Raw genomic sequence first — 1,153,433 nt, 5'->3', positions numbered from 1 at the left:
AGGACCCCCATCACCCTCCATCTCAAGAAACGAGACTGGCTCCCGATCCAGAAGAGATGCCAGTTCAAGATACTGAGCCACGCTTCCAAGGCCTTGCACACTGAAGGACCAGCAAACATCAACAAACGCCTGACCTTCCACCAACTGACCAGACGCCTTCAATCTGCTTCCCTCTCCCTCGCAGACACCCCACAGATCCGCTGAGCCAATAGCAGAGGACGCTCCTTCTCGCATCTGGCAACCAAGGCCTGGAACACCCTCCCCCTGCACCTCAGGACCGCACCATCGATCCAGCAATTCAGGAAAGAACTAAAGACCTGGATGTTTGACTGATCAACCATCTCTAGCGCCTCAAGACCCTCACGGGTGATTTGCTGGGTGGGCGCTTTATAAATGTTTGATTGATTGATTGACTTTGAGAGAGAAGGACCCAAGAGCTTTTTCATCCAAGATGTCTTAAATGGCACTTTAGGGGGAGACGCTAGCCTCATCCTCAGTAGAAAAAACAAATCACCCTACTGCTCATGCCAAGCGTGCAGAAATGACATTTGTGTTTTTTCTATCCATAAGAGTGTGTTAACCAAAAATATTGAAATTCTTGTTGTGCTCTTTCTGTCACTGAATTTCCTCATCACATTGCAAGATTTCTGGAGCTGACTTAATGAGGTCTTCGATTGCAGTGATTACCTCTGGGAAGATGTCACAACACAGCCCAGCTGCAGGAGTGAAGCAGAGGAACTTTAATTAGGCATTAAAAACATAATTAAAGCACTTGACGTGCTTCTGCAGATGCTGGGCTTATTGTTTTAGTCGATGCTCCTGCTCTCCATCTTCCTCCTCGCGCGACAGGCCCATGGTGCACGGTCGAAGCATCTGGGTAGAGTGCGCGCTGCATGATGGAGCGCCCTAGTCTGAGGGCCTGTCCAGCTACTGCAGAGTGGTCGTGGCATGCTTGTGCGCGGCGGAGACACTGCGCGCCACGATCTATCGACGCGCAGTAATACGCAGGCACGCTGTGGCGCGAGGGCCGTGCCACGATCTATCGACGCGCAGTAATACGCGGGCACGCTGCGGCACGAGGCCCGCACGCTGGGGTGCTTGTTGAAAACCATGGAGATAGCCCTTCTAATGCAAATATATCTCATTATGAATGCCTCTTATTAAAACATGCATATTTGAAATAGTGAGAATACTGCAAAACCATGTATCCCTACATTTACAACAGTAATACATGGATCTGGAGGTATTGATCAGAAAATACGTGCGCACTTTAAATAAAATTGATCATGGCATTCCGCACTACCTCCTTACTGCAGTTAATTCAGTCCTAAAGCACAGGACTGGGAGTAGCAGAATGTTACCCCTGCCAGTGTGGCGTTATTTCCACAATCACAAATGTATTATTTCGGGTGGGTTTGTGGGTGTTCATGCAAAAATGGATGAAACTTGTGGATTAGAGGGAATTCTGGTACCTCCTGAAGACAAATTTCCACCCTCAAAAGGCAAACACGAATTTACTCCTGTCCAGGGTAGGAGCAATGGAGTTTTTACGGCGAGAATGAGGGGGCGGGGGGGGGGGGGGGACTTCCCTGTTTTCAATGATGGCAAAAAAAGAAAGGATTCTCTACAGGAAAATATCTTTCCCATGGAGCAACTAGAAGTTAAATATGCAAGCACATATTTAAGTCGGATTTACACATAAACATTTTCCACTTGGTGGGAATTTTTTGCATTACCTTTATGCATGGAGGAGGAGGGGGGAGGGCGGCCGGGCTAAAGGAAATATACACTGTCCAGAAATTTGCAGGATTACTCCTCCAATCCTTTGTGAAACCCAAATGTGTTGTAAATTTGCTCCAAACTTGCTTGTGAATTGTGCTTCCCAGTTTTCAGATATTTAGAGTTGCTTGAAATAACATATACTTTACTTGAAACTATTTGCAGTTTAATGTCTGTATATTAGAACTATGTTCAACAAAGTAGGGGGACAGGGGGGCTTTTTACCGAGGTCCAGCAAAGATGCCCTGTATGGATCTATGCAATGAAGGTTTGCTGTTCCCCAGTATGATGAAGTGGGGGGGGGGTGTGGCCCGTGAAGTGTAGATACAGTGAAGTGTGTGGTTAAAACAAGTAGGATAATCCAAATAATACTTTTATTCGGGTTGGTTATACCCGTGACTAAAAACGTGAGGAGTGGCAGCTTTCCTGGCTTCTGGGTTCAGTGCAAGCTATGCTCATCTCCTAAGGGCAACATGTTTCTTGCCTCTTGGTTCTAATAATCCGTGGCAATTCTTCAGGACCTACTCCATGTGAAGTGAATCTATCTACACTCAGTGGTGGGTGAGTAGCTGCCTACCACAAGTAGTCACATGACAAAGATATTCAATAGTGCGGGGGGGAAAAGGAACTAAAGACACTTGTGGTCAATCTTTCCCACAGGACCCTGACTCAAACTGAACAAAGGGTGCTGGAAAAGGGCCTTGGATATTTGCCCCCACAAAGAACAGATAGATTCAGGGACACCTGTGAAATACAGGATTTTTTTCGTAAAATCCGCTTAAAAGTTTTTTTCCATGACACACCACCACTGGAAAGTGATGATTCAGGGCTGAGCAATCACTCCTCCTTCACTCCAAACAACGGGATGGTTCCTCCAGAAATATTGAAATTCGAGAAAGCAGTACTCAAGGATCTGGCCAGTATCCCCACTGCTAGACCATGCCACGATTTGTCAAATGCCGAAGAAACAGCAGCTAGATCCCTGGCAGGTGACACCAGCATAACAATTAAACAAGCTGACGAAGGGGGCGCCACGGTGATACAATCCACTGTGGAATGTGACCAGGAATGCAGGCGCCAGCTGAACAATACCAGATATTACACCCGATCACCCTGGACCCCACCACTAGACTTAAAACCGAGATCAGTAGTATGGTCTTTGAGGCGGAGGCTAATGGGTGGCTATCGAAAAAAGGGGCAGATTTCCTGCTGGCAAGGGACCCAAAGGTGCACTATCTTTACACACTCCCTAAAATACATAAGGGCACCTCTCCGGTACCAGGGAGACCAATAGTCTCAGGAATAGGGTCACTCCTGGAGCCTCTCTCAAGGTTTTGTGACTATTTTCTTCAGCTCATAGTGAAAAAGACCCCCTCATATGTGCGGGACACTAGTGATATATTACGCATCATAGGTGAAATACAGGATACCACCGAGATCAATCTCCTGGTCACCCTTGATGTCGAAGCGTTATATACTAATATCCCCCAGCAGGACACTCTGACTGCTGTAGAGTCTTAGCTGAGGAAAGAAGATTGGAGCTCACCCACCCCTATCTCCTTCATCATGGGGTGTGCTACTCTAGCTTTGACCGAGAACTATTTTGAATATGAGAAACAATTGTTCCATCAGTCGCAGGATTCATCAATGGGGAGTACCTTCGCTCCAAGCGTGGCCTGCCTCTATATGGCTACCTTTGAGGAGACGGTCATCAGGAACGTCAACAACCCGTACATCAATAATCTAACCTTGTGGAAGAGGTTTATTGATGATATTCTAATCTTTTGGGAAGTGGCTTCTCATTGTCCAGGTGAAAGTGAAAGTGTTGGATAACGTCAAAGTTTTGACCACCTTGGTCTGATCACAGACTACACATGTGCCACATGGGTAGTGGCCGGTAACTGGGGGGAGGTCCCAGAGTCTCCTCTGTGTGTTGTTGCTACCTGTTGCGGGGTTTCTAGTGTGTATGGTAACATCCTTCAGGTTCCTTGTCCTCTTAAATGGCGAACCTGGGTGTTGTGAACTCTATCTCGCCCGTATTGAGGATGCTCCAGTGCTTCTTAATGATACCCTTGATCTGTGTGGAATCAGGTGTGAATGTTGTGACACAAGTGGGTTTCCTGTACATGTGAGTACTTAATCCTGTGTGTGTGAGTTCCAAATTGAGGTCAAGAAAAGGTAGGCTGGTCTCAGAGATGGTGTGTGTGAATCTCAAGAATTGATTCTGTGCGTTGACTCATGTGCAGAACTCATTGCAGGTCGTACGATCCCCATTCCAAAAGATTAGAATATCATCAATAAACCTCTTCCACAAGGTTAGATTATTGATGTAAGGGTTGTTGACGTTCCTGATGACCGTCTCCTCAAAGGTAGCCATATAGAGGCAGGCCACGCTTGGAGCGAAGATACCCCCCATTGATGTACCCTGTGACTGATGGAACAATTGTTTCTCATATTCAAAATAGTTCTCGGTCAAAGCTAGAGTAGCACACCCCATGATGAAGGAGATAGGGGTGGGTGAGCTCCAATCTTCTTTCCTAAGCCAAGACTCTACAGCAGTCAGAGTGTCCTGCTGGGGGATATTCGTATATAACGCTTCGACATCAAGGGTAACCAGGAGGTTGATCTCTGTGGTATCCTGTATTTCACCTATGATGCGTAATATATCACTATTGTCCCGCACATATGAGGGGGTCTTTTTCACTATGAGCTGAAGAAAATAGTCACAAAACCTTGAGAGAGGCTCCAGGAGGGACCCTATTCCTGAGACTATTGGTCTCCCTGGTACCGGAGAGGTGCCCTTATGTATTTTAGGGAGTGTATAAAAATAGGGCACCTTTGGATCCCTTGCCAGCAGGAAATCTGCCCCTTTTTTCGATAGCCACCCATTAGCCTCCACCTCAAAGACCATACTACTGATCTCGGTTTTAAGTCTAGTGGTGGGGTCCAGGGTGATCGGGTGTAATATCTGGTATTGTTCAGCTGGCGCCTGCATTCCTGGCACATTCCACAGTGGATTGTATCACCGTGGCACCCCCTTTGTCAGCTTGTTTAATCGTTATGCTGGTGTCACCTGTCAGGGATCTAGCTGCTGTTTCTTCAGCATTTGACAAATCGTGGCGTGGTCTAGCAGTGGGGATCCTGGCCAGATCCTTGAGTACTGCTTTCTCGAATTTCAATATTTCTGGAGGAACCATCCCGTTGTTTGGAGTGAAGGAGGAGTGATTGCTCAGCCCTGAATCATCACTTTCCAGTGGTGGTGTGTCATGGAAAAAAACTTTTAAGCGGATTTTACGAAAAAAAATCCTGTATTTCACAGGTGTCCCTGAATCTATCTGTTGTGGGTGTGGGCACATATCCAAGGCCCTTTTCCAGCACCCTTTGTTCACTTTCTGTCAGGGTCCTGTGGGAAAGATTGACCACAAGTGTCTTCAGTTCCTTTTCTCCCTCGCCCGACTCCTGGTCTCCATTAGGTGTGCTGGTTGGTCTAGCCACTGCACCCCTTTCTGGGTCCCTCTGTTTCGCCCTCTTCCTCTGCCCCAGCATCTGCCTAAAAAAGGGGGGTGACCCATCTGATAGTATTGGGGTTGGCCTTGGGGATACATGGGGAATTGCCAAAAAGGAGGGGGCGGTGGTGGCCCCTGGTATGCAGGTGCATTGTTGTAGTTTTGGTGGGGGTGATAGTAACCCCGTCTCTGGGTGTTGTTACCCCTACTATCAGTGCTGGAATCACTGGTAGAGGATCCCCGTCCACTCGTGTCGGTACCCTCGTCTGATGAGTAACCGTTTTTGGATGAGATATAGTCATCTTTCAAGTAGGGGTAGACTGTCTCTTTGTTGAATTTCTGGTTGTCCTTCTGAAGTTTAGCCATTTTTTGCTTGAGTAGGTATTCCTTGTTCTCAGAGACCTCACTATTTATCTCCGCCAGTTTAGATCTGTACGGGCTAGAGTGTGTGGTTGATTTTAGGGCCGCCACAGCTGCCTGTATCCTGACCAGTAGGGCGTCAGCCAGTCTTTGTGCTGTGTTGATAATTAACACTAGAAGATCTCTAGTGCATTTCCATGACACCATACACCAGTCTTTCTTGAACGCTGGGTCTTCTAGAAAAATTCTAGGTAAGATGTTAACGATCAGGAAAGTCGGGGCGATGTTGGCCCGTAAATATTCTGTCGTCATAGCCCCATGGAGGGTGATCTTAAGCCATTCCTTCTTAAGGGTCATGAGCGCTGACCAATCCTCGCTCTGTGACCCTGTGGCCGCACTCGCTCCAAATCCAAACAAGGATGGAGTCTTCTGTAGAATGTCAGCCACAGCTTCCTCGTTGAAGCTGAGACCCTGGTTGTCTTCCATATTGTAGCTGGACGTGTTCCAACTATTTTTTAAATAGATGCACCTTGACACTCCTTTCCGCCTGGTTTATATGCCGAGGCTGATGGGGATACTGGAGGATAGCAGGAGTGTTTCACTGACTGTATTAAGCACACCACGTAACCACATTAATGGTGCTCACTGGTATATTGTGATATATCCCTCTCTTTAGATCGATGAACCGCACTATTGAATATCTTCATCATAGTGACTACTTGTGGCAGGCAGCTACTCGCCCCACCACTGAGTGTAGATAGATTCACTTCACACAGAGTAGGTCCTGAAGAATTGCCACGGATTATTAGAACCAAGAGGCACGAAACGTGTTGACCTTAGGAGAGGAGCAGAGCTTGCACTGAACCCAGAAGCCAGGAAAGCTGCCACTCCTCACGTTTTTAGTCACGGGGATAATCGACCCGAACAAACGTATTATTTGGATTATCCTACTTGTTTTAACCACACACTTCACTGTATCTACACTTCACGGGCCACACACCCCCACTTCATCATACGGCCAGGAACAAAAGATCTCTGACAAAGAGCCCCTTTAAGGGAGCCCGTTGGGTATTGCAGCGCCGACCCGACGAGGAGCAGTCACAATGATGAAGCATGACACCTAGCCTGCTGGGTGTGTGAGGACCCTACTTCCGACAGAGCGGGGTCCCTCCTTACCCCTCCACTTTTAACAGTGCCTGACCTCCATACCACATTCCAGGGTACTGGTGAGTCGGCCGTCTATTAGAACTATGTGTCATGAGAAATATTGGTTAACTATTTACAGTAGGCACATTAATATTAGCACACTTTGTACCATGACATATTTGTATTGGCAATATTATCACTGTGGCTCCAGCATTAAGCCCCTCAGTGTGGTATTTCCCCTTATTCTTTGCAATGATTGGCTGTCTTACGTGGAGATTAGAATATGTCCCAGAGGGACAGAGTCGTACCTTCTGATTGTGTCTTACTGTTTGAGTAAAGTGCTCTTTAAAAGGTTACTATTGACTAAATACAGGATATGGCATATTGGGTTTTGTCTGTACCTAATTTGAGCCAGTGCTTTCCAGTGCTCAGCACGGCACTTAATTGTTAACACCGGTCCTTGTGACAGTCTGCCACAAGGGGGCAATGTCTGGCTAACTTAGAGATGACCTCAACAACAGTCAATTATTAATTCAATATACATTAAAAAATTACTATATCCTGCCACGCAAGCCATTCTTAAAGGTCTTGGGTCAGAAATAGTCCGATTTGTCACACTTGTAGGACTGTGATGGTTAGTAGCTGTGTTGTAACTGTCTGGCAGTGCCAATGTGTGGTGCAAACTGCAGTGGCCAGAGCCCTGACACTTATTTGTTTACAAATTAAGCACTGGGTTTTGTAAACATTCTGGGGAAAATATTGTCTTCTCAAGTGATATGTGTATTTTTGGGGCTTTTGGCTTTTCAACACTTCGCTGATCTGAAGGTGCAGTTTACCGCTCGTTACTTTCATGGGTTGTTTGCTGGAAATTGTCATCAAGTTCAAATGTATTAGTTTTGCTGAAAAGCTTTAAATAAAAGATGACAAAACTTAATCTGCGTCATATGCTAGAATATAACGATACAAATAAATTAATCGAAGACAGATTTACACATTTGTTACTTCTAAAATGATTTAATTGGCGAGGTAGGCAAGTCGCTAGTACCTTGAGCGCCTCAGAGGTCGGCATATGGCCCCAAATACATGTTTTAAAGTGTTTTAGTGTGAGGTAGAGAGTGCATGATGTGCCTCTAAAATCCATTTTCCAGTGGAAATATCACGGTTACTTTGACAGGCTCTTGAATTTGCCCATCTTTCAGCAACTTCATTTCATGGAATTCCACCAGAACGGAAGTTTAGGATGGAACGCCAGACTTTTGGTATCATAAACTTATCAAGATGAAATCTGCATCTTAAATTCTGTGATAATGGCAAAGAGGTAGCCCTACTGGGCCGGTCCATAAAAATAAATAACCTCCATAATAAGTGTCCTGAAACATTTTTCTTTGGCCCAATATCTCCCCTACTTGCTGTATTTCTCTCTGTCTCCAGTCCTGAACTTTTCACTTACGAATCTAATGATTTGGGGTGTGCTTGACTTATCATTTCAATGGAGATAAAACTAGATTACAACACCCTGAATGTTAGGCCATCCCGCAAAAGCCCAAAAGCCTGGGACTAAAAACAACATCTGTAGTGACCCTAAAGGAAATGGTCACATTAATAGTGCCTTTTTATCATGAAAACTAAGACCACATGTGGCAGAAAGGGACATACAAATTATGAATTGATGAGGGTGAACACCCTGAATATAGAACCAACAAATTCAGTGGGACAGGACATCGAGGTCAAAATATTGGTAAAAAATATTGACAGGTAGGGAAGTCTAGATTTTCCTTACCTGACTACACATATATGTCCCTACGCGGCACATATATCTTCAAGGTGCACAGATGTTGAGTTAAGAATGATGAATCTATGCTTCCCTATGTGCATTTACCATGCGATAATTGCACCTGGATATTCTTGTGTCTCGATGTTGCTGGTGGTGATAATCAGTGGTACAACCTTTGGGGGAGTACCCGACTGACTATGTGCAACTGAAGTTCTGAGCCACTGAGTTCTGCTTTCGGACTTTACTAATAAATGCCCTATTTTGTTCAGGACTTCTTTTTAATGTCACTCAACTGAGACTTGAACTGGTTTCGAGGATTTCAATGGATTTTACACCCTCGCCCCATTGCTGTTATCCTTGTCAGGATCTTTATATTTTCTCCAGTTTTGTTCCAATCCTTTCCATCAGCCGATGAATGAGCTGCTCTGAAAGAGAGGCGTGGCTTCGAAACAGAGGGCCCTATTCACAAAGGTATGTCAGCCACAAAAGAAAGCTGATGGCCTGTATGTCTCATTTACACCTGCCATAAGCTCTCCATGGTGTTCCCGCGGGCATTAATGGATTTACAAATTTGGATGAATCCATCACCAATGCACAGCAATTTACGGTGGTCAATCCCGCGCCAATGTTGCGAAATGGGTACGCAAAGATGTGTTTGCCTTGAAATTTGGCAGCGCCCACTAACGTACATTTGTGGACATTCCCAAACTCCTCTCTGACACTTTTACACCCTGGAAATCTTAAGGGAACTCCTTTCCCAGGTGGGGAAGGCAACAGATCACCCCCACATTTGCTTGGGGTTTCGAGAAGAGCTTTCTCCACAGGAACAAATGTTTTTCCTGTGGGGAAAAAGGTAATTTGATAGGAAGCTCCATTTTTCCAGTGTGTAGGGCTACGCTCTGTAGCCCTTTAGGGCGGGTCACCCGACATTCTCTGCCCCTAAACCTGCGCCTGTTGTGAAGTCCAAGATGGTCCTCTGGGAATGTTTCTGAACAGAAAAGAGTAGGTTCAGCCGGAGATGTAAACCTCTGCAGATACATTTACTCCTTTTGTAAATAGGCCTTCACATACCTATTCTCACATGCATTCCCATGCGAGACCACGCCTCAAACCAGACTGACATGGCTGGCATAAGTATTTGTGTGTAGGTGTTTGTAGAGCACCGGACTGGCAAGAGCTCAGGAGACTGTGTAAGGAGGGCAGAAGCCCCGAGTTGCAACTACAGACCATTTGCAACGAGGCGCCTGGATACTCTCACGGGTGACGAGCAGCTCTCTACAAATCTACTGACTGATTGATTGAAGGAAGGAGGCAGAGTGTTTGTGGTTGGTGAGTCCCACCGTCTGGAGAGGTGGTGTTATTTTTCAGGTATGTGTTTCCAGCCTGCCAGAGCAGGGTGTTGTGTCTATCCTATGATGAGAGGAGTAAGGCTTGGACTGTTGACCCGGCCCAACCGACCTTTCACATGAAAAATTCCATCAATTTATGAAAGGTTTTGACATGAACTGATGTCACCCCACCGTGCTGATCTTTTAAAAACTCTGCCCTATTTGAAGTTCTCAAACGTTTCCTACAAAGCCCTTGTTTATGACTCACCCTCCCCCAGACCTTCCGGCCTTTGCGGAATTCAATGTGAGCGGAAATCTCCCAATTCTTCTCCAGTCCACTCTGCCTCTGAGCCCCATCTCAGTTTTGTTGAAGGTTTCTCCTCTCCCATTAATTTCACAAACTGGGGAAGCACCATCCTCTAAAAATCAAGGAGCTGGATCTAAATTTGGTTTTCTCAAGGCATGGAAGATCCGTTAGTGCTCAGTGGATGACTTTTTTCGCATCAACTTTATCCCTATTCTCATCAAAGGAGCAGCGGCACGCGAGAAAGCAAATTCATTTGTTTTTATTCAAAATAATAAGCTTTTTTGTGCCCAGCTTCTTCTGTGCGAATTGGGGGAATTGTACTAACTTTCAAGGAGACGTCTAAGAACCCTGCTGCATCAGCAGAAGAAAGTTCCAAGCAGGACCAGTCCTATCTGCCAACTGGCCTTGACTCCCCAGATCATCTTCAGCAAGCCCGGGCCTCTTAGACAAATACCCCTAGTTTCAGAATAGTGAAGCCGCCTCTGGAAGAGGAAATGCCGGTGTGTTGGGATCGGTGGGTTGAGGCCCTTCTTTGGATCTGTTGGTAGCCTGCAAGCCATGGGCTCAACTCGACCGACTCTGTCTTCATACTTTAGACAGTGATAAAATGAGTACCATTAATCAGTGTTCTAATAGCAGCTATCACTTGAATGCCAAGAGACTGTTCAGAAACGGACATTAGTGGAAGTGCATTATCTTAAGAGAGCTTCACAAAGCCGCTGGGAGCATATGCATTTTATCGACTTTTTCACTTTAGGAGCCAGGCGCGGGCAAAAATGTAAATACTGGTCTCCCCAGCACTGGGAGCCATTTTAGGCAGGAGTCAGGGAAAGGACGGTTTAGTAATATAAAGAGACGGGTAAATTAGGTTAGGATTGTTAATGGATGTTGTTTTGAGCAAGACCTTAATTCTAATGCATAATTTCATAGTTATTTTTACTTTACATAGTGAAGATAAAATCCTGGCGCCACAGCGATGTCATACATTTTTAACATTAAGGCATTATGATAATTTCTATAATTACAAGGGTTATTATCTGAAAGAGGCAAAGATAAAATACAGTCTAAGAATATAATTTGGTAATGTATTATTTAAATGCATTTGACTGTTTACTAATTAAAATGACAATTTTTGAATGTATTTTAAATGCGTTTATATTGACAGTGGAAATGATTTGCTTTCGTCTGGCAAACTGAATCAGGGGGTTTATTTTATACGTTGAGAATGCTGGAGTCTGTGAATAATTCTCTTAACGAGAAGGTGAAAGAGGAAATAAGATATAAAGACCCCGCAGAAAAAAACTGAGTATTACCGAGGGAGTTAGGATAGAGAAAAAGAGAACGCGGTCATGGAAACAGGATGGGAAAAAATCCAGGAAGGAGATATTAAAAGAAAGCAAGAGAGAAAGGAAGTAGAAAATGAAGACGTGAGCGAGGGGGGCTAAAAAAACTAAATAGGAAGGGGTGAATAAGAGAAAGAGTGAAAGGGAGAGCAGAATAAAGGTGTGAAAAAGTTCAAAGGGAGAAAGTTGAAGATGGCACAAAGAATGAAGAGAGAACGGCTGAAATTGAAATAACTAAAAAGAGAAAAGTAAGGCGTGTACAATTAGAAGATTAAAAAAAAGGAACAATGAAAAAAATGAAGTCAGAGAAGAAAGCTAAGAAGAAGGAACCAATGAACTAGAGAACAGAGTTAGGAATAGCATTAGACGGTGAAGGCTAAACGAGGAATGGCAGGAAGAACTCGGAGGAGACTCAGAAGACAGAAAGTAAGGTCGAAGAGAGAACAGAGGCGGATGTAGGGTAAAGTAGAGGCAGGTTTAGATAACTGATAGTTGGGAGAAAGGATTTCCATCTGTCCAGTTGCCTCTGAGAAGCAGCACAAAATGCAGCATAAGCCAGCAGGAAAGGGTTCAAGGGAATGAATCTCATAAGAGGGAGGTGTAGGCGAGAATGTCAGAGCCCGTCCAGCTCCCAGCCCCACTTTGAGAGTCTCCAGGCTTGGCTGGTGGTCAGTGTTGTGAGCACTTAGTGCCTTCAAGGATGCCCAATATTCCAACATTTCCTGCCCCTCCCTCTGCCCTTAGCACATCTAGGGCTCAAGCCCACTCTTTCATGATTACCAGTGGCTTGGCTTCAACTTCGGAACCTGCCCGTTTCAGCTGTTGTGCTTTCCCTTGATGATTTGGTCGCCGGAAAGAATTTCCTTTTGCCTTGGAATCGGAACTTCGTCTGAACTTTCCACGGTCCTTGCCCTCGTCATTTTCTTCGCTGCCATTTACTCGCGGTCTATGGAGGTTCGTATCATCACACCTGTTTTCCTTTAGACCGACAGCGAACGCTCTGCTGCTACACGCCCACAATTAACAAGCTCAGTGTGCGAAGGTTAATTCTGCCTGACAGCGTTCTGCAAATCACCATTGCCCCGAGTACCTCCCAGCGTTGGCTCCTTTATTTGTAACCCTGATCCCCTCTGTGAACTATAACAAAATAAACTCGCCTGGAACAGCAAATCATTGTGGGGTTTTACAAGTTCATGTTTTAGACCTTGCTCCTGTTTTGTTTGAGGAATACGTCGTAACCTGAAAAAGATCGTTTTCCCTTTTCCTGCTACGGAAAACTGCCCTTGTAACTTGTGCCTCCTGTTCATAGACTTTTAAACCTTCGGAGAATAGCAAGCTTTTCCACCACCCTCCGTCTAAAAAATAAATGGAAAACAAACGAGGAGTTTGAGAATACGGAGTCGCTTTGTTTAATGACAATTCTAAGCACCAGAGTGCTGTAATCAGGAGGGGACTATTCCACGTTTGTTTAACCACAGCACAGACAAAAAGCCAAAAAATACAGACATTCATCTTTTGACTTTTCATTTGTGAAGAGACCTGTAAGTACGCCTTGATTTTCTGACGGAATCATTGCTGGGTGCCTAAGGTATGGGATGGTACACAACCTAGTGTTTAAGTATTACCGCTACTCAGTTATTTCTTGCATCTCAGACCTCCTTATGTGCATAAAGGAGCAAACACAGTTGGATGCTCGGGATTCTACCAGAATAGTTCACAACAGTGGAAACTGAATAACTGCGGGGTGCCGCTCGTAGGCTCATCACTGAAGTTACCTGACCTGGGCTGCTGCTGCTAATCTCCGTGGCTCGTGGGCTCTGCTAAGGACGCTGCGCTGTGCGGAGGGCGCTATCACCAGGGATTACCACCGACCGGGACTGCGAGGACCAGGCTGCTTGGCGGCGCTCACAGCTGGTTCCTCTTCCCGGCTCCTCCCTTTTTGGCCCCCGCCCCTATTGCTCAGCCCTCCTCCCGCGCGCAAGCGGGACGCGCGCGGGACGTAGCCCGGGGCGAAGACCGGGCAAAGAGCGGGCCCTCTGAGGCCCTCTGAGGCACGAGGAGACCGGGCCGGGTGAATTCCTTTACCCTCAAGCAAACGTGAGTTGTGTGTGTGATATTTGTATCTATAACTATGGCCGAGACTGTCCCTACAAACGCACCCACAACCACTGGTGGTACAAACAAAGGTACATTGGTTGATTATTTTATAAAGGTTGCTGCGCCCACGGACAAGGAGATCACGCTCGCTGAACGAAGGGCTGAGCGACGACGGTCCATAGAGTGTATTAAAAACAGGACACCATTGGATAATTTGTCTCCTCCGACCCCCATTGAGCTAAGTTCTCCTACCCTTACGCAGGAGGCACTAGCTATTGACAATGTTCCTGTGCTGCTTAGAGCCATTGATTCTACATCTGACAATTCCTATTGTCTGCATGGCTCCACTGATCTGCCTCCGTCCAGTACTCTCATCAAGGAAATTGACACCATTATTACTCCTTCTCAACCTAAGGCTAAGGCCCCCAATAAGAAGGTGGGGAGGGTTGTGGTACCCAAAGTTTCAAGGCCCCCTCCCCCTAAAAGAAGAAAGAGGTTAGGTGATTTGCCAAAGGACAAGATTTATCACTCTGACTTTGGCAAAAGACCCACTCAAACTTCAGTAATTACACCTTTGCCAAAGGCACCAGCCGCTTTACCAATAATACACGCCGTGGCCATAACATCTCCTACTTCTTTGGCACCCCCACCTACTGATCTGACTTGTTCCCCGCTGCCCCTACTCAATGTAGGTCCGATGCCATCCTATCTCGAGAGCATCGAGCAATTGATGAGGTCATTTATCCTACCCATCATCGAAAGATTAAAAAACATAGAACAACGCCTAGGGGACCTAGAATCAGTAATTATAAAAAACCCGGGGGCACGCAAAGATCCTGCACAACCAGTCCTGCCCCCCCCTGTGGTACCAGCCTTAGCTCCAATTCACACTAGGAAAAATGACCTGCCTAGTCTTAATTGTCAGTCTAGGGCCAAGTCCTTTTCCAACATAGCTCATCAATGTCTCGGCCAAAGCGAAGTGGGTGAATTATTAAAGGAAACACCATTCCCTACTATAGAAACAACACTAAATGAGAGGGGCGGGAATCAGCCTTTAGCTAGGGTAAGAGACCGACCTAGGCATCTAGTCGATCTACCCCCAGAGGCGGTTCCATATGTGGTAGTGCTCACAAGAGTCCCGCCTCTGGAAAAGGGCAAAACTGAAGGTTTTCACGAGCTCAAAAATAAAACCATGCACTGGCTCATGTCAAACAGACCCCTCCCTTTTAACATTAATGGGGAGATATTATACGTCCGGAGACTTCCTTGGCTAGGGCGTAGAAGCAAGGACATCGAAGGGGATGTAATAATCATTAACTTTAGAGACCCTAGAGCAGTCAATCATATCTTAGACTACCCTTTGGGTGATACCTGTGGGTCCATAAATCCCCGCGATTTGTTATACTTCTATCCAAGACCTTTAGTCTCTTATAACGCATATTCAAGGGCCCCAGTACAAATGACGACACACCGCGCACCTTCTGCATTCTCTGCTCCCCCTATTAAATATTGTAATACCTATGCACCCACCTCAGTGGCTCATGAAACTGCACCAGAATGGGTTATGGTGCCCCATGAGAGTCACAGACATGGCCCAAGGAGGGTGAACCATAGGCTACCATTTACTCCCCTTGAAGTCGCAAATAGATTCGGCGCCTTATCAGGAGTCGATGACTGCGACTGACATAGGGGTCTTTCCGACCACGGGCCTAGTTCTTTGGTGTACCAGGCTGTGGACATTAATCCGATTCTTCTTCAATTGCAGATTCCTTGCCCGCAATACTCCATCATTTCTGGGCTACCTCCGCCTCCACCTGAGACTCATACAACGTCTCATGAATACATTCCTTTGGTTGTAGAAGAGTCAGCTATAAATCCTTACTGTTCAGCACTCAGGGTGGAGAGGAAAAAGGCGCAGGGTGGTTGTTTGTCAAGACAGATTAATCCGATACAGGGTTCATTAACCAAGGACCGTGATGATACAGGGGTTTGCGCCCTTTTAAGGCCGGTACAATGCACTCCGGTTGAGATTGCTACGATTACAGATAGGGCTGTGAGGTCATTGGAAATCCTATCATGGAACGTTGCTGGGTTGCCTAACAAGTTGGATAGTAGTGAATGGGAAACCTTCATTAAAGAATATGATATATGCATGTTCCAAGAGACGTGGGCCAGAGTAAACCATTGTTACCCCGGGTTTGCAACATTTAACGTTCTAGCCAGATGGGGAGGGAAGGGACGCCCATCTGGCGGTTTATCAATATGGATCGCTTCCCATCTAGGCTGTACGGCCGAGATGATAGAAACAAACTCATCTGACATCCTGTGTGTGGTCTTACGTTGGCCCACTGGGATGGGCATGACCCTGGTAAATATATACTCCAGACCGGTCGGAGTTGCGGCCACCTCAAGGACAATGGAGGACTTACTGATATTCCTTGATTCTCTATCAGGCTCAGAATCACTCTTGGTTGGAGGTGACTTTAACATCCAGTTTGAACCATTCCCGACCCACCTTGACGGGCTTAGTAGTGAGGAGGATGACCTCTGGGAAATCCCAAGCATTGCGGGTCCGCCAGTTAGGTCATCATCACCTCTCCTACTTCAAGTTATAACAATGACCCTGGCAAACTCACTTAGAGCTTGCAATGGTAGGTTCCAAGGGGACACACCGCCACAACCTACTTTTAATAGACCAGGTCAGGAGTCCCGGATAGATTATGTATTGATCAAACTTCAGGACTGGAAACTGGTCCTAGATTTTAAAATAGCCCCCAGGCTAGACAGCGACCACAACGCTCTAATCCTTTCATTAGCCGCTGACGGTTTTTTTAATGCTGCTGCTCCAGGGAATAGATTATCTGCCCCAAGTCTTACCTTATCCAGCAATAGGCGAAGAATAAGGTGGGACAAACTGCTAGAGAAACCGGATTGCATAACGACCATCTATGAGCTAGTGGTATCAGCTCTTGAAAAAGTGGAAAGCCTCCTCCCTCAATTGCCCTCGTCGGAAGGATGCCTCTCCCTCGGGGACACTCACCAGACCCTTTGCGATAACCTTGCTGAGGTATTGAACCCTGTGGTCCGGGACAGGAAATCGAGGAGAGAAAGAGCCTCATAGTTCAATGCCAGTTGCAGAGAAGCTAAGAAAGACCTTCTTCGGGCATTTAAAAACAAGGAGGCCCCCTCGGTAATTAGGGAAAAGAGGGTTGCTTACAAGCTCCTCCTTGAAAATGCCAAAATCGACTGTGACTGGGAGAACTGGGCGGAAATGACATCTGCACTTAAAACCAGAGACCCAAGGAAATTCTGGCAAATAGTCAAACATGGCTCAGCTGAGCCTGTTATGGCTATAGAAGGAAATATTGCGCCAGAAGTATGGGAGGAACATTTTTCTTCACTTTATAGTAGGGCTGGGCTGGACCAAATAGGAATCCAGGCCGGGACCTCAGCTGCCATAATCATTGATAATCCATCTGAGATGGAAGATTTCAACTTGGAGGAACTGGAAATGGCAATAACTCGCCTTTCCATTGGAAAAGCGCCAGGTCTTGACAAGCTCCCAGGTGATCTCTTCAAGCACGAGGTTGGAATTTGGGCACCCTACCTTTTGGTACTGTTCAATGCCATCATCCATGGGATGGCGGTCCCTCCAACTTGGCTCGGAGCGGAGATCGTCCCCATTTTCAAAAGGGGCTCACCTTTGCTCCCTGCCAATTACAGACCGATCAGTCTGATAGACGTCCCACAGAAGCTTTTCGCGAGGCTTCTGTTGGACCGTCTCTTGGACTGGATCGAAGAGAGGGACATCCTGAGCCCCCTCCAGGCAGGGTTCCATCAGAAGACCTCCACCATAGACCAGGTCTTTAGGCTGTCCCTTATATATTGGAAAACTATACAGCTGGAGGGTGGCAGTCTCTATACTGTATTTGTGGACTTAAGGGCAGGCTTTTACCTGGTTCCACGCGGCAAGCTCTGGGAAGTGCTGGCGAATGTTGGGGTCCCAGCTGATCTTTTGACAATGATCATCCGCCTCCACACTAACACCTATGCTTGTGTGAGGTGTGGTAGTCAGGGTGCTCTATCAAATAAGTTTCCCGTTGACAGAGGGGTAAGACAGGGGTGCGTACTCGCACCAACCCTGTTCTGCCTCTTTGTCAACGGGGTTATTGATCACCTCAATGGGGTCCAGAACTCGGATGTCCCAAAGCTGGCGGGAAGGAGGGTTCCGGCAATTATGTTTGCAGATGATACCCTCCTTCTCTCCAAGTCGCCGATGGGAATCCAGCGTGTGCTGGATGGTTTCGGGGACTTTTGCAGAGAGCACGGATTGGAGATAAACACTTTAAAGACAAAATTCATGGCCTTCAATCCGCCACCCAGGTTTCACCGCATCCCACGTATAGGGAATAACACACTCGAACGAGTCAACACCTTTGAATACCTTGGTGTTACCCTTAATGAGGAATTGGGGTGGGGTCCGCACCAGGAGAAAGTAAGGATGAAACTAGTGCAACATGTGGGTGGGATACTAAGGATGGTAGGGAAGAATAGGTCGACCCTCAAACCCATAGGCCCACCACTCCATATTTACAGGGTGCAAGCCAGAGGAGCTGTTACATATGGTAGTGAATTATGGGGTCATAAAGTCTTGGATAGTCTGACTAACGAGGAGAATAGATTTCTCAGGTGTCTAGTAGCTCTTCCTCCTAGTACACCCCTAGTGCCTCTAAGACTCGACCTAGGCATTAGACCCCTGGGAGAAGAATTGGCACTTCGCCCTGTGATCTACTGGCGCAGATTGTGGGCGGTGCCCGAATTGATTCATTACAGACAGGCCCTGCAGGAAGTTCTTAGTTTTCCAAACTCGGGGAACATTGCTTGGCTTAAATTTGTAAGGAATAGTCTGGTGGGCCTAGGTCTAGATGCACTTTGGAATGATCCTCAGGATGCCTGTCTCAGGCTTCCCAAAAAAGTTTTAACCAAATTGTATTACAACTCCAAGGCTCCCACACTTCGACCTTCAAAATCTTTAGGGTCCTTAACGCACCAATTCCTTTACATGAAGAACACCTATAGCTTTGAATCGGTCCTTGACAATGTTTACCCTGTAGTAATTAGGAAGCTCTATTTGCAATGGAGGCCCGGGTCCTTGCCAATTCGTGCACTTACTAGTCTTTGGTCTGTGTCGACATCCAGTATTTGCCCGGCATGTGGGGTAAGCGATGAAACCGAACTGCATATTATATTTTTTTGTCCGGGCTATACTGAGGCGCGCAGGAAATGGATCATTCCCGCTTGTAGGAATTTGGGTTTCATCAGGTGCCACGAGGCCTTTAGAATTCTCAAGAGTGAAATGGCTGTTCACATTGTATTTGCTGTGGCCAAATTTCTGGGGGCTTTATGGCACAAGCGGAAACGGTATTTAAAAATGTTATCATGATTCATCTTGCTCTGTGTTAAAAGGCATATGATTTCATGTAATCAGCAGATATCTAGCTGTGTGGCTGCACCAATGTTATATTTCCTTTTATCCCCTTTTATTACTAATTTTAATTACCAAATGTATGGTTTTTAAATGCTTTAATACTCATCTTATGTACTTTTATGAAGATTTCTCCGAAATAAAGTTTTCTTGAATTGAATTGATTACCAGTTTGTGCCCCTGGACGCTGCACATCATGGACCTTGTGCAGGGGTCCCTCGGATCAGCTCTTTACCCACAGGTCACAGACATGCTTCAGCTGCTTGTGGTAGGAGGCAGACCCACGTTATCAGCGCACGCCTTCAGGATCCCTAGAGAATGCTGGAGAGATGGGTAGCCGTGGTTATGCAGTAGCCTGTGCCACACAAATCATTTCCATGGGATCAATTCTCTCAGGTTTGTTTCTCAATCTTCCGCAAGTCTGCCCTGGGACCCATGCAGCTTGAAGCCAGTGGCGGGTTACCATTGTGTGTCCATAGGTGACCAGTGATGGGGTGAGTCTTGGCGCTGCCATCTCATTTGTGGCTGGTGAAGCTGGGTGGGCACCGGGTTTGGGGGAATTAAAAAATGGAGGGTGAGGATATTCTCACAGGGTCGCCGTCGCAGAGATAAACATCAGGATATGGTAATTGCATTTTTATGCCCCTGTGCAGAAAAATGTGTTTTTGAAAATCTAATGAGGTTTGGTTATGTACTTGTACGTAGAGTTTAAGCCTCCTTTCCCTGTTGTCTCCTTACTGCATTTAGGCGCCTAGTGCTTAGAGCTGTGGAGTGCACCACTAGGCACCCAATAAGATTTGGGGCTGTATCTCGCATGTGAGCCTCTGATGGTGTGTGTGTTGTTGGGTTTTTTAAATCCCAGCCCCCCATTGAAAATGGTTTATAACTAGAGACAGAGCAAGTGTCCTGTAGGTAGGATGACATCATTTTGGGTCTGGCTGAGAAAGCCTTAGCAGACATAAGCTAGACCTTTGGCCCCTGGTAGATGATCCCTTTGGTCAGAAATATTGCATATCTGGTTTTTGCTCCAGTGACTCCTTTCACGGTTCTGTATCCTCCGGATGTTTCTCACTTTGTTCAATAGTCTGAGTCAGTGATGGCTTCTTGGATCATTCCGGTTCTTTGCGCTTCGATGTGTCTGTGGTAATAGACTTGAACCTAGCGCTTTATACTCTTGTGATTGGCCGATAGGGTTGATGTGGAGTGCGCTAGAGCGAGTTTGCAATATTGGTTTCCGAAGCTCCCACCAGCCTGTCCAGTTTGTCAAGACAAGCGGACAATCCACGCCAGTGAAGCAGAAACGCAAACCACAGTTGAAGAACCTCAGAGCAGAAAGTGCGACGTGAAGAGGTTCAAACTGAAGCAGACAAAGCCGCGCCTGACCTCCATGCCTGACCTCCAGCACTTCCTACCTGCAGATGTCTGTTTGCACTCTTTCGGCCTCTGCGGATAGTCTCCACTTGCCTTTTTAGTCCCCTCACGGAAGAAGCCTCTTTGCTTCTCCTTGTCCCGTCAAAATGGCGGGAAGCTCTTTGTTGCGCATGTGCAATACATTGCTATCGCTGCGGCACCAAAGACCCTGTTTTATCACCCGCCCTCTCGAAAGAGGATTTTATGTCAAACCTGTCACCGTCTGGAATGATATAGTCATCCAACCCTGCCAGAATGTATCCTCAGAGGCAGGCTGCTCAGAGAAACCTTGTCTTTTCTGAAGTGGCGCTGTTTGGCCCAGGCAGGTGCAGCATGAAAGCTTTACCTCTGCTTCCTGTGGCTTCTGGCAGCCATGTATTGAGTGGGCGAATGTGGTGGCCAAACGTCTTCTCCATTCCCTGCTCCTCTGATTCATTCATGATGGGGACCATCTCTGTGGAACACCAGGGAACCACTGGGTATGCATGGTGAGGTATTGTATTGCATCGTAAACCTAACCAGAGCGCATCGGAGTCCGGCACAGTTGGCAAGACCTACAGACGCAATGCGAAATCATTAACTATGAGGTAGGTACATACCTACAGGGTAGTAGTACTCATCTCTAGCGGGCTCATCTTGGGCTAATGCAACAGGCCTTTTGCAGGCAAACCCCCGGCTCATGTCCAGCAGACTAGCGGCTCATCGCTAGGAACGCCATGCCAGTGAAAATAAATGTGGCCCAACATATGCTGTTTGTAACAAGGATACTAAGTAGATGTGGACATATATTTACATCCTCAATATTACTTCTCCTTACCTCCTCAATATTACATACACTTACCTCCGCAATATTACATACAGTTACCTCCTCAATATTACACACACTTACCTCCTCAATATTACATATACTTACCACCGCAATATTACATATACTTACCTCCTCAATATTACATATACGTACCTCCTCAATATTACATATACTTACCTCCTCAAAATTACATATACTTACCTCCTCAATATTACATATACGTACCTCCTCAATATTACATATACTTACCGCCGCAATATTACATATACTTCCCTCCTCAATATTACATATACTTACCGCCGCAATATTACATACACTTACCTCCCCAATATTACATATACTTACCGCTGCAATATTACATATACTTACCGCCTCAATATTACATATACTTACCTCCTCAATATTACATATACTTACCTCCTCAATATTACATATACTTACCGCCGCAATATTACATATACTTACCGCCTCAATATTACATATACTTACCTCCTCAATATTGCATGTACCTACCACCTCAATATTACATCTACTTACCTCCGCAATAATGTGGTCCCTGATATTTTGACTACGATATTCTGGTAAAGATTTTCCCTGCTCGATATTACGGGCTACAACCAAGAGGGGTGACTTACCCCCCCTTCAGTGGACTCTGCTAAGTCTTATCCCTTCCGGCATCTTTTATTTGTTTCTTTAGTGCTCCACATCGGTGTTTAGACAAAATATCAGTGAAAAAATATTGTAAGGACAAAGCGTCCCGTCAGGAATATCGAAGATTAAAATATTGTGAAGTTAAGTTTCTATAGGTAAGCAAAGATTTATTATATATAACTCTACAAATATATGTACGTTGACCATTTATATATTTCGTCAAGGTATGTAGATGTGGAGTTCAGAATAGTACATCTATACTTACTTATTTGCGCTCACCTTCTCGATATTTTGATCCTCGATATTTTTGACAAGATATTCTGTCCACACAATGTTTTTATACCAGATATTCTGTCAGTGATCCCTCTGCATTGGACGCAAATTATTTAATGGTGCTTTACAGAGCTCACAAATGACTATCTAACTAAATAAATATATTCCTTTGCCCTCTGCGCCACAGTGCATGGGCCCGTCCCATCTAAATAGCGCAGAGAGCACAGGGCTTTGTTGGTGAGTCATTGGTGTGCTCCAAAGGTGAGCACGTCAGCCCAAGGTACCACAGGATTTGGTCTGTTGAGTCCAGCCACTCGTGCATGGCTCTCGATGGAGGCAGCACTCATGTAGACTGAATTGGTGCAGGGACGTGTGATAGCGATTCACCCTACTCAACGCAAACCTGGCTGGTCATTCTGACCCCGTGAAAACTGAGAGAATTCTCGCCACTCGGTTTGGGGAGCACAATTTGCAGCCCCGATGCATGCAAACGATAGAGTACTCTTCACAGGGCACCAATGGGGCTCTATTGGCTGCCAAACCATCTAGCCTCAAACATCAAGTCTGATACGGTGCAGATCAATATTTGTTTGAAGCACACGAGCACTGAAGGTTCCCTGTGGTACTAAAAACAATGAGATGATATGTACGGACTGAAGAGTATCCACTGTCCTTCTGAAGCTTGCACCATGTGAAGACCAAGAGGAAGGCCAGCCCAAGTCACTAGACCCAGTACCGAAACATCCGTTCTGCCAAACCTTTGGCCTTTCCACCTGGAAGCCCTAAGAAGATGCCGGTTTGCCAAGCAGGGTCAATGGCCTTTGGATTGTCACTAAAAGCTGCTTGAGAGAGAAAGGGGCTTTGTGCTATGGATGGGTTGATGGAAGATACACCAGTCTTTCAACAAGATGTCCTCTTTGGCTAGCATCCAATCAATGTGTACGCTTGATAATGGAAGCATTGACAGATAGCAGGGAACCATGTACATGGGGGAGCTGCGATCACAGGAACAGGGTCATGAGAAGCCCCTCTGCGGAAGCACCCTAGTGAGAGGCCAAACAAATGTTGGACATCATTTACAACCGGCACAGAAAGGTTCAATCCAAATTTCTGCATCAATTATTTATCTGCTACTTAGGGGTAGACAGATGTAACCACGGCAACTCTTCGCTGCACTGTTTACTTTCCTGCACCTTTCCCTCCTTGTGCTTCTAGCATTTCAGCCACAAACAAGCATTGGCAGAAGAAATAAGAGGTGGGACAAGGGTCAGCCCTGTTATGTCATCAAAGGCTAGAGCGTTCATACTGTCACTTGTGCCACCTCAAGCCTTTTAGTGGATTGGCGTTCATGGATTCCTCCTGCAGAAGATACCAGGCCTAGGCGATGCCACCCTGGCACTGGCTAGATAGAGGTGGCAGAGTCTTGAAATGATCTTCTTCACACGAAGATGAACTTGAGTGTGGAGGTTCAGTATGTCCAATACTGCCGGGGCCCAGCGCCCGCCTAAAATACATAGAACAAACTCAACCTCAGGGGGTTCCATCACACACCTTCACATTCTGGCCAGCTCCTAGGAACGCAAAGCGTCACCACACCTCCCCTCCCTTTAACAAAAGAGCACGCCACTATCCCCCCTTCTCACAACATTAAACAAAAGATTGAAACACACAGAAATACTACAATGATTACAAAAAATTAAACTATTCAAGAAACCACATAGTCCAGATGTTTGTAGGGCTTGTTCTTAAGGTGTGAACCCCTCCTGATGGATTCACATGGAATACGTGAACTCCAACAAGTCGTGATTGCAAAACTTGGCAGGGTTTCAACACTTGAGAGTTCTACATGTTGGACATTCATCTCACTCACGCTCTGGGATCCTGTACCATCAATCACCCTCCATAGTCACACTGCCTGATTTAGACTTAACAGCTTCCCAGAAACTGCTCGGCTTCCCCTCGTTTGCGTACATTTTCACTGCTCAGAAGACACTCTTCTGCCTCTCAATAAATCAAAAGGAGTTTCACTAGTGGTAACATGAATATGAACAGTCCAGATCCTTAACAGCATTCTACACATCCAAATAACTTCTATGCGCTGTTTGAATACACTCCACTAAAACCTTGTTTGCGCGTTCTCCATTCCCATTGGTCTTTGGGTGATAGAGGGGAGGATTAACATGCTTCATGACACACCAATCCAGGCATTGTTTCCCATCTGGAGAAACAAATTGCCCACTGTTCCGGTAATGGTTTCTTCTGGAATACCTTCCATCATTAAATGTTTTTGAGAAAAAAAGTCAATGACACATTTTGTTGTAGCCGCTTTATCTGGGTCACCTTCAACCCATCTCGACAAATGATCAACACTCACGATACAATAGCACATGTGCGATGGTGACATTTGAGAGGATGCTCAAAACATAACTCTCAGCCTTTGCCATGATCTTCCAACCCCTCCAGTGATGAGGGTTTTATCATTTGCAGTGCCCCACACAACAAACCTTAGCAAAGCTCTCCACCTTGCCGCCAATGCCTGACCAACAGAAATCACTCAGTGCTCTTCTCTTAGAGACCGTAGACCAATAGATGCGCACCATGAGCAGCTTCCACTCTCTGTCCCTGGTAACAGTGTGGAGGAACTAACTTGTCCCCTCAGATTGATTCATCACATTCAATGTACAATTCATCTGCCACTTCCCAGGAACATTGAATCTCTTTTTGTAAATTCTTCTCCTTGGGCCAAGGACTCACAAGAAACTTGACCTCGTCATTGTTCAATTCCTGTCACCTTTTGTCCTCTTCTTCACAGGCAACTACATCACGAATATTTGCTGTAAAACATTCCTCAATCTAACTCTCCCTCCCGTGTTTCTCTCTTTCTTCCACGGGCAATCTAGATGAACAGTCTGCCTGTGTCATTTCTACCACTCAGAATGAACTCCACCTTAAAAGAAATTTGCAAACGTGTTGCATAAGCCTTGCGAAGCTTGCTAACGTAGTTGTTGGCACTTTGGCACCTGGTAAGATGTCTATCAATGGACGATGATCCGTCCTCAGCATAAATTCTCTACCCCATTGGTAGATATGATTTTTTATGCTCCGTACACATGCTAAAAGCGCAGTACATGTGCTCCCGGATCCATGAAACATCCTTCATAAACTCTGTGAAGGAGTCACAAAGATCAACAAAAGATAAAAGTTACTCTCTGCTTCTAGGTGCCTCTATACTGCTCCTTCTTAAACGTGGTTCCGGCTGAACACCTTCCTCTGATAACACTTGTGCCAAATACTCCATGTCTCTTACTTTGAAAAGACACTTTTCTCTGCTGAGTGTCGTACTTTTTTCCTCTAGTGCATTTAACTGCTCCTCGGCTGCTTTGTCGAGCTTGCTCTCATTATTGTGATTACACTGCAGTTTGTTAAAGGCGCAGAGATGTGGTGATGCCTTGGGTCCCCAGTGCTGGGCAGAAGGTGTGAGTCATGGACCCCTGGGATAGGAACATGCCACGTTATTTTGCATGCCTTTAGTTTGCATGCCGTTACAACGCAGTTGTTACAACGACCACGTTGTTATTTCGCATACCGTTAGAACGCAAGTCGGAACAACGACTTGCGCTGTAAGGGGCGCTGGATGTTGGAATAGTATAATTTACTATTCCACCTCCAGTCTGAGCGGACACTAGGAAAGGTGTTGCCTTTTAGATCCAACACCTTCCGCCCCCTAACGCAAGTCATTGTTTCGACTTGCGTTGTAACGGTACGCGAAATAATGCGTTTGTTGTAACGACCGCGTTGTTATGGCATGCGAACTAAACGCTGCGTACTAAACGCTGTTTACCCTGGGATAGAGCTTGTTCTATGCATGTCCGGTGGGCTCTGGGCCCCTGCGGCACTGGACTTGTTTCTTTGTAATCATCCATCTTCAAGTTCATCTTTGTGTGGAGGTGTTTCCATAGGGGATCATTCCATTTATCATCCTGGTACGTGGACATATGTTCACACTCCCAACTGCTCGCATCAGAGCAGGGGTACCTACCAGTTCCTAGACTGGACTCCCCTCCTGTGCCCTGACCTTCCATTCCATTCCCTTCTCTTCTCTTCCTCTCTCACTCTCTCTCTCTTTGTCACTTCACCCCTCGGCCTCTCTCCCCTATCCTTCTCCATTCTCACTTCGCTCTCTCCTCACTCTTTTTCTCTTTCAATTCGGTCTTCTCTTTTCTCTCTTGTGTCTTTCTCTGCCCTCTCACTGGCTGCCTGTCCTCTCTATTCCACTACCCCATCTCTTTCTCTCCTCTCACTTTACTCTCTCCTCGCCCTTTCCTCTATCTTCTCTCCTCTCTATGCACTCTGACATTCACGCTCTCGCTTTCTCTGTCTGTTGCTCTCCCCTCTCCCTTTGTCCTCTCTCTCTAGCTCTCTCTCCCCTGCTCTCTCTCTCCCTCCCATCACTCTCTCCATCTCTCCCCACTTTTCTCTCTTGTTGGACAGGCCACACGAAGGGCTTGCTCCCTCCCCGCATGACAGGGCCCAAGCCCCGGCCCGCCAGGCGTGACCCACGAGAATCACCCGCACCCCGTCTCCCGACGGAACTCCTGCCCTCGGACCTCCATGTATCACGGGCCCAAGCCACCACCGGCTCCCTCGGCCGGGTCAAGCCGCCATCTTGGGCCCTGCGCCACGAGGCCGCGTGGCCTCCACCCGACCCTAACCCTGGGCCTGGCCGGCCCCGACATCCCGGCACCACCATCCACCCAGGAGGTGAGCAGACCACTTGGCAGGTCAATGGGAGAACGAAGCGCCAAGGACTCTCCCCCGCCAGGTGCCGATCGCCTCCAGTTTCCCCAGGCACCGGCTCCACCCCCCCGCTGGGTGTCTGGACACCTTCATCCCGGACCCTCCGACCTCCAAGTGCGAGGGTCCGGACATCAAAGGGCGCCTGCCCTATAACTGGAGCAGCTCCGGAGCAGGAAGGCAGTTGTATCCTGGAGTCGAGAGACACCGAGAGAACTCAGCCTTGACGGACTACTGGCGCTGCCGTAGCCCTATCTTGTGAACTATCGTCCTGCCTGCTGGCGCTGCCGCGGCCTTCTGCAACATCCATCCTCGTCGGGACCTGCTGGCGCTGCCGCGGCCCGTTGTAACGACCATCTTCTCCGGGACCTGCTGGCGCTGCCGCGGACCGTACATCGACCATCTTCACTGGGACCTGCTGGCGCTGCCGCGGACCGTGTATCGACCATCTTCACCGGGACCTGCTGGCGCTGCCGCGGCCCGTACCAGCTAGACCACCAAGCTCGAGGATTGTGAGCTACCCACCATACCATCTCAACTACCAGACTGGTAACCAGACTGTCCCGCTACCTCCTTTTCCCATCTTGAGAGACTTGAATCGAGGGGACTCCTGAGTCCAGACCTCCTTGTACCTTTTCATCGTACCTTAAGAAGTGCTTATAAAGAACGCTAACTCATCTCCTTGTGTGGTATCTGTCTGTGGGGGGGAAGTTATTTGTCTGTACGATCGCTGGAGACGGCTCTCCCCGGAGACCTCTCCCCTTGTCCTCGGCCGACCCTCCCGGTCCGTCTAACATTGGTGGCCAGCGGCGCGATCCGAATCAACGCGTAATCGTACAGAGAGTAGCTCACCCCACGACAAAACCACGATGTCAGCCAAAGATAGCGGTTCCACTGAAAAGTTCCAAATGGATAAGTTGGAAGAATATAGCCACCGCGAACTTAAACAATTCTGCATGGAACTAGGCATTGCTACCACCGGCCTGAGTACCAAAGATGATTTGAAGCGCGCCCTTGAGTCGTGGGCAGAAACTGGGATCGCTGGATCCTCCGACCAAAACAGTGTCGCACCAGAGGGGAACGCCACGACTCCCGAGGAGCGGGGAACGGGCCTCTCGCAGGAGGAGATCCAGGAAAGAGAAAGGACCAGATTACACGAGTTGGAAATGGCACGACTCAAAATGGACGGTGAACTAAAGTTAGCCGAGCAGAAACTAAATCTAGAGCATCTGCGGCTCCGAGAGGAACGAGAAGAAAAACAGAGACAGAGAGAGCTTGAGGAAAAAAGAATAACACTCGAACACGAGCGCAAACTGGCGGAAATAGAACTTCGGAAACAGAATAGAGAACCGGGGGTGCCTGAGCGACCGCACACCCCAGGGGCAACCGAGAAAAAAGTCCACATCCCCAAGGATGTTGTCCGAGAGTATGTCCGAGAAGACGACATACAGCAGTGGTTCAAAGCCTACGAGATCGCCATGACCTCCCACCGGATCGACCGGAGTGATTGGGGAGCCGGACTATGGGGGAGGTTCGTCAACGAAGGTCGCGATGCCCTGTTGCAGCTCCCAGATCACCAAATGTCGTCCTACGACCACATGAAGGCGGCCCTCCTCACCCGCTACGGCCTCACACCCGAGATGTACCGCCAGAGGTTCAGAGATTGCACCCGGATCCCGGGTACAACTTGGGTGGAGTACGTAAACTATTTCAGCCGAGCCTTCGAGGGTTGGATCAAGGGGAGCCATGTAACGACCTACGAACAACTCTTTAACCTTATGGTATGGGAACACCTGTCGAACAACTGTTTCGTCGAGCTCAGGCAGCACCTCCTCGACAGTAAATTGACTGACCCCCGGCAGCTCGCCGCTGAAGCTGACCGATGGGAAAGTACCCGAGTGGGCCGGAGAGGACCACACGAGCAGAACCGAAGCAACCAAGGCCAGCACCGTCCTCGGGGAGGAGGAGGAGGCCAGGGGCGAGGGAGAGACACCCTCCCGGCAACACCCGTGGCCAGCACCCCGCCCCCGGCCGGCCGGGGAAACCCCCCGATGCGTCCAGGGTTCCGAGCCAATGTCACGTGCCACCGATGCCAGCGAGTCGGCCATTACGCCAATGACCCGAGCTGCCCGCAGAACCAAACGCCCAAGCCCCGCCAGGTAGCTGCCGCCGCCCTGGGGGAAGAACGACTATCAGAGGAACAGGAAGAGTATGAGCCGGCCCAGCAAGAGTGGGAACCGGCCGCCATGGTTCTAGCGTGCCTAGGGGGAAAAGACATAGTCCCGCGGGCTCCCCTACCCGCCAACACCCGGAAATACGGTCAGTGGGTGACCATTAATGGGCATCGGGCCGAGGCCTTACGTGACACAGGCGCCAGTGTGACGGCCGTCCGCTGTCACCTGGTGAAACCCGAGCAGATCCTGCCGAACATTCTCTGCCCCGTCCGCTCAGCCGACAATTCCGAAAGTCTGTGTCAAATGGCCTGCGTCCCCTTCGAATGGGGAGGGGTCTCCGGCCTGTTGAAAGTGACGGTCCGGGATGATGCCCCCGTGGACTGCCTCCTGGGGAATGACCTTGAGAGTTCCCCGTGGGCCACCGTCGAGAGAAGAGAGCACCTGGGGATGCTGGGCCTCCCGGACTGGGCCTGCGTAACCACCCGGTCCATGGCCGCCCGTGCCGTCCCCCGACCAGAAGAACCGGAATGGCCAGCACCTCCGCCCCCGGTCGCCCCAGTAGAAGACAACGACGAGGCCAACCCCCCGGAACCAACGACCGAAGGGGACGCGCAACCCCAGGACCTCCCCGGCCTGGCTCAGTGGCGTCAAGAAGGGGGGCCCACCCAAGAACAGTTCCGCCAGGAGCAAAAGACCTGCCCCTCCCTCGAGGGACTCCGCCAACAAGCCAGCGCCCAGAGCGCAGGGGACTCCACCGGAACTCACTGGGTCTACTGGGAGAACGACCTGCTATACAGCGAACAGAGAATCGCAGAGCTAGGGGCCGGTCGAGTACTGGTGGTACCTCTCCGCTTCAGAGACTTCCTGCTCAACCTGGCCCACGATGTCCCCCTGGCCGGACACCTGGGCCAAGACAAAACTTACAGTCGCCTAGTGACCCACTTTTTCTGGCCGAAGATGCGGAACGACGTCCTGAACCACTGCCGGTCCTGCCCCACGTGCCAGGCCAGCGGGAAGAGTGGCCGTAAGCTGAAAGCCCCTCTACAACCCTTCCCAGTGGTCACCACCCCGTTCGAGAGGGTAGGAATAGACATTGTGGGGCCCCTGGACCCCCGCACGGCACAAGGACATAGGTTCATCCTGGTACTGGTGGATCACGCCACCCGCTACCCCGAGGCGGTGCCTCTACGAACTGTAACAGCTCCGGTGGTTGGCCGGGCCCTAATGGGGATCTTCTCCCGGGTGGGCTTCCCCCGAGAAGTCGTCAGCGACCGAGGCACGAACTTCATCTCCAAATACATGAAGTCCCTCTGGCAACAGTGCGGGGTCACCTACCGATTCACGACCCCCTATCACCCCCAAGGGAACGGACTAGTGGAGCGATTCAACCGCACTCTCAAGGGGATGATTGGGGGATTGGAAGAGCCCCTCCGTCGCCAGTGGGATGTACTACTCCCGTGCCTCCTCTTCGCCTACCGAGAAGTTCCCCAGAAGTCCCTCGGTTTTAGCCCTTTCGAACTCCTGTACGGGCACCCTGTGCGAGGGCCCCTCAGCCTAGTCAAAGAAGGTTGGGAGATGGCCCCCCTAAAGACCCCTCCAGACGTCTTCAAGTACCTCCTGGCCCTACGCAATCAGACCCGGCGCTTCAGGGAGATGGCCAAGGCGAACCTTGAGGCCAGCCAGGAAGACATGAAGAGATGGTATGATCACAATGCCTCCTCCGTCGAGTTCGAACCTGGTCAACGAGTGTGGGTGATGTCCCCCACCGAACCATGTGCCTTGCAAGATAAGTGGACGGGGCCCTTCAAGGTGGTCGAGCGCAAAAGCCCCGTCACTTACCTCATCGACATGGGGACCCCCCGGAACCCCCTTCGGGTCCTCCACACCAACAGACTCAAACCACACTTTGTGCGCTCAGAACTCAGCCTCCTGATGGCTACGGACAGTGGGGCAGAGGAGGACTCGGAACCCCTCCCGGATCTCCTGAAGACTCAGGAGAACGACGGTTCCGTGGACGGGGTCCGGCTCTCCGATGCCCTCACCCCAGAGCAACGCCAGGGCTGCCGGGACCTCCTGCTGCGGTTCGCTTCACTGTTCTCCCTCACTCCCGGGGTCACCCCTTGGTGCCTGCACGACGTAGACACCGGGGACAGTCCCCCTATCCGACACCGGGCCTACCGCGTACCAGATCGGGTACGGGCCTGCATACAAGAGGAAGTGGCCAAAATGCTCACGATCGGGGTCATCGAGCCCTCGGACAGTCCCTGGGCCAGCCCGGTTGTATTGGTCCCCAAAGCCGCTGCCCCCGGCACCACACCTGAACTGAGATTCTGCGTCGACTACCGGGGCTTGAACGCTGTCACCCGAACCGACGCTCATCCTATCCCCCGAGCGGATGAATTGATCGATCGGCTGGGGGCCGCCCGCTACCTCAGTATCTTCGACCTAACAGCGGGCTACTGGCAGATCGGTCTCACACCCCGGGCTCAAGAACGGTCCGCCTTCTCTACCCCCGATGGCCACTACCACTTCAAGGTCATGCCCTTCGGCATGAAGAACGCCCCCGCTACATTTCAACGTCTTGTGAACCAGGTCTTGGCGGGGCTCGAAGAGTTCAGCGCTGCCTACCTGGACGATATCGCTGTATACAGCCGCCACTGGTCCGACCACCTCCTCCACCTCCAGGAGGTCCTACAGGCCCTCCAGCGGGCCGGCCTCACGATTAAGGCCGGCAAATGCCAAATTGGTCAAGGGTCCGTGACCTACCTGGGGCACCAGGTGGGAAGCGGGCTGGTGGCCCCACTGCAACTTAAAATTGCTGCCATCCAGTCCTGGCAGCCCCCCGTCACCCAGACCGAAGTCCGAGCCTTCTTGGGGCTCACCGGCTACTACCGGCGGTTCGTGAGGGACTACGGCAGCATTGTGGGGCCCCTCACGGGTCTCACGTCCAAGAACCAACCGAAGCGGATTAACTGGACCCCCGATTGTCAAGCGGCCTTCGAAAAGCTGAAGGCCGCCCTGTGCACCGCCCCTGTGCTCCAGGCCCCCGATTACAGTCGGGAATTCGTGGTACAGACAGACGCCTCCGACCACGGCATCGGAGCGGTTCTTTCCCAAGTGAACCCCGAGGGTCATGACCAGCCGGTAGCCTTCATCAGCCGACGTCTCCTGGCCCGAGAACAGCGCTGGAGCACAATCGAGAGGGAGGCCTTCGCAGTGGTGTGGGCCCTCAAAAAGCTCCGGCCCTATCTCTTCGGTACCCACTTCCGGGTACAAACAGACCATAGACCCCTGCAGTGGCTGATGCAGATGCGGGGGGAGAACCCAAAACTATTGCGCTGGTCCATCTCCCTGCAGGGAATGGACTTCACCGTGGAGCACCGACCGGGTCAAGACCACGCCAACGCAGATGGCCTGTCACGCTTCTTCCGCCTCGACGAGGAGAGTCCCCAAGAAGATGGGTGACTCTCCCCGCCTTCAGCTGGGGGGGACGCATGTTGGACAGGCCACACGAAGGGCTTGCTCCCTCCCCGCATGACAGGGCCCAAGCCCCGGCCCGCCAGGCGTGACCCACGAGAATCACCCGCACCCCGTCTCCCGACGGAACTCCTGCCCTCGGACCTCCATGTATCACGGGCCCAAGCCACCACCGGCTCCCTCGGCCGGGTCAAGCCGCCATCTTGGGCCCTGCGCCACGAGGCCGCGTGGCCTCCACCCGACCCTAACCCTGGGCCTGGCCGGCCCCGACATCCCGGCACCACCATCCACCCAGGAGGTGAGCGGACCACTTGGCAGGTCAATGGGAGAACGAAGCGCCAAGGACTCTCCCCCGCCAGGTGCCAATCGCCTCCAGTTTCCCCAGGCACCGGCTCCACCCCCCCGCTGGGTGTCTGGACACCTTCATCCCGGACCCTCCGACCTCCAAGTGCGAGGGTCCGGACATCAAAGGGCGCCTGCCCTATAACTGGAGCAGCTCCGGAGCAGGAAGGCAGTTGTATCCTGGAGTCGAGAGACACCGAGAGAACTCAGCCTTGACGGACTACTGGCGCTGCCGTAGCCCTATCTTGTGAACTATCGTCCTGCCTGCTGGCGCTGCCGCGGCCTTCTGCAACATCCATCCTCGTCGGGACCTGCTGGCGCTGCCGCGGCCCGTTGTAACGACCATCTTCTCCGGGACCTGCTGGCGCTGCCGCGGACCGTACATCGACCATCTTCACTGGGACCTGCTGGCGCTGCCGCGGACCGTGTATCGACCATCTTCACCGGGACCTGCTGGCGCTGCCGCGGCCCGTACCAGCTAGACCACCAAGCTCGAGGATTGTGAGCTACCCACCATACCATCTCAACTACCAGACTGGTAACCAGACTGTCCCGCTACCCCCTTTTCCCATCTTGAGAGACTTGAATCGAGGGGACTCCTGAGTCCAGACCTCCTTGTACCTTTTCATCGTACCTTAAGAAGTGCTTATAAAGAACGCTAACTCATCTCCTTGTGTGGTATCTGTCTGTGGGGGGGAAGTTATTTGTCTGTACGATCGCTGGAGACGGCTCTCCCCGGAGACCTCTCCCCTTGTCCTCGGCCGACCCTCCCGGTCCGTCTAACATCTCTCTGTCTCTCCCCTCTGCCCGCTCTCTCTCCCCCCTTCCACCTCTCTCTCCCTCCCGACTCCTCACTCTCTAGCTCTCTTTATTTCTCTCTATTCCCCTCTCTCACTCCCTCTCTCTACCACCTCTCTCTTTCTCCTCTCGCTCTCCTTGCTCTCTCTCCCCTCTCTTTCTTCTGCTCATCTCGCTCTTTCTCTCTTCTGTATCTCTCTCGCACACTCTCTATGCTCTGTGTCCCCATATCTCTCTTCCTCACTCTCTCTCTTTTGCTCTCTATTTTTCCCACCTCTCTCTCCTCTCTCTCTCTCTCCCTCTCTCTTTCTCTCTGCTCACGTCTCTCTCTTCTCTCTCTCTCTTCCACACTCTGTAATTTCTCTAATTATCTCTCTCTCCCCCACCTCTCTAGTTCACCTCTCTCTCTTGCTCTCTCTCCTCCCTCTCTCCCTCCAATTGCTCTCTCCATCTCTCCGCCACTTTTATCTCTCTGTCTCTTCCCTTCGCCCACTCTCTCTCTTCCACCTCTCTATCTCTCTCCCGACCCCTCTCTCTCTAGCTCTCTCCCTCCCTATCTCTATCTCTCTTTATCTCTCTCTCTCTCTCCCCACCTCTTGCTTTCTTCTCTCCCTCTCTCTCTCTCTCTCCTCGCTCGTTCTCTCCCCCTCTCACTCTTCCTCTCTCATTCTTTTCTGTCTCTCTCTCATACACTCTCTATGCTCTATTCAAGTCTCTTTCTCCCCACACATCTCTCGTTCTCTCTGTTCATCTCTCTCCCCCTCTCTCTTTCTCTCTGCTCACATATCTCTCTTCTCTCTCTCTGTCTCTCCCCCACCTCTCTCTCTTTCTCTCTGCTCGTCTCTCTCTGTCTCCTCTCTCATCTATCTCTCTCTATGCTCGTCTCTCCCTCTCTCTTCTCATCTCTCTGTTTCTCTGTTCATTTCTCTCTCATCTCTTGTCTCGTCCCTCTCTCTCTGCTTGTATCTTTCGCTCTCTCCTTCTCCCTCTCATTCTCTATTGTCTCTCCTCACTTCTCGTCCCTCTCTCTCCTTTTGTCTCTCCCCCTCTCTCTCATTCTCTCTTCTCTTCTCTCTCACCGTCTCTCACTCCCTCTTCTCGTCCCTCTCTTCCTCTCTCCCTCTCTCTCTTGCTCTCTCTCTCCCTCTCTCTCGCTCTCCTTCTCTACTTCTCTCTCTCTCTCGTTCTCTCCCCCTCTCTCTCCTGCTCTCTCCCTCTCCCTCTCTCATTCTTTCTTCTCGTCTCTCCCCCTCTCTCTCTCTTTCTCTCTCTCTTCTCGTCTCTCCTCCTCTGTCTTTCAACCCTCTCTCTCATTTTCTCTTCTTGTCTCTCGCTCCCTTTCTCCCTTGCTCTCTCTCGCTCTCCCCTCCTCTCTCCCTCTCTCACTCTCTCTTCTCGTCTCTCTCCCTCTCTCTCTTGCTCTCTCTCTCCCTTTCTCACTCGCCTCATCTCTCTCTTTCCCTTTTTCCCTCTCTCTCTTGCTCCCTCTCTCCCTCTCTCTCTCGCTCTCCCTCTCTCTCTCCCTATCCCTCTCTCCCTATCTCTCTCTCTCTCTCACTCTCTTTTCTCGTCTCTCTTTCCGTCCCTCACTCTCTCTTCTCGTCTCTCTCTCCCTCTCTTCCTCTCTTTCTTCCTCTCTCTCCCTCTCTCTCTCTCCCTCTTTCCCTCTCTCTCTCTCTCTCTCTCACTCTCTCTTCTCTTCTCTCTCACTCTCTCTTCTCGTCTCTCTCTCCCTTTCTCCCTCTCTCTCTTGCTCTCTCTCCCCCCTCTCTCTCTCTATCTCTCTCCCTATCCCTCTCTCCCTCTCTCTCTCTCTCTCTCACTCTCTCTTCTTGTCTCTCTCTCCCTCTCTATTCTCGTCTCTCTCTCTCTCTCTTTTTCTCTCTTTCTCTCCTTGTCTCTCCACTGTCTTTCAGCCTCTCTCTCTCTCATTCTCCCTTCTCGTCTCTCTCTCTCTCTCTCTCTCCTTCTCTACTTGTCTCTCTCTCTTGCCTCTCTCTTTTCGTCCCTCTCTCCCTCTCTTCCCATTTCTCTCTCTCCCTGTCTCTCTTGCTCCCTCCCTCCCCCTCTCTCTCCCTCTCTCTCTCTCTCTCTCTCTCTTGTCTCTCTCGCCCTCTCTCACTCTCTCAATTGCTCTCTCTCCTTCTCTCTCTCTCTTTCTCTCTCACTCTCACTCTCTCTTCTCTTCTCTCTCTCCCCTCTCACTCTCTCTTCTCGCCTCTTTATCCCTCTCTCACTCTCTCTCTTGCTCTCTCTCTCCTTCTCTCTCTCTCTCTCTCTCTCTCTTTCTCTCTCTCTCCTCATCTCTCCTCCTCTGTCTTTCACCCTCTCTCTCATTCTCTCTTCTCTCACTCTCTCTTCTTGTCTCTCTCTCCCTCACTCTCTCTTCCCATCTCTCATCTCTCTGTCTCTTGCTCTCTATCTCTCTCCCTCCCTCTCTCTATCTTTCTCTATCTTCGTCTCTCCTCCTGTCTTTCACCCTCTCTCTCTCATTCTCTCTTCTCATCGCTCTCTCCCTCTCTCACTCTCGTTTCTCGTCTCTCTCTCTCTCTCTCCCTTACTCTCTCTCTCTCTCCCGTATTCTCTATCTCCCCCTACCTCTCTCTCTCTCCTTCTCTCTCTCCCTCTCTTTCTCTCGCTCTCTTTCTTTTTTCCTCGCTCCCTCTTCTTGCCTCTCTCTCTCTCTCTCTCTCTCTCTCTCTCTGTCTCTGTCTGTCTTTCTCCCTCTCTCCTTGCTGTAACCCTGCGGTCTCCTTGGAGTACCTTTCCCTGCGCTCCGCACCGGCGAGTTTTCCGCTCGGTTCTTGAGCTGCATTAAAATTGATTTTTCCCGCCACCTCCTGCCGTCTTCCCGTTGCGCCGGCAGGAAGGCTGCGGTTCTGCTGTTCACTTTAGCGCGTCCTGTTGTGCGCTGCGTCGCCGGCCCATCAGCCCTGCCCCGGGGACGCTGCCCATGCCCCCGGCTGCCTCGCTCTAAACTGATAGAGATCGGATTTCAGTCAGTGTAGCGCCTGATTGATGGCTGCGGTGGGCAGCGACGTGGCGCCCTCTTACCGGTACCATGGTGCCTGTTTCTTGGAAGAGGCGCCTCTTCTTCCTGAAATGAGTGAGACACCTGTCAGAGCAACCCTGAGTTATCCGAAGGTGCCTCGTGGGGTACAGAGCACTGTTGGATGGGAACGGAGAGCTGCAAAGGTCCCAGGGCAGATAGAAGGAGGGAGTGATTGAAAGGTGGCAGAAAGAAGGCAGGGATTCAAAGATGGCAGAAAGAAGGCAGGGATTCAAAGGTGGCAGAAAGAAGGCCGAGATTCAAAGGTGGCAGAAAGAAGGCAGAGATTCAAAGGTGGCAGAAAGAAGGCAGAGATTCAATTCAAAGGTGGCAGAAAGAAGGCAGTGATTCAAAGGTGGCAGAAAGAAGGCAGAGATTCAAAGGTGGCAGAAAGAAGGCAGGGGTTCAAAGGTGGCAGAAAGAAAGCAGAGATTCAAAGGTGGCAGAAAGAAGGCAGAGATTCAAAGGTGGCAGAAAGAAGAAGGCAGAGATTCAAAGGTGGCAGAAAGAAGGCAGGGATTCAAAGGTGGCAGGAAGAAGGCAGGGATTCAAAGGTGGCAGAACGAAGGCAGAGATTCAAAGGTGGCAGAAAGAAGGCAGAGATTCAAAGGTGGCAGAAAGAAGGCAGGGGTTCAAAGGTGGCAGAAAGAAAGCAGAGATTCAAAGGTGGCAGAAAGAAGGCAGAGATTCAAAGGTGGCAGAAAGAAGGCAGAGATTCAAAGGTGGCAGAAAGAAGGCAGAGATTCAAAGGTGGCAGAAAGAAGGCAGAGATTCAATTCAAAGGTGGCAGAAAGAAGGCAGTGATTCAAAGGTGGCAGAAAGAAGGCAGAGATTCAAAGGTGGCAGAAAGAAGGCAGGGGTTCAAAGGTGGCAGAAAGAAAGCAGAGATTCAAAGGTGGCAGAAAGAAGGCAGAGATTCAAAGGTGGCAGAAAGAAGAAGGCAGGGATTCAAAGGTGGCAGGAAGAAGGCAGGGATTCAAAGGTGGCAGAACGAAGGCAGGGATTCAAAGGTGGCAGAACGAAGGCAGAGATTCAAAGGTGGCAGAAAGAAGGCAGGGGTTCAAAGGTGGCAGGAAGAAGGCAGGGATTCAAAGGTGGCAGAAAGAAAGCAGAGATTCAAAGGTGGCAGGAAGAAGGCAGAGATTCAAAGGTGGCAGAAAGAAGGCAGAGATTCAATTCAAAGGTGGCAGAAAGAAGGCAGTGATTCAAAGGTGGCAGAAAGAAGGCAGAGATTCAAAGGTGGCAGAAAGAAGGCAGGGGTTCAAAGGTGGCGGAAAGAAAGCAGAGATTCAAAGGTGGCAGAAAGAAGGCAGAGATTCAAAGGTGGCAGAAAGAAGAAGGCAGGGATTCAAAGGTGGCAGGAAGAAGGCAGGGATTCAAAGGTGGCAGAACGAAGGCAGGGATTCAAAGGTGGCAGAACGAAGGCAGAGATTCAAAGGTGGCAGAAAGAAGGCAGGGGTTCAAAGGTGGCAGGAAGAAGGCAGGGATTCAAAGGTGACAGGAAGAAGGCAGGGATTCAAAGGTGGCAGGAAGAAGGCAGAGATTCAAAGGTGACAGGAAGAAGGCAGGGATTCAAAGGTGGCAGGAAGAAGGCAGAGATTCAAAGGTGGCAGGAAGAAGGCAGGGATTCAAAGGTGGCAGGAAGAAGGCAGAGATTCAAAGGTGGCAGGAAGAAGGCAGGGATTCAAAGGTGGCAGAACGAAGGCAGGGATTCAAAGGTGGCAGAACGAAGGCAGAGATTCAAAGGTGGCAGAAAGAAGGCAGGGGTTCAAAGGTGGCAGGAAGAAGGCAGGGATTCAAAGGTGACAGGAAGAAGGCAGGGATTCAAAGGTGGCAGGAAGAAGGCAGGGATTCAAAGGTGGCAGGAAGAAGGCAGGGATTCAAAGGTGGCAGAAAGAAGGCAGGGGTTCAAAGGTGGCTGAAAGAAAGCAAAGATTCAAAGGTGGCAGAAAGAAGGCAGGGGTTCAAAGGTGGCAGAAAGAAGAAGGCAGAGATTCAAAGGTGGCAGAAAGAAGGCAGAGATTCAAAGGGTGGCAGAAAGAAGAAGGCAGAGATTCAAAGGTGGCAGAAAGAAGGCAGAGATTCAAAGGTAGCAGGAAGAAGGCAGGGATTCAAAGGTGGCAGAAAGAAGGCAGGGATTCAAAGGTGGCAGAAAGAAGAAGGCAGAGATTCAAAGGTGGCAGAAAGAAGGCAGAGATTAAAAGGTGGCAGAAAGAAGGCAGGGATTCAAAGGTGGCAGGAAGAAGGCAGGGATTCAAAGGTGGCTGAAAGAAGAAGGCAGAGATGAAAAGGTGGCAGAAAGAAGAAGGCAGAGATTCAAAGGTGGCAGAAAGTAATACCCAACATATGTATCAGGTCAGTTCTGACAGCAGCAGTCGTTTGTAATAACACAGTTCAGGTTAGTTCTGGAATCAGTTGTTTGTAATAACGTATTTGTCAGTCCACCTCTAACATCAGCGGTTTTTAATAACATCTCTCGAGTTAGCTCTGGCATCAGTGGGTTGTAATAACATATCTCAGGTTAGCTCTGGCATCAGTGGTTTATAATAATGTATATCAGATCAGCTGTGACATCTGCAGGAGTCTGTCATACATCAGTAACAGGTTAGTTCAGACGTCAGCAGTTTGTAATATCTGCAGTAGTTTGTAATAACATATGTATCAGGCCAGCTCTGACATCAGTAGTTTGTAATGACATATGCCAGGTCTGCTCTGACATCAGACGTCGCTTTTAGTGACCTATCACGGTGGAGTTCCTGCTGGTGTCTGATTGGGTAAGGAGTTTTGTTAGAAGGGCCAGCCTCAGGGAAGGACAGAATATGTACCTGACCGCCCTGCAACCCACCCTTCCCGGGAGATGTAGCCGAGCACTGGTGGGAGACCCCCTCAGGGCGGGGTCTCGTATCTAGGATCGTACACGCTGATTTAGCACCATGCAACACAGAGACACCACACCGTAGATTCTGAAGCACGTATTCTTTATCTAGAAATATCGGGACCTTTATGATCCGCAGAGTCGTCGGTACAAGTAGAGCAAGGGCTCATAGAGTCTCGGTTGGGGTAGGGGTAGCGGGACAGTCTTAGGATCAGGGTCAATGCAAGTGCGTATCCGGCGCACGGCTCTCAATCCTCGAGCCGGGGGATATGATACGATCTTTGGGGTCCAGCCGGACCGGAATAGCTCTTGCGTTGCGACCGGGTCGGCAGGGCTCGAGTAAGGATGCTGGAGGCCTGACAATCTTCAAGGAGCCACGAGTCAGTCAGCAGGGCTCAGAGTTCTCAAGGTTGCGAGGGGAGCCGCGACCACGTCAGCAGGGCTCAGATGATTTAAGCAGAAGTCCGTCTCTGCCAGGTGGAGCCGCGACGCTGTCTGCAGGGCTCACCGAGGTTCCAAGAGTTCCGTCGGATCTTGTGAGGATGTTCTTTTCAGCCACGACCACGTCAGCAGGGCTCTCTTCGTTCCAGGATTCAATCTGCCGATAGTCCCAGAGCGCCCCTTGTTATAGGTCGACTCCTCTTTGATGTCCGAAGTCCTCACGGGCAGGGGTCTTAGCGCCTGGGGGTCGTTTGTTGGGGGTTCCTGCCACGCGGCCCTTTGATCCTTTCAAGGCGGGGCCGGGAGGGATCCCAGACACGCAGCAGGCGTGGAGCCAGCCCTCAGGGTGGCCGGAGGGCGATCGAAACCATCTCTTGAGAGGAGGCCAGAGATGTGAGTGAAACTACTCCTCCCTCTCCTGCACACCGGGAGCTCTCTCCCCCCTCAGCCGGCATGGCGCGACTAGGCCTGGGTTGCGCTTGGGTCGAGGGCGGCCATCTGGGGTGCAGGGCCTGGTCACTGGAGGCCGTGAGGCCGATGGAGTTGGGAGGGGACCTGGTGTCGGGAAGATGGAGGGAAGGACGGGGGTAGCCCCGGGTTCTGTGGGGGATCAGGTGTGGACTGGGTCGGGTAGGCTGTAGGGGTCAGTATGGTGTCGCTACGGGTCGGGGTGAGCCACGCCACGAGGCCGGGTCCAACAAGTTTCCCTGAGAATGACAGCAGAAGTTGCTTTTGAAACACTCCGTGAAACAGAATCCTCTCTTTCGGGCTCTTTTCATGTAAATCTTTGGTCAGTGTTCAAAACCTTCTACAGAAACAGGCGTATTTTAATGGCCACCGCCCCTGCTTTCCTAATGCGCTGCCAGTTTTAGGACGGAAGAGCTGCATTTTCCACGTTCCTATATATTTAGCCGTAACCTTAAATTGCTTCAAATGCGTGGTTGACAATAGTTTCTAACTGCATAACTTTGGCAGACAAGGGAACTCCGGCAGAGCGAGAGAGCTGACGTCATCTGCCCAGGATAACACAATATGCTGAACTCAAAATTAGACCCGTGATAGCTAGGATTCAAAATAAGCACTTTAGGTCTTAGAGATCACACATCCTGCACCGTGTGCTGTTATTTTTTACACCGATCCAGACCAGAGCCTTTGTTTTGGCCACACTCTTCGTAAAATAATTTAGCGAGAGACCCCCAAAATGGCAATCATATTTCTCAGAATTATATAAAACGTTTAACATTACAAACAAGCTAAAAACATGTTGTGGAGTTCGAAGGCATTTCCTGCAGACATGTAGAAAACGATAGATATTTAGGAGAGTTTCACAGTTTATCAAAACAAACACTGGCCTTGTAAAAGGATTACAAGCGAGCCAAACATTTCAAGTCCCAACGGGAGGAGGTGTCAAGAAAGAAAAGTTCCATAACCAGGCGCTGTGGCCATCTTTTGATTACACAAACCAGTGTGTGAAATTTAAAACACTCAAACATAGATGCTGAAACATCAGAGGGACTTTCAAGATGTGGGGGGGGTGGGGGGGTGGGGGCGGGTTGAAGGGGTGCTAAGGGAAGATGACAACAGATCCCTTCATACCATCAGCACACCACACTTGTAGACAGAGCTCACAGCAACAAGCACAGACCCAATAATTTAATTTAATTTAATTTAATTTAATAAGAATGCAGAACCCGAAGCATCACCCATTAACACTTCCCCCAAGGGTCTAAGCATCCCGTCTGCAATGGGCGCCTCGAAGCCCGGTAATAAAGTACCAAGCCCAGTTGGCGCTGCGAGGCCACACCGAGGGCAAATTGTGTCATCTCAATGTATATTACAGACCATAACACAAGAGACTTTTCTGTTCATTGTGTGCCCGGTTACTGTCTCACAATTCACACCTAAACTTTGCAGTGATGTTCACTTGTCCTTTTAAAGCACATTTTGTCACATCTGCTTGCACGAGGCTGTTGGTTTTCAGTCAGACTGTTTAAGAGTCCGAGAAACCTCCAGTTAACTTTCTTTCAGCAGATTCAGGGGGTGCGGAAGAGTCCTCCAGAGTTTGAAGACCACATACCCAGACTACACAGCTAGACCATCGCCCTGGACTGAATGTCTCCCCGTCTTTTCTTCACAGCCTTAAACATACTGAATGTACGATAAGGGTGGATCTTCTTTACTGCTACATGATTCTTATTCTTCCATCAGAACCTAGCCACCACACGTTTCGCCACATAGGTATAACTAAGGACTTCATCAGGGCTAGAAGGAATATACATGTGTCACGATCATCAGTCTGACAAAAAGGTTGATAAGATGTACACCCCCAGTGAGTGAGTGAGTGAGTGAGTGAATGTACCCAAACGATAAGAAAAAGAGGGCATGCGGATATATAGGGCTAGGTATAGATGCAATTAAATGCAAATAATACAAGTGGAGTTCATCTCACCGAGTCCTGCCATTGGAGCCCGTAAAACACTAATGAAATTGAATACAAATCAACAGAGTAAAGTGAAGGGGACATGGTTGCCTTAAATGCCCGTGCTACAGGTACAGAGAAGCAAGGAATTCAACAGTGGCATTTAAAGAACATATAGATATAAATACTGGAGAGGAAGAGGCGGTGCAATATGATAATTACACTAAAAAAACTAAAATATCAATGAAAGAGAACAGAACGATGTGGGATATGACAAATGCATTGAAATACTTCAAAACATCCACGCAGGAGAAGAATAAGATGTGAAATATGATACAGACACTTAATAAATCCCCCCCAAAACATACATTCCGCAGAAGAAGAAGAGGTTAAACAAGATAAAGACATTTATATTCGAATATAGGAATGGGTGAAGAGGCAGAATCTGATAAATACATTTAATTACCGCAAAGAGGTACGTACAGGAAAGAAGGAAGGAAGAGGCGATACGATAAAGTTATCAAATCCTCAGAAAATATCAATATGGGAGAAGAGCTGGTCTCTGACATTTAACTACCTCATGGTATATACAAAAGAAAGGAGAGAAGAGGTGGGATATGACTGAGGGATATGCCAAATATATGTAAATACCCCTGGGCAATAACTACGATGACAAAGACATTTAACTGCCCTAACATTTAAATACCAGAAAGGAGAAGGAGGTGGGATATGATTAATTCAAGTTCTCCAGGGTTATAAATAGAGGAAAGCCGGAAGACCTCACATATGGAAGAGGCAGACACACACACACACACACACACACACACACACACACACACACACGCACGCACGCACACACACACACACACATACACGTGACATAGATGTTCATGTAACTCAGGGGTATGACCAGGGCCACTGGAATAATCTGACACGAGAAAGCCAAATTATGCGGAAGTGTTAAACAAATTATGCGGCAAGAAAAGGCAAACAATGAGGCAAAATGAGGTACATTTTGTAATAGTATTACTTCATTACTCTCATTTTAAACTTAGTAACCTTGTCTGGGCATTGGTTACACCTCATTAGTACCCGTTTAATACCCAAACATAGCAATAAGCAACAGAAAGATGCCCAGTCCAGCTTTCCTAAGGGGTTCCACTGATCGGAAAAATGCATCACTGAATTTTTTGTAACTTTTGAACAGTTTGAGCTAGAATCAATTTGTTTTCTCATTAAAATCTGCAGATCATGCACCAGATGATGGATTATGTGGCAAATGTGCCAAAACGCTAATAATCCGAACATTGCAGCAGCCGCACAATCACATAGTCCTAGTGGCCCTGGATATCACTTTATGAGAAGGGGAGCAGGGATATGTAACAGAGCCCCATCACAGAGAGGGTGGTAAACATGTAGAACAGCCCTACATCAGTGACAGAATTGGAGAGAGCCTGGGAAAGACCTGGGGAGGGAAACTATTGCTAGAATGGTTGTTGTTATTACAATAGGCAGAGTGTACACCGGCCCTTCTTCACTTCACTGGATCCTTCACTGTGCAGGACACAGCCACCTCGGTACCATCTGAGGCAGGAGTTTGTTTGTGTCTGGTCTCTCTTAAAGAGTCAGGTCTTTTCTGAAGGTCAGATGGGTCTCTGGAGTAATCCACCCTGAGATGCAACGGTAGTGCTTCTAGAGCCAACCTTGAAGGGTTTTGGCATTATCTGCCAGCTCTGATCCCTCCATCACTGCCGACCCTTAGATGAGTGCCCCCTGAAGGCATTCTTCAGGAGCTGTGATCTCTAACCCCGGGGAGCTCTGTGTGCTGGTCAAGGATACCCAAATCCACCTACTGCTTCACAAGGAATTGTAGGAAGTTTTGGACCAGTGTATCGTCTCCATTTGTCTTTTGGTGAAAGTTGACGCAAATTGCTCACTTCTCAATCTTTTGCAACCCGAGGATCTCCGCTGCTGGGACTGCCGTAGAAAGAGCATTTGCAGAACCCAGGAGGGAAAGGATGATAGCTCAGGCCAATGTCTCCCTCCCCCAAAGAGCAAGAAGCGGAAGGGGGTTTTTTGTTCATCTGAGTTGAAGTTGCAACGTTCGGCCACCACAGCAGTCCTGGAGCGCATTGCCTCATGGTGGCCTAGATAAACTCCCGGGGGCTTCTCCCAGGGACTCGTGAAAGAGGACAGACTGTGGAAAGTCTGGCTTGACAAGCAGAAGAGTTGAGTGACTAGCCGATCTGAGCTATAAAATCTCAGGTTTACCGCTTCTGAGAGGAAACGTACTTTCCTTAATTGAACGGTGGAGATCACCGAGTCAAGCCAAAGCCTGTCCTTGCCTCCTCCTGGAGCTGAGTCATCAGAGCTGTGTCATCCTCCTTGGGCTGAAAATTCAACCTTAGGAGAGGAAGACATCCCTTGGAGGCATGGTTGGGTCTTCAGTGTTTCAGCAGGCATATGGGAGAAGGGTTGACTCTGGGGTTCTTAATGACTCAATAATATCTGTGTCTGTATAGAAGGGTCATTTATGCTGGACCACAGATGAATCTTTCTATACGGGGCCGCAGGCAGACATGTCTATAGATACTTCGGGAGATGTCACGACAGGTGGAGCCCCTAGAAGACCAGTAGAGGTGGTGCGGGGTCTTCACTTGACATGAAACTAACAAGTCAATGGCCTTACCCAACCACGTAAGATTTTTAGAGTCACATTCCTTCTCGTTTAGTGAGTTCTCTTAAGGCAGTCGACTTCTGAGGCCAAAAGAGAGGTTAAGAGCGATTCACTTCTCCCACACTTTCAAAGTTTGAAGGAACTGACCACAGACGTCAGCATCACCATTTCACCTTGAGCCATTGACATCTGCATCCAGGACTGTGTACTAATCCGCTATCGCAGCTGCTGCCCCATTGGTGGGAGGAATGACTCATATGCAAATGAGCGCCGGTCACGTAAGCCGCTTCCGGTGGGCCTGCCCACAGGGACGTCTGCAGCCATTTTGTAAAGGCCGCCGCGCCGCACTGAAAATGTACTTGATTAGCAAGAAATTTGCATAACTGAGGAGCGTTAATTGGCACAGCGTGGCGTCTCAGGGGCCCCTTTATCTCATTCCTACACTTGCAGAGTTTCCCCCTCCTTTGAAAGGATTCAAGTGCTCCCAAAAGGCACAAACGTGTGTATCTCTGGCACAAACTGTGTCCATTAAAGCAGATTATGGGGCGATGGGGGCGCCTGTGCTAATCACAAAGCTGCGCCTCTGACATTGCAACATTGCTTGGCGCGGTGTGGGACAATAGCGCTTTATTGGGTGACAAGTTGCGCCGCTATAGAGTGTATGCATTGATTGCTTGAACAATACATCAAACATAGCTTGCTTCATTAAGTGTTGCCAGTGCTGGTTGAGGGAAATGTTTGGTGGCAGTTTGTGGGAACAGACGAAGAAGGCAGTCCTCCACAATTTGGTCATTTGAATAAATATTCCAGATCAGGTGATCTCCTCAGTAGCTTTTGATCAGCTACAGTCATAGAATGCTTTAGAACACTGAACACTGATCGCCAACTGACAATTTAGAATAGCCATTGACTTGCATTGTAATATCTGGAGACCAATTGAAATTCAGTGTGTCTGATGCAATTTTGATTGACCAATGAGAATTCTGTATTGGAATGCGCTTGAAAACATTTGCATCTCTACATAGGCTGCAAAGGAAAGCGGTTGGGGTTGCTTAGATTTTCACATTTGAGTATTAACCCAGACAAATATTTGCAACTTTTACCTTTGTGTTAGAAAATGGGTTATTAGCTGAGAGGGGTAGAAGCAGCCGCGGCCCGTGGAGGGAGTTCCGTGGGGCGGTAAGGCGGGGCGGGGGTGGGGCAGGGTGGGGGGTTCTAAAAACCGGAATATGGATAATTGCAGGTAAGTAAACAATTAAATCAATAAAATGAATTTCGTAGCGCGCGATGCAGCGCGCGCTACAAAATTCATTTTATTGATTTAATTGTTTACTTACCTGCAATTATCCATATTCCGGTTTTTAGAACCCCCCACCCCGCCTTACCGCTCCACGGAACTCCCTCCACGGGCCGCGGCTGGGTAGAAGCCCCACTCAAATATTAAATATAATCCTTGTCAGTGTGAACTACAAAAGTCACTAAATCAAGCTGTGTTTAACCCTCTGGTAGCCTGGCACAAAAGCAGCCAGACTTAACTTAGAGGCAAAATGTAAAGTATTCATGTAGGACACAAAATGAAACAAAGTGAAAACCAAACAAAAGAAAAATCTCAAAACAATTTTGTAAAATTGAGTAAATTGAAATAACTAAAATTACATCAAAACAACAAAAATCCAATCAGTAGAACCTGAGATTTTAACGTTTTAGATCAAAATAGCACCAAGAAGTACAAAAGCGCCACTCATGGTTATCTGGTCTCAATAGACCAGAGGAACATCACAAATACAGGTCAGCCATGATGGAGCATGGATTGGATATAGGGAGCAGGTTAGTCCCTCTGCAGGGCTACCTTCTCACAGTCCACGGTAAGATTCTGTTTGCATTGTCGGTGGCTGTTAGGAGGAGGCTGTTGTTGCAAGGAGCAGGCCAAGCAACAAGCACCGTCATTGCTGTAGCGCGAGGAGCCAGTAGTCGCTGGAGCCTTGCGTTGAATGATCATCACGGACAGTCTCTGTTGGCATGAAGTGAAGGTCCAGTTGGAGCTTCATGTTGGTGGTCGTCGCGGGCAGTTGATTCTGGGTGTGAAGAGCCCAAAATTTCTGTATCCTCACCTTTTCTCCAGGAGGAGTTCTCTCTGATGCCAGCCAAGAGTCTAGGACCTGGGAGACACCTCTTGGGGATCATGATTCACACAAACAAAGGCCAGCTGCGTGGCTCTGGCAAGTCCAGTTGGTGCTGGTCAGCTTGACAGTTGCAGGAAGGCCTCTGGAAGCTTGGTGTATCCCTGCAGCTCACATAGGAGGTCAGCCAACTGACCCTTGGAGTCAATCTGGGTAGCCTGGGATCAAGGCAAGCCTGTGCAATCTTTCTTCTTCAGACAGCAAGGGCAGTCCTGGCAACATGGCAGTTTTTCTTATAAATCTTTTACAGGTCTGGGAGTGTTCTGATGAGAGGTTCGGAAGGTCCCACTTTTATGACTGCTACCAATATTTTTGTTGTAGGAATCCCCTAACCTACCCCCAAAACTGGTTCTGGTCAATTCTTCCCCGGGTCCAGCCTCCAAACTGTCTGGCAAGGGCAGGCTAGGTGCCAGGTTCCTTTCATGTGTGCTGCAGGCAGCGCCATTTGAAATGTGATGTGAAGACAGGGCAGAACTCCTCCCCTGCCATCCTGTCAGGAAGACCCTCTCCCCTCACATCTAGGCATCTTTTGTCTCACTGTCTGGAGGCAAAACACAAACCAGAACAGCAGAGCCATCCCGAGTCAGGTGACCCAGGACTCTGTCCGAAAGACACATTTGATATAGGCAGAAAAATGACAACTTTCAAAAAGTGCTGTTTTTAAAATTGTAACTTAAAATCCAACTTTACCATTAAAGAAGATTTAAAATTACAATTCATTTGAGTGTAAATATAATTTCTCTTCCTGCTCCCAATCTGAAGTTAACGCTTATTGAATGTAATAAGGTTACCCAGTGTTAGTCTACAAGAGAGATAGGCCTTACAACAGTGAAAAACAATTTTAGGAGTTTTTTACTCTCAGGACATGTAAAACGTATGCACACGTCCTACTTTTTAAATACCATGCACCTTGCTCTGTGAGCCCTTAAGGCGTACCTTAGGGATGACGTATTACTATTGAAAGGAAGGTTTAGGCCTGGTAAATGGTTTATTTTGCCAGGTTGAAATGGCAGTTTAAAGTTGCGCTACAAGCTCCAATGACAGGCTTGAGGCATGTTTTTCAGTACCACTTTAGTGGGTGGCACAATGAGTGCTGCTGCCCACTAGTAGCATTTAATTTACAGGCCCTGGGTATAGTTAATATTATTTACTAAGGACTTACAAGTAAATTAAATGTACCAATCAGATGTAGATCAAATTTACCATGTTTTAGGGAGAGACAACAAGTACTTTACCTTTGATTAGCAGGTAAAAAGTGCACAGAGTCCTAAAAGCCAACGAAGAATGAGTTCTGAAAAGGACAGCAAACGTCTGGGGCGACCCTTCAGAAAGTCCAGGTCCTAAACACTGCTTTTGTGGTTTCTCCATTATTTCCTCCAACATTTTCCAGGAGATATTTTCATCTTTTCCCAGAATGTTGAATTTCCAGGTGCCTTTTTGAGAAGCAGGTCTGCTACCTGTCCTCGTCAAAGTTATTGATGGCAGATTCCAGCCTATTTGGATTTCCCTCTGGTGTCCTCTCTGCCGAACCATGGTTGCTCCATTGCATGTGGTCAGTGTTTTATGATGATCTTAGATTTCCAAGCTGAGTCTGGGAATCCTTCTGAGCAGGAGTTGGAAATTTCCGTTAACGCCTGCTTAGAGCGGCCATTACTCAAGGAAGGAAGCCATTTTCAAGATTGGAATATTTCCTAAGAAATAATGGCTTGGAGTATGGATACCACACACGTGTGTAGGATATTATCATATCTTTCACGGATCATACTTACATTTGCTAGCCCCTAAGACCGCCTAAGAAGTCTAGATGAGTGTTAGGAGGGTCTTCAACTCAATATCATGTGTTGGGGGTTACACTGAAAGCAATACAATATTTTTAGTCATGTAGGACGTACAACGTATTCTCAGAAGCATAGATCTTCATGCCAAGCAAAGAAATGGTTGATTTTCTGTTGCCAGACATCATAGAATGTGCTTCCTTCTCTGTTTTCCTCTGTTCCTACCATCTGCCACAGGCCAAAGCCGGGTAGCCTGCAGGCTTCCCCCATGTTTCCTTGTTTTCTGATATGGAGAGCTGGTCAAACGTATCCATTCTACACTGAGACGGGGTGTAGTGCAGTGTAGGGGCAGTGAGTTGATTGGCCACCTGAGCCCATATACCTGGGGCATGTACAAAGGGAGAGGTTTGAAAGGGATAATGTGGATAAATTCCAGAACAAGGAACTTGTTGAGGGTCCATATTTCTTTCAGATATCCATCCAGCTTGGCGTTGGTAGAGTGAGGCTGGGGCACGGCTGATAAGGATGAAGAGGGACCGGAGGCAGAGTTAATTTTTGGGCCAAAGGGGGCAAGAGCAGTGTAGGAGTCTGAGTAGAAAGCCAAGACAACGGCTCCTTGATGAGGGACTGGCTCTTTCCAAGGCCCGGCTGGAGGAGATGTCCCTGATGAGGGACAGGCTGTCTCCAGCGTCTGCTGGAAGAGATGTCCCTGATGATGGACTGGCTTCCTCCAAGGCTTCTCTGGAGGAGATGTCCCTGATGAGGGACAGGCTGTTTCCAAGGCCCGGCTGGAGGAGATGTCCCTGATGTTCAAACCCTGGTACCCATCTGGTCATCTGAGTAGAAAGCAATGACAACAGCTCTTTGGTGAGGGACTGGCTGTCTCCAAGGCCTGGCTGGAGATGTCCCTGATGAGAGACTGGCTGTCTCCAAGGACTGGCAGGCAGAGATGTCCCTGCCTTGGGACAGGCTGTCTTCAAGGCCTGGCTGGAGATGTCCCTGATGTTCAATCCCTGGTACCCATACAGTCTGGCTGCGGAGGCGAGGGATGAAGGATGCTGGACACTGGAATCAACAGCCCGCCGGAGATCTGATGTGAGCTGAGGGTGGAAGTAGCATGTTCGTGGGGGAACATTAAGACCCTGCCATCTCTATGTCTTTCATCCCGTGGCACAGCAAAGGGCTCATGACTCTTAGGACAAGCAGGAAAAAGAATCCATCCGTCCATTAGTTTTATAGTAAAAACAGCAATAACTGGAGTGAAGTGGCCCTCAAAGGCCATGGTGTTAGGGCCCGACTGCGAACCAAAAGACTTCTTTCTTTCTTTCTTTCTTTCTTTCTTTCTTTCTTTCTTTCTTTCTTTCTTTCTTTCTTTCTTTCTTTCTTTCTTTCTTTCTTTCTTCTCTCTCTTTCTTCTCTCTCTCTCTCTTTCTTCTCTCTCTCTCTCCCTTCTCACACCGGGTCTGCTTGCATCCTAAGCCCCAGGCCGCTTGACCGTTTTTAAGGAACCAGAGGCACCACTAGGCCCCCGAAAACCGGTCTCTAATACCTCCCGCCCCTCTGCCCGGTGCCACTGCACCTGGTGCACTATATATAGCTACCCCTCTGCCAGCAACTATTATGGAGGGGGAGCAGTGGGACAAAAACGTGCAGCACTCGGCAGGTATCTCTTTAACCCTAGTCCTTCTGGCGGAGCACGAAAGTACAGGGGACAGAAAAGATCCGAAAGCGCCGCGCAAGACCCGGGCGATTAGCGCCGCTCGGGAGGGACCCTGAGAAGAAACATAACTTTCTATTCTAGTCCAGGGGACTGGAGCGGCGCTGCCTGAAATTGAAGCTATTCTTGGAAATCTATCGATTTTCCGTCCTGCTGCGTTACCTAGAAATGCAGTGGGCGACCTGCAAGGGCTGCCGATGGATGTGAACGTGAGGCGCAGGGCAAAGCGCTTTTATCAGAACCCGTTCCCCAAGCGCCTTCATGCTCCAAGCCCCGGATGTGAAACACCTTCACCCGTCTGCGTGAGCAGGGTCTTGAGGAGGTCGTTAACTGCTCCACTCGGATCGCCAGACAGCGCCAGTCGAGTGAGAGACTCATATTCCCACCTCATCAAATCTGCCGGTCACCTTAAAACCATAGACTGAATGTCCATCTCTCGCACGTCTTCATTTGCCGCACTTCTAAGCGCTGCGTCCCGTAACATGATAGTTGCACCCACACAGTAGCAAAACAAAAACATGCTTCTATCCGCCCTTACTCCACGGTGTAGCAAGCTGCCCCTGTAAGCAAGCGCGTCATTGCCCCTCCAAGGAGTAGCAAGCGCTATATACCTTTCACAATAGGTGGAACTGAGTTAGGCTCTAAGTCAGGAGTGTCCAGTATAGTCCAGGAGTGCCGTATCCCAGCCAGATTTCCATGCTATGTTATACTACCAGTGTTTGTATAGTGCTGTTTTACCAGTTGAATGATTCAAAGCGCTTCCAGAGTCTGGAGCCTTGATCCTACTATGATTCAAGTTGGCATTAGCCCTGTCGTATATTTCAAAATGCAGTGCTCCGGGAACCCCGTAGCATGGCTCTTGTTTCAGCTGCACTTAAGTTGAAGTTACTTTGGGGCATATCAGCAACAACCGGCGATAATTATCGCTAAGCGCAAGAATAAGTATCGCCGGCTATCGCTGAATTTTATCGCTGAGATAGCGTGCTATTAGCAACGCTTATCTCAAAAGCGATAAAATTCCTGGCGCAAGCTGCCAAATGTGCGATTATCGCTGGAAATCCAGCGATAATAGCACAATATTTGGCGATACCTCGCTGATAGGGCAGGGCATACTTAACCATGATACCCACCTTCCATTGGATATCATGGCTAAGTCAAACCAAACGCAGGCGTAAGGAAAGTAGCGATAACCGCGGTTAGCGCTACTTTTCTTATCGCTATGCTTGTTAGCGATTCCCTTGATAATTGGAGAAATGTCGGTTAGCGACATTTCTCCAGTTATTTCAGGAAGGAACGCCCACTTTGCATCTCATTAGGGATGCAAAGCTGAGCGTTCAGAAAACAGGCGCTAAGGCAAGGATTCACGCAATAGCGTGACCTTGCTGATATAGCGATAAAATTATCACCGCTTATCGGCCAAAAACGGCCGCAAAAGCGGCGCTACATTTTCATCGCCGCCTTGTAGATATGCCACATTGTTCTTTATTCATCCTTCTGAACACTGGACAGAATTTTATAATTTTACTGTCAAGTATGTTGGCATGAACACTTCTGATGCGCGCGTCTCAGAAATCTTAGTGGTTCCACCATAGTTGCAAGGTGTTGCTTTCAAAAGTAGAACGTAGGCACCGACTCACCACAGGCTGTAACTGCAGCATGGCCCATTGTCTGAGAGAATCCGCCACATGCAGAGTGACAATGGGGCTAATGGACAGTCTGCGAGGGCTGGAGGGGCACTCGAAGCCTCCTCACTTCATAGAAATGCGAGCTGGCCCCCAACAGTGAGGCTTCTCACAGGGGGCATCTCAGATTCCTGGAAACCCCCGAATTAGGACAATAGGCGTCCGTGAGAAGAATTATGACGGACAACGGACTTGGCAATGAAATAAGGGACGGCCCGTGAGATTTACAGACGGTTGGTCACCCTGCTCCGATCCTGTCAGGGATCTTCGTAGTGACCAGCGAGTTTGGGCGCTTGAGTCAAAGGTCTTTACCCTTGACTCGGCCCGAGGCGAATGTGCAAAATTAATCCAATGTAGATTCATTGCATGCGGTGTTTAATTCGTAAAAAAAAAAAAAAGGTGCCAGGGTCCTTGTAAGGAGGCCACTGCAGCCTGTGTCACCCATGGCCCCGCCAGCGCTGCCAGTGATAATATCTACACAACTCCTAACCACGCACTGCTACAAGTGTGACAAACACACAATTCCAGGTCCTCCAGGCCATTACAATGGCTTGGGCGGAAAGTATTAGTTGTTATTAATGTTTGCTGAATTAATAAACATTGGCTGTTCTGGTCATCTCCAAATGATCCAAACAGAACCACCAGAAGGCAGCTGTCAAAAGTGCATTAAAAAACGTATCGGAGCTGTGATCGTCACTACAATGGACTCGACCCAGTGAATGTGGTTCGGGGTCAGAGATGTGGCTAAAAAGAGCAAAACAATCTGTAGCTATTTTGTTTAAGCCCTTGCGGGTAACTACGCTCCACCAGCGGCGTTCACGTAGTTTTGCCTACTTCGCGTTCCATTGAGAACGCGGAGTTGAGGCAAAACTACGACTCCCTCCCAAAGTAATTTAAAGTAATTAAAAAGGCATTTACCTGCCCGTGGCTACCTACTCCTCGACATGGCCGCTCTCCTGCCTTCTCTACGCTGTCTTTCTTCACGAATAACCCCTGCGTTGTACGTCTTGCGAGTGCGCAGAGTGGCCATGTCGAGGAGGAGGCAGCCACGGGGCAGGTAAGTGCCACTTTTGAATACTTTGGGAGGGGGGAGGGCGCAGAGCGGAGCGAAGTTCCACGGATTTGCTTTCCAACTCCGTGGAGTAGGGGCACTACGCCTGCTCTGTCCAGGGTGTTGGTCTTTCAGTTAAATACAGTGCACCCGCCTTAAATAAAAAGGAAATTCAAATTAAATCAGTCTGCACAGAAATGCATTACTCTGGTAGGAAAGCTCAGCAGGTTAATGCAATGGTTTCTGATGGTTGTGTCTAACTGGAGGTCAGTAATGTGAATCTTGATAGGTGCGCTGGGGAATAGTGACGTGTATATTTATAGTGCTAAGACACCCAGACTGTGATAAAAAAAGCACGGTGAATTTGTTAGTCTTTACTTCATTAAAAAAAATGCAAACAGCATATGATAGGCTTCAAAAAATATTTAGTAGTTAAGTGCTGACGGAGCTTTTAAAAGTTATATTTTCAATCAAAAAAGCAGTCAAGTTGTACATGACTCAAACGTTTATTTACGGTTTTCCGTTAAAAAGGCAGGCTCCCTGGAGGCAAGACTTGTTTCTTCCTTAACTGCCTGTCCGTCTCCCCCCTTTACAGTACAGGAGACCCCCTCTTTTCCTTTGAGCTTGAGGCACCCCAAGGCCGGCATTTACCATTCCAGGGGAGAGGTTGTTTATTAATAAAAGGTGCAGGAACTGATTTGATAAAATTAGAAATGGTTCGTGAATGTAGTTCCCAGTAGGCCCCGCCCACTTCGAGCTCCGCAGGTGGCCTCATCACATTTGTAACACTTTCAGCTGAACTCGATTTTTTAGCCAACAGGTCTTGCAGTTTTTATTTGACTTGGTGCTGCTGCTGGTCTCAAACATCCCAGCCTGCAACATTCATCTGGATAAAAAACCTGGACTGGCAGAAGGTGGCATCCCTTAGATCCAGCCAGTTGGCACCTGGCCATGATAATGTGAAGAAATAAATGGAAGAATGGACATCCATTTTCATCAATATTTTTTGGATGCCCTTCAAGTCCCTAACAGACGTGGCTCCTTTGCATACATTGGTGCCGATTACGATCCGGTAAAAAATTTCCCCGTGCGACTCGTATCCGGTCTTTTTACCGTACGAATCGTACAAGTGCCGTACGAACTGGCAATCACGATTCGCATGGTAAAAAGTCCATACGAACCGCATTGGGAATCATTCCCCACACGTCCTCGGGTCGGAAAATGTGTCCGACACGTCCTCGTACGATTTACCGTACAAATGTGAAAGGTGAAGTCCGACCGAGGAATCACGATCCATCCCGTGCGTCCGAGGTTACAACCGGATGGAAAAAACACCGTCCGCACCGAACTCCCATAGCAACCATGGAGACGTGCCCGCATACGCGCCGACCCCCCCAGCCCCCGTACGTACGCGCCGACCCCCCCCAGCCCCGTACGTACGCGCCGACCCCCCCCAGCCCCCGTACGTACGCGCCGAACCCCCCTGTATGTACACCCGTGTACGTGTCGAACCCCACCGTGTACGTTCGAGTCGAACCCCCTCGTGTACGTTCGAGTCGAACCCCCCGTGTACGTTCGAGTCGAACCCCCCCGTGTACGTTCGAGTCGTACCCCCCCCGTGTATGTACGGTGCGTACCCCCGTGTACGTTCGAGTCGAACCCCCGTGTACATTCGAGGCGTACCCCCCCGTGTATGTATGGTGCGTACCCCCGTGTACGTTCGAGTCGAACCCCCCGTGTACGTTCGAGTCGAACCCCCCGTGTATGTTCGAGTCGAACCCCCCCGTGTACGTTCGAGTCGTACCCCCACCCGTGTATGTACGGTGTGTACCCCCAGCGCTACGTGCGTACCCCCAGCGCGTAGCGCTGGGGGTACGCACCGTACATACACGGGTGGGGGTACGACTCGAACGTACACGGGGGGTTCGACTCGAACGTACACGGGGGTTCGACTCGAACGTACACGGGGGGGTTCGACTCGAACGTACACGGGGGTTCGACTCGAACGTACAGGGGGGGTTCGACTCGAACGTACACGGGGGGTTGGACTCGAACGTACACGGGGGGTTCGACTCGAACGTACACGGGGGGGTTTGACTCGAACGTACACGGGGGGTTCGACTCGAACGTACACGGGGGTACGCACCGTACATACACGGGGGTACGACTCGAACGTACACGGGGGGGTACGACTCGAACGTACACGGGGGGGTTCGACTCAAACGTACACGGGGGGTTCGACTCGAACGTACACGGGGGGTTCGACTCGAACGTACACGGGGGGTTCGACTCGAACGTACACGGGGGGTTCGACTCGAACGTACACGGGGGTACGCACCGTACATACACGGGTGGGGGTACGACTCGAACGTACACGGGGGGGTTCGACTCAAACATCCCAGCCTGCAACATTCATCTGGATAAAAAACCTGGACTGGCAGAAGGTGGCATCCCTTAGATCCAGCCAGTTGGCACCTGGCCATGATAATGTGAAGAAATAAATGGAAGAATGGACATCCATTTTCATCAATATTTTTTGGATGCCCTTCAAGTCCCTAACAGACGTGGCTCCTTTGCATACATTGGTGCCGATTACGATCCGTTAAAAAATTTCCCCGTGCGACTCGTATCCGGTCTTTTTACCGTACGAATCGTACAAGTGCCGTACGAACTGGCAATCACGATTCGCATGGTAAAAAGTCCATACGAACCGCATTGGGAATCATTCCCCACACGTCCTCGGGTCGGAAAATGTGTCCAACACGTCCTCGTACGATTTACCGTACAAATGTGAAAGGTGAAGTCCGACCGAGGAATCACGATCCATCCCGTGCGTCCGAGGTTACAACCGGATGGAAAAAACACCGTCCGCACCGAACTCCCATAGCAACCATGGAGACGTGCCCGCATACGCGCCGACCCCCCCAGCCCCCGTACGTACGCGCCGACCCCCCCCCCAGCCCCCGTACGTACGCGCCGACCCCCCCCAGCCCCCGTACGTACGCGCCGAACCCCCCTGTATGTACACCCGTGTACGTGTCGAACCCCCCCGTGTACGTTCGAGTCGAACCCCCCCGTGTACGTTCGAGTCGAACCCCCCGTGTACGTTCGAGTCGTACCCCCCCGTGTATGTACGGTGCGTACCCCCCGTGTACGTTCGAGTCGAACCCCCGTGTACATTCGAGGCGTACCCCCCGTGTATGTACGGTGCGTACCCCCGTGTACGTTCGAGTCGAACCCCCCGTGTACGTTCGAGTCGAACCCCCCGTGTATGTTCGAGTCGAACCCCCCCATGTACGTTCGAGTCGTACCCCCACCCGTGTATGTACGGTGCGTACCCCCAGCGCTACGTGCGTACCCCCAGCGCGTAGCGCTGGGGGTACGCACCGTACATACACGGGTGGGGGTACGACTCGAACGTACACGGGGGGGTTCGACTCGAACGTACACGGGGGGGTTCGACTCGAACATACACGGGGGGTTCGACTCGAACGTACACGGGGGGGTTCGACTCGAACATACACGGGGGGGTTCGACTCGAACGTACACGGGGGGTACGCACCGTACATACACGGGGGTACGACTCGAACGTACACGGGGGGGTACGACTCGAAGGTACACGGGGGGTTCGACTCGAACGTACACGGGGGGTTCGACTCGAACATACACGGGGGGTTCGACTCGAACGTACACGGGGGGGTTCGACTCGAACGTACACGGGGGGTTCGACTCGAACGTACACGGGGGGTTCGACTCGAACGTACACGGGGGTTCGACTCGAACGTACACGGGGGTACGCACCGTACATACACGGGTGGGGGTACGACTCGAACGTACACGGGGGGGTTCGACTCGAACGTACATGGGGGGTTCGACTCGAATGTACACGGCGGTACGCACCATACATACACGGGGGGGTACGACTTGAACGTACACGGGTGTACATACAGAGGGGTTCGGCGCGTACGTACGGGGGCTGGGGGGGTCGGCGCGTACCGGGCCACCTACTCTGGTCGATTCGCGCCGTACTTCGCTTTTCCGGCACTTTTTGGGTGCCGTGAAAATATTGCCGTCCGGACTGCTGTCGGTTCGAATCTTAATTCCTGGGTCGTGAAACGCTGCCTGAAAGCGTACCGACGTCACGTCGCAGCATTCCCGGATCACATTCGTATGTATATTTTCGTCGGTCGGTGTTTTTTACGATTCGTACGAAATGGTGTTTCCGTGCGAATCGTAATTCCATGTTTGTAAAGTTTTACAACCGGGTACGAGTCGGACGGGGAAAACGCTCCGACCGACGGTTCGTACCCGGTTTTTACCGGATCGTAATCGGCACCATTGTATTTTTAATTTCACATGTGGGGTGCACTGCAAGAAACAAATATCACAGAGCATTGCTTCTGGACTGTGAGTTTAAAATGCCCCCTAAACGTGATTACACTTCAGATGTTTGCCTTATTTGCTTTGTTTTTGCAGCGAATATATTTATTGTGGTAAACTGAAAATCACTTCTGCACAACATTTTTTAGTTCTTTCCTAAGACAGGGTGTGCGCTGTCTCTTGCGAGACCTTGTGTTACATTACAGGGGCTTAGAGGACCCCCACTGCTTATCATTGGTTGACTTCATTGTCACTTTCATTTGTTTCTTATTCATCAGCTTCCGTAGGCTTCCTTTCTTTTGTGTTTGTCTCTATCATGGAGCATGGATGCATTACTTGAGCCCTTCCACTCCTCATTTGTCAGGCGCGACCCTTTTTCCTTTTTATTTAAGCATTCTGTGAGAGTGTATGTGTTTTCCAGCTGTCTCCCTCATGTACTTCACCCCACTTTGTGTTCCTTCTCAGGTTCGTCCCGCCCACCCTCCCTTTGTTGTCTGAGTGCTTGCCCCAATTTCACTGCCTAACCTTCCGTTGTCCATGTGCCTGCCCCAGCGGCCCTGCCTAACCTTCCTTTGTCCATTGACCTGTCCCCAGCCTCTCCTGATCACCCTTTTGTCCATCTGCTTACCCCAACACCCCAGCCCACTCTCTATTGTCTGTGTGCTTGCCCCGTCCCTCCCACCAACCCTCCATTGTGTATCTGCTTGCCTCCTCTCCTGCCCACTCTCAGTCCCGCTCCCACCACCCTCCATTGTTCCTTTCCTCCTCAATCCCCTTTTTCCAGTTCTCTTTCCCCATCCGTTTCCTTCTTTTCCCGCCATCTCTTCCTCCATGTGTTGCCTCAAGAGGATAGCTGCCTTATAGCGATTTCTTTTTTATTTCTTTTAGTCATTCTGCCCAGCACCTGGGTACAAAACATTGCCAAAGTCTATAGTTCTCGTAAGCAAGACCTTCTTGCTTTGCCAATGCTTGTTTCGATATTTTTTACAGGGTGTTCCCTCTAACCCACTGAAATTCCTTAAATTTCTTCAAGTATATAATATTTTGTTGAATAAATGTGAATCTTTTTTTCATTTTCTGCTGCCTGCTGAAAATGTTTTATGCAGGGGAGCGGGTGGCATTATAAAGTTTGAAGTCCATGGCCCTCATGTCTCCTCGCACGTGCCAAAGCCCACTGCCCATGTTTGCTTCATATCCCTGTCAATCAACTTGCATTGCACTCAGACAGCTGTGTCTGGTGTCAGCCTTCTTCTAAGCACTAAGTCATAGTTTTAAACATGGTGACATCATCCTTTTACATATTGGTTGGAATGCTTTATTCCTTATAATGCAGGGGTTCCCAATCTGGGGTGCTCACATCCCCAAGGAGTGCGAGTAGGCCTGGGCTAAAATTCCGTTCCGCCCACGGAAATTGCGATAATTTGACATTTTTGCGTTCCGCGGAGAGCGCGAAAATGTAAAAATTTCCGCAATCCGCATTTTACCGGAAATCTTTTGCTTGCTCGTGCTGTAAAATAATACATTCTCACGTGCGCGCGATCGCCTTAACTGAATCCCCGCGTTCGCCGACAAGTTCTTCTGATCCGGTCGCGTTCTCCACGAGATGTTGGATTGTTGGTAGCCATTTGCGCTGTCTCGCGACAGTTCGCGCCCGCAGTAACGTCATTCCTCGCACGATCACATCTTTCTTCTCGCGATCATGCACCGCGAGACAAGTGAAAACAAGATGGCCGCACCCGCGAGCAACCGCATGGGTAAGTTGGCGAGCCGCGACCACGCAGAAAATATCGCGAACGGACGGGAAAAAAACTTCTGCATTTTCGCGATATTTCCACGTGTTTGCGGAGATTTTTAACATTTTCGCGATAATTTGCGAAAGTGAAGTTCGCAAATTCTGCCCACCCCTAAGTGCGAGATGACATTTACATTTCAGGGGGTGCGACAAAGAGGGAAAGTATGCACTGTATGCAACATAGGAATCCGGCAAGACTTTTGTAGAGTGTGCAAACATTACTCAAACATTTCCAATGGGTGGGGGGCGTAGAAAAGTTTGGACACCCCCCTGTTATAATGCAACACTTAGCGGGGGGCTGGGCATGCTTTCACTGAAGCAAAACATCTTACAGTTGCAGATACGAGGGACAAATGCGAAATCCAGTTCTGAAACTGAAACAACCCACAGCGCACGCGCCAAGCGTAGCATAATGAATGTTTGAATGGAATGACTGTAGGCCTCAGTCCCCAACCCTCCAGCAGTGCTCGACAAACACAGATCCTCATTGAATGTTTCCTATGAGCTCTTGACTCGCATCTCGAGGGGTGCAGTGAGAGACAGCAGCGAATCCATGTGCACCCAAGCTTGCCTCAGACACCCGACTCTGAGCAGCAGGAGGGTGGCTCCCTTCCACCCGAGACAGAGGCATGTGCAGAAAATGTGCTTCTGCGTACACAGGGGCGGAGTATGGACGCATTACCTGTTTCACACAAGACAAAAATTAACAAGCATTGGCATTGCCAATAGGTCTCGCCTTTGGGGACCTTATAAGTGTTTAGCCATGCAACAGTTGCATAACTAAATACTTATAAGGTCCCAAAAGCGAGACCTATTAGCTATGCAAAGCGGCCGCGAAAGTGAAAGTGATCGCGATCACGATCAAACATCCGTGCGGCCGCGAAAGTGAAAGTAATCATGGTAAAGCGCAGCGCGCGCACCCTCGCACATGCACTGTAGCTCTAGGCTGGCCTGGTAGCACTTTTTGGAGCCCTCTCAATAAGTCTCGCCAGACCAGCGCATGCGCTGGGTCAGGCGAGACCTAAAAATGAATGTTGGGGCAATTTCTGCAAGGGGGAGGGGAAGCAGGCGAGCATAGACCGGTGGATAGATTGCTGTATGCATTGTTTTTTGGGTTTTTTCCCTGGAGTTATATATAGCGCGAACTTGACCTGAAGGTATCGGAGCTCTTTACATGAGCACAGGTTGTGTTACATAGGGACATATTCATTTTGTTAGGCACAGAGAGATTGAGAGGTTTGCCCAGAATCACACAATGTTGAGCATCCCTTGCCGAGACTCGAACCCGGTTCCCCACCTTCGAGGTCTACCGCTCTAGCCATTTTTCTCCCCAAGGTGCATGAATGGGTGTACAGATGGGTGGATGAGTGAATGGATGGACAGTCCTCGCCATGAGAAGCCCTCCGTTTGGACCTGTTGAGATTGTGCAAGGTGTAGGAAGCTCTCAGTGTAAGCAGGGGCTTAGCATGGTCAGTCAGACTGGGGGGGAGGGGGCGAGGTTCAGGTTTTCCAACAGTGACACTGGCATATAATATTAAAATACATTATACAACAAGCAGGGTGCATGAGAGGAACTAAAGGGCCAGTGGAAAGGAAGACAAATACGGACTGGTGGAGGTAGGAAGTGAGAGAAGACACAATATTTTGTAAAACACCAAACATTTTTTGAGACTTTTTAAACAGAGAGCGAGAGAGTGTTTGTGCCTTTTTCTCTGTGTGTATGGAACAACTCCTGGTGAAAACCGACAGACACATCACCATACCAGACTAAAAGCCTCTTTGACCAGCTATTTACTAGAAAATACATGTACTAGTGAGGTGTACACATCAACCCCCCCCCCCCCGAAGCTACACCCCTGATGTAAGATGCATGCGCTGTAAGAAATGCTCATTGCAAGAATCTGTGTAAGGAATGCGTAGCGTAAGAAGCAGTCCCTGGAAGAAGTGCATGGTGTGAACCATGGCAGAGGCGATGGGAGTAAAACTTGTTTAACGCACACTTGAACCACTGGTACGTTGGATTGATCTGTCAAGAACCCTTGTCGCAGGCAGCCATGTCGATAAATCAATCATCAGCGCGGGTTCACTCTCCTTTGCTTGCTTCTTATCCAATGGCTTTCCTCTCTCTTCTTGTCTTTCTCCCTCCCTTGAAGCACAGCCTCTTTACCATAATTTTAACTCACTGACTCGTATCCTTCTACTGCTTGTTGCTTGGGAACTACTTTTTTATTTTTCGTTCAGCACTCCATAAAAGGGCATGTGTTTTCTAGCTCTCTGTCGCATATGCTTCTTCACCCTCCAAATATAGGACCCCTGCTCCATGCTGCTCTCCCCCTCACGTGCTGCTCTCTCTTTCTCTTATGTGCTTCACCCCTGCTCCATGCTGCTCTCCCCCTCACGTGCTGCTCTCTCTTTCTCTTATGCGCTTCACCCCTGCTCCATGCTGCTCTCCCCCTCACGTGCTGCTCTCTCTTTCTCTTATGTGCTTCACCCCTGCACCATGCTGCTCTCCCCCTCACGTGCTGCTCTCTCTTTCTCTTATGCGCTTCACCCCTGCTCCATGCTGCTCTCCCCCTCACGTGCTGCTCTCTCTTTCTCTTATGCGCTTCACCCCTGCTCCATGCTGCTCTCCCCCTCACGTGCTGCTCTCTCTTTCTCTTATGCGCTTCACCCCTGCTCCATGCTGCTCTCCCCCTCACGTGCTGCTCTCTCTTTCTCTTATGTGCTTCACCCCTGCACCATGCTGCTCTCCCCCTCACGTGCTGCTCTCTCTTTCTCTTATGCGCTTCACCCCTGCTCCATGCTGCTCTCCCCCTCACGTGCTGCTCTCTCTTTCTCTTATGCGCTTCACCCCGTGCTCTGTGTTACTCTCTCCCTTGTGTGCTGATTTCCCCCTTCCATATCCCTTCTCCTGCTCCAAGCTTTACCTTTATTTGAACCCCACCCACTTCCCAGTGCGTGCCCCTGCCCGCTCATGTATTGCTTCCTAGCCGTCACAGACTTTAAAATATTTAAAATTTCTATTTTAACTTGCATTTTTTGGGAGGGCGCAGCAGCTGCCATTTGCAGTTGGGCTCTCGCTTCAAGAGAAGCGCTTTCACAAACAATACATTTCCTTTTTTTATTTAGTGATCTAAGTCCCTCCCCCATCTTAGATCAGTCAATTAAAAAAAGAATGCCGTGTCATTATGTTGGCGTGTGCGTGCGTGGTGACGCATGGGTGCACACACCTCATCACGCATGCGTACACACGCAGAATGAGACGATCAGCAGCAATGTTTTTCCTTTTAGTGATACTACACGGCATTGGCATAGCCAAGGTCAATAAGGTGAGACCTATTGGCTTTGTCAGTGCTTGTTACTTCTGCGGTTCGATTCTGTAGCGGTCTAGTTGTATCACGTCACGTTGACGTGACGTCGGCGGCCATGCTGGCGCCGGGGTGCGCGCGCAGATCAGCGCGCCGGGCGAGCCAGAGCGGGAGTGCCGGCCGACGCTCCTCGGTACATGTTCATTTAATGCTAATAAATATAGCGATAGCCCAACACGTGCCTCGTGTGTTTTTGAGTAACTTTACAGTGGCGACGAGCGCGGGATAGAAACCTGACCGACGCGGGAGCACAGGAGAGGGCAACACTCCACGTGGCCCCCACGAGGCGAAGGAAGAAACGCAAACAGGGCACCAGGCCCAAAACGGAACACCAGACAAGCCTGCCTGGAGCGGTGGAGTCACGGAAAACGTCCTAGTCAACCACGTCGGACGATCCGAGGTAAGGAGCAACCGAGGAGCGTGGCAGTGCCACAGTACAGCACAGGAACCGCATATAGGCCACAGAGACGACGCTATCCACAAACGGCCAAGAGCACACACGCCACCTTCACACATATCCACGTACAGGGAGCGCTGCGCTGGCTACCAAGGAGGAGGAAGTGGGGTCTAGTAACAAGAGCCCCCAGAGAATCAAGCACACAGGGAACGACAACAACACCCCAGGCAGCCCCCCGAGCAAAGCCACCGACGGAACGAGCGCCAAGGAAGTGAAGATGAGTACCCCGGCAGGGTATGCGATTGCACCCGTGCAATTCCTAACGAAACCCGGAGACCCACTGATGAAATGGGAGGACTGGAAGGAATATATAGACAATTTCATAGGGGTTCTGGAAGACGAAAATGAAGAGCAGTTCACTCCTCAGAGAAAAAAACGCATCCTGCTACTAAATCTGGGCCCAGAAGGATTGAGAATATACAAGAGTCTGGTACCAACGAAGAGAGAAGACACAGACGACGATGTGTATGCGCATGCAGTGGAGGCCCTAGATGAGCGATACCGCCCCACCATCTGTGTTTCAGTGGATAGATACAACTTCCAGCAAAGGAAACAAAGGGTGGGGGAATCCATCGAAGAGTATGTAGCAGCGTTGAGAAAGCTAGCAGTCCCGTGTAAGTACGCACTGTGGGAAGATGAATTCATAAAAGACCAGGTGATCATGCACACCACCAGTGCAAACGTGCAAGACAAGCTGTGGGCGAGTGGGGACACCACACTCAAGGAAGTAATGGTCATAGTGAAGAGGGCAGAACTCTCGAAGAGATGCGCCGACGCTACCAAAAAAGAGGCGGTCACCCCAACCATGGTGAACAGGATACAGGAGGGAGATCACCGCAAGGACCAGAAAAACAGACAACCCATGGTCAAAGGGACTAGCAGATGGCAAGGGAAACAAGCGGACAGTGAGAACAAGAAACCGTGCTACAGGTGTGGAAGTTGGTCCCACGAAGCCCACGACAGACGTTGCCCGGCGTTCCGAGCCAAATGCCTGCACTGCGGTATCATGGGTCACTACGAGAAGGTGTGTCGGAAGAAACAACAGAAAGGAATGGTGAAATATGTTGACCAAAGCGCAGAAGACCTGGAGGAAGCCGCAGAGGAAGAAGTGGTCACCGTCTTATGTATATACGACCAGGTATTGAGCGTGGACGCCAAGAGATCAACAAAACCTGTCCTAGAGATGTCCATGGGCGGCATCACCATTTCAGTAGTGGCAGACACCGGATCCCCATTTACCATTATACAGAGAGCAGTGTGGGAAGAACAGTTCCAATCCAAGTTGGGCCCTGAACTGGAGAGACTAGACATACGACCAGTTACCTATAATGGGGATCGAATTCCCATGCTGGGTTTCCGACGTCTACTGTTTGAGTTCAGAGGCCGATCAGCGTGGTGCAAACTGTATGTGGCCGAGAAAGGACCCTCCGTCCTAGGATGGTTAGACCAGGGCGACCTAGGCATAAAACTCGACCCAGGAGGAAAGGAACAAATTCTGCTCACAGAACAGGAGGAATGGCCGGACATGGACAGATGGAAGAAGAACTACCCAAAAGTGTTTGGGGGCACTGTAGGGAAAATGGAGAAATTTCAACATAAAATAGTGCTCAAGGACGGAGCCACGCCAGTGGCACATAAGGTGAGGAATGTGCCCATTGCAGTAAGGGAAGCCGTCCAGACAGAACTCCAAGATCTGGAGAAGAAGGGCATCATAGAACCCATTACATGTGCCGAATGGCTGGCGCCCTTGGTGGTCGTGAGGAAACCCAATGGGAAGGTCAGGCTCTGTGTGGACCTGAGAGAACTCAATAAAAACATTGTGGTGGAGAAATTTCCCCTTCCCAAGATAGAGGAGATGTTGGCAAAAACCAGAGGAGTTCAGTGGTACTCCACCATTGACCTTACATCAGCTTACCACCAGGTAGCTCTACACCCGGACAGCAAAAGCCTGACATCGTTCATCACTCCGTTCGGGTGCTACAGATTTTGTCGCATGCCGTTCGGGCTAGCCTCGGCGGCAGCTGTCTTTCAGAAGATGATGCACCAATTGTTCAGAGACTGCGAAGATGTACAGTACTTCCAGGACGATATCCTAGTGATGGGGAGAGATAGGAGAGATCATGACCGGAAACTAGAAAAAGTACTACGAACACTAGAAGCCAAAGGTCTCACGGCAGAATGGTCGAAATGTCGGTTGGGACTGCAATCGGTAACCTATTTAGGCCATGAAATTGGGCGACAGGGGATCACACCCAAGGCGGGGAACGTGAAAGCCATCGCGGAAGCACCGCCCCCCAAGAACAAGGAGGAAGTCAGATCGTTCCTGGGGATGGCGGAGTACTATAGCAAATTCGTGGTACATTTCGCATCCAAGACCTACAACATGAGGAGGCTGACAAGAGAGAGCACAGTATTCCAGTGGACACCGGAAGCCCAAGCGGAATTTGAAGTCATCAAAAAGGGAATCCTAGAAGCCATACCACTCAAGGGGTACGACCCACAAGGCGCCACCATACTCATCACCGACGCCAGCGACAAGGGGTTAGGCGCTGTACTCATGCAAGACCGAGGAAGAGGGGACATGGAGACAATCAGCTTCGCCTCCAGAGCACTGACGGAGACAGAAGGCAAGTACAGTGTCATCGAGAAGGAGATGTTAGCGGTAGTGTGGGCCATGACGAGATTCCGGCAGTTCCTATGGGGTACCCGATTCCTGCTCAAGACGGACCACAAGCCGTTAGTGAAGGTATTAACATCGAGCGGGCACGCCAGTGCCACACCCCGGATATCGAAGATGTCCTTAAAACTGTTGGAATTCAGATATGATGTGGAGTACATTCCTGGAAACAAGAACCGAGTGGCGGACTACTTGAGTCGAGCGGCGGCCATGGAGCCGGGAGAAGAAGATCCAGCGGACAAAGGAGAGATGGTAGCTCTCATAGAGGACCAAGAGAAGATAATCAGCATACAAGAGTGGACAGAAGCCTATGAAGAAGACTCTGACCTTATGGAAGTAAAAGCTCACATCACACAAGGGTGGCCTGATAAGAAAAAGGTGAAAACCAGCCTCAAACCATTTTATGAAGTGAAAGAAGAACTGACAGTAGGAGACAAGGGCATATTCATCTACAGGGGAGACAGAGTAATTCCACCCACGAATCTCATCAACAAGCTGCTGGACTTATTACACGAAGGCCACCTTGGCATTGGGAAACTCAAGGCCAGATCGAAACAGAACTACTGGTGGCCAGGTATGGACGTAAGAGCAGAGAGGCATGTCAGGGAGTGCCCCCAATGTCAAGGGGCCGACAAAACACTGAGACCACTACGTCCAGCTCTCGGAAAATTCGACACTCCCTCGAACCCGTGGGAAGAGTTGTCAATAGACATTCTAGGACCGGTGCTGGATGACCAGAGCATACAGAAATACGTGTGTGTCCTCATCGACCGTTATTCTAAATGGCCAGAAATAAAGGTGAGCGAATCCATGGACACGGAGAACATCCTGGAGTTTCTATCGGAAACATTCACCCGAGAAGGAATTCCCAAGTCCATCTTAAGTGACAACGGACCACAGTTCACGTCGGAAAGATGGAAACAATTCATGGGAAGGAATGGCATCTCTGTAAAGCACACGGCCATATACCATCCGGCAGGCAACGGTCTGGTGGAACGATTTAACAGAGTGGTGATGGGGGCCATACAAGCGGCCATCACCTGTAATAAAGACTGGAAGAAAGCGTTGGAGAACATGGTATGGGCCTACAGAATAACGCCCACAAGCACGGGGTATAGCCCGTTTCAAATTTTGAGAGGACGTGAACCCTTCACGCACGACAACAGAATCTGGAAGGAGAAGGTGGTGACCAGCGAATGGTCCCCGGCGGTAGTAAGAGCGAATCTGGAGAGAGCACAAGCCACCTACACCAACAACTACAACAAGAGGAGGAATGTGAAGGACACTCATTTAGTGAGAGGAGAATGGGTGAGAGTAAAGCTGGCGACCCTACAAAGAAAGGGAGACAGCAAGTACAGCAAGCCGATGCAGGTTAAGGAAGTTTATGATCGAGCTGCCCTGCTCAGTGATGGGAACGTGTGGTCGCAGGACCGTATGGCCCGGTGCAACAAGATATTGAGATGGCAACAGTGGGATCCGGAAGGTGAGGACATGGAAGACGGGGATGAAGAGAACAAGGAAGGCGGAAGTGAACAAAGGGAAGAAGCAGGTGCAGGAGAGGAGCAAGAAGGTGTGTTAAGGGGTGAGGCCCCAGTGGTAGAGATGGACAGGCCGAGAGGCGATATGAACAGCGAAGGAGCGATGAGTGGAGGAACTGAAATCGAGGAAACGCAGAGCCAAGGGGCTCGAGGGAACATTGGTAAGGTGACCAGGAGTGGAAGACAAGTGGTAAGGCCTTCCAGGTTCCAAGACTTTGAACTAACCTGCGAACTGTAAGTGCCTGACTTTTGGGTTTGGAAAAAGGGGGAGATATGTAGCGGTCTAGTTGTATCACGTCACGTTGACGTGACGTCGGCGGCCATGCTGGCGCCGGGGTGCGCGCGCAGATCAGCGCGCCGGGCGAGCCAGAGCGGGAGTGCCGGCCGACGCTCCTCGGTACATGTTCATTTAATGCTAATAAATATAGCGATAGCCCAACACGTGCCTCGTGTGTTTTTGAGTAACTTTACAGATTCAAGCCCAGTTGCAACGATTGGGGGAGGAATGAGATGCAAATTACACATCTGGTAATTGCAAAATTTGTGAGGTGCAGAAATTAACAGGTTAAGCATTTGAGCTAATGATGAGATTCAGAGCTCAGGGTTTCTGAGCACATTATGCATGGCTCCCACATTCTGAGGTATTTTGCACCAGATGCCAACAGGAGTGTTGTCAGTTTGTACCTGGTGAAAATCTTGTAGGTAAATTGGACGGGGGAAGGGTGGGGGCTATTACCGCATATGCAAAATGGAGTACCAAGGGCGATTGGCACCCAACCTGGAAGGTGCCATCTCTAGCTCGTGCTTGGAGCGAAATTAGTTCCTGGTTGTGACCAGATTCCTTTTGTGCTTCAGTCTGAATCCTCCTTCTGCTGAGACATCTGCTGCACCAGGTGTTACTGCACTGCGCCATATTACAGCACCTTTCCTATGCCATTGCACCTTTTACCGCATAATTGGAGAACAATAGTTGAAAATGTATTTATCTTTTTATTTTTGAATTTTATATAGCGCTAGCTAGAACCGAGGGTATCAGAGCGCTTTACATATCAAGTGAATACTTTTGCAAGAAGTACATTAGGAGATTCGTTTGGGTCAAACAGTCAGAGAGACAGAGTATAGGACAATAAAGCGTTGAGGTAGTCAAAGTAGACATACATTGGTATTACCGCATCACTAGCCACATGCAGTTCATAAATTCTGGTCCATTTTCAGGACATACATTTCTCTTGCTTTTAGCAGGTACATAAGCAGCTGGAAAAACTATATGTTTATCTCACCCCGGTATATCAGGGGCAGGTGAAGCGCCCCATGGCTCAACGGGCTCCATCCAAACTAGAAATCTGTTTATGATCCCCATGGTCACAAGTGTGAGTCCAAGAGAGTGGCAGCACGTCAGTCCAAAAATAAAAGGGCAAATCAATGTAAACTATTATAAAATAAACAAAGGAAATTTAAAATTGAGAAGCTGACAATTAAATGATATCATAAAGGAGCGACAGAGTTTCCCGCAGGACGAGTCCAGACTGACATGCACAAAGTTAAACAAACCATGGGAAATGATACATCTGGAAGATGGGACTTCCAGGCAGTCTCCTTTGCAGCAGCGTGGACCCTGTGCATGATGGTAAAGGGCGTGGAGACGCTAACATAGGTGTGACGTGGTCAGCGCCATCCTTTAATGCGACTGACGAAGGTCACGTATACAAGGAACCCCTGCGGTAAACTTACCTTTCAGTATCCCACTGTTAAGAGTGCGGGATCCGTAGATGATGCTACCATCAGAATTGTCATTGATTTGTGTTCATTTCACAGTAGTCGGTAAATACAGTTAATATCACAGTGGTCATTGAATGGTGTTCATATGATGGTAGTCACTTAATGCCGTTAATGTTACGTCATCCCTCAATCATGTTAATTTTATGCTAGTGATTAGATGACATTATTATCTCAATAGTCATTGAATGGTGTCAACAACATGTCAGTCATTGACTGTTGTCACTTTCACAGTAGTCAATTACTGGTGTTAATATCACATCTGTATTCATTTCATGGTAGTCACTGAATGGCTTGAAGATCGTGGAAGACATTGACTAGAGTTACATTTTTAGAAGCCATTTAACATCGGCAAGCGTGCGGTAATCACTGCGTGGCAATAAGATCGTGGGAGTCCTTGAACAGCGTTACTATCGCAGTACCTGTGTTAATGTAAGGATAGTCCTTGAAAGGCGTTAAACTCAACATACCACTGCTTTACAATCATTGAGTGGTCTTCAGTTAGTAGTAGTTATTACATGGGTTTCAGTTCAAGGTGGTCATTGACTGGCATTAAGACTGGGGTGGCCATTGAATGTTGGTAATCTTGTGGTAGCCATTGACTGACATTAAGACTGGGGGGGGTATTTAATTCTGCTTGGCTTGTGGTAGCCATTGACTGGCATTAAGATTGGGATGGCCATTGAATGCTGCTAGCCTTGTGGTAGCCATTGACTGGCATTAAGATTGGGGTGGCCATTGAATGCTGCTAGGCTTGTGGTAGCCATTGACTGGCATTAAGACTGGGGTGGCCATTGAATGCTGCTTGACTTGTGGCAGCCTTTGACTGGCATTACGACTGGGGTGGCCATTGAATGCTGCTAGGCTTGTGGCAGCCATTGACTGGCATTAAGATTGGGGTGGCCATTCAATGCTGCTTGACTTGTGGCAGCCATTGACTGGCATTACGACTGGGGTGTCCATTGAATGCTGCTAGGCTTGTGGTAGCCACTGACTGGCATTAAGACTGCGGTGGCCATTGAATGCTGCTTGGCTTGTGGTAGCCAGTGACTGGCATTATGATTGGGGTGGCCATTGAATGCTGCTAAGCTTGTGGCAGCCACTGACTGGCATTAAGACTGGGGTGGCCATTGAATGCTGCTAAGCTTGTGGCAGCCACTGACTGGCATTAAGACTGGGGTGGTCATTGGCGTTAAGACCTTTGCAGCCATTACGGTTCCTTGAGGTTGTGTTACTCATTGAATGGTGTATCCAAATAACTGTTTTACGGTGATGGTGTTCCTTCAACGACCTTTAGACGCTTTAGCCATTCAATGGTGTTACGATGACCGTCCTTGTTGAAGATTCAGATCTCCGTTGCCATTGAATGGCCTTAAATTCATGGTAGTCGCTGAAGGGCATAAAGGTCATAGTAGTCACTAAATGCAGCGGTTGATGAGGGCGGGAACCATGGGGAACAATGTTCCAATTCTTTTTTTAAATTTACAAAAATGTTTCTCCTACTTTTTGTTAGAACAACGATTCCCGACCTGTATATGCCGACCTAGCAGTGCCTGGGGCTGAAATGGGCGGAGAGGGTCTCCTGCACCACGGGACGTGGAGAGGGTCTCCTGCACCATGGAACGCGGAGAGGGTCTCCTGCACCATGGAACACGGAGAGGGTCTCCTGCACCGTGGAACGCGGAGAGGGTCTCCTGCACCATGGAACGCGGAGAGGGTCTCCTGCACCATGGAACACGGACAGGGTCTCCTGCACCATGGAACGCGGAGAGGGTCTCCTGCACCATGGAACGCGGAGAGGGTCTCCTGCACCATGGAACGCGGAGAGGGTCTCCTGCACCATGGAACCCGGAGAGGGTCTCCTGCACCATGGAACGCGGAGAGGGTCTCCTGCACCATGGAACGCGGAGAGGGTTTCCTGCACCATGGAACGCGGAGAGGATCTCCTGCACCATGGAACCAAGGGAGGGGCAGAGAACTAGGGAGAGACAGGACATCTCGCCTCACAGCAGAAAGAAATGAACCTCTCTTGGACAGTCAGCAGATCTAAAGGCTGCTTGGGAGCCAGAATGTGGTTTAATTTATGGAGTCATTTGAGGCTTCAAGGTGATAAAGATTTATTCTATTTGAGAGGTAATGTAAAGGGTTTGCCAGCTGAGTTCTGAAATCCTGACTCCATCCATTTAATGGAAACTTCTAAAAAAAAAAGTTTGGAATAGGTGCAATGTAATTGCTTCTTACTGGGTAATGTGTGAGGTGGTGAATGGTGTGGTTGGGGCCCCCCTGTCGTGATACATGGATTGGCCTCCTTCCTCCCTCATTCGTGGGCTTGGGATGGGGTTGCCCTCTGTTCCGGCTCGCGGTCCCTTCTTTCTCCCCCCCCCCCCCGGAGGATGCTTCGAGTCCCCCAGACAGTGACTGCTTACTTGGTGGCATGGGTGGGTATGGAGGGTGGGCTTTGGGTGGGATTGGGGGTTTGTGAACAGTTGAGCGGTCTCCGCTCCTCCTGAACACATATGTTCAAAGACTGGGCATGGGGAGCACAATGCTGGGACATACTGGCGACCCTCCTAGCGTGATTGTGACATTATTGTGTTATATTAGGCGCAACAGCACAACTTGAACGGATGATACACTACACCTGAATTGTATCCTGTGTTTCCGGAATAATTGCATGTTTCATGTGATGTGTAATATGTAATACCTGCATATGGAAATCCCAATAAAGTTTGTTTAAAAAAAAAAAAAAAGTAATTGCTTTTTACTAACAATGTATCTGGTAAAGCACTTGTTTAATATAAAATGTTAATTCTTTTGCACATTTTGCAGTGTCCTATATTAAACTCTGTGCAATACAATTTTAAAACAATGACTTGCATGTCCAGTCTGCTTTCAGTTGCAGGCAGGGAAGGGACCTTGTAGCACTATAAATACACATCACTAGTCCACATTGCGACAACCAGGACCACGGGTCTGTGACTGTCTGATAACACGCTCAGGCATCTGCAGTGATCGCATTAACCAGCTGAGGTTTCATAACATAAAATAGTGCATTTCCATCCATTACTCTAACTTGCCTTTATTTTTCATTTAAGGTGTTGGCGGTATTTACCTGACGGTGAAAGGACAGCAAAACAGTTGCAGAACATTTTGTTCATTTTAGCCACCTCTCTGGCCCCGCCCCCACACTACCTGCCTCTTACCCCCATTATACACAAGAGCAGTCCTTCGATGCACTTCAACCGCTGATTGAACAGCACACATATTGTGATAGTTATTAAATAACTTTCATCTTAAGGTCATTACTAAATCATGTTGATTTCGTGGTAGTCGAAGAATAGCGTTGAACTTCAGTTAGTCGTTGCTATGGAATTTAAATTATGCCAGTGTGCAAACGACACGATTACCTTGAAAGATCATCTATTGATGTCAATCTTGAAACTGCAAACAACAATCCCCAGCATTCGAAAAGCATATATCATTTACATAAAATATGGAATTCCATCCATATGTAATTATTAAATGGTTAATCTTGCATTAATTAACCATACCTCAATTAGTTGTACATAAATTTGTTAGAAATATTTAATTCAATAGTTCAGACATAGTTCAACAGACACGTTATTTTTGCAGAATATGTTTAATGAAGTTTATATACTAGAATAATTACTGATAGAGGTAATTCAAATGAAACTAGTTCTCAGGGAAGTGCAAAGATGCAACAGAAAGAGAGACTGCGGGCTGGATCAAAGTTTTCCCATTCATACCTATGGTATAAGTTAAAAAGACTTCAAGGTTTGAAAAAGCAAATTGGGTTCTGTCATTGTCTGTCGATGTTTCAACACGAAATTAGAGCACAATTCCTCTGAGAACAAAGTCAGGAGATCCGTGATGAAAAACAAGTAGAAATTAGAATCAATACTCAGCAAGATGTAAAATATGTCAAAATAAGACGGCAGGAGTAGTGTGCTGTCCATTCGCCTCTCGTCGGTGTTACACTCATTGTGCTTGTAGAACAACTTGAATTACATACATCTTGTGGTAGTCACCAAACGTCTTTCTTCTTGGTAGCAGTCATCAAATGACGTTGATATTGTAGATACTTCTGGGAATCGTGTTGGCTTTGTTTCGGTAGTCATCCAATGGTGTTGATCTTGCTGCAGTGATTAAATTACATCGTGCTTAAAGTAATCATGGAGTTACAATAAGCTTGTGGGAGTCTGTAAGCCGGTTGCACAGAGGACACTATCACAGGAGGGTGGTATGAGGTGTTTTATTGAGGTTTCACAATAATGGACGAGCTCTGCTCTCGCACGGTGGTAGGGTCGACAGACTCGGTACGGTGCTCTTGGTCCCAGCGGGCTTGAGTCCCTCTTGCTTCTAGGCTCCTGGTTCGGGGGAAGGAGGGCTCTCGCCGTGCCAATGCAAATAAAGAAAGAGAGGCGGGTGTTAGGATACTAGTGTTCTTTTATCACTGTATTTGAGGGACGGGGAGTGAGGATAACACACTGGTGATAAGGTGCTCTCAACGAACGCTCGTGAAGGGGGTGAGTGAAAGGAAGGGCGTGTAGCTATAAACAAGGCGGTGAGCGGTGGCGTTCAGTGGCGCGCTCTCTTCTCCCGCCTCCCGACCCAACCCGCGAAGCGATCCCGTACCTGGGATAGCCACGCACCTCCTCCTGGGGCGTGGCTCGGCGGAGCGTGAATGCCGAGGTCTCCTGCCTCCGGCCTCCAGTCCTCCTCTCGACTTCTGCTTCTCCTCGGTCGTTCGGTTCGCTCTGTCCCGTCTTCCTCCTCCGGTTCACCGTCGTGCGCTGTCTCCTTCCGTCCTCCGGTGTCGTCACACACTCTGGTTCTCTCTTCCCGGGTTCTTATTGGCGGTAGGCCCTCTACGGTGGAATATAGGGCGGGGCTGTCCTGGAAGGCGTCCCAGTTAAAGGTACAGAGTTCCGTTCTTGTGCCGTCTGAAGTCTCTGTTGGCCACGGATCGTCCTGAGGGACACAAAACAAGTCACCGATCAGTTCTGGAGGGGACCACCAGTCTCCTCCTTTGAGTACGGAGGCCGGGCGGTCCCCGTGACAGAGTCATAAATGTATGCCAATCTCGTTGTAATCATTGAACTATAGTGCTCCTGAAATAATCATTGATTTACGTTACGTTTGCAGTAGTCATCAATTGAGGTTGATTTCCTAGAAGTCACTGAATCGTGTTGGTGGTGTGGTTGTCATCAAATGATGGCGATGTTGCGGTGGTCCCTGAATTACATTGTGCTTACAGTCATCACATCTTTTATAGGCCCTCAATTTGCCTTAATTACAACCTTACATTAAGCTTATGATCGTCATCTATGGTAGGTCATCTTGCGAAGACCTCAAATGATGTTAACCTTAAGGTAGTCATTGTCATTGTGCCTGTGGCGATCACAAACTTACATTCATCGTTTGGTTGGACCATTCAGGGGCGACGTCACCTCCTATGCAGAGGATAAGCAGCTGCTTCTCTCTTTTGCGGATGATCCAAGATCTGTGGAGACGTCCTTTGAAGCTTGTATGCGCTCAGTGTTTGACTGGATGCACGGGAGTCAGCTGAAATGCAACTCCAAGAAGACGGAAATCATCTTATGTGGGTCCCAACAAATCAACTGGTGGGAGTTAGGCTGGCCTACATCGCTCCATGCCCACCATCGCCAATGCAAGTGGCCAAATATCTTGGGGTGAAGTTTGATAACCAACATTCCCTCAGGTTTCTGGGTTATAGGTTCCTGTTTGGGACTGCTCTATGCCCTTAAAACATTTTTTTGGGCTGCCACTCAGTTCTAGGAAGACGGTTCTTCATGCTCGGATAACTTCCAGATTGGACCATCCAATGCTCTTTACCTAAGGCTGCCTGATCAGATGGCTTCAAGTAGTTCAGAATGCTTCGTCTCGCGGAGTTTTGAATTCTCTGGCGTGCTGAGATTTCCACCCATTTAATATCTCTTCATTGGTTGCCAAGTAAGAGGAAGGTCATTTTAAAACCTCGAGTCATGGGTCATCGGGCGCATTCAATTTCATGCACCTGTAATGTTTCAGAAAGATTTTTTTTAACCCTTGTTCGTCATTTTATAAACAAAAAACAACAAACAGCAAAGCAGCACCGTGCTCAAAGGTCACATTGCAATATCTGGATATAAAACACGGTTCAGATCATGACGAAAGATACAGTTGAGAAGCACAACAAGGGAGGTAAGATTAGCATTCTAGTGCAAACATAGCCAAAGGTTTAGAACCCACCACTGGCTCTGACCTAGGTGTCACCAAGCTGTAGTTATACATCTCTATCCGTGAAGTTATCCTCCAAGACGTCTCCCTCCGGACCCAAGAATTTGTTACATATTACGCCCCAGGATTCCAAATAAACTTGTAGTTTAGTGTAGGAGAGTAGGGTCTGCTATCCTATGGTCACCCCAAATTTTTTCTTTTTGCTTCACTGGTTTTTGACATACTGAGGCTGTGGGCCTGCCAATCAGACCCCCAGCCTGCTGTTCTCTCTACTAAATTAAAACTATGCACCCTAGGTGCATAACCGATTGGAAGTGGATCACCCTGTCAGCCCCTGTACCAGTGTACACTAGGTACCCAGGGCATTGGTGTACCCAAGGCCTGCCAGGGGCTGAAGCATGTATTATGCCACCCCAGGCTTGGCCTAACAATCTGACACAACTGGCTGATCACTCAGCTGGGGTAAGTTGGTGTAATCACCTCTTACTTAGGTGTAGTATACCTATACCTAACCTTAAATGGGACACCTGGTAACCTATAAGTCACTCCTATGGCAGGCCTTAACAATCCTGAAGGCAGAGTGCTTGGTTCCATGTGAGATGGTGCTCTAGCATGAGCTGAGCCTGTCTGCAGTGGTCGGAACAACTTCCTTCTACTGTTTCCAGATATCGTCATACCATATACTCTTAAGTGCATTATGAACCTCGCGGTTAAATGCTATCTTTGGTTTGGCTTTATCAAAACATGTCGAGTAAGGTGTCATACGAATTGGAATACTAACCCCTCGCCAATTCTGGCGACGGGGTTAGCATTCCACCCTTCTAGAGGGACACGACATGTACAGTACCTGAAACCCGGGTAAAATCAGACATAGCCTCAGCTCCACAAAATGGATGCTGCCACCTCAGACACAAGTCTGCCCTCCTGCTGCTGGGAGTCCTTCCAGCTTGGGAGGTGTGGACAAAGGGTTTCCTGCCAGGGGAGGTGCATGCACGACCCCAGACAGGATTTTGTGTATTGGTCAGGTAGGGCTTGAAAGGAACCAGACATGCCTGAGGCTCACAAGGAGCCTCGGTGCATATGCCAGTTCAAACCGGTCCTGGGGCACACCAGTCCCGGGCCTGGGGCAAGCTGGACAAAGGATTGGAGGTGTAACCACCCCCCTTCCTGGTCCCACCCATAGGGAGGTACCTAGCAGGTAGTCCGGCCCCTAGAATCCGCTTAAAGGTAGGAGCTGTGTCCTAAGACTTCAGACATCCTGGAATCAACTTGAAACTAAGAAGAAGACGGGAACTTCGACATTCTGCCGCACAGAAGACTGAAGAAAAATCTCCCCTGTGGTCAGGGAGTGACCACCTTGCTAACGCAAGCACCATCCAGCGAATCAACGTCTGCTTTGCCGCCGCCTCCCGCCGGAGCCCGAGCCCAGAGACTGACAAGACCTGGACCTCCAGACCTCTCACCGCCCGATCCACAGTCCCTGAAAAGAGGAGACCCGTGGAGGCACCGAGACACGTGGAGCCAGCCATCTTGGATCGACTACGACAAGCTGACAAGTGCAACAACCGAGGCTCCCTCCAAGTTGTGCTTTGGGATCTGAGAAGCCCAACTCTCGAGCAGCATTTGCACCAAAGGTGAGCCCTCCAGCATCTCCACGATCTGCGTGGGGCCCTTCTGCATTTTGCCACTCGACGCGCCTAACCGGTTGCTGGCCCGCTGGCTAGTGGCCATCTTGGCGACGAACTCTACAAAAAACACCACTGGTCTGGTTGCTCCAGACTGGCCCTTGCTCCTCTCCAAAGGAGCAATCCCTCTGACCTTGCTGGTCAGAACCAACAGCTGATTTCCGAATCCTCCTACAATTGCTTTTGCCAAGGCTTGTTTGCTTCGACCAAGTCGCCGACACCGCCGACAGCGAGAGCCTGCGTGGGACAGCTCGTGAGCCGACTCCTGGACGTCGTCGACCTTCAGGGACCACGTGGCTGCGGAGACAAGCTACCCCTCATCACCTGTTTGCACCCGACATCGCCTGGTACCTACCTGGTGCCACGCCGGTCACTGGCTAGTGACTGTGAACACTGTCCCCTCTGCTTTCAGGTCCTCTGCAACTCCGATCCACCCTTGGATCCACCGCATCTCTCCCGGACCGACCGCCTGCAGCATCTTTGCCCCCAGGCTCAACGGAACAGATAGAAGAAACCCGACGCACTTTGAGGCCTATGCACCCGCTTCCTGTGGGTGAGGTAAAGCTGGTACTCCGGTGCCCAAGTGTAGTAATACATCTCTAGTGCCTGTGTTCCAAATCTTAAGTTCCTAGTCAAACCGGAAGATCTCCTTTGCAGTAACTTTGTACTTTTTACGCACCCATTGTAAACCTATGGGAGCTCGCGTGTGACTATTTGCTCTGCACACGCAACCCGTGGACCTCCTGGTCACTAACTAACGTTAGCCCCTTGTAGGCCCAGCGATTCTAGAGGCCCTAGGCCTTTTCCCTTTTCTGTTCGTGGTACTTATACCACTTTCTTAGTATATGGTTTGAGCGGCCACCAGGGCCTATCCATATAAAGTGCAACTTCTGTGTATTCTACTGTAATCTTGTTTGACGATTTGTGCTCCTGTGCTCATAAAGAGACTAGGGGTTACTTTGAGAAATAAATACATATATATTTTGAATATATATCTGTGTGGTGTCCTTTCATTGGTATAAAAGGGGGTTACATTTGGTAAAACAGCCTGCTTAACACGTTTCACGAGTTTAACCTCAAAGACTGCTTAGCCTACGCTACCACTAGGGCAGCTAGTCCGAAAAGTTTGACTTACAACCACACCATAAGGGTTGCTTGGCATGGTACAAGGTGATCACTTTAACTAGTGAGCATCATATACCAGGCCAACGTCTCACATTTAGCATCCGAACAAGTCCCTCGTATTTGTGTTTCCTCTGCCACCAACCACTCCGAGGCATCTTGGATCCATAGGGCCTCAGCGGGAGCCCTAACCACCATCCATGTGATGGCCACCCGTCTCCTTGCTCAAACCAGGGCCAAGTGCAGAAACCGGTATGTCATTTTGAGCTTCTTGGGGTGAACAAGATTGCCAAACAGACAAAACTGAGGTGAGCGTGTACAAGCCATAGTCTGACTCAACTTATTTACTACCCCCACCCAGAAAAATTGTTACCTCCTTGCCCATTGAGAGAGCTAAGCGAGGGCAAACTGCCCTCATGGCAGTGCCTCGGATCAGGCCATTAATGAGAGGGGTTTGTTCGCTTCCTTTCTGGCAGCTGAGGCGTCGAATCAGTTTTGTGTTGAACTTTGGAACGTGGGCCCTGAACTACTATTTCGTAGGAAACTGAAAACCTGGCTGATCTCATCGCAGTACTGTTGTGAAGATATGGTTTGTTTTGCTTCACAGCAGTGGCATGATGAAAGTTGAGGGGGCTCCCCAGAAAATTACATTGAGGGGCCCCTCCGGACTCACTCAGGAGCTCTAAGTCAAGTCACTGTGCTGAGGGGCCCCGAGCTCCGGGGGCCCCACCGCACTGCAGGGGGCTTTGTTACGCCATTGCTCCACAGCTCTCAGTGCCAGGATTCTCCTAGGAGTAGACGTGTGCTCCACAAAACATTCCCATTCATTCCTTTATTTACTAAGCTTGTGATAGTCAACAAGAGGCGGCCATCTTGTCTAGGCCACAACTGATGTTGTCCTTGCAGTAGTCACTGAAGTCCATTGTTCTTGCCGTAATCACAAACTTACGTTAAGCTTGTGATAGTCCTCAAAGAGCAGTCATATTGAGTAGGGCTCTACTGATGTTGGTCATGTGGTAGTCATTGAATTGCATTGTGCTGCAGTCATTACACCTTGTGTAGGACTCAACTGATGTTGTTCTTTCTGTAGTCATTGAATTCCATTGTTCTTGCCATAATCACAAACTTACTTTAAGCTTGTGATAGTCATCAAAGAGCAGTCATATTGAGTAGACCTCTACTGATGACTGACTGAAAATGTATAAAGCGCACTATTGCCGAGGAGTCTTGGCGCCGAGGTGTGTGCAAATCAGGCAACGCCGACAGATCTAAAGCTTGGCGAAGAGCCATGTTTTCATCATTTTTCTTAAAAGAGTCCTGTTGGACTGTAATCGTAGCTGTATGGGGAGGGAGTTCCATAGTTTAGCTGCTTGGTATGAGAAACCCTTTGCTCCCCATCTGACTCTTCTTATCTTGGGGAGACGTACCAGGCCAGCATTAATGGACATAAGACAGCGTAGCCGCACATACCGGGTAAATAGGAGTTGTATATCCGCCGCTCCTCCTCCATACAGAGCTTTATGCACTAGGCAGAGGGCCTTAAAGTCCACTCGCCGTCGAACTGGAAGCCAGTGGAGCTGCTTTATACTCGCGGACGTAGGATGATGTTTAGGTAGATCAAGCAAAACCCGAGCGGCTGCATTCTGTAGTGGCTGAAGTTTGGAAAACTGCCTTGTGCCGGCTCCCAAGTATAGAGCGTTACAATAATCTACTCTCGACAGAACTAAGGCTCCGACTACCATTTTCCTTAGTGAAAAAGGGATGAAAAGAAGAATTTTTCACAGGACTTTCAGCGTAAAGAAGCAGGTCGAAGAGACTTGGTTTATTTGTGGAGCAAGCGTTAGATCTTTGTCAATCAGAAAGCCTAGATTCCTGGCCTTGGACACAGGGACAGGGCACATACCGGCTTCGGGGGGCCACCATAGTTGGCTCCATACAGAGGGTTTCTGACCAAACTCGACAACCTCGTTTTTTTCTGTGTTAAGCTTCAAGAAGTTAGAATTCATCCATGCCATCAGTGCTGTGAGGCAATTGCAGAACCGTTCAGCCGTTATGCCCACACTTTGCGTAACTGACACCACTAACTGGGTGTCATCCGCGTACGACACAAGCATTAGACCATGATCTTTTATTAGTCTAGCTAGTGGTGCGACGTACAGATTAAACATTGTCGGGGACAAGGCCGATCCCTGAGGAACTCCGCATGGGAGGTAGAACTTTCCTGACTGAAGTCCATCCCAGTGAATTAGTTGTTCCCTAGATGCCAGAAAGGATGTGAATCAGGTTAGAGCCTTATCCCTAATGCCAGCTGCCTTCAGCCGCCGCAACAGTACCGCATGGTTTACGGTGTCGAATGCTGCGGTCAGGTCAAGCAGGATAAGAGCTGCCCTACCCCCCTCCATCCATCACCTTGGAGATCTCTTCTGTAGCCATAATCAAGGCTGACTCAGTAGAGTGCCGAGATCTGAAGCCATGCTGGGTGGAGTCAAGGATGTTATTGTGATCCAAATACTCCGCCAGTTCCAAGTTCATGGCTTTCTCCAGGATCTTAGAGGGTAGTGGGAGACAGGATATTGGTCGATAATGTCTGGTCTCCAAGGGCTCAAGCGGGACTTTTTTCAGAATCGGTCTGATACGGGCCTTTTTCCAAAGCAGCGGAAAAACCCTGAACTCGTAAATAATCTCATTTAGTAGGGGGGGGGTCAGGGATGCACTGAGCTCCTCAGGAGCCAGATGTAAAATGTAAGGGGGGCAAGGGTCTAGGGGGGAGCCGGACTTAGTTTGTAACAACAGGTCTGCAAATTGTTCTTCCCCTGATGTTGGTCATGTGGTAGACATTGAATTCCATTGTTCTTGCCGCAATCACAAACTTACGTTCAGCTTGTGATAGTCATCAAAGAGCAGTCATGTTGAGTAGACCTCTACTGATGTTGATCCTGTGGCTGTCATTGAATTTCCTTGTTTTGCAGTCATCACATCTTGTGTTGGGCTCGACTGTTCCTGCTGCAGTCATTGAATTCCATTGTTCCTGCCGTAATCACAACCTTTCGTTAAGATTGCGACAGTCATCGAATGACGGACATCTCGTCTAGGTCTCAGCTGGTGTTGTTGCAGTAGTCTTCAGATCTCTGTCTTGCCTCAGGTATCAAGCGCTTGCACCCTGGAGTTCCATATACACGGTGGGCGGGATCAAGCCCTGTGACCTATACGTGAAATCATTAATGCCAACACCGCCTCCTGCTGGTAGTGAGACTAGGAGGCAGAAGGTGCCAAAGCAGGACTGGCATATACGTTTTCCTACTTGCTCCTCAGAGGCCAGCAAGACAGGGTACAGTCAAGCCATGCCTCATGAGTCTGTTCAAGAAATAATTGTGCATTTAGTAGGCAGTGATTCCTTTCACTGGAATGCCAGTGTGTTTACCAAGAGGCTACTGTATACATTGCTCTGTCATCTGTGAAGTCATGTACAATATTCTGTGAGCATGTTCTGTGCACACTGGAGCACAGGAGAGAAGAACGGTGCCACAAAGACTTTATTATCCATAAAGCAAATAAATACAGGTTTTGAAGCTGACTTTTTCTCAGGTAAAGACTCCCAGAATTAGAGGCTGCAATAGGAAAGGAGACTCGGCGGAATAGCCTGAAAATTTAAATACCTCCCAGCACTTCAAACCACACTTCAAAGGCACCAAGCGCCTGAATCCATCCATCGTCAGCTCTAAGGGGGTGCGACCGGTGCAGCTGCGCCTGGAACTGAGCTCAGGGGTGCTGTCTTTGAGAATAACTCATGGGTTTAAAAGCACTTGCTGAAGAGTTCCTTGTCTGTCCAGCACTTTTCAGGCAACAATAAAAATGTCAAGATAACTCTGGTGATTAATGTTCCTGGTCGGAGAGAGATTAGAGTTTTGTCTAGTGGCAGTTTTGACTCATCATAAAGTAGCAGGGGGTTAAAATGCCTGCTGCAAAGAATGCATGCCCTGCAGATCACAGAACTGTATTTTATGAGGATAGCTCAGTGGGTTACTGCTTTTTTCACATCCTTTTGTTGAATAAGTTACATTCCTACTATAGCACAGTGACCTATGAACTGTCATCAAAGAACTGCATGCAAACTGCATGATGAAGGTTAGAATGTTATGTTTTCCCCCAGTTTTTCATGATGCTTATGTTGCTAGAAAGGTTTTGTTTAGGTAGAAATGCATCATTCTTAGTAATGAAAACCACAACCACTGTAGTACGTTTAAATGTACTGCCTACTAGTATGAATGACATGTGACTCCTACGCTGTGTATTTCTCATTGCCTTATGTAACATTGCCTATACATTGATTTACACAAATATGATTCATTGTCCCTGTGCAATGGGTGTGTGATGCAAAGTGCTCTGACACCCTGCACTGGTATGAGGGGCACTATACAGCAAATGGAATAGATGTGAGAGAGGGGCTCTGGGAAGATGAGGAGCACGGCTGGACCTGGCAGTGAGGGAATCTGTGGGGAGGGAGGCCATTCCTGCTGGGACTCCAAAAAAGAGGTTGTAAGATTACACTGGGCACCACCAGCGCTAAATCAATCTATCCCTCCATCCATCCACCCATCCATCCACCCCGCCCCCTCCCCTCTGGGGAGACATCAATGAGGGCGTGTCAGAAGGAGTATTAGGAAATGATGGTGAGCGGTGGTGCAGTCCCAACCAGTACAAGAACCTCTACAGCGCCTGGGTCAGACCCTGGGGGCATGTCGCATAGACAGTATGTGTAGAGCAGGCAGGCCGGCTGGGCTGGAGGGGTCAGTCTTTCGGTCTGGGGCCTGATTGTGAGTGGGCTGTTAATCTGCAATCTCTGGACAGACAGCTGCTTGTGCAGAGATCACAATTAATGTTTATCACACTGTTGTGAAATTACAGGAGGTCAAAGCTGCTGAAGTGTAAAGGATGAAAACAAGCTGCAAAATCCAGACCTCCAAAATCCGCATGTTATGCCCCATTTTCAGAGCCAAACTCGGGCATGGTGATAATTATTGCAGCCGCTGCTTATAAAATGCGTTAATTATCCCATCCTGTTAATCAGACCATTATTCGCTGGTTCCTTGCAGGCTGGAAGGGGGGCTGGAAGGGGGGCCTGTGCGGTGTGATGCAGTTGGGTGGCTTGCAGCCAGGCAGGGTCTTTGTGGTTCAGACACTGGATTGTACCTTTTCTGTGGCTTCTGTTCAAAGCAACCAAAATACGAATTACTGCTGACAGGTTGGCATTACCAGGAAGTTTCCCGCGCTCATTAACCGCGCTGGAGGCCGCCTCAGTGCCAAGAAAATCAAAAGAATTATTTGCAAAAGTCAAGGCCTGAAATGAGGCTTCGCATTAAGTGCCAATCAATGTTTTATCCCGCCTACTTTCCCAACATGCGCGGTGTGAGTTGGTTCCTGTGTCTCCTTCCCTTCTCTCATAGCGGGACAGTTGTAAGGAAATCCAGAGGCCGTAGTGTAGATTATGTGGAGGTTTATTAGATCATAGTTACAAGTAGTTATGTAGATTGTAAGTAAACCCCACCAGGAGCAGCCTCTTTGCTGCTCAGCCCACACACTCCAACAGACACTCTCAGCCTCACCAGCCACTCAGGCATTCCAAACATCACTACGCACTCCAGCATTCCACTACAGCACAGGTCCACTGTGGCCTCGAGATGAGAAACGCAAGGAATGCTGGGAATCAGTGACAACAGCTTCCCAGATTTCCCAAGAAACTGCTCCTTAGTGCAAGACAGTTGACCAAAGTGGCATTACAGGAAATGATGTTGCATGAAGTGACGTTACAGGAAGTGACGTCATGTGATAGGTGGCACTGAGGCCAGAGGCGCAACTAGAGCCAAATTTCGGGGGGGGGGGGGGGCTGAGCAAAAATTTCGGGGGGGGGGGGCTGAGCAAAAATTTTGGGGGGGGCTGAACTTTAAGCAATAGGCAGAGTGGAGCTGCAGGGGCACTTAGAAGGGGTGAGCAATATGCAGAGTGGAGCTGCAGGGGCGCTTAGAAGGGGTGAAACAACAGCAAGGCCTCATTAACATGCAAATGGTCTTTTAAAGACCTGTGAAGTGCTCGGGTGCGGCTGCTTTTTTTGCCGGGGAAGGTGTCTCATCCCGGGCTGCCACACACGAGGGGGGGGGGGCGAGGCTGAAGCCCTGTGAGTCTAATGGGTGTTGCGCGCCTGACTGAGGCTTCCTGCGTCCAGAGGTGTGGGGATGGATAAAGTCTTAGAGAACAATTTGTGAATTCCCAGAGTGCCTAGAATGTGGAGGGGGGGGGGGGGGGGGGGGGGAGGGCGCTAAAGGACAAAAAGCGTCTGCCTGCCCCAACAAATTTCCACCGTATGCCAAGATCGTGAAAGCATGTTTGACACATCTATTTAATGTTTATTTTTGTACAGTGGGCACTCTACACAAGCAGTCAATAGTTAGCACGGGAAAGATGGCGGCTGTGTTGATGGATCAAAGGGAACAAAGAAGACCAAGGGGCTACATTTCCTGATATTTCATGTAACTCAGAGCAGCAACCAAATGTGCTGCGCTCCATTGCGCAGGGGGATAAATGCAGCGCATAGCCAGATCTACAAAGATTCGCCTGCTGCATTGTCATCCTCTGCGCTGGCGCGCTTGTTAGCCAGCCTTGAGCGTCGCACAGCCTCACACCGTGGAGCGGCGATGAGTGTGCGCATTGCAGGATATGGTTTGCACTGGAAGTATTCTCTTCCTTTACACATTCCAGTGCCTGAACATGTTTCAGAAGCATCCCGCGCATTTGATGTGTGCTGTGCACTCTAACACACATGCAATCCATGGGTTTGTTTGAGAAAGGAAAACATTTCCGCTTGATAACGCCTGCTTTTGTGCGATATTGTGACGCCAAACCCAGTCTGGCTATCTTAGTAGATCAGGTTTTGCGTCAAAACCCAAGGTGTTTGTTCACATCTGCACCAGTAACGCGTCAGTAGTGCCCCTTTGACGCAAAGTGATACAAAGCAGTGGAAAGAAACGGGCGCACAAAAAGCACTAAAATACCTTTTGCACTGGAAAGTAAATTCCAATGCGTCGCTGCACGTCCTTTTGCGCCAGCGCAAAGCCTTAGCAATTCTGGGCCCTAGAGTGAAGGACGAATCAGTTACAAAACAGAAACCTTTGAAAGGTCTCCTAACAAATCCCTTAACCCAGGGGTATGGAAAGGCTTCACAGGGTCCCAGAGTTTTTCTTAGCAGCCCACCGCGGGCACTGTCACATGTTGGGGTTGTCGAATCGCAGGACGGTCTGGTATTGATGCCATCTTGTGCCTCTTTCTTCAACAACCTTCACGTCCTGTCTCTTTATCCCACCCGTGCACATGCTTTTTCATCTCTTTTCCCCTTTACACTGTTTTTCTTTCTTCCAACCTTATCTCTCCCTTTTCTGCCCATCGCTCTCTTGATCTGTGCCAAAGTCTGATGATGAAAAATAATTCCTGGTCCCCAAAAATGATTGCAGGTGCAATCACCAACTGAGTGTTCACAGTCAACCCAGAAATTCAACGCTTCTCTTTGGCAGCCATTTTTCCAAGCTCCCAGTGGTTTTTGAGCGATCAAGGTGGTTGGACAGTCCAACTCTGTTGCCCAGCAGTGAGCGCCCACAGATAGCGACTGAGGGCTGCCTGGCAGGATGGATGGTTTGAATTTGAGAGTTCCTCTTAGTTCTTTTTGTTTTTTGAGCTCATTGCACTGCGAGCCATTTGCAGGTGCACCCAACAAAAACATCCCGTCTAAGTTTTCAGGTCTAGATTTTACCTTGGAATTCTGGGACTTGTAGTCTTGCTTATCCAGTTCTAAAACCAGAATTCAACATCCCAGAATGGAAGGAAAAACCCGGACTGGAGTAGCTTGTCACGCATCGAGCTGGAAACTTGACAGCTATGCAAGAAAGGAACAACAGGCTTTATTGGGGAGTTAAGTGAATTATTAAACAGAGGGTATTGCTGAGCTCCAGTGGCTGGTAACTTGAAGGAAATGACCAGGTCTGAGAAGCAGTCAGTGCTGAAGGGGTGCAGTTCTTGGTGTGGGCTGTAGAAGAAGAGCCATGTTCACACAATCACAAATTTATTCACTAAGGGCCACATGTACAGCCATTTCATTTTGCGACTCACAAATTGCGATGTTCAAGGACTCGCAATGTGCGAGTCGCAAAATGAAATGTACAACAGTGTCTCAGACACCGTTTGTGATTCCTAATTGTGTCGCAAGGGACCTGCCTCATTAATATTCATGAGGCAGGTCTCAACTTGCGACCCATTGGGAATGGCCAGCACTCAGAGGGATGGTGGCCTGCTGGGGTCAGCAGACCACCATGTCTGTGACTGCTTTTTAAATAAAGCAGTTTTTTTTAATGCAGCCTATTTTCCTTAAAGGAAAACTGGATGCATTTAAAAAAAGAACAATGAATCGTTTCAGTTTCATTTTTTTAAGAGTTGGCAGTGGTCCGTGGGACCAATGCTTGCTTTTCAAAAACGTTTTCACTGCCAGTCAGAAAGGGGAATGGGTTCCTTGGGGACCCCTTCATGCCTGCGATTGGCTTACTACCTACTTGTAATAGGTGGCAAATTGTGATTGTCTTGTGACCATTCCGATTACAAAAAACAATCGTAACTAGCAATTAGGCAGCGACGCCCTTGGCACGCCACTTCCTAATAGCGACTCACAAAACCTATTTTGCGAGTCGGGTAAAGGTTACTGACTCACAAAATAGGGTTGATACATGCTACAACCCTTTTTAACAGTCGCAAATTGCCCAAATCTCAATTTGTGACTGTTAAAAACAGTCATACATGTGGCCCTAACTTTCTCACTAACACGCTTATTGAGTCACTCACCCTGTCACACACACTCTTTCTTACTCAGGGCCGTCCAGTATTTCACTCAACCACTCAGACATCCATTTACTGACTCATGCCCTCACACATGCATTCCTACACTCACTCTCATCCTCAGGCTCGTTCTTACTTAAACAATCAGTCATTCAGTTTCTCAAGCTCCCAATCTCTAAGTGAAATGTTCACCCACTCAGAGGCTCTAACTCACTGAAATGCTCATCTAACAAATCACTGAGTCCTTTTCACTCCACCTATTATTTACTCACTCACCCAATACCTCACTCACACAAGTGCTCATTTGCTCAGTCACTCACTGATGAACACTGGATGCTCATCCAAACCACCATCATATTTCCATCAAACATATCTTAGTTTTGATTGAGGTTCTTAAAAACTATAAAAAGTGTAAGAGAATATTAGTGTAGTCTGTGCATCGCCAGATTTACAAAGAGTCACCCACTAATGATGTCATCAGAAGCTTTCTCACCGAAAATACTGTTGTGTGCGAGGTTCAGCCTTGTGCAATGATGTAAGGGCACGCCAGGGATCTCTTGCATGGGGTTGTTACTCAAGGTGCACCCTCCAGTGTAAATCCCAGCACAAACACAACTGCACAGAGGTTAGTCTCGTAGATCCATCCATCTATCCATCCAACCGTCCTTTCGACCGTCCGTTCGTCCATTCATCCTCCCACCAACCCACCCGCCAGCTCATTGTTTTTCAGCATTCAACAATTAATACCGCGTTTAAAGTACTTTAGAGACAAAAAGCAACGGTCGAGTGTGTTTATTGGCCATCTTAAAATATGGCAGTTGGCGATGACCACGCGGTGTCCTTTAAAGCTGCCCTTATTCATCTCCTCTCACAGCCCTCAAAGGGCACGAACCTCTCAAGCTTAGACGACTGTCACGATTCCGCAGACGGCCATTAATCTGATGTTAATGTAACCCGTAGTATGCAAATTTGCATCCTCTTATGCAAATTCGACCCATGGCATGAAGATTAGCATAATGCATATGCAAGATGTAGAGCTGAGTTTCTCCAGGTCAGCGTGTGGATGACGGGGAGCTGAGGTTGGCGCTCCAGACCGCTCCTGTTGAGTTATCAGCGCTCACCCTTCAGCGGGTAGGACAGTATACAATGAGCTCCCTTTCTAAACCTGCCAGGCTGTGATGTGAGGAGCATGCCCTCTTATGGCAATTCCATTCCAGGAAATTAATGCGCACATGACAGTCAATAAATTGTTCCTGTAGAAAAAAATTATATATTTCCATACCCTTCCCGACTGTGCGCAGAATGGTTTCGGAGCCAGGCTCAGTGAATGGATTTGTAATTTAAGGACAGCCTCGGATTCCTTCATTTTCTCCAAAATTGGATCGCAGGTGATTGACAGGAAGGCAAAAAGATATCCACAGAGTTTGTGTATCACTGTGTGCCTGCTCGACATGGAGTTATTAAGGGCAGAAGTGTTCTTAAACAATTAAACATTTGGCTCGGAAAGGGATTTTTGCTGACGAAAGGCCCAGCGATGAAGAGCTGTGAACAGTTTAGGTTGGCGAATGGGAGATACGTCATTAGTGATGAACAGACGTCGCCACCAATGAAGAACCCTTAATACAGCAGACTGAATCCTTGAAGGTGCTTCACCAACGATGGAGAGCTTTGAATGATACAGATTGGACCATTGAAGGTATGCCACCACCATTGAAGAGCTGTGGAAGGTCAAGGCTGGATACTTAAAGATATGTCATCACTGATAAAGAGCGGTGGATGGGGTAGATGGGACCCTTGAAAATACATCACCGCTGATAAAGAGCCATCAATGATGAAGATGCAACAATTGGAGATACAGCATCACTGACGAGGAGCCATGTATGGTGTAGACGCAAAACTTGGAGATACAGCATCACTGATGAAGAGCCATTGATGGTGTAGATGCAACACTTGGAGATACAGCATCACTGATGAAGAGCCATTGATGGTGTAGACTGGACACTTAAAGATATGTCACCACTGATGAAGAGCAATGACGCGAAGAATGAACCCTTGAAGATACTTCACCAATAATGGAGAACTATCAATGGTGTAGGTTGGACATCTGCAGGTATGACAGCAACAATGAAGAGATATGGATGATCTAGAGTGGACACGTGAAGATACATCACCAAGAATGGAGAGCCTTGGATGGTGTAGGCTCGATACTTGAAGATACTTCACCACCAGTGAAGAGCTGCGGATGATCAAGGCTGGACACTTAAAGATATGTCACCACTGATGAAGAGTGGTCGATGGTGTAGATGGGCCACTTGAAGATGCATCACCGCTAATAGAGCCATCGATGGAGTAGACAGAACACTTGGACATACAGCATCACTGATGAGGAGCCATGTATGGTGTAGACGCAACACTTGGAGATACAGCATCACTGATGAAGAGCCATTGATGGTGTAGACGCAACATTTGGAGATACAGCATCACTGATGAGGAGCCATGTATGGTGTAGACGCAACACTTGGAGATATAGCATCACTGATGAAGGGCCATTGATGGTGTAGACTGGACACTTAAAGATATGTCACCACTGATGAAGAGCAATGATGCGAAGAATGAACCCTTGAAGATACTTCACCAATGATAGAGAGCTTTGAATGCTGTAGGTTGGAAATCTGCAGGTATGACAGCAACAATGAAGAGACATGGATGATCTAGTGTGGACACTTGAAGATACATCACCAAGAATGGAGAGCCTTGGAAGGTGTAGGCTGGATACTTGAAGATACATAACCACCAGTGAAGAGCTGTGGATGGTGTAGACGGGACACTTCAAGATACATCACCACTGATAAAGAGCCATTGGTGGTGTAGATGGGAAACTTGGAGATACATCACCATTGATAAAGAGCCATTGGTGGTGTAGACGCAACACTTGGAGATGCAGCATCACTGAGGAAGAGCCATCGGTGGTGTAGGCGTAACACTTGGAGATACAGCATCACTGATGAAGAGCCATCGATGGTGTAGACGCAACACTTGGAGATACATCACCAAGAATGGAGAGCCTTGGAAGGTGTAGGCTGGATACTTGAAGATACATAACCACCAGTGAAGAGCTGTGGATGGTGTAGACGGGACACTTCAAGATACATCACCACTGATAAAGAGCCATTGGTGGTGTAGATGGGACACTTGGAGATACATCACCACTAATAAAGAGCCATTGGTGGTGTAGACGCAACACTTGGAGATGCAGCATCACTGATGAAGAGCCATCGATGGTGTAGGCGTAACACTTTGAGATACAGCATCACTGATGAAGAGCCATCGATGGTGTAGACGCAACACTTGGAGATACAGCATCACAGATGAAGAGTCATTGATGGTGTAGACTGGACGCTTGAAGATAAATCGACCAACAATGAAGAGCCATCCGCAGTCTAGGCTGGACCTTGAAGACACAGCACCACCGATGAAGAGAAAGGGACAGTCCAGGATGGACAATTCAAAATTTGTCACTACTGACAGAGAACCTTGGATGGTGTAAGTTGCACACTTGAAGATATGTCTCCACTGATAAAAAGCTGTGTACAGTCTGGACTTGACACCTGAAGACACATCACCACCAAGAAGAGCCATAGACAATCTTGGTTTGACACCTGAGAATACATCACCACCATGGGAGAGCGGTGGACATCTAAGCTGGACAGTTGAAGATAACGTCACTACTGATGAAGAGCCGTGGACGCTTGTAAACAGGACACTTAAAAACATGCAAAGTCATCCAAGTCATTTTTTCTAACACCATTTGCATTAACAAGCCAGTTTTGCATTAATTTCCAATCACTTTAACCCAAGCTTAGCTGCCTTACACAGTCCTGCACTGATATGCAAACGAAAGCAATTAATTTTAATTGGCTTAGAGTTTCCAGCTTTTTGTCCTTCGAAAATTAGGAGGACAAAGTCTGTCCAAGTGGGAAAAGAGTTCATGCAATTTTTATATGGTGTAAAAATTACAATTCTTTGAGGTTTTTGATGGTTGCACAGCAAGCGTGAAATAGCCCAGTTAATATATTTATGACGTCCTACTGCCCAAACTTGCGAGTGATTGAAAAACCTTAAGATTTAGCAGTCGACTAAAGTCATAGCTACACAGTGGACTTAGACGGTAGTTTATGAGAGAGTATATTAGTGAGTGTGTTACTACATCTACAATATATGTCACACGTTTCTGTCATCTAGACTCCAGGCGCTGCTTGGTCATTTTAAAGGTTTACAGATGGCACGTTTTAGCAGCCTAAGGGCTCCATGTCCGGCAGACTTTAGCTCTACCACAAACAAGTTCCAAAGAGCAAAAACCTGCTTTGTCAAAATAAAAGTATGTCTGCTTCATGATTAATATTGCATGGGAAAATACTACAACAGGAACACAATACAAGAAAATAATTTGCCAGTGTTCCATTAAATCAACACTGATGTGATAAAAAAGACGCATTCAATAAAAAACACACACACACATTTTCAAAGCCAATAAGTCTGGCCTTTGCAAGCTGGTTCAATGGTTATTTTTTATTGTGAATACATGTCAACAAAATAAAAAGAAGGAAAAAAAAGAAAACATGTCAGCGCAGCCGAAACGTGTCATCAATATGCTTGCAATAAAAAAATAAGAAACATTATTATTGCATATGTATTCAGTATAATAGTTCTGGTGTTTCCTGTTAGGCAGATGTTCTTAAAACAGGTATAGAAACAGTTTCTAGTTTTAATGCACACCACTCGAAAACATTGTTCTTATTGCTGCAAAGAAAAGGTACTATTGATTTTTGCATTAGTGTAAGTTGCAGGTATATTGTACATACACAAGGATGACAAAAATGATTTTCAAAAATGACAATACGGCAGTGACAATGTAAAGTAAAGTGTTTTACTTGGGCGTTTGGGGCTTCTGACCACATTACTGCAGCCGTGTGAGTCGATCACTTGAACTGGATTCACTGGTCCATAAATCTTAACTGCAAATCTTTGAACTTGGAATTCTTGTAAATGTCACAGTATTGAACCCTCGTGTTTTATTTTCTACTGATGGTGTTACCCTCACCACCAGTACATTTAAAGGCTGTCGACCTCTTCCTCTGAGGCCCATCAGAGATCCTTCAGTTAACATCTGTCCTACAACTTGCATTTTCTAAAAGCGAAAAACAATTATAAATCACCTGCTTGATTAAAGAAAACATGCGATAAGTTCCTAATTAACCCTTTCCTTTTATATTTTAATCAGCAATTTTCCAACCTTAGTGCAACAAACCCCAAACTTCACACGAGTATCCACGTGCATTCTTCACTCGTCACACCCGAACAGTCTATGTAAATTAATGGCCCAAAGTCCTGGCACTGAAGGGCAGTTCTTTTGATGGATGTGCACATGTGAGCAGGCAAATAGGGTTACCCAATGCAGGAGGCCAATGGCTGGCGTGGGCTGCCCCACTGCCCCATGCTGTCTGCTGTTGTGGGTGGAAGCAAATGGGAATGACAGCTGAACAGACTTATGGACGAAGGGGGTGGACCCAAAGCCTCGCTATATGCATATTTAGTTATGTTTTTTTCATCTATTTACATGAAGCTGGTGATAACAGCTGTCTGTGGGCCAGACCTAAAAGGATTATGATGGAGAGCTAGTTAACCACTTCACTGCCCTTATGACTATATATACATATACATATATATATATATATATATATATATATATATATACATATACATATACATATATATATTCACTGAAAAAACCATAGGTTTCACACATGTTATAGTTAGCTGTACATTTCACTCGTAAAAAACCAATGAAATTCCCCCGTTATAGTTAGTGCAGGCAACTATAACTCACGCGACCGCAATCTTCTGCTGATGACATATGTGTCTTTATGAAAAAAAAATATTTGTAATATATGTATAGCTAAAATTTAATGGAAGAAGACATGGGCAAATAAGTGTCTAAATACAGTATTAGCATCAGCAGAGGATTGCGGTCGCGTGAGTTATAGTTGCCTGCACTAACTATAACGGGGGAATTTCATTGGTTTTTTACGAGTGAAATGTACAGCTAACTATAACATGTGTGAAACCTATGGTTTTTTCAGTGAATTTGCAAGGTTTTTTAAATGCTAATTCCTAACTATAACGTGTGTGAAACCTATGGTTTTTTCAGTGAATTTGTACGTTTTTTTAAATGCTAAGTTACTTTACGCCATTTGTGGCGTGCGCGCCCACTTAACGCAGTTCGTTCCGTGCGCGCACGGTGCGCTTCGCGCACCGTACGCGCACAGTGAGCACGCGGTGCGCTTCGCGCACCGCGTGCCCACGTTACGCTAGATGGGCCATGGACGCACGATGCGCTTCGCGCACCGTGCGTACATGGAGGTCATATGATGAGCATCGTTGTGACAGGTAAAATATATGTTTTGTTTATCAATGATGAGCCATGTACAAAAGGTGCCCTTCGGGCACCTTTTGCACACGGGGTGGGGAGAATGTGGATATATTTTTTTTATTATTATTATTTCTTACCGTACGCGTACGGTAAGCGTAATCGGCGAAATTTTCGGAAAAATTAAAATTGCCTTTTTTCACTTGGGGGATCGTTGGGGACTCCCTCGACATGGCTAGGTGCTTGGGAGCTGTGTAAACAGCCCCTTTACATGATTTGCACTTTGTTTTTCAACCCCCTGTCAGAGTGCGAGAGAGAAAATGGCGGCCGCCGCTTCCTGGTTTCGACCGATTCGAATGTTTACTAAGATCTAAGGGCCAATCAGAATCGCGCTCGCGCACGCCACCGCACGCATACGGTAAGCGCACCGTAAGCGCACCGTACGCTGGCTCAGATATATATATTGATTTAAAGGCTATTTTCTCAGAATCTACTGAACAGATTTACCCAAACCTACAAAAGGCACTTCCTTGACCTGAGGACTACCTCTCTGCCAAATTTCAAGTAATTCAGTTCAGCCGTTCGGGCTGTAGCTCGGACTAAAGGTCCTATGGAAAAATGCATGGGAAAAACGCATTTTGGGACCCCCCTTTTATCTCAGCCCCCGCTTGACGAATCCCCCCGAGACTTTCAGGGTAGGAGCGGAGCGTAGCGCCCCATTAGTTTTGAAAATTTCGCGAGGATTCGTCGACCGGCGCCAAAGTTATTCCAAATAGAATGTTACGGTTTTCCTATGGAAAGAGGGTCCTAACTATAACTACCTACTGGCGACCGCCAGTAGGTAATATATTCACTGAAAAAAACATAGGTTTCACACACGTTATAGTTATCTGGACATTTCTCTCGTAAAAAACCATTGAAATACCCCCGTTATAGTTAGTTCAGCTAACTATAACTCGTGCACCCGCAATCCACTGCTGATGATGTCACATATTACATCACTCATGACATGGTCAGTGACATCACTCATGACATCACTGATGACATCTCAAATGACATCACTGATGACATCACTGATGTCATCATCCATTGAGTATGTGTTTCTGAACAATTTTAATATGTTTAATATATATAGGGAAAGGCCTGTTGAAGAATGAGTGGGTGAACAAGTATGTAAATGTATGATTTTCTTTGGTGCGTAACTGACTCTATAAGTGAGTCATTAAATGTATCTTACTGCAGACTAGTGACTAAACTGTGTGAATGTCTGTATGTTTCTGTCTGTTGGTGTATAAGTGGCTGCATGGTTTTGTGAATAGCTATATGAGTGTCTATATGGGTTATCGATTGGTTGTCTGAGTATCTGTATGGGTGCCTGAGTGTTAGTGTGGGTAGGCTGTGTGTGACTTTGTGCATAGATGTGTGAGTGGGTGATTCTATGGGTGCATGGTTTTAAGAGTGCATCTGTGATGGACTGTATGGTTGAGCGAGTGTATGTGTGGGTGTGTTAGGGATTGAATGTATATCTCAGTAGTCATTTGTGACTAACTACATATGTGAAAGGCAGTATATATGTGTGTAAGAGTATATAAGTGGCTAGATGTGAGAATGTGTGATTGTGACAGTGACTGTATGGATGAGAGTGTGCTTTTGTCAATGATTCTAATAGAGCATAAAAATGTGATACTATTTTTGTGAGCAAGGGAACTTGAGTGTGTATAACTGCATAGGTGAGTAAATGGCAGTGTGATTATTTGTATGAATGACTAGGTGTGAGAGTACCTCTATGGATGATTGGTAGTGTGTGAGTGTCTATATAGGTGTGTGTACAAATTCATATGATACTTTTTTATGGAGTGAATGTAACTATGAGTGACTTTACAGGTGAGTGTGTGGAGGTGTATGAAGACCTAAAAGTTAATATGCGGGTATGCAGTTATTGGTATTGCATTATTTATGGATATGAGAATGGAACTCTGTAATTTTGAGTTGGTATATCAAAGGTTTTATAAGGGTGTGAGGAGATGTGGTAATTTATCACATTGATGACGTCATTAGTGATGTCATCAGTGATGTCATTTGAGATGTCATCAGTGATGTCATGAGTGATGTCACTGACCATGTCATGAGTGATGTAATATGTGACGTCATCAGCAGTGGATTGCGGGTGCGCGAGTTATAGTTAGCTGAACTAACTATAACGGGGGAATTTCAATGGTTTTTCACAAGAGAAATGTCCAGCTAACTATAGCGTGTGTGAAACCTATGGTTTTTTCAGTGAATTTGCAAGGTTTTTTAAATGCTAATTCCTAACTATAACGTGTGTGAAACCTATGGTTTTTTCAGTGAATTTGCAAGGTTTTTTAAAAGCTAATTTCTAAATATAATGTGTGTGAAACCTATGTTTTTTTCTGTGTTTTTGCATGGTTTTTTGAATTCTAATTTCAAACTATAATGTGTGTGAAACCTATGGTTTTTTCATTGAATTTGTTTATTTTTTTACATCATTTTGTTTTCTTTTTCTTTTTTCCTTTAAACACTATTCTACCTATGTATATATTCATGGTTTTAATGCATTCTTCAATATAGAAAGATTCACCTTTTTTAAATAAATGGTTAGATATAGTTGTATAACATAGTTAATATCTTCAACCAACTTTTATCTTTTATTTATTTATTTATTTTTAATTTTTTTACCGTGCGCGTACGGTAAGCTTACCGTAAGCGCACGCTGCGCTTTATGTACGGTGAGCGTACGTAATATTTATACTCCGTTTGCGCATGCTTACGCAATTTGCGTACGCGTCCGTACTTCCTACGCGACGCGTAAGCGCATGCTTCACACGCGCACGCACGCGCGCACGTTACACGGAAGTGAACGAGCGTGCCTGTAATGCGCATGCGCGCGTGCGTGTGTCTTTCGTACGCGCATGCGTACTTTTACCGTACGCGCTCGGTAAGCTTAACGTGCGCGTACGGATGGTCATGTGATCAAGAAACAACACTTTTGATTGGTTTAAACTACTTTCAGTTCCAGAATCTTACTACACCACACCCATTCCCCTCATTACTGATTGTGATTCTCTAGGAGAAGGAGCTAAATTGTCTTTGGGATACAATGGCAGAGCAGCAGACCTCTTCTGAGAGTGAGAAGGGCAGCAGCATCATCAGACAGAGAAGGAGGAAACAAAAGAATTATTTTGTTTGGGAGTATTTCACTTTTCCAGAGGGGCAGAAAAAGGTAAATGCTCCATTAGTCACCTGCTCACTTTGTGAGCGTGTCTTATCTAGAGGTAACCCAAGGAAGAAGTATTCCTTTGGTAATCACACTATGGTGAGACACATTAGGGATGTACATCCCAGGACTTTTGCTCGACATACTGAAGCAAACCCTTCAGTAAGTCACCCGAGCACACCCGCAGAAGCTCAGCCGAGTACATCTTCGGCAGCTCAGCCGAGCCCTTCCTCTGCGGTGGGAGCATCACCCTCTTCTGCTCCTCTGGAAACGAACCCTCGATTTCAGAGGGTACAAATGAGGTGCACCAGATGTTATGGTCTAATTGTTCATGGGGAGACCAGTGTTTCCCTAATAAACAATAAGATAGACCAGCACATCTGTGGTCCTTGTTAATATTCCCATTCTTTCTTTCCTCTGTCCCTGTATTAACACAACGGCTCTTTTAAGAGCCAACCTTACCTCACAACTTTTTTTTAATTTTTTTAATTAATTTTTGTAATTTTTTTTTTTTGAAAACAAAAAAAAATTGTTTTACCCTACAAGGTCCTTGAGGGAGTACAACGGCAATGAGAAAAGCAGACAGAGGAGAAGTGAAAAAAAGGGAGCATGAAACTAAATGTGTGATAAATAGAGAAATTTCACACTTACCTGACCAACAAAATAACTTATTTATTAATAAGGGATTGTACTCCTGAGGCACAGCCGGGAGCATTGTTTTTAAAAAGTTTGTGCTGTAATTTTATCTTGTGTGTAAAAACTCTCACTGGGAAACCTACCTTCTTCACCCAATTGCACGTAGACTGGGGGCTTCATTTCACACCCTCACCGCCTAGCAGCAGAGCTAATCGATGCAGCGGGAAACGCCCAAGTAATTGTCGCCAGCAGCGAGTGAGCCGGTCCTGTGGCCACGCCCACTCGCTCGAGGCCACGCCCACTCCGCCTACAAAACCGAGCCGATTGAGAGCTCTGGTTGGATTGTACTCCTGAGGCATAGCCGGGAGCATTGTTTTTAAAAAGTTTGTGCTGTAATTTTATCTTGTGTGTAAAAACTCTCACTGGGAAACCTACCTTCTTCACCCAATTGCACGTAGACTGGGGGCTTCATTTCACACCCTCACCGCCTAGCAGCAGAGCTAATCGCTGCAGCGGGAAACGCCCAAGTAATTGTCGCCAGCAGCGAGTGAGCCGGTCCTGTGGCCACGCCCACTCGCTCAAGGCCACTCCCACTCCGCCTACAAAACCGAGCCGATTGAGAGCTCTGGTTGGATTGTACTCCTGAGGCACAGCCGGGAGCATTGTTTTTAAAAAGTTTGTGCTGTAATTTTATCTTGTGTGTAAAAACTCTCACTGGGAAACCTACCTTCTTCACCCAATTGCACGTAGACTGGGGGCTTCATTTCACACCCTCACCGCCTAGCAGCAGAGCTAATCGCTGCAGCGGGAAATGCCCAGGTAATTGTCGCCAGCAGCGAGTGAGCCGGTCCTGTGGCCACGCCCACTCGCTCGAGGCCACGCCCACTCCGCCTACAAAAACATGTGCACCTCACGTACGCGCAGCGGACGGGCGCAGCGGGCGCGCCGTCAGCGCGCCGTAGGCGCGCCTAAGGCAAGCCCGTCTGGGCCCGTCCGGGCCCAGCCGGACCCAGGCCCAGGAACTCTGCCGGATTTGGCGCCTGGGCGTATGGTGTACACAAGTGACATGCTTCGGGCTCTCCACCTGGAAAAAAATCAGGAATGTCGCTACATCTATGATGAAGGCAAACCGTATATCAACTGTGCACGCTGTAACCCTGTCGCCCAGACTCCGGTAAAGCCTGGACTACAGATGGGCCTTCCTAACTGCCGTTCCCTCCCCAAGCATGCGCACGAAACCTACTTGCTGATACAAGATCATGGACTGGACGTATTGTTTCTCACAGAAACCTGGCTTTCTGCCAGCTCAGATTTTGATATTGTCAATACCCTTCCCCCAGGGTATCTTATCCAAACCCTGCATAGAGCTAAAGGGAGAGGAGGGGGACTGGCAATAATCCACAAAGAACACCTAGTTTGCAGAACCAGCAATGCTAACATTGAAGACTGCGAAAGCTGCCATTTCACTCTCCAAACCTCCCCGGCACACTCCATAACAGGACTGTTGATCTATCGACCTCCGGGTACACCAGGGAAATTCATTAACGCTCTCACCGAAACGGTGGCACAACTAGCTTCTTCCGCCTCTAACTTCCTCTTAGTGGGCGACCTCAATCTCCACCTCACAGACCCCACAGATTCCAAAGCACTTGACCTCTTGCATGACCTGAGGTCATTTAACATTCGGCTGGTCAATAACGGACCCACCCACGACAAGGGACATCTCCTGGACCCCGTCCTGACTAATATCGCGGACATTACTACTGGTTCCCCCCTTCCTCTTCCATGGACAGATCATTTCCTAATCCCTATCTCCTGTCATCTATTCATAGCCCCCTCCCAACCCTCTAAAACTTGGGTCACCGATCGTCGCTGGCACAAGCTTGTCCCAGAGGAATGGGCCACTACCCTTTCAAATTCCAGACCCACTCTCTCCGCCGATCCTGCCATTGCCCATGAACAGTTTAATTTCTGGGTCACATCTTCATTGGATCAACTTCTCCCCAAAACTACTACTCTTAAACATACCAAACGGGTGACCCCCGCTCCCTGGTATACTACGGAGCTTAAGTCCCTACGACAGGAATGTAAGAAAACGGAACGTTCCTGGAGGAAGGATAAGTCTAAGGAAAAAAAGGACGTGTACCACACCGCACTACAAACTTATAAAATTACCCTTCGAAAGACCAAAAGTCTATTCTTCCAAGAAAGAATAGAAAATTCCGCGTACTCAAGCAAGGAATCTTTTACTATTCTAAAAGAACTCCTTAAAGTCCCTGACCCCGGACCCAGAAATCCACCAGACCCCAAGGCAGACGAGGAAAAATGCCATAAACTAGCTAACTTCTTCAAGGATAAGATCCAGAAAATCCTCGACTCAATTCCAACCACTAACTCGAGCGAGGAAAAAGAGATCAATAACACTCCTATTTCACCCTGTCTCACCTCTTGGGGACAAGTGACTGCCGAGGAGGTCGAAAGCACGCTTAATAACATCAAAAGCAGTTCCCCCAGGGACCCCGCACCGTTACGTATCCTCAAGAGAGTAGCACCCACGATCATCCCCCCCCTTACCCAGCTTATCAACGCTTCGCTGCAACAGGGAGTCGTCCCCTCTAGCTGGAAGGCGGCAGTTGTCAAGGCGTTATTGAAAAAACCTTCCCTTGACCCTGCGGATTTGGCCAATTACAGACCAATTTCCCTCCTCCCAGGAACTAGTGAGGTCGCCGAAAAGCTGGTGAACAGAAAACTTTCACAATTTCTGGAAATTAATGATCGGCTGAAAAGCTCGCAGACGGGATTCCGCCCAGGGCAGGGCACCGACATCGCCCTCCTTGCGGCGGTGGAGGAGGCCAGAGCACTTCTTGACGCTGGAGGATCAGTGGCAGTGATCCTCCTCGACCTCAGTGCGGCCTTCGACACCGTCAATCACCAACTCCTTATCCACCGACTCAGGAGTGTCGGTGTAGAAGGAAAAGCACTACACTGGCTATCGTCCTTTCTGGGTCATCGGTCCTTTCAGATTTGGGAGAACAACACCGCTCCTCCGAAATTCCCCTCCAATGTGGTGTACCTCAGGGCTCCTTCCTGAGTCCCACATTGTTTAATATCTACATGTCCCCATTGGAGGAGGTTGTCATCCCGTTCGGAGTGAGTATCGTCAGCTACGCCGACGACACTCAACTAGTGGTATCCCTATCTCACCCAAGCCAACAACCTGCGGACCTCTACAACTGTCTTACGCAGATACAAGGATGGATGAACCGGTCCTATCTGAAACTCAACGGTTCAAAGACTGACATTCTCCTCCTGGGTCAGAAGGGACTCTCCCTGTCACAGAACATCTGGCCACCCTGTTTAGGCCCGCCTCCTGACCCGAAACCCGAGGTTAAGAACCTGGGCGTCTGGCTCGAAAAAGATCTATCGTTTGCAACACAGGCAAAAAAAGTAGCCGGGACTTACTTCGGGCTCCTCAAATCAATCCGAAAGATCTTGCCCTTACTTCCTCCCACCGCAAAAAAACTGCTGATCCAAGGCCTAATTGTTGTATCCTCCCCTCCTCTCCCACCTTGGTACCTTCCGTCCACCCCCTCCGTCCCTCTTACCTTGGTATCTCCCGAAGCTCACCTTAGAATGTTGACAACCTGCTCATGTCAGAGAGCGGATGGCTTGGAATAAAGTGACAGTTGTTCTTCTACTGGTGTTGTCACTTTCATTATTACACTGGCGAGGAGCGACGATCCTGTGAGGGGGGCAGGACAAGCCATTTCCCCTTTTCGTGTTGCTCTCAAGTGGTGCTGGGTCAGCTGTGTGCATGCCGCGTTCCTGTCACTCAAAGGATCTTGGCAAGTCGCTGCGGCTGTTCCCGTGTTCTTATCATCGTGGATGAACACTCTTCACTAGTGAGATTTGTGGCTGTTTGGCGTCCTTTTAGTGGCTGATCCATAGTACTATTGGTACTGCTGCGCTACGAGCCTCCAGAGGGGCACAGGACTTGTAACTGATCTTGTCACCCTACCCTTCGTGGCTCCTTACGGTGGCAGTTGGATCGTCATCCAAGGGGAACATCTCCTCAGCGGCAGTTCTCCGGCAGGACTCCTGGGTTACTTCAGTTTCCGGGGGCTTGACTGTCGACGCGCCTCCACATGCCCACAAGAAGGCGGGAAGTAGAAGTCCTCCGCTGGGTCCTGTTGCTCCCGGTACGGTTCCAGCAGGTTTCCTTGACAGAAGACCTGCGTATGCACGCCCCTACCGCCCACTGAAGGCGGAATTATCATGTTGTCTCCGTAGGCTCCTGGGCTTATGGTTTGATCCGGCAGACATCCCAAGTCTAGTCAGCTGCAGACGCTGGATTCGTCAATCTTGGGCGGTAGAAACGGCAGCAATACCCGGGAGAAATCAGCAGCCGATGAATGACCGGTGCTCAGAGATACGTCCAGCGGTGGTTCCGGCAAGTTCCTTTTGCCTTTTAGGCATATTTCCAGTCAGGAAGTTGTGGTAATAGGGGCGGAAGAGTACCCCTTCTTTCTGGGCCACCTGATTGCCAGTACTGCATTGGTACTTTATACCTTACGTTACCCACGGTTCAGGTTGGGCATTACAGTGACTCCTTCCTCCTAGTCCAACTGAGTTGCTAGTACTCTGCGGTCACTTCATACAGTACTTTGCTCTCAGTCTTGCAGGGCACTACTGCGTTCCTCTGGAACTGTACAATTGGGCTGAGTGTTAATTGGAAATAGCCCAGGTATTGGGAGTACGATTCTGGTAGCAATACTATCGATGTTCTGGAGGCTTCCGGTCACAGTAAGCTGAACTGAATTCTACTGGGGCAGTCTTACATATCTCCTCTAGGGTTCCGGTAATACTACTTTCTAGGCACTTATTACCAGACAATTTACTCCTTCTCTTAAAGTTCTACGTCTTCTGCAAGTTGTGGGTTCTTCTTCATTCACCATGGGTACCCCGGGAATATGTCAACCTCCTTCATTCCTAAATGAATGTGGCGATCCAGATATCCATTGGAAGGAATGGACAAAGCTGTTTGAGTCATACTTGATTGCCATGGGGGGAGAAAGATTTCCTGCCTTACGTAAGCAGCATATTCTCCTACACAACATGGGGGTACATGGTCGCAAAGTATATGAGACTCTCCCAGAACCTGAGTTGGATGAAGAAGAGGACCTTGATGTGTATGAGGTTACCATGCTAAAATTAGGTAATCATTTTGGGGATAAGATAAATGTGGTTTTGGAGCGACATAAGTTTTTCAGTAGATCACAAGGAAAGAATGAATCGGTGAAAAACTACATTGCCAATCTGAGAGGTCTTACTCAAAGGTGTGATTTTGGGAATCTCAATGACTCCTTAATACGTGATCAATTAGTCAGATGCACAAGCAATAGCAAGATCCAAGAGAAGTTGTTGTCAAAAAACCCATCGTTGGAAGAAGCTGTTTCTATTGCTCAGTCTATTGAACATACGGCAAAGTGCATGAAAGAAATTAAAGTGTCTGAAGAAGTGGTTGCGGCAGTTCAGGTAGAATCTCCCAATAGGAATGTCTCTAAAGTCAGAAGTAAGATTGAGTCATCCAGTAAGTTTCCAAGAGATCACTCTGACCTCAAATGCTATAGATGTGGGAGCAGCAATCACTTGGCTAATAATCCTAATTGCACAGCTCGCAATGCCCACTGTAAGAAGTGTAACAGAAGAGGACATTTAGCCAGAGTGTGCAGGGACAGTGACAGCAGCCAAGTCAAAGCAATCAATGAAACCAACGACGAGCAACTAAGATTTACGTTTCAAGTAAAAAGTACGTGTGGTAGTATTCCCTTCGAATACCCCAAATGCAGCATTTCAATTAACGACACATGTATTGAAATGTTTGCAGACTCATGCTCTCCCTTTACCCTATTAAACATGGAAGATTACATGAGAATCAAAGGGGATCCAGGTATGCTTATATCTAAACCTGACATCACACCCCAGGGGTATACCAAAGATCCTATTCCGTTGGTAGGCATGGTGCAGACGAAAATAAATTTCAAGGGGAGATCCACTGTGGGCAAGGTCTACCTTGTCAGCTCGGGTTCAAATCTCCTCGGGTGGCGTCACCAGATAGAACTGGGCGTAATTCTTGATCCCAATGGTAGGGAACAGGTCAACGTGGTCAAAGGTACTACGGGGGAGTCACCCCTATGTGACGAATTCCCTCACCTTTTCTCAAATGAGCTGGGGATGTTGAAGCACATGTTTTTATCACCCTTCACGTTTAGAGTGCACTTTCACCACATTTGCACTCAGTTGTTCACGAGATATTTAATGTCAACAGACAGTGACTATACCATGCTTTCTTTAACCTCCTTGGCCTTTATCCCCCTACAGGTAGACCGAGCTGCAGGTAACACTACATTTGTGACAGAGAATGCTCACTGTTTATTTAGACATTATGTTGAATTCTAGATGTAGATAGAAAAACATCTTTTTGGTCCTGAGGAATCGCCAGAGTACTTCTCTAATGGAGCGAGAAACATGTCGACCCGACTGAGGCAGTGTATATAACTTAGTTGATAACCCTAGGTTAATAACACTTAACCTCAGAATTTTTTAATTAGGGGAGAAGACTTCCTAATAAATTGGTTGAGTAAGTACTTCGACCCCTATTTTTAACAATCAACGCATTTCATCTACATCACTTTAGAGCCCCACACACCCATGCATCCACCGGCTTCATTGGATTAAAAAGATCTCCATAAAAGTGCTCCTTAAAAAAGAGCCCGTCGGGTATTGCACCAGCCGACTCGACGCAGGAGCAGCCCGATGATGATGCAATACATTCGAAGGGGTAACGTGAATTACGATACCCTTTAGTTTGTGTGAGGGCCTCAATATCCAATATTTTAAGTGTCCGTGAACACATTCCTTCCCATTTCCTTTCCTTGCCTTTTCACTTACAGGAACAGCTTTGTTATTGTTGTTGTACTTTCTGAGGGCACACATAGCTGGACCTTTTTCATAAAGCGCCCTTACGCCCCCCCTGTTCATTTTTGTGGTTATATTATGCACGGATTTCTATCCGTGGGGCATCTTCCGGTGGGTTAACCTGTGCATATCCCCCACTTTTAAGGTTTTAATGTTTCTTCCCCTTTCAGCACAAAAAGAACTCCTTTTTGTCAGTTCACCTGAACCCTGAAACTGGCCTCTACATTCGATAACATTAATACAATAGAGAGAGTATCTTATAACCGTAGACCATTACTAAGATCATTACCACAATGGAAGGTCAAGGGTTAAGTTTTGGGGATGATTTTGTCGATGAGATACTCAATGCCCCCTCAATCCTGGGAGCCGATGGTGGGGCAGCCACAGGGAGCCAGTCGGAAGACTGGCAGTCCTTATCCTCACTAAAAAGAGACTGGGTGAAGATCACACTCCATGGCGCCCTGATGACAGAATACCTGAGGGCAAACATCGCCCCTAATGGTTTAATAGTGAAAATCTTCCCACGTATTTTCCTAGAGGACGGAACATTCAAGACCGATTGGTCACAGGTGTCATGGAAATGCACCAGAGATCTCCTCATATTGATTATTAAGACAGCCAAGAGACTAGCAGATACTCTCTTAGCAAGGATCCAGTTGGCAGAAAGCACGTTGAAAAGTGCGACATCTACGACTCTTTTTAAATCGAAGTTGTCGGAAATCAATAATGAGATCGCGGAACATTGCGAATATTTAATGAGACAAAAGGTTAAGAAGTTACAAAAAGACGTGAACAACTTCAATAAAGAGAAAATGTACCCCTATTTAAAAGAAGATTTTGTACCTCCGAGCTCCAACAACTCTGGAGATTCTGACGCAAATTCTAACTCCACTAGAAGAGGCTCCTCGAGCAACAGCAACTCGAGCACTGACTCAACCAACCATGGTACTTCACGTAAGGGGAATCGTCAAACCTACCCTACCTTCCAACCGGCTGCCTTTCAATATCCAACCTTTTGGCAATACCCCATGAATTTGCATGGCCAACCTCAATATCCAATACCACCACAGGGCCCGCCACAGCTCTACCCCCCGGTATACAACCAGCCTTTTTTAGGCAGAGGTTGGGGCAGAGGGCGCGGGCGAAGAAGAGGAAACAATCAACAAATCCAACAAGGAACCAGAGTCCAGTGGGAAGACACTCCGAGAACAATGGAAACCCGGAGCCATACCAACACCAGGAAGAAGACCTAGTTGTCAACCTTTCTCAAAGAAATCTCACTGAAGTCGAACACAAAGTACTTCAAAAAGGGTTGGGCTTTGTACCAACACCTCAGATCGATGAATTTAAACAACAGTGCGAAATTCAACAATTTTTTCGCAAAATTAGGTTAAGATCCTTTTTTGATGGAACTGAAACCACAGAACGAACAGACAGTGGTTTGCACACAAAGTCTTCCTTCACTCCGAATATGTCAATGATCCCACCGGAAGTCTTGACTTTCGAACAAGCCGTATTAAAAGACCTTGCCAACATAACCAAACCTAGGAAATACAGCAACATGTCTAAAGTGGAGATTGAGGCTATTAAGAACTTGTCTCACGATACATCAATCACCATAAAGCAAGCGGATAAAGGTGGGGCCACGGTAATAATGGATACATCAGAATATGAACTGGAATGCAGACGACAACTGAGTGACAGAACTTATTACACCCCTGTCTCCATCAACCCCACCCAAAGCTTACTTGCTACTATCACAGCCTTAGTTTTCTCGGCTGAGAGTGAAGGCTGGATTAGCAAGAAGGAAGCCATATTTCTGGTCAAGAAGAATCCACGCACTCCATATTTTTATACCCTACCAAAAATCCATAAGGGTATTTCACCTGTCCCTGGAAGGCCCATCGTATCAGGGATAGACTCAGTCTTAGAACCCTTGTCCCAATTCTGTGACTACTTTCTGCAACCTCTGGTTAAAAAGACTGCATCTTATATACAGGACACCTCAGACTTATTAAGACTCTTGAATGAACTACCATCCACGGATGAGATCACACTATTGGTGACCCTAGATGTACAAGCACTGTACACAAATATACCACAGAGGGCTACTTTGAATGTGGTAGAAGAAGTCCTGAATCAGGGAGTTTGGGAACACAACACCCCCACTGGTTTCATCATGGAATGTGCCACTCTAACATTGACGGAGAATTTCTTTGAATTCAAAGGCCAGATCTATAAACAGACACAAGGAACTTGTATGGGGAGTACAGTTGCTCCTAGTCTGGCTTGCCTGTATATGTCTGATTTTGAGACCCGGTACATTTATCACGACTCCAACCCCTTCAACACAGACATATACCTTTGGAAGAGGTTCATTGACGACATACTCATCCTCTGGAAGGGGGATATGTCGACCTGCACTGAATTTTGTGATTGGATCAACACTCTTGACCCACACCTCAAGTTTTCACAGACAGTGTCCGACAATACCATTCCTTTCCTAGATCTAAACATCAGTCTACATAGGGGCATGTTATCTACCTCCCTGTACAAGAAACCAACAGATCGTAATAGTCTATTACTATACACAAGTCATCATCCCCGCAGTCTGAGGGATAATTTACCCATCGGACAGTTCCTTAGGGTAAGACGAAATTGTAGTGACTTATCAGACTACAGAGTAGAAGCGAAGAAATTGGCTAATAATCTTCGGGCACGTAACTATCCTGCCAAACAGATAGCCCTAGCGAGTAAGAGAGCCCGAAACAACAATCGTGAAGCCCTTCTGGAACCCAAAATGACAGCTTCAAACGAAACCCTGACCTGTGTCACATCATTTACCCCATTGTCAAATCAGATCACTAAGACAATCAAAAAACATTGGAACATTTTGAACACAGGTACCATGCAACTTGAAATTCCTAGATTTGCATTCAAACGCACAAAAAACTTAAAAGACACCTTGATTCACACTCGTCCACGTCCACAGGGGCAACCAATCCAAAGACAATTATGGGATTTGCCACCTGTAACCGGACATTATCCCTGTGGCTCATGCTCGGTATGTCCCATGACTACAACACACAAGTCTGTCCTCTTTGACAAGAATTTTAAATGGGAGCTACGTCGCCACACTAATTGCAACACAGCGAATTGCATATATCTTATCACATGCCCCTGTAGACTGCAATATGTGGGCATGACCACCCGCCCTATTAAAATACGCATGACTGAACATCGCAGCAACTTTCGCTGCAAAAAAATCAACACTAGAATGTGTACCCACTTTCTAGAAAAGGGACATCTCCCAGAGTCATTCACCTGGCTCATATTGGAATCGTTTCCCAATATCACCAAGGAGGCGTTACTTGCAAAAGAACAGAGGTGGGTGTACAGGTTGGGCACTCATGTGACAGGATTAAATGACGCCATTCCTTGGGCTTCCATCAAACCTCCTTGAATCACGCCTTTACTAATACTAATGCTTGACATACTGCACTCTCCTATACCGATATATAGGTTTGAGTGGATAACAGAGCGTTCTACAATTGGTGAGCCTAAAGAAATAATTAGAGTGAATCATACAGACCCACAATACAGACTCTGCTCCTTGGGGTGATTGCCTCTAAATGCACATGCAACATCAATCGACTTTTTACAAGAAATGTTGCCTTTTCAGAAAGTCATGATAACAATGAAATCAAGTAGACTCGTAAAATATACCCGGGTCCTAGGGGCGATATGCACAGACAACTACAATCGATTATAAAATTAGACCCACTGCACTTCACGAGCTGTTATACGACATATAATCGACAAACCCTCACCCTCACTCAAGATGGCGACCGTATTCACCACCGGTCGCTATTGAGCGATGCAATCTCCAGTGTCCCTGCCACTTCCGGGTCTACGTCTAACAAACGCCGCCTTCAAATACTGAAACGAGACTCTACACACCGCCGCCCAGTCCTGGTAGAACGGGGTAGGTGTGTACGAGACACGGACTCGGCGTGTCAGTAAGTAGACTTACTGTTTATTTTTATCCCTATTGTTTGGATTCATAATTCTCGAAAACAAAGGTGGGGCATTTGATGATTATACTTTGTAATACGGGACCCGCTGTGTCAACAAATAGACGGGAACCTGATAGTGTTAAGGCAGAGTTTTTAACGAGGACGCGACTCGATAGTTTACCGCGACCCCTCCAAAGCTCATAGATTTACATTACGTGTGATATTTATTCCTGGGCTTCACACTAATAGAAGAAAGCTTTGACTATGAGAGCCAGCCTCTAATGAGATACCATTATACGCTAACCCAGTCTGTGTGGTGCTTGATCATATGTTTTATCGACGTAATCACAGCACACAGCTACCCTGATAAAAAGGTTGGGGCAGCCATTTCGACATCGTCCAAATAAATTTATTAAGTAAGAGACTAGGGACAGCACTATCACCAGACATTAGGGGTATAGTCATAGCCCTCATCGACTGTAGTTCTCTGAAAAGTATGATCCATCCATACCTTCACGAATATAGAGAAGGGAGTGTTTTAAATCAGATAAAATGTGTTTTTCAACTATATTTGCCAATTTCACGATGTACCTACAGCAATAAGAGAAGGGGTTACCATGACCCTGGAGTTTGTCATTTTTAACTACCCCCGTTCCTCTAGCTGTGTCCATATATAATTACAGAACGCGAGGAACTCCTTGCGTTTATCTACCAGGAACTGCAGTGGACTATCCTTATGAATTGTTAGGGTAAGTCCATTTACTAATTTCACCACCACCATGTATAGTAGAAGTCACTTCACAGGGTTCAGTCTCACCTAGTTTTTATCACCCTTCACGTTTAGAGTGCACTTTCACCACATTTGCACTCAGTTGTTCACGAGATATTTAATGTCAACAGACAGTGACTATACCATGCTTTCTTTAACCTCCTTGGCCTTTATCCCCCTACAGGTAGACCGAGCTGCAGGTAACACTACATTTGTGACAGAGAATGCTCACTGTTTATTTAGACATTATGTTGAATTCTAGATGTAGATAGAAAAACATCTTTTTGGTCCTGAGGAATCGCCAGAGTACTTCTCTAATGGAGCGAGAAACATGTCGACCCGACTGAGGCAGTGTATATAACTTAGTTGATAACCCTAGGTTAATAACACTTAACCTCAGAATTTTTTAATTAGGGGAGAAGACTTCCTAATAAATTGGTTGAGTAAGTACTTCGACCCCTATTTTTAACAATCAACGCATTTCATCTACATCACTTTAGAGCCCCACACACCCATGCATCCACCGGCTTCATTGGATTAAAAAGATCTCCATAAAAGTGCTCCTTAAAAAAGAGCCCGTCGGGTATTGCACCAGCCGACTCGACGCAGGAGCAGCCCGATGATGATGCAATACATTCGAAGGGGTAACGTGAATTACGATACCCTTTAGTTTGTGTGAGGGCCTCAATATCCAATATTTTAAGTGTCCGTGAACACATTCCTTCCCATTTCCTTTCCTTGCCTTTTCACTTACAGGAACAGCTTTGTTATTGTTGTTGTAGATGTTGAAGCACTATCAGCATAAAATAAAGATTAGACAAGGGGCTAAACCTGTTGTACATAAGACTCGCCAAGTTCCTTTACTGTTAAGACAGCCTCTGAAAGAAGAACTTGACAAACTCTGCCATTTAGGTGTTATTCTCCCCATTGACGCATCAGAGTGGGTGTCCCCCATTGTCATAGCTTCTAAAGCCAACGGACAGGGCATTCGCCTTTGCATTGACTTACGCAGTCTCAATGAAAACATTTGGGTCGAGCGGTTCCCGCTTCCCAACATCAATGAAATGTTAAGTACCATGGGAAAGGCCAAGTTTTTTTCAGTCATAGACCTTTCAATGGCATATTACTAAGTAGATCTTCACCCAGATTCTAGACCACTGACTGCATTTTCAACTCCGTTGGGCACTTATATGTTCCTAAGGATGCCTTTTGGCCTTGCATCGGCGGCTGCTGTCTTCCAGAAAATGATGCAAAAGGTATTGGAGGACATCCCCAACTGCATGTGTTTTCAAGACGATGTTCTGGTTTATGGTGCCGATGAGGAGGAGCATGATGCCATATTTAGAAAAGTATGTTCCAGGCTGTCGAATGCTGGGTTAACTGTCAAAAAGGAAAAATGCAAGATCAAAGTCACGGAGGTGGATTATCTGGGACATAATCTTTCTTTTGAAGGGATAAAACCCAAAATGAGCTTAGTCCAAGCACTGGAAAACGCTCCTCTCCCCACGAATAAGGAGGAGCTCAAATCCTTCTTAGGGTTGGTGGAGTATATGGCCAAGTTCATACCCAGGTTTGAAAAATGTGAGTCCTTACGGGAACTGTTAAAGAAAAAGAGTGAATTCAAATGGGAAGAGATACATTCTGACTCTGTAAATGCTTTAAAAAAAGAGATCATGGGTTCACGTGCATTGGGACCTTTTGACCATAGGAAGAGGACCATCTTATGCATGGATGCCTCCAACAAAGGCCTTGGGGCCACCCTATCTCAGAAAGGGGAAGGGGGAGAAACCATTATTGCCTTCGCCTCCCGTACTTTAAGTCCACCTGAACGGAATTACTCCGTGATTGAAAGGGAGGCATTGGCCTGCTACTGGGCCATCAATCATTTCAAGTTTTTCCTTTGGGGCAGTAAATTTACAGTCCGCACGAGCCACAAACCCCTAACGCACATTTTTTCATCTAAGAAATCCCTCTGTGAATCCCCTAGGATAGCCAAATGGGTTTTGGGGCTGGAGAAATTTAGCTTCAGAATTGAGTACTTACCAGGGAAGGATAACGTCCTTGCAGACTATTTGTCCAGGTCCCCTTTAGAAACCAACATTGAGGATGACCCCTTGGATACTCCCATCCTTTCGATTCATCTGCCTTCCTTTTCTAAAGAGGAATGGAATAACGAAATGATGAAGGATTCAATAATGGAGGCTCTAAAAAGTGTAATCATAAATGGGTGGCCAGATAAATGCGGGGATGTGGTAGAAGAGTTAAAAGAATTCTGGGAAGTCAGAAATGAGCTTACCATTCAGTAAAACAGAATCTACCGCAATTCTAAAATTGTGCCACCTGAGACCTTGAGAGACAGAATAATAGACCTTGCCCACGAAGGCCATTTGGGGAGAAGCCTCACCAAAAGCAAAGTGAGGAACAGCTTTTGGTTCCCAAGGATGGATTCTAGAGTTGAATTAAAGGTAAAGGACTGCTATAGTTGTGCAAAGAGTGACAAAACCAAGTCCTTACATAAGGTTCCACTTTCACCGGTGGAGGTACCAGTCATTCCATGGACTAAACTGGCCATGGACATAATTGGCCCCATGGATGCCTTAGGCCCGCTGAGAAGGTTTATGTTTGTGCTGGTGGACTACACCTCCCATTGGGTCAATGTCAAATTCACCCCTTCCACCACGACCAAGAACCTCGTGGCATTTTTGAAATCTGTATTCTCATTTGAGGGAATTCCATCGATTCTAGTAACTGACAATGGGGTGCAGTGCACGTCAGATGAAATGATAACTTTCTTAAAAGACCATAATATCAAGCATGAGAAAACGGCCCTCTACTGCCCAAAGGCAAATGGCTTAGTAGAGAGGATGAACCGTATGATTAAGGAACATATTCAACTGGCAATGTCTAATGGATTCAACGTAGATGATTCTCTTAAAAACTGTTTGTGGGCTTACCACACGGCACCCAACCTTGTAACTGGGATCTCTCCCTTTGTAATGTTAAGAGAAAGAGAACCAGGCACTAAGATGTACCCTCTCTGGCTAGAAGGGGGTAAGATGGTTGTCTACGACAGGTCTGAAAGTCAGATTAAGGTGCAGCAACATCAATCCCGCTACAAAGGCTGGTATGATAAGAAACATGGTGTGAAGGATTTGAAACCTATGGTTAATGATGCTGTGTTGATAAAGAAACCCACAAGGGTTAAAGTGGGACAGAGTACATTTTTCCCTCCTCAGAATGTCAAAGGTAGGGGGAAAAATGTGGTGGAATTGGAGGATGGTCAAGTTTGGAGTGGGGACAGAGTAGCTAGGTAATGTTCTCTCCTATGTTTTCATTTCTGTTATGTTGGGTAAGGAGATGTGTTGTATCCTCCCCTCCTCTCCCACCTTGGTAACTTCCGTCCACCCCCTCCGTCCCTCTTACCTTGGTATCTCCCGAAGCTCACCTTATAATGTTGACAACCTGCTCATGTCAGAGAGCGGATGGCTTGGAATAAAGTGACAGTTGTTCTTCTACTGGTGTTGTCACTTTCATTATTACACTAATATTATCCAGGATCGACTACAGTAATTCCATCTATCTGGGCGCTCCTGAGGCAACCTTGAACAGGCTACAGAGGATCCAAAATGCGGCTGCCCGGATCCTCACCAACACTCCTACCAGAGCCTCGGCCAAACCAGCTCTGAAGCTCCTCCATTGGCTCCCGGTTAGAGAACGAGTGAAGTTCAAAGCCCTCTGCCTGGCTCACAGACTGTTGCAAAACAAAGCTCCCCCGATCCTAGGAAAATGTATCAATCCTTATAAAGCCCCAAGATCCCTTCGATCCGATCAGGAACACCTCATCATCACTCCTAGAGTCAAGAAGGCACGCACTGGTAGAAGACGCTTCTCGGTTCATACCGCATGCCTCTGGAACGCCTTACCCCGCGACCTGAGAACAGAACCTAACTATCTGCGTTTCAGAAAGCGACTGAAAACCCACCTCTTCCCTTAACTCCTAACCTCCCCCCCTTGCCCCCACTACCCCCAGGTGTACTGATCTTAGCGCTGGGATACTCACGGGTGACTACGCGCTCTATAAAATGTAATAATAATAATAATATTAATAATTAATAAAACCATCATATTTATAAAAAAAAAAGCTGACCCTTTCCTACAAATGCCATTCTTACAGAACTGGACCAACACAAATAAAATCTCTGGCAACAATTCCTGTGTGCACACAGACTCATGGTTTGATTCTAGGCACAAAACAGTATTCCTCAGTGATACCAGTACACCTTAACTTATGATGAAAACATACTCCATAATATTTTACAAGTTCAAGACAGTTAAATATCTCCCAAACCACAAAATCTAAAACATAACTTTTAAAGAAGAATCACAATTCTAATATTTATATCAAAAATCCCCACATACATCCCCTCTCAAACTCATATCTCACCTTTAAAATTAGTTAGTTGAGAAAGAAATGTGGCACTCAAACAGCAGATTATCAGAGTCAGAATCTCAGAGCTGTACACCTCTTTCCTCCCACCAGAACCAGTAAATGGCAATGTTTCCCTCACTTTCTTCACACATATACATGTTAATTACAAATCTCAGTGCTTCCAACATTTTTTCAAATGAAATCACACATTTCTATTGGTTGAAAACTTCAACGCCTTTCCAAATGAACCCTTCCCCCAACTTCACTTCTGCCTGCTACCATAGCAACAGCTCATGGAACACTGGTGTGAGCAGAGAGGTCAGAAGTTCAGCACACATTGTTTCTATTCCAAAGAGCAGGAGTGCTTCACCTGTCAAACCTAACAGCAAATCCAAATTAATCTTCTGTGGGAACACAATTTTCTGAACCAATACAAAACATGCTTCTAAAAATGTACACATACAGCCTAGTTTTAACTGTAAAATGGTTTGAATCAGCCAATGAGTTATTTTTATTAAAAAAAATATGTATGCCTCCATTTTACAACTGTCTTTCATTTCATATTGCCATTCTACTGAAAGACACCTCCTGAGTGCATCCAGATCTCCTTGAAAGATGTTCACAGTGTGGATTGTAGGTCACAGCTATGTCTTCTGGAGTGAAAAGTATGCAGAAAAAAGAGATATGGTGAGAGACCTTGCTTTGTCAAATGTAGACATTAAATGGATTGGTCAGAGAGGGTTAAAGTGGCCCCAATTAATGCCTTTGGTGAAAACCTTTCTACATCTCCCACAGCCTAACCGTATTATTGTGCACTGTGGTGGAAATGACCTAGGCACTTTAACTGGGGTAGGTCTGGAAATGCTTGTTAAGGACACCTTTGTGCAATTGATGTTGCTTTTTCCTCAATCTGCCTTTGTATATTCTAATATATGCCAAAGGCAAAAGTGGAACTGGTCCAACCAATTTTGTCCACAGATTGACAAAGCAAGAAAGCACGTCAACAAATCTATTTCTGCTTTCCTCAGAGACTATGGTATGGGTTCTATATACCACAACAACTTGCGTTACAACATGTAAGGCATTTATAGAGGAGACGGTGTACATTTTACTGATGAAGGCAACAGAGTCTTCCTCTTGAACTTTAGACTCTGCATCGGTACTTACTTGTAGGTACCACAAAAAAAACACTTCATAAACACAACGGCTCTTTTTAGAGCCCCCTAATATCTAAACACTTAAATTAGATTTTTACTTCTATTTTTTTAATTGTTTTTTTTCTGCCGTGCGCGTACGGTAAGCTTACCGTACACGCACCCCGCGATTTTTTTAAAAAAAAATTAAATGTATTTCTCATACTTTTGGGACCTTCTTGGACCCCCTGACAAACGCTAGGGGGTCTGCAACTCTCTTCGTTGCCCCCTTTTCACGTTCTCCTCCTTTGTTTATCAGTGTGAGACACACAAAATGGCGGCCGACACTTCCTGATTTCGACCGATTCGAATGTTTACAGTCATGTAACCACCAATCAGAATTAAGCTCGCGCACGGCAGCGTGCGCGTACGGTAAGCTTACCGTACGCGCTCGGAGCGCGCTTATAGATATATATATTGATTTAAATGCTATTTTCTCAGGAAATACTGAACAGATTTACACCAGACCTGCAAAAGGCACATCCCTGACCTGAGGACTACCTCTCTGCCAAATTTCAAGTAATTCTGTTCAGCCGTTCGGGCTGTAGCTTGGACTAAAGGTCCTATGGAAAAATGCATGGGGAAAACACGTTTTGGGACCCCCCCTTTTTCTCAGCCCCCGCTTGACGAATCCCCCCGAGACTTTCAGGGTAGGAGCGGAGTGGAGCGGAGCGGAGCGCCCCACCTATGTTGAAAATTTCGCGAGGATTCGTCAATCGGCGCCAAAGTTATTCAAAATAGAATGTTGCGGATTTCCTATGGAAACACGGTCCTAACTATAACTATCTACTGGCGACCGCCAGTAGATAGTTATAGTTAGGACCGTGTTTCCATAGGAAATCTCAAAATTCTATTTTGAATAACTTTGGCACCGGTTGACGAATCCTCGCGAAATTTTCAAAACTAATGGGGCACTCCTCTCAGCTCCTACCCTGAAAGCCTCGGGGGGATTCGTCAAGTGGGGGCCGCGAAAAAAGGGGGGTCCCAAAACGCGTTTTCCCCATGCATTTTCCCGTAGGACCTTTAGTCGAAGGTACAGCCCGAACGGCTGAACAGAATTACTTGAAATTTGGCAAAGAGGTAGTCCTCAGGTCAGGGATGTGCCTTTTGCATATATGGAGTCAATCTGTTCAGTAGTTCCTGAGAAAATTGCAGTTAAAGTACATAAATATCTATAGCCGCGCACTGTGCGCGCACGGTGCGCGCACCCTAACGTGCGCGAGCGTAATTCTGATTGGTGGTGACATGTCAGTCAACATTCGAATCGGTCGAAATCAGGAAGTGTCAGCCGCCCTTTTGTTTGTTTTGAGTGCGAGAGTGAAAAAGGAAGGTGGCAAACGTGAAAAGGGGGCAGGGTAGAGAGTTCCTGACTCCCTAGCCTTTGTCAGGGGGTCCCTGAAGGACCCCGAAGGCAGAAAAAAACATTGTAATTTTATTTTTTTTTAAATCGCGGGGAGCGCGCACCGTGCGCGCACCGTGTGCGCATGGTGAAAAACCATAAAAAAATTAATAAAAATGTAATACGTAGTTTATTGTAAAATAAATATATAAAAAATATAATAATAAATACATAACTTAGCATTTAAAAAAACGTACAAATTCACTGAAAAAACCATAGGTTTCACACACGTTATATTTAGGAATTAACATTTAAAAAACCTTGCAAATTCACTTAAAAAAACCATAGGTTTCACACATGTTATAGTTAGGTGGACATTTCACTCGTAAAAAAACAATGAAATTCCTCGTTATAGTTAGTTCAGATAACTATAACTCGCGCGACCGCCACTCTATCAAAAGGATGATGTCATCAGTGATGTCATGAGTGATGCCACTGACCATGTCATGAGTGATGTAATATGTGACGTCATGAGCAGTGGATTGTGGGCGCGCGAGTTATAGTTATCTGAACTAACTATAACGGGGGAATTTCATTCGTTTTTTACGAGTAAAATGTCCACCTAACTATAACATGTGTGAAACCTATGGTTTTTTAAAGTGAATATATATATATATATATATATATTATACTTCATGAGAAAGTGTTGCCAAGATGCCCTCACAACACTCACATATGCCACTTTTTTAAATGCCCTACAAATGACACTGCTTTTCAATTCTTTTTTATCCAGCCAAGGAAACACTATATCCTGCATTACTGGGGTGTCCTGACCCTGGCAGTGCATTTCCTGATGCCCATTTCCTTTCTGGCAACTGGTAAACTCCTGCATGAAGCCAATGCATCCCCACGCAAGGGCCTCTCCTAGCGCCCACAAACACAAGGCAGTAGACCACTTCCCTGCCCTGCAGGACTGCATGTGGACAGAGCAGAAATCAAGTACAAACCACTTCCCTGCCCCGCAGGACTGCATGTGGACAGAGCACAACTCAACTGCAAACCACTTCCCTGCCTTGCAGGACTGCATGTGGACAGAGCACAAATCAACTGCAAACCACTTCCCTGACCCGCAGGACTGCATGTGGACAGAGCACAACTCAACTGCAAACCACTTACCTGACCCGCAGGACTGCACGTGGACAGAGCAGAAATCAACTGCAAACCACTTCCCTGCCCCGCAGGACTGCATGTGGACAGAGCAGAAATCAACTCCAAGTATTGGTGGATGTCAAATACCTGCTGCACAAGCCTCCCCCCCCCCATTCAAGTACAAACCACTTCCCTGCCCCGCAGGACTGCATGTGGACAGAGCAGAAATCAACTGCAAACCACTTCCCTGGCCCGCAGGACTGCATGTGGACAGAGCAGAAATCAACTGCAAACCACTTATGTGGACAGAGCAGAAATCAACTGCAAACCACTTACCTGCCCTGCAGGACTGCATGTGGACAGAGCAGAAATCAACTGCAAACCACTTCCCTGGCCCGCAGGACTGCATGTGGACAGAGCAGCAATCAACTGCAAACCACTTCCTTGCCCTGCAGGACTGCATGTGGACAGAGCAGAAATCAACTCCAAGTATTGGTGGATGTCAAATACCTGCTGCACAAGCCTCCCCCCCCCATTCGCCCCCCAGGCAATTTCACAACGAAGCAGTAACACAACGCGGGCTTAGCAATATTGTACAGGCAAAACGTGATTAAAATACACAAAACACATAGACAAAAGATGTAAAACAGAAGTGAAATGTACTCCTTGAAATATTCAACATATTTTCTGTCGATCATGGTACTGTGCTAAGAATTATTAGGTTCAGCGCGTTCGTCGTTATTAGGTTGAATGCATGAATGATGAAGCGCCTTGTCACTGCTTGTACTCCACATGTTGTTGTTCTGATGAACTGTTTCCAGTGAAGGTGAAATATTCCCCTTAGGGCTTTCCAATTTGTGCAGAATATGGTGGGGTGTTTACCACACCCAGGGGCATATTAACAATTGCTTTATCTCCGCTTTTTGGCTTTAAAAGCCAAAGAAGCGGAGATACAAAACATCGCCCTATTAACAACAGGGTGCTAACATGCAAAATCCAATGGGAGGTGGATTACATGGCTAAGTCCACCATGGGCTATCAACAAGGATATCCCTATCCTTGTAGTTTTATCGCTGCATTACCAGCGATAACCTCCCAAAATGCCGCTATCGCTGGATTTTTTTTATCGCCTAGGCGGTTAGTGTTGTTAATAACGCGATAACCAGGCGATGTTATCCAGCGATAGCGGGCGTTAAAAAAATTAACGCTAAGCGCCCTTAGCGTTAATTTTCCCACTGTGAGATGTTTTCTGGATGTGGTAAATGATTTCTCAGCTTTAAAGTTGAAATTGGGGCATACCATTCAAAACCAATATTTACCACATCAAATTCCACATAATTTGACTTTTTAAAATCTTTTTCTCCACGCAACTTTCAGCATATTTGGCTTGCTGGAATCTACCAGGGGGAAGTGGCAAGGGTGTACAAACTTCTGTTCGCTTAGGGATCAGAAATGAGTCCTGGCCTTCTGCCAAAGGCCGTAGTCATTTAACACACTCCAAAGAATGCAGGTTTCATTAGAAATCATAATAAATAGCATGTTTAGCACCAAAAAGTGACTTATTGAATTAATAAAGTAGAAGACTGTTAAAGCTTAGGTTATTCGCTAATTTAAGTTTGAGGTCTTCTTTTTACTGAAAGTTTTGTTTGTTTCACCGTCTATAGCACCAGCCAGCAGTGCAAAGGCTGTTCTCAAATAACACATAGCAAAACATTCCTTTCGGATTTCAAATGCATTAGAAAAAGATATTTCGATTGTAATAAAACATTGAACCTTGTGACCACTGCCTTTTAATTCTCTTTCCGTGGTGACGTTTTCCATTAAGAAATGTGTGTACAGATTTTCCAGGGTATATTTCTGCACTTGTGATACTTTTCACTAGTGCAGTGCACTTTAAAACGTGTGCTCTATTTATACACATGATAGTCCTGATCCCCTCAACTCACACCAGTGTTGGCAGTGTTCTCTACCGTTTCCCATGCTGTGTGTGTATTTACTCCTGCCTTTCATAGAAGTAAAGGTGGTAACGGACAGTGAAATTGTTTGTCAATACCCAAAACAGGCAAGTTTGTGAGTGTTTACAAATCTAAGCAGGCCATACCCGCCCTCGCATACGTGCACTCCCACGACAGGTTCGCAAATATTTTAGGAGTGTAAATGCACCTTTTATGAATTCATTACACTTTGCGCCATTATGTCTGGCATTAGCCACGACCTTTTGGTTTTACAAAAAATTATTATATATAATATACTTACTTATAGGGGCTTTCAGCCAGCCGTCTTTCTGCATTGGTCTGTTACTGCGTCATTCATATTTGCTTCTGCCCACTTCAGCAGAAAGCATTGGGAAGTGGTCAGCCCACTGCAGCCATTGGCTAACTTCACTGTGAGTGACAGCATCTGCCCTTCCACAAAGACCACATTCACATGCGCATAAAGTAGTTCTCTTCAGTGCCAGGGGCTCCTGTGGCAATATGTGCTGTTTTAGACCAAACAAATGTTTTTGCTTTGAGACAATATTTTAATTGATTGAGGGGGCCTCAGCAACTTCCCCAACAATGAGGTTTTGTAAAAATGACAAAACAAGCATTGGCAAAGTCAAAAGGCTGGCAGCCAGCGCTAGACCTGTTGGCTTTACCAATGCTTGCTGTCATTATGTGGCCGTACTCTAGAGTAAAATCCGCTTGTGGACTCATTTGCTGTGCCTATGCAGCTGTGTCATTTTAGTGAGTGGAAATTGTTTGACTGATTGCTTTGGCACTCTTGTCCTTGGAGAAGAGGTGCACTCGCATCATTTTCTTTGCGAAGTTTTATATTTCGAGGGATATTTGCACCTTTTACCTTTTCCCAATTTCTTTTTACTCGACAGTGCGCCATGTGACCTCTAACTCGTTCATTTTTATTAATGCAAGAATGTGCCTAGTGTAGATGCCTCGCATACATTTTCAATGTGACAGACAAGGTGGTAGACAGAAAGATGGAAAAGACGCAAGAGGTTACATTTTGTTGTGAAATAATGGTAACAATCTGACTGTTGCAACGATAAACGTTGTAAAAATCCCTATGTTCATGGAAAGTAGTGCTTAATTTGAGCCAGTGGTTTCTAGTGCTCGGCAACGGAACCTAATTGCCAGCACTGACGCTTATGACAGTCTACCACATGGTGGCGCTGCCTGGCTAATTTAGGTGTATAGTAGTTGAATTTACATTTACAATGACTAATACATGCCTCCGAAGCCATTCTTAAAGCCTTGGGGGCCGGGAATAGTCTGAATTGTCAAACGTGTATGAGTGTGATGGTTAGTTGTGTTTGTACTTTCATTGGTAGCGCTGGCAGGGGCACTGTATGGCGCAAGCTGCAGTGGCCTCCCGATGAGAGCCCTGGCACTTATTTTTATACAAATTAAGCACTGTTTCAAGGAATACCGTTTGTGCACTACACAGTGTATTTATAGTAGTCACATGAGCTTTAGTATAAAACACAGATATTACATGTTGGTACAACAGGACATACCCCTTGACCCCTTCCTTGCACCTGGATTCCTTTGGCGTTTGGATTTTGCACAAAGTCAGATGGCCCTACTTTAGTAGATCTGGCTTTACGCCAAAACCTATTGGTTACGCGCTGTCCCACCCCAGACACGCTCCCATTGCTTAAATTAAAAGGGAGTTTATGCAAAGCCATTTCAGCCGTGCCCGAAAACCAACTTTCAGCAGAGAACAGCTTTTGCACGTGAAAATCAATCATCGCTGCTGTTTGCGCCACTTCCGGAGCGCAAAAACGAATCCTTGGTAAATCTGGTACTTTGTGGTCACGAGGCTTTCCTAGATTATATGCGTTTGCTAAAACTGCTGTTTTATATGATTGCTAATACCCCGTTTAATGGTACTCAATGTAGTGACCTCGGAAGGATGGCACATACATGCCAACATTTTGGAACCCAGAGGAGGGCAGTTTAGAAAAAAAACAAGAAAACAAGAGAAAATCCCCACTCGACCTGCATTTCTTGTATATGTCTAAGAAGTACTATATGTTCTGAAACACAAGGAACATTAGAGACTGGACATACATAATAAAATATTTTTTCTTTTTTACTAAACATTTTTCATACGTGTTTTGTTTCAAGTCAACTCAATTTCATCAATAAATGCATTGTTTTCATACTTTCATTGTTTTTTACAAAGTTGATCGTCCTTTTACCTCAACATAGAGCATTTATTTAACACAGACTATACAAAACACATCTAGAGATGCTCAAATAAGACCCCCATCCTCCATACATACAACAGACACACCTATCATACCATACTCGCATACCATAGCTCAGCACAACCGCACATACAAGAAACAATAGGGGAGGAATTTGCCTTTCAGTCGTTGAAATGTTGTGGGCTGAGACCACTTGAAATTCAGTCAACATACGTTTCGGTGTGGAAAATTTATTTTGTCCGGACCTTCTTCAGGATCACACTGAACTATCTGGCCTGGCTTTAGCGTTTGTGCAGCGCGGAGATACTCCTTCGGGGGTGATTCGGTGCTTTATAAATCCCATACAAATACAAATACACTGCATGAAATCATTTCTAGGGGTGACTGGAGGGAGGGTAACGCCATAGCTTAAATTCTTGACGACACAAGAGAGTAGAGAAATATATGGTTGTTAATCACTGTGATATATGCTTTCTTCATGTAGCTGCAATACGACCCAACCAAGGACATGTGCTCTAAGGCTCTCTTAAATCGCAAGCTCCCTACATCTAGGGACAGAACCACTTAGTAATTTGCTTTAATGGGTCATCCAAACTCTTGTCAGGCTAATTCTTCCTGTCAGAATTATTTTTCTGCATGCACGCCTCTGTTCTACTTGAATCCCTTGCAAAGTTCCCGGCAATTTAGAAAAAAAGCAATAGGGGAAATTAATTTACCTGTTGACTTGCACTGAGGGGTAGGATTGTCTGAGCCCAAAAAAGCTAAAATACAGACATTTTTGGCAACAACAAAAAATGATAAGCCTTCCATATGAATTGTGAGTGTTGGCGAGTATGACAGAAGGCTGAGTTTGATTAGCAAGGATTCAAAAGACTTGTAGATCACACCAATGTCGGCGGTGAGGGTTTAAGTCACAGAACAACTTGTGAGGAAGCATAAGAATGAACAAATGTTGTGGACTGTCCATATTTGGGGTTCACAAGAAAATGGTGGAGGCCCACCAGGACCCCAAAGGGTTACGGGGAAGGCTACCATGAGGACCTTCCTCCACTAACTTTAATTTGAATGAAATAACGCTAGCTCTTGACACTAGCCGGGCAGAAACTTGTAAAAAAGTGCTTTTGGGGGAGTTGTAATTTCCTTTCTGTACGTGGCCACATATTACTATCAGCTTCTTCTGACAGAAGAGTCACTACCTGCCACAGCAGCTACAAATGTTCTGTTTTTAGGTCTCGCCTAGCATTGCTGCGCACAAGCGCAGGTCGATTGGCGAGATTTATTGCTAATGAGGAGTTTTAGAAAAGGGCTTGAAGCCCCGCCCCTTATTTCCATTGACTGGCGTTACCGTTTATGCTTAACGGTGGCCTGCCATTGGACATAAGCTTTCTGGGGTGCCTCCTTTTTAGGGGTGGGAGGAATTTGCGTAGTTGCCCTATGCAAAATTCCGCGAAACGTCAAGAAATCTCCGCGATAACGCATAATTTTTCTTGCTCGCTGAGATTTCTTGTTGCGCCCGTTGTAATCTATGCAGGGTCTCAGGGGCAGACGAGCATCATGCCAGAATGAATCCTGCCCTGCATATTTATCCAAGAAGATGCCAACGTTTTGTGCAATTCCTCTACTCAGCTGGAGTACTTTCTACTGGCTAATCACCAGTAAGTGCTAACTCGTTGGGTAAATCTATAGCACTTTTCCTACATGACAGCTGCCTAAAGGGCCAGTGACCATGTGTGTCTGTAACCTTCCCACCGTGCCGAAAGGCGCCGTGGTCCCTTGAGTGAGCTGTCCATCATAGTAGGTAAAGCAGGGCGGGAAGAAGTTGCATACCGCTAGTGTGTGTGTGGAGCGGGGCTTCTATGCGAGTTCACATGCCTTGTCTTGTTTATAAAGGGTCAGAGACCGATCAGAGCAGCAGATGAGGAGAAAAAATCTCCTCGTCACAGGAACTGCACGGGGACTGCGCTCGAGAAAGTCATGGATGCAAAGACCTCCATCAAGGATCACAGTTAATTTACGAAGGTAGATATGGGGAGAAAGCACACCTGCCCAGCCTCGACCGAACTCACTAGGTTTTTGGGCTGACTAATGCGTTACAGAATTTAAGCTTCTACTCGGGCACCTGCTTTATCTGTAAGTGCTTCCTGTCGAGATTACATTTGTGTGACAGGAGCGGGGGGTGGGGTGCGGGGCTAAACGGACGGGGCTTCTATGCGAGTTAACATGCCTCGTCTTGTTTATAAAGGGTCAGAGACCGATCCGAGCAGCAGATGAGGAGAAAAAACCTCCTGGTCACAGCAACTACAGTGGGGACAGCGCTCGAGAAAGTCATGGATGCAAAGACTTCCATCAAGGATCACAGTTAATTTACGTTGGTAGATATGGGGAGAAAGCAAGTACACCTGCCCAGCCTCGACCGAGCTCACAAGGTTTTTGAGCTGACTAATGCGTTACAGAATTTGAGCTTCTACTCGGAATCCTACTTTATTTATATCTGTAAGTGCTTCCTGCTGAGGTTTATTTAATACCTCATGCCCCCGAATTCCGTCCTGCCGCGGATTGCTGAAGTTTTGATATTTCTGCAAATGCCGAAATTTCGCAAGTTCAGCGAGCGGAACGGAATTTGTTGCCCACCCCTACTCCTTTTCGCTTTTTTGTCCGGCCCACCCAGACTGGCTCGCCTGTTTCACGGCTGTTGTGAAGACTTTTCTTATCAGCTTGCTTATTTAACAAGCAGATAAGAAAAGTCTTCACGACATCTGTGAAGCACGCGAGCCAGTGCTCCGGGCTTCCTGCAACCACGCTACCTTCACGCCTGGAGCATGCACCAGTCGGCTCTGTGATTGCTTGGCGGCAGGCAGGCACAGAAGCGCAAGGGGTCACGGGGAGGACAGGGGTATTCCGGCAGACTGTGGGGCTAGTATCTCTGAATACAGGAATGTCTTTACCTTTGAGCATGTGTTATTGCTTCTAGTTAATCTCCCCGTGCCTAACAAAATCAATATTCCATCTGTAACACCTCTGGTGCTCATGTAAAGCGCTCAGATACTTTTGGTCGAGTCCGCGCTATACACAAAACTCCGTTTTTTTTTTTATAAACACCAGTGACATTATTACTTATTTGCATCGTACCCAGTCTCATTTGGAAATTTGAATGTAGAATTCACTGGTAAAGTCAGACGGAATCAAGCACATGCTCTCCGCACCCTCCCTCTGCATTGGGATCTCGGAGAGCGAAGCTCGTGCAACTGTGAGAATCGCCAAGTGGGCAGCCTGTGGGCGCTAACACGCGCCGCCATTTTTAAATCCTTGTCCCAGTGTTTACTATTTTTTCAATTGCAGGCTGCCAGGGCCTGTTTTTTCACTACAGCCTCTAAACGTACTGTGCACAACGATGCTCCTCTGATTCGTGTCCGGGTGTTATTTGTTCTCGGGGTGCACGTGAAACACACGCTCTCTGCACCCTGTAGAAACCCTCAACATCCTGTGGTCCTGGGCAAATTAGTTAATCTCCCCGTGCCTAATAAAATCAATGTTCCGTCTGTAACACCACTGGTGCTCATGTAAAGCGTGCAGATACTTTTGGTCAAATCCGCGCTATATGAAAAACTCCGAAAAAATAATTAACAAACACCAGTAACATTATTACCTATTTGCATCGTCCCCAGTCTCATTTGGAAATTTCAATGTAGAATTCACTGGTAAAGTCACACGGAATCAAGCACACCCTCTGCGCACCCTCCCTCTGCATTGGAAGCTCGGAGAGCTTAGCTCGTGCGACTGTGAGAATCACCAAGAGGGCAGCCTTTGGGCGCTTTGCTGACTGCACACCAAGCACTGAACAATGGGGCTGGTTTTTAACAAGGTGCTTCTTACTGCAGATTCCACTGGAATTTTTTTTAATGAGATCTTGTAAAAACACCAGATGCCAAGCACAGCTTCGTAGCGCTATAGTTTATACATTACAAAGACCGTGTTGTGGTTTAGGATGGCTATATACAGCATAAGCTCTTGTGATTAACGAGTCCTGCTGGGCCTACCCACAGCAATAGGATATGGCCTAACGGGTAAAGCGGTGGACCTTAAAGTTGGGGGACCGGGTTCTAGTCTAGGTAGAAACTGTCAACATCCTGTGGTTCTGAATGGCGTGTTTTTATAATTTTCTAGTAAAAGCCCTAATTCTAAGGCGTTATGATTTACTATGTACACATCTCTTCACTCTTATGAAAATTCGCTTTTTCCATGTACATGCTGCTTCTAGGCGCTACCATATACTTTATCTGTAACAGGCCAGGGTGTCACTTCTCCCCCACCACAGTCCCGTGCTCCTAATCTCTCGTTCCACTCTGCCTCGGGCTGCAGTGCATTGTGGGTTTATCTATCCCCACTGCTACCTCCCAAACTGCCTATTTAAAATTAAAATGCCCCAACAATGGGCAGTGACCACACCTCGCTGAGCAAATGCAGTAACAGACCACAGGAGGTAGCCCATAAACCACAGTGAGACTGGGGCGGTACATTATATCTAACAACAATGTCTCAATGTGGGATTCATTGGAAAGACAAGTTATGTCAAAACAAGCCATACAGTAGAATACTTATTAGAGAAATGAATCCAATAGGGAAGACACAGGGAGACCGAGGGTGTAGGGAAATATATATTTGAAGAATGTTCAGCACATGATGGACATATTAAGTCATATGTACATATCATACAGGTGAAGAGCACTGCGTGACAATTAGTGGCAATGTAACCAACAGAATACTGTGCACAAGTGCTCGTGGAATTTGTGACGGCGCAAGTGACACATAAAGTGGTATATACAGCGGTGAAGGAGGCGCAGCATAAAAAAACAATGGTACATAAATCTGGCGGAGTTAGGGCATTCACACAGTTGATGTGAGAATTTTCAAGGAACAGTGGAGCAAATGCCCATGGACAGAGGGGCGCCAAAATTAACGCTGTTGAAGTCGACGGCGTTTCGGCCTGTAACAATCTAGGCCATCATCAGGACTGGTTACACATACTCGGGGCAGTGCTAAGGGAGTCAGAAAAACATATCTCAGGAAACAACTCAATTAAAATAGGACCAAAAAGGGGAGGAAAACGTGCAACGGAGTGGTGACTATGGGCGGCGGTAGGTGATCTAATGTGAGAGAATCCTGCGAGGTCAAAGGGTGAGGGGACAGCATAAGGGAGAAAGAAGGAGGAAACTGGTGAAGTGCCAGAAGGAATAACCTCTGTGCACAGATACACAGACGATGCCAGGTGACTAAGGCAGGCAATGAGACACAGGAAAGAGAAATCAATTGACGTGCCACTAGGAAAAACGACTCGTGAGGTGCCCTAGAGATTAGCATCTGTGCACGGTCGAAACGATGAAGGCGGGTGACTCGGGCAATGCATAGGGCACGGCCAATACGGAACAGGAAAAGTGAGGGGCGTCACGGGGATGAATATAAACGAGGAACCGGGAGCGGGTGGAGCAATTCAATGGGCGAAGAGCAAGGAAGCGTCGTGATCGAGCAAGAGAAAACTGGGCTTACTTGTAGAAAACCGGGAGAAAGATTACACCAGCGGGACACGGCCTGCGCGAAATATCGGGGGGTCCGTGAACGTGTAAGCTGGGAGGGGGAAAGAGAGAAATTAAGAAAACGCCCGGTCCGGAGGAAGGACTGGAGACAGGGGAAGGTGCGGCACTTACTTCGTAGAGGGCGGGGGGCTCAGTCAATTGGAATGCTAGAGAAAGGGAGACAAGGGGTTACAATCTTGGCCAGGTGGAACCAAGGGGGGGGGGGGAAGGGAAGGGAGGGAGGGAAAGGTACTTACGTGTCCATGGCGAGTGAATCACCGCAGGGGGGGTCCGTGGCGTGTAGGTGGCCGGCGTGAGTCGGGCAGTGAATGAGATGTGAGAGAGCCGGGAGGGGAGGATTAGAAGCAACGCGTCCGGGTCACGCGAGAGGTTGTGGACGAATCACGGAAGGGGTGGGAACCACTAGAACGCGTCCTTACGAAAGACCGGAAGCGAATTCAGTGTGGTAAAGGCGCGAGTAGGTAGTCATGGCAACCAATACACATGCAGAATGCCGATAGTGAATTACGGAAGCGGTAAGAAGCATGCAGCATACGAGTACGGTAGCGAAGTGAAGGAGGAAAAAGGTCCTGCTAGAGACCAATACCAAAAGGGGGTAACAGTCCTGAATGAAGCAGCAGAGGGTGACGCAAATTGTAACATTTGAACAATTGAATGTAAGATACATTTTAAATAAGATACATTTTTAAATTGCAGATCATTGGCAAAATCACTAGCAGTAAGGCAGGGAATAGAGACGAGAGGGTAGGGAAAGGGAAAGAACGAGGGGAGGACTAAGGGGAAGGAGAGGGGAAGGGATGAGAAATGAGAATTAGAGAGAAGGGTAGAGCAATTGGGGGAGGTAAACAGATGGCAACAATAAACAAACGTATCTAATACAACTACGGGAGAAAAAGACCTGTTATTAGAGCAGACAAAATGAAGCATGAGTTGACAAGGGTACATTTTTACAATGCGGTATATTGGCAGAATTAATGTAGTAAGAGGGATGGGAAGGGAACGGAGAGAGGAGAGAAAGGGGGGAGGCAGGTAGGACAAAGGGGCGGGGAAGGGGGGAAAAAAAGGAAAGGAGGATGAGTAATTGAAGATTTTGGAAGAATTGAAGAGATTGAAAAATTGGATAGACTTATCAGCTGGATAGAGAAAGTAGTATGCAGCAGGAAGATATATTTATGCAAGGGTGGAATTCCATTCGTCAAGAGAATTCAAGCCCTGTTCAATTGTGTTAAAGCGAGCAATCCAACGGCATTCACATCTATTTAGAAGTCTTTGAATGTCTCCACCTCTCAATGGAATGGATGGTTTGTCAATAACCAGCCAGGAAAACTCGGTCTCGGTGTGATTTTTCTCTTTGAAGTGGGAGACCAAAGGGGCTGTTAGGATACCACATCTGATGCGGCTGCGGTGCTGCAGGATGCGGTCCTTGACCATCTGGGAGGTTTGCCCTATGTAGAGTTTATTGCAAGGGCACCTTATCAGGTAGATCACGTTTTGTGACCGACAATTGGTGAAGGAGTTCAGGTCAAATTTCATCCCGTTATGGTCAAAAGTTTTGGTGTTGCTAGTAGAGGAACATGCTGTGCATCTTTGGCATCTGTAGTGGCCCACGACCGGTGGTAGTTTCCACGACTTATGAATTGACTCCGATATGGCCGGTGCTGGTGGCCAAGTGATTGCATGTACCAGATGGTCGGCTATATTTTTGCCTCTCCGGTAAGAGAATAGAGGAGGTTCATTGAAGATGGTAAGAGGAGCTAGAATGTTCCAGTTTGATTTGATGATTTTGGCTAGTTTGTTGCTGGAGGGTGAGAAGGTAGAGACAAAGGGGATCCTGCTGTTTGATCTCTTCTCTTTGGGGGTGAGTAAAGTATCACGATGGTTGTACCATGCTCGTTTACGTGCCCTGGTTACCAATTTTTTGGGGTAACCACGGGCCACAAGATTGCCAGTTAGTACTTCGGCCTCCTTGAAGAAATCTCTGCGCCACTTGCAGTTACGACGAATCCGCAAGAATTGTCCAAAGGGGAGACCATCACGGAGACCTCGTGGATGATGGCTAGAATAGAGCAGTAAGGTATTCCGCTCCGTGGGTTTCCTGTATAATGAGGTTCCAATTTTACCGTCTTCAACCCGTAGAGTGAGATCCAGGAAAGGGAGGTTATCTTCTTTTGGGTCTACTGTGAACTTAAGATGTTGTTGGCAATTGTGTAGCCAGTCAATTAATTGGGAAAGAGAGGTCCTGCCACCTGTCCAGATGAGCAAGATGTCATCTATATAGCGACGCCAAAAGGTGATATTATTTCTGAATGGGTTAAGGTCGGTGAGGATCATTGTGCTCTCAAGGTGATGAACGTACAGGATGGCAAAATTTGGAGCGAAACAAGCGCCCATAGAGACTCCTTTGATCTGTAAATAGTAAGTGTCTTTATACAAAAAGTAGTTATTTTCTAGGGCAATTTCCAAGAGGGCCATCACGAAGTCGGTAGGTATCCTTGAGGGGGAGGGTCGGGTGTTGAGAATATTCCTTATGACTTCGAGACCTTCTCTGTGGGGTATATTGGTGTAGAGGGATTCAATGTCCATACCCACCATCAAGTTAGTGCCCAGTATGAAAGGGGTATCTTCAATAAGGTTAATTAGATCCATGCTGTCACGCACAAAAGTATCAGTCTTAGGTACGAATTCTTTGAGGATGCTGTCGATGTATTTGCCAATGGGCTCCAGAACCGAGCCACATCCGGAAACTATAGGTCTACCAGGAGGATTTTGTTGATTCTTATGAATCTTTGGCAAGACGTAGAGTACTGGTGTGCGTGGATGGATTTTGTTAAGAAACAAGGCCTCCTTGTCAGAGATGATATTATCCAATTTGGCCTGAGCAATCAGGGTAAGTATTTTAGATCTTATACCTGGAAGAGGGTCCGAGGGAAGAGCGCGGTAGTGTTCCGTGTTGTTAAGTTGGCGAAGTATTTCGGTGTCATATTTGGTTTGATCTTGTATGACAATCCCTCCCCCTTTGTCTGCAGGCTTGATGATTAGATCTTTGTTCTTACTAAGGTGTTGAAGAGCCTGTTTTTCTGCCAAGGATAGGTTATAAGGGACAAATTCATGTTGTAGTTGAATGTTCTTCATTTCAAGCAGAATCCTTCTCTCAAAGGTGAGAACTTCTGGGGGCATTAGTACTGATGGGGGGTTGAAGGTAGACGGTAGATGAAATAGGGAACGTGTGTTCTGTTCACGTGGAGGTCTCTCCGAGAAGAATTGTCTCAGTCTGATTCGTCTGAAGAATAGTAATAAATGTTCTTGAATCTCAAAGAAATTACTTCTGTCTGTGGGTACGAACGATAATCCTTTACTGAGGAGGTTAATCTCGTATGGAGTGAGATTGTGTTGAGAGAGGTTGAAGATGGGGAGTGTCATCGAAGAGTTGATTGTATTTAGTTCGGTCCCCATTGATAGAATTTTCTTCTGGTCTGGCGCTCTCCGGAGTATTGATACTGGTTGTTGCCTCTCGACCGACCACGGCCCCTCCCTCGGTTCGACTCTAAAAAACCGGCTGGAAGTAGGGGTTGTGGTCTAGGCGGTTGGTTTCTTTGGGGTCGTGAGGTACTAGGTCCTTCTCCTGGACTGGAATCCTCGGCTGATGTATTTGAAGAGTCAGTAAATGACACTTGCTGGTGATTACGATAGCGGCCCCAGTTCTTCTGTTGTTTAGGGGGTTGGTATGGTGTGTCATAAAAGTCGTCCTTTAAGTAAGGATAGGTTTGTTCGTTGTTGTAATATCGAATTCTAGCTCCTCTTACCATCTTCAATGAACCTCCTCTATTCTCTTACCGGAGAGGCAAAAATATAGCCGACCATCTGGTACATGCAATCACTTGGCCACCAGCACCGGCCATATCGGAGTCAATTCATAAGTCGTGGAAACTACCACCGGTCGTGGGCCACTACAGATGCCAAAGATGCGCAGCATGTTCCTCTACTAGCAACACCAAAACTTTTGACCATAACGGGATGAAATTTGACCTGAACTCCTTCACCAATTGTCGGTCACAAAACGTGATCTACCTGATAAGGTGCCCTTGCAATAAACTCTACATAGGGCAAACCTCCCAGATGGTCAAGGACCGCATCCTGCAGCACCGCAGCCGCATCAGATGTGGTATCCTAACAGCCCCTTTGGTCTCCCACTTCAAAGAGAAAAATCACACCGAGACCGAGTTTTCCTGGCTGGTTATTGACAAACCATCCATTCCATTGAGAGGTGGAGACATTCAAAGACTTCTAAATAGATGTGAATGCCGTTGGATTGCTCGCTTTAACACAATTGAACAGGGCTTGAATTCTCTTGACGAATGGAATTCCACCCTTGCATAAATATATCTTCCTGCTGCATACTACTTTCTCTATCCAGCTGATAAGTCTATCCAATTTTTCAATCTCTTCAATTCTTCCAAAATCTTCAATTACTCATCCTCCTTTCCTTTTTTTCCCCCCTTCCCCGCCCCTTTGTCCTACCTGCCTCCCCCCTTTCTCTCCTCTCTCCGTTCCCTTCCCATCCCTCTTACTACATTAATTCTGCCAATATACCGCATTGTAAAAATGTACCCTTGTCAACTCATGCTTCATTTTGTCTGCTCTAATAACAGGTCTTTTTCTCCCGTAGTTGTATTAGATACGTTTGTTTATTGTTGCCATCTGTTTACCTCCCCCAATTGCTCTACCCTTCTCTCTAATTCTCATTTCTCATCCCTTCCCCTCTCCTTCCCCTTAGTCCTCCCCTCGTTCTTTCCCTTTCCCTACCCTCTCGTCTCTATTCCCTGCCTTACTGCTAGTGATTTTGCCAATGATCTGCAATTTAAAAATGTATCTTATTTAAAATGTATCTTACATTCAATTGTTCAAATGTTACAATTTGCGTCACCCTCTGCTGCTTCATTCAGGACTGTTACCCCCTTTTGGTATTGGTCTCTAGCAGGACCTTTTTCCTCCTTCACTTCGCTACCGTACTCGTATGCTGCATGCTTCTTACCGCTTCCGTAATTCACTATCGGCATTCTGCATGTGTATTGGTTGCCATGACTACCTACTCGCGCCTTTACCACACTGAATTCGCTTCCGGTCTTTCGTAAGGACGCGTTCTAGAGGTTCCCACCCCTTCCGTGATTCGTCCACAACCTCTCGCGTGACCCGGACGCGTTGCTTCTAATCCTCCCCTCCCGGCTCTCTCACATCTCATTCACTGCCCGACTCACGCCGGCCACCTACACGCCACGGACCCCCCCTGCGGTGATTCACTCGCCATGGACACGTAAGTACCTTTCCCTCCCTCCCTTCCCTTCCCCCCCCCCCTTGGTTCCACCTGGCCAAGATTGTAACCCCTTGTCTCCCTTTCTCTAGCATTCCAATTGACTGAGCCCCCCGCCCTGTACGAAGTAAGTGCCGCACCTTCCCCTGTCTCCAGTCCTTCCTCCGGACCGGGCGTTTTCTTAATTTCTCTCTTTCCCCCTCCCAGCTTACACGTTCACGGACCCCCCGATATTTCGCGCAGGCCGTGTCCCGCTGGTGTAATCTTTCTCCCGGTTTTCTACAAGTAAGCCCAGTTTTCTCTTGCTCGATCACGACGCTTCCTTGCTCTTCGCCCATTGAATTGCTCCACCCGCTCCCGGTTCCTCGTTTATATTCATCCCCGTGACGCCCCTCACTTTTCCTGTTCCGTATTGGCCGTGCCCTATGCATTGCCCGAGTCACCCGCCTTCATCGTTTCGACCGTGCACAGATGCTAATCTCTAGGGCACCTCACGAGTCATTTTTCCTAGTGGCACGTCAATTGATTTCTCTTTCCTGTGTCTCATTGCCTGCCTTAGTCACCTGGCATCGTCTGTGTATCTGTGCACAGAGGTTATTCCTTCTGGCACTTCACCAGTTTCCTCCTTCTTTCTCCCTTATGCTGTCCCCTCACCCTTTGACCTCGCAGGATTCTCTCACATTAGATCACCTACCGCCGCCCATAGTCACCACTCCGTTGCACGTTTTCCTCCCCTTTTTGGTCCTATTTTAATTGAGTTCTTTCCTGAGATATGTTTTTCTGACTCCCTTAGCACTGCCCCAAGTATGTGTAACCAGTCCTGATGATGGCCTAGATTGTTACAGGCCGAAACGCCGTCGACTTCAACAGCGTTAATTTTGGCGCCCCTCTGTCCATGGGCATTTGCTCCACTGTTCCTTGAAAATTCTCACATCAACTGTGTGAATGCCCTAACTCCGCCAGATTTATGTACCATTGTTTTTTTATGCTGCGCCTCCTTCACCGCTGTATATACCACTTTATGTGCCACTTGCGCCGTCACAAATTCCACGAGCACTTGTGCACAGTATTCTGTTGGTTACATTGCCACTAATTGTCACGCAGTGCTCTTCACCTGTATGATATGTACATATGACTTAATATGTCCATCATGTGCTGAACATTCTTCAAATATATATTTCCCTACACCCTCGGTCTCCCTGTGTCTTCCCTATTGGATTCATTTCTCTAATAAGTATTCTACTGTATGGCTTGTTTTGACATAACTTGTCTTTCCAATGAATCCCACATTGAGACATTGTTGTTAGATATAATAGAGCAAATGCATTCAGCACCAATAAAAGAAAGGGTCTGGTGCCAGCCGTGGCGAGGTGGGGGCATGGTGGCTCGTGGCAGGGCGGGAGGGGACGCGGGGATTTGAAGGCTGGAGCTGGAGGGATAGGAAAGAAGTGACGACTGCGCATTTGTTTAGTGTACACAGTAAATCAATCGCATCTCAGAAGCCACAGAGGAGAGGCGGCCAAGGCTGAAGATTGAAGTTTAGGATGGAGGTGCATTGAGAGTGATCTGGTGCCCGTCAAGCCAAAGTGTAATGGACAACGTTGGGCGCGAGGGCAGCGCTCAGTGTGGTCTCAGTACTGGAACATGGGAAGCTGCTTCTGAGCACTACTGAGGCTCCATGGCAGAGCTGTTTGGGGGTCTCTGTACTGGAAGAGCAGGAGGCACACACTTCGGGACTGAGGAGCATTACAGCTTTACCTTGTCAAACTTTAACAGAATAGCAGGCTTTGCAGGTCCGGAGTGCCGCGCTTCAAACCACGCTCAATCAATGCGAGACACATACCATTGTGTAGGTTGAACCAACCTGCTGGAAGAACCAATCGGAAGCGGATTTCTAATGATTACTGCTAACCGTGGAGAAGTGTGGCTCAATGATTATAGCGGCAGACCCTGATGCAAAGGTCTAGCCTGGGACCAGGGTTCAATTCCCCGCCTCGGCGGGTCTTGGGCTCAAAAATTCCACGGACCTGATAATTCTCGCCTCGGTGCCTATTCCAATCATGGAGTCCCACTCTGCAACTCTGGGCAATAGCTTGCTTAATCTCCACAACGGCCCCCACAACGCTAAGGATCCCTGGCCTCCACCTTGGGGGTGCCCAGGAGTGGACACCTCACAGGGAAAGCCAGGATGGGTTCCACAGCGGTATTCGTACAAGCGCCTTGAGACCCTTGCGGGTGAGTAGTGCGCTATACAAGTATCAAATTTACATTTAACCTTTAACAAGCATTTCGAATGCAATAGGTCTCGCATTTACGGGAGTTTGAGCTATTGACATTGCCAATAACAATGCCTTTCTTTTTTTAAAGGAATTCTCATTTACAATGCCAATAGCTTAAACTTGTTTTAAAAGGCATTGCCATTTACAATGCCAATAGCTCCAAAACTCGCAGTTGCGAGACCTATTGCATTGTAAATGCTTGTTGTGTAGAGCTTCTAGCCACCCTGACGTCACCAGCAGGAGGGGTGAAAGAGAGGGCGAGAAGAGAGCAAGGGGGCGGAGGCTGGAGCCAGGTTCCTACCCCTTTCCCGGGGCTCGGAGGCATCTGAGGACTCCATAGGGGTCCAAGCCCTGCTAAACATTCAAACCTGCGAAAGGGTTTAGGCAGGGCTTTAAGTGGGATGAAAAAACTGGGGGGGTCTCACAAAGGGGCGTGGCCGATATAATAAAGGGTGTGGCTTAAAACATTTATGCTATAAATATGTGCTGGTTCTGTTATTGCCTCTATATATATTATACAACAAGTAACATTGCACCCACAATAAGCCTGGACTATTGGCTTTGTCAAAGGCTGTTAGTTGCATAACATAAATATAGTACATGCATACATACAACTATGGCTTCGTTGTATAAAATATTGAAAATGCGTTAGTTCGTGTGCGAGAGGTTGTGGCGTAATGGCTAGAGCTGCCAACTTTGGAGCTGAGGAAACAGATTTGAGTCTCAGCGTCGGCTCAACATCCTGTATTTCTGGGCAAATCACTTAATCGCCCATGCCGGCCAAAAAATACATGAGTGTCCTTGTTGGTGCTCATGTAAAGCACTTCGAGTTTTGCAATATAGAACTGCAAAAACATAAAAGTGACATCAAATACAGTGAACTGCTGCAGTGTTAAGTTTTTTTTTCCATTCTGAGAGTGAGGACGAAAATGGAGAGCCCGATAGGGACCCTTCCCGTAACCTGCCTTTAAGAACTGCCGTTGCTGTGCACCGGCAGGACCCGGCCCACTTAAAACCCTAGGTTTAGGGCATTGCTAAGTTAATCAATTCACGTGCCCGCCCCCTGGGCCCGCCTCCCTAGGAAGCCACTGTGCCGCCTAGGGTCCACCAACAAGCCACTGCCCACGCTGGGCTCTTAGAAGCCAGACAGGCCAGAGGACCACACCTTTCAAGCTGGATTGGGGGCTCTGAAGCAGCCGCACACGCGCCCCCGTGCAGCACATAAAGTCATGGCAGGGAGTGCTGCCGTCTCCTAAGCGTCCTTATGAAATGCCATCTGGACCAAAGGGAGGCAGCCCTGGCGCTTCGGATGTTAAAGAAGCTTGAAATGTGCCACCATGGCGTGACGTCATGCCAGAGGGGCGCATGGGCTTAATTTTAGCTGGTGTTTTCTGGTCGTGGGCTCCGGCACTCATTTTTGGGGGAGAGGGAGGGTGTGCAGAACTTATTTTTCATCACGTGATTTTGATCCAGTGCTAGTGAGAGGAAGGCAGAAAATAAGGAACGCCGAAGGCAGAAAGGAAAACTGGCAAAAGAAGGAAAAACAGATTAAAAATCACCTGCAAGAGTGATATAATAAAGGCACAGGATGTGTGGGGTGCATGGAAACACGGATGAGGTGGATGGGTCCCCCGGGACCCTGGAATTCTACTGAGCCTAAGAAAGATAAGGGTCCCTTCACCTGTTTCCCCAGTGTGTGCTAAATTGGCGTCACCAAAAACTCTGAAGCGCAACTCTGGGAGCTGAGCAAAGAGTTTTTTTTATTGACCAAGCTGATGGCGCCCAGGGATGTTTCTTTACAAGTCTGGAGGACTCTTCCCTCGGAAGGAAGCGGCGCAGCAGCTGTGTCTGGTTAGACATTTCAACGTCGGAATGTTAGCGATTCATTTTTTATGCATTATGCAAATTTCCGCTTGACTGGCAATCACACGGAGACTTGTGTTAGCATTCTGTTTCCGTGTTTTTTATGTTTTCTCAACTTCCCCCACTTATAGTGTAACAAGCAGCTCTGAGAGCCGAAAACGAGTTCTTCTGTCTGCGAAACGACCAGCTGTGATCTGGAGGCGCGCCGCGCTTTTTAAACATTTTAAAGCCTTTGTCTCTTGTGATGGGGGACAAACTGAGGAGGCGTCCGGGTGGGAGCTGGCCTCCCAGCAGCTGAGTGGGCGATGGCCTCCCAGCAACTTCCAGGGTCCCTGCTGTGAGAGTGGGAGCTGGCCTCCCAGCAGCTGAGTGGGAGCTGGCCTCCCAGCAGCTTCCTGGGTCCCTGCTGTAAGAGTGGGACCTGGCCTCCAAGCAGCATCCAATATCCCTGCTGTAAAAGCGGGAGCTGGTCTCTCAACAGCTTCCAAAGTCCCTGCTGTAAAAATAGGAGATGGCCTCCCAGCAGCGTTCAGGGTTACTGCTGTAAAAGTGGGAGCTGGCTTCCCAGCGACTTCCGGGGTTTCTGCTGCCCAGGGTCCCTGATGTAAAAGAGGGAGCTGGCCTCCAGCAGCTTTCAGCATCCCTGCTGTAAGAGTGGGAGCTGGCCTCCCTGCAGCTTCCAGGGTCCCTGCTGTAAAGGTAGTAGCGCTGCCCCCAGCTACTTCCAGAGTTCCTGCTGTAACAGTGGGACTGGCCTCCCGGCCACTTCCAGGGCTTCCTGCTGTAAAAGTGGTAGCTGGCACGCACTCCAGCGGCTTCCAGGGTTCCTGCTGTAAGAGTGGGTGCTTGCACCCCAGCAGCTTCCAGGGATCCTCCTGTAAAAGAGGGAACTGGCCTCCAAGTACCTTCCATGGTTCCTGTTTCAGGAGTGGGAGCTGGCCTCCCAGCAGCTTCCAGGGTTCCTGCTGTAAAAGTGAGAGCGTGCCTCCCAGCAGCTTTTAGGGTTCCTGCTGTAAGAGTGGGGCTGACCTCCAAGTAACTCCAAGGGTTTCCTGCTGGAAAGGTGGAAGCTGACCTTCAAGTAGCTTCCAGGCTTCCTGTTGTTAAAAGTGGGAGGTGGCCTCCAAATAGATTCCAGGGTTCCTGCTGCAAAAGTGGGAGCTGGATTCCCAGCAGCTTCCAGGGTTCCTACTGTAAAAGTGGGAGCTGGCCTCCCACCAGCTTCCAGGGTTCCTGCTGTACAACTGGGAGCTGGCCTCCCATCCACTTCCAGGGCTCATGCTGTAAAAGTGAGAGCGGGCCTCCCAGCAGCTTCCACAGTTCCTGCAGTAAAAGTGGGAGCTGGCCTCCCAGCCACTTCCAGGGTTCCTGTTGTAAGAGGGGGAGCTGGCACCCCAACAATTTCCAGTGTTTCTGCTGCAAAAGTGGGAGCTGGCTTCCCATCAGCTTCAGGGGTTCCTGCTGTAAAAGTGGGAGCTGGCCTCCCAGCAGCTTCCAGGGTTCCTGCTGTAAAACTGGGAGCTGGCCTCCAAGCAGCTTCCAGGGTCCCTGCTGTAAGAGTGGGAGCTGGCCTCCCAGCAGCTTCCAGGGTTCCTGATCTAAAAGTGAGAGCAGGCCTCCCAGCAGCTTCCACAGTCCCTGCAGTAAAAGTGGGAGATGGCCTGCCAGCCACTTCCAGGGTTCCTGCTGTAAAAGTGAGAGCGAGCCTCCCAGCAGCTTCCACAGTTCCCGCAGTAAAAGTGGGAGCTGGCCTCCAAGCCACTTCCAGGGTTCCTGTTGTAAGAGTGGGAGCTGGCACCCCAGCAATTTCCAGTGTTTCTGCTGCAAAAGTGGGAGCTGGCTTCCCAGCAGCTTCCGGAGTTCCTGCTGTAAAAGTGGAAGCTGGCCTCCCAGCAGCTTCCAGGGTTCCTGCTGTAAAACTGGGAGCTGGCCTCCAAGCAGCTTACAGTGTCCCTGCTGTAAGAGTGGGAAATGGCCTCCCAGCAGCTTTCAGTGTCCCTGCTGTAAGAGTGGGAGCTGGTCCCCCAGCGGCTTCTAGGGTTCCTGCTATAAAAGTGAGAGTGGCCTCTTGGCAGCTTCCACAGTCCCTGCAGTAAAAGTGGGAGCTGGCCTGCCAGCCACTTCCAGGGTTCCTGCTGTGAAAGTGAGAGCGAGCCTCCCTGCAGCTCCCACAGTTCCTGCGGTAAAAGTGGGAGCTGGCCTCCCAGCCACTTCCAGTGTTCCTGTTGTAAGAGTGGGAGCTGGCACCCCAGCAATTTCCAGTGTTTCTGCTGCAAAAGTGGGAGCTGGCCTCCCAGCAGCTTCCAGGGTTCCTGCTGTAAAACTGGGAGCTGGCCTCCATTCAGCTTCCAGGGTCCCTGCTGTAAGAGTAGGAGCCGGCCTCCCAGCAGCTTTCAGTGTCCCTGCTGTAAGAGGGGGAGCTGGACCCCCAGCAGCTACCAGTGTGCCTGCTGTAAAAGTGAGAGTGGGCCTCCCAGCAGCTTCCAGGGTTCCTGCTATAAAAGTGAGAGCTGTCCTCCCAGCAGCTTCCACAGTCCCTGCAGTAAAAGTGAGAGATGGCCTCCCAGTCACTTCCAGGGTTCCTGTTGTAAGAGTGGGAGCTGGCACCCCAGTAACTTCAAGTGTTCCTGCTGTAAAAGTGGGAGCTCGCATCCCAGCAGCTTCCATGTTTCCTGCTGTAAAAGTGGGAGCTGGTCCCACAGCAGCTTCCAGGGTTCCTGCTGTAAGAGTGGGTGCTGGCCTCCCAGCAACTTCCAGGGTCCCTGCTGTAATAGTGGGAGCTGGTCTCCCAGCAGCTTCCAGGGTCCTTGCTGTAAGAGTGGGAGCTGGCCTCCCAGCAGCTTTCAGTGTCCCTGCTGTAAGATTGGGAGCTGGTTTACCAGCAGCTTCCAGGGTTCCTGATATAAAAGTGAGAGCGGGCCTCCCAGCAGCTTCCACAGTCCCTGCAGTAAAAGTGGGAGCTGGCCTGCCAGCCACTTCCAGGGTACCTGCTGTGAAAGTGAGAGCGAGCCTCCCAGCAGCTTCCACAGTTCCTGCAGTAAAAGTGGGAGCTGGCCTCTCAGCCACTTCCAGGGTTCCTGTTGTAAGAGTGGGAGCTGGCACCCCAGCAATTTCCAGTGTTTCTGCTGCAAAAGTGGGAGCTGGCTTCCCAGCAGCTTCCGGAGTTCCTGCTGTAAAAGTGGAAGCTGGCCTCCCAGCAGCTTCCAGGGTTCCTGCTGTAAAACTGAGAGCTGGCCTCCAAGCAGCTTACAGTGACCCTGCTGTAAGAGTGGGAAATGGCCTCCCAGCAGCTTTCAGTGTCCCTGCTGTAAGAGTGGTAGCTGGTCCCCCAGCAGCTTCTAGGGTTCCTGCTATAAAAGTGAGAGTGGCCTCTCAGCAGCTTCCACAGTCCCTGCAGTAAAAGTGGGAGCTGGCCTGCCAGCCACTTCCAGGGTTCCTGCTGTGAAAGTGAGAGCGAGCCTCCCTGCAGCTTCCACAGTTCCTGCAGTAAACGTGGGAGCTGGCCTCCCAGCCACTTCCAGTGTTCCTGTTGTAAGAGTGGGAGCTGGCACCCCAGCAATTTCCAGTGTTTCTGCTGCAAAAGTGGGAGCTGGCCTCCCAGCAGCTTCCAGGGTTTCTGCTGTAAAACTGGGAGCTGGCCTCCATTCAGCTTCCAGGGTCCCTGCTGTAAGAGTTGGAGCCGGCCTCCCAGCAGCTTTCAGTGTCCCTGCTGTAAGAGTGGGAGCTGGACCCCCAGCAGCTTCCAGTGTGCCTGCTGTAAAAGTGAGAGTGGGCCTCCCGGCAGCTTCCAGGGTTCCTGCTATAAAAGTGAGAGCTGTCCTCCCAGCAGCTTCCACAGTCCCTGCAGTAAAAGTGGGAGATGGCCTCCCAGCCACTTGCAGGTTTCCTGTTGTAAGAGTGGGAGCTGGCACCCCACTAACTTCAAGTGTTCCTGCTGTAAAAGTGGGAGCTCGCCTCCTAGCAGCTTCCATGTTTCCTGCTGTAAAAGTGGGAGCTGGCCCCACAGCAGCTTCCAGGGTTCCTGCTGTAAGAGTGGGTGCTGGCCTCCCAGCAACTTCCACGGTCCCTGCTGTAATAGTGGGAGCTGGTCTCCCAGCAGCTTCCAGGGTCCTTGCTGTAAGAGTGGGTGCTGTCCTCCCAGCAGCTTTCAGTGTCCCTGCTGTAAGAGTGGGAGGTGGTCTCCCAGCAGCTTCCAGGGTTCCTGCTATAAAAGTAAGAGCGGGCCTCCCAGCAGCTTCCACAGTCCCTGCAGGAAAAGTGGGAGCTGGCCTGCCAGCCACTTCCAGGGTTCCTGCTGTAAAAGTGAGAGCAGGCCTCCCAGCAACTTCCACAGTTCCTGCAGTGAAAGTGGGAGCTGGCCTCCCAGTCACTTTCAGGGTTCCTGTTGTAAGAGTGGGAGCTGGCACCCAAGCAATTTCCAGTGTTTCTGCTGCAAAAGTGGGAGCTGGCTTCCCAGCAGCTTCTGGGGCCCCTGCTGTAAAAGTGGGAGCTGGCCTCCCAGCAGCTACCAGGGTTCCTGCTCTAAAACTGGGAGCTGGCCTCCAAGCAGCTTCCAGGGTCCCTGCTGTAAGAGTGGGAGCTACCCTCCCAGCATCTTTCAGTGTCCCTGCTGTAAGAATGGGAGCTGGTCCCCTAGCAGCTTCTATGGTTCCTGCTATAAAAGTGAGAGTGGGCCTCCCAGCAGCTTCCACAGTATCTGCAGTAAAAGTGGGAGCTGGCCTGCCAGCCACTTCCAGGGTTTCTGCTGTGAAGGTGAGAGCGAGCCTCCCTGCAGCTTCCACAGTTCCTGCAGTAAAAGTGGGAGCTGGCCTCCCAGCCACTTCCAGTGTTCCTGTTGTAAGAGTGGGAGCTTGCACCCCAGCAATTTCCAGTGTTTCTGCTGCAAAAGTGGGAGCTGGCTTCCCAGCAGCTTCCGGGGTTCCTGCTGTAAAAGTGGGATCTAGCCTCCCAGCAGCTTCCAGGGTTCCTGCTGTAAAACTGGGAGCTGGCCTCCAAGCAGCTTCCAGGGTCACTGCTTTAGGAGTGGGAGCTGGCCTCCCAGCAGCTTTCAGTGTCCCTGTTTTAAGAGTGGGAGCTGGACCCCAAGCAGCTTCCATGGTGCCTGCTGTAAAAGTGAGAGTGGGCCTCCCAGCAGCTTCCACAGTCCCTGCAGTAAAAGTGGGAGATGGCCTCCCAGCCACTTCCAGGGTTCCTGTTGTAAGAGTGGGAGTTGGCACCCCAGTAACTGCAAGTGTTCCTACTGTAAAAGTGGGAGCTCTCCTCCCAGCAGCTTCCAGGGTTCCTGCTGTAAAAGTGGGAGCTGGCGCCACAGCAGCTTCCAGAGTTCCTGCTGTAAGAGTGGGTGCTGGCCTCCCAGCAACTTCCAAGGTCCCTGCTTTAAGAGTAGTAGCTGGCCTCCCAGCAGCTTTTAGGGTCCCTGCTGTAAGAGTGGGAGCTGGCCTACCAGCAGCTTCCAACGTTCCTGCTGTAAGAGTGGGAGCTGGTTCCCCAGCAGCTAAGTGGGAGTTGGTCTCCCAACAGCTTCCAGGTTCCTGCTGTAAGAGTGTGAGCTGGCTGCCCAGCAACTTTCAGGGTCCCTGCTGTAAGAGTGGGAGCTGGTACCCCAGCAGCTTCCAGGGTTCCCGCTGTAAAAGTGGAGGTGGCTTCCCAGCAGCTTCCACAGTTCCTGCTGTAAGAGTGGGAGTTGGTCCCCCAGCAGTTTCCATGGTTCCTTCTGTAAGAGTGTGAGCTTGCACCCCAGCAGCTTCCAATATCCCTGCTGTAAAAGTGGTAGTTGTTCTCCCAGCAGCTTCAAAAGTCCATGCTGTAAAAGTGGAGCTGGCCTCCCAGCAGCTTCCACAGTTCCTGCTGTGAGAGTGGTCGCTGGTCCCACAGCAACTTCCATGATTTCTGCTGTAATAGTAGAGCTGGCCTCCCAGCAGCTTTCATGGTCCCTGCTGTAAAAGTGGGAGCTGAGCTCCCAGCAGCTTTCACGGTCCCTGCTGTAAGAGTGGGAGCTGGTCTACCAGCAGCTGAGTGGGAGCTGGTACCCCAGCAGCTTTGGAGCTGGTCTACCAGCAGCTGAGTGGGAGCTGGTACCCCAGCAGCTTTCATGGTCCCTGCTGTAAGAGTGGGAGCTGGTCTACCAGCAGCTGAGTGGGAGCTGGTACCCCAGCAGCTTTCATGGTCCCTGCTGTAAGAGTGGGAGCTGACTTCCCAGCTTCTTCAAGGGTTCCTGCTGTAAACGTTTATTTGATGATGTTTTTTTACAAAAATGATGTACCGTTTCGGAGGGCAATGAGGGTACACTCAGTGACCAACCTAGAGCAGTGAAGCTCACCTGACAGAGTAAGGCCTCTGAAAGGTCACCGGGTCAAGGACAGAGTTAGTCACAACAGAACTAACTCGGATTACCAAGATCTCAGATCCATTCCTGGACAGCCAGGCTGTGCCAATCTAAAGCAGATGGCATCTGTTACTCATTGCAGATCCCTCACCCAGGCTTCTCAGACCCTTTGACATCAGTGCTCCCCTTGTTACCGAGGGGACATAGCTGAGCCGCCTCCAGGTGTTACGGATTATACTCGCACAGGTTTCAGACCTCGGGTCTGTCTCCTGGGCTGTCCAGGCTTTAAAGTCCCGTGTATCAAACAGCACAAACACTATTAAATGCCGTAGATTTGATCAATCAAGCACGATGACAACAAAGGCCAGGGCTTTAGTTGGGGCGGGTCCTGCCAGGTCTCAGACTGGTCGTAATTAAACGCTGACCTTGAAACGTGTCCTTCCCGGGTCCTTCTATTAATGTCCGCAGCTTTATAGGCAAAAACACTGATCGATTTCTTGTTATTGACTATGAGAACCCGTGAGGTAATCCATTTCAGCGATCTAGTCCCTTCTTTGCGTTTGCCATGTTCCATTTAATCTTGCAGCCCCCAGGATATTTAGCTTTTTCCAGATGGTGTGTTTTTGTATTTTTTCATGAAATGTATGCCTCTTGTACAATTGATACCGTGGACTGAGTCGATGTGGGGGTGTCGCAGTGAGTCCAGGCTGTGGGTGGGTGTTCGTTCACGACAGGGCTCTAGAGTTGAGGCTGAAGCCAATAGGAGCCATCAGTGGGTCACAAATATGGCCAGACTACATGCCCATCCAATACTTGGCCTCTCTGCAGAGGTACCGAGAGATTTTTGCATCTGTGACACCATTTTACGTGAATGAGTGAGAAAGCGGTATACACAGCTGTCAGAAAATTGTCAGCAAAAGGAAAGAAAATGCAGGGTTCACAGGTGAGAAGAAAGAGACATTGAGTGAGTGAGGAAGATAGCCTGGCAGGGGTGTGCAAGGAAGTACATGCGGAAGGACAGAGTGAAAACGCAGTAGTGAAGATGGCGTGTGAGACATGGTGATGGAGGATTTCAGAAAAATATATGGAGGAAACGGCCTTAAGTGACTACCATGGGGGGGAGACTGCAGAGGAAAGTGGAGTGGAGGCAAGAACAGGAGTGAATGAGACACCCTGTCAACCACTCCTCTCTTCAAAAGACCTTAGTTGTGTTTAATTCACAGTCTCATATTTTCAGAATTTAAACATTTAAAATTTGAATTATTCACAACAAAATCATTGTCCATACTCATTTACCTGATATTCCTAACTAATATTGGCAAAGCCAATCGGTCTGGCTTGCTTTCTGCAGGTGCACGTTTTGTGACATGTCTGAATTAAGTAACAGAAAGCTCACAGAGGCGCCCAACTACTGGTCAGGTCGCTCTCTGTGGGGAGCACAGGATGTTAGTTCACATTTTAAGCCCCATTTTTAATTACTAGGGCTACACATCTTGCAAAGGGCTACTCGTCACGCTTCTTGTGACTCTTTTAGAGACCCCCAACTTTTTCATCCCACTTATAGCACAGGCAAAGGCTGGCCAACACAAAACACATGATTTAACCCAGATCTCTTGACTGAGGGTGAATGTTTGATTTGCTCTGCATTCCGTCCATCATCTGTGTGTCTTTTGCTTTCTCGCCCTAAGTGCGCCGGGTATGCCCAGACGTGGGTTCCTTGCTCACTGTGCCACTGGATTGAAGCTAGCCTGGCTGATGAGGGGTGATGCCCCGAAACTGGTTCCAGGATGCTTTTTTCCGGTCCAGGGAGGACCCGGCTTGGCAGTTTGGGCTAGACGGTTCCCATGAGGAGCAGGGTCAAGACTGATTTGCATTTAGCTGTGTCTGAACTGGGGTGGCGAAGTGAGCTAAAGAACGATGATGGATTCAACCCAGATCTGTGACTGGGGGTGAGTGTCTGAAAAGTTTCAGCGCTCCGTCCATCATCTCCTTGTGTTTGCTTTGTTTGCCCTAAGTTGGATGGATATGCCCAGACGTGTGTCCCTTGCTCATTGTGTCACTGGATTCAAGCTAGCCTGGCTGATGAGGGGTGATGCCCCGAACCCGGTCCTAGGATGCTTGTTTCTGGACCTTGCTTTGCAGGTTGGGATGGACTGTTCAAATGAGGCACAGGGTCAAGACTGATTTGCATATGGCTGGGTCTGAACTGGTGTGGCATGTTGAGCAAAAGAAGGATGAATTTAACCCAGATCTGTGACTGGGGGGGCGAATGTTTAATTAAGGATTGGAAATATTTAAATATAGATTGCAAGGCAACAAATGAGAAATGGAGGCCAAAATGTTTTGAATGGAAGTTAATAAATTCAGAACTGAAATCAAAAATTCTGAATGGGTTTTAAAGTAGACAAATACAAAATTGAAGCCAATAATCACAGAATGGAACCTGGCAAATATAACATAATATGAAAGCCGGCAAGTGCTGTTTGAAAGCTGCTAAAAAAAATACCAAGTGACAAACACAGAATGAAAGCAGAAACACTCACAATTGGACCAAACAAATACAGAATAAATAAAGACCACATAATATACACTGACAAACGCAGGATGAAAGTTGTCTAATAAGAGAATAGAAGCTGATAAATGCAAAATAAACAAGCATTGCAAGCCCAGAAACCCAGAACAAAAGTCGAAAATCATTGAACAACGCTGGCAAACAGGATTGCAAGTAAATACCGAAAACCACAGAATGAAAGTGCACAAATGTAGAACTGAAGGAGAGAAATGCAGAATGAAAACAGACGAAGAAGATTGAAATCCGATGGGCACCGAATGGAAGCAAATATCTGGGAATTTGACAAACACAGAATGGAAGCAAACAAATGCATTGGCAAAGTCAATAGGTGTGGGTTTAATGTGCTATTGCAGGCAGCATCAGCACATTAGGGCAAGACACATGGGAGCGAGCAAGCACAGGTCCAATATTCATGGTCACCGGAATTATACAATCCTGCAGTCCTGGCATTGTCCACAAAATTATAGATTGACCGCATTTGCCACATAATCCATCGTCTGCTGGATAGTTTGCAGATTTTGACCAGAATTATTTGTTTTTTTCTAGCTCCAACGGATAAAAAGTTGCTATAAAGTCCCCCATGTATATGATGCATCGCACCAGGAGACCCTCTGCAAGGGTTAATGGGTTACTTTTCAATTGGTAATTGCTCTGTTCAGGTGTTAAACTGGTAGCTATTAGATGTAACCTTTGTCCAGACTGAATTAACTTGTGTTACAGTGTTAAAATAACAGAATACTGTCAGAAAATAGGCTACATTATGCAGCACAGTTTCTCTTGTCTTGCTATATAAGTGAGTTACCTTACTGCATGACTTAGTCCTCCGTTGCCGCATAATTCCAGTGACCCTAGCTATATTTGCAAAGCAGCCTGCAGTTCAATGCAAGCACTAAAGTGGAGACAGAAGGACACACCCACACAGCCAATAGCTAAGCAGAGAGATGATTACTCACTGGGCTGAACCAAGACTTGATTGACAAAATGTCAACCCAATACATGTAAAAAGGCTGGTCAAAGAAAAGCCAATGGTTCGAAGGGGTGGGTCCAAATACCCACGTTACCTACATTGTTAGCTATAGGTCTGTTTGACAGCAATGCTGTCAAAACCCAGACCTAAATATGAAGCAGGCAGAGATGTATTGATACAGAATTATGGGCTAGATCAATAAAATGCTTTTGGGTTCGCGAATGGTGTGATTCACACAATCACTGGGTTTGTGACCACAAAAAGCCTATTTCTTATGTACAAAACCTCTTGTACTAGTTGGAAAAGTTTTTCTGGCTTTTAAGATGGGTTTTGCAACCCATATCGAATCGCAGTTTGTAAGGGGATACTTCAAACCACTGAACAGTTAAAAACACTTCAAAACAGAATAAAACTGATTCGCAAAAGGGAAGGCGTCCGATTGAGACCCCCTCCGCATTGGGAATCGTATTGACAGCGCTGGGGTGTAGGCAGCAGTCTTGGGGACCGCTGCCTGACCCCTCTCATGTTTTCCCAGTTGAAAACATATGTTTTTTATATCAGCGCCAGTTTCTTAAGAAACAAACGATGCTTTAAAAAAAAAAAAAGGTTTTACTTGGGCATGATAATACAGGGATGGTGGTGTGCTGTCCCCTGCAGACCACCATCCCTGTGTTTATGGGCAAACACAGGGCAGTGGCATAACGGAAGGTGAAGGGGCCCCCCTGCTAGGTACACAGTGGGCACCCCCTCTGGATTTAATTCAGAGCTCTCATGCACTAGTACTGTGCTGAGGAGGCCCCCTGCAGCTCGGGCCCCCCGTACCGCAGGGGCCTGTGTTACGCACCTGGCACAGGGGTCACAAATTGCCAACTGCCTCATTAATAGGTATTAGTCAGGTCATTCTAAGAGCCCTTGCAAATGGAGATTTTGCAACACGACCGGTCAGTCCATTGGCCACTTTGTAGAATCAGCAGGGTCAGCTCCTCCATTTGAGCGGCGGTTCGTCGCCCCACAAACTCCAAAGCTGAAAAATAAAATGATAATAAAGGTTATTTATTATAATTCATTTTTCATTAACTCATCCCAAAGTAAGTGTCAGGACGGGGTGGGGCCAGCGCTGCCTGGTGGCAGCAGGGAGATGTGCACTTTAAAATGCGCATGTCTCTTTGGCCAGCCGTCTTGGGGTGGCCAGCCAGACATGCACAGTTTAAAGTTCTCTAACTTAGCTGTCTCGGACTGCTGGGTTAGAGAAAGCGCAGGCCTCCAGTGTTCTTGGGGGCACTGACAGAGCCTGCTCTATCCAATCCTGGCACTGCTTTCACGCTGTAAGAGCAGCGCCAGGATTGGGTAGTGCAGTTTCCTGCATCTGGAGCTTCCTGGAAGTCACCCGAGAGAGGAGGACATCGTGTTGCCAAGGTAAGGGCATTTATTTATTTGTGCCCTACCACCCTCAGTACAAGCCAGCCACCACTGAAAATCAGAATCCATTCGCAAGCAGCCGGTGCTCAATTTGTAACCACTTTTTGCGAACGCACTTGCTACATCTTGCCATTTCGTTAAAATCTGCGAATTATGGAGAATATAACGGATTATGTGGCACATCCATATTTATGCATAAAGTGCTGCGGCCGCACAATCACATAATTCCAGTGGCCCTGAGGTAAACGAATGCACACAATTGTCTACTTTACAAGCAAAACGGGAACTTTAGCTAATGAAGCCTTTCGTCAGTTTCAGGAGTTCACAAGCAGGAGATCACAGGTTCCATTTCTGATCCTGAGCGGCCGCCGGTGCTTTGATGTAGGCGCCCCCTCCCCCAGCCCCTCAATACAAAAGAAAGTACATGTATGAGGCAGACTGTTTGTTCCCTAAATCTGTGATGGATCAATGCAAGTTTCTTTAATTACCATTTTGTGGTTCGATAAACCTTCCCCGAGGGGGTATTGGCAAAGAACCAGTGCTTGTTTCGTTAGACGATCGTTCGGGTCTTCTGAGGCAACGTCATTTGTTTTCTGCTGCTGCTGTGTTGTGCTCCAGGGGTTTCTTCTTTCTAGGTCTGGCCTACCGACAGCTTTAGCCGTCATACCAGGCTCACGTTTCCAAGAAATTCATAATAAATATTCTTATGTTTTGCACTGTGAGTGACAGCCTTTTGCCTGACCACCTGGGCACAGATGCCTGTAATGGAACGCACTTCAGTGCCTGGGCTTTTGCGCTTGGGCGGCTGTTGGCTTTGTAAATGCTTGTTAGCTCTGGCATGGGCCTGTAGCCCATACTTGGTGGAAACTATGCCATAGGCCCTTAGGGCTAGCAGTGGCAGGCACCATCCCTTATCTTTCCTCTGCAAAGATGTCCTAGTGCACAGCACATTCGTACAGGCATGGCACCATCCCTTATCGTTCCTCTGCAAAGATGTCCTAGTGCACAGCACATTCGTGCAGGCATGGCACACCGGCACACCGGCCCAGCGGGATGCAAACACGGCTTCAATTCCTCACTCTGGGGTTCTTGCTGCACTAATAACTTTCAAGGAATGATCTTATATGGGGCTCATTCTCCAGAGGCGACTCCTCCATTTGAGCAGAGTAGCGTCGCCCCCACAAGCCCCAGAGCTAAAAAATAAAATGGTAATAAAGTTTATTCATTACCATTTTAGATTTCAGCAACCTGTCCTGAACTAAGTGTCAGGAGGAGGTGGGGCCAGTGCTGCTGAGTGACAGCAGCAGGGAGATGTGTACTTTAAATTTGCATGTCTGTTTGGCCGGCCATCTTGGGACAGCCAGCCAGACATGCGCATTTTAAAATTCTTTAACCCAGCTGTCTAAGACAACTGGGTTAGAGAAAGCGCAGTCCTCCAGAGCTCTAGGGAGCGCTGGGAGCAGGAGCTGCTCCTCGAGGGAGTGCTGCGGGGCGGTGGGGCGGGGCGGGTGAGGGGCTGGGTGGGTAGTAAACTCCGGCATACGGCTGAACGGAGGTAAGTAAATTAATTAATAAATAAAACGAATTACATTTGCTCCCGCTGCATCGCCATTTGGCCAGCTATTTTTCCTTGGCAATGTATATTGACTTATTAAACACTGTGGTTGTGCTCATCTCAAAATTAGAAGCACAGCGCCACCATGTGGTGGACTGTCACTACAGCTGGTGCTGACAATTAGGTACTGGTGCAGAGCACCGGAAACAAAAGCTCAAATTAAGCACTGATTCTATCACCCAAACAACATTTCTGAATTAAAAATAGTTAACATACAAACTAGAGCTGCAGGACACGTTTGCCAACCAAGACTAACTCGTCTCGCTGGGCACAAGCGCCAGCTCCTCATGCTGCTCATAGCACCACTTCCTCATTCAACCCAACTCATGCACTACCGTACACTTTTTGCCCATGCCTGCCCCTCGCACCGCCCTGAGTGCCAACTACCCAAACCTCACCAATGCCTGTCCCTCGCACTACCCGACTGTCCTGTGCTCCTCACAGTACCCGACTGTGCCAGCTCGACATACCGCCAACCAGCGCTTCTCACACCACCGACAAGTTCCCGCTGTTCATGCTGCCCACCAGTGCCAGTCCTTCACACTGATTAATAATGCCAGCTCCTTACCACGCCGACCATTTCCACTTCTCACTGTTTCCATCAGTGTCAGCCCCTCACATACTGCCCACTTGTGCCAGCTCGTCACATTCCGTTCCGGATCTTCGCCATGTCGGCTCCTCACTATACACATCAGTGCCATCTCTTCATGCTGTGCAGGAGGACCCACTTCTCACAGTGTGCACCAGTGCCAGCTCCTTACAGTGCCCACTAGTGCCTGCTCCTAACACTGCCCATCATTGCAGCTACTCACAGCGCCCTCCAGTGGCAGCTCTGCTCATTCGTATGATTTTCAGCTGCCTATTAATATCAACCTCTCAAACTGCCAACCAGTGCCTTCTCCTCACGGTTTGTACTACTGCCAGCTATTCACACTGCCCACCTATCTGAGGGGTCACCCTGCCTTCTGCTTCCAGACACTGAAGCTAACAGCCAGTGTACCCTCCCTACCCTGCTAGCTTCTCGCGCTGCCTTCCAATGCGACCAACACCCACCAGTGCCTGCCGCTTAGGCAGCTCACCAGTGCCAGATTCTTACACTGCTCATCACACTGCCCACGTGTTCCTGCTTTTCACATACTGTGCCCGTGCCAGTTCCTTATACTTCCCAGCAGTGCCCTCTCATCACACTGCCCACCAGTGCTATTATTTCAGACTCCCCGCCTGTCTGTGTGAGCTTCTCACACTGCTTACTGGTGTCAACTCCACACTGTCCATCAGTGGACACGTCTCACACTGCCTGCCAAAGTGAGCTTTTCACACTTTGAGTCAGTGTCCGGTCATCATACGATCACCAGTGCAGCTTCTAACACTGCCTATCAATGCCAGCATCGCCGCTGCCCACCATTGCCAGCTGTCCCACTGCCATCAGTGCCAGCTTCTCACACTACCTATCAATGCCAGTGTTGCCACTGCCATCAGTGCCAGCTTATCACACTGCCCACCATGCCAGCTGTCCCACGGCCGTCAGTGCCACCTTCAAACACTGCCTATCAATGCCAGCATCGCAACTGCTTATCATTGTCAGCTTTCCCACTGTAGTCAGTGTCAGCTTCTCACACTACCTATCAATGCCAGCGTCACGCCTGCCAATCATTGTCAGCTGTCCCACTGCCATTAGTGCCAGCTTCTCACACTACCTATCATTGCCAGCATCGCCGCTGCCCACCATTGCCAGCTGTCCTACTGCCATCAGTGCCAGCTTCTCACACTACCTATCAATGCCAACTTTGCCACTGCCCACCATTGCCAGCTGTCCCACTGCCATCAGTGCCACCTTCAAACACTGCCTATCAATGCCAGCATTGCTACTACCTATCATTGCCAGCTCTACCACTACCGTCAGTGCCAGCTTCTCACATGTCTATCAATTCCAGTGTCACCACTGCCCACCATTGCCAGCTGTCCTACTGCCATCAGTGCCAGCTTCTCACACTGCCTTTCAATGCCAGCGTCACCACTGTCTGTCATAGCCAGCTGTCCACTGCCCACAGTGCTAGATTCTCACACCGTCTATCAGTGCCAACATCGCCGCTGCCCATCATTGCCAGCTTTACCACTGCCGGCAGTGCCAGCTTCTCACACCGTCTATCAGTGCCAGCGTCATGGCTGCCCATCATTGTCAGCTGTACCACTGCCATCAGTGCCAGCTTCTCATACTGCCTATCAGTGCCAATGTCGCCGCTGCCCATCATTCCCATCTCTCCCACTGCCCACAGTGCCAGCTTCTCACACCGTCTTTCAATGCCAACGTCGCCACTACCCACCATTGCCAGCTGTCCCACTGCCGTCAGTGTCATCTACGTACACTGCCTATCAATGCCAGCATTGCTACTACTTATCATTGCCAGCTCTACCACTGCAGTCAGTGCCAGCTTCTCACACTGCCTATTGATGCCAGTGTCACCACTGCCCACCATTGCCAGCAGTCCTGCTGCCGTCAGTGCCAGCTTCTCACACTGCCTTTTAATGCCAGCGGTACCACTGCCTGTCATAGTCAGCTGTCCACTGCTCACAGTGCCAGCTTCTCACACTGTCTATTAGTGCCAACGTCGCCGCTGCCCATCATTCCCATCTCTCCCACTGCCCACAGTGCCAGCTTCTCACACCGTCTATCAGTGCCAACGTCGCCGCAGCCCATCATTGCCAGCTTTCCCACTGCTAGCAGTGCCAGCTTCTCACACCGTCTATCAGGGCCAACGTCGCTGCTGCCCATCATTGCCAGCTGTCCCACGGCTGTCAGTGCCAGCTTCTCACACCGTCTATCAGTTCCAGCGTCGTGGCTTCCCACCATTGTCAGCAGAACCACTGCTGGCAGTGCCAGCTTCTCAGACTGCCTATCAATGCCTGCTTCTCACACTACTCACCAGTGCTCGCAGGCCACATTACACACCAGTGCCTCATACATGTCCACTCATCAGCATTTATGCGGGTCGCACCCACTTCTATCCGTATTCATTCCCCATCAGCTAATCTCGTCAATGCCTGACTTCACCCGTATTTACCCAGAGGCTGAGAGGTCTGCGGCCTCCCTTCACTGGGGCTGCATGTAAAATGTCTATGACAAGTGTGTTTGTTGTGAATTTATGGATCTTTACAGTGTTGCATCAAAAACTCGAAGATAAACCCTTACAACTATACAAAAGTCAAATGAATGGGCTTTGCCAATACTTGATGGATTATGTTACGCTGTTGCCACTAACAGATCTGTTGAAAGCTTATACCTTTTTGTAAAAATAAATCTTTTGAAAACCCTTATCTACCCCTCTCCCGGCAGCCCATACCTCCTGTGCCTTTGTTCCAAGAGCACACCTCGTCTGAAACAGAAGCACCTCCTGTATTGTACGCTGCTGAGGTGTTTACATGTCTCGTGCCTACACCCACACTGTCCTATTACCCTGGCCTGAGGTATATAAATGTCTTTGTTATATCGTGGAAGTTCATTCCCTCTTCAAAGTTTTAGAGTCGTTTATTGTTTTTTTGTCCCATATAGAGAAATGTTTAAGTTTTCTGCTGCGAAACAAATGCTACTTCATTTGCTTCAAGGTAAAGCTCTTTGGCCTGCCGTAACCTAAGTATGCCGTAACCTAAGTAATATCCCTTTAAATAGGCTTTGTCGAACGCGGCGGCCATCTTTAAACGTTGTTCCACTGCCACAGCCCTGGGCGAGGCATACCCTGACCTTGTGTTAATATTTAAAGCTATAACTCAGCTCCCCATCCATATTCATACCCAATGAACTCATGATATACATTACTGTGCATCACTGCTATGGAAGCTTCTCAAGAGCGAACCGCTGCCGGTGTCACTTTGAGTTAAGCGTCTCCTGGGCTCTCAGTTGTGCTTTTCCAGTTCTCTAAGAAAAGAAGTAAAAGACGTGACCTACAGATTACAGCTTGAGAAACATCTGCCTGGGTTTCGCCGCCATGAAAGCGCCTCGCATGGCTCAAAGGCTCAACTCTGGCCCAGGAGCCTCGAGCGTTGGTTAGCAAATGACTTCTCCTCATTGTCGTCTTGTAATGACTGGGGTGACATTTAACGACTGTCGCCGCGCTTGGAGATGTGACATTTGCAGAGGCCGCGACTTTTCAGAGCGCAGATCTTCTGCATCTGTGGCTCATGGAATATTCATGGACAGCGTCACACTCGCCGCGTGTCAACAGCTGCGCGCTGATCAGAGGGGGGCGCTGCAAGGTTCTGGGGGTACAGAGGGTCACCTGTTCATCACAGTTTGTGCATTTTCTTCTGGAAAGTCGTATCTGCATGCAGAGTGTTCCAGTCATTCAAACAATAAATCCGCTGGAGTCCACATTATCATACCCCGTTCAATGATTCAAAGGATTAATGTTCACAGACCTGGAGGGAATTTACCTGTCTTGCCAAAAAGGAAGTAGCCAGAAAAAGAATCCATCCATTCACCCTTCCTTCCGTCATCCTTCTCTGCATCCATCCCTACTTCCATCCCTCCATCCTCCTCTCCGCCCTCCCATCCTTCCGTATCTCCATCTCTCCATCCTTAGTTTTACATACTTTTTTATTAGTTTAATTAAATAGACCTTAGTGCAGGAGTGACAGGCATATACTACAGATCATAAATGATGTACACCACATATACAATAATTTTCTTTTAAAAGAAGATGTACACTGATAATTATTAATAAATAAATGAAAAGATTAAAAAGGAGTAATACCCAGATAGCGATAATTAATAGATTTAAAGTGATAATCAATATATCCCATATGGCATGCATACACTAGCATTCAAGCATACTTTAACTACTGTAAATTTCATACATATCTTATGTCCACTAAAACCACTACAATAAAACTATAACATCAATGCCCCCGGCCACAGTTACCCCATGTCGAGTAAAGGAGTCATAAAAAAAGAGTCAAAATATTCCACATGAACAAGTTATCACAAAGGTACCCATTATCTCCCAATATATCTGAATTGAACTAGAGTTCCTTTCTTCATCCACAAGGACTCAGGGAGCTATTTGACAAATCTGTATCTGCTTCCGGGGCCAACAAACTATCCACCAGGTGTTCCCATGCTTTAACCCTTTACATTTTTCCTCACCTTCTCTCTATCTCATGAAACAACACAGAACTCTCCAAACTTGCACAGTTAACCATTTCCGTACGCCATCTAGTAATTTGAGGACCATGTGCTGATTTCCAGTACGTAGTCAATTCTTGTTTTGCCAGAATCAAACGTAAGTCAGTAAATCTAGTAGTAATTTTCTCATTTTAGGGGTGAGGGTATCCCCCTAGGAGGCAGACCAAGGGTGTACAAGGGATATCCCGTAAGGTTATTCCATTAATATATTCTATTATTTCCTTCCAGAACCCCGCTAATGAAGGGCAGGACCAAGCCATATCTCCATCCCTCCATCCTCCTCTATAACCATCTATCTTTTCATCCCTCCATCCTCCTCTCCTCTCCATCCATCCATCTTTCATTCCTCCATACTTCTCTCCATCCATCCAATTTTCATTCCTCCATGCTCATCTCCATCCATCCATCTTTCCTTCCCTCTGTCCTCCTCTCCATCCATCCACCTTTACATACTCTTCTCCATCCATCTTTCATCCCTCCATCCTCATCTCCATCCATCTGTCTTTACATCTCTCCAACCTCCTCTCCATGCCACCATATTTAACCCCTTCATCCTCTTCTCCATCCATCCATATTTCCATCCTCCATCCTCCTCTCCATCCATCCATCTTTCCATCCTTCATCCTCCCCTCCATCCATCCATCTTTACATCCTCCACCCCCTCTCATCCATCCATCTTCCATTCCCTCCATCTTCCTCTCCATCCATCCTTCTTTACAGCTTCCTCTCATCCATCCATCTTTCATCCCTCCATCCTCCTCTCCATCATCCATCTTTCACCCCTCCGTCCTCCCCTCCATTCATCCATCTTTCACCCCTCCATCCTCCTCTCAATCCTTCCATATTTCATCCCTCCATCCTTCTCTCCATCCATCCATCTTTTCATCCCTCCATCCTCCTCTCCATATACATATATATTTATGTAAATATATACACACACATATAAATATATAAATATATATATATATATATATATATATATATATATATATATATATATATATATATATATATATATATATAAATGTATTCGCTCCCCCAAAGCTGCCGCTCACTGTGTAGTGGGTGCCGCGACTTGCGAGGACGGTCACAAGCATATATCACCAGTTTCCAAAAGGGATGTCATGCACTCTCGGGTTGGATTCAAAGATTTTTATTTCTCGCTTGCAACATGAACTGACAAACCTGTTTCAGCCTCCTGGACTTTGTCAATGTCAGTTAACATTTTTCCTGTTTCACACTTTATCATGTGTTAATTTCATTGGGCTGCTGCATTTATGTAAACATAAATGATGGGCTAAGATATTGCAATACACAAATCGATGGTTAATCTCGCAGCCATTTTGTAATGTGTCAGTTTCCACGTTGTCATTGCAATATATAAATAATAATGATAAATAAATAAATCAAATACATATCATCTACAGTTCGATAAATATGTGATTGGGAGTATTGTTACTGGGTGAATACCAAAACATTCAAATTTGACAGATCTCGCCCTTAGATGGGCTTAGGCTGCCCCCCTGTATGAGCAGTTGACTAATTTGACAACAATTTGCTACCATATTACTTTTTACACGATTGCAATGTATGGAATATATACATTAATGATACATGGCTGATATAAATTTGAATCCAGCCCGAGAGTGTGAGACATTCCTTTTGGAAACAGGTGATATGTGTGTATATATATATATATATATATATATATATATATATATATATATATATATATATATATATATATATATATATATATAAATTCACTGAAAAAACCATAGGTTTCACACATGTTATAGTTAGCTGTACATTTTACTGATAAAAAACCAATGAAATTCCCCCGTTATAGTTACTGTAGGCAACTATAACTCACGCGACCGCAATCCTCTGCTGATGCTAATACTGTATTTAGACACTTATTTGCCCATGTCTTCTTCCATTAAATTTTAGCTATACATATATTACAAATATTTTTTTTTCATAAAGACACATATGTCATCAGCAGAGGATTACGGTCGCGTGAGTTATAGTTGCCTACAGTAACTATAACGGGGGAATTTCATTGGTTTTTTATCAGTAAAATGTACAGCTAACTATAACATGTGTGAAACCTATGGTTTTTTCAGTGAATTTGCAAGGTTTTTTAAATGCTAATTCCTAACTATAACGTGTGTGAAACCTATGGTGTTTTCAGTGAATTTGTACGGTTTTTTAAATGCTAAGTTACTTTGCGCCATTCGTGGCGTGCGCGCCAACTTAACGCAGTTCGTTCCGTGCGCGCACGGTGCGCTTTGCGCACCGTGCGCGCACAGTGAGCACGCGGTGCGCTTCGCGCACCGCGCGCCCACTTTACGCAGTTAGTGCCGTGCACGCACGGTGGGCACGCGGTGCGCTACGCGCACCGCGTTGCCACGTTACGCTAGATGGGCCATGTACGCACGATGCGCTTCGCGCACCGTGCGCACATGGAGGACATATTATGCGATTCCTTGTGATAGGTAATCTGTTGAAATTTTTTTGGGAAAGCTGTGCTCTTATATGCCATGCACAAATGGTGGCCTTCGGGGTGGAGAGAGTGTGGATTTTTTTTTTAAATTTTTTTTTACCGTACGCGTACGGTAAGCGTACGGTAAGCGTAATCGGCGAAATTTTCGAAAAATAAAAAATTACCGTTTTTTGGCTTGGGGGTTCTTTGAAGACTCTACTAACATGGTTATGTGCATGGGCGCTGTCTAAACAGCCCCTTTATATGTTTTTGGCATTTGTTTATCAGCTCCCCCCTCAGAGTGCGAGAGAGAAAATGGCGGCCGCCGCTTCCTGGTTTCGACCGATTCGAATGTTTACTAAGATCTAAGGGCCAATCAGAATCGCGCTCGCGCACGCCACCGTACGCGTACGGTAAGCGGACCGTAAGCGCACCGTAAGCTGGCTCAGATATATATATTGATTTAAAGGCTATTTTCTCAGAATCTACTGAACAGATTTACACCAAACCTACAAAAGGCACTTCCTTGACCTGAGGACTACCTCTCTGCCAAATTTCAAGTAATTCTGTTCAGCCGTTCGGGCTGTAGCTGTGTCTAAAGGTCCTATGGAAAAATGCATGGGAAAAACGCGTTTTGGGACCCCCCTTTTATCTCAGCCCCCGCTTGACAAATCCCCCCGAGACTTTCAGGGTAGGAGCGGAGCGTAGCGCCCCACCTATTTTGAAAAATTCGCGAGGATTCGTCGACCGGCGCAAAAGTTATTCAAAATAGAATGTTGCGGATTTCCTATGGAAACGTGGTCCTAACTATAACTACCTACTGGCGACCGCCAGTAGGTAATATATCGTGAGCAAGGACGTTCCAGTCCGAAACGCGTCAGATTTGAAGCTCTAATAAAACAACAACAGTGCCTAACTCTGAGAGGATTTGTGTTGTGTCTGTTCGCCACACGTGTTGCGGAAGTGTGTAGATTTCTTGAAGGTGTCGTATATATATATATATATATATATATATAGATATATATATATATCACTTAAAAAACCATAGGTTTCACACAAATTATAGTTAGCTGTACATTTCACTCGTAAAAAACCAATGAAATTCCACGTTATAGTTAGATCAGGTAACTATAACTTGCGCGCCCACAATAAACTGCTGATAACGTCACATATTACATCACTTATGACATGGTCAGTGACATCACTCATGACATCAATGATGACATCTGAAATGACACATTGTGCATTGCGGTCGCGCAAGTTATAGTTACCTGATCTAACTATAACGTGGAATTTCATTGGTTTTTTATGAGTGAAATGTACAGCTAACTATAACTTGTGTGAAACCTATGGTTTTTTAAGTGAATTTGCAAGGTTTTTTAAATGCTAATTCCTAACTATAACGTGTGTGAAACCTATGGTTTTTTCAGTGAATTTGTACGTTTTTTTAAATGCTAAGTTATGTATTTATTTTTAATTTTTGCACGCACGTTGCGCTTCGCGCACCGTGCGCGCACTGTGGGCACTCGGTGCGCTCGCGCACCGAGCGCCCACGTTGCGCATTTCGTACCGTGCACGCCTCGCCATTTTTTACAAAATATCAATTGTTTTTTTCTCCCTTGGGGGTCCTTAGATTTATATATTAAATGTGATTTTTAATTCTTTTTTTTTTTTTTTTTTTTTTACCATACGCGTACGGTAAGCTTACCGTACGCGCACTCCGCGATTTTTTAAAAAATTATTAAATTTATTTTTCATACTTTTTGGTCCTTCGTGAACCCCCTGACGAACGCTAGGGAGTCTGTAACTCTCTTCGTTGCCCCCTTTTCATGTTATCAACCTTTGTTTTTCAGTGCGAGAGACAGAAAATGGCGGCCGATACTTTCTGATTTCGACCGATTCGAATGTTTACAGTCATGTAACCACCAATCAGAATTGAGCTCGCGCACGGCACCGTACGCGTACGGTAAGCTTACCGTAAGCGCACGGAGCGCGCTTACAGATATATATATTGATTTAAATGCTATTTTCTCAGGACCTACTGAACAGATTTACACCAGACCTGCAAAAGGCACATCCCTGACCTGAGGACTACCTCTCTGCCCAATTTCAAGTAATTCTGTTCAGCCGTTCGGGCTGTAGCTCGGACTAAAGGTCCTATGGGAAAATGCATGGGGAAAACACGTTTTGGGACCCCCCTTTTTTCTCAGCCCCCGCTTCACGAATCCCCCCGAGACTTTCAGGGTAGGAGCGGAGCGTAGCGCCCCATTAGTTTTGAAAAATTCGCGAGGATTCGTCAACCGGCGCCAAAGTTATTCCAAATAGAATGTTGCGGATTTCCTATGGAAACACGGTCCTAACTATAACTATCTACTGGCGACCGCCAGTAGATAATATCATCAATTCTGTTGCTTCCGCCGAGTTTTCTCACAAACGGGCATGGACCTTCAAGTTAGTGTAAAGTAGATGGTGGGTATTGTTGGTATTTCCTTTTTGAGGAATTTGTACTCCTGCATACTTATTAGGCCCACACTTTTCCAGGCCAATAATTTAGTGTAAAAATCGTTATATATGGCTTTTAGATTTAGCGCATTGCTCTTTGGGTAGCACGTCCTGCCGTTGAGCTGTGCGTATGCTTATTTGGTGTATTCCTCCTGTGACCAGATTACAATAATTCTTCCCTTGTCGGAATTTCGGATTACGATCTGGTTGTTGGTCTGTAGTTTTTTCATCAATTGGTGGTATTGATGGTTGCATCTTTTCTTTTTGAGCTTGGTCTTTTGTACTCTGTGGTTGAGTTGCTTTATTTCCGAAATAACCTGCTCATCAAATATATCTATCGAATCCCTTGGGGTGATAGGATTGAACATAGATTTTGGGTTGAATGGTGTACAGTTGGTAACTCTCTTGGGCATTAAGTTTTCAGGAGTGTCATTCGAGTTGTCGTTCCTTATGACCATCGTTTCCACCCATTGTGTGCGGGATGTGTCGTTCTCTCCCATGAGCTCTTACAGATCGTTTACGAGAGGCAGATCTGACATTGACAGATTTAATGCTGATGGTTGGGCATTAATTTGTTCTGTTCTCCATTTGATCTTTATTTAATAATAGATGATACTTTCTTAATTTTAATTTTCTGACACATTTGTATATATCCATCCTTGTGGTGGCATATTTGAAGTTGCTTTCAGGGCAGAAGGACAAGCCAAGACTTAGAAGTTGCTGCTCCGCTTTCGATGAGTCAATGTTGGCTAGATTAATGATGGTATTGTTTGTCGTTTCATTAGGTTTTTACTTGTGTTTCCATCTGTCCGTTGTTTGCTTTTTGGCAGTTTGTTTGTTTCCTACCCGCTTTCCTCCTCTGCCTGCGTTTACCGTTTCTGTTTGCTCTCCTCTGTTTCTCTGTGTTCTCGGTCGGAGGGTTTGCCTCCAATCTAGGCATACAAAATCTAGTTCCTCTGCCAATGAGAGCTTCTGTGCTACCTGGCCATCTCTGGGGTGCCTGAGGTCAGAATCAGCTTCGCTTTCCACAGCTGAACTTAGATCAGAATTAGAAGTATTAGTAAATCGTTCTCTATTGGTTGATGTACTGGCAGCCTGATCCTCTTTAGGTTTGAACTTTGATATTTTTAGCGAGTCATACTTCTTTGAGAACGTGAATATCTGTTCTGTTTCGTAGTCTGTCTTGTCTCTTTGGAACTTATAGGTTTTTCTCTCTTTGATTTTATCTTCCTCCTTGCACAAACGAGTTGTCATTTCCTTGCGCATCTGAGTTATATCCTCTGTTTGCCCAAAAGCTTCTATTTCTTCATTGGTTTTATCAATCTTGTTCTGTAGTTCAGCACGATCCGTATCAGCGTATTTAACTAGGATCGGCATTAATCTCTTGGATGAGTCCAGATTGCACTCAGCCCATTCCTTCATCATACTTGGATTGGGGTTCTCATAGCTGGGTGCAATTAGTATTCGAAGCCCTCTAGGGATTCTGCCTACATCCAAGTACCGCTGCTAAGATCTTGATTCCCACCATTTTCTTTGCTCATGCCTCATTAGTGTTTCCAGGTTCTTTATTTTTTCTTTAATATTACTGATATTACTATTTGGTATTGCACTATTGCCTCGCCCAATCGTTGCTGCTAATGGCGCGTCACTAAACATTTCTGTTGCTGCTGCTGCGTTTTGGTATACTTTACTCTTTGTTGCACGGGGACGAGTAACACCGATAAATGCGGTTACTCTTTCCTCGTTGCGGCACACTTCTCTACCCCAGCATTTATCCGTTCCTACCTTCCTTGTAGTCGGCGTCGTCCGCGTCCTCCGACTTAGATTTCGCCAACCTCAGTCAGGTTCAGTGTTGTTTTCCGATGCCGGCGGGGGTCAGACTCGGTATATCCTTCTGGATCAAACTTCCAGTTCCAGGGCACGCCCCGGACGTGTTGGTTTCTATTACCCGTGTCACCCAAAACGGAGAGGGGGTCCGTGTGCAGCCAGGAGAAGCCTTCCCGGCTTATAAATGATCAATTCAGTTGCTTCCTCCGAGTTTCCTCACAAACAGGCACGGACCATCCAGTTAGTGCAAATTCGTTTATTCAAATGCAGCCATTGCACGTTTCGGCTCTTGCGAGCCTTGATCACATGACAAGCGCCGCGGCCTCAATGATCCTTTTTAAGTGTCAGGTGCTTGGTGCAAAATACGCAATCATAGACATAAAAGATACATTTGCGCAATGTTAATTCATTGTTTATAAATATATTTTTTATTTATTTATTTACAGTACGAGACACGTAGTTGTGGAGTTAAGAATATTCAATAATGTGGTGTTAAGAATATTTAACACACACACCACCTCCCCCCTTTGGAGGCTGATATCGGGATTATTCTCCCGTACAATCCCAAATTGACGTCAATTCAGGGCCGGACAGGCCTTTTATCGCTCTGGGCATTTTCTCAGTGAGCGGGATGTTGGGTTTGAAGGCCCAGGGCTGGTCTTGGTGCCTTAGTCACATCGACCCGATCCCCAGGTTAATTGCAGTAGGCACAGGGCGGTTTCCAGAGTGGGAGGGAGGGGGCAGGTAGAGAGGTAGTGATCATAGAGTGTGAAGAGAGAGTAGAGAAGAGTGATGATGATGAGAAGGTTTGTAAAGCTCCTCAGTTACCCTGACAAGGGTATCCCGGAAGTGTACGACTATTAAAAAACAACCATTTTGCAATACAATAGGTCTCACATTCGCGAGAGTTTAAGCTATTAGCATTGTAAATGACAATGCCTTTTATTTATCTGTTTTGATAATTGACACATAAATAAATGGCATTGTCATTTACAATGCCAATAGCTAAACTCTTGTACATGCGAGACCTATTACATTTCAAAGAAGCAGACGCCATTGTCCCGGGCTGCTTGGAATGTGAAAGCGCGCATGGCGTTGGAGGAAAGTACATCGTGCCTGCAGTAGGAGAAACTCATTAAAGAAAATAGTGCTTACAGATTAAATAAGACATACTGTCTAAAAACAGAAGTAAAAGGGCCAGTCCTCATGGGCGGTTACAAATGAAGACAAGGCGGTACTTAAGGAGGGACTAACTAGCCTATTAACAGAGCAGAAGCCAGCATTTATGAAGTGGGAGTGGGTGGGGCTTCAAGTACATACTCGAATATAGCATGGCTCGCAGAGCAGCGCATGCGCTGCCCAGACTCGACCTAAAAAGGATGTGACTCAAGTTTACTGAAATAACCATGTTATAAAACTTTTGCAGAATTTTAACTGATTGTGCTCACTCCTTAAGTGGGAGGGAAGTGCATTCCACAACATCTGAGCCAAAGAAGAAAAGACTCTAGCCCCTTTCCGCATCTGATTTATTTGTGGAACTGTGCAGATCACAATGTGGGACAGGGGAGATGATTTTTGAATTTTTCGTTTATAACTATTGGGCCTAACTTGTAGCATGCTGTGTGAGCCATACAGGCAATTTTAAACCCGATTCTTTTGTCAACAGCAACAAATGTAGGGTTTTCAGTATGGGAGAGGCTGACTCATTATGTTTTACCCCTACCAGCAGTCTTGCAGACCTATTCTGAATTCTCTGTAGGCAGCTTATCGCTGTAGTCGCTAGTACCGAGTATTGTGCCTTATAGTCAAGTCGTGATAAAATGGCTGCTTGGTCTACCTTCCTGTGGGTCTGTTTTGGGGGCATTGGGAGTACTTTAAATAGCCTCCGTAGATACAGAAAAAAGGATAGTGATCTTTTATTAATCTTTTATTTATCTGTATGTTCATATTCAGGTTATTGTCAATCATTATTCCCAGAGTCTTCGTTCGACCTACTGGGATGGGAGGATCGCCCAGAGGAGCGGGCCACCAATTTAGAGTCTTGGTGATTGGTTGTTGGCCAAAGCACAATAATTCTGTCTTTACACCATTTCATTTTAGAGCACCTGCGCTCATCCATTTCATCCCTCAGGGCCAGCGGCCCTGCAGGTCTGAAGCAGTGTCAGCTTTATCTACAACCAAACAACAATTTGGGTGTCATCTGCGTAAGACATGAGAGATAGACCAAACATTTAACAAGTGCAGGAAGAATGGCAGGGAGACGACGGGAATGGAGAGAATGGATGCATAGAAAGAGAGATTGTGCCGGGAGACGAAGGGAACAGAGAGCTTGAATGAATGGAAAGGGAGATTGTGCCGGGAGACGAAGAGAATAGATCTGGTTTGAGCACATTTTACCAGGGCTTCTGTTGGATCCTCAGTAAGGGTGAACGGCAAATTCCATTCCGCTTGCGGAACGTGCAAAATTTTGGCATTTTCGTGTTCCGCGTGGAACGCGAAAATTTCGAAACTACCGCGATCCGCGGCGGAACGGAATTCGGGGAGATGAGGGTAGAGGTATTGCACAAAATGGTGGCATCTTCCTGTATAAATGTGCAGGGCAGTATTCATTCTGGCACGATGCTCCTGTCACAAAAATTAAACCTCAGCAGGAAGCACTTGCAGCTATAAATAAAGCAGGTGCCCGAGTTGAAGCTCAAATTCTGTAACGCATTAATCAGCCCAAAAATTCGTGAGCGAGGTTTTGGCTAAGCTGATGTGCCTTCTCTCCATTTCCACCCTGAAAAGATAGCTGTAATCCTTGCTGGAGTTCTTCGCATCCTTGAGTTTCTCGAGCGCAATCCTCGTGTAGAATTCGTGAGCGTGGCTAAGCAGATGTGCCTTCTCTCCCTTCCATACTGAAAAATTAGCTGTAATCCTTGCTGGAGTTCTTCGCATCCTTGAATTTCTCGAGCGCATTCCTCGTGTAGTAACTGTGACCAGGAGGTTCCTTCTCCTCGTCTGCCACTGAGATCCTGCTCTGACCCTTTATAAACAAGAGGCATGTGAACTGGACCAGAAGCCCCACACGTTTGGCTCCGTCCCACATACACTAGCGGTATGCAACGGCTTCCCGCCCTTTCCACAATATGTTGGACAGCTCACTCAAGGGACTCGGCGCCGTGGCAAAGTTACCGACACAGAAGGTCAATGGAGACAATTCTTCTGGCCCTTTACGCAGCTGTAGTGTAGGAAAGGCACTATACATTTACCCAACGAGGTAGCACTTACTGATTAGCCAGTAGAAAGTAGAGGTATTGAACAAAACAGTGGCATCTGCTTGGATAAATATGCAGGACAGGATTCATTCTGGCACGATGCCGCTGTCACAAAAATTAAACCTCAGCAGGAAGCACTTACAGATATAAATAAAGCAAAGAAGCCCCGCCCCCGAAATCTCCGCGTTTGCCGTTTCGCGGAATTTTGCGAAAGGCAACTTCATAAATTCCGCCCACCCCTAATCCTCAGTCGGGCACTCAGTGGTTAATTTGTCAAAAAAATAAGTGCTGAGGCTCTTGTCAGAAGGCAGCTTGCAGCAGCCCATTTCTCCTATTAGTGCCACCTGAAACAGAACCAACTAGTAACCGTGAAAGTGGGGAGAGGATGTGGCGTAATGGCCAGAGCTGCCAACTTTGGAGCTGGGGAACCGGGTTCAAGTCTCAGTGTCGGCTCACCATCCTGTGATTCTGAGCAAATCACATAAACTCCCTGTAAATGAATGTGTCCTTAACGATTCACAACTATACTTAAAGATACATTCTCTGTAGGACATCAATTCTCTCAATCTAATAGTACAAAAAACTCAGTCTTGGCTGGCCAAAAACCACCTGAAACTAAACACCCTCAAAACTGAATTCCTCCTAATCGCTCCACCCAACCAATCAACCATCATTCAAGAATGGCTTAAACAACTAACAGCGCTCAACTGCCAACCCTTATATTATTGAAATCGCTGGGATTAACACTGGACAGAAATCTAAACATGCAGTGCCGCAACAAAAAGGAGCAAACTTTCAGATGAAAACGTTGAGAAAATTAAAAGTCTTCCTTCCCGCAAATTACTTCAAACTAGCAGTCCAGGCACTAGTTATCCCAAGACTAGAATATGGTAGAGCAACTCTTTGCGGACTTCCCTGATCTACAATGGCCCCTCTAAGAGCATCAATCAACTCAGCGGCCAGGCTCATCGCAGGTTCCAAAAGAAACTGCCACATTTCCCCTGACCTTCAAGCTCTTAACTGGCTACCTTTCGACGCAAGAATTCAATTAAAAATCTCCTGCATGACTCACAAAGCCCTACATCACAACACTCTGAGGTATCTGGCCCAGAAACTGGTGCTCTCATGTGGCAACAGATCCTCCAGGAGCGCCAGCAATCTTCCTCTGAAACGACAAAGATTTGCCAAAAAGAAAACATGCAACCGTGCCTTCTCTGGAATCGCTCCTAGGATTTGGAATGCACTGGCCCCAGAAACCAGACTGAATCCCTCTACTGCCTCCTTCAAAAAAGAAGTAAAATCTCTTCTCATGACTAAATTCACATGATCAATGTATGTAACTCTCATAACGGCTGCTTCTATTGTAGGACATTACTTTGACATACGGTGTTCGTTTGTTCAACTATCTTTCCTGTAAAGCGCTCTGATACCCCCAAGGGTTATGTTTGCGCTATATAAAACCTTCAAATTAAAAAATAAAATAAAAAAATAAACTGCTGCTCATGAAAAGCGCCCATGTTGGTGATTAAGTGATGGTGCTGAGCACCAGAAAACACTGGCTCAAATTAACCACTGCCGGCCCTGCGTCTGTTGTTCAGCCTCTTCCTCTCAAGCTGCCAACATTTACAATGGAGATCATGTCTCAGACGGGACGGCCCCTGGAATAAAGTGGCTGCTCCTTACGGTCCATTAGGCCCCCACTCGTCAGAGTGACCTACATTTAACCGTGTTATCTTATGAGCCCATCCCACCCCTCTCCACTTCCACTCAGAAAATCAAATACAATTACTATTTATTTATGGCAACTGTCTGCGCATGGGTGTGTGGGCGTGTGTGATGACGTGTCCATTGTGCAATAAGGTGCTTTCTTTGGAGAAGAGGCCTATATTTTAATTAAGCGATAGCTACAGAGAGATACCATTGCACAGAGGCATTTGATTAACTTGTATGGCTCTTCACTGAGAGCAAGTGAGCCGCGTGCGACTATCCGGCCCGGCTCCCTGAGTCCCTGCTTCTCTGGAAACCCTAAGGTCAGGATGATCTCTCAGTCCCATGCAAGGGAATGGGGTAGTTTGGTGGTCCAGCTGCTGCCCCTCAACCCTCACCTAATTATAGAACTGCCAAAATCACTGTGCAAAATGTCAGATAAAAATCTACAAATCACTTGGGGGTGTAAATTTCCCATTTATCTCAAATTTCTATGTATTTTAAAAGCGTATATCTGAGGTTAATTTAGAATTCGAACAAAGGATTTTTATATTTTGGTCACAAATACTTGGTAATGGGTTGAGGTACAGGTTGAATTTTTTTGCAAACGGATATTTTTGTTTGATAGATATTTTAGCAGTAGATGTTTCTTGAGTCCATTTTCGTGAAGTCCATGCATTTTTTAAATCAAGGATTCCAAAAGTTTCCTCCAAACACCTTTTTCTGATACGGGGACATCGCCAACGCTGTGACACGCCACATACGTAAATGGCGGCATGAAATAAGAGTAGGGCTCTGGAATGTGCAAAGTATCTTCAGATGTTTGGATTTCTTGTCTAGAAGGGAGTCTTGTCCCATAACCTCCATGCCTGATAAAGTGATGTGAGGATCTGCTCCAAAGAAGGTAACCCTGAGGACCAGCTCAGGCGGTATCTGTGCATCATCACCAGCCGCGGCCCGTGCAGGTAAGAGCGATGGGTCCCGGTTGGAGGGGGTGGAATTTTATCGGACGATGGCGAGGGAAAATGTATTAAATAATTAATTTTACCTTGTTGTCGTCTCTCAAAACCTCCCCACACCCGGCCCACTGCTCTTACCTTCACGGGCCGTGGCTGATCATCACCCTGTAATGCAATCAATCAATCAGGGGTTGGTAATGCGCGCTACTCATCCGTGAGGGTCTCAAGTCGCTGAGGGGAAAGGTAGGGAAGCTCCGGTCAGTCGAAGAGCCAGGTCTTGAGAGCCCGTCTGAAGGAGTGCTCCCTCCGGATCTGCTTCGGCGGACGTGGGGATCTCTGCCAGGACGAGGTCAGCTGAACGGAGGTTCCTATTGGGTGCGTGGAAGCTCATTCTGCTGTTGAGGTACTTGGGTCCGATGTTGTTGAGAGATTTGTAGGCGTGCATGAGTAGCTTGTAGGTGACTCTCTTCTCGACGGGGAGCCAGTGGAGTTCTCGCAAGTGAGGGGTCATGTGTTCGTGGCGAGGTATCCCTAAGATGAGATGCAGACAAACCCTGTCCTCATTACAGGGTGAGGTTCGGTATTTACAGGCGAGCAAGGTTTGGTAAATCTAGAGAGTAATTGAAGGTCGCCTTCCTTGATGGTCCACCGGTGGCGGTGACATGTCTGTAAATCTGCCTGCGACACAAGTGACATTTGGCGGTCATTCCATGCTCATCTGTGTCCTGCCAGGGGCGGTGGCACTTCTATTTATAGGATATTCTGTTTCCAGCCTTGATTGGTGTTGGACAAGGTGGCTGCTTGGGGTGGGGCGGGATGACAGCGCTTCGCAGCGGGGTCTCTGTGACGAAGGTGCTGCCTGTCAAGGAAGGACCTACGTGGGTGCAGTCCTCTCTAAGGAGAAGTGCTCCTCTGACTTGGAGAAAAGAGAACGTCATCTTGCCTTGTCTTTTCGTATCTCTCTTATTTAATTGTTTGTTTATTTATTCATTTTTTATTTTTTTTTGCCAATGCTGCACGGTATCACGTTTATGCTGATGCCATGTAGTGTTGGCAGAACCCATTGTTAAAGCCAATAGGGTTACAAGGGGAGACCTACTGGCATGGCCAATGTTTTTTTCTCTACTGTTCCTGCCCGATGGCCAAGGTCCCTTTCAGAGCTGCACAGTGCTCAGAGGAGCCCTGTTAGAAGCGTGTGGTGCCCAATGACACAAATTATGGTTCTAGCAGTGGAACAGCGTGAATGACCGTGTCCGTTCTGACTGCGGGCACCTCCAGGGTGGCCATCTTGTGCATACCCTGGTTCACTGGGAGTCCGCAGACAGAGGCGGCCTCTAAAGCTGGATGATATCGCATGGGCCAGTTCTCATCTAATATGACTCCAGCTGCCATGGGCCACTACAACTATTCAACGAAGCGATGGAACCAGATTTCTTCTCAGGACAATGCGGAAATCCAATGTCCTGGACACAAAAGGGAAAATAAATTGAATATTAATGCGCCTGCAGCATCCGCCTCCCTGGAACTGCTTCGAAATAGATTCTAAAGTGAAGGTGTGATGAGTAACCGACAGGCAGTAAAGCCCCCACTGCCCGGAATATTGGAATATTCTATTAACACAAGTCACATCCATTTAATAACTGCCCGTCTAGGTGACCGGCCCGGAGGCTCCCTGTAGCCCTCACACCAAGGGAATGAAAATGGCAAAGAATGAAGCAGAAAGTGAGACTTCTTGACAGACAGGTCTTCAGTGTGATGGAGCTCTTCTGCAGACGTCTGAAAAAGTAGAGAGGGCAGGGACTTTAGCCAGCAAATTAGAATCCTTGCCACCCTTTGATTGACAGATCCAAACGAGTCTACACGAAATGGGGAAATTTACAGGAGGGCGTATGCACCATCCGGCTGGCACAGTGTGACTCAGCTAGACACGTCACTACTTGACATTAGATCACACAGCAGTGCTTACTTTTTCCACTTTTAAATGTCATCGCCGGTTATTTCTTGCTTCCAGTTCTCCAATCGTGTGTATCTGAAACAATTTTGAGCACAAGAATAAAAGAGACGAGGTTGTAAAATGTATTCACTTGTGTCAGACTTTGGCTTCACGCAGTGCTTAATGTGTAAATGAATGCAGGGTTCCGAGGGGTTAATGAACACCAAGGCTGCCGAGTCTTGATTCCATCACACGCCTCTTTCTTCCACCACTATACACCTCTGGTCTCTTTATCTCATGAATAAAGAGACCACCTGTGGTGATGTCTCCGTCGAAAACGGCTCCGACCATTCCAACATGGCCGCCGCCGAAGAGCGACCAGGAAGTGAGGGCGGCGCTCTAGCGTCTAATCAGGGTGGTGTGAGCAATCCCGATAAAAGTGACGGACATCCGGTGAATGGTGTGGTGGGAGATTCGGAGAGAGGAGAAGACGCGGAGGAAGCCGAACAGGACGACCGGGAGAGCACAACCCTCTGGAGAACGGCGGGACGAGCGGAGGAGTCGGAAGTCGGAGGAGCCGATCCAGGAACCATCGTCGGAGACCCAGCGAAGGAATACAGCTCCAGGAGCACTGCGCCCGGGACCACTGCACTCCCTGACGGAACGGAGGCTTGGTCTCCCAACACCTCGGCCCTGGAGGGTCGGGGCTCGAGGCGAGTACCCATTATCCAGCCGGGGCTTGTTCAGGGGCTGTGGGCTCGTTTTAAGGGACGTCACTGAAGTCACCAACTGTTTCTCCCCCACGTTAGGCACATTCACTAGGGACCGGTGACGGTACACTTGCCCTCCCCTTTTTGCGTTGTTACAGTCTGGTAGAATTTAAAACCAGTTTGTTCTGTTTCTTTTCTTTTGGGTCCACGCTCACCTATTCCCCGAACGGAGCCGGGAAGCAAGCAAGGGAGACGAGAAGGCGGACCTGGAGGACCCCACACCTGTGTTGTTACACTTTATTTTGACTCTCTGCAAACTTTATTTGTACCAAAGAAATAAAAAGAAAAAGTGCAACAGTAACCCAGTGACTGCCGGGAGTGACTTAAGGATAGGAAGAGGGAAGGGGGTAACGAACGGTCAAGGGGAAAAAGGCCACAGTGGTGTCAGAAGTGGGATCTTCGTCTGGAAAAGACAGAACCCTTTCCCCCTGCCATGGAAGCTATTATCACCCAACTAGCAGAAGGACAGCGTCATCTACAACTGGTTGTCGAGGAACAAACCAAGCAGGCTCAACAAGAAAGGGAGGCCTTGCAAACGGCCTTACGGGATCAGGCGGCTCTCATTACATCCAACCAAGCCGTCCAGGACACTGCGGTCATGCGCTTGACCGATGCCATATCAAGTGCCCGTGTCCACCCGAATGTACCAGGGTCGGTCCTTCAGAAATTTCAGCCAGGGGATGACCCGGATTATTTTTTTGTTAACTTTGAAAGGGTAGCCTCCACTGCCACCTGGCCCCCAGAAAGATGGGGTCAATACATCGCGCCCCTTCTATCAGGCGAGCTCCAAGCGGCGTATCAAGCCGCCAATCCGGCGGGGGTTACGAGTTATACGGATATAAAAAGGGCCATATTGGAACGTTTAGGGTGTGATCAAGAATATTATAGGTCACGCTTTAGAAAGGAAAGATGGACAGCCGGCGATAATCCCCGGGCTTTATATTATCGGATAAGAGATTTAGGCAACCGCTGGTTACAACCTACCCTCTCCACGGTGGACGAACTGTCCGAAAAAGTGTATCTTGAACAGTATTTAGAGGCCCTGCCCTTCAGCACCAGAGCCTGGATCAAACAACACCCTAACCTGACGGTGACCTTGGCCGTAGATTTAGCCTGTGCATTTCATCGCTCTCCGGAGTTTAAAACCTCGGTTCACAAAACCCCGACAGGATTCCCAAGGCCAACGCCAAGACCTAACCTCCTCCCTGTCGAACACAAACCAAACCCCATCCCACGGCCCACACCGCGACCACCCCTCTCACACACACCCACGACCGGACCACGACCACCCCTCTCACACACACCCACGACCGGACCACAATGCTATCACTGCGCAGAATGGGGACACATAGCCCGCAACTGCCCCCTGCGTATTCCCCCGCATGAACCTATGGAAGTGGGGTATTCCCGAGGGAGGGTGTTGATGACCGGAAAGACCCCTGAACGGTACAGGAAGCAGATCCATGTGAATGGGAAGCCGGTGATCGCCTTTTTGGATACGGGGTGTCATCATACAGTAGTAGACAGGTCCTTGGTACGGGATTCACAATTGATAGAGGACGAACAAATACAAGTCACATGCGTCCATGGGGATAGAAAACTATACCCCTTGGCCGAAGTATTGTTGGATATAGAGGGAGAGTCTCAACTACGGAAGGTAGGAGTGGTGCCTCAACTCCCTGAGACGGTCTTGTTGGGAACTGACCTTCCTAGGTTTCATGACTATCTACAGGCCTACACCACACCGCCCCCCCCTACCCTTTGGCTAGACAGTGCCCCTTTTTCTACCGATGAGATAGACGAAACATTCCCCAAAACAACAAAAAGCCGTAAGGAGAGAAGAAGAGAAAAAGCCATGTATCTACACGCAGAACCACACTCATCTACGAAAATCTTTTCCTCCCCAGACTCTTCACAAGAGGCAGGACCAAGTTTCCGGGCTGCCCAAAGGGATGACACCACGCTGCTCCATGCCTGGAACCAGGTGCAAGAAGACCAACCAGACCAGGTAGGCCCCTTCTTCCTGGTGAAAAAGGGACTATTATATAGAGTCACGATCGAGGGTGATAAAAAGAAGGAACAGTTGTTAGTTCCTAAAGCATATAGGGAACAGACACTGTCGTTAGCCCATAGTCAGACTGGGGGAGGCCATTACGGGAAAGAGCACACCTTGAAGTATTTGTTGTCTAGATTCTATTGGCCAGGGGTCTATCAAGAAGTAGCCAAGTATTGCGCCCAATGTCCCCGGTGTCAGTTGGTGAACACTCCCGCCGTGTCCAAAGCGCCCCTTCAACCCCTCCCTATCATAGATGTGCCTTTCAAAAGGGTAGGAATGGACTTGGTGGGTCCTTTAATTCCTTCCGCCAGGGGCCACCAGTACATCCTTGTTTTGGTAGACTATGCTACCAGGTACCCCGAGGCCATACCCCTTTCCTCAACAACCACCTCAGTAGTCGCACACGCCATGGTCTCGTTTTTTTCTCGAGTAGGGTTCCCAGAGGAGCTATTGACAGACCAGGGCACCCCCTTCATGTCCAAACTAATGAAGCAAGTGTGTAATATTCTCAAGGTAAAGCAACTACGCACCTCCGTCTACCACCCACAAACTGATGGGCTGGTCGAACGCTACAATCGCACGATTAAAACCATCTTAAAAAAATCTGTAGACCGAACAGGCAGGGATTGGGACAGACAACTTCCCCTGGTGTTGTTTGCCATCAGGACACACGAGCAATCATCAACAGGGTTTTCACCCTTCGAACTCGTGTTCGGGCGACAGCCCCGGACGCTCCTTGACATGGCTTTAGAACGGTGGACAGACGAAGAAGATGAGGGTAGACCACTACTACAGTATTCAGCTGCTCTGAAAGACACGTTGTCTTCATTGTGGGAGGAGGTACATGTAAACATGGAAAAGGCACAAACTAGACAAAAACAGTTATATGACCGTCGAGCCAAACTTAGGGAGTTCAAGAAAGGGGATCAAGTACTCATACTTCTGCCTAGTTCAGAAAAAAAGTTGTTAGCCACCTGGCAGGGACCATACAAAGTGTTAGGGAAGGTAACTCCTGTTACGTATCGGATAGACGTCCCACATAAAAAGAACGAAGGACAGATATACCACGTCAATCTGCTCAAAGCCTGGGAAGGTCCCCTTCCCGAGGTATCACAGAGAGAGGCATCGATAGGCCACATAACGGTACATAAACCCATTGACGTAACCCATCTTCCCCAAAGAGGGCAAGAGGAGACCCCGATTCAAGTAGGACCACAACTTAATCCCACCCAAAAACAACAGATGGTAGATCTGTGCGCCAAGTTTGCCACGGTGCTGTCAGGAGATCCTGGGAGGACCTCACTGGTAGAACACGACATCATCACAACCACCGCCCGACCCATCAAATTAAAACCATATCGCATTCCGGAAGCAAGAAGAACAGCAGTAGATCAAGAGATAAGGGCGATGCTGGAAGCTGATATAATAGAACCATCCCATAGTGCCTGGTCTTCCCCTGTTGTTCTTGTCCCAAAACCTGATGGGAGCATCAGGTTTTGCATAGACTTCCGTCAGGTAAACTCCGTGTCTAAATTCGATGCCTACCCTATGCCCAGGGTGGACGAACTCCTCGAACGCCTAGGCAACGCCAGAGTCATGACGACAATAGACCTGACCAAAGGCTACTGGCAGATACCCCTCACCTCTTCTGCCAAAGAAAAAACAGCCTTCTCGACCCCGACTGGTCTATATCAGTTTAAGGTTCTACCCTTCGGCCTACATGGGGCCCCCGCTACTTTTCAGCGACTAATGGACACCTTACTAGCCCCACATCATCAATTTTCAGCCGCTTATTTAGACGACATCGTCGTCTACAGCCCGGACTGGAGTACACACCTAAAACATTTGGAAGCAGTCCTGCTGTCCTTACAACAAGCCGGTCTTACTCTCAATCCCAAAAAAACCACATTTGGAACCGACTGTATCGAATATTTAGGGTATACCATCAGTAAGGGCCAAATAAAACCTCAAGTTAGCAAAATAGAAGCCATCACTAAAATACCCAGACCCTCTTGTAAGAAAGACGTGCGTTCCTTTCTTGGATTAGTGGGGTACTATAGAAGATTTATTCCCCGATTCTCAGAAATAGCCAGCCCCCTCACCGATCTGCTCACCAAAACCCACACAGGAAAACACCTTCCTTGGCTGTCTCCCCAAGAAGATAGCTTCCAGACTCTAAAGACCATTTTATGCACATCCACAGTCCTTGCCTGCCCTGACTTCACGAAAACCTTCGTTCTCCAAACAGACGCCTCAGGTAGAGGACTAGGGGCTGTACTCTCACAGCCAGACGTCCTAGGAGACCTGCATCCCGTCCTCTACCTCAGTAGAAAACTATTTCCCAGGGAAACCCGATACTCAACAATAGAGAAGGAATGCCTAGCCCTCAAATGGGCCATAGAGGCGCTGCAATATTATCTTTTGGGACGTTCCTTCCTTCTCCTTACCGATCATGCCCCACTTACCTGGCTCTCTTTACATAAAGACTCCAATCCTAAAATTTTACGCTGGTTCCTTGCATTGCAGCCCTTCACCTTCGAGGCCATTCACATTCCCGGAAAACTGCAAAATAATGTGGACTACCTCTCCAGGTTCCCAGTGTTGGAGTGGCCCGAACGCCCACCCCTTACGGGAGGGCAATGTGGTGATGTCTCCGTCGAAAACGGCTCCGACCATTCCAACATGGCCGCCGCCGAAGAGCGACCAGGAAGTGAGGGCGGCGCTCTAGCGTCTAATCAGGGTGGTGTGAGCAATCCCGATAAAAGTGACGGACATCCGGTGAATGGTGTGGTGGGAGATTCGGAGAGAGGAGAAGACGCGGAGGAAGCCGAACAGGACGACCGGGAGAGCACAACCCTCTGGAGAACGGCGGGACGAGCGGAGGAGTCGGAAGTCGGAGGAGCCGATCCAGGAACCATCGTCGGAGACCCAGCGAAGGAATACAGCTCCAGGAGCACTGCGCCCGGGACCACTGCACTCCCTGACGGAACGGAGGCTTGGTCTCCCAACACCTCAGCCCTGGAGGGTCGGGGCTCGAGGCGAGTACCCATTATCCAGCCGGGGCTTGTTCAGGGGCTGTGGGCTCGTTTTAAGGGACGTCACTGAAGTCACCAACTGTTTCTCCCCCACGTTAGGCACATTCACTAGGGACCGGTGACGGTACACTTGCCCTCCCCTTTTTGCGTTGTTACAGTCTGGTAGAATTTAAAACCAGTTTGTTCTGTTTCTTTTCTTTTGGGTCCACGCTCACCTATTCCCCGAACGGAGCCGGGAAGCAAGCAAGGGAGACGAGAAGGCGGACCTGGAGGACCCCACACCTGTGTTGTTACACTTTATTTTGACTCTCTGCAAACTTTATTTGTACCAAAGAAATAAAAAGAAAAAGTGCAACAGTAACCCAGTGACTGCCGGGAGTGACTTAAGGATAGGAAGAGGGAAGGGGGTAACGAACGGTCAAGGGGAAAAAGGCCACACCACCCCATGTATCTTTCTTCACCCACTCTATACTTTCTGTCTCTCTGTCTCATGAATACCAAGGCTGCCGAGTCTTGATTCCATCTCATGCCTCTTTCTTCCACCACTATACACCTCTGGTCTCTTTATCTCATGAATAAAGAGACCACCCCATGTATCTTTCTTCACCCACTCTATACTTTCTGTCTCTCTATCTCATGAATACCAAGGCTGCCGAGTCTTGATTCCATCTCACGCCTCTTTCTTCCACCACTATACACCTCTGGTCTCTTTATCTCATGAATAAAGAGACCACCCCATGTATCTTTCTTCACCCACTCTATACTTTCTGTCTCTCTGTCTCATGAATACCAAGGCTGCCGAGTCTTGATTCCATCTCACGCCTCTTTCTTCCACCACTATACACCTCTGGTCTCTTTATCTCATGAATAAAGAGACCACCCCATGTATCTTTCTTCACCCACTCTATACTTTCTGTCTCTCTATCTCATGAATACCAAGGCTGCCGAGTCTTGATTCCATCTCACGCCTCTTTCTTCCACCACTATACACCTCTGGTCTCTTTATCTCATGAATAAAGAGACCACCCCATGTATCTTTCTTCACCCACTCTATACTTTCTGTCTCTCTATCTCATGAATACCAAGGCTGCCGAGTCTTGATTCCATCTCACGCCTCTTTCTTCCACCACTATACACCTCTGGTCTCTTTATCTCATGAATAAAGAGACCACCCCATGTATCTTTCTTCACCCACTCTATACTTTCTGTCTCTCTGTCTCATGAATACCAAGGCTGCCGAGTCTTGATTCCATCTCATGCCTCTTTCTTCCACCACTATACACCTCTGGTCTCTTTATCTCATGAATAAAGAGACCACCTCATGTATCTTTCTTCACCCACTCTATACTTTCTGTCTCTCTATCTCATGAATACCAAGGCTGCCGAGTCTTGATTCCATCTCACGCCTCTTTCTTCCACCACTATACACCTCTGGTCTCTTTATCTCATGAATAAAGAGACGACCCCATGTATCTTTCTTCACCCACTCTACACTTTCTGTCTCTACTTTCTGTCTCTCTATCTCATGAATACCAAGGCTGCCGAGTCTTGATTCCATCTCACGCCTCTTTCTTCCACCACTATACACCTCTGGTCTCTTTATCTCATGAATAAAGAGACCACCCCATGTATCTTTCTTCACCCACTCTACACTTTCTGTCTCTCTATCTCATGAATACCAAGGCTGCCGAGTCTTGATTCCGCCTCACGCCTCTTTCTTCCACCACTATACACCTCTGGTCTCTTTATCGCATGAATAAAGAGACCACCCCATGTATCTTTCTTCACCCACTCTATACTTTCTGTCTCTCTATCTCATGAACACCAAGGCTGCCGAGTCTTGATTTCATCCCACGCCTCTTTCTTCTACCACTATATACCTCTGGTCTCTTTATCTCATGAATAAAGAGACCACCCCATGTATCTTTCTTCACCCACTCTATACTTTCTGTCTCTCTATCTCATGAATACCAAGGCTGCCGAGTCTTGATTCCATCTCACGCCTCTTTCTTCCACCACTATACACCTCAGGTCTCTTTATCTCATGAATAAAGAGACCACCCCATGTATCTTTCTTCACCCACTCTATACTTTCTGTCTCTCTATCTCATGAATACCAAGGCTGCCGAGTCTTGATTCCATCTCACGCCTCTTTCTTCCACCACTATACACCTCTGGTCTCTTTATCTCATGAATAAAGAGACCACCCCATGTATCTTTCTTCACCCACTCTATACTTTCTGTCTCTCTATCTCATGAATACCAAGGCTGCCGAGTCTTGATTCCATCTCACGCCTCTTTCTTCCACCACTATACACCTCTGGTCTCTTTATCTCATGAATAAAGAGACCACCCCATGTATCTTTCTTCACCCACTCTATACTTTCTGTCTCTCTATCTCATGAATACCAAGGCTGCCGAGTCTTGATTCCATCTCACGCCTCTTTCTTCCACCACTATACACCTCTGGTCTCTTTATCTCATGAATAAAGAGACCACCCCATGTATCTTTCTTCACCCACTCTATACGTTCTGTCTCTCTATCTCATGACTACCAAGGCTGCCGAGCCTTGATTCCATCTCACGCCTCTTTCTTCCACCACTATACACCTCTGGTCTCTTTATCTCATGAATAAAGAGACCACCCCATGTATCTTTCTTCACCCTCTCTATACTTTCTGTCTCTCTATCTCATGAATACCAAGGCTGCTGAGTCTTGATTCCATCTCACGCCTCTTTCTTCCACCACTATACACCTCTGGTCTCTTTATCTCATGAATAAAGAGACCACCCCATGTATCTTTCTTCACCCACTCTATACTTTATGTCTCTCTATCTCATGAATACCAAGGCTTCCGAATCTTGGGGTAGATTTACAAGAAAGTCATTTGGCTGTGCCGCACTGAGTCACTTTCAAAGCACAGTGATTCGACATATTTACAACAATATGTTGCATTTCTGTGCTTCAGCCTGCGCTGGCGCACAAACAGCTGCCATGCGCCGGTGCAGGCACCCTTGCACCATGGTTCAAGTATGCCTGCGTAGTGGGGAGATTGTTTTTGTGCAGGAAGGGGCACCTTCCTGCACAAAAACAATCACTACAAGCATTTTCCTCTTTCAATGCGTGCTGTAGAATGCAGCACACATTGAAAGTGGAAAAACGAGGAGAAATTAAAACATTTCTCCTCGTTGCGCCTCCCTGCGCCTCCTCTGGGGAGGAGTAGCATTCACACGCATTTTGAGATTTACGTTTCCTCGTAAATCTGGAAATGTGTCTTGTTCCATGGGTGTTGCGTGGGAACACTCACAGCAACACCTATAGAACGCCCCTTCCACCAAAGTGCTGCGTGTAAAGGGGCCATATTTAAAAGGACAGGAAAAGCCACGCAGGGTGGATTTTCCTGTCCTTGTAAATATGGAGCAGTAAATGCGCCACCCGTACGACACAAAAAGTGACGTACTGGTGGCGCAGGGGACTTGTAAATCTGCCCCTTTGATCCCGCCTCATGCTTCTTTCTTCCACCACTATACACCTCGGGCCTCTTTATCCCATGAATATCAACAATGTGGAGGCTTGATTCCACCTCATGCCACTTTCTTCCACCGCTCTACACTTCCTGTTTCTCTGTCTCATGAATACAAAGGATGTCAAACATTTATTCCACCTCATACCACTTTCTTCTACCACTCTACACTTCCTCTTTCACTGTCTCATGAGTAACAAGGCTTCCAAGCCTTGATTCCACCTCATGCCCCTTTCTTCCACCACTCTATACTTCCTGTCTTTTTATCTCATGAATACTGAGGCCTCAGAGCCTTGATTCCAGCTCATGCCTCTTTCTGCCACCACTCTATACTTCCTGTCTCTCTATCTCATGAATACTGAGGCCTCAGAGCCTTGATTCCAGCTCATGCCTCTTTCCTCCAGTGCAACTGACTCGACCTGTCTCTTTATCTTGTGAACACCGAGGAAGCCTGGTCTAGATTCCACCCTGTGTATCTTTCTTCACTCACTCTAGACTTTCTGTCTCTTTATCTCATGAATACAATGGCTTTCGAGTCTTGATTCCAACTCATGCCTCTTTCTTCCACCCCTCTACACTTCCTGTCTCTCTATCTCATGAATAACGAGGCTTCCAAGCCTTGATTCCAACTAATGTCTCTTTCTCCCACCACTCTACACTTTTTGTCTCTTTATCTCATGAACACCAATTATGTGGAGACTTGATTCCACCTCATGCCTCTTTCTTCCACTGCACTACGCTTCCATTCTCTTTATCTTGCGAACAACAAGGATGCCTGGTCTTGATTCCACCTCATGTATCTTTCTTCCACCACTCTACATTTTCTGTATCTCCATCTCATGAACACCAAGGATTCCGAGTCTTGATTCCACCTCGTGTTTCTTTGCACCATGACTCTAAACCACCTGTTTCTTTATCTCATGTAACCAATGATGTGGAGACTTGATTCCACCTCACATCTCTTTCTTCCACCTCTATACCCCTCTGGTCTCTTTATCTCATGAATATCAATGATGTGGAGACTTGATTCCACCTCATGCCAATTTCATCCACCCCTCTATGCTTTCTGTCTCTCCATGTCATGAACACTAAGGCTTCCGAGCCTTGATTCCACCTTGTGTCTCTTTCTTCTACCACTCTACACTTTTTGCCTCTTTATCTCATGAATACCAAGGCTGCCTGGTCCTAATTCCACCTCACATCTCTTTCTTCCATCACTGTACACCTCTAGTCTCTTTGTCTCATAAATAACAATGATGTCGAGACTTGATTCCACCTCATGCCGCTTTCTTCCACCCCTCTACGCTTTCTGTCTCTCCATCTCATGAACACTAAGGCTTCCGAGCCTTGAATCCACCTCCTGCCTCTTTCTTCCACCGCCCTACATTTCCTGTCTCTTTATCTTGTTAACAAAAAATGTCCTGGTCTTGATTCCACCTCGTGTATTTTTCTTCCATCACTCTACGCTTTCTGTCTCTCCAGCTCATGAACACCAAGGCTTCTGAGTCTTGATTCCACCTCGTGTTTCTTTCTTGCACAACTCTAAACCACTTGTTTCTTTATCTCATGAATACCAACGATGTGGAAAATTGGTTCCAGCTCATGTCTCTTTCTTCCACCACTCTAAACTTTCTGTGTCTCTTTCTTTCTCAGAGTCTGGGAATGACAAATAAGGCCCGGTCCCCAAAACTGAGTGTCGGTGTTAACACCTGCAAACCCTGGTACAAGTTAAGCACGCATTCGTAGACTTTGGCTGAAGCTAATCGTCCCCTGTTCCTCTCTTCCTAACCAGCTCACCCACTGTGTGACTTTATGCGAGGAACTATACATTACTCTTCCAGACTGGGCAGACTCTCGTTACAGAAATCTTTAGAGAGGAGAAAACCTTTGATGTCAAAATGAAAAAAAATCAAAGTTTACAGAAAAGGAAATAATAGAAAAAATACGAAATTTAAGTGTGCCAGTAAATATGAGAGAAGACACATATGAAAGGTGTTGAAATAACAAACGGTGATAGGTAGCAACTTTAAACAAGCCTTGGTTCTGAATTTCAGCGAGGAACGATGCCTGCTCTGTCCTCCACCTCATTCTGATGAAAGTACTACGAACACTTCCGACACTTATTCCATCAAATATTAAACCTTTTTCCCAGCAGGTTCTTCGCTATCACACGTTTTTCTTGTTCCTGTTAAACCAAGAAAGGCTGTCACTTTTTTTCTTCTCTTTTTCTGTATTATTTTTCAAAATGTAAGTTATCATTGTTTCCCGCACTCAGGGCCACTGGAATTATGCGTCAGGGGAGCTCCAAATTGTGCGTTAGGGTATACCACCAAATTGTGTGGTACGGTTGACTAAATTATGTATCAAGAAAAGGCGCATTAGGCACTTCTGAAGGTGCTTCAGCGAATCAACTTAAATCCTGCCTGTCAGAGGTCGCCACCTGGATGGCCGACAGCTGTCTGAAATTAAATGCCAATAAAACAGGACAAAATACTGAAATCTTGATAGTGGGAGGAGCCCCCTTGATCTGGACTTCAGCCTGGTGGCCGGACACCCTTGGCCAGCTCCCGGAACCCAAATTCAAAGTCAGAAACCCAGGGGTGTGGTTTGACTCCAACCCCACCTTTGAAAACCAGATCAGCAGTGTCGCTGGGAAATGCTTCGGCACACTCAAGACCCTTAGGAAGATCCTGGATCGAATCCTGCTGGAGTCACGGAAAACGCTTGTTCATGCCCTGCTAACATCACAGCTTGATTACTGCCACGTCCTATATCTGGGAGCCACCAAGGGCAACTTGAATAAGCTTCAAAGAGTACAAAATGAGGCGGCTCGGCTGCCACTCAATCTTTCTAGAAGATCTTCTGCTTTAGCGGCTCTCGCCCAACCTCATTGGCTTCCAGTAGAATCAGCTTCAAAGCCATGTGCGTCTGCCGCAGAATTCTTTCCCAGCAAGGTCCCAAATATCTCCGATCCCTGATCCACCGTATGGTCCTTCTCATGCTCTTAGATCTTCCACAGCTAAGCAAATAGAGCCAGATTAGGGGCACACTCTCTTTCCCTTCTAGCTTCGAAAACCTGGAACTCTTATCTGAGAGCAGAACCTTCTGTGAAAATCTTCAGGAGCAAACTGAGAACGTGGCCCTTCTGCTCCCCCTAATACTGTCATCCTCTGTGCCCCAATCCCCCATCTGCTGACTCGTTATCCTTCTTGCCTCAATAGGTCCTTGGTCTCAGTGCGGTGGACACCGTACCAGTGTAACCAGGCGCTTTTATCAATGTATTTTTATATTTATTATTAATAGTATTATTATGTGGCATAATGGAGATTTTTTTTTATAGTATTACTTTGCTATTTTGTAATTTTTACACATTGTAATACTGGCCTGGAAAACATTTCACCTATTCAGTGCCAGTTTAAGAACCAAATACAGCGGGGAATAGCCAAGATGGTGGTCAGGACGGATGCGCACTAGCAAGCTCCGTGCGTGGCCAGCAGTAATCCTACATTATACTCCACTCACCGACGACTCCTGCGTCCTGGGGGACCTTACTCCCTTGTGGGTGCACTTTCCGCTGTGAGTGTTGCGGGGTATGGCGCCTGTGAAGTGAGGACTGGTCCGTGCAGGTTATCGGGCTGGGAGGCCACTGCAGTTGCTGCGGCCTCACTAGCACCGCTCTGCTCGACAGCGGGCTGTGTCACACTCGGTGGCGATGCTTGGACGGCGGTGAGGAGACATTCGCGATAACACCAATAGGGATCCTCGAACAACAGGGCTGGTGCCCCGTACAGCATTTTTCGATCCGGACGAAGGCCCCCCCGGCTCTTCCCAGACCTTCGCCATGTACCGTTCTCGATAGCAGTGGACCGCACTGGTGGTGTGGTGGTGTAAGTGGTGTAGTTGGACGGGTGTTGCAGATTCTGGGCCCTGTGGAATATCAGCCCAGTCCCACACTCTACTGGAATCCTTAGGCCTTCCTTCCCCCATTCAATTTCCTGAAACTGCTTCAGCAGCGTCGCGGGACCTGCTACGGGTGTGTGGGCCTGCCCGACATGTGTGGCTGCGGGCACTCTTGAAACCAGCAAGAAACAGACAGGATCCATATGGACAAGGCGGTGAGTGCTGCCTTCTCACTGCTAGCTGCTCCTGCACCAGTGGGGTCCTGTTATTTGGACTCGACTGACACACCCTGCTGTGTTGAGTTGAGTACGGCACAATCTTGATTCTGCTGACCGGCCCCTCCCCCCCCCTTGGTACACACTACTAGGGTCAACTTATTTGCCCTTGTTTTCTGTCCTTTGTGGGGCTGTTCATGCAGTTCCGGGCCCCAAGAGAAGTAAAACATGCTTGGAGTGTACTCATGGCCGTTACCACTTTCAAGTAGACCCCAACCAATACTTTAAGCCATGCCTTCAGACAGACAGGCTAAGTTTTCTGCCGTTCTACCACTGCACTGTCCGACTGCTCCCAAATCGTATCTGCAGCCCCAGGTAATATCATTAATTGCGCAATGGTGAAGACTAAGCCAGACAAGTCCACATCAGGAAAGGGAGGTACACAGGAGTCGGAAGCATATCCAAAGGATGGTGATCCTGCAGAAAGATCTCTGGCAGCCAGACTATCTAACCATTCCTGCAGATTTGATGAACTCCTTGCGGTAGTCATGGACATTAAGAACACCTTGGAGCCGAAACTTGATTCTTTTTGTGTAGGATCACAGGAAACTGAAGGATTGGGTTGCCGAAACAGAATCCACACTTGCTACCCTACGACCCACCGCAACAGACTCAGACCAACACCTCCACGCCCTGCAGAGTGAATGGAACACCTATGAGACTGGCTTGAGGACCAGGAAGGATGGTCAAGACACAATAATGTTTGCATAGTTGGCCTCCTCGAGCGGGCGGAAGGTCCCAACATGGAGCTCTTCTTGGAGGACTGGTTTGTCGGTATGATTTACAGGGCAATCAATCCACCTTCTTCTCAGTGGAAAGAACTCACAGGGTCCCGGGGAGCTGTCCCGCCTAGGCGCACCCACCCCGTATGGTGGTGCGCCTGTTTACTTACAGGTACAGAGATCATATTCCACAGGTAACAATGGCGAGGGGTCCGTGGATCGTCGAGAACACCCTTGTGCACATTTATCTTGATAACACCCTGAAGATCCAAAGACATAGGTCCTCCTTCCTCGGGATGCAGAATTCCTGACACAACCACAAAACAAAATACGCATTACAATTCCCTGACACCCTCCAGGTACAACACGGGGACTCCACACAATTCTGGACCATTCCGGAAGAGGCATGGGCCTGGCTTGAGTAAAAGGGACTCTGGCCCACGCGGGGGTACAACCCTGGCCCCAACCGTCCATGGCAAACACAACGACAACACAGGAGACGCTACAGAGGCCGATCTCGAGGCCCACTAAATAGCAGAGGGTGAAGGAAATGGACAGAGCGATTAAAAGATGTGAAAAGGCATGCATCAATTCCTTCTCCCTCTGCCACAATCTCAGAGGTGGAGAGCCAACAAGACGAAGCATCGCTGCTGTTTGACTCCCACATTACTGCAGTACTGGGGGGTGGCCCCACTGTCACCCCCAAATGTCTGAGGACCTGATGTGACTAACTTCAAATAGGTTTAGGGAGGATGCGGGTGGTCAATGGGACTGTCTATCATTGGCAACTCGCCACCACAAGATTGATTCCCAGCACCGAGCTGCGGGAGGCAATGTTTACTATGTGGGCCTACCGCTTCGACTACATTGGGCTCCCTCAACTATACAGACTCTTTGCAACAGACATTTTACCTGTGTTGTTATTATTGTATTTTAGTGCTAATGGCCGGCCCCTCGTAGGCGTTCTGGCCTGGGAGTGGGAGTTGTGTTTTATTGTTATTTTGTTTCGTCAGCTTACAGGGAGAACCTTCATTTTCTCTAAAGTGTGAGATCGACCTTGCTGTGTGTTTGGATGGGCTTGGACGGTGTGTCTCTGGAGGGATGCTTAGTCTGGGTGGAATAGGCCTGAATGTACTACTATGGCCTCACTGATCAGTACCCAGAACCTTACAATACTGTTGTTGTTAACTTGGAATGTTTGCAGTTTGGCAGGTTACACTAAGCGATAATGAGTGTATCAATACCTCCATAGGCACAAAATCCAAATAGCACTGCTGCAGGAAACTCACCTCACTGCACAAGCACTGGATGTTATGCGCAGGCACTGGAGGGGGAAGCTGAGAGGGACCACATACACCACCTGTGCCGGAGAGCGTTGATGTGGGTCACCCCTGGAACACCGCTAGAGGTCCAGCACATCTGCATTGACATCGAAGGCCGATATGTAATACTAGAGTGATGATTAGACAGCCTCCTGATATTGTTGGTGTTGCTATACACCCCCAATGCTAACCAGGCCTCTTTTTTGCACGCACTAACCCCTGAGTTATTACAGAACACACTGTCCCCCGTATACTGGGGCGGGAATTTTAATTTTACCCTTGATCTCAGCAAGGATCACTCCTGCCTCCCCCCATCCATGGCGCTCAATTGTGCAAGTGCACTGCTTACAGACATGATTCACCAACCTCCAGATACAGGACGCCTGGAGGGGCCTGCACCCAGACGTCAGAGAGTACTCCAACTACTCTGGATTACATGTCCTTCACACCCGGATATATCTGATCTTTGCTTTGCGTGACGCCATTGCCAGGGTGTCCCAAGTGGAATACCTCAGGTGCACCCTGTTGGATCATTGCCCACTGCAGTTGTGGTTGCCCTGGGAAAGGACAAACAAAAAATACTGACATGGCGATTACCCATGGAGGCACTCCAAGATGCCCCACTTTGCTTCTCCCATTCTGATAATATTGTTTCTTACTTTCAAGGCCATGGGGGTACCACCTCTGGGCCCGGGGTGAAATAGGGCTCACTTAGGGGATATATGATCAAGGCGGTTTACGTTGCTAAAAAAGACCCTTCGCAAAGAGCTTGCCCACTAGGAATCGCAGATCTGTTGGTTTGAACTGGTGTCTTCTGGTGCCCCGCCGGTGGCGGCTTCGGTGGCCCAGGCCCGGTTGGCGAGTAGGAAGGAACTAGACTGCTTGGGCACCATTGCAATAGGGAAAACATGGCCAGGTGGTGTGCGGAGCGTGACAAAGCAGTAGGTTATTGGCATGGCTATTACATTCGGACGCAAGAAGGACCCGATCACAGCTATCAGAAATGGCGTTGGACGTATAGTTAATATGCAGCTTAACATTAATACTGCCTTTCACTTGTACTACACCTCCCTATACAGTGTCCCTCAGGAATGCGACCCAGCTGAGTTGCAAAACTTAATAGAGGGTTTCACACTCCCCATGTCCTGCCCACGCAGATCGCAGAGCTGGAGTCCCCCATCACTGTATCTGAGACAGAGGACCTCATCCGACAGATGGCGAGAGGTAAAACTTCTGCAGCAGACAGATGGGCCTAGAGTTCTACATGGCTTTCCGAACCCAACTTGCTCCCCACCTATATCAGGTGTGCATTGACACATATGACCGCGGCATGTTACCCCCCTCGCTCTGGGAGGCAGTGTTGGTGGTCCTCCTCAAGCCAGTCAGAGACCCGTTGCTTCTTAGATCATATCGCCCCCTATCCCTACTAAACTTTGACTATAAGATCCTTGGCAGAGTTCTGGCTAACAGGCTGATTGAGACGACTCAGTTAGTAGTACATCAAGACCAGAATGGTGTTATACCTGGCAGGAACACTTTCCTTAATTTGCGCCGACTGGTTATGATAATGAACTGGGCGCATACAGACGATGTACGCTGTTGGGTAGACTCTCTCGATATAGAAAAGGCTTTCGACACCTTGGGTTGGCGCCACCTACGAGCAGTGCTTGTACACTTTGGAATGGGTCTCCGCTTTTTACAATGGATATCATTGCTCTACAATTCTCCAACGGCCCGAGCGCGGGCCAATTCCATCATATCGGAACCATTCATCATTGAACGAAGCGCCCGTCAAGGATGCCTCCTATCACCGATTGTATTTGTGCTGGCAATGGAACCACTTGCATGTACACTCCACCAACGAGCTCTAGACTGGGGAATAAGGGCATATAATCGATGGTACATAGTTTCCTTGTACGCAGAGTAGACAACGCACTAATGTACCTGCGCGGAAAGTCATTGAACTTACCAGAAATGATGACGTTGCTGTAGAGGTTCGGAAGCGTATCAGGGCTGAAAGTGAATTGCGACAAGTAGCTTTTATTTCTGATGACATCCTTAACTCCTGACCAGAGAAGGGTGCTCCCCAATACGCCGCTCCCCTGGTCCTACGAGTCTTTCAAATACCTGGGTGTACCACTCGCCTGTGGACCTATTGGATGGAAATTTGGGTAAAACCCTGACTAGTGCCCAATACTCACTACCGTTTTAGGCAGAGCTGCAGCTCGCACCCATGGGTCACATAGCCATCTCTAAAATGCCAATACTGCCTAGACTTCTAAATTTCTTTGCTGCCCTCCCCCTCCTAGTGGCCCAGAAAATGTTTCAAGACCTCAGGTCATTACATTGGTAGCCCTTATATGGTTTAAAAACAGGAAGCAGTCTCACTTCTGAAATTGTATGCACCGTTGTCTGATGGTGGGCTGGGAGCCCTGGACTACGAATGCTGCTACACAGCCACGCAACTACAAAGGCCAATGCGATCGATCGCTGGCCAAAATGTAATGGAGCTGGGACACTGGGCTACTGGAATCTGCCCAACTGCGGTCCTGGGATGGTTGTTAGGTTCAGAGATTATAATTTCGAAAAGGCCAGCGACTCTCCTAATGTCCACGGCACGCTCCTGTTGGTGCCTTTATTTACATAGGAAACACTCCCTGCACCCATATGCCCCAGCACTGCCTCTCTGGGTGATTCTGGGCTATGTAGTACAGGGTCTAAAGCCTGAAGCAACAGACTGGACCAATGCGGGAGTCACTTCATGGGGGGGAAATGATCCAGACTCAATTTTGTGCACATTCGATGCTCTGGTAGATGACAATGGGATCCCCCCAGGGTCCTTTCTGTTGTATGCCTCTCTGATGCATCAACTCCCTGCGGTGTGGGGAAAGACACATGCAGAGCATGAGACGTCTGGACTTCTCCAAATGCTTCTCACTCATGAAAGTGCCCGTCGAGCCATTACAATGCTTTATACCTCCATACGTCAGGACAGGGCGATCGCCCTCACAACTCTTTGGGCCTATTGGGATGGAGAGCTCTTGACTAATTTGTCTGACAAACAATGGATGCAATGCATTGGAATCATAAAACTTATCTCAGGGAATGCCAGGCTTATGTACACACAATTCAATGATGTTCATCATACCTACCTTATGCCCTATGTGATCGCAAGGATGTACCCTGGCTCCACAGACACTTGTCCCAGATGCGGCACCGCCGCTGCCACATTCACCCACATGATATGGTCATGCCCGAGAATAGCCACATACTGGACAGAAATAGCTGACATACTCACGAGGGCCGTGGAAATGATGGTACGGGTGGACAGGCTGCACTTTCTACTGGGGATCACACAGTGCTCTGCACGGTGCAAGACACTGGACAAATGTCTTGATTCATCCCTTGTGGTTGCTAAGTGTGGGCTGTCCATATGTTGGAAATCACATTTACCACCCCCATTCAATTATGGCTCAACCACTTACGCAGACCCCTTATAGCCGAGCTGGAGGTTTCCCAGGGGACCGTGCCACGCCACTCGTGCATACCTAACTCTCCTGACTGGAGGGCTTACCTCACCTCCATTGAGGCTAAACTGGCAGACACCCCATGTTGGACTTGGCTCTTTTTGCAGGGTCATCCCAGAACTTTTTGCCTTCCTCCTGTATTTTTTCCGACGTGTTGTTGGTGGTTTTAGGACTCTGGGCACTTTATCACTGCTGATCAGTGCTAAAGTTCATGTGCTCTCTATGGTAAACTTGGTAAGATTGGTCTGCCCCTAAGTACCCTTTCAAACCTGTCTCAGGCCTCTGCCACTGCAGGGCCTGCGCGTGCAGTTTACTGCTGCTGTGACATGGCACATAAAGTGGTTGCCACGTCGGTGACTCCCCTTTTACTACATAGCAGTCACCCCTAAGTTGGGCCCTAGCTAGGTTTCTCACTGCTGTGAGGCTGTCCTCTCATAGGAAAGCATTAGGGATTCCCTGATATGTGCTTCTGTGGTAATTCCTGACATGAGAGGAGTAGCGTGATCAAGTTTGGTATGTTTGGAATAGTGATGATAAATGCTGCGTATTGGTGTTTGCGGATTTATTATCACTGTTTTAGAAATGCCATCAATTGTTATTTTTGCATTTGTCACCCCGAGTGGGAAGGGTATGCTCAGACGTGAGTCCCTTGCTCTCCATGCCACTGGAATCAAGCTATCCTGGCTGACGAGGGCTGAAAGCCCGAAACCGGTCCTAGGATGCTTTTTTCCAGTCCAGGGAGGACCTGGCTTGGCAGTTCGGGCTGGACTGTTCCCATGGGGCACAGGGTCAAGACTGATTTGCATATGGCTGGGTTCAAACTGGAATGGCATGGTGAGCAAAAAAACGATGGATTTAGGCCCAGATCTCTGTACTGGGGTGAATGTATGACATTGTTCTGCATTCTGTCCATCAATTGTTATTTTTGCATTTGTCACCCCGAGTGGGAAGGGTATGCTCAGACGTGAGTCCCTTGCTCTCCATGCCACTGGAATCAAGCTATCCTGGCTGACGAGGGCTGAAAGCCCGAAACCGGTCCTAGGATGCTTTTTTCCAGTCCAGGGAGGACCTGGCTTGGCAGTTCGGGCTGGACTGTTCCCATGGGGCACAGGGTCAAGACTGATTTGCATATGGCTGGGTTCAAACTGGAATGGCATGGTGAGCAAAAAAACGATGGATTTAGGCCCAGATCTCTGTACTGGGGTGAATGTATGACATTGTTCTGCATTCTGTCCATCAATTGTTATTTTTGCATTTGTCACCCCGAGTGGGAAGGGTATGCTCAGACGTGAGTCCCTTGCTCTCCATGCCACTGGAATCAAGCTATCCTGGCTGACGAGGGCTGAAAGCCCGAAACCGGTCCTAGGATGCTTTTTTCCAGTCCAGGGAGGACCTGGCTTGGCAGTTCGGGCTGGACTGTTCCCATGGGGCACAGGGTCAAGACTGATTTGCATATGGCTGGGTTCAAACTGGAATGGCATGGTGAGCAAAAAAACGATGGATTTAGGCCCAGATCTCTGTACTGGGGTGAATGTATGACATTGTTCTGCATTCTGTCCATCAATTGTTATTTTTGCATTTGTCACCCCGAGTGGGAAGGGTATGCTCAGACGTGAGTCCCTTGCTCTCCATGCCACTGGAATCAAGCTATCCTGGCTGACGAGGGCTGAAAGCCCGAAACCGGTCCTAGGATGCTTTTTTCCAGTCCAGGGAGGACCTGGCTTGGCAGTTCGGGCTGGACTGTTCCCATGGGGCACAGGGTCAAGACTGATTTGCATATGGCTGGGTTCAAACTGGAATGGCATGGTGAGCAAAAAAACGATGGATTTAGGCCCAGATCTCTGTACTGGGGTGAATGTATGACATTGTTCTGCATTCTGTCCATCAATTGTTATTTTTACTTTTAGAAGTAGGCATTTATGTGTCCTATGTGTCTTTGTGCCTGCCTGTTGTGTATTGACTGTCTGGCCTTGGAGTGACAGGGGCTGGGGAGGTGCAGTGGCTCCAGAGAGCCTGGGTGAGTGAGTGCTAAGCTGAATAGGCCTGGGCTGTATTTGGAGTGGTGGGAGGAGTAGCACCTGCACCTGAAGAGTGCTGTGCCTGCCCTCCACAATGATGGCTCCTCCCCCCTGTGGTGTGTATGGGGCCAGGGCTTACACTGACAATGGAAAGTGTTGTGTACTTTTTAAGTGCTCCCAGAACTGGTTCAAACTGGGTCCAGAGCCCTGGACCAGGACAGAACAAAGACTTTGTGCACTAAAATTTTCGGGGCTGTGACCCCATGTTTTTGAGAACTGAACTGACGTGGGTTTAAAGAGCAGTCTGCCAGGAGGTACTGCTGAGGGACCCAGCTGCTGCTTGAGGGTGTTGGAGGGGCTGCCCCCTGCTGGGAGGACCTGCGTGCTGACCTGCCTGTGCCCAGCTCTGCCCTGTGGGACTTTGGGTACGTAGCGCCGGGCTGAGCGCTCTATCTTTATTGCCCCTTTAATCCAGCGCCGAGGAGCGTCCTGCTTATCCTGCATTCTGTGGTCAAGAGCAAGGGGGGGGGAGTGCTTTGCCTCTCAGAGGGCAAAGGCGCTTTTGATGTGTGGGAAAAGTGCGGTGTCCGCACACCCAAAGCGTGTCGTGGGAACTTCACATTTTTTGTCCCCTGATCCCGAGAAGTGGGCTCTTACTTCAAACGCGGCAAGAACAGCTGCGCCACGAATGGGAAGTCAGGCAGAGAAAGCCTGATCGTGGGCTGGGCTCCCTTGAGGAAAAGGAGAGCCCCGCGTGTGGGTGGAGCCACTGCCATGAGAAGCTTAGTGGAGGAAGGCGCCGGCAGAAGGGAGATTTTCTGCTCCGTGCCTTCGCGGCCCAGGAGGGGGCCCGACCGGAGTGCTGAGAGCGTGGTCGGCATCTAAAGAAGGCAAAGACAAGGGCTGCTACACCGGGCACAGTGGGACTTCACCTTGAGCCCTGCAGCTCGTCACCTGGATACCAGAGTTGAGGCCGCCCACGTGCGCCATCCTTACAGTCGTCCACGAGGCCCAGAAGGGCCCCGGACAGGCTGCAGTGCCGTAGGGCTGGGGAAGCAGGATCCTTGCCCAACACCCAGCAGTTGTTGCTCGTGTCGGGCAGAAACGAGGTGTGTGTTGCGCCTCCACCTCTTATGTGGTGCGCTGGGCACCAGGGAAATTCATAGCATTAGGGGAATTATTCATTCCAGAGACAGGGTGAGTTACACCCTCGCGCCCTTGCTTGTGGCATTGTGCCTGGAACGGGGTGAGACCTCGACGGAGGTCCCCGAGGACCAGAATTGCCACCTTCCATGATATAGGCGGACACGTGGCACGGAAGCCTGCACAAAGGACACCAGGTACCCCAAGGGAGAGCGCAGGTGTTGCGCTAATGGGAGTGCTGAGGTAGTAATGTGTGCACTGCTAAAAGTGGGCTGTGGTGCACAACTAAATGTCGGTGCTGGATATCATTAGAGTGCACAAATGTATCTGGGGGGAATTATGTTCCTATGGCCTCATCTGATTTGTGACTTATGTGATGCTACTGCCTAATTCTTGCATGTAAGAGGGGTTACATGGCCCACGTTTGCACACTAGGTACCGTGATGGTGATTTTGTTATTGTGGTTCACTACTAATGATGTTTAGGCATAATGCGTTGTGCTCAGTGCAGTCCTAGCCAGTAATTACTGGTTATCCTCACTATGATGTGTTTTTACAGTGGCCCGATTGGCCAAGGGATTTGTGTAATCTGTAAAGTCATGACAAGTTCCTGGTGGTACAGTGTACATAGGTGATTCTATTCTAATGTGTCGTTATGGATAATACAAAGGCTATATTTTCATATAACCTTGTGTGGAGTTTTTTTGTGTGGTGTGCCTACTGTGACGCTGCTGTGTGAGTGTGTTGAGCAAACGCTTTACACATTGCCTCTGAGATAAGCCTGACTGCTCTGCCAAGCTACCAAGATGGTGAGCAGGGGTTATCTTCAGTGTGTAACTCCCTTGCCCTGACGAGAGTGGTGGTTTCTGCCTGGCTTAGGCGCATGCCCTAGCCAACCAGAAATCCCATTTCTAACACCGCACCTCCCCCGTGGCTGCCAATACATCCAACTGGCTACCAGTCCGGTACGGCTGGGTAATAACCTTCATTTCGGGAGGACATGATTGGACACATGCCACCGCCCTAATTGCTATCCCCCTAATTGCTCCGCCTTACCCTCCCGTTCACTGTTGCAGCGTGCCAAAGAATCCACGCGCTTGCACCACACAAACTCCTTACACCGCCAAGGCGCTAGACCATGGTCACCCGCTTGAAGCATAATGTGTAATATAAGAAGGTGGAGATCATCCTCCGCCATTATCTTTTATATTGTTCTTGCATTGTTTGGGTATTTCATGATAAATTGACATCGGATGTAAGTCCTGCACTCGTCTGCGAATTTCAACAAATATGTACTGAGACACTGTGCACTGTATTATCGCTGAATGCGCATTATTATTGATGAAGTTCTTGAACTGAATGCTGTGCTGTTGTGACATATTATCACATACTCGTGATACGAAAGGAGTACCAATTGTTTTCCAAAACTTAATAAAGCAATATCCGCCCCAAAAAAAGAACCAAATACAGAAATAAGCAACTGAAAGACGACCAGTTAACCTCTGCGAAGGCCCTTCCACTCCAGGCGAGATCGTGCCACCACGTTTTTAGTAACATTTGATCCACTTGAGCTAGGAATACTTTTTTTGTTCAAATCTGCAGATTATGCAGCAGATGATGGATTATGTGGCAAATTCTGCAAATCCATAACTATGGCAGCAAAATTGCATAATTCCAGTGGTCGTGACTATACTCTGGCGCTGTTGGAGTTTCTTGGTTGCTGACGCTGGCGGCCATTTCTAAATGTTCCAAGTGGAGCCTGGTGTGATGAAAGTTGCAGGAGTAAGTGCCCAGGGTTAAACTTTCATCCCTCAGGCAATCCATACGTTTTCTTCTGTTCGCTACATTATCCTTATTCAAGGGTCTTCTGTAACTGCCAGAGAGTGGGAGATTCCACGCAAAATCATAGGTTATAGGTCCACTGCTTCCTAAGTAACCCTAATACATAACGTGGCCAACTCAGGGAACCGGACCAGTGCACGCTGTACTTTAAATGGGCCTCAGATGCACATTTCCTCATTGACTGGCAAAGATCGAACTGCACTGCATGGGAACGTGTCTCAGACCACTTGCAAGGGCGTCATAGTATGAACAATAATAACTTGTTTTATACATAGTGCTTCATACTGCACTCCTGTGATTTTGAAACTAAAGATATTAGAAACACCAAATCTATGGTCACTGTCCTGTCAGAGATCTCCTGTTTTTAGGTCTCGCCTGAGCCAGCGCATGCGCTGCCCTGCGAGACATTTAGTGTGTGGGCTTTTAAAAGTGCTACCACGCACTTTCGCTGGCCTAGCGCTTGCAGTTACGCGCGTGTGCACGCGCGCAGCCGCCAGCTTTCAGCGCCTGATCATGCACCATCTGGCTTTCCTCTCGCTTGCTCTCTGAACACTCCTCTGCCCCTCCCCCGCCGCGTCTCGCGTTAATTGGTGCTTTCCGACAGGCCCTTTACCTCTCCCTCCCCTCCGCTCCCTTTCTCCACCCGCCTCTTTAGACTCTTTCGTCTCTTCGGCTCTATTCCTCTCACCCATCAGCTCGCTCACGACTTCCACCTTTTCCCCCCTCATCCTCTCTGCCCCGATCCGTTTCATTTAAGTCCACATCTCTCTCCAGCGCTGGTAGAATGATGCTAGTGAGAGATCTTTTGACATCCATTCCTGAAATGCTATTTCGTTTTGTGAAAGTCAATAATATTTTGTAAAATGTACTATACGGTTGTAAAACATCACTGGAGATGCAAACAGGAGACTGGTTCAAGAACTCAATGTGTCTCGTCACGGTTTAGCTGCTGCTGCAAAATATTTTCTGCGCTAACCAGCGTTTCTATTGCAGACACAACACATACTTTAACACCAGCAAAATGGCCAGAAATGTTATACACTTGAATACTCACCCTCCCTCATAAGACTTTTGAAGAATATTAAAAGGGAATGGACCTTCTTGAAAATGAGGAACCGACTGCACCACAGCCTCAGGAAGCAGCTTTAATAACAAGCTGACTTGATTTAAACGCACAGAAGGATGTGGGGTGGATTGGGATACACTATAACACTGTTGCGCAATATTAAATAAACCCCGGCGGGCGCTCGCACGTGCACCACTTTCGAAGCCGGGCTTGTCTTGTTTATCTCTTTCCGACAGGCCCTTCATCTCTCCCTCCCCTCCGCTCCCTTTCTCCACCCGCCTCTTTAGACTCTTTCATCTCTTCGCCTCTATTCCTCTCACCCATCAGCTCGCTCACGACCTCCACCTTTTTCCCCGTCATCTTCTCCGCCCTGATCCGTTTCATTTAAGTCCACATCTCTCTCCAGCGTGGGTAGAATGATGCCAGTGAGAGATCTTTTGACATCCATTCCTGAAATGCTATTTCGTTTTAGCAAAATACAGGCACTTTTTGTGAAAGTCATTAATATTTTGTAAAATGTACTATAAGGTTGTAAAACGTCACTGGAGATGCAAACAGGAGACTGGTTCAAGACCTCAATGTGTCTCGTCACGGTTTAGCTGCTACTGGAAAACATATTCTGTGCTAACCAGCGTTTCTAGTGCAGACACAACACATACTTTAACACCAGCAAAATGGTAACAAATTTCATACACTTGAATACTCACCCTCCCTCATACGACTTTTGAAGAATATGAAAAGGGAATGGACCTTCTTGAAAATGAGGAGCCGACAGCCTCAGGAAGCAGCTTTAATAACAAGCTGACTTGATTTAAACTCACAGAAGGATGTGGGGTGGATTGGGCTACACTATAACACTGTTGTGCAATATTAAATAAACCCAGGGTTGTCAAACCATATGATCTAAATAAAAAGAAATAGGTTTTACGTTATCATAATGAGCAAGATTAATATTCTCTTTTTACAGGACAGCAAAAAAGGTTGGCTTTATACTATCGGGAAACATTGCAAAACTTGAAAATGACTTCTCAGTAGAATTTTTTTTATGATTGGTGTGTGCCACCACCCATTATGATGAAGGCTTGGCCAGGGACCACCCATTGTCTAATTCATAAATACTGTGGTACATGAAGCTGTAGCTCAAGAGAGGTTCTCAGCTGTCAAGCTGTTGGATTCTTCAAGAATCCACCATTCTTGTTCTCGGTCGCAGAAAGTAAACTAGACCCGACTCATGCACTTAAGATCAGCATTCTTTTCCACAGAACATTCTTCTCCACAATATTCTTTCATCTGGGAAAGGTGGTATCAAGGACTGCGCCATTTTTATTTCCAAGACAAGAAGTTGTGTACACCAAACAGACTTTTGTTGCGCTACTTACAGTGAGACGATTCTCTACATAACGGCACATTCTTGATGCCCATTTGGCTTTTCCTCCTTCGCGGTGGCCCATATTTACGTGCATTGAGCTTGATATGGTGAATTTTAATTCTTCCTTCTTTATGGCCCATAATTAACGCAAATTGAATTCACTTCCTCAGTCATTAGTGGACCTACTTATTGTGAAGCGACTTCTACATGCAGTGATTCTCACATGGCGCTTCTTCACTTGTAGAATCCACTATCCCTTAGTGGATCCTCCGAGCAACTACCTGGGTGGCTCACCCCTGGCACCCTTAATTGTTGCGTACTTCCTACCTCTGGGTGAGACCCTACGCCATTTCCTGGACCCGTACACACACGTGCTTCCACAATCCTCTCTCTCTCTTCCTCCAGCCTCTGCCTCTCTACCTCTCTCTCTCTACCTCTCTCTCTCTCTTCCTCCACCCTCTCTCTCTCTACCTCTCTCTCTCTACCTCTCTTCCTCCACCCTCTCTTTCTCTCTACCTCTCTACCTCTCTATCTCTCTCTCTACCTCTCTATCTCTCTCTCTACCTCTCTCTCTACCTCTCTTCCTCTCTCTCTCTACCTCTCTCTCTCTACCTCTCTACCTCTCTCTCTACCTATCTCTCTACCTCTCACTCTCCCTCTCTCTCTCTACCTCTCTCTACCTCTCTCTTTCTACCTCTACCTCGCTACCTCTCTCTCTACCTCTACCTCTCTCTACCTCTCTCTCTCTACCTCTCTACACACCTCTTTCTCTCTCTCTCTACACACCTCTCTCTCTCTCTCTCTACACACCTCTCTCTCTCTACCTCTAAGTGGCAGCCGGAGCCTGATAGCACTGCTTGTCCTTAAATTTTTTTTTAAAAAGCATTGGCATAGCCAATAGGTCTCGCCTTTGGGGCCTTATAAGTGTTTAACCATGCAACAGTTGATGTTGTTGCACCAAGGATATTGTGCTGCATAACTAAATACTTAGAATGTCCCAAAAGCCAGACCTATTTGCTTTGCCAATGCTTGTTTTCCATAGTATGAGGTACCCACTATGTTTTACCTTCCTCATGCTGAACTGAGTGCACTTTGTTTGATTCTTTTCATTTATATATGTTGTAGAAACTCTGCAGGGGTTGTTATGTGCACTGTATGTACACCTAACACTACTGTAATGCACACACAACTGCATCACCCCTTGAAATAAACTGAAGATAATATCCGTACTAAAGTTAGAGACTACATTTTATGTCATAGACTTGCTTTTAGTTTATTTTACACATATAAATCCATCTCAAACTGTCATAAAATGGCCATTAGGTGTTGTCTACAAACAGCTTCAGCTATATGTCATTTTGTTAGACCTATAGGGGCAGATTTACGAGGACTGGCGCATCCCTGCATTTCAGAAGGGATGTGCCAGGTAAGATGCGTCACGCAAGTTTACCCTTGCGCCACCACAGGTGCGCCACATTTACAATGCGGCACATCGTGGCTCAAGGATAAACAGATGCGTGACGCATCTGATGGAGTAATGGCGGCGCATTGCTGAAGTCGTGTCGCAAGCGCGACGCAACTCCAACAATGCTCAGGGGCTGTCCATACCTAACATGCTGCGTCACGCCTTACGCCTGCTTCAGACAGGCGCAGGGTTTTGACGCAGCATGGCCGTAAAAGTGACTGAGTGAAATCTTGTAGATTTCACTCAGCCACTTTTAGGAGGCGTTCCTGCGCCGGAACGCCCCCCCCTGCACCGGAACGCCCACATGTGGCGCAGGGCTTTACAACGTGATGCATCTCCCTAGATGCGTCACGTTGTAAATACCCCGCAGCATTGCGCTGGTTTTGAGCCACTGCTACGTCACAAAAGTGACGCAACGGTGGCGCAAATGTGGCGTACGGGGCTTGTAAATCTGCCCCAAAGTATTTAAAACTTGAATTTATACTTATAGTGGGCTTTGGCTCCGCCCTCTTCAAACTCTTGTTTATTCTTCCTCCTGCATCCATTGCCTTGAGAGATTGTCAATAATACCTTAGATCAGTCCACAAGAGACTGGCTCTCTCACTTGATTCTATCAACTATTTCTGTGTTCTTCCGCCTCTTAAGGAGTCCCTACATTCCACTGCATGTGGGACTACTTTTCTCTTGCCTCACCTTCTCTTGCTGCTTACTAATTTCTCTCTGTTCCCGCCACCGCTCATAAGCTACTCTCCCGCCCCACCCACGTCCTCACTCTCTCATTATTAACATTTGTTTTCGCAATGGCCCAGATGCTGCACTTTGCCAGCTGGCTGAGCTCTAGGATTAATGTGTGTGCCATCTTGCGCATACTTTATTATTGATATACCATTTCAAATGGTCATTGGTCATCCTCAAACATTAAATTAATAAAAAAGTATAACAAAAGAGATAGATGCCTGTGCGTGGGCAGACTCAAAACTCGCCTAATTATGCCAGAGTAATCATGGTAATTTCGGTGACTCCACATTACTGTTGGACACGGAATTATGGATAATAATGTCATTACGCCCGCTTGCGTAATTAAAAGTAATTTGGGTGAAAATATCCCACTGCGATCGCACGAGTGTGAGCGGACGCTTGTGCTGCTGTTCATGTTCTGTTGCATTTAGCGCTATTTTTACAGCGCAAAATGCGCCCTTGCGTCCATTTTGAAGAAGACGGGGCCTTTTGCGCTAAGAAACTAGTGGAAAAAGAAGTGAGTGAGTTAGGGGGGAATCCTATCTCAAGGGCACATTTAGCCAATGCGAACGGATGCTCGTCCTGGCGAATTCATTTTCTGTTGCTTTTAGCACTATTAGCAGAAAATGCGTCCCGGTGCCCATTTTGGACACACAGGCTGTTTTTGAGCTAAGAAAATAACGCTGAATTCCGAAATACTCTTCTCACATATTTACACGCAATCTTGCGGAACTGTTAGGTCATTTTGCGTGATTACACTGCATATAATTAGGCGAATGCCACCCATCCCTGCTCAAAACCACTCCATATGCATGGCAGCCATCTAGGTGTGTTTTTTTTTAGAAAACTATAACAAAAACCATTGAGATATGGCCTTTATGGATGTTTAAGAATGCGTATGCACAGGCAGCCATCTTTGAATAGTTTTGCCGTAAACAATTGAGAAAGCAAACAAGTATTAACAATGCCAATAACTCTGCACCCGGCATCATCTGCAAGACCTATCAGATGTACCAATGTTTGCTATGTATACATTTTATATTTTAAGAAAGTGACAGAATTACATCTATTATAAGAAATAAAGTTATTTCCAAACCAGTACACAATCAGAAAGTTATGGAGTTCCTCTAAGTAACCTGATGGTTTTTATAGGTCCAAAGATTCTTTAGTGACCTGCCATATAAGGGGTTAGGTGAGTTCATAGGATTATTGGGGATTGCACCTTGACCTTGCTGTTCAAAGGGTTGAAGACTAAGCCCCCTGAAAGGGTCAGATTATACTGACCTGTACACTTTACCAGGGAGTACAGTTCTGTTGTGGGTCATCACTACAGAGGTATTTGCTGGTTTGATGCCAAGAAGTTTGATTCAGGGTCAATGATGCTGTCTTTAGACCTTGAGAATGATCTGGATGTTGTGCATCGGGGGCAGCATGCCCCTATTGTGCGGTTAGGCAGCAGCCTAACGGTGCCACCCTGTGGCGCTTCAACAGTACTAACAAGCATTGGCAATGCCAATAGGTCTGGTTTTAAAGGAATGTTGTTCAGCAATGTGACGCATTACAAGTAAATAGCATGGGAAGGGATATGTATTTGTGTGGAAGCAAAGAACTGTTGAATAATATTGGTGTAGGTTAGAAGGTCAGTTGAGAGTTGCACTGTCGAGCCAGACCTAAAAATCCATGTAGGTCAATGACTGCCATTCTCCTTTCTGTGCTGCTGCCAGAGAAAAACAACATACATTTTGTAGTTATCTAAGACACTTTAATAGCATTCCACTGCCATGTGTGTGTATACCTGAACGTTCAAGCCTAGGCAGCTGGATAAATAAACAAACTGATCACAGCTGTGTGGAGGGCAAGCACTTTTTGGGGAAGCACACAACTTCTGTCTAATCAAAATATGTACTCCTGGATCAGTGCCGGACAGGCCGTAGCTGGCACTGGGTATTTTCCCGGTGGGCCGGAAGGGTGGGGGCCAGTTTTGGACCAGTGGGTGCCATTTTTAGGTTGAGCCTGGGCAGTGCATGTGCTGCTCTGCAAGGCATGGTGTATTGGAGCATGGACTTGAAGCCCAGTCCACTCTCCGCCCATATTTGTCATTGGCTTGTGTCACTGTTCTTTGTAAATGCTGGCTTCTGATTCAGTAACATGCTTGTTAGTCCCTCCTTAGTACCGCCTTGTCTTCATTGGTAACCTCCAATGAGGACTGGCCATTTTACTTTGGATGTTACACGGTGCGTCTTATTTAGTCTGTAAGCACTATTTTCTTGAATGAGTTTCTCCCACTGCAGGCACGACATGCTTTCCTGCAACATTCAGGACACCATGCATGCTTTCACTAGGTGCTTTTACAAAAAAAAACACCCCATCCCGTGCTTTCACCTTAATAGCGGCCTCAGACCTTTCTTTAGACACGGTTCGTCTGAAGAAAGGGGCGTGGCCTCTATTAACGTGATAGCGCAGCATGGGGCGCTTGTAAACAACAAGCATTTGCAATGCAATAGGTCTCGCAATTTAGAAACTTTGACCTATTGGTAATGTAAATGGCACTGCCTTTCATTATTACAAGTTTTTTAAACACAGAAAGAAAATGCATTGTCATTTACGATGCCAATAGCTCAAAATCTCGCAAATGCAAGACCTATTGCATTGCAAATGCTTGTTGTTACTGGGAGCGGGTCTTGCAGCAGAGCTGCACTATCAGCCCCCTGCAACAAAAGCGGCAGCAGGGTTTCCTACCAGCACCCTCCTCTCACCCCTGTGGCCGGTATGACTTAGGTGCCAGGGCTGGTTTGCGTTCTCCGTCCGGCCCTGTGCTGGATACAAATATGTGGGGGGAACCAAAGCCCTCCCTAGCGATGCTCACACAATTGTCTGGTGACAGTTGCACTGTCAGACCAGACCATAAAAATGCCCCAAAGTTGGCTTCTCTCAGTGAGTAGGGAGCTCTCCTACTGGTAAAATGATAACTTGCCTGGAAAACTGAAAATTCATAAACATGATGGGAAGCAACTCAGGATTGCTAATGGTCAGGGAGTGTGGCACAATTCAAAATCATGTTCAAGCGTGGTGTGCTAGGGAGGAGGGGCTGATGGGACTCGTAAAACAAGCATTTGCAATGCAATTGGTCTCGCATTTACGAGAGTTTGAGCTATTGGCATTGTAAAATGACAATAGTTTAAATTCTCGCAAAAGCGGGACGTATTGCATTGCAAATATTTTTTGCTTACAAGTGGCCCATGCTGCACTTTCACATTAATAGAGGCTGAGCCCCTTTCTTTTGACGGCAGCGTCTAAAGAAAGGGGCGCAGCTGCCATTAAAGTGAAAGTGCAGTATGGGGCGCTTTTTGCAAACAAAAGCATTTGTTTGTCAAGTTGACAAACCAATGCTTTTTCTAGTAAATGCGGCCCATGCCGCGTGATTTCACTTTAATAGCGGCCGCGGACCTTTCTTTAGAAGCGGCTCGTCTAAAGAAAGGGGCATGGCCTCTATTAACGTGACCGCACAGCAAGGGGCGCTTGTAAACAACAACAAAAGTGAAAGAATTGTAAAAAAAAAACATGCCGCCACGTTGGACGCCGCAAATAAATCAAAGGCGCAGCCGCCACTGTGGCCTGTCATGCTATAACAACAACAAAAAAGTTAGGAGAGAGAGTGTCTTGTCTGCAACAGGCAGGTAAAAACAATGTAACTAAATAGTGCTCAGAGGCTGTAATTGAAGCCTACCTAGTAGCAACACAGGTAAGAGGCCAGTCCTTATGGGACGTTACAAGATGAGACAAGGCGGTACTAAGGAGGGATTATTAAGCCTATTGACCAATGAAAAACCACAGTTTACAAAGGACAATGACACAAGCCAATGAAACATGTGGGCGGAGAGTGGGCAGGGGTTTAAGTCCATACCTAAATACAGCATGCCTCAGAGAGCAGCGCATGTGCTACCCAGGCTTGCCCTAAAAAGGCCGAGAGCAGAAGAAGCACTAAATATTCCTTATTGGGGTAGACGTTCTCCATGAAGGGAGGTGTTGTGAGCCCCTCTCCGAAATGGAGGAAGTAAGGAGTGAGTGTGGAGTTTGTAAAAGGTAACATTCTAGAACCCAGAAGCCCAGCTTCAGAAAGGTTAGGCTCTGGCCTTCTCTCTTTGTACCCTGGGATTTTTTAGTCTGGCTCGTGAGTTGCATTGGCTCCTACGACTGGTGGGTTGTTTTTTGCCATGTGAGGTGGTGTGTGGGTTAATACTTGGGGGTAAATTCACAACAGAATGGAAGAGCACAGTGTTAAGCCACAATTGTTAAAACTGCGCTCCGACATACTGAAAACGCAGGAAAGAGATATATTAACAATAATACGGTGCACCCCTGTGTTTCCCCTAGCATTGGTGCTAAATTTAGCTGCCTAGCGCCAACGCAGGCACCCTTGCACCATAGTGCCTGGGTGACTGCGTTGCAGAAAATGAATGTTCATGTGCAGGGAGGCGTCCCTTCCTGCACATAAACAAGCATGCCTGGCTATTTGTAACTTGCATGTGTGCTGCAGAATGCAGGACATACAGAAGTTGCAACTCGTCATTTTCTAATGATAGTTTATGTGCAGGAAGGGACGTGATTTGCTCTTTCTATGTGTGCTCTAGGACGCAGCACACATAGAAACAGCAAAACCGAGGAGAAATTAGCCATTTCCCCTTGTTACGGCAGTTTAAGAACAGGTTTTCCCTGGTCTTATTTTTGGCGCTGCCTCCTATTTACGCCAGCCTTGTAAATAGGGGGCAGCGTCAAAAAGCAATGGGTGTTGCGGCAGAACGCTCACCGAAACACCTATTGCCCACCCCTTTCACGCTAAGTGCTGTGTGAATAGGGGAATTATTTACTAAGCGGCATTAAGCCACGTTTAGTGGCTTAACTCCGCCTTGTAAATAAGGCGAAGGGGTTATCGCCACCAGAACATCAAAAAAGTGATGTTCTGGTGTCAATAATCCATCAATAACCCCTTGTAAATATGCCCCTTGGTTGATTGTGTTGGGGGTGAGGTGGTGCTGGCCTGCAGTGCCAGCCATTACCCATCCCTTGGGGGGGATTCCAATACACTGTAAGTAGGGCGTGGCTGCCATTGAGGTGGGAGAAGGCCAGAGCCTGGACAGCGGTTTATGAAGCTTGGTCTGGATGTCAGGCCCCTGACTTCACTGGCCTGCAGTGCCAGCCATTACCCATCCCTTGGGGGGGATTCCAAGACACTGTAAGTAGGGCGTGGCTGCCATTGAGGTGGGAGAAGGCCAGAGCCTGGACAGCGGTTTATGAAGCTTGGCCTGGATGTCAGGCCCCTGACTTCACTGGCCTGCAGTGCCAGCCATTACCCATCCCTTGGGGGGGATTCCAAGACACTGTAATTAGGGCGTGGCTGTCACTGAGGTGGGAGAAGGCCAGAGCCTGGACAGCGATTTATGAAGCTTGGTCTGGATGTCAGGCCCTTGACTTCACTGGCCTGCAGTGCCAGCCATTACCCATCCCTTGGGGGGATTCCAAGACACTGTAAGTAGGGCGTGGCTGCCATTGAGGACGGTGGGAGAAGGCCAGAGCCTGGACAGTGGTTTATGAAGCTTGGTCAGTATGTCAGGCCCTTGACTTCACTGGTCTGCAGTGCCAGCCATTACCCATCCCTTGGGGGGATTCCAAGACACTGTAAGTAGGGCGTGGCTGCCATTGAGGATGGTGGGAGAAGGCCAGAGCCTGGACAGTGGTTTATGAAGCTTGGCCTGGATGTCAGGCCCCTGACTTCACTGGCCTGCAGTGCCAGCCATTACCCATCCCTTGGGGGATTCCAAGACACTGTAAGTAGGGCGTGGCTGCCATTGAGGACGGTGATAGAAGGCCAGAGCCTGGACAGCGGTTTATGAAGCTTGGTCAGTATGTCAGGCCCTTGACTTCACTGGTCTGCAGTGCCAGCCATTACCCATCCCTTGGGGGGATTCCAAGACACTGTAAGTAGGGCGTGGCTGCCATTGAGGACGGTGGGAGAAGGCCAGAGCCTGGACAGCGGTTTATGAAGCTTGGCCTGGATGTCAGGCCCCTGACTTCACTGGCCTGCAGTGCCAGCCATTACCCATCCCTTGGGGGGATTCCAAGACACTGTAAGTAGGGCGTGGCTCCTGGACAGCGGTTTATGAAGCTTGGTCTGGAAGTCAGGCCCCTGACTTCACTGGGCTGCAGTGCCAGCCATTACCCATCTCTTGGGGGGATTCCAAGACACTGTAAGTAGGGCGTGGCTGCCATTGAGGACGGTGATAGAAGGCCAGAGCCTGGACAGCGGTTTATGAAGCTTGGTCAGGATGTCAGGCCCTTGACTTCACTGGCCTGCAGTGCCAGCCATTACCCATCCCTTGGGGGGGATTCCAAGACACTGTAAGTAGGGTGTGGCTGCCATTGAGGACGGTGATAGAAGGCCAGAGCCTGGACAGCGGTTTATGAAGCTTGGTCAGTATGTCAGGCCCTTGACTTCACTGGCCTGCAGTGCCAGCCATTACCCATCCCTTGGGGGGATTCCAAGACACTGTAAGTAGGGCGTGGCTGCCATTGAGGACGGTGATAGAAGGCCAGAGCCTGGACAGTGGTTTATGAAGCTTGGTCAGTATGTCAGGCCCTTGACTTCACTGGTCTGCAGTGCCAGCCATTACCCATACCTTGGGGGGGATTCCAAGACACTGTAAGTAGGGCGTGGCTGCCATTGAGGACGGTGGGAGAAGGCCAGAGCCTGGACAGCGGTTTATGAAGCTTGGCCTGGATGTCAGGCCCCTGACTTCACTGGCCTGCAGTGCCAGCCATTACCCATCCCTTGGGGGGATTCCAAGACACTGTAAGTAGGGCGTGGCTGCCATTGAGGACGGTGGGAGAAGGCCAGAGCATGGACAGCGGTTTATGAAGCTTGGCCTGGATGTCAGGCCCCTGACTTCACTGGCCTGCAGTGCCAGCCATTACCCATCCCTTGGGGGGATTCCAAGACACTGTAAGTAGGGCGTGGCTGCCATTGAGGACGGAGATAGAAGGCCAGAGCCTGGACAGCGGTTTATGAAGCTTGGTCAGTATGTCAGGCCCTTGACTTCACTGGTCTGCAGTGCCAGCCATTACCCATCCCTTGGGGGGATTCCAAGACACTGTAAGTAGGGCGTGGCTGCCATTGAGGACGGTGGGAGAAGGCCAGAGCCTGGACAGCGGTTTATGAAGCTTGGTCAGTATGTCAGGCCCTTGACTTCACTGGTCTGCAGTGCCAGCCATTACCCATCCCTTGGGGGGATTCCAAGACACTGTAAGTAGGGCGTGGCTGCCATTGAGGACGGTGGGAGAAGGCCAGAGCCTGGACAGCGGTTTATGAAGCTTGGCCTGGATGTCAGGCCCCTGACTTCACTGGCCTGCAGTGCCAGCCATTACCCATCCCTTGGGGGGATTCCAAGACACTGTGAGTAGGGCGTGGCTGCCATTGAGGACGGTGATAGAAGGCCAGAGCCTGGACAGCGGTTTATGAAGCTTGGTCAGTATGTCAGGCCCTTGACTTCACTGGTCTGCAGTGCCAGACATTACCCATCCCTTGGGGGGATTCCAAGACACTGTAAGTAGGGCGTGGCTGCCATTGAGGACGGTGATAGAAGGCCAGAGCCTGGACAGCGGTTTATGAAGCTTGGTCTGGATGTCAGGCCCCTGACTTCACTGGCCTGCAGTGCCAGCCATTACCCATCTCTTGGGGGGATTCCAAGACACTGTAAGTAGGGCGTGGCTGCCATTGAGGACGGTGATAGAAGGCCAGAGCCTGGACAGCGGTTTATGAAGCTTGGTCAGGATGTCAGGCCCTTGACTTCACTGGCCTGCAGTGCCAGCCATTACCCATCCCTTGGGGGGGATTCCAAGACACTGTAAGTAGGGCGTGGCTGCCATTGACGACGGTGATAGAAGGCCAGAGCCTGGACAGCGGTTTATGAAGCTTGGTCAGTATGTCAGGCCCTTGACTTCACTGGCCTGCAGTGCCAGCCATTACCCATCCCTTGGGGGGATTCCAAGACACTGTAAGTAGGGCGTGGCTGCCATTGAGGACGGTGATAGAAGGCCAGAGCCTGGACAGCGGTTTATGAAGCTTGGTCAGTATGTCAGGCCCTTGACTTCACTGGTCTGCAGTGCCAGCCATTACCCATCCCTTGGGGGGATTCCAAGACACTGTAATTAGGGCGTGGCTGTCACTGAGGTGGGAGAAGGTCAGAGCCTGGACAGCGATTTATGAAGCTTGGTCTGGATGTCAGGCCCTTGACTTCACTGGCCTGCAGTGCCAGCCATTACCCATCCCTTGGGGGGATTCCAAGACACTGTAAGTAGGGCGTGGCTGCCATTGAGGACGGTGGGAGAAGGCCAGAGCCTGGACAGCGGTTTATGAAGCTTGGTCAGTATGTCAGGCCTTTGACTTCACTGGTCTGCAGTGCCAGCCATTACCCATCCCTTGGGGGGATTCCAAGACACTGTAAGTAGGGCGTGGCTGCCATTGAGGACGGTGGGAGAAGGCCAGAGCCTGGACAGTGGTTTATGAAGCTTGGCCTGGATGTCAGGCCCCTGACTTCACTGGCCTGCAGTGCCAGCCATTACCCATCCCTTGGGGGATTCCAAGACACTGTAAGTAGGGCGTGGCTGCCATTGAGGACGGTGATAGAAGGCCAGAGCCTGGACAGCGGTTTATGAAGCTTGGTCAGTATGTCAGGCCCTTGACTTCACTGGTCTGCAGTGCCAGCCATTACCCATCCCTTGGGGGGATTCCAAGACACTGTAAGTGGGGCGTGGCTGCCATTGAGGACGGTGGGAGAAGGCCAGAGCCTGGACAGCGGTTTATGAAGCTTGGCCTGGATGTCAGGCCCCTGACTTCACTGGCCTGCAGTGCCAGCCATTACCCATCCCTTGGGGGGATTCCAAGACACTGTAAGTAGGGCGTGGCTGCCATTGAGGACGGTGATAGAAGGCCAGAGCCTGGACAGCGGTTTATGAAGCTTGGTCAGTATGTCAGGCCCTTGACTTCACTGGTCTGCAGTGCCAGCCATTACCCATCCCTTGGGGGGATTCCAAGACACTGTAAGTAGGGTGTGGCTGCCATTGAGGACGGTGATAGAAGGCCAGAGCCTGGACAGCGGTTTATGAAGCTTGGTCTGGAAGTCAGGCCCCTGACTTCACTGGGCTGCAGTGCCAGCCATTACCCATCTCTTGGGGGGATTCCAAGACACTGTAAGTAGGGCGTGGCTGCCATTGAGGACGGTGATAGAAGGCCAGAGCCTGGACAGCGGTTTATGAAGCTTGGTCAGGATGTCAGGCCCTTGACTTCACTGGCCTGCAGTGCCAGCCATTACCCATCCCTTGGGGGGGATTCCAAGACACTGTAAGTAGGGTGTGGCTGCCATTGAGGACGGTGATAGAAGGCCAGAGCCTGGACAGCGGTTTATGAAGCTTGGTCAGTATGTCAGGCCCTTGACTTCACTGGCCTGCAGTGCCAGCCATTACCCATCCCTTGGGGGGATTCCAAGACACTGTAAGTAGGGCGTGGCTGCCATTGAGGACGGTGATAGAAGGCCAGAGCCTGGACAGCGGTTTATGAAGCTAGGTCAGTATGTCAGGCCCTTGACTTCACTGGCCTGCAGTGCCAGCCATTACCCATCCCTTGGGGGGATTCCAAGACACTGTAAGTAGGGCGTGGCTGCCATTGAGGACGGTGATAGAAGGCCAGAGCCTGGACAGCGGTTTATGAAGCTTGGTCAGTATGTCAGGCCCTTGACTTCACTGGCCTGCAGTGCCAGCCATTACCCATCCCTTGGGGGGATTCCAAGACACTGTAAGTAGGGCGTGGCTGCCATTGAGGACGGTGATAGAAGGCCAGAGCCTGGACAGCGGTTTATGAAGCTTGGTCAGTATGTCAGGCCCTTGACTTCACTGGTCTGCAGTGCCAGCCATTACCCATCCCTTGGGGGGATTCCAAGACACTGTAAGTAGGGCGTGGCTGCCATTGAGGACGGTGATAGAAGGCCAGAGCCTGGACAGCGGTTTATGAAGCTTGGTCTGGATGTCAGGCCCCTGACTTCACTGGGCTGCAGTGCCAGCCATTACCCATCTCTTGGGGGGATTCCAAGACACTGTAAGTAGGGCGTGGCTGCCATTGAGGACGGTGATAGAAGGCCAGAGCCTGGACAGCGGTTTATGAAGCTTGGTCTGGATGTCAGACCCTTGACTTCACTGGCCTGCAGTGCCAGCCATTACTCATCCCTTGGGGGGATTCCAAGACACTGTAAGTAGGAAGTGGCTGCCATTGAGGTGGGAGAAGGCCAGAGCCTGGACAGCGGTTTATGAAGCTTGGTCAGGATGTCAGGCCCTTGACTTCACTGGCCTGCAGTGCCAGCCATTACCCATCCCTTTTGGGGGGGATTCCAAGACACTGTAAGTAGGGCGTGGCTGCCATTGAGGACGGTGATAGAAGGCCAGAGCCTGGACAGCGGTTTATGAAGCTTGGTCAGTATGTCAGGCCCTTGACTTCACTGGTCTGCAGTGCCAGCCATTACCCATCCCTTGGGGGGGATTCCAAGACACTGTAAGTAGGGCGTGGCTGCCATTGAGGACGATGGGAGAAGGCCAGAGCCTGGACAGCGGTTTATGAAGCTTGGCCTGGATGTCAGGCCCCTGACTTCACTGGTCTGCAGAGACAAACATTACCCATCCCTTGGGGGGGATTCCAAGACACTGTAAGTAGGGCGTGGCTGCTATTGAGGACGGTGATAGAAGGACAGAGCCTGGACAGCGGTTTATGAAGCTTGGTCAGGATGTCAGGCCCTTGACTTCACTGGCCTGCAGTGCCAGCCATTACCCATCCCTTGGGGGGGATTCCAAGACACTGTAAGTAGGGCGTGGCTGCCATTGAGGACGGTGGGAGAAGGCCAGAGCCTGGACAGCGGTTTATGAAGCTTGGCCTGGATGTCAGGCCCCTGACTTCACTGGGCTGCAGAGACAAACATTACCCATCCCTTGGGGGAGATTCCAAGACACTGTAAGTAGGGCGTGGCTGCCATTGAGGACGGTGGGAGAAGGCCAGAGCCTGGACAGCGGTTTATGAAGCTTGGTCTGGATGTCAGGCCCCTGACTTCACTGGCCTGCAGTGCCAGCCATTACCCATCCCTTGGGGGGGATTCCAAGACACTGTAAGTAGGGCGTGGCTGCCATTGAGGACGGTGATAGAAGGCCAGAGCCTGGACAGCGGTTCATGAAGCTTGGTCAGTATGTCAGGCCCTTGACTTCACTGGTCTGCAGTGCCAGCCATTACCCATCCCTTGGGGGGGATTCCAAGACACTGTAAGTAGGGCGTGGCTGCCATTGAGGACGGTGATAGAAGGCCAGAGCCTGGACAGCGGTTCATGAAGCTTGGTCAGTATGTCAGGCCCCTGACTTCACTGGCCTGCAGTGCCAGCCATTACCCATCCCTTGGGGGGATTCCAAGACACTGTAAGTAGGGCGTGGCTGCCATTGAGGACGGTGGGAGAAGGCCAGAGCCTGGACAGCGGTTTATGAAGCTTGGTCAGGATGTCAGGCCCCTGACTTCGCTTCGAGGCAGCTGGTTTTAGCTCCACTATAAGATTAATAGTGCTACAAAGTTATGGTAGACATTCACTTAAGAGATTCCTCAAACAAAATTTGCAGAGTGGAAACACATAATTTCAGTGCACAACAAGCTCTATAGGTTCAGGAGCCTCAATGCAAATTATTTTGGGAGGGCCCACACTTCAGTAGGTGAGCTGAAAGGGTGAATAATAAAGTCTTATTTAAATTAATGTATACATTAAAGCAGTACGGGCTCTCAGATGAAGTCAGTGCGGTACTCCTGCACTGGAACACTTACCTCTGTCGGATTGTTTAGAGCAGTCCTAAAATGTAGAGCGTTTCTTTGTGGGGTGCAGGGGTTGGGGAGAGGGGTTCCATACCTGCAGTTCATTTGTTCTGCTGCGAGGAAAGGAATCTCATGGGCGTGTCACTGTGCATTGCACAAGAGGAGGGGCAGCATTTTGCTTCACGCCACTGTCTCTCGCCCACGTGAATTCCACAAGAACCAAACCTTTGCACAACTCGCGTTAATGACTTTTATTGTTCCCACATTAGTTCATCATTTCCAAAGGTTAGAGCCACGCGCACATCCAGAGGCGGGTCGCCAATGTCATATACTGAGCTCGGAAGTTAGGATAGCTCAACGGGTTCAGAACCCACTGCAGATACATGTGCATAGCCCAGGGGTGTCCGGCACAAGGCGCGGCGGGCTGGATCAAGGCTATATTTTCGGGACAGCTGCTATGAAAAGCAAATTCATTTTGATGCATTGTATGTAAATTAATCTTACGTAGATGGGACCCTCCTGGAGCTATGCTGGACACCCCTGGTTTAATGCTGAGCAATCCCCGAACTCGGCCTTTCATCCTCCACAACTTGATAATGTTTAGTAACAATAACACCTATTATTCAAGCACTAATTAAACATTTGTGTTATACAGATGTCAATACTCACTCGAAGTCACAGGAGTGGAGTTCCAGCAAACACTTTGTTTCCGCTTTTTTCCTCGCCCAGCGCCTCATAGACGTATATCTGTGCTTCTGACAGCTGTCAGCGCCTTGATGGCCGATGTCGCAGCTATGATTTCACCGGCGCTGCGTCTCTAATTGCATTCTGTAAATGTTTGTGGCGCGCGGCGCGCCTGGGAGCGCGCGGCTGCAGTAATTAGCTAGCAGCGAGGAGGCAGACGCAATTAGAGCGCCTTCTGCTTCTCTTGTCTGCGCCGCTCCCCCTTTGTCATCCGAGAGCGGGAGACGTTTGATGGAGTTCTGGGACCGAATGATATCTTTCAGAGGGCGCAGCTGTTCCCAGGCGCCTCCTGATTGCGCCTCTTGCAGAGCCGAGAAGCCGCCGTGCCCAGCTCGAAGCACTTCAGACTCTCCCCGGCCCCTACCGCGCCCCATAATCGGCGACGCCCCAACTTTCCCTGAGTGCACGACGTGCCTGTAACTACAGAAGTCAGCTCCGTGAGTTGGCCAAGCGCCTCGGTAATAGGGCGGTCTGGTTCTGCAGTAGTGCCTAGAAGCTGACGTGAGCAGCTAGTAGCACCTCGAACTATCCTCAGGCCTACCACCGAGCCCCATTGATGAGTGACACCCCAACCATTCCTGAGTGCACTGTGTGGGTGTCATTAGAGGTGTCTGTTTATGAGTTGGTCAAGCCTCTTATAGTAGGGCGGTCACGGTTCTGCAGTAGTTGAAGTGCCTAGAAGCTGACGTGTGCCACAGGTAATCATAATAATTACACATTTGTAAATTGCAAACTTGTCACTCCTAATGGTATCCCGGTGCTGGAGGGGCCGTTGGGGAGATTAAGGGGCATATCAGCAACAACCAACGATAATTATCGCTAAGCGCACTTAGCGCTAGAATAATTATCGCCGGCTAACGTGGATTTTTATCGCTGAGATAGCGTGCTATTAGCAACGCTTATCTTAAAAGTGATAAAAATCCTCGTGCTAACTGCCTAACGTGAGATTATCGCTGGAAACCCAGTGATAATCTCACGAAAAGTGGCGTTAGCTTGTTGATAGGACCCCACAAACATAGCCATGATATCCACCTTCCATAGGATATCATGGCTAAGTCAGTCCTGAAGCAGGCGTAAGGAAAGTAGCGATAAACTTTTCGTTCCGCTATGCTTCATAGCGTGGGGCTTGATGATAGGAGAAATGTCGTTTAGCGACATTTCTCCTGTCATGTCAGGTCAAGAACGCCCACTTTGCATCTCATTAGAGATTCAAAGCTGGGCGTTAGGAATTTGTGCACTAATGCAAGGTTTCACGCGTTTGCGTCAGCTTGCTAATTGAAAACGGTCGCAAAAGCGGCGATAATTTTCTATCGCCGTGTTGTAGATATGCCCTTAAGTGAGCTGTTGCTCAGAGTCACATGGTGCTGAGCTAAGCCACCGTTGAGGACGGGAATCGAACTGTGATTTCCTCGCTCTGGAGTCAGCCTCTATTGCCGCTAAGGCCACACCTCTTCTCAGCTTGCACCCTGCCTATCCTCAGGCCTACCACTGCACCCCATTGGTAGAAGACACCCCTAGCTTCCCTGAGTGCAATGTGTGGGTGTCATTAGAGGTGTCTCTTCCATGAGTTGGCCCAGTGATGGGGTGATCCTGGGCTTGCAGAAGCTGCAGGTGTGAGGACCCGCTCTGTGCGACGCAGAGGTAGGAAAAGGTGCTTTGGCCTAGAAGGTGAGACACTCTACAGAACCAGGACACCAGGGGGCATATTTACAATAAAGTGGCGAAGCGTGTCGTTAAGCCAAGAAGGCTAACGACATGCTTCAGCACTATAGAAACGCAGGGCTGCACCATATTTGCTAGAATATGATGCAGCCCTGCGTTTCCCCCTGCGCTGGCACTAACTTTAGCTGCCTAGTGCCAACACAGGCACCCTTGCACTATAGTGCAAGGGTGCCTGTGCTGTGGGGAAGATTGTTTATGTGCAGGCAGGTCCCCTTTCCTGCACATAAAGAATCTTTAAATGCCGTTTTGTAACTTCTATGTGTGCTGCTTAATGCAACACACATAGACGTTGCAAAAAGGCATTTTTGGAAAATGATTGTTTATATGTAGCAAGGGGGACCTTCCTGCACATAAACATTCATATGCTATTTGTTGTTTCTATGTGGGCTGCCTGTGCTGCACCAGGCAGCACACATGGAAACAGCAAAAACGAGGAGAAATAAAGCATTTCTCCTCGTTTTGCCTGTATATGACCAGGTTTTCCCTGGTCTTAATTTTGGCGCTGCCTCCTATTTACGCTGCCCTTGTAAATACGGGGCAGCGTCAAAATCAATGAGTGTTGCGGTGGAACGCCCACCGCAACACCCATTGCCCTCCCCTTTCACGCTAAGTACAGCGTGAAAGGGGCCTTGCTTACAAGGCAGCGTTAAGCGACGTTAAGTGGCTTAATACTGCCTTGTAAATAAGGCGAGGCCCCTATCGCCATGGCAACGACCCTGAAAGCGACTTGTGGTGGCGATAGAGGCCTGTAAATATGCCCCCTGGGCTCTAAGACTGCTAGTCCCCAATGTGACAACTGTGCAGATCTTCCTGGATGTGGGACAAGGTGCCCCAAAATCAGCGTGTTGTAAAATGAAATATTCAGTGGGGTTGCACAAAGGTATGGGTACCCCTCACCCCCAGAATATGTCAAAGAGTCCCTGACAATCCTGTGTCTTGTAGATATTCATGGACCTTAAAGTGACTCGGGGTTCTCATTGGGTGCCTCCCCACACTGCTGTGACTTGAACACAGCTCCCGGCTTCGAGGTCGACTGCTCTAGCCATTAGGCCATTTTGCCTAGGACCCCTCCTCTGCCCTCAAGCTCTGTTGTTCTCCATCAGACTTTTGACTTCCCTTCGTTCACACGCATCAGGAATACGACTTTCAGTTGGTGCATGTCGCAGTTTATACGCGTCATTTCCAGCTTTGTGTTCTTACAGCGGCCATAGTGTGGGTTTTACCAGGGCGCGGGAAAGGAACAAAAGGCAGGTGGCCCGGGGGTTTGAGGTAATATGCTGGTGGTCTCGATTCTCCAATCTGATGCCATGTCTCAAGAGGGGTGCTAACAAATATACAGAGACCAAAATGTCTCCCGGGCTCGGACCCTTATGGTCCTGCAGCTGCAGAGTGTGCAGTGGTTGCACCGCAGCAACACAAAAAGATGATGGACGGAATGCAGAACATTGTTAAACATTTAGCCCAGTACAAAGATCTGGGCCTAAAGCCATCGTTTTGCTGTCCATGCCGTTCCAGTCTGGACCCAGCCATATGCAAATCAGCCTTGACCCTGCTCCCCATGGGACCAGTCCAGCCCAAACTGCCAGGCCAGGTCCTCCCTGGAGCAGAAAGAAGCATCTTGGGACCGGTTTCGGGGTATCACCCCTATATCAGACAGACTAGCTCGAATCCAGTGGCACAGTAGGCACGGGACCCACATCTGGGCATACCAGTCCCACTCGGGGCGACTATAGCAAAACAAAAATATGATGGTGGTTACACCATAGAGCACAGGTGACAAGCGGGCCAATGTCCGGTGGGACACCTTTAGCCAGTCCAGCTTGTCCATCAATAGCATGTTGCCTTCTAGGACTTTCATAGGATGAACCTAGGCTGGAGATGCCAGTTTGGAAGTGCTGCTGTCTTGAAAACCAGGAAGGTCTCACTTCACATGGGGTCTTTAGAGGAATGAGAGGGGAGGCATTGACGTCATTTAGAGGTCACTAGGAGTTGGGCTGTGACCCCTGGCTCACCCTTTCCTACTTCAAGCACTGCCTTTGCGACCCCGGATCTCAGAGGTGGCAAGTTCAGTGCCAGGAACACAGGTGAAAATGGGGCTCTACTCTATGTTCTGTCAATTTTGATTACACTAATAGTGAATAAATACAATATATTATTTACTAACAGTGTAATAAAATGGAGTACAATAAGCTAGAATATGCCCTTCCATGGCAGCTAAGATAAGTAAAAAATAGTTTTAAATGTATGTTGTGTGTGTGCTTGTGGGTGAGAGTGTGTTTATGTGAGTAAAAGTGGAAGTCAGAGGGCATGTGATGTCACTTCTGCTACCCTTGGCATATCGTTGAGTTGACTTCCATGGGGGACAGGGGGGCACTAAACCTTCCCAATAATACACAATATTTGAACAGCTCAACTCTTTTAGTTGCTTCACACATCTGATTCCCATGCAGTAAAGAAACCTGCTCTGAGTATGTCCGTAAACGAGGTCATGCGGACTCAAGCTCTCAGACCTACGAAGTATCAGCCGGCACAGGAGCTGTCTCCAGAAATGACTTCTTTGGCGGAAGGAGGACTGTATCGAAGATCCCATACATTTTGCCACCATTTTGCCACCTAACATTTTGTGCAATGGACAAAGTTGTGACAATTTTTTAGGCCTGGTTGGAGTTCATGGAGTTTTACTCCCCAGAACTTCCCGAAACTCCCCGGAGCTCCGCAAAGTGCCAGAAAAACTCTGCCGAGATATGCGGAATTCTGCCATCGGCAGAGTCTGTTAAGTCATGCTTCTTGCACTAATTTTTAGCGCCGGGAACGACACTATGCGTCGTGCCAGAGAGTGCTGCGCTTTCTGACGCTCGAGTAGACATTCTACTCGAGCAGCAGTTTCCTTAATGCGAGTGGCAGATTTCTCAACGCGAGCGGTCATGACCTGCCACAACCGCCCGCAATGAGAAATCTCACCAGGAGGAGGCCTAACGTGTGAATTTTTTTCTCGTGAGGGCTCGCCAACTTACTGATAGTCAGCCACTCAAGAGAAAAAACTCTGCTCCACGTCACTTCCCGGAGTTTTTCAGAACTCTGCAGTTCGTGCTGGGTGGGCAAAACTCCACGTACTCTGCCGTTGAAGGAGAATTCTTCGCCCACCCCTAGTGACAATCGTGAGATGGTCTGTTCATACATATCTGTTCATTACACACCAGTTGTGCAGGAAGACTGCCAAGGGCCTTAGTGAAAGCAAGGACGATGTGCCCCTCTACCCACAGTTGGGGCAGTAAAACTTCCCTCTACCTGGACGGCTGAGGGGTTTTGTCAATCCACGGCACCGCTGCACTATAGATCACACCCCACTGTTGCACACACACTCGTGATGCTGATGCATTTTGAGTACATATGAGGGTTTTGCAGGTGATGGAAATGTGCATTTTCAAAGACCCTCTAGCGCTGGCGATGTCCGGAAACTAAAAGACGTGATTTTTGGCATTTCACTTACTTTTTATAGGAGATCGCGAAACTCAGACTTAAGATTCACCCATGGCCCGTAGGCCAAGCATTTGGGACTCCTTGGGTGCTGGATAAACTTATTTTGGGCAAACAGTTTTACAATAATCTAGTTACATGTGGGTGCTTGACTGGGTCTGTTTTAACACAAACACTATTCGGTTTCTCAACCTCTCGCCCACCACTAAACCCACATCAAAGAGACACCTTCTGCTTTCTTTACCCAGCGCTTCTCCGCATGGAGTGTCTATCATCAGTGCAGGAGGTTCAGTGGCACCGGGACCCAGGGGTGTGAGGGTTGCACTGTACCCCACGTCTGGTTACATTTTACTACCCAGCCAGCAGCCAGGGGCTCATTTTCCTTGCATGCCTCAGGCCCCCTGGCTCTGCCCTTACCTTCACCCCTCAGTTCCTTGCTTCCACGGGTTTTTAACAGTGCCCCAAATCTCTCAGTTCCAAAACATGCTACTTCTTGTTCCGTGTCACCAACACGTCCCACTGGTGTCACAAACCCGCAGCTATTCTTCTAAACACCCTTTTGGGCTATCTCCCTATGTTATACTGAAGTACAGTCCTGAAAGCAACCCGTGGACAGGTCCCTCACTGTCTCAGTTTATTTATTTGGAGTTTTATATAGCGTGAACAAAACCCTTTTGGGTGACAGAGCGCTTTACACACAGTGTGCAAAGAAAAAGGGGATACGGCAGAGGAAAGAGAACATTAAATACAAATACAGTATCGGCAGATATATCCCCATGGACTAATGGCGGATAGGAAATATGAGCCCAAAGTGAAGCACAAATCCAAGGTCTAGAACATATTAAGGCGAGGTATGAGGTAGCGGGTAAATTGAAAGCAGAAATAATATTGTGGAGCGGAGGCGTGTCCTCAGTATGAGAGGCGCTTATTAGATAGAAAGAGTTTGGCTTCTTTCTTGAAGGTGAATGTGGATTGGTTGCATCTGATTTCCATAGGGATAGAGTTCTAAATTTTTGGGGCAATTCCGGAGAAGGATCGGAGACAGGTTTTCCTTTTTTAGAATTTTTGAAGTTTAAGAAGTAAGGAGCTTGTGCTTCTGGTGTGTCTCTTACCACCCAATAGGGTCAGTTTCTGGGCTCGGTCGGAGGGGGTGTTGTGGTGTCATGCTTTGTGGGTCATACAGGCAGTTTTGAGATGGATCCTGGCTTCGAAGGGTACCCATTTCAATGACTGACGGTCTGGGGTGATATGGTCGGGTTTTTTTGGAACCAGTGATGCGCCTCGCTGCAGCATTCAGTGAAGCCGCCAGTGGCTCCAGTTCTCCAACCATTTAGCATAAGTGTGTGTGCGAGAGCATGCACGCTGTGCGCTCATCTGAATATGTATATATTATTAATAGGATGAACGTGATCTGAAAAGGATCTAATCCGTGCCGCTCTCGCACAGTAGACGCACGTCTCCGTCTCCCGAGTATCTCTGCTTGACAGGACTTCATGCATGATTTTCCAAAAATCAATCAGGCAGCAGGAAGCGAGACGTTAGGGTGTTTGAGGCCAAAAATGTTGGTATGAACGCCTACAGGGACAAAAATGTAGGTTGGAGTCCAAACATTTCTTGATGAGAGCCATCTTGCGTCCATCGCACGGAGGGCCAAAATTCAAGTATTGCGCCATCCGCGAGTCGTGTCCAGAAGAGCAGCTCTACCCCCTGCAGAACAAGGGCTGTAAGAAATAAAGTCAACTTTTAAAATGTCGGCTAAATTAAAGGCAATTTGAAATTATCGGATTGATAATGTCTGTGTCCTTCAGTATTAGCTATGACTATTCCAAATATGGACAAATGTTAAATGTTGGTGTCTTTTACATGCACTCTTTAATTTATACTACTGTGAGCTTTAACTCTTCCCATTCCAAAATGCCTAAATCCCAAAACTACGCCTTAATGCTACCCTTCACTGAGCCCTACCAGCGGTTACAACCACTTATTGCTACCCATCCTTGAACCTAAATGCCTCTTAGTACCCTTTAACATTAGTCTTCAATAAATCCTAAAAAAATCCTTAATGCCAACTGTCCCTGGGCCCTAAAAACTCTTTCTACCACTTACCACTTACCCCTTCCCTGAACCCTAAAAACTCCTTAATGCAACCCTTCCCTGAACCCTTAAACCCCCGTACTATCCATTAGCACAACTGTTGCCTTAACCTTAAAACTTTGTTCTTCCCTTATTGGTGCCCTTCCCTGATCACTGAAAAACCTTTATTACCCATAATAGTAGCTTTCCCTGAACCCTACAAACCTCGAACTACCCATTAATGCCACCCTTCCCTGAACTTTAAAAAACCCTTACTATCCCTTAAAGCTAACCTTGTCTGAACCTAAAAACCTTTTACTTCCCCTTATTGCTACCCTTCCTTGAACCCCCAGCTCCTTTCTACCCCTTAATGCTATCCCTCCAAGTGCACTAAAAACCTTTTACTATCCCTTTACGCACCCCGAACCCTAAAAGCCTTTTACTACTTGTGAACATTACCCTTCCTTGAATCCTAAAAACTTCTTGCTACACTTTTACGCTACCCTTCCTTGTACCTTAAAAGCCTCTTACTGCCCCTTTATGCATCCTTCCCTGAACGCTAAAAACAATTTTTTACCTCCTTAACACTACCATTTCCTGAAATCTAAAATAACCTTACTACCCCATAACACTACAATTCCCTAAACCTTACTACCCTTTAATGGTACTCTTCCCTGAGCCAAACTAACCCATTACTACCTCTTAACGCTAACCTTTCTTGAACCCTATAAACTCCTTTATACTCGTTTATGCACCTTTCTCTCAATCCTAAAAACCCCTTACTGCCCTTTAAAGCTACTCTACTCTGAAACCTAAAAAGCCCTTGCTACTCCTTAACTCAACTCTCCCTGAACCCTAAATCGCGTTAAAACTACCCTTTCCTGGACCCAAAAACTCCTTACTATACCTTAACGCTGCCCTTCCATGAACCTAAAAACGCCTTACTTCTCTTTTTGTTACTGTTTCCTGAAATCTGAAAAAACATTTATTACCAGTTAATGATACTCTTCCCTGAACCCTAAAATTCCCAAACTGCCCATTAATGTTACCCTTCCCAGAACCCCAAAAGCCCCTAACTATCCTTTAACGCTACCACTTACTGAGCCTTAAAAACCCTTTACTACCCCAATACTCATACTTACATGAACTCTAAAAAACGAATGTATGATGTTACAATGCGTAGTGTTACCATGCGGTAGGTAACAATGCGGTTGTTACAATGACCGCGTTGTTACCACGCGTGGCATTACATTGCAAGTCGTTTCAACGACTTGCACTATATGGTGTGCTGGACCTAGGAATAGTATAAATTACTATTCCTACTCCAGTTAGCGCAACAGTAGGGAAGGTGCTGGATTTAAAATCCAACACATTCCCTGGTGTTGCATTTCACGTAGCGCAAGTCATTGAAATGACTTGCGATGTAATGCCACGCGTGGTAACAATGTGGTCATTGTAACAACAGCGTTGTTATCAGCCCGTGTGGTATTGCTAGCATTGTAAACGGTGTCTCCCCTAAAAACCCTTCCTACTATTTAATGCTACCCTCCCCTGAACCCTAAAAGCCTCTTACCACCCCTTTCCTGAATCCTAAAATTCTTTGCTACCCCTTAACACTAGCTTTTATTGAGTCTTAAAACCCCTTAATGGTACCCTTCCCTGAAATTTGCCACCCCTTAGTACTCCTAAACTATACCTTTCCCTGAACCCTAACAGCCTCTTACTACCCCTTTTTGCACCCTTCCCTGAACCTTAAAGACCCCTTCCTGACCCTTAAGGCTAGCCTTTCCTGAATCCTTAAAATCTTTTAACAGTCCCCTGCCCCCCTCCCCACCTCAATGTAAATGTTCATTTCTATTTTAGCAGTAAGATGCACCCTGTCCCTGCTTGCAGTGCATTTACCCTTGCCCCATAAGGCACAACCCTTTTCAACTTTTCGTAGCCACTATTGTTTTCTGTCTATATTTTCAGTAGACTACATTTTTGACACAACTGTCTTTTCCGTCTGCTTTTTATCCCACATTTGTACTGCACCAGAAAAAGCAGGACAGAGCCAGACCAGTAGGAATGTGAAAATTAAAATCTGTGCCAGTGGCATTTCTGGCCAAGAGTCGGAAGCAGACTCATCGCCAAACTAATTAGTTATATGTAAAAATAATTAAAGTAAAGGCATGTAATCTTTCAAAAATGATATCTTGTAGAGGTATTTCCGTTTTATGAATGAGCATTCCATATGTGTTCAATAGTGTGCAAAAAAAAATCAAGTTGGGTGAAAAATAGGGATGCAAAAAGCTGCAACAGCTTTTCCTCCTAAAACTTCGTGATTTATTTTTGTAGTTTTACAAATTATAGAAAAGTTGAAATATTTAAATTAAAAGATTTCGCGGAAAGAAATATCAGTAAAAATCCAGTTTTAGTGAGAAATTTCTCACATGAAAAGCTGGTATAAGAACCTTCTTTTTACAAAAACGTTTTTCCCAGGAAAGTGAGTCTGTGGGTAGGGTTTTGCAAAATTTATAAAACTTTGCAAACTTTCGCTGAGTGTGATGTTTTTGGAAATTGACAAAATTTCAAGTCAAAATCTAGTTTTTTTTCACGCCTTGCAAAACAAATATTGCCAAAGCCAATAGCTCTGTGCTTAATGTACTACAGGTACTCGACAGGGAGCCAGCAGGAACAGATAGAAAGAACTATCATTGTAAAGTAGTCCCTCCTGCAGCTGAATGCAGGTACTGCAGTAAGTAAGAGGTGATTACTCCACTGGGCTGGGCTTAGATGTGATTGACAAACTCTCCAGCGAGTGGCTGAAAGAGGCCGGTCGAAGAAAGCCAATGGTTCAAAAGAGTGGCAAATAACCCAGTAGTATTCAGCAGCAAGAAACAGGGCTAGTAATTATATTGGAAGCAGAATTCTTGTAAGAATGTTTATTTTTATTTTATTAAGACAGCTTTTGCATGATCTGTTGTATTTTTTCATATCGTATTTAGGCCCGGGTGAATTTTTCATTATTGTGGCTCTAATAAATTGGCATTTCATGTTACGCTTATTATTCCAAATTCCAGAAATTAAGCCATTATGCCACATACCTTAATTTCAAGCCTGTTCAGATAAAACACTTATCACAGGAACACAGGAAAAACATGAACAAACAGTAGGCGAGTGACTCTCGTTCACAGCACTTGAGTTTTTAAGCCATTTTTTTAGCTTAAGTTGTGTCCTCTTGTCCAAAATGGAGGGGAGGACACCATTTGTGCTAAAATATAGCACTAATTGCCTAATTTTCAAAAAATTGTTTTGCATAATTTTTCCAAAATTGTGCATAATCACACAAAAGAAAACGACACAAATTTTGCACCCCTCTACTTTTATTTCAACACCCTTCCCACCCACGCGAGGCTTCTATGAAAACTCTGCGCCCGATTCACAAAGGTAAACTGAGATGAAAGTGTAACTTTACGACTTTCGGTACTCACAAAGGGCATTTACGAGTAGTAAAGTTAGACTTTTCTTAGTGAAACGTAAGTTTTGGTCTTAAGTTTAACTGAGACTACGCTTTTGGTCTCTGTTAAACTTAAGACAATAACTTAAGTTACACTGAGACAAAGTCTAACTTTACTACTCGTAAATGCCCTTTGTGAATACCGAAAGCCGTAAAGTTACACTTTTGTCTCAGTTTACCTTTGTGGATCGGGCCCTCTGTTCTTCTACATCACCGGACCCTACCAAAATTAGGAGCATGGGGGTTCCTGTAAGGCTGGATTGATCTCTGCTGGTTCCCAGACCTGGCCCTTACCCCTCCAGATCCTGAGAGACATACAGAATTAATCACACAATAAAATTGTTCATTCATTCATTTATTAACTCATTCATTCATACAGAACCACCCAGACTTCAGTACCCCTGGTCTCAGCCGAACCCCTGTTCTCAGCCCTCCATTGGACAGATAGCCAATAAACAATATTCATCAAGAAGTACAGATAGTTTTTGAGATACTGCGGAGTTTTTGGTGCTGTGTTGGAAACACAAACCAGACTAGGGCAAAGGGAACCCAGGCACGTTAACGACTTTGTCTGCATTGAACAGTACCTAGGAAACCTCAGAGGTTTGAGTTGATGAGACGTCCCTCGCCCTCCACCCCACCCCCCTTCACCCCTAGCGTGACGTCCTTCTTCTGTGTCCAGAGCCTGGTATTACTGTCTGATGAGGCTGCCTCAGCTTTGATCCCCTTCTGATGCTGCTGGAATCGGGGGATTTTCTGTTCTTTGCGCAGTCCCCCCGGGGGCCGGCGGCCCCCTGCTTGCTATTCACCTTGACTCCTCTGCTTCCTTGCAACTTCTCTCTGAGCATCGCCTGGGCACAAACTGAACTGCTTCCAGGGCCTCGGCTTCTGTTGTGCAGTTAATTAAGATGGCAAAAGACACACAATTGATGGACGCAAAGCAGAACAAATCAAAACATTAACCCCTAGTAAAGAGATCTGGGTTAAATCCATCATTGTTTCGCTCACTCTGCCACCCCAGTTTAGACCTGGCCATATGCAAATCAGTCTTGACCCTGTGCCTCATGGGAACAGTCCAGCCCGAACTGCTGGAATGTACCCATGAGGCACAGGGTAAAGACTGATTTGCATATGGCCAGGTCTAAACTGGGGTGGCATGGTGAGCAAACGAATGATGGATTTAACCCAGATCTCTTGACTGGAGGTGAATGTTTTGATTTGTTGTGCATATGGCTGGGTTCAAACTGGAACGGCATGGTGAGCAAAAAAACGATGGATTTAGGCCCAGATCTCTGTACTGGGGTGAATGTATGACATTGTTCTGCATTCTGTCCATCAACTGTTGTTTTTGCATTTGTCACCCCGAGTGGGAAGGGTATGCTCAGACGCGAGTCCCTTGCTCTCCATGCCACTGGAATCAAGCTATCCTGGCTGAAGAGGGGTGAAACCCCGAAACCGGTCCTAGGATGCTTGTTTCCTGTCCAGGGAGGACTTGGCTTGGCAGTTCGGGCTGGACTGTTCCCATGGGGCACAGGGTCAAGACTGATTTGCATATGGCTAGGTTCAAACTGGAACGGCATGGTGAGCAAAAAAACAATGGATTTAGGCCCAGATCTCTGTACTGGGGTGAATGTATGACATTGTTCTGCATTCTGTCCATCAACTGTTGTTTTTGCATTTGTCACCCCGAGTGGGAAGGGTATGCCCAGACGTGGGTCCCGTGCTCTCCATGCCACTGGAATCAAGCTATCCTGGCTGAAGAGGGGTGAAACCCCAAAACCAGTCCTAGGATGCTTGTTTCCAGTCCAGGGAGGACCTGGCTTGGCAGTTCGGGCTGGACTGTACCCATGAGGCACAGAGTCAAGACTGATTTGCATATGGCTGGGTTCAAACTGGAACGGCATGGTGAGCAAAAAAACGATGGATTTAGGCCCAGATCTCTGTACTGGGATGAATGTATGACATTGTTCTGCATTCTGTCCATCAACTGTTGTTTTTGCGTTAATTAAGATGGGTCACACGGGGAGCCCTGTGATCCTCGTGCAGCGGCGCTGTGGATAGATCACGGTATCAAGGAGCTTGGAAGGGATGAGTTCGCAGGGGCCTGGAAATGGTAAGGCCAAGACACCAGAATCCTCTGGAGAGATGTGTTGTGCCCCCAGAACGCACGAGGGCCCAAAAATACTCCAGGAAGGTGTGGAGGGAGCCATTGTCCTAGAATCCTTCAAAGCTATGGAGTTGAGGCGACCGGACATTGTGGAGGGATGAGACTGCAGCAGCCAGGAAGGAGTGAGGCAAAGATAACAGAATCTGAAGAGGTACAGTTGTGACCCCAGAAAGCATCACAACTTAATAACATTGTCCAGGAAGCCTTGAAGGGGAAGGGGGCTTGTCACAGAAGCCTTCAACGATGGATTCCACCAGACATTGTGGAAGGATGAGACTACAGCGAACAGGAAGGAGTGAGGCCAAGATAACCATACCCTCTGAAGAGGTACCATAGTGACCCCAGAATGCGTCAGGACTTAATAACACAGTCCAGAAAGCCTTGAAGGGGTACGGCCATTGTCCTAGAATCCTTCAAGGGTATGGGATTAAGGCCACCAGACATTGGGAAGGGATGAGACTGCAGCGGCCAGGAAGAACGGAGGCCATGATACCAGCACTCTCTGAAGAGGTACGGTTGTAACTCCAGAATGCTTCAGTACTTAATAACACAGTGCAGGAAGACGTGGAGGGGTATGGACATTGTCCTAGAATCCTTCAAGGGTATGGGATTAAGGCCACCGGACATTGTGAAGGGATTAGACTGCAGCAGCCAGGCAGAAGGGGGGGGCACTCTTGTGACACCAGGACAGGTTAGAGCTTACGAACATGATCCATGAAGCCTTGCAGGGTAAGGATTGACCCTGGGCGGAGTTCGCGGAGTTGCACTACGCGGAGCTACACAAAGAGCAAAAAAAACTCTGTCGCACTGCGCGGAACTCCGCAAGCGGCGGAGTTCCATAAAAAAATGCCAGTCGCGGTGGTTGCACAGTGCGGATGCGTGTCCGCACTGTGCAATCATTTCGAATGACACCTTGCACAGCGGAAGCGGTCCCTACTTTCTCTTTTCTGTCGAGTAGATTTTTACTCAAGCAGCAGCTTTACCAACGCGAACAAGCAGTTTCTCATCGCGAGCGGTCGCGAGCATACACGACCACTCGCAATGAGAAACCTGACCACCCCACTTTAAGAAATCTCACCAGGATGTTTATTTTCCACGCTCGCCAACTTGATGTTGACGATCGCGAACGAGGAAAAATCTCGCCGGAAGGTTGATTTTCCTCGCTTGCGTTCGCCAACTTGACGTTGGTGAACGCGAGCGAGGAAAAAAACTCTGCTACGCGGAGCAGAGTTTTTCATAACTCTGCGAGCTCCGCGTAACGCGGAGTGCGGGAAACTCCGCAATCTCCACGAGCAAAGTGGAGTTCACCGCCCAGGCTTAGTAAGGATGCCTGGCACATAAGCCTTCAACGATTAAGGCCACCAGACTTTTTGGAGGGATGACAATGCAGTGGCCAGTAAGATGATACCAGAATCCTCCGACGAGGTACGTTTTTGACTCTACAAGCCCCCAGGGCATAAGAACACAGTGTAGAATGCCTTGAAGGGGCGCGGCCCTTGTCCCAGAATGAGAATGAAGCCACCAGACGTTGTAGAAGGATGAGACTGCAGCGGCGGGGAAGGAGTGAGGCCAGGATACCCATACCCTCTGAAGAGGTACCATAGTGCCTTAGAAAGGTTCAGGACTTAATAACACGGTCCAGGAAGCCTTGAAGTGGTACCACCGTTGTCCTAGAATCCTTCAAGGGTATGGGATTAAGGCCACCAGACATTGTGAAGGGGTGAGACTGCAGCAGCTAGGAAGGAGTGAGGCCAAGATACCAGAATCCTCTGAAGAGATACGGTTGTGACCCCAGAATGCTTCAGGACTTAATAACACAGTCCAGGAAGAGATGGAGGGGTACGGACATTGTCCTAGAATCGTTTAAGGGTATGGAATTGAGGCCACCGGACATTATGAAGGGATTAGACTGCAGCAGCCAGGAAGGAGGGCGGCCACTCTTGTGACCCCAGGACAGGTTAAGGCTTACAAACACGATCGAGGAAGCCTGTTTGGCAGGCATTCTTGGCAATAATTTGGTTATCTCTGAAATAAAAGTGGCACATCCTTGATTTATTGTAGGCACCTGTGACATTGGATATGTGGGCATTAACGTTGTAATTAGTCAGTATGTGGCAATAACACAAGAGTACTTGATTAAAAATAAATTTCATGTTTAGGGGGCAAACATGGATTTTCTGAATATGTAAAGCTGATATTTTAGGGCAAAAATATTTTTTTCTTAAAAAAAGACAGATTTAGCTAATTTACCCAAAAGGAAAGGTCTTTATTTGATAGCAAAATGAGTGTGTTTTCAGAAATTTGAAGACTGATGCTTAGGAACTATACTGTTGCAGTTCTGATGTTTAAAACTGATATTTGTGTAATAAATCAAGTGTAGTTTGGGAAGTGTAATTCTGATCTCAGTTTCCAGATACCAGAAAACACTGCATTTTTTAAAAATGATTTGTATATATGCATTTCATCATTTATACTGTTAATATTTTTTGCATAATTTCAATATTGCTTTCTGAGGGCTGAGCTATGTGACTGGTGTAACTTGTATGTATACCGATCCTGTAAAGTCTCTGTAAACTTTTATTCAAACAAGGTAAAGCACTCAAAGATTTTAATTTCTTCATAAAAAAAAGACAATGACAGCCCAGCCCAGCCAACGCGTTTCGTCCCCACATGGGACTTCATCAGGGATTATACTACTTCTACACTCACACAAATTAACTGCTTATGATTGCAGCAAGTGTTTCTTTTCACCATGTAAGATCCCCTGTAAATCTTTATTTGTTTGAGAAGAAGTTGTATATACATCCCTGATGAAGTCCCATGTGGGGAAGAAACGTGTTGGCTGGGCTGTCTATTTTTATGAAGAAATGAAGAATAAAGATTGATTATGGTTCGTGGGGCAGTTTGACCCTGGGGATTAAGCTCCAAACATATTAAAATTCCTTAATTTATACTTGCGCAGTGGACAATAACCACTTTCTGCCAAATCTGTAAGGTTTCTCAGTCTCTGTAAACTGTGCCTCTGCACTAACAAAATAGCCTACAAGTTATATTGAGTTCTGATGTCTATGGCCTGTGATTCTGAAATCGTTTTAACTTTTGTTTTTCCACTAGAACCCTTCGAAATAGATTCTTAGCCATAAACACAGAACTGAGAATCTATTTGGAAGAGGCAGGATGGAAAAATAAAAGACATATGAACTAGGGATGGGCGGAACTCGTGAAGTTTCACTCCGCAGAAATACGCTGCGAGATCAGTGGAATTCCATCAATGGGTGGAAAATATGCAGCTCGTGTTGCAATTTAGCACCAGTAGTGCCAGCAGCGCTTAAAATCAGCACAAACCGCATCATGCATTGCGCAAGAGCGTGCGACAATTTGAGTTGATTTTGCTGCCGTTCAAGTAGAAATTAAACTTGAGCTGCAGCAAATCTACTCGAATGGCAGCCCTCTGACCACGACCATTCGCGAATGCCGGCGACTGCCCATGTTAGAAAATCACTCTAGGGGATGCCGAATCTCACTCATGCTTACAAGCTCGCATATTTTGGAGCCTCGTGGGAGAAAAATTCTGCCACATGGAGATTGGCGGGATTTAACCAGAATTTCGATTTAAAGTGTACCACAGTGTGGCCAAAATTCTGTCAATTCGGCGGGAAGAACCAAATATTTTGCCCACCCCTAAATTTAACAAAGGCATGTATATAATGCAGCATTAATTTAAAAATGATAGACATGAAAATACATGCCTAGATTTGATACCTACAGCTCTGAAGACAATTTTTTAGAAAACTGTGGTCGGCTGGACACACCACAGAGGCATTGTAATATTCAATTAGCACCCCTCCAAAACCTCAGAATCACAGTAAAGTCGTTTGTATTTTCTTTAAAAAAAAGAAAATCAAAGAAACAGCATGTCATTCTTCAAAAATGATTTCTTGCTGAGATACTTCCTTTATGTTAATTACCATTCTATATCCGATCAATAGCGTTTAAAAGAAAATGCAACATGGGCAAAAATAAAAAAAGCTGCAACTTTTTCCTCTTGCAAACTTTGTGAAGTTTTTAAAATTAAATTGCCAAGTTTTGCAGGAAGAAATACCATCAAAAATCCAGTTTTATTGAAGGATTTCTCTCAAGAAAAGTTCTTATGTGAAATTGTTCTACAAATGCGTAAGGATTGTGGTATAGTTTTGCAAATTTTATAAAACTGTGCAACTTTCACTGAGATTGAAGTTTGTGAAATTGACAAAACTTCGTGGTCGAAATGTAAATTTTTTCCATGCCTGGCAAAACAAGCATTGGCAAAGCAAATAGGTATGGGTTTAATTTGCTAACACTACTCAAGAGAGGCCGATCTGATGGAGAGGGCTCTAGTTGGGAAAGTAGTCCCTCATGCAGTTCAATACAAGCACTGCATGGAGGTGGAAGGATATATCCACTCACCTCATATCATTAGGTCAGAGAAGATTAGTCCACTGGGCTAAGTTTAGAGTGATTGACGAAGTCTTCAGCCAATGGCTGAAAGCCAAAGATTCAAAGGAGTAGACCCAAAACACACTCTGTATATTCTTAGCAATAGGTCTGTTAGACAGCAGATTGGTCAAAGCCCTACCTAAAAAAAGGAAAAGATTCCTGTCCATAAATGTCCCTTTTGAAGTTTTTATTTTTAGACAATTTATGTGGAAATAGTGCTACAAAAAGCACCCTTTGAACCTGTGTTTTTTCAACACAAAACCACATAGGTGAAGGTATAGTTCCAGGTAGGGCTTTAATCCCCGTCACTTTCAAAGTCCAGACTCCACCACAGGGATTAAATGCCAATGTCCATGTGGATAGATGCAAAACCTGGTTAAACGCAAATGAGGGGTAATGGCCTATCTCAACTAGTGATAATGATTCATAGTAAGTTAGTTTTGGGATGACAGCAAATAGTGGCGTTGGCGCTCCCACAAACCCTCTGCATCATGTACCGAAAGAGTTCGCCCGTACTTCTACGGCAGACCACTCATGGCCACTGACGAGCCCTCGGAGATTCCATTTTTGAACTGGAGTTGGCCTCAGTAGCTCATTTTCGTTCCGCGTGGCAAGATACTTACATCACAAGTTCATTCGCTTACGTTAGTTATTAGGTGTGTGTTGTGGCACAAGGCATGGTCACCTCATGGCCACTTCAGACGGGTGGTCCACTGGGTTGACAGTGAAGAGATAGAGGATGTAGCCTAGCGGTGCGGTGTTCCTAGGGTTCCTGGTTTTGACAGGAGAGTCCCAGTGTTCAACCCCAGTCACGGGAGAGTTTGTGAAATTTAGCTCATGTACCATTTTTTAAGAGAAGCCCACTAAAAACATAGGGAGACAGGTTTTTATGCGCTCAAACGCAAGACGAGTTAACAGCTCTTATCAGAGTACAACTAAACTAACACCAATGAGGAATGGCGTTAAACAATTGCTTTTAATTTAGTTCCTTAAAGCCTCATAGTCTGTGTTTCTATGTTGGTGCGTGCTGTCATTTAAGTCATTTTTCTGCCCCACAGTTGATGTAAACGCGTAGTCCTTTTTTAGGTCTCGCGAGCCAAAGGCTCGAAGAGACATTTTGTATGTGGAATTTTCAAAGTGCTACCCACAGTTTTGGCTGGCCTAAACCTTGAGTGCACGTTGGCGTGCACGTGCACAGCTGCTGCTCACACTCCCTCCTCCCTTCTCCCCTTCACTTTTCGTCAGCTTTGATCAGGCTCCTCTGTTGCTGGCATTCCCCCCTCCCTTCTCGCCCAGCCCTTCTTGTCACCTCGGCTTTTTTAACACAGCTGCTGCTCGCACTCCCTCCTCCCTTCTCCCCCTCCCTTTTCTTCAGCTTTGATCAGGCTCCTCTGTTGCTGGCATTCCCCCCTCCCTTCTCGCCCAGCCCTTCTTGTTTTTATTTGCCTCAAAAATTTTCGCTTTCGTTTCTTCGCTTTCTTTCTTTCTCCGCAGGCCCTTCCTTTCCATCTCTCTCAACCCCGTCCTCTTTTGTTAAATTCCTCTCTCCTATTTCTTCCCGCCTAACCTCTTTCTTTCCGTTTGTTTTCTTTCCTTTACCTTCTTGTTTCCAAGGTGGAACATTCGCTATGGACATTCAGCACTATTATTTTAGATGAACGCAATCAGCGCTGTAATCCTGCACACCCGCACAGAAGTGAAGTTTAAATGACCTTGGATTCCGAGTGCCGCAAAGCAATAAATATCACCCGCTGCAGCAAGAGCAGACCCGCTCCTCCTACTAATTTCGCGAATCTCCCAATAATACCAGGCCACAAACAACCCCACTTGTTTTTGTTAGGCACGGGGAGATTAAGTGATTTGCCCATAATCACAGGATGTTAAGCTTCCCTGCCGAGACTCGAACCCGGTTCCCCAGGTTCGAGGTCGACCGCTCTAGCTTTTTGGCCTCATCCTCTCCCCAACTTCTCCAATATTGTAATGAGAAACAGAATTATTACACGTTGATATCTGCTGTGCAGTCACTTTACATTCAATTAGAATTAGTGTACACTCAAGGCTTCGGGCCACTGTACTATACAAATCTACTCCAACTTCATGGTATGCAGCGGACGATGTGGAAATTGCCTGTCCTGAAGATTACTGGAATTTGGTCTTGATCCTTGTTATGCTCACTGTGCCTTGCCTTGCCTATATTCCAGTGCCTCTAGACCCGTTGCGGGAAAGAAGGCAGCGAGGGGGGAGACAGAAGGCTCACATGCGTGTAAATTCACAATTTGTGTAGTCGGATCTCCACCGCACTGAGCTACATTTGCCTCTCTGGGACTACTGACCTCACTGGGCATTTTCTAAACATTACTGTGACACTCTTTTCCTGCATTACATAATGGCATCTGCTGTTTGGGGCGTCACTTCTGGTAATGGTTGTGAGTCTTTACCCAGTAGCCACACAGCAGACGTTCTGTCCGCACTCATGGAGCGTTGTGATGAAGCATCCCTGTCTCTATTTTTTTGGCTTCTTCGCATGGTCGCTGCTGTCTGCAGAACAGCACAACGTTCCCGTAGTCTCTGCTTTAGGTTGGGAGAAGCCTTAAGTTACGTCAGGTTCTTCCTGGCTCATCTGCGAGGCCTCTGCCAGTTCCAGCCGCTGCCTTGATGAGAGTTTGTGACAGCATACCGTTTAATTGATGGCGCACTATGCCCCTCAGCTTCGAGACAGTCCCATGCCTCTTCCGCTTCATTGAAGAAGTGAGTGGAGCCATCGTTTACCACTCGGAGTCGAGCCGGGAAGAGGAGCGAGTTTTTTATATCTAACTCTCCCATTTTGTTTTTGACTGCCATAATCGTGCCTCTCTGTGTCTGCACTTCAAGGGAATAGTCCGGAAAGAACAGCACTTTAGAATTATCAACTCTGACTTCTTCCAATTTGCGCAGCTCCTTTTTTTTTTTGCATATTTATATAGCGCGAACTCGACCCAAAAGTATTGATGGAGCGCTTTACATAGCACCGTATTTACATTACACATTCAGGCACGGGGAGATTAAGTGATTTGCCCAGAATCACAGGATGTGGACGCGACCTCGAGGCTCGAACCCTGGTTTCCTGCACCAGAGGCGGCAGCGCAGCCGACGGACCACCTCCTGAAGTATCGCATCAGTTTGCACTTGATTGTTGTAGTGAATATCAAAGAATAAATATCGATGGGTCGCAATATTGTGGCCATAATATGGTACAAAAAATCAACTAAGTAAGTGAACAGAGGGAGGGAAGCATTTACTATTCGTAACTCCACATCTACGTATAAAAATGATATACCACTTTACCGTTCTATGGTTGTCCCTTGATATTTTGGTGAGGATAGTGTAGCCCATAAATATTCTGGCTTCGATATTCCCATCCTCCACCCTTGCACTTGGCAGAAAGTATGCAACTATTTTTTTCCAGCTCTCACAACAGCAACCTCTTTAGCTGATAATCATTAGGAGCAGATCCATTGTAGGAAAGAAAAACACAAATAATACTTGGTAGCTTTTGTTCATCATAATTACCTGTTTCTATTTCCCTATTGCCATAATAAGTGGGATATTAGATACCATTATTATTTAATACTCTGCATTAATTTGGATGTCAAGAAAACCTCAAACATTATTAGTCCAGATATCTCTGGCAAACTTTGTTTGTATCTAACTTCGATTATTTCCAAGTAAGTTACAGGAGATAGTCAGGACTTCCAGCCCTTGCAAATGTACCCTTTACTATTAGTGCCCCAGTGCGAAAGATTACTGCAAACTGAAATAAGATGTGAGCCATCATGTTGTGATTTGGGACTTGTTCAAGAGATAGGAGATGCCTCTAAGTCTGATGTAGCGTGCTACTCGCCGAAAAAAGCGCTTCAATACCCCATCAAGTGTAGCAAGGCTGTATAAATGCAAACCTTTTTCCCTCTTCTTTCCTTCCACTATCCTTCTCAATACAAATAACTGACTAACATATCCACCACACAAATCACTTTCATATTTCACCACTAATCCTTTATGGGTAACGGACTAGCGTGCTACTAGCCGAAAAAGTGTTTCGACCCCTGGTGAGGGGTAGTAAACGCTATATAAATATAATTACAATACAATATATGACACCCGTCCATTTTCTCTGCTCCAAATGGCAAGTAGGTATAGCTAAACTCCCTGGACGCTAGGAGAAATACACTGGGTGTGAACACCATTGCTTGGCAGTATGACATAAGGGACAGTACTTGTGTCTAGGCTCGAAACTGAGAGATCTGTGAACCTGTGGACCTGTTTTGCCATCGTGTTATGTTATATTAATTTTACAAAACGCATTTTCAGTACCGTCAGCAGTCTTTTGCTGCCAAATGACTTGACCAAAAAGATTAGCAAGCATTTGCAATGCAATAGGTCTCGCATTATTAAAGTTTGAGCTATCGGTGTTGCATTATATAGCAATGCCAATAGCTCAAACTTTAATAATGCGAGACCTATTGCATTGCAAATGCTTGTTTATGTTTGCCAAATGTCTCGGTTTTTGGTTTTCAAAATCTGGTCACCCTAGGTGTTCCAGAACTGGTGGGGGTGATGTCCCAGAACAGAGGCGGAGACGCTGGTCCCTGTCAGGCTGCGCTTCTGCTGTGCAGCACTCTATGGGAACAGAGGAGCTATTCCCTGGAAAGATCTGGACAGAGATGGCTGGGTTTACAGCATAAGCAGTTTATCCCACCCTGGCATCCCAGGTCTTTCTGCCTGTTATAAGGAGTGAAAAGCGAGGGGTGTGGGCTGCAGGCTGTGTCCCAGTGGGGCGTCCCCTCTTCACTGTCTATTCCCCGAAGCATATGATCACCTCAAGTTCAGTCAATCAATCAGGATTTATAAAGCACTGCTAATCACCCGACAGGGTATCCAGGCGCTAGTGGTTCCCAGAAGCTTATTCGAACAGCCAGGTCTTGAGGGCCATTCGGAATTCCGGAAGTGAGGTGAAGGTCCAGAGGTGCATCTGGAGGCTGTTCCAGGTCTTTGGAGAGAAGTGGGAGAAGGAGCACCCTCCACTTCTGCATCCGTAGATGCGGGGATTGTGGGCAAGTGAAAGGGAGGACATTGTGTAGAGAGGTCAGCTGGACGGGCCTGTGGACACTCACAAGTAAAGATGGCCTCAGTCTCTGGGTTCTATAAATGTGAAGCGCTGAGCCTGGGTTCAACTGGATGCTTCAGATCCAGACCTCAGACCTTATGAGGAGGAATTAAGAGCTTTGAGGCCAGGGGAGCCCTCATGTCAGTATCAAGCGCCTACGTTGCCTCTATCCACAACCGCCCCATCAACATGCCGTAGTTGCCATCATCGGCTACAAGAGGGTGGCTGGGTGAACTCCATTTAGGTTACTGAGGCATCTGCTATTTATGTAATTATTTATTTGTGTTTGTTTGATTTTATATTTTCAGGCATTTTTATAAAGCGCTGCTTCTCGTCCTCCAGTTACTTCTTGACACTGGTCAATGCTGTGCTTAGGCGTGGGCTCAGTGCCAGGCTGAGGGTGTGGCTCCTCTGTGGTTTAGGGGTGTGTTTTGTTACCGGTGTTATGTTTCGTATAGATACCCCAATATAGGCTCAGGTAGCAACCTAACCTTTTACCTATATTCTCCCCTACCATTACACTACATAACGGTTCTTGGGACTGACCTTTCACCTAGTTACGGTACTGCTTACATGACTTGGGGTTTTCCCTGAAGACTAGCCTCATCTATTATGCATGAGGATTCTTGGAAACTCAGCAGGACTACCATCTCCGGCATAATAACTATTTATAAGGGTCATTCCTTACGTCATCTTAAGTCTGACATGACACAGCAAGGTAGAACCCCTGAGGGTACCACTTTGGTTATATAAACACCATATCTTTGCTGAGGCAGGGAGATGAGAAAGGACTTCCATGCTGACACACTGACGCGAGACGCTGAGGTTCCTGCACGCAGACACTCCAGCTCGCAGTGGTCTGACATTCCTTGCGGGGTGTCCATCTCGAGACCAAAACGGGGTCCCACAGTCTCTAACTTCAGGTAATGGGGTTGACTTTAGCCTAGAGAGATTCTTGGCTTTACACCTACATACATGCTAGGTACACTTAGGTACATCTAGTTAGGGTCGCATCGTAGGAGTACGCATTTTATTGTCATGTAGAAATCTATCATCCTTTTACTCAGTTGGTGCTTATAATCATTTATATCTGTTTCTGTCTAATGGTTGTTTCAGCACAGCTATTTTAAACTAGAATGACGCTGGTTCAATAAATGCTTATTGAAAACGTCCCCACTGTTTATTCTGTGTATCTCTCTGAGACAAAGTGAGCGCAAGTGTCTGAGTGAAAACTATTGCACTGTTTCCACGATCCTTGATTGTCATGTTCGATAGTTGCCAAGAACTAAGGGGGGTTTCTAGTGGCACTGTGAGATAGCTGGTGTACAGGCAAACATATCCAGTGGGGGTGTCTGGAATCAGTCTGGACACCAATCCCACAGTCTATGTTGTCTAAACGAGCAGATCTTATATAGGTTTATAGGAACTACACGACATGGCGCCGCAAATATTGGTTTGGTACTTATTTAACAGTCAAATCTGAGTAGTTCAGTCGTGCTAGTCTCAGAGACCCCTGCTCACATTTCCCTAGAGACGAGTGGGAAGGGAACTATCCGCCACAGCTGAGTAGGCATATCCTATGTATTGGCTATAGGTTTATCAAGCTTCAAGGACAAAAAGTTCTTATTAAGCAAAAAACCTTATCTCAGTTTCCTTGAAACTTTTTTCTTTTTCAAAATAATGGCTAACGAAGACAACAATGCACCAGCACAACGTTGTGCAGCTAGGGAGAGAGAACAGGAAGGGGTAATAAACATTTCAGAAAATGTCAGAACTGCTCTTACTTTAAAACTAGCAGACTATGGAGTCACAGCTAGGGGTGGGACAGTAACATTTGTGATTGAGGCACCCGAATCATACAGAACAGAGGTATTCTATTCATGGGTTAAATTCCCACAAGCAGATGTACAAACACATACATTACATTTTTATACTGAAGATAAAACACCAAATAAATACTGTCCGTATGAGGACATTGGAGTTCCGCTCACCTACCAGGAGCACATACACTGGTTTAAAGGCACCCTCCCACACACAAAGGAAAAAGTGAGACTTGGTCCGCTCGGAAGAGATGGAGCAACTTGGCCAGGCCTAGCAACATATACAGCAAATCCACACATTGACACAATGGCAGTAGCAGACTTACATCCAATTCATAACGAAATAATAAAACTTTACAGAAACCTGACACAGTTCGTGAAGACAACACTCACACTTCAGCCAGCAAGGGCTACACCAGCAGGACACATTCAGGGATCTACAACTAAAATAACACCAAAAGCGCTATACGCAGTTATGGGTAAAATGCTCACTAGACGTGAGCAAATGCCATTCTGGATAGTTCCAAAAATAACACACCTAGAGGCAGTGTTTCCACACATGAGCCATCAAGAAAAAAACTGAATGCTAAGAATCTGCTTGCCAATGGGGATAGCTCCCCGGATAGAGGATTGTACCTCTTGGGGTACAGTTTTTTTCGCTGCCATTTATACCAGAACTCTTGGTATCCCTTCATTAGCAGTAATACCAGATGTATTAAGACAAATACAAAATGAGTATGGAGCAGAACCTGCTCTGAACTTAGGGATGTAATTGTTAGTAAATTTTGCCAGGTATCATCTATCATATTAGCAAACATAAAACGGGAGGCAGCAGCAGTGGCAATACGCCAATACCTGAGGGATTTCACTCCTTTACAACAGGAACGTGAATTACCTAAAATTGTCGAAGACACCTATGCTGAATTAGGTAGAGATCGTTTGGGAGCTAGAGCAACAAAACCTCAACTGATGGGTGGTCCTGAGAAAGAGAGCACCAATCAAGCACTTGATTCTTCCAAAAAGAAATAAGGAGCCCTCCAAAAGGAGGTACAACCATAGGAATCGTGATAACATAAAAAAACCTGACAGGTATCAGGATACTGATACGCCTTCCTCTTGTTCCTTTCCGGGTTCATAAAAAAACTCAGAGAGGGAAGGACGGTAAAAACACAGACAAGAAGAGCGTACAAAGTCCAGAGACATGCAAGGTGCTTCAGACTATACTTCCAAAAAAGAAGGGAAGGCAAAATCAAAACCGCAATTTAAAAAGAAGAAAGTAGCAGGTCTTAAAGTTAGACATGCCCAGAATTCTGAGGATTCAACTTCTGAATGGGGAATGGGCTCTGACGATGCTAGACAGCGCAGCAGAAGGAACAATAGTTCGCCAGAACCTGATGGAATTTCTGGTGACAGCGGAGTTGAATGAACATATCTCAGTGGAAACACCTGATGCGAGGGTAAGTGTCCCACATAGGTTACATGAAATACCACTCCAAATGGAGGGGGACAAACCCAGAAAAATGTAAGGTCCCTTTTGGGAGACACTGACTTACGGCTAGGACATCCTTTTAGCTGAAAAATATTGGCTGCCTGAAATTGTTATGGTGTGCCCAAATCGAGAAACAGTAATTTTACTAGCTTTTTCCAACCTCGTCCCAATATACTTAAAACATACATACGTGCATGAGTGTGCCTTAGCCCTTTCTCCGGCATTATATTGCAACCATGTTGGGTGGGATGCTGAGTCACCTCACCATGTAATCCCAGTAAAAATGACTCCAACTCCACAGAGACAGTACCCAATAAAACAAGAAGCAATAAACAGGTCAGGAAGATCTTAGATCAACTTGAATACCAGGGTGTAATTGAAAGTTGCACCTCTTCAACGAATAATCCTTTGTTTCCCGTAATGAAACACCGATAATTCATACCGTCTAGTTTTAGACTACATACATCTGAACACATGCACTAAAACATTTGCACTTCAAAATGCACACAGTGCCACATTAATTAATAACATTGTGCGGAAGAAATACAAAACAACATTAGATATCTCAAATGGATTTTTCTGCCAAAATATAGCGCCTGAAAGCATATTTTTAACAGCATTCTCAGCGCTCAGTTCTCAGCATCAATTTTGTTGACTTCCCCAAGGGTATAAGAATAGCTCTGGGTTGTTCTCCGCTAGGGTAACAGAGTTACTTCGGAATTTGGATGAAGAGGCATTTTCCCATATAGATGATAATTATCTGATGGATGCTGATTAAAAGGATCACTTGACCAGGGTGAGCAACATAATTTTGGGGTTTGCCTCTGAGGGCTACAAATTGAATTAAAAAAAATCGAAAATAGCCCACCTCAATGTTCTATTCTTGGGATATGATCTTCCAAGTGAAGGGAAAAGCCTGGCAGCTAACTTTTTAGTAAAGTGTGCGCTGCGCCAAACTCCTAAATCTTTGAAAAACGCACAATCCATATTGGGATTCTTAAATATATAGGCAGAACTTACATTTTAGATTACACAGAAAAAGTAAAACCTTTATACGACCTAATAAGACCTGATTTTTCAGCTAGGCGTTGGACACAGGAACAGACAGATATCCTGTGTTCCTTACAAACTGACATGATAGCTTCCAAACACCTACACACACGTGTAAACACCAGAAATCTGGTGATCCATGTTATAGCGGCTCAATCTGTGTATACTTCCCTAACCTTAAGTGAAGACAAAAAAGTGCCCATAGCATACAAATCACACTTGTACACAAACACTGAAACACATTTTGCTTCTACTGAAAACATTCTGACAGCAGTACAGACTGCTGGGGTGAGAGAAAGAGCACTGGCTCAGGGGAAACAAATATTTGTCATAACTCTGGTACCAGCCTTAGAGGCTGTCACAAAGGCAAGTGTTCCAAACGCTAAAGCTTTACATCCAAGATGGATACAATGGGCCAATTCTCGCACAGCGACAGATGTAGATTACAAATTTAACTCTACACTTAAAACACATGCATTTCTGCAATATGAACAAGAATATCCTCTCCTGAATGAAATAATGCCTCTAGATCAGAATGAATACATTATTTACACTGACGGATCTGTTCAGCCGGACGTAGGAAGTAACCAGCAATAAAGCACGCGTGTACAATTTTGAAGGGTCGTATGCAGGAAGGCAAGTTCCCTCTTAGCAGTACGAAGACACAGTCTCTAGGAGACTGCAGGCACAGCTGGCAAAATTAAAAGCCCTGTTACTGGCACTGATAAATACGGATCGAGAATTCCCCACACTGATTGTGTGTGATTCTTTTTTTTGTGTACAGTCATACAATGAATATCTACACTGCTGGGGTCAAAATGGGTTTAAAAACTCAAAAGGTGGCACAATTAAGTATAAATTGCTATGGGAACAGGTAGCTGAGTTAAAAAATTAACTACCAAGAGCTCATGTGATACACACGCTGAGTCATGAACGTGATGGCGTTCACGTTGAAGGGAATTCATTGGCCGATGAAGCCGCAAAGGGGCGGTATGAAAAGCTGCCGTAGCTGCAATTACATGTTCAAAAACGAGAATAGACGGACAGATAATGGCAGCTGTCATTGCTTCACACAAAAACAGCACAGCCGTACCGAAAGGTTTTCCATGCAAATACTCCTACAGGTTAGATGCAAATAACATTCTGTATGCTCAGATTCCATGGATTGCAGATTAGGTTTAATTCTAGCTGCACACAAGGGTCTAGGTTCTGCACACACAGGGATTACCGCGGAGGTTTCTTTATTGAAACAACGCTATTGGCGGCTGGGGTTAACCAAACAAACAAAGAATTTTGTCCTAAAGTGTGACATCTGTCAGCAGATGAAGGGTTCTACCGTAGCACGTCCAGCGCAGACACCACTATTAACATCAGACAGACCACTCGCTTATGTCTATTTGGACCACTGCGGCCCCTTACAGTCAGATGGGGCTTCCAAGTATATCTTGATGGTAGGGGATTCATGCTCTAGTTTCCTATAGGTATGGCCTCAGCGCTCGGCTGATGCTCAAACTGTTATGAAAGATTTGCGAGTCTTCATAGGGATGTACTCAGTTGGCACATTACATTCTGACCACGGGCCTGTGTTTAGCTCTAGAGCTTACAAGGATGCCATGGGAAGTTTGGGTGTTGCATTGTGGTACTCTTCTCTGTACCATCTAGAGGGAACTTTGGTTGTGGAGAGGAAAAACCGAAACTTAAAGCAATCTTTACCAGAAAGAGTATTAGGTTCAGGTGGTAGTTGGGTCAATCACGTATACAGGGTCCAAAAAGCCCTTAACAATATGCCAAGAAGTTCCTTACGAGATCCTATTTGGGAAATGAATGTGGGTACCTGATCTCGACTATGAAAGCACAGTGGCGGATGAAAAACCATTTGACATCAATAAAAGTATGGCTGTTTTACAAGATCTCAATGAATTCCAGGCACTACAGAGCAACGTGCAAGTAAAATGCACTGGCACTGGGGAAGTCAAATCAGTCACAGCAAGACCTGCCTGGATCCCAAAAGTCGGGGATCTGGTCAGTGAAAAGATTGTGAACAAGAAAGAATTAAGAAAGCCTGTCCCTGTCCTGGCTGTCGAAGGAACAAGAACAGTACTTCTTCCGCCTCTTGCCGGCAAAAAAGAAAAGAGATTCGTCTCCATCGATCTGATCAAAACACACTATGTGGCCGATACTGAATAGTAGGCCTTGTAGGCTCCTGGCTAGCCGACGCTCTCCTCTTGCTACCATACAGAAAGGTCAGACAGAAAGACTCATAACGTTTGAAAAGTCACCAATAAAAAGTAAAGGCGTTTCCAACAATGAAATGGAACTTGTTCCTTTGGAAACAGAACATCAAAACACAAATGAAAGACAAGTATCGATTCGGTCTAACACCGATGTCTATTTCGATATGTCTCTACAAGAGACAGTTCAACAAAACCTGCTCAACTACCAAAGATAGCTCGAACTGCATCTGGCTACTTCATTGATTTTGATACCTTCTCTCTTGATCCCAGTGAACCTGAGACAATGCCAGCTCCAGTTTCCCGTAAGCAACAACTTCATGATTTCTAGACTTTTCTGAAAAAGACTTACCTAGTATCACCTTGGCTCCAGCTATGGATAATAACTGGAATATTGTTTTTTTATGTTCTGGATTGGCCTAGTGACCTTTTTTCTGCTTACTCATGAATGGAAATTATCTCCTAGAATGCTCTGCAGTATCAAATGTAAACTTGGTCCTGAAACCTTATACATTTTCTCATCGTGAACAAAGAGACCTGTCCTTCGTGAACATTAGAGCTGTTTGGGACAAGGTTGATTATGATGTATTTGATCCCACAGAACTTTTGAAAATACTTCATGTATTTAAAATTTCTCTAAATGATATCATTACCTCCAATACATTTTCTGACGATTGGGATTTTGAAACTGTAAATATTATGTTGTCTGATTTAGAGCAATCCGCTACATTTTCAAGCACTGAAATGTCATAGGATACATCTGATTTTGACACTATGTACTGTTACCATCATTATGGTTATCACTTTTTACACAAATCCAGTATCCCACGTAATCTTTTCACATACCACCAATAGGAACATTGCCCGACACCACCAAAAGGTAGTTCAAAAACGTTTGCACAGAACATTTCTTATTTTTCAGGGTTTAACACTTCTGACTCGACCTCATAGTATAAGGTTGCATCTACAACTGCACAGAAAAATATGCTAACACCAAACAGATTTGTTCTGCATCCTTTATTTCCCAACTGTCTGAAGAGGGTTTCGACTTATGGAAGGAGACTATAGACATAAAATCAGTCTGGGCAGCATTGTGTCTCCGCTATAGATATACTAGAACAGGATTTGTCCATACTACAGCACGGACAGTCTCAGCTACATTCTATAATGCTATTAAGCTGGACACTGCGAGCATTTCACGCTGGTTATGTACCTTGGCGATTTATCAACAGTACGTCCTTGTTCTCTGCATACAATCTAACTAAAAAACAGATAACTATGGCACAAAGGGGAGCAAATTATACAATACTACGTATTAAAAACTGGATCTGTTACCTTTTAATGTGGCAGAGTCACCATCCACCAAATGGTTAATCCATGGCCATATAACATTACCGGTCACCACTTTTCAGTTTCAGTATTGCCTAGAACAACAACAGGCAGGCAGATATAAAGCGATGGGTAGGGAATTCATCAAGAAATCTTGGGAATTGCCTAATAGATTTCAATGCAGGAATATGGACATGGAAGTATTTCTCAGCGGTACAGACTGCGAGAACTCTTTAAGTGGATCTCTCATATGCCAGGATATCATGCTTCATGGAGCCTGTAACGGGTTCGATTACAAATTTATCCTGGTATTTGAAAGGGTCCCCACCTGGCGTGATTAATCCGGTGTTCAAGTTGCTCTGAAATGGGAGTTACTTGATGCTGAATGACCAAGGTTGTTGTGGGATGCTTCTGGGCATCGCATATATTGTCACTGTAGTCTCCAGGGTACTTGTTGTAGGGAAGTATTGTTTCCACCGACTCACACAGTCAGGGAGGCGCCGCTATGGCCTTCATTGAATGTTTCCTTTATAAGGTTTGATACTCTGAGCCGAATGAAAGCAAGCTTTTACAGAACACTGTGCCCTTAACCTCCGACGAGAGACTTTTTATCTTCAGGTCGCAAGGTCCTCAGCTGAGATACTGGCACTAGTACGAACAAACGGCCCTTTCCATTTCACAGAAATGGTACAACATATCTTTAAAATGTCTGATACGGCGGGCATAGTACATCTATTTAAGACCATAGGTTCTGGACTGTTAAGCACCTTTCAGACCGTCTTCAGAGTGATTCCAAACTTCATACAGTACGTATTCAGAAGCATTTTGGAGGACTTCCACTGATCCTGTTGCTAATATCAGGAATCCTGATTGTAATTTTTCTGCTACGCAATGGTCGACCCAGTCACCAAGGAGATGGAAAAAACGCTCCTGGAATGCCGATTCTGTGATAGCATGGTACTCCATCTGGGCACACCTTGCCTTCGAGAACTAAGCGAGTCTTGGTTTCTATCATTTAGACCAGCCTGGAATGACTGTGTTCTGCCTGTCCTCTGATGCCTGTTCTGCGGACAAGAATGCATGTTGGATCTCTAACACTTCCATCGGTTACGCCACCAGACGTGGATGCTTCACTGGACCCGATAAAGGACCATGTACTGCTGTGTCCTCAATGTATTCCCATGTTGATGTTGGCATTCTTAGAGCCACCACAGGATGCTTCCACTCCTGTTGGAACGGATACCGGCTCCTCAACAAGTACTCAGGCCGTGGATGTCACACACGCTTCCCCAGAATAGGCTGTGGATAAAACAGAAGATGATCTGTGCTCGATTGACCTGATCTGTGAGGCGTTGCAGCGATTGCCGTCTGCATTGGCAAGCAACAGTGATGTTGCGTCTCCCAGCCAGGACACATAAACATTTGGCTCATCGTGGGTTGGGAAAAATGTGGCCTTTTTCAAAAAACAAAATTTTGAATTTTTAGACAATAGACACTTTTTCTTGCTGAACTGCATGGCTTTCAGACACTTATAGTTGTTCAAAATATATATATGAGCATATTTGAGTAAGACTTTTACCACTTAAAATACAATTTTAGCATTTTTTAAAGTTATTACATTTTTTACACACTATTTTATGGATTAATTAGTTGTTTGTGTACAATGCCTAGAAGTACATTAAAATGATAGTATGTCATCCAGTCGGATGAGGTGTGGGTGTTATGTTTCATATAGGTACCCCAATATTGGCTCAGGTAGCAACCTAACCTTTTACCTATATTCTCCCCTACCATTACACTACATAACGGTTCTTCGGACTGACCTTTTACCTCGTTACGTTACTGCTTACAGGACGAGGGCTTTTCCCTGTAAACTAGCCTCATCCGTTATGCATGAGGATTCTTGGAAACTCAGCAGGACTAGTATCTCCTGCATAATAACTATGTATAAGGGTCATTTCTTCCGTCATCCTAAGTCTGACATGACACAGCAAGGTAGAACCCCTGAGCGTACCACTTTGGTTATATAAACACCATATCTTTGCTGAGGCAGGGAGAGGAGAAAATGACTTCCATGCTGGCACACTGACGCGAGACGCTGAGGTTCCTGCGCGCAGACACTCCAGCTCGCAGTGGTCTGACATTCCTCGCGTGGTGTCCATCTCCAGACGAAGACGGGGTCCCACAGTCTCTCACTTCAGGTAATGGAGTTGACTTTATACTGGAGGGATTCTTGGCTTTCTACCTACATACATGCTAGGTACACTTTGGAACATTTAGTTAGGGTCGCATCGTAAGAGTACTCATTTTATTGTCATGCATTTTAATACCTGTCTGTATTCATTGTTTTAGCACTATGGTAGAAATCTACCATTCTTTTACTCTGTTGGTGCTCATAATAATTTATATATGGTTCTGTCTAATGGTTGTTTCAGCACACCTATTTTACACTAGAATGATGCTGTTTCAATAAATGCTTATTGAAAACGTCCCCCCCGTTTATTCTCTTTATCTCTCTGAGATAAAGTGAGCACGAGTGACTGAGCGAAAAGTTTCGCACTGTTTCCATGATCCCTGATGGGACAGAGTTGTCATGTTCGATAGTTGCCAAGAACTATTCTTTCTTTGGTAAGAGGGGTTCCTAGTGGCCCTATGAGTTAGCAGGTACACAGGCAAACATACCCGGTGGGGGTGTCTGGAATCAGTCTGGGCACCAATCCCGCAGACTATGTTGTCTAAACATGCAGAATCTATATATGTTTATAGGAACTGCACAACACTGGCTGGGAGTGTGGCTCTTCGGTGGCTTAGAAGTGTGCTTGTGCTAGGCTGGGAGTGTGGCTCCTCATGACTTACAGGTGTGCCCGGTGCCAGGCTGGGAGTATGGCTCCACAGTGGCTTAGGCGTGTGCTTGATGCAAGGCTGGAGTGTGGTTCCGTGACAGCTTAGGGGTGTGCTTTGTGCCCGGCTAGGAGTGTGGCTCCTTGGTGGCTTTGGGGTGTGTTTTGTGCCAGGCTGGGAGTGTATCTCCGTGGTGGCTTAGGAATGTGCCTTGTGCCAGGTTGAGAGTGGGGCTCCTTCATGGCTTGGCTGGGTGTGTGGCTCGGCTCCTCTGTGGCTTACAGGTGTGCTTAGTGCCAGGCTGGGAGTCTGGCTCCTCAGTGGCTTAAGGATGTGCTCGGTGCCAGGTTGGGAGTGTGGCTCCTTGGTGTGCTCAATGCCAGACTGAGAATGTGGATCCTCGGTGTGCTCAGAGCCCGACTGGGAGTGTGGTTACACAGTGGCTTAGAAGTGTGCTTGGTGCCAGGCTGGGAGTGTGGCTCCTCGGCTGCTTTTTTTGTGTTTTGTGTCCAGCTGGGGTGTAGCTCCTTGGTGTTTTAGGGGTGTGTACAGTGCTAGGCTATAAGTTTGACTCCTCAGAGAGTTAGGCGTGTATTTTGTGCCTGGCTGGGACTGTGGCTCCTCGGTGGCTTAGGGGTGTGCTTGGTGGCAAGCTGCTAGTGTGGTTCCTCAGTGGCTTAGAGATGTGTCTAGTGCCACGCTGGGAGTGTGACTCCTTAGTGTCTTGACTTTTAGAGTGTACTGGGTGGCACATTAGGAGTGTTGTTCCTCATTGCCCCAGCTGCTGCTCTATAGATTTGCATCTCTGAGCTCAGCCAGGCTGGGATTGTGGCTCCTTAGTGGCATAGGGGGGTGCTCGTTGCAGGCTAGCAGTGGAGCTTCTCAGTGGCTTAGTAGTGTGCCCATTACCAGGATGGGTGTGTGGCTTCATGGTGGCTTAGAAGTGTGCTCAGTGCCATGCTGGGAGTGTGACTTCTCGATGGCTTAGGTGTGTGTTTTTTGCCCAGCTGGGAGTGTGGGTCCTCTGTGGCCTAGGGGTGTGCTCAGTGCTAGGGTGGGAGTATGGCTCCTCGATGACATATGGGTGTTCCCAGTGCCAGGCTGGAAGGATAGCTCCTCAGTGGCTTAGGTGTGTGCTTGGTGCCAGGCTGGAAGCGTGGCTCCTCAGTGGCTATGGGGTGTGTTTTGTGCCCTGTTGGTAGTGTGGCTCCTTGGTGGCTTAGAAGTGTGCTCACTGTGAGGCTGGGTGTGTGGCTCCTCGGTGGCTTAGGGGTGTGCTTTGTGCCCACTGGGAGTGTGGCTCCTTGCTGGCTTTGGGGTGTGTTTTGTGCCAGTCTGGGAGTGTTGCTCCCCAGTCGCTTAGGAATGTGCCTGGTGCCAGGCTGAGAATGTGGCTCTGTGGTGGCAAGGCTAGGTGTGTGGCTCGGCTCCACTGTGGTTTACGGGTGTGCTCAGTGCCAGGCTGGAAGTGTGGTTCCTCGGTGGCTTAAGGATGTGCTCAGTGCCAGGCTGTGAGTGTGGCTCCTCGGTGGCTTATGCGTGTGCTCGGTGCCAGGCTGGAAGTGTGGCTCCTCGGTGTGCTCAATACCAGGCTAGGAGTGTGGATCCTCTGTGTGCTCAATGCCAGACAGTAAATGTGGATCCTCAGTGTGCTCAGAATCCAGGCTGGGAGTGTGGTTCCACGGTGGCTTAAAAGTGTGCTCGGTGCCTGGCTGGGAGTGTGGCTCCTCTGTCGCTTAGGTGTGTGACTTGTGCCCATCTGGGAGTGTAGCTCCTTGGTGGCTTTGGGGTGTGTACAGTGCCAGGCTGGGAGTGTGGCTCCTCTGCGTCTTCTGGGTGTGAACTGTGCCAGGCTGGGAGTGTGGCTGGGAGTGTGGCTCCTCTGTGACTTAGGTGTGTGCTTGGTTCCAGGCTGAGAGTGTAGCTCCTTAGTTGCTTGGCTGGGTGTGTGACTCGGCTCCTCTGTGGCTTAGGTGTGTGTTTTGTGCCAGGCTGGGAGTGTGGCTCCTCGGTGGCTTAGGTGTGTGTTTTGTGCCCGGCTCGGACTGTGGCTCCTCAATGACTTAGGGGTGTGTTCGGTGCCAGGCTGGGAGAGTGCCTCCTCGTCGGCTTTCGGGTGTGCTCAGTGCCCAACTGAGGGTGTGGCTCCTTGGAGGCTTAGGTGTGTGATTTGTGCTTGTCTGGGAGTGTGGAACTTGGTAGCTTAGGGGTGTGATTTGTGCCAGGCTGAGAGTGTGGCTCCTCAGTGGCTTGGCTAGCTGTGTGGCTCGGTTCCTCTGTGGCATAGAGTTTAGGGGTGCGCTGGGCGGTCCACTAGGAGGATTGTTCTTCAGTGGCTCAGTTCCTGCTCTATAAGCTAGCGACTAAGCTCTGTAGCAACTGGCTTTACAAAGTAGTGTCTGCTGCAGAACTGCTGTAAGACTAAGAAGCCGCTATCTGCAAGAGCTACTGCTTGTTCTCTGAATTATCTGGTGGGGCTCAGGTCCCAAAACAGAGGCAGAGATGCTGGTCCCTGTCAGACTAACCTTCTGCTGTGCAGCACTCTCTGGGAACAGAGGAGCTATTCCCTGGAAAGGTCTGGACAGAGATGCTGGGTTTACAGCATAAGCAGACTGAGTTATCCCACCCTGGCATACCAGATCTTTCTGCCTGTTATAAGGGGTGAAAAGTGAGGGATGCAGGCTGCAGGATGTGTCTCAGTGGGGTGTCTACTCTTCACTGTTTGTCCCCCGAAGCACGTGATCACCTCAAGTTCAGTCAATCAATCAGGATTTATAAAGCACTGCTAATCACCCGATAGGGTATCCAGGCGCTTGTGGGTCCCAGAGGTTTATTCGAACAGCCAGGTCTTGAGGGCCATTCGGAATTCTGGAAATAAGTTGAAGTTCCGGAGGTGCATCTGGAGGCTGTTCCAGGTCTTTGCAGCGATGTGGGAGAAGGAGCGCCCTCCACTTCTGCTTCGGTAGATGCGGGTAGTGTGGGCAAGTGAAAGGGAGGACATTGTGTAGAGAGGTCAGCTGGACGGGCCTGTGGACACTCACAAGTAAAGATGGCCTCAGTCTCTGGGTTCTATAAATGTGAAGCGCTGAGCCTGGGTTCAACTGGAGACTTCCGATCCTGACCTCAGACCTTAAGAGGAGGAATTAAGAGCTTTGAGGCCAGGGGGAGCCCTCATGTCAGTATCAAGCGCCTACGTTGCCTCTATCCACAACCGCCCCATCAACATGCCGTAGTTACCATCATCGGCTACAAGAGGGTGGCTGGGTGACCTACATTTAGGTGACTGAGGCCTCTGCTATTTTTTTTATTATTTATTTGTATTTGTTTGGTTTTATTTCAGACATTTTTATAAAGCGCTGCTTCTCGTCTTCCAGTTACTTCTTGGCACTGGTTGGTGCCCTGCATAATGTATCTAGGGCTGCTCTGTTTGTGTGTGAGTTGAATGAGTGAGTGATTGAGTGGCATGTGCTGTGAGAGAGGGAGGACCTGTCTGATGTACATAATGTAGGAGAGGGCACAGAGGGGTATTTCGGAAACCAACCACCACCCAGGCCCCATTCAGTAGGGTTTAGGGTGATCAACCGTCCGTAAATTTCACAGACTGTCCCTGATTTGGACCTCACGTCCATTGTCTGTGACAATCCCTTTTACGGACGCCTTTTGTCTGTAATTTTGGGCATTGGGAAACAGCACTGTTCCCCTGTGAGAAGCCTCAGCTCCCTGATGGGGCCGCCTTGTACTCATCCTCTGAGCACAAGAGCAGCCCCATCCCGCCCATTGTCATTCTGTATGCCGGCTGATTGTCACACACAGAATAACAATGGGCCAGTCTGGGCTGTTCTAGCACGTGGCAGGCCTCCTCCTGCCTCGGTCTAGGGCAGGAGGGCATTCTGTCAGATGGAAGAAATGTACAAAACCAATGTACAAAAACTCCCATACTGCAATGTGCCATTTCATGAAAAGAAGCGGGCGAAAGAAGTTAAAAAGAAGAGGTTATAGTTCTTTTACTGTCTCATCATTTTACAACTGAAGCATTTTCAATATTATATACAATGAAGCCATAGTTGCTGCTTTTTTATTTTATGCAACTAACAACCATTGACAAAGCCAATAGTCCTGGCTTGTTGTAGGTGTAATGTATTATGTATACCGACGTCGCCTTCTTCACAGAAACCTGGACCAGCGCCTCCTCCGCACCTGACATCACGAATTGCCATCCCGGACGGATACAAGATCCAGAGGAAGGACCACCCCAACCACCCCGGAGGAGGACTTGCCATTGTGCACAAAAACTCCCTCTGACTCTCCATCTCAAGCAACACCTTCCCCGCGGTTTAACACCTGCACTTCCAGATCCAGACCAGCCCCAACGCCACACTCTGCGGCACCCTTGCCTACAGACCCCCCGGTCCCCGGGCCTTCTTCACCAACACCATCACTGACCTCATCGCACCCCACGCCATCAACTCCATGGACTACATACTCATTGGAGACCTAAACTTCCACCTCGACAACTGAAACAACTCATCACCGTGCCAACCCACAAGGCAGGACACATCCTCGACCCCATCTTCGCAGCAGGAAACACCGTCCACTTCAGCCAAACCACGCAACCCCCATGGACCGACCACCACTGCGTACACTTCCTCGTCGACAAACCCAAGCCGCCCAAACCTGTCCCTCATGAAGGAACTGGAATCATAGAGGTGCAGCTTAACTCCACCCTCACCCACATCACCCTCACTCCGACAACCGATGCCAACCTAGCACCCAGGGAACTTCACACTTGGATATCCATCTGCGCAGACAAGTTTGCCCGCTACGGAACTCTGACAGACAGCGCCCCAGGAAAGCCGTCTGTTACACTACTAACCTACAAGAAGCCAGACGCACCTGCAGACGCCTCGAGAAGAACTGGAGAAACAACAAGACACCTGAAACCCACTCAACCTACAAGAACGCCATGACAGAATACCACCAACGCATCAGAACCACCAAAAGGACCTTCATCCACAACAAAATCCTCGCCAACTCCAAGGGACTCTTCAGCGTCATCCAAGAATTCACCAGGCCCCCCAGCAAAGCCACAGACATCACCCCTGCCGAGGACCTAGGCAACAAGCTTGGATCCTACTTCCAGCTGAAGACCAAAAACCTTTACGACAACTTCAATGACCCACAACTTCCGCAACCATCCCGCCCTCTGGCAACACCAACCAGCCCACCACCTCCTCCTGGACACCGATCACGACCGAAGAGACTGCCACGACCATGAAAGGCATCCATTCGGGGGTCCCCACAGACCCCTGTCCACTGCACATCTACCACAGAGTCGCCACCGTCATCGAACCAGAACTATGACGCACCATCAACACCACCTTTGAGACCGGCACTTTCCCCGACAATTGGAAATGCACAGAAGTCAGACCCCTGCTCAGGAAGCTCACAACAGATCCCACTGACCTCAAGAACTACCGGCCCATCTCGCTCCTCCCCTTTGCGGCAAAAGTCACCAAGAAAAAAAAACAAAAATGTAAAATTTACATTTATTTTTTTTACACCCCTGATCCTACTCGACCTGTCAGCAGCATTGAACACCATCTCTCACGGCCATACTACACGACGCCGGCATAAAAGGAACTGCCCTCGACTGGATCCGCTCGTTCCTCACCAGCAGAAGCCAAAGGATCAGACTGCCACCTTTTCTCTCCGAACCCACGGAAATCAACTGCGGAGTGCCCCAGGGATTATCTCTCAGCCCAACCCTCTTCAACGTATACATGGCCCCTCTCGCCACCATCGTCAGACAACACGGCCTCAGCATAGATTCCTTCGCCGACGATACCCAGCTCATCCTCTCCCTCACAAAAGACCCCTCCACCACTAGACTCAACTTCCAGGAAGGAATGCAGAACGTCGCATCCTGGGTGAACAACAGCTGCCTGAACCTCAACTCAGAGAAAACAGAAGTCCTCATTCTTGGAACCACCCCAACAGCATGGAACAACACCTGGTGGCCCACCTCCCTCGGCTGCCCCCGATCCCCACAGACCACGCCAGAGACCTCGGCATCGTACTCGACTCCTCCCTCTCCTTGAACCGACAGGTCAACGCCATCGCCTCCAGCTGCTAAAACACCCTCCGCATCCTTCGTAAGACGTTCAAATGGATACCCCCTGATTCAAGGAAGACAATCACCCACGCACTCATAATCAGCAGACTAGACTACGGAAATGCCTTCTTTGCTGGTATAAACAAGTCTCTACTCCGCAAGCTCCGAACGATACAGAACACCATCACCAGACTCGTCCTCTGCACCCCCTGACACGAACACATCAGCCAACACCTTTGGGATCTCCACTGGCTCCCCATCGAGAATAGAGTCACCTTCAAGATGCTCAACCATGCCTACAAATGCTTCCACAACACCAGACCCTAATACCTCAACGATAGAATCACCTTCCACGTACCCAAAAGAGACCTCCGATCTGCCAACCTCGCCCTTGCCGAGACCCCACGCACCCGCAGAGCCAAAGCAGGGGGAAGAGCCTTCTCCTACATCACGGCCAAGACATGGAACGAGCCCCCGATCGACATCAGACGCGCCTCATCCCTGAACACCTTCAGACCTGGCTCTTCGGCTGAACACAACTGCGGACCCCCACACCCACAGCGCCTTAAGACCCTCACGGGTGAGTAGGACGCTTACAATCTCCCTGATTAATTGATTGATTGATTGATTGATTGAATGATTGATAGGATGCAATAATAGAAGTAGCAGAATACCAGTCGGGCAGCACACTATGCTAAGCACAGATTTTTAGCTTATGTGTTTTAAGCTACGCCCTTAATTACATCGGACATGCCCTTTGGAGAGACCCCAAGTTTTTTCAACCAACGTACAGTCCTAGAAACAACACCATGTCACAGTCACCTCAGGAACCGGCACTGTACATCATGCAAGTCTCGTGACTTCCAAGTTTTCAGATTGCCTATGTGCAGGGGCATACAGGCACATGCATCATCATAGGGTTTTGCGATTCCTTAATTGCGATTATTAAGGAATCGCAATTAAGGAATAGCAAAACCCTATGCATGTAGGAATCGCTAAAAAAATAGCGATTCCCACAAATTCCTTAATTGCGACTAGCAAATTGCGAGTCGCAATTAAGGAATGTCTTCCCATTCATTCCTATGGGCCTCCAGGCCCATAGGAATGAATTAGAGATTGCGGGAGCAATTTGCGAGTACCAGTAGGTACTCGCAAATTGCTCCCGCAATTTCGATGGTGCAAGGGTGTCAAAATGACACCCTGTTGCACCCATGTATGTTAATTCTGCACATATGTTGCATACACACATGCTCTAAGGGCATGTGTGTGCGCAACATGAAACTTAGAAAAATGCAAATAAGTGCATTTTTCTAAGTTTTCGCAAATTACCATGAAGTCCAGCCTCATGGTAATTTGCTCACGCTAATAGCGAATTCGCTATTTTTAAAACTGTAATGCATTGCATTTAAGGAATCTCAATTAGGGATTCCTTAAATGCTATCGCTATTTAAGGAATCGCTATTTTGAGATTCCTTAAATAGCGATTTGTGCATTTGGGATGATGCATCCCAAATGCAAAAATACCGGTCGCAAAGGGGCAGATTCTGAGAATCTGCCCGTTTGCGACCGGTTTTGTGCTTGATGCATGTGCCTGTTAGTGAACCCACCCCACCCCTTGCTTTAGGAACTACAGCGAGGGTGGAGTTCCTGATGAGCCTCTTCTGTCTGCAACTCTGCAGACAAGGCTCAGCTCATCATTAATGTGAAAAGGTGGGTTAGTAAGTATGTGAAGTAATGGGTGAATCGCTGGATGGATTAGTGAAAGGATGAATGGATGAGTGAAATGGTGAATGGATGGATAATAAGATACGGTTGGATGGATGAGAGAGTGAGTGGAAGGATGGATAAGAGAAAGGGTAAATAAATAGATGTATGGGTGGAATGGTGGATGTATGGGTGGAATGGAGATGTATGGGTAATAAAAGGGTCGATGGATGGGTAAAAGGGTGGATGGGTGAGTGAAAGGAGGATAGATGAGTTAAAGGGTCGATGATGGGCGAGTGAATAGGTGGATGGATGAGTGCAATAAAGGATGGATTGATGAATTGATAAGTGAAAGGGTGAATGGATGGACAGATGAGTGAAAGGGTGGATGTAAGGATGGCTAAGTAAGTGAAAGGGAGGGTAGGGCACGGTCAGGGCGTTGGCCTGGGCCCACTCTGGCTGACTGTGGGGATCACACCGGGCCCCTGGGATGGCGGTACGACCGGACTGAGACCCGGAACCACCGGCTCGGGGGTTGATGCTTCTCCAGGAGTCCGAGATGGCAGCTTATGTCATGGTGGATATTGTACACGCTGAGGCAGGCTTCTGGAAGTGAAAGGGTGGATGGATGGATGAGAGAAAGGATGGATGGATAAGTGAAAGGATGGATGAGTGATAGGGTCAATAGATGGATTCATGAGTGGATGGGTGGGTGGGTGGATGGATGGGTGAAGGGACGGCTAAGTGAAAGGGGGATGGAGAGAAAAGGAGAGAGAGGATGGATGGATGAGTGAAAGTATGGATGAATGATGACAGGGTGGATGGGCGAATGGGAGTATGGATGAGTGAAAAGAAGGATGTAGAGATGTATGTGTAAAATAATGCAAAGATGAGTGAATGGGAGGGTGAAGAGCTGGAAGAAAGAATGGATAAGTAAAATGTTGAATGGATGGACGGATGAGTGACTGGGAGGATGGATGGATCGATGAGTAAGTGAAAGGATGGCTGGGAGGGTGAAAGGGTAAACGGTTGGTTGGGGGAGTGAATGGATGGATGGATGGAAGCGTAGATGAATGAGTGAAAGGATGGATGGGGTGAAAGGGTGGATGGGTGAATGATGGATGAATGAGTGAAAGGGTGGATGAGGGATGGATGAGTGAAATGCTGGAAGGAAGGATAGAAGATGGATAGGTTTGGAAAGGGTTGCTCGGTCTGGTGGCTAAGTGGATTAATGCATCCACTGCAGGGGCCTGTATTCAACATCATGTTCACAGGTTCAAATCCCGGCGGGTCAACTCAGCCTTTCATCCTTTCTGAGATCCATGGAGTTGGGTAACAACAAACATCTGTCATTCAATGCCAAGATGCCCCTTTGGGGGTGAACGTGCGCCTTACAAATGCACATGTTATGTTATGGATGACATCTCTTACACCTGGTACCCCTCAATGTCTTGAGTAACATTTCCTATACATTGACTTTCACATTTAGGAGTCATTGTCCCTATATAATATCTGTGTGATGTAATGCACTTCAACACCCTGCTGTACATACTTCAGATGAGGAGCACTGTAAAAGAAATTGAATGCACATAAGAGAGGGTCTCTGTGAAGATGAGGGGCACCATTGGAGGGTGGTAGCAAGGCTAGACTGGACGTACCCGCATCGGGTGTTTCCCTTGGAGGCTGGAAGGGTGGGGGTGGTGGTTTTGATACTGGGGGCAAGCACTGCAAAGTTCCTGATATATCCAGCAGTTTTCAGGCAATAAAAATGGTGTCACCATAACTCTGGTGACTAATGTACCTGCTTGAGAGAGATCGGAGTTTTGTTTAGTGGCAGTGTTTAATCATCTAAGGTAGCACAGAGGGTTAATTTACCTGCTGCAAAGAATGTGTACCATGCCTAACAAAGAACAGTATTTTATGTACAGAGCTCAGCGGGTTACTGCCTTTGTCGCTGAGATTCTTTTGTTACTGTGCATTTCACAAGTTACATATGTAACCTAGCACTGTGAGCTATGAATGCCATCAAAAAACTGCATGCAAGCTGCCTGGTGCAAGTTGCAAGGTTATGTTTACTTCCCAGTTTCCATTATCCTGATGTTGCTAAAAAAGGTTTGTTTGGGTAGAAATACATTCTTATCATTCAAGTTAATGCTAACGACTGTGTTATGTTCTGAATCCTGAGTTTGAGCTTCTTCAGAACAAGCGCTCTTACAAAAGGCCTCCCAGTATGGGTGACGAGCATCCTGCACCTTGTAGTCCCTGTTGCCTTATGTAACGTTTTCAATACACTGATTTACACGCGTGTGATTCATTGTCTCTGGATGTGTGTGTGATGTAAAGTGCTCTAACACCCTACACTGCTAAGAGAGGCGCTATAAAACAAATGGAATACATGTGAGCGAGGCACTGCTGGTGATGATAGTGAGGGGATCGTTGAAGAGCCCCATCAACGATTGTCGTATCCTGGTGCACAGTAAAGTCATCATTTACTATGCTTTAGAATCTAATACTATTAATAAATAATGGCAAATCTGTTGCAGAATGCACCCTGTTTTCCCAAATTTTCTTGGGGTGGGAAAACAAAGGTTGTAAGCTGTGAGTTTGTTTGTAGCACACAACTTTTAAATATCTGCAAATTAACTGTTCAAATGTTTCAAAACATATCAGCAGCTAGGAAACCACAAATGGACACTTGTTTGTAATTCATAAGTGTGCTGGAAACAGGGTTTTAATAGGATCAAAACAATCAAGACTCTTTACTCAGTGAGGTTCAATGATACGTATTTGCTGAAACTATATTTCCACACATCATCAGTAAAACAGCATGTTGGCGTTTTGCTTATATTCAATAGATTTTATGTATGTAAAAGACAGTACCTCCTTCTGCCCTATAATTATGCCGTAACAGTGCATACAGTTTCTAATCGGTAGCAGACTTCTGTGCATCAATGAGAATCTGCAGTTTGCAGCTCACAGAAATGAAACAGCCCAATCCGTATACTATCCCCAACATACACGTAAAATAAGGAGGGCTGATATATGGCTAGCCACTAGCCAGGTCATTGTATAGTGTTGTCAACTTCTATCTAACCACTCTGACCCACAGAAGTACCATAACACGCAGCAGTGTGCAGCCCAATATAGCTCACGCAGGCTGGTTACTAACTCCTTTTACCTGCTTCATGCTCTTACCCTCACACATGACCTGTTCGCTATGGGTCTTATCCATCACTCGGTTCTGTACCAGCCCCTACACCACTCGCCACCAGCTGAACAGACATGGGATACCTGAAGCGATCTGACACACAAAGCTGGCCACTCGGAGGACTGCACTCTAGTCCAGAACTGCAGGTCCCAATTAACTACATGCATTATGTGCCGCTTTACATCTCACAATGGCCCTGATGGGTCTGTAAAACTTACCTTTTATGCCAAAGTTTTGTCCTGAATTTCGACCTTGTGTCCTGAATTTTTGTCCTGAATTTTGACCCTTTGCGCTGAATTTTTACACTCAACGTCCTGAATTTGCACCCATGCCAGTTGGTCACCCTAGTAGGGCTATTGGAGAACTGCAGGTCTCAAGAACTCATTGTTTCTAGTCCTGGCCTTTAGACCACAGCAGTGCATTCTGGAACTTGTATCCTTGGATTAGTTCACAATTAAGGTAGATTCTTTTCAAATGTGGCTTACCAATGACTATGCAATAAAAGGCGTGGCCTCAGGATCGCATAATTCCCGTGGCATTGATTAAGGGAATTCTTATAGCACAGAACATAGAAGAGGGTTGTACTATTTAAAATAAATATGTTGGATGCACAGAAGAGAATAGATTTAAGGTAAAGTATGTTTCTTTTTTTTTTAAATGATATTGCTCAGAGTACCATATTACTAGGGGGCTGTGACGTTGCCAAGAGGGTGAGACTCGAACTTCGTGTCGTTTTTAAAGCTGCAGAATTTTTTAACAAGCATTTACAATGCAATGGTCTCGGCATTGGTAAAGTTAGAGCTATTGGTATTGCTCATGACATTATTTTTGTTTATGTTTTTGTTTTTAAAACATAGAAACGGCATTGTTATTTACAATGTCAATAGCTTAATCTGTGTGTGGGTGCAAATGCAATAGGTCTCGCATTTGAGAGTGATTAAGCTATTGACATTTTAAATAACAATGCCGTTTCTTTAAATGTTTTAAAAACATAAACAAAAATAATGTCATGAGCAATGCCAGGATCGTATGCTGTGTGAATAAACAGTTTCGTGTTTTTCAGTCTGATCGCTAAATTTCATTACAAGATTCCTAAATTACTAGAATTTACTTTTCAGGAGTAATAGACCAGACTTAAGGTGCCCGAAGCCTGCACCCAAACAGGTTTACAGTCCTGTTGCCAATTACTGGTGTGGAATAAATGAATAGCATGGTGAATTCATAGCAGCAGTTAACTACATAGTCCAGGCGTGAGTAGCTCATCTTGGTAATGGTTCTTTGCATTCTGGGACTTGAAGTCCAGATTGGACATTGATACAAATAGGACTGCGCGCCCCAGAAGGCCAAGCCAAACAAAAAATCTTTACCGGATGTGCTACTCTGCGTTGCATGTGAAAGAATGGCAGGTGAGTCCTCCGACACAAATTGAACAATAAGTAAGTGAACCAGAACCAATGTGCGAGAGTGCATTCAAAGATGGTGAAAAAACAAGATTCGATATTTTAAGGGAAGGCGGGTCCCTTTATTCAACCGGGCATTTCCCAGTGTGCCGGGGGGCCGGTTTTAAAATCCTAGGGCCGCTCCTGGGGCCTCTCTTCATCCAGCCCCGAAACATAAATTGAAGCAGACACTGATTGGAAGGATTTAGGAGAGGATAGAAAAAACGCGTTCAGAGTGGGAGAAAAGAGAGGAGTAAACGCGAAGGGAGTGTGGCTGGTTTTCGTCCCCAGTCTGGCCCTCAGGGCCCCTATCCGAAACCTGACCCCGTACGCACTATTTCATGGACGAAGTGTAGGAAAACTAATTTCAAACGAGTCCGGATTTCTCCTATCTTTGTGTAGATAACTTTAGTTTGGTGCCTTCTGTTTATTTTTTCCGCGTTTCCCAACCTGTGTTTATCCACACCAGGCGCGCAACACCCATTGGGCTCAGCTGCAACTTGATACCAGGGCACCGCTTGCCTTTGAAGAGGTCCTCTAGTAAGCTGCCTGATTTTATTTAAGAAAGCGTTATCTCCTACTTTAGCACATAATAACGCTCATTTACGAAGTCTCTGGTATCACGTCCTACCCTGCATGGGTCAGTCCATAAGAACCCCAGTTGTAACCCATTCAGTATACTTTTTACGTGGGCTAGCCAACCCCCTCCGGCTAAAGCCGCCGGAACTATCAACATCTTCCAGTACAACACTTGTTTTAGACTGGTATTTTAGCACTTCGCATAAGTTCGAGCTCTGCATTGAGCGTTCGTTGGGGAGTGACAGGCCCCACAGTCGTTCGAAGTTATTTCCGACTACTTGCAATGGGGTAAGTTTCCATACCATCAAAGCTCGGCCTGGTGCTAATGCTTTGTGCCCTTGCCTTGCCTCTGAATTTTAATACCGCCCGAGGTCTGTGTTAAAGCAGTGCTTGCCTTCAGTATCGGGTTCTTCCAACTTTGGGGCATATTATCAAGCCATGTGATAAAATTATCGCCGCTTTAGTGGCAGAAAACTGCCGCTAAAACGGCGATAATGGGCTCGATAATATGCTCTATGGAATTCTAATTGAAGCCCATGTTACGTCCTTCACATTTAACATGGGCTTCAATTGAAATTGCATAGAGCATATTATCAAGGCCATTATCGCCGTTTTAGCGGCAGTTTTCTGCCGCTAAAGCGGCGATAATTTTATTGCATGCCTTGATATGTAACGGTCGCGAGCTCTCCCGCCTGGATGGTGGACGTGCACAGTTAGGAGCAACAGTTTTGTGCTTACCGCAGAGGATTTCCTGGAGCGAAAGAGCAAGGAGTTTGAGGGACCGTGAATTTCTTTGTTTACGGCAGTTCTTCGGTGGTTTCGGCGGCTTTGTGCTTCCCTTCCCGTGTTGGTCCCAATGTTTCGTGGTGGTGGTGGAGAGCCACTGCAAGGACGCTGGGAGGTGTGTGGGCCAGCAGCAGTGGCACGGCTCAGGAGGAGTCGCCGCGCTGCAGCATGGTCTGGATTCCCGTCCAGGAGCTTTGACGTGTCGGGGATATTCAACGGCATTCCAGATATAAAAGGAAAATTTCTCGAGAATACCCCCAAGAAATACACCAATGAAAACCCAGAGCGGGATTTCACCTCAAAGGAGCAGGAGCTGGGAGATGTAAGCAGGGAAACAACGCCGATGACCCCGGTAAGGAGATAGGGGCAGGCTTCACCGGACGTGGGTGTTTTTGGAAAGGTGTGGAATTCTCGGAAAAATAATCACCTTCTGAAAGTATCACTGCTCGGCGGTTTAACAACTATGCACGCCCACGGTTCACTGGAGTTTGGGACAACCACACCGAGCACAAACAAGCCGAGGGCACCGGAAGACACCACCGCCTTTCTCCGAGGCAGAGCAGAAATGCCTCGGAGAAGCGCAGTGTCCTTTTCGGATTCGGGGGCGTGTTTTGCTGTTGTCTCCTCCCTGAGACTTTTCGCAAAAAACACGCCCCCCGATCCGAAAAGGACGGGGCATTATTGGAGTGACGGGACCTCTTCTCCAATGGCTGGCCAGCATTTACTAGGCCAGCCAATGGAGAACAGGTGAGAAGAGGGGCGGGTTCAAGCCCCTCTTCTCCCAAGTCATTATCTCTCGCGAGCGAGACTGCGCAAGCGCAGCCATCGCTAGCCGAGACCTAAAAAGCAAAGCTCACAAACATTAATGTGGGGGAAAAGCCAGCCTCAGTGTTCCCCTCAGGCTCAGGTCTCGACGTCGTTGACTTAAGAGTGTGCCTGGTGCAAGGCAGGAGCGTGGCCTCTCAGATGTTTGCTAGGTGTGTGGCTCGGCTCCTCTGTGGCTTAGGGGTGTGTTTGGTGCCCAGTTGGGAGTGTGGCTCCTCGGTGGCTTATGGGTGTGTTCAGTGCCAGGCTGGGAGTGTGGCTCCTTGGTAGCTTAGGGGTGTGTTTTATGCCCGGCTGGTTGTGTAGCTCCTCGGTGGCTTAAGGGTGAGCTCGGTGCCCGGCTGGGAGTGTGGCTTCTCGGTGTCTTAGGTGTGTGTTTTGTTCCCAGCTTGGAGTGTGGCTCCTCGGTGGCTTATGGGTGTGTTCAGTGCCAGGCTGGGAGTGTAGCTCCTTGGTGGCTTATGGGGTGTGTTTCATGCCCGGCTGGGCGTATAGCTCCTCCGTGGCTTACGGGTGTTCTTGGTGCAAAGCTGACAGGGTGGCTCTTCGGTGGCTTTGGGGGTGTGCTCTGTGTCCGGCAGAGGGTGTGGCTCTTTAGTGGATTAGGTGTGTGATTTGTGTTTGGCTGGGGGCGTAGTCCTCTGTGACTTAGGGGTGTGATTTGTGCCAGGCTGAGAGTGTGGCTCCTAGATGGCTCTACTGGGTGTGTGGCTCGGTTCCTCTGTGGCACAGGGGTGTGCTCCGTGCTAGGCTGAGAGTCTGGCTCCTCAGTGGCTTATGGGTGAGCTCGATGGCAGGGATTGTGGCTCCTCGGTGGTTTGCTTGGGTGTGTGTCTCGGATCCCCTGTGGCTTACGGGTGTGCTCAGTGCTAGGCTGAGAGACGAGTATAGCTCCTCGTGGCTTATGGGAGTGCTCGGTGCCCATCTGGGTGCGTGGCTCCACGGTGGCTTATGGGTGAGTTCGATGGCAGGGAGTGTGGCTCCTCGGTGGCTGGCGTGGGTGTGTGGCTCGGATCCCATGTGGCTTAGGGGTGTGCTCAGTGCTAGGCTGAGAGTCTGGCTCCTCGGTGGCTTATGGGTGTGCTCGGTGCCCATCTGGGTGTATGGCTCCACGGTGGCTTATGGGTGAGCTCGATGGCAGGGAGTGTGGCTCCACGGTGGCTCACAGGTGACCTAGATGGCAGGGAATGTGGCTCCTCGGTGACTTGGCTGGGTGTGTGGCTCGGCTCCTCTGTGGCTTACGGGTGTGTGGCTTGGATCCCCTGTGGCTTATGGGTGTGCTCAGTGCTAGGCTGAGAGTCTGGCTCCTGGGTGGCTTACGGGTGTGATCGGTGCCCATCTGGGTGTATGGCTCCACGGTGGCTTACGGTGAGCTCGACGTCTGGGAGTGTGGCTCCTTGGTGGCTTGCGTGGGTGTGTGGCTCAGATCCCCTGTTGCTTACGGGTGTGCTCAGGGCTAGGCCGAGAGTCTGGTTCCTCGGTGGCTTACGGGTGTGCTCGGTTCCCATCTGGGTGTGTGGCTCCACGGTGGCTTACGGGTGAGCTCGATGGCAGGGAGTGTGGCTACCCGGTGGGTTGGCTAGGTGTGTGGCCCGGCTCCTCTGTGGCTTACGGGTGTGCTGGGTGATTGTTCCTCGTTGGCTCAGTTCCTGCTCCACAGGCTTGCCACTCTGAGCTCTGCTGGGAACTGCCCTTTTACAAAGTAGTGTCTGCTGCAGAACTGCTGTAAGAAGCCGCTACCGCTTGTTCTCCGAATTATCTGCTTATTTTTATCTTTCTAATTGCTTCCCAGAGGATGTGTTTGCATGTTCCCTTTTTTATGGTCAGATCATGACTTACAGCGTCGTTTCTCTTTCTTGCAGATTCCACCAGTTTCCGGCCAGGAATACACTGGGGCCTAGTTTCGAAGCTGGGGGCCTATATTTTGACACCAGAGCTCAGAGGAGTCACCTTCCGAAAGGTATTAGAGGTCGGGAGCTGTGTTCCACACGGGCACCTGTTCGATCCCTATTATGGAGAACATGGTCCCTTTTTATTGTGTTTTTATGTGTGTGTTTATTTATATTTTATATTAAATGGGTGCAGCACGTAGGTGGTGCTTCTACACTAGGCCTGGGGAACATTTGCATTATTTCTTTTGCAGAAATAACATAAAATAATGAACAAATTACCCAAACTTATGGGAAATGGGGGTCCGGAATTTAGCTTTTTTATGTTTAGTACAAAACGCGTCCCTGTGCTATTTTATTTAGCACGAAATAAATCCTTGTGTCCATTTTGGTCTCAGGGTGCTTTTTGCTCTAAAACATACCTCAAAATCGTGAAAGGCAGCTGCTTGCGCGCTGTCATTGCATTATTCCCATGCTTCTGTGGTAGGACTTTTACCTGAATGACTTCTCAATGAAGTGATGTGATATGATGGATGGAGCGCTGAAACTTTTCAAACACTAATCCCTAGTCACAGATCTGGGTTTAATCCATCATCGTTCTTTAGCTCATTTCAGCACCCCTCTTCAGACCCAGCCATATGCAAATCAGTCTGACCCTGTGCCTCATGGGAACAGTCCAGCCCGAAACACCATGCCAGGTCTTCCCTGGACCGGAAACAAGCATCCTGGGGCTGGTTTCAGGGTAACACTCCATATCAGCCAGGCTAGCCTGAATCCAGTGGCAAAGTGAGCAAGGACCCACATCTGGGCACACCCAGCCAACTTAGGGCGAACAAAGCAAAATCAAAGGGGATGATGGACTGAGTGCTGAACTTTTCAGACACTCACCCCCGTCACAGATCTGGGTTGAATCCATCATCGTTCTTTAGCTCACTTCACCACTTCTGTTCAGACCCAGCCATATGCAAATCAGTCTTGACCCTGCGCCTCATGGGAACAACCCAGCCCAAACTACCAAGCCAGGTCTTCCCTGGATCGGAAACAAACATCCTGGGACCGGTTTTGGGGTAACACCCCTCATAAGCAAGGTTAGCCTGAATCCACTGGCAAAGTGAGCAAGGGACCCACATCTGGGCATACCCAGCCAACTTAGGGCGAACAAAGCAAAACCAAAGGGGATGATGGACTGAGTGCTGAACTTTTCAGACACTCACCCCCGTCACAGATCTGGGTTGGATCCATCATCGTTCTTTAGCTCACTTCACCACTTCTGTTCAGACCCAGCCATATGCAAATCAGTCTTGACCCTGTGCCTCATGGGAACAGTCCAGCCCAAACTACCAAGCCAGGTCTTCCCTGGATCGTAAACAAACATCCTGGGACCGGTTTTGGGGTAACACCACTCATAAGCCAGGTTAGCCTGAATCCACTGGCAAAGTGAGCAAGGGATCCACGTCTGGGCACACCTTGCCAACTTAGGGCAAACAAGGCAAACACAAGTAGATGATTGACGGAGCACTGAAACTTTTCAGACACTCACCCCCAGTCACAGATCTGGGTTGAATCCATCATCGTTCTTTAGCTCACTTCGCCACCTCAGTTCAGACCCAGCTGTATGCAAATCAGTCTTGACCCTGTGCCTCATGGGAACAGTCCAGCCCGAACGGTCAAGCCAGGCCTTCCCTGAACTGGAAACAAGCATCCTGGGACCGGTTTCGGGGTAACACTCCGAGTCATAAAAGGTGCAAGGTTTGCACAAACAAAGGCGAAAGTATCAGAGGTGCACAGAGAGCACAGCAGTCAAGCGCTGACTGGATCCGACCTGGTGAAGCCCTGTAGAGCACACAACGAATAAACCGAAACTGTTCTAAAAGACAACTTTTAGAACATTATAATAATGCACAAAATATATGACGCATACCGTTGATTACAAGATATCTTTACTTCTGGGGATATTTTTCTGCTTACTGCAACATTGTATATATATCTTACACATTCTGTTTTAATCTTCGAGGTGGGAAGGATAGTTTAATAAAAGGTCATTCTTATGAAATGAAAATTATTCATGGTTGTTGAATATAAGTTTGAGTGGGATGAGCTGACTGTGTGTAATTTTCTTAAGAAACGTATGTGCTTTGTTTAGGGTTGTAATCTTTTGTGTATCAATCTGTGCTAGAAGGTCAAAATAACTAAAACAAATAATGCTGCAGAAGAGAATTTATCCTTATGTATGCTCTAACATGTGTGAGTCTTTACCACATATTTTGTCTTTTTGGCCGCATAATGTAGTCAAAAGTCCAATTGGCCACACCCTGCTCGTCCTACCAGCGTGTTACCCCAAGGCATTGTAGTCAACCCTGCTGTATAATGTGGTCCTACTTTGCTGCGCAGTTCCAGGAGATCTGATTTGTACATTTCCTAGTAAAGGCAGGGCGGCTCCTCCTCAGGGGTGGAGAAGCGTCGCCCCGTCTGCTGCGAGTGCTGCAGGACAACACAAATAAATAAAATGGCATCTCAATCTCATTTTTTTAATTTGCCACTCCACGGCTCGCCCTGTGTATAGTGCAAGGGTGGGGGCGGGGCTGAATCCTGCCAATGGCGGATAGCACTGGTCTACGGTGCGTATGACAGATTGGCCAGCTGCCTATAGCCGTTCTATCCGAAATACGCAATATAGAAGCCCACAATCCAAAGGCTGTGAAGCAGCCTGGGGATTGCTTGCACAGGCCCCTAGCCTCAAAATGAGCACTGGGTTAGCCTGCTCCCACCAATCCTGGAGCTGCTTTCACAGCATGAAAGCAATTCCAGGATTGGTTGGAGTTTCTTTCCACAAGCAGGAAGGAAGTACTTACTTAGCCTGCTCGTTGAAGGCAGGAGTGCTGCAGTGGTCGTGCTCCAGTTCCAGCTCTGAGTTTATGGTGAGTAGCACCTTCGCGCCTCACCAATTTTTATTGAAGACAGCCGCCACTGATTAAAGGGATATAACTTTTAAACCCAAACTCAGACATGGATCTATTGAAAGCTAGTCACAAAAACATGTATTAAAATGATAAAGATAGTATTTTATCATTTTATTACTGGTGGTTAAAAATGTAAAACTAATGTGTGCAGGTTGGTGATATACAAAAGTGTGCACATGTAGTTGATGTCTTAGATAATATACACAATTTTGATCACAATGTGTAACCCAAGTGCATGGAGGAACAGAGAAACTGTTGGAATGCATAATTATTTTCAGAATCCATTTTACATACATGGGCATTTATGAGACAAAACAATTGTTGAATGAAAGCCTACCAGTTTATCAAGGAGATTTGATGAATGTCCGGCTTTCAGAAGTGATTAGATGGAGCCTTCATCAGGGTATAGAAAATAATAGTAACAATCTAAGATTGTTTGATAGCAATGCTGTAGAAGACAAAAATATTTTATGAAATTCACACAAAGTGTATTTATCTACAAAAATGCTATGTCTGTGTAGTGAGGAAAGTCAAAATACATAACTAGTAGGCAAGGAAATATATCTCATTAGTTTGGAAAATTGATTAAGTAACTAAAAGTATAATACAGTTCAATGAAGATCAAATCCTTAAATGCTTACAGGTACTTTAAACAATTAACAAAATGCATTCTTGCCCACAATAATAGACCCTATCTCCATTAAATGTATTGAAAGCAGAGACAAGTAAATCTTATAGTCAGAACAATTAATGGAGTCCTGGGACCAAGTGCTAATCTGGAATAAAATGTAAAAAGAATATCACAAGTCTGAAAGACTATAGATTCTTGTGAGAGTTTTAGATTTGCTGTCAGTGGCCAGCATGCTTGTGCATGGTGATGGCCGCATCAAAACGAAGTCGGTCTCTGTTGATCATTGGTTATATAGAATTCAAGAGGGTGGGAGAAGAAAACAAAAGTTTTACTTCGCTTTATGAATGATGTCAGGCGACACATCATTGGCGTTCCCCGGTTCCCGTGCCTGCTTGTCAAATCATGGACTGCAGCTAGATACCACCACTGCGTTTCTAAGATCTCAATTCATGTATCCTGTGCTTGATTTTAGTTGGAAGAGGGCGGAGGGTACTACATCAGTACTTGGCCCTTTTGCATATATCTTTGTTGGTGTCTTGAGATTCACAGATACGTTGATCTCATCACTCAGACCAACGCGGGTCACTCCCCCGTGCATTTTTCTCAGGCATCGTCTCAGGCATGCATCCCTCTGTCCTGATGATGATCCCCCAACGTTAGTTGGGATCGAAACGTCGTCGACACCCACATCTTGACTCCTTTTGATTTATTCGGATTTATGTGGAGCACAAGATGTTCTTTATATTGTGACAGTTGTAAATATGTATTTCATTGTTAAAGTCACCTTGTATGTAAATGCCTGAGGTCTGGAAATCTGTAGATTTCCAACCCCCTTTTTACCCACTGCACCTTGCTTATATTTTTTGTTCTTGCTCCTTGATTTTTCGTTCAATGTATTCATTGTTTTCCATTTGGATAAATACCAACACAGGCCTTAATGCAGTTCTGTGTACCATTGCTTTATGTTACTGTGACAGGTCCCACTGTCTCTTGTAATATGTCAAGCAACACACATCAGAAATAAGGACTGGTCTGGATGAAAACCAACTGATTTAATACGTGCACTTAAGCAAAAACGAGTACTAAAAAACTCACAAAAATCATAAAGGTTCAGAAAAAATGGCACTTCTGTAAAATACTTATTACGAAGGGAAGCAGAATGTCCCATTCATCAGCGTACCACTTTCATAGATGAAGAACAATACTCATTATAGTCAGAAGGAAGCAGTGGATTTATGTTTCAGTGGAGGGCCAAATTATTTGGCTGGGTTGACTAAATTATGTCACAAGAAAAGATAAGTTATGTTGCACAAAGCTGTAGACTTTGTGGCAGTATTGTTTCACAATGTTATCATTTTTCTCACAACTCCACCCACTGCCACCGAATCACATATTTCCAGTGGACTTGAGTTTAGCTAATGAACATTTCAAATGCGGAAACTCTGCACACTTATGGACCACCATCAGAGTATTTAAAACAACTTCCGACAAGTGCTGCCACCCTATTAATTTGTTTAATCCAGTCCTGACTGTATTCAGTGCTGAATCCACTTCTGTTTCGTGTTCAACATATAGGCTATGACCCCACCGGTGGCATTTAATTAGTGTACCTCTAAAGACATCCAAAATTTAGCTCTCACTGTGTTTCTCTTCCAGAAAATGCTGAGCCATAGCAGCATTTGTAGGTCTGAAAAAACTGAGATCTGTGTTGTCTTTCGCATACGTTTGTCAATATACATCAGTATACAAATTATAAACTAGATGGCATTACCCGTGCAGCAACATGGATGTGATATCAGCTTCAGCCAAATGCACCGTGACTGAATAGTTTTTTGTTTGATGTGAATTCACATAGTGTGCGTGGAGATGTGTCACAAGGGCATCCTCTATGCAACAGTTAAGGACTTCCTAGGTGTGATTTAATTGTAGGCACATTCCAAGTACTGGCAATAGTTTTTCATTTATTAAGGGCATCTCATGCCCACTTTATCTGTTAGCTGCCTACTTCTCACTCCACAGCAAATGACAATTGTACGATACCCGTTTTTTACTGTCACGACCAAATGTGAACATACTTATGAATTTGACACTGCTGTGAAAGTTTCCAAAATTCATTATAAGTAGCATATATGAAATGTTTAGAACTTTTGGTTTGTCACCTGCAAAACTATGTAAACTATTATAGTTTATGGATATGTACTACATGTCGGCGATATATATGTATGGTTTTAAGCAAAAATTAAATAAAGTTTGTGCTAAAAATAAATATATGAAACTTTTAGAATGTGGAGGTCTTGGACCAAGTACAACATTTTGCATTTCCATGCTGTCTGAAAGAAGGGATAGAGTTGCTTAACAGCGGACTATGTGGAGTGTTCTGGACATTGCTGGCATAACTTACCTACACTATAAGTAGTTACTACACCTGAGTGTTGTAATTGGGCATATCTAGGGTCTGGGCTGCCAGCTTTAAAACCCTTAGAGGAGTTTTAAAAAGAGTGCGTTGTAGCCATTATTATCAAGGGGCCACACCAACCATCCATCTGAACCGTCAAGTGAAGAGTTCCAATTATAAGTGCGTATTGTAAAGGCAAGCCCTTTTCAAGACACTTCAGACCAATATTGTTGATTGTCTTTGATCTGTCATTTTTATGGTATTCCCAGTAATTGTCATCTTTATTTATATAGTTATATCAAATTTTACAAAATTGTCCAGAAGGCAATCGTATTATTCTGGAGCCTTGACTGCTGCATACAAGTAGCAAATAGCAACGTCTACTGTGCCCATCATCCTTCTGGGGTCGACGCAGTTGTGTTGAAGATATTCAAACCAGTTGAAGCTCCTTCAAGAGAAGTTTAGCTTGTGTTGTGTGCTGTTTGAATGTCCAGTATTAGCACAGAGGGCAGGGGTGGTTGTTTGTTTTCCTAATGCATTGGCCCAGCCTACCAGGTTGTCTGCTTCAGAGCCAGTGATTGGATGGGAATATCCCACACATGGTAAAGGACGTGCACTTTGGCCCTGAGTTATCCGGCTACATGTGCAAACTGTATTATGACTTTCTGTTGGTCCAGCTGTCACGCTACTCTAGAATGTGCACTGAGGCCAAGATCTCAGGATCTTAAGTCCAAAGTAATTGAGATACAAACCTCAACCACTGTGAGACCTGTTGCCTTTCCAATCTTCTTAGTGGTTAGCCAAGACTAACTTAACCAACACACCAGAAAACAAGACAAGCATTGGCATAGCCAATAGGTCTCGCCTTTGGGACCTTATAAGTGTTTAGACATTCTACAGTTGATGTTATTGCACCAAGGATATTGTACTGCATAACTAAATACTTATAAGGTTCCAAAGGCGAGACCTATTGGCTATGTCAATGCTTGTTATATATTGCATCTATATTAAGAATCGACTGCTTCTCCAAAGTGGAAATGCCAGGTGTTCTACAGATATTAGCTTAGAACGACCACATGATGTCCAAACTAAGTGTTTGTTATAGAAAAAAAAGGTTAAGTTGGATCACAAAACGCAACAAAAGTTAAAGTAGGCTCTCAGACCAAACATCCTTCAAATACTCAGGAAATAAGGACAGAATTATGAAACTCACCGCTTCCCTCTTTAGCCAAAAGTGGGTGGCTAGCTGCTCAAATGGCCTTTTTGGAACTCTTCCAAGCACACAGTTAAGGGATATTTTGAATGACACCTTATGGCATTGTCAAGAGAAGGAAGAAGTCCTCTACCTAAATTTCAAATGCAAAATGATCCGCCACTTAAAGGCTGAGATTCCTATGGTCATTTAATAAGCATTGAAAATTCTCATTAGACTGAACTCAGGATAGTATGTGTAGGGATCCAAGCCTTTCAAAACTCTCCCGAAAACGAGGCAGCTATTGCCTTCTCCTAGACTTATTTTTGCTTTGTGCAGAAAAGGTTGGAGACCCCTGCACTAGAAAGTCGGATGAGGAATTAAATTTAGATCTACCAGTAGAAAGAGAGATCAGAGCTGTAGAAACACCAAATGCCCAGGCTCGTTGCTAGGTGCAGCTTTGCAATGGCAGTCTGTGTTAGAGTGGTAGCTCTAAAACGGCTGTAGAGGGCGCATATTTTTTCATCAAATCGGTTCACTCCCCAAAGTATACATCGCCAAGTAAAACCTAAAAGCCCAGCAATCAGTTAATAATAAACTATAGAGAACGGGCGTCTAAAAAAAAAATTGCGAGGGTTGAGAGGGGCGTGAATGCTCTCAGAATACATTCTGAATAGGATAATTCCATCAGAGTAACACTACTCAGCTTCCCCATGCCGCATACGACGGACAGTCACCAGCAAGAGCATTAGTCAGCGAGGGAACCAGACAGGGGAGAGAGGGGCGGGTGGAAGAAACAGCAATGAATTCTTCCGAAGCAGACCAGAAAAGCAGCAACACACAAACTCGGCAAATGAAAAGTTCAAATGCAGCCAAAGGTCGTCTCTTTCCAATAGCAAGCAAACGCTGGCAATCCCAGCCCAAAATGGGCCAGAAGCATCTGTGCTACACGAACCGAGGGCACTCTGGAGGAAAAAGGCGACTGCAGGTTTTAAAAACATCCCCACAACATATCTGTACAAGACATTTGTGACAGATCCAATTGCAGAGAATTAATTCAAAGCAGTCTGCAAATCAATAATGCCCATCAACCCCCCACACAATGCAAGAAAATATTATAAGTGTGCGAGGCCACAGGCAACGAGGAAATCGAACAAGCGCTGAAAGACAAGCGCAGCCCCGATCGGCGGTTTTCACTTTTGAAGCACTGCACTCGTGCTTGTGCCGGCATCCACCTTCCGGGAGCGAGCAGCAGCCACATGTTTGTAATTAACGAGGCCGCGCCGCTGCTCGCTCCCGCAAGGTGGACGCCACCACAAGCACGAGTGCAGTGCTTCAAACGTGAAGACCGATGGCTAAAGGCCCTCCTAGAGCAGCGCATGCGCGCTGCCTAGGCGAGACCTAAAAAGGAGAAACAAAAAAGGGAAGTGAGGAATGATATGCTGAGCTTCTTTTAGGTGGAAAGCAGGTGACAGTGGCCTACAGTATAGAAAAAAAAGACCCTAAAAAACTCAGAAAAGGTATTAGGACAAGTCTGTAGTAAACTGTCTAAAAACATGCAGCTGAGTAACTCACCCTGCTTTGGTCTGAATGCAAACCTGGACTAGAATGAGTCTGTCTCTGAAGATCCCGGGAGACTCCCTGCAGGAGAAAGAGAGGGAAAGGGAACAAGACGGGGGAGGCAGAGCAGCAACAGACTGAAGAGCAAAAAGGGCAAACTGAGGAAACAACAATACATCAAAGGTGCCCAGCACAGCACAGCTGGATACAAACACAGCAATATTAGATACAGCGGTATGTTCGAAATCAGTGTTTTTTGTAATTCTATTCAAAACACTTAAAATGACATTCTTACATTCAATATTCCTGTTGGTGATATTTTTGACACCCCTATATTGTTGACACAATATTTTGTATCACCATATTTTTATTCAATATTTTGTCCAAATTCCTAATAGGGCCAAAGGAGGAAATAATAATACATCAAAGGTGCTCAGCACAGGACATCCAGATGCAAACTTAGTGAAAGAACCCACTAACTCCTGCCAGTCAGTGGCATAGCAAGGGACGGGCAGGGGGCATTCTGTGCCTGGCGGCAAACGCAGGGTTCGCCTGCACCTCCCTTACTCTTACCAGCGGCCTTCGTGGGGCGGCAAAAACAGGGACCTCCACGGGCGCCAGAAAGTCTAGCTACACCACTGATGCCAGTCACGGTTTCACTGAAAAGGCTGTTCTTAAACACTCATATGGCTTAAAATGTTCCAGAAGTGAAAGAGAGTAAGAGGAATTAGACTCCTGTATGGCCAGCCACTTGAGAACACCAGGCAAGGCTTGAAATGTCAGGCGGCACGACCTTGAGGCTGAGATCCTGTCTTGCTTCCCACAACTCAGCTTTGACCCCGATTCCTAGCTTTCATCTATGGTGAATCGCAGGCAAGGAACCTGTTCTTTGACCTGGAGGAATGCACCATGGGAGGTCTCTTTGCTGACATTGCACTACTGTCCATGTCCTGGGTTGTTGACATAAAGCAGCACCAATTTATGTGGAATAATAGCCCTGATCAGACCTTTTTTCTTTTCCAGGGGGAGCGCAGCCTACTCGCTCTCCTCATGTAAAAGTTCTGCTTAGATGTGTTGCCCGTACGTTCTTGCTGACATTTCATGTGTGTGTCAAGTGCATGCCTGTATGGTGTAGAGGGTAGCAAGGCATTGTGGGATGGTGAGGATCTGATGTTGAGACCTGTGGGATCCGTGTTGGATTGCTTCTGGTTTAGCGTGACAAAAGATGGCGAATGGGATACGGCTCTGCAGGCGGTGGAAGCGCATTGTTGCAATCCTGAAGCTGCCGGATGGAGACCCGGACACTGAAGTATGGAGGATGCAGACAGGGCTACCGTTAAACGTTGAATGAGGGCCTTTTAGCAGAGGGATGCTGGTCAGTCTCTCCTACGCCCTTCCACTTGGTGGATGGTGTGGGGGAGGGATTGAGTCAACAGTCTCTGTTAAGGGTGATGACGTTTCTAGGCAGGAGATGCCTTTTTATCTTTCCCCCATTGCTACTTCAGAACGTCTGACAGCCGGGCACTGAGTCTTGACACTTCACTGTGCTCATGTTTTGAGATGCTCCTCACTGGAGCCAGCATCATCCTACCTGCTGTGATAGCCATCACATTACACAAAGGCTTTTACTGCAATGTAGACATTAAATTACATTTGAGAGGGAACCACCTCAAACTTGTTCCAGGACATTAGAGAGTGGGTCAAACTTCCCTACTTAGAAAATGGATATAATGGTGGAACCAAAACCATCCCACTTTGTTCCAGCTCCAAGATCTAGAAGGGAGGGCTCCATAGAATACTCAAAGAGCTGCTATGAAACTAGGGCTGTAATCTGCATTACTATCAGTCTCCCAGTCATGACATCATCTGAAGTCTGCGCAGCTTTCTGGAGAAGTTGTGGTTCTGCCTAGAGCCCAGGTGCCTGCATGCTCAGAGAGGGGCGGAGAGTGCCTGGCCATGCCGGAGGACAGACTGACGTAGAGAAGGTCAGACATGATTCTAATGTACGGCACTTCCTGAAGAGCTGAATCACATCGGGAAAGCAACTGGTGCCATCCCAAGTTGTAAGGGGCCACTAAGCCTCCCCGCGTGGCTCATGGTGTGAACTGTGTGAAGTAGCATGAAGCCCAAACCACAACAAGCCATGGGACACCCATACAGCATGACCAGAGGAACTTATACTGCATCTGCCTCGGCCTGTGGTGCCCCACTGCCAGGATCAACATCACTACCATAGCAGAGGACCCGATTCAATGCCCATAGGCACTTGCACTTCTACCGTAATGTGCGGCACTTCACACAAACATACTGTAGCTAGTCTCTATCGAAGCTCAGCCATGGGTCCCTGGAGGTGTCCTACATCAAACAAGTTATCTGAGGGGTCGCCTCACCAAGAACTTTTCTTGGCAATATTAATTATAGGTGCCCCCCCACACACACTGAAGTATGACAGTGCCGCTTCAGTGGACTCCACCGTGAGATTAGGAAGCTCACCTTGAACGAGCAGGCAACTGTGAGAGACGTATTCCTCATACTTTTCTGCATGAATTATGCACACTAGTTAGACAGGGAGTTCCTTAGCCCTGAAGAAGACTCTCGACCGGTAAGGGCGATACAATTTGGCAATGTTGACAATATGGATGGCTAATTGTCACCACCAAACCACTTATCATTATATATTATTGTAATGAAACAAAAGAGTACCCTCAAATAAAAGAAACTTTTGGGTATATGCTTAGATATTTAAAACTAAATCTGGACCCCTGCATTGTCCGGTAAAATCTAATATCTAAGAATTCCCTTCACAATTGAGTCCACTGAATTGGCACTGCCCTACTTCACTGTGGGGGGCCGCCTATGATGAAGCATGTCACAAGACGTTGGGGTGTGGTGTGGCTTGCTTGATGTAGGACACCTCCAGGGACCTATGGTTGAGCTTCGACAGTGACTAGCTACAGATCCAAGCATGGTTGAGCTTCGACAGTGACTAGCTACAGACCCAAGCATGGTTGAGCTTCGACGGTGACTCGCTACAGACCCAAGCATGGTTGAGCTTCGACAGTGACTAGCTACAGACCCAAACATGGTTGAGCTTCGACAGTGACTAGCTACAGACCCAAGCATGGTTGAGCTTCGACAGTGACCAGCTACAGACCCAAGCATGGTTGAGCTTCGACAGTGACCAGCTACAGACCCAAGCATGGTTGAGCTTCGACAGTGACCAGCTACAGACCCAAGCATGGTTGAGCTTCGACAGTGACCAGCTACAGACCCAAGCATGGTTGAGCTTCGACGGTGACTAGATACAGACCCAAGCATGGTTGAGCTTCGACGGTGACTCGCTACAGACCCAAGCATGGTTGAGCTTCGACAGTGACTAGCTACAGACCCAAACATGGTTGAGCTTCGACAGTGACTAGCTACAGACCCAAGCATGGTTGAGCTTCGACAATGACTAGCTACAGACCCAAGCATGGTTGAGCTTCGACAGTGACCAGCTACAGACCCAAGCATGGTTGAGCTTCGACAGTGACCAGCTACAGACCCAAGCATGGTTGAGCTTCGACAGTGACCAGCTTCAGACCCAAGCATGGTTGAGCTTCGACAGTGACTAGCTACAGACCCAAGCATGGTTGAGCTTCGACAGCGACTAGCCACAGACCCAAGCATGGTTGAGCTTCGACAGTGACTAGCCACAGACCCAAGCATGGTTGAGCTTCAACAGTGACTAGCTACAGACCCAAGCATGGTTGAGCTTCGACGGTGACCAGCTAAAGACCCAAGCATGGTTGAGCTTCGACAGTGACTAGCTACAGACCCAAGCATGGTTGAGCTTCGACAGTGACTAGCTACAGACCCAAGCATGGTTGAGCTTCAACAGTGACTAGCCACAGACCCAAGCATGGTTGAGCTTCGACAGTGACTAGCTACAGACCCAAGCATGGTTGAGCTTCATCAGTGACTAGCCACAGACCCAAGCATGGTTGAGCTTCGACAGTGACTAGCTACAGACCCAAGCATGGTTGAGCTTCGACAGTGACTAGCTACAGACCCAAGCATAAGCCTGCCATTGGGAAGTTAACATTTTGTGCACGGATTGAATGAAGTGACCTACCCGTTAACCGATATGTTGATTGCTTAGTGAACTTGCACCTGTGCCGAATCATTTCCGATGACTGTTTTCTTCTGAAAAGTTACTGAAGATATTCCGAACAGCCTAGGAGTTGGGATAGATCACTGTAGAAGGCGAGGAAACTGACTAACGCCCTTAGGTGGGATCTTAGAACCCGGAAGCTTACCCGTCATTAATGTGTGTAGTGTTTTGTTTTGGTGTGACATTAAAGAAGATTCTTTTTAGTAAGACAATCAGGGGACTGGACTGTGAATTATTGTATCTGTTGAACTGTTTGCGTCCTGAGCCTAAGCCCAATTCTACCTCACTGAGAAGCCTTTGCCTGCTCGCCCTCGGCGCTCTGAGAATCAAGGGCAGAAGGAGGGCACTTCGTTCAGTTTGCAGAACTATAGTTGGCGGGACCCCAGAACATCCGAGGCAAGCGACCCCAACTACTACAATGGTAGTCAAATAACCCCTTTCTGCCTTGTTGCCCCAGGGATGATGCCCGAAATAGGGGCAGCTGTCATACTCCGTAGGATCAAGGGGTGCAAGCTCAGAGCCTGTCTCTGCACGTCTTGTAAAAAGAACTATTGATGGACAGAATGCCGAACAGTGTCATACATTCACCCCAGTACAGAGATCTGGGCCTAAATTCATCGTTTTTTTGCTCACCATGCCATTCCAGTTTGGACCCAGCCATATGCAAATCAGTCTTGACCCTGTGCCCAATGGGAACAGTCCAGCCCGACCTGCCAGGCCAGGTCCACCCTGGACTGGAAACAAGCATCCTAGGATCGGGTTCGGGGTTTCACCCCTCTTCAGGGTGAGTGATTGCAATGTTCAACCCTCCGTTCATCATCCCCTTTGGTTTTGCTCTGCACGTCTTGTTACAGCCAGAATCACACCCTCTGGCATATACCCTTCCTTCTCTGACCTTTCTGTATAAGGCGTTTGGACAAAATTAAAATATCGTGTCGACAAAATATTGTGCCAAGAATATTAGGACATTCCCGAGATTTTGAGACACAGGAATTCTAAAGTGAAGCGCAGGTATGGTATGGTCCTGCCCCGACTCTGTCCTAGCATGCTTCAGGGTGATAAGGTCATGTGTATGATGGTTTGAGCAAGAACGCAGTCACTTGCTGAATGTAAAAGCAGTCATGCTTCTTGTATACTGAGAAACAGTTTGATAAAAATAATAAAAACGTATAAAAAAGAATATTGAGGGCAAACATTTGGTGCAGGTAAGTTTCTATGGCCATGCACTGTTTTAATATACTTACCTCCACGTATAAGGTTCCTTGATGATATGTATATATATATATCTTCAAGGTACGTAGATAGATGCGAGGTTAAGAATCGTAGATCTATACCTACCTACTTGCACTTACCTTTCGATATTTTTGATATGACATTCTGTCCACATTATATTTTTGTGATGAACGCTCCATCCGGCATCCCGAGCAATCCTCGCCCTCGTGGCAGCTCGCGGTTGATTTGCAGCTGTTTAACTTGGCGCATGAGTAGGGGGTGGGGGAGGGGGGGGGGTAGATGCTTCAGTTTCCCCCCATGTGCTGTCATCAAGCTTTCCTTTAATCACCCGTTGTATCGCGCTGATGGAAATATATACTTTATTTATTAAGGAACGAACTCGCAATTAATTCAACTTCTTTTTCCATCGCTCATTATTGAACCGGCAATCGGCAAAATAAATCATTGATGCAAACCGCCCGCGGCGCTGTGTGGAGCTGCGTCAGAATATAAACAAGACACAGGACTGCTCGAGCCCCTCTCAGAGGACCACTGTCAACTTGAAGTGTGTGCATTTTGATGCCCGGGTAGACTTGGATTGTGCACACAATACTAGGCAACATCTCCACACCAGTGTGCACGGCCTGCTGGTGAAGCTCCTGGCCGTGAAGGCGCGAGGCCGCGTTTCCTTCCAGGAGATTTCATAGCTCGCCAGGGGTAGTAGGCGCTATAGAAATACAATTGCACTGACATTAGGAAAATACGTGTCTCTCTGAGCCCAGGAGCATCCTCCGTGTTGTGTGTCTGCAGTGCAAGCAGGTAAAGGGGCTGCCGGTACACAGCCCTGTAGAATGGTACGTGTTGTGTGTCTGCAGTGCAAGCAGGTAAAGGGGCTGCCGGTACACAGCCCTGTAGAATGGTACGTGTTGTGTGTCTGCAGTGCAAGCAGGTAAAGGGGCTGCCAGTACACAGCCCTGTAGAATGGTACGTGTTGTGTGTCTGCAGTGCAAGCAGGTAAAGGGGCTGCCAGTACACAGCCCTGTAGAATGGTACGTGTTGTGTGTTTGCAGTGCAAGCAGGTAAAGGGATTGTCCGTACACAGCCATGCAGAGTCCTACGTGTTATGCGTTTGAAGTGCAAGCAGGTAAAAGGGCTGTCACTATATACCTCAGCAGAGCACTACTTGTGTGTCTGCAATGCAAACTGGTAAAGAGGCTATCAGTACAGGGCCCCGTAGATTCCTACGTGTTGTGAGTCTGCAGTGTCACCAGCTAAAGGGGCCGTCAGTAGTGAACTCGGTAGAGTCCTACGTGTTGTGTGTCTGCAGTGTCACCAGGTAAAGTGGCCGTCAGCAGTGAACTCGGTAGAGTCCTACGTGTTGTGTGTCTACAGGATTACCAGGTAAAGGGGCCGTCAGTAGTGAACTCGGTAGAGTCCTACGAGTTGTGTGTCTGCAGTGCCACCAGGTAAAGAACTCAGTACAGAGCCCAGCAGAATCCTGTGTGTTGTGTCTTCAGTGTGAGCAGCTAAAGGGGCTGTCAGCAGAGTCCTACTTGTGTGTCTGCAATGCAAGCTGGCAAAGAGGCTACCAGTACAGAGCCCGGTAGACTCACACGTGTTTGTGTGTCTGCAGTGTCACCAGGTAAAGTGGCCGTCAGCAGTGAACTCGGTAGAGTCCTACGTGTTGTGTGTCTGCAGGGTTACCAGGTAAAGGGGCCGTCAGTAGTGAACTCGGTAGAGTCCTACGAGTTGTGTGTCTGCAGTGCCACCAGGTAAAGAGCTCAGTACAGAGCCCAGCAGAATCCTGTGTGTTGTGTCTTCAGTGTGAGCAGCTAAAGGGGCTGTCAGAGAGCACTACTTGTGTGTCTGCAATGCAAGCTGGTAAAGAGGCTGATAGAACAAAGCCTACTACTACGTGTTTTGTGTCTGCAGTGCCAGCAGGTAAAGCGACTGTCAGTAGTTATCCGGTAGAGTCTTACGTGTTGTGTCTTCAGTGTCAGCAGGTAAAGGGGCCGTGAGTAGTGAATCTGGTGCAGTCCTAAGTGTTGTGTGTCTGCAGTACCAGTAGGTAAAGCCAGTAGCGGCTGGTGTAAGGGAAATGTGGTGAGGCGGCATGGGGGGGCTCTGCATCGGGGAGGGGCCTGTAACAAAACAAAAAACTTACCTGCCAGTCTTCTGGTCACCACTCTGCTCGCCACTGTTCTTCTCCTCTGGGCACAGGCTGAAGCTCCCAGCCTCCCCTATGGCCAATCCAGACACTGTTCTCATACTCATGAGAGCAGTGTCGGGATTGGGCAGAGCAGGCTTGTATTGCGCTCCATCGGGAGCTCGGAGCATGTGACTGCTGGTCTCTCCACCCAGCAACACAGCTAGTTTGGAGAGATGTTAGTGCACATGACGGTTTGGCCGGCCTGAGACGGCCAGCCAAAGGGTCATGCACACTGACCGCAATGCTCACCACTCCTCCTCCCTCTGCTGCAGTGCTGTGGCCCCAACCCCAAATCTTGGCTACAGAAGTAAAAACTAGTTAAATAATAAAAACATTTAAAAAACATTGTGGGAGAGTGTGTCCTGCCTGCAAAAACAGGCAGAGGAAAGCCCTTTAAGAAATAGTGCTCGGAGGCTGTGATTAAAACCTAGGCAGTAACAAGACATGTAACAGGGGGTGTCTCTCTGATAGGAGGTTACAAGAAGAGACAAGGTGGTACTAAGGAGGGACTACTAAGCCTTTTGACCAATGAAAATGCCACCATTTACAAAGGACAGGGACAGGAGCCAATTAGAAAGATGGACGGGAAGTGGGCGGAGCTACGTGTCTTTATCTTGAATACCAGGTTAATCAAAAGGGGGAGAGAGAGGTACGTAGAGGACCTAGCCTCCTGTATCATATAAATAACCAAAGAAAATCCACTTGAAAATACAATGAAACTATCCTTCCAGAAATATTCCGGAAGGATAGTTTCATTGTACTTTCGAGTGGGCTTTCTTTGTTTATCTTATCTTGAATACAGTATGTCTCGAAGCGACAGCGCAAGTGCTGCCTACGCGAGACCTAATAAAACGATCTGCGTTTTTATTTTTTTTAAATGCACTTCATTTTATTTGTGTGGCAATGCCCCTCTGATGTAGCAAGGGTGCCGCCACTTGTATCGTCAGTAGTTAATCCGGCAGAGTCCTATTTGGCTAGTATCTGCAGTTCCAGCAGGTGAAGGGGCCGTCAGTACGGAGCCCAGAAAAATTCTGTGTGGTGTGTCTTCAGTGCGAGCAGGTAAAAGGGCTGTCAGCAGAGTCCTACTAGTGTGTCTACAATGCATGCTGGTAAAGAGGCTGTCAGGACAGAGCCCTGTAGACTACTACGTGTTGTGTGTCTGCAGTGCCAGCAGGTAAAATGGGCATCAGTAATGAACTCGGCAGAGTCCTACGTGTTGTGTGTCTGCAGTGCCAGTAGGTAAAGGGGCCGTCAGTGGTGAACTCGGTAGAGTCCGACGTGTTGTGTGTCTGCAGTGCCAGCAGATAAAGGGGCCGTCAGTAGTGAACCTGACAGAGCCCAACGTGTTGTGTGTCTGCAATGGCAGCAGGTACAGAGGCCGTCAGTAGTGAACCTGGTAGAGCCGTACGTGTTGTGTGTCTATCGTTCCAGTAGGTAAAGACGATGTCTGTATGGAGACCAGCAGAATCCTGTGTGTTGTGTCTTCAGTGCAAGCTAGTGAAAAAGCTGTCAGTAGAGACCCCACCCCACCGAATCAGAAGATAGGGCTGTCAGTGCAGAGCCAGGCAGAGTGCTGTGTGTTGTGACTGCAGTGCAAGCAGGTACAGAGGCAGTCAGCACATAGCCTGACAGAATCCTATATCTGTGTGTCTGCAGTGGAAGCAGATACAAGTGTTGTCATTACATAGCCCGGGTATGTGCAATTTGTCTGCAATGCTAGCAGGTAAAAGGGGCTGCCAGTACAAGCCACTTCAGCATCCGGTCAGAAATTGGGTCATTAAATAGGGAGGGTGGTGACCTTTAATAACATAATAAACACAATATGGTCAGGAAAAACCTTCCGGCCTGGTCACCCCCACGCTCCTGTGCCTGTGCCTGCTCCCGCAGCCCCAGCCACCCGAGGGCCGCCGAGCCCACACCAGCCTCCCGCAGCCCCAGCCACCCGAGGGCCGCCAAGCCCGCTCCAGCTTTCCCGCCGCCCCAGCCCGTGGCCCCGCCCCCCGCCAGCCGATTGGCTCGCGCTCCCGCCTCCCCGCAGACCCTCCCGGCTGGCTCCCTTCTTAAGGGGAGCCTGACCAGAACCAGGGAGTGACCACTGCGCCTTCCGGCCTGGTCACCCCCACGCTCCTGTGCCTGTGCCTGCTCCCGCAGCCCCAGCCACCCGAGGGCCGCCGAGCCCACACCAGCCTCCCGCAGCCCCAGCCACCCGAGGGCCGCCAAGCCCGCTCCAGCTTTCCCGCCGCCCCAGCCCGTGGCCCCGCCCCCCCGCCAGCCGATTGGCTCACGCTCCCGCCTCCCCGCAGACCCTCCCGACCGGCTCCCTTCTTAAGGGGAGCCTGACCAGAACCAGGGAGTGACCACTGCGCCTTCCGGCCTGGTCACCCCCACGCTCCTGTGCCTGTGCCTGCTCCCGCAGCCCCAGCCACCCGAGGGCCGCCGAGCCCACACCAGCCTCCCGCAGCCCCAGCCACCCGAGGGCCGCCAAGCCCGCTCCAGCTTTCCCGCCGCCCCAGCCCGTGGCCCCGCCCCCCCGCCAGCCAATTGGCTCGCGCTCCCGCCTCCCCGCAGACCCTCCCGACCGGCTCCCTTCTTAAGGGGAGCCTGACCAGAACCAGGGAGTGACCACTGCGCCTTCCGGCCTGGTCACCCCCACGCTCCTGTGCCTGCTCCCGCAGCCCCAGCCACCCGAGGGCCGCCGAGCCCACACCAGCCTCCCGCAGCCCCAGCCACCCGAGGGCCGCCAAGCCCGCTCCAGCTTTCCCGCCGCCCCAGCCCGTGGCCCCGCCCCCCCGCCAGCCGATTGGCTCGCGCTCCCGCCTCCCCGCAGACCCTCCCGACCGGCTCCCTTCTTATGACGTCCCCAGAGCGACCGCGCAGCGGACGCGCGCAGCGGGAGCACCAATTGAGCGCCGAAGGTGCGCCAAAGGTAAGCCCGTCTACGCCCGTCCGCGCCTGGACCGCACCCAGCGCCAGGACCCCTGGCCCCCGCAGACCCCAGCCCACCCGCCGGACGTACGACGCCGCCACCCTCAACGCACTCAACGCCGGCCGAAGCCCAGGATGCTACCGAGCCACCCCGAGACGCACCCACGGACCCTTCTGCTGCAACTCCTGCAAGTTCACCTGCATCCGGACCTGCACTACTCCAGCACCAACCAAGACCAAGACGAGCAACAGCAGCAGCCACCTGAAATGCATCCTGCTCAACACCCGCTCCGTCCACAGACACGCCGTCGAGCTCTGGAACCTGCTCGACACCACAGCCCCAGACGTCGCCTTCCTCACGGAAACCTGGATGAACGCCTCCTCAACGCCCGACATTGCCATCGCCATCCCAGACGGCTACAAGATCATCCGAAGGGACCGCATCAACCACACCGGAGGAGGCATCGCCATCATCCACAGGAACACCATCCGCATCACGACCAACACCGACGACACCCTCGCACCCGCCGAGCACCTGCACTTCCAGGTCCACATCAACCCCAAGACCACCCTCAGAGGCACCCTCATCTACAGACCCCCGGGACCACGCACACAATTCAGCGAAGACATCGCCGACTTCATCAGCCCGCACGCCCTCCCCTCTGCTGACTACATCCTCCTCGGGGACCTCAACTTCCACCTGGAGAACAACAACGACCGCAACACCACCACCCTGCTGGACAACCTCGCCAACCTCGGACTCAAGCAGCTGGTCACCACCCCCACCCACTACGCCGGACACACACTCGACCCCGTCTTCTCATCCAGCAAGGACATCGCCTTCAGCCACGCCACCGGACTCCACTGGACGGACCACAGCTGCGTCCACTTCAGCTTCAGAAGGACCACGATCCACCACCACCAGCAACAGGCTGCACGCAGAAGCTGGAACAAGATCACAGCCGACCAGCTCGCGACCGCCCTGAGCAAGAACCCACCCACCAGCGCAACGAACCCCAGCCAAGCGGCCACCAACCTCACGAAGTGGATCAGCGACTGCGCAGACGACCTCGCCCCTCTGAAGACCCCGACTAGCAGACCCGGTAGCAAGAAAGCCCCATGGTTCACCGACGAACTCAAGAGCTCCAAGAAGAACTGCCGAGCCCTCGAGAGAACCTGGCGCAGAGACCCAACACCGGACAACATGACTGCCCTCAAGCTCGCCACCCAAAAACACCACCAACTCATCCACGCCACCAAGAAAACCGCATTCAAGGAACGACTGGACAACAACGCACACAACAGCAAGGAACTCTTCAACATCGTCAAAGAGCTCTCCAACCCCAACGCCGGTAACAACGACATCACCCCTTCACAAGACCTCTGCAACTCCCTCGCCTCCTACTTCCACAACAAGATCGCGGACATACACAACAGCTTCAGCACTCAACCGACGCACGCCACGACCGAACCACCGCCCCCCACCACCACCCTCCGCGCCTGGACCCCGATCAGCACCGAAGACACCGTCTGCACGATGAACTCCATCCACTCCGGATCTCCTACCGACCCCTGCCCTCACCACGTCTTCAACAATGCCGACTCTGTCATCGCACCCCACCTGCGGGACATCATCAACACCTCCTTCGACACCGCTACCTTCCCGGAGAACTGGAAGCACGCCGAACTCAGCGCTCTACTAAAGAAGCCATCAGCCGACCCCACCGACCTCAAGAACTACCGCCCCATCTCGCTGCTCCCGTTTCCTGCAAAAGTCATCGAGAAGACCGTCAACAAGCAGCTGGCCGCCTTCCTCGAGACGAACGGATCCCTCGACCTCTCGCAGTCTGGCTTCCGGGCCAACCACAGCACCGAGACCGCCCTGATCGCAGCCACCGATGACATCTGAGCTCTGCTTGACAACGGAGAAACAGCGGCCCTCATCCTCCTAGACCTCTCCGCGGCCTTCGACACTGTGTGCCACCGTACACTAGTGCAGCGTCTCAGCAAAGTCGGAATCCAGGAAAAGGCACTGGAGTGGATCATCTCCTTGCTCGCCAGAAGGACACAGAGAGTCCGCCTCCCCCCGTTCAGATCTGAAGCCACCGAAGTCATCTGCGGCGTTCCTCAAGGCTCCTCGCTCAGTCCAACCCTCTTCAACGTGTACATGAGCCCCCTCGCAGACATCGCACGCCAGCACAACCTCAACATCATCTCCTACGCCGACGACACCCAGCTGATTCTCTCCCTCACCAACGACCCCGCCACCGCCAGAGCCAACCTCCACGAAGGGATGAAAGAGGTAGCCGAATGGATGAAGAACAGCCACCTGAACCTGAACTCGGACAAGACGGAAGTCCTCATCCTGGGACGACTCCTGGTGGCCCCCCGCCCTAGGCAGCGCACCCAAACCAACAGACCACGCACGCAACCTGGGCTTCATCCTGGACTCCACCCTCTCCATGACCAGACAAGTCAACGTCGTCTCCTCGCCGTGCTTCAACATCCTGCGCATGCTACGAAAGATCTTCCGGTGGATCCCCACCGAGACCAGGAAGACGGTCACCCAGGCCCTCGTCACCAGCCGTCTGGACTACGGCAACTCCCTCTACGCCGGAACCACCGCCAAACTCCAGAAAAGACTTCAGCGGATCCAGAACGCCTCAGCACGACTCATCCTGGACATCCCCCGTCGCAGCCACATCTCCGGACACCTGAGAGACCTGCACTGGCTCCCGGTCACCAAGAGAAACACCTTCCGTCTCCTCACCCACGCACACAAAGCCCTACACAACCAAGGCCCAGGATACCTCAACAGCCGCCTCAACTTCTACGCTCCCAAACGCCAGCTTCGATCGACCGGCCATGCCCTCGCCACCGTCCCCCGCATCCGAAGAGCCACCACAGGGGGACGGTCCTTCTCCTTCCTCGCCGCCAGGACGTGGAACTCCCTCCCGACCCACCTCCGCCTGACCCAGGACCACCTCGCCTTCAGGAAGCAACTCAAGACCTGGCTGTTCGAGCAGTAGCGGACCCCCCTCCCCTAGCGCCTTGAGACCCTCTGGGTGAGTAGTGCGCTATATAAATGCTTTGATTGATTGATTGATTGATAAAATCATCTGCTTAACCCCTGTTAGCTATTGCTCAAGCAGCAGGAAATCCACAGAGAATTGTGTGTTAAGTTCATCAGTACCAACAATTTTAAAGTCAAGAAAACAACACAATACAATACCCAAACTAATTTTGAAAAATAGAGGACATTTTAATGAACAAAAAACAACAAGATCACTAAAACTGGTTACCACAGAACCAAAGATAGAACATTTAAGGCAAAAAGTACCCGGGGAAAGTAAAGCGCTTTTGAAAAACAACATTTCACTGGACACCAGGACCGAGGTGCAATTTGATGCTGAGAGTGAGTGAGGAGAGGTGAATACACAAAGTGGATCGTCCCGGTCCAAGAGGTTATTTCAGACTTATTGGGTTATTTAGAGTTTGGTGGACGGAATACTTCGCCACAGACATCCTGTTTGTCATATTACAAGTGCAGTAAGCTAAAATGCACTTGTAATATGGCAGCTTGTGATGGTGTGTGCTGTCCGCAAACCTTGAAAGAAGGCCCTGAGACTCCAACTGCTGGGAAAGTTCCTTCTAGTGAGTCCTGCAGCCCCAGCTGCTCAGGGCAAGGTTTTGGGCACCAGGTCTCTCTCCAGCCAGGTGTCCTGCAGCGACCAGTCCTCTGTGGGCCATTGTGGAGTCAGATGTCCTTCTGCTTTTTGTGAGACTAAAGCAGGTAAACTGGAGGCCAACCACTTGACCCTTGGACCGCAGGTCCAGGCCAACCACTTGACCCTTGGACAGCAGGTCCAGGCCAACCACTTGACCCTTGGACAGCAGTTCCAGTCCCTGAGAGCCAGGAGGGTTCAAGAGGGGTTGTGTGGGTCCTCCTCTTACCCCAGGAGTTAGTAACCTTCTTTCAGCAGGGCCCTGTTCTTCCGATGGAGTGATCTCCGGTCCAGCAATGTTCTGAGGAGGTGGTGGTTGAAGTGAAGGTTTTACTCTGTGCCCTAGCCAGTGATTGGAGAAATTCTACCGCCAACTCCTATTTTTGTGTGCAGTCCCTACGCCTCCTTTTGCAACACTTCCTCTTTTCCTTACTGTAAAATTACCCAGGAGTCTGTTTTTCAAGATGGCAACACCCAGCTGCCACTGGGCAGTCCTATTTTCAGCTCCTTTGCTACTTCACTGTTTAGTTGATCACTCTGCCCACCAGACGGCAACAAAACGGACTCTTTTCCAGAAATGTGTTTGGAGGCTAATACCTCGGAGGGTACTGGGAATGAATAGAAGAACTCCTACCTTGCACCTTTAAGCCAAAAGAGGCAGTGCTACAGCTGCCCTTTGTTCTGCAAACCGCTTCTGTCCACTCCCAGATATGTAATCTCTGCTAAGTGGCCAGCAGTTAACACCTGTTGGCCTTTTCTGAGCCCAGAGGCACGACATTTTCCTCTGAGCCAGAATTATGAATTTTCCCGGAAAGGCTGTGTATTTCAGCTTGGGAGGTGTAATATGTTACAGAACTGGTTATAAGCCAGAAGCAGGAAGAGCCAGGACTCTGAGAAGCTCCAACTCACTTCTTCTCATACCTCCCAAACTCAAAAAGAAATCCTCTTGGACTCGCTCATTTTATGGAACTGCACCTAGGATCTTGAACTCACCCCCTAGAGATCTCCACTGCAACCCCTCCTTTTCCTGCTTCAAACTGGACCTTGGATACCTACTGCTCAACAAATACTTTAGCACGAAGGCAAACCGAGCTATGTTCCCAAATCTCACAGTCAAACCGACTCGACCCGCGGCAGTGGTTGATTGATTGTTTCCGCTCTACTATGTCATTTACTCCATTAGCTCATGCTGTTGACTACCTAATGATTTTCATTGTATATGTGCATGTACGTGAATCAAATGATCTTACATTATATGTAAAGCACTCCGATACCTTTGGGTCGAGCCAGCCCTATATAAAAACTATAAATAAATAGCTAAATAAATAAAGAAATGAGTGTACTTTTGGATGGAAATGTCTTGCTGGCTAAGGATTCCTCACGGTGACTCTTTGAGACGTTTAAGCATCGTGGGGGTGCCAGTTAAAACTCCTTGGAACTTCTCAGGAGACAAGGATGAGTGGGGAGCTCAAAGATTCAATATGTGCAAATTGTTTTCTGCCCGGAAGGAAGGAGTTGGAGTCATTTAAGACTGTCTGTGATGCTCAGGGTTACGTCGAGATTTTCTGGCAACACTTGGTGGTTGACAATCAATATCAAAGCGAATCAACATACAAAAAGAGAACTGGGGGTCAATAACATGAGCACATGGAGAGATATACACAAGGATTGGAGAACAGGTATAACACCACACAGGCATTCAGAGCGGAGCAAGGATTTCCATCAAATTGCCACTCGTCATAGAGCTAAGATATCAAGCTCTGATGATCGATTTTATCATTTGGTCATCCGCCGAGTGTAGAAGGTCAGTCCCTTGATCATAAGGACTGCCTTACTGGCAAGCTCTATTGCTCATAGACAATGCTGTGGCGGAACCATACAAACAACAGAGAAAGAAAATGTGCTTATGTGCATATTTAAGGAAATCCTTTGTGGTGTAGTGCAAAAAATATCAAAGAACAGCCTGTAATCTGGCAAAACCAGGAGACATGGGTGGCGAACATAATTGTGTGAATTGTTTTATGAAACTGAACAAAAGGTTTTCTGCACCTCCATTTTGGAATCGACCTGGGTTTTTATCTGGTCCTCTGGCAGCATCAGTTGGGGTAACATGACTGAGCTGTACAAGTGTAGGGGTGTGCGCACAGGCCCTATTCGCTTACCAGCATTACTTGCTTCCCAAGACCCTCAAAACCTTACATCTACCTCGTGTGCTTATATCTACTCGACATTCGTGCTTAGATCCACTCTACATTAAATTCATCTTTTGAGATTCCCGCTCTGGCACCTGCAGTAATGATGCGAACGTGGACAGGCAGCCAGAGAGCCCAATCCGACTTGTTCATCATGTCTAGAGTTTCAAATCTAGAGCGTACAAGCAGTTCTGTGGTACTTGTGTGTTTTACCCTTTGAACCGAAGCCAGGTTTTGTCACATTGACTTGTCGGGAGTCTCACACACTGGGCTGACAGGAGCCCTAAGACCCCCGAGGTAGAGTCACCCCACCTTTCAGCAGAGTTCTGGTGGTGTACGCCGCACTATGAACGCGACGAAAGGTTTTTGATTGCGAATTCTCTCCAATCAAGCGCGTTAAATGGAAAAAAGAAACCAGTAATTAAGGGAACTTAGTCCTGGCCCACAGGGGTTGGCTATTCCATTGTTCTTATAATAAGCCGAGCAAACACTGGGATAAAATATTCCCAGCATCCTTTGCGGGTTGCCAATCTCTTTGAGACAAGATGTGAAATCTGAGATTTCCAAGGAAGTAAAGCAAACCTTGTAGATGGCCTGAGCCCCCTGAGCAATTAAAGGCAAGTGATGGTCCATGTCTGAGAGGATTCAGATGGGTACTTCAGGGGCAGAAATGAAATCCTACTAAACAGGGTTAGGAATTTCAGAATCAGACTTCAGGATTCTGGGCTGTGAAGCACCTCATTGAACATTAATAGGGTTGGGTGCCTTTACAGCAGAAGACTGTTCTGCTCGTCCACAAATCCTTCATGAAAGAAGATTGTTTGTAGAGCAGGGCTGTCTGTTTCCTAACCTGGGGCAATCAAGCTTACTCGTACCAAGCGCCTGGAAGCCCTAAACAGAAATCCTTGGTGCTTGTGGTATCCGGCACCTCTAGCGGTGAGGACCAGAAGGGATTACCAGATACATGCATCTCAGAGATAGACCAGAGGAAGAGCACCTAGAAACCCTGTGCTGCTACCTCTGGGCGCTGCCTCTTAGGCGGATGGACAGAAAGCATGGTCGATGACGAGCGCTTCGCCTGAGTTTTTCACACAGTACGCGCACACCATCTTATGAACTGAGTTTCATAAATATGTGAAATCTTTCCTTCTCCATCATTATCTCTTACAGCCACAGTTCTCAAGTGTTTGTAAATATTACACTAGGGACAGCACAACTCAGGGTGTCCCACAGTTTTCAAGAACGCGTTGCAGGGGGTCCTGTTCGATGGAAACAGACCTCACCTGTAGGGAGTAGAGGTGGCCTGAGGCTGCCTCCACTCACCTGGAATAGCCATCTGTAGAAAGCTATCTGCTTCACCTTTGAAAATCTCTTGCCCTCCAAAATTGTCATCTTTGCAAGAGGGATCAAGAATCTAAGATTATGTCTACCGTGGGTCTTTGGGAGCGGTATTTCAGTAACTTTGTCCTGAAGTTTGTTTGAGGCCTGCAACACAGTCGTTCCATCCCTTGGCAGGTGGTTGATGGTGAAAATGTCAAGTGATGGTGAAACAATGTTGGATCCAGCCTCTGGGGCACCCCCTCCGATCCTTTGGCTTCAACGCGCTCTCTGATGCCAACAACACTCAATAATTGTTGGGGTTTGATCAACCTCGCCTATGACAGCTTTGGGTACCATGGCAACTGCCTCACCCTGGTTCAGGAGTCAGTGTCCCTGGAATTTCGGAAACTAAATGGGAACAAGACGGAGAGCCTGGTGTCCGGAAAAGACAAATCGGTTCGATTAGTGCCCGGCATCTTTGAGAATCTTCCCTGCCCCAGCCAATAGAATAAGAAATCTATGATCCTGGTCCGACCAGGAGCTCTCTTTTGCTCACCAGATCCAGTACGTCGGGTCATTTTGTCTCTCGCTCCTTAGAGGGCTGTCAAGAGATCCCCATTCATTCTACAGTAACACGTAGCCTCAGCAGGGAAGGCTAGGATTTGGGCCCGCTTAGTCTATGGAGACACCACACGTTGCTAGAAGGCCAGTTGAGGAAGCTTCAGATAACTCAACACAAGGCTGTGAGGAGGGTCTGTGGATTCCACAAACACAAGCATGTCTCCGAAGCTCTTGGCTCCCGTCCTTGACTCTGACCAAACAGATGATTCGTTTCAAAGCTCTCTATGTTCACGGGCCCTTGTACCAGAAGGACCACATCTTTAGAAGAAGCTCCCGTCTCATTAACGACGGCTAGCACCTTTCTCTGCTCTTAGGAAAGCCGTAAAGGCACATCTTTTCTGCTAATGCCAGTAATTCGTAGCTGTCATCTATAATAGCAATCACATTTATATACCCCCTCACTACCCCTGACGAGGCATTAAAGAACTTCATGGTGGACATCACACAACTGGGGAAACCCAAAGATGGTGGTCAATCCAGCGGTTATTGGTTGTTAATGATGTTTACTGGGATTACTCTTGCGGTCTCACGGAAATTACTCCAGGCACCTACTCCAGTTGGTTTGTGGTAGATTGAGACAATAGAAGGTAGGTGTGGTAACTGGTAGAAGTTGATGCAGATAATTGGTGGATTAATTATTGCTAGACTGCAGGGTTATGGCTTCAAAGAAGGAGAGTTTGTGATGTATGGGGTGAGGTCTCTCTGTCGACTGTGTTCTTCAGTAGCGCCTTGATGCCTCTGGGAGGAAGTGTTGCACTCTATACATAAATAGATCAATAAAATAATAATGTCCCTGAACTACATAAGTAGTTCTGAAATTTGCATTTGGATTCCACCAGAGTAATCCATCTAGTGGTCTGGGAGACTCACTTCTCATGCTGGACCACACTTGGAACTCGAGATGCCGGGAGCACTATATCTATTGGATGAGCTAAAGGGGGTCTGACTCCTGGTTAATATCTTAATTTCTCATCTATATACTATTGTGATGTGCATGACGCGAATTGAGCCACTAGAAATATGCGGCAGTGGAGGAGCAAAGTATGCAGCAGGGTTGACTAAGTTATGCAGTGAGGAAAGAAAAATTATGCGGCAATCATGCGGCACCTCTTTCTGTGAAGATGCAGCTCAGTGTAACATTATGGCACTTTTCATATTTATTATGCACGCGCCTCCACTAGAGGTACTTTAGGATTCAAGACAGGACATCTTAAGCGGAGATGGAAGAGATTTCTGATTTCTCTAATGTCTGAATTCCCTGTTGAAGTAACTGCAGTTCCGAGAAAGGTGCCTGTGATGTGAGAATGAATTTATGTGAAAAGTGAAAAGGAAAATATCACGAAGAGGGAATCATTCTGTCCACCATATTTGAATGATTTGACTGATGTTTTAGGACCTGATTAAAAGAATGGACAGTCCTGGGGGTTCAGAATTTCGGATGCTGGAAATATCAATCCCTGCTGGTAATTGCATTATCTAATTACAAGTTATTCCACCCTGAGAAGGGAATAACACATTAATCGAGTGTTACCAGCTAGAAATCTGCATGTGGCCCCCCCCATTCCACGAGGATTAATAGTTATTTTTCTCTTCCATTTCCAGTGCTTAATTTGAGCTGGTGGTTTCCGGTGCTCAGCACCCACACTTAATCGTCAACACTGGCGCTTGTAACAGTCTGCCACAAGGTGGTGCTGTCTGACTAATTTAGAGATGACCACAATAGGAGTTAATTATTAATTCAATATACATTAAACATTACTATTACCTGCCGCCCAGACCATTCTAACAGCTTTGGGGTCCTGGAATTGCCCATATTGTCACACTTTGGATGAGTGTGATGGTTAGTAGTTGTGTTGTTGCTATCATTGGCAGCATGGCGGTGGCAATGTGTGGTGCAAGCTGCAGTGGTCTCTTTACAGGAGCCCTGGCACTTATTTCTTTACAAATTAAGCACTGCATTTACCACCTCCGGTCAGAAGGTGACACATGGGAGCGGGAGCTCTCTGCAGGTTGTGTAGGTGGGGTAAATGCCCAGGACAGGGGAGGGTGGTGGCATGAGGGAGCTTTCCTTGTCACCCCTATGCCATAGCAGGAGGGTGGGCGGGGGCCAAGCTGTGCTTCTGCTGCAGCCCCTGGCACATACTCAGTTTTACCTGTCTGCTTTTCATGCTGCTATATGGGATACAGTGCTCCCGCCAGGGCCGGACTGGCCGTAGCGGGCACCGGGCAATCCCCCGGTGTGCCGCACGGTGTGGGGCTGGGTTTGGGCCTTGCTGCAAAATCGGCCCTGTAACAAAATCAGCCGAAAACCGGCCCTGGCAAAGAGCTCGGCCTCATCCTCGACCCCCCTGGGAAGGGGGGGCGGGGGGGGGGGCGGCCGAACGCTTTGCCAGGGCCAGTTTTGGTTCTCAGTCCGGCCCTGGCTCCCGCACTAGTAAATCCTGTCCTCCAAGTACTTAAGGTTTTTGGAGCTGTGAACACTATCTGGGGAACATTGTGGCCTCGGTAATTGGCTAATTAAATCAATCAACAGCTGAAAGACTTGAATTTTGCAGTTTTGTGGTGTTTATATTGACCGGCATAGATCGTTTATCCGCCATTCTTTAGTGGCGGCGTACAGATTTACTATTCTGAATCCATGTTTGCTTTTTTCGATGATGTAATGGTAATCGATATCATGGATGCGATGATGTCACAGGTCAATGTTTCGACCGCCATATTCTGGACCCCACCTCTGAAGTTGTCTAGTTAACTGTTGTAAAGTGCCCGCAGTGACACTGCAGTCATTGGAATAACCAGCGCTCGATGTCATCTTGGAACAGGTGCTTTTTTCTAATATCTGCAAATTATACAACAGAGGATGGACGTGTGGAGAGCGCGACAAACTCCTGTTTACGCAGAAGATGATGGAGTCGCTCAATTGTGCTTTTCTGGTGGCCTTGTCTATAGGTGGTCCTGCGTATAGGTACCCCTACATATAGGTGGCCCTACGTATAGGTGGTCCTGCCTATCGGTGGCGCTACATATAGGTGGCCCTGTATAGGAGGTTCTGCCTAGAGTATGAGTAGATTGTCTTACTATTTTTGGATGAATCTTCTTATGATATTATCTCTTTCTCCACATATCTGATGTTTCGAGATATTCAGGCCACAGCTAATCTTTCTTACTATACTTGTATAGTTCTCACAGTGTGTAGGAGAGTAGGATCTGCTTCTTATGCTTCCCCCACTTTGTGCTGATGTTTCACTGTTTTTCGACTTTAGTCTGGCTGGGGCCCTGCTAACCAGGACCCCAGCCTAGCTGTTTCCTCCCTAAATTGATTCCCAGTACTTTAGGTACACTACAGATTGGATTCTGGGGTACCCTTCTAAGTCCCCAATGTAGGAGAGTAGGGTCTGCAATCCTATGATCACCCAGATTTTTGCTTTTTGCTTCATTGGTTTACGACTTTCCCTGGCTGTGGGCCTGCCAATCAGACCCACAGCCTAGCTGTTCTCTCTCGAAATTAACACACATGTACATTAGGTGCATCCACTAATTGGAACTGGGCCGCCTTATCAGTCCCTGTATCAGCATACCGCAGGTATCCAGGGCACCGGTGTACCCAGGGCCTACCAGGGGCTGCAGCATGTATTATGCCACCCCTGGATGGCCGCCCAAATCTGACACAACTGGCTGCACGACAGCTGGGGCAAGGTGGTGTAATCACCCGTTGCTGTAGGTGTAGTATTCCTATACCTAACCCTAAAATGGACACATGGATTCCTATCAGTCACTCCTATGGCAGGCCTTATCAATCCTGAAGGCAGAGTGCGGGGAATCATGTGAGATGGCGCTCTGGCGCGAGCTGAGCCCGTCGACGGCTTGCGGAACCAAGTCCTAATAGCCGTTCCATGGTGACGCGTGCCAACTACCTTAAAATGCATTGTAATCCTCGCGGTTACTTGCTAACTCTGGCATCGCATCACCCACACATGTCGAGTAAGGTGTCATACGAATTGGAATACGAACCCCTCGCCAATTCTGGCGACGGGGTTAGCATTCCCCCCTTTTAGAGGGGCACGACATGGAAGTAACCTTGAACCCCGGTTAAAGTTGACTCAAGCCTCAGCATCACAAAATGGATGCTGCCACCAGACACAAGTCTGACCTCCTGCTGCTGGGAGACCTTCCAGCGAGGGGAGCTTGGACAAAGGGTTTCCTGTCGAGGGCGGTGTTAGCACCATCCCAGACAGGGTTTGTGTATCCCAGGTAGGCAGGGCTGAAAGGAAGGTGATTGCAAGTGGCACCCCGGTGCTCACTGTGCATAGCCCGGCTCAAACCAGTTTCGGGGGCAACCCTGCCCCTGAGCTGGGGCGAAGCCGGACAAAGGATAGGGGTGTAACCACCCCCCTCCTGGCCCCACCCATAGGTAGGACCTAGTCACGGGCCAGCCCCTTTTCCTAGAATAAAGGTAGGAGCGAGTCCCCTTCCCAAATTGGATAATTCTGAATCTTGAACTACTTTCCACGAAAGGAACTCTTGACTATTTCTGAAGACTCTCCCTTGTGGCTAAGGAGTAGCCACCCTGCACCAGCAGGCACCACCTAAGCGCTTGCGGTTTGCTGTACGTCTCTCCCATGGATCAAGACTGCCCAGCTCGACGAGACCCGGGTTCCCTGCCATCTCTGACCTCTACCTACATCGTCAGCCCAGCTGAGATTCGTAGGTGTGACGAGACCTGCGGGACCGGCCATCTTCAGAACCTGCACGACGCTTATCTAGCACGCCCACCGAGGGACCCTCGAGTGAGTGCACCTAGGGTTTGAGAAGCCCTAACCCTGAGCGGCTCCAGCACCGAAGTCTGCCTCCCCAGCATCCACGAGATCTGCGTGGGGGCCCTTCTGCTCCTTGCTGCTCACCGCGTTGTCTGACCACTCGCCGACCGGCTTGTGGCCCTCTTCACGACGCACCACGACAGTCTTTCATCACTGGTCTGGTTGCTCCAGACTGGCTCTTGCTCCCCTTCAACAAAGGAGTACCTCGGACCCTCCTGGTCCACTCCAGACGCCATCTTGACTCCACCACGTGGGTTTGCCACTGCCAAGACCTGCTGCCCCACTCCTGGGCCCAGCATCATCGACAGCAGACACCTTCGTGGGACAGCTCGCCCTCCATCCTGGTCGCCGCCGCGCCTCCTGGTCCGAGGAACAGCCGAGTCCGACGTCATCCACTCACCTGGTCGAGGTGACTTCATCCGGTACCTTCCTGGTACCCACACGATCGCTGGCTAGCGGTTGAGAACTGAGTCCCCTCTGCTTTCAGGTTTCCTTCATCACCGATCCAGGCTTGGATCTCGCTGAACATCGACACTGGTCGCCCTGCCAGCAACTTCTTCTTTCAGGCTCCTGAGACTACCACGAGGACTCCCGACATCTTGCTGAACCCCACGCAGCCGCAGCCTCTGGGCTAGGTAACTCGAGCATCTCGGTGCTCCATCGTAGGTTCACTCTACAAGTGTCCAGTTCCTTTTTCGTTTAGTCCCACTGATCGGATTCCTCCGGAATCAGTAACTTTAAACTTTCTAACCTCTCCCATTCCACTTGCAGTGTAAATGGTTTCGTGCCCTTCGGGCATTTGTGTAAATTGTGCAACCAGAAGTATTTTCCTAAGAGTTTTGTATTGTGCTTAGCTCCCTGACTCATAAAGAGCCAGGGTAGTCTTGTTATAAATAAATATCCTTTCTTTTCATAACAACTTGTGTGGTGTCCTTTCACTTGGCGTTCAAGGGGTATATGTGATGGTAAACAGCTGGCTTAACACGCCCTCTAGAGTTTAGCCTGAAGACTGCTCTTGTCCACGCTACTAGGATAGCTGGTCTATAAGGTTGACTTACAACCAATCATCAATAAGGGTCGTTTGGAATGATACACAGTGATCACTAGAATAGTGAGCACTACATATCAGGCCAACTTCTCACACCCAGTACATGGTATACTATGTACCCAGGGCATAGGTACCCCAGATGCCTACCAGGGGCTGCAGCATGTATTGTGCCACCCCTGGGAAGCCTTCCAAAATGACACCACAGGTCTGCGACTGCAGCCTGGGTAAGGTGGTGTATGCACCCCTTACCGAGATATAGGTTCACTATATCTCTCCATATCACTGCACATGTAAACCTATCAGTCACCCCTATGGCAGGCCTTAACAATCCTGAAGGCAGGGTGCTGGGTTTCATGTGAGAGGGTACCCATGCATGAGCAGAACCCTTCTGAAGCCTTCGGAACCTTTATTCCGGGGTTGTTTGTGATGCAGCAAAACCTTATACTCTTAAGTGCATTATAACCAAACGGTAAATGATAACTTTGGAATGGCTGCATGGAAACATGTCGTGTTTGGTGTCAAACACCTTGGAATCATACCCCCACACCAGTAACTGGTATTGGAGTATGATACCACCCTTCTAGAGGGAGAAACATGACAGAACCAGTGTACCCGGTACCAACTTAACAGAGCCCTGGCATCACAAAATGGATGCTGCAGCCACAGACAAGAGTCTGCCCTCCTGCTGCTGGACGAAACTCTGGCAGGGGAGGCCTGGACAATAGGTTTCCTGTCACAAGGAGGTGTGACCACCTCCCAGACAGGCTTTAGTGTATTGGCGCTGGGTGGGTGCACTCCAAGAGTGCTTTGAAGTCTGCACTGGGGGCACATTTGGTGTCCCTGTGCATAATCCAGCTCAAACCGGTTGCAGGGGCTATCAGCCCCTGCTCTGGCGTGAAACTGGACAAAGTAAATGGGTGTAGACACCCCTCTTTCCTGACCCTCCCATAGGTGGGTCCCTAGAGTTTGTCCCACCCCTTCCTTGGGTATAAGATAGGAACCCCTGGCTACAAGACTTTAGATTTACCTGGACGAAACTCTGATACATAATGCTGGAACTTCGACGATCTACAAGGCGCTAGATGACTGAAGAATCTCCCTAGGAGCAAAGGAGTTACTCCCCTGCAAGGCAGGCACCTAAGACGCATCTGACCCGTTTGCGTCTCCGAAGCTCCCGCCGGACTCTGAAAAATTTGAAACACAGAAGGTGGGTTTCCAGACTTCCCAGAGGCCGACCCGAGCTCCCAGCAAAGCTGAGATCTGTAGCCCTCGTGGGGACCGTGGAACCGGAACACCTGGACACTGTGCATATGCTTCTCATCGATCCTTGAGACTGTGCTTTGGGCTACTTGTAGTCCACACCCCGAGCAGTGTCTCCACTGAAGATTACTGGCCTACACTCACTGAGTGTCCCGTGGGCTGGTATTGTGTGATTCCTCTCGAGATCCCTTCGCGATCCCTGGTCCGTCAACTGGTGGGTCCCTGTGAGGGCAAATTTAACTTTAATTGGGCTTACCTGGTTGGTTCAGATGTGCTCTGACTCCATCATTTGGGGAGTCCCCAGGACCTTGCTGGTCCGTACCAAAGTATCTTTTCTCTTCCTACGTGGGTTGCTGTTGCCAAGGCCTGTTGTGTTCAATCCGAGCACCGATACCGCAGCACTTGACATCCTTTGTGGGACAGCACGAATCCAGCTCCTGGTTGTCATCGACGCCTCCTGGTCCTCGTGGCTGCAGAATCAAGCTTCACCTCTTCGCACCTGAAACACCCGACATCGGTGGGCATTCATCTATCGTGCCCCTGGTCACTGGCAAGTGACCCAGACTCTGTCCCCTCTGCTTTCAGGTTCTTCTGATCTTTGATTCAGGCTTGGAGCACACCGGACACTTTTCTTCTTCCCGGCAACAGCACTTTGCAGCAGATCGCCATTGAAATCAATGACGATTCCCAACACTATTTGACACCTATGCACCCAGCTTCCCTGGGTGAGGTAACTTGAGTACTCTGGTGCTCCCGTGGGTGTTGGCCCTAGAACCCCCTAAGTCTAAAGGGGTTTGCTCAAAGTCCTCTCGTAAGTGTCCTTAACTTCTAAAATTCCAACCACGACTTTCCCATAGAATAGTACGGGGCTCGCGCCTGTGTTCTCACACTGCACGCGTCCCCAGTGGGTCTCCTGTGTCACTACTTTGGGTGGTTCCTTGGGGTCCCAGCGATTCTACGTGCTCTAGGCACTGTGTCTAGTCAAGTCGTGGTTCTTATACCACTTTCTTAGTATATGGTTTGGTCCCCCCCTGGGTCCCAGTGTATATTGTGCTACTTATTGCTATTGTTGAACTGTATTATTGTTTCTTGGACTCTAATCTCATAAAGAGAATAGTAGCGAGTGTTTAGATATAAAAACATATATTTTATATATACCTTGTGTGGTTCTCCTTTCATTTAGTGATTCAAGAGGTTATACTCTGGTAAACCAAGCTGCTTTACACTCCTTCAAGACTTAGCCTGAAGGCTGCCCTCCATAGCTACCAGTAGGATAGGTTTCAACGAAGGTTTTCTTAAACCTATTCATCAATAAGGGTTGTTTGGACTAGTACAAGGTGCCCACAATAACTAGTGGACAGCATATACAAGACCAACTTCTCACACCGTGTATATTAATAGATACATCCTTTATCCATACAGTGGCCCGGGGTGCCTCCTCTGTTGAAGCGAAGGAGCGTCACCCCACTTAAAATCCCCCCGAAAGCCCCAGAGATGAAAAATAAAATGATAGTTCATTACCGTTTTATTTTTTTATCCCCCCCATCCCGAGCCGAGTGTCGGGACGGGGCAGACCGCTGCTGACTGATAGCAGCTGGAGGAGGGCGGTATGCCTGATGCACTGTTTAAAGTGCATATGCCTTTTTGGCCGGCTGACTTGTGACGGTGAGCCAGACATGAGCACTTTAAACTTCTCAACCCAGCTAGGTTAAGAGTAAATGCAGACCCCCAGTGCGCTGTGGAGCACCGAGAGGGGCCGCCCCCTCCATTCAGGGCACTGCTCACATGCTGCATGTGAGCAGCGTCAGGATTGGGTAAGGGAGTTCCAGCATCCAGTTCCTTGTAAAGAAGAGGTCCGGAGCGAGTACGTCTCTTTAGGTACGTTTTCTTTATTTTATTTTGTTTCTATTTTGCACACGCCCTGCCCCACGCAGTAGATGCCAGCTGCCACCGTTAGTGGCTGTATCTCATCTCTGATTTAAATTCTACTGACGTATGTAACGTGGTCTGAGGCTCTTGTGCCTTTTATACGATACGTGAAATTACGAACAAATGAAATATACTGTGTCCCTAACGTGGTCTCAACAAATAAACCGCCCTTGCTGAGCACATCACTGGAGCTGTCCCTCCGGCGACCTGTGGTCATCCCTGGAGCACTGGCAGCCTAAGCCATGCCACCTGGGATGGGGGTCATGCCATTACCCTGATGGACAGTTTGACAAAGGCACCCAGAGTCGTGAAGTAGGTCACACTTGGCCAACTCGACACCTTCCCCACAGTAACAGTGAAACCCAAGGGGCCCTACAAACCTATACATGGAGCCAAGTTGGATGTCATAGCAAGGCTGCCACGCTGCGGCATCATAGAACCAGGACCAGTGGCACACACAGCACCCTCCAATGACAGAACCAGTGACATGCCAAGCATCCCTCAACCCGCCTGCTTGCCCTGGTTGGTGATCAGTCACATGACCAGCCCCGAAGAGACATCTGTGAACCTCAACCAAACAAAGCAGTGGCAGCAGGGACATCTTAAGGATTTGGGGGGCCTTGGGCGAATATAATTTTGGGCCCCCTTCTCAGAACAACTCTGAATTTATTTAGCATTTTAGGATGAGCCACACCCTCAGTGACTATGGTCGGATCATTGACAGCTCCCTTCGTTGGCCAGCTGGGTCTGGGCCCATCCTTGGAGCAAGCAGTGTCTCTCAGCACCAGAGAAGCTTTGTGGCATGTGACATCAACAACCTCGCTGCATGTTGTGCTGATGCAGTGGGCTGGTGTTTCACCTTTTGTGCCTGTGCATATTCAGGGTGCTTTTTGTTTACTGCACTTTAGTTCATAACCCCTGAGGAGCAGGGACTCTGGGTCAGATGGCACTATGATGTGATCGCACCATGCCAGCACCTGCTTCACGTGGACAGTGCATTCACAAAGGGAGCAAACAATGCCGCTCCGCACTGCACATTGGCACGTGGCCTACCCGCCAGAAAAACAAAAAGACCTGAGGCCTGACCAAGCCTTCTGCCCACTATATGTGGCTAGTCTGTCATCAGCATTCGGGCATACTCTGCTGATGGGAGCTTTTGTGTGCTGCACGAGACAGGTATTCAGACTCAGAAGGCAGCAGGCTGTGATTGGTCCTGCAAGCAGCATCAACCCAAGGATGATGCAGTCACAGAGGGAGCACATAGTGCCTATCTTTACTGTACATACGTGGCGCATGCTTAATAAAGACAAAGGCCTGTGCAGTTGGGTTAGACCTGTGCACTTTATAAGGTTGGAGGGCTTGCTGAATCTAACCAGATTAAACAGGTATTTTTCATTAACCCCCCCCCCTCTATCTCTAAGAAAGGGACGAGCAGGCCAGACAGCATGTGCTATGTCAAAAAAAAAAAAAGAAAGTAAGTAAACAAACAGGTTATTTTAAAACTCTAGACATTCATTGACTTTCCCAAACGCATAAGTGATGGGGGCCCTTGAAAGATTGGGGCCCTGGGCTAGAACCCTCTTCCCCAATGCCTTAAAACACCTCTAGCTGGGAGAATGGGGAGCCCATGACCAAGACGAGGAAGAACTCACAGCCGATTGCAGACTCTCAAACAGTAGTAGAAATGCACAGTGGACTGTCAGGGACAGTCACTGCCAGGATCAGACAGAACATGTAAAGCAGGAATAAGACCTAATCTCCAAAGTAGCGCCCTACATTGTAGGCCCACCCATGACCAGGCTCAAAGCCAGGGGTGGGCGGAACTCACACAGTTTCCCTCTGCGGAATTCCGTAGATATACATAAAAACTCTGTGAGATTCCATAGAGTTCTGCCAACGGGCAGAAAATATGCAAGTAGGGGCGCTCGCTCATCTAATTTAGCACCGATAGCACTTAAACATCTGCACGAATAACACCATGCGGCGCAAGAGCACGTAGCCATTCGAGCTGATTTTGCTGAAAGTCTACTTGACTTCAGCAAATCTACTCAAGAAGCTGCCCTCTGTCTACGACCACCTGCATTACAAAATCATGCTAGTTGATGCCAAATCCCGCTCGCATTCCTGGGGTCTTGCGGGGGGGGGGGGAAATTGCGCCACATGGCAGTTGGCAGAATTGGGCCAAAATACGGAGTTAAAATAATAACGGGGTGTCACCAAATTCTGCCAATTTTGCGGGCAATATAAACAAGGCCAGACTGGTCGTACCGGGCATCGGGCGTTTCCCCTGGAGGTAGGAGGTCGGTTCTGTTCCTGGTGACCGGTTTTGTTACTGGGGGCCAGTTTTGCTGCACTGATGTAATAGCGGCCCCCACTAACAAAATCAGTCGGCAAGGAAATCCACTCAAATTCTCTTCCAGCCTCCCGGGGGTCTGCCAGCACTCAACACTTCCACTCGAGTTTGTGTTTAAAAAAAATAAAATCTAAAAAATGGAACAACACGTGACCACTGTCCACCCCTAGTGGTGTGTTTGCTCACAGGGTTTTCAAGCTGTAGTAGTAGCACACGAAGGCGCTACCAGTGATGGCCCTGGCATACATTATTTTGTCGTGCCACCGCTCTCCCCGCCCTCTCATCCCACCCTCAATTCCTCACATGGCCTGTCCTCTTAGATCCTGTGGTGCTCAGAGCTGGTGCAGTCATGTCAGAGGCAGGCAGCCAGGCCCGTGCCCAGCTACCACCCGAGTCAATTACTAGAAGCTGCCAGTGGTTACTGACGGTCCTGTCCTGGTATCAATATTATTTCCTGCCCCCACGCTCTCCGCCCTCGACTGGCAGCTCCGCTACGACCAGTGGTGGTAAGTGCTGAGTGCATGTCTGTACCTGTGACTGAACATTAAATAATGTTAATGGTCCCGATAAGTCCCACGTGCCCCCCACCGCACCGATCGCTGAGCTGGGGGGCACTGTCTGCTGCCAACTCTTATGGCCTTAAAAGCACCCGCTGCAGAGCTCCTTTTGTATCCAGCAGTTTTCAGGCAATAATAACAATGTCAAGATAACTCTGGTGAATGATAGAAGTGGCAGAAATCAGGAGAGTTCGAGGATATCATATACTTTAATATGTGAAACAAATAGATGTAGGTTATAAGTTGAGGCTGATGCATCTCGTGATAATGTTCGAGACAACTGGGTTCAATGCAAACAGTTCTAGATTTGATAGACACGAAATACTTCATTGTATCACAGTTTGATGAGTCCCAGATGTTTTCGCCAACACGTTTCACCCGTAACACATCTGGGCTGAAGGATTTATCAAAGCTACAAATAAACACAGGCAACACATATATGTTGCCTGTGTGCATGAACATGAAGTCTGCCTGCAAAGATGAGCAAAGTATTATTCACTTTGATGAATCTGCAAAACACACTAGAAGGTGAAAATAGAGTTTACACTAAGCAAACCATAAGCACTGCTTAATATTACAGTTATCGGTGGAATATCACTATGATTGCTAAGTCTTAACTGTAATAATGGTCACCAGAGGGGCCAAGAATTGGATGTGCATGTAATCAGAGCCAGCTTTAAGGCGGTGACTTCAGGGGTGCTGTGTTTAAAAATAACCTATGGGTTTAAAAGCATGTGCTGCAGAGTTCAATGCATGTCAAGCAATTTCCAGGCAACAATTCAAATGTCCTGATAACTCCGGTGATTAATGATCCTGCTGGAAGTTGAAGCTTGTCTAGTGGCAGTTTGAACTCATCTAAAGTAGTGCTGAGGGTTAACATGCCTGCTGCAAAGATCATGTACCATGCAGATCACAAAACTGCATATTATATGGCTAGCCCAGTGGGTTACGGCTTTTGTCACAGAGGTCCTTTTGTTACTTGCAGTTCATAAGTTACAATTGCAATGTAGCAGAGTGAGCTATGAACAGCCATCAAAGAGCTGCATGCAAACTGCATGCTACATGTTAGAAAGTTATATTTTCCCCCAGTCTTTTTTATGCTAATCTGGCTAAAATGGGTTTGTTTGGGTAGAAACCCTTGTGTTCTATTTGAATCCTGGGTTTGTGCTTATCCAGACCAAGCACTCTTAAAAATGCCTACCAGTGTGAATGACATGTGAATCCTGCACCTTGTTGTCACCTTTGTCTTATACAGTATTTTCTATGCACTGATTTACACACATATGACTCATTGTGTGTGTGATGTAAAGTGCTCTGATACCCAACAGTGCTTTGAGAGGAACTGTAAAATGACGCTATAAAACAAATGAAATACAGGGGAGAGAGGGGTTATGGAAAGGTGAGGGGCACAGTTGGAGGGTGATAGTGAGGGAATCTATGGAAGAGGAGGTCATGGGGGGGCACACCTGGCACCACCAGCGAAAAGACAACTTTCCGCGCCACTTATTGGGGTGTAGATGCTAGCATCCCTGGAAATGGTCTTTCATTGTGTTCTCAGCTTCTTGGCTGTGCTTAACAGTGAATGTGTGCACTTATGTTATATTTAAATTATGTTTCATGCTTGACATCTTATTTTTTGTCTTCTCTTTAAGATTATCTGTTGGTATGACTGTGTCTCCTGGTGCACTGTAAGGTCATCATTTACTATGGTTTAAAGGCTCATACAATTGAATATGTAATGAAACATGTGTTGTAGATTGCACCATTTTTGCCATTTTTCCCAAATTTTCTTGGGGGGGCCCAAACCCTCCATGGCTCAGGCATACTTGGTTCGATCTCTATGCATGGTACGGGGGTTAGTCTGACAACATTTACCAGAGTTGCTTTGGGTTCCCAGTCCGGCCCTGGGTATGGAGCATTCCGCCCACCCCTACTGACTGTGGGCCATTGAAAGGGGTGGACATTGCGCCGTATAGAGTTCTCTCCAGAATGGACGTTTTATTTCTGTTTGAAGCATTTGCAGCGGAATTGCAGGTTTCCATTATTTCTTCTTTTTATTTTTGGGTTTTACTTGGTACCACTTCAGTCCTCATTTGGAGTAGAAGTTGGTAGCACAGGACTATCTTTGGAAGTGGGATGTCCAGGACTAAAGAACCACATTAATGCTGTGATATCTTGACGGTGACTTTGATGTTGCTACAAACCACTCTTTCCAAGAATCCCAGAACTGAAGTGGTGCAGCATTATAATCCGGTTTAGGGAGAGTTAGGCAGGTTTTCCTGTGTCGAAGTTGGGAACTGAAGTGGTTCAGAACTGACTCTTTAAGGGCGTGTCTGTCTCAGACAGGTTGAAGACACAAAGGCCCATTCCTTTCCGTAAAGTTTCAAAGACTGAATCAGTGGTCAGCCCTTTGTCTCCCTCGACTCTGACCCTTTTCATCTTCCTGGGAGGCCAGTCCGTGCAAGGAGTGGACACCATGAACTCCATTCAAGGGTTTCCAACCCCCTCACCAGGGTCAGTCTGGACGTAATGGGCACCGGGCGTTTTCCTGGTGGCCGGAGGGGTGAAGGCCTCTTTTCTTGCCGTGGGGGCCGGTTTTGTCATTGGGGGGCCAATTTTGCAGCAGTGCTGCAATGTCGGCCCCCATTAACAAAGCGGGAGCGGTGCATTTTACTAGTACTTCCCCCCAATACCTCCCCCCACTCCCAGGGCCGGTCAAGCGGCAATCTGCCAGGACTGGTTGCTGTTCCCAGTCCGGCCCTGCCCCTTATCCCCAGCATCAAAACCCTTTTCTCCAATCACCCGAATGCTGCCTCCCGATGAATACAGTAGCTTAGGATGTCACCCCCGGTTACCGGTGAACCCCACTGATCTGATATTCGTGATAACTTGATTGACCCACAAATCATCTACAGGAAGTGCCCATATGTCTCAGAAGGAAAATAAAACCCTACCTTTGAAGATGCTGACTCAGCTCTGTGGTAAATATTTCTCCTTTACCGGGACTGAATTTGATACAGGAACATAGTAAAATAGCTCAATGAAATGAGAGGCAGAATCCGTGATATTAGAGTTTCAGAATGGGCTTTATTCCAATAAGCGATTATAATCGGATGCTTCAAGTTCCATCACCACGGGAGTTCAGGAAGTGAAGTACCTACTTTATTGACAAGCAGTAACTTTTATAATACATACATCATAATGAAGTGAATACAGTAGGCGTAACAATTGATAAGGACATTGACGTCTGGTTCGCGTAACCGAAAATGGGTGTAATAATGAGTAAAAAGGAACATGATTGGCTATGATGTAATACATAGGTGGATCTATAAGATAATACTTGGCATTGATGCGCGCGCAGCAGTCTGACGTGTAATTGACGTGTAACTAGGGGGTGACGGGGACTTGACATTTAGCTCTACGTGTGGAGACAGGAAGTCTGGGGGGTCAAGTCAACCTAATCCCAAATCATATCTAACATCCTATGTTTAAAGAACTATGTTATCCACAAAAGAAGGACTCTCGGACAGAATCTATTCTATACTGACTGTGCGTGCGTGTACAAGCGTCTAGGTGTCTACACTGAATGCGAGGGGGTAGGAATATTCCATGGTAACAGGGCTATGAATTACTTGCATGAGGACAGAGAAGATGGGCCTTTTTGCTTGGTAACTGGAAGAATGTTTACTTAAGCTACTAGGCAGGAATGCATCGGCTGAGGGGGAAGCAGATAATTCGAAGGTGAAATACAGTTCTTGGCAGAGAATAGGCTGATGTCAGGCTTCGCGAGCCGCGCAGAGAATGAGACAAAGTTCATGGTCACAGATGCAGGCTTGAACTGGAGCTTTCAGAGGCAGAAGGGAAAAAGAGTTCGATGACAGAATCAGGGCCTTCTTGCCTGGACTGTGAAATGGCATAAGTGAACCATATAAAGCCGGTGGCCTTTCATATTTAGGAATGGAATATCCAGCCCATTTATGGCGGATCTGACAGAGGACATGTTGACGGTGGACGCACATGTGTTTGCGTCATCATTACTGGAACTGGAGGGAGCATACATGTACTTGCGACATGCACATAGAACCGTTGGGGTCCAAGATAGGGGACATAACTGACCAGAAAAATCCATATTTCCACATTCCCTCCTTGTCCCCTTCTTGCCCTTCAAGAGATATCAATCTTCATCAATCCATTGATCTGTTCATATAGCATCATTTGTTCTTCTTTCTTCTTCCGGGATCTTGAATGAGAATCTTGATGTGAAATGCATGATGTGGCACATAGACCACAAATTGCTGGTCCACATTGCAGACATAGACAGCAACTGAATAGTATGAGAAGGCTTATACCTAGGAAGGATAGAACTCTCCATCCCCAGGCTGATACCGTATTCCAAAACCAACTGGACCAAGTCCAAGTGCCTGGGTTCTGGTGTATCTGGCTTACTATCTTATGAAGGCGAGTGATGGCTTTATATACGGATGGCGAATTTTCTGGTATGAATACGCAGCAGCTTGATCCGATGACCCTACAAGCTCCGCCTCTATCAGCCAGGATGACGTCAAGGACAAGACGATTTTGAAGCACAACAATCCGCATAGCAGACTGCTCTTCCGTTAAATTGCCTAAGGCGGAAATAGTTTCATTCACTACTGCTTCAAGGGTTCTAGTTAATCTACGTATTAGCTTACTATTAGTAACAGTACCTATATAGGGAAAGATGCCTTTATTGAAATCTACATACTTGTCCCATGCCGTCTCAGTGTAATCGACAATGGGGAGATCTCTCCGTTCTCTGTTGTGTACTAAATGAATATTTCTGTAATAATCAGGAGGAGCTAGGAAAACAGGTGGCAAAAGGAATGCTATGTAGCAGGTACCATCCCAATCTAGAGGTAGACGCATATATGCAGTCTGACCACATATAAAGTAGGAGTGGCGGGAAGCTCTGAATGAAGATTTGCCTTGATCACTGAATTCTACTGTAGTAGTGCATTTACTATGGCCCATATGTATAGAACCAACCTTTCTTACACACAATTCACCTTTTGCTGGGAATACTGACATGGTGGGTAAGACTAGCTCAACTTCGGATACGACATTTAGAATCATGAGATTAGGTGTAAAATTACCTAATCCATATACTTCATTTTCTAGATCAGTTCCTGTTCTTTTGGGGCGACCCTCCTTGTCAGGGTAGCAGATTTTGAGTAAAACTAGGTTCAGGTTTCCCCATATCCAATGGTCTTGGTAAACTGCTGTGTCTGAGTCTATGGAATTAATTAAACTAAACCATGCTCCACAGGAGCCATTATGTGTAAATGGATGCGGAAAGAATGGCAGGACTCCTTCATAATTCTGATAGGGAGGGAGTCGGCCACACACCCAACAATTGGTGGCGTTACTAGTCTGATGGGAATGATGTAACATACTAATGAAAGTGTTATTGCGCAGCGCAAGTCTGTAAGACAATTCATGCGGAGGTAAGTCACTAAAAGAATGTTCTGCAGCAACATTATAAACATGTCTAGAAATAGGGTAATATATGTACAACAACATACTTGTAATAATTATTAAAAGACTCAATGAAAACAAAATTAATAATGTCACTATGCAGTGGCTACGCAGTGATTTACAATACACCTGTCGTTTCAACATTTTTCCGGTATTTCCTCTACTTAGGTCCAAGGGATACATGTCAGAGACAATTCAACCGCTTCACCTTGGAGAGGACTTAAACAATCAAATTGCTCGACTTGGTGGGCCTAAGCTTTAGTTTGTAAAGTTCGCTTTCAGTTTTTTCCACCAAAGGAATTTTTGAATCAGTCTGTGAGGGAGTGCAGGGCACAGTGTCTATATCTGAAGGTAGTCCATGAAATTTTTTTATGTGACTTGAATGAATCCAACCCTTGCGGCCCTCGATTTTCACGGCTGTTCTTGTGGTCAACAGGACCAACTTGGGTGCTTTCCACCTGGGCTCCAGTTGATTCTTTCTGTCGAAATTTCTCACAAAGACAAGATTACCCGGAACAACGTCATGGGGTTTCACCTCAGTGTTGTCGGGAAAGGCTGCAGCTACCTGTGAACGAGAAGATTGTAGTGCAGACATCAAGGAAGCCAAGTAATCTGTCAGCATATTACAGTCAACATCAGTTATTTTGCGTGGTATAGGCGTCCCCCACATATTTGGTGGTCTACCGAAGATCACCTCATACGGGGATAGCCCTGTTCTAGAGTGTGCTACCATTCTCATGTAAAAGAGTGCAACTGGTAATGCTACTATCCAGTCGACACCTTTCTCTCTGCATATTTTGGACAGTCTGATTTTCAGTATCTGGTTATGTCTTTCTACGAGACCTGCTGCCTCGGGATGTCGGACACAGTGGAATTTCCACTGATAACCTAACAGAAGTGAAACGTGTTTCATTAATTCGGATGAGAACGGCTGGCCGTTATCTGAGTAGACAACACGTGGTAAACCGTATCGTGGGAAGAATTCTCGAACCAATTGTTTGGCAGTAGTCGGGGCAGTGTAATCTGAAACCGGGTACGCCTCTGTCCAACGGGACAGAGCGCAGACAACTACGAGAACATATTTGAATCCTCGACATCGTTCCATCTGGATATAATCCATCTGTAGGACTTCAAAAGGGTGATCAGGAGGCTGAAATCCACCCTGTTCTACGGGAACACTTTTTCCTGGGTTGAACTGGCAACAGATCATACAGGTACGGACCTTTTGTTTGGCTGCTGCTCGTAAATGTTTATTGAACCAAATGTGTTGAATGCTGTCTAGCATAGCTTTCTCTCCTAGATGTGCTGGACTATGTATAGTGTTAATTATGACTTGGACCATTGAATCAGGGAGGAACCATACAGACCTTTCCTTCATCATCCATCCTTGGTCCGTTTGGATCCCTCCTAATTCAGTCCATTTCTTTATTTCGTCTGGTGTCGCATGTGTCTGTATGTCAATTACGTCAAGAGTAGGATCTTTAACTGTCATACAATGTGTCGGTGTCGGGACTATTGTCTTTGTCATATCGGGGGTTTGAGTTTGAGCAGTCAGTTTAGCTGTTCTGTCGGCTAGATCATTGCCTTGGGAAATGGTATCAGTAACCTTTGTATGGGCTTTACATTTCATAATTGATATTGCAGTGGGTAGATGTATTGCATCTAATAATGCATGAATGAGGGGTCCGTGCTGAATGTGGGCACCGTGGGAAGTTAAATAACCTCTCTCTCGCCACAGCACGCCGAAGTCATGTACAACTCCGAATGCATAACGTGAATCAGTGTATATGTTGACTTTTTTATTCGTGGCTTGAATACAGGCTTGCGTCAGAGCGATGAGCTCTGCGGCTTGAGCTGACAGAGTATTTATACGATTAGTTTCAATAACTTCAGTATCTGTTGTGACTGCATAAGCGGCTACTAACTCTCCTGTACTTGTTCTCATGCATGAACCATCTACATACAATGTCAGGTCTGGATCTAACAATGGAACATCGGTCAAGTCTTGTCTGGGTTTTGTTGTTACAGTAATGACTTCAATACAGTCATGAGCTAGTGGGTCTGTTCCGATTACTGGCAAAAGTGTGGCAGGATTCAATGTGTTACAAAGTCTGATTTCTATATGTGGCTGAAACAGTGTTAGTTCGTACCCTGTAAGTCTTGCTATAGTCAAGTGTTGTGTTTGCGTTCGATTCACAAGAACCTCTACTGCGTGTGGTACTTGTACTGTCAATGGGTGTCCTAACACTATGGCATCGCTTTGTCTGATTGCTAAGGCTGTTGCTGCCACTGATTTCAGACATGCAGGCAAAGCCTGAGCTACGGGATCTAATGTACTAGAAAAATAAGCACATGGTTTGTGTGCTCCTGCTTGTTCCTGTGTGAGTACTGACAAGGCAGTACCTTCGCGTTCTGTAACAAAGAGTGTAAACTGTTTTCTGTAACATGGTGTTGCTAAAACAGGTGCTTGACATAAAACTTTCTTTAGGCTTTCAAAAGCTTGTGTGTGTTCCTGAGTCCAAGGGAGAACAGTCGATGTGGCTGTCTCCTGGGTTGTCAACTGAATGAGTGGTTTTGCTAGGAATGCATATTGCGGGATCCACTGTCTACAATATGAAGTGAGGCCTATGAAAGCCCGTACCTCCTTTTGTGTCTTGGGTATTGGCATGTTAGCTATCAACTGAATGCGGTCGGGTGTAAGCTGCCTTCCCTCCTTGTCCAGCGAGTGTCCAAGATAAACAACTCGCTGGACACAGAATTGCAGCTTAGAAGGGGACACCTTGTGCCCTTTTTCGGCTAGAAATTGTAAAACTGTCAGTGATGCTTTTTCACATTCAGGTTCACTTCTTGCGGTGATCAGCAGATCATCGACGTATTGAAGCAGAGCCGTGTTAACTGGCATGTGGATACTGTCTAGTTCTCGTTTCAGTGCTTGGCTATAGATGCTGGGGCTTTCTGTAAATCCTTGAGGTGCGCGTGAGAATTTAAAGCTACGTCCATTTAAACTAAATCCGAACAAATATTGGCTTTCCGGATCTATTGGGACACTGAAAAAGGCATTCTTGAGATCAATTACAGTAAAGAATGTTGCTTCGGAGTCAATAGCTGTCAGTAATGACGAGATATCTGGGACCACTGGGAATTGTGGCACAATGCATTTGTTTAACTCGCGCAGGTCAATAACCAATCGATATACTGGCGGGGCCTTCGGATCTGTTCGTTTAAGAATCGGTATTATCGGTGAATTACATATATTGGAGTCTGTTTCCACAACTACTCCTTGGGCAATGAGCTCGTCAATGATTTGTAGTAAAGCCACTACAGCATCTGGTGGCAACTTGTATTGTCGCATTCGTGGTAGCACCACTCCTGCCTTTAGTGTGACTCGATATGGTGTAATATTCATGCAACCAACATCAGTAGGGCCTTGTGCCCATAGATGTGTAGGTAAAGTCTGTAGTCGGAGATCCATGTCTCTAGATACATAGTGACCTTTAAAATCACGTAAAAACAATCTTACTCCTTCCGGAGAACAACATATTATGGCTCCTAGAGCTTTTAACGTTTTTATTCCTAATAAATTTTCTGGACATGATTTAGTAAGCAGTAAATCTGTAGTTCGGGTCAAAGGTCCTATCGTAAGTGGAAGAGGCTGTGACACTTCATTAACAATAGGCTTTCCTGAAAAGCCAAGGGAAATATTTTGTGAGCCTGAGAGGGGTGCCCCTGGAACTTCACTACGTTTTATAGTTGTTCGACTTGCCCCTGTATCGAGTAAAAATTTTCTATCTTGACCTAATAATTTACTATGTACATAAGGTCCTTCTTGATCTACAGGAATCTCGATAAGGGGTAAGTCAACTTCCCTCTCTAGGCTAGTTCATGCGTAACGCTGATACTCGGGATATTCATACTGTGCGGTCTGATACATTTGTCGTGTTGTTGTTTGTGTGGCGGCAACAGGCAATGGGGGTGCAGCTGGCACAAACTGTATTGGCTGTTGTGCGGCTGGCATTGCCTGGACATGCTGTATAGCTCCTTGTTCATTCTGGTCTTGTCTTAGTGGCCGTGATCTTTCTTGTGTTTTACCTATGGCGATATTATGTTTTAGAACTGGGCAATCGTGTACGTAATGGCCTGGCTTTTTACAATAATTGCATGTCCCTTTTACAGGTCCTGCTGAATCGGACTGTGTCATACCCTTTTTATGTCCTTCGGCTGGAACTGTCTGGGAAACTAGCATTTTCATTTTTGTGTCTTTCATACGTCTGTGTTCATGTTCTTGTTCCTCTTTAATTCTATTGTGGTGGTACTGTAACATTTGTAACATTTGTGTTGGAGTGTTACCTTGCCAGGTACTTTCGAATTTTAATACTCTATTCTTTACTGGAGGCAGAGCATTTTCTACTAATTTTGTTACAAACAGATGTGGGTATGATTCGCTACTTGCTTTTATGCCACTATTTATACCAAAACATTTTTCAAAACGGGCATAGTAATCACTAGTGTCTTCATCTTGCTTCTGTTTACAGGCTGAAATTGTACCCCAATCTTCCTTTTTCGTAGTTAATAAACGTGGCAGTACCTGTACTAGTAGTCCTGGTAATGCCTTAGTTTTGTCCCCAAGCCCCGAACCTGGACCTCGGGCCCTTTCTTCTGCTTCTAATGCTGGCCATTCTATCTTTTGATCACCTACCTCCCACTCTTTTTCTTTGAGTTTCTCATAAATGCCAGCAGGCATCAACACCTTTAATATTGTCATAATGTCGGGGTAGGTATACTCTCCCATGAGTAACATGTCTTTAATTTCTCGGTGAAACCCCGCTGGGTTCTTGTCATGACTGGGTACTACTTTCTTCATTTCTAATAATTCTATTTTCGATATAGGCGTATATACAAATACGCGTTTAAACTCATTGTCCTCACCCTTTATTGGGTGCACTTCTCGTAAGGGATTCTGTCTATCTATGTGGTACGTAGTTCTTTCCTTGACGGACAATGGAACATGTTCTGAACATACGAAAAGAATATACTGCTTTCTTGATTCTAGAATTTCTTTAATTAATTCAGTACCTGGACCTCTCCATTTATTCATAAGTAATTCAGTCAGTATGTCAGGCAAGGGACCAGGGTCCGACTGCTGACTCCGATACAGTATAATGAGTTGTTGGATCATATAAATCCCAGCTAACCTTTGTTCATCTGGGGTAAGATTTAAAAATGTGCGTACTACTGTATCATCACTATATTTTCCGGGCCTGTCCACCCAATGGACAGCTGCCCTGGCTAAATCTTGTTCATCCATAGAATCGAGGAAATGATAACCCCTTCGTTCTCGGAGTAGTTTGTCGGCGGTTTGGAACGAATGCTCGTTAGACCTTATATTAATTATAGGTATTTGAAAATTCCTGTTATTATCTGGACACGTCGGATGTATTGAGTCAGTATGATATCTAGTCTGATTCCTATTACAAGATCTTCCTCTACCTACATAGGCTATGGTGTCTGACTGTCCTGTGGGCAGTCCTGGCCCTTCTTCCTCGTTTTGTTCGAACTCGTCTGTCTCTAATCTCTCTTCGTGTAGGCGTTCTATTTCTTTACGGATCTTTCGGCACATGGCTATTATACAATTTTGTTTATCATGTCTCCCTTCTGATATATTCTGGCTCCATCTCGTAAGAATTCTCATGGCTTCCGGGTCTACCCCCGGTCGGTCTTGATTTCTGATCACACAGTTTATGAGGAAACGTAACAGTTCCCCCTGTATCTCTACTTTCTGGTATTCCATAGCTCTGTAAATACATTCTGGATCTCGCCCTGTTTGGACAAAATGATATAGATTATCTAGATGCGCAGTCATTCCTGGTAACTTCGCTAAATACACTGCGGCTCGTCTAATACGCAATGATGCTAGGGTCATCTCGTCCTCTTTTCCAGGCACCGGGTCATATCTACAATCTATAAGAAGTTCCTTAAGCGCACGGGCACTAAGGAGTTTGGGTGTACGTGAATGCGCTGACTCTTGAAAAGTAAGCTTATTTATTCTGGGTGGTGTAGAAAAGACATTGGTAGCTCCTCCCGCAGCTCCATCTGGGGCGTCGGGTGTAAAAGGATTCGTTGAACGTGACACAGCAACTACAGGTGTGGACACAGCCGTAGAAGTAGCGGTAGGAGCGGATACAGAAACAGATGTGCTTGCCGGAACTTGTGACTCGATTTGTTGCTGTAGGGATACGGGTACTGGATCTTGGCGTTGAACCTCCCTGGTAGGCGGTCTACGTGGGGCGGAATTGGCATACTCGGGAGCTGCGTCATCTAAATATGAGGAAAGAAAAACATCTTCTGCGGTTCTAGGATGCCCCTTAGGATGTACCTTTATTGGGAACAATGGGGTTGGCAAGTCCTTTGGCGTTTCCGGAGTAGCCTTAGGTAATCCTTCGGCCAGAAGGGGATACATACCATTCATAAGGGCATTTCTTTGTCTGTCTACTTGTTCTGATTTCACTCGGATACCTTCCTCAATTAATAGATTCTCTCGAACTTTATTGGAATTCTCTTTACTCTTCTCTTCCTGTCTACGTGCTTTTTCTGTTCGTCTATGTGATTCCTTACGCCATAATTCAACGGCGTCTTTCTGTGACTGTCTGACTTTCCTTTTCCATAACTCTTCCTCGACTTTCATGATGCACTCTGCATCCCAGGTCCCTGCTGTGGGCCACCTCTGACTTTCTGGTAATCCCTTGGTATAGTCTACCCATAAATCAAGAAATAATATGGCGTCTAATCCATGTTTATGATACATAAAATGCCCTGGGGTGTCCCTAGGAGGAATAGGGACGGCTTCTTCGAGAACCCCTTTTCTGGTAGTGATCTGTCTTAATTTCGAAAAGAGCGGCATATTGAGAACTGACCTTATACTTGATTTTGACCTGATACTTGAATTTGAACAGACTTAATACAATACACACGATAATGAACAGTCATTCATACCACGATATACTTAAACACTTCAAACATTTAACATTAAACCTTTAACTGAAACAACAATGATGATCGTCTGCATGACTAATCACCAAGCTTAATTCTCGACAATAACTAGACAATAACTAGACACTTCGGAATACTTGATATACTGCTAAACAGTACAGATACACTGCTAAAACAGTGCAGACCGGATTTGTGTATCCAAACCCGTCTTGACCGGCACAACCTATGTGCACGTCAGAAATGCCTCCCCAGTAATGGTACTCACCGGGTAGCTTCGGAAACGGAAGGCCTCAGTAACTTGAACTTGACTCGGATTTGGACTGGACTCAACTCGACTCGTCGGACACTGGGCTTGACGTCGGACTGGTGGGTCTCTGTATACCTCGGATCTTGCTCTCTCGGCTAGGCTCTGGTCGGGATACTTCGCACTTCTCACCGCCTCGTCTGGGTGTTGATTGCAGTCTCAGTCGCCCCCGCTTGACCGGAGGGAGATACAGGAAATCCTGCTGGTACGCGTTATTGTCCGTCCAGCTGTGGCAGGAGACCGGGCCTGCAACGCACCGCCGGCGCGTGAGATGAGAAAGTGTCCCTATTCGGGCGCCATCATGTGGTAAATATTTCTCCTTTACCGGGACTGAATTTGATACAGGAACATAGTAAAATAGCTCAATGAAATGAGAGGCAGAATCCGTGATATTAGAGTTTCAGAATGGGCTTTATTCCAATAAGCGATTATAATCGGATGCTTCAAGTTCCATCACCACGGGAGTTCAGGAAGTGAAGTACCTACTTTATTGACAAGCAGTAACTTTTATAATACATACATCATAATGAAGTGAATACAGTAGGCGTAACAATTGATAAGGACATTGACGTCTGGTTCGCGTAACCGAAAATGGGTGTAATAATGAGTAAAAAGGAACATGATTGGCTATGATGTAATACATAGGTGGATCTATAAGATAATACTTGGCATTGATGCGCGCGCAGCAGTCTGACGTGTAATTGACGTGTAACTAGGGGGTGACGGGGACTTGACATTTAGCTCTACGTGTGGAGACAGGAAGTCTGGGGGGTCAAGTCAACCTAATCCCAAATCATATCTAACATCCTATGTTTAAAGAACTATGTTATCCACAAAAGAAGGACTCTCGGACAGAATCTATTCTATACTGACTGTGCGTGCGTGTACAAGCGTCTAGGTGTCTACACTGAATGCGAGGGGGTAGGAATATTCCATGGTAACAGGGCTATGAATTACTTGCATGAGGACAGAGAAGATGGGCCTTTTTGCTTGGTAACTGGAAGAATGTTTACTTAAGCTACTAGGCAGGAATGCATCGGCTGAGGGGGAAGCAGATAATTCGAAGGTGAAATACAGTTCTTGGCAGAGAATAGGCTGATGTCAGGCTTCGCGAGCCGCGCAGAGAATGAGACAAAGTTCATGGTCACAGATGCAGGCTTGAACTGGAGCTTTCAGAGGCAGAAGGGAAAAAGAGTTCGATGACAGAATCAGGGCCTTCTTGCCTGGACTGTGAAATGGCATAAGTGAACCATATAAAGCCGGTGGCCTTTCATATTTAGGAATGGAATATCCAGCCCATTTATGGCGGATCTGACAGAGGACATGTTGACGGTGGACGCACATGTGTTTGCGTCATCATTACTGGAACTGGAGGGAGCATACATGTACTTGCGACATGTACATAGAACCGTTGGGGTCCAAGATAGGGGACATAACTGACCAGAAAAATCCATATTTCCACAGCTCTCCCAAACAAAATGTACTTGTTATAATCTGCACTTGGTACGCCCCGCCACCCTTCTCCCTTCTCCCCTGTTGGTCCCTGCCTAACCTGAACATTCCTCAGCTGACTCCAGCTGACTGGAACCTGTGATGGTGAAAGGCACAAATAAAGAAGAGTCTTCATGCCATCTTGTCTTCCATTCTTTATTTCAACAGTACTCCACAGCTCCAGGCCACCATGTAGCTCAAAAGCATGATTTCTGAATTGTATATAGCACGAACTGAACCCGAATGGTATCAGAGCTCTTTATATGAACACCAGTTACGTTACGGATGGACACATTCATTTTTTAGTGGGCACGGGGAGATTAAGTCATTTGCCGCGAATCACAGTATGTTGAGCGTCCCTGCCGAGACTCGAACCTGGTTCCCGAGCTTTGAGGTCAACCGCTCCAGCCATTAGGCCACATCCTCTTCTAGTTCAGTGGCCCAGTGTGTGCGTATGTATGTATGTGTGTATGTATGTATGTATTTATTTATGTGCGTATGAATGTATGTACACATGTATGTATGAATGTTTGTATGTACATATGTATGTGGTGAGGTGTGGCTCACTGGTTAGAGGCGGCAGATCCGCAAGCAGAGAATCGGCCAGGGACCAGGGTTCAATTCCCGACGCGGCAGGGTTGTGGACCAGGGTCAAAACGGACTCGATAATTCTCGCCTCGGTACCTACTCTAACCAGGAACACACTCGGCAACTCTGGGCATTAGCTTGCCTCATCTCCACAACGGCCCCCCACATTCGCCGGGGATGCCTGGTTTCACCTTGGAGATACCCAGGAGGGACCATCTCACAGGGATAGCCAGGACGGGTTCCCCAGCGGTCTACAGCGCCACGACGCCTCAGGGCTGCAGTGCGCTTTACAAGACACATACATTTACATTTACATTTATGTATGTATCAGTATTCGTAAAGTGTGAACCTAGCTAGGAAGTGACAGAGGGCAGAACAGTGGGGAGAGCCCAGGCGCACCATTTAAGTTTCTTTACAGAGGCAGCATCCAGCGAGTTCCAGAGTTATGTACCTTGAATAAAGAAACTTATATTTTCTTTCAGGGTTAGACCATTTCTGATGCAAATGGGAATATTGCTTGTGCCAGATCCTAGGAGAGCAAATGGAGAAGGCCTGCCTTCTGGGTTTTTTAGGTCTGTCTTGATAGTGCAGCTGTCTCTTGACGCATTGTTACCAGTTCTTTAAAATATGCTTGGGGATGAGGGGGGCAAGGCCGACGCGGCTCCATGAGGACCGCCTCTTCCGTGTACTCCGGTGAGATTCTGTTCACTTGGGCTGCACTCCTGTTCCTGGTGGTGACAGAACCAAGCAATGACCCATCCTGGTGGTGGAAGTTGCACTCTGTTGAGGCAACTTACTCCCAAGGCTGGTGGCCCATGTTTGACTGAAATTGAGCCCCTCCCCCTCTGCCACCTGGACCAAGGGAGAGGATGTGGCCTTACGGCTAGAACGGTCGACCTCAAAGCTGAGGTACCGGGTTCGAGTCTCAGCAGGGACGCTCCACATATTGGGCAAATCACTTAATCTCCCTGTGCCTAACAAAATGAATGTGTCTGTCTGTAACGTAACTGGTGCTCATCTAAGGCCCTCTGATACCTTCGGTTCTAGTTCGTGTTATATAAAATTCTAAAAAAATAAGTGTCTACAAAGACAGCGGCTGCCTGAATCTTAACGGCTGTGTGTCACCCAGAGGATAGTTGGAGAGTGGAGGAGGCGTGCCGCGCCTCTGGGTGTACCAGCACCCTGAGGTGGCCTTCAAGGGACTGTGGCTGTGGGACAGTGGAGTGGGATGTCTTCAGGGAGGGGTCGGCGCCCTACCTCAGCATGGTGGCTTCTGAAACTTGGGAGAATCATCAGGGAGTTGTTTGACCCAGAGTACACTTCTGCTGCACTGACCCCATTGGGGGGACTGACCCTGGGAAACAAAGTCTCTGAAGGTGAAGCCACAAAGTGTGAAGAAATACTTTTTTGCAGAGAACACTGTACCCGGGAAGGCAGCAGAAAACACACTCCGCCAGGGAGGGCAGCAGCCTTTGATTGGTATGTCCCCGGTAGACCTCTGAGAGTGGCTGGTCGTAGCAGGTGAGAATCCCTAGGTGTAGTAAAGTTAGGCGGGGCAGCGAGAGGTGACAGCGGTGGCCGCCGCCCGCCAGGCTGTGAACTCCCTCCCGGAGCATATTGCGAGTTTAAATTTATACCCGATCAGCAGTAGGCAGGTTAAAATGTGGTTATTCTCGAATTAACATGCCATCGGATCAGCATGGCTGCTTGGATTTTCACTGTTTAGAGCCCCCCATTCAGTTCTCTGGATTAGTGTTGATGTCGCTATACATATTATTTACAAATTACAATTACATTCCATCAAGGAAGGAAGTAGAAAACACATCCCACCCGGGAAGGAAGTAGAAAACACAGTCCGAAAACACATCCCACCCGGGAAGGAAGTAGAAAACACATCCCACCCGGGAAGGAAGTAGAAAACACAGTCCGAAAACACATCCCACCCGGGAAGGAAGTAGAAAACACATCCCACCCGGGAAGGAAGTAGAAAACACAGTCCGAAAACACATCCCACCCGGGAAGGAAGTAGAAAACACATCCCACCCGGGAAGGAAGTAGAAAACACATCCCACCTGGGAAGTTAGTAGAAAACACAGTCCGAAAACACATCCCACCCGGGAAGGAAGTAGAAAACACAGTCCGAAAACACACCCCACCCGGGAAGGAAGTAGAAAACACAGTCCGAAAACACACCCCACCCGGGAAGGAAGTAGAAAACACAGTCCGAAAACACACCCCACCCGGGTAGGAAGTAGAAAACACAGTCCGAAAACACACCCCACCCGGGATGGAAGTAGAAAACACAGTCCGAAAACACATCCTACCCATGAAGGAAATAGAAAACACAGTCCAAAAACACACCCCACCCGGGAAGGAAGTAGAAAACACAGTCCGAAAACACATCCTACCCATGAAGGAAATAGAAAACACAGTCCAAAAACACACCCCACCCGGGAAGGAAGTAGAAAACACAGTCCGAAAACACACCCCACTCGGGATGGAAGTAGAAAACACAGTCCGAAAACACATCCTACCCATGAAGGAAATAGAAAACACAGTCCAAAAACACACCCCACCCGGGAAGGAAGTAGAAAACACAGTCTGAAAACACACCCCACCCGGGAAGGCACTGAGGATGAGCCAATGATAGACACTGCTACTGCCTCAGGCTTAACTAAGGGTCAGCGGGCAATGATGTACTCTTCAAGGACCTCCAGTAAAGCAACCAACGAACTGAAAATAAAATGCTGACATCAGAGGCTGTGCTGGAGGCTCTGAGTTGGGGAATAGTTATAAGAAGGAAGCCATGAGGGACCTGGATCCACATGTGTCGGCCACGGATGCAGGAGGAGAGAGTCTTACAGAGGTGGTCCACTCCAGAAGACACATCATGAGCACTGTGTTGACTCCTCGCCATGGTCAGACTGGGTTAGAAAATAGGTCTGGGCGCCAATATTAAAGTGACCTTTGTTAGTGAATTAGAGAACTAAAAATGTGGAACAGTTCTACATTTGTAAAGACACTCTGTGTAAGTGTTAGCAAGGTATAGAAGACTCCATGGATCTGACCTTGCCGCAGGCACTGTTTGTTTTAATATCAGGGAAATCAACGATAAATACTGGATCACCAGTCCATAAAGAAGACCCCAAACATCCAGAAGTTCGTCCCACACACTGACCTGTCACTCCAGCCCGTTGGACAGCACCTGATTGCCCTATAGGCCAGTCCGACCCGGCTCCTCCTTGCCTAATCTGGAGTCAAAAACTGAACACCTGGAACGAAAAGTAAACACCCATCGGCTTAGGATGGTGGCCTGCGTCCTACATGAGAATCAGAGGACTCGGGGTTACTGATTATGAACTGGTTGGAAGCTGGTGCAGGTAGGGGCAGGTGCTGGCTCCCCAATAGAGCTGAGGAGGGCCAGTAGACTGTTAATAATGGGCCACGAAAGAGCAGAATGGGGCACTGGACTCTACTGGTGGATTTACTGAATTCAAGCCAGAAGATGACACCGAAAGCAGAGGTTAGAAGATCAGAGCTTCACTAGAAGGAGGCAAGAATACATATCTTTCCAGACTGGAGCCGCACCACGCTGATGAGGAGACAGGAGCTGCAGAAATGGAAGAAGGATATAACAGCGGCCTTGAAGCTTCGCTTTTGCATCCGGAGAACCTGGGCGTGAAATGGGCAGGGGAGGCATTTTTCTCCTGACAATCAGAGGCAGCCCTGGAGTTTTGTAGTTCCTGTGATGAGGGTTAACTATTTCAGCTGTTTGATGTATGGATGTGTAGACTAGTTCTAAAGATGGCTGAGATCATGATGTACAACTCCCTGACTAAGCACTGGGAGTGATTTAACTTTCGTGCACCGCTGATGATGAGGAATTTTCATTGGTGCACCTCACTCCCCTCCCCCATCCCATCACCTAAGCACAAGACCATGGACAACTTCAATGTATAATAAATTGATAAACTCAGATTTATAGATCGCGGCTACTCACCCGTGAAGGTATCCAGGTGCTAGGATGATGATCAGAGCTGAAGGGGAAGGCTGTTTCAGAACTTGGCAGCGAGGGAGGAGAAGGCAAATCCTCCGCTGTAGCTTCTGCGGATGCGGGGAGAGAGTGTGAGGGAGGCGGAGCACAAGTGTCTAGAGGGTTGGTGGAAATTCAGGCGGTGGTTGATGTATGCTGCTCCTTGGTTGTGGAGCGCCGTATAGGTATGTGTCAATGTACAATGTACAAGGCCAAGACTTTATACCTGATGCCAATAATGCTGGCAGGAAGCCATGGTACAGAGTGTCTGTGTTTGGGGGTATGCTCATTTTGCTTACGTGGCAAAGCCAATGATTAGGTCTCGCCTGACCCAGCGCATGCGCTGGTCTGGCCAGACTTATTGAGAGGGCTCCAAAAAGTGCTACCAGGCCAGCATAGAGCTACAGTGCATGTGCGCGGGCGCGCGCGCCGCGCTTTACCGCGATTACTTTCACTTTCCGCTTTGATGTTTGATCGCGATGACTATCGCAGCCGCACGGCCGCTTGGCATAGCCAATAGGTCTCGCTCTTGGGGCCTTATAAGTATTTAAGTTATGCAACTATTGCTTACACTTATAAGGTCCCAAAGGCGAGACCTATTGGCTATGCCAATGCTTGTTTTTTTATGTCTGGCTGCCCTTGCTTTCCTCAATAATAGATAGATTGGGCTTCCCACAGGTGTATTTCTCTCTCATCTCATGCTATTGGCTATCGGCTATTTGGTGTATCAGGTTTCGATTGTACTGCACGAGGGACTATTTAATATCTGAAAATGCGCTCAATCCTCACACTGCTTGCCACATTCAATTTTCTCCTATATGCATTCTATACAAAAAAAAGCAATCCTTTTTTTTTGGCTAGTTTTTACCAGCAGTGGAAAAGCCATAGGACTCGCTTTAATGTGATAAAAAGCATTCTGCGTGCAACATATGTACATGTGTTAATGCCTCCATTTACAAGTGTCGACACATTACAGGCCGACCTGTTGGCTTTGGCAATGCTTGTCTTTCTTGCATTTCAGTCTCTCCAGTCTAGTGACGTCAAGCCTGCTGGTGCAGCGACTTCCATCTGCGAGGATTAGGTTAGCGGTGCACCCCAGTGACGTCCAGTCTCTGTGCTGTCACTTCCCGAGTCACAGAGCGCCAAGAAGCCTTTCTGCCTTCTCGCTCCCGTTCAGCCGTACACCCGTGAGCTCCACGCCGACCACTGCTCTCTCATTCAGCTCACATAAACATCACCTCCTGCCGGGTGCCTTCCCTCTCTGACTATATCCCAAATCCGGCACCTTCGCGGCGCTTGAAGCGAGGGAAGATAATGATGTATTGTCAGGTTGCGGCAGGCAATCAGCGAGCAGCTGTCAGCTGAACTCCCGCCACCCCCGGTGTAGTGAGTTCTCTCTGAATACGTACAGGCATTGTTAAGTTAGCATAACCACGTTAGATGTTAGAAAGCCATCTTTTTGCTTTTGCACACGGCACTGCGTTTACATGTTATTTCTTAAAACAGACTGTTGACTCGAGACTTGCTTCACACAAGCGCGATCTGTTGTTACTATCCCAAGCTCTGCGCAGCGACCTTGGTCTGTACATGGTGTGACAAACAGTCTGGGGTATTACACAATGCATGTTTTTCACTCTAGGTTGATCGGCCCACTATTTAGCCATAACACACGCGCAGCTGCAAATGCCTGAAAATTAGTGCTTTTAGTATCACAGACATCATGTTTATTATTCAGAACGAAGACGAGCCTTCCTGCGAGAAGTCTCCTGATGCTCCTGTGATGTGATTTCACTAAGCTGATCTTTGAGGTATGGGGTCCCCTATTCAAGCCTAAGAGACCTTCTATTAGCATAATAATAATATTAGCTTCTTAGTAAAGGGAAGGTGGTAGTATCCACTGTCATTATAATATGATCACCCCTTTTATATTCTATGGTATTGTAACTATGTTGCTGGTTTTGATATTAATCATTTGTCTGCTTGTATTAGCCAAAGTACTGCATCTTAGGACACGTGGTCTATAAAAATAAACCCCTTTTATTTACAACGTGTCTCTGTTGATTATTGTCGTGGACTGAGGTGAGAATAATATACGAACAGGTATTTCCGATTCCCACCATTCCTGAGAGTACCCTGAGTCGCTTGTTCTGGGTTGTCTATTCATTGGGATCTCTGAGCTAAATCTTGGATAACGAATGGGACACTTATGCTAGCCGGATACTGGGTTCTGGGTTCTGAGGTGAGTTTCTGGTACACCACAATTCACTGAGGTCCTGGGGTTCTAAGCATAGTTCTGTGTATAAGCAGAATCCCTGCAACATGGCGCACCTAACGTTTGGTCTATGAGTTGAAACGCCTTAGTAGTGCTTGCATTTAGTCCACAGCACCCTCATTCTTGTTTCCGGATAACAAGTCTGACGGATTTCAAACCTACCTAGTTCTATTGATATAGGTTCCTTCAAGCTTGATTATTAAAAAGGTTATTGAACCCTTGTGCTACTGAATACTTGAAGTATAGCTTGTCCTTATGGCAATTAATATTGCGGCGCATAGCCGTGCGGCCCTGAAACGTCACTTGACGCAGTATGGGGTGCCGGACGCGGGCATGGACGTCATCTTTGTGGTGGGAGCCGATGCGGCTCACCCCTTTGAGTTGTTCTACTCTTGGGTGACGATTCCGGCAGTCAGTGGTAATGATAATACATTTCATTCTTACACTGCCACTGCCGTGCCTGCCGCCTATGCGCCTTATAGGACACAGGAGATACCAATATCTGCTTGGCAACATCAGATTTGGTTTAATGGCGCCCTCCCCCATGTGGTTATACCGCCGAGAATGGGCCCTTTATCAATTGCGGGGGCCACTTGGCCGGTACTAGCCGGATTTACGCCTCATCCCCGTTACCTCACGGTGACGGTGGATGAATTGCGTGTACTACACACTGCCCTTATAACAGTATATAGGGCGTTAGTGCAGTATGTGTCGCGCACTGTACAGGCGGGGGCGCCTGTTAGTGCGGGACAACCTAGTGATCGTCACGCGGTGGTCATTAGTCCTGTTATGGTCAATTCTGTTGTGGGCAAGCGCCCCCTCACAAGGGATGATTATCCTTTTTGGCTTGCTGAAAAATTTGACCAAATAGAGGCGGTTTATCCGCATACAACTCCTGTGGAAAAACACAGGATCCTCACCATTAGTTTGCCTAAAGACTTAGTTCCCCATATAGATGACTGTGTATCCTGGGGTAAGATTTTTGCTGCGACGTACGCGCAGTGCTTCGGCACTCCGTCTATGTTACAGCTGCCCTCCATCATTAAACAGGTTCAAGAGGACCATGGAGCGGAGTCTGCGATAGAATTGGGGATGCGGCTCCTCGGAGATTTTGGCCTGGTGGCTACCATGATAATGGGAAACCTTAAGGGTGATGCGTTGCACTTTCAGGTTCGTAATGAACTGAAGAAGGTTCCTGAAGAGGACAAGCCGCAGGAATTTGCTAAAATAATCGCAGAAGCATATCGTGATTTGGGTCGTAGCTCTTTAGGAGTTAAGCCTGTGATCAAGAATCCCGATTCTAAGCAGCAGGGTAAGGCAGGAACTTCTGGTAAGGATGAACGTCCCTTTTTTCCAAAACAAAAGTGGCCGTTTAAACAACAGGGCAAGCAGCAGCAGAAACAGGGCTCTCGGCCTGCCTCTCCCGTACAGTCAAGTAGTGAACGCACTTATGATCTGCGAGATCGTGCTACTATTAAGTCTCCTGATAGATTTCAGGTTTCTGAACCGCGTTCTCCTCGTTCTTCACAGGAAACATCGGCTGCACAGTCTGGTGGCGGAGGCGGCGGCAAAGGTCGGGGTGCTCCACAACAACGTGACCAACCCCGACTGACTGAGGGTAAAGGCAAGCAGGACGAGTTTGCTCGACAAAGACCCCCGTTTCAGAAGAAGAAAGTGGCGGCTCTGACGGCAACATATGCCTCAGATAGTGCGGACACAGCTTCAGAACCGGACATGGGCGCTGACGCTACTAGACAGCGCAGCGGAAATTACCATAGTCCGTCAAGCTCTGTGTCCATTTCTGGCGGCGACAGCAACTGATGTATTGGTTACTGTTGAAACAGCTGACACCAGAGTGGCTCCCCCTGATAGACTTTATGAAATAGTCTTATTAATAGAGGGTGACATACAACGTACGATAAAAGGGATTTTTTGGGATAATCTGACCACCACCTATGATATCCTCCTAGCGGAGGCAGATTGGCCCCCGGCCTTCATTTTGGAAGCTCCTAGAGGGGAGGAGAAAATCCTCCCGTCCTTTGCGCACACAGTGCCTAAGGACCAAGCTGAAATGTACGCTGGTGAGTGGGCGCTGGCGCTTGCGCCAGCGGTATATCGTACTCAGGTGGGTTGGGACCGGTTGTCCCCCTGCCATGAGATTCCATTGCGGTCTATGCCCCAGCCTCAGCCCCAATATCCCATGCGTCGTGAGGCCAGACCTCACGTCGCGGCGATCCTTGAACAATTGGAATATCAGGGTGTAATTGAAACATGTGTGTCCCCTATGAATAACCCTTTATTCACTGTGACGAAGCCTGACGGCTCGTACCGTTTAGTTTTGGATTACCGGCACCTAAACTCCCATTGCCGGACCTGCGCGGTACAAAATACACATAGTTCGGCTCTAGTCGACAGTCTCGTGCGTAAACGATTTAAAACGACACTTGACATTTCCAATGGCTTTTTTAGCCATAACCTGTCCACACTGAGTAGCCAGTGGACAGCGTTTACTTCGGGCGGAAAACAAAAACAGTTTACGCGATTAGCCATGGGCTACAAAAATAGCCCTGGCGTCTTTTCTGCTCGCGTGGTCTCTCTCTTAGAAAGAATAGATCCCGACGCATACTCCTATGTTGACGATATCTACCTAACGGATGATGAGCTGTTGCCGCATCTGTCTCGCGTCGACAATATTGTAGTGAGTTTTGCTGACTATGGCTACAAATTCAATTTTGCGAAGTCTCACATCGCGGAATATACAGTGTTATTTTTGGGCTACGAGCTCAATAATGAAGGAAAGGGGTTAGCTCCCCACTTTCTGGAGAAATGCGCATGCTTGAGTGCGCCAACGACACTAAAGAAATTACAATCTCTACTGGGCTTTCTGAATTTCGGCCGTACGTACATTCCTGATTATGCCCAGCGTATCAAGCCGCTTTACGCCTTGGTACAACCCACATTTTCGAAGTCTAGCTGGCAGCTGGAACATTCTAAAATTTTACAGTCTTTACAGGCTGACCTTCTTGCTTCACAATATTTGCTGACACGTGATAACCGCACCAACCTGGTAATAAGAATAGTGCCAGGCGCCGTGGGTTTCACGTATTTGACGTTTAATGAGGGCGATACAGTCCCCATTGCGTACAAATCCCACTTGTACACCTCTGCTGAATTACGTTTTTCCGCGGTCGAAAAAGTTCTGACTGCTGTACAGATGGCGATCCTTAAAGAACGCGCACTGTCACATGGGAAACAGATTCTGGTTGTAACACCCTATCCCGCCTTAGAAGCGGTGACAAAGGCAAGTGTACCAAATTCTAAAGCTTTGCATCCTCGGTGGATACAATGGGCCACAACACTGACGTCGCCAGACGTCACCTACATCTTTGATGCCTCATTACAGACTCAAGAGTTCTTGCAGTATGAATTCGTTCATCCGGCTCCTCTGTCTTTGCGCCCGCTCGAAGAATACCATTGTGTCATATACACTGACGGGTCTGCGCAGCCCGCAATTGGATCAAAGCACGCCTACTCAGCGGCTTGCGCAATTGTCGTGGGTACTTTCGTAAATGGTGAATTCCAATCTGATGCAGTGCATACGCAGTCATTGGGCGATTGTACCGCGCAATTGGCGGAGCTTCGGGCTCTAGTGCTGGCACTGGAGTTTGCCGATCCCCGAGTCACTACACTAATTGTGAGTGATTCTTTCTACTGTGTCCAGTCCTATAATGACAATTTACACTTCTGGTCTCGGAATGATTATCGAGACACAAAAGGTGGCACAATTAAGCATAAAACGCTTTGGGTTCGAGTGGCAGACTTTAAAGAACGTCTCCCACTCGTGAATGTAATTCACACTCTTGGTCACCAACGACTTGGTGTCCATGCTGTCGGCAACAGCTTGGCTGACGAGGCAGCAAAAACAGCAGTGGCTACATACTTAGTGGCAGCAGTAACCAGATCAAAGAGTAAGATTGATGATGACATCTTGGCAGCTATTGCTGCTACAGAAAAGGGAGGCGTTTACCCGAAGGGTTTTCCTTCTCGTTACATTTACCGTTTAAGTCCTGATAATGTCCCATTAGTGAGGATTAACGACGTTGGTGACAGAATTATTCCCAACGCGGACTGCAGACCCGCACTGATTCTGGCTGCTCATGAGGGGTTGGCGTCAGCCCACGCCGGAGTGTCAGCCACAATATCTCTGCTACAACAACGTTACTGGTGGTTTGGTTTATATAAACAAGCGCGCGCTTATGTTCTCGATTGTGACATTTGCCAACAGATTAAACCTTCTACTGTTGCGCGCCCATCACAAACACAGTTGTACATATCCAATAAACCATTTGGTTGTGTTTATTTGGATCACTGCGGTCCTTTTTCTTCTGATACTGCGTACAAGTACATCTTGGTTGCAGTGGATTCGTGCACGCGTTTTCTGTGGGTATGGCCACAAAGGAGTGCTGACTCGCGGACTGTCATCAGAGATTTGCGTGTCTTTGTGGGAACTTTTGCGTGTGGTACCTTCCATTCTGATCAGGGCCCTGCGTTTGCCTCTAAGGCTTACAAGGAGGCTATGAGAAATTTGGGGGTCCTAGTCAAATTTTCGTCCCCCTACCGGCCTGAGGGTAATAGTGTGGTGGAGCGAATGAACCGTGACTTAAAGCAATCATTGACAGCCCGTGTTTTAGGCACAGGCCGAAACTGGCTAGCCCATTTGTATAACGTCCAACGTGCACTTAATAATCTCCCTAGAAGGTCTCTGGGTGGGCGGACCCCGTACATGATGCTCTTCGGAATCAGAATGTTTGTACCAGACCTTGATGGTCTAGACATGGCGGCGTCGACCGCACCCTTTGACGTAGATGATCACTGTGCTGTTTTACAGACTCTGCAAGAAGCCAGAGACACTCTATCGAAGGAACACGTGCCCTCCACATCTGAAGCTGAAGTTCAGATTCCGGTAGTCGGCTGGCTACCCCGAGTTGGTGATCTGGTCCGTGAGAAGGTGGAGAACAAAAAGGAGTTCGGCCCCTCTTATCGTGCACCGGTTCCAGTGCTTGGAGTGCAGGGTACAAGAACAGTCATTTTACCTCCACTTCCTGGTCGCAAAGAAAACAGGTACATCTCTATTGACAATGTCAAACTTCAGCGAGTGGCCGATACTTCTTAGTGTGACTCCAGCAGTTTCATGCCAGACGATGCAAAGAAATTCAATGTTGACTCTTGCTTCTAACACCTTGCCTGATGTTGCCGTCGAGATGCAATCGGTTACTGATCCCTTGTTGATACCGTCGGCTGGTGGTTTGCCCGAAGAGACTGAGTATGCTTATCCTACACGTGGTCCCTCACCTGTTTTACAATCTACGGAGCTTGGACAGTCCCGTTTCTCCTTTGACACTGACTCATTGCCCTCAAGCCCCCCATCGAACATTGCAGTTTTTTTCAGCTGGTTTAAGAGACATTTTTTGATTGCCCCTTGGACATACATTTGGCTGTTGCTTTTCAGTGTTTTTTTGTTTATGTCCATTGGATTTGTAATAGTTTTTTTCCGTCTTGTGGATGGCCACTATCTGAGTGAGAGATCGACAATTAGACTTATCAATGGAACTTTGGCCCCCCACTCCTCGTCCCACATCATGAAGAGGGACCAGACTTTTGTGAATATTACTGCCTGGCCCGTCTTGGATGGAATCGCATGGGATGCTGTTAAATTCCAAATTCATGGGCCTACAGAGGTCATTAATGTACCTAATGTATTTCGTGTTTCTATGGGTGATGTGGTTAGGCAGAACATACGTTCTGATGATTGGGATGTACACGCCATTGAATCACTATTTTCTGATTTGAAATATTATGCCGCTTTTGATGCTGAAGATTTATACGAAAATACGGCTAATTATGCGGAACAGTATTGTTTTCAACATTATGGCAATCATTTCCTGCATAAAGCAAATACGTTTAGAAATTTTGTAAATTTTACTCAATGGGAACACTGTCCTACTCCCGAATTCGGAAGTTCACAAACACTGGTTAACAAGTATTCTTATTTTACCGATTTCAGTGTTTCCAACCCGGCAGCGTTTTATTTTAAGGTGCTGCCTGAGTCTGCCGCAAAGGTTAGACTGACACACACGAAGCTACTTTATTCTAAGTCCTTTATGGACGAGTTGTCAATCAAAGGTTATGATGTATGGAAGGCTACTATTGATCTAAAGTCGGTTTGGGGTTCCAAGCCGTGGCAGGTACAGGGTACAGAGGCTTTACATCGTGCCTGTCTTATACCAAATCATATTTTATTTTTAAATTCATCCATCTTCCAAACCACCTGTTTCGGATTGGCTACTTCTAAACAATTAAAGTCACCTTCTGTGCCAGATCTGGGCGCTTATCCCAATTGGGATAACCACACAGATCTGTCCCGAACTGCTTTGCAATCCTTAGTTTCAAATACATCTTTCAATATTTCGAAAGTTAATAGTGAGGGTTGGTTAATTTGGCAAAGCAGTTCAGATATCTGTCAACGACGTTTTCTGGGACTGAAACCGGGGTATACTCAAGAACGTGTAGACCCTCGGTTTGAGTCGTCACATACTGTCACTACATACTCTGTGGGCAAGTTATGTCAATCATGGCTGAGACTTTCGCTGGCCCTGCAAATGATTTTTTGTTGGAAGCGGTTGCCACATATGCTGCCTATACATTCATGGATTGACTGAACTATCGTCCTTGGCACCTGCCGCTCCTGGACAGTACCCGGCCACATCATTTATCTTTTTTTCTTTTTCTATTTTTTCTCCCTGATGGTTGTTTTGAGTTTTTTTTTTGTTATTTTTTTATTACTTTTTTCGGACGCCACTGGTTCCGTACTTTTCAATTGGTTACGCCTTGTTCTGCTCAGTCGACCCTGAACTCTGCGTTCTCTCTTTTCTTGCCTACTAAATAGTGCTTCGATCAAGGGGGCGTGTAGTGAGTTCTCTCTGAATACGTACAGGCATTGTTAAGTTAGCATAACCACGTTAGATGTTAGAAAGCCATCTTTTTGCTTTTGCACACGGCACTGCGTTTACATGTTATTTCTTAAAACAGACTGTTGACTCGAGACTTGCTTCACACAAGCGCGATCTGTTGTTACTATCCCAAGCTCTGCGCAGCGACCTTGGTCTGTACATGGTGTGACAAACAGTCTGGGGTATTACACAATGCATGTTTTTCACTCTAGGTTGATCGGCCCACTATTTAGCCATAACACACGCGCAGCTGCAAATGCCTGAAAATTAGTGCTTTTAGTATCACAGACATCATGTTTATTATTCAGAACGAAGACGAGCCTTCCTGCGAGAAGTCTCCTGATGCTCCTGTGATGTGATTTCACTAAGCTGATCTTTGAGGTATGGGGTCCCCTATTCAAGCCTAAGAGACCTTCTATTAGCATAATAATAATATTAGCTTCTTAGTAAAGGGAAGGTGGTAGTATCCACTGTCATTATAATATGATCACCCCTTTTATATTCTATGGTATTGTAACTATGTTGCTGGTTTTGATATTAATCATTTGTCTGCTTGTATTAGCCAAAGTACTGCATCTTAGGACACGTGGTCTATAAAAATAAACCCCTTTTATTTACAACGTGTCTCTGTTGATTATTGTCGTGGACTGATGTGAGAATAATATACGAACAGGTATTTCCGATTCCCACCATTCCTGAGAGTACCCTGAGTCGCTTGTTCTGGGTTGTCTATTCATTGGGATCTCTGAGCTAAATCTTGGATAACGAATGGGACACTTATGCTAGCCGGATACTGGGTTCTGGGTTCTGAGGTGAGTTTCTGGTACACCACAATTCACTGAGGTCCTGGGGTTCTAAGCATAGTTCTGTGTATAAGCAGAATCCCTGCAACACCGGGACTTTGAGCTAAGGCCCCAGAAGCAGATTAGCTGCAAACATCTACATGTTTAATCTCAGATTTTCCATGCGAGGAACCCGCTGCTCCGGATAATGACACCGTGTATTCTTTTCCTGCCCCTGTCAGATGCGTATCGATTAACCATTCCTATCAGTAGCTCCCAATTATGTCAAAAGTACAAAATCTGCGCCATGATTATGCCATTGCCTGGACTTGCGGAGTGGTAGGGAGGTGAGGCTGGCATAGGGATGTTAAATGTACCTTGCCTGGGCTGATGGGAGGGCCTGTGCGGTTACACTACAGCGCGCACTGAATGCACCACCTCTGATGGGAGGGCCTGTGCAGTTACACCACCGTGCGCACCCTGACTGAGCGAGGGCGCACCACCCCTGATGAGAGGACCTGCGTGGTAGCACCACAGTGCACAAGCTGACTGCATGAGGACACTCAGCCCCTGATGGGGGGGCCTGTGCAGTTACACCACCGTGCGCGCCCTGACTGAGCGAGGGCGCACCACCCCTGATGAGAGGACCTGCGTGGTAGCACCACAGTGCACAAGCTGACTGCATGAGGACACTCAACCCCTGATGAGAGGACCTGTGCGGTTACACCACAGTGCGCGCACTGACTGAGCGAGGGCGCACCACCCCTGATGAGAGGACCTGCGTGGTAGTGTCACAGTGCGCGCACTGACTGCACGAGGGCGCACCACCCCTGGTGAGAGGACCTGTGCGGTAGCACCACAGTGCACAAGCTGACTGCATGAGGACACCCAACCCCTGATGGGAGGGCCTGTGCAGTTACACCACAGTGCGCGCCCTGACTGAGCGAGGGCGCTCCACCCCTGGTGAGAGGACCTGTGCGGTAGCACCACAGTTCACAAGCTGACTGCATGAGGACACTCAACCCCTGATGGGAGGGCCTGTGCGGTTACACCACAGTGCACGCACTGACTGAGCAAGGGCGCACCACCCCTGATGAGAGGACCTGTGCGGTAGCACCACAGTGCACAAGCTGACTGCACGAGGACACTCAACCCCTGATAGGAGGGCCTGTGCGGTTACACCACCGTGCGCGCACTGACTGCACGAGGGCGCACCACCCCTGATGAGAGGACCTGTGCGGTAGCACCACAGTGCACAAGATGACTGCACGAGGACAGTCCACCCCTGATGGGAGAGCCTGTGCCTTTACACCACAGTGCGCGCACTGACTGCGCGAGGACCCACAACCTCTGATGAGAGGACCTGTGCGGTAGCACCACAGTGCACAAGCTGACTGCATGAGGACACTCCACCCCTGATGGGAGGGCCTGTGTGGTTACACCACAGTGCGTGCGCTGACTGCACAAGGACACTCCACCCCTGAGGGGAGGGCCTGTGCGGTTACACCACAGTACGCATGCTGACTGTGCGAGGGCGCACCACCCCGAGGGTAGGACCTGTGCGCTTACACCACAGTGCACATGCTGACTGAGCGAGGGCGCTCCACTCCTGATGGGAGGACCTGTGCAGTTACACCACAGTGCAGGCACTGCCTGCGCAGGGCACACCACCCCTGATGAGAGGACCTGTGCGTTAGCACCACAATGTGCACACTGGCTGTGCAAGGGCACACCACCCCTGATGAGAGGACCTGTGCAGTAGCACCACAGTGCACAAGCTGCCTGCACCAGGGTGCACCACCCCTGGTGAGCTAACCTGTGTGGTAGCACCACAGTGTGCACACTGGCTGTGCGAGGGCACACCACCCCTGATGGGAGGGCCTGTGCGGTTACACCACAGTGCGCGCACTGACTGCACGAGGGCGCACCACCCCTGATATGAGGGCCTGTATGGTTACACCACAGTGCAGGCACTGCCTGCGCAAGGGCGCACCACCCCTGATGAGAGGGCCTGTGCGGTGGCATCACAGTGCGCAAGCTGACTGCACGAGGACACTTCACCCCTGATGGGAGGGCCTGTGCAGTTAAACCACAGTGCGTGCGCTGACCGACGAGAACACTCCACCCCTAAGGGGAGGGCCTGTGCAATTACACCAAAGTGCGCACATTGACTGAAAAATGGCGCACCACCCTGAGGGGGGGACCTGTGTGCTTACACCACAGTGCGCATGCTGACTGATCGAGGGCGCTCCACTCATGATGTGAGGACCTGTGCAGTTACACCACAGTGCGGGCACTGCCTGCGCAGGGCACACCACCCCTGATGAGAGGACCTGTGCGGTAGCACCACAAAGTGCACACTGGTTGTGCGAGGGCGCACCACCCCTGATGACAGGACCTGTGTGGTAGCACCACAGTGCACAAGCTGCCTGAGCGAGGGTGCACCACCCCTGATGAGAGGACCTGTGCGGTAGCACCACAGTGTGCACACTGACTGCACGAGGGCCCACCACCCCTGATGAGGGGACCTGTGCAGTAGCACCACAACGCACAAGCTGCTTGTGCGAGGGGGCTCCACCCCTGATGGGAGGGCGTGTGCAGTTACACCACTGTGTGTGTGCTGTCTTTGTGAGGATGCACCACCCCTGATAAGAGGGCCTGTGTGGTTACACCACAGTGCTTGTGCTGACTGCGCTAGGCACACCACCCCTGATGAGAGGATCTGTGCCGTAGCACCACAGTGTGCGTGCTGACTGCGTGAGGATGCACCACCCCGGTGAGAGGACCTGTGCGGTTACACCACAGTGCGTGTGCTGACTATGCGAGGACACACCACCCCTGATGAGAGGGCCTGTGTGGTTACACCACAGTGTGTGTGCTGACTGAGTGATGGCACTCCACCCCTTTTGGGAGGGCGTGTGCATTTACACTGTAGTGAACGCCATGACTGCGCAAGAGCACACCACCCCTGATGAGAGGATCTGTGCGGTTAAACCAAAGTGCGCAGGCTGACTGTGCAAGGTGCAGCAGCCCTGATGAGATGGCCTGTGTGGTTACACCATAATGTGTGCTGACTGCTTGAGAATACACCACCCCTGATGAGAGGGCCTGTGCGGTTACACCACAGTGTGTGTGCTGACTGTGTGATGACGTACCACCCCTGATGAGAGGACCTGTGCGGTAGTACCACAGTGTGCCCACTGGCTGTGCAAGTGCTCACCACCCCTGATGAGTGGGCATGTGCGGTAGCACCACAGTGTGCATGCTGACTGCGCAAGGAGGCACCAACCCTTATGCGATTACACCACAGTGCGCGCATTGACTGTCCGGGGCGTATCAGCCCTGATGAGAGGGTTTGTGCGGTTACACTACAATGTGCGTGCTGACTGTGCAAGGATGCACAACTTCTAATGAGTGTGCTGTGCGGTTACACCACAGTGTGTGTGCTGACTGTGTGATGACGTACCACCCCTGATGAGAGGACCTGTGCGGTAGTACCACAGTGTGCCCACTGGCTGTGCAAGGGCCATTATTCTACGCAATTGGCTAGGCTGAATATTGTTCGTCAACATTTTTTCATCTACATAAAGTTGAGTGTAGAAAGCTCACCAAACTACATTTCCCAATATGACTTGCACGGCACGCTAACACGCCATTACGTCATCAGCCTGCGCTCGATCTTGACGCTGATCACGCGCATGGCGGGTATGACGTTTGGGAATCCTCAAATAGGATTCGCTATTATCAGCACACACCTCCCCTTCTCGCTCAGAAGCTGCGAGAGGTACCGACGGAGAGGTAAGGCAGAACCGAGTATATCGCTTTTTTGACCAACTCCTATTTTCACAATCTTGTAGTAGAAATTGGCCACATTTGTCTCACTAGCTGCGTCCAAAACTGTTTAGTAATCTTAACTAGAAAGACCTGACTTATAATGCATGAACGAACCGTTCTTTTCATCAACAGGTTACTTAGTCATCAAAGCACACGCCCCTTCTAAGCAGCAACTTGACTTGAGTACGCGTGATATTTTTTCTAAACTAAATATACGTATGTACAACTTCTAACACATTGACAACAAGGACATATAGCAGCTTAAGCTATCTGCTCATGTCCTTACAACATACTTCTCCAATGATCATAATCACAAGTTTAGCAACGCCGAGTGGTATGTTTTCTTGATGACCAGACTTCCGTGTGATTTACCCGCCTAGTTTCTAAATTTAGCGCTATATATTGTTTGAACATTTTAATAACTGTGGCCACATCCCATAAAGTTCTATACTTATATTATTCCCCAGAGCGGTGCCTCCTAACCTGAGCAGTTGCCAGGCGGGGTGAGGCACATACCCAGAAATATTCGGGTGAGTGACAACTAAATTACTCTCTTCCATTGGTAATGAGGGCTGCATGGTTGTCTCTGTACACTTAATGGTATCTTCGCAAAAATGATTTATTTAATAACTTGCGGTTAGTGACCGATCGTCAACATTTCACCATTCTGTTTGTCTGTTTAAATTGATTACTGCTGTTATTTTCACAGGTATTCCCCTGTACCGAAAACAAGGTCCAGGTTGTATGTTTTCTAAGTTTTTGAATTTAACACATCACAAATATTTGCAGTAGCTTTCTGGTCCTGACGAAAGCTAGGATACAGTCTATCCAAGAGCTGAAACATGTTGACCAGTCTTTTCTAACACAGTTATTCTTTCAAACTGTTACAGCACTGTCTTGTTTTATTTTGGTATCCAGGCAGCACCTCATTAAAAACATTTTGTGCCTGGCTAACCAATTTTTTAACTCGCACATACCTTCATCACTAGCACTGCATACATCACTCCTTATCATTTATCCGGTGGTTCCTTCGATCTAACCAGTACTTCAACAGATACATTTGGGACACATTTTTGAACCAATATCTACGTCCATCTGGTAGAGTATGGTTCTCTGGTGAAGTTCCCAGGTTCTCAAATGATGAAGCTAGCCACTTATTGTGGGTGATGGGAATCTTTCTCATACATACATACACGCACCTATTGGTATATTTGGTACCTCGTTGACAGCACGCAAATCTGGATCAGTACTTACTAAATGGTCATGTCACGGTCACTTAACTTCCCTTGACTCACAGTTTTTCTTCTTTTTTGTATACATGTGCAAGGGCACACCACCCCTGATGAGTGTGCTGTGCGGTTACACCACAGTGTGTGTGCTGACTGTGCATGGATGCACCACCCCTAATGAGAGGGCCCTCTGCACTTACACCACAGTGCACGCTGACTGCGTGAGGTGCACCTCAGCCCTGATAAGGGCGCCTGTGCGGTTGCACCACAGTACGTGCGCTGACTGCACGAGGCACATCAGTTATGCACAGTGACACAGTGTGCCTGTGTCAGCCCATGCCTGGGCTGATGAGAGGGCTTGTACAGTTGGACGCAGTATTTTAAATGGGAAAAAATAAGTACAAGCACTCATTAAAATGAGGCAGAGATGTGGCGAGTGGGTAGGGCTTGGGTTGTGGACATAATGATACTTAATGGTTTCTATACCAGTTACCGCTATAAGGAACAGGGGTCCCTAAGCGCACATAAAAGTATGTGATACTCCGGGTACACAGTAATAATGCCCAAGAGGCATTCAATCAATTATTTAAACAATAGTTTATTTGTATGAAAATTAAAATTGTTTTTTTTCATGTGTGTACCTCTACACGGCGCACCAGAACAGGTATTGCACAATTACACAGGCAAAAAAGGGGGTTTTGTGACATCGAGAATTACATAAAATCAAACGTCACACTTTCTTGTTAAGGACAACACTACTGCACCCAAGAAATAATTTTGCATAATCACACAGGTCAGAGTGATTCAGTCAACAAGGTTTCGATCCACTAAACATATGGGGTCTTCATCAGGACAATAGAATGTTTGCCTGGGTACATAAATCTATATAAGAATCCGTAAATTCTAATTGCAACCTAAAACATGTGGTGACATCAAGGTATATTCCTGGCAAGTATCCAACCATTCTGTCAACGGGATTCCAGTGGTGCGAGCACTAATTTAGCAGTTTATAACAATTGCGTGTTTCCAGGAAACTGAGAGAGCACCCGGTATCCAACCTTCTTAATCAATGAATTCTCAAACAAGGGCTCGTTGGCTCTCACCCTTAATTTGCGGTTTGCAACCAATGTGCGTTTCCAAGAAAACGAGACAAGGTCCGATGTCCAACCTTCTTAATTAAGGTCTTGCTGGCTCAAATGATACCAAAACAAATGGCAACAAAGTAAATGAGGTTGCCGGCTCGGCGGGACATGCCCGAAATTAAAACTGGGTCCCGAGCGTGGCGGCAACTGAAGAGTGCCGCTCTGTGGTGCAAAGAGGGTACCGGAGCAAGCGGGCAGTTGCAGCACATACCAAAACACATGAGAAATGGGATTATATAAACAAATCAGGTGAACCTGTTACACAAAATGAAAGCCAAGAATGATGATATGATACAATTTCTTTGTTTTGTAATATTTGCAGCTTCTTAATGCCATACTGTTATTTGCTGTAGTTTGGGACACAACTATATATTGTTGAGCGTGCACGCACACAGAAAGAAACAAGCAGACATGCACACAAAGCATACCACTTATTTCCTTTAACATACCTTCAGAGTGTCCCGATTCTCTCCCTCTTTCTCTCTCACAAAAACACACACCCACAAGCAGACAAACACACAGACATAAACAGATACTCACACAAGACTCAGGTGGGATTAAAGCCATTTTAAACTCCTTACCGCCTATGGATGTCTTAATTGGCGCTATCAGTGGGCTGCCTCGATTCCTGTCTTTGCACAAATGCGCATGATAGTGTGAATGTGATTGACAGCACAGGGCCTGAGTGGATGCTGCTTTGTCAAGCAGTGTGATGGTGAACACCCAGACATTATGCAAATGAGCCCACACTGAATAGTTGAGCTGGGGCTCAGCGCAGGGCTACAGAAGTGCCTTGGCTCGCAGAGACAGGTTCCACTCTGACAGCCTACTGCTCACCAGCCCCAGCAGCAAATGAGCCTAACTTTAATGAGTACCGGTACTCTCCTCAGCAGTAGAGAAATGCCAGTACGCCGAGTGTTAAAAATAAGAAGTGCTGGTACTCAGTACCTGTGAGTACAGGCCCATTTAAAGCACTGATTACAGCACAGTGTATGTATGCACATGCTGAATGTGCAAAGCTAATCAGAAATGCAATGTGTAGTGGCACAGGTTGCCTGTGCCAACCCTTGTCTGGGCTGCTGGGTGGCCCATCAGTTCACCGTGTGAATGCTGACTACGTGAGGGCATTAGCCCTGATGAGAGGGGCTGTTTGGTTGCACCAAAGTGCGCATGCTGACTGTGCGAGGTGCATCAGCTATGCAAAGTGGCACAGGGGCAAAAGAAAAGACGGTTGACTATAAATTTTTGCACATCATGCCAGTTCTAATATGTATACAAATTCTGCACAAACATTTCGGATTACCGATCGGATAAACGGGTTTATTATAACCGTGGGAACCTTTCCCCCTTTAAGACTCCAGAATATTACCTGGACATCTTACCATATTCAATGGCTTTACCATGACAACCTTAGATATTTCTGAAGTTTTGACGATAAACGAATAAGAAATCGCAGATTGACGCAACTTCTCAAGTGGGAAGCACAATTGTATTAATTGAAATCTCTATTACGATTCCAAACAGAATTTTGGAAGAGCTGGGGAATCCTTATAAATTTGAGAAAATCACATAATTTCAGACTTCACATTGATTGGCAAATTCATATAAAAGCCCTGATGAAGTTCTCCTTGGGAGAACGAAACGCGTTGGCTGGAACCTAAAGCTTTTTTATATTGATTGAAAAATAAAAGAAACTAAAGAAAAATACTCCTCTTCATAATCTGGACTTTGTTATTCTGCGCACGCCCATTGAATTAAAGTGGCACAGGGGGCCTCATTTATGAAGTTTTGGAGTATGGCAGCGCAGCAAGTCACCTTGCTGCACTGCCCTTTGTCAAAGTGAAAGAGCAGGAATGCACCATATTTATTAATATGGTGCATTCCTTTCCCCCTGCACGGGCGCCGCTTCGGCAGCCTAGTGCCAACGAAGGCACCCTTGCAGCATGGCTCAATGGTGCCCGGGTTGTAGGCAGGAATGTTTTTGTGCAGGAAGGGGCACCATCCTGCATGAAAATAATCAGTTGAGGCATTTTCCTCTTTATATGTGTATTGTAGAATGCAGCACACATAGAAAGAGGAACAAGTGAGGAAAAATAAAGATATCTCTCCTCATTATGCCTGCCCTGGGGCAGTGGCATAAACAAACTTGAGGGGGCCCTCCTGCAAAGCACATGGAGGAAGCACCCCATGTTCTAGACCTAGTCAGAAGCTCCCCGGCCCGCCCGTGCACAGTGCTGGAAGGGGCCCCCTGGAACTCGGCCCCCCTTGCACTGTGGGCTATTGTTACACCACTGCCCTGGAGAGGTGTAAGATTTTTCCTCATTCCCAAGTTTACAAGTCCTTCTAAATCTGGAAATGTGTTAAAACCTTGTTGAGTGGTGACATCCACACAACGCCCTGGAACTTGTGCAGCGTAAGGTGATGCACCAATTTGAACTGCGTTGCCTTAATGTGTCCCAGGGTGCCTGCGTCAGCCCTTGCCTGGGCTGATGAAAGGGCCTGTGAGGTTGCACCACCGTGCACGAACTGACAGTGCGAGGTGCATCAGCTTTGCACAGTGGCACGGGGTGCCCTTGTCAGCCTTTGCCTCAGCTGATGGGTGGGTCTGTGTGGTTGCACCACAGTGCGTGCGCTGACTGCACGAGGTGCATCACCTATGCACAGTGGCACGGGGTGCTGTAGCAGCCCTTGCCCCGGCAGATGGGTGGACCGGTGCAGTTGTACCACAGTGCGCGTATTGACTCCACGAGATGCATCAGCTATGAGCAGTGGCACAGTGTGCCTGGGTCAACCCTTGCCTGGGCTTATGAAAAGGCCTGAGCGGTTGCACCTCAGTGCGGGTGCTGAATGTGTGAGGTCCATCTGTCATGCACAATGGTACGTGTGCCAGCCCTTTCCTGTGCTGGTGCAGTTGCACCATACTGCATGCATAGACTTTGTGAGCTGTATCGGCCATGTGCGGTGGCTCAGGGCACGCATGTCAGCCGTGTCCAATACTGACGTGAGGGCTAGTGTGCTTGCATCACACTGCACAAGCTGACTGTAAGAGGGTGCCTCAGCCATGCACAGTAGTGCAGGACACGTGTGCTGGCCCTTTCCTATGCTGATGAGAGGGCCAGTGCAGTTACATCACAGTGGGAGGGCTGGTGCAGGTATGCCATAGTATGTGGACTGACAAAGGTGAGACTCAAAGTGTGGGGCCTTCAACAGGTTAAACTATTCCAATGTTTATGAGTTTTCCAAGTTCTTGTTCAACCTGGTTTTAAATACTGAACAGAATTATTTTAAAGTGTTGGGCAATTGGTTTCACATCAATGAATCTGGCAATCTTTCGGGTTGACTATGCCATCAAAAAGCTTTGGAAAAAGTTCTTCAAGGTTCTTGGACTTGCCACGTGTCCCCTAGAGTCTGTTGATCATAGAACACCAGCTGTTGGGTCTCGAGAAGGCCAGGCTGCTGATGCGGGGCTCAAAAGGCGTCCAGTGCCTGCAGCGGATTCAACCATGTATATGAGTCTGCAGAGATTGATCAGTGTGCTTGATGTGTGGACCAAAGTGACGAAACATGTGACGGGTCTTGTCAGCCATAGACATGTGTGCACACATCAGTGTCATTCAGGGCAGGACAGTACAGGAGTGTTCAAACCAGTGTCCGTCATCACACCGATGGTGGATCCCATATCCACTAGGAAAGTCACAGATGTTCCACCTGCATCCACGGCTATGAACAGTTCCTTCATGTCTTCTTCAGTCTCTGTGACCATGCCACTCTCAGGTAACATGCCTTCGTTTTTTGAGACTATTCAGTTTCTGAGGGCGGCGAGTCAGATGGCATTGAAGACCCCGGGCGGTTAGGTACCTCCCTTACCTGGTCACAAGTACGAAATGTGCGTTTCATCGCCCTCTTGGAGCAGCTACGTCATCAGAAGTTGGGGTTGCTTGTGTGTTGAGTCATTTCCCATTTTTGCTGTGAGGTACTGATTGGATGTGACCAGGGGCGGTTTTTTGCTGTAGGGGTCTTAGGCTGTGCCCCTCTGATATTCCTACATCTTTTCTGCATGAAATAATAAATAAATCAATGTATCTAGAGATGTGATCTCAGATGATATCTCTAAATGAACCGATGTATGTAAGTCTGGCCTGCCTGTCCCAGGCTCCCTGTCCCACTTCGCTCTGAAAACAGAGCCAGAAGCCGGGCAGTAAATCAACGCTCTGCAGTGTGACGCACAAAGCAGGGCTTGCCTTTCTTAGGTCCTTCGGTGCTATGAGAGTGTTTGGTGATATGCTGCCGTCCTGGTCTTAAGTATTGCAGGCTGCATCCCTGCATAAGGCCAGATGTCACTCACTGGTATAGATCCCACCCCTTCCTGTTCGTCACGGGGTAGGGTAAGATGGGAGCGTGGTAAGTGAGGTATGGCACTTGGTCATCACTAATGGTAAGAGTTAATGCCAAACTTGTTTTAGGTATACTGTGCTGAGACGCCCGGTCACGCTGGCCTCCCCCACTGTGACACCCCTGGCCATGGCTGTAGGTTTCTGGTCCCTTTAGAAGGGCAGGGCCTCTGCTCCCTGGCAAAGTTGATCCAAATATCCTCAGAGAATCAAGCGCAAAGGGAGAATATTTGCATCTAGTGTCCTAATTTGTGGACACCAGAAACATGTCAGAAGCCATCAAATGCAATGAGTATGTATGCCTGGAATATGGGGTGCTTACTTGTCGCTTATTATGGCCCCAGTTTATTTAGATTGATCAGCTCAATGGTTCTAGAATGTTTAATCCCCACTCTTGGCATGTTTTGATTCTAAAGATAGACGCTGTAGCGTGCTAGATGTTTGTGGTTGTGTAATTCTGGGGCTGTGGCTCTGTGATATGCCATTAACACAGACTGGGGGGCCCTATATTCATGTCCTTATCATTAATGCCAAAAGCACTCATTGATTTCCCAACAATGAATGTTAAGGTTAAGGGAATGCATTTCAGGAATTTAGTTCCTGTTTCAGTTTCTACTTCACATTTGGCTTATTCTTGCATTTTCTGATTGTGTTACCTATCCCATCAAGTTTTTTTTGTGTGTATCATAGTACTCTTGTATAGAGCATACTTTGTACTGAGTCGCGCCAGGTGGCTATGACGGGCTGCGATTGAGAGCTCTGGCGCTGAGACTGAAGGCAGGCAAGTTTCTCGCTGTTGGCCTTTTTGCAGAGTACACAGAGCAATGGCCACATATTCCAGGTGCAATTGAAATTCTGTGTCAGTGTTTGTGAAGGGGGTAAACAGTTGTCAAGATATAACAGGGCGAAAGTAAAATAAATAAAGTGCTTACATGTTACTTTGTGCAGTGTATGTTTGGGGTGCGGTGAAGTGAAGGAGATGCGAGGAAGTGCATTCAGGAGAAAGTTAAAAGAGGGCACTGAAGAGGAAAGAGATGAGGTTGAAGCTGTGCAGATGGACGAGAAGTGCAGAGAAAAAAGGCTCACTCCAACATAAAACACACATAACCGAAGGCCAATACACCTTCCACAGACCTCAATAATATTTAATTCACAGTCTCACAATTTCAGAATTGTAACATTTTCAATATTCATTATTTACAAAAAAATCATTATTGTTACTTATTTATCTTAAATAGCTAACAACCACTGACAACACCAATAGTCCTAGCAGGTTTTAGGTGTGTGTCAGCTGTTGTGTTATAGATCTGGATGCAATTACAGAAAGGACAGAGAGAAACCAAAATACTGGGTGGCACACTAAGGGAATGACAGAAATGTAGTTTACATGTTTAAGCCACACCCCTTTGAGAGACCCTCACTTTTTCATACCACCTAAAGCCCTGACTGCACATAATTCCATATGACTGATTGAGGCCAGCTGCTGTGGTTGCTTCCTGAAGCCTGGTTAGTAGCCACGGTCCATTGGGCCTGAGGGGCCATGCCCCCCACCTTTTGCCCCATATAAACAGTGACTGTCAGGCTGAACAAAGGTCAGCCTGACAGACACTGTTCACTTTCAGTTCAGGCAGCCCGGAGACAGACATGCTCTAAATGTGTAGGCTTCTGGCTGCCTGAGCTGAACTTTGATGGGCTGAGAATGTCACAGCTCCTGTGGGCGTGTCCTCCTCAGCTCAGTACAGGGCCTTAAGGCCCTCCCCTCAGTGACAAGGGCTAGCATCACTCATTGCCTCGCACCTGGGTGTTTCAGTTTTAAGCCCTGATGCGCCCAGGGTCGAGTGTCAATCATTGACACTTCCACACAGAGTGGTGGGGGATCAGCAGTCTCACTGACCCCATTCCACTCTGTGATGACGTTGGGACTGCTCCTTTACCTCGTTGGTTGACCTTAGGACCTTAGTTCAGCCAACGAGGAAAGGCAGCAGTCCCAAGCATCCTGGGACCTCTGAGGCAGAGCTGTAGGTAAGTGTGTGTGTTTTTTTTAATTAATGTTTGGTGCGTGTATGTATGAATGTTTGGCAAAGAGTGTTGTGAATGGATGTGTTTGTATGTGTGAGCAGGAGTGTGAATGCATCGCTGTGAGTGTGCATATGTGCGTAACTGCTGGTTAGAGCATTTTCTTCTAAAATTCATGATACACACAAAAGAAAACATAGGGCATGCACACACTTTAAAGGGCGTGAAGTTGTTGCATAGTGCAATTTGCACAGCACAGTAACTGTTGAGTATATTAATGCAGTAAGATATGGGTCCGTTTTTAATGTTTTTAAATATTTCAAGACTACACATTCACAATTGCTTTATAAACGTATTAAATACAGCCATGCCACAGAACTCACATAGACCGATCTCGCCATCGTCCACTTCAACATCTCCAGCCCCCGCACCGCCACCCCCAAGATGACCAATGTCCCCCACCGGTTGTGGAACAAATCTCTGCTGCTACCAACTACGAACAGGGAGTGAAAACCTTCAACACCTGGATCACCAATTGCACAGACAGCATCATCCCCATCAAGAGCAACATCCAGAGAAAATCCTCTAAAAAGCCAAGCCGGTACACTCAAGAAATCAGAACAGCTAAACGAGACAGCAAACAGATGGAGAGGAGATGGCGCACAAGCAAGGATACCTCCAACAGGGCAGACTTCAAGACCTCCCTCAACCTCTACCACTGCCTGCTGAGGGCAACAAAGAAGACGGCCATTGCCTCACGCATCGAAACCAGTGCCAACAACACCAAGGAACTTTTCAACATCATTAAGGAATTCTCCAACCCGGCTGCCAGAGAAAACAACATCACACCCTCACATGAGCTGTGCGACAACCGCGCTCACTTCTTCCACTACAAGACTGCAACCATATACAGAAGCTTCGAACCCCAACCCATTCCTACGGTCTTCTTCGACAGATATGCCACCACTGTAACTAACATAAACCACACACTAACCACCTGGAACATCCTTTCCACCCAGGACACCATCTCCACCCCCACCACATCTTCAACCTTGGAAACCAAAGGATCAGCCAGGAACTCACCACACTAATCACCACCTGTATCACTACCGCAAAATGTTCAGACACCTGAAAACATGCCGAAATCAGACCACTACTCAAAAAAGCCTCCCTTGACCCCAGAGAACTGAACAACTACTGCCAAATCTCCCTGCTCCCATTCTCGGCAAAGGTACTGAAAAGATCATCAACAATGAGCTCATGACACACCTGGAACAGAACTAGCTACTCGACGCCTCCCAATTCTGCTTTTGCAGCAATCATAGCACTAAAACCGCCCTGATTGCAGCCACCGACAACATCCAAATGCACCTCAACTGAGGAGAAAAAGCAGCTTTGATCCTCCTCGACCTCTCGGCAGCCTTTGGCACCATATCTCACCAAACACTGATCAAAAGACTCCACCACATGGGCATCCAAGGGATCGCGCTCAGATGGATCACCTCCTTCTTCACTGGAAGAACCCAGAGGATCAACCTCCCACCTTTCACATCTGAATGCAAGGAGATCACCTGCAGTCTCCCCAGGGATCATCCCTCAGCCCCACGCTCTTCAATGCATATATGACCCCGCTGGGCAACATCGTCAGATCCCACGGTTTCAACGTAATTTCCTACGCAGACGACACTCAACTCATCCTCTCATTCACTGACGACCCGACCACCACAAGAACCAACTTCCACCGATGCATGACAAACGTTCTCGACTGGATGAAGAACAACTGCCTGCAGCTGAACACAGACAAGACAGAAGTACTGATATTTGGCAACAGCAGCAACACGTGGAATGACTCCTGGTGGCCATCAGACCTAGGACCCACACCCATACCCTCCAACCAAGCTAGAAACCTTATCATTGACAACAAGCTCACCATGAAATCACATATCAACGCTGTCTCCTCCGCCTGCTTCCTCACTCTGAGCATGCTACGTAGGATCTTCAAGTGACTACGCCTACACACAAGATGCATGTGACACACGCCCTCATCACCGGGTGACTGGACTACGGAAATGTCCTCTACGTAGGAATCGCCGCAAACCTTCTACAGAGACTTCAGACCATACAGAATGCTGCAGCCAGACTCATCTTCAGCCTTCCCCGATGAACCTACATCACACTCCACCTCAGGAAACTCCTCTGGCTTCCCGTACATAAGAGATGCCAATTCAAGCTGCTGACCCACGCACACAAGGCTCTACACAACCAAGGACCCACCTATATTAACCACCACCTGAACTTCCACCAACCATCGAGAAGACTACGCTCTGCATTACCTTTCACGTGCCGAAACTCCCCGCATCTACCGAAGCAGAAGTGGAGGACACTCCTTCTACCACATCGTAACAAAGACCTGGAACATCCTCCCCATGCACCTCCGGACCGCGACCTCACTTCCGGAATTCCGAATGGCCCTCAAGATCTGGCTGTTTGAATAAGCCTCCGGGGCCTGCAAGTGCCTGGATACCCTATCAGGTGATTAGCCGCGCTTTATAAATCCTTATTGATAAACCTTTCTTTCTCACTAAATCCTTGATTCAAATTTGCTTTAAAATGCACCGTTTGCCAATCGTTTTTCAAAAGCGTGCCCCCCCGAACCACACATTTGTCCATTGAGCTTGCTTGCTTCACTTTCTATATAAAAGTCATACCCAACTTTTACCCTCCACCACTTTCCAATGTCACCAGCTGAAGCTGTATGTGGCCTTCTGTGCCTCAGCTGTGGTATGTGTTCTATGCCGCTGGGCATACCCCTGAGTGTGAGAGCGAAACCCGCATCTGAAACAATTCTGCTTGCCATCACGGGCCAGTGAGTGTGTGTTCCCACTTTATGGCGCCCCATAATCTCTGCTTGATATTCTATGGTGCAGGTCCCCCTTTCCATGGAAGAATATCTTCTAGTTTTCTTTGTTTGTGCAGCGGTCTCAGTCCGAAGATGTCAGGTTCACAGCTAGCAATGACTTGTGGTCTTTGAGCCTCTTCTCTGATGAAGTCACAGAGCTTCACTCTATCTTTTAACCTCGTCACCAAAGCGTCTGTGGACTCACCTTGCTTCTACCTCGTATCCTCACACTGCGCACTTCAAGTGGAACCTCTAATTAAAAAGGCATTTTGTTCATTTCTAAGGGCCTGATCTATCTCTTGGCGGATGGGTTACTCCGTCACAATGGAGAAGGGTATCCCGTCCACCAAAATATGAATCTCATAGGATGTAATGGGATTTATATATAGGCAAATACCATATATCCGTCACTGTTGTGATGGAGTAACCCGTCTGCCGAGATCTAAATCATGCCCGAAATACATTCAAATGATTACCTGTGTGATATAAAAGGGTGGCGATCCAACCTTAAGAGATGATTGTGAATAAAAGGGATAATCAAGATGTGAATTAGCCAATGCCTGTTGCTTGCATGTGCCACTCATCTGTGAGGTGATTCCCGGTCCATGTGCTATACAAGTGATGATGACGTAACATCAATTACACTCATTTCCTTCATTACTTACCAGATGGTCTGCAGCCCTCGTTGTGCTTCCTAAACACTCCTTTACATTGGATCTGTTGAGCTCCTTTCTGTGTCCATTCCTTTTGAACTTGGCTAAAAGGAAGATAATTTGTACTTAATTTCCTCTCATCAAGTAATGGATGAAAACTGCCCCCATTTAGTGCAATTTCATACAAGGCTGACACCTGCACCAGAGCACCCCTCCTGTTTTGAATTGCTCACAACAGAGAGGAGGGGATGGGGTGAAAGCACCCAGGGCAACTTGACAGCAGAGCTTGGAGAAATTACCTCCAGGCACATCCAGCCTCCAGGTCCAGGAGCATTGCCCCCCTCTCTTTTTGGTGTAAGTTCCTCTGGGATGCTCCTGTCACTAGAGGTCCCTTTGAGGCATTGTCCTTTTCATGGGCATCCTAGTGTCTAGAGGCTCCTGTCAATTTGAATCTGGGCAGATGATGGAGTTGGTCTGTTTGTCTCCAAAGAATCTGTTTGTCGGTCGCCTCTCCGATGACTGCTGTCATGTCTTCCACAACCACAAATTTCCCAGATCATTCTGCTACCTGTTGATTTAAGGGGAGTATGATCCCCCTTTGTGACAAGAGGGCTGTGCACCTGTGGGATTTATCTGTGTTATCTGTCCATACGTGGAAGGGTCCATTGTGAGCCAAATTACAGGTGAACCCTAAATGTGCATCATTGACCAGCCAAAGAAATCACTCACCTCCCATGAGGCAGTACTAAACCAAGATATCCTATTACTGCAGGGATGCAGATTACAGTAACGTTATTGGGGCTATTCATAAAGATAAGGTATACTTGTGCGTAATTTGCACATGTAAATTTACTCTTTGACTTTTGAGTAATTTTACTACTTTTGTCGATTTACAAAATACTAGTGTAAAGTTATGCAGAAGTGGAGACTTATACGTCTCCACACCCTGAGAAAGGGGATGGAGACTAACTTACAAGTCTAAGCTACTACTTAAAAAAATTAGTAAGTCTAGCACCACACAAGGCCAACCCCTGGTACTGCAACATTCATCCAGAGAAAAAAATGGAGGCATGGACCTAAATGTGAACTCAATAGGAAATAATGTTAAGTAAAATAAATGAATTAAAACAGTAAACAAAATATAAATAAACATAATTTATTATTAAACGATTCATGAAAATTACATAATTTAAATGTAATTATAAATTATTTAAAAACCTTTTTACATTTGAACCTTAAAGTAACAGTACATTTTATTAATCACATTACTTGTAACTATTTTTATACATTACTTTTAAATATTAATACATAATAGAAAATATTTTTTTTATTTTAAGTGGGAATTTAGTTTTTATTTTATTTATTTCGAGAGTTTTATATAGCGCTGGCTAGACCCGAGGTATCAGAGCGCTTTACATAAGGTTCCACAGAAATTACAAAATTACATCAGTTACACGTTACATCAGTTACAATAAAAACATTTTAAGAGTGTAGAAGACGAACTAAATGGAGCTTAGAAGGGTAAGGGGTGGGGTAAGGGGTAGGAGGTAGATAGGATGGAGAGATGAAGGAGGTCTGCCCAAAGTCCGGCTGGGTAGGTGACGGCCGAGGAGGAAGTCCACAACCCATCTCCTCTTTAGCTATCAGGTAGCTCCACTGGGCATCAGCCAAACACCTAGGTCTCAACGGGAAAACAATTAAAGAGCAAAGAGGAGGGATAAATGGGGGTGGAGTAAAGGGGTAGGAGGGAGAATACAACGGAGAGACGAAGTAAGTTCTGTCCAAAGACCGGTTGGGTAGGTGACGGCTGAAGGGGTAGTTCACTGCCCATCTCCTCTTTAGCTATCAGGTAGCTCCACCGGGCATCAGCCAAACACCTAGGTCTCAACGGGAAAACAATTAAAGAGCAAAGAGGAGGAATAAATGGAGCTTGGAGGAGTAAGGGGGTGGAGTAAAGGGGTAGGAGGGAGAATACAACGGAGAGACGAAGTAAGTTCTGTCCAAAGACCGGCTGGGTAGGTGACGGCTGAGGGATAGTTCACTGCCCATCTCCTCTTTAGCTATCAGGTAGCTCCACCAGGCATCGGTCAAAAAGCTAGGTCTCCACGGTCAGAGGTAGGTACACAGATTCCGTATCATGATGGGTAGGCTGGATGGGGGATGTGTTCGAGGCATGATTAATTCTGCCCAGGTGCCATCTTAGGGTCAGGCGAGTTTGGGTGCTTACTGCAGCCTTTTCTGCTGTGAAAAAGCCGGCTTCCAGAGGGATTAAACCACCCTCTGCCCCGATGGTGTAAACTCGGTGGGCCAGACCATGTAGCCCCATGTGGTTCAAGGGGCTTTTCTTGTTGCTGTGGTCTGGTGGGGTGAGATGGGGGTTTTAATTTAACCTGGAGAATAAATAAGTTTAATGTAATTAAATATATTTTAAATAATTTTAATTTTAATTCAAAATGTAGTCGACAAGGATGTATCATTTGGTTCGTTATTTTTACATTTGAAATAAATATATAAAATTAATTTACATGTATATTTAACATGTAACTATTTTTACAAACTTTTTCCAAGTTGAAAAAAATGTGTTTACTTTTTGCTATATCGTGCAGAAGTGTCCGCCAACATAAAGTACTTCCAAGCGTACTTCAAAATGCCTTTTGGGAATATGCCCCATTGTATTTTCCATTTTGTAAAAGGGAATGGCTGTGTTTTTTGCCCTCTGATTTCTACTTGTTTTACTCCATTCTGGCCCATTTTCCTCATACAGATCTCACCAGGTTTTCCTGGTGAAAAGTATGTAGGGAGAAATTCAGGAATGTGTTTTTAATCCAGATCTTCATAGTGTGGGCTTGCTGTTTTAAAATGCTGCCCAGTCTCCCATGATGCTGCAAGAATGGCAAACACGAGTGCGTGTGACTTAGCATGTACATGTGATCTTTCTCCTACTTGCCTTGTGTTTGATTACCATCCACATGTATGTTGTGTTGCGTGTCTCTTTCTCTAATGAAACGTTGCACGTTGTGCATGTTTTCTGTAGCCAAGAGTACTCGGTTTATCGAGTAACAGAGATTACCAGGGCTGGTTTGACCCTCAGGAGGAGCCCCTTGGCCAGGATGGCCCAGGCAGCTGGGCCTCCTCTGGTCAGTTAAGGCCCTGACCAGCTGAAAGCAGATGGGAATTGCCCCCAAAGGTGAAGAGATTAACTAAACCCTGTGTAAGAGCTGCATGCCAAACAGAGTCCCTGCTCGAGAATCTGGTTTTTTTTAGCAAAGAGAAACATTCGTTGTATTTTTACCAAGAGGAAATCTATTCTACTTTTAGCTGAAAATCCTCTGCAGCGAAATGAGCAAATTATCTCCCAGTACAGAACAATTCAATGTACTGATTTACTTACCATCCACTTTTGTATGTAATTAGTTCATTTCGTTTTGAGCTCAATAAAGATTAAAAATGTAATTGTATTTACATTTTGAATAAACTGGCTCTAATGATCTTGTTTTGGCTTCCAAATCTCTGGCAAAATATTCACCCTCCTCGCGCCTCCAATAGGGCTTCGAGCTGCTCAATGTCACCCGATAAAACCCAGTCCTCACAGTGATAAATAACATGCACCATACATTAAAGGCTGGCGAAGGGGAGCTTAAGTGTCTCGAGACCTCATGTTATTAATTCTTCGAAAAAGTTCAAGAAGAAGTACAGAAAGCAAGGGGCATTCAGTCCGCCCCTTCTCCTGTTGTCTTTACGTGTGTTTCATGGTTTGCTGTTGTTTCTAAGAGTTGCCCATCAAGGTCATGGCATTTGATGGATTTTTACATGGGCCCTTTTGTTTTCTTGTTAGGTTTTGGTCATTAGGAATCAAGCAGTCCTCGTGTAGGGCATGTGCAGATGCAACATGCCATATTGTTTGTAATTGATTGCACGCGTGTTCTTTGATTATATATTCGCTGACATGACAAACTTCTCTATCGCTGGTTTATGTTTTTTTGTTTAGGAAGTGCATGTTGATTGGCTATCTTAGCTTCTCCTAAAGACATAATGATATTCATCAGTCTCCTTTGCTCATTCATTTGTTTTAATTTGCTGTCCCCCTAACATTGAATTTATAGTTTTTTATCCACACAAAGCCAAAATCTGCACACAGATAGGTTTTTCTTAAAGATGCCACAAAAACACTAGACATTTGCCGAAAGTGACTTCTATGTAATGTTTGTGTGTCTCTCATTTAAATTCACTGCTTACAATGAAAGCGTCTTCTTACTCATTTTCATAACATTCTTCTCTGAGGGTACAGTTTAATCTGTTACGCTTCTGTATTGCTTTATATCCCAAGATGGTGCTTCATTATGGTACTCACGTTCTAGGGTAGGTGGTGCAACAATCACAACCCCTAACTATTACCAAACATTTCCCCTTACAAATAACTATTGAATTTGCCAGTGCTTGTTTTAAAAAGATAATTCACTCTTTAACAATGTAGATTGAAAGGACAGTATTGAATGGGTGAAGGAACAGTATCAAATGTCGGAAATTACAGTGGTAAGGACAGTGAACATATCATACCAGGTGGGCGATCACCAATAGAGGAGTTGAAAGTGCGTCGTTGAGCGGCCGCCAGCGTACTATACATCTGTAGGGGGAATTCTCTCTGCTTTCAAAACAAAACTGTAGCTTGCAGCAGTACGAAACTCCAGAACTGGGTTATCAATGGCCCTAGAACGAAAAACCGATCAATATTTATAATCTGATATTTCCCATGCGTGGCTGTTGAACGGAACATGTTCCAAGACATGATAATGTCTCTTTATACTTTACACCTTTCCTGTGGCTTGTTTATTGTACCACTAATCGTCCATCTTTCCTCCACATATCTTTCTGATATCAATTTATTGATACCACCCGGTACATAAAGGCGGATTTGCTGTACTAAACTCCACCTATGAGTACCTTGACATATATATATATATATTATTTTTTTTCGGCATTTATAAAGCGCACTGTCACCATGGCAGGCATCCTGGCGCTGACTGGATCAAGAGAGACGTAAAATGAGGCAAAAAAAACCCGAAAGTTATCAGACAGAGGATTTGGGGAATAACCAGGTTTTGATCCTTCTCCTAAATGGGAGAAGTTCAGAAACATGCCTAATATCGGCAGGGAGCGAGTTCCAAAGCTTGGCAGCAGTTACCTCGAAGGATCTGCCTCCAGATCTAACTCTCTTGAATCTGGGAACCACTATCAGTTTGGCCTCAGAGGAGCGAAGCTGCCTGGCTGGAGTGTACCACGTAAATTTCGATTGTAGGGAGGCAGGGCCAGTTCCATGGAGCACCCTAAATGCTATACAAAGGGCTTTGAATTGTACTCTCTGCCTCACCGGTAACCAGTGTATTTTACTCAGAGAGGAGAGCCCGTGTGCTCTTCTCGGATGCCCCAAGGCCAGCTTATGCGTCTTCAAGATACATAGACGACGAGTTAAGAATAGTAAATGTACCTTTACCTATATATCTTCACCTTCACGACATTGTGGTAGTTGACATTTGGGCTGTGATATTTTAAAAGCATGATATATTGTTTGCATGATGTTTGTCGTACAGCTCTCTATGGATGGCCGATATTGAATTGAGATGTAAACTTTTTGAGTAGATTGCGTGTTGACCTTCATCACTAACCCACGTCTTCTTCTTACTTACAGCCACTTCTGCTTGAGACGGTATCCCGCCATTTCTGATCCTAGCGGGCGATGTCACTGCCCCCATCTCTATTCTAGGTGTGTATGTCTTGGTGTTTCTTTGCACGTGCACTCTGACACTGCATGCCGGACAGGAGGCTTGTTGAGGTCGTGAACCCTTAGGGGAATATTTACAGGCCCTAACACCATCGAACGTCACTTTTTCTGATGCTCCGGTGGTGTTGCTCTCTACCCCGTATGTACAAGGTGGCGTTAAGCCACTTGACGTGGCTTAACGCCTCCTTGTAAATATGCCCCTTACAGCAGAAGTCTGCTGCGGCAAAGGGGCGGGAAGTGGGTGTTGCTATGGGCATTCCGCCGCAACACCCATTGCTTTTTGACACTGCCCCATATTTACGAGGATGGTGCAGGCCAAAAACTAAGGCCAAGGAAAACCTGTTCTTAGGATGGCGATACAAGAAGAAATGAATAATTTCTCCTCATGCTTTGCTCCTTCCACGTGTGCTGCGTTCTGCAGCACACATAGAAACAGCAAAACGCCTTTCAATATTGTTTATGTGCAGGAAGTTGTCCCTTCCTGCACGTAAACAGTCGCCCTTGCAGGGCAGACACCCTTGCAACATGGCGCTATGGTGCCCGCGCTGGTGCTAGGCAGCTTTTTGTGCACCAGCGCTAGGGGAAACGCAGGGGTGTGCCGTATTTTTGTAAGTCTGCGCATCCCTGTGTTTTGAAAATGTTGAAGTGCGGCGTTGCCAAATTTGGCGTTACATCGCGCTCCGACCTTTTCTTGTGCTTATCCCCCTTAGGCGACTGGTTCTTCGGTGGTGGTACACGGGGGTGGATAGGCTGTTATGGTTCTGTAGAGGGTATGTATGCTGGCTCTATGCTGGGGCATGCAGGCCTTTCTTTGTTTGCGGTATGCAAACAGGTCACAACATCTATGACAAATCAGATAGGCAACTTTTATTGGGGCAAATAACTGGTGAAAAAAAAATCCTTAGCAGATAAACTCTGGCAAAACTTTGAAAGTTCACCTGTTGAACTTTCAATACTTTTATAAATTCACTTTCTACATCAACTGTTAACATTGCACGACGCTTTCAACGTCTCACTAACACAGGTGATAAAACTGATAAAAAACATTATATAAAAATGAGTTTTTAAAATGCTGTTTGCTAGAGTAAAGTCAGTGTTGGATTTAGACGAGGCAGGCTTTAAGCCAGCAGGAGATGTGGGCTGGGAGTGTTTAAATTGAGGATTTTTACTGATAACAGCAGAAGTTGGTGGGGAGACACACTCCCCTAAACCACAGGTTTCATCATTGTACTAATGTTTGTTTAATGTGCTGGTGTAATGTGTTCTGTAATGTTTGTCTAATATGTATCTTTTAAAATGACTGCTACCTCTGCTCTCACCATTCCATTATACAACATTCTAGACAGTCATTACGCCCCTTGTATTAATAGACGATAATATATTTGAGTGCCTTAAAATGTGTGTTTACCTCGAACAGTGTGCACCGTTAAGATTCATTTCTTGAAGCGGTACTTTTCACAGCCTGATTACTATATTAATGAGCCTCGCTTTGGAATTAGGATCGCTTAAAACCGTGACCCCGGTGTTATATCGCCTTTTTATTCACCGCAGTGAGATACCAATAGATGCAAAGCGCTGAAGCCGCGCTATAAAGAACCTCTTAATTACACACTATTTCTTCTCGTGATGGGAGGCCATGGATGCCACGGTGGGTCTTTTAAAGTCACTCTGGTCAAATACACATATTGTGATATGTTAAAAAAGAGTCAGTGATAAATTCTCAGTAATCTTACTGAGGGATATAGTGGAATTGTTCGATAAGCCCTCATATCTTAGTCCTGCTGAGAAGTCTGTGTCAAGTGTCAAGGTTCCATATTCTCCAAATTAGAAAATTTATTTTCTCCGGGCATAGAAATTGGTAAAATCAATGACAGAATTTATTGGCCAGTTCAAAAGCCTGTGAGACATTCCCTGGAAACTTAGGAAAGGAAGGGATCTTTCCATATCTGTTTCAGATCCCAGATAAACGTATTCGGAACTTAATTCTGCTAATTCGTATTGAAACTGATCTAGTTTAGGAATTCCTAGAAGTAAAATTAGTGTTAATGATGAGTGATGTATATGCAAATTGAATATCAAATACAGCATAACTTATCTCCTCTTATTTGTTTTCTATTTTTGGATGAGATATTTTTTGCTCAGTTTTTAAGAAACATCGAACCTTGACTCGCGGCGCTGTTTTAGTCACTTTATTTAGAATTAAATATTTCATTAGCATTGCAATAATACATACTGTTAATTCAGAAAGGATTGTTCAAAGATTAGCGCCAGATTTAAGTGTAACTATTATATTTTAATTCTGCAGTTATTGTGATAGGTATGGAATATTGTTCGACTACATAATATTAGACACATTCTATGTAATTGATGTGATACCTAATTTTATGGTTTATGATTTTGGAGTAAATTGTTTTTACGAAGTAAACATTTTGAAAATGTTTTATATTTGTATATGATACCTTCTTGTAAATAAATGTAGATGACGACACAGCAGTGTACCTCTACCTTTCTGAAATTGCAATGTTCAAATTGGCTTCTGCTGAATTTGTGTTAGCGTGGAAACTTGAAAACTGGCGTATTCTGAGCTCTTGGAGAAACATTGGCTCCCTACAGACATGTAACCTCCATGTGTACCCCTGGATAGCAGACATACATTGTGCTACATTTTGATTCCCATTGCCACTGAAGCTGAAAGTGCAGTGGTACTATTGATTATTGAACAAGTTCGGAGTAAATTGCAATTTTTGAGTCAATCCTGAATCTCGAGAAAAGTTTTCAACCTCATGGAAAGTACATTTAATGTCTCCGTGTGAAATCCCACCCTATCTAAAGCAGGGCAGGTTTCTGGCCTGCGTTTGCCTTCGTGTATTCTTGCCCTACAGTCTCTCTCTTTTACGTGTAATTAGTAGCTTTTATTCCACCACTACAGTGTAGTAGTTTCAATCAAGTTGGTTGTATGAGGGAACAACGAGTTCCTCTACTCCACATACCCAAACAACGCGGTCTGTATAATGACCGCGCCTTACCCACGCATTGCTTTACCACGCATGCTTTTGCCACAAATTTTCATGGTTAAGGCATGCATGGCAAAGGGGTATGCATGGCTAAGGTTACCACCCCCTCACTCCCCACCGCCCTAAAGTACAAACTCCTCCTGCCCTGAAGTGCGAATAACCCTACCCCCTCATAACCACCACGCTGTTTCCTCCCCTTGCCCTAATGTCTAAATAAAACCCTGTCCTAAATACTACCCCACCCTCCCCTAAAAATGTACCCTAACTCCCCCTGAGCCATAAACACTACCCACTCTCCCCTATTCCCCCAAAAACTACCCCTTCCCCCTCCCTGAGCCCTAAAAACAACCTCTAAAAATACCCCGAACTCCCCCACCCCTGAAAACTACCACAAACTCCCCACCCCTGAAAACTACCCGAACCCCCTTCACCCCTGAAAACTACCCCGAATCCCCACCACCCATGAAAACTACCATGAACCCCCTCCACCCCTGAAAACCACCTGAACCCCGTATCCCTGAAAATTACCCGAAACCCCCACCCCTTAAAACTACCCCGAACCTCCACCATCCCGTAAAAATAACCAGAACCCCCACCACCCCATAAAACTATCCCGAACCCCACCACCCTGAAAACTACCACAAACCCGCCCCAGACCCGGCCCCATTTACCCGCCCATTCTGAACACTAGAGCACATTTGCCATAACCACGCATGTGCGGGAAAGCGTGGTGACACTTGCGGGCTTCCGGAACTCGTGGCTCTGGCCTCATAGTTCCAGATGTTTCTCCTCCAGTTTAATCTCCGAAGTAGCAGATTGTGAAATTAAATCAGTGATACATTTTGCAGTAATTCTGTAGTGCAGATTTCACAAAAAACTGGTGTTTGTATTAGGTTGTCCATTTTACAGCTTTACCTTTTCAGCGCTGTTGGTTCTGGAGTAACTTGTGAGCAGAAGTTTGATACATTTCCTTATTTGGAGGTGGCGTAGTGTTGACTCGAGTCATGACTTGCAGTACTCCGATCTTTTTCGATCTTTGCATCTCTTAAGTATTTAATCCACACTCTGCATGAATGCCGCTTGTTTATTCTGCTTGTCCTTCAATATTTTGCCTTTTACCCTTTCGCTCATCCTTTCCCTTGCACTGGGCAGGTAACAGGCAGGATCCTCCCTCGAGAACACATCATGGACGACTATGACATCAGGTCTGCGGCCAGCATTCTGGCTTCCGTCAAGGAGCAGGAGGCCCGCTTCGAGCGTCTGACCCGCGCGCTGGAGGAGGAGCGACGCAACGTCTCGCTGCAGCTGGAACGCGCCAACATGCCCTCGGAGAGGATGAGCATGTGCAGCATTGGCAACGGGCAGCCGCTGGCGACCGCGTGGCAGCAACTGGTCCTGCAGGTAAGGGGCCCACTCAGCCTTTACCTTTTATTCCTGTGGTTACGGTACTGCACCATCCAGTTCAGGTATGGTGCCCTCTCCATTTCATAGTAACATACAACAGTGTCTCAACAGGTAATAGTTACACAAATGATTCAGGAGAAAATGAATTTTTGAAAAAAAGAATGGAAGCACCAACGTTGTAGGAATTTTCCTCCTTCTCACGGACTCCAATTGCTACACACAAGTGGAGCTGTTATCCCCTTTTCCGGGCTCTGGGTACGCCACCTCCTATAATCACTTATGTAAGTGAAATCTATTGGAGACTTGAGGCCTCGCTTCCTTAATTCATTCTTGTTATTCCCAGGCTCACCACAGCCCTGTCCTTTGTTTCCTTTCTTAGGTTCTAGGTCTTCCTTCCGGTGTTTACCACAAGGTCTTAGTCATTAAGTCTCAACAAACCGATCTTTAACCAGGCCCCTTTTAAAATTATTTTCTCTGCTTCTTTATTCTCTTAAACAGTAATTGATCATTTACGTGCATTTTTTTGTCCTGATGATGACCTGAATTAATGAAGGTCGAAACGCCGTCGACACAATTCAACGGATTCACGGCCTCTGACTTATAACTTGATTCTAAACAATTTGCTTACCTCTGTTTCATGTTTTATAACAGTCTAAATTAATGCCAGTTTGCTGTTATTTTTATGTATTTACGTGTTTTTCAATGCACCATTAACAGTTTTAAATGTAAATAGAACGAGCATTGGCATAGCCAATAGGTTTCACCTTTGGAATCTTATGAGTGTTTAGTTATCCAGCACAATATCCTTGGTGCAACAACATCAACTGTTGCATGGCTAAACGCTTACATGGTCCCAAAGGCGAGACTTATTGCCTATGCCAATGCTAGTTAAGTCTGGGGGTTGACAGCGCAGTTGTCAAACAACACCATTGATAAAATAGATGGGGGTTGGCTTGGGTCTGCCCCATTCTACTTTTGTCTCTTTTTGACCAGTCTCTTTCAGCCATTTGCGTGACACTTTTATCAATCACGTCTTGACTCCGCCCATTGGAGTATTCATCTCTCACCGAAAGCTATTGTCTGATCGGTTGTATCCTTCCCCCTCTACTCCAGTGCTTGCATTGAACTGCACGTGGGGCTATTTTACAACTATATCCCCTCTCTGTCCTTTCCATGTGTAGCACTCTAATTGCTCAAGTCACATGCATAAGCACATTAAACCCAGAATATTGGCTTCAACAATACTGGGTTTTTTTTTAATGCAGTAGGCTGTTTTGATGTTTTAGTCAGGACTCAGATTGCAAGCCAGGCTTATTGGCTTTACCAACTTTTGTTGATCTTCTAGCATTTGGTAGTCTACTCTTACTTCCCCAAAACTAACAAACTAGGTGAATGATGGAATATAAACCTGGCTACCAATTGACACTGCACCGTGTCCTTGTGTAGTGTGACTCGGTCCAAAAGCTATAGCGGAAGTAGTGGCAACATAAGTCACTGCCTACCTGCTGATGTGCCAATGCAGGCTAGGCTGTCCGGTGGGCTCCTCCTGAAAGGGGTGAAATGTGTATTAGGGCTTTGTAATTTCCTGGTAATTCTGCACTCCTGTTCCAATTGCAAGACCCCTCAAGGGTCAATGAACACATTGAGGGGGACATATCTGCAGGGACGCAGGAAGAAAGGCAACGGCTTCATGCTCTTGTTAAGATCTGTTTGAAAAAGACAATGTGTAAGAAAAGATGAGGGTCTACTTTTCCAAACAGTCCCCAGTCTCTAGTGGGGAGACTGGCCACATTTATAGAAAGGAGCAGAGAATGCTTGGTAAATCAGATTTTAATCTTTTTCGAATTCTGCATCAAGTGCATGTGCACAAGACCACTCTTCCACCCCACAAAAGCACCGGTAGACTTTCCTAGGACGATTTTCAATCAGTCTTCATCTTTTTTGAAATAGGGTCTTCAGAACTGGTCAAGGAATCCCACATTTAACCCCATATCTTCGCTTGTTCCTTGGGGTTCTGTGCCCTGCCTGTGTTGCTTTGCACCTGGTTGCATGAACTGAAGTTAACACCTAGAAGCCCGTTTCACAGCTCTTCTGAAGGGCACCTCATTGAATGGATTCCCTTTAAGGAGTGACAATAAGGGTTCCTTCTTCAGATATTTGTCTGGGGCATGGGCCTGTACAAGAAACTTCCATGTGGCATTGAATGGCCACCAGAGCTGTCACAGACATTTTGAACATGTGCAGCAAAGATGATTCTCCCTCACAAATGTATAGTATTTTTCTCTGCAACGGCTGAGTGCATGCTGTTTTGATTTCATTTATTTCCAGTCTTGTTATCAAAAGCTAGATAACCTGGGCGGTAGATCATGTCTACTGAGCAAGTCTCTTGAAAGGCAATAATATCATACCCCTCAATAAAGCATGGCCAATCAGCGGACAAGGTTTTTGAAGGTAAACCGGCAATGTTCCAGGATAGCCGGGAAATTGGGGAGGGAGTTATATCTTGTCTTGTTATCTCTAAATAATAGCACCTGCATGCGCCAGTAATGTACAGGTGTATTCCTATCTCGAAGACATTGAAAATTATTTTGCACTATTCCCAAGCTTCTAAAACACAAACAGTGGATGACGTAAACAGAGACTGGTGTATCTTTCCTTTAGTTTCTCCATACATTGTGTCAGATCCCGGAGTACTTTCTGATATCCTCAAACCTTAAAAAAAATGTTTAATTCAGAGATTTGATTTATGACCCAACATTGTACTCACACATCCTGCCCATAAGTCCAGCATTGCTTTGCTAGACCGGAAGCACCGTGACCTGCGGCCTCTGCGCCACGGTGATTTACACATAATACCTGCTTTCTGGAGCATGGGCCTTTCAACTTGTGGCACCCATTCCACTGAGGGAAAAGCTTAGCAGTGTCCAGTGAAATATAATCGCGGCACCACGAAAAGCTCTGCACTGTACAGCGGCACCTAAACGTTACAAAAAAACATACGCTTGTGTGTGCGCACATAAATAAAAACGACCGGAAAACAAAGCGCCGTGCAAGGAAATTAAATATTGCTACACAGGCTTGGTGTTATTAACAGAAAGCCACAAACTGGGTAACGGGGCTGTGGCCAAGACATGCAGGAGAATGGACCCCCCAGCACTGCGGCTTCCAACATGGCAGATGCACCCCCCAGGCTCTCACTCCCCTGGACGACAGCGCTGGACCCAACCGGAACTCATGGACTCTATTTACAGCGCTCCATCTGCTTTTGCCATACCTTGTACAAATCCTGCTATAATTGAGGCCCATGAGTTCCGGTTGGGTCCAGCGCTGTCGTCCAGGGGAGTGAGAGCCTGGGGGGTGCATCTGCCATGTTGGAAGCCGCAGTGCACTGGGAGAGCTGGAGTCGGCGAGACCCATACCGCGCTCTCAAGATGACGACCGGAGGAGCGGCCACAAAGCCTGGGGAGGTTAGCGCAGCCCTACTTGAGTGCCCAGCTGTACTTGTGAGCCCCAGGGCTGCAGAAGTGCTGACCCAGGAGAGAAGACCACTGGCTGCCACAATACTCTAGAATGCATGATGCCGGCCGGCGACACAACTAAGAAGCCCGCGGAGGCTGACGCTGCCAGCACAGGAAAGAGATGAGCAGCCCGATGTCTGGGCTCAGCCAACATGGCCAGCAGTGCTGTTGAGCGCTGCGAGACCTGGATGGGGCACTCAAAATGATGGCCGAAGGCAAGCCGAGAGGAGTTGAGTGGCTCGGGAGTGCAGCGGGTACTGATAAAGCTCAGGGGTGTAGGGCTGATTAAAAAAAGCTTTCCCCATTGCGCAAAGGCAGCCGCTTGCTTATATTTGCATTGCGCTTTCACTTTAAGTGAAAGCGCGATGCAAAAATAAACACACGGCTGACTTTGCCAAAGCAGAATGAGAAGAAAAAAGTGCGTACCAAGTAATGAAGGAGAGAGTGTAAAGCATCCAGTCCAGGTAGGCGGGGCTAAAACTGGACAGAGTGGCAACTAGGAGGGACTAAAAAGTCTCACAAACAATGGGAAGCCAGGGCTTAGCATGCGCGATGACGCTAGCTAATGGAAACAGGGGGCGGAGCCTACACTCCACTTCCAAAACTGTATCAATTACAAGAAGCCTTGGCATGGCGAGAGCAGCGCATGCGCGCTGCTAAAGCCGGCGAGACCTAAAAGGGGCCCCCTGCTATTGGATAGGACTTTCTCTAGGCAGGGAAAAATTGAAATTGCAAAATCCTAGGGCAACTCAAAATGATCAAAGAATGCGACAATGGTTCATACATAAACATGAAGGGACAGAAACACCACGTTCTAAACAAATACAAAAGTTAATTTTATTGAAGTAGTACACTAAATATGAATAATAAAAACAATCCACAGGCATAGTACCGTCGTATCAACATTGACTCCAGCAGCATTCTGTACCAAGGAGACAGAAATTACATAGTCAGAATTAATAACACAATCTACACAAGAATGTCTTTTAATTTCTCGTTTGTGATGATATTTGATCCTAATGATCTAATCTGTATGTATAACATATGATATCATCATAAATGGCTGGAGGCCTGATTATATTTTAGCAACAGTCAGAAGCTGATAAATATTGATTCAATTCAACGACAGTCGTCGGCTGGAACACAGATGGTGTCTACGTGCGTTTCGGCATGAAGGTGCCTTCCTCAGGAGTGAGCCACATATAACAGATTAATAATGCCCAAATGGGTGGATGTAGCTTGAGCCATTAACAGTTTTATTCATGAGCACTATGCGTCCACCATATACCCCCTGCACATTATCAAAGTAACATTGATGCTGTCTACTGGCTTTTTTTATGTATCCTTTGAAAATACAAACTGCAGTATTAAATACTTGGTGCTTCAAAAATCAATTTTCTCCTGCATCATTTGTGGAACTCTTACCTGTTGAGATATTGTTGTATGGTACTATAGTGCACCTAGGTCTCTACTGGGTTTATGGGTTTCTCCTGTTGTTTTTAATCTCTCCATGTTATAGCCATCAGGCCAGGGTCATTTCCACCCACATCCTGGGCCATTGTCTGCAGTTTGTTGGAAGTTCATTGTTATCTATGCACGTGCGTTAAGAGCTGTGATGAAACTGCAGAGAAGCTGTGGCCGAGAGCTGAGATGTACACGAGGCCTTCATCTATTGTGACAATTTCTGTATTGTGGTTTAAAAAAAGATTTGATTAAACGGCACGCCTGGAGTCTAAACTAGAAAACACATGCTTGACCCCACTCTGGGGGATAATGCTTTTTAAAGACATGCATTGTAGTGTTCACATAAGCATGACGTCACCGGCGCTTGGGTGTAGCTGCTACAGGGTGTGTGTGGGAAAGAGAAACACTGCACTCTTATGGGACCTGATTTAAAAAGCACGTGGTAGGCAGGACCAGACCATGCTTTGGATAGCCAGTGGGTGGCGATAACGGGAACCGCAGTGCGAAGGGCCATGTTTGCTTCTTCATGACCCTGACACTACAGAGCTGACCAGTGCTGCTCATTGTGGGATTATAGAGAGGAGGAGACATGGTCACAAACTATCAGTAGTAGACGCGACGCCAGCCTTACCATGCTCCGTGTTCAGCGTCCAGTAGGGACTCCGTGTTCTTTGGCGTGGAGCTATGCGTCGTGCGATCTTGCTCTGCGTCACGCGCTTTCACCTGCACTAGAATGCTGAAACATTAACCAAGGCTATTTGTTCTTTCAAGATGGTGGGCAGTATTCCCCAATCCAAAATGGTACACAGTATGCCCCAATCCAAGATGGAGAAGGGTATCTCCTATTCCATTATGCGAGATTACATAATAAGGAAGGATGAGAATGGGTATGTTAATTCAAGGTGGGAATTCTGATTATTGAACTGTCACAGCCATATTTCACCTGCAACAGCAATATCTAAGTCTGCAATCTACTTACTATATGACGGTACTTGAATTCCTTAAAACAATGATTTAGAATCAGTAAAGTAATAAATGCGTTTTATTGGTTATATTGTAATCTCGTTTTCTCGGGGTCTTTCAACTGTGCAACAAAATGTTAAACATATGCATATTTACTATTTCTCAGTAAATTGCTGCTTTGGGACTGGGTTTTGCCCATTTACTGTTGAGAAGGATGTTTTTACTTGAGATGAAGCGCTGATTGATGTGCTTCTAGGCACTTGTGCATAGAGTGCTTTTCGTGGCACTAGTTTGTGAGCAGGCAACACTGAAGCCTCCAACAAAATGCAATTTGTGAGCATCTCAGGCACGAACCATGTACACAATAACGTACAGATGTTAAGGAATGGATATTTGGGGCACGGTGGGTTCAACACATGGATCCTCTTCACCCCTCCCCTCTTTCTACCACCCTCAGGGTACCAGTTTATCTGTCATGATCACGCGCCTCTAGCCCTTCAACTAAACCCTTTGAGCCACTATATGTTGTGTGTTCTTTCATTTTCATTCATGTATGTTTTTGTGTCTTCATTTATTTGTGGTTCTGTATAGCAGGGAGTAGTTCCGGTCGGGCTTCGGAGCGCTGTACACTGTTCAGGGCCAGGTGCACAACCAGCATAGTGAATAATTTAAGTGATGGTAATGTAGCACCGTGTTATTTTATAAAATACACGCATGGTTAGAAATTGTGAAAGAGGTGTGCTGAAACGTCATAGAGTCTGATTACACAAAGAGTCTTTATTGTGGTTTATATAAATGATGGACCATGAGGGTATTAGTACACAGCTGAAGACAGGCAGGGACAAGAGGCCACGCAATGTTATGGTGATTGCATCTTTGGTACTAGGGCTGGGATGAGGCATGAGTTGCTGTCTGGGTCTGATAATGTCCTTTGAGGAAGTGTCTTGAGAAAACCCCCATTCGGATGTCTTTCTTGAAGTGAGCAAGAGATGGGGCTTGTCGGAGGTCGGGAGGGGTTTTGGGGGAGGGGGAGTTCTAGATAAGTGGGGCTCATCCAGAGAGAACACGGTTTCCTCAGTATGTGGATTCAGCACCTGGATACCCTCACAGGTGCATAGGAGCGCTTTATAAAGCGAGATGAGAGGTTTGATTGAATTGTGGGGGTGTCCACCCTTTGGGTCCTTCCACTGTTGATGCTGTGATGGCCTCCAGAGACCTGAGTCTTCTGATAGGTGTCCTGGGAAGCTGGAGAGGGTTGCTGGGCATGTGATGCTGCTAGTTTGAGGGTACAGAGGTGCACTGGGGGACCAAGTCAGTATTTGTGACTGATCTTCTGGCACCTGATTCAAGACAGATGTTAGATTAAGTACACTGGAACAGGCCTGACCTTCAAAGCACCTTCAAAAAGGAGAAGATTTTATACTGCGAGGCCTATGCTGGGCGGTCAAAAAATGCACGGCTTAACCGAAGCCAGGTCCCCGCTCCATCTTGTCGTATTTAAGCGCTACCCAGTCCCTCGTGCGCTTAATATCTAGCTCCTCCTACTTGAGTCATCATGTGAGCTCACTCCCAACCGTAGACGCCATCTTATGCGCCCGCGAGACCATTTTGACATAACTGGAGTGCATCCTTTGTCGCACTCACATCGCATGCAAGCTGCTTATAGGTTGCACTAGCCAACATCCTAGAACGCCTTATACAATGGCCGCCTTCGTTTGGAACCCAGGCATGGTTTCGGCCTTCGCCCCACTCTAGAGGTAAGGATGCGATGTATAAAGACGATGACAAGGAACTCCAGCCAGAGAATTGGCGAGAAGCAGGGTTTTGCTGCAGCTTCCATCAGGTGGTCTGAAGGTCCGAGGGGGTCCAATTGTGTTTACACAGCTGTGCGCGCAACCCATCTTCTACAATCAGTAGAGTTTCAGTGCCAACCTTGGACTCTCAGATCCCCAGGACTTTTTCAGATCAATTTGCTTATATTGATTTTTATTCCACCAAGTGTGCTCGGCAGGCTTTATCACTTTGCAATAAGCTGACTGGGGACAAGGAGGGGGTCAGGCCTAGGAGACATGTGACATGTACACAGTGCATTCAAAGCTTATAAGTGATTATCTCCGGTAACCACCAAACATCCATGTCCATGCCATGCAGGAACACGTTGTGGCGGTCCCATGGAGCTGCCTTTCTAAGGCTCACACACAAACATCCATGTCCATGCCATGCAGGAACACGCTGTGGCGGTCCCATGGAGCTGCCTTTCTAAGGCTCACACACAAACATCCATGTCCATGCCATGCAGGAACACGCTGTGGCGGTCCCATGGAGCTGCCTTTCTAAGGCTCACACACAAACATCCATGTCCATGCCATGCAGGAACACGCTGTGGCGGTCCCATGGAGCTGCCTTTCTAAGGCTCACACACAAACATCCATGTCCATGCCATGCAGGAACACGCTGTGGCGGTCCCATGGAGCTGCCTTTCTAAGGCTCACACACAAACCTTGGGAAGGCACCGCTGTGGGCAGCCGCTGCGGGACATACCACTGGATTTTAACTCGTAATCCGGGGCCGGTGTGCGGATGACTTTGGCAGTCTTGGAGCGGGGCGCTGACATGGCGGCCCACTCCAAGACCGCCAAAGTCGTAATTTGACCCTAAGATCTCACACACTATAATTAATACCAGTGCTCACAATAGACATAGGCTGGCAGTTACTCAAGTACCTGTTTGGTACCAAGTACCAGTACTCTAAATCAGTAGATTTGTAAAGCCCTCCTTGGCACCTGTGAGGGTATCCAGGCGCTGCAGCTGGAAGTATTACAGTACTGCACTCCTGCTGAGAAATGTGGTGCTCCCCCTTTTATCCTATTTATTCATGTATTTATTTATTTACCAGGTCTATGTATAGCCGTCCGCGGATGCCTGCTCCAGTGTGTATGCTCATGTGCGGGAATGTGTATCTGTCCACGCGATGCCTGCACCAGTGTGGGTACGGCTGTACGCATGCCTGCGCGTGTGAGGGAGAGGGTGTGTATCACTCCAAGTCATGCCTTCACCAGCGTGTGTGTACGGCTGTACGCATGCCCGTGCGCGTGAGGGAGAGGGTGTGTATCACTCCACGTGATGCCTCACCAGTGTGTGTGTGTACGGCTGCACGCATGCTCTCGCGCGTGTGGGAGAGGGTGGCTATCCCGCCACACGATGCCGGCACGAGTGTGTGTGCGCAGGCCTGTGCATGTGCGACAGAGTATCTGTCCACGCGATGCCTGCGCCAGTGTGTGTACGGCTGCACACATGCCTGCGCGTGTGACAGGGTGTGTATCACTCCAGCGATGCCTGCGCCAGTGTGTGTATGGCTGCACACATGCCTGCGCGCGTGTGACAGGGTGTGTATCACTCCAGCGATGCCTGCGCCAGTGTGTGTACAGCTGAACGCATGCCTTCGCGCGCGTGGCAGAAAGCCCTGGAGACTGTACGTCTTTACGGGCGCCTGCAAACGTGTAAATTAAGCAGGCGACACGCAGACTGAAATGACACCTAACAATGATATTTGGCGGACCACCAGCGCCTCCTGATGAGGTTTTAAGCGCAGAGGCAGCGCTTGGCGCTTCCCGGGTTGGCCACGCTCACCTGCGCCTCCGCAGTGGGGCATATGGGTAACATCACTCAGTAGATGTGTCTGCGAGGCTGAGAGACAGCCTGCTGGTGCCTGCTGCTTGCCAGGGCTGGGTGGCAGCTGTCCAAGGCGGGAAGCCCCTCCGGGCCGTCAGCAGTCTTCGCACCGCCTCTCGAGCGCCAAGAGGCCCGTGAGCATCCTCATCTGCAGCCAAGTGAACACCAGGCGCTGTACGGGCAGAGAGAGAGTCTGCACGCCTGCTTGTTCCAGAGTAAATTGTCCCTTGGGGAGGGGCTGCGCCAGCAGCAGCCAGCCTTGGACTCGGGAGCGTGTAGCGCCGGGACTGGTGTATAAGAGCGGCAACTGCAGCGGTGGGAGTAACACGTCATTCAGTCTGTCACAGAATGGAAAGTAGTCTGGGGTTGCTGAAAACCCTTAAGGGAGGTAGACACACCAGCTGCAGTTACGTTGTGCTGTTGTCTAGATTCAACTAGGCTGAAACATGAGCGTTCTCCGGTAGAATTTTGTTAAAACACAACTGCAAATTCACCATTGATTGATTATTTATAGAGCACAGCGTTCACACCAGGAGGCATCTTGGCGCTAGGTGTTCACTACGGGCCTGTACCAATAAGAGAACCAAGGCAACCAGTCACTTATAAGGGTGGGCGTAGTTCGCGAAGTAGCACTTCGCGAAGCTACGCAAAGTGAAGTTCGCACTACGCGAGCTACGCGTAGCACTTCGCGAACTGCGTAGTAGCATGTTCGCACTGTGCAAGATGTTGTTTTCAATGATTGCACAGTGCGGACAAGCAACCGGCACTGTGCAATCATTGAAAATGGCATCTTGCACAGTGTGAGCTGTAGATTTCTGCTGCTCGAGTAGATTTTTACTCGAGCGGCAGCTTTCTCAACGCGAACTGGTAGTTTCTCATCGCGAGCGGTCACGAGCATACGCGACCCCTCGCAATGAGAAACCTGACCTCCTCGCTTGGGAATCTCGCCGGGAGTTTATTTTCCATGCTCGCGATCGCAAACAAGGAAAAAGTCTCGCCGGGATGGCATTTTGCTTGCTCGCGGTCGCCAACTTGACATTGAGGACCGCGAGCAAGCAAAAAATGACCGCAGCACTACGCAACACTACGCTACGCGTGTTCGCACTGTGCTACGTGCAGTTCGCGTAGTGGGAAGTAGCGCGAACTTCGCAAACTATGCGAGCGTAGCGTAGTGCTTCGCCCAGGCCTAATAATAACACGGCGGAGAATACAGCCAGTAAAAAAAAGGTCAGGGAACGGTCCCTGAACAGAATAGAGGCATTTTTAGTGCTTTGGTGAAGGCCTGATGTGAATGAACAGTTCTGAGGAACGGTTCCACAGAGGAGGACCAACATACCTGAGGGTGTGCCCTACCATGGCGGATCTCTCTGAGAGACTTCAGGTCACTGAGAGGTTGGCATGAGGGCGAAGGGTTCTGCTAAGTTCTGGATTCAACGCAACTCCACTTTGGGCCTATATGGCAGTCCAGGATACAGAATGCTGCGGGGGGCAGTTCTGGAGAGTGCACGCCGACACTACTCATGCATGTAGTTCAATCTATGGAAGCCTGATGTGGCAATAGAGAGTTCATGCCGACACTACTCGTGCGCGTAGTTCAATCTATGGAAGCCTGACGTGGTAATAGAGGGCCCGATTCACAGAACTAACGTAAGACAAAATCCAAAACTTACTACCATTTTGGTATTCACAGAAGGCACTTACTCATTTTGGTATTCACAGAAGGCACTTACTCATTTCGGTATTCACAGAAGTAAGGAGTCCTAACTTGAGGACTCCTAAATGCCTTCTGTGAATACCGAAAGTCTTAAAATTAGGATTTTTCTCAGTTTAGTAGTAGTAAAGTTAGGAGTCCTCACTTTAGGACTCCTAAACTGAGAAAAATCCTAACTTTAAGACTTTCGGTATTCACAGAAGGCATTTAGGAGTCCTAAACTTAGGACTCCTAACTTCTGTGAATACCGAAATGAGTAAGTGCCTTCCGTGAATACCAAAATGGTAGTAAGTTTAGGATTTTGTCTTAAGTTAGTTCTGTGAATCGGGCCCACTGAGTTCACGCGGACACTTCTTGTGCGCGTAGTTCAATCTATGGAAGCCTGATGTGGTAATAGAGAGTTCATGCCGACACTTATTGTGCGCGTAGTTCAATCTATGGAAGCCTGACGTGGTAATAGAGAGTTCACGCCAACACTTCTTGTGCTTGTAGTTCAATCAATGGAAGCCTGATATGGTAACTGAATTTAGTTGTGACTTGAGCCAGTGGTTATTATCATTGTGATACTGAATTGTTTCACAGTTTCGGATGCAAAGGAGCCTTCACCAGGGCAGAAGGTCCAGATGGATGTTTACCATCTGCATGGCTTGTGGTCAAGCAATAAGATTCTCTCTTACTCTGAAGAGAGTTATTGGAAACCCAGGCCTATTCGCTTGTAGATACTCCCAGGACTGGAGGACGGTTAGAGCTTACACGAACATGACAAACAACTATTTGGATGAGAAGAGGCCAACAGATCTGACTAACTGGGATAAAGGCTTTGTGTGCACCTTGAAGATCATTACGAAAAGGGACAACAGTGATCGAAAGGGCAGTAGAGTTATGATATGTGATCAGTCTTCTGGAAAAGAGGCAACCCATGCAAGAACTGTTCCTGAGGTCCCTAAGCTGACTATCTCCATCTAGAGGATGGAGAGATCGAACGTGTCAAATGCAGGAGACAGACTTACGAGGATCAGAGGTGCAGAGCCCCCTTGGTCCAGGATGATCCTCAGATCATCTAAGGCACAAACTATGCCAGGACCTGACCTCCAGGACCATCTGAGGGCTCTGCCTGACCTTGGGAAAACATGTGCCAACAGAAATATGCCCTTAGTCTTAGTATTTTTTAATGTTCTCGAATGCCTAAGAGCTCTCTCAATCCACCTCTGAAGTGGATTCAATCTATCCCTCCTAAAACTGAGCACCTCCCTCAATACTCATGTCACCCCAACCATCCTGTCACTTACATCAATTTCCCTGGGTCGGCCTTTTATTATGTAGGAGCCAACTCTGTTCAATACCTCCTTTGCCTCCTCCAAGGGTCTCTTACACTCTTTGCTCGATTATGACATCCTTCATCGTACTGAGGACATGCCCCAAGAATTGTTCCTCAACCCCAGTTACAAAACGCTCCCTTGTGATACAGAGATTACAATAGCGTCCCTCACACCGGACACAAACACTGCCTCCTGAGGCTGTTCCTCCTCTTGGAATACTCATCTACCAATTTTTGTCAGAGGACTCATTACATTTATTACATTCAATATATTATTGATTTCTAAAACATCCTCCTCTCAATTCTAAACTAAAGCAAAGGGAGAAATCTTCTTTACCACCGCTCTCGTATTTATATAATCATATTCACATTATTTTTTTATTGACATAAAACAGAACTTTTTTTACAAGCATTAAAGACATGATTTTTTTCCCAGTTGGGTAGCTATACTTTGTGTGAAGCTAGCTTCTCGGTGGGGCTTACACTTTCCTAGCACAACACATGTCCTTGGTAATTAGTAGAAATGCAGATGAACCTGGAATTTCCTCTCGCAATCTTCTGCACTTCCTTCTGTTCTCGCCCCTCTACACATCTTCCAATAGATAAGGGTTTGTCACTGAAGGCTCGAGCCAGATGCTGGTCAAAACTAAACTCAAGGCTAAACTCAAGATCCTCTAGGGTCCGTCAGTCCAAAACGAGCCATGACTTCATGTGGATTCTGCCTGTTACCCACGCTCCAACCTCATTCACCAAGAATTAAAGGCAAAACATTAACCGTTGATGAGAAAGAGATACCCTTCTAGTGCCTGAATTGCACAATGTGAGAACCAGAAAACCGGTGATCAATATTGGCTTCCTAGCTAAACCAAAATGTGTGATACACTGCAATTATTTTATTTCTCTGTGCCTCCTTTTTCGTCTTTATTACACATCCGAGACCCTTGTAATAGAAGCCCTCATGAAAAAAAATGTATAAAAACATCTCTTGACTTTTTTTTAATAGACTATAAAGTTGCTTCATGCATGATAATAATATAGGCCACATATAGGGCAGATGACTTGCTTCTTGGTTCACTAATGACATTGTCAGGGCATGGGGGCATGAATGTTTCTAAATTCATATCTAATAACTATCACTTCTATAAATAGCACTTAATAAAGTGATCTAAGCTGATCTCTTCAGGTGAAATGCTTCCGCATGTTAAAGAAAACCACAATTTTTAATTTTGAGGAGAGTGTATCATATTTTTGCCAAACCTGGGTGGGGTACGTGGAGTTCCGTGAAACTCTGCCACACTACACGGAGCTCCACAAGCGGCAGAGTGGGTTAGATAAATGCTGTTTGTGGTGATTTTCAGCGCTGGGTGTTTGTCCGCATTGTGCAATCATCGCAAACGGCGCCATGAACAGCGCAGGCTGGCGCTGCTTCCTTTCTGCTGCTTGAGTAGATTTTTTACTCGAGCAGGAGCTTTCTCAACACGAACAGTTTTTCAAATCGAGCGGTCACGAGCATACGCCACCACTGGCAATAAGAAATCCGACTGCCCGTGTTGAGAAATCTCGCCAGGCAGTTGATTTTCCATGATCACGAAGGAGGAAAAATCTCGCCAGAAGGTGAATTTTCCTTGCTCGCGCTCGTCAACTTTATGATGAAGAGCGCGAGTGAGGAAAAAACTCCACGAGCTCAGCAAAACTCAGAGTATGGAAAACTCCACAAACTCCATGAGCGAAGCAGGCGGAGCAGAGTTCACTGCCCAGGCTTAAATTTTGAATGATTTGTGTTGCATGACCTACATGCCATATATTGTCATGGCTCGGCTAATACATGGGTTCTTAGAACCAATTCAGAACCTTTGCTCTGACCTGACTTGTTTTATTAGTTTGTTGACTCACTCACCTCTATCTCGTTAATATCCAGATTTCACTCTGGGAACATTCTGTGCCTTAAGTATTGCCAAATATTATGAATTAGTGCCTGAAATACACAAAATGACATCATGCAACTCTACTTCTGCTATACGCATCTGGATGTAATCTTAGCTGTAAGTACACCATTGAGTCTAGAATAGTAACTTTGATATCATCCTCTAGAACTGTAATAGTTTCCACAACATTTGGAAGACATGGCTGTCACTCACAACACACCTGTTCAAGGCTCTCAGATCAACGCATAATCTTATCTCATCCAGAGGTATCTTAGCCAACACAATAATATTGGCCAACTCGCAAGTTTCACGTTGCTTGGTAACACTTGCCTAACACAAAGGCTTAACATTTTCTTTTTGAAATGTTGCTCATTGTTGTGCTCAGGTGGGACTTACCCATCCATGACACATATCCAAAAGACTTTAATTTGGCATATCTTACTTCTACAATTTTCCCATAGAAAAATGAATCCTTCCCTATTAAAGATGTCCCTTCTATCCTAACTTTGCCTGCCACACGGTAGCACTTGGGAATTTCCATTTGAACACAGTTTTATCTTTGTTTGCTTTTGGTGTGGTCAATCAGACACTTCCTCCGCACAGTCTGTGACATACACTTTTTCCTTAACCTCTTTTTCTGCAATCGCTCACATGTACAGGATTCCTTGATATGAGTTTAGGGTAGTCGTTGAAGCCGTTAACACAACACACAGAGGGTTGAGGCAAAAATCCTGCACCTATTACTTATAGTGGCCTGATAGTATTGCGATGGTGCTTGAAAAACCAGGAAGTGCACCCCTCTCTCCTTCCTATTGGGTAAACCCAAATACAATCAAAAACATCAAATGGAATTAGCACCCATCATTTAGAAGATCTCATTAAAATTCATTGAAACATGAAATGTCCATGACAAATAGTAGAAGAAGCAGGTCCAAAATTTGCTTGTGGTCGAAATAAATGTTCTTTATTCATATAATATATTCAGACGTTTAAAATCCAAAGATCATACAAATGATTCTTTTAGCCAACGCGTTTCGTCTTTGTCGAGACTTCTTCAGGGCTCACAGTTCCATATTTGTGATTCAATTATATTCCACTAGCAAAAGGAACATTTCGACGAAACAAATAAATATAGTGTCACAACAGTCATCTGAATTAGATTTGTATGATCTTTGGATTTTAAACGTCTGAATATATTATATGAATAAAGAACATTTATTTCGACCACAAGCAAATTTTGGACCTGCTTCTTCTACTATTTGTCATGGACATTTCATGTTTCAATGAATTTTAATGAGATCTTCTAAATGATGGGTGCTAATTCCATTTGATGTTTTTGATTGTATTTGGGTTTACCCAATAGGAAGGAGAGAGGGGTGCACTTCCTGGTTTTTCAAGCACCATCGCAATACTATCAGGCCACTATAAGTAATAGGTGCAGGATTTTTGCCTCAACCCTCTGTGTGTTGTGTTAACGGCTTCAACGACTACCCTAAACTCATATCAAGGAATCCTGTACATGTGAGCGATTGCAGAAAAAGAGGTTAAGGAAAAAGTGTATGTCACAGACTGTGCGGAGGAAGTGTCTGAGTGACCACACCAAAAGCAAACAAAGATAAAACTGTGTTCAAATGGAAATTCCCAAGTGCTATGATCTTTGGATTTTAAACGTCTGAATATATTATATGAATAAAGAACATTTATTTTGACCACAAGCACATTTTGGACCTGCTTCTTCTACTATTTGTCATGGACATTTCATGTTTCAATGAATTTTAATGAGATCTTCTAAATGATCGGTGCTAATTCCATTTGATATTTTTGTAGTCGTTGAAGCCCTAAACAATTAATTTGTTACATTCAACTTTATCACCATGAAGAAATAGCTCAGAAATTACAAACATAAGTAACCAGACACCAGAGTATATCATAATATCTACCTCCACTTTGTTCCCATGTTCACGGTATGATGACTTCCACCAAGCGGATTATCAAACCTCTGCACCAAACCCTCAAATGTCGCCTTGATTCACCTGACTACATCTTTTTTTAGGTATTTGAGCATTTTGCCAAATGTCCCTTTGTATTTCCTTTATATCTATAGATTGTTCATCATTCTCACAATTTTGAGTTGACAGAATGTTGGCTAGTGGCACACCCATAACACAGTCATGTGTCAGTTTGTTTATTTATTAAACTTTGTTGTTCTTGCACTCTTCTTTGTGTGGCTTGGGCTTTATCCTTGGTCACTTTACTCAAAACTAGGCCTGAGCGGTGAACTTTACTCCGTTCGCGATGTTTGCGGAGTTTTCTGCACTCTGCACTCTGCGGAGCTCGCGGAGTGCAGAAAACTCTGCTTTGCGATGTGCAGCGGTGTATTTTTCCCCACTCGGGTAGCATTTGTACCCGAGCAGCAGGAATACCGCCACTCGTGGAACTTCACAGAGTTTTTTTGTAACTTTGCGGAGTTCCGCGTAGCAAAACTCTGTGAACTACGCCCAGGCAAACTCAAAACAGGATGCACATCTCCACCTTTCACTCAGTTTTCCAACTCATTCGCACAGTGTAAAGTGTGTTCCATATGCTGCTCTACACCAACAATATTGTTGACTGTGTCACCCCTCCTTAAGGCATGTCTCTTCCCTAACAATACCTGTGCTACAATTAGGCAGGACTCAGCCTATAAAGCATTATTCAAACCATACCCCAACACTGCAGGTGGTCACATACCCCCTCAATACAGCCTTACACATCTTCTTCTGTTCTTCAAACTGCTTACCCAAATGTTGTCTGTGCATTTCATTTAAAATTGCAGTTTGCACCTCTCTGATTTAAATATAGCTGTTAGGCGTTTGCTTCATCGCTTCCACTCCCAACCCGGTATGGGACCAGACAATGTAATAACTATCACTTTCTTTCTGTATTACAGAATTCCCAACATGCACAGATAAGGTTTTTCTATTGTTTAACAATAATAGAATATCTCAAAGAGAGTGGGGGTCTAAGGGACATAATTTCAAGACTCAAACAGTTTACAATCCCCTAATCAACATGTCTTATATATAAAAGAAAACTGTGAGTCAAGTGTTGTGTTTGACCTTAGCGCTAGTTAAAATTGGCTAAACAATCTTTTGTGCCTTGTTTAGCCAATTTTAACTAGCACTTTTCCTTCATCACTTGCACTGCAAACATCACCCTGCAACATCTCTAAATTTGTCTCCTTCATTTCAAACAACATATTTTTATATGCATCTGGGACATACATTGAACCAGTATCTACATAAATCTGGTAGAGGATGGTTCTCTGGTAGAGTTCCGGGTTCCCAGATGATGAAGCGAGCCACTTCAAGTGGGTGATGGGAATCCTGTTTATGCATATATACATCTAGTGATATATACACGTTAGCAGTTGGATTTGATTGAGTTTTCACTGTGTAGTAGCGCTAAGGTCAAACACAACACTTGACTCACAGTTTTCTTTTATATATAAGACATGTTTTCTATTGTTTACCCTTCATCAGTCTCTCAGGGTGGCTAGACCAGCACTTTAACCCTCAAGGAATTCTTTAAAAGGTGCCAAAATTGGCAACTTCGTGAGGGAACTGAGTTTGTCACTTGTATGACTTTCAAACATCCCCCCCAAGCAACACTACAAAAGTATATGGGACCAAATGAGTGGGACGCGGTCAGTGTGTCCGATTATGTAGAGAATCGGCTGCCCTCAGTGCAGGCGTGCACCTGAGCAGAGGTCAGGGTGGTATTGAACGACTGAGCCATTGTGTGAAACAATGCCCAGTCCTACACTGTAGGTGAGGGGACGGTGCCCCCTCTGGGTACTGCATCCGCTGGCATGGGTGTCTGAGCGAACTCTGGGGCCAAGTCAAGTCCTTCTCAATGGGCACCCATGAGTGGCCCACTGGGCACACAGCCAGTGTGCTTCCTGATAGCTTCTTTGCCATAGCAGCCGGGTCTGTAATAGGGCATGGGTGGAAAGGCATATGGGTTCCCTTATGTAAATGGGACCACACCCCAATGCAAATAAGGGGAATCCTATTTCTTATTGCGCAGACACACAGCTTACAAGGCACATTTCGTATTACAAAAGTATCTCTGCAAATGTTTGTGGGCATTTCTGTATTGCGAATGTGTTAATTTCACCCCCGGTCACTCATGTTGAATTACTGAGAGGTTAAACCACCTGCTGGAAATATTACTGCACCTTGTCATTCTCCCCCCACGACCCTCCATAAAGTTTTAAGCTATGAGGGATAATGTGCGTGATGAGTTCTAGGTTATAGTAAAACTAGACGATTTCCCTCTTTCTAACCTCTAACCGAGCAAAATCCGTCTAGGTAATAACTTCTGAGATTTATACAGTGGTCAAAGTGGGCGGGATCTGAGGGGCACAACATGCCCACACTTTTTTAATTTAAGAAAAACTGTTCCCCGACTTTTTGAGGAGAGGCAACCGTCCCCAGACAGCTCATTCTGACAGCTGAAAGGCTTCAACGGAAGTGTAAGGCATGGAGTCTCCTGTGATGTGCAACCCAGGGGGAGCAGGCAGCTAAGCGCTCCTTCAATTGATGGAATCACTTACAGCTTCCTGATAGCTCTGATTTATTCTTTTTGAATGGGATTGCAAGGGAGTTACCAGCTGAGCTGTGAAGTGGGTGCTTTGAAAGGAGTTATAAAAAAATGCACGAAATACATTCTGTGTATTACTAAAATCTATATTTTGGAAGCCCTTTTTGCGCATTTTGTAGCAGCCGATCTTGTAATAAGTGTAATGCAAGTTTAAAATAGACTTACTTATTCACAGTGATTTCTGCCGCCGACTGAATCTTTGCAGCACTAAACATACGGAAGTCACTATTCTCCACTGCACCAACCAGAATTTAATTCTGTGACTGATTACAGACCTCTGCAGTGCATTAACTAATAGAGTATTCATAATGCACAATAGTGTATTCCCACTGATTAACATAACTTGCACCTATTTTTAATTTAAACTGTACATTATTTTATATGTAGTTACCAGAAGGTGAAAGATCAATTAAAGTTACAAAATATGTTTTCAGCCTCTGCTTTGACCCCGCCCTCATGCTCATTCACCTTGGGGGCATATTATCATGCCAGGCGATACAATTATCGGCGCTTTAGCGGCAGAAAACTGCCACTAAAACGGCGATAATGGGCTTGATAATATGCTCTATGGAATTCCAATTGAAGCCCATGTTAGATGTGAAGGACAGATAACATGAGCTTCAAGCGGCAGTTTTCTGCCGCTAAAGCGGCGATAATTGTATCGCCTGGCTTGATAATATGCCCCTTGGTCCCAATTTGTATGCAACATCACAGAGTTTCCATACTTTTTTTAATGTACTTCGACCGCTGGATTTATAGGAGAAAAATCGCCTTGTCCTTGTGAAATTTGTGCCCACCTCAAATGTGGCTATTCGCCCAATCCCGGATTAAGCCGTGAATGCGGAATGAGGACCCATGTATTGCAGTCAGACCAAGGGCTAACAGGACGAGAGGTTGCTAGCCCGCAGTGCAGCCACTCTGTGGTTCTCATTTGGGCAGCCTCGTCGCCAACTGACATACAGATCTCGCAAACAAAGGGCTGTTTGTGTAGATGTTTCCCATTATCTCTTTACAGTGCTGTGGCACCTCTGGGCCTGGTTCGGGCTGTCCCACCACATGCAATGCCCGCACGTGCTGGAGGTCTGTTGTGGAATCTGCTGACGTGCAGAGCGCCGCAGCACGCTCCCTGTTAAACAGCGCGGTGTGTGTTATTGTGTTATTTCTACGCCGCCGTGTCTATACAGGCTCGTTCGCTGGTTAGATCCCGCCTCGCCCACACCCAGGTGCGGCACACAATGTACACAATTGTGTTCTAAATACGGCAGGAGCGTTCCTGGCTTCCACTCACGGGCGACTGGAAACCAAAATGAGCCCTGGCGAGAATGTTCAAAGCAGATTCACGATCCAGCGGCATGGTGTTCAGGGGCATGGTTAGGACAGGACAGCCCACCCTGCCCTGAGAGCAGTGCCTGCAGCCTGCCCGGGAAATGACAGACGGCGCTGCTTTCGCTTTGACTGCAGGGCGCAGACATGTATTTATTTTATTTCGGTCTGGCTGCTGCATAGCCTCGTTTTCGAAACCTGCCACAGCCCACAGTGTCCATGACCTCAAGCTGCACAGGAGTGAGTAGGTCGAGCCTACCAGACTGTTGCAAAAGGCAAAATCTGCGTTTACCCAGAACACATAGAGGCATGGACACCACCCATTGCTTACCATTGGCTGGCTTTTCTGTCACCGTCAATTTCCTAATTCTTATTGGTGTCTTAGCTTTATCAATTTTGTGTTTGTCCCTCCCTTGGAGCCGAGCCTCATTACCATTTCTTTTGATTCACTGAAGTCTATGCTTTCACTGCTTGCTTTTTAAGCACTATTTATTTTCCTTCTTTTATTGTTAAGTAATCCACGAGGGTGCATGTCATTTCCAGCTGTCTCTCGTGTACTTCTCTTCCCCTACACTCCATGCTGCTCTCTGTTGCCTGTGTGCTTCTTCCCGCCCCCAATGTTGCTATCGCCCTCGTGTACTTCCCTCCACTGTTACCTCACTTGTGTGCTTCTCGCCTGTGCAATCTATGTTGCTGTCCACATACCGTCTCACTTTCCCACCTATGCCCTTTGTGTTGCGTCCCCACACACTCTTTCTCTCTCATCCCTCGTCCTCCTCCCCACCACCATCCTCTGCGTTGCGTCTGTCCCCCAACATTGCTTCCCCCACCTACTCCCTCCATGTTTCTTCCCGTTCCCCTCCATATTGACCTCCCACCTACTCCCTAAGGGTTGTTCCCCCAACTGCGGCGCAAAAATAAAATGCCTTTGCGTTACTTTTTTTTTTTAATTGCCTGGCAAACTCAGTAAATACAACAAAAATTATTTGCATCACTTTGTAGGTGCACGCTCCTACAAAATAACACATCTGCTGCGTCATAGCAGTTTTATTTTTCTTTAGCTGTGCAGCACAGCATCGCAATTGGTGTGAAGCATGGCAAAAACCATTGGTAAAGCCAATAAGTCCCTAAGGCGAGTCCTGTTGGCTTTGACAATGTGAAATGCAAAACTGTAACTACTGGATTCCAAATAATAAAGCAGGTTTGATTGTGTTACTCACACCTGACATGAAAGGACAGACTAGAGAGCTTTGCCTCAAACCCCCCCCCCCCTCCAAACCCAAACTCCCGCCCACCCTCTCCCCCTCCACCACTGAAAGGGTGCCTAACCTGGAGTTTGATAAATGTTTTCATGTCAAATTATTGTCTTTAACAAATCGAGCTCCTCTGTCTGTAAAGCGCGTTGAGGGCCCGGTCCATCTCCCATGCTCTGGGGGCGTTTTGTCTTTCCAAAGTGAATAAACAGATTACGACTTAATTCAGTTTGGAGAAGCAGCCAGGCCTGTGAGGGAGCTTCCTCTCTGTGCTGACACTGAGTCCTCCTCAGAGAGCCTGAAGGCGGAGGAGTTATCCGTGGAGGACGCAGGGACTTGTTTAAGAACAGCTGATGCCCCCACACACTTCCACACCAATTCTTTGACATTTTTAATGATGTGAAGGATGAAATGAAAAGCTTTGAAAAAGCATCTGCGCAGTGACTGGGGGTGAGTTTCTGAAAAGTTTCAGCGCCCCGCCCATCATCTCCTTGTGTTTGCTTTGTTTGCACTAGGTTGGCAGGGTGTGCCCAGACGTGAGTCCCTTGCTCACTTTGCCACTGGATTCAAGCTAGCCTTGCTGATGAGGGGTGTTACCCCGAAAACGGTCCCAGGATGCTTGTTTCCGGTCCGAGAAAGACATGGCTTGGCAGTTCGGGCTGGACTGTTCCCATGAGGCACAGGGTCAAGACTGATTTGCATATGGCTGTGTCTGAACTGGGGTGGTGAAGTGAGCTAAAGAACGATGATGGATTCAACCCAGATCTGTGACTGGGGGCGAGTGTCTGAGAAGTTTCAGCGCTCCGCCCATCATCTCCTTGTGTTGCAGTGCTCTGGTGCAACCATCAATGTTAATGCGGTATTTCCTATTATGTGGCAAAGCTTCCTGTAACAAGGCCTCACTTCCCTTTTGAACCTGGACCGCCTGTTATGTGGCAAGACTCACTATAGTGAGTGCTACGTCCCATAATGATGTTGAACTTCCTATTATGTGGCTTGACTTCGTATAGTGAGGCTTGCTTCCTTTATTGAAGCTGGACTTCCTGCTTAACTGTGAGACTTCCTGCAATTAGGATGGACCTTCTCTTTCAGAGTAGGGCTATTTTGCAGAGCGAAACTTCCTGTTTCAGACTGGTACTTCCTGTTTCAAGATAGTACTTCTTGTTTCTTGTCCCACTTAGTTTTGTGAGATGGAACTTCGTTTCACGAGGTGGGAGCTCATGGCTTCATGGAGGACCCACCCACCCAGCCTCACGCTAGAGGCCTATTTTTCCAGTGTGAGGAAATGGGGTATATTATATGGTGTGGTTGGGCGATCACGCAATACACTTACCAACCGTTTTAGGATGAGTAGGTAAAACTGGTTAAACGCTCAAGCTCAACCCTGGGTAGTTGTGGCTCTGAGCAGCAAGGCTTACACAAGTGGTAAGCATTTAAACAGCACCAAGCATTTAAACAGCACCAAAAAAATTGAAGAAGAAATGACTAAGACACCAAAGGAATCCGACACCAATTTATAAAAATAGACTGTATTTTTATTTAAAAAATGTAGACACCATAATGAAAAAGATCCATTTGAGGGTTCCAGAAATATAGAATTTTCAATGTTCAGTAAATATATGCACTTCTTACTCAGCCACCAACAAGCACTGGCATATTCAACGAATTGGACACTTAGAAACTTTTTGAGTAAAACTTTGTCTACTTACACTGCAGTCAGTTAGAGATACTTTGGGAGACCAACTTTGACAGGGAGAAAGTCAGTGGGGACAGTAAGGTCCTCAGAAACCGTTACCTCAGCAGGTGAAGCAGTATTCAGTCAGTTCCAGGCACTTTTTTCCTTTGCTGTGGGTTCCTATGGAGGTGGTCCTGATGCAAGGGATACAGGATGCGAAGATGCCGAAGGATGCTGTGGATGCAGTTGATGGGGGTCTTCCTGTGGCAAATCCTCAGTCCACGGAAGAGTGAGGCAGTCCTGGTCACAGTGTTTATGTCCCTCAAAGTCCTCTCAGTATTGGTGGCTTCCCAGTCGACACTGGGCTACCAGTCGCCCGGTGTCGTTGTAACAGCCTAATCCTTCACTGGGTGATAACTTGTCTGTTTGGCGACTAAGCTGCACTCCGATGACTCTCCTGGGTCCAGCACACTCAGCTGCAACTTTGAGCATTGGGTCCTGGTCTCTGGTGATGCACGGCAGCATTTGATAGGGGTTTGAAGATTCTGGGCTACTAACTTGCCCCAGCAGACTTCTGCAACTTTTGGGAGCCAGTGCTACAAACAGGAGGTAAGCTAACGGACCCTTGGAGTCTCTGGCTTCGAATGGGCTCCAGACATAACTTCTCCATGAGCAGGACACAGCAGGCACAGAACCTTCTCCTTTGCTAGCCATCAGGTTTAGCAGATGCGGTGCATGCTGGTGCAGCCTCTCTTTGCCGAGTCCTTGGTGTGGCAGGGCAGTCCTTCTTCAGTCCTTCTTCCAGTCGGTTGGACCAGGCTTCCTGGGCACCAGGGCACTCACAGGTTACTGTGCTCCAATTGCATCAACCGGAGTGCTTCCCGCTGATGTCCTGGGGCCTCAGTACAGGTGGACCCAAAACTTGATAACCAAGTACTCTTTTCCAGCACTTGACTCTCCCAGGGTAGTGAGACAGAGCAGTCCAAGGCTTACTGAAGGAGGTGAGGTGGGGTTAGACACTCAGAATACAGTGCGCACTGTACTACCAGCTGATAAAATCAATTTCCAGTCAATGCTTTACTTTTTATAGAAGAAAAGTACTTTAATACTCACAAGAGAAATATACTACATATAAAACTAGGCTAAACAGTGAAAATCAAATGTCCCTACAATCCTCTGGGCCAGAGTTCTGACTCTAAACAGTAGTATTATAGCGTCTAGACACTAAGCACTATAATAATACAGTTAACATGTAGACACACAATTCGCATTGCATATTAGAGACCATGTTGCACACAGTTGCTCTTATTCTCTAGGGCCATGATACCAATCCTTGCATTGAAATGATATAGTGTCAGCAGCATTTGATATGAAGACAAAAGTTCGTGATCAGCCCTTAACCCGTCACCCAAAGTACCCTCCCATCCAGAGCAAGGACACCGCTCTAGTGGCGTCAGGAATACGACCACAGGTGCCTGATGTCTTGGCACAGTTTACTGCAGTCCCACTAGTCCAGGAGCCACTGGCTAGCTGTAGGAGGGTAGTGACTGCTCAGAGTACCAGCACACCCTGATACCCCCGGCTGTCACAAAAAGAAAGGTTGGGGGGAGCTGTTCCACCGGACACCCTTCCTCAGCTACAGATTGTAACTTGAACTTTCACCCCCCTCCCACAGCACAGGGGAGGGGTCTGGGCAAAGTGATCTCACCTTCAAGGACTGGGATCAAGCTTCCCTGTTCCCTCTGCCTCCGTTGATGTGCTGCAAGCTTCCTTATCTTGAGCAGCTGTCTGCAATTTCCTTGTTCATAGCATCAGCCTCACAGGAACAGCTGGTTCTGTGATCGATGCTACTCATGCCCTTGCTCCACATCAAACTGGCACATTCCTTTGCGGCATAATCCATCAGTCATAGAGAAAATGTCCCCAAGTTAAGCCCCATCCAGGGGTGTGCAGACGCGGCGAACATGCCTCTTATCTTGCCTTTACACCACATGCCGTAAATGGCTTCCTGAGAAGGAGCCCGTGTAGGGTTGCCTCTTCAGAATCGTAGACCAGTCTTGAACCATCACTGACCGCTAAGGCCAGACTTTTATCCCCTCTGATTTATAGGCTGATCCAATGAGAAGCTCTGCTACTTTTGAATCCTGGGTGCCTGCCCAATCAAAAGGCACATTTGTGGCATGTTCACTGCGTGTCCAAAGCATGCAAAGGATGACCTACTGTCTTCCCTCATACCAGCCTAGGCTATTCCCCAGAGAGGAATTTTAATTAACTTCAGGCCAGAGGGCCTGACCAATTCCCAACAGAAGGGGTCCCTCCTAGAAGGGCTGTGGGAGCTAAACACAGATAAGAGCTGAGCGTCTACCCCAGCCCATCAGGCCTGTCCAAGGTATTGGGAGGGGCACGGCCAGCTGGTATGTTCAGCAGAACAGCTCACATTACATACAATGGATCAACTCACCATCCTTCCCCAGTACACCCACGGGCTCTCAAACACACATCCCAGGTAGACAAAGGCAACAGGAGACTGCACAGACTTGATCAGGAGGGGGGCTAGTAACCCACCCTTCTTAGAATATAGGGATACCTGACTATAGATTTATTGCTGCCACCACTGTCCGTCTACCATAGCCTGGGTAGAGAGAAGGCAGTAGCCACTGTCTGTGAAATAGGGGTGCACTATGAACGCTTCCCTCGACCTTTATTTATTTTTGGTTTCATATAGTGCCAGAATCGACTCCGAGGAGTATCTCTGTGCTTTGGATGCATATCAATTACATATGCGGAAACTATGGAACTTAAAAGCAAAACAAAATGGTTTTAAGTAACTTTCTAAAATGAAGATGGTTCGAACATTCTCTTAAATGTAGGGGGAGTTCATCCCAGTATTGCGCGCCAAGATGTGAGAGAGCTTTTCCTCCTAATCTTGCTCTCCTGATTCGGGGGACCTTCAGCAAGTGTTTAGTACTAGAACGTAGGGATCTTGGGGGATGATAGAAAGAGAACTTTTCTGACAGATAACTAGGGCCAAGATTAAACAATGCCTTGTGGATAGTGCAACAGACTTTAAATTGTATCCGTTGGCGTATGGGTAACCAGTGAAGTTTTAAAAGAAGAGGGCGGGAAGCTGATCTGTTAGGCATGTTCAGGACCAGTTGCGCCGCCGTATTCTGAACCACCTGAAGTTTACTAATCGAAGTTTTATTGTCAGAGAGCAGCAAACCGTTGCAATAATCTAGGCGACTCAATATGAGTGCCTGAATCAAAGTCTTTCGGACAGAGTCTGGGAGTAAAGGAAAGACTCGTCGAAGTAGGCCCAAAGTATGGAAACATGTGCCTACTATCTGGCCAATATGTTCCTTAAAGGTAAGGGCATGATCTAAACGGACTCCTATGTTCTTAACTGAGGTTTTAGGAATGGGAGGCTTCCCAAGATTGATAGGCCACCAATTAGGTGACCATAATAAGGGAGCATCTCCAAAAATAAAAGCTCAGTTTTCCCAACATTACATTGGAGGAAGTTATTCTTCATCCATTGTGAAATGGCACTCATACCCAAAGAAAAGGTCTCCTGGACAGTGGGAGTAAGTTTATCGAAAGGAAAGAGTAACTGCGTATCGTCGGCATATGATATTGGAATAAACCCATATTTTCTTAGAACATTGGCCAAGGAAGCCACATAGATATTGACTAAAGTAGGACTCAAGCAAGAGCCCTGTGGGACTCCCTTGGACAGTTCCATGTGCGCCGAACGATATGAGCCTAGGTTAAACGTCTGAGATCGGCCAGATAGAAAGCTTGACATCCACTGAAAGGCGGAGTCTCTTAGTCCCATTTCCCTCAGCCTTCTGAGCAATATTTGATGGGAAACCGTGTTGAACGCGGTGGATAGATCCAATAGCACCAGAATCATAGAGTGGCCCTTATCTAGAGTCATTCTGATGTTATCTGTGACTACTAGCAGGGCTGATTCGGTGCTATATTTGGGCCTAAAGACTGACTGAGAGGAGTCTAGGCAGCCTGAAAGTTCGACATGGTTTGAGAGACGTTTGTTGACGTGTCTCTCTATTAGTTTACTTAGAAAAGGCAAGAGCGAAATGGGACGAAGATTGGTCAGATCGGTCAGAGGGGCCTTGGTGTTTTTGCGCATTGGCATTATCTGTGCGGCTTTCCATTCCGATGGAACAAAACCTTCCTTTATTGACAAATTAAGAAGATGTTCAATCAATGGAGATAGTTGAGGGATTAGGGTGCTGGCTACTCTCACAGGAATCAAATCGCAAGGCGAGCCAGACTTCACTTGATGCATTAGGACCTCCACGTCTGCTGTGGTTAGTGGGGGAAGATTCTCAAGTAGCATGGAAGGAACTGATTCTGATATTTCTGTGGTCATAAGCATCTGGTGTGAGTTTCCTGAAGAGACAATTTTTTCATAAATTAAATCTATTTTTTGTGAAAAGTGTGATGCAATATCATTGCGTAATGTTTGTGAAGGTGCTTCAACATTCTCACAGGCCTTAGGTTTTACAAATGACTGAATAATGTTGTATAGAACCTTTGGAGCATTACCAGCCAGTATAAGTTGAGTGGAAATGTGTTTTTTTCGTGCAATCTTAATGCTACTATGGTAGCTTGACAAAGAAGTTAGAAACTGAGACAAGTTCTAGGGTCTCAATTCATGTAAACAGGGAGACCCTCGGTGGGCATGCATGATTGTCATGCTCACTGAGGTACGGATCTAGAAACCATATAGTAACTTTTAGGTGATTGCCTTGAGATTAGCATAAGGCAGGAGATGCACTCTCTCCAGAGACATGCAGAAGACCTCCCATCCCAACACAGTCCATAGAATATCTGAGTTCAGGGTACCAGAGGTGCCCTTTTATACCCAAAGATTGTCCTCAGGGTAGGATGCTATTGGTAGCCAATAGGCTATCATGTTCCCTCCCTCCTGGTGACCACTTCCTATGAAGTGTGGCAGTGGCTGTCCCAGGATGCACCATACTGCCCACTTCCAACATGGCAGATCCCCTCTTGGCAGCCAGAGTTCCGTAGCCCAACCCAGAGGGGTGGCTACCAAGGGGGGGGGGGTCTACATGCCCCTGGAAAATCAGTTTGGCAGCTGGTTTCCCCTTCCCTGTCCCTAGTGCCAGCCTGTCTACTTGAACAATGGAGCAGCCCCTACCCCAGGTGTTACCCATTTGCCCATCAACGGCGGCTTCTCCTTTGACACGTGACTTTCGGGCCAACACCGGAGTGGCTTCCTGCAGGAAGGAGGTAATACCTCTCTCCAGTGCAGGCCTCTATTATCTCATTTCCTGAGAGTCGTTAGCACATCTCCCCAGGAGGACGAAAAGCTGTCTCGGGGACAGGCTCCCTTGTGTGACCGTTAAGGGCACAGGAGACCAAAGCAACAAAGAGATAACTTTGTAAAAGTTGCACACTGCAGCATGTTGCATTAATTAATTGATTAATTATGACTTGTGAATCAAGTCGGGCTTAATGTAACGAGTTGTTTGACACCTTGGAGTATCAACATTGGTCACACTGTTCCGGATTTAGCACAGCTCAGTGTGCAACCCTGTGCTCGCCAATGGGGCGACCAAGTCTTTCCACAGTAAACAACAATTTTGCATTTTTACTGCTAGATTATGTTAAATATTTGTTCTGATCGTGAAATATGCTGCACCCTGCCTGGGGGTTCGGTAGACCTTCCATAGGGGTGACTAGCACGGTTTGCAGAGGGAGGTTTGACTTTGCCATTGTTTTGAACGGCAAAGTCGAGTTCGCGGTTTAAAGCGGTTCTGGTAGTCTGCAGTGGAAGACTGGGAGACCTGTTTTACCTGTGTCACACCCAGGGTGGCTCAAACAATACTGCAATCCCTGGGGTGACTCTCTAACTTGCATGCCCTGGGTAGTGGAAAGCACTGTGAATGTCATTATTGTAAAATTGTATTACACAGGCTGCTGCAAAATACTGTTTGAGATAAGCAAGTACTTAAAAAATATACATTTTAGTGATAATCATTCAGACTATATCTAGTGTAAATATGTTTGCATTAAAAGGGTGTACTCTTTTTAATGGATACGTATATTACCTCTCAAAAAGAATAGATATTTGTCACCATGAAGCTGAGTGACTCTATTAATTAAAACCTACACGGGCTCCAAAGCAGCCTTTATATTTGGTGATTAACCTTTGCATACATTTACATTTCTTTCAGGTAGAGGGCACTTTGTTGAGAAGGCATATTTCTTCTTTAGTTCTCTACTATCTGTTTCACAGCCGAGGAGCCCCCCAACCTCTGTGAGTGGGCACTGAACCCCAGTGTGGCAGTCTTACTAATAAAAAGAACATGGGGTACATTTTCCTTGCTAGCATTAGTGCCCAGGTCCCCATTGTTGCGCACGGAACAGGGACCAAGCCACAGGGCAGGGGGTGGGGAATGTGCTTTTTATGTTATTATTTTTTACAGAAAGCAGCAGAAAGCCTGCTTTGGGCATCTGGCCTAGAATTAATGGCCCTGCTAAGTGGGCAGAGTGGACAGCCTGCTCCGCAGAGCTGCAGGTATCATTGGTGCAGCAGCTGCATCAGAGGCCCAGAGTATACTTCCTGTGCCAATGTTTCTTTGAGCAATGGCCCAAGGGAGGGGAAAAGAAGCAGAGGAGACACCTTGATTTGGGCATCAGAGAGATGAGAGGGTGGATGAGAGATGGGAGGGAGAAGGATGGTGTGAGATGGGAGGGAGAGAGATGGGGTGAGATGGGAGCCCATGTTGTTAACAAAGGTTAGAGGCGATAGCAAGGCAGTACCTATCATGAGTGGGACAGGAGCAGTGACACTTTTGCCCAGCGGCCCACTGCATCACAATTTTGAATGTTTCACAATACAAAGGGGGCTCATTTATCTTGCTATATTTAGGGTAGATGGCGCCCTTGGCGCTAACAAGGGGGGCAGCATGCAGTAGCTCATTTTCGTTCAGAAAGAGACCGGACTTGTTTCGAGATTGACGTGATGGTCAGACATGGTGGGGAAGGAGTGAAAGAAGAGGAGAGAGCCTGCTTCCCAGCGCTACAGCCATCATTAGTGCAGCAGGTGGACTGCATAGGGGTCCACAGCACCCACATTATGGGCAGTAATGTTTTTGGTCAACTCATTTAAAGCTGTTAGTATTTATAAGTCCCAAATTTAGTGTGGTTTACGAGCTACAAAAAAGCACCCCTGAAAGGATCTCATGATGCCCGTCCACTGTGATCATCCAACGCCTCCCCAAATCCTTGCCAAATAGTTTTGGAGGGGGGACGAACTACAAAGCATTTTTCTTAGGGGGACTCAGAGCAAAAATGTTTGAAGACCTCTGGTCTAGGTACTTATAGGTAAGTGAGTGTATGCCAATTGAATAGAAGCCAATGTTACATCCATGTTTTAAGGGCAGGGAGCTGGCACTGAGGTCTGGTTGGGAGGCCTCAGTTCACTCTCAGAGTCGAAAAAACAGCAGCATCAATCCAAAACTTTGGGGGTGACCATGCAAAAAGAAGTATTTCTTTACATCCAGATACTGGCGTGAGGATACTGGAAGGCAACAATCTGGTATTGCAAGGTATTTCTCCCGGACATCTGGGATGTTACATTTCCCACAGAATGTGGATCCGTGAATAACGGCTCCATATCTACTTGCTTCCTCCCTCCCATGGGGAAGTAACAGGCCCCAGTAAGGACAGGTTTATCACCTGCTGGGAGCATTTGGTAAGTGTGTGCAGGACTTTATGGAAGTCCTTGAAGAGGTTGGTGTGAGTCGGAGGACGGCAGAATAGGTGAAGAGAGACTGTTTACTACTCCCTCCCATTCTAAGTTAGAATGAAATTCGAATAAAGAACACTATTAATCAAGGACAACACCTCTCGACTCATCCTTTTACAAATACAAATAGCATTTGGCTGATACATATTGTTTTGACTTAAGGTTGACTCTCAATTGTGTGTTTTAAAAACAGTTGCAAGGCTCAGCTGACACCCGCTCTCTAACTCAGCATGGGTTCTAGAACTATACACGACGGATGCCAAAACTGCATGCTTCGATTTCCTTGCACCGAACACAGTGAAAGACCACATGGCCTACTAAAAACAGAAAGAAACAGGAAAATAACAGAGTAAAACAAAAATCGTGTTACGTCACTACACACCACAAAGAATCGATAAATGAGGACTAAGACAATACAATGGATAACTCACTTTGGGAGTAGTTATGTCAAAGATAGACGCTAATCATACTCTGCTTAGATGCCCTGAAGAAGCTCGTAACTGAGCGAAACACGTTGGCTGCGCAAAGTCTTTTTCCCTCGCCTACATATAGAAATTCGAATAAAGAACAGTATTAATCAAGGCCAACACCTCTCGACTCATCCTTTTACAAATACAAATAGCATTTGGCTGATAAATATTGTTTTGTCTTAAGGTTGCCTCTCAAATGTGTGTTTTAAAAACTTTATATCATTTATGGTTCAAATTGGTGGCAAACTATTTTTGAGGTGGTCAACACCTGATCAGTGCATTGTAAACCAAGTAAACACACATGGATTGTGCGAGAAACTGACCCTCCTAGCTACCGTTATATGTTCAGGGCCTTGCAGCTGCTCGAAGCTCCACACTAAAGTCTGGGTTTGGTGTCTCCGGGCCCAGGATTATAACGTCTGAAGTTTGTGGACACAGTTGTTCCATGGTCAGGGATACGGATAAAGTTAGAAAGCGCCACCGAGGTATCGCGCTCAGGGATACCGCTCCAGGCCACTCACAGGGCCGGCCTAGATATTTTTACCTTCTTACTAGCAAGTACTCTAAGTGGGATACAAAAAGCGGGGGTGTCTGAAAGGGTTGTGGCCCATGTAATTAAGGGCACAGCTTTGCTACCCGATGGGTATTTTGGTTCTGGTAATGCATCCAGATATATAGCACAAGAACTGACATGCACCTAAAACTAGCCAGGCCTATTGGCGTTGTTACTGGTTGTTAGCTGACTAATATAAATGAGTAACAACAATCATTTTCTTTTTAAATAATATTGAAAATGTTTCAGTTCTGAAATTGTGGGACTGTGAATCAAGCATTATTGATGCCTTTCGGACGGATTAGTGGTTTTCAGAGTATTTCATTTAGTCCTGTTATATTCACTCTACGTTCGACATGTGCGCCCTTTTTCTTTCCACACTTCTTCCATTTGCACATCTTACATTTACCTTTTCTTTTCTTTTTTTTTTATAAATCTTTTTTTATTTTATTAAACATTCTCGACATTACAGGTACAACATTACTGCATCAATGTAAGGGTTAGAGCGAAATCAAGGTCATTATAGCACATTCATTCAATTACGTTGGAAGTTACAAGGATGGGGAGTCATCCTCCTCGGCCATTGGAGGGGGGGGTACATATCTCGCCCCGGTACAAGTTCCAAAGGGACCAGGTCTTCAACCATTTCCGTGGACAACCACGGGCGATGTATACTGTCTTTTCCCGTAGCATGCACCAGTCCAAATCCCTTTCCCACGCTGTGACCGTGGGTGGATGTGAAGCTCCCCAAAGCTGGCCAATATTTCTCTTCGCTATCATACATCCCAGCGTTACCCAGTTTTTAATATATGTGGTGTGGTCAGTGGGCTTCCATATATTTAGGAGGCACCTGGGCACCTCCGGTATGATCTCAACCCATAGCACTTCACTCATGATCTTGTGGATATTGCGCCAGTAGTCCTGTATTTGTTCACAGTGCCATAGTATATGCATGAATGTGCCTACTTGCGTGCATTCCCTCCTACATGGGCCATCTGTCAGGCTACCCATTCGGACCATCTGCGGGCCCGTTACATAGATTCTGTGAAGGATCTTCAGCTGTACTAACCTGAGTCTAGCTGAGATAGCTACTGTTTTAGGAGAGGAGATCGCTTCCTGCCAGGTTTCATCGTCCAGTTCTATCCCATCCGCAGCCCATGTGTCTCTCAGTTTTAATAATGGGTCCTCGACATTATTAATAAGTTTACGGTACGTCAGGGAGATGGCTCTGTCAGGAAGATGGCCGTCTAGCAATCTATCCTCTAGCGGGGAGGTCTCTGGTGGGGTCGTACCTTCCGGGATTGATGCTAGCAGTGAATGTCTGATTTGAAGATATCGATAGTGTTCAGTATCTGCCATGGCATATTAACCTGAGAGATACCTATTAGGTCCCATTTATCAAATCCTTTTGTGTTTCCCATATAGCCCAATCGCTGCGAGTCCCACAGGGGTGTGGCCAACTTAATCTTGTCTTCCCAGCCTAGTGATTTATTAGCCGAGTGCCAGATGCGGATCGTATGGCCAGTAGGGCCGGTAAGTGAATACTTAGTGGGCTGTGAATACAGTGTCCTTGCGAAGGCCCCGGTTGGCAGAAGCCAGCGATCCATTAGGTACCCTGGGTTATCGCAGCGACCATATGTGCAATGATTAATGGCAATGTGGTGGGCGGCCCAGTAGTACCTTTTTATGTCCGGCAAGCCTATTCCTCCATCATACCAGCTAAGTGTCCGCTTTTTAAGTGCAATACAAGGTCTTCCCCCCCAGAGGAGGTCCCTGAGGAGTCCTTCTACCTCTTTGAAATAGGAGTTTGGGACTAGGTAGGCCGAATTCAGTAGTGCGTATAGGAACCGTGGTAGTGACATCATTTTGAATAATGCCGCCTTGCACAAGAGCGATAGTGGGAGTGACTTCCAGTGTGTGATGTCACTTCGGAGCCGTTGCAGTGGGGGGAGCAGATTACGTGAATATTGGGCCTGTGGATCAAGAAAAATAAATATACCCAAATATTTGAAGCCCTCAGAGACTATGGGAATTGGGCAGTTGTTGGGTAGAGGGGGGGTAGCCCCCCAAAGGACGTATACGAGCGATTTCTGCCAGTTGATACGAAACCCAGAATATCTCCCAAACACGGCTAAGATATCAAAAGCTGCTATTAAGGATCTCTTTGGGGACGTGAGATAAAGGAGAATATCATCCGCATATAAGGATATGCGGTCCTCCCACTCAGCCGACCAACGGATGCCAGAAATCATAACGCCTTTGCGGATCCATTGCGCGAGTGGTTCGAGGGCCAGGGCGAGGACAAGGGGGGAGAGGGGGCACCCTTGACGGGTACCTCTGCTCAATGTAAATGGCTCCGACTTCTTGTTATTTACCACTATCTGCGCCATCGGTGCGCTGTACAGCAGTCGCACCCAGCGGCAAAAGTTCGGCCCAAATCCTAGCTTGGGAAGGACCGCGAAGAGGTAGGGCCACTCTAGGTTATCAAAGGCCATGGTGGCGTCTAGAGAAACCACAATGGCATCCTCGCGAATAGTCGGCACTCTTCCCAGGACTCCGTGGAGGCGCCTCAGGTTGAGGGCAGTGTTTCGTTTAGGCATAAATCCCAACTGATCTGGATGCACAAGGTCACTTATTACTTTTGCCAGCCGAGCGGCTAGTACTTTAGCCAGAATTTTGGGTTCCGCATTTAGTAGTGAAATAGGTCGGTAGGAGGCGCACTCAGCTCTGGGCTTTCCCGCCTTATGTATAGTGACTATAGTGGCCATTCTCTGGTCGGATGGCAGCATGCCCTGCTCAAGGCTATCGTCGTACATTGATTTAAGGTAGGGGGCTAGTTTATCCGGCCGAAGTTTGTAAAGCTCAATTGGGATGCCATTCGGGCCCATGGCTTTCCCGGATTTTAACGTCCGAATGGACGTGGCTATTTCGTCAGCCGTGAGTGCACTATCGAGGAATGTCCGATCTGAATCTGACAATGTCAAGAGAGAGACGTCTTTTATAAGATCAATGAATTCTGTCTCAGGATATGGTGCTACTGTACTGTAAATTTGTTGGAAGTGTGTTGCGAATTGGTTAGCTATCTTCTGTGGGTCCGTTACCAAGGCTCCCTCGGGTCCCTTAAGCTCCGGTACCAGCCTACTTGCTTGTTCCTTTTTGTCCAACCAGGCGAGAAGCTTACCTGCCTTATCGCCCCAGTCATATATACGTCCCAGCTTATCTCGTGCTATCTCTTTAGCCCGGTCAGTGACCAAGGCTCTGTACTCATCTTGGCACAGATGGAGAGAGTGAAGTGTTTCAGGTGCGGGGTCTGGGGTAGCTTCCTGTTCTAGTCGGTATATTTCCTGTTCTATGTCAGAGATTTCCTTCATCTTGTCCTTCCTAAAACCTGCCACCAGCGAAAGGGCATGTCCTCTGATTACAGTTTTAAAGGCTTCCCATAGTATTTGGGGGGATTCGACTGTGTGGTCGTTCTCCAGGAAATAATCATCAATGCTTTTAATGAGGCCTTTACGAATTTCAGGATTTTTAAAATACCAGGGGTTCACCGGGGCTATCCGTCCCACCTGAGTTTGGTCAATCACAACGTGAGCCCAAAGTGGGGAGTGATCAGAGATGCCTCTGGCCAGGTGTCGGACCTCTCGAAGGTCAGTGATTTGTGATGCTGGGACTAGTATGTAGTCTAGGCGGGACAGACTATTGTGTGCTCCAGAATGAAATGTATGCTGAATCTTATCTGGGTGGTATGTCCACCAGCCATCCATTAGTCCCATTGCTTGCGCCCCATGGTGAGTCATGCGTGGGGGGTGTCGGTCTAGAGCACTTGACACTATTGAGTTAAAGTCTCCCCCTAGCAGTAGTCATCCCTCAGGGAGTTTAAGGAGTTCCGTACTTAGGTCCGTGAATGTTGTAGCCTGCATCCCCGGCGGGAGGGGAACAGCCATTACAACGCGGTTTTTACCACGCAGTGCAGTTACATCGCATGCGTTACAACGCATGCGATGTTACAACGCTATGCCATTACAACGCAAGTCTGTACATCGACTTGCGCTAGATGGCGTGCTAACATTACAAATAGTGTAGTTTACTATCCCAACACCTTCCCTACTGTCAAGTGGACTGGAGTTGGAATAGTAAATTACACTTTTTTAATGTTAGCACGCCATCTAGCGCAAGTCGATGTAAAGACTTGCGTTGGAATGGCATAGCGTTGTAACAGCGCATGCGTTGTAACGCATGCGATGTAACTGCACGCGTGGTAAAAACCCGCGTTGTAATGTCATACATCCCCGCCGGGACATATATTAAAAGAAAAGCAAGTGGTCTTCCCTCCCAGGAGCCAGAGACTCTGACATATCTGCCCCGGTCATCCATGAGGGAGGAGCTGAGTGAGAAAGGAAATGATTTTTTTTGCATGATACCAACCCCCCTTGAACTAGTAATAAAGCCTGCATGGGCCACCATTGTGTATCCCCCTCTATGCATCGCTTTGCAAGTGTTGTCGATGAGGTGCGTTTCTTGCAGCAACACAATGTCCGGTGACATCCTCCTAATGTATTGCAATACTACACTTCGTTTGATCTTATTCCCAAGTCCGTTGACATTCCAACTCAAAATTTTCATTTCTTTCTTGCACGGCATCCCCATTGGTGTCAAATCCAGTCCCTACTATTTGGGTCATACCTGTACATAATACCGTCGAGATAAAACCTTTTCACAACTAAACTAACACAAAACAGTCCCACCCAACACCCCCCCACCTTGCCCCCCATGCACTCTGGGCCTAGAACTGCCCATGTTACGTAAATGCAGTGTGCCTGTCGCCCAACTATTCTACTATACGAAAAACAATCCAGGGGGGGCCACAGGGACCTGTTGCCCTCCCCGCCTACCATATCACTTTTGTGTCCGCATGCAGCACCCATTGTTCAAGTCTATAATCAGGAGAGTCTCAGATATTCGGCATTTGGTGTTGACATCTCGGCGCGAAAATCTCCGGCGGCCCCGGAGCCGATCTCAGCCGCAGTGGTGTAGTCACAACAATCCGGGAACAATCCACGCTATGTCATCCATCACATCAGCCCTCAGTGGAGTTCTTTCCCGGCAAGGATCCGAGGCCATCCAGCCAGTCAGAGGCCATCTCTGGGAGATCGAAAAACAGCGTTTTCCCATCAAGTTCCACTCTAAGACGCGCTGGAAAGAGCATGGCGTATTTGAGACCCTTGTCCCTCAATCTGCGCTTAACATCTAGGAAGGATCGCCTCCGCCTCTGCACCACCTGAGTGAAGTCGGGAAAGAAGGTGATGTCCGAATTTTCATATCGGAGCCGAGGCGCAACCCTCGCCGCCTGTAGAATGGTGTCTCTATCTCGATAGTTGAGTAGACGGGCCAATATCGGACGGGGGGTCCCCCGTCCTCGGGCGACCCCCCGGCACTCTATGCGCCCTCTCAATAACAAACAGGTTGGAAAGGCCCTTTGGTCGCAGTTTCTTAGTGATCAGTTCCTCAACGAACAGGTCAGCAGAGGGACCCTCCTATTTTTCTGGCACGCCAAGAATGCGCACATTATTGCGGCGTAGGCGCCCTTCGTAATCGTCTAGCTTGGCTTCTGCATATTGGCGGAATGAGTGAAGTTCCCCGATATCCTCCCGGAGTTTCATGGTATCCTCCCCCAGACTGGTGGTAATAATTTCCAGCTGTTTGACTTTTTCTCTATGTTTCGTTAGATTCGCTCTTATTAGCGTAACCTCTGAGGAGAGAGAGTCAATTGAAGTGCGGATCCCGTTAATAGCAGCCATTAAGTCTTTCATCGTTGGTTCAGGAGAGTCTTGCTCTGGGCCACTCTGCAGCTTCTCACTGGCCCCTTTGCATTCGGTCAGGTCCGTCTTAGGGCAGGTATAACGGTCTAGTTTGGCCTGTTGAGACCCTCGTTGCCCTTAGCTGCGGCCATGTCGGGTTTTTCCCCGGCCACCGGATGAGACCCCAGACCCGCCGAAGGATGTAGTCGTCACCTCTACTGCCACTCAGAAGCCCCGGCCATCCTCACCGAGCCAGACCGCGACCAAAGGGTCGCGCAACGCTCCGTCACCACAGGGGCCACGCTCCAAGTCCGGTCAAGAGTGTCTGTGGACCGTTGTCCAGGAGGCGGCTCTGTAAGTGGGCTCCACTCTAGGGTCCTGTCGCTTCCCCAGCACTAGGGGGGCACCAACCACTACGGCTCAAGGATGGGCAGCTCCGGCGCCTCCACCACCCGGTCCACGCGGTCCCCGCGGGGGGGGGGCATGGAGCGGGCCGATCGTCCTTGGTATCTCCCACAGTGGTGCAGCTATGGAAGGCGTCAACAAGGGCCAACCCGCCAGGTCCCAGCCGAGCCGCCGCCACCTCCACCTCCTCACCCCAGGGCCGCATTCATCTTCAGGCCACTCCCAAGTATTTGGTTTCAGTCAATATATCACCCCGGGGGCAACCGCCGCAGGAGGCACCGTTTCTTCACCTCCAAAGCACCCTCTCAGCACTTGGTCTGCGCTGTGCCGGCCGCCGACGGGGACTCCAGCAGTCCCTTCATGCACTTTAGCAATCAGCTCACCGGGGACTCCATTCCTCATGTTGTAAATCCCCTCCCCTCCATCAGCACCCCGTGCCGGGGTCGGGGGGGGGCAGGGGGGGAAGCCTCCCGGCAGTCCCCCGGCAGCCTTCCGGTTTTTTCGGCGGAGTCCACAATCCCCCGGGTTCAGGCGGCGGAGACCTCGCCGTAACCACGACGTCTTCGGCGGCAGGCGTCTGCACTACACTCCCCGGCTTCCATGGATATAGGCCGCCCCTCGCTGATGTCGATAACTCCGGGATGCGAGCTCCTACGCCGCTCCGGACCGCACCACCGAGGACCACCTGCCCTCCGGTTTCGGGTGCCGCTTCTGTGCCACGGATATTTAATGCGGATCTATGAGGTAGGACGGGGAGGGTACCGGAGCCGCTCTAGCTCGCGGCCATCTTGATCCGCTGCTAAACCACGCCCCTACATTTACCTTTTCAGCTCCCTCTTTGCATTCTCTCCTGAATGTCTTTCCTCACATCTCCTTCACTTCACTGCCCCCAAACACACAACACATGTAAGCACTACATTTTTTACACTTTAGCCTAATCCATAGTTTGACAGCTGTGTTCTTATTGGTACACATTTGCTCGGAAACACAATTGCAACTGGAATACTTGGCCACTGCTCTGTGTACTCTCCAGAGAGGCCAAGGATTGGAGGGCCCTGTATTCAGATAACACCTTTTTGACCCACTGACAAGCCCCGTGAGAAACTCACACTGCCTTCAGCGTCAGCTCCGGAGCTCCCTCTTGTGGCTCGTTACAAACTCATGGAGGAGACACAGATCAAAGAATACGCGCAACAAGACGAATGTGCTGCAGCAAAAAAATACAGAAACATGTTCTAGAAATAGCAAACACTCTTAGGGATTTAGGGATTAAGTAAAATATCAACAGCAACTAAATCGTTGACATGGATTACCCTAAAGTTTTATTTTTACATGAATTGTTCCGAGATCAATTACTGTTACTCTTCAGTAAAGTTAAGGAGGTGACTATTGGATCCAGAAAGGGACCGCTTCACTGTCTGCTTTTAATTACTACTAGGGGTGAGCTGAGCTGGCAGAGTTTTACTCTGTGGAATTCCACAGAGATACATAGAAACACAACGAGATTCAGCAGAGTTCCGCAAATGGGTAGAATTCGGCACGCTGCACTGTTCGCACTGATTTTCAGCTCTGGAAGCTTGTCCTGCACTGTAAAATCAGCACAAACTGCACCACACAGCGCACAAGTCCCCCTCCCCGTCTAGCTCGGCCAAGAGCCTTGGGGTTGTTATTAGTCAGGATCTTACTTTGAAGCCTCAGATCGGGTCGGTGATTTCCACCTGCTTCTTCCAACTCCGGAAAATAAAAAAGATCTGTAGATTCCTTACTCACGAAGCTCGGATTCACGTCATAATCGCCATGGTCATGTCCCATGTCGATTATGCCAATTCACTATACTTTGGCATCCCCCTCTATTTATCCAGATGTTTACAGATGGTTCAAAACCAGGCTGCGCGTCTGTTTGTTCACCAGCCTAGGCATCATCATATTACCCCTCTCTTAAAGCAATTACACTGGCTTCCGGTTGTCGAGTGGTGTGCCTTTAAGATTGGATGTCTCATTTTTAAGTCACTCAATGGAAGGAGCCCGAAATTTGTAAATAACATGATTAACAAATATGCTCCCACACGTAATCTCCGTTCTTTCTACCCCTTGAGTAGATTTTCTGCTCGAGCAGCAGCATTCTCAACGCTAATGGTTGCAACCTTCCGCGACTGCCTGCATTGAGAAAATCTCACCAGGTGCCGTTCTATTGCTTGAAAATCGTGGTAAGGGAGCAAATTACCACTTGCGCTCACCAGCTTAATGTTGGTGAACCGTGCTCGAGAAAAGACTACGCCACACAGCACTTGGTGAAGTTTTGCTGGAACTCCGCTATACTGGCATAGAGTGGAGTTGGCAAAACTCTGCAAACTCTGCTGGCAGAATGGAATTTTCCACCCACCCCTTATTACCAACAGGTCTGAGACGCAAAGGGAGCCGGGCCACTTAAAGCTCTGTCATTACCCTTCAAGGGGACAGTGCATCACCCAGACTTTACTGCTCGGGTTCCCTCACTCTTCAGTTTCATGCATACACAGGGCCGGACTGGGAACTGAAACCAGGACTTGCAAACTGATCGCCCCCCACCATGAGGGCTAGGGGGGGTGTCTGAGCTGTTTGCTAGGGCCGGTTTCGGGCGATTGTGTGACAGGGGGGCGATATTGCCACCCCGTAACAAAAACGGCCCCCTAGGAGTCCAAAACCGGCCCTCACCCTGGAGGCCCACTGGGGAAATGCCCAGTGCCCACTACAGCCAGTGCGTCCCTGTGCGTAAGTCCTAATCTTGTAAAAGCTAAGTTCGTAATTATGCTGATTTTCACATATGTTTTGTGTGATACATTCCCCACCTCCTCTCACCTATATGAGCCATGACACCATGTTTGTAAAATCAGCATTTTCTTCGGGTCTGAACCGATATGTCCGTTTGTGGGGTGTTGCAGACAAGCTGTGCTGCACAATATTGATTTTTCTCATTACACATCTCAGCAGGCCTTGCTCTCTGCCTTCTGTTAAAAAAGATTGAAAGCCATGTGACAGCTCAGCAGGCCAACGCGCCTGCTGTGATATCTAAACCCAAGTCCATGGGGGAGAAACTCAAGTAGTAAAGAGTGACACTGACTTGCATCCTCAGAAAGGGTATGTACTCTGTTTGGTCTGAGTTTCAGGATAGCGCCTTGATACCCAACAAGTATACAAGGTACCAGAAGGGCAGTGTGCTAATGAGTCGCTTTTATGTACTTTGTATATTAAGTAGGAGGCAGACCAGGCTGGGGCACCAGACAGGCTGAGGTGGGGCTTCTGGTGGCTTGGAGATCCCGTGGGCTGGGGTGGGGCTGGCGGAAAGCTCTGATAGCGCTCCCAGCATCCATTGCGCAGTAGCGCCTTCAATAAGCATCTCTGTCAGAGGGTAGATGTGTCAATGAGTATTTTTGTTGTTTATTAGCTTTGTTACTGAGTAGCTTTGTCACTGTGTGTCCGTGTTGCTGAGTACTCCATCACTACGTAGCTACGTCACTGAGTAGTTTAAGCGAATAGCTAGGTTTCTAGGTTAGTTCTACACTAACTGGCTTCTTCACCGAGTAGCTCCCTCACGACTGCATCTATTTTCGAGCATCTCAGCCCCTAAGTGCTGAGTAGCTTTGTTATTGAGTAGCTGTGTTAGTGCATTACTCAGTCACTGATTATCTATATCATTAACTCTCCACGTCAGTGAGTATCTATATTATTGTGTACCCCTATCAGTGAGTATCTTTCTCACTGGATAGCACCATTCCGGAGCAGCTCAGACACCGCACAGCTCCATCAGTGAGTATCTCTGTCACTGGGTAGCATCATTCCTGAGTAACTCATGCACTACACAGCTCCATCTCTGAGCATCTGTGTCACTGGATAGCATAATTCCTGAGTAGCTCAGGCACTGCATAGCTCCACCACTGGGTATCTCTGTCACTTGGTAGCATCATTCCTGAGTAATTGGGTAGTTCAGGCATTGCTTAGCTCCATCACTGAGTATCTCTGTCACTGGGTAGCATCATTCCTGAGTAACTCATGCACTGCATAGCTCCATCACTGAGTATCTCTGTCACAGGGTAGCATCATTCCTGAGTAGCTCATGCACTGCATAGCTCCATCACTGAGTACCTCTGTCACTGGGTAGCATCATTCCTGAGTAGCTCATGCACTGCATAGCTCCATCACTGAGTACCTCTGTCACTGGGTAGCATCATTCCTGAGTAGCTCATGCACTGCATAGCTCCATCACTGAGTATCTCTGTCATTGGGTAGCATCATTCCTGAGTAGCTCATGCACTGCATAGCTCCATCAGTGAGTATCTCTGTCACTGGGTAGCATCATTCCTGAGTAGCTCATGCACTGCATAGCTCCATCAGTGAGTATCTCTGTCACTGGGGAGCATCATTCCTGAGTAGCTCATGCACTGCATAGCTCCATCACTGAGTATCTCTGTCACTGGGTAGCATCATTCCTGAGTAGCTCATGCACTGCATAGCTCCATCAGTGAGTATCTCTGTCACTGGGTAGCATCATTCCTGAATAGGTCATGCACTGCATAGCTCCATCACTGAGTATCTCTTTCACTGGGTAGCATCATTCCTGAGTAGCTCACTGCATAGCTCCATCACTGAGTATCTCTTTCACTGGGTAGCATCATTCCTGAGTAGCTCACTGCATAGCTCCATCACTGAGTATCTCTGTCACTGGGTAGCGTAGCTCAGTCATTGAATAGCTCCGTCACTGAGCAGTTTTGTCACGAGTAGCTCTGATAGGGACTATTTTTGCCACGGAATATCTCAGCCACAGAGTTTCTTTATTATCGAATGCTTGCGTCACCGAGTTGCTCCAACATTGAGTAGCTAACTCACCCAGTCTCTCCATCAACAAGAAACTCCATTATTTACTTGCTTGATCACTGGGTATCTCAGTCAGAGTATTTCTGTCACTGAGTATCTCCAATACTATGTAGCTTCATCATTCAGTGTCTCGGTCACAGAATATCTCTGTCGGTATCTCCGTTATTGATTATCTCCATCACTGAGTACCTACATCACAGAGTAAGCTAAATCATCGAGCATTACTTTCACTGAGTATCCCCATCATGGAGTAAGCTCTATTATTACATCTCAGTCTCACTGAATAGCTGCATCGACAACTACTAGTAGCTTTGTTGTTGACTATCTTTGTTACTGAATATCTCAGCCACTGAGCTTCTTTGTTACTGAGTAACTCAGTCCCTGGGTTTCTCCATTTTTGATTATTTCAGTCATTCAGCCTCTCCATCATTGAGAACTTCCATTAATTATTTGCTGAGTCACTGAGTATCTTTGTCAACGAGTGTCTCTTTCACTGAATATCTCCCTTATTGAGTAACTGCATATCTCTGTCACTGAGTCTTTATGTTACGTAGTATCTCAGTTACTGAGCAGCTTCGTTGTTGAGCGTCCTTGCTACTGAGTTTCTCTGTCACTAAGTATCTCCATCACTGAGTAACTACATCACCGAGCACGGCCAATTATTGAGTATTAGCATCACTAAGTATCTCCATCATAGGGTATGTGCCATTATTGAGTTGAAGCGTCACTGAATATCGCTCTCATTAGTAGTTTCATTATTGAGTAGCTCCATCACGAGGTAGCTCCAAACTTGAGTAGCTCCGTCTCTGGCGATATCTGTTATTGTGTATCTCTGTCACTGAGTAAACTCCGTGTTTAGAAGATTCATTATTGGAATATCTGTCACTGAGTAACTCCATCACTGAGTGGCTCCGTAAATGAGTAGGTCTGCCATTGAGTATATAATTCACTGAGTATCTACCTCACTGAGTACCTCCGTAAATGAGTAGGTCTGCCATTGAGTAGCTCATTCACTGAGTATCTACCTCACTGAGTACCTCCGTAAATGAGTAGGTCTGCCATTGAGTAGCTCATTCACTGAGTATCTACCTCACTGAGTACCTCCGTAAATGAGTAGGTCTGCCATTGAGTATATAATTCACTGAGTATCTACCTCACTGAGTACCTCCTTAAATGAGTAGGTCTGCCATTGAGTAGCACATTCACTGAGTATCTACCTCACTGAGTACCTCCGTAAATGAGTAGGTCTGCCATTGAGTAGCTCATTCACTGAGTATCTACCTCACTGAGTACCTCCGTAAATGAGTAGGTCTGCCATTGAGTATATAATTCACTGAGTATCTACCTCACTGAGTACCTCCTTAAATGAGTAGGTCTGCCATTGAGTAGCACATTCACTGAGTATCTACCTCACTGAGTACCTCCGTAAATGAGTAGGTCTGCCATTGAGTAGCTCATTCACTGAGTATCTACCTCACTGAGTACCTCCGTAAATGAGTAGGTCTGCCATTGAGTAGCTCATTCACTGAGTATCTACCTCACTGAGTACCTCCGTAAATGAGTAGGTCTGCCATTGAGTAGCTCATTCACTGAGTAGCTCCACCATTGAGTAGCTCTGTAATTGAGTTCGTCTGCCATTGAGCATATAATTCACTGAGTATCTACCTCACTGAGTAGTCTGTAAATGAGTAGGTCTGATTGATATCGAGCATATCATTCACTGAGTACCTCAATCACAAAGTAGCTGTGTAATTGAGTAGGCCTGCCATTGTGTGTACCATTCACTGAGTAGCTCCATCATAGAGTAGCTCTGTAATTGAGTAGGTCGGCCATTGAGTATATCATTCCCTGAGCACCTCCGTCATTGGGTAGCTCCTTTACTGAGTTGCTCTGTGATTGAGTAGTTCCGTCATTGAGTAGCAGTGTGTCTGAGTTTCTCCATCACTGAGTAAGTTGTGTACAAGAGAAGCCCCAAGCCTTGCGCCGCGTTATAGACTGTAGTCTTCATATCTGCTGCCCCAGAATCTAAAGATAGATAGATGGATGGGGGTTATACCCAGGGCCACTGCAATGATGTGATTCTGCGGTCGTGGCGTTTTTCTTATGATTATGGATTTGCCACATTTGCCACATAATTCATTATCTGCTGCATACTCTGTAGATTTCAACAACAAAAGTTGAACTTTAACAGATCAAAAGTTACTAAAAACATGGCACCGTATGTTCCCGCACAGTGGGGATCCCTGTGCAGTTTCACTTTTCATCTTTCACGCGCTTATTGCTGTATATGGGTGTCACACCGGTTCGAATTAGGTTAAATATTTGCCTAGGCAGTGTTATCAATTTTTTTTTTTTTAAATGACGAAATAATACTGCCACATAGTGCGCCGTATTATACCGTATCATTTGCCTTTTCTTGACACATAACTTGGCCCTGAACTGACGCCTAATACGAGGGGCCACGGCACTACCATCTGAAAATGAAGGAGCTGGGGCCTCAAAGCGCCTCGAAGCCTTCGAACACCTGAAAAAGCTCTTTATTTCTCCCAGGAATCGGCGTCATTTCAGTCCTCGCGAACTATGAAAATGAGAGACGCGCATTCTCATCAAAGCGCTTGCTCTTAAGGGCGCCGGGCACTTGCTGCGGCAAAAGACATTTTTATAATGATAATTCCGCTAAAAGCTTTTCGCCAGAGGTTTTTTTCTCTCTTATTGACCGAGGAGCTAATTTCTCGCGGTAAATAAGGCCCCAGAATCCAGCTTTGCTCTTTCAAGAGAAGCACTTAGAGCTGAGTGAGACACGCGGGGAGCTTCTGGGGTCACGGGGTCACGGCTGTCTGCGCATCCCTGGGCATTTCATTGCAAATGATCCCACACCCTTTGACCCCGATGACGTCTGCGGCCTGTAGGTGCAGACCAGCAGCAAGGCCTCTGGATCTGTCTGTTCCACATTTATATTTTTAGGTGTGGCTAGTACGGAGCATTGGTGATTCATAGACAGTAAGGCTAATGAGATAGAAAGGGCTATTTTTGGTGGGGCGTTGTCACGTGACAGCAGCTTCAGGAAGGCAGATTTCCTCCAAACTTAGGGGGATAAAACACTCGCTTCTGTCCGTAAGTGTAGCTAAGCTCGTGGGTAAACAGCACATTGTATATAGTCAGTCGATCATCGAACTTTAGTAAGAATATGTCAGTTCAGTGCTTATAGCTTATACATTTTTATGCCTAAACTAAGCACACGACGCCAACAGTCTTTCTAAGTCTCACCTACCAGACGGCTTTTTAGCTGTGAGTAGGCGCAAGCCTCTTGCGGACTGTACCAAAAACTTACAGAGGGGTCAGAGTTCGCCCATTGCTTCCCATTGACTGTCTTTCAATCAAGGATTTATGAAATCACCCGTGAGGGTCTCAAGGCGCTAGAGTTGTTAGCTGCTTCGTGGTGATCTGTTCATTTGGGCCGCCAGGTCTGGAGTCCTTTCCTGATTTCCGGAGCGATGAGACGGTCCTGAGGAGCAGGGGTAGGTCGCTCCAAACTTTGGCTGCCAGGTGTGAGCAGAAGTATCCTCCGCTATCGCCTCGGTGGATTCAGTGGGCGTCCGCTCGGAAGAGGGAGGCGGATCATAGGTGTCTGGTGGGTTGGTGGAAGGTCAGGCGTTTGTTGATATATCTTGGTCCTTCGTTGTGCAGGGCTTTGTGTGTGTGGGTCGACAACTTGAACTGGCCTCTCTTCTCGATCGGAAGCCAGCGTAGCTTCTTGAGGTGGGGTGGGATGTGGGTCCATCTGGGGAGGTCGAGGATATCTTTATGTATAAAGTTTGCATAAAGTTTGGCATTTTGGAGAAACGGCAAAATGCGATGGTGTGTTGATGCCAATAAGATTGTTAATTACGATGGTAAAATCAAAGGGCGATTGATGAATGAAGGAATGATGGACACTGATGGACTGAGACACGAAGCCAGGCGCATTTCTGTGTTGGACAGAGATACACTGATGGAATGTCCAGAACTGGAATGAACATGGATCCCGTTCGACTCAGGAAGTGAACATGGCTGACAAGGGGACATCCCGGAAGTGTAGGTTCGTTCGTACTCCTAAAGGCTTGAAGATGACATCATTAGTTGATGAAAGTATTCCTCTCTTCCTTACGAATCCTAGCACAGCTGTCATCAGTCAAGTTTATTGCGTTTATTGGAAGTTAACACTTTTTATCTTGCGACATACATTTATGGGCCGGTTACGATGTCGGTTGTAAAGCCTCTGACCTTTGGTCGGAGGCTTTACAACTGACATCGTCGGTTTCAATTCCGACCGACTGATTATGATACAGCCAGTCGCAATTGAAACCGGACGGTCATTCTGGCTGGCTTCTGACACGCTGGAGACCGTCGACTAGTCCAAACCGGCTCGTAATCCAAATGGACGGCGGTTTAAGGCCGTCTGGATTACGATGCACGGTTTCCGGCAGGGTTTCCATGCCGGCCTTTCCAACATGGAAACCTTGTCGGAAAGCATGTTTGGGTGCCCTAGCAGGGCCCCTTTCCCTTACTGCCTCCTGTTGGGGCTGAGGGGGCACCCATGGTGGCCCCCAGTTAATCCCTGCACCTTGTGGCAGGCACCTCAAGGTGCCTGCCACAAGGTGCAGGGATTAACACAACCTTGCTTTTCCCTTTGGGAGCATGTAACACGGCTCGTTTATGGGCGTAACACTTGCTCCCATAGGGAAATGTGGGAATGCGACCGCACCATCTGCGGGCGCATCATAATCAGGCAGTCAGGACCGCCGACCAGAGGTCGGTCGGTCCCGTTTCTGCCACAGTGTCGCTCGGAGGAAACTCCGACCAGCATCGTAATAGGCTCCTCAGTATCTTGTTTTTTATCGCTTATTTACTTGTATTCATTATATTTCGGTTATATCGTTTGTTTTGTCAAGAGATAAGGTAAGTTCTATTGATGATTGCATATTGAATTCCATTACAACTAACATGAGGCTGATTGAAATGGAGGCTTGAACCGGAAGCTGGGGTCGTTAACTGATGATTGAACCTGAAGCAGGCCTGTGACGCTGGGGTCGGAAACTCATGCTTGAACAGGAAGCAGCCCTGTCACGCTGGGGTCGGTAACTCATGCTTGAACCGGAAGTAGCCCTGCGAAGCTGGGGTCATTAACTCATGCTTGAACCGGAAGCAACCCTGTGAAGCTGGGGTCGTTAACTCATGCTTGAATCAGAAGCAGACCTGTGAAGCTGGGGTCGTTGACTCATGCTTGAACCGGAAGCAGCCCTGTGACGCTGGGGTCATTAACTCATGCTTGAACCGGAAGCAGCCTTGTGACGCTGGGGTCGTTAACTCATACTTGAACCGGAAGCAGCCCTGTGACGCTGGTGTCGTTAACTCATGCTTGAACCGGAAGCAGCCCTGTGACGCTGGGGTCGCTAACTCATGCTTGAACCGGAAGCAGCCCTGTGACGCTGGTGTCAACTCATGCTTGAACCGGAAGCAGCCCTGTGACGCTGGGGTCGCTAACTCATGCTTGAACCGGAAGCAGCCCTGTGACGCTGGTGTAGTTAACTCATGCTTGAACCGGAAGCAGCCCTGCGACACTGGGGTCGTTAACTCATGCTTGAACCGGAAGCAGCCCTGTGACGCTGGGGTTGTTAACTCATGCTTGAACCGGAAGCAGCCCTGTGACTCTGGGGTCATTAACTCATGCTTGAACCGGAAGCAGCCTTGTGACGCTGGGGTCGTTAACTCATACTTGAACCGGAAGCAGCCCTGTGACGCTGGTGTCGTTAACTCATGCTTGAACCGAAGCAGCCCTGTGACTCTGGAGTCGCTAACTCATGCTTGAACCGGAAGCAGCCCTGTGACGCTGGTGTCGTTAACTCATGCTTGAACCGGAAGCAGCCCTGTGACGCTGGGGTCATTAACTCATGCTTGAACCGGAAGCAGCCTTGTGACGCTGGGGTCGTTAACTCATACTTGAACCGGAAGCAGCCCTGTGACGCTGGTGTCGTTAACTCATGCTTGAACCGGAAGCAGCCCTGCGAAGCTGGGGTTGTTAACTCATGCTTGAACTGGAAGCAGCCCTGTGACGCTGGGGTCGGTAACTCATGCTTGAACCGGAAGCAGCCCTGTCACGCTGGGGTCGGTAACTCATGCTTGAACCGGAAGCAGCCCTGTGACGCTGGTGTCATTAACTCATGCTTGTACCGGAAGCAGCCCTGCGACGCTAGGGTCGCTAACTCATGCTTGAACCGGAAGCAGCCCTGTGACGCTGGTGTCGTTAACTCATGCTTGAACCGGAAGCAGCCCTGTGACGATGGGGTCGCTAACTCATGCTTGAACCGGAAGCAGCCCTGTGACGCTGGTGTCATTAACTCATGCTTGAACCAGAAGCAGCCCTGTGACGCTGGGGTCGCTAACTCATGCTTGAACCGGAAGTAGCCCTGTGACGCTGGTGTCGTTAACTCATGCTTGAACCGGAAGCAGCCCTGTGACGCTGGTGTCGTTAACTCATACTTGAACCGGAAGCAGCCCTGCGACGCTGGGGTCATTAACTCATGCTTGAACCGGAAGCAGCCTTGTGAATCTGGGGTCGTTAACTCATGCTTGAACCGGAAGCAGCCCTGCAAAGCTGGGGTCGTTAACTCATGCTTGAACCGGAAGCAGCCCTGTGACGCTGGGGTCATTAACTCATGCTTGAACCGGAAGCAGCCTTGTGACGCTGGGGTCGTTAACTCATACTTGAACCGGAAGCAGCCCTGTGACGCTGGTGTCATTAACTCATGCTTGAACCAGAAGCAGCCCTGTGACGCTGGGGTCGCTAACTCATGCTTGAACCGGAAGCAGCCCTGTGACGCCGGTGTCGTTAACTCATGCTTGAACCGGAAGCAGCCCTGCGACGCTGGGGCCGTTAACTCATGCTTGAACCGGAAGCAGCCCTGTGACGCTGGGGTCGTTAGCTCATGCTTGAACCGGAAGCCGCCCTGTGACGCTGCGGTCATTAACACATGCTTGAACCGGAAGCAGCCCTGTGACGCTGGGGTCATTAACACATGCTTGAACCGGAAGCAGCCCTGCGACGCTGGGGTCGTTAACTCATGCTTGAACCGGAAGCAGCCCTGTGACGCTGGGGTCGTTAGCTCATGCTTGAACCGGAAGCAGCCCTGTGACGCTGGTGTCGTTAACTCATGCTTGAACCGGAAGCAGCCCTGTGACGCTGGGGTCGCTAACTCATGCTTGAACCGGAAGCAGCCCTGTGACGCTGGGGTCGTTAACTCATGCTTGAACCGGAAGCAGACCTGCGACGCTGGGGTCATTAACACATGCTTGAACCGGAAGCAGCCCTGTGACGCTGGGGTCATTAACACATGCTTGAACCGGAAGCAGCCCTGCGACGCTGGGGTCGTTAACTCATGCTTGAACCGGAAGCAGCCCTGTGACGCTGGGGTCGTTAGCTCATGCTTGAACCGGAAGCAGCCCTGTGACGCTGGTGTCGTTAACTCATGCTTGAACCGGAAGCAGCCCTGTGACGCTGGGGTCGCTAACTCATGCTTGAACCGGAAGCAGCCCTGTGACGCTGGTGTCGTTAACTCATGCTTGAACCGGAAGCAGACCTGTGACGCTGGGGTCATTAACACATGCTTGAACCGAAAGCAGCCCTGCGACGCTGGGGTTGTTAACTCATGCTTGAACCGGAAGCAGCCCTGTCACGCTGGGGTCGGTAACTCGTGCTTGAACCGGAAGTAGCCCTGCGAAGCTGGGGTCATTAACTCATGCTTGAACCGGAAGCAACCCTGTGAAGCTGGGGTCGTTAACTCATGCTTGAACCGGAAGCAGCCCTGTGAATCTGGGGTCAGTTAACTCATGCTTGAACCGGAAGCAGCCCTGTGACGCTGGGGTCATTAACTCATGCTTGAACCGGAAGCAGCCTTGTGACGCTGGGGCCGTTAACTCATACTTGAACCGGAAGCAGCCCTGTGACGCTGGTGTCGTTAACTCATGCTTGAACCGGAAGCAGCCCTGTGACGCTGGGGCCGCTAACTCATGCTTGAACCGGAAGCATCCCTGTGACGCTGGTGTCGTTAACTCATGCTTGAACCGGAAGCAGCCCTGTGACGCTGGTGTCATTAACTCATGCTTGAACCGGAAGCAGCCCTGCGACGCTGGGGTCGTTAACTCATGCTTGAACCGGAAGCAGCCCTGTGACGCTGGGGTCGTTAACTCATGCTTGAACCGGAAGCAGCCCTGTGACGCTGGGGTCATTAACTCATGCTTGAACCGGAAGCAGCCTTGTGACTCTGGGGTCGTTAACTCATACTTGAACCGGAAGCAGCCCTGTGACGCTGGTGTCGTTAAATCATGCTTGAACCGAAGCAGCCCTGTGACGCTGGAGTCGCTAACTCATGCTTGAAACGGAAGCAGCCCTGTGACGCTGGTGTCGTTAACTCATGCTTGAACCGGAAGCAGCCCTGTGACGCTGGGGTCATTAACTCATGCTTGAACCGGAAGCAGCCTTGTGATGCTGGGGTCGTTAACTCATACTTGAACCGGAAGCAGCCCTGTGATGCTGGTGTCGTTAACTCATGCTTGAACCGGAAGCAGCCCTGCGAAGCTGGGGTCGTTAACTCATGCTTGAACTGGAAGCAGCCTTTTGACGCTGGGGTCGGTAACTCATGCTTGAACCGGAAGCAGCCCTGTCACGCTGGGGTCGGTAACTCATGCTTGAACTGGAAGCAGCCCTGCGAAGCTGGGGTCATTAACTCATGCTTGAACCGGAAGCAACCCAGTGAAGCTGGGGTCATTAACTCATGCTTGAATCAGAAGCAGCCCTGTGAAGCTGGGGTCGGTAACTCATGCTTGAACCGGAAACAGCCCTGTGAAGCTGGGGTCGTTAACTCATGCTTGAACCGGAAGCAGCCCTGTGACGCTGGGGTCATTAACTCATGCTTGAACCGGAAGCAGCCTTGTGACGCTGGGGTCGTTAACTCATACTTGAACCGGAAGCAGCCCTGTGACGCTGGTGTCATTAACTCATGCTTGAACCAGAAGCAGCCCTGTGAAGCTGGGGTCGTTAACTCATGCTTGAACCGGAAGCAGCCCTGTGACGCTGGTGTCGTTAACTCATGCTTGAAACAGAAGCAGCCCTGTGACGCTGGGGTCGCTAAGTCATGCTTGAACCGGAAGCAGCCCTGTGACGCTGGTGTCGTTAACTCATGCTTGAACCAGAAGCAGCCCTGCGACGCTGGGGTCGTTAACTCATGCTTGAACCGGAAGCAGCCCTGTGACGCTGGTGTCGTTAGCTCATGCTTGAACCAGAAGCAGCCCTGTGACGCTGGTGTCGTTAACTCATGCTTGAACCAGAAGCAGCCCTGGGACGCTGGGGTCATTAACACATGCTTGAACCGGAAGCAGCCCTGCGACGCTGGGGTCGTTAACTCATGCTTGAACCGGAAGCCGCCCTGTGACGCTGGGGTCATTAACACATGCTTGAACCGGAAGCAGCCCTGTGACGCTGGGGTCATTAACACATGCTTGAACCGGAAGCAGCCCTGCGATGCTGGGGTCGTTAACTCATGCTTGAACCGGAAGCCGCCCTGTGACGCTGGGGTCATTAGCACATGCTTGAACCAGAAGCAGCCCTGTGACGCTGGGGTCATTAACACATGCTTGAACCGGAAGCAGCCCTGTGACGCTGGGGTCGTTAACTCATGCTTGAACCGGAAGCAGCCCCGTGACGCTGGGGTCATTAACTCATGCTTGAATGAAGAATGAAAGAGGATTGGGCAGCAAGGGGTCCATGGGCCCTCGCGCAATGCAGGCCACCTCAGTCGTTCCCCAGGATGCTCAAGAAAGACGGGAATAACTGTGGTGGAGAGGGCCCTGAGCACTCCAGTGCCTTGGTGCCACTGCGCCTACTGCACTAATGATAACTACCCCCTCCCCCACCCAATATATTGACAGTCTGAGTGCCAGCAGTGCAGAATGCGCACGTTTTGGCAGCGGGTGCTTTAAGTCACTGAGCTATCTTGCTTGATTCCGTTAGAAGTTGCCGGTTAAAGCCCAGCCCTGTTGTTCTGTCTTCTTTGCCTCGCCTCTGTGAGCATCAGCCCTCTTGCGTTCCTTTCACGTCTCATATAACACAGTGGCGGCTCCTCTATAGGGGCGTTTGGGCACCGCCCCCTTGCTTTCTCGCAGTGCGAGAAGGCAGAAACATAAATGGTAATAACTACCATTTATGTTTCTGCCTTCTCGCACTGCGAGAAAGCAGAAGTGCCTGGTTTGGGGTGGGCGGTTCTGCTCGAGGACAGGGAGGGAGTGGCTTGCCCACTGTTCCACATACGGACTGTTTGGTCTGCCCCAGGGCCGACCAAACAGTCAGTATGTACAACAGTGGGCAAGCCACTCCCCCCTGCCCTCGAGCAGGACCAACCACTCTCCCTTTTCTCTATGTAGGCTGCTGCATGCAGCAGCCTACATAGAGAAAATGGCCCAGGTGGGGCGCGCTCAGATTCGCCTCACCAGTTCTGATTGGCGGAGAGGAGGGAGGCTGCCTTTCCTGATGACGCGGGGAGAGCTGCAGCCGGCCCGGGCCGGAACTGGAAAGTCAGGACCAAACGGCGGGAGTTAGGACCCGAGAAGAAGGCGCGGGATGGTAAGTTTTATTTTATATATTTTTTTCCCATGAAACCCCTCCTGCCTTATCCCCTATGCCCCGCGGCGCGACAACCCCATTTCCACCCCCCCACCCGCCCGTAATGCCGGCCTCGACTGCTCTTAGGGATGTGAGAATTTCGTATAATTATATCCGAATTTTCGCAAAACTGCATGAAATTACTCGTAAGTCTACCAAATGCAAATACATCACATAGAGTTATATTTTAGCATAACATATGTGCTTGTGTTAATTTTTGACATGAGGATGCATTTTTTGGTTAAAATCTTTTCCAAAAACACAAGTGTTGCCAATAACAGCTGCTCGCGTGCTGTTTAGGTATTTTCAGGTCAGCATTATTGTGTCCTTTTCCTCTGGTCCATTAAAGACAAGGAAATGCTTGTAAAACGGAGCGTGGAGGAGATGGTGTCGGGAGGTTGAATACAGACTGAAATATGGGCAGAAATCTCATTGGTTGTTTTCTGACGTTATTGCAATATCAATTTAAGCTTCACCATAAGCCACCACGATAACGTTTGACCTAAAGCCTGGTGCAGCCACTGACATGAATGTGTATATTACTGTGGCAATCAAGCGCTTCACAAGATGGCCCTTACTAATCGGAAGCACTGCCGGTCTCCAAACTAGCAATTTGCCGACCTTCATAATGGTATCCCACGTGGCATCAGCTCGAGATGTATGGCAAGCCCAGGTAGCCAAAGCACTGTGCAAGCATGGCAGGTAGCCAAAGCACCGTGCAAGCATGGCAGGTAGCCAAAGCACTGTGCAAGAATGGCAGGTAGCCAAAGCACCGTGCAAGCATGGCAGGTAGCTAAAGCACCGTGCAAGCATGGCAGGTAGCCAAAGCACCGTGCAAGCATGGCAGGTAGCCAAAGCACCGTGCAAGCATGGCAGGTATCCGAAGCGCTGTGCAAGCATGGCAGGTAGCCAAAGCACCGTGCAAGCATGGCAGGTAGCCAAAGCACTGTTCAAGCATGGCAGGTAGCCAAAGCACCGTGCAAGCATGGCAGGTAGCCAAAGCACCGTGCAAGCATGGCAGGTATCCAAAGCGCTGTGCAAGCATGGCAGGTAGCCAAAGCACCGTGCAAGCATGGCAGGTAGCCAAAGCACCGTGCAAGCATGGCAGGTAGCCAAAGCACTGTGCAAGCATGGCAGGTAGCCAAAGCACCGTGCAAGCATGGCAGGTAGCCAAAGCACTGTGCAAGCATGGCAGGTAGCCAAAGCACCGTGCAAGCATGGCAGGTAGCCAAAGCACTGTGCAAGCATGGCAGGTAGCCAAAGCACCGTGCAAGCATGGCAGGTAGCCAAAGCACTGTGCAAGCATGGCAGGGCAGCTGGCACGCAAGCATGGCAGGTAGCCAAAGCACCGTGTAAGCATGGCAGGTAGCCAAAGCACCGTGCAAGCATGGCAGGTAGCCAAAGCACTGTGCAAGCATGGCAGGTAGCCAAAGCACTGTGCAAGCATGGCAGGTAGCCAAAGCACCGTGCAAGCATGGCAGGTAGCCAAAGCACCGTGCAAGCATGGCAGGTAGCCAAAGCACCGTGCAAGCATGGCAGGTAGCCAAAGCACTGTGCAAGCATGGCAGGTAGCCAAAGCACCGTGCAAGCATGGCAGGTAGCCAAAGCACCGTGCAAGCATGGCAGGTAGCCAAAGCACTGTGCAAGCATGGCAGGGCAGCTGGCACGCAAGCATGGCAGGTAGCCAAAGCACTGTGCAAGCATGGCAGGTAGCCAAAGCACTGTGCAAGCATGGCAGGTAGCCAAAGCACTGTGCAAGCATGGCAGGTAGCCAAAGCACCGTGCAAGCATGGCAGGTAGCCAAAGCACCGTGCAAGCATGGCAGGTAGCCAAAGCACCGTGCAAACATGGCAGGTAGCCAAAGCACCGTGCAAGCATGGCAGGTAGCCAAAGCACCGTGCAAGCATGGCAGGTAGCCAAAGCACTGTGCAAGCATGGCAGGTAGCCAAAGCACCGTGCAAGCATGGCAGGTAGCCAAAGCACTGTGCAAGCATGGCAGGTAGCCAAAGCACTGTGCAAGCATGGCAGGGCAGCTGGCACGCAAGCCAGGAGAGTGAAGATACGGCGTGCGCCAAACTGCTGGAGCAGTTAACTGGACTTGCGCAAATAAAGCAGGGGTAGACAGGTTGAAAATGATCTCCATAGTATAAAAGGGCCTGGTTTGGGCCACGTGGATCGTGTACAGGATTATTAGACAATGCGCGGTGGTCAGAGAATTCCAAGACGGGGACACAGAGAAAACAAGAATATGAGCTGAGGCTCTGTTTCTGCTCCTCTGCTTCACTCTGTAGACGAACCACTACAACTAGCGATTTGGTGTTGCACATATAGAATGATTGTGTTAACAGTATGAGGTTTTATATAACAGTATGTTGTGATACGGGCTAAATTGTTCTTTATTTAGTGTCCTAAGGTGGAATCATGTGATAGCCAAAGTAAACGGGTAAAGTGCACGTGGATTTATTTTAGCTGTGTGTTGTGATCTGGATGTCACAATGTCGTACTTTTCAATGAGTTATGGCTTGGCACTTTTTTTTTAAGACTGAAGTGAAGCTCTACAGTGTGCTGTGATTTGTTTTGTTGAGGAATTCATAATGTGGGTCTGTGTATATTGTTGTGTATTCTGACCCTGGTGTATGGTGTGATATAAGTTGACGGGGGTGACTGCAGATCACGGAGAGTGCCAGGGTGTCTAATTAAAGGACGTAGTTATAGGCGATAAAATTAATGTGGTCATTAATTACTGCAGACACCACCACATTGTGATTCGGCTAGCATCAAACCAAACATATTTGTTATTTGTACAGAGAGTGGGAGCAGATGAATGTATGGCACTTTTGAGGAATTTTGGGCTCACGCTCGCTCGCCAAAGTGCAGTATGACAATTTTACGCCTCACCACTTTCAAATGTCACCAGCCACCACTGACATAACATCTTTGCACCTTTTCGCATTTGCCAGGTGAGAGCTCACAGAGACCCTCACGGATCTTAAATTGGGAACGTTCTTTTTCAGAGCAAATATAACAATTCGCGAACGAGCTCCTACTTCCAAACACCAAGGAGAGACATAAGATGCAAGGACATCGCTACAAAACAAAGTGCGGCTTGGTTGGATTTTGGGAGACAGGCCGTTCGGCGGGGAATATTACATGTGTAATATGGATGGCCCCCTTCAAAACACCGCGGCGCAGCCTGTACTGGCGGGCAAGGTTCAGCCGGAAAGGCACAAGTTGTATTTTATTTTCTCTCACGTTGACGTCCAAGCAGCAAGAAATAAAGGCGGGCAGCTGTCCCTGCCCCCGCAGATGAACTACACCCCAGGTGTGGAGTCTCGCTAGGCCTGGGGCTACTCTGGGAACGGGAAACAAACAGGCACTGGAGACAGGTGTACAAGTGTGGGCCAAAGACCACGAGCGGTCTTGCGCCCGTTTATTTATACCTTCGGGCGTGCCCGCCCTCCGGTTGCGTGGATGCGTGAGATGCGTGTCCGAACGGGCCGGATGGCTCCGTTACCACATCCCTCCAATCTTTCAGATAGAGAGACCATCCGCTATGGAACTGTTCAGCTCTCTTGCGCACACCATGCAAAGTCCCTCAGTCTCTGATTAGGGGCCGGATTCGGCCGGAGGCCATACTTCTGGCTCCGGGGAACTTCACCTCGTCCGGTCCCGCAGGTTCCTCTCTCACTGGGTGCCCCTGCACTTTCGGGGGACCCGTTCGTCCCGTCATCTCGCACTTCCGCGCCTGACTGTCGGGGCGCACCCCTCTGTGGGCTCCCTTGCCCTCCGGCCGAGCTACACCCTACTCCTGCATCCAGTTCCTCCTCCGGTGGGTCAGTCTCTCGCGGGGCCGTGGTGACTTGCTTGAACCAGGATGTGTTTCTGGTAACTACTCGTGTTCCTCGCTGGACCGACACCATGGTGCCCTGCACCTTGACTACCTCCCACACTTCCGATTCAAACGGGGTGCGATACTTCCAGTTTGGATAGCGGTCCTTCATGATGACCTTGTCTCCCACCTGGAGACTCCTCGCCTGGGCCCTCCGAGCCCGACTGGCGTTCTCATTGGAGGTCCGCCTCCTGGCCTGAGTTGCACCTTGGTCCAGCGGCCGAGGCTGCCACGACTGACTCGCCGGGATGTTGTCTCTGGGGGCCTTCCGGAATAGGAGGTAAGCAGGTGCGCACCGAGTGGTACAGTGAGGTGTCCGGCGGTACGCGCTGAGGAACTGTGAAAGGCATTGCTCCGCATCCTCCCCTTGGTCCACTCCGATCTTCAGCGCCCGGTTCATCGTGCGCATGAACCGTTCCACCTCTCCGTTGGCCTGGGGCCACTGCGGGGTGATCTTCCGGTGCCGGACTCCTCAGGCTGCCAGGTATTCTTGGAACTCTCTGCCCTGAAAGGGCGGCCCATTGTCAGACCGGACTTCCTCGGGCAGACCCATCATGGCGAACGTGCGGTCCAACGCTGCTTTCACCTGGCTGAACGCTGTGGAGGGCACCACCTCCACCACCGGGAACTTGGAGTGCGAGTCCATTAACACCAATGTGTGTTGCCCATCTGGGAAGGATCCGAAATCCACGCACAGCTTGGACCAGGGTTCTAGACACGGGTCTTCCGTGATCACCGGATGCGGTGCCGGCTCGCCCCCCGTGATGTTACACGAGTGGCAGTTCCGGACGACTTCTTCTACCATGGCATCCATCCTAGGAAACCACACCTTGCTCCGTAACCTGGCCTTGGTCTTGGAGACGCCTTGATGCCCTTGGTGAGCCAGGCGAACCACCTCTCCTTGGAGACTCCTCGGGATCACGAGCGAGGTGCCTCTTATGACCACTCCCTGTGGCCCCTCGCTGAGCTCACTCTGCGCTTTCCACACCTGTTGCCGAAACGTCCGTTCCTCTTCGGTGAGGGCTTGCACCCCGTCCAGGAAGTTACGCCAGTTCCGGTTCATTAGCGTTTGCTTTACTTTGATGAGGCATTCGTCCATCTCCGTGGCTTTGCCAATGTCCTCCAGCGTGAGTGCCACCGGGCACGCCGCTTGTGACACCATCTGGACAAATTCTTCCGTGCAGCTCACATCCGAAGGATCTGGACCCGACCGGGATGGGCCCGGGTGTCTTGACAGGAAATCAGCAGGATTATTGGCCCCAGGGCGGAAGACTACCTCGAACCGGTAGGCTTGCAGCTGGACTGCCCATCTCTCGATCCGTGGCGGGCCCAGTCGTGCGGTGCCAGCGAAGAGCGGGACAAGGGGCTTGTGGTCGGTGACCACCCGGAAGTCGTGGCCATACAGGTAGAGGTGAAAATGCTGGCAGGCCCACTGGATGGCCAGCGCCTCTCGCTCTATTTGCGCATACCGCATTTCGGTGGTAGTCAGGGCCCTGCTGGCATACGCGGTGGGGACCCACTCTTGCGCTTCCGTCTCTTGCATCAGGACTGCACCCAGCCCGATAGGGCTGGCATCCACTACCACCTCTGTCTGTCGATGTGGTCTGAAGTACGACATGACCTTGTCGTCGATGAGCGCGTCCTTGACCGCCTGGAACGCTAGATCTTCCTTCGCTGCCCAGGTCCAGGGCTGGCCGCTTTTCGTGAGGAGGCGGAGTGGCTCCGACAAGGACGCGAGATTGGGGATAAACCGCCCACAATAGGTTGCCATCCCTAGAAAACTCCTGACCTCGGTGGCAGATGTGGGCCTCGGGGCTGCTCGGATTGCTTCCGCCTTCTTCGGATCGACTCTCAACCCTTCCCTCGAGAAGACGTAGCCAAAGAACTCGACCGACTCCTGGTAGAAGGAGCACTTGGCCTCGTGCAGGGTAAGGCCGTTGTCCGCCAGCCGCTGCAGTGTGTCTCGAAGATGCCTGTGATGCTCTTCCAATGTCTTCGAGAACACAAGTATATCGTCGCTCAGGTTTATGACACCTTGGAGTCCAGAGAGGGTTTCACGTATGGCATTCTGGAACACCTCCGCGGCTGACGAGATCCCGAAACTCAGCCTCTTGTACCGCCGTAAGCCAACGTGGGTGGAGAACGTGGTGATGTTGCAGCTGTCCGGGTGGAGCTCTAGCTGATGGTATCCTGTATTGAGATCCAGTTTTGTGAACCACTGGGCGCCGTTGAGGTCCGCCACAATGTCGTCCATGGTGGGCGTGAGGTGTTTTTCGCGCTTCACTGCCTTGTTCGGGAGGCGCATGTCGACGCACAAGCGGATGGCGCCTGGCTGCTTGGGTTTGGGTGCCACGACGAGGGGGGACACCCACGGGGTGGGGCCCGACACCTTTTTGATCACCCCCAGGTCCTCCAACTTCTTCAACTCCTCCTCCACTCGTGGTCGCAGGAGGAATGGTATCCTCCGATGCCGGAGCGCCATGGGCCGGACCGTGGGGTCCACGTGCAGTTTGAACTGTTTCCCGCGCAGGCATCCGAGGCTGCGGAATAGCATGGGGAAGTCTTTTAACATCTCCCTGGCGTGCAGGTCGTGCACCTGGTTCGCGAAGAACACCAGCGCCAGGTCCTCGGCGGTGTGGCAGCTAAGCAGGGTGCCCCGTTTTCCTTCCGCCACGTGGAACGTCGTGGCCAGTTTCCTCCCGTCGCTAACGACTTCAACTTCGATCACTCCTCGCAGGGACAGTGGCTTGTCGCTGTCATATGTGAATATTTGGGCCTTAGAGGGTCGCAGGGGTGGTCGCGACGACAGTCTCTCGTACTGGCAGCTATCCATCACGTTCACTGACGCCCCAGTATCGATGAGAGCGCTCACCGGAGACCCGGCCACCGTGATGTCGCACATGGGCGGCGGCCTGCGCCTCGTGTCTTCTCTGCCAACAAACGAGACGAAGAACACCTCGTCGTCTTCCGCCTCGCCCTCAAACTCCAGCTGGGTGTTGTCGCCCTGGGCGGGGGACTCCTCCAACGTCAGTTGACGCACACTCGCCGCGGCACCTCGCGTGCCCCCGGCATTGCTTCGCCCTCTTCCGCCTCTACAGACCTTTGCGAAATGGTTCGCCCGTCCACACTTCAAACACGTCTGTCCTCTCGCGATGCACCTTCCCCCTGGTGGGTGGTCTAGGCCGCAGTTACCACAGGCGTTCCTCTGGGGAGCCCTCGTGGCTCCACGCTGATGGGTCGGTCGCCTCTGGAGTACATCCACCCTCTCTTCTTTGACCGCAGGCACTTTTTGGGCCGCTGCCGGCCGGTTGAGGGCCGCTTCCATCGAGTCCGCACGTGCATTGGATAGCTCGTGGGACCGGCCTAGAATCAAGATCTCGTCAAGGGTGATGCCCGGCTGCCGTAGGATGAGGCGCCGCAGTGGGACCGACCGGCATCCCTGGATGAGCTGCGCCCGAATTTCTGCTCTCTGGTCCGGTAGCGTGCACGATAGCGAGAGTTTGCGGAGGCGGGCATATAAGTTGTCGATGGTTTCCGTTTCTTCTTGTCGCGCCTGGCGGAGCTTAAACCACTCGAAGTCGGGGTTAGTCTGTGGGTCAAAGTGACGATTTAGGGCCCTTACGGCACCCGCATAGTCGTTGGCGTTCCCTCTGTCTGGTAGGGTCTCGAAGAGGTCGTACAGCTCTTCGCCTCCGTAGCACATGAGGAGAGATCTCTTGACTGTTTCATCCGTTTCTCGCACCCCAACAAAGTAGTGCTCCAACCGTCCGATCCATGATCGCCATCGCACTGCCGCCGTGGAGGGGTCCGAAAGCTCACTAAACGGAGGTAGCGGGGCTACCGCGCCATGCCCAGGCGGGGCGGGCGCTGGCGTCGCGGCCCGCTGCGGTGGCGGTTGCTGGGTGCCTCCTCCACTGGTGCCGGGGGTGGTCATGCCTGCTACGCCTCTCCGTCAAACACGCTCTTCTAGGGTCGTGGCTGCAGGTCTGCTTCCCGGGCGAGACCACTGTATCCTTCCTCCCTTGCCTAAGATGACTGCAGTTGCCTGGCTGGCGCTGCGCGCAGGCGAGACCACTGGCTGCTCCCTTCGATTTGCCTGTGGGCTGAGCCTCCAAGGCAGGCAATGCTGAGGACGCCCCTGCTGCTCCCTTCCCTCGCGCACACTTCAACGAGCCGGGGGGGGGGCCTGGCTAGGCAGACGACCATGGGGCACTCCCACCCCAACCAGACACAGCACGGGCTCGCGAGGGTCGATTCCCCCCTCCGGGGCGAGCTTACCGGCAGTGGGCGGGCCTACGATCCCTCTCCAGGGCTCCGGAGCGTCACCACAGCACTGCCTGGCTGCGCGAAGGCGCGCGTGTGGAAACGCCGTCTGCCCCGCCTCCGCGGACTTCAGAAAAGCGCCGACGAGCGGGACCTCCTCAGGGCAGGTACACGGGAGGGGCGATGCGCGGGTGAACTCCGCCTCGTCGCCAATGTGGAGTCTCGCTAGGCCTGGGGCTACTCTGGGAACGGGAAACAAACAGGCACTGGAGACAGGTGTACAAGTGTGGGCCAAAGACCACGAGCGGTCTTGCGCCCGTTTATTTATACCTTCGGGCGTGCCCGCCCTCCGGTTGCGTGGATGCGTGAGATGCGTGTCCGAACGGGCCGGATGGCTCCGTTACCACACCAGGGTCACCGTGGCTGGACGGAGCTGCGGCCAGGAGGCCAGCCTCAGAGCTGGACCGGCCGTCCTTTCATCCCCTCTGCCCCACAGGCTCTGCGTGAGAGTGTCTGAACCACGGGGGTCAGTCTAACCTCGACTGTGACATCACAAATAGAAACTGTGACAGCACTCTCAGAACCAGATTATGACATCACTCCAGGAACCGGATTTCATATTTTGACTTCTCTCCTGGACCATGACTTCAGGTTTTGATATCACTCGAGGAACGTGATGTCCGGCTGTGACATCACTCCTGGAACCAGATTTCAGATTTTGACATCACTCCTGGAACCTGATATCAGACTGTGCCATCCCTTGGAACCTGATTTGAGATTGTGACGTCATGCCAGGATCTGCACATTGCAGGGCCGGAAGTATAGGCAGACAAGCAAACCAATGCAGCTTCAGTTTTGCTTTTTCCTGACCTGCCCCGTTGTTTTTCTCCCAGACTGCGTGATAGCGTTGGAGTCCAAAGAGATGGCGCCATCTTTCTTTTGATAATCAAAGCAGAAGAAGCAGATTCAAAGCATAAGGTGCGTGCCTGGGGGGCGCCAGACTAGTACCTGCTCTGACAGTGCACTGTGGCTCCACCCCCTTTGAAAAGACTCTGGAGAGGCAGGTGGAACCTGGTTGACGCTGGCAGCTGACAATGAACCACAAAGCCATGACTGAGCACAAACACCGATCAAAGATGGCTGCCGGCTCTGGAGGCTGTTCTAGGTGGAGATACAGATTGTGCCACCCGCACCCCCAAGGACGGTGTCTGTGTGGGCTCAATCTGTACTTAGGTACCTGGAGCAAGCCCTGTGGCTGAGACGGTACCCTGGAAAAAAAGAGGAGGCCACACTGCCTGGGGGGTGTGTGTGTGTGGGGGGCGGGGTGGGTCTGACCCCTGACCAGGGGGAAAAGGAGCAAGTCCCAGCAGACTGATGCCTGTGTGGAGGGTGCCTGTGCGGAGTCAGCCAGCATGACCTATGACCTCCAGGGAATGTGCTGTGCAGCTGGATGGAACCAAAGAGAACAGATCTAATATGGCATGTGCTAGCAGGAATGTGAGGGTGTGGAACCTGCATGGCCTGGGCACACCCTTACCACTCCACGCCCCCCCAGTCCCGCAGGAACGCATGGAGGTAGCATCATATGGCTCAGCCTGGCTGCTCCAGTTCCAGAACCATCTGAGTCATGCCTCTAACCACTGGGCCCAGAGATATCAGGGTGTGGGGACGCAGCCGGGCCCTAACCTAACCTTAAATTCCAGATTCCCACTGGTTGCGCCAGGGATACCCACGCTGCCTAAAACACAAGTCTAATGTAGGTGCAAGCTCATTCTGAGCTCCAGCAGACCTATAGGGCCACTGGAATTATGCGTCAGGGGACGGCCAAATGATGTGGCAGTGTTGGGCAAATTATGCGGCATTATGGCCACATTTTGTATGGTATCACTTAATTCTTTTGATATTCTTAAACTTGTTAACACTGTCTGGGCATTATTTGCAACTCATTAGTACCAGTTTAACACCCAAACACAGCAATAAGCTACAGAAGGGTGACCAGTCACTTTTTGCGAAGGGCCTTCCACTGCGTGGCAACATGTGTCACTATGTTTTTAGTAACTTTTAAACCATATGAGCTAGCAGCAAAACATGTTTTTGTTAAATCGGCAGATAATGCAGCAGATGATGGATTATGTGGCAAATGCGGCAAATCTATAATTATGTGAAAATCACAATGGCGAGGAGTAACTGGTATCTAGTGTCCCAGTTGTCATCGACCTTCGGAGAGCGAGCAATAGCCACGTTTGACGAATACAGAAACTTTGACTTTGGACACATTCTTTGGCACCCTAAACCCATAATTTTTCTTTGGAATCAAATCTCATTTCAGGTCAGTTGGCGGGCGTGTCCTTGTTTAAAACATTTTTGGCCGATGGACTATATTTTAGCAGATTCTCCGCAGCGTAAACACCGACCGTATGTGGCGTTCTAGACATGCTGTGTGACGTAATGAGTCCTAGAACAGGTTCCTATCCCTGTCCACTCTCCACCATCGCTGTCCTGGGCTGCGTCTGGTGGCCAATAGTCGATGGGTGGTTTCATCATATCTCAATAAACCACGTGTTTAGTTGGTGGCTTTTCAGTGGCGACGAGGGTGCCTCTTTCTACCTAGGATGCTTAGAAAATAGCAGAAAAGACCGGGGAGCATGCTTGGTGCATGTTACATCATGTCTGGCACCTTTTATTTCATTGACCAAGCACCTAAAGGAGGTTATAGTAAAAGATTTCCAAGGGCGGAGAGAACTCAACATGGTGTTTGAATTGTGGCGCCAACGTCAGCGGCGCGCTCTGTAACTGGTGGGGTTTGTATCTCAGCTGTAGAAGGTGCTGGGAAATCGTTTTTTTTCAGATGTTCAATATTTTAAATGGTTTACATTTTCTATATATATAAAAGTATGGAGCTTGGTGCAAAAGCGGCTTTGCATCTGCAAAGCTTGGGATGGTCACCGGCTGCTGAGGGCAATCAGGGACCACTCGCAAAGCGTACGGTGCCAGCTACTAACAGCGCATAGTGGCGCAAGTAGACGGCAGACACCAGAACCAGCAGACATGTTGATATGTTCTGCAGCACCCTCTCCTGATGCCACCTTCACAATATGGCCGCCTCTGTGGCATTGTGCATATCTCTGTAAGGGGCAGGGCGCACAATGACGACACATTTCAAATGCGTCGTAGGTGTTCTGTCCCATGCAGGCCTCCGTTCTAGCATGCGTGCGCGCCCGTGCACATGCACTGTAGCTCTAGGCTGGCTTGGTGGCACTTTTTGGAGCTCTCTCAATAAGCCTCGCCTGACCCAGCGCATGCGCTGGGTCAGGCGAGACCTAAAAAGTAACTCACCCTGTGATTTACTCACACACACATCGCGTCTGAGGAGCAAATCCTACAGGGCCAAAGGGTGGGTGGGAGTACCTGAAAACAGTAGGTGAACAGCCCACGTGTGTGGGTGTTCACAAAGGTTTGCAATCAGTTGTGTACCTTAAACATATTCCCAACTTACTTTATTCAAGGGCAGAAGCGCACGTGCATTCAAAGGAGAAACTGAATGACGAGGCCAAAACAGTTTGAAGATAGGGGCATTTGTAAGTCTATGAGGAAAATATGTTCCCTGAGGCGGAAAGTAACCAAAATTTTTACAGCGTAAATATACACCTTGGTTTTCATTCTCCCCTTCTTTCCGGTTCCGGGCAGAGCACATGCGTTATATTTTTGTGGCGCTTCTGGAATTTATTGTTGAGGGCTCCCTCCCAGTTCACAGGCAAGTGTGTTTGGGATGTGCTAAACCATGAATAAACAAACGATTTAAACCGAAAAAACCCGAATGTGCTCTCGAGTGTTACATTTACAAGATAAGACCAATTACAAGTCATCAATCGACATTTATAATGAAATCACAGAAGAGATGCTGTCATCTATTTCCGTGGCCTTCGAAGTGATTGATCTCTGCCTGTCCTTATCTACCGGCGGCAGCGAGAACATGACGAGCAGATCTCGCGAGAGTTTGATCTCCATGTCAGCCCTGTCCTTTCACTCTTCTCCTCCCCGAGGAGACACGAACAGGGATTATACACCTGATGACACTAGATAAGGCCCACAGCTGAGCCACCGGTCAGTGGAGGGTGACAGCCCTCACAGTGAGGTATGGACGTGAGGGCACGGAACTAAAATATTGAGGGTGAGGGCAACACACTGAGGTGTGAGGTGTGGCCACACACTGAGATATTGAGGCCACACACTGAGATATGAGGTGGGGCCACACACTGAGATATGAGGTGGGGCCACACACTGAGATATGAGGTGGGGCCACACACTGAGATATGAGGTGGGGCCACACACTGAGATATGAGGTGGGGCTATACACTGAGGTATGAGGTGGGGCCACACACTTAGGGAATGAGGGGGGGCACACACAGAGCTATAAGGTGTGGCCACACACTGAGAGTATGACGTGGGGACACACACTGAGGTATGAGGTGGGGCCACACACTGAGATGTCAGGTGGGGCCACACACTGAGGTTTGAGGTGGGGCCACACTCTGAGGTATGAGGTGGGTCCCCACACTGAGAGTATGAGGCGGGGCCATAGGTATGAGGAAGAGCCACACACTGAGGCAGTGGCGGGCGGCACAAGTAAGCGCGGTGGGTGAGGCAGGGAGCAGCAGTGGGGGAAGCCAACAGACCATAGAATAGGTGTTATTGATTTATTTAACTATGCCTATTCCGGCATCTGTCGACTTCCCCCTGCTCCCACCCCTGCTGCATTTACCTGTGCCGGCCATCTCTGATTAAATTATACCTATTCTCTTGTCTGTTGACTAACCCCCACTCCCACCCCACCCCACCCCGCCCCTGCCCCACCCCGCTGCCTCACCGCGGTTACCTGTGCCAGCCGCCGCTGCACAGACGTCTGAGGTGGAGCCTTGCATCATGGTAATGAAGGCGAGAACTGAGGGTGAGGTCCCACACTGAGGTATGAGGTGGGGTCCCACACTGAGGGTATAAGGTGAGGTCACACACTGAGGTATGATGTAGGGCCTTGCATCCTGATACTGAAAGTGAGGGCTGAGGGTAACGTCTCACACTGAGGTATGTGGTAGGCCTACACTGTGGGTATGAGGTGGGGCCACACAGTGAGATATGAGATGGGGCCTTGCATCATGGTACTGAAGGCGAGGACTGAGGGTGAAGTCCTACAGTGAGGTATGAGGTGTGGGACACACTAAGGTATGAGGTGGGGACACACACTGACGTTTGAGGTGTGGCCACACATTGAGGTATGAGGTCGGGCCTTGTATCGCGGTACTGAAGGTGAGGACTGGGGGTGAGGTCCCACACTTAGGGTTGTGGTGGGGCCACACCCTGAGGTATAAGGAGGCGCCACACACTGAGGTGTGAATAGTGGGCCTCTAACTGAGGTATGAGGTGAGCGCATCACACTGCTGTACTGACCTTAAGAGAACCACTTCTAGGTGCTGAAGTCAGAAAGCTTCACAGAGAGGTACTGAAGTTAAGGACACAACACTGATGTGCTGAGGGCCCCACACTGAGGTACGGGGGTTTTAGTCCCCACGAAAAGCTGAGGAAATTGAAACCAAAGAGGAAGGTGCACCAGCAAAAAAGTCCAGATTCGAAGTGAAGTCCTTAATATTTCTTTTATTCTTGTAGTAAAAAAAAAATGTGATAAAAACTCAGCCAACGCGTTTCGTTCTATACAAGAACTTCTTCAGGGAAAAACAGAATCTTTGTAGCCGTCAGCAAGGATAATGCAATGTAAACAGTCCCATGTGCATAAGCAAGTTCTAAATTCGATAATCAAAGATAAAGGAGATGTTCACCACAAATTAAATGTAACACGACAAATGCGTTTTGGGTCTTGTCCCCAAAGTTTTCATTGGGTCACTCCAATGGTACCGGATGGCAACTCAATAGATGACGGTGTAACCAACGTCATCTATTGAATTGCCATCCGGTACCGCGGGACTTCCTAGATTCTTGGGACCCTATCTGTGGGTCTGTGTACTTTCATTATGGAGGGACCCAATGAAAATTGTGCACAGGAACTTAATATAATTTTGATGTACTGGGATTGAAGTGCTGAACTAGGAGTCAGTCGTAGTTACTTTCCAATATTCCCCACGAAAAGATACAAGAAGCACAGTATTCCATGAGGTATTGAGAGTGAGGTCCCCACTCCGGAAAAAAAACCTCCCCCAGTGCCGCAAGACCCTCACGGGTGAGTACTGCACTCTACAAATCCCTGATTGATTGATTGAGGTATGGGGTGAGGGTAACACACCTGAGTGTCGGTCCTACCTCAAGGTGCTAAGAAAGTGAGCGCCCCTCATGAGTTACATGAATTCCAGAGGGGTGACGGTCCTTCGTTGAGGTTGTGAAGATTACGGAGCCGTTTCAGGGCCCTGAGGGTCTCACATCTAGGTAGGGTGAGCAGATTTTCAGAACCAAACACCGGGACAGCCACAGACATAGAAGTAGGACTAAACGTTGGCACCGATCACGGATGCTGGAGACCAACAAAAAAGAACCCGTCTACATAGGACTAGACTACCACGTCCCCAAAACCAGCACTTAACTTGTACAGCAGTAAGTGCCAGGGCCCAAAGCTTTCCTCAGAAGTCTGCGGCTGCGCTGGTGAGTGCTGGGGTGGCTTAAACCAAGGCCTTGCATTCTTGATTCCACCTCATGCCTCTTTCTTCCGCCACCAGACACTTTGCCTGTTTCCTCCCCGCTGCAATGTCAGTTTCATCCCAGCTTTCCTCCTTTATTGTTACTTTTTACCGTCTTTCTCGTCTTCCTTCTTTTCCCTTTTCTGCTGCTCTGAATCTTGTTCTGGGCCAAAGTCTGATATTGAAAAATGAGAGCAGCTCCCCAAAACGCTGCACGAGTGGTCCCCACCTTCAACCACCGGCGCAAATTAAGCATGGGTCAAACATATAAAAGGCCAAGAAGTAAAGACAACAGACTAGCATTTTAGGGGACGCGCCCTTGTGCGCTTTGACCAGCCCAGGAAACAAGGAGCGATGTTGGACTCTGGACTCCTTTACATTTCGGGACACGCAGTCCTGTGTTATAATATGTAAATAAGGTTACAGGAACCAGAAAGCACTTTCTAAAAAGAGTAGTGGAAAAGCTACAGTAAGGGTTTCTTTGAGGAGTGACCGTGGAGAGATGGTCTGGAACCTGCAATTGAATTATTTTCAATTCACAATGGGATTAAAAAAGAAAATGGCCCTTTTCAGAGTTGATGTATAGAATTTCCCAAATCTCTGCTAGATGAAACTATCATGAAAACAATATCTCCCGCCCCCACGTTGTAATGAGCCCCAGGTGCAGGCTTAATCTCAGCCAATGGGCTTCTGAGACTCTGATTGGCCCCTCATTAGAAGCGGCGGTGCTGCGTGAATGAGGCGCGGCAGAAACTCGGGTGACTGAAGAGGCAGCTGCTGTCCCTGGTGTGATGAAGGGATTGTGGGACCCTGAGCCTACCCAACTCTGTGATTAGTGCAGGCTCCCAGCCTGCCCTCTCTCACAAACCAGGGCATGCCCTTATTTATTAAATCAAAGGGGTTTGGCAGCCAGGACAGGCCTTCAACATCGGGACTGTCCTGGAAAATCCTGGACATCTGGTCACCCTACGTCTGGGTCCTGAACATAAGTGACGGCAGCGGAGGTACTCAGAGCGAGGGCCTGGAACCGAGGTACGGGCGAGAGGCGCTGCACACCGAGGAACTGAGGGTCCTACATGGATATGGCCTGGTATTGCCGAGTCCCCTCCCTTGACATGATCAGTTAACCACTGCCCCCCCTCACCCTCCCCCCCAGGCATCAATAATAAATATCCAACACAAGTTCTTTGGATTAGGGGTCGTATAACCCCCGCCGTATTTATTACAAATTAATAAAACATTATTAAAATTGATAATCAAACGTATTTTAAAACATATGCGCAGAAAACCCAAACACATCCAATCACATTTAGCAAGACAGAGATTGATACATTTATGGCTAACCTTAACAAGAGTCTAATACATCGCCATACCTTACCTAAAACTGGAATATGTACAATTTGTTTTCTGCGTATCCTGGATACACCTACGTGCAAGGTCATGACTGTTCCCCATTAATTGCCATGTCCCCCTTTACCGGAGTGCCCTTGCGCAGGAGGCCCGTGTGCCCACCAGATTCCTTTTCCGCGGGTGCCCCCTACGCCCTTCCATCCTACCTCCCAGGGGCTGATGTTATGCCACGTTGGCGCCCAATGCACCTGCGCTGGGGTTGGCCCAAGCGCCTACCGGAAGAGGGACTTCCTACCCCCGTGCCCTTCAGCCTACCGGCCATAAGTGCCCCTGGAGTGTGATGAGGGACCACAGACCCTCAGGCGTCCCCGTTAAACAATGGGATGCCTACTAAGAGAAGTAAATAATTTCTAGCAATCATGACCTTACCGCAGACCGAGGATACTCAGACATAAACACAACAAGAAAATAGACATTTTACCTGTAAAGTCAGCATTACAAATGACATTTTTGGAAAAGTGACAACCCTTTTACAGCTTTAAACCTGATTAGCAAAACCTTTACACAAGCCTGACATAACCGTTTTCTAACCATTGCTGCCTCAGGGGATGGTGGGTGGGGAAATAAAAACAGACGGAGGCTTCTTGGGAGACCGCCGCGTGTGCAGCCGGGCGTTGCTCCTCACTGGCAGAGCGGCGAAGAAGGAAGAGGCTCTTCCGCGGCTCTGCTGCTCTTTTAAAGGGGCGTCCTACCCCTGAACTGGCTAAAACAGGTACCGGTGAGATCCGGGACCCGTTCTCCCTACGTTTGCCCCGGAAGCATTTGGACCGCTTCCGGGGCAACTCCACCTTAGCCAATGGGCGAGGGCGGGGAAGGCGGTCGCCGGGGAAGTATACTGGGGACGGGCACAACTGGCACAACCGCCATATTGGCGGCGTGACTGAGTTCCCGGTGTCACCTGCGTAGGTAGTGAGGTGAAGGCCCAGCACTGAGGTACTAATGGGGAGAGCTTCACACCGAAGTACTGATGATAAGAGCTTCTCCCTGAGGTAATGACAGTGAGAGCTTCAAACAGAGGTACTGATGGTAAGAACTTCACACCGCGGTACTGATGGCGAGAGTACCACAATGAGGTGCTGATGGTAAGAGCTTCACACCGAGGTACTGATGGTGAGAGCTTCACACCGAGGTACTGATGGTGAGAGCTTCACACCGAGGTACTGATGATGAGAGCTTCACACCGAGGTACTGATGGTAAGAACTTCACACCGCGGTACTGATGGTAAAAGCTTCACACCGAGGTACTGATGGTGAGAGCTTCACACTGAGGTACTGATGGTGAGAGCTTCACACCGAGGTACTGATGGTGAGAGCTTCACAATGAGGTGCTGATGGTGAGAGCTTCACACCGAGGTACTGATGGTGAGAGCTTCACACCATGGTACTGATGGCGAGAGCTTCACACCGAGGTACTGATGGTGAGAGCTTCACACCGAGGTACTGATGGTGAGAGCTTCACACCGAAGTATTGACGGTGAGATCTTTACCCCGAGGTACTGATGGTGAGAGCTTCACACCGAGGTACTGATGGTGAGAGCTTCACACCGAAGTATTGACGGTGAGATCTTTACCCCGAGGTACTGATGGTAAGAGCTTCACACCGAGGTGCTGATGGTAAGAGCTTCACACCGAGGTACTGATGGTGAGAGCTTCACACCGAGGTACTGATGGTGAGAGCTTCACACCGAGGTACTGATGGTAAGAACTTCACACCGCGGTACTGATGGTAAAAGCTTCACACCGAGGTACTGATGGTGAGAGCTTCACACCATGGTACTGATGGAGAGAGCTTCACACCGAGGTACTGATGGTGAGAGCTTCACACCGAGGTACTGATGGTGAGAGCTTCACAATGAGGTGCTGATGGTGAGAGCTTCACACCGAGGTACTGATGGTGAGAGCTTCACACCGAGGTACTGATGGCGAGAGCTTCACACCGAGGTGCTGATGGTGAGAGCTTCACACGAGGTACTGATGGCGAGAGCTTCACACCGAGGTACTGATGGCGAGAGCTTCACACCGAGGTACTGATGGCGAGAGCTTCACACCGAGGTACTGATGGCGAGAGTACCACAATGAGGTGCTGATGGTGAGAGCTTCACACCGAGGTACTGATGGTGAGAGCTTCACACCGAGGTACTGATGGCGAGAGTACCACAATGAGGTGCTGATGGTGAGAGCTTCACACCGAGGTACTGATGGTGAGAGCTTCACACCGAGGTACTGATGGCGAGAGTACCACAATGAGGTGCTGATGGTGAGAGCTTCACACCGAGGTATTGATGGTGAGAGCTTCACACCGAGGTGCTGATGGTGAGAGCTTCACACGAGGTACTGATGGTGAGAGCTTCACACGAGGTACTGATGGTGAGAGCTTCACACGAGGTACTGATGGCGAGAGCTTCACACCGAGGTACTGATGGCGAGAGCTTCACACCGAGGTACTGATGGCGAGAGCTTCACACCGAGGTACTGATGGCGAGAGCTTCACACCGAGGTACTGATGGCGAGAGTACCACAATGAGGTGCTGATGGTGAGAGCTTCACACCGAGGTACTGATGGTGAGAGCTTCACACCGAGGTACTGATGGCGAGAGTACCACAATGAGGTGCTGATGGTGAGAGCTTCACACCCAGGTACTGATTGTATTGTATTGTAATTGCATTTATATAGTGCCTACTACTCCTGATGAGGCGTCAAAGCGCTTTTTCGGTGAGTAGCGCGCTACTCCGGAACCCATAATAATGATTAGTGGTGAATTAGTATGGTGAAAATATGAAAGTAATTTGAGTGGTGGATATGTTAGTCAGTTTTTTGGATTGAGAAGGATAGCGGAGGGATAGAAGAGGGTAAAAGGTTTGCATTTATATAGCGCTTGCTAACCTTGATGAGGTGTTTATCGGCGAGAAGCACGCTACTCTAGAACCCATAAAGGATTAGTGGTGAATTAGTAAAGTGAAATATTAAATTAATTTGAGGGATGGACATGTTAGTCTGTTCTTTGGATTGAAAAGGATAGTGGAGGGATGTTTTGGAGGTCATGGCAGTAGGAGGAGGCTTGGGATGAGTAAAAGGGAAGTGGAAGGGGAAGAGTCGGAGGGAAGGGTTTAGAAAGGCTTGTTTTGGAAGAATGGATTAGTAAAAGAGGTAGGATATGATGCAAGGAGGGATAGAGTAGGGAAGAGTCTTGAAAGGCTTATTTTGGGGATCATAGTAGTGGTATGGGACTTGGGATCAATGCGAGAGTGGAGGTAGAGGATGTATTGATAGTGGTATAGGGTGAGAAATAGGGTAGTGCATTGGAAAGAGTAGTAGAAAGAGGTTTGAGATGAGCCAGAGAGTTGAGGTAGAGGATAGATTGAGTGTTATAGGGTGAAAAATAGGGCTGTGCATTGGATATGCTGAATTAGAAGAAAAGTAATCAATATATAGATCTGATGCAGGTTCAGTGCGTCTAGGCCAGTGATGATTGTTTTCGGATGGGGGCATATTGGGTTTGTCAAACCAAAAGTTGAGGTCACCCAGAACGCATAGGTTGGAGCGTAGTGTTATCAGGTTTGAAACTGTGTCTAGAAGTGCTTCTGGGAATGTCGCCTTGCTAGGTGGAGGTCTGTAAAGGCGCAGGAAGTTACAGGAGGAAGACGTTGTAGGATTGCATCTGATGAAAAGGGCCTAACAATCTTTTATGGAGATATCGTCAGCTTTAGTGATATGTAATGTTTGTCTGAATACAACAGCCACCTCCTTTTTTGCCTATACGATTTTCTGTGTTAGTTTGATAGCCTAGAGGAACGGCTTCCTGCAGGACTAGAGCCATGTCATCTCCCAACCATGATTCAGTTGTGAATAGTATGTCTGGTTTTGCGTCAGTGAGAAGGTCGTAGATGTGATGTTTGTTTTTAGAGAGCGATCGAGCATTTATTAGTAGACAGTTTAGAGAATGTGCTTTGGTGACAGTGAGACTTTGTTTTGTAGAAGAGTGAGCGTTATTTTGTGGGCTTGTAGCAGGTGTGTCCTTAGTGCTGGTATGAACTGTATGAGGATAGCAATTGTGTAGCTGTTCTGTATCGTGTTCCTCGTCCAGCAGGCTAAGAAGGCATTGTGACGGGTCTACGTGTGTAGGTGGTGGAGACGGTGGTTGAGAGTGAGTTGGTGTGCTGTGTTGTTTTTGTGGTGTAACCTTGTTGTGCAGTAGACGTGGAGAAGCGAAGTTGTGAGGCGTTGCACATTCCTTACTAGGTTTGCTTCTGTTTAGGGCAGAAGGTGTATTAGTTAGGGGTGGTGGTGCTGCCTGTGGGTCATGTAGTCAGGTTCTATATTGTCCAATGGATGAGAGGCGGTTAAAAGGGAGTTACTGTGTTGCTGTATCTGTGTTAGGTGTGGTGGAAGAGAGAACACTTGGCATTGGAGTTTGTTCATTTGTGTAGTGTGAACGGTGGGTGTATGTTTGTAGTTTGTGACAGTAAGGATTATGAGGTGTTGCACTTGAGAGACTTTGTTGTGCTAGCGTGCGTGTTATGTTTTGTTTTTGAGGAGTAGTGAGAGGAGGTGCAGATGTATTTGTTTTATGAGATGGATTTGTTAGTATAGTGTTGTTTGTGAGTGGAAGTTGTAAGGTAAAAGGGGCGGTGATGTGTTTGAGAGTAGAGTGTATGTTGTGTGTAAGAGGGGATGAAGTAAAGTTAAGAGTGCTTGTCTTAGACTTGATTGCTGCAAGAGGTAATATGTGTGGTGCAGTGGTGTGTGAGTGTTGTGCGGTTGTGTTATTGTGGTAGAAAGAAGAGCAGGGTGTTGGTTGGAGAAAGGATGGAAGGCTGAGTATCGGGGTCTGTTAGGAGTAATTAGAGTGGGAGTGTTTGTCTGGATGGGATGTAGTTAAGTATAAGTATGGATTTGGGTTGTGTTAGTGATGAGTGGACTGGTTAGTGGTATAGGATTAGAGTTGTGTACTGTTTGTAGGTGATGGTGAAAATGTGCGGTAGCTCAGATAAAGGGTGTATAGGTTTGATTTCTGGAGTTTTGTAGTGGGTGCTGAGACATTGACATTTGTCTTTGGTTAGTTTGTAGTGAATGAGTGGAGCGCATGTGCTGTGGGTGTGTTGCTCTGGTTGTGGATGGGGTAGGGTGAGTGCTGATGAATGAGAAAATGGGCAGCATTTCTGGCCCCAGTCCTGAATAGTCTTGAACAGGCACAAACAGGCAACTGCCCTTGTCCTCTCTGCCCTTAGCCTCGATGCCCGGGCTGAGACATCCTGAACCCTGGCCTTAAATAGTCCTAGTAATTGGGTGACTCCTTCGGCCAATGGGAACCCTCGCCTTAACCCTAACCAATCACAACACTAAGCCCTGGGACCGATGGGAGACAAGCCTCTTACAGCCAATCACAGCCCTAGTTTCAGCATCCAATCAGGCATGAAACCCTAATCCCTACGTTCAATAGAAAGCCTAACCCCAGCCCTAGTCCCAGCCCTATTCCCAGCAGTCAGTCATACAGGAAACCCTAAACCCTATTCCCAATAGAAAGCCTAACCCCAGCCCTAGTCCCAGCAGCCAATCGTATAGGAAACCCTAAACCTTATGTCCAATAGAAAGCCCAGATCCAGGAACCACTTTGAAACCCTTAACCTATCCACCAGTCAGATCACTATCCCTACATCAATAGAATCACTGACCCAGGAACCAATCAGTACCCTCAAATACCCAACCAATGAGAACACTAATCCTAATCCAATCGAAACACCAGATGCAACCACCAAGCAGTGCGCACATGTAGCATCCAATACCCTATATAAGGTCCCTGTGACCGCAGGCAATGTTTGCTGGCCAGGGAGTTGGACGCTGCTCCTCAATTCAGAATTTCCTAGGAGACAGACAGGCTCAATACACACCTTGGAGTTCTTCAAGTAAGGGCCTAACAAACGTTGCCCGCTAACAATACTGTTTGTACAAAACTTTGCTCACTCTCCTAGTCAAAAAAGAGTGCGCAATCCCTAGAAAACAGATTACTGCTGTCTCAGAGCACTCTCTGTTCACGCTCTGATGTATGATATCTCTGTTGCTAAGGGGAGAAGGGGGTCACCTGGTTTCACGCACTTGCTAACACAAAATGGGAGCTGGGGGTGGATTGGTTAACATACAGGTCTGAGCACAGAGCAAGGGAGAAATTAGGAGAGAAAAACAGGTAGTCACAGGCAATGTGAAAAAACAACAGATTTTGGACTGCAAAGCCCACAATTCAACAGGTAAAATGAAACAGTCACAGGTGAGTAAAAACCACACATTTCTAAACAAAACAGGTGAAGGATTATGAAATCATGGGCAGGTAAAAAACTTCAATTTTTAAACTGTAACAACCACAAGCAAAACAGGTGAAAATGATGCAACCGCGGGTAGGGAAAATAGCCTTTTAAATTTCAGGAAAGAGACAGCAGTAGTCTGCCTCCTTACCACCTCTTGGTCTTTGGTTCACTGCAATCTGGGGCACAATGAAACTGCAGCTCACAAAATGGAGGTTTATGTTTTGGGGTTCACACAACAAACCCTTAAGGGGCCTGGGCAGGTGTGAGAGAAGGGCTCGGGGTTGCTTGGGAGCTGGGGAGCCAATCAGCACGCTTAGACTTCCTCCCAGGGGGCCTGGAAAGCGCCTCCTCATTTTAGAATCTCTTGTGATCTATGGTGAGAGCACCTCAAAGAGGTACTGCTGCTAAGACCTTCACACTGAGGTATTGATAGCAATAGCTTCACATGAGGTACTGATGGTGAGAGCTTCACACTGAGGTACTAATGGTGAGAGCTTCACACCGAGGTACTGATGATGAGAGCTTCGCACCGAGGTACTGATGATGAGAGCTTCACACCGAGGTACTGATGATGAGAGCTTCACAGGAGGTACTAATGGTAAGAGCTTCACACTGAGGTACTGATGGTGAGAGCTTCACACCAAGGTACTGATGATGAGAGCTTCGCACCGAGGTACTGATGATGAGAGCTTCACAGGAGGTACTAATGGTAAGAGCTTCACACTGAGGTACTGATGGTGAGAGCTCCACACCGAGGTACTGATGATGAGAGCTTCACACTGAGGTACTGATGATGAGAGCTTCGCACCGAGGTACTGATGGTAAGAGCTTCACACCAAGGTACTGATGATGAGAGCTTCACACTGAGGTACTGATGATGAGAGCTTCGCACCGAGGTACTGATGGTGAGAGCTTCACACCGAGGTACTGATGGTGAGAGCTTCACACTGAGGTACTGATGGTGAGAGCGTCTCACTGAGGTACTGATGGTGAGAGCTTCACACCAAGGTACTGATGGTGAGAGCTTCACACTGAGGTACTGATGGTGAGAGCTTCACACTGAGGTACTGATGGTAAGAGCTTGACACCAAGGTACTGATGGTGAGAGCTTCACACCAAGGTACTGATGGTGAGAGCTTCTCACTGAGGTACTGATGAATAGAGCTCCACACCAAGGTACTGATGGTGAGAGCTTCTCACTGAGGTATTGATGGTGAGATCTTCACACTGAGGTACTGATGATGAGAGCTTCACACTGAGGTACTGATGAATAGAGCTTCACACTGAGGTACTGATGGTGAGAGCTTCACACTGAGGTACTGATGGTGAGAGCTTCACACGAGGTATTGATGGTGAGAGCTTCACACTGAGGTACTGATGGTGAGAGCTTCACACTGAGGTACTGATGGTAAGAGCTTCACACTGAGGTACTGATGGTGAGAGCTTCACACGAGGTACTGATGATGAGAGCTTCACACTGAAGTACTGATGATGAGAGCTTCACACTGAGGTACTGATGGTGAGAACTTCACACTGAGGTACTGATGGTGAGAGCTTCACACTGAGGTACTGATGGTGAGAGCTTCACACTGAGGTACTGATGGTGAGAACTTTACACTGAGGTACTGATGGTGAGAGCTTCACACTGAGGTACTGATGGTGACAGCTTCACACTGAGGTACTGATGGTAAGAGCTTCACACGAGGTACTGATGGTGAGAGCTTCACAGTGAGGTACTGATGATGAGAGCTTCACACTGAGGTACTGATGATGAGAGCTTCACATGAGGTACTGATGGTAAGAGCTGGACACCAAGGTACTGATGGTGAGAGCTTCACACTGAGGTACTGATGATGAGAGCTTCACAGTGAGGTACTGATGGTGAGAGCTTCACACTGAGGTACTGATGATGAGAGCTTCACACTGAAGTACTGATGATGAGAGCTTCACATGAGGTACTGATGATGAGAGCTTCACATGAGGTACTGATGGTAAGAGCTTCACACCGAGGTACTGATGATGAGAGCTTCACACTGAGGTATTGATAGCAATAGCTTCACGTGAGGTACTGATGGTGAGAGCTTCACACGAGGTACTGATGGTGAGAGCTTCACAGTGAGGTACTGATGATGAGAGCTTCACACTGAGGTACTGATGATGAGAGCTTCACATGAGGTACTGATGGTGAGAGCTTCACACCAAGGTACTGATGGTGAGAGCTTCACACTGAGGTACTGATGGTGAGAGCTTCACACCGAGGTACTGATGATGAGAGCTTCACACCGAGGTACTGATGATGAGAGCTTCACACCGAGGTACTGATGATGAGAGCTTCACATGAGGTACTGATGGTGAGAGCTTCACACCGAGGTACTGATGGTGAGAGCTTCACACCGAGGTACTGATGGTAAGAGCTTCACACAAAGGTACTGATGGTGAGAGCTTCACACTTAGGTGCTGATGGTGAGAGCTTCACACCAAGGTACTGATGGTGAGAGCTTCACACCGAGGTACTGATGATGAGAGCTTCACACCGAGGTACTGATGATGAGAGCTTCACACCGAGGTACTGATGGTGAGAGCTTCACACCGAGGTACTGATGGTGAGAGCTTCACACTGAGGTACTGAAAGTGAGAGCTTCACACCGAGGTACTGATGGTGAGAGTCTCACACCAGCTATAGCGCTGACAATACTGTCCTGGCACTTCTGAGGGGAGCTGTTTTACAGATAAAGTGACTTAGGCAGCACTTCAGAGATGCAGGGCTGCTATACTTCTAACAAGTTTCCAGGCACTTGGCTTGCATGTTACGGAAGCTGGCACTGTGGCCACCTGTCCTGGTTCGTTCTTTGTGTCTGAGTGAAGCTTGATTTTCTGTCATCGGTGCCCCCCCCCGAAGCTTCTCGCTGTGCCTCTGGCTTGCATGTTGAGGTAGTTGGCACTGTGGCTACCAGTTCTGGTTCGTTCTTTGTGTCTGAGTGAAGCTTGCTTTGCTGTCACCGGTGCCACCCTTCCCATTCCCCTTAAGCCTCTCGCTGTGCCTCTTGCTTGCATGTTAAGGAAGACTGCACTGTGGCCACCAGTCCTGGTTTGTTCTTTGTGAGTGAGTGAAACTTGATTTTCTGTCACTGGTGCCACCCTCCCACACCCCCCGAAGCTTCTCGCTGTGCCTCTGGCTTGCATGTTAAGGAAGCTGGCACTGTGGCCACCAGTTCTGGTTCGTTCTTTGTGTCTGAGTAAAGCTTGATTTTCTGTCACCGGTGGCCCCCTCATCCTCGGTGAAGCTTCTCGCTGTGCCTCTGGCTTGCATGTTAAGGAAGATGGCACTGTGGCCACCAGTTCTGGTTCGTTCTTTGTGTCCGAGTGAAGCTTGCTTTGCTGTTACCGGTGACACCCTCTGTGAGAAGTTGGCCTGGTATATGATGCTCACTAGTTAAAGTGATCACCTTGTACCATGCCAAGCAACCCTTATGGTGTGGTTGTAAGTCAACCTTTTCGGACTAGCTGCCCTAGTGGTAGCGTAGGCTAAGCAGTCTTTGAGGCTAAACTCGTGATGCGTGTTAAGCAAGCTGTTTTACCAATAGTAACCCCCTTTTATACCAATGAAAGGACACCACACAGATATATATTCAAAATATATGTGTATTTATTTATCAAAGTAACCCCTAGTCTCTTTATGAGCACAGGAGCACAAATCGTCAAACAAGATTATCACAGAATACACAGAAGTTGCACTTTATATGGATAGGCCCTGGTGGCCACTCGAACCATATACTAAAATAGTGGTATAAGAACCACGAACAGAAAAGGGGAAAGGCCTAGGGCCTCTAGAATCGCTGGGCCTACAAGGAGCTAACTTCAGTTAGTGACCAGGAGGTCCACGGGTGGCGTGTGCAGAGCAAATAGTCACACGCGTGCTCCTATAGGTTTCAATGGGTGCGTAAAAAGTACAAAGTTACTGCAAAAGGAATCTTCCGGATGACCTAGGAACTTAAGACTTGGAACACAGGCACTAGAGATGTATTACTACACTTGGGCACAGGTGTGCCAGCTTTACCTCACCCACAGGAAGCGGGTGCATAGGCCTCGAAGTGCGTCGGGTTTCTTCTATCTGTTCCGTGGGGCCTGTAGACAAAAGTGCTGCAGGCGGTCGGTCGGGAAGAGATGCAGTGGATCCAAGAGTGGATCGGAGATGTTGAAGACCTGTAAGCAGAGGGGACAGTGTTCACAGTCACTAGCCAGTGACCAGCGTGGCACCAGGTGGGTACCAGGCAATGTCGGGTGCAAACAGGAAGGAAGGTGTAGCTTGACTCTGCAGCCACGTGGTCCCTGAAGGTCGACGACGTCCAGGAGTCGAGTCACGAGCTGTCCCACGCAGGCTCTCGCTGTCGGCGGTGTCGGCGACTTGATCGAAGCAAACAAGCCTTGGCAAAAGCAATTGTTGTAGGCAAGGAGTTTAAGCTGATGGTTCTGACCAGCGAGGTCAGAGGAAATGCTCCTTTGGAGGGGAGCAAGGGCCAGTCTGGAGCAACCAGACCAGCGGTGTTTGTCGTAGATTTCGTCGCCAAGATGGCCACTAGCCAGCGGGCCAGCAACCGGTTAGGCGCGTCGAGTGGCAAAATGCAGAAGGGCCCCACGCAGATCGTGGAGATGCTGGAGGGCTCACCTTTGGTGCAGATGCTGCTCGAGGGTTGGGCTTCTCAGGACCCAAAGCACAACTTGGAGGGAGCCTCGGTTGTTGCACTGGTCAGCTTGTCGTGGTCGTTTCAAGATGGCTGGCTCCACGTGTCTCGGTGCCTCCACGGGTCTCCTCTTTGCAGGGACTGTGGATCGGGCGGTGAGAGGTCTGGAGGTCCAGGTCTTGTCAGTCTCTGGGCTCGGGCTCCGGCGGGAGGCGGCGGCAAAGCAGACGTTGATTCGCTGGATGGTGCTTGCGTTAGCAAGGTGGTCACTCCCTGACCACAGGGGAGATTGGCTTCAGTCCTCTGTGCGGCAGAGCGTCGAAGTTCCCGTCTTCTTCTTAGTTTCAAGTTGATTCCAGGATGTCTGAAGTCTTAGGACACAGCTCCTACCTTTAAGCGGATTTTAGGGGCCGGACTACCTGCTAGGTCCCTCCCTATGGGTGGGACCAGGAAGGGGGTGGTTACAACCCCAATCCTTTGTCCAGCTCGCCCCAGGCCCGGGACTGGTGTGCCCCAGGACCGGTTTGAACTGGCATATGCACCGAGGCTCCTTGTGAGCCACAGGCATGTCTGGTTTCTTTCAAGCCCTACCTGACCAATACACAAAATCCTGTCTGGGGTGGTGCACGCACCTCCCCTGGCAGGAAACCCTTTGTCCACACCTCCCAAGCTGGAAGGACTCCCAGCAGCAGGAGGGCAGACTTGTGTCTGTGGTGGCAGCATCCATTTTGTGGAGCTGAGGCTATGTCTGATTTTACCCGGGTTTCAGGTACTGTACATGTCGTGTCCCTCTAGAAGGGTGGAATGCTAACCCCGTCGCCAGAATTGGCGAGGGGTTAGTATTCCAATTCGTATGACACCTTACTCGACATGTTTTGATAAAGCCAAACCAAAGATAGCATTTAACCGCGAGGTTCATAATGCACTTAAGAGTATATGGTATGACGATATCTGGAAACAGTAGAAGGAAGTTGTTCCGACCACTGCAGACAGGCTCAGCTCATGCCAGAGCACCATCTCACATGGAACCCAGCACTCTGCCTTCAGGATTGTTAAGGCCTGCCATAGGAGTGACTTATAGGTTACCAGGTGTCCCATTTAAGGTTAGGTATAGGTATACTACACCTAAGTAAGAGGTGATTACACCAACTTACCCCAGCTGAGTGATCAGCCAGTTGTGTCAAATTGTTAGGCCAAGCCTGGGGTGGCATAATACATGCTTCAGCCCTTGGCAGGCCTTGGGTACACCAATGCCCTGGGTACCTAGTGTACACTGGTACAGGGGCTGACAGGGTGATCCAACCAATTGGGTATGTACCTAGGGTACATGGAGTCCATTTTAAAGAGAGAGCAGATGGGCTGAGGTCCTGAATGGCAGGATCTCAGGCCAACTAAGTCGAAAAACCAGCTAGACACTAGGCAAAAATTTGGGGGTAACCATAGTCAGATATCCACCTTCCTACACAACCCCCCCCCAAACGAAGGGAGATAAGGCTGACCTTGACCAGGTAAGCCTATATTGCCCAAGTGGCCATATAAGGAGGAACCAGCACTGGCATGGTTACCCCCTGTCTCATGGTCCACTAAGCAATCCCTCACCCTAAGGGTATCAGAGGGTCTCCACCATAGGGAATCTCTACCTTTGGTGTGTCTTGGCAAAGTAAAAGGCTGGTGTTGAGATGGAGTACTGAAGTGAGTGTCCTCAAAGTGAGACCTCAGCTTCCTCCAATCATCCTTCACCATGGATGCCTTTCTTTCCTTAACTGAGTTGCACTGTGCTCTCAGGGTCAGCCTCTGGCTACCTAAAGCTGGAGGCTGGGTCCCTTTTGTGGGCTTACTGGAGGGACAGGTCAGGTTTGGGGCCCTAAGGTCCCAGGTTTGCCTGTGCCCAACAGAATCCCTCTGGGGGAGGTCCCTAACTACCTGTAAAGGAGATCCCTCAGGAATGTTTTTACCCATCACCTGACTAGGGCTACTAGCCAGGCAATCCTCATTCTTTTGATGGGGGGGTTCTTGTGGACAGGGGCCCTCTGGGGGTCCACTGGCCTCCCTGACCTCTGCAGCCCTGGGCTGACTGAGGCAGGGTAGAGAGAGGCAGGCTACCTGCACCAGACTGGGTCCCACCTTGGAAGGGGCCACTGACATCAGAGGCTCTGCCAGGCCAGGCCTGGCTACCTCTGGGGCAGTTCCTTCACAAGGGGTGAGGTCAGATCCCTGAGGAGGCTGACCTTTTCCTAATGTCTGGGGAGAGGGAGACTTTTCTTCCTCCCCACTACTCTCAGTTTGTGTGGAGTGATCCATTGTTTCAGGCTTCACTACACCTATGTCAGTCTGAGTATAGGCTGAGACCATTACAGCCTTGCCAACCTTTTCAGGGTGGCACTCAGTTTGTGTTTGAGCTGTGACTGTCACAGCTCTGCCAGTCTCTACAGGGAAGTCTGTCTGTGCCTGGGCTGTGGCTACCACTGCCCTTCCAACCTTTTCAGGGAGGAAATCTATTTGGACAGGGGTTGTGAATGGCACAACCCCCCTACCCTTTTGTGACAGGCCTACCATTTTAGAATGGGTGTCTTGTTCAACTCCAGCCCAAGCTGAGAGTTCTAAGTCATTCCCCAGTAAGCAGTCTACAGGCAAGGTTGGGGACACTGCTACCCTTTTAGGGCCAGTGACCCCTCCCCAGCTGAGACATACCTCTGCCATGGGATGACTGTTCTGTTTGCCATCAATGTTAGTCACCTGGTAGGAGAAACCAGGCAAAAGCTGCTCAGAGGGAACTAGCCAATGGGCCACCATTGTGATGCTAGCTCCAGTGTCTCTGTAGGCCTCAGCTTTTGTACCATTGATGTAGGGCTCCTGTCTGTACCTACCCAAAGTGTTGGGACAGGCAGTGAAGTTGGCAAACCCCATGCCACCATCACAGACAAGAGTGGTTGCTGTAGGGGAATTGGCTACGCCAGGGTCCCCCTGTGTTCCCCAAGTAAACCCACCCAGATTTCTGGGGGCACTCCCACCACCTGGGGGATTACTGCTGACAGTAATAGGTGGTGTGACAGGAGTAATTGGAGGAACAGTTTTGTTTTTAGCCCTTGGGCAACCGCTGTCAGTTTTCCAATGCCCAGGAGTTTTACACTCATGGCAGTAGGGCTTTTTAGCTGTGGTAGAGGAGGGAGCTTGGGACCCGCCACCCTGTGTGGAGTTTTGGGGCCCTGAGGAAGGTTTCTCTTTTTCTTTATCCCCACCCTTCTCTTGAGGCTTGGTGGTATCTTTCTTTTGGTCACCACCCTGGTTTTTAGGCCTGATCCTGGTCCTGACCCATTTATCTGCCCTCTTTCCCAATTCTTGGGGAGAGGTCAAATCTGAGTCTACCAGGTGTTGATGGAGAAGCTGGTTTTGACAATTACTTAAAATCTGCTCTCTCATCATCAAATTGTACAATCCTGTATAATCAGACACCTTACTTCCCAGCAACCAACCCTCCAAAGCCTTAGTGGCACATTCCACATATTCAGACCAGTCCTGAGTCTGTGTCTTCTGGGTGTCTCTGAACATTAACCTGTACTGTTCAGTGGTTAAGCCTAACCCATCAACTAGGACACTCTTCAGGACTCTGTAATTTCTGACATCCTCTTCTCTAACAGTGAGGAGTCTATCTCTGCCTCTCCCCTCAAAGGAGAGCCATAAGATTGCTGCCCACTGGTCTTCAGGAACCTGCTGCACTTTGCAGGCTCTCTCAAGAGCAGTCATCCATTTGTGGATGTCATCCCCACTTTTGTAGGGGGGCACAATCTTGGACAGGTTCCTATTGTCAAAGACCCTATCTTTGTCCCTAGGGACATTGCTGCCACCAGTGGGTATAGACCCACTCTCTCTATGCTGTCTAGCCTTGCTCAGTTTCTCTTCCATCAGGGCTACTTCTAGCTCCTGCTTCCTGATCCTCAGCTGGGCTTCTTGCATCTTGGCCTCATGTTCCCTCCTCTGAGGGGTGGTCATCCTTCTCCTGGAGTGACCTTGAGAGCCTCTAGAGCCATGGGAAGCATTGGAGTCACCTGAGCGATTCCTTTGCCTTCCCAGCCCTGTGTTAAGTCCACTGGGGAGATCCAGTGGGTTGAACCCACTGTCAGTCCCCAATAGCCTTGGTTTAGCTGGGCCAAGTATAACACTTGGCACTGGGCTAGTTCTCCCTTCATCCTCACTACTGTCAGTATCCTTTTCACTCTCATCCTCTGTGGTAGGCATCCCATCTAAGGGGTGACTATTGGGAAGGGGTACTTCAGTGGCATCTTCAGAAGGGGGGCCTCCTGTTCCTGTCCCTAAGGGGGCTAACTGGGAAGCTTTCTTGAGTGCTCTCTGATTCTCATCATTCTGTAAGAGCTCTCTGAGCTCAGCAGAGTTTGGGTTCTTGGGCTGTTTAAGGCCTCTAAGAGTTGCCAAATGCCTGAGCTCATTCTGATTAAGGGTAGCAAAGCTGGTTGGTGCCCTCTGGGGGTCACTCTCGACAGAGATGGGTACAGTGGACCCCTCTGCCCCGGCCATTGCTCTTAAGTGTGGGTGGATGTGTTGCAATCTACCTACACTTGGGTTTACCTACTAAACCTATCTAGTAGTTGTAGTCAGGGTGTGCTACTCCCTTTGCTCTACAACAACTAAGTTCAGTAGAACTTAAGTATATCTAATCTTGTTTTATATGTACCTACAGGTACCTATGTGATCTTTCAATTGGTAACCAAGAGATTACAATGGTAAAACACAGCAAGCTCAAATCCAACCGCTGCTCACCAATGTGAGAAGTTGGCCTGGTATATGATGCTCACTAGTTAAAGTGATCACCTTGTACCATGCCAAGCAACCCTTATGGTGTGGTTGTAAGTCAACCTTTTCGGACTAGCTGCCCTAGTGGTAGCGTAGGCTAAGCAGTCTTTGAGGCTAAACTCGTGATGCGTGTTAAGCAAGCTGTTTTACCAATAGTAACCCCCTTTTATACCAATGAAAGGACACCACACAGATATATATTCAAAATATATGTGTATTTATTTATCAAAGTAACCCCTAGTCTCTTTATGAGCACAGGAGCACAAATCGTCAAACAAGATTATCACAGAATACACAGAAGTTGCACTTTATATGGATAGGCCCTGGTGGCCACTCGAACCATATACTAAAATAGTGGTATAAGAACCACGAACAGAAAAGGGGAAAGGCCTAGGGCCTCTAGAATCGCTGGGCCTACAAGGAGCTAACTTCAGTTAGTGACCAGGAGGTCCACGGGTGGCGTGTGCAGAGCAAATAGTCACACGCGTGCTCCCATAGGTTTCAATGGGTGCGTAAAAAGTACAAAGTTACTGCAAAAGGAATCTTCCGGATGACCTAGGAACTTAAGACTTGGAACACAGGCACTAGAGATGTATTACTACACTTGGGCACAGGTGTGCCAGCTTTACCTCACCCACAGGAAGCGGGTGCATAGGCCTCGAAGTGCGTCGGGTTTCTTCTATCTGTTCCGTGGGGCCTGTAGACAAAAGTGCTGCAGGCGGTCGGTCGGGAAGAGATGCAGTGGATCCAAGAGTGGATCGGAGATGTTGAAGACCTGTAAGCAGAGGGGACAGTGTTCACAGTCACTAGCCAGTGACCAGCGTGGCACCAGGTGGGTACCAGGCAATGTCGGGTGCAAACAGGAAGGAAGGTGTAGCTTGACTCTGCAGCCACGTGGTCCCTGAAGGTCGACGACGTCCAGGAGTCGAGTCACGAGCTGTCCCACGCAGGCTCTCGCTGTCGGCGGTGTCGGCGACTTGATCGAAGCAAACAAGCCTTGGCAAAAGCAATTGTTGTAGGCAAGGAGTTTAAGCTGATGGTTCTGACCAGCGAGGTCAGAGGAACTGCTCCTTTGGAGGGGAGCAAGGGCCAGTCTGGAGCAACCAGACCAGCGGTGTTTGTCGTAGATTTCGTCGCCAAGATGGCCACTAGCCAGCAGGCCAGCAACCGGTTAGGCGCGTCGAGTGGCAAAATGCAGAAGGGCCCCACGCAGATCGTGGAGATGCTGGAGGGCTCACCTTTGGTGCAGATGCTGCTCGAGGGTTGGGCTTCTCAGGACCCAAAGCACAACTTGGAGGGAGCCTCGGTTGTTGCACTGGTCAGCTTGTCGTGGTCGTTTCAAGATGGCTGGCTCCACGTGTCTCGGTGCCTCCACGGGTCTCCTCTTTGCAGGGACTGTGGATCGGGCGGTGAGAGGTCTGGAGGTCCAGGTCTTGTCAGTCTCTGGGCTCGGGCTCCGGCGGGAGGCGGCGGCAAAGCAGACGTTGATTCGCTGGATGGTGCTTGCGTTAGCAAGGTGGTCACTCCCTGACCACAGGGGAGATTGGCTTCAGTCCTCTGTGCGGCAGAGCGTCGAAGTTCCCGTCTTCTTCTTAGTTTCAAGTTGATTCCAGGATGTCTGAAGTCTTAGGACACAGCTCCTACCTTTAAGCGGATTTTAGGGGCCGGACTACCTGCTAGGTCCCTCCCTATGGGTGGGACCAGGAAGGGGGTGGTTACAACCCCAATCCTTTGTCCAGCTCGCCCCAGGCCCGGGACTGGTGTGCCCCAGGACCGGTTTGAACTGGCATATGCACCGAGGCTCCTTGTGAGCCACAGGCATGTCTGGTTTCTTTCAAGCCCTACCTGACCAATACACAAAATCCTGTCTGGGGTGGTGCACGCACCTCCCCTGGCAGGAAACCCTTTGTCCACACCTCCCAAGCTGGAAGGACTCCCAGCAGCAGGAGGGCAGACTTGTGTCTGTGGTGGCAGCATCCATTTTGTGGAGCTGAGGCTATGTCTGATTTTACCCGGGTTTCAGGTACTGTACATGTCGTGTCCCTCTAGAAGGGTGGAATGCTAACCCCGTCGCCAGAATTGGCGAGGGGTTAGTATTCCAATTCGTATGACACCTTACTCGACATGTTTTGATAAAGCCAAACCAAAGATAGCATTTAACCGCGAGGTTCATAATGCACTTAAGAGTATATGGTATGACGATATCTGGAAACAGTAGAAGGAAGTTGTTCCGACCACTGCAGACAGGCTCAGCTCATGCCAGAGCACCATCTCACATGGAACCCAGCACTCTGCCTTCAGGATTGTTAAGGCCTGCCATAGGAGTGACTTATAGGTTACCAGGTGTCCCATTTAAGGTTAGGTATAGGTATACTACACCTAAGTAAGAGGTGATTACACCAACTTACCCCAGCTGAGTGATCAGCCAGTTGTGTCAAATTGTTAGGCCAAGCCTGGGGTGGCATAATACATGCTTCAGCCCTTGGCAGGCCTTGGGTACACCAATGCCCTGGGTACCTAGTGTACACTGGTACAGGGGCTGACAGGGTGATCCAACCAATTGGGTATGTACCTAGGGTACATGGAGTCCATTTTAAAGAGAGAGCAGATGGGCTGAGGTCCTGAATGGCAGGATCTCAGGCCAACTAAGTCGAAAAACCAGCTAGACACTAGGCAAAAATTTGGGGGTAACCATAGTCAGATATCCACCTTCCTACACCCTCCCACACCCCCCGAAGCTTCTCACTGTGCCTCTGGCTTGCATGTTAAGGAAGCTGTCACTGTGGCCACCAGTCCTGGTTCGTTCTGTGTGTCCGAGTGAAGCTTGCTTTGCAGTCAACTGCGCTGTACATGTTCAGGTGTGTGCTGTGTCAGTTTTGTCATCTGCTTTCTGTGTGACAGCTAAGCTCGCTTCATACTGTACCTGCCCCATGCATGTGTGTGACAAGAACCATGCATGGATTTCTTGTTTGTGTATGTGAGGGAAGAAAGACGACCTCGATGTTATCCATGTGAAGCACTGTTCTGTGCAAGCGGTGCTTACACTGGTGACCCTAGTGCTGGACCTGCGTCAAGGCGCTAGCATCGTTTCTGCTAGTGCTGCTCCTGTCTTCTGTGAGCTAGGGAGCTTATAATGGCTGCACATGGGAAACGCACCCTGTGTGAGTGTGTGTGTGTGTGTTTGGGAAAAAGTTGCAATGTTCGCTGCCTCGCCCTCCTGATGGTGTGTTTGTCTGTGGGCGCAAAGCTATGCATTGTACCTCCGTGGGTGGGGGAGTGGCTGAGGTGCTCTGTTTGTTAGAGAAGCTTGGAATCACATTTTCACACGCAAAGGAACAACAAAACGCCTTGCCTTTGCCAGAGCTTGTCTCACAATTAAGTCATTTATTTTTTCACACTCTTTCCTATCTGTCTCAATCGACATGTGTTTCTTGCCACTCTGGGTGCTGTCACCGAAGCCTGAATGTTGGAAACCCGCCTTGTTTCAGTTTTAATGTACACTGTAACAATAAGTCAACACAAGAAACACATTACATGCCTGAAAGTCAGCGAAATAAAACAAGTCAATTAATGCATATTTTTATTCACTGAGAAAAAACACAAAGGATAAAGGGCCAAATGTGCGAGCATTCATTTTTGCGAGTTGCAAATTGCGTCAAATTGTGACTTGCAATTTGCGACTCGCAAAAATAAATGGACAACAGTGTCTCAGACACTGTTTGCGATTCCCAATGGGGTCACATATTGCATGCCTCATTAATATTCATGAGGCTGTTGCAATGTACGACCCCATTGGAAATGGCTCACACTCACAGGGATGGTGGCCTGCTGGGGTCAGCAGACCACCATGTCTGTGACTGCTTTAAAAAAAAAAAGCATTTTAAAGGAAAACGGAGTGCATTTAAAAAAAGAAAAATGAAACTTTCAGGTTTCATTTTTTTAAGGGCAGGCAGTGGTCCTTGGGACCAGTGCCTGCTCTTTGAAAAGGGTGGTAAATTGCGAGTGTTTTGCGACCGCAAATGCCATCACAAAACAATCTTACATGCCATTTGCACTGTCTATCAGGAAGGGATGCCCTTGGCACGCCCCTTCCTAATAGCGAGCCGCACACCATATTTTGTGAGTTGCCAAAAGGTTAGCAACTCACAAAATATGGTTTGTACACGGGGCTGAATTTTTTTTCGGGCGCAAACTGGCCAAAATCTTGTTTGTTACTGCAAAAAAAACGGTCATACATCTGCCCCAAAGTGACGTTATAGTTAGGTTTGGTAATAATATCTAACTTAAAATAAAAAAGAAAAAATTTAATTCACTGTAAAACCCAAAGGTTAAAGTGATGTTATAGATAGATGAACATGTCAGTTTAAACATAACATATTAAACTAAATAACACTGACATTCACCAGTTATATTCAACTGAAGCAACTACAACCCCTGCCCCAGCAATACACATTGATGTCATCAATTATGTCATCAGTTATGTTATTAATGATGTCAAAGAGCGTGTTATGAGTGATGTCATATTTTTAATGAAAAGCAGTGCATAGCAGGGGCGTGAGTTATTGTTACTTCATTTAACTATAACTGCTAAATTTCACTATAACTGCTGAAATTTTAAATGTTATTTTTAATCTGACATTTTTATGTAACTATAACGTCACTTAACCTTTGTGTTTTTTTCAGTAAATTTCTAAGCTTTTTATTGCCATCTCTAGCTATGACATCACTTTAAACCTTTGTTTTTTTCTATGAATTTCGACATTTTTTATAAAAACGTAAACTACAATTTTATTATCATATGTACCTATGCCAACCCCACGTTGCATGGCCAGACACTACGCCGTTACCCAGAAAGCGGTCAACCCCCATATTACATGGCCTTTAGACACATGGGGTTGAACTCAGGGCCTGGCTTGATCTGTGTGCAAATTTTTAGGGCCTTTTAAAATAATGTACACCTAGAGCCTGTACTAGTGATCCTGTTTCGGTGCACTCTGATTTTCCTCTCATGGAAAAGCTGCGGGAGTTTCCCCCCATCCCAGAACCTGAATTTGAAAGGCTGGCACTTGGGATCACCTCCGGATCCCCTCTTGACCCGGTGCCTTCTAAAGTCTGTAAGAGTTTTGGCTCTGACCTCTTTGTCACCCTCTGCAGGATCTGCAATCAATCCTTACACTGCGGGCTTGTGCCATCCTCCTGGAAGGAGGCCCTCATCACCCCACTGTTAAAAAAACCTTCCTTGAACCCTGACTGTTTGTCCAATTACCGGCCTATATCCCTCCTGCCTTTCCCAGCAAAAATTGTAGAGCGCTGGGTTAGCACCTGTCTCTCCATTCATCTGGAGAAAAATCAGATTCTGGACGATTTTCAGTTTGGCTTTCGTCCTGCTCACGGGACTGAAACAGCTGTCCTGACAGCTCTGGAGGACCTTCGTATGCGGGCAGACAGGGGCCAGGCAGTAGCCTTGATCCTGTTGGACCTGTCTGCCGCTTTCGATACGGTCAACCATGGGGTCCTGTTGGAGCGACTCCGGACGGCTGGGGTAGACGGCACTGCCCTACTTTGGTTCCACTCCTTCCTACGGGACAGGAGACAGGCGGTGTCTCTCCCCCCTTATCAATCTATCTTCTCTTCTGTCCCCCACGGTGTGCCCCAGGGCTCCTCCATCAGCCCCATTCTCTTTAACGTGTACCTTAGACCTCTGATCACGTTGATAAAGGCGCACAGGTTAAAAACAATCAACTATGCGGATGACACCCAGCTCATCCTCTCTTGGGAGGGAGAAGACTCTACCCCCCTTGCAGCCTTTCACGACTGCTTAAGGGAGACGGCTGGGTGGCTACACAATAACTCGCTGCAATTTAATTCCTCCAAAACGGAGGTTCTGTATTGTGCAGGAAGTCGCATTCCTCGGCAATTCCCCTGCGACTTCTGGCCCCCGGAAACAGCAGATAAACCTCGGCCAGTTACATCGGTTCGCAACCTTGGGGCCACACTGAATGATAAAATGAACACTGAAACCCAAGTTGCTAAAACGGTGGGAATGTGCACAGCTATCCTGCGCTCCCTGCGCAAAATTATGCCATTGCTACCCGCACAAGCTCGGGAGCAGATAGTCAGGGGCACCATCCTCAGTCGCCTGGACTATTGCAACGCGCTGTTACTTGAGTCCCCAGTTGCCCTGCTTGACCGACTTCAAAGAGTTCAGTCGGCCGCAGCCAAATTAGTTCTGGGTTGGACTAGGAGATCTTCAGCCTCAGCAGCCCTAGCTGGACTACACTGGCTTCCGCTCAAACAACGTGTGGCCTTCAAGTCCCTCTGCCTTGTTTTTAAAGCGCTCCATGGAGCTGGACCTAAACCTCTGCAGGCCATGTTCACATGGTATACCCCTTCCAGAGCTCTACGCTCAGCCTCAGCCCGTCTGGTGATTGTTCCTAAATATAACAAAGTCAGGACGGGGGGCAGATCTTTCAGAGTCGCAGCGGCTAAACTGTGGAACAGTCTGCCTCCTGATATCCGTCAAATCTCACAGCTCCTCCCTTTCAGGAAACACATCAAGACGTGGTTATTCCCTTAGAAACAACCCCTTCTTCCTGCTCCTCGCTATCTGTTCCCCTGAGTTAAGAGTATTCACCAGCGCCAGGAAACCTGCAAGGTGTCAGCCGCGCTTTATAAATGTTTAAAATAAAATAATAAAATTTATTACCATGCTTAATTACACCAATTTCAAGCCCCATGAGGTGTGCGACGCACATCCAGGCTTTGCGGCCTACTCCTACCTAACGGGTGGCCACACCCTGCCGCGCACAGCCTTTGGCCCTACTTTCAACCCCCTGCGAGCAGGCAGCCAGCAACCATGTACGGCTTCTGGCTGTGTGCGGTATAAAGTAAAGTAAGATTTTATTACCATGCGTACCTATGCCAACCTCACCCAGTGCACAGTCGTTAGCCATGTGAGGTATGGCGATGGCCGCAGGGCCTGGTCCGGGGCCAGGCCTTGCACCCAATCTGTTATGGCTAGCCAATCTCCCACTATGCACGGCCTTTGGCTACGTGGATTGTGGTTCCCTGAGCCCATTCCCCACAGCCAGCCAACCTCCTGGCCATGGACGGCCTTTGGCCGTGCACAACGTGGGGACTTTAGGGGGCATGACCAAAATACATTTCAGCGGTGTTTTTTATGACCCTCATTGCTGAAAGTTTGAAGTATAATTAAATATTGTTTGGCTTCATTAAGACTTGAAACAGCAAAAAAGGGTAATAAAATGGAAAGTTGTTCCAAACAGGGGCCCCCAAATTATTTCTTGCGCAGAGCCCCACAAATCCTTAAGATGACACTGGTTCCAAGGGACACCCACCATACTTACATACAGGACACTCACAAGTATAAGGGGGCTCACTCTGGCTTCTGAATTAATCTGGCAAGATCCTGGCAAGCCCAAAAAAGTTTTTAAACAATTTGGCCCCAGTGGGGGTATGTCTCTGAGACCGTCCCACCCCATAAGGTTCAGGGGTTCATGGTACCCCCACCCTACGCCCTAATACCTTTTTTTCATTTGTGGGACACAGGGACCGAGTCCCTAGTTCCTGTAATGGCGGCCACAACATTTCTCTTCATGATGCGGCCAGCTGATCAGAGCATGGGGCTGACAGGAGTTGGTTACATGAACGGGGGAGTGAGGCGGCTGATGGGAAAAGAAGCCAATTAGACTGCTCTATTAGTTGCTTGTCCACGGGAGTCCTGCATACCCGACCGTCCAGATATCTGTAAATTATAATCCTTAATTTCTCAAAAAGCACTGTATGGATTTAGTCCAAATCACAAAAAGCATGCACCGTGCGCGCACAGTGAGCACGCGGTGCGCTGCGCGCACCGCGTGCCCACGTTAAGCGGGATGGGCCATGTACGCACGATGCGCTTCGCGCACCGTGCGCACATGGGGGACATATTTTGCGCATCTTTGTGAAATGTATTCTTTGTTAACTTCTTAGATGTTATATGCCATGCACAAATGAAGCCCCTCGGGCACCATTTGCACACGGGGTAGGGAGAATGTGGATAATTTTTTTTTTTTTACAATTTTTTACGGTAAGCGTAATCGGCGATTTTCCGAAAAAAAAATTTTTTTTTTTGGGGCTTGGGGTGGTTTGGGGACCCCTGTATCAATGAGGGGTGGTTAGGATCTCATGAAACTGCCTCTTTACACATTTTTGGGGTTCGTTTTTGCTGCCCAACTCAGGAAGCGAGAGAGAAAATGGCGGCCGCCGCTTCCTGATTTCGACCGATTCGAATGTTTACTAAGATCTAAGAGCCAATCAGAATCGCGCTCGCGCACGCCACCGTACGCGTACGGTAAGCTTACGGTAAGCGCACGGTAAGCGCACTGTAAGCTGCCACAGATATATATATTGATTTAAAGGCTATTTTCTCAGAATCTACTGAACAGATTTACACCAAACCTACAAAAGGCACTTCCTTGACCTGGGGACTACCTCTCTGCCAAATTTCATTAAATTCTGTTCAGCCGTTCGGGCTGTAGCCCTGTCTAAAGGTCCTATGGAAAAATGCATGGGAAAAACGCGTTTTGGGACCCCCCTTTTATCTCAGCCCCCGCTTGACGAATCCCCCCAAGACTTTCAGGGTAGGAGCGGAGCGTAGCGCCCCACCTATTTTGAAAAATTCGCGAGGATTCGTCGACCGGCGCCAAAGTTATTCAAAATAGAATGTTGCGGATTTCCTATGGAAACGTGGTCCTAACTATAACTACCTACTGGCGACCGCCAGTAGGTAATATATACATATACATATATTCACTGAAAAAACCATAGGTTTCACACATGTTATAGTTAGCGGAAATTTTACTGATAAAAAACCAGTGAAATTGCCCCGTTATAGTTAGTGCTGGCAACTATAACTCACGCGACCGCAATCCTCTGCTGATGCTAATACTGTATTTAGACACTTATTTGCCCATGTCTTCTTCCATACATTTTTAGCTATACATATATTACAAATATTTTTTTTTCATAAAGACACATATGTCATCAGCAGAAGATTGCGGTCGCGTGAGTTATAGTTGCCAGCACTAACTATAACGGGGCAATTTCACTGGTTTTTTATCAGTAAAATTTCCGCTAACTATAACATGTGTGAAACCTATGGTTTTTTCAGTGAATTTGCAAGGTTTTTTAAATGCTAATTCCTAACTATAACGTGTGTGAAACCTATGGTTTTTTCAGTGAATTTGTACGTTTTTTTAAATGCTAAGTTACTTTACGCCATTCGTGGCGTGCGCGCCCACTTAACGCAGTTCGTTCCGTGCACGGTAATATTTTAATTTTTCGTAAGTTTTATAAGTCATGCACAAATGGTGCCCTTCGGGCACCATTTGCACATGGGGTGGAGAGAGTGTGGATGATTTTTTCTTTTATTATTTTTGTTTACAATTTTAAGTTTTGGTCACATTGAATAAGCCCTGAACATTTGGGGGCCTACGGCCACCAAAAGCACAGGGGGTGTGGTGAGTGTGGATAGTGGTTTTTTTATTTCTATTTTTTTACCGTACGCGTAATCGGAAAAATTACCGAAAAATTAAAAAATCCGTTTTTGGCCTTGGGGGATCTTTGGGGACTCCCTCAACATGGCTATGTGTGTGGGAGTTGGCTACACAGCCCCTTTACATGTTTTTGGGCTTTATATTTTAAAAATAACTCTCAGTGCGAGAGACAAAATGGCGGACGCCGCTTCCTGGTTTCGGCCGATTCGAATGTTTACTAAGATCTAAGAGCCAATCAGAATCGCGCTCGCGCACGCCACCGTACGCGTACGGTAAGCGTACCGTAAGCGCACCGTAAGCTGGCTCAGATATATATATTGATTTAAAGGCTATTTTCTCAGAATCTACCAAACAGATTTACACCAAACCTACAAAAGGCACTTCCTTGACCTGAGGACTACCTCTCTGCCAAATTTCAAGTAAATCTGTTCAGCCGTTCGGGCTGTAGCCCTGTCTAAAGGTCCTATGGAAAAATGCATGGGAAAAATGCGTTTTGGGACCCCCCTTTTATCTCAGCCCCCGCTTGACGAATCCCCCCGAGACTTTCAGGTTAGGAGCGGAGCATAGCGCCCCACCTATTTTGAAAAATTCGCAAGGATTCGTCGACCGGCGCCAAAGTTATTCAAAATAGAATGTTGCGGATTTCCTATGGAAAAGGGGTCCTAACTATAACTACCTACTGGCGACCGCCAGTAGGTAATGTATATATATATATATATATATATAATATTTATGTCACTCAGATGACATATATTAGAAACAGTATCACTCAGTAGTACAAAAAGAATAATAATTTAACTTATGCAGTAGCTTAGTATATATCTTTAGCTCTCAGAAATATGTATGAAACACCCTCACTGGATGATGTAATCAGTGATGTCACTGACCATGTCATGATTGATGGAATATGTGAAGTCATAGCAGAACATTGCAGAGGTATATAGTTAGGTCAGGTCGTGTAACTGCTGAATTTCTCTGGTTTTGTATGAGTGAAATCTGAGCCTAACTATAACGACCCTGTGACCTTTGGATTTTTTCAGTAAATATATATAGCATTGAATATTGGCTGTTACTTTGTATAAGGTGTTTAAAGGGCCTATGTACATACCTCGGTCTACCTCTGTATTATGTCTGTGTACTACGTTGCCTATACTTACGTCTTTGTGTGTGTGTACGCCTGTAAGTTTGTACGCATCGATATATCGATCTCTGTTGATGTATGTGCATTATTTACATGCAGTGTGCATTGATATTTGTATGCATGTTGATTTGTGCGTGATGGATGCCTGTAGGCATGTTTCTCGGTCGCCATGTGGGCAAACATGTTTCCATATGCCTCCGCGCCAAGCGCCTCTTCGTGCACGCAGTACACAAAAGCCAGAACAATTGAATGTATCTATATATACATGTTAAGATTCTGATCACACTACCCCTTTCAACCGCGCATGCACTCATCCAGGCACGTATGAACTTTATTGATGTCTGCTAGGAAACACCACTGGCTTCTTGTTTGTCTTGCACGAGAGAAGATGCGCGCCTCTTTCGTGTGTTGGTCCAAGCAGAGCCAAGAATGACAACGCTCCTTCTGAGAAAAAGAAAATTCAAAATGTTGGCAGGAAGCGACACAGCCATTTTGGCAGGAAACCAAAGTACACAGCAATGAGTAGCTCTGCTCCTGAACTGCCAAGTGCCCCGCTGTCCGGACCGCTGCTGACTGCGCATCCTTGGGGTGGGCACGTGCCAGCCAATGCGCGGCCCACACCACTGTGGGCAAGGCAGGCACCTCTCATACTGTGATGTGCAACATGGCCTATTTTTAACATGTTTGTGCACTGCACAGATTTAACCCCTTGTGCTCAGGTTTTGCTGGTTAGTTCCTGTGCAGTTGTAAACCTAGGAGCAGCTAGGTGTAGTGGGGAAATAGGTTTCCTGCTTGCGGTTTCCCTTCTCTCCATGGACGCGGGAATTCTCATAGGAGCGGGGACCTCTGTATGTGGGGGTAAGAATGAAACCCACCCACCAATGACAGTTTCGAGCTCCCGCATCACTCTGTGCAAGTGGTTTACAAATCACCTCTATCCTTACTTCAGTGTGACTCTGAACAAAAAGCTGTCTGATCATGTCAGGAGCGTCATTGCGTCTGTTGAAGTGGTTTAATAATAGTGTATTCAAGGCCTAAGCCACTTAACTTGTGTCTCCCTTGTATACTATTGGCTGCTTATGGTAGGAAGCATCCTTACCTCATCTTAAGTAGTTTACTACTGGCTTCTTAGGGTAGGTAGCATCCTTACCTCATCTTAAGTGGTTTAATACTGGCGGATGATGGTAGGAAGCATCCGTACCTCACCTTAAGTAGTTTACTACTGGCTCCTTAGGGTAGGTAGCACCGAAGTCACGACTCCAATTGATTCAACGTAAGCTCCTTTTTAAAAAATAGCCTCCATTCATAATCAATATGCTGTGATACCGAAGCAAATAATAGACGAATTCTTTGAACTGAAACAAATGAGACGTCTATAGTGCAGCCACTAATTACGAGGGGTCAACTTTTAATAACCAGTCCTGAAGATGGTCTTATAAAATCGTACATAAAGACCGAAACGTCGGCTGTCACACTGTTTTCTAGATAAATGTACAAATATCTCTGAAAAAGTGTTTGATATACCTTGAAGTGGAGGAACCATTGAATGTATTACTTCCTTCCAAATGTTATATAACTGTCTCAATTTTAGGTACCCTAATCATCATTTGTTGATATAAATGTATTTTGTTTCTCACACACCTTTTGTCTGTTTTCCTTTTTGATTATTCAACTGGTTTAAAATCAACAAAAAAGATCTGTATATATATATGACTAATGCATAATATATAATTGTACTTAACTTATACTCTAAGATAAATCTCATCTATAGGTATATCCTTATCCTATAGTCAAGTTGCACAACTTAGTTCTCTCTAAAGAAATCCCTTGAAGGCACTCTCTACCCATACACACTACTTACCCAAGCCCTCAATGGTATATTGGGTTATCCACTACACAGATCGTGTTAGGGTAGGTAGCATCCTTACCTCATCTTAAGTAGTTTAATACTGGCTGATGATGGTAGGAAGCATACTTACCTCATCTTAAGTAGTTTAATACTGGCTGATGATGGTAGGAAGCATCCTTACCTCATCTTAAGTAGTTTACTACTGGCTCCTTAGGGTAGGTAGCATCCTTACCTCATCTTAAGTAGTTTATTACTGGCTGATGATGGTAGGAAGCATTCTTACCACATCTTAAATCAGAGGTCTTCAAACTGTGGGGCGCGCCCCCCTGGGGGTTCGTGGCACATTTCTAGGGGGGTGCAGATGGCTCAACAAGTACTTGTGACTGAAGATGGCCTTGAAGCTCAACTAGGCAAGTTTCCAGGCTGTCTTCATTTACACGCAGTCCTTGAAATGGTTAAAAAAACTCATACATTCTCATAGTTTGCAATTATTTTTTGTTTAAGGTATCTTTATTATTCTATATGCAGGTAACTGAAAGTGGAAAAACAAGACACAAAATATGTTGTTCCCTTTAGGCACGTGGTGGCAAAAATGAACACAATATTCTTCAAGTGTTTTGTTTTTCAGTCTTATGTAATTGCATGTAAAATTATGGAGAAACCTTAAACGATAAAAATATGCAGATTAAGCTAATCAGATAGAAATACATTGTTTATGTTATGAAATTTCATTTGGGTAATGTGACCACTGCAGATGTGAGTAATAGTGACTTGTGTATTTATAGTGCTACAAGGTCCCAGCCTGGAGCAAAAAGCACTGTGAATATGCAAGTCAGTATTTAAAAAATGTATTATACACAGTATAAGTTTGACGACTGCAAAATGATTTGATGTTCTAAGATAAAGTATGTGCTTTAAACGTATATTTTTGAGTAATAGGTACATAATACATAGTGCACACATTTGTCTATTAAAAGGACACTTTCTAGAACTCATCTTATAACACCCTGACATTAAGTATCAAAAATAAGAGCTCATTGTTCCCATGTAGCCTCAGGTGATTCCACCAAGTAAAGCCTAAACTGGCTTCCAAGCTGCCTTTACCTGTGGCGATTAACCAATTGCAAATATTTCCATTCTTTCAGGTAGCAGACACCCTGGTGAGAATGACTGTTTCATCCTTAGCTCTGTGTCCCTGCCTGAGCTTCACATCACAGGAAAACTCCCCCACACCTCAACCCTGCCCTCCCTCCACTTTTACGCAGAGGCAATTTAAGGGCCACAATAACTGCGCAGCAGTGCCGGCGCTTGGCATGGGCAGTGTGGGCAGCTGCCCAGGGCCCAGCAGGGCCGGCGTTTGGCATGGGCAGTGTGGGCAGCTGCCCAGGGCCCAGCAGGGCCGGCGCTTGGCATGGGCAGTGTGGGCAGCTGCCCAGGGCCTAGCAGGGCCGGCAATTGGCATGGGCAGTGTGGGCAGCTGCCCAGGGCCCAGCAGGGCTGGCGCTTGGCATGGGCAGTGTGGGCAGCTGCCCAGGGCCCAGCAGGGCTGGCGCTTGGCATGGGCAGTGTGGGCAGCTGCCCAGGGCCCAGCAGGGCCGGCGCTTGGCATGGGCAGTGTGGGCAGCTGCCCAGGGCCCAGCAGGGCCGGCGCTTGGCATGGGCAGTGTGGGCAGCTGCCCAGGGTCCAGCAGGGCTGGCGCTTAGCATGGGCAGTGTGGGCAGCTGCCCAGGGCCCAGCACTTGTTAGCTTACAAGAGGGGCCTCACACAGTGCCTTTTACAGGACCCTGTTTTGATGGTGCTGCAGAGCTGTCAGGCCCAAGGGAGGGGGGTCCCTCCCCAGGGCCTCGCAGCCATTGGTCGAAAGGCCTTCAGTGATCTAATTACTGCATCTGCATAACAACGAGTTGATGGGTGTGCAGAGTGGCCTTGTGTGAACTGAGCCCTGCCTCTGCATGAATGAAAAGCAGGGTGTCCTGCAACCCACACAATAAAAGACAGAAACGCATCACAATGAACGGTGCTCCCCTTGGGGTCCCATGCTTTGAAGAGAAAAATACCGGACATTTGATGGTTTTGGGGAGTCTGCAAAGGCCCAGACGTTACACTAAATTGGAATCTAAAATAATAGTATGTATTCAATTGCAACATGGCCTTTCTGCCTTTCCTTACTTTAACTATTAGTCAGTTACTGTTAATGCATCTCTAGAACATAAAGTACTTTCCATTTATACCTGTTGTTTGAAGTATGTACAGGTAAGGATTAAAAATACGGGCTTTAGGGGCTTGTCGCTACATTTTTCCCCTAGAATAAAGGAAGAGGGTGAAAGTAGCGCAGACAATGGGGGCGCAGTTTATGTTAAGGGAATACAATAAAGGAAAGAGCTAAGATAAGAAGTGGGTGAGAGATGATTGAGTAAAAGTAGAGCAGAGAGGTGGCGGACAAGGATAATAGGAGCACAAAAGCAACAAAAAGCAGGAAGCTTGAGGGAAGAGGCGCAGCGCATGCGACAGGCTGCATCAGTGACAGAAGGGACAAGTCTGGGCAGGGCCGGTGCCAAGCATGGCAATGTGGGCAGCTGCCCAGGGCCCTGCTCTCAGGTGGAAAACAAGGGGCCCTGCTTCGGTGTGAAATGCCGCACTATCAGTCAGCCCACCTGGTCCTCTCCTGCCTCCTCCCCAATCCGATGACATCACAAATGTATTTTTCAAGGGAGGTGTCTTGACTTCCCTCATCCAAGGGCGTGGTGGCATTTCTGTGGGTTCAGGGGTGGGGAAAGGAAAACAGTGGGTGGGGAAGTGGGCAGTAGTAAAGCCAACACATGTGCTGACGTGCAACCTCAGGAGCAGGGTGTTGGGAGCCTTTTCAGTGCAGGGGGGACTTTACCCCTTCCTTGCGGCAGCCTCCCGGGGATGCATGGTGCTTGTCTACGATACATGCTTTGCTTGGTTTCTACAGAACTCTGCTGCCCTTTTAGTTCTTACCTGTGATTTATAAAGCAAAAATGAAAAGGTACATGTATTCGATCATAACTTTATTTTGCGATATCGGTTTGCATAATTACCATAGTGATGCCCTTCAAATAAGATTCCCCAGTGCTCTGGACCTTTTATCGTGCATTAAACTGGAATCAATCAGTGAACATCGAGTAAGGAAGTTCATCTTTGGGACCTGTGACTAGCTTTTCCGTGCAATGTGACTAATGTAATCCACTTAATACAGCTTTAAAATAGACTGACCCGTTTCATTTGGAAATATACCTTTTTAACCATGTGACTGATATGCGAATATAGGGTACCTTGGCGATACCAAAAAAGATTAGAAGTCCCATGATGTCACTTCTTGTGATGTCACATGCAAATTAGAGGGGCCTCACGTCGTCACTTTCGCCCGGGGCCCCATACGTCCTAGGACCGGCCCTGCTATGCAGGGATGGTTGTTTTTTAACAAAACGTATGTAAACTGCTTTTGTAAAATAAAATAAAAGCATGGGGCATGTGGCTCCCCCTAGATCACGTGTGCTTCGACCTCTGTTAGCATGCAGATGTCCTTCAAGGTGGGTCCAGTGTGAGACAGGGAGGCGGCCAGCAGGGTCATGTTCAGACTGAGCGCTCTAATCGTCCAGACCCCTTGGGTCTCAGTGTAATGGTCAGAGAAAGAGGACAGTAGTGAGATCTTTGGATAGCATCAAAGAGAGAGCCCAGAGGAAGTGCTGCTATCTGGGGATCTTGGGATATTTTTTTAGATTACAAATGATAGAGACTCTTCCTCAGAGAGATGCCTTGAGGAAGGGGGGGGGGGGGGGGGTTTGGGGGCTTTTTTGTAGGGCTTTTTAATGCAGCTCCTATGGAACCCAGGCTCACAACACCCCAATTATGGTCAATTTCTGCTTTAGTTTGATATAGTTGTACTTTTATAAATCTCACATATAGCATGGATTAAAAACTACAGAAGATACCCCTAAAATTATCTCCTAAGCGCTATCCTGGAGTTTACCCCTTCCCCTCCCAGTCCCCTTATTCTTGCCATACATTTTTGGTGTGGGGGCCCCAGCGCCAAAACATTTCGCTTGTGGGGGCTCACACCAAAACAGTTTGTATAGCTCTGCTTTAAGTAGTTTACTACTGGCTGCTTGTGTTAGGAAGCATCCTTACCTCATCTTAAGTAGTTTACTGCTGGCTGCTTACAGTAGGAAGCATTCTTACCTCATCTTAAGTAGCTTACTACTGGCTACTTAAGGTATGAAGCATCCTTACCTCACCTTAAGTAGTTTACTACTTGCTACTTACGGTAGGAAGCATTCTTACCTCATCTTAAGTAGTTGAGTACTGACATCTTAAAGTAGTTTAGTACTGGCTGACCTCTTACGTAGTTTAGTACTGGCTGCTTATGGTAGGAAGCATCCTTACCTCATCTTAAGTAGTTTATTACTGACCTCTTGAGTAGTTTAGTACTGGCTGCTTATGGTGGGAACCATCCTTACCTCATGTTAAGCTTATGGAAGGAAGCATCCTTCTTCTTAAGTAGTTTACTACTGGCTTCTTAAGGTAGGAAGCATCCATAGCTCATCTTAACTAGTTTAATCCTGACTGCTTATGGTAGGAAGCATTCACACCTCATCTTAAGTAGTTTACTACTGGCTGCTTAAGGTAGGAAGCATCCGTCTTTTTAAGTAGTTTACTACTGGCTTCTTAAGGTAGGAAGCATCCATACCTCAATTTAAGTAGTTTAGTACTGGCTCCTTAAGGTTGGAAGAATCCTTACCTCATCTTGAGTAGTTTACTGCTGGCTGCATATGGTAGGAAGTATCCTTACCTCATCTTAAGTAGTTTAGTGCTGACTACTTACGGTAGGAAGCAGCCTTACCTCATCTTAAGTAGTTTATTACTGGCTGATGATGGTAGGAAGCATCCTTACCTCAGAGTTTACTACTGGCTCCTTAAGGTAGGAAGCATACTTACCTCATCTTAAGTAGTTTACTGCTGGCTGCTTATAGTAGGAAGCATCCATAGCTCATCTTAACTAGTTTAATCCTGACTGTTTATGGTAGGAAGCATTCACACCTCATCTTAAGTAGTTTACTACTGGCTGCTTAAGGTAGGAAGCATCCTTCTTTTTAAGTAGTTTACTACTGACTGCTTATGGTGGGAAGCATCCTTACCTCATCTTAAGTAGTTTACTACTGGCTGCTTATGGTACGAAGCATCCTTACCTCATCTTAAGTAGTTTACTACTGGCTGCTTAAGTAGGAAGCATCCTTCTTCTTAAGTAGTTTACTACTGGCTGCTTAAGGTAGGAAGCATCCATGCCACAACTTAAGTAGTTTACTTTTGGCTCCTTAACTTTAGTAGAATCCTTACCTTATCTTTAGTAGTTTACTGCTGGCTGCTTAAGGTAGGAAGCATTCTTACCTCATTATAAGTAGTTTACCCCTGACTCCTTAGGGTAGGAAGAATCCTTCATCTTAAGTAGTTTACTACTGGCTGCTTAAGGTAGGATTCCTCCTTACCTCATGTTAAGTAGTATACTACCGACAGCTTAAGGAAGGAAGCATCCTTCATCTTAAGTAGCTTACGACTGCCTGCTTGTGGTAGGAAGCATCCTTATTTCACCTTAAGTAGTTTACTATTGGCTGCTTATGGTAGGAAGCACCCTGACCTAATTTAAAGTTGTTTCCTAGTGGCTGCGTATGGTAGGTTGCATCCTTTCCTCATCGTAAGTAGTGTACTACTGTGTGCTTATGGTAGGAAACATCCATAGCTCTTCTTAAGTAGTTAACTACTGGCTCCTTAAGATAGGAAGCATTGTTACCTCAACTGATGTAGTTTACTACTGGCTCCTTGAGGTTGGAAGAAACCTTACCTCAACTTAAGTAGTTTACTGCTGGCTGCATATGGTAGGTAGTCTCCTTCCCTCATCTTAAGTAGCTTGCTACTGGGTCCTTAAAGTAGGAGGCATACATACCTCACCTCAAGTATTTTACTAGTGGCTGCTTACGGTAGGAAGCATCCGTACCTCACCTTAAATAGTTTAATACTGACTCCTTAAGGTAGAAAACATCCTTACCCCATCTAAAGTACTTCATCACTGTCTGCTTAAGGTATGAAGCATCCTTACCTTATCATAAGTAGTCTACAAATTGCTGCTTAAGGAAGGAAGCATCCTTTATTTTAAATAGTTTGCTACTGGCTGCTTTAGGAAGGAAGCATTCTTATCTCATCCTAAGTAGTTTACTACTAGCTGCAAAAGTAGAAGGTTTCTTACTTCTATAAAAATGGCCTACTAGTTATCTCGTTGAATGCTTACTTGAGTTCGGAAGTATATTAAGATCACATATATCTTCGTTGTTCTCAAGTACTCCTGTTATACTCAGCTTCGTTATTATTGGCTGCTTACGGCAGGATGCATCTCACTTCTGCAGAATTAATTCACCATTGCCCGCTTAACGATTTCAGCAGCCTTATTTCTAGTTAAGTAGAAAACTATTACTTCTACGTCATTTACTATTGGTCTGTTAGGGGAAGGGATCTTTACTTTTTCCTAAGCAGGCTGAGGCTGATCTAATGTGCTTCCGCACTACCACATTTGGTTTAGTAGTTTATTTATTATGAGTTTAGTTAGAGAGCACAATCTTATTTTATGCCTAAATAGTTAAATCATGTTTTATTCCTGTGGCACTAATCCTTGTTTGGAGAAATAGCGCACTCTTACTCTTTGTAGGTTCCTATTGCCCTCACTTCTACTTTTACATAAGTACTTTAATAACGGTCTATTAAGGTTGTAATCATCCATCTACCTAAGTGTCTTACAAGTGGTCTATTCCTGTAATTCTCTTCCATACTTCTAGATAAGTAATTCACATTTGATTTAATTAATTACTGTCATTATTACTACTCTTTGTTGGGTCACTATGATGTCTTCAGGTGCATAAACGTATGGTATCTGTTTGTGCTTTATTAATCATTAGTTGAGGTCATATTCACCCTAATTGTATGTCCTTCATTTGCTGTTGCTTTGTAGAGGTCAGATGTTTATTTTCTTTCTGGTTCTTGTTGGTAGTAAGACTCCGACAGTTAGATTAGGTTCCTCGGCTTCTGCCTCTCTTCAGTGATAGCTGTGGCCAAGAAGTCATCGGCTACCTCTACAGATCTATAGAAGGTGACGTGGAGGTTGATGTACAATAGAGTAAAACACAGAGGCCACCAACGTTCATAACGATGATTGCGCAGTCAGAGGTGTTGAAACCGATTATGAATTTTACTCCACAGTAGATAAATAGTATATTTACAATTAGATGCTACAAGGAAAACCAGGATTTTCTCCCCCTAATTGTTGATGAGGAACGATCCCAGTACAAAAGGGGAGTTACTGCATACCCATAGAAATGAATGGGACAATGTTATCAAATGGGATAGTGGTAGTCGGTGAGTGGGATTCACAAACGCTTCGGGTAGGGACTTTCATAGAGGGGATGTCCAATGCAGTCACATTGGCCCATGTAATAGAGTGCTTTTTCAGCACCATGGATAGCTCTGGAGCCAACTCTAGCGCTAAGGTTCTTTACAGATGGAGTCTAATGGATGACTCGGTGGACCACGAAATATGCTGCCTGTCAGGGCTGTACCCTGTGGTTCAGGTGGTCACTGTTCTCCTGGCATTTATTGCTGCCTAACCTTTGTGGTTAAAGTAATACACCAATGTGGCATGAGATAAGCTATTATTTAATTGTATTTTCATTTCCCTATCATGTCATCAAGGATGTCTGCTGATCTCGGGGTCCCGGATCTTGGATAACCCCAGTTTCACTCCCCCCAAAAAGAAAGAGCATCTATGTTGTGAAATTTGCTCAGTGATACTTTCTTTTCAGGGAAATACAAGGAAAGGTGCTAGTTGGTGACTTCCACAGAGGCTCCCAAGGGTCAATGTGAATCTTCGCAGGGGGTGCAAGACTCGTTCGCCACCTTAGGGTGAGGCATTCTCAGTTAGTTGACTGCTTAAGATGCTGAGTCCTCAAGACTGAACCTACCTCTCACTGCTCACCTGGAAGATGCTGGTCCTCAAAACTGAACCTACCTCTCACTGCTCACCTGGAAGATGCTGGTCCTCAAGACTGAACCTACCTCTCACTGCTCACATGGAAGATGCTGGTCCTCAAGACTCTCACTGCTCACCTGGAAGAAGCTGGTCCTCAAGACTAAACCTACCTCTCACTGTTCACCTGGAAGATGCTGGTCCTCAAGACTGAACCTACCTCTTACTGCTCACCTGGAAGATGCTGGTCCTCAGGACTGAACCTACCTCTCACTGCTCACCTGGAAGATGCTGGTCCTCAAAACTGAACCTACCTCTCACTGCTCACCTGGAAGATGCTGGTCCTCAAGACTGAACCTACCTCTCACTGCTCACATGGAAGATGCTGGTCCTCAAGACTCTCACTGCTCACCTGGAAGAAGCTGGTCCTCAAGACTAAACCTACCTCTCACTGTTCACCTGGAAGATGCTGGTCCTCAAGACTGAACCTACCTCTCACTGCTCACCTGGAAGATGCTGGTCCTCAGGACTGAACCTACCTCTCACTGCTCACCTGGAAGATGCTGGTCCTCAAGACTGAACCTACCTCTCACTGCTCACCTAGAAGATGCTGGTCCTCAAGACTGAACCTACCTCTCACTGCTCACCTGGAAGATGCTGGAAGATGCTGGTCCTCAAGACTGAACCTACCTCTCACTGCTCACCTGGAAGATGCTGGTCCTCAAGACTGAACGTACCTCTCACTGCTCACCTGGAAGATGCTGGTCCTCGAGACTGAACCTACCTCTCACTGCTCACCTGGAAGATGCTGGTCCTCGAGATTGAACCTACCTCTCACTGCTCACCTGGGAGATGCTGGTCCTCGAGACTGAACCTACCTCTCACTGCTCACCTGGAAGATGCTGGTCCTCAAGACTGAACGTACCTCTCACTGCTCACCTGGAAGATGCTGGTCCTCAAGACTGAACCTACCTCTCACTGCTCACCTGGAAGATGCTGAGTCCTCGAGACTGAACCTACCTCTCACTGCTCACCTGGGAGATGCTGGTCCTCGAGACTGAACCTACCTCTCACTGCTCACATGGGAGATGCTGGTCCTCGAGACTGAACCTACCTCTCACTGCTCACCTGGGAGGTGCTGGTCCTCGAGACTGAACCTACCTCTCACTGCTCACCTGGAAGATGCTGGTCCTCGAGACTGAACCTACCTCTCACTGCTCACCTGGAAGATGCTGAGTCCTCGAGACTGAACCTACCTCTCACTGCTCACCTGGAAGATGCTGGTCCTCAAGACTGAACCTACCTCTCACTGCTCACCTGGGAGATGCTGGTCCTCGCTTCCTGTACAGGTTCTGTCACAGGGGAAGATAACCAGACCTTGGAAGGCTGGTTGGGGGGATCCTGGACTGATACACTACTTTGTGAGTGATTGTTCGCAGATAGAGAGGCAGGTTGGAGAGGGTAAGGTTTTTGGGGTGAATATCCCCCATTCTGGAAATACTCTCTGGTACTAATGAGGATCTGTCCATCTCACGTGGAATGTTGCTTAGTGTTGCATGTTGAGGTTCTGTTGAGTGGCCTCAGCTCCCAATCAAGAGGGGAGGAGGGAGAAAGGGGGTTGTAGGATTATCAGACTAGCTGTCCTCACTCAGGTGAGTACATTTCCATAGGCTCTTCATTTGCAGGGTGGAGGCACCTGGCTTGCTGACAGGTTAGATTTTTCTATTCCTTTGTAAATAAACAGTAGTAAATCCGATAGGTCTTGCCTTTGGAACCTATTGATTTTGCCAATGGTTTTTAGTGATTCTGTGCAGCATTGCTAAAGAAGAATTGTAAACAAATTAGCCTCTGATACAGCCACCCATCCACATCAGTTTGAACATATGTGCACCACACATGCACACGCTTACAAAAATGATGCAACTGCTGTCTTCTTTTTCTTTATTGAGCCGAGTTGGCTCAGTAAATAAAAACAAAAAAAACAAATGGAAGCAGGTGGGGGGAACCAACATGGAGGGGTCCAAAGCAACATAGGAGGAGGTGGGGAACAGGAGCAGTATGGTGGCATCGGTGGGGGGAATCAACATGGGGTGCACAGTTGGGACAAGCAACATGGAGGGCTCAGGTGAGGAGTGGAAAAAGCAAACAGGTGAGAGTGAGAGCAATATAGTGCATCGAGGAAGTAAACAGACGAGAGAGAGCCTCACAAAGCTAGGGGGAGAAAGCAAGGCATGGTGGAAAGAACACATGGGCGAGTGCATCATGGAGGGGTGTGAAGGAGGAGCACAGAGGTGACAGAGAGCCAAAGAGAAAAGAGATGCACACTAGGGAGACAGCTGGAAAACACATGCCCTAAAAAGTGGCCAGTGGAAAGACACAAGTAATTGGCAATGCGCCAGGAGAGGGACAGCCACAAGATGCACAATGCAAGCCATGGAATAACAAGCAGCAAACAAGAGTGACAATAAAGTCAACCAACGGTGTGAAATGGGTGGGCGCCAGACTCTATGTTCTTAGTGAGCACACAATTTGTCTTTCTCAACCAGACACCTGAGCTGTCTGGTAGGCTCGACCCCAGAAGAACTGCTTATTTCTACATTTTTTATTCAACAAGTTGGCCGGGGAGGAGGAGGGGTTGATGTTTGTGTTGAAAGTATCCTGTTCCTCTAGAAGTGAACAACTAATACATACTACTAGTAAAATATTAGCTCTTGCTAATACAGATTTTTTTTCAAACACTTGAGATGAAAGGAAAATACCTCATTATTTCAGGAAGGAGTCAGTAGACTTCACTCTGCCTGTGTATCCAAAATCTCTTGATAAACTTTCACCAACTGGGCAAACTTTCTAAAAGACAATGTGAAAGATTACTCCCTCGGCAGTCCACACTGTGCAGCTGCCAGGCTTCCTCGCACAGGGGATCAGAGATCAACGGGAGAGGGCCACAGCAATTATGCAGCAGCGAAGGACCACATTATGTGGCACAGTTGACAAAATATTGGATCACAATACTCCCTAGTTCGTAGTTGGATTATTTTATTATTCTGTCGTTTTAATAATTATTCATACTGTCTGGGCACCTTTGCCCCATTAGTACCAGTTTAATTTCTGACTACAGCAATTAGCAACTGAAATTGACAGGTTAATCTTTGTAAAGGGATCCTTTTGAGCTAGAAGCGAATACTTTTCTGAAATTTGCAAATTATGCAGTATATGATTGGACATGTGGCAGATGCGGCAAATCCATAACTATGCAGAGATCGCCATGGCTGCAGAACTGCAACGTTCAGGGGACCTGATAATAAGATATGGTTATTGCAGGGGTGGATCTACCTGTGCGGAAAATGAGATTTCCTGACTGGCAGATACATGTAAACAGCCAAATGGGCTGGGACTGAGTTCTTTGCATACAAGGTATGCATGTTGCTGACTTAACCCAGCTCGCCTGTTCCATTAGAGGTCCTCTAAAAATCCCCATAGGCCACTCCAGAAATGCATTGCATTTGGTTTGGGTGCTTGGACAACATTGTCCTTATTCAATACACTGTGAATATAATTAATTCCTTTAATACCAGGCTTTGTGAAATATAGCCCTTCCGGAAATCAATCCACAGTCGTATGGTAACTTTTCACTCACTAACCAGGATCACTGGGGGTGAAGGACAAAGCAATTATATACTTTTCTGGGGGTAGAGGAGGGATTTGGGAGTTGGGAAATGTGTAATTATTTTGTTGGGTTGTGGTGTACTGTGGTGCAAACCACACACTTGTGACACTTACCGACAGGGCAAAAGACGATGGCCCATATTTATAGGAAAGTGACGCAATGCAGCGCAGCAAGTCACCTTGCTGTGCTGCGTTACTGGGAAAGGTCAGGAATGCACTATATTTTTAAGAATACGGCACATTCCCTGTGCTGGCGCCATTTTGACTGCATAGTACCAATACATGCATCCTTGCACCATGGTGCAGGGTGCCTGTGTTGCAAGTAGGATTGTTTTTGTGCACAATCCTGAGAGGCAAATTCTGCTTTTGATTTAAGCTACAGAATGCAGCACACATAGAAAGAGGGAGTAACGAGGAGAAATAAAGATAGTTCTCCTCGTCACGCCTCCCCTTGGAAGGTGCAGCATTTTGGCACATTCCCAGGTTTACCACTTCTAATAAATTTGGGAATGTGTCAAAAACCATGGGAGTTGTGTGGGAACACCCACACAACACCCATGGAATGCCTTCCCAGGGCAGAGTAATGCAACGCAGTAATTTGCACTACGTTGCATTACTCCAGATTTATGAAGCAACTCAGGGCCATGGAAAGTGGGTTTGCATATCTTCAGAAATCTCATTTTTGAGTTGCATCGCGAATACACCACGTTGTGTGGTGCAGGTGCAACGTAACTGGCCTCATAAATATGGCGCGCAGCAATGTGCCGCTCTGGATTGTTTTTTGTGAAGGAAAATGCCCCTTCCTGCACCAAAAAATCCTGCATGCAGCACAGGCACCCTTGCACCGCAGTGCTAGGGTGTCTGTGTTGGCGCTATGTAGTCAAAACGGTGTCAGCGCAGGGACAAAGGCTCTCTTAAATACTGTGCATTCCTGTAACGCAGCACAGCAAGATGACTTGCTGCGTTGCGTTACTTTCCCATTAATATGGGCCAGAATGTAGTAAATGGTGTCCCGCAGACTGTTGCCTCCCAAGACAGGCAGAGCCTTGCTTTCAATATGAGGTTAGCGACACAGTACACGGAATAATTTCCCTTGGCACATTATGGGTGGCTATTGTTATTTCCAAATTCTTTGATATTTGTGATCCTTGAAAGGATGAAAGACTGCGTCAGTCCACAAAGCTGTAATCCTACTTATGCATATATATGAAGCATACGAAGACCTCTGTAGGCTCTCAACCTCCTGAGCTAGCTGCTTCGCAAGGTGCCGTCTGTGAGAACTCCTCTGCTTCCACAGCTTGTGTCTGACTTCTTGGGGCGCTGCATGTTTAAAGAGTTGTGTTGTGCCAGCCTCTTTGTTCAGGAGAAATAGACTTTTTAAGTTGTAAATAGGGTATCTGTAATTCATATACAGTAGTGTAGTGAAAGGTAATTCATGAAGCTCTCACGTTTGCATAAGTTTTTTAGAATAAACATGTATCTGAGCTGTCAAGAGTCCAGGTCACCACATGGTAGACCTGCTTGCCTCGCACGAAGTGATAGAGACCTCTGGAGAATGTGCAGGTCACATGGTTCAAATCTGCAATGTATGTAGGGCCCACTGAGCCTTTCATCCGTCCAATGTCCATACAACAAGCTGGGTATTAGTAAGGTTTGGTACTACAGTACTTGTAAATTTAAGGGATTCAACTTTATAGAACGAGAGTTATTGTTTATGTATGGATATGTATGGATGTGTTAAGAGATACGGATTCTTTTATAGTGGCTACAGCCTTCGGGTGTGCCTTGCCTGCAAGTCACCCTCTACTTCCGGTCTGAAATCGCTCTTCCTGCTTCCTGCCGGATTCATTGGTTGCATCGACCCAGTGAAGATGAAGCGCCGCCTGCTGGAAGGCCCAGCGCGCGCTGCCATCCAAGCCTCTCATCCGACGCTATATGAGGCTTAATGCTGTTTAATGTCTTGTACACAAATAATGGCGTGAATCCAATCTCGCTTGGCAATAAAGTGTCTCCCAGCCAAGGCTTCGAAGCTTACAGAAAAAAAACACATTTTATTTGCCATGATTCATAAAAGTACTTTGCAGTTAAGAGTGGTTTTATTGCAAGCCTTATTTTTCTTTTTAAAGGCCAGGGCTTGGCGGCTGTTGTGGAATGCATGTCTTGCCTCGTCCACATAAATCTGGTTATTGTAGGACTGTTAAAGTGCCAGTCCTTCAGACCGTCCTCAATGCGCATATCCGTCGCCTTTATCTAGCGCCGCCTTCCGGGGTATTCCTGCCATAACAGGCACCCCATGCCAGGCACGGTGGAGGCCAAAGACAACACAGCACACAGTGAAGCAATGAAATGCAGATTCATAACGTTATTTAAAAAAATATATATATATAGCAGGGCACGTGGCCTTATTTACAGTCACTTTCTTAATAAAACGAAAACCGCCATTGGTTAGTGGTTGAGAGATACCCATATTGGACTATAGGTGCCCACTCATGCACCTGACAGTCAGAGAGACCACCTGATGCGTGACATCCACTCAAAAAGGTCACATGCCAACCCACAAGCACTCACCAAAGAGGTCATGTGGGCTTGCCCGCTTTTATGTGACTGCCCAGGGTACCCCCCACACACTAGGGAGGTGATGTAGTGTCCATTGACGTGCGCATGCCTTCTTACACCCAGATGTGAGGGGGAAGGTCACGTGGTGCCGGCACACTGGTACTAGCCACCTGAGGAGGTCACGTGGTGCCCCATACTGGTACCTGCCACCTAAGGAGGTCACATGGTGCACTCACTCAGGTACCGGCCCCCTGAGGTCACCTGGTGCCCGCGCACTGGTACCTGCCACCTAAGGAGGTCACGTGGTGTCCCACACTTGTACTTGCCACCTAAGGAGGTCACATGGTGCCCGCGCTCGGGTACCTGCCACCTAAGGAGGTCACGTGGTGCCCCACAGTTGTACACGCCACCTAAGGAGGTCACGTGGTGCCTGCGCTCGGGTACCTGCCCCCTGAGGTCACCTGGTGCCCGCGCACTGGTACCTGCCACCTAAGGAGGTCACGTGGTGCCCCACACTTGTACTTGCCACCTAAGAAGGTCACATGGTGCCTGCGCTCAGGTACCTGCCACCTAAGGAGGTCACGTGGTGCCCCACAGTTGTACATGCCACCTAAGGAGGTCACATGGTGCCCGTGCACAGGTACCTGCCACCTAAGGAGGTCACGTGGTGCCCCACACTTGTATACGCCACCTAAGGAGGTCACATGGGGCCTACGCACAGGTACCTGCCACCTAAAGAGGTGACGTGGTGCCCCACACTGGTACTGCCACCTAAGGAGGTCACATGGGGCCCAAGCACAGGTACCTGCCACCTAAGGAGGTCACATGGTGCCCCACACTGGTACCTGCCACCTAAGGAGGTCACATGGGCCCGAGCTCAGATACCTGCCACCTAAGGAGGTGCCATGGTGCCTGCAAGGTGTATCAGGGAAATGTGTAGGGTGGGTAGTTAAGACGAACCAGTGCTTTGAAGGACTGGCGGGGGCTGGAGTAAAGTCAGACTCTTTCCAGGGAGGCCCGAACAGGGATACAAGTATGTAGATCCAAGGTAGGACCAGAAGGGGGTCTGTTATGGAAGACATGCCCAGAACAGGCAGCCGCTGCTGGGCCTGTGCCATCGAAGTCCGTCTTACCCCATTATTTGGCTATTGCGCCTTTTTATAAGTAGTATTTAGAACGGATGCACAGCAGGAAGTTCATAATATTCCGGTGCATATTTGTAAGCACATGTTCGCCTCGGGGTTTCCTGACGCCATAAAACAGATTCCCAATCCAATAGTATTCATGTTATCGACCTCTGAAGAATGAAAGGCTGGTTGACATCGGCGGATTCACACCTGTGACCTTGAGGTCAAACACAGAGCCCAGCAATGGTTGCATTAGTTGCTCAAACATCAGACCTGCTGAAAGAGGCCACCCCATACCAATTTTGTGATATATTTAAGTTGTTTTTTTACATTTCATGACATCACCATCGTGGTGCCCGCCCAGCCATCATTCAAACTTGCTGCAGTCACATCCCCTGGACGCAGCACCAATATTTCTCGGCGGACATGTTTGGCCGGCGGGTGGTGCGCGTGCCCCTCACGCTCTCTCCAGTTTAATGTACATCAGTGCACGGGACTTTGCACATGCGAAGCGCTTCATCTCAGCTCCAGGCGCATTATTGGTCTGGACAAGCAGGCAGGGGACGGCTGGACAGTGCTGGTCACCGGGCCCAGCCCTGGAGCACTCCGCGCGCAGCACGTGTCTGAGCTCTTTTGCTTTTTAAGGGAATTGGCAATATTTTTTTTCCAAGAAGAATGGGTCATAATGTTCCATCCACTAAAAAGAAATACATTTTGCAAAGAAGATACAATTGACTCTTAGAAGAAGTACAGACATTTGTTGCATCTGGGCATATTTCGATGCATTTAATGAATGATGGCATCAAGATTTCTAAAAAATTATCATTTTGCATGAAATGTAATCACATTGCCACATTTATTTACGGTAGGATTATGGAGCGGGCGGGAGGGTGAGCCAGGGTAAGCAACAAATGGAGCGGGAGGGTGGGTGTGGACAAATAACAGAGCGAGATGGGGCAAACAACAACAAAGAGCGGGACAGGAGGGTGGATGGGAGAAAACAACAACACAAAGTGGGACATGAGGGTGAGTGAGGGCAAGCAACAACAACATGGAGCGGGACGGGAGGATGGATGGGAGAAAACAACAACACAAAGTGGGACGAGAGGGTGAGTGAGGGCAAACAACAACATGTAGCGGGACGGTAGGGTGAATGGGGGCAAACTACAACATGGAGTGGGACGGGAGGGAGGGTGTGGACAAATCACACAGAGCGAGACGGGGCAAACAACAACAAAGAGCGGGACAGGAGGGTGGATGGGGGAAAACAACAACATAAAGTGGGACGAGAGGGTGAGTGAGGGCAAGCAACAACATGGAGCGGGATGGGAGGATGGATGGGAGAAAACAACAACACAAAGTGGGATGGGAGGGTGAGTGAGGGCAAACAACAACATGGAGCGGGATGGTAGGGTGAATGGCGGCAAACTACAACATGGAGCAGGATGGGAGTGAGGGTGTGAACAAATAACAACACAGAGCGAGACGGGGCAAACAACAGAGAGCGGGACAGGAGGGTGGATAGGGCAAACAACAACGCAAAGTGGGACGGGAGGGTGAGTGAGGGCAAGCAACAACATGGAGTGGGACGGGTAGGAGGTTGTGGACAAATAACAACACAGAGCGAAATGGGGCAAACAACAACACAGAGCCGGACAGGAGGGTGGATGGGGCAACCTACAACACAAAGTGGGACGGGAGGGTGAGTGAGGGCAAGCAACAACATGGAGCAGGACGGGAGGGTGAATGGGCGCAAACTACAACACGGAGCGGGATGGGAGGGTGAGTGAGGGCAAGCAACAACATGGAGTGGGACGGAAGGGAGGGTGTGGACAGATAACAACACAGAGCGAGACGGGCCAAACAACAACACAGAGCAGAACAGAAGGGTAGATGGGGCAAACAACATTATGAAGTGGGACGGGAGGGTGAGTGAGGGCAAGCAGCAACATAGAGTGGGACGGGATGGAGGGTGTGGACAAATAACAACACAGTGCGACGGGGCAAACAACAACGCAGAGTGGAACAGAAGGGTGGATGGGGCAAACAACAACAAAGAGTGGAACAGAAAAGTGGATGGGGCAAACAACATCACAAAGTGGGACGGTAGGGTGAGATTAAGGCAAGCAACAACATGGAGCGGTACGGGCGGGAGGCTGTGAACAAATAACAACACAGAGCGAGATGGGGGGAAACATCAACACAGAGCGGGACAGAAGGGTAGATGGGTGCATACAACAAGGAGGAGGATGGGACGGTGAGTGGGGAAAAGCAACAACAGGGTGCAGTATGGACTGGAGCATGGATGGGGTAGGGAACAACACGGGGTGGGACAGGTGTGAGGAGGCGCAGAAAAACACAGAGAGGGATGGAAGGGAGTAGGAAGGCAAACAACAACAAGGAGCCTAGCTGGGCAGTGGATGAGTGCAAACAACAATACAAAGTGGGACGGTAGGTTGAGTGTGGGCAACCAACAACATGGAGTGGGACGGGAGGGAGGGTATGGACAAATAACAGCACAGAGCGAGACGTGGCAAACAACAACACAGAGCGGAACAGAAGGGCGGATGGGGCAACCAACAACACAGCGTAGAACTGAAGGGTGGATGGAGGCAAATAGCAACACAAAGTGGGCGATAGGGAGAGTGAGGGCAAGCAACAATATGGAGCGGGACACGAGGGAGGGTGTGGACAAATAACAACACAGAGCGAGACGGGGCAAACAACAACACAGAGCGGTCATGGAGTGAGGGTAATTGGTCCGGAGCCTTTGCAGACCTGTAACAATAGAGCTGATCTGGTGTGGTCTACTCGTTCATGACAATGGGAGACCCTTTCCCCCTTACTGGTATAGAACTTGTCGATGTGCCAGAACGAGTAAGAAAAATCACTTGTTCTCTGGAACCAATTTCAATTTATTTTGTAGTGCTTTGAGAAAGAGGAAAAACATTTTACAGCCAACACAGAGCGAGACAGGGCAAACAACAACACAGAGCGGAACAGAAGGGTGGATGAGGGCAAACAACAACTCCAAGTGGGAGAGGAGGGTGAGTGAGGGCAAGCAACAACATGGAGCGGGACGGGAGGGAGGTTGTGGACAAATAACAACACAGAGCGAGACGGGGCAAACAACAACACAGAGCGGCACAGAAGGGTGGATCGGTGCAAACAACAACACGGAATAGGACGGGAGGGTGAGTGAGAGCAAGCGACGAAAATGTGCAGTATGGGTCTGGGGGGTGGAGGGGGCAGGGAACAACACAGAGCGGGACAGGTGTGAGGATGCACAGAGAAACACAGAAAGGGATGGAAGGGAGTGGAAAGGCAAACAACAAGGAGGGTAGCGGGGTAGAAGGATGGGTGGGGGAAACCACAACACAGAGCAGGACAGAAGGGTGGATGGGTGCAAACAACAACGCAGGAGGGTCGGTGGAATTAAACAACAACAAGGTGCAGTGTGGGACTGGAGGGTGGATGTGGGTAAGGAACAACACGGAGCTGGACAGGTGTGAGGAGGCACAGAAAAACACGGAGAGGGATGGAATGGAGTGGGAAGGCAAACATAACCAAGGAGCGGAGCGTGACAGGTGGGTGGGGCAAACAACAACATGGAGCAGGACAGGAGGATGGATGGGAGCAAACAACAACATGGAGTTAGCGGGAGGGTCAAACAACAACGTGGAGCGGGAGGGTGGGAATGTATGCAAGCAGAATCTCAACGCGGTAGGGTGGAGGCAAGCAACAACAGCTGTCATGTATTTTTGTGCTATGAATAATGCTTCGCATTTTAGCCACTGGTGCAGATGTCATTTGAACTGTCACATAAAAGACCCTCCTCTGCTTTGTATCAGAGCTGGAAGTTTCCTCATTAGGAGAGCAGAAATTGAATTTTGTAGCCATGTCGACTGCAGGTTTGCTGATAAGGCTGCGTTGTGAATATGGTATTTATTCTTTAACATTTCTGTCTGTATTTATCCATATTCATTTCTTGCCCATTGCCTGCCAGGTTTTAGCACTTTACATGGCCAAATATAATAATGAAATGCACCTACATGAAGATATTAGCATCATAGCACAGACGTGTTGAGATATGTAGTCATTGAAGGAGATCACGTGATGGGTTTTAACTTCCCATGGTGCCACTCTGCACAGATAGTGATATAGATTCATGAAGGACAGCATGGAGAGACAATCAAAAGAGGTCCAACGAGGAGCAGGAAGGGAGGGTGGGGGCCAGCAACATTACTGAGCAGGATGGGGGTGTATGCAAGGAATAACATGGGGTGGGAGGGTAGATAGATGCGGGCAAACAACACAGTTTTGGGGACAAACAATAACATGGAGCGGGGCAGGAGAGAGGGTAGGGGCAAACCGGGCCGACTGGGAACACAAACCAGCCCTGGCAATTGAGTCGGACTGGCCAGGGGGGGGGGGGGGGCTGCCATGGAAAACACTGCAGCTGCTTTTATTACAGCGGGGGCGCTACAGCTGCAAAACCAGCCCCTGGTAACAGATTCAGCCCAGCCTCCAAAACCGACCCCACCCTGGCGGCCCACTGGGGAAACACCCGGTGCCCACTACAGCCATTCCGGCCCTGGAGTTCAAACAAGAACATCGAGTGGGACAGGTTGGTGGGAGGGGCAAGCAACAACACAGAGCGGGACGGGAGGGTTGGGGGCTGTAAGTCCACTGTGGGCTAACAAAATGTCTTGCAAGTGGAAGCCCACGCGCTGTCTTAGACAAGACCGGAAAATTGTCATTGGTTTGTTGTGCTATCACATCAGAATTATGGCTGCCAGTGTAAATGAATAGTGTTGCACCTTTAATTTATAATTTCTTGAGGTGGGGGAGGGCGAGAGAGGACACTGCCGTTTGGAAGGCAGCGAGAGTGCATGAGAACATGCTTCACATATCAACATGACACATGTCTCGGGGGTGCCCGGAATGTCACACGTCCCTTCTGGTACGTGTTTGGCTTCCTAAGCAGGGAGTGGCAGCACCGTGCCGTGCCAGCAGGCAGCAGGTGGAGGGCACTGGAGGGGAGGGGGGGGGGGCACGGACAGGAGACAGCATGCTGCGTCACCGCCCTCCGCCGCCTGACCACTACAGGCAGAAGGTCACTGACATTTCAGGGGTCACGGCAGTGCTCTCTTCCCACCAGGCTTGCCACTGCCTTCTGCTCATATATAGTCCACGCGGCCTTTGCCCTGGGTCCGGTACAGAGCAGGGCCAGCGCCCAGGGAAGAACCCCGGCCCAGCCTGAGGATCTGTGCCCCCTGGTGACTCTGGGTAGTCCCCCCACCACAACTCGGCTAACCAGGCGTAGGCAGCATAACCCGGGTGGGTCCTGCAGAAGAGGCGCCGCGGGCGATGTAGGGACGGGTGTCCTATGGCTTCTGTAGTGACAGGTGCCACGTGCACCGGGCGTCATTACACGCATCATCCAGGGCACGCTGTCCTTGCTGGCGTCACGCGCGCCGGGGGGCACTTGTCGTCTGAAGTCAGGGGGTGTGATCTCTGCTCTTTGTCGGATGTTTGCGTCACTATGACCTGCATCTTAACAACAGGTAACAATTTATGTACCTTGAACAGCATCAGACACTCGTCATGTGCGCCACAGAAAGCGCTTTTTTTAGGATTCTTTCATTAAAAAACAATTACTTTAGAATGTGAAGCTTTACAAGCACTAGTTCGTTGACTCGATTTTCTCAAAAGCAGGTACACCTTTGCTGCTTTTGTTGGCACCTTCCGGGTGGAGGTATTCCGCATTGCAAAGTCGCACGGTTTTTGCACATCTATTTTAATGTGTGTGTGTGGGGGAGGGGGGCGGGGGGTTATCTGAGCTCCCGAACGAGATGGAGAAACTTGAGGTGGCCTTGGTCGCGCACTGGGTCAGAATGACAGAATGGCCTGAGCTGAGGGGTTAGTGGTGTCCAGCGTCGGTCCACGGTGGCTAGATTTTCAGGATATCCATAGAACATAGAATTAAAAGCAATTAATATAAATGGAAATCACTTACATTGTTAGTGGTTGTCCTGCAAACAAGGCCTGGAGTGATCCCTATAGTATCTTACTGTAGTAGAGGTGGGCGAGCCATTGAAAGCACAAGCCAGACTCAATCCAGACACCTGTCTCTGGCTCAGCTCGAGGGCGCCTTGGAACCTCGAGCCCAAAACGAGCCGAGCTTTCACAGGATGTGATGTGGCCTCAGAGCGACAGCTGCTTTCCTGCCCATTTAACACAGGGAACCGAGTTTGAATCCCAGATTCGTATCAGCACCCAGAGAAGGCCAGGAAACCTCTCTTTTCCAGAAACAAAGAGTGTAGTAGCCTGCTGTGAAACGCTCTGATGCCACTTGGCAAGGTTTGCGCTTGTAAAACTTCCAAAAAACAATTGTGGATTCTACCTGTCACCAGCATTTATAAACTATCATTATGTATCTTTTAATGTCAGAGATACCCAGCTAGTGGCTGAAATTACACAGTGGGAAAGTGGAAAATCTGGCATCAATCATTGCGTCCCTGCTTGACCAAATTGTGTGATCCTAGGCAAATATTTATTTTACCAAACCTCCTTTTTGTATTTTTATCTCATATGAATGCAGCTTCAAATATGCGAGTTCTGGATGTGCACTGTACAAAAACCTTGTGTGTTTGATTTAATAACCTATAATTTTGCCTCATCTTTTTACGAATCTGTGCCACACATAGGGTACCCGTGACATCTCCGACTTGCCTCTTAGTTCACTCACAGCATTGTCATCCGGGTGGGTGCAGGAATATTTCTCAGATTATGCTTAAAAACTCTCACTGTTAATAAATAATTCTCAGGTAATCTGATGTACTGAGGTGAAACGCTTACACGTGTTAAAGGAATATACTTTTTAGAATTTTGACACTGCATCAGATTCTAACGTGATAATTGTTGGATGATTTACGTACTAAATATGTTTGTGGCTGGGCTCGTACACGGGCCAGGACCAACCCTCGGCTCGGCTCTGGCTAGGGTCTCCCTGTTGGTTTGCTGGTGCACTCACCTATATATTAAAGCTGCATTTATAAAGTGCTTCATATCCCTGACAAGGCACCAATGCATTTTCCATGTAAGTAGCATGGTGTCCGCCGGCGTAATTCGATGGAAGTGTATGGGTCTTTGGTGTGACCTTGGTAGGCAGTGTTCCATTATCGGATATTATGCACGAGGTCCAGCGATGTGCTCATAGTTTGATTTTTGTGCCGTTGCGTGATATGTTATATGTATTGAAGTGAAAGTAGTGTGAGATAGGAGGCTTTGGCATTTAAAGGCATGAGTGCGCAGATACAGAATGGAGGGTAAATGCAGTGGGTCTGTGGACGAAGAACCGGATTTCCTACATTTTGCACCATGGTTGCGCCACTTTTTTGGCACAGCATGACGCAAAATGCTAGCCAAGAATTACAAAGCCACGTAAGGGCCGATTTGTGTTGCCTGGCGTGGCATTGCCAAAAAAACAGTAACACAGCGCAGCAGAAGGCTTTTAAAAAAATGGCAACGCAATGCTGCGTGTGTGCAAGTGTCCGGTAGGCATTAAATAGTTGGCGCATGGGTGTTCCCTTGCATGCACCCATGTCTTTTGAAGCAAACCTAGATTTTCTAATGGCAGAAAACCTTTTCCTCTTTCCACACATGGAAAGAAGAATAGATTTTTAAGGATTCTTTTTGTGCAGGAAGTTATTCCTTCCTGCACAAAAAAGATTCTACCCGTAACACGGGTACCCTTGCAGCACGGCGCAAGGGCGCCTGTGTTCGTGCTAGGCTTCCTGAAGTGTGCCCGTGCACTGAGAGAACAGAAGTGTATCTTACGGCACCTTTTTGCACTCTCCCTTTCACACAATGCAGCAAGTTGCCTTGGTACTTTGCATGAAAGGTTAGTAAATACAAGCCTGAGTGTTTTTGTGTTGTGTGTGATTGTCAGAAGCTTCTCCTGCTGTCACTGTGATCGGGTAGTTACACTTACGTGCGAAATAAAACAAAGAGAGGTTGTTCCTACCGTCCGTGGGGTAATTTGTTCCAGTTTTAGTGGGTCTACACATTGGTTGTGTGTCATCCATCCACTCCTGGCGATGGTCTGCTGACTTTGTGACCCTCCACATGAGTCTGTGCACAGCTGAGGCTTCACTGCCTTTCTGAATTCCAGGTGGTCTTGGTTGTGTCTTCGGGAGGGAGGGATGCTGAGGTCAGCTGAGCTGCTTGTAGGTCTAATAAGATCCCACAGACACTTCCCTTCTTGTGTAGGGTTGGGTAGTCGGCCCAGGTGCCAGCCTGGATGAGGTCCTGGGCCTACGTTGGACACCCCATCCTAGGATTTTGCCACTGTTTCCTCCATAGAAGCACTCTACTTGTAGAAGAGATCTTTAAGTCTGAATCACAGGTTCTGCTAAAGCAGGGTCAGGTTCTGATCCGCACTCGGGGAGCTGATTGGAGCAGAGCAGGATATTGCGTGAAGTGCCCAGGGCGGGAAATAATGTGCTAAAATGATTGACAGCAAGGAAGAAACTGAGAAAAATCACACACTGGCAGCCCCCGGCCCACCGACTCCCTCACATCTCCGTGCTCTACTTCAGGGTTTCCTGGGGAATGTGCGAAGCTGCCATATTGGTCTCTGTTGTGGATTTTTATGCGCGGTACAAAAGCGATCTAATAATTTGCACCCCGCAGACTTGCAGTCATCGAGTGATATAGGCTCCCACTGGGAGCCATAAAAGACAGTGCGCCCGAGGGAAGCGGCAAACGTCCGCGCATGTGCGTCCGCGCATGCCTGGAATATTCCAGAAACACTTACGTTCACATATGGTTCTCTTGACTTCACCATATCTGCCCTGCTTAATTCTGGCTGCATTAGCCCCGCCTTGAGTCGCCTTGAGACCCTTACGGGTGATTAGCCGCGCTCTATAAGAACCCCGATTGATTGATTAAAAAAAACAAAAAACTTTATTTATTTGCTTGGGAGCCTTGGGGACTTTTTACCATTGAAATGAATGTTCGACCCTAAAAGTCCTGGTCGGACTGGAAGGAGCCGTCCTGCAAGAGGAAAGACAGAGGTGGAGGCTGCGATACTGGTTGCATGAGCAGCTGCACCAGGCAGGGCTCCTGCTGGTACGAGAGTGCCCTCTGCATGAGGTACGGTGCCCTGCGTCCCCGAACTGCATACCGGTGATCTTGTTTTTTTTATATTTTTGGTCATACCACACACTACTCCAGTGTGAGAGCATTTAGCTAGGCCCCGTCTATGACAATGATTAGATCTGGACCTAGTCCTGGACAAGGAGGGGCACACCAGGTGCACCCTCATAGTGACAGGGGACTTTTGTGCCTGTCACATGTTTCATGGGTAGAGCACAGTGGCGGCAGCGTACCATGCTTGGTGAATTATCGTGACAGGCGTGTTATCACGAATGCACGCTCACAGGCCCACTCATCTGAAGTTCATCTGCTCACGTTGAACCTGCAGTGCTGAATGCAACATGCCGTGCATTGTCCGTGTGCTTCTGTGCTAGAGTTAGCCGTGTGCCATGCATGCGTGATACAGGCCTGCAGCTTCCATTTTGGAATCCATAGCCTAGAGCAGAGTATAAGATGGAGGAGAGGTTGCATATATGCATTGCTTGCATCTCCTAGATGGAAGGGGGGAGCACCAGACAATATGGTGAGGAAAGTGTAAATAGTCTTTTCCTATAAGTGCCAGGCCCCTTCCTAATGCATTGGTCTGTGACTGACTCTGACTGCAGCTGCATTTAGTAGCCGGCGAGGGAGGGGGGGAGGGGGTTGAGGACTGCAGCATCTGTCGTCAGGGGAAGGAGTCCTTTGAAGAGGCACAGGTTCTTGACTATCGGCCTGATTTCTGTGAGGATGGATCCTAACAGCTGGGCACAGCTTGCTGTCACTTCCACCTGGAGACGGTCCTGCTGGGCAGAGCTCCTGTGCAGACAAAGGCCTGGAAAGGGGCCAGTCCAATGCACATGAGAGCGGAACCGGCCCAAACCGTTTCCAAGGGAGCAGACCAGGAATACACATCCTCCTTCTGCAAAATTGGTATAAAGATGGGAACTCAAAACCCATCGTTGCTCATTGTTGTGGTCACTTCTACTGAGGAGGGGTCTTCTACGCAGCCAAGAATAGGTGTCACGCTGACAGCCAACTTCCCAGAGGTGAGGGAACATTGCCTGGAGTCCAATCTGAAGGCAAAATCACTGGACTGTCCTGGGTGACATGACATGCCCGTGAGTGAGGGAAAGAGGCACCAACCTACAGAAGGAGTGGATCGTGGAATGGGTCGCTGTAAATGAAACTGGCATAAGGTTTGTCTGACAGAGACTTGCTAAGTAATTTCATGGAATATATTTCAGTACTGCCCAGTAAGGCAGTGAGATCTGCGTCACATACCCTATAGCAGCCACCAGGACTATGGAGCGGTGGGCCCATGTGGTGGACCGGCCAGAAGCCGGGATAAGAACCTGCTGCTGCCTCATTTGCCTGGTAAGTGGACTGTGTGTCCACAGCACTGCCAGTGTGCTGCTGGGTCAGGACTAGTCCGGAAGACTAAGTGATCGGAGAAGTACCTGGAGGGGGCCTCGTTAAGAATCAAGGCCCTCGCCTCCAGGCACTGGGTGCTGAAGGTAGCGCCTGGCATCATCTCTGGGCATGTGACTGGCACTCTCAAGAAGAAGTGGATATTGCTCACCTGGAGCACCAGAGTGAGCCACACCACGAGTCAAGTGCCCACCGGAGTGCCACCATCATCCGGAAGATGGCTACCGACAGTAGCCTCCGCTTGCACTGTGACCCTCCGAGTGACACGCAGCACATGCTGTGCAGCTCCCGAGAGGACTGGCACTGCCTGCCACCAATGAGAACCACCCACTGCGGGAGAGCCGAATGCAGCCCCGCACTCCTACTGGACTTCTGCATGCCACCTAGAGGCTCCAGCCCGCATCTGGTGAGATCTCGTTGCTGCAAGAGGGCAGAAGGTGACCCTGTGACAGTGGCATAAGGAAACTTGAGGGGGCTTCCCTGCAAAGTACAATGATTTACTTAGGAGCTCTCAGGCCAGGGTACTGTGCTTAGGGGGCCCCCTGGAGCTCGGGCCCTTTGTTACGCCACTGTCCGGTTCTGTTACTATGAACTTAATGGGAGACTGCAAAGGCCTAGGCCCAGGAGATGAGTGCTAAAATTGACCAGAGTGGGGGGGGGGGAAGGGGTGGCTTAAGAAGCACAAATAAAATTACCTTCGGACCCTGAAACTGTGACTGGGTGGACCCGGTGCAAGGGAGGGGGACCCACTAAAGACATATGAAGGCCTAGTCAGTAGAGGCCCCCGAGCGCACAAAGACTCCCACTTGTGAATGGGATATTTGCACGTGAATGACTGTGTAATGGAATTCTGTGTTTTTGTGTGGTAAAGTACCTGTCTTTTCTGAAAAGAGAATCAATGGGCTGGACAATGATCTTATTGGGCAGCTGGGGCTGCGGGGGTGCTATTGATTCTTAAGCCTGAGTTACCCCTACACTAACCTCTCTGAGAAGCCTGTGAGTCCTCGCCACCACCACCACTGAGAGTCAAGTGCAGAAAGTGATGTACTTAGCCAAGTTTACAGAGCCATATTGGGGCCGGCCCAGTGCCAGGTATTGTAGAAGGCCTGAACCCCCACGGTTGTGATCCAATAACCCCTGCCTGCCCCGTGGCCTGCAGAATGGGGTCTGACAGCTCCCCTTGCCTGTAGGACCAACAGGATATGGACCCTGCCCCCACAAAAGATTCAGACAACTCAAATATTATTGTACGTAATGGATCGTATTCATTTACCTATTGGTTAACTTTCAGAACCACATCATACCTGTTAAACATTATCCTGACACGCAGTATTCAGACTGACATAAAAGAGAGAGAAAATCTATCCTTAGTTAACTTTCAATATTGTGGACTCAATATTTGCCTCCCTCGATATGTTGGCATCAATATTTAGGGTGTACATCTTCAAAATGGACACACTTGGATGACAATTTATCCTCATGCTGGGTTGACCATTTGGCCCTATAATAACCTTACTCTGCAGTCGAGCCCCTGACAACTCTCAGCAGATGAGCCCTCCCAGACCGGTTGTATGATCTGGGAGGCATGAATGGCTAAACCACACGTGCCTCTACCACGCAGCCCGAATGACGACTGCATCTTAATCACGCATACCTTTACCACGCTTGCCTTTACCATGCAATTTTGATGTAAAGGCATGATTGGTAAGGGGGTATGAGTGGCTAAAGTCGCTACTACTCTGACCCCCTCACCCACCCTGAGCCCTAAATGACAAACACCCTACCTGCCCCCCCGTCTTGAGGCCCAAAACCTTCCCTAAAAACTACCAATTCACCTCCATCTGCCCTGAGGCCTAAAACCCTTCCCCTTAACACACACTACTCGACCTACCTGGCCCCCGCTGTCCCTAAAACTACCCAACCTCTTCCACGCGACCCCGATCACACCTCCCCGAGCCCTAAAACCGCCCCATTCCTGAAAAACTCCCACCAAATCCAGCTCTTAAAACTACCCCAACTCCCTCCCTCGCCATGAGCCCTAAAAACCTGCCCCCTTCTTAAAAGTACCCTTCTCTGAGCCCTAAAAACCTGCCCCTTCCCAAAACTACCCATATCCCCCCCCCCAAGTGACACCCGCACCCAGCCCCACTCACCTGTCCACATCTAGAGCTTCTTGTTCCGACGCTTCTCTCCAAGTCTCCGCCCATCCTGAACACTAGGGCTCATCTGCCTTAACCACGCATATGCGTTGTTCGGGCAAGCGTGGTTACGCTTGCGGTGTTCTGGGGCGCGTGGCTCTAGCTTGGTTGTTCTGGGCGTTTCCCCGCTTAGACCCAATCCTTGTTTTTGCTCCATGAATGTCTCTAGTTCGGGAAAAGGATTAGAAGAATGCGCCCCGCCTTATGTCCCAAACACTGCCAACTCCACTCAGTGGCTCAAGCGAGGGGGGGCAATAATTGTCTATGCAATGTCAAACAGAGAAATGTAAAGTTGATTTTTTTCTCCTCGATATTCTGTCATACAACCACCTCCACTTATTCTATGACTGATCAAGATAAAACAAAGGACGTTTTCATTTTTTTCCCTTCATTCAGTAGAGGGAGACGTCCCAGGCTATCTTGGCTGTCTTGATGATGGGATCATTGATGGTGTCCAAATTAAATCCAAGCAGGCTGGCACTATGCGAAAGGTGAGCTTTGAATCCGCCCAGGCTCATGCAAATGAGGCAGGTTTGGAATAATTTTTGCTTGCTGAAAAGCAGACATTCTTTTTGGGGGTGTTAAGCTCCTGGTGGGCGATTGAACATCCAGGTCTGGAAGAGGTGCATGCAGTGTTTGAGGTGTGAAACAGAGATGCTTTTCAGGTAGGCTTGTGTGTTGTCTGTGTGTTGGGGAATTTCGATGCTTTTGTGAGTTAGTAGAACCCTTGGTGGCTCCATGTAGAGGGTGAAAATGACAAAGGGCAAGATGGACACCTGGGAACCTCCGCAGGTGATTGGGTTCTTCCGGGACCTGGAGATGTCCGTGCAAATGACTTGGTGTCATTGGGTAGTTAGGAGGAAAGCCAGGAGAGGACGTTTTCTGTGAATCCCATTCTAGACTCCAGGGTTCGCATGAGGGTGGGATGGTCGACAGTGCTGAAGGATGCTGAGAGGTCCAGCAATATCAGGAGGCAGTGAGCCTCTTTATGTGAGGTTAGGAGGGCATCATCTATGATTTGTGGCAGCGGACTCCATGCTGCAGCATGACCTGAAGCCGGATTGATAGTCATGCAGGAGATGGTTGGCGTTGATGTGATCTTGATAAATTGCTTTGTCGATGATCTTTCCGAAAAAGGGTAGGTCACTGATCGCCAGTAGTGGGAGGGGACATTAAGGCCTAGTGCGGGTTCCTTTAGAAGTGGGAGGGTCGAGCCTGTGTTGAGAGTTCTGGGAGGATATTTGAGGAAGTTGAGATTGCCAGTGAGATTTGCAAGAGACAGTGTTTTAAAGAGCTACCACTGTTGAGCTTCTATGTGGCGGGATGGCTTAAGGGGAGAAGCCGGCTTGCTGTTGTCAATGCGCTCTTAGATCGACTGTATTTCTCACTGAAGAAGAGGTTGATGGCATTGCTGTTATCTGTGGAGTGTGAGATAGCAGCATCAGGCAGGCTGTGAGCTGATTATTTTAAAGAGAGCCCAGCATGTTGTTTCCAGCTTCATTTATAGTGATGGTCCAAGGCAAGGGAGACAGAGTGAGAAGACATTGCATCTGAACGTCTAACATAAGGATGGCCTTCCAAATCCTGTTACTGTCTCTGGGCCAAAATAGACCCTGCCTTTGCAACTTTGAGCTCCTTCATTTCCTTGTCAGATCTAGCAGCATGAAATAAAATAAATAAAAATGCTGATCCGCACATAGGGTGATGGACAGGTGACTATTTGCTTGCCGTGGTATTTAATGTTACCGTTCCAGCTGGAGCCAGAGTGCTCATTTCATGCACAAAAAGAGAGGTATCTTAGGCAAAAATCTATCAACCTTCTCTGGAAAGGAGAAGAAAGCAATGCTATCGATTGAAAGTTCACTTTTGTCAAAAGGTTTCTCTTCTGTCGTTCACTGATGCACCATATCCAGAGGCATATTATATCGAGCAAATTCCGGGAGCTCAATCCTCGCAAAAAGAGCGGTTTCAGATCAGAGAAGAGCTAGGGAAGCCTTTGGGCATTATCACAGCATCTGCCTTCTGAACAGCTCTGTTACGATTACACATATGGTTTATCGATGAAGCAGAAGCCATACTTGAAGACTCACGTCCGTGGGCACCAACCTTGATTTCCTGCTCCGTTGATCAGGACTTTGAGGACTGGTCGTCTGCTTCTTGATCCAGGCTGTGAGGACTGGTTGTCTGTTTCCTGATACAGACTTTGCAAGCACTTGAAGCTGTGACTTTCTCTCAATATCCCAAATTAGTACCTAATGACAAGGTGCAGGAAAGTGCCTCTTTTGACATGGTTAGACTAGACTTTTTGCCTGGTGTCCAATGTAATTTCCAACGAAAGTGCACTGGGTCCCTGCTGGCCAGGCTCCCAATGCCACATCTCTTTCCTAAAACTATATCACGATTGGCACAACTTCAGCAAGCCCCTGGCACCTAGGGCATTGGTACAGAAGAGGGCCCACTGAGACAACATCACCAATTATGCCACTCCAGAGACCCCTCACCAAGACCATGCAAAACTACCATTGCAGGCTGCGTGTCTTGTCGCAGAGAAAACTGAATAGTCAACATGGCCCACAGCCCTGTGTGCCATGACCCCTACACTGCATGAAGTATAAGTAAGGCACCCCAACTTCAGGCACTACAGCCCTAAGGCAGGGTGTACATGTATCTCATGTGTGGACATAGCTGTATGAGCAGATATGACACTGCAATATATGAGCCATTCTTGGACATTGTAAGTGCACAGGGAAGCCATGGAGAGTACCTGGGCTGGATACTTGTCATTACGAGTTTCCTAGCTCCGTGATGGCTTCACTGTATCCTAAGATGTTTTGGACCAATCATTTGTCTTAATAAATCCTCAATGATGCCAGTGGTGTATTTAATAATAAATGCACACAGGAGACTCTTTAGAGGGTCCCCTGAAAACCTACCAAGCCCTGGTGTGGCCCCTGACTAGTCTTAGCCAACCTGCCACAACCAGAAATGTTTCTGACCTCATGGGGTGAGGGTCAGCACTCTCAGAGGCCAGGAACAAAGCCTGCTCTGGGCGGGGGTGCGTCACACCTCCTCCAGGCCAGGAAGTTTCAAAGGCTATGCCGGCTTTGAGATGTGACCCATGCAGCTCCAAATAGTGAAGGATGCCAACAGGAGCAGCCCGTGCAGGTAAAAACGGTGGGGCAAGCAGGCCAGGTTGGGGGAGGGGACTCGACAGACGACCTCAAGGGAAAATTAAATAAATAAATAATTTTCCCTCGTCCTCTGTCAAAATTGCCCCCCCAAACCGACCCCACAACTCCTACCTGCACAACTCCTACCTGCACGGTCCGCTTTTGGGTGCCAACCCACATTCCAGCTACACATTTGGCAGGTGGACAGACTGGAAAATTAGTTAAATTAGGAGGTGGGTTCCCATTCAGCCAACACCACCCCTAAGGTGGGGCAGGTGAGCTGGAGTCCCCTTTTCATTTCCCTCCATCTTGATTTGTGAGGGAATTAGCTAATTAGGGTCAGACTAGTGCCCCTTCTCACATGAAGTGGTCACCTAGAGGGTGTAGACACACTAAAAGTGGGTAGCCCATTCGCTACTACCTGTCACCCTCTTTAACGCCCCTAAATTTAGTACGTAGGTACCAACTCTTGACCCTGAACTTAGATTCAACAGACAGCTCAGAAAAGGACAAAGAAGAGCTGCTGACCAGAGGACTAAAGCCGTGCTGTAGACATTTGGTGGCAAACTCTGCCTGCTGCCTTAAGGACTCGACAGTCATGGTGTGCTGTATGTCCTGCAACTGTGAGACCTCCAGGAACCCCAGAGCTCGTCCAGCCTTCTTCAAATTGCCAATGAACTCCCATCGAGTGGAGGTACCGCCCCCCTGCAGCCGCAGGCACCGAAGCGCAGAATCCGGTTTTACTGACTTGCTGATCCCTGGTGACTCCAATGCAGCACTCAATCGAAAGGTTGTACATCAGCCCTAGAGGGTCAAATCTGTCTTCCCGAGATGTTTGGAAACACCAGGACCTACCAGAACCGTGCAGCACCAATACCCAGTGTACCGGACCCTCTGTAGCATTCACTTGGATGAAGAGTACAATCCGGACTCCAACTGCCCAGGAAGAAAGCACCCAAGAAGAAACATTGAGATCCCTGAGACCCACTTTGTGGGTGGCCCATCTGTGCCAGAATCTCCTCTCCAAGCTGCCTTCTCCGGCCGCTGCGAGGACATTTTGATGCTCGCCACCTGGCTTACCTACCTGCTCTTCACCTGGCCCAACCGGCCTGGGTAACGATGATCCAGCTGTGCTCCCAGGGTCCTGAGGCCCTTGTGACTTGCTTCCTCAAGTGGGACCCCCTCAGACTTACTTCTAAGTTCCTTTGTGCAGTGTGTTTTCAAGTGACCCCTTCTACGTAGCACACCAGCTACCAACGACCTCAGCACCCTGCTCCCGACCGGATACTGGAAACTCCTGAGAATCCGCTGGTGGAACATTGCGCCTGGCCTTGCTACCTACTTAAATTCCAAAGGTGAACCTTGATATCCAACTGTGTGATTGTATATGCATTTTTCTCTTTTCTCCCATTGACTTCAATCGTGCGTAATTGCACACAAAAGTAATTCTTTTATTTATTTATTTTATAAAGTTTTATATAGCACGAACATGACCCAAGCGGGTATCAGAGTGCTTCACATAAGAACAAGGATAACAGAGAGGGACACAAGTAGGTAAAACAACAATCTGACAGTGCAGGATAAATGAGTAAACAAGAGTACCAAAAGTATCGGAACACCAGATGAATACAGTAAAGGAGCATACGTGTGAGGAGGAAGCCCCAGAGCATTGTTTCAGGGGGAGTAGGTACATTACAAGTTCAGAGAGTGTGCATAAGAAGTGCTTTGACTTCTTGTGAACTTAAAATTCATATCTAAAAAGTACTTACCGTAAAACAAAGTTCTTGGTTTGAAAAAATACATAAAAATTGGTGTTATTTTTATATGTTGGTCTCAAATGTATTCTTGAGTGTGTCTCATTTATTGCCTCACTGAGTACAACAAATGCTTAGCACTGCCCTCTGATAAACCTAATTGCTTACCCACACTACCACAAATAGAGCGTTAGTGTTATCTACTTTTGCCTCTGTATGCCAATCTGGCTCTCTCTGGACTCTCTACACAGTGTGCTTTGTTTTAGTGCACTATATGGAAAGCCAGCGTCCTACACAAGGTTTATGGAACCTCGCACGTTGGACTCTATGGATCCGTACTCCACATTCATTTCTAAAGTTTTGAAATTCACCTTGCTTTCACACTAGCTGTGAAGTCCAGAACTGTTGAATGACAAAAGGGTCACGGACAGCATGATGTCCTCAAACGATTGCCAGACAACTGCTGAAAAAGATGGATCGTGACAACACGGAAAGATTTCCACCAATTTCTAACCTTCAGTATAGTTACTCAAGAGTCCACGGCACAACCACGTTTGGACCATGTGTGACTAAACGACCTTTTTGTTCCCACCCAGTCATGTTTCTGTCCATCTTGAGGGGCAGAATTGATGCTTGTGTCAATCGTGGACACATTCAAGGTGGAAATAGATGGCAGAGATCTTGTAGAAGTATTTACTCTCTTCGACACCATAAACCGCGTCACTCCTTGTGCTCAGCACGTGGGTCCCAGAAAGGAGTTAGCATGTTGGTGCAGCACAGGACAGCCATTCAGGTCACACACAACTGGAGTGTTAGCCATGCAACCTTTCCTTTCTCAACGACAAAGACTAATTTATGAAGTCCTTCTAGGTCCTATCTTGTCCCCGTCAATCGTTACAGGCAGTTCAATTTATTGTTTACAACTATGCCGCGGGCCCACAAATGTGTCCTCAACTGAGATCAAATGTTCGGCCTTTATCAAACAACCTGCTTTTTGTCCATACATTTTTTTGTCATTGGATGTGTGGAAATGATTTAAAAATCAAGCTGAGCGAAGAATTTGTCTCTGGCCATGCCCACAAGCCTGGTCTCCTGTTGTGTGGACACTCTCAATGAACTCTCCAGTTGTTCGGTCTTTCTGTGAAAGGAGGGCCGGACTTGGATCTCAAACCAGCCCTGGAAATTACGTCCGACCAGTTGAGGGGAGGGGGGGGGGAGACTGCTGCTGCGCTTTTGTTACTAGGGGCCGATTTTGCAGCTCTGCAAAACCGTCCTTCAGTAACAAACACGTCCCTACCTGTTCAAAACCGGTCCCCACCCTTACAGCCCACCGGGGAAATGCCCAGTGACTGCACGGCCAGTCTGGCCCTGTGTGAAAGTGAATGAGAACCAGCATCGTTCACCACCCATAGTGCAGCAGGTTGATGCAGGGCGTAAGACCTCTGGGTTCCATCAACTTACCAATCATAAGATCTGTCCACATGTGTAGGGGCCGGGTCTCAAGACGTGGAAATCCATGCATTGTATGTTCCTCCCATGATTGGTGTACACTTCTGCGAGTTGTCAGGATGTCCGAAACCCCAAAGAGTTAACTCAGACATATTCTGCTATTGGGATTTGTATAGCACCCAGTCTGCCATTAGTATGGCCTCATAGTGTTATCTGTTGTTTGCAATACCGCCCATGGCATGGCAACATTTCCTTCAAAGGCCAGGACCAGCAACCTGCCCGTGTTTATGTGTTTAGGGCCTCCTTGTCCGTGTATAGGGCTGTGGGGCACGCCTTGCTTCGTGCTAGGCTGGTAACTGGCTTGGTATGTGGAGGGCAGTCCTTTTCCGTGTATAGGGCTGTGGGACACGCCTTGCTTCGTGCCAGGCTGGTAACTGGCTTGGTATGTGGAGGGCAGTCCTTGTCCGTGTATAGGGCTGTGGGGCACGCCTTGCCTGGTGCCAGGCTGGTTAATGGATTGGTATGTGGAGGGCAGTTCTTGTCCGTGTAAAACTGTGGGGCACGCCTTGCCTGGTGCCAGGCTGGTCAATGGATTGGCATGTGGAGGGCAGTCCTTGTCCGTGTATAGGGCTGTGGGGCACGCCTTGCCTGGTGCCAAGCTGGTCACTGGATTGGTATGTGGAGGGCAGTCCTAGTCCGTGCATAGGGCTGTGGGGCATGCCTTGCCTGGTGCCGGGCTGGTCACTGGATTGGTATGTGGAGGGCAGTCCTTGTCCGTGCATAGGGCTGTGGGGCATGCCTTGCCTGGTGCCGGGCTGGTCACTGGATTGGTATGTGGAGGGCAGTTCTTGTCTGTGCATAGGGCTGTGGGGCACGCCTTGCCTGGTGTCGGGCTGGTCACTGGATTTGTATGTGGAGGGCAGTCCTTGTCCGTGCATAGGGCTGTGGGGCACGCCTTGCCTGGTGTCGGGCTGGTCACTGGATTGGTATGTGGAGGGCAGTCCTTGTCCGTGCATAGGGCTGTGGGGCATGCCTTGCCTGGTGCCGGGCTGGTCAGTGGCTTGGTATGTGGAGGGCAGACCTTGTCCGTGCATAGGGCTGTGGGGCACACCTTGCCTGGTGCCAGGCTGGTCACTGGATTGGTATGTGGAGGGCAGTCCTTGTCCGTGTATAGGGCTGTGGGGCACGCCTTGCCTGGTGCCAGGCTGGTCTATGGATTGGTATGTGGAGGGCAGTTCTTGTCCGTGTATAGGGCTGTGGGGCACGCCTTGCCTGGTGCCAGGCTGGTCAATGGATTGGCATGTGGAGGGCAGTCCTTGTCCGTGTATAGGGCTGTGGGGCACGCCTTGCCTGGTGCCAAGCTGGTCACTGGATTGGTATGTGGAGGGCAGTCCTTGTCCGTGTATAGGGCTGTGGGGCAGCCCTTGCCTGGTGCCAGGCTGGACACTGGATTGGTATGTGTAGGGCAGTTCTTGTCCGTGTATAGGGCTGTGGGGCAGCCCTTTCCTGGTGCCAGGCTGGTCACTGGATTGGCATGTGGAGGGCAGTCCTTGTCCGTGTATAGGGCTGTTGGGCATGCCTTGCCTGGTGCCAGGCTGGACACTGGATTGGTATGTCTAGTGCAGTTCTTGTCCGTGTATAGGGCTGTGGGGCACGCCTTGCCTGATGCCAGGCTGGTCACTGGATTGGTATGTGGAGGGCAGTCCTTATCCGTGCATAGGGTCCGTGTATAGGGCTGTGGGGCACGCCTTGCCTGGTGCCAGGCTGGTCACTGGATTGGTATGTGGAGGGCAGTCCTTGTCCGTGCATAGGGCTGTGGGGCAGCCCTTGCCTGGTGCCAGGCTGGTCACTGGATTGGTATGTGGAGGGCAGTCCTTGTCCATGTATAGGGCTGTGGGGCACGCCTTGCCTGATGCCAGGCTGGTCACCGGATTGGTATGTGGAGGGCAGTCCATGTCCGTGCATAGGGCTGTGGGGCATGCCTTGCCTGGTGCCAGGCTGGTCACTGGATTGGTATGTGGAGGGCAGTCCTTGTCCATGTATAGGGCTGTGGGGCACGCCTTGCCTGATGCCAGGCTGGTCACCGGATTGGTATGTGGAGGGCAGTCCATGTCCGTGCATAGGGCTGTGGGGCATGCCTTGCCTGGTGCCGGGCTGGTCACTGGATTGGTATGTGGAGGGCAGTTCTTGTCTGTGCATAGGGCTGTGGGGCACGCCTTGCCTGGTGTCGGGCTGGTCACTGGATTTGTATGTGGAGGGCAGTCCTTGTCCGTGCATAGGGCTGTGGGGCACGCCTTGCCTGGTGTCGGGCTGGTCACTGGATTGGTATGTGGAGGGCAGTCCTTGTCCGTGCATAGGGCTGTGGGGCATGCCTTGCCTGGTGCCGGGCTGGTCAGTGGCTTGGTATGTGGAGGGCAGACCTTGTCCGTGCATAGGGCTGTGGGGCACACCTTGCCTGGTGCCAGGCTGGTCACTGGATTGGTATGTGGAGGGCAGTCCTTGTCCGTGTATAGGGCTGTGGGGCACGCCTTGCCTGGTGCCAGGCTGGTCTATGGATTGGTATGTGGAGGGCAGTTCTTGTCCGTGTATAGGGCTGTGGGGCACGCCTTGCCTGGTGCCAGGCTGGTCAATGGATTGGCATGTGGAGGGCAGTCCTTGTCCGTGTATAGGGCTGTGGGGCACGCCTTGCCTGGTGCCAAGCTGGTCACTGGATTGGTATGTGGAGGGCAGTCCTTGTCCGTGTATAGGGCTGTGGGGCAGCCCTTGCCTGGTGCCAGGCTGGACACTGGATTGGTATGTGTAGGGCAGTTCTTGTCCGTGTATAGGGCTGTGGGGCAGCCCTTTCCTGGTGCCAGGCTGGTCACTGGATTGGCATGTGGAGGGCAGTCCTTGTCCGTGTATAGGGCTGTTGGGCATGCCTTGCCTGGTGCCAGGCTGGACACTGGATTGGTATGTCTAGGGCAGTTCTTGTCCGTGTATAGGGCTGTGGGGCACGCCTTGCCTGATGCCAGGCTGGTCACTGGATTGGTATGTGGAGGGCAGTCCTTATCCGTGCATAGGGTCCGTGTATAGGGCTGTGGGGCACGCCTTGCCTGGTGCCAGGCTGGTCACTGGATTGGTATGTGGAGGGCAGTCCTTGTCCGTGCATAGGGCTGTGGGGCAGCCCTTGCCTGGTGCCAGGCTGGTCACTGGATTGGTATGTGGAGGGCAGTCCTTGTCCATGTATAGGGCTGTGGGGCACGCCTTGCCTGATGCCAGGCTGGTCACCGGATTGGTATGTGGAGGGCAGTCCATGTCCGTGCATAGGGCTGTGGGGCATGCCTTGCCTGGTGCCAGGCTGGTCACTGGATTGGTATGTGGAGGGCAGTCCTTGTCCGTGCATAGGGCTGTGGGGCACGCCTTGCCTGGTGTCGGGCTGGTCACTGGATTGGTATGTGGAGGGCAGTCCTTGTCCGTGCATAGGGCTGTGTGGCATGCCTTGCCTGGTGCCGGGCTGGTCACTGGATTGGTATGTGGAGGGCAGTCCTTGTCCGTGCATAGGGCTGTGGGGCATGCCTTGCCTGGTGCCGGGCTGGTCACTGGATTGGTATGTGGAGGGCAGTCCTTGTCCATGTATAGGGCTGTGGGGCACGCCTTGCCTGGTGCTGGGCTGGTCACTGGATTGGTATGCGGAGGGCAGACCTTGTCCGTGAATAGGGCTGTGGAGCACACCTTGCCTGGTGCCAGGCTGGTCACTGGCTTGTTATGTGGAGGGCAGACCTTGTCCGTGCATAGGGCTGTGGGGCACACCTTGCCTGGTGCCAGGCTGGTCACTGGATTGGTATGTGGAGGGCAGACCTTGTCCGTGCATAGGGCTGTGGGGCAGGCCTTGCCTGGTGTCGGGCTGGTCACTGGATTGGTATGTGGAGGGCAGTCCTTGTCCGTGCATAGGGCTGTGGGGCACACCTTGCCTGGTGCCGGGCTGGTCACTGGATTGGTATGTGGAGGGCAGTCCTTGTCCGTGTATAGGGCTGTGGGGCACGCCTTGCCTGGTGCTGGGCTGGTCACTGGATTGGTATGTGGAGGGCAGTCTTTGTCCGTGCATAGGGCTGTGGGGCACGCCTTGCCTGGTGTCGGGCTGGTCACTGGCTTGGTATGTGGAGGGCAGTCCTTGTCCGTGCATAGGGCTGTGGGGCAGGCCTTGCCTGGTGTCGGGCTGGTCACTGGATTGGTATGTGGGGCAGTCCTTGTCCGTGCATAGGGCTGTGGGGCATGCCTTGCGTGGTGCCGGGCTGGTCACTGGAGTGGTATGTGGGGGGCAGTCCGTGTATAGGGCTGTGGGGCACGCCTTGCCTGGTGTCGGGCTGGTCACTGGCTTGGTATGTGAAGGGCAGTCCTTGTCCGTGTATAGGGCTGTGGGGCACGCCTTGCCTGGTGCCGGGCTGGTCACTGGATTGGTATGTGGAGGGCAGTCCTTGTCCGTGCATAGGGCTGTGGCGCACGCCTTGCCTGGTGCCAAGCTGGTCACTGGATTGGTATGTGGAGGGCAGACCTTGTCCGTGCATAGGGCTGTGGGGCAGGCCTTGCCTGGTGCCGGGCTGGTCACTGGAGTGGTATGGGGGGGCAGTCCTTGTCCGTGCATAGGGCTGTGGGGCACACCTTGCCTGGTGCCGGGCTGCTCACTGGAGTGGTATGTGGAGGGCAGTCCTGTGGATAGCTTGAAGGAGCCCTGACTGTGGATGGCTGGTATTGGGGTCAGAGAAACAAGGGCTGGAGGACTTTGAAGATCGCTTGTGCAGCTCTTTCCTGCAGTTACAGAGGCTCCGAGCGGATATTGCTCCCACAGGCCCTTATGCAGCAACACTTTTTCCCATAGACACAGAACGGGTAAAACCCTTCATTACATCAGACGCTTAATGAAGTTGCGGGCCAGCGCCAGTCGTAAATCTCCACGCGTACTCCTGTATTACTCATCCCTGTGGACTGGCCACAGGAGTGTGCAGTGCAGAGTTGCACATTTGCTCTTTTAAGTGTTTGGCTTCTTTTTTTCCTCGAGGAAATATTTTTCACTGTAGAGAAATTACTTCGACAACACTTTAATTAAAATCGGGACTGTGGGGGCTCCGTCTCACCACATTTGTAGGGTTTTTCCACATTTTTCAAGAGTAGACTTGAGCGTTCATGCAGGAAGGAAGGGAAAGGTCATTGGATGTTTGTTAATATCCCCAGAGCTGAGACCTTGTAGTTTATGCCACATTCCCTCCCTTGGGACCAGTCATTAGACACTCTGGACTCTACCTCGGTTCCTGCGGAGCATCCGCGGCGCGGGGGCAACTTGCAAAGCAAACAATGAGCAAACCCTGGGCCAGTAAGTCTCTCATTTTAACTCTTTGCATTCATAAGCACAGGATGGAGAAGGTGGGGTGTGAAGGGTGAGGACTGCATGAGGGTAGGGCGGCCTTTGGGGGTTGTGTGTGGGGAGTCTGCCGCAGAATAGAGGGCGGCATGTGAGAAGAGAAGGGTACATGAGGATAGGGCGACCATTGGAGGCTGTGTGTGGAGATTCTGCCGCAGAATTGAGGGGGCGGCATGTGAGAGGAGAAGGGTTCATGAGGATAGGGCGACCATTGGAGGTTGTGTGTGGGGAGTCTGCCCCAGAATAGAGGGGGTGGCATGTGAGAAGAGAAGGGTACATGAGGATAGGGCGACCATTGGAGGTTGTGTGTGGGGAGTCTGCCACAGAATAGAGGGGGCGGCATGTAAGAGGAGAAGGATACATGAGGATAGGGCGACCATTGGAGGTTGTGTGTGGGGATTCTGCCACAGAATTGAGGGGGCGGCATGTGAGAGGAGAAGGGTACATGAGGATAGGGCGACCATTGGAGGTTGTGTGTGGGGAGTCTGCCACAGAATTGAGGGGGCGGCTTGTGAGAGGAGAAGGGTACATGAGGATAGGGCGACCATTGGAGGTTGTGTATGGGGAGTCTGCCCCAGAATAGAGGGGGTGGCATGTGAGAAGAGAAGGGTACATGAGGATAGGGCGACCATTGGAGGTTGTGTGTGGGGAGTCTGCCCCAGAATAGAGGGGGTGGCATGTGAGAAGAGAAGGGTACATGAGGATAGGGCGACCATTGGAGGTTGTGTGTGGGGAGTCTGCCGCAGAATAGAGGGGGCGGCATGTGAGAAGAGAAGGGTACATGAGGATAGGGCGACCATTGGAGGTTGTGTGTGGGGAGTCTGCCACAGAATAGAGGGGGCGGCATGTGAGAAGAGAAGGGTACATGAGGATAGGGCGACCATTGGAGGTTGTGTGTGGGGAGTCTGCCACAGAATAGAGGGGGTGGCATGTGAGAGGAGAAGGGTACATGAGGATAGGGCGACCATTGGAGGTTGTGTGTGGGGAGTCTGCCGCAGAATAGAGGGGGTGGCATGTGAGAAGAGAAGGGTACATGAGGATAGGGCGACCATTGGAGGTTGTGTGTGGGGAGACTGCCGCAGACTAGAGGGGGCGGCATGTGAGAAGAGAAGGGTACATGAGGATAGGGCGACCATTGGAAGGTATGTGTGGGGAGTCTGCCGCAGAATAGAGGGCGGCACGTGAGAAGAGAAGGCTACATGAGGGTAGGGCGACCATTGGAGGTTGTGTATGGGGAGTCTGATGCAGAATAGAAGGGGCGGCTTGTGAGAGAAGGGTACATGAGGATAGGGCGACCATTGGAGGTTGTGTGTGGGGAGACTGCCGCAGAATAGAAGGGGCGGCTTGTGAGAGAAGGGTACGTAGGTTGACCATTGGAGGTTGTGTATGGGGATTCTGCCGCAGAATAAAGGGGGCAGCATGTGAGAGGAGAAGGGTACATGAGGATAGGGCGACCATTGGAGGTTGTGTGTGGGGAGTCTGCCCCTGAATAGAGGGGGTGGCATGTGAGAAGAGAAGGGTACATGAGGATAGGGCGACCATTGGAGGTTGTGTGTGGGGAGTCTGCCACAGAATAGAGGGGGCGGCATGTGAGAGGAGAAGGGTACATGAGGATAGGGCGACCATTGCAGGTTGTGTGTGGGGAGTCTGCCACAGAATTGAGGGGGCGGCATGTGAGAGGAGAAGGGTACATGAGGATAGGGCGACCATTGGAGGTTGTGTGTGGGGAGTCTGCCACAGAATTGAGGGGGCGGCATGTGAGAGGAGAAGGGTACATGAGGATAGGGCGACCATTGGAGGTTGTGTATGGGGAGTCTGCCCCAGAATAGAGGGGGTGGCATGTGAGAAGAGAAGGGTACATGAGGATAGGGCGACCATTGGAGGTTGTGTGTGGGGAGTCTGCCGCAGAATTGAGGGGGTGGCATGTGAGAAGAGAAGGGTACATGAGGATATGGCGACCATTGGAGGTTTTGTATGGGGAGTCTGCCCCAGAATAGAGGGGGTGGCATGTGAGAAGAGAAGGGTACATGAGGATAGGGCGACCATTGGAGTTTTTGTATGGGGAGTCTGCCCCAGAATAGAGGGGGTGGCATGTGAGAAGAGAAGGGTACATGAGGATAGGGCGACCATTGGAGGTTGTGTGTGGGGAGACTGCCGCAGACTAGAGGGGGCGGCATGTGTGAAGAGAAGGGTACATGAGGATAGGGCGACCATTGGAGGTTGTGTGTGGGGAGTCTGCCCCAGAATAGAGGGGGTGGCATGTGAGAAGAGAAGGGTACATGAGGATAGGGCGACCATTGGAGGTTGTGTGTGGGGAGTCTGTCGCAGAATAGAGGGGGCGGCATGTGAGAAGAGAAGGGTACATGAGGATAGGGCGACCATTGGAGGTTGTGTGTGGGGAGTCTGCCACAGAATAGAGGGGGCGGCATGTGAGAAGAGAAGGGTACATGAGGATAGGGCGACCATTGGAGGTTGTGTGTGGGGAGTCTGCCACAGAATAGAGGGGGCGGCATGTGAGAGGAGAAGGGTACATGAGGATAGGGCGACCATTGGAGGTTGTGTGTGGGGAGTCTGCCGCAGAATAGAGGGGGTGGCATGTGAGAAGAGAAGGGTACATGAGGATAGGGCGACCATTGGAGGTTGTGTGTGGGGAGACTGCCGCAGACTAGAGGGGGCGGCATGTGAGAAGAGAAGGGTACATGAGGATAGGGCGACCATTGGAAGGTATGTGTGGGGAGTCTGCCGCAGAATAGAGGGCGGCACGTGAGAAGAGAAGGCTACATGAGGGTAGGGCGACCATTGGAGGTTGTGTATGGGGAGTCTGATGCAGAATAGAAGGGGCGGCTTGTGAGAGAAGGGTACATGAGGATAGGGCGACCATTGGAGGTTGTGTGTGGGGAGACTGCCGCAGAATAGAAGGGGCGGCTTGTGAGAGAAGGGTACGTAGGTTGACCATTGGAGGTTGTGTATGGGGATTCTGCCGCAGAATAAAGGGGGCAGCATGTGAGAGGAGAAGGGTACATGAGGATAGGGCGACCATTGGAGGTTGTGTGTGGGGAGTCTGCCCCTGAATAGAGGGGGTGGCATGTGAGAAGAGAAGGGTACATGAGGATAGGGCGACCATTGGAGGTTGTGTGTGGGGAGTCTGCCACAGAATAGAGGGGGCGGCATGTGAGAGGAGAAGGGTACATGAGGATAGGGCGACCATTGCAGGTTGTGTGTGGGGAGTCTGCCACAGAATTGAGGGGGCGGCATGTGAGAGGAGAAGGGTACATGAGGATAGGGCGACCATTGGAGGTTGTGTGTGGGGAGTCTGCCACAGAATTGAGGGGGCGGCATGTGAGAGGAGAAGGGTACATGAGGATAGGGCGACCATTGGAGGTTGTGTATGGGGAGTCTGCCCCAGAATAGAGGGGGTGGCATGTGAGAAGAGAAGGGTACATGAGGATAGGGCGACCATTGGAGGTTGTGTGTGGGGAGTCTGCCGCAGAATTGAGGGGGTGGCATGTGAGAAGAGAAGGGTACATGAGGATATGGCGACCATTGGAGGTTTTGTATGGGGAGTCTGCCCCAGAATAGAGGGGGTGGCATGTGAGAAGAGAAGGGTACATGAGGATAGGGCGACCATTGGAGTTTTTGTATGGGGAGTCTGCCCCAGAATAGAGGGGGTGGCATGTGAGAAGAGAAGGGTACATGAGGATAGGGCGACCATTGGAGGTTGTGTGTGGGGAGACTGCCGCAGACTAGAGGGGGCGGCATGTGTGAAGAGAAGGGTACATGAGGATAGGGCGACCATTGGAAGGTATGTGTGGGGAGTCTGCCGCAGAATAGAGGGCGGCACGTGAGAAGAGAAGGCTACATGAGGGTAGGGCGACCATTGGAGGTTGTGTATGGGGAGTCTGATGCAGAATAGAAGGGGCGGCTTGTGAGAGAAGGGTACATGAGGATAGGGCGACCATTGGAGGTTGTGTGTGGGGAGACTGCCGCAGAATAGAAGGGGCGGCTTGTGAGAGAAGGGTACGTAGGTTGACCATTGGAGGTTGTGTATGGGGATTCTGCCGCAGAATAAAGGGGGCAGCATGTGAGAGGAGAAGGGTACATGAGGATAGGGCGACCATTGGAAGGTATGTGTGGGGAGTCTGCCGCAGAATAGAGGGCGGCACGTGAGAAGAGAAGGCTACATGAGGGTAGGGCGACCATTGGAGGTTGTGTATGGGGAGTCTGATGCAGAATAGAAGGGGCGGCTTGTGAGAGAAGGGTACATGAGGATAGGGCGACCATTGGAGGTTGTGTGTGGGGAGACTGCCGCAGAATAGAAGGGGCGGCTTGTGAGAGAAGGGTACGTAGGCTGACCATTGGAGGTTGTGTATGGGGATTCTGCCGCAGAATAAAGGGGGCAGCATGTGAGAGGAGAAGGGTGCATGAGGATCGGGCGACCATTGGAGGTTGTATGTGTGGAGTCTGCCCCAGAATAGAGGGGGTGGCATGTGAGAAGAGAAGGGTACATGAGGACAGGGCCACAGGGTGGAGTTTGGATATGGGGAGTCTGCCCCAGAATAGAGGGGGTGGCATGTGAGAAGAGAAGGGTACATGAGGATAGGGCGACCATTGGAGGTTTTGTATGGGGAGTCTGCCCCAGAATAGAGGGGGTGGCATGTGAGAAGAGAAGGGTACATGAGGGTAGGGCGACCATTGGAGGTTGTGTATGGGGAGTCTGCCCCAGAATAGAGGGGGTGGCATGTGAGAAGAGAAGGGTACATGAGGACAGGGCCACAGGGTGGAGTTTGGATATGGGGAGACTGCCACCAGATAGAGGGTGTGGCATGTGAGGGCAGACGGCTACATGAACACAGGGCTGCCGGATGGTGGTTGTATATGGAGAGACTACTGTGGAATAGAGCGGGTGGCATGTGAGTGTGTACGGCTACATGAAAACAGGGCCACCAGTTGGCGGTTGTATGTGGAGAGACTACTGTGGAATAGAGAAGGTGGCATGTGAGGGCGGTAGGATACATGAGGGCAGGGCTGCCAGTTGGCGGTTGTATGTGGTAAGACTACTGTTGTGATAGAGAGGGTGGCATGTTTAGGGCGGAAGGCTTCATGGGTGCAGGGCTGCTGGTCGGAGGTTTTATATGGTGAGCTTGCTGTGTAGAAGAGAAGTTGGCATGTGAAGGGTGAGGGTTACATGAGGGCAGGGCTGAGGGTTGTATATGGGGAAACTGCTGCAGAATAGAGGGTGGAATGTGAGGATGAGGCCAGGGTTGGAAGTTGTATATGGGGAGGCTACAGCAGAGGAGGTGGCATGTGAGGGCAGAGGGCTACATAAGGGCAGGGCCGCCGGTTGTATATGGGGAGGCTACAGCAGAGAAGGTGGCATGTGAGGGCAAAGGGCTAAATGAGCGCAGAGCCGCCGGTTGTATATGGGGAGACAATAGCAGAGAATATAGCATGTGAGGGCAGAGGGCTACATAAGGGCAGGTCCACCGGTTGTTTATGGGGAGATTACAGCAGAAAAGGTGGTATGTGGGGGCGGAGGGCTACCCGATGACGGGTCAGGCTGGTGGTAGGTTGTATATGGTGATACTACTGTGGAATAGAGAGGGTGGCATGTAAAGGGTGAGGGTTACATGAGGCAGGGCCACCGGTTGTTTATGGGGAGACTATAGGAGAGAATGTAGCATGTGAGGGCATAGGGCTACATTAGGGCAGGGCCACCGGTTGTATATGGAGAGATTAAAGCAGAGATGGCATCAAGTGAGGTGGAGGGCAACATGAGGACAGGGCCGCCAGTTGTATATGGGGAGATTACAGCAGAGAAGGTGGTATGTGAGGGCAGAGGGCTACATGAGGGCAAGGCCGCCAGTTGTATATGGGGAGATTACAGCAGAGAAGATGGTATGTGAGGGCGGAGGGCTACATAAGGGCAGAGTCTCCATTGGTAGTTGTATATGGGGAGATTACCACAGAATAGAGAAGGTGGCATGTGAGAACGGAGGGCTAAATGAGGAGAGGGCTGCCAGTTGGTGGCTGTATATGGCGAGACTGACGCAGAATAGAGAGGGTGGCATGTGGTGGGGAGGGCTGCATGAGGACGGGGCTGTTGCCACTGTGTCATTATAGTTAGGAACTAGTTACCATAGGAGGAATGTTTTTGGTTTGCTAATAATTTTGCCACTGTTTGTTGAATCTTCACAAAACACCATAAAAACTTTATCCACCTCAGCTTCTTCTTTAAAAATGTTGGGGTGTTCCATCAGACAGGGGCTGAGAAAAAAGGGGAGGGGTCCCAAAAGCAATGTTCCCTTGCAGTTTCCACAAGGAGGTTTAAAACAGTGCTACAGCCAGAACCGCTGAACAGAATTACACCAAAATTGACAGAAATTAAGATCTTTACCCAAAAAGCGTTCTTTTGTGATTTGTTTTAAATCCGTTGCTTCTTTTTGAGAAATTATGGTTAGAAATGTACATAAACAACAAAAGTGAAACAGCAAGCCTGTGGAGCAACCACACCTCCCCCAGCGTTACCCCACATTGAAGAGACACCAACTACCGTAGCTGCAACTGGGGCTTACTAAGGCACTGTTGCAGTGTCACTAAATAAAGTGACACTGAACCTGACCCTGGACTTATGATGGATTGGGCACATGAAAGGAGGGGCCATCGATCTGAATAATCACAGTGTTGGCACTGACGTTAATAACTACAGAGGAATACAACTAACAAATACGCCCTGATGAAGTCCACAGGTGTTGGACGAAACGCGTTGGCTGTTTTTACAATATTCATGTGACGATTAAAGAATATTTTTGATACAAACTGACCGGATGGACTATATCATTTTGGAAGCTATTTCATGGTGGTGCACTTCACAGTCATGAATGACGAAATTATGGTTGAAAATGTACCTATGTCTGGATGGGTCGGTTCATAGGAGTCTTGCAGAAGATCTGTGAGCACATGTGTTTAAATAATAGAGAAATCTGATTGACCAAGAGGTCCTCTTTTCCCATTAGCAAGCTCCTGCAAGTCCTGCAGGTGCTTGCGCTCTGATTGGCTGGCTGCAGCATGAGAAGAAATGTGTAGTTTTAAATAATTTATGGGGATGGCATGCACTGTAAGGACAGTATGGGCTGATTGATCTCTACGCAGGTATGCAGTGGACAGTTGTGTAAGGTAATATGGACTGGATATTCTGGGAAGTAATTTTAGAGAGTGTGTGGAGAATGACATGCATTGGAAAGGTGGTATGTGTTGTTTGATGCCTTCGGAGGTATAAAGACTGTGTAAGGGAATGTGGACTGAGTATTCTGGAAGCAATTTTAGAGAGTGTACGGGGATGACATGCAGTGGAAGGGTAGCATTGGTTGTTTGATGCCTACACTGATGTTTAGAACATGGCTGTGTAGGGGAATGTGGTCTGGGTATTCTAGAATTCGTTTTATTGAGTGTACAGGAGATGGCATACAGGGGAAGGGCAGTGTGGATTGTTTGATGACTACGCAGGTATACAGGCAGGGCCACTGGAACTATGCAATTGTGCGGCTGCAGCGATTTTTGCATATTTATAGATTTGCCGCAATTACTACATAGTCCATCGTCTGCTGCATAATCTGCAGATTTTAACAAAATAAAAAATTCTAGCTCAAATGGTTCAAAATGATACTAAAAATGCTGTGACACATGTTGCCGTGCGCTGAAAGGCTCTTTGCGCATATAGACGGGTCAATTTCTTGTTGCTCATTGTTATATTTGGGTAGTAAGATGGTAATAATGAGGTGCAGCCAATGCCCAGACAGTGTTACCAGATTTTAAAATGACAAAATAGTAAAGTAATACTATTACAAAATATGCCTCATTATGCCACATAATTAGCATTTTCTTGCCGCATAATTTACTCAACCCTGCCGCATAATTTGACCCTCTACTGCCACATAATTCCAGTGGCCCTGTACATAGTACATGGCTGTGTAGGGGAATGGGGTCTGGGTATTCCGGAAGAAGTTTTAGGGAGGATGTTGTGTCTCTGTATGTTTTCGTGCAATGGCAGAAAGCTCTGAGGTGCAGGAAAATACTGGTCAGAGGGCACAAATTTAGGAGTCACAGAAATGTACCTCACGTGTTTAAGCCATACCCTTAATTACATACCCCTTTTAGTGCTACCCCCACACATACACACACACTTGTTTCATTGCACTTGAAAACCCTTGACAGGGCTGATTAGGGCAAGGTGGGCTGGGTACTTTGGGCTGTAGTGTTTAGAGAGGACACTCAGTTTAGGGTGAGCACTGATTAGAGGCAGTTAGTTTTGGGGCTTTTGTGTAGAGGCTGTTAGAGGTGGGTGAGCCAACTGGGCGGTCTGAGCCAGAGCCCAGCCAAGGGTCTAGCTCAGATCCAGGGGCATAACACAGGCCCCCGCCGCCCCTGCGGTGTGGGGGCCCCCCAAGCTCCAGAGGGCCCCCTCAGCACAGCACTTCGGATGAAGAGCTCTGATAAAGTCCGGAGGGGACCCCTCCACATACCTTGCAGGGGATCCCTCTCGATTTTCGTTACGCCACTGCTCAGATCTTGGAGCCCATGCGCGAGCCGAGCCCTGAAAATGCTCCCTCTGTAAGTCGTAGACCAAACATCACTTAAAATATAATATCTCTTCAATACTCAAAAAAGTATATTTCTTTAGCATGTGGAAGCTTTGACACTAATACGTCACATTATAGAACTGCACTGAGCAGTACTGTATTAACAGTGAAATCAAATATCTGCCTAAGATCACACAATTTAAGTAGGAAAGCTGCTATTTATTCGGGTTTTCTGATTTCACTTTGTACAAATCAGCCCACAAATGGGTATATATTTGTTTTTCCTTATGTTAAGGCTTTGTTTTTACCCCTTTGTGTACTTTTCTGCACTTCCTATATAGCGCCAGTTTGGCCCAAGGGATTGGAGTGCTTTACACGAGCACCCGTTACATTAAAGAAAAGAACCATTCATTGTTTATAGGGATGAGGAGATAAAGTGATTTGCCCAGAATCACTGGATGTTGAGTCGACGCCGAGACTCGGAGACAGCTCTGGTCCTAACGCCACACCCATGAGCCACAGTACAGGGAGAGAGGAAGGCAGGCAGAACCCACATCAAAGCTCGGCTCTTTATGGGCTCGATGTTCCAACAGGTCTTCGAGCTGAGCCTGCGCCAGGCTTCGGGCTCGAGCCTTTATCGAGCTTTCAGTGGCGCGCCCACCTCTAGGTGCTATACGTTTATGGGTCGTTTGTGTTAAAGCAGTCTGATCAGATGTCGAAAGTTGAGGGTCAGTCTGTTTTGGGATCCATTGAATAGGGCGCACCAGGTTGGGATCTCAGGTTATAGCGGTAGATTGTATAGGGGTCGTTGGTTTTGAGTTGCATTGCCTAGGGCTGGATGTTTGGGGGTCTTTTGTAGAGGAGCAGTCTGTTTAGACTCTAAACTTTAGAGAACCCTTTATGGGGGCTGTCTGTTTGAGATCGTTTGTATAAGGGCGAGCTGCATGGGGGTGTCAGTCGAGTGTAGGACTCTGGCTGAGCATAGGCGATGGCCCTACACTAGCCCGGCTGTATATATCTGGGTTCTGGGGTGTAGTTCCTCTGTGGGGTCTGTGTTCTGGGGTGTAGCTCCTCTGTGGGGGCTGTGAAGGGCGCCTTGCAGTGTCAGTGCACGTCTGTCTGCAGAGCGGCTGCCTATAGCTCGCTCACTGAGGTCAGGCGTATAGGGAGACAGGCTGGGTGGGGGATGAATAGACGGTTTAGAGCTGTAGGGCGGACTCTGCAGGGGCCGCTAGAAAGGGGGCGGGGTCAGCACGCATGGTGCTGTGAAGTGTTCGACCCCATAGGTGCCACTCCTCCATAGCGGACTCTATAGGGCCAGTGCCTGCTGCTGCTGGCCTGCATGGGTGCCACACAGCTCCCTTTGTGCGGAGGCAGTAGGGTCCCCTGGCTTCGAGGCGGTCTGCTGCTGTAGGGGCGGGTTCATCAGGAGGGCCGGACCCACAGAGGGCGGGCTCCGGGCCGCTCCGGCCCCACCCTCAGCTCCCGCCGCCGCTGCACAGGAGCCGCTGTCTGTCTCGGAGCCGGAGCCTGGGATTACCGCCGAGGGGATAGGGAGCCTCGGATTACCGCAGTGGGGGCGTCAGGGAGCCCCGGATTACCGCGCGTGGGGGGCAGGGAGCCCCGGGACTGCAGCAGGGAGCCCGGGACCCGCGGGGGCGGAGGAGCCCCGGCCCGATGCCGGCCGAGCAGCTGCTGCAGGTCAGTGCAGAGCGTTATAGCGGGGATGGACGGTGCTGCGGGGCGCCCGCTGCTTCTGAGCGCTACTTCTGGCATCCTGCCCTGTGTGGAACTGTCCCTTCCCCGCTTTTTGTTTCAGACCCTCCCCTGCCTGCTCTCTTTGCACCGCTTTATGTGGTTGACGCCACTTCTTTCTCCCCAGTTCTGAATGTTTCTTTCTCCTACTTTTATCCACCCTCGAGAACGCCTCTTTTCTGAGTGTTGTGCCCCGTCTTGTTACTGCCGCTCCCCCGCCCCCCATTGGCGCCTGCCTGTCCCTTTCTATCCCTGGTCCCCTTCGCTTTCTGTTTGTACCCAGGCTGAGCATCGCTCTCTTCTGGCGCCCTTCTCTCGCCCCCTTTTTTTGTTACCCCATAATCTGTCCTGTTCGCCTGTCTCTCCCTTGTCCCTCCCTGTCATATGCACCCCTCGCTCCCCGTGGCCCCATCTCTGCTCCAGACAGCTCACCGTGACTGCTGAAGCCGTAGCACCCCCTCCTCACCCCGCAGCCGACTCAAGGCGCCTTGGGACGGCGCTGCAGAGAGGACGCCTGGCACCTCACCCTTCCTTGACTGGATTCCCAACTCACTTTCCCTGTTTCATCTACCCCCACCGCCCTCGCTGTATGGTCTTGTTTTGGTAATCCCCGGGAGGCGTTCCTTCTCTCGCCCCCTTGACTTGCTGTATGGTCCCCTCTCTGCCCTCTCCCTTCACAAGCGCCCCCCCCTCCAAATAGTGGCTGGTGGTCCCCACTGCCTCCCTTGCTTCATTCCTTGCCCTCTTGTCGTCTCGCCACGCCATGCGTGCACCGCCCCTGCGGCGTCCCTGTTTTGGGGGGGTTCTTGTGTTCTTGGAGGGCTGTTGCTGTTTGCCAGGCAGCTGTGATTTAGGGTGGTTAGCTGTGTTCTCCATGGGGTGTTTGCTGTCTCCCCGATCAGTAAAGTTCTTTTGCTCTTGCTGGTTGGTTGTGCTGCAGAATGGCTTGTGTTCTTGGAGGGCTGTTGCTGTTTGCTCAGCGGCTGTGATTTAGCGTGGGTAGGTTTGTAGGGGTGTTTTTGTTGGCTCTCTAGTCATTCAAGTAGTTTTGCTGTGCAGCGTTGCTGGGTTGTAGGAGGACTTGATTTAATGGGGGCTGACGCCTTTGGGCAGCTTGTTATGTTCTGCTGCAGGGTGGTTCGTGCTCGGCGGATTGTTGTGCCCCTCCTGGGAGGGTTAATGTTGGTGTTGCGGGCTATTGTGTCTGTTGGGTCCCTGTGTCTGGCAGGGTTCATGGTGGGTCACTGTGTACTTGAGACTGCGCTGCTTGGAGTTGTTGTCTGCACCGTGCTCTCTGGCTCCTGCCCTTGGTGGGTCTGTCTGTGTTTAAAGGGTTTGAGTTGCTGGTCCCGGTGCCCTTGTTGGGAGCTGCTAAACCAGGTGGGACTTGGTGCGCTTGGTTGGTGGTTATGTTTTCAGTCTATTTCCTCTTGTGATTGCTTTTGTATTTGTTTATTTCTTTTTGATGGGTTTCCTGTTGTATCCTTGGGGGATGCAGCCTGCCATTGCTTGCCGTGTGGCCCTCGTCCAGTCACAGACGGCATGTCCACATGTGAGCCGTGCTGTTCGCCCTGGCGTGTGTTTGCATGACGCACCGTGTGGGGTCAGACACCTGCATGACGCACCGGTCGCTGCGTTATTCCTCGTGGTCTCTGCTACCCCACAGGTGACTGAGATTTATTGAAAGTGGGCTGTTTATGGGGTTGAGTTCTGTTGAAATTGACTTTTTATTCATGTGTTAAAGCCACATGAGATGAACAGGGCGGGTTAAACAGAAATGCAAGGAATTCGGAGCCCCTCGTGTGTCGGTGCAGTAAATGCCCACATACCGCCGGGGTCCCGAGGGCATGCCTGTGTGTTTGATGTCGGTGCCAAGAAGCCACGTGCTGCTGGTAGACGGTGGTGGGAAGTGATTCCATATGTGGCTGCCCCTGTGCTGAGGTGACCTATTCTTCTCGACGATGACTCTCCCACCCCACCCCAGGACCCCATCTTTTCCGTCCACTGCTGCCCCTGTGCTGTCTCGTGCTCGGGGGGTTCCTAAAAACCCTCTTCACGGCCACGTAAGTGGATTTTGACTTTGGCTGAGCCAGCCTCGCCCACCAGCCTCCTTTTAGCCAGACTGGTCAGATCTCTCTCTTGGCAGCCGGTACACACACGGGGCCAACCCATGTCTTTTGAAGTTCTTTGGTTGTGTTCCAAGTTTTAAACTTTTTGTAATTTTTTTTTTAGTATCCCTGGGTACTGGTTACCCCTGGGCTGCCAAGCCTCTGCCTCTGCGTATTAATAACACCGTTGGTGGCGCGCAGCCAGCCATCTGCCTCTCCCATGCGTCTCCACCTCCTAAATCTGCGGCCTGCTGTAGTTCGTCTGATTATCCGTTGCCTGCTCTGTCTGACCCTGTTCCAGATATAGAAGGAGCCGCCGTGTGTAAGCGGCTTCTCCTCCCCCTTGTTGTGGTCTTTCCGAGGGCCTGGCCAGGGCGCACTTCGGGCCGCCATGCCGCCACCTGCTTTAATTGTGTTTGTTTTTGCTCCCGATGCTTTTGAAGACGATGGTGCCAAGTCCTACAAAAGGCCCGCTGGGCTTTTTATTCGGAGCTGGTTGGCCACTGTCTTCAGTGTTTTTTTTTTTTTTTGTTGCCCCTTTGGGCTTGCTCTAGAATTTGAGTCACGTGGCACAGGATGTGGCATTCAACGTGGCACCATACACTGCTATTTTACCCTCTTGGGATATTTGGGATGAGATCCAGCGTTGTTCATGTGCTTTAGTTTTGTGTGAGTGTTTTGTTCTTTGCAGGATGTGACTGTGTCATATTTGAGGTTTTCTTATTCTTTTTGTGGCATCTGCATTTGTGTTACTTTAAGTGGCAGTGGCATGTTTGGCACACTGAACACACAATACACCTTATTAAATTATACCATGTCACTATGCACAACACCACATCACTTTTGCACGTCACAAGCCACTCACTCCACACTGTCGAAAAACTAGAATTTGTCAAACTAGATTGTAGCACACCATGGAATACCCAACCAAACATATGAACAAGTCACATGACAAATACCATACAACAATACCACCACATACATAACACGTGGCGTCTTTTCACACTAGGCCACATTACAGTACTTTATTCCTGCCAGTGAAGGGTAGGTTATGCCAGGTAAAATATAACTATTTTCAGAAAAGGTCGCCAAAAGCGTGCAATCATTGGCCAATGCAATGATATTGGACAACTGAAATTGTCATTAGAAGGTAATCACTTTTGTTTTTGTCATGCACCACAAAATCCTATCAGCTGTTTGGCTTCTATTTCAAACCAAGGCTTTGAAAGCTGGTGCGTTGACCCATCGTGGCAGCAATGCATGGATGGCAGCCTCCCTCCGTTTCATAGGTGTACGAGTAGCTCGCTTGCAGGCGGCGGACATGTTGGCCAAGCACTCCTCCATGCAGGGAGTCTGTGCTGGTCGAGCTCTCTGTTGCAGCCCATCGTTATCCCATCTCTCCTGTGCTTTCTGTTGTTTCCCCAACCCCACTGGAGCCGGGGGCGAGGTAGCCCAGTTACTCTTGCATTCAGAAGATGCTTTATGTGAGCACTGATCGCTAGTACCCAGCTGACCTGTTGACCTGACCTTCATCCTTGCAGCTGGCACAAGTGTACGGAAAGTCCCTTCCCTTGAATTCAAAGGATGTGTTGGTCAAGCTCTCTCTCTTGCTGGTGGAAGACATATTGGACACGCTGTCTTACTTGCAGATTTATTGAAAGGCGGATGCTTTGCCCAGTATGTCTTGCCTGTTGTTGGTCAACGGTTCACCCAACGTACTTTTCCTGAAGCTGGCACAGGTGTTGGCGTTGACAGGTGTATTCCAATGCTTTCTCTTTCAGCAAGCATATATGTTGGCCAAGTTCTCTCCCTTGTGGATATGTCGGCCAAGTTCCCTGTGTTTCAGTTGGCACAACTATTGCAAGCGAGCCAGACATGGTGTCCCCCCATTCCTTGCAGTAGGTGGAAGTGTTGGCAAAACTCTCTCCCTTGTAGCTAGCGCACATCTTACTTCAGGTCCTTCTCTTGCTGCCAGCCGAGTTGTTGGCCAAGTTCACATTGCTGCAGATAGCAGACTTGTTGACCGATCAGATGTGTGGCCTTTTCTCCTTCTCATTAGAAAAATGGTTTATCCACGTCGGCCCTCGTGTCCACATTTGAATTTTTGGCCGAGCTCTATTTCTTGTAGCCTGTGCATGGGTTGCTGGTACCTCCCCATTTACAGTCTACATATGTCTTTTCTCTTTCCTGCCCGCCTGGTGGATTGAGTCGTGGTTGGCTGTGTCTTCCTTGGGAGGAAGGGTTGTTTCAGCATCCTTTTCTGAATGCCTGTAGAGGTGGTTGGGACCCTGGTGTCTGGTTAGAAGCCTGGGCTGGTTACTCCAATGAGTTAACCTATAGGTTCTATTCTTAGAACAAAGGGGGACCAGGTGATTTCTTTGTGTTGGTGTAATATGTTGTCAGCTCCTTACCCTTGCAACCGGCATGCTAACATGATGCAGACTAGCTTGAGTGCTTCTAGGTTGATTTGCTTGGGTCAAAGACCAGTGACTTATAGTAGTCCAATCAGGAGATGAAATGGGCTGGTCACTGTGTTAGTCATCAAAAGTTAGTTGATGGCAATTACTCAGAGCAGCATTCCATTCCATCCTTTTTTTTTTTTTTTTTTTTAACTGCTATACTATTACTAACAGCGATCCAAATGGGATCATCCTGTCAGAACTGCGTTTCTGTGTTCCATCTGAAAGTGAATGCAAGGTGCATGGATACGTTTCGGCCCAGTTTCCTTCCTCAGGGATGTACAGCTTCACTCTTTTCCCCGTAGTCGACTGCTTTGTTCTGGGATGCTTTCCTTGCTGCTGATACCTGTTCTGGCCATGCTCCCCTCCTTCGACCCGGTGGTCATGATTAGGTCTGCTCTTCTTGCGGGTGATTGAAATGTGGGGCATGCTCCCCACCATGCCTTCTGCAGCCATGTACGGCATGTGTCCTTTTCAACCATGCTGTTTGTGGGCCACGCTCCTGGTAGCCAGCTGAAGTGTTGACCATGCTCCAGCGTGCTTCCCTTGCTGTTAGCCAGGTCCACTGGAATTATCTCATACAGCATCCACTGCCTCTATTGCATAGCTATGGTTATGCCACATAATCCGCCATCTCCTGTGTAATCTGCAGATTTTCACAAAAACAGTTTCAATAGATCAAAAGTGACTAAAAATGCAGTGAGATGTTGCCACACAGCGAAAGGCCTGTTACAAAGGATGACTGGTCACCTTTCAGTTCCTAATGGCTGTATGTGGATGTTAAACTGATGCTAATGAGGTGAAACATTTGCCCAGTGTTAACATAAGTAACAATGATAAAATAATGAATAAATACTATTAAAAAATGTGCCACAGAACGCCACATTATTGGTCTGCCGCATAATTTAGCCCACCCTGTCGCATAATTTGGTCTTTCCCTGACACACAATTCCCGTGGCCCTGAACTCCGCTTTTGTTTATCCAAGCAGTGAGCTCCAACCCTCGAGTCGTGCCTTTGTCCCCTAATCTTTGAGGCCTCCAGGGCTGTTGGTTCTAGTGCACACCTCACTCGGACTAAAAAAGTTTATTTGTGTTCGTTTAAGGTTGGTCTCTGGCCCACCTTGAGCTGGGGTTTAGGACAGTGACGTTGTAACCATTTAATTTTAACCCACCTCGGGCGGGAAAGTTGAGTGGCACATACATTTCTGAAGATACTTGGCATCTGAAAAGAATGTTAATGTATGTTGGCATGTAAGCGTTCTAAACATAGTGCCTCAAAGCCTTTGCAGCTATTTCTGCGCGCTGCTATGAACTGTTATCTGCTGGAGCAGATAACATTTCACACCGCACCGTAACCAACAGAACTGTGCAGCGCTGCAGAAGTTATTCAAACATTCAAAGGCACAAAGACAGACCCCCGGCGGGAGCATCTTTTCAATGAAACGGGGGCACAACTGTTTCCACGCTGCAGCTGGGATAAAAGGTTTATTTGCTTCCGTTGTCAAGGAGTTCTGGGAATTGCAAAAGACACACTGCGGTTTTCAAAACCCTGGCACCCTTCAGCCTACCTCACAGCCATATCTGCAGTCTCCCGCCAAATTTCCGATTCCACGCAGCTGCTGGATCTTTCCAGAAGCTTCTGCGCTCGTCGAATTTGAGTTTTCCCTTTCTTTTGTCCGACTGGGGTGGGCTTTCCTCACTATACACACGCACACATGGTGCTTGCCTTCAGCAGCGCCTGAATTGGCGAGCTCTTTGAACGCCAAAGCATCTTTCTATTTCAAGAAGAGATTTTTCCTTGCAGAGTCTGCCATGCCAAAGTTTGTGCTTGTAGAACCTGGCAATTACGTCAGCGCCGCTCGCTTGTTAGCACATCTCTCTCGCTCGTCCCCTGGGCGCCATTACGTCTCTTCGCGAGGTTCACGCTAAGTGTTGTCTGCCTCCGCCTCTTGCAATATTAATTGTGTGCTTGGGCGGGCTTCCAAGTGCCCCCTTCCTATCTGTGGGTTTAAGTCGCTTTGTTGCTGTTCTTTAATTTTATAGGTGCACCTCTCTCTGTTTCCAGTCGAGGCTGTTTGTGCCAGGGCCGTGCCACGTGTGCTCCTAGTCAACATCACAGAGATATAGGCCAATGGTTTTCATCGATTCAGCAGAGCTGACCCGAAATGTCTAATCACAGTCCCCACGATTCCTCGTAGACACTCTGTAAGGGCCGGACTGGCTAGCCTTCACTGGCTACCAGTTCGCCAAAGAGTTCTTTTTAAGGCAATGTGCATTGCCCATCAAGCCTTCTGGGACACTGGTCCAATTATTACTCGTAACCTAGTCACTCACTACACGCCCAATAGAAGTCTCCGCTCCAGCCAGACCTTTCTAGCTGTGACCCCTAGAATAAAACGATCCAGGTGTGGCGGCAGGACCTTTGCCCACAATGCCTCCAGGACATGGAATGCCCTTCCACTTCACCTCAGAGCTGATTCTAACCGTACCTCGTTCCGTAAACCGCTTAAAACCTTCCTTTTTAATTCACCCCTCTAACCTAGTTTCCCCCCCCCCCCTGTGTTTTCCGGCTGGTTCTGGCTATCATCAGCGCTTGGACGCCTCAGGGCAGCAATTTGCGCTCTACAAATATAAATACAATACAATACAATACATCTTCACAAGAATAGCCCTGCTGTGCCGCCGAGTATCACAGGGCTCAACATAGTGATACTTTGGGAACCATGGCTGTTTCCATGATGCTTTTAAGGCTTCTCTTGTACGGTTGACATCTTTAAGAAAAAACACAAATGATCTAAAAAAAAATAAGCCAAGATGGCTGTGCCTTCATTAGATTTCTTTGTGTTAAAAATAAAACGTCCATATTTGTAACCCCAGAACTGCTCTTAAACTTCCAAAAATCTTTTTTAGGTCTCGGCTTGCGTAAGACTGCGCACATGCGCAGTCTCGCTGGCGAGATTTAATGATTTAGAGGGAGTTTCAGTATCTGGCTTTAAGCCCCGCCCCTCTTTCCCATTGGCCGGCGTCACCGTTTATGCTAAAGGTGGCCAGCCATTGGGAAAGAGGTGTTGATGACGTATAGTTTTCTCCTTTACAGACGGCCCACTTGGGCTCATCTGCCTTCCTTCTGCTGCAAAAGGTTTGTTATCTTTATGGGGCCATGTGTTTCAAACACATGGCCCCATAAAGATAACAAACCAAAAGCAAAGCCTTTACAATCGGACAATACAATGCCTGCTTGAACAAATAGCTCGTCATGTACACTCAAGACACCCAAGTGGGACGTATTTGTAAAATTCGAAGTTGCTATACTGTAACCCGCACACATAGCTTGATTATTTAAAATATATTGATTTATAGTATTCTCTGTCGTGCTACATTAAGAGAGGACCGTACAAGGCGGGGTTTTTATTGGCATGGAGGCGTAGGTTTTGTTAGAAGTGTGTCACCCAGTTAACCGCCTGCCTACTTCCCCAAGTTCTCGCGTAGTTAGGTGCAATAACCTGGCCTCTTTTGTACATTCTGCTGAAACTGATTTCTCCAAATGGCGTAGGGGTTTCCTCTTTGCGGGAGGGTGTGTTTGGAGTTGGCGCTGCACTTCCACTACATGAATTCTGCTAGAGCGCGTGGCACGCACTATTTCCATTAACATCCCCTTAAACCTCCTTGCTTCCCTTATTACCCCCTCTTGCATGCGTACCCCTTGTTAGACAAGATGGCGGCTGGCGTGCTCTGTGCTAGTCTATCCTGCAGCTTTAGCCGTGCAAGCATAATGGATACCGCTCACCTGTACTTTGCGCTCTCCTGGTATGTGGATTCACCTAGGAAATAATATGCTTTGCTTTTCTGCCCTAAATTGTATTGCAGCGTGTTGTGAGCACTGTCGCCAGGGCAGGGAACGCCCCAGTTAGTGTCTAGAGGCAGGCTGGGTCCCAACGGGGCAGAAGGCGTTGGCGAGACGCAGGTCTCGGCAAGTTTTTTAATTTTCCGTCCAGTTTTGGTTTTGTGGCGGGGGCTTCTTTCTAAATGTTCTCTTCATTGTGAGGCCATGCGGTCTGGTGTTGGCGGGAGATTGTTCTCCCGATTTGAGTGCATGAGGGTGGGGTGGGCTGTTGATGCTCTGAGCCTGACTTTCTGAAGCTTCTGCTGTCCGCAGGTAGTTGAAGCTGTGACCGCCTTTCTTTGTGTTTTTTTCCATATATATTTTATTATTTGCGTGACTGATCTACTGCCGTCACGCCAAAACCAAATTATTGAGCTGTGATCCACCGTCGTGTAGCCTCGGAGGAGCCAAAAAAGGTTTGGTTATCAATGGTCTTGGTTTTCATGTCGCTTGCCTACATGGGACGGGCAAAAATGGCTACATAGGTCGATGGGCGTAATCTAGAATAGCTTCTCTGGGTGGCCCCTGCAAAATGACGCCCTTGTGTAAAATTTGCGGCTAATTTGGCAGTGTTCAAGCCTTCGTACATGCATAGGTATAGTTTCAATTGCCTCTATTTGCATGTCTTTTACATCACATATATAATGTATGGCTCGCGCGCTATGACGCCGTTCCAGGGATGCCCGTGTGTCATGCGCTAAAGAAAGATTGTATATATTGGTACGTAATGGACCCCGCCCCCTACGCAAAGACTATTTAGTTAGTTCACAGTCAGATTTTAGTGTTATAGTTACTCCATTGCAGGTTATTTAAGTAAAATGTTATAGGTTGTTTTTACTTAAGACATTCTTACCTCATTCACCAGCTGCTCTATTCCACCTGAAGCACATGGCCCGGAAATGCGGCTGCTGATGCAATGGTATGTTCTGCCGCCAGCATTCCAATCGATAGCTCGAGTCACAGAAGTGAACTGAGCATAGCGCTTGAATTGGGTTTTATTATTATTTTGCAAGTTTTATACAGTGCAAACTTGACCCGAAGATTTTGGATCGCTTTACATGAGCACCAAGCCATTACACAAGAACACGTTCATTGTTGGCAGGCACGGCCGCACCAGGAGTGAGTGAGACTCGAGCCTGGTTTCCCAGCACCAAAGTCAGCAGCTCTGGCCCTTACGCCACACGAGACTCTAGATACTTCAAATATTCTTTTACAGATTCAATACAAATCACTCAATCAGGATATTAAAACTCCATGAGAGAAAGCGACACAACCAGAGCAATGAGCTTTGTAATTCAAACGCACCAGCAGAATAGATGTGACTGGTCTCCTTGCCATCAACCTACAATATGCCTATTTGGTGACCAGTGTGCGCTTGCGCAGTTGCTTTAACATTATGGCGACAGCTAAGAAGAAAGGCATTGAAAATGCAATAGGTCTCGCCTTTTATTAAGTTAAAGCCATTTGCTTTGCTATACAATACCATTAGCAAAGCAAATGGCTTTAACTTAATCAAAGGCGAGACCTATTGCATTTTCAATGCTTGTTTATTTCACTTCCGTGTGTCCTGGAGCCCTTCCCTTTACTCATTCTGCATGTCTACAAATGACATTGGCTGCACAGCCTTCTGTTTTTCTTTGCTCATTAAAAAGTGTAAAAATATATATATATCTTGGACCGGTTTTGTTGCTCGTGAAAACGTACTAGGGCAATGAGGTGCCGCCGAAGACCGGTTTCGGTATTGGACCCGTTCCAGCCTTGAAAACTGGGCTCGGATGCGGGGTAATGAATGCGGATTATTGGGAATAATTAATCAAGCAGAGTGATCCATGCAAACAGCAAAAAAAGCACCGCCCACTGGAGGGAATTATAAAAAGACTGCCGGTTGGAACCACATGCCCCAGAATGCAATATAAAAATGAGCCACCGGAGGTTGTAATTATAAAAGCGGACATTTGGATGTGGGGACAAGCGGCATGTGAGGTGCAGGCTTACCTTTGAGAAAGGTCTGTTAGACTGAAACGCGTCAGGACTGCCATGCTGTTTTCATAAATAATGAATTAAATTGAAATCCGGCAAATTACGAGTGCGGCTCACCTTCTTTCCATGTGGGGAGAACTGTGTTGAGATATATATATTCGCAAAATACCTTTCACTTCTCCCTCGGTCTCCCAGAGGTTTTCAGATAAGGATCACAGCACCACGAACGACACTTCAAATTGATATTTATTCTTCTCAGGTTGATACAAGGCATCACACACGGTAAGGACGGTCTACACGTTTCGGCGCTCGGCCTTCGACTGATCTGTCCTAGCCACCTCTGGGTCGGTCTGTGCCCTCTCCCAGGGTGAGGTGAACGGGTACCCACCTAAGGGAATACTTGAGGTAGCTTCAAGCAGTTGGTGAGGTCCACTTGGATGCATTTCAGAAATGCCTGGTAACGCAATGTTCAGAATACTCCCAGAAGGATGTACCCGTGTACATATAGCAGGAATGCTTGAGGGCATATATGATTCATTAGAAGCCTCCCAGGCGAATGACCATCTGTGCAGACAAGTATTGAAAAACAGGGATGCCATCAAAAGAGAGTGAACCTAAAAATCTAAAAAAAGACATGCCCAAATTCATCCCACAGTACTCAACATCCAGATGTTTTGAAGGAAAATACTCCCTTGTCACCCCTACTGGCCGCCTGCGTCTCAGATCACTAGAAGAACCCTGCGATGGCTGCTGTTGGGTACCACTCCCAGGATTGGGTGGTAGGGCCGCAATGTGGAATACATTTTGAGAAATTTCACTGCACAAGTGACTATCATCATGTGTTCTTACGATTTGCCCCGAGGGATGATTGCGTGTGCTATCCTAACATGTTCTTTTGGTGGAAGTTGACTCCCGAAGTGTTGTGCGGCTTCATGCATGTGCAAGCGTGGCTGGTGGCTGCGTGATGTGAAAGCAGCACAGTGCTGAGGGTCAGATAATCAAATCAATCATGAGTTCTAGAGTGTGGCTAATCAATTACCGCCAGGGTATCGAGGCACTGGGTTCTTGCTGGGATCAATCTAAAAGTCAGGTCTTGAGTCCCTTCGTGTATTCTAGGAGATTGTCCGATGTTCAGAGGTGGACGGGGAGATTGTTTTAGGACTTGGCGGTGAGGTAGGAGAAGGTGCGTCCTACACTGTAGCTTCTGCGGATATGGGGAGTGTGTGTGTGTGTGTGTGAGGGAGGTAGAGCACAGGTGTCTGGAGGGTTGGTGGAGGTTCAGGTGGAGGTTGATGTATGATGGTCCTTGGTCGTGAAGGGCTTTGTAGGTGTGTATCACCATCTTGAACTGGCATCTTTTCGGGATGGGGAGCCAGTTGAGGTTCCTGAGGTGAGGGGTGATGTGGGTCTATTTTCGGAGGCCGAGGATGGGAATATCCCATCCTCAGCCCTGTCCCCCCCCCCCCCTAGACCTTTGGTCCCCTCTTTGGATGTTGTTGCTTTAGGTGCCCCAGCCAGTCCAGGAGGTCTTTTGAATAGGGATCTGCAGTACAGGGTTCCACTTGTGCTGATGACACTCAGCGACACCTGGAGATTCAGGAAGACGACTGGGTCCTAAACTAGACCAGGCCCTGTCTGGTGAAGATCTGATCCTGTAGGCATCACAGAAAACAAACCCTACAAGACCGCGATCTTGCAGCGGTGATAGTGTGACCTCAACAGCCATCCGTTCACTTGTTCAGAATCTATGGACTCCCCTGGCCCCCTGCAACCACCGAACCGGAGAAACCTAGGGAGGGGGGAGTCCTCTCTTATCTTGCTATGGTTGCCACCCCCTAGTCCATGAATATCCCTTTTCATCACCCATGTGGACACTTCCTCACCAGACCAGACTTGTTCACATGGTATTCGCACACCAAAAAGGCACGGGCTGCCAGTTATGCCCATCGGTGCACTATGAAATGCCCCGAACCACTCTTGACATGGCGACAGATGCATGGGCGCATCTTGATGGAGGCCTTGGGAAGAATCTCCAAGTGCCCAAGGAGAGAAGGAAACTGCATGGGCTGTGGGGGGCAGAAAGAGGGGGGTGTAAGTACCTCTATTCGTTACATCAGGGTTCCTCAGGCCAAGAACCCTAATATCTAATGGACAATATTCAGTTTGTCCGCTACGAGCTATGCAATCAGGCGTGGCCGGTTCAGCAAAGGAGCAGAGATCTGGACTGTCTCGTGTAAATCTTATGTCTTGAATCCTCTTCAACAGGATCAAAGAAGCCATCAAGACCTCGCTGCTTTCATACTTCCCTCCTGCCCGTTGTGCCAGCAGCAGTGATTTGAGCAGGGCATGGAGGTGCTTGGCTTTCAGTGAGCTATACTAGTGTGCCACAATTCAACTCCAATTCCTGACATCATTCTTCAACAGCCGCAATGCACTCCGGGCTGCCGGGTACCACCATCAATACATGATGATCATCCAGGAACCACCGCCCCAGCTGCCTTCCTCAACAGCAACAATATGCACAACGGGCTGCCTGGTACCACCACCGGTGCACGATGACCAGCCAGGAACCACACCACCAGCCGCCTTTCCCAAAAAGAATCAATCAATCAATCATATCACTGTAAAGCGCACTACTTACCCGTGAGGGTCTCAAGGCGCTAGGGGTGGGGGCTGCTGCTACTGCTCAAAGAGCCAGGTCTTCTGAAGGTCAGTAGGTCTTGGGTCTGCTGTAGGTGGGTGGGGAGGGTGTTCCAGGTCTTGGCGGCGAGGTGGGAGAAAGATCTGCCTCCGGCAATCGTTCTTTTGATGCGGGGCACTGTGGCGAGGGCGAGGACGGTGGAGCGGAGCGGGTGGGGGGTGTAGAAGCTGAGTCGTCTGTTGAGGTATGCTGGTCTGGTGTCGTGGAGTGCTTTGTGTGCGTGGGTGAGGAACTTGAAGGTTATCCTCTTGTTGACGGGAAGCCAGTGTAGGTCTCTCAGGTGAGGTGTGATGTGGCTGCGGTGGGGGATGTCGAGGATCAGACGTGCAGAGGCGTTCTGGATGCGTTGCAGCAGTCTCAGGAGTTTGGCCGAAGCTCCTGCGTAGAGTGCGTTTCCATAGTCCAACCTGCTGTTGACGAGGGCCTGGGTGAACGTTTCTCTCGTTTCGGTGGGGATCCACTTGGAGATCCTGCGGAGCATGCGGAGGTTGTTGAAGCAGGAGGAGGAGACGGCGTTGACCTGCTTAGTCATGGAGAGGGTGGTGTCGAGGATGACCCCTAGTTTGCGTGCGTGGTCGTGGGTGTTGGAGCTGTTCCCAGTGGGGTCGGCCACCAGGAGTCGTCCCAGGCCGATGTGGTGGAACTGAGGATGAGGACCTCCGTCTTGTCCGAGTTCAGCTTCAGTCGGCTGTTCCTCATCCATTCGGCGACGGCCTTCATTCCTTCATGGAGGTTGGTTTTGGCGGTGTGAGGGTCTTTGGTGAGGGAGAGGATCAGCTGGGTGTCATCGGCGTAGGAGATGATGTTGAGGTCGTGCTGTCGGGCGACGTGGGCGAGAGGTGCCATGCAGATGTTGAACAGCGTTGGGCTGAATGATGATACCTGGGGTACGCCGCAGATGATCTCGTTGGCATTGGAGCGGAAGGGGGGAGGCGGACGCTCTGTGTTCTGCCGGAGAGGAAGGATGTGGTCTGGTCCAGTCCAGGGCCTTCTCTTGGATCCCGGCGTCATGTAGGCGTGTTCGTAGTGTGCGGTGGCAGACCGTGTCAAAGCCATGCACGCTGGGCTGCGAGGTGCCACCACCAGTGCACGATGACCAGCAAGGAACCACACCACCAGCTGCCTTCCTCCCACAACAAACCCATGCACACCAGGCTGCCGGGTACCACGACCACTGGTACACGATGACCAGCCACGAACCACACCACCAGTTGCCATCCCCAACAGCAACGCCAAGCACACCAGGCTGCCAGTTGCCACCACCAGTGCAGGCTCGAGTCAGGAAGTACACTAGCATCCCCCTTCCCCAGCAATAATGCCATGCCCCCGTGCTGCCAGGCATAACTATGACCCCTCTATAGAAACCACACCACCAGCGCCATTTCCAACAACAGCGCCATGCACGCCAGGCTGCCAGGTACCACCACCGGTGCACGATCAAGGGCCAGGAAAAACACCACCATCCCTCTTCCCCAGCAATAATGCCATTCCTCGGACTGCCAGGCACAACCATGGCTTCTCTGTAGAAACCACGCCTCAAGCCCAGTGTCCATCAGTACCGGCAAGCACCCCAGGCTGTTATCAGAAACCGTTGGTACATTCGGAGGGGCTTGCCCTCCGAAGGCGGGCCCGCGACCACCCTACCACCTCCGTCCTCTAGCTGCATTGACTGGATGATACCCCGGACGCTGGGGCTCCCCGAGACTTCCGGTCTAAGCAGAGCCCATGGCTGCTTTCTGAAATGGGACTTTCTCCGTCGCCATGAGACGCACATTGTCTGCTTCGGCCGCCGTACACCTGCTGCCAGGGCGGACGTCACCGGAGACACGGCGTGTGCATCGCGGCGCTAGATACACAAACACCACCGTCTGGGAAGGAGCCATAATAGATAATACTGTATTTATAGCCCGTAGGAGCTGGTAGCCTGCTCTGACCCCCTCCTCATCCCCGTCTGATCCGATTAAAGGCACGGGTGGGGCTAGGGGTGTCAGTGTGTCTGTGAGCGGGGTGTCTCTTTACCCTAAGTGCACTGTGTATCTCCTCGGATATAAGGCGCTTTATAACTCTAGTTACATCGCGTGGCATTCGAGATTACGTATCTGTTATCTGGCTACAGGAACCACCTGCATTGTACACCGTAATGCCTGCTTGTGTGCATTACGATGTCCTTCCTGTGTGTGTACAGTCCTTTCGTATGTGTGCACAGTAGGCATCTAATGCCTGCTTGTGTGCATTAGAACGTCCTTTTTTTTGTCCTGTGTGTGCACTCCTCTCATGAGAGAGAGAATTAATATGAATTGTTCGATTAATCAAAATCTTTACAATAGGAAAACACTCTGATAATAAAGTTATAAAAAAGGTATTCGGTAATACAAAAGTTAAAATGTTTGACGGAGCATAATTTCATAAGGCCAAGAGGGTACCGGATTTCATTTTTCATAGTTTTCCTGATGAGGTGAATTCAGTAAAAGAAGATGTGCCATGAGGGGCAGAGTGACGTCATTCATTGCTAGAACACAGAAAGGAAAAAAAAAGAGAGAAACGGGCAAGGCACTGTCCAGAAAAGTCCAACTGTCCGATCCACTCACTTTAGGGCTCCATCTAAAAAGGAGAATGGTCCCTGCGTGACTCTGGTGTCTCGGCTAAAAAACACGGGCCATGAGGTGAAGTGGGCAGCCATGTTGATCCGTCTGACTGCATTAGTAAGTGGGTGGCGGCCCAGGGCAATAAGACGGAGGTTTGGTTCCTGGGACTCCCACTGCATCAATCTTTTTGCCGCTCTTGTGACGAACTTGGCGAACCAGATATTGAGCATCGGGTTCTCTGGGTTCATGACTGCTAAGGTGGCTTGGCGGCAGGAGCGAACACCAGGTTTATTCCATTTGCCCCGTAGCAGCATCCTTCGATCATTGATTAGGGCAGGTCAAACGCACTCTACGTGCTCATTTAGTGCACCCACACCCCCTGCACATTGTATTGTCGTTTGAGCGGCGGCAATCTGGTAGATGTTGTAAAAAAGGCCATTCACCCACCCTGAGGGCCAGGAATCTTCTTTCCATGCTACTCGATAGGTGCACGATGGATGTGGTGCAGCGGTCCCTGACTTCAACCCCGATAAAACTGTCCAGGCGTGTTTGCGTTTTGTCAGTTGTGCCCTGTCCGAGTGAAGGGACCAGAGCCGGACTCTCTCACTGTACCTTTTGAGGGCCTGCTGGGATGGGTTAATTCCCCAAATTTCAATCGCGTCCAGCATTCGCAATGAGTGTTCAAAATAGCAGGGAGGGGGTTGAGGATGTTTTCTGACTGGGTACTATCCCGGCACTCTAAAGTTACTGATGACAATGTCAGTCGAAATGATATAGGGTATGACTCGAATACACAGTAATATATACAAATAGTCCTTGCTGTCCCCTGATACTGCTACTCATTTAAGAACTAAGGCACTTTTTTAGTCCACAAGAAAAAAACAGTAATGTCCCAACGTGTGTTCTGCATAAGAAAAACATGGAATTTAATGTGTCTGGTCAAAGTACCATATTTATGTACAATTCAAAAAGACCTTTCTCCTTGTTGCCTTAATGAGATTGCACAGTACAGTATGCACATTCATTTATTGTGTTTTTATACAATTCAAAACAAAAAGAGACGACCCGTCTCCTTATTGAGTTAATACATTTCTACAGTACAGTATAAACATCTGTCATCAGTCTACACGTTTAGTCCCTTAAAGACGAGCCACAGCCCCGTGGGGTGAGAGTCGGACGTCAAAACCCCATCGAGGAAATAGCCCGGAACAGCCGACACGTGTTTCGTCACGTAATGTAACTTTTTCAAGGCTGTGAATATAATTATTACAAGAGATTTATGTTGACAAGTAAAAATAAACAAATTATTCTCTGTATATACATCTGTTCACTTCGATGTGATATGAAATGAAAACAGAAAAAAGAAAGACGTCCCAGCAAGAGATTCGGTCGAACCATACACGTATTCCAATTCTCACAAAATGTGTTTTACTCTCTTTTATAAAACCCAAATAGTAAAGAACCGAGAGCAGGAAGGGAACCCAAAGAGATTCAGTGCCAAAGGTGCAATTATAGCTTTTGAGCATCGTGTTTAGGGAAAGAAAGAAGTCTAAGATTGCGAACCAAGAAGGCACAGTGTGTACAGCGACCTGACGGACAGAACCCAAGAACAAGTGCATATGCTGTCATGCAATGTCCAATCATACTGTGTGACATTGGAAATAGATAAGTCCTCCCCCGCTATCTAGTAAGTGTTAGCGGGTACCTTCAGTAAAGTAGAGCTGTTGGGAAGATTTTGAATATATCCCAGTCCAAAAGTGTGATCATCTGAAGTGCGGCAGTGTAAGCCGTAAATATCCTGTTTGGTAGCTTCACCATACGGTTGTCTAAGACAGACAAGCAGAGGTAAAAGTTGAAACGCAAATATACGGACGAGTACTATTGTTCAGCTCATAATAGGGCTGAACCATGCATGTGCATAGCTCGGCATGAGATCCAACATTAATGCGATACCCCTGGAAAGAACAATTCAATCCTAAAAGCAATAATTCCCGGAGTGCCATCGCAGACATGCCGAGTATATCTAATCGAGGCGGTGTGACTGTGTACATGGTTACAGTATAAAGACACCAAATCTAAGTCATTCTAATTTCTATGATTCCGCAGAGTGTATCTTGTGAAATAACTTACTTCTAGCTGCCGTATTTGAGCAGGGAATCCATAATCAGTTCAGTGGGGCTGTCACAGTACGACATCCAATGAATTCGTGAGAACCTTAAATCAAGTTATCTGAAAGAGAAGTACGAAATACAAGCCATATAACGCAAAGTTATTCCAAATACGTTTCCCATTATAGAATTTTTAAGGCTGAAATCTGTGACGCCAATCTCGTTTCCCATACAGGGAGAAGCCGAGAGATCTCTATTGAGGGGTCACGCACGCCTCAATCCATACCTGAGTGAGGCAGAAAAATATCAGTCTCACAATTATCACAAAGTTTGTAACCGACGAGGAGCACTATTGTAGGTGCTTAGAGGATAAATAAAACAATCACAAGTTCAAAAGACCCTTATTTATCTCAAAATAACTCAGCGTATTCCCCCTGTTATCACGATCATCCGTCATTCACTTGTGAAACTAACTTTCCAAAGGTTAAAGGCAACGTCCGTCCATCAGGGCAGCCCTAATCGTTCGCTGCACCTTATAAGATACGTCACCGAAAAAGGTATAAGAGTGCAAGTCCACCTAGGTGTTCTTCCTAACGGAAAAAGTAAGGAAGAGAAAGTCAAGGGTCACAGTATTATTTGAAGAGTAAAAAATCTGGCGATGGGAAAACCTAGTGAACCCTATTTAGAGGTGTTCGGAACCTACCAACCATCAACAATGTAGGGAAATGTAGTCGGTGGCTCCCATAGCCCAGCCACGATTTATTCTAATCCGAAGTACTGTGTGTCTACCTGAACAGAGTCCAATGATCGGGGATCTATGTTACAATCTATGTGACTTGAAAATGCACATATTTAATGATTGAGCCAACCAGTAATTGAAAAGCACTTACTTCCAAACACAATTTACAAACAGTGGTTTAAGCGTCATCAGTTGAAAAGGCCCCAGTCGATAATTACACCTTAGAAGCCATACGATCATGCGGGCGACGGAAGAATCAGACCCATTAGTGTTCCCCCTACCAGTAAAGTGTAAACGAAGGGCTATGAGGAGTCACAGTAATAGTCCAAATGTGTCAATCCCAAAAAGGAGGGGAATCAAAAAATGTTAACCCCCAACTACGTTTGTGTGAGACAGTCAAATAGAGTACTCACTTGGCCCAGCGGCGAATAATTCCTAGTGGAAGCACTGTGATAGGTGCCTAGGGGAAAACATGTGATTCAAAAAACCAATATTAACAACACCCTGTATAAACCTGGGTCACTCGACTCTTCTCTATTGGCCGTAAAGGTCAGCCGATAGTCAGAAACCACTTACTTCTGGGCCCAATGTGCAGGTAGCCGTTCGAGCGTCCTCCGTTGGAACGGCGCCAGTGAAAAGCTGCACGTTATGTGTAGTGCAAGCATAGAGATAGTAAAAGGACTATGCACCTAGGCATTGAGGATGTGTGTGTTTGTGTGTGTGTGTGCGCCCTCTTCTCATGTCTGCTTATGGATGTCCGTGTGCAGCACATCGCATACCTGTCTGTGTTTGTACTCCGCTGATGATGTAGGTGTACATAGCATGTGTGTAAAATCAAGCGTAGTATAGCACCTCTCATGCATTTATATACAGTGCACACCTCGTACCCAGCTGCAGATGTCGATATACATACCATGTGTACAATGCACATTTCAGGCCTCTGTACAATACACGCCTCACACTTGCCTGAGATGTCGGTGTACATCACGTGTGTGCAGTGCACCTCTCATGCATGTTGATATACAGCACAGGTGTGTGTGTATGTACATCTCAGACCTCTGTACAATATGCACCTCACACGTGCCTGCAGATGTCAGTATACATCCCGTGTGTGCAGTGCACCTTTCATGCATGTCTGTACAATGCACACCTATTAGCCAGCTGCAGATATTGATGTACAGCACCCATGTGTACATATACATCTCAGGCCTCTGTACAATACACACCTCACACATGCTGGCAGATATCGGTGTACATCACGTGTGTAGTGCACCTCTCATGCATGTTTAAACAATGCACACCTCGTACCCAGCTGCAGATGTGGAGCACACATATGTTTGTACATATCTCAGTCCTGTACAATGCACATCTCAGGCAAGCCAGCAGATGTTGGTGTACATCATGCGTGTGCAGTACACATCCCATGTCTCTCTGCACAAAACAACTCTGATATACAGCTTCAGGATGTTGGTGTATAGTTCCCCTACTCGTCTCTCTGTACATTATATTTTCATATCTGTGCGTGTGTGTGTACGGTATGTCAAGCATGCGTACAGGTGAGAACTGTTTCCTGTTGCGCACACACACATCTGCTCCTAAGAAGAAAGTTTGCTCTTTTAAACCAAAATCATCTCACACCAGTTCGACACATTATGTTTGCATTGTGTTGAAATACACCTCAACCGTATGCGTGTGTTGCTGTTGACATGAATTTGTCAACATTTTAAAAACGGCCCCAATGCATCTCGAGGATGATGTAATTCGAAGTGTGCAGTACACTCAACCTGAAGTAACAAGATATCGCATAACTAACTGTAAATCCCTGAGGGAAACCTCAGAACATTACTCCAGCCTGTCTTCTGCACTCGTCCGGCGCCTTGACCAGGTCTTTCTATCCGTGCTTCTGCCCACATCCCTCATCCGGGACATTTCAGACCTGCCGCCGGTCCCACGTCTGGACTCTTGTATATTCATTCACATCCCTCATCGCCACATTTCACAAGTCATCGGTCCCATCTTTCCTCTTGGTGCATACATTCCATGGGTCTCATATGCCAGGCCTTCTCCGGTCCCAGTTTATTATTCATAGGGTCATTTCTGGTTCACCACATTTCATTCGGCCTCTGGTCCTAGTTTTGTATTCATAGACCCGTTTCTGATCCATCACACTTAAGATCGGTCTCTGGTTACAGTTAGGTATTCATAGACACATTCCCGAGCCATCACATTTACCATCGGTCTCTGGTCCTAGTTTTATATTCGTAGACCCGTTTCTGATCCATCACATTTACCATCGGTCTCTGGTCCTAGTTTTGTATTCGTGGACCCGTTTCTGATCCATCACATTTACCATCGGTCTCTGGTCCTAGTTCTATATTCGTAGACCCGTTTCTGATCCATCACATTTACCATCGGTCTCTGGTCCTAGTTTTGTATTCGTAGACCCATTTCTGATCCATCACATTTACCATCGGTCTCTGGTCCTAGTTTTGTATTCGTAGACCCATTTCTGAACCACCACATTTACCATCGGTCTCTGGTCCTAGTTTTGTATTCGTAGACCCGTTTCTGATCCATCACATTTACCATCAGTCTCTGGTCCTAGTTTTGTATTTGTAGACCCGTTTCTGATCCATATTCGTAGACCCATTTCTGATCCACCACATTTACCATCGGTCTCTGGTCCTAGTTTTGTATTCATAGACTCGTTTCTGATCCATCACATTTACCATCGGTCTCTGGTCCTGGTTTTGCATTCGTAGACCTTTTTCTGATCCATCACATTTACCATCGGTCTCTGGTCCTGGTTTTGCATTCGTAGACCCGTTTCTGATCCATCACATTTACCATCGGTCTCTGGTCCTAGTTTTGCATTCGTAGACCCGTTTCTGATCCATCACATTTACCATCGGTCTCTGGTCCTAGTTTTGTATTCGTAGACCCGTTTCTGATCCATCACATTTACCATCGGTCTCTGGTCCTAGTTTTGTATTCGTAGACCCGTTTCTGTTCCATCACATTTACCATCAGTCTCTGGTCCTAGTTTTGTATTCGTAGACCCGTTTCTGATCCATATTCATAGACCCGTTTCTGATCCATCACATTTACCATCGGTCTCTGGTCCTAGTTTTGTATTCGTAGACCCGTTTCTGATCCATATTCATAGACCCGTTTCTGATCCATCACATTTACCATCGGTCTCTGGTCCTAGTTTTGTATTCATAGACCCGTTTCTGATCCATCACATTTACCATCGGTCTCTGGTCCTAGTTTTTTATTCATAGACCCGTTTCTGATCCATCACATTTACCATTGGTCTCTCGTCCTAGTTTTTTATTCATAGACCCGTTTCTGATCCATCACATTTACCATCAGTCTCTGGTCCTAGTTTTGTATTCGTAGACCCGTTTCTGATCCACCACATTTACCATCGGACTCTGGTCCTAGTTTTGTATTCATAGACCCGTTTCTGATCCATCACATTTACCATCGGTCTCTTGTCCTAGTTTTGTATTCGTAGACCCGTTTCTGATCCATCACATTTACCATCGGTCTCTGGTCCTAGTTTTGTATTCGTAGACCCGTTTCTGATCCACCACATTTACCATCGGTCTCTGGTCCTAGTTTTGTATTCATAGACCCGTTTCTGATCCATCACATTTACCATCGGTCTCTTGTCCTAGTTTTATATTCGTAGACCCATTTCTGATCCACCACATTTACCATCGGTCTCTGGTCCTAGTTTTGTATTCGTAGACCCGTTTCTGATCCATCACATTTACCATCGGTCTCTGGTCCTAGTTTTGTATTCATAGACCCGTTTCTGATCCATCACATTTTCCATCGGTCTCTGGTCCTAGTTTTGTATTCATAGACCCATTCCTGATCCATGAATGAATATTGGTCTTACAGAGCGTGAACTTTGCCCAAAGGCGTCAAGGCGCTGCGGATAGAACCAGCGGTCGTAGGAAGCACAAAAGGAGCGAAGCAGTTAAAGTGTGAAGAGACATGTTTTAAATGACTTACGAAACAGACGGTGAGAGCCTTTCCCAGAGATTGATAGGAGAGAATTCCAAGGCTTAGAGGCTGCAACAGAAAAATCTGACCCTCGGAAACTGACACAGACCACAATGGAGGACTTGAGAAAAATTCCGCTGGAGAAGACTGTGCAAGAGTCTGGTGGAATACAAGGGTGGATTCTTGAAGAGGAGAACCTGCAAGCAGAAGAGACCGAGTCTATGCCACTCTGAAGTGACCAGGAGGCACAGAAGAGCAATGCCCACCGATGTCGGACAGTACAGAAGAGTTGTTGGTGACATTGTTGCTTCCGCTCTGAGGGCCAGGCGATGCTGAGGAAGGCCAGGAGCCCTGCAAGAGCTGTCCCACATCGGAAATCGAGAACCAGGGGGTTTGTGTCCAGCAGGAGCAATAACAAGCCTTAGCAGCTGCAACTGGCGTCGAGAACGAAGGAGGAGCAATGTTGGGACCAGCAAGGTCCAAGAGCCTCGCCACAAGCAGGAGAGTTGGAGCAGGCCCGAGCAAGCAGAGGAGCCCACTGGAGCAGAAGAAGACCCTCAGGAGGACCCACTGGCCAAAGACACAGGAGTCGCAAGCAGACCTCGAGCAGCTCACCAAGAAGGAAGGTCCACGGTACAGAGGATGCAGTGAAGACCCTCTACTTGGCAGGAAGAGATGCTGGAGGCTGGAGCTTCTTGTCCTGAAGATCTCTGGTGCGCAGATCGAATGAGCTTTGGCAACAGCAAGTCAACGCGGTGCACAGGGGTTCGCAGTTCCAACGAGGGATACTGGCCTCAAAATTGCAGAGAGGACAAGTCAGGCCTCGAGGGAGTTGCAGAACAACTACCACCTGTGTTGCTGAGCCTTTCAAAGTCTGTGGGACATCGGGAGCAGCAGACCAGTCAGCTTTGTCGCAGTTCCTGCAGATGCAGGGGAGCGACACCTTCCCTCCGAGGGAGATTACTTCAGGTGTCCTTGATGCCCACAGGTATTTTGAAGATTCTGGAAGAATGCAGACACAGACTACGAAAAAGACTTGCAGTACGGCGAGACCAGGAGCAGCAGCAGTCTTCCTTGATGCAGTCTCGGGTCCAATGTAGTTTCACGCTTGGTTCTGGTCCCACGAAAAATCCAAAGAGAAACCCACAGCTAAGCCCTTAAATACCCCAGGGGAAAGGGCTTGAACGACTCTGGGGTCCCTCCCATAGGAGGGGCTGGACAGAGGGAAGGATACTCCCATGTCCTTTGTCAGGTTTCGCACCAGAGCGGGAGCCTAGGGCTCCCTGAGCTGGCTCAAACTGGAGAATACAAGGAGGGCACCAAATGTGCCCTTTAAAGCAGTCTGGTGGCGCTGGCAAGCTCCTCCAGCCCAATACACCAAGTCCTGTCTGGGAGGTGGTCACACTTCTCTGCGACAGGACACCTATTATTCTATCTTCCCCTGCTCGAGCTTGGCTCAGCAGGAGGGCAGAAATGTGTCTGTGGTCGGCAGCAGCCCTAGCTGGCTGTCATACCCTGAAAGGCTGTTACTGGTAATACAGGGGGGTACCCATGGGAGCCCCCCAGTACATGGGATCATACTTCCAACACTGGAATCGATGTTGGGGTATGATTCCAACATGTTTTATACCAAACATGACCAGGTTCGGTGCAGCCACTATATAGTTAGGCATCTTGTAATAACTGATGTCCACTAAGTGTATTAAAATGGCTGACTGCACGTACAAAGCCTGTAGAATTGGCTCCGGGGTTTGTAGGAGTGTCCTGCTCATGCAGGGGCACCCTCACACTTATGACCAACCACCCTGCCCTCAGGACTGAATAGCCTGCCATAGGGGTGACTTATAGACCTATAGGTTTTAAGTGTAGTGACCCCAGATATAAGGAATCTTACATCTGTCATGAGTGGTGCTAACACCAACTCACACAGGCTGCACTGGCAGGCCTGTAGTCACAGTTTGAGTGGACTCCCATGGGTGGCACAATACATGCTGCAGCCCATGGGAGACCCCTGGTGTACCTATGCTTTGAGCACCTCAGTGTCATCTACTAGGGCACACCGGTAGCCAATTGTGGATGTACAGAAGCACTTACCAAGGTCAATTTAGGGAGGAAGCACAGTGACGGGTCCTGATTGGTAGGATCCCCGTCAGACTAATCAAAAACATACTGAAACCAGGCAAAAAAAGGGGGTAACCATGTTAGGAGGATCCTACCTTCCTACATAGACACATTCCCGATCTATCAAATTTAACATCGGTCTCTGTTCCCTGTTCGATATTTATAGAGCCGTTCTCGATCCATCACTTTTAACATTGGTCTCTGTTCCCCGTTCGATATTTATAGAGCATTCTCGATCCATCAGATAAAGCGTCGGTCTCGGGTCCCAGCTCGGTATTCGTAGACACGTTTCCGATCCATCAGTTATAGCATCGGTCTCTGGTCCCAGCTCTTCTCTCATAGACCCAATCCTACAGGGCCGGACTGGACGCAGCGGGCACCGGGCAATGCCCCGGTCGGCCGCACGGGTGGGCGCCTGTTTTGGGCCCTGGGGGCTGTTTTTGTTACATGGCTGTTTTTGCAAAATCGGCCCTGCAACAAAATCGGCCGAAAACCGGCCCTGGCAAACAGCTCGGCCACACCCCCAACTCAGTGGGGGGGCGGGGGCAGCCAAGCACTTTGCCAGGGCCGGTTTTGGTTCCCAGTCCGGCCCTGCATTCCTACCGCATCCCATAACATCGGTCTCTGGTCCCTGTCCGATATTCATAAACTCATTCCTGCTGTCCATCCCCAGTCTGAATTTCAGAGTATGCAATATTCATGCCCCGTCGGGGTGCACATCACTGGACCCTTGCTGATCTGTCGAAGCTTTTATTTCCAGTCTGGGGGTTTGACGCATTCTTGGCATCATCATGCTCGCCTTGTGTGAACCATTCAGGTCTGCCGTTGCGGCCTCTTTTTTTAGGTCTGGCTTTTGAGCAAGCTTTAGCTGTCTTGCCACAACATTCATTTTCCAAAATAAATCCGACATATATGGAGGGAGGTGGGGTTAGGTCAGTGGGCTTCATCAATTAGCTTGTTCAATTGTCATCCACATATTGTTTGCGCCCACCACCGTATAAAACGCAGGACAACGGGTCAGGTCACTTTACTCATGTCCTCCCTTCAGTTAGTTAGAGTGACTGCACAAAGCCTGTGCACATTGTTCGCATCCGCCTAAAAATAGTTACTTTCTTTTCAGTGTCAAAGCTGGTTCAAAGTGGGCTTTTCAGTTTGTTCATTTTTTTAATATCAACTTTAAGTACTGTATTTGATTTAACTTTGCTTTTAGTTCAGGTGCCCAGTTAGATGGTGATTTATTTTCAGTCTCCTTTTTAGGACTCCCCTATATAGCTCAAGCTGTCTGGTCTTGCGTTTATCATAAGGTTACAATGGGCTAACTGCACCCGTTGCTTACTATTGGTTGACTCTGTCATCCTCATATGCTTAAGCTTGCCTTCCTCGTCTTGTTTTTGTCTCTCAATTAAGTTTTGTTAACCCTTGTTTTGATTGGCTGGTTTGTATCCTTCCACTGCTCACTTTTAGGGAACTGCTTTTTCTGTTTTGGTTAAGCTCTCCGTGAGAGTGCATGTGTTTTCCAGCTCTATCCCTCGTGTGAGGATAGTGCACTGTCTCTGTCTCTCTGGTGTATTGACACTGTGTCTGTGGTGCACAAACACACCTCGGATGTGAGGGCAGTGCACCATCTCTGCCTCTCTGGTGTATTGAGACTATCTCTGTGGTGTACAGACAGACCTCAGATGTGAGGGCAGTGCACTATTTTTTTTGTTTTATATAGCGCGACCTAGACCCGAGACATCCGGTATCATAGCGCTTTACATGAGCACCAGTTTCGTTACAGATGGGCACATTCATTTTTGGTAGGCACTATGTTGTGTCTGGTGATTTGAGAATGTCTCTTTCGTGCACAGACAGCCCTCAGATGTGAGACAAGTATCTCTGGAGTATTTAGACTGCCCCCGTGGTGTGTAGCACAGATATCTGATGTGAGGGTCTTTGGGACGTGCGGAAACAGCCCTGTTCAGCTCACACGTGGGTGTCCACTCCACTGACTTGCACGCAGAGTAGTACTTTTATGTTGTGTTAATTGTATTTTTTTTTGGGGGGGGGGTTAATAGGTTTCATTCACTCTTAATTAAGAATGTTTCCTTTACACGTATCTGGTGAAGGAAACCTTTTTTCAAGCACTGTGTTGGTTTTGTGTGAGCCGTTCCCTGGTGTGCACCATTCTTAGCCTCAGATAGTGTCATGGTTTGTCACGAGCTCTGGTGAACTGTTAGTTCCGAAAGGCCGCGTGGGGCAGGTGCTGTCTTAGAGTATGTGCCCTCTGCCACCCTCTGTATTTTGGGTGGCTGCTTGGCCTGCTGTTACCTTTGACCTGGACAAAAAATGCCCTTGATCCTAGCGGCCTGAAGCTTCTTGTTGCTGGCAAAGCTGGCATTAGGGGGGCGGCAGCTGCTGAGAGGGCTGTGTAAACTGTCCGCGTGGCATTCCGCACACCACAAACTACTGTCATATACACCACCTGATGGTATGTATTTTATTGACCTCAGAGGGATGAAACGCTGCGTCGGGTCCGCTTCTCCCCTGCTGCTTGGCCGGCCTACAACTGGGGAGGAGAAGATGTTTTATCTCCCGTTTCTTTGTAAAGTTTTATGACTTTTCCCAGTTTACCTTCGCATTACTTTTTCTATAGAAATAATTTTCAGTCTCTTAGAACAAGTCAAGTGGAAAAATGTACACAATTACCTTTCGCTGAGCTTTTCTGCTCGCAGCTCGCATTATGCAGCACGAGAACGCTATTTTCTGCAAATTACATATTAAACGGATCCGTTTGTTAGGATCTCTTTGACGTAAAGTATTGTGAAAGTTAAGATATTCAGGCCGAGATGGAATATGCATAAACCTTGCATTTGCAAGACAAAAAAAACCTTTGCAACTTGGCACAGCCCTTACCCACTACACCCAGCATCGTGGGCAAGAAATGTATCTCACACGCAAGGGTGGGTTTTCACCAATCTGCGGGACTCTCGGCCCTAAGGGTCACATCCGCAGGTCTTCAGTCTGCTGCACCAGGCACCGGTCATCCCTCCTTGGGGTCCGTAGAGTCACCTGGGAGTGGTGTGAACCCCCACTAGTGTCGGATTGACTCCCGGGGCTCGGCCACGCTTAGAGTCACGGAGGGTAATATCAGAAAAGACCCCCGTGTCATTTGGTCTGCCCGTTCCATACCCGGGTCTCGGCTCCACCCACTCCTCGCCTCCAGCTTTACTCCTGCCCTGCTGCAGCGCTGTGTAGAAGGATGTAGCATCACCCAGCCCCCCCCCCCCCCAAACCTTGGCCAGACCACAACGGCCCAGGAGTGAAGCTGCACTCCGCTTTAGTGGGCTGTATACAAGGGGCCGCCTATGCCCCCGCCGCCCTCTGGGGCATAGGCCCCCAGCCCTTCAGGGGCTCCTCCCATCCAGCCCCAAGCTTATGAAGATTTACGAGATATTGAGATTTGGGGTGCCCTTATGGGGGAAGGGGGCAACAATTGCGTTACCCCTCGCTGTAAACCTTGCTGGCGATTATTGTAAGCATTGGAAGGTAATCTGGCGGGAGAAAGGGGGAAGTTTGCGCGCCAAGAGCCCCTGTTTGGGCGCTGCGGCTGCAGAGGAATCATTTTTCAAGAACGACATTTGAAAATTGGATGGTTAGGTAATTGCCTACCCTTCCCAACATACTCCCTACTCCTGCCGCCGGGCAGCCACTTTATATTCACCTCGTGGTGATAAACGGCGCCTTCGGACGCGGAGAATTACCTTCGTTGCCACTGTTTTCACCAATGGGGTCTCTCGTTCGCGCTCTGGTGCCGCCTTGTGCACCCTACACCGTCGTCTTATCGTGTCCATTCTTATAGGCACTCTTATGCTACCGTCACGGTTGTATACACGACACTGTCCCCACAACAAGTACACTTGTGAACTCACGCCTCGTGTTATATGAAGTGCACGCTGGTACGTATCACACCACCCCCTTATTACCTACAGGCTTATCTGCACTACTCTCAAATATCGCACATTACACTGTCCGCTTATCAGTACACTCATATGCTCTACTCTCACTATATCACACATTACACTCTCTGCTTATCAGTACACTCCTATGCTCTACTCTCACTATATCACTCATTACACTGTCCGCTTATCACATACACTTACATGCACTACTCTCACTCTATCACACATTACACTGTCATCTTATTACATACACTTGCATGCTCTACTCTCACTATATCACACATTACACTGTCCGCTTATCACATACACTTGCATGCTCTACTCTCACTATATCACACATTACACTGTCCGCTTATCACATACACTTGCATGCTCTACTCTCACTATATCACACATTACACTGTCCGCTTATCACATACACTTGCATGCTCTACTCTCACTATATCACACATTACACTGTCCGCTTATCAGTACACTCCTATGCTCTACTCTCACTATATCATGAACACCCTACACCAGAGGTCTTCAAACTTTTGGATGCCGAGCCCCCCCTGTCAACATTTTGAGGCGCAAGGACCCCCTCTTGACAAAAATGTCTAAACCTGTTGACTAAATTGCGTGGGATGAAAATGTAAATAAGGTTATGTGATGCCGCGTATTTTGGGATAGCATTGCTTCATTATTTTGATATTTGTTACACACAGTAACGCTGAGGAAAGATTTCACCCAATCAGTACCCATTTATAACCAAAATACAGCAATTATCATCAGAAAGATTTCAAGTCAACCTTTGTGAAGGGCCTTCCACTCTGCAGCAATACGTGCTGCCACATTAGAAGCTCACCTGGCCCTGACCGGAAGAAGCAGGGGTCCCTTAAAACCCTGGCGGTTTTGTGTAGAGTTAAGCCTTTTACCCATGCAGCTTTCCTCTCACCCCTCCCTTCCATCCCTCTCTCCTCTCCTAACCCCGGATCCCTCTCTCACTTTGCAGGTCATTTTCTTTCACCCCTTTTTACAACTTCTGAACTCTCCCCATTCAACCTCTCACTTCACCTTTAATCACCTCTTGCCATTCTGTCCTTTCACTGCCCTCATCTCTAACAGTCTCTCACATTTATCTCATGGCCTCTCTGGCCCTGTCACCTCCCGTGCCCCTCAGCACTTCTCATTCACCTCGTCTCTTCATTCAAATTTTTGTCTATTTGTATCTTACACCTCTCCAGTCCCCCCATTCCTCTTTCACATCTCCCCTTTGTTCTAACAGAAGCCCTCACCTTTGGATCACACTCACTTCTTGCGTGTCCACACTTCTCTTCGGCAATTCACATTTCTCCTCATCCCTGACCTCTTCAATCAAATTCTCACACTCCCTTGCTGTCCTCTCTCATTTTGGGTGCGGATGCAAGTTCAGAATGGGATGAATGAATGTATGATTACTGATGGGCTTGTTTGAGTGAGTTGCATATTGAGTAGTGAGGGGGACAGGTGAGTGAAGTGTCACATGAGTGCAGGATGAGTAGTGTACTCGTGTGACTGCAGGTTGAGGTATAGTGTGAGCAGGACAAGTGCATTTTGAGAGCAGAGTGATCACTGTGAGTGCAGGGTGAGCGGGTGAATGGTGCAAGTGCATGGTGATCAGTGTGAGTGCATTGTGATCGCTGTGAGTGCAAGGTGAGCGGGTGAATGGTGCAAGTGCATGGTGATCAGTGTGAGTGCATTGTGATCACTGTGAGTGCAGGGTGAGCGTGACAATGAAGGGCGAGAATGAGGAATGAGTTGTCTGAATGCAGGGTGCATTCCCAGACCCATGAAGTAACTCAGCATGTTATTGACGGGGCGTAGACTTTAAGATCTAAGTTAAACTATTGCAGCATTAATCGGGGATCGAGGGTGAAGGAAATAAATAATGTGCTGATCCTGCAACAAACTTCCAGTCCTATGGTTAGGGTTGCCAGCAGATTATTTTGGTGGCCCAGTCGGTACAAAAAAAACCAGTCACCTAAAGCGGTATTTTCAGCGCTTATCTGTGCATACTTCCCAGGGCCGGCTTTAGTGCTGGTGGTGCCCTGTGCGACCATGTTTGTTGGTGCCCCCCACAATGACCACCCCCACCACGGATTCTCTCACTAGCACCCTTTAACAGTGACCAAGTCTCCATAACCCCACACTCTCAGATGCATTGAATTGGTTATATAGTGCCACTCATACCAGTGTAGGGTGTCCGAGCACTTTGCATCACACACACATTACACAGAGACAATCAATCATAAGTGTGTAAATCAGTGTATAGGAAATGTTACATAAGCCAAAGGACTAAAAGTATAGGAGTCACATGTCATCCATACTGGTAGACAGTATAGTTCAAGAGTGCTTGGTGTGGAGAAGCACAAACTCAGAGTCGAAAAAGAAACAGCATAGTTGGGAGTTTCCTTTAATAATAAGAATTGATTTCTAGCCAAATTAACCCTTTTTGCAACATTAATCAATGGTCTAATAATGTATTCTTTGTAGTGTGCATGCTGTTCTAGGATGAAAGTTAATAGCTCACTATTCTCTATTAGGACTTTAAGTTATAAATTGCATGTAACAAAAGGATGTCTCTTTTGAAAGCAGTAACCTGCTGATCTCTTCACATCATACGCACTCTGTAATCTACTTGGTACACGTTCTTTGCAGCAGGCATATTAACCCTCTGCACTAACATCACCCAAGTCAAAACCTCAACTATACAACATTCTGATCTCTCTCCAGGAAGATAATTAATCACACCAGTTATCTTGACATTTATGTGAGGCCTGGTAATTGCCGGGAAAGAAACGCTGCAGCAGGTGCTTCAAAAGCACAATAAACTTTCACTCACGGCGCCCCCAGGAAGCCAACTTTGTATTCCTTTCCATGAAATGCATTCTCACACTACAGCAGTGAATGTAAAATCCAAATGTAAGGAATAGGCACAGTGGGGACCCAGGGGGCACTGGAACCAGCAAAAAAACCTAAGCCTCTGTAAGCAGTTTACAAAGGCATGTTAAATGGTCTTTAAAGACCTGTGAAAAAACACGGGGGTGCCGGAGATAGGAATCCAGACACTGCCCAGCTGAGCCCCCAGCAGCTCAAGTTTCACTGCAGCAGCCGGGCTGAGACACAGGACGGGGGAAGGGGGGGGGTTGAAGCCCTTGGGCCTGGGCAGAAGTGTGACTGGGAAGGCGCGACCCCCTTTGCATCACTCCACGGCCCCCCTGGGGGTCGCGCCCCACAGTTTGAAGACCCCTGCCCTACACCGTTACCTCATCACCTCGGTTGAAGCCCAGTAGCCACTCTCTGCTCCGTGGCTTCCTGAATGGGGTCTGACACTCACTACATCACATACTCTTGTGCACACTTCATTGTTGCATTGTCACATACATTTGTGAACACAGTACTCTCGCTACAGCATGAGCACTCTTGCACACACCACACTGGCTCTATCGCGTACACTGTAATATACACGGAACTGTCTTGAGCCCTATACATTCGTCTTACCATATACCCTGTTCATCTCAAGTCATGTTAGCCTATTATACACACTGGAACACGCCATGCGCACCCTATCAGGTCTATCACATCCACTCTTGTGCACACCATACTGGCTCTATCACGTACACTGTAATATACACGGAACTGTCTGGTACCCTATACAGTCGTCGTACCATGCACCCTGTCCTACTCCATGTGATGTCAGCCTATTATGTACACCCTAGAACACACCCCGCTCACCCTATAGGGAATATCTTGTCTATCACATACACTTTTGTGCACACAATGCTATAGGCCTATTACACACGCAGTGCGCTAGCGGTCTATGAAGTAAAGTTCTATACACAGTACACTGTTGCTTTATCGTGAACACTTGTATGTGCGGATCTCTTCTGCTGCATACACTTTTGCACACACAACACTCTGGTCCATCCTTCACTGGTGCCCTTTCACATACTTTCACTCTTGTGAACACTGCTCAAGTTTTAAGCACTAGTCTCTTGTTCACACTACATTTGTTTTGATTCCTACACTCTGGTGCAAATTAAATTACACTGACACCCTGTGCTCTCGTTTGTACAGTTTTCTCATTCTAAGACTGGCACTCTTTTAACACTATGCTCTTGTGCACCTTATGTTGTTGTTGTACCAGTGCACTCTGCTGCACACTACTCTCTCTTACAGAGGACATTGTTCTCTCACTTGCACGAGTGCGCACAGTACACGGTTGCTCTGTTACACATGCTCCGGGTGGCTCTGTGACAAACACTGCACTCTACTCTTGCACACATTATATTCTGGCTGTCACATACACTCTAGCAGACACCCATGCCCTCTTAAGAGCATGCCCTTGCACGTTCTTTGCTCTAGTTCCATCTCGTGCACTCGTGCATACACTACTCTACAGATTGCATACTCTCTCCCTGTGCCATGCACTTAATTCGTTCTTCCAGTGCATACTGTCGCACAGGCCTTCGTGCATACCGTTGTGCACTCACTTCCTTCCTGCTGTATCCTTTCTGTCTCCTCTCGCACACCCCTGCATTCTTTCATTATCTCTATTCCAGATTGCATACTCTCTCCCTGTGCCATGCACTTCATTCGTTCTTTCACTGCATACTGTCGCACAGGCCTTCGTGCATACCGTTGTACACGGACTTCCTTCCCGCTGTATCCTTGCTCTCTCCTCTCGCACACACCTGCATGCTGTCACTACAGCTCTATTCCAGATTGCATACTCTCTCCCTGTGCCATGCACTTCATTCGTTCTTTCACTGCATACTCTGTCGCACAGGCCTTCTTGCATACCGTTGTACACTGACTTCCTCCCTGCTGTATCCTTTCTCTCTCCTCTCCCACACACCTGCATGCTGTCACTACAGCTCTATTCCAGATTGCATACTCTCTCCCTGTGCCATGCACTTCATTCGTTCTTTCACTGCATACTCTGCCGCACAGTCCTTCTTGCATACCGTTGTACACGGACTTCCTTCCCGGTGTATCCTTGCTCTCTCCTCTCGCACACCCCTGCATTCTTTCATTATCTCTATTCCAGATTGCATACTCTCTCCCTGTGCCATGCACTTCATTCGTTCTTTCACTGCATACTGTCGCACAGGCCTTCTTGCATACCGTTGTACACGGACTTCCATCCCGCTGTATCCTTTCTCTCTCCTCTCCCACACACCTGCATGCTGTCACTACAGCTCTATTCCAGATTGCATACTCTCTCCCTGTGCCATGCACTTCATTCGTTCTTTCACTGCATACTCTGCCGCACAGTCCTTCTTGCATACCGTTGTACACGGACTTCCTTCCCGCTGTATCCTTGCTCTCTCCTCTCGCACACCCCTGCATTCTTTCATTATCTCTATTCCAGATTGCATACTCTCTCCCTGTGCCATGCACTTCATTCGTTCTTCCTGTGCATACTCTGTCGCACAGGCCTTCGTGCATACCGTTGTACACGGACTTCCTTCCCGCTGTATCCTTGCTCTCTCCTCTCGCACACACCTGCATGCTGTCACTACAGCTCTATTCCAGATTGCATACTCTCTCCCTGTGCCATGCACTTCATTCGTTCTTTCACTGCATACTGTCGCACAGGCCTTCGTGCATACCGTTGTACACGGACTTCCTTCCCGCTGTATCCTTGCTCTCTCCTCTCGCACACACCTGCATTCTTTCATTATCTCTATTCTAGATTGCATACTCTCTCCCTGTGCCATGCACTTCATTCGTTCTTCCTGTGCATACTCTGTCGCACAGGCCTTCGTGCATACCGTTGTGCACTGACTTCCTTCCTGCTGTGTCCTTTCTCTCTCCTCTCTCTCTCACACACCTGCATGCTGTCACTACAGCTCTATTCCCCACTGGTACAGCGCCTCATTCATCAGCTGTATCCGTCGGCTGGGCCCAGATGGATTGTTCCCTTTAGTGCAGACATTTTAGCTCTAAATCCTAGTGCAGCTTTGGAGTGCCCCGCGCAGGGTCCCAGCTGTATGGAGTGCGCCAGGCGCCGCCCGTCCTTCCCTGTTCACAGAAATGAGAGGGCAGTGAGTGACCTTTAAGGGTCACAGGAGTGTACTTTTGGTGCGGTTTGTGACGTTCCTGGACTGGGAACGCCACAGCGTAACACCTGTTCGGTGACGTCAAGCACAGTGCAGAAGTTGCTAATCCACCGCCAGCGAATGAACTGCACTTTTTAGGGGAAATCCCTTGTTTTTGAGAAATGCTTATTTGAGGTTACCTTGGATGAATCCTTCTAGATCAGGGGTGTCCAGCGTCGGTCTAGAAGGGCCGAATCCGTGAAGCATTTTGAGGATGGCAACTGATTGTGATTTATATTAATTTTGTAATTACATTTAAACTTATCGATAATCCACATAATAATAATAATTCACATTTGTAAAGCGCGAACAATCACCCGTAAGGTCTATAGGCGCTGGTGGCCGTCGGAAAGATTAAGCAAGCAATTGCCCAGAGTCACATGGTGCTGGGCTAAACTGCCGCTGGCACCCGGGATCGAACCGTGATCCCCAGATTCCGGAGTCAGTCGCCCTGGCCGCGGCGCCACACCTCTTCCGTTCGCTGCGCCACGCCTCTGTGGTTTTATATCTCCGGTACTTAAGTTTAAGTTTAGACTACATCATTATAATTGGTGGCTGGGCAGGGCCAGGCGTCCCAGCCATATAAAGCCTGGCCACTCAGCCTCCTGCCCTCAAGCCCTCGCTTGGCATCGAACAGACCGGTCTGGGGTACCATTTCTTGAGTGCTCCGCCATTTATTTATTTTTGGGTCACTCTTCCAGAGCTCCATGCTCACTCGCTGTTGCGTCTCATCTTATGTAGCAGGCTGGGCTGCACACAGCAGAGCTACCAGCAGCTCGCCAGCTACTTGTTGGAGAAGCTTGGTCTAGAGCGACCCACTGACTTTAGAAACAACTCAAACCGTTGCTCTTAAAGGAATTGCTGTTACACTTAGTTGTAGCAAATGTTTAGACGCATCTTGACGAAGAAACAACATCAAACAACAATATAGCAATCGATGTAGCCTTGGGGCCTTATTACGACTGAGGCAGTCCATGGGACCGCTGTAGTCATGATGGCGGTCCGACCACCTCCACACTACGGGACCGCCCGCAGTATTATGAGTGCGGCAGTCGGACCACCACTGAACCGCTGCTACAGCCGCAGATCAAGGATGCCACGGTGGTGTGGCATCAGTTGGAGGCCAAAATATGTTGGCGGCGCTGCAGCGGCACCGCCAAGCATAGTTTGAGTTTCCTCAGTCACCCTTTTCATGGCAGTGCACCACCATGAAAAGGGTGGCAGGGAGGCAATAAAGAGGGCCCAACATGGCCCCTTTGTGGCTTTTTGCCTGGCGTTGCATGTAGAGGGGGCCCATGTAGTGCCCCATGTGAATCTGCACCCCCAGTTCCTGCACGGTGCGCCATGTATGCCACATCGTGCACGAAGGTGCAGGCGACCCTCTGAGAGAGGTGATCTGTCTGTTAGGCTCTTTAATGAGCCTGACAGACTGCCGTTCTCAGACCGCCACTGGACTGCCCGCCAGACCAGGAGAAAAACTCCTGATCCGGCAGGCGGTCCAACCACGAGTTTGGCATTCCCAAATCATCATCATATGCGCAAATCTATTTTGGTGTGCATGTGTTTGGTGTACCCAATATTTTAAATCACTTAGGCGTCATGTTATGTCTTTGCTTAAAACAGAGGACGTTTAGTTGCAACATATGCACCTATTTATCCAGCAGTGGAACAGTAATGCAGGGCACTATATTAGAGTGCATATATGTGCTAATCTGCACTTGCATGCTTAAGTGTCTATAAAGTGCCCATGAGTTGTCTGAATTGTTGGTGCGCTGGCATATGATTGTGTGGAGCAAGATGCAGAAGACACGTCTATGTTTCGGTCTCTACATGAATGAATAGGCAAGGCCTTCCTCAGGACTGTATGGCTGGGCAAAATGTCCGCCCCATTTACTAAATTAGATATCAAAGAATAGACAAAGGTTTGCAAGGAACTTTTAATGCCATCTTTTTTGATTAGAAATATCAGGATCATTTTATGCAATATCAACTTGTCTTTTATACCAAGATGTGAGGGGACCCCTCAGTCTACAATGCCTTTGTAAGCACTTGTTTATGTTGTACGTTTATAGTCAAGCTCTCAAGGGCTTACTAAGTTGCCCTTTTCTATAGTTACTTGTAGTGAGTTTGTGGGGGGCTGTATGGGTCAGTATTTTCCTGCTCCTAAACACCCTCTCCCCCCACCCCCCCCCCCACTTGTTCATGATGTTTGTTAAGTTGTCCACGGTTTGGAGAAATTAAAACCATTTTCTAGATCTAAACAAAAGGGAGATAAAGGACTCTGTGCCCCTCTGTGCTTCCCCTGAGTCACTCCTATGCCCCTCACCCTCCTGACCAGGTGACTCCTCTCGCCATCACAGACACACAGAATAAAGGGCCTCCCCTTTAAGCACTCGTTATCCACTGACCACACTTTCATCTCATGATCCCCTTGTGACCCCATCACGAGAGACTGTACAATCCGTCGTTGTTTTCCCAATTAAAAGCAGTGTAAGCATCCTTACTTACTCATGCGACCTGGTAACGCCCTTCTGACCGTTTCCATGGGGCTGTTGGGTGAGTTCAGGACTGTCTCCGGAGCAATCCCGTCCACATTTCTAGACCTTCGCCATTGTTTCGTTCAATACCAAGGCTGTAAGAAAGGTGACGTAGATTGCTTTACTCATGATGGCTAAGATCACACAAAGCTGTTTTGGCCAGCGAGCTACATCATGCGTCCAATCATCAAATGACTTCTTGGGTCAATCACACGGCAGGTCCTACAGCCAGCCTCACTATCGTCCATCACCTGCTGGTCTCACCAGAGCGACTTGACTTCAGGGATGTAGAAAGAGCGTAAATTCGGGTGTCTAGGCACCACACCACCTACAGCAGTGCCCCCTTTGTAGCTGGGCACCAAGGAGTTTACTCCCCGAACAAGTAGAGCTTCAACCTTTTCCTGAATCTTCTAAGGGATTCTTCTGGGGCCAGCTAGGTGGCGGGCAGTTCTAGTTTGGACATTAGACTACAGGCCTTGTGCTGCTAGATACATATTTGCAAAGTCCTGGATGCTGAATGTTCCTGCTGAGCAGGTGCTGCGTTCTCAAACTGTTGTCAGTTTAGTGTATTTTAATCTCTCATGATTGCACAGTGTTAGTAGGGTAGGTGGAGGGCTTGTGAAGAGCAGAGAAATTTACGTTTTTCCTGTGTTGATTTAGAGACCTGGGCCATAAAAGTTACTGTCAGAGATGTTTAAGGCCTGGGCAAAGCGGGCGCTAGCCCAGGGCCCCCGCCTTTCAGAGGGGCCCCGATAGAGCCAGATCTGTTCTGCAGAGAGTCATGCCCGGGCGATCTTGAATACATTCTTCAACAAATTGCATTACATACCATTATCCTTTTATTTATTTTCAATGAGGGTGACCAGGGGGAGTCTATTACAGACTTTTTGCATTGACATTTTGAGTTGGTTTCATGCAATACCCATAAAAAAAAGTTTATTTTAGAGCAAAATAGAGCATCCATATGAGGAATGGCAGGGTGACACAGAGGTTATTTGTAGTAACGTTTGTGAGCTGCTGCTGTTATAATATTGAAAACACACGTCACTGTCTCTGAATACTAGATGTAAACACATGTAGAATTTGGACGAGTGTGCCTGTGCACTCTAGGCAGGCGCGCAACACCCATTGGGCTCACTGGGCTTCAGCCCCCCCCCCCCCCCCCCATGTGTGTCAGCCCGGCTGAGACAGCCTCGCGGGCTGGCGTCCCTCTAATTGCAGACGCAACCGAGTACTTCACAGGTCTTTAAAAGACCATTTACTCGTTAATGAGGCTTTTGTTGTGTTTTCACCCCTTCCTACAGCCACTCTGCCTATGGCTGGAAGACTTAGCCCCCCCCCCCCCGAAATCTTTTTCAGCCCCCCCCCCCCCCCCCGAAATTTGGCTGTAGTTGCCCGCCTCTCTCAGTGACCTGGCCAAAGAGGGCCTGAAAGAGCTGAAACTGGATCACAAATTCAAAGCTGTTATGAACAGGGGGGCCCACAATGTGTTTGGCCCGGGGTCCCAAAAATCCTTAAGATGTCCTTGGTTACTGCCCACATAGCATCTTTCTTTGTGCACAAGTCATACCTTGGAGAGCCTTGGACTGCATACATGCCAACATTTCAGAAGAGCAAAGTGGGAGATTCTTTAAAAAAAAAATCGGGAGAATGGGGCCTTGAATCGGGTTACTGTCTTGTATGGGCTTTGGAAGCGTGCTGCTGCAGGATCGGACATTCGAAACGCAAATGCACGTTTTGTTCTTACCTTTCAGAAACGTAGGGGCAGATTTATGAGGCCCGTTGCGCCATCGGAACGTCACTTTTTTTGACGTTCCGTGGCGCAGAAGCCTGCGTGATATTTATCAGGCAGCACTGAGCCACTTTTTGTGGCTTAATGCTGCCTGATAATTATCAGTCCCTTTAACGCAGTGTTCTGCGTTAAAGGGGCGTGCAATGGGTGCTGCTGGGGGCGTTCCCAGCAACATCCATGGCCTTCTGACACTGCCCCAGGTTTACGAGAAATCGTAAATCTGAGGCAGCGCCAAAAGCTTCCGCCTCCCCAGGGGAGGCGTAAGGGAGGCGCAACGGGGAGAAATATCTTTATTTCTCCTCGTTTTTCCTTTTTCTATGTGTGCTGCATTCTGCAGCATCCATACAAAGAGGAAAAACCTCCTGTGATTATTTTTGTACAGAAAGGTTTCCCTTCCTATACAAAAATATTCATCTCCGCAACGCAGGCACCCTAGCACCATGGTGCAGAGGTGCCTGCGTTGGCGCAGGCAGCCCATTGTGCGCCGGCGCAGGGGAAAAGGACAGTAATGCGCCGCATTTTATAGATACGGCGCATCCCTGCCCTTTTCTTTTGCCGTAGGGAAGCGCAGCAGGAAGGCCTGCTGCGCTTCCCTACGGCAAAACCTCATAAATCTGCCCCATGGAGCGCAATGGCAGGCAGAGAGAGGGTTATCAAGTGTTCTGCACTCACTGGCCTGGCAGGTTGCTGGCAGTGCATATACCAACGGCTCTCCCTCCCCCCCCCCACCCCGTGTGGCAGCCCAGGCACACACACAGCCTCCCCGAGTACTTCACAGGTCTTTAAAAGACCATTCGTAATGGGGCTTTGTTGTTTTTTCACCCCTTCTAGAGCCCCTGCATCGCCATTCTGACTATTGCTGGAAGAATTAGCACGTTACACAATACCAAGCCTTGTCTGCTGAAACCCTGAGGAATCGGGTTTTTGCTTGCAGGAATCGGGAGGCGGGAGACTAGCCTTGAAATCGGTAGTCTCACGCATGAATCAGGAGGATTGGCATGTATGGGACTGTGGCATCAACAGAGTTGAGATGTGCCTTGTGGGATACAGCAGGTGATCGGTCGCAGAACTCACCTGAGATCCTTTTCATCCGAAAGAACTCTGTGCATCCGCCCAGGAGAAGAGCCCGAGACCTTGAAAATGCAAAAAGGATCATATGTGCTCTGCGCATCCCTGGTGTGTGCATGAACAGGACGCCCGCTGCTTGTCTTGGTACGGTCTCATTGCCGGAGCTCCAGTCAACTTTTTGGGGAAAATGCCCTAAAATGACATGCCAATCTTCAAAATTCAGAATGTCTTATCTTTGTAGACAACTTAACACTTCTGTGTCTAACATTTTTTAGTAAATCACTTTAATAACAAAGAAGGAACTCGATAGTTGAGTGAGGGGCAGGTGTAATACTCCAATGCACATTGGTCTGTTTTGAGGGCAGATCGGAAAGCAGCGCAGCCAATGGAGTGTGTAGGAGTTTTAGTCTGGCACATGGGTAGGGGAGAACTTGGGCAGGCATTGGAATCCAGAAAAACTCCTGCTAGTTAAGAACGGTTCTACAGCGCCTACTCTGGAGGTCGTAATGCAACCAAATCCGCTGACCACGCGAAGAGAGACGCATGATGTATGGATGCCGGGCACATCACCCAAGGGCCTTTGGTAGCAAAGTGCTTTTTAGCTGGTGACGCCATTGAATATTGGTGAAAAGCAGCAAAAACTACAAATCTGAAACCCCCCCTGCTGATTTCATCTGTCGGACATCTCACATGTCCAGACCTCACTCCTCGGCAGGGGTTGGCGGGCTGGGGGCATCCGCAGGGGGCTTTGAAGCCCTGGGTGCTGGCTGTTCTTTCGATAATAAGTCGCTCCGTTTCACTAGAGCACGCCTCGTTCACTGGTCGCAAACACCGTCTGCCCTATTACAGAGTAGGCGAAAGGACTGCGGCTCTTGGGGAAGATGGCCTCCCTTACCTGTTGTCTACCCCTTGTCTTCACCTTTTAACATTCATTTGTGTTTATACAGTTCTTTCTACTGCTGTTTTGACCAATCTAAAAGCTATAATGAACAGCTGGCCTGCTTATTCAACTTAGTGGCACCCAGTTTATCACTATTGACTTGAAAACAGCCCAACTTGGTCTTGGCAAAAACTAAGTTATGTTTGTGGTTTAAACCCACAAAATTGTGTTTATGAACACACATCACAGGACATCATTCATGGTTGTTCTCCATGTACAAAACATGTATGTGCCATCGGTAAAGGATACAAAAAAATAATAAACAGGAGAACAACATTGAGGCCGAGTGTGAGTAGTGTGTAACTTCTGTGGTTTTACCGTTTGAGCCAGAAACATAACTCGGTTTTTAACAGGTTTTTTTCAGTGGAAATAAATACATATAGATCTTTATATATAGATATCTATATGTATACGTGTCTGGTTGCAATAACTGTAAACTCACAAAGAGGCCTTCTACTGTTCAGCTGAAGCGCAGAATTATAATTTACGTGTTTAAGGCAGGCCCTTAATTTACATACGCCACGCCTCTGGATAAGATTCATGTTTACCTTCTGTTGGCCACACCCCCTTTTAGAAAAACTCACTCTCTCTCTGTTTATTCATCTCACTTAAAACCCTTCGTAAAACCCACCTGTTTCTACTATGAAGTGGTTACCAGAGTGGTGGTTGGCATTTTTTTTAAGCAGATGAAGTACAGGCCATCGGGCTGTCAATAAATCTGTCTTCGTCAAATACTACTCTAAAAGGTCGATTTTATGCAACAATTTTAAAAAGCGAACCTCGCCCGCGTGGCCTCGGAATCGTTTATTGGTTGCCCTCGGCTGGTTACTTTACATAAAACCCTTTCTTTAATCGCTTTGCTTCAGAATTTTGCAGCAGGCTGTAAGAAACATTGCATTCTTATCGAAGATGAAAAGGCCCGCAAGGTACCAGGGCGCTGCTGGGATGCGGGAGCATCCATTTCATGTCACGAGCCCTGCGTTCGGCGATGCACGGCTCTTGTAACATATGCAAATCCGAGCGTCCGGCGAGACGGGCCCGGAGGCCTCCCGGGCCACCGCCTGCTATCAGGGTAATTTCTAGTTTATTTGTTGTGATTCTGCCAAAGCTGTTCTTTCGACTGGAAAATACAAATGCGTTCGCCTGGTAGCTGGCTTGGAGGCGCCGGGTGTTTGTTTCACGGGGTTAACCCGTTCTTGGTCCACTGAGATACTCGGGGTGTCCACTGAGGCTTTGGTCCAGAGATATCCATCCGTGAGACCTCCCTTGCCTGGGAGCCTATTGCGGGGAGTAGGTGAGAGCCAAAACCCATGACCCTACAGGTGTGAGTCCATACACTGGACAAAGATGATTAGCTGGTCCTGGTACAGGGGCAGGCCCCGCTGGGGAGGTGTGTGTGGTCACGTGGTTCTCGGCAACCAACCGCCTGTGGCACCAAGGGATGCACGATACTTATATTAGAGCAAACCGGTCACCTCACATGGGGCCACCGTGTGACACACGGTATTGGTTGCCATCACATGGTCTTCTCCCATCACATGGTGGCAGGGAAAACGAGCTGAAAACCACCGTAAATAGTGGTTTTCCTTCTCCGAGTCTTTGAAATGTTGACGTAGTTTAAGGGGGGTGAAAACACCCCAGGACCTTGGCACCAGACTCAGCCTTTTTTTGGAAGGAGGAGGTTCGGAGGCGGGGTTGGGTTCAAAAGTGTCTGGTAGGGACTTGGCACAAGGGTCCGCCCCCTCCTCACAGAGTGAGATTGTTTTGCAAGTTGGCAGGTATGATGGCGGCAGGAGGTCCCTGGAGCATTGATGGGGCACCGTTCCACAGGGCGGGGGGAGGTTTGTGTAAAAGAAGAGCTCCAGTCCAGAGGGAGGGGCCTTGTGTACAAGGAAAGAGTTTCAGAGGAAGGAGTCTTGTGCACAAGGAGAGTTCCAGAGGGAGGGGCCTTGTGTACAAGGAAAGAGTTTCAGAGGAAGGAGTCTTGTGTACACGCAGAGTTCTAGAGGGAGGGGCCTTGTGTACACGCAGAGTTCTAGAGGGAGGGGCCTTGTGTACACGCAGAGTTCCAGATGGAGGGGCCTTGTGTACACAGAGAGTTCCAGAGGCAGGGGCCTTGTGTACGAGGAAAGAGTTTCAGAGGAAGGAGTCTTGTGCACAAGGAGAGTTCCAGAGGGAGGGGCCTTGTGTACAAGGAAAGAGTTTCAGAGGAAGGAGTCTTGTGTACACGCAGAGTTCTAGAGGGAGGGGCCTTGTGTACACGCAGAGTTCCAGAGGCAGGGGCCTTGTGTACGAGGAAAGAGTTTCAGAGGAAGGAGTCTTGTGTACAAGGAGAGTTCCAGTGGGAGTGGCCTTGCATACAAGGAGAGTTCCAGAGGGAAGGGCCTTGTGTACACGCAGAGTTCCAGAGGGAAGTGATCAGCACACGTGGGTGTATCATCCGGTTTTGTGACTTGGTACACCAGAAGCATTGCAGACCTATGGTCCATCGAAGGCCATTTGAGAGGCGGTGATGTGGAGCCACCTTAATCCAAGACTAGATTCTCTGTCTTGGAACACCGAGTTGCAGCCATTTCTGCTACATCAAGTCTGAGGATTCTTTATATTTATTTTATTTTCTGGTTCATAGGGGCCCGTGGTTATGTGCATTGTTGCCTCGCTCGAGGTGGCCCTCAACAGGTCCAGTCCTCTTTGGGTGTAAAGTTGGATGGTCAATACTGGGGACAAAATGTTTATGAAACCTGATCCCAATTCCAGCGGTCAACAACAAGGTCAACAAAAAACTCTTCCGCAAGCTCCACGCCGCAGCCAGTATAATCCTCGACATCCCCCGGCACAACCACACCACCCAACACATCCACGATCTCCACTGGAACCCCGTCGAAAGAAGAATAACATTCAAGCTGCTCACGCACGCATACAAGGCCCTCCACAACATCGGACCACAATACCGCAACGACCATCTCTCCTTCCAGGCCCCCAAGAGAACCCTCCGTTTAGCCGAGCTCTCCCTGGCCACCGTCCTACGCTTCTACAGAACCAGAGCAGGTGGAACATCCTTCTCCTACCTCGCAGCCAAGACCTGGAATGACCTCCACCTCCGGCAAATCCCTACACTGCTCCAGTTCAGGAAAGACCTCAAGACCTGGTTCTTCAGATGACCCTAATGGAGCCGCACCCCCCCGCCCCCCCGCCATGAGACCCTAACGGGTGAGTAGTGCGCTTTGCAAACCCCTGATTGATTGAACCTGGAACACTGTATTAACTCATGGTTCACCTGGGTTGTTTATGGGTCGATAAAACCTTGGAACCCCTCATTTCTCGAGAGGTTTAGAGACCTTTCTCTTGGGTGAGAGGTTCATTTTTCAGGACATCCGAGTTCTGAAGTGAATCCCGACCCCAGTCGCAGGCTGCGATATTGAAAAGCTATTCTTGAACGTGCTCGGATCTCGGAGAGTGCGGAGGCCAGGCTCGCTGCGGGACAGTAAATAGAACCCGATCACTTATTCATGAGGCCTGCTGTCGTCATCATGAATAACTCATCGCCAGCGTTCAGCCTTTCCCTGGTTAGAGACCCGCCGAACTGTCTCCGGGCGCCTCGGTTTGTGTGTCCATGTTCTGGCCCCACATTGACCTCCGTGGGATGAACACGTTTTTAGGTCTGGCTTAGAGGGAGCTTTACGGTTGTCATGGGCCTTGTGTAATTAAAAAATAGTTCTAAATAAAAAATACATGAATACGGAGGGGCTTTCATCTCTCTGCCCTGATGGGAACCTAACGCGCCTTGTGGACGGGTAGCACACTACTCCGTTGAGTTTAGTAGGGGGTAGTGTGTCTGTCACTTGGCCTGTTTTTGTATGTCGATGTGCTGCATGAGGGTCAGAGGTGGGTCCTCTTGCTTTTGTGGCTGTGCGTGGGTCTGCAGTGAAAAGGAGTGAGGGACAGTGGGCTTAAGAATAAGAGTCCGGGTCAGTCAAGCAGGAGTCCTGCAGCTGGTCACCCAGGTGAACGTCTACCACTGCCACACTACAGTCTAGAAGTGGTAACAGGTTTATTCCGCAGCAGCTATGAGCAGTTCAGACCAGACATGGGCAGTTTCATTACACTTCGATCCTAGCGGGTTTAGCAGATTAGACCTTGCTGGAGTGGGGCACTCTGATACAAATTTCCCAGCGGCCCAGTTCATGCTAGCAGTTTATTTACATTTCAGCTCTAGAGGGCCATAAGAGACCTGGAGGAGCTGTACAGTAATTACTTTCTCTGTGGCCATGTGCAGGGAGAGGCCGAGTGCCGCCAGGGCCACTGGAATTATGCGACCACGACGATTTTCGCATAATTAATGATTTTCCACATAATCCATCCTCTTTTGCGTAATCTGCAGATTTTAACACATTTTTTTCCTAGCTGAAATGGTTCAAAAGTTACTAAAAATGTGACGTGTTGCCGCACAGTGGAAGGGCCTTTCCAATGCTGGACTGGTCACCTTTATGTTGCTCGTTAATGTATTTGGGTGTTAAACTGGCGCTAATGAGGTGCAACCAATGCCCAAAGAGTGTTACCAAGTTTAAAAATGATGAAATAATGAAGTAATACTATTACAAAATGTGTCATGCTATGCAGTATCATTTGCCTTTCTTGACGCGTAATTTATGCACCCCTGCTGCATAATTTGGCCCTCTCCTGCCGCATAATTTCAGTGGCCCTGAGTACATCACACCTTTCACAGTGGCCCGGATTTTGAAATACGAACCCTTCAGAATTACTTTCTGTGACAGTCAGTGCTTTACACGAGGCAACAGTTAATTCCAGTCAATGCATTGTCTGGCACGATCTCCTCGACGGGTGTCTTCAAAGTATGAGGGACCACGCAACATCCTCTGGTGCCGCAGCAGCATTTCTGTTGCAGTGTCGGGCCAGTGCAGCATAAGGCACCCTCGGCATGAGAGTTGGCCAGATCCCCTCTGTTCTTGAGTCCGCCTCTTCAGAAGAGCCAGGTCTTCAAGTTCTTCTTGAATTGCACGTTGATGGTTCTTCTCTTTGCCGGAAGTTGGTTCCAGAGTTTAGCCGCATGCACGGAAGAGCACGTTCCCCTCATTTGCTTCTTCTTGTACTTCTAGAATATTCGTTCTGTGAATATCTCCCAATCTTTACTAGTAAAAGACGGGTCATTGTCGTTGATGTCCTTGGGCATTATTCACAGTTTATTCGAGGTTGAGGGTCTAGCGATGGGAACGGTGATAAGCTTCAATAGCCAGTTGGTCACATCGATTTGTTCAAATCGATGTAGGGAAATGGCCTTTACACCGCAGCTTGAGCCACACTGTTCCTTAATGGCGCGATACGAACCACAAATGCTTCTTTACAGTATATTTCTTTACCATGCAAGCCGCTACAATGACTTGCCTTAAGGAAAGCGTTGTTACACTTATGTTGGACTTTAAGTTCAACACGTTCCCTACTGTTGCGCAGACTGGAGTTGGAATAGTAAATTTATACAATTCCAAATCCAGCGCTCTCCCTATTGGAAGACGTTGTAATGACTCGCATGGTAACGGGATGCGTTTCAAGAACTCACTCGCTATTCCGACCGCGTTAAGGCAGCTCTAATTAATGCCTGTGTCATTCCGATATACAACCCATGATGTATGTGTAATAGTTGTCTTACTACAACGTTTTGAATTCTTTAGATCTTTCTAAGCAAGGAAAGTGAACCTCAGTTTGCGTAGTCGAGATTTAATAGGAGGAAGAGGGTTGTCCGTCAAAGCTGCTGTGGGAATCCAAGATGGAGGGAAATGTGTCCGATGGCCCTCCTGGTGTTCACGCTGAACTTGGTGACATGGTTTAATCGAGGAGCCGGGGATAGGCTGGTATCCATGATGGTTCCTGAATGTCTTCACGTCTGCCTTTCCGTGGACTCCTGGTCCTCCGCAATGATCGGACCGCGCATAAGGCTTGATGCTCGGCTTCTGTGCGCTGAGTGCTGGATACATATTGGTTGCTCGTTTCAAATGCGTTCTCTGTGATCGCAGCGATGGAGGAATAGAAATTGGCCAGTTGAAAACCAGGAGCATAGAGCATCATATAAAGCCGATTGTCACCGAGTCATTGCTCCATTGACCTGGTAACTCTGGCTTTCACCTGCACGCTCAGATTGTTTCCGTAAAGTATCAAGATGTCCTGGGGAGCAGGAGAGATGAGGGCTCTTCATATATTTGTAATGAGCAACCTGACGTCATAGACCAAGGCAGCAGAGTCGTCCATCCTTTTTTCCCCAGTGCCCCGGACCACTCCATCAGAGCTTTAAGTGGGCTGAGAGCGTGCAGGGACCATAACCACCTCCATCTTGAATAATTGATGAGTAGCTCATTCTGAATTCCCGTAGGAGACTTCCGCTCCTTCGATCTGGTAATAATAACCAGGCGATATTAGATGAACAATCCTCTTTATACAGAGATGGAAGCCAGCCCCCCTTCGCTTCCCCCCCAAATCAGTAGTTCCATTATAGGCATCTCCAGCACAGTCACATAGGCTCGACCCCTGGAACGTTGCCCTGAGTTCTGTCATGCCAACGGTGCCCCCTTCAGAGTTGAGGCTTTGGAAGTCTTGAGGACAGACATATTCTCATGAGGGTAATGGGGTCGAAAGTTTAGTTCTTTGTACCTGCTGTTCCATTCTGCACTCGCTGATTTGTGCTTAAAGTTTCAAAAGTGGCGGCCTCACAATCGGGCGTTGAGGAGCAACCCCTCTAACGTTCCAGTGCCGGTATGCTGTTTGATGGCAGCGAATTGGCACATTTTAGGGTAGGGGCAAGCTATACCCTGGGGGTAAGGTCTACCAGTCTCCACTTAGGTACAGGGCTGCTGCTACGATAGACCCTATAAGAGGAGTCCTGCGATGCACACCCGAGTTTGGAGGTGATACCATGAATGAAGGTTCAAGTATGCCCTGCAGAACACATACAATGCGCGTGACAAGTGGGTGGACAAGTATGCTGCTAGGAGGTGTTTGCCTCTCTGAGCTTCTTTCGTGGCCCAGAATGCCATGGTGCAGCCTGGGTCCAGAGCGGGCACCCAGAGTGTGCCTCTGCTGTGTCCATTCCCACTCATTGGTCCTGCTGCCCTATCTGGGGCAATACACCGCCTTTCTGCCCGGCAGCTCAACTAGGAGGAAGCCAGGGGAATCTCCACAGTACCAGTAGGTAGGAAACGCCCCACAGTGATGTCATTTACTGCTATATGTGGTAATGCACATCTTTTGCACCCAGAGAGCTCACCAGGGCTGTGGGTGCTTCCAGTACCGGCACTGTAGGCTGCCCGTCTCCTCGAGGCTGGAACCAATGTTGAAGGGCTGTCTCTGACCTTGGTGCGGTCTTCTGTTTGCCCCTTGGCAGTGCCAGCCTGGAGGATGGCCCGAGCCAGCCCCAGGACCAGAGCTGTGGTGCAGCACGTTCCGTGTCTCCGTGCACCCCCTGTACCATCAATCCAAGGGAATTTTTTCTCAACAGAGAAAACGTGTCGTCATTGCTTCTATGACTCCCGTGGATGTTGTGAATCCTAAATACTTAACACTGATTTTGCCATGTGTCAAATTGTTCTATGACACAGGAGTCCCCAAAAACAAGAAAGAACAAGGGATCATGTGTATAGTCCAATGTTATTCTTCTTCATGATGGACATAGGGTCAGGCACAGACTGATATATACAAATAACCTAATCAAAGAAACAATGTTATATAATTACTGAGACAAATATACACACATAACGTCATCAATCACATAGACATGTACATACATCATTCTTGAATACTTCAAATAACAGACATTAATGACCTTGTGTTGTCCTTAAATAGTGTTGAACGTATGCAATTACATCAAAAATACGTGAAAAGACTAAAGAGGTTGTCCTGTGCTATGGGTGAATGAGAGTTACACATTCTAACCCTCTCTTATGGATTCCAAATGGTACTGCTTGGCCCTTTCCTTTTCTTTAGCTATTTCCTGTTGAAGTCATTATTCACATCACTGTTTATGATATCATTGATTCTTTTGGCTCCGCTGCCTGATTTTCTCCGCGGAGCCAAAGGAGAGGATATTATTTAATAAACACTTTTTAAATCACATATAAAACATTTCATATATACAAGCAATCTTTTCTTTCTTACATTCGCAGTGCAATGTGATCCCCAGTGAAAAAACCATAACCTTTTGTATTGTGACCAAACAGAGAAAAGCAAAAATATACACGGTTATTGGAAAAAATATAAGGACAGTTTATATACAATATACAGTGATTCAGTCAAGGCTGTCTCTTATTTTTGTTGTCGACGGCGTTTCGACCCACTTTTAAATACCGGGTCTCATCAGGACTGTATTTCTGGGGACTAAAGAAAGAAAGAAAAAGGGGGAATATATCTATAATATTATCAGTTTTAATATAATGATCGAAAAAATAAAATAAAAAATACTGAGGGCATAAAAGTTCTAGGCTTACCGGTATGAAACATACATTCGTCCATATAGGATCCAGTATGCAAAAGGATGTCGCGGATGAAGAATTTATATCCAAACCTATGGGCAGGGAATATTACTTTTAGTGAAGGTTTAATCATGCAATTCTTATTAGAATCACCCCAGTGCCGTATAATATAGTACACTTACTTGGAGGTTTTTTTTTGTATGTCCAAGAATGGGAGTCAGGCCATACATTCAATGTATTGGGAAAGTTGTAGGATAATTAGACTTTAATTAGACTTCTTAGGATATTGTTGGCTCCTACTTCCAAACTACTGCAATAAGATCGAAACATTAATTACTGTCCGTATTTCAAAGATAAATTTGGACCAACATAAAAATATCAATCAGTTACTCACATCTTAATTATGATTTCGGGGGAGAAGAACTGATCTTCCTCTTTTAATAATGACACTGACGAAAAACGAAGCATCAGCGCTCGCTCCCTGGAAATAATTCCATATTCCATAGATTAGTATTCTTCCCTATGATATTAACGGGGTTATTACATACTAAATTCAAAGGTACACTTACTTAGTTGATTTGGTACGTATTAATTCCGTACTCCGGCTGTGGCGGTATCATTCTCGCTCGCGCAAACCGGAAATGGCTCGTATCCGTTTATAAAGGGTTCAAAAAAACGGCAAGAGTGGCGGCCATCTTTGAATGGCAATTAATAGACCTCTTTTGCTATAGGGATACTATTCCCAATAGATCGAGGAGAGTAAGCCGCTGATATAGTACTTATTTAATCCCTGCTCTGGTTATGGCGATATCATTCTCACTCGTACAAGGACCAGGAAGTGACTGGTTTTCATTTATTAAAGAACGAGAACCGAGACGGCCAAAGTGGCAGCCATCTTTTAGTGACGATTAGTCAACCCCTTCAACTATAGGAATGTTATTTAAAAATAAATCAAAAAAACCAAATCATAAATCTAGACTGAAAGATTACAGAGATTACTTTCTTTGTGAGTTATTCATAAAAATTCTATATATACAAAGGTGAAGAATTGAGGCAGCAAGTTTGGTGGCCATCTTTAAACGATAGATAAATGCATCTCATTATCACTCAAGGGCATAGTTATGATTGATCTTATAGACGAAGATAAGTTATAATGTCACTTCCTCCCGTATTTTGGACTTTCAATTCTTGTGTCTGAATAAAAGAGGATCATCGATAATAGACAAACACTACTCATTTCATTCATAAGATGCAATGAAAACATCTACTATTCCCAACGTCCTTCTTATAAATGTGATAACATCTCTATACCTTCAACAAAATATTTTGACACCAAGATAAAATGTCCAATCATTTGCGATGTGGTCTTTGATCATTAACAACAATATCATTGGTAGAAAAAACAAACAGTTAATCACAAATGGACAAATCAAAACACAATAGTACTGTACTAGTCATAACAGTGTGAACATGTTCTTTACATACTTTGTATCACACCACTGTGTAAGCAAAACACGATATACAATTCCCTATACATCAGGTAATGTGCAGTATTCTACTTTCTAACAGAGCCCTGTCAGAGACATCAGAAAGAGGGGGGAAGGAAGGGAATACATGAATTATAAGCACACGCTAATGTTCTTCAATGTAAACCTTCGCCACTCCTCAAGACTATTTAAACCATTTTTGATCGAACCACATTTGTCTATCCATTTGCATTCAAGAGTCTGAAGAATCAGGGAGATATCTCTCCCCCCCCCCCCCCCCCCCCCCCCCCTAGGTGGCATTTTTGCTTTTTCCACCACCTGCCAAAGTAGATCATTTGCTGCGTGATCCTTTTCAATAAAATGATCTACCAGAGGGGCATTCAACACTTTGCACCGAATACGGCTCCTGTGTTGGCCAATTCGCGCCTTTACTGGTTGCGTCGTCTGTCCTATGTAAATTAAATTACATGGACACCAGATACAGTAGATGACGTGGCCACTTTTTGTTTTCCTGCAAACCATACTCTACTCCAAGGCGTGTATGGTTGGCACCTATGTGTAGGAATCTGGGTACCAAGAGTAGTATGGTGGCTTTGCGCATAGTAAGATCGACAACTTTAACTTGGATTATAATTGCCACCGCCAAGTATTTGGGGTGGGCATGGACAATCAGGCAGAGATTGCTAGTCCGGTGATTACTCTCTGCCTAGATGAACAGAGACTGCTAGAGTATTGTCTATTCTCTGTTTAGTGTAATTTATCGTGTCATCTGGAAAAAACAACTTTAAATGATTCTTTTTAGAACAAAGATTTTATAAAATTATACTTAATTGTACTAACAACATTAATGAACTTTACACCTGTGAAATGTATGTCTAAGTGGCTCTCTCATTAGCACAAAGATTATATAAACTGTACATAATTGCATTATCTATAATAATGAATTTTATTATTGTGCTTAATTTTATCTTATCTTTGAAAATAACTTGTATCTTTTTAAGAACTGTGCGTTTGTCAATATGACATCTCAGATTTAATTGTTTTTTTATTATATGTTTGTATGTCTGCTTTTATGAGTAATTCTCGAATAAAGCACTTTGAATTGAATTGTTAAAAGAAGCGCAATTCATCAGATCATACAATTTAACATTGAGGTTACCATGTGTGAAGAATTTTGTTTCTTTCGTCAGACCACAGGCTACACAATTACCACATTTATAGTGTCCCGTTATCGCTGGTAACGACCATAATTCCTGTATGGTCCTGTTATTTTGACATATACTGGTGTCTGAATGAACCAGGTGATCTCTGATGTGTTTTCCTTTTCTAAAGGAAAACAGGGGCATTTCTTTACAAGAATCCATGGTGTTCAAAGTGGACCAATGTTTTTTGATTATCCTCTGTATCTGCGTGCTCCATGGGCAGAAGGTGGTAACACATACAATTTTTTTATTGGTTCTCTCACTGTTTTTTCCAATAAAACCTCACGGGGGGCTAAACCAGGCTCTTTTCATTGAGGTTTTTATCAGCCTTTTTGGATAACCTCTTTCCCGCAACCGTGCACTCAGAATATTGGCCTCTACAAAAAAATCTTGTTTTTCCGTACAATTTCGTCGCAGTCTCAAAAATTGGCCATATGGTAGGCCATCTCTAAGAGATCTAGGATGGAAACTGTTATACTGCAACAAAGTATTCCTATCGGTCGGTTTTCTATACAGTGTAACATTTAGATGATCATCTCGACACCTTATTTTTAGGTCTAGAAAAGGTACCATTTCTTTACTTTTATGATAAGTAAAAGTAAGTGCCGATTGACATGTATGTAAATATGTCAAAAATAGATCCAGATCTTCCTCAATGCCAGCCCAAACTAAGAAGATATCATCTATATATCTCTTCCAACACTTGATGTTAGTGTGGAAGGGATTGTTGGTATTGTTGACATATTTCTCTTCTAGGTCTCCAACATAAAGATTTGCCAAATTTGGGGCAAAAATTGCGCCCATAGATGTACCAGAGCATTGCTGATAGTATTCAGAGTTAAACCTAAAATAATTTTTGGTCAAAGCGATGTTCAATAAATCAATGATAAATCCAGTGGGGACCTGTACTGGTGATGATCTTTTTTCCAAAATCTGTCTAATGACCTCAATACTCTCTTGTTGGGGGATGTTAGTGTACAATGAGTTGATATCCATTGTGACCAAGATTTCTGCATTTGGATTAAATTCCATATTTTCAATCAAATTTATCATATGGGTACTGTCTCTGACATAGGTATGTAAGACAGGGACATATTCTTTGATGAAACTATCAATGTAATGCCCTAGTGGTTCCATTACTGACCCACAACCCGAAAGGATTGGCCTCCCTGGAGGATCATCCAAATCTTTGTGCACTTTCGGTAGAGTATACAGGACTGGAGTCCTTGGGCAGCTTTTATTTAAAAAATCAAATTCTAGTTTAGTCAAGAAACAGTTACAGTTTGTATTTGCTCCTGAATACTTTTAAGGGGATCTCGAGGCAGTCTTTTATAATGTTCTTCATTGCTTATTTGTCGCATAACTACTGCCTCATATTTAAGTCTTTCCTGGATGACGATCCCACCCCCCTTGTCAGCGGGTTTCAAAATGATATTGTCATTGTTTTTCAAAGAAATCAGGGCATCCCGTTCAGATTTGGAGATATTGTAAGGAGTGAATTTCTTCTGCATTTTCAGTTTTAAGACGTCTTCCAAAACACCTTTCTCAAATGCCAAAATTTCAGGTGGCATCATGTTATTGGTTGGAATGAAGGTGGATTTTGGACGCATCTGAGATCTTGGGCAATTTGGAATTTCAGAACGATCGCTGAAAAAGACTCTTAGGCGCAAGGATCTGAAAAATTTATGTAATTCTGTCTGTAGCTGAAAGAAATTTGTTGATTCAGCCAAGACAAAAGACAAACCCTTACTCAGAAGTGATAATTCATGAGTAGACAAATTAAAGATTGGAATGCTTTCATTTTCTTTTTGATGTATTGTATCTACTGCAATAATGGTATCACAGTAGATAGATCCACCACTGACTTCAACAGCCCCCGTGTAAGTATCCATCATGTATTCAGAACTAAGGTTCTGCGTTGGCACTCTATCTTGAGTAATTAACTGTTTGGGCCCCATGTGTAATATTGGCGGCGCGTTTGTCTTTCTCCGGCAAACTGGTGCCAAACTCTTCTCTGGTTCCGATTGGAACCCCTTCCTCTCTGTGCCTGTCCTAAAAAAGGCTGCTGCTGTTGCCTTAATTGCGCACCAGTGCCTTCTCCCGTGTCGTCTGAGGATTCTGACCCAGCTGATGAATCTGAAAAACCTACTAGGTTATTGTTCTTAAAGCGACCCCAAGTAACGTTCTTTTTGAACTGTTGTGGCTGAACATAAAAATCCTCTATTAGATATGGGAACGCTTTTTCTTTGCTGTAAGCGTTGATGTCCTTTTGGACTTTGTCTGCTTTTTTCTTTAGTTCAAAGGAGTTAAACTCCTGTATGGTCCTATTCAGTTTTTCTAGAGCTGCTTTAGACTCTTCAATGTTGTCGCAACCAAATAACTCCGTTTCTAAGTTCTCAATTTCAATCAATTCCTGCTTGCTGTGTTCTAAAGCAGTCTCAATCCCTAAGACCATCCAATGTCTTGAGCACGTGATTGATATATGAGAAAAACCGCCCTTAAATTTTTTATCGTCCCTGAAAATACCCGGAATATTCCTTACTATTAATCCCTGTGGAATGATATTAGCTCGTAAGTATTCGGTTAACATTCGGGCATGTAATTCCGTCCGGACATGTTTCTTTTTCGCCCGTTCTAATTTATCTAATAATACTGCTCTGGGATTGGTATTGATGGACTGTGTGGTGGTAGAAAAAAGGGAAGGACAACTAATGACCTTTGCAATATAATCCTCTGTATAAAGAGGTGCCTCTCTATTTGACATAGTCTTATATCCAATACTTCAGCGAAATATGAAGAACACAAAACTTATTCACAACAAAAAAATGTTTTACACAAACAACAATTTAAAGACAGACCACCCAAAAAATGTTATTATGAATAACTCACAAAGAAAGTAATCTCTGTAATCTTTCAGTCTAGATTTATGATTTGGTTTTTTTGATTTATTTTTAAATAACATTCCTATAGTTGAAGGGGTTGACTAATCGTCACTAAAAGATGGCTGCCACTTTGGCCGTCTCGGTTCTCGTTCTTTAATAAATGAAAACCAGTCACTTCCTGGTCCTTGTACGAGTGAGAATGATATCGCCATAACCAGAGCAGGGATTAAATAAGTACTATATCAGCGGCTTACTCTCCTCGATCTATTGGGAATAGTATCCCTATAGCAAAAGAGGTCTATTAATTGCCATTCAAAGATGGCCGCCACTGTTGCCGTTTTTTTGAACCCTTTATAAACGGATACGAGCCATTTCCGGTTTGCGCGAGCGAGAATGATACCGCCACAGCCGGAGTACGGAATTATTATGTACCAAATCAACTAAGTAAGTGTACCTTTGAATTTAGTATGTAATAACCCCGTTAATATCATAGGGAAGAATACTAATCTATGGATTTGGAATTATTTCCAGGGAGCGAGCGCTGATGCTTCGTTTTTCGTCAGTGTCATCATTAAAAGAGGAAGATCAGTTCTTCTCCCCCGAAATCATAATTAAGATGTGAGTAACTGATTGATATTTTTATGTTGGTCCAAATTTATCTTTGAAATACGGACAGTAATTAAGGTTTCGATCTTATTGCAGTAGTTTGGAAGTAGGAGCCAACAATATCCTAAGAAGTCTAATTAAAGTCTAATTATCCTACAACTTTCCCAATACATTGAATGTATGGCCTGACTCCCATTCTTGGACACACAAAAAAAAACCTCCAAGTAAGTGTATTATATTATACGGCACTGGGGTGATTCTAATAAGAATTGCACGATTAAACCTTCACTAAAAGTAATATTCCCTGCCCATAGGTTTGGATATAAATTCTTCATCCGTGACATCCTTTTGCATACTGGATCCTATATGGACGAATGTATGTTTCATACCGGTAAGCCTAGAACTTTTATGCCCTCAGTATTTTTAATTTTATTTTTTCGATCATTATATTAAAACTGATAATATTATAGATATATTCCCCCTTTTTCTTTCTTTCTTTAGTCCCCAGAAATACAGTCCTGATGAGACCCGGTATTTAAAAGTGGGTCGAAACGCCGTCGACAACAAAAATAAGAGACAGCCTTGACTGAATCACTGTATATTGTATATAAACTGTCCTTATATTTTTTCCAATAACCGTGTATATTTTTGCTTTTCTCTGTTTGGTCACACTACAAAAGGTTATGGTTTTTTCACTGGGGATCACATTGCACTGCGAATGTAAGAAAGAAAAGATTGCTTGTATATATGAAATGTTTTATATGTGATTTAAAAAGTGTTTATTAAATAAAGTCCTCTGCTGAGGCTTGAAAAAAATCTTTTGAAAGAAAATTGGTCTTTTGAGGGCCTATTGTTATTATTATTGATTTAGTCTTACTTTATTCCTTTTTGTTCATGGCTTACATATGTGAGATTGATTCATAAGCAATCATTGTCGTTGTATGAAATAGATTAACAAGTTCAAATGAGTTCCTTGTGAATGTTGTTTGCAGTACTTTGTACTTACCCGGTTCACAGGGACATAAGGGTCGCTCTTGTGTTCTATAATAACAAAGGAGAGGATAGACGACAGCCCACGAGAGGAATGCTCCCATAAGATGAACAGCGCCTCCAAGGCATTTTCTGCGATATATTTCCAGACTTACGACTTCCTGTCCTGACTACTCTAAGGTCCCAACGCCCGAATCTTCCCAACAACCAAGGACCAACGTAACCTCGGAACCCACAAACATGTAGGATTACCTCAAGTGCCTGTGTTCTGCCAAATGTCCCCCAGCCCTGAAGAAGACCTCCACCAATAAAAGATATAAGGTCCTACACAAAGGTCGAAACGCGTCAGCGTACATTTTGGTGTGGCCAGGAGCTATCGGCAGTCACAAAAGAATCAATTACCTTACCATAAACAGTGATGTGAATAATGACTTCACCAGGAAATAGCTAAAGATCTCCGGCCACCAAAGGAATGGGCCAAGCAGCACCATTTGGACTACATAACAGAGGGTTAGAATATGTACCTCTCATTCACCAATAGCACAGGACATCATTTTCAATCTTTTCACGTATTTTTTATGTAATTGCATACGTTCAACACTATTTAAGGACAACACAAGGTCATTAAAGTTCTGTCATTTGAAATAATCAAGAATAATGTATGTATATGTCTGAGATCGATGATGCCATTATGTATCTTTTTCATTAATTATATGGAACTCGCCCTTTTTATCCACAAACAAAGAAGAATAAAATTAGACTGTACACATTATCCCTTGTTCTCGCGTATTTTTGGAGACTACAGTGCAATACAACGATTTGACATATGACAAAATCAGTTTAGTATTTAAGATTCACCAAGTCCACCAGCAGTCATAGATTGATGGTCAGAGAAACAATGACGGCACATTTTCTCTGTTGAGAAGAAAAATCCCTTGGATTGATGGTATGGGGGTACACTGATATATTGATAATGCTCTGGACCTGTTGAGTGAGGGCTCTGCTATTCATATGCCTGTAATATGACCTCGCATGACGATTTGATGGTGGACTTACTAGAGACTATATTGCAGGGTTTATAGGGGGAGCGATAATTTAGAGAGTATGTCAATGGGTACCAGCGGGCATGGTTGTACTAGGACCGTTGTTCATTTGGGTTTTTAAGGCAGTGTTGATTGCTGACTGTACTGTGCTTGCATGATCTTAAATGTTAAACATATTTTACAAAAAAAAAAAAAAAATGGGGGTACACTGAAACAGAGTATGTATTGATCCTAGGCCCAAAACTGGATCACTCTCCGCTTAAAAAAGTGCAGCACGTGGCACCCTAAAACCCTCTGAGGTTTGTCCCTAGACGCAAGGGAGAGCAGCAACACGGTGTGATTAATCGGTTCTTAAGAGACACAGCAAGCTGACCTTGCACCCCTGATCTCAGGCGCAAGCTGGCCGGTGTCCTGCATGGGGGGTTCGTGGTCGTTAATTACGTTGGGCTTGGAGAATGGAAGAGTATAGGCCGAGTTTAAAAAACTTTTACCACCCACCACTGATGCCCCAGATAGAGCTTCCTTAACCCGTTCCCCGCTCATGACGGAACCACTCCGTCATGAGCCACGGGTGCGCTGTGGTCATGACGGAGTGGTTCCGTCCTGTTGCGGCCGTTGGCGGCCGCTCCTCCCACGCGACGCTAATTCCCCGCCTGTGCGGGCGATTAGCGCAAGTGGGTGGAGTCATGACGGAACCACTCCGTCATGAGCACAGCTCGCCCGTGACTCATGACGGCGTGGTTCCGTCATGAGCATAGCGGCGCCGCAAACCCCCCAAACCCCCCCCCAGTGCTGCGGCGGAATTCGCGCCGCAGCGAAGGGGTTAATGGTCATCGAATAGTAAACAATCCGTCCCCGTGAGGAGGTGAATCCTTAAGTACGTCCTCCTAGCTAACAGATAAACACAAAAAATACTCGAAGTTTTGTAGTCCCCACTGTTGGTTTACAGTTCAGACTTAAGAGGAGAGGGTCCTCAAAAGATATTTGGGATGTCGTCTCACCGTTAACATATCCAGCCATGCTCCATCATTGGCCACCTCTCACATTGGGGTAGGAACAATGCCACGCCCGTGGACTCAAGCGCGGGAAACAATGCCCTGGGAGTTCTTATAAATCTTGTTTCAGGACAATTACTCAGGTCTTGTTTGAAGTAAGTATAGTATGAAACACCTAGGTGTATACTCAAAGAATACCTTTATTAGTGAATACCGCTGGTGTCCTTTAAAAACACTAAAAACTGGTCAATGATTCACCTGGCCATTTTGCATCCATCAATTACCCATTGATGGATACAAAATGGCCAGGTGAATCATTGCACTTTACCTGGTGACCAGTTTTTAGTGCTCCTCCCCGCCCTAAGCTGAGCTGGTCTCCTCCCTACCCCACCCCCACCCTGAGCTGAGCTGGTCTCCCCCTCCCCCACCCTGAGCTGAGATGGTCCCCTCCCTCCACCTTGAGTTGAGCCGGTCTGCTCCCTGCCCCCCCATGCCCCCCTCCCTACCCTGAGCTGGTCTCCTCCCCCCACCCTGAGTAGAGCCGGTCTCTCCCCTCCCACCCTGAGCTGAGCTAATCTCCCCCCTCCCCGAGCTGAGATGGTCTCTCCCCTCTCACCCCGAGTTGAGCTGGTCTCTCCCCTCCCACCCTGAGTTGAGCCGGTCTCTCCCCCCTCCCCTCCCCACCTACAGCTGAGCTGGTCTCCCCCCCCCCCCCCCCCCCCACCTTCAGCTGAGCCTGTGTCTTCCCCACCCTGAGCTGTCCAGTCCCCTCCCCATGTAGACCTATTTGTTCCTCTTCTGAATCTGAGATGGTCTGGTCTCCCTCTCAGGCTGAGATGGTCTCATCCCCCCCCCCCCCCCTCCATGTAGACCTACTCTTCTGAATCTGAGACGGTCTGGTCTCCCTCTCAGGCTGAGATGGTCTCTGCAGTGAAGAAGTTTAGTAAAGCCCCAGCGTGCTGGAGCCGTGAGGGAACGACCTTCAGACTGGTGATGTGGGTCCAGAGTGGTGATTTGAATACATTTCTTGCTTAATGTTTTGCACCAAGCGGAGAGGAACATTAGGGTGATGAAGCGCGGCGGCATGTTTACATTGCGTCTTCGCCTGGAGTCATTATGCGTCCTTAGTATGCATGAATGCAGGGCCTGTGTACTTTCTCCTAATTCTCCCTTCCAGTTCTTTATTTCCTCATTTCACAAGATCACTCGCTCCCAGCAGAGCCATCTGAAGTGCAAACCATCACCCATGCCACACCACGCGTACTACTGGACCATGGCGTTATCACTGCCCCCCCCTCCCCCCCCCCGATGCCCCCTTCTTCCCAACATACCATAAAGTAAACCTTGGCAAAGCCAATATGCCTCTCCTTTTGAGACCTATTGGCTTTGTTGATGGCTTTAGCCATGCTTTAAGCCTCCCAATGCTGCCCAGCATAGCTAAATAAGAAAACAAAAAACAGACTTCTGACCGAATCGTTTGTAGGTGCGCGCATCATGCTTGCACGTGCCAACAAAATGACACCGGTGCTGGAGTTGGATCAGCAAAAAAGAAAAAATTTGCAAAGGCATGTTTATTGTATTGCTAATGGGGGGAGCAACATACAGGGTATGGTTGGAGGAGCAACTCAGGGGCGCGGGTGAGCAAACTGACATAGAGGGGGGTGCAAGCAACACAGAGAGGGGAGCGGGTCAGAGAAGGAGAGCGCAGGTAGGGGGGTGCAACATGAGTGTGGAGTGGGGTGGAAGAACCATGCCGATGGAGGGTGTGGAGGAGAAGCATTGGACAACAGACCACCATGGACCAGTGGGGAGAAGCATACAGGAGAGAAAGCAATGGGGGGCGGGGTATGATAGACAGGGCCACATGGAGGGTGCAGGAAGGACCACACAGGCAAACACTGAGTGCCGGTGGCGAGAAGTCCACAAGGGAGAGTGTTGGACAACCCATGCACTCCTATGGAGTTCTTAAGCAAAAAGGACAAAGAAGTGCTTGAAAAGCAAGCAATGGAAGCATACCAATCAGCCAATCAAAAGAGACTGTAAAGAGGCTGTGCTCCATGGGTGGGGTAAACACAAGATTGACAAGCTGGGACACGAAGAAGAGGCAGGGAAATGAGTGGCAGGAAAGCCAGCCAATGGTAAGCAATGGACAGGCTCCAAATCCCTGTGTTCTTGGTAAGCCCACATTATGGCTTTCTCAAACTGTCTGCAGGCCTTGACCTAAGGATGCGTAACATAACGAACCCTGGCTGGCGTTTTCTGCCTTTTTAAACAGCGGTAATCCTAGGAGGGCAGAAAAACGAAACTACCATTTCTCCAATCCCACACTGAGCGATCCACATGGCTTGAATAAGGGACATGGGACTGACTCGCCCCAGCCCTCTCGCCGCAGAAACCTTTTGTGAAAGTTCTTGATTTCCTTCTTGAGCTCTCCTCTGCTGGTGTCTACAGAGGCAATGGCATAGGCCAAACTTTAGGATGCTTAAACATTTGGATGCCAGAAGAGAGTTTTTTCTCTCATCGCAGACGAGGGATGCATTGAACAAGATGTGAGCGCCATATTGGATCCGCTGTAAACCTTCGCCCAGTCCCAGAGGAGTGAGGTTTTAAGTGGCTTCTGGCTTTATATATTTATTAATATATCAGGGATGTGTCGGAGAGTCGCTGGAACTTTGCGAAGCATCTCAGCGCTATAGAGGGGCTGGGGAACCTCTGAGTGCAGTCAACAGAGCAAGGCCAGGTAGTGGTGTTCAGTCGCAGGCGGTGTACTCCAGGGGGTCAGAGAGGTGGGAGTGTGTCTACTCCTTGGCCTTTTACCCAGAGTAGGAGCCACACGAGATTCTAGTCCAGCTGGCTGTACTTAACCCAACCTATCGCACTGAAGGCTGCTCTCCCTTGGTAACTCCCCCTTCCCCAAATCTTGTCCCAGGTGTGTTGGCTTTGCCCGTGCTTGTGTACCCTCGCTGGGGGTGGGTGAGGTTGGAGTCCTTTATGGAGGGAAATGTTAGAGGGGACTCAGACTAGTAGTGTTTTCCAGGAGGCCACAGGGGGTTGGTATGGAGGTGTCCATCCAGGTTAGGGCCCGCTTCATGTGTGGGTTCCAGGCGGTGTTTTCCTGGTGAGTTGGTTGCTGATGGGCAGTGGTTTCTGTGGTGCATCTGAGCGGTCTGGAGTCGATTCCTGGTGTTGCAGGCCAAAGAGCCAAGTTTGATATTCAGGGTCCTGGGTTTTGTTTGTAGGTAGCTCGAGCTCTGTTTTCGGGGGGGCTCAGCTTCAGAAAGACATGGCATTGGCACCCTAGTTTCATGCCCCCACACGCCATCCCTGCAAAGGGACCTTTAGCACTAGTGAAAATTGGTGAATAGAAGGTTTCATGTTCAGGAACAGTCTTACTTCTCCCGGCCTCTCTGGCTACCACTTGTGTGCTTTTCCACCCGCTCTTTTTAAATGCTTTAAAACTAATCGCTAATGTGAGGGCTACAATGTAAGATACATTTTAGCTTTTCCTTGAAGCTGTTTGTAGCATTCCGTTACTTAGGTTACCAGCGTTTGTATAGCGCTGTGAACCATTAGCGTGGCGTCGTGGCACTTTCTCAATCTCGGTTCCCTATCCCACCTTTCTGAGGGCTTTCTCGCCCTATCCCGTGAGTTGTTTCGTATTTTTGTGTGTGCGCTTCCTGGAGAGCGGAGTGTTGAATATAAAAGTGGAAAGGTTGTGGTTTTGGTCTTAGAAGCTCTTTGTAATGTCCTATGTGAGGGGACGGCTGTGCTGAAGGGCCATTCCTTTGAGTGTAAATGTAAATTGATACTTGTATAGCGCACTACTCACCCGCAAGGGTCTCAAGGCGCTTGTACGAATAATGGGCGGTCGGTTGTCCATGCTACAGCCAGTTTACAGTCGGGCCACCAGGGGCCTTAGTGAAGGGAAGGATAGGGGCCCCCGGCTGCTGTTTGAATTATACAATGTAGCATAAATCCGGATTCCATGGGCCCCTCAGGGTCCCGGTGCCACTGCGCCTGCTACACCAGTGGAACGCACGCTCCTGATCACCCCCACGCAGGTAACTCGGATGCAGTGTTGAACATGTGATTGTGTGATATTTTTGTGATGGGTGCATCTGAGTTCGGAGTGTGTTGGTGTAGTGACGTCATTTTCGAGGTGGTTGTTCTGTGATTTTATACGTTTTTTATTCCGCTCTGCATGATGACATCTTCTAAGAGGTTGTACCCTTAGAAATGGAGTCACATTCTAAACTTTTTGTGGTGCTAAGCATGTCGTCACTTTATATAGGGTATTTATTGTCTTTCCTAAATGATGCATGCATCAGACTGGAGGGTTGAGATTTTACAAAGGTTGATTTAAATATGTACAGTGTACCATTGTTACTGTCTTACCTTGTGTGGACCTCTGTAGGAGTTCCATATCATAAAAAATTAAACTGACACTGAGTTGGCATCCCTTTGCCATGTGTACCAGTGTCTCTTTGGTACCCTGAGGCGCACACGGATGGGAATGGTGGTCTACTGTGCGCTACCAGATAAAGGCCGGCGGTGGAGGGATGGGAGAGATGGTTTGTGGTGTTATGGACGGCTGTGAAGTGCATTTTATGGCATATCTGGTGTGTGTTTTCCTACGTGTTATCTGCTTTTCTGTGGTGTACCTTAAGTTTAGGGGCTGTAAAACTCGATGCCAGAACTTTTGGTCACGCAAAAATAAGGGTCTCTGCCCAGGCCACGACAGACGATGCGACGTGACACCGCCCACCTGTAAAATGGTCACACTTGTCTGAGATAAAGCTGTAGTCCGTGTATGCGCCGTGCATGCTAACTCGCCTCTTTACTGTAACTGCATTGATAATTCAATAAAGACCTACGAGGAAAAGAGAGAGTGAAAAAAAACGTCATTGCCGGACCGAAGCAAGTTATACGTTTCAAAGTGGTTCTGCAAGTCATACCTTCCATCTAGAAGGATTTACTGCACCGGTTCCTGGTGACTGCAGGAAATGTAAACCCAAGCTAATGAAAATGTTTGAGACGCAAGAAGAGTAAAAGAATTTTGTAGACCGTTTGTGTTGTAAAATTACTACTGGAAACGTTCCTTTCCCTTGAAAGGAGGGCAATGAAATTAAGTGAAATTGTCAACATCCTTAACATCAGATCCATGTGTTGTGCAGAAAATGAAGTCTGATAAAATGTAATCATGGGAACTGCAGCATAACTAGTGACGAGGCTTCACCGAATACTCCTCGTGTGCTATATAAATGCTGTTACTACAGGTGTGGGATTTTACCAAAGAAATTGAGGTTAAATGGTGTACCGTGTTCATTTTTAAGAAGGCTTGGCTTGGCTGGGCATGGACTCTGAAGTATTCCATTATGTTATGTTATGTTAATAGAGCTTGTAAAGCGCACTGTTACCGTTAGGTGTCCTGGCGCTGAAAACGTTGCCTACTGGTCAAAAGAGGATAAATTGCATAGAATAAATTAAGATCTATTAAGAAAAAAGCCAGGTTTTTAGGCCCCTCTTAAATTCTAGGAGCCCAGCTGCTGCTCTAAGCTGCAGAGGGAGGCCATTCCAGGCTTTTGCAGCACAGCAGAAAAAGCTCCCACCCCCCCAGCTGGCTGTTTTAACACGTGGGACTTTTGCCAGCATTGCCTTGGTTGAACGAAGTACCCTGGGGGGGGGGGGTATACCATTGAAGGTATTTGCTCATGAAGGCCGGCCCACGACCCTCCAGGGTTTTGAAGACCAGACAAAGAGCCTTGAATTCTATCCGCTGCTTCATTGGTAACCAATGAAAGTCTCGGAGTCCATTCCTTACGGAGACAAACTTGGGGGTACCCAAAAGGACTCTGGCGGCCGCATTTTGTACTACTTGCAATCGATTAAGCTGCCTTTTGTGAATGTTAAGGTATAAGGCATTATAGTAGTCTAAACGAGACATAATAAGTGCTGTTACTACTGTCCTAAAGCTGTCATCCGAGAGGAAGCGCTTAATTTTTTTCATGATCCTGCGTATATAAAAACAGGATGACACCAATTTACCTATCTGATCAGCAAAGGACAGTCTAGAGTCCATCATTACTCCCAGATTTTTTGCCTTACTAGTCGGGACTGGAGGTAAGCTCAAAGATTGTGGCCACCAATTTGAGGACCAGAGATTTGAGGGATTACCAAAAATATTCACCTCAGTCTTCCCTGCGTTCAGCTTGAGACAATTTGCTGACATCCAGTCAGCAATGGACTGCATGCACTTGTAGCCGTCCTGACAGCTGGTTTCTCTTCAGAGAGGCCACAGATTGAATGGGTTTTAGGATTCCTCTCTTTTCTCCAACTCAAATTTCACTTCCTCTGCAGAGTGGCTACATAGTAAGGATACATGGGCCCACCAGCCATGCGGCATCCATCAGTTTAGTGGTTTATCTGTCTGTCTACTCTTCGGTCTGACAGTCAATTCCTCCATTTGTGTCTCTGTGTGTTGACTGTTTAAGTTTATGTATATGTGGGTGACTGTGTATGTGTTTTTGTTTGTGTGCCTGAGTAGGTTATTAGTTTGTTGCTGTTCTGTGTGCTTGGGGATACACGTGTATGCCTTTTGATCGGGGGGGGGGTTGTGTGTGTGTGTGTGTGTGTGTGTGTGTCTGTCTGTCTGTCTGTCTGTCTGTCTGTCTGTCTGTCTGTCTCAGTCAGTATATCTGCATGGGTATTGTTCTTCTGTGTCCATGCTGTACATAAACTTTAGACCTCTTGGCTTTATCAGTGCAAGCTTACTTGGTCACTTCCCTTCCCTCAAATCGGAACTAACCTTATAGAAATGGCCATGTGTGCACCTGGTCTTCAGAGAGCTGCTGGTGACATTCCCGCAGGGCTGGCACTGCCTGTTAACCTTCCCAGGTCGATTACAAAGTTCACTAATGCTATCCATGAATTCTTTGAACTAATTAAAAAAAGCATTTGCAATGCAATATGTCTCGCATTTGCGAGAGTTTGAGCTATTGGCATTGTAAAGGGCGATGCCTTTTATTTATATGATTTGAAAACCTGCAAGTGGTGCTTAAACACGCCCTTTGTATTTATAGTCCTTGCTTACGAGAAGCAAGGCTGGCAGTAAAAGAGGAGCAACGCCTAAGTATAAAGTGTGTGTTTACGCATGGCTTGCAGGTTTTCAAAACACATAAAGAAAAGGCATTGTCATTTACAATGCCAATAGCTCAAACTCTCGTAAATGTGACACCTATTGCATTGCAAATGCTTGTTGAGCTCTGAGACGGAGGCATCAGCAGCCCAGCCGTAGGAAGGTATTGACTGTGATGCCAGGCTCTGCTTTCCCAAGCAGGAGCGAGGAGGAGGCCGCTGCAGCCAAAACAGACCTTGGTCTGGGTCTTTGAATGCACAGCAAATGTGTGTAGATAAGAGCAAGATTTACAGCCCTGTTTACAACAGAGCGCAGTAAACCACAAGCACTAGTATCGACTGCTCTAGCTTATTGAAAGAAATAGTGCTCACAAGCTCGGAGTAACAACACATGTAACAGGGGTCCTTGAAAATGGGTGGAACTTTTAACCTCTTCAATGCCCGTGACGAGCTGGTCTCGTCATGGGCCGCGGTTGCGCTGTGCCCATGACGAGACCAGCTCGTAATAAACCCCGCCCGCTAATGAAACGGCCGGCACAGGGCGGGGAAAGGGGCGGGCACTGAAGGGGTTAAAGCCCATATCCTGAATACAGCATGTCTCGCAGAGACGGTGCAAGCGCTGCCTAGGCGAGACCTAAAAAGAAGAAAATTGTGCCCACTCCAAGGGAATGCAGTGCGTTCCAGTAGTGGTTTGAAAATTTATTTTTCATCCCAAAATATGCATTTTTTTCCAACAAGGCCTGTGCACCTGGTGTTATCTTTGTTTGTCACTTTTCGGGCCGAACTTGACCGTCTTGAGCCAACTAGGTGAACACAAACCAGGGGGGAGGGGTGGGATGGGGAAGAAGTCCCGTCTTCCTTTCCCTGCAGCGGGTTCGTATGCCAGATCCAAGCCAAGGAAAGTCGGCTAAGAAAGCAGGATTCCCCCAGCCAAGCCTGGCCTCCCCCAGCCAAGCCTGGCCCGCCTCCAGCCTGGCCGGCTCTACGTGTCCATCTTGGCAGATTTAATGCTTCTCCGGGTTACGAAAGATCTTTGGCGTCTTTTCCCTCTTCCATATTTTGAGCACTTCAGTGGATTATATTTATCTTCGTACCGCATAATTTCAAGCCTGTGCGGGGAAGCGTTGCAGCTTCCAGGGGCCACGTGCCGCCCCTCCCTACATTTTGAATATCAGTTGTGGGAGACGGAAGATGTTGACAGCTTCTGTTCTGGACGCCCTGCGCTGCTCTTCCTTGCCCAGGCCTTGCCTCACATTGGCAGGGCGTCGCGAAGTGTATTTTTAGCGCTTTTAGAGGCGGGGCTGGAAAAGGCTGGATGGAGACCTGTAAAGGGCCGGCATTTGTCTCTCTCTCTCTGCGTTCAGGGCCAGTTTATATAATTACCAGGTTAAAATACTGAGACTAAAGCTGGGTTTGGGGGTCAGTCTTCTTTGTGAGTTTATGACGTGGCGTGGGAGGGGTCACAACGGAATTCTCATTTGGTAAGAGATTTTGGGTTTGGGGTCTATATCACTGTCTCTTTCTGGTGTTATTTCTACAGTTTTGAGATGTGTTCGTTTTTGGTCATTTCTCACAAGGGCCCATCTTCGGTGCCTGTTTGTGGGGACCCAGAAGTCCGTTTTGCTCATTCGGTAATTTTGAGTGTCGGAGCTCAGAGCATTTTTAGAAATCGGACTAGTATGTGTTATTACTATTTGGCTAGGATGACGGGGGGTTGTTAAGACCCTTTATGTAGCTCTCACCTGTCATCACATCAGCCTCATGGCGCTGGGGGAGTGGAGGTGGGCGGGAGGTCTGTCACGTGTTTCCACATAGTCTGGACCGTTTTATGATGACGTGTTTTGGGGCTGGGTTCTGCTCCCACTCTATGGACTGGTTGTGTCTGAAGCTTGGACCGCAAGGCATTGCTAAGGAGACACGTCAGAAGGCTGGATCAGTGTCTTATTCATGAAGCTTCAATGTGGAAGAGGAACTGGTTTATTTACTTCCTGCTGCCATGTTACGTTTGGCAGAGTCAGCACAAGTTGTGTTGTGCACCTGTTTGGAGTTGGGCATTTCACCAGTAGGAATGGCTTCTCACAAAGGCAAATGAAAAGGGGAGCTTTGTCCTGGTTTACTTGCATTGCCTCGTCTTCGGATGTTAGCTGCAGATGCAAACAGGTTCTCTCCTCACCCAGCTGACTAATTCCAGCTGACTAATTCTCCATTTATTGACCTTGGAAGGATGAAAGGCCGAGCTGGACCTCTTGGAATTCGAGCTCTTAACCTGCAGGGCACAGCAGAAGCCACCAGTGGATGCGTGGCGCTCCGAGGCGTCTTCCCAGCTGTTATGTCAGGCTCTCAGGAGCTGATCTCACTCTGGGCCACGTTGTCTTTCTTACCCTCGTGCCCTGACCCCACATTCGGCTGCAGGGGCCGGTGAACCTCCGGATCTGAGCAGAGAGATGTAAACCGAGGCTGTTTACGACTAACAGCCTTGTGGCAGGCAGCACGTGCATCTTTAAGGTGTCCAGTCGAGCTTCTGTCTGGACGCGTCCCTTGAGAGCGGGAACAATGTACAGATGGGAAGATTTACAGTTCCTCAGGAAAGTTTTGCAAAGTGTACCTACCTTGTGAAGGCTGCAGAGTTTTCAAAAATGTTCAGAACTTTGAGTGTGTCAGAATTGTCTTGAAAAAAAAGGTCTCCAGGGTTTCTCAGAGTGTAAGGGATTTTTTCAGAGTAAAACGCTTCGGAAGGCTTTAGTTAAGCCAGGCCCATGTTTTGATGGCAATCGTTAAAAATGATAATGCTAGTCCCCAATGGGTTGGATGTTCGTCAGGACAAGAGCGGAGCCCAATGTCCTGTTCTAGGCCCAGAGATGGTCTTGGCTGGACTGTCTGCTCCCTGGGTCGCCCGCTCCCTGGGTCGCCCGCCTCCCTGGGTCTCCCGCCTCCCTGGGTCATCCGCCTCCCTGGGTCGCCCGCCTCTATGGGTCTCCCGCCTCCCTGGGTCTCCCGCCTCCCTGGGTCGCCCGCCTCCCTGGTATGTCCACTCACTCGACTCTCATCTCTCACCCTCTTGGGAGAGAGGGGGTCTTGGCCCAGCTTCCCACGTGACATGTCCGGCGACATGTCAGACTCTCGTGGGTGCCATTTCACATTGCAGAGCACAGTTGTGTTTAATGTGCTGCGGCGGAGGCGTGACATCGCTGACAAGCCCTACAAGGGCCTGGTGCAGCAGGTCATGGCATCAGGGATTCAGCCGCCCATGGATGCCCTCTGCAGCCTCGCCCTTTCACCAACCTGACCCTACCATGTGTCTGTGCCAACCGGCAGCAGCGGACTGCAGGAACTGCCTTTCTTTTCCATTTTCCATGTCATTGCCAATAAAATGCCGGTCGGATTCGCATTACTAGCGGAGTGGAGATCTCGCGGTGGGGTGTAAAGTGCAAATACCAGTGTCACACAGTCTCGGGGTGACTATCGTCATGCGTCAGTGGGAGCTACTGTGTGGTCGTAGTGGCGTGAAAAAGGGGCCGTGTGCCTGGCGTGTCCTGCCTGTTTCCAGAACTCAAGTGACTGGCGCGCCCGGGTCTCGGGGTGCCTAGAAGCTGTTACTTTAGTCGCCTGCGCTATAATACATCAATGAGGCTCCTGGTTTATGGTGGTTATTTTTCGGACATTTCAGTCTGTATTTACCCATATTTATTTCGTAGTCAATGCAAACATTGGAGCTGCGTCAGGTGTATTTCCAAATGTAGTAAATGACAAATGTTTACTCAGGTTCGTCTGTTCAATGGGTTTTAGCCTTTACGGGACAATACAGTAATTTGAAACCGTTTGCATTGTAGAAGCGCTTAAACAGCTGCAGTAAGCTTCTTTAGGAAATATTGTATTTCATTTATCCCCCCCCCCCCCCCCCCCTTTACCGGTCAGTCGGTACACTATTTACCTACCCCTAAAGATTGCCAGCAGTTAGAATCGTCCAAAAGAAACCCTGTTTTCTGTATTTATCCATATTTAAAAATAAACACATAAAGCAAAGTAAATGGTTTTCTGTCTGCATTTTCTGTAAAAATCAGTAAAAACGAAAAACTGGGAGCCTTACATATAAATAACTGATTGGGTCGTTGACAAGATGCAAAGCGCTGTAGTTTGTACGCTATTTGGAAGTGGCTCCTGGGTAATTGAGGTGTGACATGGCTCGAGTGCCACCAGCCCACCCCGCATCTCTGCCCCTTTTTGTAGACACTCTGAAGCGTTTGTCTCTACTCGTTCAGGGCGGTCCAAAGCGCTTTTGGTTGCTCGTAGAGCGCTTTGTAGGGGCCCACGCAGCTTCTAAGCGCTAGTGCCATATCGATGCAGCGTCCTGGGTGAGGAAGGTTGCAGGGCGATGCCCAGTTGTGAATGAGTGGTCGAGTGGTCCGAGTATGAAAGGGACTCGCGGTCACCATAGGCGTCCCGGCCCTTCCCTCGCCAGAGCTGTGCTGTGCGAATGCCCCATGCACAATGGCTGCTCTCTGTCCTCCATGAAGGGGTCTTAACATCTTTCCTGACCTAGGAAGCGATGGGCTTTCGGGGGGAGGGTGTTCCCGGAACAATGAGCCCCATTGTAGCACTTTACAGCCTCTGTGCATCAGGGCCGGCGGCTCCTCTGTGCTCCAAGCAGAAATAATATATAGATTTAGGCGGGGACGCTGTGTGCCCAGTATATACATTTATCTAGCGCGACAGTGATTCAGGGCGGTGGGCGGGTGGGGGGCGCGATGCTAGTCCCTGTTTACCACAGGAGCGTGGAGGGCGATGCTAGCTTTCCACAAGTGACCCTCGCCAGACGCACTTTCTAGGGGGGCTTCCACCCCGGACAGAGCTCAGAGGTGACCTGTCCAGGTAACCACAATAATCCGGGCACCCTCGGATTCCAATGGTCACTCCTGGAGGTGTCGCCCTATATCTCAGCACCCTTTGTGTAGCGCCCCTCGTTAGAAAAGCATTGTAGCGCCCATTTCATGCGCCTCTTGGATTTCCATAGCTCGGTCGGGTAGGGTTAATTTGTGGGTAGGTTGTAGAGATGTGTTCAGTATCTTGTTACCTGTGCGGTCTGTTTAACTTTATCTGCGTGGTTCTAACATGCATGTTGCACTAGCGGTTGACCCAGCAGCCTCGGGTATGCAGTTAGCCTCCCCTCCCCCCTGAGACTACCGCTTGCATCCTCTCGTGACAGGGGTTACCACCAGCAGCATATGGTTCCAGCCTCTCGCTTCTGAGGCTGTCGCTAGCAGCTTCTCATCGCAATCGTTACCACTAGCAGCCTGTCGTCCTTGAAGTTCCTGCACGCAGCCTTTATCCCAGAATTTACCACTAGCAGCCTCTCGTCCGTGAGGTTTCTGCTAGCAGCCTCTCGCCTCTGAGGTTACCACTAGCAGCCTCTCGCCTCTGAGGTTACCACTAGCAGCCTCTCATCCCAGAAGTTACCGCTAGCAGCCTCGTGCCTTTGAGGGCACCACTAGCAGCTTATCATCCCAGAAGTTACCGCTAGCAGCCTCCCGTCCCTGAGGTTACCACTAGCAGCCTCTCATCCCAGAAGTTACCGCTAGCAGCCTCTCGCCTCGGAGGGTACCACTAGCAGCCTCTCATCCCAGAAGTTATCACTAGCAGCTTCTTGCCCTGAGGTTACCACTAGAAGCCTCTCATTCCAAAAGTTACTGCTAGCAGCTTCTTGCCCTGAGGTTACCACTAGCAGCCTCTCATTCCAAAAGTTACCACTAGCAGTCACTCGCCTCTGAGGTTACCACTAGCAGCCTCTCATCCTAGAAGTTACCGCTCGCAGCCTCTCACCTCTGAGGGTACCACTAGCAGCTTCTCATCCCAGAAGTTACCACTAGCAGCTTCTTGCCCTGAGATTACCACTAGCGAGTCTCTCATTCAGAAGTTACTGCTAGCAGCCTCTCGCCTCTGAGGCTACCACTAGCAGATTCTCATCCCAGAAATTACCACTAGCAGCCTCTCATCCCAGAAGTTATCGCTAGCAGCTTCTTGCCCTGAGGTTACCACTAGCAGCTTCTAATCCCAGAAGTTACCGCACGCAGCCTCTGTCCCAGAATTCACCGCTGTCAACTTCTCGGCCTCGACGGTACCTCACCAGACTCTCGTGCACTAAGTCCCAAAGTTTACCCCCAGCAGCCTCTGGTCTCCCCCCACAGCAGCGTCCCCTCCCTGCTGCTAGCCCAGCGGGGCCGCATCCGCAGCTTCGGGTTCCGGGAGGGCAGCGTCCCTTGGACCCAGTGACCTGGAAGGCGATGCCATCGACGTCCCACGCCCATTGTCTGTGCCGGGCGCATTGTTCAGGGGCATCGGCAATTGTTTTAAAGGCCTTTGCCCAGAAAAATAGAGTTTACAGCCTGGGGCGAGGACTCTGCCCCCTCCTTCTGTCTGGCTCGTGGGCCGATGCTCTCCAGCGCGCTTCAAAATGAGCCCTTTTGCGGGACAGTGAGTTTCAGACAAACAGTCTGCTCTGATTAGGAGGCTGACGCAGCGCCCAGAGCGCGCTAACGGGCCTTTTGGGCACTAGGGGAGCGAGGCAGGTGTTTATTTAGTGCCTGCGGTTTCAAACATTGGCACTGTGCCCAATTGTGTGCCCTTCTTGTTGATTGCTACATTTACACTGTACAGTGTATCATGACAGCCTCTAGCCGCTATCTTGGTCTCCGTTGCAGCCCCGCGTTAGTGCGGTTCTCTGTCGTTTCTTCTGTCCGCTAATTTCTCGCTTTGCCTTTATTCCCCTCTTTCTTCCTGGTCTCATTGAGGGGTCTTGTGCTGCGCATCACTGTGTCTCAGCATGGGACTGTTCTGTTTATTTCGGAGATTTAACAGCATAAGAGCTGGAAGTAGTGGGGTGGGGTTCCAGCAGCACCCCCACAAATAAACATGCTGCTGGTGGACGCTCAGAAGGGGAGCGAGCCGTGAGAATGCCTTCCTATTTAATGTTAATCTTGTCACATTTGCTGTGAATCCAAAAACATAGGTCAAATGTCAGGCGAGTTTTCGGACAAATTGCTGCTTATTCTGAAACTGGCCTTGAACTTTCCTTTCTGTGACTGCAGAGTGAGAGGATTTTGTTGAAGTGACCCAGGTGCCAAGCTTGCTTGGGCACAGACGTGAAGGGAAAGGCTGTAGGCTGTCAGTTTTTTTGTAACCCACAACCTACATACCTGTAAAGCTACTGTACACACATTTCAAAATACATCTGCCATTGGGAAAGAACGAATGAAGCACATTTTATTGTTATTCTGAAGTGTGACTAAAACAAAGATTTTAATAGCATCAAAGTAAATGACGACCCTTGACCTGGTGACGCGCAAATGATCCATATTCGCTGAAACTGGATTTCCACACATTGTTTGGAGGCTACATACTTTTACCAGTAAAACTGCGGGTCTGTGCACATTCAGTGACTTGTGCGCTCCAGAATGCACCACCGGCTGCACACCATACCTCAACACACCGCTCTCCTGCTGGTTGGGCGTGGGCTGGGTGCTGCGCGCCTGGGCGTGGCACGTTTGTTTCCCTTGCTTTGAATGTATCACAATCCCTATGACATCAGAGATATAACCATGATGGCAGCGCCCCCCAAGAATGGTTCCAGCACGACTGTTCCAGAGTGCATGCGAAACAAAAGTTATTGTTTCAGTGACGTAAAACGGTGTTTTCCGGATCCGAGACGCCGTGCCATGGGGCACGGCGTAACAGGAAGGCCACTGTGGGCAGCGGCCTTAAGGCGCCACCCCAGGAACCTATAGAAGGCGCAGCGGTGCAACAAATGGCTTCAGGCGCGGCCTCATTGCTGAGGGAGGTGGGCTCCCTCCCCCACACATACACACACACACAGCCCCCTCAGTGGCAACCTGTGCTTTCACCGAGCTCCGAAAACCCGTCTGTGCACACGAGTCTTCATTGTCTCCAGGGTAAGAGCTTGGGTGTCTGCATTTTATCATTGTGCTCCCCCTTTCATTCACACTTTCTTCTGTGTACACATCGGTGTTGCCGAGTTGGTGCTGCCTTGTGTCACTCTCTGTACTCTCTCACGGGGGATTGCTAGGACACACTTTATTCTAGGGTCACATGTGCCAGCATTATGGCGGCCTGGCCTGTGCCGCGCATCGGAGACCAGTTCAGCCCCTCCGCAATGTCGGCCTTTTAAAACTGGCCTGTGTGAAGGTGCTGCACACATGGTAGGCGATGGGACGGGATAAAACAGTAGCCTATCGCCTCAGTCTGTAGGGTTGGCAGGAATGCAGGGTTAGTCCACCGAGAATGAACCGCATTAATTCCGCAATGCCATCACAGGAAGTCCCGCCTCTGCAACAGGAAGTGCCAGCAGAATGGGGGCCTCGGGGGGAGCAGAGCGGAGCGCGTCTCCCCCCGGGGTCATTCGCCCAGATGGTACGGGCACAGCGCGAGGTAGGCGGCGCAGCGCGAGGCGTAGGTTATATAGGGAGGTCAGGGGGCGCGAGCAGGGAGTGGCGCAGCGCTTGGAGAGGCATTTAGGTGGGGGAAGTTTGTTTTTCTCCCACCCAAAAAATAAAAATAAATAAATAAATAATATATGTATATAGTTGCAGGAAGGGATCATGCGGGTTGGGTTTGGGGAGGTGGGTATCGCCACAGTTGGACAGGTACTCCCTCACGCACGTATAGTGGTGTAGGCAAGATGGGGGAGGGTAAATTTGGAGCGGATTTTACCCAACCCTCGTTATTGGTAAGTCGTTAAAGAAAAAGGAAGAATAAGGATTGAAAACAAAATATGGAAATGCAAAAGTAAACATTGGATTTGCTTGGAAAATATACAGCTTGTTAGGCATAGTGATAATAAAATGGTTTTGGCCCAAAGTGTGAAATGGTTATGGGAAATTAAGTTGCCTGAAGTAAATAGGAGTACCTCGTCCAATGAAGTGGCCTTTTCTGCTATTGAGTTACATGTGTGGTGTCCGTTATTTTGGGCGAAAACATGGCAGCGCCCGGGGGCAGATTAGTAGTTCTCCAAAAGGTTGCTATCTCCTTCCTTGGGCCTCAAAACTCGGAAAGTCCCTAATGGCATGTTGTCAAGAGAGTAGAGTGGGTGAAGCAGTATATTTAACTTAAATAGTTTTATTGGACTCAAGTTCACCTTAAGTGACTGTGCATACAAGCCAACATTTTCAAAGTGGGAGATTTTCAGGAAAAAAGCCGAGGGAACGTACTTTCCACAGTGGTTTACATTGAAGCAGAGGGAATTTTATGTGGGAGGCAGCAGAACCCAAAGCCATTTATGGCTTCACAAGTCTGGATTCTCCCGCCCGAATCGGGTCTGTGGGCATGTCTGGCTGCATTTTGCACCGTAGAGCCATTCTGTCTTCTGGTACTCTGTACTTACCAAAGAAGTGTGAATTATGGGTCGCTTTAAATAATTGTAAAATTTGACTGAACTTAGAAATCAGACAGCAACTCACGTCAATTGGTACATTAAAAAATAAACGTTTACATATGTCATAATGTTAACATTTGAATGCAAAAAACCTGTGATTCTTTGCGTAAACACTTGTGTGATTTAATTTGACAGTTTTTGGAACAGCTTATTTTAGTTGCATCGTTGCCAGCTGCTACTGCCATCACACTTTGACAAGCCCTAGTTGGGGTAAACATCCAAGCCCACATTCCGTCCCCGGCTTCCTGCTGGCTTCCATTCTAGTAGAACGCACACGAATATCAAAATATACTCTGAGCTGTGGAGAAGCGCCTCGCGTGTCAAGCTTGTAGGCAGCGCTGTGGGTGTCCTGCAACACATGCTGCTGTGTGTGCTGGGTGGTGAAATGCGGTTGCGTGCTTTGTTAAATCGCAAAGGCCGCTTCTTCTTTTACGCCTATGTACAGGGCCACCGGAAGCATGTGACATCGGAGGACCAAATTATGCAGTAGAGTCAACTAAATTATGTGGCACGAAAAGGCAAAGTAAGCACCGTAATGTGTCATGTTTATTGTGTTACTACGCTTTTAGTAACTTTTGAACTGTTGGAGCTAGAAACATTTTTTAAATGAAATCTGGTGATTATGGATTATGTGGCAACAATGGCAAACCCACTAATATGTGGAAAACTCAGCAGCCGCATAATCATGCGTAAGGCTCCCTGATTTCCATTTTTACAGATTTTTACAGATAGAGACATAAAACTATATATTTTCCTGTCTGTATTTATTTTTAAATGTGGATAAAAACGGAAATTGGGTTGTTTTTGAGGGATTCTCAATGCTGTCAATCATGACTGCCAGGCCAATAGCTGTGCGGATTGACAGGCAGGATTAAAAAAATATAGGGATTTTAGTAAAGAGCCTTAATAAACAGCAGTAGATTTGCACAACCTTGATACTAAAATGTGCATATTTTCTTGCAAGTGCATATTTTACGACCTGAGTGGGTATATAACATTGAAACCTTTCAGGCACAAATTCACATTAATTGGTTAAATAAGTGCAGAAATATACACATTTCAGCTTCATTTTTTCACAAAGCCTATAATAAATAGGGATAAATACAGGTAAAATTTGCAAAAAATAAATATGGATAAATACAGACGGAAATGACAAAAATATAAATACCATAGAACCCGGAGCCCATATCATGTCATTTCAGTGACCGGCTTAAATGTAATAAAAAAAAAAGTGGCTAAAATTACACCTGTGGAGTGCAGGACTTCAATAAAGATGGAACGTCGTCTGTGAGAAACAAAAATATATAATTGGTTAGCACTGTATCATATACTCCAGGAGTTTATTTTAGGGTGTCCCGTCACTCATATTTATCTCGAACATGTGACGGAGGAATGTTAGGAGCAAAGAAACAAAAAACTTCCCAATCTGTAAATCGGTCTTAGAAAATCATACTAGGTTATCGAGCCTTGCAGTCTAGACTGGATTTATGCACTTTTTTTTTTTTTTGCGCAGTTTTATATAGCGCAAACTTGACCTGAATCCAATCAGGTATCGGAGCGCTTTACATAGCACCAGTTGCGTTACATGAGGACACATTCATTTTTTGTTAGGCATGGGGAGATGAAGTGATTTGCCCAGAATCACAGGAAGTTCAGTGTCATTACCGAGACTCGAACCCAGTCCCGCAGGTCCGAGGTCGAGCGCCCTAGCCGTTAGGCCAACTCCTCTCCTCTCCTCACCTTCACTTCCTTAGGTTCCCACAAGGACAATACTGCAACCCTAAAAAAGATCCAAAAATGCTGCTGTCGGACTAATCTGTAATCTACGCAGAGTGGGTAGCGTCTCCACTTACCTTATTAAACAACTCCACAGTCGACCAGTTGCCAATTTCATCCAATTCACAGTGGATTGGATGATGTTTAAGACCCATCACAAACTGGACAAATCTTTTTAACTAGATTCTTTCTAAAGGGGCCGTTCTGTCATAATCTAAGGTATTGTACCATCCCCAAATTCAAATCCAAGAAGTTGGGAGGAAAATCTTTTTAAGTGGCAGCTGCAAAATTGTGGCACCAGCTCCCACTCCCCATTTGGCTAAATCCTTCTTAAATCAGCTTCCATAAGAAACCTAAAACTTGGCTGTATGTGCAGGAAACCCCGTTTTTTCACTTCTTGATCCCTCTGCGCAGTTCGTATTTCCCCTCACCTATTTACTGCCCAATAGTGCCAAGAAAATTCCACAAAGTGTATGCAGCACTTTGAGTATCCGAATAATAATAATGTTTCACAAGAAAAAGTCTTCCATTAAAAGGTATATGTGCAACACATTTATAAATTAAAATAGTTGAATTGAAGATATATAAAGAGATCCATGATACATGCCTGTGAATAAAAAACAACAGCCAATAAGTCCCTAAATCCTAAGCAACATTCACCCTGTACTCTTACCTCACAAAACATGCAAAAACATTTTTTTGTCCAAAATGCCTTCCACAGTTTTTCAAAGACCAAATCTCAATCCTAAATTGCTGAGTTCTTGATCAATTTTTTTTTTGTTTGTGTGTCGGACTTTAGTAAAAGCTTTGCCTTCGTCTGGATATTAATTGTCATTGATGTTACCTATTGTCTTGGAGCGAGTCTTCCATGTATTTTCATATGGAGAGAAGACTTGTGCCTTGCAAAAGTCTGTTGCGTCACATTGGGCAGAAGAGGCATTGGACATTTCTGATTCTGTAAGCCCAGCCTTCGGTGTTTCCTTGCATAGCCTTGCAGTTTCCCGATATCCTGCAATGCTGGGAAGGGATTTAACCCGGCATCCCTCTATGATGCAAGGGTCCAGCCATCATGTACTCCGTAATGCCCGCTCACTGAGAGATGCCCCATGGCTTGTCTAAGGACACCTACTTTATGGCTGCCTTCAGAGGGGGTTCGGTGAGTGAATCACCAGCTAAGAGCTGTCCAGTGACTTTCCAGCCATACCCTGCCTTTCTCTGCTACATTTATTTTGATTTCACATGTCTGCGTTGGACTGTTCATGACTCTTTCACATGTGTCTGTGCTGGACTGTTCGTGACAAAAGACCCAATGTTGTACATGTGAAAGTGGTCAGAAGATGAGAGAGAACTGAGAATGATTAAAAAACCTCAGCCCCATAGTGGATTTAAAGAGGAGACCATTGAAATGGGATGAAAAGGATTTTTATGCAGCAATGTATGTAGCTCAGCAGGGAACCCAACTAAATTCCTATCGGCACGCCTTCCGTGTCGATCTTCGTTTGTGTGGCTTCACCTGAAATCTCCAGTTCAACTGGAGGCCAAAGTGGGGCAGATACAGCATCCTTCTGAAGGAAGGAATGGCCAAAGTACCAGAACAGCTCAGTTCTTTCCGTGTGGGCCTAATGGCTGAAGAATGTGCTGGTTTCATCTTCTACAGCCGTGGGTGACTGTCAAAATTAAGAACATGTTGAGGAGATCTTTATCCAGTCTGAGATCTTCATATTTTCACTAAAAGACCTTATGCGCGTATAGTTGTTGATTCAATGGTAGTCCGTTATAGAACATTTGTAGCTTGCTCCGGCCTTCAGGCTCTCTGAGGGGGCCCGCAGGATCTCAGTATGGCCTGTGGGATCTCAGGAGGTCCTGCTGGATCTCAGGATGGACCGCAGGATCTCAAGTGCTTGAAGGATGTTGGAAGGGCCCATCGGATCTCGGGAATGCCTGCAGAAACTTCAGAGGGCCCTCAGGATCTCGAGAGAGCTTGCAGGAGGTCAGGAAGGCCCATATGATCTCTCAGAGGCCCTGTGAATATTATGGAGTGTCTACATGGTATTGGAGGGGCTCACACGTTCTCAGGAGGAACTAGAGGATCTCAGGAGAGCTTTCGGGATCTCTGGAGGACCAGCAGGATCTCAGAATGGACTAGAGAATGTCAGAGGAGGTCCTCAGGATCTCAGGAGAGATTCCAGGATCTGAGGAGGACCTACAGGATCTCAGAAGGGGCTGGAGGATGTCAGCGGAGGTCTTAAGGATCTCAGAAGAGCTTACAGGATCTCAGGAGGACCTGCAGGGTCTCTGGAGAGACTGAAGGATGTCAGAGGACCTCTTTAGGATCTCGGGAGAGCTTTAGGATCTCATGGGGTTTCGGATCTCGGGAGGGCTTTTGGGATCTTAGTGCCTGAGGGATCCAAGAAGATCCTGCAAGATCTCAGGAGGACCTATAGGATCTCTAGATTGACAGTGCTTTCTTTATGACCAGTTGTCCATAGTCTTCTAGTGTGTAAATCATTATTTTCCTTTGCGTTCTTGATGCTGGTGTCTTAGTACTAGTGGTGAGAACATTTTTGTGGGCATCAGGAACCATGGACAGACAAACACGATGAGTATGATCTTTTTCCCTTGCTGTGCATTTACTTTCAGCTAGTGTCTGTAGATCCAATGTGTGCCGAAGCGGACTTGTTTTAAGATATTAGCCCTTGTAAGAGCAAACCTGTTTCACCTCTCCTTATGTGATTGGCCTTTATTGTCATGAGCTAAGCTGTGACGAAGTGTAAAGATTAGCCGAGTGCATTGCGTCTTGATGTTATTGCTCTGTGTGTACTGTTATTGTTGACACATTGAGGATGTAACCCACTGCTTACTCTATGGATATTGAAGAAAGACTTGTCTCTTGTTACCAACTACTGATAAGGGACTATTGCCAAGCATGCACGTTTGAAATATTATCCGTGTTTATATAGCACTAAAGACCATCTGGTATCCAAGCACGTGTCCTTAGGAGGAGAGGGACATCTCTCAAAAATTGCTTGCTAGTCAATCAATCAATCAAAAATACTTTATTTCGAATTTAGAATATAAATTCATAAAAGTCACAGACAAGCACAAATTTAAATACACATCCAAGATAAAAGGAACAAATCACATCAATATATTTAACAGTCCATGTCCATACTTGATTTCAAAGTTGTTTTTCAAAAACGGACAATAAAATATGTACAATCCATGTTTAGTAGTTGTAAAAAGATTAAAGCGGGTTTAACTTGAATAAAGTTCAGTTTCTTTAAAAATTGTATCAAAAAGGATTTTCTTGGGACTGAGTAAAAAGTGATAAAAAACATGAAATGTTCTAAATCTTGCGGCGATTGCCCGTTACAGCCACATACTGGTAACAGCTGACCTCTAGTAGCCCCTTTTGGTCTAGCCAATAAAAAATGGAATGTATTGCATCTGAACCTGGTTAACAGAAATTTTTCATGTGAGGTAAGAGTGGCCAGCAGGTAGGGCTCAGCAGTGGGGGTCGTGATTAAGGGAAGATAGGACCGGACACTTGGTTTCATGACCTCAATCCCCTCCCTTTCTTGCGTCCTATGATTCAAGAAAGCGATTTTGATTAGTGGGATATCATTCTTAAGGATTTCTTCGGGATTGGTAAATAGGGAACCCCTTCCCAGTAGGTCAAATCCCTTTTTAATATAATTAAACCAGGGGATTCGTGCCATGTTCTCTAATGCCAGGCAGTCTTTAAATATAGCTCGGGTCAGAGGAATATCCAGATTAAGCCAGCACTGTAGCCAAAAGATCATAGGGCGCAGTGTTAATTGGTCAGATATATAAGGTACTCCCAATTCTTCGTGAACCACCAGGTTGGGGGTACTTTGAGGGACACATAGTTTAAAGTGATGAACCCAGTCCCCTTCTCCTATATGTGCCACCAAGCCACCCCCCACCCCCCTCCTGATGAAACAAGGGACCATTAACAACTTTCCAGAACCTGGCACTATCATTCAGGGTACTACTGTCTATTAAATTCTTCCCAGGCTTTGTTGCTTGCTAGTCAAACAACAGTGTCTTAAGACATTCCCCAACTGCACCATATGCAACATTTCCTTAATGTAGGCTGGCAAATTATGCCTAATCAGGGTACCTGCAAATGCCAGCCCTCACCCCACCCTATCCTTTTGTTACAGCAGGAGGGAGGGTGCATGCATCCCACGTTCGAGTAGGCAGCTCTAGAGCACATACCAGGCTGGTACTAGGTATGTTTATAGGATCAACACGGAGACGGCCATCTTGAATTGACTCTCACTGTAATCAGGAGCCAATGTAACCTCTTTAAAGTGATAGCAGTGTGTTTAGATCAGGTGCCATCTGATGCTAGATGAGCCTGCACAGTATGTAGATCTTCTGTCAGCGCCTTATTTGTGTCACGGGAACTCCTACGTATAGCCCATTGCAGTAATACGCTTTTGGTCTCTTGGCCGCATGAGTGATCGCTGCTCTTGCCTTCTCTTCTAGATATTGTCTAAGCGGCCATTATGAACCCAGGCTACCATGAGACCTTAATCAGTATCTCTGCTGGCTATATTGGTTATTGTATATTGTGACGGCTTCTCTGCGCTTATGTTATCTTAAATGTAAAATTCAATTAACATCAGTCTTGCTGTCTTCCAGTGCCAATAATCATTGATCCACATATATTTTGGTGACTTTAAAATGTTCATCAAAGGTACCATATCTTTGGTGGGTCCTCTGACTGAGAAAAATAATCCACGCTCATCGAGCTAGCTACGCAGATGATGCATGCACATGTTCAACTAATCGGGAGACCGCTCTGACCCCTGAGAAACCCAACAGTTGATCAGGAGATTTAGACCTGCCTCGGCACACTCAAAGAGATCCTTCAGCTAAGAGAGAATAGATCAAATAATTTTACTGGAATTCCATGTTCAATTACCTTAAAAAGCATGAACATAGAGGAAAGATTTCAGGTTAGTATATAGAGGAAAATCTTCAATAAAGCACTATGTCTGATTGGCCATGTGTGGCACTGTCTCTTGTTTGTGTTGCAGAAGCAGAGAAGGTACTGGCCAACTAGGGCATGTTATTTCCCTGCGGACCTACAAGCGTCTTCTGAAAGAAGTTGCCGTGGTTATGGAGTGCCGCAGTGGTCTTGCGGGGTTACGGTTGCTCCAGTGATAAATCTGCTGGACCTTATGCAGCACCAGGCTCCTTGTTCTCCCCGGCACTGTTCTGATAATGCGTCCTGTCCGTACACCCGCACCTGTAATTGGAACATATTCGGCAGGTTTGGCACCACAGCCGGCTCGCGAGAGCTCTATCTTATTAGTGCGTCTGGCTGGCAGCGTGGCCATGTCTGAGATGGATCTGAGGTGGCCAAGGGAGACGTGCTTCTCATAGCTGACGAGCTCCCTTTTACATTGAGTTGGGAATTCAAGGGAAGCTGAAAACGCTTCACCCCTCTTGCTGCCCGTCCTGGGTCCTGTTCAGGAAGGAAGCCATTCTTGACCTCGCATGTTGGAAGAGCATTTTTCAGCATCAAGGGTCTCTTTTCAATTACTTCTCTTTCAGAGATAGTTTGTGGGTGTTGAAGGCCTCCAAGCTCGATTATCCTTGTTCCTTGGCCTACCAGGCTCTCTTATTTGACGCTTGACCCTCCGGTGCCTGTTGATGGCTCTTAAATGCTGAATTTGGATCCTAATTACAGATCCGTCAGCCGGTATGGTGCCAGAGGGGAGCGGTCTCCCTAGATACTCCTGCCTGGATAATTGAGGCAGAGATCTCCTCGTCATTGGATTTTACGCTTTCCTTTTTAAACATTTTGTGTTTTTGTTATATATGTTCTTATATCTTGTTATTGTGTTACACGCCTTAAATATTGTTGACACCACCACATCGCCATCTCATGCATCAGCAGGTTTGCATAGTTTTGCTGACCTTGTAGTAGTGATTTTCCGTCTTTGACCAGTGTCCAAGTTTTATGTTCTGTCCACTATGTTTAAACCACCGGATGAACGTGATTTAAAAAGGTAATTGTTTACACTGCTACAGCAAGATATGTTAATCACCAAGATCTTACCCAATGACAAACCCGCATTCTTATTTTAAAGTATATTTCTTTTGATGTGGACTTTTGTGATTTTTGCTATAGCCTGGATTTAGGCCTTGAGGCAGCTTTAAGTTTGTTCCCAGCCTCATGCAGTTAACTCACTTCTTAAATAAACCAGCCTTGGCAAAGGCAATACATCTGGCTGCCTTTTGGCTTTGTTAATGCTGCTTTAACTTTGTGATGGTTTTCGTAAAACTTTACTGTTGAGGGGAGTCTATTTTTAATGTTCTATGTAGTCCCTCGTCCTTACTTTGCGTTCGATAACTTCTACGTTTTCTAATGTCCACGGTCATGAACATTAGGTCAGTGTTTTTTGTATAATTTATCAAGAAGACGGGGAGATCTGCTGGGGGGAGTTGTTGCCTGAAACACTGCACATTAGGAAGAGCCCAGAGTACGTTTTAAAATGTAGGGCCCGATGCCGAGTTTCGCAGACGGAGTCGTATCCGTTGGGATTCAGAAGCCGTTCCCTCAGCCATCCTGAGGGCACTCTCCACCCACCAAATTCAGGAAAGGACTCAAGACCTGGCTGTTAGTATGAACAGAGCACCACGAAGCAGCTCCAGCACCTTGAGACCCTCACAGGTGATTTGCAGCGCTTAATAAATCCTGAATGATTGACAAAAGGTTTGATGCAACCCTCCCCCGACCCACTTGACCCCACCCGCCTACTTTTTTGGGAAGAGACTGCATTAAAATGGAGTCTGCCCTGAGCCGCAGCACCTCCTGTACCCTGTCTGGACACCCTGATCTTTGCCGGATGGTGCTCCTTGCTCTGTTCAGATGCACTGAAGCTGAATTAATTTCAGGAGGACATGTTTAATAAGCATTGATTAAGTAACGACAGCGAGATTAATAAGCGACTACTGTTCAGGCAGCTGTGATGGGTTTTTGCAGACAGCCTCCAGCTGCTGCCAGGTGTTTGCTAACCCAGGGTTTTATGCCATCAGCTGTTCAATGGGCAGGAACTCGCTTGTGATGAGACTCGTCGCATCCATGTTCCATTGACGGGGTGACAGCGTTCCTGTCGCTGTGTGGGGTGGGAAACGGCCACTACCACGCGGCCGTTTCCACGCATAACCATAACCATGCATGCATTACAACGCATGCGTGGTTACAACGAAAAGCCTTTACCGCGCATACCTTTACTACGAAATTCGTAGTAAAGGCACGTGTGCTAAAGTTAAAAGAAAAAAAGGGGGGGTTGGGGTGGACCCCCCCCCCAAAAAAAGTGGGATTAAAAAGAGGGCTTGGGGGGGTATCCCCAAAAATAAAATATAAAAAAAAAACGTACCTGATTCCGTCAATTAAAGAGAGATCTGGAGGCAATCCACGTCGTTAGAGGAAACGGAAGGACACTTCCGCTTCCTCTTAACAACGTGTAACATCACCAAGGTAGATCGAGGAGAGGAGAGGTAAGGGGGATTGAGAGGGTGGTGTCGCGCAAGGGAAAAATTTAAAGAGTAGATAATAAGTACGATATCCTTTAACAAGAAAATGCCATTAACATGCATAATTTAACAACGAAAATCGTTCTAAAAGTATGCGTGTTAAAGGCATTTTCGTGGTAAAGGATATTCGTGGTGATGGCATTCGCGTTGTAACGCATGCGTGGTAAAGGTATGCGTTACAACGGAATGCGTTGTAAAGTCATACATTTGTGTGGGGTATATTTAGAATGTGTCTTGTACATCTCTTTCCTGCCACCTGTCTGCGGAAAGTGACACTGCACCAGTCTTAATAAGATGGAGACTGTACAGGTGGGGGTTATAGTGAGGGTTGTGGGTACCAAAGGCCATCAGTTGGCCTCCTCCTGGCTATAAGATCCCCATGTCAGATGTGGTAGGACTTACTATTCTGTGGCAGTCTGTCGAACATTTTTGGTCTGGCCTAGAGCCCGCTCTTGCCTGCCTCATGTTTTTCAAAATCTCATCATCAAAAGCTATAGAGATGAACCTAATCAGCCACAATATAATTGTTCGCAAGGAACTCATTTAAATAAGAAATTACACTTTGGCAAGGAAACAATATCTTGCGCGATTTAAGCAAAAAGGTATATGATATAGTCAATATGTATTACATTAGTTTTAATTTTGTAATATTAATAATTAATTTCAGAGAACACATATGACTGGGTAGAAAACAGCCCAACACTAACCGTTCTTATGCAACACTCACTTCAGCCAAAGTAAGCGCTTTTTATTTTCAATTACAATCTTGGAAAATAGAGAAGTAAACTTTTACTACGTATTGACACTATTTACAAATGTATGTAAGAAAGATCGTGACTCGTGTGACCCCAGTGGAGTGACCATGACCAAAACAGTGAATATAGTTACAGTGGCAGTCTTCAATAACAGAAGGTTGGTTATTGAAGTTGAAAGCATGTCCTTGAGAAATCAGAATAAATAATTGGTTCTAAAGTATATTTCTAGTGTTTTGGGACTATCCTTTTTTAATTGTCAACAACGTTTTGACCCTCTATCGTTACGGGGTCTCTTCAGGGCGGAGATTCTGGGGACATAGCACTATGAAAATGCCGGAGGCGTAATTTAATTCCCTCATCTAGTGATAGTTCAGTATCGGGTCCATACTATGGAAAGCAACACTGGCCTGAGTAACCAACATGGGTACGGTATGTTCCTTCTATTGCTACACCTGAAAGGTAGCAGCTAGCGCCGTAAACAGTGTAATGAAGTGCAACCACAAATGGGTAATTCAGTTAGCCCTCACTTGCAGCGCGGTCGATCCAGTATATAATACTGGGGAAGGAGGCTTGAATAATCCGTTCAGCAGCTGGGACGAAGCCAGTGTCGGCTTCCATAGTATGGACCCTATCAATCAATCAATCAGTAAATGTGTAAAGCGCGCTACTTACCCGTAAGGGTTTCAAGGCGCTGGCGGGTGCGCTGTTGCTACTGGTCGAAAAGCCAGGTCTTGAGTTGTCTCCTGAAGGTCAGTAGGTCTTCGGTTTGTCGTAAGTAGAGGGGGAGGGTGTTCCAGGTCTTGGCGGCGCGGTGGGAGAAGGACCTGCCTCCGAAAGTGGTTCTACGGATGCGCGGGACCGTGGCCAGGGCGTGGTCAGCGGAGCGGCGTTTCCTGTTGGGTACGCAGAAGGAGAGTCGACTGTTGAGATAGGCTGGGCCGGTTTTGTGGAGAGCCTTGTGTGCGTGGATCAGGAGCTTGAAGGAGATCCTTCTGTCGACGGGGAGCCAGTGCAGGTTCATCAGGTCGGGGGTGATGTGGTCACGGCGCGGGGCATCGAGGATCAGGCGTGCAGAGGCGTTCTGGATTATTTGTAGTCTGTTGATGAGCTTGGACGAGGCTCCGGCGTAGAGGGCGTTTCCATAGTCTATACTATACTCTAGAACCTATGAATTATTCTGATTTCTCAAGGACATCCTTTCAACTCCAATAACCAACCCCCTGTTTTTAAATATTGCCACTGTAAATATATTCACTGTTTTGGTCATGGTCACTCCACTGCGGTTACACGAGTCGCGATCTTTCTTAAATAAGTTTGTAAATAGTGTCAATACACATTAGAAATTTACTTTTTTATTTTCCTAGATTGTAATTGCAAATAAAAAGCGCTTACTTCGGCTGAATTAAGTGTTGTTTAAGAACTGTTTGTGTTGGGCTGTTTTCTCCTCAGTCATATGTGTTCTCTGAAATTAATAATTAATATTTCAAAATTAAAACAAATGTAATACATATTGACTATATCCTATACCTTTTTACTTAAATCGAGCAAGATATTATTTCCTTGCCAAAGTGTAATTTAGTATCTAAATGAGTTCCTTCTGAACAATTGTTTTGTGGCTGATTCGCTACACCCAGTTCGCAAGGACATATGGGTTGCTCTTGTTTTTGTTTGAATAAAGACAAACCTAGCATGGAAACACTTCCCCCATAGCACTAAAACAAAGACGCATCCTTTCGTCCCACACACCCTGCACGGTGTAGCCTGCTCCCCATTTAGGCAGTGCTTCAGCACCCCGTATAGCACCCCGTATAGGGGTGCCGAGCGTTACATAAATGTTGCAATACAATACAACATGCATCGATGGGATTCTGGTCAGCCCTCTTTGTCCATTGGTCTGTTTAAGTGATATTCACACTTTGCTTCTGCCCATTACAGCCCACAGCACGTGGAAGCGCGTCAGCTCTCTTTTTGGACCATTTGTCATATGGTCCAGTCACCCCATGCCTTGTTTGCCCCCAATGGTCCAGTCACCCCAGTCACCCCATGCTTTGTTTGCCCCCAATGGTCCAGTCACCCCAGTCACCCCATGCTTTGTTTGCCCCCAATGGTCCAGTCACCCCAGTCACCCCATGCTTTGTTTGCCCCCAATGGTCCAGTCACCCCATGCTTTGTTTGCCCCCAATGATCCAGTCACCCTATGCTTTGCCCCGAATGGTCCAGTCACCCCATGCTTTTTGTCCCCAATGGTCCAGCCACCCCATGCTTCTTTCATCCCGGCTTTGTTACGCCATAGTTTGTTTCTCCTCAATGTACGTTTCCTTCTCAGGAGGGTGTGTAGGGGATTTCCATCCCTCCACCGTCCCTTCTCCTCAGGTCATCTTTCCTTCCCAGGAGGGTGTGTAGGGGGATCAGTCTCTATTCCTCCACCGTCCCTTCTCCTCAGTTCACCCCCCCCCCCCCCCCCAGGAGGGCGTGTAGGGGATCAGAGTCTCCATTCCTCCACCGTCCCATCTCCTCAGTTCACCTCTCCCCCAGGAGGGTGTGTAGGGGATAAGTTTCCATTCTTCCACTGTCATTTCCCCTCAGTTCATGTTTCCTCCCCAGGAGGGTGTATAGGGGATCAGAGTCTGCATTCCTCCACTGTCTCTTCCCCTCAGTTCACGTTTCCTTCCCACACCCTCTCTTTCCTCCCTCCCCCTATCTTCCCTTCCCTCACCCTCTCTTCTCTTCCCTCCCCTCCATCACCCTTTCTTGCCTCCCCTATCACCCTTTCTTGCCTCCCCTCCATCACCCTTTCTTGCCTCCCCTCCATCACCCTTTCTTCACTCCCCTCCCTCACCCTCTCTTCCCTCCCTCACCCTCTCTTCCCTCCCTCACCCTCTCTTCCCTCCCTCACCCTCTCTTCCCTCACTCACTCTCTCTTTCCTCCCTCACTCTCTCTTTCCTCCCTCACTCTCTCTTTCCTCCCTCACTCTCTCTTTCCTCCCTCACTCTCTCTTCCCTAACCTCTCTTCTCTTCCCTTCCCTCCCTCACCCTCTTTCCTCTTCCCCCCGCCTCTGGTCGGTGGATGTAATTTCGTTCTCCACGTGGCGGCGGCGCCGAGACGCACCGCTGAGCCCCGTCACTGGCACCGGGAGGAGCCGTCAGGGAGGACGGGGGCAGGCGGCGGGGTCCCCGCCACCACCTGGCACCACCCAGAGCCGCAAATTACCCTGGATGGGGGGAGAGGGGCGCCATGTTCAAGGTCACCGCCGAGGGGGGCGGCTGTCTGCTTTCTGTACTCCCCTCCTGCCTGTCACTCCATCGCTGTATCTCTCTGCTCATTTCCCCCTCTCCCCTACTGGTCACGTCTCTCCATCGCTCTCTCTGCTGCACTCTCCTCTCTCTCACCTACTGGTCACTGCTCTCCATCACTCTCCATTGCTCTCTCTGCTGCACTCTCCTCTCTCTCTCCTACTGGTCTCTCTTCATCGCTCTCTCTGCTGCACTCTCCTCTCACTCTCCTACCAGTCACTGCTCTCCATCGCTGTCTCCTGCACTCTCCTCTCTCTCTCCTGCTGGTCACTTCTCTCCAAAGCTCTCTCTGCTGCACTCTCCTCTCTCTCTCCTGCACTCTCCTCTCTCTTTCCTGCCGGTCACTGCTCTCCATCGCTCTCTCCTGCACTCTCCTCTCTCTCTCCTGCTGGTCACTTCTCTCCATCGCTCTCTCTGCTGCACTCTCCTCTCTCTCTCCTGCACTCTCCTCTCTCTCTCCTGCCGGTCACTGCTCTCCATCGCTCTCTCCTGCACTCTCCTCTCTCTCTCCTCCTGGTCACTGCTCTCCATCGCTCTCTCTGCTGCACTCTCCTCTCTCTCTCCTCCCGGTCACTGCTCTCCATCGCTCTCTCTGCTGCACTCTCCTCTCTCTCTCCTGCACTCTCCTCTCTCTCTCCTGCCGGTCACTGCTCTCCATCGCTCTCTCCTGCACTCTCTCCTGCACTCTCCTCTCTCTCTCCTCCTGGTCACTGCTCTCCATCACTCTCTCTGCTGCACTCTCCCCTCTCTCTCCTACCGGTCACTGCTTTCCCTCTCTCCCCCTCCCTCCTCCTGGTCACTTCTCTCCATCATTCTCTCTGCTGCACCCTCGTCTCTCTTTCACCTACCGGTCACTGCTCTCTCTGCTGCACTCTCTCTCTCTCTCTCTCTCTCTCTCTCTCTCTCTCTCTCTCTCTCTCTCTCTCTCTCTCTCTCTTACCGGTCACTGCTCTCTCTGCTGCACGCTCTCTCTCTCTCTCTCTCTCTCTCTCTCTCTCTCTCTCTCTCCTACCCATCACTGCTCTCCATCACTCTCTCTGCTGCACTCTCCTCGCTCTCTCCTACTGGTCACTGCTCTCCATCACTCTCTCTGCTGCACCCTCGTCTCTTTCACCTACCGGTCACTGCTCTCTCTGCTGCACTCTCTCTCTCTCTCTCTCTCTCTCTCTCTCTCTCTCTCTCTCTCTCTCTCTCTCTCTCTCTCTTACCGGTCACTGCTCTCTCTGCTGCACGCTCTCTCTCTCTCTCTCTCTCTCTCTCTCTCTCTCTCTCTCTCCTACCCATCACTGCTCTCCATCACTCTCTCTGCTGCACTCTCCTCGCTCTCTCCTACTGGTCACTGCTCTCCATCACTCTCTCTGCTGCACCCTCGTCTCTTTCACCTACCGGTCACTGCTCTCTCTGCTGCACTCTCTCTCTCTCTCTCTCTCTCTCTCTCTCTCTCTCTCTCCTACCGGTCACTGCTCTCTCTGCTGCACTCTCTCTCTCTCTCTCCTACCGGTCACTGCTCTCTCCGCTGCACTTTCCTCTCTCTCTTCTACCGGTCACTGCTCTCCATCGCGCTCTCTCTCTCTCTTTTCCTGGTCACTTCTCTCTCTCTCTCTCTCTCTCTCTCTCTCTCTCTCTCTCTCTCTCTCTCTCTTCCTGGTCACGTCTCTCCATCGCTCTCTCTGCTGCGCTCTCCTCTCTCTCTCCTCCCGGTCACTTCTCTCCATCACTGTCTCTGCTGCGCTCTCCTCTTTCTCTCCTCCCGGTCACTTCTCTCCATCACTGTCTCTGCTGCGCTCTCCTCTTTCTCTCCTACTGGTCACTTCTCTCCATCGCTCTCTGCTGCACTCTCCTCTCTCTCTCCTCCCGGTCACTTCTCTCCATCACTGTCTCTGCTGCGCTCTCCTCTCTCTCTCCTACTGGTCACTTCTCTCCATCGCTCTCTGCTGCACTCTCCTCTCTCTCTCCTCCCGGTCACTTCTCTCCATCACTGTCTCTGCTGCGCTCTCCTCTCTCTCTCCTACTGGTCACTCCTCTCCCATCGCTCTCTCTGCTGCGCTCTCCTCTCTCTCTCCTGCTGGTCACTCCTCTCCCATCGCTCTCTCTGCTGCACTCTCCTCTCTCTCTCCTCCTGGTCACTGCTCTCCATCGCTCTCTCTGCTGCACTCTCCTCTCTCTCTCCTCCTGGTCACTTCTCTCCATCGCTCTCTCTGCTGCACTCTCCTCTCTCTCTCCTCCCGGTCACTGCTCTCCATCGCTCTCTCTGCTGCACTCTCCTCTCTCTCTCTCCTCCTGGTCACTTCTCTCCATCGCTCTCTCTGCTGCACTGTCCTCTCTCACTCTCTCTCTCCTGGTCACTTCTCTCCATCGCTCTCTCTGCTGCACTCTCCTCTCTCTCTCCTGCACTCTCCTCTCTCTCTCCTGCTGGTCACTTCTCTCCATCGCTGTCTCTGCTGCACTCTCCTCTCTCTCTCCTCCTGGTCACTTCTCTCCATCGCTCTCTCTGCTGCACTCTCCTCTCCCTCTCCTCCTGGTCACTTCTCTCCATCGCTGTCTCTGCTGCACTCTCCTCTCTCTCTCCTGCTGGTCACTTCTCTCCATTGCTCTCTCTGCTGCACTCTCCTCTCTCTCTCCTCCCGGTCACTGCTCTCCATCGCTCTCTCTGCTGCACTTTCCTCTCTCTCTCCTCCTGGTCACTGCTCTCCATCGCTCTCTCTGCTGCACTCTCCTCTCTCTCTCCTGCTGGTCACTTCTCTCCATCGCTCTCTCTGCTGCACTCTCCTCTCTCTCTCCTCCTGGTCACTGCTCTCCATCGCTCTCTCCGCTGCACTCTCCTCTCTCTCTCCTGCCGGTCACTTCTCTCCATCGCTCTCTCTGCTGCACTCTCCTCTCCCTCTCCTGCACTCTCCTCTCTCTCTCTCTCCTGGTCACTGCTCTCCATCGCTCTCTCTGCTGCACTCTCCTCTCTCTCTCCTGCACTCTCCTCTCTCTCTCTCCTGCTGGTCACTTCTCTCCATCGCTCTCTCTGCTGCACTCTCCTCTCTCTCTCTAATCCTGGTCACTTCTCTCCATCGCTCTCTCTCCTGCACTCTCCTCTCTCTCTCCTCCTGGTCACTGCTCTCCATCGCTCTCTCTGCTGCACTCTCCTCTCTCTCTCTCCTGCTGGTCACTTCTCTCCATCGCTCTCTCTGCTGCACTCTCCTCTCTCTCTCTCTCTCTCTCTCCTGGTCACTGCTCTCCATCGCTCTCTCTGCTGCACTCTCCTCTCTCTCTCTCTCTCTCTCCTGGTCACTGCTCTCCATCGCTTTCTGCTGCACTCTCCCCTCTCTCTCTCTCCTGCCGGTCACTCCTCTCCATCGCTCTCTCTGCTGCGCTCTCCTCTCTCTCTCTCTCCTGGTCACTGCTCTCCATCGCTCTCTGCTGCACTCTCCTCTCTCTCCTACTGGTCACTTCTCTCCATCGCTCTCTGCTGCACTCTCCTCTCTCTCTCCTCCTGGTCACTTCTCTCCATCGCTCTCTGCTGCACTCTCCTCTCTCTCCTACTGGTCACTTCTCTCCATCGCTCTCTCTGCTGCACTCTCCTCTCTCTCTCCTCCTGGTCACTTCTCTCCATCGCTCTCTCTGCTGCACTCTCCTCTCTCTCTCCTCCTGGTCACTTCTCTCCATCGCTCTCTCTGCTGCACTCTCCTCTCTCTCTCCTCCCGGTCACTTCTCTCCATCGCTCTCTCTGCTGCGCTCTCCTCTCTCTCTCCTCCTGATCACTTCTCTCCATCGCTCTCTCTGCTGCACTCTCCTCTCTCTCTCCTGCCCGTCTTGGTCACATGGTTGGCATGAACTGAACGTGACTTTTTTAAAGGTGCTGTGCATCACATTGCGTATAGACATAGACAAAATACTATCACGCGGCTGTGGTTCACACTCATATACAATCACAGGGACCAATCCCATCATCATGTATATCTAACATATCCAGAAATGCAGTATATTTACAAGTGTATCTGTTTGTTTCAGTTCAGGTAAGAGAACAATTGACATTATAACTTGCTTAATGCTTTACGCATAGTACTGTGCTGAACCTATAACGAAGATGTACATAAAGTGCCAGTACTGCATTGTAATAGAACAAATGCATTGGGTAGAAATTAATCCCATACATGGGAAAATATTCCTCGCCAATACTGTGCAAATAACGCAAATCATGTGTATATCTAGCAAGATGGTACTATCTGTGCAAATACAGCAAGATGTGCAAATCTGCAAAAATAATGTGCAAATCTAGCAACTTACATAATATCTGTGCAAATACAGCTCAATGTACAAATCTGCAAAGTGATGTGCAAAAATTGCAAAGCATTAAATATAGACCTATTAATCATCATAAAACAACAACCTGGATTTACACTAGAACCACATCTGGATAGATGTTAAAATATATACTCAGCCACTTAATGTCTTATAAAACGCAATGGATGACACACATATATAACGTAATACTGTAAAAAGACAAACTACAAACATTTTTTTTATATATATATATATATATATATCACCACAACTCGCCCACAATCCGTATGCTTTCTGGAAAGACGAGGCGAACCCAAATTCTGTGAATGAAGATTTATTTCGTGCCCAGCACCGCCGCCATTACGCGTTTCAGCTCCACAAGAGCCTTGATCACATGATACACCACATGATTGTCATTACACCTTTTAAAGAGACAATACACTGAGAGGGACGGTGTACTCTGCCGCGTCATAGTAATAGACATAGAAAACATCTTTGCCTAATGCATCGTGATTCCCTTAATAACTGTATAAATACAAGTTTGTTGTTTTGAAAATAGTTTTTTGTAGTATAAACATAGTACTACATGTGCAAAATACTGCTAAGTGCAAAAAAGTGTAAGTGTTAATATATATATATATATATATATATATATATATATATATTTTTTTTTTTTACTGGCTCACCTCGTGCTTGGGCGCCTCGAACCTACCTTGGCTCTGGCTCAGAATTTCCCATTAATTCTCTGGACAGGCACTAATTAAGCTGAATCAATCTGTGCTTGGTCCATGTGCCACAGAAAGGAATGGAAGTGACGCTTGGCTTGAGCTGACCAATTAGAAGGCAGCAAAGAAGAGTGACACTGAAGCCAACAAATGGTAAGGCATGGACGAGCACCAAGCACTTTATTGAAAACAATACATCTCACGAGTGAGAGCGCATGCGCGGTCACAGGCTCGAACTAAAAACAGAATCCGTAGTTTCTACATTGCTATGTTTTCGGTGATAAACAGCCGATTCAGTCACGGAAATGCCCCCTGTGTTCTGTTAAATTGTGACCAGAGAGGCCCAGCCTTAGTGAAACCCTTTCTCTGAAACATGTTTGTAGACCTGTTTTTCCTGTTATTGGATGTCGGCAACTCGTGCCTCCGTTCACGTAGTGACCGTTGCCCCGACCTCGGTTCGCTGTGTCCATCCACACAGGGACCTTATCTGGAGGGAACAGTAAAGTGAGCTGGGGGCCCGAGACCTCTGTGGCCAGGTGCAGTCTATAGCGGTCCCTCTGCCTCTACTCCAGTCCAGCAGATACATGCCGAGGAGGGGAGAGGAGGTGGAAGGAGCTTGTGGTGCTTAAGAAACAACATTGTGTGTCGCTGCAGTTAGTGAACCCAACACAAAGCACTGGATACTCATCGCAGCCAAGAGCAGCCGCCCTGCGGAGAGGGGGTGGTTGTGTCACAAAACTGCGCCAGTGTCTCTATGTATGTACCACTGTGTATATATATATATATATATATATATATATATATATATATATATATATATATATATATATATATATATTCATGCCACGCCACGGAAAATGAGTGTGGCCAAATACCAACCACACGTTTGTTTATTACCACAGTATAACGGTCAGAATCCTCAGGATTCTACTGGTGCAAAGATCAGGACTACAGGAAACGATGCCCGTTGTCTGTTTCCACTCTAGAATCAGCTGACAGAAGTAACACTGGGCCTTCCATGCAAAGCTCAGTAACTGGGACTCTTTCCAACTGCACCTCCCCTTCTCTGTACTTAGATGCCCTCTTCTCTGCCCATCAACGGCCTCTGTACTTAGATGCCCCTGCTCTACACATAGCTGCCCCCGCCTGTGCGAATAGATGCCCTCTCCTCTGTAAATAGACACTGCACTTAGATGGCCCCCTCCTCTTCGCGTAGATGGACCCTCTTCGCGTAGATGGACCCTCTTCGCGTAGGTGGCCCACCCCTCCCCTGCGCGTAGGTGGCCCACCCCTCCCCTGCGCGTAGGTGGCTCACCCCTCCCCCCTTGCGCGTAGGTGGCCCCCCCTCCCCCTTGCGCGTAGGTGGCCCCCCCTCCCCCTTGCGCGTAGGTGGCTCCCCCTTGCGCGTAGGTGGCTCCCCCTCCCTTGCGCGTAGGTGGCCCACCTCCCTTGCGCGTAGGTGGCCCCCATCGTAGATGGCCCCCTAACCTGCCCCCGTAGTTGGCCCCCCTAACATGCCCCCGTAGTTGGCCCCCCCTAACCAGCCCCTATAGTTGGCCCCCCTAACCAGCCCCCATAGTTGGCCCCCCCTAACCAGCCCCCATAGTTGGCCCCCTAACCTGCCCGTAGATGGCCCCCTCCCCTTCCTGTAGATACCCTATCCTCTGCAGAGTCTTGCTGAGTGTCTTTGCTACTGGGAGCACATTGTGGCTCTTTTTTTAGGTCTCGCCTACGCAGCGTGCATGCGCTACTTAGGAGGGCCTTTAGCCGTCGCTCTGCTCATTTTCAGCTGCTCATTTTCAAGCAGACACTCGTGCTTGTGGCGGCATCCACCTTATTTATTTATTTATAAAGTTTTATATAGCGCGAAATTGATCCCGAGGGATATCAGAGCACTTTACAATTTCAAGGAAAGGAAGGTAGCAGTTCAGTACATGAGTCAAATGGGGAAAATACACAGACAATGAATCAAATAGGGCTCACATAACAGGTCATTAACAAATCCTGGGGTCAGCAAAGAATAGGCTAGTCGCTGATACATATCGACATAGAAGGGGAGCAAATGAGACAACAAGAGAGGAAGGAGAGGAAAAAAAAACTAATAATATACAAGATTAAAAACAAATTCTGGAGTATGTCCAATGCAATTAGAGCAGACAGTCGCACATCTTATTAAGGTAAGAACTTATTCATGAGGAATCTTTTTACTTCCAATTTGAAAGCAACCTTGGAGGAGATTCTACGAATTTCAGGTGGAAGAGAGTTCCAGATTTTTGGTGCAGAGCCGGAGAAGGCTCGTTGGCATGTTCTCTTTTTACGAAAGATCTGAGGTTTCAGGAGGAGAGTGTTAGCACTCCTAGACGGTCTACCCCCTCTGGATAGTTCTAGCTTTTGCTCTAGATAGTTGGGGGATTTGAAGTGGAGGGCTTGGTGAGATAGGCATGCAATCTTTAGCTGAACTCTAGCTTCATAGGGCAGCCAGTTTAGAGATGATTTTAAGACACGGGAGATGTGGGCATTTCGCTTGGTGCCCATAACCAATCCGGTCGCCGCGTTCAATTATGCCCTTAGTGGTGCCAGGGTATATTTGGAGAGGCCACAAAGCATAGCACTGCCATAGTCAAGCCTCGGCAAAACAAGCGCTTGGACCACTTGCTTGAAGTCCGCTTGAGGTAGGAAAGGTTTGAGATTCCAGAGTGTCCTCAGAAGGTGGGGGAGCGAGCAGGGGCGCGCCACAAGCATGAGTGCAGTGCTTGAAAATGAGCAGACTGCACACGCACGCAATACTCCCGGGCTCACCTCCTGCTCCCCCTCTCTCTCACGCGCCTTCATTGTTTTTTTGTTTTTTTTAGTTTCAGTGTGTTTTCATTGCCCGATGTTTAATACCCATTGTGTTAGCATCATTGACTGTTTTCTTGCCCTGTAATCACTATTTGTGTAAACGCCACAGAAGCTTGCTTAGACTGTGATTTCAGACGTTCCTTGCATAACTGTGGTGCGTCCTATACGCCTGCCACATTGCCCATGATTCACTGCTGGAACATGACGCGCTCTGCATGTGCGTCGCAATCCCGGTATGTAGCACAAGCCCCATGAATCCATGGAGTGGATAGGATGCATAATTGGCTCTAGTGATTTCCTTTGTTAGCAGTGCTCACTCCCACGGTTAGTGTCCTTTGACCTGGTGATGGAAGCCGTACATTTTGCGCTCATTCCGCTCCTGTCTTGCACGTAGAACCTGTTTAAGAGCGAATCTAAATGGTGTGTGCTTACCCTTGTTATGTTCTGAATGTTGTTGTTACCAGTGTTGTGCCTTGTGCACTGGCTTTGTGGTGGCAATCTAAGTTCGCCCAAAATACACTCCCATCTTGGTTATGAAAGACTTTGAACAGTATCTTCTGCTACACAGTTCAAGTTAACTTCCGGACAAGTCCTTTCATAATCGGCTACAAACTACAAATTGCATTTTAGAATTGCCACCAAATGTAATTACTTTTCGTTGAAGTCCCATTCAGAATCCAATGTTTTCCACACAGTGCTCTCTTGTGAGGACTGGTCCATCCTGGCCCAGAGTTCAGTTCCTTAATCAACACACATACTGTAACCTTTGTGTTGGGACTGCATAATAACTCTGTCAGCAATGCCTACCAAAATGGATCTTCCGTTGGTGGGCGCTCAGGAATGTGCTGCATGGCTAAACACTTCAAAGGTCCCAAAGGTTAGAGGTATTGGCTTTGCCAATGTTCAGGGCTTTAAGTGGGATGAAAAACTCGGGGTCTCTCAAAGGGGTGTGGCCAATGTAATTAGGGGTGTGGCTTAAAAACACGTAAGCGAAAAGTCTGTGCTTACCATAGTGTGCCACCCGACTTGTATAAGTGTTTAGCCATGCAACAGTTGATGTTGTTGCATCAAGGATATTGTGCTGGATAACTAAACACTTATAAGGTCCCAAAGGCGACACCTATTGGCTATGCCAATGCTTGTTTTTTTCTTCCATTTTGGGCACAAAGTAATTGTGTGGGGTCCTCGCTCTTACCGCAGTATCCAGACATGCACCTCGGGGCAGTCCTCACTCTTGCCGCATTATCCAGGCAGGAACCTCGGGGCAGTACTCACTCTTACCGCAGTATCCAGGCAGGAACCTCAGGGCAGTCCTCATTCTTACTGCAGTATCCAGGCAGGAACCTCAAGGCAGTCCTCACTCTTACCGCAGTATCCAGGCAGCAGCCTCGGGGCAGTCCTCATTCTTACCGCAGTATCCAGGCAGGAACCTCGGGCAGTCCTCTCTCTTACTGCAGAATGCAGGCAGGAGCCTCGGGCAGTCCTCATTCTTACCCCGTTATCCAGGCAGAATCGTTGAGCAGTGCTCACTTACTGCAGTATCCAGGCAGGAACCTCGGGGCAGTCCTCGCTCTTACCGCAGAATGCAGGCAGGAGCCTTGGGGCAGTCCTCATTCTTACCGCAGTATCCGGGCAGGAGCCTCGGGGCAGTCCTCATTCTTACTGCAGTATCCAGGCAGGAGCCTCGGGCAGTCCTCATTCTTACCGCAGTATCCAGGCAGGAACCTCGGGCAGTCCTCATTCTTACCGTAGTATCCAGGCAGGAATCTTGGGGCAGTCCTCATTCTTACCGCAGTATCCGGGCAGGAGCCTCGGGGCAGTCCTCATTCTTACTGCAGTATCCAGGCAGGAGCCTCGGGGCAGTCCTCATTCTTACCGCAGTATCCAGGCAGGAACCTCGGGCAGTCCTCATTCTTACCGCAGTATCCAGGCAGGAATCTTGGGGGAGTCCTCATTCTTACCGCAGTATCCAGACAGGAACCTCGGGGCAGTCTTACCGCAGTATCCAGGCAGGAATCTTGGGGCAGTCCTCATTCTTACCGCGGTATCTAGACCGGAACCTCTGGGCAGTCCTCATTCTTACCACGGTATCCAGGCAGGAACCTCGTGCAGTCCTCATTCTTACCGCAGTATTCAGGCAGGAACCTCGGGCAGTGCTCACTCTTACTGCAGTATCCAGGCAGGAACCTCTGGGCAGTCCTCATTCTTACCGCGGTATCCAGGCAGGAACCTCGTGCAGTCCCCATTCTTACCGCAGTATCCAGGCAGGAACCTCGGGCAGTCCTCAGTCTTACTTCAGTATCCAGACAGGAACCTCGGGCAGTCCTCATTCTTACCGCAGTATCCAGACAGGAATCTTGGGGCAGTCCTCATTCATACCGCAGTATCCGGGCAGGAGCCTCGGGGCAGTCCTCATTCTTACCGCAGTATCCGGGCAGGAGCCTCAGGGCAGTCCTCATTCTTACCGCAGTATCCAGGCAGGAACCTCAGGGCAGTCCTCGCTCTTACCGCAGTATCCAGGCAGGAGCCTCGGGGCAGTCCTCATTCTTACCGCAGTATCCAGGTAGGAACCTCGGGCAGTCCTCATTCTTACCGCAGTATTCAGGCAGGAATCTTGGGGCAGTCCTCATTCTTACCGCGGTATCCAGGCAGGAATCTCGGGGCAGTCCTCATTCTTACAGCAGTATCCAGGCAGGAACCTCAGGCAGTCCTCGCTCTTACCGCAGAATGCAGGCAGGAACCTCGGGGCAGTCCTCATTCTTACCGCAGTATCCAGGCAGGAATCTTGGGGCAGTCCTCATTCTTACCGTGGTATCCAGACAGGATCCTCGGGGCAGTCCTCATTCTTACCACGGTATCCAGGCAGGAATCTCGTGCAGTCCTCATTCTTACCGCGTTATCCAGACAGGAACCTCGGGCACTCCTCATTCTTACTGCGGTATCCAGGCAGGAATCTTGGGGCAGTCCTCATTCTTACCGCAGTATCCAGACAGGAACCTCGGGCAGTCCTCATTCTTACCGCAGTATCCAGGCAGGAACCTCGGGGCAGTCCTCAGTCTTACCGCAGTATCCAGGCAGGAATCTTGGGGCAGTCCTCATTCTTACCGCGGTATCCAGACAGGAACCTCGGGGCAGTCCTCATTCTTGCCGCAGTATCCAGGCAGGAATCTCGGGCAGTCCTCATTCTTACCACGGTATCCAGACAGGAACCTCGGGGCACTCCTCATTCTTACCGCAGTATCCAGGCAGGAACCTCGGGCAGTCCTCAGTCTTACTTCAGTATCCAGACAGGAACCTCGGGCAGTCCTCATTCTTACCGCAGTATCCAGGCAGGAACCTCGGGGCAGTCCTCAGTCTTACCGCAGTATCCAGGCAGGAATCTTGGGGCAGTCCTCATTCTTACCGCAGTATCCAGGCAGGAACCTCGGGCAGTCCTCAGTCTTACTTCAGTATCCAGACAGGAACCTCGGGGCACTCCTCATTCTTACCGCAGTATCCAGGCAGGAACCTCGGGCAGTCCTCAGTCTTACTTCAGTATCCAGACAGGAACCTCGGGCAGTCCTCATTCTTACCGCAGTATCCAGGCAGGAACCTCGGGGCAGTCCTCAGTCTTACCGCAGTATCCAGGCAGGAATCTTGGGGCAGTCCTCATTCTTACCGCAGTATCCAGGCAGGAACCTCGGGCAGTCCTCAGTCTTACTTCAGTATCCAGACAGGAACCTCGGGCAGTCCTCATTCTTACCGCAGTATCCAGGCAGGAACCTCGGGGCAGTCCTCAGTCTTACCGCAGTATCCAGGCAGGAACCTCGGGCAGTCCTCAGTCTTACCGCAGTATCCAGGCAGGAACCTCGGGCAGTCCTCAGTCTTACTTCAGTATCCAGACAGGAGCCTCGGGGCAGTCCTCATTCTTACCGCAGTATCCAGGCAGGAACCTCGGGCAGTCCTCATTCTTACCGTGGTATCCAGCCAGGAACCTTGGGGCAGTCCTCAGTCTTACTTCAGTATCCAGACAGGAACCTCGGGCAGTCCTCATTCTTACCGCAGTATCCAGGCAGGAACCTCGGGCAGTCCTCATTCTTACCGCAGTATCCAGGCAGGAACCTCGGGCAGTCCTCATTCTTACCGCAGTATCCAGGCAGGAACCTCGGGCAGTCCTCATTCTTACCGAGGAAAGAAGACAGTGCAATGGGGAGAGGCGTTGGCCTAACGGCTAGGGCAGATGACCTCGAATCTGGGGAACCAGGTTTGAGTCTCTTCAAGGACGGTGAAAATCCTGTGATTCTGGGCAAACCACTTGAACTCCCCGTGCCTAAGAAAAATGCATGTGTCTCCTCATGTAACACAACTGGTGCTCTGTGAAGCGCTCTGATACCCGATACCAGGTCAAGTTTGCGCTATATAAAACTCCTGTAAAAAGAAAAACGTTTTAGATCATGCATATAAAGCATTGGCAGCTGAAATATCCTATATAGTGTTAAGCAACACAGATTTTATCGTCAGAAAATTTAAATTTAAATTGTATGATTTTGAGAAGATTAGGCAACTTGTACTTCTGGCACTTTAGTATATTGGCAAAAGTAATAAAGTGAGTTAAAAGAACACAATACAGAGGCAGAAGTGCGAAGAATATTGCACATTTGGCACATTAGAGTTTAGTACATCTATCATAGATTGAGCCCGAAAAAGATTATAATAATGGCAAAAGGTTAAATAATATATGTAAATTAATGGAGGAAAAAGAATACAAATTGTATTTACACCAGTGAGGCGAACGTATAGACTCTCTAATGGTAAATCATATGCATAGATTTTACCTAATCAGGGCATTAACTTGGAAAAAAAAATATGGATGAGTATTGAACGGAAACCGCTGTGGGAAGTTACAGAATCCTTGTATTACGAGGTGTATTGACTATGATAGCAAGATTTAATTATTGGAATTTAAAACGATTGATAATTTCTCTTAAGTGTTTGCCCTTTTTGTAATTGATTGATGAATACAAGAAAGTATTTTACTACTACACTCTTACCGCAGTATCCAGCCAGAATCCTCGGGCAGGTATTTACAGATGTTTACTCCTGCAATCCTGGTCAGATCCGACCTAAGCCAGACTTTCCTTTCATGTTTATTTTCCTTCCTAGAATCACAGTCCGTTTCTGTGTATGTTGTCTGCTTATGCCGCATTCATCTTTCTGATGGAGGGAACAGAGTCAAGCCTGTATGTGTTTTTTTTATTTCTGCTAACCCCAATAATCAGTGATGGCTAATTAACTTTGTACTTTTAACTAAATGTGTCCCGAAAGAAGACGCGTGGACTGCTTTTTAGGGACAAAATGAAGGCCGAGATTGGCAGGTTTTTTAAATCCTCGCAAATATGGGGGAGGGCAGTGCTTTTAATGGGCCGGTCCTGTCCGGCACGGTGTACCGGCACTTGTTTATTTTGAGAGGGAGAGTACCGGCACTTCTCAAGAGAAATGCTATACTTTTAATTGGAGAGCACCGGCACTTCTCAGAAACAAGCAGGTACTCTGGTACAGAGTACCTGCACTTCTATTTTTCCATTTCAACCACCGGGGGAGGGGTTTGACACCTTGAAAACGTGCCAAATTGAAAAAATAGAAGTTCAAAAATACTGTATATTCAATGTTAGTTACAAGACATTCAATGTAATTTAAACCAGTAACGGGTTTGATGGCCCTTCTGGATCACTACTTGAGTGTTTTTCAAGTTATTCTGCTGCCTTTGGTTACAAAAATACTGAGGGCGCCGACCTCGTGTATGTCAAATGACCCACCAACACTGTGATTTCGTGTGTTGGTTTTTTTGTAAAGTTTTTCCATTTCTTTATATTTTTTTAATTTCTCTGGTATTTTTAATTGCTTTTTTGAATACATTGGAAAGACTGAATATGACATCATCAGTCCTTTTATATTTTCGTCACTTTATTGTATAGGAATGTCTACCCATGCAGTTCTTCGGAAGGAAACCCATCGCCTGCATGGGTGTGAGTAGTTGACAGTGTGTGTTCTGGCGGTGGAAGGGTCCTCTGATCCAGGGGCGCCTGGGCTCTCTTCCAGGCGCTAATCCTTTTACTGGGGCCCCGTGATGCTTCCAGAAACCGCTTGGCCCCGCTCGGCCGCCCCCGAGCCTAGAATGGGTGGGGCAGGGTTTTTAAAAATTCCTTTTGAAGCTCCTGCTGGTATGTTCCAGTGCGCGGCGGTCAGGCACAGGCCGGCACATGGCATCGCCAGAAGGCGTTTCTTTGACCAGCGGATGTGGGCCTGGCTGGATGACCGCGCCTCGGGGTCCTGGGAGGTCTGTGGTTGCCGGGTTTGGGCTGAGCCGAAGAGCATGTCCCGTAAGTAGCCTGGCGTGCGTCCAACAGGGTGGTTCGTGTTCCACCGCGACCCATATTTAAGTTACAGAGTAAAGCACAGTGCGGCAATAGCATTGTACAAGTGATTTACCCAGGGTCACACGTGCTCCTCAGCCTGGGCAGCCAGGATTAAGATGCAGAGCCACAGAATCCACAGTCCATTACCCACCCTTTTTGTTTCATTTTGGGTTCAGGACACGTTCTTACGGGGATTACTGTTGCCATGAGTCGTGTGTAACTCAGTGTAATAGTACAGATGTGTGGATTTCGCTTTTGACGTGGGTTGGACGACATTTGGTCATACATGTCGCACGCCTTTACGTTTCATGCGTAGCCTGGTGTGCTGACAGTGGTTGCTTCTCACCTCGTCTCCGACCACGTGTTCTCATTCAAGCATTGCAGTTTTCGCCCCAGGGCTGTCCTGAAGGTAGGAGGTCTGGGGTCTGGGGGACCACCCCGGTCCGGGTGCTAGGGGCTGCCCTTATCGGGTGCAGAGAGCTGTCGGTATTAAAACAGTTTGTGAAGTGGGACACTCTTGCACGGCTGGTGTTTGTTTTTAACCAGAGAAAAATAATGTCAATTAACCCCAATGCGATGTGTTTTTTTAATTGTCAGTTTGCAAACAATGTATCTGTAATTTCCCCAAATGGATGCACTTGGACAATTCCTTGGGAAGGAGGCCTGGGGGATACGGTCAGTGGCGTGAAGTTGGAGGGAAAATACTACAGACGGGGAGAGAGGTATTCAAGCAAGTTGGAAGATTTCCGGTCGACGTCATGCACTTCGCCCACCACCAAGACTTGTCTGTCTGTCACAAACTTGACCCACACACACTCCTGCCGTTTTAAACGCTATAAATAACAGACAGGTGTTGTTACTATCGCCCGGTTTAAGCCTCTCCATTTACCTACCTCAGAAGGATGGAAGCCATAGTCGTCCTTGCTGGCTTTTGCATGTATGATCTGCAGATCACTACGTCACAGAAGCAAGCGTTCAAGTCACGGAGCCATCCTTAACGCCACCTTCCGTGCCCCAGTCAGGGCTCTCTCTGGCTTTCCTACCCCAGGCTCCGTAAATTCCCCCCATGTAGGCCGTGTAGGCATTTCAAGCTGAAACCAGGATTCGACTGTAAAATACGTAGGGACCCATCTGCAAAGCAGTGTTTTCATGGAAAATAGACGCTGCAACTTTGTGGCGCAAGTTGAGAAATGTGTGTGTTGGAACCCCAGAAGGCGAGGTCGCTTAACGTGTCGAGCAGGGTTTATTTGTGGTGTGATGTCTCACAGGAGAAAGATGCTCGCAGGGCTGCAGCGGGCCGAATATTCCCACATTTTCTATCCGTATTGAATACCTGGACACGCTGCTCTGTTGCTACCTGGACTGGGGGAGGGGCGCGTCCATAACCATGCAGCACCAGCCTCGTATACCCGGACAGCCTGCAGTGTGCGCCGTCTGTGCTGAGGATGGAACCGTTCTACCCACTCTGTCTTGTGCGCTGGGCCATGGCGCCTACAGTGGGCACATTGTCCGTGCCATGTCTGCAGGACAATATTATTAGGGGGTGGGGGGTGCTGAGATGTAGCATAGCCATCTGAAAAGGGCAGTGGCTGGCCTGGGGCATTGTTTGCTGCGAGTGCTTAGAAGTCCTGGAGAGAGTAGTGCCTTGGCGCACGGAGACTGCGCGGGCGCACGGAGCCGGTGTGATGCGCTCCAGGGTGCGGGAAGAGTCGCTCCTCCTATAAACCAGAGTCCTGCTCCATTCTGGAGAGGGCGGGCGCAGGTGTGACCAAGAGCTAGATTTTGAAAGTACTCCTCCGAGGGCTTTCTGTTTTGAAGGATAATTTAATTATGAGATGGGCCTCTCGGCGAGCCTGTGTCCGCTGGGAGATGGGCCTCGCGGCGAGCCTGTGTCCGCTGGGAGCAGGGTGACCAACCGTCCGCAAATTTCACGGACAGTCCGTGATTTCGGCCGTCTGTCCGTTGTCCGTGAAGGATTCTTTAACGGACGCCATTTGTCCGTAATTTTAACCAGGCACCGGTCGCACCACCCTAAAACCGGCACAGCTTCCACCCACCTCCCTTCTTGACTCCGATGCTGCTGAGGTCGAGTGTAACAGACTCCGATGCAGCACCAAAGCTCAGATCCCAGCAGCACTGGAGAGGCACAGCGGGATGGCAACCCTCACACCTTCAGCCCGTGATGAGCTGATAAGAGGTGTTTGAAGGTGACTGAGAGGGAGGGGCTGCAGCTTCAGGAGCAGGGGCATCTAATCAGATGCAAACAGCCCTTAATGTGTCATGTCTCTGCAATTTAGAGGGGCCTCACACATTCCCTTCCTGCCCAGGGCCCCAAAAATCGTAGAACCGGCCCGGATTACCCCGAGGCAGCACTTGGTTCTCTTCACAGAGCTTAATTACTGTCACTAAATTGTAAGCAAACCTCAAACATGCAGTTTATAATGTAATACAATAAAGAAATGGCACAATTGCACCCACACTGATTAACAAAGTATGGAGGACAATCAGTTAAATCAGTTCTCTTGGAGTATCTCCTTTAAGTGCTGTACATCACAGTGGGGGATGGCAAAACTAACATTTTGGAAAGAGAGCCTGTCCTCTCGTTGCCTTGTCCAGGAGGGGGTGAGGAGCCCTACCCCACCCTGGAAGAGACCAAGATGATACTAGAATACTGCATGCCCACCCCTAAGGCCACCCTGGTGGATCCTGTTCCCCCTCCTCTGATGGCTCCTGTCCCATGTGGTGGCTGCTGTCCCCCCCCCCCCCCGCCTGTGATGGCTCCTGTCCCCCCTGTGGTGGATCCTGTCTCCGCCCTGGGTGGCTTCTGTCCCAGTCCTGGAATGGCTCTTGCAGCAAGGGTGAAGTTCTTGATGGGCCTCTTCTCAAAAAGGCTCGGCTCAAAATTATTTTTGAAAAGGGGAGCGAGTGAGTAAGTGAAGGGATGGGTGGATGGCTGGATGAATTAGTGAAAGGGTGAATGGATGAATGAAAGATCGAATAGATGGATAATGAGAGAGGATGGATGGATTGATGAGTGAGTGGAAGGATGGATGAGAGAAAAGGTAAATAGCTGGATGTATGGGTCGAAGAGTAGCTGAATGGGTAAAAGGGTGGATGGATGAGTGAAAGGATGGATGAGTGAAAAGGTGGATGATGAGTGAGTGGGTGGATGGATGAGTGAAATGATGGATGGATTGATGAATTGATAAGTGCAAGGGTGAATGAATGGACGGATGAGTGAAAGGGTGGATGTAAGGATGGATGAGTGAGTGAAAGGGAGGGTAGGTGGACAAAAGGATGAACAGATGAGTGAAGGAGTGAATGGATAAATAGATGAGAGAAAGGATGAATGAGTGATAGGGTCAATGGATGGATTCATGAGTAGATGGATGGGTGGGTGGGTGGATGGATGGAACGAAAGATGGCTAAGTGAAAGGGTCGATGGAGAGAGAAAGGGAGGATGGGTGGAAGGATGAGTGACTGGGTGGATGGATCAGTAAGTGAAAGGATGGCTGGATGGGTGAAAGGGTAAATGGCTGGATGAGTGAATGGATGGATGGGCAGAAGAGTGGATGGATGAGTGTACAGATGGATAGGGTGAAAGGGTGGATGGATGGATGGATAATGGATGGATGAGTGAAATGATAGATGGAAGGATACATGATGGATAGGTTTGTAAATGGTTGAATATGTTTGGATATGGCTGGGCGTACTTGTATACTATTGCAGGACCTCCTCTGATGTGTCTGTAAAACTTACCTATTGTCCTGAAGTTTTGTCCTGAATTTTGACCTCCTGTCCTGAATTTGTGTCCTGAATTTGGACCCTTTGTCCTGAATTTTTACACTCACCGTCCTGAATTTGCACCAATGCCAGTTGGTCACCCTAGCTGGGAGATAGGCCTCGCGGCGAGCCTATGTCCGCTGGGACTCCAAAGACGTGAACTTGCCGGCCGCTGAGGGAACAAACAGGGTCATCAAAGACCTCCACTCGGTGGAAGGCCACCCCCTCTTTAGAGTTGCTGTGTGTGAGGTGTCCAGTTTCAGGCGGGCGTTGGTCATTGGTCATCAGGCCAATATACAACCAACAACCCATCCAGTAGACGCTTGGAGGCCACGGCGCCAGGAACCCGATTTAGATCTGGAAACTGGTGCTCGTGTAAGGCTCCAGTACCTTCGGGCCGAGTTCGCGCTATGTTAATCTGCAAAAAAATATAAAAATAAAAAATCAGAGCGCCTTGCAGCCTTTGTAGCGGTACGGAGCGCTATATGAATGATACACAGCAGTGCAGGCTTGTATGCCCGGACAGTCTTGCGGTGCGCGCCCTTCTATGCCAGAGGCCTGGATGGCGGGTTTTGTTTCCCTTCCACAAACGGATCCGGGGCAGACTGCTGAACCGCGGAGGTGCCGCGGAGGTGGCTTTCTCGCTGAGTAATGAGCACGGCGATGCATTTTCTGTTAAGCTAATTGTTTGGAATTATGGGATATTATCCCGCGCTGATCTGCCCGGGGGTGTCTGCGATTGGAAAACACTTCTTCTTGTGTCGAATTCTCATTACCAGCCTCAGAGAGAGCACAGGACACAGCTCTGTGCTCCGTCCCTTGAATCCGCCTGCGGATGAAACCAGTGCCGGTGTAAAGACGCTCCGGTGATGCCTGTCAGCGCCGAGGAAAGGGGTGCCCAGTGCTGCTCCAGGAGGGCGGGATCTGTGCCCGAGTGTCAGTGCGTCACTTCCTTGGGATAGAATCTCGCATGGGGTTTCAAGTAGTGCGGTGTGTGATGGCGCCTCTGCGTGTGAACGTAAATTTTAAACAAAGTTCAATACGATGCTACAGATGGGGGGGGATAACCCTCAACCCCCTGAGCAGACCGAAGTCTAATACAGAAAATCTGTGCACACCTTTCAAGAGTCAGCAGTATGAATTACTGTATGTAATGAACAAAGAAAACAAATAAAACAGTGCTCCGATGAAGTATGTTCTTTCGTTGTAGATTTAATTGGTGATCAAATGCCCAGCCAACACGTGTTTCGTCAGGGTGTGAACCCTATGACTTCTTCAGGGCTATTGGACAAGTAAGGCAGGAATAATAAATCACTCCGCCGGTTGTAATTCCGTCCCGGCTGTAAAGGGAAGTTCAATCCCAGAGGGGGCAACGCGTAGAAATGGGTCAGTACCACAGTCGCAGCACGTAAAATCCCGGAGTGGGGTGAGCCAAGCGAGTATGCAGGTGTGAGGGAGTGCAGCTTCTACCGGGCACTGTGGGAGTGGGGCAGCGCACGTTTCCTCTAAGTGTTTATGGGAGGGCGACAGGCACGTTGGGGGAGGTGGGCGGTTTTAGTCCCGTTTTACAGGGGAGCAGGGAGGGATGGGTAGTTTATGGTATTAAGTTGGTTGGGAAGGTTGTTGTTCATTGTTTTTTTCTTGCAGCAATCCCACACGGTAGCCGTAGTCCAAGCAAGACACAAATTATTAACCTATTGACCCCAAATATCCTCTCCGCCGTCTCTCTAAGGGATGAGGTGCTACGAGCATTGTCACTAAGGGGGAGGACTATGAGACCCCTACACACTAGTCACTCCGACCACTCGGACATGGGGTTCTATAGATCTTGTGGCTATGGCGCAGAGACTTAGCTTAGTGTCCTGGAACGTTAATGGGCTAGGCGATAAAATTAAGCGGAGCATAGTGCAACAATACATACACCGACAGCGTGCAGATGTAGTATTGCTCCAAGAAACGCATCTCATAGGCAACCCCTCTCAGGCCCTAAACCGGAAGGGATATCGTATGCTTGCACACTCGGGCTTTACTTCTGGGTCCAGAGGGGTGGGGATCCTCCTGAGAAAGGGCTGCCCATATGTGCTCCACACAACTCACACCGACCATCAGGGTAGGTATGTGGTCTGCTCAGGTAGTTGGGAGGGGAGGGCCCTTAGCTTGCTCTCGGTCTATGCGCCGCCGGGCCTTCAGCGCCAGACCCTGGCGGACGTAGGGAAAATCCTGATGGCCCTTCCGGAGGGCGCTGTGGTTCTGGGCGGCGCTTTAACCTAACGATGGATGGCACAATGGACCGCAAATCACCACGAAGGAATGATCCGCGGGGCTCGCAACTGAGCAATTTCGCAGACGCATTCGGCCTGGTGGACGTTTGGAGATGGTCTCACCCCCGAGACACGCTTTATACTTTTCAATCTGGAGTGCACGGTAGTCACTCACGGCTAGATTACCTGTTTACGCAAGCACAGTACATCCAATATTTAACCGATTCCTCGAGCTTAGCATGGGGAACTTCCGATCACTCCCTGGTGAGATCTTTCTTTGGGATCACTACAGTGCGACAACCTGGTCCCATTCGAATTCAGCCGTGGCTGCTGAAAATCCCGCACATCAGAGACTCCTTGCGACAAGACACTGACTACTATTTTGACGAAAACGTAGGGTCGGTTGCTTCTGCTGTAAACTTATGGGGCGCTTACGGGGCAGTTATAAAGGGGAGAGCGCTGTCCCTGATGGTGGGACACAAAACTGAATGGAGGCGACGGGTTACCGAAATGGAGACGGAGATACTCCATCTCGAACAGGAAACTGCACGCACCCCAGCCCGCGAGGCCCAACACTTACTTGAACTTAAGAAACGGTACTACAAACAACTACTCTGTGAGGAGGCCAGTCAACGAATCCTCACCACCCGACACAGAATCTATGAGTTGGGAGAACGCACTGGCAAACTGCTGGCATGGCTGGAGCGGAAAGAAATGGCCGCGCGGTTGGTGGGAGTGGTCAAAGGGCCGATGGGGTGTTGATCACAGACCCTCAAAACATCGCCGAAGTGTTCGCAGTATACTATGAGCAAATATACACCCCGCCGCAACTCTCACAGGCACATCTGGCGGCTGACCTCCTGGCCACTATTCAGGTGCGGTGTCTCTCCCAGCAAGACCAAGAGACGCTGGAGTCGGATATCTTACTGGAAGAAATCCAGAAAGCCATACAAGATACCTGCTCCGGAAAGGCCTTGGGCCCCAACGGCATCCCAATAGAATTTATGAAATCTATGTCTCCCATCTGCTCAACCTGTACAAGGAGAGCTATGAGACCGGCGCCTTTCCGGCCGAAATCCGCAATGCCACCATAGTGGTCATCCGCAAACCCGGCAAACCGGCGGATGAATGTGCATCGTATAGGCCCATCTCCCTGATTGCAGTGGAGGCCAAAATCCTGGCTAAGCTGCTGGCCAATCGCCTGCTCCCCTATCTTGCGGCCTTGATCCACCCAGACCAGTCGGGTTTCGTGCCGGGCCGTAATACCGCACGCAATCTGCGTCGTGTACACGGGGTCTTGGGACGGGCGGCAACAATCCAAGAGGAAGCACTATTGCTTGCGCTTGATGCTAAGATGGCATTCGATACGGTTGTATGGGAATACCTCTTCGCGGTCCTGATCCGTGTGGGGATAGGCCCCCGGTTGTTGGGTTGGATTCGACTACTGTATACCATACCCACAGCCCACGTATCAGTCAATATCCATTGTTCGACTTCATTTTCCCTCGGCCGTGGCACGAGACAGGGCTGTCCCCTGTCGCCGCTCCTTTTTGCCTTGGCACTTGAGCCACTCGCGGTCTGGATCCGGAACGACCCAGAAATTAGGGGCCTTAAATGGACAGCAGATCATGAAGACCGCATCTCTCTATATGCGGACGATATCTTGTTGTACCTGGCCTCCCCGGCGTGTTCGATCCGTCGGGTATTGCATATTTTTCATATATTTGGGGCCCACTCTGGGTACCAGATCAACTGGTCCAAATCCCAGATGTACCCCCTCTGGGGGGACACGCCACTGAGCCCTAGGGGATATAATATACCGATAGCGCCACAGGGTTTCCAATATCTGGGTATTTTTATACCATTAGACTCAGCACTATTTTATGAGCGGAACCTCGAGGGCCCACTACAGCAGTTTAAGTCCGATGTGGTCCATTGGAAAACACTGACCCTTACACTCCTGGGCTGGGCCGGGCAGCCCTTTTCAAGATGCTAGCCCTCCCCCGTTTTCTCTATGCCCTTCAGAACACGCCTATTAAGATCCCAGAAGCCTACTTCCTAAAGATCGACGCAACTCTGCGTGGGTTACTGTGGGATACCGGGCCGCCGCGCATTGCAATGCAAAAACTAACTATGGGCTGGTATGACGGAGGGATTGGACTACCGGACCTACGCCTTTATTACCAGGCGACACAACTGATCGCGATAAACCAGTGGGTGTTTGGATCCCACGATGACCCGAGCTTCCGAATGGACCGCTGGCTCATGGGGAAGGGAGGATATAACAGGGCACTGTACTCAAACCCGAAGAAGCGAATGGGATGGTCTGGACGGCTGACTAAAGCTACTCCACTCTGGGAACCAGACTGCCTGGGATGGCTGAGTACCTGCGCGGGGTTCGATAAATGGGATCTTATTGGCATCTCAACTGTGGGAGACGTATGGGTTAAAGGCAGGAGGGCGTCCTTCACAGAGCTTCAACTTAAGTATCAGCTTGCACCCTCTGAGCATTATCGCTATCTACAAATTAGCCATGCTATAGACTGCGCCCTGCCCCCTGGGACGGCCCTTCCAAACTACTCACCTTTGGAAGACAGATTGTTGCTAGACCCGATGGATCGTAGAGCCATTTCCTTAACATATAAAAAGTTAATTAATAATCGCGCTGATACAATGCAGAAACTACGGGCCAGGTGGGAAAATGAGGTGGGTGAAATGCCTGACGAGGACTGGAGGGATGCGCTAGCCTCCCCTCGGGAGGTGGCGATACCACTGCGGCTCCGCCTGGTTCAGCTCAAGGTTCTGCATCGTGTTTATTTTGATGCAACCCTGCTGTGTAAACTGGGTAGGCGTCCAGATGAGCTCTGCCTTCGTAACTGTCATCATGTAGGTATATTCACACATATCCTGTGGGCCTGCCCCCCCATACAGCAATATTGGACAGAACTCACCCGTCAGATGGCGCGAGCCATCGGTAAGTCGGTTGCTCCCTCCCCCCAGCTTTGCCTCCTTAATGTGTGGAACGATACGGACCTTACCCAAGCGGAGCAGGAGTGGGCGGCGATGGGTTGGGTCATAGCCAAAAGGAATATTGCCCAGAAATGGGGGGCAGCCGATGTGCCATCGCTGCGCACATGGGCTCAAGATATGGATGTAGCGATGGTAGCGGAGAAAACGGTCTACAAGAGTCGTGGATGCCCCAAAAAATGGGACCACAAATGGGGACGATGGAACAAATATCGGGGGGACATTTGTATTTCTCCCACAATAGAACTCCGACGAGAGAGACAGGCTATATTGGACGACTTCGGAGTGGGAGCCCTGACCGGAGCGCATGGGGAAACCTAGCCTAAGATGCAGGGGTTGAAGCCTCCCTGGCCCTAAACTGTGCCGGGAACCACCTATACAATGTCGTAAAACTGATCTGGTTTCTGCGTTAAATGCCCTTGATGTAATGCTTGTGGTCTCTAATGCCCTAATCTGTATCCAAGCTCAATGGGTGTCATGTGAATGTCATGATTGATGTACTTGCTGTGGATTTCGCTGTTAATAAAATGGTATTTAAAAAAAAAAGCCTCTTGTTTTTGTTTGTTTTGAACCACGAAATGCGAAGAACATACAAATCTGTAGAGACCAAGGTGCTCGAAACAAAGCGGGTCCTGGCACACGGGCCCTCACTTCTGTTTAAGAGGGTTCTGTTGGCGCCACAGAGTGCCTAGTGGTGAACAAGGTCCCATTGGCCCAGGTATAGGAATGCAAGCCGGGCAACCCAACAACGGTAGTCAAGGGCTACACCTGGATGGGAGCCAGCGAGGGCCACGAAGGCCTGCACCGTCCATAAGAGGGGTCTGTTGAGTCAAGTATGAGTTCCTCCAGTCTGCGTACTCCTGGATTGGAGAATGTCCAGGCGAGAGCTCTGCCTGACCCATTCCTCCAGGTGACTGGTCAAAGGTGGTTCCTCCAGTCCGCATACTCCTGGATTGGAGAATGTCCAGGCTAGAGCCTCCCTGCCTGCCCCATACCTCCAAGTGACTAAATATGGTTCCTCCAGTCCGCATACTCCCGGATTGGATAATGTCCAGGTGAGCGCTCAGCCTTCCCAATTCCTTCAGGTGACTGACCAAAGAAGGAATGGTCATCTGTGTCAAACACCGCAGAGACCTCGATCTCAAGGCTGAGACATCCGGCCATCCGTGGCCAGCAGGAGATCCGGTCATGCCCCATACTAGGACCACCCCTCAACGGCTCATGTGAATCACGGACAGAAACTGAATCACTACGCCAGTCTTTCCTGCAGGTTCTGGACAGGAGTTGAGGCCAAAGTCTAATCTTGAGGGCAGGATGCCCACAAGGACACACAATTTAGGAAAGGAAAATAAAAGGTAAGGTGTGACGTGTTGCCAATTAAACTGTGAATTGTGAAGACCTTGTGGTGGGTAAGGAATGTTCCCTATTGGCCACGGACCTCTTCACTGCCAAGGCATCCAGTTTAATTCAATGATCTGGACATGTGCCATGGAAGCTTCCGGCAGGTAGCCCAGGCTTTCAGTCCATGGAGCAGGCCTCGTGCCTGCAGACACATTCCTGCCCAGCAGCGTCATTCAGTTTGCGTCAGTTGAACCACGAGGCCGAGCGCTAATCCGTGCGCCCGTCACTTTATCTCCTATGCCTCTGTTCCCACGTGCGCCGAAGTTGGGACAGGTTGCCTGTCAGTTGTGATCACTAATTAGGAAAAAAAGGTCCGGGCACTTTTAAAAGCTTACATTATTTTTTATGTAATTTGTAAATAAAACAAGAATTGGCAGATCCAATAATTCAGTTTTTAGCAAGTCTGCATTTTGTGTATTTTTTTTGCAAACATATGCACCAAAAGTGTAAAACGAACTTTAAAAAATAGTAAAAATGTGGCAGTGTAAAGGTGTTGAGTGTATCTTTGCTTAAAAAAAGAGTGAAAAATCACCCACCAGGGAAAAAACCTCTTTTGAAAGCACCAGCAAAGGAGTTGCAGTGAGTGACTTTTTAGGCAGATGTGAACACGAGCTAAACCCCATCACGCATAGTGAAGAGAGACAATGGCTGAAGTGGGCCCGTGACTGCTTAGAAAATTAAATAACATTAGCATATTAATAAACTAGACAAAAAGACCGAAAATGCAAAATTTTAAACCTGCTGTAAATACGCTGGAATCTGAAATTGGAACCTAAAAAGAAAGTTGGTATGCTTAGCTTCTCTTGTGGGTGCAGCAGAAGTACACAAACCCAGCATGGACTATTGGTGGCCTCAGCTGTTGCACTGACAACAAGCATTGGCATAGCTAATAGGTCTCGCCTTTGGGACCTTATAAGTGTTTAGTTATCCAGCACAATATCCTTGGTGCAACAACTGTTGCATAGTTAAACACTTATAAGGTCCCAAAGGGGAGACCTATTGGCTATGCCAATGCTTGTTTAAATAAACTCCTGCTTTTGCAGAACCCTCGCATCATGTGCTTTAAAGCTATGCATTAATGCCAATATCTTAAGATACAAACAGTCCACCATACTCTCAACTTCAGAAGACTGAAAAACAACAATTCATCCCACTAAAAGGTGTTCTGAAAACTGTTGAATTAAATAGTAGCAAAAAACACAGATAGGTCAGGTGTCCCCATTTTGACTTCTCCCACTGACAGCGCATTAACTACTCCTAGATCTGCCTGTCCGTCCATTTTCTCTCTTCGGATGTCAAGCAGACTCTGGTTTGAGAGTATTCACTCCCTATCCAGCACCATCTCTATCCACTGAATACATCCACAGAAAAGTGTGTGCACCAGTTGTGCAAGGTGAAGTGTGAGACAACTGGTGTTTCTTCATAGGTTGGATTTGAGATGCAACTGTATCTACCAGGATGTGTCCATTTAACACCCCCCAGTCACTTCGCTTAGTAAAAAGAAAATGGCGAACCTGGTAGCAGCTGAATGGCCCATTTCAATCATTCCCTAATTCTCTGTGTGATTTCTGCAAAAAACGAAGCTGCCGAACCTTCGCTGCAAAACCCAGCTCAGCATACGCACAAGTCCCAAAAAGTAATTTAAGAACTTGAAATCTCACGGGTGCATGATCCTCCTCACTTGAAAAACAACCACTGTGGAATTCATCTCAGGCAGCCCTCTCACAGGGCACCCATACCAATAGCGAAGTAACAAATTACTTGTCTGTGCTAAGCCATAATCACTGCACCCGAAGATCTTAGAACCTGTCGTCGTCTGAGGCAATATGTTCATGTAACCTACTCACTTGTGTCAGTGCAAGATAGCGGGTTGTTCTGCGTGCAAGGAGCAGCAGAAAATGTGTTGGAATGAGGTAAATGAAAAGCAACATGGAACACATGGCGGGCTGGGAGGGAGAGAGAGAGTGAAAAGGAAAGAGTGAGAAAGAGCGGGGGAGAGAGAGAGAGCGAGAGAGAAAGAGCGGGAGAGAAAGAGAGAGAGAAAAAGCGAGAGGAGAGAGCGAGAGCCCGGAAGTGGTGCGTGCGTGCGTAGTCTCCTCTTTTTGAAAGCACTGCACTCGTGCTTGTGGCGCGCCGCTGCGCACTTCCGCAAGCTGGATGCAGCCCCACGCACGAGTGTGTGCTTCCAAAAAGAGCAAATCGACGGGTAAAGGTCCTCCTATGCAGCGCATGTGCGCTGCATAGGCGAGATCTAAAAAGGAAACATGCATTAGAAGCAAAAAAGAGAAAGTGATTTGTTAGAATCTAGAATATCGTTTCCTCTTTTGAAATTGAAAGTCTAACCTCATTAACATTAGATTTTTCTGTATTTTTAGATAAATGTAAATATTTCATCACTTCTGTATTTGATGTATACTTGATTCTGTATTTTTGTGCATTATTTTGAGGTTCACATCAGGCCGGAACAGCAGGTTTTCTGTTGTGACTCAGTGGGGGTCGTGCAATAATGATTTAATGAGGGGTTAACCCCTTGTGTGCCACGCCCTTTCTCCGCCCTGTGCCGGCCGTTGCATTAGCGGGCGGGGTTCATGACGAGCTGGACTCGTCATGGGCACAGCGCAACCGCGGCCCATGACGAGTCCAGCTCGTCATGGGCACACAAGGGGTTAAGGGATTCAAAAGGCTAAGAAACGCTGTTCTAGAGTATAAAGTCATTATGCAATGAAACCTCTCCTAGAAACTTTCTTTATAAATTTTCCTCAAATGTTTCCCAGTGAATTACATCATTCCCTGGATGCAGAATATATGCTGTTGAATGGCCTTCGTGTTGTAAACATTCCCTTCAGTATGTTTTTTCATACACCCTTTGATTCTTTTTTATGGGTGGTTTAACCCACCGTCGCCTTCTTCCCTCGCCCTGTTTACTCTCTCTACCAGTGCATATTCCCTCATACTTTTACACCTACCTACACCCTAGTACTTTTGTTTATTCTTATACCGTATTAGTATTACCTATACCTAGAGATCCCTGTTTTAAATTATACTGAAACACCTACAAATAGCAAAAGTAATAGTCCTGTTTCTTTAGACAGCCCTTCACGAGGACCCCACCCTGCTTCGACGCCCTGTAGAGCCAGACGACCCTGGTAAATGGTACCATAGGTACACAGGGCACTGTGACCAGAGAAGTCCCCTAAGGGCTGCAGCACTTATTGTGCCACCCTTAGAGGCCCTGTACCCTACACACACACACTTCCTTTGCAGGCTGAGTGTCTTGGTACAGAACAAAACAGAGTCGACATGGCACACTATGTGCCATGCCCACAAACACACTGCCCTGGCATACCTCAGTCACCCCTCTAGCTGGGTGCACTATGCCAGTGGTGAGGGTACAGGTGCATGAGCCCTGTACCCCTACAGTGCCCAGGTCCATTCCTTGGCCCTGTAAGTGCAGTGTTGCCATTAAAAGTATATGGTGTTGGGAGGTCGACATTACGAACTCCACAGCACCATGATGGCTGCACTAAGACTGAGAAGTTTGATATCAAATTTCTCAGCACATTAAACCCCCACTGATGCCAGTGTGGGATTTAATGTAAAATGCACGACAGAGGGCATCTTAGAGATGCCCCCTGAAACTAACTAACAAACCAGCGTCCTGACTGAGAGGCTGCCTAGGCTGCCACCCAGCAGACATGTTGCTGGACCCCTGGGTAGAGAGCCATCCACTCTCGTAGGTCTGCAGCAATGCACATCCTGGGCGAGGTGCTAGGTCTCCTCCCCCAGGATGGGCAGGGGAAGCTTCAAAGGCATGCCACCTTTGTGAGCTTCTCCAGGCCACTTGCTGTACTCAGCAACTGGCCCCCACCGGTTCTGACCCCCTCTCTGGCGGGAAGACTGACAGGAAACCCTAAGGGAGGAAAGTGGGTGTGCCAGCCTCTGCCAACCCCACCCCTCAGGTAGGGGGAGGCGAGGTGAAGCACAACCCCGGGCTCTCACCATTTTGAAGATGGGGAGCCCGAACCCAATCAGGACTAGGCTCCTGCCCCCCTCCCACAGCAGAGTGGCCGGCTAGGGGGTGTACCCACCCCAGGGAAGGGACCCATTGGTCCCTGATCTCTACCTACCTGTAACACCCCTATATTTAGTATTTAGGGGCACCCTTAACCTTCCTTCCTCAGATTCCGAAACAAGCAAGAGGATCAAGAAACGAGAAGACCTGCCGTGCAGCTGCTAACAAGAGGACGACACCAACTGACTTGGCCCCAGGCCCACAGGCCTGTCGACCCTCGAACCTGCTCCTGCTAAAACCCGGCGTCTCCAGTGGTCAGCAACCTCGAAAACCCCGGAGGACCTGACTGCCTTGTGACTCTAAAAGACCTGGATTCCCACGAGCAGTGGTCCTGCTCAACAAGCAACAACCCCTGGCACCAGCCAGGAACTGCGAACGCTGCACACTCTGCACCCGCCGAGCCCGGCCTGTGCCTGAGTGGACAAAGACCACGAGGATGTCCCCCCGGCGACTGTGACCCAGAATCCAGCACCCAAGGACCCTCCTCGACGCTCCTGACGATGCCTGCAGCCTCAGAACCAGGGACCCCTCCAACCGCGATCAGCAGAGGGTAAGATTTCCCGACGTGAAAAGACACCCCTGCACCCTGCGGCCCCCTGTGCCCAGCTCCTGGGTGTGTACCTAACCTACAGCTTCCCAACTTACCTCTCGAAGTGGTGGTCGCACCTGAAGAATCTCCGTCCCCGAGCTTGCAGCCTTTGTTAGTCTTGTAGCTTCTCCATAGGAATCCATTGAGCCTCCGACGGCTCAAAAGCACCCTGCACCCAGCTGCCCGAGTGGCCCTGGAAGTGAAACCTCTACCCTAATCTACTTCCCCACTTGCCCTGAGCAAGTGACCAGGAGCCCAGCTCCCACAGCCGCGTGGCCGGCTTGCCAGCAGCCACCAACCAAATGCCCCCTGCCCGCCATAGGCTAACATTGGGCCTAACTCTGCACCCGGCTGCCCCTGTGCAGCTGAGGGTGTAACAACTGTACCTACCTGACCCTGGGAGAACCCGGAATCTATACCCCGAATCTTAACTCTGCCAGTCGAGTACTTACCCAAAAGCCGATAACTCACTTTTCTTCCATAGGGTAACATTGACTGGTTTCACTTGGAAATTCTTCAAAGTGTCGAGTTTTGAAACTTTAAAATATTCACTAAAAATCAGCCGAGCAACGAAAACGAAGTTATCAGGAGAGATCCCAGTGCTGGATCTTGGTGCCCAGCACTGACCCTGAAAAGTAATTACAACTGTACTTACCGATAACTTGATTTTCCTCCATAGGATAACATTGCCTGTTTTTTTACCAGAAATTCTTCTGTCGATTTTTTTCAAACAAATATTCCTTAAAAATCGCCTGTATAACCAAAACGATTTCTTTCAACTGTTTACAGGAAATCCACGAGTGCTGAATCCAGGATCCAGCACGGAGTAAGAAAAAGTAACTATAACCCTACTTACCTGTTAAGTGAATTTCCTTCCATAGGATCACATTGGTGATTCTATGTGAAAAAGGTTTTAAGTGTCAACTTTTAAATTACAATAATATTCCTTAAAAATCTTACCTGTAACCAAAACGTGTTTACTCACCTGTTTCCAGGAAATGTCTCAGGACTGAATCTAGGATCCAGTCCTGTGGTTAGAAAAGTAATCCAAAAAGTAATTAATTGCATTTACTAAGAAATTCCCATTGAGCTCAATATTATAATTGTGTTTGAATGGTGTTGCCTATTGCAACAACTGTAACTATTGCATTCAAAAGTCTAATGCCTATTGAAAGTATTTAACTAAAGCATCTCATTCGGAGAAAGTATATTTTGATACCTACTTGTGGTTCTAAAACAAAACAACTATATATTTCTATATACAAACCATTGGCCTAGAGTTCAGTTCTTGAGTGTGTGAGACCATTTGCTGACTGAGTGTGTGCAACAAATGCTTTACACTGTCCTCTGTTACTGCCTTACTGCTCGACCAAGCTTCCACTTTAGAGAGTAAGGTTATATCTAACTTTAGCCTCTGCCAAACCTCTGGGGACTGTGGACTCTGTACACCCTGTCAGACAGTATATACAGAGCCACTTTCTTACAGTCCCATCTCGGAGGTGCTCGGTGTACCCCATGAGCGGGATAACTCCTGGGTCAGCCACGTGGGGCCTTTTTTTTGCAATAGGCGCTCAGCTCGCTTAGCCATAAAATGACAGCCATAGAGCCCCACCAACAGAGGAATCATGAAGCCCCCACTTTAGCAGCTACAGCGGGGGTGGGGCCCTTGATCGGCGTCAACTGTCTGTGAGTAAAAGGGTTGATTGGTGAGTGAAAGGGTGGATAGGTAGATGCATGGTTGAATGAAGGAAAGGATGGATGAGTGAAAATAGATTGGGGAGTAAAAAGGTGGATGGATGGATAAAAGGAATGGATAAGTGAAAGAATGGATGGATGAGCGAAAGGGTACATGTCTGATGAGAGAAAGTATGGATGCATGAATCAGTGAAAGTGTAGATGGCTGAGAGAAAGGATGGATGAGTGGATTTATGGATAGATGGACTGGCGGAGTAAAACGGTGGATGGATGGACCAAGTGAAAGAGTGGCTAGATGAATTAGCGAAAGTGAATGGATGTGTAAAAGTATGGATGCTGGGGTGTCACGCACCCCCATCCCCAACTTTATCAGCTACAGCAGGGTGGAGTTCTTGATGGGCGCCTTCTGTCTGCAGCTCGGCAGACAAAGGCTCCTAAATTAGATGAGTGAGTGCAACTATGGATTGATGGATGGGTGTATGAGTGAAAGGGTTGATGAGTGAGCAAAAGGGTGGATGGGTAGATGCATGGTTGAATAAGTAAAAGGATGGATAAGTGAAAGAGAATGGATGGATAAATGAAAGGGTGGGCGTAAGATGAAAGTATGGGTGCATGAGTGAGTGAAAGGATGGATGATGGATGGTTGAGTGAAAGGATGGGTGGATTTATATATGGGTGGATTTATGAATTGATGGACTGGTGGAATAACAGGGTGGGTGGATGGATGGACAAAGTGAAAGGGTGGGTAGATGGATAAGTGAAAGTGAATGGATGAGTAAAACGATGGATGCTGGGGCTTCTCACCCTCCCCTCCCCAACTTTAGCAGCTACAATTGGGGTGAAATTCTCGATGGGCCTTTTCTGTCTGCAACTTGGAAGACAAAGGTAAGAAAGGTTTAGGAGGCAAGGATGGATGCAAGTGAAAAGGTGGATGGATGCATGAGTGAATGGATAAGTGTGTGAGTAAAAGGGTTGAGGAATGAGTGAAAGGGTGGCTGGATAGATAGATGGATGGTTGAATGAGTAAAAGGTTGGATGAGTGAAAGGATTAATGAATTAAAGGGGATGGGTGGATTAATACGTAAATGAATGAAGGGATGAGTGAAAGGGTGAATGGCTAATGCCAGTTATGGATGCATGAGTGAGTGAAAGTATGCATGGCTGAGTGAAGGATGGATGGATGGATGGATGGATGGATGGGTGTGGAAATGGATGAGTGAAAGAATGGGTGAATGAGTAAAAGGGAGGGTGGATCGATGGAAGAAAGGATGATGGGTGAGAAATTGGTGGGTGAGTAAAAAGGTGAATGGATGGATGCTAACAAAGAATGGAGGAGTGAGTGAAAGGATTGATGGAATGAGTGAAAGGATTGATGGAATGAGTGAAAGGGAGGATGGATGGATGGATGGATGGATGGATGGAGTGAGAGGGTGGATAAGAAAGGATTGATGGATGAGTGAAAGGATGGATGGATGAGTGGAAGGATGGATTAGTGAAAGGGGTGGCTGAAGGATGGATAAAAGGGTGGATGGGTGTGTGAAAGAACAGATGGATGAGTGAAAGGGAGAACCCTCCATGGATGAAAGGGCGGAAGGATTAGTGAAAGTGTGAATGGATGGATGCTGACAAATGATGAGTGAGTGAAAGGATGGATGGAATGAGTGAAAAGAAGGTTGGATGGATGGACGAGAGAAATAATTGATAGATGAGGGAAAGGATTGATGGATGGATGAATGAAAGGATGGATGGGTGAGTATGGATGGGTAAGAGGAAGGATGGATAATTGGAAGGATGGATGAGGGAAAAATGGATTTATTAGTGAAAGGGGTGGATGAAAGATGGATAAAAGGGTGAATGGATGAGTGAAAGGGAGGGTGGATGCATGGATGCAAGGGTGAGTGAAAGAATAGATGGTTGAGTGAGAGGGAATAGATGGACAGGGGAGTCAAAGCATGGATGGATGAGTGAAAGGGTGGATGGATGGATGAATGAATGACTGAAAGGAATGATGAGTGAAAGGGTGGATAGAGAGATGAAAGGGTGGATAGATGGATGGATATGTTGGGATATAGACTGACGGAATGGTGAAAGATTTAATGAAGGATGAAAGAATGAATGGATGACAGAATATAAAGGTGAAATGGTAGATATCAGCAGGTGCACGGAAGGATGAATGGATAGATGCTTGGATGAAAGAGACAGGAGAGCTCTTCTGAGGCGGGTTGTGATGACTTGCTTGGTGCCAAAAGAGCTTTGGTTCGAAGTGGGGGGTATTTTAATTTTCAGGTTACTTATTTGCGCACCACCCTTGCCCCCACCAGATATTTGCTTTACGCAGGAGATGGGTCCATCCTCCTTTGTTTGATCAGTGCGCTTCGCTCCACGTTGACCCACCCACCTTCAGCCGGCTGCGCGGCTAAGGGCTGCGCGGGTTTCAGAGCGCGAAACATCAGCCCGTCTCCAGGTAAAGATGCTGAAACAAACCGCAGACAAATATGGTCCGCTGGCAAGAAAGCACGCCTGCGACTTGTTGGCGCTCTTCTCTTCCCTGCTTGTTGACATTTGTGTTATTGCTTCAGTGCCCCCCCCACCACACCGCAGCCTCACTCCTACATTTTGACAGGTCTCTATTACTTCTTACCACGCACCAGTCACTGCGCTGTATTAATACTGGAGGAGGCTGTAATTGGTGCCAGGGGCCTCTGCATCCATCTATTAGCTGCTGCATAGGGCTCTGATTGGTTATAGGCCTGGTCTCATTATGGGGCATGTGTCTGCATAAGGAGCGCCCACTTAATTCCTTGGGGTTGGTTCACGCGGAGCCCGCAGGTGCATACGACAGCACACTCATTCTCGCTTCTCACACTTCGTAACACGACAAACAAGGGGTGTGGGTGTAGATGGGCACTTTAAAAAAAATATTTGTTTTCGGAAGTTTCAGTAGAGTTTTTCCAGAGCCCAGTTAACTGGTATGGAACTAAATTGATATTTTTTATGTGGGTACTGTGTTAATGGGGCCTTTTATTGTATAGTATTTCAAAACATTTAATGGCATAATCAAAATTCTGCAGGTTTGTCCTTTCAATTTTATTTTTTTCTTATTTACAGTGTTTTTCCCCCTGCATATTTAAATGTTCTTGTGCAGCTCACAGTGCAAAAAACTCATTACTAGGAGTTTATATAATGTGGGATATGGACGGGAGATCCCAGAGTTCTCGACATCAGTGCCACCTTCACAGCTCGGTGCCACTGCCAACCTCTTTCACAACACACCAGTGCGACTGTCTCACAGTGGTCACCAGTGCTAACTTCTCACACTTCTCTCTGGTGCTAGCTTGTCACACTGTTCACCAGTGCTAGCTTGTCACACTGTTCACCAGTGCTAGCTTGTCGCACTGTTCACTAGTGCCAGCTTGTCACACTGCTCACCAGTGCCAGCTTCTCAGAAGAGCTCGCTCTGGCATCGCTCACCACGGTTAGCATTTCACATCCCTTCTGCTAGACTCGGACCCTCCAATTGGCACACAAATGCAGATTATATACTATTCAGGAGGGATGTGGCTTAGCAAATCCTTCTAGACTGCCCCTTTTTGGGATGGGCCAAGACGGATTTACATATGGTTCGGCCCTCTCTATAATAGCACCATGAGCAAAAAATAGGTGGAATGGAATGATGCCCATCGCATTGCCAGGGGTTATGAGTAATTTAAGCATTCTAACCATGGCAGCTCTGCACTTCTCAGTGAGTCCGTCTCAGTGACATGGGGTACCCACCCACATCGGACTCCTCTTGCGTCACAGTGACTAAAGTTGCACCTCACTAAGGAAGCCCAATAAAGCCGAAACCCCGAGCCTGCTCTGCATATGTTGGTCACTGTGTTTAATTGCAGAATGAGCACAACTTGATTGAATGGAATGTTTTCCAGAGTAATTTCCGGTATTCCATCCACCACTTATGTCTGCTCTTTCAGACTGTCCTGACTATTTTTTGTTAAACTATGTATAATATACTTACATTTTTGGTTTTCATTTATTGATCTTTTTAAATAGTTATTGGCCCTCTGCTTCGGCTCACCACAGTGCACAACATGGGGCGAGGGATCAGCCCTCTCCTGCCCCTGACTCTCCTCTGAGCAATGGTGGTATTTACATGAAAGCAGTACCCTCCATTGCCAGGGGTGGTGGGATAAAATGTGGCTTTTGACAAAAGACATCTATCCTTTATAACATAATTGTTCTCATTTGTGAATGCCTGGCAGGACCCCAGACACTGCAACCGGGCCATAACGGCTGCTTGCAGAGCGCCATGCCTCATGCGGGTACTGTGAGCTGCAAAGGACGTCTTAATCTTGTTCTTAATCATAACAAAAAGTGAAACGGCACTCCAAGAGGAGCATTAGTGCATGTGCAAGGATGCCGGAGACGCCACGTTTCAATTTTTTTGTTTTACTTTTTCAAGATGGCTGCCCCTGTGTGAGCACGGATACAGGTGCACAGGCATCATCGCTGAATAATTGTCCTTATACACCTACAAATAACATTCTAAGATGGCTTTCTGTATGTGTGTGCCCTCATGAATTGCCGTCTCCAAATGCTTTCTCAAAGTGTAACAAGAATAATCTATACTTGTAAAGTTTTCATGGTGGTGGGGGCCATAGAGGAGATTAAGTGAGCTGTTGCCCAGAGTCACGTGATGCTGATCTGAGCTGTTGCCGGCGCCGGGATCGAACCATGATCTCTGCGTTCTGACGGCAGCCGACCTGACCTCTGCACCACACCTCTCCTCAAAACTTTTCAAAGATGTTTTGAGCAGATGTTATTCTTCTCTTCCTTTCCAACATGGATGTTCCATTGCTTTTAAACACGTTGGCGAATCCAGAATGGGAACGAATTGTAATATATGCCAAAGTTAACAAACCTTGGCATAGCAAGTAGCTCTGAAGACGGGTGTTAAAGGCCAGGCCTTTTGGATTTGCCAATGCTTGTTGATCTTCAGTGAAAAGCAGAGCTAGTTGACTGAGCACTTAATGTTGTCGGGACGGGGCAGAAAACGGTGAAGCACAGAGTTACATTAATTCTGGATACCTGATTGCCACATGAAACCAAACAGAAAAGCTGTCCTCATCTTAAAATTTCATAAGGTGAGCTAGGCCGCACTCAGGCCCGAGCCCAAATGCGGGTTCTCTTGGCTGCTGTAGGGTAAATTGGGCCATATACAGGTAATATTGCCAATATAAAAGAAATATTCTGTGCGCGGTACAACCCCTCTAATAATAGACCATATTTGAACTCGCCTTTTTATTCGCCCGCTTATGTGCTCATGCAACAGGGGCAGAAATGCTTTCACCGCTATGTATCCGACAGCTCAATTCACGGCGCGCGCCCTTGCCATAAATTAATAATATATTCCTGGTTCCTGCTCCCGGAGCTGCTGCCAGCGTTTTAGGACAAGCACTCCAACATAAATGTGTAAATATTTCAGCACTTGCCCGTGGCCATGTGCCTCGTTACGCTTCACTTGCAGCCAGGCGCTTGATGCTGGCCCTCTCCTGAAACCTGCAGGTGATGGAGCGAGACGTTCTTTAAACAAAGTTGCCAGCCTGCCTGCTTCTGAAGTAGAGGGCTGCCCTTTATGTTGGGTGCGCCACAAACTGAATTAAAGTTGTCCTTGTTACCCAACTGCATGAAATTCGATTAATCGGCTTCAGAAGGACGAACCACTGAGTGATCCCTGCAAATTGTGATTGGTCTCACGATGCGGAGTTCTCTTTACTCCGTACCACCGGCACCTTTGAGGGTGCTGTTGTGTAAAGGCTGGTTTGTTTAGGATGCTGTCGTATCTGGTCACACTCCTGTGACTGCTACTTAAAACGACATCTTCCCAGCAACAGCATTTTGTTGGTACCCATGGCAGCAACACTGCTTGACTCCGCTCTCTTCTGGTCGCCCGCCTCTTTGGATTTTTCTGTCTCCCTCGGCGCCCTCTTTCTTTGCCTGGCTTTCTCTGGCTCTGTCTCCTGCTTGTAGTTCCTTTAGTTCTGTCTTCATGTCTCACGAAAGCCCAATTTGTAATTGTGAAGCGCTTAAAAGACCAGAAATGCAGATTATCGTGGGTCTGAACTAAGGATGTCCAATGTAGAGCCAGTTTTGTTTGATAACCTATAAACCCAGCCTGGATCTGCCCCTTTTGGACCCTCTTTGGACACCCCTCAGCTGGGCTAATCATCCACAGTACTGCGTGATCGCTCTATATCCAACCACAGTGACCTTTATTCATCCATTCATCAAGCTCACTCTGTCATTAAAACACGTGTATCTCTTCCCTTGATCCATGGCTGCAGACCACAAGGTAGTTTACTTGGTAATGCACCTGCTGCTGGTATGTTGACAGGAGACCAGAATCCAGTGACTCCAACACTTGTTGTTCCAAGATTTGTAAAATGAGTGAGCTCCAGCTGGGATGACGCCTGCTCCTTTTATTCACAACGATTCGAAGCTGCAAGCCTGCAGCCGTAAATATTAAATGCTGGTACAATTAATGTCATTATATACAAGTCGATGTTTGCCTCTCTCTGCTTCTCCGAGTCTTTCTAGTTGACTCTCCCTCTGTATGTGTGCATTTATATGATATTCCTACAGTGCGACTGCGAACCTAACCTAAAGGCAGCAGGGCGCTGAACAAGGTCCTCGGAGCCCGACAGGCATGCCTGACCTCTCAATGGCGCCTTCCCTGTGCTGCGCCTGGAGGCAGCTGATTGCAGTCGGTGACCTGTGCATATCAAATGCTTAGTGTAGGGGGACTGGAGACATGGCACTATTTGTACTGCGTGCTAAGGGTAGGCAAGAAGTCTGTCGACACTATTGTGTTTACGCTTTCCATCAGAGACGGACTTCCCTATAGGGCCTTCAGGCAGTGTCCGATGGACAGGTCTGACAGATCAGTGTCTGAGCTGTTTTTTTTTTTTTTTACTGTTTATGAACATGTTTTATGGTCTGCTGGGTCGATTTTTTTACTGTTGATTTCCCTCATATAAAAACAAACATTGCTTGCAGCAAGCTCAAATCCATGCAGTCTTCTACACCTTGCAAAACACTTCTACAGCGTCTCTTCACGAGCCCAAAACTGCCCCAATTTGCAAGCATGGGCCACTTTTTTTTAGGCATCTAATTCACTAATGGGGGCCACTTTTATTGTGGTGCCCGAGCCTGTTTTCTGACTCAGTTTGACTCTGTCTTCCATGCCTCTCATGCTCTCACCTTCCTGCCCAGCTGGACAGACACCTGCTTTATGCACTGATTTTACTACTTCATCAGCAGGTGCATCATAGGAGTTTTGGGAACCTCTTCCTACCCACGGTAAACTCCCCCTTTCTTCATCTCGGTTCTCGCCTTTCCTTCGGCCACTTCCCAGTGATTTAAGGTGGTCTCAGCGGTGCAGTGAGTGCTTTATAAGCAACACACCGAACATGAGACTTCTATATTGTGCTTCGTGTAGGTTTGTTTGTTTCGGTAGGTGTAAAACATGGCACTAATATGCTGCCTCAAAGCACTATGAGACACCTACATGACAAAACAAAGTAATATTCCAACTGACGTAGCAAGCGTCATCCGTCAAGGGCAGGTGTTGGAAAAGGAACAGGCGCTCTCCAGCTGCGTAAAAGGTGCATTGACTCTACAACGTCACTGCTCAAAAACCGGGGCAGGGCTGGGCTTAATTTGGGCTAGTTATGGGATTCTATGAGCGTTGTTTGCATAACCCGAGTTGTCCCCGCCCTCCCCTGCATTTGCCACCATCTGTCGAGAGTACTTAAGCGTGTCACTTAAGGTAGCAATATATCCGCTCATGGAAGGCCTGGTCCTTTGTGTAAGCAGTAGCACATGCTTAACACCCCCCCTACCCCCAAACATTCAAGGGCTTCCTGGAATGTGCAGTGCCGCTTTCATGATTTTGTCACGTGACGTGCTGAATTCCCTTCGCGCGTGGTTACTGTGGGACAGGAGAGCTCATCTTCGTCAGAGCCAGACCTAAAAGGACAGTCCGTCCTCTGACGGGAGGAGGGGGTGGGGGGGTAGCAACCACCCAAAGATGTTAAGCTGAAGACTATATAACGGCGTTTCTAGCTGCCCCCCGTACCCCCCTCCCCCCTACACCCAGGAACAGGTCATGCAGAAATACCAAAGGGCTTCGGATACGGACTTTAGTCATGAGAAATGCGATATAATTCTAGTAATCCATGTTATTTGAAGTAAAAAAAAAGGCCTTGTGCTTTTTTTTCTTTTCTGGGCCATATTTAGGGCCCCTCCCCTTATACCACAAAATGTGGCCTGCGGGTTCTGGAAGCTTCGTGGTTCTGAGCGAGAAGCAAGGGGGTGGGATGGTGTGGGGGCGCCCCCGGTTGGAACCCTCCAGTCTTTGCCTTGTTGATGCGTTGTTCTTTGATGTTGGTCGGGTTGTGACGGTCATGAGACCGGCGGACCCCTTTCCAGCTCACGGGGCCTCTTGTTCACAGGATCCCGAGACCGCGGGGCCGGGCCCGGGGTGGGCTCGGGTTTGTTTTACTGTGGGATCTTTTTGGAAGGAATGGTATGTGAAATGACGACCATGCCTGCCCTGCGTTCCAGAGATTCACCGCGGTGTGGTCAGTTTGGGGCCCTGTTTGACACACTTCAATATGTGCTTCAAAGGGACGTCTCTGCGCCCCCCTTCCGCCTGCCTCATGCCTCACATTTGTACTTGGATCTGGATGGAATTAACGTCCCGCAAGAAGATGTGCTGCAAGCCAGAGGCCGCCATATTGAGTGACGGAAGTCCCGCCTTAAACAAGGTGGAACTTCCGGCTACACTGTGGCCTAACCCGGCACAGCCAGAAAGCAGCCATGTGTAAGTAATTATCGCATCTGTCTATTTTAAGAATTCAATGTAGAAAGTACCTTAATTGAGAAACCGCTTGGTTTTAACTTGTTTAACCTTAATTTCCAAATAAAGTATTTTTTTTCTGAACCTGGTAAGCACAACCTTTAACCATTTGACAAACCATTGAATACCCGAATGCTTACTTAGTTTAAATTCATTTCAAAATATCTTTATTTCGGCCATTCTGGTAATGAAAGTAAATTAAAAAATGCATCACATTTCATACAGTTTTGTTACTTTGGGACTTTGAAGGAGCAAGTGTGGTACCCAGGTTACCTATGTGTGGTACCCAGGTTACCTATGTGTGGTACCCAGGTTACCTATGTGTGGTACCCGGGTTACCTATGTGTGGTACCCGGGTTACCTATGTGTGGTACCCGGGTTACCTATGTGTGGTACCCGGGTTACCTGCAGTCATGACAGTTGTTCTAGAATGTAGGGATTGAATGTGACTGTTGTATGTACTATTCGGTGGCGTTGGACGTGCCACAAACTTGCTCTCAAATAAACCTACTACTTACCAGCTTGTGGTGTCTTGTCACTATAAACCTGGCGACGAGGCTGTGTTGCGGTTTGTGACTGTGTTGCTGCTGGTTCTATGGAGACGTCCACCCGGGGAAAGTAGAGAGCGTGCTTGTAGATATGGAGGGAATGTTGGCAAGCTTTATTTTTAATGCATCTTATGATGGAGTTTTAAATACAGCGGGAACTGAGTTTCTATTAAGAGAGGGAGGGGTTATGGTTGCGTCAAAACAGTGAAATTCTTACGTTTAGATTTTATGATGAATTTACATGAAACCAACCAAGAGTTTTCTTGTTTTAAGTTGAGCGGACGGTCCGAATCTGTAAGGAGCAGAGGGACAGGGTCTCCTGGAAGCCCGTCGGGGACTTGGAGTGGGTCGCTTCTTCAATTTGCCCAGAGACGAGGCAGAAGGGGCCATTGTCTTAGCACGGTCTTCGGAGCCGTAGGGCCACCGGGTCTGCCCAGGGGTGATGACACTGTATCTGCCTTTGGTCACCTGCCCCTCTCCTGTCGGTCAGTTGCTGGATGCACCCATCCCTTTCTTCGCAGCCATTGTGTAAGTTGGGTAAAAGCCTTCTACATGCTTTGATGAGCACCCCCGCCCCCCCACATTGCAGCTGAGCTTCATTGCTGCACTCGTCGCCTGCGGTAACAACGAGATTACGGCTCCCTCATATTTTGGGCTCAACTTGATGAACACTTGGTGAAAAATAAGTAGAAAATTGCACTGCTGTCAAGGCAACTTGAGCCTTCCTCTGCCAAGAAGCGGCAGTGGGATCTCTTGAAATTAACCCCTTCCCTTCGGTTAGGAGAAAGAAGCCTTTTCTGAACACTGCGGTCTGGGGCAGCCAAATATGGTACAACTCCAGCTACCTTAGTTTTGGGTGTATTTGAAGGCCATTGACCTCAGATGTTTTGTGGTTTAGGTTCTAGGTCATTTGACCCCCAAATGTTGCCTTCGACATATTATAATACAATTTGAGGGGGGTTGGGTAGGTAATGCGCTAAGTGACTTATTTTGGGTGACCTTTCAAATCTCATCAATCACATTGAGAGAACCGTTAAAAAAAAAAAAAAAAGGATGGTGCCCAAGGGATCACTTTCCTCCTCACTGGGGTTCAAACTAGTGACTGTGTAGGCTACTTGGTGAGAGTTGACCTAACTCGGTGCTAAGATGAAGAGAATGTGTTGGTGTGGTGCCTGGTGAGCTCACCAGGGTCATGTCCGTGATGGGTGTGGTAAATAAAATTCATTACCGGGACTTAATTTGATACAGAAACATAATAAAATAGCTCAGTAAATAAGAGGCAGAATCCGTGGTATTAGAGGTTCGGAATGGGCTTTATTCCAATGATCGATTATAATCGGTTGCTCCAAGTTCCGTCACCACGAAGGTTCAGGAAGTGAAGTACATACTTTATTGACAAGAAATGACTTTTATAGTACATACATTACAATGAAGCGAATGCAGTAGGCGTAACAATTGATAAGGAAAATGACGATTCATATGCGTAACCGAAAATGGGTGTAATAAGGAGTAAAAAGGAACATAATTGGTTATGGTGTCATATATAGGTGGATCTATAAGATAATACTTGGCATAGATGCGCGCGCAGCAGCATGACGTGTGATTGACGTGCAACTAGGGGGTGAGGGGGACTTGACATTTAGCTCTACATGTGGAGACAAGAAGTCTGGGGGGTCAAGTCAACCTAATCCCAAATCATATCTAACATCCTATGTTTAAAGAACTATGTTATCCACAAAAGAAGGACTCTCGGACAGAATCTATTCTATACTGACTATACTGACTGTTAGTGCGTGTACAAGCGTCTAAGTGTCTACACTAGATGCGAGGGCAGGAATTTTCCATAGTAACAGGGCTATGAATTACTTGCATAAAGACAGAGAAGCCGAGCCTTTGCTCGGTAGCTGGAAGAATGTTTACTTAAACTACTAGACAGGAATGCATCGGGCAGGGAACGGAGCAGATAATTTTCGAAGGTGAAATACAGTTCTTGGCAGGCAGCAAGCTGATGTCAGGCTTCGTGAGCCGCGCAGAGAATGAGACAAAGTTCATGGTCACAGATGCAGGCTCGGACTGGAGCTTTCAGAGGCAGAAGACAAGAGAAGCTTGATGACAGAATCAGGGCCTACTTGCCTGGACTGTAAAATGGCATAAGTGAACCATATAAAGGCGGTGGCCTTTCGTACTTAGGAATGGAATATCCGGCCCATTCATGGCGGATCAACAGAGGACATGTTAACGGTGGACGCACATGTATTTGCGTCTTCATAACTGGAACTGGAGGGAACATACATGTACTTGTAACATGCACATAGAACCGTTGGGGTCCAAGATAGGGGACATAACTGACCAGAAAAATCCATATTTCCACATTCCCTCCTTGTCCCCTACTTGCCCGTCAAGAGATATCAATCTTCATTAATCCATTGATCTGTTCATATAGCATCATTTGTTCTTCTTTCTTCTTCCGGGATCTTGAATGAAAATCTTTTTTTTTTTTTTTTTTTTTTTTTTAATGAGTTAAAGACATCCTTTATTCATGTTGGTATTCACACCCCAGCCTCCTAGTTCCAGCTTCAGACCTGGCTCCAACGCAACAGCTCTCTTTTTTGAATCTATACATTCCAGGCTGAAGCTTGGGAGCCACAGGATTCCATGGCAAAGATGACATAGGCCATGTATTCTTACAGTGGCTTACAGGACAACACTTACAATAGCTTAAAGCCAAAAGCACAGAATACCACACATCTCCCTCCAAATAATAACAGTTATGAAAACTATAATACAGAATAAAGAAAAGAAAAGAATGAAAAATATCTAATAAGGAACATGGAAAATCTCAAATACTGAACATAATCATCCAGATACTCTGGGTTGACACTTCACCTCACACCACTATTCCCACTCTCACAGACCACATCTTGACTCCTTTCACAAAAGTCTGTACCCTTTTCTTTACAAACATTCGAAGGAACATCAGAAAGTTTGTCAACCTTGTTAAGATTCCACACTCTGTGATCTTCTGTCCTAATGGCATTCTTTTTTTTTTTTTTTTTTTTTAAAACCTTTATTGACAGTTCAATCACGAACAGGTATGGGCCTACAACCCCCCGGGGCCGGCCGCTAAGCAATCAGAGCAAAAACAGGCAAATGTAAACACAGGCAGCACTTCGGGGAGGAGAATCGTAATGCTAATAGTGTGAACAGCGTAGGTAGGGCACCAGGAGAAAAAGGTTTTCATTTTATGATAAAACAAGGCAGAAGGATCAGGTGCCAGACAATTTTCAAACAGCAATTACAGTTATGCAGGGTAATAGACAGAAACGATTTACAGCAATCTGTTAGGTCAATGGCGCAAACACAAGAACATCAGGATGGGGAAGAATATCGTAAGCAGTGGCGCCTGCAGTCCCCCGCCAGAACTCCCGGAAAGCACCCCGGAATTTGTGGTACACATGAAGCGGCAGCGAGTCATAGCAAAGGAAGTGTATCACGCTGATCCCAGAAAAAGAAAAACAGAAAGAAATAGAGAAGAAAAAGGAGGCCATGGAAAAGGAGAAAAAAAGACTAAAGAATCCCCTCCCCCAACCCCCCACCCTGCACCTCTGCAGATGAGTACGGCCCCCCCCCCCAGCAGTGTGCCTGTCGCCCTGGAACCAGACCCGAAATATAGGAGAATAGGGAAAAAGAAGTAGGAAAAGAACCCCACCAGACGGGGGGGTAGAGAGGGTATTAATAAACTGGAGGAGGGCCTTCAAAACATACCCCCGGCTTCTCCCTCCCGCACGGCAAGTTTCCCCCAAGGTGAACAATAAACAGCACAAAATCGATCTTCTCAAAGAAAGATGGGGAGCATTATGCACCTATTATGCTGTTAGCTATGCCAGGAGAGCACGCAACCCCTAAGCCCGCCCGTCCACTAGATGACCACCCCTGAAGGATCAGCCTTATCCCTGACCACTCTTTGGAATTCTGCCCATGCCTACCCCTCGACCCAGCACCATATCCGATGTTCCGAGGTAGAGGATTGTCCAAAAACGTCCGAGAAGCGACGCATACAGGTGGGATGGAAGTCTCTGAGCATCAACACAGTCCGCAGCGTGGAGAAACAGGCTTCCCAGTGCTGCCCCAGGATATGCACTGCACTCAAGGTCCAGGAAGGCAGAAGCAGCCAAAGCAGACAATAGTTGCTGGAATTGTCCTTGGGTCGCAGGAGGGCACGTACGGGACGAGGCTACCACATCCCACTCAGGGCCAGCGCCTCCGGGACAGATCAGGCCCTCAACTGGACGAACACACTGTAGCATACTGGCCGGAGTGTCCAGCTGTGCACTAACCTCAGGGGTGGCCGCCAAAGTTTCCTCCTGTGCGCAGTGTGAGTAGTCCCTGTGTACGTGCGGACAGGCGGGTCGCCATTGCTCCAACGCCGACGCCACACCGTCGAGCTTACTCCCCAAGACCCCGACACCATGGATCAAGGAGGAGTGAAGAGCACCAAGGGCCTCGAGGAGGTCGCCGTACCCCAGCACAGCTCTCTGGGATCGCGCCGCCACACTCCCAAAAGTCGCACTTTCACAAACCCTCTGCGACCCAGCGGACAGGATGGTAGGCTTCATCGCAACAAGATGGCTGCCAAGTATGCCCGACCCTCACCGGGGCCGGGACCCCGGGACAAGCGTCTCGATGTCCACGTCGCCGGCGACCTGGTTCCGGGGGCAGGCAAAGATTATCCGTTGCGTGGTCACGGGCAACAGTCGTCCCCACCACGGACCGGCTCCCGTAGAAATCCGGGGGCGGCCCGCAATGATCCGGGCAGGATACGGGCGACGGCCGGGCAGCTCACTATCAAAGGCAGGGTCAGCCACCGGAGGATCTGAGAGCTGCACCCCCGGGCATGCACCCGGTCCGTTACGCTTGACAATAGAAACGACCACGACGAAATGTAGGCCGAGTTTGGCACCGCTCCGGTGGACCGACTCCACCCAGTCACAACAGACCGCTGTTGTTGACCTGCCACCCGGCCACGGCGTCCACTCGAGGTCCCGGCCCCGGGGCCGCACAGGCCGCAAAGTTCAAATGCTCATTTCTCCGGCGGTACCGCAGCCAGAAACCTCGGAGTCACTCAGTCGGGGGCCACTCTCCTTCAGAAACACGACCGCGTAGCACAGGGTGAGGATCTCGTGCAGGATATCCGTGCGGGATGCGGAGGTTCACGGAGCCGGGAGTCTACGCTGCCGTCCCGGTCGCCATCTTGGCTCCTCCCTCTTGAATGAAAATCTTGATGTGGAATGCACGATGTGGCACACAGACCACAGATCGCTGGTCCACATTGTAGACATAGGCAGCAACTGAATAGTATGAGAAGGCCAATACCTAGAAATGATAGAACTCTCCATCCCCAGGCTGATATCACACTCCAAAACCAACCGGACCAAGTCCAAGTGCCTGGGTTCTGGTGTATCTGGCTTACAATCTTATGAAGGCGAGTTATAGCTTTATATACAGATGGCGAATTTTCTGGTATGAATACGCAGCAGCTTGATCCGATGACCCTACAAGCTCCGCCCCTATCAGCCAGGATGACGTCAAGGACAAGACGATTTTGAAGCACAACAATCCGCATAGCAGACTGCTCTTCTGTTAAATTGCCTAAGGCGGAAATAGTTTCATTCACTACTGCTTCAAGGGTTCTAGTTAATCTACGTATCAGCTTACTATTAGTAACAGTACCTATATAGGGAAAGATGCCTTTATTGAAATCTGTGTATTTTTCCCATGCTGTTTCAGTGTAATCGACAATCGGGAGATCTCTCCGCTCTCTGTTGTGTACTAAATGAATATTTCTATAATAATCAGGAGGAGCTAGGAAAACAGGTGGCAAAAAGGAATGCAATGTAGCAGGTACCATCCCAATCTAGAGGTAGACGCATATATGCAGTCTGACCACATATAAAGTAGGAGTGGCGATAAGCTCTAAATGAAGATTTACCTTGATCACTGAATTCTACTGTAGTAGTGCATTTACTATGGCCCATATGTATGGAACCAACTTTTCTTACACACAATTCACCTTTCGCTGGGAATACTGACATGGTTGGTAAAACTAGTTCAACTTCGGATTCGACATTTAGAACCATGAGATTAGGAGTAAAGTTACCTAATCCGTATACTTCATTTTCTAGATCAGTTCCTGTTCCTTTGGGGCGACCCTCCTTGTCAGGGTAACAGACTTTGAATAAAACTAGGTTCAGATTTCCCCATACCCACTGGTCTTGGTAGACGGCTGTATCAGAGTCTATGGAATTGATTAAACTGAACCATGCTCCACAGGAGCCATAATGTGTAAACGGATGTGGAAAGAAAGGCAGGACTCCTTCATAATTCTGATAGGGAGGGAGCCGGCCACACACCCAACAATTAGTTGCATTACTAGTCTGATGGGAATGATGTAACATACTAATGAAAGTGTTATTGCGCAGCGCAAGTCTATAAGACAATTCATGCGGGGGTAAGTCACTAAAAGAATGTTCAGTAGTAACATTGTAAACGTTTCTGGCAATAGGGTAATATATGTGCAACAATATACTTGCAGTAATTATTAAAAGACTTAAGAAAGACAAGATTAATAATGTCACTATGCAATGGCTACGCAGTGATTTACAATACGACTGTCGTTTCATCATTTTTCGCGACTGTCCATGATTCAGGTCTAGGCGATACATGTCGGAGACAGATTCAACCGCTTCACCTAGGAGAGGACTTAAACAATCAAATCGTCCGACGGCCTAGGCCTTAATTTTAGATTATAGAGTTCTTTACTGTCGGCCTCAGCCAGAGGTAGTTTTGAGTCAATTGGTGAGGACACACGAGGTGGGCTGTTTACATCTGAAGGAAGTCCATGAAATTTCTTGATATGACTTGAATGCACCCATCCTTTCCTGCCCTCGATCTTCACGGCTGTCCTTGTGGTCAGCAGGACCAATTTGGGTGCCTTCCACCTGGGCTCCAGCTGGGTCTTTCGGTCGAAATTTCTCACAAGCACAAGGTCCCCCGGAACTACGTCATGGGGTTTCACCTCAGTGTTGTCGGGAAAGGCTGCAGCTACCTGTGAACGACAAGATTGTAGTGCAGACATCAAGGAAGCCAAGTAATCTGTCAGCATATTACAGTCAATATCAGTTATTTTGCGTGGTATAGGCGTCCCCCACATATTTGGTGGTCTGCCGAAGATCACCTCATACGGGGATAGCCCTGTTCGAGAGTGTGCTACCATTCTTGTGAAAAAGAGTGCAACTGGTAGTGCTACTACCCAGTCGACACCTTTCTCCCTGCATATTTTGGACAATCTAATTTTCAGTGTCTGATTATGTCTTTCTACGAGACCTGCTGCCTCAGGGTGTCGGACACAGTGGAATTTCCACTGATAACCTAACAAAAGTGAAACATGTTTCATTAATTCGGATGAGAACGGCTGGCCGTTATCTGAGTGAACAACACGTGGTAAACCGTATCGTGGGAAGAATTCTCGAACTAACTGTTTGGCAGTAGTCGGGGCAGTGTAATCTGAAACCGGGTATGCCTCCGTCCAGCGGGACAGAGCGCAGACAACTACGAGAACATATTTGAATCCTCGACATCGTTCCATCTGGATATAATCCATCTGGAGGACTTCAAAAGGGTGATTAGGAGGATGAAATCCACCTTGTTCTACGGGAACACTTTTTCCTGGGTTGAACTGGCAACAGATCATACAGGTACGGACCTTTTGTTTGGCTGCTGCTCGTAAATGTTTATTGAACCAAATGTGTTGAATGCTGTCTAGCATAGCTTTTTCTCCTAGATGTGCTGGACTATGTATAGTGTTAATTATAACTTGGACCATTGAATCAGGAAGGAACCACACGGACTTTTCCTTCATCATCCATCCTTGATCCGTTTGGATCCCTCCTAATTCAGTCCATTTCTTTATTTCTTCTGATGTAGCATGTGTCTGGATGTCAATTACGTCAAAAGTAGGATCTTTAACTGTCATACAATGTGTCGGGACTATTGTCTTTGTCATGTCGGATGTTTGTGTTTGAGCAGTCTGTTTAGCTGTTCTGTCAGCTAAATCATTGCCTTGAGAAATGATATCAGTAACTTTCGTATGTGCTTTGCATTTCATAATCGATATTGCAATCGGTAGATGTATCGCATCTAATAAAGCATGAATGAGGGGTCCGTGCTGAATGTGGGCACCGTGAGAAGTTAAATAACCTCTCTCTCGCCACAGTACGCCGAAGTCATGTACAACTCCGAATGCATAACGTGAATCAGTGTATATGTTGACTTTTTTATTTGTAGCTTGAATACAGGCTTGTGTCAGAGCGACGAGCTCTGCTGCTTGAGCGGACAAAGTATTTATATGATTTGTTTCAATGACCTCAGTATCTGTTGTGACTGCGTAAGCAGCCACTAACTCTCCTGTATTTGTTCTCATACATGAACCATCTACATACAATGTCAGGTCTGGATCTGACAACGGGACATCGGTTAAATCTTGTCTGGGTTTCGTCGTTATTGTAATAACATCAATACAGTTATGGGCTAGTGGGTCTGTTCCGATTACTGGCAAAAGTGTGGCAGGATTCAATGTGTTACAGCGTCTGATTTCTATATGTGGCTGGAACAATGTAAGTTCGTACCCTGTAAGTCGCGCAATAGTCAAGTGTTGTGTTTGCGTTCGATTCACAAGAACCTCTACCGCATGTGGTACTTGAACTGTCAATGGATGTCCTAACACTATGGCATCGCTTTGTCGTATTGCTAAAGCTGTCGCTGCCACTGATTTCAGGCACGCAGGCAGAGCCTGAGCTACTGGATCTAATGTGCTAGAAAAATAAGCACATGGTTTGTGTGCTCCTGCTTGTTCCTGTGTGAGTACTGACAGGGCAGTACCTTCGCGTTCTGTAACAAAGAGTGTAAACTGTTTTCTGTAACATGGCGTTGCTAAAACAGGTGCTTGACATAAAGCTTTCTTTAGGCTTTCAAAAGCTTGTGTATGTTCCTGAGTCCAAGGGAGAACAGTCGATGTGGCTGCCTCCTGGGTTGTCAACTGAATGAGTGATTTTGCTAGAAATGCATATTGGGGGATCCACTGTCTACAATATGAAGTGAGGCCTATAAAAGCCCGCACCTCCTTTTGTGTCTTGGGTATTGGCATGTTAGCTATTAACTGAATGCGGTCTGGTGTAAGCTGCCTTCCCTCCTTGGACAGCGAGTGTCCAAGATAAATAACTCGCTGGACACAGAATTGCAGCTTAGAAGGGGACACCTTGTGCCCCTTTTCGGCTAGAAATTGTAAAACTGTCAGTGATGCTTTTTCACATTCGGGTTCGCTTCGGGCGGTGATCAGCAGATCATCGACATATTGAAGCAAGGCAGTGTTAACTGGCATGTGGATACTGTCAAGTTCTCGTTTCAGTGCTTGGCTATAGATGCTGGGGCTTTCTGTAAATCCTTGAGGTGCGCGTGAGAATTTAAAGCTACGTCCATTTAAACTAAATCCGAACAAATATTGACTTTCCGGATCTATTGGGACGCTGAAAAAGGCATTCTTGAGATCAATTACAGTAAAGAATGTTGCTGCGGAATCAATAGCTGTCAGTAATGATGAGATATCGGGGACCACAGGGAATTGTGGCACAATACACTTATTTAATTCACGCAGATCAATAATCAATCGATATACTGGCGGGGCCTTTGGATCTGTTCGTTTAAGAATCGGAATTATTGGTGAATTACATACATTGGAGTCTGTTTCCACAACCACTCCTTGGGCAATGAGCTCGTCAATGATTTGTAGTAAAGCCACTACAGCATCTGGTGGTAACTTGTATTGTCGCATTCGTGGTAGTACCACTCCTGCCTTTAATGTGACTCGATATGGTGTAATATTCATGCAACCAACATCAGTAGGGCCTTGTGCCCATAGATGTGTAGGTAAAGTCTGCAGTCGGGGATCCATGTCTCTAGATACATAGTGACCTTTAAAATCACGTAAAAACAATCTTACTCCTTCCGGAGAACAACATATTATAGCTCCTAGAGCTTTCAATGTTTTTATTCCTAACAGGTTTTCTGGACATGATTTAGTAAGCAATAAATCGGTAGTTCGGGTCAAAGGTCCTATCGTAAGTGGAAGAGGTTGTGACACTTCATTAACAATAGGTTTTCCTGAAAAACCAAGGGAAATATTCTGAGAGCCTGAGAGGGGTGCCCCTGGAACTTCACTACGTTTTATGGTCGTTCGACTTGCCCCTGTATCGAGTAAAAATTTTCTGTCTTGGCCTAACAATTCACTATGTACATAAGGTCCTTCTTGATCTACTGGGATCTCGATAAGGGGTAAGTCAACTTCCCTCTCTAGGCTGGTTCATGCGTATCGTTGGTAATCAGGATAGTCGTACTGTGCGGTCTGGTACAGTTGTCGTGTCGTGGTTTGTGTGGCAGCAACGGGCAGCGCTGGTGCAGCTGGCACAAACTGTACAGACTGGGGTGGAGCTGGCATGGACTGTGCATGTTGCAAGGCTCCTTGTTCATTCTGATCCTGTCTAGGTGGCCGTGGTCTTTCTTTTGTATTACCTATGGCGATATTATGTTTCAAAACTGGACAATCGTGTACGTAATGACCTGGCTTTTTACAATAATTGCATGTCCCTTTTACAGGTCCTGCTGAATCACCGGAATGTGTCATACCCTTTTTATGTCCCTCAGCTGGGACTGTCTGAGAAACTAGCATTTTCATTTTTGTGTCTTTCATGCGTCTGTGTTCATGTTCTTGTTCCTCTCTAATTCTATTGTGATGGTATTGTAACATTTGCAACATTTGTGATGGAGTGTTACCTTGCCAGGTACTCTCGAATTTTAATACTCTATTCTTTACTTGGGGCAGGGCATTTTCCACTAATTTTGTTACAAACAGATGTGGGTATGACTCGCTACTTGCTTTTATGCCACTATTTATACCAAAACATTTTTCAAATCGGGCATAATAATCACTAGTGTCTTCATCTTGCTTCTGTTTACAGGCTGAAATTGTACCCCAATCTTCCTTTTTCGTAGTTAATAAACGTGGCAGTACCTGTACTAATAAACCTGGTAGTGCTTTAGTTTTATCCCCGAGTCCTGCTCCTGCAGTTCGGGCCTTTTCTTCTGCTTCTAATACTGACCATTCTATCTTTTGGTCTCCTACCTCCCACTCTTTTTCCCTGAGTTTCTCATAAATGCCAGCAGGCATCAATACCTTTAATATTGTCATAATGTCGGGATAGGTATACTCTCCCATGAGTAGCATGTCTTTAATTTCTCGGTGAAAACCCGCTGGATCTTTGTCATGACTGGGTACCACTTTCTTCATTTCTAACAATTCTATTTTTGATATGGGCGTATATACAAATACGCGCTTAAACTCGTTGTCCTCGCCCTTTATTGGGTGCACTTCTCGTAAGGGATTCTGTCTATCCATGTAATACGTGGTTCTTTCCTTGATGGGCAATGAGACACGGTCTGAACATACAAAAAGAATATACTGCTTTCTTGATTCTAGAATTTCTTTAATTAATTTAGTACCTGAACCTCTCCATCTATTCATGAGTAATTCAGTCAATATATCAGGTAAGGGACCAGGGTCCGAATACTGACTCTGATATAGTATAATGAGTTGTTGAATCATATAAATCCCAGCTAACCGCTGTTCATCCGGGGTGAGATTCAAAAATGCGCGTGCTACTGTATCATCACTATATTTTCCGGGACTGTCAACCCAATGGACAGCTGACCTGGCTAATTCTTGTTCATCCATAGAATCGAGAAAATGATAACCCCTTCGTTCTCGGAGTAATTTGTCAGCTGCTTGGAACGAATGCTCGTTAGACCTTATATGGACTATGGGTGTTTGAAATTTTCTGTTATTTTCTAGACACATCGGACGTATCGGATCAGTAAGACATCTAGTACTATTACAAGATCTTCTTCTACCTACATAGGCTATAGTTTCTGACTGTCCTGTGGGCAGTCCTGATCCTTCTTCCTCGCTTTGATCGAACTGGTCTACCGCTAATCTTTCTTCGTGTAGGCGTTCTATTTCTTTACGGATCTTTCGGCACATGGCTATTATACAATTCTGCTTATCATGTCTTCCTTCTGATATATTCTGACTCCATCTGGTAAGAATTTGCATTGCTTCCGGGTCTACCCCTGGTCGGTCTTGATTTCTGATCACACAATTTATGAGGAAACGTAACAGTTCCCCCTGTATCTCCACTTTCTGATATTCCATAGCTCTGTTAATACATTCAGAATCTCGCCCTGTTTGAACAAAATGATATATATTATCTAGATGCGCAGTCATTCCTGGTAACTTCCCTAGATACACCGCGGCTCGTCTGATACGTAATGATGCTAGGGTCATTTCGTCCTCTTTTCCGGGCACAGGGTCATATCTACAATCTATAAGGAGTTCCTTAAGCGTACGGGCATTTATGAGTTTGGGGGTACGTGAATGTGCTGACTCTTGAAAGGTAAGTTTATTTATTCTGGGTGGCGTAGAGAAAATGTTACTAGCACCTCCCGTAGCCCCATCTGGGGTGTCGGGTGTGAAAGGATTCGTTGAACGTGACACAGCAACTATAGGTGTGGACACAGCTATAGAAGCAGCTGTAGGAACAGATGTAGAAACAGATGTGCTTGTCGGAACTTGTGACACGATCTGTTGCTGTAGGGATACGGGTACTGGGTCTTGGCGTTGAACCTCCCTGATAGGCGGTCTATGTGGGGCGGAATTAGCATACTCGGGAGCTGCGTCATCTAAATATGAGGAAAGAAAAACATCTTCTGCGGTTCTAGGATGCCCCTTAGGATGTACCTTTATTGGAAATAATGGGGTTGGCAAGTCTTTTGGTATTTCTGGAGTAGCCTTAGGTAATCCTTCAGCCAGAAGGGGATACATACCATTCATAAGGGCATTTCTTTGTCTGTCTACTTGTTCTGATTTCACTCGTGCACCTTCTTCAATTAATAGATTTTCTCGGACTTCATTTGATTTTTCTTTACTCTTCTCTTCCTGTTTACGTGCTTTTTCTGTTCGTCTATGTGATTCTTTACGCCATAATTCAATGGCGTCTTTCTGTGATTGTCTAGCTTTCTTTTTCCATAATTCTTCCTCTACTTTCACGATGCACTCTGCATCCCAGGTCCCCGCTGCGGGCCACCTCTGACTTTCTGGTAATTCCTTGGTGTAGTCTACCCATAGATCAAGAAATAATATGGCGTCTAGGCCATGTTTGTGATACATGAAGTACCCTGGAGTGTCCCTAGGAGGAATGGGAACAGCTTCTTCGAGTACCCCTTTTCTAGTTGTGATCTGTCTTAGTTTCGAAAAGAGTGGCATATTGAAAACTGATCTGATACTTGATTTTGAACAAACTTAATACCATAAACACAATAATGAACAGTCATTCATACCACAATATGCAGAACGTACTTAAAACATTTAACATTTAACATTTACCTGAACAATGAACAATGATGACGATCTAAGGAGAACTTAAATCACTAAACATAATACTCGACATTAACTGAATTATATATACTTGATATACTGCTAAACAGTACAGATACACTGCTGAAACAGTGCAGACCGGATTTGTGTACCCAAACCCGTCTTGACCGGCACAAACTATGTGCACGTCAGAAAGCCTCTCCAGTAATGGTACTCACCGGGTAGCTCGGAAACGGAAGGCCTCGGAAACTCGACTGAACTTGAACCGGACTGGACTCGACTCGAACACTTCGGACACTGGACTCGACTTGGGACTTCGGAAACTGGTGGGCCTCTGTATACCTCGGATCTTGCTCTCTCAGCTAGGCTCTGGTCGGGATACTTCGCACTTCTCACCGCCTCGTCTGGGTGTTGATCGCAGCCTCAGTCGCCCCCGCTTGACCGGAGGGAGATACAGGAAATCCTGCTGGTACGCGTTATTGTCCGTCCAGCTGTGGTAGGAGACCGGGCCTGCAACTCACCGCCGGCGCGTGAGATGAGAAAGTGTCCCTATTCGGGCGCCATTCATGTGGTAAATAAAATTCATTACCGGGACTTAATTTGATACAGAAACATAATAAAATAGCTCAGTAAATAAGAGGCAGAATCCGTGGTATTAGAGGTTCGGAATGGGCTTTATTCCAGTGATCGATTATAATCGGTTGCTCCAAGTTCCGTCACCACGAAGGTTCAGGAAGTGAAGTACATACTTTATTGACAAGAAATGACTTTTATAGTACATACATTACAATGAAGCGAATGCAGTAGGCGTAACAATTGATAAGGAAAATGACGATTCATATGCGTAACCGAAAATGGGTGTAATAAGGAGTAAAAAGGAACATAATTGGTTATGGTGTCATATATAGGTGGATCTATAAGATAATACTTGGCATAGATGCGCGCGCAGCAGCATGACGTGTGATTGACGTGCAACTAGGGGGTGAGGGGGACTTGACATTTAGCTCTACATGTGGAGACAAGAAGTCTGGGGGGTCAAGTCAACCTAATCCCAAATCATATCTAACATCCTATGTTTAAAGAACTATGTTATCCACAAAAGAAGGACTCTCGGACAGAATCTATTCTATACTGACTATACTGACTGTTAGTGCGTGTACAAGCGTCTAAGTGTCTACACTAGATGCGAGGGCAGGAATTTTCCATAGTAACAGGGCTATGAATTACTTGCATAAAGACAGAGAAGCCGAGCCTTTGCTCGGTAGCTGGAAGAATGTTTACTTAAACTACTAGACAGGAATGCATCGGGCAGGGAACGGAGCAGATAATTTTCGAAGGTGAAATACAGTTCTTGGCAGGCAGCAAGCTGATGTCAGGCTTCGTGAGCCGCGCAGAGAATGAGACAAAGTTCATGGTCACAGATGCAGGCTCGGACTGGAGCTTTCAGAGGCAGAAGACAAGAGAAGCTTGATGACAGAATCAGGGCCTACTTGCCTGGACTGTAAAATGGCATAAGTGAACCATATAAAGGCGGTGGCCTTTCGTACTTAGGAATGGAATATCCGGCCCATTCATGGCGGATCAACAGAGGACATGTTAACGGTGGACGCACATGTATTTGCGTCTTCATAACTGGAACTGGAGGGAACATACATGTACTTGTAACATGCACATAGAACCGTTGGGGTCCAAGATAGGGGACATAACTGACCAGAAAAATCCATATTTCCACATGGGGACAGCTTTAGCCTTTGTGGACTCCAGTTTAGTAGCACGTCACGTACCACCCGTCACGGTCTAAAATGTTGGTAGTGCAGAATGTAGGGAGATGAAGGTTCAGGAGTGAGGGACAACGGGGTTTCCTCCAATCGTGATTCCATCCACCTCCCTCGAAAGGATGGTCATCTGGGATGCGAGTCCTGATAGCATCATCGTGACCTCCCACATATGCATAGCTGTTCTTCAGGTGGCACCTTTATCAGTGCGCGAGGTCACTGTTATAGCATATAATACTGATAATAGGGCCTCTATGTGCTGTATGACAGTTTCCTGGCTGTCCGTTAAGCTCTAAGCCTGAAACTTGAGTTTTAAGGGGAGAAATACATCTGGACTACGAAGCATTAGCTCTTGTGTTATATGGGCCAACATTCCAAAGTTTTACGCCCACGGTGATGATGTAGCACCTAACCACTCAGTCTAGATCTCGTGGAACTCGAGTGAGAAGATTGTTGGGTGTCTGAGTGACCTTGAGGTCCCACTGATCTGAAATGAGTTTCTGTATATAATGGAGCAAATTATGCTGCCTTTTATACAGAAAGCATGGCCGTCGATTGTACTCTGGCTTCGACGAGGACTTTGTGGGCACCAGAGACCTGGAGCATCCTTGTAATCCACTTTCCAGACCGCATCTTCTGTAGCATGATCTGTGTCCTTCACACGTCCAGTGAAGAATGTTAGCCGAAGAAAATCCAACGATCAATAGATTTGTTGACAATAGATTTGTTGACAATAGATCAATGGTTATTGCGGTGCCGCTATAAGTTATTCTTCACTCTGTTGTCCATCTGGGGATACCTACAGATAGTTAATGTTAATGTTAATGTTAATGTTATATGAAATTTGTTAAGCGCTCGTAAGCCCGGAGGCTTCATGGCGCTATAGAAAGGAACAGGCGAAGCCATCGGTAGGTAAGGAAAAGCAGCTAGTGATGCGCCTGGGAAAAGAGCCAGGTCTTCAGAGAATGTCTGAAGCTGAGGATGTTGTCGATGAGTTTAAGATGAAGAGGAAGAGAGTTCCAGAAGGCGGCTGCCAGATGGTCAAAGCAGCTGCCTCCCAGACGTTTCTTCTTATACGAGGGAATAGTCAGAAGAGCTTTATGAGCAGACCGGAGGTTACGGGAGGGGCTGTATTTTTTAAATAGGTCTCTGATAAAAATAGGGCCAATGTTATGTAGAGACTTGAAGAGAATACACCCAGCTTTGAAGGTCGCGCGTTGCTCAACCGGGAACCAGTGCAGCTGTTTCAAGCCAGATCTAACTGATTGCCTATTAGAGATATTCAAGAGAAGTCTGGCTGCCTGGTTTTGAACCAGCTGGAGGCGTTTAAGCTCTCCAGTATGGAGCCCGAGGTAAAGACTATTGGAAAAGTCCAATCTGGACAATACAAGGGAGATGACGATCTGAGTGAGGGCAGCTTGGGAAAAGAAGCGGGCGATTTTCTTTATTTTCTTCAGCTGAAAGAAACTAGAGGAAACAACAGCTCCGACCTGTTTTTTCAGGGAGAGATCCTCACTAATAAAAATACCAAGGCTCTTGACCGAGGAAGATTTGGATGGGGGAGCACCCATACAGGAGGGCCAGAAGCTGGGGTTCCAGCTGAGGGTGCTACATCCAGGCAAGACCAATTCGGTCTTGCCTGGGTTGAGTTTCAAGTGGTTGCGGCTCATCCAACTCAAAATGTGGGACATGGTGTTTTGAAATTCTACCACAGAGTCCTTGGTGTTCAGAGGAAAGATGAGCTGCAAATCATCGGCGTAGTTAAAAATGGTGACCTTAGCGTGCCTGAGGGAGTACAGAAGAGGGCGTAGATACAAATTAAAAAGCAGGGGAGACAACGAGGAGCCCTGGGGTACTCCACAGATGGTAGGTATGATGGGAGCAGTAAACGAGCCCAATCTGACCGATTGAGTGCGGTCGGTGATAAATGAATGGATCCAGCTCAGCGCGGGGCCCCTAAGGCCTGCCTGTTCGACACGGTCGACCAAGATGGAATAGTCGACCGTGTCGAAAGCGGCAGAAAGATCTAAAAGTACCAGAGCTTGATGGATCCCCTCATCCGCATTCCGCCTCAGAGTATTCTGCACCGAGAGGATGACCGCCTCAGTAGAATGGCAAGGGCGGAAACCGGCCTGATTAGGTGCTAAATATTCCGACTTTTCAAGGAATGTGGAGATGCTGTCACATACATGGGATTCCAGAAGTTTAGCACAGTATGGCAGCAGAGATATAGGCCTGTAATTGAGAGGGTCTAATGGGTTGGCTCCTGCCTTTTTTATGAGGGGAATAAGGAGGGCTTTCTTAAAGTTGTTAGGAACTTTACCCTGAGCGAGTGAGCCATTCAGCAAGGGGAGTAAGCCCCCAGGGATGATGGTGCCCACTTCTTTCAGGATGTAAGGGGGACAAATGTCATCAGGGGAACCAGATTTAATTTTAGAGAGAAGTAAAGATAGATTAACGTTATCAATGGGGGGGTAGGAGTGCAAAGTAGCAGGGTTGTAAAAAGTGTCTGCAAATAAAAGGGGAGACTGAGTGGTAGAAATGTTTTGTTTAATGGTGCAGATTTTGTCAAAGAAAAAAGAGTTTAATGAATTGCAAAGTTCCTGAGTGGGAACAGTCGGAAGGGAGGTTCGATTACTGGTGCTAAGATCTTCCACAATGTTAAACAGTTCCTTGGATTGATTGTGGGCCTTGAGAATTTTTTCCGAAAAATAGTCAGTTTTGTGTTTTAAGATAAGCTTTTGATAGTTTTTGCGAGCCTTGCAGTAGTTAGCCTTATCTTGTTCTGAATAGGCTGTACGCCACTTGCGTTCCAGTTGACGGACCTCTAGTTTGAGGGTTTTCAAAAAGGGTGTAAACCACCTATGGGCGTCATTGGGGCGAGAGCGTGAAGAGTAGGTACATGGAGCGTGAGCATCCGCTGCCTGAAGTAACCACCCTGAGAAAGCTTCTTCCATTTTTTCGGTGTCCCGGTCAAACGGGGGAAGGGAAGAAGTTAATGAACCAATAAAAGCAGGGACATCAACATTCTTCCACCTTCTAGTTTTTCCTCCTGGCTTGGGCAGGGGGGTTTCTACTTCTCCCGGTGGTCATAGTAAAATTGATCAGATAATGGTCCGACCAAACACAGGGCGTGATAGACTGAATAGCCATGGAAATATTTTGGGACCAGATTTGATCTAGGCTGTGCCCTTTGACATGAGTAGGAAGGTGAATATGTTGAGAGAGGTTCATGTCGAGGAGGGTTTCTTTCAGCGTGGCTGCCTGAGAGTCAGACTCGGCGGAGTCCAGCCAAAGGTTGAAATCTCCTAGCAGCAAAATTTTCTTATGGGAGATTATCAGAGGAGCGAGTTGTTCAGCTAGAGAGGCCGAAAAAGAGGACGTATTTTGGGGGGGGCGGTAAATAAGGATGAGAAGTAATGATCCAGTGTTAGTATCCATTTTAAAAATCAAATTGTCTGTTCCTGGTATGTCCAGAGATGGTAGAGAGGAGACTTTATGGGTGCTGCGAATAATTGCAGCGACTCCCCCGCCTCTTTTACCGGCTGGTCTATCAACGTGCAAAATGTAGTAGTTTGAGGGAACTGCCGCTAAGATATCGGGTAAGGAGCCCTCAGTAAGCCATGTTTCAGAGAGAAACAGGAAATCAGGTTGTTCCTCCTGAAGCAGGAGAAAGATATCCAGATGATGTTTGACCATGGATCTAGTGTTTAGGTATAAGCATTTGAGAATAACCTCAGATTCATTAGAGGTGGGATGAGGTGCATAAGACCTGGGCTTAGGAGCCTTACCGAGAGAGAATTCGGACTTCAGAATGCCGTAAGTGGCAGCGCGCTTTAGAACAAGAGCGGGTGGTGCGGGACCAGCGCTCTCGGTAGGCCTAAGTGACAGCAGTGAAAGGGAGGAGTAAGTGTAAAAATTACCAGGAGTTATGGCCCCAGGCCCCGGGCTGCCGCGGACGGGCGCAGACGGGCTTGTCTTAGGCGCGTCTTCGGCGCGAAGACGGCGCTCCCGCTGCGCTCGTCCGCTGCGCTGGGGGGGTCGGCACATTTGTAGAAGAAAAAGAGGGCGTGGCCTCGCAGTGGGCGTGGCTACTCCTTTGCCGCGCTGGAGGGGAGGCCGTTGTCCAGATTACGGAAGATATGTTTTAGCGCGAGGCAACCGCGCTGTAACACAGGTGAGCAAGTAGCATTTAATAATAAAAACACAGCACAAGAATGAAAGTTTTAAAAAAGAAATGCGAGATGCTTAACAAAACCTCCGGCTTTCCGCATTTGGACAGAACAAACACAGTGATTTTGACTTTTCGAGCCAGTCGCACTTCTACATTCAAACACTTAGGCTTCGACCAGGGATGGTATCCTTTAGTTACCGTGGTTACGGTTGTGCTTCTAAGAGGCAAGAAACCAAACACCGTCCGCACCAGGTATGTGCGCACTCCACAAATCTCTAATCAGATCAGTCCGTCATATAGACCAGACCGTATTGATCATCATATTGATCTGGATGTATTGATTGTTATATTGATAAGGCTCTATTGGTAAGGAGACCTTTTCTTTATAAGGGCAGTCATTAAGTAGGGGGCTGAAAGTAAAGACTCCGATCCTTATTTAGATCTCGGCGGACGGGTTACTCCGTCACAATTGTGACAGATATCCCTCCAGATGAAATATAAATCCTATAGGATATCATCAGATTTATATTTCGGTGGATGGGATATTCGCCACCGTTGTGATGGATTACCCCTCCGTTGAGATCTAAATCAGCCCCGTAATCTTTAAAAGGGAAACCTTTTAATATAGTAATTTTAAGTGGAAGGGGACACTAGAGATGCCAGAGGAACACCGCATATCCGGGTCTGGGGAGGAAAAGGTGGAGTTCTACTAGAAGTGCCAGAAAAGTAGTCCAGTGCAGTGACCGTCACACCAATGAGAGAAGTGGTCAGCGACTGCTGAGACGTCCGGGAAAGCAGCCATTATCAGCCTCTTCTTTTTCTGTCTCCCATAGACTGTGAGATGTCATGCGCACTTTGCATCTTCCCCACCATACTACATTACACAGCCTGCTGTGGAACATGCACAGGCTCCCTGTCCCTGTCTGAGTGCCGAACCACGGTGCTCAAACCAATTGTGTTGCAGCGTTGTCATTAGCTTAGAGAGGCTGGGTGCTTCCTGCAACGGAAGAGAGGCTACGGAGAGGCGGCGGCTGCCGACACGGCCAGCAGGTAAGTTTTCTTAATTTTTTTATTTTCTACCCCCCTCCATAATCCCTGTGCAAACCATTCCCTACCAGCCACCACTGTAAAGTCCTGTTGTGGGGTAAAAACTGCTTAGATGAGGAGGACTGGGAATGGATTTTTTATCTATTTTGAGAAAGGCTCACAAGTTGTAGGGATGACTCCCTAAAACCGAGGCAATCCTTGGTCATGTTTATAGTGTTAGTTAGGGAAGGGAACTTGGATAAAACCCAATTTAGAAAATCAGCTAACATAGTCTGTTGGTTTACCAGCAGCAGGTAGTACTTCATGGTGAAAGAGGAAGGACTGGGGCATGTGTACATCGTTCGTTCACCGCTCTGGCTGGAGGTTGTTCCAGGATAAGCCTCCATGACTGCCGAGTTAAAATAACAGGACCACCTCTCCCTGCAATCCGCACGCCGGACTCTTCATCGCTTCCAGAAATGGCGACGGCTGCTCATGAACAGCCTCCTGAAGATGGCGGATGCCAGAAGTCCTCCCGTAGAGATGAAGGGTTACCCTACGTGAAGGAGCGTCTCCTGCAGATGCCTGGGCTCCGTCTTCATTCCTTTTAATGTTGTAGGACTGCGTTAATTCTCCAGTCCTCCCAAGGCTGGCCCACGCAAGCCTTGGGTTGGACACCGTCCACTTTTATTACATTCACGTTTTCTAGGTGCAGAAGGAGGTTTTGGGAGGTGGCTTCAGCTCCGGTTCCTGTGTGTTGAAGAATCTCGGTGCTTGTTTCCTCCTGTTAGTAGGTTCAGTCCTCGATGGAGTTTGAACCTGATGCTGGGGTTGAGTGCCTACTCTTGTGCCAGTTCATCTGATGGAATCGAGCTGTTGTGTTGTGTCCCATTGTAACTTCTTCTGTCTGGACCATGAGTGCGACCCACCATTTGCTGCCCTCCTCCAGATGCTGTTTGCTGACAGGACATCGCAGTCCTCAGAACTTAGTACGACCGATGCTGAATGCTTTTTCCTATTCTCATCTCACCCAGTCCAACACTTTCTGCACAGTTCTCCGACTCATAAAGTTAGTTTTGTAATTTGGTGGTATTCTGTGCCACATTTCAGCTGTTTGAGGACCTCTTTGCAAAGGTACATGAAAGGTGCGTGGTACTAAGGCAGAGGGGCGGCAGCTAGAGCTGCCGACTCGGGATCTGGAGATCTGGGTTCGAGTCTCGGCTCACCATCCTGTGATTCTGGGTACATCACTTAATCTCCCTGTGCCCAAGTGTCTGGACACCCTCACGGCTGAAAAGCTGTGCTACATAAATCCATACATTTAATCTAATTCTTGAGTCTGTTTTATGTGAAGTTGAAAACTAGACTGCACCAGAAGGGCTGCCTCCCTTGGTCTAATGGACCACCCAGAGTGTACTCTGCTGCTCATCAGAGCCAGTCCTGTGTTGGAAATCTTCTAAGCAGCCACCTGGGCTTCTGTGGATTGCTCCATTTAGCTCTGATATATGGGCTAAGATACCAAGGTGGATGTGGGGGGTTGGTAGGACACAGTTCATTCTACGTCTACCCACCCCTTGCAGGTTATTCCCCCTCAGCAGTTCATTCAAGATGCCACCTATGGCTGGGAAACAGAGGATAAGGTTCCAGTAACGTAGGAGGCTGCATCAGTGAATCTGAAAAGGTGACCCTGGTGGTATGGCCGCATCCCTTCCTCCTGCCCCTGGTAGGGCGCGCGGGTGGGCTAGCTGCCCTGCCTCAAAAGCAGAGTGCTCGAACTGCTGCTGTCGGCTAATGGCATTTAGAGGAGGAGGTGTGAAGGTTCTGCGCATGAGATCACTGTCTAAAATTAAGCAAAGCAAAAATAGAAGAGGGACGAGCCAGGCCAGGCCATTCTGACGTCTGCTACTGATAACTCCAAGGCTGCTGCCCCCACGGTGAGTCTAGATTCAGCTTTCAGGGCACTGCCCTGTACAGAAGACCCTCAACCTTCAGTGGTCTCAATGGGGGCAGTACAGGCGGGTGTGTGGAACTACTGTTTTTACAAACTGAGTTATGGTGCTGCTTAGCAGAGCTGCAGATCTTACTGTGTTTTAATAGGATTGTGTTCTAGTGCTGTTACTTGGAGGGTACTGGCAGCTGAATGTAGTACAATAATGTTCCAATTGGGAAGATGTTTTTCCTGTACATCGTATCCCCAGGTGCGCAACGCCCATAGGGCTGAAAGGGCTTCAGCCCCTCCCGTTCGTGTGTGTCAGCCCGGCTGAGACAGCTTCCCGAGCCGCGCCCGCGCACTTCACAGGGCTTTAAAAGACCATTTATTTGTTAACGAGGCTTTGTTGTTTTTTCACCCCTTCTTAGAACCCCTGCATCTCCACTCTGACTATTGCTGGAAGAATTAGGCTCCCCCCCCCCTCTAAATTTTTAGTAGCCCCTCCTGAAATTTGGCTCTAGTTGTGCCTCTGGCCGTACTCCTGTAAAGTTAATCCAAGCGGCACCCGCGGCTTACAGTATAATGTGATCTTAGACTGGGGTGGAGTGCGGTCCAGTGGTTAATTAGTCGGCTCTAGAGCCAAGAAGTCTGAGTTCTGCTCTGAAGCCCTCAAGGGCGGTCTTACCTGCAGACTCCAGTAGATGTGCCAACGCAACTTTGCCTCAGCTAGGGTATGGCAGGGAAGGTAGCTGCTAATGTCGGCTTGTTTCTATAAAGTTCTGCAATTTGTCCTCTCTGATATGGGCAGACTTTGACTCCGCGGAACTCCGTAAAGTGCCGGAAACCTCTGCCACGCTCCGTGGAGTTCCGCCAGTGGCGGAGTCTGTTAAGTTCTGCTGCTTGCGCTGATTTTTAGTGCTGGGAGTTTGTCCCACACTGTAAAATCAGCGTGAACGGGCACTACACGTCATGCTAGAGGGCGCTGCTGCTTTTTGCTGCTCGGGTAGACATTCTTCTTGAATGGCACCTTCCTCAACACAAGCAGCAGATTTCTCAACACGAACGGTTCTACCTGCCTCGACTGCCTGTGTTGAGAAATCTTGCCAGGAGGAGATCTAGCACGTGCTTTTTTCGCTCGCAAACGTTGGCGAGCCGCTCAAGAGAAACTCTGCTCCGCGTAACTTCACGGGGTTTTGTGGAACTCTATGCTCTGCGCGAAGCGCAGAATAGGCAAAACTCCACCAACTCCCCGGCTGAGTGGAATTCTTCACTCACCCCTAGTTTATATATGGCATCAACAGGATATATTTTTGTACAAGTCTGGGGCGGCATAGTGCTTCCTCCATTTACACTCGGCATGTCTGGCCTCTATTTTAAGCTTTGCCAGTCTTGGAAAGAACCAAGGGTGCTTCTTGGTGAGGACTCTTGGGTGATGATTTCCATTACTTTTCAGCGGTAGCGCCCGCTCGAGCATCTGAGTCAGATGGCATCGAAGGCGTCCGTCAAAATAGGAAGCCAGTGGCTGAGGGCATCTTCAGCTAAGGGGTGGGCATTCTCTAAAACTGCCCCCCAAAACTAGTTGACTCATGGCCAGAAGGATGACCCCCATTTGGAATTTCAGTGGTAAAGAGACCCCAAAGATATCAGTCCCGACAGGAGGGACTGGATCATGTGGGGTAAAATGTTTGTCCGATGAAAAAGTTGTATCCTTAAGATGGTCTTACCACATGGGCGGGCTTATCGTGCATTCATTTTAAGTCCTACATTGCAAGGCCATTGGACGGAGCTTCTAGCCATAGGATTGGGTCTCCCAGGAGGGTAACTGACTCCTCTGGTGCGGAGTATGACCCAGTCTCTCCAGCCAAAGCTGCAAGTTTAAATGACCACCTGGGGCGGGAGCAACAGGTGAGAAAATGAATCCGACGCGCATTTGTCTTCCAAGCAAGGGCTAATGACGATGTAAGGTTGGAGGGGGTTCTACCTCTAGCTAGAGACTGGCATGCGTCTCTTGGCACACTCCCTCCAGTACTAATTCACCATCCCTTCTCTAGATGTTGAACCCTGTTTGTAGCAGTTGGTTTGAACATGGCTCTTGTCTCTGAAGTCATGACTTGTGATGCTCAACAGGTCTAAGGCATACGATGTTTCATGGGTCATGGCTGACTTCGCAGTCATCATCTTCCTCACGCTTGAACTGTACCCTGAGTAGTGGACGATCCTTAGAGGAATGGTGTGTTAAAGAGGCTCAGCTTTCGGAGCTGCACTGGTGGTGGCCTCTGGTTCAAAGTGGGTGGGGCCTAAACGTAAAGCCGCTCACTGGGTATCCCTGGTGATGGTTGGGCAGCGTGGCTGACAGTGTCCGACACTTCCTTATTCTGGGTCTCAAGGCATAGGCGACAAGCACCAGAACATAAAGAAATAACCAGGGCTGGACCGGGCACTCACACGTGAAGCCTGTCTTTAAATAGGTGGATGAAGAGATTTTATACTTGACCCCCTCCCCAATTTTTTCTTAGCTTTGGACAATGGAAGGCAGAAAAATTCCACAAATCCGCTCATCTTATCCTTGACTGCAAATTGTTTCGGCATCAAATACACTTACTGTCGAAGTTTTAAGGCATGGGTGTGTTTATACTTTCTAACAAGCACTGGCAAAACCAATAGCTCTGGCTCTTTGTTTGGTAAAATGTTTGGTAATAGCTGTTGTCCTAGAAAGAAAATTAAATAATGAAGCATACTCTTGGGCTGGAAGCGAGAGAAGGGGTCCCTTTCCCTGAAAAAAAGCAGTAAGAATCTGTTGTTTACTTTATAGTGAACTTAAAAGCATACACTGCAAAATATGGCTTAGTACATGCTTTGACAAAGAGCTGATGTTTCGTTCCACCTTTTAAAAAGTCTGTGTGCCTGCATGTCTTTACTTTGTGAACAGAAGAATCCAGCGTGTTATGACAGCAAAGTAAAACACATATGCAAGCAAAGGCAATTAGTGAGAAGCATGATCAGGCTGAGGCAGTCAAACAGCAAGCACTTCCCAAACAGAAACGCCACAAATCAGCAAATAAAATGTTAGCAAGGTAAATACGTCTGGGTGCACTCTGCATTTACACAAGGCAGACTCGAGCCCTATCATCTGAAATTAATAGTACCACAAATGGGGGTATGCGCATCTTATTGCACTTCTTTTGAAGAATTGATAACGTTTTGAAGAATTGATACCATGTGAAAAATCAATAGCGTTCAGTGTAGACCACTGAAACAGTCTATAGGCAGGCCTAAAAATCAACAGCTACTCGATTTTCTGGCATTAATCTCATGATGCCCCCTCTCCAGCCGTTAACCGAGAAAATTCTTCCTGTAAGCTCTAACTGTTGGCAGAAGGGAATAGTGCAAGCTCTAACTGTTGGCAGGAGTGAATAGTGCAAGCTCTAACTGTTGGCAGGAGTGAATAGTGCAAGCTCTAACTGTTGGCAGGAGTGAATAGTGCAAGCTCTAACTGTTGACTGAAGGGGATAGTGCAAGCTCTAACTGTTGGCAGGAGTGAATAGTGCAAGCTCTAACTGTTGACAGGAGTGAATAGTGCAAGCTCTAACAGTTGGCAGAAGGGAATAGTGCAAGCTCTAACTGTTGGCAGGAGGGAATAGTGCAAGCTCTAACTGTTGGCAGGAGGGAATAGTGTAAGCTTTAACTGTTGGCAGGAGTGAATAGTGAAAGCTCTAACTGTTGGCAAGAGTGAATAGTGCAAGCTCTAACTGTTGGCAGGAGTGAATAGTGCAAGCTCTAACTGTTGGCAGGAGTGAATAGTGAAAGCTCTAACTGTTGGCAAGAGTGAATAGTGCAAGCTCTAACTGTTAGCAGGAGTGAATAGTGCAAGCTCTTAACTGTTGGCAGGAGTGAATAGTGCAAGCTCTAACTGTTGGCAGGAGTGAATAGTATAAGCTCTAACTGCTGGCAGGAGTGAATAGTGCAAGCTCTAACTGTTGGCTGAAAGGGATAGTGCAAGCTCTAACTGCTGGCAGGAGTGAATAGTGCAAGCTCTTAACTGTTGGCAGGAGTGAATAGTGCAAGCTCTAACTGTTGGCAGGAGTGAATAGTATAAGCTCTAACTGCTGGCAGGAGTGAATAGTGCAAGCTCTAACTGTTGGCTGAAAGGGATAGTGCAAGCTCTAACTGCTGGCAGGAGTGAATAGTGCAAGCTCTAACTGCTGGCATAAGTAAATCGTGCAAGCTCTATTTTTTGGTAGAAGGAGATAGTGCAAGCTCACTGTTATCCGGAGGGGATAGTGCACGCTCCAACTGCTATCAGGAGTGAATAGTGCAATCTCTAACTGTTGGCAGGACTGAATAGTGCAATCTCTAACTGTTGGCAGGAGTGGATAGTGCAAGCTCTAACTGTTGGCTGAAAGGGATAGTGCAAGCTCTAACTGTTGGCAGGAGTGAATAGTGCAAGCTCTAACTGTTGGCAGGAGTGGATAGTGCAAGCTCTAACTGTTGGCTGAAAGGGATAGTGCAAGCTCTAACTGTTGGCAGGAGTGAATAGTGCAAGCTCTAACTGCTGGCAGGAGTGAATAGTGCAAGCTCTAACTGTTGGCAGGAGTGAATAGTGTAAGCTCTAACTGTTGGCAGGACTGAATAGTGAAAGCTCTAACTGTTGGCAAGAGTGAATAGTGCAAGCTCTAACAGCTGGCAGGACTGAATAGTGCAAACGCAGTTGTCAGAAGGGGCAGCACAAGCTGTAACTGCGGTCCGGACTGGATAGTGCAACCTCTGTCTGCTGGCAGAAGTGGATGGTGCAAACCCTCCCTGCTGTGAAGAGTGCATGGGACGGACTTCTGCTAGGAGTGACCATCTGTGCATGTTACAAGCTGTGTACTCGAGTCCATCTTAAAAACTGACAACCACATGCGCGCATCACACGAGCTTCTGCATGACATGGGCGATGATGCAAACTGTCTGCAGGTCAGGATGGATGGCACATGCTGGGTCTGCTGCAGAGACTGTGTGGTGCAAGTTGGGGCTGCCATCAAGCATGTGCGGTGCAAATTCAGACCACTGGGTGAAGTGAATTTTACAAGCAGTAACTGCTGGCAGAATTGCACGACATGTGCTCTGACTATGCACAGCAGCAATTACTGCAAACTCTGAGTGCTGCCAAGAGCAGTTGGTGGAAGATAGGACTCCTGGCAGGAGTCGTTGGAGCAGCCTCTGTTTGATGCAATTTCTTCTCCAATGAATTAATCGGAGCACACCCTCCTTCATTTTTAGCCTCCAATTTCAAATTCCTTCGCATTTATAAATCATTTAAAAATGTATAATTTTTACTTTGATATTTACATACACTATTTATTATTCTATTCATATTTAATTTTCTAAGCAATCGCCAACACTGTGAATAGTTTTTGCGGACCCCCAGGGGTCCCAGGCCACAGGTTATAAACTGCTACTCCAGTTCAATGCTTCTTACACACGTTCCCTTTTGACATTAATGAGCCTTAATGACCATCCACCCGGCCATGGCCTTTCTATGCGTAATGCTTTAGGTCTCGCCTAGGCAGCACTTGAGCTTTCTCTTTGAGACAGGCAGTATTCAGGAAATTAGCATTCAGAAACTTCCATCTTTCTAATTGGCTCCTTTTACTGGCCTTTCTAAATAACTGTTTTTCATTGGTTACTATGGTCACCAGTCCCTCCTTTTTAGGTCGAACATTCGAGACCTGTTGTAACTTCTCTTGAGGCCTTAAAGCCATTCTCCTGCTTTCCATTTTTTTTTTAGTGTCCTTTAAAAATCCTTTTTTGCTAGTGACCAGTCCTGCCGCTTTGTCCCTCCTTTTTCTCTTTCATCCCTCCAAGGCAGGGGCTAAGTACTGTCTCGTTCCGCTATGATTCATTATCTGTCCTTCGGGGGACTATTTATTTCTTGGTTTCCTGCTCTGTTACTGTTTGTCTGTGTTCTGCTTCAGTGCCTTAGATTCTTACATGTTAATATAGCATTCCTCCCTCCCTCCTCCTCCTCTTAATGCCACAGTTATGTTAATGCTGTTTCCTATGCGTGCCTCCCTCTCTGTTGCTTGTATTTTATTTGAAACTTTTTGCACTTTTCAATAACCAACGTCACTTGGGCTTTTTTGTTTTGGTAGGATGTTGGTTTGGTTTTGGGCTTCCTTTTAAGGGAGATTTGGCTTGTTATCCACATTGCGATACTCTAATCACTGCATGGGACTTAAAGTAAAGTACACCTCACCACAGGGAGCAGTTCTACTCCACTTCACCCTTACACTATACTTATTGGGAAGATGGCCTCAATTTCCCTCAAATATCCACGTAGTACCAGCTAATTTGCCACTCCTTAGCTCATTATTGCCTTCCTATGACCGGCCCCCGGATTTCACTTCTCTCGACGTGATTACTATTACACCTTAAACAATGTTATATTGATAACATGGAAATCACTTCTCCCCTTTCCAATTTAATTCTATAGTACCACTGCTCTTCTCTGGATTTCTGCCTTTATTTCTAGATAATCAAGAAGGATTGGCAATAAGCATATATAGGATGCAGGGTTTATTACATGAAATACTTTTATTCTGATGTAAATTTAATTACCTTTATGAACTTTTTAACCTATAAATCTTAAAGGAATACGGCCCAGCTCTATGCATTCTAAGATGGCAGCCCGTAAGAGACATAGACTTCCCTTTTGTTTTCCTGTAATTGACATCAAAGAAGGGTTCTAAATGACCGATAAACATGGCGGATTAACATCATATCAACAGACTTGCATAATACTCAGGGATTTGACCCAGGATTTAAGGTAAGGGATTGCCTGATTAGAAGCTATAAATAATAGCTCACTTATTCATACCTTATTACAAGGTACTGTGACTGAAGCCTCGGCCAGCAGTCAGTCCTTACTAGTAAGTAGCCTCTGCCAGCAGTCGGTCCTTACTGGTAGCCTCTGCCAGCAGTCGGTCCTTACTGGTAGCCTCTGCCAGCAGTCGGTCCTTACTGGTAGCCTCTGCCAGCAGTGTGTCCTTACTGGTAGCCTCTGCCAGAAGTCTGTCCTTACTGGTAGCCTCTGCCGGCAGTTGGTCCTTACTTGTTGTCTCTGCTAGTGATCGGTCTTTACTGGTAGCCTCTGCCAGCGCTCAGTCTTTACTGTTAGCCTCGGCCAGCAGTCGGACTTTACTAGTAGCCTCCGCCAGCGGTTCGAATTTACTGGTAGTCTCCGCCAGCAGTCAGTCCTTAATGGTAGGTAGCCTCCGCCAGCGCTCAGTCTTTACTGGTAGCCTCCCCTGGCAGTTGGTCTTTCCTGGTAGCCTCTGCCAGCAGCCGGTCCTTACTGGTAGCCTCCGCCAGCGGTTGGTCCTTACTGGTAGCCTCCGCCAGCGGTTGGTCCTTACTGGTAGCCTCCGCCAGCAGTTAGTCCTTACTGGTAGCCTCTGCCAGCGGTTGGTCCATACTGGTAGCCTCCACCAGCGGTTGGTGCTTTCTGGTAGCCTCTGCGAGCGGTTGGTCTTTCCTGCTAGCCTTTGCCAGTGTTCAGTCCTAACTGGTAGCCTCCACCTGCAGTTGGTCTTTACTGGTAGGCTCTGCCAGCGGTCGGTCCTTAATGTTAGGTAGCCTCCGCCAGTGCTCAGTCTACCCTGGTAGCCTCTGCCAGCAGCCGGTCCTTACTGGTAGCCTCTACCAGCGGTGGGTCCTTACTGGTAGCCTCCGCCAGCGGTTGGTCCTTACTGGTAGCCTCCACCAGTGGTTGGTCCTAACTGGTAGCCTCCACCAGTGGTTGGTCCTTACTGGTAGCCTCCACCAACGGTTGGTCCATACTGGTAGCCTCCGCCAGCGGTTGGTCCATACTGGTAGCCTCCGCCAGCGGTTGGTACTTAATAGCAGCCTCTGACAGCAGTTGGTCTTTCCTGCTAGCTTTCGCCAGTGGTCAGTCCTAACTGGTAGCCTCCACCTGCAGTCGGTCTCTCCTGGTAGCCTCTGCCAGCAGCCGGTCCTTACTGATAGCCTCTACCAGCGGTGGGTCCTTACTGGTAGCCTCCGTCAGCAGTTGTTCCTTACTGGTAGCCTCCGCCAGCGGTTGTTCCTTACTGGTAGCCTCCGCCAGCGGTTGGTCCTTACTGGTAGCCTCCGCCGGCGGTTGGTCCTTACTGGTAGCCTCCGCCGGCGGTTGGTCCTTACTGGTAGCCTCCGCCGGCGGTTGGTCCTTACTGGTAGCCTCCGCCGGCGGTTGGTCCTTACTGGTAGCCTCCGCCGGCGGTTGGTCCTTACTGGTAGCCTCCGCCGGCGGTTGGTCCTTACTGGTAGCCTCCGCCGGCGGTTGGTCCTTACTGGTAGCCTCCTCCAACAGTTGATCCTTACTGGTACCCTCCGCCAGCGGTTGGTCTTTCCTGCTAGCTTTCGCCAGTGGTCTGTCCTAACTGGTAGCCTCCACCTGCAGTCTGTCTTTACTGGTAGCCTCCGCCAGTGGTCGGTCCTTAATGTTAGGTTGCCTCCGCCAGCAGTCTGTCTTTACTGGTAGCCTCTGCCAGCGACCGGTACTTAGTGGTAGCCTCCACCAGCGGTGGGTCCTTACTGGTAGCCTCCGCCAGCGGTTGGTCCTTACTGGTAGCCTCCGCCAGCGGTTGGTCCTTACTGGTAGCCTCTGCCGGCAGTCGGTCCTTACTGGTGCCTCCACTAGCAGTCGGTCCTTACTGGTAGCCTCCATCAGTGGTCAGTCTTTATTAGTAGCCTCTGCCAGTGGTCGGTCCTTACTGATAGCCTCTGCCGGCAGTCGATCCTTACTGGTAGCCTCCACTAGCAGTCGGTCCTTACTGGTAGCCTCCGCCAGCAGCCAGTCTTTACGGGTAGCCTCCGCCAGCAGCCAGTCAGTCTGTCTTTACTGGTAGCCTCCGCCAGCAGCCTGTCAGTCTGTCTTTACTGGTAGCCTCTGCCAGCAGTCAGTCTTTACTGGTAGCCTCCGCCAGCAGCCAGTCTTTACTGGTAGCCTCCGCCAGCAGTCTGTCTTTACTGGTAGCCTCCGCCAGCGGCCAGTCGTTCCTGATAGCCTCCGTCAGCAGCCAGTCTTTACTGGTAGCCTCTGTCAGCAGCCAGTCTTTACTGGTAGCCTCTGTCAGCGGCCAGTCTTTACTGGTAGCCTCTGTCAGCGGCCAGTCTTTACTGGTAGCCTCTGTCAGCGGCCAGTCTTTACTGGTAGCCTCTGTCAGCGGCCAGTCTTTACTGGTAGCCTCTGTCAGCGGCCAGTCTTTACTGGTAGCCTCTGTCAGCGGCCAGTCTTTACTGGTAGCCTCTGTCAGCGGCCAGTCTTTACTGGTAGCCTCTGTCAGTGGCCAGTCTTTACTGGTAGCCTCTGTCAGCGGCCAGTCTTTACTGGTAGCCTCTGTCAGCGGCCAGACTTTACTGGTAGCCTCTGTCAGCGGCCTGTCTTTACTGGTAGCCTCTGTCAGCGGCCAGACTTTACTGGTAGCCTCTGTCAGCGGCCTGTCTTTACTAGTAGCCTCCGCCAGCGGACAGTCGTTACTGGTAGCCCATCAGCCACAGGGCCACCACCTCCACAGCATCAGGATGTCCCTGTGCGGTGACGACATCCCTTTGAAGGCCTTCTGAGGCATAGCGGACCTAGGCAGAGGAAGGGAAGAGTGACCCACGCGTGTCAGGGCATTCGCATTTGTTTGTTTCTCAGAAACAACCCTCCGCTATTTTTGTGTGGTGTGGAGGGGAATGATGGGAGGGGAAGGATTGTTTCTGAGACAAAAAACAAGCGCTGACAAAGATAATAGGTCTCACCTTTAGGACCTATTGTCATTGTCCGTTGCCTTTTAACCATGCCGTGCAGCACTGACGAGGTGCCGTGCAGCACTGACGAGGTGCCGTGCAGCACAGCAAAAAGGCGAAAATAAACTTCATAGCTGCTTGCATGCATGCCTATCAAATGACGTGGTCACCATTTTTAGGTCTCGGCTAGCGAAGGCTGCGCTTGCGCAGTCTCGCTCGCGAGATAGAATGACTTGGAGAAGAGGGGCTTGAACCCGCCCCTCTTCTCTCCTCTTCTCCATTGGCTGGCCTCTTAAATGCTGGCCAGCCAATGGCAAAACAAGCCCCGTCCTTTTCGGATTCGGGGGCGTGTTTTTTCGTTACTTTCCGCTGGGCGTGTTTTTCTCTCCTCCAGCCAATGGAAAAGAAAAACACGCCCCCGAATCCGAAACCGCCGCTGCCTTTCTCCGAGGCATTTCTGCTTGGCCTCGGAGAAAGGCAGTGGTGTGCTTGTTATAAGCATATTTCTGAAATGTTTCGCCCCTTATTTATGAGAAGCTAACAACGTTTCATTAAACACACTCACTCGAACACTGTATCTGAAACATTTTGTAAACATTTCTATTTCTTGCAAGTGGCAAAATACACATTTATAACATCTTACCAAGTCCGAGATTTGCGCAAACTTGTCAAATGGTTTAACGCAGCTAGTCAGAGAAGGCCCTATAACGGAGTCTCGCCTCCACCTCTAAAATACATATTGTGCGATCTTGGGTAAGTCGCCACCGACCGAGAGATTTTCCTGGTAGACAATTCATTCTTTCCGAGCTTTTAACTGCCTTGTGCAGCAAAGTTAGCAACTGAAATGCCAACAGGTCCTTGGCTGAATCACATTCAAATGCCTACTAAGCCTCTGCCACAGCGCGATCTTCAGGCGCACCGCGCTTTTTGTTTTGAAACATACCGGCTTCCCGAACCGGTAGCGAAAAATAATGGATAAGTGCCTTCAACCGCAACCCCGTCAAATTTCTAATTAGAATTGCAGATCACATGCTATTTATTGTGAAACAAGCACTTCCGGGGCGGTAGGCGGTGTTTCTCGGGCCAGCTGAGCAATCTGTTACGGGGCAGAATCCTTTTGTGACCAATCGCAGAACAGAGGAGGGTTGTGTGAGACCTCACCTAGTCCCTTTTCGTTTGCTGTAGCTTGTGGTATGATGTGGTGTGACTTGCCTGGCTCCTCGTTTGTCTTCGCTGTTTGAAGTCACCTGGTGTCGTATGCAAGAGGGAAGCATTGCGACTTAATGATCCTGCTTTGGGAGGTAAGACTGGCGCCCTAAAACTCTCTCCGGGATCACGGAGGGGCGGCCCCACGCTCATCTCCAGTAAAGCCTCACTTAAGAACCGAGACACACATCTGTAACAGAGAACTGCTGCATGGTACTTTAATATAAGCACCCATCACCAAAGGCACACGCATCACTATACATGGTTTGGATTTCTTTTCTAGTTACTCATGTAATATGCTGGCGGCCCTAAACCATTTAGAAGAGGCGCAGCAGCGAGCCTGGCATAGCATAGTGCCTGGTTCGCGTGCACTCCAAAACTTTTTGTAAAGTTTGACACCTGACGGCCTGTCTAAACAAGCATAGTTAGTAATGCTGTTGTGAGGCTGCTCCAAATAACTATGACTTAATAGGTGACAACTCATTCCTAATTCTTGAAACACTAAAGAATCAACACAAACAGTTCTCAAATGACCACAGCAAGTCTTTCAGGATTCTGTCTTGCAATATCACCTAAGCAAGAATGGCGTCAGACCGTGCATATTCACATATATATTCACCTCAGTGATTTAACACCCAGCCGAGAGATCAGTCTGTAACCTACATGTCACTCATGCCTTAAATGTACGTTTTTTGTGAGCAATTAAAGCTAGTACTAGTCTGCACCTACCAGATCAGCCCGTGTGTTGCATGTTCCTAACTGCACCAGCTGAATTCTGAGACAGCCGACAAATGGGTGTGCACGTCCGAGGCCCGCTACTTAACGTGATCTTCAGTGGCATGGGTGAACCTGCTTTCCGGGGTCGACATACGTCCGCTTCCTGGCTCTCAAGTGCGCTGTGGGAATTGTAGTGCACCGTGTGCTCCTGGACAAATTCCTTTGTTTCCGTTCGCCTAGTTTTCTTAAGCTATTGACATTGTAAATAACAATGCTGTTTCTTTAAATGTTTTAAAGACAAAAACATAAACAAAAATAATGTAATGAGCAATGCCAATAGCTCTAACTTTAACAATGCCGAGACCATTGCATTGTAAATGCTTGTTTATTTATTTACCAATCCAAAATGGATCAGTAAGTTTAAAAAAGACATGGAATTCACAAAATAACAATTTTAAGGCAGGCAGATGGGCAGCGATTTGCTGTCTGGCCCGCTACACAAAAATATATATATATTTGTTAAAAAGACTACGGATGGGGGAGGCAGCAAGATGGACGAGCCTGGTGGGAGGGGGGAGCAGGACTCGAGTGAGAGAAGAGTGGGTAAATGTGAGGGGAGAGCAACACTCGAGAAAGAGAAGAACAAGAGCGATAAATTAACGCCGTGGGGTGGGGGGGCAAGACTACAAGGGTGAGAGCTACATGGAAGGGGCAGGGAAGAAGCGTAAAATGAGAGAGAACAAAGCCTAGCACAGCAGAAATGGGAAAAGAAATATGCGAGGAAGACAGTTGGAAAACACATGCACTCACATGGGAGTGCTTAAAGAAACAGAAAAAAAATAGTGCCTGAAAATTTAGAAACGGAAGGACAGGAGTTATTAAGCTATGCTTCCTCAGAGGAAAAAAACAGAAGAAGAGGAAGGAAAACCCACACTTGCGAACAGAAAGCAAGCAAACGAGATTGACAATGAAGGCTAGGAATGGGCGGGTGCGAAGCCCACTGTAAACAATGGGTCTTTCGCAAAGAGACAGCTTGCGCTGTCTGGCATGCACGACCTAAAAATACTCAGTGGGTTACAACAACAACATGGCAGCCAGCCCAGCCTGCAGTATTTCTGAAAGTTTCAATTCCGCACCCGCGGAAGCGCGTTCAGTAAACTGTCTGGGCAGGCACCGCGGTAGGGGTTGGAAGGGGGGGTGGGGTCTGTACTCGGCCGGTGGTTCTCTGCTGGGATGGACACAACAGCATCCGCAAAAAGTATTGTCATAGGAAATGGGGCACAAGGCTATTGGCTTTGCTAATGCTTCTTTGAGGTCGACAACCGACCCCAGGAGGCTGCTCGACAGTGGGGTTGGGAGGGAAGCTTTCCCCCTTCAGCTGAGGAAAGCTCGGGTCGTACCTTGGTTTTCCCATCTTGCTGCTGACCTGGTCTGTCTGTGAGCTGCTCCTGGATAGAAATCTTATCGGTGAGGGAAGAGGGGGACTCTGCACTCTCCCCTCTGGTACAGACTCACATGTGCACAGCGATGCGCCCCTCGACAGCATCCGGGCCGCGCGCCTGACATTCCTTACAAACCAGAAACAGCAGCTTTTGTTTTTTAATCTTCCCTGACCACCCGTGGCCCCCAATATTCGCAGTCTCGGATCGGTTTCACGCAAATGAGGGTCTAACCTGGCCTCTAGTGGCCCATGTGGGCCAGGCCTATGTGACCCGGAATGCCAGTTGAGACCTTGTCTCTCTGCCCTGCCCCTGCCCAGCAGACCCCTTGGAGAGGTCTATGCTGTGCAAATCTATGGGATGTTCTATACAGATGTTTTCAGTCTGGCTTTTGTGCACACGCTCCAGATGTTGAGCTGCTCATCCGAGGCCTGGCACCCGAGCTGAACAAAAAAATGCACGCTTTATGTTCACGAGGTTTTCATGGTGAGTTCAGCTCGTGCGCTGGTCCTTGAGTGTGCACGGACTCCGGCCACCCTGTGTGTCTGCTCGGCTCTGTTGGCTTTTGTGTGTAAATGAATGTGTAGCTTGTGTATGTCTCCTAATCCAGGAGTTTGGCTCGTTTCATGCTGTGTTGACTTCTGGCACGTAAGGCAAGCGAGCCACTGGAAGACAGAGGTAATTTGCCCAGGATCACATGGTTTGGACAAGTAGACATAAGAACTCGGTTTCCTTCTCCCCACTACACTCCTAGCAGCGAAACCACATAAGATATACATTTTCGGGTCGTTTAGATCTCTGTAAAGTTTGTTTTCCAGTTGTATGTTTCTAGTATGTTGGACTGTGTTTTTGCCTACCCTGTCATTAAAATCCTGCCTATGCAGGTGAAATCCTGGCTTTGTGGTGAGCCCACGAGGCTTACCGATGGCTCAGACGAGTCCTCTCCGTCAGTGCCTCGTGGTTTCCCTTCCTGTGAATCACTGGGGGCCCTAGGAATTATGCGATTCTGCAGCACAGGCCTTTCCTGTGTGATTATGGATTTACCGTACTTGCCACATAATTTGCAATCGTCTGCACAATATGAAGATTTCAACAAAAAATAGTTCAAATGGATCAGACGTTTCTACAGAAAAGTGCCGCGTGTGGTTCAAGCTCAGCGGTAGACCTTTTGTAAAGATAACTGTCCGTCCTTCGGTTGCTCACTTCTGTATGTAAGTATTAAAAGGCAAATAGTAAAGTGAAACTTTTTGCCCGGACGATATCAATGCATGTTAACATAAATTAGTCTAAATTAGTCACATAATTCTGCCACAAAATGTGCCACATTAAGCCTCATTGTTTACCAGTGGCGGCTGGTGACATTTTAAAGTGGTGAGGCGTAAAATTATTGGTGGCGCACACCGCGGCGACCGAGTGTAGCGAGCGAGCCCGAATGACCTAAGGAGGGTTCGGCGGATTACGGAAGGTTGGAAGGTGGTGGTTTGATAAGTGCTGTTAATTTGGTGTACGATGTTTATCTTTTCTACAAACAATGCTTTAGTAGTGTTGCATTTGTCTGTTGAATGAGTTAAGAGTAGGTTTTACCTGGAGTCGAAAAGGGCTCAATTTATCTGGAAAATCAGTGATGTTATATGGTGGTCTGCTCAATGAAACTGCTTCGTGGGTGGCTTTCAAGCGAGGACAACGAGTGTTGTGCAGAATATAGTCTGCTTCCTGGATGCTCTTTCTAATAGTCATGGGGGGCTAAGATTTTGAGGTGTGTCCTTTTTAGGTCTCGCCTGACCCAGCGCATGCGCTGGTCTGGCGAGACATTTTGTGAGGGCTCCAAAAAGTGCTACCAGGCCAGCCTAGACTTGAGTGCATGTGCGCGGGCGCGCGCATCGCGTTTTGCTGCGATTACTTTCACGGCCGCTTTGATGTTTGATCACTTTCGCGGCCGCACGGCCGCTTTGATGTTCGCTGTGAGGCTTCAATAGATTGCAGCAGTTAAAACAAGCATTGGCATAGCCAATAGGTCTCGCCTTTGAGACCTTATAAGTGTTTAGTTATGCAACTGTTGCATGGCTAAACACTTATAAGGTCCCAAAGGCGAGGCCTATTGGCTATGCCAATGCTTGTTATTCTCTTGACATGAGTCTCCTGTGGCAGATGTCTTCTGATGTACCACATACCCAAGCTGTAAATATTCCCCCAACACAACAACTTCAATAAAACAAACTGTCACCCCTTTCTCCCTCATATTGTGCTGTTTCTGTTCCAGCTGTCCCTCCCTCTCTTTCCCTCTGGCGCAGTGGTATTTGTGCGTTTCCACAAAATGCTTTTCTTTCATAGACTGGTGGGTCGTGCTTTGCCATCAGTAGTAAGACGCAAGGCTTTCCTTTGGCGGGCTGGTGTTTTGTTGGTTTCAGTGTCAGGTCTAGTGGTGACTACGGTGGGATATGCGTCTCTTCATTGCTGAATTGGGTTGTGTGTGACTAGTCGAGTGGTGTTACTGTAAGACTCATTGGTTTGCTTTGGTTGACAGCTGTTTGGTGGTGTACCTGTGTCTGTGAGGTCGTGACAGTCATGTACAACAAACCTCTGTTTTAGAGCGAGTGGTTGGTGTTTCTTGATTTGTAGTGTCTCTCGTCAAATTGTGTACTTCGCAGTTTGACTCCTGACTCTTATTGTTTGGCTAGTATTTTGTGATTACTGAGTGCCAGGTCCAGGGGTGTCAGTCCTTGGGCGGTGGCTCATCTTAGTAGAGATGATGGGCTGTGGTTTTCAGTTGTCACTCGTTACGACACAAGGCTGAGCTTTGGTGGGCTGCTGTGTAGTGGTTTGTGTGGGCCCAGTGATGCCACCCTTGTCATGCGACGGGCTGTTGGACTGTGGTTTCTGTGTGGTTGGCCTGCTGGTGTCTCATTTTATAGAGACATTGGGTGGTGGTTTCCATGTGTCCTCCTGTGGATGGTTGTGAGAACAAGTCTCTTGTAGGTTTGTGTTTGGTGCTGTGAGTTTCTGGTCCAGGGGAGTCAGCCGTCTTTGAATAGAATCCATCTTTGAATAGGAGGTCGTTTGTGGTTTCCATGACTCGGCCTAGTGGTACCACCCATGAGACGTGGGCTCATTTTTGAAGAAACGGTGAGCTGTGGTTTCTGTGTGTCTGGTCTAGTGGTGGTGTTCCTCGTGAGACGCAAAGCTCTAAATTCAAGGATTGTTGGACTGTGGTTTCTGTGCAGTTGGCCCACTGGTGTCCGCCATCTCTGAAGAGATGGTGTTTCTGGTTTCCATAGCTCGGCCTAGTGTTGTCAGTTGCGAGTGTAACGCTCTTCTAAAAAGGGTTGTTACGCTTTGGTTTCTCTGCAGTTGCCCTAGTGTTGTCAAACATCTTTGGGGAGACGGTGGTCTGTGGTTTCTGTGTCTTGGCCCAGTGGTGTCAGCTGTGAGTACAAGTTTCTTCATTATTGGTTGTGTGTGTGGTTTGAGTTTCTGGCCCAATGGTGTCCGTTTCGAAACTCTTCTTTCGTGGCTGCTGGTTTGTATTTTTTGTGTGTCTGGCCCCTGGGGTCAGAGGTCGGGCATGGCACTACTCTGTCTTTTGATGGGCCTACACAGAGATTGCATAACTCTACACCTCTCTAGCCGCACATCACAGAACCTCGCACTTGTCGCTTCACGCCACGTGTTGCTATTGATTGCATCAAAGGGCATGTCTTGTGTATCTGTTGTACCTGGGTGGAACCGCAAAGGTCTCCGTCCTGAACTTCAAGGAGGACCGCTCCATCCACAGATCGATTTCCAGCCTCCATCGGCACCCAAACAGCTCATTAATAGTACATTGTGTCTGCACACTTTATTCCGAGGAGTAGGGCCACGAGTAGTTGACGCTGCTATCACTCTCTGGGCACAGTGGGCTCCTCCAGTTAGTTGAGTAGTACTAGGGGATTCCTTCATTCACACGGATCCCATAATTCCTACAACTGTTTACCAGCTGGAATGACCTCCTGTGTATCTCTGGCCTCTGTGGCACTCCACTGCAGGTTTGCCAGCCTCCCATCCAGTCATTGCCTCTTTGGAGACTGCAGACCGATGCCACCTTGGTTCATCTTCATTGCCCTCTGCCGCTTTGGCCCAGACGACGTTAACTGGGCCATTTCAAAGTCTTCCGATAGCTGTGACCCCTTGAAAGTTAGTAAATCGGCTAGAGGTTCACGCTCAGAAAAATGGTACTCTGATGATTTAAGACTAACAAAAAGGAAATGTAAACCACTTGAAGGTGCCCGGAGGCACTCCCAAAATGTAACAGATCGCCCAATTTATAAAGAGGAACTGAAAAATGATCAATGGGCATTAAGGAGGGCTGAGAAGGATTTCTTCATCAGGAGAATGGAAGTTCGTCAAAAGAACTGTTTGGAATTGTAAAAGAGCCCGCCCAGCCCAATGGCCGCTCCCGAGCCGTCCTTCCCATAGAAGGACAATGAGAGGAAATCGAGAGTTTATTAACAGCAATATTGAAAAGATCTGTACATTTGATTCTCAACCTCCTCTGGACGAGCTCCCGGGGGACACATGGACCCATATCTGGAGATCGAAGCCCATTGGGGGTCTTTTGAAAGGATCACAGAGAAGCAAGTGATGAAATTAATGTCCAAGATCAGTCATGATCTCCTGTAGACCCCTGCCCTCATTTCATTTATTCTAAACTAACTACTATACCTAGTCCCCTTTTCACCCATGATTTAACCAATCCTTGGCAGAGGCAAAGAAACCAGAATCTTGGAAGCAGGCATTAATATTACCTTTGGCCAAGAAGCCAGAAATGGATGTTTCCTTGCTCTCCAATTACCGACCTATATCTTTACTTCCATTCATGCTCGCCAATTGCCGACCTATATCTTTACTTCCATTCATGCTCGCCGATTACCGACCTATATCTTTACTTCCATTCATGCTCGCCGATTACCGACCTATATCTTTACTTCCATTCATGCTCGCCGATTACCGACCTATATCTTTACTTCCATTCATGCTCGCCGATTACGACCCATATCTTTACTTCCATTCATGCTCGCCGATATCTTTACTTCCATTCATGCTCGCCGATTACCGACCTATATCTTTACTTCCATTCATGCTCGCCGATTACCGACCTATATCTTTACTTCCATTCATGCTCGCCGATTACCGACCTATATCTTTACTTCCATTCATGCTCGCCAATTACCGACCTATATCTTTACTTCCATTCATGCTCGCCAATTACCGACCTATATCTTTACTTCCATTCATGGTCGCCAATTACGACCTATATCTTTACTTCCATTCATGCTCGCCAATTACCGACCTATATCTGTGCTTCCATTCATGCTCGCAATTACCGACCTATATCTTTTCTTCCATTCATGCTCGCCAATTACCGACCTATATCTGTGCTTCCATTCATGCTCGCCAATTACCGACCTATATCTTTACTTCCATTCATGCTTGCCAATTACCGACCTATATCTGTGCTTCCATTCATGTCCAAGACCATGAAAAAATGAGTGAATGGACAGCTAACTTTTTTTAGAAAGCAACAATCTGCTGGACTCCTCTCAAGTGGGCCTTCGAGCTAAAAATAGCACTGAGAGCACCCGTTTGGCCCGACTGAACGATATCAGGTCAGTGGTCGATGCCGCCGCCCTGATCCTACTTGACCTGTCTGCGGCGTTTGACACCATCTCTCATAGGCGGCTCGTTGGAAAACTCCATCAAATTGGACTCCATGCTAAAGCATTACAGTGGTTTGGATCGTTCTTAAAGAATAGAACTCGAACAGTCCAGCTGAGTACATTTAGCTCTCGATCCCATCTATCCACATGCGGAATCAGTAAAGTTTCCTCCTAGAGCCCGCCTCTTTTTAACATTTATACTTCCTCCCTAGCAAAGATTGTAAGGAAATGAGGCTTTAAGATCCGCTCGCACACGGAGGATACTCATCTGGTCATCTCCTTGGGGGAGAAACATGAGGAAACTCGAGGCAACTTAACCACTCGCCTCTCAGAAGTAGCAGATTGGATGACAGAGCATCGTCTGAAACTCAATGCTGAGAGATCTGAGATCCTGCTATTCGATGGTTCTGATCGAATATGGGATTCATCCTGGTGGCCTACTTCACTAGGACAGGCACTAATCTCCAAGAAATCGGCTTAAAATCCTGGCGTCACCATTGATGACTCTCCCTCAATGCAGGAACAAGCTATTGCCACCTGTGGAAAATGGGATGGCACCATCAAACTACTGAAACGGCTGTTCCTGCGGCTACCAGTTGACTGGCGTAAAACGATAGTGCAGGCCTTGATAACCAGCAGATAAGACTATGGCAATGCCCTGTAAGCTTCAAGCTTCTTTGCCATACACACAAGTCACGCTATATCACAATGGGCCTGATATTCTTCAAGCCAAAGTGGTATATTACATTCCTGCACGCGATCTAAGAAAACAAACCTTGGCGCTTGCCAAAACCAAACGAATAAAAAAAGTCAGAACAGGCGGACACTCTTTCTCTCATCTGGCAATAGCCTACTAGAATACTCTTCTCTTAGACCTTTCCTGACTGAGCCCTATCTGTGGGTGGGAAAAATAATTAAAACATGGTTTTCAAATGTTAAGTCAACCTTAGAAGTTTCTTCTTAGTTCTCATTTTCAGTCCTCACAGTCGCAGAGACAGGGAACTTTCCAAGCACTGTGATATTCCTTAGGGGATGAGTGTCTGCGCTACATAAATACAGTAAATAAATAATTTGTGTTGGCCTTCATAGTGTTGTCTTCTGCTGTGTCGGTTTAGACTGTGTTGGTCTCTGCCTCTTACATGGTGGCCTAGGCTGCATTGGCCTTTGTGGTGTTGGCCTTTGTGGTGTTGGCCTTTGTGGTGTTGGCCTTTGTGGTGTTGGCCTTCGTAATGTAGGCCTTCGTAATGTAGGTCTTCTTAGTGTTTGCCTCTGTTGTGTCAGTGTAGGCTGTGTTGGCCTCTGTCGCAATGGCCTCCTTCATGGTGACCTAAGCTGCGTTGGCCTTTGTGGTGTTGGCCTTTGTGGTGTTGGCCTTTGTGGTGTTGGCCTTTGTGGTGTTGGCCTTTGTGGCGTTGGCCATTGTGGCGTTGGCCATTGTGGCGTTGGCCATTGTGGCGTTGGCCATTGTGGCGTTGGCCATTGTGGCGTTGGCCATTGTGGTGTTGGCCATTGTGGTGTTGGCCATTGGGGCGTTGGCCATTGGGGCGTTGGCCATTGGGGCGTTGGCCATTGGGGCGTTGGCCATTGTGGCGTTGGCCATTGTGGCGTTGGCCATTGTGGCGTTGATCTTATTGGCATTGACCTTCGTGGTGTTGGCCTTCGTAGTGTTGTTCTTTGCCTCCTCGGCTTCATCGTCATTGCTGTGACCTCTACTGTGTTCTAAGTGCCTTGTTGTTTGTGGTGCTACCTTAGGCTGTGTTGGCCTCTAATGGGTTGGTATGTGCTGCCTTGACTTCTGCCACATTGGCCTCGGGTTTGTTGATCTCTACCTGGATTGTCCTCTTCTGCATTATCCTAGGCTGTATTGGCCTTCGTGGCGTTGGTCTCTGACTGGGTTGGCTTCACCTTCTTTGTTCTCTGCTGTATTGTTCTCTGCTGCTGTGACCTCTGCTGTGTTGTCCTAAGCTGGCTTGGTGTTTGTGGGGATGGCCTGGTCTACGTTGACTTTTGTTTTTTAGGCCGCTGCTGCGTAGGTCTCTACCACATCGGTCTCTAGTGTGTGTTTCTTCGTGGTGATGGCTTCCGTGGCTATGGCCTTTATCGCTCTAAGTTCTGCTGATTTAGCCTATGCTTTGTTGTCCTGTGGCAGGTTGGCCTCTGCTGCATTGTTCTAGGCTGCATTGGCTTCCATGGTGTTGGCTTCTGTTGAGTTGGCCCCTTCCACTCTGACCTGTTCCAAGTGGGCTGTATCCGGGTGGCCATCTTGGCCTCTGCTGATTTGGCCTCCCTGGTATTGGGGGGTGCTACGTGGATCTCCAACGGTGTGACTTCTTTTGCTTCGGCGTGTGCCACCTGGGTGCATTTGTCTACCTTTAATAAACTTATTTTTATTTGGTGAGAGGCTTGTTATGCACGAAGACAAGCTCTTTGGCAAAGACAGAGGGTCCTTGGCATAGAGCCATGTCTCCTTCAGTTTCACAGTACACTCACTCATCAGCACTCCTGTACCCTGGGCCCAGCTCTCAGGTGCGGTCTCTCCTCCGTTGCTCCATCTTCCAGACCTCCGTGCCCTTGCTGTGTGTTTGTGCTAATGATCTGCCTCGCTGCCAGGTTCATTAAACTGCCCGGTATCAATTCTTCAGGCGTTCCACCTGGTAAGCCGAGGAGATTAAAAAACCGTTATCACTTCCCCAGCTTGCTTGTTTGTTCTGCGCGTGGAGGTGGGGCTGGGCTCCCTGGGCGGTCGGCTGGTCAGCACTGGCTTTAATTGAGTATTAGTTCGGTATATCACCTGTCCGTGCACACCGAGGCCTTTAATTGAACATTATTCCAAATTATCACCCGTCCTGCTCTCTGCAGTCCATCAGGCCGCTAATGGTCCCCTGGTAGCGAGGAGGCGTCCGTCGCGAAGGCCGCGCGCCGTAGTACTCGTGTTGTCTTAGACGCCCACTCCTGAAGGACTCCAAGCATCTGTGAAACTTCTGCCCAGGTAGAACTCACAACTTGTCACATGTGGGTGCACCCTTTACCATGCTGACCTCTCGACCACCCACACTTTTGTCTTTCATGCCTTCTTTGTGAAGCCCCCTGACCTCCTGGGGTCTGCCTCGCCCTACACAAAATCACAAATAAATAAGTCAAGTTCTGGATGCTTCCTCTAGAATAGTCTGTTTAGATTTAGAAGACTCATCTGAAGTAGTGTCCTGTCATGACCCCCCTCGTCTGGAGTATTGTGTCCTGTCCTGGCCCCCCTCGTCTGGAGTATTGTGTTCTGTTCTGAAGATGGCTTTGAAGTGTTGAGTTCAGTGCTGGAGGAGTCCTCTGAAGTTCTGTGCCTGCTTCTGGAGGTTTCATCTGGAGTATTGTCCAGTCATGCCCAATTCTGTAGGCCTCGTGTGAAGTATAGCGCCCAGCTTTGGAGGTGCCTTCAGATGGGTTGTGTTCAGTTCTGGTTGTGACATTTGGGCCATTGTGTTCACTTCTGGAGCATTGTGCCCAATTCTAGAGACTTCTCTGGGAGTATTGTGTCCAGATCTGGAAGCCGCAACTGCAGTGTTGTGCCCAGTTCTGGAAGCCTCAAGACGAATATTTTGTTAAGCTATGGAAGCCTCAACAGGCTCAACAGTGTTCACATCTGGAAGTCTCAACCGGAGTGGTGTGTCCAGCTCTGGAAGCCTCAACCGGAGTGTTGTGTCTAGGTGGAGGCCTCAACCGGAGTGCTGTGTCCAGGTGGAAGCCTCAACCAGAGTCCTGTGTCCAGGTGGAAGCCTCAACCGGAGTCCTGTGTCCAGGTGGAAGCCTCAACCAGAGTCCTGTGTCCAGGTGGAAGCCTCAACCGGAGTGTTGTCTCCAGCTCTAGAAATACTCCTCTGTGATGCGTTCAGCTCCAGAAGGCCTTGTTTGGAGTCGTGTTCCTGGTTGTAGTCTACATCCCCGGTGCAGATGCCGCCTCTGGAGCCTCGTCTGCTGGAGGGGTCCTCAGTGCCGCCTCTGGAGCCTCGTCTGCTGGAGGGGTCCTCAGTGCCGCCTCTGGAGCCTCGAATGCTGGAGGGGTCCCGGTGCCGCCTCTGGAGCCTCGTCTGCTGGAGGGGTCCTCAGTGCCGCCTCTGGAGCCTCGTCTGCTGGAGGGGTCCTCAGTGCCGCCCTGCAATCAGTTTTAAAAATTCCTAACCCGAACTGCACAGACGGATTCTAGAATGAAATGTGTCCACAGTACAAATAGTGCACAGTCTCCAGCTCTCTTGAAGATGCTTTGGCGAAGCCAGGAGGTCTGGAGAGTAACTGGGAGTGAAGCCTTCTTGGCTTGGTCAGTGCTTGTTACAAATTCCCGATCTTCCGCCCTCGACTCAGCTGTTTCTCTGAAAAGGAACCACGCGCCAAGCAGCTGGTCCCACCGTGATGGGCGCTATGTCGTACTGATTTCTCCTCATTTGTCCAAGGCTTAGGGCAGAAGCAGTGTTTTCCCAGCTCTTGTGATATGGGTTGGGGCGTGGTTTAGAGTGCATTACATCCTTTGCAATTATTTTTTATTCTTTGCCAGGTTATTTCAATAGCTGCAACGTCGTGCGCCTGTCGAGTTGCACGCTTTCTGAGAATTGAGCTTTCTGCAAAAATGTGTTGCAGAAGGGAAACGTGTAGAGGAAACTGCTGCATAGAAAAACTCTTTAAAATAAAAAAAAAGGAAATTTGGCAAGAAAGTTTACATGGGTTAAAATAACCTGCAAATCATCTTTAAATGTGCAGAAAAACAGCGTGAAGGGAAGGAAAACTTTAAAGCAGACGGTGAACATCGGACTGTTGAATGTTAATGAAAAAATAAAGAGATTGTACAGACCTCCAGGGTGTGGCTTGGCTTTCGGCTGCTTTACACAGAGGTCAACCTCGGTGATGTGTGGAGTTATAAAAGATGAGAAACCGCCTCACCTCCACACCACGCACCCCCGTAGTTGTTATCTGCCCTTGTCACCCCGAAATTAGACCGCAAGCTTTTGCTAGAAACAGCCGCGAATCTGTCCTTTCCGGGACACATAACACATTCTACACCCACCCTTCTAGCCGACAGACACGTTTGTCAATTTTTAAATACTAATATTAACTGTTATTACCGAACTTTACGGCGCTCTTGCTGTCGTCTTGGGCAGGATGAAACGCAGCATCCGCCCTATCCTGATTTGACCCTGTTGGGGACAGGCTACACGCAGATCGCCACAGGGGGTGCATTCACCCACTGAGCTGTCAATCCACGCTAGGTATGATGCCGCCTGTCTTCCTGTGAGTCTGTGCCAGGGTCCTGCGAGTGGATCCAATGTAGGGGTGCGTGGGTTCGGGTGGATTATCGCGGGGAGGGGCGGTGTGCTTTCTGCTGTATACAACCCAACATTACCCCAGAACTCCCTGTCCACACACCCGGAATATAATATCCCTGAGATCGGTTTGTTTTTCCCAGTTCCCGGAACCCCCTTCCTTTCGAACACCAGCCCCTGCTGCTAATCCCACAGGAATGTTCTTTGTGCCTCCAAGTTCCTTCCCTGAATGGGCTCCTCTGGCAGCTCAGGTGCACCCAGAGGCCGATGAGGTAGCTCAGCAGGTCAATGTACCTACTGTGCACGCCCCTCTGTAACCTGCCGGTCAGAGTCTCTCTTCCCACGGTGATTAACATGATGCCCATTGCCTCGTATGACGACGCCTGTTATTAAAGCGACAACAAACAACCAGTTGCGTTTGTTGTGCGTAATGTACACACCCCAGGGTCACATTTCAAATCCGTGCATTTGTCTCAAGGTCCGATTTCAGAGACGGCCATCAGACCGCTTCGAGATCGGTGAAAAGTTATTTCTGTGTTTGGTTTTGTGCGCGCCTTCCCAGTTTCGGGGAGTTACACCTTCGCGGCTGGACATTTTCTCAGCAGTCTTCAATTCCCTCTTTTTAAGGTGATTTCTTAATTCAAGTGTTACCTCTGTGGTGTTTTAAAAGCGCTGCTTCTCGGAGAGAGACTTCATTCGTACATCAGGCCTGTTAAAGACCTTCTTGGTGAGACAAACTCCCCTCCCCCCGCCTGTGTCCTGCCTCCTGGGTGATGGGCTGTATGCACCCCCTGGGTATGGCACATGTGATATGAATGCATTTCAGGACCGCTGAGATGTCTGCCATAGGGGCAGAGGGCGGTGGACAAAGGTGGCGCGCGGTGGGAGATTTTTGTCCTCACCCCATCGGTGACCTCTTCAGCCAGTTCTAACAGTTGTTGCCACCTGCATGCTTTGATGTCAAACCTACATGGTCGAGTCCCAGAATGTAAACGTTCTGTTGGCCAAACAGATATAACTGCCCTAAAGGGGGCGCATGACTGTGCCATTTGGCTGCTGTATATCTGGATTTAGGTCTGGTAAATAAAAAAAAAAATACTATTTATGGCGGTGACCATTTTACATGTTGGGATTCTTTTAAATGTTCTCTGTCTTTTTTTATATCACGAATTCTTAACAAACAAAACTGTTTAACTATTGACCATGTCAGATGTTTTACTTTATGGTGCTTTAAGGTTTTGCGTAAAGTGTACATTTCACTGCAGGCACCAGCTGTCATGCAATACACGGCTGTAAAGGAGTGTAAAACATGACAGCATGACTCAACTGATTTCCGTGAAGATGTGATTTCTGTCTGACGTCAGCTGCGATAATAGCGGGGTCAGAGAGCTGACGCCATCACGTGTCACGCTTGCCTTACGCCCGCGCTCGACCAATGGCAAAGCAGGGATTTCAACATGGCGCACGTAGAACCCTTTTTATTTCAAAATGAAACCGAGATGGAAGGGAAGGGTTAAAAACAAAGCGAAGCTGCGTCTTCCCTCTAATGCGTCGCGCTAAGATACAAAGTGTGGATTCTAAAGTGCTGAGGAGTCTCAGAATTGCAAATTGCCCTTTCCCGCTGATGAAGAGGAAAGGAAGGGGGGCGCCTTAATTAAATTGACTGTTTTGTCATGTGTTTTTATACCCCACTTGCCCTTTTCTTCCTGCTAGCCCTTCTCCTCTTGTTTCTCACTCGATTATGCAAATCCGGTTCACAGGGGACTAGATGAATCGCTGTCACTGTGCAGCTCGGAGTTATTTTTATCTGAGCTGCTGTGGGATGCTGCAGAGGCCGGGCGGCATGCACAGCTCGTGAGCCTGGGAACCCTCCTGCCCCCTTCCTGTCCAGGCTCGGGCCTCCTTAAAGCTCCTCTCTATTTGAGTTTATTTGGTACACTTTTGTTTATATAGCGCTTGGAATCTATCTCTGTCCAAGCTCTTTGGAGCTGCAAACATTGGCCAAGGTACCTTGACAGTTTCACTTAAAATGGTTTGTTTATCTGTTTTATATAGCACCAACGTGTCGTAGTCCAGGGGCTTTGGAAAGCACATGGCCCTGTGGAAATTTCAGTTGACCAGATGCAAGCGCTATCTACAGCGCCAACATATCAACTGGAACTAATAGGTGCCAATAAGCATTTGTAAGAGTGTTTCATTTGCAAATGTCACTCAGTTGTGCTATGTTATGCCTTATATTAGCCTGGCGTTAACCATTGCACAGCGCCTTGATGGCCTCTGGGCACTTGTTTGAGCTATATAAAATTTAGATAAGAAATAAGGGATTGATTAAGGAGGGGCGTCCCTTGCAGCCAGCGTTGCCATTTTAGTCGCAGTATAGATTCATAAGTTAGTGCTAAAGGCTCAGGAATCTTGAGTCTGTGAAATAACACTTCGTGTGTCCTGATAGACTGATCAGAAATCAAAGGACATGTTTGATTAACTATAGCGCTACGAGGCCATACCAGTGATAGAATATGTATAACAGAGCACAATAAGTCAGTACGTTTTATGTTGAAAATGTTTTTCCTAAATCCTATTTCTGGGTACGTTCTTTATTTTAGTGCTGGTTTTACGTAGCGCTGCGGGACGGCAGAGGTGTATCTCTTAGTGTGCAGCAGGTGTAGTGGCACCGGCGCCCAGAGTTGTGAAGGACACCCCATCCCAGTTATGGATATTTTTGCCACCCAGCAGGGATCTTTACCCTTACTGCCATCAGAGCTCGTGGCACTCTTGCTCGGCCATTGCAGACCCGGCGGCATCAACGTGATTTATGTTAAATGACCAGAGAAACCGGTGGGGGGAGGTGGGGAGGGCTGCCTTGAGAAATAACTAACAAGTGTTAAAAAAAAAAAACACACACACACAAAAAAACAAGAGGTGACAGGTGGAAGACAGATTATTAGAGATAAATATGTTTCTGCTGTAAACCGGGAGGGTGAAATACTCCTCCAAGTTAGTGGAAAAAGCCAACCAAAAACTATTATTTTTGAGTGGTCGTACATGTTTAATAGTATTTTTCAGTTTTTGAATTGTTCTGTAGACATATCACTTCAGCAAAAAAAAAAAAAACTTCTGAGAAAGAATGGCTACTGTGAAATGAAACGTGAGACAGGGCAAGTTCCTGTGGTGTTACAGATACCATATGGTTGAGTCAAGGCAGGTGTACTTCCGGCACACCCCTGGTGGCAGGGAGGGAAGCATCAGAGATGGAGGCAGGTCTCACAGGATGGGGCAGCCTCACTCTGCCCCCAACCCGCCTCCCCCGCCCTGGGAACGGCTCCATTCACATTCACCAGATCCTAGTTCAATCTGATTATTAACCAATAAAGAGGGACTGGCTGCAATTGGTGCAAAGGTGTGACCCATTGTTACCTGATGCACATAAAGCCATTATCCGTCCATCAGCTGGGGGCGTTGTTTCTTGGGCAACACTTCTCCCCTCCTTAGCACTAGGTGAACCCCTGAATACCGCAGTCAGTAACTGAACATTTACAAAGCGCCTGCCAACAGTTGCACTGAGAGCCTTGTTACCTTTATCAACATTAAATGCAGTTCAGCTGCAAAGAAAAATATGTGGAAAATAGCTCGGCCGCATAATTGCACCATTCCAGTGGCCCTGCTTGCAGGCGCCCTTTCCTTTGTGCTGATATTGCGCGCGCCAGGGAGCTCGCACCAGGTCATCACAGACACGATTTCGAGTCCCGAACATTTCACCTACAAATCGTTATCCGGTTTGCCAGTCTAACTAGTTCAATTGAAGTAAACCAAGACTGCAACACCCAGAATGCTTTAGGCTGGCACATAAAAGCCCAGGAACGGAAATCGTGTCCGTAATGACCTGGAATCAGGTCGTCACCCCTAGAGAGAGCCCTTGTTTATGCTTGGGAACCGCAATGCAGGCAGAATGCATTTTGCACTTTCAGGTACCTAGAAAAACTTTTGTCTGGGTCTTTCTGCAGTAATTCAGCACTGTGAACAGTCGGTGCGTGTGGTCTTACCTCGCTTTATGCAAGTGAGGGTGCAGTATGGAACTGATTTTTTTTCTTCTTCTTTTATGCACCCCGGTTCCCAAGGTACAACTCAGACCGCAGAATTTATACATAAAAATGTCTTATACAAAACTATGTAAAAGGTTCAAATGAAACCATGTGATGTTTATGAATCTAAAGCCATAGACTTCTTCTACCAGTGGCATCTAAAGGATTTTGGGGACCCTGGGCAAGAAATATTTTCGAGCCCTTGTTTGAAACAGCTTTTAATTTTATTACCCATTTTCAATTTATTGGTGCCCCATGATGACTAATAATCTTGTCTTGTATGTTCAAGGCCAAGGTCTAGAAATAAACAGAAGTGAGGTGGAGAAAAAGTTCACTTTCCCAGGGCAGCCCGTGGAAGGTATGGTGCAAGTGCCCACTTTACCCATGTCTTAAAACATATCTGAGTTATACTAAATAGTGCTAGATACGGAGCAGAACACAAGACTGAAATCAACTCAAATTCTGATGAAAATCTCAGAAACATGTGGAAAGAGGCAGCGGACAGTGCTATGAGGCCACACTGATGGCCGACTGTGAGCTATTCAGATGTGGAAAGAAAGCTTCACTTGTAGATTAGCGAGTCCTTATTTCCTTCTCTCTTTTTAGGTCTCGCCTAGGCTGTCTGTTCAAGACATGCTGTATTCAGATATGGACTTGAAGCTCCGCCCATTTTCCGCCCATCTTTTCAATTGGCTCCTCTTACTGTCCTTTGTAAATGGTGGCTTTTGATTCATCAATAGGCTTAATAGTTCCCTCCTAGTACCTCCTTTTCTCCTTCTGTAACCTCTGATGAGAACTGCCCCTGTAACATGTGTTGTTACTCGGTAAGTTTTATTTACACTCTGGGAGCACTATTTTCTTAAATGACTTTCTCTTATTGCACACAAGACATGCTCTCCTGCAGCCGCCTGTCTTTTTTTTTTTTTTAGCACAGCGACACACAGTGCTTTATCTTACCTTGTTTTTGCTCCAGCAATGGCAGCCTCGCGATTAACACTGCATACGCCCTAATATATATTTTTTAAAGCGGCGCGCCACGCTTTTTAATGTGTTTTTAAGCCATGCTTTATTTTTTTATCACCAGTGCAGCACACTTCAGGTACAACAATGAAAATATGCACAGGTGCCGCGCTTTAGGTTTTAGCACACCGCCCGCATACATACTTTGTTCCCTTCCCTCACTAAGTTGCCACACCACTCCCCTTCTTTCCCGCAACTCTCCTACACACGATTTAACTCCCTCAGTGCTTCCTGCTTACACATATGCTTCCATACTTTATAGCGTGCACTTACTTTGTATAAAAAAAAACTCCACTGCAAATAAAACATAAATAAAAAAAAAATACACCAATAGCTCGAACTTTACATACTCTAGGCCTATTACATTGCAAATGCTTGTTCTGTGTCTGCTATGAGGATGTTTGAGGACGTTCGATTTCGGCATTGAGGACACTTGGAATCAAATAAGTCCCTAATGATTTCAAATGAAATATTAATACATACGGTCAGGTCTGTGACTTTCTCGTTACCAAGTGCTCAGAAAGGTTTCCCTTTTTCAGTGTATTTAGTTTACTGCATCAAAGTAGTCGCACCCGGAAGTAGCTCTGCGTGCTTTTTCAGTCGAAGCATAGCGCACTGGGGCATCACGTTTGGCGCTATGAGGATACAGCTGTGAGAAGTTGGCCTGATATGTAGTGCGCACTATTCTAGTGATCACTGTGTATCATTCCAAACGACCCTCATTGATGATTGGTTGTAAGTCAACCTTATAGACCAGCTATCCTAGTAGCGTGGATACGAGCAGTCTTAGGCTAAACTCTAGAGGGCGTGTTAAGCCAGCTGTTTACCATCACATATACCCCTTGAACATCAAGTGAAAGGACACCACACAAGTTGTTATGAAAATAAAGGATATTTATTTATAACAAGACTACCCTGGCTCTTTATGAGTCAGGGAGCTAAGCACAATACAAAACTCTTGGGAAAATACTACTGGTTGCACAATTTACACAAATGCCCGAGGGGCACGGGAAACCATCTACACTTACAGGGAAATGCGAATGGATAGAGTCTGGAGGTACTGATTCCGGAGTGTTCCGATCAGTGGGACTAAACGAAAAAGGAACTAGACACTTGTAGAGCGAACCTGCGATGGAGCACTGAAATGCTCAAGTTACCTAGCCCAGCGGCTGCGGCTGCGTGAAGTTCGGCAAGATGTCGGGAGTCCTCGTGTAGTCTCAGGAGCCTGAAAGAAGAAGTTGCTGGCAGGCGACCAGTGTCGATATTCAGCGAGATCCAAGCCTGGATCGGTGATGAAGGAAACCTGAAAGCAGAGGGGACTCAGTTCTTAACCGCTAGCCAGCGATCGTGTGGGTACCAGGAGGGTACCGGCTGAAGTCACCTCGACCAGGTGAGTGGGTGACGTCGGACTCGGCTGTTCCTCGGACCAGGAGGCGCGGCGGCGACCAGGATGGAGGGCGAGCTGTCCCACGAAGGTGTCTGCTGTCGATGGTGCTGAGCCCAGGAAGGGGCAGCGGATCTTGGCAGTGGCAACTCAAGCGGGGAAGTCACGATGGCGTCGGGAGTGGACCAGGAGGGTCCGTGGTACTCCTCTGTTGGAGGGAAGCAAGAGCCAGTCTGGAGCAACCAGACCGGTGATGAAAACAATCTTGGCGCGTCGTGTAGAGGACCACAAGCCGGTCGGCAAGTGGTCGGACAACGCGGTGAACAGCAAGGAGCGGAAGGGCCCCCACGCAGATCTCGGAGATGCTGGGGAGGCAGACTTCGATGCTGGAGCTGCTCGGGGTTAGGGCTTCTCAAACCCTAGGTGCACTCACTCGAGGGTCCCTCGGTGGGCGTGCTAGATAAGCGTCGTGCAGGTTCTGAAGGTGGCCGGTCCCGCAGGTCTCGTCACACCTACGACTCTCAGCTGAGCTGATGAGGGAGGTAAAAGGTCAGAGATGGCAGGGAACTCGGGTCTCGTCGAGCTGGGCAGTCTTGATCCGTAGGAGAGACTTACAGCAAACCGCAAGCGCTTAGATGGTGCCTGCTGGTGCAGGGTGGCTACTCCTTAGCCACAAGGGAGAGTCTTCAGAAATAGTCAAGAGTTCCTTTCGTGGAAAGTGGTTCGTGATTCGGAGTTATCCGATTATCTGATTATCCAATTTGGGAAGGGGACTCGCTCCTACCTTTATTCTAAGAAAAAGGGGTTGGCCCGTGACTAGGTTCTACCTATGGGTGGAGCCAGGAGGGGGGTGGTTACACCCCTATCCTTTGTCCGGCTTCGCGCCAGCTCAGGGGCTGGTGTGCCCCCCGAAACTGGTCTGAGCCGGGCTATGCACCGTGAGCACCGGGGTGCCACTTGCAATCACCTTCCTTTCAGCCCTGCCTACCTGGAATACACAAACCCTGTCTGGGACGGTGCTAACACCGCCCTTGACAGGAAACCCTTTGTCCAAGCTCCCCTCGCTGGAAGGTCTCCCAGCAGCAGGAGGTCAGACTTGTGTCTGGTGGCAGCATCCATTTTGTGATGCTGAGGCTTGAGTCAACTTTAACCGGGGTTCAGGGTTACTTCCATGTCGTGTCCGTCTAAAAGGGGGGAATGCTAACCCCGTCACCAGGACTGGCGAGGGGTTCGTATTCCCATTCGTATGACACCTTACTCGACATGTATAGGTGATGCGATGCCAAAGTTAGCAAATAGTTGGCCCGCGTCACCATGGAACGGCTATTAGGACTTGGTTCCGCAAGCCGTCGACGGGCTCAGCTCGCGCCAGGGCACCATCCCACATGACTCCCCGCACTCTGCCTTCAGGATTGATAAGGCCTGCCATAGGAGTGACTGATAGGAATCCATGTGTCCATGTTAGGGTTAGGTGTAGGAATACTACACCTACAGCAACGGGTGATTACACCACGTGGCCCCAGCTGTCGTGCAGCCAGTTGTGTCAGATTTGGGCGGCCATTCCGGGGGTGGCATAATACATGCTTCAGCCCCTGGTAGGCCCTGGGTACACCGATGCCCTGGATACCTGTGGTATGCTGAGACAGGGACTGACAAGGCGGCCCAGTTCCAATTAGTGGATGCACCTAATGTACATGTGTTTAATTTAGAGAGAGAACAGCTAGGCTGTGGGTCTGATCGGCAGGCCCACAGCCGGGGAAAGTCGTAAACCAATGAAGCAAAAGCAAAAAATCTGGGTGATCATAGGATTGCAGACCCTACTCTCCTACAACAGCGACTCCCACAGATTAAGCAAGACCTTTAAATAGATGAGAGGGTTGAGCTTGGCCTCCCCTGAGTCTCTGCCCACAGGTGTACCCCAGAGAGGGGGCATGAGTTCCAGTATCTTCCCTTTTGCTGTATTATCGGGGTTTAATATGTTTTGGGACAGGACCCTCGCTGTTTGGAGAAGAGAAATAAAGGTAGCTTGGTCATCGGCACTGTCATGGTGTCAGCAGGCCTGCTGTGAAAATGTGTGCACCTGAGGCCTGTGAGTCGTGCAAAGCGGCGTCCGTGCACCGGTTACCTATGTATGTATCTGTTGACTTCTTTACCCCCCCCCCCTCCCCCCCCCACCCCCCAGTCTCAGTTCAGACCTCATCCCTTTCTAGATCTTTGTAGCGCTCAGGACCGGCAAAGCCTCCCGTATTTATTCTCCACCAGCAGTTTCGGATCAGGCCTGGTCTTTTTCTGGAAGATTTTGGAGGGCCCTATGAGAGCCCTCAAGGAGTTTTATAGAACATTCTGGATCTCTGTACTAGAAAGCCCTCCAGTAGCTGTTTTCCCCACCAGTATAAAGTCAGGCCTAGTCCTTTTTCTGGAACATTCTGGGACACTGGACCAAAAACTACTCAAGATATTCTTCTGTCCCCCAGCAGTGTTGTCATACCTGGCCCTTTTTCCTGGAGCTCATGACCAGAACGTCATCCTGTTCCAGGAGCTATTTTTTGGCTTTAAAGGAGGAATTCCAGCAAAATAAGCATTGGCAAAGCCAATAGCTCCAGTAGCTGAAGTGGGTTGACGCATTGCCTTATGCTGCATGCGGTAGTGAGCTCTCATTCTCTTACAAATTAAGCACCGTGAAGGGTGCAATAAAAGACCAGTGGATGAAAAGGGGTGGCTGAAACTCCCATAAGTATTTTGAACATATAATTTTAGTAAAATCAAATGGTCTTGCTAACACCAGCCCTACAAAAAAAAGCTATTTCTGAAGCTAACCAAGCTGGTTCCTTCTCCTCCTGACCTTCAACCTTTGTGTTTTGGGACTCATCGGGGGAAATTCTTGTGGTTCAAAATGCTGTCAATCAGAAACCATATCCCAACCCTCCAGGGGGACCTGCTGGTAACCAGTGCATATAACAGCAGGACTGACTCCGTCGTACATCTTTCCAGGTTGATGCCATAAGTACATTGATTTGGGTAATAAGCACCCAGAAACGTTAAGTCTGTGGTGTGGGCGATATAGTCATGAATACTAATAGTAACTCGCATCCACTTTTTCTGTGGTTGAGGGTCCCAGTCACCAGTTCCGGGTTGGGGGCTGCTAAGAAGGTCCTTGGCCCAGGACTGAAAGGGCCTTTCCAGCTCCCGGTGACCTCCCCGGTGGGCTAAGACTGGCTCTTGTTGGATCTGCAGGGACCATTGGCCCATTCAGCCCTAAACGCATTCCTAAAGGAGCCATAGATGGTTCCCTTACCGGCAGCATGGGATGTACTACTGCAGAGAAGTAATGCGCCACATTCCCCTACCAGACCTAAAACCCTGGAATGTTACGTGAATCTTTCTTTAGAACTGCCAGTAAAACCTGTGGCTTTTTAGTCCATCTATTTGAAAATTCCATTGTTTTGCTCTGTTTATTTTCATTTACATTTTGGTTTTCTGTCCATACCTTTGAGGTGGTTAGGTTCCTTCGACTCGATCACTTTATGGCGCGGCTTCCCCCTCTCTACCCGCAAAGATTTTTCCATGAGGCCCACCACTTGGGATCTTAATACTGGAAGCCCCATCTCAGCCTTGACTCCCACCCTGCGCCGATGTCGTGTTGCCACCTGGTCCTAGACCGGGCTGCTCTAGCCCTCCCTGCTCTCTATGGTACCAGCATAGCCCTAGACAGGACTGCTCTAGCCCTCCCTGCTCTCTAGGGTACCAGCATAGTCCTAGACTGGGCTGTTCTAGCCCTCTCTTCTCTCCATGGTATCAACATAGTCCTAGACAGAGATGTTCTAGCCCTCTCTGCTCTCGATGGTACCAACATTGTCCTAGACAGGGCTGTTCTAGCCTTCTCTGCTCACCATGGTATCAACATAGTCCTACACAGGACTGCTCTAGCCCTCCCTGCTCTCTAGGTGCCAGCATAGTCCTAGACTGGGCTGTTCTAGCCCTCCCTGCTCTCTAGGGTACCAGCATAGTACTAGACTGGGCTGTTCTAGCCCTCTCTGCTCTCCATGGTATCAACATAGTCCTAGACAGAGATGTTCTAGCCCTCTCTGCTCTTCATGGTATCAACATAGTCCTAGACAGAGCTGTTCTAGCCCTCTCTGCTCTCCATGGTACCAACATTGTCCTAGACAGGGCTGTTTTAACCCTCTCTGCTCTCCATGGTATCAAACATAGTCCTAGACAGGGCTGCTCTAGCCCTCCCAGCTTTCTGTGGTACCAACATAATCTAGACAGAGCTGTTCTAGCCCTCGCTGCTCTCTATGGTACCAGTACTATTAGTTTTTGGTAGCTGACAGTAAAACATCTACCAGTGTTACTGTACACACACAGCAAGGCCTAAATAGGAGCAGGTGGGCGGAGGAGCCATATCTCAAGAGGGAGCCATAAACAACTGAGAAATGGACAGCTAGTATGAACACCGACTCGGACAGATGTGCTGGGCAGTAATGTTTATATGATTCTTCTGTACAGAGGACGAGGACAGTGGGACGTCATACGCCATCTTCAATCTCCCATTGAAGAAGGTCGGTTTTAGGTCCGGTTTCTAGAGTGGGTGAAAGGTGATTACCCAGAGTGCACTTGAAAGAGGATTCAAGTTCAGGGGTCGGAAGATGGCCTTGCCGAAGTGCAGTCTGGGGTGGTTGCTAGGCAGATGCTCTGCAGATAGGTGGCGGTGATGGGGTGGGGGTTGTGGAAGAGGAGACCCACCCCCGGCCTCGAGGACAAGAGCCCTAAGTTTGTGCAGCACCATGCTTCCCGCTAAAACCCCACTCCGTCTGACGTCAGAGGGGAGAAGCGGATAATCGCCTGGTGAAGTGATTAACCCTGTCCACAAGTGGGCGCTCACCCCGAGGGTAACTGCCTACGCTGCTTAATTGTGCCCATTAGTAGAGTGTTAATGAGGCCCTGAGCTGTGCAGAAGGGAAAAGGTGGCGTCAATTGCATATATGAAGCAGCTAGCATTTCACACTGTGGCAGCAGCATCGGATATGATAGTATTTGTTTCACTAGAATGGTGAGTTGAGCCGGTTTGCGCTTTAGGTGTGAAGTGTATGACGCTGGCAGTAACCTGCGACATTGTCCTAGTAGGTTTCAACAAATACGTGATTAATCTTTGTTCAATACTTAGATAATATAGCAGATTCTTTATATTATAGCTGTATGCAGCTCACACATTGGATCAGTGAGAATGTGTGACCAGTGAGTGCTCAGTGCAGTGAGTGTGAACTCACAGTGCTCAATGAATTTGGCGGGCGACACAATAAGGTGATTACAATAAAAACGAAAACGGCGTAAGAACGTAGGGCATATGCCTTTAATCAATCAATACATTTGTAGAGCGCACAACTCACCCGTGAGGGTCTCAAGTGCACATTCTGTAAACCAGAGGGGATCAAAGCTTTAAGATGAAGGGAGGAATTATGCACGGAATGTGAATTAATTCATGTTTTTTTTTTTTTAGCCAGATAGCTCTTGATGGCGTTTCGACCTATGCCGCCCTTAAAGGGTCGTCATCAGGACATAGATAGAAGGTGACTGTGCATAGTGAATCAAAGTAGCTGGGGATGCGATTCACAAGCACGTCTAAATCTGTAGGAAAAGAGCCGTCCAATATGAGGTAAACCAGAGTGGAAATTTGCAAACCACACGAGGGCACGATAATGCCCGAATCTGCGTCTTGGGATCGGTGTGGTCATCAAAGAAGCGGACCCCGACAACGCCCCACAGTAGACTTGTTAGTCGGTGGAAGTGGAGTGTAAATCCGGAAATGACGTGGGACCCACAAGCCATTGCGTTACCAGCACAATTCATTGAGCACCTCTGATACCTCTGATACCCTTGTCCTGTTGTGTCAACGGGTTGCTTCTGTGGTATACACTGGTGTGTGATGTTTCTGCCACTCCTTGTTATGTTGCATGCATACCTTTGATACCCTTGTGCTGTTGTGTCAACGGGTTGCTTCTGTGGTATACACTGGTGTGTGAAGTTTCTGCCACTCCTTGTTATGTTGCATGCATACATTTGATACCCTTGTGCTGTTGTGTCAACGGGTTGCTTCTGTGGTATACACTGTTGTGTGATGTTTCTGCCACTCCTTGTTATGTTGCATGCATACCTTTGATACCCCTGTCCTGTTGTGTCAACGGGTTGCTTCTGTGGTATACACTGGTGTGTGAAGTTTCTGCCACTCCTTGTTATGTTGCATGCATACATTTGATACCCTTGTGCTGTTGTGTCAACGGGTTGCTTCTGTGGTATACACTGGTGTGTGATGTTTCTGCCACTCCTTGTGATAATATTGTGTTCTGGGGGCTGTTACTCAACCACCTTCAGGTATAGTTTTTTTTTGCTAAAGAACATTTTGAGTGCTCTCGGAGATTTTTTACCATTTTGCAGAGTTTGCGTAGCGCGACTGCGCAAATTCCACCCACCCCTACTCAGAAGTGTTGTTGTATCACCATTTTCAAGTAGGTTGTTTGGCTGTGTCCTGTCACCTCCATGCAAAGGCAGGAGGGACTATTTACATATGAACTCGGTCTGTTAGCCCACCATTTCAGAAAAAAGTTGATCGTACGAGAGAAAAAAAAGCTTTATTTTACTTTGCGTAGCACCCATTTTTCTGAATCTTTTGTCTTCTGCATCTCCCATACACTGGAGCGTCAAGAAGCATTGGCAAAGCCAATAGTTTTGTTGTGCGTACAATTTGCGCTTACTCAAGCTGAATGCTGTACAAGCATTAAACATATTTTCTTTGCAAATGATTGTTTTATATAGTGCTCAGCAGCAGTTTATTTCTAAACGCACCTGTATTTTGTTAATTGAAAGGTTTGTTGCAGCGATTTGCCCAGGATCACACAGGTGAAGCCGAGATTAGGATCACACAGGTGAAGCCGAGATTAGAGCTCCGTTACCACTACTGATTCTCTGAAAACGCAGCGCTATCTTTGAAGGCCCGAGCATTTTTCCATCTGCCTCACAGGCAAGTAGTGTTAACCGGGAGTCTGAAGATTCAGTTTAACCAAAACGTGTTTTTGTGCCCCATAGTGTGTTGGAAATAAGACGGTGACGCACTGGGCCGGTCCTGGGACGGCCGTTAAGCTAAAGTCTGAGGGCCTAGTATTTAACTGACGAACTTTAATCAGGGCTGAGGCTGAGCGATTCTTATTGCCACCTGCCATCCTTGTTCACTGTAACATGAAGCGTTCACACTGCTCACCACAGAAGCGGAATTGTCTTTTGGTGCGCGCGCGGTGTTCCTTTAATCATTCTGTGAGGGTGGCAGGCTAACTCCGCAGCAGGCGCTTGACCCTCCGAGGTAGCGTACTGAATTATCCTAGGTAACCAGAGCTCTGGACTGTAATATCAGTAGAAACACCAATAATGGAGCAGACAGGGCCTTATGTGAACTCCATTCGCCCCCGCTAGCACCCCCCTCCCCCGTTCTTGCCAGCCCGAGGGTGTAGCTAATGCCCCCTGACTGGCTGAGCCAATTTCAGCATTTAGTTGATGGTGATTCGGTCTTTATATTTCTCAAGTCACAGTTTCTGAGAACACCGGCTTTGGGAGGATGTAAGCCTAGTCCTTTCATGCCATGGTCTGAAGTTGTGACTTGTAGATTTTTCCAGCACGCACCAAACCCACCGAGTTACCTTAGGACCACAGCCAGGCACAGTATTCCAAAGAGGGTTGAAACGGGAGAACCCCTTCGTCCCTATGACCTTGCAAAGTTCGTGGGGCCCTCGGCGCTGTTCTAGTGAGGCCCACGCGGCTGCCGTGCCCTAACGGGGGCGCGCACTCATCTCTGCCCCCCACCTCTCCTTTCACAGCGCCTTGTTATTATTAAAGGGCCCCTGGCGGCTTTACTGGAAATCTGATAGGTTTGTTTAGCTGCAGTAAAATGTCAGCGCCTGAGGTTTTGATGTTTAAAAATATAATTTGAAAGGCAATACTCGGGGGCGAGGAAGAGGGTAGTCCCTCCAGGCTTTGTGAGCGATAAAAAGCCCAAATAAACGGTTATTTGGTTACCGACCCCACGCTCGTCCTTTGGGCCTTCCCTGAATTACATAGTGCTTTTTCAGCCCTGGCAAGCTCACCAGTCCCAAAAATGTCAGCTTTCAACCCATTTCTCAGTCACGCCTTCTGGCTTGTAGTTAAAAAGCCGGGGTGACGCAGAGGACGTACACGGATCCAGAGATCACATATGTATTTATTTAGCCTCTTAAGTGCGCGCGTGTAGCCCCTTCATAGCACTACACTAGCCCTGGAGGTGGTGCGGTGAAGGGGTGGAGGTTCAGGTCGAGCAGTGGGGGGAGGGGAGGGGGCTGCTGCTCAACCCAATGGTATTAGTTTCACTCCGACTGATTAAAGGGTACAGTCTGTCTCTAAAATCCGCTATTCGTCAAACCAGGAGTGTCCGGTTCAGGAGGCCTCACTTTGGTTCCTCGTTCTGATGGCCTCATCTGGAGCAGTGGCCGCCTCTGGGGACTCTAGGGTGTCTCTAGTTTCTGGGGCCTCATCTCCATCTTTGTGTCGAGTTGTGGGGAGGGAAGGGGGCTCATCTGCGGTATTGTCCAGTTCTGGAGACCTTAGGGTGTCTCCAGTTCTTGAGGCCTCATCGCGATCTTTGCATCGAGGTCTGGGGGCTCATAAGCAGTACCGTCCAGTTCTGGAGATCTTAGGGTGTCTTCAGTTCTTGAGGCCTCATTTCGATCCTTGTATCGAGTTCTGGGGGGCTCACCTGGTCTTTGGTACCTCATTCTGATGGTCTCATCTGGAGCTGTGGCTGCATCTGGAGACCTTAGATTGTCCCCAGTTCTTGACGCCTCATCTCAATCTTTGCGTCGAGTTCTGGGGGCTCGTCTGCTGTATTGGCCAGTTCTGGCGACCTTCGGTTGTCTCCAGTTCTGAGATATCATTTCAATCTTTGCGTCGAGTTCTGGGGGCTCATCTGCAGTATTGTCCAGTTCTGGAGACCTTAGGATGTCTCCAGTTCTGAGATATCATTTCAATCTTTGTGTCGAGTTCTGGGGGCTCATCTGCTGTGTTGTGCAGTTCTGGAGACCTTAGGTTGTCTCCAGTTCTGAGATATCATTTCAATCTTTGTGTCGAGTTCTGGGGGGCTCATCTGCTGTATTGTCCAGTTCTGGAGACCTTAGGGTGTCTCCAGTTCTTAAAGCCTCATCTTAATCTTTGTAGCGAGTTCTGGGGGGCTCATCTACAGTATTGTTTGGTTCTGGAGACCTTAGTGTGTCTCGAGTTCTTGAGACCTCATGTCGATCCTTGTATTGAGTTCAGGGGGGCTCATCTGCAGTGGGGTCCAGTTCTGGAGACCTTAGGTTGTCTCCAGTTCTTGAGGTCTCATTTCGATCTTTGTGTCGAGTTCTGGGGAGCTCATCTGCTGTATTGTCCAATTGTGGAGACTTTAGGGTGTCTCAATTTCTTAAAGCTTCATCTTAATCTTTGTAGCCAGTTCTGGGGGGCTCATCTACAGTATTGTTGGTTACGGTCACATTAGAATCCTCCATAGGTCAAAGAGCTCTGTGTTCCTGTGGTTGTTTTACGGCACGATTCATACCTGTAATATTTTATTATGTATAATATTTTGATGGGTATCACTTTAGTTGTAAGATAGATTGGCGTGAGCGAAGCCACAAGTCATCGGAGCGCTGTAGAGGGTCAAACGTAAAGCTGCAGTCATTCAGTGAGGGAGAGGTCGCTGTGTTCTGGGAGCCCGAGTTGGCTGTTACTGTACCGTGATGTAAAGAGGCGAGTCTTCAGCTCTTTCCTACATAGGTGCAGCATCGGGGTGGTCCTGATGGATACGGGATGTTGTTCCAGATCCTGGGTGCATTGATGCTGTGATGGTCTTGATGGATACAGGGATGTTGTTCCTTATCCTTGGTGCACCGATGCTGCGGTGGTTCTGATGGATACAGGGATGTTGTTCCAGATCCTGGGTGCATTGATGCTGTGATGGTCTTGATGGATACAGGGATGTTGTTCCTTATCCTTGGTGCACCGATGCTGTGGTGGTTCTGATGGAGACAGGGATGTTGCTTCAGATCCTGGCTGCATTGATGCTGTGGTGGTTCTGATGGAGACGGGGATGTTGTTCCAGATCCTGGGTGCATTGATGCTGTGGTGGTCCTGATGGAGACAGGGATGTTGTTCCTTATCCTTGGTGCATTGATGCTGTGGTGGTCCTGATGGATACAGGGATGTTGTTCATTATCCTGGGTGCATTGATGCTGTGGTGGTCCTGATGGATACAGGGATGTTGTTCCTTATCCTTGGTGCATTGATGCTGTGGTGGTCCTGATGGATACAGGGATGTTGTTCCTCATCCTTGGTGCATTGATGCTGTGGTGGTCCTGATGGATACGGGATGTTGTTCCAGATCCTGGGTGTAGAGATGAAAGATCGCGGCCTTGTTTTTGTTCTTTTTTTACAATTCCTTGCCTCCAGTCTGATGGTGTCCATGCTGCCGGTGTGCCACGGGAGAGGGTGAGCTTGTCAGCCAGATAGGCAGGTGTGCCGGTGGTGGTTGTTTTGTAAAGGATGCTGCTGAATTTGATGATGGAGCAGGCTTGCAAGGGGAGGCGATGGGGGTTATGTGATCATATTTTGTCAGGCCCTGGATGAGACGTGCTGCAGTAGTGTGCCTTTAAAGGGCAGGGGGGAGAGTGATGTCTGGGGAGCCATAGAGTAGTGCATTTTCATTATCCACAGGTGTGTGTACAGGGCTTGACGAGTCATTCTGAAATCGCTTTTGGAGGGAAAGGTTCTACTTTATTTAGCAGAAAGAGTTGGTACCGGGCACTATCTTCCTTGAGCGTGAGGCTAGTGTCCAGGTTGTTTCCAAGTGACTTGGCTTCGGGTGAAAGTTGAAGCGTGAAGCCCTCAGATTCATGTTATTGATTCCGGTTTAGAGTTGTTTGTTATTCTTGGCCCAATAGCAGGAATTCTGTTTTGGTTGGGTTGAGTTTCAGGTCGACGCTGGACATCCAAGGCCTGGTTGAGCAGCAGGTAGAGTTTAATGCATTTAATGTCCGGAGCGGAGGAGATTTTCAGGTAGAGTCATGTAACCTCGGCTTTTTGCTGAATACGATACTGTTATCTGTGAGTAGACCACTAAGGGTCTCCATCTAGAGGAAGGAGATAACAGGGGACAGGATGGAACCTTGGAGCACTTTGTGGGTGACGGGGATCTTCTGCAACCTGCATGTGCCCATGCGAACAAACTGGCATCTGTTGGAAGTGTGCGAGGAGAACTAGTGACAAACATTTACGGCGATTTCATTTGAGATTCGGGTTTTGCCCGACGGTGGGAATGCCAATGTTCTGAAATGCAGCCAACGGTCCAGAGATACAGGAGGCAGAGGCCATCTTCATCTGTGGTCCAAAGGACGTCATCTGTGATGTACACGGAGCTGCCGCTGTGCTGTAGTGTGATCTGAAGCTAGATGGGTAGTCGTGCAGGAGAAGGTTGGTGTTGCCGTGATCTTGGGGAGTAGTTGAGGGAAGATGTTGTGCAATATGATGGGGAGATGATGTGGCATAAAAGCCAGAGCTGCCAACTTTGGAACTGTGCAACCAGATTAGAGTCTTGGTGTTGGCTGAACATCCTGTGATTTTGGGAAAATCACTTAATCTCCCTGTGCCTAAAAGCACACACAAAAATGAATGTGTCCTTGTGTAATGTAACTGGTGCTCATGTAAAGTGCTGCAATACATTTGGGTCAAGATCACAATTAAACTGCAAAAAATGTAATATGTTACAATACATTGTATGCTTTGTTAGCCAGTTATGTCGCCATAATGGACTACAAGATGTTATGTTGCATGTCGTCATATTCAGTCTATCCCGTCATGCCCTGCGCTGTGCATTGTTTGCAAGTATTAATGCAAACCTGTTATAGCCGTCCGCTGCAGCACCAGGCACAGCGGAACGCATTGTGAATGGTAATCCGCACTGTGCCTGAGTGGACGCGTACAACGCTGACTCACACGGGGAAAGCTTGCGTACAATGGTTCCCACGTGGACTTTTGTCTTGCCAGGTACATGATCCGTGTCAGCCTAGAGTATACAAAGGAAGCATATGTGAGTGACCACAGCACCTCAATTAACCTCGAATTCATGTACAACATTAGTCCACTCAAAAGACGCAAAGAGCCCAGTAGCCCTATACAGGAGTAAATTTAAAAATTAACAAATAAATAAAGCAGTATTACTATAAACCTAGATATGCCTAGAATCTCATAATTCTCCCATAAACTCCAAATGGCAATGTTTTTTACCTAGCCTTGTTGCAGGGTGCAGTGCCATATGTGTCCAAAAAGAGACCTCTTTTGGTCACGTATGGTATTGCACCCTGCAGAAGATATGGTAAAGACACCCTACCCATAATGCAATGCATGGAAGACAGTACTACGAATATATTAAAATAGCTATGTTCATGTATAACAATTAGTAGCTTTGAAATGTGAGAAAATACTTCTTACTTTAATTTTGGATTAGGTTGTACTCTGTGTTAAGCTGATGAAGGGAAATGTATAGACGTGAGGTGTTCTAGTGAGTGAAGTATTGTATTGTATTGTATGAAAAACTTATATAGCGCGAACTGTCACCCTACGGGTATCCTGGCGTTGTGACTTAAACAGATGACATCAGCAACATTAAACCTGATCATCAGAGACCCCCTAGTAACCACTGCCAGCCTATCTTAGGACCAAGTGTGTCCTCTGCCTGAAGCTTTTTAAGAAAATAGTGCCCTGAGGCTCTAATTAAAACCTAGGGAGTAACAACACATGTAACGGGGGTGTCCTCATAGGAGGTTACAACAGAGACAAGGCGGTTCTAAGGAGGGACTACTAAGCCTATTTACAAATGAAATGCCACCATTTACAAAGGACAGGCACAGGAGCCAATTAAAAAGATGTGTGGAAAGTGGGCAGAGCATTATGCCTATATCCTGAATACGGTGCAAAAACAATGGGGTAACCCTGTGTCCCTCAGAACCTGGGTATGTATATAAAAAGCTACAAATGGTTCTGTCGGGTACGAAAATTTCTTTTAAGGTCAAGAGTTACTAATCATATAGCATAGGTTGAGCAAATAACATCAATTACTTTACAAATTACGTTGGAACACATGAGACAAACTATTTTTTCAGAGCGGTATTTACTTTTCCTCTGTAAATCAAATATTTGTATGCGGCTGTCAACATTTCAAAAGAAAAGTAGAAAGAATAAAAGTGACCAAGTGTCATGGGTGAATAGGTGCCATTTATACAATGGTGAAACTAAAAGTGTATATACAAAATATATAGGGGTACAATTGAGGTCCAGCCAATAATGTTCTGGGTCAAGTGTCTCTGGTAAGAAGCACAGGTGCTTCGTAAATTTAACACCAGAAGACCTACTGGTCATGAACCAATTAAGGACCTCCTGAAATTAAGCACTGCCTGTGAATCTTTTGTAGGCAGCGTCTGCTGACACCGAGCTCGCTATGCTTGTTAAAGTATTCTCTGTGTTAGCGCTTTGGTGATTAAGCTGTAGATGCAAAACTAGACCTTACCATGTTTCATCATTCTGAGGATGACAAAGTATTGACCGCTATTGATAATGGTGCGTTAGACACTTAATGGGCGCTTTTATTGTTAATCAGTATTTGTATAGCGTGCAGTTTCCCTTTCATAATACTTTGCCTCGTTCAGGGAGGTGACTTCCCAACCCCCCATCCACCGAGCCAGACCTGGCGGCATCACTTGCTCGATCTCCGCGCCCAAAGCCTGCACTGAACCCCATATCCCCTCTCCTCACCCCAAACACTTCAAAGCCGCCTCCTCGGTCCTTTAATTGGCAAAAAGCTGAAGACATGTCTCTTTACCTAGATATCAGAGTATCAGTTCCCTTCTTATCTAGCGCCTGGACACCCTGCCAGGTAAGATGTGCACTCCACAAATAATCATAACATAACAGTCCAGAGTCTGCCTGGATACTGTCAAGGCAGGTGGTCACCAGAGTGACGTCGCACGTTTAAATTAATTAACTTTTTTACGTTGCACAGAGGGCGTTCTCGTAGTCGAGACGGCTGGTTGCGAGGGCCTGAGTGACGGTCTTTCTGGTGTCGTTTCATGGTCAGTTGGCTGTTGAGGATGATGCCGAGGTTGCGTGCATGGTCGGTCGGTGTGGGTGTAGGTCTAAGTTATGCAGACCACCAGCTGTGGTGCCATGCAGGGGTGTAGTTCCCGAAGATCAATACTTCAGTTTTGTAGGAGTTGAGTTGGAGGCAGTTGTCTCTCATCCATTTGACTACATTGGTCATGGCGTTGCAGAAGTTTGTTTGGCATTGGAGGAGTCCTCGGTGATGATCAGTTGAGTGTCGCCTGCATAGGAGATTATGTTGAGTCTGTGCGATCTGCGAGGGGGGGTCATGTAGATGTTGAATAGGGTGGGGCTGAGGGATGATCCTTGTGGTACGCTGCATATGATGTCTTTGGGAGCGGAGGCGAAGGGTTAGTGTGAGTGCCCGGTTGCCCAAGTAATGAACACACATTGAAAGTAGTTGGTGTTAGAAAGTGCTTTTGGGCATCCTTAAAGCTAATGTATTACATATTCGGGTATGCTGGGAGCATGCTCAGTCCTGTCCTAAAGGGTGCTGTAGTAATAACGCGCTACACAGAAAATATCAGTTCGATGTACACCTGTGCATGGTGTGATCGGTTCAATAATCTGATTATTATTCACCTAAAGTAGTAAATTCTGCAGGCACGTGAACAGACACTAACATGCTTTATGCATGTGACCAGGGTCAGAACGGAGCCGCGGGCACGTGAACAGACACGACAAGCTTTCGGCACATGGGTATTTTCTAGAAGATGCTTGTGACGCCTGGAATACCCTGGGAGGAACGTGGGAGCTGTAGCGTGGTCAGCGTGTAATGAACTCTAGTGCAAGGAAGGAAATGGGGCCTGACCGCTGTTTCAACTGTAAAATACCTAAATAATCTGGGTTCAGTGGCCCCTTTCTAGTGTCCTGATGCCACTGCACCTGCTGCACCAATGTAAGCTACGATCTTCATTTTGCTAGGTCGTTCTGTGCAGCTTGTACTTTGTGAGACTAGTGCCTGAACGGCCCATGCTGCGGCAGCTATGCGCTTTACAAATTTTATAACATAACATTCCCAGATGAAGTCCAAGCGCCTGGAAGTGTTTGAGAGCGCACCGCGTACCACATTAAAGTACACGTGTTACCCGCGGTCTCCGTACAGTGTAATGTCAGACAGAGCACGGATACTCGTTTGTAAAACCGCTCCGCACGAGCAGAACAACCACCGCGTCCTCGTCGCCTTCGATGAAGACGGAATGTTCCTTCCATGAGATTTGTCAAGCTTTTGTTATTGAGTAAAGATTGTTCCTGGCCGCGGCGCAGACACGGAGCGATGGCGCGCACTCCGGGTCATCAGCAGAAACCGATTAGAATCGCTTGAAGACTCTGGCAGAAGCATATTTCATGCAATCTTTGATAAAAGACGAGCCGGGCGCCTCAAGGCGTGATTTATTGCCCTGTTAATGCCCGCCTTCCCACCCCCTTGCATCAACACTTTCTGTCAACTGTGAATACAGGCAAGTGGTGGCACAGCGCCAACTGTGGTGGGCAGAGAAGTGGTGGCAGCCCTTCGTCTCAACCTGCAGCCCCTTTACTGAGGGGGTCCAACTAGAGTGACCAACCGTCTGTAAATTTCACGGACCGTCCGTAATTTGGACCTCATGTCCATTGGCCATTAGGATCCCTTTAACAGAGGCTCTCTCCTCCATGGGGGGAGCCGGGGTCCAACGGGGAGGACTGGGCAGGGTCGCCTCCTCCTTCCGGTGTGGGGGGAGGTGCAGATTGGCTGCCACACTGCTTCCGGGACAGTCGTTTTGAACCCACCCCTATTTAAGCGGCCACGCCGGGGCAGGCGGGTCTCTACTTCCTGCCCCCGAGACGCGTCGCTAAGGACTCTCCCCCACGCTGCACGGCCAGTTGGACGCAGCAGCCTTGGGGCCCCCACCACCCCGGATTTTAATTTGAAAGCCTCCATGGGAGCCACAGACGCCTTTTGTTCGTAATTTTAGGCCTTGCAGGGATCAGAGCTTTTCTCTTGCGAGAGGCCTCAACTCCCTGATGGGGCCGCCTTGGACTCCTCCTCGGAGGACAAGAGCAGCCCCGCCCGCCCTTTGTCATTCTGTATGGGGCTGGTTGTCACATACAGAACGACACTGGGCCAGTCGGGCTCCGAGGAAGACATGATCAGATGTCTTCAAAGTTACTACATGCTAAAGCGGAAGCGCCCTCACGAAGCTGATGTCTCAGTGGGTTCAGTGCACACTGCAAGGGCTTGAACAAGTCTCAGATTCGAGACTTGGCAGGGACAGCTCAATCATTAAACGTGACCTACGGGGACAAACTGCTTTCAGTTCTTAAATATATTTTTGAGTCCCCCTTTGCATTTGCAGATAACACGCATTCTCTAAAACAGGAATAATTGGTAATATAGATACGAGGTTCGCAGTTACCCATTTTCACTTCTGCTTCTCTAAAAACAGGTGGATAATCTGACTGCCCATCTGTATTTCTGTTTTAAATGGAAAGAAAGTTAAAGTAGGTCTGCTTATGGCGGAGTCCTGCTTCGCACCAGTCTGGCTAATAGTTGTACAGATTCAGACCCGGAAGAGTTGAAAAAAGTTTAAGACTAACTTACAATGCTTTAAATCGCTTCAGACAAGCGCATGTTTAATTCATCAGCATTAGTGTTTTCATATTGAATGTGACTTCTTTCATCAGTAAACCTAGAAAGCATCCGAGCAAATTCCTATGTTCATCCGTTAGAGAAGTCTGGAATTCACTCGCGGCATTTGAATTTTTTCACAGACCACAAAATAAATATGATAAAAAGACAGAAGATGAGCAAAAAATGAATATGGTTAATTACTGATTCAAACGCCATAAAATTAAATTTTGTAAACCTGAATTACTATATTTAATATATTTATTATACTCTAATCACATATCAGATGGTGACAGCTGTCAGAACCCATTAGACAGTGTGTCCGTCCCCCGCATATCCATAGACTGTAAGAGTGCATGGCCAGGACTGCGGATAGCGTCCACCAGCCCAGCATGACCACAGACCGTGTAAGGCAGCGTGCATAGCCAGGACGGTGCACAGTGTCTGCCAGCCCAGCATGACCACAGACAGACAGTGTAAGGCAGCGTGCATAGCCAGGACGGGAGACAGTGTCTGCCAGCCCAGCATGACCATAGACAGTGTAAGGCAGCGTGCATAGCCAGGATGGTACACAGTGTCTGCCAGCTCAGCATGACCACAGATGGTGTAAGGCAGCGTGCATAGCCAGGACGGTGCACAGTGTCTGCCAGCCCAGCATGACCACAGACAGTGTAAGGCAGCGTGCATAGCCAGGACGGTGCACAGTGTCTGCCAGCCCAGCATGACCACAGACAGACAGTGTAAGGCAGCGTGCATAGCCAGGACTGCGGATAGCGTCCACCAGCCCAGCATGACCACAGACAGTGTAAGGCAGCGTGCATAGCCAGGACTGCGGATAGCGTCCACCAGCCCAGCATGACCACAGACAGTGTAAGGCAGCGTGCATAGCCAGGACTGCGGATAGCGTCCACCAGCCCAGCATGACCACAGACAGTGTAAGGCAGCGTGCATAGCCAGGATGGTACACAGTGTCTGCCAGCCCAGCATGACCACAGCCAGACAGTGTAAGGCAGCGTGCATAGCCAGGACGGTACACAGTGTCTGCCAGCCCAGCATGACCACAGACAGACAGTGTAAGGCAGCGTGCATAGCCAGGACGGTACACAGTGTCTGCCAGCCCAGCATGACCACAGACAGTGTAAGGCAGCCTGCATAGCCAGGACTGCGATAGCGTCCACCAGCTAAGCGTGGCCACACACAGAGAGTGTAAGGCAGTGTGCATAGCCAGGACTGAGGATAGCATCCACCAGCCCAGCGTGGCCACAGACAGAGAGTGTAAGGCAGCGTGCATAGCCAGGACGGTACACAGTGTCTGCCAGCCGTACGGTCCCACAGAGAGTGTAAGGCAGCGTGCATAGCCAGGACGGTACACAGTGTCTGCCAGCCGTACGGTCCCACAGAGAGTGTAAGGCAGCGTGCATAGCCAGGACGGTACACAGTGTCTGCCAGCCGTACGGTCCCACAGAGAGTGTAAGGCAGCGTACATAGCCAGGACGGCACACAGTGTCTGCCAGCCCAGCATGACCATAGACAGACTGTGTCAGGCAGCGTGCATAGCAGCGTGCATAGCCAGGACGGTACTCAGTGTCTGCCAGCCCAGCATGACCACAGACAAATAGTGTAAGGCAGCGTGCATAGCCAGGACTGCGGATAGTGTCCACCAGCCCAGCATGACCACAGACCGAGAGTGTAAGGCAGCGTGCATAGCCAGGACGGTACTCAGTGTCTGCCAGCCCAGCATGACCACAGACAAATAGTGTAAGGCAGCGTGCATAGCCAGGACTGCGGATAGTGTCCACCAGCCCAGCATGACCACAGACCGAGAGTGTAAGGCAGCTTGCATAGCCAGGACGGTGGACAGTGTCTGCCAGCCGTACGGTCCCACAGAGAGTGTAAGGCGGCGTGCATAGCCAGGACGGGAGACCGTGTCTGCCAGCCCAGAGTGCCCACAGACAGAGAGTGTAAGGCGGCGTGCATAGCCAGGACGGGAGACAGTGTCTGCCAGCCGTACGGTCCCACAGCCAGGGTGTGTAAGGCAGAGTGTACAGCAAGGACTGTGGTGTCCACCACCCCAGTGTGCCCATTGCCAACAGAGTGTAATACCGGGACTGTACCCACACAGTAAAGTTGCACACGGAGGCTGCCTTCGCCGCCCTCGCGCTTCTTCTGCTCTCACCAATTTGCTACATCCTAGGCCTCCCCCTTTACAACTCACAATGGCATTCGGGTATGAGATGCTAGTAACCGTCTGTCCAAGCAGATCTTCTGAGAACTTCTCTCACCAAACATGCCTGCTCAGGACCATGAAATGTAAACAAAATATCAGACTGGACAACCCAGCGCAGTAACCATATAATAGATTATGATCATATGAAATACAACAAAAAGACCTGCACAGTTGCTCAAAGCTGCGCGCATACCGAAAAAACGTAAAATGCGCAATTGTCTCAACCTAATATAAACTTATTTTGACGTGTACTTGTGTTGGTTGTCTATTTACTTACTGATATAAGATTGTGCGTCCTCCTCTGATGTGTCTGTAAAACGTACCTTTTGTCCCAAAGTTTCACCCTGAATTTTGACCCTTTGTCCTGAATTTTTACACTGACTGTCCTGAATTTGCACCCATGCCAGTTGGTCACCCTAGCTAGGTCCAGCCCTGGAACCAAGGGGGTCCAACCCTGCAACAAGGTGCAAGAAGTTGGGGTGCACTGTTTTAAGATCAATGATCATAACAATACACAGTAGTAGCGTTTTGCGTGACAAAGATCGACCCCTCGGAGATCACAGACCTGTGTTTTGAAGCAAAAACGTGATGCTCTTAAGGGTTGTCATGGTCATTCTAGCGGCTCCAGAGAGACCCTTTTTTTGAGCCAGGGCAGGCGGTGGAAAGGTTCCTGTTTTTGGACAGATGACTGGAGGGGCGCCATCTTGTCAAGCTAGGACTGAGGTTGGGGCATCGGCATCCAAAGAGCCAGGACTTGAGGTCCTTTCTGAATTTGTGCAGTGTTGGGCTTCCTCAGGGGTGAAGGGGGAGTTATTATGAAAAGTTACAAAGGCAGTAGGCCTGACTTATGCATTATGAAAAGCATATGTTAAACCCAAGAGGCCTTAGGCATTCTAGAATTTGCTTTCAGTGAGGCCACGACGTATTTTGTTTAGGGTTAGACGTAGCATTTGTTAAATCTACTCAGAAACGGTCCATGCCTCGCGGGTGGATGAGGGAAGGGGGTGTCCGGGTGCAGGGGCTGCGCCCTCAGGAGTCCGGACTCTGGAAGGAGTAGGCGTCCTCTTGGCGCTACCCTCCTAGCGCTTTCTAGAGGGACTTTATCTTCCGGCGCCAAGCATGCCAACGCATCCGGGCACCGTGACTCGTGGAAACCCCCGAAGCCCTGCATGGACGTGTTGAGTAAAGCCATGCCAGAGTCTTGGGACCTGTGCCAGGCAGTAACGAGAGACTGAAGTACACCCGAGAGCCCCGATGAGCCACCAGGCGCAGGCCTCGATTATCATCACTCAACACTCCTGTCCAATCCGCTCTAGGGGACCTCTCTCCTGGGTGAGCTGACACCCAGCTTCGGAGGGACAGAGAGTGCACCATGAACACACATCAACGAGCGCACCGGACGCCGCACGGCCGCCTCCGCCCACATACAAATGTAAACTTGCTTATATACAGCGCTTCCTACCGCACTCTTCCGCTTCTAAGTACTGTAATTAACTGACTGTCTTAACACCCAATTTAAGGGTTCTGGATTTACCGATGTAGGAAGGATGGAATGCTGAGCTGGCCCTGCCACAATATGAACTCTTGACCTGCAGATCCCAGCTGGTCTTGTCTGACATAAATTTGTTAATGAGATTAATCGACTGCCCAGAGAAGGAGTGAAAGTGTCTACGTTTAAAGGCTTCACTTTGGCACCTGTTTGTTTCATGGTGTAATGGTGACGTGTTTCCATATATCTCAAGTGTGATCAAGGTATGAGACGGGGGATGTCCCGTCAATCTGGTTGATCCAGGAGTACGTCACGATCCATTGAGTCCCAGGTCATGGACCGTCTAGTCGAGGTTGCCCTTTGGCCTAGTCTACACCCAAAGATGTGAGATCTTCTTTGAGGTCCAAAACAGGAGTCTTACCTCTACAGGAAGAGCTGAACCCTGGCTGACGTCATGGAGGACGCAAGCAAGGCCAGACTGAGAATGCAAACCAGCCCTAGCAACGTTGACAAACCAGCCCCCTCCTGCTTTTGTTACTGGGTGGTCGAAATAGCAGCATCGCTGCAAAACCAGCACCTTCCCTTCCAGCCTCCTGGGGAAATGCCTGATGCCCGCTATGGCCAGTCTGGCCCTGGATGCAAGACTGACGTTCATGGAGGACCGAGTGGGTGTCCACGCAGGACTGACCTTCATGGAGGACAGAGTGGGTGTCTACGCAAGACTGACCGTCATGGAGGACAGAGTGGGTGTCTACGCAAGACTGATATTCATGGAGGTCAGAGTGGGTGTTTACGCAAGACTGATATTCATGGAGGACAGAGTGGGTGCCTACGCAAGACTGATATTCATGGAGGTCAGAGTGGGTGTCTACGCAAGACTGATATTCATGGAGGTCAGAGTGGGTGTTTACGCAAGACTGATATTCATGGAGGACAGAGTGGGTGCCTACGCAAGACTGATATTCATGGAGGTCAGAGTGGGTGTCTACGCAAGACTGATATTCATGGAGGTCAGAGTGGGTGCCTACGCAAGACTGATATTCATGGAGGTCAGAGTGGTCTTCTACAAAAGACTGATGTTCATGGAGGGCAGAGTGGGTGTCTTTGCAAGACTGATGTTCATGGAGGACAGAGTGGGTGTCTACGCAAGACTGATATTCATGGAGGGCAGAGTGGTCTTCTACAACAGACTGTTGTTCATGGAGGGCAGAGTGGGTGTCTCTGCAAGACTGATGTTCATGGAGGGCAGAGTGGTCTTCTACAACAGACTGTTGTTCATGGAGGGCAGAGTGGGTGTTCTCTGCAAGACTGATGTTCATGGAGGGCAGAGTGGTCTTCTACAAAAGACTGTTGTTCATGGAGGGCAGAGTGGGTGTCTCTGCAAGACTGATAATCATGGAGGTCAGAGTAGTCTTCTACAGACTGATGTTCATGGAGGTCAGAGTGGTCTTCTACAAAAGACTGATGTTCATGGAGGGCAGAGTGGGTGTCTTTGCAAGACTGATGTTCATGGAGGACAGAGTGGGTGTCTACGCAAGACTGATATTCATGGAGGGCAGAGTGGTCTTCTACAACAGACTGTTGTTCATGGAGGGCAGAGTGGGTGTCTCTGCAAGACTGATGTTCATGGAGGGCAGAGTGGTCTTCTACAACAGACTGTTGTTCATGGAGGGCAGAGTGGGTGTTCTCTGCAAGACTGATGTTCATGGAGGGCAGAGTGGTCTTCTACAACAGACTGTTGTTCATGGAGGGCAGAGTGGGTGTCTCTGCAAGACTGATGTTCATGGAGGGCAGAGTGGGTGTCTCTGCAAGACTGATGTTCATGGAGGTCAGAGTGGGTGTCTCTGCAAGACTGATGTTCATGGAGGGCAGAGTGGTCTTCTACAAAAGACTGATGTTCATGGAGGGCAGAGTGGGTGTTCTCTGCAAGACTGATGTTCATGGAGGGCAGAGTGGTCTTCTACAAAAGACTGACATTCTTGCATTGAATTCTCCTTCTGTAATCTTGTCTGAGATGCAGAGTTTGGATGTAAGATGTTTGTTGGCTGGCTCACCGGATTCCACTTCCTACCAAAACGGTGCGCTTCATCCCTGTACTGAGACCATGAGTGCCAGCCTCGAGGGAGGGAAACCTTCAAAAAAGGGTGTCCATGCAGGGGTTTGGGAAGTCCAGGGGGCATGGTTCAGAAGACCGGTTGGACCCCTTGTGCCCTGTAGGAGCGGCTTCAGGGTTGTTGTTTAGAAGGCAGAGGTGGAGAGTATTACAGCGCTTTACTTAGAACGGTACCTACATATGCGAGAAGTGTGGATAAAAGATACAATCAGGCTGTAACCCTTGAATGACAGCAGAGTAAGGAAGGGAGAGGCGAGAAGAGGTAAGGAGTCATAGAGTAGACCCAGAGAAGGGGAGTAAAGAAAGAGGAGGGACCAGGCGGGGATGGGAAGAAAGGGTATTTCCAGTGTTCAAAATAGCCGATGCCTTCGCCCCATTGGTCCAAGATGAGATTGAAAGGAAAGGGGATTTCTTGTCCTGCATGAATGTTTTGCGTCTTGTATCCTAGGGTGGTGGGCAGGTGTTTGCAGTGTTGAAGGGTTGGTGCCACAGAGGTGTTTCTTGCAGCTTCCAAGGCTCGATCAAACTGCTCTGCTCGCTTATGTACACTCGGTGGCCTGTGTCTGTGTGTAAACAAAGTGGGAGCAGATTTACAATGTTTCTAGAGTAGCTGAATCCCACTGTCATTTTTAGGTCTCGCCTGACCCAGCGCATGCGCTGGCCTGGCAAGACATTTTGTGAGGGCTCCAAAAAGTGCTACCAGGCCAGCCTAGAGCTACAGTGCATGTGCGCGGGTGCGTCGCGCTTTACCGCGATTACCTTCACTTTCGCGGCCGCTTTGATGTCTGATCGCTTTCCGGCCCCAAGGCCGCTTTGATGTTCTCCGTGAGGCTTCAATAGATTGCAGCAGTTAAAACAAGCATTGGCATAGCCAATAGGTCTCGCTTTTGGAACCTTATAAGTGTTTAGTTATGCAAGTGTTGCATGGCTAAACACTTATAAGGTCCCAAAGGCGAGACCTATTGGCTATGCCAATGCTTGTTACAGTTACAAGTAGTTTCCCTTATTACAAAGTTGTCAATATTAGGTCTTGCGGTAAGGGGGCTGGGCTCAGGGCATGACCAGAGGTTACAGTTGAAGTCTGGGTGCATCGGATTCAGAGCGCTTAAGGGCTCGGTGCAAAGTGTGGCCGGACGACAAGTTGTATGCTCAGAGCGCGGCGTGTGTGGTCAAAGTCCGTGCAAACGAGCTCTGCTTGAATTTGCCTTCACATTCTGAGAATATTGTAACCCCCTTTTACATAAAGTCCATGCTACAGTTATAGATATGGGTGACTCCTGAAGAAGGCCCATATGTGGGTCGAAACAAGCGGACTATCAAGATGTAGCCTTGTTTCGTGATACTTAATACATTTCTGCACCGGCCTGTGGGTCCTTAATGTGCTGAGCGGAACCCTGCAACATTGTTTCACCTTAAACTTTGGATTGTACCACAAAGCATTGCTTGCACTTTACTAAATGTGTGCACGAAACCAAAGGATAATTTGTATACTTATCTCTCTGTGTGTATGTATGTATTTATGTATATATATATTAACTTAAAAAACCATAGGTTTCACACATGTTATAGTTAGCTGGACATTTCACTCGTAAAAAACCCATTGAAATTTCCCCGTTATAGTTAGTTCAGATAACTATAACTCGCGCGCCCGCAATCCACTGCTCATGATGTCACATATTACATCACTCATGACATGGTCAGTGGCATCACTCATGACATCACTGATGACATCATCCTTGTGATAGAGTGGCGGTCGCGCGAGTTATAGTTATCTGAACTAACTATAACGGGGGAATTTCAATGGTTTTTTACGAGTGAAATGTCCAGCTAACTATAACATGTGTGAAACCTATGGTTTTTTAAGTGAATTTGCAAGGTTTTTTAAATGCTAATTCCTAACTATAACGTGTGTGAAACCTATGGTTTTTTAAGTGAATTTGTAAGGTTTATTAAATGCTAAGTTATGTATGTATTATTATATTTTTTTATATATTTATTTTACAATAAACTACCTATGTATATAGTTATAGATTGACTGTATCCTGTAATATGGAATGGCTTGTTTAAAATGTTTTTTTAAAGGTTTTTCACCGTGTGCGCACCCCGCGAATTTTTGAAAAAAAATGTTTTTTTCACCCTTCGGGGTCCTTCAGGTACCCCCTGACAAAGGCTCGGGGGTCAGGAACTTTCTACCCTGCCCCCTTTTCACGTTCTCCACCTTTCTTTTTCACTGTCACACACCAAACACACAAAATGGAGGCCGACACTTCCTGATTTCGACCGATTCGAATGTTGACTGACATGTATCCACAAATCAGAATTACGCTCGCGCACGGCACCGTGCGCGCTTATAGATATTTATATGCTTTTAACTGCAATTTTCTCAGGAACTACTGAACAGATTGACACCATATATGCAAAAGGCACATGCCTGACCTGAGGACTACCTCTCTGCCAAATTTCAAGTAATTCTGTTCAGCCGTTCGGGCTGTACCTTCGACTAAAGGTCCTATGGGAAAATGCATGGGGAAAACGCGTTTTGGGACCCCCTTTTTTTTCTCAGCCCCCGCTTGACGAATCACCCCGAGACTTTCAGGGTAGGAGCTGAGTGGAGCGCCCCATTAGTTTTGAAAATTTCGCGAGGATTCGTCAACCGGCGCCAAAGTTATTCAAAATAGAATTTTCAGATTTCCTATGGAAACACGGTCCTAACTATAACTATCTACTGGCGACCGCCAGTAGATAATATATATATATAGTGCAAGTGAAACTTTAGAAAGGCTCGCCAACCTCATGCTCGAAAATAGGACTATGTCGTGAGTATCACATTTTTTTATAAGGGGGCCTCTAAAACGTTGGCGAGATTCACCTCTAGTTTTGAAAAAAAAATTACCACATGTTGGAAAAAAAAGTAAAAATATGATAAATGGCAAAACTGCTGTCCCAGAAACTCTCAATGTATATATCTGAAATGTTGTGGGTTAGGGGGCTTCAGCCAGTTAAAAACGACGTTGGTTTTCCACTTGCAACATGTACAGCAAAGAGATGAACTGTTCTTAAAACAAGCCAGTGGAAGCGAACATTGTAGAATTATTATTGAGACGAGGGGCTCATGGCAGCCTCAGGCTCCTGAGGGCCACAAAGGAATCCTTGTGGGGTGCGGGGAGGAAGGCAGTGCTATGGTTCGGGATGTATACATGCGAGACTGTTAACTTTACTTTTAAAAGTATTCACCGTTGAGTCACAGTTAACCAATGAGATGACTATTAATTGATTTTAAAATGTATTTCAGTATTAATTGCGTTTTATCTGTTGGCCTGTGCCGGGGAGAATGGTTGCTTCGGGTTTCTGAATAAATAAATGTACTTATGGCACATTTTTTCCAGGGTTTTACTGGAAAATGTTGAGCTGTGGATTTTAGGTTTATGGAAGAAAATCCCGAATGGTAATTTAATGGATTTGAGTTTCTCTGTGGCATGAAATCCCCCGGGTCTCAGCTGTTCCCGACTCAAGAGCGCCAGCCTCCCGTTCGACTCGGAGGTTTCCGAATGACAGTTTCCAATTACCTCCGCCCTCCGACGCTTTGTAGGTGTAATCCGATTACAAGGAATTGAAGGGCAGTTACTCGTGAGCTCGCGAACCACAGCGCCCCTGGGCAGGGTCCCCCGGGTCTTTTTCAGCCTCATCCCCACCCCCGCCTCTGAGCGCTTTGAGTTTTGTTACTCTGCGGTCTGTTCTGTGTCATACATACATATGTGTTTGTTTTATTTAATAGTATAGCGGAAACAAGTGTGGTTTATTAATTAATGAATCCTAGCTTTGTAAAGCGCGACAGTATTTTACCCCTAAGGGCGTTGGGGGTAAATTGGGGAGATTAAGTGAGCGGTTGCCTTGAGTGACAGGATGCTGAGCTGCCGCCGGTGCCGGAGATCGAACCCTGAGCCCTGCGCTCCGGAGTCAGCCGCTCTGGCCGCTGTGCCACACCTCTGCCACTTAAGCACATCAGAGCCCAGTTACAGAAAACAAACTATTCCATTCGGTCTTTCTTATTGATTTAAAATTTTCCGAGGAGGGTTGAAACTAGTGCTCAATGCTAAAGAAATATTCATGTATCAATCAGTGGGATTTTTTTTGACTTCTTACAAAAAACTGGAGCGGATTGAACATTGTGAAGCAAAAGAAGAAAGGCCGCTTCCTCAGGCACCGCTGACCCCTTGCAAAGCTCTCTCTGGCCACTCTTCTGCCTGCTGGTGGCCCAGCACCCCTCATCTTGGGGCAGGTGGCAAGCTTTGAAGTCCTGGGATGCCACCAGTCCTGGTGGTCAGATAGTGTGCCAGGGGAGCTCAGGGACTGCCCTTTCTCTCTCTGCCCGCCTTATCAAGCGCCTGTATATGCTTCTGAAGGCACTTTGTTGTGACAAGTGACTGCCCTCAACCGCCGGCTCCCAGTGGCTCCTCGACGCTTTGTGAAGTTTATTTGTAATTGCGGTCTCTCCATGGGTCGGGTGGTCACAGTCATTACCATATTGTTAATGCATTTTCTTCTTAGGGGTGGCGTGAAATGAATGTCTCCGTGTGTTGCAGTTATCCTGGTTCAGTTGATTGGCCGTCGCAGGCGAAAGAGGGAGACGAGAAATAAATAAGCCAATTAGAGGCAAATATCACCAGCCATTTCCATGGCGGTGACAAATTGCTGTTTTTGATGCGCGGGGTCAGCCGGGCACTGCAGAGCTGCGTTGTTGTCCATGAGTCGGGAAGAGTGAGGAGAAACAAAGCACAGTAGTCGAGCAGTGCGTCCGGAACGGACAGTGTGGACTCATGGCTCTTTGAGTGCTGTGCCTGTCGGTAAGCCAGAACACCATTGGTCAACCTCACCAGCAAACAAACTGCGTGAGGCCTGACCAGCCGATAGGTGATCTGAGGCTGAGTCAAAGGGGAGGGCCAATGAAACCCACCCCAGCTCAACAGAGACGTGATACAGAAGACCCAACAAGATTGAGGTCGCCGTTGGTCTTCCTTGTCACTCAATGAATGCATGAGGTCTGTGTCTACCAAGTGCTCCCAGCCTACTGGTCCTCTGAGATTCAGTCCTAGCCGAGGGCCATTGAAACCCATCCCAGATCGACTAATCCATGATAAAGAAGATCGAACAAAGGCAAGGCCGCCAAGGTCTTCCTCATCACCCGAGTATATGACCTTGGAGACCCCACCAGTAGGCTCAGAGATTCAGTCCTGGCCGAGGGCCATTGAAACCCCTCCCAGATCGACTAAACCATGATAAAGAAGATCGAACAAAGGCAAGGCCGCCGAGGTCTTCCTCATCACCCGAGTATATGACCTTGGAGACCCCACCAGTAGGCTCAGAGATTCAGTCCTGGGCGAGGGACATTGAAACCCCTCCCATATCGACTAAACCATGATAAAGAAGATCGAACAAAGGCAAGGCCGCCGAGGTCTTCCTCATCACCCGAGTATATGACCTTGGAGACCCCACTAGTAGGCTCAGAGATTCAGTCATGGCCGTGGGCCATTGAAACCGATCCCTGATCGACTAAACCTTGATAAAGAAGATCGAACAAAGGCAAGGCCGCCAAGGTCTTCCTCATCACCCGAGTATATGACCTTGGAGACCCCACCTGTAGGCTCAGGGATTAAGTCATGGCCGAGGCCCATTAAAACGTACCCCAGATCTACTCAACCATGATACAGAAGACCAAAAAAGGGCGAGGTTGCCATTGGTCACCCTCGTCACTCAACGAATGGCTTGAGATCTGTGCCTCCCAAGAGTCCCCCAGCCTACTTCTGTTCTGACACTGAGTCACAGCTGAGGGCCATTGAAACCCATACCAGCTCAACACATCAATGATCCAGAAGGCACAACAGGGTCGAAGTCACCATTGGTCTTCCTTGTCACTCAACAAATGACATGAGGTCTGTGCCTTCCCAGAGTCTCCCAGCCTACTGGTGAGTCACTGCTGAGGGCCATTGAAACCCATCCCAGCTCAGCACATTCATGATCCAGAAGACCCAATCATGGGCGGGGTCGCCAATTGCCTTCCTTGTCAGTCAACTGATGGTCACAAAACACATGGTTACATACTTTTGATAGTGATGTATTGACCTAAACATATTGCTAAAGAACATACATGCTTTACAATATCCCTTGAAGGGGTGGGCCCAGAAAATCCTTAATTTAAGTTCAGAGCTCTGGTCGATGATGTATTGTGTCTTCGAGAGTGTGTTATGGATGTGGCGTCCTCTCTCTATGGAATGTTTATAAGGTTCTGGTAAAGTCCAACCTCTGGACCGTGGCACTCGCCTGGAGGTGGAGATATGGAAGAAAATTATTCCAGAGAAGGTGACATTGGCACACACCACCACACTCACAGCTTATGCTGATTCTAAAATTGTATAAAGGGCAATAAAACACAAAGTCTGTTCAGGTTATGGGGTGCTAACATCTGGAATAAACCCCAGTCATCCTAAATCAGAGATCTATAGATAATTTAAAGACAGTCGTAGATTTGATGTATTAAAAGCACCTTTTTGATTGGTGGATCACATCATGAGTCTTTAACTTGAGGAAATGGGAGGGTACATTAAGCAGCAGTTTCCCAAAGAATGCATCACTACGTAAGAAGCCTTGAGACAACCCTTATTAGAAGCCTTGAGACAACCCTTATTAGAAGTCCTGAGACAACCCTTATTAGAAGTCCTGAGACAACCCTTATTAGAAGCCTTGAGACAACCCTTATTAGAGGTCCTGAGACAACCCTTATTAGAAGCCTTGAGACAACCCTTATTAGAAGTCCTGAGACAACCCTTATTAGAGGTCCTGAGACAACCCTTATTAGAAGCCTTGAGACAAACCTTATTAGAAGTACTGAGACAACCCTTATTAGAGGTCCTGAGACAACCCTTATTAGAGGTCCTGAGACAACCCTTATTAGAAGCCTTGAGACAACCCTTATTCGAAGCCTTGAGACAACCCTTATTCGAAGCCTTGAGACAACCCTTATTATAAGTCTTGAGACAACCCTTATTAGAAGTCTTGAGGCAAGCCTTTTTTTAAGTCTCGAGACAACCCTTATTAGAAGTCTTGAGACAAGCCTTTTTTTAAGTCTTGAGACAAGCCTTATTAGAAGCCTTGAGACAACCCTTATTAGAAGCCTTGAGACAACCCTTATTAGAAGTCTTGAGACAAGCCTTTTTTTAAGTCTTGAGACAAGCCTTTTTTTAAGTCTTGAGACAAGCCTTATTAGAAGCCTTGAGACAACCCTTATTAGAAGTCTTGAGACAACCCTTATTAGAAGCCTTGAGACAACCCTTATTAGAAGCCTTGAGACAACCCTTATTAGAAGCCTTGAGACAACCCTTATTAGAAGCCTTGAGACAACCCTTATTAGAAGCCTTGAGACAACCCTTATTAGAAGCCTTGAGACAACCCTTATTAGAAGCCTTGAGACAACCCTTATTAGAAGCCTTGAGACAACCCTTATTAGAAGTCTTGAGACAACCCTTATTAGAAGTCTTGAGACAACCCTTATTAGAAGTCTTGAGACCACCCTTATTACAAAGACAACCCTTATTAGAAGCCTTGAGACAACCCTTATTAGAAAGACAACCCTTATTAGAAGCCTTGAGACAGCCCTTATTAGAAGCCTTGAGACAGCCCTTATTAGAAGCCTTGAGACAACCCTTATTAGAAGTCTTGAGACAACCCTTATTAGAAGTCTTGAGACAACCCTTATTAGAAAGACAACCCTTATTAGAAGTCTTGATCAATCAATCAATCAAAGACATTTATAGAGCGCACTACTTACCCGTAGGGTCTCAAGGCGCTGGGGGGAGGGGGGTGCCGCTACTGCTCGAACAGCCAGGTCTTCAGCTTCTTCCTGAAGGAGAGGTGGTCTTGTGTCAGGCGCAGGTCGGTCGGGAGGGAGTTCCAGGTCTTGGCGGCCAGGTAGGAGAAGGACCTTCCTCCTGTGGTCGCTCTTCGGATGCGGGGGACGGCGGCGAGGGCGTGGTTGGCTGATCGGAGGTGGCGTTTGGGAGCGTAGAAGTTGATTCGGTTGTTGAGGTAGCTCGGGCCTTGGTCGTGTAGGGCTTTGTGTGCGTGGGTGAGGAGGCGGAAGGTGATTCTTTTGTTGACGGGGAGCCAATGTAGGTCTCTCAGATGTCCGGAGATGTGGCTGGTTCGTGGGATGTCGAGGATGAGTCTGGCTGAGGCGTTCTGGATCCGCTGGAGTCTCTTCTGGAGCTTGGCGGTGGTACCGGCGTAGAGGGCGTTGCCGTAGTCCAGTCGACTAGTGACGAGGGCCTGGGTGACGGTCTTCCTGGTCTCGGTGGGGATCCACCAGAAGACCTTCCGTAGCATGCGTAGGATGTTGAAGCACGCCGAGGAGACGTTGTTGACTTGCCTGGTCATGGAGAGGGAGGAGTCCAGGATGAAGCCCAGGTTGCGTGCGTGGTCTGTTTGGTTTGGGTGCGGTGCCCAGGGCGGGAGGCCACCAGGAGTCGTCCCAGGCGGAGGGTGAAGAGCCCAGGATGAGGACCTCCGTCTTGTCTGAGTTCAGTTTCAGGCAGCTGGTCGTCATCCACTCGGCTACCTCTTTCATTCCTTCGTGCAGGTTGGCTCTGGCGGCGGCGGGGTCGTTGGTCAGGGAGAGGATCAGCTGGGTGTCGTCGGCGTAGGAGATTATGCTGAGGTTGTGTTGGCGTGCGATGGCCGCGAGGGGGCTCATGTAGACGTTTAAGAGGGTGGAGCTCAGCGAGGATCCTTGAGGGACGCCGCAGATGACTTCGGTGGCCTCTGACTTGTACGGTGGTAGGCGGACTCTCTGTGTTCTTCCGTCGAGGAAGGAGATGATCCATTCCAGAGCCTTCTCCTGGATTCCGACGTTGTTGAGGCGCTGTACTAGGGTGCGGTGGCAGACAGTGTCGAATGCCGCGGAGAGGTCTAGGAGGATGAGGGCCGCTGTTTCTCCGTTGTCCATCAGGGCTCGGATGTCATCGGTGGCGGCGATGAGGGCGGTCTCGGTGCTGTGGTTGGCTCGGAAGCCAGACTGTGAGGGGTCGAGGGATCCATTCGTCTCAAGGAAGGCGGCCAGCTGCTTGTTGACGGTCTTCTCGATGACTTTGGCTGGAAACGGGAGGAGCGAGATGGGGCGGTAATTCTTGAGTTTGGTGGGGTCCGCTGTGGGTTTCTTGAGTAGAGCGCTGAGTTTGGCGTGCTTCCAGCTCTCAGGGAAGGTGGCGGTGTCGAAGGATGTGTTGATGATGTCTCGCAGGTGGGGTGCGATGACAGCGTCGGCCCTGTTGAAGACGTGGTGAGACACTATGTCAAATAAACAAGACCCCCTTGGGTATCTTATGTAGCATACATCCGTTCATTCACATTCACTCACACGAGCCAGGTATTAGCACCAATAGGAGTCCGGAAAGGTAATATATATAGAATAATCAATGTGTTTATTATTTATATCATAAAAACATTAAAAACATTAAAAACAATTTATCACAAATTCCATGAGGGAGACAAAAAGATTTTAAGGGAAGTACATAAGAAACGATGTCTTATAGTATAAATCTCTCACAGACACTCAAAGATGCATAGCTCAAAACAGACAAGTTCATAAATGCATATTTCATAAGCATGTCAAGTTTCTCTTTCTATTGTATCCAGAGATATTGCCTGTGCCTTTGTGAACCTGATACTTTCTTGGTGTTCAGAATCGTGTAAGTCCTTCCCAAAAAGTCTGTACAAAAAAGCGACGCGTTTTGGTGGTGTCTTATGATTTCCCACCTTCTCCAGGCTAGCACAAATGCTTGTAACACAACTCCCACAAATACTATATCTAGAAGATCAAAATAAAACACATTTTTTATATATATACACATATCAAATACTTGTGCTATATGATTATAGCATTTCTTAGTTTAAATTACATGTTTATACGATGCTAATAATGTCCAATGAAGGGGTAACAAACACCCTAACTACAATAAGCAGACACCATCATTAAAAAAACACGATGATTCTAAATACCACATTCTCGTCCTCCAAATTGATGCCATACCCATGCACTCTAAAACAATCCCAAAGCTCCATATATACACTTGTATTATGCATGCAGGTCTCATACATCTATTGTTAAGCAGAACTACCCACCTAATTGAGGGTGTGCCGGAGACTTCAAATTGTCATTTCTTCATCAGTAACAGCTTTCAACCACAGAGTATATCGTACTATTTTACTTTCTGTGATGGGGGGCAGTCTCCTCCCTAGAAAAATGTATTAGAATACATATGTATTATCTCATCATATAGAGCTGTGTGTAGGGACCAATCATGCCCTCCTTAAACTTAGTACCTTTTAAGATCCTTAAAGATGGCACCTGTGTTTCACTCGATGAAAAGTTGTAAAAACGTTCCGTGCCGCAATAGTTGCACTGTAAATATAGAAAGGGAACCCTAGTTAATTTCTGAATAACATGAACTAGGGTGGAACTGAAAAAAAACACCTATTCTGAATTTCAAACGAAAAGTACCTGAATGCTAAGGTCCAAGTTTTGTAACCCACAGAGGCTATGGGACTCCTTGTGACACCAGCTTAAGTCCAAGAGAAACGCCGTATTTGATTAATGGTCCACTTGGAATGTCGGTTGTCTGTGGGGAAAATAGTATGCGCTCAATTGATTACCGTGAAGTCCGAGCTAAATATGTTGGTCTAAGCGCTCTGACAGTGTTGTTTATCTAACCCCAATCATATAGAGGGCAAGCCCACTCCCCGTTATAGAGGGAAATGTTTGTAATACATGAGGGGGGTTAGGCTCATGTTAGGTCACCATTGAAGAGCCAAACGAATATTGCTTAACTGCGCTGTTAATATCCCGCGCCAAATTGTGCAACGAACCGAGTGGTTCAACAGGTTTACCGGGACTGAAAAGCCTCACCACCTGCCTCTAATATCGGTCTGATGCTTCGATAGCACGAGCCTCAAACGCTCTAACAGTGTTGTTTATCTAACCCTAATAATATGAAAGGCAAGCCCGCTCCCCGTTATAGAAAAAAATATTATTTCTAATACATAAGGAGGGTTTAGGCTCATGTTACGACTCCCTTAACGAGCCAAACGACTATTACTTAACTATGCTATAAGTGTCCCGCGCCTAATGGTGCGACGAGCCGAGAGGTTCTGCAGACTTACCGGGACTAAAAAGCCTCACGACCTGCCTCTAATCTCCGTCTGATGCTTCGATAGCTCAAGCCTCATACTGGAACTGTTTATAAAGCCGTAATCGGTTCCACTTGTGAATAGGGTCATGGAAATTGAAACAGGGCTAATCCCTTTCAAATTGGCCGCCATCTTGGAGTGGGTACGATTGGAACAGCCATCATGTTAAAGGAAAAGCGGACTCATAATAGCGCAACGCGCCGCCATTCGAGAGTGGTTAAGTATATATGGCGAGAACTATAGAGGCAGCGATCGCGATCGTCATCCCAATAGATATATAGTTAATCAGTTTTGTGTTATATGCGGATTTTTTTTTTTTTTTTTTTTTTTTTTTTTTAAATTACTGAGAGGACCTAATATTGGTCATATTTATGAAGCCATCATTTATGTTACTAACGAATCACTACATAACATTAAGACATCAACTAATTTATCTTGTCATTGATTGCCTTTGTAGAATTAATATCATTGCTACAAGTCTTATATTTAAAGGAGAACAAACTCATTCTTGAGTCTACTGCACTACAGATAACCCGGAGTGGGTAACATGTGAAATCACATAATAAACTCTCCTAGTGTATGATTTAACTGGATGAAGTATGTTTATGCCTAATAGGTCTTTGCAAAACACCTAATTTGAACAGTAAAGTCTAAAAGCTTATATCAATGCATGTATCAACGCTCACAACCACAAACTATTACGTGTGGGAGCCTACAGTGTCATACAATCTAGGGGAATAGTAAAGGGGAGAACTCCTAATATCTAGTGGTAGTTGTAAGAATGCAGACCCACATAGGTGAATCAAACGTGAGACACAGGATATGTATAAGTATAAGCCATATTTCTCTTTTGAGATATTTATCTTAAAAGTTTTTCCCATTCCTCGCGTGAATTCAGACCCTGTCTGATCGTGTTAAAAATGCAAATATACCATTGTTCTCGTGCCTTTCTCTTCTCATCCATATTACCCCCTCTTTTATTGAGGGTAATTTTAAGACGTGGTGAGGGCAGGGGTCGGTCGGCGATCCGGAGTGGATGGAGTTCATCGTGCGGATGGTGTCTTCGGTGCTGATCGGAGTCCAGGCGTGGAGGGTGGTGGTGGGGGGTGGTTGTTCGGTCGTGGTGTGCGTTGGTTGGTTGTTGAAGCTGTTGTGTATGTCCGCGATCTTGTTGTGGAAGTATGAGGCGAGGGAGTTGCAGAGGTCTTGCGATGGGGTGATGTCATTGCTTCCTGCGCTGGGGTTGGATAGCTCTTTCACGATGTTGAAGAGTTCCTTGCAGTTGTGTGCGTTGTTGTCCAGCTGGTTCTTGAATGCATTTTTCTTGGCGGCGCGGATCAGCTGATGGTGCTTCCGGGTGGCAAGCATGAAGGTGGTCCTGTTGTCCGGTTCCCTTCTCCAGACTTTCTCGAGGGCTCGGCAGTTCTTCTTGGAGCTCTTGAGTTCGTCGGTGAACCATGGGGCTTTCTTGCTGCCGGGTCTGCTGGGCGGGGTCCTCAGCGGGGCGAGCTCGTCCGCGCAGTTGCTGATCCACTTCGTGAGGTTGTCGGCTGCCTGGCTGGGGTTCGCTGAGCTGGCAGGAGGGTGCTGGCTCAGGGAGGTGGCGAGCTGGTCGGCTGTGATCTTGTTCCAGCTTCTGCGGGCAGCCTGTTGCTGGTGGTGGAGGGTCGTCGTTCTTTTGAAGGTGAAGTGGACGCAGCTGTGGTCCGTCCATTGAAGCTCTGTGGCGTGGCTGAAGTCGATGTCTGTGCTGGATGAGAAGACTGCGTCGAGTGTGTGTCCGGCGAGGTGGGTGGGGGTGGACACCAGCTGCTTGAGTCCAAGATTGGCGAGGTTGTCGAGCAGGGTGCTGGTGTTGCGGTCGTTGTTGTTCTCCAGGTGGAAGTTGAGGTCCCCCAGGAGGATGTAGTCAGCGGAGGGGAGGGCATGCGGGCTGACGAAGTCGGCGATGTCCTCGCTGAATTGGGTGCGTGGTCCCGGAGGTCGGTAGATCAGGGTGCCTCTGAGGGTGGTCTTCGGGTCAGTGTGGATCTGGAAATGCAGGTGTTCGGCGGTGGTCAGGGTGTTGTCGGTGCTGGTCGTGAGACGGATGGTGTTCCTGTGGATGATGGCGATGCCTCCTCCCATCTGGTTGGCGGTGCGGTCCCTCTGGGTGATCTTGTAGCCCTCTGGGATGGCGATGGCGATGTCGGGAGCTGAAGAGGCGTTCATCCAGGTCTCCGTGAGGAAGGCAACGTCTGGAGCTGTGGTGTCGAGGAGGTTCCAGAGTTCGATGGTGTGTCTGTGGACGGAGCGGGTGTTGAGCAGGATGCACTTGAGGTGGGTGTTGCTGGTGTTCGACTTGGCGGGTGCTGGTGCGAGGCAGGTCCGGATGCAGGTGAACTTGCAGGCGTGGCAGCTGAAGGGTCCGTGGGTGTGTCTCGGGGTGGCTTGGTGGCATCCCGGGGTTCGGCCGGTGTTGAGTGCGTTGAGGGTGGCGGCGTCGTACGTCTGGCGGGTGGGCTGGGGTCCTCGGGAGCCAGGGGTTCGGGCGCTGGGCGCGGGCCAGGCACGGACGGGCGCAGACGGGCTTACCTTTGGCGCACCTTCGGCGCACAATCGGCGCGCCCGCTGCGCGTGACCGCTGCGCGTTCGCACGGTCGCCATATAAGGCGAAGTGCGCGGGGGGGCGGAGCAGCTGGGAGGCGGGAGCGGGGAGGGTACAGAAGGGAAAAGGGGCGGGGTTAGCGGCGGGGAGCGGGGAGGGAAGGCGAGGGCTAGTCGCAGGCAGAAAAACACGAGATACAGAAGGCAAAATACAATTATACAAACAATTCTAAGCAATCAGACAGCAGGCAGAGAAAGACGAGATACAGAAGGCAAAATACAACTATACAAACAATTCTAAGCAATCAGACAGCAGGGACACAGGGAGAGAAGTGGACCACGCCGCTCGAAGGAGGGGGCGTGGCCACGCGGCGGCAGCCGGGCAACAAGGCACAAATGCGGGGAGGCACACGCAGCAGCTGGTGGCCGTGCGGCGCGGGGGTGTCCTAGAACTAGAACTAGAACTTGAGACAACCCTTATTAGAAGTCTTGAGACAACCCTTATTAGAAGTCTTGAGACAACCCTTATTAGAAGTCTTGAGACAACCCTTATTAGAAGTCTTGAGACAACCCTTATTAGAAGTCTTGAGGCAACCCTTTATTAGAGGTCTTGAGACAACCCATATTAGAAGTCTTGAGACAACCCATATTAGAAGTCTTGAGACAAACCTTATGAATTGAGCCTGGAGGAAGCGGTCTCAGAGCTGCAAAACATTCGCTGGCAGGAATCTCTGATTCTCCAAAGTCTGTTTTCTACATTTGTAATCTCTTATAATCATCAATAATTTTACACTTTTTCGATTGCCTTTAAAATATAAACTAATCGCTGTTGAAAATTTCTATTCGAGATCCTCAAAGTGATGCAATCAGCCTGACCTGGTGCAGTCTGATTGTTTGTCGTTTTTGGTGTCTTGGAACTCCTGGTCTTTGTACACGGGGCACACTTGCTGGGCTTGAGTGCACCTGGCGGCTGACACCGCTTTGGTTCACTAGGAACCTTTTCAATAATAATTATGGTTGTAGCCTTCTAACCACGGTGGTGGAGTATTCTGTAGGTGGTGGTAATCTGGGAAGGATCTGAATGGCCAGAATAAGGTAAGGGACATAACTAGATTAGCTGTATCCGATGAGGTCAAAGTGTGATAACCTATGAACTTCGTGTATGTTGGTAAGTGAAAAGAGAAGCAAGTGTAAACCAATCAAGGCAGGAAGTAATCTTCTTTAAACCGATGAAATACAGGTAGTCACCACGAGTGGTGCAACGGGCAGCGAGCTGCTCTGAAAAATCGCACCAAGTCCAGAACAAGCCTGTTCTTACCTGCAGTCTCTATTCCATACATTCCTTTCACACCAGTGGACAGCCATACCCTCAGCCTACGTAGATGTGGAGTTAAGACCAGGAAATATATATTTACCTTGACAGTCTGTTCAGAGTCAATATTTTGAACACAATATTAATGCATGTCCAGGATAAAAACTCAGTTGAGTGGTAGATCGCCACTGTAGCAGACTTACTACTATGTCGCACTGCTACGAGCACTCGTGTTTTGCTACTCTAGGTGAAGGGTGAATGTAGGTTGTTTAGGGCTGGTCACACCTTTGTCAATGGAGGTTGGGTTGCCTGGTTTGCATCATGAGTTCCAAGACGACAGTGGTGTTGGATGGGTGCCATTACTATCCAACTGGGTGTATTTTTTGCCATGCCGGGAGTCATGTCAGCCTTATAAGGTCTGTGTGTTTTCTTTCATGCTATGCTCCTGGTTGTTTTTTCGGCCATGATGATGTTTTGGCCTTGCTGGGTGATGGTTCAACCCTTGATGATGGTATTTAAGCAGTGGCGGGTAGATGCAGGCCTTGTTTGGTGGTGGTGTGTCCTTGCTGAATGACCACACAAGGTTCCTAAATGGCTTCATTGAGTGATAAAGCATCCTTGGTGGTGTCCCTATGGCCTCACTGTGTGCCCATGTGGTTTCACTAGGTGACGTTTAACCCTCGGGTGGTGACATTACGCTCTTGCTGGGTGGTATTGTGGCCTCGTTTGGTAGTGTTGCATCCTCAAGTGCCCTTGTGCCCTCACTTTCTACCCGAGAAATCTCACTGGGTTACTTTGTTGCTCACTGTGTGCCTCTGCTTTCTCACTAGGTGGTATTTTGGTCTTGATCTAAGGCTGTGTTGCCCCACTGGTTGCCCGTGTGCACTCTTTAGGTTTCCTCTTCGTGCCACAGGGGGGCTTTGTTGCATTTCTGGGTGCTCTTGTGGCTGAGCTCGGTGTCTGATGGCCTCGTTCGGGGGCCTGGTGTCCCTGTTTTCTGGGAACCCCTCCACGCTATCGCCGTCTTTGAGCCTGGTGTGTGTTTAAGAGAAGGACACCAGGTGGCAAGTTTTACCAGTCCATCAGTGTGTTTACACTCTCTGGTCGGCGGATTCATGAGCTCCTGCTGGAAATGGCCAGTAATCAAGTTTTCATTACACTAGAACTAAATAACCTATTCAGCAAACACTTATTAGTCGAGAAAGTGAGCTTTCAGAATCGGGTACCATTGCAGAATTGTGTATTTCAGGCAGCATTGTAGACCACAGGATGAGCGTAACTATGGGACACTTCGCCATCAGTTCTTGCAGCATAGTCCGAAGGACCCACCCCTTTCAGTTCCGGTTCCAGTAGGTTATGCCAATCTCTTTCTGTCCCGTGAGCATTCAGTGGACATTGCCACTCGTTATGATCTGGCTTGACAGCACAGCTGTCGCCAGACAATTATGTGAGCATCGCTAGAGAGGTGCCTTGGCTCCCCCACATACTGGAAGCCAGGAGTGCATAATTTGGTTGGGCAGAATTTGTGTGCTTCCGCAAAAAAGTGCTTGCTCTGCACACAGCTGTAACCCTATTGTTTATTTATCCAGTCGCTTGTGCTTGGACTTTCAGGGGCACTCGCATAACATTAATGCTGTAAAAGTGTCTTAGATAACTGTATACTTTATGGTGTTTGCCTTTCGCTGGCAGCAGCACAGATGGGAGCAGGGCAGCCATGAGGAACGTACACTATTCCATATGTTCTTGCATTTCGATTGGGTCATAGGGTGAATCCAAGAACGAGCCATTGGATGGATGATTGGATGTATGAGTGACAGAGCATATATGATGACCTATTGAGTGCCTAAACCCATCAGTGACACAAGGCGTTTTCATTCATAAACCAAAAGTATTGGCATTACCAGTGCTTGTTAAAGCTCATTGGAACAAGACTACACTGCGACTGTCTGTCTGAGCTTATGTCAGTTAAGATGAGGAAGCGGTACATTATGCATTCACTGCATGCATGTGGTGGCACGTCCTCTATGTAAACACTTCATTCCCACTTTTCTCCTATTCCTGCACACGTTTCGACAGACATCTCATTCTCAATTGTCCGCATCCAAGGAAGATGGCTTCCTGCATAACTCATTGTTTTATTTTATCTGGTTCATATGTTGTCATTATGGAAACTATAATCAACAAAATGCAGTTATTTCAGAAGTCCATATCACACTATCGCAGACAGCAAGCCTTCTTCAGGACACACATTATTTTGTAATCCTTTTACATGAATTTACTCAGTTTCACATTTTTTATGTGAATTATTGAGGTAGCTTATCTCTTAGTAGGTTACGACCACCATTTCTCACAAGTGATTTCATCCACGAGGGTTCTTTTTTATCAAGCAGTGTTTTTTCAAGACACTCAATGACCAAGTCACAAAAAGATGAAGCCACAGGCTTTCATTTCCACCAGATGTGTGCTGGAAATAGGTCTAAGATTCACAAGGATATCCGAGGATCTTTCTAGGAATGTTGGGACCACGCACACTTGTATAGATGTTGGAAAGCTGTCAACAGATCATAAGAAGTAGAAGCGAGCATCTGTGGCTCCATGTTTTTTGAGACGCATGGCGTGTCAGGAATAGGACCGTTTGAGCTAAATGGATACGTTGACTCAATACATTTGAATTTCAGCAGCAAGAGTAGAATGTGCTAACATGCTATGGAGATACGTCTTGCTGATCCACATCTGAAATCTGAGCACGCTTCAGCCATTTAAAAAGATGATATAATGTTTGTCCTGATTAAGGCATATCATGTTGGATAATGTGATACAAAATGCCGAAACAATTGCATTTTGTCGACTGTAGTTTTAATTGTTTATGATGACATATAAACAAGACAGTGAGAGATAATGGATTATAAATGAGGCCATCTCCTTTGGATGTAGAATAACGGGTAACAAGACAGCTGTCAAAATATGCATCAAACTGAGAACAGTATGAATGAATTGAGTGCATTAGTAGAACATGTGGTACAAAATTAGATTGGAAATTCGATGTGAAAGTCTTTTAATGCAAATAAGACTTTTAGTGTGTGCTGCTAGGATTTGTGTAGGTTAAATACAATTATTCACGTTTTGTTTAACAAAATGAAAACTAATGATTCTAATCGGTGACGAGTTGCGTCTCCAGTTTGTTATAAATGAAGTGTAGATTATATTCAAACCAGGGGTTCTTCTTACCGTGGATAATATCTGACGTAGTTGCAGTTTCCCCAAGAATGAGCAAACCATGGATTTCGCCAGGGTTTGGCTTCATGGCTTCTAAAGTATGTTGCACACTTGAGGCTTGACTTAGTTTGGCAATGGAGTTACTCCGTCACAAAGGTGGTGGATATTCCATCCGCCGTATTACAAGTTCATTATAACCTCTGGCACTTGTAATACGGTGGACGGGATATCCGTCACGTTTGCAATGGAGTAACCCGTCCCCAAACTCCAAATCGGGCCCTTGGATTCTTCTGCAAAGGTGTGTGTATGCGTGCCCTTGGTCCTGCTGGCCATGGCCATGTCCAGTTTCGGGACCAGATTGGCCATGTGACCCACCAGGTGTTTCACTGAGGGTCTGGGGCCCTTGGCAGTCAGTTTATGAGGGTGTGCAGTTGCTGCTGCACTTTCCAAAAGGACATCCATCTCCCCGGGGGGTTTACAGCAGCAGGTGCCGCAGAGTGGGGTCTGGGGAAGGGCACGAGAATAGAGAAAGAAACAGAAAAGCACAGGATTGGTTGGAACATTTTTGCCAGTGCTGCTGTTGGCTCCCAGCCCAATGTCATCACTTCCTCCTGTGTACGCGCATCCCCCTGCCCTACATACTGTTTCCAATGTACCATGTTCTATTTTCTGTGCCCCGCTCAAGTACCTTTATCATGGCCTGCCCCATTTTCTGAAGTAATCCAAACTGGAGCATTTCATAGTGCTCCAAACTGTCGCACTGCAGTGCGACAGTTTGGAGCACTATGAAATGCTCCAGTTTGGATTACTTCAGTATTCACTGTGATTGGAGGTGTTCACAGTCACTGATCGCACGCACTTTCGATCTAAATTAAATGAATTCAATATTTACTAAATAAGGGATGGAGTGCATCCTTTTATGTGTTTTCTGCTGCCCCATTTTCTGGCATATACTAAATTTCCTTCCTGCCCCACATGCTCAGTTTTCAACCCCTCCAAAGTGCGAGCTCATGTTGATGGCGCAGTTATCGTTGCATGAGATGGAAATCTAGAAGTGCAAGCACTCAGTGCCCCCGAGCAGTTGTTTATTACCGAGAACTGCTAGTACTCTCCCATTAAATGTAGTTCAGCAGTGCTGAGAAGTGCAGGGACCCTCTCTTTAAAATTAAAGAAGTACAGGTACTCAGTACCCGCAGGCGCCGCTGGCACAGGTAACGCGGTGGAACGGTTCTATGGGGTGAGGGCTTTGAGTGGACAGACGATAGGATAGTGAAAGTAAAATAAAACATACATAAAACCTCTTACGTTGTGCTCGTGACTCTGCGATGCAGCAAGCGCAAGGTACGTGCTTTTTTAATTTTTTTTATTTTACTTTCACTATCCTGTCATCTGTCCAATTCCCCCCTCACCCGCCCAACTGCCTCACCACAGTTACCTGTGCCGGATGCTCCTGGGTACTGGAGAGCCCCTGCCCATTTAAAGCACTGGTTATTATCCCAAGGTGTGAGAGTCGGCTTCAATGAGAAGTCCTCTCAGTGCTTAATTTGAGCCGTTGCTTTCCGGTGCTTAGCACTGGCACTTAATTGTCACCATCATACTTAGAACAGTCTACCACATGGTGGCGCTGCTCATCTAATTTAGAGATGAGCAGACCAACCGTTGTTTAGGAATACAAAATACATTAAAATTGCTAAAACCTGCCTCCCCAGCCATTCCCTTAGCTTCGGGGACCTGGAATAATCTGAACTGGTGCATTTACAGGCGAGAGAGAGGGTTAGTAGTAGTTTTGGCAGCGATGGCAGGGGCAAGCTGCAGTGGCCTCCTGGTCAGAGCCCCGGCACTTAATATTTTACAAATTAAGCACGGATTCCTCTTTCTGCCTGCAGGGGGCGCACAGCTCTCTCACGTGCACTCTCCCCCACAGGGGTATTTAGGTGTGAGAAGGAAAGGCGAGGAGGGGCAGATGCCCCCCCTCCCACCCTTACTCCCAAGCGTGTCATTCCGAAGGCATGGCTGCAAACAGCCAGGCGTCGTTTTTAACCTTAAAAAAAAGCCCGTCGAGGCTGTCGGACACAAAAAAGATTGAGCCTTTTCATGCCACAGAATAATAATACAATAAAAACGTGTTTATGACCTTTCCGGCGCTCAGCCCAGAGCGCCCGCCATTTAGCATCGCTCCGAGCAGAAACACATCCCTGTTGGCTGGCGCTGGTACCCGGGTGCCAGACATCCGTCCGAGGCCTTCCTCCATGGCATCCCCCGCCCCGCCTCGAGCCGAGCCACATGGGAGAAGCGCACAGGACGTGGGAGCGCTGTGCGTACAAGCCTGTTTGTTTTAGGGAGGCCAACCTTGCATACAGATGCGATGCACGACTCGCAGCTCCGTTTTACCTTGTTCCTCCTGCCTCGAGAATCTTCCATGGTACAAGTAAAATATCTTGTACTCTCTCCTTCTGCTGAGTGACTTAAAAACCTACCAACATTCAAATGCCCAATTTGAATTGCCTCAGAATTTGGACAGCCGTTGAGAACAGGGGCACATAGCTGCCCACGATCACACATTGTGGTCAAGCATGGATGTACCAGAACCAAGGTCTGCTGTTGTGGGTCCAGGAGTCATGGCTATCCCTATGTTCATCGCCACCCCCAAAATGTAGAGAGGGTCACGCACCGGCGCTGTATTCAGCTAAAGGGGGCACTGATGTCCCTGCAGCCACCTTTGGAGGGGGCGGGGCGGACTTTTATTGATTGAAGATCAAAATATACTTTTACAGCATGTGTCGATAAAATTAACTGAAATGGATGATTGATACGGCGTTAGATGGATTCATTTATAAATGAAGCCTCTAGCCATGTTGGATGACATGTGGCCATACCTCAAACATTGCACCCCACCACAAGTTAAGACGGGCACCCATTTCCTTTCAAAATAACCCTCACAGAGCTGTGAAAAGTTGGTGCCTTCGTAGATGAGATTTTCTTTATAGAAATATCAATGAGATTGTTTTTATTATTTACAGCTCCGCTTCATTTACAGTCTTTGTACCATCCTCTGGCAAAGCTCCCACCCTTACCCCTGGAAATATTCTGCGAGCGCTTTGCAAATGTCAGTTATTACGATTTTTTTAATGTAATTTTTACTTTGGCATTTTTAAATATTTTTTTTACAGTTTGCTGCTTAAGGAAACCTCACTCCAACTCCTAGTGCGCTAAGGGGGGGCACACAACTTTGAGCCCCCCTCCCCCGCAAGTAGTTGGGGCCCAGCGGGGTGGGGGACATCCAGTGGAAGGAGGGGCGTGTTTTAGCTCATAATTCAGATTTCATGGATGGCAGAGACTTCTACAGCTGCTGTTCTTGCGGTCACGCATCATACCTCAACCAGTTTAGAAAACACGTTCCTCCCCCGGGACCTTTCTGAATCAGCTGGAGGGCTAACCAGCCGCTTCAGGGGGCTACTTAACACATCTGTACTAAGGACGGTACTGAAAAAGCGATCTGTACCACAAAGATGGGGTGCACTTGTCCCCCGTCCCCCCTCCTTAAGCTATTAATTTATATATGGATTCAGCTAAGCGTTTACTGTGCGACTGTAGTGATTGTTTGCTTTGCGTTGCTCTGAGGAGGCTTAGAAGATTTATTACCCAACAGTGGTCACTACTGCGAATGTTCTTACCCCTTCACGGGTACTTCTAGCACTGCCCCGGGGAAGTGGGGGAGACGATGCTTGGGTCAGGGGACCACAGGATGGCCCATCTTCCATAGGGTGTCAGGTGGGACCCCTCTGCAGTTCCCCCAACAATAAAAGTTTACAAAAACCACAACAGCACAGCCGTTTTCAAAGGGAATTTTGTCTTTGTCAATGCTTGTTAGACATATTCCCCATGCATCTCACCCACGGTGTCAGGCCACATGACTCTGTAGATTAATAGTGTAAATGCATCAGAGGGGAGTTGATCCCATTCCCTGGGACACCTTGTGTTCCTTGTCCACTTCTGTTGGAGGCATCCTTCCCGTGACCTCACACACTCGCTTGTTCGCATCCCTAGACTTGCAATGACGTCAGCCGTTCTAGTAGAGTAGACAATGAAAGGGACATCTGAGGCAATCTAACCCACCGGCAACTTTTACAAATATCTTGGTACTGAAAACCTACAGCTATTTTGTGTTATTAATCAACTTAAAATATCTGGACTGGTCCCCACTTATTTCAAAATGGCGCTTTTTACACGTCTTTGAGCCATACGGGTCAGGCAAGCTACATTTTTCAAAGCCGTTTGCCGGCTGAGGACTCGTGTACCCAACTCTGAGACATTATTGAGGGAAAGAATCTCTTAGAACAGTGGTTCTTAACCTATGGCCTGCGATGCCTTCTCAGGGGGTCCACACCGTCTTAGAAAATTACATTTTAACTGATTAACATAGTGTATATAATTAAAGAAGCAAAATGTAAATTTAAATATTTAAAACCTTCTGTAAATGTGAAGGAATTTAAAATTGAAGGCTACAAATTAAGTTTGTATCCTCCGATTGACTGTGGGAGCAGCGAAAGTTCATCAAACAGAATATAGTATGGAGGAGGAGTGAATTTAGAACACCTCCAGCTTTCCTATTAAAATAAGTTTATATTTTTTTCATATATTTTTTTAAATTAAATTATTTCATAATTTGTGTATTTGTTTCATGACGGCTTGCTTCTCTATTTGTTTCGTATTGTATTGGAGTTTATATCATCGCAAATGCTTAGCCAGAGTTCCCGACTTCCAATAATGCTTCATTGGCGGTTCCCGGATTCAAATAAAGATTCTGTGGAGGTTCCCAGGTTCCAATAATAATTCAGTGGGGGGTCCTCTGATTCCAGTATTGATACAGAGTGAGTCCACAGAAGTCAAAAAGTCAAGAACCGCTGTCTTAGAGTATCACCAGGCTGGATCCAGGCCTCGCAGTCTTGGATGCTCTACCTGCCGACCTCCAGGGCCTACAAGATGTTCGTGACATTGACGTTCTTATGCTTTTGTGTCAATCAACGATGTTCAAAGCTCTGCACCATGTTGCTGTGCTTGATCATCTTGATCGATGTGGCACAGAGAGAATCGAGGTCGATGAAAAGCCGTGACAGTAGAGAATGGCAAGCCTCCTTGGTGGTCCAAGGCTGGTACCCAATCTTGTGCTCGAAGACATCCTTCTCCGTAGCTTGCTTAATATTTGTCTGGCACCCTTGGCTTTCGTCTTCCCTTTCGAACTCCAGTAGAAGTTCTTGAGGGACTCATCGACTGCCGCCAGCCTCAACTGTCCTGTAACAATTCAGGGCAAATTCACTTTCGACTCTGAGATAAAGGCTTTTTTTGGATGATTCTGAAGGCAGCACGTCTAAAACTTCTGATGTTGATGAATTCCACGTTGACCGTCATGGCTGAGCTACGGATGCTCTCTGTGGGCCATGTCCTACTCTAGCATCATCTTTGAAGGATGTGTGATCTGGATAATTCCCAGCTTTCCGTGACACCACAACCACTTCCATGAAGCAAGTTCTTCCAGTTGATCTTCTTTTGGAGATGCCCGTGTCCTCTCTCTGTGCCAGACTAGAAGTGAGCGAGCGCAGGGCCGCTGTGTACATTTCAGCACTGCCCGCCTGCACAAAGAAATATTTAACAATCGACGTGAGTTGGATAAATAAAGCTTATCCCATTAATGCTCCTCTTGCTCTGCCATGGGATCTGCCACCCTTGGAGATCCACTCTTTGGTAGCTGCTCGAGTCTGGACCACCGGGTCCTTTACTCCCTAATCCGCCCAGACTCCACTGATGCCCATCCAGTGCCAGTTGACTGTTGTGGCAGACAAGCGGTTCCATTAACGCAGTGACAACATGCATTCAATGATGCTTCGGAAGGCAGGACCATGCCCCAGGCCCATTCTCTGCCATTTGAAGCCTTCTTGTGCGTGCGATCAATTTCTGGAGGTGGCCAGTGTGGGGGATACATGGTTCTCTTGAGTGGCTTGTCTGCATTTAGACCACTCTGCAAAAGATGAGACAGGGAATTGGTTACAGAGAACCGAAAGCCTAAAACACAGTAGAACCGTGAACCTTCCCACCCACAGCGAGTGATCCGATGCCGAGGCGAGCAGCTTCCATGGCTGGCGTATGTATTGGGGTGAGTTTTTTAGTGAATTTCATGGATCCGTTGTGCTTTTGTTCATTTTCTTTTATACAAAAGTTGACACCATCTTTTTGCTAAAGGTTATTAGTGCGGGAAACTCATATCCCTGGTGAAGGTTTAATTTACGGTAAATAATGATGGGCGAAACAAATGTCATGTTGTGCGGAGAAGACCTAGATTAAAACCAGGCTGCATCTGCCTCCCCCAAGGAGGTGGCCTTTATTTAATTCAGCAAGATTTGTTCTATCCTTTGACACAAAGTACATGTGGAGCTCTGAGTGAGGAAGCAGACTTCTGGGACAGGCACAACTGCTGCGCTTCTGCTCTTGAGCAGTCTTCGCAAACATTGGCAAAAACAAATCTAACCTTTACAAAGGTCTACAGAAAACGACGCAAGCCCGAAAACTGCAAAGCTTTTTTGCTGTGCCACAAGTACCATGAAAATCGTGAATTTTGCTACACATTTTTGAATATTGGCTTATTTTCCATTGTGAATAAGTAAGGGAAAGCTGAATTTAAAGGGAAACATTCTACATATATTTCCCAGCGTAGCTGGGCTTGTTTAAAGTGAAAATGAGCTTGCTGCGCAGTGAAAATGGCCTTGCAATGTGAAAAGAGTTCTATGGGACGGAGATTAGAATAAACCATGAATTCTTTGGAAACTTTGAGGCTGCAAAACAAGAATTTAACAAAACTTTCGCGTCAAATACGAGCTTTCAGAGCCCTAGTTTTAACATCTGACACAATCTTCATTTTCATCCACCCCTGATAGTTTCCGACTGTTTGCAAGTCGGCCATCTCTCCCAGGCTGTGACCTGAGGCCTGCCCCAATCTCGGGTACCAGGTGCAGCCACGGCTGTGTTGTGTGAAACCCTCTTCACGTGCAGAGATGTGCAGGTGAATACAATGTTACATAGGAAAAAATGTCAAAAGCGAGCAAATATCCCTTCTTTTTCTCATTTTTTTCATCTCCACTGGGGTTACATTTTCCCCATGGACAAAAACGCCCTTCAAACCACCACCAATGGAGAGGGACGCACCAGGGTGGTAAGGGGGTCACAAAGTGGCTTGTGTGTACAAACTTCCTGGGCAGTCCGCCTTGCACCTCCCTCTCCCACCCATAGATGGTGGAGATTTACTCCATGGCACCCGCTGTGTGTGTAAACCTTTTCCGAGTGCCACATTGACTTCTGTGAATTACAAGAGTTGTTTAACACTTGTAAAAATGTCTGTTTGCGCGTCTAAGTCAAACTTGAGAAGCAGACGCGTCTTTGTGAGTGAACCCAATGTTTGCACCACTTGGTTTAAAAGTATATCAGGCAGAGATGCCACCCTTGCTTGTAGTAGTGAGGCTTAGACCGGTGCCATCCTGCACTTGCTTGTGGCAGAGATGCTCTCACCAGTGCCACCCTGTGCTTGCTCATGGCAGAGATGGTGCACAGATGCCACCCTGCACTTGCTTGTGGCAGAGATGCTCTCACCGGTGCCACCCTGTGCTTGCTCATGGCAGAGATGGTGCACAGATGCCACCCTGCACTTGCTTGTGGCAGAGCAGAGATGCTCTCACCGGTGCCACCCTGTGCTTGCTCGTGGCAGAGATGGTGCACAGGTGCCATCCTGCACTTGCTTGTGGCAGAGATGCTCTCACCGGTGCCACCCTGTGCTTGCTCATGGCAGAGATGGTGCACAGGTGCCATCCTGCACTTGCTTGTGGCAGAGATGCTCTCACCGGTGCCACCCTGGGCTTGCTCGTGGCAGACATGCCTACACCTGTGCCAACCTGTGCTTGTCATGACAGGGATGCGTGTTCTCTGAGGACTCCGGTTTAGAGAAGATGTGCTGCAAATCTATTTGAGCTTATATAGAAGCTAAAGTTCTCACTCGAAGATGACCCCAAAGGATGTGCATTTATGGGGTGAGTTTTTGGCTTTCGAGAGCAGGACAAGGGCCTGTGAATGGAAATTTAGCTGATGTTTCTAGGTGACTCGATGGCCTTAGTTCTTTTCTTGGGGGTCACCACGGCACCCCTAGGTACTCAACAGAGGGACCTCCTCTGAGGGGCCCTCCTGAGCTTCTGCTGACAACGTCCACCTTCACTACCTGCTTGTCACTGAAAAAACCTTTTCATCCATAAGTTTTTAGGTCTCGCCTGAGCCAGTGCATGTTCTGCTCTGGCAAGACATTTAGTTAGTGGTCTTTTAAAAGTCCTACCACAGCTTTTTGTGTGGCATTCTGCGTGCGGTTATGCGCACAGGCACAAGCAGACGCCCCATCTGGCTTTCCTCTCGCTCTCCCGCGCGCCTCGCTCTGCCTCTCTGTCGTGTTCGCCCCACCCCCACCACAGAGTGCGTCTCGCGGCCGCACGTCTTGCGAAATCGGCCACACTCCTTAATCGCCCCTCTCCCACCACAGAGCGTGTCTCGCGGCTGCGCAGGGGGCAGACAACTATTTAATATTGTATGCCATTCACCACAACCATGGCAAACGGTACCTACAAACGAACTGAAGGAATCCCTCTCCAGCCACAACCATGCACCAGAGTGCAGTACTCGTGAGAGCGTGGCTTGTCTGATCTGGTTCTAACATGTGATGTACTCTGCTGTGTCCACTTGGATACTTGAACTGGCAAAGGCAATAAAGAGGTTTGGTTTTACCTTCCTAAGACAATTTCTTCAATCTCTTTGTGCATCCTACCTCTTTTTTGTGCCTCGGCCAACAGGAGAGTGAGATAGCAGGCATTCCAGCACAAGTATACAGCGGGATCTAGTTTCTCAATTATATCCACTCTCGCCTTTTCTAAGAAGTCCACAGGTATAGACAGAGTAAGTTAACTTGCCGGCAACCACTTCCATGCTCACAACCCACTTCTCAAACCCGCCACTGAGTTTGCGTCTAAAAAAACGGACTAATCGCATTCCAATTGGCACCCCTGGTGCACTATGCAAATGAACTTCATAGCTATACAAATTAACTTCATAGGGGCACTGCTGTTTGCCCCGGGGGTACCTTTGAAAGATATAATATGGACACTAATTTAATTGTTTCTTAACGCCCACCTCTTTCCTCATTTAACCTCTTCAGTGCCCATGACGAGATAGTCTCGTCATGCAGCACGGTTGCGCTGTGCCCATGACGAGACTATCTCGTCATGAACCCCACCCACTAGTGCAACGCCCGGCACAGGAGGGGGAAAGGGCGGGGCACTGAAGGGGTTAAGGCACGCCCTCACCCCAAGTTCTCGATAAAGCTTCTTTGATAGTTCTACCAGCTAAGCTCTCAATTTATTTTATTTTATTTGTAGTTTCATATAGCGCGATCTCGACCCGTATTGGATCGCTTTACATGAGCACCAATTAAGGACACATTCATTTTGTACTAGGCACGAGGAGATTACGTGATTTACCCAGAATCACAGGATTCTGTTGTTGAGTCGACACCGAGGCTCGAACCTAGTTTCCCCACCTCCAAAGTCGGTAGCTCTGTCCACAGCCTGCGGTATTTTAGGCAGTTCTGTGTGAGTGACAAAGTCCTTGCTGTAAGAAACAATTTAGCACCGTGAAGTCAGCTAATTTCTGGCTCCATGCTTAGAATCACTAGTTTTGCAGCTATTATTGACCAATTTCTTTTCAGAACCTGAGGCTCTGACTACGCTGGATTTTCTTTTCTGTTTCCTCACCAGCCAATAAAAACACGAACAGCAATACCTAGTAGGAATGTGTAACAAATAACAAAACACGCGATGCAAAATGTTTACACACAACACTAGTAACATATAAAATGCTTCTGTCACAGTCTCTTCCTCTTTCGTTGCTGCTCACAGCAGCTGATAAATCTGTTAATGTGTATTTTCTTATTTTTATTGACATAGCTAACTTTTGCCCATTATGCTTGCTGGGCTTCTCCCTATCGGCTTAACGCCGGCTCGCTCAATCACATCACAGTCTAGTTTGGGTTGTAATGTCGACCTAGGGGTGTTCACCTCAGCATCCCCAGGCTGTTATTAAGTTTTGATTTGACCCAAAGTCACATGACCGCAGGAGATTAATAAAAGGAGCGGAGCATGTTAAATGGTAGCGGCAGGTTCAGTCGATAACCTTTCAAGTATTGCCCGGCGGTAATCGCCTCTTATACCATTCGATGATTAACCAACAAAAGAGGCAGGCGCCGGAGACTGGAAGGCAGGAAACAAAGTTTTATTCCGTCGGAGCAGAACACGTCAGATCGGACAGCAAGGTATCGTCTCGAGGTGCTCTAACTGCATCTCTGAGACCTGGTCTCTTATACACACGTTTATGACTTTATTGCAGGTTTATTGTACATGGCACATTCTTGAGATTGCTTTGATACATGAAAGAACATCCTCGGAATCCCCGGCTCGGATCCGATCCCACGCATAGCTACAGTAGAAGCTCCCACCCCACCCACAGTAGGAGATGGCTATCACACAGCAGGATATTCAGTCAATTCCCGGGGGTGTGTGCGACTGGTCGGGTCTCAGGGGGTGGGGGTCTTGATCTACTGTAATCCCTTTGATGTGAGGTGTTTCCCTTACAGTAGGGGCAATAAACTGCATCCGCAGGGCTAGGTGATGGCCTGGGATCGGTTCGGACAATCGGGTGCAGAGGAAGGGGGGTTATCAAAGGGATGTGTGACCATGTATGGGATAAAAGGAGGTGTTGGTCTGGCGCGGGATGTGGTTCCATGGCAGGGTCGCGCAGAAGGAGAGGGTTTATGGCCCATGTATGAGAGAGCGGGGGTGGTCAGCGCGCGGGGGGATGTTAGCAGCGCCAGAGGGACGCGCTGGCGATCGGCAATGAGCGGGGAGAGGGGCCATGGTGCCTAAAATGGCCGCCGTGTGTTTCTGCGTGCGGCGTTGGAGAGAGAGACAAGATGGCGCAGATAATGTTCAGTTACGAACTAAATTTCCACAAGCAGCACAATTCTGATAGCCTCACGCACTGCCTGCTAGCCTCACGCAATGCCTGATAGCCTCACGCAGTGCCTGCTAGCCTTATGCACTGCCTGCTAGCCTTATTCACTACCAGCTTGCCTTGCGCTCCACCACCAGCTTGCCTTACGCTCCACCACCAGCTTGCCTTACGCTCCACCACCAGCTTGCCTTACGCACCGCCAGCTAGCCTTACACACCGCCAGCTTGCCTTATGCATCTCCAGCTAGCCTTATGCATCGCCAGCTATCATTACGCATCGCCAGCCAGCATTTCATACCGCCTGCTAGCCTGGCACACTGCCCGCTAGCCTTACACACCATCAGCTAGCCTTTGGGCCAAGCCGAACCCCACTGCGGCCCGTGACTGCCGTGTTAAGCTGCATCAGGCACCTGGAACACACATCTACAGGTGAATGTCTCTCTTGATAGAAAAGATTACCCGTTTTTTTCCCACTCGTCGACACCAGGTAGATTATTTTGGGTATTTAGTAGCCACTGTGGCTGCATTAACTGCTTGCTTTCATAGGCCTAGGTGTCTACCTGAGCCATCTGTCGGACTCAAAAAGCCAGTTAAAGCAGTTCGGAAGGTTGGGCACTTGCTGCACGGATGTCAGACCTCCCTCTTTGGATCTGGGGAGGGCGTATTCTGCACTTAATCCATACGGGGTCGATAAAATGACTCTTTGAGTTGGAATATGAACACTGATGGAGACTTCTCCGTAGATGGGGTTGGCAGCGTTGTTAGCATCATGCAGCTTGGAGCTTAAAAACGCTCCCTCCCACTTACCTCAAACTCCCCCTTACCTCAAACTCCCCCTTACCTCAAACTCCCCCCTCAGCTCAAACTCCCCCTCCCCCTCCCCTTCCGGACTGCCTAACCCCGTCCTCTCAGCGGCTGACCCATGAAGGGGCCCTTGACCAGGCTGCTGCCGGGTGGTGTCCCACAGAACACGACCAAGATACAGATCGATGAAAGAGATCGATTTCCAGACTTGGATGATGAATATTTGAACAGCCCGTGGAAGAGGGCATCGGGGGACGCGGCTTGTAATCTTCCAGTGCCGGTGTATATCTCGCCAGGAGTGTAGCTTGCGCTGGTGCAGCAGGTGCAGTGGAACCGGGGCCTAGAGGCATGAGCGCTCACTGAACCCCCGAGAATTGCTATATTTCACACGCCCTTCCTTGCACCGTGGCCCTTGACACACTGGCTACGTCACTGCGTCTCGTTAAGCTCAATGTACATTTCTGTGCTATGCACCTGTGCTACCCAGTTATTTGTATTTTGTTAAACAGAATGGGAAATTAGATTATACAACACTAGAGAAATTTAACGAAATCCGTTGCATTCTCTTTATGATCCAACCCACTTTTGGAAATTAATCACAATTTCGCTAATTATTAACACGTCACAAGACAGGAGGGTGGAAAGGATATTCTTGAGTTTCATTTTGTTTCAGCTCAGTCAGGTTTGTTTCTTTTGCTAGAGCAAGAACCGGTTTGTCAATGGCACCATCTTTTAGTGAAATATACAACTAGAGTCCAGGGAGGGAGGGGCGGGTCTATGCTGAACAGGCCACGCCTCTCATACAGGATCCCTAGTTAGCTGCTTTGACCACGCCCCTTTTTACTGACCCGTATATTTTCATCCCACTTAAAACACTGCCATGTAAAGTGTGAGGTTCTTTCACACACATCAGTGTGCTGTTCTGACCACCTTTATTGGTGGGGGTGTGGCGCCTGTCTCTGACGTCATTCTGCTGTGGCTTCTCATAATCTGACACCCTTCCCTCCCTGGGCCCTGTCTTGATCCTCTTCTTGTTGCCTCCTTCCCTGTCCCTTGGGCCCCATCATGCCCTGGCCCTATTCCACGGCCTTCGTGTCTCGCAGCCTCGCCGCACTAGCTTCCACCCATCATTCACTACACATTTCAAGAAAAAACACCCTTTCAAGCTAATGAGCCCAAAATAAATATGTAATGCCGCCCACCTCTCTATATAAAAAAAAATGTTCCCAGGGGGGTCTTTCCCGGGTCTCTGGAGGCTCAGGGATGGGGGGCACAAAGCCTCCTTCCTCTTTATGAAACTTAAGTGCTTTTTTTCCCTTTGTTTTTGGCCCCATGGAGGTCTCTTTAGGTACCCAAATGGGGCCTTGAGGATCAAGGTATCCCTAACCTGCATCCTTATATTATTATTGTTTTAGGTCAGGGGACTTAGTGCCAGCAACATTTTTCTCATGTTGGCAGAGTGCTGGCTCCCATGGGAGCGAGATCACCCAAGAGTATTATAGCTACCTAGGCCAATCAGAACGCTCTATTTTTTCATTGACACTCCCACGAAAGTCTCCCAAGACTCTCGAAACCCAGCCGTCCAGATATACAAATATGTTTGCCACTTATTACCTCAAAAACTAATGAACGTATTTACACCAAATCACAAAAAAGCTAAATCTGTTGACCAAGATCTGACTTCTGCCAAATCTGGTGTAATTCCGTTAAGCAGTTTTTGCTGTAGCCCCGCCCAAAAAGTCTATGGAAAATGCATGCGGATTTTCTGTTTTGGTGCCCCCCCATTTTTCTCTACTCTTGCTTGGTGGACCACTGCAAAACTTCCCATGCACAAACTAGTGACAAAGTAGCACCTTTTTGGAAAGTTTCATGGAGAATCGTCAAACGGCACCAAAGTTACTACAAAACTAAAACTTTTTTCCTAAGGAACAGCTGACCTAGCTATAACTGCCCAGTGGTGACTGCCACTCGCGGGGAGCAGGGGGGGGGGGGGGGGGGAGTGTTTGCATACTACTATCCGTGCGGATGTCCTATGTATACTTTTAAATGAACAGGAAAGAGAGGTTTCAACACAGTGATATGTGAGAGGCAATGAGCTGCTTTTCAGTGCATGAAGGTGGGAAGCACAATACAAACCCAATGATACGTTTCTTGTGTTTTGGAAATGAATGCATCGAATGCCCGGCAGGTTTCAGAGCAGCGCCAGGACAGCTGTGGGTGTTACCGCGTTTGTCCTGACTCCCACATCTTTAAATATTGTGGATGTGTGAGTTTTGTTATCACTCAGAATGAGCTCCTCAGGTGCACAGGCTGTGGTTTGCAGATGTTTTGAGCTTCAGTTATTTCAGTCTCCATGAACCCACTTCTTGAGTCGAGGCCAGGCTCCAGTCCTAACCAGCAGGTGATGGTTCTAGGATGGTTGAACCAGAGAAGCGTCTATACAAAGTGTTTGCAGTTGTCGCAGTAAAGCACATTCCATGCGTCTATTCATGACCCGGGGCATTGAAATATCCCCGCTCTTTGTTCTCCATAGCTGTATCCATGGTTACCCCAAATCTTAGACTGGAGCATATGTTTATCTATTTGAAGTATGTACGTAGCATGGACCTGGGCTCAAATACACAGGAATAATTTACATACAAATGAAATAGTGTCCATGTAACACGTTGATGGGAGGGGTGGAGTAAAAGGAATAGTTAGGCAGATACACTTTGAAGTGGTAGGTTTTTAGGTCCTTGCGTACGTGGGTTCATTATTAGTCCACTGTGATCTGGGCTAGCGCTCCAGAGTCTGGGAGCTAGGCAGGAGGAAGCCATTTACCATTGACCCAGAGGCCTCATCACTCATCCCACAACTGTGAAAACACGATCATGCAGGTGAGGGGACACACAACACTTTGTTACTTCATGGAGGTGCATTGTCATGAGCACATCCCACAAAAAACTAAAGTAACACATGCCAGGTCAGAGGACACATGCCACTTTGTTACTTTATGAGGGTGCATTGTCGCGAGTGCTTCCCATGAAGCATCAAAGTTACACGCACCAGGTCTCAGGCCGTATAACACTTTGTTACTCTGGGGGTGCATTGCCGTGAGTGCTTCCCATTAAGCATCAAAGTAACACGCGCCAGGTCTCAGGCCGTATAACACTTTGTTACTCTATGGGGGTGCATTGGCACGAGTGCTTCCCATGAAGCATCAAAGTAACACGCGCCAGGTCTCAGGCCGTATAACACGTTGTTACTCTATGGGGGTGCATTGCTGTGAGTGCTTCCCATGAAGCATCAAAGTAACACGCGCCAGGTCTCAGGCCGTATAACACTTTGTTACTCTATGTGGGTGCATTGGCACGAGTGCTTCCCATGAAGCATCAAAGTAACGCGCGCCAGGTCTAAGGCCGTATAACACTTTGTTACTCTATGTGGGTGCATTGGCACGAGTGCTCTACATTGACTAACTGTGTAACACCTGCCACTCTTTCTCTTGAAGTGTCAGAGAAGAGCACAGAGTCAGCTTCCAGCTATAAAAGTTGGAAAAAGTGAGAGAAGTTACTTTGCAAAATATAAAATGAGTGAATGGCTGAGGAATTTTTCTTGTGGGCCACTGAGGGCTAAAAGGACATGCTGGGCAGGACGTACTCTTTAAAATCTCTGATTCCTATCAACCCCCATAACTTCTTCCCTGCCACACTCTCACACAATTTACAGCACATTTTGCAAGAGGTTAGGGTTCCATCGACAAGAGCATCTTTGTTCAATAAAATTCGACACTTCCTAGCTATGATGGCGCGGCGCCCTCGGGCAGGCACTCTACACGGCACTAGATTCTTCAATGCGTGGTCGCTTCTGGCCAGTTGAAGCGTGAACCTTGCGCCTGCTCTCCTCGTGGGACAGGAAGCCAGGAATAGCCAGGCTCTCCTGACCAATCACAACACTGCATTGCAGCGTTGTGATTGGTCTGAGCGTCCTGGTTCGATGCTCAACCCGGGAATGGGGGCCTGGACTTGTTCTCCATGCAGGCTGTAATGCAGCCTGAATGGGGAAAGCGCGCATGACTGGTTTGGGCAGTCCGAGAGGGCCAACCAAACAGTCACTGCGCACTTAGGAGTGGGCAAACCACTCCTGTCCCGCTCTGTGAGCAGAGCTGCCCGCAAAGGAAACATAAAATGATATTAACTTAAGGTTATTTTCATTTTAGATATCCTTTCCACTGCTCCAATGCAGTGGGGCGGCACTCCTCCGCCATAGTGAGGAGCCGCCACTGGTCGAGCATGCATTCAGATTAGCCATGACTCTCCGACGAACCATACTTTGTTCTGGGCTTCACCTGTCTGTAGTAATTTAAGGCCCATTCTCCTCATACCCTTATAGAAAGACCAGAATATGACCCTTGGCCATCGTTTCTGGAGCCTTTTCCCTCTTCCAGGCACAAAGGCACGCCTTACTTGCTTGCACATATGTGTCCATAGGCCCTGCCCCCTTTATGTCGGTGGTCGATGTCCTTCCAGGTTGCGAACAGATTCTAAATGCTTGTACCAGCATGGATTTCTCAATGGGTTCACCAGCTAAAGTTTAAATCTACATTCAGACTTTAGCTGGTACAGCAGAGAGGAAAGCTATGTGGAACAGACGTGTGCTTCCCGATGCGTGAGCACCTTTGTGCCAAGAAGATACCCCATCCTCTTTACAAACGGACATTAGAAAGGTCAGTCTTATGGTGGAGCCACTTCCGCTTAGGCCAATGGCCGGTGAGTTGGTTCTGGCAAGTGCTGATCTGTGTTAGGATCAAAAAACTCCCAGAAGGGTGGTGAATTGGTGGTACTTGCAAGCGGGTGGTGGATAATCACGCTCCCCAAGGCCTTCAAAACTCTTCCTGTTTGACTGCCTGTGTGTCTGGTGTCTGGTCGGTGGGCGCTACTTGACTTTCTGTGTTGCCATTTGAGTTTCGTTGGTGCGCTTGCATGCTGGTCATTGACTTTGTTTGCTGCAGTAGCGGCCTTCGTTACATTCTGTATGTATTTAGTTGCCAAAATCCAGAGAACGCTGAGGAGATCGCAGGCGCGGCACAGTAAGATCGGCACCCATCAGATTCAAAGATGGTCACCTTTTGAACTCACCAGCTTGTTTTCTTTTTATGTATTCTTTTGTTTGGTTCTTTTCTGCCTTTATACAAAAGGGAGATGTTCTATGTATCGTTGCTATTGCCTTGGTTTATTACAGTTGCTGCATTTTTAGGTTGAGCCGGGGCAGCGCATGCGCTGCTGCGTGGCATGCAGTAGTGGAGTAAGGCTTTGAAGCCCCGCCCACACTCCGCCCATATTTGTCATTGGCTTGTGTCATTGTCCTTCGTAAACGCTGGCCTCCGAGTAGTTTTTAGGCTTGTTAGTCCCTCCTTGGTACCGCCGTGTCTGCATTTGTTACCTCCCATAACTACTGGACCATTCACTGGTGGTGTTTCGTGGTCTGCTTTATAAGTCGGTGAACACTATTTTCTTTAATGCTCGTTCCCTATTCCACCTGCGAAATTGCAGCACCCCACGCTTTTATTTTAATAGTAATGTAATTATTCACATTATTGCGCAGTCTGTTTTAACTATAGCGGCCGATCTTATTTAATTATTTAATATACGGCGCGGTCCGCTTTCACCTTCGCCGCGGCGCTCATTTAATTAGCAGCGTGGGACACTTTCACTTCAGCGGCCATGCTACAGAAGCTTTTGAAATGACATTTTTTTTTCTTCACTTTGGGTGAAAGCGCCAAACGCGCTTTCACTTTAATGTTGGCCGCACCCCTTTGTTTAGACACTGCTCACCGTAACCTGAATATGGAAGCAGCGTCTAAAAAAAGGGGCGCGGCCACCATTAAACTGCTCTCGCATTTGCTAGAGTTTGAGCTCTTTGCATTAGAAAAAACAATGCTTTTAAAAACACATAAATAAAAGGCAGTGTCATTTACAATGCCAATAGCTTAAACTCTCGCAAATGCGAGACCTATCGCATTGAAAATGCTTGTTTACATTCTGTACGTATTAAATGTGCTTGTGTAAAGACTATGTTACGTGCTCTGAGTGGTTGGAATGTTTCTCTTCTGAGGGCATTCAGAGATGCGGAGGTGGAGAGTGTACTTGTGTGGCACTTTATTGGAATAAATTACTTTTCTTTCACCACATTTTCCCTGTGATTGAAATGTATTTTTGCAGAAAAAACATCACTCAAAATTAGACCTTTTAACACTCTTAATTTCTGACTTGGAGTGACGGTAGTGGCAGTGTTTTAGTGGTTCCAGAGGGCAGCCAAATTTATCCCTTTTCGATTGCGGGGGGGTGTGGGGGGGGGGGTGCAGTAGGCGAATAGCGGGGTTTGTGATGTCAAGAATGTTCCTTCTAGTCTGGTTACAAGAGGGCAGTAGGTGAGAAGAAGTGCTCTGGGAAGGCCGAGAGTTTGAGAAGGCATCCATCAATCGCTCATTCTGCTAACAGGCCGGAAGTAGTGTTTTGTGACGTCCTACATTCTGGCTTTCTGATTGCAGGAGCAGAGCCCCAGTAACCAGACATCCCTGTCAATGATGCAAGAACCGCCGGAAGTGATGGAGGAAACGGTGACGGTGGAAGAGGACCCGGGGACCCCCACCTCCCACGTGTCCATCGTGACCTCCGAGGATGGGACCACCCGTCGGACGGAAACCAAGGTAGGCATGTGCATGGACCATGAGGGGACACAGCCTGGGGGTGGACTGTTGAGATCACAGTAGGGCTTGCCTATTACATGTGCTGTGTGCACAGCACAAAAATACATCCTGCTGGATTGTCCCCCTGTAAGATTGTATGTTTGGCTTTGTGCACAGGTAGAACACATACAATGATTTGAAAGCACATTCCTTTATTCATGTCTCTCTGGCACACTCTTTGCCACTTTTTCATGATATTTCAGAGTTATCTACCGTGCCTGCTCATGCCTTTAAATGGCTTCCTACCGCTCTGAGTCTGGCTAAGGTGAACATTCTGCGCTTCTGGAGTTCCAATGTTACTCCAACTCTTCATTATTGCTTGGAGATATGTTCGACGTGGCTTTTTTTTTTTAGAGGGAATGATAACTTAGCTCATTTCAACCAGGTATGGGGCCCCTTAATACATTTACGCTGATTTTGTTTCGGTCATTTCCTTTTGGAATTTGTGTGCCTATACTAGGGATTTTAGTCTTTATTGTATATATTACCTTGAAGTTTTTTCTCTGAATACACATTTTTATCTTTTTTTGTATTATTCACTTTTTGGGAATGTTTGAAACAGTGATTATGATATTGAATCTTCATTTTTGTGCTTTGGTATCCTCGTTTTTCTTTTTTTCTCTTTCTTTTTTCCATCTTTTATTTCATTCACTTCCTTTTTTTCTTATTCCTAATGCATATTTGTTTTTTGTATGACAACGTGCCTCTCTGTTTTTGGACTGATATCTTTTAGTTATTTATTGTTTTTATACTTTTTTGAGAACAACATTTTTTATTAATGAAATGTGAACAGAGGAAAAAAAATAAAATAACAGGTTTCATTTTAGGTTCCTGACTAGACTGGTGTTGCAGGCAGGTCCCTGTAAACAGGAATATATTAGCTTACCTGTTTTGCAGCACATAGGATTTGAATGCAGAGTCCCCTACAGCAGATACCTACACAATCTCTGCTCCTCCATGTCGGCCCTCATTGGCCCGTGGTCACTTGATAACGTCTCTTCCCAAACATTGAATTCTAGCGATGCCGCGGGCGGTGATTCTGGTGTTTGGTGGAGACGGGTGTCTCGGTATTTGTTACAATTCTCTGTTCACTGATTCTGGTAGGTGGTGGTGGGTGGGACAGAGGGAGTTTTCTGGTAGTTGTGTTGGAGCTATAAGCAGCTCGGGAGGTCCTTGCTTTTTTGCTGGTTGTGTTCCTCACTGGGGTCACTTGAGAGATTTGCTGTGTAATGTATGAGGGTGCCCTTTATGATGAGATGAACTATGTCTCCCTTTCGACGCAGGCCTTTGGAGGGGATGATAGACAAGAGCCACCAGGCCCATCCGGTTTGCCAAGTGTTTCTTTCCGTGAAGCTGCCGCTGCTCTTTGCATCTAGCCAGATCTCCAGGAATCTAGCCGCGTCCAAGTGTGAGACTAGAGGGGGACAGCGAGCTAATAAAGGTCCAGTACCCACGCTCCTGAAACGTGATCAGTAAACCTAGGCGGTACTGTTCTTATTGAAGGAAGGAGGAAAGCTAGGTTGGGAATGGATAATCCAAGGGAACACTTGTGATTATTACTTGGTGCCCTCACACATCCAGGTGGGGGTCATGCTTCACCATCGGGTGTGCTCCTCGTCGGGCCAGCGCTGCAATGCCCTACGGGCCCCACAAGAGGACTCTATCCGAGATCTTTTTAGTGTTCAGTTGTAATAATGAAGATGTGTGTGAGGATGCAGAATGTGTAGGGGTGAGCCTACCTATAGACTCAGGTGAATCATCTCCGGGATTGGGCGTAGGGTGGTGTTGAAACCAGTTGTGGCTGGTGTGTTTGCACAGACGCTTGTGTAGTAGGTGACTGTGGGACACTCACAAGTTGTTCTTGAAGTCCATACGTGGAACTTTGTAAGTGACCGTCGGACGACTTTTCTTAATTTGCTCTTCACTGCAGCACCCCCAAATTCCAAGTAGATGAGAAAATCGAGACCACAAAGATAAACTAATTGCCCTAGGATCACACAATTTTCCAAAGTGTAGAAGTCGGTAATTAACATTTAGGCCAGAATGTCACTGCGGCTGGTCAGACTTTTAGAGCCCCACTCACATGCAGGGCAGAAACAAGACCAGCCTAGAAGGAGGCCAAGTTACATGTTCTGTCCTAACTGCACCTGTCCTGTCCTACTACTCAGCCTTCGTCCTACACCCTTCCCTGCCACTCTAATTTCCCGACGTGCTCTCGAGCTTTAATTCCACTGCACCTTCACTAAACTAGGTTTGTTCTTCTTGGACTGCTGGGTATTTGGTTTCTCTCTTATTACTTATTTATAGTTTTCACATAGGGCAGGATGTCTCCTTTCAGGGACTTGGGACCGCTGAGTCGACGCAGAATGGAAGAGTTAGACTTCAGTCCACCTTAGCTACAACGTCCCTTCTTTTCTCTTCTCTTCTTCCTTTCGCTCTTAACTCCCGTTGCTTCCTATCTCGCAGCGGAGACCTTTACATTTTCTACTCCTATGTACACTCTGTCTCTCGCCTTCCTTTCTATAGCACGGTTTATTCCTTCCTTTCGGTTGCTCCATAGTCTTCGCATCTCCCCTTTTCCCTCCTCTTCAGCGTGCACCCCTCTCGCCTCCTTGCGACCCATCTCCCTTCACCCCTGGACTACCATGTCCACTCACTTCATTTACCTCTTGCCAGAAACCACCTCGATTTTTCTTCCTCCTCATATCTCTGCTGTGTAGCTGGCCTGGCCCTTTGTCATCAATCCCAGAATGCCTTGCGTTCAGGTTCACAGACCGCTGTATGTCTGTCCAAAGTAATGTGACCTTCAAACGAACAATAGTACATGAGCGTAACTTAGTAAATACTTGTGTGGTATTAAGGGGAGCATAGGAAACATGTAAACAAGGTAAGATGCCACCCTATTTGTCTGGCGTGCCCACGCACTAGTAGCCATCAAGCCAGCACAGGTAGCCGCTCGGACATGTACTCCATTCCAGGAGTCAGTACCTCCTGCAGAGTAGATGCCCTGGGGACAGGTAAGAGGGTTTGTGCTTTATAAATCCTCAAACAGAACCAAGTAAATCATCTCCAGTGCTGTTCATGGGCTGCGCGTCCCACACGTTTTATTAGAAATGGCCGCCGCGCCACCAGGCTTGTCTGCGCGGACCAGATAACGAAAAGGCCATCACCGCTTAGCCGTCTCCACGGAGTCTCTTTAATTACTCCATGGCCTGAGTCTTGCTACCTACCCCCTTAGGGAACTCTACAAATGAATCGTGGTCACCTCCAAGACTCCCCGCCTGTGAAGTGTGTGGGCAGGTTTTATTGGACGATAGCTGGTGGCTGTCATTGGACTGAAGTATTAAGGCACGATAGATGAAGAAAGATGGGGGCAGGGACTTGTTGAGACGAGTAATTGGAGTTATTTTAATTTAGAAAAGCTGTAAGAGCGGTCTGTGTGGTTGCAGTTGCCACCTATAGGCGCCATAAACCTTTAATTTGAGGGAAAAAGATACTCTTCGGAGACCAGACTCTCCATGCCTTCTCGGTTGTGATTCGCCAGCTTTGGAACAAGCTACCTGCGAGTTTATGTGGGGAAGCCGCTCTACTCCCATTTAGGAGGAAACTGAAGACCATCCCGTTCACTGAGGCGTTTGGATGCGTTTTACCCCAATTCTGTCCGACCAGCAAGTAAAATGGGATCCCTGGGTTCGTGGTCTGCAGCGCTTAGAGACCGTTGGTGATTTGGCACTTTACAAATATAAATTAACATAACATAACATGAATGTGAATCGGACTCGAACTGCAAAACTTTTGTCACAAGTAAGAAGTGTTTCCTTCCAGGCTGCTGAGCGCAAGGTTAATGCCTTAGTGGTCTAGAAAAGGGGTTGAAGTGAGATTAAACACATTTTGTTAAGAGTAAAAAAAACAAATGCACATTCCTGATCGAAGTATTTTCACACGGGCATACATTTACATCTAAGCTAAAGATATTCCGATAAAAAAAAAAAAAATCCTGTTTCTTATGCAGCTTGCAATGTCCCAAAAAATAAAAAAGAACAAATGAATCCTTCTTCTATTAACTTCCCACAAGTAGACGCAGCGCTGCTATCCTACCAACCTCCCCTTTTGCAAGCTTTCCCAAATCCACCTCGAATATCCTGCCACAAGTGTCCCCATCCAGTTAATTCTCCCTATACCACCTTACTGCTCCCTAAATTACCCCCTCTCCCCTGCCACCCTCCACTCCTCTCCCTGTGTCTACACCTTCTTCAGTTATTGCATTGAACTCTATACCCAACAGAGACAATGTAACTTATATCGCCCAGGGACCTCTGGGAAGAACAACAGACAATGACAGGTGACTTTCTTCAGGAACCAACCCCAAAGCCTTACAAGCCCCAACACAGAGAGCCTGGAGGGCGACCACAAGATCTACTATAGAACAGTGATAGGTCAACCTCTGACCATGTACAGCACACCAGAACCAGCCCGCTCACATGCCAGAGTGGTCAACTGATCCCCAAATATACACGACCCAACAAACACACAGATGCTGTCTCCATACTCCCTCCACCCTATATTTAGCAGTACTACCAACACGACCAAAGCTGGCAGATACCCGACAACCGTACAGTCCAAATGGGACAGTACAATCAATAGAGCAGTTAATGGACCGCTGACCACCCAGTACCTCAAAGAGCACGATGCACCCCATCAACAACACCATCACCACACCTACAGTCACCGCCAGAGTAATTTGTCATGCATCGTAATCAAGGCTAGATTTACATGGTGATTCCAGGCTGGACCGCTTGTCTATAAGTGAAACGTGGATGGGAGACGGCGGCTCAGTCATTCTTCATAAAGCTGCTCCTAACGCAGTTGAAATTTCTACCTAAAGAGACCAAGCAAGACATGCATTGTTTACGGAACCTCTCTTGTGGCCACCATAGTCAAGCATGACACAACACTCGAGTGTGACACCTTACATATGCATTGCAAAGCACTTCCAACTTTCAGTACCTTATTTGTATTAATCCACTGACCACCTCCACAGATTACAACATTCGCAGACACCCTAGTGGACTCTTCAGAGGATACTACAATGGGCCGCCCTGTTATGCTTCAACAACTGGGCCGACAAACCCAACCTCCTCAAGACAGCTGGACTATTCAACGACGACGGAATCCTCACCGCCTTGTCCCCGAAACCATAAATGGAGCAGGGCAAACCCATGAGGCATATTCAACTCGGAGGATCTTTTCTCAGTCAAAGGAATACAGACGACCACCTGCAGAGATCACCATGATACTTACTTCAATCTAAACCCGCCAGTGACGCAGTCGCAAACAACAACACCCAATGGTGTCTCCCAAGGCAGACAACGGAAGAGTTTAAAAAAAAAAAAAAAACTACACATCCCTGTCAGTTTCCTCAGCGGCATGACCCATGGGCCCATTGATGCCTCTCAACCAGTTCCAGCAACCAAAAAGGTTTTTTGGCACAATAGCTGCCATAAAATATTCCAAGACTTATGAAACGGTGCTAGGAGGTGAGGTGCCTCAATTTGACTGTAAATCAACAACAAAAAGAAAATATCAGAATTCTAGAATGAGTGGATCAAAACATAGGAACAAAAAAGAAAGTCTGACTATAAAAAAAACTGTCAAAAAAGCGAATCCATAAACTTTTCAGATGCCACCCACTCCACCCAAGAACAATTCAAAATTATTGGTGCATGCCAAAAACCAGGCTTGCACCCTCGACCGTCCGATAACTCACAAGAAGTCTGTAACTATTGCCAAACACCTGTCTGAAAAAACAACAGATGGCGCGCTGCACATCCGAACTAAGACGGCCTGGTCCCACATCACTCCATCAACCAGGCGGAACCATGATCAGAACAAAACATACCAAAACTGGGCCAATTTGACCCACTATCCCTCTACAAAACACTTGAAACAGTCCAGACTGGCTGGACCTCCTGCTGACCCATGACCCCATAAACCTTCTCAAAGCTTGCTCTGCAGCCAGGCTGGCCAGAGTGGTGATCAATGATCATTATCAGGGACATTCACCAGCGAATTATACTTTAACCCATTCTGAAAAAACTGGAGTAGGATCCAGCAAACCACAGACGTAAATCAAACAAACCATTTCTATCAAACGGATTGAAAATACTGTATTTATCCCAATTTCGGGCGATGAATCTGCGTTAACTGCAAAGGACCCCAGACCTGGAGCCCATATTAAAGAATTGTACCCATTCCTGGAGACGTCTTCTCCCTCAATGTGATCATTTTGGAATGTCTTTTCTACCACATTAAAAAACTATTTAGGGTTTTCTGTGAGCACTTTGTGCGTTTTTTGGCCTCCTGGAAGTGCTTTGGCACGGTAGATGGCGCAGGGTCACAATACCCATGGCTCTTGGTGCTTCTGAGAGCCAAGATAACACTTTTCATGGGCACTGTCACCATGGGTGGAGGATAGAAAGGCCTTCAAGGGGACCTGTCTGCTAATGTTCCTCCGACACCCAATGGTGAGGAGATGGTGATGCTGGTCAAAGACCTTTGACCGACAGAGAATGACCACGAGCAATGGATGCTGAGCAGAGGTCACCTACTTCTTCGAGTCTACAGGTCTGGTCTGTGCCAGGAGGATGCCCCATGGTGGCCCTTCTGGGTAAGTGGTAGCGCTTTGGTGAGATGCCCCGGAGAGAGATCACACAGTGCCTTGTGCACAAGACACTTTCATACTAAAACAATCAACAGAACATCCACACAGTCCTTAAGAGCAAGGAGGTATGACCCAGCGTCTCTCACAGGCCTTGGGACAAGGGTGGTATGACCCTAGTGTCCCACACAGGCCTTGGGGGGAAGCTAGAGTGACCCCAGTGTCTCACACAGGCCCTGAGAGCAGGGTGGTGTGACCCTAGTGTCTCACACAGGCCCTGAGAGCAAGGTGGTGTGACCCTAGTGTCTCACACAGGCCCTGAGAGCAGGGTGGTGTGACCCTAGTGTCTCACACAGGCCCTGAGAGCAGGGTGGTGTGACCCTAGTGTCTCACACAGGCCCTGAGAGCAGGGTGGTGTGACCCTAGTGTCTCTCACAGGCCTTGAGACCAGGGTGGTGTGACCCCAGTGTCTCACACAGGTCTTGATAGCAGGGTGGTGTGACTCTAGTGTCTCACACAGGCCTTTGGAGCAGATGGTATGATCCTAGTGTTCCACACAGGCCCTGAGAGCAGGGTGGTGTGACCCAGTGTCTCACACAGGCCCTGAGAGCAGGGTGATGTGACCCCAGTGTCTCACACAGGCCTTGATAGCAGGGTGGGGTGACCCCAGTGTCTCACACAGGCCCTGAGAGCAGGGTGGTGTGACCCCAATGTCTCACACAGGCCTTCATAGCAGGGTGGTGTGACACCAGTGTCTCACACAGGCCCTGAGAGCAGGATGGTTTGACTCTAGTGTCTCACACAGGCCCTCAGAGCAGGGTGGTGTGACCCCAGTGTCTCACACAGGCCTTGGCAACAGGGTGGTGTGACTCCAGTGTCTCACACAGGCCCTGAGAGCAGGGTGGTGTGACCCTAGTGTCTCACACTGGCCCTGAGACCAGGGTGGTGTGACCCTAGTGTCTTACACAGGCCCTGATAGCTGGGTGGTGTTACCCCAGTGTATCTCATTGGCCTTTTGAGTAGTGGAGAGATGGCACAGGCATCTTACACCAGCCTTAATAGAAAGGGTGATGGTGTACCAGTGCCTCACACGGGTCCTGAGAGCTGTGTAGTCTGACTCCAGTGTCTTATACAGGCCTTGAGGACAGGGTGGTGGGACCCCAGTGTCTCACACAGGCGTTGAGAGCATGGTGGAGTCACGTTAGTGTCTTACATATGCCTTGATAGCAGGGTGGTGTAACCCCATTGTCTCACACAGGCCTTTAGAACAGGGTGGTGTGACCCCAGTGTCTCACACAGGCCTTGATAGCTGGGTGGTGTGACCCTAGTGTTCCACACAGGCCCTGTGAGCAGGGTGGTTTGACCCTACTGTCTCACACAGGCCCTGAGAGCAGGGTGGTTTGACCCTACTGTCTCACACAGGCCCTGAGAGCAGGGTGGTGTGACCCTACTGTCTCACACAGGCCCTGAGAGCAGGGTGGTGTGACCCTAGTGTCTCACACAGGCCTTGGGAGCAGGATTATGTGACCCCAGTGTCTCACAGAGGCCCTGTTAGCAGGGTGGTGTGACCCTAGTGTCTCAAACCGACCTTTTGAGTAGTGGAGAGATGGCACAGGCATCGTACACCCGCCTTCGTAAAAGGGGTGATGGTGCACCAGTGTCTCACACAGGCCCTAAGAGCAGGGTGGTGTGACCCTAGTGTCTCACACAGGCCTTGAGGCCGGGGTGGTATGACCCCAGTGTCTCACACAGACCTTGGGAGCAGGGTGGTGTGACCCGTGTCTCACACAGGCCCTGAGAGCAGGGTGGTGCGACCCCAGTGTCTCTTACCGGCCTTTTGAGTAATGGGGAGATGGCACAGGCATCTTACACCAGCCTTCGTAAAAGGGGTGATGGTGCACCAGTGTCTCACACAGGCTCTGAGAGTAGGGTGGTGTGACCCTATTCTCTCACACAGGCCTTGGGAGCAGGGTGGTGTGACCCCAGTGTCTCACACAGGCGTCGGGAGTGGGGTGGTGTGACCCCTGTGTCTCATACAGGCCTTCAGAGTAGTGGAGACGCGGCACAAGTGTAGCCAGAGAGGAAGTGAGCGCCAGGGGTGTTTGCACCAAAAGGGCCTATTGGCAGTGGCTCGATGTATCCAGACTTCATCCTAGAGCCGCAAGTACGACAGTGGATGGAACAGCAACAGCAACTAAAGTTATTGGTGACCTGAACAGACCCTGGAACACCCCCTCGAGGTGCTCCAGACATCAGCAAAGTAAGTGGCATTTCATCTTGTGGTTCGTGATGTCACAAGAGCTGCGGTGACTCACAGCCGCACCGTCTCTCCTCTGTGTGATGAGATGCTGAGAGCCAAGGGCGCCCAAGTAGCGCCTCGTGTTAGAATCCCCGCCCCCCTCTCGAAGGAGCTGATATTCGCAATAAGTAATTGGGACTTGAAGACAGTGCAGTGGCGTCTTCTGCTCGGATCGGAAATGAGATTTCTGGCCTCAGCCTCTCCAGACACTTACCTGTAATTTAGGCCTGCAGGCGGTGCCCCGGCCGGCCCTGGGCAGAGCTCCCGTCACGGATGCCAAGGACACGCTTGGTTAAGGCGCATTTGGCTACCTAGGTATGCAATTACTTGCAGAAACACGGCACTTTGCATGTGGAAACAGCCGAGGTCACCTTGACAGCCCGGGAGCTGAGTTTGTGAAGGGCTGAAACTCATGGGGACTCTGGTCAGATTGCAGAGGGGCGGCCTCTAGGCCTGTGCCATGGAAAATTACCGAGGGGACCCAGGCACGGGGACCCAGGCACTGGGGGCACGGGTGTGTTGTTTTCTTTTCTTAAAGGGGGAGGAGTCGGGAAGAGCTGCGCAAGAACAGCCGATCTGTGCGTGATTTTGTTAAAAATAAAAGTTAACTTCAAAGAAATGGGCTCCAGAGAAAGAATGATACTAAAGCAATTCCTTCTTGTTTAGTATGACACAGACTGCAGCTTATGATAGCTGAGGCGGTTAATGCTGCTGCTCGAGAGATCTAAAGTGTAGATTACAATGTTGGTAAAATAGCTTGGTGGTAAATTCACTGGCTTACGGGGGGGTGGGGGTGTGTGTGTGAGACCTCTTGTTAGATGTTTCAATCATTAAGTAGCTCAGACTGGTGATGCGGCAGTTCTGGAGAATGGCATACAATGTGTAGGTCACAGATGTTTCTGTTCTATAGGATAGATAGCTCAGAGGATCAATGTGTTTGTTGCTCAGGGGTACAGGTGTGAAACAAACCACAACCACAGAATGTACATATATATCAAAGGGCCAGGGGGGTTGCTATCCTAAATGTAGCAGGTGCAGTGGCACCAGGCCCAGAGACGTCAGGGGTGAACTTACGACTGAACTTTACTACCCAGTACAGGGCAAGGGCCCCGTTTTCCTCAGTTACGCTGGCGCCGATGGCCTTTTTGCTAAACCGCAGGAGATGGCGGCCTCGGGGGGCTCGTGGCACACACTAGCCCCAGGGCGAGCTCATCACATGCTGCCCAGGGGTTTTCTCACATGGCATGCCTGCGCACGACACATCCTCGCTCCAGGGTAAAGGTACCTGAGTGACGCATCACAATAGTGAGGGGTGTCAAGGCCGCCTCAGGGTGCGCACATGGGATTACATGCAAACCACACATTTCAGTTCCAGAGTAAAGGTACCTGAGAGACGCATCACAGCAGTGACTGGTGTCATGGTATCCTCAGGGAGGCGCACGGTACATCCTCGCTCCAGGGTAAAGATAGCTGAGAGACGCGTCACAGCAGTGACTGGTGTCATGGCCGCCTCAGGGTGTTCTCATGGCATTCAGGGTAACCCGAGTGACGCATCACAGCTGTGACTGGTGCATTACAGCCTTAGGGGGCGCACATGGCAGTACATGCGCACGACACATCCCAGCTCCAGGGTAAAGGTACCTGAGAGACGTATCACAGCAGTGACTGGTGTCATGGCAGCCTCAGGGGGTCGCACATGGCAGTACATGCGCACGGCACATCCTGGCCCCAGGGTAAAGGTACCTGAGAGACCCATCACAGCTCTGACTGGTGTCATGACAGCCTCAGGGGGTCGCACATGGGCACGACGCATCCTCTCACCAGGGTAAAGGTACCTGAGACGACTCGCAGCAGAGACTGGTGTCATGGCCGCCTCAGGGTGCGCACATGGCAGTACATGCGCACGACACAACCCAGCTCCAGGGTAAAGGTACCTGAGAGACGTATCACAGCAGCGAGGGGTGTCATGGCAGCCTCAGGGGGCGCACATGGCAGTACATGCGCACGATGCATCCTCTCACCAGGGTAAAGGTACCTGAGACGCCTCGCAGCAGTGACTGGTGTCATGACAGCCTTAGGGTGCGCACGTGGCAGTACTTGCAAACCACACATCCTCTCTCCAGGTTAAAGGTACCTGAGTGACGCATCACAGCAGTGACTGGTGTCATGGCCGACTCGGGGTGCGCACATGGCAGCACTTGCAAACCACACATCCTCTCTCCAGGTTAAAGGAAGAGTAGAGTGACGCATCACAGCAGTGAGGGGTGTCGTGGCAGCCTTAGTTGGCGCACATGGCATTACTTGCGCACGGCACATCCTCGCTCCAGGGTAAAGGTACCTGAGAGACGCATCACAGCAGGGTAAAGGTACCTGAGAGACGCATCACAGCAGGGTAAAGGTACCTGAGAGACGCATCACAGCAGTGACTGGTGTCATGGCCGCCTCGGGGGGTTCACATGGCAGTACATGCAAACCACACATCGTAGCTCCAGTGTAAAGGTACCTGAGAGATGCATCACGGCCGGTGACTGGTTTCATGGCAGCGTCAGGGTGGGTGTGCACATATCAACACATGCGCACGGCCCATCCTGGCTCCAGGGTAAAGGTACCTGAGTGACGCATCACAGTGGTGTCATGACCGCCTCAGGGTGCGCACATGGCTATGCGCGGCACACCCTCGGTCCAGGGTAAAGGTATCCAAGTGACACCTGAAGCAGTACAGGTGTCATGGCAGCCTCATGGGGTGTACATGGCATTACATGCGCACAACACATCCTAGCTCCAGGGTAAATGTGCCTGTGCCCGCTGAACCCTAGTGCAGGTGCTCACACCCCACTGTCCAGGCTCCAAGACGCTGAAATCATCCGCTCATTGGCAAGGTGGCAGCATGTCCTTCGGGTCAGTCGTGTTCCTTAAAGACATCTCTCCTTGCAGCAAGGGGCCATCTCTTTACTGGCGACTAGGCCTCCTTGCAGCAATGGGCCATCTCTTGACTGGCGACGAGGCCTCCTTGCAGCAGTCGGCCATCTCTTGACTGGCAACGAGGCCTCCTTGCAGCAGTCGGCCATCTCTTGACTGGCAACGAGCCCTCCTTGCATCAGTGGGCCATCTCTTGACTGGCAACGAGGCCTCCTTGCAGCAGTGGGCCATCTCTTGACTGGCCACGAGGACTCCTTGCAGCAGTGGGCCATCTCTTGACTGGCAACGAGGACTCCTTGCAGCAGTGGGCCATCTCTTGACTGGCAACGAGGCCTCCTTGCATCAGTGGGCCATCTCTTGACTGGCAACGAGGCCTCCTTGCAGCAGTCGGCCATCTCTTGACTGGCAACGAGCCCTCCTTGCATCAGTGGGCCATCTCTTGACTGGCAACGAGGCCTCCTTGCAGCAGTGGGCCATCTCTTGACTGGCGACGAGGCCTCCTTGCAGCAGTGGGCCATCTCTTGACTGGCGACGAGGCCTCCTTGCAGCAGTGGGCCATCTCTTGACAGGCGACGAGGCCTTCTTGCAGCAATGGACCATCTCTTGACTGGCGACGAGGCCTCCTTGCAGCAGTGGGCCATCTCTTGACTGGCCACGAGGCCTCCTTGCAGCAGTGGGCCATCTCTTGACTGGCCACGAGGCCTCCTTGCAGCAGTGGGCCATTTCTTGAATGGCAACAAGGCCTCCTTGCAGCAGTGGGCCATCTCTTGACTGGCGACGAGGCCTTCTTGCAGCAATGGACCATCTCTTGAGTGGCGACGAGCCCTCCTTGCAGCAGTGGGCCATCTCTTGACAGGCAACGAGCCCTCCTTGCAGCAGTGGGCCATCTCTTGACTGGCAACAAGGCCTCCTTGCAGCAGTGGGCCATCTCTTGACTGGCGACGAGGCCTTCTTGCAGCAATGGACCATCTCTTGAGTGGCGACGAGCCCTCCTTGCAGCAGTGGGCCATCTCTTGACAGGCAACGAGGCCTCCTTGCAGCAGTGGGCCATCTCTTGAGTGGCCACGAGGCCTCCTTGCAGCAGTGGCCATCTCTTGACTGGCCACGAGGCCTCCTTGCAGCAGTGGGCCATTTCTTGAATGGCAACAAGGCCTCCTTGCAGCAGTGGGCCATCTCTTGACTGGCGACGAGGCCTTCTTGCAGCAATGGACCATCTCTTGAGTGGCGACGAGCCCTCCTTGCAGCAGTGGGCCATCTCTTGACAGGCAACGAGCCCTCCTTGCAGCAGTGGGCCATTTCTTGAATGGCAACAAGGCCTCCTTGCAGCAGTGGGCCATCTCTTGACTGGCGACGAGGCCTTCTTGCAGCAATGGACCATCTCTTGAGTGGCGACGAGCCCTCCTTGCAGCAGTGGGCCATCTCTTGACAGGCAACGAGCCCTCCTTGCAGCAGTGGGCCATCTCTTGACTGGCAACAAGGCCTCCTTGCAGCAGTGGGCCATCTCTTGACTGGCGACGAGGCCTTCTTGCAGCAATGGACCATCTCTTGACTGGCGACAAGGCCTTCTTGCAGCAATGGACCTTCTATTGACTGGCCACGAGGCCTCCTTGCAACAGTGGGCCATCTCTTGACTGGCGACGAGGCCTTCTTGCAGCAATGGACCATCTATAGACTGGCCACGAGGCCTCCTTGCAGCAGTCGGCCATCTCTTGACTGGCAACGAGCCCTCCTTGCATCAGTGGGCCATCTCTTGACTGGCAACGAGGCCTCCTTGCAGCAGTGGGCCATCTCTTGACTGGCGACGAGGCCTCCTTGCAGCAGTGGGCCATCTCTTGACAAGCGACGAGGCCTTCTTGCAGCAATGGACCATCTCTTGACTGGCGACAAGGCCTTCTTGCAGCAATGGACCTTCTATAGACTGGCCACGAGGCCTCCTTGCAACAGTGGGCCATCTCTTGACTGGCCACGAGGACTCCTTGCAGCAGTGGGCCATCTCTTGACTGGCAACGAGCCCTCCTTGCATCAGTGGGCCATCTCTTGACTGGCAACGAGGCCTCCTTGCAGCAGTGGGCCATCTCTTGACTGGCAACGAGGCCTCCTTGCAGCAGTCGGCCATCTCTTGACTGGCAACGAGCCCTCCTTGCATCAGTGGGCCATCTCTTGACTGGCAACGAGGCCTCCTTGCAGCAGTGGGCCATCTCTTGACTGGCGACGAGGCCTCCTTGCAGCAGTGGGCCATCTCTTGACAGGCGACGAGGCCTTCTTGCAGCAATGGACCATCTCTTGACTGGCGACGAGGCCTCCTTGCAGCAGTGGGCCATCTCTTGACTGGCCACGAGGCCTCCTTGCAGCAGTGGGCCATCTCTTGACTGGCCACGAGGCCTCCTTGCAGCAGTGGGCCATTTCTTGAATGGCAACAAGGCCTCCTTGCAGCAGTGGGCCATCTCTTGACTGGCGACGAGGCCTTCTTGCAGCAATGGACCATCTCTTGAGTGGCGACGAGCCCTCCTTGCAGCAGTGGGCCATCTCTTGACAGGCAACGAGCCCTCCTTGCAGCAGTGGGCCATCTCTTGACTGGCAACAAGGCCTCCTTGCAGCAGTGGGCTATCTATTGACTGGCCACGAGGCCTCCTTGCAGCAGTGGGGCATTTCTTGGCTGGCAACAAGGCCTCCTTGCAGCAGTGGGCCATCTATTGACTGGCCACGAGGCCTCCTTGCAACAGTGGGCCATCTCTTGACTGGCAACGAGCCCTCCTTGCAGCAGTGGGCCATCTCTTGACTGGCGACGAGGCCTTCTTGCAGCAATGGACCGTCTATTGACTGGCCACGAGGCCTCCTTGCAACAGTGGGCCATCTCTTGACTGGCCACGAGGACTCCTTGCAGCAGTGGGCCATCTCTTGACTGGCAGCGAGGTCTCCTTGCAGCAGTGGGGCATTTCTTGGCTGGCAACAAGGCCTCCTTGCAGCAGTGGGCCATCTCTTGACTGGCGACGAGCCCTCCTTGCAGCAGTGGGCCATCTCTTGACTGGCAACGAGGCCTCCTTGAAGCAGTGGGCCATCTCTTGACTGGCAACGAGCCCTCCTTGCAGCAGTGGGCCATCTCTTGACTGGCAACGAGCCCTCCTTGCAGCAGTGGGCCATCTCTTGACTGGCGACGAGGCCTTCTTGCAGCAATGGACCATCTATTGACTGGCCACGAGGCCTCCTTGCAACAGTGGGCCATCTCTTGACTGGCCACGAGGACTCCTTGCAGCAGTGGGCCATCTCTTGACTGGCAGCGAGGTCTCCTTGCAGCAGTGGGGCATTTCTTGGCTGGCAACAAGGCCTCCTTGCAGCAGTGGGCCATCTCTTGACTGGCGACGAGCCCTCCTTGCAGCAGTGGGCCATCTCTTGACAGGCAACGAGCCCTCCTTGCAGCAGTGGGCCATCTCTTGACTGGCAACAAGGTCTCTTTGCAGCAGTGGGACATCTCTTGACAGGCAACGATCACTCCTTGCAGCAGTGGGCCATCTCTTGACAGGCGACGAGGCCTTCTTGCAGCAATGGACCATCTCTTGACTGGCCACGAGGCCTCCTTGCAGCAGTGGGCCATCTCTTGACTGGCCACGAGGCCTCCTTGCAGCAGTGGGCCATCTCTTGACTGGCCACGAGGCCTCCTTGCAGCAGTGGGCCATTTCTTGAATGGCAACGAGGCCTCCTTACAGCAGTGGGCCATCTCTTGACTGGCGACGAGGCCTTCTTGCAGCAATGGACCATCTCTTGACTATTGACGAGCCCTCCTTGCAGCAGTGGGCCATCTCTTGACAGGCAACGAGCCCTCCTTGCAGCAGTGGGCCATCTCTTGACTGGCAACAAGGCCTCCTTGCAGCAGTGGGCCATCTCTTGACTGGCAACGAGGCCTCCTTGAAGCAGTGGGCCATCTCTTGACTGGCAACGAGCCCTCCTTGCAGCAGTGGGCCATCTCTTGACTGGCAACGAGCCCACCTTGCAGCAGTGGGCCATCTCTTGACTGGCGACGAGGCCTTCTTTCAGCAATGGACCATCTCTTGACTGGCGACAAGGCCATCTTGCAGCAATGGACCTTCTATTGACTGGCCACGAGGCCTCCTTGCAACAGTGGGCCATCTCTTGACTGGCGACGAGGCCTTCTTGCAGCAATGGACCATCTATAGACTGGCCACGAGGCCTCCTTGCAACAGTGGGCCATCTCTTGACTCGCCACGAGGACTCCTTGCAGCAGTGGGCCATCTCTTGACTGGCAACGAGGTCTCCTTGCAGCAGTGGGGCATTTATTGGCTGGCAACAAGGCCTCCTTGCAGCAGTGGGCCATCTATTGACTGGCCACGAGGCCTCCTTGCAGCAGTGGGCCATCTATTGACTGGCCACGAGGCCTCCTTGCAACAGTGGGCCATCTCTTGACTGGCAACGAGCCCTCCTTGCAGCAGTGGGCCATCTCTTGACTGGCGACGAGGCCTTCTTGCAGCAATGGACCATCTATTGACTGGCCACGAGGCCTCCTTGCAACAGTGGGCCATCTCTTGACTGGCCACGAGGACTCCTTGCAGCAGTGGGCCATCTCTTGACTGGCAGCGAGGTCTCCTTGCAGCAGTGGGGCATTTCTTAGCTGGCAACAAGGCCTCCTTGCAGCAGTGGGCCATCTCTTGACTGGCGACGAGCCCTCCTTGCAGCAGTGGGCCATCTCTTGACAGGCAACGAGCCCTCCTTGCAGCAGTGGGCCATCTCTTGACTGGCAACGAGCCCTCCTTGCAGCAGTGGGCCATCTCTTGACTGGCGACGAGGCCTTCTTGCAGCAATGGACCATCTATTGACTGGCCACGAGGCCTCCTTGCAACAGTGGGCCATCTCTTGACTGGCCACGAGGACTCCTTGCAGCAGTGGGCCATCTCTTGACTGGCAGCGAGGTCTCCTTGCAGCAGTGGGGCATTTCTTGGCTGGCGACAAGGCCTCCTTGCAGCAGTGGGCCATCTCTTGACTGGCGACGAGCCCTCCTTGCAGCAGTGGGCCATCTCTTGACTGGCGACGAGCCCTCCTTGCAGCAGTGGGCCATCTCTTGACAGGCAACGAGCCCTCCTTGCAGCAGTGGGCCATCTCTTGACTGGCAACAAGGCCTCTTTGCAGCAGTGTCCCATCTCTTGACAGGCAACGACCCCTCCTTGCAGCAGTGGGCCATCTCTTGAAAGGCAACGACCCCTCCTTGCAGCAGTGGGCCATCTCTTGACTGGCAACAAGGCCTCCTTGCAGCAGTGGGCCATCTCTTGACTGGCGACTAGGCCTTCTTGCAGCAATGGACCATCTATTGACTGGCCACGAGGCCTCCTTGCAACAGTGGGCCATCTCTTGACTGGCCACGAGGACTCCTTGCAGCCGTGGGCCATCTCTTGACTGGCAACGAGGTCTCCTTGCAGCAGTGGGGCATTTCTTGGCTGGCAACAAGGCCTCCTTGCAGCAGTGGGCCATCTCTTGACTGGCAACGAGGCCTCCTTGCAGCAGTGGGCCATCTCTTGACTGGCGACGAGGCCTTCTTGCAGCAATGGGCCATCTCTTGACTGGTGACGAGGCTTCCTTGCAGCAATGGGCCATTTATTGACTGGCAACGAGGTCTCCTTGCAGCAGTGGGGCATCTCTTGGCTGGCAACAAGGCCTCCTTGCAGCAGTGGGCCATCTCTTGACTAGCGACAAGACCGCCTTGCAGCAGTGTGCCATCTCTTGACTGGCAACGAGGCCTCCTTGCAGCAGTGTGCCATCTCTTGACTGGCAATGAGGCCTCCTTGCAGCAGTGGGCCATCTCTTGACTGGCAAAGAGGCCTCCTTGCAGCAATGGGCCATCTCTTGACTGGTCACGAGGCTTCCTTGCATCAATGGGCCATCTCTTGACTGGCCACAAGGCCGCCTTGCAGCAGTGGGCCATCTCTTGACTGGCGACGAGGCCTCCGTGCAACAGTGGGCCATCTCTTGGCTATCGACGAGGCCTCCTTGCAGCAATGGGCCATCACTTGACGGGCGACGAGGCCTCCTTGCAGCAATGGGCCATCTCTTGACTGGCGACGAGGCCTCCTTGCAGCATTGGGCCATCTCTTGACTGGCGACGAGGCCCGCTCCAGCCTGTCGTTCCAGTGATGGATTGGAGATGGAATACTATCTCCAAGCTGCCCACAACGGATGCTCCTGGGAGCACGCAGCAGGGAGCACCATAGGCGTAGGCGTGGATGATTCCACCACTGCCCATGGACAGTGCTTCCCACAGGAAAGATAGGGACAGGAATCCGTCAAGTGAAACGGAACTGTCGGAACGAGCATTCTCGCCCAGAGCCCAAAGCAGACAGTCTTGGCAGTGGTTGACTGCTGTAGGAAGGCCTATTGTATCTACCGATAGGTGGAAGGAGAGAAAACCTCTGGCCAATTAGACTCGAGGGCCATTAGTTGTGCGTTGTGTACCTCTGGGGCTCAGGCAAATAGAGTATTGTCACTGCTGTAACTCCTATACTCCTGGTGAGTACATCACCTCTCCCCGAAGCCACCTGAGGTGCAGGGGCGTAGGTTCAAGGGAGCGGGGGTAATATTCTGTCGTAAATAGTTGGGTACAATGGCTTTCAGTCGGATATGATGAAGTGTCTGTCGGATTTCACCTGAAATTTTTACATGCCCACACTGACAAAAACATGCACACACACTCTCGTCTCAGTTTTGAAGTCCTTAAAAATATTGATTAATTTAAAAAATTTGTTTAAGTGCCCCTAACAATCCACCCTCCTCTCTCTTATTCCAATGGTCCTTAATCGCCCGTTCCCGTTATGTCCTGCTTCTCATATAATGTGTTTTAAGAAGATATCTCACCGTGATGTAGGAATTTGAAGACGCTCACCCCCCACTCAGTCTTATTGACCAAACTACACCCCTGCTGAGGTGTGGTGCCAGTTTGTGCAGTCCGAGTACCGATGTAATGCACATGAGCACTACCGCAGCCCCTGTGTGCCCCAAACCATGCTGACAAGCCTACCATGAAGTCTAATGAGAGCTAGCAAGAGTGGCACTCATCATGGAATGGGCACAGTTACCTGGTATAAGTTATTAAGTCTTTTCTCTTTGTCGTGAACGTGGCAGCCATGTTGGGATCAGGCAGCCACTCAGTGTGATATTTCTTTGCTGTTCCCTTTATCCCTAGTCCCTGCTGGAGGGGAATCTGTTGTGGCATTCTGACTCTCTACAACAAAACAAAGTAATATGGTAAACCTCAACTATGAAAGTGAAACGTCAACGCAGCTTGCGGAATTTCTTGTTATTCACTGGATGGAAGAGTCCCTTGTCTCCAATAAACGGTGACGTAGCGCGACTTCAACCTATATGAGTAATGAGCTAATTCGCATATACGTCGTTGAAGGATAATCTCCCACCTCCTTATTGGAAGGAATTTATAAATATTCTGTGGTGCATCCCAAAATCTTGAGCTCGGACAGCCCTGAACCCAAAGCAGATACGTATGTGACGCTAAGTGGAATGGGGCGCAAAACGTGGACAAGTGCTTGAGGTGGTGGTCAGAGGTGTGAGAGTGGGGGAAACAAAATAAAGGACAACAAGTAGTCACAAACCGTTCTATCGCTGTGGACTGTGATTCTCACACAGTGGTTCCCTCGCCAGCCTTGGGCTCGGAAGTGCCTCTACAGAGAGAGAGAGAGAGAGAGAGAGACCGTGCCAAGCTAGAGCGACAGAGTCGAGAGCTGACCAACCCCATCACAGCCAAGGAGACCAGCAGGCACGCGCGTGCCAAGGTGGAACTACAACTCGGAAAGCATCTGGGAGTAGAAAGCAGGAACGGAATAGAGAAAAAGCTTCAGAATTTGCTGAAATGCCATCAGCCAATTTCACCCGAGGGAAAGTGAGCGCTCGTCCGAGCAGGGGCACACTGCGACACAAACTAGGCGCAGGCACCGGAATAAAAGAGGGCCCCGTTAGTGAATTACAAAGCTAAAAAAGTAGCCCTTGATAGCAAGCTGGGTCAGTGTTTGACACGCCGTCTACGTGTTTTGTAAGGTGTGGAAGACTGCACGAGTCTGAGCTTGATACGGGCAATCCTTGTGGTAATATCAGGGAATCGGCAATAAAACCCGGCCCGGCTGGCCTGTTTTAGGCTCACCACCCACCTGCCAGGCCATCCCTTCAGACTCTGCCTCTTTGCCCTGTAGGCCAGTCCGTCACTGCACTGAGAATGGGGTAACTAAGGTGAACTTGAGCATCTTTGAAAGTTGAGGTGTCCCGGCACTGAGGAAAGCAAATTTGGCGGAAAGAGCAGGACGGGAACTAATGTGTATTTCATTCAAAAGCCAGAGATGCACCCCCCCCCCCCTCACCCCCTAGACAGCTGGGTACAGATCCCACATGTATATGAGTAATCTAGTTACCGGCCATAGGGGGGGGGGGGGGAGGTCATAGTCAAGCTGTAGTAACCACTGTGTGGTGTGGTTTAATCCAAGAGCAGCTAGAGATGGCGTGTCCAACGTTTGTACAGGAGGGCCGGGTCATGTCCGGTTTCCAGGATATTGACACAAGATAAATTTACATACAGGAAATCCAGGAAAGAACCATTTATAGTCAGTGTTTGTCCTCAAACCAGCCCCAGATCATTCATCTTGGACCAGAGTTGGACACCCATGAGCGAGAGGAAGTCCAGCAAAGATGCAGGAATTTACCTTAAGAGAGACAACTTTAGAAACCTCGGCCTACATCCGAAAGGTGCTCGCAAGCAGGGGCTTCTGCGCAGAGTAGCAATTGTAGAGAAATAGTGTATTTACTCTATGCCACTAAAACCATGAGGTACAAAAAGGCTGTGACTAGTGCCCTCCTCCCTGGTCGTCATAGTGCAGACCTCCGAAGGATGAAAGACTCGATGAGCCCTGCTGAGGTCCATTATTCTACTGGACAGCGTCCCTAGCTTAGGCCATGTGATAAAAGGAGCAGTTACAAATATAACCCATATGTAGATATCAAAGGGGAGGGAATAAGAAGCAGTGATCCATCCGGCTTCCAAAAGTATTACAAAAAATCAAGTAGGGGGAGAATGGATCACTTGTCCTGTAGTATCAGGGTCTTCGGCGTTTGGAAACTGTATAAGAAAACCCTCATATGAGTACACAGGTCGGGGGCGGTATATCTTGATTTTCCGCCTTCATGTACTATCACAGCATCATCATTGGGTTTCTTACGTTGGTATGCTGTCCTCCACCTGGAGGTAGACCCACTAATTTTTACAGTAGCGTCCAGGTATCAAAAAAGGAGAAGAGAGGGATGTGTTGGGTGCTCATAAGTGGTGAGGTTAAGATTCCCTACTGCACTCAAAATGCTACAAAAATTTTAATTGGGAATACGAGCGGAGTGGGAAATTAAAACAAAAATGATGTTATAATAGACAATGTTACTGGTCTATTACATCAATAAATAAGGTCAGTGAATAGGGTCAACATGTTTCAGCCTTCTCGCTCATTCTTAAGGCTTTCGTCAGGACCAAGGTATAAAGATGGCCCGTTGTGCCGCCTTTGTTGAGTGATCAGATGATCACATGTGCGTGATTTTGATACCTGGACGCTACTGTAAAAATCAGTGGGTCTACCTCCAGGTGGAGGACAGCATACCAACGTAAGAAACCCAATGATGATGCTGTGATAGTACATGAAGGCGGAAAATCAAGATATACCGCCCCCGACCTGTGTACTCATATGAGGGTTTTCTTATACAGTTTCCAAACGTCGAAGACCCTGATACTACAGGACAAGTGATCCATTCTCCCCCTACTTGATTTTTTGTTACAAATATAACCCAGCCATATGTCAGCCAAATACACTCAAACATTGTCCCAGATAAATGCGATTTGGTCCAGAAAATATGCGACAGAGATTCCAAGAGCCAATCCGATTGCGTTCCAGGAAGAGACGAACATCTCAGCAGGAGGAGACAAGGAAGCAACAGGAAACGGAGGGAGGCGAGTAAAATCCCAGACTGAGGAAAACCAGCACACACAAGTGAACACAGAAAAACACAAGAGATGCCTCAGTGATCAGATTAAACACCAGGGCAGATAAGGCCGAAGGGAGAAGCAGAAACGCGGAGGAGTGAGAAAAATATACATTATTAAAGAGTTGTACAACTGCTGATGCATGTTGACGTCTGATTGTCAGGAGTACAAAAGGAGGCGGAGGACGCGAATCCATTTATGCAATAAATATGCAGTGGGCGGGGCATGATGGGAAACTCCGTGTGAAACCGAGGGAGTTTGAGGAGGTATTAGCAGGGTCGTTGACCTCGGTCAATCACTCGAAGGCTGGTAGGAGCGGAAAAGACGAGATGTAGGTCACACTTTTAGAGTGGGAGCGAGGGGAGGAGCCACCCTACAGGTATGTATAGGAAAAAAAGTGTTTAAGAAACGTTTCAGGACTTTAATGCATATGCAGAATGTAGGGATCTCCATTGTACCTTTGAGTTGTATAGTGAAAATATCACTTGTTCACAGTGCTTTGAATCGTCAATGGAGTACCAAGCGCTATATAGGACAAGCCATTGTATTTCTAAGCACCCAGGTACTCTGTCTAACAAACGATCTTCTCTGTAGTTGTTCACACAATCTGATTATGTATTTAAGAGCGTTAACTAGCACTGCTGACCCAAGTGGTATTAGTGACGTGTACTTCATGACTGATGCAATATTTTATTAGATTAATAGGTAAACACGAGTGAAGGCGGCCACCAAATTCAGATTAACAGAGGAAGGAATTGAAGAATCTATGGTGGGTGAGGAGGGCGAGGGGGGAGCTGAGAAGGGGGAGACGGGAAGCAAAGCAGTACATTGGAGGGAATAGGGTAGCAGTGAAGTAGCAGAGTAGAGTTTGGTTCAAGTCCAGATTGAATAAACGGGGTTTCTGTCCCTTTCTGAGGCACAGTGGGGTTGGTTTTGTAACCACTTCCAGAAGCAGGTCATTGAGCCTGTGAAAGATTGCTTCCTCTTCTGTGCCTTTGTGAAGTGACTCAGTGTGGGAGATTGATTTGGTATTATTTTGTTACTGATAGTAGCAGCCATTTCCTTAAAAGACATGAAAAAAATATGCAGCCTTTGTCATGGGAGGCTGTAGTACTTTCTTTCGAGGATGACGTGGTCATCTCTTTAAGCAGCGATCTGGAGGTGTTTGAGAATGTTGCCAACTGCACGTCTTTAGGGCGTGCACCCTAAATTTCAACACCAAAACGTTGATGGGACACCATATTGAGGACAAATATTGAAAATAAAATATCAACAGGTGAGTAAGTCTAGATTTTCTCTACATTTCTCAGTGTATATGTATCGTGGTGGTCTATGTATGTTCACGGTGTGTAGTTCTGGAGTTAGGAATAGTAACTCTATACGTCCCTATATGCATTATCTTTTGATATTTTGATAAGTTGCATGATTGTAAATGGTGTTAGAAGTTGTTACTGAAATGACTACTTTGTAGGACATTCAAAGGTGGTGAATTTCAGGATAGAAATGGATTTGCAGTCGGTAGTTTGTAATGATGATGCACGGACTCTGCCTGCTTTAAGGACTCTGTTTTCTGGCATTGTTATTGCCTTGAGGAAGATTCAGGTACTGTAACCAAGGATTTTCACAATATCATACATAATCCTTTAGAAATCCATCTCCCCATTGGGGAATGTTGCCCCTGACTAGGCTGTGGGCCATTTTTAAGTGGTTCACTACATCTTTGCGTGGCTCTGGAAGAAGTATGCAAATTCTAGCTGGCAGTATGTCCTAGTCGGGGCCACTGGAATTATGTGATTGTGCGGCTACTGTGATTTTCGCATAATTATTGATTTCCCTCATTTGCCACCTAATCTATCATATGCTGAATAATCTGCAGATTTTAACGAACAAAAAAATGTGTTTCTAACTCACACTGGTCAAAAGTTACTAAGAATGCAGCAACACTTGCCGTGCAGTGGAAGGCCAGTTGCAAGGCTGGACTGGTCATCTTTCTGTTGCTTGTTTCTATATGTGGGTGTAAATCTGGTACTAATGAGGTGCAACCTGTGCCCAGAAAGTGCTAACAAGTGTAAAACTGTCAAAATAATGAAGTAACACGATTATGAAATGTGATGCATTATGCCGCATAGTTTGCCTTTTCTTGCTGCATAATTTACTGAACTCTGCCACACAATGTGGCCCTCTCTTGCTGTTTAATTCCAGTGGCCCCGGTCATAGTGCATGATGGTATATTGACCTTGCTGTGGTATTAACCTCTTTATCTCTCGGTTTTGCCAATCCAGGTCACAAAGATGGTAAAGACCGTCACTACGCGGACAGTGCGGCAGGTTCCGCTGGGGCCGGATGGGCTCCCTCTGCTAGAGACCACCTCCTCCTCACCACTCGGCAGCTACACAGACTCTATTGATCGGCGCTATATGAAGAACGGGGAGCGCTTTGCCAACCCTCAAGCCACGTCCACACTGACCCGTTCCTACAACAACAGCTATGGTGACACTTACCCCGATGGCCCCGACGTGCAATACCGCCCTTTCATGGGCACAGACGCTGGCTATGGAGACCTGACAGAGAATTATGGGAGCCTGTCCCGCGGAGTGAACTATCGCCCTAGGTATGCTTACACACCAGGGAGCACCTACCGGCCTGAGGACGGTAGCTTCACATTGCCAAACCGGCGGGACAACTACATGCCCATTGCTCAGCCCCAAGTGCCAATTGGCAGCAACATGGATTTGAATCGGTCGCAGCCGGAACGTTTCCAACCGGAGCCATATGGGCTCGAGGATGATAACCGCAGTCTTGGCCCCGATGATGAGGGCTATGAACTAGATCCGGACTACTCCACGGTGAACCGGCGTGCACTTCCGGGGCTACTACTCGCTGAACGGGGAAGGCCCCACAAGATAAGGTAAAGTGTGCAGCCACCTTGGTGCTGCCTTGTAGCAAAGGCCAATGCTGGTGAATGTGGTTGGGTTGTGGTTGGGTTATAGGGGTGCTGAGGAGAGGGTGAAAGGGGTAACAGTCAAAGGATATTAAGGAAAGAATTGATCATACTTTACTCCTGGGGATGAGAATGTCTTATTAGTTGATCCGAATAGGGGTTCCAACCAGATCAATTACTTGCAGATGTGATTTTTATTCCTTGAATTGTTTCTGGACTCTGTGGGTGAATGGGACATTTGCCTTTGAGACATGTTCTTTTTAATACTGTTACAGCACAGCTGTCTGGTTTGCTAAAGACATCTTGGGGACATTCAGAAAGTTGACTTAGAAATGAATTCTGCCGTTGCTTACCACTGGCTTTGTGGTTTGTTTGTGACACATTTTCTGGCTTTCTATTTGCAGGGTTTATTTGCTTTAGGTTGTCCAGGTTGAGTTTGTCCCACCCGTTGCCTAAACCTTGTTTACTGTATTCTTCCACAAACTTGCTTTCTGCAAACAGGTCTTTAAATCTTGTTCTTAATATGTCACATTTGCTGGGCATTCAAAGGCAGAGGTCAAATGTCAGGCTCCTTCTTCCAAGGGAGCTTGGTGTTTACCTTGCTTTTGCTGACTTCAAAGTGAGAGCTTTTATGCGAAATAGGAATGCGGATCAATCTCCCCACGGAGCCCTGGTGCCCATCCTATGCACCAGTCTACGAGGCTATAGCGTAACCCTCAAATACCACATCATGTAACATATGGATGACTGATTTTTATTTTAGGTAGATGGGGAAGTGGGTTTCTGCTCTTAACACAGAGATCCTTTTGTTACTTGCAGTTCATAAATTGTAATCCTTCTAATATAGCACAGTGAGCTATGAAGGGTGTGTGACTCCTACACTTTGTAACCCTCACTGTTTTATGCAACAAAAATCTGGTACATTGATTTACATGATTTATTGTCAATGAATAATATGTATGCTATGGAAAGCACTCTGACGCCCTGCACTGCGATGAGTAGCTCTATAAAATAAATACAATTGTGGTGTTTACGTTGTTATTTGTGCAAATACTCAGACATACAAGCACATCTGGCATTCTTAAAGTGCACGCATTTCTCCTATTTCCAGGGACTGAACACTATCAAAAGCATGCCTCTCTTGAGCAGTGATAACAAGCGGTGAGCCTTCCTTTCCCCTCCTTTGCATCTAATTGTGAGCCTCCAGACCACACCCAGCAAGGATCCAATTGGAACTCAAGGAGGCCTATTGGCCCCTTAACCCCTTTAGTGCGGCGCGGATTTTCGTGCTGTGCTGAGGGTTCTATTGAGCGGGCGGGGCCGTGACGGAGCGGTTCCGTCATGCGCACAGCCCAACCGACGCTCATGACAGAACCGCTCCGTCATGAGCATCGAAGGGGTTAACTTCGGCCTTTATCTTTGGCCCAGCTGGAACCCCCTGCTCGCCTGCATGTTGCTTCTTAGAATGAAAGCAGACAACAGTACAGGTCCTTCTAAACGTGCCTAGGTGTCTGAAAATAACACTGGGACGAGTTCAGCGTAGGCGAATAGGCAAAGTTGTTCTTCATAAACAACAACACAACATAACTGCTCTTCTAAGCACCTCAACTGTTATTTGAAGACACATTTCCAGGAGCTTACTTTGTCTTCAAACAGCAATTGCAGTGAAAACAGGAAAATAAGAACCCACGGGAACTTCAAACCTAAGCTAAAACCTCTCAAACAGACAAAAATAACACAATACCTTTACTTGCAATAGGGGATACCACATTCTATCTACACCAGAACATACACTTTGACCCCAGCTCCATGTGAAAATACAAAGTATACTCTTTTATGGCTATTGTTTACTAACACCACAACTTATCCCCCTGCTTCGTGGCACACGCAGAACAGCACACCTCTCTTTATCGGTCATTCTGAAGTACACTTACCAGACTGGACATTACATTTGTGCATCAGGTACAGTGGCACCACGCCCAACACAAATGAAGTGAACATAAACCACAATGTATTTTCACACATCTACATATTCCTTTTCCGTCCCTAGACTCACCGCCCCTCTCCCCCCTCCCCTCCCGACTTCCATTCAGCCAGCAAGACTACTGACTCCAGGGTGGTAATTTCACTCCTTTGTGCTTTTATGCACAAATGCACAAGTTGTAACATTTCCCTTCCTGCTACTTGTAAACAAGCACCACAATCTTAGAGCCACTCTGAGAATCCCTCCCTCCCTCACCCACCCACAGGTGTAAGCACCCTCTAGCCCCTCTCCCTTTCCAAGTGCGAAGCTTCACACTCTGCATAAAGGTTCTTTTAACACTTTGCTGGACACTTATATTATACAACTTAACCATATGTTTTTAAAGGCGTGGTTACATCCTCTCTGAGTGCACAATTACAAACAGGAGTGCTCATGTTCTTAACCCCTTCAGTGCCACGCCCTTTCCCCCTCCTGTGCCGGGCGTTGCACTAGTGGGTGGGGTTCATGACGAGATAGTCTCATCATGAGCACAGCGCAACCGTGCTCCATGACGAGACTATCTCGTCATGGGCACTGAAGAGGTTAAAGAGAAAGCAACGTGATTTTTCTCTTGATTCCAATATCAAAAACATTTCGGTCCTGTAATTTACTAAAATACAGGACAGCAATATTTTTGGTATTAGAATATAGAGAAAAACCTCATTGCTTTCTCTTTAAGAACATGAACACTCCTGTAATCAAAAAAGCAGAGACATTCACCCGTGATCAAGGCACGAGGGAGCAAAAACACGTTGATATACATTTCTTTGCACTTAATAATGTACTGACTAAACTGAAATATGAGAAAATATATTCTTAGTACTAGTGTTTAGATATCCTTGAGGCCAAATATTACAATTTATATTATTTTGTTTATAAATAGGAGATTTTAGTTATTGAAAACTAAAATCATAATACTATTCTTGCCAAGGAGCACTATGCTATCATTTTTAGGTCGAGGACTACCGGTCTGCCGAAAGGCAGAACCGGAAGTCGGAGATTTAATGACTTGAAGAAGAGGGGCTTGAACCCGCCCCTCTTCTCCCCTGTTCTCCATTGGCTGGCCTCGTAAATGCTGGCCAGCCACTGGAGAAGAGGTCAGTCATTCCTATTAGGCCCCGTCCTTTTCGGATCGGGGGGCGTGTTTTTTGCGAGAAGTCTCAGGGAGGAGACAACAGCAAAACACGCCCCCGAATCCGAAAAGGACGCTGCGTTTCTCCGAGGCATTTCTGCTCTGCCTCGGAGAAAGGTGGTGGTGTGCTTGCGTTCACATGCTCTCGCCCCGAGTCACAAGCCCCCGAGATTTTCAGCCGCAAGATTATCACATGGTTGAAAATGCCACAGTGCCACTCTAAATGTGTTCAAACCCAGCAACAAAATAAATGGTCTTTCTTCTATACACATTGCGCCCGGTCCAACTGCCATATGAGGAAAGCAGACACAAAAAGATCAAGACCACCAGCCAGGTTGCTAAAATAAGAACCCCCCCCCCCTTTTTCTTAAACACTGAAATTAGATCCGTCAAAGTAAACTCCGTTGGGCCACAGCTCGCACCCCTTATCCACATGTCCTCAGATGCACCACCATGATGAACTTGGCTCCGTAGCTCTACTTGCTAATGCTAACACATCTCCATTAAACACCCCAAAGGTGCACGTGGGGAGCGTACAATCCGCTGCCCACTATCATTCAGACTTTAGCTTATTTTGTTTACTACACTCCTACTTACGTCGTGTACTTGGTGAATAAAATTTACGGTCTTAGATACAGAAGATACAGGTGAAAATCATAATTGAACAAATAAGTAATTAAATGAATAACGTAAGAGTGTGTAGAAAGGTTACAGAGTCATTTGGGTCAACTTTGAATGTCACTTTCGTGGAATCGTAATCACAAAAGAGTGCGCATACAGTTTATCGCTCGCTACGAGTACAAATCTAAGAGCCAGAATAACCTTATCAGTCTCTTACTCCACCCTTCCACGATACTACTTTTATTATACCAGACTAAAATATTTATTGCGTGAATAATCACTAAATGCTGGAGACCTGTAGTTGACCGACAAAGGACAATTACGCTCTTACTCCACAGGGCTATTAAAGTAAAAGGCTAAGTACTTTGCCTATGCTCGTGAGGGTTTCTGCCATGGGTTAAAACTGGAGAGGTTAGTTCATACCTTTTTCTGACTTCTTTGAATTGACAGTGACCTTCTGCCGCACCCTTTCAAAATACTCTTTAAGAAGTTCTCTCTTAGCACAAAGAGCCAATGCCTCGCAGGATAAAGCTAGGAATACTTCGGGAAAGATACACTTCGCCTCCTCTCCTTGACTCGCCCGCTGCGCTCGCTCTGTCTGACAGCACCAACTGCCTCTAGGGAACCCCTTTAGATTCCGGCAGCAAGAAGATTCTGGACCCGTGACGTCACGCACCCAGAAGATTCTCACAGCGACGACACAATCCTTCCAGAAACCTCCGGCAAAGCAGAGTACCCGGCCGGTGTCAGTTGTCAAGACAACAATCCGAGCGTGGGGGTGGGGTCGGGAGACCGAGATACTTCCCAAGATGGCGGCTTAGGGTGCTTCTCGCAAGGTTCGGGAAGCTTCGCGGCCACGTTTGAAAGGTACCAATGCTCCGCTTCCGATAAACGTTACCGGTGGCTTAAATTAATAAATAAACAAAAAAAACGTTTTATTGATTTTTTAAATATGGCATACATCTTGGCGCAATCGATATAACCTTGATAATCTTCAACATTGCTCGTGTTGATATACATGTTCGTGCCCAAATAAAGATATACTGTGCGTACAACGTGTTCACGTTCAAGATTTAAAAAAGTCGCTAACTTTGACTAGAAGATGATTACAGCACTGCTTACCACTGCTTACCTGTGGCCAAACGGTCAGAGCTGCCGACTTTGGAGCGGGAAATCAGCTTTGTGTCTGTCGGTTCAACAGCCTGTGAATTTGGGCAAATTTAAACTCCCTGTGCCCACCAAAACAAGCATTTACAATGCAACGGTCTCCGCATTGGTAAAGTTAGAGCCATTGGCATTGCTCATGACAATGCCGTTTCTTTAAATGTTTTAAAAACAAAAACATAAACAAACATAATGTCATGAGTAATGCCAATAGCTCTAACTTTACCAATGCCGAGACCATTGCATTGTAAATGCTTGTTTGATGTATTGTGGATTAAGAATAAGTCTTTTTATGTGGCATTCGTTTTACGAAATTGTATGGAAGTAAATGGCCCTTTAACCCCTTGTGTGCCCCGCCCTTTCCCCGCCCTGTGCCGGGCGTTGAATTAGCGGGCGGGGTTCATGACGAGATAGTCTCGTCATGGGCACAGCGCAACCGCGGCCCATGACGAGACCATCTCGTCATGGGCACTCAAGGGGTTAATTAGATTTGCACTGTGTCTGTATCAACCAATTGGAGCAGCAGTACCATGTGCTATTTTTAGTTTTCACTATATATTTGCACTGATAGGTCCAGCGCGCCATGTGATCAAGACTGCCGTGGGGCAGTCGAAACGCGTCAGGCTGGGCACTTGCTTGTAAAGATTTTTTGCACAGGCACGTTGTAATCTGCAACAATAAAAAGAAAACCGTTTTTTCTTATCTTGTGGTCCGTACCTGTTTTTGCACCCGTGACTGGGATTGCTTCAGGATTGTGGCTCTCATATAATTTAACGAAGTACGGCTGTCTTCGTGTCACGGACCCTCCCTCCATGTTGTGGCTGGTGAGCTAACGGCTGATATTACGGAAGTGATTTGTGTTGGAATCCGGAAAGGATATTTTCGAAGCCAGCCCCACGCAAAGTGATGCTGGAAGTCAGAGCGGTGTCTTACCGAAAAGATTGAAATGTGAAGGTCCTGGAGAGTCGGAGGACGCTTGAGGTACCAGAGCCGATATCTTTGGAGGTGAGCAGCTCAGGCAGTTAAAGCTTCGACTACAGCGGGTAGGAGGGATAGAGGAACATGATAACTGCACTGAACGGGAAATAACGTTCGTGAGTTTTGTTAAGAACGCAGATTTATACAACGCCATGCTATCAACAGCAGACGCGCTGAAGGACCGGGAAGCAGCTGCAGACGCCCTATTTTCGAATATTGTAGAAGTCGAGAAATCACAGAATGGTGATACGTCAATTATTAACAACTATGCCAAAACTCTTCTAAAGAAACTAGAAAAGCTCCACCGAACAGAAATGACTAAATGGTGGGAAAAGAAATCTTTAGAAAAGTATAAAGAAGTGGGTAGAGTTCCAAGAGGACTAAGGGTGATGATTGCTCCTTCTTTTGAAAACCCAAATCCAATGATGTTAAAGGAGTGGGCCACTAATAATCTGGACGCCTCAATGAACATGGTGTCAATTCTAATTAAATATGCTGAAATTGATCAAGTGGGAATTCTCAAAGAAATCGAAGATGTGAATGTTTTGTTGGAAAGAAATGAGCACAAAGAACAAATTAAAAAAGGAAGTCAGGAAATTACTGCAAAACTGAAAAAACATGAGGAATCTATAAAAGAAAGGAAGATATATAAATTTGCACGTGATAAGAGACTATGAGACTGGGCGTGTTTTTACTTTCTCCAGAAAATTTGACATCATCAAGCGTCGAGCACTGACCAATGGTGGCAATAAAAATACTGCAAATACTTCGGGCACACAAATTGGTGGCAATGTTTCCTCAGTAGAGACCAGCAGTATAGACAGTAGCAACTTTGATTCTGAAGAGGCGCTAGGACAAAATGTACCCCGAGTACCAACTAATCTGGCACCAGGAGAAGAGCTTTCTTTCTTTTTTAGTGGAGGACCGCCGGCAAACTCTCAGATCACGCAATCAAGCACTGAAACCAGGTCTAGAAGAAACCATCGGAGAAAACAGAGGCGGAAAATCAAACTTCAGAGGCAGGAAGAACTTCAACAGAAACAAATAAATCAGGTATCTAATGATATGAGTGACAACACAGTGATTAATTTGTCGGACATCACTATCTTTGGCAGAAAAACAATTATTGGCTTTAGGCTTGTCTTATTGTCCTATGAGTTGCTTCAAATATAACCAAACGCGAGTAGATGTTTTTAAATTCATCCGTAAATTGAAGCTCAGAAAGCATTTTCAACTTAAAAAAGCAGTGAATAAGGCATCTCAAAGTAGAGACACTCATAGATTGTGTTCCAATCTTCAAGCGGCAGATGTTGGTACTTTGATAGTAGCACAAGATTTGGCAAATCTTAACAACACACAGGGAATTTCAACACAAAAACTTTTGGGAGCTGGCATAGTTTGCAATACACCAATTACCAGCCCATTTAGACCTCCATCGTCCTTTATACCATTGATGCCAAGGGATGCAATCGATGTATTCAGTGACTGTATGATAGAGGATTTAAAGAAGTTGAATCGGGAGGTTATGCAACAAAATAGACAACGTAAGCAAGCTGAAATCCAATATACTAAACTCATTCAAAAATTACAACAACATACAGAGGTCATTATAAATAAAGCAGACAAAGGTGGAAATATTGTTTTATGGCCAAGAGTTATGTACTTGGAAGAAGCAGAGTTGCATCTTAATGACATTAACTGTTATCGAAAAGCCAGTTTCCAAGATTTGAGATTAAATAAGGAATATGTCTTTAGTGAATTGGCACGATGGAAACGTTTGGGTCTATTATCTAAAAATGAGTACAGCTTTCTAAAAAATGAACATCCTATGACTCCCTTTTTATTCCAAAAATACATAAAAACGTGGTCCCAGTCCCAGGTAGGCCGATTATTTCGGCTCAGAAAAGTTTGTTGGAGGCAATGTCGAGATACGTTGATCATTTTTTGCATGAATTTGTTGAAAATTTGCCATCATTTATCAAAGACACTGGACACTTTTTATGTAAATTGAAAACAGTTACATGGGATGAGGAATGTTTACTAATGGCGATGGACATTAGCTCATTGTACACCAGTATTCATCATAGTGATGGTATTAATGCAATACGTTACTATTTGGATAAAAAAAGTATACATATGTATGAACATAACAAGATGATAATTGAAATGATGGAGATCTGCCTAACCCGTAACTACTTCTTATTTAATAAGGAAATTTTTCAACAATTACGCGGAGTGGCGGTGGGAGCATGCTTCTCCCCTCGCTACGCGTGTTTACACGTGGGCTGTTGGGAGGAGCATGTATTGAGAGCTACCCATAAAAATAATTTTGACCAACATGTTCTTCATTGGTGGAAATTCATAGAAGATGTTTGTCTAATTTGGAAAGGTTCTGTAGAAACAGCTGAAAACTTTGTTAAAGACCTTAATGAAAATACACTCAATTTGAAATTCACTTCGGATATTAGTAAAGATAAAGTGCAATTTTTGGATGTGGAAATCTATATAATCGAAAACAAAATTCAGACTAGATTACACAGAAAATTAACGGCTGGAAATTCCATACTTCATGCTAATAGTGCACATCCTAGACACCTTATACGAAGTATTCCCTATGGTGAATTTTTAAGAATTAAACGTATTTGTAGCCATGATGATGACCTAAAAAGTTGCCAGACAGAAGCCTTTAAGAGATTTTTAAACAGAGGATACAATGCTGGAGAGTTAACCAAAGCACTAGACAAAGCAAATAAAACTATTGAAACAGGTTACCCTTTCAAAATTTCTGAGATCCCAACTACTTTTGTGCAGACTGAGATTGATGATGATATGACCACTATTGAGCCAGTTGATAAGATAAGATTGATAACTAATTTCTGCAGTCAAGAGAGAAAAGTCCGCAAAATCTTATATAAGAATTGGCCAATTGTTCGGTCAGACATTACAATGTCACGGATCTTGACAGAACTTCCAAATCTTACTTTTAGAAGAGCGCCCTCTATGAGGGATGCACTTGTAAAAAACAGCCCTGAGGTTAACCTCCAATACCTAGCTTTCAGCAAGATCGGGATTTTTCAAATGTAGTTCATGTCATGCATGTAAATTTGGCAAAAATACTTCAGAATATATTACAACTTTTAGTTCTGAACCGGTTAAAATACAAGGACATTACACCTGCAGAACAGACTATGCAATATATGTTTTAGAATGTACATGCCATTTAATGTATGTAGGAAGTACTAAATTGCAGGTGTTTAACCGGATACTACAACATCTTCGAGCGGTGGTCAATTCGGATCCCAACTATCCAGTAGCGAGACATCTGAAACTTGTTCACAATAATGAGCTGAATGATCTGAAGTATTTTGTTATTAGTTCAGTGCCCAAAAATGTCAGAGGAGGCAATAGAGAAAAAAGATTAAGACAAGTAGAATCTGAATTTATTATGCTACTTGATTCAAAAATGCCAAATGGACTAAATAACAGTGATGATCTGCACAATTTTTTATAAGGTGACAACAACTAATAATATGGATCTCTATCAGGCTTCTTAAATAGGTCTTATCTATGGTCATTGGCCGGTATTTTAGTCTAATTTTATCTAGATTTTATCTGGTCATGGTTGGGGATATTGCCGAATTTTAATCTGGTGATTTTAGTTTTATTAAACATGTGTATTGGCACCATAACAATAATTGTTTTTAAGATCAATAGCTGCTATATTTATTCTGCTATTTAATATATATCATAGAAGAGGTGATGGAATTTTCGGTGATGTTCCCATTTTACTTAATTTTATCTGTATCTAGATTTTATTGAGTTTTATGGGATTTGCTACCGGCAGATTTTATCTATTTTTAGATTTATATTGTATAAGATCTAATATGCAATTCAATTATTGTGCCAGTATAGATATTGGATAAGGGTTATTTTTCCTTATCTTATAAAGTTATGTATTATTATTTCCCCTGTTTTTTCTCATCAGATATATCCAACAACTAATTCTTGGAAAAAAGGAACGTGACGCTAAATGACTGCTAAATTTATTAAGAGACTTGATACAAAAGAAAAAATTCTGAAGGGCGTCTTTAAATATGCTGCTACCTAATGTATTTATATTTATATATTTTTTGTGTGAATATTTGATTTTTTGCACTTGCACAATTGCACTTTATTTGTAATTTCTTTGCACTTAATAATGTACTGACTAAACTGAAATATGAGAAAATATATTCATAGTACTAGTGTTTAGATATCATTGAGGCCAAATATTACAATTTATATTATTTTGTTTATAAATAGGAGATTTTAGTTATTGAAAACTAAAATCATAATACTATTCTTGCCAAGGAGCACTATGCTATAATTTTTTGATGTATTGTGGATTAAGAATAGGTCTTTTTATGTGGCATTCGTTTTACGAAATTGTATTGAAGTAAATGGCACTATGTCTGTATCAACCAATTGGAGCAGCAGTACCATGTGCTATTTTTAGTTTTCACTATATATTTGCACTGATCGGTCCAGCGCGCCATGTGATCAAGACTGCCGTGGGGCAGTCGAAACGCGTCAGGCTGGGTACTTGCTTGTAAAGATTTTTTGCACAGGCACGTTTTAATCTGCAACAATAAAAAGAAAACCGTTTTTTCTTATCTTGTGGTCCGTACCTGTTTTTGCACCCGTGACTGGGATTGCTTCAGGATTGTGGCTCTCATATATATATATATATATATATATATATATATATATATATATCAACGTGTTTCTGCTCCCTCTTATGTATGTGTATATGTATATATATATATATATATATATATATGTGTGTATATATATATATATATATATATTACCTACTGGCGGTCGCCAGTAGGTAGTTATAGTTAGGACCACGTTTCCATAGGAAAACCTCAACATTCTATTTTGAATAACTTTGGCGCCGGTCGACGAATCCCCGCGAATTTCTCAAAATAGGTGGGGCGCTACGCTCCGCTCCTACCCTGAAAGTCTCGGGGGGATCCGTCAAGCGGGGGCTGAGATAAAAGGGGGGTCCCAAAACGCGTTTTTCCCATGCATTTTTCCATAGGACCTTTAGAACGAGCTACAGCCCGAACGGCTGAACAGAATTACTCAAAATTTGGCAGAGAGGTAGTCCCTAGGTCAAGGAAGTGCCTTTTGTAGGTTTGGTGTAAATCTGTTCAGTAGATTCTGAGAAAATAGCCTTTAAATCAATATATATATCTGAGCCCGCTTACGGTACGCTTACCGTACGCTTACGGTAAGCGTACGGTGGCGTGCGCGAGCGCGATTCTGATTGGCTCTTAGATCTTAGTAAACATTCGAATCGGCCGAAACCAGGAAGCGGCGGCCGCCATTTTGTCTCTCGCACTGAGGCTTGTTTATCAAACATGATGTGCAAAAACATGTTACGGGGCTGTTTTGACAACTCCCTCCCACATAGTCATGTTGAGGGAGTCCACAAACATCCCCCAAGAGCAAAAACGGGTTTATTTTTTTTTCGGCAATTTCGCGGGGTACGCTTACCGTACGCTTACCGTAAGCGTACGGTAAAAAAATAAAAATAAAAAAACACTATCCACACTTACCGCACCCCCTGTGCTTTTGGTGCCCGAAGGGCACCAAATATACAGGGCTTATTACCAGGTAAAAAAAATCTAAATTTTGGCAACATGAAATTATAAAATAGAAATAAAAAAAACACTATTCACATTGACCCCACCCCCTGTGCTTTTGGTGGCCGAAGGCCACCAAATGTACAGGGCTTATGAAAGTTGATAAAAACTGTGCACGGAACGAACTGCGTTAAGTGGGCGCGCACGCCTCAAATGGCGTAAAGTAACTTAGCATTTAAAAAACCGTACAAATTCACTGAAAAAACCATAGGTTTCACACACGTTATAGTTAGGAATTAGCATTTAAAAAACCTTGCAAATTCACTGAAAAAACCATAGGTTTCACACGTTATAGTTAGCGGAAATTTTACTGATAAAAAACCAGTGAAATTCCCCCGTTATAGTTAGTGCAGGCAACTATAACTCACGCGACCGCAATCTTCTGCTGATGACATATGTGTCTTTATGAAAAAAAAATATTTGTAATATATGTATAGCTAAAAATGTATGGAAGAAGACATGGGCATATAAGTGTCTAAATACAGTATTAGCATCAGCAGAGGATTGCGGTCGCGTGAGTTATAGTTGCCTGCACTAACTATAACGGGGGAATTTCACTGGTTTTTTATCAGTAAAATTTCCGCTAACTATAACATGTGTGAAACCTATGGTTTTTTCAGTGAATATATATATATATATAATCTACTGGCGGTCGCCAGTAGATAGTTATAGTTAGGACCGTGTTTCCATAGGAAATCTGAAAATTCTATTTTGGCGCCGGTTGACTAATCCTCATGAAATTTTCAAAACTAATGGAGCACTCCGCTCAGCTCCTACCCTGAAAGTCTCGGGGTGATTCGTCAAGCGGGGGCCGAGAAAAAAGGGGGGTCCCAAAACGCGTTTTCCCCATGCATTTTTCCATAGGACCTTTAGTCGAAGTTACAGCCCGAACGGCTGAACTGAATTACTTGAAATTTGGCAGAGAGGTAGTCCTCAGGTCAGGGAAGTGCCTTTTGCAGGTCTGGTGTCAATCTGTTCAGTAGTTCCTGAGAAATTAGCATTTAAAAGCATATAAATATCTATAAGCGCGCACTGTGTGAGCACCCTAACGTGCGCGAGCGTAATTCTGATTGGTGGTTACATGTTAGTCAACGTTCGAATCGGTCGAAATCAGGAAGCGTCGGCCACCATTTTGTTTGTTTTCAGTGCAAGAGTGAACAAGCATTGGCATAGCCAATAGGTCTCGCCTTTGGGACCTTATAAGTGTTTAGCCATGCAACAGTTGCATAACTAAATACTTATAAGGTCCCAAAAGCGAGACCTATTGACTATGCCAAGCGGCCGTGAAAAGTGATCGCGATCACGATCAAACATCAAAACGGCCGCGAAAGTGAAAGTAATCGCGGTAAAGCGCGGCGCGCGCGCCCGCGCACATGCACTGTAGCTCTAGGCTGGCCTGGTAGCACTTTTTGGAGCCCTCTCAATAAGTCTCGCCAGACCAGCGCATGCGCTGGGGCAGGCGAGACCTAAAAAGGAAGGTGGCGAACATGAAAAGGGGGCAGGGTAGAGAGTTCCTGACCCCCTAGCCTTTGTCAGGGGGTCCCTGAAGGACCCCGAAGGCAGAAAAAAACATTTATATTTTTATTTTTAAATCGCGGGGGTGCGCGCACCGTGCGCGCACGGTGAAAAACCCCAAAAAATAAATAAAAAATTTTTAATACGTCATTTATTGTAAAATAAATATATAAAAAGATAATAATACATACATAACTTAGCATTTAAAAAAACGTACAAATTCCCTGAAAAAACCATAGGTTTCACACACGTTATAGTTAGGAATTAGCATTTAAAAAACCTTGCAAATTTACTTAAAAAACCATAGGTTTCACGCGTGTTATAGTTAGGTGGATATTTCACTCGTAAAAAACCAATGAAATTCCCCCGTTATAGTTAGCTCAGATAACTATAACTCGCGCAACCGCCACTCTATCACAAGGATGATGTCATCAGTGATGTCATGAGTGATGCCACTGACCATGTCATGAGTGATGTAATATGTGACGTCATGAGCAGGATTGTGGGCGCGCGAGTTATAGTTATCTGAACTAACTATAACGGGGGAATTTCATTGGTTTTTTACGAGTGAAATATCCACCTAACTATAACATGCGTGAAACCTATGGTTTTTTAAGTGAATATATATATATATACATATATATCTATATCCAGTCCTGTCTTCAACAAAATGACAGGCGTAGACTCCGTGAGTAATAAAGCAGGAAATAATTTATTTACAAGGAAACAGCCATGACGCGTTTCGGCAGCAAGCCGCCTTTGTCACAACGACAGGCATCACAGTGATCAACCATTAAATGCCGAGTCACTAGAGCGATTGTCACAGCAACCGTATAATCATAGACATAAATGTGTGAACCAGATTTCTATAGCGTTTACATCAAAATAAATGCCAAAATGCCTTACAAATTAAATGAGGGCACAGGTAATTGTTAAAAAAGCAAGAAATTAGTAACAGAAATAGTGAAAAACTATTCGTGCCAAAACAACTGATCTGGAAAGCAGACTTTCAGTATGCCAGATATTTTTTTTTCTTTTTTGCATTTGATAAAAATCATAGTGCTACTTCACAAAACAAAATCAGTAAATTCAATAGAATGCAATGCCAGCTTGCCTATAGTAATATGTAAAATACATAAATATGTAGATGCTAGAGAGGAGAAAGACAGATCATAATCAATACCAATGACTGTCTTCGCCACATGGTACAAGCAGGTGATAATGCATGGATTATGCAACAACTAATTAATAAGTAATGAATAAGTAATTAGGAATTGTACCATAAGTGACACCTTGGCAAGTAAAAGCCCCAGTGGGCAATTGTATGCAGCTCCTTCTATAGAGTTATGCGACCAAGATGCCAGAAGGGCGGGCGGGAGTGAGAATGTATAGAGGTGGTTGGAAAAAGCTTTGCAGGTGGAAACATAAGTGCCAACAGTCCCAAGTGGGTCAGTTTAGACCAACACAGTAGCATCATAATAGCTGAGCATTCAAGATTAATAAGAACCGAAAAAGAGAGAATAAAGAAAATAAAAGATGAGTGTTATACATTCAGAAGTAACTCGGGAATACAAAAGAAATTAAAAGGTGAGCCTGAAGTGAAAACTGAGAGTTGGGCTGAGAGCAGGACAAGCAGAGTAGACTAAAGGTGTACGGACAGTGCTTCATCAGCATTCATACCATGGGGGGTTTTTGTGTTGAAGAGGATGATGTATTTGGATTCAAGTCTTCGGAGTGCTAGTTGCCTGTTCCCCCCTCTAGGATTCTTAGGAACAGTGTCTATCACAAAATAGGAAAGATCACTAGCATTCCCTCCATGGTGTTGGTTAATATGTCTGGGTACTGGGTAGTTGGGGTCATCATTACTGATGGCCCTAGGATGTTGCAATATACGGACATGTACAGGGTGGATGGTGCTCCCTACATAGCGTTTCTTACAGGTGCATTGCAGCATATAAACAGCAAAATCACTCTTGCATGTAAATGTCCCCCTTATATATCTCACCAACCTTTGCCCATGCACTCGCAGGCGGGTGCTTAGTTCGCGGGGCTGTACCTGCATTTCTAATTACCGCACCTAATGCGCACGAAAATACAGCACTCTCTGGATGTGTTCAATGAATTTTTTGCGTGAGCTCTTGCAAAAACAGCCACGTTTCGGCTAACGTTTTCCTTTGTGTGTGTGTGTATATGTATGTGTGTGTATATATATATATATATATATATATATATATATATATATATATATATATATATATTCACTGAAAAAAACATAGGTTTCACACATGTTATAGTTAGCTGGACATTTCACTCGTAAAAAACCATTGAAGTTCCCCCGTTATAGTTAGTTCAGCTAACTATAACTCGCGCGACCGCAATCCACTGCTGATGACTTCACATATTACATCACTGTATTCACTAAGATACTGTTAATAAGTCAGTTATACAATTAATTTTACAAAACAAACATCCATTTAGACACTTATTTACCCATTTATTCTTCCATTAACCTTTAGATATACATATATAAAAAATATTTATTTTTCAGAAAGACACATATTCACTGGATGATGTCATCAGTGATGTCATCAGTGATGTCATGAGTGATGTCATCAGCAGTGGATTGCGGTCGCGCGAGTTATAGTTAGCTGAACTAACTATAACGGGGGAATTTCAATGGTTTTTTACGAATGAAATGTCCAGCTAACTATAACATGTGTGAAACCTATGGTTTTTTAAGTGAATTTGCAAGGTTTTTTAAATGGTAATTTCGAACTATAACGTGTGTTAAACCTATGGTTTATTTAGTGAATTTGTAAGGTTTTTTAAATGCAAATTTATGTATGTATTATATTTTTTATATATTTATTTTACAATAAACTACTTATGTATATAGTTATAGATTGACTGTATCCTGTAATATGGAATGGCTCAGCTCTTTTTTTTTTTTTGAATTTGGATAAAGTTGAACAGCATAGTTAATATCTTCTATAAACTTATAAACAGTTTAAAACGTTTTTTTTTGTAAGGGTTTTACACCGTGCGCGCACCGTGCGCGCACCCCGCGATTTTTTGAAAAAAAATAAAATGTTTTTTTCATCCTTCGGGGTCCTTCAGGGACCCCCTGACAAAGGCTAGGGGGTCAGGAACTCTCTGCCCCCTTTTCACATTCTCCACCTTTCTTTTTCACTGTCACACACAAAATGGCATCCGACACTTCCTGATTTCGACCGATTGGAATGTTGACTGACATCTAACCACCAATCAGAATTACGCTCGCGGACATTTGGTGTGTGCACCGTGCACGCACGGTGCGCGCATATAGATATTTATGTACTTTTAACTGCAATTTTCTCAGGAACTACTGAACAGATTGACACCATATATGCAAAAGGCACATGCCTGACCAGAGGACTGCCTCTTTACCAAATTTCAAGTAATTCTGTTCAGCCGTTCGGGCTGTACCTTCGACTAAAGGTCCTATGGGAAAATGCATAGGGGAAAACGCGTTTTGGGACCCCCCTTTTTTCTCAGCCCCCGCTTGACGAATCACCCCGAGACTTTCAGGGTAGGAGCTGAGCGGAGCGCCCCATTAGTTTGGAAAATTTCACGAAGATAAGTCAACCGGCGCCAAAGTTATTCAAAATAGAATTTTCAGATTTCCCATGGGAACTCGGTCCTAACTATAACTATCTACTGGCGACCGCCAGTAGATAATATATATGTGTGTGTGTATGTGTATATATATATATATATATATATATATATATATATATATATACATACACACACACACACACACACATATATACACACACACACACACTTTCCTGAAGTATTTGTTTTATTACAATACAAATTATTTACTAATCCAAAACTACCCAGCTTTACCTTTCACAGCCATAGCCTGCCTTTACATGCTGATTAGCACCAAATTCAGGTTATAGTGATTGCTACAAAATGCACCCCCCATACAAATGTACAAACTAAAACACAAAAAAAGGCAATGCTTATTCGTGCAGCAGATGCAGTTGCATCATGTGTAGATCACTGCATACTAAATGTTCCCCTAAAACAATAAGAACTCCAGGATGTAGGACTCGCACGTCATCCATACAGGTCGGCACTTTATTTGAAAGTGCTTGGTTTTGAGAAGCAGTGACTTGAAACGTTGTATAGTGTTAGGAGTTGGGTTCAATAATGCAAATGTATTTATAAACAAAGAAAACATTTTTCCAACATTTGCATAATGAAGCATTGCTTAAAACAATATATGTATGTACCTTGCAGATCGCATGCAGGTATTTGATGAGCGTTCATAGCTCACTGTGCCACATTAGGATTGTACATGAAGAGCTGCAAGTAACAAAAGGATCTCTGTGGCAAAAGCAGGAACCCTCTAGGCGATCCATAAAAAACACATTTCTGTGCTATGCAGTGCACGCTCTTTGCAGCAGGCATATCAACCCTCTGCAGTACTTTATTATGAGATAAAACTACCATGTGACATAGCTGATCTCTCCCCAGCACATACATTAATTACAGAGTTATCGCCGGACCAATCTTATTGTTGTTTAGAAGTCGCTGGACACAAAAACTCTGCAGAAGGTGATTTTAACCATTAAAATGGGTTAAAACAGCATCGTTCGTGCTCGCTACCAGGTGCGGTGGCACCAGTCACACTGCCCTAATGCACTGTGACACATAAACCCATACAACACAGATTATTGCTAGTTTGGAAAATACAAAGGGGAGCAACTGAACCCATTTCCAGACCTCCCTGTTACACCCTGCCTAAGTTAATACATGTGTTTTACCACATTGGGTATCATAAAGTCAATGCTGGCCGGCGTTATAGCACTTTTTTTTTTCCACACAGCTGTCCGCCTTGGCTGTAAACATACATCCAATAGTAGAGAGATTTCGAAGGTGTACTTTGCCTTGTTGTGCAGCTGCTGCGTGGCTACAGTGCTGCATGGAAAAAAGCAAAAAAAAGAAACCATAATAATATATATATATATATATATAATATATATCATCTCATGTGATCAAGTCCCCTGGGAGGGACGAAACGCGTAATGGCTGCCGCTATGTGTTTGTGAGAAGATCAAATAAACGAACCGGTATTTTTTTGAATCCTGTGGTCCGTGCTCTGTTCAGTGCTACCAGTGAGAAGGTGCGACTTTGAAGGAGTGCTTCGCGATATATATATATATATATGTATAAAGTCATTCTGGCAGCTGAATAAAGAGAACATGCCGCGGCTCCACATACATAAAGCATGTTTATTGTCAAAGGTGCAGCAAAAACAGCCCGACGCGTTTTGTAGCCACCAGCTCCTTAGTCACAGGTCAAGTTACGCTTACTTCTTCATCATTTTAATACACTGTGTGATACATTAACTCAACAACATAGACAACAGACTCCTCAATAGTGCATAGGTCAAAATTAGAGTGGCCACTTTTCCACTATGTTGTACCACAGTTCTATTGTCTTTTAGTACAAAACAATTGCCTTCCTACATATTTATCGTTACCCTGAGCTCACTGTGTTTAGGAAAATTCTTTATATTTATGTAGCGCTGATTTTTGATCTTACAATTGCATATCAAGCTGCATTTGGATGAAGTTCTTTAATGTCTTTAATTAGTCTCTCAACATAATGGCCAGGTAGACATTGCTTTCTCTCAACCAATTAATTATTTCCGACTCAGTAGGCCCTAGTGGGTGAATCCATAAGTCAAAGTAATTATAAACATATTACTCAAAGGGATTTAAACATTCACCCGCATTCTGGGTCAAATTTACTTTAGAGCGCCACATGCTGCCCAAGTGGGCAATAATCTTGATTACATAATTTTCGTTTCCTCGGAAACATAAAAGAAGGCAAAAGCAATACAATACTAGAGTCCCTTTCAGAATGAGGTAAACAGAACTGTCCAACAGGACTAGATCTAATTGGCTCTCTTCCATTTCATATCCAACATCTGGCTCCAGGAGTTTCTGTAATGCAAACATAATATTATGAACACCACATATTCTGTTATTTTAAAATAGCAAGTAAACCGAACTTGTTAAAATATTATAGGAGAAGGGAAAAACAGTACTAAGCAGTGATCTCAAAATTACTATCTACAATTCTTGATACTCATTATTGTTTTTTCTGTCAACAACAGTGATTCATGCAACTAACAGGGTATCCTATGTAACCTACGTGCACTGTCAGTTCCTTGACCAAGTTAAGTCAATGTGGGTGGAGGGTGCTTTATTTGATAATAAATCTTGATTCCAGCCTCCGTAGTTTCTGTATTCTGTTGCCCCCTCTTTCCCTAATTGGAATCCTATCCAACACACAACATTGTAACTGATTGGTGTTTTTATTGTGTTTCAGCTTGAAGTACCTAGTAATAGGAAATTGTTTGTCTTCCTTATTTATTGCCCTTAGATGTTCTAACACACTTGTTTTTAGCTCTATGGATAGTATTTCCAATGTAGTACTTGTTACATGGCCACCTTAACCTCTTCAGTGCCACGCCCTTTCCCCGCCCTGTGCCGGGCGTTGCATTAGCGGGCGGGGTTCATGACGAGATAGTCTCGTCATGGGCACAGCGCAACCGCGCTCCATGACGAGACCATCTCGTCATGGGCACTGAAGCGGTTAACTCATACACACAATAATCTGAGTTACATGTGATATGTAAGCAAACATCGACTACCACCTTTATGCTGACGACACCCAGCTATACCTCGAGATATCCTCCCTCAATGACATCCTCCGACTCAACTCCCCACTATCAAAAGTAGAAAATTGGCTAACACTCAACCACCTCAAACTCAACCAAGAAAAAAACGAAATCCTTGTTTTCTCAAATCACGAACAACCCCCTCAAATCCAAGAATGGATAAACCACCTTGACTCTCTAAACTGCAAACTTACTCCAGCAATCTCAGCTAAATCACTAGGGATCTCTCTAGACTCAAGTCTCAACATGTGCTCCCACATAAACTCCACAGCAAAAGGCGCCCTCTACAACCTTAAACTCCTCAACAAAATCAAACCTTTCATATTCCCCAATGACCTAAAAATCGCAACCCAATCTCTAGTTCTCTCCAGACTGGACTATGGAAATGCCACACTAACTGGGGCAGCTAAAACACACAGCCCCCATGAGAACCACCCTAAACGCAGCAGCAAGGATGGTCACTGGGAACAAGAAATTCGATCACATCACCCCTGCATTACAGGACCTAAAATGGCTACCCATCGAAGCTCGCTGCACTTTCAAAACTGCCTGTCTCGCCCATAAAGGCAAACCGGACTACCTCGCTGCCAATCTCACAAAAGCAGGACAATCAAGAAACCTAAGTAGCTCCAACTCACTCCTCTTAATCCCTCCCAAAAAGACATTAAAAAGCCCTCTCCCACTCTTTCTCTGGGAACGCCCCAAAAATCTGGAACTCTCTCCCTACCCACATCAGGACTAATCCCTCCTTAACGATCTTCAAGAGACAACTGAAAGAATTTCTTCTCAACCGTCATCTCTTTGCATCTGGCCATTGACCGCGATCTATGTGACCTCCTATACTCTAGATACTAGCCACTGTACTCTTATTGTTTATTTTTATGTTTCTATTCATGTATGCTGCTGTAAAGCGCCCTGATACCCTTTGGGTCATGCAGGCGCTATATAAAACTCAATAAATAAATAAAATGTTCAGTTATCCCATACGGCTGGTGATCTATTTACAACTGCACCATCTTGCAGTTGTGGCTGTATCTACAAAATACTTGTATGTTACTATCATAATTTGCAGGTTTCACTAAACTGTGACTGAGGGTGTCTTTTAGGGACAAGCTTCTTATAAAAGTGACATGGGGGTCGCCACCAAATTGCTTACCCAGATGGTCATCAATTTTTAATATCTCCCAATTCTTTTTGAGGCTCCGTTTGTCCTCCCATGCCTTACTATGGAGAAAGGTGATGAACTTTACTGGTTGTGTATCTGAGGTGTTCTTCGCTTTAGGAGTCAGTACCTCTCCTCTTTCAACCTTCTCTTTTTTCCAACTCACTTTTTCACATGCCTGATTTATTTTTATTTTTTCAGAGTAGTCTCTTTCTAAAAATCTATACTTCATAATATTCTTTTGTTTTTGAAAGGCCTCTTCAGAACTGCAGTTCCTTTTGGCCCTAAGCAATTTGCCGTATGGAACGCTATGTATCAAGTTGTTGGGGTGGTAGCTTTCTGCATAGAGCAGGCTATTGCCTGCTGTTCCCTTGCAGAAAAGTCTGCTTTCAAGTTTATTGTCACTGACTTCTAATTGTAGGTCAATAAATTATATTTTAGTTTGATGCATGTGACTGGTGAAAGTAAGGTTTAAAGAGTTTTCATTTAATATGTTGACAAATTCATAGGCTTCTTCCGGATTGCCTTTCCAAATGCAGAAGATGTCGTCTATATAGCGTACCTAGAGGACGAATTGATCGTCAAACTGACGTATGTTACTGACCACCTACTCCTCCCACCAACCCAGGCATAAACCTGCATAGCTGGGGGTGAAGCAAGTCCCCATTGCTGTTCCCTGGGTTTGCCTATAGATTTTCTTATTGAAAATGAAAACATTGTTTGTAAGATACACATACATCATATCGAGACGCATCTCGGTATGAAACAGATAGGATAAGGACCCTGCTCTCAGAAAGTGTCTGCTAGCCTTAATTCCTGAGCCATGGGGTATACAAGACTATAGACTATTCACACCCAGACACATCAGCGTGTAAGTCTCCTCCCAGGTGATACCATTAATCAATCTTAAAAAATCACCTGTGTTCCTGATATATGAGGGAAGGGACTGTACAAAGGGTCTGAGGAACAAATCTACGCATCTTGATGCGTTTCCTAACATACACCCTCTTGAGGAGACAGCTGGTCTCCCTGGAGGGTTGATTGTTTTTTTATGTAGCTTAGGCAAGAGAGACAATGCAGGTATTTTGGGATAATTACAGTTAAGAAATTGATATTCCTCCCATTCTATTAAATTCCCGATGACACACTGGGAGCTGCTCTTCCTGCAGTGATGTCACACTGGGAGATGCTTTTATTGCAGTGATGTCACACTGGGAATGTCTTTACTGCTGGGACATGAGACAGGAAGGTATCCTTGTTGCAGTGACATCACTGTTCTCACTGAAAGGACATTTTACTTAAAATATACACCAAATACCCCTAAGGAAAACCAAATGATCTAAAACTACCTATAGAAAGGGCCAATGAAATTATGTGATTCTGTGGGCACAGCGTTTTCTGCATAGTTATGGATTAGCCGCATGTGTCATATAATCCCTCTTCTGCACGTAATCTGTAGTGTCATATAGCCCATAGGGACATTCTGGTCTTCACTAAGTTAGCATGAGCAAGTTGCAGCTTGCCTGCTTCTTTGCGCATGTTACTACACGTCTTAATTTTTTGCAATAATTTCTATTACTGTTTTCACATGAGAACTCATCGCTGTGTTCACTCTCTGCATGTTCCTGGGATTTTGACTGACCAATATGTGGAAGGTCGAACAACAATGCCCCTTGGTATTTTGTTCTGGCCTTAGCCCTTAGACAAAACATACAGATGCAGCTGTTGTTTGGACAGCGTACTTGGGTTTTATTAGAATACTCGAATAGGTAGTACTCACTTGGAGAGGGACCTTTCCAGGGAGAAGAGACCGCACCTAGGATGTATATCTACCATCTATAGGCTAAGCTATGGGGTCTGCTGACAAACCTCAGAGATCTTCTAATATATAATAATACCGCTTCTTAGCCAGGGAAGGGAGGTCAGGCTCTATGGTCTTTCCATGATGACATCTCCCTTTATGATTTATGGACTAGCGGCTATGCTGACTGTATTTCTACTATGCATTTTCCTGCTTGTTGTGACACGTATACTGCATGTTGGGGCACGTTTGTTAAAATAAATATTTTAAACTGTTTCGTGTTTCTGTCAGAAAATATTGTGGATATGTACAAGAGTGAGAGCGAAAGGGTGTGTCTTGTTACTGCGATACCTGAGAGATCGGGGAGTGTTGTTTTCTGGGGTGTTTAATCATTTGTTTCTCAGTGAGTAAGTAGGATTGCAAGTGAGACACTATAGCTAGTCAGTCCTGGGCTTATGGGCACTAAGGTGGTAGGATGACTCCATCTCTACACACCAAGGTCCTATAATCCTGCGCGTAGTTCTGTTTTTGGGCGGTATCCCTGCAACAGTAGATTTTAAGGGGAAAAAGCTGTTTCTATCTCAAACGGATCAAAAGTCATTAAAAAGGCAGCAATGCATGTTGCTAAGCAATGGAAAACCCTTCTCAAATGTTGATTGGTCAGTTATCAATTGCTTACTGCTGGGTATTGTGTGGGTGTTCATCTGGAACGAATGAGGTGAAACCCTTGCCCAGGCAGTGATAACGTGTACCGATGACAAAATAATTAAGTAACACAATCATAAAATGTGCTGCACTAGGCTGCATAATTTGAATTTTGTTGCCTCATAATTTTTTCAACCTTGTAGTTTGGTCCCCCACTGCTGCATAATTCCAGTGGCCCTGCATATAGATACCAGAAGTAAGTCTCACTTAAACCATTTAAAATTAGTCCACTTGAAAGAAAAACGTGCATTCAAAGAAACTGATAAAAAGAACTATTGCAAAGGCTTTCAACAGGGCTGTTCGGTGGGACTGCTGCAGTCGTAAAACCTAGGCAAGCCCTTGATGCTAGCTGACTGCCTGCTGAAATATCTTCCAAACTCCCTGGGTACCAGTGGGATCTGCAAACATGTGTTTGTGTCAGCTAGAGAGCTCTGGAGCACACAGTTCCATCAATAGTCAGTCCCAGCTGTGAGAACCTCTTATGCATCAGAATTACTGCGCCTGGGGTGGGGGTGTGGGGGATTCACCTACATAGGGAGTACAAATGCCTGAGTGAGCATGCCTCCTAGTAGGAAAGCAGGCTCACTTCACTCACAATAGTGGCACGTACTGTAATGGCCCTTGCTGTGCTGCACTTCCTGTACTGGCACGTCCTATTCTGGCACTTCCTATGCCAGGTCATGCACACTGTCCTCCTGTTCAGCCTCTAGCCATGTTCGGTCAGTTTACTAATCCACGTGCTGACCAAAGATCTGCAGGTCACAATTTAAAATCTCACTGGATAGACTCACTCTTTCATCCTTCCGAGCTTGAAAAAATGGGTACCATTTGTATCGCAATTATTCAGTTGTCTGGTGAATACGTAGTTTGTGAGTCATAAAAGATAGACCCTATGAAGGCTGGTGCTGGCCAAGGCCTTTTTGATTTTACTTACATTATCGGCATAATATGCTTAGTTATATACAGTTCATCCACCTCTCTTCATCCATTGTCCTGTGGTTTGTGATTCACATTTATCTTCCGTCCACTACGGAATACCACATGTGGCAATGGCTCCGCCCACTTCAGCCATTGGCTAACTTCACTGTCAGTGACGACCTTCTTTCACTAGAAGCACATCCATGCACAAAGTAGACCCCTGAAGGGCCACACTATTGCAATGTGTGCTTTTTGGGCTCAAAAATATTTTTATTTTGAGCTAAAGTTTGTTTTTCCTATTGGTGGGGGTCCAGCAGTTTCCCAATAATAATGTTTTACAAAAACAATTTGAAAGCAAAACAAGCTTTGGCAAATTCAAATAAATGGCCAGCAAAGCTAGTCTCATGGGTTTTGCCAATGGTTGTTTTTTTAATTATTGTTAGGATCATCACACAGTTTGTGGTACATAATCTGTGATCATTGTGGTTTTTATGACCCATCAGCTGTCTGTCCGCAGTCCTATACCATATCTCTTATTGGGGCATTAATATGCTGCTGTTCCAGTTTTCATGGCGCATGTATTATTGGGGGGAGGTGTGGCTTACAGGCTAGCGTTACTGCCTTTAGAACTTGTGGAGAGAGGTTCGAATCCCGGCCTCGGCACTTGGCTCAACATAGTGTGATTCTGGGCAAATCATTCAATCTCTTTGTGCCTAAAACGTGAAATGAAATTAGTGAAATGCATTTCTGTAATGCCTGCTTAACGTGCACGATCTTGTAGCTAGTCTCCCCACTTCCCACCCCCTTTTTCAATTTACAGCGCTCCTTTGCTTCCTGGCTAAGTTTGCTCTATATTAATATCAAAATATATATATATATATATATATATATATATATATATATATATATATATATAGATATATATAGATATATAGATATATAGATATTAATATAAAATATCCAGTAAACCGTACCCTCAAATCTCAGATGAAGCTTGTCAAATTTTCCCATCACCGTTCTTATGCCTGCATTCCTAACAGCGCCTCGGTTTAACTCATGTGGGAGGTAATATGCCACTCAAGACACCCTTTGTACCAGTGAATTGATCAGTTACTGTGTCTGTAATCATGCACTTGCTTGCAGTCATATACCTTGAGTTGGCGAGCCCTGTGCAACATACTCTACAATCACCGGTGGCCCTAGCGTGAGGTTTGTGGCTCTGGAGATACAGTGCCTACATCTGGGGATCCAGTAGTCAAGTCCCCATTAGAGGGTCCAGGATACCCACCACGGGATGCATTTTAGTGTTCAATGTCAGACTCATCGATTGATGTTTCAGTGACCCCAGAAGAACTCTTAACTAGGCACCCAGAGTCAATCCCTTCTGCTTGGCTTGGGACTAGGAGACTGCAGCCTGCATCCCATTGGAATCAGTTGTTTGGCCATTCATGTTGCTATAGTAAAAGTATAGCCAAATGTCGACTGACTGCAACAGACGTCTGAATCTGTGTTTTTTGCTGGATCATAATAATGCCGCTCTGTGGCATACTGGGAAAGGACAGATTGTCACTCCTAACCCAGATACCGATTCACAACGCCCTGAGGAAGCCCCAGGACAGATGGGCGATGTAAAGGGGTGAAACATGTGTTGGCTATAAATGTTCTCACTTTGCTACGAAACACGACAAAATAAATTGGAATTGATTCCAGGAATAATTGATTTCCTTTACTCGTTCCGATACATCCACAAATGTTTCTATAGTAACCAGTGGTCCCTATTGGCCCACCAGCTTCATCTTTGGAGAAGTTCAAGGGAGCAGAGGGTACACTCGTAGGCGTCCTGTTACTTCTTTCCAGAGGTGACGGCTGGGGAGGACATCTTCAGGAGATGCCGATGATCTAGCCTGGTCACTTCTCCATCTTGGCTTCAGAGTCGTAGGGGGGCTGATGGATCTGGGAATCCTGCTCCTAGTCGAGACAGACCGTTCAGCTTCCAGGCCTCAAGGCTCTGGGGCAATAAGACCGATTTGTGAGTGGCATCTGGAAACTGTAGGCTCGGGTCTGGCACAAACTGTGTTGGGTTTCACAGACACTTTTCCATCCCTGGATCCTCCCCCTGCATCTCGGCTTTTGGAGGAAGCAAGGCTTAACCACTGTGCATAGGCAATCACGGTCAGGCCAGACACAGAGCAGTCAGGGAGGCACTAGGCTATGCTATACTATACTAAGAGATTTGTATAGCGCATGGCGACCCGGAGGCTTCCCAACGCTAGTTAGGAGAGATTACACCACAGAGGACAAAGAAATGCCTGGAGAGTCCAATTTTAGAAAAGCCAGGTTTTAAGAACTTTTCGAAAGCGCAACTCATTGTCTATAGCTCTGATCGCCATTGGAAGAGAATTCCAGAGCTTGGCCACATTAAACTAAAGGACCGTCGTCCACTTCTGTGGAGGGACCGTGTAAAGCACAGCTGGAGCGGGATCAGGCACTGTGAAAAGTCCGGCTGGAGCGGGATCAGGCACTGTGAAAAACACGTCTGGAGAGGGATCAGGCACTGTGAAAAGCACAGCTGGGGAGGGGTCAGGCAAGGTGAAAAGCACAGCTGGCGATGGATCAGGCACTGTGAAAAGCACAGCTGGAGCGGGATCAGGCAGTGTGAAAAGCACAGCTGGGGAGTGATCAGGCACTGTGAAAAACAGCTGGAGAGGGATCAAGCATTGTGAAAAGCACAGCTGGGGAGAGATCAGGCAGTGTGAGAAGCACAGCTGGAGAGGGATCAGGCAGTGTGAATCGCACAGCTGGAGAGGGATCAGGCAGTGTGAAAAGCACAACTGGAGAGGAATCGAGCATGATGACCCCACACAGACAGACACACCAGGGGAAGAACCGATGGGGAAGGGATCAGGCACTATAATAACTACACACAGGCCAGCACGTGGAAAAGAAAGAACAGATGGAGAGGCACCAGGCACTGTGGAGCCACAGACTGGAGCGCAGCAGGAGAGGAACACGTAGGAGTGAATATGGCAGGATCTCAAGAAGCCTTCCTGGGATGCACTTGTGAAATAGGTGGAAAAGCCCTCAAGGAGGTACAAGTTCAGAGGTACTAAGGAAATCCCGGCGAGGACTTCTCCAGGATGGGAGTGAGGGGTGGGTACACTGTTTATGGTGAATGGGTGGAGCCCTGGGCATAACTTGCCAACTGTTTGTGTGTCTATCCCTTGTGAGCCATACATCTCCACTTTTCACGTGTGAAGTCTCAATTCTGTTACTTCTGTCTTCTGTCTGCACTTGTCACTTGTAAAGGCACGACTCTGCTTCCGTCATCTGGGTACTAGGTCTGCTCCAGTTTTCTCTGAAGGCCTGGCTTTTGGGAGATAGGGGTGCCCTACAAACCACTGTCCATCTTTGAAAGTGTGGAAAAGGCCACTTTATTGAAACAGGTGCACATTAACAGCTTATTCCTGGACAAACAGCCTTAAAAAACTACCAGCTCACTAAGCATCCAATTAACTAACCAAGGACCTACCCCCACCCCTTCTTCCACCCACAATACCCCACCCCGCAAGGAACTCATTGCTATTGAAGCGCATTTCAACATTTTCACACTTTTCCTTTTCCCTACAGCCTGTGTGTGAGTATAAAAGTAAACTTCTGAGCCTTGAACTTCCTGCCCACCATCCCTTTCCCTGTGTTTCACCAATGGCAAACCACTTCAACCTCTGGAACCTCCTAGAAAACCTTCCAGACCACAGACACCCAGATAAATGTTGTTTACTGTTTTTTTCTGTCCCACCCCCTCGCAACTGGCCTTCCCAGGGGTTCCTCACTTATCTACGGATGTTCAGAAACCAAGCCACTACTACCTTCAACTCTAAAAGGTACAACTCCATCCCTACCCGCGAAAAATGAACACCATTGCCTCAAAAAACTCCACATGATCATACTGAATATCCGAGTGGAAAATGCAGCCAAAACCAAGGAACCGACTCATCTCTGTTAATCTTCCTTCACGCCCTGTCCACGGCTGCAGGCTTCTCACCCCCCTCCACTGTCTGCAGGGCATGACCTCCGTCCAGATTACAAAGCAACCGGACCACTGGGCTTTAACGGCCTCCAATCATGTTTCATGGCCCACATCAAAACCACTCCTTTCTCTTGTACTATATCATTGTCCCCCAAATGACCGTCCAATGTGTCCAGTCATCTCCCACCCACTAGCATGCCGTTTAAGCACTTAATCAGCTTGCACCATCTCATGCCCCCTTTACTTCACCAAGTAATGGAAAACAAGCACTGGTCAAATCCAAGTGAGACCCATAACCTCTCTGAGCCACCTGAGGCTCCTTCCATTTGACGAAGGAATGTGTTACTACCCTCATGGACACATCTTTCACTGCCAGGTCTGCAACCAAACCTGGGACAAAAACAGCAGTAAATATTCAGACAGAAATGTCTGCCACGCTGCCCTCCCACACATCTGCGCCCACGTATCTCCTGAAGCAATCCGCGCCCAAGTCGCATGATGTTTTCCCGTGCCCAGCCGCAATTGCCAGCCTCTATCATAGCACCAATCCAGAACAAATGCGTCCCATATTCGGACGGGGTCGGCCCCAATGCCGCGAGTGCTTTACTCAAAACATAGAGGAGCTGGAATGCCATCGCCTTCGCTTGAAAAGCACCCAAAAACATCTAGGGCATCAGGGTGGAGAACAGGCAAACCTCATCTCCCCTGCGAACCAACGGCAATTGCTGAAGTACCTGGCAGAACAGATCCCAGGAAAAGAGCCCGCGGGCCTCCCAAATGACCTTGCTCCCTTACCCATCCCTTGAGCATCAGTTGTCCGAGAGACCTGACTGACGGGGCGTACCCCACAACAACTTGCCCATAAAGGCAATACCAGCACGCTTCCCTGCAATTGTCACCCACAACAGGCTCCTTTGGTCAAATCCAAGATACACTGAACCATATCTTCCATCCTTCGTCATCTTGCCCCACTGCGGTGCTCCCTTGATGACAAAAACTCTGACCATACCGGACCATAAGCTCCCTGTCGATTCAGCTAGCGACCCTACCACCAATTGCACCACCCTGTGTTAGCTACTGACCACAACTCCACTAGTATGGGCGTCTTGCATCTGTCTGCATCCTTGGCCAGCCCACGAAATCTCTCGCACTGAAAACAAGATCAAGCATCCGCAATATAATGGTCTTCCCCCGGCACTTGCAGCCCCTTGAAAGAGATATAGTGCCGCAGGCAACCCAGCACAAAACCACACAACAATTTCAGCACTTGTGCATCTCTTGCTTACTTCCTGTTCACTACCTGTATGACAGCCATGTTGTCTACCTGGAACAGCACCCTCCAGTGCCCCAACTCTGCTCCTCAGAAGGTAATCGCAACTACCAATGGGAAGAGTTCCAAGAACACAATACTTCTTCCTCCTGCCTTCCAATGTGTCCCGCCTACTGCTCCGCACACCAGCGACCCTGCCAGAACAAACTGAATCCCATACATTTAGCAGCATCAGAGAATATCTGCATATCCCAATCAATGTCGTCCTAATGGGCCAACAAAATTCCATTAAAGGAACACAAGAAGAACCTCCACCATCCTGAGATCCTCTTTGACGCCTGCCGAAATGAGCCTGTGATGATGCGGCAGAGATCCCCCTGCAAGGACCAAGCCTACCCTCATACAGAATGTCCTCCCTGCCCTGACCACCCGAAAGACAAAATTGAGGTGACCCACTAGGACCCGCACTTCTCTCACCTTCACCTTTTAGTTGGCCAGCACGTTCTCTAACAATATCTGCATAGTCTCTATTTTTGTCCCGAAGTAGCCTCGCCTGCATCTTCTCTGCATTAAGTTCAATCCTCAAAAAAGACAATACCGTGCTGGGGCTCACCATTTTTTTTCAGTGGCCAGTGGAATGCCCAGGTCACCCATGAGCTCCTGGTATCTGGCCAACGCTAGCTGGTAGTCCGCTGAGCCGGGTGCCCCCACAAAAGAGGTCATCAAGGTACTAAATCACCAACCTACGGCCCGAATGCCATATGAAAATCCCCTGCAAAAAGGAACTAAAACACTCAAAAATTTCACAAGAGATAGAGCATTCCATTAGTAAAGCCTTGTCAACATACCATGTCTCTTCGAAGTGCAAGGTCTTTCCCCACCCCTGTCACTTGTCAAGGCCTGTCCCTGCCACTTGTCAAGGCCTGTCCCCGACCCTGTCATTTTTCAAGGTCTGCCCCTGTCATTTTTCAAGGTCTACCCCTGTCACTTGCCAAAGTCTGTCCCTGCACCCGTCACTTGCCAAGGTCTTCACCAGTGAAGGCTCAGCTCAGTTCATCTGTGATGGCCCAGCTGTACTCCTTTCACCTGGGAAGGCCCAGCTGTACTCCTTTCACCTGTGAAGGCCCAGCTCTGGTCCGGCCTACTCTGAAGGTCGAGCTGTGGCCCGGTCACCTGTGAAGCCCCAGCTTTACTCCTTTCACCTGCGAAGGTCCAGCTCTGCACCGGTCACTTGTGAAGGTCCCGCTGTACTCCTTTCACTTGTGAAGGCCCCGCTGTACTCCTTTCACCTGTGAAGGCCCAGCTGTACTTCTTACACCTGGTAAGGCCCAGCTCTGCTCGGGTCACCGGTGAAGACCCAGCTGTACTCCGTTCACCTGGGAAGGCCCAGCTGTACTCCTTTCACCTGTGAAGGTCCAGCTGTACTCCGTTCACTGGTAAAGGCCCAGCTGTACTTCTTTCACCTGGCAAGGCCCAGCTCAGCTCCGGTCACCTGTGAAGGCCCCGCTGTACTCCTTTCACCCTTGAAGGCCCAGCTGTACTTCTTACACCTGGTAAGGCCCAGCTCTGCTCGGGTCACCGGTGAAGACCCAGCTGTACTCCGTTCACCTGGGAAGGCCCAGCTGTACTCCTTTCACCTGTGAAGGTCCAGCTGTACTCCTTTCACTGGTAAAGGCCCAGCTGTACTTCTTTCACCTGGCAAGGCCCAGCTCAGCTCCGGTCACCTGTGAAGGCCCAGCTGTACTTTTTACACCTGGTAAGGCCCAGCTCTGCTCGGGTCACCGGTGAAGGCCCAGCTGTACTCCTTTCACCTGTGAAGGCCCATCGGTACTTCTTTCACCGGTAAAGGCCCAGCTTTACTTCTTTCACCTCTGAAGGCCCAGCTGTACTCCTTTCACCTGTGGAGGCCCGGCTGTGCTCCGGTCCCCTCTGAAGGCCCAGCTCTGCTCCGGTCCCCTCCCGAGGTCCAGCTCTGCTCTGGTCACCTCTGGAGGCCCAGCTCTGCTCTGGTCACCGGTGAAGGCCCAGCTCTGCTCTGGTCACCGGTGAAGACCCAGCTCTGCTCTGGTCACCGGTGAAGGCCCAGCTCTGCTCTGGTCACCGGTGAAGGCCCAGCTCTGCTCCGGTCCCCTCTGAAGGTCCAGCTCTGCTCCAGTCACCGGTGAAGGCCCCGCTGTACTCCTTTCACCTGTGGAGGCCCAGCTCTGCTCACCTCTGAAGGCCCAGCTCTGCTCTGGTCACCTCTGAAGGCCCAGCTCTGCTCTGGTCACCTCTGAAGGCCCAGCTCTGCTCTGGTCACCTCTGAAGGCCCAGCTCTGCTCTGGTCACCTCTGAAGGCCCAGCTCTGCTCTGGTCACCGGTGAAGGCCCAGCTCTGCTCTGGTCACCGGTGAAGGCCCTGCTCTGCTCTGGTCACCGGTGAAGGCCCAGCTCTGCTCTGGTCCCCTCTGAAGGGCCAGCTCTGCTCTGGTCACCGGTGAAGGCCCAGCTCTGCTCTGGTCACCGGTGAAGGCCCAGCTCTGCTCTGGTCACCGGTGAAGGCCCAGCTCTGCTCTGGTCACCGGTGAAGGTCCAGCTCTACTCCAGTCACCGGTGAAGGCCCCGCTGTACTCCTTTCACCTGTGGAGGCCCAGCTCTGCTCTGGTCACCGGTGAAAGCCCAGCTCTGCTCTGGTCACCGGTGAAAGCCCAGCTCTGCTCTGGTCACCGGTGAAGGCCCAGCTCTGCTCTGGTCACCGATGAAGGCCCAGCTCTGCTCTGGTCACCGGTGAAGGCCCAGCTCTGCTCTGGTCACCGGTGAAGGCCCAGCTCTGCTCTGGTCACCGGTGAAGGCCCAGCTCTGCTCTGGTCACCGATGAAGGCCCAGCTCTGCTCACCGGTGAAGGCCCAGCTCTGCTCACCGGTGAAGGCCCAGCTCTGCTCACCGGTGAAGGCCCAGCTCTGCTCTGCTCACCGGTGAAGGCCCAGCTCTGCTCACCGGTGAAGGCCCAGCTCTGCTCTGGTCACCGGTGAAGGCCCAGCTCTGCTCTGGTCACCGATGAAGGCCCAGCTCTGCTCACCGGTGAAGGCCCAGCTCTGCTCTGGTCACCGGTGAAGGCCTAGCTCTGCTCTGGTCACCGGTGAAGGCCCCGCTGTACTCCTTTCACCTGTGGAGGCCCAGCTCTGCTCACCTCTGAAGGCCCAGCTCTGCTCTGGTCACCGGTGAAAGCCCAGATCTGCTCTGGTCACCGGTGAAGGCCCAGCTCTGCTCTGGTCACCGGTGAAGGCCCAGCTCTGCTCTGGTCACCGGTGAAGGCCCAGCTCTGCTCTGGTCACCGGTGAAGGCCCAGCTCTGCTCTGGTCACCGGTGAAGGCCCAGCTCTGCTCTGCTCACCGGTGAAGGCCCAGCTCTGCTCTGCTCACCGGTGAAGGCCCAGCTCTGCTCTGCTCACCGGTGAAGGCCCAGCTCTGCTCTGCTCACCGGTGAAGGCCCCGCTCTGCTCTGCTCACCGGTGAAGGCCCCGCTCTGCTCTGCTCACCGGTGAAGGCCCCGCTCTGCTCTGGTCACCGATGAAGGCCCAGCTCTGCTCTGGTCACCGATGAAGGCCCAGCTCTGCTCTGGTCACCGATGAAGGCCCAGCTCTGCTCTGGTCACCGATGAAGGCCCAGCTCTGCTCTGGTCACCGATGAAGGCCCAGCTCTGCTCACCGATGAAGGCCCAGCTCTGCTCTGGTCACCGATGAAGGCCCAGCTCTGCTCACCGATGAAGGCCCAGCTCTGCTCACCGATGAAGGCCCAGCTCTGCTCACCGATGAAGGCCCAGCTCTGCTCACCGATGAAGGCCCAGCTCTGCTCACCGGTGAAGGCCCAGCTCTGCTCTGCTCACCGGTGAAGGCCCAGCTCTGCTCTGCTCACCGGTGAAGGCCCAGCTCTGCTCTGGTCACCGGTGAAGGCCCAGCTCTGCTCTGGTCACCGGTGAAGACCCAGCTCTGCTCTGGTCACCGGTGAAGGCCCAGCTCTGCTCTGCTCACCGGTGAAGGCCCAGCTCTGCTCACCGGTGAAGGCCCAGCTCTGCTCTGCTCACCGGTGAAGGCCCAGCTCTGCTCTGCTCACCGGTGAAGGCCCAGCTCTGCTCTGGTCACTGGGGAAGGCCTAGCTCTGCTCTGGTCACCGGTGAAGGTCCAGCTCTGCTCCGGTTACCTGTGAAGGTCCAGTTTTGCTCCTGCCCCCCTTCTAGTCCTCAAGGGGTGACAGGAGCACAGGAGCTCTCTCTTCAGACGGACACGTGCACTAGAGTGTTGTGTTGGTGGGCTGGTAGATGTGAGCTCTTGAGGTCACCATAGTTCTCTGTCGTGGGGTTCGGCTCTGGAGGTCTGAAGAAGAGGTGCTCTCTGGGGCGGTAGCTCCTGGAGGAGAGACGTGGAAGGCACTTTTCAGTCTTGCGCTGTAATAATATAGACTTTGCTTCCACACAGTTCACCTGTATTTCTTCTAAAGGTGAAGTTATAGCCCGCACAGCCGCTTTCCCTTTGAGTCCCAGCGGGAACAAACTCCTGACAGGAAGGTAGACTGCAGCCAGAGGCAGTCAAAGCCTAGCGCCTGGAGGCAGAGGCGCTTATTGGCCGCCAGGCCCTGTCACGCAGACCAAGGCAGTGACGGGCTGAGACTAGATGCTTCCTGACGTCTGGTGAAAGCTCAAATATTGATTGATGCTGTGCTGTTGCCCGAGGCCTTCTTTTTCCGCGGCAGGATATCATTCAAAGGAGGTGTGCTGCAGCCGCAGGGCCCTTCCGCCGTCACTTCCTTTTAGAGTCGGGTCGTTACAGTGTTTCTCTCTCCTCAGGCACCCGCTGAATCTCGAGCGCCCGGCTGAGAAGGGTGGGTGGTGCTAAAACTTATACTGGTTGGGTTCGGTGGGAGCTGCGGGGCTCTCTAAGCCCCTCGTCGTGTCTGAGCAATTCCAGAAATCCATAATTGTATTGATGACTGTATAGTTACCTCTGCATGCCTGGAGCAAAAAATTTATATTTTACCGTATGAGGTTTCCCTTTTCTCTAGCAACAGGGCAATTTGTCAGACCATATTTTGCCACCTGGCACTCTCCTTTGGCAATTTGTGAGGGCAACATAAGGCCACTGCCTTCAGTGGCCTTAATGTAGCACTGACCCCGTCTACAGGCCACCTCAGCTATAATCCCCCGCCCCCTTCCTTTAACTGCCACCACAGTCACCTCTAGCAATTCTGGGTTTAAAGGTTCTAACAGCTCAGACTTCTAACTACGGTGCTTTAAGTGGGGTTAAAAAAGCTAGGAGGGGTGGTGAGTGTCCAAGGATGCGGAACCAGAGGTCCTTTACAAGATGCATGGCCATTCTCGCCAAACCTGTCAACAAGATTGAGCTATAGATATATATATATATGAAGACTTGGCCTTCAAGTCTTCATCCCTGCCATGGAGCATGGACCAAGTACTGTTTCATCTGGCCAGTGTCCTTCCATTGGCCTCCGGTTCCTGCAGGTACCTCTTAGAGAGTGCATGCATCTGCCTCTTCTTCACACCCACCCTCCTGCTCTCGTCGCCTGCACCTGCAGGTTGCACACTGATGTTCACAGGGACCCATCTTTCCAGCACTATGAGTTTGCAATCAGCCCTTTCTACAGATCTTTAGCTGTAAAATATTGCTCTAAACAAATGCAGTCATTAAATACTGCCCCGGGCATTATAGTAATGTATCCACACTTGCCACACTTTCTCCTTTTTTCATGTGTGTGATTTCATGGTTCTGTGGCTCTGAAAGGGAAGCGCGGGTTCCTAGTTTGTGTGCCTGGTCTACCGTGAGATGGGTAAATGTTTATACAGCTAACAGAAGAATCTGCTTTAGTCTTCAGCAGACTCCTAGACACGGCAAACAATCATTTCAGGGCCCGTCCATGGCAGGCAGTAGTGAGAAACCGATTATTAGCACTTTAGAAATACATGGCTATCTTTCCAACAAGCTTTGGCAAAGCTTAGGTTTCGCTTATGTGAGGTCTGTTGGTGGTATCAATGTTTTCCAAAGATGTTGCACAGCAGTCAGTGCTGGCCGCTTCATAGCGCTTTGTTTAATTTACTAAGAGTCCTGTTGCACAGCAGCCCGCACTGCTGCACAAACATCTTTGAATACAAAATGCAACACTAGTAGGTCTTGCATAGGCAAAATCTGTTGGCTTTGCCAGTGCCTGTTACTTTTTATTTTGTGAGAGTCTGACAGCACCTTCAAAATAAAGTGTTACAAAAAACATGCGAAAATAAAACTATCATTAACAAAGCCAAAACGCCGGTGGTCAGCGCTAAACCTACTGGCTTTTTGAATGCTTTTTTTTTTTTTTTTAATTTTGTTTATTGTTTTCAAAACAGTAAGACAATAGACACTGAAACAGACCTTGCGCATAGATCCCTTGACAGATCACCACCCAAATGCATAGTCCCTCAACCAACCCCGATTCTACTGCAGTGAGAAAGACAGTGGCTCCCCACCTCCCCACCACCTCGCAGGCCATCTTAACCATCAGAATCAGAGGAGTCCTCATCTGAAAGAGGCGGCGGATCGCATATTCCTCCCCTGTACTTGTTCCATGCCCCCCAGACCTTGGCCCACTTGCGAGGACATCCCCGCCTGATAAATACTGATCGCTCAGCGAACATAGCTGCATTCATCTCTCTCCTCCTTGCGGTCAGCAACGGCACCCCCACCGCTCCCCATTTTTGGGCTATGTTCCTTTTGGCCGTCATGATCCCCAGCGTTACCCAGCCCTGCGCCTGACGATCGAGAACATTGGGCTCCCACACATTTAACAGACAACGCCTGGGCTCCGGCACCAATGATATCCCGCACTCCTGCGACATTGTACGCAGCACTCGCTTCCAGAAGTCTTGGATGACAGGACACTCCCAGACAGTGTGGTAAAAGGTTCCCTCCTCCCCACAATCCTGCAGACAGAAGGGGTGTAGCACTCTGCCCATCTTATGTAGTAAGAACCTGGTGTAGTATGAGCGATGCAAAATACGAAGCTGCACCTGCCGCAGCCTCGAAGGTATACCCGCCTCACGCGGCGAGGCCAGTGCCTCACGCCATTCCGGGTCATCAAAGTCCCCGACCTCGTCAGCCCACCTTTTTAATGCTTTTTGAATACTTTTTCTTTTTTCTTTTTTTTGTACTACTTCTGCACGTTTGATGCCAATTATATATGTTTTCAAACAGTACAGATTGCCAAAGCCAGACCAATTGGCTTTGCCAATTATTATTTCATGGCCCTTATTGCATGCCCTAGAAAGTCCTGCTCCAGAATTCTGTATCCACACTCCACCTTTTATATTCTCAAAGTTCCTTTTTCATTCCCTCACCTTTACATTGGCCTTTTTGTGCCTATTTATCATGAACATTGTCAGTTTTTGGCCTACTAGATACATACATTGCCATATGTACTTGTTGACTGCCCTTTGACCTTCTGTATTGCCCCAACTCTCCCATATTTTTATCTAGACGTTATTCATCACCTAGGGTTTTTTTCAATATGTCTTGTATTTTATATTGCCTTGTTCACCTCGTCTTCACCCCATGCTTTCTTATTACCCTAGTCCTTTTTATCTCTCCGTGTTTCCATCTGTCTATGGCCTTAACTTTTGCGTCCGCCCATATTTCCCGAGCCCTTGTTTATTGCCTCTTTTTCAACAGCACAGACCTTTTCTTAGTTTAGAATTACCACAGGTCCTTTTTATTGCCCCACCTCAAATATATTGTTCTGTGTACTTAATTCCCACATCCTTTTTCATGGGTGGTCCTTCTGTTGCCCTTGTCCTTTTTTGCTGTCGTTTGGTTTTTAATACCACGTGTTCTCACCTCTCAGACTCTCAATGCCCCCTCTGTGGTAACTGGGCCCAGAGCGGTGGTTCAAGGCACTAATATGCCCCTGCTTGAGTTGGGCATCCAGTGAGAGATGACCTGCTGGGAAACTAACCCTGAAGAACATGTGTGCACTACCTCAGTCTTGGGCTTTATGCCCTCAGTGACTTGGTGACCTACCCTACCGCTAGCGTGATGAGCCAGGGACTCCACGAGCTGCCTAGTGTAAACCCACCCACCGAGGGAGCCCTAGACTTCCGTCCTGACTCCCCATTGAGTGCCCATGCAGGGCAGATTCTGCAGTAAGACCTGTGTCCGGCATTACTGTGGCCAAGCTCTCCAGCGCCTGTGCCCCGGTGACCTATTCTACCACCAGCATGATGAACCTAGGGCTCTAGAGCTGCCCGTTGTCATGCCCCACCCATGGACAGGCGACTGAGGGATCGAGGGCCCTAGAGCTGTCTAGTGTCACGTCCCACCCATGGAGGGGCAAATGAGTGAGCCGGGGACTTCAATCCTGGCCTTCCATTGAGTGGCCATGCATGACCAGTTCTGCAGTAGGACCCCATGTCCGGCATAACGGTGGCCAAGCTCTTCAGCTCCTGATCCCCGGTGACCACTGCCAGGATGAACCAGGGGCTCTAGATCTACCCGTTGTCAGCACCTGAGCCACGGTGACCTCCACCAGGATGAGCCAGGGGCTCTAGATCTACCCTTTGTCAGCACCTGAGCCCCGGTGACCTCCACCAGGATGAACCAGGGGCTCTAGATCTACCCGTTGTCAGCACCTGAGCCCCGGTGACCTCCACCAGGATGAACCAGGGGCTTTAGATCTACCCTTTGTCAGCACCTGAACCCTGGTGACCTCCACCAGGATGAACCAGGGACTCTAGAGCTGCCTGTTGTCAGTGCCTCAGCCCCGGTGACCTCCAACAGGATGAACCAGGGGCTCTAGATCTACCCGTTGTCAGCACCTGAGCCCCGGTGACCTATTGTACCATCACCAGGATGAACCAGGGGCTCTAGAGCTGAGCCCTGGTGACCTATCGGACCACCACCAGGATGAACCAGTGGCTCTAGAGCTGCCCGTTGTCAGCGCCTGAGCCCTGGTGACCACCGCCAGGATGAACCAGTGGCTCTAGAGCTGCCCGTTGTCAGCGCCTGAGCCCTGGTGACCACCACCAGGATGAACCAGTGGCTCTAGAGCTGCCCGTTGTCAGCGCCTGAGCCCCGGTGACCACCACCAGGATGAACCAGTGGCTCTAGAGCTGCCCGTTGTCAGTGCCTGAGCCCCGGTGACCTATCATACCATCCCCAGGATGAACCAGGGGCTCTAGAGCTGCCTGTTGTCAGCGCCTGAGCCCTGGTGACCACCACCAGGATGAACCAGTGGCTCTAGAGCTGCCTGTTGTAAGCGCCTGAGCCCCGGTGACCACCACCAGGATGAACCGATGGCTCTAGAGCTGCCCGTTGTCAGTGCCTGAGCCCCGGTGACCTATCGTACCATCACCAGGATGAACCAGGGGCACTAGAGCTGAGCCCTGGTGACCTATCATACCACCACCAGGATGAACCAGGGGCTCTAGATCTACCCGTTGTCAGCACCTGAGCCCCGGTGACCTCCACCAGGATGAACCAGGGGCTTTAGATCTACCCTTTGTCAGCACCTGAACCCTGGTGACCTCCACCAGGATGAACCTGGGGCTCTAGAGCTGCCCGTTGTCAGCGCCTGAGCCCTGGTGACCACCACCAGGATGAACCAGTGGCTCTAGATCTACCCGTTGTCAGCACCTGAGCCCCGGTGACCTCCACCAGGATGAACCAGGGGCTCTAGATCTACCCGTTGTCAGCGCCTGAGCCCCGGTGACCTATCGTACCATCCCCAGGATGAACCAGGGGCTCTAGAGCTGCCCGTTGTCAGTGCCTGAGCCCTGGTGACCTATCGTACCATCACCAGGATGAATTATGGGCTCTAGAGCTGCCTGTTGTCAGCACCTGAGCCCTGGTGACCTATCGTACCACCACCAGGATGACCCAGGGGCTCTAGAGCTGCCCGATGTCAGCGCCTGAGCCCCGGTGACCTATCGTACCATCCCCAGGATGAACCAGGGGCTCTAGAGCTGCCTGTTGTCAGCACCTGAGCCCTGGTGACCTATCGTACCATCCCCAGGATGAACCAAGGGCTCTAGAGCTGACCGTTGTCAGCGCCTGAGCCCTGGTCCCCAGGGCTGCTTTTGGAAGTCAAGGAATCCCTTTAGGGTAGACATGGTGGTTTGAGGCTTTCTCTTCACTCCTAGGGGTTGTGGCCTGGACCGGAAGGGGCGGGTTATAGGATCCTGATCACCTTTGGAGCGCCGTGGAATTGAAAGTGCATTTCAGCTTTCGAGTCTGTTCTGACAGTTCCTACCAGCGCTTGCCGCAGTTACTGCTTCGTTACCACAGGGGGCGCTGTAAGCTCTGGGGACCCCCAACGGGTTTGATTTCCCAGAGCTGAGATGATGAAGGGGACTCTGGCATTCCAATCTTACATCATAGTTATCAGTAGCAGCCGTAAGGTGCATTAACGCGATATTGCCATTACTGTGCAGATATTTGTGCCATGTGCAGAGAGCTCTGTGGGAGGTGCATTCATGAAACTGAATTGTAATTCAATTCACAGTCGCAGGTTAAGCACCCCATACACTGCACACTCTTTAACGTGTTAGTTTGCTCCTCCCCCTTTTCAAGTACTTATAAAATTAACCAATGAAAGGAAAAGAAAACGAGAGATTGATTGCTCCCTTGTCGGTAAAATTTCGAAAGAGTTCCCCAGGCGAAGCTTAGTTCATTGTTGGAGACATTTAATTATACACGTCATCCTGTTTGGAGAAACGCAGGTAACTTGCGGCATGCGTAAGTTGCACCCTGGTGTGGGTGTAACGTGCACTTGTTTGGCGCATATGCTGTATTTTTCTGCTCTGAAAGGGCAGCTTTTCATTGTCACAATAAACAGGTGTTTGCCTGAGGTATTAATGAATAAAAGGCCTCGAGGTTACAGCCGGTCACAGCCAACACGTGTTTCGTCGTATCGGGAATGTAGTCCCACGACTTCCTCAAGGCTGTGCAAACAAACAGACAGCCTTGAGGAAGTCATGGGACTACATTCCCGATACGACGAAACACGTGTTGGCTGTGACCGGCTGTAACCTCGATGCTTCAATTGAACACTTCTTAATAAAGAAGATATGAAGAAGATATCACTTTGATATATGGTCTTGCCTTTTATGTATACATGTTCTTACATACTAAATAGACAACCTAATCTATATTATTCACGTGTGCTGAGGTTTTGAAAATATGTTTTATTAAGCTTTTGATTACCTTTGTAGAGCTTTTGGTTTCTCTACACCTTGCAGCACCGTCTTATAAGTGATTTAGGAAAACTGGTGTGCAAATTCTCTTAGGCGCCGTATACCTATGACATATACCACAGTCCCACAAGAAAAGAATGAATAAAAGGCCGACCTGTTTTTTCTCGCCCTTTCCAAGTTTTATACAATGAATGAAATAAATTAATACTTATGTGCAGGTTTTAGAAATTGGTGTTTTTAAAAATGTTAACTTACGAAACCCCTTTGAGTTGAAATTTTCCCTGAAATGTCTATCACCTCAACACTACCACGTGGAAACTGGACCACTTTGTCATGCGGTCACCCGCAGCAGGTATACCGCAATCTTTACATCTGCTGAAAAGCATGGCCGTCCCAACTTTTATATAGCGCTAACCCGCTCGTTCTTCTGGCACACCCCGGGTAACTCCAACATATGTTAATCAGGCTAAAAAGTGTACAGTTGATGTTGCGTACTCAAATTTTATTCAGTTACACCTGATCCTACACCGCACGTAGGCGAAACCTGTAATGTTGTGAGGACAGTGGAAGCCTCCACGTCCCTCACGGTATTGGGGGGGTGGTCCCGTCCCGTTTGACCATTCCCCCCCTTGAACGTAAAGATAATGAGTTGTCCCAGCGTACGCCGGCGTGACGCGATGTCTTTAATAAATAGCCCAGGGCGTGGCTCAGTCTGGATCTGGCCACCACTTTACACGTCTCATTATTGTAGCGCCCCCAAGGCCTAGGCCACTACTTAACACTGGCGACGAGGTGGTCCTGCAGCCAGCTGCACTGCTTCTCACCCACCGAGCCAGCCATTACCGCCTCGCTGAGAGCGCTCCTGCCGCGCCTCCTGGGCCTTCACTCCGGCGTGCCCCTGCCACGTGGCCGGCCTGCCCTGCATTCCTGATCAGCGCTGATCTCCTGCCGACCCAGAGGCTCCCCGCAGCTATGCTACGAGCTCACCGGTCTGCTGCCCCCCACAGAGACGACTTCCTGCGGTTCCACGGATGAGCGCGCATGCACCCTAAACATCTGGCCTGCGTGGCACCGCGGCACTCCGCAGTCCGCAAGTACGCTTGAGGGTACCGCAGTAAGCCGCTCTGCCCGGCCCGCTGCGACCAGCCACCAGCTGCCATCTGCCGACCCAGCACTGCCAGCGCTGCTACTCACACTACCGCGCCTACGGAGGCCCAAGTGCCAGCTGTCTCCTCAGACCACGTGGTCTCCCAGCTGCCGGTGCTCTGCCTCTCTCGGCTCCATTCAGGGCCACAGTTTAACGTCTGCCACGCTCACCCCTTTGCCACCAGGGTTGCTGCTGCTTGCTGTGAGCTACCTCCGTCCTTGCTTCTCCTCAGGAGTCCCGGCTGCCTGTTCTCCTAGCCCTCTCACCGGCGCATGGTGCAGGGCACCCGCTTACCGACTGGCATGCTACCGCGCCCTGCCTCCGCTGGTGGTGCCTACACCCTCCTGCGCCTGCTGTCTGTGCACATGTCGCCCCTCTAGCGGTTGCCCTCCTTCTGGCCGGCATGAGATCCATCCTGCCGCTGGAGCCCTTCACCATCACAGGGCTTCCGCCCTCCCAAGCTGCGCGATAGAAGGCGTTGGTGGAGCGCCTGGAAACGTTCTTTGATGCTGCTGACAATCCCCCCCCCCCCCCCACGGTGGTGACCCATGCTCCTCCACCTGGGGGGTGCGGACATTCACAAAATCGCGAAGACCGTCCGCGAAAATGGACCCCCAAGAAACTATGCCACGATGCGCGACGCCATTACATCCCACTTTGAGCCCTATGCTAATCCCGATTAAGAGCGCTTCCTTCTCCGCCAGGCGAAACAGCAGCCAGATGAGTCTGTCGACGTTTTCTATGGCCGTCTCAAGGAGCTAGCTAGCACGTTCACCCTCCCGATGAGGATGAAGAGATCCAGGCGCAATTCATTCAAGGCTGTGCCTCCTCCAAGCTGCGGGAGTGCGTCCTGCTAGAACACAACATGCCGTTGAGGGGCATCCTGACCCTAGGACGCTCAAAGGAACTATCCAAAGCCAAGGCAGCCCACATGGAACTCAAAGCTACAGCTGCCATCAAAGAGGAGCCAGTCTGCGCCGTCCACTCAGACACCCGCGATTCTCAACAGAAATACAAGAGACCTTCGACTTAAGCCTTCAGACAGAGCTCAAAGACTCGCCTCTTCGGATGGTGCAGCGGCCCGCTCCCCCACGACGGCGCCTGGCCAGCCCACGGAAAACCCTGCAGTGCGTGTGGCAAGATCAATCACTTTTCCAAGGTTTGCTGCTCGATGCCACGACGACAACCGAAAGGCCCACCTCGCCACGTGCGAGCCCTCGAACCTCTCCCGGAAGACTCCTCAAGCGGCGAAATGGACGAAGACGAGGCTGCAACTGTAAATGTGGTACACATGCTACACGCCCTCACAGCCTCCCCGCAGGCGGCGCCCATGTGCACCATCAACGTGCAAGACCACCCTGTGGCAGCGCTCATCTACACAGGTGCAACCATTAACCTCATGGCTGCCAGCGTCTACCAGCACCTGCCTGGCCTACCAGCCCTTCGCAACACCAACGTCCAGGTGTATGCATTCGGCACCCACACACCGCTCAAGATATGCGGTGTCTTCCAGGCCAACCTCTCCCACAACCAAATTCACCAACGCTCCAGAGTATACATCTCACACAAAGGGTCTGGGTTCTTACTCGGCTGTCTCACTGCACAGGACCTTCGCCGCATTCATTTTGCCTTCACCGTGCATGCCCATGACCTGGAATACCTGCTGAACAAGTCCACACCTCTCTTCGAAGGGACTGGATGCCTCAAAGGCCTGGCGGTTCAGCTGCACATAGACAAGTCCGTGGCTCCCATAGCCCTCAGACACAGGAGGATTGCTTTCCACCTCCGCCCAAAGGTCGAAGCGGAGCTCTGCCTCTTGGAAGCTGCTGGAATAATTGAATCGGGTGCGCAGCCCCACCCCGTGGGTGTCCCCCATCGTTGTCATGAAGAAACCGAAGCAGCCTGATGCAGTCCGCATCTGCGTAGACATACGGATCCCGAACCTCGCCATCAAACGAGAACGCCACGTGACGCCCACAGTCGACGACATCATTTGCGAACTTGCGGGGTCCAAATGGTTCTCGAAGATGGACCTCCGCTCAGGATACCACCAGGTCCCTCTGCACCCGGACTACCGCCCGATCACTACATTCTCCACCCATGCTGGAATCTGGTGCTACACTCACCTCACTTCGGGATCTCGAGCGCAGCCGAAGTGTTCCAGAACATTATCAAGACCATCCTTCAGGGGCTGGAGGGAGTGCTCAACGTGAGCGACGATATCTTAGTGCATGCTCCCTCTCTGGAAGAACATCTCCCACGCCTTAATGCCGCGTTCAGTCGCCTTCGCGACAGCGGGCTGACCCTGCCCCGGGAGAAATGCGAGTTCCTGCGGCGGGACATCAGTTTCTTCGGATATCGGTTCTCAGACAAAGGGATCGGACCAGACCCAGACAAAGTGAAGGATGTCCAGGAGGCGCCCGCCCCTACTTCAGTGTTGAGTCTGCAGCTTCTTGGGCATGGTCACATACTGCGGGTGCTTCATCACGAACCTCTCTGAACTAACTGGCCCCCTGCGGGATCTCACCAAAACCACCAACCGCTGGACGTGGGGTCCTGAACAAGAAAAGGCATTCCAACAAACGAAAGCTGCTCTGTCTGCCGATACCACGCTGGTCTATTTCGATCCACGACCCAACTCCCAACTAGTGGTCGACGCCAGTCTCACAGGCCTAGGTGCTGTCCTAGTGCAACAACAAGACTGCGGTGAGTGGGCCCCTGTCGCCTACGCCAGCCGGATCCTTACACCTACGGAGCAACATTCTCAGATCAAGGAAGAGGCCATCGCGATCCTATGGGGGTGCCGCCACTTTCACATATACTTGTTTGGCCACCCGTTTACAGTCATCACAGATCACAAACTGTTGATCCCGTTGTTCCAAGTCTCCTCATCTCACCCTCCCCCACCGATCGAGAAATGGATCCTGCAGCTGCAAGAATTCCAGCTTACAGTGGAATACAGACCTGGCACCCTAAATCCTACTGACTTCTTGTCATGGCACGCCCGGCCAGTCACCCCTCCAGAAGCAGCCGAAGCGGCGGCCACGGAAGACTACGTACGGCTGGTTGTGGAAAGGTCCCGACCTCTCCCAATATCTCTGCAAGAAGTCATAGCAGGCACACAAGACGATGACTGCCTCCAAATCGCTATCCGAGCTATCACCTCAGGCGACTGGAGACTCTACAAAGTCCTTCACCACTACAGACCGCATCGGCACAAACAACATTGGAGTCCCTGAACAAAGTCCATCACGAACTGTCTGTATCAGCTGATGGCTGCCTCCTGAGAGGCCCGCGCCTTGTCCTACCTGAGAGCCTGACTCAACAAGCAGCCCTCCTTACGCATGGCGCTCACCAGGGAATTGTCAAATCAAAGCACAGACTCCGTAGCAAAGTTTGGTTCCCCGGCCCGGACAAGCAAATAGTCAGTAGTGCAGCACTGCCCTGTATGCCTAGCAACAAGCCTAACTAGCTAGCCAGCACCAGTCATCACTGAAGCAGCTCCGAGCGCCCCATGGGAGAGAGTGAGTGCTGATTTTGGCAGCCTGCCCGGAGGAAAGTACATGTTGGTGGTGGTAGATGATTTCTCACGGTATCCGGAAGTCGAGTTCGTTCTGTCTACATCTGCTGCTGAAGTAATTTCTAAACTTGAGAAGCTGATGGCGACCCATGGGCTTTTCGATGAGTTCCGCACAGACAATGGACCACTGTTCACCAGTGCAGAAGTGGCAGAGTACCTCTCCTCCCACAAAGTGAAGCATCGCAAAATCACGCCAAGATGGCCCCAGGCCAAAACCCCTGTGTCTCAGCACTCTAAATGTCCATTTTCTAGTCTTTGATAGTCAACAAAACCGTCTTAGCACTATTCTTGAGACTGCCCACAACCAAGTAATACTTTCAATAAGTCATTACAAGTGATTTCTCAGATCATTTGCAAATGATCTGAGAAATCACTTGTAATGACTTATTGAAAGTATTACTTGGTTGTGGGCAGTCTCAAGAATAGTGCTAAGACTCTTTTGTTGACTATCAAAGACTAGAAAATGGACATTTAGAGTGCCGAGACAGTGTTTTTTTGCTCTAGTAACACGGAAGCTCTTAGGAACTACCGTGCAGTGACATCCTTGGGTAGTGGGATGTCTTTGTGTTCTCGAGAGGCACCAAGAGCTTTAACTGGTTATTAATAGAAACTTACTTGTCTATTGATAGGATTGATGTGCCACTGTATGTGCCACCACTGCCTCGTTGCTGTGTTTGTATGAAGATGGCCCCAGGCCAATGGGGAAGTAGAACGGCTGATGCGGACATTGAACAAAACTATTCAATTCACCCTAGCTGATGGGCTCAATCTCGAGCAAGCCGTGTATTAATTCCTCCAAGAGTACCGGCTCGCCCCTCATTGCACTACTGGCATACCCCAAGTCGACTGTGCTTTGGTCGAGTTGTAACAGATACCATCCCACATCATCCGGCGTGGGCTGAAGCACCAAACCCCCCGAACCAGTCAGACTCCCGGCAAGAGAAGAGCAACAAAGCAGCATCCCAGAAAAGACACGCCGAAGAAAGCCCAATCGCTGTGGGTGACCGTGTGCTAGTACGGAATCAACCCCTGGACTGTCACAGCTGTAAAGGGCACTATGGTGACTGCCCAAAGAGGGAATGAGAGAGTAACCCGCAACATATCTTTCTTTAAAAAAGTCCCCTGTGATGATGAAGACGATCTCCCGGTGCCCGACAGGCACAATGAGACTTTCTCAAATGGGTTCCCAAGCCCTGACGGCGGAGTGTGTGGACCTGAGCACCCAGCCACAGCGGGTCCAACCCCGAATCCTGTTTCCACGTCGACACAAGACCCGGATCCTGAGCGTGACCTGAAACCCTCAACCTGCAGCAACCCACTCAAACTGTCACCAACACCTCCACAGCTAAATAGTCAGAACCGGTACAACCTGCGACCTTGTCCGAGGCCATCCCAGAAATACAAAGACTATGTATCCTGTGGCTAGTCGGCGACAGCAGGGCGGGTCGCAGCCAGAGGGAACGGCCGCAAATAAACCAAGTAAGACCGTTTCATATGTACCCCACCCTTGGGGTTGTATTTCCTGGACTATATGTTAAATTCTGTTCTACCTTACACACCTGTTGGTATTTATGTTCAGCTGATATGTCCCTCCTAGTAAAGGAGGAATGTAATGTGAGGACAGTGGAACCCCCCACGTCCCTCATGGTATTGGGGGGTGGTCCCGTTAAACCATTCCCCCCCTGAGCGTAATGCTAATGAGTCGGCCCGGCATACGCCGGCGTGACGTGATGTCTTTAATAAATAGCCCTGGGCCCTGGGCGTGGCTCAGTCTGGATCTGGCCACCACTTTACACGTGCCTCCAGGTCTTACTATTGTAGTAGCCCCAAGGCCTAGGCCACTACTTTACAAAACCTTTTTCAGTTGAAATTATTTCCCCTGAAATGTCTGTATCCCCTCACCACCACTACAGGGAAACTGGACTACTTTATCATGTAGTCATCCGCAGGTACACCCCAACCTTTACATCTGCTGAAAAGCGTGGCCGGCACTACTGTTATATAGAGCTTACCCGCCCGTTCTTCTGGCACAGCCCAGGTAACTCCAAAATATATTAATCAGGCTAAAAAGTGTACAGTTGATGTTGCCTACTTTATCAAATTTTATTCGGTTACACCTGATCCTACCCCACACGTTGGCAAAACCTTTTTCCAGGAATACTTCAGGCTTCCTTTGCAAATTGAGCCCAGATGTTCTTTACCTCACTGAACACCAAATTAGCAGAAAAAAACATTTTATTTTCAGCATTATGTCCCATTGGAGGATTCCCTTACCAGAAAGGTTTGCGGCTTGTTTGTATGTGTCGAGCCCTCATTTTTTAATCTAAATTTAAAAAATGTGGTTTCTTTATGTAGAAAAATCTGGACAAATCAACTTTCTCTGTGCAATAGTTTCCAGAGTAGTTTGACAAAATCTTCCCAATATTTTCTGCATCGGTATACCATTTACAGTATACCTATAGGTTTTACAGTGAGCTTGAAAGTATACTGGCTTTTAAGAAAACCTGACTTTCATGCACTACCTTCATCCTCCATAAAGGGGCGCTTCATTAGGTTTGCCCCAAATTACCCACAAGTCTGTGTGCAGACCGCATACATTTCAGATTTAAAGGACCTCACACCTGCTCTTCCTGTCATCAATTGTACCTATTACTCCCTAATTTTGTTGCACACTTAATAATGGGATGTTTGGTCGAAAAATGAGCATAATGGGTCGAGATAAAGCTCGCACAAAAAGAATCTGAAATATATACGGTTCTCATATGTACTAGTTGGTAATTTGTTATTCACTTAAACTTGAATGTTTCTATGTCACGATAAAACAGACACAAAAAATAAGAAATTTAATTTTTCACTCAGTTTAGAATGAAACTGTGCGTGCAAATGATATTTAAAGGAATCAAAGACTAATTAACACGCCTTATGCAACGCTCTGATTGGCTCAGTACATTAGAATTCTGCGTCACTGGTTGGCAGCATTCTAGATACAGCGGCAGCGATACGTAGCCGACTGTCCATTGGCATGTTCATTTTCACCTGCGGCTTAAGGTTAAGGGAGCACATGGTAATGGCCATTCTTAGCTGCTAATTGCCCTTCCTATCAGTATGCACAGCAGGCAATTGCTAACATTTACCACCCCCTGCTGAGGGTTTTAAGCACTGTTAATGCTCAGAGTTAAGGTCAACAATGCTTAATAATAGCTTGTTTTACATAGCACCTTATAACACATGTTGTTATTGAAACACTGTAACATTCGTTTGTATCTCATACAATGGTTGCTGCTGTGGTGCTGTATGCATTCAACCATATTGTCATTGAAACACTGCAACATTTGTTTGTATCTCATACAATGACTGGGTCGCCGCTGTTGTGCTGTACGCGTTCAACCATGTTGCCATTGCCTGACATTTAACTGGGGAGGGTCCTTAACCAATAAGGGCTGCTCATTCATGCTTCTTGGGGCCTTTATCTTTTGACTTTTTAAAACACTTGGACTCTGGGTGCGATGGGAAGCCACGCATTCATGACCCCTTTCTTGTACCCCCAACCCCATGTGGATATTTGCTCCTGAAGCCGCCCGAAAGGGCTGACCTGGGCAGCATCCACCTTCTGTATCTTCATGAAGCAAAACCAAGTATTCACGTCTATCTGATCCCATGCCAACGTGGGTCTGGTAGCCTCTTCGCTCCATACATTTCTCTCAAACTCGTGGTGTGCATACACTATTCTATGAAGATACCACGCTAATGTGCTCTGAGTGTTGGGAATCTCTCGCCCATGTTTGCTTGAAAAATCAAGAACCCCTTGACCCAGTTCAACAGTGTTTCTTCCACCTTCTTCCTGTCCGGCCAATGCCCACAGTTCCTAGAATGGGAGCATTCCTTACACCATTTAGTCTCCTCCCGCTCGAGAATATCAGAAATTAGTTCACATATTTCAACATAATTCCCTTTCCAATTATTTTCCTTGACCTCGGTCGGCACGTGCCTGCCCGACTGATCGTGGTCTGTACGCACTTCCTCCAAAGCGATGCTCAGTAGTGTTGTAACAGTACCTGCCGGTGTAGAATCCTTGGCAGGAGGTAGGGTCCCTCTGCTGCCTGCGGGCCTGAGCCTCGCCAACTGTGCTTTGGATACCAGCGACTGCTGGAACCTATGCTACCTGATTGACTACCAGCACCTTGACTATATTGACTGCCTGAACTGTACAGATGGGCAACCAGCCTACTGGGCGGGGCCCTCTCCCCGCCTGTTCTCCAGAAACGAACTCTCTGGCCCAGGGACACATAACCGATCCTTGCTGCTTCCCGTCGCCCCCACCATAATGATCAGCTCTCCCGAGTTGGGAGAGTCCCTTCGATCCCTTCCTGTCAGTATGCACAGCAGGCAGGTACCAACGTTTAACACCCCCCACTGAAGGTTTTAGGCACTGTTAATGCTCAGCGCAAAGGGCAACGAAGCTTAATAATAGCTTCTTTTACATAGCACCTCATACCACGTGTAGACACTGTAACATTTGTGATTACTGCCCCATTTAATGGCATTCAACGAACCTCCCTTGAAAACATTAAATATGGAGCTGACCCTACCTGGATCTAAACTCATGATTTTCAAGTCATCTAATGTCCTTGATGAGAGCTGCCGCCATCTTGTTGACAGTTCTTGGTTTGTAATTTGGATCTGAGTGACAATTCTCAAACAAAGCGGCTTCTCCTAGATGTTTCTTCAACCTTGGGTTCGTTTTCAGCCCTATGGCCCATATGTACCTATAATGGAAATACTTGCTAACGATGCTCTTTGGTGAGGAGATCCATGGAGTGACCTCCAAACCTTTGATCGGAGGTTTCTAGAATGTGCATGTTTACCCCAGCTGGTACCCAGGGATTTTGCAAGCCAGTTTAGCACGAAATTGTACCCTGGAAGAGGCATCGGAGTCTTGTATTGGCAAACGTCCTCACCAAATCTGCGATCGCTTCATTTACGCCTCCGTCCTGGTGTTCCCAGTTACTTCCTGTGACAGAGAAAATGCACTTCTGTGTAAAGTCAGCTATCCGGATGCGGAAGAAGCCTCAATGAACAGACAAGTAAGTCAGAGGACAGGAAGACTAGTTTGATACAGTGGCAGCAGGAGGGGTGGGACTTCGAGAGACTGAGGTCCCACTATCAAGAGGAGGAGTGAATGAGATCCGTAAGTGAAGGGAAAACCGCGACAAAGAAGGTCACGCCCAAACTGGAGCCAAGACAGGAGACCAAAGAGAGGATTCAGGATGTTTTATTTATACATTATTGTATAGTGCAGCCATTAGCCAAGGGTACTAGAGCAGTTTACAGGAGAAATATGTTGTTACGTGGCAGTTACAGATAATTTGAGATGGATAATACACCAATAAGTCATTTCAAATGTTGCAAGTACAACAAGGTAGATCATTACATAAAACAGAATGTACAAAAGCCTTAAAAATGTTGAGGTAGTATGCAGCCGTAAAAAGTTCCAGGTAGTATACAGATGTAAAGAGGTGAAGGTAGTTCACAAAGTGTACAAACGCGATATATATCTGTAAAATGGTTGAGGTAGTATACAGAGTGTACAAAAGGTATATATGGCCGTAAAAAGGTTAAGGTAGTAGGGAGCCATAAAAAACGTTGAGGTAGTATAGAGCTTGTGCCAAAAGTTGAGTACAGTGTTTTAGCTCAAATTCCTTTGGAAGAGAAGGGCTTTCAAGTCTGCTTTGAAGGTCGTCAGTGAGGTAGTTGTGTGCAGATTTGGAGGTAGTGAATTCCAATTTCTGGTTCCGCTTCCCGAGAAGGATGTTTTCCCTTTGCAGCGACCCTGGAAGGGACCCAAAAATGCCAAACCTGCCTTCTGCCCATAGAGCCAACCGCCATCTTTCCCTCATTGAGGCTAAATAGACAAGCTGCTGCTTGTGAGTACCAGCAAGCGATTGGAGCTCTCTAAACGGTAAGGTAACTAAGAAAGGGGGCTTCTCAACGGAGCCTACAAGAGAGGGCGCTTTAACTCATTAGGCTTTTAAGTGTGATGAGATGTAGGAAATTGAGGAAAAGAAAATGAGGAGAAAGGGAAGAACTAAAATGAGCTAAAACTTTCTTCCGTAAAAAATACAAAAATAAGTTTACTTCTCTTAAGGGGGCGATTGATGGTAGCAGCCAGAACACACCTACCAGGAAGGCCATGATGAGCTAAGAGTTGTAAACATAAAAAGAAAAAAAGCTATTCCTGGGGCACACAGCAAGAAAAGCTCTAATCTATTTCAGTTAAATATTCTTTTAGTCAGAGTATTACATTTAATTTGAGAGACTTATTGCAAAAGAAGAAATCGAGAATGTCTAGGGAAAGGGATATAGAAAAGAACTTCTCACCAGAGTATCTCAACAGACTGATTACATTAATAGTTGATGTGTGTTGAAGGAAAATAAAAAAGCTCTGGAAAGAAATTAAGGAAAACAGTAACTTTTTCCGAGATTGTCGTTAATTCAGCTTTAGGAGTTTCATTTTATCCTCCAGAGGAAGTAACAGCTGTGACTCCATTTCTAGATTTCCAGTTAAAAGCCCTTCTCTTTTCTTCTGTTCAGTAACTTCTTCTTTTCTTTGTTCCCAGTTACCATTTGCTCTACTTTGTGCCCGGTCACTGCTCCTTTTATTCATTTCCTGTTATTGTATTTTTCTTCATTTTCAGTTGCTCCTCCTTTTATCGATTCCCAGCTATTTATTTTTCTTCTATTTCAATTACCCCTCCTTTTATTGATTTCCAGTTATTTCTTTTTCTTCATTTTCGGTTACTGCTCCTTTCCTCATTTCTGGGTTTGTCCTCATTTTCTACATTTCACAGTTACCTCTCCTGGCCTTTATCTCTGGTTGCTTCCTTTCTGATCCCACAGTCCGCTTCCCCATGTTTACTTCTATCAGGGTACAGTGTATACAGGAGAAGGTTGTATCTGGAATGCTGTGCAATCCATGGAATGCTTAATTTGAGCCGGTGCTTGCAGGTGGGGCCCACGTGCCCTCATTTTTGGGGACCAGCACATATTTTTCCCTCATCAGACTTTCCTAAGAGCAAGAGAGAGAAATACAACAGGGAAAGAGTCAGAGTAAGATGGAAAACCATGGATAAAAGGAAAATACAAGGATGAAAAGGAACCTGAAAGAGTGAGCTAAAGAGAGATGGATTAAAGCCCGGGGATGGATTAAAGAGGCTTGGGGTGGAATCAAGACTATGCAGCCTTGGGATTTGGCATCTCGACCTTCAACAGTGCCTACCACTGACTTCTGAGCAAGCCTTTGGGTACCAGCACTTATTATATTACAAAATAAGCACTCGATGCATGGCCTTTCTTTCTGCATCTCTGGTGCGAAGGCATACCGATGCTAGACGTTCACCCAAGAAGCCCTCAGCATGGCAGCCCCAGATTGTCCATACAAACAGGAAATGTGGGCCAGCTGCCTGGAGAAAGCAATGTGGCAAAATGTCACTTCTCTTACGACCGCAAAAACCCTTGCGCCGCCCTGCCAGGCGTACTTTCCTCTGGTGTCTTGCTTGGAGGCATGGAGGAGGTGATGCTGCCCTGATATTGTTTGGTTTGTGTAGCAGGTTTTGTAACCTTGAATCACCTTTAACTCTGATTCCTACAGGACATACATCTGGTGGGACCTGTTGTGCCTTGGCCTCATAATGTCCACACAGGCAGGTCCCAGGCAGTTTCACTTCCACTTCTCAACCAATAAACTTCGTGGTGCCTTTATCAGTCAAGCCTATGTCCAACCTTCTTCCCTTGCCCTGGGTTCCATTTTTTGCGTGGATTTAGGTAGGTGTGTGTGTGTGTGTGTGTGGGGGGGAGGAGGGGGGGGAGGGGGCATGAGGGGTGGTCGGGTGGTCGTAGTCGTTGGAGCCCAGATATTTCACTGGTGCATGATGGGTATCTGAGTACAGGTGGGGAGCCACTGGCTGCAATTAAATGCGACCACAGCTGAGATGGCGACAGAGGGACCCTCTAGAGTAGACACCTCCTAAATCCTGGCCGTCGCAGATGGGAGTCAGATTGACTAGGAGTCAGGGGCATCAGCATTTTGTGCCAATTCTTTTCATACATTTTTTTTTATAGTCCCTGTATTTCTGCTGCGTCTAGTGTTTTATCCTTTATAATGTTTCTATGCCATGAACTGCTGAATTCCCCCTTCTAGAAATCACTTGAACACTAACTCAGGATCACATAAGCGCTCCATACATAGTGCCCAGACTGGTCTCTGCGGCACAGACATGAAGCTTCGTGACTTGCAAATGATCGTAGGTATAAAGACATCAGGTTTGGTTGCAGGTAACATGTCTTCAGGACACCGCGCCAGGAGCATGGCCCTTCCCTGCCCGGCCTCTGGTCCCAGCTGGGGTAGCTCTCTGACCAGGTCTTCAGGGGACCCAGCACCTGTCCATGCGGCATGGGGGAGGAGGGATGCGTGGGGCTCAGGAAGGTGGGCTTCAACACACGCCTACACTGGGGTCAACGTTGGCCTTGCTGGTTGGTTTCTTCTTGTGTTTTGTATGGGCTTATTTAAAAATACCTCCCTGCTTCAAGCATGGGCGGTTGTCTGTCAGCAGACTCTGCGCTTAGGGGCTGTCCGCTTGATAAACACATTCCTGTTCTACGACAGTAGCTGATGGTCTGGTAGTTATGGGACACTGCCGGTTGGATGGTGGTAGGAACCCAAAAATGTGATCGAGTACCCAATCATCTCAAGGCCTCGCACTACCTGCCAGAGGAACAATGGGTACGCTTCAAGGTACAGTGCATCACGTGGTCTCTTAGCAGCGTACCTCGCTTGAGTATGTGACATCCCTTTGAGTGTCTCAGCTTTCCAACAGTGCTTTCTTATGGACATCAAGGTACTGTGCATTGTGCGGTCTCTTTCCAGCGTGCCTCAGTTCAGCGTATCAAGTCACTTTGATTGGCTCGATTTTCCATCCCCACTTTGGTAGTGACGTCAGCGTAACGGGGGCAGTAACGTCAGCGTAACGGGGGCTTTAATTCTTGTTCCTTGCTCCCTCTTTGGGGAACAGTCTTACATTATTTCTGCACACAATATCTCTGATTTTATTATATTTCCCATATGCCTCCCCCTGCCTTTGAGTTTGCCCAGAGAGCCAAGAAACCATTACCATGTACATGTGCCGCGTATATTACCCGTAGCATACTAGGTTGGGCATACCTTTCAACATTCTAAGGTTCTTAAAGTAGATGCTCTGATGTCGGGCGATGTTGTGTGACCACCTTATAAAAAGATATTTGGTAAATTCTGTCTGACTGTCTGTGTCGCCCCCCCCCCCCCCTCCACAAACCAAAGCCACAGTGTGCAACAGTCCCTCCCTATTCTGAGTTTTCTTGCTAAGAATGACAACAAGCATTTGCAATGCAATAGGTCTCGCATTACTGATAGTTTGAGGTATTGGCCTTGCAAATAATAATGCAACGCCAATAGCTTATACTTTCAGCATTGCGAGACCTAGTGCATTGCAAATGAACCAGCATTGTATTTCTCAGTGCAGTACCGCAGGCTGCTCCTAGAGGTCCCCAGTGAGCAAGGCACCAGCACTGCATGTCTAAAAGTTTGGGTTATTGGCAATTTAAATGGCAATGTTTTTTACCTAGCCATGTTGCAGGGTTCAGTACCATATGTGGCCAAAAGGGGACCTCTTTTGGTCACATATGGAACTGCACCCTGCAGAAGATATGGTAAATCCACCATACCCACAATGCATTGATTGCATGCCAGACCAGTTCTCCAAGTACATCCAAATAGCTATGTCTATATATATATATATATATATATATATATATATATATATATATATATATATATATATATATATAATTAGTAGCTTTTAAATGTGATAAAATAATTATTACATTATTTTCGGATTATGTTGTACTCTGTGTGGAGCTGATGAAGGGAAATTTATAGACGGTCTCATATAAATGTGAGATGTTCTACTGAGCGAATTAACCACTGCCAGCCTAGCTTGCGACCAAGTGTGTGTCCTGCCTGAAGTCTTTAAAGAAAATAGTGCCTTGAGTCGATATTTAAAACCTAGGGAGTAACAGCACATGTAACAGGGGGTGCCCTCAGGGAGGTTGCAAGAAGAGACCAGGCGGTACTAAGGAGGGACTACTAAGCCCATTGACCACTGAAAAGCCACCATTTACAAAGGACAGGGACAGGAGCCAATTAAAAAGATGGGCGGAAAGTAGGGTGGAGCTTTATGCCCATATCTAGAATACATCATGTCTCAAAGAGACAGCGGAAGCTCTGCCTAGACGAGACCTAAAAACGTCTGGAACCTGGTATGTTATACCAGACCCTGGACGCACTACCGTAGAATTCTGTTTTAATATGTTGCTGCAATTTAAACTCAACTTAAAAGTTGAGTTTAAATTGTAGCAACATGTGAAAACAGTCTTCTATGGTAGTGCTGGATCGGTATACCTCACCAGGTTCCAGCCTTCTTTTGACATATATTCTATGCGCAAGGACGGAGTGCGATACCATGGCTGCACCAAGTCATTTGAGCATTCAAAGTCCGCCTACTGAAGTTTTGAGAGGAAATGTGGTGTGCATTCTGCCACCCTTTGAAACTTGAAAAGAATGGGGCATAACTTGCAAAATCACGGTTTTGTTTGCTGATTACCACGTTATGCCTCATTCCAACCCGTTCTCCAGGTTTTCTTTCCTGGTGAAATGTGAAAAATTACCCATTTGTGCTTTCCCCACACAGCTTGTGCTCCTTATTTGAACACAACCCTCATCACAAAGGGATCAGCTCTGAGTCCATACGTGTTTAAAACTGGACTCGTGCTTTCTGTCATCACCCCCTCATTGCCCAACCCATGGCCATCCAACGATTGGCCAGACACGTGCTACATCACAAGCATGCGTGCCAAGACTCAGTGAGGCTATAGCTGGCCCGTTTATGTTCCTTCCGTTTCATTTAAAATTACTTTTTGAAACCAAACTGTGCCTTTTGTAAATAAGTACTGTTCAGTGACCCAGTGGGGCAAAGGCACATTTTATTTTCTTCTGTTGCAGAATGAAGCCACCACCCCCTTTTGTTTTGATTTAAATATCTGCTGTGGTAGGCAGCACTTAAAAAAAACAACAACAACAAAAACTGACACTTGTTACTTGACTGTAAATTATGAAAACTGACTGCGCTTTGAGGGAGTTTCACAAATGGTGTTCAGAAATGTACTCCTGTAGGCTTACGCCAACAGCGGAATCCACAAAGGATGCCAGGGCTCCAGGAGGGAATGTGCAAGAGGTGCACAGTGGTTCTTGAATTCCTGGTGACCCCATGTTACTCCCACGTGTAGCTTACAAGTGCAGTTGCACACGCGAATCCCTGATTGTCGCCCCTAGGGAAAATATTTCTTCTCATGGAGAGATCCCTCTTGACCTCGAGGGGAGTAAATTAATGACTGTTTTCCGGGTGGGTTCGTTACAACCTTCAAAAAGTTTGTGATTACTTAAAAAAAACTTGCCAGTGGTTGCAAGTTCACCGCCTTTTGCTGGTGCTCCTCCCTGTAATGACCAAACCCGGCTATTCGTAGAAGAATTACTTGTACCTAAAATAAGGCCACTCTGGTGTCATTTTAAGTGGGAGTAAATTCACTTATGAGTGCATCTTCACTTTTGTGAATGACAAACATGAATTTATGTGCTGTTAAATGTTGGCAATTGCGCACCCTGGTCAGACCAGGGCACACAAACATCTGTGTGAATCCGGTCATTATATATATATATATATATATATATATATATAGGTTTGTAAAGTGACAATTCTCCAATTGGAGCCACTTCCGGTTGGAAAAGCAATGGCTGGAGGCCAAGGCACTTTACGCTCACCATTGTTGTCAATACAGACTGCTGATGGTAGAACAAATATAAGGCAAACAGTTCACGGGGCCCGCTAAGCCTACAAGCAGGATTCGGATGGCAGGTTGGGTAGCCAGGTGTTGAACCCGCTTCTATGACATCTTTGGGGGCACGTTGGGGTGAACTCTTCATTTGTTTTGAAGCATTGTTGTGAGTACTCAAATATTCGCAGGAGCTGGTGTACTATTGGATTGTGCCCCGACCGAACACACACACACGGTCAGGGGGTGGAGGTTGTTGGGTGTTGTTTCTTTATTATGGTTGATTGTCAAAGTTCATGTCCAAATGTGAATACGCTTGCAGCATCTGTTTGGACCATCCCAATGTCGGTTCGATCTGGAGGGAGGGTGAGATCCCCAATATCCAGGTATCTGGTGGCTGATTGGTCACATGCAGCTGCACTGTCTATGACTTCCTCGGCTGCCACAATGTGAAGTTATTGTATGCCATATGTCTTCATTTTGTCGATTGCACCAACAAAATATAAAATGCAATGAAGATATTTACAAAAAAATTGTTACAAGCAGTAACGGGTTCATAGGTGATACAGATGGAGAATTGTAGGTACAGAAGATGGCTGTGCTGATGGTCTCAGACCGATATTTCAAAATCTGCTGTTTTTTGTGTCACCAGGGGCTACGATGACCCAATCGAGACGGAAATGATCGACGAGAGAATCCCGTACCTACATGGAGGGTACGCAGCCCCGCTGGCACAGCCCGAGAAGGGCAGCCTGGCGAGCATTGACCGGTTGGGCAAGCGTTCGCCCTCCATCGACAGTATGCGCAAGGACCCCCGCTGGCGGGATCCTGACCTGCCTGAAGTTATCGCCATGCTGCACCACCCCATCGACCCGGTCAAGTCTAATGCGGCGGCCTACCTGCAGCACCTCTGCTATGAGAACGACAAAATCAAGAAGGAAGTGCGCCACCTGAAGGGCATTCCTATCCTCGTTGGGCTGCTGGACCACCCTAAGCCCGAGGTGCACCGCAAGGCCTGTGGCGCCCTGCGCAACATCTCCTATGGGCGGGACAATGAGAACAAAGTGTCCATCAAGAACTGCGACGGCATCCCGGCACTCATCCGACTTCTCAGGAAGACCAACGATATGGAGGTCCGGGAGCTCATCACAGGTAATGACCTTGGATCTACTGTTATTTTACTCATATTTGTGTAGTTACGTGACTCTCCGTGGGGTGGTCACTTGGTTCTTGTCTGAAGGGCATAGGCGCTCGGAGGGTATGTTGAACCACAGCTTTGGAAAGCTTAGTAATGAGCTGTACCTAACTAGGTAAATTTACTCCATTTTTGTGTAAGTGCAGTACATGCTGTTGCGTTCCCCTACGCAGATGCCCATGAGAACCCTGCTTTGTAACATGGTTTGAGAGCTGCATGCTGGTAAGTGGCAGGGGCTTGGTGCTGTGTTGGCTGAGTAAACACCAGAAGGTTTGTTGAGGTGGGCTGTGGTTGGTACTTGACGTGTGGATGTGAAGACTGTGGGGACATCTGTGAGTGTCTTGTTGAGTGTGACTTTGCCAGAAGGTTTGCTGTTGCACTATTCATTGTGAGTGATGACACAAGATGGGTGGGAATTTGAGGGGGTGGGGACCACGCTTATTTTAGTGGGTGTTGAGGCAGTGCACGCATTGTGTATATTTCTACCTTTTAGGACATCTGGTGGTAAAGATCTGTTGCCCAGGAGGCAGGTTCTCTGTGTTTGTTGCTGATGAAGTGTTTTATGTTGCCATGTCTAAGACTGTTTGTGCTCTGAGGGTTGCATAACTGTGGTGCATCTTAGGTTTATGGTGAAGAATTGAATTGTGGGTTTTGTTGACTTATCGATGCTTGTAATGGAGTGAAAGAGCATCACCCTGCCATCTGTATGGCCTTAGGCGTTGTGTTGTTTGCATGCAAATGGTGGTGTTTTTGGTGTGTTCTGTTGAAGTTGTGATTTGCTATAAACTAAAAGACGTTCATCTGTTTAGCCCAAGTTGCTTTGTTGACTGTAGGAGAATGTGGTGTTGGTGTCTATAGTGGCTTCTGTTGTTGCAGCTGAGTGCTGGATTGGAGGCTTGGAGTCCTGGGTGTGTTTAGTGGCGCCCTCTGTGGTACAGTTGTGTATGGCATATTCCTGATTTGTGTTGTGGGTGCTGTTCCACCCCGGATAAGCTGGTGCTGTGTAGGAGAGCGCGCCTGTGTGGCATTTGTTACTGTTTAGGTTGTATGCGTGGTAATGATGGTGGGATTGGTGCTTCTTGAATGTTCTGTTGAATTTTGCAGTGTTCGGTGTTGAGATGTTATATTTGTGGACTCGCGTGTGTTGAGCATTAGAGTTTTAGCCGATTGGTGCAGCACAAAATGTACTTTCTCTTACAACCAGCCAGTGCTGTAGTGTCAAAGCTTTAACTCTAGCTCCTTGCTGTGGTGCTACAGATGTTTTAAACAAGTTTGAAACCGTAACTGGGTCACTTACAGATGCTTCTTCTCTACAAGTTCTTATTTCTTATCTCTACAAGTCCCACAAACCGAGCATGATCCGCCCAGCAGCACCGCGACAGATACTGAAGTAGATTGATGTAATTAATAAAAGAGAGACAAGTCTATAAGGACCTATTACCTTCTGTTCATCCCCTGGCGCTGTGTTGGTTGCACAAGTGTGATTGTGGCGTGTGTCATACTCATGTGACTAGGCCTTTGTTGTCTCTGTTGTGTCAGCTGCTTTTGGGGGGGGGGGGTCTAATTGATTTAAGTGTGGAAAGAAGCAATGTAGCACCTTCCATAGCTCGGCTGATAGAGCTTAGAACTGTAACAGTGAACACCAATGCTATACAGATTGTTGCTGCATTTCAAACATTACATCAGATTATATAATGATAAAGTGATAGTTTGTGTGCTGATGGGTTCTCGTTTATCTCGTGTAGGTGGCGAGTGACTTTGCTTCTCTATGGCTTTTGGTCTGTGATAGTCTCATGAGAGTGTGGTGTGTTTTGTTGTGCAGTTTTGTTATATCGACTGCATTGTGTGCCAAGATTTGTCCACAGAGGCGTTTCTCATGTCTGTAAGAACTGCTGTCGGTTTAGTGCTGTTGGTGAGTGACACTTTGCAACTTTCTGGCCTTTAGTGCTGGTTTATTACACCTGAGTGAGGTGTGGGTACGTTGCAAGATAAGGTTACAGTGATGTGTTTGGTGTCAACAGAAACCACAATAGGTCTTTAGCACAAGCTCAGCCCTTGTTTGGTGCGGTTCTTGTGTTTGGTGCGGTTCTTGTGTTTGGTGCGGTTCTTGTGTTTGGTGCGGTTCTTGTGTTTGTTGCGGTTCTTGTGTTTGGTGCGGTTCTTGAGTTTGGTGCGGTTCTTGAGTTTGGTGCGGTTCTTGAGTTTGGTGCGGTTCTTGTGTTTTTGTGCGGTTCTTGTGTTTTTGTGCGGTTCTTGTGTTTTTGTGCGGTTCTTGTGTTTTTGTGCGGGTTTTGAGTTTGGTGCGGTTGTTGTGTTTGGTGCGGTTCTTGTGTTTGGTGCGGTTCTTGTGTTTGGTGCGGTTCTTGTGTTTGGTGCGGTTCTCGTGTTTGGTGCGGTTATTGTGTTTGGGGTGGGTTTTGAGTTTGGTGCGGGTTTTTCAGTTTGGTGCGGATCTTGAGTTTGGTGCGGGTCTTGAGTTCTAGTGTTTGGCACGGATTTTGTGTTTGGTCCGCTTCTTGTGTTCTTGTGTTTGGCCCGGTTCCCGTCTTTGGCCCGGTTCCCGTCTTTGGCCCGGTTCCCGTCTTTGGCCCGGTTCCCGTCTTTGGCCCGGTTCCCGTCTTTGGCCCGGTTCCCGTCTTTGGCCCGGTTCCCGTCTTTGGCCCGGTTCCCGTCTTTGGCCCGGTTCCCGTCTTTGGCCCGGTTCTCGTCTTTGGCCCAGTTCTCGTGTTTGGCCCAGTTCTTGAGTTCTTGGGTTTGGCCCGGTTCTTGAGTTTGGCCCGGTTCTTGTGTTTGGTGCGGTTCTTGTGTTTGGTGCGGTTCTTGTGTTTGGTGCGGTTCTTGTGTTTGGTGCAGTTCTTGTGTTTGGTGCGGTTCTCGTGTTTGGCCCGGTTCTCGTGTTTGGCCCGGTTCTCGTGTTTGGCCCGGTTCTCGTGTTTGGCCCGGTTCTCGTGTTTGGCCCAGTTCTCGTGTTTGGCCCAGTTCTTGAGTTCTTGGGTTTGGCCCGGTTCTTGAGTTCTTGGGTTTGGCCCGGTTCTTGAGTTCTTGGGTTTGGCCCGGTTCTTGAGTTCTTGGGTTTGGCCCGGTTCTTGTGTTTGGTGCGGTTCTTGTGTTTGGTGCGGTTCTTGTGTTTGGTGCGGTTCTTGTGTTTGGTGCGGTTCTTGTGTTTGGTGCGGTTCTTGTGTTTGGTGCGGTTCTTGTGTTTGGTGCGGTTCTTGTGTTTGGCCCGGTTCTCGTGTTTGGTGCTGTTCCAGTTGGATGTGCTGCCCTTTGTACTACCCTTCGTGTCTGTGAGTGGCGTGGGTGTGTTGTTGGTGCTCTACTTGCAATGCTCGTGTTTTGGTGTCAAGCTGTGGGATCTGTGGATCCTGGTGTGCTAAAGCTTGAAAGTTTAGACCAGTCATGCGTTGCAGCTGGTCTGGATAATCTGCAAATTCTTCTTCTTGCTCTGTTTGTGTTTAGTGCTTTAGGTGAGTGGAGCCTTGTGGTTTCGATGCCCTTTTACACTCTGCTGATTGCATGAGTTTAGTGTTGTGTTGGCGGTGTTGGGTTCCGTGTTTTTAACTTGTGGGGTTGGTACTAGATTCAGGTATTGTAAATTGTATCCAATTGAAGTTATGCATTCACTTGATTCCCCTCCTCTTGGTTAAGGGATGCATTGTGTATGAGTGAGTTAAGGTGTTAGACGTGAACCGTCGGTACATAGCACCAGGAGCTTAAGCACAGTTGTCCAGTTTTAAAAGCTGCTGTTGCTCGGTGAAACTTGATAACAGGGGTTCATAGTGTCTGTTTTGAAGCCTATCCAGGGACGTATGTCCCTTCTAATGCGCGTTAGTGAGTCTCTTTTTTCAGGCACTATTACAGTAGAGAGGTTTCGTTCTCACAGAGCGATCTCCTATGCACTGAACTAAACGATATCCAGAAGAAGTTACTCAAAGGATCACTGAGGTCGAGTCCGTCCTGGTAGGAACATCTCACCAGGGTGGGACGAGGTGGCAAATGATGAAGCATGTCGCATTACGTGAGTGAGCCATCCTCGTCCAATTCTAGGAATTGCCTTGAATTTAGGTAACGAACGACTATCAGCCCACAGAGAACTCATTGGGTCTCTGGTACTCGAACGACTAGCAGCACACAGAGAACTCATTGGGTCTCTGGTACGAGAACGACTAGCAGCACACAGAGAACTCATTGGGTCTCTGGTACTAAACCTGCTGACTTGCTGATCAAGCAAACAGCATTTCTCTGAGGGTATCACGCCAATGTTTGTGTTTGTTTGAGTTAGTAACTGCAGGCGTGAGCCCCATGGCACCCCTCTTGTCTCCCCTCTGTGATGGTGTAAATAGTGCAACGGGCCAATCAATATACAAATCGCACTAAGGATAAGTGTTTAAAAATTGTGATCTCTGAAAAGTTCCGGTGTCCTGTGAGGTTAAACTGAGTTGTTTAGTGTCAGAATCTCTCAGTTTTCCCTGACTCTGAAATCTTGTTGTGGACAGATCTTTTAGTGTTTCTCACTTGGGTCCAGGTCTCTGAAATAAGACCCTGAACACCAAAGCTGGTGCAGATGTACCACGGTCGTGTTTCTTTAAAGTGCCTCATGGCCGCCTCTCCCATTGGAGGAGCTACTAGACCCAGAATGCAGTGCGGACTGCAAGATGCAGCACCACAGCTCCAGGCGCCTCCTTTAACCTCTCTAGTGAGCGTGGTACCTGTCTCTTGGGTGACGCACCTCAGTTTGTACTCGTCTCTCAGGGAGCGCTTCTTGGCTGTACCCACACCCCAGTCTCCGTCGGTGTCGGATCATGCAAGCAGGGCGGCCTGAGCTGCGCTCCTTAGGGCTGGCACACAGCGTAGGGCCTTGGGGCAGGCGGGTCACGCCCCCCTGTTCAGGGGACTGGCCCCATGAGGCGTAGCCACCCTGCATCATAACAACCTCTTTATTTAGGCAGTTCTTGGGAGCCTGCTCCTACCGGAAGTGAGTCCACACTCCACACCACTGGTCCCACTCACTACAAGCTAAGGGCGGAAGTGGGATGCATACTCTTTTAAACGCGCCAACCATGCAGGGTGCACCCATCGTTTAACTTCCAAACACACTCGGATGTAAGGAAAGGTAAAGCTCGACGGAAGCCCGCTCTTCTCCATGTCACACCATATATAGCCTCTAACCTGACAGCAGTGCATGCTGGGTAACTCGGAGGGCGGTTGCAGGGCAACTCTGAGTGGAAAAAGAAGGTTGGTGCAGGGTGGTGGATTCCGTTCAGATAGGGTGACCACCTCCCTCTCACCAGGTCCCTCTCACACAGACAGGTGCGTCTCCCACTCTTACTGTTCACAGACAGCCAGAGAACCCCTACCTGTCTCTCCCATCGAACAGAAACTCAGCCTTTTCTTGTAGAGAAACTTAGTATTTGGGTTGAAGCAGAGTCTGTGCTCTAGTTCATACTCAGGTAACCTCAATATATGGTATTATTACCATGGGGTGCCATACACAAGGGTCACCCTCAGCCAAGCTGGATTGGTTTCTTTACTAGGAGGCTCTGAACTGTCTTGTCTTCTGTCACAAACCGCATGCCCGCCCCATCTTCTCCCCGCTGCTTAAACACGAGTTGCTTCACTCGCCCCCGTAACATCCCTCTGTCTGCCCTCCCAAAGATTCCATTCGATTTAGTCCAATTCCTTCCCCTGTTCTTACTTTTTCTTCCTCTTCATTTTGCTGGCACATATATTTTTCTTGCATTTTATGCCAATAAGACTGATCACATTTAGGATTTGGCGGAACAGCAGCCCTGCTGCAAATTGGCACAGCCGCATTGACCGTTCAGGTTAAAACGGTCTAAACATGCCACTACCTTTTAACTGAGTGTGAACACTAGTAAAATTAAAGAATTTGTATGATAGATGTCCACAACTCCGTTTTAACGTATGGGGGGGTCAGTTTATCTCCTTCACATTACGGGCCTTAGATGGTTGGTAGATATCACCTTCATTGATACACCTCACTCTTTTATTTATTTTTTCATATTAATTAGGGTTAGGTCACATTCTTTTCTGTCAAGAAAGTGCCAGTGATGACAGAGTGAGCCAGCTGGTGAGTACCAACCAGTTGCTCCATGGATGTTGCTTTCTGACCCACCTCACATTTTTTATATACATTTTTTAAATAAAAATGTTCTCTATCTTGTTAGCCCATTCTGAGTCTATAGGCTGGTGGGCTCCCGACTTGCCGTGGGTGGTTGATGAATTTTAATTATCTGAATATGGGAAGGCATGACTAGATAGCCAGCATTGCCGTGCCAAAGCAGTATGATACTTTTTCAAAAATTGTTCCAAAAAGTTTGTGTTTGTCTATAATCAGGCCTTTGTTTTTTTAAATAGCTGCTACCAAACCAACACCACGGTTACCCATCCCCGCCATGTTTAGAAGTGGGCGAACAACTGGAGTTGACCCTCAGTCCCTTGCAATGGGCCATATACCACAGGCCTCCACCCCGGCTGCATAAAGAAGTCCACCCTGTGTAGAGCTTTCCTTCAGCTTGTCCCTGCCCGGGTCCATAGTGCAGGACATGGCCAACCAGTTCTTAATTTGAGCCATGGTTTCCGGTGCTCTGCGCTGTCATTTAATTGTCAACACCAGCGCTTGTATCAGTCTGTCACAAGGTGCCGATGTCTGCTTAATTTAAAGATGGCCACAAAAACAGGTTATTATTAAATCTATATACATAAGAAAGGACTATTACCTGCCGCCCAAGCCATTCTTATAGCTTTGGCGGCTTGAAATAGTCTGGTTTGTCACACTTGTATGAGTGTGATGGTTAGCAGTTGTGTTGTTACTATCATTGGTGCTCTGGCAGGGGCAATGTGTGGTGTAAGCTGCAGTGGCATCCGGGAGCCATGGCACTTATTTTTTTGTTTACAAATTAAGTACTGTCAGGCCAACCAGGCAGGCAAATGAACCAGTAGCCCACAGATGCAAGAATAAAACTCCCACTGCATCGAGGCCATTCATTGTTTTTTCTTATTCAGAAACACTCTCTGCTTGCGAGACCCGTGTGGTGTTGATAAAAGCACTTTTGTCATAAATGAACAACTAGCATGGTGGGAAACTCATAGTAGCCCAGAGATCTGCTGCGGGTTGATGGTCGGAGGGCCTCGATGGATTGTCCGCCGGGGCCGGAATGACTCCCTTCATTTTACTCCTGGATTTGTCTTGCCCAGGCTGTTGTCCTGCTGTTGCCCCTTCCTCTTTAAATACCCCCTAGCGTGCTCACTTTCGTCTCCATGCTATTCGATGGGTATCTTTCCGTAATAGCCTTCAATCCATTGACTCGACACATCTGTCCTCTCTCTTTACTCTTCATATCCTCCCAAAGCTGGTTAGGGCCCCCAAACCACGCTGCCCAATCCAGATTATCATCTTTTCAAAGCAGATGGGTGAGTCGTTTTGACCTAAAATGTTATATTTATAGATTCGTATTTTGGGTAGAGTGTTGTTGAGTCTGGATAATTTAGGTTAGTGATTTCATTATCCATTGCAGGGATGGGTGCAATCTTCAGTTTCCGGGTTCGAATCCCAGTCAGGACTATTCAGCCTTTCATCCTTCAGAGGTTGATAAGTCCCACTAATCTGGGTATTAACCCTTAATTTTTAAGCCCCAGAAGCAATTCATATTGTAGTGTGCACCGACTGACAGTTCTGCAAACCTTGTGTAGGGGTGTCGATGCTCTTAGCCCCTCCTCACCCCACCCCATCCCCCTTTTCAGCTCTCATGCACACCTCCTGGTTTGTATATATTGGTCAGAGAGAGGCAGAAGCAGGGTTTGTGCAAGATTAGGCCAATGTAGGCAGCTGCCTCATGACGTCACCGCAGCAAGCTACAAGATGACATCAGATTACAACAAATTACCTAACAACTGTTTTTATTGTTTTGGGGGCATGGAGAGCACATGGACCGCAACATGTAAATGCACCTGTGGCCCCTGAGTTTGCAGAGAAGTTCTGCTCCTGTGCACTAACTCTCCTTTACTTCTACACCCTCCTGTCCACACCCTTCACCTCTCCTTCCTCTCTAGGGTGTTCAAAGCCACTCTGCCTTTACTCCCTGCCAAGCCCGCTGCCCCTTCACCCACACTCTTTTATTTTAATCCCACACCCTGCCCTCTTCTTTTATGTTCCCCATTTTCTTGTGTTCTCCTTCTCTCGCTCAAGACTTTCAGAGCGCTCTAAAGTGTGTGATGAATGACGTAGAAGTCGTATATAAAGTACAAAAACAATCATTTCTCATATTCTGAACACTGGTGCAGGGTTCTGTTCCATAGATTGCTGTTTCCTGCTCCCTCCGCCATCCATCCGTCACCCCATGAGCATTAATGCATCACCGATGCTGTTCCCACAGGGCCCTGGTGCTGTCCCGCCTCGCAGTGCCTCATCCTTTGACGCAGGAATAAGAAAAATGACCGGCAGCGGAAACTGATAAGGCGCCGCAATCTGTCCTGATTCACAACGCCTGTTCGCCACTGGCATGTGAAAAGCAATTTTTCCTCCGCTGTTAGTGATAAGCGCTGGATGTGAAACAAATATTCAGATCAGTTGGACAGGACCCAATTCCCAAGATATGGTTAAGACAAGCAATCGGACGTCAGTGTTGCCGCTGTCGTCGGCTGCTCTGTGTCTATATTGGTTTGCTTACCTCTGCGGCACGTGCTCGTTACATTAATAAACTACAGTTTGCAGTGCTGATGTGACATTAAGGCCGTTGTACCCAGCTGCCTTACGCCTTTATCTCAAAATGGCCACAAGAGGGCGCCATATTCCACCAAATGACATAAAAAAATGGCTTTTGTTTTTGCTAGTTGCAAATATTTACATAAGGCTCTGAAAATACTTTTCACTGGAGCACTGCCGCAATCTGGGGTGGTTTGCCTCTTCCACTGATTCTCAGACTTCAAGGAAACTTATAGCCGCTTGGGCGGAGTTTTAAGGCTTCTCAAAGAGTGTGGAGCGTGTTCAAACAGTCTGGACAAACGTGAAACTCTCAGTGGTCAATGCAGGGCAAGAGTCGGGGGTACACGCGGGTACACTGCATCCACCCACTCTTTTCACAGGGTGGACGCCGTCCCCCCTACTAAGATGTTGGGCCCCCACCATAAAATATGATGAACTTGTCCCAGTGTAATTCTGAAACACCAGGACACGTTCATCAGCTCCTGCACGTTGTCTGCTTTAGATTCCCAGCAGCAACGTGCAGACAGTTAGGGGGCTTTTTTCCCACCTCCAGCTGGGCAACGATAAAGACATAAGTTAGGGGCCATCAGGCCTCCTTTTGATCAAATGTGGGACTGGAGGCGTCCTGGAACCTCACAAATGCAAATACACCTGTGAGAAAACAAAAGCACACAGCTTGTAATCTCTTCACGTGTACTTAAGAGATGCATGCTTTTTATTTTTTTGTATAGAAGTGCATGCACCGTAACAATGTCAGATGGGTTGGTCTGTCTCAGTATTTACACAAATAACAATTTAAATAGCACTATTTTATTTCTTTTATAGCGCTACTCATCCCAATGCAGAGTGTCAGAGCACTTTACATAACATAACATACACATTATCCATTCCAAATAAATCATGTAAGTGTGTAAATTAATGTACAAGATGTTTTTTGCAGGAGGCAACTTAAAAAATATATATTTTATTGTATTTTCAGTTGGCATATGTTATAACATACACATATTAGAGCATCACTTCCAGTGAGGTCACTTCCTGTGATGCCACGTGGAATGTCACGCATCGTGACGTCATGTGCTTTGATAGCACGAGTCATGATGCCACTTGCATACTGCCTGACTTGGTCAGTCCCCCCACTTCTTTTTTTAAGACTTGTGCCCTGGGTCAATGTACAGCTCAGCCAAAAGAAGGGAAAAGAAGGGATGGTCAGTGAGCTCGCTAGGAAAATGGCCAAATGTCGCAAAAAATTGTACAGCAAATCGGAGAGGCAGCGCCCTCTGAATTCAAGGCCCAAAGCTTTGAGCCGAACCTTTAGGGGTGGGGGTAGAGCCTGGGTGTTGTGATGGAGGTGTTCTGAGGGGCCTGACTACTCTTCAGAATACTTAAAAACTGAGTTATTCAGACAGACCTTTGGCTCAGACCTTGAGGTTGTGGGGTTTAGCAAGGAGGTGCTGGGCATGGTGCCTTGCCTTGCATTCAGCTGGACTCCTTGTAGCAACCAATCTCTTGACAGCTACCTCTAACTTTACTTGTAGGGGCCTGGAATTTCACACAGTTGAATTTACTTTTCCCAAAAATATAAAACGTCTCTCTCACTTCTCTTTTCCACTGCCTTTCATTTGCCAGGATGCCCCTTTCAAGTGGATGTTTTATTTAGCACTCACGTTGAAGGAGGAGAGTGGTGCACCAAGCCCACAGATTCATGCCTTGGTTACGGAGGGTAGACTGATTTTATTGGCTCACAAGGCAGAGCAGACTTGCACTGGTTTTAGCTGCTTTTCCTCATGCAGCAGTTTTTATAGTAATAACAAGGTTGTAAATTTTGCAGCGTGAGCCTTTTCTGGATTCACATCTTGTGCATCATTCCGATATCAAATCAGTTTGATTTAGCACTTTAATATCTTCTTGAAATATGTTGTAAATGCTCCTTCTATCCCAGTTCATCACACCATGTCCTTTTCTTGGAACACACCGTCTTCCCTCGAAACGCCAGCTTTCCTCTTTAGTAGGCAAAAATAATTTTGACCTAAAACATGAGGGGCCGCATGACATAAAGTCCCCCGGAGGGGCCGTGGGGGGAAGGGCAACGGGCATTTGTGCCTGCTTCGCATGCCCCCGGGGCACTTTGGTATTACAGAAGGGGCCACAGATGCTTGTGCAGCCCCTTCTGTAATACTGATAGCGCCGGCGCACATAAAGCACCAGCGCTATCTGCAGGGAGTGGTTGCTCAGCACACGCGCCGTATTACAGACGGATTATATAAGAAAAAAATTTACCTATGCCTCTGGTGACTTCAACACTTATTCATATGAAGTAAGATAAACGAAAATTAATACGTTTATCCAAGCAATGATTTATGCCTTTTATTTATTTTATTTTTTAAATTAATATCTTTGATCACAAAAAGAACACATCATAAACTACACGAAATACCACATTGATATTTACACAATGAAAGTGAACAACGTGAAAAATGTGTTTTGACATACAATTATAAATAAACTCATAATAATCAAACATTGAAACCATCAAATACAATGTCACAAAAAACAATCATTATATACACAATACGAAATGCAAAGTTGTCAAACAAATTGATAGATTGGACAACTAACACCCTTATATTGGAATGTCAAATAAAAGGCATAAATCATTGCTTGGATAAACGTATTAATTTTCGTTTATCTTACTTCATATGAATAAGTGTTGAAGTCACCAGAGGCATAGGTAAAAAAATTTCTTATATAGTATAACTAGCCCTACCTACCCTCTAATCCTTTGGGCTAAACCCCTCCTTTTTTGATAGTATTACAGCCGCAGGCACAGAGGCAAAGAAGCTGTCAGGAGGCCTAAAAAAGTAGGGCAATGCTAGTGCACCCCCTGAGAGCAGCCCTCTGGAGGGGAGAAAGGGGGTCACATAGTCCCCCCCCCCAGACATCCCCTTGTAGGCGGGTGCAGTCACTGACTGCACCCACCTGCAAAGGGACCTATTAATCGCCTTAAAAAGTGCAGGTGGGTTGCCGCCTGCACTGTGAAAACACGGAGCACCTTTAAAGCAGACGCTCCGATTTAAAAATGAATGCGCTACTCTGGGGGCAGCGCGAGTTTGCAGCTGCCCTGGGGGCACCACATTCTGTGTAGTAGGGTGCCCTTTCCCTGTTTGTGCCTGGCGCGCCTGTGTTAAACTGCACCCTATACATAACAGGGCCTCAGCATGTCATGCTCTTAAGGTACACACATGTGTACCTTAATGCCAGTTTTTCATTTCTAGTAAATAAACGTGTTCCCAAATTTCAGGTTATTGTCTGAAAATGCGCTCATTTTTGTTCTCATATTTCAGGCTCTCATTTTCGTGAGCCGATCATTGCCAACCTGTGCCCACGGATCCCATCACTTGGCATTCGTTGTCTTCGTGTGCCCCCTGTATCTCCCTTCAGCCCGCCATCTATTGGTGTGGTCCTTTCCCCGCCTATTGGCCATGATCTGATGCGTTCCATGCCTCCTGGTGCCAGTAATGCTGCCTTGCATGCACACACACATTTTACACACCCACATACACACAAACTCGCACACCCCCAGCAAGCACCAGCTCATGGGGAAGATTTGCGTCTGCATTCTGATGTGGGGGAGCAGGTTAGGATAATGAGTGGGGCACAGCCAGGTGGCACCACGCCACAAGACCCTACCTCTTACCTCAGCCTCATTCAATCTCTCAAACTATCCTGGCACCTTGGAAGGTGACATTCTAGCACGAGGTCTCTTCCTTTCAACTGTCCCTTAAGTGGGTGATTCCCATTTTTTTCCTTATCCAGAAATGACGTTTCTTCCCCTTTCTGGGTATATTTCCCGCCCTCGTCTCAAAGCGCTCTGGACTTTGATGAATACATTTTACGGGTATTACCGGGTTACTTCTTTGTGCTCATTTGAAGCACTGAATTAACATAAATTCTAGTGAGGTCATGTTTTTTAAAGTAGCAATAAAGTAGGGCCCATGAGGGCCACTCTGGTCTCTGGCTGCAAAACTATCAGTAGGAAGCCCAGCCAGAAGTGTTCAGTGTCTGAGCCTCGGCCCTGCAGTGGGGGACTGGACAGCTCCTCAGGTAGGGAGCCAAGGTAGGTGACACAGGGAGGCTGGCAGGGGTGCAGTTATAAACCCCTCCCCCACCCCCTGCATCCTCCCTGGCGTGAAGCACTCATCAAAGGCAGGTGAGTTGTGGGGCATGCCTCCTGAGGTGGACCCGCCCACATTCGTTTATTTTTCACCTTCTTAGCAAGGTAAAATACTTTTAATGGGGTCACCAGCCATGCAAACTTTCCTCATCTTCAAAATTGTTGTCCTCCATTGCCTTGAGTGGAATTACTTTGATTGGCTGAGGTTGGCAGACTGTCTGTCTGCTCTCAACCAATCAGAGGATGAAGTAGCGAAGACGAAGGGCTTCCACTGGAACGAGGGCTGTTTCATTCACCAATCTCTGTACATGGAAAACTGAGGCCCCCTAACTGTCCCTGGCGCTTGGGCGCTGCCTGTGAATGTGAACTAGGGTTGCACACGTATGTGCTCTCCATTCGCACACGGGCAGTCAGCATATAAGACTGTGACCAAGACCGTGGCTGTAACTATGTCCATGTCTGATGCCTGCAGTAAACCTCCACTCCACTCACACTACTCCATGCTTGGGCTGCGCAGGCGAATAAAAGGTAACTTAGCGCGCTCGAGTGCCATTCGAACCACCACAGCACGCCACATTGCTTTATCACTGGCACTGCTTGTACCAGGCCATGTGTCATGGGCACGAAGAGTGGCATAGCAAAGAAAATGTGCCCCTTGCTCTGGTTTTGTCAGTAAACAACAGCCATAATTGGAGTGCGGTGGGTTCTTTCCACCCAAGGACCCTGGTGCTACTGAGCATGCTGCACTAATGACAGCTACAGCCGTGGATATAAGGAACCCTGCTGCCATGTGCCTCACCTGAGTGGACAAGGATGGGCAGCTTTCTTACTGTCACAGTGGCAGCCATCACAAGGGGTGAGGCTTCACACACAACCCCCTGACAGGGCAGCCGCCACTCAACTGAGTTTAAAGAAACGAGTCTCTGATGTGTGGGTTGGAGAGCTGGCGAGGATGGATGTAGTGATGAGGGCTGTGTGAATCCCTGACACTTCACTTCCGCAAACTCTGTCAATGTACATGAATGTATCCCTATGCAAACTTTATGAAGACTACGATTTACAACAACGCGAGTGGAAAGATGAGCAACAGTGGGGTTTGTGGGACTTTTTTCAGCCTATAAAGTTGAATACCACCTGCCTGTTTTAAGTCGAGTCTACCAGACAGGTTACCAGAGACCTGTTGTGGACTTACCAAGAACTTCTAGGATTTACACCCCACCCATTGCTTACCATGGACTGGCGTATTGTTACTTTCACTTGCTTGCATCTTATTTGATGTTTTTCCTTGTCCCCGCTTGCTCATCTTGTTTTTATCCCCCCTCCCATGGACATTACCTCTTTCCCTTCTCTGATTGGCTGGCTTCCATCCTTCCACTGCTCACTTTTAGGGAACTTTTTTAATTTCTTGGTTGAGCACTCCTTGAGGGTGCATGTTCTCCACCTCTCTGATTTTCTCCCCGTGGGCCCGCGTGCTCCCTGCAAATGTTCATCACTGCTCGGTTTCTTTCTCATGTACTTACCTCCTGGCAATCAGAGTTGTTTTTGCTCTCTTGTCCCTCTCTCACTGATTTTCGTCTGCTTCTCGCTCTTTTGTGTGCTTCTCCTCCACCCTTGCACTAGCTGTTCATCTTTCCCACAGCCCTGTTTTCTCGTATCCGCGTGTGCTTCTTCGCCTGCCCCAGGTTGCGGTCTCTTTCGTGTGATGCCTCCCCCTCTTCGCCCCCTCCTGCTCCCCCTCTTTCGCGCGTCTGTTGCGCTTTTGCTCTAAAATAAACTTTATTTTGTTCTTATTGAACCAAGTGTCATCCACCATCTTGGATAGGTAAATAAAAACAGCTTCAGCATATGGCGCCTGTGCCATTCTTCTGTAGCGCGCATGCCTTCTGACGCATGGGCGCACCAGTTGAATTGTATGACTGCCAGTATTGCAGATTTTTAATTTGTTATGTTATTTTGACTATGCAACATAGCGTCAGAAAAAAAAATCCAACACGGTAGAACATTGCCAAAACCATTTGGTCACAAAGACGAAACCTGTTGGTTTTGCCAATTCTTGTTCATTTCTACTGCTGAAAACATAACTCACGAATCGGTGTTTTGGGCCAAGTGGCCAGTATTTTCCCACAACTTTCTTTTTTTTGTAGCAGAACAAGTTTTCCTATGTAAAATAGAAGTTCAAAATTTGACACAGCACAAAAAACAAGACGTTCTCCGCCGCTTCTGATGTACAAGTCTCAGAAAAGATACAAGGGTGGTGATGTAGATTTAAGAGGAGATTTTTGTATCTGTGTTAAGAGAATCCATGTTGACTATGTCTGTAGAAAAAGACTGTACACTGAGCTGTGTTTCCACACCTGAGTGTTTTCCTGGGGTCTCCCACGGGTAGTATTTCTGGCTACGCCCATGCGCCACTTCCGCCAACGCCAGGCTGGCAAATCACACTGCCTAGAACTTCAGCTATGGCTCTAAACCCGAGGAAAATCGACCTCTCATGGAGTGGGTTTAAATAATATATATATATATATATATATATATATATATATCATTCAGAGCAGCTGCATAACAGCGCAGGATATTGTTTAAAAGGGAGGCGTGACCCGCAATGCCTCTTTCGACCTCCTAGCCTCTGATGAAGTGAAGCCACGAAACGCGTAAGGCTGTGGTCGTATGCTTAATTAAGGACTGAGATTGGATGGCATGCATACCATTTAAAGCTTTTACGGGGAAAAGCGGAGTTGCGTTCGAGTGCTGCTTACTTTGTTGGACACCCCACTGAGCCTTGATATATATATTTATTCTTATTCACACCACACATTACTGCGTTCAGCAACTGTTGATTGATTAAAAAGGAAGTTTATTGTTGGCTACACGCACAGCTGCCTCATTTCCCAGGCCCATGCTTTCCTGGATATGGTATTCCCAGTTAATCTTTTAGAATTCTGGGACACGTAGTCTCCTTGTCTTAGAATCTGGACTTGTAGTCCTCGTTTTATACTGATTTGAATAAGACTACAGGTCCCATCATCCTAAGAAAAAACTGGGACTGGCCAAATTAGTTGGTCGTTGATCTGGAGAACTTGGCAGCTATGTGAATACTCTGGACAGTGGCGCGCGGGGCTAGGGGGTGAGTGGCTTGGTGTTGATTTGTTGCTGTGTCTTGGAGGGAGAGGGTCGGGGAGCGGTTCACTCTGTTTCTTGCTTTATTTCAGTTCAAGGCACCACTGGTGCTAAACATCTCTAACATGAGAGTTTAAAATAGGTCCAAAAGCTGGGAACGGGAACAACATTTCATCTTTAAACAAGATACACTTGAAGTGAGGAGGCACTTCTATGTTATGCTATGAATCTGTTAAAAAGTGAATAAAAAGTCTCCTTTTAGTAACTGAATGAGCGCAGAGAGGGTCAACGGGGTCGACGGGGTAGAGGGCCTCGTATAAAGAAACTGAGCTCCGATCACAGGAGGGGATCTCTGGTCCCCTATCTTTCTACTTACAGAGGGAGCTGGGATCTCCCTTATGCACCTTTGCTTCCCTAACAGGAGTGACCGAGGAGTCCACCTCGCACCAGGACTGAGATTGTAAAAACCTGGGGACCAGAGACCCTCTCTCAAGAGGGGGCACTAGGGATCCTCTCTCAGAACTAGGGGCAAAATTTATTTCAAACCCAGTGGACAGGAGATCCTCTCTTCGAATCAGTGGCACCAGAGACCCTTTCGCAGATCTGTGGGACCAAAGATTCTTCCTCAGAACAGATGGGTCAGAGGTCCTCTCTGAGACCTGGCCGATATGAGATCCTCTCTGAGACCCGGCAGATAAGAGGTCCTCTAATGAGACCCGGCAGATAAGAGATCCTCTCTGAGACCCGGCAGATAAGAGATCCTCTCTGAGACCCGGCAGATAAGAGATCCTCTGAAACCTGGCAGATAAGTGATCCTCTGAGACCCGGCAGATAAGAGATCCTCTCTGAGACCCGGCAGATAAGAGATCCTCTCTGAGACCCGGCAGATAAGAGATCCTCTCTGAGACCCGGCAGATAAGAGATCCTCTGAAACCTGGCAGATAAGTGATCCTCTGAGACCCGGCAGATAAGAGATCCTCTCTGAGACCCGGCAGATAAGAGATCCTCTCTGAGACCCGGCAGATAAGAGATCCTCTGAGACTCAGCAGATAAGAGATCCTCTCTGAGACCCGGCAGATAAGTGATCCTCTCTGAGACCCGGCAGATAAGAGATTCTCTGAGACTCAGCAGATAAGAGATCCTCTCTGGAACCCGGCAGATAAAAGATCCTCTCTTAGAATCAGTGGGACCCCAGATCAAGAAACTAGAAACAGCACCCATGAATTCTAAATCTTCATGTGTTTAGTGATCCTTTGTTGTGCTCCTCCCAAAATACATTTGTTGTAACATGTGTGATGGAGAAATGGACAGACATGCTGGAGACCAGTTGCATGTACCCTGAAGCTTCAACAGGCTGTGAGGGATTTAGCTTTCCTACTTTTGAAAAGATTGTTTTGTCCCAAGGTCATGTTCTCTGACTCCCTGATTGTTTTTCTCATAATCTCCCTTTGTGGCCGCCTGATTCTTTTCTCTTCTAGTCCTGGGCTCCATATTCTACCTTTGTTCCCAACCTTTTGTCCTTCCACCTTGCCCACGTTTCTCTCCCACTTCCAGCCTTTGACCCCTGTTTGCTTGTCTCTCCCCAAGGCACCCTGTGGAACCTGTCCTCCTACGAGCCCCTGAAGATGGTGATCATCAACCACGGCCTGCAGACCCTCACCAACGAGGTGATTATCCCTCACTCTGGTTGGGAACACGACCCCAATGAGGACTCCAAGCCCCGGGACGCAGAGTGGACCACCGTCTTCAAGAACACCTCGGGGTGTTTGAGGTACGTCTTACTGGTGTCCGTTTAGGCACAGCTCTGGGTGTGTCTTCAAGCGCACCTGTAGAAGTTTGATTATAGGTCTCTTCAAGCACACCTCCAGGTGTTTGGGGCACATCGCTCTGGTGTATCTTTATCCACATCCCTGGATGTTTGACTTGTATCTCTTTAAGCACACCCATAGATGCTGATATAGGTATCTTCAAGCACATCTAAGGAAGTGCGATATAAGTGTCTTCAAGCACACCTCCAGGTGTTTGGGGTACACCGCTCTGGAGTATCTTTATCCACATCCCTGGGTGTTTGACGTATGTCTCTTTAAGCACACCTATAGATGCTGATATAGGTATCTTCAAGCACATCTAAAGAAGTGTGATATAAGTGTCTTCAAGCACACCTCCAGGTGTTTGAGGTACATCTCTCTGGAGTATCTTTATCCACATCCCTGGGTGTTTGACGTATGTCTCTTTAAGCCCACCTATAGATGCTGATATAGGTATCTTCAAGCACATCTAAAGAAGTGTGATATAAGTGTCTTCAAGCACACCTCCAGGTGTTTGGGGCACATCTCTCTGGAGCATCTTTATCCACATCCCTGGGTGTTTGATTTATGTCTCTTTAAGCACACCTATAGATGCTGATATAGGTATCTTCAAGCACATCTAAAGAAGTGTGATATAAGTGTCTTCAAGCACACCTCCAGGTGTTTGGGGTACACCGCTCTGGAGTATCTTTATCCACATCCCTGGATGTTTGACGTATGTCTCTTTAAGCACACCTATAGATGCTGATATAGGTATCTTCAAGCACATCTAAAGAAGTGTGATATAAGTGTCTTCAAGCACACCTCCAGGTGTTTGGGGCACATCTCTCTGGAGCATCTTTATCCACATCCCTGGGTGTTTGATTTATGTCTCTTTAAGCACACCTATAGATGCTGATATAGGTATCTTCAAGCACATCTAAAGAAGTGTGATATAAGTGTCTTCAAGCACACCTCCAGGTGTTTGGGGTACACCGCTCTGGAGTATCTTTATCCACATCCCTGGATGTTTGACTTATGTCTCTTTAAGCACACCTATAGATGCTGATATAGGTATCTTCAAGCACATCTAAAGAAGTGCGATATAAGTGTCTTCAAGCAGCTCCAGGTGTTTGAGGTACACCGCTCTGGAGTATCTTTATCCACATCCCTGGATGTTTGACGTATGTCTCTTTAAGCACACCTATAGATGCTGATATAGGTATCTTCAAGCACATCTAAAGAAGTGTGATATAAGTGTCTTCAAGCACACCTCCAGGTGTTTGAGGTACATCGCTCTGGAGTATCTTTATCCACATCCCTGGGTGTTTGACGTATGTCTCTTTAAGCCCACCTATAGATGCTGATATAGGTATCTTCAAGCACATCTAAAGAAGTGTGATATAAGTGTCTTCAAGCACACCTCCAGGTGTTTGAGGTACATCTCTCTGGAGTATCTTTATCCACATCCCTGGATGTTTGACGTATGTCTCTTTAAGCAGACCTATAGATGCTGATATAGGTATCTTCAAGCACATCTAAAGAAGTGTGATATAAGTGTCTTCAAGCACACCTCCAGGTGTTTGAGGTACATCGCTCTGGAGTATCTTTATCCACATCCCTGGGTGTTTGACGTATGTCTCTTTAAGCACACCTATAGATGCTGATATAGGTATCTTCAAGCACATCTAAAGAAGTGTGATATAAGTGTCTTCAAGCACACCTCCAGGTGTTTGGGGCACATCTCTCTGGAGTATCTTTATCCACATCCCTGGATGTTTGACTTATGTCTCTTTAAGCACACCTATAGATGCTGATATAGGTATCTTCAAGCACATCTAAAGAAGTGTGATATAAGTGTCTTCAAGCACACCTCCAGGTGTTTGAGTTTCATCTCTCTGGTGTCTCTTTTTCCTCACCACTAGATGTTTGATATTTGTCTCACCGATGTCGATGGACCAAGGGTTTGCTGTCTTTCCTGTGTCTGATTGCGTTAGAAAGCCACACCTTTATCCCTGTTGTGAGTGCAGCCATGTCTTTAGATCTCTTGAAGACGCAAGAGCCTCCATGGAGTGCCTGGTGGAAGCATTGTTGAACTGATAGAAAGGCTAAATAGTTTGTGACTAGCTAGACATCAGTGTTTCACGTACAGGTGATCTCTTTCAGGTGTTACCAGGTACCAAACCCAGGGGATCCGTTGCTGGGGGATTGGGCTCCTAGTCTCTTTGGTGCTGACATCAGCATCTTTCATGGCAAGCATCGGAAGCCTGGCAAGACCTGAGCCCTGGGTGCATTGGGGAGTCTCCCTACCTCTCTATAGAACCTAGGCCCACTGTGGTCTTCAAATTCACCCCCCCATCCCCACGCTGTACCACCACAGACTTGTTGGCACTCTGTACCTTTTCAGGTTCAAATGGCTGCTTATCCTAGCGGTGATCGCACTGTGGTTAACACGCTGTTTCTTGATCGGCAAAGAGTAAGGTGTCTGTCAGATGAGTTGTCTACCATCTCGCACCCTTGCAATGGGCTGCACATTCAGACACCGGGCCAACAAGTAGAGCGACAATATGTGTCTGTATCTTAACAAATAAGTTAATAATGGGCAACCATACTATAGTTTAATCTGTATTGATGAAAAAATTGCCTTGAGAACAGTTGTAGTGATAACTTGTGTCGGCTCCATCAGATGACAACTGAGACTAAAAGAACAACGATGTCACTTGTCATCGGCTGCTAATTTAGTAACATTGTATTCTGGACTTGGGAAGGACATTCTTGCCTCCTGTATGTTCCGTGCATGCCTGACATGTTATATCATACTAAGAAAGCAGTTATTGGAGTGATTGACAATAAAAAGGATCATTTGCATGGTCAAAGGAAATGCATCTTGTATTATGTTTTGCAGTTTTAACTAATTTATTGTGCTCCAGACAGCTAGTGTTATTAAATGCCAGTGATGAGTCTGTCATCACTCCTGGTACGCTTTCTGGTAGCAGAGGTGCAGCCTGTTCCAGCACGGCATGGACTTAACTCTTGTCTACCTTGTACATCGTACAATCAGCCCCTGTAGCTCAGGGATGTGCAGTTTATTAGTACCACTGACAGGAGCAGCTAGTAGAGTATTTAACAATGATCTGTGTTATTTTAAACCACCACGAACAACGTAACACAGGTAGATGAGGGAAAAGAAAAGTGAATTTGTAAAACGACCTCGCAGTGTCTTAAACATATTATGGACTTTTTTCTCTTCCAACTACTTGTATGACGGACATTTCTTGAGGGGTATGTCTACTGTATTGTAGTGTCCTGAGGACCTCAAAATGGTGTATTAAATATGGGTTATATTGGTTTATTGCCCACTTTCTATCATAAAAACAGATACATATCAAGCAGAGCTTCAGAGGTATGCCGACATGTTTCTGCCCTTCTTTTAAGGCATATTCAGGTCCGGGGCATTCACCAAGGCAGTTTGGTCCCCTGATGTCCCTATTGTCACCCTGTCCGTCTCGTATAGAGTGCCAAGACTTAGCTCGTGCACGTAAAATGGAAAGTGCGTGGGCTACACTTTGCCTGAGATGGTGCAGATGCAATGGTCACTGTGACAAGGAGTGCCTCGATTCTGGACCTACCAGATCAGACCTGAAGCCTTGCTGATTTTACCGCTTCACTGCTATTCCTCAGTGCAGGGTCGATATTTCCAATGAGGAGTAGGGTCAGTCCTGATTTGCATAGGAGTGGCATGGTGACTGGCACACAGGCTACAGGTAATTGCCAGTTGCTGTGATTAGTTCAAGCATTCCTTCCATCACCTTGTTGCTTTTGCAGTCGATCTCATGCGTATGCTGGGTATGAGCAGACGCGGCTCCTCTCCTCACTGAGCCATTAGACTTGAGCTACACCTCACTGACAAAACCGAACGAGGTCGAAACAGGTCAGAGAGAACCTGGCCTGGCAGTTCAGACTGGACTGTTCCTACTGGAGCAGCAGTATAACTAATTTGCATATGGCTAGATGGCACAGTGTGTGAAAACAATTGTCTAGAATGCAGCCTGAGCGGTTGCCAGTGTTTGAGATTAATTTAAACTTTCCTTCCATCACCTGGTTGGTTTTGCAGATGTATAAAAAGCCCGCACTCCCCGAGGATGTCAACAATAAATAGTGCCCTTATTTTTTTATTTGAAACGTTTTGTATAGCGTGAACATGACCCGTAGGGGTATCAGAGTGCTGTACAAAGAAGCAGATAAGATTGGCAAGAAAAGTGTACATAATAGTCGGAGGGTAAATTAACAAGCACATGTACAAAAAACAGCAAACCAAACATGGGGTGTCTGTAAAGTTGACAACAAAATAAAAATTGCGACATTATATGATAGGCCCATGTTGTAGACAGGAAACAAAAGTAGTCATGGAATCCTCAGGTCGATTGTTGCGACTGGTTATTCAGTAATAACCCTTTGACTTGTTTCTTGAATTAGTATGTCTTCTGTGTACGCGCAAAAAATTATTACAGATTTGGACATTTTGAAATCCTCCCTGAGCTCCTTCTCTGCTTACCAGACCTGTTGGGTAGGGAGGTTTGAGTAGAGAGTTTTGAATAACTTCTTGCCAAGGCGGTGGAGTGTGGAATCTGTATTGTGTGGTTAACAATCCCTGCAGGAATCCACTGAGGGTTTTGGTTTCTTCTTGGAGAAACAGCACAGACTCCTAGACACTTGTGGAAGAGGTGTGGCGCAGCGGCCAAGCCAACTGACGCTGGAACCTGGGGGCTCACGGTTCGATCCCCGGTGCCGGCGGCAGATTAGCCCAGGACCATGTGACTCTGGGCAATAGCTCGCTTAATGTTCCCGAGGGCCCCCAGCGCCTTGACACCTTAGGGTAATTGTTCGCGCTTTTACAAATACTGGACATTTACTCTGTCTGAGCAGGAAACCAGGTCGCTCAGACCAATCCTAGCGCTGCTCTCATCCTATTGAAAGCAGCACTGGGAGTGGGTGGGGAGCCTGTGCTGGTGCCGCAGGGACGGCTGGGACACCTTCAGGAGCAGGAAGGAGGAAGCGCACCGGAGGCGGCAGGACAGGAATTACTATTTCTCTAATCTCTCCCGACCCCTCACTTGAGTTTTGCAGCGGCCGCCACTAGATGCAAAACACATTTGTTAGAACTGTCACTAAAGTTTTCAACTATTTCGAAACATATTACCGTAGTTGGCATAGAAATGAAGAAAGTTGGCTCTTAATACGGGAGAGCAAAGGGAACAATTACTACCACAAAGGTCGAAAAACAAGCACTGGACATTCATTCACATTCTTTGAAAAACATGAGATTGAAACTACCCTTATTTTAATTTTTAAACATTTGCTTTATCAGCTGAAAGTGACTCTTGTGCAGTCCTGCAGAAAAGTCTATTTTACGACAACCGAGGCAGATCTAAAGATTCGTTATGCTGTATAAGCAAACTTTTATCCGCAGCATTGATCATTTACTTTGAGGAATCCTTAGGCGGCAAGGCAGGCTCGTGAACCCACTGAGCTACCATACTATTATCTGGCACCAACTGATAACTGAGCTCTTGGTTCAGGTGCTGACTTGCAGACTGAGTGCAACTTTAAAGTAAAACACCCCAGAGGAGGCCTCTGCTGTCTGCTGAACTGGCAGTAATACGTCAGAAATATAGCTCTTATACCACTCAGTATATTAATATGCTGAAATAAAAGGATGTAACCAATAACAAACCTTGCCAACACAACTGTTTTTCTTAAAAAATACTGCAGAATTACGAAGGAAATGTTTCAGAAATATCTTATTACTCGCACTAACTCAGGAGCAGTACATGCTCAATCTGTCGTCCTAACGTCAGAAATATAGCGCCTGGATTCACAAACATAGCACATGTGAAAATCAGACTATGATGTGTGAACTGTACCATAAGCACATTTGACTCCTGATCCACAAAATCAGCATCTGCAAAACTTTACATGCAGAAATGTATTATTTTAATCTTTAATTTGTACCAGATGTGCAGGAATTCCAAAATCGCGACTGGCAACTCGTGTTGTTTACAGGAGAGTGTCGAATGTCGTCCTGACCAATGGGGTGAACAGGATACCCACAAAGGGAGTATTCAAAAGTGTTATCAATGTCTTTCTCACACTTATCTGCACTTCTAAACTCGCACCACACCGTTCACGGATAAAGTGATGTCACAAGTGTGGGGATGTGCACCCAAAAATGTTCACATGGGGAGTGAGGAAAGTGAATACTTATAATATATAAAAATATAATATCTTGAACTCTGTCAGCCTATTCTTTAAAGTTAGCAAGTTCGAAAAACTGAAAGCCATCTTTTACTATCGTCTCATCGATAACGACTCACCAAGTCAGTCATTCCGAAATGGTTTCTTAGTGAACTTTCTGTGGCATAGACGCGTGACTCTTTCGGGTGAGTTAGTTATTTAGGTGCAAGTGAAACACTGCAGGGATGTGTGAAAGTGCACAACATTTGCACACATTTCCTGGTGTGCTGGGGAAGCAAAATCTTCACAGGAAGCGAAATACCCTCCCTAATCCTTGAACTACAAAATGTCAGCAGACAGGCCTGGCAGAGGATTGGATGCTTCCTGCCGAAGCCAATCAAATTAAAAATAAATGTACCTTTGTGGAGCTCTGGGACATTTGTGAGTCAGGTCTGGGGTTGTACATCTTGGCGCGAGCAGACTCATGGTGACTCCTCTCATATTTAATACTATTCGTGAATGAGGCCATTAGTGCTTGTAAAGCGCCTTGTGCGTGTAGGTGTTAAAAGAACAGAGCTGTGAGTGAATGAATCTGTGTGGGGCCTTTAATGGTGCTCTATGTGCGTTGTGTGTAAAAATGAGTAAACTGGTTTCATAAAGCGGCCCCGGAGCATCCGTGTATTGTCCAGAGCTCTGAGGGACTCCAGGTGTTATCACCAGTAATCTGGATTTGTTACAGAGCTGTGAGTGAATGAATCTGTGTGGCGTCATAAGCAGAGCTCTATGTGCGCTGTGTGTAGAATCCTGAGTAAACTCTGAGGGCTTTATAAAGAGCTCCCGGAGCATGTCCGGCTCTGAGGAACTCCAGGTGTTAATGTGAATCACCTGGATGTTTTATAGACCAGAGCTGTGAGGGAACTCATCTGTGTAGTATAATGAGCAGAGCTCTGTGCGCTGTGTTTAGAATCATCAGTAAACTGACTGTTTCATAAAGAGGTCCCGAAGCATCCTGTATTGTCCGGCTCAGAGCTCTGAGGGACGGACTCCAGGTGGTATCACGAGTAATCTGTATATTTTATAGAGTTGTGAGTGAATGAATCTGTGCGTTATGATGAGAAGAGCTTTATTTGCCTTGTGTTTATACATTTGTATAAATTCTGACAGTTTTATAAAGAGGTCTGGGAGCGTCTGTGTCTCCTGCGGCTCAGAGCTCTGAGGGACTCTGCGCATTATCCCAAAGATCTCTGAGTGACTCTGTATTATCGAAGTGACTCGCAGCTATTACAGCGAGGATGGCTATCACCGTAACCAGATCTGTCAGTGACTCTAGGTATTAAAATAAAGTCACAGCAAAAACACTCTCCATGCATGCACTAAACTTTTTATTGGAGCTTAAAAGCTTACATGACACAATAGATTCTGAAACACCTTCTTGAACAGCCTCGCCGGATATTCCAGCCTCATTTGTTATTCTAAATGCTTTCTGGTGGCGAGGATTGCCCTTGAGACACATGCTGTAAGTAATATCGTAAATTGTTTTATTTCTGGATAATGTGACAAGCCTAATTCTCCTAAACACTTTTCAGAGTCTAAATGTTGTGACCTACAAATGTGTGTGCCTGGTGTGAGCCCGGTACTTTGAGGCCCGCTGTTCCACGGCAGTGTGTTCTGAAGGGCCTTGTCCGTTGCACAGTCCTACTTTGGGTCAGTAATTCTACTTGGAGTTCTGTTTGTGATGACAATATTCGTTCTGAACGCCTTTTAATCCACAGCACAATGCCCAGGAATTCTACGGACACTACTTTGGCGACGAGGTTTGCATTCTCCGTGCCTCAGCGTTTCAGACTGACTCAGTTTGACTGGAACATAAAGATGTCTACGTTGTGTTAACACAACGTGCAGGTGATGGGCACATAAACTGTTTTTGGACTTAAAAGAGCTACCACTTTTCTGCACTGGTGAAAACTGTGAAATGTTAGATGAATGAGTAAATAGATGAATTAACCATCATAAACTGTGAGGAGCGACTGGGAACTGGCCCTTACCCAAATCAGTCCCTTGGGCAGCCCCAGTGGTTGTTCTTTTTGATTTAGGATCATTTATGGCGAAGAACGTTCTTACAACATATCCCCACACACAATCATACCCTATTTTAGCTGCAAATTTAAAGAAACCGGTGTGTCAAAAGGTGCCACTGGGGCGATTTTGTACAGTTTTGAGAGGCCCTCGTTTTATCCAGCTGGAGCTGTTTCACTCACAGGCCACACTAGCCTCGTCAGAAGCATAACTTTTTAGGTATCGCCTGACCCAGCGCATGCGCTGGTCTGGCGAGACTTATTGAGAGGGCTCCAAAAAGTGCTACCAGGCCAGCTTAGAGCTACAGTGCATGTGCGCGGGCGCGCGCGCCGCGCTTTACCGCGATTACCTTCACTTTCACGGCCGCAGGGCCGCTTTGATGTTTGATCACGATCCCTTTCACTTTTGCGGCCGCACGGCCACTTTGCATAGCCAATAGGTCTCGCTTTTGGTACCTTATAAGTATTTAGTTATGCACCTGTTGCATGGCTAAACACTTATAAGGTCCCAAATGCGCGACCTATTGGCTATGCCAATGCTTGTTTATTATTGTTATTAAAGCCCCTATGGTGGGAGTGAGTTGACCATACAGGGCAGCACCCCCATGATGTATGTTGCTACACCGAAGTCCACTGCGACATGCCAAGGCGAGGGTACTGGCCCTAGGCTTGCGTGTTACTCCATCCGGCCGGACTGACTACCGGGCGTTTTGGAATTCCGCCGAGCAGGGGGCTGATTTCATTGTGGTGGGGGCTGATTTCGTTCATGGAGTCCTGCGTGTCCTTCGAAATAACTAAAGCAAAACGAATTTCGTTCAGTACACGCAGGTCCCCATCAACGAAATCAGCCCCCAGCTCAGCAGCATTCCAAAACGCCAGGTAGTCAGTCGGCCCTGTAACTCCGCGGTGCATTTGTTGTAGAGCTCACTGAAACCTTGTGCACAATCTTATGTCTCTGGTAATCACCCCCTAAAGCGCCTAGACGCCTTCCGAGGCCTGGTTCACGCTTCAGGTTCAGATTCAGAAGCATAAACGTAATGTAAATAATACATTAATGATTTCAACAGATCGTCCTGGTTGTGGGAGGGGATGGGAGTTAGTGAGTTACTGCCCTTATATAGGGCAGTACACCATGCCTTAAGGCGCTCTGTTTTTCACCTGTGTGTCTCCCTCGTGCGCGCAGTACCCCAGAGAAATCAAAACTGGATTTGTTTGGGCCCCAGCCCTGTACAGGAGAAGCCCTGCCTAGATTTACACTCTTCACACTTGTATAGCGCAGGGTTACATGCCTTTGGGCGCTCTGTTTTTCACCGTTGCCCCCTCCCCCTCGTGCACGCGGTAAAGCATTATATTTGTCCTGTTTTGGCACCAGCCCTGTACAGGAGGCGCCCTGCCTGGATTTACACTCTTCACACTTGTATAGCGCCGGATTCCATGCCTTTAGGCGCTCTGTTTTTCACCGTTGCCCCTCCTTCGTGCATGCATTACAGCATTATCATATCTGGATCGGTTTTGGCCCCACTCCTGTGCAGGAGGCGCCCTGTCTAGATTTACACTCTTCCCCCTTGTATAGCGCAGGATTCCATGCCTTTAGGCGCTCTGTTATTCACCTGTGTGTCTCCCTCGTGCGCGCAGTACCCCAGAGAAATCATAACTGGATTTGTTTGGGCCCCAGCCCTGTACAGGAGGAGCCCTGCCTAGATTTACACTCTTCACACTTGTATAGCGCCGGATTCCATGCCTTTAGGCGCTCTGTTTTTCACCGTTGCCCCTCCTTCGTGCATGCAGTACAGCATTATCATATCTGGATCGGTTTTGACCCCACTCCTGTGCAGGAGGCGCCCAGCCTAGATTAAAGTTCTTTACACTTCTATAGCGCAGGGTTACATGCCTTTGGGCGCTCTGTTTTTCACCGTTGCCCCCTCCCCCTCGTACACGCGGTAAAGCATCACATTTGTCCTGTTTTGGCACCAGCCCTGTACAGGAGGCGCCCTGCCTAGATTTACACTCTTTACACTTGTATAGCGCCGGATTCCATGCCTTTTGGCGCTCTGTTTTTCACCGTTGCCCCTCCTTCGTGCATGCATTACAGCATTATCATATCTGGACCGGTTTTGGCCCCACTCCTGTGCAGGAGGCGCCCTGCCTAGATTTACACTCTTCACCCGTGTATAGCGCAGGGTTACATGCCTTTGGGCGCTCTGTTTTTCACCTTTGCCCCTCCCTCGTGCATGCAGTACAGCATCATATCTGGACCGGTTTTGGCCCCAGTCCTGTACAGGAGGAGCCCTGCCTAGATTTACACTCTTTATTTACCCTTGTATAGCGCAGGGTTACATGCCTTTAGGCGCTCTGTTGTTCACCTTTGCCCCTCCCTCGTGCATGCAGTACAGCATCATATCTGGACCGGTTTTGGCCCCTGTCCGGTGCAGGCGGGACCCTGCCTAGATTTACACTCTTCACCCGTGTATAGCGCAGGGTTACATGCCATTGGGCGCTCTGTCATTCACCTTTGCCCCTCCCTCGTGCATGCAGTACAGCATCATATCTGGACCGGTTTTGGCCCCTGTCCGGTGCAGGTGGGACCCTGCCTAGATTTACACTCTTCACCCGTGTATAGCGCAGGGTTACATGCCTTTGGGCGCTCTGTTGTTCACCTTTGCCCCTCCCTCGTGCATGCAGTACAGCATCATATCTGGACCGGTTTTGGCCCCTGTCCGGTGCAGGCGGGACCCTGCCTAGGTTTACACTCTTCACCCGTGTATAGCGCAGGGTTACATGCCTTTGGGCGCTCTGTTTTTCACCTTTGCCCCTCCCTCGTGCATGCAGTACAGCATCATATCTGGACCGGTTTTGGCCCCAGTCCTGTACAGGAGGAGCCCTGCCTAGATTTACACTCTTTATTTACCCTTGTATAGCGCAGGGTTACATGCCTTTAGGCGCTCTGTTGTTCACCTTTGCCCCTCCCTCGTGCATGCAGTACAGCATCATATCTGGACCGGTTTTGGCCCCTGTCCGGTGCAGGCGGGACCCTGCCTAGGTTTACACGCTTTACACTCGCACTGAGCGGCTGTATTTTCCCAGGGGAAAGAGCCCGAGACAGAGGGGCACATATTGGTCCAAGCCCCCGCTTTGTTGGCTGTGTTTGCTGACTCTGAGCTCTGCTCTGACGTACATGACAGGGTGGTGTTTGAGGCCCCACTGTGCCCCGGCTGTTGCCCCACACAGGACTGGTGGTTACCACCGACACCTTTCTGGAATGGCGCCCCGGGTACGTGCAGGTCGCCGCTGTGCCATGTGTGTCGCCTGGTCCTGTGTGTGCAGTGGGGTTGTCTATAGAGCATTACATTGTTTCGTTTGCTGCGGTTGCCCAGGCTCTGCCTGGTGAACCCTCTAGTGCATAGAAGCATCTCTGTCGACGCCAGTACTCTCCCTACATAGGCCATATTGAAAACCCACACTCTTCCAACCATGCATAACTACCGTATTGGGCTACGGGTCCAATGAAAAGCGCCGCAAGAGCCTCCTACGATGCACAAGGCGCTATAAATATAAAACAATAAAATGCAAAATATTAGGGGAACAAAACAAAGGACAACTGAGCCACGCCAGTCGGATAATCATTTTTAATCATCTGCAGATGTATTTATGTATCTGTTCTTGGAACCTCTCGAGGGCCCTCAGAGACGTGGCGGGAATGTGAAAGGAAAGAGCGATGACTAGTAGAACGGAGTGCTGAGTCACGCATCGTGTGCAAAGCTGCAAGAGCTTTGCCTATTCATTTAATTTACCACAAAGAAGCCGGAGTAAGTGCCTGAAGTCGTTTCCTTGAGAGCAGAAGACTAACCCCAGTAAGAAACAAGGATCTCTAACCCAGGGTTCCAGAGTAGCATGCTACTCGCCGCAAAGCGCCTCAGTGCCTTGTCAGGGATAGTAAGTGCTACGTAACGCAATTACAAAAACAATACAAAGAAAACCCAAAACTGCTCCCTAGACGACTTCTTCTCTGGCTGTCAGATTCATTCTGATGAGGTTTATTTTGGATACCGAGGCGGTAGCCTCATTACTCGTTTGATCAAAACAGGGAGGGAGAAGCAGAGATTCATTCGGCTTCTGTTAGGTATGGAAGAAATGAGAGGAGAATGAATCACAAATTCTGTTACTACCAGGGTCTAACGTTCTGGTATGTAGAAGACCCTCATTCACATGTGACAAGTGGTGCGGTATATCTTGGTTCTTCGCCCGGTCGGCTACGTGAAAAGCCTCACCATTCGGTCTTTTATCACTTGAACACTGGGTTCTCCAAGTGACCTTCTCTTTCACCAAGAGGTGGACCGTTTGGTTTTATGACAGTTGTGATAAAAAGTGCGGAAGTGTTCTAGCATACTGCAAGTTAAAAATACCTCCAGTCCTCAGTTTGAATCTTTACTTACTGAGGATGGGGCAAGATTAAACAGTGTAGGGTGGTGCTGTAGTGGAAGTGCTACTGTTCTACTGCACCTGGTGATAATTTGTGGAAGGTCGACATGTTTCGGCCCTTGGTACCCATCACGGGACTGTGGGCCTTCTTCTGGACCAGATCGTAGTTGGCTATTATCAAAAATAGCCTATGGTAGGTAAGGAGGTTACTCGTCAATCTTCGTCGAGTTGATTCGCTCATCTTTGTTTTAGTGTAATAGTTGCTGATTTAGTCTATAACTGTTTTGAAGGAGAAAAATTTGGCTCCTACCGGAGCGACAAGGACAGAGTCGGCACAAACGCGACCAGGACCTCAACAAGAGTGAGATTCCTTTGCGACCCCTGTCTGACACTGTGTGTAATGCAAGTTTAAAATAGACTTACATATTCACAGCGCTTTCTGTCAGACTGGGACTCGTAGCACTAAACATGCACAAGTCACTTTTCTCTACTGAACCAACCAGGATTCTGTCTTTGGCTCTCTGGTTCCACACAGCCCTCTGCAGTGCATTAACTAATAGAGGTTTTCATATTGTACAATAGTGCATTTCCCACTGTCTACCGTGACTTGTGTTTATTTTTCATTTAAGCTGTGCGTTATTTTATATGTAACTACCGGAGGGTGGAAGACCAAGAAAGTTACAGAATATTTTGTTTTTTTAGCCACGCTTTGACCCCGCCCCCACTCCCCATTTGCGCACAGCATCACAGTTCCCGTACTTTTTGAATGCGCTTTGAACACTGTGTCGGCAGGATGGAGCAGCGAGCCACAGGCCTGCCAATCGTAAGGCTTTGTGCCTAAAAGGAGGTGGGGTCTTCGAGTGGGAGGCACCCTGAGCTCATCATTACCTGATTAGTCACTGAGGGGGCGTGGAGAACGCAGGTGTTGGTACTTTTCTAGCAGGTACTTCCTTCCCCGCAACGGAAGACAAAAACAAGCGCCTCTGATTCGACCTCCCTTGTTCGGGGAGGCTGACGGTCCTGTAATGAATCCCGACTCTGTGGAGCCTCCACACAGGGCTGGAAACCCACATCGCGTAGGGGTTTCCAGCTCACCCGTTGCTCACCATGTGATCTTAGCTCTTTGCCAGGTGACCATGTGAAGAGGTGTGATATCATAGCAACGTGTGACTTACCTGGTCTGGAGTTAACAGGCATCTGCTTTCATCTGCAGGCCTCAGGTTCGAATCTCGGTTAGGGCCAACTCAGCCTTTCATCCTTCTGAAGTAAGAAAACTGAGTGCAAAACAAATGGGTAATAGCAGCACCTGTAATTTACAGTGCATAGAAGCAGCACAGCTGATAAGAAGCGCCAGCTACAAAAAAGTTATTATTGGGATGGTTGTGAAACATGTTTTGTGATTGGGTCGTTTTAGGCCTGTCTTTTGGTTTTTAACCGCATCTGAAACGTAAGGACTTCAATAACCCAGGATCTTTTTCCCCTTTGTACCAGAAATGTCAGCTCTGATGGTGCGGAGGCGCGCAGGAGGCTGCGGGAATGTGACGGGCTCGTGGACGCCCTTCTTCACGCCTTGCAGTCTGCGGTGGGCAAGAAGGACACGGACAACAAGGTGAGTCCCACTGCTGGGCCTGTGTGAGGTCATCTACGGAAGTCACCTGCTCATGTGACACCAATCAGAGCAAGGAATTGGTCATGCAAAGCCAATCCCAACCGAGAATCTGTCACGTGGCGCCAATCAGAGAAGGGATAGGTCACGTGGCGTGAATCTGAGAAGAGAATCAGTCATGTGGCACCAATCGGAGCGGGGAATCAAGTGAGATGAAACCAATCACAGCAGGGAATCAGCAATGTGATATCAATCAGAGCAGGAAATCGGCCATGTGAAGTCAACCAGTGAAGGAATTTAGTCATATGACACCAATCAGAGCAAGGAACCAATTATGTGGCATCAAACAGAGCAGTTAGTCATTTAGGACAAATCAGAACAGAGAATTGTTCATGTGGCACTAAACGGAGCAGGGAATCCTATATGACAAATCAGAATGAGGAATTGCTCATGTGAAGGCAATAAGCTGGGAATACAAAATTTTCCAGCTATCGCAACAAGAATTTTAGATTCTATTAAGGACACGGAGGCGAGGATTATGCTGTCTCAATTTCTTTACTGAACTCTCAGCAGCCAATGAAAAATGAACTACACAAGTGAAAAACATCGTATCCCATGAGGCTTTGAACCTCGCCTCCTCACAACAGCCAATGGCAACATGTCAAAGTATACAAAGTAGAGAGACACCTTCTTGGCTTCCTCTTTCTTTGCGAAAACCAGTCCATAAGTACGAACGAAAATCACACCAATCCAACTCTCAACGGAGAGATAAACAGTTCCTTTGAATTCTCAACGGAGAATATAGTCCCCAAGTCCTGAGATCAACATCTTCTCACAAGGGGAGATCCATCTCCAGCCGGAGCATTACTTCAGTTCTTGTTAGTCATTTCCTGAAAATAGAAACAAGGTTGAAAAATAGGGAACCCACAAACATGATCCTTTACGGGTGGGCAATAATACTGTTATGAATATAACGATAATACAACTTAACAGTTGATACAACTGTCCCAACGGGTGCGATAATCCTCTTCTCCGTGTCCTTAATAGAATCTAAAATTCTTGTCGCGATAGCTGGAAAATTTTGTATTCTATGTCAGGACCGGAGGCTTCTGATTATGCTGGTTCAAAGCTCGTCAATAACAACAGAAGAAACATGTGCTATAGGCTTGTAATAAAACATTTTGAACATAGAATCCGTAGACCAGTCAGCCGCTCTCAGGATATCCTCTAAGCGAGATCCCAACATATACGCTTTAGAGGCCATAGCTCCTCTAGCGGAATGAGCACCATATACAGAGACATCAATGCCCGCTTCTGACATCACCCACCTGACCCACCTAGCTAAGGCGGCAGCCGATACCGGTCTATAAGGCTTTTGAATTGCAATTAACAACTGCCCAGAGTCAAAGTATACAAATAGAGAGACACTTATCTTGACTGCGGAGCAGCAAAGAAAGAGGAAGCCAAGAAGGTGTCTCTCTACTTTGTATACTTTGACATGTTGCCATTGGCTGTTGTGAGGAGGCGTGGTTCAAAGCCTCATGGGATACGATGTTTTTTACTTGTGTAGTTCATTTTTCATTGGCTGCTGTGAGTTCAGTAAATAAATTGAGACAGCATAATCAGAAGCCTTCGGTCCTGACATAGAACCAGTTATGTGGCACTAATAGAAATAGGAGCAGGGAATGAGTCATGTTACATTGAAAAGAGTAGGGTATCGGTCCTGTGAAGCCAATCAGAGCAGGGGATTGGTCATTTTGCACCAATCAGAGCAGGGAATCAGTCACATGACACCAATCGGACCGAGGAATCATAAGTGTAAATGTATTATATAGCACTTACGAACGTTTATTTTGGAGAGTGGCACACTACTCTGCAACCCAAGATTAGGAATTAGTAGGTTAGTACATGTTTTTGTTTTGTTTTTCCTTGTACATAAGTTGTGCTAGGTCTGTGCTCTTGATTTCTGGGGTGTTTAGTAAAGTTTGGGGTAGGGATAGAATGATAGGAGTGGAATTGAAAAGGGGAAGTAGTGAGTTTTTCTTTTGTAAGTAGTGGTTGTGTGTGCCTGTTAGTTGGGAGTCATGGTTTAAAAGGAGGGGTGAAAGGTTGAGAAGGGTCTTTGGGGGTTCATAGTAGTCTGAATGTTTGAGATGAGTCAGAGGGAGGAGGGATGGGAGGAAGGGACGTTTTTTTTCTTCTTTTTTTATAATATCAAAATTTAGATAATTTATACATATATATCTGCTGTCCAGCTTTATCATGGGGAACATTTATTATGCTTTAAAATAACGAAATATACAAATGGCACCTATTGTAGTTATTTATAGCAGTCCTAACCCTCTATATGTACACGTGTATATATACATAGAAGCAGCAATGTTGACATAGTTTGATATACACATATATCCTGAGGTGTAATTTACAATTTTCCCCTTATATAAATGTGTCTAATTATAACAGGAGGCACAGTTGAGATTGCAATCGGTTACTTCTATATTAATAGCTCTTTTCTATACCATGAGAAGTATAGTTTGTCATGTCTGAGTATACTGTTGTGGTACATTCTTGAGTTGTGAGTATAGTTGGTCATGTCTGAGCATACTGTTGTGGTACATTCTTGAGTTGCCAGTATAGTTTGTCATGTCTGAGCATACTGTTGTGGTACATTCTTGAGGTGCGAGTATAGTTTGTCATGTCTGAGTATACTGTTGTGGTACATTCTTGAGTTGTGAGTATAGTTTGTCATGTCTGAGCATTCTGTTGTGGTACATTCTTGAGTTGTGAGTATAGCTTGTCATGTCTGAGTATACTGTTATGGTACATTCTTGAGTTGCCAGTATAGTTTGTCATGTCTGAGCATTCTGTTGTGGTACATTCTTGAGTTGTGAGTATAGTTTGTCATGTCTGAGCATTCTGTTGTGGTACATTCTTGAGTTGCGAGTATAGTTTGTCATGTCTGAGCATTCTGTTGTGGTACAGTCTTGAGTTGCGAGTATAGTTTGTCATGTCTGAGCATTCTGTTGTGGTACAGTCTTGAGTTGCGAGTATAGTTTGTCATGTTTGAGCATTCTGTTGTGGTACAGTCTTGAGTTGCCAGTATAGTTTGTCATGTCTGAGCATTCTGTTGTGGTACATTCTTGAGTTGTGAGTATAGTTTGTCATGTCTGAGCATTCTGTTGTGGTACATTCTTGAGTTGCGAGTATAGTTTGTCATGTCTGAGCATTCTGTTGTGGTACAGTCTTGAGTTGCGAGTATAGTTTGTCATGTCTGAGCATTCTGTTGTGGTACAGTCTTGAGTTGTGAGTATAGTTTGTCATGTCTGAGCATTCTGTTGTGGTACAGTCTTGAGTTGTGAGTATAGTTTGTCATGTCTGAGCATTCTGTTGTGGTACAGTCTTGAGTTGCGAGTATAGTTTGTCATGTCTGAGCATTCTGTTGTGGTACATTCTTGAGTTGCGAGTATAGTTTGTCATGTCTGAGCATTCTGTTGTGGTACAGTCTTGAGTTGTGAGTATAGTTGTCATGTAGGGAAGAGCCCAGCTCTTGACTAATCGTCTGAGGTGGAGACGGTTGTCTGTGGCTCTAATGTTTGCAGGTAGGGAATTCCATAGTTTGGCTGCTTGAACAGAGAAAGATGTTTCACCCATGTTTTTTTTACTTGTATGTAGGAATTATAAGGTGGGGATCCATTCTTGAGTGTGACATTAACCAGAGCAGTGAGTGATGTGGCACAAATCAGAACAGGGAATCAGTCATGTGACGATAATCGGAGCAGGGAATCCGTCATGCAACACTATTAGGAATAGGAGGATCGAATCGGTCATGTTGTATCAATCAGAGGAGGCAATCGGTCATGTGAAGCCAGTCAGAAGGAAATTGGCAATATGGCACCTGTGAGAGCAGGGAGATGGTCCCGCAACCCCCAAAAAACAGCCAGTTGTGTAGCGCATATTAGAGTAGGGAATTCGTGACAAAACGCCAATCAAGCAGGGAGTCGGCTATGTGGCACCAATTAGAGCAGGGTGTCACAACACTACTCCAAACAAGAAAACCTCCATGTGAAACCAAACAGAGCACAGAGTTATGTGGCACCTGTCAGAGTAGGGAGTCGGCCACGCGACACCAAAAAGATCACGAAGTCATGTGGCACAAATCAGTGCATGGAGTCCATCGATTGGCATGTGTCAGAGCAGGGAATCCGTCACATGACACCAATCCTGATGTACCACCAGGCAGAAAGGCTTTCACTTACACACCAGTGCGGGGACACACTCACCTACATTTACTAGATGTACACGGCCCACTGTTTTCCTTGTGTCCTGCTGGCTCATTCACCTTGTTAGTGTCTCTTTGCCTTCGGCTATGAGAAATAGTACACTGAGGCCATGCGAATTCCACTTATTGGGTCAAAGGTGCTAAGGCTTTTTGTAGCTTCAAAGGGTCTGATTTTGAAAATCAGACCATTTGCGACCCCCAAATGGCACTTTTGTATGTACCAAATCTAAATTGTGATGCAGTAACACGTCAATGAAATACAATTTGGGTTTACAACTACATACCGGACTGGTATTTGGAAGAAGTTTGTTTAGAGCGTCCCTTCCAAATAGCAATTCGGAATGGTATGTATCAATGTTTTGCGACCGAAATTTGGATGACAACCAATAATATTTGGCAGGCTACTGAAAAAAATGTTTGGTATTTTCATTTAAACACATTTCGTTTTCCTTTAAGAGCTGCATTTGGAAAAAACAAAGTTTGGTTCTTTTTAAAGCAATCACAGACATGGTGGTCTGCAGACCCCAGCAGGCCACCATCCCTGTGATGGCAGCGATTCATAGTGATTCGCAATCTGCGAACTACCTTATTAATGTTCATAATTGTGTCTAATCGAGACTCGCAATGATACAGAATTCTGCAAACTGACCTATTAGTACATAGGTTGGTTTACAAAATACCACCCTGGTCGCAAAAATACTGGTCGCAAATGGTGACCAACATTTTGTGACCAGTGTTTTGTACGTCTGGCCCCGTGTGCTTTATAAATAGTGCCTTACAAAAACTGCCCACCTCTTCTCTCAACAAATCTCCTCCCTGTGTGTGGAATCAACTGGCCAGGTCCAGTGATCCGGCAGGCGGCGGCTAGGAAGAACCTCATTTGGCCTACATGGCACATTTCTCCGGGGATCGGCTTGTTTGCCAAGGTTTTCTGCACACGTCTGTTAAATCTGATCTAATGTTGATGCTGCGGAGATGTTCTGGCCGAGCGCCCAGACAGCATTGATCCGTTCACTGGTCTGCGGCAGGGACCCAAATGGTCCAGTTTAACCCAATGCCAGATTAGTCCATCTTCATCGTCGTCCGCACTGAGGCAGGCGCTGTATTTTCACATGGTTCACTAGAAGGGTCCATTGACGGTAGTGCAGCCCCATCTCTGTACCGCACCAGCAAGAGCTTCCGGTTCATTGTGAAACCAGGAGGCAGTGTGCATATGCAGAATTTCACCCAGCAGCACCCTTCTGCGGTTGAATGGTCCAGCCGGTACTTTCGCATTCACAGTTTCTTCTTTCCAGTGAATTTTGAAGAAAACCCCATATAATTCCCAGAGATAATCAATCAATCAATCAATCAATGCATTTATATAGCGCACTACTCACCCGGAGGGTCTCAAGGCGCTTGGGGAGGGGGGGTCCGCTACTGCTCGAACAGCCAGGTCTTGAGCTGCTTCCTGAAGGCGAGGTGGTCTCGGGTCAGGCGGAGGTGAGTCGGGAGGGAGTTCCAGGTCTTGGCGGCCAGGTAGGAGAAGGACCTTCCTCCTGTGGTGGCTCTTCGGATGCGGGGGACGGCGGCGAGGGCGTGGCTGGTCGATCGAAGCTGGCGTGTGGGAGTGTAGAAGTTGAGGCGGCTGTTGAGGTATCTTGGGCCTTGGTTGTGTAGGGCTTTGTGTGCGTGAGTGAGGAGACGGAAGGTGATTCTCTTGTTGACCGGGAGCCAGTGCAGGTCCCTCAGGTGTCCGGAAATGTGGCTGTGTCGGGGGATGTCGAGGATGAGTCTTGCTGAGGCGTTCTGGATCCGCTGGAGTCTCTTCTGGAGTTTGGCAGTGGTTCCGGCATAGAGGGAGTTGCCGTAGTCCAGTCGGCTGGTGACGAGGGCCTGGGTGACCGTCTTCCTGGTCTCGGTGGGGATCCACCGGAAGATCTTGCGTAGCATGCGCAGGATGTTGAAGCACGACGAGGAGACGGCGTTGACTTGTCTGGTCATGGAGAGGGAGGAGTCCAGGATGAAGCCCAGGTTGCGTGCGTGGTCTGTAGGTTTGGGTGCGCTGCCCAGGGCGGTGGGCCACCAGGAGTCGTCCCAGGCGGAGGGTGAAGAGCCCAGGATGAGGACTTCCGTCTTGTCTGAGTTCAGATAAATCCAGCAAGGTATAGGATTAGAGACCTAACAAAGCAGAGAAGGTGTAACAATGGCAGACTTGCTCCACTCGGTTGTAAACAGCCTCTCACATCCACCAGGAGAGAGAGCTCTCATCCCTCGCCTCAGACAACCTTCTGCTATTGGTCGATCAAGTTTGGATGCGCCTGAGATGCCATTTTGGAGCAACAGAAAAACGTATGTGGCGCTAATCCACGTTGGTCACAAAAAGTGTTGCGCTGGCTTTACCTGACTTCCCTTCAGCTGAAGATGGGCAGAGACGTTAACACTTTTGTAAAAAATCAGGGATTTGATGGTGCAGGCACCCCAGTTTCAAGCTCTCCACCCAACCGGATGAGAGAGGCGCTATTACAGATAAGATTGTTCAACCAGGCGTGTCAGACTCCTCTTGACTGGATGAATGAAGGAATCAATTAGTACATTTATATCATGGACATTACCACCCATTAGGACTCTTGGCATGGTGTATATGAGGCTCTCGCGCTATGAGGGGGCATTCATCCAATTGGAGCAATTTGGGGTGACTTGGGAGGATGCCCAGGTGATGTAGGTGTGACCCGCCTCACCGCTGATGTTGAGTGCCCCACTTGTGCAGGCCGGGTGAATGTTGCACTAAAGTGTTAGCAGAAAAGACATAGTTCAGAGGAATAACATTTTGATTATTGTGAAGATGATGGCATCCAATATTCTGATTCCCCTCTACCTCCCAGGTGTGTGTCCAAACAGGAGGAAATCACGATGTAAACCTATGTAGGGTGGTTTCTATGACATGTACGCGTCTCGTGTTGATGGTGTGGCCTTTCTTGTTTTCTCTCTCTCTGTGGCAGTCCGTGGAGAACTGCGTGTGCATTATGCGGAACCTCTCCTACCACGTGCACAAGGAAGTGCCCGGTGCTGACCGCTTCCAGGATCGTGACGCCACCATGCCCATTGGCGCGGGTGGGCATCAAAGGAAGAAGAAAGACGACGCCGGCTGTTTTGGGGGGAAGAAAGCGAAAGGTGCGTAACTCCCTTATCCTGTGGACGTAAAGGTGGTGAGGATGTGGGCCCAATGGGTGGAGGGTGGGTGGGGGGGGGCAGTTGAGGATTCTTTCACCCAGGCAACCCTCATCACCCCGAGTTACGCTAACCATTGAGGGTACTTTCGAACCCTCCGTCTGTCTTACAATCCTTGTGATCTGGTCTGCATCCTTGATTGTATCTGTGTAGTACACTCCAACCACTGCGGAGAGCATTTTATAATAATGCCGATGAACATAAGACCCTGGTCCCTCACATTTCCGGTTTTTAGGCTGTTTTCCATTGGTTGCGTTTGAAGTTTTGAGAGGCCACATTTGTAAACAGATGTGGGTCTGTGCAGGTGCAGTGAGATCTCCTAGAGACAAGAAGAGGTTCCCAACTAGGCTGAGAATCCCTAAATGTTGATGGGTCTCCGGAAGAGTTGCTCAGATGTCAGTCATTTTATGTTCAGACATGAGGCCAACTCTTACTCAGGAATGTTTTATTTCAAGATGCACCAGCTCACCTGAAAATCTCACGATATCTCAGAGGCAGGTCCTTCAGTGGGTTGCATCGGCGGATTGACCATAATTGTAAGTCCTGAGAACGAAGCGCCTTTCTGTCGTGTTGGGGCAGCTCTGTTACTGATCCAAGTTATTGCTACTGGAAACAAATTAAATTCAATTTCCCGGTTTTCTGAATCTTTGCAATCATGTTATTTTTGTACCTGCATGGCTGGACTCAATTCCTTGAATCAGCTGGGTTACTTTATGAGATTTATTTCAGAACTGCACTCCTAAAACCCTTAATTTATCAGTAGGACCATCTTTTAGGCCCCCATTATTGGTTACATCCAAAGGGGTTTGGTTTCAAGAATAGCGAAATTCCCCAAAATCGCAAAACAACAACATAGCATTCAGTCCTATTCGAAGGGGTGGATTTTTGTGTGCATACGGTTTGTGAAGGCTCTGTGGGCGAGAGGCGGGAGGGGAGGTAGCTAAGAACTACCAATCACATCGCTTGGGTCACCTCTACATTGGTAGTGTTGAACTGGGTGTGTCATGTATTCCTGGTATACTACCCCCATGCACCTGGCTCGGTAGACCCAAGGGAGGAGATTGAGTTTGAACAGTACTTGTCCCGCTGCCCTTTGTATTACCTTATTGGATTGTACGCATCCTTAGCTCTGCTTCAAAAACGCATCTTTGAGGCATAAACTGCAACCAAATATGTCATGTTAAACAGACGCTGTCGCTTCATTGCTCCATTGTCTCTAACTTTTAGCATTTTTACCGTTGTTGTTTGTTGCTTTTATTGGTGGTACCTGCTTGCATCATTGGCCGTTGAATGCTTCCCTGATCCTAATTTGTGTCACTGGTCCCTGCTTCTGCCTGTGATCTCAGCTTCCATTGTTGGCTCTGTTTGCTTGGTTGTCACTGATCTTGTTGGTCATCCCTTTTGCATTGTCATCGTTACTCATGTGATTGATGCTTGCTAGTGCTCACATCGACCATCTCTCAGATTTACTGATCTCTATTTGGATAGGTCCTCATTGCTCAAGTTGGTTGTCTGCCTCCGTTTGAGGTCATTGCCTGGTTAAAATATCTCACATGAATCACCTTGCTTTTGTTAATTGCCTCTCCTCATATTAATTTTCCCTGCTTACGTTGATGTTTTCTTCTTCTGTTGGTCCTTGGTAGAGTCTGTGGCCTTTGCTCATGTTTGCCAGTCCTGTTTGTGTTGTATATCCATGCTCACCTTCGTTATCCCTCTTGATTCTTGCTTGTGTGGTGGACCATGGTTGTCTATATTGTTCCTGTTTGTGCAATCAATCTCTACTTGCATCTTGTTTACGCTTCTGTCAGCGCCTTTATGGTTGCCCCTGATCACACAACAATCCCTGCACGTGCCTGATGTTGCTACTTGTGTCTGCTGTCTGTCTGTTGTCCCTGCATGTGTCTGATGTCCCTGCTTGTGTCTGTTGTCCGTGCATGTGTCTGATGTCCCTGATGTCCCTGCATGTGTCTGTTGTCCCTGCATGTGTCTGATGTCCCTGCTTGTGTCTGTTGTCCGTGCATGTGTCTGATGTCCCTGATGTCCCTGCATGTGTCTGATGTCCCTGCTTGTGTCTGCTGCCTGTCTGTTGTCCCTGTTTCTCTCTGTTGTCCCTGCCCTGGTTATGCTTCTTATCCGGCATGTATATTGTGTTCCTGTATGTTTCGCTTACCCATGCCCTTGATGGTCCTCCTGGCTCATGTTGGTCATCCATGATCACGGTGTTGTTGATCCTCTCTTGCTTGGTTTTATGTGCTAGAGTTCATTTCTCCGCTCTTGTGTGGTTCATCATTACTTGCAGTGGTGGTTCATGCTTACACCAGTGGTACTTACTTTCATCAGCCTTTTCTGCAGGCGGTTGGATGTTTGCACTACTGGTTGGCACAATGGTTGGCCTGGTTCATGTGGTCATCCTCACCACTTTTCGCCAACCCTATTCACATTGGTTGCTTTTGCCTTGGTTGTTCTCCCTTGTTCACGCTGGCCATCCCTGGTTGCACCCGTCATCTTCTCTCGTGCTGGGGGTCCCTGCCCGTGGTGGTCTGCCGTGCTTCTGCAGCTCATCCCTGCATGGTTTGTCACCCTCGCTCACACTTCTGGTCCTTGATCACATCTGTCGTCTTTGCTCTTTCTGGTCATCTCTACTCACACTGGTCCTCTTTTCTCACTTGAACGGCTGCTGATTGTCATTCATAATTGTCCCATTGAAGTATCTCTTCCCCCATCAGCCATTCTGTTGTGTTTTTATTTCCATTCTTCTCCTCCCCACCACCTGAGTCTGTCATGCTGCTGAACTGCTTTGTAGTCATTGTTTTGTCCATCCATCTTTCTTTATCTCAGTGTCTCTAAATCTGCTTGCCTCTTTTTTTTATATTTCAGCATCTATCAATGTGAACTGATTCATGTACCTTTCTGTCGCTCTATCAAGTGTCTGTATTTATCTGTCCGCCTGTCGCTGTCATTGAGACCTTGTCTATCTCAGTCGGTTATGGATCCATCAATCTCTATTTGTTTACCTCTGTGGCTCTGTCTGTGTGTGTCTCTCTCGCCCTACATGTGAGTGTATCTAGCTCTGCCTGCCTGTGTCTTGGTCTGTGGTTCTGTTTGCCAGGCTGCCTGTCTGTCTGTCATGGTTTCTAGCCTTTTTCTGTCCTTCTGTCTGTAATCCCGTTTCTTACCAAACTTCTAAATATCATCCATAGTCATTCTTTTCTAACTGAACTTCCAAGGAACACATCTGGATCTAAATGTTACACGTTTTAATAGAGATTTTGTGTGTGTAAGGGTGACTTACCGACTAGTGATCACATTTACCAACATGATGAAAGAGATTACGAAATGTTCCCATTAAACAAGGTTTGATCCTCGGCGCCAAGAAGGGAAACCAGTTAAATCTTCGGGTGCTTTGAGCAATACAATGACCAATTTGTAGACGATGACACCTGAAGTGTGAGTGGACGAGGATTTCATAAGCTGTGTTTGGTGTCACTTAAGATCTCCCAGAATCATTATCATTTTAATTGAGGACACAGATGTGGGCTGATGGGTCTTGCGTCACTTACACAAAAGTGTTTGCTTTTCTGACTTTTGAGTGTAGGAACAGAGTTTAGAGATAGATGAGATAATGGACCTCAATTTACTTACAGCTAGCAATAGAGTTTGTGTAGCTTTCCCCACTCCTGGGAGAGCACACATTTGGGATCACCGGGGGCGTGGCAGCAGGCTACACCTGTCCCTGTAAGAACACGCCTCCTTTAGAACACCTGGGCAGTGCTGTGGGGCTCTGAAGGCCTCACCAGCTTTCATCTGCACAGAACCTTCGGGAAGAGAACTGGACAATGTTTACTAGTCATTCTTGGGCTATGGAAGATTGGCAGACGTGCCAACATGCTGGCGTCCCTGAAAGGGTGATAGGGCTCAGTTACATATAACCGACCCAGCCCCTTTTACCTTTCAGAGACATAAACCTGCTGGGAACTCTCCTATTCTCCATATATTCTGAGCCCCTCCCTCTTCTTAAGACGGTGGACACTGTGGGTGTTGTCGCAATGGGGATTGTACTTGTTATCTTGCCATGCTTTGTTTCATTTTGATTTCTTCCGTCTCTCTCATTCTTTTTGTTTCCTTTGCTGCTTTTCTGCTAAGTAGAGGAATGGTTTAACCAAGGTGAGTCTCTTTTTGGTGTAACCATTTGCATTCTTTTTGCTTTACTCTTCCACAACCTGCTGGAATGGTAGGAGGAGTCTGGTTTTTTTCTCATTTGGGCACATTTTCTCCCTAGCACTTGTCTTTTGTGCACACACCTAAAGGATATTATCACTGTGCCGTGCCTACCACAAGCTGTAGATTGTCCTCGCCTTATAGGCTGTAGCTTCTCTATTATATCAACAACACAGTTCTGCTAAACATTTCACTGTTCAAAGAGATTTTAATTTGTTCCAAGTCATGTGTGAGTAGCCCAACAATCCCTGGTTTCTACTCGTGCTCAGGTCCTATTGCTTCCATAATGGGACTCTGAAAACTACAAATCCCAGAATGCTCATGAAGGGTCTTGAGCTGCTCACATGTGACTTGGGCCGGCTCGAGGCCAGGAGTATCCGCCTGAAGGGTGCTGGATGTCTAGTTGGCCTTCCTCCGGCTTCACCAAACTCTACTGGGGGAATGTATGCACCTTGTTGCACGATGACCCTTAACCAGTCCAACAGGACCTGTAGCTCCTCGTGGGTCCTGTGTTGGAGACTCCCCACCACGAGGCGCTCGTTTGACCAGTATGGTGTGGGCGCTACATGAGTACTTCTTACATTAGATAAGGTGTGCATGTATATAATAGCCACCTGAAGAAAGTTTAAATTATAGTTTTATGGGCATTCATACATAGATCTTGTTGGCAGCGAGAACAGCCCCTCCTTTCTAGTTTGTGTATTGAGTTTAATTTAGCAATCTGCCTCTTTTCTCTCTCTTTGCCCACCAGAGCCTAGACTTACTCTGCGTCCCTTTTTTTGTCTTCAGTATGGTTTCTCAGAAGAAAGATAACTTGAAAAGAATTCATATTGTGTAATTCCTGGAGCAATAAAAATAACTTTGAAAAAGTTCACCAGGTGTCTTAATGTTGGCATCTACACCGGTCTCATATCCGCGAGAATGAACCCTGCTGCTTTACATTTCTGTTTTGTGCACAGGGAAGCGGAACGGGGACGTGGACAGAAACTTTGACACCCTGGACCTGCCAAAGAGGTCGGAGTCCGTGAAAGGTAGGGCGATGCCGCTTCTGTACCACTGCACACCTGGCTGATTCTGCCTCTTGAGGGGTGGTGGGATGGAGGGAGGGTAGGCATGTTTTGAGATTGGCAGGCTGCACTGGTTAGGGTGTGTACTGGTAGCCATAACTGGTGACTTTCGGTAGCTTGTTAGATTTGAGCCAGAACCATAGCTCAATTTATAACTAAGGTTTTCTTTCAGTGAGTTTCATTTTTTTTAAAATATTATCTTTTGCATCCAACAACCATGGCCATTTTAGCAGGTACTGGGCACAAGGCCAGGCAGGAAAACATCCTTCGGTTCGGCCATCGTTGGCGGCCATGCCCTGCGCGTACCTGATCCCCACCCCTACGATTCAGCCAGCCCGGCAGCACGAGCCACACGGGTTGGGTATAGTGAAAGTGAAAATGTTTTATTGTTTAGTTAATTAAAACCAAAACATTGTTCCAAAATACCAGATACATTGTACAATTAAAAGCACACAGACATATAAACAAGTTAAGACTTATTGTTACATCCATTTCTTTAAACATTCAATTTGAAAGCTCAAAAATTGAAATGAACGTGTGATACATGTGGCATAGGGCACAGGGCTGTGACCTGGCTCTCCACCCAACACCTACCTTCATTCAGCTGAGGCAGTTTGTGGCCTTGAGCCCTGTGCAGCGTGAGTTGGGAGCAGGCCGTGGCCTGTGGCTACACTATCCGTCTCAGCCCTGCCATCACATCTACCCCACTCCGCAGAAGCCTATCTCTCCACCATACATGCTGTCTGTCCTTTTTTAACTCTTTCTGAAACTCCTGAATCATATTTGATCATGTTCTCCTTTTGACTCGTGAGTCTCAACCTTTTTTCTATGTTTTTTTTCATGGGAGAGTACTTGGGTTTTTTGTGCCTCTGGTTTCCCCTTGCATCCCCTTGGGGTCGGGTAGCTCTGCTTTCCACCGCCCAAAACTTGCGAGTTGGATCTCACAGGTGGCTGAAAAAACTAACGCAGAGCCCTTCGCCAGCCAATCACATTCCTCAAGTGAGCATTTGTCAGTAGCGGCCTGTGTGTCAATAGAGTGGCGGGACGGAGGGGCAGGGACGGATGGACGGATGACGAGACAAAGAAAAAAAACACTTGCCTGCCGTATCGCGCTACTCTCCGCTGCAGGTCCAGGCTCCCAGAGTCCCCTGCGACCAAACCATGCTGCTGTCATGCTGCTGAAAGGAGCATCGGGATTGGCCAGAGCGCCGATGATTTGCGCTCCCAGTTAAAGCCGGCAATGCAGCTTGGATTGGAGAGCGCTTCAGTGTACAGGTTGGTTTGGCCGTCCTGAGACGGCCGGCAAGACCGTCATGTGCACCGACTAGCAGTGCCCATTACTCCTCCACCATCCTGTCATCACCCTGGCCTCGCCCCCAAGCATGGCTCCAGGAGAAAAAAGAAAACAATAATAAACCAGAGTTTATTATCGTTTTTATTTTCATTTTTTTGACTGCTAGCGGAGGAGCTGGCGCTGGCATTTGTTGTTTATGGTACGTGAAAGCCCCCCATATGGTAATCTTGTAGTTCCTGGTGGCTGCTGGTCTCAAGACTCCTCAGAGTACCTTGCTGTGGCGCCCGCTGCCGCCATTGCAGACACGTGGTGCATGGAATGGGCCTTCCGTGCACTTTCCCTGGCGCTGGTGCTTTGCACTCTTCTTTAAACTCCACTGTCTTGTCCAGAATGATTGTCTTACCTCAAATCATGGTTTATCTTTTCTCGCAATTTCACAAGTGTGGTGCGTACTGCTGGTTGCATCCCGAAAGGACATGCATTTTTTTTTTTTATCGGAGTTTTATATTGTGCGAACTTGAGCCGAAGGTATCAGAGCGCTTCACATGAGCTCCAGTTGTGTTACACAAGGACTCATTCATTTTTTGTTAGGCACGGGGAGATTAAGTGATCTACCCAGAATCACAGGATGTTGAGTGTCGTTGCCGAGACTCCAACCCAGTTCTCCAGATTTGAGGTCGACCCCCCTAGCCGTTAGGCCACATCCTCTCCGTTTTATGTTCCTCTACATTGAACTCCTCTTTGTCCCTCTGGATCGCGTTGAATTTGATGTCGGTAGATATTTTTCGGGGTAAGTATTGCAGGTTTGGGGGTGGTCCGTTCCTGTGCGTCATCCTGGTTAAAGGTGCGGGAATCCTTTCACCTCCTGCATTCGGCTCCATATGAATGAATTGGTTGACACTCGTCTGCAGTGTTTCCCTCTCACTACAGAGAAACGTAGGGTGTAACTATCCCACTCTGGAAGTTGTTTGTGACATGAAGCAGAGTCTGATAAAAGGTGTCGTGTCAGAGCTACTGGACCTCCCCATAGACCCTGGGAGCAGGAAAACCTAGTGTGACACATTAACAATCCTCACCCAGCTCAGGAACCCATAATGAGACCCAAACAGATCCGTCTGAAGAGGTGAAGTGATGGTTCTGGTAGAAGCGGGTATCGGGGCCAGCTGGAGCTGTGGGCAGCAGAGTCGGGGGGCTGAAGTAGTAAGGATTTGCTTGAGCTAATGGGAATCCGGCTGCTCCAAAGCAGGGAGCACATGGCTAGTCACCAATGTGCGGGCCACCCTCCCACACTGGTGCAGAGAAGGGGCCTGAATCACTGTCCATAGGGAAGGTGCCTGGCGGGAGCTGATATCAGTTCCAAGCCAGGCATCCAGAGCTGGACCTAGTCCGAGAACCCAAAGCTTCGGGTCCGAGAGGCGGATTCTATTTATACAAGTTGTTTCTGGTGAGAGAACACTCGGACTGTTGAGTTCCAGGTAGTGAGATGACCTGGACCAGTTTGGAAAAGTACAATCACACTCTGTCCATCCTTTCCCCCTCACACCTATTGATACACTTGTCAATTCTCCTCTTCAAGTCAGCAGGAGGTTGTATCTTCGAATATTCAAAATATCGCCAGACGTAAATATTGTGTCCTAATCTCATTGTTTACAATTCTATCATCCCCTTGGGCTTGGATATCCCATTATTAAGTGGGGTGGTAATGTTTGTAGCCGATCTTTAGGACGCAAGGTGTATGTCAGTCGATGCTCTGATGATATTTAGGTGCATCAAGCGACAGGATCTTTGTGCTGCCCACAAAAGCCGCACTTGTTTTACACCAAGGCTCAAGTCAATCAGTGCTTCGTCTGCAAAAGTCATTGATAAAAGAATGTCAAAGGGGCAGCATAAACCTACACGAGCAGTCGATAGTGGAGTATGACACGCCATCCATCCGGAAATTACAGACATACAGTATCATGCGATATGGACCTTCAATCCGTCCCGGAACCCTTTTACACCATCCGCTGGGATAGCTCTCGGCTCAGCAGCCTCCTCTTACTGGTTCAAGCTCTCCCCGGCGGGCCCTGGCCAGACATCAGCGTCTCAAGTGTTTCTTCTGCATCTCACATTTCTTCTTGTAGGGTCCCCTGGGGCTCCCTCTTCTCTCCAGTTTACTTTAATTCTTTTAGCCTTTCTTTGCCATTATCCCTCAGACTGGCATGCATTTCCATTCTTATGTTGTCAACGCGCCACTATGTCTTCATTAGACGGGTCAATAGAATACGGTAAATCTAAGCGCCGCCAGGCCTCAAAGCACTGAGCGGATTATCATTTCCTGCTGTCAGGTTGGGTAAAAACTGATATTGCTCTTGCCGTAATCTCAGCCTTTATTGGGCGCATCAGAAACCTCTCAGTCACCCTACCCCAGTCCTTCCTCTCGCTGTTTTTTTCTTCTTAATCCTTTCAAAAAGTAAGGATCATGATTGATCCTACGTCAGCTCTGCCCCCCACCCATCAATCAATCAATCATTTGTAAAGCGCACTAATCACCCGTGAGGGTCTCAAGGCGCTGAGGGGGCGGGGGGGGGGGGGGTGGGGTGCAGCTACTGCTCGAACAGCCAGGTTTAGAGGAGTCTCCTGAAGGTCAGCAGGTCCTGGGTCTGACGCAGCTGTGTAGGGAGGGTGTTCTATGTCTTGGCGGCGAGGTAGGAGAAGGATCTGCCCCCGGTGGAGCTCCTGTGGATGCGTGGGACGGCGGCGAGGTCGAGGTCAGCGGAATTAATCTGGCGGTTCGGGGTGTAGAAGGTGAGACGTTTGTTGAGGTATGCTGGTCTGGCATTGTGGAGTGCTTTGTGAGCATGGGTGAGGAACTTGAAGGTGATCCTTTTCTTGACTGGGAGCCAGGGCAGGTCTTTCAGGTGGGCGGTGATGTGGGTGTGGCGGGATATGCCGAGGATGAGACGTGCGGAGGCGTTCTTTATGCGCTGGAGTTTGGGCGTGGTTCTTGTGTAGAGGGTGTTGCCGTAGTCCAGTCTGCTGCTGACGAGGGCCTGGGTGACCGTCCTTCTGGTTCCGGTGGGGATCCACCTGTAGATTTAGCGGAGATTGCGGTGGGTGTTGAAGCAGGAGGAGGAGACGGCGTTGACTTGCTGGGTCATTGAGAGCGATGAGTCGAGGATGAACCCCAGGTTGTGTGCGTGGTTGGTGGGTGTGGGTGCAGCTCCCATGGTGGCTGGCCACCAGGAGTCGTCCCAGGCGGAAGGGGTGGAGCCCAGGATGAGGACCTCTGTCTTGTCTGAGTTAAATTTCAGGCGGCTGTTCTGCATCCAGTCGGCGACGGCCTTCATTCCTTCGTGGAGGTTGGTTTTGGCGGTGGCAGGGTTCTTGGTGAGAGAGAGGATCAGCTGAGTGTCGTCGGCGTAGGAGACGATGTTGAGGTTGTGCGAGCGGACGATGTTGGTGAGCGGTGCCACGTAGACATTGAAAAGGGTAGGCTGAGAGATGATCTTTGGGGCACGCCGCTGATGATCTTGGCTTCAGAACGGAATGGGGAGGCGAACCCTCTGGGTTCTGTCGGTGAGGAAGGAGGTGGCCCAGTACAGGTCTTTGTCGTGTATTCCTGCGTCGTGTAGGCGTGTGCGTAGGGTGTGGTAGCAGACGGTGTCATTACCACCAACCTCTGAGTTTCCGACTTAACCAACTTTTTTTTATATACTTTTGTTCCTGAGGCGCATAATCGCATAGATATTTTAATAATGCAAATGCCGTGAGGTGTACTTTTCCTACAGCAAATAACACATCGAGTGCATCTTCATATCTTAATGTTGCAACTTAACTTTGCAGTATGAGGAATTTTTCCTAGGTGCATTAACCAAGCGCAGAATTGATAGGGAAGGAGTACGGGCAGCACGGCCAGTTGTTCCTCTTTTTCCTTGATCAATTATTGTTCTTTGGTTACTAAGTCCACCACAAACTACAGGTTAATGGTTGTGAATGAGAACTGAGCATGTGGGTAACTATAAAGCGCAGTCTCTTGTGATCCTTATGGCACGGATTCCTTTCTCTGTAAGAAATGTCTGCCTCACTGTACAACCCGGTCATTAGTCTCTTGAATGAGATTTGCAAAATCCAGAAAAAGCTCATTGGTCCTCTTCAGTTTTAGAAACCTTTCTCTGGAATGGTGTCTGCTAGCTATTGTAAACACAAGGAGAGAATGGATGGACCACGGAAACTTTTTCAGACTCTCACCACCAGTCACTATTAGATCTGGGTTGAATCCATCATCGTTCTTTAACTCACTACACCACCTCAGTTCAGACCCAGCCATATGCAAATCAGTCTGACCCTGTGCCTCATGGGAACAGTCCAGCCCGAACTGCCAAGCTGCGTCTTCCCTGGACCAGAAACAAGCATTCTGGGACCGATTTCGGGGTAACACCCTTCATCAGCCAGGCTAGCTTGAATCCAGTGGCAAAGTGAGCAAGGGACCCATGTCTGGGCATACCCTGCCAACTTAGGGCAAACAAAGCAAACACAAGGAGATGGACGGAGCGCTGACACTTGTCAAACACTCACTTGCAGTCACTATGAGATCTGGGTTGAATTAATCATTGTTCTTTAGCTCGGTTTGCCGCCCCAGTTCAGACCCAGCCATATGTAAATCAGTCTTGACCCTTTAGCCCTTTGGCAATTCGGCTGGATTGTTCCCATGAGGAACAGGGTCAAGACTGGTTTGCATATGGCTGGGTCTGAACTGGGGTGGTGAAGTGAGCTAAAGAACGATGATGGATTCAACCCATCAGACGCTCCGTCCATCATCTCCTTGTGTTTGCTGGGAAACTTCCTATACCACGTCGTCTGAACAACGCATGGCTTAATCACGCAGGCAGAACCACGGACGTCTAAACCATGCATATTTGTGGTTTAGACGTCTGTGGTAGTTAGCACTCTAGACTCAGGCAGGGGAGAAGGACTGGGCAGAGGGTCAGAGCTGACTTCCTGCCCAGATGAGGAACTTTGTGAGGGTTTGGTGAGTATGATTTTTGTATTCCTTTCTTTTGGTAAGGAGGCCGGTTTTAGGGCTCAGTGTGGGGGGGGGGATGGGTAGTTGGGAAGGGGCATACAGAACCTTTTACGGCTGGGGTACTTTTAGGGTTGAGGGTGGGGGACTGGTGTGTTTTTTAGTTATGGGGTGAAGGTTGTAGGGCTCAGGGAAGAGAGAGGGGGGTCAGGGTCGAGTTCTGGAGTGAAGAATTTAGGGCTCAGGGGCTGGGGCTCCGCTATTAGGATTCAGGATGGGGGGGCTGGGGTGTTTTTAGGGTGCGGTCATATGTCAGAACAGTTGACTGGATTTTAGGGCATAAAGCAGGGGCTAGGGTAGAACCTTAATCACGCATATGGCTTTACCAAATATGTAATTACAACTAAATTTGTTGTAAAGGCGTACATGGTAAAGGCATGCGTGGTTAAAACGTGGTCATTGTTAAGCCATGCGTGGTTGGGGGTTGCGTGGTTGGAACATACAACCGTGTTAGCTATTGTGGCACCAACATTCCTCATTGCTTCACGACGATAACTGAAAGCTCTTTATGTATTGATTTGGGATCTAATATTTTGTTGTAGCACCAAGAAACCTTTGTAGTGATACAAACATCAATAAAAATGGCATAAAACATTTGATGCTCTGATTTCCATTTTTGGCGGTCACTCGCCCACCTTCATTTCCATAGGTTTGGAGTTTGGCACTTTGCATTCTATGGCTACAGTTCGCCCAATGCTTCGCAGTTTTGACTATAGCTGAGAAAGTTGGATTTTAGCGATTGCCCATAATTCATAAATGTCTTTGTGATTCTTGTACACTTAAGCCCCATTCAATCTTCCTGTCTTGGACAGAACACTCCCATGTTTCAGATGACGCAATGCTAGGCTGCGTGTTTGTGATGCGGGACTAGGCGTTTCAGTCAGAGGTCTTACCATGTGGGCCATCCTTTCTTCTCAACTTAGACTGAAGATGATCTGCGTAGCTAAGGCCAGGCTCATTTTGACATGATTAGAATTTTTCAAGGTGAGTTCAACATCCAAGCTCGACAAGGAGGCCAGATCCAAGATTGACGGTTTTACCGCGTCTCGTTTAAGAATCTCTCGAAAAGGACTTCACATTGCATTGTTTTCTGTTGGCCTTTATTTGACATTATTTTTCAGGTTGGCATAAATTTCCAATACTCTGTTTAAGTATCAATCCATATATCTTCATTTGATGCTAAAATACAATAAAGTGAACTCTGAGATAACCAAGGAATGAAAAACTGACTGAATTCTGCATTGGTGAAAATAGACCTCTCCCTTCAATTTTATCACTTATCAGACACAACAGACCCCTCTCCACCGGCTGAGTCTTGGGTCTGGCACTGAGTACATTCACGATCTGATCTCAGGGGTAGCCTTTGATGAGAACCCTAAAAACGGGATATTCAGTTAAAGTGTTAATATATTTCACATCTTACCATCTTCCTTTATGAGGGTAACCAAGCGGACACGCAAGTCGAACACGGTGATGCTTCGATTGTACGGTGGGATGCGCAACAGAGCCACATAGATCTAATCATGTCTTAAAAGCCAGACCTCTTGCAGTTTTTTCCTCATTAACCTGTGCGCTTTCAGGTTATGATTAATTTTTCAAGTCCCAGGTGGCGGTGCCGGCTGATTTCTGCAGCAGGCTTTTTAATTAGGTTTACCCCATGGAATCATGTCATTGGCCGCATCTGGTTTTCCGTTGCAGCGTTCCTCTAACAACCAAATGTAAACGTACTCTTGCCATGGTAGCGATTATTTACTTTATTTGAGCCAATTGGATTTGAGTTCCAGGTTGCTATGGTGTTTAAAAGGTTATCCCAGGACAGGAAGCCTCATGTACCCAGAGACAAGGCATTATCTTGTAACCGTAGCTTTCAGCTGAGCCATCAGTTTACTTCTGGAGAGGAGGAAATGGGATTAGATCAATGCAACAAAAACACAACCTGAGGAAATCAATGTTGACGAACTGTCCTTAAAGAAATTCCATGCTCGCAAAAGCGACGGAAAAATATTAAAAAATTGACTTGACCAAAAGACATTACCTATATTGACTCCCAGTAATGGGCGAACATTTTTAAGGTTCAATTTTCTAACGCAAGGTCTCTAAAATCTTATTTCAAAATCTATAAAACAGTACAATAGGAAATATAATAATGCACAAATATGTCAAATTGTGAACCACAATAAGCCTGGACAAACAGCATAAAAAATAAAATAGGCTAGCTAGCGGTAACTCAGTGAGACAGTGAAAGGAAGGAGGGCACGAGACGGGGTTTGAGTCTGGGGTAACAATGTGCATAGCAGAACCCCAAAAAACTCAGAATGTCAGCATGGAAGGGGTGTGGGGACACGGGTGCCTATTTCGGAATATTTTGCAATGTAGAAATTCCTTGAAATCTAACCATATATCCAAATCAAACGTTACCCCTAGTCCAACTCCTAACCTAAGACAAATGCAACCAGGGGGCGGACACAAAATCACAATATAAAGTGCTGAGATAAAGTGCTTTTGTGCACACCTTTCGTTCTCATTTCTCTTAGTGTTGACATATCCAACATGCTTCCTGCTGTATGGAGGCTGAAAGGCCGGCAGACAATCTCTCTTGTGATCCTTGTTTCATAAAACAAGGGGCTGGATGACACTAGTTTCACCCATCTCAATCTTCTTCAGTCTCCAGTAAACTAACATTTCCAATAATATAATTGAGTGCGTGATTAAAATACTAAACGTGACTCTAAGCCGATCACTTACTCTCCCCGTGCCTAAGAATGTGATGTGTAGTGTGCAGTTGTAAATATGGGATCTGTGTTTGTATCATCCAAAGGATTGTCATCCACACTTGATGAACACGATCTTCAACCATCCCAACACAGCCCATAGTGTGCGAGGTCTTATTGGTTACAGGATCCGCACTGTGTAATATCAGTACGTACCTACATGCAGCTGAGCGGTTCATGAAAATGGGGAGTCCAACACGAGCTAAAAAAGATTACCCACAAAACCTATAACCAAATATACATAGCAAATTTGATGACGCTTGAATCGCGTCAACGATGCTACGCATCACAATCCCTATCTGGCATTCAAGTCTATAATGGATCAGGAAAGTATTTTAAAGTGAGACGAGTCATTGTAGAGCCCCCTAACCCCCATTCCGCGGGGTAACCAGAAGGTGTGACGTAAGCATCATATAAACGTTTAATCGTAAGTAGTAAATTCTAATGTGGAAACTAAAGAAAGTAGATGTTGGCTAGAATCTCAAGTGTAACACGTGGATGGGGGTTGACTTTCTGGTCACCATCTTTGGCATATAAAAATACATTAATGGAAATTAACCGACAAATATCTTCTTAAGGAACGAGGTATTGTTTTATTAGAAGCTGTAATTTAAAGGGACCATACAGTTTTGCGAAACAATATAATACCCTTTGCCCTCTCCTGCTTCGCAAACATTGGCAATAGGTGTTGTAGGATGCTGCTTTGTTTAATGGCGTTTGCTTGGGTTTTGAGGTGTATTGGCCCCCGTTCGTGGTATTAACACCGCGCAACAATACCTGTTGTTACCAGTGAGTGCCGTCTGTGGTCTCCTGGCCAATGGCAGACCTAGGAGGAAGACCCGGTGGTCCAACTCCTTTCTGGTGGATCCCTAAGCAGTCGCTGAATCCACCAAGACCATTATTGCAGGGTTCCTTGGTGTTTGGACCCTGCACTTGATGTCGCTGCTAATTTGGACACAGCATAGTTGGGCGCACCAGAACGAGGCTCTAGCTCAGCACGTGAACGCGCGCTCAGTATGTGAACGCGCGCTCAGCATTAACTCAGAGGTTACTGTGCTCTGGCCCCGCTCAGCTTTGTGTATTTTCAGTCCGCATTGTGGTTTATGCACGGAAGCCTGAAGGAGTCCATCCAGGTGATGCTGGCTTGCTTTTATAGCTCTTCCAATATATACATTCTATACACCGTATACTAAAGCGTGCCATCTACTTCCTACAGCTTCTTATCAAGAGTTGTAACTCCAGAAGCAAGGCACGTGTTTCTTGATCTGCACACTTTCAGGCCGTGAATCCGGAAGCTGAAATGTGGGCGTTCCTTGTTGAAAATTTGCGTAGTCACATCTCATTTTGCTTTGATTCTGGGGGGATTGTACAATAAAGGGCTTCGGGGTTATGTATGTGGGTGTTCAAAGACCGTGAGTATTTTCTGCTGCTCCTAATGGTGGTTCGGTTTTCCCCACAGCAGTTGGGTGGTTTTCCAAGTGAACTAAGCTGTAGAACATGAGTGAAGCCCCCGCTTGTCTTTACTAAATGTTCCACCTCCTGGTCTTGCTTGTCTCAGCGTGCTACAGTGGGGTGCGTGCTGTCTGGACACCCCTAATCCATACACCCTAATTCAAGTCTCCATCACCGGACCACTGTGCACGTTTACTCCATGCGACTGCACTGTAGCAATCTACAGAATAAAACCCAAGGAGGTTGGACATGTAGTAAAGACAATCGGTGCGCGTCACTCACTTTCTACAGTTTAGTTCATTTAGAGTCTGAATAGTGAAAGCCCCACAATGTCATTTGACGCCATCACAAGCATGAATGTAATTTGTGAAAAATGTTGTATACGATGCTGTAAAGAAATAAGTTAATGGCATGATTATCATGTCGTGTGTTACAGTGCAGTAGCATTGAGTAAGCGTGCCCAGTGGTCAGGTCATGGAGACTTGAATTAGGGTGGTTTTCTAAGTGACCCATGAAGTGGGACGGTGTCTACCTGAGGCATCCGAACTTTTCACGTGATGTACACGTCACAGGAGGCCGGACACCGCTACTCTTCCGGTCTAGTTTCTCCCATTTCCTGCGACGAAGCTGTACATTGATTGGAGCATCTTGCCAAACACACTGTACATAGAAACACCTTTTCCCCCAATATGGCTAGCGCTAAAATATGCGCCTGCTCACGCCTCTTTAAACTACAAATTACACCTGCTCGCTCCTGCTTCAACTACACCTGTTCACTCATCCATAAACTACACCTGCTCTCTCTTGCTTCAACTACACCTGCTCACTTCTCCTTAAACTACACCTGCTCACTCCTGCTTCAACTACACCTGCTCACTCCTACATAAAGTGCACCTGCTCACGTATGCTTCAACTACACCTGCTCACTCCTCCATAAACTACACCTGCTCTCTCTTGCTTCAACTACACCTGCTCACCTCTCCTTAAACTACACCTGCTCACTCCTGCTTCAACTACACCTGCTCACTCCTACATAAAGTGCACCTGCTCACGTATGCTTCAACTACACCTGCTCACTCCTCCATAAACTACACCTGCTCTCTCTTGCTTCAACTACACCTGCTCACCTCTCCTTAAACTACACCTGCTCACTCCTGCTTCAACTACACCTGCTCACTCCTCCATAAAGTGCACCTGCTCACGTATGCTTCAACTACACCTGCTCACTCCTCCTTAAACTACACACACCTGCTCACTCTTCCCTCAACTACATCTGCTCACTCTTCCTTCAACTACATCTGCTCACTCTTCCTTCAACTACACCTGCTCACTCCTGCTTCAACTACACCTGCTCACTCCTGCTTCAACTGCACCTGCTCACCTCTCCACAAACTACAACTGCTCGCTCCTCTATAAACTACACCTGTTCACTCCTGCTTCAACTACACATATTCGCTCCTGCTTCAATTACACCTGCTCACCTCTCCATAAACTACACCTGCTCACTCCTGCTTCAACTACACCTGTTTGCTCCTACTTAACTACACCTGCTCACTCCTCCATAAACTACACCCGCCCCCTCCTGCTTCAACTACACCTGCTTACCTCTCCATAAACTACACCTGCTCATTCCTGCTTGTACTACACTTACTTACTGCTGCTTCAACTACACCTGCTCACTCCTGCTTCAACTACGCCTGCTAACTCTTCCATTAACTACACCTGCTTGATCCTCTCATGAACTGCACTTGCTCACTCTTCCACAACTGCACCTGTTCGCTCCACAAATTAATTACACCTGCTCGCTGCTCCATGAGCTGCACCTGTTCGCTTCATCCATGTACTACACCTGCTTGCTACACCCATAAATGACACCTGCTCACTCCTCCCATTAACTACACCTGCTCACTCCATAAACTACACCTGCTCGCTCCTGCTTCAACTACACCTGCTCACTCCTCCATAAACTACACCTGCTTACTCCGACTTCAACTACACCTGTTTACTCCACCCATAAACTACACCTGCTTGCTCCAGCTTTGAACTACACCTGCTCACTCCATAAACTAAACCTGCCTGCTCCTGCTTCAACTACACCTGCTCGCTCCACCCATGAACTACACCTGTTTGAACCACAAACTAATTACACCTGCTAGCACAAATGACCTATACCTGCTTCCTCCACAAATGAATTACACTTGCCAGCACCAACCATGAACTAAACCTCCTCCCTTCATCCATGAGCTGCCCTTGCTCGCTCCTCCACAAACTACACCTGCTCGCTTAATCCATGTACTACACCTGCTCGCTTAATCTATGTACTACACCTGCTCGCTCCATCCATGGACTACACCTGCTCGCTCCATCCATGGACTACACCTGCTCGCTCCACCCAGGAACTACAGCTGCTCGCTCCTCTATGAAGTACACCTGCTCGCTCCTCCCATGCACTACACCTGCTCGCTCCACCCAGGAACTACACCTGCTCGCTCCACTTATGTACTACACCTGCTCACTCCTCCCATGCACTACACCTGCTCGCTCCGCCCATGTACTACACCTGCTCACTCCTCCCATGCACTACACCTGCTTGCTCCACCCAGGAACTACACCTGCTCGCTCCTCCCATGCACTACACCTGCTCACTCCTCAATGAAGTACACCTCCTCGCTCTTCCCATGTACTACACCTGCTCACTCCACCCAGGAACTACACCTGCTCGCTCCACCCAGGAACTACACCTGCTCGCTCCACTTATGTACTACACCTGCTCACTCCTCCCATGCACTACACCTGCTCGCTCCACCCATGTACTACACCTGCTCACTCCTCCCATGCACTACACCTGCTTGCTCCACCCAGGAACTACACCTGCTCGCTCCTCCCATGCACTACACCTGCTCGCTCCACCCATGTACTACACCTGCTCACTCCTCCCATGTACTACACCTGCTCACTCCTCCCATGCACTACACCTGCTCACTTCACCCATTAACTACTGGTGCTCTCCTCACCCATTAACTACACCTGCTCACTCCTCCCATGCACTACACCTGCTCGCTCCACCCATGAACTTCATATGCTCGCTCCATCCACATACTACACCTGCTCGCTCCACCCATGAACAACACCTGCTCACTTCACCCATGAGCTGCCCCTGCTCGCTCTTCCCCAAACTACACCTGCTCGCTTAATCCGTGTACTACACCTGCTCGCTTAATCCGTGTACTACACCTGCTCACTCCTCCCATGCACTACACCTGCTCACTTCATCCATTAACTACTCGTGCTCTCCTCACCCAGGAACTACACCTGCTCGCTCCACCCAGGAACTACACCTGCTCGCTCCACCCAGGAACTACACCTGCTCGCTCCACCCAGGAACTACACCTGCTCACTCCTCCATGAAGTACACCTGCTCACTTCACCCATAAATCATATCTGCTTGCTCCATCCAGGGCCGGACTGGTCGTTTCAGACACTGGGCGTTTTCCTGGTGGGCCGGAAGGGTAGTAGTAGCCGTTTTTGGACCCATGGGGTCCAGTTTTGTTACTGGGGAACGGTATTGCAGCAGTTCTGCCATATTGGCCCCAAGTAACAAAAGCATGAACTATACCTGCTCGCTCTTCCATGAACTACAGCTGGTAGCTCTACCCATGAGCGAGACCTTCTTGTTCCTCCATGAACTACACCTGCTCTCATCCCGTGAACTATACCTGCTCGCCCCTCCATGAACTACACCTGCTCGCCCCTCCATGAACTACACCTGCTCGCCCCTCCATGAACTACACCTGCTCGCCCCTCCATGAACTACACCTGCTCGCCCCTCCATGAACTACACCTGCTCGCCCCTCCATGAACTACACCTGCTCGCCCCTCCATTAACTATACCTGCTCGCTCCTCCCATGAACTACACATACTCACACCTCATTAACTACACCTGCTTGTTCTTCCTTGGAAGTAGACCTGCTCGCTCCTCCCATGAACTACAAGTTCTCGCTCTTCCAGGAGCTACACATACTCCCGCGTCCATGAACAAGACCTGCTTTACTGTTCCTACACGGAGAGGAGCCCGCACTGCAAGTTGTTCTCACTGCGGTGATATCACGTTGGGAACCTCCTTTACTGTTCTGGCACCAGGAGCTGCCCTCACTGCAGTGCTCTTACACCAGGAGCTGCCCTCAGTGCAGTCATCTCACACCAGGAGCTGCCCTCAGTGCAGTCATCTCACACCAGGTGCTGCCCTCAGTGCAGTCATCTCACACCAGGTGCTGCCCTCAGTGCAGTCATCTCACACCAGGTGCTGCCCTCAGTGCAGTGCTCTCACGCTGGTAGTTGCCCTCAGTGCAGTGCTCTCACGCTGGTAGTTGCCCTCAGTGCAGTGCTCTCACGCTGGTAGTTGCCCTCACCCCAGTGCTCTCACGCTGGTAGTTGCCCTCCCTGCAGTCATCTCACGCTGGTAGTTGCCCTCAGTGCAGTGCTCTCACGCTGGTAGTTGCCCTCACCCCAGTGCTCTGACGCTGGTAGTTGCCCTCCCTGCAGTCATCTCACGCTGGTAGTTGCCCTCAGTGCAGTGCTCTCACGCTGGGAGCTGCCCTCCCTGCAGAGCTCGGACGCTGGGAGCTGCCCTCCCTGCAGAGCTCGGACGCTGGGAGCTGCCCTCCCTGCAGAGCTCGGACGCTGGGAGCTGCCCTCCCTGCAGTGATGTCACGCTGGTAGTTGCCCTCACTGCAGTGCCTCGACGCTGGGAGCTGCCCTCACTGCAGTGACATCTCAAGACTTCACAACCTTTTTAGTTCGAGCCCTACTCGCTCTGCGAGGCATGCTGTATTAGGGTATGCAGTTGAAACTCCGCCCACTCTCTGCTCATATTTGTCATTGGTTTGTGTCATTGTCCTTCTTAAATGCTGGCTTCTGATTCGTAAAAAGGCTTGTTAGTCCCTCCTTTGTACCACCTTGTCTGCATTTGTTACCTCTCATAACGACTGCACCTTTTACTTCCGTTGCTACACCGACTGCGTTATATGTGGGTTAGCACTACTTTGTTTATCGACTATGAGGACAAACAATGGCGGCTGCTTTTTAGGTCTCGCCTGACCCAGCGCATGCGCAGGTCTGGCGAGACTTTTTGTGAGGGCGTAAAAAAAATGCTACCATGACAAGCCTAGAGCTACAGTGCATGTGCGCGGGCGCGCGCTGCATTTGATTGCGATCACTTTCACTTTGATGTTTGATCGGTTCGGTCCTCTATTATTCCTCTACTCTGCATCCATTATGGCTCGCCCTCTCTTTAAGTCCTCTTCATACCCAATAGGTCTCACCTTTGGGACCTTATAAGTGTTTAGCCATGCAACAGTTGCATGGCTAAACACTTATAAGGTCCCAAAGGCGAGATCTATTGGCTATGCCAATGCTTGTTTGTATTTGCAGCACGCCCACCACTTTTCGTATAGAGCTCTATGCCGCTCTAACTTTAAAAGTGGCTGCCCCTACCCCCACAGCACTCACGGCACTATGGCAAAGTTTAAAAAAAATAATTATTACTTTTTAGAAGAACGCGGCGTCCGTTTCAGGGACGCCGCGCGTTCTTTCACCATTCTTTTTTTTCATTTTATTTAAATGTGCATGCTGAGCGCGGGCGCAGCTTACCACACAGCCCTGCAGCTGTGGTTTCAGAGACTCTGCAAATGAGGGGGAAAGTTTCTTTTTGTAGCACCAAGTCTGCTGTGATTGTGGCAGATAGTGCAATTAAGGCGTTGAGCTGCCACACACCACACACTTTGAGCGGGTCCTGGTGTTTTCTTGTGTGAACTCATGTGGGGCCACTCCCACCCTCCTTGGCCCATGCTTTGCATTCCTGTATGAGGCGACAGTTCGACGAGGAGGCGAACTGAAATTGTTGTTTCGACATCTGCAATAGTTTGGAGCTGTTGAACTGCATTCCGAAGACAGCGCTTTGAAAACATTGTGCGTTTGTGTGTTGCCCCGTTCCGGGCATCGGTGTCTGCACTCTTTGTGTCAGTATACTTTTTTATTTTTTCCATTTTGGTGTAGTGTGCGGTATATGCCTGGTGTATGTGTTATTATGACCAAATATACTTTTTGGGTGGGGCCGCTCGTATTTGGGTGTGTCTATATAGAGTTTGTGTGCAAATAAGACCCCCGGGAGTCGTTTTTTCCACATCGGGCTGAGCATTGTGCTGCAGACCATGGCGTGTCTGCTCTGTGCATTTTGTGCCCACAAGTCTTACTCCTGTGACTGTGGGAGCTATGTTTATTGTTGTGACTTGATTGTTGCCTCTGTTTGTCTTCATTCTCTTCTTCCCTACCGCTCAGCCACGATGAGTGTTGGAACGTGTGGTGATGTCATGGAATGCTTGGGTGCCTGCTCGTGCCTGGAGTGTCACTTGATGATGCAGGCCGAGCAGCAGGGAGGCTGATCCTGGTGGGGCCTTTTACCATCGTACTTACCATCTCACCTACCTTCTACTTTACTTGGATTTGGATTAATAAACAACATTCTTGGAACCTATTACCTGGCTACATTTGAACTTCATTTACCTACAACATTTATATCTCTATAGTTAATAGATAGCGAGTTGTCTGCTAGATTTGCATACATACTTGTGTATCGCAGCACGCTACCCGCGTTTATTTATCATGCTACAGATATGCAAATGTATAGTTCCATGACAGATTGCCTTTTGTATGTATGCCAATGTGCGTTAAAGTGTGGGCGTGCGTGCGGTATGTGCTTGTATGATATATAATAGCATATGTGGTGCGTGTGTTACGTTTGTGCTTGGGTGTTATGCGGCACTGGCAGTACAGTGGCACGAGCGGGTGTGGGCACTTCGGCTTGAAATACGGCATTCGGTTAGTTTACGGTGCATGATTGTAGGCAGCGAGATGCTGACTTAACGACCCTCTATCCGGTGCTCTCCGCGACCCCCGAAAATCACAGGGTAATGTTAACATAACAATAATAATTATTATTAATAATATTTTGTATTAATATAGTGATTATTATATGACTATTATTATTATTGCAGTCTTTGTTATTTTTGATACAATTACTACCACTGTACTTGTTACTATTATCATTATAGTAATAATAGCACATTCACGGCTGTACAGCCGCAGCCTTTTTTTATCAATAATAAAATGGCTGCCGCCGTTATTAATTTTGCTAATATTTAGTCCAGTTACTCTAGTTGTTGTTTTCTGTTCAGTACTATAACTAATAGTATTTTTATTTTACATATCATAATACATACATAATGAGTGCGCTCCACTGCTCTCATCAATCATGTCATTATATGTGGTATAGAGCGCTATGCCGCTCCAGCTTTAAAAGTGGCTGCTCCCGACCCCCAAACACTCTCGGCACTATGGCGAAACTTTTTTTTAAATTATTACTTTTTAGAAGAATGCGGGGCCAGCTTTAGGGACATCGCGCTCAGTTTCATTTTATTTTTTAACTATAATGTTGAGCGCGGCGCCCGCTTCAGGGACACCATGCTCTGTTTCTTTCTTTCTTTCTTTTTACTTTATTGGTAAGCGCGGCGCCCGCTTCAGGGACACCATGCTCTGTTTCTTTCTTTCTTTCTTTTTACTTTATTGGTAAGCGCGGCGCCCGCTTCAGGGACACCATGCTCTGTTTCTTTCTTTCTTTTTACTTTATTGGTAAGGGCGGCGCCCGCTTCAGGGACACCATGCTCTGTTTCTTTCTTTCTTTTTTTTACTTTATTGGTGAGCGTGGCGCCCGCTTCAGTGACACCATGCTCTTTCTTTCTTTCTTTCTTTCTTTCTTTCTTTCTTTCTTTCTTTCTTTCTTTCTTTCTTTCTTTCACTTTATTGGTGAGCGTAGCGCCCGCTTCAGGGACACCATGCTCTCTTTCTTTCTTTAATTCTTTCTTTCTTTCTTTCTTTTACTTTATTGGTGAGCATGGCGCCTGCTTCAGGGACACCATGTTCTCTTTCTTTCTTTCTTTAATTCTTTCTTTATTTCTTTCTTTCTTTCCTTTTTTTACTTTATTGGTGAGCGCGGCGCCTGCTTCAGGGACACCATGCTTTCTTTCTTTCTTTCATTCTTTCTTTCTATCTTCCTTTCTTTGTTTCTTTCCTTTTTTAACTCTATTGGTGAGCGCGGCGCCCGCTTCAGGGACACCATTCTTTCTTTCTTTCTTTCTTTCCTTTTTTTACTTTATTGGTGAGCGCGGCGCCCGCTTCACGGATACTACGCTCTACTATACAATAGTTCTTGCTGTTGCTAAAGTTTGATCGATTGGTATAGTAAATGACAATGCCTTTTAGTACTATAAAAGGCTTTGCCATTTACAATGCCAATAGCTCAAAATCTCTCTACTGCGAGACCGATTGCATTTTAAATGCTTGTTACTGTATGAGAGAAGGAGGGGACTAGGCTGAGCTGGGTCTGGAGAGGAGGCAGGGCTCTCTGAGCCCATAAATGCCCCACTGGCTTTGCACCCCTCCACCGATGGGGAAGGTCTCATAGGGGGTAGGGCCAAAAAGAGGGGCACAGCTGCAGGAGACACCTATTACCCTCCCCCACAACGCTCTAAAGGCTTCTGCCGCTGCCGCCCATGTGCCATGGATATTACAAACCCCCTGCTGGACACCAGCAGCGCAGAGCCCGACGCACGAGCTGGAAACCTGCTCTGTGCAGGAGTCTCCAGCTCACTGTGCAACGGGGGTGAATACACCCGATATTCTGTGCCACGTGGTACTTTGTGAGTTCGCAGGACTGCATCTCACTGGAACTAACCCCCCACCACTGCAGTTACATGCCACTGGGAGCAGCGTTAAGTGCAGTGACATCCCACTGAGAGATGCCCTCCTTGCAATGCCATTACAAAGCATCTTTATTTACTACAGTGACATCACAGTGGGAGCAGGGTTTGCTGTAGCGGCGTCACACTACAAGCTTTATTTACTTTGCTAGCGTCACACTGCAAGGTATATTTACCGAAGTACCGTCACAATTGAAGCTGTATATACTGCAGTAACGTTACATTGCACCGCACGTATTGCAGTGACGTCCCAGGGAGCTGCATTATAATGGGAGCTGCATATACTGCAGTAGCATTACATTGCACTGCATGTACTGCAGTGACGTCACAGGGAGCTGCATTATAATGGGAGGTGCATATACTGCAGTAACGTTACATTGCACTGCATGTACTGCAGTGACGTCACAGGCAGCTCAATTATAATGCGAGCTGCATATACTGCAGTAACGTTACATTGCACTGCATGTACTGCAGTGACGTCACAGGGAGCTGCGTTATAATGGGAACTGCATATACTGCAGTAACGTTACATTGCACTGCATGTACTGCAGTGTCTCACAGGGAGCTGCAGTATAATGGAAGCTGCATATACTGCAGTAACGTTACATTGCACTGCATGTACGGCAGTGACGTCACATGGAGCTGCGTTATAATGGGAGCTGAATTCACTGCAGTGACATCACATTGCGGGCTGAAAATTCTATCCTAGCTTAATTGAGAGCTGCGCTCACTGCAGTGACTTCACCATGTGAACTGCTCTAGTATGGCTGTGCTACATAAAAAACAAAAAGATCTGGCGAGTCTGGGGAGGTGAATGTGCAAGAAAAACCCAAAACGACATTAAAATGTCCTACGTGGTATATGGGCCAAGTAGATGCGCTTTTGCTGCAGTGCGGGTTCGAGGATGGGTTTGGGGTGGGCTTCCAGTCTTACCTCCGTACAAAGCATTCGTTGTTTTGGTGAAGGCGCTCCACGCAGTGCGTTTTGGGGTAAAGTGATGGGGGGGTAAGCTTGCACATTTGTGACAGCGCGCTGTAAAGCACCTTGAAGATGAAGGGGTATTGAAAGGCGCCTCTTCGTGCCACATGACACTCTTCACAGCCAGAGTAGGCCTTGGAGGGCGCAAAGTGAAACCTGTCCAACCCTGCACGTGCCGCAGTTCTCGATGGATCTGAACTTCTATCATGTATTGTCCCTCAGCGCAAAATGCATTTGTATGTGTTGCCTACCGACAGAGCATGCACTGCAAGGGGCATTGTTTCCTGAAGGGGCTTGGAGCCCGCCCATTGCTTACTACTCCTTGACTTAGTTGCCAGTCTTATTTTCTGCCTCCTAATTGGCCAGCACTTGCTGACGTCACTTCCCATTCTACAGTTTGGAGCAGCAAACAAGCACGGCTTAATTTCCTTTAATAATGTCCTTATTCTGTCCGTCTGCTGCTCACTGTTCTTCAGGTGCTATTTTATTTATTCTTTCCACATTGATCTTTCCCTCCCAACCCCCCCCCCCTCTTTTGTCTGTGTTGCTCCTTCCCCTTCCACCCCACACCTTCTTGTTCTCTATGTTGCTTCTTACCTCCCCTTGTTTGTTTTGCCCCCATCCGTCATAAACGAAAACCAATATGACACTGCCAGTGCTGGATGCGTCATAACACTTATTTTTACCATCCAATTGGGCCTTAGCGGTGTAGCCCACACACCATAAGGGAAAAAGTGCTAGGACGCGACTAGCGCTGACTGTCTCACCTGACCAAGGGCATGCGCTGGTCTGGCGAGACTTATTGAGAGGGCTCCAAAATGTGCTACCAGGCCAGCCTAGAGCTACAGTGCATGGGCGCGCGCGCCGCGATTGCTTTGATGTCTGATCGCGATCACTTTCACTTTCGTGGCCGCTTGGCATAGCCAATAGGTCTCTCTTTTGGGACCTTATAAGTTTTTAGTTATGCAACTGTTGCATGGCTAAACACTTATAAGGTCCCAAAGGCGAGACCTATTGGCTATGCCAATGCTTGTTATAACTTCACTTTTAGCTAAGCTACACAACATGTCTAAAATACATTGGCAGAGGCAATATCTTTAGTATAGGTGAAACTTATTGGATTTGCAAATGCTTGTTAAAAAGACTGGAGTAGAAACAGATGAAAAGCAGATAAAACCCCTTCCCTCGCCACCTGCAACAGGTCAATCGATTCTTGCATTAATGCGCGTGCGCAAACATCTGGGGTGAAATCTGATGAAGGTTCCTTCCTTGGGGTCCAGGTTTTCATTGCAGCGCAGTTTGAACCAAAGCGCCTTAAACCCAGACACGATTAAAAGCGCTTTGTTAGGAGAGCAGCTGTGCGCGCTTCGTAAGGTCGGCCTCCACCCCTTCCCTACGCTGGTCTTTAAATACGTGCCCAATAGAATGGTTTATTTCACACCGTCATTACTCATGGAGTTTGCAGAGTAGGTGGGACATAAAAGTCCACGTGGCCTGAAATCTTTCTCTGCCAGAAGCAGTAGAGTAAAAATACATACTTCAATAGCTATTTTGCAAAAACCTAGACTTCAAAACGTTAACTACCAAAATGTTGATCTTACATAAATATCTCCCTGCAAAACTTTCAACTCGCATCTCATCTCACTGGGGTACCTCGTAGGTAATGCCCATCCGAGCCCCGACACTGTTTTTACGCAGAGGTTGGGGTAGGTTTTAATTAATGCCCATCCGAGCCCTGACACTGCTGTTACGCAGAGGTTGTGGTAGGTTTTAATTAATGCCCATCCGAGCCCTGACACTGCTTTTACGCAGAGGTTGGGGTAGGTTTTAATTAATGCCCATCCGAGCCCTGACACTGCTTTTACGCGGAGGTTTGGGTAGGTTTTAATTAATGCCCATCCGAGCCCTGACACTGCTTTTACGCAGAGGTTTGGGTAGGTTTTAATTAATGCCCATCCGAGCCCTGACACTGCTTTTACGCAGAGGTTGGGGTAGGTTTTAATTAATGCCCATCCGAGCCCTGACACTAATTTTGCGCAGGGGTCGGGGTAGGTTTTATTTGATGTTCATCCGAATGCCACCTGTAACAGTGAAACGTGGGGTGGCTGCTTCAAAGCCGCTCTGTTTTTCACTTGAATGTGATGCCCTGGGGCAGTCCGAGTTTGTGGCTACTCTGGGGGCAGTGCATTCAATGTAATAGGGCACACTTTCCCTGGTTGAGCCCGGCACACCTGTTTTAAGGTGCGCCATGGGGCAAACAGGGAAAGTCGCCGTATCCATAATACGGCCCCTGGTGGCCATCAGACCTAGAACCCGCACTCACCCCTTCCGACCACACCAGAAACTTCGGAATGATCATTGACAACAAGCTCACCGTGAAATCACAGATCAACGCCATCTCCTCCGCCTGCTTCCTTACTATGCAAGTGGCTACCCGTACACACAGTACGCTCAGTGACACAGGCCCTCATCACCAGCTGATCAGACTATGGCAACGCCCTGTACATAGGAATCGCTGCACACCTCCTAGGGAGACTTCAGTCCATACAGAAAGCCGCAGCCAGACTCATCCTCTGCCCACTTCACACCCCACTTCAGGCAACTCCACTGGCTTCCCGTACAGAAGAGAAGCCAATTCAAGCTGCTGACCCACGCACACAAGGCTCTACTCATCCAAGCACCCGCCTACACTAACCACCGCCTAAAATTCCACCAACCATCGAAAAGAATATACTCTGCCTCACTTGCCCGTACTCCCCGCATCTACAGAAGCTGAACTGGCGGAGGCTCCTTCTCCCACATCGCAGCAAAGTCCTGAAACAGCCTCCCCACGCATCTCTGGACATCCACCACTTCCGGAACCCCGAATGGCCCTCAAGACCTGGCTGTTTGAAAAACCCTCTGGGACCTGCAAGCTCCTGGATACCCTATTGGGTTATTTGCAGCGCTTTATAAATCCTGATTGATTGATTGAATATTCATCCGTGCCTGACGGTGCTTTTTCACAGAGGATGGATCATGTGTTTTCCAGGTGGTGCGGTGCCCTATGGTGGAGTAGGCTGCAGACCACCACCAATGCAGAGGCCATGGATTGGGCTGCGGTTCTTTTGATGGGGCAAGAACTGGCGAGGAAGCTTTTTTGTACAGGGCCTCCTAACCTGAATTCCAGTGCTGCAAGCTATCCCAGTGATGCATCTGTTTGTCATTGCATAGGAACCAAAGAGCCTCTAAGCGCAGAACAGCGGTGAGAGCAGTGAATAAGATCCATGATCGTCTACAAGAGGCAGCTCACTCGTACCGTAGGTTCCTTGGGTGGAGCAGGTAGTGTTCTTTGAAGAGAGGGGTCACCAGTTTCTTTCTGTATATTATGTGGATTTGTATAGCGCACAATCACCCGGGAGGGTGCCCTGGCGCTGAGAAGGTGTGAGCCGAGGCTCACCTGGGACCTAGTAAGATTACTCAAAGGCTTCAGGGGGAATTGAAGAGGTGAGGAGGAGGCTCATGTGTAGTGGCAGGCTGTTCTATGCTTTCTCAGCGATGTAGGAGAAGTCTTCAACACCGGACCTAGTTTTCCATATGCGTGGGATGTGTGGAAGTAGGAATCCAGACGAGCTGATTGGAAGGGTTGTGAAAACAGATACGATTGTTGAGGTATGCTGGGCTAGTGTCGTGTGGATGAGGAGTTTGAATTGTGCTCATTTGTGTGTATACGGGGAGCGAGTGGAGCCCCTTCAAGTGTGGTGTGATGTGCCTGTGGCGTGGGAGGTTGAGAGCGATTCTGGACACAGAGTTCTGAATAGTCTGCAGCCTTCAGTACCTTTTTTGTTGATCCCGGCATAGACGGTATTGCCATAGTCCAGCTTGCTTGTGACCAGGATGTGCGTGACAGTTTTGTGGGTGTGTTTGGTAGCCATTTTAAAGTCTTCCTCAGCATCTTCAGGGTATGGAAGCATGAGGCGGTGACGATATTGACTTTGGCGGTCATATCGAGTTTGCGGTCAATGGCAATCCTGAGGTTTTTGGTGATGTTGGTCCCAGCTCTGTTGGACACCAGGTGGAGTCCCAGAGTGTGAAGGGCTCTTCCTGAAGATCCTGATTTTGGTCTTCTCCGTCTTCGGCATCAGTGGGTGATTGTACTGTAGGAGACCAGGAGCTGGTCTGTTATTGGTGTGAATGTCGTTCCAGATCCTAGATTTGTGGGTAGAGAAGGATCTGCCATCGGGTCTTTTCCTAGATCTTGATCTCCAGTCTGGTGATGTCTTGGTTCCTAGTTTGGCACTGCCCACCAGGTATGCTAAAATCATACGGCATCACCCTAGATTCAAACCTAAGCATGCGTGCTCACATACAAGCTGCAATCAGAAGTGTTCACCTACACTTGCACCTTCTAAGAAAAATAAAACCCTTCATACCGCTAGGAGACCTGGAAACAGTAATGCAGTCTATAGCGCTCTCAAGACAGTGGGGCAGTCTCTAGTGGTCTCAAGACTTGACTATGGGAATGCCACACTCCTAGGTCTACCTAAAGCCAGCCTAGCCCCAATGAAAGTGTCAATAAGTGAAGCAGCAAAACTTTTAACTGGCACATGCCATTACGATTGCAGCTCCCCGTCACTCAGAACCGTGAACTGTGTCTCCGTTGAAACCAGGATCAAAGTTAGGGGTGGGCGGAATTTGCGAAAGCGACTTTCGCAAATTATCGCGAAAATGTTAAAAATTATCTCAAACACGCGGAAATATCGCGAAGATGCGGAAGTTTTTTTCCCGCATGTTCGCGAGATTTTCTGCATGGTTGCGGCTCGCCAACTTACCCATGTGGTTGCTCGCGGGCGCGGCCATCTTGTTTTCAGTTGTCTCGCGGTGCATGATTGCGAGAAGAAAGACGTGATCGCGCGATGCATGACGTCACTGCGGGCGCGAACTGTCGCGAGACAGCGCAAATGGCTAAAAACAATACAACATCTCATGGAGAACGCGACCGGATCAAGAAAACTTGTCGGCGAACGCAGGGATTCAGGTAAGGCGATCGCACACGCGCGCGCGAGAATGTATTATTTTACAGCGCGAGCAAGAACCAAATTATCGCTAAGCTGCGGAATGCGGAAATTTTGACATTTTCGCGCTTTCCGCGGAACGCGAAAATGTCAAATTATCGCAATTTCCGCGAACGGAACGAAATTTTCGCCCAGGCCTAATCAAAGTGAAGGTGGCATGCAGAACTCGCAACGCTCTGCATAATTCTGATCTTAAATGCCTGGTGATTAGATCATGCTTTCAGGAAGCAGAAGGGGTTCTAGAAGGGCTAAATCATTTGTACCAGCCAGATTGAAAAAAAGAAAGACATATCGCTGCACCATCACCGGATCTGCTCCAAAAATATAAAACTCCCTACCATCCTGAACAAGAGCAATTACCTGGCTAAGGATGTTCAAGAAGGGAGTAAAAGCCGTACTACCAGAAAGATGTGTGTCTTAATGAGAACTATTTTGAAGCTGTCATTCACCCTGTTTTATATTGTATCCTATTATTTTATGCCTTGCTCTTTGAATTCTCTGTAAAGTGGATCTTAAGTGACAGGTGTTTTTACTGTACTGCAACCCTCATTCGCTTTCTCTTTGTACAGCGCTCTGATACCGTGATAGTCATTTTCTTGCTTTATAGAACGCAATAAATAAATGTGTATCCAAAGTGCTGTTTCAGAGGGCTCTGTAGGGGATGCACCTGGTCCGGAAGATGACGCTGGCTTGGAGGGTGAGCCAGTGAAGTTCCTTCCATGTTGATGGGATGTGGTAAAACGTATTGAACCCCCGAGAAGAGCTTCATCATGTAAGATGCCTCTCGGTGCTCCTGGGGTAGCGTCAGTGAGTCCCCTGGGCAGAGCGATGCCGCACACCCACGTGAGAGAGGGGACACAGCTTTCACTGTTGTCCCTAAACCGAGACTGAGTAGGTGAGGTCTCATTTTTTCAGAAGGGAAAGCTCGTGCCATGCTGTCCTGGGTTTCTTAACCATCAAGGAGACCCCACTGGGGAAAAATAAAAGGGAATCCATAGCTGGGATGGCCACCCCACTAACGCTCGAGGCACTTACCTTGTCGATGTTGTTTAAACACAACGCAGCGGAGGAACCACATTTAGAAGGTACCAAGTGACTAAAATCAATCTGCAACGTTGTGGGACAAACTTGGAACAGAGGCGGAACCAGTGTCTTGACCGCTTGCAGCACACACGTTGCAGGTTGGCGGTTAGAGTGGCTTACCCTCCCTCTACCGCGCTCACAGGCACTGGACTCCTGGGGATCTCCTGAACTCAGGTTCATCCCCCAATACTTTGCGCATTTTTTCACGCTTTTAATTGCATTGGCTTCAGACCATCTGGGTTGGAATTATCACCGGCAGAGCTATAACACAGACTTTACACATCTTCCATTGCAGCCCTAAAGAAGTCACGGGACACGTTCCCTTTGTGACGAAACACGTGTTAGCTGGTTGTGTGTTTTCAATAAGGAATAAAAGAAACCAAAGAACTATACCCGTGTCGACCTCACAGGTTACGAGACTTTACCAACCAAGTATGTTACCCCAGAACGTGTGTCCAGGACTTTGATTCTCCCGTCCATCACTATAAAGGCAGTTTTGCTGCCCTTCAGTTTCTAGTTGACGCCAGCTAGTGGTGACTCCCCAAGGCGGCTGCCTTATCTTTTCTTATGGAAACGCTGGGTCTTGGGGTTAAGTAAAGGTGCATTGCACCAGAGGTTGGACTTTGCAGATTCTGGCCTTGTGTATTCAGAGGCCATAGGTTTTTGTGACGCTTATTTCCTAATGAACACCTAGTGGCGCCCAAGTGTAGTTTCATCAATTTCTGTGCTGAGGTCAACTGACCATGCACTTCTTCTGACCATGTAAATCTTCAGTCCTTTCAGAAACATAATGAATGCACTGTGCGGATCTTCTGTCGGCGCCATGTAGTTTTCAAAAATGCAATTTTGGAAGGCATGTCTGGAGTACTGTGACAGGGAGACTTCATCTGAAATGAAATTTGAGTTTATAACGTGCGCTAATATCCTCAGGAGTCTTGACGTATCTGGAATACGGTCCCCTGTTATGGAGGCCACATCTGAAGTACTGTCTCCTGTTCTGGAATTAACATCTGGAGTACTGTGTGCTATTTTAGAGCCCGCATTTGAAGGTTCTGACTCCTGTACTGGGGGCCACATCTGTAATACGGTCTGCTGTTCTTAAGACCACATCGGGAGTGCTGTCTGCTGGTATGGAGGTCTCATCTGAAGTACTGTCTCCTGTTCTGGAATTAACATCTGGATTACTGTGTGCTATTTTAGAGCCCGCATTTGAAGGTTCTGTGTCCTGTTCTGCAAACCTCATCTGGAGCACAGTGTCCTATTCTGGAAACCACATCTGGAGTACTCTCTCCTGTCCTAGGGGCCACATATGGAGTCCTGTCTCCTGTTCTGGGGGCCACATCTGGATCATGGACTCCTGTACTGGGGGGCACATCTGTAATACTGTCTGCTGTTCTTGAGACCACATCGGGAGTGCTGTCTGCTGGTATGGAGTCCCATCTGGAGTACTGGCTCATGTTCTGGAGACCTCATCTACAGTATGTCTCCTTTCCTGGAGGCCACATCTGGAGTTCTGTCTCCTGTCCTGGAGGCTACATCTGGACTACTGTCTGCTGTTCTTGAGACCACGTCTGGAGTACTGTCTCCTATTCTGCAGACTTTTTCTGGAGTACCCAACCCTGGCCAGGAGGCCACATCTGGAGTAATGCCTCCTGTTCTGCAGACCTAATCTGCAGTACTGGCTCCTATTCTGGACACCCAATCTGAATTACTGTTTGCTGTTCTGCAGACCTCATCTGGAGTACAGTGTCCTGTAATGGAGGCCACCACTGGAGTACTGGCTCCTGTACTGAAGGCCACATCTGGAGTACTGGCTCATGTCCTGGAGACTTAATCTGCAGTAGTATCTCCTGTTCTGCAGACCTCACCTGGAGTACTGTCTCCTGGTCTGGAGACCACATTTGGAGATCTCTCCTCAGTAGCCCATATCTGCAGTACTGGCTCCTGTCCTGGAGGTCACCTCTGCAGTACTGGCTTCTGTTCTGGAGACATCTGGAGTACTGTCTCCTGTTCTGGAGACCGCATCTAAAGAGCTTTCTCCTGTCCTGTCATGGAGTCCACATCTGAAGTACTGGCTCCTGTTCTGGAGACCACATCTGAAGCACTGGCTCCTGTTCTGGAGGCCACATCTGGAGTACTGGCTCCTGTTCTGGGGCCACATCTGGAGTAGTGGCTCCTGTTCTGGAGGCCACATCTGGAGTACTGGTTCCTGTTCTGGAGGCCATATCTGGAGTACTGGCTCCTGTTCTGGAGACCACATCTGAAGCACTGGCTCCTGTTCTGGAGACCACATCTGAAGCACTGGCTCCTGTTCTGGAGGCCACATCTGAAGCACTGGCTCCTGTTCTGGAGGCCACATCTGGAGTAGTGGCTCCTGTTCTGGAGGCCACGTCTGGGGTACTGGTTCCTGTTCTGGAGGCCACGTCTGGAGTACTGGCTCCTGTTCTGGAGGCCACATCCGGAGTACTGTCTTCTGTTCTGGAGACCTCATCTGGAGAACTGTGTCCTGTTCGGAAGATCACGTCTGGAACACTGTTTTTTTCTGAAGGCCACATCTGGAGTACTGGCTCCTGTCCTGGGGTCCACATCTGGAGTACTGGCTCCTGTTCTGGAGGCCACATCTGGAGTACTGGCTCCTGTTCTGGAGGCCACATCTGGAGTACTGGCTCCTGTTCTGGAGGCCACATCTGGAGTACTGGCTCCTGTTCTGGAGGCCGCATCTGGAGTACTGGCTCCTGTTCTGGAGGCCACATCTGGAGTACTGGCTCCTGTTCTGGAGGCCACATCTGGAGTACTGGCTCCTGTTCTGGAGGCCACATCTGGAGTACTGGCTCCTGTTCTGGAGGCCACATCCGGAGTACTGTCTTCTGTTCAGGAGACCTCATCTGGAGAACTGTGTCCTGTTCGGAAGATCACGTCTGGAGCACTGTTTTTTTTTCCTGAAGGCCACATCTGGAGTAGTCTCCTGTTCTGGAGACCACATCTGGAGTACTGTATGTTCTCCTGTCCTGGAGACCTCCTCTGAAGTACTGTCTTGTTCGGAAGATCACACCTGGAGTCCAGTGTTCTTTTCTGGAGTCCCCTTCTCTTGAAGGACCCCATCAGAGTGGACACAGTCTAGTGATGGACAGCCGATAGCCATGTGATGAGAGGCTGAAAACACTGGACCTATCTCTCTGGAGGGATGGTGCGATCGAGGCTTTCAGATCCGGATACACCAGCGCTTTCTCCAGTGAGAGATTATTTTGGTGCGTGGGTGCTCAGTTTCTCTAACCTCGCCAGTTGCTGCTGTCTAGTGCCCTCTTGTGGCCACTTGTGGCTGTGCTATGATCAGCTGCCCTGGCTGTAAAGTAGCAGGAGCTGGGGCGACTGCTCCATGCAGAAGGCCCTAATTACCTCAGTGCTGCACCCCTCTCCTGGTTCCTCCTTTCCACCACCCACGTGCTACCTCGGGGTGGCAGAAAGCGCCATACAAGTAGTGCACGGACAGACATGCCAGGCGGCTTGCCTTAGAACCCGGCGCGCGCAGTCGGCACGTGGCTCCTGAGCCCAGGAGAGAGGAGCTGGAAGTGTTACTGCTGCCGAGACGTTACGGCCCTCTTGGAGGGGGCCGTAAAATAACATATATTGAGCACTAATTCACAGCCTGGTCCTGCAATTAGGCCGCCTCGGTAGGCAGATGTTAAATAAAATAACCTGTTCTCAGCCCTGCCATTACGGCACCTGCGGGAGCCGAGGGGGTGTGGAGGGGCCCGGCTGGTTATCCAGGCTTCTTTGTCCGTGATTATGGCTCGTGTTACCCTTCAAGAGCGGTGCTTGCGCGCCGACCTTTTCTGCGTCCAGCGCCACGCGTGGAACTTCCGGGAGACGTGGAGTCCAATTGTCTGTATGCATAGATGGTGACTAAGGTGTATATTATATGTGATTTTGTATTATGTTAACATTTATACAGCGCTTTCATACCACTGGTGTGGCTCCGAAGCGCTAGATCCTTCCCAGACCCCAAGGTTGGGGAGGTTGTTAGTTTAATGTGACCTATATGGGCAGTGTTGGGTGTTCTAAGGGCTGAGGGGTTCTGCAGAGCTGGTCCTGCACTTTTATTTGTATTTTTTTGCAGTTTTGATACAGCGCCAACTCGACCCGAAGGTATCAGAGCGCTTTACACGAGCACCAGTTACGTTACACAAGGACACATTCATGTTTAGTAGGCACGGGGAGATTAAGTGATTTGCCCAGAATCACAAAATGTTGAGCCAACGCCGAGAAACTAACATGGTTGCCCATCTCCAAGCTGCAGCTCTAACCGTTAAGCCACGTCCTGATGCAGAATGGGTGTACGGTTAGTAAGGATACAAGTACTTTTGATGTCCTTGAAGAATATGGCGTGTCGCAGATACATGGATGGTGACAGCTGATACAAGGACCTCGATGTCCTTGAAGAAGATGGCGCGTCACAGACATAGGTATGTACTATCGGATACAAAGGTCTCGGTGTCCTTGAAGAAGATGGCGCGTCAAAGACACAGGGATGGTGATAGCGGATACAAGGACGTCGATGTCCTTGAAGAAGATGGCGCGTCACAGACACAGGGATGGTGACAGTGGATACAAGGACGTCGATGTCCTTGAAGAAGATGGCGCGTCACAGGGATGGTGACAGCGGATACAAGCGCCTCGATGTCCTTGAAGAAGATGGCGCATCACAGACATAGGTATGTACTAGCGGATACAAAGGTCTCGGTGTCCTTGAAGAAGATGGCGCGTCAAAGACACAGGGATGGTGATAGCGGATACAAGGACGTCGATGTCCTTGAAGAAGATGGCGCGTCACAGGGATGGTGATAGCGGATACAAGGACGTCGATGTCCTTGAAGAAGATGGCGCGTCACAGACACAGGGATGGTGACAGCGGATACAAGGACATCGATCTCCTTGAAGAAGATGGCGCGTCACAGACACAGGGATGGTGACAGCGGATACAAGGACATCGATCTCCTTGAAGAAGATGGCGCGTCACAGACACAGGGATGGTGACAGCGGATACAAGGACATCGATCTCCTTGAAGAAGATGGTGCGTCACAGACACAGGGATGTACCAGCACATACAAGTACAACCACCAGTCTCACCTGCTCTGTCCACCTTCCTGTCTGCTATAACATGTTGTGCGCTTCTTTCCTTGCTCGCACACTGTGAGTATTCCCCGGTGTCTTTCCAATCATTTTTAGGTCGAGCCTGGGCAGCGCATGGGCTGCGCTGCGAGCCATGCTGTATTCGAGTATGAACCTGAAACCCTGCCCACTCTCTGCCCATATTTGTAATTGGCTTGTGTCATTGTCCTTCATAAATGCTAGCTTCTGATTCATTAATAGGCTTGTTAGTCCCACCTTAGTACCGCCTTGTCTTCATTTGTAACCTCCCATGAGGACTGACCCTTTTTCTTCTGTTGTTACACCATATGTATTATTTAGTCTCTAAGCACTATTTTCTTTAATGAGTTTCTCCTACTGCAGGCGCGGCATGCTTTCCTGCAACATTCAACGCGTCATGCAGGCTTTTACTTTCCAAGCTGCCCGGAACAATGGTTGGGTTATCCAGATCTGGTCTGCAGCTTGGGGCCCTCTTCTGGTCCAGGGCTTGAGTGGGCCAGGTCTGGTCCTAGGAGTTAGGTGACCCTGAGCTGGTCTTGAGCTTGGGTGGCACGGACGTGGTGAGTGTGCCGGGCGAACTCACGCTCACGGTGCACGCTGAAGCCCCTGGTTCTTACCCTTGCTCGGCACCAGGCGTGGGTCAAAGTGAATGATCACCGGAAATGGGCTGAGAAAGATCTTTCAGTTTGAAAAACATTTAGCGGGCAAAAATAGTTTATAATTAAAGAGTCCGAGTTGGGTACGGCTGGAGCTTCAATAGCAAATCTGAACCAATTAATGATGAAAAGGGAACGTCCAGATCAAAGCTGTGCTCAGGCCTCGGCTTTAAAAAAAGTAAATTAAAATAATGAAACTTTGTTTAAAAAACATAATTATAATAGGGGTGCAACTGATACCATGAAAAGCGTCGGTATTGGAACCATGGAAGGGATTCGGATCTCAGCAGCTGCAGCTCCACAGAGGCAATTTATTTTTAACATTTTACTATGAGCGGAGCCGGGAGAAGGAGGGCGGAAAGAACAGAAGCTGAGTACACACTTAAGGAGGGGGTTGGAACGGTTACCATGGCAACCGGCGCTTTTGGGTGCCTGCGTTTGTGCTGGAAGATGTCTGATCTTTGCTTACCACTGTAGGAGGGGGAGAGAGACGGGGCATCTGTTGATGATAGCACAAACGCAACCTGCAGAGAATGGAGACAAAGCACCAGTGTGTGACATCACAAACACAACCTGCAGAGACTGGAGACCCAGCACCAGTGTGTGATATCACAAACACAATCTGCAGAGACTGGAGACCCAGCACCAGTGTGTGACATCACAAACACGACCAGCAGAGACTGGAGACAAAGCACCAGTGTGTGACATCACAAACACAATCTGCAGAGACTGGAGACCCAGCACAAGTGTGTGACATCACAAACACAATCTGCAGAGACTGGAGACCCAGCACAAGTGTGTGACATCACAAACACAATCTGCAGAGACTGGAGACCCAGCACCAGTGTGTGACATCACAAACACGACCAGCAGAGACTGGAGACAAAGCACCAGTGTGTGACATCACAAACACAACCTGCAGAGAATGGAGACAAAGCACCAGTGTGTGACTTCACAAACACGACCTGCAGAGACTGGAGACCCAGCACTAGTGTGTCACATCACAAACGCAACCTGCAGAGAATGGAGACAAAGCACCAGTGTGTGACATCACAAACACGACCTGCAGAGACTGGAGACAAAGCACCAGTGTGTGACATCACAAACACAACCTGCAGAGACCGGAGACAAAGCACCAGTGTGTGACATCACAAACACAACCTGCAGAGACTGGAGACCCAGCACCAGTGTGTCACGTCACAAACACAATCTGCAGAGACTGGAGACCCAACACCAGTGTGTGATGTCACAAACACAATCTGCAGAGACTGGAGACCCAGCACCAGTGTGTGACCTCACAAACACAACCTGCAGAGACTGGAGACAAAGCACCAGTGTGTGACATCACAAACACAACCTGCAGAGACCGGAGACAAAGCACCAGTGTGTGACATCACAAACACAACCTGCAGAGACTGGAGACCCAGCACCAGTGTGTGACATCACAAACACAATCTGCAGAGACTGGAGACCCAGCACCAGTGTGTGACATCACAAACACAACCTGCAGAGACTGGAGACAAAGCACCAGTGTGTCACATCACAAACACAACCTGCAGAGACTGGAGACCCAACACCAGTGTGTGATGTCACAAACACAATCTGCAGAGACTGGAGACCCAGCACCAGTGTGTGACATCACAAACACAACCTGCAGAGACTGGAGACCCAGCACCAGTGTGTGACATCACAAACACGACCTGCAGAGACTGGAGACCCAGCACCAGTGTGTCACATCACAAACACGACCTGCAGAGACTGGAGACCCAGCACCAGTGTGTGACATCACAAACACACTCTGCAGAGACTGGAGACCCAGCACCAGTGTGTGACATCACAAACACACTCTGCAGAGACTGGAGACCCAGCACCAGTGTGTCACATCACAAACACAACCTGCAGAGACCGGAGACAAAGCACCAGTGTGTCACATCACAAACACAACCTGCAGAGACCGGAGACAAAGCACTGGTGTGTCACATCACAAGCACAATCTACAGAGACTGGAGACAAAGCACCGGTGTGTGACATCACAAACACGACCTGCAGAGACTGGAGACAAAGCACCGGTGTGTCACATCACAAACACAACCTGCAGAGACTGGAGACAAAGCACCAGTGTGTCACATCACAAACACAATCTGCAGAGACTGGAGACCCAACACCAGTGTGTGATGTCACAAACACAATCTGCAGAGACTGGAGACCCAGAACCAGTGTGTGACCTCACAAACACAACCTGCAGAGACTGGAGACAAAGCACCAGTGTGTGACATCACAAACACAACCTGCAGAGACCGGAGACAAAGCACCAGTGTGTGACATCACAAACACAACCTGCAGAGACTGGAGACCCAGCACCAGTGTGTGACATCACAAACACAATCTGCAGAGACTGGAGACCCAGCACCAGTGTGTGACATCACAAACACGACCAGCAGAGACTGGAGACAAAGCACCAGTGTGTGACATCACAAACACAATCTGCAGAGACTGGAGACCCAGCACAAGTGTGTGACATCACAAACACAATCTGCAGAGACTGGAGACCCAGCACCAGTGTGTGACATCACAAACACGACCAGCAGAGACTGGAGACAAAGCACCAGTGTGTCACATCACAAACACAATCTGCAGAGACTGGAGACCCAGCACCAGTGTGTGACATCACAAACACACTCTGCAGAGACTGGAGACCCAGCGCCAGTGTGTGACATCACAAACACGACCAGCAGAGACCGGAGACAAAGCACCAGTGTGTCACATCACAAACACAACCTGCAGAGACCGGAGACAAAGCACCAGTGTGTCACATCACAAACACAATCTGCAGAGACCGGAGACAAAGCACCAGTGTGTGACATCACAAACACACTCTGCAGAGACTGGAGACCCAGCACCAGTGTGTGACATCACAAACACAATCTGCAGAGACTGGAGACCCAGCACCAGTGTGTGACATCACAAACACAACCTGCAGAAACTGTAGACCCAGTTCCAGTGTGTGACATCACAAACACAACCTGCAGAAACTGTAGACCCAACACAAGGGCGAGGGACAGCATAACCTAGAGACGAAGGGGAGAGATGTACCAGCCGATGACCGTGAAACTCACAGACCGGTGATAAGAGACAGTGTCTCACAGCACAAATGCCATCTAGAGAGACAGCATCCATGTGTGACAAAACAACCTACTGACACTGAAGAGACAGTAGCCATCTCCAATGCTACATACACAACCCAGAGAAGAAGGGGAGATGCAGCAGTGATGTGTGACACAGTTCTCCCTGACTGACTCGAAGGATGTGTTCTTGGGCGACATCAACATTCACTGGAACAATGCTGAAGATACCACAGTCCGTAATCTGACTTACATTTGTGAAATAAACGATCTCGACCAACAATGCAACCCATATCAAAGGTGCCACTCTAGATACAATTATCACCAAAAATGATCTGGTCTCACTTCGATCCATCACGCTCATTGACTGGTCAGACCACCCTCTCATACTGTTTAAAATAGAGATCTACCTCAGATCCCAAAAAAACCTCCGACAGACCCAATCACTGGGCCAGGAACTTCAAGAAAATCCCAGTAACACAACTGGAGACCAGGATCTGTGCCCAACTACAGCACCATCCTCCCGCTCACACACTTGATGACCTCACTGCCCACTACCACGCGGCGGTGTCCGCTGTTCTTGAACAGGTGGCGCCGCTCAAACTGAAGCAGTCTAGATCCATCCAATCTAAATCGTGGTTCAACTCGGATCTTAACAACGAGAGGAGACAACTCAGACAGTCAGAAAGGTTATGGAGACAAAACCCCTCTACAGTGAACCTCTCACTACTAAGAACTTTCCTACAAGAAACATGTCTTTAGAGAAAAAGACACTTTCTTTCGCAACCAACTTGACCGCGCTAAGAACCGACCCAGAGAGCTCTTCAACATTATTAAACAACAAACTACCCTTTCCTCCCCACATGAAACAAAAGCCACCAATGAACTGTGTGAAGAAATTGTCAACTTCTTCACTGATAAAGTTGCCAAAATTGAACAATCCAAGTCACAAATCTGACATTCTAACCAACCTTCCCCTCTGACTCACTCCCCTCCATTGCAACACCCCCTCCTAATGTAACCAAGGACCGTATGGCCTCTATAAATACTAATTTAAACTTTGAACTCCTTCAATTAAAAAACAAAATGAATTGGTCTGAATTTAATCCTAGTACTGAAAGTGAAGTCTTCAGTATAATTGCAAAGTTGAAGCCACATGCCACACTTCGGATCCCATCCCCTCCACAATAGTTCAAAACCTCAACCATATCATTGCCCCGTTCTGGACTAAAATCCTCAACTCATCCCTCTCCTCGGGCCGTGTTCCGGACTCCCTCCAACTAGGCCAAATCACACCCATACTCAAAAAACCAGGCGCCGACCCCAATGACCTCAATACCCTCAGACCTATTACGCACCTCCCGTTCCTAGTCAAAATATTGGAGAAATGCGCCCTACTGCAACTTAACCAACATATAGAAGAATTCAACCATCATAAGACCTTCCAATCCGGGTTCGGGAAAGGCTGCTGCACTGAAACTACCATGCTCAATATCTCGGATGACATTCGCAGCTCCTTAGATGAAGGCGATGCCTGCCTCCTAATCCTACTTGGCGTATCTGCGGCTTTCGATACTGTAAATCACCCAGCATTACCTGAGATTCCAACCACACTGGTATCCATGGCACAGTCCTAAGATAGTTCACATCTTACCTGCAACATCGCTCGCGACAAATAAAAATCAACAACTGTCTCTGGAAACCTACACTAGTTCCTCATGGTGTGCCCCAAGGCTCAACTCTCTCCCCATCCCTTTTCAATATCTTCATGGAACCCCTTACTGTTCGCCTGAACCATGCAGGGGTCAAATGTCACCTATATGCCGATGACACCCAACTATATTACAAAATGAAATCGCCCAGTGACATCCTACATCTGAATGCCACACTAATCAAGATACAAACTTGGCTTAACACCAACCACTCAAAGCTGAACTCCAACAAAACAGAACTAATACTTCACTCCCCGAAAAACAACCCTCTACCAATCCAAGTCTGGCTCAAGCAGTTGGACGCACTAAACTGTTGTCTAACATTGTCCAACTCTGTGAAGTCCTTGGGCATCACCCTGGACAGAAACATGCCATTGAAAGACCACATCAACAACTCCGCCAAAGGAGCACTCTACACACTGAAACACCTCAAAAAAATCCAACCTTTCATACCCCCTGAAGATTTAAAGATGGCAGAGCAGCCGCTAGTCCTCACTGTGCTGGGCGATGGTAACAGCATCATCACAGGAACTCCGAAACCTCACCTTGCCCCTTAAGGTCAGTTCTCCACATGCCAGCCCGGCTACTGACCGGTTTTAAATGGTTTGAGCACATCACACCGGCCCTCTAGATCCTCAGTTGGCTCCCCATCGAAGGAAGATGTACCTACAAGACTGCTTGCATCACCCACAAAGCCTTTCACTCACACAACCCCGACTATCTGGACAAAACCTCCGAAAGTTGGAAGAGCCAGGTCTCTGAGAAGCTCCAACTCACTTCTTCTCATACTTCCCAAACTGGAAAAGAAATCCTCCCAGACGCGTTCTTTTTCTGGAAATGCTCCCATGATGTGGAACTCACTCCCTGGAGACCTGCGCTCAACCCCGCATTTTCCTGTTTCAAACGGGACCTTAAATACCTACAGCTCAACAAATTCTTTAACACTCACCCTAACTGAGCTATGCTCCCAAAGCTCCCACCCACTCTGCCTTGACCAGTTGCAGCGGTTAATTTAGTGTTTCAGCTGTCTACTGTGTCTTGTACGCTTTTAGCTCAAGCGGTTCCTATGTCTGCATACTGTAGCTACGGCTACGGCCGAGCAATTTTCTTTGTCTGTATTTTTGCATGTACTTCAATCAAATGATCTCGCATTATATGTAAAGCGCTCTGATACCTTCTGGTCTAGCTAGCGCTATAAAAACGTATAAATAAAAAACTATAGTAATGTGCCTTGGTACCAGTGAAGCCCCCCTCAGTCCTAGCTCTTGTCCATTGTCTGCAGACACAGGACTCCTGTCGGTGGCACCTGGGGGCTGCCCACCGGACGCTGTACCTCTCCCTCCCCTGGCCGCCGGAGCCCTCCCCTCACCCTCCGGCGGCCCTCCGCCTGTTTCTGGTGGCCGTTGGTGTAATGGTGTGTTTTATCACCACTGCGCTGAATGCTTACAGAGCTGCGGCTAAAAATAGACCTGCCGCGTCAGCCGGCTGTGCCCAGGGAGCGTTTGTGTGGGCGCGCTGTAGGCACCGCTCCTGCGGCTTCTGTGTCTGTCTCTGCCGCGAGAAGGGCTGCAGCCCTGGGCATGTGCGGGTGTGCATGTGTAGTGTAGCGTGTGCATGTGTCTGGCTGTGTAATGGGTCACAGCACTCCTGGGTCTACACGTGTGGTCTAGTTAATGTGTGTCTGACGGTGGAAACGGTTGTTCTGAGCATGCCTCCGTCCTCCTATGAGAGGTGTGTGGGTCTGTGTATAACCATGTAATTAGGTTGTATTTGTGAGCATTCGGAACTCTGTGCAGCATGGCTAAAAACCATTGGCAAAGCCAACAGCTTTTAATGGCAAGACTGGTTGGCTTTGCCAATGCTTATATCTTTTGGTCCCGCCACAGCCCTGGGGATCAATAAACAGCCCACACACAGACCTTGTCAGCTGACCCATCTGGCAATGCCAACACCGCATGTTATGTGTGTGTCTGATTGTGTAATTGGCTAGCAAGGGAGCGACTGTCTGTCTGTGTTCATCTGTGTGTCTGTGCTTATGATGGGTTTGGAACTGTGCGTGTGCAAAGGTTCTCTTGTGTAAATCATGCACAGGGTATCGGAGTTTGCGAGAGTGTCACGTGGCATTCCCAGCATTACACCTGAAAACCCGTGCCCGGCGCAGCTTTTCATGCGCTCCACCGGCAAAGATCTTTCAAGCAAAGCTGTCCATCTCCGCGCGCACCTTTATTTCCATCAGTCGGACCCGTCGCCTTCACACTGCTTTTGCCACCAGAATTTTTTTTATTTTTAAAGGGATGTTTGCTTCAGAAGAAGCCAGAACATAAAGAGATTGGATAAGAAATAGTATTAACATTAAAAAGTGGAAGATGCCTTCTACATCGGCGCAACCAAATGAGGAAACGAACCTCCGACTGACTCCGCCCAACACTCCCGGCCGCACCATCGCTGGAGAAGTGCAGGAAAGACGGGAGTGGCTGATATAGGTGTTCAAGGCGTATAATCGCTTGAAAAGTGCAGGCGTCCCCCTCCCCCCGCCTATGTACAGGATCTTGAATTGTCTCCCGCCCACTTCTTGCGCCTCGATGCCTCCGTTCACTGCGCGCCGTTCTTCTCCGCTACATTCATGTTTATATAAAAGTACAAGAGGTCGAAAGGCGCGCACGCATGCGCGCTGCGTTTGAGGTATGGATGGTTGTGTGCGTGTTTAAATCTCCGGTTCAACAGCTGCCTCGGAGGCTGAAAGGTGGGATGTGCTACAAACACCTTCAGGAAATGTGACCAGATAAAGAGCATCTTTCCCAGTTAAGTTTCAGAGTGTAGTGTAACTCCGTGGACTAAGGCATCCGCTGCAGGGTTGACCCCTGGTCAAGTGTAACTCCGTGGGCTAAGGCATCCGCCGCAGGGTTGACCCCTGGTCAAGTGTAACTCCGTGGGCTAAGGCATCCGCTGCAGGGTTGACCCCTGGTCACCGGTTCGAACGCCAGCATATCCCCTCAGCAGTCCTCTCCCAATGTCGATCACATGAGAACCGTTGAGTGTTGGAAGAGGGACTCCTCTTGGTTGAGCTGACCGGCACTCGGCTCTTAGATTAAGACCCTGCCACTTTTAGGTCTGGCCTGTGAGGTAGCTTTACATATTTCTCCTAACTATTTTTCCCCCAAAAAAGTGAGAGAATTTACATTTTTTATTGCACAATTACTTAAAATCATTTGCAATATATCTTACATCAGTAAATAAAGGGCACAGTTGTTTAAAATCCTTTGCAGTATATCTTACATCAATAAAAACAACACAGGAATAAAATTCTATCCGATTGCGGTTGTAAGGAAAATACTATTTGTATTAAAAACCGTTCTATAAGCAGCGCTACGACAAAGTTCCATGTATCGTTTGAAACTATGCTTTAGACAAATTAACCGCAGATCTGTTTTCTCTTTAATGGCTTGCTGCTGTTCAAAACTCCTCCGGTGTTGTCCTAACCCTTTTCGGTAATCCTGCTGCGCTGCTCGGCCATGCATCTCCCAAATCTGGCCAAGTCTGCCGGTGCGATGCAAGCGAACAGAAGTGAAGCGGCTTCTTTCACTGGCCGAGCTCCTCTGCATAGCCACATTGGTTTTAGCAGCCTCTGATGACACTGTGACAACCAGGGACATCAGCACATCAAGTGTAGCAGGGAATCTGTTTTATAGTTGCATATTCAACACCTGGTTATAAAATGAGGGGGTTTCCATCTGGGGTTTTATTCTTTTATTGGAAGGGGCACTAGTCTGGCCCACTGAATGTTTTTTTAGAGCCTTCCTCCCCAATGCTCGTCTCAAGTAGGGCTGTAGTTTTTGCTCCATATATGTTGTAATCATCCCAGGGTGACCTCCTCCCATTTCGTAGTGTGCTAAGTCTGTTTTGCGTGACAATCGGTGGATTTGTATGTTGAGTGCATTTTTGATGGCCGCATAATTTAGGTCCTCTTGACCCCAGTTCTGTGTTGCCAGATCCAATGTTTCTACTGCTTTCTGCATGTAGATTTGCCATGGGTTGGTTGTCCCTTCATAGATGGGTTTTAGCATGTTCTTCACGCTTCCTACAGGAGCCTTCAAGACTTGGTAGTAATATTTTGTCTGGATTCCCAGGCATTCTTTGTTTTGTTGCACCAGACCAAACTCCAGGCGAATCAGGTTATTACGGGTGTATTTTGATTGCTTGCATGTGCGTTTATATGCCTGGCATTGTGCTTTTTCTAACATACTGTGCATTTTGCCTGGGAAAGCCTGCTGTGCGTAACCCCCTATTGCCTTTATTTTAGATTCTGCTACCTTTCCTATTGGGACTGTCGTTGGACTTTGCAGTTTATCGTGCAGTTTGCACGAAGCGTAAATTGTTGACTGTACTTTGGAATTCATTTTATGTAAATGTAGAGTTGCTTTTCCGGAATCACTGAGCCAAGCTCCAAGCTAGTTATAAGATTTTGTAGTGGAAATTATCTCTCTGCCCACATTCCATTTAGGCAGTGCTTTTTTTGCACACCGCCCGAAGATCATTACTTTAGTCCTGTGTGAGTTTATAATTAAATCATTTGTCTCATTGTAGATGTTTAAGGCGTTTGTAGGCCAATTTTGTTGTGATCCATCACGGCTGGATCATCTGCATATTGCCATATTTGAAACTTGTTAGGGCCGATTTTAGGGCTTGCAAGGCTGGCATTATGAAGCATCTTACCTAGATCCGCTGTGCATAGATTGAAAAGTGTGGGGACGAGAACGCATCCCTGTTTTAGGCCCCGGTTTGTAAAGTACTTTTTTGTTGTTGTATTATCTGCTAGCTTGACCTTAGTCCAAGTTTTGCTGTATAGCGAGATCACGGCGTTGAGGAGCCCCGCTGGGCTTTACCAGTTACATAGCTTGGCCCAGAACTAATGTTGAGAGACCCCATCGAAAGCTGCCGAATAATCTACAAAACACGTAAAGACTGTTTTTTTAATTTCAGTGTTTGCTCGCTGGCTCGGATAAGATACGGCTACTATGTTATTGATTGTTGAGCCTCCTTTGCGAAACACTGTTTGGTATTGGGGGGAGGATTTCTTTATCTTCGATCCACCTATTCAACTCTGCTTTAGGGTGCTCGCATAGGCTTTCCCTTCGATGTCCAGGAGAGCAATCAATCTGTACTTTTTTGGTTCTGTGTTTTCTCCATTCTCGAATATTGGTTGTAAAAATGACCCGCGCCATAAGTCTTGAACCTTGGCTTGCAGTCGACATTCAGTGAATTGGATGGATAGAACTCTACCCCAATATGCCGGGTCTTCTTTAAACATTCCTGCCGGTAACCCATTAGGTCCAGGGGCCCCATTTTTTCGTATCTTTTTGATGGGAGAATCGTCTTGGTCTTTGCTCCCGGCTTCTATTGTGGGCTCGTCTTCGTCATTTGTGCGCTCCGTGAGACATTCCTCTATGCTTCCAGGTTGAATGCTAGCTTCGTTTTCTATGTAGATTGTGGATACGTGACTCAACCATGCATCGGCGTGGACAGAGTTACGCTGGCCCACTTTGTCATTTTCCAACCCAGCTATGTATTGCCAGAGTTGCCGATGTTTGTAGGGCTTGGATAGCTCGTGGATCTTGATCCATTCTTCCTCTAGGTTCTTCTGTTTGAAAGTCCATAGCAGGTGTTTGTGCTCACTGTTGAGTTCTTGGTACTTGTGCCAAGTGGTTTGCGTACCAGCAATCCTGTGATTTCTTTTTGCCTTTTTTAAGTTACATATTAATTCATAAAGTTTTGTGTTATCTTGCCGGATTTGTGTTGTAGAGGTCGCGTTTACTTGGAAGTTTACCTCCTCATTTTTGCAGAGTTGTTTTTAAGGCCGAAATCCTTGCTCCCCAGTTTTCCATGTTATACTCAGAACTGGGGTGGTTGCCTCTGCCTCCCTGTTTCAATGAGTTTAGTATAGTACCTTCTGCTCATTCCATTTTATCCTTCTGATTAATTAATGTTCCTCAATGCCTTTAGAGCGGGCTAAAGTAGAGGCTTGTTTCCAACGTTTAATATGAATACTCAATTCAACCTGAAGAAATGCGTGATCACTTGTTTCGTGTGTTTTCATTTTCAAAATGAGCTAGTTTTCGACTGAGTTGTTTGCACAGAAAGATATAGTCGATCGTCGTGTAATTACTGAATGTTGCTATTCACCATAGGTTTGGGTCTGAGTTTTGGTATAATTCCTCATTTGACTAGAAATCGTAATTTTGAACTAAGTTGTTTAAAATTCTTTCTGAGCTTCACAAAATTCATGCACAGGTGGCCTTTGGTCAGCAGGCTTCATCCACTGGTCAGTTAAACAGTCATTCAGAGGTTTCTTCTGCCTAGGGTAGCTTTCAGCAGGGGGCAGTGTTTACCACAATTTAGTCACTCGCGCCCTTCACTTTGAGTGATTGCGCAACACCTGTTCAGAGCTGTTTAAAAGTAGTTCCTCTCTTCAGTTGCCAATCTGATTTAAAGTGCGCTCTTTAAATTGTATTTATTTATTTATTTTAATTTAAATACTATTTATTTAGCCTGTTCTTCTTTATAACGTTTCTTGTTATAACACAAGTATTGTAGCTGCCTACGGTTTGAGTGCTTCCTTAAGGGTGATTTCTTCTTGTCTCCTTCATAAACAGTATAAGTAAAATGCATGACACGACGGAAAAGCTTGTTGTTTAAATACCGTCGTTAGTAAAACAGCTACGTAAAGTTTTTGAATTTAAAATATCTAAATGCCATTTTTTATTGCCACATTTAGTTGACTGCATGTTTGTATTTTCTTTTTGTAGCGCATGCAGGCACTAAATAAATTTTAGGAAAACCTTTCAAACCAGTTTGCCAAGGCCAGACTACTGGCTTTTCCAATGCTTGTTATTGTTTTAGGAGCAGTCTTTCTGTGGCAGCTTCAGGGAGAAGGGATGTGTACTTTCGCCTCTTGAGCGCTCTTTACGGTCTTCTTCCGTAGTCTTGAAATCCAAATAATCAAAGATAAGCTTGTGATGAGGGCAGTTGTGTGGTTTCCCCGCTGGGAAATCAAGCCTGCGCCTGCTACGGTGCTCCACAGTACCGCAGTGGATTGGCGAGCGCGAGACGCAGGCATCCGGATGGCGCTTGGGTGCGTCCCACGGTAATTAGCAGGGTCTGAAGTGGACTTCTAGCTTCCTTTTCATGGATTACTTTTCAACACTTGTAAATGAGAGGCGCTTGAAGTACCTCAGGTGACACAGTTGCAACTCCTATGTCATAACCTGATGCCCCTTTTTAGCGGCAAAATGGCTTCCTTAACCCCTTGGCTGCGGCAGGAATTCCGCCGCAGCGCTGGGGGGGGTTTGGGGGCAGTGCAGTGGCGCTGTGCTCATGACGGAGCCACGCCGTCATGAGTCACGGTTGAGCTGTGCTCATGACGGAGTGGTTCCGTCATGACTTCACCCACTGCGCTAATCGCCCGCACAGGCGGGGAATTAGCGCCGCGTGGGCGGAGCGGCCGCCAACGGCCGCAGCATGACGGAACCACTCCGTCATGAGCACACGGCGCCCGTGGCTCATGACGGCGTGGTTCCGTCATGAGCACGGAACGGGTTAAAGGCAACGCATGGCCAAGCTTTTGCCCCCAACAGGACCTTTGCAGTTCCCACCGACCAGTCTTAAATAAACTATCGCCTGTCAGAAAGGGCAAGGCCTCCAAGACCATCAACAATTTGGAGCCCCTGCCTCACCCTCAGATCCTGGGAGTGCACAACTTCTTAAACTATGACAGTCTACCAAAACTAAGAAGGGGACAAAAGAGGCTCTAATGATCAGACAAGTCAGACCACAAAAGCGAGCAATGCCTTCCCCTCTGCCATCGCCAATACATAGTACGAAGGCAGAGTTTGTAATTGTCGCTTATCGTGCCGTTGTGAATTGAAGGCGAGAGACTGCCCTACCAGATCAGTGTATCCGCTTCTGAGTACTTTAATAATTTGGTTGCCCTTTATTATTGTGACTATGTTGTTGTTTTTTCTGTTCTATGAGAATATGAGATGAATTATTAGAGGTCTGGAATTCACATGTAAATGAGCAATGGATAATGTATTGGCCCTGATGAAGCCACTTTGATGTCGCAAAACACGTGCTGGCCATATTTCTGTCTAAATTCATATTAATAATAAAAGATTTGAATTAATAAGGATCCTCTGTTTTACCTTTTCGAAAGAGAATTTAAGAAACAAAGTGACTACTGATTCCACATGCCTGAGCTATCAGTTTGATAAATTAAAAAAATATATAACAATCATTTTTGCCCAACTGCTTTGCCTCCAGACCTCAGGCCATGTCTGCCTATGCCAGTCTGCCATTCTGGCATTCCCAAGCATTGTCCATGATGTTGGGGGTTGGCCTCCAGAAAACAAAACCATACCATTGTCGCCCCAGTACTACAAAAACAACCCCCGACCCATTGATGATGGCAGACTTCAGGCGGCCTCTGACGTACCAACCATCACACAGGATCTCTGAACTGTAGTTACTTAACAACTCTCCGCCTGCCTTGGATTTACCTCCTCTTTGAGTTACACTCAGTGCTCAGACCACGGGGGGCATTCGGGAAGAAGGGCTGACCACAGGGCCAGTACTGTGAACTGATGCTGCCCAGCGTATCCAAGCCCTTGACCGTATGGGCCGCGGTAGGCTTCAAACTGGGTTGGGCACCTCTAGTGGTATTGAGAAGGCAGTGCTCCAGTGATTATAGTTTCTCTTCTCAAAATGTACCCGCTTAGGCCCTTTGAAACGACAGAGGTGGCTTGTGCCATGTGCGTAGTCCTCTGTTGCAGCTGCATGGCTCGGCTCAAGGCCATCCGCTGCTATGGTGCCGGATAGCACATATGTATGCTGACTGTGCCCTGATTCAATTTCAGGTTTTTTTAATGTTCGATTACTTAAAATTTGTACATGTATATAGCATAAAAGAGTGGTTGGCTAAATAAGTGATACTAAAATACATTCTTAAAATTACATAAAAATGCACTATTAAAAAGGAATGTTTCCCTTAATAAAATCTGTGGTTCTAGGCTCATGTCCTCTTAGCCCCTTGTCTCGCTGGTCTTGCTCGAGTTCCGCCCAGTAGGTTGAGCTGTAGACCGTGCGGCTCGGATGGCATCTACAAATTTCCCCGGCCTTTCAAGGGACTGAGGGGCATTATCAGAAAAGCACATGTCCGCTACCTCTCTGAAGAGTCTGAGGCCGTTGGCTTGACAGAGCTGAATTAAGAGGTGACGTCAATCATTAGCAAGGTGTGAACAGCAACACAGCTGGGGGAACCAGGGCTCAAAGTGGTAATTACACAGCCTACAGGAAGATAACCCGTCCCTGCTGGCCTAGTGTGGGTTAAAGTCTGCATTGGGCAGCGCTAGGAGTCTTATGTAAGTGTTTTATTTTTTTTGCCTGAGCAGACAAGGAGTGCTTGAAGTATGGCGGAGCTTTCCCCTGGAGAGAGAGAAGGCATCCAGGGCTGTAAGGAGCAGCCTTTGCTGGAGCCTTTCAGTGTCCCTTTCGAATGTGACTTGAGTGTTCTCTGCTTTTTAGGTCTTGCCTAGGCAGCGCTTGCGCGGTCTCTTCGATACATGCTGTATTCAGTATATGTGAATAGAGCTGTGCCTACTTCCCGCCCATCTTTTTAATCGGCTCCTGTCCCTGCCCTTTGTAAATAGTGGCTTTGCATTGGTTTTTTTGTTTAAGGCTTTGTAGTCCCTCCTTAGTAACTCCTTGTCTCTTTTTGTAACCTCTCATGAGGACGTCCCCTATTACATGTGTTGTTACGCCCTAGGTTTTAATTACAACCTCAAGGCACTATTTTCTTAAAGGCCTTCAGACAGGACACTCACTTGGTCCTGAACAAAGTTAGCAGTGATTACTTTACTCACCAGCAGATCTCGCATTTATATTAGACCTTCTATAAATTTCCCTTCATCAGCTCCACATAGAGTACAACCTAATCCGGAATTAATATAATAATTCTTTTGTCACATTTCAAAGCTACTAATTGTATATATTGATGTACTGTGGTACTGCCTTCCATGCAATGCATTATGGGTAGGATGGATTTACCATATCTTCAAAGTTTATGGTGCTCACTACATCTAGGGACCTCTAGGCGCCGCTTGCGGTACTGCACCTACACATCTCACATTTGTATTAGACCGTCTATAAACTTCCCTTCATTAGCCCCACATAGAGTACAACCTAATCTGGAATTAATATAATAGTTTTGTCACATTTCAAAACTATTAATTGTATATATGGAGATAGCTATTTGAATGTACTCGGGGTACTGTCTTGCCTGCAATGCATTATGGGAGTACCATATGTGACCAAAAGTTTGTGATGCTCACTAGGGACCTCTAGGAGCAGCTTGCGGTACTGCACCTACCATATCTCATATTTATATTAGACCTTCTATAAATTTCCCTTCATCAGCTCCACATAGAGTACAACCTAACCTAATCCAAATTAATGTATTTCTTTTGTCGCAATTCAAAGCTACTAATTGTATATATGGACATAGCTCTTTGAATGTACCTGTGGTACTGTCTTGCATGCAATGCATTATGGGTAGGGTGGATTTACCATATCTTCAAAGTTTATGATGCTCACCAGGGACCTCTAGGAGCAGCTTGCGGTGCTGCACTTAGACATGCAGTGCAGGTGCCTTGCTCACTAGGGACCTCTAGGAGCAGCCTGCGGGACTGCACCTAGACATGCAGTGCTGGTGCCTTGCTCACTAGGGACCTCTAGGAGCAGCTTGCAGTACTGCACTGGGACATACAATGCTGGTTCCTGGGTCACTATGTAATCATTTGCAATGCACTAAGCCTCGCATTACTGAAAGTATAAACTATTGGCGTTGCATTATTATGTGCAACACCAATACCTCAAGCTATCAGTAATACAAGACCTTTGCATTGCAAATGCTTGTTTTCATGTTGGCAGAGGAACATTCAAGGTGGTCAGAGTTGTTTTCTCGATCTTCAGGACGCTGGTAGCCAGCAATAGCTGTGTGCGCCATCGGGATCCTTCTTCAAAAATTGTTTTGAGTTGGGCTTTAAGACATGGGGCTGGAGCGTGCAAGGTCCTGATGTTGTATTTCATTATATCACCTAGGTAGGTAAGGTTCGGACTTGCCAAACCCAACTCCGGCCTCATCCTGGCCCTCCTTACATGCTGGGGGTAGGTGAAGATATTTTTGCAGACCATTATTTGGAAGTTCGTGATGCAGGAGTCAAGCTTCCCATGGAAGGCAAGTGGCCATAGTTCAGGGCAGGTGCAAGCTTAACTCGGACGATGCTTAGTAGCTGGTGTTTTAAGCATTTTAGGCGTTTCAAACTATGGATAACTCCGCCCCCCTGATTCTAATATGTTTACGATGGGCCCCAGATTTGGCTTTTCCATTGGACCGGACTCCCAAGTAATTATAACTTGTGCAGGTGGATATTTTCATGTCTCCTAATGCCATTGTGCAAGTTTCTTACGGGGTATTTGCCAAACACCATTATTTTGGTCTTTGCCTGATTCACCAGGACTTTGTGATTCAACAGCGGAGAGCATTCGGGGCCCTCTGTAAGCCGGTTCAGGTATGGCCAATGATGGGACTGTCATCTGCATATTTCAAGGTCTGCAGAAGTGTTCTCCCCAATCTGGGGATGATTAAACTGGCACCGTCTAAAGATTTGGGTAGATCAGTGGCATAAAAACTAGCCTTGTTTTAGGCCTTTATTATATGGAATTTTGTCTGTTGCTGTGGTGGGGCTGGTTTTTATCCTGACTCATGGTTTGCTGGTACATCGGATATATTATGGCTTTAAGGAGTTGTCTGGATCCTACAAGAATTTAATTTGTGCCCCAGTTCACTCTATCAAATGCTGCACTATAGTCCACAAAACAACAGAATGAGGGGCATTGCTTGGTCCGTGTTGCTCGACTGGACAAGTAGGCCAAAGCTGGGTTGTTGTCAGTGGTCGAGCAGTCTGGTCTTAATCCTGACGGGGAAAAGGGGAGGATGCTGTTTTCAGCTGCCCAGGCGTCCGATTCCCCCAGTAAGGTTTAGCGATGAGATCCAGCAAGGCTGTCAGTCGATAGTTGGCCCTGTTGGTGCGATCTCCCTTTTTGTATATTAGGTGGAGAATTGATACTTTCCATGACCGCGGGATTACGACCGTGAGAAGACCGTGATTGAAGAGAGGCGTGAAAACCCCTGCCCAAAAAGTTTGGTTGGACTTAAAAACAGCTGCGGGGAATCCCGTTGGGTCCTGGTGCCCCACTGTCTCTCATTTGCTTGATAGTGGTGATAACTGAGGGCTCTGAGATGTAGGGGTGCCCGGATTAATGCCCATACCATCAAGGAGATGAGAAGCCCTGCAGTGTCAGGTGCCCAGTGGAAAAACTAGCAATTCCCACATTAAACAGTAGAGGGGGCTTTACCTTAAGGGCACAGAAAACAAGCATAGGCATGCCCCCGTTTCTGGCTCTAATGTGCCAAGACATGCAAATTCAAGACTTCTTAAATGTTGTTTACATGTGAGGCATGCACACATGGTGTTTAACACTCTAAATCAAGCCCTATTGGCGTTTGCCAATGCTGGAAAAAAAACGTAATAGAAAAAAAGATTGCTTTCTGTCTAGAATACCTACAAGTAATAAATTATTGAATTTGACAAACAATGTGATAACTAAGTGTCCCCTTTAGATTTCAATAGTCCATCATGCGGTCAAATGGAAGCAGTTCCCAGAAAGTGGAGTGATGTCACAAAAAGCCAATTGCATGAAAAGAGAGTAATGCTGCTCGGAGTGGGGCTGGAACCCACTATCCATTTGTAAAAGAACTGGTAACACTGCGTCTTGCAGTCAGCTATGCTATCAAGCCCGACCTAAATGGCAGTACGTGTGGACTTGGGAGGTCATATGGGTGCCCCCAGTACATTTAATCTCGGTCCACAGCTAGGAGTTATGTTGAACTCAGCCTTTTGTATCATCACACAGACAGCTTAGTCAGGAATGTGCTAAATTAACTTCATGTTACTGCAGGTGCACCACCAGATGTCCCCTGCAGCAGCCCTTTTAATGCATCAGCTGTTGCAGTGGGGTTTACAGGGTGGAGACGCCCTTGGCCTCTTCATCCCCTGCCCTGGGAGTCCATGAGCCCACCGGGAAAGGCCTGCAGGGGCCAAGTCGAAGGAACCTTTAAACCATGATTGGGGGCTTTGCGAAATCAAGCGTTGAAGTTTCCCTCATAAACCATCAGCAGTTGTTATAATGGGAAAAGAAACATATTTTTCCTTTTTTAAACCTCCCACTATAACGTCCGCCTGCAGTCTAGGAAAAAGTCTGATGCCATGCCGAAACACAAAACGCCATCTTTGTTTGGGCGGCACGGACTCCCTGGTCTGCGAAAAGCAGACATAGAGATGCAAGCTTCAGTGATAGTTATTGACGATCAGCTGGCAACCAATCCCAATGGTTCTTGTAAGGGGCCTATTCTGATTGGCTAAAAGGGTGGCTGGTCTAATTGCTACAGAAATAGCTGTCTGGGTGGGTTCTGTAGCATCAAGAGATGCTATCCGATGTGCAGCACAAAACTGATCGCGGGTCGGTTGTTTTGTGACATGGACGTTGGCCATGTGTGAACTCCAGCGAAAAATCATTTTTGGCACTACACAGTTAACTTTATAAAGTGTTATGGCTCTTAATCACACTTCCCTAAAATCGTGCGTCCTGCTTTCCCGCTCAAAGCTATAATTACCCCCACCCGGGGTCAAACACACTTCATATTTACCCCAGGGCGAGCTTTCCAGTGTCTAGACCTCTGAGCCATGGCAGTAGGAAGGCTCAGCTGAGCGCGCTGAAGCCTGTCCTCTTGGCGCACCGTGGGTACCAGCCACCCCTTCCGTCCTCCATGAGATGCGTGCAGCCTGACAGCCCAGTGTTTCTTGTTCGAGGGAGGGGGAGGGGGGGGGGGAGGGGTTGGGGGGCTGAGTGACCCTCCTTGGAAGGCTGGGGTGGGACGGGCGCGTGCTCCCTCTTGTGAGCCAGGTGGGGTAAGGACACCCCTGGCTCGCCTCGATGCCGCAGGATGTAATTAGTGCATCTCGCGCCGAGTGATTTGGAAGCAGCCGCCTGACGCTGCCAGCAGGTTATTAAGCACGGGGTGAATTAGCCTCATTGGAGGCCTCCGCGCGCTCATTAGAGCTCGTCAATAACACCCCCGCCTGCGATGCGCGCTCCTCGCCTTGCGCCGATCCCGCAGCTAAGGCATCACACGGCAGCCCTTAATGGGAGCGCTTTCCAAACATTAGACTCTTCCTGGTGGAGGCTTTTTATGCGAAATTGTAGGTTCTCATAGACGAGATCCAAAGACACCTCCTGCCCTACAGGACGCTTCCTGCGTTCTTGAATATGTACAGAAATATGTCCGATACCTGCCTGGCCCGGCCTGAAGCCTGCCTCGAATACCCCTTAGATGTCTGGGTGACCCTGCCCGGCCTGAAGCCTACCTCGAATACCCCTTAGATGTCTGGGTGACCCTGCCTGAAGCCTGCCTCAAATACCCATCATATGTCTGGGTGCCCCTGTCTGAGACCTGCCTCGAATACCCCTTAGATGTCTGGATGCCTCTGCCTGACCTGAAGCCAGCCTCGAATACCCCTTAGACGTGCCTCACAGCATGACAGGGATCTGCTAGACCTCCTGCTGACCACGGCAGTCAAAATTGTCCTGTCCAATTGGAAGGATACCGCTAAGACATCATACAAAGGCTGGCACGTTCTCTGGGTGATGTACCGCAGAGGCGCAGATAGCACTGCCCTGCAAAACTCACCCTGGAGACCAGCTACTAAGGGGATGTGGAAGTCACTCAACACGTATCTGGACTCCTATGAACCCCCGTGAGGCCACTTGGGGGTGTCGGTTTTCACACAAGGCTACAACCCAGACTAGGCTCATTGCTATAGAACACTTCTTGTATCCTATCTCCACCCTTTCTATTCTATCCTCTCTCTTTCTATCATCCTATCCTTAATTTCCCAGCAAGTCAATGTAAAGGGGTTCAGCTAAACACGTATACCAAGTACCTGTAACTACTGCAACACCAACCACATTTGGCTGGTACCTCGTAACGGAAATGCAAATGTACTTGTTTATAAAATTAATAAATTACTTTGAAATCAAAAGATGTCTGGGTGCCCCTATCAGAGACTTGTCTCAAATACCCCTTAGATGTCTGGGTGCCCCTGCCCGGCCTGAAGCCTGCCTCGAATACCCCTTAGATGTCTGGGTGCCCCTGCCTGAGACCTGCCTCGAATACCCCTTGATGTCTGGGTGCCCCTGCCTGTCCTGTCATGAGACCGGCCTTGACTCCCCCCTTAATTAAGACACAAAAGAAAGTGCAGGAGTAATTAAGCAGTTGACTAACAGACCTTTCATTTCCACCCTACCCGTTAAATGTGAGGCCGGGATGGTCTTGCCTCAGTTCTGCGTGAAGGTAATTCCAGATTGAGTGTTGCCCCTGGAAGGGACTGACTGAGTCCTTTGCTTCCTGAATTTCCGAATTTCAAGCAGCAGACTGCTTTTATTGTTCCAGGAGGTTTCTGTTTTCCCCTAGGATCAATGCTTTAAATGGGCCGGTGCTCACAGGTACTGAGTACCGGCACTTCTTGTTTTTACCAAGCTGAGTTCCAGCCCTTCTCCAGTGCCAAGGAGAGTACCGGTACTCAGATTGATTAGGAAGGCACTGGGCCGCTGTGGCCCGTGTACTTGGCCGCTGTGGCCCGTGTACTTGGCAGCATGTTTGCCGTTTTGGCGTCTGTCTGTATCATTCAGATGAACGTCGTGTTAGTGTATTGCACTTCGGTGCCAGGGGCTCAGTGATGTGTGCAGCCTGAATGGGTGGGAGGGAAGAGAGCCTGCATAAGTGACCGTGCCATTAACCGCTTGGCCTCCCACTGAGGCCTGACTCACTTGCTCCTGCAGTTCCACCCCTGTCCACATGCTGGGACATTGACAGGCATTAAAGATAATGGGGTAACCCAGTAACCCTCAGAACCTGGGTAAGTACAATAGACAAAAAAGTGGTTCTGTCAACAGAACCACTTTTTTGTCTATGGGACATTGACAGGGATAAGGTGGTGGAGATGGCGTCTGCCCAACTGCACTCTGCGCATGCTCACGACCCGGCAGTGCTCACTGTCTGCCACTGCAAGCTCTCAGACTGTGTGGCCTTCTGCCGAGGGAAGAGAAAGGAGAATGGGGTGAAAGAAGGTGAAGAGTGAGGGGGGTAGAGATAGAAGGAGCAGAAGAGAGTTTAAAGGGGAAAATAGAGACAGACGGGGTAAGTGCAGACAGAGATGGGGAAGAGATCGAGACTGCTATGGAAAGATTAGGAGAGCCACAGAGATGGCAGATTAGAAAGAGCGATAGTAGAGGATTATAGGATACATGGGAGAGAAGTGAGTGGGGGAGGGATCAAGAGATTAGAGATGTGAAGATTGATAGAGAGTATTTGTCTGCTTGTTTGTGTGCGTTTGCCTGGTTGTGTGTATGTTTGTTTGTGAGAGAGAGAGAAACTAAATCAGAGAGGAAGAGAATCAGGACACTCGGGAGGTATTTGAAAAGAAATGCGCCTAATGCTTGTTATTAAGGATGCTGCGCCAGCCTCTCTCGTCTTGGTGCACATTCTTAGCCTGAAAGTGCAAATAGCACTGTTGATGGCTTGACTGCATTTAGGGTTTAGAAGCTCCTTCCATCGTTCCCAGAAGTACTTCACACCACCCCTTATTAACATGCGTACCTCTTAATCTGCACATATGGAAAGTTTGAGACAACTGTCAAGGGCAATGCAAGGGCACAATGAATACTCAATTTAAGTGTTTTCTATAATCATGTCTCCCCCGCCCACTAGCCACGCCCTAACTCAATTTAATGAGTACCTGCACTTATTTTTTTCCATTTAAAGCACTGCCTAGGATATGTAGTTTCTTGCCTTGGTAGCTCGGGGTGTGACAATACATTGTATTGTAGGTTAAGCGCGGTGTCCTTGGTATGCAGCATGAGTACATGTGTAGCCAGTTTTGGGATTTCAAGACCAGTGACGTGTGCTCTGTTTTCTTTGCATTCAGGACTAGTCTCACCACATGGTTAACTTCCAGGTCTGGGTGTAGTAGAGTACATCTTGGAAGGCCACTGGGTCGTTCCTGAGTCCAATCTGCAGTAAACTAAGGATTCTACAACTGTTTGCCGATCTTGAGCAGAGATTTGGTCTGAGAGGTTGTGAATGGTGCACTGTTGCCGTTGTGTGTTTTTGCAGTTTTTGTTTAGTGGCGTAGCCTTGAGGATTGGGGACCAAGATCCAAGCCCAAAGAGTTGTTTCTGCTCGTATAGTTTCTGTAATTCCTAGTGGCGTCAGGTCCCTAATCCAGGTATTGGCTCAGATCAAGAAGTTGTTTGGGGACAGTAGAGAGATTTCAGTTGTGTTGGGATTGAGTTCCGGGAAGTCTTTTGATATCCAGATCGGAGTTGTATCGAGGCTGATCTTTAGGTTGACAGCAGCATCTCCAGCTGAGCTAACTTTGGGATCGCCCAGAGTGTGGTGAGTATATTTATGGATTCTTAGGCCATGCCCCTTAGTTCCTTGTTGAGGGGCACCATGTATAGATTAGTTTGAGGCCAGAATGGGGCGAGGGGAGGAGGTGTCTTTTGATGCACCATGAGATGCTGGAGAGAGGTCGGAGCAGGAACTTCCCATCCGTGCTGTGTAGGGTCGGTTCGTCGAGTAGGACCTCAGTCCCTTAAGGGTGATGCTGTCCATTTCCATCTCATCCTGCAGTGTGTTCATGAAAGTCTGCTGTGAGGTCAAGGAGGAGTGCGTGTCAGGACTGTCCTTTGTCCAGACTCCTCAGATCATTGTCAATAACTGATCAGGTTGCTTCCCTGAAGGCTGGCGGGTCTGAGTACAGTGGGTTATTGTGCCTGATGTGGTCTTTTACGTGTTTGTTGTTCACACTCTCACGTTTCTTACCCAGGAAAGGAGGCCAGTTCCTGGTCTAAAATTGTTGAGCTCTTCGTGGTCTGTGGAAGGCATTCGAAGGGGATAGACTTCCTCTTCTTGCTTCTCTAGTGAATAAACTGTGAGTGTGTTCCTGTAACAAGCAGTGTTTGTCACACAGGTTTAAGTTAGGCTTGGCTCTGGTCGTGCTCATAAAATGGTAGTAATATTTTTACTAGGGAGTTAGTTGACTTGGTTTGAGGGAATCCCATTCAGTCATTTATGAATCATGTACCTACGAGACGGGGGCACCATGTTGCTGTGCTAGGATTGTGACTTTTTGGACGAGGGGCCGCATACCCACCTCGCAGGCCCCGAAGACAGGTGCGGGCCGGTATGACCCGGTTTAGGGCTGCGGCCTAACGGTGGCCGTGACTTTAGATTTTTGCAGGGCACTTTCCCGAGGCCAATTTCTGTTGGTCGGGGGGCCGCGGGGTTACCTGGGCATCATGCAGGGGCAGCAGACATTGTTTAAAAGGCCCTATCTTGGCCTTGAGAGCACCTGCTGCCTGCCTGCTCCTGACGATTGCCGGTCCATGATGCCTGTGAGCGCCAGAGGACCAGGATTTTTTTCTTTTCCCCACCCTTTCATCACTTTAGCTTAGCAAATCTTATAGGAGAGGCCGTTAAGGAGTCATGTTTTGACCACAAAACAGGTTGTCAACATGGGGCATCACAAATCCGAGCGCAGGTGGATTCATGATTTTGAATTACCCGGGGCAGGGGTGCCACGGTCATTGATGTAGGGCGGTAGGCATCTGCTACCGCAATTGTCTCTGGCCCTGGAGGGTACCCGGTGATGCGTGTCGCTGGAGTAGGGGGGGGGCGGTGGGGGGGAGTGATGGCTGCCCCAGGACACCAAGGTATGGCCCAGTTGCCCAGCCACATCCCCCGATTGGGTGTCAGGGGGTGTCCTTTCATTGGGTTGCTCTGGCATGGATAGATTTTTTTGATGTGGTGTTGGCCCAAGCTCCCTCACCTTGGTCGAGTGGAAGGTGCGCCTTGTAAACGATGCCCCGAAGAGTTGTGAGGTGGTCAAGCATGACTCCTAATCCAGTGCGAGAACATTGCATTCCCTTTGCTGTATATGTATATCGAAATCTTATGCAATATCTAGACAGCTGTAGAATTTCTGTTTAAAATTGTGTTTATGAAGTATAATAAATACGGCCAGGGAATACGGACATTTCTCTAACTCAAGTATAGTTGTCTGGCTGGATTTTATTGGAAGGAATGGCTGTATGTTTGGGGGTGACATTGTCGGTTTCCTTTACAGCACACCGGTCTCATGACGGTCCCTCACCTGTGTGTTCTGTCAAACAAGAATTTCGCGACTTGTTCACATTTGGTTTTAGCTGTATCAAGAATGCTATTTCATGGGGATTAAATGATTTTGCTAATCATAATTAAGTAGTTTTTGTTTCTTCTCTGATCTGTTCAGTACTTGTTGGAAAAAGGCAGCTTTTCACAGAAGTATTCTTTTTATAGATTCTTCCACAGATTCAGTAGCAATTACATTGGGAGTCGACTGTCTTTCTGTCTGGACTCTTTCCAGGTTCCTCACAAGTTTCCTCTCTAGAGAACCACGCTGCGAATGGTTTAGCCTCCTCCTCCTCCTCCTCCTCCTCTTCCTCCTCTTCCTCCTCCTCCTCCTCCTCCTCCTCTTCCTCCTCTTCCTCCTCCTCCTCCTCCCCCTCCCCCTCCTCATCCCCCTCCCCTCCTCCTCCCCCTCCCCTCCCCATCCTCCTCTTCCTCCTCCTCCGCCTCTTCCTCTTCTTCCTCCCCCTTCTCCTCCTCTTCCTCCTCCTCCGCCTCTTCCTCCTCCTCTTCCTCCTCCCCCTCCCCCTCCCCTCCCCCTCCTCCTCTTCCTCCTCTTCCTCCTCCTCCGCCTCTTCCTCTTCTTCCTCCCCCTTCTTCCTCCTCTTCCTCCTCCTTCTTCCTCCTCTTCCTCCTCTTCCTCTTCCTCCTCTTCCTCTTCTCCTTTGCTGAGGCAGCTTTGGGGTGTCCTTTTGAGGCAGCGTGGGAGGTGTGATTGTTCTATCATTACCTGCGAGAGGTGCGCAAGGGGTGACTGCGGGATGTGACTAATTTTAAAGAGCTGTGAACTCTGCATGTATCTTACAAAATGTATTGTTCCCAAATATCTTCATTAACTCTGCTAATAGCTGAATGGTGTGTGTGTGTCTGTCCCCCTATTTAGGAAGGGAGAGACATGACATGGCACACATGGGCATTTTTGTCCAGAAAAGTGAAGGCTTATGGCCTGGCCATGAGCCTGGATTTCCGCTGTTGCCAGCATAAGATAAATACATGCCTCCCTTAGCCCACCTGCTTCCCCTATCTTCACGGGACAGCGAGGCCAATAATGATGCTTCACCTGGCTTCAAGGAGCAGCGAGGCCAATAGAGATACTTTGCCTGGCTGCAAGGAGCAGAGCGGCCAATAGTGATACTTCGCCTGGCTGCAAGGAGCAGAGCGGCCAATAGTGATACTTCCCCGTGCTGCAAGGAGCAGCAAGGCCAATAATGATGCTTCACTTGGCTTCCAGGAGCAGCGAGGCCAATAGAGATACTTCGCCTGGCTGCAAGGAGCAGAGCGGCCAATAATGATGCTTCACTTGGCTTCAAGCAGCAGCGAGGCCAATAGCGATGCTTCGCCGTGCTTCAAGCAGCAGCGAGGCCAATAGTGATGCTTCGCTTGCCTTCAAGGAGCAGAGAGGCCAATGGTGATGCTTCGCTTGCCTTCAAGGAGCAGAGAGGCCAATAGTGATGCTTCGCTTGCCTTCAAGGAGCAGAGAGGCCAATAGTGATGCTTCGCTTGGCTTCAAGGAGCAGAGAGGCCAATAGTGATGCTTCGCTTGGCTTCAAGGAGCAGAGAGGCCAATAGTGATGCTTCGCCTGGCTTGAAGGAGCAGCGAGGCCAATAATGATGCTTCGCTTGTCTTCAAGGAGCAGCTTGGCCAATAGTGATGCTTCGCCTGGCTTGAAGGAGCAGCGAGGCCAATAATGATGCTTCGCTTGGCTTCAAGGAGCAGCGAGGCCAATAGCGATGCTTCACTTGGCTTCAAGGAGCAGCGAGGCCAATAGTGATGCTTCACTTGGCTTCAAGGAGCAGCGAGGCCAATAATGATGCTTCGCTTGGCTTCAAGGAGCAGCGAGGCCAATAGCGATGCTTCACTTGGCTTCAAGGAGCAGCGAGGCCAATAGTGATGCTTCGCCTGGCTTCAAGGAGCTGCGAGGCCAATAGTGATACTTAGCCATGCTTCAAGGAGCAGCGAGGCCAATAGTGATGCTTCGCCTGTCTTCAAGGAGCCATTACAAAAATGGGGTAACCCAATAGTCAAGGACCTGGGTGTATTTATGATACAAAAAACAATGGTCCTGGACCTTTATTACCAGAAGGGGCTATAGGTCCTTACTCAGTGATATCATTCACTTAATTATGAGCTGAAGAGAATAAATTTGATAGCGCTTGGTATTAAATACAGTATTCAACGTAAACCAAAGAATGCAACAAAACAAAAATCAAAATCACCATACATTTATTATCTTATAGTCTTTACTTTGACACTTGTTGTCGTCAAGGTTGCTCCAGAGGGAACGTGCATTTAGCAAGGGTGCTTAAGAGTGAATGAGTGAAGAAAGAAAGAATTCAGAGGGTAGTGACATAAGGAAATTAGGCAAAATTCAATACTGGACTGGTTAACAATCACCGTCGTATAGAGCCTGGTCACGTTTCAGAGTATGCAAACTGAATTATACATTTACAAATCAAACTAGAAGACAATTATAGTATAGCACGTGAGGGAGTGGTGTGTCCCAGGCTAGAGAAATGGGGGCGTCGACGTTTCGACCCGTCTATATGGCCTTAAGGGGGGTTTGAACCTTGGCCGCGCGGATCTTCATCAGGACAGAAGGGGCAACCTGGATAGGTGCTGGACCTGTTCATGTTCCTAGAATGAATGAGAAGTGGTGATAAGGATGTTGCACTAGGATGTACACTAATTACAGAAAAGGGGGCCTGCAAGAAGGCTTACCCGCTGCCGTTCGTAGGGCGGGATTCCTTTAATGAAGGACATGAAGGGTCATGGTTCCTGTGTCCAAGCGTGATAATCCGCTTAAGGGTACATATTTATTCAGTGGCTGAAAAATTAAGACGGGAACCTTATTTAATTCCAATAGATTAGTGTGCGTTCCAAAGCATGCGCGGAAGAGTGGGACGCGACAGTTTACCTTCAATTTAGAAGACCGCGTCCACTTAAGGACGTGTGCGTGTCTCTAGGAGCTGGAAGCCAAGCTGGAATAGAATAAAACGGTGGAGGCATGATTAAGTCTAAGATCTAACTCGGCATCAATGGATGCAAGCTTGAGGGTGTGAAGGGAGGAAGGGGGTGGTTTTGTGTTTACCTGGGACCGCTCTATTTCGGCCTCCGTGTGGTGTCTCTGTTCGCTAGTAGCAGAAGAACCGCTTGCCGCGAGGACGCTTAAATTAGAATGAAACGTCAACGTGAGATTGACGGTTCCGGTACGTTTTAAGAGACCGAGTTAAAAGACTACAACCGGGCAGCTATTCTGAATCGGGGACAGTTTACTCAGAAAAAACCTTGGAAGGGGAAGGTTGCTACTTAGCTAAGTGGTCTATGAAGTATTAAGGCAACGCAATTAAATATATTTTGCGGGCAATACATTAAATGACAGACGGTCAAGGGGGCACACCATACATTGGGGAGGAGCAGGCAGGAGAGGAAAGTGTGTGCATGCAGGCCTTTGATACAGAGCAGACAGAGGAGGAAAGTGTGCGCTTGCAGGCCTTAGTGCAGAGCAGGCACGGGAGGAATGTGTGCGCATACAGGCATTGGTGCAGAGCAGGCAGGGGAGGAATGTGTGCGCACACAGGCCTTGTGGCAGAGCAGGCAAAGGAGGAAAGAGTGCTCCCGCAGGCACTGGGGCAGAGGAGGAAAGTGTGCACACACAGGCCTTTAGACAGAGCAGGCAGGGAAGAATCTATGCACACATAGGCCTTGGGGCAGAGGTGGGAGGCGAGGAATGTGTGAGCACACAGGCCAGGGGGCTGAGCAGGCAGGGCAGGAAATTGTGTACACGCAGGCCATGGGGCAGAGCAGGGAAGGAAGGTGTGCACACGCAGGCCATGGGGCAGAGCTGGCAGGGAAGGTAATTGAGCGCACGCAGGCATTGGGGCAGAGCAGGCAGGGGAAGAAAGTGCGCGCACGCAGGCATTGGGGCAGAGGAGGAAAGTGTGCACACACAGGCCTTTAGGCAGAGCAGGCAGGGAAGAATCTATGCACACGCAGGCATTGGGACAGAGCAAGCCGGAAGGACAGGGCCTGGCCTGGAAGCAGCTGTGGGAGGCACCCTCTCAGCAGGGGGGAGCTCTCCGCTCTCCTATTGGTTGCAGAGAGCACGCCTTCAGTTGGAGAGATGGAGGTAAGATTCTGAGGCCGGTTGGAGGATGTCACAGTGCCAGATGTTGAAAGATTTCTAAATATTAAGATGAGGAGTTTTTCTAAAGGGAGGGTGGCAGGATGTCGGTTTATTTTAAACATTCTTCGCGGATTGGCGGGTTTTACTTCAGCGGACACACGTTACTATGTTTCTTTTTTTTTTATGAATTTCCTCCTGCGTTGGAGTGCATTTCTGATTTACTAGGAATTCCCAAAGGTTTTCAGAATTCTGCTTACGGTGGTTTCCAACAGTCCTGGTTACCCACAAGTACTCTTGGGAAACTTTTGAGGATTCCCATTTACAGCTATGCGGAGCACTTCTGCATGAGTAATTGCCCAGGGCTTCCTTTATTGCGTATAGTACATTGACAGCCAATCACTTTTTGTTCTCTTTCCATAGGGAAATTATTTTCCCTCTAAAGAAACCTTTTTCCCTACACCCCCGCCGATTTTGCTAATGTTCTATTTCCCATGCCCAGTCTGGGAACTGATTTACTTCTGCTCCTAACTGGAGTAAATTTTCAAGCATTTTTAGGGTGGGAAACTTTATGAGTAATTACAAACACGTGCCTTTGTGGATATCCCAAAAGTTCCGGCAACCAGACCCGGAAACCCCACTCCCTGACTCTGGTAAAAGGTTTGCCTCTCAAGAAATTATCTGTCCGTCTTTTGAGGCCTATTAAATATAATTATGTTAAAAAGTATTCGTGAGTAAATCTTTTTTCTACTATAAACTTACAAATCCCGTTTTATGTTTGTAGGTTGAACTTAGAAAGAGCGTTATGGGTTTTCCTCCAGGGTCTGCAGAAAGCTCAAAAAAGCTGGAAATTAAATCGAATTTGCAATTGTCTGTCTCCTAAACTGAAGGATTTTTGGCCTTTCAGATCTGTTTTTTTGAACTGATTTCCACTCAAAATGCAGACATTACCTACTATGGAGGCGGACATGTTTAGGGCAGTGTGTTTATTTATTGCGCCGCGCTAGTTCGTTATATGGCGGCGATAGATCTGCATTTTACCACAGGCTCTAAACTTCATTTTTGGAGGTGACGTACACGAGTCTCCTCAAGATGCGTTTTTACAGTTAATTTCAAACTTCCTGCTGCGGTCTTTATTTTTACAGTGCAGAATTAACATCTAGGATGTGCAGGCACGGAGTCAGTATCAAAAGCGGGGAGGGGGGGGGTGTAAGGGTGATAGGGTCACCAGGTATTAGAAGGAAGTAAACACCACGTAGTGGGCGTTATAAGGATGCTGCAGGTAACCTCTGACCTCTTGGTCTCGCACCTTTACATTGTCTTCGGCCCATCAGTGGCTTGCAATATCCTTACAACACACAGTATAACGTACCTTACCAAGTATTAACTATGACCCAGGTGGGCAGTGCTGATTTTGCCAGCCTCTGAATGATGAAAGGTCAAACCGACCCTGTTGGCAGTCTAGCCTTTCACTTAGAAATCATACATAAATAGAAGGTGAGTGGGATCTGTGGGGAATTACCTGCAAATATTTTTTAGATGTTTCATAAAGAGTCAATCTAGTTTTTATTAAGAATCCCCTGTCCTGGAACAGTTCGTGCCGAGGTCCAGGCGCCTCCGGCTGAAGGCGAGGAGAGGTGAGACCTCGTGTGCTGTGAAGGTGAGGGAGGGACAGAGAGCGGACCCAGGCCTCCTTGCCAGTGTGCCTGCTCGGGAAAGAAATGCAGATGTGTGCATTAGGTTCATCGGCAGATGTCCAGGCTGCTTGAGCTCCAGTGTATGGCTTTAATTGATGGGGTCATTTAAGGATTCACGGTGACAAAGATTTATTCTTTGGGTGAGGTAATGTAAGGGTGTTAGCAGCTGAGTTCTTGAGCGCCTCCTGCATTGGACACTTATAAAACATGTTGCACCATATACAATCTAATTGTACAGTATATGTATATATGTGTGTGTGTGTATATATGTATATATATATTACCTACTGGCGGTCGCCAGTAGGTAGTTATAGTTAGGACCCCTTTTCCATAGGAAAACCTCAACATTCTATTTTGAATAACTTTGGCGCCGGTCGACGAATCCTCGCGAATTTCTCAAAATAGGTGGGGCGCTACGCTCCGCTCCTACCCTGAAATTCTCGGGGGGATTCGTCAAGCGGGGGCTGAGATAAAAGGGGGGTCCCAAAACGCGTTTTTCCCATGCATTTTTCCATAGGACCTTTAGAACGAGCTACAGCCCGAACGGCTGAACAGAATTACTAGAAATTTGGCAGAGAGGTAGTCCCTAGGTCAAGGAAGTGCCTTTTGTAGGTTTGGTGTAAATCTGTTCAGTAGATTCTGAGAAAATAGCCTTTAAATCAATATATATATCTGAGCCCGCTTACGGTACGCTTACCGTACGCTTACCGTACGCTTACCGTAAGCGTACGGTGGCGTGCGCGAGCGCGATTCTGATTGGCTCTTAGATCTTAGTAAACATTCGAATCGGCCGAAACCAGGAAGCGGCGTCCGCCATTTTGTCTCTCGCACTGAGTGTTGTTTATCAAACATGATGGCCAAAAACATGTTACGGGGCTGTTTTGACAACTCCCTCCCACATAGTCATGTTGAGGGAGTCCCCAAACATCCCCCAAGAGCAAAAACGGTTTTATTTTTTTTTCGGCAATTTCGCGGGGTACGCTTACCGTACGCTTACCGTACGCTTACCGTACGCTTACCGTACGCTTACCGTAAAAAAATAAAAATAAAAAAAACACTATCCACACTTACCCCACCCCCTGTGCTTTTGGTGGCCGCAGGCCACCAAATGTGCAGGGCTTATTAATAGAGAAAAAAAACGTAATTTTGGCAACATGAAATTATAAAATCGAAATAAAAAAAACACTATCCACATTGACCTCACCCCCTGTGCTTTTGGTGGCCGAAGGCCACCAAATGTACAGGGCTTATTAAAGTTGATAAAAACCGTGCACGGAACGAACTGCGTTAAGTGGGCGCGCACGCCACAAATGGCGTAAAGTAACTTAGCATTTAAAAAACCGTACAAATTCACTGAAAAAACCATAGGTTTCACACACGTTATAGTTAGGAAATAGCATTTAAAAAACCTTGCTAATTCACTGAAAAAACCATAGGTTTCACACATGTTATAGTTAGCTGGACATTTTACTGATAAAAAACCAATGAAATTCCCCCGTTATAGTTACTGTAGGCAACTATAACTCACGCGACCGTAATCCTCTGCTGATGACATATGTGTCTTTATGAAAAAAAAATATTTGTAATATATGTATAGCTAAAATTTAATGGAAGAAGACATGGGCAAATAAGTGTCTAAATACAGTATTAGCATCAGCAGAGGATTACGGTCGCGTGAGTTATAGTTGCCTACAGTAACTATAACGGGGGAATTTCATTGGTTTTTTATCAGTAAAATGTCCAGCTAACTATAACATGTGTGAAACCTATGGTTTTTTCAGTGAATATATATATAAAGCTGCTGTTTTATTCTATGCGCTAAATATCTTCACATTGTGCAGCAGTCTGTCTTAAACTGTGTAATACCGTTTTAAAATAATGACGTGCATATTTACAGTGCTTCCTGTCACAGGTTGGGACCTCGTAACACTAGACACAGCTCGCTATTGTCCGCGGGGCCGACCAGGTACAATCCCGTAACTCTGGTTAGAGACACAAACCTCTTCAGGGATTGTATTGAAACATTTATTTAATGACATGTGGGGTTCTAAAGCTTTTTACTAGACGGGCAGCATGCTACACTGTGTAGGGTGTGTGGTTGAAGGGTGTTGTCTTTGTTTTGTGATCCTATGTGCAAAGGGGTTCCTTGTCCTGTGGGATGACCTCAGGGGTGTGGTAATGTTATGGAGCGCAGTGCTTAGCACAGTGGTGGATAAAGAGGTGTGAGAGACATGCAATCCGTTTATGATTTTTAGTAAGCTGGCAGCTTTTAGCATTTGAACCAATTGAGATTTCACAACATAAGAGCAGGGCCACTGGAATGATGCGAGTGTGTGTATCCGCAGCGTTTTTCACATAATTATAGATTTGTCACATAATCCATCATCTGCTCAATAATCTGCAGATTTTAACAAAAAAAAATTCTTGCTCAAACGATTCAAAAGTAACTAAAGCTGCAGCAACGCGTGTTTCTGCACAGCGGAAGGCGCTTTGCAAAGGGCATAATGTGCAAGAATGATGGCAGTGGTTTCAAAGAACACAGTCAGCACCTCTGTTTAGTTTGCACAAGTATATCGCAATACGTGCTCTGGCGTGCTCAGTGCCAACACTGTGCCATCCACAGTGTCACCCAGTGCAAAGAGAAAACTTCCTCCATACACATCAATTATGGAAATTCGAAGAACAGAGCACAGCACAACAAAAAGTTACAACTGACTATCAATAGTCAGTAATGTATTTAATTATACGATGAATGGTACATATAGTACTAATCTTTCTTGTTGGGAGCAGGACACTACGCTCTTGGGATGTCACCCTTACGACCGATACTCTTTCTAGAAGCTCTATACTTTGGCTTCTACTCATTTACTATAACGGGTTTCTCTAGCTCACCTGACATAGCTAGTGACTACTTAAGTTTATTGTGATTTACGGACTCGTATAGATATTCCTGCACTCCTTGGAAACTTCGTACTGGAGAAAAAGGGTGCTTTCGTTGACTCTTCTGCATATAGACACTGACTGAAGCCTTGAGAAAGTCGTTTATCGACGAAACATGTGTCGGCTGTTTATGTGCTACAACTACGTGTCAACATTTCTGAAAACTGATCCACCTTTACGAAGGGTGACTGGTCACATTTCTGTTGCTTATTGATTTATTTGTGTCAAACTGGTAATGATGCAGATAGCGGTGCACCACGTTCAGTACTAATGATGTGCAACCAATGCCCAGACAATGTTAACAAGAGTAAAAATGACAAAACAATAAAGCAACACTATGAAAAAATGTGCTGCGTTATGCCACATAATTTGCATTTTCTTGCCACATAATTTACTCAGCCGTGCCTCATAATTTGTCCCTCCCCTGCCGCAAAATTCAATTGAAAATACTTCAAGGAAAGTAGTGAGCACCCACAGGCCTGTACTCCTCCAATTTCGCTGATACGTGCTGTTGGTACTGACCCACTTCTAGTCAAACCTTCTCATATGAAAAAATTATCTGAAGATCAGTTTTATTGTGTTTATTTTCACAAATGTTTTTTTCCCCAAGTTTTTCTATTATTCCATCACAATTGTCGCAAAAGTAATTTTATTATTGACAAATGTCTACAAACACATTTAAAAGTACAGTGGTATCACCCTAGGTGAAACCCCTATACTCATACCCAACTCTGTTATTCTGACTACATCCACACTACAACACTGACATACTCCGCATTCATACCCCAGTCGTCTACACATAACAAGCATTGGCATAGCCAATAGGTCTCACCTTTGGGACCTTATAAGTGTTTAGTCATGCAACAGTTGCATAACTAAATACTTATAAGGTCCCAAAAGCGAGACCTATTGGCTATGCCAAGCGGCCCTGCGGCAGCAAAAGTGAAAGTGATCGCGATCACGATCAAACATCCAAGCGGCCGTGCAGCCGCGAAAGTCAAAGTAATCGCGGTAAAGCGCGGCGCACGCCCGCGCACATGCACTGTGGCTCTAGGCTGGCGTGGTAGCACTTTTTGGAGCCCTCTCAATAAGTCTCGCCAGACCAGCGCATGCGCTGGGTTAGGCGAGACCTACACATGAGCCTTAGCAGTAATACAGCAATTGTTATCCACTGTGGTTGTGAGCTGGGATCTATTATCCAACAGAGGTCAGCGCACGTTTCGGTGTTGGCAAATATGCCTGTCACCTTCTTCAGGACCATACAACAATGTTCTGAATCATTTTCATAGGTGGGTATGATTTGAAGACTTAATTAGTTTCTTTTGTGGACTTTCCTAATCCTAGGGTGCTTACAGGCCTTATGGTTTAAGTAGTACCCTTGGAACACAATCTCCCAAGATGATGCACAGATCTGTGTGGATGCGTGTCGCCATACACAATCCTTGCTTCAAAGAGAGCTCGGTAACTACCAAGTGTGTTGGTGCGCCTTAAATGTGGCACTTTATTTAAGCTGGTTTGTAATAGGTCTCCACTGTCGATGACCTAGTGCTCGGTGACTTCTAGAATCGAATTCTACTATACAGGGAAAGATTGCGCGGTGCATCTCTTGCGGTGTCCGGCTGTGTCTGTATCAACAAAATTAAAGTAATACAGGCCTGTGGGTGCTCATTCCTTTCCGTGTAGTATTTTCTTCCCCCTGCACCCAGACCTAGAATTATTTGCTTCAGTGGGGCTACCTTCCTGCAAAGTTCAAGTGGCCTTGAATAAGAGTGAGTTTCCCACTGATTAGTTTAATGTGCATTTTTTGCCATTTAAGTTGTGTGCATTATTTTAAATGTGGTTACTTGATGGTGAAAGACCAACAAAAAAATTCTTAAGAAATATTTTCTCTTTTTAGTTACATCTTTGACCTCGCCCACACGCTTACTGACCCCGCCCCCACTGCACTCGGGATCAAAATGTCCATACCTTTTTTATGGACTCGAGCTGCTGATTGCAGCCGTATAAAGCAAAGGCCTACATTGCCCGCTAGTACAGAGCCGGCAGGGCTGGGGTTACTGCACCATATCACTCGCAGTCCTAGGAGAGCAGAGCACACATGGCGTGAAACCTGCCTCTTCTGGCCGTTTCCTTGCATATGACACACCTGTGGCGCACTGAGCTGGGGGCCAGAACCCCTTGAACAGGATGCAGCGACGTTGGTGTCAAAAAGGGGGTCCAAAGCAAAAACGATTTAAATAAATTCTAAATCCTTTCCTCTTCTATCCCTCCGCTAGCCTTCTCAATCCAAATAAGAAACTAATTACTTTCATATTTCAGTATACTAATTCACCACTAATCCTTTATAGGTTCCGGAGTAGCATGCTACTCGCTGAAAAACGCATCAACGCCCCATCAGGGGTAGCAAGCGCTACATAAATGCAAACCTTTTTCCTTCTTCGATCCCTTCACTATCCGATCAATCCAAATAACAGACTAACATATCCACCACTCAAATTACTTTCATATTTCACCACACTAATTCACCACTAATCCTTTATGGGTTACGGAGTAGCGTGCTACTCACCGAAAAAAACACGTTGACGCCTCGTCAGGGTTACTCAGCGGTATATAAATGCAATTACAATACAATAAAAAATCTTACCAGGCTTTTGGGGGAAGGGGTAGCACACAATCTTACCTGGCTTTTGCGGAGGGGGTAGCACAAAATCCTACCTGGCTTTTGCGGAGGGGGTACCACAAAATCCTACCTGGCTTGGGGGGGGAAGGGGGGTGGTCACAAAATTCTACCTGGCTTTGGGGGGGAGGGGTACCAAAATATCCTACCTGGCTTCGGGGGGGAGGGATGTCACAAAATCGTACCTGGCTTTGTGGGGGAGGGGTAGTACTCAATCCTACCTGGCTTTGGGGAGGGGAGAGGTCGTACACAATCCTATGGCTCTGGTGCGAGGCAGTGCACGTTGGAACTGCCGAAGTTGCTTGTGGGGGAACCCTTGATGGCAGCTTTTCAACGCTGCAAGGTGTGTGTTTTCTCAGTGAAAAGGGATTCAAGCTTTGGTTCCCCATTGTGATTCATGATACAAAACGGAAATTTTAAGACTAACACGAGAAAATGATGTGTATGTATCAGAGAGAAGGTTTGACCCTCGAATCCGGAGTCTGTTGACCTCTGCGGGGGGCGAAAGGATGCTCCAGTTGCTATGGAAACTGCCGCGTTACCCGAGGCAGAGCCAGTTCCGTGACCTTGCCTTTCACACTTGAGGGGCGAGGACTGTGCTGCTCGTGGAGCTCTGGCGCCGTCGCGTGGACATTCTGGCGAACTGCTTCTGTAGGAAATTTTAATGTGCGGAAAAATAATTTGGCCATTTGCAAATACTGTTTATTACTTATTCTTTGTACGCTCAAATGACATTTTAAAGATCCCTCCAGCAAGCCTGTATCTTTCTAGTTTGTATTCGGAGTGTGTTTGTATTTTTTATTTGTCTTAACACTAGTTTTTTGGCCTGCAGCCTAGCCTGGTCCATATAATTTGGGCTGGGAATGTTACTTAACTCATTGAGTTTTTAACAATGCCTTTGCCCAGGCCTACGACAGGCTGCTGCTTCTGGCAACCTTGAGGGGCAGTAGTGGTGTTCGTCACGGAGCCTGTCCTGCCCCAGTGGTAAACTGCTTTCTGGAAGGTTCTACCTCCCACAGGAATATCTAAATATTCTGGGGGGTTTTTTCCTCATGTGTTTGCTCATCACAAACGATTTAGGGTTCTCTTCTCATAGAATTTGTGTCCTACTGATAAACTCTTATGCCACATAGTAAGGAAGCTCATCGGGTTAAGAAACCCGCTGCAGAGCTGTTGGTCTGACAGGGTTGAGTCAACGCAGTGTCGAGTAGCGCTTCTATCACTTGTCTGCTAGATAATGGATGTTGTGGGGGACGATTGACATAGCACCTAGATACCCTGTGGGGATTATTCTGCGCTATTCCGGTACAGCTGCCACACCACTAACCGCGCTGTGCTGTTTCCTACAGGCTTCGAGCTGTTGTACCAGCCAGAGGTGGTCCGGCTCTACCTCTCCATCCTGACCGAGAGCCAGAACTTCAACACCCTGGAGGCCGCGGCGGGCGCTCTGCAGAACCTCGGCGCCGGCAGCTGGACGGTGAGCAGGGTAGGGGGCTGGGGAAGGGGCCTGGGAGGTGGAGAGTGCCGGGCTCTAGGGAGTGGTCTGTGGGCTGCGGGCGGGCTGTGCGCTGTCTTCCTTCAGAACCAGAGGTCAGGCGGAGGGTGAGTGGGGCTTCGGAGAGGAAGGAGCTCTAACAGGGGGTGAGTGGAATTCTGTGCTCAGCGAGTGGGCTCTGGTTAGCTGCGGTGGTGAGTGGGCTGGGCTGTGAGATCTCGGTCATGGGCAATAGCAGATGGTGTCTGTGCTCTGGCGCACGTGAGTGGGCTGTGAGGAGGACACTGCTCAACCTGGAAAAGGACAACTGGACGGCGAGCAGGCCTTTTCGGAGGAGGCATATAAGAGGTGAGTGCTTAGTGGGCTATGGCAGAGTTAGAGGGAACTTTAGCGATTGGGGTGTGGCACAAGGATAGTAGGCTATGGCAGGTGCTGGCTGGGCACTGGCAAGCAGTGAGAGGACTGTGATGAGGAGGGGTATTAGGAATAGGGTGACGAGGGGGTTCATACAGGTGATGAGTGGGTCTAATGTGGCAGGTGGTTTGTAGCCTGTGGCAAGCAGTGAGTAGGCTGTGGTCGGTGGTGAGTGGGTTCTGGCTGGCGGTGAGCAGGTCTTTGTAGATGTATAGGGGTCATGGGTGAGGACTGGGATGTGGCAGCCAGTAAATGTGCTGGGACAGGCAGTAAATTTGCTGTGGCAGGCGGTTTGTAGACTGTGCCAGACAGTGAGTAGGATGTGGCTGGTGGTGAGTGGGTTCTGGCAGGCGGTGTGTGGGCTATCATAGATTTATAGGGCTCATGGGTGGGGACTGGGATGTGGCAGGCAGTAAATGTGCTGGGACAGGCAGTAAGTTTACTGTGGCAGGTGGTTTGTTGACTGTGGCAGATAGTGAGTAAGATGTGGCCTGTGGTGAGTGGGTTCTGGCAGGCGGTGTGTGGGCTTTCATAGATTTATAGTGGTCATGGGTGGGGACTGGGATGTGGCAGGCAGTAAATGTGCTGGTATGGGCAGTAAAGATTGGTCCTGGACTGACTTGAAGGAAGTATTTGAATAGGTAAAATTAATTATATTGGGGTTGCCAGGAGGGTCAACAAAAAGGAATGAATACAATACACATGAATGTACACCCTAGAAAAATAATAAATTCCTCAGGTAATGCAAAAATGTATATACAAATTACACCCGCATAGGATTGGATCCCCTCCCTTAAGTGATTCGGATTAATCTCATAATTGAAGACTTCATTACTGGTTGTCTCCGCAGCGCGGTTACACCACAATTGCGGACCTTCCATTCAAGGGTTTGGATACCGCGCTCGCCCTACATTGTCTCCTAGCTACTCATGACTGGTATTCTCCCCAGGGCTGCTACACCGCATGTTGCGGACCTTCAGCTCATGTGATTAGGCACCGGGCTCGCCCTACATTGGCTCCTGGTTGCCTTGGACTGAAATACTGAAGTCAATTGTGGCATCTACATTAGGTTACCTCCGCCTTGTCCTGAAGAAGGCCCGCACGCGGAGGTTTCAAGTTGCCCTCTTTGCATAAGACGGGTCGAAACGTCGACGCATCTCCCTAGCAAGTGCCTGTACCACTATTCCCCCCCCCCCCTACAAACCTGATGTTGCATTAAATGCACTCATGAATAATGTAAATAGATGTGAATAAAGATCGTGGGCAGGTCTGATTATACTGGCTCTCCCATGGACCAGTGACCCCTTGTAATAAAGAACAATGTGTATTCTCAAACTTCCCGATTTTCACTCTTCTTTCACGAGCACCTCCTTCTCTTTTCACTTGTGCAACCTTTTATCATTTCCAAGCGGTAATAACATTACCTACTGACTAATGTTTGTATTTAACTATGAAAAAATTATACAAAACAATGAACTTACACAATTGAAATCTGTGTGGGTGTAATTTGTATATTCATTTTTGCATTACCTGAGGAATTTATTATTTTTCTCGGGTGTACATTCATATGTGTATTGTATTCATTCCTTTTTGTTGATCCTTCTTGCAACCCCAATATTCATTTTTCCTATTCAAATATTTCCTTCAAGTCAGTCAAGGACCAATCTTTTCATATTATTTCGTACCCAACTCCTGTGACGCTTATTGGGTTACCCCATTATTTCAAATGGGTATGGGCAGTAAGTCGACTGTGGCAGGCAGTCAATAGGATGTGGCCGGGTGTGAATGGGTTCTGGTGGGCGGTGTGTGGGCTTTCATAGATTAATAGGGGTCATGGGTGGGGACTGGGACATGGCAGGCAGTAAATGTGCTGAGACAGCCACTAAGTCTACTGTGGCAGGCGGTTTGTAGACTGGCAAGCAGTGAGTAGGCTGTGGCCGGTGTTGAGTGGGTTGAAGTGGACAGAGTGGACTGTGGTGAGTGGGTTGAAGTGGACAGAGTGGACTGAGGTGAGTGGGTTGAAGTGGACAGAGTGGACTATGGTGAGTGTAGTTGTGGTGGGTGGTTAATGTTGTCCTTGGAAGGATGGGGTTGTGGCTCTAGCAAGTGGTGAGTAAAGGTTTGGCTGGCGACAAGTGGTGTCCTAGTCGTCCATCAATGGGGCTCTCGCAGATGGAGGCTAGGGCTCTGGAGAATGCCCAGAGGGGCTCTGGCGTGTTGGACTTTGACGTGTGGCAGGTGCTGAGTTTAGTTCTCACAGAGTCTGAATGGTGCTCTGGGGGAGAGTGGCTCTGTGCTGCACACCACTTTTGTTGGTCTGTGAGGGCAGCGCGGGTTGTGTCTAGACTAGCAGTGACATGTTTTTGGTGGGCGCTTGAAGTGCTGTGGTGGACTGTGAGAAGGGCTTTGTTGAGCAGGAGGTGGGACTGTGAATGTCATGGGTTCCTAAACACACCCTTTCTTGGGTGCAGGGTGGTTGGCAGGTGGGCAGAAGAGATTGACTCTTGAGTACCCTCTCACACATGATGAGAATTGAAGGCGGTTGCGAGTTTAAGAGAATAGGGGTACCTCCACGTCCTGCCCTCACACAGGTGGACAGCTCCTGGGAGATTTGCAGCTGGTTAATGCATGTGCTTCCTTCCCTTCCACCCCATTAGTGGGCCACATACATCCGGGCCACGGTGCGGAAGGAGCGAGGCCTGCCCGTGCTTGTAGAGCTTCTCCAGTCGGATTCAGACAAGGTGGTGCGAGCGGTGTCCATAGCACTCCGAAACCTCTCCATGGATCGGCGCAACAAGGATTTATTAGGTGTGGATTCGATGTATCAGGTGGACCATTGCACAACTGTGAGCATCCGTGCCTCCTGTGAACTGACGCCCCTGTGCCCTAGCCACTGCTACTGTCCCTGTGCCCACGTCTGCTCAGCTGTCCCTTTGCCCTCGTCTGTTCAACTGTCCCTGTGCCCACGTCTGCTCAACTGTCCATGTGCCCTAGTCTGCGCAGCCATCCATGTGCCCTAGTCTGCGCAACCATCCATGTGCCCTAGTCTGCGCAACCATCCATGTGCCCTAGTCTGCGCAACCATCCATGTGCCCTAGTCTGGATAACCATCCATGTGCCCTAGTCTGCGCAGCCATCCATGTGCCCTAGTCTGCGCAGCCATCCATGTGCCCTAGTCTGCGCAGCCATCCATGTGCCCCAGCCAGGGCAACCATCCATGTGCCCCAGCCTGGACAACCATCCATGTGCCCTAGCCTGGACAACCCTCCATGTGCCCTAGCCTGGACAACCCTCCATGTGCCCTAGCCTGGACAACCCTCCATGTGCCCTAGCCTGGACAACCCTCCATGTGCCCTAGCCTGGACAACCATCCATGTGCCCTAGTCGGGACAACCATCCATGTGCCCTAGCCTGGGCAACCATCCATGTGCCCTAGCCTGGACAACCATCCATGTGCACGAGCCTGGACAACCATCCATGTGCCCTAGCCTGTGCAGCCGTCCATGTGCCCTAGCCAGCGCAACCATCCATGTGCCCTAGTCTGGACAAACGCCCATCTGCCCTATATCTGGGCAACCGTCCATGTGCCTGAGTCTGGGCAACCATCCATGTGCCTGAGCCTGGACAACCATCCATGTGCCCGAGTCCCTTACAACCATCCATGTGTCCTAGCCTGGACAATCATCCATGTGCCCTAGCATGCAAAACCATTCAACTGCCCTAGCCTGCGAAGTCATTCAAGTGCCCGAGCCTTTCTGTGTTTGAATATCCCTGTGCCCATGTACATTTGTCCCTGAGCTTTTCTGCGTCCAAGGCTTACTATTCCTGAACATCTATGCCCTTCCATTTTATTCCAAAACCACCTTTTGCCCTAGTCTTTCTATGCTAGAACACACGTGTGCCCGAGCCTTTTTGCGCCTAACACTCCCAGCGCACTATCATATCTGCTCCTGACCCCCGTTTCCTGGCCTTGTGTGCCTGAGTCTCCCTGTGCCCTAGGCTTTCTGTGCCTGGTTCTCCCTGTGCCCTAGCCTGTATGTGCCTGTGTCTCCCTGTGCCCTTGTGTTTCTGCAGCTTGTAAGGGTTGGCTCAGCCTCCGGTGTCTTGGGTGGACTCTGTTAATATAAAGTACAGGTGTACTTTGGCCCACAGGGTGGCACTGCTGTGCTATGGTGTTTTGAAAGTGTGGATCTGGGTTTGTTCAGGCTGCCCCTCCCCCGTCCTGGTCCACCCCCTCGAGTCACTATCCTCTACCTGTGGATTCAGACCCAGTCATCTGCTTCCAATCCTGTCCACGAGCAGTACGCCTCTTTCAGGGCCGCCTCATGTGAATGAAGACCCCACAGGAGCTGCTCCCAAGGAGATGGTGGGCTCTGCCTTGAAACACAGAGGACCAGCTGTATCAAAGAGAGCCCTAGTACTGGGTGCCATTCCAGATGGTACACTAGCGCATACCAAAGGGAAATGCATGGTAAAGCAGGGTGAAGACTGATTTGCATATGGCTTGAGTCAAATCTGAGGTGGCACGGTATGCAAAATAAGGATGGACTGGAATGCAGCCCGAGTAATTACCAGTGGCTGAGATTAATTCCAGCATTCCATCCATCACTTTTCTGTATACTTATTGTCTCACCCTAAGTGGGACGGGTACACCCAGACATGTGTCCTATGCACACTTAGTCACTGGAACCAAGCTATACCTGGCTGATGATTCCCTAATTTGGCCAAACAGGTCCTGGGTTGCTTGTGTTCTGGTTCAGGGAGGAGCTGGTCTTGCAGTTCAGTCTGGACTGTTCTTAGTGGAGCAGGTTTAAGACTGATTTGCATATAGCTGTTCCAGACTAAGATGGCATGGTGTGCAAAATAACCATGGACTGGGATGCGCCAGAGTAATTACCATTGGCTGAGATTAGTTCAAGCATTCCATCCATTGTGTATACTCTAGAAGGCCAGATGGTACACACCTCCCAAACCTCTTTCCATCTGCCATGCCCTGAAGGTGAGGGTGTCTGGTGTGTTGGGGTAACTTGTCAGGTGCCTTCTAAGCCTACTGACCTGTGTCCCTGGTTACTGACCTGTCCCCCTCTCTCCCTCCTCCTGTTCCTTATCAGCAGCCCCCAGGATTCAGCTCATAGTGGGCAGTATATACAAAGATATCCCTTGACACCTAGCTGCACTTTCTCCTCTGGTTGTGTTCCCGCCACAGTTGGTTTTGGCGGTTTTCAAAAGTTTCAATAAATACCTTTCTGTATTCCAGGGAGCTACGCCATGGACGAGCTGGTGAGGAATTTGCCAGGTGGGCAGCAGAGGCCAGCCAAAAACCTTGAGGAGGACACAGTGGTGGCAGTGCTGAACACCATTCACGAGATTGTCACTGACAGCTCTGAAAATGCCCGGTCCTTGATTCAGACCCAGGGCGTGGAGAAGTTGGTGACCATCAGCAAGTCCAGGTGAGTCTGAGACAGCTAAAGAAAGATGTACACAAATGTAACCTGACCCACATTAACCTGGTATCCACTGCAGAGTGCTAACAGAAAGTGAAAACCACTGCAATCTAGTCCCAGTGACATATTAGCATAAAGTAAGACTTTCAACAACATAGTAATTGAAATTGCGCTGTAGTACACGAATAAAACGACTTGCTGCAGCCCACTCGCAGAAAGGGAATCCCACTGGAACATGGAAGGAGAAAGCAAAACAAGCTGCAATACACTGGGGAAAACCAAAATGTGCTGCCACAAACTGATTGAAAGTAACAACAGTTCTAGCATAGTAGCAGTAAGCAAGAACCTTTGAAGCGTACTAGCAGAAAGCAAATCACTATGCAGCATACTAGAAGAAAGCAAGAACCACTGCAGCGTACTAGCAGAAAGCAAAACATGCTGCAGCATACTAGAAGAAAGCAAGAACCACTGCAGCATACTAGCAGAAAGCAAAACATGCTGCACTGTACTAGAAGAAAGCAAGAGCCACTGCAGCGTACTAGCAGAAAGCACAGCCTGCAGCAGCATACTAGCAGAAAGCAAAACAAGCTGCAGCGTACTAGAAGAAAGCAAGAACCACTGCAGCGTACTAGCAGAAAGCAAAACATGCTGCAGCGTACTAGAAGAAAGCAAGAACCACTGAACCGTACTAGCAGAAAGCAAAACATGCTGCAGCGTACTAGAAGAAAGCAAGAGCCACTGCAGCGTACTCGCAGAAAGCAAAACATGCTGCAGCGTACTAGAAGAAAGCAAGAGCCACTGCAGTGTACTAGCAGAAAGCACAGCCTGCAGCAGCATACTAGCAGAAAGCAAAACAAGCTGCAGCGTATTAGAAGAAAGCAAAACATGCTGCAGCATACTAGAAGAAAGCAAGAACCACTGCAGTGTACTAGCAGAAAGCAAAACATGCTGCACCGTACTAGAAGAAAGCAAGAGCCACTGCAGTGTACTAGCAGAAAGCACAGCCTGCAGCAGCATACTAGCAGAAAGCAAAACAAGCTGCAGCGTACTAGAAGAAAGCAAGAACCACTGCAGCGTACTAGCAGAAAGCAAAACATGCTGCAGCGTACTAGAAGAAACAAGAACCACTGAACCGTACTAGCATAAAGCAAAACATGCTGCAGAGTACTAGAAGAAAGCAAGAGCCACTGCAGTGTACTAGCAGAAAGCAAAACATGCTGCAGCGTACTAGAAGAAAGCAAGAACCACTGAACCGTACTAGCAGAAAGCAAAACATGCTGCAGCGTACTAGAAGAAAGCAAGAGCCACTGCAGCGTACTAGCAGAAAGCAAAACATGCTGCAGCGTACTAGAAGAAAGCAAGTACCACTGCAGCATACTCGCAGAAAGCAAAACAAGCTGCAGCGTACTAGAAGAAAGCAAGAACCACTGCAGTGCACTAGCAAAAAACAAAACATGCAGCATTGTACTAGAAGAAAGCAAGAATCACTGCAGTGTACTAGCAGAAATCACAACATGTAGCATTGTACTAGAAGAAAGCAAGAACCACTGCAGCATACTAGCAGAAAGCAAAACATGCTGCACTGTACTAGAAGAAAGCAAGAGCCACTGCAGCGTACTAGCAGAAAGCACAGCCTGCAGCAGCGTACTAGCAGAAAGCAAAACAAGCTGCAGCGTACTAGAAGAAAGCAAGAACCACTGCAGCGTACTAGCAGAAAGCAAAACATGCTGCAGCGTACTAGAAGAAAGCAAGAACCACTGAACCGTACTAGCAGAAAGCAAAACATGCTGCAGCGTACTAGAAGAAAGCAAGAGCCACTGCAGCGTACTCGCAGAAAGCAAAACATGTTGCAGCGTACTAGAAGAAAGCAAGAGCCACTGCAGTGTACTAGCAGAAAGCACAGCCTGCAGCAGCATACTAGCAGAAAGCAAAACAAGCTGCAGCGTACTAGAAGAAAGCAAAACCTCCTGCAGCATACTAGAAGAAAGCAAGAACCACTGCAGCGTACTAGCAGAAAGCAAAACATGCTGCACCGTACTAGAAGAAAGCAAGAGCCACTGCAGTGTACTAGCAGAAAGCACAGCCTGCAGCAGCATACTAGCAGAAAGCAAAACAAGCTGCAGCGTACTAGAAGAAAGCAAGAAGCACTGCAGCGTACTAGCAGAAAGCAAAACATGCTGCAGCGTACTAGAAGAAAGCAAGAACCACTGAACCGTACTCGCAGAAAGCAAAACATGCTGCAGCGTACTAGAAGAAAGCAAGAGCCACTGCAGCGTACTAGCAGAAAGCAAAACATGCTGCAGCGTACTAGAAGAAAGCAAGTACCACTGCAGCGTACTCGCAGAAAGCAGAACAAGCTGCAGCGTACTAGAAGAAAGCAAGAACCACTGCAGTGCACTAGCAAAAAACAAAACATGCAGCATTGCACTAGAAGAAAGCAAGAACCACTGCAGCGTACTAGCAGAAATCACAACATGCAGCATTGTACTAGAAGAAAGCAAGAATCACTGCAGTGTACTAGCAGAAAGAAAACAAGTGCTGCAATGGACTAAAAGTTGGAGATTTGTTGTCTGGATTTTGACCTGGTAGGGGAACAGACACCCCCCCCCACCCTTCACAATATTCACACTGGACTGCTGAGAATTCTAGATCAAGGGACCTCACCCTTTTAATGTTACTGGGTCCGTCTGCAGCTTTCGACAACCTTGACCATGTCCGCATGCTTCAATGGTGGTCAGCACATACCAACAACCTTTCTCTTCTTTGCTGTCAGACTGTCCGGTTGAGTTCGGTTTGGTTGGTTGGGGTGCACCATTGCTCTCTGCCTAATCATACTCGATTTAACTTTGGGTTCCAGTCACTCCCCTCTTTTATTCAACATTTATAATCAGCCATTGCATGAGCTTCCTTGTGCATCGAAGGTGGAAGTCCACAACTGGTCATTAGTTCCCTATCTGGAAATCCTGCACGAGGCCAGAGCACTACGAAGGAGGCTTCTGCAAAAGTTCATTACTGGTTGAACAACAACTGTCGATCAGCCAGAAAGGAGCTTCCTTTCCAGAAACTATTAAGACTTGGCTCTTCCAGAATGGGTCCCTTTAAATCTCCTTAACGAGTTTGTGCCGCACTTTCTGCGCTGGGATGCCTACGGGTAGCTAAGCGCACTATAAGTGCTTTATAGAATAGCCTTAACTCGGCAACACGACTTCCTGATGGTCGGTACAGATATAGACAATCTTACAAAGTAGCAGTGATACGTAAAATGTTTGCAAGTTGACGGTGTAGAAACGTCAGTGAAGTAGAGATCTTGGGTGTCCTACTGGACTGAAAGATGCGCATTTGTGGTCAGAGCAACACAACAGTAGCTTCCTCCAGTTACTGTTTCCGGCTCCTTGGGTGGACGCCTGTAGCTGCATGAACTGCAAAGAGAGTATGTTGCAAGGACGCTTGGAGGGGCAAAGGTTGGCTTTCGAGATTCCTTATTTGTCAATACTACTAAGTGTAACCCTTCTAAGTGGCGTGTGAAAATACCTCTGCACCTTTGCAGAGTCAACAGTTCCCATCTCTAAAAGGAATGGACCGGCTGCCAGCGATGGCCGTAGTGAAGTTGTAGGTTCTCACACTTACTGACCGATCCATTTTCCGGTCAGCTCCATAGTACCTGGAGTTTCGCTCGACAACCGAGTAGTCAAGCGTTCCTTACTCGATCCAGCGATCTGTGGAACGCACCACTTTATCAGTTACAGCGCTGGAAACAGTTACTCCCATTCAGGAAAGTCTTGGAAAGTCTCTTTTTTTGTTTTGTTCAAACTTGGATCTGTTATGACTTGCATTCTGCAGTGCATGGTTTCCCCAGTGTCTTTAGCACTGCGCATATCTGATGTTAAAGCAGGCACGCAACACCCACTGGGCTCAAATGGCTTCAGTCCCCCCCCTCGTGTGTGACAACCCGGGCTGAGACAGCTTCCCGGGCACACACACAGACAGTTTTTGAGCTGCTGTGGGCTGGCTGGTCTGACGTCTGTCTTATTGCAGCCTCACTCGAGTACTTCACAGGTCTTTAAAAGACCATTTGCTTGTTAACGAAGCTTTGTTGTTTTTTCACCCCTTCTTAGAGCCCCTGCATCTCCACTCTGCCTACACCTGGAAGAATTTTGTATTAGCTCCACCTCCCCCCCCCCCCCCCCCCATCCCCCCTGAAATTTGGCTCTGGTTGCGCCTCTATGTTGTAGACTAGTAGACACAAGACCTGCTGAATTGTATTAACACAGAGCAAGTGGCCTTGTCGCGTAAATACGCAATAAGATCCGCTATGAGTTACGAAGAGGGAGGAAGGGCTCTACTTCTCTACGGCAGTGTCTTCGCTTGCTCGGCTCTGGGTCATTCCAGCACTCATGCCCAACAACCATTGTCTTAGTCAGTTTACAGTGAGGAGCTTTTCTATGTTATGTTATGCACTAGTGTGTTCTGTGATTGGGTAGCTTGTATAATGCTGCGTTGACCAATTACTGGCTTCTTGCTCCCTATGCAGACTACAGTCTGCGCTAGTGGTCATCCAGCGGAGATCTCCTACTGACGGAACATTATTCCAGAGTCGTCTTTGGTGTTGGTGTGTCATTTGGGGGGCGAGGGTTATCCTTTCCATGGAGAGGGGTCAGTGGTCTGGTGTGGCTTGCAGCCTTCGAACCTAACCCTTGAGAGAGTCAACTCTGGGTGGGCATTCAAGTCTGTCGGCCCTCGGCCTGTGCTGTGGCAGCTGATGGTCACCTGTCCCAAGTTTGGGTCGGATGGATCGTTTGTGGTTACTTGGTGTTGGATTCTTCTGATGATGATTTGTGCCAGGAGCAGGCAGGTGTACTGTGGTACCGCTCCTGGCTGATCAGGTCCAGGAATTAAAAATCCTGGTGAGGTGTTAGCATCTAGCATTCTTGACTTGTGTCTGTAGACTGGATAGAAGATAGTTGTAGGCTATCTCTACATGTCCTGGGTGTGTAGTATTTAAAAAAAAAAATGTATTTATCATTTTCAATTACAAAAACAACACCACGTTTAGTGACAATGGTACAGTTTGCAGTTATAGCAAATATAAAGAACAGTAAGACGCATAATTGTTCCACTGGCACAGTGAGGAGACATGTTACCCATTATGTACAAATCAATATCTGAGGACAGTGCCCACCTGGCACACCTGGCATTTATTACCATATAGTGCGTCGGTCTGCTGCGACCTCGGTGGATGGAAAGGGAAGGGAAGCAGCATAGTGCAAAATGCGAACAAACAGTAACAGCGTGGAGGCGTGGGCCCTTGGGAATCAATCCTGTGAGGACGGTCCCGAGTGCTGCAGGTAAGTGTGGAGGGGTTGGTAGATATTACGTGGGCGAATTGTGGGTGGCTCGATCAAGGCATATAGCTTTCTAGTTGTGTCACAAAATATGAGGCTTTTAAGCCACTGCACAGCAGTGGGCCAACGTCCACTCCCCCAACAGCGCAATCCCCCACTTCGCCAATAAAAGTGCAATTGCGGCAAAGCACCTGAACGCCTTTGGGATGCTATGCACATATCCCAGTACCGCAGCAGGGGCTCCGGCGTCAGTGCCACCTCCAATATCAGAAAAAGCTGTGTAAAGATGTCAAACCAGTAACTGCTGATATGTTGGCACGCCCATGCTAAGTAAATGAAGTCTGTGTCCTCAGCACTATATTTGGGAGATGTCGAGGGGCGGGTGGAATCAATCCTGGCCCTGAGGCTGCGAGTCATATAGGTGCGACTGCAAAATTTAAAATGCAGCAGTTTATGATTGGGGGAGACAGTAACACCAGATGTCGTCTGGCAAAGGGTACTGCAGGTCCTCCCTGTACACGTCGCGTGGTCTGTCGTCCACGATAGGTAACATGTCTGGACACGTGCGGTACAGCCTAGAGATCAAGTGGTCACCGTTGTCATCCTCTATAAGGGTGAGGGGGTGAAGTTGTCTGGGGCAATGGAGTACGAGGGAGTCTGGGCATGTAAAGCACTCTGAATACGATGCAAAATGAACCTGTCGAGTAGCTTACCCGTGGCAAAGCATGTGTCCTCTGCCCACGAGAGAGCATGCCTCCCCCAGAACAAATATCCAGCAGTGTGCAGCGCATATCGATTCAGGGTATGCTTGATAATGGCTTCTGCCATTGGGGGAGCCAGTGGTTGTCTGCAAGCAATACGGCAGAGGAGTATCACCGCCCCATTTCCAGAAGGCGCGTTAAATGGCGCCATGCCCAACAAGTAGTGGGAAGAGGCTGTATGTCCGTGGGGTCCAATGGCAGCCCTGTGGGAAGATTGGCATTCAGTGGTGTATCTCCCGCCAAATCCCGGTCAATATGGTCATTAGGAAGGCGAGCGTCTCTATGGTTCCAATGGTACGCGTATTGACATTGAGCGACCCAGTATTAAAGGTGAAAGTGTGGCACGCGAAGCCACCTCTTGCACAGGGAAGGACTAGTTCTTGCCAACCAACCCGCGGTTTGCGTCCCGCCCATATTAATTGCAACAAAAGACCTCGCAACTTGGCAAAAAAAGCATTAATGGGGGAATGGGAATATTGAGAAATCAATAAAGAAATCTGGGAAGGACAACTCATTTAATGATGGCCACGCAGCCAGCCAACGACAACTTTATCCATCTCTTGATTTGTGTGGTTAATTTACTCACAGCTGGATCATAGTTCAGGCGAAGGACCTGTTCCTTATCGCGAGTGATATGGATACTGAGTTATTTGACTGTGTCGTCACGCCACTGCAATGGGAGATCGCTTTGAATCTGCTGTGTGGCCACTGTCAGCGGAAAGAGCTCGAATTTGCTCCAGTTGAATAAGAGAGCCGAAAAACAACCAAATCTCTGGATCTCCTGAATAATGGGATGTAAATTTGCGTAAGGGTGTCCAAGGAAAATCAATATGTCGTCTGCGTAAAGCGATAGAAGCAGCGGGCCGATGTTGAACTGTAGCTCACATTTAATATGTTTATCCTGTAGATGCCGCACTAACAGGTCCATGACAATAATGAATAGGAGTGGGGAGAGTGGGCACCCCTGTCTGGTGCTCCTGATAGGTGTGAATGTGTATGTCAAAGAACCGTTGACACAGATAAGAGCTGCAGGATGAACGGATAGGAGATTGATTAGGGACGATCATTCTGCAATGTTGCAAAAAGAAAAGGCTACGCCAGAGAATCAAAAAGTTTTCTCCACATCGAGTAAAGCCACTGCTGCAGGGACCTCTGGAGGTATTCTGTTCAAAACAGAGAAGAACGTACCCACATTTTTGGATGTGTATCGATGCAGCATGAAGTCTGACTGGAGAGGGGAGATGATGGTTTCAAGAAGGAGAGACAGTCTAGTGGTAAGAACCTTAGCAAGAATCTTATTGTCAAAATTCTGTAAAGTCAGCGGTCTACAGGATTTGCAAGTGGCCCCTCCCTGGTTTTTATAGCAGAATTATTATCGGTTTGCGGAGCTTGTGGGGTTGTATACCCATCTCAAGTGATTCAGCGTAAAGCTCTAAAAGGCGGGAAGCAAGATGATGATGATGATTTGTAAAATAATCCCATGAGACCATCAGAACCCATCTATTTAGTCTATTGCTGTGATGATTTCCTCAATTCCTATTGGTTCATTCAAAATCTTTTTGCTGTGGAGAAGACAGCCAGACCATAGCCACCTCAGAGAGGTAGTCCGCCAGGGCGCTGCTATCCTCCGCATACTTAGAGGTGTACAGCTGGGTGTAAAAACATTGCAATTCTGCCAGTACCCTACCATTATCTGAGGTCCGACCCCCTTCCTCAAGTGTGAGCTCCGGTATGTAATCGGACCCCCTCTGCGGACAGAGCATTCTCGCTAGCGTGCGGCCCAGGCACTCGCCCTCAATGTAGCGATTGGTCTTTGTAGATTTACCTAGGAAATGCACTTCACGGTCAGCCAATTCCCGGAATCCCTCCATCGACTTAGCACGCAGGTGGAGTTGGTTGTCATCTAAACTCCTAGGGGCATCTGCTTCTATACGCTGGAGAGTGGCTTCCACCTGCTCAAGGGACCGACGTATATTGCATAGTATACGGCACTGCTTAGTTATCACTACTCTACGGATGAAGGCCTTGAAGGCCTCTCAGAGAGTGGCCACAGAGCCTTCATTGAGTTCAAAATAGTCTGTGATGACAGTCCGAAGTTCCTCACGTAAGGCCGAATCGAGCAAAGCATGACAAACAAAACGGCATGTTTTACCCCTGCTGCCAAGAAACTGAACGTTTAAAACCATACACACTGGGGCATGGTCCGACAGTGTGCGGTTGGGGCATCTCACCTCGCCAAACCAGGGGAAGAGTGACAGAGAGGAACCAGAAATCAATTTGCCACCATGTGCCGTGGGGTGCACAATAAAAAGTGTGGCCCGGGAGTTGAGCATGTCGGTATCGCGATGCATCCCTGAGGGAGTATGAATCGCAAATGTCACGCAATATGTGTGTTGCACGAGGCTTACCGCTTGGGCCTGTCGCCATGGAGTCCACCGCCGGATTGAAGCATAAGCTGAGAATCCCCCAACTATGATATTGTCTGTATACACTTTCTCAAGACGTTTCATTAAGTCATGACAAAAATCAGGAACGTCAATGTTGGGGGCGCAGATATTTAAGTGCAGCATGGTTTGACCCTCCAGTCAGCCGGAAACCACCACGTATCTCCCCTCTGTACCTATATTACTGTCTATAAGGGAAAAGAGGACAGAGGGGTGGATTAGGATACATACCCCATGGGAATACAAATTGTAGTTGGAGAAATATCTATGTGGACCCCAAGCAGAGGCTTTAGTCATGGTGGAGCTCGGAGACAGGTGCTTCTCCTGCAAGAACGCAATTTCTACCCCGTGCCTAACCAGGTACTGCACAACCTGTATACCCTTGCAGGGGTTGTTAATGCCTCTAATATTCCAGGTCATGAATGGGATCTCTAGACCACCTGTCACAGGGCCAGGGGTAATTATCTACAATCGTCTTGTTGGACCAGTTAAGTGCAGCATCACAGTCCTCCTCACAACATGGTGTATAAAAATAAACACAAAAAACAACCCGATCCCAACCGCCACCCAGCCCGAGCAAAACTCTGCCCAGCAATGACCCGTATAAGAAAAAAGATGAAAAAATATCCAAAACAAACAAATAAACACGATGGTGTACAGCACCGAGGGTGGGCAACACCTCAACAGCAAGTCCCGTTGCAGGCTCATTGAAGCAGTTAACGATTGGGATAAGGTATACTTGTAAGGTATAAGGGGGGGACATATGATCTATCAGAAGTATCGGACATATTTAGTGACCAGACACGTCGACTCCCCTGAAGAGACCGCCACAGAACGTGATCTGCTTTGTCGGTTAACCAGGACCCAAAGGTAATGCGGATTCTCCTCGAAGGCTGTGGGTAGGAGCGTGGTGCTCAAAGTAACTGTAGTGACTCATTATAATTCTTGTCAGTCAGTGTGGAAAAGATCTGACTGTTCGTAGCCTGTAGATCCCGAGGGGATCGCGCAGGAGACTTCCTGGGGAGTTCAGGTCGTTCTTATTATATGACTTGCAAAACGCGTAGGCATCCGCTGGGGTGTTGAAGATACATGGCCTACCCTGTACATCCACACGAAGACGGGAAGGGTAAAGCATGCCATAGTGTGGCCCCATCTCCTTGAGTGAAGCCATCGCATCTGCAAACGTATGGCAGGCCTCCTGGACCATCATGGTGAAGTCAGGATAAAAGGAGATGGCGCTTGCCTGATATAGGACCTGGTCACGTTCATGCGCGAGTTGTAAAACAGTGTCTCTGTCTCTAAAATTCAGCATTCGGGCAATAATAGGACACTGCATCGGCCTCGGGGGAGGAGGGGGACCAAATGGGGGCGGTTACCGACCAGTGGCTCAGGCCGGTGCCATCGCCCGCTCACTCCACCCCATCCTTAGATGTCTCTCACCCGTGGAGGTACTGGTGTCAGTGGAAGCCGCAGTCAAAGCGAGAGTGACACCTCCCACAGCATCAGGAGGCAGCCGACAGTTCAGACATGGCAGACAGTGGCCCATCTTGCACCGCGGCCAGATTCGGCCACTGACAGAATAATGCGGCAGGGCCGAAGTAATGCCACTCTGCTGTACTGGATTCCGCCACCCTGCAATGATCGGGCCCAATGGCCCAGGACAGGTCCCGCAAGCAGGTGAGCCTGTGCTGTTCAAGGCACAGCAGTGGAACCAAGCGAGGTTCGGTAGCCCTGGCCTTGGGCTCACTCGCTGCCTCTGATGCCGCAGGGTCCCTGAGGTGCGCCAGGCTCACCGCGCTGCCCTGACAGGATCTTCCGCAGCTCTGGGATCCATATCGCAACCGGGGGGGGGGGGGGTTGGGTTTATCAGTAAGGTAGCAGGTGAGCCAGACTCCTCTAGGTCCGATGGAGATGGCCCCCGAGTACGTATTTATCAGTTCATGTGGGGAACTTGCTGGCAGAGCTTCAGTGCCGTGCAGCCATCTTGGTCACCGGCCTGGCCACACGCCCCTGTGTGTTTAACATTAATAATGTTGATTGGACTCTAAACCTTGTCCCAGGTTCCAGAGTTTCCCTGTCTATCACTTCTTAAATCCATTTTCCTCTAAGGTGCTTGGGCTGGTATCATTCTTCATTTATTTTCTTAATCTTAATCTCTTTCTTACTTTTGTGTTTTTTCTTACCTTGCCATTTCACGTATTTGTTTTATTTTAGGGCTTTCCCTTTTAGCGCTGAAACCCCGGCAATACAGTCATTCAAATGCCTCCTTTTCTCCATAAATAGCATTTTCAATACCATTTATTACACACGAGTGCCCTCCTGTGGTCATTTATGGTGGGAACCTAAGGCACTTACCACAGTAACCTTAATAAAGCCCTGAATCTGTTCCCATGGCTTCTTCTCCTCGATTTCCCTTAATTATCAGAGATGGGAGTCTTTTCTCTTCTTGTTTTACGGAGTCTGTTGGTAGATACTGTCTTGATTTTTGTTTGTTTTTTATTTGATGCTCTGTCCTCATGATATTTGAAGTTGTATCCTTCCGGCTGCGTGTACAGCCAGAGCAGCCTCTGTCTTTGAAACTTCCATCCCGAATCAGGCTCCCTTCTTGCAGCCGGAGGATGTATCCAGGGAGTGCTACGACTGACATTTCTATCCCAGTGGCAAGACAACCTCTGGCTCTGAAAGCTTCTGATTTTTGGGTGTCTCATGCAGGTGCTGAGCCTGACACTTTGTCTGACATATTTCATCTGCGGAGGGTACATTGAGTGTCTTATGATACAGGATCCTACGGTGAGACCTAGTCCTTTGACATTTGAAAAATGATCCTGTGGTCAGACCTTGTTCTTCAACAAATGGCAAAACAGGCTGCCCTGTGGGCAGACCTCATCCAGCCCAGAGACTCTGAGACATAAGAGGTGATCTGTGGTCAGAGCTCACCCAGTCTTGGGACATATGGACCATAACCCGCGGCTCTGTGGTAAGACGTCCTTCGGTCACAAGACGCATGAGATCTAACAAATGATCTTGCGGTCAGCCTTCATTCAGCCCCAGGACTCGCATAACAAAGCCTGTGATCCTGTCCGCCCCGCTCTGTCTCCAGGACCCCCTCGCGCACAGCTCAGTCTTATTCTCGCAGCCCTAGGGACATATTGTAGGGCCTTGAATGCTGTTGGTTTATCTCTGTGAGCCGGTGCAGGGTCTCTCCTCTGTGAATGGGCTCTGGGTCTGACTCAGTCTCTCTGTGAGCCGGTGCAGGGTCTCTCCTCTGTGAATAAGCTCTGGGTCTGACTCAGTCTCTCTGTGAGTGGGTGCAGGGTCTCTCCTCTATGTGAATGGGCTCTGGGTCTGACTCAGTCTCTCTGTGAGCCGGTGCAGGGTCTCTCCTCTGTGAATAAGCTCTGGGTCTGACTCAGTCTCTCTGTGAGCCGGTGCAGGGTCTCTCCTCTGTGAATAAGCTCTGGGTCTGACTCAGTCTCTCTGTGAGTGGGTGCAGGGTCTCTCCTCTATGTGAATGGGCTCTGGGTCTGACTCAGTCTCTCTGTGAGCCGGTGCAGGGTCTCTCCTCTGTGAATAAGCTCTGGGTCTGACTCAGTCTCTCTGTGAGCCGGTGCAGGGTCTCTCCTCTGTGAATAAGCTCTGGGTCTGACTCAGTCTCTCTGTGAGCCGGTGCAGGGTCTCTCCTCTATGTGAATGGGCTCTGGGTCTGACTCAGTCTCTCTGTGAGCCGGTGCAGGGTCTCCCCTCAATGTGAATGGGCTCTGGGTCTGACTCAGTCTCTCTGTGAGCCGGTGCAGGGTCTCTCCTCTATGTGAATGGGCTCTGGGTCTGACTCAGTCTCTCTGTGAGCCGGTGCAGGGTCTCCCCTCTATGTGAATGGGCTCTGGGTCTGACTCAGTCTCTCTGTGAGCCGGTGCAGGGTCTCTCCTCTATGTGAATGGGCTCTGGGTCTGACTCAGTCTCTCTGTGAGCCGGTGCAGGGTCTCCCCTCTATGTGAATGGGCTCTGGGTCTGACTCAGTCTCTCTGTGAGCCGGTGCAGGGTCTCTCCTCTGTGAATAAGCTCTGGGTCTGACTCAGTCTCTCTGTGAGTGGGTGCAGGGTCTCTCCTCTGTGAATAAGCTCTGGGTCTGACTCAGTCTCTCTGTGAGCCGGTGCAGGGTCTCTCCTCTATGTGAATGGGCTCTGGGTCTGACTCAGTCTCTCTGTGAGCCGGTGCAGGGTCTCTCCTCTATGTGAATAGGCTCTGGGTCTGACTCAGTCTCCCTGTGAGCCGGTGCAGGGTCTCCCCTCTATGTGAATGGGCTCTGGGTCTGACTCAGTCTCCCTGTGAGCCGGTGCAGGGTCTCTCCTCTGTGAATGGGCTCTGGGTCTGACTCAGTCTCTGTGAGCGGGTGCAGGGTCTCCTCTCTATGTGAATGGGCTCTGGGTCTGACTCAGTCTCTCTGTGAGTGGGTGGAGGGTCTCTCCTCTGTGAATAAGCTCTGGGTCTGACTCAGTCTCTCTGTGAGTGGGTGCAGGGTCTCTCCTCTATGTGAATGGGCTCTGGGTCTGACTCAGTCTCTCTGTGAGCCGGTGCAGGGTCTCACCTATGTGAATGGGCTCTGGGTCTGACTCAGTCTCTGTGAGCCGGTGCAGGGTCTCTCCTCTATGTGAATGGGCTCTGGGTCTGACTCAGTCTCTGTGAGTGGGTGCACGGTTTGTCCTGTATGTGAATGGGCTCTGGGCCTGACTCAGTCTCTCTGTGAGCCGGTGCAGGGTCTCCCCTCAATGTGAATGGGCTCTGGGTCTGACTCAGTCTCTCTGTGAGCCGGTGCAGGGTCTCTCCTCTGTGAATAAGCTCTGGTTCTGACTCAGTCTCTCTGTGAGCCGGTGCAGGGTCTCTCCTCTGTGAATAAGCTCTGGGTCTGACTCAGTCTCTCTGTGAGCCGGTGCAGGGTCTCTCCTCTGTGAATAAGCTCTGGGTCTGACTCAGTCTCTCTGTGAGCCGGTGCAGGGTCTCTCCTCTGTGAATAAGCTCTGGGTCTGACTCAGTCTCTCTGTGAGTGGGTGCAGGGTCTCTCCTCTATGTGAATGGGCTCTGGGTCTGACTCAGTCTCTCTGTGAGCCGGTGCAGGGTCTCTCCTCTATGTGAATGGGCTCTGGGTCTGACTCAGTCTCTCTGTGAGCCGGTGCAGGGTCTCACCTCTGTGAATAAGCTCTGGGTCTGACTCAGTCTCTGTGAGCCGGTGCAGGGTCTCTCCTCTATGTGAATGGGCTCTGGGTCTGACTCAGTCTCTGTGAGTGGGTGCACGGTTTGTCCTGTATGTGAATGGGCTCTGGGCCTGACTCGGTCTCTGTGAGCAGGTGCAGAGTATCTCTTCTACGTGAATGGGCTCTGAGTCTGACTCTGTCTCTCTGTGAGCAGGTTCAGGGTGGCTCGCCTATGTGAATGTGTTCTAGGTCTGACTCAGGCTCTCTCTGAGTGGATGCAGGGTCTCTCCTCTGTGAATGGGTTCTAGATCTGACTCGGTCTCTCTGTGAGTGGGTGCAGAGTCTCGCCTCTATGTGAATGGGTTCTAGGTCTGACTCGGTCTCGCTGTGAGCGGGTTCCCTGTGGCTCGTCTATGTGAATGGGTTCTAGATCTGACTCAGTCTCTCTGTGAGCGGATGCAGGGTCTCTCCTCTGTGAATGGGTTCTAGATCTGACTCGGTCTCTCTGTGAGTGGGTGCAGAGTCTCGCCTCTATGTGAATGGGTTCTAGGTCTGACTCGGTCTCGCTGTGAGCGGGCGCAGAGTCTCGCCTCTATGTGAATGGGTTCTAGGTCTGACTCGGTCTCGCTGTGAGCGGGTTCCCTGTGGCTCGTCTATGTGAATGGGTTCTAGGTCTGACTCAGTCTCTCTGTGAGCGGGTGCAGGGTCTCTCCTCTGTGAATGGGTTCTAGATCTGACTCGGTCTCTCTGTGAGCGGGTGCAGAGTCTCGCCTCTATGTGAATGGGTTCTAGGTCTGACATGGTCTCTCTGAGAGCAGGTGCCAGGTATCTTCTCTATGTGAATGGTGGCTAGGTCTGACTCGGTCTCTGCGAGCGGGGTCAGGGTCTCTCCTCTATGTTAATGGGTTCTAGGTCTGACTCAGTCTTGCTGTGAGCGGGTTCAGGGTGGCTCGTCTATGTGAGTGGATTCTAGGTCTGACTCGGTCTCTCTAAGCGGCTGCAGGATATCTCCTCTATGTGAATGGATTTGAGGCCTGACTCTGTCTCTTTGTGAGTGGATTCATTGTGTTGCGTCTATGTAAATGAGATCTTGGCCTTGCTCGGTCTCTCTGAGCGGGTACAGGGCATCTCCTCTATGTGAATGGGTTCTGAGCCTGACTCCATCTGTCTGTGAGTGGGTTTAGAATTGAGTCCTCTGTGTTATTAGCATGCTTCTAGCCAGACTCCCCTTTAAGACTACTATCCAGATCTGACTCCTGATCTTCGTGACTGGGTCTTACGTCTTTGTGAGCGAGTTCAGAGATTGACTTCTCACTGTGAGCGGTACAGAGCAAAACTCCTCTTTTTAAAACACACAAAGGGTGATGGGAGGCCGCTTGCAATAAGTCTAACCAGTGGCAATAGCTCGGGGTAACACTCCAACCCACCATTCTTTTGCTTGATTGGGATGTGATCTTAGTGATTACCAGTGGCTGAGATTAATTCAAGCATTCCATCCATCGCTGTTTTCCATACTTATTAAATCACCCTAAGTGTGCCGAGTATACCCAGACGTTGATCTCATGCACAGTTTGCCACTGGAACCAAGCTGTTACCCCCGTCTGATGAACCCATAACTAGGGCGAAACCCGTCCTAGGATGCTTTTGTTCCAGTTCAGTGAGGACCTGGCTTGGCAATTCAGGCTGCACTGTCCTATTGGAACAGTGTCAAGACTGATTTGCATATGGCTGGGTCCAAACTGGGGTGTCATGTTGAGCAGGGTAACAATGGATTAGGATGTGGCCCGAGTAATTACCGGTGGCTGGGATTATTTGAATCATTCCATCCATCACTGTTTTGGATACTTATTGGTTCCTCTTTTTCGAGGGCAGCAAATGTTACGGCTCCTCTCTGTGAGTGCCCTTTCTCTGAGTCGTTGTTTTTGTGAGTGGGCTTCGGGTCTGACCCCTCCTCTATATGATCGGGTTCTGGATCTGCCCGTGTCTCTTTGAGAGTGGAATCAGAGCATGCCTCTTTCTCATCGTGACCAGGTGGTGCATCTGACTCCTCTTTGTGAGCGAGTCCAGGACCCTATTCCCTCTCTTTGTTATCAGTGTTCAGAGTGCGACTTCTCCACATTGTGCGCTATGTCAGAGTTTGGCACCTCCTGTCTGTGATTGGGCACCAGGTAGGACGACGCCTCTTTGTCAGCGGGCTTCAAGTCTGACTCTTCCTCTCTGTGATTCGGCGGCACGTATGAATCCTCCTCTCTGTGATTGGGTAGCAGGTGTGACTCGTCCTTTTACAGCCGGGCTTCTAGTCTGACTCCTCCTCTCTGGGATTGGGTGCAAGGTATGATTCCTGCTCTCTGTGATTGGGTGCCAAGTAAGACTCTTCCTCTCTGTGATTGGGTGACAGATAAGACTCTTGTTCTTAACAGCCGGGCTTCAAGTCTGACTCCTTTCCTCAATAAGACTCATTCTTTGACTGTCTTTATGATCAGGTTTTTGGACTGACTCCTCTCTGTCAATGGCCATTGGGTCTTACGCCTCTTAGTGAGTGGGTCTCAAACCTGACTAATCCTTTCTGTAATTGTGTGCCGGGTCTGACTCCTCCTCTTTGTAAGCGGAGTCTGACTTCTCTTTTTAATTTGGCTTTGGGTTTATCTCCTCCTACTCCTCTTGGTGAGCGGATTCCTTGTCTGACGACAATGCTCTGTAATTAGGATCTGGGTCTAACTCCTCCTGTTAGTGGGTTCTGAGTCTGACTCCTGTCTGTAATTGGACTTCATGTCTGACTCTTTTTTTTTTGCTCATTAGCCAGTCACAGCGGGAAGTGAAGGCAGCGTCGCATGTCCTGCAGATGGTCTGGAGCTACAAGGATCTGAGGAATGCTCTGCAGAAGGATGGCTGGAGCAAAGCCCACTTCCAGGTAAAGATATTTCTGTTTTAAAGATATACAATTATTTCTCTCTGAAAATCTCAAAATCCAGTTCTTAATTTGAGCCTGTGGTTTCCGGTGCTCAGCACCGTCACTTAATTGTCAACTCTGGATCTTGTGACAGTCTGCCACAGGGTGGCACTGTCTGGCTAATTTAGAAGTGACCACAACAACAGCTAATTAGTAATTCAATATTCATTACAAATGACTTTTACTTGCTGTCCAAGCCATTTTTATAGCTTTGGGTGCCTGACCATCCCTATCCACCAACCTGTAAAAATGGCCAATCGGCGGATCTGTGGCAGCTTTTTGTGTTGCAATTTTATTTATTATTTTTAATCAACACATAAAACATGATTAACAACAGTCTATATAAATTTTTAAGGATTAAACTCATTAAACCCACTTACTTTTTACCCCCAGCATATAAACACTCTTTGGTTCCACAATCGTCCCCTCATTCTCCTGATAAGTATTGTTATCAGGAGGGGGTGTTGTACTCATACCAGCTCTGAGCTAGAGTGCACGTACGATGGTTTGGGTTATTTTTGGCTGCAGTTACGATAGAAGGGCAGTTTGTAAATAGGAAGGGGCTTACATTTTTGTGGCTTGTGTGAATGTCCTCCCTAAACCCCTCCTTACCCCACTCTTAACCCCTCCCATTTAATAGTAAGTATGCTCCATGTTTCTAGCCCCTCCTCTCTGTCCCTCCTACAATTACTACTAAAACACATCCTTATGTGTGTGGAGATCTCTGCTCTTAAAAGACAGGAGACGCAGAGCTGTGGACCTCTGCACACAGGTATGTGAATAGGATTGTGTAGTACGTTAGTTGTACTATTGTAGCCAAATTAAGCCTACTACAATAAGCAGTTTTGAATAGGCCCCTGTATGTGCGTTAGCTTCCATTCCTCCAATATTAACCCCCAGAACTCATTCTGGAGCTACCACAACTGAAGTATACATTCCATTCCAATTAAAATACATTGTCTTAGCATGGTGTAAAATTGTCTCTTGGGGCTGCAGTGGCCCCAAACATGAAATCATGAAAGGTTTTCTTGCTACATTCAAGGCCACCTGCTACGCAGGGACGGTGTGGTCTGTTTAACCACAGTGGCTGCGAAAGCCACAGCCAGCAGTGACACAGAAACACAGCCGTGGCCGGTGCAGGTAAGTGCGGTGGGGCAGGCTGGGGTTGTGGGGGGAAATCGACATATGACGGAATAGGGAAAATAAATTAAAAAAATTAATAAAACCACTTACCTTGCGCTCACCACATCGCAGAGTCAGCGATGCGGCGAATGCAAGGTAAGTGGTTTTATTACGTTTTTTATATTTATTTTCCCTATTCCGTCATAAGTCGACTGCCCCCCTCGCTCTACCCGCCCCACTGCGCTTACCTGCACCGACCGCAGAAACAGCACCTGCGATTCAAGTGTTACTGTAGACAGACGGAGGGTGTGATAGCACTGACAGCAGGGACCAGGATGGGCCGGAAATCAAAAAAAAATTAAACTGACCCTTCACTGTGGGAGACTGTGACTAGAATAGGGCCATTGGGTTATGGCAGCGCATTCTCATCTCAAGTATATATCCACAAGGGAAACCCAAAGATCGTAAGGTACCAAGGGTACTTGAGTAATTCTAGAGACAACGGCCCCTTAACATAAAATGAAGTACAGTCGTTCTGGATACAAAAATCAGTTCCATAAACAGATTCAATGATCAGAGTTTTCAAGTGTATCACTTGGCAATCATAAATTAGGCCTGGGTGAAATTAAAATTACGCTAGTGTAAGTCACGTTATCTCAGAAATGTCACATTACATTGGTTAGGTGACATTCCCGATATTGCACCATCATGTCCCTTTGCACGATTATGCATCATTCGAAGATTTACTGCAAACACACAAGAATATTAGACCGTGAACGGCTGTCATTTGCGGTTTATTTGCTTTGTTGTAGTTTTTAAGCGCGATATGCACCCTTGCCCTCAGGGTTATGAAAAGAATCTATTCTGCTAGTTTGACTTCTAGCATCATTTAGACCAAGTCCCCTCTCGCGTTAGTTCCCAGAGTGGATTCAAACACAGTTCTTTCTTCCTGTACATGCCAGCTGCAAACATCTGCACTTGGACTGCCAAAACTTGCTGCCACCTTAAAGCAACACCAATGAACACTAACATTCTGTCTGCATCTTTGTTTTACATGCTTCACATTTTCACTCTTTCTTTCTTTCTCTCTCTCTTTTTCTCTATTTCTCTCCACCGCTTCTCACTCTTCACAGTTTGTCTCTTGTTTTCGCTAACCCGCACACTCTCCACCATTTATCTTTCTCGCTCACTCTCTATTTTGTTTCTGTCTTTTGTTCGGTTCATCTCTTTCCACTATGCCGCGCTCTCCCCTTCTCTGAGGCATGTACACCTCTTTTCATTAACTCCCGCTTTACTTTTTCAGACTCTCCCGCCTCTCTCTACATTTTCACACTTGCTGACTTTCAAGTGTTTTTTCTCACGCCCCAGCTCCTTTGGTTTTATGCACTTTTGTGAGCAGTGGGTGGGGTTTAGTCTTCAAGCCTCTCTGTTTTCCACTGTGCAGTTTTTAAAAAACTTTAAGCACTGTGATAAAAAAAGCCTTTTTCAGCTCCTGAGCTTTAGGTAGCTTTATTAGGCAGAGCCTGGGCAGCGCAAGTGCTGCTCTGCAAGGCATGCCGTATTCAGATAGGGACTTAAAGCTCCGCCCATATTTATAATTGGCTTGTGTCATTGTCCACTGTAAACTGTGGCTGTTCATTGGACAATAGGCTTAGTAGTCCCTCCTTAGTACCACCTTGTCTCATTTTGTAACTTCCCATGGCGACACCCCCTGTTACGTGTGTTGCTACTCGTAGGCTTTAATTACAGACTCCGAGCACTATTTTCTCAAATAGCCTTAGAAGGACACGCTCTCTACTAACGTTTTTTTTTTTTTTAATTATAGCACGGGAGCCGAACGCATTTGCAATGCAATAGGTCTCACATTTGCAAGAGTTTAAGCTATCGGGATTGTAAATAACAATGCCTTTTATTTATCTGTTTCAAAAACAACACATAAATAAAAGGCATTGTCATTTACAATGCCAATAGCTCAAACCCTCGTAAATGCGATACCTATTGCAGTGCAAATGCTTGTTTTTTACTTTAAGCATTTTGATAGAAAGGGCCTTTTTCAGCTCCTGAGCTTTAGGTAGTTTTATTACCTCCCAGTTCGCACAGCCCCAGCAGAGCTCACTGCCAGCCAGAGAGTGTGGCTTTAGCAGGTCACAAACTCTCTGTCCATGCCCTGGCAGATTTAAAGAATTCCTTGTCCCATAAGAAACAGCCTACGGATGCTCGCAGCATCCCTCCGAGCTGGCCTGTATCACGCTCCCTATAGGCCACCGACTCTCACTCCAGGCGTGTGAGGACAGGGCTTCAGAGCAGGACGTTTGTTTAGCTCTCTGTGCGTCAGAAGTCCTTGTCCAAGGCTGGTAACTACAGCATCTCAGGGCAGGGCTTGTAACTATTTCCTGTGGGTCACAATGCCTCTCCCAGGACAGGTAACTGCAGGATTTCAGGGCTTGTAACTACTCTCCGTGGGCCACTGGGCCTCAGTCTAGGCCCTGTAAATAAAGGACTGCAGTGCTTTCCCTGTAACTATCTCTCTCTGTGGGCCATAGGGCCTAGGTCCAGTCCCTGTAATTACAGGATTCAGAGCAGGGCTTGTCACTACTCCCTGTGGCCCACAGCCCCTCGCTTTAAGCCTATTACTACAGGGCTGTTGTGCAGGCCATGCTTATCCCTCCAGACCACTAAACCTCAGTGCAAACTCTAACTATCTCTCTGTGGGTCACAAGTCCACAGCCAGGTCTGGTAACTACAGGATTGGGGGCTTGTAACTTCTTCCTGTGGCCCACAGGGCATCTGTCTAGGCGCTGTAACTATCTCCATGTTGGTGACAGGGTCTTAGTCCCGTCTCAGGATTTCCATGCAGGACATGTAACTTTCTCCCTGTGGGTCACAGGGCCGCTACAGTCTACGCCATGAAGTTATCACCCAATGGGCCACTGAGCCGTACTTTAGATCTTTTAACGACAGGACTTCAGTACAGGCCATGTAACTATCTCCCTGCGGGCCAAAGGAGACACCTATTCAACGCAAGGCAGTCGTGATCGGCATTGATTGCCGCTTGACTATATCTTCACTACCTGTTGCATGTATTTTCCTAAAGCTATAACATGCCATCCCTTGGTAGCCTCAGGACGCTTGTGCCGCGAGGAGATCACACATGTAGTGCGAACAGAGAATAAGCTTACACAGAGAAAAGTAAAGTTACACCCACTGCTGCCAAATAATGCCTCCCTTGCTTGCTCGCTTCTTGCCTACAAACTACTTGGTTTGCAGTGTTGACAACACAATTTACAAATGCAGCCGCCCACCATCGTATAATGCGTAATGCTTAATATTCAGGAGATTTGTTGAATTTCACTAGAAGTGACCCCCCAACTCTTATTTCCTTTTTCAGTCTGCAGTCGCCACCCTCCCCAAGGCGTCGAAGGGGAATGGTCGATCAGGGTTCGACGACAGCACCCTCCCACTGGTCGATAAAAGCAGAGGTGAGTCTCCCTGTAAAAAGCTGTTCCAAAATGGACGCCATTTTGTTTATTGCTTTTATCTTTCCTGTTGACTTAAAACACGTGAAACCCTTTTCTGCGTGGTGGTGGGGGCCCTATTAGCAAGCTGTAGTTACTAAACATCATATAGGAGTTGTACCTGCTACCCCTAGCAGGCCCACATCTACACCTATCACTGCTCTTACTACCCCGGTCTGATGGGTCACTAAGGTAGTGTCTCTGAGAGCCATGTTTACTTTCTGTAGTTTCCGCTTGTTGCTCTTTCCAGACCCTGAGCAGCAAAGAGGTGGCTGCTGAAAGTGGTAAGGGCTAACCTGCAGGGGTCAAAGGGTGTGTGATGTTCTACGACCCCTTCCGTTTAGCTGACTAAACGTCCATAGGGAGTCACAGGTGCCTCAGAGTGGTTCTCCCATTAAATAGGGCTGTTTCCTTTAAATATGTAGAAATGAAAGAAGGACTACATAATTTGTTTTTTTTTAAATATAGATCGCCTTTACTGCTTCTGGTTTTATATTTTTTTTGTTTGTTTACATTTCCCTAGCTGCTTGTAACACTGGATCCAAATAATTTTTCTAATTATCGTCCTATTTCTCTGCTCCCCTTCTTTCCTTATTAACCCAGTTCTACAAAATTTGAGCAGTTAGCCACATACTGTGAGGAAAATGGTGTGTGCAATAAGCATCAATCAGGTTTTCAGTCTTGTTTTAGCATAGAAACCGTACTAACGACTGTTACTAATGATAGATGGATGATTCTGGATGCCGGCGACTCTGCGGCTCTCATACTTCTTGACCTGTTGGCTGCGTTCGACACAGTCTCGCGTGCCATTTTACTAAAATGGCTCACTTTTGGTCTGGAGGATAAGCCACTTACACGGTTCAAATCCTTTTCGAAGAATAGACTGCAGGCAGCGCAAATGGCTTCCTTTCTTTCTGTCTTTTAAGACATTACCGGGGGAGTTCCGCAGGGGTCTGCCCTCAGTCCTACACTTTTCAACATATATGTGCCCCCCCTACCCCAGCAGACTTGATTTCTTCCATCAGATTTTAATTCCATGGGTACACAGATGATACTCAAATTATCATCAATACGGAAGGTGATATTTCACAACTTCAGGAGTGATCCAGGGACGGCACAGTTAAAGTGGCCAGATGGGTGAACGATAACTCTCTCCACCTTAATTCTGAAAAGGCGAAAGTTCAGATTTTTGGGAATCCCTCCATCCGTTCCCACAGGTGGTGGCCTCGTTCCTTGGGCGACTGTCTAGCACCTGCTTCCTCCGCTGGGAATTTAGAAGTTTTATCCGCAACAAACTCTCTTTTGTGTCTCATATTAATAAGCTGATGTCTACTTGCTTCCTGCTTTTGAGACAATTTAGGAAGATTGCTCAGCCTATTCATCAAGGTTCCTGGCCATTGCTGGTGCAAACCTTGGAGCTAAGCAGACTGGACTATTGCGATGCCCTATATATCGAGCTTCCCGTATACCTTATTAGGAGATTACAACTCATACAGAATGCAGCAGCCAGACTGATTTTTGGTAAGATAACATTTGGCAGTGTTTCCTTTCTTCATATACTGCTTCACTGGCCCTTTTTAAAAGGAGACGCCAGTTTAAAGCCCTTTGTATGGCCCATAAAGCTCTTTATCCTGCAACTCATACATTTCTGGTATGCTTACAAGATATTCCCCTTTTAGACTGCTTCGTTCCCTATCTGCTGGTCTGATCACAACACCAAAGTTTTGCAATGTACGCCTCTGGGAAAAGGTTTTTTTCTGTGGTCACTGCTCAGGCTTGGAACAAATCGCCGTTAGCACTTTGTCTTGAGCCGAATCTGCAAAAATTTCATGGAGCACTGAAATCTCATTTATTCCTTTAACCCCCAGTCTTTGCTCTATTTCTTGTTGGCATGCCAAAGATACTTTTTGGCTAAACGCCTGGATACCCACTGGGTCACTGTGTGCTTAATAGCCAATAAAATAAATTTGGTCATCTGCTTTGTTGTCGAACTTGTCCCGAGTGCCCCAAATTCCCTCCCGTATCCTTAGTTCCTCCTATCGACTTGACGTTTCTGAATGTGAAGTTAGGTAATCCAATATATGATTTTATTAACAGATCTTCTGGGATTTGCAGCTAGCCGTTTGCCACAGGATAGGTGACAGAAACTTGGGCAAATGCCAGCAAAATAATTCTTTCTTGTGTCCATAATTACACATTTTGCTAATAGCAAAAAGTATAGTGAGAAAGGAGTCTTTTTTTTTGTTTTTTAAAAGAATGAAGTGGGTTTTTTGCTTTATAACCACACGCTCTGCTGGATGTTGAATTTTTACTCTATCTGCAGGTGGGTTCCAGGGGTATATCCCTCCCACCCACCAGTGCTGGCTCTAGGGCGGTGCGATCGGTGCCACCACGGGTGCTGACTTGGGGTGTGGGCATCATTTCTGCAAGTATATTATCATTTTAAAAGCAACTTCTGCAGAGTTTCTGGCTTTAAGCAATTTTCAGTCATCAGTTAAAATATCAGGATAACTCCGGTGATTAATCGTTTTCCCGGAAAGAGACCAGAGGTTTGTCTAGTGGAAGTTTTAACTCATCCTAAGGTAGCGCAGAGGGTTAAAATGCCTGCTGCTAAGAATGTGTACTATGCAGATCACAAACTGCATATAATGTAAATACGTCAATGGGTTAGTGCTTCTGTCAGAGAGCTCCTTTTGTAACTTGTTGTTTATAAGTCAAAATCCTTATATAGAACATTGAGCTATTAACTGTCATCAAAGAGCTGCATGCAAACTGCAAGGTATTTGTTTGATCTATATGTTTTTTTTGCCCAGTCTTTTATCATCCTAATCTTGTGAAAAGGGTTCTTTTGGGTAGAAAACAATTCTTATTATATTCTTATTATTACATAGAACCCCTAACAATGATGTTACGTTTTCAATTCTGAATTTGTGCTTTTCCAGAATACGGACTCAAACTATATTGCCCACCAGTATTGATGACATGTCACTCCTACACTACACCTTGTAGTCCTGTCTGCTGTAACATTTCCTATACACTGATTTATACACATATGGTTGTCTCTGTGCAGTGTGTGTGTGGTGTAAAGTGCTCTGAGATCCTGAGTGTTGCTATAAAACTAAATAAATCCCAGAGACAGTCGTTACCGAGACTCGAGGGGCCCTGTTAGAGGGAGTTAGGGATGGATTTGGTTACTGGGACTTTGATGCTGCGCTTGGTGTGTTTTCTGCCACTGTTATTGTTTGCTTGCTGATGGTGTAACTCAGCCTAGATCATTGTATGTAGTTTGGTCCCATCTACAGATGAGTACTGTCCATGGTCCAGCTTTGTTTATGGTGTATTTGTCCAGTGTAAGTCTGTCATTAACTGTGTAACGCTGGCAGTGTTCAAAGTTGAAAGTAGTTTGTTCACCATGTGCACGTATTTGTTGCATAAACTGCAAAAACAATACACAAAGTATCACTGGTTTCAGATGGGAAGAGAGGTGAGGTGTCGGGGTGGAAATAAAGACTCGTGCAAACATTGTGTACAGAAGTGTTGTTAGTGTCATCACTCGCAATGTGTGCACTTGAGTACAAAATGCTCTTGAGTTACTGGCACGAGACACAACCACATTAGGTTATTGAGAATTATTGTCCTTTTTGTTGATTGCGGATACTTTAGCCCCATGCACATGTTTTTTGGTTTTTAGATCCATGCGCAGCCGATTACTACAGGTGGACCACTGCCCGCTGTTGATTAATACGTGTTTGCGTTCATTCCTCAGCCCTGATCACTGTCATTATAGGGTATTACTCCAATCTACAGCGAGTTACTGGTGGATATCTGTTGCCCACATTTGGTTTAAGAGACCTTGGTTTTATCTACAGTGTGTTAGTGATGGATTACTGTTGCCCACAGCTGGTTTTAGGGGTTTTAGTACCCCTTCAATGCACTGTGGCTTACTGCCTCCCAAAGTTTATGGAGGCTTCCAAAAGGCAGACTGCAGCCTCTGGCACCCCTGTTCCAGTAGTTGCAGCCGTGTATTTTACATGGGCACACCCCAAAAATGTTAAGTAGAAATGGTGAGCTCTCTGCTCAGACCCTCTCTCTTCAGCATGCACACCACTGGGCACGTTCTGCCTCAGGGGCGCCCAGAAGCCCTCACCAAGCACATTGAGATGCCTCTGAAAAGACACCGTACAGGACCCATGGGGACGCCATGATGGGCACAAGTAGGACCCCCCCAACCCTCCTCCAGTTTACATTTTTGAGATTTTTGTTTCTTTCTAGGGCCAGATTTTGGTAGCTCAAAACTCATCATAGTAAGGCTGCCAGTTACCTGGGGGACATCTTCACAGAACTTACACGGCGGGCTGTGTCCTGCCTCTGAGCCCTAGGAAAAGCCTCATGAGAACACGTGATGGAGAGGTTGAGCTCTGTGGGAGGGTCTGACCAACTCTGTGTACCCCCGCCAGATCTATATGTTTGACTCTGATCACTAAACCTGCATCTGCCAGAGCTGGCTGCAGTATTTGTGCACTGAGTTGTGCGAAGTGCTTAACAGATGTGAAATATTAATAGGTGCAGTGACCTCGGGAGATTCAGATGCGTGTGGGTGAAGGAGGGGGAGATTTTGAGAAATAGGATTTGACAGGGGTCAGGCTCCCTGCTGAGCCCAGAGTGACAGGCGATCTCTTGTCTGACCGCTTGGGATGCATGGACCCCTTACCTCCCTGCATGGACACATTGTCTCCCCCATCTCTTTCTCCCTCTCTCTACCCCTCTCTCTCTCTCCCCACTCTCTTTCCCCCTCTTCTCTCTCTCTCTCCCTCTCTCGGTCCCCATTATTATTTTACCTTAATTTTTTCACTTCATCTCCTCTTGCGCTCTTACACCCTTCCTTCAGCATTCTCTTGCCCTCCTTTTCTCTAGCCATCTAATTTTACTCCCTTCAGCCCTCACTCTCCCCTCTCTCCCTCCCTTCTGCCCAGGCGGCTCCTCTTCCTTCTGTCTCCCTCCCCTTTCCTTGACTGCTCTTGTTTTTCTTCGCTCTTTTCTCCTTCCATCTTTTCTTTTTTGCAATCATCATTTCTCCCCTTCCTTACTTCACAACACTTCCCTACCTCCTCCTCTCCATCTTAAGTTCCTTCCCTCCTCCTCTTCCATCTGTTTGCCAACATTCCTCCTCTCCACCTATGTTCCTCCTCTCCTAACTATCCTCCCTCATTTCTGCACTTTTTCCCTTCCTTTCACCCATCATCCATCCTTGTTTCTACCTCCTGCTGCTTTTTCTTAACCTCGCCTCTCTCATTTCTCCCTCCATCATTCTGTTTCACGCCTCAGTTTCTTACTTCATCCATTACTTTCTTGCTTGTGTTACTTCTTCCTTCCTCTTTTCAACCTAGGTCCTCCTTCCTACCTTACAGCCTCCCTGTCTGTTTCTTTTTATCATTTCATTCACTCCGCCTTTTTCATCGTTTCCTGTTATCCCTTCCTTCCCACCCTCTCTCCACGCAAACCCCTCCGCGTCTCTTACCCTCTTGCCTCCATTTTGCCCGCTGCCCTCCACTTCAGCACACACAGTACAACCCGCTGGCATGCTTCTCTTTTGCAGGTAGCAAGAAGTCTGGCAGCCGAGACATGATTCCAATGGACGAGCTGGGCCCAGGTAAATGCACCGCCTCCCATCAGCACCACAAACCCCTCGCCCATCCATCAGCTCCGATAGAGCGCGCCGTCACTCATGGGAAAGTTCATCGTCTTCACCTGGAGGCGTTCTACCGGGTGCAGGAAGCTGACATTTAAAGGACGCAGCTCTTACTTTAGAAACAGATCAATAGTGGTTAGTTCCCCCTCTTCATGTGGTATAAGTGCTGTTTGCACGACCCTTGCTCGGCCGCCTCTTGCAAGTCGTGGCCGATGGTCCATGCGCGTGGATCTGGAAGGTCAAGCTTTTAATGTGGGGGAGGGGAGGTGAGCAGAGGAGGTAGCATGGGTGGGTAGGGGAGGTGAGCAGAGGAGGTAGCATGGGTGGGTAGGGGAGGCGAGCAGGTGGAGGTAGCATGGGTGGGTAGGGGAGGCGAGCTGGCTGAGGTAGCATGGGTGGGTAGGCTGCACGAAGGGTGGGGTTCGATAGGCTAAGCTTTACTGGTCCAACCTAGTGCCAAGCGGCACTATACTTGGCGCTATACCCCACACAGTGGTGGATTGAGAGCTTGGTTACTGGCTTCTTAGGTGTGGTGGTAGCCAAGACATTTGATTTTATAAAAATACGTATTTATAGGGGCATTCAGCCAGCTCTCTCCATCCATTAGCCTGTTGCAGTGCCATTCACATTTGTATTCCACCCACTACAGCATGCAGCAGTGGGTCAGCCCACTTCAGCCATTGGCTAACTTCACTGTGAGTGGCAGCATTCTACCCTTTCAGAAGGATCACACACACACACACACACAGTAATTCCCTTCCGCTTCAGGAACTACTATGGCAATGTGTGTTTTTTGAGGCCTAAAAATATTTTTTCTTTTTGGCAAGTTTTTTTTTGGTTTGGATTGACATAGGCCCAGCAGATTCCCCAACCATTAACGATTTGTGTAAAACAGTTAAAAATAACCATTGACAAAGCCAAAAGGCTGGCAACCACTGCCAGGCTTATAGTTTTTGCAATGCTTGTTAATTTGTTGGTTCTGAGCAGGAAGAGTAAGCAGGAGTTGTCTGACTTGATGTTTCTGTAGGGTGGGAGTGCAACGACCAATGACAGCAACAGTACGTCCGGTTCCCCCTCACTTGTGCGGTGAAGGCCAGTTTTCGTAGATCTGTGCTATCTCTGGGTGCTCAATGGAATATTGCGAACCAGCCAGTAGATATTCCCAAAAGAGGGACACACTCTCCACTCCTGCGATTACCCCCATGTGCCATTTCTGTCTAACATCAATAGGGCCACATAAACCTCCACGCAGTTGCGCTCATGGGAGCCACTTCCTTCACAGAGGGAAAGTCTGGCTGAACTCCTGTTCCATCCAGGGTAATTAGAGGCCCTCTTCTTCCCTGGAAAGTTATGGACTAGAGATTTCTGTGTCCTCCTTGGAGTTGGATCCCACCTATTAGAGACAGATAATGTCATTGAATTGGTTGGCGCAGCCTCACAGTGTCATGGTTTGCAAACATCTGGAAATATCAGTGTCTACCTTTTCTAATAATGCAAACAGCATCATGGTTTCCTCCACTAGCCTTCCATGGATAAAGTTTCTCAGCTTTGATCGAGTAACTAACTGAACAAAGGTTTAGTGAGGGGCGGCATGCTGCCATAGCAAATCATGTTCAATTTGGTGCAGGTGGCATTTAGGTCAAGGTAATCCGTCAGAGGCAAGGAAGGGCCACGACAAGCAGATTGAGTGCTTGTTCGATATTAAAACTCTCCGTAAATCTCTGTACCTTAAAAGATATCACCTCCCTTCCCTTCTAATTTACTGTGTTGATGTGATTTGTGTCTCGTCTCTCTCAATCTACCACACTTTCTTTCTTCCTTGTCTTTTGCTGTCTGTTGAGTTTCTTTCCTGCCATCACAGCTACCAGATGGACTGGTTTACATCCTTGGCACTAGAAGCGTTTCTTGCCTGGTTGCCACCTGAGAAGGCTGGGTACCCCTCGCTGCCCTGACTTTACCTGTCTTCTTCTTCTCCAGATGGATATTCAACAATAGACCACCGGGAGAGGGAACGCAAGTACCGGACCCTCGAGAACACGGCAGATGTGTCAGAGAAGGAGCCGTTGAAGGTAAGTGGCACATGCGGATGCTATCGGATAGGCTGTGGTTCCCGTTGGCTGTTATGGTAGCCTCAGCTTTGCTCCAAATCCTAGTTCTCTGATCCTGGCATTGAAGAAAGTAACAGGTCGTGGAGCCTGTAGCACACTGTTAAACACAGCATGTGGATACGATGCAGAAATACAAGAGGAATTATACCCACAGGAGGTCTTCTGGAGAGTAGTGTCCACGCCATTCTAATGCGGCGCGTTTCTGCATTGTTCTCCTCTGTTGATAAATCAGCAAAGAGGGTCACGCTGGGAATGTGCAGACTTTTTTAAACCCAATTACATGTGATTTTCTGTGGCTTTGTGAGTAGCTGACTTGACCATGGGATCCTATATCTTGGGATGTTATTTGCCCCTCACCCCCCAGCCCCCACACCTGGGAGGCACAAAGAAGATTTTCTCTCGGCAGGCTCATTATCTGAACCTAGACAAACTAAAAAAAACAGCCAACATTGACTGCAAAGATCATCTAAGAAATAACTTCATGTTTTGGCATTCAACGTATGAGCGAAGCAAATATTCGTTTCGAATTGCTGAAATTGGTGGGGGATGAGCAAGGAAACGCAAAAACTGTTGTACATATAACCTTCCTTAAATCACAGTAATTTATTTTATATGTTTAATTTTTGATTTATTTTAAGTTCTTTTTCTTGTTCACTTGTATTTGATTTGACAGCAACAAATATTAAAAGTCAAACTCAAATGTTTTGCACTGATTTTGGCATTCACAAAAAGCTTTGAAAAATGATGTGTGTCTAGCTGATCAGTTTTCTCCCATGGAATCTACACATATATCAATGTTTTGAGTTTTGTCTTCAAAGACCTACATGGCCTTAAATCTCAGGCTAGGATCCAGTTTTAGGGTCGTTTAAGGGGTTCCATTGAATTGGGCAATAACTTCTGTTGTTGATCACTAAGTTTGTAGGGTGCTGCCTGGAAGGGTTATGTAGTGCCGTAGATTAAAGGGTGTGCCAAAGGTAAGATCTGGTAGAATTTGGTGACACGTCTCAACCAAAACAAGGTTAGACACATAGGAAGGGGGCGGGGAGAGGGTATCTTTGGAGCATTTCTTCTTTATTAAAGAATTTGGCATTCACATCACGTCTTCCGATTGGAGGCGTCCTAGCAAAGATTGTATTCTTGCAGATTGTTGCATACAGCTTTCAGTTCAGCCTTACTTCAAAACCTAAATCTGCCCTCCCTTTCTGAGGGATATCCCAGACAGCGATGCGATAGTATAATTTATACTTTCATGAGCCTCCTACTAGTAATACCCTAGATCAGTCTCATAGACCATGAGCGGGTCCTAAATCTGGCTCTAATTAACACTGTGGAGCTATTGAGCGAACCCAGCCGAAAGACAGCAGGACGCTTTACAGGGTAAAGGCAACGCTAAAGCCCACGAGTAATAGGAGGGGAAGCAGGGTTCTGGACAGTTAGTGTATTGTGATGTAGTGTTCTTTAAAGAGGTGCGTCTTCTATGTATATGGTATTTCTGTACCGCAGACCTAGCCAAATGGCAGATGTAAACCATTCTTATGCTATGCTTTTGGATTAGTGCATAGTGTTCCATGCCTTTGTTATATATTTGAAGTTGTGGGTCCTGCCAGCAGTGTGCCCTCCGTAAAGGTTTCACATGGATGCTTTACAAGAGACGCACTTGAGTCTTAACGGAGAAAGTCTGGGAGAAGATCACACCTCAACAACTCCCTTTGTCCGCTGGTGCTAGTGGTCACCACTGGACTATTTCCAATTTCTCCCATACATTTTCTTTACAGCTTGCACAAGAAATGACTGACCCTATTTTTCTGTGCTATATTTAAAAACCCAGTTAATTCAATTCTGGTCATAAAAGTTACAGATAAACTAATTCAGCCACGGTCTACTGTTTGTTAACCTTTACAACACATATAGTATTATTGTATAGTGTGATATACAATGGGTGTAAATTCAGGGGGACCAGCAATGGCATAGTTACACTAGACTGAGCCTACTTGTGAGGTTTCAGAACAGCCAGTGCCTCTTAAAGTCAGTAGGGCTGGGACAAGGTCCGTCACATGCACTTGGCCCGGTTCTCCTAGCCTTTCAAAGGCACCAGACTCTAGGGGTCCACTCCCTATGTATCCTCAGACAAGCCTCCACAGACATGTAAGAGGTACAGAAAGGTGAGAGTCAGTGGTAAAATATATGTTCGCTTCTAACGCAGACTATCAGCAGAGGTGAAAAATGTTAAAACACAGATGTGTTAACTGTGGATATGTACATATATATAGATTGTTCAGAGGACGTGAGTCCAAATGCAAGCAACCCTGGGCTGTGCCTACACCCTTGGGGTAACTCTGTAGACTATATATATATATATATATATATATATATATATATATCGAGGGGCGTGGATCTGCGTGGTTTCTATTTTCCGTTGACACGGATTTTGTCGAGACTACAAGTGTGGGATATATATATATATATCTTCTCTGCACCTGTCCCGGGGTGCAGTGCTAAGAGGAGGGGCTCTTCATTGTTATCATACTTAGGGCTGCGGAGTGGGGCCATGGCCCGCGGGGCGTGGTTCTGATAGCCGACACCCACATCGACAGGACGGGGTGGCCCTCCTCTTCCTCACTGATACGTTTCTCCATACTCTTGCAGGCGCACCCCTTTCTGGATTCTCTGTCGCTCTATTTTATCATCACGGATTCTTTGCGTGTGTATTCTAGACTCAGACCCTTGCATGTGTGTTTTATTGGTGCCTATTGTGTGTGCTTTGCTTTGTGTACTTGTGGTGTGGGCTTATTTTAAGGACACTTTTGTTTTGGCTTGACTCTGAACTTTTTTCTGCATTTTCACCAAACACACCACTGAATTTGCTGTGATGCAATCACTTCACAGGACATATGCACATCCATTCCACTCCACTGAAAACATTATTAAAGTGGTATTAAAGATTTATGGTGCAAATCTTTAAAAAAAGTATTTTTCGCGTTATCCTGCTGTCAAACTCTACATTATCCTAAAGTAGTGTCAGCTGCCGCGATCTGGGCGCCCCACAATGCGGCCGGACTCCAGACCATTTTCAGATTTCAGGTCTGAATCTGTCGTACATGTTGGAAGGTGAACAGATCTAAAGCGCTAATAACGATGTATGGCAACTCTGTTGACCATTGTGGGGTCTGAACGGTATTAGACCGATGGTGTCAAGAGTACAAGCATAGGTCTTTGACAAATTGGGGGCAAGTGGCACGTAATTCTTAATTTCCAAATTCGAGGAAATATTTGTTATGCTTTTATTGGGACTACTTGGCTATAAAACAGATGCCAGCTGTAGCTCGTTTGCCATCCCATGCACTGCAAACATTTTGGCATGTGAGGTTTTTGAACTGCCCTTATGACAAACTAACTTCTCATCGCCCAGTGTAGAGGAGAGTCAGGCGACAGGGATAGTCGAAAACCTTCCCAGGTCCCATGAGTTTCTGTGCCGATGTAGACAACTTCATTCTGTTAAATCCAAGATCAGGCATGTTTGCAGGGTGTGCCGGCCCCTGAGGGTGGAAATCTGGTCCCATACAGAGCACGCAAGGCACACTATCACCCTGCAAGAGGTACAAGCCACATGCACTACCCTGATCCGCAGAGCCTTGCAATCATGAGAAAGCGAGAGGGTAGCAGGCTTTCAGGTAGGAGAGGCGGTAAAGACTAACAAACAGAATGGGAAATCGGAGCCTGATGAAGTCTCTGAGGATACCGAATCGTGTTAAGTTTGCCTGTCTACTGAGGACCACCGCCCTAAAACAGCAAAATAATAACCATGGTGATAAAAACTAAAACTGTACCAAAAAAGACGTATATAACTCACCTCATAGCTTTGAAGTTGAGAAAGTTTTCGACTTCAGGATGGCCCCCCGAGGACCAGAAAGAGCATAAGGTGCTATCAACACCGAACCGACTAAGCCCCATCAATCTTTGCCTTCTGCCACGTCAGAATCTCACTAACATTGGATGTCTCCCCCCTCGAAGGCCGCAAAGTGTCTTCCTATGTCACATCCACAAATGACCAGAGAACAGATGTAGGACACCAAGGGCACGCCTGAGAAACCTGCGCAGCACCACTAACCTCAAATGAATTTAGTGTTTAACCACTGAACGACCAGGAAGAGCGCTAAGAGATCTGAGCACTGAACAAAGAGCACTACAAAAAGAATTGCTGGCGCAGGAACAGAACACACCAACAAAGCCTAGTGTGAAGAAGATTGTGATGCAAGGGTCACCTTTTCACCCATCACAATATCCCACCAATTTGGGTTTAATGGTGGCAAACTTTTACTTTGTCAAGGAAGGAAGCGTACGCTGAAACACATCACGATGAAGGAGATTTAAAAGGTATCCGGGGTCATGGGTGATGCAAAGCCACCTTATAAAGAAGAACTGCGTCACTCAAGAACATCATCCGCCAATGACTTGGTGAGCTTTCATGGGGTCACTCAGGGAGGGGCTCACGCTTGTGGCTTAGACAGGACTTCCCACTGAAATGGTCTTGTAAGGCCTAATCAAACAGCAAATATTGTTACTAATGTCAAGGACTAGGTGTATAGTGCCACCCACTAACTAAATTGTCTCCAGGCACTCCACTAGAAAGGGGTATTATTACCCAACTCTACAATACACATTCTCTTGACCTCCAGAGGATGATGGGAAGTTGGTACTGCTGAGATTTGCACCTGTGACCCCTGGGCAGGCACATTGCCCACACAACTGTCTTAGTGATACTGACACAGTGTACCCCTTTTTCTGCTGGTTTCACAGGGCCCCAATTATTTCACTGTGCTCCCTGAAGCAGCCTAGGCGAGTGTGACTACCACTGGAGACAGGTGAGGTGTGCAGGAGCCACAGTGACCATGGGCACTACTTCTAGAAGGGTGGACCATTCATGATCCACAGGCGCTTCGGTGATAGTAACCACTGCCCGGACAAGGGTGGGACATCCGTAGTCAAGGTCCCCCCGGGTAGACATGGCATGGAGTAGGTTGGGTGGAAGGTGTGCGGCACCCACCAGGGTGCACACGTTCACAGCAATAATGCTGCTGTAGTGGAAGTAAATGCCAGAGGCTGAGGAGAGGATTGGTTCGCTGGTAACATCTGTTCCTGGGGATGGACAGACGGACACAACACTGTATAAAGGCTAATGGGAGAGGATTGGTTCGCTAGCAGGATCCCTTCCTGGGGATGGAAACACAGACACAACATTGTGTAAAGGATAGGAAGCCACCCTGGACATAGGGGAGAGACCTCATGGCACCTTCCCAAGGGTGCCCAATAAAGTGCCACTCTTGGTGGGATTTTTAAAATTCAAGCTTGAGGTCCCCGCACCCAGTGTCCGCCCACCCGCCTGGCTAATAAGTTGTACTGTTGGACAGTTCATGATTTTAGTTTGACACCTCAATGTTACACTGAGTACATCTAAGGGATTCGTCGAACAAGCTTTTGGGGTTATTGTAGTTCTAAAAAGACAATCGTCTAATCTGTTTACATTTCCTTGCAGTGTGTACATACTCATGTTAGAGAGTCACAGTCACTGAGTCTGCACTGTTTCTGTTTGCATCAGTGGTCTCACCTCATGGTCACTGCTGTGGACTTTGGACTTTAATGGATGCCCCCATAGCTCCTCTCCACTTTCAGCTTGTATACTAAAACTCTGCTGGCGTGCTGTGTGTGCTTGTGTGTGTGCACATTTCAGATGAAATTGTGTATATTAACTTGTATTAACAGTCAAGATGCTATGTTTTTTTTAATCTCTCCAAGATTCTCAGTGACGCCTGTCTGCCTCTTTCCTGGAAATTAACTGATGCCTGTGGCTGTATCTCTATTTCTTCTCTCTCTCTCTCATTGGTGCTCCTCTCTCTCTCTGGGCTGCTCACTGATCTATCTATCTCTCTCTCTCTCTCTCTCTCTCACGCACTGCTCAGGTGTTTGTTTCTCTCCCGATTGTTCACCCATGTCTGTTTCTCTCCCGATTGTTCATTAATCTCTGTCCCTCATGGTTGTTCTCAGATTCCTGTCTCCCTTGATGTCTACCATCGCCCTTGTGTTTCTCTCTGGATGTTCACAAATTCATCCCACCCTCCTGTTTATCCCTCTCTATTCAGATGTATATCTGCCTGTCTCTTGGAAGGTCACTGATGCCTGTCTCTCTCTCTCGCCCCCCCTCCCCCCTCTCTCTCTCTCTCTCTCACTCACTCACTCACTCACTCTCTCCCCCCCTCGCTCTCATTTTCTGGTATCTATCTTTCTCCTGGTACTGATTCCGGTCTCTTTCTTTTCTCTCCTCTCTCTCGCTTGTGCTTTTTTGCCTTATCTCTTCTCAATGCTCTTTAGCATTTGTCTCCTCTCCTCTGTACTAACCTGCTCTGTTTTGCTTTCTCACTTATAACCCTTTCGCCTCTGCCTGCAGAATGACACAAATAAGAGGCACATTAACCGGAGTAACAGGGCTTCGGTGAATCTGCTGGATGTTCGTGATCCCAAACCTCAGCCTGTTGACTCCTGGGTCTAACTGTGCATGCCTGGTAGGTCTGCTGTAGTTCTGTGATTAACTCTGCATGTCTGCTGTTTCCTGTTTCTTGGTGCTTTTAGGGCTGGGTCTCTGGTGGGTCTTCCTTGCATCTGTGCTATAACTCTGCACGCCTGCTGTTTCCTGGTGCTCTCACGGTTGGGTCTCTGGTGGGTCTTCCTTGCATCTGTGCTATAACTCTGCACGCCTGCTGTTTCCTGGTGCTCTCACGGTTGGGTCGCTGGGGGGTCTGCCTTATGTCTGTGGCTTAACTCTGCACGTCTGCTGTTTCCTGCTTCTTGATGCTCTCAAGGTTGGGTTTCTGTTGTGTCTGCCCTGCGTCTTTGCTTAGCTCTAGATATCTGCTGTTTCCTGCTTATTAGTGTGTTCAGGGTTGGGTTTCTGGTGGGTCTGCCTTGCGTCTGGTCTATAACTCTGCATGTCTGCTGTTTCTTGCTTCTTGTTGCTCTCAGGGTTGGGTCCCTGGTGGGTCTGCCTTGCATCTGTGGCTTAACTCTAAACGTCTGATGTTTCCTGCTTCTTGGTGCATTTATGGCTGGGTGTCTCGGTGGTCTAACCTGCTTCTGTGGCTTAACTCTGCACATGTGTTTTTGTTGCTGCTTGGTGCACTCAGGGGTGGGGTGTTGTGGTAGATTTGCCCATCATCTGGGATTTAACTCTACTCACCTGGTGTTTCCTTCTTTGTGCTGTTGAGGGAGAGTTTCTTGGTGGACTTTCTGCACAACCGTTGAACCCACGAGCTGCCGGGGAAGTGGGTCACTGTGTAAAAGCTGATTTTTTTTTTTTTTTAAATGATACCAAATGTTTTCCTGCAAAAGACGAAGTGACTTGGGGCCCTGGTGCCTATTCACACACCCTGAATGTGTATATTCAACCAACTGTCTCTTGAGTATGTATGTTCAGCCAACTGTCTCTTGAGTATGTATGTTCAGCCAACTGTCTCTTGAGTACGTATGCTCAGCCAACTGTCTCTTGAGTACGTATGTTCAACCAACTGCCTCTTGAATATGTCTGTTCAACCAGGACAGGAGATGCGAGCTGGTCCCTGGTCATTAAATAGGAGGTGGCATGTGGTTTCAGGGCATTGGACAGGAGATGTGAGCTGGTTCCTGGTCATTGGACAGGAGGTGGCATGTGGTTTCAGGGCATTGGACAGGAGATGTGAGCTGGTTCCTGGTTATTGGACAGGAGGTGGCATGTGGTTTCAGGGCATTGGACAGGAGATGCGAGCTGGTCCCTGGTCATTAAATAGGAGGTGGCATGTGGTTTCAGGGCATTGGACAGGAGATGTGAGCTGGTTCCTGGTCATTTGACAGGAGGTGGCATGCGGTTTCAGGGCATTGGACAGGAGATGTGAGCTGGTTCCTGGTCATTTGACAGGAGGTGGTATGTGGTTTCAGGGCATTGGACAGGAGATGTGAGCTGGTTCCTGGTCATTGGATAGGAGGTGGCATGTGGTTTCAGGGCATTGGACAGGAGATGTGAGCTGGTTCCTGGTTATTGGACTGGAGGTGGCATGTGGTTTCAGGGCATTGGACAGGAGATGTGAGCTGGTTCCTGGTTATTGGACTGGAGGTGGCATGTGGTTTCAGGGCATTGGACAGGAGATGTGAGCTGGTTCCTGGTCATTGGATAGGAGGTGGCATGTGGTTTCAGGGCATTGGACAGGAGATGTGAGCTGATTCCTGGTCATTGGATAGGAGGTGGCATGTGGTTTCAGGGCATTGGACAGGAGATGTGAGCTGGTTCCTGGTTATTGGACTGGAGGTGGCATGTGGTTTCAGGGCATTGGACAGGAGATGTGAGCTGGTTCCTGGTCATTTGACAGGAGGTGGCATGTGGTTTCAGGGCATTGGACAGGAGATGTGAGCTGATTCCAGGTCATTTGACAGGAGGTGGCATTTGGTTTCAGGGCATTGGACAGGAGATGTGAGCTGGTTCCTGGTCATTTGACAGGTGGTGGCATGTGGTTTCAGGGCATTGGACAGGAGATGTGAGCTGGTTCCTGGTCATTTGACAGGAGGTGGCATGCGGTTTCAGGGCATTGGACAGGAGATGTGAGCTGGTTCCTGGTCATTGGACAGGAGGTGGTATGTGGTTTCAGGGCATTGGACAGGAGGTGAGAGATGATGAACATCATGTTAAAGCTGATTTGAGATAACTTGACATAAGGTGTGAGCTAGTGCCATGACTTTGGATGAGAGTGAAGTGTAGTCTTTGAACCCTTACATAGGAAAATGGAGGTGACTTCAGGTGTTTGATTAGGTAATTGGGAACTGGGGTGTTCTAGTTTGTCAGGGGATGAGAGCTTGCTGTACCATTGGATGAAAGGCTGCAGCTGGTTTCTTGTCATCGGCCAATAAGAGGAAGCCCGTACCGAGTCATTACCTAGGAGGTGAGAGCTGGTCACTGGACCATCGGTTGCAGATGGTTACAAGCCATTGGACAAGAGGAGGGGAGAGGGAGATGGTTCCAGATCAGTGGTCAGAGGCTGGAACATCTTTCAGGTCATAAGGCAGTTGGTGGTAGCTTGTTTTATTTCTTTGTACTGGGAGTGTGAGCTGGTTTCTGGAAGTTGAAGAGGGTTTGTATATGTTTATTTTCATGGTATTAAATCCTGAGAACCGTAGAGCACTGGTCCCGGAAGCAAGGGAAGTCATTGTGGGTTTAATTACCATCTGCAGATTACCCATAGAATCCTGGAAACACCAGTGGTATCCCCTATTTGCCTGCATGGAAGCCCTGCAACATGAGACTTGTTACTGCCTGAAGAGGTCGCCTGCCATATTTATTAAAAATTTTATTTGTGCCTCCTGGTTGGCAAAAACGCACAGCTCCTCGGCAGGAGTTTCTTTCAAACCTGTCATCTGTTCACATTTCAGCGCTGTACTTCTTGTCTGATCTAGTGGTGCGGTTTAGTTACATTAAAGGGAAGCCCGGCCTTTTAGGGTTAGCAGTGTGAATATCTGTTTTGTATTTATATTTAGTTTTTGTAAAGTGCCTTGTGGTCATAGGCGTCAAAGCACTGCCAACGGAAAAGAAGATGCAAGTACGGAATGGCGAATAGCCGAGTCTTCAGTTGCGTATGGAAGACCACGTGAGAAGCTAAACTGGCAATGTGGATCAGCAACGTGTTACACAATTGTGCAACAACTACCGTGAAGGCGCGACCACCCCGTAAAGCCTTCCGGAACCTAGGAATGTTCACCTTCCTTAGAGAAGAGGATCTCAGCTGTCTTTTAAGAGTGTACCATTGGGATACTGACCTCGGGGGGTAACGACCCCGGTTGGTGCAGAGCTTGATGGATCATACAAAGTGCTTTAAATGTCACCCGCTTTCTGGTAGGCAACCAATGTGGCGAGCACAAGCCTTCCCTCACTGAAAGGCGTTTAGGTATATTCAATACCAAGCAGGCTGCCCCATTTAGAATGACCTGAAGTTTAAGTGAGGATTTTTAAATGTTTATGTATAGTGCATTGCAGTAGTCGAGGCGAGACGTAATAAATACAACAAGTACCACAGTTCTGAGCTCCACTGGAATGAAAGGAAAAATCTTTTTCAAGACTTTGATAATGTAAAAAGAAATATCTCTGGTCCAGTGACCGGCATATCAAAGGTGTTGTCAAAAAGTGACTCCTCTGTAACTATAATTTTACAATTCCGGTCTGCAGTGGCCGTACGGCGATACTATGGCACTAAGTAACTCGCTTAGCTTAACCTAGCTGCCCCGCAAAGCCTTCTGTACTTTCAAAATGCCATATTACTGGACGCCATCTTTAAATGTCTGAGGCGTACATCCCTGGTATGCTCCCCCTGCATCTCTTGATGAACGGGCTCAGGTTATGTGCCAAGTCAAACCCACTGCAGGGCACTGTGCACCTCCGAGTTTCTCAGGATCTCTGAAGTAGACGCGGGGGCGGGGGGGAAGGCACACTGCGTTACTGCTGGACTCCAGTGGCGTATGAAACCCTTGGACCAGCCGCATGAGTTAGATTTACCATGACCCTGAGATGCTAACGTGTCATCATTGGAAGTGCGTGGATGGCGGGGCACTGGCACCCGCCACCCCTAACAGCCTGGCAGCTCCATCCCTTGAACCCAAGAACTTCCCAGGGTGCATCTTTATAGCCAGACTTATACACGGTCTGCATGTGCAGAATTTAATCTGGGAGTCCTGCTGCAAAATCTAGAGGACGAATCCTTTCAAATCCGGTTTGTATGTGTCACCAGAACAGTTTTCAAACTCAGTTTTTTATTTTTTTTATTAGTTCGTATGCCCCTTTTATAAGACTGTTTGGAAGTTTGGCTAGTACCACTATTTAATATATGCAACATCTGCTGTGATAGAGGGCCTTCATTAAACAGTTCAGTGACCTCTCCCATCAGTGGGCTCAGAATATACAAGGCATTCCCTACACTGACTACTACTGGGTATGCGCAGAGGTGCCTCAAGGATGCCCAGTTAGTAAGAGAGTCCACAATCACACGTGCAGGTTACTGGACGTCTGCAGGAGGTATCATGCCTCGAGCGGTCATAGACTGGTCAAGAGCATCGGAAGAGCAGGTTACCGTGTCTTGACAACTGCGTGAGGTATCGCATCTTCAGGGAGCAGTCATAGACCAGCAAAGAGATTCAAAAAAGCCCATTACTGTATTTTGGGAAGAAGCTTTCATAAATGTGGTAGGTCCCAGGAGCTTCAGGCTCATATCAGGGAGATGTGCACCCATCAGACAGGCACATCATTGGATTGGTCTCCACCCAGGCTAAGTGCATTTGTGATGCACAAAAGGCATTTGACAGTGTGGACTAGAACGCATTTACATGGTGCTGGAACGTGTGAGTCCTAGTCCCAGGAACAGAACCCGGGTCTGGCTCGGGTACCTGACCTCACTACCAAAGGCAAACCAGTGCGGAGCTGTGTCTTGTGTTCACCCTTCTCTCGGGGCCCTGGTGATAGTGATCGCTACCTCCTGCCCTCTTCGCGCCGTGTCGGCTGATGTTGGGTAATAATCGTAGCTGGCATCCTCTGAAATGATACAGGACAGAAAGTGGTGTGTAGAATCACCCCAAGTGCTGTATCCTGTATTATAACATTGGAATGTTGGTAGCTTCTTTGATGACAAAACAGTGACTCTGGGCTTCTAAAGGCTGACGTATGCCAGGAGGTCCAATATACCAATGTTTGTCTTCATGTTTCTCCCTTTTTAATTTAGAACATTCTATCCTTAGTGGTGGAATGTTTTAATAGCCTTATAGGCCTTCTGCCTCAGGCTATGCCAGTTGTTAAAGGCCCTCTCCCTCGTTATAGGCCCTCGCCTGCAGCTCAAACCTATAAACCGGGTTTAGGGCCTTTAACCACTGGTACAGACAGCCCTTGGCAGCTGGGCTATAATAAAGAGGTAAGAGGCCGCTCGCTCCTAAGCATGTGATTTCACAAGTGAACTTCATAAGTGCATCTCCTTAAAGGCCTTCAGTATTCCCACACTCGCAAACTAGGCTGGTAGGATTGGCCTTGTCATTCAGTGATGACTGAATGAAAGGTGCACGTGCCCTACTCGTATTGCACCACAGAAGGGGGCATGGACCATGTCACGTCGTCATGATGTCCAGAAATAGAAGGGTAGCACTTCTGTCCTTCTCTGCTAGACCCTGGAGGGCACCCTCAGTGGGCCTGGTGGAAGATTCTCTCTGTTTGAGAAACAAGACTGGGTCTGTACCAGCACGAGGGATCCTTGAGAGCGAACAGCCTCCAGCCTATGCGTGGTCCCACGTTTGCTAAAGTCCAACGTGAGGGCAGGCCATTCACTGTACTGACTGCAAAGCTTCGGAATACTTTACCAGTCAAACTTCGCATGGCCGAGTCTGAGCACTGCTTCAGAAAAGAACTAAACACTTGGCTCTTTGACCAAAATTAGACATGATAGTCCGGTCTCTACTCAGTCACTGCTTTCATCGCCAGGACACTTCTTTTCCAGAGCAGCCGTGCGCTTTACGAATGCACTTGATTGACTGAATCTGTCTCGTCTGAAGCCCACAGTGGCAATTAGCCAGCAAGTCCTTCTCTTCCACATGGTTCAGTGACCGCGGCTCTTACTGTCCGCTTCCACAAAGTAGCCATTTGTCAATCTGCTTGTAGTTGTCGTGCTTCTGGGGATCCTGCGTGGATTCTTATGAAGTGGATTTTTCCAACTGTCAGAGCAGGGAGGTGATGTCGAGAATGTTTCGAACTACCCAGGAGACTTTGGACAATGGGTGAAGCTCCTTGGAAGCCGGTTGGCGTGCAGGTCAGGCGGGGTCCTGGTTTGCAACTGGAGGAGCATTAGTGTATGTTTATATTAATAATAATGGCCGCTCATTGAGCAGACAGTGCAATTAAAGAACGTCCTGCAGATTCAGCACGTGCTGCAAACTTCAATTTCAATGCTGAATAATTAAACACTACAGGCCACTGTCAGAAGCTATATTGGTTGTTAAAGGCGCTGAGCCAGTTATAGGGTGAGGGCCTTTAACAACCTGTAGAGCCAGAGGCAGAAGGGCTATGATGTTATTAGAACCTCTCCTCCACTGAGGGTGGAATGCTCTAAACTACACAGGGATAAACAGAAAGGCAGAGATTGCAATATCGGGGCAGGAGGTCTGTAACAGCCATTATTGGCCCTGAGCCACGTCATTGTCTTCAGTGGAGACCTCAACATTCTCAGGTTGTAATAATAACCAGTCTGCACTGACGGTTCTAAGCGCTATAACTAACCGATATTACTATTACCATCATGTAATGGAAATCAATTCAGGCTCCCCAAGAGATCCAACCATGCCAAAAGTCATCAGCGTAGGGCTAGATACAATCCTACCCTTTGTGCGGCAGCTGCTAGAAGCCTCCTTTCGAGGACGGATGGTTCCGGACACCTGGCAGCAAGCAATCGTTCCCCCCCTGGAAAAAAAAGCTACAGCAGATGTGAACCTACTGGAGAACCTACGACCTGTCTCATTGCTCCCTATTTCTCGAAAATAGCAGAAAAGGTTGTAAACACACAACAGGTGGGACACATCAACCAGCACAATCTGCTCCACCCCTCCCAATCAGGCTTTAGAGCAACATACTCGATGGAGTCTGCTTTACTTTATGCTAAAGAGACAGTACGCATGCGGGTGGATGAAGGACTGAATGCTGCACTGGTCCTTTTGGACCTTAGTGCAGCTTTCGACACGGTCCACCATCTCAGACTAGGTGGACCGGAGGGATTTGCCTTTAATTGGATGACCTCCTACCTTTCAAGTTACACGAACTCCACATACCTCCGAAAACACTGCTCTATCACAGGGGGTGCCCCAAGGCTCAATCTTGAGCCCTACTCTTTTCAATCTTTACGTCTCCCTCTTAGTGGAGATTGTGGAAAAACATGGTGTCACCATCGCATCCTATGCAGATGACACGCAGCGAGTGGTCACCCTGTCTCCAAATTCGGTGAAGGCATCCAGCAAGTTTGCTGACTGCCTAAAGGACCTTGCCTCTTGGATGACAAGCAATTGCCTGAAATTGAATGGCAATAAAACCGAGATCCTCTAAGTGGGGAAGTCTCCATCCATCTGGTCTTCAGCCTGGTGGCCACCAATTTTAGGCCCTGTCCACCACCCTAAAACAGAGGTGAAAAACGTATGAGTCTGGCTGGATTCTACCCTCTCCTTCGAGAGTCTCTCCAGGACAGTTGCCGGCAAGTGTTTTGAAGCCCTGAAAATGTTAGATGACCTTGGACAATCTCCCTCCTTCCGCTAGGAAAACCTTGATTCATACCCTTGTAACATCTCAATTGGACTATGGAAATGTCCTATATCTAGGTGCAACAAAAAAATGTCTCCATAGGTTACAATGCATCCAGAACGCAGCAGCTCGCTTAGTTTTGAATCTACCCAGGAAAACTTCCTCTAAGAAAGCCCTTGAGTCCTTACATTGGTTACCTATTAATAAAAGAATTCTCTTTAAGGCCCTGTGCTTCTGTCACTGCACCTTGCAGGACAAAGGCCCGCTCTATCTGCGGGCCCTTCTCATACCTTATAACCCAGGTCGACACCTCAGATCTCCCAGGACTCACCTGGTTAAAATTCCCAAGGTAAAAAAAGCACGAATGGGCGCTCGCTCTTTTAGCTACCTGGCAGCTAAAAATTGGAATGCTCTGCCTTTGTCTCTCCGTGCGTCACCTTCAGAGAACCTCTTCCAGAAAAGGCTAAAAACGTGGCTCTTCCAACTTAGAGTCCCTACCATCTTTTTTTTTCGTAACTCCTGACCTTCTGTGCCCCCTTCCTCTTTTTTTTTAAACCTTTTTTTTGTCTGAAAGAGCAGTTCTGCGCGGGGACACACCAGTAGATGTAACCAGGCGCTTTATAAGTGATCTTTTTCTTCTTATCATTATTATTATTAATTTATTGACTTAGGAACAAATAAAGGTGGAGTGTGGCCTGCAGGGCTGGACTGGCCGTAGCAGGCATCGGGCGTTTCCCCGGTGGGCTGTCAGGGTGGGGGCCAGTTTTGGGCCCCTGGAGTGACGTTTTTGTTACCGAGGGCCAGCAATATCGGCCTCCTGTAACAAAATCGTCCGAAACCGCTCCAAGAAACAACTCGGCCGCAACCCCACTCCCCACCTCCCGGGGGGCGGCCGACTAGTTGCCAGGGTCAGTTTTGCTTCCTAGTCCTGTCCTGATGGCCTGTTAGGGTCTGAACACGGTACCCCTCGATCGCTGAAGATGTAACCCCAACTGTTAACTCAATGGGTCATCTGGAAAGGCAGTCCATAGTGTTGTCTTCATGGCACGTGCTTTTGAAATCATTTTATGAATCCTCTCCCTCCACAAAGACCTCTGAGGAGAGCCTGAGATGAGTTGGACATGAGGAGGTAAAGTGCTCGTCAGCTGGGGCCTGTCTTGAAACACTTCCTCTCTCGATGCTCTAAGAGGTTGTCTGCTGTTCTACAAATGACCAGTAGATGGCAGGAGTGTCGAAACAATTGAGACCTGTAACCAGTATTATCAGCAAAGTGGTGTCACGGGTAAGGAACTTCTGCATTCTCTGCTTTCAGCCTCGGAACTTTAAACACGAGATCTCACTTCGATTTTCCGATTGTTCAGTTGGTCTTTTTTTCCCAAAACAGCTTGCCACTTTATAAAACATTATGTGCTGAATTCCGTCTCCTGATCCTAGTGAAAAGCTGTTTTTTTTTGTATCTCAATGTTTTCTTGTTCCTATCATTATTAGATTCTAGTATTATTTATTAACATATTTTTTTAATTTAAAAAAGCTTCCCTTTTGGAAGATAAGAGACACTGGGGCTTCATTTGATATGAGGATTCACCTTCTTGAGTGTGAGATAATGGCCAGGAACTCAGGCAAAAAGGATTTTGTCATTGGAGTGGGGCGATTTCAAGACTATTTGTTGAAATGTGCCGCCGCCCTGTGGCCATTTGTAGTAGTGCCATAAAGCAGTTGCCCACAATTAATTCAGTGGCGCCCCAGCCCTAGAAGTGTCGATGGCTGGCAAGCAAATGCCTTAATTTGCCGGATCCTAAAATTCCTTGTTTGGAGCCGCGTCTCTCGGTCACACCTTGACCAGATTAAACTGGTTCTAGGTCCCATGTGTTCGTCTTTACCCAAAGTTTGGGACGGTGAAGAACTCAGCACACACCTAGTGATTCGTAGTTCTAATAATCAGCACTGTTACTATGCACACATCCAGCACTTAATACTGGGAGCTAGCCTGGCCATCACCCGAGTACTTCCACGTGTTTCAGATGTGAATGAAGCAACTGAGTCCCAGAAAGAAGTGAGCTGTTCACGATCACACAGTGTATCCTAGCTGGGAAGCCAGGACTCGAATTTGAATGTATCTACACTTTAACCACAAGACCACAGCTCTTCTGTAACGCAGAGATTCTCTTGTTGATTGTGTTAAGTTCTGGGCAAAGCTCTAGCTAACAACCCCCATCTTTTCAAGGCAATGGATGGCATTGCTTCTGGTCACGTGACACAGGGGTGCTAAAGCACTCAGTGCCTTTGGCGTCTGGCTGAAGTGGATTCTTTGAAAAATGCACATCAGCGAGGATATGAACAGAAGTCTTGATCATGAAGTGGGGTGCCGTTTGATACCCACCCAGAAGACTTGATTATGAAGTGGGGGGGGGCTCTTTAATGCCACTCTGTTCTTCAAGCACTGGGAGTCAATTTTTCATTTTCCAACAATTTATCTGGCCAACAGCGAAGAGAGAAAATCCTAAACAAAACGCGTAATAATGGCTTTTTAATGCCTCTTTGCTGGAGTGGTTGTGGCAAAATTAATAAATATTCCAGAACCGCCTTGTAAGGACCCAGGTGAGGAGTTATGTACAGAGAGCAAAGAAGGCTGGAAAATTGTGGTGAATTTACTGCTACAGAGGGCAGGTGTATGGTGACAAGGTGGGGGTCCAATGTCAGAATCTTTGTAAAATCTAGACGTCATTTTCCGGAGTTATTAGCCTTGTTTCATCGCGCTGCTCTCTGTTTTCTAAGCTTTTGTTTATCCGGATGGCGCTCTTCATCAATCACCTGCCTCCTCTTTGTTTTGGCCTTTTGGGAGGGTTTCCACCGTTGGGCCGGGACGGTGGATCTGTGTTTGAATTCTGGGATGTCCACATGGCATAAATTTACAAACCACTAATTCAATTGGGAATCATTTGCAGGACGAGTGGGTAGCCCTAAACGCTGGCACAGATTTGGACCAAACTCGCACACTCCTGTTCTATAACCAAGATTTTAAAATCCTGATGTTCTTAGTAGATAATCAGTTAGGTTTGCTTAGTGAGGAAGAATTTAACGCTGGTACCATCGCACGGTCAGGGCCAGTGGTACATAAAGGCAAGTGAGGGCAGCTGCCTTACAATGTAACTAAACGCGACCACTAGAGGGCACCATATTTTAACATATTACCACAAAAGCATACTTTTGGCTATATGAAAATGAGCACATAAACGGAATATATTGCATGAGTTTCTGAAAATATTTGCACTGTTACAGCAGGTAGTGACATGAGTCTTATATACCCATTTCTCACATTAAACGGCTTTTCCTTTTTGTTTCTTTCTCTCCCAGGGCTAAAGTCCAACGTGTTGTGTTTTTTAAAGCAAGGAACGACAGACTGAAAAACCACAAGGAGGAGGCTCCTTCCAACCACCACTGCCATTCAGGGTCTTTGTAGGACATTTATCTGCCAGCCCGTTGCGGACGAAGTGGAGTGGGAACAGAACAACCATCGTACAGCTACTGCATACACAACCATGCCTTACGCAGCAAGACCATTCTTATTTTTGTATTATTCTGATCTTTTTTTTTTGCCAGTTTTTCAAGTACATTCCCATCCGGCATCATAACTCTTTTCAAGTAACCCCCTAAAAACCATAAACTTCAAAAACTTGCATTGAACTGGCTGGGATATTTGGTAGGTCGAGTCGTGGATGAATCCGGAGCAGGTTATGCAATTGGAGTGCGAAACGTGGTTTCTGAAGCAATTGTAAGGTGTGGTCACAAAAATGAGAAAAAAACAATGAGCACTTTGTTGAAACTCTACATTTTGGGGGACGAACTGTGAATTTTAAATGACTTTTGCGGACTAGATGACGCTTCTTTTTTTTTGCTTTATTTTTCCAAGAGGCGCAAAGATTATGCTTTTAAGTGTGGTGGATTCAAGTGGAGGGTGACGAGGAATGTTGGGTTTGTGGTGGAAAGTTAGAAGGTAGTAGTGAAAGTGTTTCAGTGCAGTTTTTTGGGGGACCGCTTACCTCCTCATCAGCAGATAGTGGGATGTGTTGCCTGGTACACGTGAACCTGGTCTGTTTTCCTCCCATCAAACGGCGGGGCAAAAAGTTCCCAGAATGCTTTGTCTCCAGGCATATGAGAGGCAGGGGGGCAGGGCACCTATCATGCTAACCACGAGCCACAATTGTATGTTGTGTTGGTAGGGAAGCCATAGTCTTTGGGCACCGCAACACACACACGGCTTGAATTGGGTTGGCCAACAGGTGGGAAGAGGAGGGAACAAGAGAAGAATTTGAATCTAGAAAGAAGACATTGTTTGGCTTTGATAAATGTCAGTCTACAGCACGAGAATGCGATTTTGTGTAGTCTAGGCAAGGGAGCGCAAATGCTCCAAGGCAAAGACGTCATGGGGGTATGGGGCTAGATTCGGCTGATGATACAAATACACCACTAGGTTAGCTTTCTGGGAGCCTCAAATAATGGGCTTTAAGAAGAGGATTTCTTGGAGGCCTTTGTGCTATGGCCACATTTTATTTCCTTCTTCACAGGGCACTGATCGTGGTATTAAAAATTCCAGCCCAGGGCACACTAGAATCGTTTGACCAATGTGAAGCCAGGGTTATTCACTCTGCCTATGACATGGAGATCGAGTAATGAACCCTAAATTGTGCCAAAGAACTCCCAAATTTCTGTCAGTTTTTAACTCTTATGTGGGTCAAACAGATCAGAATACCTAAGGTTTGTGGGTCTGCTGTCTCACCATTGCGGGTCACTGTTGCAGTTAACTTTTCTAAATGTACATAGACTAAACATTTTTCGCGTTGAACAACAGGCCCCATGTGCAAAACTAAAACTCAGAATTTTCTCAAATATATCAAATACAAAAGTCTGTGGGGTAGTCAATCAGAAATGGGACAGCGATGTTTTGATTTACCTCTTTTCAGAGTACTTGTAGAACTTGGATTTCTCAGGCGAGAACACGCAAGTGGGAGTCGGGAGCTCTTTCTGTGAGGGTTGATGAAACGATACAGGAAGCATCTCCAATGGGCAGCATATTCGTGGGGCTTAAAAGTTCAATCTAAGGTGTAGTATGGAACCTGTGTGGGTCTGAGTGGCTCTTGAGATGTGAGTAGCGACGTCCGTGTATGCCTCTTAGGACCTTGAACCAGACAGCTTTCACGTGGCCTACATTACATGAACTTGCCACATGTCTGTGATCACCAGTCTCAGCGAAAGAACATCTCTGGAATGGAAAACCTGGTGGTCACTAGTTGGACCAGCATAAGTTCCTCCATGGAATAGCAAACTCTGTGAGATCTGATCAGCGATACACAAAGCTAGGATGGTGCAACACACTTGGACTAACTAGAGTAGCCTAACCCAACTATCTCGTTGACTTTTTCAAGAACATGTAAAGTTTGTTGGGTCATCCAGAGAGCTGGTCTGAGGTGGTCTTCCGAAGAAGGAATGCCCACGACTGATAGAGTAAGCGTCCGACCATCATGTGTTCTGCTCTCAAGGTCAGCTCTTGTCACGTTGTGCTGTGCTTGGGCAAGTCAGCTGTGCAATATGTTTATTTTGCATTTACCCACTTCATTAAGAATCCACTGGACTCCTTTCTGTCAGGAATGTGGAAATCACTTCTCACGGGAAAACAAACAGACTGGATTCCCTTCTCCGGGCCCTCTTCGCCAGCGTTATTTTCTCTGGATGCTTTTGAATTTGTGACTGAACATTTCTTTAAATGAGGTTCAATAGAGACATCCTAGATTAACAGTGTTTATAAATGCTAACATTTTTTTAAATTATTTTAACATAAGCTGTTAACAAAGTCGCACGACATCGAGTGTGTTTTTTTTGCCAGCTGAGGTTGTTGCTTTTAATTTGCGTTGTAAAATCTGACGGATGCATCCTTTATATTTTTGATGATAAAAAAAAAAAAAACAAGAGACAAGATTGCTGTAGGATATGTGTGTATTTTCAATGCAAGATGTCAATGTGCTTCAGCGATAAGAAACCATTTAATTTGTTTTTGTGGGAGGGTTTGTCTTCTTGTCTGTGTCACACTTGGTTTAGTTTTCCTTTGATGGGGATGAAGCAGTAAGTCATTTGGGCATTGAAGGCATGGTTTTCTAGGCCAAGAGTGCAACATGAAGGGAACAGCAGTGTTCTGAGGGCAGTCACACCATACTGATAGAAAACTGGCATATCACCTAATCAATTCTTTGATTTCCCCTGGCTGTTGATATATTGGGATAGGCAGGTAAGACATTAGCTCTGGGGGCGGGGGATGTGATGAATACATATATATATTTTTTGAGGTCTTTGTTCTTGTGATATCTCTTTATATACATTCTGTGGGCGAAAGATATTACCCAAGGAAATTGACATGCAAATCACTGCAACCTGAGAGGGTTATTTAGTGTTATTTGTTAAAATATAAACGTATAAAGAAAGGTTTAAGGAGTGGAATCAAACCTTGAGAAGCTGGAGTAATGCTTGAGAGCTTGCAGTTGTAACAACGACTTTATACAGCACTACACAGCTGTTTAATTCCTGAGATATTCAGAGTTTAGACATATCTAGAGGGTACCCGCTACAGCGCCCCTCTAGTAATGCCAGTGGAGTTTTCTGCAAATACATGATCATCGGCAGGCTGGCAAAAGGTCATAACCTTTGGTGCCCAGAAGGCCTGTGATTGGTCCGTGGAGTAAGTAGGCACTCTTTTAGAATTCCATGATCACTTGTTACCCACTCTGTGGAAACGAAATGGCAGCAGAAAGGACTCTTCAAAACAATGTCAGAATCTAAAACCACAGCATTAAATATTAATTTCGTTTTTCCAGCCCGTGACTCTCCGCGGTTACGCTGTGAACCATGTATGGAGACGCATATTTTGCTTCAACACCATAAATGCCTTTTTCCAAGTTCTACAGTTTTAAAAGTGGAAAGATACATGGTTTTAGCAAGTGCATTGCTCATAACAGACCAGCTAAGTTCTCTGTAGGAAAGTTGGGGTTACACCCTATGGTGCCTACACATTTCAGATATCTGAGATTAGAATTCCTTTCTTCCTCAAAGGTTTTCTGGACACTAAAAATATTTAGTTGTTTTGTCTTGTTGATAAATATACCAAAGCAGTCAGTCACTTCCTTCTTACGTGGGCTCGGTTTGTAGCATTTGTTTTAAACATTTTATTATCCGAGCATAAAAAAAGACTAGATGAGACAATGGAGGAATTCTTAATCCATCAATTCCCATGACCTAAAGGCAGAACATTTTTAACAAGACAGAGCTGGTGAAAGTAGATGAAATCAGAAAAGTAAAGTAGGTTAAACGCATATGAAACTATGAGAGGAGTTTGTGTATCGCGCTCACAGGACAGCTTCTTACATCGTTTTGGCCAAATGTACATCAGAATCCTGGGTATGAAGACGTAACATTCACAGAGTCTAGGGAGCTTCACTCACCATTCCTACGAATTGTTTTGCCTTCAAAGATCTAAGTTCTTTGACTAGTGTGTATAGAAAAAACTTTTTACTAGCTGGATATCTGGACTCTGGGCAGCTGTTCTCTGATTGGTTGCATTGGCTGTAGATATCATTTTCACTTGGTTTTGTCCAAACAAACCCAAAGTTGGGAGTGAATGTGTCTTACTTGTTCCTTCGGACATTACAGTCTGCTGTTAACCGAAGAGTTTCCTCGAAGTTATCTTACTTACTTCTTGGAGGTTGTCCTTCTTATCAATAGTTAAAATTGACACCAATTCTCCAATAATGATGTAGCTCATTTGCTAGTTCTGTTTGTCATGAGCTGGGCTTCGGGGCAGAGCTTGTGTTAAATCACTGGGGTTTCGCCGATTCCATTAGATGGAGTTCTGCAATTGACAGTGGTGACGGTGAAGGAATGGGTGCAACTGAAAATTACACTTTTGAACTTCTTACTCTCGTTGGAGTTGTTTTCTGGAGGTCGTAAGAACGTTTCGTACATCTTTGATACTATTACTAAACTAGCTAATTGCAGGCGTAACAGCGTCTGGTGCATTAATTCCATATTGGGTGTTTAGCCCTGGGAGTATTCCCTCGTGAAGATATGTCTGGATGCAGGATATTGACACCTTTATTCTTGGGTGAAGCTCCTTGATAGAGGACCCCCGTGGGCTAAGATGCACGATAGATCCTAGGAACTGGTTGTTTGCCACAGCAGTCTTCTGTTTTATTTTTTTCCTTGTTACATTGAAAGGGTAATGACAACATGTGTTTGTTAGTTTCAGGGCCGGGGAACTGGTTCTTTGCAAATTCCCATGAAAGGATATGAAATGACCATAGAGCCCATTATACAGACCGGCAGATGTCCCGGCTGCTCTGAAATCCATGCCTTTTCCAACCATGCTTTGTGCACTGAATTCTCGGACGATGCCAAAACCACCTACATTGACTTACAGTGTCTCTAAATTGATCAATTTTGTATAGAGGAATTCTGAAAAGAAAATAATTTCCATATTTCAATTTTTTTAAAGTCCCTACTATGTCAAAATCATCTCAGACCAGGCTGTACTTGGCTGCAGTGCTTTCACAACACCTTTTGTTACAGTCTTTGAAGACTCTGTGTTTAACAATTTTGCATCACCTCTCTTCAGTTTGTGGGCGACAGGAGAGGACGGGTACAGTGGATTCCCAGTTTCCAAAATTTCAACACTGCTTGCTTTGTAATTATCAGAAAGCATTCTGCTGCATCTTTGTAAACGTTCGCTCTTTTTTTGTAGAAAAACAAAAGTGTGAAAAAACTTATGGAAACAAAACTGTCAGGGAAGGTTTGAGTCTAGAGCTAAAGAATTAAAACTGACCTGAAGACAAACATATACATATGTACATATGCAAAGAGACATATTGTTGTGTGGATTTACGGTTGACTAAACCACTGGAATTCCTTTTCCAGAATAAAGGATGTTTGGGGCAGGGAAGGGGAGGGCTTCTGGTACAGAGGGGGCCAGGTTGTTCATATAGTGTGAAGGGAAAGGGGAGGGGGAGAAGAACACGGAGATGTGAGATGCAAGACCACGTGACTCATGGTAATGTCTGTTGTACGCTCATTGGTTGTCTTATAAGCGAATGTCACTCATCGGCCGGCCTGGTGTGCCCTGCAGCCCAGGTAAATTTACAGGCTATGAATATGCTTTCTTATAATATACTCTTTACATATTAACAGTTTTACCACTGACACTATGGAAAATTCTCGAAGGACAGATTTAGGCCCCATTTATGTGTGTTCATGGGCGATGATAGGTGCTAATTTAAGAATTGAGAATCAAATCGACCATGTGTCTGTAGTGGGATGTCGGTGCTAAGAGAAACATTTTGTGTTGTTGTTGCTTTCCATATCTGACCAACTGTTTGTGTTCATTGCCAATAGATGCTGCATTAATGCTGTAAATGTCCACTCTTTGGGGGTGGCTACTTAATTTTAGCAGGTTTTGGAAGTTGTATTTGATCTTTCATTGAATCATTCGCAAAGGGTATGATCTTTTTCCAGTTCCGTTCCCACTGTTCACACACGACTCCGTTGCTTTGGGGTCTGCGGTCATCTGTATGTCCTCGCACTGCACCATCTGACTGGGGAGCACAGGGCATCAGTACAGAGGAGGAGAAAGAGTGAGGGTGAAGAAGTGCTGAGGAGTAAATCCCTTCATGCCATGGCATGACTGGGGGCACAAGCTGCTTTCTTGGAGACCCACAAGGGTGCTGTTATCAGAGCCTTGTCATGACTTCATCTCACACTACCATAAAACCATCTCCATTCCTGACTCCGTATCTCTCAATCTCACATCCTTAGGAGGGTTACACATGCTTTATATGTTTTTCATCTTCCCAAAAATCCATATTGCTAAAAGTTCCACAAACTTTTCATAATGGTTCGCCTCCTTGACTTTAGTTGGCTCATAATCTGAAACATCGCTTCCATCCTCCTTGCGAAGCCAGCAGGTGAAGAAAGAAGGTGGGGTTTCCTTTCAGAAATCACTAAAAGTTGGTATTTTATGCCAAATAATTTATAAGATAATCCATGTCTACATCTCTCACAGCTCCAAGATGTAAAATAAAAAGCCGTAGACTGTAGCATTGAGTAATTTGTGACAATCATATGGCAACCCTACATCTCACAGCATCTGGATAGATGTACCCATATTCAACACTGGGACTGGATGCTCACACATCTGGATAGATGCACTTGGGTCATAGCGCTAGGTAAGGATGCTCACGCAACACGTGATTGGATGTACCCATGTCACAACATTATGGCAGGATGCTCACACATCTGGATAGATGCACTTGGGTCACAGCACTAGGTAAGGATCCTCATGCAACACTTGATTGGATGTACCCATGTCACAACATTATGGCAGGATGCTCACACATCTGGATAGATGCACTAGGGTCACAGCACTAGGTAAGGATGCTCACACAACACTTGATTGGATGTACCCATGTCACAACATTATGGCAGGATGCTCACACATCTGGATAGATGCACTTGGGTCACAGCACTAGGTAAGGATCCTCATGCAACACTTGATTGGATGTACCCATGTCACAACATTATGGCAGGATGCTCACACATCTGGATAGATGCACTAGGGTCATAGCACTAGGTAAGGATGCTCACACAACACTTGATTGGATGTACCCATGTCACAACATTATGGCAGGATGCTCACACATCTGGATAGATGCACTAGGGCCATAGCACTAGGTAAGGATGCTCACGCAACACTTGAATGGATGTACCCATGTCACAACATTGTGGCAGGATGCTCACAGAACATCTGGATAGACGAACACATGTCACAGCACTAGGGCACGATGCTTCACACATCATCTGCATAGATGTTCCCATGTCACAACACCAGGGAAAGATGCTTGCACAACACCTGGTAGATGAACCCATGCCACCACACTAGGGCAGGATGCTCAAACAACATCTGAATAGCACAACACTAGGGAAGGATGCTCACACATCTGGATAGATTTATGCATGTCAACACTAGGGAAGGATGCTCACACAACAGCTGGATAGATGTACCTGCGTCACAACACTAGGAGAGATGCTCACACATCTAGATAGATGCACTCCGATGATATCACTAGGGAAGGATACTTACACAACACCTGGATACATGTAGCCATGCCACAATATTAGAGAAACATGCTCACACAACATCTGGGCACATGTACTTGTGTCATAGCACTCGGGGAGATGTTCACACAACATCTGGATAGATGTACCTATATCATAACACCAGGGAAGGATGCTCACACCAAGCCTGGATATATTTACTCATGTCACAACACTAGGGAAAGATGCTTTCACAACACCTGGATAGGTGCACCCATTTCACAAGTCAAGGCACTTCCCACGCTACGCTCTAAAGGACTCTCCATAGTACCACCAAGACGTGCCACCTAAAAGTCTACTCCTTTGTCTCACTAATGGTTCTATTGCCCACGACTGGAGAATGTTCCGGTGATGCTGCACCAGCTAATTCCCAGAAACGCCTAAATAATGCACCCCTGTCCTTCTAAGGAATGTTCCAGAGACCTAACAAGTGATGGCCGGTTCATCTGTCCATGCTTCATCTTTGGGATGTTTACTTGACTCCTTTGAAGGTGATTCTAGTGGGTCATTACAGATGTAACCACCCCTTGGTGCAGATCATTTTTCACACCAAGAGACTCCCAGAAACCTGTCTAGTGACACGGTGGGCTTTCGAGGGCAGATGAAGGATGGGGTGACTCCTTTCTGTCCTATTGCATCATTCAGGAAGCGGCAACAGGTGGGCATCAAACCTGTCCTAGCCTGACTCCTTTACTGCTGCATTTATTCTTGGGCACAGTACAAGGCCTGCGGGTGCTAAACAAAGCTGGCGAGCAGGATGATGAGGTAGGACCAAACTGCACATATAGGTGGGGTCTAAAAGAGAAAGATTTGAGAAGCTAAATTTAGTTGTTTCAGTCGTATACCCAGAGGGAGCTGTCGGCGAACACGGAGAGTAGGAGCCCTCTTGGTGATGCATTTCCAGTGTTTGTTTCCCAAGAGTGTTCTCAGACATAAAGTAACATTTATGAAAGTATCAGGAGTGAATTTCAAAAGTGTGATACAAATGTACATTAGCTCTTTTTTTTTTGTTTCTCCACAGAAAAATACTTATTCATTGAGACACATCTTCCACCCCCCCCCTCCCCCCCCATCATTAAGTTTGGTTGTGTGTTGCCCTCAGTCTCGGCATGGAAAGAAACACACTACTTTCTTAGTAGGAGTCCTTTTTAAAGTGATTCAAGAATAAGCAACTACCTTCAAATCTTTGATTTACCCCACACTTTGCAAGTGTGTGGATGTTCACCAATATTTACTGTTGGTCACACCTAAAAGCACCTTTAAATACTGTCTCTACTAAATTTGTGATCAGACATGCAAGCATCCTGGTGGAATTTCCGCATTTACAAATGCATGATGCGCATGGGAAATTCTGCCAAAATGTACACGCGCAAAGTGAATGTTGCCTCCCCTAAGTTGGACCTAAAATGCTTTGCAAATGTTGTGTTTAACATTTCGACATGATGGGCGCACTTTAACCTTTCATGCCCAAGAAAAGGAATAGCAGAAGAGTGTGGACTCAGTTTGAATGTGTATTTACACAGTTAATCACACATTCTAATAAACTAAACTTGGTTATTTGTTTGTACCAAATTCATATGATCTTCAGTTCCTAAATATCTTTTAAAGTAAGGATGCACAGGTACAGGAGCACCACAAACACATTGAATCACATGACTTTTCTTGTTACCTGTGCCTGAGTGTGTTCTGTAAATGCACTTGGGTCAGTTTGTGACTTGCACATAGTTCCTAAACCACTATGTTATGAAAACCTGGTGCACACTGTGCTAAGAAGGTTTGTAAATGGAGAGGCTGTCTTTCCTGTGTTCACTGCATATTTTAAAACTGGCTCCAGGGCTTTATCCCTGGTAAAGTGAAATCCTTCTTTTACCTCCTCATGTACTGAATGACCATGAGAACGCACACCCCCATGTTAGCCACTATATTTCTGTATACACGAAGACGGCAATATATGTCATCGCACCTTCAGGATATAGTCCTCTCTATTCCACCCTTAAGAATTAGACTCACATCTTCACTTGTCGAAATTCATCTCATCCTTCCTAACTACCTACTCGTGTATTTTATTCATTCTACTGGAACGAGAACAACACATTGAAATAATGTAGTTAACACGTTTTTAAACCAAAATCATTTTTATAAAAATTGGCCATTACATTTTGTTTTCTAAGAAGTGTTTGTTTTTTGTTATTCATATTTTTTATGCGGCAAACAGCCAATGCAAAATCTATATGGTTATGATTGTTGTGCTAATACATGATTTCCCATTCAAATTGGTGCTATCAACCAGCATTTTCATCAATATCTGGTAAGGAAATCTAATCCGCAGTGCAAAAGTAAATTTTGTTCAAAGCAGCGGTAGTACAGGCATTGTTTCTCATTAAGCATTTAAATAGTTTCCTTTGGAATTGTGGGGGAATGAGCTTGTACAGAACACAAACCACTTCAACGTTTCACTTTCAACACATGAACCTTGAGCGGGGTGAAGGTGCTTTTCTCCGCCATGGTGCCCAGAGGCATGGACGCCCACGACAAGGACCACAGAAACACGGTTGTGATAATCTGGACCTCCCACCCAATCTGTAAATATCCAATGTTCTGTTGAGGAGCATTTACCGGTGATTAGTGGCAAAAATTGTATTTGTAACTATCATGTGCCTTAAACATTTTCGTGATAGAAAAAGGACAATTTTTACATTTCCAAAGTGTGTGTTCTTATTTTCTGCATTGCTCAGCGTCATCGCCGTACTGTGGACCAGTGAAAACTTGCATTACATTTTCATTGTACAAAGAGAATGCCGGATAGACTCGGCGTTGGATTCAGTAATTGATACATGTAATTAAAGCTGAGATTGCTAATATGACTTAAGTATGTCAAAGGACTTTATTACTACCTTTGAATTCTGACGTAGATTAAAAAAAAATCAGTTTCCGTCTCAATCTGCCAATGGGTAAACATACTCAAATAGGTGCTTCCTTGAGTAAAGGAAGACTCATTTCCTGTGGCTCCCCAATCCCTGCACTATTGGACTTATTGAAATTGGACTTAAATGTTATTAGTTATTCACACTTTACGTTGCATTCTTCTTTTACTGAATCCCAGACTCTAACTGGGGTTGATTTTGAAGAAAATATATATATATATATTAAAAAGTGGGTTCTGTTTTCATAGAACTTAAGGAAGGAAAAACAAAGAAATAAATAGAAAATGAAAGTAATGTTACATTGATGATATGTAAGATATTATGACTTTTCCCTAATATGAACAAGTAGAATGCTTGTTAGGAAACAGGTGTTTAAAAGTTTGGTGTGTTTCCAATAAAATCATGCCTGAAAAGAATTGGTGGTTTCCAGGTTTTTTTATTTTACTATTGAAGTGATTTACACCATGCACATCACTCACACCAACAATACAACCTTCAATGCAAAAAGAACATACATTTGTCAAACCACCTCTATCGACATTCAGTCTGCAAAACATTTTCAACTAATCTTCCTCCGAAGAAATGTTAGAGACTACTTAGCAATCGCAGTCGGTTACTGGGATCAAACAAGACGGATTCGTAGTTATTCAAAACCCTTTCCATTCTCCATCGGGCAATCGTGTTCGATTTCCAGCAGTGAACGTTACCTTTCCAATCCGGCTACTTTAGCGAGAGTACTTGGCTAGTAACTTATTTCAGCATATCCAGATACTTCATTAAAACACTTTTTTTCAGTAGGATGAATTGATCATTTAGTAATAGCATGATTATTTCTTTATAGAATCCTTAGCATTACATTTTTAGCTCATGGTAATGTTATACGTGCCTATTTCTTCCTCTTCAAACATGTCTGAGTCAATCTGCTTCCTGTGTTCACTGTACTGAAAGTAGGGGAATTTGGCCTACCGTGGCACAGGAGAGGGGTGACCGAACACTAGGAATTGTTGTCAAATGTGGCCATAAGCCATTAGTTCATGGGTTTTCTTTGCTAGGATCAGTAGGTTGCTTGAAGGCATGACCGAATTCAATTTTGAAGTGCAATATTTGGCTGGTTCAAGAAATAAGGCAGCTGGTTTTCATTTATATCACGGTTGCAGTTGGACCATATTGTCCGTGTTGAAGACTCTGTGCCATGTTTATGGGTACGTTTGGATGTGTTTCAGGGATTCAGTACATACACAGAACTATGCTCTGGATTATAGGACCTTGGTGTATAGTGACTGAGTCATCCTACCACCTTAGTACCCATGACTGACTAGCTATAGTGTCTCACTCCCTCTCCTACACACTCACGGAGAAGCAAATGATTAGACACCCCCAGAACACAACACTCCCGGATCTATCAGGAATCGCGGTAACAAGACACACCTTTTCACTCACACTCGCGTACCTGTCCACAATAAGATCTGACTGTGACACGAATATAGTTTAAAATGTTTATTTTAACTAAGGTGCTCTAAAATGCAGTTTATGTGCCACTACAAGCAAAAAAATGCATAACACGAATATAGTTGGCATTGCAGCAAGGCCATATATCATAAAGGGGGATGTCATCATATAAAGGCAATGGAGAAAGGACGATAGTGCCAAACCTCCCTCGCCTTGGTAAGAAGAATTATTATATAATAGAAGATCTCTGGACCCCATACCTTAGACTATAGATGGGATTTCTGCATCCTAGTTGTGTGTTGCTCTTCTCCCTGGAAAGGTCCCTCTCCAAATGTGTGTTACCAAAACATGCATCCCCTTAATATCAAAGTACGAGCTTCCAGCAGCAGCAGCTGCGTTAGTGTGTTTTGTTTAGGTGCTAAGGCCTGACCAGAACAGAATAACAAAGGGCAGTGTTTATTGACCTTGCTCTCAATATTCAGACTAAACTTCAGGAACAGGCAGAGAACGAACACAGCAAACAGTTCTCATGTGAAAGGCATAAACAAAGTCTTGCAAAAATAAAGCAATGTAGTAACATGCGCAAAGGCTGCATCATGGCTGCAGGGCTCATGCTAACTTAGTGATGTAGACAATGTACCCATCGGCCACGTGACACCCTCCCCTTGGTCTGGTCGTAGCATATAGAAAAACAGAAATGCAATGGTAAGCAGAGCTAAAAACGCTTGTAAAAAGGCGAATTATAATATTAAAAAAAAAAAAATGTTTTAATGCGAGTTCGGAAAATTAACAGGATTATATGCAACATGCAATGCAAGCAGTCCAAAGGGTCATCCCTGCCATTTTTAGCAAAGAGGGACGCCATCCAGTTGAGCAGTTCAAATGAAAACATGTGCTCCTTATAATCCAGTGCCTCCAGTAGCATATCCGGGCAACTTGTGTGATATTCCATGAAACTCCGTTGCAAGAGGCGCTGTGCAACCTCACAGGTATTCCAGCCTGCCAACAGTGTAGCCGCATGCATCAAACGGCTATCCCCAGAACAGGTCTGATCATGGGCCACCAATGGACCCACCAACAGATCATAATCCAGGTCAGCGCATGACGTATTGGAGAGTCAGATATCCAAGGACCAACAGAAAGGGCACTGTCGGCAATAGAACACAGGTTACACGCAAGTGAAGTAGGAGAAACGAAAGGTAAGCCCATAACTCACACCAAGCGTCGCCAAAGGCAAGCATCTAAAAAGTTGTTGCATTCGATCACGGTACAGCCGCAATTGGCCGGGTCTGCGCAGGACCACATGATGGGTAGCCATTGCATAACAGGAGCAGAACTAACAGCACGCCGCACGCCAGCAAGAGGATCAATGGAAACCCTCCGAAGGCACTGGAAAAAATAAAATGAATGAAAGCCGGTATTACTCAAAACATTGTCTGAAAAGATGAAACAAGGCCGGAACTGAGCAATTTAAAAACAATGAGCAAGGCCTTCAATATCAGACGCATTACATATTTGATTAATCAGTTCCCCAAAATGTAGTGGGAGATTCGTATTGGGCATGGACTGAATCTCACTAGATGTTTTAGCGACCTGCAATTTGAAGGTCTCTCGAGCCGAAGTGAGAGTGACTTCTTGTTGAAACAATAGCGCTTTGAGTCTGCTTAGTTTATTGAAATCTGTTTTCAAAGTGGGAATGTAAGGCCACAGTGAACTATCAACAGTCCTGTATGGGGGTGGAAAATGAACATTGCTACAACAAGTAACTCGTTGGGAAACCGTTACTATATACGGAATAACAGCTCCTAAGACAGTTATGGTTATTCAGGATAAGATAACTTCCGTTCAAAAGCAAAGTTAGCATGGGAATAATGGAAGGGACTGGTGTTCCTTTTAGAAAACAAGCTAAATTAGGGGCTGTGATGCTTCAACTGCAGTGACACTTAACTTGTGTGCATACTAAAGCATGACCCACTGTAGAAGCACAGTCCTCCCCTGTTAGGAAAACCTCCTTTTCATCACGTTGACATTAAAATGTGAATGGTAAGGACCACAATTCGTGCAGGAAAGTACTACCAAGGGGCTCAGATCTACCTATTGGATAATGTTTCATGCACGCAGCAAACTCAAATAGGGAAATGGCTAATGATATAACCCCGTGTATTAACCATACTGAAGAATCGGTTTCCGCTATTGAGAATGGCAGCTGCTCTAGTTTCTCAATATGTAACAAAGTGTATGTGGAATGTTTCATGGACATAAGCTTCTGCTTATCAGTCAGATTAAAGGGCAAAAACAGGGAAGTGGCGTTCAAATAATCCCATGGGACTTTTTCATTTTTAATGTTTGTAAAGTCCACCCAAATTGCCTTACAAAGCACAATTGATTTTGACAATGATACAACACAGATACAGCATTCTGTACATGTCAATAACAGATGAAACCATATTATCCAATGCGTAGATATGTGAAGACAAACTATTAATATTGTTTTCGACCACATCTAAAACTTTTCTCAAATTATCTTGATCTATTTGTCTTAAGTGAAACGCGGCTTCCATTTGTGACAGTTTCCAAAATTCATTATATGCTGCATACGCAAACCGTTTAGGGCGAGGTGATTTTGGGCCTAAAAGAAAGTCGGCCAAACCAATGTCACCAGACAAAAGCGAGATATGTTGTTTAACAGACGACAAAGTAGAATGTTTCAACCATTGCTGACACAATTTACCCACAGAATATGTAGTTACCAAATGTGATTGTGTGAAACGAGGGTCTGCTCTACTGAGCGTAAATCCACTGGATGTGCCTGGAAAGAGCATTCGTATTGAGAGGCTATATTAACCAACCCAAGAGATTAATAGAGGACGAGTTAAGGGTGCCGTTTTGGACCATATTATTCAAAACATCTAGAGTATGATTTGTATATAGCTGCCAGCTGTCATAGGGTGCCAACAATGGAAATGAAGGAAAGTTTACATTTTTTGCAGTAGCTAAACCAAAACAAGTAGTCTTTTGTACCGTCTGATTCAGGAATATCAGCTGTGATGGTATCAAACACGCATGATGCAATTATTTAGTTCCCAGCACCAGCAAATCTTTGGTATCCCATAATGATTTCAAATCAACAATGTCCTTCCAATTATCATAACCTTTCAAGAATAAATCGTTTTCAAATCTGAAAAATAAACCAATTTAGTATGGGTCTGCATGAATTTCGTGTTTGTTGGTGCATTCAACTGAAAATAATAAGATTTTGGGTGTGAGAGTTTATATCCAGAAAAATAGACAAACTTTTTCATCTGTCTTTGCGAACTACCCTGAAACGGCGTAGTACAATGTTCCCACTGAGTATAATTTACCTGAGTTCTGAATGTATTTGATTTATGTAAAAAATGATGACCATAATGTTGAAAACAGAATAATTTAACAGAATTCAAATATAAATCCTCAGTTTCAAAAGCAGTGTAATATCTTAAATCTGAAAACAGTGAATGGACGGCATTAATATCCCAGTCATCAGAATGCGTTCCTGGCGTAATGACATCACCTAAGGAAACGCGAAAGACGTATGGCATTCGAATTGTCTCCGTCAGGCCATAAATTTCAAATGGAACCTTGTCCCAAACTATGCCATCGCCGACAGAAAATGTGAGATGTTAACGTTGGGTTGAACCCTTTTCATTTTGTGAGACCAAGTATGTGGGGCCAATATTCCATCGACCGAATGGACAACAGAGTGTTCAGGTAAATAATATCCATTGATTAAAAGGAAAAAAACTGTCAAAAACCCAATCCACATAAAGAGGAACACCATCGGAAGCACTATCCATATGTATGTCCATGGGGAATCAGATAAGTTTTTCGAAACAGAGAAAAGAAAATAGAAATGGGAGTTGGGGGCTCCGCCTCAGTGGTAGTCGATGAAGATGATGAAGAATATGATGAAAAGTTATCTCTGTCCATATAATAACCACTAGCACTCAGGCGAAACAATGTGGGCCGATCTACATTAAAAGAGGAATGGAACGCAGTATCAGGAATGTCAACGGTAGGCTTTACTGGCGGAGAAGCATAGTCATGATGCATAGCATTTGAAGTTGACGACAAAAAAGGCAACAAATCAACAGAGGTCTCCACTTCACGTTCCAGTTGGAAAGGACTCGTCGTTGAACATATCGGGTGCAAAGAAACATCCCACGAGGAACGCTTATAGTCATATTGTTCAGTATTGGATAAATGGTGTAACTTGACATGTTCAATGGAAATGAACCGATTTTCCTTGCGGCCAGGCAGTGGAGGTAAAATCACAGTACGAGTACCCTTCAATCCAAGAAATGGGACCGGTGCACCGTAGGATGGACCAAATTATTTTTTGTTCTCCACCTTCTCTCGGACCAGATAACAATCTTTAGGAAGTCAGCCAGTTATAAGAATCAGCACTGCTTCTTCTGTGGACGAGGGTATATGTTCCCATGAAAGAGCATCTCGAGTCTTTTGTAGATCCTGTAACAAGGTACAGAGAAACATTGGCAACCAGGCAAGAAACTAAATCAGTGGGTGCTCAACAAAGATATAGGGCATGTATTTTGATTCAAATATATTGGTGCTCCAAGAGCAGAAAGGTCTGCCAATTCTACCCCACTAGTCCCTTCTAAGAAGAGTGTACAGAAACAATATGGTTCCTTCCTGAGCACTCAAAATTTTAAAAACAAGTCCATCAGTAACGGAGTCTCTTATTGTGCTTGTTCCACTTTATTTCTTTAATATCCGTTCAGGGGATCAGCACCCGATGTTCAAGAATACAGTGTCAATCAGTATACAGCTTCCAAAATGTTGACATGCGACAAAACAATATTCTACAGCCAACATGTGTTTTGTTGTGTGTATTTGCACACATTGATTTCTTCAGGGCTGTAATTCCAAATATAAAATGTTACCATCAATACTCCTAACTCGGAGACAAAGTAACTAAAGGCACACTTGTGTTATGCGGCAGAGTCTCCACTACCTGAGAGATAACAGAGTGTGAAGGTGAGTCATTCCCAGCAGAGCCATCTACCTTGTTACTTGAGTTACTTGAGTAACAAGGAAAGAGAAAGTAGAAAGGAAAAGACAATGACTCTAAGAAAGGGGAAAAAGAAAAGCGAACGATCCGTTATGAAGAAATTAGAAAAATAACCTTCTTCTTTCATACCAGCACCCATAATCAAAAATACCTTTGTGCGGTAAAAGTATAGTAAGTAGTGTGCCATGGGGTTGAAAAGAACTAAAGGGAGACAGTCGTCTTTCATAACCTGATTCTGTAATGGATTATTGTCCATAATGAACTCGATAGTATCCACAAACCACCAGTTGTACCTTGTACACTAGGGCCCAAAATACACAAATTCACTGTGCTGTGTAAAATCGGGCTGCATGTATTTAATCTATACAAGTAGCGCGTAAACGGACAAAGAAGTCCAAATCACCCATAAATCAAATGCCTCCTCGTTTTGGGTAAATTACAGCGTGTAAGCTGTGTCCTTAATAAAACCCAATTCTTGCCAATCACGCTCCTAACAGCTCTATACAAGCTATATATCCCCGGGCGGAGTGGGGCTACGCGGAGGTCCACTCGGAAGTCCACGGAGTTGCAAAAAAACTCCATGAACCTCCGCTACGCCACCCGCCTCCATCCCCCCATATTAACAATTAATTCTACATTTATTTGTTTATGAAGTTTTATACTGCGCGAACAAGACCCAAAGGTATCGGGTATCAGAGCGCTTTACATAGCACCAGTTGCGTTACATGAGGACACATTCATTTTTGTTAGGCATGGGGAGATTAAGTGATTTGTCCAGAATCACAGGACGTTCAGCGTCATTGCCGAGACTCGAACCCAGTTCCCAAGATTCGGGGTCGACCGCCCTAGCCATTAGGCCAACTCCTCTCCCCTAAAATCTTACAAGACTTAAAATTAAATTAAAACCATTTACCTGGCATGCGGCGTCCCCGGACTGCCCTCCTCTTCTTCGCCATCTGGGTAATTCTTTGAGAAAACTGCGAATTCGCCTGCACATGCGCATTTCTCGCAAGAACTGGGTGGTGGGGGGATGAAGGCAGGGCTGGCCAAATCCGCTCCGCTGCGAAACGCAGAGGAGGCAAATCTCCGCACACTCAGCGGGCGGAGCGGAGGTCTTCGCCTGGGGTTATATAAAATCAGAGCATACATAGCATGTGGTGTCGGTTGAGCGAAAATCAAAGCCTACACGTTTAGATAAATTGCAGCGTGTAAGCAGTTACCTTGATAAAACCCAGTTCCTGCCTGTAACCTGTAAGAAATCACGCTTGTGTCTGCTCCGTTTGAGCTATAAAGAATCAGTGCGTACATAACATGCGTAAGCAGTTAAGCACAAATACCGGCCAGGTGCAGTAAAATACTAACGTACCCCAATATTAGGGCAATACTAGTATGCCCCACATCATTGTGTACTCACAGCAAAATTGTTGATGCGGCCGGAGAGTAATCTGTATGGCGTGCACCATCGGTGCCATGTTTCCAGCTGAATAAATACACTGTTTCCGTGCACGTGATTGCCCATTCCGGGAAAGGATACGCCATCTTTGAGTATCCAGATAAATCAATTTCTACATTTATCTGTATCCCTAAAATGATAATCTATATGTGTATTTTGGACCGAAATAGGGTCCCATGATATACATAATTGTACGGCCACTCCGCCAACTCAAAGCAAACTAATCTGATAAATTAACTAGTTTATTACGAACTGAGTCACAAACTCCTATATTGTACCTAATCCTCTATTTTATTAAATGATAAAGTCCCAATATTCAAAACAGTACTAGTGTGATGTAGCTAAACAATTATCTGATATATAAGCAACGTCTGCCTCTAGTCGGTATAAGGCTAATCCAATCCTAGATGCCCGATGAGAGTCGTGGACTGGTCTGCCCCACACAGCATAACGTCCAGAAATAACTATAAACGTTACGATTAATAAAAACTAGATACAGCCTAAGAAAAGTGTCAAGGCAATCCCGGAAGAGTTATCCAATCAGAATAGCCTATAAAGCACACGGCAGGGCAACACAAGACACTATATAATACACGTTGAAAGTTCCAAGCGTTACAATTCCAACCCCCAACTTTGATAAAGTATCTATACAGTCAAACAAGAGGAGACAGAGGGTAAGGAAATTAGTAGTAAAAAGAACACCACTGCAACATCTAGACCATCAAGGTCTCGCACAAACATTTTGATGCCAAAGAACCTTTCATATGGTGACCACCCACCCAGCAATCTTCTAGGGGGATTATTTAGTGCACGTTGAACTCCATACATATGAGTCAGACAACTCCTGCCAGTACCTAAGACTCTAGCTGTCAAAGATTACCTTAGGGCTTTAAGTCACGGTTCATTTACTCCACTACTGAATTGCCCTCAGGCCTGTATGGAGACGAAAATTGCACCAGCACCCCCGTGACCTCATCGCGTCTTTGTAAGCCTTAGAGGCAAACGCCATACCTTGGTCAGAATGGAAGGTGCCGCAGGCAAATGTCCAGACAAAGACATGCAAATCTCTAATGACCTTTCGAGCGTCAGCACTACTTAGCGGCCAAACCCAAAGGAATCTAGTGCACGAATCCACTGCAACCAAAATATATTTAACTGTTTAACTAAATGTATAGCTGCATGTGTGGTGGACGTGATGCTGTGGACGGCTTAATCTGTTGACAAATGTCACAAGAAAGGACGTAATTGCGAGTCTGTCTACACAAGCCATGTCACCAATAACGCTGCTGTAAGAGGGACACTGTCACTGAAACTCCAGCATGTGTTGATGCCATGCCCTCATGAGGGGCAAAGATCAAAGGAAGTACGTGGTCCTCGTTGGGAATCAGCCAATCCCCAAACAGATGGTATAGTAGCAAATGGGACTTGCTCAGGGGACAAATGATAAGAATACTTTGAAGGGAAACCATGTGGGTACTGCGTCCCATGCTTTGTCGCAGCTATAGCCTCAAGAATATAATTATCAATTTTAGTCATAGACCTAGTTACTGCTGCTACTGAACATGTGGCTACTGCAGATTTGGCGGCCTCATCAGCCATATAATTCCCACCAGCGTGTGCTCCCACATGCTGATGGCCAAGAGTATGGATAACATGTGTGAGTGGCAAACGTTCCTTAAAAGTCGCCATTCGAACCCAAAGCGTTTTATGCTTTATTGCGCTACCTTTAGAATCTGGATAATCATTTTGAGACCAAAAGAACAAATTGTCATTAATTGATTGCACACAGTAAAAGGAATAGCACACTATAAGAGTGGGTACATCAGGATCAGCAAATTCTAGAGCCAGCACTAAAGCACGTAGCTCAGCTAACTGACCTGTACAGTTTCCCAGAATTTTGTGTGCACCAAGGAAGACTTAGTCACCACCAAGCATAGTGTCTCCTACAAGAGCACAGGCCGCCGAATAAGCATGTTTATATCCAACGGCTGGTTGAGTAGACCCGTCGGTATAAATGATACATTTGTACCGATCAAGAGGAAGCAAAGACGACTGAGGATGATGAACTTGTTCATATTGTAAGAACTCCTGTGTCTGTAACGATGGGTCGAAGATAAAAGTGACATCAGCCGATGTCAATGAACTGGCCCATTGAATCCAACACAAATGTAAAGCTTTAGAATTCGGAAACCTCACCTTAGTGACTGCTTCTAGAGCAGGCACAGGCGAGACCATAAGAATGCGTTTACCCTGAGCAAGAGAGCGTTCTTTAAGACTCACCATCTGGACAGCCGTAAGAATTTTTTCTATGATGGAAAAGCGCAGCTCCGCCAATGTGAACAAGTGCAATTTGTAAGCAATGGGGACCATGTCTCCCTCATTGAACATCAAGTAAGTGAAACCTACATACCTGGCACAATCCTTGTGACCAAATTTGTAGATTTGTCAACAAGAAGTTGGTCGCAAGCAGATCAGACTGCAAAGACCGAAGAATCGTGGTATGTTCCAGAAGCCAGCTGGAAGACGAAAAAGAGGGTTGTATCAAAACGTAAACCGGTTTGATATGCTGGGCATAGTCGGGCATATATGTCCTCCCGAAATTCAAAAAACCCAGCAAAGATTCTAATTTCTTTAGAGTGGAAGGAGGTTGCAATTGAGCACATTTCTCTAAAAAGTGGGGGGCTAACCCCCTACCTTCATTGTTGAGCTTGTAACCCAAGAAGAGAACCGCCAAATAAGCGATGTGTGACTTAGCAAAATTACATTTGTACCCCAAGTTGGCAAAAGACAGAATGATGCTATCCACACCCACAAGATGCGGTATTAATTTGTCATCCGTTAAGTAAATGTCATCGACATATGAGGAAGCATCTGGGTCTATGTCGTACAAAAGAGACACATGTGCCACAAAGCCCAAGGGATATCCTTATAGCCTATAGACAAACGCGTAAACCGTATCTGATTGCTGACCGCGGTTAAGTCACTGCTGTCTGGAGCCAAATTGTGACTATAAAATCCATTGGATATATCCAGAGTGGTTTTATACTTCTTACAGACTGTTATTTATCAATACAGATCTGTAGGTCTTCTGTACTGCAAATGTACGAACATGGCTGTTTACATTTCTGTAATCCAAAACAATGCGATATGAACCATCCAGTTTCAGTGTTAGAAAAAGAGGATTATTCATTGATGAAACACTGGGTTCAATCACATCCTTATATTCCAGTTGGGTCAAAATGTCACTTACTGATGCTTTTGCATCACGCTTGATCGGATATTGCGTTTGTGGTTGTGGCATAGAATGTAAAGGTATTTCATGTGCTCGTGAATCTCTATCCCGGCCCACCTGATTACGATACACAGCCGGCGCTAGGGCTAATGCCCATTCCGACGCGCAAGCTTGTTTGGCCTCCTCCGAAACATAACCGTAAAAACTCGGGAGAATCACGTCCTTCCCCCAGGAATAAGCCAAAACAAATGGAGGAGGCCAATCCGCCTCTGCCAACAAAATGTCGTAAGAGGAGGTAAGATTGTCCCAAAAGACTGCCTTAATTATCTTTTTTATATCACATTCAATTTGGAGGACTATCTCATAAAGCCTATCAGGGGGTGCAACTTGTGTATCTGCTGTTTCCACTGTAATGAAAGTATCAGTTGCTCTTGCCTTCAGACAAGGATGGAGCGCCTCCCACAAAATGGTAACTTCTGCCACGCTGTCAAGGAGGGTCACCGCCCATCTCCAGTCAAGGAGCAGTGTTCTCACCTTCTGAGGCATATTTTGCTGTCAAAGCGGCAGCCTTTTTCTTCTGAAGCGGGGCACGATAAGGAGTTTGTCCCTCCAGTTTGGCTTTCACGTCAAGCTGGCGTGGCGGACCACGTCGTTGTTGATTGGTCTCGCCTAGTCTGCGATCCTGTCGCTCCCCTCCACCGAACTGTGGATCCGGTAATTCCTGAAAGGAACTGGGAGAGCGAGGATCAAGAACCTGACACCTCTCTGGTGTCTATATTTTGGCGAGGTCACGCAAATCATATCTACGTTCAGAAGTATCCGGTGTCAGTGAACCTGCACGTGAACCTTGATTCTATTGTTGCTGCAGCTGATTTCTGTTCCAAGCCTTTTTAGGAAAGACCGGACGCCCCTCCTTATTAGGCGGGGGCTTGTTCTGTGTATGAGTAAAAGGTCTAACTCCCAGATTATTGTGTTCCGAGGATTTTTATACGTACGCAATAATCTTCAGCAATTCACGTTGTTTATCCACGTCAGTCACTGCTTCTAAGCGCTGACGCACTTGTAAGCTAACTGCTTCCCCATTGATGTTAGCAAGAATCATGTCAGAGACAATAGGGAACATGCCAACCAATTGCATCTCCAACTCCAGGGCAATCTCTGCCCCGTGTTCATCTTGAACCTTTTAAGAACCGTTAGAAGCACAGTCATGGAGGGGTTGCCAAAACATAGGGATAAACAGCCGCAAACACCTTCCCCCAAGTGGTGCAATCAGCCAAATTGGGAATAAGACCTTTACTCATTGTGAGGATCCTGTGTTTATTCACAGGAGAAGTATGTGAAAAAACAGCTTTGAGTTGCTCAAATGTTTCAGCCAACCAGAAAGAAAAATCATCCCTGTTCTGAGGACGTTTCCACGTCACTGAATTAATCATAATAGGACTAATAAGCACACCACCATGTCCTGGTGGCTGAGCGGCACGAGCCAGAGTCGCTGGTATATTCCGAGACATATATTGAATGACACTTCTTTGAATACGAATCGAATATGTGTAACATACATAGCTCTGCTTGTGTAAAACCAAGATAATTTGGATGAGGTGTAAATCCTGCCAAAACGGGCCATGTGGCTTGTCAACCGTTAAAGGGCTCGAGACAGACCACAGAAACAGAGTGTGGAAGGGCACCATGAAACAATTTTGGTATGCTCCCAAGCTGACAATGGAACCTCAAGTAAACTATATGGATGGTATATTTGTGGAACCGCACCACGTTCATATTCATGAAAGAAATTATTGTTTCCATCAACAGCTGAACATTTAACACAGGAGTAAAAAACATTGACGCAGAAAGCAGCAACCGCCTCAATGACCAATATAAACCCTGCTCCTGCAACCGGGACCCCATGTTGAGTCAAATGTGCAGTAACCGCGGCGCCGTTAGGCGCAGCAATATTAATTGCCATTATAGACACTAATGTAAGCAAGAAAAACGGTAGCGCAACGCCGGGTCAATAACAAGTAAAACCCAACCATTCAAGCTTGAAAAACCTACAATATCTCAAATATAGGAGGTAAACTCCCTTGCACCACGGGCTTCTCCGAAACAGGTGACAGGGTATTGTGGAAAAGCACAAACTCTACTCAAGGGTCTTGTGAATAAGTACCAGACCAAACGTTGGTGGCGCCATGTTCTTGGGATTCTGCACATACACAGAACTATGCGCAGGATCATGGGACCTCGGTGTATAGGGACTGTGCCTTCCTACCACCTTAGTGCCCCCGAGCCCAGGACTGACTAGCTATAGTGTCTCACTCGCTCTCCTACACACTCAAGGAGAAGCAAATGATTAGACACCCCAGAACACTCTCAGGAATCGCTGTAACAAGACACACCTTTTCGCTCACACTCTCGTACCTGTCCACAATATGACACTAATATTATTTAAAATGTTTATTTTATCTAACGTGCTCTAACATGCAGTATATGTGCCACAACAAGCAGAAAAATGCTTAACACGAATATAGTTGGCATTGCAGCTAGGCCGTACATCATAAAGGGAGATGTCATCATATAAAGACAGTGGAGAAAGGACTAGAAGGCCTAACCTCCCTCGCCTTGGCAAGAAGAATTATTATATAATAGAAGATCTCTGGGCTTTTGTCAGCAGACCCCATACCTCAGACTATAAATGGGATTTCTACATCGTAGTTGCGTGTTGTTCTTCTCCCTGGAAAGGTCCCTCTCCAAGTGTGTGTTACCTAAACATGTATCCCCGTAATATCAAAGTACGAGCTTCCAGTAGCAGCTGCGTTAGTGTGTTTTGTCTAGGTGCTAGGGACTGACCAAAACAGAATAACAAGGGGCATTGTTTACTGACCTTGCTCACAATGTTCAGACTAAACTCCAGGGACAGGCAGGGAACGAACACAACAGACAGTTCTCATGTGAAAGGCATAAACAAAGTCTTGCAAAAATAAAGCCATATAGTAACAGGTCGTAAAACTGCATCATGGCTGCAGGGCTCATGCTAACTTAGTGATGTCAACAATGTACTCAAAGGATGGAAGCAGGCAGATGTTGAGCAAAGAATTAAAGCAACAAATGGTAATCTTAGCCTTATTTTTTCTCTTTTTGTTTAAGTATGGGTAGTGTAAAATATATCTCCTGGAATGTAAATGGCCTCCGCACCAAGCCTAGAGTTAATAGAATTATGCAATACTTGCGGGAATTGGATGCGCAGGTCATTGTGCTCCAGGAGACGCACCTAACTCATACTGAAATGCTTGCCCTTATCAAGAAAAATAGGTGGATAGACTTCGCAGTTTCAACTACCCAAACAACTAACACAAGAGGGGTCTCAGTTGTATTCAAAAAAGGAGCTAAAGCTAGGCTGATATCACAGGTGGTCGACCCAGGTGGCAGATGGGCCATAGCGTCAGTTGTTATGTCCGGTATGCAAAGTACAATCTTGGGGTACTATGGTCCGAATCAGGACGACCCCTCCATTTTGGAGTCTATATTTTCACACCTGCTTTCTTTCCCTGAACCCATTATCTTGGCAGGCGACTTTAATGTCGTACTGGACCCCCTATTGGACAAATCGACCAATAATCGATCCCTAGTTTTTTCTAAGACCAGGGCCTTGCTGCAAAGTGTAATGAAGCAATATGGATATGTTGATATTTGGAGAGAGAGGTCGGGGCAACAACGAGGGGTTTCTTTTCGGTACTACAAGTACCATCACCAGTCCAGAATTGACTTCATCTTAATTAGTCTGAGGCTGGTAGATTCCGTCAAGGCCATTAGCTACCTCCCATTACATCTGTCAGACCACGCGGCTGCTGTAATGAAACTTGTCAGACCGATTAAGAGGTCTTCCAACACATGGTCTTTTGACCGCTCTCTTCTTTTGAGGATATCACATTTCTTAAATCTGAAACCCATAATTTTTTGGATTCCAACAGGGGTTCAGCTACGATCAGGATGATTTGGGATTCGTTTAAAGCTTTTTTGAGAGGGGTTATTATGGGGAAAGTTTCATACCGCAGGAAGAAACATAGAGAGGAAGTCATTTCTATTGAAGCTCAAATAACGTCAAACGCAACAAGATATAGACACCAAGTATATGGCTTCCGGATTAGATCTAGCCACTCTTTACAATCAATTAGTGGCTCTGAAGGGTAGTTTGAGCACGATATTAAACCTTCGACTTCAACAGAGATGGGAAGCCAGTAAGTTGGCCCATTTTGAATACAGCGAGGGCGCGGGGAAACTACTGGGCTGGAAGACCAAAACAGATCTGGTTCGCAATAACATAGCCGCAATAACTGTTGATAATAACACCTTCTCTTCAGATGAGGATATCAGGGGTGCCTTCAGAGATTACTTTCAGGTGATTTACGAGGAGGATAAGGAGATCTCGTTAGAATCTATTGAAGGTTGGCTGAGGGACATTAATCTTCCTTCGCAATCTGCTGAGCAGTCTCAATTCTTAGATAATGCCATTACTGAGGATGAGGTAAGATCTGCCATTAAAAGAAGTAAGAAGGGGAAGGCGGCCGGACCCGATGGGTTGCCGGCGGAAATCTATAGAGCCCTTGAAACAGAATTAGTACCCTTTCTTACTGTTCTATTTAATCAAATCTTAGTGGAAGAACAGATCCCGCCTGCCTCTTGGGATAATGCCTCAATCACCCTTATCTTGAAACCAGGGAAACCAAAGACCGCTTGTGGATCCTATAGGCCAATTTCGATCCTCAATGTGGATTATAAGATCTTCACCACAATTTTGGCATCAAGGTTGGCCGAGATAGCGCCCTCGGTTCTCTATCCCGACCAAAAGGGCTTTGTGAAGTGGCGACAATTATTTGAGCTAACCTATGACTTAATAGGTGCTATCGATATAGCATCGGCCCGGACCCTTCCTTTGGCGGCCCTCACGTTGGATGCGACCAAAGCTTTCAACAGGGTCAATTGGGTATACCTGTCGGGGGCTTTGGCTAAGTTTGGCGTGGGGGCAGGGTTTCGTAGGGCAATTGGTTTGTTATATCACAGCCCAGTTGCACGTCTTTTGGTTAATGGAGAGCTGTCTGACCCGGTAACTATCACTAGGGGGACACGGCAGGGCTGCCCTCTTTCCCCCCTATTGTTTGATTTTTATATCGAGCCCTTCGCGCAACAACTGAGGGAGGAGGTCACTATCAAGCCTTTTTCTTATAAAGGGTGGGAAAGGAAAGTAGCCCTATACGCCGACGACGTGCTTATTCTTACATCAGATGTTGGCACTACACTACCCATAATTTTAAAGACTGCCCACTCTTTTGGCCAAGTATCTGGTTATGAGATTAACGATACAAAAACCGAGATGCTCGTCTGGAATGATGACGGGCGAGCTAGGGATTTACAAGCAGGTTCCTCGATGAGGTATTTGGGTCTACATATTGGGAAGGATATAGAAAAAATTGCTCAAGTTAATTTATCAGCAGTAGCTAAAGAATGCCGTAGGTTATTGCATTCATGGTCTCATATTCCACTCTCTTTAATTGGGAGGGTCAATCTAATTAAAATGTCGATTCTTCCTAAAATTTATTTTTTGTTTTGTACCATTCCCTTGCACTTCGATTATTCTTGTTTAGCTAAACTACAGTCAGACATAGCATCTTTTATCTGGAACAACAAACAGGCAAGGATATCATGGAAAAAGCTAAGGCGGCGAAGAGACAAGGGGGGCTTGGCTGCCCCGGATTTGATATTATACGCTTGGGCCTTCCAGTTGTCTCATTCCCGTATGTTGTTAAAAATGCCTTCTGATTACGGGGTGGGCCTGATGTTCTCAGCTATGCTAGAAGGGGAAGGTGTTAGCCAATCGGCCTTTCTTTTTAAATTTGGCAACCCAAAGTACTTTAAAAAAAATCAAACTGAAGGTTTTACAAGGATTGGCAAAAATGTGGGCCGAAGTCACAAGATCTATAAAACAAGGGTATTTCTGTGATAGAACACCGCTATGGGGGCTACCTGAAAATCATGGACCTTGCTAGGTCTGGTAATCAGAGCAAAAGGGCTTTCTGGTACTTGTTATCATGGGTACACTGAAATATCCGGTTTTTTTTTTTCCCGGGTCCGATGATTACTCTACTATGGTGCCCCCCATGCCTTTGCACCATGAGATTAGCCGGTACCTGGTCCTAGCCCGGGTTGACTTGGCTGCCACCCCTACCAAGGTTGCCTATAAGATGGTAACCGGTTGGTTCTTTGCCTTCTAAGATTGAGACTGCAATAGCTGAGGGATATCGGGTACCCATTAAGTCGTTTTTCTATCCCTGTCAGTTTTTCTATGAACTGAGACAGCTGTTTGTATGTTAATCTGGTCTGGCATTGAAACCATGGTAGCAATGAGGACGAATTAAAAAAAAAAAAACAATGTACTCATTGGCCACGTGACAGATACTTCATTGAAGGAAGACTGCAATGTGGCCACTGGAAATTATTTGTTGCATAAGCAAATCAAGGAACATGTTGTGAATGGTTGGCCCAGAACCAGCGATTTGGAAATTCCAGGAAAACGTTTTGAAGTTGTAAAAAATTAACTGAACTTGGTGGAGCGTGTATTGAGTAAAGAGGTGAGAGGTGAGAGGCGAGGTCCTCCCGAAGCAGTGAGGGACAAATTGGTAAATTTGGCTCATAAAGGACATCTGGGCAGGAATTTAACCAAAGCAAGATTTGAGTGAGCCATGTTGGTGGCTGGGCATGGACCAATATGGTAGAGACAGTGGTGAAAAACTGCTCTTTGTGTGCACAGACTGGTAAAAACTAATTTAGCTAGCCAAGTACCTTTATTGCCTGTGTTGACTCTAGTAGAGCCCTGGAAAAAAATCTGGGATAGATATTGTAGGCTCCTTTGAATTATTATACAGTCATTGGAAAGGTGAGTTATAGTTCTTGTGGACTATACCAGCAAATGTCTCACCGTCCATTGTTCTGGGTCTGTAACCATCTCTGCAGTCATAGACTTTCTTTAGGAAGAGCTCTCACAGGAGGGTGCTCTGAAGCCCATTCTAACGGACAATGGTGTGCAGTTTCAGATAAAATGTGCAATTTTTTGTAGAGTTTATCCATTTCGCATCATTTCATATAAAATGTGCAATTTTTTGGTGAAGTTTATCCATTTCGCATCAGCTCCAGCTTTGTATTTACCACAGGCGAAGGGTCTTGCAAAATTTATCAACAAAATGGTGAAGGGATGCGTGAAAGGGGCGGTATAATTGAGCATGCCTCTGGTAGAAGTTTTGAGTGTGACACTGTGGGCTCATACAACTACACTACATAACTTCACAGGGGTGTTTCCTTGTGATGAGACCAGAAGGGAGGAAGCAAGCATGGGTGAAACTTCAATTAGGCTGGCAAAATTTAAGGAATTTTGCATTAAGATAGCTAAGCGAAATTCACGAAATTGCGCCATTTCATGTAATTACGCCCCATTTGTGTAAAACATTTAATGCAAATTGTGCAATAAATATTCACTGCAATCTCACGGGAACAGCAGCTGCTGTTCACTGTACTTTTGTTCAAATGCAATCCTGTGCCAAAAACTAACACAAGGATGCATTTCGCACTTAAATACGGCACACAATGACGGATTTACATTTCACATAATTGTGTGTAATTATGCCTTATTTGCGTGAATTTCGCACCCCCAGTAGGAAGGCTGTCGCTATGTTGAATCCAGGATGGACGTGTTTGGGAAAGAAGATGGAGGGTGCAGAAAGAGAATGCCGCAAACTAAAATTGGGGGTGTAGCAGCAGATGTACAAGTCCTGGGATAATGGCTCTCACATAGTGAAGTATTGTGCTTGGGCAGTGGGCAATGAATCTGGTTTAAAAAAATAAAAAGAAGATACCTCTGGGTCCTTTTAAGAATAATGTGAAGGTGCTGGAGTCAGATTGTGAGGGAAGTGTTTCTCGCTGGGTGAGACAAGCCTGGCGATTATCAAACCCTATTAATGGAGGAGAAATTATCTACTCATTCAAGAACTTTGGAGAACTGGCCAAAATGGCCAGTGAAGACTAAAAGGTATTCAGTTTAGATTGGAGATTTTACTTAGCCTTGTGTACTAGTTGTGAAGTCGTACTGCAAGTCCAGTTTCTGCATATGGTGGAGCGTCTGATTCTCCAATAAATAGTCGATGAAGAGCTGCTCATTGATTATTCTTGGGAGAAAGGGAAGGTGCAGTTTTCTTCTTTTTTGTGTCCAGTTGTTGTGGGCTTCTGGAACAAGGAGTTCAAGTTCAGACCTGTTTGGCTGATCAACAAGTTTGTTGAGGGAAGCCAGAAGGAATAATAATTATGAAGATATTTGTGGAGCGCTGGGATTTCAGAACCACAATCGCCCACAACGGAGGCCTATATCAAGATTGTCTACAGAGCCAGGTCTCAAGTTTCTTACGAAAAGTCAGTTCTGAGCGTTCGTATCTCAGATCAACATGGAGAGTGTTCCCCAGTTTGGCGGCCAAGAAACTGAACGAGCAGCCTACCTTATGCACTCTAGCCACCCTTGGAATCGCAGTGAGCGCCGCTTCTGCGGATCTGAGACGTCTGCTAGGTCGATAGGGCTTGGTCACAGGATGAAGATATCGAAGGCCATTCACATTCAAGGTTTTATGACACAATTATAACGCTTTGAAGGACACTCTTTCTCTGATTGGGAGCCAATGGATTTTAACAAGGGCAGGGCCCATCGAAGACTATCTAGGGATGTTCAGCAGCCGACGTGCTGCAGTGTACCCTTTGAAGCACCCTTAAACTGCCTTGGGTGGCCTGAGGTACACCACATTACAAGTGTCCAGCCTAGAGGTCAATAGGGCCTGGACTACCATCCTAGTGGTGGCATCTGGAAAAAAAAGCCAAAGCAGACTCCGGCAAGACTGGCTATCTGGCCGTCAAATGAGACCGTATTATGAAACCAGACACCGAGGTTCTCAATTTTCTGCTTAGGAGTTGTTATTTGGCGCTAGAGTACCCGGCCACCATGCAGTGGACCAGATCGATGGCTGTTTCCCAGAACCAGGATCTCGGTTTTTTCAGCGTTTAGCTTGAGACGGGTGATGTCCATCCACTCTGCTAAACCAAGCAAACAAGATCTAAAGTTGGCCGCAGAAGTCCCTTCTTCCTGCATCAAGGTGATGATTAGCTGTGTATCATCAGCGATTGACACGATTTTGACGTCGTAACGCTCAATCACATCAGCAAGGGGGCGCATATACAGATGAAATAATGTCAGGCTCAGCGCTGAGCCCTGCGGCAGTGAAAAGACCTCCGATGAACACGGCTGTTGAGGCACCTGGAAAGTGCGGTTCTGAAGAAAACATGCCAACCATCTCAGGGCTAGGTCCCTGACACCGTGCGACCAGTGCCGTTCAAGAAGAAGGCCATGGGATATGGTGTCAACTGCACTCCGGTCCAGCATTACTAGCGCAGCCGACTTACCCCCATCAGCAATGAGTCTAAGTGGGGACAAGCAGCACAGATTCCGTACTGTACTGAGGTCGGAACCCAGATTGGGTCTCATGCAGGAGATCTTTGTCCTCAAACTACCTCATCAGCTGCTGATCAATCTTTTGAACATAGAACTGGGTCTACACAAACCTGATCAGTTTATGGTATTCTTTCATGGCCTTGTAGTACTTTGCTTTATCATTATCTAGTGCCTTGTAGTTCCTGTGCCAAAGACGTTCAAGGCGCTTGCAGGATTTGTTCCTAAGCAATAGTTCATCCCTAAACCATTCCGCTGAGGGCTTGGAACGAGTGGCAGTAACATTTTTCATAGGTGCGATAAAGTCCAGTGCATCAGTAATCCATGTTTCTAATTGCGGGTTGACTAAATTAACACAGTGTCTGAGAATAGGACTATCTGCACTCAGAGCTGTTGTAAAGGGAGCTAAAGTAACCTTAGACCATTTCCGCGTTTTGTAAAGTCGGCCTCCCAGTGACATGGAGACCTGGAAAGGAAGGAAAAAGTGGTGCGATCATACCATAGGCATGGGGGGGGGCACAGTTACACAGGCGGATTTACCGAATATGGGACCTAAAGTATGGCCATGTCTAGGAACATGAATCAATTGAGTGAACTGCAGTGTTTCTAGATCATCAATAAGGGACGCTACTGAGCAACATGTGTCTTCCACGAAATGCAAATTGAGGTCCCCAAGGATGAGGAAATTAGAATCACTCCAAGTCTCCATTGTGAGTGGCCTCGAGTCAGGAGTTGGTCTGCTTACTTGGGAGCTAGCGGGGTGTAAATGATTATCACAACCAAAGGTGACTGAGGACAGGTGCAAATAGTACAGGTGTTGTGTAACTCCTGATCCTCACATCTGATGTTCGGAGTTATGCTCCACATTATTACTTCTACCACTAGGTTCAGGTGAGTGTGTATAATTAATACCCCCACCCCACCCGGAGTGTCTGGGCTTCGCTGTAGGCTCCTACTAGTCCATGACAGCAGGATACGAAGAAAAGGTTACTTACCTTCTGTAACAATATTTTGAGTGGATCCATAATCTTGCCGCAGATGTCAGCCACCAGAATGAATTTGGAGCGAGTTATGGAAGCAGCCGTAGTGGAGTGGGCATGAAATTGCTCCATATGGTCTTTCATGGCAAAGGTGTAGCAGATCACGATGCAACAAGAAATGGGACATTTGATCACTATCTTGGTCTTTTAACGTCTGGCAAAGCCCACAGAGCCTGGTAAATGTGATCAATGTAAGAGGACAGCACATCTGGAGTTCAGTCTGTGTGGCTCCTCCTTTCTTTAGTGGGATGAGGACAAGGAACAGAAAGATGGATGGATAATGGACCAGCCCATATGAAAGGCAGAAACCACGTTGGGAAGGAAGGTTGAGCAGGTAAAAGAACCACCCTATCAGAGAGGTAGCCCGAAATTCTCTAACCCCACGGGATGAACTTATAGGCACTAGCAGTAGTCTTCAGAGTAAGTCGTTGAAGTGCACTACTGTGCATCAGCTCTTATGGGGATGCTATGAGGACAATCGATACAAGATGATGAGGAGCAGTAGAGTGTGAGGAAACAAAGTAAACCTTTTATGATATGCACACTAATCACCCGAGAGGCTATTCAGGCGCTTGGACAGGTGTGTGGTACCCAAGATGCTTCTACGAAAAGCCAGGTCTTCAGCTTCTTGCGAAACTCAAGAAATGAGGAGGAGGCGCTGATGTGTTGAGGGAGGAAGTGAAGAAGGGAGGAGGAGGCTCTGACGTGTTGAGGGAGGAAGTGAAGAAGGGAGGAGGAGGCTCCGACGTGTTCAGGGAGGAAGTGAAGAAGGGAGGAGGAGGCTCTGACGTGTTCAGGGAGGAAGTGAAGAAGGGAGGAGGAGGCTCCGACGTGTTCAGGGAGGAAGTGAAGAAGGGAGGAGGAGGCTCTGACGTGTTCAGGGAGGAAGTGAAGAAGGGAGGAGGAGGCTCTGACGTGTTGAGGGAGGAAGTGAAGAAGGGAGGAGGAGGCTCTGACGTGTTGAGGGAGGAAGTGAAGAAGGGAGGAAGGGAGGAGGAGGCTCCGACGTGTTGAGGGAGGAAGTGAAGAAGGGAGCAGGAGGCTCTGACGTGTTGAGGGAGGAAGTGAAGAAGGGAGGAGGAGGCTCTGACGTGTTGTGGGAGGAAGTGAAGAAGGGAGAAGGAGGCTCTGATGTGTTGAGGGAGGAAGTGAAGAAGGGAGGAGGAGGCTCTGACGTGTTGAGGGAGGAAGTGAAGAAGGGAGGAGGAGGCTCTGACGTGTTGAGGGAGGAAGTGAAGAAGGGCGGAGGAGGCTCTGACGTGTTGAGGGAGGAAGTGAAGAAGGGAGGAGGAGGCTCTGATGTGTTGAGGGAGGAAGTGAAGAAGGGAGGAGGAGGAGGAAGTGAAGAAGGGAGGAGGAGGCTATGATGTGTTGAGGGAGGAAGTGAAGAAGGGAGGAGGAGGCTCTGATGTGTTGAGAGAGGTACTTCCAATCCGCACTAATGAACGTTGCTGTTGATTTGGATTTGTTCTAAAAGCTCAAGCACTGCAGAGGCTCTGTGAGGTGTGGAAAGGACTACAAGTCCCAGAATGCAAAAGGTTGTTCGTGGAAACCCTGATGGCATAGAATCATTTGTTAATACGTCCTAGAAAACTCCCTCTTTTCAATGGGCTTGAAAACACACATTTTTGTCTTTTGCAAAGGGCAGGCTAGTCCCTCCTTTGAATACATCGAGTGCCAATGGGGGGAGGGCGGTTTCCATTTGCCTATCCACTGGTTTCCACTCCCTGTTCATGGCTACCCACCCCTTCTCCTGTGAATTTATGTTTAGAAGCTCCTATGCTGGTTCATCTCTTTCTTTGGTTTTCCCAGGCCTGGTCGACGTCCACTACATGGTTTGCAAGGGGCGCCATGTGACGTTATATGCATGTCTTGGACATCTTTGCTGAAGCATTTAAGGATTTGTAGTCTTACTTCATACCATTAAAAGTTCTGGCTTGAAAATCCCACCATGCACACAAGACTTGAGTGTAACACCGCATAACATGCTGGCTCTTGACAGCTAGGTCCCTGGTGATGGCGGTACTATTGTATCCCGCTTGTGCCTGAGGGTGGAGATGGTGAACAGGGGGGGGGGGGGGCATAGGAGGTTGACAAAAAGAAATGGAACATTCAAAACAAGATTAGAAATACATCAGAACCTATTTTTGAAGGGATTTAATATTGCATATTGTGACACATACATGTACAGTCGCATTATGTGTTTCCAGTTAACTCCATGGGGACTTATATGGCCAGAATTAATTATTCTGGCCAGTATAACCCACCAATTAACGAGGATTATGAGAAAAACATTCTTTGAGGAGTGGGGAATAACTATCAAGCCTTGAATTACTGGGTCCTGTAAGGGAGGGTTTTCTTTAATGTGGCGGGGTTTGTTGTTTGTCACAAGCTCCACCCAGGTGGGTCCGTGTGGATTGGTGGGGTTTGGCCAGGGAGCGGAGAGGGCGTCTGTGCCATTGTCTGCACCCCCTGTAGTGCCGAAGGTGGTGGACAGGGGCCAGATTGCACCTCTACCTGCAGACCCAGCCCCTCTCTCACCCGTGGGTTTACTAGGGTTGGAGCTGCACCCAGTAAAACCAGGTCGGGTGTTCCATGTTTATCCTATTAATCATTCTTACAACATTGATCCTGGCATTACATGGGAACAGTATGTGCTGGATTGGGTCGATGGTATGCATTTTTGGGCATTTTATATATTCTACAGTGAAATGAATTTAATAGGGGTTTATCCACTTCAATGATGTCATGCCATGTGATTTCCTGTCGTTCAAAGGTGAAGTGATGTCATGATTTCACTTTCTGTAGTAACACCAAGGGTGAAAGGTCGTGTGATGTCACTTCCTGCAAAGTCATCAAAGTTACTGTCACTTCCTGTGAGGTCATGAAGTGTCAAAGGACACATGATGTCACTTCCGCTACCCCTGGCATTTTGGTGAACAGACGTTGATGGCCATAATGATGTCTGAAACCTCAGCCAGTAGACAAAAGAACTCTACCTGGCACTGCTCAATTTCCACGAGTTCAGCCACAGCCTTTCAGGATTGGGATTGAGGACCTGCTCACTCCAATCCTACTGCAAGAGCATGTCCCCCCCACTCATCAGAGGCAAAAATGACAAAATGCTGAGTGCCAACAGATCGGCATGCTAGATCCTCCTTACCCAATCTGTGATCGTGATAGCGGTCTCAAATCCTCCTGCGGGGCTCTCGATAGAGTGGAATGGGTGGAAACACGTTCAACAGGTCCGAAGAACAGCTGAACTGAAAACATTCCCCAGGGAGTCATTTGATGGAAAGTGTGGAGCACCGAGTTGAATGCACTTCATTTTCTGGGCCGTGGCAAAGAGATCCATGTTCTGATTCTACAATGTGGAGGTTACCTACATCACTTATGGATAGTTTACACTCATGGTACTAAAGTGAGCAACGACTTAGAGCATACGCTCTCACCCTGAGGTGGTCTGCAAAGTGAGCCATTACTGGGACGATTCCCCACTCTGCACCCACTGCCAAAGGCAGATTACCTCCCGACACTGGGTTCAAGACCCCCCCCCCCCATATCACCCTGTCTGTTGATACCATCGATGGTGATGGGGTTGTCTGACAAAATTGCAAGGGCGCTCCCGGAGATAGAAGAGAAAAATGCCTTCTTGGCAAAGCAGACCACCCTCAAATCTCGTTTACGCGCAGATGCTGATCCGATGGGTGCCAGAGACCTTGGCCCTCATTTACTCTCGATCATATATTCCAATCTTTTTTTGCTCAATTACCGCTGATGCGGAGTTAACGATTCAGCAGGAGTGGTCAATGGCAGGGCGCCATATTTATAGAAAACTGCATCTTTAGAAAAAAGATGTAGTTTTCTGGTGTGTTAATTTGACGCAGCTACATGTGTGGAGTCAGCGGATTTTATCTGTGTGTGAAGCGTCTCATGCAGCTGAAAACACTTGCGACACCCAATGAGCTTCATGTGCGTGCAGACTTCCTAGACACACCTAAGCCGGTGTGGAGCTAAAACAGAAAACTCTTGCAGCCCTGAGACTGCTCCCTGAACAAATAGACATGAATACAACACTGGGACTTTTGAAGAATGGGCACTGGGTGACTTTACCTGTGTGCTGCCAATCTCTGGGCATTAAGAAGTGAGGTAGCCCGTGGTAATTGCAAAATTGATAGTGTTATTAGCTTACTCGGAGTTACGCATTTAATTGACTTTAATATTCAAGCTGTTGGCCTGCAAGACTTATGAAAGAGCATGGCAGTAGGTGCTGCACCCATCAGTTTATTTTGCTGTGCACCTAAACCCTGGTAAGAGAGTAGGGGGCAGATTAATCCAAATGTCACGCGACGAGGCAAGACAACTTGATAGGGAGAGGGCAAGAATGCAACGTATCCACTAAAATATGATGCATTCCTGCTCTCTCTCTCTACGACGCACTGAGTGCTGCCTTACTCCAACGAGGGCACACTTGCGCCATGGTGTTACAGGCAGGTTTGTTTTTGTGCATTGTCCTGCACAAAACAATCCTCGGAGCCATTTTCCTCTCTCTAGGCGTGCCGCAGAATGCAGCTTATGCACAAAGAGGAAATGACGAGGAGAAAGGGAGATATTTCTCCTTTGTACGCTTCTGATGGGAAAGCGTACCATATTGATGCCATCCCATGATTGCTCCTCCTAATATACTTGAGATTGCATCAAAATCCATAGGAGGATGCACTTGAACGCCCATGCTCTACCCATGGAGCGCCTTCCCAACGCAGTGTAATGGAAGGCAGAGATCTGCACTACCTTGTATACTCCAGAATTACTAAGCCACGTAAGTGGCTTTGTGTGGCTTAATAAATCTCACTTAAGCCCTTGCGTTGCCTTGTGTAACTTTGCACGTTGCAAGCACTTAGTAGATCTGGCCCTAAGTATTTATGGATGTGTTTGGGCTAATCCATATCTGTATTTGCTGCTGCGACTGCTATCTGCGACTTACAGCCTCGGCTAGATTCATACGTGTGGTCCGGTGTGTTGGAGAGACATTAGGGATGGCTGCGGATGGCATTGTAGATTCCCTGCCACTGGGCCACTGAGCTCACACGTATTCACAGTGTTTGATATGTGAGTTATGCTGCGGTTCTTGAGGCTTAACAGGTTGAATAGTTTGCACCGGATTAAATTAGTTTGAAAGCCAAATTCATTAGAGGTGTGGAAGTTGTTTTCACATATTTTCAACCTGAGAAGTAGCTTTAATAGTCCAGATTTCTGTTTTGTTTCTGGACAGACCTCTGGTGACCATGGAAGCCTTTTATTGCTGATGCAGTTTCGCTGAAACACTAGCAGTCCATGTTTCCTGTAATTCTTCCCCAAAACTCTCTGACCTCCATCTTGACCCAGGCGGTCTCTTAATGGCTTTCCCGGCCATTCTGTCAATGTCTTAGTCAAGTATAAATGAGAGGGAAAAGTGTGATCGCGCAATAACTGTCCACACTGCTGGTTAAGCGTAAAAGGCCATTTATTAGGACCAGGCTGCACAACATAACAGTAAACCAGAACATCAAATAATCAACAAACCCCCCCAACATCAAATTCTTCATCCATTCTTTCCCGTCACCCACTCCGAACTCACCTCTCATTCCATTCCATACCCCGTTCCGTTCTTCATCCATTTCCAGACTTGTCTTCTAGCATCCTCTCCTGTAGCACCAGGCATTACACTCATGCCTCCATCCCCTCATCATTCACCCTTCCCTCCCCGCCGAGGGATGAGTGCGCCCGCCAGAGACTCCCCCACCCCTCCCAAGTACCGCCACCCTTGCAACCTGTCCTAAACTGGCAACGCTGCGCCTACCCAGCTCCTTAACCCTAATAAACTGTAGGGTGGGTGGGTGGCCTCATAAAACTAGACCCTCCTGACAGTGCCATGAATGCAGGGAGAGGAAGTCGCCTTCTTCCCCTGCACTCTTATACCCACCCCCAAACCCCACCCCTTGACCCCCAGCCTGGCCTTATCTCGCACAAAAGACTCCGGGGGGAAGACTAGTCTGCGACTCTGCTTCCCCCGGGGCCCAACATTAAAAAAAGTGGACTATAAAGCCACAATTTTGCTGCACTTTTTCCATACCTTCCACTCAAAAGAAAACACCATTTTTGAGCAGAGTTAAACACCCTTTCTCCATGGTTTAAATCTGAGGAAATGTGTGAAGCCTGAACGCCCTTTTTCCTCCTATTTTCCCTATTTTTCCACACTTCTGCAGAGCATAAACGAGGCTGCTGTTTGTTGCCCAGCTCATAATAGTGGCAATAAAGGGCAACCTTGACGAACTCCTGTATGGAGAGGTTTGTCTGTTAACCAGTACTGAGGCTCTAGGGGAAGCATACAATAAAGAAAGAAATAATATGAAATAAGGAATCTGAGAGAATGAATCAAGAAATCCCAGTTAATTCGATCAAAGGCCTTCTCTGCATTGATTGCTATTGCAGCCAAAGGAGTTTTAACAGATGGAGCCTTACTCAGCACATTAAAGAATAAACTGTTATTATCTGAAGTTAATTGTCCTCTTAACAAATCTCCCTGTTCTTTACTGATCCAATCTGGTAGCTGATCATGCCGTAAGCTAGCACCTTAGCAAAAATCTTGTATTCAACATTTACCAGAGAAATGGGATGATGATTCATACAAAGTTTGTGGTCGCTCCCCTCCTTTGGACTACGGCAGATGGTAGCTTTTTGAAGTGTCCAGGTTTGCATGCCAGAAGCGGGAAAATAATGAAAAACCCACAGCATTTTGGGGAGTAATACATGAGAAAAGGAGCAAAAAATTCAACCTTAAATCAATCAGGACCTGGGGACTTACCCTTTTTAAGAAGAGAGAGTGCATTCAATACTACTTGCAAGGCAATTTGTGTTTCTAAATTGGAGAAATCAATTTGATTAATTTCTGGTTTTGGGGTAGATTGCAAATAAGAAGTAACAGATGACTCCGGAGGAATGAATTCTGATGAATAAAGATCAGAATAAAATTCTTTAATTTCTTGCAAAATATCAGCATCGTTGTATAAAGTATCTCCACAGAGAGGGCGGCAGCTGGGACCTTGCTAGCCTGGTTGACCAGGCAAGACACAGAAATTAAACCGATTACAGAACTAATTGACCTGACTGGAAACCTAATTCATACAAGGCAGAAAGACTGCAATCGTACAGTTACTACTCGGAGATATACAAAATACGGCACAGAGTAATCAGAGGGCAATAGAGCACTTACTAGACCCCCTAATCATACCAAATATCTCGGCAGCAGACCGGGAATCCCTGGACGCACAGATTGTGTTAGCAGACGTTACCCATAGAATACAGGCATTGGCACGTAACAAGGCCCCAGGAATGGACGGCTTTCCACTTGAGTATTATAGCACCATCTCAACCATATTGGTGCCCCGCCTGGTGGAAATGTATGATGATGCATTAGAACAAGGGGAACTCCCGGGATCATTGAGAGAATCCATCCTGGTGACATTCCCGAAACCGAATCGGGATCCAAAACTCATGGCCTCATACAGACCCATTACTCTACTGACAGCGGACTGTAAAATCCTGGTGAAGATACTATCAGACCGATATAGTCAAATATTCCCACAATTGATCCACTCAGATCAATGTGGATTCGTTCCAAGAAGAAACACATCACAGAACATACGTAGGATGTTCCATGTACAGGACAGAGTGGGCACCAAATATCCAAGGGCCGCGTGCCTGATACTGGACCTGGAAAAGGCCTTTGATGCCCTCACATGGCCATATATGTTCTCAACTCTCCACAAAATAGGTCTAGGCCCTTCTCTGTTAGTGTACACGACTACTATATACAAATCTCACCACACAAGTATGATTGGGGCGATACAGCTCAACCACATTTAGAGTGGAGAAGGGTACACAACAGGAGTGTCCCCTATCCCCAATACTATTCGCGCTTGCAGTGAAGCCCCTACCGATCCGTCTACGTTAGGAAGGGGAAAACTGGGTTAACCCAATGGCGGGCACAGTCCACAGCGTTTAATTATACGCGGACAATCTCTTACTATACATCCGTGACATCACTGCAGACCTGACCTCAATCTGGTCAACACCAACGGAGTTTGAAGAAGCATCAGGGATCTAAGTAAACTGGGATAAATCCACGATCTATCCATTGAGCCGGGCCTGGCCCCTCCAACCATTACAATAGGGAACCAAAGTATTGCCTGGAGTGAAAACGGCTGCCAATACCTGGGAATCCGACTATATCACTCCCCTATTGATATATATGAGGGAAATCACCGTAAGACGCTAGCAGGACTAAGAGCAGCAGTGAGTTTTGGGAAAACGCTCCCCATGGCCCCTATCGGACGAGTGGCCCTGGCCTAAATGATTATGCTACCCAGATTATTATATCATTTCGTAAACCTCCCGATCATTTCCTGTCGCTCATTCTTTCGGGAATTAGACTCATTACTTACCACTTTGAATTGGGGCACAGGCCGTCACAGGGTGACATTATCTAAATTACAACTACCCACCGATCGCGGAGGATTAGGGGCTCCATCCTTCGAGGCATATTTTTTAGCAGCAGAGCTGCAGTGGCTTTCATACTTGACGGCGGAGCGCTACCTAGGAGAATACGTCAGAGACAGGGCAAATACCGCTACCAGCAATCCGTCGCCTCCAGCTGCCTGGCACTAAACCAGCACAAACATACCCACTACAGGTAACAATAGCCCGAACATGTATGCAGAGGATACATCGTATGTACTCCGGGAAACCCCTATATTCTCCACTACTCCCGTTGATAGGACTGCCTAGGAGCGAGGCATACTATACAGCCCAAACCCTACAGATCATGCGTTGACTGAGATGGAATCCTTATTCCAAGACAGACAATTACACTTATACAACCAACTAATGGAAGATTATGACCTTCCCCCAGGGCAATTCCTACTGCATAGACAAATAATTACTAGCTATCGCCCTTTTTGGAATTTAGCTGAAGGGGAACCCGAGACAAATCCAGTAAGACACACCATATTGCATATGGGGGAGGGCAGACATTTAGTCACTTGGCTCTATGTCCATGAACTTATGGCTAAACCACTGGACTCATTGCGACACACATGGGAAGAGGAGATAGGTCGGCCACTACACAATAAAGAATGGGAACAAGAATTAGATTACCCCAGAAAGGTATCTAGAAATGTCCGTTTTAAAAATATACAGTTTTACATCCTCCTTAGAGCATACCTAACACCCGAACGTCTCCAACCATATTACCCAGACGCGCAATTGTTGTGCACCCACTGTCTTGCTCGAGGCAAATTTCCAACATATGTTTTGGAGCTGCCCCACATTGCAATCATACTGGAACTCTGTGCATGAAACATTACGGGAGGTCATAGGCCTACCAAACATGAACACGCGGGAGGCTTGCGCATTAGGAGTCTTCCAAAGGCAGAAGACACACACGGTGCAAACACGCTTCATATCTCTATCATTACTGCTAGCAAAAAGAGGAATAGTCATGCACTGGAGGGCCCCAGCGGGACCCCCAGTAGCAGCTTGGGTGGGGGTAGTGAAAAAATGGGACGCTGCGGAGGAGGAAGCGATTAGAAGTGAGGAAGTGAGATGGACTCGTAAACATCATATATCTATGGAATGGACTCCACTCCTACACCAGTTCAAACACCAGACCGCGCTTGATGAAATACCTACGACATCCCAGACCCAGGTAGTCCAAACAACCCAGAACACATCTGAAGAAGCACAAAGAGAGACCAGTCTGCCCCAAACAAGAAACATAGTACGACCTGCTCAGACATCGAGTATATAGGAAAGCAAGCAGAAGTTACGACAATCTCCCCAGAAACCAAGAAATATATAAACTAAAATTCTAATAACCAATGAGTCAAATAACCCCGTCTGAGCATTACCCATAACCACCTATAGTTAATCCAAGTTGAAAGTACAGTAAACAGCTATGTAAACATTTTGATAGTATTTTTGGACTGATTCTTGCAGGAAGGATAAGCGCTGTAAGTGACAACAAAACAAAACATGTGACAACATGAACAGGAGCGCATGTGGACAAGATCCTGATATAAAGGACAAGATGCTGTAAACGAACTATTACAGACATAAAGAACTGATGTTGACATGTATAATATGTATGTAACATAAGATGCAAAAAAAAAAATATGAGCGGAATCAATGCATGAAAAGTACAAAAATGTTAATAAAAACATGTTAAAAAAAATCTTTGTATAAAGTATCTCCTGCCACAGTACATATGGAGTCAATAAGAGGGTTTTGTTTCTTTACCTTAAGGTAGTTGGCCAAGAGCATCCCCACCTTGTTGTTTTCCCCACAAAATCTAGGACTTCTCTTAAGCAAAATAGAAGAAGCTTGGGTCATAGATAGCTGATTAGACGGGTTAAGATTATCTTTGGTCTTGGAGGCGTACAACTGGGATTCTAGCTTGTTGATGGAGGATGCGCATTATCCTGTGTTTTTCTTTTCATGGAAACATAATCTATGATAAACCCCCTAGCTATTTGCTTTAAAGGTATCCCACAGGAAATGTGGGAATACTTCAGAAGTATCATTACCCTCAACAAATAAAGAAATACATGAGAGAAAGGAAGAAGAGAAATGGACATGTTGAAGAAGAGAGTTATTAAATCTCCACCTCTTGGGGCTGTTAGTAGGAGGGGTCGAATTCAAATCAGATATCAATGGGGCATGGTCTGAAAGAAGCATAGGACCAATAGTAGCAGACGTGAGGCATTGTGACAGAGGTTTACACAAAAAAATGTAATCAAGTCTGAAGAGTGAGCCATGTGCAGAAGTATAAATGTATTGTCTTAGAGGTAGGGTGACTCAGCCTCCAGGAGTCTGCTAAGGCTCCTTGTGAGGCTGTGGAACAGAATTGTTTACGCATCTTGTGTGATACAAATCTCTCAGAAGATTGCCTGGCTAGGAATGGATCTATAATCTGATTACAATCAACCTCTAAAATAAAATAAGTCATCAAAATGAAGGCATTTTTTTTTAACCGCAGGCCAAAAGATTGTCAACATTAGTAGCAGTGTAAACATTAAATACAGTTATTGGAATCTTATAGACAAGAAAACAAACTACAATCCATCTACCCTCCTTATTTGGTTCATGCGATATTAGACTATGGTCAAGGCGTATGTTACTAAGCATGACAGCTCAGTTTTTCGTATTAACTGGCAGGGATATAAACACCGAACCCACCCAACTTTGTTTTGAGTTTTAGAGCTTCATTTTCTATGAGATGGGTTTCCTGTAGAAGAAAATTGTCACGATTATGCTTAGCACGGTGAGATAAACTCTCTGCCATTTGATGGGATTTATAAACTCCTTAACATTCCATAATTGTGCTCTAAATTATACTGTGAAACTAATATCTAAAAAATAGAGGACAATCAGCAAAAATGCTAAATAAACAAAAATAAGCAAGGAAAGGAGTCCAACGGTAGAATAAGATGCAAGAGAGAAAAACTGAGTGAGTAAGAGGACACATGAGGGAGCAGGAAAGAAAGACGGAAAGCTAAAAAACGATGTAAGGGAGATAAGCATAAGACAAAATAGACAGTACATATCGAACATGCATTGACTGTGAGAAAAAACCTGAGAACATAGAATAAAAGAAATGGTGGTGGGGACAACACACAGCAAAGACAGCACATCAAGGAGGCGGATGGGCATTCGATGGAGGAAAATAGTAGATTAGGAGAGGAATGAATCAGGTAACAAGGTCAATTGCAGGAGCATTGAAACGAAAAAGAAGATCACCATATAGCTGGATTTAGCAGCCTGAATCACCTTCATGAGGTCCGTAAACTCCAAAAAGAAAATAATTGCACCTCTGGGTTTGGACTGAAGGCGACGTGGAGGATGGACCGTGCCCCAGTCTATGAGCTCTCTGAATGTTTGAAGATGTAGTTGGAGGCGTATCTAAAAATTGTGGTATCAAAGAAGTGAAAAAAGAAACACGATCTTGACCTTCAAGACCCTCCAGAAAGCCAAAAATACGCAGGTTTTTGTGTCTATTTCTATTTTCCATATATTTTGTGTGATGCTTTAGAAGAGTAATCGCCTTCTCCAAGGACACTATTTTACTTGATTCATCTTAGATATCACTTACTCTCTGTTCAACCAAGGTCACCCTAGCCTTCATCATGGACCAGTTGCCATCTAATTGTTGGATCTGTTTGTTGGTCTCTTCCATAAAAGACCTTAATGCACCGATTTCCTCAAGAAAACTTTCCAGAGAAATAAGTGAGGATGACTTTTCTGGTGAGGGGGGGATTTGTTCACCAAGGAAACACTGGGAGGTCTCATATTAGGCAAATGGGATTTTGAGTGTCTTGGAATGGCAGAATAAGGGAGTTCACTTGGTGCAAGTGTGCCCATCTTGGAGGAACGATTTGGTGAATGCTTCAATGGAGCCGATTTGGAAAGAGCAGGTGTCATAGTTTCAGATTTCTGTACCTGCCCATATATAAGAAGTGGCAAAATAATTTACTGGTGTATTTAGATGACGACAAAGCCAGAGAGTGATAGCAAAATGACAGGAGCTGGTGGAGTTCTTACTGGTGTAATTGCCACTTCCGAGGCTGGGAGACCTGGAGGCACAGGACTTGGATGCGGTACTCATGTTGGAGGAGATTCACACGGCTGTAGGGCAGCTACTGGGGGGTGGGGCAAGGTGCTGGATTGCAATGGTTTCCACACCACGTTTGCCAGCCAGCTCAGATCCGGGAAGAGCGGTACCTCAGTCATTTTTTGACTAACATTTTCTCCACTTTTGTCGACTTCTTGTTTCGAGTCTCCGACTCCGATACAGGTGCACGAGGGATGCCCGGTTCCAAGGCCTGCGGCTCCTGTAACTGACTGATGTCGGTGACGGATCCGCACCGTGTGTGCCTCTTTTGCCTGGAGCGTGACCACGACCCCAAGTCGTGTTCCGACTGTCGGTCGATGGCGCTGAAAGCTTTGTGGGAGCAGTCCCGAAAGCTGCTTGAACGCCAGCAGTCAACTCCACGCCGTTTGAAGTCCCGGTCGAGAGGGAGGTCGAGGGACCAGTCGTGGAGCCACCACCATTCCGGTTCGAAATCATCAAAGTCTTCGCACTCGGGGTCGGGTAAGTCGATGCATAAGAAGAAGTCGAAGAAGCATCGTCTCTCTTCGACTTCTCATCGGTCGGCCGATTCGACGAGGAATGTGGGTGGTGCCCCTCCCGCGGCTCCACCTGCAGAGTCAACTCTGAGTTTGCCTCCTTTTCCGGGACCCGGAGAGACTCCTGCCCAGCTTTGTACATTCTACGAGACGATGCATGCCATCTTTGGGCAGACTGACCCCGCCGGTGCGCCTTCGGGCCCCGCAAACTCGGTTAGGGTGTCTAGGTCTTAGCCACCAGCAGCTCTGGCACCGGCGCCGCAGGCCCCCCTTGGATCCAGGCCTGTATCCGGATCGGCGCCGGTTGACCTTGTAACACCAGCGCCGGTCCTGTCGGCACCACAACCGTGCTCGATGCCGGACGGCACCCCAGCCGGCGTCGACCCCAGCCTCCATCCCGACATGGACACGGAGCCAGACTGGCGTCGCCGGATCTGGCGCCGCGAGGGGTTTTTGTGCCCCTGCTCACTCCCAGGGTCCCTTTCCAGCCAGATTGGCACCTGGAGGGCCAGGAGGAGGAGTACTGGGAGGGGTCAGGTGACCCTTTAACAGATCAGCTAGAGTCAGAGCAGGACTGGAGAGAGGAACTGAGGGATGCCAGTGGTCTTGACACTTCACCCGACCTTGGCATGTTGTCTCCCCCTACCGTGGCTATGGAGGAGGGAGCATCATACGCAGTGGTGTTGCGTAGGGCAGCCGAGGCCCTCCACCTCGAGCTTCCTACGGTGGCGGTCAAGACTAACCTCCTGACAGAGATGCTTCAGCCGGCAGCGAGCTCTTCGGAGCCCTTGCTGCCGTTCAATGAGGCCCTTACCGACGTCCTTTTGGGCACTTGGTCTAAGCCCAACACAGGGGCTCCCGTGGACAGGATGATCACCCGATGCCACTGCCCGGCTCTGGGTGACCCCACTTTCCCAACACCCCACCCCTGAGAGCTTGGTTGTCCAAGCCTCCATGTCCAAAAGCACTTTCTCGTCCGCACCACCGGAACGAGAATCCAAGAAGCTGGACCATCTTGGGAAGAAGAGTTTCTCTTCCGCCAGCTTAGGACTGCGGTCGGTAAACACCGCATGTCTCTTGGGCTGTTATTCCCACTCTGTGTGGAATACGGTTGCGCAAGTGCTGCCTCAGTGTCCAGAGGAGGCCCAGGCAGTGCTTTCCGAGGCTGTCGCCGCCGGGAGAGACGCAGCAAAGTTTACAATCCATTGTGGGCTGGATACCGCCAACTCTCTGGGCAGAGCGATTTCAACGTCAGTAGACCTTTGACGCTACGCCCGGATGAGGTCAACTGGCTTTTCTGGGGATGTACAGAACACCTTGATGGACATGCCCTTTGATGGCCGTCGCCTTTTTGGCGACAAAGCAGACAATGCTCTAGAGTGTTTCAAGGCCTCACGGGCTACGGCCAAGTCCTTTGGGCTCTCCACACATCCAGCACAGTCCACTTTCCGCCCCTTTCGTGGCTACAGAAGGGGTACCCCACTACGCCCTTTCTGGTTCCCAAGAAGGACAAGGGCCTGCGTCCTATCTTGGACCTCAGGGACATAAATCGCTTCCTCTGGAAGGAGAAGTTCAAGATGTTGACGGTTGCTCAGGTCTAGTTTTCCCTCGACCCGCAAGACTGGATGGTAGCGTTGGAATTGCAGGAAGCTTACTTTCACATCCCCGTCCTCCCGGTCCACCACCGTTACCTGCGTTTCACGGTAGGCCACGAGCACTTTCAGTTCACGGTGCTTCCGTCTGGCCTTACCAGCGCCCATCGGGTGCTCACCAAAGTGGGGAGAGTCTAAGTAAATTAGCCATCCTAGGGGTGTGTTTAGTCAGCTCTTACCTCCTTGCTGGAAAATCAGCAATTATGGATTTGGAAGATTTGATGCACTCTGGAACAAAATATTGCCACACTCTACAGGATGTGGTCAAAACTTTGAGGAGTTGCCCTGCTCCCATTGTTCAGAAATGACCTCCTGTATAACCCAGAGAACTTTGAATAAGTATCTGAGAGGGGCAGAGCCTCCCAGATCTGCTGCTTGAAACTTACTGAAGCAAGGAGTGCCCTGCTGAGAAGTTTTCCTGTGCAAAGATTTCTAAGGCCTGACCTCTGAAAACTGCACCATCTGAAACTACAGCCCTGTGGATTATGTTGCTGAAAAAAACTAAAGAGTGGACTCCCTGTAAGCTACAGGTTAAAGGAGCTCAACTGGAACATCACCAACTAAATCAACACCTTGGAGAACCATCAGTGGATTTGTAAGGGTTTTGTACCAGTGGATTGTGGGAACTGACGTCCTCAACTTTCAAGGACCATCTTGGAGCTTCCAGACCCTTGAAGTAAGCTGAGACACTTTGGGACCCCTTGAGGAACTTCAGGAAGAAGTTCAAGAAGTTTGGAGCAATTTGAAAAAAAGCTGCATGGAGGGACCGACTCATCCTGGTCAGCCAGGTCGCCTGCCTTCAACTGCGAGCCGGCCAAGCCATCCAGGTTCGTCCCGCTTAAAGCTCCATGGGTCCAACTTCCAGAGTTTGACCGGGACTAGAAGAAAACTGAAGCCGGCGAACCCTCACCGGATCCGGCTACATGAGGAGCATCGAGAGACCCCGCGAGAAAAAGCTCCAGAAAGGTTTCTACGTCCGCTCGTAGAAAAGGTTACCGGGAGCAACCGCGAGAGCCAAGCTGCCCGCCTTCCATCGAGTGCCGGCCTGGATTCCTGGGTTGTCTCGCTGAAGCAATCTTGAAATATTTTCTAAGGCCGTTCTTGACTTTGGTCCGGTCTATCGCGAGCAGGTATCACAATATGGTGCTACCACCTTCTAAGTGCTATATTTGATTAAATCTTTGAAAATTCATATCTCCGGTTCCCTACATTGGGTTTTTGTCATTTTGGTGTCATTGTAAAGATAAAAATATTGCCTATTTTTATAAATTGGTGTTGGATTCTTATTATGTGTTGTGTCTTATTTATTCACGGAAATGGTGCTTTTAAATGCTTTACATACCTATCTTTGAAGTCAAGCCTGTCTGCTCGCAGCCACGTTACCAAGGGTTGATCATAGGAATAATTTTCTAACACCGATGCTGAGTCCTACCATGTGTAAGTGGCCTTATTGCCAGCGGCAGACCTACATTTGTCCCTACCATTAACCCACTTCCCAACAGGAATTTATATGTTTTTCCCCAAAATTTTAAAGTGGCGGAAGCAGTGAGATGGGACGAAAGTTAGAAGGCTGAGAAGGGTCAGCATTGGCCTTCTTTAAAAGCGGGAGCACCATAGCGTGCTTCCATCCAGGCGGGACTAATCCCTCCAGTAAGGAGACATTAAGGAACTCCATAATTAGCATAAGCGAAGGAGACTCAAGTTGCTTCAGCACAGAAATGGGGAGTAAATCTCCTGGGGAGCCAGATTTTAGGCTGGCCAAAAGCTGATTGAAAGAGCTCATATCTAGAAGGGACCAACTCTACAGCTTATTAGTAGATTTTATGTTCTTACAGTTTTCAGACCATGTTTCACTGGCTTCACTAGGGGGGTGTTAGCCGGCTGCACTGTATTATTCAGATTGTCACCAGCCAGTGCAGAATATATTTTTTCATCTTTATTTACAAAAAAGTGGGCAAGGTCCTGACATTGCATTTCATCAAGGACAAGAGGGGCAGTCTGACTTTCTGAACCCGATAGTTCTTTAACCACCTTGAACGGGTCTTGAAACAGTTCTGAGCTGTAGAAATTGTACAAGAGACATATTCCGCTCGGGCTGTTTTGCACAGAGAGCGATAGTCCCTTTTGGACCTTTTATAGGCCAATTTGGCATCAGGCGCATAACTTTTCCTCCATTTTCTTTCCAAGATTTTACATTTAGTTTTTCATTTTTTAGCCTTTTTGTAAACCAGGATGCAGGGGGCCGATGATTAATAATCCGTTTGTTGGAAAGAGGGAGACAGATTGTGCACCGCGTTGGGGTCATTGGGTGGTCAGTAAACTTAGGTTTGGTAAATGTGCACACCTACTCCTTTAAGTGACACAGGCTACTTCATGGAAAAAAGGTTTTCCATTTAGGAATATGGATGTAGGTCTGGGGGTCTTCTGTTCCCTTCAGACCACCATCCGCATGTTCCTTCCTATTCAAAGGGGTTGTAAACAGGGACCTGCCTAGTTAATATGGATCCGTCAAGTGGCTTTACACCCTCCTACGAGGGGCCCATATCTGATGCGGCCCATGTGTATAGAAGCTGCATCGCAAAGTGCAGACCTGCTTACAAATCTGTAGGTGACTATTTACACAGACAGGTTTGCAAACAGAGATTAGTACGTTAGGCCATTTCTTGACGAACGTCTGTAAATGTCATTAATATATGAACATTTTATGAAGGTGCATACATTATTTTATTATTCTGTTCCACAAATGGTTACACTAAAATCAAACAGAAGGCGGCCACAACATTGTGAAAGTGTTTATGTGAAAATATATATAATAGAAATGTTTGAACTTTGGGCGCACTTGAATTTGATTGGATGCGTCCATTATAATCATCATGGCTGTCAGTCCAGCCTTGGGGTGCAAGCCTAAAAACTGGTCAATCATGAAGCGTGACACCAGGGGGCGTGTGAGACCAGTCCGTTACTTTTTGTGAGATGTCCCCACTCACAATATAACTCAAACCTTATAGTGGTTATCACTTTAGGAGCAGCTCTTTTGTGGTTAAACAAAGCCTAAAAACCTCCCCATGCTGTGGGCACTTAAACCAATCTCAGACTCTCACCACAACTGTCAGCAATGGATGACAGCACAGGCCTGGCCTCCTGCAGCCAATCACTTTGGAGCAAAGGCCAGGTCAGCCTCTGTAGACCGCCTTTTCCAGAGCATCCTCCTTCTTCGAGTACTGCAGATGTGTTGGGAAGTTTGTGCAGTCGTACCGCCCACTGTTCCGAACATACTCCAGGAATTCAGGGGCCCCGGGATACACAACATTATCCGCCAGCAGGACAGAGCCCTTCCTCAGTAAGCCACACTGCTGATAAAGAAGAAATGGGACAGTTACACCAGGCAGGATTGTAGGTATTTCATTCTGTTGAGAATTTCAACAACTTGATGCAATGGTTGTGTGGAAACTATGGTTGAGCGGAAAGACAGCCCAGTGACTGGCTGCCTTTTAAAAACCCTGACTCGATGAAAAGCGCTTCAACGCCTTGGAAGGGGTAGTAAGCACTATACAAATGCAATTTACAATTACAATTCTGTCCTGATGCATCCCGACTTGGATATGCCCATATGGGCTGTAAGAATTATACAGTGCACTAGTTCCGGTCAAAGATATTTTATTTAGCAGCGATGGACGTTAATATTACATAGTATTTATGATATACATTAATAATGTGAAGCTTTGTGGAACATCAACTTTTTCAAATGTGATGCAGTAAAATAAGTTGACAGTGCTGGAGGGAACATTTCTTTCATCTCAGTCCAAAAGCATATTATTTTTTCATAATTTGCACTGGCGGCTTTATAAACATGGTAATTGGAAGGCATAAATTGTGATGAAGGCTTGTGAGAGCCGAAACGTGTTGATTAAGTCACACGTATAAAACATCACTGTTAGCAGCTGTGCGGCTGCTATCTTTTCATTTGACCAAGATGGTAAAAAGCCAACATGACTATTCATCATTTAATATCATCAAACAGAAATATCATTATCAAACATGTGTCTCTTGATTAAAGATGTATGTCGAGGGATAAGAAAATATTTAAAAGGGGGAGGCAAAATAAATAAAAGAGACCATGGTGAAAGGGGAACAAATAGAGAGGGAAAAACAGACAGGAGAATGAAAGTAGAGGTAATACATATACAAATGTAAAGAAAAAAAATTCTAAGAGAGATAAAAAAGGGAGTTGAAAGAGGAGGTAAAAATGAGCAGGTAGGAGTGATGGACGGAGTAAGATGAGGAAATAGGACTGAAGGAGTGAGAGGTGGGTCATCAGAGAGGAACCAACAGAGCAGGAGGCAGATGGTGTAAGAGGACGATAAGGATATTTAGAGAAACAGTGATGATGGTAGAAAGGGTGGCCAAAGGCTTAACCGGATGAGTAGAGAAACAAAAGTGAAAAAGAAGACATTGCTAAAAAAACATATGTGAAGGTTGCAAATGAAAAGGAGAAGTGTGAGGGAGCTTGAGTGGGCTAGATAGAAGACTAGAAGAAAGAGGGACAAGTGCAAAAGGGGGACATATAAAAGTGGAAGCTTGATAAAGGAAGGTGAAAACTTGCAGAAAATTAGATAATGAGAAAGGAAGTGTTGAGAGAAACCAGAAGAGGTGGAGGTAGGTGGGTAACTGATATAAATGTAAGAAGATTAGCCAGGATTAAATTTAGAGAATCTTCTTCATCTAAAAAACAAACGGAAAAGAATTGAGAGTATTGAAAGATATAAAGATGGGAGAAAAATGGGCGAGAATGGGGGAGGCTGAGAATGACAGGCGGAGGAGTGAATCGAAGCTGCATTATACATAGGTGAGAGCAGGACAGAGATAGGGGTGAGAATGAGAGCAATAGGTTTTGGGGTAAGAGGCACCCTGGGATAAGTACGTTGATCAAATAACAGGTGCGAGTGTGAGAATCTCAGGAGGAATAGAGGTCAAAATTGGTCTTGCATGAAGAAATGTAAAAAATAGGAGTGGAACTGTTTAAAGACAGCACTTTTAGCCCACATTTGATCAGTGATTATATAATACTAAGGGACATAGTATCAAGAAACGGCGTTAAAATGATCGCCGCTTTAGAAGCAGAAAACTGCCGCTAAAGTGGCGATAATGCCCTTGAGAATTCCCATAGAAGCCCATGTTCTGGTGTCAACATGGGCTTCTATTGGAATTCTCTGCGGCATATTATCAAGCCCATTATCGCCGCTTTAGCGGCAGTTTTCTGCCGCTATAGCGGCGATAATTTTAACGCCGTGCTTGATAATATGCCCCTAAACTTATATTTGGAGCCAACCCGTGATAGTTAGGCTTTTGTGACCGGCAATAGATACACTTCAGGTTTACTTATAGTTGAGTGTTCCAACACCTCTTCAAGCAGGCATACTGTGGTTTTAAACAATGTAACAGCAGTCAGGTGTTATAAAAGTTAGTTGCACCTCTCTGTATGTTCTCTGTGTCCAGGTTACTCTAGTATGTTCTTCTGTCATTGTTTTAAACCATGTCCAATGCATGTTAAAGGCCAGTGACGACATGTATTAACCTGAAAGGGAAGTGTGTGCATTATTGGGGGAGGGGCGGGGGAAGGTGCAGCCTATTATTATGGCAATATCTTGAACTGGAGAGATGCTCTGCTGCCTGAACCTGCAGGTTCTGCGATGTAAGGGTAATCTATGTCAGTGTAAGGATAATCTATGTCAGTGTAAGGGTAATCTATGTCAGTCTAAGAGTGATCTGTCGGTGGAAGGGTAATCTATGTCAGTCTAAACGTAACATATCAGTCTAAGGGTAATCTGTCAGTCCAAGAGTAATCTGTCAGTGTAAGGGTAATCTATGTCAGTCTAAACGTAATCTATGTAAATCTAAACGTAATCTGTCAGTCTAAAAGTAATCTGTCAGTCTAAGAGTAATCTGTCAGTCTAAGAGTAATCTGTCGGTGTAAGGGTAATCTATGTCAGTCTAAACGTAATCTATCAGTCTAAAAGTAATCTGTCAGTCTAAGAGTAATCTGTCAGTCTAAGAGTAATCTGTCAGTCCAAGAGTAATCTGTCAGTCTAAGGGTAATCTGTCAGTCTAAGGGTAATCTATGTCAGTGTAAGGGTAATCTATGTCAATCTAAACGTAATTTGTCAGTCTAAGGGTAATCTGTCAGTCTAAGAGTAATCTGTCAATCTAAGAGTAATCTGTCGGTGTAAGGGTAATCTTTGTCAGTCTAAGGGTAATCTGTCAGTCTAAGAGTAATATGTCAGTCCAAGAGTAATCTATGTCAGTTTAAACGTAATCTATCAGTCTAAGGGTAATCTGTCAGTCCAAGAGTAATCTGTCAGTGTAAGGGTAATCTATGTCAGTCTAAACGTAATCTATGTAAATCTAAACGTAATCTGTCAGTCTAAAAGTAATCTGTCAGTCTAAGAGTAATCTGTCAGTCTAAGAGTAATCTGTCAGTGTACGGGTAATCTATGTCAGTCTAAACGTAATCTATGTAAATCTAAACGTAATCTGTCAGTCTAAAAGTAATCTGTCAGTCTAAGAGTAATCTGTCAGTCTAAGAGTAATCTGTCAGTCTAAGAGTAATCTGTCAGTCTAAGGGTAATCTATGTCAGTCTAAGGGTAATCTATGTCAGTCTAAACGTAATCTGTCAGTCTAAGGGTAATCTGTCAGTCTAAGAGTAATCTGTCAGTCCAAGAGTAATCTGTCAGTCTAAGGGTAATCTGTCAGTCTAAGGGTAATCTATGTCAGTGTAAGGGTAATCTATGTCAGTCTAAACGTAATCTGTCAGTCTAAGGGTAATCTGTCAGTCTAAGAGTAATCTGTCAATCTAAGAGTAATCTGTCAGTCTAAGAGTAATCTGTCAGTCCAAGAGTAATCTGTCAGTGTAAGGGTAATCTATGTCAGTGTAAGGGTAATCTATGTCGGTGTAAGGGTAAACTATGTCGGTGTAAGGGTAATCTATGTCTGTGTAAGGGTAATCTATGTCTGTGTAAGGGTAATCTATGTCGGTGTAAGGGTAATCTGTCAGTGTAAGGGTGATCTAGGTCAGTGTAGGGGTAATCTATGTAACTGTAAAGGTGATCTATGCCAGTGTAAGAGTGCTCTATGTCATTGTAAGGGTAATCTAGGTCAGTGTAAGGGTAATCGAGGTCAGTGTAAGGGTAATCTAGGTCAGTGTAAGGGTAATCTAGGTCAGTGTAAGTGTAATCTGTGTCAGTGTAAGGGGATATAGGTCAGTGTAAATGTAATCTGTGTCATTGCAAGGGTAATCTGTGTCAGTGTAAGGGTACTCTGTCAGTGTTAGGTAATCTATGTCACTATAAGGGTAATCCATGTCACTGTAAAGGTACTCTATGTCAATGTAAGAGTACGATTGCAGTTTAGGGGTGATCCATGTCAGTGTAAGAGTAATCTATGTCAATGTAAGAAGGGTAAACTGTGTCAATGTAAGGGTAATCTGTGTCAATGTAAGGGTAATCTGTATCAATGTAAGGGCAATTTGTGTCAGTGTTAGAGTACTCTATGTCAATGTAAGGGTAATCTATGTCACTGTAAAGGTGATCTATGTCACTGTAAAGGTGATCTATGCCAGTGTAAAAGTACTCTATGTTAGTGTAAGAGTAATCTATGGCAGTGTAAAAGTAATCTGTGTCAGTGTAAGCATAATCTAGGTCACTGTAAGGGTAATCAATGTCAGTGTAAGGGTACTCTATGTCAGTGTAAAGTAATTATGTCACTGTAAAGGTTATCTATGCCAGTGTAAGAGTACTCTATGTCAGTGTAAGGTAATCTATGGCAGTGTAAGTGTAATCTTCGTCAATGTAAGGGTAAACTGTCAATGTAAGGGTAATCTTTGTCAGTGTAAGGGTAATCTATGTCAATGGAAGGGTAAACTGTCAATGTATGGGTAATCTATGCTAGTGTAAGAGTAATCTATGTTAGTGTAAGAGTAATATAGGTCAGTGTAAGGGTAATCTATGTCAATGTAAGAAAAATATATGTCAATGTAACTAATCTATGTCAGTGTAAGAGTACTCTATGTCAGTGTAAATGTGATCTATGCCAGTGTAAGGGTACTCTGTGTCAGTGTAAGTGTAAGCTATGCCAGTGTAAGAGTACTCTATGTCAGTGTAAGGAAATCTATGTCAGTGTAAGGGTGATCTATGTCACTGTAAAGGTGATCTATGCCAGTGTAAGAGTGCTCTATGTCAGCGTAAGGTACTCCATGTAAGCGTAAGGGTACTCAATGTCAGCGTAAGGGTACTCAATGTCAGCGTAAGGGTACTCAATGTCAGCGTAAGGGTACTCTATGTCAGCGTAAGGGTACTCTATGTCAGCGTAAGGGTACTCTATGTCAGCGTAAGGGTACTCTATGTCAGCGTAAGGGTACTCTATGTCAGCGTAAGGGTACTCTATGTCAGCGTAAGGGTACTCTATGTCAGCGTAAGGGTACTCTATGTCAGTGTAAGGGTGATCTAGGTCAGTGTAAGGGTGATCTAGGTCAGTGTAAGCGTGATCTGGGTTAGTGTAAGGGTAATCTATGTCAGTGTTAGGGTAATCTATGTCAGTGTTTGGGTAAATTGTCAATGTGAGGGTAATCGATGTCAGTGTAAGGGTAATCTAGGTCAGTGTAAGAGTAATCTAGGTCAGCGTAAGGGTACTCTATGTCAGCGTAAGGGTACTCTTTGTCAGTGTAAGGGTAACCTAGGTCAGTGTAAGGGTGATCTAGGTCAATGTAAGGGTAATCTGTGTCAATGTAAGGGTAATCTGTGTCAATGTAAGGGTAATCTGTGTCAATGTAAGGGTAATCTGTGTCAAAGTAAGGGTACTCCTTGTCAATGTAAGGGTAATCCCTGTCAGTGTAAAGGTAATCTATGTCACTGTAAAGGTGATCTATGCCAGTGTAAAAGTACTCTATGTCAGTGTAAGAGTAATCTATGGCAGTGTAAGGGCACTCTATGTCAGTGTAAGGGTACTATATGTCAGTGTAAGAGTATTCTATGTCAGTGTAAGGGTAATCTGTGTCAATGTAAGGGTAATCTGTGTCAGTATAAGGGTAATCTGTGTCAGTGTAAGCGTAATCTATGGCGTGTAAGGGCACTCTGTCAGTGTAAGGGTACTATATGTCAGTGTAAGAGTATTCTATGTCAGTGTAAGGGTAATCCGTGTCAATGTAAGGGTAATCTGTGTCAGTATAAGGGTAATCTGTGTCAGTATAAGGGTAATCTGTGTCAGTATAAGGGTAATTTGTGTCAGTATAAGGGTAATCTGTGTCAATGTAAGGGTAATCTATGGCAGTATAAGGGTACTCTATGGCAGTGTATGGTACTATATGTCAGTGTAAGAGTATTCTATGTCAGTGTAAGGGAAACCTGTGTCAGTATAAGGGTAATATGTGTCAATGTAAGGGTAATCTGTGCCAGTGTAAGAGTACTCTATGTCAATGTAAGGGTAATCTATGTCAATGTAGGGGTAATCTATGTCAGTGTAAGGGTAATTTATGTCAGTGTAAGGGTAATCTAGGTCAGTGTAAGGGTAATCTAGGTCAGTGTAAGGGTAATCTAGGTCAGTGTAAGGGTAATCTAGGTCAGTGTAAGGGTACTCTATGTCAGCGTAAGGGTACTCTATGTCAGCGTAAGGGTAATCTAGGTCAGTGTAAGGGTAATCTAGGTCAGTGTAAGGGTACTCTATGTCAGCGTAAGGGTACTCTATGTCAGCGTAAGGGTACTCTATGTCAGTGTAAGGGTAATCTAGGTCAGTGTAAGGGTGATCTAGATCAGTGTAAGGGTGATCTAGGTCAGTGTAAGGGTAATCTATGTCAGTTTTAGGGTAATCTATGTCAGTGTAAGGGTAAATTGTCAATGTGAGGGTAATCAATGTCAGTGTAAGGGTAATCAATGTCAGTGTAAGGGTAATCTATATCAGCGTAAGGGGACTCAATGTCAGTGTAAGGGTAATCTGTGTCAATATAAGGGTAATCTGTGTCAGTGTAAGGGTAATCTGTGTCAGTGTAAGGGTAATCTGTGTCAGTGTAAGGGTAATCTGTGTCAATGTAAGGGTAATCTGTGTCAATGTAAGGGTAATCTGTGTCAGTGTAAGAGTACTCTATGTCAATGTAAGGGTAATCTCTGTCAGTGTAAGGGTAATCTATGTCACTGTAAAGGTGATCTATGCCAGTGTAAAAGTACTCTATGTCAGTGTAAGCGTAATCTATGGCAGTGTAAGGGTACTCTATGTCAGTGTAAGGGTACTCTATGTCAGTGTAAGGGTACTATATGTCAGTGTAAGAGTATTCTATGTCAGTGTAAGGGTAATCTGTGTCCGTATAAGGGTAATCTGTGTCCGTATAAGGGTAATCTGTGTCCGTATAAGGGTAATCTGTGTCCGTATAAGGGTAATCTGTGTCAGTATAAGGGTAATCTGTGTCAGTGTAAGGGTACTCTATGGCAGTGTATGGTACTATATGTCAGTGTAAGAGTATTCTATGTCAGTGTAAGGGAAACCTGTGTCAGCATAAGGGTAATCTATGTCAATGTAGGGGTAATCTATGTCAGTGTAAGAGTACTCTATGTCATCGTAAGGGTAATCTAGGTCAGTGTAAGGGTAATCTAGGTCAGTGTAAGGGTACTCTAGGTCATCGTAAGGGTAATCTAGGTCAGTGTAAGGGTAATCTAGGTCAGTGTAAGTGTAATCTAGGTCAGTGTAAGTGTAATCTAGGTCAGTGTAAGTGTAATCTAGGTCAGTGTAAGGGTAATCTAGGTCAGTGTAAGGGTAATCTAGGTCAGTGTAAGGGTAATCTAGGTCAGTGTAAGGGTAATCTAGGTCAGTGTAAATGTAATCTGTGTCAGTGTAAGGGTAATCCATGTCACTGTAAAGGTACTCTATGTCAATGTAAGAGTACGCTTGCAGTTTAAGGGTGATCCATGTCAGTGTAAGAGTAATCTATGTCAATGTAAGAAGGGTAAACTGTGTCAATGTAAGGGTAATCTGTGTCAATGTAAAGGTAATCTGTGTCAATGTAAGGGTACTCTATGTCAATGTAAGGGTAATCTCTGTCAGTGTAAGGGTAATCTATGTCACTGTAAAAGTAATCTATGGCAGTGTAAGGGTAATCTGTGTCAATGTAAGGGTAATCTGTGTCAATGTAAGGGTAATCTGTGTCAATGTAAGGGTACTCTGTGTCAATGTAAGGGTAATCTATGTCAGGGTAAGAGTACTCTATGTCAGTGTAAGAATACTCTATGTCAATGTAAGGGTAATCTATGTCAATGTAAGGGTAATCTATGTCAGTGTAAGAGTAATCTATGTCAGTGTAAAAGTAATCTATGTCAGTGTAAGTGTAATCTAGGTCAGTGTAAGTGTAATCTAGGTCAGTGTAAGTGTAATCTAGGTCAGTGTAAGTGTAATCTAGGTCAGTGTAAGGGTAATCTAGGTCAGTGTAAGGGTAATCTAGGTCAGTGTAAGGGTAATCTAGGTCAGTGTAAGGGTAATCTAGGTCAGTGTAAGGGTAATCTAGGTCAGTGTAAATGTAATCTGTGTCAGTGTAAGGGTAATCCATGTCACTGTAAAGGTACTCTATGTCAATGTAAGAGTACGCTTGCAGTTTAAGGGTGATCCATGTCAGTGTAAGAGTAATCTATGTCAATGTAAGAAGGGTAATCTGTGTCAATATAAGGGTAATCTGTGTCAATGTAAAGGTAATCTGTGTCAATGTAAGGGTACTCTATGTCAATGTAAGGGTAATCTCTGTCAGTGTAAGGGTAATCTATGTCACTGTAAAAGTAATCTATGGCAGTGTAAGGGTAATCTGTGTCAATGTAAGGGTACTCTGTGTCAATGTAAGGGTACTCTGTGTCAATGTAAGGGTAATCTATGTCAGGGTAAGAGTACTCTATGTCAGTGTAAGAGTACTCTATGTCAATGTAAGGGTAATCTATGTCAATGTAAGGGTAATCTATGTCAATGTAAGGGTAATCTATGTCAGTGTAAGAGTAATCTATGTCAGTGTAAGGGTAATCTATGTCAGTGTAAGGGTAAGGGTAATCTATGGCAGTGTAAGAGTAATCTATGTCAGTGTAAGAGTAATCTATGGCAGTGTAAGGGTACTACATGTCAGTGTAAGAGTATTCTATGTCAGTGTAAGGAAAAACGGTGTCAGTATAGGGGTAATCTGTGCCAGTGTAAGAGTACTCTATGTCAATGTAAGGGTAATCTATGTCAGTGTAAGGGTAATCTATGTCAGTGTAAGGGTAATCTATGTCAGTGTAAGGGTGATCTAGGTCAGTATAGGGGTAATCTATGTAACTGTAAAGGTGATCTCTGCCAGTGTAAGAGTGCTCTATGTCATTGTAAGGGTAGTCTATGTCAGTGTAAGGATAATCTAGGTCAGTGTAATGGTAATCTAGGTCAGTGTAAGGGTAATCTAGGTCAGTGTAAGGGTAATCTAGGTCAGTGTAAGTGTAATCTGTGTCAGTGTAAGGGTAATCTGTCTCAGTGTAAGGGTAATCCATGTCACTGTAAAGGTACTCTGTCAATGTAAGAGTACGCTTGCAGTGTAAGGGTGATCCATGTCAGTGTAAGAGTAATCTATGTCAATGTAAGAAGGGTAAACTGTGTCAATGTAAGGGTAATCTATGTCAACGTAAAAAGGGTAATCTATGTCGATGTAAAAAGGGTAATCTATGTCAATGTAAGAAGGGTAATCTATGTCAGTGTAAGGTAATCTATGTCAATAGAAGGGTGATCTATGTTAATGTAACAAGGGTAATCTATGCCAATGGAAGGGTAATCTATTTCAGTGTAAATTTAAGCTATGTCAATGTAATGGAATCTATGTCAGTGTAAAGTAATCTATGTCAGTGTAAAGTTATCTATGTCAGTGTAAGGTAATCTATGTCAATGTAAGCGTGATTTATGTCAGTGTAAGGGTAATCTATGCCGGTGTAAGAGTACTCTATGTCAGTGTAAGGTAATCAATGTTAATGTAAGGTTAATCTATGTCAATGTAAGAAGTGTAATCAATGTCAATTTAACAAGGGTAATCCATGTCAATGTAACAAGGGTAATCTATGTCAATGGAAGGGTAATCTATTTCAGTGTAAGGTTAATCTATGTCAATGTAAGAGTAGCCTATCACAATGTAAGGGTAATATATGTCAGTGTAAGGGTGGTGTATGTCAGTGTAAGGGTAATCTATGTCAGTTTAAGGGTAATCTATGGCAATGTAAGGGTAATCTGTGTCAGTAAAAGTGTAATCTGTGTCAGTGTAAGGGTAATCCATGTCAGTTTTAGGGTAATATATGGAAATGCAAGGGAAATGTATGGCAATGATCTGCAATACCTAAGGATTGCAAACTGTATACTTGAACTTTATTCTGTAAAGGCAACGCCAGGGCCCGGTACTCTCCAAAATTCCTTGAGAATGGGGTTCCCTGAACCCTAATCTCTTGTAAGTAATCTTAACAACTCACTCATTTCAATACAGGAGTGGCATTTATGGCTTACAATGCACATTTATTCACCTCTAGGCACTCCCAAATTTGTCAGGCACATAATACTGAGGCACTGAAAGACACACGACTTGTGAGGTTCACAAAAGTGTGTTTTTTTATGGAGTTTTATGCAGCGCGGACTCGACCCGAAGGTATCAGAGCGCTCTACATGAGCATCAGTTGCATCATACATGCACAATTCATTTTATTAGGCACAGGGAGATTAAGTGATTTGTCCTGAATCACAGGATGTTGAGCATCCCTGACGAGACTCGAAACTGGCTCCCCAGCTTGGAGGTCGACCGCTCTAGGGGGAGCCGGCATTTGAATCCAAGTCTCCGGGGCCATTTAGTAACTATCTAGATCTTGTTCAAAATCCATACTGTTTTCTTTAACAGAGTCACGCTAGAGACTCGACAGAAGTTGTTCTAAGTCTCCCAAAAACAAAATGCATGTTGAGGAAACTCCACACTCCACTCCACGCTTTGGTAAAGGCTCTGCTGTGCCCGTTTGATGCCTAAAATCTTTTTAACTTGCTGCACATTCATGGGCTGGGAATTTGGGGGGATTTCTTTTACTTATTAGGAGTGTTATGTTCTGGCTGAAATTTTAAAAATTGAATTTGTGGGCTATACTGCGGGGAATGCTTTTTTTATTGTTGAAATTGCTGCTGCTAATGTAATTGGAGTGTGTTATACTCCTTCCTGTTTCGCATTTTTTGCACTTTCGAAGCTAGCCCCGGCCAGCGGCCATCTTTTTTTTTTTTTTAAAACATTTTTATTGGCATTTTTGGTTTTCTTCTAAACACAAAATAAAACAACCTAACGAACAGGTCAGCACTGATCAACACACCCACCTTGCCTGCCCTCCACCCCCCCCCCCTCTCTCTCATTACACAAGGAGTCTGTTCCATACTTATTCTGCAGGTGGCACCATCGTCATCAGTATACACCACCGCCCGTGCCCCAGGGCTGTACACACCGTCCGTGAACCGTGCCTGTCCCCTCCACTCCACCACCCCTCTAGAGACCCCCCTCCAGGCCATGATATTTCCGCCACCGGGACCACACCCTGCCGAATTTTTTGGGGCAGCCCCGTGCTTTGTATGTGACCCTTTCGGCCGCCATGTATACGTCAAGACCCCTCCTCCATTCCTCCAGTTGGGGTGGCGAGGGCGCCCCCCAGTATTTAGCCACATCCCTCTTTGCCACCACCAGGGCCAGCACCAGGAAAGTCAGCAGCGGGCGGGTGAGGTCCACATCATGTGTCATACCCAGTAACACTAACTTGGGGTCCTCCTGCAGTGGCACCTCCAGCACCTTACTCAGTTCCCCTAGGATCCCCCGCCAGTACCCCTGGATCTGCGGGCAAAGCCAAAGTACGTGATAGAAGTTCCCTCCTTCCCTTCCGCACCGCAGACATGACGTGTCCCCTATCCGTCTCATTTTGTACAGTCGGAGTCTATCAAAGTATGTCCTATGCAGAATATTGAATTGAATCAGCCGCAGCCTGGACTTAATCGCCACCTCTCGCGGATGCATGAGAACTGTATCCCAATCCACCTCGTCCATCTCACCCACGTCTGCCTCCCATGTTGCCCGAAGCGCCCCCATAGTATCGGGCATATTGTTCATGAGGGTCCGATATGTGGGCCAGCGGCCATCTTGGATGTGCCTCGCGCCTTCCTCCGGCAGCACTCTAGTCGCTGCACGTCGCAAGCCCCATCAGTCACACTCTATTTAATGGCCTCTACTCGGACGCACAGCAGACGCGTGCAGCGGGCGAGCCTAAGGCAAGCCCGTCTGCGCCCGTCCGTGCCAAGCCAGCGCCCAGGGCCAGAAATTGTAGACCACCCCATGCCCCTCACATTGTTGTTACTCGCCACGGGCTAATATGTTGTTTGTTTGCTCGGATTGCGGGTTTAGGCCTTTATGTGATTCTTCTCTGAGCACTTTGCCTAAAAAATCTGCCAGGCCTCCGCCCATTAGGGCTGCCCTGATCAATGCCAGATCAATGAAGAAGCCTTATGTGGATATTTTTGAGCTGGTCTCTGATCATTCATTGGATTTTCTTTTTATAACTAAAACGTGGTTGGACGTTTCATCAAACCCTATTGTCACACTGGCTACAAAGTACATCGAGCCGATCGCCCTTTCGGTAAGGGAGGTGGCCTTGCTATTATGTATAGAGCTAATTGGGCCCTTCATAGTGAAACCTCTAGCCTTTGGGGTGAGTGTGAAACTCTAGATTTTAGTGTAAAGCTTTCAGCCCACTTCACATTGAGTGGGTCACTTATTTATCGTCTCCCTGGTACGTCGAATGGTTTTCTTAAATCATGTGGAGACGCTATGGCAGAACGAGCTTTGCGCTTCTCTCATTATGTGATTCTTGGGGATGTTAATCTCCACTTGGACCATCAGAAGGCCTCGGAACCGGCTGCTTTCCTTGAGGCACTTCAATCGGTCCAACCAAGTCAAAGGGTCACATATCCGACTCACGAAGCGGGTCACACTCTTGACCCCATCTGCTCAAATTTTGCGATCAAGGTGGATAAACCCTTGCCTGTTTCTTGGTCGGACCACCTCCCGATTTTCTGTTCTTGGGAAGTGGCGCGGCCGGCTCAGTTGGCGGGCTGCCATCGTCCTCCGGCCTTTAGTAAAATTGATCCTCATCAGTTTATCAGCTCCTTGGCTGTCTCCAGACCCCTCCCCCAAGATAACCTGGAGGGATATGTTAATGGGTGTGAGAGCTCCGGTGAGTCAGGATCCCGGAACTCAGGCGAGGGAGACGGCGACTCCCCTCCGGAAGCACGGAGCGGTCTAGTGGCCCAAGCACTTCTGAGACACCTCCATGCGTCACCCACGTCACGGACACGGGATTGGTGCGACGACCAAAAGAAGGCGGAGAGAGGGCCAGTCCAGAATAGAAAAGAGGCGGGGAATGAAGGAAGCCCTGTCTGCAGACAGGAAGAGACTGCACGCGAGAAGGAGAACGACGAGAGCGGAGAAGCGAACGAGCCCGGAAGGAAACGAGAGCCAGCTGAGAGACCCGAACGAGAGGAGCCCAGCGGTGACCCAGAGGAGAAGAAGACGGGAGATCCGAAGACCGGAGGGTCCGGGAGCACAGATACGAACGAGGACGCTCAAGGTCCCAGCGCCGCGGCCCAGTTCCTGGGTCGTGGCTCAAGTGACCGCTCGGGGTTCGCTGTGGTGGTGGGCGGGGCAGGGCTGCATGGGGCTGTGAACGGGGCACAAGAGGGTTGGAGGTGAAGTCTTTGCCGCAACTGACCTTTCATTGACCTAACAGCACCCCGTCCCACCTAGACCGGTTCCCCTTTGTAGTCACGTTAAAACGCATTAAAACCCACAATCCCTGGTGACGGTGGCACACAAACAGACTAGCGTATGAGCAAACCAGTAACCCCGTGTATTTGTTGTTTTGCATGTCACTGAGGCCCGGAATCCTCCACGAGCAGCGAAAAAGAGAACAGCCGACGGACTTCGCCAGGGAAGAAGACTCTGGCCCACACGGGACAAGTACCTCCTGGTGTTCTGCCCCTTTCCCCGTTTACGAACTACGTGTGTACTTGGACCCTGCACCTGAGAAAAGCAAAGAAATTAAAAGAAGCAGCACTTCTTTAAAACAGCACTCTAATTGTTTCTGTCGTTTTTCTGACAAGCCACCTACTTTTCTTCAAGTTAGTCACCGGGGCCCGGCCGAACGGCCCACCGGGCTGTTACAAGTGGTGTCAGAAGTGGGATTGTCCCTTGTTTCACATTTGTGAAACAAACCGTGTCGCCTCATGACACAACCCGTGCCCATGGAGAACGTCGTGTCCCAGTTGGCCGAGGGCCAAAGACACCTGCAACTGGTGTTAGAACAACAGAACCAAGCCGCCCGAGTAGAGCGGGAATCCCTGCAAGGTGCTTTGAAGGACCAGGCCACCCTCATCGCCACAAACCAACAGGTCCAAGACACAGCCATTTTACGGCTAACGGACGCGATCGTCAACACACAGGTCCGTCCAAATGTCCCAGGGACGGTGCTACAAAAATATCAAACAGGAGAAGACCCTGATTATTTCTTTTTGAATTTCGAGAGAGTGGCTACCACAGCGGCCTGGCCTCAGGAAAGATGGGGCCAATACTTAGCTCCCCTGCTCTCCGGAGAACTACAGGCCGCGTACCAATCCGCCAATCCCAATGGTACAACCCTCTATGCGGATGTAAAGAAGGCCATACTCGAACGGATGGGTTGTGATCAGGAACACTACCGAAATAAATTCCGGAGGGAGAAATGGTCCATAGGAGAAAACCCCCGAGCATTGTATTTCCGGATACGGGACTTGGGACATAGGTGGTTAACTCCACACACTTCAACCCCGGACGAGGTGGTAGAGAAAATCTACCTGGAACAGTTCTTAGATGCATTACCACCGAGCACCAGGTCCTGGATCAAGCAACACCCGATGCTCACCCCCGCATCGGCGGTGGATCTTGCATGTGCTTTCCATAGGGCCCCTGACTTTAAATCCAGCACAGCCCGCTACCAGAGCCCTCCCAATGTCCTACGCCCACAGTTGCCTACGCTCCAGAAGGGTACCAGTCGCTCGGACAGCAGGCCTCCTACAATCCCCCTGTTTGTTCCCCGACCACCTCATACAGTAGGACCCGGTGGTCAAGGCCCACAGTGTTACAACTGTGCAGAGTGGGGGCATATCGCTAGACAGTGTCCCCACCGTACCCCTGTACCCGAACCCATGGAGGTGGGTTATAGCCGCGGTAGGGTGTTGGTAGCCAACACCGACGCCATCAAATATAAAAAGGAGATTTTCATTAACGGGAAAAAGAAGCAAGCATTACTCGACACAGGGTGTCATGTGACAGTAGTGGATAGCTCTTTAGTTTTTAAACCCCAAATACAAGCAACCGAACAAGTCAGGGTGACATGCGTCCATGGGGACACTAAAACTTATCCAGTGGCTAAAGTCCTACTAGAAGTTGACAACGACCCTCATTTACGGAATGTCGGTATCATTCCCTCCTTACCTGAGGCGGTTATAATAGGGACAGACCATCCTAAGTTCCACCACTACATGGAGGGCCTAAAGACACAAACACAGGCATGGTTACAGGAAGCCCCGTACAGAGAGGAAGAGTTGGAGACACCACAAAACAGGGACAAGAAAAGCAAAAGAGAGAAAAGGGAGGGGAAAAGGGAGTACACACGGGCCTCATTATCACGTCACGCTTTCCCTCTCTCCCTCACAGATGCCAGCCCATCACAGCCGTGCAGTTTCTGAACGGCCCAAAGAGAAGATAGCGCACTCAAATACGCTTGGGCCCAAGCACAAGACACGACGCCCGGACAGGTAGGACCTCACTTTTTCGTAAAACGCGGACTATTGTATCGAGGGGTGAAGGAGGGATCCCTGACAAAGACACAATTTTTCGTCCCAAATACCTACCGTGAGCACGTCCTTTTACTCGCACATAACAAGATGGGAGGGGGTCACTGTGGTAGAGAAAAAACCTTAAAATACCTTCTGGAGCGCTTCTTCTGGCCTGGGGTGTACAGGGATGTAGCTAGACACTGCGCTGCCTGTGTTCGATGTCAATATACTTGCCCCGAAGCCCCCGCGAAAGCCCCATTGCATCCCTTACCCATCATTGATGTCCCTTTTAAGAGAGTGGGCATGGACCTAGTAGGCCCCTTAACTCCATCAGCCCGGGGACACCGCTATATCCTGGTTATAGTGGACTATGCCAGCAGGTACCCCGAGGCGTTTCCCTTATCCACCATGACCACCCAGGCGGTTGCCCAAGCCATGATCGCGTTGTTTTCCCGGGTGGGGTTCCCTTCCGAAATCCTCACCGACCAGGGCACCCCATTCATGTCCCGTTTGATGTCCCAAATCTGTCATATCCTGGGGATCAAGAGGCTACGCACATCGGTATACCACCCCCAAACCGATGGCCTTGTGGAGAGGTATAACAAAACCATCAAACACCTCCTCCGTAAGGTCATCTCTGAAACAGGGAGGGGTTGGGACCGCCAGCTACCTCTCGTTCTCTCTGCCTTACGATCCATGAACAGACATCCACTGGGTATTCACCCTTTGAAATACTTTTCGGGCGGAAACCCAGGACCCTCCTTGACATGGCAGCCGAACAGTGGGAGGAGGAGGATGAGGAAGGAAAACCCTTGTTAAAATACGCCACAGACCTTAGGGCATCCCTGTTTCACATATGGGGAATCGTACATGACAATCTGAAGCGGGCACAGGAAACACAAAAGAAACACTATGACATGCGAAGCAGACTGCGAGAGTTTCAACCTGGGGACAGGGTGCTATTGCTGCTTCCCTCTACTGAGGATAAGCTCCTGATGAAATGGCAGGGTCCTTATGAGATAGACCACAAAGTATCTCCGGTGACATACAGCGTAAAACTACCACATCGCGCCAGCGGTAGGCAAATATATCACGTTAATCTGCTAAAGAAATGGGAAGATACAACACCCACCCAACCAGCCTATCTGGTCTGCTCGGACAAACAGGTAGAAATAGCACTCCCCGCCAAACCAGACCATGTACCCGACCCGGTGCCAAAGGGGGAGATCTTGTCGCCGCCTCAAAAGAACCAGTTAGAGAGCCTAACCAACTGCTATCCTGGCCTATTTTCCTCAAAACCCGGTTTAACCTCTATCGTCCAACATGAGGTAGTCTCCTTGGAGAAACAAATAGTGAGACAGAAACCATATCGCATCCCGGCAGCCCATAGAGAAGCGGTAGAAAAGGAGGTAGTGGACATGTTACACGCGGGTATTATCGAACCCTCCCTGAGTGACTGGTGTTCACCGATTATCATTGTACTGAAACCAGACGGAAGTCTCCGTTTCTGTATAGACTTCCGACAAGTGAACGCCGTAACGAAGTTCGATACCTATCCTATGCCCAGGATCGATGAACTAATAGAGCGACTCGGAAAGGCCCGATACATGTCCACATTAGACCTTACAAAAGGTTATTGGCAAATACCTTTGTCCTCTCAGTCACGAGAAAAGACCGCCTTTGCCACCCCCTCCGGTCTGTATCAATTCAAGGTCCTACCATTTGGCCTGCATGGGGCACCTGCCACATTCCAAAGACTGATAGACACCATCCTAAAACCCTACACGGCATATGCCGCAGCCTACCTAGACGACATCGTCATTTACAGTCAGACATGGGAGGACCACCTATATCATCTAGGGGAGGTTTTTTCGGCTATTCAGGCCGCCGGTCTCACGATTAACCCTAAGAAATCTTTGCTGGGTACCAACGAGATCCAGTATTTGGGGTATACCATCACAGACGGGTGTATAAAACCCCAGATAAACAAAGTAGAAGCTGTCAAAAACATCCCCAAGCCAGCCACGAAAAAGGACGTCCGCTCCTTCTTGGGTTTTATCGGGTATTACCGTAGGTTCATTCCTTCATTCTCCTCCCTAGCCAGTCCCCTGACTGCTCTACTAACAAAAGCACACCCCACCCGTATACAGGACTGGACTCAAGAACAAGAGCATAGCTTTCAAGCCCTCAAAAACGCCATCTGTACAGCCCCTGTCCTTAGCTGCCCGGACTTCACGATGCCTTTTGTCCTACAAACAGACGCTTAGGGACTCGGCCTCGGGGCCGTGTTATGCCAGCCTGACCACAAAGGCGACTTACGACCACTCCTGTATATAAGCCGTAAGCTGTTTCCCCGTGAGACCCGGTATTCAACCATCGAGATAGAATGCCTTGCTATCAAATGGGCTGTGGAGGCGCTACAATATTACTTGTTGGGAAGACAGTTCACCATTTTAACTGACCATGCCCCTCTCACCTGGTTGTCCCGTAACAAGAACACCAATGCACGCATCCTTCGATGGTTTCTGGCATTACAACCTTTTTCTTTTCAGACGATCCATGTGCCAGGATCTCAGAACATCGGTCCAGACTATCTCTCCCGCCACCCGTCCTCCGAATGGCCCCTACGTCCATTCCTAAGGGAGGGGATGTGTGAGAGCTCCGGTGAGTCAGGATCCCGGAACTCAGGCGAGGGAGACGGCGACTCCCCTCCGGAAGCACGGAGCGGTCTAGAGGCCCAAGCACTTCTGACACACCTCCATGCGTCACCCGCGTCACGGACACGGGATTGGTGCGACGACCAAAAGAAGGCGGAGAGAGGGGCAGTCCAGAATAGAAAAGAGGCGGGGAATGAAGGAAGCCCTGTCTGCCGACAGGAAGAGACTGCACGCGAGAAGGAGAACGACGAGAGCGGAGAAGCGAACGAGCCCGGAAGGAAACGAGAGCCAGCTGAGAGACCCGAACGAGAGGAGCCCAGCGGTGACCCAGAGGAGAAGAAGACGGGAGATCCGAAGACCGGAGGGTCCGGGAGCACAGATACGACCGAGGACGCTCAAGGTCCCAGCGCCGCGGCCCAGTTCCTGGGTCGTGGCTCAAGGCAAGTGACCGCTCGGGGTTCGCTGTGGTGGTGGGCGGGGCAGGGCTGCATGGGGCTGTGAACGGGGCACAAGAGGGTTGGAGGTGAAGTCTTTGCCGCAACTCACCTTTCATTGACCTAACAGCACCCCGTCCCACCTAGACCGGTTCCCCTTTGTAGTCACGTTAAAACGCATTAAAACCCACAATCCCTGGTGACGGTGGCACACAAACAGACTAGCGTATGAGCAAACCAGTAACCCTGTGTATTTGTTGTTTTGCATGTCGCTGAGGCCCGGAATCCTCCACGAGCAGCGAAAAAGAGAACAGCCGACGGACTTCGCCAGGGAAGAAGACTCTGGCCCACACGGGACAAGTACCTCCTGGTGTTCTGCCTCTTTCCCTGTTTACGAACTACATGTGTACTTTGACCCTGCACCTGAGAAAAGCAAAGAAATTAAAAGAAGCAGCACTTCTTTAAAACAGCACTCTAATTGTTTCTGTCGTTTTTCTGACAAGCCACCCACTTTTCTTCAAGTTAGTCACTGGGGCCCGGCCGAACGGCCCACCGGGCTGTTACAATGGGTTTAATACTTGGATCTCAGACTCCGTGCCAGCTTTGGCTGCTCCCTGCCGTTCCAAGTTGGCAGGAGACTCGCCCTCTAAACCCTGGTTTTCCCAGGAGTTGAGGGACCTCAAACATGAATGCAAAGTTTTGGAGAGGGCTTGGCGTTTTAGGGGCTATTGCCCCGAGGCCAAATTGGCACTTGGGGCTAAACAAAAAAGTTATTACACTTCTATTGTTGCCCCTAAAAGCCTCTACTATGCCTCACGGATTGCCTTGGCTAATAATAATTCGAAGGAGATCTTTGCCATTGTTCAAAATTTCATGGCGCCTTGCGCACTGGTTCCAGCAATGCCAGCCTCAACCTCCTGGTGTAACACGCTTTCTCAGTTTTTTGTGGACAAAATATGTAGCATTTAAGCTTCTTTCTCTGCCCCGGCGGGAGGGCTCACAGTTTCCGCATCTGCCCATCTGACAGCTGACATGTCTAATATGCTGTCAACCTTTGCGCCGGTTGAACTATCTGATACGCTAAAAATTCTTAAAGCCTTGAAGTCGGGATCTCCTAATGACCCTTGTGCCGCCAGACTCCTGGCCGCTGCTGCGGACATTATTAATCCTGAAGTCAACCAAATTATTAATATTCCCTCAGTGATGCCATGGTTCCAACGTCATGGAAGCAGGCATTGATTCTCCCTCTCCTCAAGAAGCTGTCTCTCGACCCTTCAATACCCGGGAATTATAGGTGTAACGCCCTGAACGTCTCAGGATCGTTTAACAGACACGACAATGAGGACGCAACCACTTGTGAAGGGTTAGTTCTTTTAATGAAGGCAAATAAAATACAAAGAACAAACAAAAGTTATAGTCACTGGAATCCTCCAGGCTAAGTACGTTACCAGCCCACAGCACGGATGGTCCTAACCGTCCTCTGCATATACGCCGATCCCGGCGTATGCCAACAGAGGGCAGAAATGAAATGGCCGACAATGCCAATCGGTAGGCTGTGAGGGGCACGAAGAGTGTTGGGGAGAATCGAGGAGTCAGGGAAACACCCAGCCGGGGTCTCTACCTGAAGGGAGCAGCCGCTCAACCTCTTCCTCAGACTGCACCGGGACGCGGAGTCACCTCCTGGTGATGCGTCACCGATACCCCAATCACAAGCAAGAAGACTGAACCGAGAGCAGCCGCTCGATCGATCCTGTGGACTTCCGAGTCTGTAACGCGGCAAACACCTCCTGGTGTGCGTTACAGCTGGCAGTCCCTGTGTCTCTGGTCGGGCTGGGAGTTACGACTCCAACCAGCAAAAGCGCCACTGCGCTTGGACTCAGCCGAGTCAAAAAGCGAAGCTCAATGGTTGACCGGTAGAGCTTCCAGGTCCTTCACAGGTGACGATGGGGCAAGACACGGCCCAGGGAGTAACGACTCGACCTACCTCCGTTCTTGCCTTACTGGAGCACCACTCCGGAACACTGCTCTTCACGAAGCAGGTACGTCGGTGTAAACACAATATCCGACAGCCTTGTACCTCCCGGTTCCTCCCTTTATAGGGCGTGTTTTCCTTGAGTTATGTAACAGCTCTCCTGTTTACATAAGGGCGTGTTTCCCTTGAGTTATGTAACAGCTCTCCTGTTTACATAAGGGCGTGTTTCCCTTGAGTTATGTAACAGCTCTCCTGTTTACATAAGGGCGTGTTTCCCTTGAGTTATGTAACAGCTCTCCTGTTTACATAACCTCTCAACCGCTAAGCATCCTGGGAGATGTAGTCCGTTTTCGCTGGTTACCGTTTTCCTCCCCTCGCATGACAGGAATTCTTGACAATAGGCCAATCTCGCTCCTGCCTAGTTTAGCTAAGGTTTGCGAGAAAGTAGTCACTAATCAGCTTACTAACTTTGTTGAGGTATTCGGCCTGCTGCATCCGGCTCAATCTGGCTTCCGGGCGGCCTACAGTACGGAATCAGCTCTAGTAGAGGTGGCAGAGGCTATTCGAGAGTGTTTGGATACCGGCGGGAGGGCAGCATTGGTTATGCTAGACCTCTCAGCGGCATTTGACACAGTGCCTCATTCTCTGCTCCTTAACCGCCTCTCGGAAATTGGCGTCGCTGGTTCCGTCTGGGGTTGGATTAGATCCTTAATCGAAGCCCAAACTCAGCAGGTCTGGCTCCCTCCGTGTGCCTCGGGGCCTCAGCAGTTGGCTACAGGTGTTCCGCAGGGGTCATCCCTTAGTCCCCTTTTATTTAACATCTATGTCAGTCCGCTGGTTTTTCTAGCAGAATCACTGGGGGCTGAGATGATGGCCTATGCTGACGAGACCTAGCTCTTGTTCTCTTGGGGAAGAGACGATGAATCTGTCCAGTCGGCACAACACTGTCTTGCCTCTGTCTTCCATTGGCTGGCCCAGGCCCATCTGAAGTTTAACGAAGGGAAGTCTGTGGTTCTCTTGTATCGGACCTTTCCGGTTGACTTCAGAGCTAAGTTGTGGCCCCCTGGTTTCCCCCTGCTTAGTGCAGGGAATAATACTGCAAAAAAATATATGGATATGGTTTTCTGAGAATCTGACTTTCTCTACACAAGTTAAGAAACTTGTCGGACGTGTTTTGGCACTCTGAAAGCCCTGAGAAAATTCCTTCCCTTTCTTCCACGACCTGCCAAAGAAACAGTGGTCCGCGCTTTAATTCTATCTTGCTTGGACTATGCGAATGCCCTGTATGCGGGCATCCCTGGGTACCTTTTAAGCAAAGTGCAGGTCGTTCAAAACTCTGCCGCTTGACTCCTGTTTGGCTTGTCTAAAAGGTGTAGTGTGCGTGCGCATTTGCGCTCTCTGCACTAGCTCCCTGTGGAGGCTCGAATTCAATTCAAAATGCTCTCCATCGCCCACAGGGCCCTTTATGGCAAGGGCCCTTGCTATCTTCAGAAAAGATTTGTCTTTTACACTCCAGCTAGACAGCTGCCATCCTCTTCTCAACTTTTGTTGCAGACCCCCAGATTCAACCGTCACAGGTTGGGCGGCTGTTCACGTGTCAGGAAAGCTAGTCTGGCCTGGAATGCTCTGCCGTTGGCACTGCGGAGCGTTCAAGACCATGCGGTGTTTAAAAAAATGCTTAAAACGTTCCTCTTTTAGATGACCCTCTGGCACCTTGGGCCTTTACCTTTGCACGCGCCTGGACACTCTGTCGAGTAGCTGAGCGTGATACAAATTCATTTAACATAACATACATAACATGTCGAGGACAACACACTTTTTTGTCATGGTTGAGAATAACGAAGATGTTTTAATCTGCACTTTTGGGGTATAGATTTCATTCCAATTTCCATATGCTTAATATAGTAAATTGTAAAGAACCTTTTTTAAAGGGCTCATTAGATGTGGACTTTTGTGAAGTCAGAGACAACAGAGGTTGTTTGTCTACCACCACACTTAGTTAACGCTTTCGTTGCAGAATAGCACCACGAATAAACAACCTCTTTCACGTAGTTGCTGGAAATCCTTTTATTGGTAAGATAACTCCATAACACGGACCCACAGAGAAGCGGTTCACGCTTGATAACGAATCCGGTACAATACAATCCAGCAATAACATTCTAGAACTATGCGGGAAGGGACAGTTAATAAAAGGAGAAGAAATACTTACAGGGATGTTACACACACCCTGAGCCCCTGTTCTGTAAATCAATCACATGGAGAGGTTTTCGATGTGCCCTGCTGCCACTCTGACTGTAGCGCATGTTCATCTCTCATGGTTGCCTGTTGTCTCTTGTGAGCAACTCGTCTCATGGAACATTTGTTCATGTCATGTGGTAAGTGGCTTAAGTAAATTAACTGTCCTCCCCGTACATTGCAGACGGGCCCCTTGGGTCTTTGCTACTCCACTGTTCCTAGGCACCTGAGCGGTCCAATTGCAAGCCCCAGTGTTTGAAAGGTGACCACAAGATTCAGAAATGTGTACAAACAACAGACATTTCTGACGGATGCATTGATTCCGATTGTTTTTTTGACAGGAGCATGCCTGGTTAGTGAAACAGCAAACAATGCCTTCTGTTTCTTACATTTATTCATTCATTCATTCCAGCACCAGGCTTGCTTAGAAGACGGCAGTAGCAACAAGAGAATCATTGTGTGTTGCAATCAGCGATCCTTGGCACCAGTTTCCTGCAAAACAGGACTGGTGGTGGGAAATGCAGCCCTATTGTTTACCCTCTTGCATCACCCGGGGCTGCCTGTAGTTTGCCAAACGTTGGGGTCAGAGAGCATAGGGGGTCACATGGAGTAGTGGGGTGTAATACCTCTCTTCGGTCCAGTTAGCAGAGCGCTGCATGCAGGCCTCCTCTTGAGGGTCCCTCTCGTATCTCCGTCTTAAAGTTCTCCCTCCAGTTAATCACTCATAGTCATTATTTTCACTTCCTGGACCAGAAATCTAGTTTCCACTGGGTGTGTCTCACACTGCGGGAGTGTGTGGCCTGTCACATTTCGCAACCACAGAAATTGGCAGCTGTGCATATTGTGCGTAGTCTGGAAACAGGATTCTGTCGGTCTGGTGACCCCACCACAGCGGCCTCGAAGACAGGGAGGCGCCCCAGCTGTGGCAGATGTGGGGCAAACCTATGCGATTCACTGAATCATTTCACGGAGTAAAGAACGTGTCCGGGCATCCTCACCCCTTTCTTTCACTCTGTGGTTGCAGGAAGGAAAACTACCCAATGATAGAATCCCTTCTATTACGTGGTATGACGTCATAGAAGGAAGAACACGCCCAGACATTCTCACCCATAGTATTTCACTTGATCACCACTTGGAACAAGTGGCTTTCACAGATGGTCTCACCATATATTACAATATCATTTCATTGAATGAACAACATGGCTACGTCGAACAAGGGATCACTGAAAAATATAATCAAAAGATTCAGTGGGATACACTCAATGCCACAAAATAAAATTAAATAATAAAAAACAACATATTTAATAAAGACCCTGTGAACAAAGATGAATATAAAATATGTTAAGTACCGGAGTAGCATAAGACACATGGGTTTATCAGTTTACTGGTTAAATATGCGTCCATGTGCTCAATGTAACAAGTAAAGACACTGAGTGAGACAAGGTACCGGCCTGAAAAAGAGATCAGACCAGATTACATCGACAGACTATTTATACAATAATTTCAAAGTACAGCAATATTTGTACAGCAATGTGTGTACTGTCCGTGTCATTTTATACACAAAAAAATGTACAGTGTTGTCTTGGCGGCAGTGTACTATCAAATGCTCAAGCAAAGTGTCTCCACCCCAGGCGAAGTAAGACACAATACTTAATCTTTCTAAAGCATAAAAGGTTTAGGGCCACGATGCACACTTTGCTTGTTTCTACTCTTCGCCTCATAGTGCTAATGGGGGCAGCCAAGCACTTAGGTTTCAGATGCCTGCCTGCCTGTAATAAAAGCACCTAATAACTTTGACCCCATTCGATGGATCTACAGAAGTTTGCCAATATATTGGTCAATCTGCAATTGATCTTGAAAATGTGAGGGCAGAGGGCAGACATGTCAAGGAAGAAAAAAGGTTTCAGAAGCTGCTCCTAACATGTGTATGTCCCATTCACATCCCATATTAGAGTTTTGCCAAATACAACTGCGAAAAACATGTAGATTTCCCCGCTAATTTGTCATGCACACAGAGGGGAAAGTGTTTTTTAAGTGCATCTGTGATATAAATCAGTTCAGTGGTTTTGGAAATATTCACATTAGAAAGTTACCACTGTAAGTGCCGTTTTGAGCTTGAACATTTATGCAGCGCATTACTTATCAAAAGTACCGCTGTGTGAAGCCTTAAATCAGAAATATGGACATTTTCATCTGCCCTTTTAACTCGGGAGACCTTAAACCATTACTTCATGTGGAATTGAAAGTAAAGGTGGGCTGCCCAGCTTGGCAAAGAGACTTAGTCAAAACTATGGACAGGAGTAGCCCGTGCTCACCGACCTCCAGGCCTTTAATGGTGAATGAGAAAGGGTTAAAACAATGCGCTTCCGTCTTTCTCTTCTATTACTCCAGTGGCTGCGGAGTCCATCTCCAGGGGCAGGAGTCCACCAGTCCTTGGCACAAGGAATGTGGTGCAGTGTATACAAGGCCCTGCCCTCTCCTGCCTGGTGACCAGGGCTGTTTTTATCTGCCGCCATCCTCTCGACATGGTGCATTCTGCAGCACACACAGAAAGAGAATTACGCCTCCCAGAATTGGTTTTGTGCAGGAAGTTCCCCTTCCTACACAAAAACAATTCTCCATGCAGCGCATGCCCCCCTGCACAGTGATGGCAAGGGTGTCTGCGTTGGTGCTAGGCAGCCAAAACGGCACTAGCGCAAGGGGCAGAAACAGGAAAGCGCCACTTTCTTTTAAATACGGAGCATTCCTGTCCTCTCCCTGTCACGCAGCGCAGCAAGGTGCGCTGCGTGACTTTCTTATAAATGTGCCTGTGTGTCTCCCGAGTGGTTGGGGCATACTGATGACACAGCGAGACCAGAGCAGCAGTTTTTAACTATCCTGTCCCTTCGTCATTCGTAGAAAAAACAGGCAAAACCGGACCAGGCAGGTGCCCGCTATACCAGCTTCTCACCATGCACAAGAATAAATCAAAAATCAAGCTTCACCGAGGACCCTCCCTCCGGAATAAAATAAGCACCAACAGGGACCTGTCCTCTCAAACATGGACTGACGAAAAACTCCACCACAGAGTAAAAGGAAATGAAAAAAAAAACCTTCATTCAAGTGTTTCCCCAAATGCCAACAGTAGACGCACAGCCTTTTCTCTACATGTACTCTGTGCATGGCCGTCCACATGTTGAAACTGGCGCTGCAGCTGGTGTGGGACTATTAAGGGGTTTGAGGAAAAACACTGCCAGAGGCTGTAATTGCAGTAACCTTTATTATATATCAATCCTGGCATTTTGTCCTCTACCGGTCACTCTAGGGCAGTTGGTAACTAGGGGGGCCAGCAGTAGGCGCAGTCGATGGTGGCACACGGATGATATCTAAGCTTGCGTCACCATCTTCAGCGAAACCACCGAGGCCATAAAACGTGCTGTTTCCCATCTCTATCCACTGATAGTGGAAAACAAGTCCTGCTTCTAAATCCCCCTAGCAGAGACACTAGATGTTGAAAGAGGAACTACTACCTTCCAGCTCCAACTAAGACTAAGGGGCATATGTACAAGCCCCTATCTCCAAGCGAACGTCACTTTTTATGACGTTCCTGTGGCGATAGGGGCCTTGCCTTATGTACAAGGCAGTGTTAAGCCACTTAATGTGGCGTAATGCTGCCTTGTACATAAGGCACCCTTTCATGCTATGTTTAGCGTGAAAGGGGCAAGGAGTGAGTGCTGTGGTGGGCGTTCCACCATAACACATATTGTATTTGACGCTGCCCCCTATGTACAAGGGTGGCGTAAATAGGAGGCAGCGCCAAAATTAAGACCAGGAAAATCCTGGTCTTAAGTTGGCGAAATGAGGAGACATGCATTATTTCTCCTCGTTTTTCCTTTATCCATGTGTAATGCCTTGTGCAGCACACATGGAAAAAGCAAAATGCCATGGTTTGTTTATGTACAGAAAGGTCCCCCTTCCTGTACAGAAACAAACCTTTGTAAAAAATGCCATTTTGTAACTCATGTGTGCTGCATGAAGCAGCACACATGAAAGTTACAAAATTGCATTTTAGGATTGTTTATGTACAGAAAGGTCCCCCTTCCTGTACAGAAACAAACCTTTGTAAAAAATGCCATTTTGTAACTCATGTGTGCTGCATAAAGCAGCACACATGAAAGTTACAAAATTGCATTTTAGGATTGTTTATGTGCAGGAAGGGACACCTTCCTACATATAACCAATCCTCCCTTGCACTCAGGTGCAAGGGTGCCTGCGTTGGCACTAAGGGGCATATTTACAAGGAACTATCGCCGAGTTAACGGCACTTTATCGCAGCCAAAGTTGCGATATATTTATCGCCCCATTCACAAGCTGGTGTTAACAGCCCACAGCACCAGTTTACCCGCGATAGCAGCCGCAAAAACCATCGCCACAGAAGATCCCCGCAACTATCGCTAATGAGATGCAGAGTAGGCGTTCCCGTGCCAAAAGCCGCGACAACACAACTCCACAGCATTCACAACGACCAGACAGAATTGCGATAAGAACACAAAACCAGCGATAAGGCGCGTTAACACCTGCTCTGACCTGGTGCAAAGTTGGACCACAGCCTGCACCACAAAAGGGAGCCCAGCCCACAGCCACATCGGAAGGGCAGCAGATGCCATGGAGTCACTGGTCATGCGGCCCGGACACCCAAGAGGGCCACATCACCCACCACCACCACCCCAGGACCCCATAAAACACCCAGAACACCCCCCACCCCCGGACCACCACCCAGGCAGCACTGACAAAGACAGCAGACCCCCAGGAAACAAACCAGCCTCACAGACCCAACACCTGACCATGTCATTGCCCAATACAGGCTCAAAAGGGCAACCATCGCACGCATCATGACCAACAACGCCCCACAGGCCGACGGCACCAACACAGCGGACAATCAACATCCCACCCCACGCAAATCTGCTGGCTGTGCTGCACCTGTTGGCCCCTGGTACCCCCAACCAACACCCGCCACAGTCGGAGGAGTCACACAGCCAGCCACAACCAAGTCCCTCACACCTGTCCTGGACATCACCACAGCCTGGTACCCCAGTCCCCATACGTCAAACATAATGCGCAGGATGCACACATGTCATACCTGTGTCCTCTGCTGACAGCACACAATCACCGCAACAAAAAGCACATGTCTCACATCAATGTGCAGGCAACAACCGAACACCGTGGAACCTCCACCAATGTCGCCTCCAAATACCCAGCCACTGTGCATGATTCCTCCATCCTCCGACAGTCCATCAGGGAAATGCACAGCCCCCTGGCAAGTTCCAAATGAACACCCCACTCACCTCAACTCCACAACCATGCAACTCACAACTCTGGCAATGCACACGTCACAAAAACAACATGCAAAACAACATGCCCACCCACCAGACACGACAGGGCAACTCACAATGGAAACCTGGGCAAGCCGTGAACATGAGCCATCAACGGCATGGCACCTCAGCCGCACAATAGCCGATCGTGGGGAGAGGTGGCAACCAGGCATGTGTGAAGGATGCAGGAGAAACATGATTGGGAAACTACACAATGCCAAGAGTGGCGAAGATGTGCTGGACAGACCGCAGTATGCAGAACACACCCATATCCATGGCGATGACATACACTGCTGGTGTATGGAGTGTAGTGGACAGTGGACGCAACCATGTCACCCCGGCCAGTGGGGGAGTTTGCGGAAATATTGCCTGTTACGTCCCCCCCGTAAGCGTGAGCGGAGTGGGATGGCCCGGCGTACGCCAGGCCAGCGTAGGGGTGTGAATAAAAAGCACGTAGCCCTGGGTGTGGTCCTCTTCCGGGAAGCCCAACGTCTCTGCCAGGGTGGCGCCGCTCACCATGCCATGAGGCCGACGCCGTCCTTGTGAGCGGAGTTGCCCGCGATCCTGTGTGCATGCCGTACCCCGGACCGCTGGACCCCGAACCAGTCAGGCCTGCCCCTGCGCCACCAGGCCACACTGATCACCTGCCGACACCGGCGTGTGTCACAGAGGGCCCACCACGTGCAGGCACTAGCACCAAGCCAAAGGCCCGCGACCTTGGCAGCCTCCTCAGACCATCATGGGTTCCACAACAGAGGTCCGCTTTAGTCCTTTCTCGTTGACGTACTCTACTGCCGCCTCCGGCCTACACCACGGTCAATTAGGTCACACATTTGGAACGGAGTCTTGATTACACCATGGCAGTGAACATTATCTAAGGCAGAGTTCGTGTCACTATACTCCCTTCGATGTGGTGCCACCAAGTCTGTGCATAGCATTACAACCACACTTGTCTGTGGGCCTTTGCGGACTATTGCCTTCGGCCTACACTGCGCACGAGTAGGTCACAGAACTGGAACTGAACATCGATTGTTCAATGGCAGATTACATATCTATGCACGCATGAAATGCGTGAGAGGATGACGCGTTGCAGCTCGAAGGGAATAGGATCATCGTCACGGAGGTGATCGAACACTACCGACAACTGCCCAGTTGCAACCAACTCTGTGCATCCCGAGCCAACGACAGCTGGCTGTGGGCCCTTGCTGACCGCTGCCCCGGCCTACACTGCAGTCGAATAGGTCACACACACCTTCGAATTCAACCTCTATTTGTTTATGGAAGACTTCATGTCATTGTACAGGCCTCATCGAAGACTGCATTCCCTTTCAGCCCCAGTGCCAAGATGTCTATTCCCCGAGACCCATGGTCACTTTCTGGTTGGACTTTGGAGGCGACTGAGTCCATGGACTTGGGCTTGTCGTTGCCATCATGGCGGTGATACGGACTTTGTGGCGAAAACGAGGTTGTGACGTTGCTGCTTCCGGATAACATCAGACCTTTCACCTCATGCCCTGGAGGACACCTTCCACTGTCCTCCACAACACTCTGCAACATACACCTCGGACATTGATGAGGACCCGCTCAGGTCGCATGGCCCATCTGACTGCACCGCAAGTCACCGTCCCGTGGCAGGGTGCCTGTGCCGGCCGCTGTTCATCCGGGGCCACTAACTCTGTGCAGCTCACGGTAGGAACCCTGTCTGATTGAATATTGGATGACCTCTGTGAGAATGGTCCTGGGGTAATCGACGCCATGTGCATGTGCTCCTGCGCTGTCCACTGCCTCCGGCCTCAACTGCGTACCACCAGGGCTTACACAGCAAATCGAGTCCTGACCGTCCCAGACGTCGCATCACCGCAGCAGGCACACGCCACCTCCGCCAGGACAACCTCCAACCGCCATCTGCCAGAGTCGAAACGTTGGTCCTGACAAACCTACGGAGTTGATAAACACCTGTCGTGAATGCCATCATCAGACTGATACCCTGTTAGGCACTCCAGGTGCCACTGACTCAGTGCCCCGCAAGTCATCGTCCATTGCGGATTGTGTTTTTTGCTGTGGAAAGGCTGCGCAGAAATGTCATCTCAAGCAGAGTGGGAGACCTGGGACGTTGTTGAGGAAGCTGATGAAGGTCTCACACACCACACTTCATCAGGAATATCTCGAAGGGACACATTCCGAGACTTTTTCTTCACATGAGCGAGCTTATCTCTAGTGCTCCAACCACAGTGCACTGCAACTCATGGACACTTCTGTTTGCATGTTGTGTGTCCTCTGGACTTTCTCCATCTCCCTCCATGTTGTTCAGCAGTTGACTCTGTTATGAAGGTGTTTTCAGTTTCCGTTGCACTGGTGTCCACTGTTCAAGTGGTTGCCAGCACCAAGCACTCCATGCGTGCTGGCTTACACTCACCCCACACACATCCAGCAAAGGCGTCACTGTACATGTGGCCCTGCCAATAAAGGGGCTGGGCACACATGCCCGTAGCCAGTTCAACATGATATCTGCTTGTGTCCCTGTGGTCTTGTTGTATGCATGAGGGCCCTGGGCCCTAGGACATTACAATGTGCTGTGTACAGCGGATGCAGACATATCACCGCAGGCAGCACGTTGGAGCTTGGCCATGTAGTTTTGTCATCACCTACTCAATTCTTAAGGGGGGTGGGCTGGGCCGTCGTAGGCAGAGGCGGCGTGGGTGTGTGACTGCTATTTGCGTGACCCTGGGCGTGGTTGTGTACTGTGAATGTGCATCTGCATGTGTCTCTATGGCTGTGTGGGTCTCCTTTGTGGGGTGTGGGTGGTCCCTGAAGTGTAATGGTCACCAACGTATGTGATCTAGTTCGCCTTCCATGGGCACCTCCTTTTGGCGTGCTGACACATGGCAACGGGGTGCCATGTGTGGGTGGGTGAAGTGTCGTGAGCCAGCTGTGCTTGCGGGTGCTTCCTGCTGTGTGGTCTGTTGTAGGCTCTGTGACCTCCTCTGAGTAGCTTGTCTGCCCGGGTCCTGGTGGTGGGTTGCGTGGGATGTCCATGGGCTGATGTAGGGTGTCGAAGGTGTGGTGGTCCTCTCTGGCATCACAGATGTGTTGTCTTGTGTGCTCTGCTGGAGGTGTTGTGTGCCCCTCTGCAATGTGAAGGGAAGATGCATGTTGACATTGTGTTGATATGTATGTTTGCGCATTGTTCTGGTCTTCATGCAGACTGTATGACAATGTACAATGTGACTGTTCGTGAGGTGCTAAATTCTGCTGCGGGACAGTGTACATTTGGACTACATGATGGATGTGAGGTCGTACGGGTATATTTCCATTTCACAGTTTCCTGCTCTGTCAGATGTAGTAGGCATGTTTCTGTGCATGTGCGGAGACAGTTGTGTCCTCTGTTCTGCAGTGTCGGCTATGCACGTTGTACCACGTTGTCATCAATGTGGGTGTGCTGTTCTTGCTATGTGTGTGTGCTGCAGTGTGCCATGGGGATGAGGGACATAATCCTGGGTGATTGTGGGTGTGCAGTGTGCTACACCTCGTTGTGCATGTGTGCCATTGTGCCCATCTCCCCCCGTATCCCCAGTCCCTGTTGATGTTGTGTCAGGTCCTCTTGAGTTGTGTCTGTACTCCCTACTCCTTGCACCATCTCCACACTGATCACTGTGGCCTCGGTTTCCTCCAGCTCCTCCTGTGTTGCTGGACTGCCACCTCCTGTCGGTGTTGCTGCCTTCCTGTTGGCAGCGGATTTATGCCTGGTTTCGGTTGTCACGTCATGCAGGCTCCTCTTGGCCTCCTCGATTGGCCTCCTCGGCACTCCGACTGTATTCCGGGTGGTCCGCTTGTGGGTCAGTTGCTGGTAGTGTTCTGTCACCTCCGTGACGCTGGTCTTGTTTTCCAGCGGTCTGCACCCAGTCTTCCTCTCCCTCTTCTCCTAGGCCTTCCCCGACCCCGTTGTTCCTTGCTGGTGGTCTGTGGGGGTTGTGGGGTTTGTGTTGGCCTCTGCGCTGGGTCAGTTTGCATCCATGTTGCTACGTGCTTTGGCTTGTTTCTGGTGTGTTGTTTCTGTCTTTTTTGCGTGGTATTTGCAGGCATGTGGCTGGTTTTCGCGACTTTTCGTACTGTGTTGACCTCATCGCATTTTCTTCGCGTTTCGCATTTTTGCGGTGTGGCGTTGGATTTTGAGCGGCCAGTTGACGTGTTATCTGGTGACTATCGCATGCTACTGCCGCGTTGTGAATACTTGGTTGGCACGGCATAATTTTCCTGCGTTGGGCTGCGATGTTGGAAGTTGCGTTAGGCTTCTCTTGCGGTAGTTATCACACGTTCTTGTGAATATACCCCTAAGTTGTTAAACTTAGCCCCATCGAGGGGGAAACGCAAGGCTGCACCACATTCTTGTAAATATGGTGCAGCCTTGCGTTTCCGAAGTGGCAGAACGTGTTGTGAAGCCCAGGAGGCTAATGACACGCTGCACCCCTTCACGGCACATATCCCCCCCCAAGTCCCTCAGTAAAAGTTGGGAGGAATAAGGTGTGGTATTTCCCACACGTAGCCAACACCATTACCCAGGAATAGGTATTTAGCACGTGTGGTAAATATCTCCTGTACCAAGTTTTCAATGTGAAAATGAGGAACAACACACAGGATCGTTTCTTAGCCCTTAAATACTGCATTGTTTTTACTTTTATCAGGAACTTTTCCTCCAAAACACTTTCAACAGGTTTGGCCTGCTGTAAACTCTGAGGGGAAAACTGTGAGGATGCGATAATTAACGGGGAGGGTGCGATAATCAACTGTGCGGGTGCGATAATTGACTGTGAGGGTGCGATAATTAACTGTGAGGGTGCAATAATCAACTGTGAGGGTGCGACAATCAACTGTGAGGGTGCGACAATCAACTGTGAGGATGCGATAATCAACTGTGAGGATGCGATAATCAACTGTGAGGATGCGATAATCAACTGTGAGGGTGCGATAATTAACTGTGAGGGTGCAATAATCAACTGTGAGGGTGCGATAATCAACTGTGAGGGTGCGATAATTGACTGAGGGTGCGATAATCAACTGTGAGGGTGCGATAATCAACTGTGAGGGTGCGATAATCAACTGTGAGGGTGCGATAATTGACTGAGGGTGCGATAATCAACTGTGAGGGTGCGAAAATCAACTGTGAGGGTGCGAAAATCAACTGTGAGGGTGCGAAAATCAACTGTGAGGGTGCGATAATCAACTGTGAGGGTGCAATAATCAACTGTGAGGGTGCGATAATTGACTGAGGGTGCGATAATCGACTGTGAGGGTGCGATAATCAACTGTGAGGGTGCGAAAATCAACTGTGAGGGTGCGATAATTAACTGTGAGGGTGCGATAATCAACTGTGAGGATGCGATAATCAACTGTGAGGGTGCGATAATTAACTGTGAGGGTGCAATAATCAACTGAGGGTGCGATAATCAACTGTGAGGGTGCGATAATTGACTGAGGGTGCGATAATCAACTGTGAGGGTGCGATAATCAACTGTGAGGGTGCGATAATCAACTGTGAGGGTGCGATAATTGACTGAGGGTGCGATAATCAACTGTGAGGGTGCGATAATCAACTGTGAGGGTGCGAAAATCAACTGTGAGGGTGCGAAAATCAACTGTGAGGGTGCGATAATCAACTGTGAGGGTGCGATAATCAACTGTGAGGGTGCGATAATCAACTGTGAGGGTGCGATAATTGACTGAGGGTGCGATAATCGACTGTGAGGGTGCGATAATCAACTGTGAGGGTGCGAAAATCAACTGTGAGGGTGCGATAATTAACTGTGAGGGTGCGATAATCGACTGTGAGGGTGCGATAATTGACTGAGAGGGTGCGATAATTAACTGTGAGGGTGTGATAATCTTTACACAATTGGTAATTACGATTTTTGAGGGCAATCGGAATGTAACCTTTAACTTGTATAAAAGGACAAAAACGAGAGCTGCGGTGACATCTTTCTCCCCCTCCTTGGGTGTATACATACTGTCACATAAAATCCACACTTAAAGTGCAGTTATAGTTCAGAATTAAAACCAAAAAAAACATGAATTGTAAGTTCGGGTAAGGAAGATTAATCCAAAACTCGCACTAAGGCCTGTAAACCATAATTCACGCACCACATTTAATTCTCATGAAGTCACCGTTAATGAAACCGATGCCATTATAAGTCATCTTACAGATCTTACATGTCGTATTGTTCTTACCGGTTTGACAGAGAGGACTATGAGTAGTGTTATTTATTGGTTTGCTGATGTGTTGTGGTTTAGTTACATTTTGCCTTTAGATTCTGTTATTTATGGTGTAATTATTGTGAAGCCTCAAGCACTGCCGCTGGTGTGTGTTATGGTTTGCAGGACTGTTGTGCGAGTTATGGATTGTGCTCCTAACCCTAACTTGCTAATTTCAGTGTTTTTTCAGTTTTAGTTTGTAACCATAAATGCACTTTAAGTGAGTTTTTTCCAGGTGGATTCCTGAGGTTGTCACTGTTTTCAGCACTATTGGCTGCATCATTATAACCCCGAATACTTACTCTTTCCCAAGTACAGTCTTGTGTTTACGCCCAGCGACTCTGGCGGCTGAGAAAACTGGCCACATGGAATGGCATGGTGGTAGGAAAGCACTTACACTCAACAGTTATGGAGATCTACACAGCCATAACGAGCCCCTCAATGCAGTGCTCATGACCTTACAAATCACATCACATATGACATCATGGGGGCTGTTAAGTGCACTCACAGGTTGTAATAGCACTTAGGGCGACCAGATGACTTCCCAGAGTTCATAAGAGAAGATAAGGCTGTAGTATCACCATTCCCGCTCATCTGGTTTGCTGCACGCCCCGCCTACTACGAAAGTTATCGCTGTGTTTGATGCGATTAAGTGAAGCCTGCTGTCTTTCACCATAATCATATATAAGAGGCAGTCTGCCTAGTGACCTGCCTGAGCTCTTACATATCCAGCTCACACGTAAAGCTGTGTATCGTCATACGACTGTAATCTGGAGGACTGCTTGTAATACAATAAAAACAAAGGGCTGGCGACAATGATGGCCCACTAGGGACCATACCGTCTGAAGGTCCATGCTCTTGCCTACAATCCCAGATCTTTCCCATTAAATACCAGTCTAGGTTATGTTTTCTGTCCTTGTCACCGTCTAGCTGGCAGCATCTCATGCACTTCCATTGCAAAGACTGCAGACAGACCTGGCACAGTAACCAGTGCGTGCGGACCTTTCCTCGCGCCTGACCAGGTCATCCTAGATTTTCAGAATGGGAGACTGGTCAACATATCCAGGCTGAACCCCTGCTAAAGAGGATGAGGATTGTGATTATTGTGCTTATGCTGTGCTTGATACTTGTATTGTCGCCTGCACCTCGGTCCACCACGGGGCTCCCCGACTGATGTGGAGGGTGCAGGCAGATAGTCTGTTTCTTGTGGCTGTTGGGGGCAGAGCGCCGCGATCAGCGCCGTGCTCTCAGCCTATATCTGCCACAAGTCTCTCCTGTCGCGCAGCGGACGTGCACAGCGGGTGCCGAAGGCGCGCCTAAGGCAAGCCCGTCTGCGCCCATCCACGGCCGGCCGGGGTCAGGGGCCACGCACTATGCCCGCACCACATGCTACTCCGCATCAGAGCTACACCCCCTCCAGGGACTATGGGCTATTGACTCCAACACCACTAGTACCTTAGACAAACTGGGGATTTTGTCCTACAAGGACGTTGCTAATAGATTGCCCATTGAACCACCTGTTCAAGAGCCTACAATCCCATCCAATGACTTGAAACCCAAAACAACGACCCCCCCTATCTGCTCAGGACAGGATAAGCTGTCCATTTACTACCTTAACACTCGCTCGATGGTCAAGCACCAATTAGAGATCTTTTATCTCTTAGACACCATCAAACCAGACATGCTTCGCCTGTCAGAAACCTGGCTTACAGCCGATTCCAGCCCTGACATCTTGGCAGCTATCCCAGACAAATATTATATTCTCCAGACCAACAGGCTGGAGAAGAAAGCGGGGGAAGGGGTCGCGGCCATAATTTCACAGTCACATAAATTCACCTCACTAACCGCACTGGCCATACCCTTCGTTGATAGTCTTCTTCTTAAGCTTGAATCCAATACCGCTTCGCTTATCTGCGCGCTCTTCTACAGGCCCCCAGTCCATATACCCACATTCTCGCAGTCATTTGGTAACACGATAGCGGAGTTGGTCATAAATCACACCAGAGTGTTGATCTTCGGTGACGTTAACTACTGGCCTCATGATGTGCGGGAAAGCCCATGTTTGGCTGAATTTACCGAATTGTTAACAGGAATGAACTACTCCCAGCATATTAAGGTGGCCACACATACAAAAGGACACATCCTTGATCAGGTCTGGACATCCAATCTTGAGATAACCGACCTTCAAATTCTTCCCTGCACATGGTTCGACCACCACTCTATCTCCTTCTCTATTCCTTTTACCCCCCTACCAAAGCCCCCTTCCTCTGACAGCTCTATGGGCAGAAATTGGAGCCGGATTGACTCGACCGCACTCTGTGCCGTTTTAGCCTCCCCTATGCTCCATACCCTTTTGCTCACCGGCCACGCGGCCTCCCCTCACATTCAGGCGGAAAATATCAACGCCTGGCTGGCCTCGGCTAGGGACTGTTTAGCCCCCCTGAAAAAGATCAGAAACAAGAGGCCTCATGACGCCCAACGTTGGTTTACCAACGATTTGAAGGAAAAAAAACTAGCCCTACGTCAATTTGAACGTAAATGGAGACTGGACTACTGCCCTTTGAAAAAGGCAACTTTCACTATGGCCCTGAAAGACTATAAAAATGCCATCCTCAAAGCCAAATCTGAATACTTCTCTTCAAAAATCTTAGACTCCACGAACAAAGCTAAAGACATTTTCTCCATCGTGGATGAACTTGTCAAACCTGACCGTGTCACTGCTAAACCCATCCCCTCACAGCTCCTATGCCACTCCCTTAATACTTACTTTACTGATAAAATTACCATCATCAAAGCCAGCATTCCCAAGACCACCCTACTTCCAGAACCTGGCTGCCCTCATCTTAATCCCCATCACCTTGATCGAATTCCACTTATCACTCAGGAGGTCTTTTTTTCCCTTCTCAAAAAGGTCCGCTCTGGCTCCCCTACGGACAGCTGTCCCCCTCACATCACTCGGGAAGCCTTCTTTCACTTCCCCGAACCCCCCCCATCGCTTCTTAACAAATCCCTCACTTAGGGTATTGTCCCCAACATCTTCAAGAGCGCAGAAGTTGTGCCTATCCTGAAAAACCCAGGCTCTGACCCTCTAACACTTAGTAACTTCCGCCCCATTTCGCTAATACCTTTCCATGGCAAAATCCTGGAGGCCCATGTCACCAACTGCCTGAGCACTTTTGTAGAGCGCACCCACTACCTTGACTCACATCAAGCGGGCTTCAGACCTGAACACTCAACTGAGTCTATCGTCCTGGCAGTCCTCGATGAACTTAGGAAGGGGGCAGATCACAACATCTAGCAGGCCCAAGTGCTCCTGGATCTGTCGGCGACTTTCGACACCGTCGACCACGACTTACTGGTCGACCGGGTCGAAAGTGCCGGGATCCGGGGGCTCCCTCTCAAGTGGATCTCCTCTTTCCTTAGCGACCGCTATCAAGCGGTTCGCCTTGTCAATTTCACCTCGGAGAAGAGAAGATTGTCCTGTGTAGTCCCACAGGGCTCCTCTCTCTCCCCTCTCCTCTTCAATCTGTACATCTTTCCCCTGATCTTGGCCCTCCATAAGAGAGAAGTCGTCACTTTGAACTACGCTGATGACCTCCAGCTAGTCTTCACCATCGACTCATCTCTTTCCTCAATGGAGAACGTTCAATCCACCATGAGTTTTATCAGCAACTGGATGAATTTAAACCAGCTCAAGCTCAATCCTGATAAAACCGAGCTAGTTCTCACTGGGGCCTCAGCCAACCCTTGGAATTCCAACTTTTGGACCCAATCACTAGGATGTCCCCCCTCTCCAGTCAGCTCGGTTAAGAGTCTGGGGATCATAATTAGCAGCAATCTCACCATGAAGGCTCAGATAAACTCGGTGGTCTCCGCCTGCTTCTTCCATTTGCGAAGAATTAAAAAAATTAGCAGATTTCTGTCCACGGAGGCACTGACCCAAGTCATTCTTGCCCTTGTTATATCTCACATCGATTACGCCAACTCTTTGTACTCCGGCATTCCGGCCTATCAAACTCGCCGCCTACAACTAGTGCAGAACCAAGCTGCAAGGCTTGTTTATGGCCAGCCTAAATCCCACCACGTGAAACCATTGCTTAAAAATCTCCACTGGCTTCCCGTGACTCAACGCTGTCTTTTTAAACTTGCCTGCATGATCTATAAAGCCCTCTCATCCCACGGACCAGTTTTCATCGCCACCAAAATTCAGCGATATGTCCCCTCACGCGAGCTTCGCTCCTCCAATATGAACCTACTGACCCCCTGCCCTTTCAAAAGGAATAAATACGGCGGCCTAAGATTCTCGACTCTAGCTCCACAATTCTGGAACTCCCTCCCCCTCGAACTGCGCCTAACCGCCTCTTATTCCAAGTTCAGGAAATTTCTTAAAACATGGCTCTCTGCCCTGGCCTACAATTAATTAGTTGTTCCCCACTGTGATTGTTTTGCATTCGTCTTTGCTTAAGCGCCAAGAAACCGCTGGTGAACGTGCGCTCTAGACATTATTTTAACATAACATAAAAGAAGTCCTAATGACAGCCAATAGACAATAACAAAAAAAAAACACAGAAGGATTGGTGCAACTCTGAGGACCATGGAAAAGGGTGCAAGCGTACAGAGTTCTCTGATTCTAATTAGGCCTGGTAAAGACCACTTTAGCCTATATCATGTGATTATAAAAATATATACATAAGTAAAAGGGCTTTGGTTCAGCTTGTCTTAATGGAGATGGAACCCGACCCTTTGTCAATAAAGATTTGACTACTTGGAAAATGGATCGGCCTACAAGTTTAACATGTGTAATGAATACTCCATCTTGGTACTTGGCCAACAGATCAAGATATAGGTTTCCATTTGCTAAGATTTGGCAATACCTCCTCAAAGAGCAATTCCAGGGGCATTGCAGGCAAATTTCATTTTTGGGAATAAATCAAGATATCAGACCTTGCCAAAAACCCAATTTGTTGATAGACAACCCTTGTCAATCATAAATACCAAGGTGTTTTGTGGTGCCTCTGTTCTATAAATACTATAGCTCAAGCGGGAATCGCTTTATGGTCGAACGTGAAGCTCAAAGTATCTTAGGAAACCAAAGTCTCGCAATGCACAGTGAAGTAGATTTGTAAATAGAGATTCCAACTCACCTCCAGTTGGCCAAGTACCAAGACAGGTATTCCAACTCACCTCCAGAAGCTTGGTGTCCGGGGCATAGCACTCACTCCAGTGATCGATAAACACAAAATCCAGGGTGTGCACCTGATGGTCCACCTTCAGACGAGGGATGATCTCCTGCGACGAGCCTTCGAGAATCTTAACCTGTGAAAATGGAAGAATCGGTCATTGGTTCTCTTTTCCTTTCTCCATCGAATCAGCTAAGTTGTGCTTCTGTCCAAGGAGCTTGCAACCATTGGAGAAGACATCCCTTTCTTGTAACCAGTGGCATAACCCAATATGATGGGTCATGCCTGAAAAATCTCTCTGAGGAACTCCTGATTCAGCTGCCTTCGTCACAGATAAACAAAGGCAGTGGGACGGACGGCTGCTCCAGTTATGGTGTCTGCTTATTTCCCCCAAAAGCCCCAAAACAGAGGCTAATATTTCACCCCTGCCTAGAAAAAATAATGGTAATCCTACAACTAACCTAAAGTTCTAATTCACTAGTAATTTGTACAGTGTGATCATGGGGCAAAGGTACTGCCCACGGGCAATCGCACAACGGAAAAGGACCCAGTTAGATGAATCCAGTGTTGAATCTGGTGTTTTTGACCATGGGCAATAAGATGCTGAAATGGCCTGTATTGTCCTGAATTGAGTGCTGAAAAATATATGCCATGCACAGCAGCTCACTTGATCAGATTTCATGTCTACTGACCTCTATACTATATTTAATATTCCGAATGTCTATTCCTTCCTCTGATTGCTTGATTCCCAAGCTGTTCGCTCTCTCTCTCTCTCTTTGGTTCAAAAGCCCTTCATCAGTTTCACCCTTTAACACTCCCGTACAGAACTCTTCGATCCGCTTCCCCTCGGTCTGCTGCCACTGTAATTCAGGATCACGTATATTATTTCTCCGCGTTCTCCATGAATTAAGTCTATTGCACTTCTTTCTATAGATATGATTTACTGATCTGGATCCTTTCCCTATAAAGCCCTTTATAGGTTCTGTCGGATCCTATGGGTGCACCGTCACTTATTAACACTGAGTTCGCCTCCAATGTACGGTGTAAGAAATGGTCCCCTCGTAACATCCAACAGTTTCCTTTATCTTTGAGGATTTACCTTCTTCCTCTTAAAATTGGAAAAAAAGATGAACATTTCCAATCCCCACCGTTTGTCTAACAAACCCTGACACTTTTCCATCACGATAACCATCTCCTTTCGCCTCAGCCGCCTGGCACTAACCCTTCGCTGCTCTTTCGTCCCAGGGCTCTGCTGCCCAATGCACCTGGTGCTTTACGTAAACAAACCTGCACCCTAGGTCTAGCCGCTTTTGACCAGTTTAACCAAAATCTAGATCCACCATTTGCCTTCACCGTTTGTGTGAAGCAGTTCATTTCAAAATCTGACCTAAAATCCACAGTCGCTAATTGATTCACATACCGATTACCACTTTCACCTTTTCAGTTTACTATTTACCTCTTTTCTGTTGTCAAGAACACCCCTTCTACTTTTATATCGGCATTATTCTTCCACTACTAAAAAAAACCTCACTTTATGTCTGCCATTCTTGCAAGTGTGGGTCCAATTGCCTTTCTGCCTAAAATACCAGAAGGAACAGTGCCTTTCCACACTCATAATAGACCTTTCCTTGTACAATCTGGATTCTGTCCTGGTAACTCAACAGAAAGACTCTCGTTTCTAGTTACCTTCGCCAAGCACACGACCTGTTCTTGTTCTTTCACACTTCCCTTCTTCCCTTCACAGAGTTCACCCTACTTTATTATATCACTGTTAAAAGGCTCTGAATGCTCAGAGAACTGGATTCACCAGTATCTTTCATGAAGAAAGATCTTTTTTCCTCTGTCCTAACCGTCTTCTGTTCTTGGGTTTTTCTTGCCTTCACTTTTTCCTATTCCTCTCACATCTGGCATCCCTTATGGCTTCATAGCACATGTTTTTGCTGATAACCTGATGTTTTTTTCCTTTATATAGACTTTTCAAACTCTCTTCACACTAGTCGGTTCTGCGCCTTTCTGCGATAAAACACAGGACGGGCGATACACACTTTCTGCAACAACAACAAAAAAACATCGCTCTAGTCCCTCCAGCCCCTTCTTCACCCAACATTCCCTAAACTGCGCCCTCTTCAATAGTGCCCTGGCTGTCCACCGCTTCCTGCATCTGGCTTGTGTCCCCATTAACGTCGACGTAAAGACACGCAAAAATAGATCCTCTCCGCACACACTTGTCAACTGTGTTTTGGTGTTTGATGATCTATACCTCATTTCAAGGGTTGTGATATTTCCTTTGAAGCACTTCGGGGAAAAAACAATAAATTAAACAAATAAATGTAGTAAGTAATGGATGTGGGTGTCAATTTTGAAACTAGAAACAATTTTCTCTTTAGCCGACCCTTTACACCTGATTCGTCATGGACTTCTTCAAAAGTTCTTCGGGACCTTAATATGCTTTACAGGGCTTTGTCTGTGATAATTGTGAAGAGGGAGGGGCCGTCAAGGAAGAACTTGTCCAATGATTAGGCCTCTACATGGAATTACTTCACCACTCGGGTCAGTTCCTGGGACTCACAGATAGAAGAATGGAACAGACCAATTTTGAGAGGTTCTGTGTAAGGTGCAAACCATTAAGCTCAGAGCTCTTTTGCTGATGCCAACTAGATGGGGGACAGCAGAGGAAATCAACATTTAGCCTTGGTAAGATCTAATGGCGTATGAGGACAAAAAAAAAAAAAAGGAAGAACTTGACTTGTTGCAACAACTCCATTTTGGACTTGTCTATGAATTTAATGTGTTTGTGTTCAGACTCCCCAAACTCTCCATGTTCGCGGTGCTCCCCCTTCATCAGGTCCCACCTTCACAGGTAACCCTTCATACTTAGTCTAACAGGACACAGAGTCAGTGGTGTCTTAGAGATTTTTGGGGCCCCGGGCAATACATATTTTGGGGGGCCCTGTTAGGAACAACTTTGCATATTACCCTTTTTGCAGTATTTCAAGACTCCATGATGCCACACAATAGTGAATTATAGGGTAAACGTTATAAAACTGGGTCATGCAAAAAAAAAACTAAAAGCGTTGTCTTTGCTACAGCCCCAAACATCCTTAAGTTGGTAGTTGGCAGAGAGAGAAAGAGTTAAAAGTAGAGGTAGGCAGAGAGTAGGGGGAGAGGTGGAAGTAGAGAAATTGACAGTGGGGAGAAAATTCACTCTTGCAGGGGGCCCCTTGGAAGGTGGGGGCCCAGTGCAATTGTCCACTTTGCCCACATATGAAAACTTCTCTTCTACAGAGTCAGCCCAAATCTCAGGGCGCAGAGCCGACCCAACAATCTCATGGCGCAGAGCCGACCCAACACTCTCATGGTGCAGAGCCGACCCAACAGTTTTAGGGTACAGAGCCGACCCTACAGTCTCATGGTGCAGAGCCGACCCTACAGTTTTAGGGTACAGAGCCGACCCAACTGTCTCAGGGTGCAGAGCCAGCAAAACAGTCTCAGAGCGCAGAGCCGGCCCCACTGTCCCAGGAGGCCGAGCCGTCCCAACCATCTCAAGAGGCAGAGCCAGCCTCAAAGTCTCAGGAGGCAGAGCCGGCCCCACAGTCTCAGGAGGCAGAGCCGGCCCCACAGTCTCAGGAGGCAGAGCCAGCCCTACAGTCTCAGGAGGAAGAGCCGGCCCAACAGTCTCAGGGTGCAGAGCCGGCCCCACAGTCTCAGGAGGCAGAGCCGGCCCCACAGTCTCAGGAGGCAGAGCCGGCCCCACAGTCTCAGGAGGCAGAGCTGGCCCCACAGTCTCAGGAGGCAGAGCTGGCCCCACAGTCTCAGGAGGCAGAGCTGGCCCCACAGTCTCAGGAGGCAGAGCAGGCCCAACAGTCTCAGGAGGCAGAGCCGGCCCCACAGTCTCAGGGTGAAGAGCCGGCCCCACAGTCTCAGGGTGCAGAGCCGGCCCCACAGTCTCAGGGTGCAGAGCCGGCCCCACAGTCTCAGGGTGCAGAGCCGGCCCCACAGTCTCAGAGCGCAGAGCCGGCCCACCGTCCCAGGAGGCCGAGCCGTCCCAACCATCTCAAGAGGCAGAGCCGGCCCAACAGTCTCAGGAGGTGGAGCCGGCCTCAAAGTCTCAGGAGGTAGAGCCGGCCCCACAGTCTCAGGCGGCAGAGCCGGCCCCACAGTCTCAGGCGGCAGAGCCGGCCCCACAGTCTCAGGCGGCAGAGCCGGCCCCACAGTCTCAGGCGGCAGAGCCGGCCCAACAGTCTCAGGCGGCAGAGCAGGCCCAACAGTCTCAGGAGGCAGAGCCGGCCCAACAGTCTCAGGAGGCAGAGCCGGCCCAACAGTCTCAGGAGGCAGAGCCGGCCCAACAGTCTCAGGAGGCAGAGCAGGCCCAACAGTCTCAGGAGGCAGAGCCGGCCCAACAGTCTCAGGAGGCAGAGCCGGCCCAACAGTCTCAGGAGGCAGAGCCGGCCCAACAGTCTCAGGAGGCAGAGCCGGCCCTACAGTCTCAGGAGGCAGAGCCGGCCCTACAGTCTCAGGAGGCAGAGCCGGCCCTACAGTCTCAAGAGGCAGAGCCGGCCCTACAGTCTCAAGAGGCAGAGCCGGCCCTACAGTCTCAGGAGGCAGAGCTGGCCCTAAAGTCTCAGGAGGCAGAGCCGGCCCCACAGTCTCAGGAGGCAGAGCCAGCCCTACAGTCTCAGGAGGCAGAGCCAGCCCTACAGTCTCAGGAGGCAGAGCCAGCCCTGCAGTCTCAGGATGCAGAGCTAGCCCAAGATTCATGACACAGAGTCGGCTCGAGTCTCGGGATCAGGACACAGAGCCGGCCCGAGTCTCTGGATCAGGACACAGAGCAGGCCAGAGTCTCGGGATCAGGACACAGAGCCGGCCCGAGTCTCGGGATCAGGACACAGAGCTGGCCCGAGTCTTGGGATCAGGACACAGAGCCGGCTCGAGTCTTGGGATCAGGACACAGAGCCGGTTCGAGTCTCGGGATCAGCACATAGAACCGACTCGAATCTTGGGATCAGGACATAAAGGCGGCTCGAGTCTCGGGATCAGGACACAGAGTTGGCTCATGGCTTGGGATCAGGACACAGAGTCGGCTGAAGTCTCGGGATCAGGACACAAAGCCAGCCGAGACTCAGGACCAGGACATAGAGCCGGTCCAAGTCTCACGACACAAAACCGGCCCAAGTCTCCGGATCAGGACACAGACCCTCAGCTCGGCCCAAGCCTCAGGACTCATCTGACTAATTCTTCATTAATAAGCTTTGAGATTTAATCCACATCAAAGATCTCTTTTCAGATGATGCTCAACTCTCTCTCTCTATCACCAGCCACTCTGGACACCAACCCAGACCTGTTACTGGAAGATATGAGAACATTCATGATTTACAAGCGGTGACTGTGTGCAAGATTCTACTTCAAAAACAGGCATAAAAATTGCAATGAAATGGGGGGCTGTGGAAAGACCATCGTTAAAGATTTGGGCAGCGGAAATGGACGGCGAACGACCATCCCAACGCATGCGTCACATCGCATGCGTTTACGTCGCGTGCCGTCACAACGCACGCGACGTTACGACGCGTGCGTTCACTACGCACGACGTTACATTGCGGGCACCATTAGATCGTGGGAGCTTTTAGAACGCAGGCGCCGGGACACGGACGGCGGGGAGACAACGTTGGAACCACGACGAGAGACAGGTAAGGATAGGGTTTAGGGTAGTTATGGGGAGTGTAGTGGAGGGAAGGGTTTTAGGCTCAGGGTTAGGAGTCGAATTTGGTAGTGTTTAGGCTTTAGGGTTAGGGCTTAGGGTTAGGAGTCGTATATGGTAGTGTTTTAGGCTTTAGGGTTAGGGCTTAGGGTTAGGAGTCGAATATGGGAGTGTTTTAGGCTTTGGAGTTAGGGCTTAGGGTTAGGAGTCGTATATGGTAGTGTTTTAGGTATTAGGGTTAATGTTAATGTATGGTACTGTTTTTGCCTTGTCTGTTTACGTCTTAGGGTTGAGGGAAGTGTCAGGGCGTTGTACTGTGTTTGGGTGGCCGTTTGGGAGAATTTTGCGGTGTGATACAATGCGTGGTCTTTGTGCGCGTTGTAAAGGTCTTTTGCATGCATGTGAGGGCGCAGTGCGATGGTATGGTTTGCATGGTGAATGCATGCGATGTAACGGTGCGTGCGATGTGAGAAATGCGATGTAATGGTGTGCGTTGTGTTGGTTTGCGTTGCATCGTCATACATAAATGTATGATAGCAGAAAAAGATTTATATAAATCTAGGGGCTGTCCTAAGAAGTGGGATAAGAAATGAAGCGGGTAAAATACACATAGAGGGGAATTATGTGTCTCCCCTTCTGTGGAGATGGAAATGTCGAGAAAGGATGAACACTCACTGATAACAACTGACTGAGTCACTATGCACTGTTATGTTATAAGTAATTGTTATCACTTGATCGAAATGCATAAATATCATTTTATGTGACTATTTGATGTTTTAAATCAATAAAAAGAATTTAAAGAAAACAAAAAACAGGCATAAAAAAAAGTCTGCGAAAAAGAAAAGAAAAATAAGTGTCAGCAGCATAAAAAAAGTGCTTCGAAGCCAGAAGTGATGAGCAATGTGAGAGGAATAATATAAAGAGAAAAAACTGCAGTGGTGAAACACCACCATCCTCCCAAACAGCTACAATGCAAGGTTTTTGTTTTCATTTTTTTTTGGTGATGGTTTTAATATTTTTGACAATGTTTTCTCAATGCAATATATTTAAACCAGATACACTGTTGATATCTGGACTTACTATTTAAACCCATATCATTCAAGGTTCATGTTCCAGTCATGGACTTTCATTCACAACATAATTCATTCTGGAGATGTACTTCTGGCTTCCTGAAATTTAGCCCAAGACTAAAATTCGATTTTTCGAGAACAGAAGTGCCAGGTCTGGTACGTGGGTTCCCTGGTAACAGAGTTGGGAGAGCTGCCCATGAATATCCATGAACAATGCCCATTGGGCACCTGGCCTTTTCTCATCTCTCAAGAACGCCTCACTGGCCACCAAGCCCTTCCCCACTCAATCAAGTGCAGTATGTCCAAGCTACCCCCTTTTTGCCACTTGACCCATCTACCACTCCCCAGACTGGCAGCTGCCTACCCTTCACATTATTCAGAGAGATGGCCTACAAGAAATGGGAGATAGTTGCTGGCAGGCTGCTGCCTCTGAATGACCAGTAGGGTTGGAGCAGTGCCAGTCACGTTTCATGCCATCTTGGTCATGGTTTGTAGTAATGCACATACCTTGTCCTGCATGCCAGCAAAGTTGATCATCTGTTGGGCAATGGCGGCGTTGGCTGGGGTGCTCTCAATGGTTAGAAACCGGGCTCCCGGCTTGAGGATCCGCGCTATCCTGATGGCTGAATACCCGCAGTAGGTGCCCAGCTCCAGGCAGGTGGAGGGGTCTGTCTCCCTCACAACCTTCTCCACAATGGGACCTGAAAGACAAAGGTGGCACATAAGGCCTTGTGCCCACCGCTGCCCAACGGCTCTGACTTTTAGAGTCTGTGTTACAAGCCTGGCAGGCTTCTAGTAAAGCACAGAGGCCCTTACATATTGGACTGTAATTGCATTTATGGAGCGCTCACTACACTTCCCCATAGACCCAGAATGGGTACAATCCTTTGATACAACAGGCCAGAGTTCTGTTATTGGTAAAGGAATATTTAGAACTCCTCCTTCACTTACCTCCAATAGACTCCCTTTGGTAGGGGTCACGTGGGTTTGATCAACTTGGCCCCAGTACCACAGAAAACATCTTAAAACGCCACTTATATGTTCATGTGTGTGGGGGGGGGGGGGGGGGAGAGAATTATTTTTGTAGTAACCAGTGGTTGGACGACCTCTTCATGTCCAGCCAAGTGTTTGGCTGGACCAGGGCTTCAAGTGGGATGAAAAAACTGAGGGGGGGGGGGGGTGTCTCTCAAAGGGGCGTGTCCAATGTAATTAAGGGCGTGGCTTAAAAACACATAGCCTAAAAATCTGCGCTTAGCATAGTGTACTGCCAGACTTGTATTTTGCTGTTTCTGTCATTGCATCCAGATATATGATACAAAAAGTAACATCATATCTAGAACAAGTCAGGATTATTGGCTTTGTCAATTGTTGTTAGTTGGATAAGCTAAATAGGCAGCAACTATAGCTTATATATAATATTGAAAAAGCTTCCACTTAAAGCCCTGGTGACACCACCACAATGTTGCTGCTCCTGAGTTTCAAAAAGAGAAGGGAAATCCAGAGAGAAAATGACTCTCTTTAAAGGATTTCACTTCCCCTACAACGCTCACCTGGCATGACGTCATGACATGCCGTAACTTCACTAGTGAGAAGTGAGCATTGTAGCACGCACACATCGATGTGCCTGCTGCCACTGCAGTCCGGAAAAAAACGGACTGCCTGTTCCAGGGCACAAAAGTGAGCCCGATAGAGACCCATTTCGAACCTCCCTTTAACCCTTTCGATGCGCATGACGGAGCGGTTCCGTCATGCGCATCGGTCGCGCTGTGCGTATGACGGAACCGCTCCGTCACGGCCCCGCCCGTGCAACGAACCTTCAGCACGGCGCGGTAATCCGCGCCCCGCTGAAGGGGTTAAAAAACTGCCGGTGCTCAGCACCGGTGAGACCCGGCCCACTTAAAGCCCTGGGTTGGACCAGTGCAAGGATGCTCACCGCCCTGGTGAAAGATATTTTCATAGCCTCTCTCCGGGCAGTAAGATTAGATCTGCTGTGTGCCCCACTAAATCTTAACTCTCCCTTACCACTGACTATCATCCAACTCAACCCTTTACTGATTCTTTGTGCCTTGCCCTACTGTCTTTTCCCTCGGGCATGATCATTGCCGGGCTATCAATTTTCTCTATATTTTCGCGCTTTTCCCTCTTTTCGCTTTCTTGTCCCACACCGGTTTCTCACATATACCTTTTTCAATCTGTACCCTCTACTATAACGGATTTACTTTAAATCTCTCCTTTTTTTCTTTTTTTCTTTTTTTTCGTCTTGTCCTTTTCTTAATCTACTTCCTCCTTCCGCCTTTTTTCCTTTCCACTGGGTTCGATCAGACTGCTCTGTACACTGCACCATCTTGGGTGATGAATGGATACACCTGCCTTTTTGCATCACTGTAAATATGTATTTATTATTGGTTACCGTATTATTGTGTTTGCTCTTCACGAATGTACAGCCCTGAGGAAGCCCCAGGCCAGATGGCAATGTAAGGGGGCGAAACACGTGCTGTCTGTTAAATGTTTTCTTTCTGTTTCAGGGATCTATGGTCCGTCAAAGCGGTGCATGACGCGGAATTCTTAAGAGTCAAACATCACAACACTACTGAAGATAGCAATAAATTGGAATTTTTTCCATCAAAAGAGTGATTACTTTGACTTGTTCTAGCATATTTTAAAGATTAGATCTGGCCCTTGCTGGTGCAGTCTTCTGCCCCAGGCTGTTGAACCCTGGGCATGCGCCTAGATCTGCCAGCTTTGAGTTTGAAGTGTTAAATAATAGCTGAGGAAGGGGTCCATTCTGGGAATGGGTTTAAGATAGTTGTCCAGGCGATGTAGTTTGATTTTCTAATTGGGTGCACTGGGGTTTCTTTGTCCGGTATTTCTGCAGATCTGTGCACAGCATCAGTGCTAGAACGACCAAACCCTTAGTACAGGTTTGGAGGGCACATTGGGCAGGCAGGGGAAGACATGTGGGGGGGATAGGAAGAGGAACAAGTCCATGAACCCCTTTCGTTACAGAACGGCAGAGAACAGGAAAGACGGGCGGCCGCAGGATGATACAGAAGGAAGGGATGCCCATGGATCAAAGTGAATTAAAGCTCAGGAAAAGCCTGAATGTATGAAAAGGGAGTAAGACCTACGGATCCAAACGAACAATAAAAAAAAGAACTAATTGCCTGCGATACGGTTATGTTGAGTTATTATATAAAAAATAATAAAAAATATCAACACAAAAACCTCTGTAGCTCAAATTAAAAAGCAAAGCCCCCTGCATCATCGAACACCCAGGAGCTGTAACACAACGGAAGTTCAATCAGCAGGCATGAGAAAAAAAGATGCTATAATCCCAATTTACACAGTTGAGAGATCTACTCTGGGCTGGCTGGAAACTCAGAAAACAACCAAAGCCACTCACTAAATAACAATATTCTCAGAAGCATCCGACGGAGGCAAAGCACTATTTGGAGCCAAAGTGTTGAGTGCGACAGACCCCTCGGCGACCTATCCATACTTCACTCATCCGACAAGTGTAGTGCTTCCTGGACAACAACATCAGACACTACATTGAAGACTTCAGACTACCAACATACACCCATGCAAACGCACAACACCCAAATATACAAACATTCATGCCCCTCTCCTTCACATAGCGATGGCAAATCCTCGTCCGGCACAAGGCCACCAAATTATGATGGCGTCATTCCCTACAGCCTCATAATGTCACTCACCAAACAAGCTACCTCACCTGTTACCAACAATGACAACTCTTCACTGACACAAGGATCCTTCCCTAAAGCTCTTGGCAGATGAAGATTTTGAAGATGGGCGACCAAATGCAATCGAGGAACTCAATTTTGAACTTAGGACGAGAAGCTTAGGCCTTTGGGTTTTGGGAAGAGGAACCAGTGGGGTGATTTCAATAACAGTGAATACATATATTGCATCCGGAGGAAAGCGAGAACCTGTCGAATCAAAGCGCACTGCCATGGAACAAAAGTGCTTCACTGTGGAACTTGTCCTAGCCAGAGATATTGTTGACTCATTTCAAAATGAATGTAGATGAGATTGTAGAGGGCCCGGTATCAATAGATACTACGTTATTACTCTAAGAGGCAGGAAGTTCTGATTAAGAATTGCTCTGATCATATGTAGAGAGACAAAATTTGGTTTCTCTTAGTAAAAAAAGTTCAGTAGAGTCTATGGTTAGATGCTTTTGTATATCTTTCTGAGGAGCACCACCAGAACATCGCCCAGATGCGAGAATGTAGATAAAAATTCAACTGATGAAACATGAAATAATTCATACATACAGTCGAACCACTCTCCAGACACTCTTCCAATCGCATCATGACATCTAGTTTTAGGGTCTTCCTTTGAGAACTGCAATGTCTAGGATTGTGTTTATATGGTCTCCATCCTCCGCTGGGGTACCCATCAGGGTTCTGTGCCCCTTCCACATAAACTTTGCCTCTGAGCTGCATTACACCTGAGGTGAGGTACAGGTTGTTCTGCGAACTGGGAACCTGAACCAAGTCACTGTCCAAGAACCTAGAAGATCCCTTCAGTGAATGAGATCATAAAAGGTCTCAGAGCCCACATCAATATCAAACAAAGGGACGGGCTGGAGTCCTCAATCTTGACGGTTGTTGGCGAAGAAAGTTTTGGTGAAGAGACCTGGCTTATTCCTTTTTGCTGGCGATCACCTCAACCAGCAAGACTTATAAAGATAAGAAGGCACATTCCCACCTTCAGTCATATACTCTGAGAACCATTTCAAAGACGGGCAGATTACTCAGCAGCCATCCTTTAGTGTTAGAAGTCAAAGGTCATGACCTTGGATGAAGAGGTGAAACGCACATACTGATCTGGAGACAAAACTCTTCACAAGCAACAAAGCTTCAAGCTCCTAAGAAATATTTACAAATTTCTCAGACACATATTTACTTTTTTGGTTGACCGTTGACTTTCAAGCTAATGAGGGTCACACACGCCTTGTTTGTAAAACAAGGACTCAAATCTAAATGTATTTGGTTTTTTTAGAAAGCTTCTTACTGGCAGAACAGATCGAAAATTTAATTTCTATATTATGAGTCTCACAGAGGAGAGGGACTTCTTTTCAAATTTCTTTATTTCTCCATCAGAAGGAGCCACGTTGGAAGGCAGGACTTCTGGCTATGACCTTGAAGAGTCCTAGTGGATTGTTCTACTTCAACCTCTTCACTAGTATCAGATGCAGGGGAGCAGAATGGCCCTACCAAATGTGAGAAGGTGGGTTGGTTTATGCTGTCCACTATTTAAAGTGGGCACCTTGTGCCAGGCCACACGACCCTTATGATATCTGAGGTCAAAGATAGCCTGATTGAAAGCTATCCTAGTGGTAGCTATGGAGAGCAGCCTTCAGGCTTAATCTTGAAGGAATGTAAAGCAGCTTGTTTTACCAGAGTATCACCTCCTGAATGAATAAATGAAGGAGAACCACGCAGTGTTTATGAAAAAAATACGTGATTATTAATATAACACCCTCTACTAGTCTTTACACGAGACTAGGACATAAAGCACACAATACTAAATCAATAGAACATTTGTAAACAGCTAAATACACAGCGGGCTCCAGGGGGAGACCGAACCATATACTAAAAAAATGGTATAACAACTATTTCAATAGACACAGTGCCTAGAGCATGTAAAATCGCTGGAACCCCAAGGAACCACCCAGAGGAAGCCCACGGAGGATGGGTGAAGTGCGGAAACACAGACGCATGCTCCGTACAACTCTATGGGTCGCGGTTGGAAAATTACAAGTTAAGGATACTTCTAAGAGGACTTTGAGCAAACCCTTTGGAACTTCGGAGGTTCTAAGGCCAACCCACCAGTGACTACCGAGGTACCCGTGTTATCTATCCCAGAGGAGCCAGGTGCATAGGGGTCAAGTGGTGTCGGAAACCTTCGTCGTTTTCAATGGAGAGCTGCAAAGAAGTACTGCTGCCAGGAAGGCAAAGAGAGTCCAGTGGAATCCAAGCCTGGATTCAAGATGAGAGCAACCTGAAAGCAGAGGGTACAGAGTCTGGGTCACTTCTGGTGACCAGGGGCTCGGTAGTCGAATGCCCACCGATGTCGGGTGCTTCAGGTGCAAAGAAGGGTTGCTCGACTCTGCAGCCACGGGGACCAGGAGACGTCGAGGACGACCAAAGTCTGGAGGTGAGCTGTCCCTCAAAGGATGTCGAGAGCTGAGGGGTCGATGTCCGGCTGGAGCACCAAGAAGCCTAGGCAACTGCAACCCACGCAGTCAGAGGAAACAGGTTACGGTGTGGACCAGCAAGGTCCAGGGGACTCTCCAAGCAATGGAGAGTCGGGGCACATCTGGAGCAACCAGGTAAGCCCAAGAATTAGCAAGGTGACCCTCGCCAGGACCCACAGGCGAGCAGGCCAGGAATAGCGAGGAGACCTCAAGCAAGTCTGCAAAGCACCAGCCCACAGGACACTCGGAGAGTGGAGGCCAGTAATCATCAGTGCAAATACTGCTCGGGGTCAGGACTACATGGAGTCCAAAGCACAGGCTCAGGAATCATCACTAACCACATGCACTTGCAAAAGTACACGGTGCACAGAGGTTCGGGTTGCACGGTCCCCACAAGGGATACTGTTCTCAGAATTGCTGAGGGCAGATCAACCTCAGGGACCTTCAGGAACCCAACTCCTGTGTTGCTGAAATCTTCGGAGTCCTCAGGAGAAGCAAACCGGTCAGATGCGTTTAGGTGCCTGCTTTTGCAGGGGAGTAACTTCTTTACTCCAAGGGAGATTCTTCAGTCGTCCAGCGTCATGCAGGCAGTCGAAGTTCTTGGTTTCTTCTCAGCAGAATCTTGTCCAGGTAAAATCTAAAGTCCTGTAGCCAGGTATCCCCCTTTATACCCATGGGAAGGTGTTGGAAAGATTCTGTGGACCCTCCTAGGGAAGGGGCAGGACAGAGGGGTGGCTACATGGCTCCTGGAACTGGTTTGAGCTGGACTATGCACAGGGACACCAAATGTGCCCCCAGTGCAGACTTTCTGGCACCCTAAGAGTGCACCCACCTAGCCTCAATACACTATATCCTGTGACAGTATGCCTATTGTCATGCCTTCCTCTGCGCAAGCTTGGCTCAGCATCAGGAGAGCAGAATCGTGTCTATGGCTGGCAGCATCCATTTTTTGCTGTCCAGGTCGAGAAAGCTGGTACCGGGTATACCGGTGACCCACATGTCCCTTCAGAAGGGTGGAATCATACCTCCATGCCAGTTACTGGCGTGGATGTATGATTCCAAGGTGTTTGACACCAAATACAACATGTTTCTAAGCAACTGTTTTAAAGTTAGCATTTACCACGAGGTTATAATGCACTTAAACATAAATGTCTGGCTGCATCACAGACAACCCCGGAGAATGGTCTCCGACGGCTGCAGAGGGGCTCTACTCATGCAGGAGCACCCTCTCACGTAAAACCCAGCACCCTGCCTTCAGGATTGTTAAGACCTGCCATAGGGGTGACCGATAGGTATTTAAGTGTAGTGATTTAGATAGATATAGTGAACCTATATCTTAAGTAAGTGGTGCAAGCACCAGCTTACACAGTCTGCCATAGCGGGATTGTCGTGTCAATTTGGATGGCCTCTCAGGGGTGGCACAATTCATGCTTCAGCCCATGGGAGGCCTCCGGGGTACCTATGTCCTGGGTACATGGTGTACCATATCCTAGGGACTGATAAGGGTACCCCAGAATCCAATCTGGAGTGTACCTAAAGTACATGTATAACCATTTACAGGAGAAAGCAGATAGACTGGGGTCCTGGATAGCAGGATCCCAGTCAGACTAGGCCAAAAACAGTGTGACATCAGCAAAAGGGGGGGGGGGGGGGACATAAGAAGCAGATACTACTTTCCTACACCAATGTCGCTAAAGTCCCAACTTAAAATATAGAGGAGACAGCACTAGGGTTTTGAAACTTCACCTGTTTCTTACACAAGACTTCAATTGGGTAAAAAATGAAAACAATCTTGTGGCGGTTGATCGACACGGTGGATCATTGGCAAACATATTTTAGTGGCGTTCCACTTACATACTGTTGTAGAAACTTCTGCCATGCCTCAAATATCAATCAGCGCCTTCTAGTGATGGCGGCTGAAGTAGATGCAGCTCAGTGAATGGTACTGATAAAAAATATTTTGAACATTTAGAGCCTAATTGAGAATTGGGGGGATAATGGTAAATCTTCCGATTTCTTGAGGAAGTGTCAAATCAAGATGAAGCTCCATCGGTGGAATTTACTCTACCCTTGTGGTTACTTTTTCCTCCCGTTATAGGATTTACTCCAGAAATCAGAGGATCGTCCATTACCACCCAGCTCTGAGCAGGTCCTAGATTGGACCTGTGGCACAAATGATGGCCAACTGCCTTCACCTCCTTGAGCGATGCACCCCCTGCCCCCAGCACCCTTCCTTGGCCTCATTACCTTTCACGTTCCCCACGTGCATGGCCCACTCATTCTCGCTGAACTTGTCGATGGAGTCCAGCACACTCTGAGGGTCTCCGCGGTCCGCGTTCTTCAGCACGTAGTCGAGAGTTCGCTGCTCCTTGCTGTCGGCCATGATGAATGAGCTTATCCTCTTGAGGGGCAGCGGGTTCTAAGGTTCTAGCGTGAAGCAGAACCGATGTTGGGGTCTGAAGCTCCTCAGAACTGAAAACAAGACGAGGATGGCAACAGTGCTGGGAACACAAAAGATGACAAAAAAAAGGGTTAGTATAATTTCTGCAGGTAGACAAAGCCAACATATCTAGTAGTTTTCACAGCTTGCCGAGATACTTGTCTCCTCTCTAGAACTGACAGCAGCAAAAACATACAGTGGTGTGTGGTGTTCGCTGCCATGCGAACACGATGCTTGGCCGTAGACGCAGGCAACTCACAATGATACGACACACACAAAGGTTATATCGCAGCAGTGGCCATGAGCGACCGCTAGCCCGTTTATTTATAACCTTTGGACCGAGCCCGGCCCTCGGGGTGCAGGTTGCAACAATGTATGGTAGAGGCCGGGTGGCTCTCTTCAGTGTGCACCTCTGATCTATAGCACCATCCAAAACTGCCAGCCAGTTCCTCTATGAAACACCCCAAAGTAGGCCTGTCACTTTGAGGATACATCCCTGGTGCATGGTACCGGTACAACCTGAAACAGGCTTGCGTAGGTTTGTTCTACTTGCCCGGTGAGTCGGTACAGAGCCAAATCGACCTTGAACCCATGCTTACCAAAACACCTTTTAATATTTTTTATGCTGTCTTAGAAGAGTAACTTGTTAGTGGCAGTGGTTGCCTTTTATTTGTATAGTGGTTTTCTAAATCCTGGTATTTAACAAATGCCGGATTATAAAAAGGTCATACTTCAATACCAGGGTGACACGAAATGGAAGACGGGAAGTAAGACAGGTGTGCCGCATAATGAGGACAAACCAAGCAGAGCAGAGAAGGAGGGGAAAGTCAGGCCCACTCCTTGTCCTCACTCGGCCAGAAGAACAGGCAGGAACCAGCTTTCCAGTGTAAACCTGGACACAATAAGTACTTTAATTGCTGGGGGGCGTGTAGCCTTGGATTGTATCACATTATAGAAATAGAATTACAAGTCCCAGCATGCAAAGCGTTAGTGGTTGAAGAACCAGAATTTTCTGAAGGTGTGTCAAGGAGGACAGGACACCCTTTTAGTAGCATTTAGAGGTTGTATTTCGTATTTTATATGTGCCACGACCCCCAACACACACTCGTTTTCCATTTTAAAAAACTTGCTAAGAACATTAGTCAGACTTAAAACCGTGGTGTCATCAAAATAGCCACAAAAGTTGTGAGTGTCAATGTAAACATCTTATTACAAATTCGTTCACCACACAATAATTGAGAAATGCAATGCAGGAAAATGCAGGTTGGTTATCTGTGAGTGTAAACCTGGCTGTGTAAACAAACCACGTGCGCCATGAACATCACCTGGGAGAATAAAGAGAGAGACACAAGGCAGGCTCACCAGGCCGAGCATGGAAGGACCTTTCGTGCACAGGCAGTCTGCTGCGTGCACACCCGTGAATAGACACGCCCACATTGTGAACATTAAATAAAGATTCATTTGTGAACAAAATTGGCAAGGGTGCAAATTGTGCAAAATGTAATAAGAGGTTTACAGTGACATGGACTTTGGTTTCACCATAAAAGGGGCAGAACTCTGTACTTTAATGCAGTAGAGCACGACAGAGAATAGTTCTTCATATGTACATTGAAGACGGATAAATATACAGATAATGTCCTATCTGAAGCACTTAATTTCTAGGCTGTGTTTTTCTAAAGTTAGAAGCATTCCTGAAATTCCTGCTGGGGGGGGGGGGGTATATGGCTTATCACCTATGCATTTCCTGTAGGAAGAGAAAAGTTGGCTTTTTACAGAAACAAACGGAAATTTTGAAACAGTTCTGAACAATCTGCTTGGTCAACAGGATGTATAAAAAAAAATACGTGTAATGGGAGCTCTGAAGGTGATCGGTGACAAGCCTGGGGTCAGGCCCGGCTCCAGGATTTGGGATCTGGGACGGCCACGAAGAAGCATAGGTGGGCCATAAAGATAAGTAGGATTGTCCAGTCTCCCAGGGGGTCTGAGTTGGGTCTGGGCATGTTGGATGGTCTTGTACGAGTGTGAGCTGCACACCATACCTACTGCGGGGTTCTGTCTACTAGTTTAACTGTGTTAGGTTTAAGCCTATGGGCTTGATCTCTTCTCTCTCCACCTCACCCTCCATTCTCTCTTTCTCGCCTTCTGCTCTCTTGACTTTACCCTCCTCTGTCTCTGAGTCATCCTGCTGCCCCTCTCACCCTCTACTTCCTCCCATCAGACGGATATTTTACTGGGAGAGTCGCACTGAAGCTCTGGAGGAAAAGATTTCAAAAGTTTCAAAAGTCTTCTAGTGCTAAAACAAACACAGGAGTACACTCCTAAGGGCCTCGCGACCTCTGGGGAACACCCTTAGAGGCTACCAGGCCTGTCTCTGTGGCCACAGAGGAGGTCGGCCAACGTGCCCTTGGAATCCACTTCCTTTTCCTGGGTTCAAGAGGGAGTAGCTCTGGTCATTTAGGGAGCATCTCAGGCCAGCACATCCAGTCCTCTTCTGATCTTCCGCAGGTCCAGACAGTGGTCTTAGGAGGGTGCCTTGGGGTGGCACATTTAGGGTTGCCACTAGCTGTGGCTGGTGGTGACTCCTGGACACTCCTTAATCAATGGGGTAAATGTTTCAATGCCCAGGCCTACCTTCCTTTTTTTAGTAATTCCTGCTTGTCTTCCTGAAAACAGACCAAAAACGGTGTAAGGGCAACTCCAAGATGGCCAAAATCTTCAGCCACATTAAGCGGTGGCTCTGATAGCTGGGATGGTGTACGGAGTTTGCTATTGAGGGAGTGTGTTATGGAGGGAGTGTGTTATGGAAACAAATTGTGTCCTCCCACATCTAAAACTAAAATCCATTTTGTAGCAGACTCTGGATACACAACAAAAAATGAGACAGAAGTCGTTTATTTATTTTTTTTTTATTCATAAAAACTCTCCCTTTAATACTTTGTTTGTGGAGGACCATAAACTTGGTTTTTTCACATTTACCTCTAGCTCGTTGTCATGGCAAAATACCTCGAAGCGGGACAGGGCGGACTGTAGACCTATTTGGGTTTTTGACAATATCAAAGTATCGTCCGCAAACATGAGCAGGGGTATCTTCATACCAGCCAGTGCAGGGGCATCCGTGTGGTAAGTAGAAAAATACTGAAATGCCCTGTTGATAAATAAAGAAAACGGGGTGGGGGCCAGCACGCACCCTTGTCTTACCCCCTTTAAAACCGGGAACCTGTCCGTGACATTCCCCTGCATACCCCAACGAACCTGTGTATAATTACAATTGTGTAACTTGACTAAAATAGCCAATATTTCCGATGGCATTCCCATGTCCACAAATGCACTCCACATTTTGGTTCGAGGGACCAAATCAAAAGCAGATTTAAGATCTATGAACGCTGCGTAGATTATACTCCCTCCAATAGATAAGCATAAATCGAAAAACTTGATCTACGGTACTGGTGTGTGAGCGGAACCCCGCTTGTAATGGGGACAAGATGTTCATATCGTCAATCCAAGACTTGATTCTGTCCAACACTAGTCTAGCACCAATTTTTTTAATGGAATCAATAAGGCTTATCGGCCTGTAGTTGCCTGGTAGGGAACGGTCACCCTTTTTAAATATCGGAAGGATTTCTGCACCTGCCCAAGTATTTGGGAGTGGTGCACCGGTTGCTATTGCATTTGCAAGCACTTGGATATATGTTACCCATGAATCTTTGTCTTGCAAAAACAGGTCGTCCGGTATGCAATCTGGTCCAGGGGCCCTACCTCTCGGGATTAACTTAAGAACAGAAGCAATCTCTAAACTAGTAAAGTGCAAAGGGGTGGTTGGGGTGGGCAATTGAAGGGTGGCGTTGCTACCAATGGAGGCAGTAAACTGGGCCTCGAAATGCGAGACCCACAACTCAGGGGTTACATAATTGACTGGTATTTGGTTTGATAAACCACTACCCCATTTGACGAGCTGCCAAAATTTGAACGAATTTTTCTCATTGCTAGCTGAAAGCAGATCTTGCCAGTGTTGCTCATCCCAATCCTTCTTAGCCTGAAGTTGGGCTTACTTATACCCAACTCACGCCTTTTTAATGCTTACCAAATCTCTTGATCTAATTGCTCGCGATAGTAGCTTGTACGCCTCTCTGCACGATTTGTTGTACCAAGAGGCTGGGCTATGGCATATTTTTTTCCTCGGTAGACTACTTTTACTAAAGAACTTTTTAAGGTTCGTAAACAAATCATTATGTACCTGAGGAATCATTGCATTAATATTCTCCTGAGAGTCACAGAGTTGGAGGGACGCTATCGAATTGGCGACCAGTAACTTCATCTGGTCAAGATCCCCATCATTATCTATGACCTTGGCCCATCTAACTCTCCTAGCATCATTATTGAGCACAACACCGACTGCAGACAACTCAGTGGGTTGGTGTCTGGGATTACATAAGCCTTGCACCTGGAGAGTTAGCACCAGGAGGTTCGAGGTATTTTGCCATGACAACGAGCTAGAGGTTAATGTGGAAAAACCCAAGTTTATGGTCCTCCACAAACATACAGTAATTAAAGGGAGAGTTTTTATGAATAATGTCCTCCTTGAGCAGACAGAAGTTTTCACATATCTGGGGATTACTCTAGGCCGGAGACTAAATTGGAAGCCTCAGGTAGATATGTTGGCCCTTAAACACGCTCAATTAGCAGGTGTCCTTATCAATGAACAGAGATTATCGCAGACAAAGCCCATTGCCCCTGCCCTAAAGATTTATAATTTAAAAATCAGCTCCTCGGTATTGTATGGTGCTGAGCTATGGGGCTTTGAGGATTTGTCATCCCTTACGGTTGCACAAAACAAATTTATGAGATCTCTAATAGGCCTTCCGCAATCAACGCCATTATTGCCCTCATATCTGGATTTGGATTGCCAAGCAATTGAGGACATAGCGCGATTTCGGCCGGTTGCTTTTTGGCGAAGGCTTTGGACTACCCCTGAGTTGTCCTTGTATGCTAATGCACTGCACGAAGTAAGGGGGGCAGACTGTTCACGTAGAATTACATGGCTATATAAGTTAAAAACCATCCTGATTGATATGGGGATGAGTAGCCTGTGGAAGGATCCTGCCCATAACCCATTTCCACCTAAAAAAGTGTATAAAGCAGCATACTGGAATATGGTTAAGATCAAGCGCTTTTCATCCACAATAAGGTCTACTATGCCTAGGCGTTTTTTGGAACTTAAACATGAGACCGAGCTTGAAACTTATTGGGAGGTGATCACTAAACCCCATGATAGGAAGCGGTATCATCAATTTAGGGTGGGTTCCCTCCCGTTAAAAGAATTAAAAAAATGCTTAGACTCAAGGTCGGATGATAAATGCTCTACATGCCCAGCACAGACTGAAACAATAGCCCATTTAATGTTTGTATGCCCTGCTTACAAGCATCCTAGGATAAAATGTCTCAAACCTGTTTGCCTCAATATGGGCACCAGATCAAGCATGGAGGCATTAAGGATTTTGAAAACTAATACGCAGGATTCAATTATAATTGCAGTTGCCAAATTTCTGAGCTGGATGTGGGTTATCCGCTCTAAAAATATGAGGGGCCATAACTCTAGTCAGGTTTTATATTAATAATTATACTAAGAGTTTGGGCATGGGACCAGCATAGAAGTATTATGTTTGCTTTGACACACACTTCTGTGTCTGACAGTGTGTGATTTTTGGTGGTCTTATGGCCACCATTGCTTTTATGTATATATGTATATATAAATATATATGTCTATGTATGTGTATATATGTATGTACTATTGTATATTTTCATATTTTTTAATTATCATGTGTTTTATATACTGAGGGCCCTTTACTTCTAAACGTTGGTCGTTGACTTTTATATTCTTTTAAATCATGGACTTTTAATATGACCTGTTTTAAAAAAAGTTTTTGTAACTTTTTGTCTTTTATGATTGATACTATCGAAATAAAGACTTATGACTGACTGACTGAGACTGAAGTCTGGTAAGATGAAGTACGATCTTTCAGAAACCAGACAAAGGATACATAGACATTGTGATCTGGTCCAGTTTGCTCTCTTAAGACTTGTACCTCAAACAGTCAATTTGGGCAGGATGAGACACTGTTGTGCCAACAGACGGGGCAGCAGCCCTCACTCTGAATGTCAAGCTGTGCTCAGAGGAGGCATCCCTTCCCAATGAGTAGGAATTTCACACCTCATTAAAGGCTGAGGACCTGCTGGGCAGCTCATAAAGAGCTAATGTAAATTAGTCTCCAGGTGCTTCAGGCAAGGTAAATGTAACTTTCTAAATGTTACTTTTCTTTAATACTTATTAAAGACCCAAATTCACAATTGAATTTGATTTAAAATAACTATTAAAAATAGTGGCTGTGGCAATTATTGTTGTTGCTGGTCCGAACCCTGAGACAGCAGTGTTAATTTTTTTATTTGTTTGCAAGCTTTCTGTTTAGGCGTGCCACAATGAAAATAGCTTTTGGGGCCTTGTCACTTTGGGCCATGATGACATTAATCTTCTACATGTCCCATTTTTAAATACCATGCACCCTACCCTGTGGGCTACAAGGCCTACACAGGGGTGAGTTTTTACTATTTAGAAGGGAGGACTTTGTCTGTAAAAAAAAAAAAGTTCTTTTAAAAGGTTGCCCTGCAGGTTTCGCACTGTACAGCCTGTGGATCACACATTTGGCGCTGACATTGTTCTGCATTGTGTCCATTAATTGTTCTTTTTGCAGTAGTCCACAAGTGGCATTTAAGTTCCAGGCCCTGGGTGCATTTTCTACACTATATACTAGGCACTTCTATTCAAGTTAAATGTGTCAATTAGGAATAAGCCAATTCAACCATGTTTAAAGGCGGCACAGACACTTTAGCAGGATAAAGGTCACAGTGTGCAAAAAACAGAAGTTAGAGGATGCAGAAAAAAGTAAAAATGATTTGGGAAAACCATGCAGAAAATCCAGATCTCTTACACTGTCTCGCTCTTCTTTTCAGAAATGGAAGGCTAAATAGCAAGCTTTGAACTTGTGAAGTCACAGAGTATAGCAACATCTCTGCAGCAAGTGCATTAGCCCAGCATATTATCTTATCAGTTTAGGACCCAAGGAGTAAAAGCAGTACTATAATCAGGGCCACTGGAATTATGCAACAGTAGAGGACAAAATTATATAGCAGGGTTGACTACATTATGCATCATAATGTGGGGTAGTATTTATTATTTTGTCTTTTTTTTAGACATAATAACACAGTCTGGAAAAAGGTTTAATTTAATTAGCACCAGTTTAAAATGGAACTACAGCAATAAGCAGCTAGAATGTGCCGAATAAACTTTTGTGAAAGACCTTCAGTGGTACAAAAACACGTCACTGTGTTTTTAGTAGCTTTTGATGAGTTTATCATGCCTTTTATGAAAATTTGGAAATGATGCAGCAGGTGATGGATTATGTGGCAAATGTAACAAATCTATTATTACTAAAACTCTGACTGCAGCATCACAATAATCTAGCAGCCCTGTCTATAATCCATTTCTGTCTATTCTTGTGACAAAATGAGAGAATTTGTTAGGAGAGAATAAATGCACAGTCACCGGCGCCCCAAAGTGGGGTGTCAGTTCTTTAAGTTCCTTCTAAATATGTCGGTGAGCTCCCCCTTCGGTGAGCTCCCCTCGACAGCCTCAGCACGTTGCCAGTGCTTCCATGGAGTTGTTGCCATTGCTTTCCTTCATATGGTGGGCACTTGCACTGCCCCTTCATATTCTATATCTGTGTTATATTAATGAAAGTTGACGAGTCGTTTTGCTTAAGAAGAGTCAAAAGCTTGCCATCGTCAGGGTTTTTATGCCGAATATAGGTTCCTAGGCAGGGCCACTGGACTTATGCGATTCTATGGCACATTCTGCATAATTATGGATTTGCCACATGTGTCACATAATCCATCATCTGCTGCATAATTTGCAGATTTTAACCACAAAAAAAAATCTTTCAAGCCAAACGGATCAAATATTACTAAAAATGCAGCGAGACATGTTGCTGCGCAGTGGAAGACCCGTTGCAAAGATTGACTGGTCACCTTTCGATTGCCTATTGCTGAATTTCGGTGTTAAACTGGTACTAAGGAAATGTAACCTTTACCAAGACAGTGTTAACGTGTAAAAGTAATACTATCACAAAATGTGCTGCATTATGTCTCTTGCCGCATAATTAGGCAATACTGCCGCATAATTTGGTTTTCTACAGTACATAATTCCAGTGGCAATGACCATAAGTTAGGAATAGTGTCACAAAAGAAAGAAAATGAAACTAACTAGGATATACATCTTGAATTTATCAGCCTTTTACCTTACTTTCCTAGCAATGGCAAAATCCTTCACACCGTTTCTGCCATAACGGTCAGTATCTTGGCAGTTGTGCATCATATTTAATGAAAAAGCATTGTCATTACACTGTTAAGGAGGTGGTGCAAGCATTTCTCAGCAGAGCTGTGCTACATTTAATGCCACAGTACCAGCACTTATAGCTGTCAACCTAGCTGTGTTTCTACCAGCACTTCTAGCTCTGTCTCTACCAGCACTTCTAGCTCTGTCTCTACCAGCACTTCTTGTTCTGTCTCTACCATCACTTCTAGCTTTGTTTCTACCAGCACTTCTAGCTCTGTCTCTACCAGCACTTCTAGCTCTGTCTCCTAGCAATACTAGCTCTGTCTATAACAGCACTACTAGCTCTGTCTCTACCAGCACTATTAGCTCTGTCTCTACCAGCACTACTAGCTCTGCCTCAACCAGCACTTCTAACTCTGTCTTTACCAGCAACTCCTGCTATTGTCTCTACCAGCACTACTAGCTCTTCCTCTACCAGCCCTTTTAGCTCTGTCTCTACCAGCAAGTCCCGCTATTGTCTCTACTAGCACTTCTTGCTCTGTCTCTACCAGCACTTCTAGCTCTGTCTCCCAGCACTTCTAGCTCTGTCTCCCAGCACTTCTAGCTCTGTCTCCCAGCACTTCTAGCTCTGTTGCTACCAGCACTTTTAGCTCTGTCGCTACCAGCACTTTTAGCTCCGTCGCCACCTGCACTTTTGGCTCTGTCACTACCAGCACTTTTGGCTCTGTCACTACCAGCACTTTTGGCTCTGTCACTACCAGCACTTTTGGCTCTGTCACTACCAGCACTTTTGGCTCTGTCGCTACCAGCACTTTTGGCTCTGTCGCTACCAGCACTTCTAGCTCTTTCTCTACCAGCAGTTCTAGCTCGGTCTCTACCAGCACTTCTAGCTCTGTCTCTACCAGCACTTCTAGCTCTGTCTGTACCAGCACTTCTAGCTCTGTCTCTACCAGCACTTCTAGCTCTGTCTCTACCAGCACTTCTAGCTCTGTCTCTACCAGCAAATCCCGCTATTGTCTCTACCAGCACTTCTTGCTCTGTCCCTACCAGCACTTCTATCCCTGTCTCTACCAGCACTTCTATCCCTGTCTCTACCAGCACTATTAGCTGCGTGTCTACCAGCACTTCTAGCTGCATGTCTACCAGCACTTCTAGGTGCGCGCCAGTACTTTTAATGTAATTAAAAGATCCTACCAGCATGTCATAATATTGCTACTCCACTATTTATGGGATGGTACCAGCACTTCTCAGCAGAGCTGTAACACTTTTAAAGTCACAGTACCAGCAATTCTCAGTAGATCCATTACAGCACTTCTCTAAAGGTTAATTACACCTTCAGTGGGCAGGTCTTACAAGTGCTCCATTACTTTTAATGTAAAAGATCTGACTAACACCTCGTAACATTCCTACGACACTATTTATCAGATGGTACCAGCACTTCTCAGCAGAGGTGTCCTACTTTTAGGACCACAGTACCAGCACTTCTCAGCAGGGCCATTAAACCTTCAATGGGCAGTTTTCCTTTCAGTGATAAATTGCTCTTAATGTAAAATATCTTATTTTATTTTTTTATTTACAAAGTTTTATATAGCGAGAACATGACCACCGAGGGTATCAAAGCGCTTTACAGATTGTGCAGTAGGACGAGTACATGCAAGTTCCTGTAACTTTGGACGTGATACGAGTCTCCACGATGACCGCATGAAGAGGCTGGCGATTGAGCGCGATGTCAACCTATGTCCCTGAAGGGGATTAGTTATAACGGATTTTCACACATTGGACTATACTTTTTCAGATTCTACGATTTAAACTTAACTACTATAAAAAAGAGTGCAGACCGAACTGGGCCATCTCGTTTTAGACACCGTGTTTGACGGCGTGAAACATCTGAATTGCCCTGAAGAAGCCCGCTAGGGTGAAACGCGTTGGCTGCTTTGTATTTACTGATGAATAAAAGAATCTGCAAAATCATCTAGTTGACAGTCTAGCCATTTCTGTCATCGCTGTTTTTCAACATCTGTGGGAATTCAACCCGAAAAATATTTTGTTACTTTTATAACAAGGCCTCTCTCATTTTCTGTATTGTCTTTTTTTCTTGAATTTTTGTGGTTTGAGTAAGAGGGTGCTGGCACTTCTGGAGGCTCCTAAACCACATGAGAGCTCCAGTTTCTGAGCGAGGTACATCGGGGTCTTGAGGTGGATGGCTTTGTGTGTCATGCATACAATTTTCAGCTTTATCCGAGCTTCAAATGGGAGCCATTTCAGAACTAGCAGGTCCGGAGAGATGTGGTTGAATTTTTTGGGCCCGTTACGAGCCTGGCCGCAGCATTAAAGGTCAGCCTAAGAGGAGCCGTTTTCACTCTGGGCAGGCCATACAGCATAGCACTGCGATAGTCCAGCTTTGCAATCACCAATGCTTTTACTGCAGCCTTTAGCTCATGAGCAGGGAGATAGGGTTTAAGCTTCCTAAGGATGCTGAGTTGGAAGTTCGCTCCTTTGGTGAGGGAACTGATGTGTTTTTGCATGTTCAGACTCTTGTCTAGTATGATACCAAGCGAGGATTCCGAGTCCACGAGGTGAGGTCTGCAGTTAAGGGCCGTAAGCTGATTCAACCATTGTTCAATAACCGGTGATTGCTTATGGGGTGAGATAAGGAGGAATTCTGGTTTTAGAGCGTTTAGTTACAGGTGGTTACGTGTCAGACAGCTTTGTGTTTCCAGTAGGACTGAGCTGAGGGACTGAATGTCCTCAGGGGAGGCGATCTTCAGGTATAGTTGAGTATCGTCCGTATACATGTGATAGTGAATGCTGGATGATTCCAGCATTTCTGTTAGAGGCTCCGTGAACAAGTTAAAGAGCGTGGGAGAGAGTGCTGAGCCTTGGGGAACCCCCAGCGAAACCCGTGCAGGATGGGACAGGGATTGGTTCACCTTGAAGCGTTGGGATCTATTCAGGAGGAATGAAGAGAACCAATTAAGCACAGGCCCAGACAACCCCATCCTGTGTTCCAGGAGGTCAATTAGTTTATCATGTTTGACAGTGTCAAATGCTGACGAAAAGTCAAGAAGGATTAGTAGGCACGACTCATTGTGGTCCAGCATTCTTAACGCATCATCGACAATGTGCGTTAGGGCTGACTCTGTGCTATGGCCCGGGCGGAAACCAGATTGACATTGGTCCAGGAGTTGGAAATGGTCGATGTGGTTGCAGAGTTGGGCAAGCACACATTTCTCCAGGAGCTTTGCTAAGGTGGGGATGTTGGAGATTGGGCGGAAGTCATGAAGGTCCGAGGGATCCGCAGTAGGTTTCTTTAAAATCGGAGTGACTTACCAGCACTTCGTAGATTTGCCACTCTGCTATTAATGACATGGTACAGGACACATCAACAGGAGTACTCACCCTTGCGTACTCAGTGCCAACACTGTTTAGCAGAATTGATTTAGCCTCGATAGAACATATTTTTAGGTGTTTAATATGTAGTCTAGTCTTTGTGTGCCTAAAAAAAGGTAAATTTGTGAAATGTGATGTGACTTTATAATTCAAATGTGTTAATCCCCACTTGATAGAAGCAATGTTGTATCACTTTCCCACTGCAAATTAATGTACACTACTCTGTTGCTCGCCTGTTGGGGTTAAATATCATACTTTCTTATAGGTTGTGTACGCACTTCTCAGCAGGCCTCCCTCGAACACATCAATACAACACAATCCAGACCCTAGGCCAATTAGTACACAGAGGAACTGAAGCTGATGAAACATCAATGGAAACAACTGGACGCAAATGGACAATGAGCCAGGAGAATACAGACAGGAGCGAATCCAAAGCCGCCCTCAGACGCTACCACCAAATGATCCGCAACACCAAACGCACCGCAGTGATGCCAGCAGCAACAGAAGCAAATAAATACTCACCATTATGAAGGATTTTACCTTACCTCCAACTAGATCATCCCTCTGTCTCTTCAGCAACAAAAAATCACCACCATTTACAGAGCCTTCAACCCACAACCGGACTCGACTGACCTCGCCAAATGCCTCCTGATCTCATGCTGAGAACCAATGCTAACAACATGGCCCCTCATCATCCCAGAAGAAACCGCCATCACCATGAATTCCATGAACTCAGCTGTCCCATCGGACCTCTGCCACCACCACCACCACCTCTACTCCAGAGCACTGCAACCCATCAGCACCATGCTCACACCCATTCTGAATGCCTGCACCTCTTCCCCGACCTCCTCAGATGATTGGAAACACACAATTGCCATTCCACTGCTGAAGAAACCCTCTGTGGACCTTTCAACGCTCGGCAACTACAGACCAATCTTCTGACCACCATTCACAGCCAAGGGCTAAGAGAAAATCATCAACAGATGTCTCACCGAATATCTCAACGACCACCAACTCCTCGACACCTCTCAGACTGGTTTCAGATCCGAGCAGAGCACAGAAACTGCCCTCATTGCTTCCACGGATGACATCTGCAGGACTCTGGACAGAGGAGACACAGCGGCCCTCATCCTCCTGGACCTCTCTGCAGCATTTCACACTGTCTTCCACTCCGTTCTTATGCAGCACCTACACAACATCGGAATTGAAGGACACACACTCCAATGGATCGACTCCTTCCTGACTGGAAGGACTCATCGGCCAGCCTGGCACCGTACACCTCGGATGCCTGGGACCTCATCTGCGGAACACCAACAAGACCGAAATTATGATCTTCAGGAAGAGCACGTCACTGTGAGGCTCCACATGGTGGCCAACGGAGCTGGGACCAACAACCATCCCCAACACCCATGCCAAGAACCTCAGGATCATCACCGACTGCAAACTCGACATGACTGCCCAAGTCAACGCCACCTCCGCCTCATCCTTCTGCACCCTGAAGATGCTGAGGAAGATTTTCAAGTGGCTGCCAATTAGCACCCAGAACACAATCACACGCACCATTGTCACAAGCAAACTGGACTACGGGAACCTTCTTTATGCCGAAATAAACCAAAAACTCACCAGAAGGCTGCAGACCATCCAGAACACAGCAGCCAGAATCCCTTTTAACCTCCCACGCCACACCGGCATCACATCAGACCTGAAGGAGCGCCACTGGCTACCCATACACAAACAAGCACAAATCAAACTCCTCGCCCACACTCTCAAGGCACTAAAAACATGGCCCATCATACCCAGGGCCACTGAAATTGTGTACCAGGAGAAGACCAAATTATGCAGCAGGGTTGAGTAAATTATTAGGTAAGAAAAAGTAATAATGCATAATGCAGCACATGTTGTAATGGTATCACTTTGTCATTTTTAAACTCGGTAACACTGTCTGGGAATTGATAGGAACTCATTAGTACTATTTTAATACCCAAATATAGCAACACGTAACAAAAAGGTCCAGCTTTGCTAGGGGCCTTTCACTGCACAGCGACACGTGTCACTTGATTTTTAGTAACTTTCGAACCCCTTGAGCTAGAAATAAAACATTTTTTGATTCAAATCTGCAGATTATGTGGCAAACACTGGATCATGTGGCAAAAGCGGCAAGGCTATAATTATGTGGAAAATCACCACAGCCGCCAATTGCATAATTCCACTGGCCCTGAACATGCCTCTACAATAGCATCTGCTTTCACAAGCTTTCCAGGCACCTCCACTCGTCCGGACTCCAACTTGCACACATGCCACACATAGGGAAAACCAGATCTGGCAGGCGCGCCTTCTCCTACATCGCTCCTCTAGTGTGGAACGATCTGCCACTAGGCCCACTACACAAAACAACCTACTCTGAAAACCAAGCTTTTGAAGTAGTCCCCCCTAGGCCATAGGTTTGGTTAGGCTCACACCTCAGCTACAAGATACCCTCCCGGGTGACAGGACACGCTACAAGTCTGCCGGACAGGGCTGTAATACATTTAATGGGGCAAGATCAGCGTTTGTTAATAGGACTGATACCTTTTTAATTAAATGGGTCCAGCATCTCTCAGCGGGGCATGTTTGAGAAGAGGGAATTTACTTTTACTGTGGAGTGGCACTACCCTGTGAGGGCATGTGTCAACAGGGCAGTATCAGCAGACATTTTAGAAGTTGTTGCAGGAACCAGGTCACAAAATATTATTCCTGCCACACCTAGCACTGCACGAACATCTGTTTCCAAATATAAAGAGAGAAAACACGGGAGGTCCGGCACGTGGCGCCATCTAGCGGTATGGCCAGGTTATCTGCCGCTGACCGCGGCCCCCGCAGAGGGCCAATCAGCGGTCGGCGCCTTAGTGCCCCCGGGGCACCGGTCACCCCTCCCCACCCCCTCCCACAGGGAGGGGGCGGGGACGCCGACCGGAGCCCCCCTCCTCCGGTTGGCCGGAAGTGACGCGCAATGCGTGTCACTTCCTGGCCCTGGTGTGAGGGGGAGGCTATTTAGCCTTCCCCCACCCTCCTGGCGACTTGCAAGCGACTAGGCCAATGCGAGGTTGTTTGGTCGGAGATCATCCCACGAAGGTCCTGGCGGGGGGCTAAATCATTAGAGGCAGTCGAACATTCGAGAAGGCGTATTAACGGAGCAATGCGAAAGTTTACGGCACAAAGGGGATTAGGTTTTATTCGCCACGAGATGATTAGGGGGAATGTGAAGGGGTACTTCGATTTAGATGGGGTACACCTGTCCCAAGTAGGCATGGACATGTTTCTATTAGATTTAAGCGAAGCATTAGTGATGAGAGGGTGCAGGTAAGAACAAGGTTTGGTGGGGGGCCCTGGCTGCGACGGTGAGCCGCCTCCAGGGCTGTGGCGGAGTTACAGGGCGATCTGGAAGCAGGCCGGTACAAAGGGTACCTCTGCGCGGCACCATAAGGGGTGCCTGAGCCAAAACCGAGGAGCCTCAGGGGAGGTCCCGGAAGCCGTGTCGGCGCCCCACTAGTCCTGCGGGCGGTTGTGGGCCTGAACAACCGGGGGCTTGCTAAGCGACGCTCCGCCCCGAGTAGGGGGGCGTGAGTAGAATTTACCAACGGCACGTGATCGTAGAAAGAATCACATGGATGGCAGCATCAGCGGGCATCGCTCCCGCGCTGCCCGGCTCATCAGGCGGGCAGGCGACCCAGTTGGTTGCCTGCCCTTGGATCGCCCGTAAGATAACCCACCCATTACATATTCTGGAATTATGTAATAAACCTGCAGCATTGTTACCCAACACCAACTGTCTTGTGTGTGTCATTTGGGTAACCTACCATGGGGGAGGGGGGACAGCGGGGTGCCCCTGGGGGTACTATGCCTCAGCATTCAGAAACAGGGAAGGTTTAAAAACATAGATATACATTTTGCAGCGTGGGACGCTCAAGGGGCGCTAAAATAATGTCTTCCAGCCTCCCTCTTCTGACAGCCTCCAGTACCAGCACTTTCCAAGGAGGCGCATCTGAGGTAGGCGCTATACTTTTAATGCGCACGTAAAGTACTTCACGGCGGGGACAGTCACTATGTTATTAACGGGTTATTACATATATTTCTTGGCATAGCTGCAGTCTGCATTGCTTTAAATGGAAGAACGCTTAAACTCCGTAGCCTGAAAATAAATGACGTCAGGACAGAGCGTGGAGTTGTCGCCAGGCGTGCCACGCACCGAATGGGCAGCCCCTGCACCGCTTATAGCATTATGTGTCTGAGCAGGCGACTGTGCTTTTAATGGGGCAGGAGAAGTTTACCGAAATCAGTGAAAATGCTCCCTCTCTCTCTCTCTCGGTTTAATTCAAACGCTCACTCGGTTTCTTTTTATCTCTGTCTGTATTTCTCTTTCTGTCTCTCTCTCACTCTCTTTCTGTGTGTCTCTCTCTCACTCTCTTTCTCTCTCGCTCTTTCTCTCACTCAGGCATCAATTCTAGGGGTAGGGGTCAAGGAGATCCTTAAATTAAGCGCTGCCTGGACCTGCAGGGGTAGAATGGGGTTTCTAAAAGTCCCAGGATACGGGGACTTCAGGTAAATAATTTCGGTTTGGAGTCTGGGGCTCACCCGCTGCAGCAGGAGGCGTCCCGTCCGCGAGGTGACAGTAGCTTCTAAAACTTATTCCATTCACGTGACAGGTATTGTGCAAGCGCTGCGCCGAAGCCCAATAAAGAGCTGAATCAGAAAAATAAGAAAACAGGCAGGATAACTGATGGAAGCAGGCTCGTGATTGGGCAGCAGCCTTCATGGGACCCACGGGTGATGTAAAGGCGCCGTGTCTTGAAGGCAGTGACCCCGCTGCAGAGTCCCCACGCGCGCTCGCCAGCCTCTTGGGAGGTCCCACTTTTTATTAACGAAGATCTCCACACTTTGACACACATACACGCTTTAAATGGCGTCACTGCAGGCTCATTTTAACTTGTCAGTGGTTCATTTCCCTATATTATGCTGGCTTGGTTGTTTGTAATTTATATTGCTGAGTTGCATTTCTTTGTTCGTTAGTTTCTGGAACTGTGACGTTCTTTCGTTGTTTTGCAACTGTGTAGCTCATTTCTGGCACTAGCGTAGCCTCGTAGCGCTGCAGTTCGTCCGTGGGTACCACTCCACTCCACTCAGCTCAGCGCTTTTGAGGCGGCCCCCATGACAAGCAAAGAAGCCTGGAAATGTTGTGTTACGAGGAACCGAAATAGCGTGCAGCGTGGACAAAAGAAAGGGGTAAAAAAGGAACTGTATGAAAAGAACTGAACTATGAAAAAAGGAGCGGAAAAGGAAAGACAAACGAAAACAAGGACAGGAAGAAAAAGAAAGTGTCTGGAGCGCAACAGGTGGAAAAGAAAATAATGCGGAAAAGAACGAGAAAGCGGGAAAACAGCAGAAAATAAAACGTGATAACAAAGCCAGTGAGTTCATGCTTATAACTGAACATGCCTGTATGCTTCCATCAATGCATTCACTCATCCATTCATCCACATACCAGGGAGGGTGGATCTGTTAACACAAGGAATGTCTTGCACGTCTTCCCTCCTTTTCAGTTAATTCCCAAGTTGCTGAACTGAATATGAAGAGAGAAGACGGAGGTCATAGTATTGCTTCCATTTCCGCCACAAAACACCTGGGACGGATGTACAAACAATAAGTATTTATTTATTTGAGTTGTATATAGCGCTGGTTAGACCCTAGGGTATCAGTGCGCTTTACAAGGCATAGCATTGATAGAAGGATTCATAGTTAACATAGTATAATAAAAGGGGATAACAAGAGTGCAACATAAAATACGCATCTCAAAGAGTAACAGATAACCCAGCATTGCCCGTCTTCGGAAAGTTTACATTTACGGAGACACCTCTGAGTTAGGTATAATCTGCTATAAAAATAAAATAATGTTTGAGTTGTGTTTGCAGAATGAGAAGTATTGCGTATCTTGGCCCACACAGATTTCCATGTTTGTGGAGAAAATTATTGGTGAAAGTCTCACACTGGAATATCGATTTCTTAATTGCTAATATCTCCCAATCACAATTAGTAAGTAAGTAAGTAATTTTATTTGTGCATGATTAATTAAAATCTTTACAAATCGGATAGAAACATTTTTAAAACTTCTGTCTGTCCCGTAAAACAACAATCCTCAGGCTCTCGTGTATCTGACCCCAGCAAGTTCAAAATTTTTTACGACCTGACAGTTTAATTTTGTTTTGCTGGGGTTGAAACAAAGTTTGACTGCCTGTCTGCATGTCCGGACACCATGAGTCTTGAAGGCGTCTCGCAGGAATTTATATCTCAGATCTTTCAATTCGGGGCAGATGCACACTGCATGGACAATATCTTCCTTTCCGGCTTTGCACAGGCGGCATTGTGATTGAAGATTTTTCCTTATCCAAGGTGGTAAATGAGGAAATACCGGGATTACGCCCAAGCGCAATTTTAGGAATTTTTCTTTCTTTTTTAAGTTCATGCCAACATTAAGGTATGCCTGTGGTTGCAATGTACCATAGTCGTTAAGGATTATCCAGCCGTGTGCTTTTTTTGTTAGGGCTTCCTTATCTTCGATTGTGGAGATACTTCTTGCTACTTTTTTGGCTTTTTTTTAAACGTCACATGGTCTGTCGGGGTACCCCACAAGTCGGACAGACCCAGCACTTCAAGAGAACCTATTAAGTACTTCCTCGCTGATGATTTTTGGTGCCGAAGAGTCTCTTCCCAAATGTTGAAGTTTAGGAAATCTTTGTCGGTGTTGCGTATCTTGTGCCAAGCAACGACGTATGCACACCGCCTTTCTAGAGTTTGCTTCATTATGCCAAATTCTAGTCGTATTTGTGCGGGGGAAACGTGTTTTGGCAGGTTGAAGATGAGCCTGTAGGAGTTTGATATAACTGTGTCCAGGAGAGAGGCATCCTTCCCTTGAAGGGATTCGCTCCCATAGGTGAGTGTTGGTTTCAGTTTTACACGAAGTATTTGAAGAAGCGGGTAGAAGGTCAAGTCTGGGAGTTTTGACTTTAGTGATTTTAGAGCAAGGGAGATTGCCAGCCCCTTGCCTCGCAGAGAATCCAGCTGAGATTTGAAGGAGATCTTCGAGTCCAGTGTTACACCCATATATTTGTAAGTTGTTACGTTTTCCATCCGTTCTCCGTTTATGTACCAGCTGTTTTCCCTTTTCTTTTTATAGTTGACTGTCATTGTTTTAGATTTGCCGAAATGTATTTGCAGGGCGTTTTTTTTCGAGAAGGAGTAGGTGGTGTTTAACAGATGCTGGAGGCCCTTGGGCGTCTGGCTGATAAGCACCAGGTCGTCTGCGTACAGCAGGTTGGATAGTGTGGTCTTCCCTAGCTTTGGTGCGTGGCAAGAACTTTTGTCTAGTTCGCCAGGTAAATCCGCTAGGAAGAGATTAAATAACGTTGGAGCAAGGACACAACCTTGTTTAAGACCCTTTGTTGTTTCTATATTTATTTTATTTATTTATTTTTGGCAATTTTTAAAGCGCTGCAATTACCCGTAGGTGTCTCGGCGCTAGCAGCTAAAGGCTAACTAACCAAATAATAAACATTGAAACGGTGGATAAAGTGATCTACAGGAATGTCATTGGGAAAACAGCCAAGTCTTTAGCTGCTTTCTGAAGACAATCAAAGATGGACTAATCTTTATGTTAAGGGGAAGGGAGTTCCACAATTTCGCCGCTGCTATGGTGAAACATCTGTCTCCCCAGGTCACTTTTCTTGTTCTGGGAATCTGAAGCATGTGAGCCGTGTTGGAACGCAACGTTCTGGGGGTTGCCAAAGGTTTAAAGGAACTTCTCAGGAATATAGGTCCCATGTTATTTATTGCCTTATAGACAATACAGAGGGTCTTGAACTTCGTACGGCTTCTGACTGGAAGCCAGTGCAGTTGGTCGAGATGTCCAAAGACAGAGCTGTATTTGGGAATGCCCAGTAGAATTCTGGCGGAGGCGTTTTGTATTAGTTGCAGTTTGGAGATAACCTTTTTTTGAGCATTGAGGAAGAGGGAGTTGCAGTAATCGATGCGAGAAAACACCAGTGTGGATATGAGTGTTTTTCCCATAGCTATGGGAAGGTACGGTAGAAGTTTCTTTATTTTCCTTAAGATGTTAAAGGAAGATGACACTACCGAATTCGCATGATGATGGAAAAGGAGCTTGTTGTCGAATATCACTCCCAGATTTCTAGCTTTACTGACAGGTTGTGGTGGGGTTCCTAATTCCTCAGGCCACCATGAAGGGGACCACACAGGTTGAATATTTCCAAACAGCATAACTTCTGTCTTAGCTGAGTTGAGTTTTAAGCAGTTGGAAGCCATCCAACTGCTAATGGCCCTCATACCATTCTTGAAATTTGCTGCGACCGTGGGTCCATCTTTGTGAATAGACAACACCAGCTGAGTATCATCAGCGTATGTTGTCAAACTGATGTTATGCTCCTTTATTACCCTCGCTAAGTCCGAAACATAGATATTAAAAAGGGTCGGACTTAGCGAGGAACCCTGAGGGACTCCACAGGGAAGGCTGAAGGTGGGTGAAGTAAAAGTGCCCAACTTGACCGCTTGGCTACGATCCGCCAAGAATGATGCAATGAGGTCCCTAGCTTTATGTTTAATGCCGATGGCCTCGACACGGCCGACCAAAGTTACATGATCGACCGTGTCGAAAGCCGCCGACAAGTCCAGCAGTATTAGGACAGCCTGTCCACCCTTATCCATTGTAGCCCTGATTTCATCTGCCGCCTTGATCAGGGCGGTCTCTGTTCCATGACCTTGCCGGAAACCAAACTGGGTTTCGTCTAGCAAGTCATTAGTATGAATGTAGTCAGAAAGTTGTTTATTCATGACTGATTCAAAGATCTTGGCAGGAAACGGCAGAGATGCAATGGGACGATAACTGGAGGGTAGTGTGGGATCTAGGGAAGGTTTTTTAAGAAGCGGCCTGATAATGGTGTTTTTCCAAATGGTAGGATAGGATCCAGTGACAAACATACTATTGCAGATACGTGCAAGTGGCATAGAAATAATGTCTGGGATGTTGTTGAGTATGGATGGGTGACAGGGATCCAAAGGGGAACCAGATTTGATTGACTGAATTAATTTGTGAATGTCTTGTGGATTCGTGCTGATAAATTCAGTAAATTCAGTAGAAGCTGTCAGGGTCTCGTGTAACTCAGAGTCAGAGGTGTCGGAGATTATCACTTTAGGGCTGAAATCCTTGAATATGGATGTGACCTTTTCGGAGAAAAAGTCAGCCAGTATGTTACAGAGATTTTGAGACGTTTCCGTCGGGGGGTTAGAAGGTTCAGCAAGATGGTTGACAACTTCAAACAGTTTCTTCATACTACATCGGGCTTGGTTTATTTGGGCAGTATAATAGATGTTTTTCTCCGATACTATGCTCTGCTTATAGCTAAGAAGTGCAGCTTTGTAGGCAGTCTTGTCTGCTGAGTTGTAATTTTTACGCCAATGTCGTTCCTTGTTACGACAGTATTGTCGTTGGAGTCTAAGGTTTTCGGTAAACCATGGGGCCGAAGGGGTCTTCCTGTAGCATTTGTGTGTTTTAAGGGGGGCCAAGGTGAGAAAAGCTTCTTCCAAAATAGAGGTGTAGGTGGCTGCTGCAATATTTGGGTCGTGTACAGTGTCTATACTTGCAAAGGCGTCAGTAAGAATCTGTGCAAGTTGATTAAAGTCAAGGTTTTTCCCATCTCTAGAGGTAAAATCAGGATTTACAGACGTGGTGTAGGGAGCTGTAGTTTTTGTTCGTATGTCAAATAAAATAGCAAAGTGGTCAGACCAAGTTAAAGGAAATATGACGTTTTTGATAATATGGGGGTCATTAGTAAATATACCGTCAAGCGTATGGCCAGCTTCATGGGTTGGCTCTGTGATCAGTTGTTCAAGACCTACAGCATATTTATACAGAACAAGGGAACCCAATAGGTAGTTGAGGACCTTGGGTAATTGTTAATTTGAAGCAAACAGTGGTCCTCAATTTAAGGAATGAGGGGGATGAATATAGCACAGAATCGGAACTATATTTAGGAATGTCCAGCCGGACATCCAATTTAATTCTTCAATGAAAAAGATAACAATAATAAACAGCAAAACAAGGGTGGGACACAGTCCTGTATCCGTTGGGGGAAGAAAACAAATACAAAACAGACAAACATTACAGGCAAGGCAAGCGAAGCTTAATTACGAAATCCAATGTTATAAGCTTTTTTTCTACAAACAGTGCACTTTTTTCCATAATAGACTAATGTGCATGCTGTCTAGATTGGGGTCGACGACGTTTCGATCCTATTACACGGATACAAGGATCATCATCAGGACGAGACAATGAACAAGCCTGGTGTTTAGAGAAATTGCCTGAGGAAAATAATGAAGAAAAGAAGGGAGAAAAGCAAGAAAATTAAGAAATTTTAAACCTGAATAAGGCAGCGCGGGATAAATATCCGTAATAGTGTTCAGTGCACATGCCACATGTGACTTCATGCAGTTGCTAGAATGCAAACGAGTGAGCTAGTGAACTAGATGGGACGATCTGGTATCCAAGAATTGGCAGGCATTAGTTTAGCGCCGGTGGAGGAGTAATCTAGTTAGAACGTAAGGCCGTGGCGTGGCGAGGCGTAGAGTGTGTGGCCGCAATGAATATAAACAGCCGGTCTCGAAGTGTGCGCTTACCAGGGACTGTCGGCGTGGTCATGTGCCGGAATAAAAATCACGTCTGGAGGTGCCAAGAGGTCTAGAGATGCTGGCGTGTGCGGCTAAGACCGCAACAATGGCTGGGGAAGGAAGGGAGGCAATTGAGGCAGGGGAGCGAGTGAGAGGGTAGTGCCAAGGTGACGGGATGCGGACAGAACTGGTACCTGTTAAATTATGTAGACGGGCAAAGGGGATTTCTAGCTCCGGTCCGAGGTCAAAGTGAACAATCTGTGAATCCAGGGTAGACACGCAATCATAATAGAATTGCGGGTAAGAGGAATCCGTGGAAATACACTAGAAGGGAAAGTTACAGTTAACTCATGGGATCCAAGGTGAGAAAACCAATACGGGGTGGAGGTTCAGGTGCTTACCGTAATCAAGTGGTGTCCTCAGTTGACAATGAACGAGTGACGGGGAGGGCCAAAAAAGCGCGAAGATATACATGCAACGCGTTCGTGTGGTACACTAGAGCGTGAGATTACGCCGCCATGATGGAAGAGGATAGTAAAAATAGAGGAAAGGTTGACCAGAAGCAGACAGTTGGGGGTACATAATTACTACGAAGAGACAATTTATGCAAATAAGACGAAAATACAATTAATTATAAAGCGAACCAAGGCTCATCAGCAATACATCATAATTACTTGGCTAAACCCAAGGAAAGCAGTGAAACAGAACATAAGGAAATAATAAAGTGCGAGCATCAAGAACTGTGAGGAGTGTAACAACGAAGCAATCACATTTCCGTTATGTTCGAGTTAAGTATTGTGTGGTGAGAGGCATCATGTGACATTTGTCATAGCAACCGGCGTTCCGATTGAATTATCTCAGGAAACAGTCTGAGAGAGAATATGGGATCAAAGTTTGTTGTTCAAATGAGATTAGTCCAGTCCTCATTCCGATTGAGACCATCCTTGATGCTGTTCAAACGAATGATCATTCTCAGCTCTTCTTTATTTAGAATCTTGGCGATGTCACCGCCCCTTGGGGGTAGTTTGACGCTCTTGATGATTGTCCACTTAATGTCATCCTCGGTGTGTCCCATTTCAGAAAAATGTTCAACAAGGGGAGCATTGGGGGTTTTACAGCGCAGTCTGCTCCTGTGTTGGCCAATGCGTAGTTTGATCTTTTGGGTAGTTTGGCCAATATAAACTTTGTTACAGGGACAGGAGATCAGATAAATGACATTACTGGTATTGCAATTAGAAAATGAGGTCAAGGTGATAAGTACATTATTAAATAGAAAAGTTTTTCCTTCAATAGTCATGCTACACACATTACAATTTCCACATTTAGCATGACCAATGAGGGGCGTGAGCCCCCAGTGTTCATCCAAGGTAGTCAAGGGACGAGTGGTTGGCAGGGTGGCCCTTACCAAGTGATCCTTGAGATTGCGGCTCTTTCGGAAGGCAAACAGGGGTCGCTCTATGGAAAGGTTGCCCGCATTTAGCACTGGCCAGTGTTGCAGGATGGATTTTCTGATTCGATTGGAGGCGGGGGAAAAAGTGGTGACACAGACTATGCGGTCCGTGTTGCTTTTGTTTTTAGGGGAAAGAAGGACTTCCCTAGGGCAATACCATGCTCGTTTTTTCGCATTGCTTACAAGTCTTTTGGGATACCCTCGGTCTCTGAGTTTGTTGCTAAGGGTAGTGGCCTCAAGGAAAAAATCTTCCTTGGAGTAGCAGTTGCGTCTAATGCGCAGAAACTGCGAGTATGGTAGTGAGTCTCTTAAAGCTCTGGGGTGATGACTCTCATAGCGTAGTAAGGTGTTTCTCTCCGTACTTTTCCTGTAAAGTTTAGTGAGTAATTCACCATTACAATGATATATGGTAAGGTCCAGGAAAGGAATGTGTAATCTGTCATGTGTATTGGTTAATTATAATTAATTGTATTTTCGTCTTATTTGCATAAATTGTCTCTTCGTAGTAATTATGTACCCCCAACTGTCTGCTTCTGGTCAATCTTTCCTCTATTTTTACTATCCTCTTCCATCATGGCGGCGTAATCTCACGCTCTAGTGTACCACACGAACGCGTTGCATGTATATCTTCGCGCTTTTTTGGCCCTCCCCGTCACTCGTTCATTGTCAACTGAGGACACCACTTGATTACGGTAAGCACCTGAACCTCCACCCCGTATTGGTTTTCTCACCTTGGATCCCATGAGTTAACTGTAACTTTCCCTTCTAGTGTATTTCCACGGATTCCTCTTACCCGCAATTCTATTATGATTGCGTGTCTACCCTGGATTCACAGATTGTTCACTTTGACCTCGGACCGGAGCTAGAAATCCCCTTTGCCCGTCTACATAATTTAACAGGTACCAGTTCTGTCCGCATCCCGTCACCTTGGCACTACCCTCTCACTCGCTCCCCTGCCTCAATTGCCTCCCTTCCTTCCCCAGCCATTGTTGCGGTCTTAGCCGCACACGCCAGCATCTCTAGACCTCTTGGCACCTCCAGACGTGATTTTTATTCCGGCACATGACCACGCCGACAGTCCCTGGTAAGCGCACACTTCGAGACCGGCTGTTTATATTCATTGCGGCCACACACTCTACGCCTCGCCACGCCACGGCCTTACGTTCTAACTAGATTACTCCTCCACCGGCGCTAAACTAATGCCTGCCAATTCTTGGATACCAGATCGTCCCATCTAGTTCACTAGCTCACTCGTTTGCATTCTAGCAACTGCATGAAGTCACATGTGGCATGTGCACTGAACACTATTACGGATATTTATCCCGCGCTGCCTTATTCAGGTTTAAAATTTCTTAATTTTCTTGCTTTTCTCCCTTCTTTTCTTCATTATTTTCCTCAGGCAATTTCTCTAAACACCAGGCTTGTTCATTGTCTCGTCCTGATGATGATCCTTGTATCCGTGTAATAGGATCGAAACGTCGTCGACCCCAATCTAGACAGCATGCACATTAGTCTATTATGGAAAAAAGTGCACTGTTTGTAGAAAAAAAGCTTATAACATTGGATTTCGTAATTAAGCTTCGCTTGCCTTGCCTGTAATGTTTGTCTGTTTTGTATCTGTTTTCTTCCCCCAACGGATACAGGACTGTGTCCCACCCTTGTTTTGCTGTTTATTATTGTTATCTTTTTCATTGAAGAATTAAATTGGATGTCCGGCTGGACATTCCTAAATATAGTTCCGATTCTGTGCTATATTCATCCCCCTCATTCCTTAAATTGAGGACCACTGTTTGCTTCAAATTAACAAGACCTACAGCAAGCAGATCATTAGTAAGCTGATCAGTATCTTTATCTAACAGAGAATCGAGATGAAAATTAAAATCTCCCAGGAGAGTGAAATGTTTGTGATCTGCAGATAGCTCGCTCAGTTGATTAAGTTGAGAGAGAAAGATGGAACGAGAGCCTGGTGGTCGGTATAGAAGAGTGCCTGAGAATGTTTGGTTGGTGGTGAGGGTAATCGTAAAGGCCAACGCCTCGCAACTTGAATGTTTAAGGTCGATGGTTTTCACACGAAGGCAACTGCGGTATATTATTGCAATCCCCCCGCCTTTATGGGCAGAAATACGATCCTGCCTATGGACACAGTAGTCCTCTGGCATCGCAGCCTTAAAGTCTGGCCCTGATGCATTGTCTCCCCAGGTCTCAGTCAGAAATAGGAGATCAATAGCATAATTTTTAAGCAACTCCAGTATGTCAATTTTATGACAGGGGAGCGAGCGGGCATTAACAAGTGCAGCGTGTATAAGTTTCTGGGAGTTAGGGGAAATGTGGGTTTGGGTAACCGTGCTCTTATTAGTGCACAAAGTGCATAGGAAAGGACCTCCAATAGGGTCAGCTAATAAGCATGTCGGAGGTATATGTACAGTCTGAAATGTGTTATTAAAATGACGAAGTTCATTAGCAGTGTAAACTAACCTTGCTGAGGGTGACGATGTAAGGGGGGTGGCACTGGGCTCGGTCCAGGCTCGGACGGGCGCAGACGGGCTTGGCTTAGGCGCGGCTTCGGCGCGCGCCCGTCGCGCCCGCTGCGCCAGCCCGCTGCGCCGTCTGGAGACAACGCACATTATATAGCTAGTTGAGGAGGGCGTGAGTCCTGCGCGACTAGAGCGCTGACCCCGCTATCCCCAAGATGGCGCCCACCGCTGCCAGACGCGTCAAGAAATCGCCACAGACAGAGGTAGGGAAGTATTGAAAGAGCGTGTCAAGGGTGTCAGAGTGCCTACAATAATTCCCAATTACATTCTCGAAAATAAAAGCCCCCAAAAAGAATTAACGAACTAAATACAATTTTATCGCAGCCTGGTGCAAAAACGCTAAGGAACACAGTAAAAACACAGTAAAAACAGTCTCGGTTGTGTATCTCTGGTATAGCGCGATTAGCTCGCAGCCCCAGTCGCTATCACAGGGGAGAGCTTCTTAGGCAACGCGGCCACCGGGAGGCTGGCTTAAATTTACTGGGAGGGCGTGAGTCCTGCGCGACTAGAGCGCTGACCCCGCTATCCCCAAGATAAGGTTTGGAGAGGTGTGTGCCTGCACCTAGCTTGATTTTAATCCAGGTGTTAGAATGAAGTGCTATCAATACGTTTAAGAGGTGAGCAGGTATACCCCATTTGGCCAGTTTTTTCCATAGCTTGTTGCGATCTACATGATCGAACGCAGCGATATAATCGATAAAAGAGAGATATAAAGATTTGTTGTTTTCTCTTGCTGATTCCATCAGTAGGGTCAGGGCCATGATGTTTGTGATGGTTCCTTGACCCCGACAGAATCCGGTTTGAGTGTTTGGGATTACTGAGTTTTCTGTGGCCCATGATATTAATTCCTCTAGTATGTTCCCTGCAAAATATTTTGCTTCTACATCGATTAAGGCAATCAGACGATAGTTTTTAGGGTCTTTTTTGTTCGAATGTTTGTAGATTGGACTAATTATTGATCCATGCCATGACTCGGGTAGTATCTGGGATGTTTTTACGTAATTGAATAAAGGTGTTAATGCGACGCTCCAGAACTCTACGTCGTTTTTGTATATCATTGGTGGTATGCCATTGGGACCAGGAGCTCCTGTTGGCCTTCCTTTCGCTATTTGTCTTTTAATGTCGTCTGGCCCAATGGTTAATTCATGTGAGTCAGAATCTGTAAGGATGTCTAGATCGATCTTAAATTCGGTCGTTCTCGAGAGGAGGGTGCTACGTTTGTTGTTTTTTTCTTTTTGGGCACCGGCGGCCATAAGATAATTGCCAGAACCTTCCGTCATACTGTCCGCACTCATACTTTTTGGCGCTTCCTCTTTGATTGCCTCCTCGCTGTTAAAATGCCTAGCTAGGTAGTGTGTCCATGCTTCCTCTGTAATGTTTGAGTCTATTCCAGAGTGATGTGGGTTTTTTATTTCCTTGATCATCCGCCAGAATTTGAAGCTTTTTTTTTGATTTGCTTCGTGAAATAATTTTGCCCATAGTTGATCGTTTTTATTTTTCTGTTTCTCCCATTTCTTCTGTTTTTGTGATTTTTTGGCTTCCATCAATATTATCTGCAGTTCTTTGTTGTCTGGATCTTTCCATATCTTTTTCAGTGTTTGATTTATTATTCGTTTTTGGATCTTCATTCCCGGAGTGAGTAGAGTTTTATTTGCGGTCTCCTTTACGTGGGTACGCATCTTTGACGACCCTTTTGATAATTTCGCAATGATTTTTTGAGTGAAGTTTTTCCATTCTTCTGATGGTGTGTTTGTGCACTTTACTGTTTGAGTGTATATGGATTTTACGTCAGAGCTTATGGTGGTAATGTTGATGGAATTGCAACGGAGCCGCCTAAGATTTGAAGTCGTGTCTATCGCCGGACCTGTATATAGCTCTACGTTTGGTAATGCTCTTGCTTTTATAAAGACCTCTTGCGGGAGGTGATCACTGAGGTCATTTACCCCTATCCTAAATGTTGTTACCATGGGGAACATGTTTAAGGATGTAAAGGTGTAGTCCAGATGGGAGAATTGTTTGTTGGAATGAAACGTTGGAGCCGGTGGATTGTCGTCGGCAAGGCGCCCGTTTAATGCCCTTAGGTTGAGGTCTTCTAGTTGCCGCAGTAATTTTTTTGAGTTGGTTGTTGATTTGTCGGTTTTTGCCATGCTTTGTCTTGGTACGCCCCATGCGGTGCTGAGTTCTTTCTGGATGTTACTAGCATGTTCTGTGTTAATAAGGAACATGTTGAAGTCGCCTCCGACAATGATCTGGTCGGAGGGGTCTTCTTCCGAAATTTTTTTCAATACCTTTATTAATTCATTGGCTGCCTTTCGTTTTTGTTTTGGATGGATATAAGTATTTATTATTATGACCTCTTAGGTGTATTGTTGTAATGTTAACAAGATTTTTACCATCAAAATTCCACTTGGTGGAGTTATAAAGAACTCTGTAGTTCTTATCGATCCTATTGTGGCTATGGATGCCAGGATTGCAAGGCCTCCTGATCTGCGTCCAAAAGTAGAATTTTTGCTGGCTGGGAGAAAACATGATGTGAACCCTTGAATTTCAAATGATTCTTCCTCCCAGGTTTCTTGGAGCAGCAAAAGGTCGAATGAATTTAAGTACTGTAAGAACTCAGGGTCATGTCTTTTACTTGCCAGACCGTTGATGTTCCAAATGCAAATTTTTATTTGTTTGGCTTTGTCTGTAAGGCTCTCGGTGTTCTGACACCTTTGTCAATTTAGATTGTTGGCTGTATTGATGGTTCGTTGGATCGATGTCCACTTCTGAGTGGTGTTTGGCAAATTTTGATCGTTTTGCATGAGTTCCTGTCCGTTGACCGTTATTTTCTCGACTTTAGAATATGCTGTCGGCGAGAAGCTCCTTGCTCCTTTTAGCACAGAGTTGGTCTTTTTTCGCGCCGGTGAGCTGGGCGGTGGTAAGAAAGGTGCCGGATATCGAAGTTGTTCTACAACTCGTAGGTCAATCCCCCAATGTTTAAAGATTGTTTTTTCTTCCATTATCTTTTTTGCTGTCTCGGGTGTGTTCCAAGTTGTTTTTGTTGTTTCTTGGTGACAGAAGTCGTTACTGGGGATGAATTCGATTTGAAGCAGGTCTGAAGAGTAGATGTTCTCTAGACTTGTTATTGAATGAAGGAGTTTGAGGATGTTTCCCCTGTTCAATATATCATCCCTACCAAGGGACCTATATTCTGGTACGAAGAGGATGACACTGGAATTTGCTTGATCGATCACGTTTTTGGGATTTGATTTGAGGCGTGCGTAACTGTTATGGTTAGGCTGAGAATGGCGGCTTGAACTGCTCGAGGTAGGGTTATTTGGTTGGGCTCTTAGTGTGGAGTCGACTCTTATTTCGGTTATGTTGCTATTAGTTGAGCTGCTTGAGGATTGAGCAGATTCTGCGTTATTAGTGATCCTTGTGGTAGGCATAGTTTTTTGTGTTAAGTTAAACTTGGTTATTGGGGCATTGGTTTTTCTTGGTGCCCAGTTTTTGTGATCGGGTGTTTGTTTGTTTTTTCCCGGTTGAGATTTCTGGGTTGGGCTTCTAGTTGTCTTTTGAGCTATGGCATGAAAGAAGTTAGTTGGCTGCTCTTGTGATCTTTCTGGTCCCTCTTGTTGCGGTGTACGTTTGTTTTTTCCGGTTGAGATTTCTGGGTTGGGCTTCTAGTTGTCTTTAGAACTATGGCATGAAAGGAGTTAGTTAGCTGCTCTTGTGGTCTCTCTAGTGCCTCTTGTTGCGGTGTGCGTGAGTGTTGCTCCGTTTCCGTTGCTTCTATGACGCTTATGCTTTCTACTAGCTGTGAGTTAAGCTGTTTTTTGGTGTAAGAACTAGCGTTTAATAGAAGCTTTTTCCTCCCTTTCCTTTTTTTCCTACGGATTTTGTTTAGTGCCTTGCTATTCGCTACTATCAGGTCAGTTGAGGTTGCTGTTAGGTTTGTAGGCTTAACACCTGTGTCCTTTTGCTGGGTTAAAGTAGATTCCCAATTCTCTGCGGTTGGGTTGGTGGTTGATCTCGAGGCTGCTATTAGCTTGGGATCCTGTAGTTTTTGTTGTGAAATTAATGTTGTGTTGCAGTCTTGCATTTGGGGGATTGCTGATTTTATTTCTCGCATCAGGTCCCCTAGCATGGATGGCATTGTAGCTAGTTTATCTAGTATCAGTTCACAAGAGCATGGTTGGAACGGTGATTTGATCGTATAAGTCGCTTCCTGGCCCCTTTTTATGAGACCGTTTAAATCAGATATCTTCCCCTCAATGCCTAGTATTGAGGTAGCTATTGATTGTAGGACAGTAAGCTGTATGTCCATCTTTTGCAATTGAAACTCTAATGCTTTGGCCGATGTTTGCAGAGTATTTATGATTATAAGCCATGGGATTTCAGATAGTAGATTTGGCGTGCTTTTGCTATTCCCCTGGCTTAATGAGATGTTTGGTTCTTCGAGTAGAGTAATGTGCTTTGGTCTGAGGTTGTAGGAGGCGACTAGATCTTCCCATTCCTGTGTGGCTATGAATGTCATGTCGTTTTCCGCGGAGCTAATCGTGGAATTGAAGTCACTATAGTGGGATAGAGTGCGACGCATTTTTGAGTTGAGGTCAATTGACCCACTCTGGGCACTTGTTTGCCCCCCGTAGACCGTTTCTGTTATAATTGGGGTCTCTATTTGTATGGGAGTGAAGTTATTCAATAGAAGTTGTTCTTCAGATGTTTTTTCTTGTTTGGTGCCCAGACTGTCCCGGGTTATGGTGTTGTGTTGATGCCCCTTTGGGGGATTGCTATTTATTTGATAAGGCGGCGCATCATTGCTGTTCCCGCTATTTCCGCCCCTGGTGCCCTCTACCTTTGATAGGCTTCGCGGTTTCTGATTCTGGTTCTGGTTCTCCTGAGAATCCTGACTTTCCTGGTGCAGTTTGTTGATTTCGATTGGGTGTTGCTCCTCCTTGGAGATAAAATTTGGGGAGTTAACTGCCTCGGCGGGTTCGCCCATTTTTAATGAAGTCTCTCTTATGTGTGCGTCCATGTCCGTTTCGCGTTTGTTGGCCAAGCTATGATGGTCTCTTCTAGTGGCACCTTGGTCAACCTTTAACGGCAGTGTTGTCAGACTCCTCATCACTAGTGGTGTTTTTATTATTAGTGGATCGTCTGGTGTGGTGGTCCCCCCTCCAAGCAATGATGTATCGTTTATGTCATTTGTGTGACTATCGGAGTGAGCATTGATGGGTGCCCCGAGTATGAGAGGGGTTTGCAAACCTTCTATGCTTCCAGTCTTAGAATAGATGGCTAATCCTGGGTCTTTCAAGAAGGAACATTTTGTGTATATCTTGGGTTGTTTTGTGCATTTCCTTTTTAATTCTGATGTTCCTTCTATAGAAATGAGTTCCTTTGGCTCGCTAAGGACGTTTAGTTGTGATTTGGTCTTGGTGGTTGAGAGCTGCAGTATTGGTGGTGATAAGCCGGGTGCAGCAACTATTGGTGGTTCCGGTTGTTGTTGTTGTTGGTGTACCATGATAGAACACAATTTGGTGGAGCTGGCCTTTAATGATGTATTGTCCCACCCTTTTCTATTTCCGTTTTCATTTGCGGTTAAGGCTGGAGTTGATGAGGCCATTAAATTGCTTCTTTCCATCTTAGTTGGGGTGTTACGAGTTTCCACTAAGGGGCCTTGAGGACCTTCTTGATGCAGTTTTGTAGGCAGCTAAAGTTCCCTCTTTTTCTTCCTGGGCCTTTCCGGCTTTGCACAGGCGGCATTGTGATTGAAGATTTTTCCTTATCCAAGGTGGTAAATGAGGAAATACCGGGATTACGCCCAAGCGCAATTTTAGGAATTTTTCTTTCTTTTTTAAGTTCATGCCAACATTAAGGTATGCCTGTGGTTGCAATGTACCATAGTCGTTAAGGATTATCCAGCCGTGTGCTTTTTTTGTTAGGGCTTCCTTATCTTCGATTGTGGAGATACTTCTTGCTACTTTTTTGGCTTTTTTTTAAACGTCACATGGTCTGTCGGGGTACCCCACAAGTCGGACAGACCCAGCACTTCAAGAGAACCTATTAAGTACTTCCTCGCTGATGATTTTTGGTGCCGAAGAGTCTCTTCCCAAATGTTGAAGTTTAGGAAATCTTTGTCGGTGTTGCGTATCTTGTGCCAAGCAACGACGTATGCACACCGCCTTTCTAGAGTTTGCTTCATAATGCCAAATTCTAGTCGTATTTGTGCGGGGGAAACGTGTTTTGGCAGGTTGAAGATGAGCCTGTAGGAGTTTGATATAACTGTGTCCAGGAGAGAGGCATCCTTCCCTTGAAGGGATTCGCTCCCATAGGTGAGTGTTGGTTTCAGTTTTACACGAAGTATTTGAAGAAGCGGGTAGAAGGTCAAGTCTGGGAGTTTTGACTTTAGTGATTTTAGAGCAAGGGAGATTGCCAGCCCCTTGCCTCGCAGAGAATCCAGCTGAGATTTGAAGGAGATCTTCGAGTCCAGTGTTACACCCATATATTTGTAAGTTGTTACGTTTTCCATCCGTTCTCCGTTTATGTACCAGCTGTTTTCCCTTTTCTTTTTATAGTTGACTGTCATTGTTTTAGATTTGCCGAAATGTATTTGCAGGGCGTTTTTTTTTTCGAGAAGGAGTAGGTGGTGTTTAACAGATGCTGGAGGCCCTTGGGCGTCTGGCTGATAAGCACCAGGTCGTCTGCGTACAGCAGGTTGGATAGTGTGGTCTTCCCTAGCTTTGGTGCGTGGCAAGAACTTTTGTCTAGTTCGCCAGGTAAATCCGCTAGGAAGAGATTAAATAACGTTGGAGCAAGGACACAACCTTGTTTAAGACCCTTTGTTGTTTCTATAGGTTTGGAGAGGTGTGTGCCTGCACCTAGCTTGATTTTAATCCAGGTGTTAGAATGAAGTGCTATCAATACGTTTAAGAGGTGAGCAGGTATACCCCATTTGGCCAGTTTTTTCCATAGCTTGTTGCGATCTACATGATCGAACGCAGCGATATAATCGATAAAAGAGAGATATAAAGATTTGTTGTTTTCTCTTGCTGATTCCATCAGTAGGGTCAGGCCCATGATGTTTGTGATGGTTCCTTGACCCCGACAGAATCCGGTTTGAGTGTTTGGGATTACTGAGTTTTCTGTGGCCCATGATATTAATTCCTCTAGTATGTTCCCTGCAAAATATTTTGCTTCTACGTCGATTAAGGCAATCAGACGATAGTTTTTAGGGTCTTTTTTGTTCGAATGTTTGTAGATTGGACTAATTATTGATCCATGCCATGACTCGGGTAGTATCTGGGATGTTTTTACGTAATTGAATAAAGGTGTTAATGCGACGCTCCAGAACTCTACGTCGTTTTTGTATATCATTGGTGGTATGCCATTGGGACCAGGAGCTCCTGTTGGCCTTCCTTTCGCTATTTGTCTTTTAATGTCATCTGGCCCAATGGTTAATTCATGTGAGTCTGAATCTGTAAGGATGTCTAGATCGATCTTAAATTCGGTCGTTCTCGAGAGGAGGGTGCTACGTTTGTTGTTTTTTTCTTTTTGGGCACCGGCGGCCATAAGATAATTGCCAGAACCTTCCGTCATACTGTCCGCACTCATACTTTTTGGCGCTTCCTCTTTGATTGCCTCCTCGCTGTTAAAATGCCTAGCTAGGTAGTGTGTCCATGCTTCCTCTGTAATGTTTGAGTCTATTCCAGAGTGATGTGGGTTTTTTATTTCCTTGATCATCCGCCAGAATTTGAAGCTTTTTTTTTGATTTGCTTCGTGAAATAATTTTGCCCATAGTTGATCGTTTTTATTTTTCTGTTTCTCCCATTTCTTCTGTTTTTGTGATTTTTTGGCTTCCATCAATATTATCTGCAGTTCTTTGTTGTCTGGATCTTTCCGTATCTTTCTCAGTGTTTGATTTATTATTCGTTTTTGGATCTTCATTCCCGGAGTGAGTAGAGTTTCATTTGCGGTCTCCTTTACGTGGGTACGCATCTTTGACGACCCTTTTGATAATTTCGCAATGATTTTTTGAGTGAAGTTTTTCCATTCTTCTGATGGTGTGTTTGTGCACTTTACTGTTTGAGTGTATATGGATTTTACGTCAGAGCTTATGGTGGTAAAATGTTGATGGAATTGCAACGGAGCCGCCTAAGATTTGAAGTCGTGTCTATCGCCGGACCTGTATATAGCTCTACGTTTGGTAATGCTCTTGCTTTTATAAAGACCTCTTGCGGGAGGTGATCACTGAGGTCATTTACCCCTATCCTAAATGTTGTTACCATGGGGAACATGTTTAAGGATGTAAAGGTGTAGTCCAGATGGGAGAATTGTTTGTTGGAATGAAACGTTGGAGCCGGTGGATTGTCGTCGGCAAGGCGCCCGTTTAATGCCCTTAGGTTGAGGTCTTCTAGTTGCCGCAGTAATTTTTTTGAGTTGGTTGTTGATTTGTCGGTTTTTGCCATGCTTTGTCTTGGTACGCCCCATGCGGTGCTGAGTTCTTGCTGGATGTTACTAGCATGTTCTGTGTTAATAAGGAACATGTTGAAGTCGCCTCCGACAATGATCTGGTCGGAGGGGTCTTCTTCCGAAATTTTTTTCAATACCTTTATTAATTCATTGGCTGCCTTTCGTTTTTGTTTTGGATGGATATAAGTATTTATTATTATGACCTCTTAGGTGTATTGTTGTAATGTTAACAAGATTTTTACCATCAAAATTCCACTTGGTGGAGTTATAAAGAACTCTGTAGTTCTTATCGATCCTATTGTGGCTATGGATGCCAGGATTGCAAGGCCTCCTGATCTGCGTCCAAAAGTAGAATTTTTGCTGGCTGGGAGAAAACATGATGTGAACCCTTGAATTTCAAATGATTCTTCCTCCCAGGTTTCTTGGAGCAGCAAAAGGTCGAATGAATTTAAGTACTGTAAGAACTCAGGGTCATGTCTTTTACTTGCCAGACCGTTGATGTTCCAAATGCAAATTTTTATTTGTTTGGCTTTGTCTGTAAGGCTCTCGGTGTTCTGACACCTTTGTCAATTTAGATTGTTGGCTGTATTGATGGTTCGTTGGATCGATGTCCACTTCTGAGTGGTGTTTGGCAAATTTTGATCGTTTTGCATGAGTTCCTGTCCGTTGACCGTTATTTTCTCGACTTTAGAATATGCTGTCGGCGAGAAGCTCCTTGCTCCTTTTAGCACAGAGTTGGTCTTTTTTCGCGCCGGTGAGCTGGGCGGTGGTAAGAAAGGTGCCGGATATCGAAGTTGTTCTACAACTCGTAGGTCAATCCCCCAATGTTTAAAGATTGTTTTTTCTTCCATTATCTTTTTTGCTGTCTCGGGTGTGTTCCAAGTTGTTTTTGTTGTTTCTTGGTGACAGAAGTCGTTACTGGGGATGAATTCGATTTGAAGCAGGTCTGAAGAGTAGATGTTCTCTAGACTTGTTATTGAATGAAGGAGTTTGAGGATGTTTCCCCTGTTCAATATATCATCCCTACCAAGGGACCTATATTCTGGTACGAAGAGGATGACACTGGAATTTGCTTGATCGATCACGTTTTTGGGATTTGATTTGAGGCGTGCGTAACTGTTATGGTTAGGCTGAGAATGGCGGCTTGAACTGCTCGAGGTAGGGTTATTTGGTTGGGCTCTTAGTGTGGAGTCGACTCTTATTTCGGTTATGTTGCTATTAGTTGAGCTGCTTGAGGATTGAGCAGATTCTGCGTTATTAGTGATCCTTGTGGTAGGCATAGTTTTTTGTGTTAAGTTAAACTTGGTTATTGGGGCATTGGTTTTTCTTGGTGCCCAGTTTTTGTGATCGGGTGTTTGTTTGTTTTTTCCCGGTTGAGATTTCTGGGTTGGGCTTCTAGTTGTCTTTTGAGCTATGGCATGAAAGAAGTTAGTTGGCTTCTCTTGTGATCTTTCTGGTCCCTCTTGTTGCGGTGTACGTTTGTTTTTTCCGGTTGAGATTTCTGGGTTGGGCTTCTAGTTGTCTTTGGAACTATGGCATGAAAGGAGTTAGTTAGCTGCTCTTGTGGTCTCTCTAGTGCCTCTTGTTGCGGTGTGCGTGAGTGTTGCTCCGTTTCCGTTGCTTCTATGACGCTTATGCTTTCTACTAGCTGTGAGTTAAGCTGTTTTTTGGTGTAAGAACTAGCGTTTAATAGAAGCTTTTTCCTCCCTTTCCTTTTTTTCCTACGGATTTTGTTTAGTGCCTTGCTATTCGCTACTATCAGGTCAGTTGAGGTTGCTGTTAGGTTTGTAGGCTTAACACCTGTGTCCTTTTGCTGGGTTAAAGTAGATTCCTAATTCTCTGCGGTTGGGTTGGTGGTTGATCTCGAGGCTGCTATTAGCTTGGGATCCTGTAGTTTTTGTTGTGAAATTAATGTTGTGTTGCAGTCTTGCATTTGGGGGATTGCTGATTTTATTTCTCGCATCAGGTCCCCTAGCATGGATGGCATTGTAGCTAGTTTATCTAGTATCAGTTCACAAGAGCATGGTTGGAACGGTGATTTGATCGTATAAGTCGCTTCCTGGCCCCTTTTTATGAGACCGTTTAAATCAGATATCTTCCCCTCAATGCATATTTTTGAGGTAGCTATTGATTGTAGGACAGTAAGCTGTATGTCCATCTTTTGCGATTGAAACTCTAATGCTTTGGCCGATGTTTGCAGAGTATTTATGATTATAAGCCATGGGATTTCAGATAGTAGATTTGGCGTGCTTTTGCTATTCCCCTGGCTTAATGAGATGTTTGGTTCTTCGAGTAGAGTAATGTGCTCTGGTCTGAGGTTGTAGGAGGCGACTAGATCTTCCCATTCCTGTGTGGCTATGAATGTCATGTCGTTTTCCGCGGAGCTAATCGTGGAATTGAAGTCACTATAGTGGGATAGAGTGCGACGCATTTTTGAGTTGAGGTCAATTGACCCACTCTGGGCACTTGTTTGCCCCCCGTAGACCGTTTCTGTTATAATTGGGGTCTCTATTTGTATGGGAGTGAAGTTATTCAATAGAAGTTGTTCTTCAGATGTTTTTTCTTGTTTGGTGCCCAGACTGTCCCGGGTTATGGTGTTGTGTTGATGCCCCTTTGGGGGATTGCTATTTATTTGATAAGGCGGCGCATCATTGCTGTTCCCGCTATTTCCGCCCCTGGTGCCCTCTACCTTTGATAGGCTTCGCGGTTTCTGATTCTGGTTCTGGTTCTCCTGAGAATCCTGACTTTCCTGGTGCAGTTTGTTGATTTCGATTGGGTGTTGCTCCTCCTTGGAGATAAAATTTGGGGAGTTAACTGCCTCGGCGGGTTCGCCCATTTTTAATGAAGTCTCTCTTATGTGTGCGTCCATGTCCGTTTCGCGTTTGTTGGCCAAGCTATGATGGTCTCTTCTAGTGGCACCTTGGTCAACCTTTAACGGCAGTGTTGTCAGACTCCTCATCACTAGTGGTGTTTTTATTATTAGTGGATCGTCTGGTGTGGTGGTCCCCCCTCCAAGCAATGATGTATCGTTTATGTCATTTGTGTGACTATCGGAGCGAGCATTGATGGGTGCCCCGAGTATGAGAGGGGTTTGCAAACCTTCTATGCTTCCAGTCTTAGAATAGATGGCTAATCCTGGGTCTTTCAAGAAGGAACATTTTGTGTATATCTTGGGTTGTTTTGTGCATTTCCTTTTTAATTCTGATGTTCCTTCTATAGAAATGAGTTCCTTTGGCTCGCTAAGGACGTTTAGTTGTGATTTGGTCTTGGTGGTTGAGAGCTGCTGTATTGGTGGTGATAAGCCGGGTGCAGCAACTATTGGTGGTTCCGGTTGTTGTTGTTGTTGGTGTACCATGATAGAACACAATTTGGTGGAGCTGGCCTTTAATGATGTATTGTCCCGCCCTTTTCTATTTCCGTTTTCATTTGCGGTTAAGGCTGGAGTTGATGAGGCCATTAAATTGCTTCTTTCCATCTTAGTTGGGGTGTTACGAGTTTCCACTAAGGGGCCTTGAGGACCTTCTTGATGCAGTTTTGTAGGCAGCTCAAGTTCCCTCTTTTTCTTCCTGGGCCTTGTAGGGGATTTAGGATTGAGTAGCAATTCCCTAACTCTGCCAGATCTCATTTCAGCTGCCGTGAAGGCTCTGGTTGAAGTTATTAGGTTGCGTTGATTGGGTGTGTTGTTCCGTTGAATTAAGATTGAAGTAAGTTGAAATAAAATGGTTTTTTCCTTTAGTTCTGCTGTCAGAGCTTTTTTTTTTTTTTTTTTTTCTGTGCCCGCCTAGGGCTCCACGCAGGCACGCGAGGTGAGGTAAGGTAAGGTGTGCAGAGAAGGACAAGAAGTGCAAAAAGGTCAAAAGGTTAGAAGCAGTGCACTTGCACACGGTCAACTTTTCGCCAGTCAATTGCCCAGATCCCCTGAGCCAGAACCTGTACGCGTGTTTTGCGAGTGGGCGCCTGATATTCCTTGATGTCGCCTGACGTCAGCTGGGGCAAAGGGAACGAGGAGCGGGGGAGCAAGCGAACAAGGGGGGGGGTAGTTTTGGTGGGGTAACCGCAGGTAATACCTCAGAGTTACAGCAGAGGGATGACAGGACAAAGCAAGACAGAATGAAACAGAGTAAGGCAGAGCAAGGCAGTGCAAGGCAGTGCAAGGCAGTGCAAAGCTGGCGGCAGCAATCGCTCTTTACCGCACTCCACTGGGTGTTTAGCTGTTCCAGTTACAATCCGTTGCCGACTCCAGCTCCATGTTTTCCGCGGTCTTCCGGCGCCTCGGCTCGCTCCAGGACTCTCTCCGGGGCCTTGCGGGTCCGGTGGTTCGGCAGTAGGTCGGTAATGGGTCGGCGGTCCAGTTGGTGGTTTAAGCGGCGGCAGCTCAAAGGCTCACCGCTCGCAACGTGCCGGCTTCTCCTCCTAGCGTGACGTGAGTAAGTATGGAGAAGGGGGAAGCGGGGCACTCAAGGCACACAAGGCGGGGTCGCAGGCTGTATCCGATGGTAGCCTGCAGGTGGTAGGCGGAGTGGGATGGTGGTAGGCGGCTGGTGGAGAGTAAGGTGCTGAGTAAAACTGCCGCCTGGGTCCCCGCTGAGTACCAATGCACTATCAGGCAATAGCGAGGCCGGGCTGTGGGGCTGCGGGCTCACGTTCCCACCGCTTCGTGACTTTCGCTGCTCGCCTCCGTCCCCTCCTTTAGCACTGCTTGCCAGCAACGGGAGCCATGCGCCGCTGTACAGCTCAAGCTCCTCGGGCTCCTCCTCGACTCGCCTCTCACTGGTCGCCGCTCACTGCTCACCGCTCACCTCCACCTCCGATGCTCGCTTCGCCACCGCTCTCTCTGCTGCTCAACAGCGCCACCGGAAGCCAGCCGTCACCATCACAATTAGGATATCAGTATTCCTAATCTAGGAAGTACTTTTATTCTCCAATTAGCAATTCCTAGTATCAAATCAACCTACCTCATTAATATTAATGAGGAAGGTCGCAATTTGCAACTCATTAGAAAGCGCAGCCATCACAGGGATGGTGAAGTGCTGGGGTCAGGTGACTACCATGTCTGTGTTTGCTTTTTAATAGAGCAAGTTTATTTTTGAAATGCAGCCTGTTTTCCTTAAGGGAAGATGGGAAACATTTAAAGAGACAAAAATATTAAACTTTAAAGTTTCATTTTTTAAGATTAGGCAGTTTTTAGGTCTCGCCTGGTGTAGCTGCGCACATGCGCAGTCTCGCTGGCGAGATTTAATGATATGGGGATTTTTTAGTAAAGGACATTAAGCCCCGCCCCTCTTTTCCATTGGCTGGCGTCACCGTTTATGCTAAACGGTGGCCAGCCATTGGAAAAGAGCTCGTTGTGACGTATTCGCTCGGCTTTTTCGTCCGTCCCATTTGGATGGCCTCGCCTGCTTTGCGTTCGTCCCAAAAGGTTTCTTATCTTTATGGGGCCATGTGTTTCAAACAGATGGCCCCATAAGGACAAGAAAGCTTTCGTGATGGAGGAAAGTGAAAGCGGAGCGTGCTTGTTGTGGTAGGCATGGGGTGATTCACTGATATGCCCGGAATGACAGGATGCTGTTGACGCTCAAACGTGGACCCCAGCTCCGGCCGCAGGTTCACATCCTCTCAGTGCCACTGCAGACAACAGCCCATCCCGCTCCTGAATCTATGTAAATGAAAGATGAGAATTCTTCAAAAGCAGTTCTACAAAAAAGTAGTTAATGTTCTTCCTCGTCCCCAACTTTCACCGCCAAATGCAGCTTGGACTCCATCTTCCGCTGTTAGGGTTTGCGGTGCCGCCTTCTCACGGTTAGATTTGGAGAGGGTTTCCCATCTTCTCACGCATAGGCTTGGAGAGCAACCGGCGCACGGACCTCCGCCACACAGCGACTGACACGGAGCAGAACGTGTCACTGCGCACTGCGGCCTACCAAACAACGGAAGCACTACGATATTCGACAATAGCATCCTTCCACGCAGTTCCCATCCAGCCTTTAACAGAATGTGAATGATTCGTGGACCACATTTCCCAGAGACTTTTGGTGAGGGTTGCGTCGCTCTCATGTTTCCGTTGGGTGCCGAACAGCGCGTGCTGCTCATAGAGAGGGTTGAACCGCACGCGTCAGGCATGTGCAGACTTCATTTCCGTATTTACACCCTTGCCTCATTGACGACGTCAGGCTGCCCGTCACCTTTACTTCCGCGTCTTTTAACCGGCGGTCTGGGTGAAGTTCACGGCTGCCTCCTACCGCTCACCACGGCTGTCCCGTTGCCATGATAAAAACGCATGCCTGGAGGTCGAAAGAATCCTGTCATTGATTGAGAGCGCGTCTCAGCAACAGCATTGTGGGTGACGATTATCTTTTGTTCCTGTGTTAGCTATGCACAACGAGCCTTACGTTGCAGCTATTAGTATCATGTATCTGTGGTAAAATAATAATATCTCTTTTCCCAACTGTCAGAGTTCACAAAGAATCACATGTTTTTAAATATAGGAACACATCCCAGCCAGCGCCTACGTACAGATAACATGCTATTTTATTTTTCCAATATAAAATGTTAGGATCTTCTAATATGTATAGGCTTTTGGGGCGCAGAGTTCTTTATTTTATTATTAGGACTGTAAGGAAATCCATGCGCCCTCTTCAATTATAGCTTAAGTTTGGACAATTACAAACAAGCATTTGCAATGCAATAGGTCTCGCATTTACGCGAGTTTAAGCTATTGGCATTGTAAATGGCAATGACTTTTATTTATGTTTAAAAAACGAAAACAAAAATGAAAGGCATTGTCATTTGCAATGTCAATAGCTCACACTTGCGTATATGCGAGACCTATTGCATTGTAAATGCTTGTTAATATTCTCAAAGACTAATAATAATAAAATAATAATAATAAAAGGGATCTTATCATGCGCAAACATAGCCCAATGGGCGTCAAGACTATGGCCTGCCCCTGGGGACTACATATCCCTAAGACCATATTTATCACCCCTGTTGAGGTCACACCAGTGGGTGGTTTCGTAGGACAGAGTCCCCCTGCTTGTGGCCTAGCTGGAAACAATCAAAGCAGCATGTTTGGAAATGGGGCACCCTGGGCTGCTGCCACCAGCACCTCCTCCCTCTTTCTCCAAAGGGACATTGGAACCCTTTTATCCCCCCTTATTATAGGACCTGTCAGTGTCTCCTAGAACTCCTCACTCTGCTGGGGGGAACCCAATCCATGCTACGTGGGTCACTCCTAGGCACCTTTTTTGGGCCCTGGTCATGAGCCAGTGGTCCGCATCCTTAGCAAGCTCCCTGGGGCCAGTGAGCCTACAATCGATAAGGTGTTGGGGCACGGCTGGAAAACAAAGACTGAACATGCGCTCCCCTGCAATGTAGTATGCTAGGCAGTTGAGATCCAGGAACATTCTGGCAAGGTATCCCTGGTGTGGTAACAAAACAAAGTTCCATGGTGTGATAACAAAACAAAGTCCAAAGTCTATGAAGATGAGGCAGGAATCACATTTGGTAAAATTACCAAATGAGAGAAAAGGGAGAATTTAGCAAACTCATAATGGCCTCAAATATGGGATTGTGGCATATACCAAATCACTGTATGGCACTACACAAGTCCTCATCCCACCACTGACTCCAGTGTAAGAAATTGGGTTACTGGTTGACTGGGGTGTGAGCCCTGGTCAAGCAGCAACCATAATCCTGGTCAGGGTAAGGCACAAGAAAATCCCAAATTAACCTGTGCTCAACCCCCTGGAATCCTGGCACAGAGCAGTCAGGTGTAACATATTTGTGCAACACTTCAAACAGGAATATAGTGAAAACACCATACAAAAAGATCCCACACCAGGTCAGAAGAATAGAGCTTACTATAATAAATAAAACAAGACCAAAAAGACAAAAATTCAATCAGTAGAATCAGAGTTATGAATTATTAAAGAATTAATTGCAAAAGAGAGCCTAAAGCAGAAAGTGCCATCCGCAGCTATTTGGTTGCGCCAGACCTTGACAAAATCAAAGTTCAGATGCACCGTGATGGAGCGCGGGTTAGATACAGTCCCAGATTCATCCCACGGCTGGAGGTTTACCTCTTCAATTTTGGTGCCAAAAGTTCCTTTTGCGTTGAAGGAGGTCATGGGAAGCAAAGAGAGTGTCGCAGGCAATTGTCGGCATGGTGTGAGGAGCAGGCTGGGTGTAACAGACGAGCGGGCTGATGCTTTGTGTTGGCAGTCCCCCACAGGCTGTCGATGCTGCTGTGTGAAGAGACAAGCTAGAAGCGGCTTGTGCTGGATTTTGGTGCCAGTAGCGCAGTTTCGTGAAAATTGGGCAGTTAACGGTCAAAAGCTTGATTTATGAGCCTGTGAGCCACACCAAGGGTCCAGGACCTGAGAGGCACCACTTGGGGGTCAGGAACCTGCTGCAACTGGATCCAGGAGCTGGTTGGGAAGTCTTTTATGTCCCTGTGGCTCAGATCAGGAGGGCAGCAAACTAGCCCTTGGAGTCACCATGGGGTCCTGGGTTCAAGATGAAGTTGCAGGTCCTAGCCTTCTTCCATAGGCAAAAGGTCTGCACAGCAGGGCAGCCGTTCTTTAAAAGCAGGAGTCCAGCAGAGTGGCAGTCCTCATAGCAGCACAGCAGCCCTTCTTCCTGGCAGAGAATCCACAGGTACAGAAGTGTACTGAAGTGGTGGTGTCTGAGGTCCTTCTTTTATACACAGTTGTGCCATTGAGGTGGGGAGAAGCTTCAGGAGGCATGCATTTGAAGTGCACAGATTCCCTGCCATCCCTGCCTTGGTTCCAGACTAACCTTAGGGGGTATGCAGCCCACTTTGTGGAGGCAGGACACAGCATATTCAAGTGTAAGTAGGGCTGTGCCTAGCTCCTCCCTCCCATCCTGCCTGTGGTGGCCCATCCAGTCCCACCTAACCTCATATTGTGTTTGGCTGTCTAGGCTTAATACACAAACCCCAGCTGCCAATTCCACCCAGTCATGTGACTAGAGAGAGACTAAATGGCCATGACAAAAAAATGCCAACTTTCTAAAAGTAGCATTTTCAGAATTGCAATTTAAAAATCTGAGTTCACCATAAGTTAGTTTAACTGAAAGAAACACGTTAATGTTAGATTCCTTACCTTAGAATATCCCCAGGCATCAGACTGGATCCGGAAAGTTTTCGCTAGCAGTACCTCTGCGTGTCAGTAGGTGGCATTGTGCGGCTCCGCGTCCGTCACTGGCGTCGTATGCGCCGAAATTACATCACAGAGACTACTTAGGCACCACCCATGCGCGCTGACATCAGTTCTTTCTTTTTCCACGCCAGTAAGCGTAGATACGGTTAGAGCACATACCTTAGTCACTTTTTGACTATCTTTTTGAGACTTTTTGTCTCCTGTAAGTTTGAGTCTATTCTGGTGCACGTAGGGGTGCCTGGTTTTAAGTCTTGTGGGGCCTGCCGTCGCAATATGCGGTCTCTACTAATGTGGTCTCTACTGCCTGGAGAGCAACCACGACTCCCGGTCCTGTATGGACTGTCTGACCATGGCCCGAAGGCCTTGAGGGAGTAGCGCCGGAAACTGCTTGAGGTCCGGCACTCGTCCCAGCGCCGTTCACGGTCCAGGGGCCACTCCAGAGAATGCTCGCGGGGCCACCATCATCGCTCCTCGGGCTCCAAGTCTTCACCCTCGGATTCGGGTAAGAGACGACACAAAAAGAAGTCGAAGAAGCGTTGTCGCTCTCCGACGTCCCCCCGTCGGTCCCCGGATGCGGACAAGGGGGACAAGGGTTCTGCCCCTGCGGCTCCTTCGGAGCCCGGGAGTCCCGCGGCCTACCACCTTATCCGGGTCCGCCGGCGACTCCCGCACAGGTGCAAGAATTTCTTGCTACAATGGACCGCCTGTTTAGGCCTCGGGCTCCCGCCGATGCACCCTTGGGCCCCGTGTCAGGATCCTGTCGGGCCGTCGGCGCCGCTGGGGGCTCCGGGCCCAACGCCACAGGATCCTGCGCCACCGGCTCCGGCACCACGAGGTCCCACGCTGCAGGCTCCGGCCCCAGCGCCAACCTTGGCTCCGCCTCCGGCGCCGCAGTGGATGCCATTCGTTCTGCCCCTGCCCAGGTTTCAGGACACTTTTGTCCCTACCTGGGATCCACATTGGGACACGGCGCTGGTTCAGCCCCGTCTGGCACCATTTGTTCCTTCCCCGGTCCCTGCCCTGCCGCCGCAGTCTGTCTCACATATGGTGGAGGACAACTGGAAGGGGTCCGAGGACCCTCTTGCTCGTCAGTGTGACTCTGAGCAGGACTGGGCGGACGAGTTAGAGGAGACCGGTGGCCTTGATGTCTCCTCTGACCCGGGGTTTGCCTCTCCTCCGCCTACCATGGAGGATGGCGCTTCTTACATAGTGGTGCTCCGTCGGGCAGCTGAGGTCCTCAACCTTGATCTCCCTACGGTGGCCCTAAAAACGAATCTCCTCACTGAGGTGCTCCAGACGGCGTCCACGTTGTCAGAAGCCCTGCTGCCATTTAATGATGCCCTCACTGACGTCTTACTGGGCACTTGGTCGCGGCCAGCCACAGGGGCCCGTGGATAAGAACGTCGCCAGATGTCATCGCCCGGCGCCGGGTGACCCTGCCTTTATGACCTCTCATCCTACACCCGAGAGCCTGGTCATCCAAGCTTTGACGTCCCAGAGTGCCTTTCCCACGGCTCCGCCGGATAAGGACTCTAAGAAGTTGGAGCAGTTCGGCAAGTGGTTGTTCTCTTCGGCCAGCTTAGGGCTGCGGTCGGTGAACACCACCTGCCTATTGGGTTGCTATTCCCACGCGGTGTGGGATATAGTTGCACAGGTGTTTCCCCAGTTTCCTGAAGAGACCCAAGCTGTGCTGTCCCAAGCTGTTGCCGAGGGTAAAGATGCGGCTAAGTTCGCCATTCGGTGTGGTTTGGACACCGCGGGCTCACTAGGTAGAGCAAACGCTACGACTGTAGCGCTTTGTCGCCACGCCTGGTTGAGATCTACCGGGTTCTCGCCAGATGTCCAAGGCTCACTCATGGACGTGCCCTTTGATGGCATTCGCCTGTTTGGCGATAAAGCTGACAGTGCGCTGGAGCGTTTTAAGGACTCGCGGGCCACGGCCAAGTCCTTAGGTCTTTCCATGAAAAGCCCAGCCACTCTTGGTTTTCATTCCTTTCGTGGCCATGGAAGGGACTCCCAGGCACGGTCCTTCAGCAAGCCTGTGCAGACCCAGCCTCAGCGCGGGCGCGGTTTCCACAGGGGCGGGTCCGGGAATCAGTGGGGGGGGTCAGTCCACCTCCACCCCCACTGCTTCTACCTCCAAACCTTCCTAATCCAAGCTTTGGGGGGCACCCCACACCAGTGGGTGGCAGGATCTGCCATCACCTTCCCCACTGGCACACTATCACCATTATAGACTTTCCCAATGATAGGAAGACCCTCAAAGTGTTCTAAATTCAATCCTATCATGAGTTATTTCTTTGATCAAAGATATCAATAAATTCACCGAGGTATTGTATCAATTACCTTGGTCTAAAGCAGAGTTTCCAGAGGGTCACAATTTTTGGTGGGTCGCGAAAGTCAGAGCAATCAATAAAAATGCCTTCAAAGTCTGCATTTAACTTTTCACATTTGCTGGTGATTCAAAGGCAGAGGTCAAATGTCAGGCTGTTTTATTCTTTTAACATGGGGATTGATGTTCACTTTTCTTTACTTGACTGGGAAGTGAGTGAAGTTTTTAAAGTGAATTGTGTGAAAATGTAGGATGCTGCTTTTTGCAATAAACAGCAGAATGGAAACACCTCTAAATGAACTGTAAGCATCCAGCAGTTAGGAAACCGAAAATGAAGCACCTTTTTTTGTCATTCTGAAGTGTGATGGAAACAGATTGTAATAGGATAAAAACAAATCAAGACACTTACCTGGTGATACACAAGCGGTAAATATTCACAGAAACCTTCTTTCCACACTTTAATATTTGTGTTCTATATAGTTTTTGCAGTAAAATGGTAAGTCTGTGCAAATTTAGTGACCATTTCAATGGAAAAGTGCTGTCTGTAAAGGACAATGCACTACCACAAAATGCTTTAGTTACATTTAAAAGCGCATGCCTCGTGCCGATTACAGGTAGGTCGGTTGCAAAAAATGTGTTGTTCTAAAAAGTCTTCTAAAAATTTGGGAACCACTGTGTAAAGAAGAACAGCTGCCCCAAGCTCAACTCAGAGAAGAACAAAGTCCTCCTCATGGGCTCTACGCCATCAGCCTGGGATGAATCCTGGTGGCCCGCAGCACTTGGAGCCTCCACCACACCGACAGACCATGCGCGGAGCATCAGCCTAGACTCCTCACTCACCATGAGTCACCAGATCAACGCCGTCTCATCATCCTGTTTCCTCACGCTACGCCTGCTCAAAAATATCTTCAAATGGCTCCCCACTGAATCTAGAAAGACGGTCAACCACGGACTCAGCAGCAGAATCAACTACAGCATCACCCAGAAACACCTCAAGAAACTACGGGACGCCGCCGCCAGACTTTTCCTCAACATCCCCCGCCGCACCAATATCACCAGCCACCTACGAGACCTCCACTGACTCCCAGTCACACACACATACAAAGCAGTACATGACGCAGGACCTGCGTACCTCAACCACTGCCTCTCATTCCACATACCCACCAGAGACCTGCGCTCCCCAAACTGGCCCTGGCTACCGTCCCATGTATCCGCAAGACCACAGCCGGAGGAAGATCCTTCTCCTACTTTGCAGCAAAGACCTGGTACACCCCGCCTCTCCAACTCAGGCAATCACAGTCGCTCCCTCAATTCAGGAAGGACCTCAAGACCTGACTCTTCGGCTGAACCACAGCGCCTTGATGGACCTGCAGCTCTACACCCCTCCACCCCCCAACGCCTGGAGACCCTTAAGGGTGAATAGTCATGCTATACAAGACACTCATTGATTGAGTGATTAAACGGTATTTATTAATTGAAGGCTGAACACAGCTTGATAAGGAACATGATTAGTGACTGAGACAAAGGAAGAGGTAATATCCTGAATTACTGGCCAATAATCCTCACTGCTCATCCCTATCCCAGTCTTTACAACCTGTCCTCCCTCCCTTTACCCACCGCCCTTCATGATAGCTTGTTATACCAGGAGGATTCTGGGAAGGATAGCCTGTTTAAGGCACCTCGCAGCGGTGTGGGTGCGTTTTCTTCAGAGCATTTGCCAAGTTTTCTTGTCTTGAGGTGGGATTGACATCATAAGTAATTCCTGGGATAAGGACGAGTATGATTATGTGTGTGACTATAAGTAACGAAGAGAGGGTAAACAATTGAGACTTTTTTCACACTGGAGGTACAACATAGATGCCAGAATAAGTAATTTACGAGGACATATAGCACTTGGTAGGAGGGTTTGCTCTCTAATGGCCTTTGGGTGGACTAACTAAGCCCCATTTACCAAAAATGACCCTGTGTTGAGACTCCTAACAAGTCAATACAAGTTAGCCTTCCATTTAATCCTGCATTTTTATTTGTGATTTAATGGCTGCCTTCTTCACTCTGACCTCATTTGTCTTCCTCTGTGCACAGCTTCCAGCTGCTACATCTCTGCTCTTTTCAGCCTTTTGTCTCTGTGATGCTTCTTCCTTGGAAGACACTCTTCTCAGGTGTGGGTTACCATCCTGGTCCAGGAGTTTCACGAGGAGTGTATGTGAGGATTGTGTTGTAATATAGATTATAGTTGTGCAACCTCACTGTGTAATACACTTCTAAAACTGGGTCCAGTCAGGCTCATTTGTAAAACCCTTAGCTCAAACCAGGGTAGCTGTGGCTTCAAACAGCAATGCTTCAAATAAGAAACTAGTGTAAAGCATTTAGAAGCAACAAACAACGAAATAAGAAATTCACACAGCACAAAAGAAACCTGACACCATTTTATAAACGACAGATTATATTTTAATGAATTTTTAGACACCAAGACGAGCAAAATCCACAGGAGGAATTTGGAGATATAGAGTTTTAAATATAAACGTAAATCTCTGCTTTTTAGTCCAAAGCGCAAACAAGCACGGGTAACTATAACATTTAGATACTTTTGAAAAGTTTGAAAGAGTTGTGTTTGGGTACTCCAGCCCAATGGGCTGACCAAATCCTTCAGGAAGGTCGGAGGGGGACATTAAGGAGTATTTGGACAGTTATCTTGTCACCAAAGCAGTCTCACGTCCAGTTCCACACTGTATATCAAGACTGCCGTAGCCTTCAATGGAGTGGTCCTGATGCTGGGGAGGCAGCATGCTGAAAAGTCCTCTAGGTGCTCTGCAGTCGAGGGGGTGTCCTCCCGGTTATTCCTCATTCCAAGGGCAAGGTAGGGTGACTTTAGTCACAGAGGTTAGGGTCCCTCAAAGTCCTCTTTGAGCCAATAGAGTACCGGCTGCGGCTGGGATACCAGTCACCGTACACAGTGAGTCCAGTGGTATCCTTTGGTGAAGGCTGGTGTCGCTCTTTGGCGACACAGAGTGTTGCTCAGATGACACCCAGGTTGAGCAGGCTCAGGTGCAAGATATGGCCATTGAGGATTGGTTTCTTGGGGCATCCAGTGGCGATATTCAGAAAGTGGCCACTGACGTGCTGGAATGGGCTTCTTCAGCTGTAATGGCCCTGGTTTTGGTTCCAGAAGGTCAGCCGACTGACCCTTGGAGTCACTTCTTTGGTCTGGTGCTTGGGAGCAACTTTTCCATGAGCCACAGCCACAGTCCTCTCTTTGCTAGCACAAGGTGCAGCAGGTGCAGTCCAGCAGTCAGTGCAGCCTCTCTTGGGTCCAGGGATCAGCAGGGCAGTCTCTAGTTGCAGCATGATCTGAGTTCAGGGTGCCAGGGGTGCTATATTTATACCCAGAAGGTGCCCTGTGGGGATGATGCGGCCACTAGTCAATGGGCTTCCATGATCCCTTCCGCCCTGTGACGACTTCTGGCTATTTGTGGCATCTAGCAATCCCAGAGTCCACTATTCTGACCACTCCCAAGCTGTCTGAACCGTTTCTTGGATGTTAGGAACTTGGTAGCCCACGTTAGCGGTGTGGCTACCTGTGGGCTCCACACCCATGGAAGAATCGTTTAGGGTACTGGTCTCCCCTCCCTGTCACCCGCCGCCAGCTTGACTAACCTGAAGAAAGGGGCAACCCTTCAGGAGTGTGATCTCCATTTGCCCACCAAAGGTGGCTTCGCCTTTCAAGCTCACCTTTTGGGCCAACACCTTTAGTGGCATTCTGCAAGGGGGAAGTAACCCCCCCGTAGCAGGCTTCTATTGTTCCTGAGCCCTGGAGTCATCCACACTACTCCCAAAGAGGGCAGAATGGTAGCCAACAGCTGTGTGAGGCCACTGGACAAACTAGGCAATAGAGTGGGAACTTTTGAGCGAGATCGTGGACACAGCAGGGAACAGTGTATGGGGTATTGAAAGAATAGAGGGAGTCATGGCTGACTACCTACAATATTTTTACTCAGAACGGCCTCCTACTCAGGGGTTGGAACTGCGGGATTTTGTCAGGGACTGCCCCTGTAGGAAACTGGAGCGAGAGAGGGCAATGGAGCTTGAAGATGACTTGCAGGAGGGGGAGATACGAATGGCTGCCCTTTGTCGCCAATGCAGTTTGTGTTGGCATTGGACCCACTGGCAGAGTGAGAGAGAGTTGATTCTTAGATTGAGGGTTGGAGGTGGAACCCTGCCTGGGAG

General features: G+C 47.6%; 2 protein-coding genes and 1 long non-coding RNA gene across 12 annotated transcripts; 1 reads left to right on the top strand and 2 right to left on the bottom strand.

Moving 5' to 3' along the window:
• The first annotated feature begins 350,959 nt into the window (after positions 1–350,959).
• Positions 350,960–1,008,133, top strand: ARVCF (ARVCF delta catenin family member). 9 transcript variants are annotated; one of them, XM_085633788.1, is made up of 19 exons: positions 350,960–351,034; positions 355,219–355,467; positions 746,087–746,245; positions 770,467–771,092; positions 829,379–829,878; positions 847,522–847,705; positions 861,941–862,058; positions 869,316–869,487; positions 873,691–873,708; positions 874,722–874,793; positions 944,160–944,287; positions 947,377–947,527; positions 949,977–950,169; positions 966,699–966,810; positions 971,360–971,450; positions 977,083–977,136; positions 979,153–979,244; positions 985,726–985,840; positions 996,961–1,008,133. In XM_085633788.1, the coding sequence occupies exons 2-18, from the start codon at positions 355,252–355,254 to the stop codon at positions 985,825–985,827; spliced, it is 2,988 nt and encodes a 995-aa protein (XP_085489914.1). In that variant the 5' UTR covers positions 350,960–351,034; positions 355,219–355,251; the 3' UTR covers positions 985,828–985,840; positions 996,961–1,008,133. The 9 variants fall into 9 exon arrangements, with proteins under 9 accessions (XP_085489914.1, XP_085489916.1, XP_085489917.1 ...); XM_085633790.1 differs by lacking the exon at positions 873,691–873,708; XM_085633791.1 differs by lacking the exon at positions 977,083–977,136.
• On the bottom strand, positions 718,843–720,620 carry LOC146783229 (uncharacterized). Its single transcript, XR_014970504.1, has 5 exons — positions 720,526–720,620; positions 719,867–719,984; positions 719,689–719,767; positions 719,488–719,600; positions 718,843–719,173 (listed from the first exon to the last, which is right to left on the bottom strand). It is a non-coding gene; the product is annotated as an uncharacterized LOC146783229 (long non-coding RNA).
• A 38,928-nt stretch (positions 1,008,134–1,047,061) lies between the features above and the next one.
• On the bottom strand, positions 1,047,062–1,119,261 carry LOC146783227 (catechol O-methyltransferase-like). 2 transcript variants are annotated; one of them, XM_085633786.1, is made up of 5 exons: positions 1,119,162–1,119,261; positions 1,102,582–1,102,835; positions 1,094,616–1,094,809; positions 1,087,348–1,087,479; positions 1,047,062–1,047,714 (listed from the first exon to the last, which is right to left on the bottom strand). In XM_085633786.1, exons 2-5 carry the CDS (start codon positions 1,102,715–1,102,717, stop codon positions 1,047,535–1,047,537), a joined length of 642 nt encoding a protein of 213 aa, XP_085489912.1. In that variant the 5' UTR covers positions 1,102,718–1,102,835; positions 1,119,162–1,119,261; the 3' UTR covers positions 1,047,062–1,047,534. The 2 variants fall into 2 exon arrangements, with proteins under 2 accessions (XP_085489912.1, XP_085489913.1); XM_085633787.1 differs by having other exon boundaries at positions 1,047,062–1,047,711.
• Between the last annotated feature and the right edge of the window lie 34,172 nt (positions 1,119,262–1,153,433).

Source organism: Triturus cristatus, chromosome 11 (assembly GCF_964204655.1).
Source record: "Triturus cristatus chromosome 11, aTriCri1.1, whole genome shotgun sequence".
Taxonomy (NCBI): Eukaryota; Metazoa; Chordata; class Amphibia; order Caudata; family Salamandridae; genus Triturus; species Triturus cristatus.
This window is presented reverse-complemented; position numbering and strand designations above follow the sequence as displayed.

Excerpts from the sequence above, each read along its gene's own strand:
- ARVCF (XM_085633788.1), top strand. The coding sequence starts at position 355,252 with ATGGACGACTATGACATCAGGTCTGCGGCCAGCATTCTGGCTTCCGTC. Across the intron at positions 771,093-829,378 it reads GGAAGGCCCCACAAGATAAG|GGGCTACGATGACCCAATCG; the intron begins GTAAAGTGTGCA and ends TTGTGTCACCAG. Across the intron at positions 947,528-949,976 it reads GCGCAACAAGGATTTATTAG|GGAGCTACGCCATGGACGAG; the intron begins GTGTGGATTCGA and ends TCTGTATTCCAG.
- LOC146783227 (XM_085633786.1), bottom strand. The coding sequence starts at position 1,102,717 with ATGGCCGACAGCAAGGAGCAGCGAACTCTCGACTACGTGCTGAAGAAC. Across the intron at positions 1,094,810-1,102,581 it reads GCACGTGGGGAACGTGAAAG|GTCCCATTGTGGAGAAGGTT; the intron begins GTAATGAGGCCA and ends TTTGTCTTTCAG. Across the intron at positions 1,047,715-1,087,347 it reads CGGACACCAAGCTTCTGGAG|CAGTGTGGCTTACTGAGGAA; the intron begins GTGAGTTGGAAT and ends CTTCTTTATCAG.